At 45.2% G+C, this 1,114,114-nt stretch overlaps 1 protein-coding gene across 1 annotated transcript; it reads left to right on the forward strand.

Annotated features, from left to right (window-relative positions):
- The first annotated feature begins 413,847 nt into the window (after window positions 1-413,847).
- Window positions 413,848-948,297, forward strand: IL16 (interleukin 16). Its single transcript, XM_078683325.1, has 20 exons — window positions 413,848-414,014; window positions 463,571-463,987; window positions 582,442-582,547; window positions 631,653-631,795; window positions 632,581-632,691; window positions 695,642-695,756; window positions 738,827-738,900; window positions 738,991-739,207; window positions 768,154-768,271; window positions 769,212-769,344; window positions 779,022-779,109; window positions 787,978-788,462; window positions 833,280-833,421; window positions 839,832-840,921; window positions 855,738-855,921; window positions 866,017-866,118; window positions 881,807-882,053; window positions 934,992-935,123; window positions 941,199-941,968; window positions 947,826-948,297. Exons 2-19 carry the CDS (start codon window positions 463,673-463,675, stop codon window positions 941,390-941,392), a joined length of 3,996 nt encoding a protein of 1,331 aa, XP_078539451.1. The 5' UTR covers window positions 413,848-414,014; window positions 463,571-463,672; the 3' UTR covers window positions 941,393-941,968; window positions 947,826-948,297.
- The last annotated feature ends 165,817 nt before the right edge of the window (window positions 948,298-1,114,114 follow it).

A 1,114,114-nucleotide genomic window follows, 5' to 3' on the forward strand; every position in this document is an offset into this window, starting at 1 on the left:
CGGTGCCCAGGGCGGGGGGCCACCAGGAGTCGTCCCAGGCGGAGGGCGAGGAACCCAGGATGAGGACTTCCGTCTTGTCTGAGTTCAGTTTCAGGCGGCTGGTCGTCATCCACTCGGCTACATCTTTCATCCCTTCGTGAAGGTTGGCTCTGGCGGCGGCGGGGTCGTTGGTCAGGGAGAGGATCAGCTGGGTGTCATCGGCGTAGGAGATGATGTTCAGGTTGTGTTGGCGTGCGATGGTCGCGAGGGGGCTCATGTAGACGTTGAAGAGGGTGGGGCTCAGGGAGGATCCTTGAGGGACGCCGCAGATGACTCCGGTGGCCTCTGACTTGTACGGTGGTAGACGGACTCTCTGTGTTCTTCCGTCGAGGAAGGAGACGATCCATTCCAGTGCCTTCCCCTGAATTCCGATGTTGCTGAGGCGCTGCACTAGGGTGCGGTGGCAGACAGTGTCGAAAGCCGCGGAGAGGTCTAGGAGGATGAGGGCCGCTGTTTCTCCGTTGTCCATCAGGGCTCGGATGTCATCGGTGGCAGCGATGAGGGCGGTCTCGGTGCTGTGGTTGGCGCGGAAGCCAGACTGTGAGGGGTCGAGGGATCCATTCATCTCGAGGAAGACGGCCAGCTGCTTGTTGACGGTCTTCTCGATGACTTTGGCTGGGAACGGGAGGAGCGAGATAGGGCGGTAATTCTTGAGTTCGGTGGGGTCTGCAGTGGGTTTCTTTAGTAGAGCGCTGAGCTCGGCGTGCTTCCAGCCCTCCGGGAAGGTGGCAGTGTCGAAGGAGGTGTTGATGATGTCCCGCAGGTGGGGTGCGATGACAGCGTCGGCCTTGTTGAAGACGTGGTGAGGGCAGGGGTCGGTTGGAGATCCGGAGTGGATGGAGTTCATCATGCGGACGGTGTCATCGGTACCGATCGGAGTCCAGGCGCGGAGGGTGGTGGTGGGCGGCGGTGCTGCGGTCGTTGTGTGCGATGGTTGAATGCTGAAGCTGTTGTGAATGTCCGTGATCTTGTTGTGGAAGTAGGAGGCGAGGGAGTTGCAGAGGTCTTGCGATGGGGTGATGTCGTTGTTTCCGGCGCTGGGGTTGGAGAGCTCTTTCACGATGTTGAAGAGTTCCTTGGAGTTGTGTGCGTTGTTGTTCTGGTAGGTATGTCCTCTCCGGAGTGCTGAAGAACTTGACCTTTTACCCACTCTTTCCAGCTCATGGTGTAGGTATGTCCTCTCCAGAGTGCTGAAGACTTTGAGCTTTTTACCCACTCTTTCCCAAGTATGAGGTAGATATGCCATCTCGGGTGTGCTGAAGAACTTGACCTTTTACCCACTCTTTCCCACGTGTCAGGTAGGAATGTCCTCTCCGGAGTGCTGAAGACCTTGACCTTTGATCCCTCTTTTCCACGATTCAGGTAGGTGTGTCCTTGCCAGAGTGTTGAAGAACTTGACCTTTGACCCTCTCTTTCCCACAAGTCCGGTAGGGATGTCCTCTCCAGAGTGTTGAAGACCTTGATCTCTGACCCACTCTTTCCCATGCGTCAGGTAGAGATGTCCTCACCGGAGTGTTGAAGACTTTGAGCTTTTACCCACTCTTTTCCACATGTGAGGTAGATATGTCATCTCCGGTGTGCTGAAGAACTTGACCTTTTACACCCTCTTTCTTACGCGTCAGGTAGGTATGTCCTCAGCGGAGTGTTGAAGACCATGCCTTTTGACCCCCTCTTTCCCACGCATCAGGTAGGTATGTCCTCGTTGGAGTGTTGAACACATTGACCTTTGACCCCCCTCTTTCCCAAGCGTCAGGTAGGTATGTCCTCGCCGGAGTGTTGAAGACCTTGACCTTTGACACACTCTTTCCCATGCGTCAGGTAGGTATGTGCTCGCCGGAGTGTTAAAGACCTTGACCTTTGACCCCCTCTTTCCAACACTTTCTGGTAGGTATGTCCTCTCCGGAGTGAAGAACTTGACCTTTTACCCACTCTTTCCAGCTCATGATGTAGGTATGTCCTCTCCAGAGTGCTGAAGACTTTGAGCTTTTTACCCACTCTTTCCCACGTATGAGGTAGATATGCCATCTCGGGTGTGCTGAAGAACTTGACCTTTCACCCACTCTTTCCCACGTGTCAGGTAGGAATGTCCTCTCCGGAGTGCTGAAGACCTTGACCTTTGATCCCTCTTTCCCACGCGTCAGATAGGTATGTCCTCGCAGGAGCGTTGAGGACCTTGACCTTTGACCCCCCTTTCCCACGCGTTAAATATGTATGTCCTCACTGGAGTTTTGAAGACCATGACCTTTGACCCTCTCTTTCCCACACGTTAGGTAGGTATGTCCTCGCCAGAGTGTTGAAGACCTTGACCTTTGACACCCTCTTTCCCACGCGTCAGGTAGATATGTCCTCGCCAGAGTGTTGAAGACCTTGACCTTTGACCCCCTCTTTCCCACGCGTCAGGAAGGTATGTCCTCGCCGGAGTGTTGAAGACCTTGCCCTTTGACCCCCTCTTTCCAACACATTTCGGTAAGTATTTCCTCACCGGAGTGTTGAAGACCTTGACCTTTGGCCCCCTCTTTCCCATGCGTCAGGTAGGTACATCCTCGCCGGAGTGTTGAAGACCTTGCCCTTTGACCCCCTCTTTCCAACACGTCAGGTAGGTATGTCCTTTCCGGAGTATTGAGAAACCCTGATATTTGACCCCCTCTTTCTAATACTTTCCGGTAGGTATGTCCTTGCCGGAGTGTTGAAGAGCTTGACCTTTGCCCCCCTCTTTCCCACGCGTCAGGTAGGTATGCGCTCGCCAGAGTTTTGAAGACCTTGAACTTTGACAACCTCTTTCCCACACGTCAGGTAGATATGGACTCGCAGCAGTGTTGAAGACTTTGACCCCCTCTTTCCCATGCATCCAGTAGGTATGTCCTCGCTGGAGTGTTGAAGACCTTGATATTTGACCCCCTCTTTTCAACACTTTTCGGTAGGTATGTCTTCGCCGGAGTATTGAAAACCTTGACCTTTGACCCCCTCTTTTCCACGCGTCAAGTAGATTTGTCCTCGCTGGAGTTTTGAAGACCTTGACATTTGACCCCCTCTTTTCCACGATTCAGGTAGGTATGTCCTCGCAGGAGTGTTGAGGACCTTGACCTTTGACCCCCCTTACCCGCGCGTCAGGTAGATATGTCCTCGCCAGAGTGTTGAAGACCTTGACCTTTGACCCCCTCTTTCCCACGCGTGAGGAAGGTATGTCCTCGCCGGAGTGTTGAAGACCTTGCCCTTTGACCCCCTCTTTCCAACACCTTTCGGTAAGTATTTCCTCACCGGAGTGTTGAAGACCTTGACCTTTGACCCCCTCTTTCCCATGCGTCAGGTAGGTACATCCTCGCCGGAGTGTTGTAGACTTAGACCTTTGACCCGCTCTTTTCCACGCATCAAGTAGGTATGTCCTCACCGGAACGTTGAAGACCTTGACCTTTGACCCCCTCTTTCCCATGCGTCAGATAGGGATGTCCTTGCCGGAGTGTTGAAGAAATTGACATTTGACCCCCTCTTTTCCACGCGTCAAGTAGGTATGTCCTCACCGGAGTATTAAAGACCTTTACCTTTGACCCTATCTTTCCCACGCGTCTGGTAGGTATGTCCTCGCCAAAGTGATCAAGACCTTGACCTTTAACCCCTTCTTTCCCAGGCGTCCGGTAAGTATGTCCTTGCCGGAGTTTTGAAGACCTTGACCTTTGACCCCCTCTTTCAAACACTTTCCGGTAGGTATGTCCTCGTCGGAGTGTTGAAGACCTTGATATTTGACCCCTCTTTCCCGCACGTCAGATAGTTGTGTCCTCGCCGGAGTATTAAAGACCTTGACCTTTGACCCCCTCTTTCCCATGCGTCAGGTAGGTATGTCCTTGCCAGAGTGTTAAAGACCTTGACCTTTGACAACCTCTTTCCCACGCGTCAGGTAGGTATGTCCTCGCCAGAGTGTTGAAGACCTTGACCTTTGACACCCTCTTTCCCACGCGTCAGTTAGGTATGTCCTCACCGGAGTGTTGAAGACCTTGACCTTTGACACATCTTTTGCCACGCTTCAGTTAGGTATGTCCACGCCGGAGTGTTGAAGACCTTGACCTTTAACCTCCTCTTTCCCACGCGTCAGGTAGGTATGTGCTCGCCAGAGTGTTGAAGACCTTGACCTTTGACCCCCTCTTTCCAACACTTTCTAGTAGGTATGTCCTCTGCGAAGTGCTGAAGACCTTGACCTTTTACCCACTCTTTCCAGCTCATGATGTAGGTATGTCCTCACGAGAGTGCTGAAGACTTTGAGCTTTTACCCACTCTTTCCCACTTGTGAGGTAGATATGTCATCTCTGGTCTGCTGAAAAACTTGACCTTTTACCCACTCTTTCCCACGTGTCAGGTAGGTATGTCCTCTCCAGAGTGCAGAAGACCTTGACCTTTGATCCCTCTTTCCCACGCGTCAGGTTGGTATGTCCTGGCAGGAGTGTTGAGAACCTTGACCTTTGACCCCCCTCTCCCACGCATCAAGTATGTATCTCCTCGCTGGAGTGTTGAAGACCTTGACCTTTGACCCCTCTTTCCCACGCATCAGGTATGTATGTCCTCACCGGAGTGTTGAAGACCTTGACCTTTTACCCGCTCTTTCCCACGCGCCAGGTAGGTATGTCCTCGCTGGAGTGCTGAAGACCTTGACCTTTTACCCACTCTTCCCAGCGCAGTAGGTAGGTATGTCCTCTCCGGAGTACTGAGGACTTTGAGCTTTTACCTACCCTTCCCCATGCATGAGGTAGATATGTCCTCTCCGGAGTCCTGAAGAACTAGACCTTTTACCCCCTCTTTCCCACGCGTCGGGTAGGTATGTCCTCAGCGGAGTGTTGAAGACCATGCCTTTTGACCCCCTCTTTCCCACGCGTCAGGTAGGTATGTCCTCGCTGGAGTGTTGAACACTTTGACCTTTGACCCCTCTCTTTCCCACCCGTCAGGTAGGTATGTCCTCTACGGAGTGCTGAAGACCTTGACCTTTTACCCACTCTTCCCATTGCGTGAGGTAGGTATGTCCTCTACGGAGTGCTGAAGACTTTGAGCTTTTACCCACCCTTTCCCACGCATGAGGTAGATATGTCCTCTCCAGAGTTCTGAAGAACTTGACCTTTGACCTCCTCGATCCCACGCATCAGGTCAGTATGTCCTCGCCAGAGTGTTAAGGACCTTGACCTTTGACCCCCTCTTACCCATGCGTCAAGTAGGTATGTTTTGCTGGAGTGTTGAAGGCCTTGACCTTTGACCACCTCTTTCCCACGCGTTACATCGGTATGTCCTCGCCGGAGTGTTAAACACCTTGACATTTGATTACCTCTTTCCAACACTTTCCGGTAGGTATGTCCTCGCCGGACTGTTGAAGATCTTGACCTTTGACCCCCTCTTTCACAAGCGTCAGGTAGGTATGTCCTTGCTGGAGTGTTGAAGACCTTGACCTTTAACCCCCTCTTTCCCACACGTCAGGTAGCTATGTCCTCGCTGGAGCTTGACCTTTGACGTACTCTTTCCCACGCGTCAGGTAGGTATGTCCTCGCCGGAGTATTGAAGACCTTGAACTTCGACCCACTCTTTCCGACGTGTCAGGGAGGTATTTCGTCGCCGGAGGGTTGAAGACCTTGACCTTTGACCCACTAGTTCCCACTCATGAGGTAGGTATGTTCTCGCCGGAGTGTGAAGACCTTGACCTTTGGCCCCCTCTTTCCCATGAGTCAAGTAAGTATGTCCTCGCTGGAGTGTTGAAGACCTTGACCTTTGACCCCCTCTTTCCCATGCGTCAGGTAGGTATGTCCTCGTCTGAGTGTTGAAAACCCTGACATTTGACCCCCCTCTTTCTAACACTTTCCGGTAGGTATGTCCTCGCCGGAGCGTTGAAGACCTAGACCTTTGACCCCACTTTCCAACACATCAGGTAGGTATGCCCTTGCCGGAGTGTAGAAGTCCTTGAACTTTGACCGCCTCGTTCCCACGCGTCAGGTAGGTATGTCCTCGCAGGAGTGTTGAAGACCTTGACCTTTGACACCCTCTTTCCCACGCGTCAGGTAGATATGTCCTCGCCAGAGTGTTGAAGACCTTGACCTTTGACCCCCTCTTTCCCACGCATCAGGAAGGTATGTCCTCGCCGGAGTGTTGAAGACCTTGCCCTTTGACCCTCTCTTTCCAACACATTTCGGTAAGTATTTCCTCACCGGAGTGTTGAAGACCTTGACCTTTGACCCCCTCTTTCCCATGCGTGAGGTAAGTTCATCCTCGCCGGAGTGTTGAAGACCTTGCCCTTTGACCCCCTCTTTCCAACACCTTTCGGTAAGTATTTCCTCGCCGGAGGGTTGAAGACCTTGACCTTTGACCCACTGCTTCCCACTCATCAGGTAGGTATGTCCTCGCTGGAGTGTTGAATACCTTGACCTTTGACCCTCTCTTTCCCACACGTCAGGTAGGTATGTCCTTGCCGGAGTATTGAGAAACCCTGATATTTGACCCCCTCTTTCTAATACTTTCCGGTCGGTATGTCCTTGCCGGAGTGTTGAAGAGCTTGACCTTTGACCCCCTATTTCCCACGCGTCAGGTAGGTATGCGCTCGCCAGACTTTTGAAGACCTTGAACTTTGACAACCTCTTTCCCACACGTCAGGTAGATATGGACTCGCAGCAGTGTTGAAGACCTTGACCTTTGACCCCCTCTTTCCCATGCATCCAGTAGGTATGTCCTCGCCGGAGTGTTGAAGACCTTGATCTTTGACCCCCTCTTTCCAACACTTTTCGGTAGGTATGTCTTCGCCGCAGTATTGAAAACCTTGACCTTTGACCCCCTCTTTTCCACGCGTCAAGTAGATTTGTCCTCGCTGGAGTTTTGAAGACCTTGACATTTGACCCCCTCTTTCCCACGATTCAGGTAGGTATGTCCTCGCAGGAGTGTTGAGGACCTTGACCTTTGACCCCCCTTACCCGCGCGTCAGGTAGATATGTCCTCGCCAGAGTGTTGAAGACCTTGACCTTTGACCCCCTCTTTCCCACGCGTCAGGAAGGTATGTCCTCGCCGGAGTGTTGAAGACCTTGACCTTTGACCCCCTCTTTCAAACACTTTCCGGTAGGTATGTCCTCGTCGGAGTGTTGAAGACCTTATTTGACTCCTCTTTCCCACACGTCAGATAGTTGTGTCCTCGCCGGAGTATTAAAGACCTTGACCTTTGACCCCCTCTTTCCCATGCGTCAGGTAGGTATGTCCTTGCCAGAGTGTTAAAGACCTTGACCTTTGACAACCTCTTTCCCACACGTCAGGTAGGTATGTCCTCGCCAGAGTGTCGAAGACCTTGACCTTTGACACCCTCTTTCCCACGCATCAGTTAGGTATGTCCTCACCGGAGTTTTGAAGACCTTGACCTTTGACACATCTTTTGCCACGCTTCAGTTAGGTATGTCCACGCCAGAGTGTTGAAGACCTTGACCTTTAACCTCCTCTTTCCCACGCGTCAGGTAGGTATGTGCTCGCCAGAGTGTTGAAGACCTTGACCTTTGACCCCCTCTTTCCAACACTTTCTAGTAGGTATGTCCTCTCCGAAGTGCTGAAGACCTTGACCTTTTACCCACTATTTCCAGCTCATGATGTAGGTATGTCCTCACGAGAGTGCTGAAGACTTTGAGCTTTTACCCACTCTTTCCCACTTGTGAGGTAGATATGTCATCTCCGGTCTGCTGAAAAACTTGACCTTTTACCCACTCTTTCCCACGTGTCAGGTAGGTATGTCCTCTCCAGAGTGCAGAAGACCTTGACCTTTGATCCCTCTTTCCCACGCGTCAGGTTGGTATGTCCTGGCAGGAGTGTTGAGAACCTTGACCTTTGACCCCCCTCTCCCACGCATCAAGTATGTATGTCCTCGCTGGAGTGTTGAAGACCTTGACCTTTGACCCCCTCTTTCCCACGCGTCAGGTATGTATGTCCTCGCCGGAGTGTTGAAGACCTTGACCTTTTACCCACTCTTCCCAGCGCATTAGGTAGGTATGTCCTCTCCGGAGTACTGAAGACTTTGAGCTTTTACCTACCCTTTCCCACGCATGAGGTAGATATGTCCTCTCCGGAGTCCTGAAGAACTAGACCTTTTACCCCCTCTTTCCCACGCATCGGGTAGGTATGTCCTCAGCGGAGTGTTGAAGACCATGCCTTTTGACTCCCTCTTTCCCACGTGTCAGGTAGGTATGTCCTCGCTGGAGTGTTGAACACTTTGACCTTTGACCCCTCTCTTTCCCACCCGTCAGGTAGGTATGTCCTCTACGGAGTGCTGAAGACCTTGACCTTTTACCCACTCTTCCCATTGCGTGAGGTAGGTATGTCCTCTACGGAGTGCTGAAGACTTTGAGCTTTTACCCACCCTTTCCTACGCATGAGGTAGATATGTCCTCTCCAGAGTTCTGAAGAACTTGACCTTTGACCTCCTCGATCCCACGCATCAGGTCAGTATGTCCTCACCAGAGTGTTAAGGACCTTGACCTTTGATCCCCTCTTACCCATGCGTCAAGTAGGTATGTTTTGCTGGAGTGTTGAAGACCTTGACCTTTGACCACCTCTTTCCCACGCGTTACATAGGTATGTCCTCGCCGGAGTGTTTAAGACCTTGACATTTGATTCCCTCTTTCCAACACTTTCCGGTAGGTATGTCCTCACCGGACTGTTGAAGATCTGGACCTTTGACCCCCTCTTTCACAAGCGTCAGGTAGGTATGTCCTCGCTGGAGTGTTGAAGACCTTGACCTTTAACCCCCTCTTTCCCACACGTCAGGTAGCTATGTCCTCGCTGGAGCTTGACCTTTGACGCACTCTTTCCCACGCGTCAGGTAGGTATGTCCTCGCCGGAGTGTTGAAGACCTTGAACTTCGACCCACTCTTTCCCACGTGTCAGGGAGGTATTTCGTCGCCGGAGGGTTGAAGACCTTGACCTTTGACCCACTAGTTCCCACTCATGAGGTAGGTATGTTCTCGCCGGAGTGTGAAGACCTTGACCTTTGGCCCCCTCTTTCCCATGAGTCAAGTAAGTATGTCCTCGCTGGAGTGTTGAAGACCTTGACCTTTGACCCCCCTCTTTCCCATGCGTCAGGTAGGTATGTCCTCGTCTGAGTATTGATAACCCTGACATTTGACCCCCCTCTTTCTAACACTTTCCGGTAGGTATGTCCTCGCCGAGGCGTTGAAGACCTAGACCTTTGACCCCACTTTCCAACACATCAGGTAGGTATGCCCTCGCCGGAGTGTAGAAGTCGTTGAACTTTGACCGCCTCGTTCCCACGCTTCAGGTAGGTATGTCCTCACAGGAGTGTTGAAGACATTGACCATTGACCCCCTCTTTCCTACGCGTCAGGTAGGTATGTCCTCGCCGGAGTGTTGAAGACCATGACCTTTAACCTTCTCTTTCCCACACGTTAGGTAGGTATGTCCTCGCCAGAGTGTTGAAGACCTTGACCTTTGACACCCTCTTTCCCACGCGTCAGGTAGATATGTCCTCGCCAGAGTGTTGAAGACCTTGACCTTTGACCCCCTCTTTCCCACGCGTCAGGAAGGTATGTCCTCGCCGGAGTGTTGAAGACCTTGCCCTTTGACCCCCTCTTTCCAACACATTTCGGTAAGTATTTCCTCACCGGAGTGTTGAAGACCTTGACCTTTGACCCCCTCTTTCCCATGCGTCAGGTAGGTACATCCTCGCCGGAGTGTTGAAGACCTTGCCCTTTGACCCCCTCTTTCCAACACCTTTCGGTAAGTATTTCCTCGCCGGAGGGTTGAAGACCTTGACCTTTGACCCACTGCTTCCCACTCATCAGGTAGGTATGTCCTCGCTGGAGTGTTGAATACCTTGACCTTTGACCCCCTCTTTCCCACACGTCAGGTAGGTATGTCCTTGCCGGAGTATTGAGAAACCCTGATATTTGACCCCCTCTTTCTAATACTTTTCGGTAGGTACGTCTTTGCCGGAGTGTTGAAGAGCTTGACCTTTGACCCCCTCTTTCCCACGCGTCAGGTAGGTATGCGCTCGCCAGAGTTTTGAAGACCTTGAACTTTGACAACCTTTTTCCCACACGTCAGGTAGATATGGACTTGCAGCAGTGTTGAAGACCTTGACCTTTGACCCCCTCTTTCCCTTGCATCCAGTAGGTATGTCCTCGCCGGAGTGTTGAAGACCTTGATCTTTGACCCCCTCTTTCCAACACTTTTCGGTAGGTATGTCTTTGCCGGAGTATTGAAAACCTTGACCTTTGACCCCCTCTTTTCCACGCGTCAAGTAGATTTGTCCTCGCTGGAGTTTTGAAGACCTTGACATTTGACCCCCTCTTTCCCACGATTCAGGTAGGTATGTCCTCGCAGGAGTGTTGAGGACCTTGACCTTTGACCCCCCTTACCCGCGCGTCAGGTAGATATGTCCTCGCCAGAGTGTTGAAGACCTTGACCTTTGACCCCCTCTTTCCCACGCGTCAGGAAGGTATGTCCTCGCCGGAGTGTTGAAGACCTTGCCCTTTGACCCCCTCTTTCCAACACCTTTCGGTAAGTATTTTCTCACCGGAGTGTTGAAGACCTTGACCTTTGACCCCCTCTTTCCCATGCGTCAGGTAGGTACATCCTCGCCGGAGTGTTGTAGACTTAGACCTTTGACCCGCTCTTTTCCACGCATCAAGTAGGTATGTCCTCACCGGAACGTTGAAGACCTTGACCTTTGACCCCCTCTTTCCCATGCGTCAGATAGGGATGTCCTCGCCGGAGTGTTGAAGAAATTGACATTTGACCCCCTCTTTTCCACGCGTCAAGTAGGTATATCCTCACCGGAGTATTAAAAACCTTTACCTTTGACCCTATCTTTCCCACGCGTCTGGTAGGTATGTCCTCGCCAAAGTGATCAAGACCTTGACCTTTAACCCCTTCTTTCCCACGCGTTCGGTAAGTATGTCCTTGCCGGAGTTTTGAAGACCTTGACCTTTGACCCCCTCTTTCAAACACTTTCCGGTAGGTATGTCCTCGTCGGAGTGTTGAAGACCTTGATATCTGACCCCTCTTTCCCACACGTCAGATAGTTGTGTCCTCGCCGGAGTATTAAAGACCTTGACCTTTGACCCCCTCTTTCCCATGCGTCAGGTAGGTATGTCCTTGCCAGAGTGTTAAAGACCTTGACCTTTGACAACCTCTTTCCCACGCGTCAGGTAGGTATGTCCTCGCCAGAGTGTCGAAGACCTTGACCTTTGACACCCTCTTTCCCACGCGTCAGTTAGGTATGTCCTCACCGGAGTGTTGAAGACCTTGACCTTTGACACATCTTTTGCCACGCTTCAGTTAGGTATGTCCACGCCAGAGTGTTGAAGACCTTGACCTTTAACCTCCTCTTTCCCACGCGTCAGGTAGGCATGTGCTCGCCAGAGTGTTGAAGACCTTGACCTTTGACCCCCTTCTTTCCAACACTTTCTAGTAGGTATGTCCTCTCCGAAGTGCTGAAGACCTTGACCTTTTACCCACTCTTTCCAGCTCATGATGTAGGTATGTCCTCACGAGAGTGCTGAAGACTTTGAGCTTTTCCCCACTCTTTCCCACTTGTGAGGTAGATATGTCATCTCCGGTCTGCTGAAAAACTTGACCTTTTACCCACTCTTTCCCATGTGTCAGGTAGGTATGTCCTCTCCAGAGTGCAGAAGACCTTGACCTTTGATCCCTCTTTCCCACGCGTCAGGTTGGTATGTCCTGGCAGGAGTGTTGAGAACCTTGACCTTTTACCCACCCTTTCCCACGCATGAGGTAGATATGTCCTCTCCAGAGTTCTGAAGAACTTGACCTTTGACCTCCTCGATCCCACGCATCAGGTCAGTATGTCCTCGCCAGAGTGTTAAGGACCTTGACCTTTGACCCCCTCTTACCCATGCGTCAAGTAGGTATGTTTTGCTGGAGTGTTGAAGACCTTGACCTTTGACCACCTCTTTCCCACGCGTTACATAGGTATGTCCTCGCCGGAGTGTTTAAGACCTTGACATTTGATTCCCTCTTTCCAACACTTTCCGGTAGGTATGTCCTCGCCGGACTGTTGAAGATCTTGACCTTTGACCCCCTCTTGCACAAGCGTCAGGTAGGTATGTCCTCGCTGGAGTGTTGAAGACCTTGACCTTTAACCCCCTCTTTCCCACACGTCAGGTAGCTATGTCCTCGCTGGAGCTTGACCTTTGACGCACTCTTTCCCACGCGTCAGGTAGGTATGTCCTCGCCGGAGTGTTGAAGACCTTAAACTTCGACCCACTCTTTCCCACGTGTCAGGGAGGTATTTCGTCGCCGGAGGGTTGAAGACCTTGACCTTTGACCCACTAGTTCCCACTCATGAGGTAGGTATGTTCTCGCCGGAGTGTGAAGACCTTGACCTTTGGCCCCCTCTTTCCCATGAGTCAAGTAAGTATGTCCTCGCTGGAGTGTTGAAGAGCTTGACCTTTGACCCCCTCTTTCCCATGCGTCAGGTAGGTATGTCCTCGTCTGAGTGTTGAAAACCCTGACATTTGACCCCCCTCTTTCTAACACTTTCCGGTAGGTATGTCCTCGCCGGAGCGTTGAAGACCTAGACCTTTGACCCCACTTTCCAACACATCAGGTAGGTATGCCCTCGCTGGAGTGTTGAAGACCTTGACCTTTTACCCACTCTTTCCCAAGCGTCAGGTAGGTATGTCCTCGCCAGAGTGTTGAAGACCTTGACATTTGACCCCCTCTTTACAACACTTTCTGGTAGGTATGTCTTCGCCGGAGTATTGAAGACCTTGACCTTTGACACCCTATTTCCCACGCGTTAGGTAGGTATGTCCTCGCTGGAGTGTTGAAGACCTTGACCTTTGACCCCCTCTTTCCCATGCGTCAAGCAGGTATGGCCTCGCCAAGGTGTTGAAGACCTTGACCTTTGACCCACTCTTTCCCATGCGTCAGGTAGGTATGTCCTCGTCGGAGTGTAGAAGACCTTGACATGTGACCCCCTCCTTTCAATACTTTCCGGTAGGTATGTCCTCTCCGGAGTCTTGAAAACCTTGACTTTTGACCCACTCTTTCTCACGCGTCAGGCAGGTGTGTCCTCGCCGGAGTGTCGAAGACCTTGAACATTTGACCACCTCTTACCCACGCATCAGGTAGGTATGTCCTCGCTGGTGAGTTGAAGAGCTTGACCTTTGACCCACCTTTTGCCACGCTTCAGGTAGGTATGTCCTCACCAGAGTGTTGAAGAACTTGACCTTTGACCCCCTCTTTCCCACGCGTCAGGTAGGTATGTCCTCGCCGGAGTGCTGAAGACCTTAACAGTTGAGCCCATCTTTCCCACGCCTCAGGTAGGTATGTCCTCTCCGGAGTGTTCAAGACCTTGACCTTTAACCCCCATTTTCCCACGCGTCCGGTATGTATGTCCTCGCCGGAGTGTTGAAGGCCTTGAACTTTGATCCCCTCTTTCCAACACATTCCGTTAGGTATGTCCTCGCTGGAGTGTTGAAGACATTGACCTTTGACCTCTCTTTCCCACACGTCAAATAGGAATGTCCTCGCCAGAGTTTTGAAGACCTTGACCTTTGACACCCTCTTTCCCATGCGTCAGGTAGGTATGTCCTCGCCGGAGTGTTGAAGACCTTGATCTTTGACTCTCTCTTTCCCACGCGTCAGGTAGGTATGTCCTCGCCGGAGTGTTGAAGACCTTGACCTTTCACCCCCTCTTTCGCACGCGCCAGGTAAGTATGTCCTCGGCGGAGTGTTGAAGACCATGACCTTTGACCCCCTCTTTCACACGCGTCAAGTAGGTATGTACTCTCCAGAGTGGTGAAGACTTTCGCGGTGTAAAGGTATGGCACGGCTGAGTCTGCTCAGTGATCCCTCAATCTAGTAAGGTTGCCATATAGGTGTTTGAGGTTCACCTAGTGCCCGATGAGGCAGGAAGTTGAACTGGTCCTGATGCACCAGTTTAAAGATGACCTGCCTTAGTCGAGTTGCCAGTACTTTCGCTAGTATTAAGCAGTGATATATGCCTATAGAAAGGCACAACTATCTGCTGGTTTTCTGTCTTTCAGGACTGCCACTACTATGGACAACTGCTGGTTAAAGGATACCTAGCTTATTTAATTGGCTTCAAGAAACATCTGTCTCTTGTGCAGCGCTAAGCCATTCTTTTATATAGTTCTATTGAAAATTTGTTCAACCCTGGAGCTTTCCCATATGAATGTCTTTTATGGTCCTTGCTCACTTTATACTATGTCTTTCATCTAGTTACTTTGTTTCCTCTGGCATGAGGACCAGGAGGCGTATATGTTTGAGGAAGCCTCCTGTGTCACTTGATAACTTGCTTGTGATTCAGCAATATAGGTCTCGATAGTAACTTGCAATTTCTGCCACTATTTCTGTTTGCCCGTTGAGGCGTGGCTCCTTCTCCCTCCATATTTTCTATACCATATTTCTATCCCTTTCTTGCTCAGTCATACAGGAACCTCCCTGGTCTATTGCTTACCTTGTTTAGTCTGTACTGTGAGGTCAAGACAAAGGTTCTCTCTTTATTATCAGCCGGGTCCCCTTAGTCTTGCTGTTGTAGCCTCAGTATGGCTTACTGTCTTATTTACATACTTTTGAAGCCCCTCAGGGCCACCATGTAGGCTTCCCATGTTATGAGCTCTGAGGTTCCTAAACCAAAGTTTTCTTCAATGTAGTGGACAGTGCCTTTTCTCAACTCCTGAGTGATGCTTCTGTCTGTGAGGTACCATAGGACTTGAGCCCAGGCCCTGTCTCTATCCACATATGGGTCCTGCAGCTTGGCCCACATATGTGAGTGATTTCAAATCCCATTCACAATCAGTCTAGTGTAGTGACTCTCCCAATATAATGATCGATATTTTATAAACTGTTGCATGCTCTGGAGTGGAAAGTCTTTTGTCATGCCCTGATGTGCTGGTTGTCTAGATGTCAGATAGACCTTTGGCCCAAAGGAATCCCACCAAAGGAATTTCCCTTGCCCATCCCTGTCATTGTGGGTATCTATCTTCCCCATCATTCACCACTAGATTGAAGTTGCCTAAAATTAGTACCTAGTCAGGTAGGCGCAATCGGAGGGTAAAAAAGCATCTTCAAGGTCTATGGAAGGAGTTTAGGTGGGACATATAGGGAGAAAAATGTTGAGTTGCATGCCGTCCTAGCAGCCCGACTCTTCAACTTATCACTCTTGGACGTCGACACACATATGTTGAGCGTTGACTTCTTAATTAGAAGTCCTACTCCTTTTGAGTCAGATATGTGTCCCAAATGCGCCAGCACTTTATGTCCCCCTTATCACTGCCTCACAGATGTTTCCCTTCTGCTCCGTTTGTTGTAACATTGCCCTTCATGTCACTAGTGTTTTAGAAAGTGAACCTCTACGCATCTCTTTGTTTTGTTCCCAAGTCCATTTACATTCCAGGTCAAAGCTGTTAATTGGCCCCCTCGGCTGCATGCTTTGTGTAGATACATAGTGAGACTCTTTGCTTTCCTCTTGATCTGCCCAGTTGTTTGGCTTCCCATATCTCCTGGAGTCTCTGAGACTCTGGGTGGACGTGGTCAGTTGAGACCAATGACAGCAGCTATGTGAATAACTCCCCTCTTTGTTCCTCCCTGCTACCTTGCTGTCTGGGCTTAAAACTGCTTGGCCTCCCCAACTCGCCTGTTGTGTCCTCTCTGACCATGGAAGCTGTACTGGAACCTTCTCAGCTTTGTTCTCCCTCCCCCGTTCCCTGCAGTCACCATTTGCCCCTCCATCATTTTGCCCAGCAGAGCAGATGCAGATATTTAACTGGTAGTCTGAATCGTGTTCAGGTACGTTTATAATGTAATAAAACCGCAACTAACTATGCCAGCACTTTCCTCAGACCTCACCAGTCCATCAAATAATGCTAGATAAATCTGGGGAAGAGCCCTCCCTTCATCCCCCGCACATGGATGCGCCTGACTTGTACATGTCTCAGAGCTCTTTGAGATAGGGAGGATCCCAAACCACCAGCAAGATTATCACGCTGACAGCACACAACAGGGAAGATATCTCTGCGAGCACTCAGGCCCAGGAACACCCAATAGGTGAAATAGGAGAACAATCAACACCCTTTCAGCAAGTCCACCAGCTGTAACCCAGAGCTTTAGTCTTTTTTTATTCTATTAGAACCACAATACAACTTTAGAGGGAACATGATTAATTGAACAAAGCAACATTTTCAAACTCCTGACGTATCTCCAGAATGTCCCAATTCTTTTTCTGAAGAATCAATAAAAAAATGGCATTTCTTTCTGCATTGAAAGGAGAAAGTAGAAAACCAATAACAATGGTAAAAAAAATACAAGAATGTGTTTAACTGCATTACGTTACAAAAACCAACATTTGCCAAGTGGAGCGTTCTAATTTCACACCTGGAGTCTGATCTCTCTCTAACAACATGCCTACAGTGCATCGCAAAAAAAACCAAAAATGAGTGAAACTCGATGAAAATCTCTGGTTTTAGGGGAAGATCCATCACCCACCTTAACAATGGACTTATTACCTTTGGCAAATGAATCTGCAAACGACAAAAAAGCAAATATACACAGACAAAAGAATATGAAGATTTTGCTGCAGCGCAAAATCAAGGAAACCTGCTGCACAATGTTATATTAAAAGAATTTAAGCCTTGTATTTAAAAAAAGAACAGCATAAGAAACAAATGAATCAAAAGCAGAGAAATACAAGTTTGACATGAAATCAAACTGCACCCAACTTTAACCCAAAAACAAAATGTTATTCCCTCCCTTTCATAGGAAATAAAACATTAGAAACTGAGCCACAACCCCCTTCGTATACTAATCACATTGAAATCTGTGATCTAACAACTTCAGAAGAGCATAATATTGAACGGACTCATTCCTCATTGAAACTCCAACAGCAACTACAGGATGATTTCGAAAAAGTAAAAAAGTATTGACATTAAAACAAAACTTTCCACCTGAACACAAGCAACAAGACCACAAATAGGAAGGAAGAGAAAGTTCAACTTAAAAAAAAAAAGCCAAGTGGGCCTCCTAAAACTATGTCCATCATAAATTATGAGGATCTGCAAGGAATTCCTACTATAAAGCACACAAAACCTAAAGAAATTAGTGTGAGAAACCTTCATCAAACTATGCCAGCACTGTCCTCAATCCTCAGAAGTCCATCAAATAACGCTAGCTAAATCTGGAGAAGAGCCCTTTCTTCATCCCCCACATCTCGATAGCCCTAACTTGTACAAGTCTCCAAGCTCTTTGCGGGAAGGAGTGTCCCAAACCACCGCAAGTTTAGCACACTGACAGTACAAGTCAGGGAAACAATCTGTGTGAACACTCATGCCAAGCAGCACCCAATAGGTAAAATGAAAGAAAAATCAACAACCTTTCAGCAAGTCCACCAGTTGTAACCCAGATCTTGGGAGTTTTGTTATTCTATTAAACCAACAATACAATAGCGGTTATGCCTAAAGCCCATGGATAATGACTACTATCTGAACTCTTCTACACGGATTGAGCGTCGGCACAATGGTTCACATAGAAGTACAAGAGGACCTTTTGACTTTTAAATAGTAAAGTCTGATGTCTCCATTGGTGTGGTGATGTGTTACAATATTCTCCAGAAATCAGTTGTAAAATGGTGACAACATGTGCAATTCTTCACAACATAGTGACTCAGAAAGAATTGGAAGTTTGAGTGACTGAGTCAGAGTCTGATGAAGAGGGCAGAGAACCATCAGCACCTCAACAAGATGACTCAAGAACAGTCCAAGGCCGCAGACGGCTAAAAAATGTAACAAATAATTCTTTTACAGGGTAAGTTATAAATGTACCAAATCATTTTAGCATACTAATACAAATGCATTGTAGTTGGTAAGCCATAGTCTCGCTTTACTTTCAGATATGGTAACGTTTGTAAGCAAAGTTATGTAACATTACTCTATAACACAAAATATAAATGATAAGGTACAAAAGGTATATGTGTGCCTTATAATGATACTAGCAGCCCGCCCCAACGTTGTCCGGGAGCAAAAGGCTTCTGAGCAATCAGTGTTCATGGCCCCCGCCCGCGCTCACCGCTGCTCCCTTTTGATTCTGTGGAGACATTTCAGCGCCGCTCCGCCTCACCGCTTGTCCGACGCTCACCGCTCCTTCCTTTTCATTCTGTGTAGACATTTCAGCACCGCACCTCCCCGCGCTCATGTCCACCGCTGTCAGTGTTCATGGCCCGTGCTCACCGCTCCTCCCTTTTGATTCTGTGGAGACATTTCAGTGCCGCTCCGCCTCACCGCTGGTCCGACGCTCACCGCTCCTCCCTCTTCATTCTGTGTAGACATTTCAGCGTCGCACCTCCCCCGCGCTCATGTCCACCACTGTTCCTCGGGCTCCTGTACGCCGCTCCTCCCCGCGCTGCTGATGTCATCATGCACGTCGCAGCCGGCCGGCGCTACTTCCAAGGGACTACTTTTTTTTAATCTTAAATTTTTTTAAATAAGGTATATATATTTTTTTTATATAGCCTATGTCCTCCTGCTTGTCCTGACGCTTTCAAACATGTATTGGGTGTTTGGATTGGTGGTGTAGTTTTCGAGTTTACCTGGCTCAAAGGTCACAGTTCTCTCTTTATAATAGTAGTATAGATAAAAAAAACGGCATAACGTATGTTGTTACCCTAAAAACTCGTAAAATAACAAATGACAAATAAAATGTCTAGCTTTTCCTTCATGGAAATATGGGTTTAAGCATGAGTATGTTGAATTTTTTGAAAACCAAATGTAATGAATTTCTTCATGTTTGTCTTTTCATTCCAGGTACTGAACCTTAAGCATTGACGCCTTCAAACCTCCAAAGAGTTGCACATTTTTGTCACTATGAGCAATTCCCAGAATTTGTTAGGATTGTGTGTTGGCAACATGGCGAGTGCAAGCTCCACATCGACCGGATTTGTCTTAGCCTCCCTACAGTTTACTGGGTGACACGCTCTGTGCCTCTTCCACACACTTCTTGCACTAAATGAGTATGCTCTGTGACTCTGTCATTTATATATTCCGCTTAGAGTGCTGTGCCCTGGCTATGAAGATTAATTGGTCCGTGAGATTTCACATGTCCCTCGGCTTCTGGCACATCACTTCCATGAGCCTGACATCTGTTAGAAAATGGATTCATGATTAATAAATTTGTTGAACTCAAGCTATTGTGTTAATGTGTTTTCACTACATCTACCATGATACACTATGAACAATCACTGCTTTTTTAAAGTACACTATTATGCGGATTCCATTCCCTATTTATATATACACAAGAACTAAAAAGGTTGTATAATGTATAAGTGTTTTGACACTGCCTAACCACATATATTTTTGTATGCAACAATGCCATTGTAGTGTAGTTCCTATATTCCCAATAGGCTCTGCGCATTGGAATAATCTATCCTGCAGGTTAGACGTAGGACTGAAGTCGAATAGATTAGACTTAATTGTGAGTGCCAGCTATCTCAGAGGTCACTAGAAACTTTCTCGAATAAACAAGAAGGGATTAGTCTCTGACAACCACATAACATGACAACTTTGTTTCCCCATAATGAAATGTATCTCTAGAGTCGCGGAAACAATAGATGGCTATTTCACTCAGTCAAATGTGCATGCTTTGTTTCACCAGAGTTGCTTAGAAATAGAGAGAAGGCCGTTTTCAAGAAAAGTATTTATTGATCAGTCTTATTTCTTAAGCATAAGAAATGCACTGCTACAATTGAAATGCTAGTTAAGAAGTACACTGCATATAATACGAATAGTATTATAAAATAGTACTGTAAAAGCATTATATGGTTTCTGAGCCATATATATAAAATACATAGAATGCATAAAATACATACAATGATAAAATATTGTCTAAAAGTACTCAACTGGTGCTTCTAACATACGCCTACCCCGGTGTACCTAACCTAAGCCTAGTACGAGGGAGGAATAAGTGAGGAGTAGTTTAGATTGTAGTAGTTCTCTGCCAAGAATCTGTTCAAGAATTCTCTATGGATCTAATCAGCTCCGTACCTTGGTTTTAGAATGATAGAGGTGATGTATCTCTCTCTCAGGACTCGATCTCCCAGCAACCCGCAAGGGTAGCCTGGAAACACTGGAGGTGGATTTCTCGGCAGGAGAAAAGACAGCGTCTTTTCAGTGCATCAGTTGGAGGGTCGGCTTCCTTCAGCACTTGCAGCAGCAGGGCGTCGGGCATGTAGTTAGTCGATCTGCTCCGGAACCACCGTGTGTTTGACTGGGCAAATGTAGGCATATTTATACCCCTGAAGGTGCCGAGTCTGATGTAAGATTGGACATAATATCGTCACTAGGGCCTTAGTTCCTTGAAAACTCCCGGATTTCTTGGATAAATTAGTATTCAAGCAGGGGGAGGTTCCTGACTGCTGAAGGCTGGTTTTACCACGAAATCAATGTGGATTCTCGGAGTTTAGCGGAAGTAGCCATGCCGTATTAGGGCTGCGCAGGCTATAACTAAATAAGGCAATGATTCTTTATGCCTATATAAGGACTGGATGGTTTACACCTATATATGGGCATGAATCGGGAAAAATTACACTAGGGTCCTAGATTCCCACATAACACTATCTTATACTTCCCTAGAAAGGCTCCTGGAATGTCAGGTGCATCCGTTTTACTGAATCCATTGAATGATTCTGATATCAGAGTAGTTTTTACCAGTTTGTCTCTTGGAGTTGGTTTGGGCAGTGGCGAACCTCCTCCAGTAGCTCTAGCCTCGATTAGACAGTTTGCAACCTTCTCGTTTGTCCATGATCTGACACCTTGCCGTCGTTCTCTGATTTCCCTCAATAGATCTCTGCATCACACCAACAGAGTTGTTTTTTTCTGTATTGCTTTTCATATTTAATTTTTTTGTGATAAAGGCACTGTGAGGGATGATTTCCTAAAAGGTTTGTCATGGTGCCCAGCAAACTGCTCTGTCAATTTTTCCAGTTCTTTTCATGAATATTAAATTTTGAGTTTCCAGGCCCCAACCTCCTCCTCTGTGTCCTTTCTTGGCAATCGATATATTTATGGGTGGATGCCCCCCACACACACACAGGTTGATATTGTTTGGATACTGTCCTCAACCTCCAGCATGCACACTCTGCTGTTTCCAATTGAGCATCACTTTTCAGTTGTGAGGTCATCAGGCTATGACAAAATACGACGGCTACTAATTCTGACAGAATTCACAAGTTATGAAGTTGCAGAATGTGTTTACTTAAGTAGCACACCAAACACATACTGATTCTCAAATTGTTGCTGCAACTACTATCGTGCATTTTGAATAGTGATTTCCTAATAGCAAGGTGCTATTTGTCGCAATTAGGAAATCAGATGTATGAAATCACATGTATGAAGTACTGATCAGATGCTTCATACATCTGTCCCAATATTTATAGAACCCTCTCACGCAAAGCTAAACCCTCTGGAGACTGACAAAACTAATAAAACCTCTATCAATACCCCTTCAGGAGCAAACCCAAAGAAAAATTTAATACATTTCAGGCCCCCATGATAGACAGTTACATGGAGCCACTCAAAAGGTCATGATAAATTGAAAGCCACTAGGACTAACAGCTAAATAGATCTCTATACTGACGTTTTAGTATTATTAGCTTATAGAGATTGTTGGAACCTAAATATGTCAGGTCACCTAGGGTAGCCTGGCCTAGGGCAAGGCAATATCAACAGAGGCACATGTGTAAAGGTTGCAAACCACCCAGCAGTAATCTAATGCAATATCACTCAAAAATGACACTACACCAATGTTTGTGTAAAAATACGAGCTTGTTTTATAAAAATATTTTATCTACTCTTCAGTCATTTTACATCTCAATATACTGTTCAAATTGGTCAGAAGATTCCAGTTGACATATAACCTCAGTAGAATTTAGTTCAAAAGAAGTTGGTCTTCTACAGTGTTAGGTTTCTCACCCCAGTGGAGGCTCTCTAATTATATCACCAGAACGTCCACAACGTTGACACTTCCTCCACTTCAGTTTAACACATTAGAAATGTCCAGGTCTTAGAACCCTGGAAGGTTACCTCCCCTTGACAGAGCAACACCCTCCTCGCAAGAGATCAGTAACCCCAAGATGACAGTTTCAAGTTTCAAATGGAATGTTTCTATAGCTCAATTATCACTTGCACATAGGTAAATAAAATGAGGTCACCGTTTCTTCTTCCCCTCCCCCTCTGTAAAAGAATCTCACACTTCAGCATTCAAGTTTATAACTTTCCGCAATTGCAGGACACTCCCCCAGTACTGTGGAGATTTTTCATAAATGCCTGAGCTTGTTAAACGTAGGCTTGTCTCCGGCTCTCCCGGGCCCTTCCTGACTCAACACGGAGATCCCCAGGAAATAGCGGGTAATGAGGGAGGGTACTGTCAGGTGATTCCAATAAAGGGCTCAAGAGAACTCCTCCTCCGCTTCTCGTGTGATCCCCTCAGTCAAGCTGTTCTCCTCCCTTAAACCTCCACCTTACTTGATAATGGAGCGGAGGGTGGCGCTGGCTCGGTTCCCCTCAGCTCTCCCGCCTCCGCTGCTACTCCGCTCACGAAGCACGCCCTAGATGCCTGGGCTCGCAGGGGGCGGCGTCTGGGCTGAGGCAATCGGGGTTTCCGGCTCCCGGGCAAGACGCACTACTCACTGTCAGGATGCTAGGCAGCGCAGGCGCGGGTGATTAGTGTTCCCGCTTGGCGCCGCCTCACTTGCTTGCTCGCCTGCCCTGACACCACTTCTGGTCCTGCGCTCTCTCTCCTCACCCTGCCGCACTATTGGAACTGCACAGAGTCGAACGCTCAATGCCGCACAAGCTCCGCTGTCACTCGCCTCTCTACTGCAGCTTCCTGGAGGCGCAGGGCACCACACCTCGCTCCAATCCGCTTCCACCAAAACTCTGGTAGGTGAAGTTTACCAGGGGAATGTAGGGAGAAAGTCCCCAGCAGGAGCTAGGACAACGGGGGAAAGAGGGGCCAAGGGCTCAAGGGGGGGTTTTCCGCCACAGACGGGCCAATTTCACAGAAGAAGAAGGCGGTTGGGAGGGTTTGGTCAGGGGCCAGAAGGGGAACGTCTCCCTGAAGTGGTTGTCTATCACTCGGACAAACTAACTGCTTCCAGTGCGTCCTCCTCCTCACACCACTGCCTCTCTCCTCCAACTCCCTGTACTACACAAAATGGCTCCCTGACCCTTGCCCTTTTTTAGCCAAACCACACAGGGTCCAGTAGGGTCCAGAAAGTTCTGGAAGGCCTAATGTTATCCTATGGGGCAGTCTAGGATGGGGCAGTCTAGGATGTGGCAGTTGGGGACAGTTGGAGGCCACCATTTTGTGAAACTCAGTAAATCCCTGACAGGAAAGGCACCTAAACTGAGGTGACTGTTTATGAGGGAAAAAGAGCACCTATCCCCCCAGGCCAACACCATAAAATCTAGTGGACACAAAAATAAATAAAGGCATGAGGGGCAAAAAGGGGACAAAATAAATAATAAATTGGAGGGACTACGCAAAAAGTCAGACAGGTCTAACACGCGTCCCCCCCAGCTGAAAGTGGGGAGAGCTACCCAACCCCTTGGGAGTCCTCATCACTAAGGCGAAAATACCTAGAGAGACCGTCTGCATTGGCGTGGTCCACCCCAGGCCGATGTTCCACCCGGAAGTCCATTCCCTGTAGGGAGATGGACCACCTCAACAGCTTGGGATTCTCCCCCCTCATCTGCATTAGCCAACCAAGGGGTCGGTGGTCAGTCTGAACCAGGAAGTGCGAGCCAAACAGGTATGGCCGCAGCTTCTTCAGAGCCCACACCACCGCGAAAGCTTCCCTCTCAATTGCACTCCACTTCTGTTCCCGGGGAAGCAGTCTCCTGGATAAGAAGACTACAGGCTGATCCAGGCCCTCTTCATTCAGTTGTGATAACACTGCCCCAATGCCATGTTCTGATGCATCTGTCTGGACAATGAACTCCTTGGAGAAGTCTGGGGCCCTCAGGACCGGTGCTGCACACATTGCCTGCTTCAGTTTTTCAAAAGCTTGCTGACAAGCTTTCGTCCAAACTACCCGTCGAGGTTGTCTCTTGGAGGTGAGCTCTGTGAGGGGCGCTACAATAGCGCCATACCCCTTCACAAAGCGACGGTAGTATCCTGTGAGGCCCAGGAAAGCTCGGACCTCAGTCTGTGTCTTGGGGGGTTCCCAGGCCATGATTGCCTCAATCTTTGCCTGCAGGGGCTGCACTGTCCCCCTACCCACCAAGTGTCCAAGGTACACAACCGACCCCTGCCCAATCTGGCATTTGCTGGCCTTGATTGTCAATCCAGCTTGTTTCGGGGCCTGGAGAACTGCTTGCAAATGTTGCAAATGGTCCTCCCAACTGCTACTGAAGACAGCAATGTCATCCAGGTAAGCAGCGGAGAAACCCTCCATTCCAGAGAGGACCTGATTCACCAGCCGCTGAAATGTGGCAGGGGCATTTTTGAGCCCAAAGGGCATCACGCAAAATTGGAAGTGTCCCTCAGGCGTGGAGAAAGCTGACCTTTCCTTCGCTCCATCTTTCAAGGAGATCTGCCAGTACCCTGAAGTGAGGTCAAAGGTACTTAGGTATTGGGCAGCTCCTAGCCGGTCAATTAATTCATCCGCCCTAGGGATCGGATGAGCATCAGTCTTTGTAACTGAGTTCAGTCCCCGGTAATCCACACAGAACCTCAGTTCTGGCGTGGTGCCCGGTGGAGCGGCTTTTGGCACTAGCACCACCGGACTGGACCAAGGGCTGTTGGAAGGTTCTATAACTCCTAGCTCTAGCATCTTGGCAACCTCTCCATGGATGCTAGCCTTCACCTTGTCCGACAGCCGGTAGGTCTTCGACTTCACTGGTGGGCTGTCCCCTGTGTCCACATCATGGGTACACAGGTGAGTCCTTTCCGGGACAAGGGAGAACAACGTAGAGTACTGCTCCAGTATCTGGCGGCAGTCCTCCCGCTGCTCAGGAGTTAGCGTGGGAGAGAGAATCACTCCCTCCACTGACCCATCCTTCTCTTGAGACGAGAACAAGTCTGGGAGAGGTTCGCTTTCCGCTTCCTCTCCCCCATCAGTCACCATCATTAAGATGACCTCGGGCCTCTCATGGTGGGGTTTGAGTCGGTTGGCATGCAGCACCCGTAGGGGCTATCGAGGGGTCTTAAGGTCCACCAGGTATGTGGCCTTACCCTTCTTTTCCAACACTTCAAATGGGCCTGTCCAGCGATCCTGAAGGGCACTAAGCTCTCCAGGCTCCATCACCCACACTTTCTGGCCAGGCTCCAATTCCACCTGGTGAGCATTGTGGTCATACCACTCTTTCATGACTGCCTGGCTGGCCTCCAAGTTGTCAGAAGCTTGCTTCCACAACTTCGCCATTTGGCTCCTGAAGGCCAGCATGTAGCTCACCACATCCTGGGGGGGTTTCCTGGGAGACTTTTCCCAACCATCCTTCACCAGGCTGAGAGGACCGCGTACAGGGTGCCCATACAGAAGTTCAAAGGGGCTAAAGCCCACTCCCTTCTGTGGCACTTCCCTGTAGGAAAATAGCAAATAGGGTAGGAGGACGTCCCATTTCCTCCGCAGGCTTTCGGGCAGACTTCTGATCATGCCCTTCAAGGTTTTGTTGAACCTCTCAACCAGTCCATTCGACTGGGGGTGATAAGGAGTGGTGAACCGGTAGGTCACTCCACACTCCTTCCACATTGCCCGCATGTAAGCTGACATAAAGTTGGTCCCCCTGTCAGACACAACTTCTTTGGGGAAACCCACTCGGGTAAAGATCCCCATTAGGGCCCTAGCCACCACAGGTGCAGTGACTGTCCTCAGAGGAATTGCCTCTGGGTACCGTGTGGCATTATCCACCAGAACCAGGATAAACCTGTGACCAGCTGTTGTTGGTGGATCTAAAGGCCCTACAATGTCGATGCCCACCCTTTCAAAGGGGGTGCTAACGACTGGAAGTGGTTCCAGGGGAGCTTTCAGCTTCACCCCTGTTTTCCCACTGGCCTGGCAGGATACACATGTCCGACAGTAGGTGTTGGACGCCACTTTCATCTGAGGCCAGTAAAAGTGGAGGACAAGCCGAGCAAAGGTCTTGTCCTGACCTAAGTGTCCTGCCAAGGGTATGGCATGAGCCAATTCCAGCAGAAAGGCTCGGTATTGTTGCGGGACTACCAAGGCCCTTGATGAACCAGGTAAGGGTACCTTGGGTTCACTGTAGAGGAGTCCATCCTCCCAGTAAATGTGGTAGTGTCCCGTAACATCACCTGCTGCCTGGGCTTCAGCCTGTCGCCTCAGTCCCTCAAGGGTAGGGCACTCCCTCTGCCCCCTACAGAATTCCTCTCTGGTAGGCCCTCCCTCCACATGCCACTCAGCAGGGATGGGTAGGTCCTCCAGAGAGACTACTTCCCCCTCCACGGACTCCTGGTCCACCACCGCAGGTGGCCGATCTGTCACATGGGGTGTGGAAGCCGAAGCAGGCTCTTCCTGTCTTCCGGTCTGTCCCTTTTTGGCAGCGGGTTGGGCCATTGTTCCAGGCTCCAACCCAAGCAAACTCCCTCTCCGGGTAGTCGCAGACCTTGTGCTCACACAGGCCCAGTCAGGTGTACCCAGCATCGCAGAATGCGTCCGGTATTCCACCTCTCTCCAAGCGTTGTGCTCCATATCATTCCCCAGCAGACAATCAACTGGCACGGCAGGGCTTACGGCAACTCGAAGTGAACCTGCAACCCCTTCCCACTCAAAGGGAACCTCAGCCACGGGATAGTGGCCCATTCTGCCGTCAGCCATCGCGGCGGGGTGGAGTACATTGGGAACCACCTGCTCTGGAGACATCAGTTGACTTCTCACCATAGTCATACTGGCTCCTGTATCTCTCAGAGCCTCCCCTCTCTGGCCATTGATGGTGATCCATTGCCCATACTTAACAGTATTTGGGAGCACCTGGATCTTAGGAACCATCTCCCGTTCTCCCAGGGACACTAAGGTGACACCCGCCCACTCACCCCCCTTATCTAAGGGCAACTCCTCCCGAGCGCTACACTAGCTACTCCCGGTGGTTTTCCTCCGGTGGGAGGGGGTGGTCTTTTTGGGCATCTGACATCTCCCTTATAATGTCCAACACCACCACATTCGAAGCAGTGGAGAACCCTTGGCTGCTGGCTTTGGCCAGGATTAGGGTTCCTGGGCGGGTTTGCCTTAGGGGTGAAACCTGTTCCCTTTCCCTGGAAATTGTTTTGGGGACCTTTAGAGAACTCCCGTTTTTTATCTCCCCCCTCCTTCTTCTGAGGGGCGCCATGTCCGGCCTTTTGGGAATCCCCTCCAGTCCCCTTTGAGGACACCCGGGTACTTGCCCAGATGTCCGCCTCCTCTGCAAGCTTCCGGGGATTGGTCAGCTTGCTGTCCACCAGGTGTTGGCGCAGCTCGGGAAAGCATTTCTCGAGGAGGTGCTGGTTCAAAAATAGATCATACAACCCCTCATAATCCTTCACCTCACTGCCCTTTACCCAGCCCTCTAATGCCTTTCTTGCATAATCAAGGAAGTCCACCCAGTTCTGGGTGCTTATCTTGTGGCTTCCCCTGAACTTCTGGCGATACCTTTCTGGGGTAAGCCCAAACTTCCTTACCAAGGCTAACTTCATGGTGGGGTAGTTGGTTTGCTCCTCTGATTCCAAGGCCAGCAAGGTGTCCCGACCAGTAGGAGGCATGTACTTATACAACCCACCCCCCCAGTGCTTCTCCTGGATCCCATGGGCTCTTAAGGAGACCTCATAGGCTGCCAGCCACTTGGCTATGTCATCCCCCTGACTATAGCTGGCAATTATATCCTTAGGCAGGTAGGGTCTGGACTCCCTGGTTGGTTCTCTGGTTTCGCTGCCACCATTTGGAGTTGGAAAGGGTCCCTGTTGCAGGGCCTGGAGTTCTAACTCTTTTAGTTTGAATTCATGAGCCATTCTCCGCTCTTCCTTCTCCTGTTCTAACCTCCTCCCCTCCCTCTTTTCTTCCAACTCCATTTTTGCTATTTCCCACCTTAACAGTCTATCCTCTCTTCTGTCAGCTAACTCGGTTTCTGACAACCCTCTCGATGACACACTGCTGCCCTCCCGTGAGGTTGCCTTGGGGCTGATTGACATCTCACCCACCCCCGGGGAACATTCCGCAGTCCTATCAATGACAGTACCTCTGTCCGATTCCTCCTCTTCCACCATTCCCTCCTCATTGCGCGCTTCCACCCAAGCCCTCAAACTGGTCTGGAGTTCCCCCTTCTTGGCACCACGCTTAAAGAACACTCCCAATTGTTGACAGAAATCTTTTAGCTGGTCCAATGAATAAGTGTCCAGTTTTTCCAGTGCAAATTCCATTTTGCAAAAGGGCAACACAAGGTTAAGCACACAAAAAGAATAGAGTGGCAAGGGCAACCTGAAGCTACCTCCACCCCACCACCAGGAACAAATTTGGAAAAACAAAAGTAAAAATTAGGAGGGCCGCTAGGAGAAAACTCCAGGTGTAGGCTAGTGGATTACACTAAATTACTACAGAGTAGTTGCAACCACAGTCAAGATCCCACCGCTGCCGCCAACTTGTTGGAACCTAAATATGTCAGGTCACCTAGGGTAGCCTGGCCTAGGGTAAGGCAATATCAACAGAGGCACATGTGTAAAGGTTGCAAACCACCCAGCAGTAATCTAATGCAATATCACTAAAAAATTACACTACACCAATGTTTGTGTAAAAATACGAGCTTGTTTTATAAAAATATTTTATCTACTCTTCAGTCATTTTACATCTCAATATACTGTTCAAATTGGTCAGAAGATTCCAGTTGACATATAACCTCAGTAGAATTTAGTTCAAAAGAAGTTGGTCTTCTACAGTGTTAGGTTTCTCACCCCAGTGGAGGCTCTCTAATTATATCACCAGAACGTCCACAACGTTGACACTTCCTCCACTTCAGTTTAACACATTAGAAATGTCCAGGTCTTAGAACCCTGGAAGGTTACCTCCCCTTGACAGAGCAACACCCTCCTCGCAAGAGATCAGTAACCCCAAGATGACAGTTTCAAGTTTCAAATGGAATGTTTCTATAGCTCAATTATCACTTGCACATAGGTAAATAAAATGAGGTCACCGTTTCTTCTTCCCCTCCCCCTCTGTAAAAGAATCTCACACTTCAGCATTCAAGTTTATAACTTTCCGCAATTGCAGGACACTCCCCCAGTACTGTGGAGATTTTTCATAAATGCCTCCCTCTGAGCTTGTTAAACGTAGGCTTGTCTCCGGCTCTCCCGGGCCCTTCCTGACTCAACACGGAGATCCCCAGGAAATAGCGGGTAATGAGGGAGGGTACTGTCAGGTGATTCCAATAAAGGGCTCAAGAGAACTCATCCTCCGCTTCTCGTGTGATCCCCTCAGTCAAGCTGTTCTCCTCCCTTAAACCTCCACCTTACTTGATAATGGAGCGGAGGGTGGCGCTGGCTCGGTTCCCCTCAGCTCTCCCGCCTCCGCTGCTACTCCGCTCACGAAGCACGCCCTAGATGCCTGGGCTCGCAGGGGGCGGCGTCTGGGCTGAGGCAATCGGGGTTTCCGGCTCCCGGGCAAGACGCACTACTCACTGTCAGGATGCGAGGCAGCGCAGGTGCGGGTGATTAGTGTTCCCGCTTGGCGCCGCCTCACTTGCTTGCTCGCCTGCCCTGACACCGCTTCTGGTCCTGCGCTCTCTCTCCTCACCCTGCCGCACTATTGGAACTGCACAGAGTCGAACGCTCACTTCCTCCTGTGCTCAATGCCGCACAAGCTCCGCTGTCACTCGCCTCTCTACTGCAGAATCCTGGAGGCGCAGGGCGCCACACCTCGCTCCAATCCGCTTCCACCAAAACGCTGGTAGGTGAAGTTTACCAGGGGAATGTAGGGAGAAGGTCCCCAGCAGGAGCTAGGACAACGGGGGAAAGAGGGGCCAAGGGCTCAAGGGGGGGGGGTCTTCCGCCACAGCCGGGCCAATTTCACAGAAGAAGAAGGCGGTCGGGAGGGTTTGGTCAGGGGCCAGAGGGGGAACGTCTCCCTGAAGTGGATGTCTATCACTCGGACAAACTAACTGCTTCCAGTGCGTTCTCCTCCTCACACCACTGCCTCTCTCCTCCAACTCCCTGTACTACACAAAATGGCTCCCTGACCCTTGCCCTTTTATAGCCAAACCACACAGGGTCCAGTAGGGTCCAGAAAGTTCTGGAAGGCCTAATGTTATCCTATGGGGCAGTCTAGGATGTGGCAGTTGGGGACAGTTGGAGGCCACCATTTTGTGAAACTCAGTAAATCCCTGACAGGAAAGGCACCTAAACTGAGGTGACTGTTTATGAGGGAAAAAGAGCACCTATCCCCCCAGGCCAACACCATAAAAATCTAGTGGACACAAAAATAAATAAAGGCAAAAAGGGGACAAAATAAATAATACATTGGAGGGACTACGCAAAAAGTCAGACAGGTCTAACAGAGATGCTACAAGGAAAAGGCTTCCCTTACATGGTCCATCAAAAACCAAGAATGCCCTGCCCTTGGGATATTAGAGCTGGGGACCAACAAAACCACCCAAACGGTAAATGAAAATGAGCAACGGTCCAAGTAGACTTAAATAGTATGGTGCTAACGAAACACCTCCTGTCACTGAACCAGACCACGGAGCCAATCGATTATCAAATAATTACCAAGCTGTTTTGTGAAGAACACACATCCTTGAAAAGCAAATAACTACTATATAAACGGCCGTACACTCTTTGGCAATGATCAATACTAAACTGCACAATCTGAACTTCTTAATAATCAGGCCTACCAGTGCCCACAGGCATATCCCTCCTGCTTCCCAATAATTAATAAATGTTAGCAGTGTGGCTGGCGGCCTTGCACATGGCAGAAAAACTTCCCTTCTTACCCTGCAGCTGGTTAGTTTATATTCTGCACTGGGCATCTGACATCTGTGCTAATAGCTGGAACACTTAAATATTTATGTGGCTGCTGGCTGAAAAGTAGAGATTCTGCCTGTTTGTCCATCAGCTGTGAAAATAGTAGAACATCTTCTATATATGTCTGGTAATTGTCTAAATAGTAGAGATACTGCACAATTAGCCGGCAGTTTTGGGTAAAGCTCTCCCTCCATGAGGCATCCATCCTAAAGGGACGCCTTCCCCTTTGCAAATTAGTTGCTACCCCAACTAAGAGCCATTAGCTGATCAATGGTTTGCAACAAGATTTGCAGTCACAAATTATCAATCAATTTATTTCTAAATTGGAAAAGGGAGGGAGGAACCCCCTTTCATGAACCCTCCTATTTGCAATTCATAAACAATCGCAAACTTCATTTTACTAGTCTAAAAAAAATCTCCAACTGAAAAAAAGTGTTTTGAGCATAATGATGAATATTTGTGTGGTCAGACACCGTGTGATTTTGCAACATGAGGCCTTTAGTGCTAAAAACTGGCTGAGATGCAGGCACTAACCTTTAAGTCTAAAAGCCCCAAACATTTGAAGGTTTTCAAGATATTTTGAAAGCCGTGGCACAGAATGCCACCCCATTACACCGTGGGCCTATACATGGTAACTTGGGAGACCCTTCATAGAGCTGTCTAGTGTTCAAAAAATGTTCTTATTTCTTCACATTTACCTGCAGATGCGACTAAAAATGAAGATGATCAGAACCTTTGCAAGACTAGTTAAAGCAGTTTACTCTTCTAAAGCTATATACTCGCTTTTCCTCACAAAACCTTGGGAATGTACAGAAGCCAGATATGGGTTTAACAAAAGACACTGTGTTATGAGAACATCTCTTTTTCTGCAGCAAATCTCTGCATTTTGGAACTATTCATTCTAGTTCGGTTCAAGTAAGCAAATCAGACTAAAACACTTGAAAACAATGATTTGTAAAAGTAAAAACCAGAAATGGAAAAGTGCTATCACAGCAACATAGGGCATCTAATAATTAGGATGATTTCATCAAAATGTAAACAACTGCTTAGGGCTCCTTATGAAGTGACCTACATAGTATATTTAAGAGGCTTCATTCCAATCTCATAACAGAAGTAAAAAAAACTATGGCTTGATTCAGAGTTTGGAAAACAAAGTAAACCCAGTCAGGATGGATAAGGACAATACCACCCATGCCCTGAGAGACCTCCGCCCACCAAAAATGTAGAGTTGTCCGCTGGCCTGTGGACAGCTCTCTAGATTGACAGGAACTGCTATCATTTCAGTTCCTGTCTATGCATAAATTATTTGAAGGAAAGTAGAGTCAGGTGTGATGACTGGGTACAAACCTTTAAAAAACATTTTGGTTTTGTTGGAAAGGGGTTTGTTAGTAGTGATAAGTAGTGACTTAGTAATAAGCCCACAAACAAAATACCAGGTTCAGATAGGGTCTCAATAATGAATCCCTTGCTGAACCCTTGGTTGCTGGTAACGAGCAGGCAGGATACAGGTGTGTAATAAATTGAACAAATAAGACACAACACACAATAACATTCCAAAACCAATTTGTAAAAACAGTTCATATTTGTATGAAGGAATTAATACCAAACTGACAGAAATTTAATGTAGGGTACTGGAGATATGAATTTTTAAAGAATAAACACTTTTTAGTGCACAAAAACAATAGTGCTAAATTAAGACATCTGTTCGCTCTTGGCCGAGACTAAGTCAAAGTTTGAGGCTGACCACGATAGATCCTCCTCTTCAGGACAGATTTGTATCAAAGTAATCGCCTAGGTGTTCTGTGATCCCCCTGTGAAATCCTGGAAGTCTGTAGCTCCGGAGCTTTCAGCAGGACGAATCTGAAATTCAGGCCTGGTTGCCGGCGTTGAGTCAGGCGACATATGGAGCTTTTTACAAAAAGGTTCCCAAACTTGATCATAATTCTGGATCTTCTTCCAGAAGGTCCCCACGAGGGTTCAAAGTGTTCATCACCACACCATTCCAGTGGTTTGGAGTCTCTGAGATCGTCCTTTGGATGTTGGTACTACAAATCTCACAATGCACTTGGCCAAATACTTAAAAATGCACTGGGCGCATTCCAGGCTAGGGACATCTTGGTGGAGAGGATGCAGGTGGGCTCAGTTAACCTGTAGCTTGCAGAGGGTCCACTCCTTAATCCTTCTTGAAGGATGGCATAGTACTTAGAGTGCAGACCTTTGTAATTTCTTCTCCTGGTAGTTTCAGGAAGCAGATTGGAGTTGCCATGCAGATTTTCCATATTTATGCAGTGGTCCTGGGTGTCAAGCGGGGGGACCCCTGAACAATGGGATGCACTTCCTCCAACATGTGGCATATTCTTGTCTCAGAAGGCACTATTATTCCAAAATCCAAAATGAGAAAATCTCTCCATGGAGGTTAGAACAGGCTAAGCCAACCCACAGGTGTGGCTCAGATTCCTTAACACTCCTCTTCCATCCCATTCCCTAATTTAATTAAAGGGTCTCCTGTGTTCCTGGGGTTGCAGGATGTGGGAGTGAGCCTGTGCTGACCTAAAGTGTCCTTCTCTCTTTAAAGACCAGTCTGGTTACTCCACCCAATCCTCTCTGTCGCTTCTGCCACTTCAGTTCTCCACTAACAGACTATCCTTTGGCTATTTCACACCATATTACGATAGCTTGGCTCAGCCTAGCAAAGCTAGCCAATCAGGATAAGGCAGCTGGAAGACTTGATTTTGGCTTACAGAAAAGAAAATGTATTAACTTATTTTCTGTGATAGCTTTTATAAATCTAACAGTGGTAAGTTAGTGGATTTATCATACCTATCATTGTAAGTCTCTAAATGATATTTTGAGCTCCTTCCTATCCTATCAATATTTATGCTGAAATAAAATATTCTAATGTTAGATTATAGAGCTAGTTGTCTACAATGGGGAAAAACAAATTTGGCAGTTGTTCTCTCACCGGGACTTATAAAACATCTCTTATAATGTCCCTGCTTATAGTTAAATGGCACCCTGCCCCTGGGGTACCTAAACCGTAGGGGTGACTTACATGTAAATATAGGGTAGATCATTCCTTTAGAAGTACCTTTAATTCCAAAGTCGAGGTTACATATAAATTACTTTTAAAGACAGTCTACAAAGCAGCGCTGCTTTTAAACTAACAGCAGGCAACACAGCAGTGCACACTCAAGTGTGGGAAATCTACTGGGCCTCTAGACCTCCCTGCTCCATTATATATTAGTGACTAGGGACTTATAGGTAGTTTGAATCCCCCTTACCTTATTATATCCTAGGGACTAACAGGGGTCTTTCATCGCCAATTCTAATCATACGGAATTATAATATACTTTTAATAAGAGCAGAGGACCTGGGTCTGGTTAGCAGGGCCCATGGAGCAGTCAGAGTCACAAAACCAGCAACCAGTAGGCAAAATGGGGGCTAAAAGTGGGGGAACACTGCAAACAGGTCCTGATTTCTCACAGTGCACAATTACTATGTATTTTCCTCTTTTGCTGTATCTGTAATACAGTGTGGATGCAATGGCAAATGTTGCCTCATTTCCCTGGTCCTTTACTTGAACCGGACACCACACTGGCAAACAGCTGGAACAATTGCACTCTAAACTTTTATATACAACAACCAACTTCAATACCCATTGAACTATGAAGTATAAATGATGACAACATGTGTACTGAGGCCTGAAGAAGTTCTTGGCAGACGAAATGCGCTGGCTACTGTTCGATTGAGGTGATTTTAAGAAAAAAGAGATGAAGATTTACTGAAAGAAGAAATTATCTTCACATCTGTTTATTGAGACTATATGATGACATTGCTTGAAGTTAAAATGTGGTTCAAGTCGTGCACTGCTGTTTTTAATCTCAAGGTTGGTCTGTGGGCCGTGCTCCTGTGAATCACTCCCCACTCAGAAGTTTATGTCTAGATACTGAAATTGCAGTCCCAAGAGTCCTTGGTCTGTCTCCCTGGGCACAGGTTTTATAAAGTGCTGTAAATCCAGCCAAATTCGACACAAGTAACTGCTGTGATTTCTTCTTAACCGTTTTTATTTTTATTATTATTTTTGTTTTTATCTTCAAAGTGTTTCAATTCACACAATGTTGCTTCATTTATTCATCGCATTACGTACTTCTTTACCCATAATGCATTATTCAGACAGTTGAACAGTGCCCTCCCAATGCATTTCGTCAGCTTTTGCCTTCATCAGGGGATTTATCTACAAAATAAATTGAATGCATCAAAATAAATATTGGAAAACATTGGTTCTTATACCACCACTGTGTGTTTTTAGTAAAGTGTAAGACTGTTATTTCAAACGCTTCTGCCCGTTATTGTTAAATTGTGTATAAATGCCAAACTTGAGTTTCACTCTTACTAAGCGTTTCTGAAGTGTGTTGTTAAGTTGCTATTATGCAGTCTATGCACATTTATCAGAGGTGCTCTTAATGTGTGTAGATCTCTCCACTGCATTACTACTAGCGGAAGTGCTCGTGCTGTTTAATGCCGTGCTAAAAAGATGTTAAATCGCGCATGTTAGTTAGGTGACTTTCCGAGATAGCTCTGTCGTGTTGTGCTCTCTATTCACCTGTTCTGCTCGATATGTCAACAATTACTTTGTGCATTTGTTAAAGTTAAATCGCACGTGTTATTTAAATGGCTTACCGAGATTGCACCGTCATGTTGTGCTCTCTGTTCGCCTGTTCTGCTTGATATGTCAGCGATTTCTTCTTGTGTTTGTTAAACGCTCCCCAAGTGGCGTCTTACATACGTGCAACTTACGCTGCCGCGCTGTTAAAGTGACAGTATACGTGTGTCAATAAAGACAAACTCGGATTAAAAAATGGTTTGGGAAAGAAAGACAGTCTCAAATGAAAAATTGTTGGTGGGGAGCCATCAGTTTTTTTTCCCCATTTTTGAATGTGTGTAATCAGGAGATGGAATGGCATTCACTTGGCCGGTCATGGTGATTTGGCAGTCGATGATTATTCCGAGGAGCTTTGCATGGATTGCCGGGAGGGGTGTGGGTCCGAGTTTGGCAGGGCATCAGGTGGAGTCCCTGAGTGAGTTGTCTTTGCAGAAGATTACTATTTGCTGCCAACTTGCCATTATTATTTCTGCACATGCAGAGTCCCACAGTCACATATTCAATAATACTGCAATGGTAGAACCCAGTTGAATCCTATCACTTATTATTCTTATTATTCCTGCAGCAGTGAATCCGTGCATATTCCTGCAATGTAAGAGCCCTGCTCTTACATATCTGTGTATATTCCTGCATGTGAGAGCCCTGCTCTTACATATCCATGCATCTTCCTGCAATGTAAGAGCCCTGCTCTTACACATCCGTGCATATTCCTGCATGTGAGAGCCCTGCTCTTACATATCCGTGCATATTCCTGCATGCGAGAGCCCTACTCTTACATATCCGTGCATATTTGTGCATGTGAGAGCCCTGCTCCTACCTATCCATTCCTGCATATTCCTGTATATGTGAGCCCTGTTCCTACCTATCTGTGCATATTCCTGTATGTGAGAGCCCTGCTCTTACATATCTGTGCATATTCCTGCATGTGAGAGCACTGCTTCTCCCTATACGTGCATGGTCCTCCATGTGAGAGACCTGCTGCCTCTATAAATGCATAGTACTGCATGTGAGAGCCCTGCTCCTCTCTATACGTGCATATTCCTGGATGTGAAAGCCCTGCTACTCCCTATACATGCATAGTCCTGCATCTGAGAGCACTGCTCCTACATATCCATTCATGCATATTCCTGCATGTGAAAGCCCTGCTCTTACATATCAGTGCATATTCCTGCATGCCAGAGCCCTGCTCTTACCTATCCGTGCATATTTCTGCATGTGAGAGTCCTGCTCTTACATATCTGTGCATATTCCTGCATGTGAGAGCCCTGCTGCTCCCTATACATGCATAGTCCAGCATGTGAGGGCCCTGCTCCTCCCTACCTATGCATATTCCTGCATGTGAGAGCCCTGCTGCTCCCTATACATGCATAGTCCTGCATGTGAGAGCCCTGCTGCCCCCTATACATGCATAGTCCAGCATGTGAGGGCCCTGCTCCTCCCTACCTATGCATATTCCTGCATGTGAGAGCCCTGCTGCTCCCTATACATGCATAGTCCTGCATGTGAGAGCACTGCTCCTACCTATCCATTCATGCATATTCCTGTATGTGAGAGCCCTGCTCTTACTTATCCGTGCATATTCCTGCATGTGAGAGCACTGCTCCTACCTATCCATTCATACATATTCCTGTATGTGAGAGCCCTGTTCTTACATATCCGTGCATATTCCTGTATGTGAGAGCACTGCTCCTACCTATCTGTGCATATTCCTGTATGTGAGAGCCCTGCACTTACATATTTGTGCATATTCCTGCATGTGAGAGCCCTGCTGCTCCCTATACAGGCATTGCCCTGCATGTGAGCACCCTGCTGCCCCCTCTACATCCATAGTCCTGCATATGAGAGCCCTGCTCCTCCCTATCCGTGCATATTCCTGCATGTGAGAGCCCTGCTGCTCCCTATACATGCATAGTCCTGAATGTGAGAGCACTGCTCCTATCTATCCATTCATGCATATTCCTGCATGTGAGAGCCCTGCTCTTACATATCCGTGCATATTCCTGCACGCCCGAGCCCTGCTCTTACCTATCCGTGCATATTTCTGCATGTGAGAGCCCAGCTCTTACATATCTGCGCATATTCCTGTATGTGAGAGCCCTGCTCTTACATATCTGTGCAGATTCCTTCATGTGAGAGCCCTGCTGCTCCATAAACATGCATAGTCATGCATGTGAGAGCCCTGCTGCCGCCTATACATGCATTATCCTGCATGTGAGAGCCCTGCTGCTCCCTATCCGTGTATATTCCTGCATGTGAGAGCCCTGCTGCTCCCTTTACATGCATAGTCCTGTATGTGAGAGCACTGCTCCTACCTATCCATTCATGCATATTCCTGTATGTGAGAGCCCTGCACTTACCTATCCTTGCATATTACTGCATGTGAGAGCACTGCTCTTACATATCCTCGCATATTCCTGCAGGCCAGATCCCTGCTCTTACCTATTCGTGCATATTCCTGCATGTGAGAGCCCTGCTCTTACATATCCGTGCATATTCCTGCATGCAAGAGCCCTACTCTTACATATCCGTGATTATTCCTGCATGTGAGAGACTGCTCCTACCTATCCATTCATGCATATTCCTGTATATGTGAGCCCTGCTCCTACCTATCTGTGCATATTCCTGTATGTGAGAGCCCTGCTCTTACATATCCGTGATTATTCCTGCACGTGAGAGCCCTGCTCCTACCTATTCATTCATACATATTCCTGTATGTGAGAGCCCTGCTCTTACATATCCGTGCATATTCCTGTATGTGAGAGCCCTGCTCCTACCTATCTGTGCATATTCCTGTATGTGAGAGCCCTGCACTTACATATTTGTGCATATTCCTGCATGTGAGAGCCCTGCTGCTCCCTATACATTCATTGCCCTGCATGTGAGCACCCTGCTGCCCCCTATACATGCATAGTCCTCCATATGAGAGCCCTGCTCCTCCCTATCCGTGCATATTCCTGCATATGAGAGCCCTGCTGCTCCCTATACATGCATAGTCCTGAATGTGAGAGCACTGCTCTAACTATCCATTCATGCATATTCCTGCATGTGAGAGCCCTGCTCTTACATATCTGTGCATATTCCTGCATGCCAGAGCCCTGCTCTTACCTATCCGCGCATATCCATGTGAGAGCCCAGCTCTTACATATCTGCGCATATTCCTGTATGTGAGAGCCCTGCTCTTACATATCTGTGCAGATTCCTGCATGTAAGAGCCCTCCTGCTCCCTATCCGTGCATATTCCTGCATGTGAGAGCCCTGCTGCTCCCTATACATGCATAGTCCTGTATGTGAGAGCACTGCTCCTACCTATCCATTCATGCATATTCCTGTATGTGAGAGCCCTGCTCTTACCTATCCGTGCATATTACTGCATGTGAGAGCGCTGCTCTTACATATCCTTGCATATTCCTGCAGGCCAGATCCCTGCTCTTACCTATTCGTGCATATTCCTGCATGTGAGAGCCCTGCTCTTACATATCCGTGCATATTCCTGCATGCAAGAGCCCTACTCTTACATATCCGTGATTATTCCTGCATGTGAGAGCCCTGCTCCTACCTATCCATTCATGCATATTCCTGTATATGTGAGCCCTGCTCCTACCTATCTGTGCATATTCCTGTATGTGAGAGCCCTGCTCTTACAGATCTGTGCATATTCCTGCATGTGAGAGCCCTGTTGCTCCCTATACTTGCATAGTCCTCCAAGTGAGAGCCCTGCTGCCCCTATAAATGCATAGTACTGCATGTGAGAGCCCTGCTCCTCTCTATACGTGCATATTCCTGCATGTGAGAGCCCTGCTGCCCCCTATCCTTGTATATTCCTGTATGGCAGAGCCCTGCTTCTCCCTATACATGCATATCCTGCAAGGGAGAGCCCTGCTCCCACCTATCTGTGCATGTTCTGCAAGTGAGAGCCCTGCTCCTACCTATCCGTGCATATTCCTGCATGTGAGGGCCCTGATGCTCTTTATACATGCATATTGCTTCATGCCAGTGCCCTGCTGCTCCCTATCCATTCATGCATATTTTTGAATGTGAGAGTCCTGCTCCAACCTATCCATTCGTGCATATTCCTGCATGCGAGAGCACTGCTCCTACCTATCCATACATGCATATTCCTGCAAGTGAGAACCCCTCCTCTTATATATCTGTGCATACCCTTCAAGTGAGAGCCCTGCTCCTACCTATCCGTGCATATTCCTGGATGTGAGAGAGCCCTGCTGCTCCCTATCCATTCATGCATATTTCTGTATGTGAGAGTCCTGCTCCTACCTATCCATTCATGATTATTCCTGTATATGTGAGCCCTGCTCCTACTTATCTGTGCATATTCCTGTATATGTGAACCCTGCTCCTACCTATCTATGCATGTTTCTGCATGTGAGAGCCCTTCTCCTACCTATCCATTCATGATTATTCCTGTATATGTGAGCCCTGCTCATACCTATCTGTGCATATTCCTGTATGTGAGAGCCCTGCTCTTACATATCTGTGCATATTCCTGCATATGAGAGCCCTGCTGCTCCCTATACATGCATAATCCTCCATGTGAGAGCCCTGCTGCCCCTATAAATGCATAGTAATGCATGTGAGAGCCCTACTCCTCCTATACGTGCATATTCCTGCATGTGAGAGCCCTGCTACTCCCTATACATGAATATTCCTGCATGCCAGAGCACTGCTTCTACCTATCCATTCATGCATATTCCTGTATGTGAGAGCCCTGTTCCTACATATCTGTGCATATTCCTGCATGTGAGAGCCCTGCTGCTCTCTATGCATGCATATTCCTGCATGGGAGAGCCCTGCTCCTACCTATCCATTCATGCATATTAATGTATGTCAGAGCCCTGCTCCTACCTATCATGTGAGAGCCCTGCTCCTACCTATCCATTCATGCATATTCCGGCATGTGAGAGCCCTGCCCCTACCTATCCATTCATGCATATTCCTGTATGTGAGATTCCTGCTCTTGCATGTCCAAGCATATTCCTGCATGCCAGAGCATTGCTCTTACACATCCGTGCATATTCCTGCATGTGAGAGCCCTGCTCCTACCTATTCATTCATGCATATTCCTGTATATGAGAGCCCTGCTCCTACCTATCCGTGCATATTTCTGCATTTGAGAGCCCTTCTCTTACATCTTCATGCATATTCAATCAATTAATTAATCAATCAATCAATCAATCAATCAATCAATCAATCAAGCATTTATAAAGCACGCTACATACCCGTGAGGGTCTCAAGGCGCTTGGGGGGGAGGGGGAGGCCTGCTACTGATCGAAGAGCCAGGTCTTGAGAAGTCTTCTGAAGGCCAGCAGGTCCTGGGTCTGTCGTAGGCTGGCAGGGAGATCGTTCCAGGTCTTGGTGGCGAGGTAGGAGAAGGATCTGCCGGCGGCGGTGGTTTTCTGGATATGGGGAACTGTGGCGAGGGTGGCAGAGCGAAGGTTGCAGGTGGGGGTGTGGAAGCTGAGTTGGTTGTTGAGGTATGATGGTCCGATGTTGTGTAGCGCTATGTGTGCGTGGATGAGGAGTTTGAAGGTGATCCTCTTGTTGACTGGGAGACAGTGCAGGCCTCTCAGGTGGGGTGCGATGTGGCTGTGTTGGGGGATGTCGAGGATCAGTCGTGCTGAGGCGTTCTGGATTCGTTGTAGCCGTCTCTGGAGCTTGGCTGTTGTTCCTGAGTAGAGGACGTTTGCATAGTCGAGTCTGTTGGTGATGAGGGCCTGGGTGACGGTTTTTCTCGTGTTGGGAGGGATCCACTTGAAAATCCTGTGGAGCATTCGGAGGGTTTTGAAGCATGACGTGGAGACGGAGTTGACTTGCTTGGTCATGGAGAGGGAGGAGTCGAGGATGAAGCCCAGGTTGCGTGCGTGGTCAGTGGGTTCCGGGGGTGTGCCTAGCAATGTGGGCAACCAGGAGTCGTCCCAGGCTGATGGGGTGGGTCCGTGGATGAGGACCTCCGTTTTGTCTGAATTCAGCTTCAGTCTGCTGTCCTTCATCCAGTCGGCGACGGCCTTCATTCCTCTGTGGAGGTTGGCTTTGCGGTGTTGGGGTCTTCGGTGAGGGATAAGATCAGCTGGGTGCCGCCGGCGTAGGAGATGATGTTGAGGCTGTGTTGTCATGCGACGTGGGTGAGTGGAGCCATGTAGATATTGAACAGCGTCGGGCTGAGGGAGGATCCCTGTGGGACGCCGCAGATGATCTCGGTGGTTCTTGAGCGGAAGGGAGGGAGGCGGACGCTCTGGGTTCTGCCGAAGAGGAAGGATGTGGTCCAGGGCAGGGCTTTCTCTTGAATTCCGGCTTCGTGGAGGCGTGCTGATAGGGTGCGGTGGCAGACCGTGTCGAAGGCGGCTGATAGGTCCAGGAGGATGAGGGCGGCTGTTTCTCCTTTGTCCGTCAGGATCCTGATGTCGTCGGTGGCGGCGATGAGGGCGGTCTCGGTGCTGTGGTTGCTGCGGAAGCCCGATTGGGATGGGTCCAGGACGTGGTTTTCTTCAAGGTAACGGGTCAGCTGTTTGTTGACAATCTTCTCTGTCACTTTTGCCAGGAACGGGAGCAGGGAGATGGGCCGGAAGTTCTTGAGGTCCTTGGGGTTTGCCTTGGGTTTCTTCAGAAGGGCGTTGATCTCGGCGTGCTTCCAGCTTGCCGGGAAGGTTGCAGTCTCGAAAGAGTTGTTGATTGTTTTCCAGAGGTGGGATGTGATGGTTGTGCTGGCTTTGTTGAAGACGTGGTGAGGGCAGGGGTCGGATGGGGATCCAGAGAGGATGGAGTACATGGTTTTGATGGTGTCTTCGTCGCTTATGTTGGTCCAGGCGGTCAGGCGGCTGGTGCGGGTGGTGGTCGCGGTGTTGGTGGAATTAGTGGTGGGTGTGGGGGTGTCGGAGTTGAAGCTGTCGTGGATGTCGGCGATCTTGCGATGGAAGAAGGTGGCCAGGGAGTCGCACAGGTCCTGTGATGGTGGGATGTCGTTGGTGTTGGAGCTGGGGTTGGAGAGTTCTTTCACGATGTTGTTGTCTAACCGGTCCTTGAAGGCGGTCCTCTTGGTGGTCCTGATGAGTTGGTGGTGTCTGCGGGTGGCACTTTTGTGGGCTGTGTGGCTGCCTAGTGTTCGGTCGTGAAGTCATTTCCTCTCCAGCTTCCGACAGGTGCGCTTGGAGGTCCGGAGGTCTTCGACGAACCAGGCGGCTTTCATGTTAGTGTGGTTAGTAGTGGAGGTCTTGAGAGGGGCGAGGGTGTTGGCGCAGTCGTTGATCCATTGTTTGAGGTTGGTCATGGTGGTGTCTGGGTCGGTGGGGTCGGCGGGTGGTCTCAGAGCGAGGGTGGTAGTCAGTTGGTCCTTGGTGGCCTTGCCCCAGCAGCGGCTTGGTAGCTGTTGGGTGCGGTGGTCTGTGGTGGGTTTCCTGAAGGTGAAGTGGACGCATCTGTGGTCTGTCCAGTGAGGTTCGGTGGTGTGGCTGAAGGAGACGTGGGGGCTTGTGAAGAAGATGTGATCCAGTGTGTGTCCAGCGGCGTGGGTGGGTGTCGTTACGAGTTGTTTAAGTCCGAGGTTGTCGAGGTTGTTGAGCAGGGCGGTAGAGTTGGCGTTGTTGTTGTTCTCGAGGTGGAAGTTCAGGTCCCCGAGGAGGATGTAGTCTGTGGAGGCGAGGGCCTGGGTGCTGACGAGGTCAGCGATGGTGTCGCAGAACTGTGGTCTTGGTCCGGGTGGTCTGTAGACGAGGTCCCCTCTGAGGGTGGTGTTGGGGTCGGTGTGGATCTGGAAGTGCATGCGCTCGGCGGTGGTGAGGGTGTCATCGGTGTTGGTTGAGACTCTGAGGGTGTCCTTTTGGATGATGGCGATTCCCCCTCCGACTCCGTTGGGGCAGTCTCTGCGGGAGATCTTGTAGCCCTATGCGATGGCTATGGCGATGTCTGGTGCTGAGGTGGCGTTCAGCCAGGTCTCCGTCAGGAAGGCGACGTCGGGAGCGGTGGAGTCTAGGAGGTCCCATAGTTCAATGGCGTGCTTGCGAGGGGAGCGGGTGTTGAGGAGGATGCAGCGGAGGTGGTTGGGTTCGCTGGCTGGTGGTCTGTAAGGCTGGATGCTGGTGTATCTGCAGTTCCGGCAGGCGAAGGGCCCTTGGGTGCGCTTCGGGGTGGCCTGGTAGCAGGGGTGGTCTCGTCCGGTGTTGAGTGCGTGGAGGGTGCTGGAGTCGTAGTGCAGTCTGGTGTTGTGGGGGGTGCGGGGTCCAGGGGTTCTGGCACTGGGCGCGGTCCAGGCGTGGACGGGCGCAGACGGTCTTTTCTTTGGCGCGCCAGCGGTGTGCCCGCTGCGCGCGTCCGCTGCGTGCTTCCGCGCGGCGCCCTCCATAAGAGGTGAAGTGGGAGGGAGGAGCAGCTGGGAGGCGGGAGCGGGGTGGCCAATGGGCAAGGGCACGGGAACAGAAGGAAAAAAGGGGGCGGGCCGCAGGGGAGCAGCGGCGGGAAGCGGGGAGCGGGGGGGGGGGGTACTGAGGGCAAGGGTGCAGAGGAACGGCAATCAGGGGAACAAATAAAACAAATAACAGTCGGGTACAGGGAAAAACTACCAAGATATTCCTGCATGTGAGAGCCCTGCTGCTCCCTATACATGCATAGTCCGGCTTGTGAGAGCCCCGCAACATATCTGTGCATATTCCTGCATGTGAGAGCCCTGCTGCTCCCTCTACATGCATAGTCCTGCATGTGAGAGCCCTGCTCTTACGTATCCGTGCATATTCCTGCATGCGAGAGCCCTGCTCCTACCTATCCATTCATGCATATTCCTGCATGCGCGACCCTTGTTGATCCCTATCCATGCATATTCCTGCAAGTGAGAGCCCTGCTGCTCCCTATCCATGCATATTCCTGCATGCCAGAGCCCTGCTCTTATATATCTGTGCATATTCCTGCATGTGAGAGCCCTGCTCCTACCTATCCATTCCTGCATATTCCTGCATGCAAGAGCCCTGCTCTTACATATCTATGCATATTCCTGCATGTGGGAGCCCTGCTCCTACCTATCCATTCATGCATTTTCCTGCATGTGAGAGCCCTGCTGCTCCCTATATATGCATTTTCCTGCATGTGAGAGCCCTGCTGCTCGCTATCCCTGCATATTCCTGCATGTGAGAGCCCTCCTACTCCATATACATGCATATTCCTGTATGACAGAGCCCTGCTCCTACCTGTCCATGCATATTCCAGCATGTGAGAGCCCTGCTCCTCCCTATCCGTGCATATTCCTGCATGTGAGAGCCCTGCTGCCCACCTATACATGCATTTTCCTGCATGTGAGAGCCCTTCTCCTCCCTATCAGTGCATATTCCTGCATGTTAGAGCCCTGTTCCTCCCTATGCGTGCCTATTCCTGTATGTGAGAGCCCTGCTGCTCCCTATCCATGCATAGTCCTACATGCGAGAGCTCTGTTGCACCCTATACATGCATATTCCTGCATGTGTGAGCCCTGCTGCTACCTATCTGCGCATTTTCCTGCATGTCAGAGCCCTGCTCCTCCCTATCCATGCATATACCTGCATGTGAGAGCCCTGCTGCCGTATATTCATTCATATTACTGCATGCGAGAGCCCTGCTGCCGTCTATTCATTCATATTACTGCATGCGAGAGCCCTGCTGTCGTCTATTCATTTGATTACTGCATGCAAGAGCCCTGCTGCTGCCTATTCATTCATATTACTGCATGTGAGAGCCCTTTTGCTGTCTATTCATTCATATTACTGCATGTGAGAGCCCTTCTGCCATCTCTTCATTCATATTACTGCATGTGAGAGCCCTTCTGCCGTCTCTTCATTCATATTACTGCATGCAAGAGCCCTGCTGCTGTCTATTCATTCATATTCCTGCATGCGAGAGCCCTGCTGCCACCTATTCATTCATATTCAGGCATGCGAGAGCCCTGCTGCCACATTTTGAGCTGGAAAAAGTAACCTTTTGTCAGCCATAAACCTTACTTTTTAATACTTGCAAGCCAAACCTAAGGTAGGCCCTTAAATTAATCTATATTGGGGTGCGCGGTATTTAACAAGTATGACAAGTGTATTTATGTTTTACATGTCCTGCCAATGAAAAACTCCTAAAATAGTTTTTCACAGTTTTATGGCCAATCTCTCTCATAGGTTAACACAGGGTTATCTTATTTCAATTTATGAGAGCTAACTTCAGATTGGAGAGCAGATAGAAAAATACTGTTCGCACTCAAATGAATTGTAATTAAAAAAAAAACGTTATGGTAAAGTTGGTTCTCCCTTCAAGAATATGTATTGGGCCCAGAAGGTGAGCAATGGGACCTGGGTGTAGCTGGGAGAGGATCTTCTTAGCAGGATGGCTGGGAGGAGCTGTACCCCCCCCCCCCCCCCCGATTACATTTCAAGGACTGGGCCTACAGCACATACAAAGGGACCTGACACCAAGCCTGCCCTTGCCTTTGTTTTGCTAGACAGTTTGAAGCATGGACCAGAGAAAGAACTGACCAGAACCAGTTTCGGGGACAGGCCAGTGAATTCCCACACAGATGCCACCAGGTATAAAAAGGGACCTTGAGAAGCACTCATCAGAACACTCCTGGAGCTGTGGAAATTCAGAGGTAGGACTACCCTTCTGCCAGAAGGACTGCCATGTGCTTAGAGGTCTGCCTTGGTGTTTGAGGAAGGAAGACTAGACCTCCGTGCCTTGAGTCCAGGCTACCCAGAGTGGCTCCACAGTTCAACTGGTTGACGACCTGAATGGGCTACAGGGAGAAAAAAAGACTTCCAGAGGCCTCCCTGAAACTGCCCAGCTGACCAGCTGCAACTGGACCTGTCTGGGCAGGCCTAAGCCTTTCTGCCAGCCTCTGCTGGAGTGGCTCCTGATTCCTAAGAGGTGCCCTCGGGTTGGCATCAGAGAGACGTCCTCTTGAGATAAAATGGGAGAAACCTAAGGTTTTGGCTTGGCACGGCTAACAACTGGCCAGCTTATGCCAAGACTCACCCACTGCGAGGATCACCAACTCGAAGCTCCAGTCGGATCTTTTCTTGAACTTAATATTAGGTTCATACTAAAATGCTGAAGTGGCTGGGATTTTTTACATTTGTTAAAATAAATAATATTTATAAATTCAAATAATATATGGTCATTATTAATTATTACATTTATGTTAATCTTCTGTAATGTTAATCTTAATCTGCTGTAACATTTTATTTTATTGTTTATAGGTGAATAATACATATTTAAATGTAATTTTCATTTCTGTTATTCATTAAAATAATTTAATATTTTTTCAATAAATATTAAAGTTCATTATTTTTCGCTATACTTTGCAATTGCGAAAACTTCACTCTTGTGTTGAAGATCTTGAAGAATGAAAAGTTACTAGCAGTGACTTAATACTTGTAAATTCAGCCTTAGTTGTCTCCAATCCCTGGTTTCAGGGGTGGGCACATGGAAGACATGTAGTCTACACTCGGAAATGGTGAATAGTAAAAAAGTGTAAATTTACCTCTAGGTGTGTGAGTAAATCAATGCTTGTAAATCTAACTTTTTGACTAGGACTCAACATCATTTACTTTTCAGTTTTTTTAGTCATGTAAATGATTATTGTATATTTTACCACTGCATAGATTCAACTCGCTGAACAGAATAACCAGCTCTACTATGAAAAGGAATCTAATATGGAATGAGATAACAAGGACAAAATTGAGTTATCTAGCTGTAATTTTCCAGGAAATTCTTCAGCGAGGACATGATTTTATGGATTAGAGTGTAAAGAGGGTAAATTTAGACGTACAAATGAGCAACAGTTAGTAAGATCAAAACTTCAGCGCCTATCAAGAAGAAAGATTGAAAGAGAAACTGCAAAAACGCAGGAGGAAATACATCCGATCAAAACTGCTAGACTGGTCAGAGAATTCAGGAGCGAATGTTGAGCGAAAGATGGCTAATGACAGGGGTGGATGTACAACCAGTTGCAACAAAAAGGGTAGGCAAGTGAGAACAAAATGGAGGCTGAGTGAAGAGAACTAAGTAGTTTATGAAGCAAACATATGGCAAAAATAGTTACAAAGCGAAGATAAGATATAGAAGAAAACCAAGGAAAGAGAAATAGTCTAGATGAAGTGGATCAAGATGAGGTTTATTGTTGCAAATAATTTCTTGAAATGAGTGGGTTTTATGATAGTGAAATCACATTAGGGCGTTGACAGTGGTGGATGACATCGACAGAAGCACACGCAAAATAAAATTAAAATAAATAAAACTTACGGAACGCAACAAACTCTGCTCTGGTCCTCTTCTTTCCACAGGAACTGGATGACCAAGACAGCTTGGTTAGAAATGTTTAAAGTGCGCATGTTGAACTGGATATTGCAAGACAGCCGGACAAAAAGACATGCACACTTTACACAGTGCATAGACAGCACACGCTCCTCCCTGCTGCTGTCACTCTGCTGCAGGCCGGCCCCCTTCCTGATGCTCTGTTTGGGACGAGGGATGAAAAATAAAATGGTAATAAATTAACATCCTATTTTTCATCTCTGGGGTTTTGGAGGGATTTTAATTTGGGCGACGCCATCCCTGCTCAACAGTAGAAATGTGAGAAGAAAATGGCGGTGAAGGCCTCAAATAGATCCACTGTCAAACGCAGTATTGCGCAACATGAGAAAAGAAGGGGGAAAGAAAGAGCCAGTCAGGAGAAGGAACATATTTATTCTTGCTTTCGTGGCTCTGCCCAGGCTCTATGGATGTTCATATCTACTATTGGGCAGACAATAGCTGTAATGGGTGAGGCGGACCAAGTCCCGCATGCGGCGTGGTTGAAGTTAGTGGTCACAGGCAGACTGCTGTCTTCATGCTTGTGAAGCAGGTATTGTACAGCCATGAAGAAAAATTATAGGTATGAGTTGTTTCTTATTTGTGACCTGTATTTGACAGAAGCCCATTCCAACAAGCCTGTTCCACATTGCGTAGTTGGGAAACCCAGACTTCCCTGTCAAATCCCTCTATCATGGTCCTCCTAGTAAGGGTTCCCTTAGGGCTGGTGTTCCTCATCCACTGTTACCGGTCCTCCAAGTTCCCATGTTGCGGGTCACTCTAGTTCATGTAGTACTTGTCATGCTGGTTGAGGAAACCTCTGAGTTTGACCCTCATGGACCTTATGAAACTGTTCTCACTTGGGCTAGGCTTCCTGATTCCAATCTAGGGTCTCTAGGTCCTGCTAGCCCAGGATCGTTCTGGTTGTGGTCTTCCCAAGACTAGTCCGTTCGCTTCTGGCCCCTTGTCCTCCCTGATCTCATCTCTGTGGTCTTGACCCACCTTTCTTGGCCCTTCTTTCCTGATACTGGGCCTCTTTGGTCTGTCTGCGTGGGTCTGTTACTCCTGGATCCGGTCATCCTTGTTCCTCTAGTCCTGGTTGATGCTATCAGTCTCTCCTTGTTCTTATGCTCCAGGACCTTCTGTTCCTTCTACCCCTGGTGCTTCTGTTCTTTCCACCCCTGGTGCTTCTGTTCCTTCCACCGCTGGTACTTCTGTTCATTCCACCCCTGGTGCTTCTGTTCCTTCCACCCCTGGTGTTTCTGTTCCTTCCACCGCTGGTGCTTCTGTTCATTCCACCCCTGATGCTTCTGTTCCTTCCACCCCTGGTGCTTCTGTTCCTTCTACCCCTGGTGCTAACTTCTGTTCCTTCCACCCCTGGTGCTTCTGTTCCTTCTTTCCCTGGTGCTTCTGTTCCTTCCACCCCTGGTGCTTCTATTCATTCTATCCCTGGTGCTTCTGTTCCTTCCACCCCTGGTGCTTCTGTTCATTCTACCCCTGGTGCTTCTGTTCCTTCTACCCCTGGTGCTTTTGTTCCTTCCACCCCTGGTGCTTCTATTCATTCCACCCCTGATGCTTCTGTTCCTTCCACCCCTGGTGCTTCTGTTCCTTCTACCCCTGGTGCTAACTTCTGTTCCTTCCACCCCTGGTGCTTCTGTTCCTTCTTTCCCTGGTGCTTCTGTTCCTTCCACCCCTGGTGCTTCTATTCATTCTATCCCTGGTGCTTCTGTTCCTTCCACCCCTGGTGCTTCTGTTCATTCTACCCCTGGTGCTTCTGTTCCTTCTAACCCTGGTGCTTCTGTTCATTCATGCCCTTGTCCACTGGGTCAAGGTCATCGAGTTTCACATCCTCTTGGTCCTCTTGATCCTTCTCATCATTTTATCCCTAGTCCTGTTTTTCCTTGCCCTGTTCCTTATTGTCTATTTGTTCCTGCTTCCGTCGGGTATTGTTAACGCTGGTCCTTGTAGAATAGGTCTTCCAGGGCCTGGCTTTTCTTGTTCTCGTGGCTATAGTCTTCCTAGCCCTCCTGGTGGTCCACCTTCTGGTCCATATTCTCCTCTTCTACTTGTCATCATCCTCCTCCTTCTGGTCCTACTCCTTCCTTCCCCACAACCCCTCCAAAATGAAGTTATAGAGGTAAATCTTCAATCATGTCTCACAGATTTTAATTTTTTTGGCTTAAGGATTTCTGTTGCTGGGACAGCACTGTCAATGGCAGAAATGAGGTCTCAGTAAAGACAGGCCTTTGCCCACTTAAACACTGTTTAGCATATTAAAAATCTAAACTCCCATTCACCACGTTGTCCAGGTGGCAACAATGTCTGTGGTGCTGAAGGGGCAACGCATGACATGGGATCAATAAGCATCTACGCTAAAACCCACTCTGTTGGGTAAATACTTTGAACACAGGTGTTTATTCACAAGCAGCAGAGTGAACTCATCCAGTGAATTATCCAGATGCATTACTTACCTGTCTCCTGTTTTCACTTACCCATTCCACAGACACCCCATTACTGTGCCTCACTCAATCCACCTCCTGCGAGGGTACCAAGCACGTTGCCCAGAGCACCAACTGCCTACTGTACGTATGTCACTGTCTGCGGCCTATATAACACCCATCTGTCTGCATCCCCTGTTTCTTACTGATCGTCAACTGCTGCTGTATTGCTAGGTTTAAAATACTAAGCAAGCACAGCCTCCTTCAAAAGAAGCTTAAAGCTAGCAAAAGGCCTGCCATAAGAAGATCAAAAAGAGCCCAGCCCTCAAAAAATTCATCAAAAGAAGCATCATGGACATTAAAAAACTATGTATTTTCATGAGTTAATAATATATTTATGTAACTTGCTTTAAAACCATACTCATTCTTCTTTGCAGTCAGCCAAAAAGTCTAAGACTGCAGTGAAAACCTCTGAATGCCATATCCACACAGTCCTTAAACAGAAGTTTAATTCCTAGATTTGAATATTAAAATAACATACTTGTTTTTATTTAAAATTGATTTCACTGTTGTTTTCATCAACTTAGCTTAATTTATGCACTTACCTTTGTACAAACGATTATGTTTTTGTACATGCACTTACATTCCAATGTGTCACACGTGTTGCATCTCCATTACAAGAAGGCCACCACCATACCATTGATTGTTGTCTTTTATTTCTTCACGGCCGGCTAAATAAACCATTCATTCACACTATTTTTCCGGAAACCAGTTAAAGTGTACATAATCTCTAATATTTATCCTATGGCCGGCGAAATGGCAAAGATTATGCACTATTTTGCCAGCAGCCCGGTAAATAGCAGAAATGATGTACTATTTGGCCGGTTGGCAGGTAAATATCCACTTCCCTTAAAAATATATAGTTTGCAGATAAACATCTTCATTTCATCTTGACGCTCTTAAAGGTCCCTCACATCTCTGCTATTCCCCATTATCAAGTTTTCTTTGAACTTGGTACACACAGTCCTGGGTTTATAATTTTAAAAAATAGGACTACAACTACCAGGACACAAAGCTAAAGACTGGAGTGCATGAGTTATTTATGCATGAAACTAAGAAACGTTAGCGTTCTGGGTTCAATCAGTGCCTGATAGCTAGCTGAACTGTCCATTATGAACAATTTATTGTATAGGACCTTAAATGTTCCTAGCAATAATCAAACATGGACGGACGAGGAATCCTTGCAGTGTGTTTGAAACGTTTTCCTCGAGACCACACACATTTACAAATGGAGTTCATGTGTGAATGCTACGACTAGAACAGGTGAGATTGAGAGGCAACCAGTTGCCTACAGTTTCACAATGATCGTGCTGTATTGTGGGCTATTAACTGGGGCTCACAGGGCCCGACACTTAAGACACTGACACACATTTCCAGAACATATTCCCTGTTGGAGTTCCAAATCATAAAATCAATGTGCTACTGGATTAAAAAGGCTGGTTAGCTGAGCCATAATTCATGACAGGTTGCTTAGCATAACGCTATACCCCGAAATTCTACAACTATTGTCACACTCCTCCTGGGTGATGGACTAGGGCTTAACATGTCCAGGTTGGAAAAACTCCATCCATGTTCAATTATAAGGAATTGTGACCCTCCATGTGTCCTGGAGTAAAGCTAAAATATACACTCACTGAACTTATTTTGGAAACATTGGTGCACGAAAATGTATGGTTGAAACATGGATTACTTGTGGAATAAACTTGACTACGAATGGAAGACATTGTTCGAACGTTATTGGATTGTTAATACATATTTTCTAGCTGTTGTTCCTGGGTTGGGGGACCTCACCAGACGAGGCTCCGTCTTCTATATGGATATGTTTACACGAACGGATGGAGCGCGTTCCAGGTTGGCATGCCCTATATACTGCCTTGAGCATTGCAAAACCTTTTGAAGAACTTTACACTTTAGTGCGCATTTCTACCTCTTTAGACATGCAACCACGTATTTGGCACCAGAACTCATTTGTGGCAGCCCAGACATCTTTTCCATCAATAGTCTTTGACCCAAAGCAAGAGGGAGAGAGGCCAAAAGGGAAGAATGAAGGAGGACCTTTTAAGACAGGAAAATAGTGGCAAAGGAAAAAAGCAAGGATAAAACAGACCCTACAAGGGTTATTATAAGAGGAAGTGTAGGGTGGTGGAAGAGAGGAGTATGCGGTGGACTCAAGACTAGGCAGCAGTGAGCTCCCACAAAAAATGTTGCATGCTTGGACTTATTCTTTTGCTCGTTAAAATTTGTTTGCAAGGGAGCACATGATCAACAACTGTTTCCAGACCTACTCTAACACCTAATTGATAGCAGGCTCTCTGACCCCAGGGAGCTTGCTAAGGAGGCAGACTAGAGGCTCAGCACAAGGAGCCATAAGAAGGTACCTAGGAGTTGCCCCAAGAAGAGAGATTCAGGTTCCCCCCGCAGAGTGAAAGGGTACCTCAAGGAAGACACAGAAAAGTCCCAGAGTAAGGTGAGGGAAAGGATTCCCATGCTCCTTCTGAGAAACAGGGGGGAGGTTCTGGTGGGCAGTAGACCAGGACATCCCATTTCCAAACCAGTTGCTTTAAGTGTTACCAGTTAGGACACAGGCAAGGGGCTCAGTCTTCCCTAAGAAACCATCCACTTGTGGGACCTCTGCAGGGGTGGATAATGTGGCCTCAGGGGTAAGTAGAACATGCCCTAATCTCCCTTAGTTTAGAGATAGACTGAGAGGGTAAGCTGGTGATCCCTGAGGGTGGGAGCCAACGCTTCCACTGGGTGAACGTGAATGAGATCCCTCTCACTGCTCTGAGGGTCAGCCAGACCCTGGTAGGGGAAGGACTGGCTTCCTCGGAACAGTACACTGGACAGGTGTGTAGGATAACACAGAGACAGGACATTTTTATCCGCATGGCTCTGGTATCCCTGGAGTATAGAGGGGAGGTCATAGTTCGTCCCCAGATGCCCAGTGACTGCATGTTGTGAAATGAGTTACTAACAGTGTCAGGTGAGCTGGGAGGGGTAGCCACCCAGGGCACCCTGGAAGCTCAGTTTTCTAGAGCTACCACTCCCAAGCAGGGGCTCCATAGGCCCAGATGGAAGTCAGGGGTAGGAAAGACTCATCCCTGACTCTTGTTCAGCTTCAGGGTACACACTTTGGGCTGAGTGGCAAGTCACAGGCTACCACCTCTGGCTGGTGTTAAGGAGAGTGGAAGAAAGGTGCCTATCACTTGGGGATGTTGCCTCCCACTCTGAGAAACCTCAGACATCAGAGAACCCTGGCTAGCATGGGCCCTGGATTTTGTCAGTGTTGGTTGTTAGTAGCCTCTGTTGGTTGCTTTCCTTAAGGCAGAATTTTCCAGGGGAGCGGGACAGAAGTCTGCTTCAAGGAGTGGAATGGACTACATCACTTTTGTGGCCACAGTGGTGCTGTCTGCCTAGTGGGATGTATCTGTGAGCAAGATATGGTTCTGTGCTTCACAGATGGCGTCCATAGATGAGGAGAAGTGTTCCCCATGGGTCAGTCCACTGGCTCAGGAGAGTGTAGACTGAGGGGGTCCAACTTAGTTCAGAAGAGCATAAAATTGGCCAGGACTTCTGCAGTTGAGGGTCATTGTCCAAGTTCTAGTGCCTAAGCACGGAATCCCAGCAAGGTCTCCCTGGCTTTTGAGTGGAATATGGTCATGTTAGACTCTGCTAAGGTCCTTAGAGGTCCTCTAGGTCCTCTCTGCAGTGTCACCCACAAACTTTTTGCTTTACCCTCTTATTTTTCTAAATTTGTTTTTGTTAACCTTATGACTCAGTGCACTTTATCTCTGTCAACCAGTGTTAACGTGCTTGTGCTTACTCCCTAAAAAATTGTCAAATTGGCTTACACATGATTGGGATATTTAATTTACTTCGAAGTCCCTAGTAAAGTGGGACTATATACCCAGGGCCTGTAAAAGAAATGCTACTAGTGGGCCTGCAGCAATTATTGTGCCACCCACACAAGTAGTCCTATAAAATATGTCTCAGGCGTGCCATTGCAGCATACTAGCAGTCTGGAACGGACAATTCGACTTGGCAAAATACCTCCTCTACCAAGCTTAAAAGTCCCTATTTAATACATAGGGAACCCCTAAGGAAGGCCATCAACAGCTCATAGGGCAGGCTGCATGACATTTATTAAATGGTAACTTTTGATTGGGAGCAGGTGGGAAAGTCATGTTTGGCGTCTGAGGAAGTGTAATTTAAAATCCTCATTAACGAGAAAGTAGGATTGTAGGCCATAATTCTAAAAATGCCACTTTTTGAAAGTTGCAAAAAGAACAACTGTTGGACGCAATGCTGAACAACGTCAAACATTCACTCTCAGTACAGAGATATGGGTCTAAATCCATTGTTTTTATGCTCACCATGCCATTCTAGTTTGGACCCAGCTATATGCTAATCAGTCTTGACCCTGCTTCCCAGGGGAACAGTCCAGCCTGAATTGCCCATCCAGGTCCTCTCTGGACCTGAAGCAAGCATCCTGGGACCAGTTTGTATATTACCCCTCATCAGCCAGGCTGGCTTGACACCAGTGGCATGCCTGGGCATGCCCGTTGCACTCCGAGTGACAAATGCAAAAAGAAACATTGATGGACAGAATGCTTAACAATGTCAAACATTCATCCCAGTACAGAGATCTGGGTCAAAGTATATTGTTTTTTTGCTCACCGTGCCATTCCAGTTTGGACCCAGCCATATTCAAATCGGTCCTGACCCTGCTCTCCGTGGGAACAGTCCGGCCCGAACTGCCAGTCCAGGTCCTATCTGGACACATGCATCTTGGGACCGGTTTTGGGGTATCCCCCTCATCATCTCTTTGCTCACTATAAGGAAGTTGGCATATATGTGTCCTAATCACTTGGTGCCTGCAGCCTGTTCCCAGGTCATATGACAAACATTAGTGGGCAGTGGGCCTTTGTGTATTCCTCCCAGACAGTTTGATAATAGCGGGTCTGGGCGTTGTCAGGATGGGCTATCTTTGACTTGATGTAGGCAGAGCTGTCCCCTACCATACTTGTACTTCAAGGGCAGAGTTACAGCTCACACACAAAGGATTTCACACTACTCTATTGTGCCCAAAGCCCGACTGGGGCTAGGGAAGGGAGGCAGGAAATTATGACACCACTGTAGGGGGAAACTCCAGAAGCTTCTCCCACTTAAACGTCGGCACCAAGTATAAAAAGGGGACCCTCAGGCCCACTCTTCATTCTCTTCTGAACCTGTGAAAGACTCAGAAGAAGTACTGCTCTGCTGCTAAAAGGACTGCTCTTCTACCCTGCTGCCTGAGTAAGAAGAACTGGATCTGCAACGTGAAACCAAGTCCACCTTAGTGACTTCAACTGCTACATGGATGGCCTGATGATCAGGGATAGAAACGGCTCCACCCATCTCAAACCCTCCACCTGGACTCTGCCTACTGTCAGTCCTAAATCCCCCAAGTAGAGCCTACCCAGTCCTAGACCCTTGAAAGGAGGGCTGCTCTGCCAGCCCAGCTGTGGTCTCCATCAAAACCGGTATGAATCGATGCGAAGTGATGCGAAACTCCGCAAAGCATCGTCACACAACTTGGAACAAATCAGAGCGACGTATTGCTCCACCACGCCCTCACCGCACAGCTTAATTGGAACCAACGCCGAATGACGAGAAGCCTTGTAAATCAGCACTGTGCCGTCAGCACCCGAAGGACATAAGGAACAATCATCAGGGAGTCAAACTTAGTACGGTGCCCGACCTGCACCCCATCGCACTCAGCCTGAACTTGTGACTTTGTTCTAATCCAGCATTACCAGATAACTTTTGCTGATATATAGTGTTCTGGTACTACTTTTATCTAAACCTTTCTAATTGCATATTTCCAATTCTACTAATTGGATTTTTATCATTTTGATCTCAAATAATTTATTACATTTTCTTCTTTTTTTAAATTGTTGTGGTATTTTTCTTGTGTTGTGATTCACTTTATTACTGTTTGGATGCTGCAAAAATACTTTAAACAATGCCTATTGGCTAAGCCTGACTGCTTTTGTTCCAAGATATCAGAAAGTTAAGCGCACGTTAATTTAGAGAAAGTAGTAGCATGCTCCTCCAGAACCGAAGGTTAGTGGTTAAAATGAAGTGGCGAGGTGGATATCATGTTAGTGTTGCGCTGTCAGTAAAAGTAATCAATGCATCTACTTCAGTTTTTTTGTGGTAAATTCAATAAATAGGAGTTAGATTACATCATTAGCAGGGGATTTCTGACATCATGCAATGATTGGTAGGATGAATATTATTGCAAATAGCAATTTACAAAAGCTTTCCAAAAGTACTTTTTTCATTATTTAACTAAATTTTTTTATTGATAAATTTCAAAGACAAATGATAAGACTGCACATCCCCCCACGTCTCAGAGTTATAGGCCTGTTATCTATAAATCACAAGCAGATATCGCAATAGGTGTTCACCCCTTGTCTTCGAAATCACCCACCACCCCAGACTTTAAAGCTTCCTGATCAGAAGGTTCAACCTGGTCAAGTCACATGCTGTTCAGAAGTCCAGAATCGCCCTATTCGGTCCTACTTTTTTGGACAACCACAACTCTTACAGATTTGCTTCTCATGCAGGGAGCACCAGTCCATGCCCCTTCTCCATTGATTCAGATCTGTCCAGAAGTACCTTTTCGAACACTGCAGCTGTTATGGCTATGTGAGTGCCTGAAAGTCATACATCCACACCCTTGTGTGGTAGTAAGCATATGGGTGCAGATTTATGACTTTGTGAATTGTGTTCACTACATGTGATGGGTTCCATTTCTCCAGGGGAGCATGCAAGCCAACAAGTTGTTTAGTCAAGCCGGGTCATTGCCAAGGGGTTGTGGCTAGAATAGGGGAATGGGCTCTTGTTGGGTTGGCTCATGGCTGCCCATCCAAGCCTAAATGCGACCCCCTGACTCATGGGCAAGAAAACAATAACATTTTGTGGATGACAGGCAGGGACAAAGCTATCAGTGATGTGTTGCAGTAGGTGCAGTGACACTGGGGCCCAGGTGAGACTGGTGCATTGCACCCTGTTGTGGTGTGTTCACACTACCCAACCAGAGTTTGTGGGGGTCCATTTCCCTTCTTTGCATTAGGGCCTATAGTACCCTATAAACACCTCTGGGGCAGTACTGAGACATTAGTACCAACGTATCCCTAATTGCCAGTGGCTATGCTACTGAAACATGTGCGTTTTCATATAAATACATAAATATGTAGTAGAATAGTGAAATGAGCAAGGAAATCTGTGTAAAATAGTAATAGCTTTCAAAACAGTCATTGTTTACAAATATGTTATCTGGCACTAGGGAGGCACTGTTGGCAAACGTTGATACTATCTAGGATCCTACGGTATGAAGAAGACATTACTGAAGGAGGGTCACACTTACAAGATGTGATGATAAGGTCACAAGAGAGCTCACAAGTCCTCTAGTGCCAATAAGACACTGCTGAAGGAAAGTGGCCCCACTTTGGGTCACAAAACCACTGACAAGGCATTTACAAATGAAGATTTTGTGAATGGGATTCCTTAAAAATGAGAAAGCATTTCTGGAAAAAGTTGACTGTGCAAGAGTCCTGAAGTGCTGAGAAAGCACTGCTGGGACACTGATGAAGCCCCTTAGTAATATGACAGCACAGCTGGAAGAAGCTCTCACTGCTGTAATCCTTGTCAACAGAGTCAGTTTTGTTTCTACCCACCAAGCTGCTGTGAAAAGCTGTAAGGTATGTTACATACTCTGCGCTGCTGGTGTCTCTGTCACATTGGTTCAGACACTCTAAGCTGTTGGGGACAGAATCTCTGTGACTAAATAATGCATCATTTTGTGGTACACTTCTGTGATGGTCCACCAGGGTAGCATTTAGACCAGGGCAAACTGGTGCAAGGGCAGCGACAAATCCTGGCATCCTAAACAGCTCTCTGTACCTGGGCTTGTCTGGCTGCTGCTCTTATTCCATCTTAATTGGGTGAACATCAGTGTAGGCAGCTGTTCATGGTCCCAGGAATGATGACTGAACCCACCTTGTAGAACATGGCCTGGGCGGCAGGTGCGCAAACAAAATACTATCGCTTCAGCATGCTGCTATAATTTGCCCTGCCTTGGGCCCGGGCATTTTTATTAACCTCTTCCTTCAGCACGTTGGCCCAAAACATAGCCCTGACGTCTTATGGTGGGTTCATCTAGTTCCCTTGGCTGATGGCACACAAATGGGAGAGACATCTCATGTCTCCCAAATCTATATTCCTCCTTTACCTTAACGACAATTAAACCACCTTCCAAACTGTTGCAAAGTCATCATCCTATGCCCTGGGCACACCTCAACTTTTTGCTGACTGGAACTGGTGGTAACTGACTCTGACTGACCCTGGACTCTGTCTAACCAGGCCCAGGGCCAGTGCCAAGCTGAAAGGAACACATTAGAATACAGTCATCCTCCTAGACCTCTCCGCGGCATTCGACACTGTCTGCCACCGCACCCTAGTGCAGCGCCTCAGCGACGTCGGAATTCAGGAGAAGGCACTGGAATGGATCATCTCCTTCCTCGACGGAAGAACACAGAGAGTCCGCCTGCCACCGTACAAGTCAGAGGCCTCCGAAGTCATCTGCGGCGTCCCCCAAGGATCATCTCTGAGCCCCACCCTCTTCAACGTCTACATGAGCCCCCTCGCGGCCATCGTACGCAAACACAACCTCAGAATAATCTCCTACGCCGACGACACCCAGCTGATCCTCTCCCTGACCAACGACCCCGCAGCCGCCAGAGCCAACCTGCACGAAGGGATGAAAGAGGTAGCCGAGTGGATGACGACCAGCCGCCTGAAACTGAACTCAGACAAGACGGAGGTCCTCATCCTGGGCTCTTCACCCTCCGCCTGGGACGACTCCTGGTGGCCACCCGCCCTGGGCACCGCACCCAAACCGACAGACCACGCACGCAACCTGGGCTTCATCCTGGACTCCTCCCTCTCCATGACCAGACAAGTCAACGCCGTCTCCTCGTCGTGCTTCAACATCCTGCGCATGCTACGAAAGATCTTCTGGTGGATCCCCACCGAGACCAGGAAGACCGTCACCCAAGCCCTCGTCACCAGCCGTCTGGACTACGGCAACGCCCTATACGCCGGTACCACCGCCAAGCTCCAGAAGAGACTCCAGCGGATCCAGAACGCCTCGGCCAGACTCATCCTCGACATCCCACGAACCAGCCACATCTCCGGACATCTGAGAGACCTTCACTGGCTCCCCGTCAACAAAAGAATCACCTTCTGCCTCCTCACCCACGCACACAAAACCCTACACGACCAAGGCCCGAGCTACCTCAACAGCCGAGTCAACTTCTACGCTCCCAAACGCCACCTCCGATCAGCCAACCACGCCCTCGCCGCCGTCCCCCGCATCCGAAGAGCGACTACAGGAGGAAGGTCCTTCTCCTACCTGGCCGCCAAGACCTGGAACTCCCTCCCGACCGACCTGCGCCTGATCCAAGACCACCTCTCCTTCAGGAAGAAGCTGAAGACCTGGCTGTTCGAGCAGTAGCGGCACCCCCCCCCCAGCACCTTGAGACCCTACGGGTATGTAGCGCGCTTTATAAGTGTCACTGATTGATTGATTGAGTTAAGACACCCAACATACACTAGGGTACACTATGGTATGGTGGGGTACCCCTGTAATTGGCATGACCTACCCCATAAGCCCCTAGTATATAATAGGGCAGAGGATTGAAACTACCCAGAAGTCCCCTGTATCCTGGGGCATGGCAGTTTAGAGGCCAGCAGATTTTATGCACTAGCATGTGTGCAATGCTGAAGCCTGAGGTCAGTTTAAAAGCAGCACTGTTTGCCAGGACTGCTTTTAAACAGTAAATTGTGCCCAAACTCGACTTTGGTGGTAGGGACACTTAAAAATGGAATACATGCAATGTTGTTGCATATTAAGAACCCCCAGGGTCTCCCCTAGGTATCCCAGGGGTGGGGGTCAGTTTTCTATAAGGTACACCCTAATAAAATGAGTTTTTATATGCCTGGGTAAAGTGAAATTTCACATTTCACATCCCACATTGTTTTAAAGGGCTGCTCAAATTCGACTTTGATGCTAGGAACACTGGGTAAGGAGGATCTGCAATATTTCTGCAGATTCAGAACCCCTGAAAGGGGTGGGGTCCTGTAGAAATTAGGGAAATACTTATAAAATATGTGTTTATAAGCCCTGGTGCTAGAAAACTGGCCCGTCATTTTCCTCATTGCAAACCCCATGGCCCATAGGTTAACACTACAGGAAGTTATTAAATAATAACTCCTGAAAGGAAGGACCTAGAGCCCCCGTTCAATCAGAATAGCAGTGCTAACTCTAACAATGTCATATTGTTGAATTTCTCCTAAAATGTACATACAAGAAGTTATAAGACTTACTTGTTTGTAAGTCCAAACTCAGCCTTTCAGTGGTCTGCCCTGATTGGTCAGATTTAAGTGGATTAGCCAGGCTGCTTTGAAGAGGTGATAAAGGGCCCCTGGGGTTACGAACCGTCCTGGGGGGACAATGTGTTGTTCCATAGGAATGCCAGGCCAGGGGGTGGAGGCTCTTCAAAGGCAGAGGGGAGGCCTGAGTTTCAGTTTCACTCTTACACTCTTGACACAGAGTCAGGGCTAGGCTTATGGAAGGTATGTGCAGATGGTAGGGGGAGAGGCCACGGAAATAAGCCATCCCAGGGGGTCTTGCTGGAGAATCAGCCATTATGGATTTGGAAGATTGGTGCACTCTGGGACAACATAATACCACACTCTACAGGATGTGGTCATAACTATGAGGAGTTACCCTGCTCTCATTGGTCAGAAGTGACCTGGTGCTTGACCCAGCGAATTTGTGGATAAGCAACTAAGAGAGGCAGAGCCCTCCAGATCTGCTGCTTGAAACTGAATGAAGCAAGAAGTGCCCTGCTGAATAGATTTTGCTGTGCAAGGAACTCTAAGGCCTGACCTGAAGACTGCACCATCGGAAACTACAGCCCTGTGGATTATCTTGCTGGAAAAGAACTAAAGAGTAGACTTCCTGAAAGCTACAGGTTTAAAGAAGCTCAACTGGAGCATCACCAACTACATCTACACCTTGGAAACCCATCAGTGGATTGGTAAGGGTTGTGTTCAAGTGGATTGCGGGATTGAAGTTTCACACTTTCAAGGATCCTCTTGGAGATTCCAGAACCTTGTATTGTGTGTTGGATACTTTGGGACCTGCAAGCAGAACTTCAGGAAAGAGTTCTAACTGGATCCGCCTGCTGGAGAAGGCGCAACACATTTGGTGAGATTCTCAAGAACCATATTTAAAGGTGTCCCTGTCAGAAAAAACAAAATGACTAAAAGGGGAACTATTGGTTTCTAAGCCCTAGAAAGTGACTAATCTTTAAAAATTCATATCTCTGGTTCCCTACAGTGGATTTTTTTTCGTTTTGGTGTCATTTAAAAGATAAAAAATATTACCTATTTCTATAAATTGGTGTTGGATTTTTATTTTGTGTCTTAATTATTTACTGACATGGTGTTTTTAAATGCTTTACATACCTGTCTTTGAAGTAAAGCCTGTCTGCTTGCAGCCACGTTACCAAGGGTTGAGCATAGGAATAATTTTCTAAGACATATGCTGGGTCCTACCAATGTGTTAGTGGCCTTTTTGCCAGTGGCAGACCTACATTTGCCCCTACCAATAACCCACTTTCCAACAAAAACAAAAACCTCGTCCCAGCAGGGATAGCATGGAAATAAAACACAGGAAAACAAAAATATGTTACCTATCACGTCAAACTTCAGACGTGATGGGTAACGATATAGGAAACATAGGAAAACACATCAAATATACTTCACATATCATATCGTGCTTTAGGCAGGCAGGTACCACACAGTTCACCATCTGGCTGTTCTCGACTGTCCTTTCCTAAGGACCAATACGTCTTCTGCTCACTCATTTGGACACTATGGGGCCCATTAGGATGTCGGGCGGATTGCCCCCGCCAGGCTGGCGGTAGCCACCGCCAGCCTGGCAGGGGCAATCCGCCCGACATCCTTCCCTGAATTCCCCCCGCCATATTAGTATGGCGGAGGGGACCACGGCGGAAGAAAACACCGCCCGCCACTTTTCCGCCGCGGTCGCCTTGCGGCCGGGGCAGAAAATGTTGAATATGGTGGCGGTGTCTATGAGACACCGCCAGCCATATTACAATGGACATTTTGCAATGCTTTTCCGTGGCGGCAATGCCACCACGGAAAGGCATGTGGTGTTCACTCTGGGGGGCCCCTGTGGGCCCCGAGAGTGACAGCCAAAGCGGGGTGGCACACGGGGGTATCTGTGGTACCCCCCTGCATTTGCATAATCGCAGCGGCAGGCACCGCGAGGTGCCTGCCGCTTCGATTATGCAAATGCGTGCATTTGTTTTTAAGATTGTGGCGGGCGGTGAAGTGAGCACCGCCCGCCACAATGTTAAATTAAGGAATGCGCCCGCCACTGTGGCGGACGCATCCTAATGCCAATGTCGGGACCCCGCCCTTTAGGCGGGCGGTCCCGATCTCCGTTAGGGTGGCGGGCGGACTTTGTCCGCCCGCCATCCTAATGGACCCCATAGTCTTTGTACGTTTGTTACGGCGCTGGTTTGATTCTCAAATGGTATCCCTGGGACTCTCCACTTTGCATTAGAGGTGTGACAATCTCTGCCTGGATCGTCTTCATGTCACAGTGACTGGGGTCCTCTCGTGTGGTGGGCTTGCAAAACTATCTTCATCATCTTCTTTTGCTGAATACACTTCTACACTCCCCTCATTCGGGCTTATGGTGTTCCCTTACTTAGGATGTTCTTCTGTCTCCCTTGCTCCCTTCATCTCAGTTACTGTCCATGAATGGGGCTCAAAAGGCAGCTAGAATTTTCTTCCAGGGTGTCGGTATTTGATTAGGACTTTGTCCCCTGGCTCAAGGGTTCTGTACCAGGCTCGCCGTCTTCTACTGGCATAGTCATTATGGGATTGCCTCTTGCTGTATAACTGTTGCTGTGGCTCATATCGCCTTCTCTATACCTTCCTTTCTGTCTCTGCAATGCGGATCACTTATCTTTGGGCTCCTCACAAACCATTCTGCCTCCACATTGGCTTGGGGCCACCGTGGCATGATGCGTCGGTGTTGGGTGTCCCTGGACTGGAGGTACTCCTCCCATCCAGCGCTGTTGAATGGAGGGCCATAATCAGTTCTGATTTCGCCCATTAGTAGATGTGCCTCCATGATCTTCTGCATCTTTGGAATAACATCTCCTGTGGATGTAGAAGGTATCAGATTGACTTTCGATATTTGCCATATGTCGGCAGGGACTTTTTGCCACAGGACAATTGGACCTACTTCAGTGAAAACTGGGGCTAGTGGGCCTAGGAGGCTGGTTGCTTGGTCCTGGGTACACTTCTGCACTGTTGTCTTGAGAGGATGTCTGTACTCTACACTGAAGTTATATTCTTGGAACTGTAGGATCCATTTCTCAAATCGCAGTAGGGGTTGAGAAGCAGATCCTTTAAAGAGAAACCAGTGGCTTACGGTCGGTGTAGGACATAATAGGGTGCCCATAAAGGTACAAATAGAAATGGCAGCAACCCCAGTGCACCAGAATTACCTTTGTTCAGTCGGAGTCAGTATTGCAGCTTGAGTATGCGACTGGGGCCTATTCTCCAACCCCTTGGAATTGTGACTGCATGGCTCCTAACCCTGTGGCGACTGCACCTACCTCCAGGTCTGATGTTCTCTGGGGGCCAAAGTATGCATGCGTGCTTTACGCAGACAGCTCTGATTTGGTTTTCTGGAACACTATCTCTTGAGATTCACCCCCAATCCGGGAGTTTGAGCCCTGAGTGAGCTTTCAGAGCAGTGTTGTAGGATCAGCGAGGTTTTGTTTGAAATGGCTACAATAAGTGATCATCCCCAGGAAGCTTTGGACTCAGGACACTGATGTGGGGGCTGATGCCGCTCATATGTCACATACTTTTTCTGGGTAAGTGGCAACTCAATTTTTCATGAAATGGTAGTCAAAGAAAAATATATCTTCCCAAAGGAATTCACACTTCTCCTTGTGGAGGGTGAGACCATGATACTGTAAACATATGAAGCCTAACCCAGCTGCGTCAGATGGTTTACGATGGTAGGGGCATGTGCCAGGATAATGTTTCTGACGTTCAATACATCAGTGAGCCTCAAGAGTATTTCTTTTATGATATTCTGGAAAACGTCAATACACTAGAGATACCAAACTCAGTCTCTTGTACTGCCATAACCCCATGTGTGATGACAAAATAGTTATGTGTCATGAGTTGGGGTGCAGGGGCATCTTGTTGTACCCCACCCACAAGTCCAGTGCGTACCAATTTGAACCAGCTAGTTCCTCTATGATATAATCAATAGTGGGGGTCAAATGACTCTCATGTTTGGTTTCCAGGTTGGGTATCCTCATTTTGCACTTATTCTTACAGCCTCAGGTTTTTTTTTTTTTTTTTTTTTTAGCAACCACAATGGGGAAGTCCCAGGGGTGGGTCTGTGACTTTCTCAATACTTTCTGTGTCTTCAAAGTTGTTTTAACTCCTGTTCAACTTCGGGTGCAGTTGGGATGCCACCCTTCAGTGACAGAGGGCTATAGACTGGACTAATTTTTCTATGTGAAAGCACTCCGATTTGTTCTTTAGACGCCTAATTCCTTGAAACGGCAAGGAGAACTCTTGCAACAACACATCTATCTCAACTGCATGGACGGAGAAGGAAAACTGGAAAAGACCCAGATCCTGTGCAGTTTAGCAGCTGAGTAGGGACCTCGTCCCTTCTTGTGATGCGTACGCCTTAGCTCTTGTGTTGGAGTCACCATGGCTGAGGTTAGCAGATATTTGCAGAGATATTGCATTTCCGAACGCATGACCCTTATTCTCGTGGGCTGGAGAGGTAGTGATGCATATTTTCTGTGGCCATCAGGTTCATGGATCCCCCCGTATCTTTGAGGGCCATTACTGGGGCACACTGGAGGCGGAGCTGGCAGCTCGATGTGGCACCAGGTGTGCTTGGAGCCTGGTTTGACTGCATGAATAACATGCACTACCTTGGTCATCATCATTCATATCACTGTCTTCTAAGAATTCTGGTGCAGCGTTGCCGGCTTGCACCTGCTTCTGGCAAGGTTTCTCTTACTTCTGGCTTAAGTGGCACACATTTCCAAAATGATTTAGCTTGCCACATGCCATGCATCACTTTCCAGCCGCTGGGCATTTCGCCAGGTTTAGTTATGCACCTCCGCACCACGGACATGAGTGTACAGTCAAGGGTGTCTTGCTAGGCTGTGCTTGGGTTTTTGGGGCATCTTAATGGATTGTATTTACTGACCCGGTTTTCACAGACTGTTGTAAGACCATTTACATGTGTGATACCCTGGCCTTGGACAGCTCTTTCGATCAACCCACTGCAAATATATCCTTCATTGGCATGTTGGGAGGTTGAAGGATATGTGCTCGGAGCTTGGATGGGGCACAACACTATATGAATTGAGCCCAGATCTGGTCGTCTTCAACAGGCAGGGTGCTGGTCCTGCCCAATTCTTTAGTTGTGGATGAAGAAAACATGGATGGACTTCTCTGCACGCTGGCGTGCCTGGTGGAGGGGCATGTTAGGCGTTGCCACTGATCTAAATGTGGAGACCGGCAGGAGGTAAGCTTTGAAAGGGTGCCACTGTCGGAGGAGAGGCCTGCTTGATGTTGCAGCCATTGTCTCCCCCCTCTTTGCCGTATGGCATAGCTGGGCTATTATTTTGTTGTGGTGTGATGAGGCTGAGTGGGCGGCCAGAAGTCAGGCAACGTGAGAGCGAGTGCAGGCACCAGCACTTGCTCGAGATGCAGAAGCACACTAGCCACCGTGTGTCAGGCTGTCAGCCGGCTGCACGTGTCATCAACTCCAGATTTGGATCACCGTGGGCACCACAGCGGGTGTCAGTGGACCATGGTAAGGGCAGAAATTGTCGAGCAGAGGAGGCGTGTAGCCAGGCCTCCTTGCCACCAATGTAGAATGTGGCCTGGACAGTAGTTGCGCAAACAAACCAGACTCACTCCAGTATGCTGTTTTAACGTGCCCCATCTTGTGCCAGGGGAGTTTATTTTAACTTCTTCAGGCAGTGCGTCTGGCCAAACTATAGCCAAGACGTTTTAGGGTGGGGTCATCCAACTCCACTGGTGATGGCACACAAGTGGGAGAGACGTCTCCCAACTCTAAATGCGTCTACAAAGGTGTGTGCCAGACTGCAAGATGAGAGTCTTTATGGTTCTGTGACTTGGCCATGCATTCAGTACGCTGTCTAACTAAGCCTCTCTCTAGCGACTGGCGATAGTTCGGACCCCATTTTAGACTCCATGCTGTACAGGTTGCACTTTGGAGTCATGCAGCCCAGCATTCATATATATGATATGTGTGTCCTAAACAGTGCTGAGAAGCTCTTGCCCTCACCCTGTGTCGCTTACAATAAAAACAATCCCTCTTGACTTCATAAAGACTGCAAACCATCTACAGAAAGGACATCGGTTTATGTGGGTATCCCAGACAAAAATATCTGGTGGTTTCTTTCGTCCTCTACCTCCCCCCAACCCCCAAGGCTCCACTCCTCTATAACCAAAGAACCCTATCCCTTGCTAAGAAACAAACTGTGTAGTAATGCTAAATTTATTACACTATCTCATTAATTCTCTACAGTCATTGCATACTTTTTTTAGCAGCTAAGGCTTGGAATCAGCTACCTCTGGAACCTGTGTCCCTTGGGTCCAAATTGTTATTCCAGAAATAGCTCAAGACATGGCTTTTCTCCCTGTGCTAAAGCTGTGGTAGAGTATGATTGAACTTCATATTCTTTAGCACGAGCCACTCTTTGGAGTAAACTTTCTCTGCAAAACACCTTCATTCATTTATTTATTCATTAATTCATGCCAATAAGTGCCATAAAATCAACATAACATAGCATAAAAGTTGGACTCTGAAACTTGGACTACAAATTCCAGCTCTGAATTGCACCAAGCAAAGGATCCGGATGTCATCTGTGAGGTTTGGGTGTTCCCCCTTATAAGTTTTGATAACACAGTGCCAAACTGGGCAATTCACACACTGTTCTCACGTATATATCATAAAATGCAGTAGGTTTTGAAAGGGAATTTTGTGAAATATTCCATTATTTTCATTGTCTGCCAAATAGGCCTGGCCATGCTGAGTCTCAATCCCATTTTTATAAAACCAACGGGTATGTTGAGTCTCAATCCCAGGCAATTTGTGAAAAAATTGTGGTAATAATAGAAGAAAAAAACAGTTTGACAGTCAGATATTTGTAATTCTTAAAACAAAAAATTCTATTTTATTACATTTGTAGTAAAAGCTTCATAAGCATGGAGGTACCTGCTGGTCTCAAGCTCCAATCCCAGCAGGGTCAGCTCATTCTTCCATCCTTTTCAATCAATCACAGTATGTGTACAGAGCACTATTTACCCGTGAGGGTCTCAAGGCGCTGGGGGTGAGGGGGTGCTGCTACTGTTCGAGCCAGGTCTTGAGGAGCCTTCTGAATGTGAGTAGGTCCTGGGTCTGCCGTAGGTGGGTGGGGAGGGTGTTCCAGGTCTTGGCGGCGAGGAAAGAGAAGGATCTGCCGCCGGAGGTCGCCCGTTGGATGCGGGGGACTGCGGCAAGGGCGAGGCGGCGGAGCAGAGATGGCGGGTGGGGGTGTAGAAGGTGAGTCGTCTGTTGAGGTAGGCTGGTCCGGTGTTGTGGAGTGCCTTGTGTGCGTGGGTGAAGAGTTTGAAGGTGATCCTCTTGCTGACGGGGAGCCAGTGTAGGTGTCTCAGATGGGGAGTGATGTGGCTGCGGCGGGGGGTGTTGAGAATCAGACGTGCCGAGGCGTTCTGGATGAGTTGAAGCCGCTTCAGGAGTTGGACCGGAATTCCTGCGTAGAGTGCATTTCCGTAGTCCAACCTGCTACTGACAAGGGACTGGGTGACCGTTCTTCTCGTTTCGGTGGGGATCCACATGTAGATCCTGCGGAGCATACGGAGGGTGTTGAAGCAGGAGGAGGAGACGGCATTGACCTGCTTAGTCATGGAGAGGGTGGAGTTGAGGATGATTCCTAGGTTGCGTGCGTGGTCGGTGGGTGTTGGTGCTGTTCCCAGTGTGGTCGGCCACCAGGTGTCATCCCAGGCTGAGGAGGTGGATCCGAGGATGAGGACCTCTGTCTTGTCTGAGTTCAGCTTCAGTCGGCTGTTCCTCATCCATTTTGCGACGGCCTTCATTCCTTCATGGAGGTTGGTCTTGGCGGTCTGAGGGTCTTTGGTGAAGGAGAGGATCAGCTGGGTGTCGTCAGCGTAGGAGATGATGTTGAGGTCGTGTTATCGGGGGATGTGGGTGAGAGGGGCCATGTAGATGTTGAACAGTGTTGGGCTGAGGGATGAACCCTGGGGTACGAGGTTGGTAAACAAACTACTATTAAATTCGGTAACTGGAACACTTGATCATTTGGGGCTAAGAAGTTACAGTTTGTGGAGTGACTTTTTTTAGGGAGTTTGATCCACCATCTTCTGGAATTTGACCACTGGAGATGGGTGTAGGAAGCTGATCTTGCTTCATTATGAAATAATACTTTTTTCTTGGCTAACGTATACTTGAAACTAATTCCTTTTAGGTGCACAATCTTGTGGCAGATGGGTGAACTAAGAAAAATGCAGACAATAATTTGTCCAAGATCACAATATCTGTCCAGATTTGAACCTAGGTCGTCTTTTCTCGAGGTTACAGTGTAGAAGCTTTATGTGTATCTCCAACATCCGAAGATCCGCCATCCTTGTCCCTTACATGCTAAACATTTTGAAAGACACAAAAAGGGCTACAATAAGTGAATTTCACATTTTTATGTGCTTTTCTCTTGATATCAAAGTTTTGTAATTCACAATTGTAAAATATGATATTTCAATATTGCTCAGCAATGCCTGTATGTTCTTGAAGCTAATAGTAGCTATAATGTATTTGGTAAAACACACACCACATATGTGTAAGTGCGCCATATTTTTCAAGTGAATTTCGTGTTTTCATTTTTCCATGGTGGGCATAATCTCTACAGGTGCAGAACTTTCAAATCAATCATGAAAGAATATCTGGCAGACCAGCCTTGCAAATCCTTCTAAGGGTTTCTTGGCTTTTATGATCTGATCCCTGTGGTAACTTGAATATCATTGGACGTAACTATGATGTTCTCCAGACACTCTGTTGGTAGGGACTTGAACACCAGTATAATCACACACTACCTTTGTGAATCAGGTCCAATCTGTGTAGAGAAGTTATCTACACACACTGTCTTTATATGAGGGAAGTAGGGCAGCCATCATTCAATGTAAGTTGATTTGCCACCATAAGAAATGGGATAACTAATTGGTATAGGGAGGCTGACTTTTCTTGCGATTGGGAAAAGTACCCCCAGCGAACTCTTCTCCTACAATTTGATAATGTTAATCTAGAATCAAGTGGTGATGAAATTTCAAAAACATTCTTAGCACATGGCGAAATTACCTCTAAGTTGAGCGTATTATGGTCGCTATCATAGCGGGGCATGGTTTTGAAGTCTAACACCCTATGCCAGGTTTTGTGGCTACCAGAATGTAATCTAAGACAGAGGCGTGCCCCGATCTATTGAAGGTGTAATTGCATAGGGATCTGAGAGAAGTTTTGAGCCTACATTGTACGACCATTACACGCTCTTAATGAGACGTTCAGAGTGAGGGTATACATCTGCAACACCAGTGGATTCCATGCCCATGTTGGCAGAATATTGGGCTCTGGGATGGCCCAATAGAGGTCCTCATCACTGAGGTTGCCTGTAGTCAGGCCATTCAATGGTTCAAACTGGCAGTTGAAATCCCCACCAATGATTACCAAAAAGTTATCGGGGATTGATAGGAGAAAGGCTGTCAGTGGTCGAGAGTAATTGACTCTTGGCCATGCCATACCGGCTGTGAATAGACATTGATCAGGGCAATTCTGACCTTTGTGGGGAAGGTCAGAGAGATACAGAGGATGTAGCGTGATGAAGTCTCTATCTGTTTCCATCACTACCAGGTGCCCGCCAACCCAGGAACCCCATGAGTAGCTGTAATGCTGAATGACGCATAGCCTAATCTATGTGTGTCCACCTAGGCCCATGTTTCCTGGAACATGCAGATCTCATGTTGTTCAATAAATAGTCGCCATTCCGGATTATCTAGTTTAGAGGTGGGTCCAGCTATGTTCCAGAATAGAAACTGCAACATGGATGCGCCCCTACAATTAACTGGTTTGAGGGGCTGAGTGCCATAATTCATTATATGACCCTGATGAAATTGGTTGATCGCCTCCAGGCCCTCCAGCCTTGGGCCATTGCTGGTGTCATGATGGCCAGCAGGGTTGGGTAGGGGACATTCAGCTACCCACTGTTGGTGATTGGTTACCTGAGTGCTCTGTGGCGGTGGGTCAGGTGATGGTGAACTAATAGGGGCCGTCTTCCATTCTACTGTTACAGCTCCTCCCTCTCCACCCACATGTGCCATCACCTGTGCTACCTTTTGATTCAAAGACCCTCTCCTCTGTGCGGCTTCCCCTGTTGAACCGGGCCCCCCAATGTCTCCTTTTGGCAGTCATGACTCTCATATGAGGGTCCAGTGCTTAGAAGTCAATCTACTGACTCTAGAGGTCTAAATCTATTTGATAGCAGTAAGTTGTAGAGTAATAGGCTGGGTTGGTCCTGTCCTAGTATTTTGTATTGCTTGTTCTTGTTCTACACCCCTCTCTCATAGCTGTCTCTTCTTCTATTATGTGATTTAAACCCTGGGGGGGAAAAAGTAGCCCAAGGGGAAGGACCCAATGCCCCAGTCCCCCTTTCGGAGATTGCGATCTAAGAGAGTTTCCACGATATTTGGGTTTCTAAAGTTTATCACAACACAATCCGCAGGGACATCTTTCGGCTTCCAGACCACCCATCACACCCTGCGTGTCATGAGAATTTCATCTGCAGCTGTGTAGGAAAATTACTGGTGCTTGGCTAGCCAAAATATGCATGTCTTTGTTAATTCAGAATGAGATTCCCCTACCCTTTGTTCAACTTTGGAACTCCAGTTAAAATGATTACATAGGATGTTGAGGCCGAGGGAGATTAATGCATGGCAAGGCTAACCTTGATTCATTTATTTCTTCTTGTTTGATAGACCTTACACCACCCCTATGGCTAGACCCCTGTTGAGTATAGTCACATACTTGTGGCCTTACTGTAGGTGGCCTGCAACAACTTCCTGTCTCTGCCCCTTGAATAGGCCCCTGGCAGTGGATACTATAGTCTGTTATTATCCAATCTGGGTTACTCATGCGTTTACCTGAGCCCTCCTGGATTATACGGTAAGCAGTTGTGGTTTTGATCATATTATTTGTTACTATGGGTTCCAAACTAGTAATGGGAGGGGCTGGCTATAGATTTGGATGATTTGCTAGCTCACTTCCCCTTCCCTTCTTTCTTACCAACCCATAGCCACACCAAAGATGAAAGCTTCCCGCTCCATCAAATTATTGAGTTCATCCTTCACAATGGCCCTTACTTGAACCTGTAGGTCCACCACTAGGTTGGTCACCCAGACTGGCTGCTCCGTGCCAGCTTGTGTTAGAGCCCCTGTCCCGGTCTCCCCAGAGTCACTAATCCCCAAATGGTCTACAGGACGTTTCTTGCGTTTGGTCCCCACAGTTGCAGATAGTTTGGATTTCCCTTTTCTTGCATGAGCACCCTCCGGATGCAACTCGGCACTGTGTATCTCGCGGCTCATTGCGTGTGTCCTTGGGTGGAGTGTTGGAGAATCCAGAGCCAGGGTTAGTGATGAGCTTGAGGCATCATGGCTGATAAGGGGTGTGGCTAGAACTAGGGTTAGTGACAAGCGCCTTTCAGTCAGTTTGGTTTCCGTAGCCACCCAGCCTATTGCCCTCTGGAGCATCGTGTCAATAGAAGTTGGTTGGAAGGACTTTACGGCTTGCGGGGGTAGTGTTTCTTTTTCCCCCACACGGTACGTTTTCCCATGTTTGCAGGTGGCATGTAGCGACAAAGCACGCCTTCTTCATAACTTATGGTCACAATCAGACCTCTCAGTAAGCACTGTTATAAGTGGATACCCCGAGTAAGGTTTTAAGAGAGTGATGGGGTCAGTATTGAACCGTATTGTTCGAGGCTATCAGAAGACGGGAGCTACTTAAAGGTGCTTAGGCAGCAATGCAGGGCAACAGAATGATAAATCACTGACCTTAGCTCCTGTATTAGGTTAGAGCATCAAGACTCGGGATCTCCAAAAACAGGCCTCAGATAGATGGCCTAGCCCTGCCCCCTCTGATCTCTGACGCCCGTGCGCATCCCGCACTGTGGGATTGCGCACCTGGTTTAGTAGCCTAGGGGGAGAAGGAAACGTCACCTCTCTGCGCCGAGCGCAGGGCCTGCTGGGGGACAGAGTCCCACTCCAACGTCATGAAGGCAGTGAAGCTGGAAGCTGCCTGGAGGCCTCGGACAGCCGATTAAATTAATCCTGCTCCGCTTCCAGGTAAGGGCATAGCAAGGCAGGACAGGAGTTAACGTTGAGGCCGCAAGAGCCCTTGAAAGAGTTCCCTCAAATCTAATTGCAATCCCAAATCGTCGGCGGGGATAACCCAGAGCCGGTCTGCAGTGCTGGGAGGAGTCTGTGCCCCGGCATATGTACATATAGTTCTGATGTGGCTCTAGAGAGTTGTCAAAATGAGGCATTTAAAAGATTCTGTGAACGAGGCTACCAATCTGCTTTGCTTCAAGAAGCTAGAAATAGGGCTAATGAATTCAATAGAGAGAACTATCTTACCTCTATTGCAGCTAATTCCATTCAGACACCTAACAGCGTCATTGATATAACAGCTGGGAGGAATATCATCTTAATAACGACCTATAACACTGATGAAAAGAAGGTAAGAGGAATATTAAAAAAGCACTGGCCTTTGCTCAAAACTGACATCAGCCTAGCCTCTCTAATACCGGAGGAACCCTCTGTTGTGTTTAAACGAGCTCCATCAATGAGGGATGCCCTGGTCAGGTCAAGTCCAGAGGTAGTCTCTAAAAACAACAGGATATCAGATAAATGTGGCTTTTTTAAATGCATTTCATGCAGGGCCTGTAAGTTCGGTATTAACACCAGTGAATTCCATTCAGCTTTTGACCCTAACCCTATTAAGATCAGGAACCATTTTACCTGTCCCACTGACTTTGCGGTTTATGTGCTCCAATGTACATGTGGCCTTAGGTACATTGGAAGCACGAAGCTACAGACTTTTAACCGTATCTTGCAGCATCTTAGGGCCATAGTTAATTCAGATAAAAACTATCCTGTGGCTCGGCATTTCGAGTTGGTTCACAACAAAAACTTGAATGACCTCAAATATTTCATCATTGATGCTGTACCCAAAAACATCAGGGGAGGAAATAGGGAAAGAGCTTTAAGACAACTGGAGAGCAAGTATATTTTGCTTTTAGACACCAGAATCCCAAATGGGATGAACACAGGAGAGGATCTGTATTGTTTTCTCTGACCTGGCTGTTATGTATACTGTGTCTAAACCTTACTATCATATCTGGTAACAAAATATATTTTGCCCTGAGCTTAAAACTGATATCTGACATCTGTTGCCTCAATGAGTCTTAGTTTGCTTTCTGTCTTGCCCTAATGGAGATGTAATTCTTAGTTTGTTTGGAGGATTATAATGGGAAAGGTCTTTACGTGTCTACATTTCTCTTTGTTTCTTCAATTGTTTTGGAAAATTGTCCATATTTTTTCCTAAACTGTATCTGACAGGATTCCGGGATTTTATCCCTTTATTTCATGAGTTATTTGAGTTCACAATCTGGAGTTTAGGTGTGAACTGGTTATGATTTAATCCTGATGTATATATTTATATATATGTTTCTCTGATGAAATAAGGACACTATGTCCTAATAACAAAAAAAATTCCGTATGAATTATCACTTCCCCAGAGTCGAGGTGTGGCTTTTTTTCATTTATTTGGTCATTAGTCATATAACCCCCATAACTAAGGGTTTAATGTGCCGTCCGACCTGTTGCTTTTTTTAATTGAATTTGAAAGTCCTTTTTGTGTTGATTATGATTTGCACTGTGGGAATGAAGTATGTTTTGCACTGTACATAGGTTTGCACTTGCACTTTTTATGGATTGAGCGACTAAATACTGTTAAGACCAACTATAGATTTTGCACAAATCTCATGATTAAGTTTATATGAGTATAACTGTTGCCTCCGATGCACCATTTATGGTTTGAGAATTTTCATGAATTAAGTATATATATATGAATCATGAAAGAACTTTTTAGGAACATTTTATTTATTCATTTTTGCATATGTTTAATAGTATGTTTTCCGGAAGTTAAGGGACAGTATGTTTTCTATGTTGATCATTACTGCTGTGACGTCAATCGTTTTTTGCACTGTATTTAAACACCAGTATTGGTTCCTTCTGGCCATGTGATCAAGGCTACCGTGTTGTAGCCGAAACGCGTCATGCTGGGGATCTGGGAGCATTAAAACTACCTTGAACTAATTTTTCAGCGTTGCTGTGGTCTGTACCCGCGTTGTGGGATCGGCGTATATATATATATATGTATATATATATCCCAACACTAAAGTTGAGCCCTCTGTGGGAAAAAGCAACAAGGTCGGAAATTTGGATCCATTTCATTCAGGATCAGATGCAGCATGAGACGCACTCCGGCACAGGCATCTCTCTTGTTCCTTGCCAAACCGGTTTCGGGATCGTCCTCCCTTTGTCAATGGCAGCTGTTCACTCAGAGAGCCTAGCGTGCACTTTCATACTCAAGAGCCCGCCCATGTGGGCGTGTCCAAATGGAATTGTGGTTCTTGTAGTGCTTGCCATATGCCTCAAGTGAGTAGGTTCTGCGTGGCAGCAAAGTCGAATAAAAGTTATAAAACCCCTGTGGGCTGATGCTTTGTGGCGTTGGGCATCCTGCCGTGTTTTATCATCTGGTCACAGGACTCCGACCTCCCGCAGAGATGACACCGCTTGGCGCCATCACGGGTCCGCCCTCGAGCGGCATACTTCATTCCCACGGCTGGACTCAGGCCGCAAAACATCCCAACACTAAAGTTGAGCCCTCTGTGGGAAAAAGCAACAAGGTCGGAAATTTGGATCCATTTCATTCAGGATCAGATGCAGCATGAGACGCACTCCGGCACAGGCATCTCTCTTGTTCCTTGCCAAACCGGTTTCGGGATCGTCCTCCCTTTGTCAATGGCAGCTGTTCACTCAGAGAGCCTAGTGTGCACTTTCATACTCAAGAGCCCGCCCATGTGGGCGTGTCCAAATGGAATTGTGGTTCTTGTAGTGCTTGCCATATGCCTCAAGTGAGTAGGTTCTGCGTGGCAGCAAAGTCGAATAAAAGTTATAAAACCCCTGTGGGCTGATGCTTTGTGGCGTTGGGCATCCTGCCGTGTTTTATCATCTGGTCACAGGACTCCGACCTCCCGCAGAGATGATACCGCTTGGCGCCATCACGGGTCCGCCCTCGAGCGGCATACTTCATTCCCGCGGCTGGACTCAGGCCGCAAAACATCCCAACACTAAAGTTGAGCCCTCTGTGGGAAAAAGCAACAAGGTCGGAAATTTGGATCCATTTCATTCAGGATCAGATGCAGCATGAGACGCACTCCGGCACAGGCATCTCTCTTGTTCCTTGCCAAACCGGTTTCGGGATCGTCCTCCCTTTGTCAATGGCAGCTGTTCACTCAGAGAGCCTAGCGTGCACTTTCATACTCAAGAGCCCGCCCATGTGGGCGTGTCCAAATGGAATTGTGGTTCTTGTAGTGCTTGCCATATGCCTCAAGTGAGTAGGTTCTGCGTGGCAGCAAAGTCGAATAAAAGTTATAAAACCCCTGTGGGCTGATGCTTTGTGGCGTTGGGCATCTTGCTATGTTTTATCATCTGGTCACAGGACTCCGACCTCCCGCAGAGATGACACCGCTTGGCGCCATCACGGGTCCGCCCTCGAGCGGCATACTTCATTCCCGCGGCTGGACTCAGGCCGCAAAACATCCCAACACTAAAGTTGAGCCCTCTGTGGGAAAAAGCAACAAGGTCGGAAATTTGGATCCATTTCATTCAGGATCAGATGCAGCATGAGACGCACTCAGGCACAGGCATGTCTCTTGTTCCTTGCCAAACCGGTTTCGGGATCGTCCTCCCTTTGTCAATGGCAGCTGTTCACTCAGAGAGCCTAGCGTGCACTTTCATACTCAAGAGCCCGCCCATGTGGGCGTGTCCAAATGGAATTTTGGTTCTTGTAGTGCTTGCCATATGCCTCAAGTGAGTAGGTTCTGCTGGGCTGATGCTTTGTGGCGTTGGGCATCCTGCCGTGTTTTATCATCTGGTCACAGGACTCCGACCTCCCGCAGAGATGACACCGCTTGGCGCCATCACGGGTCCGCCCTCGAGCGGCATACTTCATTCCCGCGGCTGGACTCAGGCCGCAAAACATCCCAACACTAAAGTTGAGCCCTCTGTGGGAAAAAGCAACAAGGTTGGAAATTTGGATCCATTTCATTCAGGATCAGATGCAGCATGAGACGCACTCCGGCACAGGCATCTCTCTTGTTCCTTGCCAAACCGGTTTCGGGATCGTCCTCCCTTTGTCAATAACAGCTGTTCACTCAGAGAGCCTAGCGTGCACTTTCATACTCAAGAGCCCGCCCATGTGGGCGTGTCCAAATGGAATTGTGGTTCTTGTAGTGCTTGCCATATGCCTCAAGTGAGTAGGTTCTGCGTGGCAGCAAAGTCGAATAAAAGTTATAAAACCCCTGTGGGCTGATGCTTTGTGGCGTTGGGCATCCTGCCGTGTTTTATCATCTGGTCACAGGACTCCGACCTCCCGCAGAGATGACACCGCTTGGCGCCATCACGGGTCCGCCCTCGAGCGGCATACTTCATTCCCACGGCTGGACTCAGGCCGCAAAACATCCCAACACTAAAGTTGAGCCCTCTGTGGGAAAAAGCAACAAGGTCGGAAATTTGGATCCATTTCATTCAGGATCAGATGCAGCATGAGACGCACTCAGGCACAGGCATGTCTCTTGTTCCTTGCCAAACCGGTTTCGGGATCGTCCTCCCTTTGTCAATGGCAGCTGTTCACTCAGAGAGCCTAGCGTGCACTTTCATACTCAAGAGCCCGCCCATGTGGGCGTGTCCAAATGGAATTGTGGTTCTTGTAGTGCTTGCCATATGCCTCAAGTGAGTAGGTTCTGCGTGGCAGCAAAGTCGAATAAAAGTTATAAAACCCCTGTGGGCTGATGCTTTGTGGCGTTGGGCATCCTGCCGTGTTTTATCATCTGGTCACAGGACTCCGACCTCCCGCAGAGATGACACCGCTTGGCGCCATCACGGGTCGCCCTCGAGCGGCATACTTCATTCCCGCGGCTGGACTCAGGCCGCAAAACATCCCAACACTAAAGTTGAGCCCTCTGTGGGAAAAAGCAACAAGGTCGGAAATTTGGATCCATTTCATTCAGGATCAGATGCAGCATGAGACGCACTCCGGCACAGGCATCTCTCTTGTTCCTTGCCAAACCGGTTTCGGGATCGTCCTCCCTTTGTCAATGGCAGCTGTTCACTCAGAGAGCCTAGCGTGCACTTTCATACTCAAGAGCCCGCCCATGTGGACGTGTCCAAATGGAATTGTGGTTCTTGTAGTGCTTGCCATATGCCTCAAGTGAGTAGGTTCTGCGTGGCAGCAAAGTCGAATAAAAGTTATAAAACCCCTGTGGGCTGATGCTTTGTGGCGTTGGGCATCCTGCCGTGTTTTATCATCTGGTCACAGGACTCCGACCTCCCGCAGAGATGACACCGCTTGGCGCCATCACGGGTCCGCCCTCGAGCGGCATACTTCATTCCCGTGGCTGGACTCAGGCCGCAAAACATCCCAACACTAAAGTTGAGCACTCTGTGGGAAAAAGCAACAAGGTCGGAAATTTGGATCCATTTCATTCAGGATCAGATGCAGCATGAGACGCACTCCGGCACAGGCATCTCTCTTGTTCCTTGCCAAACCGGTTTCGGGATCGTCCTCCCTTTGTCAATGGCAGCTGTTCACTCAGAGAGCCTAGCGTGCACTTTCATACTCAAGAGCCCACCCATGTGGGCGTGTCCAAATGGAATTGTGGTTCTTGTAGTGCTTGCCATATGCCTCAAGTGAGTAGGTTCTGCGTGGCAGCAAAGTCGAATAAAAGTTATAAAACCCCTGTGGGCTGATGCTTTGTGGCGTTGGGCATCCTGCCGTGTTTTATCATCTGGTCACAGGACTCCGACCTCCCGCAGAGATGACACCGCTTGGCGCCATCACGGGTCCGCCCTCGAGCGGCATACTTCATTCCCGCGGCTGGACTCAGGCCGCAAAACATCCCAACACTAAAGTTGAGCCCTCTGTGGGAAAAAGCAACAAGGTCGGAAATTTGGATCCATTTCATTCAGGATCAGATGCAGCATGAGACGCACTCCGGCACAGGCATCTCTCTTGTTCCTTGCCAAACCGGTTTCGGGATCGTCCTCCCTTTGTCAATGGCAGCTGTTCACTCAGAGAGCCTAGCGTGCACTTTCATACTCAAGAGCCCGCCCATGTGGGCGTGTCCAAATGGAATTGTGGCTCTTGTAGTGCTTGCCATATGCCTCAAGTGAGTAGGTTCTGCGTGGCAGCAAAGTCGAATAAAAGTTATAAAACCCCTGTGGGCTGATGCTTTGTGGCGTTGGGCATCCTGCCGTGTTTTATCATCTGGTCACAGGACTCCGACCTCCCGCAGAGATGACACCGCTTGGCGCCATCACGGGTCCGCCCTCGAGCGGCATACTTCATTCCCGCGGCTGGACTCAGGCCGCAAAACATCCCAACACTAAAGTTGAGCCCTCTGTGGGAAAAAGCAACAAGGTCGGAAATTTGGATCCATTTCATTCAGGATCAGATGCAGCATGAGACGCACTCCGGCACAGGCATCTCTCTTGTTCCTTGCCAAACCGGTTTCGGGATCGTCCTCCCTTTGTCAATGGCAGCTGTTCACTCAGAGAGCCTAGCGTGCACTTTCATACTCAAGAGCCCGCCCATGTGGGCGTGTCCAAATGGAATTGTGGTTCTTGTAGTGCTTGCCATATGCCTCAAGTGAGTAGGTTCTGCGTGGCAGCAAAGTCGAATAAAAGTTATAAAACCCCTGTGGGCTGATGCTTTGTGGCGTTGGGCATCCTGCCGTGTTTTATCATCTGGTCACATGACTCCGACCTCCCGCAGAGATGACACCGCTTGGCGCCATCACGGGTCGCCCTCGAGCGGCATACTTCATTCCCGCGGCTGGACTCAGGCCGCAAAACATCCCAACACTAAAGTTGAGCCCTCTGTGGGAAAAAGCAACAAGGTCGGAAATTTGGATCCATTTCATTCAGGATCAGATGCAGCATGAGACGCACTCCTGCACAGGCATCTCTCTTGTTCCTTGCCAAACCGGTTTCGGGATCGTCCTCCCTTTGTCAATGGCAGCTGTTCACTCAGAGAGCCTAGCGTGCACTTTCATACTCAAGAGCCCGCCCATGTGGGCGTGTCCAAATGGAATTGTGGTTCTTGTAGTGCTTGCCATATGCCTCAAGTGAGTAGGTTCTGCGTGGCAGCAAAGTCGAATAAAAGTTATAAAACCCCTGTGGGCTGATGCTTTGTGGCGTTGGGCATCCTGCCGTGTTTTATCATCTGGTCACAGGACTCCGACCTCCCGCAGAGATGACACCGCTTGGCGCCATCACGGGTCCGCCCTCGAGCGGCATACTTCATTCCCGCGGCTGGACTCAGGCCGCGATCATTACACGGGGGAGTGATGTCCAGAAGCAGCTGACCACAGACAAGAGGACACCCAGAGCCACAGGCTCACCAGCCCACATGGGTTTTAATCGTAATTTTATTAACTGCCACAATGATGAACTCACACGAGGTACATGGTGTATGCACTACAGGACCCAGAAGGCCATTTCATCTGACCACGCCCTTGAAGGCAGGCTTTAATATCACGAGTGCATACTGCATCATCATTGCCAAGCAGGAGCCATTGAAGAAGGGATAGACTCCCGAAACCGGTCTGGCTGTACACGAACAGATGGTGACTGATCTCTCTGCGTCTCCTGTTGCAGCTGCTCCTTAAAGAAATGGATCCAAATTTTACCATTCTTGTGGCTTCTTCCACTGAGGGCTAAACTCTTTGTTTGAATGTATATATATATATATATATATATCCCTATACTGGAAGAAACAAAGGTTACAGGGACGTTATCGTTAGGTTCACATTTTTCACACACAAATCCATAGAAATTCAGCAGTTATATTTATGCTTATTTGAGCACTCATAGTTATACTTATCTGAAGAAACTATAACTTGTGCAGTAGGTTTTAAAATGAATACATGAGCATTAATATTTTAAAATATTTTAAATGGAATTAAATTAGATCATTAATGTATTTAAAATATGTAAAATAATTTTTGGGGAGTGGGATGTAAGGGATATAAAGGTTATGGGTGGGCATGTGTATTAGTAATCAGGTATTCAATTTAATACTTACGCATTCATATTTATAATAAGAACAATTATAATGGGAATTTTAATTATATTAAGTTCAAAGTATACTATTATATAATACACATTTTGAAAACATTTTAAATATATTTATTAACTATAAAGACAATTAAAAATGATGTCTTAATAAAAAGGAAATACACCCCATACAATTTATAATTCTTAAATATGTATTAAACAAAAAAAATACAATCCTAAAAACTATAACATTGTATGCATTAATTATTTTAAATGTATACACTTTTATTTAAACATTTTAGAGTTCCAAATAATGTTTTTATCATTTTAAACTAAAGTTCCAATGGTCTCCTAGTCATTTCCAGTGGTTCCGCCAAGCATATCACGAACCTCCTCTCTGCCACGGTTTTCATGGCTGTTCCTCCTGACCCTGGGGTGCATTCAGCAGGGCAGAGCATGTGCCCCCCGTGTGCATGCACCACAGTTTCCAGCATGGCATGAATTTTACAGTACATGCCGGTCAGGAACTGGTTTTGAAGTTCTGATAGCGGTGACCATTTTTAGGGCACTGCCATGGAAACATAAAAAAAAAGCCCGGCAGTCATGAGAAATGCTCGTGATCTGGCAGGTGGCCCGACAATGTGTTTGGTGGTGCAGCGGTGGGGCAGACTCGGTGCCACACTGACAAAATCAGGCCCTAATGTATTTTAACCAGGGGATTTTCATTCCACTATCACATGCAATGCAGTCTAAGATAATCTCCCTATTAAATGTGGCATGCAGGTTTGTCCATACTGCGCACCACAGAGCAAGAAGGCCAATTTAATAATGTCCTCTACAACAATGGAGGTTTCACAGGCATGTGAAACTCCCAGGAGCCGCCTAAAGACCCTATTTAGTTCACTCTGTTGGGGTTAATAATCAAGTATCTCCAAACTCCTGCCTGTTATAAATTGGGGTCTCTAGTTGGCAGAGGTAGGTACCTTAGTCCAAGTAGGGATCCTTGCTTCTAGTCAGGGTAAAAGGGATACACACTCTAGATAACCTCTGCTCATCCCCTGGATAGCTTGACACAGGCAGACTGGCCTATCCGAGAGACAATGTGTAAAGTGTTGATACTCCAAATACACAGTAATACAGTGATAACACCACAAAAGGACACCATGCCAGTTTTGAAAAATATTCATACCGTCTAGTTTTAGACTACAGGCATTTGAACACATGCCCACGGACATTTGTAGTACAAAATGCACACAGTGCTGCATTAATGAATAACATTGTGCGGAAGAAATAAAAAAAAAACACTAGATATCTCAAATGGATTCTTCTGGCAAAATATAGAGCCTGGACCAGATATTTGACAGCATTAACGGCCCTAGGTACTTACCGTCAATTCTGTAGACTGCCCCAAGGATATAGGAATAGCCTGGGATTGTTCTCAGCAAGAGTAACAGAGTTACTTCAAAATTGTGATGAGGAGGCATTGTCCTATGTTGATGCAATTTATATGACAGGCGAGTTATCGGATCACTTGCACAGGGTGAACAACGTAATGTTGGGGTTCCCTACTGTAGGCTACATATGTAACTTTAAAAAATCAATAATTGCCTACCTCTATTTTTGGGAGATGATCTGTCAAGTGAAAGAAAAAGCCTGGCAGCCAATTTATTAGAAAAATGTGCGATGCTCTAACCTTCAAAAACTCCGAAAGGTTTACAAATCCATTTTAGGATACCTAAATTTTGGCAGAACATACACTTTGGATTACGCAGAAAAGGTAAAATCTTTCTACAAATGTTAGATCTGGGGGTCTCTAGTTGGCAATGGTATTCACCTTTGTCCAAATAGGGGCCCTTACTTCTAAGTCAGGATAACTGGATTACACTCCTTAATAACCCCTGCTCACCCCCTTGGTAGCTTGGCATGAGCAGACAGGCTTATCTCAGAGGCAGTGTGTTAAGCATTCGTGAATATGCACAGTAATACAGTGATAACACTACAGATGGACACAACACAGGTTTTATAAAAATAAGTATTGTTTATATAGACTTAAACACAAGACCACAAATGACAAATACTACACTAAGATTACTTAAAAGATGACTAAAGTTGCTTAGTTCAAGCTGATGATAAATGCGACAGTGCAAGCATGCCAGTAAGAGTGGGCATCATTTGTCCGAATGTGCCTACAATGCGTCAGGACTTACCAACATTATGCCAGTGCAAGCATTAAGCAAGAATTGCACCATCATGCCTAGAATACTGCCCATTTGTTAAGAAGTATCATTACCACTGTGATGCATGTTCAGATTTGCTAAATCCATCTATAATCCTTTATATATCTTTAGATTTGCCCCATTGTTCAGTAACTATTAGTATGTGTTTAAATTTGGTTCGCCACTTGGTAATCCTTAATGCATCTTCAGATTTGCTCCATCTCTCTCTGATTTTGAATATATATTCAGATTTGTTCTCAGAAATCTGGGGCCCTTGCTTCTAAGTCAGGATAACGGGATTACACTCCTTAATAGCCCCTGCTCAGCCCCGTGTTAGCTTGGCACGAGCAGACAGGCTTATCTCAGAAGCAGTGTGTTAAGCATTTGTGAATATGCACAGTAATACAGTGAAAACACTACAGATGGACACAACACAGGTTTTATAAAAATAAGTATTCTTTATACAGACACAAGACCACAAACGACAAAAATCCACAATACTATACTTAAAGTTGACTTAAAGATGATAAACGTTGCTTAGTTCAAGTTGATGATAAATGCGACAAAGTTCTCGACAAAGTACCTGGATGCGTAACGCAAAGTGAATAAAAGGCTTGCAAAAGGGGAGATGCGTCGGTTCTGTGATCAGGGGGAAAGGTTGCATCCTGACTCAATGCTTGTGCAGAGTAGGGGGTGCGTCGTGATCCTTACCGGTGCGGAGGTGGTGCGTAGATTCTCGGCTTTGCTGACCCATTGCTGTGCGGAAAATGGCACCTTGATGCAATGCGATGATCCGGTTGCGATGCAAGTAGATGTCGCCCTTGATGCGACGATGCGATGATGATGCGTAGACGCCCTGGCAGCCTTGCGACGACTCTGTACTTTGGAGCCATGACAGACCCTGCGACACGCTTCTCCAGTGATGCGATGGCGACTCTCTCGTGGCGTCATGCTTCTCTGGTGATGCGACAGCAGGCAGCTTCGATGAAGACACGCTTCCAGGGAGATGCAGCGACGGCACGCTTCTCCGGCGATGCGACAATCTCAGCTGCGGCGGCGACACGCTTCCTCTCGGTGCGTCGTGCTTCCAGCTCCCAGCGACACACAAATGTCTGTAGATAGAATTCCCAGCAAGGAAATTCACTGGGGGAGTTAGAGGTGAAGTCTTTTGTCCCTGAGACTTCAAAAGGAGGCAAGCACAGTTCAAACCCTTGGAGAATATTCTGTAGATGATGAAAGTCCTTAAAAAGTTCCTTCTCCTTGCCCCTGGCAATGAAGCAACCACCGCAGGCCGACCCAGCAAACAGCACACTGGCAGAGGGGAAGTCCAAACTCCTGCTGCTTCCTTGGCTCTTCTCCTTGGCAGAAAGGTTTCTAGTTCCAGAAGTGATCTAAAGTCCTTGGGACTGGGTCCCAATATTTATACCCCAAAATCCTTTGTTCTCTGAAGGCAGAGAGGCTAGTCCAAACCAGTTCCTGAGCACTTTGTTTACAGGACTCCTTCCTTCCTTTCACTGTGCAGGGCAGAGACATCAGACGCCCCACAGGAGGTGGGGCCAGTACAGGGGAGGGAAGGCACAGCTCTGGAGTACTTTGTTGACATGATTCCTTCTCTCTTGAATAGTGCAGGGCAGGGACATTAGACACACCACAGGAGGTGGAACCAGCATTCTGGAGGGAAGGCCCAGCCCTATTCAGGTCCCAGGTGCAACTCCTCCCTCCCATCTAGATGCAGATCTCTCTATTCACCACTGGGCTGCCCCAGCCTGTCTCCTGGAATCCCCCAGCCCTATCACTCACAAACCCATACAAGGAATACCCAACCTAGCTGAGGCAGGCCTGGACAGTTAGGCAAGAAAATACCTAGTTTCTAATGGTGGTATTTTGAAACACAGATTGTTAAAATCAACTTTACTAAAAGATGTATGTTATCATTCGGAGTTTAGGCATACTAATTTTGAATTTCTACCATGTTACCTGAGTCAGTTAGGATTATAAGAATGTAATAATCTAACTGCCCATTCTAGCCTATGGAGAACAGGTAGCCTTGCAACAGTGAACAACGAAACCTGACCTGTGGTTGTTGGCAATAGGACTCTGAGCACTTTACCACTGCTAATCAGTGCTAAAGTGCATATGCTCTGTGTGTAAATTGTTATTGTAATTGGATATACATGATTGGCATATTTGTATCACCAAGAAGTCCCTAGGTAAGTGCATTGGGTGTGCCAGGGCTGGTGATGACAAATGCTACTAGTGGGCCTGCAGCACTGATTGTGCCACCCACATGAGTAGCCCTAAAATGGTGTCTCAGGCCTGCCGCTGCAGTGCCTGTGTGCAGTCTGTGAACTACCGTGTCCTCCTGGTCAGTGTCCCCACTGACCAGGCCTAACCCTTCCCTTTCTGTGCACACTGGTCACCCATATGGAAGGCCCAAGGTACCCCCTTGGGCAGGGTGCAGTGTATGTGAAAGGTGACATGCTCTGGTAATGAATTACAGCCATTTTCGTTTTTCACTGCTGCAAGGCTATCTTGCTCCATAGGCTATCATGAGGGATGCTGGCTACAGTGGCTACCAGCATATCTTCCCATAGGAACAAGATAGGACATACAAGTCTGGTATCCCTGAACTCAGAATTTAATAACACATCTTTTAGAAAAGGTTGTTTTTAACTCCTGTGCTTGAAAATTGCACTTTAGAAAGTTGCTGTTCTCTTGTCTTACCTTTTTGTGTGCCTTGGCCTGTTTGTGAATTGACTGTCTGGTTTGAGAGTGACAGAGGCTGGGGATACCCCAGGAGGCTGGCTGAGTCAGCCCTAGGCTGAAGGACGGCATTTGCAACTTGAGTGGTGGGATGAGATAGCACCTGGGCCTGAATAGGGCTGTGCCTGCCTTACACAATGCTGGGTCCACCTCCTGCTGGGCGGCTGACGACCCTGTCCCTCACTCTGAAAGGAAAGGAGAAGCCAGGAAAACAAAGTGCTCAAGGAACACCGAGAACTGGTTCAGACCGGGCTCAGAGCCCTCCTGCACAAAGGGAACGAAGACTTTTAGGGAAATAAGTACAGGGCCCCTGACTACAGAAAATTAGATCATCCTGGAATCAAGAAGGAACGTCTGCCAAGGAGAAAGCTGAATCTGAAGAAGGAAGACTGTCCTGCTGTTGCTCTGCTGGTCTGACCTGCTGTAGCTTTGCTACCAAGGAGAGGGGAAGGACTTTGCTTTGTGCTGTGTCCCCTTGCTTGAAGCAATCTCTAAGGGCCTGAGAAGAGCTGGCTCCTTGTTATGAAGTCCCAGGAACAAAAGGACTTCACCCCCAGCTTTCCTGAACTCTATTGAGAGAGTTCTGTCCTTCCTTGAGTGTGTGGCACAGTTGTGGTGCCTCTGGAAATTGTACCTGTGTTGGAAAGCTGGAAACCAAGCTTTTAAAAACTTTCTGCAAGTTGTGTCGCATCGCTCTCTTGCGGAGCGCATCCCCGACAGTGCGAGGAAATTCCCACTGCTACCAAGGTCGAGATCGTCGCAGCGCCTGTTGCCGCTGCTAGAGCAGTATCATCCTTCGTTTGCGGGAAGACTACCATCGCTGCGAGTGTCGTCGCAGAGCCTGTCGTCGCTGGGTGAGATCGCCGCACCGCTTGCTTGCAGACCACATCACGTCGCTGCGAGTGTCATCGCAGAAGCCATCGCATCAAGGAGCTGCGAGAGAGAGATCACCGCTGGTCCGCGAATCGTCGCCCCAGAGATCGTCGCAACTCCAAAGATCATCGCATCGTGCCTTTGTGAGAGAAAACTTCCTACGGAAACTACGCACCGGAATCCATACAAGTCCGCCTTCAACCCCATACAGACCGGATTTGTCGCAACATGCCCGCTGCTGCAGCGGGGTTGTCGCATCGCCTCCCCAGGGTCTCAGGAGCAACGCATCGCTTGTTTTCCACCGCACCAGCTTCTGCTTTGGAACTTTGTCACTTTTAAAAGGTACTGTTGGCAAAACGTGACGAAACTGTGAACTTTTCACGCGACTGTGGATTATATTATCGCAACCTTAAGAACTCTTTTGCAACCATATTCTTGAACTGTGTATATTGAATTTTTTGGTCTTGTGTAGTTTAGATTAAATACCTTTATTTTTCTAAACTGTTGTGGAGTCAGGTTGTGGTGTTTTCACCGTGTTACTGTGAGTGTTGGTAAAAATACTTTCACATTGCTTTTGGATATGCCTGACTGCTTGTACCAAGCTACCAAGGGGGTGAGCAGAGGTTATCCTCCTTACCCTGACTAGAAGCAAGGGTCCCTATTTGGACAGTGGTACCTACCTCTGCGAACTAGAGACCCCCAGTTCTAACATTGTTGGGCAGTGGTGGGATTTGAACTTGTATTTGTACTTGACTCACAGTGATTGGTGTACATCACTAGTGAGTGCAGACCACTACGCCACCGCATACTACGGTTGAGTTTTTTATTTTTTGTTCTATTTTTGATCATAACCCTGAAAGAACACAAGCATCATGTCTCTGAATGGTAAACCAGCAAGTGATGTTGCAGAATTGGAGTTTGATATTGAAATGTTAAGTGATTTGCAAAGTAGGTCAACTCAGGCAGTTCTGCAGGAACTTTGGATGCCCCATGAAGCCCCGCTCCAAAAAGGAGGAGCTACAGGAGGCCTTAAGGGCCTGGTGGGAGACCAGGGATGGTTTCAGGCCACAAGATCTGCCTGTTTCCAGAGCAGCCTCAAAGGCTGGCAGCAACCATTCAGCTGAAAGTTTTTCCCCAGAGGAGTTGGAGGAAAACCAAAGGGCTAGAGATCATAAGTTAGAAATGTTGAGGCTTGAAATGGAGCTGAAGCAAATGGACAAAGAAAGAGAAAGTGCGGAAATAGACAGAGCGGCGGAGGAGAGCAAAAATGCCTGTGCCCTGGAGGAATTGAAATTGACCTTAGCCCATGAATTAAGAATGAGGAAGATTGAGTTGGAGCTCAAGAGGCGTGAGGCCATGAAGGTCTCAGCTAAAGAAGAAACATGGGTAGCTCAAGAGGTGAGCTTTGCTGAGTTGGAGGTGGAGTCCAGCTCAGATGGTGGCAACAAGATTATAGTTTCCAGTGCTGAGAGAAAGGTACAAACACCCAGAGATGTGGCGCCTGACTTGAGGGAGGGGTCGACATACCTCACGGGGTTCAGGTTTACAATGTAGTTCCAGTGGAGTGCAGTGTCCCTAAAGTAGATTGGGGGACTGGCACAGGGGACCATATTCCTAGTGGTGGGAGGGACACTCTACTGACTCTAGATGAGAGGTACAGGGAGAGGGGTTCCCCCATGGTAGAAACCTTGGTGTGTGTGTGTGTGAAGATCAGCCAGAAGAGTGTGGGTTGTGTGACAGAGAGAGTCAGATACTGTGTTGCCTGTCTCAGGAGAGTGGTGTGAGGCACTCGAGGGTGAGGCAAAGGGTAGCTTGGTTAACAACTGTGGGGTGCTTTGTGATTCGTTTGTTGAAGAGCATATTTTAAGTCCCTGTTTTCCAGAGCTATGCCAACACCCGGTGGAGTGCGAGTCCTCTGATTCCAGGGGGCTTGCGTTGGAGACAGACCTCTTGGTGAATTCCAGAGAGTCTGAGGAGGAATTGGGGAGTGATCCCAAAAGGAGTGGCTCAGATATCTTCCAGACCTGTGAGGTGGATGAGGTTCAGTGTAGCCCGATTGGGTCCCAGTGTAGTGGGAGGGGTGTAGGGGTTCATGTCCGGTCTCAGTGGAGAAGGAGTGAGTCTGGGATGGTGTGTCTCACGGTGCCTGAAACCCAGTCTCAGGGCCTGGAGGGTTCCTTCAGGGAACACCAGATTGGGGGCCTAGAAGGTGCCAGTAGGCCATTTGAGAAAGATCTCCTAGTGTCTGTTGAACGGGGAGTGCCTGTAACCAGGCCTCCATCGGTTCTGGTGTCTGGCATTGCCACTCCAGTTGGGAGGGTGCAGAAGTCCAGACTGAGGGGTGAGAAGGGGAAGGAATCCCCAGTGGAAGAACCAGTGGGTCAGGGGCCAGCCAGAAGGGCTGGGTCTCCCAGGAGTGACCATGGTGACACCACTTCTGTCCTGGGGGATCTTCACGCACTGTAAGGTGGACAGGGGTCGGGAAATCTGCACCAGGCAGACTGTCACAGGACACATGAGTTGTGTCTCACCCTCAAGGGGGTACTGTGTGATTCCCCAGAAGTCCTGGAGTGCCAGGCAAGTGCTCAACCGCAGGTATTGGTCCCTGGGTTGGGAGACCAGGTTCAGGATCTGCCAGACCTGGAAGAAAGGACATCTGTAACCAGTGTCCTGACCAGTTTGGCTTCCAGGGGTATCCCTCCAGTAGGGAGGGTGCAGCGCTCTGGAAGGGGGTGCAGAGGGAGGGAGTCCTCGCGTCTGACCCCGGTGCAACCTGAGGGTTTAAATCCTCAGTTGGGAGACCAGTTGCTAGAGGGAGGTCCTGAGCTGGTAGGAGAGTTGTGTTCTTGGTTGTCCTGGTGGACAGGGTTGCCCCTGGAAGGGGGGCAGGAGTCTCACCCTGGGGGTGAACTGGGCCACACCGTTGTGTTGGCCAGGTGGGTACATTGTACCAGTGTGGGCATATCTGTGGGTGAAGTTCTGGTGCGCCACACAAGTGTTCAACTGCAGGGGTTGGTCCCTGGGTGGGGAAGCCAGGTTCAAGTGGTGTCTGACCTGGAGTCTTTGGAGCCTAGGTTTGAGGGCCAGGTCCGGGTTGTCCCCCCTGACCTGGGATACCAGTTGCAGGATACAACCCCTGAACTGGTGGGTGAATGGTGTGGGACACCTACCACAGGTGCCCTGGCTATTCTAAAATGGGGTACCGCTCCATGTGGGAGGGTACAGAGCCCCAAGGAATAGGAGGACCGGGTGTGGGGAAGCCCACCCCAGCCTCCTGGCCAGCCGCGGATACAGGTCCAGGACTGGTGGGTCAGTGCCAGGATATCAGACTTGACCAGACAAAAGAGGGAGTGGACAAAGGGTGCCTAGCACCTGGGGCTACTGCCCCCCGCCCTATGATGCCACAGGGGTTTGAGAGCCTTGAGAGGCCTGAGGCCTGGGTCTCATCCCTTATCACAGTTGGTGGTCACTGTGGCTTGCTGTCTGTCTGTTGGGATACGCCTGTGAGTAAGTTACAGTTAGGTGCTGCACAGGTGGTGTCCACAGGTGAAGAGAAGGGTTCCACATGGATTGGCATGGTGGACCTTGAGAGTATGGATAGAGTGATCCAACTGGGTTTAGGGCGGCGTAGAACAGGACTGCCATGCTCTTTGGGCCAGTTTCCGTGTTCTATTGCCTTGAGCATGGAATCCCATCGAGGTATCATTAGGTCTATCCTGACTTTAGGCTGGAAGGGGGTTGTGTTGGAACTGGCCCTTGTTGCAGGGTTATCCAAAAACTTTTTGCTTCTTCCTCCCTTATTTTTCCTGACCTGTTGCTGTTGGCAATAGGACTCTGAGCACTTTACCACTGCTGATCAGTGCTAAAGTGCATATGCTCTCTGTGTAAATTGTTATTGTAATTGGATATACATGATTGGCATATTTGTATCACCAAGAAGTCCCTAGTAAAGTGCACTGGGTGTGCCAGGGCTGGTGATGACAAATGCTACTTGTGGGCCTGCAGCACTGATTGTGCCACCCACATGAGTAGCCCTAAAATGGTGCCTCAGGCCTGCCACCGCAGTGCCTGTGTGTAGTCTGTAAAATGCCATGTCCTCCTGGTCAGTGTCCCCACTGACCAGGCCTAACCCTTCCCTTTCTGTGAACATTGGTCACCCCTATGGAAGGCCCAAGGTACCCCCTTGGGCAGGGTGCAGTGTATGTGAAAGGTGGAGCATGTACTTGTGCAGGTGACATGCTCTGGTAGTGAATTACACCCATTTTCGTTTTTCACTGCTGCAAGGCTATCTTGCTCCATAGGCAATCATGGGGGATGCTGGCTACAGTGGCTACCAGCATATCTTTCGATAGGAACAAGATAGGACATAAAAGTCTGGTATCCCTGAACTCAGAATTTAATAACACATCTTTTAGGAAAGGTTTTTTTTAACTCCTGTGTTTGAGAATAGCACTTTTAGAAAGTTGTTGTTCGCTTGTCTGACCTTTTTGTGTGCCTTGGCCTGTCAATGAATTGACTGTCTGGTTTGAGAGTGACAGGGGCTGGGGATCCCCCAGGAGGCTGGCTGAGTCAGCCCTAGGCTGAAAGACCGCATTTGCAAATTGAGTGGTGGGAGGAGATAGCATCTGGGCCTGAATAGGGCTGTGCCTGCCTTACACAATGCTGGCTCCACCTCCTGCTGGGCGGCTGACGACCCTGCCCCTCACTCTGAAAGGAAAGGAGAAGCCAGGAAAACAAAGTGCTCAAGGAACAACCAGAACTGGTTCAGACCGGGCTCAGAGCCCTCCTGCACAAAGGGAACAAAGACTTTAGGGGTATAAGTACAGGACCCCTGACTACAGAAAATTAGATTATCCTGGAATCAAGAAGGAACCTCTGCCAAGGAGAAAGCTGAATCTGAAGAAGGAAGACTGTCCTGCTGTTGCTCTGCTGGTCTGACCTGCTGTTGCTTTGCTACCAAGGGGAGGGGAAGGACTTTGCTTTGTGCTGTGTCCCCTTGCTTGAAGGAATCTCCAAGGGCCTGAGAAGAGCTGGCTCCGTGTTATGAAGTCCCAGGAACAAAAGGACTTCACCCCCAGCTTTCCTGAACTTTATTGAGAGAGTTCTGTCCTTCCTGGAGTGCGTGGCCCAGTTGTGGTGCCTCTGGAAGTTGTACCTGTGTTGGGAAGCTGGAAACCAAGCTTTTAAAGACTTTCTGCAAGTTTTGTCGCATCGCTCGCTTGAGGAGCGCATCCTCGACAGCGCAACGATATTCCCACCGCTACGAAGGTCGAGATCATCGGAGCGCCTGTTGCCGCTGCCAGAGCCATCGCATCATTCATTTGCGGGACACACCAGACCGGTGCGGGAAGACTACCATCGCTGCGAGTGTTGTCGCAGAGCCTGTCGTGGCTGGGTGACATCGCCGCACCACTTGCTTGCGACCGCATCACGTCGCTGCGAGTGTCATCGCAGAAGCCATCGCATCGAGGAGCTGCGAGAGAGAGATCAACGCTGGTCCGCGCATTGTCACCCTGGAGATTTTTGCAACTCCAAAGATCATCGCATCGTGCCTTTGCGAGAGAAAACTTCCTACGGAACCTACGCACCGGAATCCATACAAGTCTGCCTTCCTCCCCATAAAGACCGGATTCGTCGCAACGCGCCGCTGCTGCAGCGGGGTTGTCGCATCACCTCCCCAGGGTCTCAGGAGCAACGCATCGCTTGTTTTCCATCGCACCAGCTGCTGTTTTGGAACTTTGTCGCTTTTAAAAGGTACTGTCGGCAAAACGTGACGCAACTGTGAACTTTTCACGCGACTGTGGATTATATTATCGCAACCTTAAGAACTCTTTTGCAACCATATTCTTGAACTGCGTATGTTGGATTTTTTGTCGTTTTGTTCTTGTGTAGTTTAGATTAAATACCTTTATTTTTCTAAACTGTTGTGGAGTCAGTTTGTGGTGTTTTCACTGTGTTACTGTGAGTGTTGGTACAAATACTTTACACATTGCTTTTGGATAAGCCTGAATGCTTGTGCCAAGCTACCAAGGGGGTGAGCAGAGGTTATCTAAAGAGTGTTTCCTCCTTACCCTGACTAGAAGCAAGGGTCCCTATTTGGACAGTGGTACCTACCTCTGCCAACTAGAGACCCCCAGTTCTAACAGCCTTGCAACAGTGAAAAATGTAAATGGCTGTAATTCACTATTAGGACATGCTACACACACCAGGGCATGTCCTACCTTATACTTACAATGCACCCTGCCCTTGGGCCTACCATAGGGGTGTCTGATATGGAGTAAGGGGAAGGTTTAGGGACTTGCAAGTGGGTGCCCTGGCCAAGTCGACATGGCAGTACTAGGCTGCACACAGGCCTTGCAATGGCAGGCCTGAGACACACTTTACAAGCTGCTTCTGTGGGTGGCACAACCAGTGCTGCATGCCCACCAGCAGCATTTGATTTACAAGCCCTGGGCACACATGGTGCACTGTACTAGGGTCTGACAAGTAAATCAAATAACCCAGTCAAGGAATCACTAATTAATATATCAATATAACATACGGAGCACTTGCACTGTGGCACTGAATCGCAGTGGCACAGTGCCCAAAACATATAACCAGCAAAAACATATCAAAACAGAGGAGTTAATCCATCAAAAATGGAAGGGAGACTCATGCCAATGATGTCAGGTCTAACAACGACCTAATCAGACCTGATGTTTTAGTTCAACATTAAACATCGGAGCACACAGAAATTCTCTGTTCTATACAAACTGACATGATAGCTTCCAAACACCTACACATGTGTAAATACTACTAATTTGGTGATCCGTGTAGTGACGGGTCAATCAGGGTAAACTTACCTCACCTTCAATGAAGGTGAAATGGTACCGATAGCATACAAATTACATATGTACACAAACGCTGAAATGTGTTTTGAATCCACAGAAAAGACATTGCTATAGTGGGAGAAAGAGCACTAGCTCAGGAGAAACACATAATTCTCGTGACTCCTATATCAACCACAGAGGCTGTTACCAAAGCAAGCATTCCAAATGTAAAAGCACTGCATTTGCGATGGATACAATGGGCTATTTCTCTCAATGCAACAGATGTAGACTACAAATTTGGTTCTACATTAAAAACACAAGCATTCCTGTAGTACGAACAGGAATACCCTCTCCGATAAAATAATGCCTCTAGATCAGTATGAATACATCATTTACACTGGCGGATCTGCCCAGCCTACCGTAGGACGTAAACAGCAATACAGCGCAGCATGTGCAATTGTGAAGGGACGTATGCAGGACGGCAAGTTCCGTCCTAGCAATACAAAGACACAGTCTCTAAGAGATTGTATGGCACAGTTGGCAGAACTAAAAACCTTGATAATGGCACTATAAATTACGGATCCGGAATTCCCCACACTCATTGTGTGTGATTCGTTTTATTGGGTCCAGTCAAACAATGAATATCCTCACTATTGGGGACAGAACGGGTTTAGAGATTCCAAAGGTTGCACAATAAAGAACAAATTGCTGTGGAAACAGGTGGCAAAGCTGAAAAAAGGCTTTGCACAGGCTCATGTAATTCACACATTGAGTCATCAGTGTGTTGGGGTGCACGTTGAAGAGAATTCACTGGCTGATGAAGCTGTCAAGGTGACAGTGCGAACTGCTGCCCTTGCCTTTATTACTCGTTCTAGTATGAGAATAAACTGACAGATAACATTAGCTGTAAACACTACACACAACAACAGCTCAGCATTGCCAAAAGGTTTCCACTCAAGTAATCCTATAAATTAGACATGCAAAACATTTCGTATGCTCAGATTCCAGGAGTGGGGGATAGAGTAATCCCAAATATGGTTTGCAGATTAGGGTTAATTTGAGCTGCACACGAGTGGTATTGCTGCAACTATTCACTTCTGAAGCAGCGTTATTGGTGGCCAGGTCATACTAAACAGACCAAGGGTTATGTCCTGAAGTGCGACATTTGTGAGCAGATGAAAGGTTCCACCGTAGCACGTCTACAACAAACACCATTATTGATATCAGACAGACCTTTCGCATGAGTCTATTTGGACCACTGCAACCTCTTTCAATCTGACGGGGCTTACAGGTACATCCTGGTGGCAGTGGATTAATGCTTTAGATTCCTGTGGGTTTGACCTCAGCGCTCGGCTGAAGCCCAAATTGTTATAAAGGATTTGCGAGGCTCCATATGGATATACGCAATTGGCACATTACATTCCGACTGTGGCCCTGCGTTTAGCTCACGGGCTAACAAAGATGTCATGGGACATTTGGGTGTAGCACTGCGGTGCTTTTCTCCATATCAGCCCGAGGGAAATTTGATTGGGAAGAGGATGAACCAGTACTTAAAGCAATCCCTAACAGCTAGGATAGGCTCGGGTGGCAGTTGGGTCAATCACCTATATAGGGCCAATAGCGCACTTAACAACATGCCAAGAAGTTTCCTGGGGGCTGTACTCTATATGAAATCCGGTTCAGGATTAGAATGTGGGTACCCAATCTCGGCTGTGGCAGCACAGTGGCGGATAATAAAACGTTTGATCAATGATCGTTTAGCTTTTACAGGAACTCAAGGAATTTCGGGCATTACAAAGCAATGTCCAAGTAAAATGAACTGCCACTGGAGAAGTGAACGCTGTACCGGCAAGACCTGCCTGGGTCTTGAAGATTGGAAACCTAGTCAGAGAAAAGGCAAAGGACAAAAAAGAATCTGGGCATCTTACAGAATGCCTGCATCTGTCCTGGCCGTTGAAGGAACAAGAACAGACCTTCTTCCCCTTGCCGGCAAGAAGGAAAAGAGATTTGTATCAATTGATATGACCAAACCACACTATGTGGTCGATAATCAACAGTAGGCTGCCTGGGCTCCTGGGTAGCACCAGATCTACTCTAGCTACCATACAGGAAGTTCAAACAGAAAGATGAATAATCTTTGAAGACTCTACATGACGGAGTGAGGGAGTTACCAACAATGGAATGGAACTTGTACCTGCTGAAGTTGAACAGCAACAAACTATAAATAAAACACAGATTTCAATTCGGCCTAACATTGACATCTATGTGAATATGTTCAGACAGGAGACATCTCCCAGTTCTACAAAACCTGCTGAGCTACCAAAGATAGATCGAACTGCGTCTGTCTACTTCATCAATTTTGATACTTTCTCATTGGATCCAAGTGAACCTGAGTTAGCGCGACTGCCTGTTTCCAACAAACAAAGAATTTGTGATTTCTACCTTTGCTGAAAAAAACTTCTTTAGGTTCTCCTTGGATACAATCTGGATTCCAATTGGTCTACTGTTCCTAATCCTTTGGATTGGTATAGGGACTGTCTTTTTCTTGCTCTTGAATGGACATTACCTCCCAGAATGCTCGGCAGTATAACATGTGAACTTGGTCTTGATACCGCGTGCATCATTACACTGTGAACAGAGAGATCTGTCCTTAGTGAACATTACAGCAGGTCCAGTTCCTGAAGGAATAATTTGGGACAGAGTTTCCTATGATGTATGTGGTCCTACTGAACTTTTAAAAATACCACACTTGTTTATAGTTTATCTTAGTGATATCATCGCCTCTAGTACTTTCTCTGATGAGTGGGACTTTGAAACTGTAATACTATGCTGTCTGTTTAGAACAATCTGCTGCATTTTCAAATAATGAATTGTAAGATGGTGCATCTACTTTGGATGACATGTTATGTTATCAACACTATGGTCCCCATTTATTGCACAAAGCAAGTATCCTACATTATGTTTTCTCTTACCAGCAATGGGAATATTGCCCAACACCGCCAAAAGGTAGTTTAACAATATTTGCACAAACTTCTGCTTATTTTTCTGGGTTTAACACCAGACCTCTTATTACTATAGGCTTGCACCTACACCTTCGAAGAAAAATATGCTCACTAACAATAAGCTGATTTACTTTATTTCCCATCTAGCTTTACAGGGCTTCAACTTTTGGAGGAACACTATACACTATAGACACAAAACCTGTCTGGGGGACTAAAGAATGGCAAGTTAAGGGAACTGAGGCCCTATTTAGAGCATTCCTCATACCACAACAGATAATTGTCCTGAACGATACAGTGCAACAGACTTTCTGTCTTGGATTAGCCAAGATCAAGGACTTAAACCCTCCTCAGATTCTCTTACTTACACACAACACGGTGAGGTTATATTAGATGCCAGGCTACACAATGGTTCTTACAATTCATCAGACCCCAATTGGAAGGGATGGTTGGTTTGGCCTATTGACACAAATAGGTGTCAGTCTGGATTCAGTGGTACCACCAAAGGGTTAAGGATCAATTGGCCTGACCACCGCTATGTAAAATCAGAACACACGGAGTGGTGACATCTTACAGTGTTGGTACGCTATGCCTAGAGTGGCTAAGGACATCAACACTGTCCCAAGTGAAACAACACTTGACCCTTCTCTCGGATGACATGGAGCTTTGGGATTTTCTGTTAGGTCCCCAGAAGTCACGTCAAAAGTGCTTCTTGTACATTATTTCCAATAATGCATGGAAAATCTCCTTACAGGACGCTGCTGAGAGATTGCATGAGATTGAGAGGGTTAACCTAGAAAGGTCATTGGAAGTTGTCGACAATGGTATGACCACATTATCATCTTCACTAGGCAACATTGTGTCTTCTGCAAAATATATAATGGATCAGGATTTGTCTATTTTTCAACATGGACAATTGCAATTGCGATACATTCTAATATTTAGATGGATGCTGCAATCATTACATTCTGGTCACCTACCCTGGTACTACATCAACAGCACAACTCTGTTTTATGAATATAATCTAACAGAAAGACAGATGTCAGTGACATGAAGAGATGCAAAATATACCATGTTGCACATTAAAAAATTGTGCCAATTATCTTTCACTGTTGCTGAGTCACCTTCCACAGAATGGTTAATCCATGGCTATATTACACTGGCAGTCATGATATTCCAATTTCACTTCTCTCTACAGTATCATCAGGTAGGCAGATATGAAGCATTGGAAGACGGATAAATTCATGAGTAATGGGAATTACCGTTCAGATATACATGCAAAAATGGGGACACTGGCGTCTTTCTCAGCGGCTCAAACTGTGAAAGTACCTTAAGTGGTTCCTTAGTTTGCAAAGACATTTCGCTTCGTGGAGCCTGTAATGCTTCAGTTGCTAACTTGAAGAGAAAATCCAAATAACTATCTGGGGATACCCAGTGCACTACAAGGGTGTCGCTTAAAGCGTTAAAAAAATTGTCCATTGTCTTTAATGAATGTTACAAATCACAGAATATACACTATTAACCATAGTCCTTTTCATTATTCGATGAATCCAATGAATCCAATATTCCAAACTTCAAGCGGAAAACAGTTGCAAATTGGTTTATTCACAATATTTGCAAGAATGGTTACACAAAATCAGGATGAAAATGCTTTACGTCAGCATAAACAGTCATTAAAAATCCCAATGCATTTCGGGCTGTGAAGGGAAGCCCTTCATCAGGGAAATCTGCAAAGCATTGAAACATAATGCAAATGAATTCTATATGTACAGTACAACAGGCTTAATCAAAACATAGGCGAGAACGAACGTCAATAGTTGTCATGCCAAATAAATGTGTGAAGGTTAGAGAAAAAAGAGATGTATGAAAGAACCAGTGAAAAGCACCTACGCATCGAGATAAAAGTGCAGAGTGCAAAATGCAGAAAAAATACAGGAGCCCATGTGCAGGCGTTCCCGTGCAAAAACACATGAAAAAAACCACACCACTTTCACAACGAAATGCCAGATCCGCAATGCAAACCAAAAACAGACAATAAGCCATGGTAGCAGCAGGGATTTAACACCTGCCCGGACCTGGTGTAAAGTCGGAACACAGCCTGCACCACTGAAAGTAGCCAAGCCCAGAGCCACACTTGAAGGACAACAGATGCCATAGAGCCAACGATCATGCAGTTCAGAGCCCCAAAAGGGCCACGACATCCACCTCCAGGACCCCCCTCACTGGCACCCACCCCTGAACACAGATATGCCACATCAACTACACTCAAACATTTACCAAATAATACGCATGATGTCACACGCATCTGGTGACATGCATATGTCGTCACAAAAATAAGCAGCACACATTCACTTACGAAACAACAAACTAAAATGTATTAAAATAAACACTGACAGAAATGAAGACACATGGTGACTCCCCTCCAGACAATCTGTACACCACAGCCTGCAAGACAAAAATCAGGATGAGAAGGGGTGTCCTGCGCACATCAAGGGACAGGGAGAGAGCAAAGGAGAGAGAGAGGAAGAGAGGGAGAGAGAGAGAATAGAAGAGAGAGAGAGAGACATGAAGAGAGGGAGAGAGAGAGAGAGAGAGAAGAAGAGGGAGAGAGAGAGAGTAGAAGAGAGAGAGAGAGAGAGAGACAAGAAGAGAGGGGGAGAGAGAGAGAGAGAGAGAGAGAGAGAAAGAGGGGGTAGAGAGGGAGATAAGAAGAGGGGTGAGAGACAGAGAGTGTCGCCCTGCGCACCCAGGCCACACTACTCACCTGCTGCCACCGGTATGTCTCCAAACACGTGCCGGTTTGTAGTGCAGTCCACCAGGTCCCACATCTGAGACAGACCGGTCATCTGGAACAGAGTCCCGATACATGGATGGCACAGTACAAACAATTGAACAAGAGATCATCGCCTGCCCGCCCCAGCGCACCCAGGCAGAGGTACCCCAGCCACTTCCGCCACTGATCGGAACAGGCCCGCCCCTGTGCACCCAGGCAGTGGCGCCTCTCCCGCCGCCCATCCGAACATGCCCGCCCCTGCACACCCAGGCAGCGGTACCCCAGCGCCTCTCTACGTCCATCAGAACATGCCCAATGCTGCACACCCAGGCCTCACTGCTCAGCTTCCGCCACCGGCGTCTCTAAAAGATGTTCTACACTGTGCTGCTGCAAGCCACAAGCCTGGGGCTCGCGAACATGGCACCCTTCACATCACGCTGCGGCGCTCCACAGGCCACCAGGTTCCATATCTGATGCTGGGTCTTGATTACGCCATGACAGAAAACATACCATTGCACAGGGCATCATCGCAGGCTGCACACCCGCTCAGCCCAATAGGTGCCACTGACTCTGTGATCCCGGATGCAACGCCATATGGCAGTAGGCCCACACTGCCTGTTGGCTCTAGCCTGCACTGCAGTCCAGCAGGGCACACACATGACGCTGAGTCCTGAGTCCTCAATGGTGGAGACCACATCAGTGCACACGTCATCATTGCAGGCTGCACACCCGCTCAGCTAGTCCGGTGCCACTAACCTTGTCCAACCCAAGTCAGCGCCACGTGGTGGCAGGCCTGTGATGGCCGCAAGGCTTCGAGTGCCACTAACCCTGTGCACAAAATCTCATGGGCCCTTTATGAATGAGCACCGCGGAGCGTCCGTCATCCAGTCGCCACTGGTAGAGGGGAATGTGACGTCATCGGCCCCTTATATTTGCATGGTCACATGACCTGTGACGCCTGTGCCGGCAGATGGGTGTGGTGTGTGTGCAAACTTGCCCTCAGGAAGTGGCCATTCCGACAACTAGACCAGTGACCTGCACAACACCAGCGTGAACGCCAGCGAAAGGTAGCTATGTGGGCACCCCCTTGGAGCGTGAGCGGAGTGGTCTGGCCTGGCATGTGACCTGCCAGTGCAGGGCTTGCAACAAGGACTTGGTGGCTCTGGGCATGGTTCAGTCCATGTCCGGACCAGGAAGTGACTACTGCATGTGTCCCTCTTTCAGACATGGCTTGGCAGTTCGGGCTGGACTGTTCCCATGAGGCACAGGGTCAAGACTGATTTGTATATGGCCATGTCTGAACTGGGGTGGCTTGGTGAGCAAAATAACGATGGATTAAACCCAGATCTGTGACTGGGGGTGAATGTTTTGCCATTGTGCAACATTCCGTCCATCATCTTGTGTGTTTCCCTGTGTCAGTGTCCATGGCACACGGTTCAAAATAGGCAATGTAGCACACTGTGACTGGCATCCTACTAGATGGGCATCATTGACATGAGGGGAATCACTGTCCCTACATTCACCCACACATAACACAGCAGTGCGTAACTGAATGTTTATTACACATACAGTAGAGTTATGCAGCTGGAGCGGTACAGGGCCATGCGTAGCACACCACACATTATGAGCCTGTGGAGGGTCAGCCAGAGTCCACCCAGGGATGACAGGTACTGCAGAAGAGGAAGGGTACAGTCCGCAGTTTGGTCGCCGTATCATTGTACATCAAACAGGATATGGCAGTCCATGTCGTGGTCCAAGGTGAGTGTATCGGGGTCCAGTGGAAGGTCATGAGGCCATGTGTGGCACCAAGCAGAAACAGGTCAGGTGGGGTAAATGAATGCTAGTGCCTCCTTCTGACAAAAAAAAACAGCCACGTCCTCGGATGTGTTCTCTGCCCCACCTGTGGGTGTTGCAGTACCGGCTGCTGCAGTGTGTGCCACTGACACGCCAGGCCTTTGTATTAAGAGGGGTCCCAGAGCAGGAGAGCAGATAGTTTCAAAAGATTCAAAAGAAATCTGTACAGTTTAGAGTACAATGTTATTTATTCACAGAGTACTCCATAATCTATTTGGTATACATTGCATGTAAAATATTAATTGGTACAAAATTATGCCCAAAGAGGAAGGAAGGGTAAGGGTTGGGAGGGGGTGAAGTGAAAGGAATTGATGTAGGATAGGGAGTCTGGTGCAGGTCAAAAATACATTATTTACAAAGACAACAGTTTAATGGCTTCCCGTGGGAGCCGAAAATGTGTGCCACAAAAGGTCATATGGTTATGTAACCAGGCTTCGGAGGTAAGCTGTGTAAATCTTGCTATGGGTTGAAGCTGGTACGAGGGGGTTTTGTTGTCTACGTTTCGACCCTGGATAGCGTAGAGTATTTGTTCCCTTACAAGACGGGTCTTCATCAGGACGAGGGGGGGAAGGGGTGGGCAGGTTTCTGCATATAAATGAACAGACTACTCAGTTACACTACGGACCTCGGGAAAATCATGAAGGCTCATGGAGGGGCGTGTCACCCTTGAAGGTAGGGAAAAATCATCAAGCTGTGCCACGGGCTGAAATTGTCGCCGGTAGCTGGTACACGTGCAGATATTTCGCGGGAGTATCCGGCAGCTGAGGTTCTTCGGATACACCCCAGACTGGGCCATGGGCTAATAAAAAGTTATCGTTACCGGGGGCTGGCAAGGTGGCTGATCGCATCAGTGGAAAGGGAAGCTCACGATCTCACGTCGATGTGTGGCGGCCTGACACGTCAGGGGTCGAAGAAGGATTGTTGGCTGCACTGTGTGGCAGTGACACATCAGATGCCCGAGTGGATACGCCTGCCGCACTGTGAGGCACTGACACACCAGGGGGTGGGGATGTGGATGGTGTGGGGGCAGCAGCATTCATCAGCACCTGACCTTGTGGCAGCAATGCCATGATGAGGATCTGAAGGGCATGGTAGATACCAGCTACATCTCGCTGATGTGCAGCGGTGGCTGCCATCCTTTCCACCTCCATCTGCACCAGGTCCTCCATGAGCCTCCGCATGTGTGCCAGCTCACGGCTGGTATTGCTGGAGCCACTCTGAGCGGACAGGAGTTCTTCTCTCCACGTCATGACTCCAGCAATGTCAGTCAGGGCTTGTTGGACACCATGGAGCGGGCCGTGGGTGTCCCCATGGTTGTCCCTCATGGGAGCTAAGCACCCATGGATGGCATCCAGTTTGGTAGCCATGAGGCCGAATCCCACCCGCACCTGCTCACCCATCTCCCTCTGGCACTCCAGCACACAGTGTTGGAAGGCCATGGTTTGTTCCTGGGGGTCTTGGAAGACTGCCGGGCTGTGGGTGCCTCCTGCTGGGTGGTTTGGGTAGTGGGTGGGGTCTCCACAATGCAGATGGTCTGCCCTGATCCTGGAGGTGAGTCGCCGATGATGTCCATGATGTTTTGGAGGGCTTCGGTGTTGATGCTGGTGGTGTCCTCCTCGTCAGCTGTGAAGAGTGGCTGGGACTGCTGTGCAGGGGGTGTTGACGGTGCCCCTGCAATGTGAAGGGGAGATGGTGTATTACAATGTGTCCACATGTATGTAGCCGCATGGAACATGTTGATGTACAGACAGCATGGCAATGTACATTGCGACTGTGTGTAGATCAGGGCCATGAGCCAGAGTCATTGTGGGTGTGCACTGTGCTGTGCTTGATTGTGCATTTGTGCCATTGTGGGCCTTTCCACCAGTCCCCCCAGTACCTGGTGGTCACTCACCCTGTTGCGGTTGTGTTGTGTCCTAACTTGCAGTGTTCATTCCCCTGTCTCCGGCCACAGTCTCCACACAGATCACTGTCGACACTAGCTCCTCCAGGTCATCCAGCACCTGCTGCGGCGCTGGGCTCCCACCTCCAGTCTGCAAAGCTGCCTTCTGGTTGGCGGCGAGTTTCTCCTTGGTCTTCGGCTTCATGTCAATCCATTGACCTCTTGTGCTCCCCGACAGCATTCACCTTGTCCACGATGTCCCACCATACCCCATTTTTGGTGCCCAGTGACACATTGGAGGTGACCAACAGTTGTTGATGGTGTTCCATTACCTCCGTGATCAGGGTCCTGTTTTCCTGCGGACTGAACTTTGTCTTCCTCTTCTTCTTGTCCTTGCCCTTCTTTGTCTCCGAGATCCCAGGCTGGTCATCCGGGGTGCTTGTGGGGTTACGCTCATCCTCTGCACCTGCTCCGGCTGCCTCCATGGTGCTTTGGTGTTGGTCAGTTTGTGTTTGTGTGTTTTTTCTACTTTTATTGTGATTTTTCCCACCTGCCATGTGTGTGTTGCAGGCCTGGTGCAGATTATCGCTGATTTCCTTATCGCGCTTTGGCCCATTGCGTCTTTTTCTGCTTTAGAGTTTGTGATTTTATCTCGGTTGCGGTGGTTGTTTCGCGGACATTGGCCGCGTTTTCGGCGAACTATAGCATGGTACCGCGGTGCTGTGAATTCCACGTTAACACTGGGTTATTTTCCTGCGATCGGCTGCGATGTGTAAAGGTGCGTTAGCATTTTTGGGTGATATTTAGCACACGTTCTTGTGAATATACCCCTTACAGTCCCCACAGGATGCTTCGGCTCTTGTTGGATCGGATAACGGATCTACAATAGGTTCACAGGTATTGAGTGTTACCTTAGCGGCTGCTGTGGGAACTGAAGATGATCACCTTTGCTCCTCTGACCTGATACAAGAGGTGTTACAAGGACCGTCGTCTGCGAATGCGAGTAACAGTAATGCTGCGTCTTCCTCATGGGACACACAAACATTTGTCTCTCCGTGTGATGGGAACAATTCGTCCCTTTTTCCAAAACAAGCCAAATTGGAATGCAGACCATGGCTTTGTTTTATTTTTCCTGCACTCACTGAGCACCATGGCTTTTGACGTGCTCAGTCAGTTGTTTCATATATTGACTCTTTTTAGTGGACTTGTAGAACTTTTTTGAATTTTAATAGCATTATTTTTACATATACCATTTTTTTTTAGACTCTGGTTTTATGGAAAAAAACATATGCTTTTATTAGCAAATTTTAGCATTAGTTGACCATATCGACCTTCGGATGAGAAGAGGGTTATTATGTACCCCAATCTAGCATAAATAGCTAAATGACCTTTGTCCTACCTTGCTCTACCCTACGGTTCTAGCACTGACCTTTTACCCAGTGATGTGCTGAATAAATGTCAATCAGTTTCCTTGAAACTAGCCTCATTTATCACGCATGAAGATTCTTAGAAAAATCCTCATGCATAACCAAGAGGCAATATCTTAATGTTGCTTGACATACATTGGCCTTGCGGAGAAGCCCTTATCATGGCACCTGCATTTCTTTGATTTCTCAAGGTTACAATGACACAGTCACCCGGGGGTTCTTTATGCATGCTCCCCACCCATCCCACCCTCCGTGCCATAAGAGTTTCATTTTGCCATTGCCGTGGATCCTGGATCCAATATATAGACTTGTGAATTAGACCCGCAGTAGACTCGCTAGCCTCTGGCTGTAGGGGTGGCACTTTGGCTAAAACAATAATAAATGGACAGGTTGCTTGCAGGGGATCACATCTAGAGATAGAAACTGGGGCCAAACCCATCTCCCTGGGGGACATTTGAGAATTACCATGTGACCTTGAGCCCCAGGATGTGGGCCGGATGCTTCATGGGTCTACCAAACATGAGAGATTGCTGGACCAGCCCCATGTAGCACTTCAATTACACCAGAGTCTAATTGCCTCAACTTCCCCTAAATTGGACTGACCTATTGCACAGGGTTGGAAGAGATATTTACAGCTACTGGGGCACAAACATTTGCAGGATCCTTAGTCAGTCTGGCATCCAGATCACACAGGCTACTCTCTATGCAACCCAGGCAATCGTACCCATCCTGCAGGAAGAAGTGACTCAACATCCGCCCTGAACTGGACAAACAAATCCCCAATAGCCTCTTTAATTGGATCAATGATAACAGACGACAGAAATTAAGAAGAGCAGGGTTCACTTGGCATAACAGTGCGCTTACAACTGGCCCATTACTTCTGCTTGACATTCGGCGGCTTGACCGGTTCTACAACTTTTTTTTAAAATTTTCATAGTTATTTCTAGGGTTCCTGTACAGATAAAGAAGATGTTCTTTCTCTTTTATACCTACTTTATAAAATAAAGAAACATTAGCATGTTCTGCTCTGTGGAAAATAGAAGTTAAGGGTCTCAATTTCCTCTTTATACGTTTGAAATGAGGAATTAGTTATCTTGTGTTAGTTAGTTTAAGTACATTTTAATAAATTAGTTGACACCAAAATGACAAACATCCAATTAGTAGAACCAGAGTTATGACTTTTTAAAGTTTTAAGTAAAAACTAGCACCTAAAAGATCAAAGCGCCAACCACGGATATCCAGTCGCGTAAGAGCAGGTCAAAATCGAAAAATATGGCCAGCCATGATGGAGCGAGGATCAGATACACAAAGTGGATTGGACCTGAACAGTGCTTACTTTCATACTCTTTGAGAAAAAGTGTTTTGGGAAGATAAAGTTCAGTGAGGCAAAGCTGCTGGCGCTGTCTGATGAGAGAGAGTGGTCATTGGATACCTTTGGGTCGAAGCTGTGGAGAAGATTTCTAAATTTAACTCAGTCTCTGAAATGGAAGTTGAAAATCTCCATCAGAATCAAGCAGACGGCTGTATTCGAAGCCAGGCCCACAAGGACGGAAACCCCTTTGGTGAAAAACTGATGAATATGATTTGCTTCTGCATTGAGGAACGTAGCGGGAGACGCTGTGAAGTAAATCAGAATGACGATGCACCTCGGTGGATAGGAGAGCAGATTGGTCACAGTCTCCTCCTACCTGTCAGAGCAGTTTAACACAAAAAGTTTCTATGTCCCCACTTTTGGATTTTGACTACCTGCTCACCATCAGCACCACTTCCCAGGGTCCAGGATGGGTAGGGCACCACGTGAAGGGTCAGAAGTCACTTAGACTGGGTTCAGGTGTGGGTCCAAGGTTTTCTGAGCCTTTTGTGTCCCTGAGGCCAGCAAACTAGCAGTTTGGGGGTCACTCTGGTGGTCCTGGGTTCAAGTTGCAAATCCAGTCCTTCTTCACCAGGCAAGACAGCAGCAGGGCAGAAAGTTGGCAATTCAGCAAGGCAACTGCAGGCCAGCAGTCCAGAAGAGTGCCAGTCTTTTTAGCAGCACATCAGTCTTTCTTCCTGGCAGGGTATTCACAGGTCCAGAAGTGTACTGAAGAGTTGATGTCTGAGGCCATATTTTCAAACCAAGATTCTGGCCTTCGGGAAGGTGGGAGAAGCTTTTAGGCAATGGCTTTGAAGTGTATGGAATTTGTTGACACATCTGCCCCGGCCCGAAGCTGCCCGCAGTGACAATGTGGAGGTTATAGGTCATTTGTGTGAAGGCAGAGCACTCATTATTTAGTTGCAAGTGGAGCTTTGCTCAGCTCTGCCTCCTCATCCTGCCAACAGATGACCCATCCAGGCACACCTAATTCCTAAGAGCAGAAAAATGGCAACTTTCTAAAAGTGGTGTTTTCAAAATTGTAATAAAAAACTTGACTTTACAATTAAATAGGTTTTTTTATTACAATTCCAAGGCCACCCAACATGACATAGCTACCGGCTTCCAATTGGGTCCCAGGATGCTTGTTTCCGGTCCAGAGAGGACCTTGTCTGGCAGTTCAGGCTGGACTATTCCAATGGGGAGCAGGGTCAAGACTGTTTGCATATGGCTGGGTTCAAACTGGAGTGGCATAGTGGACAAAACACAATGGATTGGGATATGGCCGAAGCAATTGCCACTGGCTGAGATTAATCAAGCATTCTATCCATCACCTTGCTGTTTTTGAACTTTCTAAAAGTGGCATTTTCAAAATTGTAATAAAACACCTAACTTAACAATTAAATAGGGTTTTTCATTACAATTCCAGACACCAAACATGAAATAGCAACCTGCTGCTAATTAAAATGTACAGCTTATTAAATATATTAAGGAATTCCCAAAGTTATCCTAGGGAAGGGGTATGCCATTAGGAAATTTCACTAACAGAACATGTAAAACAAAAACTAAAAAGTACACGCCCAACTTTTCAATTACAAGGCACCCTGCCCTATGGGCTACCTAGGGCTTACCTTAGGGGTCACATATGTAATAAAGGGGGAGTTTAAGGCTTGTCATATGAGTTTTATTGCCAAGTCGACATTGCAGTTTAAAACTGCATTCAGGCTTCAGTGGCAGGCCTGGAACAAATATATTGAGGTGCTACTTAAGTGGGTGGCACAATAAGTGTTTCAGGCCCATTGGTAGCATTTAATTTACAGGTCCTGGTTTCATGGTACACCACTCTAGAAAAGACTTATAAGTAAATTAAATATGCCAATTGGGTATAAGCCAATTACACCATCTTTTAGGGGAGTGAGCACAAGCACATTAGCACCGGTTAGCAGTGGTAAAGTACACAGAGTCCCAAGGCCAACAAAAATAAAATGGAGGAGGAGGAGAGGCTAAATATTTGGGGGAAGACCACTGTAAGGCTCATAGGTCTAACACACGTTTACAGTTATTTTTAAAGTGTCCTACGACTTTCAAAAGGTACCAGTCGCCACGGGTCATTGAAGGTTTCTTAGTGCATAGGCAAATCTGTTGATGATCTAGGGCCAGATGTAGGTAGCCCTTTACCGGTCGGTAACGGCCGAAAATACCGATTTACGGCTGTTACCGACCGGTATTAAGCGATCGGTATGTAGGTGAGAGAAATTAGGCCGAATCGGTAAATTTACCGATTCGGAAAATTTACCGAATCGGTAAAATACCGACTCGGAATATTTACCGAATCGTAAAATTTACCGATTCGGAAACCTTACCGAATCGTAAAATTTACCGAATCGGCAAAATTACCGAATCGGTAAAATACCGACTCAAAATATTTACCGAATCGGAAAATTTACCGAATCGGAAAATTTACAGATTCGGTAAAATTCCGACTCGGTAATTAAGAATAGGTAAAATTGAAGATTGAGATGTAGGGAGGCTCTGAAATACCGAATTTGCTTCAAATTCGGTATTTAAGAGTCGGTATTTACCATGGATTCAAATCAGGTGGTAACCAGGTGCAGCTATAAAAATGGACCCAAAATGCAATTCTGTTTGCACAATGGCGGCATTTTATGTCATTGCAAGACGGCTACGGCTACAGGAGGAAGGAGAGAGGGAATGGCTGAGACAGGAGCAGGTTTACAGGCAGAGGGTGACCCTGTTCATGCTCACAGAGGAAGAGATACTGCAGAGGTACAGGTTGGCTCCAGACACCATCTTGGAGCTCATCAGGGACCTAGAACCACTGTTGCAGCACACCACCCCAAGGGCACATGCAATTCAACCCCATGTACAGGTGCTGTGCAGCCTCCACCTGCTGGCATCAGGGAGCTACCAGAGCGTGATTGCTGCGGTGGGTGGGGTGACCCAGAGCAGCCTCTCAAGGTTTTTTCAAAAATTCCTTGACGCCATGTTGCATAGGATGGAGCATTACATTTCTTTTCCATCCACCCATGCTGAACTGGTTCAAACCAAATCCGAGTTCTACCAGATGGCTAGATTTCCCCATATCATCGGCTGCATTGATGGCACGCACATCCCCCTTTGTCCCCCTGCTGCCACAGAATACATCTACCGGAATAGGAAGTCCACCCACACCATCAATGTACAGGTGATTTGCAATGCAAAGTTCATCATCACAGACCTTGTTGCAAAATTCCCTGGGAGTACCCACGACTCCTATATTTTTCAGAACAGCGGCATCTATGCACGTCTGTCTGCAGGGGAATTTGGCGAAGGATACCTCCTAGGTAAGACACAGTGTGCGACCCCTTCAACACCTATTGCAGTAAGAATTACAAGTATGCATTTGAGTAATGTATTCCCATTTCCCTTTTAGGAGACAGTGCATATGCCCTACGTTCATTTATCCTCACTCCCTAGCTCAACCCCTCCACACCGAGCCAAAGGAGGTATAACCGGGCCCACAAAAGTACACGGAATGTGGTAGAACGGACCTTTGGCATCTGGAAGAGCAGATTTAGATGCCTTCACAAGAGTGGAGGTGCAAGGCAGTATACCCCCATCACCTGCTGCAAGATAATTGCTGCCTGTGCCATGTTGCACAACTTGGCTGTGAGGAAGGGTGCTGAGGTGGAGTTGTCTGACTACGAGGATCATGACGACGACAATGCTGTGCCTGATAGACAACCTGCTGGAGTGTCAACACCAAGTGATGGCAGATACAGACGTGAGGAGATAACAGACAACTATTTCTGAGTGAGTAAAGAGACACAGACAGCTTGTGAACGTGAAAAAAGTATTACTAATCTTGCCACAACGTTAATGCACTGATGTTGAACAAATAATAACTTTTTGAACGTGGGGACTGCTAATGTCCCAGGTTGCCTCACCCACACTGTAAATGTCATTTACGGGCGCGCTTCGCAGCCCCACTGGGGTGTGGTTCACTCCCTTCGGCATGGACTGCAGGCTCAGCTGCGTGCCTGGTGCTCCTGCGTGGCTCAACAACTGCGCTAGCCGGGCTGCTGCGGCTGCTGCTGTCATATGCCTCAGCCACGTCCAGGGCAGGATTCGCAGCAGTATGGGAGATTATCATGGCCTCCAGGGCACTGGTAATCCTGGCCATGCTCCTGGTTACATCCGCGGTGCTCTGCATGAGGCTTTCTTGCATGTTGACACTCCTACAGCATAGCTGGGATGTTGCCGTGGCCAGCCGGTGCATAGCCCTGTTGTGCACACGCGCATCCCTGCGCCTTGTTTGCTCCTGGGCATCCATTTTTGCACACAGTTAGTTGATGGCGGTGGTCATGTCAGTGTTGGTCTTTGCAACCTCCCTGTTTGTCTCCCATTTGCTGATTCAGGATCCTAAACTGGCGGTGGCAGGCCTGAATCGATTTGCCCTGCATGCGCTGGATGCGCACCATGCTCCCCTCAAGGCCACGGAACACAGTGCCCTCTCCAGGTGGACCTGCACTGCTGGGAGTGCGTTGGTGGCTGCGAGTGCTGCTGGACTGATGTGTGGACACCTGTGCAGTAGGAGTGACTTCAATGGTTGCTGGAGCCTCACCCTCTCCTCCCGCCATGACTCTCAGTGGGGCCACATGTCTCCTCCTGGCTGGTGAGGTAGCAGGTGTTGTCAGGGACCGTGATGGGGAGTTCTCAGGTGAGAACACCAATGGGGGGGTTTGGGAAACGTGTGGGGAGTGGGGAAACACAAGGGAACGAACAGTGTCATCCTCATGGGAGAGGGCAGTGGCGTTTTCTTCCTCCTGCGAGGCTTCTGCGGTGCTTGGACCTGCCACAACACTCTCCTCCCTCGCTGGCGCTGTTCCCTGTGAGGCAAATGGTCCACTGCCTGATGTTGGCCCTAGGTATAAAGAAGCGTATGTACACTGAGTGCTATTGTCTTACAGTCACTACAATAAATGCATTGTACATTTCACTTTCATTACTGTGATTGGCTTTCAATGCATTGCTGTTTTCTGTGCACTTACATGTGGTCCTACATTTGCTGACTACATTTCCCATAATGCATTGCTCATGTATAGTGCTAGCAGTACTGGACTGGGGTTGGGCTGTACACGTAGGCTAAAGGGAAGCAGTTTGCTTTGGGGTGTCATGCTGCGCAGGCCTCTTACCTTTCGTAGTAGCTCTGGCTGAGCCTACTCCCACGACACTGTCAGGCTCGATGGTGGAGGCCACCAGTTCCTCAAGGTCAGTCAGGGGGGGCGCAGGGTTCCTGCCTCCACCGGTCACACCAACCTGCTTGTGGATCTCTGCCATTTTTTTTTGGGTGAGGCTTGTGAGGTCGTAAAACCTTTTCTTCAGGTCCTCTTGGCTCCTGCTGGTCACACCCACAGCATTCACCTTCTCCCCTATGGCAAGCCACAGGTTTCTTTTGGCTGACTCTGCTACAGTGAGGGACAGCCTGCCAAAAAGCTATTTGTGTACCCTCACAACTTCCTCAACCAGTACCTGCAGCTCCATGCTGCTAAACTTTAATTTTTGTTTTCGGTCTGCCTTCTGGCTCTCTGTGCTGCTTGCCATTATTTCTCTATTTCACTCCAAACAAATCTCCCCCTGCTGCTCTGTCTCTCTGCTCAGCTCTGACTGCCTCTCCAGAACCTTCTAATGAGTTGCAGCTGCCTGGGTAGCCACTTCCTGGTTGGGAGGGGAGGGTGGTAGCACCTGATTGGCTGTTCTCATTAGTTTCACTTTTGCTTGCTTCGGTATTTACCGATTCGGTATTTTTAATGCGTTCCTATGGGCCTTTTGGCCCATAGGGTTGTATGGCCATTACCGATTCGGTAATTACCGATTCGGTAATTTCCTAAGTCGGTAAAATTCGGTATTTAAGAATCTGTAAATGACATTTACCTACATCTGGCCCCTAGTGTGCTACATCAGTACTTCATTCTTGTGCAACAGGTAGAATAAGGAGTTAGGCAGAGGCAAAGAAACCACTGATGAGCAAGTATGTCACAGGCATAGTGTAATTAGTAAGCCTTTTCCACATGCAAAGGATGTAGTATTCATGAAGGCCTTTGCAAGTGAAAATGTCTTACTGTAATTTTCATGTGCGGTGTCGTTGATCACGTAGTTCCAAATGGAATGTGATAGTATTACTGAATGATGTTTTTGACGATATTTATGTACTTTTATATACTGAAAATAAGTGAGTGATGGTAAAACACTGAACACGCACAGAAGGTTATTAAGTAATGGTCAAAATCTGCATATACACTAGGATTAAGGAGTGGTGGTCCGATGTGCCCGTGTAGACCAGAATCCTAAATTATGGTGCAATCTGGCGTGACAATGAAGATTTCTGAGAACAAATCTGAATATATATTCAAAATCAGAGAGAGATGGGGCAAATCTGAAGATGCATTAAGGATTACCAAGTGGCGAACCAAATTTAAACACATACTAATAGTTACTGAACAATGGGGCAAATCTAAAGATATATGAAGGATTATAGATGGATTTAGCAAATCTGAACATGCATCACAGTGGTAATGATAATTCTTAACAAATGGGCAGTATTCTAGGCATGATGGTGCAATTCTTGCTTAATGCTTGCACTGGCATAATGTTGGTAAGTCCTGACACATTGTAGGCACATTCGGACCAATGATGCCCACTCTTACTGGCATGCTTGCACTGTCACATTTATCATCAACTTGAACTAAGCAACTTTAATCATCTTTTAAGTAATCTTAGTGTAGTATTGTGGATTTTTGTCATTTGTGGTCTTGTGTTTAAGTCTATATAAAGAATACTTATTTTTATAAAACCTGTGTTGTGTCCATCTGTAGTGTTATCACTGTATTACTGTGTATATTCACAAATGCTTAACACACTGCCTCTGAGATAAACCTGTATGCTCGTGCCAAGCTACCAAGGGGGTGAGCAGGGGTTATTAAGGAGTGTAATCCCCTTATCCTGACTTACAAGTAAGGGTCCCTATTTGGACAAAGGTGAATACCATTGCCAACTAGAGACCCCCTGATCTAACACATGCATTCACTCATTAATCCAGTCATGCACTCACATTCATCTATCCATCAATGCACTCACTTATTCAATGTTTATCTGTCTGGTAACTTTCTTATTCTTATCCTGTTTCTCATGTATTCATCTATTAGTGTGCTTACTTATCCTTCCATCAATCTATGTACTCATGTTCACATTCACCAACCATCCACTCACACAACTGCACACATAAACTTGCAATTTAATGACATAAACAATTTCACTTATACAAAGCACATGCCCACTGGCCAATCATTGTTGCCCACAGTCCTTGAAATAAGTTAACATATGGTTTTTAAAGACTCAAAATTAATTTTGAAAATACTTGAAAATCTATATATTAAGTGCCAATAGAAAAGCGTATTTTCCCATTTAAGGGAATCCTTATCTATAAAGACCAAACAGGCTACCCAGGTACTACAGAAATAGCTGTTCATTTATTTCATTTGATAAAAATAATATTTTCTCGTATGAGATGACTATGGGGCATATTATCAAGAAACAGAGTTAAAATTATCGCCACTTTAGTGGCAAAAATCTGCCGCTAAAGGGGCGATAATGGTCTTGATAATAGGCCCTTGAGAATTCCAATAGAAGCCCATGTTCTGGTGTCAACATGGGCTTCTATTGAAATTCTCAAGGGCATATTATCAAGCCCATTATCGCCGCTTTAGCAGCAGTCTTCTGCTGCTAAAGCGGCGATAATTTTAACTCCGTGCTTGATAGTATGCCCCTATGTTTTTCATTCTGAGTCTGAACTTTATATGATCTGAATACGTAATAGCATTAATTCAACATACATTGAACATAGAACTGAATTCAGATTACTTACTCTGCTGGTGTAGTTATGCACTGATCTTCAACATACACTGAAGTCATCCTTTTTCATTCAGTTTTCGCATTAAATGCATTTTATTCTTACTTGTGCAGGCTGACAGTAAGGCCTTATAGATGAGCTGCTTCATTAACCAAGACAAGAGTGTGTCGAATGACCTGTAAAGTCATAAACTAAGCTCAGGTTCATAAAATAACAAGCTTACGAAGAAATGAAACAGAATGCTTGATCAATCATCACACAATTCCATCTCCGAGAAATGTACTCTGAACAACCCTGACATTTGGTCAGTAGTGCTTGCAGTGACATCCTCTATGACAGTTAGAGAATACCCCTTCTCAAAGAAGACCAAAGTCACGTGCTAAAGAAAACCATTCCTTGAGCATTGGCTCACACACACCTATTCCATTAATTTACAAATCAGACCGCTCTTCATAAGTGCCAATTGAAGAGAATCCTAATATTTATCTTTAGTGAAGGATATCCCAACTGTGCACAAACAATGTTTTAGGTTTCTTCCTATGTGTCATGAAAATAGCCAGAAGCTGATCACAGTAAAGAGATGGCTCTCTTTCATTTTCCCCCTGCAAATTTCATCCTTTCAGGTCAGTGAGTTCCCAGGAGTGTTCACCCGACCTTGAAAGTCTAAAGTATAAGGTTGAAACAACAAATTTCATCAACTGTTTCCAGTTAACATGTCCCCGAGTCCCCAGTCACCTATGCCTGATTACTGTCTATAATCATGGACACCATAAACAGGGTATAACGGGGCAAGGTGGCACAGTGCACAAGGGTGTTGGAGCGGAACAACTTGTGTTGTTACCATAATGGGATAATGGTCAATACCATCTAATCAGAAACATAGCAAAGATCACTCCACCAGGTGGCTAGGTTTGCCTTAGGTAGAGAATCCCCATATGCGCATGAACTGCCGGTTGTGGATACTTCTTTGACCATAGCAGTCAAAATAAAATGATATTCCCTGGGTGCAGGTCTGAATGTGACCTGGTTATCTCTACCTCTACCACTTGAAACAACACTTACTGAATGGTGAGATGGAAAACACTGGATCAAATGTTTGCCACAACATTTGTGCGTTATACTACCTGCAGGCTGCTATCCTGATGTGGGCTTGCATGACAATAGACGGTAGTGAATAATGTGGCAGCTGCTTTAGACAGGAGAAGATGTGTCAATGAAAGCGTTCTTCTACTGTATAAATCTTCGGCATCCTGGGAAGACGCGAGTGTTGGTCCTCACCAAGGCAGCGAATGTAGCATAACGATTGACCACTTACATTGCAGAGGCCATTACATCATCTAAGAGTGAACCCTCCTCTCTTACCACAACCATGGAGCTACACAGATGACTCGTAGCTGATGCTGCCTCCCACAGTGAGCCTAGATCCCTTGAATTGAGTGCAGTTGTACACCTAGGTATTGGAATATTGATCATGTAGTGTTGTGTGCAGCAGGACCCTTGTGGTCCTTGCTTGACTCCGTACAATGTTTCATAATCAATTCGGAGGTATCTGGGTGTGTCTGGGTGTGGTCAATAAAGTTTATGACATAGTACATTCAGTTAATGGTTACATCCTGAAGAATAAAAAAGTGTATTACAGAGCTCCGTATGTGGCGTGGGCATTTGCATGCTTCAGAGCTGAGGTGGATGCGACAACTGGTGACAAGTAAGGGCTAAGTGCCCTGAAGAAACAAGATTGCTCATCCATAAAAAGCAGAAATGCTAAAAGCAGCAACAACCAGGTACAAAGAAGAGCTAACGGCAGCAGCAGCCAGGTGCAAGAAAGTACTAAAGGCAGAAACAACCAGGCGCAAAAAAAAGCTATCGGGAGTGACAACCAGGTACAGAGAGTGCAAACGTACTTACCAGCATGACCGAGGGAAATGCCACACATCCTTGAATCGGCTGTGACGGCAAAGCCTGTGTAAGCCGCTGATGCGTGAAAAGTAGCAGGTAGCATCCAATTCAATCAAAGGCCTTCTGAATCATGACATTTTTCAATGGCTGCCGAAAGAAGCATGAAATATAGGGCAGCTGCGTTCCTGAAATCACCACCTCCATATCTCACCGCAAAAAAGCAGAATGTTTGGCCCCAGATGGACTACATGGATCGAAACATTTGATGACTTCACAGAAGCTCTAGAAGAAGTAAAGAACATTGCAGGCAATGGAGTGAAAGAAGTGATAAAGAATATATCACAAGCTGATAATATATTGTTCTGTCAAATCAAGAAAACAGTGAAAGACCAGTTCAGTTCAATGCAGAAAGTAGAATTTGAAAGGTACATTTTCAAACAGAAAAGACAGAAGCTGGTGAAATGTTGGATGAGTTTGTCGCAAGACTTGATACCCTCATCAAGCACTGCAAATTCAGTGAATTTAATGAGGAAGAGGCTATAGGTATCAGAGTCATCAATGGTTGCCTCTCCGATTTGTTCAAACGACTTACGCTGAAAGAGACACTCAATCTAGAAAAGGTACTCATGGCTGCAAGAGGTGAGGAACATGCAGATTGACAACCTGCTGAATGAATCACAGTTGATCATGAAAAGTAAGCAGAAACACAAAGTAGAGGCCCAGAAGACAATGTCTCGAAAAAAATAAATTGAGTTTGCAATGTTGATTTTCATTTCCACAAAAAATGTAATGTCCTACCATTGGACAGATATGCAAGGGCTTGGGAGAGAAAACATTTTATAACGGTCTACAAAGCAAAAGAGAAACTAGGTGCGTCATGATGAGAAGAGAAAATGATTGCCAGAAAGTTTCAAAAGCATTCTAGCCACGCCCACAAGGCCAAATGGTATTTTCAACCCGAGGCAACTGGAGACTAAATGAAGTTGATCGTCATCAAATTCATCTTCCAAAGGCTCATCAGTATCATCACCAAGTGACAGTAAAGATGATGTATGTGCAATGGTGATGTCGACTGCAGAAAGACATGCACATTTCACCTTTTTCTATTCACTCCTTTCTACTACTTTACTCTTTTATATTAACACACTTTAAGATGGCCGCCACTTGTATTGAATCACGTCTGTCCTATCTCTATGACTATTCATACTCATAACATCACGGCGTTTAGCAGCTCACACACTTTAGGAGAATGGAGCACGGCCACCGTGTTATATGCGGGCTTTTTGAAGTTCGTTCACGTAAGTGAAGCCATTTTTTGGATATTTGAAAGCGTTATTTTCGCGGTTACGATCTTTTCACCACGCACATTACGAATTTTGTTTTTGACCATTCATCACATCTTCACCATCCGCTCCTTTAATTTAATTTTTCTCTTAGTTTCCTTCTTAATTCACCTTTGTAGCTCCCCTCCTGAGCACACGTCGGTTAACTTCACTATTTCCTTTAGAACCGGACGTTCGGTTTATTTTTTAGACACCACCGTGGACTAACAGGATTATACCTTGTTGATTTATCTCACTTCACTGTGGTTTATATGGTATTCTTTTAGGGTGACATTATAGGGTTTACTTATGAACTGTTGATATATCAATTATGTAACATTGAATTATTTCCACTTATCCTCATGTATAATATATATGATTCACAGAACCAAGTCCCTGATGAAGGCTTTCTATGAGCCGGATGATATTCTGGGACTAAAAATGGACTATCTCTTGTGATGAATCTGCGATTAACCATGAATTAAGGTTGATACCTAATGGTTTAATAAAACAATTTGGAAAACTGAACAAGATATTATTTTGATTTGGAAATTTTATAACCCAGTTAAGGGACATCGCTGTGACTAGGGGACGTCACCCAATTTAGGGGCACTCTATTGACTTATACTTCTCAGCACTCATAACGGAGAGTGCGCCCTAGAGCACGCAACAATTGATTACGCTTCATGAACACTGAGTGCAAGTGTGATTATAAAAGTTGTTTGCAAGGAAGAACACAAGTCAAAGAGAGATCGCCACGCGAAGCGACCAAACTCATTTGACCAATGCCCTTAGATCACACTAAACGTGAATGGCTGCCCTACAACTTTCATTATAGGCTGTGGTGCATCGATCAATATCATACCAGCAGAAAAATACAAAAAACTGCCTCTGGTACCACATCTATCGTCATTGAAAGCAAAGTTGTATATGTGGCTGCTTCTACGGCATTCCAAAGTCATGAGTCATTTGTAGCGACCATTAGGCATAAGAAAGCAACATTATAAGCACCAACTCATGTTCTCCAAGGTACTTAATCAAGTGCATGTCTACTCAGTTACAGCACTGCTGCTGACATGGGGCTGATATTCATTAATTACAACCTAAATGCACATTCTGAAATAGTGAGTCAATTCCCATTGTTTCATGTACTAGGGAATTTCAAGACAATGCAGGTGCAACTTCACATTAATGAGGACAGTCCTCCTGTTGCTCAGCAACACTGTTTGATTGCTTTTCATTTACAGGATGCCATTAACAAAGAATTAGAAACATTGTTAAAGCATGACATCCTTGAACGCTCTACTGATCCGATGCCATGGCTTTTGGCCATAGTGGCAGTGCCAAAAAAGGACAGTGGAGGTTCAGTATGCATTTGTGTTGATATGCGCCAGGCCAACAAAACAGTCGAGAGAGAAAGACATATGGGTCCACATATAGTTGACATGATTACACATCTAAATGGTGCCAAAGTCATATCCCATCTTGATTCAGATCCATGGGAACTTTTACCGAACTACCTACCCCCTACCCCTCCCCGCTCTACTCCTCTCCACTTTCCTGCTACTGACCTGTGCCCTCACCTGTCCTGGCACTAGTCCCCACCCTGTTTGACTGTGAATTTTCCCTCGTCATTTGAGATCTAGCTATTTTGTCTGATGCCCGATGGAACTACCTGTTTTAGCTATAGGGGAGACAGGTCGGGGATTCCCTCCTTGGACGTCACCTACCCAGTCGGTCTTTAGCCAGACTTCCTTTCGTCTCTCATGTCATCTCTTCCCGCATCCTCCCTCTATTTATGTCTCTCCTTCTTTCCTCTCTCAATGTATTGAGACTGAACTATTTTGTCTGATGCCCGATGGAGCTACCTGGTTTAGCTATAGGGGAGATGGGCCTGTGGAGTCCCTCCTTGGTCGTCACCTACCCAGTCGGCCTTTAGACAGACTTAATTTCATCTCTCCTTGTTGTCTCTTCCCCTATCCTCCCTTTCTCACCTTCCCTGTCCCCTTGTTGTAGACGAATCTAGGACTCAATTTAATATTCCCGATTTATGCCCTTATGTGGTTATATCAAATCATATCCTTATATAGGCATAAGAATCATACCCATATTAAAACATAGCCAATGCAGTCCAAATACGGCAAGGCTACTCCCATAGACTCCTAGAAAGCACAACCTAAATGCAAGCCTCCAGCAGCCCGGGAATTCCCCCTGCTTCTGTATTGATTTGTCCTAGAACTCCTGGAGTCCTGAAAGAACTGCGAGTTCTTAGTGACGTCTTATGTCCAACCTTACGTCAAACTCGGCACCTTCCAGGTATAAATATACCAGCATCTGCCCTAGCAAAAGACACGGTGGTTTGGAGCAGATCGACTATCTACTTGCCCGACGCCCTGCTGTAGCGAGTGCCGAAGGAAGCCGACCCTCCCGCTGATGCACTGAGAGAGACGCTGTCTTTTCTCCTGCTGAGAAATCCAGCTTCAGTGTTTCCCTGCTACCCTTGCGGGTTGCTGGGAGATCGAGTCCCGAGAGAGAGATACAAGACCTCCTTCTTCTATAACCAAGGTACGGAGCTCATTAGACCCTTAGAGAATTCTTGATTTAGATTCTTGGCAGAACCTATTTTAACTCAAACTACATCTCACTTACTCCTTCCCATGTACTAGGCTTAGGTTAGGTACACCGGGGTATGCGTATCTTAGAAGCACCAGTTGAGTACATTTAGTCATCTTTTATCATTGTATGTATTTTATCCATTTTAAGTATCTTATGGCTTAGAAACCATATAAATGCTTTTACAGTATTATTTCATAATACTCTTTTTACTGTACGCACTTTACTTTATGACAAGTATTGCGATTGTAGCAATTCACTTCTCTTGCATGAGAAAGAAGACTGCTCAATAAATAACCACTTTTATTGAAAACGCCCGTCTCTCTATTTCTCTGCACTTCTGGTAAAAGTAAGCATGCACGATTGACTGAGTGAAATAGCCATCTAATGTTTCCACGACTCTGGAGATATACTCCTTATTCTTGGGGGAGCAAAGTTGTCATGTTTATGCGGTTGTCAGAAACGAATCCCTTCTTCTGAATTCGAGAAAGTTTCTAGTGACCTCTGAGCTAGCTGGCATTCATAATTAAGTCTAACATATTCAATAGAGACCTAGTCGACCTAAGTCCTACGTCTAAACTATCGTTTATGTTATTCCAATGCGCAGAGCCTATTGGGAATATAGGAACTACACTACACCCTCCCCTCTACGCTCCATTATTTTGCCCTCCATGTTGTTTAAATGTTTCCCATTGAGACCTAGCTATTTGGCCAAAGCCCGGTGGAGCTACCTGAGAACTATAGAGGAGATGGGTTTGGGACTTCCCCCTCGACCGTCACCTACCCAGCCGGACTTTGGGCAGACTTTCCTTCATCTTTCTGCCGTATCTCCCTCCCATCCCTTTACCCTTACCCCCTTCCCCTCTACACTTCACTTATCTCGTTCTCTATGCTCCTGTAATTGTTTGTCTAGCAACTGATGTAAATTGTAACTGATGTAATCTTGTAATTTTGCGGAACCTCATGTAAAGCGCTCTGATACCTCCAAGTCTAGCCAGCGCTATATAAAACTCTTAAAATAAATAAATAAATAAAATAAAACAAAGGATACAATCAACTCAAGCTGAAAGAGTAATGTAGGTACATTACTACTTTTTCAACTCATGTTGCTTTGTTCAGGCACAAAAGACTTCACTTTGGTGTGTCGTTTGGTTGCAAGCATTTTTCAGGATGTAATTAGCCGAATAATTCAACCTGTCACACATGTTTTTAACTACAGTGATGACATAGTAGTGTTTGGGGCCACACGAAAGCAGCATAACAAAGCTCTTGACTCTGAAAATGTACAAGCATTGCCATACATCTATCACCCACAAGATGTAACCATGTTGCGATCCTTCTTAGTCGTGGCCAGCAATTGCTCCAGATACATTCATGACTTTTCCATAGTGAGTTCCCCGTTAGAAGACTTGAATATTCCCTTACAGTGGACCTCTTAATGTGACCGAAGTTTCAATAACATCAAACATGCTATTAAAAATGCAACTGAATGGCTTACATTGATCCAAAGTTACGTACTGATATTGTAGTAGAAGCAATAGCGTTGGGGTTGGGAGCGATCCTTGCTCAACACAATGAACATCCAAATGTTCAGAGACACATTGCGGCTTACGCCTGGAAAAGTCTTTCTCAGACTGAAGGTGCCTATTCTCAGTCAGAAAAAGAGAGCCAGGCTGTAGTGTGAACTTGTGTACATTTTCATGTGTTTCTGTACGTAAAGCATTTCAACATTGTCACTGACCACCAGGCGTTGCTCAACATTTTGGGAAATCCAAAAGCCAAGATGCGCCCTTGAATCAAGTGGTGGGGGTTGCTATTACAAGAGTATGATTACAATATTGTGCATAAGTCGGGAAAGGCTCAAAACCCCGGAGATTACTTCTCACAAGTGCTGTTACAAAGTCACAGTGCAACATCTAAAGTGGCTGAAGGATATATTAATTTCATAGTAAAGTCCAGCACATCGGCTGCTCTATTAATTGAGTAGATAATTGCTGCTTCCAACACGGACCGAGACATGCTCACACTCAAGGATATAATTGCAATGCAGTCACAGAGAAAACGTACTTGACCTCTCACAGATGATGTTGATTATCAAAAAAATTTGCAGGAATAACTTTCTGTTACAAAGAAGGTATTGTGCTAAGAGGTTTGAAAATTGTCATACCAGAGAGCTTGAGACAACAAGTCATTGAATTGGCACACAAAGGACAATGTGGCATTGAAGACCCCAACAAAAACGTTCAGAGACCGAGTGTGGTTTCAGGAACTGAAAGAATGTCACCTGTATACCTGCTTATTTACCAAGACAACATATCATCCACTAAAAATTGCATTTAATTTCTATGGACCTTTAAGCAATGGTCATCATCTTGTGGTCGTTATTGATGAGAAGTCATGTTTTCCCTTAGTGGAAGATCTATCATCAACCACCTATAACAAAGTCATCAAGAGGCTGGATGATATTTTCACAGCGTGGGGTGTTCCATCCATTCTCAGATCTGCAAACAGTCCTCCCTTCAAAGACTTTCTGAGCCGCTTCAATGTCAATCATCAGAAAGGCACACCTCTCTGGCTGCAGGCAAATGACGTTGTTGAACAATTTATAGGCATCCTGAAGAAAGTGGTTCAGTGCGCTGTGCTCATAGGAATCGATCTCAAGTCAGCTTTATTTCCAACCCTTCATGCATATTTGTCAACTCCCCATTCTACAACAGGGAATAGCCGTGCCATCTTGTTGTTTGGGAGAACCTTTGGGACAAAGCTACCACAGTGGACTATGAGCCGAGTAATAGACACTGATGGATTTGTGTCACAGACATTGCTTGCAAAAGCAAGATGAATGTCTATGAGGATATGGGCAGATGCGCTAGTAACACGGTTTTTGAAAGAGACCAGGTCCTAGTCAAACAAAAACGGAAACTCAAGACTGACGCTCTGTATGATGCAGATTTATTGAGCACTGTGACAAATAAAGGACATATGGTGACCGCTCAACATCCTAGTAAGTGCACTGCAAGAGATTCTTCACATTTCAAGCATCTGCCTCAATTTTCGTTGGATCCAGACAGCACGATTGAGACAAGTCCACCTGAGTGCCGCAGTCAAGCATCCGAGTTTACATCTACGATGCCAGATGACAGTGCATCTCTTTCACCTCTTATGACTCAGTCATATTGGTGCGAGCACTTTGACCACTCATTGAGGAACTCTAATGTATATATGTTGTCCGTGCGTTTTATTTAACAAAGGGGAGGATGTAGTGTCATGTGATCATGTGTAATCAATCAGGGAATTGTTAAGCGCACTACTCACCCGTGAGGGTCTCAAGACGCTGGGGGGGGTGGGAGAGGGTAACCAGCTCCGGTCGGTCGAAGAGCCAGGTCTTGAGGGTCTTCTTGAAGATGTGCAGAGAGGGGGCGCATCTGATGTCGACTGGGCGCTCGTTCCAGGTCTTGGCTGTGATGTAGGAGAAGGCTCTTCCACCCGTTCTGGCTCTGTGAATGCGCGGGGTATCGGCGAGGGCGAGGTCGGAGTTTTCTCTTGGGTATGTGAAAGGATATTCTTTCATTGAAGTATTGGGGTCCGGTGTTGCGGAGGCATTTGCAGGGATGGGTGAGTGTCTTGAAGGCTACTATCTTCTCGATGGGGAGCCGATGGAGGTCTTGCAGGTGTTTGGAGATGTGTTCTTGTCGAGGGATGCCGAGGACGAGTCTGGCTGCAGTGTTCTTTATGGTCTGGAGTTTGTGGAGGAGAGAGTTGTTGATTTTGTGTAGAGGGCATTTCCATAGTCCAGTCTGCTTGTTATGAGTACATGGGTGATGGTCTTTCATGATTCGGGGGGGGGGGTCCATTTGAAGGTATTGCGAGGGATGGGGATGGTGTTGAAGCAGGTGGAGGTGACGGAGTTGACCTGTCGGGTCATGGAGAGGGTGGAGTCGAGTATGATGCTGAAATTCCGGGCATAGTCCGATGGGCCACCAGGTGTTGTCCCATGCAATAGGATCCTTGTGGTCCTTGTCAGACTCCTTGCAAAGTTAAGTAATCGGTTGTGAGGTATCTTGGTGTGGTCAATAAAGTTTGACCTAGTACGCTCAGTTAACAGTTGCATGCCAAAGAATAAAGATGTTTATTACAGAGCCCGTTGTGTGACGTGGTTATTTACATGCTCCAGAGCTGGGGTGGACATGACAGATCATAAAGTACTGCACATTTAACATTGAATGCCTCCTCAACAGGTGTGTGCAAACCATAAATACCCACTACTCCTGCCATTTCAGCACCGATGCTTTTTTATCAGATCTTGGGCAGTCCTGTTGTGTTTAGGCAGTTGCAACCATATCTTGTGCTTTTTTTTGGACACAAAAACCTGGTGACTCAGTGCCTTTGTAGTTATAACAGTAACTGTATGAATGGCATTTACTTCTAGGAACCACGTGAGAAGGCTCTCTTTCATGTTGCTAGTGTGCTTCCAGCGCCTTTCTTTTGTATGTGTGATTAAGTGCTCTAAGCTTTATTGGTTTAAGATATAAGCCTTCTGCCCTGGTCCTTGGGAATGTCTTCTGCTCCATACTGCGCCATACTCAGTGCTGCCGTTTCTGATAAATTACTGGATGCTGATTTTGATACAGAGGTGAGAATTTTACTGATGTGCACTGACAGGGGGAGTCAGGTAAGTAGCAAAGGTTTCCCCGCGTTCCAGGGCAACCCACTGTGCGGTGTACTTTTGCTGAAATACAAACATCACTTCTGAACCGCCTTACTTTTTAGTAACAGGGTCAAAGCGAAAAGGCTTCAGGGAGTGAAGGGTTGGAATATGGGGGCATATTATCAAGCAGGGCGTTAATATTATCGCCGTTTTAGTGACAGAAAACTGCCGCTAAAGCAGCGATAATGGGCTTGATAATATGCCCTGGAGAATTCCAATAGAAGCCCATGTTCACACCATAACATGGGTTTCTATTGGAATTCACAAGGCCATATTATCAAGCACATTATCGCCGCTAAAACGGCGATAATTTTTAACTCCCTGCTTGATAATATTCCCCCAGGTGCGTTCACTTAAAAAGTCAAAAATATTGAATTGCCTTAAAAGTACACCAAAAAATAATACATGTAGTAAAGACCGGTAATAAATCGCATGAGCCAGTGTCATAACATGACCTTACATGTTTTACGTGTCAGGACAGAGAGCATCGAAACCATGACAACAATAAGGGTTCATGCTCTTCTATGCAACAAGACCGTTAAAGGTGGAGCTTCCAAAACAAGAATCCTGCAGTTCTCTATAAAGCACTGCTTCGGACATCTCTCTTGATTAAGTACAAAGCCTTGATATAAAATTCAGCAATTCAAACCTCACACGAGGTTAGTTTGGTTGGGGTGTGTAAAGTTTTTTTTTTCTTTTGCAAAGTTTTGCGTAGTTTCCGATTGTTGCACATTCGAATGTTTGCCAACTTGTGCAACTTTTTTCTTTAAAATGGGAGACAATTTACATCACAATAGCGAAATAATTTTCAATCCGATCGACACCAACCAAGCTGGAAAACGTATGCCCTCTTTTCGTCTGCGAGGTTTACTACTGCTACGATTTATTATAAGAACAGAAAATGTATGCAGATTGTTTTTCTCAGCAAGGTTAGGTTTTGCGGAGTTTGTCTATGCATTGTGAATTTGCGAAGGAGAAGAACGCTGCTTTCTGCCAAGTGTTTGCTGTGCATTACCCACCTCAATCTGGGCAGCGAGGAGGTACGTACCTACTGATGTCTGCATCTGCTTCATCAATATTCTGGGACGTAACTGCAGAGGATTTCAAACGTTTTGCAGATTTTGGAAATATCTTCATTTCGTTGCTTCTTAGAGCACTAGTTTAAGATACACAAACAGGAGCCCTTATTTGCCACTGTGCTGAGTGAAATAATCTTAGTTTTAGCTGCCTACTTGGAAAAAGACTTTGGGCCATATTATCAAGGGGATGTGATAATTATCGCAAATTGTGCTTAGCGCGATTTACTTCATCGCTGGATTACATCGCCGTGTTAGCGACGTCTTATCAACGTTTTGCTAACAGGCGATGTAATTCCAGCGATAGAGGCCGATTATCAGGAATAGCACGTGAAATCCAACGATGATTTCACAGCGCTACGGAGAAGCTTGCTGATAGGGGAGTCTGGACCTAATCTGGCAATCCATCTCCCATTATCAGTATGCCTAAGTCAATTTAAAAGCAGGCGTTACATTCCTGTGAAAACCGCAGTTAGCGCAGTTATTTTTATCGCTTCGCGGGTTGCTACATGGCTTGTAAATATCGCGAAGCTGTGTTAGCGAGGATTCCCATGTTGTTGTGCTCAGGAACGCCTACTTTGCATGTCATTAGCGATATTGATAGCCGACGCGCTATGTGCCGAAAAAGCAGCAATGTTTCCCTTGATAATATGCCTCTGTGAGAAATGGGCATGGTAATGTGTAAAAAAGGTACACTCCCAATGCTGTTGCTAATACATTTTTTATTGCGCCGTTTCCAGAGTTGAAAAGTATGAGCTAAAAAAACTCCTCCGTGGTGCATAGGCAGCTTTATTTAGAATGTAACTGATGTTAAAGTCTCTGTAAACCCCTCCCTTTTACATGTGGATAGTCTTTCCTTGTTTTTTAGACATTCTATTCTCTGTTTGTCTCTGTGATGCGTGGGCCTGCACATTCTGTTCTCAGGATGGATGGCCTGTTATTTTTGTTACCATTGGATTTACCCCAAAATATGAGCGTAATTGCAGCTGAACTGTGCTATTAAACTAAGGGAGTGTTTGTATGCTGGCATCTCCTAGTGAAAGTAACAGTCACTGGGGCTAAACATGGCGACGTGACAATTCTCTTTCTGGAAGTGAATCATCAGCATGCTAATAATAGAGTATGAGGGGGCAGGTTCCTTGAGTTCTGCCAAGCACTGCAGTTTAGGTGGTCTAAGGCAGGGTAAGATGTCCCCTCCTAGGATGGAGAATGACATAGACGATGGATTTTCGGTATGGAGAAAAATTAGAAAATGAACATATAGTAAAACGGGATGCACACTACATAACATGTTATCCTACCGTTTGGAACTAAAATACTTGGTACATTATATTCACACACCGGCGTAAAATACAATGAAAAAATATTTAGTTATGTATTCCATTGACAGAACCTTTTATTACCATGCACAGAAATAACGTTCTAAATGCCCGCTGAAAACACACACAAAAAGTCAAAGGGTCTTAAGTTTTTTCATGATTACCATTCTTGGTACCAGTATTGTAACCCAAGGATGTGCCTGTGGCTAAACCAGCAATGTTCAGAATGTGTAAGATGCAGTTCTACAGCAAAAAAATACTAGTAAACCGTGGCACGTGAGAGAAATGTAAAGAATGGACATAAAATGCATGAGAGCGAGAGAGAAAGACAGAGCAAGAGAACAACAGCAAGACTGGAAGCGAAAGAAATTAAACAGGCCAGTGGTCTGTGTGGGCTGAGTTCTGTAAAGAAAATAAATAGACATTGAAGCAGAGACCTCTGGGACCATCTATTTATTTATATCAAGCTCTGGAGAACAAAAAAGCACTGCGCTGTGTTGAAAGCCCCCCTCCCAATTTAGTACATATGTTGGTGAACTCAGGACTACATGTCAGTTGTTTTGGAACACACGTTAGACTTTTCCTGCTGCCTGCCTGCCCTCCCCGTCATTTGCTCACACTGTTGGGGCAAAAAGCAAGTATTTCTAGTGCTCTCACTACTGCATAGAGTCTGGGCCCGATTCACAGAACTAACTTAAAACAAAATCTTACACTTACTACCATTTTGGTATTCACAGAAGGCACTTACTCATCAATGAGTAATTGCCTTCTGTGAATACCAAAATGAGTAAGTTACTTAAAATGAGTAAGTTACTCATTTTGGGCTTCGTAAAAGGCACTTACTCATCAATGAGTAACCGCCTTCTTTGAATACCAAAATGAGTAAGTTACTCAAAATGAGTAAGTTACTTATTTTGGTATTCGCAGAAGGCACTTACTCATCAATGAGTAATTGCCTTCTGTTAATACCAAAATAAGTAAGTGCCTTATGTGAATACCAAAATGGTAGCAAGTGTAGGATTTTGTCTTCAGTTGGTTCTGTGAATCGGGCCCCCTGTTTTAAGCACTATTATGGTTTTCTGCTAAGGGGCTATATAAAGATGCTGATTGTGATGCCTTTTCTCTTGGTACCCAGGCAGTAAATGGCTACTGGACAATACCCCTGCTAAATAATGTTGTATACCATTAGTTGATAGGGGTCTAAGTTAGTGTTTTATCCCAAATGAGTAAGTTATCCACATTGTAGACTTCACTCTCCCATGGTAGTGATAGCAAGAGGTCAAGAAGTTACTTCCTTTCGATGGATTTTGTCAAGTGTTTCACTGCATATGACCCTTAATTGTAATGTTATATAAAATGTTAAATAATTAACTAATTAGTAAAGCAGTGGATTCTGTTTCTCATGTGTAGGTAACATCCTTAGTTACATGGACCACATCTCTTTTAATTGGCTTCTGTTTACATTTCTTGGGCCACACCCCTTTTAGAGCCAACCCACCTGATTGGTGATTCCCACCTAAAGTCCTGGGAAATTGCAATGTAGGGCTATGAGAAAGAACAGGTCAAGTTGTTGTCGTTTTTAGCCTCTAACATCAATGATAAAATATATAATCTACCTTTGATTACCCCTTTCTGGAGTATTGTCTAAAATATCACCTCTAGTATATTTGGTGGCTGTCAATACAGGCAGTGCAATTTCAATCTACTAGCTTATTTTAGAAGGTGTCATGGCTCGTGCTTCATGCACTGTTTGTTCACGGCCACATCACAACAATGGTCAAAAGAGCACAACATCAACTCATGCATCTTTGTGGTATCAGACAATTGATCCTGGAACAAGACCTCAAAACAGTGGTGCAGTCTCTCGTTCTCTTTAGACTAGACTACAGAATTAGCCTTCTCTCAGGCATTCCCAAATCCTGAAGAAGTTTGTTACTTGCCGACGCTTGAAGTCCATGTTTCTTCCCCACTGGATCCCAATTGATTGCTCGACGGAGTTCTATTCACCGTGCTGGAGGCTCTGCAGTTCTATTCAGCCTGATAAAGGACTTGTCAGGTTTTTGATCCTATTTTATCATTCCTGCCTTTTCTCCCAACTTGCATGTCAGGTCAGTGCACTGTATCATAGTCAGTTTCTCAGGTAGAGTTGCAGGCATCCTTTTCTGGTCCAGTGTTTGACTCCTTGTTTTTCTTCCTCACAGTGGTGCTGCTTTTCATTATTTTAGTTTCCTGAACTTTGCTTGTTATGACACTTTGTTCTTTAAGCTCAAACCACTGACAATTAATGTTCTCTTCCCTGTTCTTGGGTTGAGCTATGTTTGTATTCCTATGAATGGAAAAGGAATCTTTGGATTTATTCCTATGAAGCAATATGATATTGGTATTTCCAGTGCACACTCTCTTACTTAAACTGGAGAATTAATTTCTATTGTTTGGAGGGAACTAGAGGTGGGATTACTGTCTGAAAGCTGTATGTGTGGTGTATATTATAACCTCTGTGTATGTTTGCTTTGACTAAAAGACATGTGGCCACTGAACTTAAAGACTGGAGTCTGATTTTGTGTAATACTAGGAGGTGGCCGTGTTGAGTGCTACCTCAAGAGCTGTCAAGTTCTCTAAGGAAGTTCCTTTTTCCCTTATACCTTCTTCCCCCATTCCCCTTAGGGCTAATTGCTCACACTCATTGTGTACTGGGTGTGCAGTGCTAGCCTGAAGGTGAGAGGATGGGCTATCTCCGTTCCTGGGAAACCTTGGTTTCCCGTGAGGGGATCCAAAACAGCAGATACTTAACCCCTTCGACGCTCATGACGAGCTGGGCTCGTCATGAGGTAGCCTCCTCGCACGCTCATGACGAGCCCAGCTCGTCACGTAACATGCGATTTTGAAAAACTAAGCGTACGGGCGGAATTCCGCCCGCACGCATGCGGTTAAAAGATCATAGCATCAGTGTATTAATAAGCTTATGAAAGCACCATACAGATGAGATAGTGCCTTCTCTCTACTAATGAGCCTTATGAATGAGTTGAGCAACTGCATAGACAGTCTCCTGTGAGTGATAAAAGATGGCAAGACCTATGCTTTGTATCACAAAGAGGTCTATTATGGAGTTAGCATTGTTAACATGCTGTGTAGCTGATACCACTTGATCATCATTAACATGTCAGAGTTGAAGTGGGTCAGGTCACAATACCTAGAAACTGAAAGAAACATTCAGAGGTGAAGTTATTTTTTTTCTATTCACAAATTCAAACTTCCTGGCATATTTCTACATCTTTTCGGCGCCCTCACCTTGAGCTCCTGCTTTTGAGGTTACAGATGTAGGTATGGTGCGAGTCTCACTGTCTTTAATACATTATCATGCACTTTAGCAAGCGGCACTGACCCATGTGCCATCAGATGTAATAGATTATTCCATGAAAATGTAGCACCACCCTTATTTATTTCAGTGAACTGCGACAGACAAATAATATTTATAATGCCTGGCTCTCTTATATAAAAGAGAGTAAGGTGTCCTAGGTCCCTACCCAAAGATGAACATGTCATAAATAAATAACATTTGATTTTATTATAGTACTACCTGTCCTTGTTGTTAGACCTGACATCATTGGCGTGAGTCTCCCTTCCATTTTTGACGGATTGCCTCCTCTATTTTGATATGTTTTTGCTGGATTTATGCTTTGGGCACTGTGCCACTGCTAATCAGTGCCACAGTACAAGTGCTCCCTATGTTAAATTGATGTACTAATTGGTTATTCCACAATTGGGTTATTTCATTTACTGTCAGCCCCTAGCACAGTGCACCCTGTGTGCCCAGGGCTTGTAGATCAAAAGCTGTAGATCAAAAGCTGCCACCCACAGAAGCAGCTTGTAAAGTATGTCTCAGGCCTGCCATTGCAAGGCCTGTGGGCAGTCTAGCACTGCCATGTCGACTTGGCCAAGTGTACCCACTTGCCAGTCCCTAAACCTTCCCTTTGCTTCATATTAGACACCCCTATGGTAGGCCCAAGGGCAGGGTGCATTGTAAGTGTAAGTTAGGACGTGCTCTGATGTGTATAGCATGTTCCAATAGTGCATTACAGCCATTTTCGTTTTTCACTATTGAAGGCTACCTGTTTTCATAGGCCAGAATGGGCAGTGGAGATTATTATATTCTTATAATCCTAACTGACTCAGAGAACATAGTAGAAATTCGAATTTAGTATGCCTGAACTCAGAATAATAAAATACATCTTTTAGTAAAGTTTATTTTAATATTCTGTGTTTGCAAATACCACTTTTAGAAAGTAGGTGTTTGCTTGCCTAACCATTTGAGCCCGCCTCTGCTGAGTTGTTTATTTCTTGTCCGGGTTTGTGTGTGGCAGGGCTGGGGAAATTCCAGGAGACAGTCCGGGACAGCCCAGTGGTGAATAGGGAGATTTACATCCAGATGGGAGGGGGAGAGTGTACCTGGGACCTGAATAGGGCTGGGCCTTCCCTCTACAATGCTGGTTCCACCCCCTGTGGCTTGTCTGATGTCTCTGCCCTGCACAGTGAAAGGAGAATAGGAATCCTGTCAACAGAGTGCTCCAGAGCTGTATCTTCCCTCCCCTGTGCTGGCTCCACCTCCTGTGGGGCGGCTGATGTCTCTGCCCTGCCCAGTGAAAGGAAGAGGAGAGTCGTGTCAACAAAGTGCTCAGGAACTGGTTTGAACTAAGCAGAAGCCTCTCTGCCTTCAGAGAACAAAGGATTTAGGGGTATAAATATTGGGACCCAGTCCCACAGACTTTAGATCACTTCTGGAACAAGAAACCTTTCTGCCAAGGAGAAGAACCAAGGAAGCCTCAGGAGTTGGACTGCCCCTCTGCCACTGTGCTGTTTGCTGGGTTGGCCTGCAGTGGGTGCTTCATTGCCAAGGGAAAGGAGAAGGAACTTTGTAAGAACTTTCATCTACAGAATATTCTCCAAGGGCTTGAACTGTGCTTGCCTCCTGCTGAAGTCTCAGGGACAAAAGACTTCACCTCCAGCTCCTTCCTGAATTTCCTTGCTGGGAATTCTGACTCCAGTCACTTGCGTGCTGCTGGGAGCTGGAAGCGCGACGCATCAGGAAGAAGCGTGTCCCTGTTGCAGCTGAAATCGTCGCAACGTCGGAGAAGTGAGCCTTCGTCGCATCTGCCTGGAAGCGTGTGTTCATCGAAGCTGCCTGCTGTCGCATCACCGGAGAAGTGTGACGCCATCGAGAGAGTCGCCATCGCATCGCTGGAGAAGCGCGTTGCAGGGCCTGTCGTGGCTCCAAAGTACAGATTCGCCGCGAGGCTGCCAGGGCGTCATCGTCATCGCATTGCCGCATCAACGGCGCCATCTTCTCACATCGCAACTGGATCATCGCATCAAGGCGCCATCTTGCGCAACGCAACAGGTCGAAGATTCTACGCATCACCTCAACACCGGTAAGGCTCACGATGAGTCCCCAGAAGGCAGGGTACATATCTCCAGGTATGTCATCAAAGATTTTCACGAAGGTGAAGATATTGGGCAGTGGTTTGCAGCCTATGGGATAGCAATGTTGGCCCACCAGGTCCCTGAGAAGGATTGGGGAGCAGGGTTGTGGGGGACGCTTTCTGACTGAGGGGAGGGATACTTTGTTAGACCTACCCAGTGAGCATAGGATGTCTTACCACCACATGAAGGAAGCACTGATGACAAGGTATGGGTTAACTCCTGAGCTCTATAGACAGAGGTTCAGAAATTGTAAGAAACTGGAGGGAACCACTTGGGTAGAATATGTGTCTTTCTTTTGCAGAGCTATGGATGGTTGGGTGAGGGGTAGCAATGTTGATAATTTTCAAACGCTCTATGATTTGATTGCTAGGGAGCACTTGTCTGCCAATTGTTTTCCAGAGCTACACCAGCATCTTATTGATTGCAAGTTGACCCTAGAAAGCTAATTCCCAAGGGAACCAATGTAAGGGTTCACAGCCTCCCCCTGAAAAGAAGTCAGGACCCCGACAGGTAAACCTGTTCATAGGGGGCCTGTTACCTGCTTTCAGTGTAAGCAGTTTCTGAACTGGGGAACCTACCTGAGCTGACCCATTGGCAGCAAGAAGGGGGTCCCTCCAGGGAGGAATTTTGTGAAGAGCAGCAGAAGTGCCCTTCTCTTGTGGGTTTGGGGCAACAGGCCACAAACCAGGCAGCAGGTGATCTGTCTGGATCACATTGGATCTGCTGGGAGAAGGGTCTCCTGTATAGCGAGCCTAAGGTTGCTGAGCCTGGGTCAGCCCATATGCTGGTGGTACCCCAGCGCTTCAGAGCCTTCCTACTGGGTTTGGCTCATGATGTTCCTTTAGCTGGTCATCTGGGGCAGAACAAGACCGTTGAAAGGCTTGTCTCCTACTTTTATTGGCCCCAGATGCGGAAGAGTTCAGATACTCATTGTAGGACCTGTCAAACTTGCCAGGCAAGTGGGAAAAGTGGAAGGAGGCACAAGGGCCCTCTCCAACCTTTCCCTGTAGTCAGTACCCCCTTTGAACGGGTAGGCATTGACATTGTGGGGCCACTGGACCCCATGACATCCATGGGCAACAGGTTTATCCTGGTCTTGGTGGACCATGCTACCCGGTACCCGGAAGCCATTCCGCTCAGGACTGTGACGGCCCCTGTGGTGGGACGTGCACTGTAAGTATGGGCGGATTTTGCGAATTGGCAATCCGCGAAATTGCGTATTTACGGATTCGCAATCCGCAAAATCCGCGAACTCTCGCGAATTTGCGGATTTTTTATTTTTTTTGTGTTCGCAAGGATTTCTGCCAGTTCGCGAGGATTTTGTACCAGTTCGCAAACGCGAACTTACTTTTCGGGTAGCAACGGTCGCGAACATGTTGTTTCTACATCTGGTTCATCACAGCACCCTCTGTTTCACCACTGCCACCCTCTGTTTCACCACTGCCACCCTCTGGCTCACCCATGCCACCCTCTGGCTCACCCATGCCACCCTCTAGTTCATTACTGTACATTATGGGTGGAAAAGCACACCTGCCCTGCCTCAACTGACATAAATGAATTAGGGGCAGATTAATGTGTTACTGAATTGAACTTCCTGGCTGTAACCTGCTTCCTTATCTGTAATTGCTTTCTCTGAGCCTGCTGTGAGGGTCAGAGCAGGGTCATAGAATAGTTGCAAGTAGGCAACTGAACTCTGAAGGGGCCCCTCAGGAAGCACTACAGGGAATGGTTACTAATGATAAGATTGAACTTTTGCACCTGCTGAGTGCTTTCAGTTTTGCAAAAATCCAAATATCCAGCAGCATCCACAAAAAGTAATCCTTCCAGGCAGTACAGGGAATGGTTACTAATGATAAGATTGAACTTTTGCACTTGCTGAGTGCTTCCAGGTCAAGATCCAAATCAAAGTGACCAGCACATGAAGAAAGCACTGAGAGGAGCCTGCTGGACAGGAACAGGAAGTTGGAGACTGTGGGGCACTTCCTTCCTCCCCCCCAAATGGACTCCTTGCAAAAAAAAGTGCAGGCAAATGTCAACCTGAGGAGTTATTCTGATAAAAATCATAATTTTCAAGGTTTATGCTGCCTGCTGGTGGATTTCTTGTGCGAAATTGCAAATTTTGCAATCTCGCAATTGCGAGATTGTCGCTGCCCGCCGCATCTACGTTTTCGCAAGTGTTTACTCCCGCGAAATTGTATAGTATTCTAGTTGGCAAGTGCGACCAAGCAAAAAAATCCGCTTCGCACGGATTTATGAATTTTCGGTAAGTTCGCGTGAGTTCGCGGATTGCGAATTTACCGAAAATCCGCAAAATCCGCGAGCGGAACGGATTTTACGCCCATGCTTAGTGCACTGATGGGGATCTTCTCCCGTGTGGGGTTCCCCAGAGATGTTGTGTCTGACCGAGGTACAAACTTCATTTCCAATTATATGAAGTCTTTGTGGAAGGAGTGTGGGGTTACCTACAAGTTCACCGTTCCCTACCAACCACAAGGAAATGGGCTGGTTGAGAGATTCAACCGGACCCTTAAAGGCATGATCATGGGTCTTGAAGAACCAATGAGGCGTAAGTGGGACGTCCGCTTGCCATGCCTTCTGTTTGCCTACCTTGAGGTGCCACAAAAGTCTCTAGGGTTCAGCCCCTTTGAGCTTTTGTATGGTCACCCGGTAAAAGGACCTTTGAGTCTGGTCAAGGAAGGCTGGGAGCAATCTCCCAGGAAACCTCCCCAGGATGTATATAGCTACATGCTGGCCTTCAGGAACCAGACTCGGCGTTTCAGAGATCTCGCTCAGGCGAATCTGGAAGCCAACCAGGAAGAGATGAAGTGGTGGTACGATCAGAATGCCACTCTGATTGAGCTTCAACCTGGACAGAAAGTTTGGGTCATGGCCCCTGTGGAGCCTTGTGCACTCCAAGACAGGTGGACTGGTCCATACGAGGTGGTGGAGCGCAAGAGTGATGTCACCTATCTGGTGAACTTGCGGTCTCCAAGGAATCCTTTGAGGGTCCTTCATGTTAACCGCCTGATGCCCCACTTAGAAAGGTCCGAAGTGGGCATGTTCCTAGCGACAGATGATGGAATGGAGGAGGAGACTGAGCCTCTTCCTGACCTCCTGTCTGCGGCAGAGCAAGATGGGTCAGTGAATGGTGTCAGCCTCTCTGCCACACTGACCCCTGATCAGCAGCAAGATTGTCGCCAACTGTTGGGGCAATTCTCTGATCTATTTTCCTTGGTTCCTGGTGTCACAGAGTGGTGCGTCCATGATGTGGACACTGGCGACAGTCCTCCTGTGAAGCACAAGGCTTACAGAGTGACTGACAAGGTTAGGGCTTACATTAAGGAGGAAATCTCCAAGATGTTTGCTTCAGGGGTCATTGAGTCCTCCAACAGTCCTTGGGCCAGCCCAGTGGTCTTGGTCCCAAAGGCTGCCTCGCCGGGCGCCACACTTGAACTCCGGTTCTGTGTGGACTACAGAAGGCTCAATTCAGTCACCAGGACTGATGCACACCCCATCCCCAGTGCTGATGAGCTCATTGATCAGTTAGGGACTGCACGTTACCTCAGCACGTTTGATTTGGCGTCTGGGCAATGGCAGATCGCTTTGACCGATGGGGCTAAGGAGAGGTCAGCATTCTCCACACCAGATGGGCACTACCAATTCCGGGTTATGCCCTTTGGGATGAAGAATGCACCTGCCACCTTTCAGAGGTTGGTCAACCAGGTGTTGGCTGGGCTGGAGGATTTCAGTGCCGCCTACCTGAATGACATTGCAGTGTTCAGCGCCAGTTGGGAAGACACTTGCAGCACCTCTGGGAAGTGTTGATGGCTCTGCGCAAGGCAGGCCTCACGATCAAGGCAAGTAAGTGTCAGATCGGGCAGGGTTCCGTTGTGTACTTGGGTCACCAGGTAGGAAGTGGCCAGGTGGCGCCCCTAAAACCCAAGACTGATACCATCCTGGCATGGGAATCCCAAAGACTCAGACACAGGTGAGAGCCTTTTTAGGACTCACGGGGTTATACAGGAGGTTTGTCAAGGGGTATGGCAACATTGTTGCACCCTTGACTGAGCTGACTTCCAGGAAGCAGCCCAATAAATTTAACTGTACTGACACCTGTCAGAAGGCTTTTGATGCCGTGAAGACTGCCATGTGCACAGTACCCGTGCTTCAGGTGCCCAACTTCTCAAAAGAATTTATTGTACAGACAGACGCTTCAGAGCATGGTGTGGGGGCTGTTCTATCACAGATTACTGAAGAGGGCTTTGACCAACCTGTAGTCTTCATCAGTAGGAGGTTACTTCCATGGGAACAGAGGTGGAGTGCAATTGAGCGTGAGGCATTTTCTGTGGTCTGTGCACTGAAGAAGTTGAGACCATACTTGTTTGGGACTCACTTCTGGGTTCAGACCGACCACAGGCCCCTCAGATGGCTGATGCAGATGAGGGGTGAGAACCCAAAGTTGTTGAGGTGGTCCATTTCCCTACAGGGGCTGGAAGCGCGACACATCGTGTCGCCGCAGCAGCTGAAATCATCGCAACGCCGGAAAAGCGAGCCTTCGCCGCATCTCCCTGGAAGCGTGTGTTCATCGAAGCTGCCTGCTGTCGCATCACCGGAGAAGCGTGACGCCATTGAGAGAGTCGCCATCGCATCGCCAGAGAAGCGCGTCGCAGGGCCTGTTGCGGCTCCAAAGTACAGAGTCGCCGCAAGGCTGCCAGGGTGTCATCGCATTGTCATCGCATCGCCGCATCAAGGGCGCCATCTTCTCACATCGCAACTGGATCATCGCATCGTCATCGCATCAAGGCGCCATCTTGTGCACCGCAACAGGTCGAGAATCTACGCATCACCTCCGCACCGGTAAGGCTCACGATGAGTCCCCTACTCTGCACAAGCGTTGAGGAAGGACGCAACAGTTCACCCGGGTCACGGAACCGACGCATCTCCCCTTCTGTGAGTTCTTTTGTTTACTTTGCGTTACGCATCCAGGTACTTTGTTGAGAACTTTGTCGCTTCTACCATCAACTTGAACTAAGAGACTTTAATCATCTTTTCAGCAATCTCAAGTGTAGTATTGTGGATTTTTGTCGTTTGTGGTCTTGTGTTTAAGTCTATATAAAGACAACGTATTTTTATAATGAGCAGGGGTTATTAAGGAGTGTAATCCCCTTATCCTGACTTAGAAGTAAGGGTCCCTATTTGGACAAAGGTGATAACCATTGCCAACTAGAGACCCCCAGATCTAGCACTTGTGTATATTTTTGTGCTACGTAGGAGAAGCCTCAAGTGCATAACCTTCCAATACTCACTCAGCCACAATTCAAGCAGCTTGAAACACAATAAAATATTTAGCATCCTTTTATGGTTTACTAAATGCTGCCTTATTTTATAATAAATACCATACTTATATGCAGTAATGATGCCGCTGGAGAGCAGGTAAAGTAGAAGTGGATTTATTTCAATAAACCCCACCAGGGAAGTGCTGAGTAGACGTCTACCACATTTGCTTGCTCCACCGCTCTCTCCGCATCCTTGAATCTTGTTTTACCACCTTCCAGAAGCTAATTACATGTGGGAGCAAAACAAAAATAACATTCTACACAGCCAAACATCTTCCCTCTTAACAAAAAGAATCCAAAATAATAATAAAAAAATTACTTCTCAAACTATTACCGCATGCTACAGTAGAAAAAAGAACAAGTAGGAAGAGAATAAAAACCCAAAGTGTATTATGCTTAATAACGTGTACTTCCAACACTAACATGAGACATTGTTAATAAAGTCTTTAAGCTTCTTGGGTGCGACTATCCTCCGTGCAGACCTAGTAGGCTTCCCCTGGACACACGCACACACATCGCCACCTACTGTACTCTCTTTGGCCACACAAGAATCATTTTGCCCCTCACTCCTAGTACTATTGGAGAGAGAAGAATTGCAACTTGAGTCAATCCACCACCACCTGTTGTTCATCCACACTCTTCTCCCCCGTCAATCAAATCATTATCCATACACTCATCGAAACCCATCAACCAATTTTTACCATTAAACTTTTTTCCATGCTACCCTTGGAAATACTACATGGAGAAAGTTTGCTTAAATGCCACCCTTCACCACTGCTAAATTTCAGAGATATGGTACTCAATTATATCACCTTGTATGGACCTGTGAATGTGGAACTCCCTTTACCCTTTATCACTTGTGCTTTAACCATGACTAAATCATCAATTTTCAGATTGGACATTTTCACTCCATGCTTTAAGTAATAGTTGTTCTTGTACACACAATGTGCATTCATTACGTTTCCTCTCACCTCCACAAGAACCAATAATTTATCAACGTATTTTTCAATCCAAGCCAAATTGTCCTTCATACAAGGTTCCCTTCCTCTCAGCAATTTAAATGGGCTGTACCCAGTCATTATCAGTGAAGTGCGATATGCCCACAACAACTTCCTCAATTCTCATTTACAATTTTTACAACTTTTACTTGAAAGGTGAATACTTCCCATAAGCACTCTGTTGAAGCATACAATGGCTCAGTTACCAGCAGGATGATAATGCATAGTGTGCTTCCATTTAATATTATTTCTTCTTAAAAGAATTTTGGAATACGTGTGACTTAAATTGTGTTCCATCCAGAATAGAACACATCATCCAAGAATGTAGTCACAGCATTAGAATCAGACACATTCAAGACACACATTTCCAGCCACTTGGTGAAAAGATAAACTAATACTATCACATAGTATGATTTTTTCCAAGGGTCCTAACTCCTCCCAAGGTCCTTCTGGGCACTTATTGGGTTCCATAGGTGGTTTGAAAGTGAATAAAGTTGTATCATATGAGCACTCTCACCACAATCCGTTGCCGTACTTTCCGACTATGCATCTATTCTTGGCCACCAGTACTGTTTTTTTATTTTCTTCTTGTTCTTAATTATGCCTGCATGACCTTCATGAATAATGTGCAGGATTTTGTCCCTCAACTTTCTTCACTGGAGGCACTTTTCATGCTACTCTCATACCTCTAAAAAAAATCTTCCTCCTAAGAAAGCTCATTAGTTATTTCTCAAAAGTGTTTTACATTGCCATTGGCATCCTTCTTGTAGGACTATACTGACTGCATGAATTCACACAACTTGGACAAAAACGGATCAATGTTATATCCTTCTTACCAATCACTGCTTGAAACACCATCACACTCCAATTTATCCAGCAAGGCAACCATATACTCATCACACATATCTTCTTTGGGGTAAACTTGATACTAAAGGGGAAACCTGCTCAAAACCTCTGCAACCTGATTCTTTACCCCAGGCAAGCATTCCTAGGTAGATGCGTCACTTTGTAAACCCCTGTGCCACATTATACCTGCGCCAGGTATAATGTATGCAGGGGGGGCGTTCTGACGCAAGAAAGGGTCATAGAAGTGACGCAGTGAAATCTATAAGATTTCACTGCACCACTTCTAGGACACAAATGCATCAATTTCTTATGCTTGCCTCACAGCAGGCGGAAGACTGACGCAGGTCCTTTCACATGGGGCTTGCCTCATGTGAAAGGACACATTGCTGGAGTTGCATCACTTTTGTGACACACTCCAGCAATGCGTCACTTTTGCGCCATACAGATACGTCAGAAATACTGACGTATCTGTAACTCCTTGCGCCATGATGCGTCATACTGTAAATATGACGCATCATTGGTGTCGCAAGGAGTGCGCGGTGAAAAGTGACGCATCGCTGTTTTCACGCAGCGATGCGTCACTTTTCATAAATGAGGCCCCTTATTCTTTTTGAACAATTGCCCTAATTCAAAGGTTTTCGTAGCAAAATCTCTAACGAGCGGAAATAAAATTCCACTAAGCACAAGAAGGACCTTACACCATCCTCAGAAGTGGGCAAGGAATAACAGTGAATTACTTCCAACAATTCTGCTTTTAGAAAAATCACTACACTACTTACTTCATGTCCTAAGTATTTTACTTTAGATACAGCCAATTTGCACTTATCAATCTCTACAGTTAACCCATTCACGCTCAAAATGTATACCACTTACCTAAACCTATCACCATGTTCTTGTCTATTTTTCTGTATCCCAAAAGGGGGGTCGGAGGAGATTTAAATATCGGCAAGGGTTGGCTCCCCTACTCAAGATATCAGAAACACAGCAAAAAAAACCTTGGGTCTATAGTGTTGGTAGACTAGTTGTACCCGTAACAACAATAGAGCATTACTTTTATATTACGGTTTCCCTCACCTACCGGAAAGTGGTATGCTAAATCATTGGGGAACCTCCTTGTATCATGATGCCTAATTACGATACGGGCATCATCATGTAAGTTTCCAACTTTACAAAGAATAGCCAGTTTTTAAAGTTTGCAACTAAATTATTAATAGATTCCTGAACTCCTTGGTGACATTAAAAAAGTTAAATCTATTGACAGAGATACATATGGAGGGTGAGAAATAATTGTCAAGGTCGGACCTATCTCCTGAGGCGGAAAGCCGGGAGTGTTATCTATCACCTGTAATTTTTAAAATATTGATTGTCACTAATTTTGTTGTGCTTTTTAAACTCACTTGAGAGAAAGCTTTCCCCAGGGCACTCGCTCGCCCCTCTCGGCTCATGCAGCGGATCCTAACGCTGACAACAAGCCGCCAAACACACCTCCTGACGCCTACCGGCGAGGACAGAGGCCATGCCCCTTTTTAGGCCACGCCCTCGGCATCCCACCTCCCCCTCCACTCCGATAAACCATGTGCCTCGGCCGGAAGCGCAGCGGACGAGCGCAGCGGGAGCGCCTAAGGTAAGCCCGTCTGCGCCCGTCCGCGCCAGACCGAGCCCGAGGCCCAGGACCCCTGATTCAGTCATTCCCATACCTTCGAGGTACACCCAGGAAGCACTACTCAATATCAGGGACTCCATCCCCACTCCCTGTTATAGCACAACCCCTCTAAAGGACGGACAATCCTGCTGTTCAAGCTGCCCCTTTAGGCTAACACCTCGACTTCCTCCGAAACCGAGTTGGATAAAGATGGCCCTGCTTAACTGCAGATCACTTTCCAAACATCAAACGGAAATTAACATGATGCTGCATAACTCGGAGTATGAGGTCCTCTTTCTGACCGAAACTTGGATCAACCCCAACTCAGACCCAGATATGGTTCAAGCGCTACCTCCGGGTTATCTTATTAAACATCATGACAGATCCTCGGGGATTGGAGGCAGAATAGCAATTATCTATCGTGACTACTTATCCTGCCACCTTAAGGACAGCTCAATCCAGGACTGCGAAAACACTCTGTTTTCAATTCACCTACCCCCATCCACAACCCTATCAGGGATTCTAGGTTACCGTCCCCCAGGGCAGCAGAAACTTTTTTGCAGCTCCCTTTTGGAGTCTACCTCCTCTCTTTCCTGTTTGTATCCCAATTTTACGGTCCTAGGAGATTTAAATCTCCATCTCGACGACCACTCAGATAACATCGCCGAAGACTTAAAAAAAGACCTAGCCTCCCTTAACCTACACCTGAAAGGTAATATACCCACCCACTCCAAGGGCCACTTGCTAGACCCAATTTTTACCAACTTGTCGAGTCTAGTAGTGAGTACCCCCCTCCCTGTCCCCTGGTCAGACCACTTCATAATTCCTTTCAAGATCCTACTTTCGTCTGAAACTCCGGCTAAAGACCCCTTCCAAGAACCAGGCCGTCCGTGGCAAAAATTGGATACAACCTCTTGGACTCAAGTACTCATCTCTACTATTCCGAGTCTTGACCCAGACCCCTCCATAGCTGACACCCAACTTCGCGGTTGGATTAGTCAATCTCTTGATAACATCCTCCCAGTCAAATCCCTCCCCAGTAAAAAGAGAACTCTTAAGTCCCCCTGGTACACGCAGGACCTGCGTGGACTAAGGAAAAGATGCAAAAGGCTCGAACGCCTCTGGAGAAGAGACTGGGCTACTGAAAGCAAGAACGAGTACAGGACTGCTCTCAGACAATATAAAACTTGCATAAAAAATACCCAGGCATCCTTCTTCGAGCAAAAAATCCTAGCCGCAGCCAACTCGGCCAGAGAAACGTACCGCATAGTACGCCTCCTTACCAAAACCCCAGTTCCTCCACCTATGCCAGACCCGTCTGGCACTAGATGCAACCAGCTAGTTGAGTTCTTCTCTACAAAAACTTTTAATATCCTCAAATCCCTCCCTCCACCCACCACCTCCCCGCCCCCCACCACCCCCCTCCCCGGTTCAGAGGCCCCCTGCCTGAAAACCTTTGCTCAGATCACCATAGAACTTTTCCTATCCACTCTACAATCAGTCAAGAGTGGGGCGCCATCGGACCCAGTTCCCATGAGTAAACTAAAACTGGTCGCCCCCACGGTCGCCCCTCCCTTCACTAGTTTAATCAACGCTTCCTTGGCACTGGGCATAGTCCCAGACAATTGGAAGAAAGCCACAGTCAGGGCACTCCTAAAAAAACCTCACCTCGACCCTTTGGAACCATCAAACTTCAGACCCATCTCTCTCCTCCCCGCCATCAGTAAAGTGGCCGAGCGCATTGTTAACCACCAATTGTCTCTCTTCCTAGAATCCAACAAACTTCTGCGCCACTCCCAGACGGGGTTCAGACCAGGACAGGGTACAGATACCGCCCTACTTGCTGTGGTGGAGGAGGCAAGAACCATCATAGACCAGGGAGGATCAGTGGCAGTGATCCTCCTTGATCTGAGTGCCGCCTTCAATGCGGTGGACCATGCGATCCTCATCCATCGGCTCGGCATGGTAGGAGTATCTGGCACTGCCCTGTCCTGGATCAAATCCTTCCTGGAAGGGAGAACATTCCAAGTGTCTGACGGCACTGTCCAATCGAAAGCACTTTCGTTCCAGCGTGGGGTCCCCCAGGGCTCATCCCTGAGCCCCACACTTTTTAACGTCTACATGTCCCCGCTAGAAGACATCACAACATCATTTGGCATAAAAACAGTTATGTATGCCGATGATACACAATTGGTGGTGTCCATCAACCAATCTAATAAAAGCCTAGACAATCTGGCAGCCTGCCTGGAAAACATCTTCCAGTGGATGTGCGAATCACGCCTTAAACTGAACGCCGAGAAGTCCGAGATACTCTTTCTGGGAAACCCTCACAAACTCCCTCCATCCCTCATATGGCCAGACTGTATGGGTCCCCCCCCAACCCCCATAACAGAAGTCAAGAGTCTTGGCATCTGGCTAGACCAAGACCTTTAAATCTCAGGCAAGAAAAACTGCAGGCACCTGCATTGGCCTCATCAAAACAGCTAGGAAGGTCCTCCATCTAATCCCCTTCCAATCTAGGAAGTTGCTCATACAGGGCCTAGTTAACTCCAGATTGGACTATGGGAACGCCCTTTACTTGGGAGCCCCCGCTTCGGTCATTCACAGACTGCAATGTGCCCAAAACGCCGCGGCCAGAATCTTAACAGGGACCAAGTCAAAATGCTCTGCGAAACCTGCCCTCAAAAGCTTGCACTGGCTTCCTGTTCAACAAAGGATTGCCTTTAAGACTCTCTGCATCTCACACAAGATAATGCACGGCAGAGGTCCACCGATTCTGAGCTCTCTTGTAAAACCCCATCAGTCCAACAGACAACTGAGATCAGACGCCCTCTCCCTGGCCAGCACCCCCAGAATCTACAAGACCTGTTCTGGAGGGAGACTGTTCTCATACAACGCCCCAAAGCTATGGAATTCCCTGCCAATCTCTATCCATAGAGAACACAACCTAATGGCTTTCCGTAGACAACTAAAAACATGGCTCTTCCCATAGTCTTCCTCCCCCTCCGGAAACATAGGTCGATCAACAGCGCTGGGACGCCCTAGGGTAGCTACGTGCTTAACAAATCCGTTTCCAATTCCAATTCCAATTTCCAATTCCAAAGCAGGAGCCAACTCATCAGTATCATTTTCAGCTCTAGGTTTCTTATCCATTTGTTCTCACAACCTTAACCATACAGGGCCCAAATTGTGTAATCATATCTTTCCTTTATTGTTTAAAGAAATGTCTTCCCCATTCACCTCCTCCAGAGTAATCAAGGAAATACGCTATCCATTGTGGCCATTTCATTTATAGTGCTCCAGAAGCTGTTAAGAATGGTTGAGAAGGAGGAAGGGTTCAGGCTTGCACACACATTGTAAAATAAATGCAGGCGGATAACCACAAAGCCTCAAACACATTTTTGTCCAAATGTAGACATGACATCAAAATCACTCACCATATGCAATGGCACCAATAATTGAACTGAGGCAATGAAGTTCCTCTCCTAAGATGTAAGTACTACTAAATTCATTTTAAAGGTAAGAACACTTCAAAACAAAATACCTAGTTTTGGTAATGCTTGCGAGCAGCCTAACGGTTGCACTACTGAGATTTACTTTGCGGGAGTCAGCAGGGCTTTAATATCGCTTCAGTCAAACCACATCAAAGAAGGCGTTTACATAGGATTACTTTGCGTGCTAGTTATGCTACTATGTTTAATCCTGCAAACTGACGGCGGCAGTGATGGAAGCAGAGCTTGCACAATGAGCAGGATCCTCAGAGCTTGAGCCACAATGGCTGTGCGCCATGATAGCTGTAAATAACAGAAGATTACCCACAGCAGTCATTTACTGGCCATCAAGCTCACAATGTTCATAAAATGTGCAGACCTCTGCAAAAAATCCCACTGCCTAACAACTTCAATCCAGTCAACAGAAGAGTCTATCCCTTAATACACTGAGATCTAGGAAGAGCACAGATGCAACTTCTTATATGCGTGGTGTAGGTAGGAGTTACTCCTTGTTGCCACATATCAAGATGACTCTAGAGAGTAGATAAAGGAGAAGTGGATTTATTTAAATGATCCCAACAGGGGAAGTGCCAAGTAGACTTCTTCCACCTTCCCATGTTCCAACTGCTCTCTCAGCCTCCTGGAATCTTGTTTTCCCCATTCCAGGAGCTGTGACAATTAGTTTGAGCAAAACAAACAATTACATTCTACACATGCCAACCCCACAAAGACCCTAAAGCGAGTACCTCTTTTCTGCATGGACGCACCAGATTTTTTGCTTTTTTCTCCACCCTTTTTTGTGATATATATATATAGGCTGCAGTGTATATTTACACCACCCACATAGGAGACAAAAACATATTTCTGTCAGGAGCACTTTAATGCTTTGGCTAACCTGAAGTTTAATGGGCCGATTTAAATTTCATAGGGAGGCCCGTTTCTCCACCAGGGTGACTATTTACACCCTCGCCCTGACGGAGATGCTGCCTGCCAAATTTAAAAATGACCGCCATGCTGGCCGTCATTTCTAAAGCGATGCCAGGATCTGCCGTCACAGCGGTTTTTGTCAAGGCTTTATGTAATGTGGTGCAAGGCTCATCAATGTGAAGAAGCTGTGCACCAAATTGGTATCTTTTTCATTTTCAAAAAGAAAATCATGAAGCGGGATATTCTTTTTGAAAATAAAAAAGATAATGCCCCCCTCCTCATAGGTGAGGGATGCACTTTCCGGGGGTGATGAACAGTTAAAAAACGGCTATTTATCCACCCATTCTAATTGGGCGGACAGTCCTCAAGCCAATTCTTTGATGGTTTGATGGAGTAAGCCAAACCTATGGTCCACCTGCATATAAATGTGGCAGGCAGACCAGTGTGTTGGTGGGAAGGGAACGCAGTCTGTGCACTGCAGAGGCACATGGAAGGTAAAACTACATGTGCCATATAGAAAAAAAACTATTGTCATTTATACATAACTCAGCCTTGAAGTGTGTCTTGTAAGCCCTCAGGACAGGGTGCTAATATATAAAAATAGGACACACTTCATATTGGGGTTAGTGTGACCTCACAGTGAAATAAAACCCAAAACACTGAATAGACCAAGGTGGATTTACAACCTTAATTTTTGCTTCCACTTTTGAAGGAGCTAGTAACATTTGTCACATACATTTCTCGCTTCGTTTTGATATTCTGACATACTAGTGAAATAAGACATTTGCTACCTTAAGCAGAAATGTCACTTTGTAAAAATATACTTTAGGCTGCCTCAGTCAGAATACACATCGGTGGCTGGGAGATTTAAAGACTCTGGCTCAGAGGACAATGACTTGCTTCTGGGCAGAGGAAAGGTTAATTGGGTTTTGAATATAAACCACTTAGTAGGGTCCCAGCTGCCTAAAGAGGACTAGCCCTAGCAAGAGACCTGACTAGAGAGTGCCTAACCTGAGGATTTGGGGATGTAGGACTGACTATAAGAAGCATTCTCAGTATCTGGAGATTAATGGCCTGATTTATAGTTTGGCAGATGGATCCTCCATTACAAACATGATGGATATCCTGTCCACTATAATACAAGTGCATTAAGATATTCTGCACATGTAATAAGGCAAACGGTTCATCTTTTACTTTTGTGGCACAGTGTTTGTCTATCAAACTCTAAATCAGTCAATTTCTGACGGTTAAACCTTTGACTGGGACAATCCACTAACAGACAGATTCATCATTCTCCCGTTTTGCGAGCCCCTAATAGCGATTCATAAGGAATCGCTATTAAGGACTTGCAAAACGGGATTCATGTAGGAATTGCAAAAAATATTGCGATTCCTACATGTTCCTTATTTGCGATTAGCAAATTGCTAATCGCAAATTAGGAATAACTCCCCATGCATTCCTATGGGCCTACAGGCCCATAGGAATGCATGGGGAGTTATTCCTTATTTGCGATTAGCAATTAGCTAATCGCAAATAAGTATGCGATTTCAAGGGTGCAGGGGTGTCCAGAGGACACCCTGTAGCACCCCTGAAATGTAATCTACATTGGTGTTGCGCACACACATGTCCAAAGGACATGTGTATGTGTAACATGCAATTTAGAAAAATGCATTTAAATGCATTTTTCTAAGTTTTTGCTATTTACCACGAGGTCTGACCTCTCGGTAAATAGCGGCCCAAAATTGCAATTTCGCAATTTTAAAATGATTCATGAATTGCATTTAAGGAATCTCAAATAGAGATTCCTTAAATGCAATTCTTCGCAAATGTGCGAATTCTTTAATAGCGAATTTTGCATTTGGGATGTTGAATCCCAAATGCAAAAATTGCACTCGCAAAAGGCAAGATTCTGAGAATCTTGCCCTTTGCAAGTGCAATTTAGCTTGATGAATCAGGCTGTTAGTGTCTCTTACTTCTGCTCCATTGCGGTCAGCCTGAAATTTTGCCTTGGTCTGGGACACGGTGTACTCTTGTTTTTCCATAGTGCTTCGATATTGTTTGGTGCTTTTACTTTAAAAAATGTAATATTCACATCTCTCGTTCACCTATTTTTTGATGATCTTGCTGTCTTTTTGCTCTTTAAAATATTGTGCTTTGTTTTTTACTTTGAAATTGTTTGTACTGCTTGAACTTAGCATGCACTTCTCAGGGATTTGCCTACTGCTTGTGCTCTAACTACCAGGGATTGAGCAGAGATTCTCTCAGAACAGTGTTTTGACCTATCCAGAATGGGTTTATTGAGTTGGTAGGGGTGCCCCAACCAAATTGTTAACTCCATTCCTGATAGTACCTATGTGCCCCAAATACCCGGTAGTCTTTAATATGGAATCTGATACAATTTACAGTCCATTTTGATTTTTTATACCCTCATGTGTCAATACATTAATAAAGTGCAAGAACACCCCCATGCTTTCTCTTGAATCAACTTTACTTTCCCTCATATGGATAGATTAGGATGTACCATTTGTGCACTATGCATGCTAAGGATGAGCTCCACTTGTAGACTAAACTTCACATTGATTGAACACAAGCGCTACCATGAGAGAGCTAGGATACCCTTGCGGGTGATAGTATACTTTACAACTATACATAACATAACGAAGAACCTTTGTTGGTGAGTAGCCTGAAATATCATGGCAATGTCATCCAAATATAATGTATTTGTATCCCTAATAAACATGGATTAGCTTCCTCTATAGGAATATTGGCATCAGTAGTGCTGACTATATTTGCAAAACACTAACAGAATCTTACCATTAGAGTTAGGAATACATAATTCTCTCCGTCGGGGATCTGATTTCGTCAGGCACCCATAATCAAATGATAATAACTTGTTATATAGGAGATAATTGTTTTATTGCTGTGAAGGTTCAGTACTGATTTGAATTAATTAAATATATGAGATAAGAGGGTAGTATGGACCCTTATTAAATCTCAGGAGAAGTCGTACAGACACCCTTCCTTTATTGTACAACATTTCATACTGATGTGTCCAGTAACGAAGAACCAAAATAACAATTCTCTCTCCAGTTGACATAGTTGTATGTGTTTTATCTAAGACACAGACCTGTAATTATGTCATCATGCTTGTTGGTTAATACAAGACTTCAGGCTTCACACTAGGCGATGCTTTCAAACCTCTTCTCTAATGGTCATGGAAAGTCTTCTGTCAGCATTTGATTTTGTCTGCAATATCAAGAGACTGACCCATGCTCACAGTTCATTTTTCCATCTGTGAATCTGTTTCCAAACATCTCACAATCACTCAGTGTGGGGGAGTCTTCACCAGTCTTTTTTGCCACAAGGCTCCTCCCTCCACCGCATAGAGATCAGGCTGGCCTTTACAATCAATTATCTACTCTCCAAGTAACAGAAGTTCTGCAATTTCTGCTTTAAGTAGTTGACCATGAGTAATGCACCTTACAGCATTTCCAAGGGCACCAGCATGCCTCAACCTACAGAGTCTCCCAGTGTCCACTCTGTTAGAGGGACGAGAGGTAATTTCCAAGAACTTTTTTATTGGTGCTCACTATGCAGGGGATTTTCATTCCTTTGAACTGAAAGAGTCCCGAGTTCCCCTGGGTCACACCCTGTGATACAGAGAATTTGAATCCTGAGACTTCAGCTACACGAGGTTAGTGACATTAAAATTATTCTTTGTCCCACTTTCTTGGTTCTGACACTGTACTTGCAATTACGTTTTTTAACTTATGTTTTGGGAACTGGCATTTGCAGGGAACACATTAGCTATACATATTCTCAAATGTCTTTATAATACTTAGGATTCGTCGATTTCTGTATAAAAACATGTCTCTATTTCTGTATAAAAACATGTCTCTAATTTCTTTATAATAGGTAACATGTGACCCACCTAGTTACCTATTATAAGGAAATGATGTAGCTACTCTACTGTAATTACTTATTACAGTTGAGTTCCGATGCCCCTTTTCTGCTTTGTTTTTGAGCTGTACAGTCACAAGCAGAAAGGCGATATTTATGGCAATATGCTTATTTTTTGCACTCCTTAGGTAATTATGGAAAAGTTAGACTCTTTCTGCATGTTGATACACATTACAAGCTAGTGTGCTTGTTTTAAAATCTGACTTGTATTAAACAGATTTTAATATCTTTTTGCAACAAATATCTTACAGCCCTTTTGATGTATTTAGCCCCTGGGCTGTTGCAACTCCCCATGCTCCGGCTGAGTCCTTTTTTGGGGTAGTTTGTGCTTAGGTCCCATAACCATTTTCCACAAAAGGCACCATGTCGAATTTTAATCTTTTTTTCACAACATTCTGGATATTCTAAAGGTACCCATGGCTTGTGAATTACTGTTAAGTCCATGCCATGCAGCAACTGGGGTACATGCACACGGGGGGCACATATTGTGCCCCCCACATGTGCATCCCCATGTGGAGGAGTCTCAGGGGTCCCTGCAGGGCTCCCTTTGTTTCCTATTTGCTATGATGTTCATGGAGTAGGAACCTCCATGACACAGCTGACAAATAGCAAACTTGGTGTATGTTTGGCGGGAATGCAGGGGTCCCCCAGGAATATTGTGGCCTCCTGATTACCACAACACCACTGTGCTACCACAAGTCTGGCGGTCTGTGGACCACCAGGGTGGGCTGACTTGCGTGTTGCTCATCAAGATTTTTTACCTAAAATCCAGTGGCATAGCGAACCTTGCTGTGGCTCCCCCTGCAAAGTACATGGAGGGGGAGCCCCTATGCTCCGGACCCAGTCAGGAGCTCTCAGACCATCTATGCACAATGCTTGAGAGAGGTGCGGGGACCTTGGAGGCTATTGTTACACCAGTGCCAGAATCCTTTGAAAACCTCAAACTTTGACAAAAAAGCTAATTTTTTTCACATTTCAGTGATGCAAAGTTCTGAAACCTGCAGGGATTTTCAAACTTCCATCCAGCCGGCATTCCCCCAAGTCTCCTGATAAAAATGGTTCCTCACTTGTGTGGGTAAGCCTAGACCCTGCGACAGGAAATTACCCAAAATGCAACATGGACGCATTGTGTTTTTCCACTGAAAACGTAACTTTTTTTCCAATGTGGGTATCTGTAGATTTTGGACCCTAGCTCAGCCAGCACCTTTGGAAACCTAGCAAACATGAATATTTTTGAAAACTAGACACCCAGAAGAATACAGGTTTAGCTGACCTGCATATCTCTCTCCAGGATTTTTTTACCCAGAATCCCTTGCAAACCTCAACCTTTGACTGAAAAGACACATTTCCTCACATTTCTGTGATGGAAAGCTCTGAGATCTGTGGGGAGTTACAAACTTCCATCCACCCAACATTTCCCCAAGTCTCTTGATAAAAATGGTTCCTCAGTTGTGTGGGTAGGCCTAGTTGCTGCAACAGGAAACTACCCAATACGCAACATGGACGCATTGCAATTTTCCACTGAAAACTGACCCTTTTTGCAATGTGTGTAGCTGTGGATTTTGGACTACAGTTCAGTCGGCAGCTAGGGAAGTCTAGGAAACCTGTATATTTTTTAAAACTAGACACATTGGGGTATGACTTGCATGGCTTTCACCTGTACGTTGTACCCAAAATCCCATGCAAACCTTGAACTTTGACTAAAAACACATCTTTTCCTCATATTTCTGTGATGGAAACTTCTGGAATTTGCAGGCAGCAACAAACTTCCATTCACCCAGAATTCCTCGAAGTCTCCTGATACAAATGGTATCTCACTTGTGTGGGTAGTCATAGCGCCAGCAACAGGAATAGGACCAAAACTCAACATGGACTCATCACATTTTTCCACTGCCAACTGACTGTTTTTTTTAGTTCGGGTAGCTGTAAATTTTGGACCCTAGGGAAACCTATCAAACCTGTACATTTTTTAAAACAAAACACATAGGGGTATTCAGGGTGATTGACGTGCATGCCTCTCACCAGGATTGTTTTCCCAGAATCCCTTGCGACCCTCAAATGTTGACAATAAAATACATTTTCCTCACATTTCTGTGATGGAAAGTTCTGGAATCTGCAGAGAACCACAAGCTTCCAACCCACCTGGAATTTCCTCTAGTCTCTCGATAAAAATGGTACCTTACTTATGTGGGTAGGCCTAGTGCCTGTAACAGGAAACGGCTCAAAAGCAACATTGATGAATCACATTTTTCCACTGGAAACTGACCCTTTTTTTCCAATGTGGGTAACTGTAGATTTTGGACCCTAGCTCAGCGGGCAACTAGGGAAACCTAGCAAACCAGTGCCTTTTTTAAAACTAATGGGTATTCAAGGTGGGTTGACTCGCTTGGCTCTCACCAGGATATTCTACCCAAAATCCCTTGCAAAGCTCTAACTTTGACTAAAAACAAATTTTCATCACATTTCTGTGACAGAAAGTTCTGGATTTTGTAGGGAACCAGAAACTTCTATCCACCTTGCATTTCCCCAAGTCTACCGATAAAAATGGTACCTCATTTGTGAGAGTAGGTGTGGTGCCCGCGACAGGAAACGACCCAAAATGTGACATTAAAAACGAACCCTTTTTTTCCTTTGTGGGTAGCTGTAGATTGTGGACCCTAGCTCAGCCGGCACCTAGGGAAACCTAGAAGACCTGTTAATTTTTTAAGACTAGACACATAGGAGTATCCAGGACGAGCTGGCTTGCATGGCTTTCACCAAGATTTTTTGCCAAGAATCCCTTGCAAACCTCAAATTTTGACTAAAAAAAGAATTTTCCTAAAATGTCTGTGATGGAATGTTCTGCAATCTGTAGGGAGCCATAAACTTTTATCCACCGAGCATTTACCCAAGTCTCCTGATAAAAAGGGGCACCTTACTTATGTGGGTATACCTAGTGCCCACAGCAGGAAACGCCCACAACATAACATGGACGTCACATTTTCCCACTGAAATCTGTTTTCAATTCGGGTAGCTGTAGATTTTGGACCCTAGCTTAGCCGGCACCTAGGAAACCAAGCAAACCTGTGCATTTGTTTAAATTAGACCCCCTCGGGTGTTCAGGGTGAGTTAACTTGCGTGTCTCTCACCAGGATTTGATGTTTAGAATCCCTTGCAAACCTGAAACTTTGACTAAAAAACAAACTTTTCTCACATCACTTGTGTGGGTAGGCTAGGGCCCATGAAGGAAACAGATCAAACCATAGTCAATGGAGGTCCCCTGGTGATGTTTCCATTGACATTTGCCATTTCTGTGGAGGGCGCTAGGCCCAGCCACACAAGTAGGGCAGCGTTTTTATCGGCACAAGTAGGGTAATTCCAGAAGGTTCCATCACAGAAATGGAAGGAAAATGTGTGATTTTTAGTCAGAGTTTTAGTTATGTTGAGCATTGTGGGTTAGAAAATCGTGCATGATCCATGTAAGGCACACCACCCGGACTCCCTTGGTTATCTATTTTTCAAAAATGTCTGTGGTTCATAGGTTTGTATGGATGGCATCACAGTACAGCCCCTAATACAGCACCTACCCGTAGTTTATCTCTTAGCATACGGATTTATGGCATTTTTGTGTCATTTTCTCTTGGGTCACCCACACAAATGGGGTACCGTTCTTATCAGGAGATGTGTGGGAAAAAAGGGTGGTAGGAAACTTGTGCCTTCACACAGATTCCATGTTTTTCTGTCACAGAAATGTGATGAAAATGTGTGTTTCTTACCAATGTTTTACGTTTACAAGTGTTTCTGGGTAATATTACCCAGTGAGAGCCAGGCAAGTCATGCACTCCTGGACTCTCCTGGTTTTCTAGTTTAAAAAAATGTGCAAGTTTTGCCTAGGTGCTGGCTGTGCTAGGGCCCAAAATCCACAGCTCCCCACAATGAAAATAAAAATTGAGGAATTTTTAGTGTCATTTTACAGCCACAGATATTAATCTGCAACTAATATTTGAAAGTTAATCACCACTTACACTAATTAGTTTTAGCACCTCCAGAAATGCAAGCTCCAAAGCACAAATACTTAGCAAAGTATCTGAGTATTGAGACCAAGACCTAAGAAGGTTAGCCATAAAGCCGCGGCAAGGAGCCAACTGATTTAGTGTCCATTCACACGTCATTCATGCACCATAAACAAGCATTTCATACTGCCGGCCACGGGCCTAGTCCAATACCTCAGTGCACTCGCATCAACATACTGCCGCCATTCAAGGGCATATCACAGTTATAAGCCACATGTCAAGTAACTGCCTCTATTCTGAACATTAGCGAATGCATGACTAGTAAACTTTTACTAATGGCTCCCATGGCAGCCACATGAGGTACAGGAAGATATGTCTTACATGCGCCTTCAGTGCACTCACTGTGCTAAATCCAACTCCTTCCAGTTTGTGAATGCATGTTGTTGGTGTCCAAGCCTCCACATCTCGAACTGAGTGAGCATATCTACCTTTTAAACTAAGACAAACATGAAGGGGAATACTGCAAATGTCCCTAAGGAGGATGTCTTAAACTATGAAGAATGGTTGTTTTTGACGCACAGCGTTATCTGTGAGAACGTAGCATAAGTTCCATCCACCGTTAAGTGCAGTGCTAGACTGTAGTGAACTTATCATACTGCAGAATGAACATCTTCTAAGTTCTGACAGAGGGATGAACATGGCAAGTAGGACAAGCATTTTACGTTATGAATTTTTTGTACAATGCTACTATCTACCAAGAGGGTATCCTGTTGCTGATGCAAGAGCAGTCAGGTGTGATCCATGGAGTGACCTAGTCGAAGAGCCAAGTATTCAGCTTTGTGCGGAATGCACTATTTTTAGAGATGGTGTTTGATCTGGCACCATTGGCGTGGGTCTCCCTTCCATTTTTTTCTGTTGCCTCATGTATTTCTGCTGGTGTTAGATGCTTTGGGCACTGTGCCACTGCTATCCAGTGCCACAGTGCAAGTGCTCCCTATTGTAAGTTGATGTATTAATCAGTGGTTCCATGTTTGGCTATTTGGTTTACTTGTCAGACCCTAGTCTAGTGCACTGAGTGTGCCCAGGGCAAGTAAATCCAAATGCTGCTGGTAGGCTTGCAGCACTGGTTGTGCCACCCACAGAAGCAGCTGTGTAAAATGTGTCTAAGGTCTGCCATTGCAGAACATGCATGCAGTCTGGTACTATCATGCTGACTGGGCAAGTGCACCCACTTCCCAGTCCCTAAACCTTCCGTATTTGTCATATCAGTCACCCCTATGGTAGTTCCAAGGGCAGGGTGCATTGTAAGTATAAGGTAGGATAAGCCCTCATGTGTGTGGCATGTCCTAATAGTGAATTACAGTCATTTTCGTTTTTTCACTATTGCAAGGCTACCTGTTCTTCATAGGCCAAAATGGGCTGTTAGAGTTATTACGTTTTATAATACTAACTGTCTCAGAGAACATGGTAGAAATTCGAGTTTAGTATACCTGAACTCAGAATATTAAAATACATTGTTTAGTAACGTTTATTTTAATATTCTATGTTTGCAAATACCACTTTTAGAAAGTAGGTATTTGCTTGTCTAACCATTCAAACCTGCCTCTGCTAGGTTGTGTATTCCTATGTCTGGTTTTGTGAGTGACAAGGCTGGGGAATTCCAGTAGACAGGCTGAGTCACCCAGTGGTGAATAGAGAGATCTGCATCAAGATGGGAGGGAGGAGTTGCACCTGAACCTTGAATAGGGCTGTGCCTGCCTTCCACAATGCTGGCTCCACCCCCTTGGGAGCGGCTGATGTCTCTGCCTTACACACTGAAAGAAGAGAAGGAGTCCTGTAAACAAAGTTCTCCAGGACTGTACTTGCCTTCCACAATGCTGGCTCCACCTCCTGTGGGGCGTCTGATGAGCTTGCCCTGCACGGTGAAAGGAAAGGAGAAGTCTGGTAAACAGAGTGCTTCAGAACTGGTTTGGACTGGGCACAGGCCCCTCTCCCCGCAGAGAACAAAGGATTTTGAGGTATACATATTGGGACCCTGATCCCATGAAATTAGATCACTTTTGGTCTACAAGAAGAAACCTTTACTGAGGAGAGGAACCTGAAGAAACTGAGGAGAGACTATTCCTAAGCTCAAGTGCTGCTTGGGGGATTGGTCTGCAGTGGTTGCCTTACTGCCAAAGGAAGGAGAAAGGAACTTTGTGTACTTTGCTTTCAACTTGTGAAGGATCTCCAAGGGCTTGGAAAAGAGCTTGCCTCCTGCTGAAGTCTCAGGGACCACAGACTTCACCCCCCAGCTCCCCAGAGTTCTTTTGGAAGTGCCTGCTGCTGTTTTGGGCCTTCTGAGGGACTGCGTGTTGCAAGGAGCTGGAAGCGCGACTCAATGAGAAGAAGCATGTCGCCCTCGCTGCTGCAGTAGCAACTCCGAAGGAGGGTGTCGCCGCTGTAGTTGTCGCACTGCACCGCATCAGGAGAAGAATCTCGCAACGAGGTAGGAGCGTGTCGCCATCGCTGTGCCTGCCGTCGCAACTCCGAAGGAAGGTGTCGCCGCTGTAACTGTCGCATTGCACCGCATCGACCAAGAGCACCTTGCATCCCCGAGAAGCGCGCCGCCATCAGAGCTGCTGCCGTCGCATCTTGGTTGTCGCTGCTGTAGTTGTCGCATTGAGCGGAAGCTTCACGCATCGTGGGAGAAGAGCGTCACCGCTGGAGCTGTTGTCGTCGCATCGTAAGGGTGTCGCCGCCGCAGTCCATGCATCGAACCGAGAACTTCTTGCATCCCCAAGAAGCGTGCCGCATCTGGAAGATCTTCGCGTCTTTATTTCTTTGTATCTGAACTTTGTCGCATTTCCTATCGCTGCGACATTGCTTGTCGTGGAAGCGCAACGCAACCTAAGGTACATTGACACAGAGTGTCACATCTAAGAACTGAACTGAACTAAGCTTAAATCTACCATCTTAAAATATTCATAGTGTGTATTTTTGTCACTTATGGTCTTGTGGTAGCTCTATATAAAGTCTACTTATTTTTAATATAAAACCTGTGTGGTGTCCTTTTGTAGTGTTGTCACTGGGTTACTGTATGTGGTCACAACTGCTTAACTTACAACACCTCTGAAATAAGCCTTGACTGCTCGTGCCACGCTTCCAAGGGGGTGAGCAGGGGTTACTTTAGGAGTGTAATCCCCTTACCCTGACTAGAGGAGAGGGTCCCTATTTGTCACAAATACCTACCTGTGCCAACTAGAGACCCCCAAATCCAACAGATGGTCCATATGTATAGAGGCAGGTCATTACGCACTTTGGGATCCAAGTAGGAGAAGTCTGTTCTCCTTGCTCTAGTGCTGCCTCTGCTGTCCAAATATGTCTGGACGCTTTCTGAAATGCAAGGCAGTATTGAGGTATGTTGACCCAGTGTTGTGTAAAGACTTTTAATGTGTGTTTTAGGAGTTTGAAAAGAGCTGTGGTATGGGAGTCAGTGAAGCTGTTTCAGGTGCCAGGTTTTAGTGTGTTGGACTGTTGAGGGAGGAGTGTGCCTGCTGCGTTCTGTATGGTTTGGAGTTATCTGTTTACTTAAGTGAGGGAGTTCTTCAGTATTGGGGCAACTGCAGCACCAATGTGCTTGAATCCGTAGGTGAGGTGTATCTGCATTACCCTTACCACCCGCCTTCTACCTATGCAATATCCCTGTGAATGCACATGTAGCCTAAGCTTTTCTAACCCATTATTGTCTCTGTCCTTATCAGAGTCCTGAATACTCCTGTTTACTTGCCAAGTGAACCTCTACTAATGGCTTCCATCGCTAGCTAGTTGAAGCTCAAGGAAATGTGTTTTTCATGCTCCTTCTTTGCACTCACAATGCTACATAAAACTCCTTTCAGTTTGTGATGCAAGTTTGGGGTATCTGAATATGCCTCAGAGGTTTTTTCTCTTAAACTGAGTGAGCAGATCTATCTTTGAAACTAAGGCAAACATGCTGAGAAATACTGCCTATTTTCTCTAAAGTATTAAGACAAACAAATGGACAATGGGACTCATTCACCAACAATTCTATTTTTGCTTTACAAGTGTGCAAAGCCAATTCCGGTCCAAGGAAGACATGGCTTGGCAGTTCGGGCTGGACTGTTCCCATGAGGCACAGGGTCAAGGCTAATTTGCATATGGCCATGTCTGAATTGGGGTGGTGTGGTGAGCAAAAAAACAATGGATTTAGGCCCAGATCTCTGTACTGGGGTGAATGTATGACATTGTTCTGCATTCTGTCCATCAACTGTTGTTTTTGCTTTTGTCACCCCGAGTGGAGCAGGTATGCTCAGACGTGAGTCCAGTGCTCTCCACACCACTGGAGTCAAGCTATCCTGGCTGAAGACGGATGATAGCCAGAAACCGGTCCTGGGATGCTTGATTCCGGTCCAAGGAAGACATGGCTTGGAAGTTCAGGCTGGACTGTTCCCATGAGGCACAGGGTCAAGGCTGATTTGCATATGGCCATGTCTGAATTGGGGTGGTGTGGTGAGCAAAAAAACGATGGATTTAGGCCCAGATCTCTGTACTGGGGTGAATGTATGACATTGTTCTGCATTCTGTCCATCAACTGTTGTTTTTGCATTTGTCACCCTGAGTGGAGCAGGTATGCTCAGACGTGAGTCCAGTGCTCTCCACACCACTGGAGTCAAGCTATCCTGGCTGAAGACGGCTGATAGCCAGAAACCGGTCCTGGGATGCTTGATTCCGGTCCAAGGAAGACATTGCTTGACAGTTCAGGCTGGACTGTTCCCATGAGGTACAGGGTCAAGGCTGATTTGCATATGGCCATGTCTGAATTGGGGTGGTGTGGTGAGCAAAAAAACGATGGATTTAGGCCCAGATCTCTGTACTGGGGTGAATGTATGACATTGTTCTGCATTCTGTCCATCAACTGTTGTTTTTGCATTTGTCACCCTGAGTGGGGCGGGTATGCTCAGACGTGAGTTCCGTGCGTGTCAAGCGATCCTGGCTGAAGACGGCTGATAGCCAGAAACCGGTCCTAGGATGCTTGATTCTGGTCCAAGGAAGACATGGCTTGGCAGTTCGGGCTGGACTGTTCCCATGAGGCACAGGGTCAAGGCTGATTTGCATATGGCCATGTCTGAATTGGGGTGGTGTGGTGAGCAAAAAAACGATGGATTTAGGCCCAGATCTCTGTACTGGGGTGAATGTATGACATTGTTCTGCATTCTGTCCATCAACTGTTGTTTTTGCGTTTGTCACCCCGAGTGGGACGGGTATGATCAGACGTGAGTTCAGTGCTCGCCACACCACTGGAGTCAAGCTATCCTGGCTGAAGACAGCTGATAGCCAGAAACCGGTCCTAGGATGCTTGATTCCGGTCCAAGGAAGACATGGCTTGGCAGTTCAGGCTGGACTGTTCCCATGAGGCACAGGGTCAAGGCTGATTTGCATTTGGCCATGTCTGAATTGGGGTGGTGTGGTGAGCAAAAAAACGATGGATTTAGGCCCAGATCTCTGTACTGGGGTGAATGTATGACATTGTTCTGCATTCTGTCCATCAACTGTTGTTTTTGCAAAGCCAAGTAGTAACTTGTATCTTAACCAATATGTGAAAACAATCATAATACATAATTTACAGCCTGATTCATCATTCTCCCGTTTTGCGAGTCCCTAATAGCGATTCATAAGGAATCGCTATTAAGGACTTGCAAAACGGGATTCATGTAGGAATTGCTAAATAAATTGTGATTCCTACACATTCCTTATTTGCGATTAGCAAATTGCTAATCGCAAATAATGAATAACTCCCCATTCATTCCTATGGGCCTTTAGGCCTTTAGCAATTAGCTAATCGCAAATAAGGAAGCGATTTCAAGGGTGCCAGGGGTGTCCAAAGGACACCCTGTAGCACCCCTGAAATGCAACATTACACAGGTGTTGCGCACACACATGTCCAAAGGACATGTGTGTGTGTAACATGCAAAAGAAAAAAATGCACTAAAGTGCTTTAATCTATTTTTTCGCTATTTACCACGAAGTCAGACTTCGTGGTAAATAGCGGCCAAATATAGCGAATTCGCAATTTAAAATTGGTTGATGAATTGCATTTAAGGAATCTCTAATAGAGATTCCTTAAATGCAATTCCTCGCACAATAGCGAATTCTATAATAGCGATTATTGCATTTGGGATGATGAATCCCAAATGCAATATTTGCGCTCGCAAAGGGCCAGATTCTCAGAATCTGGCCCTTTGCGAGACGATTTTTGTTTCATGAATCAGGCTGATTGCGCCTTGTACACTTTTTCAATAACCTTGATTGTGATGCAAGTTACTAATTGAGTTTGCACACTTTGAAAAGCAAGTAGATGTCTTAGTGAACAAGCCCCATTGGACATTTCAGTGACTTATTATGCTAACTTTGGTTCTCATGGGCAATCAAGGTGGTCCTTAAGTTGTATAAATAAGTTCCCTATAAAGCACTTCAAAATCTAGTGAAGCATTTACAACTTTTCCACAGAGGGTACTCCGTGATAACGTGGCTTATGTTCCGTCCACCCCTCCCATTATGTGTAACTTGGAGACAATAATACATTAGTCAATCGTCGAACAAAACACCAACCACGTTCTGACAGTGGATAAAGATGTTTAAGTAGGCCATAGGCATGTGCATGATTTCCTTGAGTAGAGGAACAAAAATTCTACAGCTGCTTGCCTAGTGAAGTAGTGGCCCATGGATGGTGGGTATCTATGCACATCCATTAAAAGGTTAACGTAATGGCAGCTCCTCCTCAGTCAATTTCCAAATATTCCACTTTTGAATAGTACAATATAAAGCAATCAGGAAAACACTGGGCTGGCTGATATGGGCACTGGGAACAGTAAATACGACTCTCCTGCCTCTTTCCAAGCTTAGAGCAGACTTTACAACGATTACATGGTGGAATCTTTTTAGCTGTTACAGGAATGCGAGAAGCAAAGTGTTGCTCTTGCAGCCTAGACACATCCTACAGAGCATATGAAGTGGGAGCTGCTGCTTCTGTGGAAGTAAGACTTTCAATGATGGACAACAGAAAGTCAAGATAAGACATGAGTCATCCTATGGTAGTCTTATGATAAACAACATACGCATAGTTTGTTGTCATTTCAATCAGGTGGGTTAAAAGTTTCTTATATCAAGTGTGAGTTTTATGACTTGCATTGTATGGCTGGAGAACCTGGTCATTATTATCCACTCCCCCTATGTACTGGTTGCAATCAAGTATACATGTGGGCTTGTGAACTTCAGCCATCTAACCCCAAACCATGATCGGGGACGTGCTCTCTTCATGTATTGTAGTGAAAATGTAGACATCAAGTCTATCAGAGAACTGGACTGTGAGCAGTTCATTGGAACACAACAGTGCCTATGAATTTCTGGAGTTTCTTACAAATAAGCTATTGCAGGAATCTTTTATGGTGACAATGACTGTACCGCATGCCACAGTGTCAGCTTTGTACAGCTCACTGAACAGCTATACTGCTGTATAGATTTGGTCGCATAAAGTTTATAACCTTTGTGAAGGAGTTGCTAGACAAGCTTCCATTCAATCTTTCCTGCGACTCCTAGCATGTGCAGGTAACCCACAGGATTTAGAGTGGACTCCTACCCTATATAAACTCACAAGTTGTACACATAGCCAGTAGAGTTCTCACATAGCATGTACAGCTTGATGCCATGTTGAGATCTTTTGATCATAACACATCAAGGGAAGGGGATCGGGGGAGATAAAGGTCCAGCACATGAGCCCCATGGTTTGAACTGTAAATAGTGAGGTGTAACGTTCCTAAAGGGAGACAGAGATGAGGTAGCTCCTATGAGGATCAAGGGACCTCACACACCCTGTGAGGTCCCTTGACCATAGGGCAGCTCCTCGTTGGGCTGGCACTGCAATGCCCAAAGCGCCTGTCAGGGGTGCTCTTTGCCGGAGATCTTTTTACCTGTATTCCTGCCCGTGGATGAAGCAGGTGTGTGTAGGGCATGTGGTGTATATACAAGTGTGAGTAGTGTGTAGGATATGTGTGAGTTTAAAAATAACTATGGGAACAAGCTGGACTAACTTTAATTAGCGGGTTCCATGTCATAATTAAAATATTTGCTGCTTGCATGGGGAGACTCTAAAAGTCTCGCCAAGCATTTAAGTAAGAATAGCGGTCGACATGGTTCATGTCTTTTGGTGTCTTAAAAATCATGGCATTTCATCAGCACCTAAATGAAGTATTAACTACTCATCAGGGTGGTACACATCTAGGTATAAGCATAGAAAACTGGGCATGGTTTCCTATGCTTATACCTAGATGTGAAACAGCCCAAAGCTATAAATCTACCATTGATCTTCCTTGTACATCCAGCGTCAAGGCAGCAGTAAAAATGTCAATATAGCTCTTGTGATTAATGTTCCTGATAGAGAGAGAGAGATCCTTTGGCTAGAGGCAGTTTTGACTCCACATAAAGTAGCGCAGAGGTTTAATATGCCTGCTGCAAAGAATAGATCTGTATTTTTTGTGGATAGCTGAGTGGATTGATAAAGCCAGTCTTTACCAGTACTTTAAAATAAACTACATGTACGTGAGAGAGGGCAATATAGAGATCAGGGGCACTTTGCTGGGTGCTAGTGAGACAATCCATAGAGGAGGTCATGGGAGCGTCAATAAAGATTGTTGCACTGGGCGCGACTAGCCCTAAAGCCAGCCCTGCCTAAATTACTGTAATTTTTTTTTAATGTGTGGTTCTGATAGAGCAAGAATTTGCATGTTACGCAACTTGCTTGAGTCATGAACCTCGAATCTGTCATAAACCGGTAACAAAATTGTATGTTGTACTAAATTTACTATATACATGTATCCTAGGGATGCTTGCCTATGTGTTTTACTAATACGATTAATTTGTGTTTCTAAAAATGGCCGCCGTTTAGAATATTGCTTCTGCGCATGCGTTAGTCACACTCACGTGACGTGACGTAGTTGTGATTTGGAGGGAAAGGGTGCGCATGCGTAATAGCCACAAGATGGATGCTTGTGTAATAATATGGTGAAGCTTGTGCAGATGCTCTCGTGTTATTGTGTATTGCACTAAACCATAACTGCATAGTATATTTTTATAGTGATAAATCATAAGTACACAATCATGTTATGTAGTTTATTCATTTATTTCTATGTTTTAATTTGTTTTCGCTTACTTTTCATGTACCGTGATAAACGGGGGTTCCGAATGGGTCGAGAGCCATCTTGAAGGTCTCTTCCGCGCATGACCGCGCAGCCCAGGGAGCAATAGCCTTGAGCGGTGGAACTCAGCCAGCTGGCAGCCACAGACAAGATGCTCCTGAGAAAGCCACCTCTGACCCAGGAGGATGGAGAAATTGTGTTCCTAACTCGCTACATTGTAAATTCTCTATTGTATTCTGTGTTACTTGTCTGTGGGAAACCTAAACTGGCTAGGCGGTCCCCTAGAATGTAAATCAGGCCTTAGAAAAGTCTATTCTGATTGGTGTGTTAACCTAGCCTACTTTGGGACCAATCGAAATTGGGGATTCAGACACTTTGCAACATTGGGGGGTGGTACACTGACCCGAAAACAGTATATCTAGCCTAGGTTTAGCTATAGAATTTGTCCGACTTGTCTGAATAGCTGACCTGTCACTGACCCAATGCACTCAATAGGTGACTGAATTTACAGAGCGCTGCGGAGCACTCTGTCCGAATTTGACCATAGACTTTTAAAGGTTTTACTAAACCTTAAGTGCTGGCGGAGCACTTTGCTGGGGAGTTCGCTAACCCAATCGGGGTTCTGACTGATAGCTGCAGAGAGGGTAGCGCAGGCGTTGCTTCCGAACTGCGGGTGCTGGTCGTGCCTTGGTGGTCCTGTCCTGATCCTAATCTGAGTTTCCTGTCCTGTCCTGGGGTGTCCATTCTGCACCTGCTGTCCCATTGATGACTGCTATTCCTTGGGGTATTTCCTGTCCTTGACTGATCCTTGGCCAGGGTTGGTTTTCACACCATTCTAGGTAAATATATAGATAGGGCTGAAACTCTATACTGCACCTTTCTATTTTCTGTCTTTGCTTCAATAAAGACATACCTTTGCACATGTTATATTTTCCATGCTTTCCGCAGTCTACCATATGAAAACCTATTGCATTTTATTTTCATAGTATGGTCCTATGTTACCTTACCTTTTAGAGCACAATTCTCTCCATACTGTTTATGAAATTAGATGTGGTTTATATTTTTCTCCTGAATTCTATTCTTGTAATAATCATATTAGAATATTAGCGTGTTTCACTTTTACCCCTTTTGATAGATGTATAGGATTCCTAATTTCCCACTCATTTTCATTAAGTACGTCCCAATAGTATAATTCCAGTACATGCAAATAGCTTGCTCATTTATAGATGTCTATTCTTGAATTTCAGTTTAAGTCTACTTAGCGTGTTCCCTGTTACTCTAGTTACAAACTTAAATGATTGCCCTTACACTTTTCTTGCATGGTTATGTGCTTTTTGTTATCTTGATTATTGATTGCCTTTTAACTGTAAGCCTAATACTCGCAGATACTGATTACTAGATAAAACTTTAAAACTTTTCAGTTGTCTGTGGTCATTTTATGAAATCAAAGTTCATGTAGTTGGGTTTGTATTTTGCCTGCCTTTCTTCACAGCTAGCTCCCTGATCCATTGTGGTCATAGGTACCCGTAACGGTGGATGGTAAGTCGGGTACACTAGAATACAACAGGAAGGAATCAGGGTGCTGATGGTAGATTGTGAGGTCGCCTGATTAATGTACATGGTGAATTGAAATTTATGGGCCCCCAAAACTATATGGTGAAATTATTGGTCAGGTGACCCCCGATCTCTATCAGTATTTTCTGGTAGCAGAGGATGGTTAGGGACTAGTTAAAATTAGGCAGGACTAGTTAAGCTAGATAAGTTGGATGCTGCTAAGTAACAAACCTTGTTACTGCTAAGAGGGTAGGCAGTTCGGGTGAATTGATCACTCATTTGAAATGTTTGCTTTGAAAAATTATGAAATGTTTTAAAATTGTTATTCTTGTTATTATACTGTTATATGTATTTTTCCATTCATTAGTAAAACGTCTTCAATGTTGTTGGGAATCCCCGGGGAATTGAATAGCGAGTGGTGAAGAGAATCCACTAGCTTTGAGGTCAATTACTCCAGGAAGGTTAGTGCAGGTTAGGTAGAACTGGAAGCACTAACTAGGGTTTTTCTGAATGTATGTTTGAATAAATGTTAGCAACGAGGTTGATTGGCAAAATTCCTATTGTGGCATAACCTAGTGAGGGTCACACCGGAAAAGTAGCAGGTTCATCGGAGCTTGGGTGAAAGCAAAGGGGCTCGCTGGTGAAACTTTGGACTTAGAATATATCCTGGAAAGGTGGATGAGTCTAGGGAAGTAGCAGGTTCTCCAATGCTTGTGTGAAGGGTAGGCAGAAGAGATCTATCCGTAGCGTGTGAAAAGTAAATGGAAGTAGTTTACTTGCAGTGAAACAAATCTTTCCTGTCTAGACACTTGAGTACAGTGGCGAATGTGTATTCGTTGTTAAATAACCAAGCACTAGCACTTTAGAAAGAAAGAAAGTTTCCGTTACCTTGTGAAGGAGGGAGTCAGTCGCGAAGCTGCTCTGACGTCACTCTGTGCCGCGCTGGGATTGGTAGACGCAGCGGGTGCGTAGCGGAGCTGGAATTGTAAAGGAGGGGTGAGTGCCGAAGCGTGAGAACCTGTCTTGCGAAAGGCCCTCGCACCCATTGGTCGAAATTATTTGAATTCGTGCATTTCATTGGTCGCACGAAAATAAGAGACGCACTAGGATTGGGAGCGACTTGTAAACAAAGCCGCTCGCACAAATCGTATGTGGCATTCGTACAGACCGCATACTAGACCTGATCAACGACATATGGGATTTGAGAACGATCAGTGGAAAGGAGTTAAAAACGACATTATGTACGGAAATAAAAGAAAAGTGTCCCTTGTAAAGAAGGTAAAGAATTACTTCAAAAAGGACAAACCGATTAGAACCAGAGAAGGTGTTGTCATTCCGTCACCAAATACTCCAGCATCTTTCATGCTGTTTGACAAAGGGTACCATACCTGCGTATGGTTGGAAAATTGGGTGGAGTACACCAAGCATGACGGAGTATTGGCTTTTCCGTTAGAACGTACATTTAATGGCAGAATTTTATTTAATTTGAGAACCCGAATGAATGACTTACATCCCAGACCTAGATTAACGCAGTATGAAGCACTAGAATTGTGGGAGATTGAAGCTTTTGAAAGGGATAAGCCGCGAATGGATAAAGGGTTAACTAAATTTTATCCGAAACTGAAACAAGAGACCCGTGACAAAAAGATGAAACAGTGGAGACAGAATATGATTGTAGAGGGACTGTTTCCAATAATGCCAGCAGGTGGTCCTCCTGCAGGGGAAAAGAAGACCGAAAAGTGTAAACATTGGGTGCCTATTGGAGAGTCGGATGATGAATTGTTAGATGACCTGTTTTTAAGAAGTCCACCTCCATATAATGAAGGACACCGACCTTCTAATGAGGGGGATAATTCTCGAAGACCTCCGCCCCAGGAAGAGGCCCGATCTGCCAGTGTGGGAGGGGGTTGCTTTATGCCTCCCTATACCGAGAGTTTAGGTCCCGTAGATGCAAGGGATATTTATCCAAGAATGCCAGCTAGTGGGGACGCAAGATACTCCCGGGAAAGAGACTTTTGCTCTAGATCTCCCTATGAAGGTGAGGCAAGACCATCCGGTTCAGGAATGCCGTTCCTAAACCCTCCATATGAGGAAGAACCCAGATCCCTAGGTACAGGTACTTTGCACCCTAGACCTAGTTATGGTGAAAGACCCAGAGAGATACCTCCCACTGCCCCAAGTTGTGCTCCAACTTTAACCCCACAAGTATTACATGACAATTCCGTCGAAAGGATATTGGAAGACAGAGAACGAGAAGCACTAGCTAAGCAGAGAGCTGAAATAGTTCAGAGAATTTCTCAGTTAAATGCAAGTCCTGAGTCTTTAACCATTCCGGTTACTATTGGACCAGTGGTTCCATTGTATGGGGACCGACAGGGAAGTCCAAGAACTCCAGTTATTACCCCAGTTGTAGCCCAACCGAGATCAGAGCCCTTAATTGTAGACGACTTAACAAGCGAGTGTGAGTCTGAGGTTTCACTAATGGATCTGCCCAGTAGGGAACCAGGGAAAAGGATACAGAAAAGACATAATCCTTTTAATGTGAGGGAGATTCAAATGGAATCAACTTCAGGTACTAAGAGTGTCACGGTAGTAACTCCTGAAGAAATTGAAAGATGGAGTCGAGAATTAGAAAAACAAACTCTTCAGTCAAAACCTCTAGATCTCTACAAACTGAGAGTAGAAATAGAAGAACTTATGGCAGGAAATGTAGGATTAGATCGATTAAATACCTACACAGAAGAAGAGCTGTTGTTTATCTGCAAGAGCCTCACTCGAAATGCCAGGGTACTCCATGAAAATCTAACTGACACTGCAGCTAGTATGGGAATAGATATCTCAAAATCAAAGCCTTTGCAAAAGCCGTCAGAGCAGATTTCTCAGACAAAGATTTGGAAAACATGAACATATCAGGGAAGAAGGCACAGGTCAATGAGTTATTGACAGTATTACAAAAATGGGGAAATGTGGACAGATGGAAAGCCAGGTGGGCCAAAAAGAAAGATGAGGCTAGATCTAAACAAGTGACTCCTCAGTTCGTTCTGAACGAAGCTGATAAACCGGAGCAGTTGTGTCCTATGCGTGAAGTGCCAGGTGGAAAATACGTACATGTCCCATGGTCCAGACAGGATATTGTGTCTTTTACAAATGATTTCCCAAAATTACGAGAGAAGCCTGTGGACTGGTACAGGCAGGTGGAAAGGTTTGTAAAGGTTCAGAAATGCCTGTGGAAAGATTTGGATGGGTTCTTTGATATCGTAGTTCCGGTAGACTTATGGACCGAGTGTAAAATAGCCATAGCATGGCCTAGTGAGGAATACCCGAGGGACTCTAGAACAGGGGAACCCTCTAAAGAAGTGATGAGAAAATATGATCAAGTAATCCAACATTTGAAGCTAAAAGTGCCCGCCAAGGAAACTGATTGGACAAAAATAGATAGAACCACGCAGGAAAGGGATGAGACTGTGCACTCCTTTTATGAAAGACTGTTACAGGTGTTTAAAACATACAGTGGTATAGATAACATCGAGATGAAGGACATGACCCACTTCATTTACAGGTTTGTAAACGGTTTAAGACCCGAAATTTGTCAGTGGATCAAAGATAACAAAATCTGTTGGCAGTCCAAGAAAATAGACGAGGTCCTACGGTATGCAAAATACTGTGAGGACGAGATGGCAGATAAGAAAAAGGCCCTCAAGGAAAAGGTGATGTGGGCACAGGTAAAGCTCGCAGAACAACAGGAAAAGCAATTCAGTAAATTGAGTAAAAGTACCCAAAATCAAGGCCCTGGGGGTGGGGGAAAGCCCAAAGTAAAAATGAGCAGAGAAGAAGCTAAAAAGAAATTCCCCTGCCACCAGTGCGGGGAAATTGGACATTGGCGAGACGAGTGTCCGTATTTACAGCATGATAATACCCAAACCCCTGATTTAATTCCACAGACGCAGAATGAAAGACCAAGAAAGACACAGCAGCAGGTAAAAACAATCCAAGTGCCCCGAGCGCCAAAACCTAATTTTAAGGGAAAATCACCGCAGGGTGACGACATAGAAATCTGGGGAGGTAATGAGAACAGAAATGCAGCAACTTCGCAGTATTTATTAAATTATACTTTTCTTTGTGACGACGAGTACTGACGGGGCCTGAGAGGGGAGGACAAGGAGTGTGTACTTGGCGCCTCCTTGCCGGTAGACCAGTCAGGGCCATACATTGAAGGAAAGGTTGATGGAAATGATATCACCTTTCTGTTGGACACTGGTGCTACCCGTTCTACTGTGAGAACAGCGGACGTTCCAAACCTACCCCTCTCGGGAGAAGCAATCCAGGTAGTAGGTGTATCTAAACAATTGATTAGTACCCCAGTTACTGAGCCCATGGAGATTAAAATAGGGAACTTTAAAGAAATGCATAGATTTGTCGTTTGTGACACCAGTCCAGTAAACTTACTGGGACGTGATTTGTTGTGCAAAATGAACTGTACTATCTTTTGCACACCAAAGGGCGTCAAAATTCAGATCCCTGACGAAGATGGCATCTACAAGTTAATGTTAATCAGACCTGACTCAGAGATTAAACGACTGACTGTACAAGACTTACCCGAAGAACTTCAAAAGACAGTGAAATCAGAAGTATGGGACTTTACTGGAAAGGATGTAGGATTAATGGCAAATGTAGATCCCATAAAGATAGCCATGAAAGAAAATGCAGCTTACCCCAATACCAAGCCTTACAGAATGAGTGCCGAAGTGAGAGCAGGAGTTGCCATTGAAATACAGAAATTACTAGAAGCAAACATCATACAAGAAGTGATGAGCAGCCCTTGTAATTCTCCAATAATTGGAATCAAGAAACCTAGTGGCAAGTACAGAGTAGTGCAGGACCTGAGAAAGGTAAACAAGATGGTTGTTCCTTGCTGTCCTATTGTCCCGAACCCCGCAGTGATCCTGTATCAGATTCCTTGGGATGCTGACTGGTTCACTGTGATTGACCTATGTCATGCATTCTTTTCGATCCCATTACATCCGGATAGCAAATTTCTTTTCTCATTTGCTTTCAACAGTCACGTGTACGTTTGGAACAGGGTCCCCCAAGGGTACACAGAAAGCCCCTCTATCTTTAATCAGATCTTGAAAAAGTGCCTTGAATCTCTAGTCTTACCTGGAAAGTCTGTATTGGTGCAATATATAGACGACCTCTTGGTGGCGTCTAAAAGTCATAGGGATTGTGTGATTGACACCATTGCCTTGCTGAATCACCTAGGTGAAAAGGGACATAAAGTGGCCCCTGAAAAATTGCAGTTTTGTTCAAAATCAGTGAAATATCTGGGGCACCAGATAGAAAAAGGCATCAGAAAAGTCACTTCAGAGAGAGTCAGTATAATTCAAAAGATGCAGTTACCCCGTACTCAGAAAGAGATCAGAATGTTTCTTGGGGTTGTAGGATACTGCAGGCAATGGATTGTGGGATTCGCAGTCCTAGCAAAGCCTTTGATAAATATGACCAAGAAAGGAGCAAAGGATCCAGTTGATTGGGATGATGAAAGTTTGACAGCATTCACTCAATTGCGAGACTGCCTGTGTACAGCTCCTGCTTTAGGAATGCCTGACTATTCTAAGGAGTTTGCCCTGTTCTGTGACACACGAGACAATTGTGCATTGTCAGTCTTAACCCAGGAGCATGGGTTGATTAGACGCCCAGTGGCATATTTTTCTGCCACCTTGGATCCAGTGGCTGCTGGATTACCTGGATGTCTGAAAGCAGTAGCTGCCACTTGCACGAGCTTAGAGCAGAGTGAATCCATTGTAAGGGGACATCCTGTAACTGTATATGTTCCACATGCAGTTGTAATTTTACTGACCCGAACCAAGACTCAGTATCTCACCCCTAGTCGGCTGACTTAATACGAGAGGATTCTCGTGGGTGCTGCAAATGTAGTTATTACTCGGTGTAATATACTGAACCCAGCCACCCTACTCCCTGACTCAATGGTTGTAGAAGACCAAGGAGAGAACGAGCATGACTGCATTGACCTGACAGAATTCAGTACTAAACCTCGCCCAGACATTAAGGAAACCCCTTTGCCTGTACATGATGAGCAATGGTTTGTGGATGGCTCATGTATGAGACACGAACTTGTAGGCCTAAGCGCTGCTTATGCTGTAGTCTCTTTGGACAGCATTAAAGAAGCATCATGTTTATTTGGAGTAAAGTCTGCACAAGTAGCCGAATTGATAGCATTGATAAGAGCTTGCAAATTGGGAAAAGACAAAAAGATAACAGTGTATACTGACAGTCAGTACTGTTACGGGGTTGTGCATGACTTTGGCCAATTATGGCTACAAAGGGAATTCCTGACTTCATCAGGTACCCCCATTCGGAATGGAAGGATTGTACAACATTTACTGGAAGCTATCCAATTACCAAAAGAATTGGCAGTAGTCAAATGTGTTGCCCATAAAAGAGGCCTTGATGCTGTATCTTTGGGAAATGATTTTGCTGACCGAGTGGCAAAACAATGTGCTATGGATCGCATGTCAATAAATATCAGACTGGGAGGGACTGGAAACAGCTGCCAACTTATGGTGTTTGAAGAAGTGCCTACCTGGGATGAAGTGAGAGAATGGCAGCATGCTGTGCCTTGGGAAGAGAAAGAGAAGTGGAAGGAACTTGGTTGTCGACCAAGGAGTGAGGATGGTGTCATTGTGGGCCCAAAAGGTATGCCTGTGTTACCTAGACACCTGCTCTCCTCTATGGCAAGATTAATACATGGAAGTTCACACACTGGTAGGGATGCCATGGTTCTGGTGTTTCAATAGACCTGGTTTAATCCGAATTTCAGGAAGGTAGCAGAATCACTCTGCCAGAGGTGCCTGACATGCCAACAGTTCAACGCTGGTAAAAGAACCGTAGTTGAACTGGAGAAAATTGGAAGATCAGGGGGTCCCTTTGTAAGAATTCAGATTGACTTCATCACCATGCCTCGTTGTGAGGGAAAGAGGTATGTCCTTGTCATTGTCTGCCTGTTTTCAAAATGGGTGGAAGCTTACCATGCCACACAGAATGATGCCATAACGGTAGCCAAACTGTTACTGAAAGAATTGATACCTAGGTTCGGGGTTCCAGTCATGATTGAATCAGATAGAGGCGGACATTTTCAGAATGAGATATTGGCTCAGCTCTGTAAAGCATTTGGAATTACACAAAAGCTGCACTGTGCACATCGTCCAGAGGCTTCTGGAGTAGTCGAGCAAATAAATGGCACTATAAAATCGAGATTAGCAAAAATGTGTGATTCTACTGGCATGAATTGGATTACTGCCTTGCCTCTTGTTCTGATGGGACTCAGAAGTATTCCAGATCGGAAAACAGGCCTGAGCCCCCATGAAATCCTGATGGGAAGAGTGATGAGACAAGCATGGGTACCAGGATACAAACTGTTAAGCATTTCTGATGATTTGGTACTTGAATACTGCAAGCAACTGGGTGACCAAGTGCATTCTATCTCTCGCCAGATTGGGGAAGACGCCGTCGCCAACCCGACAACTCCAGTTCACAAATTGGTTCCTGGTGACTGGGTTAGAATCAAGAAGCATACTCGTTTGAGTTGCCTGGAACCGAGGTGGGGAGAAAAACGCCAGATAATACTGGTGACCACGACAGCAGTGAAGTGTGCAGGCGTTCCTAAGTGGATCCATGCCAGCCATACACAGAAAGTAGCCCCAGACAAGGAACCTGGAGCTGAAGGTTGTCCAGCTGAGGGGTCTGCAGAAGCCGGTCCTGAAGTAGCTGATGACGAACAACCGAGCACCAACCAAGATGATTGGATACCCATAATCGACTTAACTGAAGACCCAATAAGAACAAGAGAGCGAAGCCAAGAAGATAGAGAGTGGAATAGAGAGGAAGAGATAGGCACAGGCGAAGACCCTCAGATCATTGAGATTCACATCAAATCTGAGGACGAAGAGGGAGGTCAGACAGGGACAGAACAAGTGATCGATACTCCTCCACTGACTCCTGAAATTGAAAAGGGACAGACTAGAACTAGTACAAAAGTTCGAGCAGAAGAAAATCAAGAGATCAAAGTGCTTGAACAGGATCAGATAGAATTAGAAGAACGTGTTCAGGACACAGAAACAGAGACATTCGAAAGCCAAAATCAAAATTCACCTGAACCAGGCCAGCTTAGTAACCAGGCAGAAGAAATAGATATAAGACCTGGGATTAGTCAGATAGGAAGGGAAGAGACAGAGACAGAAGTGCCACAAACAAACGAAAATAAAAGAGTATTAGAAGAAAGCGAAATCACAGTGCCAGCTAAAAGACTCAAGAAAAAGAAAAATATTGAACCAGGATTTATTAAGAAACTGAGACTGAGAATAAAAACAGTAGAAGAAAAACTTGCAGAAAGAAGAAAAAGTCCTCGAATTGCAGAACAAGCTTGAGAAAGCTCCAAAAGAAGGAGTGATCGAATAAGAAGACTGAACGAGAAATACCAAGATCCTGAATGGACCTTTTTAATTTTGGAGGATTTTGAGGATCTTGATTTAACTGACGAAAGTGACGGAGAACCGATTGCTGATCAGTCTACAGAAGAGGAAGACGAATTAACCTGAAGTTGCACAAAGTAAGATAACTGTGCAAAGTCACAGAGAGGGGTTGAGAAATCTTCTTCTGAACGAAAATGTCTGATTCAAACGTGAATGGAAGGCCTAGACGCAGTTGTTGCAAAACATGCTGCAGAGTATGTATATGTAGCATAGCTATAGTGATAATAATTTGGATAGGACTAACAGTTTTCATTCCTTTTATGGTAAGCAAAAATACTAATATCGACCCTACTCAGACTGTGACCACTGACACTGAAGAACTGACAACACGAAGTGTAGAAAGACGTGAAAAAGCACTCAGACAAACAAAACGAGACTTAGAAGCATCAGATGAGGAAGGCCTACATTATCATGGAGTTAGAAACCAGACACAATTAAATGTTTTCGCTAATCTTTTAGTGCACTATGTAGAAACTATGGAAATAGAAGACTGCTATGTCTGCATGAAGCTACCTACTTCTGTAGCTGAAGGCGTGACTTATCATCACCTACCTTTGACTTATGGAATTTCCTGTAGCATTTTAGCTAGTTTATTTTACAAAAGAGGACCATTACAGTATTACTATTCTAATTCAGACGTGATATTTTCTGAACTTCCTATACGTGGAAATCTGAATCCTGTACATACTAAAAGTGACGTTACACGTTATATGGGAGAATACTTTCTGACTATAGGCACTATAGACTTAAATGAAGCACACAGAGACAACTTGACCTGTTCTTTACATGAACAAGAAAAAATATTTTTGAACATGGCAGAGAAAAGAAGGGGGAGTTTCCAAAGAAAGGCAAATGACAAGAGACAGAAAACTCCTAAATGGGCTGAAAATATGGAAGGCACCTCAAATGGTGGGAGTGGTCCTGCTCTGTTGCTGGATTTCGAAAGGAAAGGGAAGCTTTGTCTTCATCGCGAGAAGACTAGTTATTATAATAACATTTTCATTGGTTCCAGTCAATGTGAACACAATTACAAGGTAATTGGAGGTTGGGGTTTCAAAAATGGGTCGGAACCTGTGTTTCCCGGAATTTATTATATATGTGGAAACAAGGCTTATTTCAAATTGCCGGATCACTGGTATGGAAGCTGCTACTTTGGCATTGTTTTCCCGAAAATATACCATGTGAAAGAAATTGCTGGAAGCAATGAAAACACTAATGGCTTAGTGCGTAGTAGAAGAGAAAGCGTAGGTGAATAATGGGTAGTATTTTTAGTGCACTGATACCTGGAGTGGGAGTGGTTCTGAACACTCACAGAATTTGCAAATTGTCCACAATAGTGGATGTGTTGTCTACTGACACAGCTCATGGATTCCTGCTGGTCAATACCGAAATGGTTGCGATCAGATCAATGGTTTTGCAGAACAGACTTGCGCTAGACACCTTATTAGCAAAAGAGGGCGGAGTCTGCCGGATGCTGAAGGCGCAACATTGTTGCACTTACATACCGGATAAAAGTGTACAGATTAAAAAATATGTGAAAAACATTACTAATTTGGAAAAAGAACTCAAACCACTGGAGGTTGACAGTGCCTGGAAGAGACTTGTCGATGGTCTCTCCAATGTAGGTCATTGGTTTGCCAATTTAGGTAGAAGTTTATTGTTTAAGGTACTGATGCCAATTGGAGTGATAGGTCTCATCCTTTTCCTCATATTTGTCTGTTGCAAATGTCGCAAACACACAAAGAAGTACACGGTGGATAGAAGGGGTGTGAAGCGGAGTGTGGATGAGCTTGAATTGGAAGAGATGAATAATCAGATTTACAAAAAGGTGAAAAATTCTCACCCTGATAAAGATGTGAAAGAGAAATTGAATCGCTTGTTGGAAGAGATTGAGATGCATAAGGTGTGAGAAAAGTTGGCATCTGGTTCCATTTTTGTTTGTGATGATAGTAAATATCATCAAAGAGGGGATTGATGAAGCAAGAATTTGCATGTTACGCAACTTGCTTGAGTCATGAACCTCGAATCTGTCATAACCCGGTAACAAAATTGTATGTTGTACTAAATTTCCTTTATTTTTACTATATACATGTATCCTAGGGATGCTTGCCTATGTGTTTTACTAATACGATTAATTTGTGTTTCTAAAAATGGCCGCCGTTTAGAATATTGCTTCTGCGCATGCGTTAGTCACACTCACGGGACGTGACGTAGTTGTGATTTGGAGGGAAAGGGTGCGCATGCGTAATAGCCACAAGATGGATGCTTGTGTAATAATATGGTGAAGCTTGTGCAGATGCTCTCGTGTTATTGTGTATTGCACTAAACCATAACTGCATAGTATATTTTTATAGTGATAAATCATAAGTACACAATCATGTTATGTAGTTTATTCATTTATTTCTATGTTTTAATTTGTTTTCGCTTACTTTTCATGTACCGTGATAAACGGGGGTTCCAAATGGGTCGAGAACCATTTTGACGGTCTCTTCCGCGCATGACCGCGCAGCCCAGGGAGCAATAGCCTTGAGCGGTGGAACTCAGCCAGCTGGCAGCCACAGACAAGATGCTCCTGAGAAAGCCACCTCTGACCCAGGAGGATGGAGAAATTGTGTTCCTAACTCGCTACATTGTAAATTCTCTATTGTATTCTGTGTTACTTGTCTGTGGGAAACCTAAACTGGCTAGGCGGTCCCCTAGAATGTAAATCAGGCCTTAGAAAAGTCTGTTCTGATTGGTGTGTTAACCTAGCCTACTTTGGGACCAATCGAAATTGGGGATTCTGACACTTTGCAACATTGGGGGGTGGTACACTGACCCGAAAACAGTATATCTAGCCTAGGTTTAGCTATAGAATTTGTCCGACTTGTCTGAATAGCTGACCTGTCACTGACCCAACGCACTCAATAGGTGACTGAATTTACAGAGCGCTGCGGAACACTCTGTCCGAATTTGACCATAGACTTTTAAAGGTTTTACTAAACCTTAAGTGCTGGCGGAGCACTTTGCTGGGGAGTTCGCTAACCCAATCGGGGTTCTGACTGATAGCTGCAGAGAGGGTGGAGCGCAGGCGTTGCTTCCGAACTGCGGGTGCTGGTCGTGCCTTGGTGGTCCTGTCCTGATCCTAATCTGGGTTTCCTGTCCTGTCCTGGGGTGTCCATTCTGCACCTGCTGTCCCATTGATGACTGCTATTCCTTGGGGTATTTCCTGTCCTTGACTGATCCTTGGCCAGGGTTGGTTTTCACACCATTCTAGGTAAATATATAGATAGGGCTGAAACTCTATACTGCACCTTTCTATTTTCTGTCTTTGCTTCAATAAAGACATACCTTTGCACATGTTATATTTTCCATGCTTTCCGCAGTCTACCATATGAAAACCTATTGCATTTTATTTTCATAGTATGGTCCTATGTTACCTTACCTTTTAAAACACAATTCTCTCCATACTGTTTATGAAATTAGATGTGGTTTATATTTTTCTCCTGAATTCTATTCTTGAAATAATCATATTAGAATATTAGCGTGTTTCACTTTTACCCCTTTTGATAGATGTATATGATTCCTAATTTCCCACTCATTTTCATTAAGTACGTCCCAATAGTATAATTCCAGTACATGCAAATAGCTTGCTCATTTATAGATGTCTATTCTTGAATTTCAGTTTAAGTCTACTTAGCGTGTTCCCTGTTACTCTAGTTACAAACTTAAATGATTGCCCTTACACTTTTCTTGTATGGTTATGTGCTTTTTGTTATCTTGATTATTGATTGCATTTTAACTGTAAGCCTAATACTCGCAGATACTGATTACTAGATAAAACTTTAAAACTTTTCAGTTGTCCGTGGTCATTTTATGAAATCAAAGTTCATGTAGTTGGGTTTGTATTTTGCCTGCCTTTCTTCACAGCTAGCTCCCTGATCCATTGTGGTCATAGGTACCCGTAACGGTGGATGGTAAGTCGGGTACACTAGAATACAACAGGAAGGATTCAGGGTGCTGATGGTAGATTGTGAGGTCGCCTGATTAATGTACATGGTGAATTGAAATTTATGGGCCCGAAAACTATATGGTGAAATTATTGGTCAGGTGACCCCCGATCTCTATCAGTTCCCCTGGAGGCTGATCGCTGATGCGATTCCAGAACTCCCCCAGCATCTGCTTTTAAAAAAAGGAATCCTCCGGTGCTTACACTGGAGGATCCTTTTAAGCCCTCCCCAGTGTCAGCCAATGGCTGACCCACGCACTGGGCAGGTCTGTATTGGTCATTGGCCGACACACACACTTAAGGAGTTAATTTTGCTCCAGAGAGTCTATTTATATTCTTCGTGTTTGCAAACAAGCTTTCTCTTATGCACCAAGTATTTAAGTGGTTGTGGGAAAAGTGATGGTGTGACCAGGTATTAAAAGGAATAATGTACCCGCTGCCGTACTTGATAAGGATATTGTAATTCACCTCGGCATTCCATATACTCACAAAGGAGCTCGGCCTTTGGCCTCATTCCTCACTATAGTAATGGAACTCCTCAGGGACTTAAAATATTCTTATAATGTAAGGCAGGGGGTACTGTAGCCCATATGTTTCTTCCTAGCCTTCCTTTCTGCCCAGTAGGCTAAGTAAGCAGAAGCTGTTTAAACATCAAAAACAAAATGTGTTTTTTCTTTCTTCTGCTCTGTTTTCCGACCTGTAAAGTGACAAGCCGAAAGGATATATTTATGGTAATATGTTTATTTTGTGAACTCTTTTGGTAATTATAGAAAAGTTATGATCTTTCTACATGTTTCTACACATTGCAAGATGCGGCACCGTTTTTTTAATTTGATTTTAATATTGTTTTGCAACAAATATCTAACAGCTTTTTTGATGTGTTTAGTTTTGCAGTAGACAGTCTACTTTTATTCATCATGCTTGCAAACAAGTTCTCTCTTTCATATGAAAGAGCCACAAATCAAGTATTTAATTAGTTTATAGGAAAGGTGATCTATGAATATGTATTATAGGGAATTACGTACAAGAATATGTATTATAGGGAATTACATACCCCCTGCCTAACATGATAAGGATACTGCAAGTAACCTCAGAATTCCATAACCTTATCAAGGAACTCCTCAATGACATGCAATATCCTCATAATGTAAAGCAGGTACTGCTTCATCCCATATGTGTCTTCCTAACTTTCATTTCTGTCCAGTAGGACTAGAAATAAGCACTTGCTGTTCAGTTCTCAATGTTAAAAGTGATTTATTGCAAGAACTATAATTAGAACATTGGAATGTTGAGCGCTCTAATGAAGACAATGAAACCATTGAGGGCCAATAATGCCTAGCACGTACCCTCTGTTCCAACATTCCAATGCTTGCCTTTTTGTTTTTCCCTGTTTATTTTTGATAATTCTGACCTCATTGGAAGGATGCTCTAATAGTATTATAGCCCTTCTGTCTTGGGATATATTTCTTGTTAAATGCCCTATCCCTGTTCTAGACCGATCCTGTGGCTCAAGTCCATAACTCTGGTTTATGGCCTTTAACAGCCATAAATGCCCTCAGCAGCGGGCTATAATCCTTAAACATTGCTTGCCCTTCTTTGTAGCTTGGATAAACGATCGCCGTAATAACTGAAAAGGCAGAATTCTGTCCCCATGACCCAAGTCACTCTTTCTCATGACAACTAGCTGCATTGGGATCATTCTACGTTGTAGTAATGCGTGTTCTATTCTTGTTTGCCCACATTTAAGTTATAGCTTTATTGCTGCAGTATACGCATTATTCCTTATAATGGTGATTTCAGTATACATACCCAAACCAGCATGAAAGAGGAAGAAAATATAGGGAACGTATCTCTAAAGACGAAGGCATTTCATGTTGCCTAATAGTTTTCTTTTGGTAACGCTGCCCTTTCTTGTAAATGAACAGTCAGAACTGGGTCACAGACAAATCGGGTATCAGATCATATAATCATACAAAACTGAAATTACAATAAATCCCTTCAAAAGATGCTTCTGTGCAGCCATGCATTCCGTTTTATAAGAATAGTTGTGATGCCGAAGCGGCAAGATGCGTGACGCTGCGCACTTCCGCTTTCATGACTGCATCCAGTGTTTGAGGATGAAGGAGTGATTGGAAACAAATGGCAGCGCATGAAACCCTTGAAAGTGTGCTGGTCTGACATGTGACAGGGCTGTACAAAGCGTTCGCTTTGTTTGGGAGCCTGCCTGGCACCCACCGCCAAGGAATGCGCGGACATGTTTCATAAGTATTCCCGCTTCGTATGCTTCAGAACTCTAATAAGAGATTGTGCGCAGGAAATCAGAAGCGGGGAGAGCCAACAGCACCCAATCCGCCTGAAGCAAGAAAAAACTGGACAGTATCGAAAGGAAACTCAGCCTACATTAGCAGTCTGAGTGAAATGAAAAAATGAATGTTGTTCCTGTTGCTGTCATTGCTTATATCGTAATTCAACGTTCTGTTGGTAAGAGGTCCTAGTCGACCACATACATGAAGACCATATGTCGTATCGCACTATTAACATTGGCCAGACCAGATTTTGAACATTCCTTGAACGCACACCTTTGAAATCTTTACCTGTAATTTACTGATATCTGGACTGAGGATGATAAAGCAGAAAAACTTTTTTTTTCTGGTCATGTTGAGATCCTTTAATTTACGACATAACAGTCTCAATTTTAATAACAAGAATGCACATCTGCAAGCATGACAGGCTGCAAATGTTGCCCAACGACATTGTGTGTACTGTCCACGTCCTGCGAGTCATTCAGCCAGGATAGCACAGTGGAATTAAAATCAGCTGACTTCCTTTGCAATCCAGGGGCCATATTACACATAGTGTCCCGGAGGTGCAACAGGTGTGTGCCTACTTAATGTGCTCCTGGGACGAATGTGGTTTTACATAAGGGGTCGCAGATGTTTGCCCCTTTGGTAATACTGATAGCACTGGTGCACATGTAAGACGGAGCGGCTTGTAAAGAGCTGCTCTGCATTTAATTGAATGCACTGCCTCAGGGCAGGCGTGGGTTTGCAACTGCAGAGTAGGCAGCACATTAAATATAATAGGGCGCACTGGCCCTGCGCTGCTGGTGGAATTGTTTAAAGGTGTGCTGTGAAGCAAACAAGGACAATATGCCCTATCTGTAATAAGGGCCTAGGTGACAACTGGCTACTAGGCCGGCTGATAGGACTACTTCAGGTTTTAAGGTTTCATGATAAGAGCATTTGTTGTTGCAAACATGACAATAAAACAAGCTGTCCTATAAGATATAACACTTTATACAGACTGTTTCGTTGTTGGACCATGATTCCAAGGTGCCTTAACCGATTGTTGTTTTGTTGGCAGTGGGACAGACATTAGTACCACTCTTTTGTGTTTTGTACTGCACCATTCCAGATTGTGGATTTCCTTTTTTTGTTACTTGGGAAGTCGAGTTTATCCCTTCCTGAAGTATAGCTTCCACTTCCTTGTTCTCAGTATTCCCAAGGGTTTGCGTTACCTCTTTTGCGCCCTTCTCTATGTTGGCGAGCAGCCTTATTGTCTTTGTACTTACTGCCTTTCGTTCAGGGGTCCCACCTATGCTTATATACTTTCCGGACTCTGGTTCGGTTTGTACTGGTTGCGCCGACCTCCCAAAAAGACGCTTGAATCCTTCATGGTTCAGATTTGTTTTTTGATTACGGCCTTTCCGTTTTTTTGCTCGCCTTGGTTTTGCGTTTAATGGTTTATCTACTTTTTCCTCTAGCAGGTCTTCAGGCAGCCAGCCTTCTGATGTTTTGGTTTCTCTGGCGTCTAAATCTCTAGTTGTATGATCCTGGTCTTCCTTTATCCTAAGGCCTCGCATTAGATACGTTTTAGTTGGTACTGTGTTTATCAGATCACATATTTCATCTTCCATAAATCTCTCTAGAGGTTCTTCTCCTGGGCCCTTCGAGGGCTTTTTAATTTGATCACACAAGTCGTTCAGCATTACTGGGAGAGAGGCCAATTTGTCGATAATAGGACCACATCCACAACTTGAATTTCCACCTTGCGAATGGTTGTATTTGTTTTGTAGTAGTGTACTTAATGCACCCAGCTTCCCATCAATGGCAACCACAAAGACAGCCACGGTATCTAATAGCGTCAGTTGGGTGTCCATTTTATTCGGATTGGTAGTGGAGATCCTCTACCAGGAGTTGCATTGTTTTTAACAAGCTAGGCCAAGCACTTTCCTGATTTATATATTTTAGTGGTTCTACCTGGTTTACTGGATTTTGTGTCCCCTTTTGTTCATCTTTACTTTCCCCCTCCTAATTTTGATCTTGGTTATGTTCAGAAGACCCTCTCAAAGTGTTCCCTGTGGGCTCGCTGGTGTGTTTATCCTGGGAATAGGCAGCCATCTGATCTTCCCACTCTTCCTTTCCCAGGTATGACGAGATTTCTGTTGTTTCCACAGAGTCAATTGTTTGGTTGCCCCCTTTTTCTTTCGCCTAGCTGTAATTAGCATTGGGTTTAGAACTATCGCTTGCTCATTCTGATGAAGAGGTGGCGTTGGAACTTGATGCGAGATTTCTAAGACTCTCCATTACTCCCTTGCCGTTGATTGGTCTGGGCTTCGCAATTCGTAAGCTGTTGGTACTTCGGTTGTGCCGCAGTTAGCTGTATTGTTAATGATTTACGTTGTCGTCAAGGCTTAATCTTTTCTCTATGTTAACTCCCAATGATCCTAATGCTTCCATGGATCTGTGTACTTGGATTAATCCAGTGTCAAGTGTCTGCTCCTTGTCGGTAGAATTAGTATCATGTATCATCCTTGATTTGTTCTATTGCGGAGTTGATGTTATTTGTAGTGAGCTAACGGCCAACATAGCAATAGTCCTACTAGAACTCCTCTGTTTGTCATTAGTACTTTGTGCGCCAGTAAATTGAATCGGTTGTGTTGACTGTGCAGGCTGTTCTGGAAAAAGTGGTGATTGAAGGCCCTGTACTTTTCTCACGTTTGAAAAGATAGCGTCCCCTGCATTCTTTAAAAAGCAAAATGTTGAATATATTTTTGGTTGGAATGAAGATTAGCAGGTCTTTAGCATATTTGGTTTGTTGGTTTTCTCTAAAGTTGATGACTGCCCACAACTTTGCATCCCTGAAATATCTGCATCTGCATTTAATTTACTAGCTTTTGGCGATGATTCATTCCTTGAGCCCTCAAGCGTCTTGGAGGTTTTTTTTGCTTCTTTGTGCCTCCCTTAACCATTATACCTCCTCGAACCCGGCCTGACCGCATGCTGCTCTTAGACTAGTCCGGCTTTATCGTTCCCTGACAGTTAATGCGGCCATGTCGTTCCCTGTGACTGATACAAACACAAATTAAATTTAGATGGTAGTGAAAGGCAAAGGCAAGGTAAGGTAAGGTGAGGTAGGCTGGAACTGTCGCGGTTGTTGCCGTTGTTGCAGTTGCAGTTGCAACTGTAGTTATACAGCTATCCTAGTTATTGCAAATATTGTAGTTATTGCAGTTATTGCAGTTGAAGCAGTCAAAGCAGTTAAAGCAGTGAATGCAGTTCCTTTCAGAGCTTTCTCTGCTTACCTCTGTTTTCCCCTATGTCCGCAGTGACCCCTGTGTCCTCAGTCAGTGCAAAATTCACAAACCCCAGAACCAGAGCCTCACCACGATCCCTGGGTGGCTATCTTGGCCCTTCGTCACTCACGGCCCACGGCCCATACAACTCGCTGCTCCCTTTGCAGGAGAGAATCGGCGCTTCAGGGCAGCTGCCCCTGCGCCTATCACTGCTGATAACTCCCACTTTTCCCCAGACTCCCTGGTGCCGATGTTACCGATGTTTGCTGGTAATGCTTGCCTCCAAGTCACCACTGAGCCTCCCACCTGTCAGAAGAACCCAGGCAAGCGGCAGGGGTCGGGAGGTCCGGAAGGCAGGCAGAAGACAGCCTTGCTGTGCCTGGACACCTCCGTGGTCTGAATACACCATAAATGTTCACTCATGCACAGCCCCCCAATGCAGTCTGCAGTTCTCAGCCCTCTAGGACCACAACGGAGGACATGTGCTGGGCATACTGGAAGTCACTGGCAAGACCTGGGCAAGACCTCACCCAATGGCAGTTGTGCCCCCTTGAGCGTACCCTCTGCTGCTGCTGCTGCTCTCAGAGACCTCAGCGTCCTGGGGGTCCCACAGGCGTTAACCCATTTGTCAGTCCATGTTGTCTCCCAAAGGTACGCTCACAGCTTTCTGCAGGCAGTAAATATGGTAGGATAGGGTAGCTCCCCTCCTCGGCTCCTTCCTCCTTGCTCCCTACGACGCTTTAGGATATTTCATAACCTGCTCTGTTGACAGAGTTGAAATGGTAAATCAGCCCCTACAATGTGTGTCCTTTCACAAGCATTTTTAGGAGTAGTATTAGAATAGCCATCACACTCCTCCCTAGGATTTATATACTTTTCCTATGTTTCTAGATCTGGAGTTAAAGTAGTAATTAAGCAGCCTACAGCTTTTGCTCTTTCCTTGAAGTTTATTAGAGTGGTTCTTGAATGGTTTGAGAAACTGGGTTGTTGATTGACAGGTCAAGCAACAACCTCAATCCCTGGCAGGGTAAACCACAAAAAGTCACTAAATTAACCTGTGCTTTATTCTGGGGAGCTTGCCACAAAACGCAGTCAGGCTTAACTGCGAGGCAAAGTGTACATATTTTATGCAGCACACAAACAGTAACACAAATTGAAAACACAACTCAAGAAAAAAAACACACAAAGCAATAAATATAGAATACATTTTAATGATTTATTTGATACCAAAATGATAAAAAACCAATCTGCAGAACTGGAGGTATGAATTTTTAAAGTTGTCAGTAAAACTAGTGCCTAAAGGTTTAAAGCGCCAACGGTGGACATCTAGTCATACAAGACTGGGTCAAAGTCTGGTCGGCGCTAACCTTTAGACTTAGATGAGTTTTCAAGAAAAATGTTCAGACAAGGTAAATGTCCGTAGGGCAAGGCTGCAGGAAGTGTCCGAGGAAAGAGCGTCATCGTTGGGGAGGTGCTGGACAACGTTTTATTTATTTATTTATTTATTTAAAAGGTTTTATATAGCGCTGGCTGGAACCAGGAGTATCAGAGCGCTTTACAATATTAAATTAAAGAATCAGATTGAAATAAAGCATAGGTACAAATGAGACAATAAGATAAGTAAAAGGAACAGAACAAATAAGATCAAGGAAAATAACCAATTGATCATAGAAAATAGCGTGGTAGAGGAAGGGTGGGAAGTAGCTGCATAGGCAGAGTGATCATTGACCAGGTACTTAAGAGTTCCAGTATTTGTTAAGAAGAAGCAGCTTGAGATCTTTTTTGAAGCAGGTGTAGGAGGGATTGCAAAGTAGTTCTCTAGGGAGAGCATTCCAGACAGAGAAAGATCGCAATTGTGTAGTTTTCTTTTTTAGTAGAGGAGGGACAAGGGTAAGAGAGTTGGTGCTCCTTAGTGTTCTGGTGCAGCCCGCTTTGTGGAGTTTTTCAGTGAGGTAAGAAGGGGTACTTTGGTGGAGAGCTTTGTGGGTGATGCAGGCTATTTTGTAGGTGGATCTGCCTTCAATCGGGAGCCATTTGAGGTCCTTGAGGACGGGGGAGATGCGGTCGAATCGTTTGCAGCCAGTGATCAACCTGGCAGCAAGGTTGAGAACTGCTTTGATAGGGGCAAGGTGGGGGTACCTGAGAGGGTGGCATTACCGTAGTCAATTCTTTATAAGACCAGTGATTGCACAACCGATTTAAAGTCATCGGTTGAAATGAAGGGTTTGATTTTTTTGAGGTGCTGGAGTACAAAGAGAGCACCTTTGGCTGAGTTTTTTATGTGGGGGGTGAGGCTGATGCTTTGATCGAAGCTGATGCCGAGGGATTTGACAGAGTTAGACATGGTGAGAGGGCAATTAAGGGCGTTGATGTCAGAGATCCAGTGATTAATGGCCTGGGGGTTGTTTTTGGGAGAGAATAGAATGATTTCTGTTTTTTAGGGTTAAGTTTGAGGTGATTTTGATGGAACCATAGTTGTATCTTAGTCAGGGTATCATTGAGGTGAAAGATGTCAGCATGGGATTTGATCCTATAGTAAAGTTGGGTGTCGTCAGCATTGAGGTGGTAACCAATATTAGCTTGTTTGAAAATGAGGGTGAGGGGTTCCATAAAGAGGTTGAATAGGGTGGGAGAAAGAATGGAGCCCTGTGGGACACCCATGGTGACAGGAAGAGGTTTGGAGAGGCAATTGCTGATTTTAATTTGTTGTGTTCTGTGTAGGAAAAAGGAAGTGAACCACTTAAGAACAGTTCCGTCAAAGCCAAAACGTTTTTGAGTATGTTGAGTAGGGCAGCATGGTTGACCGTATCGAAGGCAGCGAAGAGGTCAAGAAGAATGAGAACGGAGGCTTCACCTTTGTCTAGGGATCGATGGATGTCATCAGTGATCTTGAGCATGACTGTTTCAGTGCTATAGCCCTTTTGAAAGCCTGATTGTGAGGCGTCTAAGAGGTTGAAGGAGTTGATGTGTTTATCCAGCTGGATCAGGGCACATTTTTCTAGGGCCTTGGATAGGAACGCAAGGTTGGAGATAGGGCGCAGGTTATTTAAGTTAGTTGGGTCAGCTGTAGCATTTTTCAAGATGGGGGTAATTTGACCTAGTTGGAGGGATGCAGGAACCAAACCGGAAGCGAGGGAGGAGTTGATGATGGCGGTCCAATACGGGGCGATGACGTGTTTAAGATCTTGTACTAGATGAGCCGATATAGGGTCTCTGGAATGCGAGGATGGTTTCAACTTGGAAATGATGCTAAGGATATCCCTTTCTGAGATAGGACTAAAATTACTCCAGGACGCATTATTCTTTCGCTGGGGAACAGGCTGGTGGGGTTCCATGTAGGGGACAGTGTTGGAAAGTTGAGTCGAGTCCGAGGGGGGGAAAGGAAAGGCAGGAGGTGCGGGAAGATAGTTAGGGAGGGGAGGTAGGTTCTGTGAGGGGTGGAGCGGTGAAGGATAGGTTAATCTTTGTGATTTTGTCTAAGAAGAAGCTAGTGATTTCCTCACATCTATTAGTCGAAGCTGCAAGATTGGGGGGGCAGAAGAAGTTTGATATTTAATATTGTTAAATAGTTCTCTCTGTCTATTTTTTTCCTGGTCAAGTTGTGAGCGGAAGAAGGATGCCTTTTCATTAAAAATATGTTTTTTGTAGCTGGCCCATTGCGGCTCTGAGGATGGTAAGGTTAGAGGAGGAGGGCTGTTGCCTCCAAGTGCGTTCAGTTTGTCTGAGGGCTCGCCTTTCATTGTTAAGGTCGGCATTGAACCATGATTTGCTTTTTTGTATTTTGAGTTTGGCTGGGGCAATTTGGTCAAGCCAATGGATCTGTTGTAATGATCCGTGAGGTCATTAGTGTTGTGGAAGTCTGGGTGAAGCAGGGGAGGATGGGGTCCTACTAGTACCAAGGATCACAAGGATAAATGATTGAAGTGGGAGAGATTTTGTTGTTAGCGCGGAGGCGAGGGGGTTTAAATTGTGGATGGGTAGGGCAGGGAGGGTGAGATGGTTTGAAACGAGGGGTGGAATGTTAGAGCATTCACTGTTGGGAGGATCTGGTAAGGTGGTTTCAATAGGGGGAGTGGCCCCTTGGCAGTGGGGAGAAGGGTTCGTAGGTAAGAGGTCCTGGGGGTATGTTTGAATGGAAAGATATTTTGAGGTGAGGGAGTGAAAAACATTTTTGAGGGAGGAGAGTTCTAATACGATAGTTGAGAGGCGGAGTTCCATATTTAGGTGAGACTGAGTAAGAAGAGTGATAGGGAGGGAGGAAGGGAGATCTAGTGGGGGGGGAGAAAGTGGTCCCAATTGGGCAGAGGTGTTGGATTGGGGCGTGAGATTGGTGGGAAACCAGGAGGAGGGGATGGGGTGGAGTGAGGGTTGTAGGGAGGCAGTGGTGTAGGAGGGAGTGAGGTGTCCAACCCAGGGGTCAGTTGGCATAGAGGAGAGGATAGGTGGGCATGGGGGGAGTTGGGGGCTCTTAGCTGTGTGAAGGGTGGGATGAGTGGTGGGGGACAGGATTGGAGTAATAGGTGGAGCTGTAGGGGAGTCGAGGGTGTGAGTTATGTGCCGATGGGGGAGTATTAAGGTGGTAGAGGGAGAAATAGGTGAAAGGGTGAAAGGGAAAATTTGTGTTGAGGTGTCAGGGGTCAAGGGAGTCGGATGAGAGAGGGTTGGGGGGCAGAGGGGATAGTAGGGAGAACAAGAGGGGGGTTGTGGATGCGGTTGTAGGAATGTATGCTTGAGAAACCCGAGTTTCAATGTCTGTTAGAGAGACCGGGACCAGCTGGGTTGGGGTCATGGAGCGAGGGGGCAAGGGAGTTGTTTGCGATTGGGGGGGAGAGAGGTTCATGGATGAGGTAGAGAGGTTGGAGGATGAAGTAGGTGGTAGGTTATGGAATAATGAGCTGAAGTGGTGTTCACAAATGGTGAGGTGGTTTTCGGAAGCTTGGATGAGGACATTTCCTGATTTGAAAATAGAGATGTCAATTTCACCAGGAAATGCGAGGGAAGGGGTGGTGGAGAGTTTCAGACCGTAAGGGATTTTAGGGGAATTTGTGATAGGAAGGTGGCAGAGACAGATACTTTTCCACTTAGAGGGGCGTTTAGTAAAGAAGATGTAGTTAGTTTTAATGATGGAGGTAAGGCTGAGATAGTTGTCTACAAATAAGATTTCTTCATGGCAAATAAGAAGTTTGTGTTTGAAGTTTTTCTTGCCATTTTTGGAAAGGGTAGAGGGGTAGAGGATAGACCAAGAGTTGGGCCAATGTTTCGTGATGTGTGAGTCCAGTGACAGGTGGGTAGTGTTAGGGGATGCCATGATGGGTCAAAGTTGGTGGCTAGGGGGAGAGGGGAGGGCTGAGGGGAGGTGGATAGTGGTAGAGCACAATATGGTCAGGGAATGTGAGAGATGTGGAAATTCGGGGGGAGTGGTGGTGCAGAGGTAGGCAGACGGCCAGGGGGAAGAGGCGGGCAGACAGGGGGAAGACTTTGAGGGGTAGTGAGCAGGTTTAGAGTAAGAAAGGTGGTAGAAAGAGAGGTAGTACTGTTAATGGGAGAGATAAATGGAAAGTAGAAGGGGGAAGAGGTGGTAGAAAGAGATGTGGTGTTAATAAGGAGAGGAATTAATGGAGAGTAATGGGAGTAAGTGGTGGGGGAGAACGAGAATATAGGGGGGTAGAAAAGATAGAGAAAGGTCAGTGAGCACGGGTTGGAGCACATCAGAGGGGAGCAGGGGGATGAGGGCAAAGGTGCGTCAGGGCGCTTTAATCATAGGATGTGGTAGAGGGGGAGTCTAAAAGGACTACAAATAGAGCATAGGTAGATAACAAGGTAACATAACAAAAATATAGAAATAGAAGAGGGTAAACCATTAGGATTTTCAGACTAAATAATAAATACAACAGATAACAAAATTCACATTGTGTTACGGGTAGCATAAACAGTCCAGGGAGAATCCAAGAAAATTAGATTTAGAAATACAAAATTTAAAATTGTGAGTAGTGGAGATAAAAAGGGGGGGGAGAAAGAAAGAGTGCACTTAGAGCAGAGGTAGATATCAAGGCTAATGTCATAGTACGAAAACAGCAGTGAGGTGAACCATAACGATTATCCTTAGACTAGACATAAAGAATTAAAAAATTAAAATAAACATAAAAGATAGTTAACACAGTTCACATTACTTGACCGGTGGCATTAACACTCCAGGGATACAAGTAGAGGAAACAGCCGATCGTATAGAGGGGTTAACCTCCTGCCCTGTGCAGTCTGCACGAGGGGCATAACATCGGGATCGACAGCAATAAAAGTCACCTCTTTATTTCCTGTCACGTAGTGTATCAGAGTCCGAGTCCAGCTAGTCAGACCAGAATCCCTGTGAGAAACAGTGCAGAAGCCAGAAGGAGGCTCAATTTAAAAAGATGTCTCAGATAGTCGCCATTATAAGGACAGTCAATAACGTTGCGATTGGGAAAGCAGTCCTGTTTCTATGTGGACTACCCAAGAGGAAATATCTCGAGCAGTCATTCACGATGGAATTGGGAAAGCAGTCCTATTTCTATGTGGACTACCAATGAGGAAATGTCTTGAGCAGGCGCCATTTTAAAGTCAGCATCCTGCTCGAGGCTCATACCGTAACCGAGAAAATGGCTCCCATCCCAAAACTGAGAAGTCACTAAACCGAGAAAATGGCTCCCATCCCAAAAATGAGGAGTCAATAAAACAGACAAGATCATCGGTCCCTGGGATTTAAAACACAGTAAAATTTGCCCAGGCGATTCAAACTGACCACTCACCTGCTGAATTCTCCCCGTCAGAGAAGCTCACAATCAACTGATGCAGGCAGAGCGGAGGAGCGCCAACGGGCCATCCGTTGCGCCCGACCACCAGCAGCACCCACCGTCAGCAAGGCACTCGGAGCAGATCTGAGGCTGTACGCAGCCGCCCAATAGCCCCAGTGAATTAGGGCGATGTGCGCGACTAACCTCCAGCTGCTCCCGCCTCCCGCACGGCTCCGCGGCAGCGCCCAGGCATATCGCGCAGTGTACACAGGCACCGAAAGGCCCAACCCCTGCCACGTGTAAGGTGATCCAGACAGCTGGTCTGGTCGAGAAGAGAAAGCAACAAACAGCGGCCGGGCAAGAGTACAGCCAGAGACCGCCCATCGATCGCCTCCCGGCAATGTCCGTTTTGCATCAGTACTGTCGATTTAGATTGACCGTCGCCATCTCCGGGGCCCAAAGCAGCAACCGGCGGCAATCTACCCACTCCACTGGACCCACCAGCATACAGACTCCAAGGGGTGAAGAGATCCAGGCCATGCCAGCCGTAGAGGGATCAGCAAGTATGACCCATGTGCCTCGCAGAGAGCCGTCACCATGTGACGTTGGTATCAGGCTGGCCAGGTCGCGTGGCTGCATGTCGGGGACATCAAGTCGACATCCGCGCATCAGGTGAGCAGGTTGTCTCCTACATTCCTGAAAGGCAACCGCTGTGTGACCAGGTACATGCCCGATGTGCAGGCAGGAGGCAGGCCGGTGTCTTTTTGGTTTATGCAGGGATTTCCACCAAAAGGTGATCCCAGAAACCAGGAGCTCCTGCAGGATGCTCCTACTCGGCGGCCGTTGTGGTGAAGATTTCTAAGTTCAGGCGTTGTCACTTTTTGGGATGTTGAAAATCTCCATGGGGATGAGGCAGGAGGCTGTAGCTGGCAAGAGTTAAAGGAGGCTGTGAGAAGTTGGCTTGATATATAGTGCTCACTATTCTAGTGATCACTCTGTATCATTCCAAACAACCCTTATTGATGATTGGTTGTAAGTCAACCTTATTAGACCAGCTATCCTAGTAGCGTGGACAAGAGCAGTCTTTAGGCTAAACTCTAGAGGGCGTGTTAAGCCAGCTGTTTTACCATCACATATACCCCTTGAACACCAAGTGAAAGGACACCACACAAGTTGTTATAAAAATAAAGGATATTTATTTATAACAAGACTACCATGAACTCTTTATGAGTCAGGGAGCTAAGCACAATACAAAACTCTTACGAAAATACTGTAAGTTACACAATTTACACAAATGCCCGAGGGGCACGAAAAACCATATACTCTAAAAGTGGAATGCGAAATACTAGCAGGTAAGTAACACGATCTAGAGGCTTCAGGACCGCTAGGACTACCTTACTGAACCCTCAGGTTAGGAGCAGGAGGCCTATGGAACCCGGGTGCAGAGTGGGAACTCTTACGCGGGATGCGGGACAAAGTCTATGGATGCTAGCAGTTTCTAAAGTTACTGTTTCCGGACGAATCCGACTAGGTAGACTAAAAACGAAAAAGGATCTGGACACTAGGATAGTGAACCTGTGCTGGAGCACCGAAATGCTCGAGTTACGTAGCCCTGGGGCTGCGGCTGCATAGAGTTCAAATGACGTCGGGAATCCTCGTTGTAGTCTATGGAGCCTGAAAGAAGATGTTGCTGGCAGGCGACCAGTGAAGATGTTCGGTGTGATCCAAGGCTGGATCAGTGAAGGAGACGACCTGAAAGCAGAGGGGACTTAGTTCTCAATCACTAGCCAGTGATTGTGTGGGCACCAGGATGGCACCGGGTGAAGTCACCGCGATCAGGTGAGTGGGCGACACTGGACTCTGCAGTCACACGGACCAGGAGGCGTTGTCGGCGTCCAGGCTGGAGGTGCGAGCTGTCCCACGATGGTGTCTTCTGTCGGCGATGCTGGATCCAAGATTGGAGCAACAAACCTTGGCAAAGGCAAGCCCTCGCGGTGGAGTCAAAATGGCGTCTGGAGTGGACCAGGAGGGTCCAGGGCACTTCTTGTTGGACAAGGAGCAAGGGCCAGTCTAGAGGACCTAGACCAGCGGTGAAAACGTCGTCGTACGTCGTCAGGAGGGTCACTAGCCAACGGGCAAGTGACCGGACAACGTGGCAAGCAGCAAAGAAGCAGAAGGGCCACACTCAGATCTCGTGGATGCTGGGGGGCTGGACTTCGGTGCTGGAGCTGCTTAGGGTTGGGGCTTCTCAAACCCCAGTGCACTCACTCGAGGGTCCCTCGGCGGTCGTGCTGGTTAAGCGTCGTGCAGGTCTTGAAGATAGCCGGTCCCACGGGTCTCGTCGCACCCACGAATCTCAGCTGGGCTGATGATGCAGGTAGAGGTCAGAGATGGCAGGGAATCCGGGTCTCGTCGAGCTGGGCAGTCTTGATCCGGAGGAGGGACGTGCAGCAAACCGCAAGCGCTTAGATGGTGCCTGCTGGTGCAGGGTGGCTACTCCTTAGCCACAAGGGAGAGTCTTTAGAGAATGACAAGAGTTCCTTTCGTGGAAAGTAGTTCAAGTTTCAAGATGATCTAATTTGGGAAGGGTGCCCGCTCCTACCTTTATTCTAAGAAAAGGGGCTGGCACGCGATTAGGTCCTGCCCATGGGTGGGACCAGGAGGGGGGTGGTTACACCCCTCTCCTTTGTCCGGTTTCTCCCCAGCTCAGGGGCTGGTGTGCCCCTGGAACTGGTTTGAGCCGGCATATGCACAGTGTGCACTGGGGTGCCACTTGCAGTCACCTTCCTCTCAGCCCTGCCTACCTGGGATACACAAAATCCTGTCTGGGATGGTGCTGGCACCACCCCTGACAGGAAACCCTTTGTCCAGGCCTCCCTCGCTGGAAGGACTCCCAGCAGCAGGAGGTCATTCTTTCTTTCTTTCTTTCTTTCTTTCACGTTAGACGTTGGCATGTTTAAAAGCCTCACGGCATGACTCTAAATAGAGATTGATACTTTGTTGCAGACTGGAAAGTACTCCGTAGGAGATTAATAGAACGCCAGAACTCCAAACTGTTAATGAACAGGTATGTGATTACATTTTGGAGTGGTGGTCAAGTGAGAATATAGGGGCTTTCCAGAAGCTATTTCATTAAAAAAATGATTTTATTCTTTTTCTTCTTGTCAAAAATAGTTGTCAAAGACAGGATTAATGCTGCACTGATGAGAGTTTGGTAATTATAAGGCCAGAACTCGAAACGCGTCGGCTACGTGCAGATTCTTGCTTCACCCTTTCAAAACACGAGGATTTGTTGCCTGTTAGAAATCAGGAATCTTTTTCTTACATTTTGTTTGATTCAATGCGTAAAGCAATAGAGTTGAATATATATGTAAATAGTGTATATAGAATCAGCTCTTTTTGACATGCTTGATGAATGTATTCACGCATTTAATTTTTGAGAATTTTGTCGTGTTTAAAGTGTATTGTCAAATTGTGTGGTAATTCGTGCATAATATGTAATAATTGATTTTTGTGTAGGTGTTTATGTCAATGTGATACTTTGTTTGGTTGATAATGTGTTCCTAATCTAGCCTTGTGAAAAATAATCTTTTCTCTATGAAATAAATTAAAATAAAAGAGGCAAATCATTATTGCCAAGATAGACACGATTAATTTAGTCTACCTGGTTCCTTGATCGGATTTCCGATCCCAAATGAATGGAGGTGTGGGTAAATTGTTCTTTGTACAAATTTAGTGGTCCAACCCCCCTCCTTCCCAACTGGACCAAACCCCTCCATTTTTTCTACTGGGTATTGGATGGGCATCTGTCTTAGTGACAGCATTGAGACCCCTGTAGTCTACACAAAACCTCATCTCTCTCTTACCATCCTGGGTGTGAGGTTTAGGCACTAGAACTACAGGACTAGCCCAAGGGCTCTCTGAGGGTTCAATGACTCCCAATTCCAACATCTTTTGTACTTCAGTTTTTATGCAGTCCCTGACGTGGTCAGGTTGCCTGTAGATTTTACTCTTTATAGGCAAACTGTCTCCAGTGTCCACCTCATGTGTGCACCAGTTTGTCTGACTGGGGGCCAGAGAAAACATTTGTCTGAAGGATTGAAGGACTTGCTTACAATCCTTTTGTTGATGCTCAAAGAGGCTGTCAGAAAAGACTACACCATCTACTGACCCATCATCAGGGTTCTGAGTGAGCAGGTCTGGGAGAGGGTCACTCTCTTCCTCCTGTCCCTCATCTGTGGCCATGAGCAAGCCCATGTCCCCCCTGTCAACAAATGCTTTGAGCCTATTCACATGAAATACTCTGTGAGGGCTCCTGGGAGTTCCCATGTCCACCAAGTAGGTGACTTCTCCCTTTTGCTCGATGATGATGTGGGGTCCAGACCATTTGTCTTGGAGAGCTGTTGGGGCCACTGGCTCCAACACCCACACCTTCTGTCCTGCATGGTAAACAGTTAGGACAGCCTTTTGGTCATGCCAAGCTTTTTGAAGTTCTTGGCTGGCCTACAGGTTTTTAGAGGCCTTCTCCATGTACTCTGCCATCCTGGAGCGGAGACCAAGTACATAGTCCACTATGTCAAGTTTAGGCTTTTTGAGAGGTAACTCCCATCCTTCCTTCACAAGACATAGGGGTCCTCTTACAGGATGTCCAAACAAAAGCTCAAAAGGGCTGTAACCAACCCCCTTCTGTGGGACCTCTCTGTAAGCAAACAGAAGGCAGGGTAAAAGGATGTCCCATCTTCGCCTAAGCTTCTCAGGTAACCCTTTTATCATCCCTTTGAGGTTCTTGTTGAATCTTTCAACAAGCCCATTGCATTGTGGGTGATAGGGTGTGGTGAATTTGTAATTTACACCACACTCCTTCCACATAGCAGTCAAGTATCCTGACATGAAGTTTGCACCTCTGTCAGAGACAACCTCCTTAGGAAACCCCACTCTGGAGAAAACTCCAACCAGGGCCCTAGCCACCACAGGAGCTGTAGTGGTCCTAAGGGGAATAGCTACTGGATACCTGGTGGCATGATCCACTACCACCAGTATAAATCTGTGCCCAGATGCTGTTGGGGGGTCCATTGGTCCAACAATGTCAATCCTCACTCTTTCAAAGGGAACCCCCACCACAGGTAGTGGTATAAGGGGGGCCTTTGTGGTGCCACCTGATTTGCCACTGACTTGGCAGGTGACACATGAGCGACAAAACTCCTTAGTGTCCTCAGACATATGAGGCCAGTGAAAGTGTGGGGCAAGCCTGTCCCAAGTCTTGTTCTGGCCTAAGTGACCTGCAAGGGGAATTTCATGGGCTAAGGTGAGAAGGAAGCCTCTCAGAGACAAGGGGATGACCAGCCTCCTGGTAGCACCAGGCTTGGGGTCTCTTGCCTCAGAGTATAGGAGTCCATCGTCCCAATATACCTTATGGGCATCTGTAGCATTCCCTGCAGCCTCAGCAGCAGCCTGCTGTCTGAGGGATTCAAGAGAGGAACAGTCTAGCTGTGCATGCCTCAAGTCTGCCCTGGAAGGTCCCACTGTCCCAAGAAACTCAACCTGTTCAGGCTCAAGCTCTTCTAGGACAGTTCCTTCTGGGGTCTTGGGGTCAGTCTCCTGAGAGAGCTGATCCTCCACCTGAGGCAGGGGGGAAGGGTCAACCTTACCCCTACTGCTCTTTCTCTTGGGTAGTGTCTGGTCCATTCTTCCAGGATCCAGCACTAGTTCAGCTGAGCATTTCTTGGCCTGTGACCTAGTCACAGCAAGGACATGTGCTGATAAACCTAACATTTCCACATGAGTCCTATACTCCACATCTGACCATAAGGAGGATTCCAAATCATTGCCCAAAAGACAGTCCACTGGGAGGTCTGAACTAACAACAACCCTTTTGAGGCCATTTACCCCTCCCCAGGAGAAATTAACAAGTGCCATACTATGGGAGGTAGTGGCATTGCTAGCATTGGTCACCAGGTAGTCTGAACCTAGTATTACCTGGTCAGGGTCCACAAAGTTTGGTGTCACCATAGTGACACTGGCACAAGTGTCCCTGTAGGCCTGAGCCATTTTTCCATTGATTAAAGGCGTCTGCCTGTACTTGCCCAGAGTACTGGGACTTATTGTAGGGGTCATATCCATATCCCCAGTACAAACAAGAACAGCCTTAGTAGGTATCCTGACTAGGTCAGAACCCGCCTCAGTTCCCAGGGTTAACCCCACTATAGCCTTGGGAGGATTACTACCACTACTAACTGTACTAGGGGGTGCAGATGCCTTAGGGGCAGTAGTGGTAGGAGTTGGGCCTTTCTTGGTGCACTCACTAAACCAGTGAGTATTACTTTTGCAGTATTGGCACCATGGTTTCTTCTGACCATTATTCTTCTTCTTTTGGGAATTCTGGGACCCACCCTCTTTAGATTGTTGGGGCCCTGTTGAAGACTTCTGGTCATTTTGCTTATTCTCATTACCCTTGGGGTCTGCTTTCTTTTGGCCACCACCCTGGTTCTGCTGCTTGACCCTTGTCCTGACCCATCTGTCTGCCTTCTTTCCCAATTCTTGGGGAGAGGTCAGATCTGAGTCAATAAGGTGCTGATGCAACAACTGATTTTGACAATTATTTAAGATTTGTTCTCTCATAATTAGATTATACAATCCTGTGTAATCAGTAACTTTACTTCCCAGTAACCAGCCTTCAAAAGCCTTAGTGGCACAATCAACAAAGCCAGCCCAATCCTGAGACTGAATTTTCTGGGTGTCTCTGAACAGCAACCTGTACTGTTCCGTTGTAAAGCCAAACCCATCAATCAGTGTATTCTTCAGGACTTGGTAATTGTTAGCATCCTCAGCTCTAGTAGTGAGGAGCTTATCTCTACCTTTACCTTAAAAGGAGAGCCACAATATAGCTGCCCACTGACTCTGGGGGATGCACTGGACAGTGCAGGCCCTCTCCAAAGCAGTCATCCATTTGTGGATGTCATCCCCTTGTTTAAAGAGGGGCACTATTTTACTCAGGTGTCTAGTATCAAAACTCCTGTCTTTATCCTTGGGGATATTGCTGCCAAGAGTGGGGACTACCCCACTCAACTGTTGCTCTCTAGCAAAGGCAAGCTTCTTCTTGGCAATGGCAAGTTCTCCCCTCTGGATCCTTAGATTAGCCTGTTTCATCCTTGCTTCATGTTCTCTCCTCTGAGGGGAAGTCATTCTCCTCTGGGGAGAAGTCATTCTCCTCTGAGAAGAGGCATGAGAGTGCACAGATCTACTGGAGTCCCTAGAATGAGACCTATCTCTTCTAACTCCAAAGTTAGGCCTGCTTAGGGTCAGTACTGGGGGTCCCCCAGATCCTTCCCTATGTAGGTCTAAGTTGGCCCTAGTAAGTCTGCTGACTAGCTCAGGACCTCTGTCTGCCTCATCCCCAGAAAGAACCTCTCCATCCTCCTCCTCCTCCTCTACTTCCTCAGTTTCAGGGAGGTCAGGATCACCAAGGGTACCTTCTAAGGCTGGCATGCTCCCATCTGTATGAGTAGCTGTTATAGCATCATATGTCTCTAAGAGACCTAACAGAAAAGGAGTGGTAGGGTTAGAACCCTGTTTCAATTTCCTGGAGGTACACAATTGTCTCATCTCCTGGAAACTGAGAGCTGCATATCTGGAAAGGACCTGTGGAGGGTCACTAGCCACTAGGGGAGTCTCTGCAGACTCTCCATGGGTAGACATGCTTCTAGTGTGGTGTAAGTGATGCACCTACCTACACTATGGGTTTACCTACTGATCCCTTGCTATAGTTGTAGTCAGGGTGTGCTAAGCCCTGTTACACTACAACAGCTGGTTCAGTAGAACTCAGAGTATTCTAAGTTAAGTTATATGTACCTTGGTACTTATGTGATCTTTCAGATGATATTCTTAGGATACGTGTGTGGTAAAACAACAGCAAGCTCAAATCCCAACCGCTGCCACCAATGTGAGAAGTTGGCTTGATATATAGTGCTCACTATTCTAGTGATCACTCTGTATCATTCCAAACAACCCTTATTGATGATTGGTTGTAGGTCAACCTTATTAGACCAGCTATCCTTGTAGCGTGGACAAGAGCAGTCTTTAGGCTAAACTCTAGAGGGCGTGTTAAGCCAGCTGTTTTACCATCACATATACCCCTTGAACACCAAGTGAAAGGACACCACACAAGTTGTTATAATAATAAAGGATATTTATTTATAACAAGACTACCCTGAACTCTTTATGAGTCAGGGAGCTAAGCACAATACAAAACTCTTACGAAAATACTGTAAGTTACACAATTTACACAAATGCCCGAGGGGCACGAAAAACCATATACTTTAAAAGTGGAATGCGAAATACTAGCAGGTAAGTAACACGATCCAGAGGCTTCAGGACCGCCAGGACTACCTTACTGAACCCTCAGGTTAGAAGCAGGAGGCCTAGGGAACCCGGGTGCAGAGTGGGAACTCTTACGCGGAATGGGGGACAAAGTCTATGGATGCTAGCAGTTTCTAAAGTTACTGTTTCCGGACGAATCCGACTAGGTAGACTAAAAACGAAAAAGGATCTGGACACTAGGATAGTGAACCTGTGCTGGAGCACCGAAATGCTCGAGTTACCTAGCCCAGGGGCTGCGGCTGCATAGGGTTCAAATGACGTCGGGAATCCTCGTTGTAGTCTATGGAGCCTGAAAGAAGATGTTGCTGGCAGGCGACCAGTGAAGATGTTCGGTGTGATCCAAGGCTGGATCAGTGAAGGAGACGACCTGAAAGCAGAGGGGACTTAGTTCTCAATCACTAGCCAGTGATTGTGTGGGCACCAGGATGGCACCGGGTGAAGTCACCGCGATCAGGTGAGTGGGCGACGCTGGACTCTGCAGTCACACGGACCAGGAGGCATTGTCGGCGTCCAGGCTGGAGGTGCGAGCTGTCCCACGATAGTGTCTGCTGTCGGCGATGCTGGATCCAAGAGTGGAGCAACAAACCATGGCAAAGTCAAGCCCACGCGGTGGAGTCAAAATGGCGTCTGGAGTGGACCAGGAGGGTCCAGGGCACTTCTTGTTGGACAAGGAGCAAGGGCCAGTCTAGAGGACCTAGACCAGCGGTGAAAACGTCGTGGTACGTTGTCAGGAGGGTCACTAGCCAACAGGCAAGTGACCGGACAACGTGGCAAGCAGCAAAGAAGCAGAAGGGCCCCACGCAGATCTCGTGGATGCTGGGGGCCTGGACTTCGGTGCTGGAGCTGCTTAGGGTTGGGGCTTCTCAAACCCCAGTGCACTCACTCGAGGGTCCCTCGGCAGTCGTGCTGGTTAAGCGTCGTGCAGGTCTTGAAGATAGCCGGTCCCACGGGTCTCGTCGCACCCACGAATCTCAGCTGGGCTGATGATGCAGGTAGAGGTCAGAGATGGCAGGGAATCTGGGTCTCGTCGAGCTGGGCAGTCTTGATCCGGAGGAGGGACGTGCAGCAAACCGCAAGCGCTTAGATGGTGCCTGCTGGTGCAGGGTGGCTACTCCTTAGCCACAAGGGAGAGTCTTCAGAGAATGACAAGAGTTCCTTTCGTGGAAAGTAGTTCAAGTTTCAAGATGATCTAATTTGGGAAGGGTGCCCGCTCCTACCTTTATTCTAAGAAAAGGGGCTGGCACGCGACTAGGTCCTGCCCATGGGTGGGACCAGGAGGGGGGTGGTTACACCCCTCTCCTTTGTCCGGTTTCTCCCCAGCTCAGGGGCTGGTGTGCCCCTGGAACTGGTTTGAGCCGGCATATGCACAGTGAGCACCGGGGTGCCACTTGCAGTCACCTTCCTCTCAGCCCTGCCTACCTGGGATACACAAAATCCTGTCTGGGATGGTGCTGGCACCGCCCCTGACAGGAAACCCTTTGTCCAGGCCTCCCTCGCTGGAAGGACTCCCAGCAGCAGGAGGTCAGACTTGTGTCTGTGGTGGCAGCATCCATTTTGTGATGCTGAGGCTTGAGTTAACTTTAACCGGGGTTCACAGTTACATACATGTCGTGCCCCTCTAGAAGGGTGGAATGCTAACCCTGTCGCCAGAGTTGGCGAGGGGTTAGTATTCCAATTCATATGACACCTTACTCGACATGTTTTGATAATGCTATGCCAAAGTTAGCATCTGACCGCGAGGTTCATAATGCACCTAAGAGTATATGGTATAGCGTTATCATGGAACAGCTATAAGGACTTGGTTCCGCAAGCTGCAAACGGGCTCAGCTCATGCCAGAGCACCATCTCACATAATTCCAAGCACTCTGCCTTCAGGATTGATAAGGCCTGCCATAGGAGTGACTGATAGGAATATATGTGTCTATTTTAGGGTTAGATATAGGAATACTATATCTAAAGCAAAGGGTGATTACACCACCTAGCCCCAGCTGTCGTGCAGCCAGTTGTGTCAGATTTGGGTGGCCAGCCAGGGGTGGCATAATACATGCTGCAGCCCCTGGTAGGCCCTGGGTACACCTATGCCCTGGATACCTAAGGTATACTGTACAGGGACTGATAAGGTGGCCCAGTACCAATTGGTAAATGCACCTAAGGTACATGCTTGTCAATTTAGAGAGAGAACAGCTAGGCTGTGGGTCTGATTAGCAGGCCCACAGCCAGCAAAAGTCGTAAACCAGTGAAGCAAAAAGCAAAAATCTGGGGTGGCCATGGGATTGCAGGCCCCACTCTCCTACAGAGGCCAGATACCCCTTTGACGAAGTACAACTAAACAGGATTTGATGCTGCAGAGAAGAATGTAGCAGGAGCTGCCATGAAGTCAGGCCAAACAGCAAAACACCTTAAGCCGATTGACAAGCAGCTTGCTCCCTATCTTCTCTCGGCTGTCAGAGCAGTTTTTAGACAAAAATGTTCCAAGTTTCAAGTTTTTAATTTTGGCTATTTAGGCACCTTTAAAACCACAAGCAGGACTGGAGGGTCACCACTTGGAGGTTCAGGACTCACTCAGGTTGGGTCCTGGTGCAGGTTCAAGATGGTGGGAGCCTGGTATGTCCCTGTTGCTTTGAACAGGAGGCCAGCAAACTAGCCCTTAGAGTAACTCTGGTAGTCTTGGGTTCCGATGAAGAAACAGGCTCAAGCAGCAGTACAGGCCTCTGAGAGTTCAAACAGGCTCCAGGCAGCAAAGCAGTCCTTCCAGATGCAGCAAAGCAGTCTTGCATAGTACACAAAAGGCCACAGCAGCAGGCAGTCCTCTGGGAGTCCATCTGCAGCTACAGAATGAACTGAAGAGTGGGTCAGGGGCCCTTTTTTATACTTGTACCTTCATTGAAGTAGGAGGCGTTTCTAGATGTTTCTCTTTGAAGTGCGTGGAATTTCGTGATTCCCCTACTCTTGCTCTGAGCTAGCTGTAGGAAGAATGCAATGGTGGCAAGCTCTTTGTGTAAAGGCAGGTCACAGCCTATTCAGTTGCAAGTCTGACTGTGCCCAGCTCAGCCCCCAATCCTGGCAGCAATTGCCCTATTTAGGCACATCTAATCCCTCTTTTGTTTACCTGTCTGGAAGGAAATCACAAACTTTAACTGCCAACTACACCCAGTCATGTGACCTAGGACAGGCTGCAGGCACCAAATGGCTAAGGGATGGAAAACGCTAACTTTTTAGAAAGTAAAAGTGGTTCCTGCGGAAAAATACTACTCTATATTGGTAATGATATGCACAATTGCAATGATAACAGGTTAGATTTATGTAGGAAGGAAAGGAGACCATGAACAACTCTGTTTGTATTTACAATAATTATTTTATATAATTCAAAGAATATACGGGTATGTACAAAAAGGAAATAACATAATAGTTGTTGGACCCGGCCTCGTGGCGTGGTCCTACCCCTCACGCATGGCGGGCCCTGGATGACATCGGCCCTCCATCGACCCGCTGTCGCCCCCCTGAAACTACCCTCCACGAACTCTCGACGAGAGCAGCCCCCCTGGCAACCCACGGCTCTCCCCCCTGGAACCCGGTGAACCCTGCTCGCCCCAACCCTACAGGTCCGCCACCACCCCGGACCGCCATTTCAGGCCCGACTCCATCTTGGGCCCATCACGTCCGAGCACGTGACCCCGGCCGCGGCCCCAGTGAAGCCCCGACATCGAGGCACCAAGATCCCCCCGGGTGGTAAAGCGGCCACTTGACGGATCCAGGAGGAGGGGAATTTCGATGACCCTCCAGCCGTTCCTGGATGCCTGGTTTCGATCGCCCTCCGGCCTCCCTGGGTGCTGGCTCCACCCCCCTGCTCGGTGTCTGGACACCCTCATCCCGGCCCCTCTGACCCCCAGACGCGAGGGTCTGGACATCAAAGGACTCCAGCCCTATATCTGGGCCCGCCCTGGATTAGAACGGCAGTTGTATCCTGGAGTCGAGAGCCCTGCTGACGCTGTCGCGGCTGACCCTGAGAAGAACTCGCTACTTGGAACCCGGAATCTTTGGAGTCCTGCTGGCGCTGCCGCGGCCCTCCCTCGCTGAAACCATCTTTGGAGTCCTGCTGGCGCTGCCGCGGCCCAACCTCGCTGAAACCATCTTCGGAGCCTGCTGGCGCTGCCGCGGCCCAACCTCGCTGAAACCATCTCTGAGCCTGCTGGCGCTGCCGCGGCCCACCCTCGCTGAAACCATCTTTGGAGTCCTGCTGGCGCTGCCGCGGCCCAACCTCGCTGAAACCATCTTCGGAGCCTGCTGGCGCTGCCGCAGCCCGACCTCGCGGAACCCCCCAGCTCGAGGATTGAGAGCTGAGCGTAGGGTATCCCTGGGCCAGACTGGTACCAAGACTGTCCCGCTACCCTTTTCCCCCAGTTACCGAGACTCTGAGGATCCCTCGATCTGTTTGTACATATTGCCGAAAAGAACCAATCGTTATTGCTGATAAAGATTCTAAGAAGTTACCCTCTTGTGTGGTGTCCCTTTGTAGTGGTGTGATTGCTCCGCTGTGACGATTCTAGGAGAGGACCCTCATCCAGGAGGCCTCTCGACGACGCTCGGCCAATTCCTTAAGGAGAGGTGGGTCTCGGGGTGGTCAGTCAGACATCTCTGCCTCCCCAGGGACCGCCTTTCCAACAATAGTGCTTTGTGTCCATAAAACCAAAAGCGTTGAATTTGTGATATATACAACTTGGTTTAAACAATTTTTAAAGGCGACCATCGATAACTTTACAATGATCACAGCTACTGTATGCAATAATCAGAGCTGATCAAATAGTTTGCTTTAAATAGCTGTTGATGGCATTTCGACCCTTAATGCGTTATAGGGTCTCTTCAGGACCTGTGGGTGTAGGGACATCTATGAGTTAAAGAAAGAAAATGTTATCACAAAGGGTACTGAATAATGACTACAGTCTTTGAAAGGAATGTAATGGACCATGTGGTACCTGAAAGAGGGTTGCGGAGCCACGTGAAGAGTGTGAAACACCGGTCAGGTGAGAAAAGAAGTGAAGCGAATACTCACACGGGATCCAGCCGGGTGCTACACGAGTGAGAGAAAAATAAACAAGGTGAGGGTTAAATAGGGGGTTCTTCTTTAAGTTGTATGCTGTCTAAAGTGAGCCACTGTATAATAAGTTCCATACCCCAATGTGAGGAATGGGGTGAGAGGCTGGCAACTACGTATATGCACAGCGTGGTGAATGACTCTATATTGGGCGATAAAATGCCTGTAGACTCGGCCTGTTAGTGATACGAGTGGATCTCTGTAAATGATTTGTTGTTATATGAGCAAAGTTTTAACCCTGATTCCCAAGTTCATTCGCAACCGCAGACTTTTCGGATCCATTTTAATCGCTAATGATGTGTTAAACAAATGTTGATTATATGTTGGAATATTGCACCCTTTCTACACACGAGGAGGACATGAGTGTCTCCCATATTCCCATTGATGCAACGTCATGTACTTTGAATTTCTAATTATTTGAAGATTTGTATATTACACTAATGGCTCTGTACTCTGCACCAGGGGTATTTGTGTATTAGTACACATCAGAGGTGTCCAAGCCCTCTGAAGTGATCACTAGCTTTACAGATTTAACCTTGCATATTAGGGATATGCTGTCAAAGCCCTTACAGTGTAAGGCGGAACACAGTAAGTCATGGTTTGACAAAGCATTCAGTCTGCCAATACCAATTTGCTTTGATCACTGAAGCAATTTCCCAGGGATCTGAGGCAATTAGCACATGTAGAAAGCTTACTTCTGGCCCTAAAAAACAGGAAGGCAGATCTTAGGGCCTAAAAGTGGGATAACCTTTTAGCTGCCTGCCAGACTAAGGACAATCAAGGCATTTTGGAAGGCACTCTGAGCGGGTTTGCCCCAGGAGGCTCCCCAGACATAGGGCCTGATTTAGATTTTCTCAGGCAGGTTACTCCGTCACAAAGGTGATGAAAATCCTGTCCACCAAAATATAAATCCCATAATATTATATGAGATTTATATTTCGGCGGACAGGATATTCGTCACCCCAAAATCCGGGTAGAGCACTTTAGTCAAATTTATCAATCGAGTATCTCTAGTACTGAGGAAAGTCTGGCAGATGCCCCGTTAGCCTTAATTATTAACTTCTCTATGGAAGATGTGTCTGAAGTATTACTAAATAGACTCAGTAAAAAAGGCTCCTGGACCGGGTGGGGTACCCATTGATGTATTCAAGGTAAACCTAGGGTTTTGGTCACCTTTACTTGCCAACGTCATTACCTTTGTGTGCAAGGCTAGTGTCTCTCCATCTTGGTGAAAGTCCATAATTGTCCCAGTATTTAAAAAGGGAAACATGCACAATCCAAAGTTTTACTGCCCAATTTAGCTCCTTGACTCTGCCACTAAAATAATGGGCGTATCATACTGGATCATCTGCTTTGGTGGACTCGTGAGAGAAACATCATCTCCCCCGCCTAATAAGGATTCAGGAAAAGTCTCTGCGCCACTGAACAGTGTCTGAATCTCCATCTTCTTGTTTCCAAATATAAGTGTGCCAAGGACAGCTCTTTACAGCTGGACTTTGACTGTGAAAGTGTTCTAAATTGTGGGGCATTACTTCCATGGGCCTTGAGGCAGGCCTAGTTGCCTTCTTATGAAATATTTATTGGAATCTAAGGGAATTTATTGGAATCTAAGGTTTGGGGACAGTGGAAAGTGTTCTTCCACATTTATGGTCAATCGGGGTGTGCGCCAGGAGTGCGTCCTGGCCCTGTTTTTATTTTGTTATACATAAATGATTTAGAGTCTGATCTTGTAAATGTGAGGGCTGACTTCCCCCTGGTTAATAAAAAACCCATGCAGGCACTCTTTTAGGGAGACAATGCCGAGCTTCTTGCTAGAACTGCTAATGGTCTAAAGTTGTTAATCTTTAGCCTTGTGGCCTTTATGAAAAAACATCAACCTAGAAACTAAGGGGCATATTACCAACGATTAGCGATATTTATCGCTAACTAGGCTTAGCAACACATTTTTTATCGCTAAGCATCGCCAGAAATTATCGCTGAGATAACGTGCTATTAGCAACGTTTATCTCCAAAGCGATAAATCTTCCGGCGATAGCGTGAATATCGCTGAGAATACAGCGATATTCACTCATTAGCGACAAAATGCTCTTAGCCATGTTATCCACCTCCCATTGGATAACATGGCTAAGAACTGGCCTGAGCAGGCGTTAGTTTTTGGAGATATTCGCGCTTAGCGCGAATATTTCCAACGCTACGCCTGCCTTGTTAATAGGCGATAGCGACGTTATCGACTGCTTTCAGTCGCTAACGGGTTGGGTACGCCCACTTTGCATGTCATTAGCGATAAACATCGCTGACATGCAAAGCGGGCCCCAAACCGCTCGCTATCGCCTAAAAGCTGTCGCTAACATCAGTTAGCGACAGCTTGCTAATAGGGCGATAAACCGGTGATAATTGTCTATCGCCCCCCTTGGTAATATGCCCCTAACTTCTCAAAACTTTTATTATGGTGACTGGCCCTCAGAACAAAAAAAAACATGCTCAATATCTACTAGGAAAGATCAATTGAGAATGTTAGTCAGTTTCCTAACTTAGGTATGATGTTTAATGATGCATGCACCTGGACTCCTTGTGTTTGGAGCAGGATAAACCATTTCTCATGAGTCGTGGGCCCCGTCTTCTCACTAACCACCTCAATAGGAGAAAACCAATTGCACCCATCCTTGAGATCCATAGGAGAAAGTGCCTCCCTACTTTGACCAGTGGCTCTGGGGCTGTGGGATACAAGTAGGATGCAAGTGGAAGAAAATAGAGTTTTGTAGGTGAGTACTGAGAGTCCCTCCTTCAACAACCTCACTTTGTGATTCATAAGGAGCTAGGTGGAGGACCTACTACATTTTGCTCCACTGATATTAAGGAGTTCATTCTAGTTAAACAAAAGGGTTGGCATAAATCACACAATTATATTAGATTGCCTCTCCTGTTCACATGGCCCCAACATTCCTTGGTTTATGTACATTAGGGAGATAAGTTTTTCCCTAGGTTGCGTTTACATATTCGAAAAGCCAGAAAGCATCACAAAGAGGGATAAAGGGTGGGTCACAGTCTGCTTTTTATCCCAAAGGTGGGCCTGGAGGGAGGTCAGGGAAGTAATGAAACCTGCCGTCAGAGAAAACTGCCTCCTCCAAACTACTGAGATGCAGACATCTACTTACGTTTTGCATAGAATACATGGGAATGGATGCTATTGACCAGCTTTAGAGTAAGCTCCATTAGATGGTCTCCGTACTTCCCTAAGGGTCAATTTGCCCCCCTCAGATGTACAACTTTGCCCTTGTGACGAGTCGTCTCCTCAGACCCTCCTGCACTTTGTCTATTTTTGTAGGTTTTACATTTCCCTCACGAAACGGTACCTACTCTTCATACTTCACAAATATAAGTTTAGCAAGAGTTGCGTGATTTTTCTTCAACAGCTAGAAGGTCATCATACATGCAAAGCAGTTGGCTACTTTTAAAAGAATGCACTTTACCAGAGCAGATCTATGATGTTTTAATATTTATGTCTGTAACCCATTTTTTAATTTTGGATTTCTGATTCTCCCATGGTACTTGCAGTTTGATATGTGGTGCACTTTGTCATCTTATTTTTTTAAACGTTGAAAACGGTTCTCTTTTAAACCAATATATGAAGAGTGTATTTGATGTTTTTACCATACCTTTGTTAGTGTAACTTAATAATTACTTGGTATTATGCTCAATGTAATGTGTGTTTTAATGATGTCTCTTTATGATCTGTTTTTATGAGATGCAATAAAGAATATTTGATAGGATTTAATTATAATTTAATAGATTCCAAACATGATGTGCCCTCTGTCCCCAATCAAGAGTTAGCACTTATTAAAAGTAATTAGCAACCCAATGTTATCCTATGGGAGAGATAGGCCTTACTTTAGTGAAAAACAAATTACCAGGACATGTAAAGCTTAAAGGTAAATGTCCAAGCTTTTAATTACAATGCACCCTGTCCTGTGGGCTATCTAGGGCCTACCTTAGGGAAGGCTTATGTTCAATAGAAGGGAGTTTAAGACTTGGCAAAGGGTTTGTATTGCCAAGTTGAATTGGTAGTTTAAAACTGCATTAGGCTACAATAGCAGAATTGGGACATGTTTTAAGGGGCTAATTAAGTGGGTGGCACAATGAGTGCTGCAGGCCAACTATTAGCATTTAAATTACGGGCCATGGGTATATGGTATACCACTCTACAAGGGACCTATAAATAAATGTAATGTGCCAATTAGGTGTAAGTCAATGTTACAATGCTTAGGGGAATGAGAACAAGCACTTAAGTACTGGCTAGCAGTAATAAAGTGCACAGTATTCTAAGGCCGATAAAAATGAATTTTCTGCAAAAATGTAGGGAAACAGGCAAAAATGTTTGTGGGAAGACCACAATAAGGCTGACAGGTTTAACAAATGGCATATTAGCCACAATAAGATTTTTTGTTCTTACCCTAATGTTTCATGGATTGGAGCTAGAATAGTAATTTAGCGCTAAATAATCTATATCCTTTTCCTAATGTTTTTAGGTCTCGGGCTAGAATAGACTTTATACACCTTGGGGATTTATGACCTTTCTCAAATGCTTTTAGGAGTGGAGTAATAATAGTAAATTACTCCCAACATTTTTAATCTTACCCCAATTTTTATGAGTTTATAGTTAGAACATTAAATTGTCCGTCCCAGATATTGTGCCCTTTCCCTAATATTTCTAGAAGTAAAGTTAGAATAGTAAGTTAGCTCCCTGCAATTTATGTATATTCATAATGTTTGTGGGACTTTAGTTAGAACATTAACTTAGTACTCCTAGGATTTATGTTGTTTCTGCATTGTTACAGGGTCTGATCGGATAACAGGAAACTAGTTCCTAAACAACTTTATGTTTTTTCAAATGTTAGAGGGTGTCAAATTTGAAAAGTGAATGCGACACACACACACCTCCCCCTCTCCTCCATGGTGGGCAAGCACATGGGGTGGATGAGAACACAGTAAAGTGTCTGGTTATATCGGTCTGGAGACACCACCACTATAGCCACCAACAGACAGATGCAGACAAAAAAACGAACCTACCTTTGGCATGAATTCAAGGACATCTACAAGCCCCTAAAATAAAAAAATACAACAGGAGCTTTATCCCAAATGGGAATCTTATTTAGCTGACATGATTTAATGAAGTGATCTCAAGTATTGTGCATTAAAACCATGACTTGAAATGCCAAAGATTACGTGATATTAGACTGACATAGATAAAATTACGCCTGCCCTTAATCTCCATATGACATGATGTAACAGCCCAAAGACCTCATAAGTTGGATTGTGCCATTTAAATATTTTTTTAAAAGCTTGGGGGATAGGGCTGTGTCCTGTGTAACTCCACACTGGCTGAGAATATTATTAGAATTGAAGAGAGTTGAGGTCAGTGTTTTAGTGTGAAATGGTTATTTCTTCTAGCCTCATCATCAACATGGTGTGAGCAACATTATCAAATGCGGTGCCTGTACATAACAAGATCACTTATTTAATTGTCCCTGTTGTTGGTACTGAAGTTCAGCTCCTTCACTACGAAGGCTAGAGCTATTGTCATAACTTCCCTAGGCAGATACTGAGCTTCCTTGGTCTAAGATAAAATTCTCCTCTGATGTAGAATGAATGCTGATTAGCAACTACTTTCCCTAAATCCAACAGCAGGGTATTAGCCCAATAGTTCTCAACTATATTGACATCAAGATTGTGTTTCTTGATCAGCAATGTACTAACAACTGGTTTCTACTGCATAGACACTTAATAGAAGAAAAGGGACACATAACAACATCTTGGTAAGACTTGAGGTAATGGAAGAGGCAAATGAGTGGAGCACTCTGATGGACAGATATCATATGAGGATTAAGAATTATTCATGAAGAAACCTCTTCTTCCAAAGTTATAACAAGGTAGAACTCACCATACTTTTTCATGAGTTGGCATGGTGTCAGTAATGGCTGATCTGGGGTATGAGATCTTTTTGTACTATTATAAATGTTCAGAGTTTCCTCAGGAAAAAAGGTGGCAAGGATGTCACAGAAGGCATGCTATGCCTGAACTTGTTGGCTATCACACAGGGGTCTAAGGAAAGATTTGTGACTTTTAATAGAGCCATGTGACAAGTTATCTGATTGTTTGATGTGGGAGCTTTAACAAAAGCTTTAAAAAAAGGTTTTTATGCATTCTTCGAAGTGGAGGACTTATTATCTGAATAGGATTTGTAGGACTTCTGCTTCAGTGAAGGAACAATATTGCCCTTTTTGGAGGGATTCTAACAACCACAATTTTCTTGTGCTAATTGCTCTTTCGTTGGCCTATTTAAGGGATGCTTCCCTTTTCTGGAATCACTTAAATGAGACAGGTCCCCAGGTAACTGCTAGTTATATAGCACAGTTGATTTGTTCCTAGCAGGTGATTGTTTGGCTAAGTTAATGGAAAACAAGATCAAACCAACATTGGATAATTAGTCTTGTCAGTGAAGCCAATTATTATTTTGATTTAGATAGCCACTATGAATATGTATGCACTCCTGGTGGCCATAATGAAATGGGTTGAAAAATATTACAAAAGCATTAAAAGATGACAGCTTCGGATGCACTCACTTTCACAAAAGTGAGAGGAATAGAGTTTCAGGGAGAAAACTGGATCCTCCTAGCAACTGGAAGGCAAGGTCATTCTTAGGCAGTGAAAGGATGCATCAATCAGAGCATTATCAGACAAAAATATTTCGGTGCAGGATAAATACAAAAATAAGTTGAAACGTCATTCAATCAGGAGCAGGGAAGTGAGACAAGCAACAAAGCATCCCACTCATGATCATGTGGCTGGCCCAAAGCCCAGTGTATATTGGAGACAATAGGCCTTGCAGACTGACAGCTAATGTTGAGCCTTAAAATTGATCTGCCCACTAAAGTGGAGTATTGTGACACACTTTGGGTGGAGAGGTGGAAGAATTATATCAAGCTTATGGGTCTTTTGATGTGCCTGACCTTTCAATTAATCAATCAAGTTTCTTTTAAAGCTCACTATTCACCTGTTATGGTCTCAAGGCGCTGAGTGGGGGAACGGGAAGGAGGTGGAACTGCAGTTCAGCCGAAGAGGCCGGTCTTGAGGTCCTTCCTGAATTGCAGCAGTGACAGTGATTGCCTGAGGTGTAGAGGCATATTGTTTCAGCTCTTTACAGTGAGGTAGGAGAAGGATCTTCCTCCAGCAGTGGTCTTGCGTATCTGTGGGATGGTGGCCAGGGACAGTTGGGCACAGCAGAGATGTCTTGGGGGAGTATAGAAGGAGAGGCGGTGGTTGAGGTCTGGCATTGTGGAGGACTTTGTAGGCCTGAGTGAGGAGCTTGAAGGTTGATAGGTAGCCACTGAAGGTCTCTCAGGTGGCCTGTGATGTGGCTGCAGCGTGGGATGTTCAGGATCAAGTCTAGCAGAGGCATTCTGGATGTTCTGCAGTTTCTTTAGGAGGCTTTGGGGTTGCTGGTGTGGAGTGTGCTGCCGTAGTCAAGTCTGCTGCTGGCAAGCGATTTGATTACTGTTTTCCTGGACCCTGTGGGGATCCACTTGAAGATCTTGTGAAGCAGGTGGAGTGTGTGGGAGCAGGAGGACGAGTTTGTTTGTTTTTTGAGAGCGAGGAGTCAAGGATGATGCCGAGATTATGTGTGTGGTCCGTGGATGTGGGGGGAGTTCTGAGTGCTGTGGGCCACCAAGAGTCATCCCAGGCAGAGGGGTTGGAACCCAAGATGAGGACTTCAGTCTTGTATGAGTTGAGCTTGAGGCAGCTGTCCTTCATCCAGGTGGTGTCCGCCTTCATCCCGTTGTGGAAGTTGCTCTTGGCCGCTGTGGGTTCATCAGTGAGGGAGAATATCAGCTGGGTGTCATTGGTGTAGAAAATGATGTTGAGTCAGTGGCTTCTGACAATGGCTGCCAGTGAAGCCAAGTAGATATCGAAGAGGTTGGGGCTCAGGGAGGATCCCTGAGGCACTCTGTAGCTAATCTCTGTGGGTTCTGAATTGAACAGTGGAAGTCTGACTTTCTGTGGTCGGCTGGTGAGGAAGGAGTGGATTTATTCAAGGGCTTTGTCACGAATGCCGGAATCATGGAGTCTTGTGCAGATGGTGTTGAAAGAGGCTGGGAGGTACAGGAGGATGAGGGCAACAGTCTTGCCTCAGTCGAGGAGGGTGTGAATGTTGTCTGTGGTGGCGAAGAGAGTGGTATCTGTGCTGTGGTTGCTTCTGGAGCCCGTTTAGGAGAGGTTTAGTGTGTGGTTCATTTCAATGAAATCAGAGAGTTGGGTATTGATGGCTTTCTCAATGACTTTGGCTGGGAAGGAGAACAGAGAAATGGGTCTGTAGCTCTTGAGGTCCGTCTGTTCAGCAGAGGGTTTCTTCAGCAGGGGCTTGATCTCTGCGTGTTTCTAGTCTTCAGGGAAGGTGGCAGACACGATGGAGCAGTTGATGGAGCATCAGAGTTTGGGTGCCTCTGTTAAAAATGTGTAAGTTTAGTGATCCAGGAGGGCTTCGGAGTGGATGCTCTTCATGATCCTTAGGTTGTCGTTAGAGGTGAAGGTGGTCCAGTTGGGAAAGGTCTGTTGGGGTCTGGAGATATTGGGTGCAGTTGTTGTGGGTGGGTCTTGCGTTGGAAAGGTGTTGTAGGTCTCCTTGATCTTGCAGTGGAAGAAGGTGGCGAGGTTGTCACAGAGATCTTGGGAGGAGGGATGTCTGCGGTCATTGTGCTGGGTTTTGCGCATTCTTTGACCACGGCAAAGAGTTCTTTTTCTGTTGTGTGCGTTGGCATTGATGCTTTCCTGTATGGCTGCGTTCTTTGCTGTTCTGATGAGGTGGTGGTGTGCAGTGATGGTTTTGAGGGCTGCGTGGTCTGTCCTGATCTTGCTGCTCCTTCATCTTTTCTCGAGCCATCTGCAGGTGCGCCTTGACTCTTGGAGGGCAAGCTTTCATGGAGGGCTGCTTGCCTGAGGGTTTCCTGAGGGGAGCCAGTGTGTTAGCACAGTCAAAGAACCAACGGTGGAGGTTGCATGCTGAGATGTTGGCATCCGTGGGTTTCGGTGATGGAGTTTTACTGAGGGAGGTAGTTAGCTGGTCTTCGGTGACCTTGTTCCAGCTTGTGCGAGAATGTCAGTGGGAGTGATGGTGTACGGTGGGTTTGGTAAAGTAGAAGTGGGCATAGTGGTGGTTGGTCCAGTGTGGCTCAGAGGTGTGGCTGACAGAGATGTTGTTGCTTGCAGAGAAGATGGGGTCGCGAATGTGTCCTGCTGAGTGGGTTGGAGATGGAGACCTTTGACCAGTTTTACCACACCAATTGTTTCAAGTGTGCTGATGAATGCTGCCAGTCATATACGTGTACTAATCTGCTCCATGTGCTCTTGCGTTCCATGTACAAGGCAATAGTTCACTATAAAAACAAAAGTGATCTCCTGTGATAGGCTTTTCTGACAGGTGCCTTGGAAAGCAGATAATAATAATTCCACATTTGTAAAGCATAAACTTATCACCCCTAAGGGTATCCAGGCACTGGGAGATTAAGTGAGTTATTGCCCAGAGTCACATGATGCTGAGCTAGGCTGTTGCTGGCACTGGTGATCGAACCATGAGCCACGCTCCACAGTCAGCCACACTTACCCAACTCACCTGTGGAGCAAGCAAGCAGGAAGAGGAGCAGTCTCTCCTGCTGAACATGTTAACTTAGTGCAGGAGGCTGCAAAGCGCTTCCCTTTGGTGTGCTAGCCACACAGGATCGGTTAGGCAGCACATGGAAAAATAGACTCAATTCCTTTTTAACAACTCCAGGAACTTGCGGGTGCTTTAGTACAGTAAAGAATTGTTACACTGAAGTTATACAAATAAATCAGGTAAATATTGCAAATTCAAAGTAAGCACTGTTAGAAATGTGATTTCTGGTTAGCTAGGGCTTGCGCCTAAGCCAGGTAGAAACCACCACTCTAGTCAGAGCAAGTTAGTTACACACTGAAGATAATGGCGAAGATAACCCCTGCTCACCTCCTTGGTAGCTTGGCACGAGCAGTCAGTCTTATCTCATAGGCAATGTGTAAAGTGTTTGCGCAACACACACCCCCGCACAACAGCAACACACTAGGAACATCACAAAAGAAACTCCACACAAGGTTATAGAAAAATATCCTTTGTATTATCCATAAACACATTAGAAAATGATCACAAATATACACTGTGCCATCTGGCACTAGGTTATACTTCACAGGGGACTATATACAGGGCAGGGCCAATCGGGCCACTGTCAGAACCATCAGAATGCAATTAGTAAATATAAAACAACCAGTAACTACTAACATTAGCACTTTCGTACTACTTTGTTCGCCATATGTTGGCAGGGTATGCTCAGACGTGAGTCCATTGCTCACTTTGCCACTGAAATCAAGCAAGCCGGGCTGAAGACGGCTAAAATGCCAGAAACCGGTCCTCGGAAGCTTGTTTCCGGTCCAGGGAAGGCATGGCTTGGCAGTTCGGGCTGGACTGTTCCCATGAGGCACAGGGTCAGACTGATTTGCATATGGCCATGTCTGAACTGGGGTGGCAGAGTGTGCTAAAGAACGGTGCTGGATTAAACCCAGATCTGTTGACTGGGTGTGAGTGTTTGATTGGTTCAGATGGTCCGTCCATCACCACCCCCTTTTGTACCACGACATTAGAACTTAGGCATAAATAAATTATGCATCCCCAGTAGGCGTAAACACATTATGCATCCATCACATTAGGTATAAGAAAAGTATCAGCAGTAGCTCAGTGAATCATTACTACACCTCCTGCCCCTCTCAGGCATAAATAGAATTCCTATATTACTTCCCAGTAGTAATGCGCCGTAGACTGGTGAAGGTTTGCTCCTCCAGCCTAGCTCAGGGGCCTCTGTTGAGGTTCACCCAGAGCTTCCCAGCTCACAAAGGCCTCTGCCCCCAAAATGCCCCTTCTAGCACAAGGCCACTAAACTGGCCTTCTGGCTGCCGGCGCAGCCGAAACAATACCCTCAAAAGATCCTTCAAGTGCTCCGGGGGCAGGGTGCAACTCACCCTTGTCTACTCACGTTGCATCGAGGGGAGAAGGCAGCTGCCCGCAATTGTGCAGCACAGCTGTGATCAGGCCAGACACACGGAGCAAGCCTCCTCCTGGGCACTTGGTCTCCCAGCGCCCTTAGATCATGCTCTGTGGCACAGCTCCCAACAGGGTCAGCAAGGAGCAGCAACACTCCCCACACGCTGCTTGTGGGACCCTCGCAGGGAGTCCAGAACCCAGCGCTCACCACACGCTGACAGAGCCAAGCGCCCAGCGGGATGAAGCCCAGTCCTCCTGCAGACTTTCCTCCTTGTAGCAGGGAGACACAGTTAGGAACAGTCCAGAACTTCTACTGGAGTCTTTCAGGCCCTTAAGACTCCCACCAGGAATCCAGCATGCAGGGCCTCACAGCAGAGGGCAGCAACTGGGTCCCACAGCGGTTCCTCATGGCAGAATGTTCCTTCCAGTTCAAGAAAGCACAAGAAACACAAAGTAGGTCCAACATACATGGGGTCACAGCCCCAATATTTATATTCCTTGTGTCATTTGTTCTGCCTTGGCACAGGGCTTGGGAATCCAGTCCCAACTGGTACTGGGGGGTACTGAAGCATTTTCTATACAGTGCTCATACCCTCCTTTGTCAGGTTATGCTCTGGCCCCAGACACACCCCAGACGGGGCGGAGCCAGCCAGGCACAGACCTATTCAGGGTCAGGGGCTACTCCTCCCACTACTCTGAATGCAGATCAGGTCCATTCAGCCTAGCGCTGACTCACCCAGCCCCTCTGGAGCCACGGCACCTCCCCAGTCCCTGTTACTCCAGAGCCAGACATGCAGTACACAACAGGAAGGCACAAAGACATATAGCACACAGAAATACCAACTTCTAAAAGTGGCACTTCTAAAATAATGATAATAAATCTGCACACACCATTACGAAGCATTTATTATTACTATTCCAAACATACCAAACTTGATCACGCTTCTCCTCTCATTTTAGAAATTACCACTGAAACACTTATCAGGGAATCTCTAATGCATTCCTATGAGAGGGCAGCCTCACAGCAGTGAGAAACCAAAATGCCTGTTTGTCTGTACCAGGACATGTCACACGTTCAAGGCACATGTCCTGCCTTTTACCTACAATGCACCCTGCCCATAGGGCTAGCCAGGGCCTACCTTAGGGGTGGCTGACATGTAGTAAAAGAGGGGTCACTGACGTGGCACCCACTTTATGTGCCACATCACAACTGCAGTAAACTGTGCGGCTGTCCCTGTAATGGCAGAGGGCTGAGGCAGGTTTGAAAGGCTACTTTGGTGAGTGGTGCAAGCAGCGCTGCAAGCCCACCAGTAGCATTTATCTGAGAGACCACTTTACAAGGGACTGACAGGTAAATTATATATGCCAAACTGGTGAAGACCAATCTTACCATGTTTATCATTGAGATCGCACGCACTTTTTACTGGACAGCAGTGCTAAAGTGCCCAAAGTCCTAAAACCACCAATACCAGGTCAGAAAAAAGACTAGGAGGAAGGCAAAAAGTTCTGGGATGACCCTGCAAAAAGGGCCAAGTGCAACAAGTACAAAAAAAAGAAGTTAGCAATCATTGGAGAGGGGCAGAGATAAAATAATTATAATAACAACCAAAGCCCCTGGCAATTTTCAATTTCTCAAAGTGTTATTACTGGGCTGCCTAGCAGCAGTTCTTCAGAACAGTTTGGTTGTGCAGAACATGGTTGTGAGGAAGAAAGGTCAGACTTAACTATTGATCAAAATGTCAGCTATGCATGGCACAAAGGTGAATGGAAGCATTATGTCACATGGTAGTCGCAAGTTGGGATAATGAGGCCATAAGCCTACAGTTTGTTCAACATACTAAACAACCAGTACACAAAATAAATCATGTAAATATGAAGAAATCACCAGTAGATTAATAAAGTCAAGAATTGGCTAAGGCAATAGGTCTGTCCTTCATGTGATAAAGTAAAGAAACGCAGACATGCTAAAATGCTGTTGGTGTTGATAGTGGTGGTCATCAAGGTATTTTGGTAGCGGTGGTTATAATTATAATATTATTTGTGGTGGAGGTGGTAATCTTACTTTTAATGTTGGTGGTGGTGGAAAAGGGATGGGGAGTTAGGGAAATTGTTTTTGAATAGAGGAATCAAGAAAGGGAGGAGAGCAAGAGAACAAACAAAAGCACCTACCGTTATGAGAGGTACCGGGCGCATTTAGGAGAAGAGCCAATGCGCTGCTACTTTCAGCATGTCTGCCGCCCCTACTCAGTAGGAGAAGAGCCACCACTATAATAACAAGGAGGTGGGGGTAGAGCAAGAAACAGGACCTCCAGGCAGGAAATGACAATAAGCTCCCAGCAGAAGGTGTGCTGCCTAGTAAGAGTTTGAGAAGAGGTGACAGGCCACTGTTTGCACCTTTTAACCTGCCTTGTAGCTCCTAAGATGCTGGTGCATTGGCGCTCCTGTGATGCTAACACATTGGTCCTGGTCATTTGTGTAAAAAACTCTGACTGACTGGCCCAGCAGAAGTTGATTCGCTGCCATAGTGATGTCTGTGTGATGGAGCAGAGGGTAGGTTAAAGCGGGAGATGGGATTTTGAGAGATGAGATGGCCATTTTGGGGACAAGCTGCCCTGATATGTGAGCATAAAAAAAAGGCGACTTTCTTAAGTTCGCAGTCCTAATAAAAACATCAGAAAGCCTGTATACTGAAAGAAAATTCTAACATAGCTTGCTTTCTATTGATAGTGCATGAGTGACATGAGGATGTGAATGTAGATTTTACTGCTGAATATCGAACTCTAGTATATTGTGATACACTAATAATGAGGACAGAACATTGAGGGACAAAATATTGAAAGATAAGAGCAAATATAGAGGTATAGATTTACTAGATGTACTATTCTTAATGCCACATATATATATATATATATAGATAGATAGATAGATAGATAGATAGATAGATAGATAGATAGATAGATAGATAGATAGATAGATAGATAGATAGATAGATAGATAGATAGATAGATAGATAGATAGATAGATAGATAGATAGATAGATATAGATATATCTATCTATATATACTTAGGACCTAGTTTCCATAGGAAATTCTCAACATTCTATTTGGAATAACTTTGGCGCAGGTCAACGAATCTTCGCAAATCTTTTTGGGGGTGATTCGTCAAGCTGGGGCCGAGAAAAAAGGGGGGGTCCCAAAACGTATTTTTCCCATGCAATTTTCCATAGGGACCTTTAGCCGCGACTACAGCCCGAACTGCTGAACAGAATTACACCAAATTTGGCAAAAAGGTAGAGTTTGGTTCAAAGATCACGCTTTTTGTTAAATGGTGTAAATCCGTGGAGTAGTTCCTGAGAAAAACAAAAGTGAAATCATAGATATATCTATGGATGAAGTAGGGTATGCGTATCCTCCGTGGAGCATGTGCGTAGCTTTACGAGCACAAGCTGCATGCTAATTGGCTGTCAACTGTCTGTCAACACTCCAAACCAGGAAATGTTGGCAGCTATCTTGCGTTTCAGTAGAACCAAGGCACAATAAAAAAATAGAAAAGCGTAAAACGCAAAAAGGGGGGGCTTTGGTTGAATATGTGGGGGGGCCCATGGTCCCACCACAGCAAATGTAAATGTGTGGGGGGCTGAAAGGTCCCCCCAAGCCCCGGGGTCCGCCATCTCCCCGGGGCAATAACTATTTAAATTAAGGGAAGATTATTTATTTATTTATTTTACGGTAAAATTAGGAGTCGCACACCCAGCGCGGTGCTCAGTGTGGCCCCTGGTGTGCACGCATTGGATGCACGGCTTCTAACCCTTAGGGTGCGCGACTCCAGCGTGTGTGGTGCACAACTTGCACGCGTCGGCTTCACGACTTTGGTGCGTTGGGTGCGCGACTCCAAGCCAAAAAACAAATAATATTTTTCAGATATACATCAAGCTTATGTGTTTAGTTGTAAGATGGCTCTAAAAAGAGCCCTTGTGTTTATTGAGAGATTTTAGTACCTACAAGTAAGTACCGATGCAGAGTCTAAAGTTCAAGAGGAAGACTCTGTTCCCTTCATCTGTAAAATGTACACCATCTCTCCTATAGATGCCATGCATATTGAAACGCAGATTGTTGTGGTATATGGACCCCATTCTATAGTCTCGGGGAAAAGCAGAAACAGATTTATTCACATGTTTCCTAGCTTTCTCAATCTGTGGACAAAATTGATTGGACTAGTTCCATTTCTGCCTTTGGCATATGTTAGAATAGGCAAAGGAAGTTAGGGGGAAAAGTGACATTTATTCTCCAAAGGTATCCTTCATAAGCATTTCCAGACCTACCCCAGTCAAAGTGCCTAGGTCATTGCCACCACAGTGCACAATTATGAGGTCAGGGTGTTGTAGATGTAAAAAGGATTTCACCAATGGCATCAATTGGTGCCACTTTAACCCTCTCTGTCCAATCCATTTAATGTCTACGTTTGGTAAACCTAGGTCTTTGTGAATTCCTTTTTTGTTCTGCGTACCTTTGGCTCCAGAAAATATATCTGTGTCCCACAATCCACACTCTAAGCATCTTGAAGGAAGGTCTGGATGCACTCAGAAGGTGTCTGTATATGAAATGGCAGTTTGAGAAGTACGGTTTTTCTAAGATGGTGGGTGAGATGCAGTTTTGAAAAAAAGGAGAGACATTATTGGTTGTTTGAGAACCTTATAGACTAAAAAGTAGGGTGCATGTTTCTATTTTTTTAAGTATGTTTCTTATTGGTTAAGAAGAACTGTTTGAAAGGAACATTCCATAGGATAAAGTGGTATTTTGAGAAGTCAAGCACACTTGCTGTTTGGTTTAGTAATATTCTGTGGTGAACTTTTGACCTGTGTTTCAGTTGACTGTTGCATGGCCTGTTACTATGGTAATAGCAGAAAGCAAATGGGGGTAGGGCTCAAAGTTATGTCTGTTGGAAAGGGTTCAAATGTTCAACCAATAGAAATGTGTGTTTGCTTGTGAATTACAGTGGGAAGCAATTTGATTTGTTATTTACATGTATATGTGTGTAGATTGAGAGGGAAAGGTTGAAATTTTTTGGTTTTGCTAAGAACAGTGAAGTACAGAGATTCTGTATAAGAAAATCTGGCGTGTGACTGACATTCTTCTAATCTACAAGTCAATTTGAAAGGTGAGTTGTTAAATTGTAAGGGGGTGTATGTGGTGCATTTTGTTTTTAATAAGAGTAATGTGTTTATCCTGCTGAAGTGCAAGGAGTAGTTTAGTTAAGTAGAATCACATTCTGAGTTTGTCTACATTTGGATAACCATTGTGATAAAATCATTTGGTAAGTTAATGTGTTTGGAGAGTCAGCTTTGAACAGTAAAGTGCAGTACTAAAAAATTTAGAATGTGTGCAGTCACTTTTCCAGTTCTAGAGTAGTTAATAGTGCTGCTTGTTTAGATTTAGACTTGTGTTTCAAGCTACAATTTTCCAGTCAGTATATATACACTACTGCAAACTCTCTGGGGCAGATTTACAAGCCCCTTGCGCCTCTTTGTGCTGCCATTGTGTCACTTTTTTTACGCAAATGGCGCAAATAATGCAGCAAATTGCTTATGTATTTGCAAATTGAGTCAGGGTTGTGTACTGAAATGTAGTAGTTATATACATGGAATGGATGCAGTCACTTTACCGTTTCTAGAGTAGTAAATGTGTTTTGGTAAAATGCAAGGTCTTATATTTTTTGTCTAGAATCACACTGTGAGTCTGTGTGCATTTCGGAATCATTCTGAGATAAGCATTTTTGTACGTTTTGTGTTTGTGATGGAGCAAGGTGGCAAAACAAAATTTTGTGTACCCCTTGTAAAGTCAATGTTCCATAACGTTAGCATTTACTAATGGTGTGTTGTGGTAAATTAATCAACCATAATATAAAATGCAAAGTACACGAACATTGGGGAATACTAATTTTGCAAGCATGAACAAAATAATTAACTAATTTATGTTGTTATCGTGTTGTGAACTAATGCATAGCTTAAAGATAAGTAAACGCAATATGAATGTGCTTATTGTACACGTTATTGTGCTAAAAATCATCGAATAAGTGAGTATGAAATGCATTTATGTGGCTTACCTGCTAGGTAACAACTAATAGGGAAACATTAGTACGGTGGGAGGGAAACAGAAGTGTTTTCATTACCAAAATGAACATGAACTTGTGTTTGTTTCTATGATAGTTCCAAAAGTGGCCTCTGAGGCCTATAAAATCCGATTACTCTGGCTAACTGAGAGCAAATGCTGGACTGCGCATGCGTGCCTAAAGCCTGCCAGCAAGAGTGAGCTGCCTGTACTCGGATGGGAAGTCCAAGGCTACATTGCCCTGAAGCTAGTCTGATTGCCAAAATATGGACGGTCAAATGTTCTGAACGTGAGAGAATTACTCGACGTTGCGAGTGAAGGAAGTGACCAGGCCAGAGACTGTTTAAAACAAAAGACTATTATGTATTTGCTGATTCACCGTGAGCCCGATGTTGTAATGGTGAGAAGATGCTCACCCACCCCAAATTGTCCAACCAGAACCCGAATTGGTGATGTTAGATACTTTTTAGATAGATTAAGTTAGGAAATTAGTGTATAAAAAACCCTGGTTTTACTTAGAGGGGGCCGCTTTTTCGATTTTCTCACGAAGTGCTGCTGGACTGAAGCTTGATTCTTGGATGTAAGAAAGTTTTAATTTTTCCTCTTGTTTTCTTTTCAGGATATAAGGATAAGATGAGGGCGTTGGTTAGGGATGTTAGGAGAGAATGAATTTGGAACTATCTGTTCTTTGCTAAACTTTTACTTTTTTTTAAATAAACAACTTTTTCTGAGCTCTAAATAATATGATCATTTTGAAATAAAGATTAAGATTTACTTAATAAAGAATTTATTAATGCCTAAATGACAGACATATTAAAGTTTTGCTTTTAATAAAATTGGGAAAATGGAATATTAAAGCTGGTCTTGTGATTTTCCTACGCCTAATTTTCTTTCTAGCAGATCCATTGCCACTATGATGGTGCGTCTGAATAATCTGAAATGTTTTGAATTAAACCATGGTAAAATGTATAAAACTGCATGTGTAAATAATAACTAATTAAATAGGTTTAGACACTCCACCAAATGTTACAGCCTTTCTCCATTTTGATTCACCAAAATCCTTGAAGCCAAGTTTAAGTGAATAGACTAAAAGTGCAGTGTTATGGGCCCCACTGACAAATGAGTGTGTGTTTAGAGGTTTCAGGGAAATGGTAAGTACTGATTAGAAATGATTTTTGGAGTTCCGCTGTAGCATTTGCAGACACATAACTGCTTAAAAACCTATCCTTTCTTCAACTTTTGATAGAATTAGAAACCAGTTATTGCTTTTGTATTTGCAAAATTACTTTTGGTTGTACACTAAAATGCAGTATTTACATTTCTGGAATGTGTGCAGTCAATTTAGCCCTTCCACAGTAATTAATAGTGTTGCTTGCCTAGAATCAGACTTGTGTTTCAAATCTTCAATTCCCAGTCAGTATACATACACTGCTGCAAACTCTCTGGGGCAGATTTACAAGCCCTTTGCGCCTCTTTGTTGTTCTATTGCGTCACTTTTTTAATGTAATGTTGGCGACAATAATGCAGCAAATTGCTATGTATTTGCAAAATGAGTCACGATTGTCTAGTAAAATGCAGCAGTCATATATATAGAATGTGTTTAGTCATCTTACCGTTTCTAGACTAGTAAATGTGTTTTTGTAAAATGCAAGGTTTAATATTTTTTGTCTAGAATCACACTGTGAGTCTGTGTGCATTTAGGAATCATTCTGTGAGAAGCATTTGTATACGTTTTGTGCTTGCAGACACATAACTGCTTAAAAACCTATCCTTTTTTTAGGTTTTGATAGATTTAGAAACCAGTTATTGCTTTTGGATTTGGAAAACGAGTTATGGTTGTACACTAAAATGCAGTATTTACATTTCTGGAATGTGTGCAGTCATTTTTGCCCTTTCACAGTAATTAATACTGTTGCTTGTCTAGAATCAGACTTGTGTTTCAAATCTTCAATTTCCAGTCAGTATACATATACTCCAGCAAACACCCTGTGGCTGCTCTTATAATCCTATAGTGACCTTTTCAGCTCCATGTACTAATCCATTCACTAAAGTAAAATTCAACCAATTATGAATTCACCCAGTGTCTCTCCTTATAGTACTGTAATTATTCAGTCAGAATGCATGTACTCATGCAGTGAGCCATGCTTTGGGGCATGGAGTGCTTCAAACTCCTATACACTATGCATGTAGTGGTATAACCACCTTCAGACTTGTTTTTCAGGCCTTCAATTCCCCAGTCAGTATCCATACACTCCAGCAAACACCCTGTGACTGCTCTTGCACTCCCATAGTGACTCTTTCAGTACCATAGACTAATGCATTCACTAAAGTAAAACTGAATCAATTATGAATTCACCCAGTGTCTCTCATTATAGTACTGTAATCATTCAGTCAGTTTGCATGTACTCATGCAGTGAGCCAGGCTTTAGGTCACGGAGTGCTTCAAACTCCTATGCACTATGCATGTAGTGGTATAACCACCTTCACACTTGTGTTTCAGGCTTACAATTCCCCAGTCATTATCCATATACTCCAGCAAACACCCTGTAACTGCTCTTGCAATACCATAGTGACTTTTTCAGTACCATGTACTAATCCATTCACTAAACTAAAACTCAATCAATTATGAATTCACCCAGTGTCCCTCCTTATAGTACTATAATCATCCGTCAGTATGCATGTACTCATGCAGTGAGCCAGGCTTTAGGGCATAGAGTGCTTCAAACTCCTATGCACTATGCATGTAGTGGTCTAACCACCTTCACACTTGTGTTTCAGGCCTACAATTCCCCAATCAGTATCCATACACTCCAGCAAACACCCTGTGACTGGTCTTGCAATCCCATAGTGACTCTTTCAGTACCATATATTATTGCATTCACTAAACTAAAACTCAATCAATTATGAATTCACCCAGTGTCTCTCCTTATAGTACCAATCATTCAGTCACTGTGCATGTACTCGTGCAGTGAACCAGGCTTCAGGTCACGGAGTGCTTCAAACTCATATGCACTATGCATGTAGTGGTGTAACCACCTTCACACTTGTGTTTCAGGCTTACAATTCCCCAATCAGTATCCATATATTCCAGCAAACACCCTGTGGCTGCTCTTGCAATCCTATAGTGACATATACTAATACATTCACTAAAATAAAACTCAATCAATTATGAATTTACTCACTGTCTCTCCTTATAGTACTATAAACATTCAGTCTGTATGCATGTACTCATGGAGTGAGCCAAGCTTTAGGGCACGGAGTGCTTCAAACTCCTATGCACTATGCATGTAGTGGTCTTAGCACCTTCACAGAAGTGTGGCTCAATGGCTAGAGTGGCAGACCCTGATGCAGAGGTCTAGCCCGGGACCAGGGTTCAATTCCCTGCCTCGCGGGTCTTAGGCTCAAAATTCCACGGACCTGATAATTCTTGCCTCAGTGCCTATTTCAATCATGGAGTCCCACTCTGCAACTCTGGGCAATAGCTTGCTTAATCTCCACAACAACGCTAAGGATGCCTGGCCTCCACCTTGGGGGTGCCCAGGAGTGGACACCTCACAGGGAAAGCCAGGATGGGTTCCACAGCGGTATTCGTACAAGCGCCTTGAGACCCTTGCGGGTGAGTAGTGTGCTATACAAGTATCAATTTATATTACATTACACTTGTGTTTCAGACCTACAATTCCCCAGTCAGTATCCATACACTCCAGCAAACAGCCTGTGACTGCTCTTACAATCCCATAGTGACTCTTTTAGTACTATGTACTAATCCATTCACTAAACTAAAACTCAATCAATTATGAATTCACCCAGTGTCTGTCATTATAGTACTAATCATTCAGTCACTGTGCATGTACTCATGCAGTGAGCCAGTCTTCAGGTCACAGAGTGCTTCAAACACCTATGCACTATGCATGCAGTCTTCTATCCACCTGCACACCTGTCTTTCACATCTTGAAATCCCCAGTCTGTATCCTTACACTTCCAGCAAACACTCTGTCATTGCCCTTGCACTGTTGTAGTGACCCATTCAGCGGTATGTACTAATCATTCAGTGCGCTAAAACTCAAGCACTTATAAATTCACTCAGACACTCCCCTTACAGTACTGTAATAATTCACTCAGTACCCAAGTACTCATGTAGCGAAGTAGGCATTAGGACTAAGATTGCTTCAAACCCCTATGCTGTATGCATGCAGTCCTCTATCCACATGCACACTTGTCTTTCACACCTTCAATTCCCCAGTTAGTATCCATGATGTTGCTGCAAATACTCTGTGTCTTCCCTTGTACTGATCTAGTGATGCATTCATTACTATGTACTAATCCATTCACTGCTCCAAAACCCAACCACTTATAAATTCATTCAGGTACTCTTCTTGCAGATGTAGTTCTTGAAAATCCTATGTAGCATGTATGCACTTCTGTTATCAGTTACACACTTGTTTTTTGTGGAGAAGTGTGGCTCACCGATTAGAGCGGCAGACCCTGAGGCAGAGGTCTGGCCCGGGACCAGGGTTCAATTCCCGACGCAGCAGGGTCTTGGGCTCAATGTCCACGGACTCGATAATTCTCGCCTAGGTGCCTACTCTAATCATGGGTCCCACTCTGCAACTCTGGGCAATAGCTTGCTTAATCTCCACAACGGCCCTGAAAGCGCTAGGATGCCTGGCCTCACCTTGGAGGTGCCCAGTAAGGGTGCATCTCACAGGGAAAGCCAGGAAGGGTTCCACAGCGGTATACAGCGCCAAGATACCTTTCAGGTGATAGTGCGCTTTACAAGTATACACACATTTTACATTTACATTTTATAATTAGTCATTGTAGATTGTATTTGTTTAGGAATAGAATAGAATATTTTATAGATTTATTTTTATAACATTATATATAGTTTTTATAACAGATTCCATTTATCAACACTAAAAGAAATTCATCATGCCTTCAAAAGGTGAAAAGAGGAGAGAATATAAAAAAGCTTATCATTTCAAGAGAAGTTATCCACAAGATTTAACTGAACAACAATGTGTGGTGAAAAAGAAACAAAACTCCTGGTAAGAGAACAAAGGATTTTCTAAAAAAAACTATCAAACACTAAGAATAGTGTTGAAAATGTGAAAAATAACAATAATTTATCTGCAAAAAAAAAGAAAAACAAGAGAAAAAACATAAATGATGGGAAATCATGTTCTAAAGAAAAACTGTATAGTAAAAGGAGGAAGAATCAATTTCAGGAAATTAGAAAAAGAATGTTTTACAATAGAGTTGTCTTAAACTTATTAAAGGATATGAAGAAATGTAAACGAAAATCAGCATTTTATAAGAAGAAGAAACATATTGAAAGTATTGTTGAGAAGGCTTTTGAATTAAAAAAGAAATTATTTATTTTAATAGTCAATAGAATTCGATCACCAGATAAACCAATCCATTTAATGAAGGCGAAAAGTAGGTGGAGAAGACTAATTAACAGAACTAATTTTTCTGATATTTTTTTGGGTGAATGGAAACCCAGTTCAAGTTCTGAGCCTTTTGTTTAATGAAGAGAGTTATCTTCAGAGTAATGATTTGTTGCATGCAGTTGACACAAGTGGTCGAGCTTATGAGGTTAGAAATGGTTGTTCTATTGAGAAAGAGAAAATTGTTCCCAGAAATGCAGAAGAGATTTTAGCTGAAGAAGTTTTAGGGAGACGTCCTAAAGCTTCAGTGTACACTTGGAATTGCAGTAGTATTTGTAGTGTACAACAGGAATCTATTGATTTTTTACGCAATTTTTTATGTGAGTATACTAAGAAAAGTGTTAAACAAAAGATTAAGATGTTGCAAGGACTAGACCCTTGCAGAGTGAGAGAAAATACTGGTTTGGAAGGTATCCTCTGGCTTGTCTTTCTAGAAAAGTATGGCAAAGTGTTTTTCACCATTTCAGGATGTTAGCAGTACATCATACTGAAATGAGGAAATTAGTCAGAACATTGTATTATGCAAAAAGTCCAGCACTAATGTTAAAAAAGTTGATCAGTGCCCTTTTGCGTGGATCAGTATCGGATGTAATGAACGTTTGTGAAGAAATTGAGTTTAGTTACTTTGGTCCTGAGCAAGACAGTGTAAAGTCAAAGTCAAAGTCAGAAGATTTATATAGCGCGCTACATACCCAGAGGGTCTCAAGGCGCTTGAAGAAGGGTGGGGAGTTACTTGTCGAATATCCAAGTTTAAAGTTGCTTTCTGAATGCTAGATGGTTCTGAGTGAGACGAAGGTGAGTGGGGAGTGAGTTCCAGGTTTTAGCTGCGAGGTAGGAGAAGGATCTACCTCCCATGGTGGTTTTATTGATGCGAGGTACGGTAGCAAGGGCTTGGTTGGAGGATCGTAGCTGGCGGGAGGGGGTGTAGAAGGAAAGTCGTGTGTTGAGGCATTCGGGTCCAATTTCGTAAAGTGCTTTGTGTGCGTGGGTTAGGAGTCGGAAAGTAATCCTCTTATTGACGGGGAGCCAGTGGAGGTTTTTCAGGTGACTAGAGATGTGGTCTTTACGCGGGATGTCTAGTATGAGTCTGGCTGATGCGTTCTGGATGCGTTGGAGTTTTTTCTGGAGTTTTGCGGTGATACCGGCGTATAGGGTGTTTCCGTAGTCCAGGCGGCTTGTAACCAGTGCATGGGTGACCGTTTTTCTGGTTTCGGTGGGGATCCAGCGAAATGTTTTTTTGAGCATGCGAAGAATGTTGAAGCAAGATGATGAAACGGCGTTTACTTGTCTGTTCATAGAGAGTGAGGAGTCCAGGATGACGCCCAGATTCCGTGCGTGGTCCGTCGGGATGGGTGCTTTTCCAAGGGCCTCTGGCCACCAAGAGTCATCCCAGGCGGAGGGGGAGGTACCTAAGATAAGGACTTCTGTTTTGTCTGAGTTCAGTTTCAGACGGCTGTGCTTCATCCACTCGGCTACTTCTTTCATTCCTTCATGTAGGTTGGTTTTGGCGGTGTTAGGGTCTTTGGTGAGTGATAAGATCAGTTGAGTGTCACCCGCGTAGGAGATGATGTTGAGGTTGTGTTGGCGTGCGAGGGCCGCGAGGGGGCTCATGTATACGTTGAAGAGGGTGGGACTGAGTGAGGACCCTTGGGGTATGCCGCAGATGACTTCAGTGGCCTCTGAGTTGAATGGTGGGAGGCGGACTCTCTGGGTTCTTCCGGTGAGGAACGAGGTGATCCATTCCAGTGCTTTTCCTTGGATTCCGATGTTTCTGAGGCGCTGTAGAAGGGTGCTATGGCAGACTGTGTCGAAGGCTGCGGAGAGGTCGAGGAGGATGAGGGCGACTGTGTCTCCATTGTCCAGAAGAGTTCGAATGTCGTCTGTTGCTGCGATGAGGGCGGTCTCCGTGCTGTGTTTGGCTCGGAAGCCGGACTGTGAGGAGTCGAGGGATTTGTTGGTTTCGAGGAAGGCGGCGAGCTGGTTGTTGACGGCTTTCTCGATGACTTTGGCCGGGAATGGTAGGAGCGAGATGGGGCGGTAGTTTTTGAGTTCGGTGGGGTCCGCTGTGGGTTTTTTCAGAAGGGCGCTAAGTTCTGCGTGTTTCCAGCTTTCCGGGAAGGTGGCGGAGTTGAGGGAGCAGTTGATGACGTCTCGAAGGTGTGGTGCTATGATGGAGTCTGCTTTGTTGAAGATGTGGTGCGGGCAGGGGTCTGTGGGGGATCCTGAGTGGATGGAGTTCATCAGGCGGATGGTGTCCTCAGTGGAGATTGGGTTCCAGTCATTAAGGATGTTCAAGAGGGGTGAAGGTCCTGCAGAAGGTTGGGTGGGTTGGTCTCCGGGTCGGTTGTCGAAGCTGTTGTGGATGTCTGCGATTTTGTTGTGGAAGAACGAAGCTAGGGAGTCGCAGAGGGCTTGAGAGGGGGTGATGTCGTTGGAGTTGGCTGAGGGGTTGGTAAATTCTTTGACGATGTTGAATAATTCCTTGCTGTTGTGGGCGTTGTTGTCTAGTCGGTCTTTGAATGCGGCTTTCTTGGCAGATCGGATTAGTTGGTGGTGTATGCGGGTGGCGTTTTTGAAGGCGTCCCTGGTGTTGGTGTTTGGGTCTTTTTTCCAGGCCTTCTCGAGGGAGCGACAGAGTTTCTTCGATTTCTTAAGATCATCGTTGAACCAGGAGGCGTTTTTGCTGCCTAGTTTGATTTGACGTTTTTTCAGCGGTGCTAGGATGTCGGCGCTGTTGGATAGCCATTGGGTGAGGTTAATGGCTGCTTGGTCGGGGTTTGAGGAGTGGGCAGGGGGGTTTTGGAGAAGCGATGAGGAGATCTGGTCGATGGTGATTTTGTTCCAGTTTCTTCGCAGAGAAGGTTGAGGATGGTTGTGAGTTGTGGTCTTATTGTAGATTAAGTGTACGCAGCTGTGGTCTGTCCAATGGAGAGTAGTGGTGTGACTGAAGGAGACATGTTTGCTGGAGGTGAAGATAGGGTCGAGTGTATGACCTGCGATGTGGGTGGGCGTAGTGACAAGTTGTTTAAGTCCGAGGTTAGCGAGATTGTCCAGAAGGGAGGTGGCGTTGCTGTCATTGCTCTTTTCCAGGTGAAAGTTGAGGTCTCCCAGCAGAATGTATTCCTCGGAGGGGAGGGCGTGTGGGGTGATAAAGTCCGTGATAACGTCGCTGAATTGTGCACGGGGTCCTGGAGGTCGGTAGAGGAGTGTGCCTCTGAGTGTGGTCTTGGGGTCGGTGTGGATCTGGAAGTGAAGGTGTTCGGCGCTGGTAAGGTTGACGTCTGAGCTGGTTGAGATGCGGATGGAGTTCTTATGGACGATAGCGATGCCTCCTCCTGTTTGGTCGGTGCGGTCCTTACGGATGATCTTGTATCCTTCCGGGATGGCAATGGTGATGTCTGGGGCTGATGAGGCGTTCATCCATGTTTCTGTTAGGAAGGCGATGTCGGGAGAAATGGTGTCTAGTAGGTTCCAGAGGTCGATGGCGTGTCTGTGGACTGAGCGGGTGTTGAGCAGGATGCATTTTAGGTGGTTGGAGTCAGATATCTGTTGTGTGATCGTGGATGAGGAGTTTTTCTTGGTGCCGTCGAACTTGCAGGAGTAGCATGTGAAGGGTCCATGAGTGTGTCCAGGAGCGGCTTGGGCGCAGTTGGAGAGTCGGCCGGGGTTAAGGGCTAGGAGGGTGGAGGCGTCGTAAGTAATGCGGGAGGGCTGGGCAATGCGTGGACCAGGGGGTCTGGCGCTGGGCGCGGTCCCGGCGCGGACGGGCGTAGACGGGCTTACCTTTGGCGAACCTTCGGCGCGGCCGTAGCGCGTGGACGCTGCGCGTAGGACCATCTGACTTAAATGGATAGTGGAGGGGGCGGAGCATGGGAGGGGCAGCTGGGAGGCTGGGAGGAGACACGGGCCACGAGCACAACAAATGGAGGGAGGGAAAGTGAAACTGGGGCACGGACACACAGAAGGGGACAGCTAAAACCCAGTAAATGCGGCGCTATATAAATAAAATATGCTGTAAAGTAAAACGAAATTACACAGGGCAGGCAATGCAGCGCTTTTAAAATAGAATAAAATAAAATGTGATATGCCCTAAATAACGATACCACACAGGCAATGAGCGCAAGTCCGGCGTCGAGGCGCTAGAACTGCAGGCGATGTCTGGTGAAAAAGAAACAAAACTCCTGGTAAGAGAACAAAGGATTTTCTAAAAAAAACTATCAAACACTAAGAATAGTGTTGAAAATGTGAAAAATAACAATAATTTATCTGCAAAAAAAAAGAAAAACAAGAGAAAAAACATAAATGATGGGAAATCATGTTCTAAAGAAAAACTGTATAGTAAAAGGAGGAAGAATCAATTTCAGGAAATTAGAAAAAGAATGTTTTACAATAGAGTTGTCTTAAACTTATTAAAGGATATGAAGAAATGTAAACGAAAATCAGCATTTTATAAGAAGAAGAAACATATTGAAAGTATTGTTGAGAAGGCTTTTGAATTAAAAAAGAAATTATTTATTTTAATAGTCAATAGAATTCGATCACCAGATAAACCAATCCATTTAATGAAGGCGAAAAGTAGGTGGAGAAGACTAATTAACAGAACTAATTTTTCTGATATTTTTTTGGGTGAATGGAAACCCAGTTCAAGTTCTGAGCCTTTTGTTTAATGAAGAGAGTTATCTTCAGAGTAATGATTTGTTGCATGCAGTTGACACAAGTGGTCGAGCTTATGAGGTTAGAAATGGTTGTTCTATTGAGAAAGAGAAAATTGTTCCCAGAAATGCAGAAGAGATTTTAGCTGAAGAAGTTTTAGGGAGACGTCCTAAAGCTTCAGTGTACACTTGGAATTGCAGTAGTATTTGTAGTGTACAACAGGAATCTATTGATTTTTTACGCAATTTTTTATGTGAGTATACTAAGAAAAGTGTTAAACAAAAGATTAAGATGTTGCAAGGACTAGACCCTTGCAGAGTGAGAGAAAATACTGGTTTGGAAGGTATCCTCTGGCTTGTCTTTCTAGAAAAGTATGGCAAAGTGTTTTTCACCATTTCAGGATGTTAGCAGTACATCATACTGAAATGAGGAAATTAGTCAGAACATTGTATTATGCAAAAAGTCCAGCACTAATGTTAAAAAAGTTGATCAGTGCCCTTTTGCGTGGATCAGTATCGGATGTAATGAACGTTTGTGAAGAAATTGAGTTTAGTTACTTTGGTCCTGAGCAAGACAGTGTAAAGTCAAAGTCAAAGTCAGAAGATTTATATAGCGCGCTACATACCCAGAGGGTCTCAAGGCGCTTGAAGAAGGGTGGGGAGTTACTTGTCGAATATCCAAGTTTAAAGTTGCTTTCTGAATGCTAGATGGTTCTGAGTGAGACGAAGGTGAGTGGGGAGTGAGTTCCAGGTTTTAGCTGCGAGGTAGGAGAAGGATCTACCTCCCATGGTGGTTTTATTGATGCGAGGTACGGTAGCAAGGGCTTGGTTGGAGGATCGTAGCTGGCGGGAGGGGGTGTAGAAGGAAAGTCGTGTGTTGAGGCATTCGGGTCCAATTTCGTAAAGTGCTTTGTGTGCGTGGGTTAGGAGTCGGAAAGTAATCCTCTTATTGACGGGGAGCCAGTGGAGGTTTTTCAGGTGACTAGAGATGTGGTCTTTACGCGGGATGTCTAGTATGAGTCTGGCTGATGCGTTCTGGATGCGTTGGAGTTTTTTCTGGAGTTTTGCGGTGATACCGGCGTATAGGGTGTTTCCGTAGTCCAGGCGGCTTGTAACCAGTGCATGGGTGACCGTTTTTCTGGTTTCGGTGGGGATCCAGCGAAATGTTTTTTTGAGCATGCGAAGAATGTTGAAGCAAGATGATGAAACGGCGTTTACTTGTCTGTTCATAGAGAGTGAGGAGTCCAGGATGACGCCCAGATTCCGTGCGTGGTCCGTCGGGATGGGTGCTTTTCCAAGGGCCTCTGGCCACCAAGAGTCATCCCAGGCGGAGGGGGAGGTACCTAAGATAAGGACTTCTGTTTTGTCTGAGTTCAGTTTCAGACGGCTGTGCTTCATCCACTCGGCTACTTCTTTCATTCCTTCATGTAGGTTGGTTTTGGCGGTGTTAGGGTCTTTGGTGAGTGATAAGATCAGTTGAGTGTCACCCGCGTAGGAGATGATGTTGAGGTTGTGTTGGCGTGCGAGGGCCGCGAGGGGGCTCATGTATACGTTGAAGAGGGTGGGACTGAGTGAGGACCCTTGGGGTATGCCGCAGATGACTTCAGTGGCCTCTGAGTTGAATGGTGGGAGGCGGACTCTCTGGGTTCTTCCGGTGAGGAACGAGGTGATCCATTCCAGTGCTTTTCCTTGGATTCCGATGTTTCTGAGGCGCTGTAGAAGGGTGCTATGGCAGACTGTGTCGAAGGCTGCGGAGAGGTCGAGGAGGATGAGGGCGACTGTGTCTCCATTGTCCAGAAGAGTTCGAATGTCGTCTGTTGCTGCGATGAGGGCGGTCTCCGTGCTGTGTTTGGCTCGGAAGCCGGACTGTGAGGAGTCGAGGGATTTGTTGGTTTCGAGGAAGGCGGCGAGCTGGTTGTTGACGGCTTTCTCGATGACTTTGGCCGGGAATGGTAGGAGCGAGATGGGGCGGTAGTTTTTGAGTTCGGTGGGGTCCGCTGTGGGTTTTTTCAGAAGGGCGCTAAGTTCTGCGTGTTTCCAGCTTTCCGGGAAGGTGGCGGAGTTGAGGGAGCAGTTGATGACGTCTCGAAGGTGTGGTGCTATGATGGAGTCTGCTTTGTTGAAGATGTGGTGCGGGCAGGGGTCTGTGGGGGATCCTGAGTGGATGGAGTTCATCAGGCGGATGGTGTCCTCAGTGGAGATTGGGTTCCAGTCATTAAGGATGTTCAAGAGGGGTGAAGGTCCTGCAGAAGGTTGGGTGGGTTGGTCTCCGGGTCGGTTGTCGAAGCTGTTGTGGATGTCTGCGATTTTGTTGTGGAAGAACGAAGCTAGGGAGTCGCAGAGGGCTTGAGAGGGGGTGATGTCGTTGGAGTTGGCTGAGGGGTTGGTAAATTCTTTGACGATGTTGAATAATTCCTTGCTGTTGTGGGCGTTGTTGTCTAGTCGGTCTTTGAATGCGGCTTTCTTGGCAGATCGGATTAGTTGGTGGTGTATGCGGGTGGCGTTTTTGAAGGCGTCCCTGGTGTTGGTGTTTGGGTCTTTTTTCCAGGCCTTCTCGAGGGAGCGACAGAGTTTCTTCGATTTCTTAAGATCATCGTTGAACCAGGAGGCGTTTTTGCTGCCTAGTTTGATTTGACGTTTTTTCAGCGGTGCTAGGATGTCGGCGCTGTTGGATAGCCATTGGGTGAGGTTAATGGCTGCTTGGTCGGGGTTTGAGGAGTGGGCAGGGGGGTTTTGGAGAAGCGATGAGGAGATCTGGTCGATGGTGATTTTGTTCCAGTTTCTTCGCAGAGAAGGTTGAGGATGGTTGTGAGTTGTGGTCTTATTGTAGATGAAGTGTACGCAGCTGTGGTCTGTCCAATGGAGAGTAGTGGTGTGACTGAAGGAGACATGTTTGCTGGAGGTGAAGATAGGGTCGAGTGTATGACCTGCGATGTGGGTGGGCGTAGTGACAAGTTGTTTAAGTCCGAGGTTAGCGAGATTGTCCAGAAGGGAGGTGGCGTTGCTGTCATTGCTCTTTTCCAGGTGAAAGTTGAGGTCTCCCAGCAGAATGTATTCCTCGGAGGGGAGGGCGTGTGGGGTGATAAAGTCCGTGATAACGTCGCTGAATTGTGCACGGGGTCCTGGAGGTCGGTAGAGGAGTGTGCCTCTGAGTGTGGTCTTGGGGTCGGTGTGGATCTGGAAGTGAAGGTGTTCGGCGCTGGTAAGGTTGACGTCTGAGCTGGTTGAGATGCGGATGGAGTTCTTATGGACGATAGCGATGCCTCCTCCTGTTTGGTCGGTGCGGTCCTTACGGATGATCTTGTATCCTTCCGGGATGGCAATGGTGATGTCTGGGGCTGATGAGGCGTTCATCCATGTTTCTGTTAGGAAGGCGACGTCGGGAGAAATGGTGTCTAGTAGGTTCCAGAGGTCGATGGCGTGTCTGTGGACTGAGCGGGTGTTGAGCAGGATGCATTTTAGGTGGTTGGAGTCAGATATCTGTTGTGTGATCGTGGATGAGGAGTTTTTCTTGGTGCCGTCGAACTTGCAGGAGTAGCATGTGAAGGGTCCATGAGTGTGTCCAGGAGCGGCTTGGGCGCAGTTGGAGAGTCGGCCGGGGTTAAGGGCTAGGAGGGTGGAGGCGTCGTAAGTAATGCGGGAGGGCTGGGCAATGCGTGGACCAGGGGGTCTGGCGCTGGGCGCGGTCCCGGCGCGGACGGGCGTAGACGGGCTTACCTTTGGCGAACCTTCGGCGCGGCCGTAGCGCGTGGACGCTGCGCGTAGGACCATCTGACTTAAATGGATAGTGGAGGGGGCGGAGCATGGGAGGGGCAGCTGGGAGGCTGGGAGGAGACACGGGCCACGAGCACAACAAATGGAGGGAGGGAAAGTGAAACTGGGGCACGGACACACAGAAGGGGACAGCTAAAACCCAGTAAATGCGGCGCTATATAAATAAAATATGCTGTAAAGTAAAACGAAATTACACAGGGCAGGCAATGCAGCGCTTTTAAAATAGAATAAAATAAAATGTGATATGCCCTAAATAACGATACCACACAGGCAATGAGCGCAAGTCCGGCGTCGAGGCGCTAGAACTGCAGGCGATGTCTGGCAGTGATTAGCAGGAGTGTTTTCAGGTGGTCGGGGAGGTGAGGCAGGGAGCGAGAGGCAGCGACCATCGAGGAGTAAGTCCAGCTGGTCACAGAGAGCCAGGGGAGGAGCGCTCTGACTCTGCCAGTGCGTGGGAGGGGCAGCTGGGAGGTTGGGAGGAGACACGGGCCACGAGCACAACAAATGGAGGGAGGGAAAGTGAAACTGGGGCACGGACACACAGAAGGGGACAGCTAAAACCCAGTAAATGCGGCGCTATATAAATAAAATATGCTGTAAAGTAAAACGAAATTACACAGGGCAGGCAATGCAGCGCTTTTAAAATAGAATAAAGTAAAATGTGATATGCCCTAAATAACGATACCACACAGGCAATGAGCGCTAGTCCGGCGTCGAAGCGCTAGAACTGCAGGCGATGTCTGGCAGTGATTAGCAGGAGTGTTTCCAGGTGGTCGGGGAGGTGAGGCAGGGAGCGACCATCGAGGAGTAAGTCCAGCTGGTCACAGAGAGCCAGGGGAGGAGCGCTCTGACTCGGCCAGTGCGTGGGAGGGGCAGCTGGGAGGCTGGGAGGAGACACGGGCCACGAGCACAACAAATGGAGGGAGGGAGAGTGAAACTGGGGCACGGACACACAGAAGGGGACAGCTAAAACCCAGTAAATGCGGCGCTATATAAATAAAATATGCTGTAAAGTAAAACGAAATTACAGAAAGTGTAGAAACTGATACATTAATAGAAGGAAATGTGGAAGAGAATGTACAACATTCTAGTACAAAAAATTTTGAGCAAGAAATTACGAAGTTTAAGGGGATTTTAGCTGAAAGGCCAAATTATTCTTGTATTTGTTGTCGACGAACTCATTATAAAAATCAAACTAGGACTGTTGATCTGTATTTAAAAAATGAAAGAGAAAATAATAATAAGTGGAAGGAATTTGCATCTTATTTGTTGGTAGAGAATTGTTTTGATTTGGGTTCTGATCAACATATTTGTAATTATTGTTATAACAAATTAGACGAGAACAAAATACCGGCTAGAGCTGTGCATAATAATCTTGAGTTAGTAAATATTCCTTCTGAACTGATAGACTTAAATACCTATGAGTCTATTATTATTCAATGTGTGCATCCATTTCAGGCTATTGTTCGTATGGAGCCTAAGACAGGGAAATTGCCTCCTTCAGATTTACAGAGAGGATTAAAGGGAAGAGTTGTATATTTGCCTCTAGATTTAGAGAAAAATATTGAAACAATTGGTAAGTAGAAGATGACCAATAGTTATTCTAGTTAATGGTGTTCCTGCTAAGATTAAGAAAATCTGGCAAGAATTAGTGGATGTTAGGAAAGTGAAAAAGGCAACGTTGTATCTGGTAAAAAATAATCAGTACTATAAAAATGTGTATGTGGGAGAAGAAGAAATTACTTTAGAAGAAGATACTGACTTGTCAACTGGACAAATTGAAAAAGTGGATATGTCCAGAACTGAAGAAATCTATGAACATTACAGTGTTCATCCACTTCATTCCAAAGAAGTGATGGGGAATACTATTGAGTTATTCTAAATGAAGGAAGCAAAGGGAAGTCCCATGAGTGTATGGGAAGCAAGCTTGGAAGCTCGTTGTTTCCCTCAGTTGTTTCCAACAGGAAAAGGAGGACGATATGATGAACGACCTGTGCAGATTCCTGCATCTGAATACCAGACATCAAAATTGTATGCAGAAGATCCAAGATTTCGACAATGTATTCCGTATATGTTTCATCTTTTGTTTGAAAGTGACTTGTCTGGACTTTCTTATGCAGTGAACCATATATTGAAAACTGATGTACATCTGCAAAATTTTTCGGCAAAGGAATTTATGGATAAAGTACACCAGAAAGATAATGTTTTGGAATCTCAGCTGATTAATCTCATGGCATGTCAGAGTGGTACTAATGAGTACTGGTACCGTCGTCATGGAGAATTTAAATGTATGCTAAGGAACTTAGGAATTCCTACATGGTTCCTTACTCTAAGCTGTACTGAATATGCTTGGGATGATTTACTTCAATTTGTTCGAGAGGCAAATCCAAATATAGTAAATATTGAATACAAGACACCTGGAGAATTGTGCTCTTTGGATCCAGTTAATGTATGCAGATATTTCAATCATAGATTTGAAGCTATGGTGTCTTTTATCACCAATAAAAAAAATCCTGCTCTTGGAGAGGTTGTGGATTTTTTTTGGAGAAAGGAATATCAAGCAAGAGGTGCACCTCACATACATATGCTAATATGGATCAAAAATGCCCCCAAATTCAGAACAGATTCAGATGATACTGTGTTGTCTTTTATTGAAGAATATGCTACATGTGCTATATCCAAAAGCACAGAAGAAAAGAATTTAAGACAACAAGTCCTACGATTCCAAAGCCATCGTTGTGGGAAATACTGTCGTCGAAAGTACAAGTCAAAGGAAATGTTTTATACCAAATGTCGTTTTGGTTTTCCACGTCCTGTAATATCCAAAGGAAGAGTAAACAATTTTATGTCAGCTGTCTGACATACCTTGACAAGAAAGTCTCCAAAGAATACCTATAATTTGAGAAGAAGTAAAGAGTCAAAATATATAAATGATTATTATCCAGTTATTCTGTCCATGTGGAATGCTAACATGAATATTCAATACGTTGCGGACAATTCCATTGCTGTTGCTCGATATATAACATCCTACATAACAAAATCAGAAAAGACGGTATTGAAGGAAATGTGTGAAGAGATTTCCCATGAGAAGAGTCTAAATAAGAAATTATACAGTTACAGTTTGAAGATGTTATCTCATCGAGAAAGCGGAGAGTATGAATGCTCAGATAGCTTATCATCAGCAAGTCTGTACTCCAAATCTAGAAGAATAATTTGGGTGAGTTTAGGCCTTGCTGCAACACGAAATCGAGTACTTAAATCTGTACAAGAAATGTAATATTTCGCTGAAAAAGAGCCAGAAAGTACAGATATTGTGAAAACAAATATGTTGGCTACATATTATCCAAATAGAAGTCATCATCTTGAGAACATTTGTCTCTATGAAGTGCTTCAAAATTATACTTTTCAACGGAATATTACAGAGAACATCAATAATGGAATATATGCTGTGATTGGTTCTGAAGGATTTTTGGTAAAACAAAGAAAAGGACATTTGATTAATCACCGAAAACTGAGTTGCGATACTCCTGACAAAAGGGAATTTTACTATTTAGCTTTTTTGCAACTCTTCAAGCCGTGGCGTTCAGAATTGGAATTACTTGGAGATTTTCAGAGCTACGAAGATTCGTTCAACGCAACTGAAGATACTATAGAATGTCCTGTTTTTACTAATTATGTGAAACTGTTGAACGACAAAATTGAGCAAGAAGCTACAATTGCAGCTGAGATTGCTAGAGACAGTTCTCAAGACAGTCAAACTTCTGCTCCGTTGAGTCAGGATCCACTAGGAGAACCAATTGTTCAAAATGAAGCAGCAATTGCCATGGATGAGGTGGAAACAGCAATGCCTCAAGCTCAAGAAGATATTATGGGCTTAGCAAACTTGGAGGAGCAACTAAATCTTGAACAGAAAGAAATATATCAACAAGTGAAAGAACAGATTGACCATGGGTTACTTCATGAAAAGAAAGAGTGCACATATACAACGTTTCAACCAATCCGAATGTATGTGAGTGGACAAGCTGGAACAGGAAAAAGTTCCTTAATTAAAGAAATCACCAGTTATCTACAGAAAACTGAGTCTCATTTGCCTTGTGTTGTAACTGCTCCAACTGGGTTGGCAGCACACTACATTAAAGGAATTACATTGCATTGTTTACTTATGCTGCCCGTGGGGCATGAAAACAAATTGGAATATCACAAGCTATCTGGAGTAGCTTGTTGTGAAGTTTCAAGAGTGCTTAAGAAAATTAAACTTCTGATTATTGATGAGGTAAGCATGGTCTCAAACTTAATGCTTGCTTTTGTGCATTTACGAATGCAGCAAATTCTTAAAACAGACAATGATGTGTTGTTTGGAGGAAAACATGTCATAGTTTTTTGGAGATCTACTACAACTTACTCCTATAAAAGGACAACCAGTATTTAAAACACTTGTGCATGAAGATACCAGAAAGTCTTTGGGTAGCATTGGAAATGTTAACATTTGGTCATACTTTGAATATAAGGAACTTATTACAAATATGCAACAGGCAAATGATGCTGATAATGGAACTATTGTTCAAGATATAAGAATTGGAAAAGTGACTGAACATGGCAAACAAGCTTTACAGAGACGATTACTTTACAATTTGTTTCCAAATGAAAATATCGTTCCTGAGAAAATATATGAGAATTGCAGAAAACAAATCTGTAATCTGTTTAATGCCAACACTGTGTGAATGTTCTATATTCAATGAAGAAATGTTAAAGTTGGAAAATGAAGAAATTATAAAATTGGAAGCTATTGATAACATAGAGCATGAAGGAATCACTATTATTTTGACAGAAAAGTTGAAGAGAAAATTAGATTTTTTTAGAGAAATCGATATCTAAAACTGCTGGTTTAGAAAAGAATCTATATGCACGTTTAAACTGTTGGGTAATTTTACGACGTAATTTGAATGTTGAAAAAGGTTTAGTAAATGGAGCAATGGGTAATGTTGTTGATTTCGTTAATTATCTAAATAGAGATGGTATTGAATTTTTTAAAATCAAATTTGATCAAATTAAAGAAGTACAACAATTTATTCGTTGTTCAGCTCGGTTTTTGCTTGTAAAAGATTTGTATGTTCGCAGAAAACAGTTTGCTGTTTCTTTGGCGTATGCAGTGACCATTCATAAATCTCAAGGTTTAAGTGTAAATAGTGCGTTGGTGAATATTGGAAGTACCGTGTTTAGAGAGGGTATGGCATATGTTGCTTTGTCTCAAGTCAGAACTTTGTTAGGGTTGTACTTGATTGATTTTGATGAGAGAAAGATTAGTGCAGATGCAAATTGTGTGAAAGAGTATTAAGAAGAAAATATCCTCCCAATTTAGGTCAATATCCTGTATTTGAAAAGCGTGTGGTAGTTCGAAAAAGAAGATATGAGAATATCTGTAGTGAAGGTATAGAGAAAGAAAAAAACAAGATAAAGTTGTGATTGCAAGTAAAAAGAACAAGGACACTGTCGAAAAGATTGTTGGTTATCAGTTTGAAAATAGTTCTGGTGTCAACTGCTATGCTAATGTAGTTGTTAATGTTGTTTTTTTTCTTGAAAGTTTGCAACAGCAAATTGTTAAGAATCGGGAAAAAAGATTTTGTTGTTGTATTCTGTTTATGAGAAATGTATTAGTGATAATAGTAAAATACAAAGTGTTTCTGATATTCGAAATGTATTGGACATATGTTCTGGTTGTACTCAATTTGCGCAGAATATTCAGCAAGATTGTCAGGAATTTCTAATGTATATGCTTGCTGTATGGGAAGATGAAGGTATAGATATTGAAAATCTTTTTGGCCTTTCTTATAAATGGCAACATGACTGTGAAAATTGTTTGTTTACATGCATGTAGCACTAACATAGACACTGAAAGATTTATATATTTGACTTTACCAGACTGTGAGTCAGTGTCTTTTAACAACCTAGTTAGAGGAGCAACTCAAAACATGGAGTGTAGCCAATGTAAATCAGAAATGTCATCAACATTATGTATACAAAGATATGGACAGTATATAATTTTAATGATGCAACGTTGTACAGCTGATGGAAGAAAATTGGAAACTTTAATTAAAAATGTTGTAGCTACTCAAGTATCAATATCAGGAAGAACTTTTGTAGCTGGAGCAATTATTTTTCATGATGGTCCTTCTACAACCTCTGGACATTACACTGCTTATTTAAAATGTGATAAAGGTTGGATACATTGCAATGATGCTCAATTGGTTTTTAAACAACGTTTGCCTAAAGAATTACCAAATTCTTACCTAATATTCTTAAAGCCAAAGATTTAGGAACAAAATTTGGCCTTTCAGGGTTACCATTGGACAACTTCAAAACAAAGGATTTCATGAATACTATTTGGCCTTGAGGAAAAGTATCTAAAACAATTAAGACCTTTTTGTTGTATATTTCGTCAGCATATATTTCTAAACAACATTATTTACAGTGTGTGAAAATTAATAATACTGTTTTGTTATTTTATCATTGTTTGAGTTGTTTCATATTTAGGTAAGAAATTGCTCTTAGAAAAAAACATTTAACATATGTTTTATTTCTATTTTTTAGATTGTTATTGAGAATGTTGAATGTTTTTTTTTAAGATAATCTTATTGATTGTCTTTTTTTTGCCCACTGTTATGTGATGAGTATAATTGAAATCACTGTTTCTGGTGAAATTCAATATATTCTGAGAACAGCAAAAAAGGCAAATTAAATGTTTTACAAATTATTCTGCGTTGTAAAATATATATTGGAACTGTATTTTTTCTTGTCTTCCACAGATGCAAATTTTATAATATATAGTTTTTTTATTATTTATTACTTTTAAGGTAAGTATAAGTAACTATAAAAAATGGTCAATGGGCTGTGCTTCTACACAACTGAAGAAACAAGAGATGGATGGAGTACATATGTGTATAAAGATGGTTTGTATCTTTTAAAGATATATGATAAAGTTAATATGCATACTGAGTGTCCATGGGGACCCACTATCTCAGAAGATATATTCAAAAAGTGCCAGAGAGTTTTATTTTACAGATGTATAAAATGGGGCATGGCTTCAGAACAGCTCTCTGCAACGCACCTGTATGGTATTGAATAGAAAGACATGGTTGGCTAGTAGAGACCATGGACTTTCAGGATTAAAAGAGACCAAATTGCTCAACATAAAATACATCACAGAGTGTGTTTTCAAATACTCTTTCATATTTACAAGGCAGCATAAGTTACTTTGTGTAGCTTTTCTTCTCTATGTAAATATGTCCTCATCATACACAATACTTTGTGTTGAAGGGGCGCTCCATAGGTGTTGCTGTGAGTATTTTGGACATATATAAGCAATGACTAGTTTATAATTTTGTTAAAAGTTGAGTACTGGATATGTCTTTAAGGATTGATGTGTGTGAAAACACATGAAGTATTCAAAAACTAGTATCGGAATGGTACCTAAATACACACAGATTCACACTGTTATTCTAGACAAGCAACAGTATCCCTTGCATTTTACTAAAACACATTTACTAGTTTGGAAAGGGTAAGGTGAATAGACATATTCTACATTTTTTTTGTACTGCATTTTAGTATAAGAGCCTGAGTCATTTTCCATAGTCATAAGGAGTGACTGGTTTTGAATTCTACGAACACCTACGAACAGGATATCTTTATAAGCAATTATATTTATATAACCTTATGAACTACTAAAGCTCTACGGTTAAAATATTATTAGACAACTGTTTTTTTATAATATTTTTTTGGGGCCAAAATAGTTGATAAACCTACTTTTACATTATGTACTAAGAAAACTGTTAAAGTGATGTGTTTATGTTTTTGAACATAACAGATTTGTTATGGATAAAGAGGGGAATATTACAGAAGAAACATTAAAAATGAGCAACAATTTAATTGAACTGCAAAATCAATCTATAACAGGCAGTGAGACTGATTCAGAGGACATCAGTACTGCAGATGTCACCTGTGAATTTGAAAATGAAAGCAATGATGCTGATTTTTTTGGAAGCACTGGATGACGTAGAGTTACTGGAAGCTATAAACTCTAAAATGGCAAACCAGCAGTATGATCTGGAAGAAGTACCAGATGAACTCCTTTTAAAAGCTGTGCTAAAATATGAGGTGTCTGGAGAATAATTTCACTGTTTAATAATAATAAATTCTGGACTATATAAAGAGAGGCTGTGTATCTTTGTTATGTGGAATTAAAATGTAGCTTAAGATCATTAGACTTTAAATTTTAATTAATTCATTACTTTTAATTTAAACCAAATTTAAAATCATCCTGTGGCAACAATATATCACTTTGTGTAACACAGTTATAGCACAAGATTGTGTTTTATATTTGCAATGACAGGAAAAGATACTCTGTATATGTTTTCTTCTCCATGTAAATAGATCATCATACACACCACTATGCATTGAAGGGGTGTTCTATATGTGTTGCTGTGTGTGTTTGTACATAACACTTATACAACAAAACACATCAGAAATAATAAATCTGAAGATGTGTGTGAATGCTACACCATTCTGCAGTTGGTGTAGCAAGGTAGAACAGTAAGCTAGGCTTTATTATATGCACTGCTTCAAACGCCTACCCAGTGTGTATGCAGTTCATCAACCACCTACTCACTTGTGTTTCACACCTTTAATTTCCCAGCATGTATCCTTACACTTCCATGAAACACTCTGTCACTGCCCTTGCACTGTTGCAGTCACCCATTCAGCAGTATGTACTATTCCATTCACTGTGCTAAAACTCAAGCACTTAATGATTCACTCAGATACTCTCTTTACAGTATTCTATTCCTTCACTCAGTAGCCAGTACTCATGCAGCGAAGTAGGCTTTACGACCTGGACTGCTTCAAACCCCTATGCACTATGCATACAGTCTTCTATTCACCTGCACACTTGTCTTTTACACCTTCAATTTCCCAGTCTGTATCCTTACACTTCCATGAAACACTCTGTCACCACTCTTGCACTGTTGTAGTGACCCATTCAGCAGTATGTACTAATCCATTCACTGCACCAGAACTGAAGCACTTATAAATTCAATCAAGCACTCTCCTTGTAGAACTGTAATCATTCAGTCAGTACCCAAGTACTGATGCAACGAAGTAGGCCTTAGGACATGGACTGCTTCATACCTCTATCCACCTGCACACTTGTCTTTCACATCTTCAATTCCCCAGTCTGTATCCTTACACTTCCACCAAACACTCTGTCACTGCCCTTGCACTGTTGTAGTGATGCATTCAGCAGTATGTATTAATCCATTCACTGCGTTAAAACTCAAGCATTTATGAATTCAGTCAGGCACTCTCCTTGAAGAACTGCAATCATTCAGTCAGTATCCAAGTCCTGATGCAGTGAAGTAGGACTTAGGACATGGACTGCTTCAAAGCCCTATGCACTATGCTTGCAGTCTTCTATCCACTTGTACACTTATCTTTCACATCTTCAATTCCCCAGTCTGTATCCTTACACTCCCACCAAACACTCTGTCACAGCTGTTGCACTGTTGTAGTGACCCATTCAGCAGTATGTAATAATTCATTCACTGCGTTAATTCAGTCAGGCACTCTCCTTGCTGAACTGTAATCATTCAGTCAGCACCATCCTCCAATTGGTATAGCAAAACACAACAAGGAGAATTGTTTTCACTTCTCCTCATTTTTCCACTTTCAATATATGCTACAATGCACAGGATATATTGAAGGAGAAAAATGCCTTTACTGATTGTTTTTGTGCAGGAAGGTGTCCCTTCCTGTACAAAAACAATCTCCACATGACACGGACATCCTTGCATCCCTGTGATGATTCGGAAGTGCCACAGCATGCTGTAATTAAACAGTTTACAGTGTCATGCTGCAGCACTTCCTTATAATTCTGCACTTATGCATTCACCACACACCACAAATGTATTCACTCAATTATGCACCACACATATATTCATCTAAACTTTCATACTGTAGCATACTAGTTTAGCTCTTTCTTTAACCAGAGTAGTTAGTTCTGAAAATAACTATTTTTTATTTTTTTTTGTTTTGTATTTTTTGTTGTTGTTTTGAATGATTTTTTGGGTTTTTTTTTAAACAGGAAAACAGGATGAACAGAACCAAAAACTATAAGGAGAAAAAAAACTAACAATGGTGGTTGTCGACAGCCCGACAAACAAGGTCCACCGATTGTTTACCATGAGACATCCGCATGTTACACAACTCAACCTGAGTCGTGCAAACTGGGGACGTATAACTGGAGATGAACTCAAAGTTGAGGGTACTGTCCCAGATGTGCTTGGTACAGCTGGTGGTGCAGGAGCATTTTCTCGTAGTCTTCTCATCTCCTCTCGTGCAAGGTTAACTGGATGGCGTGTCTGCAAATGCTTTTTCATGCTCGCAGTCCCACACGAGTATTTTTTGTTGGGATTTCCTCTAGAGAGGACCGCTTTGCAGATTCTGCGCGTTACGTGAGGAAGCGTGGCTCCGTGGTTAGAGCGGCAGACCCTGATGCAGAGGTCTGGCCTGGGACCAGGGTTCAATTCCCGCCTCAGCGGCTCTTGGACTCAATTTCCCCGGACCTGATAATTCTCGCCTCGGTGCCTAGTCTAATCATGGGTCCCACTCTGGGCAATAGCTTGCTTAATCTCCACAACAGCCCAGCAGCGCTTGGATGCCTGGCTTCACCTTGGGGGTGCCCAGGAGTGGACATTTCACAGGAAAGCCAGGATGGGTTCCACAGCGGTATGAATACAGTGCTACGAGGCCTCCGGGTAGAAGTGCGCTATATAATTACAATACATTTACATTTACATTTACTTTGGTCGCATTGACCTTTTTTAGTCCAGGTGGGAATGTGAAAAACTTCCACACTAGAGGTGAATACCTCTCTGGAGGGGGAGGTTCTGCAACAAATCACTGGCTGTTAGACTCTTCAGAATCTAATGAAGAAGCAGGCTTTATAGCCATTCTCAAGATGATGTGGTCAATCACGTTTGCAATGAGCAAAAAAGAGCAGATCTTCTTAGGAGGTCTTTCCCAAAGAAAAATCCTAAGAAAAGTCATTGAAATGGGTGGGGTCCTTCAATAGTTTCAATAAGAAGTGTAATGAACCAATCAAATCTAAACGCTGCTGCGGGGCTGCCACTAACATCGACGCCATTCCGGGGAAGCCCCCCCCCGGCCAGGCCACGCCCACTCTGCACCAGGCCACGCCCCCGAGCCTATTTAGCGCGCTCTCGACCATTGTGTAGCCAGACAGCACGAACTCCTGAGGCGGAAGCCCCCCCGGGCTTTCTTATCTATAGACCCCCAGGCCCTATGGCTCGGTTTGGGGAGAGTCTAGTAGAAGGCATCATGGAGGCGGCGCTGCGTGGAGACAAAATCTTGGTATTAGGGGATCTCAATCTCCACCTTATTAACCCCACTGACAACGCTACCAAGGATCTCTGCCAGGCGCTAGCAAACCTCCAACTGAATCAGATAGTAGATGGTCCCACCCACCAGCTGGGACAGTTGCTAGACCCCATATTTGTCAACTGGGGGAATGTAGAAGCAATGACACCCATCCCTATCCCATGGTCGGATCACCATCTGGTACCATTCTCTGTATGTATTCCAGGGACAAGATCACTGACGCCAGCTCCGCTATACCACTCTAGGCGGAGATGGGCAAACTTCTCGCAGACAAAGTTCTGTGCGGCACTCATCAGAGGAGGGAGTCCGGGGGGGACAATGCGGACACTGCTAACTCTAACCTCTGCAATCGTATCACCGGGGCACTTGACTGCACAGCTCCACTCTCTCGTGTTAAAGTAGGTGGCCGCACTCAGAAAACTGCCCCGTAGTAAAGTGACGAGCTGCGGGTTGCAAAGGCAGCACTGAAGCGAGTAGAAAGGCAATGGCGAGTGGCCTTTTCGACGGAAACCAGGGAATTTATCTAACTGAGAGGCGACTCTATCACGGACTAATTAGGAAGTCCAAAGCTGTATACTATGCCATCAGAATCAGTGAGGCCAGCAACTCCGTGAGGGAGCTTTTTCTGCTCTACAAATCTCTCTCGGGCGGGATACCAGCCACTGCCCCAGATGAGTATTCGGCGGAATCCTGTGACAAGATCGCGAACTTTTTCGCCGAGAAGGTAACTAAAATCTACTTGTCATTCCCTAATCACCCCATGGCAGGGACTGAGTTCGTGGAAAGTCCGAGGGATTGGGGGAATAGACATAGACTGACCTACTTTGTTACCCCGTCCCCGGAGGACCTCTTAAAGATATGTAAATCCATCAAGTCCGGATCCCCTCGGGACCCCACCACGCCTAAACGACTAGCCGAAAGCTTGCCAGTGTTGGAACCTTACATCAGGCACTTGCTTGACCTGTCATTTAAGACTGGGATAGTGCCTAGAGACTGGAAACAGGCGGTGGTCCTACCCTTGAGGAAGAAATCTAACATCAGTTTCGAAAAATTAGAGAACCTCCGACCTATCTCCCTTCTGCCCTACCTGGCTAAAGTGGCAGAAAAAGCTATTAACGCACAGCTGATGGATTTCGTGGAGGAGGCTGCCCTCCTGCATGACACCCAATTTGGTTTCCGTCCCCGCCACTCTACTGAATCGGCGCTCCTGATGGCAGTGGAGACCTTACGCCAGGGGGTGGATGAAGGACAGACCATGGCCCTCATCCTGATGGACCTAAGTGCGGCATTCGACACTGTAGCACACACCACCTTGCTACAGTGTCTGAATAATGGCGGAATATCGAGCACTGCACTTAGATGGCTCCAGTCCTTTCTGACGGGGAGAGGCTTCCAGGTCCGCCAGGGTGACTGCTACTCTGGGGAGATCTGTTTGGGACAGGGCGTGCCCCAGGGCTCGTCACTGAGCCCCACCCTGTTCAATTTATATGTCTCCCCAGTGGCCTCTATAGTGGAGGGTCATGGAATGCACATAGTATCCTACGCCGACGATACGCAGCTGGCTATCTCCCTATCGCGTGCACCTGGCCTTGCGGTGGACCAATTCAGAACCTGTATGCAGGAGTTGGCAACCTGTATGTCCACCAATTGCCTCAAACTGAATGGCAATAAGACCGAGGTGCTCGTGGTGGGGGGGAGCCCTTCTGTGTGGTCGTCGGCGTGGTGGCCCTCTTGCCTGGGCGAGGCACCTACACCCTGCCGGGAAGCCAAGAATCTTGGAGTTTGGCTCGATGCTGATTTGTCTTTGGGACCTCAGATAGGCCGGATGGTGGGTGTCTGTTTCAGCGTCCTAAAAAGTTTGCGGAAGGTCTTAGATCTTCTTCCCATATCTGCCCGCAGGATGCTGGTACATGCCCTCGTTACATCGCGCCTGGATTACGGTAACCTACTGTATTTGGGAGCAACCAGTAAGGTATTAAATCGTCTCCAGGTGCTGCAGAACGCGGCAGCCCGCCTTATTCTGAAGCTTCCTAAAAGATCAGCCTCCAAAGCTGCCCTTCAGGCTCTTCACTGGCTCCCAGTGAGTAGAAGGGTCGAGTTTAAGGCCCTCTGCACCTGCCATCGTATCCTTAATGTGAGGGCACCAGCACCACTCCAGAGTCTGGTCTCCAGGTATGAACCCACGCGAGCACTGCGTTCCTCCCAGGGTGGCCTGTTGAAGGTGCGAGTTATAGTTAGCACAACTAACTATAACGTGGGAATTTCAATGGTTTGGTTTGGTACGAGTAAAATGTCTAGCTAACTATAACACCCCCTGATATTCAGTGAATATGTAGATATACACTTTTGAGAGAAAAAAAACTTTATAAAAATATAGAAAAAATGCCTGTCACCTAGCGTGATCAAGGCGTAAAGCTGAAACGTATTGCTGTGCAACTGTAAATAAAGAAAGTTTGCAACGTACCACTGGTGTTGTCCGGAGTTCTTCTTAATTCAGAAGGTAGAAAGCTGCAATATATAAAATTCTTTTTGTTGTTCCATCTTGCCATTAATTGCGTTAAATTATTTATTTCAATGCTAGGTTTGCATCTTTGTGTACCCATGCGTCCTGTTTCTTTAGGCGCATGGGCTTTTATTCACTTTAAATGTACCTGCCTACTCCTGACGCGTCATGTGACCAAGCTCCGTCTGCGGAGCGAAACGCGTCAGGGAGGGCACTAGCTCTGGCATTTTCAGAATACAATTTCTGCACTGCTACACTACATTGGTGTGTTGGCGTTTGACATCTGACAAGGTTTCAAAACAGCAGAGAGGAGGTCCCTGCCCGTTTAAGACCGCAGCGAAAAGCGGTCGGGTTCTCTTTGATTTCGATTACCGGGATTTGGTTTGCTTCCGGTTTCACAGACCCTTCCATCCTATGAGGCACAGCGTTTTCTGCAGCCTGCAACGGTCTGGCGTTTAAACTTCAACTCGGTAGAGTTTGTTTCTGCTGTGCCCCCCGCAATTCGGAAAACTACTCTATTTCATTGGCATCGGTGTCCTTGCCTGGCAAGGTGCTTCGGAACCGGCGGGGTCGGCTGACCTCCTGTGTTCCTTGAGGCGGAGTCCGGTAAGGCACCTGGTGCATGTTTCTGAGTATCAACAGCGAAAACTTTATAGCGGGATTTGGGAATTCTCCTACAGACATTGATTTAATTAAGCCATCTAGCAGTCAGACGGCAAAACTTTTGTTTAAAAAGCCGGACATTGTTTTCAAAACATGATCTCCAGCGATGCGCTCAGGAGTAGGGAAACAGCGGCGGAAGCCCTTTATGAGAACTTACCTGATAATACTGCTACAACATCCCATGAAAGTCGCACTACGCCGAGTAATAGCAATGCGAGGGACTTGTTAAAAACTTTAGAGAAATTACTCCGTAGCGAGTTATCAAAATGGTGGGAAAAGAAATCTTTGGAAAAATACCTTGACGCAAACCACGTCCCAAGAGGCTTGAGAGTATTAATTGTTCCAACCTACGAAAACCCCGACCCAAAGATGCTACAAGAATGGGCCAAAAATAACCTGCAATCTTCCAAAAACATGCTACATATTTTAATTAAATATGCCCAATCAGATAGAGAAGCCCTACTGATTGAAATTAACCAGGTAAATGGACTTTTGGAAGCAACCGGTGAAACCGATTAGATCAACAAAGTTCGCAAAGATATAGACCAGAGACTAATGAAGTTGGAAAAACCATTCAAGAATGTAAAATACAAAAGTTTGCAAGAGATAAACATGATTACGCGACTGGTCGTATTTTCACGTTTGCCAGAAAATATGATTCATATAAACGGAAAGCAATGTCGGTCCAACAAAAACCTGGTGCAACAGCTGATCAAACAGTCAACATAAACTCTGGCCCTTCCAATGAAGACAACTTATCTGTGTCATCTTATAGGGGGTCTGAAGGAAGTCTAATATCCACTACAATGGGTTCCACTGATTTAACCAACTTCACGTTAGTGGACGAATTGAATTTTGTCAACGAGGACCGGAGATATTCTCTGCGCTCACGGAACATTCCTCAACCAGCAGGCAAAGCAGCAGCCTAAAGCGCCACATAAGAAGGCGCAATGCCAAAGCGCGGTGGAGGAAGAGGAAACACACGCAGGAATTGGAACAAATAATTACGACACAAGAAAATACTGTAATTAACTTGACTGACTTGGTACTTTCAAAGGCAGAGGAACAACTTCTATCTCTGGGCCTTTCTTATTGTCCTCCTAACAATTTTTCATACACTCAGGCACGGATCGATGACTTTAAATTTATTAGAAAAATCAAACTCATGAAGTATTTTCTAATTCATCCACAATCCACTATTAAAGACATTGAAATTCCTGCAGAGTTATCTGAACAGCAACCATTACAGGTGAAAAATCTAGCAGGTCTCCAAACTTTGATCTCTTTAGCCTGTGAGGACAGTTCTCAACAATCTCCCACAGTCAGCCAAGTGATTCCAGTCAATAAATCGCCACCAACACCATTCAGAGGAAAATCTACGTTTTTACCTTTGATGCCTAAGGACGCCTTGGATGTATTCAGTGACAGGGTTATCACTGAACTTAAATCATTGAATCGAACTATTTTGGGAAAGAAAAAACAAATTGACTTCAACAACCAGCAATATACTACTTTGATTAAGAAAATAAAAGGTAATACTAATGTGGTAGTCAAAAATGCGGACAGGGGGGAACACTGTTTTGTGGGCAAAATCCGATTACTTGCAAGAGGCAGCTCGCCAGTTGGGTGACCCCCTCTGTTACACTAAATCTAGCAAATTTGTCATGTTAAAAACATATCACATTACCAGAAAGAACATCAGTCACTGGCAAAGACAGGGTCTTCTTACTAAAGAGGAAGCTAAATTTCTAAATGTAACACATCCAATCACCCCTCTTTTTTATCTTTTACCCAAAATTCACAAATGTATTTCCCCAGTTCCAGGACACCCTATTATTTCTGCACAAGGGAGCATCAATGAGAATGTATCTAAATACGTAGATTTTTTCCTCCAAACTCACATGGTTTCACTTCCCTCTTACCTTAAAGACACTACTGATTTTTTAGTTAAAATCAGTCAAGTCACTTGGTGTTCTGATTTTTGTTTCCTGGTCATGGACATAGAATCACTTTATACAAGTATAAATCATCTGCAAGGCTTGGAAGCTATCCAATATTTTCTTGATACTAGAGTGGCTAATTTTAGAGAACATAATTCCATGTTGTTGGAAATGATCCGCATTTGTTTATTTAACAACTATTTTCAATTTGACAGAGATATCTACCACCAAGAATGTGGTGTTGCTATGGGTTCGTGCTTCTCCCCCAGCTATTCATGTTTACATGTTGGCTGGTGGGAGGAGCACGTCCTCCGCAGAGCCCACGGTCAATGGCTTCAACATCCAGTCCATTACTGGAGGTTTATAGATGATATTTTTATCATCTGGAAGGGAACACAAGAACAAGCAGCTCTCTTCGTTAATGATATCAATATCAACAGCAGGAATTTAAAGTTTACCGCCACAATAACATCTACCTGTGCAGAATTTTTGGATGTTCAAGTTTACATTGACCAGGGACAGATCCATACCAAACTGTACAGAAAAAGCACTGCGGGAAATTCTATTCTTCACGCCCGCAGTGCGCACCCACCTCATACCATCCAATGCATTCCGCTAGGCGAATTTATTCGCATTAAAAGAATTTGCAGCGACCCTGAGGTAACCAACCAATGTCTAGCTGATTCCATGCAAAGATTTTTGAGGCGTGGATATAAACAAGATCTTTTAAATCGTGCTCTTTCTAAAGCTCTAGGCCGCTCCAGGGACGAACTTTTGACCCCCAGTTCTAAATCTATCTCAGAATCTACTTCTGGGGGCACAGTTCATTTTATCACCACCTATTGTTCCCAGGTGCCTACATCAAAACACAGTGGCCAATTGTATCAACGGATGTTATTCTGAGCCCCATGTTACCCAAAACACCAGCAATTACCTTTAGGAGGGCCCCGTCCATGAAAGATGCTTTGGACAAAACACAACCTGAACTTTCCTCCAAAAACTCCTGGTTTACTAAACCAGGTTTTTTCAGATGCACATCCTGCCGGGCGTGCACTTTTGCTGTTGATGGTACTCATTATACATCAGCATTTAGTGAGCTACCTATACAAATAAATGAACATCTGACTTGTCGCAGTGATTTTGTTGTGTACCAACTTACATGCACTTGTTCACTTTCCTATATTGGGAGCACAAAGTTGCCTGCTAATCAGCGCATTCTGCAGCATATAAGAGCAATAGTAAATTCTGATATGAACTATCCTGTGGCTCACCATTTTAAGGCTGTCCATGATAAGAAACTGAAAGATCTGAAATATACTTTATTGTGCTCAGTTCCCAATCCAGGCAGAGGCAGTGATCGAGAAAGATTGCTCAGACAAAGGGAAGCATACTTTATTCTGTTACTTGACACTAGGTCACCTAATGGGTTGAATGCATTTGATGAATTGCACCATTTTTTATAAATGTGATAATCCAGTGAATGAACTATTTCTCTGTGGGACAAATTTTTGATTTGCTGTAAATATTGCTTATGAATGGACTAGGCATAAGAATGATGGAATTCTATGCACGATGTTATGATAAAACTAAAAAGTCATGTTACAGGTTCCTAAAAGGGTTTTCAGTCGTCTGAATTTTTTTTAATTGTAATATCAATTTTTTAATATGATTTTCTCTTCACGTTTGATAGCACTTACACTACCTATATCCTAGCATTGTTAAATTGTATGTAATATATGGACATGGTTGATTTGAATTGATTATACTTGCTGCAATTCAATATTACTTTTCATGCACTTGCATTTGATTTATAGGTTTTATTAATGTGGGCGTTTTTGCAGACATTAATGTTGGAGCACTATGCTCTCTTTATTCAATAATTTCTAAAATTTGTATTCAGTATTATGATGTACTTACACTGAATGGATTGTATGAAGTTATTGAGGAATTGAGATTAATTAATTTTTTGTCTCATGAGTTGCTCTGAGCACTATGCTACAATTCTTTTTGTTGTTCCATCTTGCCATTAATTGCGTTAAATTATTTATTTCAATGCTAGGTTTGCATCTTTGTGTACCCATGCGTCCTGTTTCTTTAGGCGCATGGGCTTTTATTCACTTTAAATGTACCTGCCTACTCCTGATGCATCATGTGATCGTGGCTCCAAAACCCCCCCTATCTCCCCTATCCCGGTCGGGAAGGAAGGAAGCGGCACTCGTGGGGCAGTTTATGTCACAAGACTCGATTTATTCCACAAATTTGACACAAATATATATATATATATATATATATATATATATATATATATCAAGCTCAAAGTACCCACAGGTAAGGAAGCACCCGGCAGCAGGTGACCAGAAGGCTTTATTCGGGTAAAAGACAACTCCGCAGTCCAGCTTGATTACAGTTCTCGTGTCGGTAGTAATAGCCTGACGCGTTTCTGAGCTTCCGCTCTCTTCAGAGGCACGACAATGAGTTTGTGCTACTCAAGACACTCCCACATGATTGCTGAATTAAACGCCCTCCCATGGACTTCTCAGGTTGATTGAGCGCAATGCATGCTGGGTCTTATAGTCCGTGTCTTAGGTACTGACATCAATGCACATTAATTCTACTGTGGCATATGAAGCCCTCCAATGGGCCCCGGGATGCGTGTCATCCATAGATCCCTCACGTGCTGTTCCACATTTGGGGCTCGGCAAGATTCCGGGCTCCGTGGCCCCCTGTCTTCATGGGGTAGTGCAGTCCTTCGCGGCTGGGCAGCCGCGTTTTACATCAAGCTCAAAGTACCCACAGGTAAGGAAGCACACGGCAGCAGGTGACCAGAAGGCTTTATTCGGGTAAAAGACAACTCCGCAGTCCAGCTTGATTACAGTTCTCGTGTCGGTAGTAATAGCCTGACGCGTTTCTGAGCTTCCGCTCTCTTCAGAGGCACGACAATGAGTTTGTGCTACTCAAGACACTCCCACATGATTGCTGAATTAAACGCCCTCCCATGGACTTCTCAGGTTGATTGAGCGCAATGCATGCTGGGTCTTATAGTCCGTGTCTTAGGTACTGACATCAATGCACATTAATTCTACTGTGGCATATGAAGCCCTCCAATGGGCCCCGGGATGCGTGTCATCCATAGATCCCTCACGTGCTGTTCCACATTTGGGGCTCGGCAAGATTCCGGGCTCCGTGGCCCCCTGTCTTCATGGGGTAGTGCAGTCCTTCGCGGCTGGGCAGCTGCGTTTTACATCAAGCTCAAAGTACCCACAGGTAAGGAAGCACACGGCAGCAGGTGACCAGAAGGCTTTATTCGGGTAAAAGACAACTCCGCAGTCCAGCTTGATTACAGTTCTCGTGTCGGTAGAGAAGAGAGCGGAAGCTCAGAAACGCGTCAGGCTATTACTACCGACACGAGAACTGTAATCAAGCTGGACTGCGGAGTTGTCTTTTACCCGAATAAAGCCTTCTGGTCACCTGCTGCCGTGTGCTTCCTTACCTGTGGGTACTTTGAGCTTGATGTAAAACGCGGCTGCCCAGCCGCGAAGGACTGCACTACTCCATGAAGACAGGGGGCCACGGAGCCCGGAATCTTGCCGAGCCCCAAATGTGGAACAGCACGTGAGGGATCTATGGATGACACGCATCCCGGGGCCCATTGGAGGGCTTCATATGCCACAGTAGAATTAATGTGCATTGATGTCAGTACCTAAGACACGGACTATAAGACCCAGCATGCATTGCGCTCAATCAACCTGAGAAGTCCATGGGAGGGCGTTTAATTCAGCAATCATGTGGGAGTGTCTTAAGTAGCACAAACTCATTGTCGTGCCTCTGAAGAGAGCGGAAGCTCAGAAACGCGTCAGGCTATTACTACCGACACGAGAACTGTAATCAAGCTGGACTGCGGAGTTGTCTTTTACCCGAATAAAGCCTTCTGGTCACCTGCTGCCGTGTGCTTCCTTACCTGTGGGTACTTTGAGCTTGATGTAAAACGCGGCTGCCCAGCCGCGAAGGACTGCACTACCCCATGAAGACAGGGGGCCACGGAGCCCGGAATCTTGCCGAGCCCCAAATGTGGAACAGCACGTGAGGGATCTATGGATGACACGCATCCCGGGGCCCATTGGAGGGCTTCATATGCCACAGTAGAATTAATGTGCATTGATGTCAGTACCTAAGACACGGACTATAAGACCCAGCATGCATTGCGCTCAATCAACCTGAGAAGTCCATGGGAGGGCGTTTAATTCAGCAATCATGTGGGAGTGTCTTAAGTAGCACAAACTCATTGTCGTGCCTCTGAAGAGAGCGGAAGCTCAGAAACGCGTCAGGCTATTACTACCGACACGAGAACTGTAATCAAGCTGGACTGCGGAGTTGTCTTTTACCCGAATAAAGCCTTCTGGTCACCTGCTGCCGTGTGCTTCCTTACCTGTGGGTACTTTGAGCTTGATGTAAAACGCGGCTGCCCAGCCGCGAAGGACTGCACTACCCCATGAAGACAGGGGGCCACGGAGCCCGGAATCTTGCCGAGCCCCAAATGTGGAACAGCACGTGAGGGATCTATGGATGACACGCATCCCGGGGCCCATTGGAGGGCTTCATATGCCACAGTAGAATTAATGTGCATTGATGTCAGTACCTAAGACACGGACTATAAGACCCAGCATGCATTGCGCTCAATCAACCTGAGAAGTCCATGGGAGGGCGTTTAATTCAGCAATCATGTGGGAGTGTCTTAAGTAGCACAAACTCATTGTCGTGCCTCTGAAGAGAGCGGAAGCTCAGAAACGGGTCAGGCTATTACTACCGACACGAGAACTGTAATCAAGCTGGACTGCGGAGTTGTCTTTTACCCGAATAAAGCCTTCTGGTCACCTGCTGCCGTGTGCTTCCTTACCTGTGGGTACTTTGAGCTTGATGTAAAACGCGGCTGCCCAGCCGCGAAGGACTGCACTACCCCATGAAGACAGGGGGCCACGGAGCCCGGAATCTTGCCGAGCCCCAAATGTGGAACAGCACGTGAGGGATCTATGGATGACACGCATCCCGGGGCCCATTGGAGGGCTTCATATGCCACAGTAGAATTAATGTGCATTGATGTCAGTACCTAAGACACGGACTATAAGACCCAGCATGCATTGCGCTCAATCAACCTGAGAAGTCCATGGGAGGGCGTTTAATTCAGCAATCATGTGGGAGTGTCTTAAGTAGCACAAACTCATTGTCGTGCCTCTGAAGAGAGCTGAAGCTCAGAAACGCGTCAGGCTATTACTACCGACACGAGAACTGTAATCAAGCTGGACTGCGGAGTTGTCTTTTACCCGAATAAAGCCTTCTGGTCACCTGCTGCCGTGTGCTTCCTTACCTGTGGGTACTTTGAGCTTGATGTAAAACGCGGCTGCCCAGCCGCGAAGGACTGCACTACCCCATGAAGACAGGGGGCCACGGAGCCCGGAATCTTGCCGAGCCCCAAATGTGGAACAGCACGTGAGGGATCTATGGATGACACGCATCCCGGGGCCCATTGGAGGGCTTCATATGCCACAGTAGAATTAATGTGCATTGATGTCAGTACCTAAGACACGGACTATAAGACCCAGCATGCATTGCGCTCAATCAACCTGAGAAGTCCATGGGAGGGCGTTTAATTCAGCAATCATGTGGGAGTGTCTTAAGTAGCACAAACTCATTGTCGTGCCTCTGAAGAGAGCGGAAGCTCAGAAACGCGTCAGGCTATTACTACCGACACGAGAACTGTAATCAAGCTGGACTGCGGAGTTGTCTTTTACCCGAATAAAGCCTTCTGGTCACCTGCTGCCGTGTGCTTCCTTACCTGTGGGTACTTTGAGCTTGATGTAAAACGCGGCTGCCCAGCCGCGAAGGACTGCACTACCCCATGAAGACAGGGGGCCACGGAGCCCGGAATCTTGCCGAGCCCCAAATGTGGAACAGCACGTGAGGGATCTATGGATGACACGCATCCCGGGGCCCATTGGAGGGCTTCATATGCCACAGTAGAATTAATGTGCATTGATGTCAGTACCTAAGACACGGACTATAAGACCCAGCATGCATTGCGCTCAATCAACCTGAGAAGTCCATGGGAGGGCGTTTAATTCAGCAATCATGTGGGAGTGTCTTAAGTAGCACAAACTCATTGTCGTGCCTCTGAAGAGAGCGGAAGCTCAGAAACGCGTCAGGCTATTACTACCGACACGAGAACTGTAATCAAGCTGGACTGCGGAGTTGTCTTTTACCCGAATAAAGCCTTCTGGTCACCTGCTGCCGTGTGCTTCCTTACCTGTGGGTACTTTGAGCTTGATGTAAAACGCAGCTGCCCAGCCGCGAAGGACTGCACTACCCCATGAAGACAGGGGGCCACGGAGCCCGGAATCTTGCCGAGCCCCAAATGTGGAACAGCACGTGAGGGATCTATGGATGACACGCATCCCGGGGCCCATTGGAGGGCTTCATATGCCACAGTAGAATTAATGTGCATTGATGTCAGTACCTAAGACACGGACTATAAGACCCAGCATGCATTGCGCTCAATCAACCTGAGAAGTCCATGGGAGGGCGTTTAATTCAGCAATCATGTGGGAGTGTCTTAAGTAGCACAAACTCATTGTCGTGCCTCTGAAGAGAGCGGAAGCTCAGAAACGCGTCAGGCTATTACTACCGACACGAGAACTGTAATCAAGCTGGACTGCGGAGTTGTCTTTTACCCGAATAAAGCCTTCTGGTCACCTGCTGCCGTGTGCTTCCTTACCTGTGGGTACTTTGAGCTTGATGTAAAACGCGGCTGCCCAGCCGCGAAGGACTGCACTACCCCATGAAGACAGGGGGCCACGGAGCCCGGAATCTTGCCGAGCCCCAAATGTGGAACAGCACGTGAGGGATCTATGGATGACACGCATCCCGGGGCCCATTGGAGGGCTTCATATGCCACAGTAGAATTAATGTGCATTGATGTCAGTACCTAAGACACGGACTATAAGACCCAGCATGCATTGCGCTCAATCAACCTGAGAAGTCCATGGGAGGGCGTTTAATTCAGCAATCATGTGGGAGTGTCTTAAGTAGCACAAACTCATTGTCGTGCCTCTGAAGAGAGCGGAAGCTCAGAAACGCGTCAGGCTATTACTACCGACACGAGAACTGTAATCAAGCTGGACTGCGGAGTTGTCTTTTACCCGAATAAAGCCTTCTGGTCACCTGCTGCCATGTGCTTCCTTACCTGTGGGTACTTTGAGCTTGATGTAAAACGCGGCTGCCCAGCCGCGAAGGACTGCACTACCCCATGAAGACAGGGGGCCACGGAGCCCGGAATCTTGCCGAGCCCCAAATGTGGAACAGCACGTGAGGGATCTATGGATGACACGCATCCCGGGGCCCATTGGAGGGCTTCATATGCCACAGTAGAATTAATGTGCATTGATGTCAGTACCTAAGACACGGACTATAAGACCCAGCATGCATTGCGCTCAATCAACCTGAGAAGTCCATGGGAGGGCGTTTAATTCAGCAATCGTGTGGGAGTGTCTTAAGTAGCACAAACTCATTGTCGTGCCTCTGAAGAGAGCGGAAGCTCAGAAACGCGTCAGGCTATTACTACCGACACGAGAACTGTAATCAAGCTGGACTGCGGAGTTGTCTTTTACCCGAATAAAGCCTTCTGGTCACCTGCTGCCGTGTGCTTCCTTACCTGTGGGTACTTTGAGCTTGATGTAAAACGCGGCTGCCCAGCCGCGAAGGACTGCACTACCCCATGAAGACAGGGGGCCACGGAGCCCGGAATCTTGCCGAGCCCCAAATGTGGAACAGCACGTGAGGGATCTATGGATGACACGCATCCCGGGGCCCATTGGAGGGCTTCATATGCCACAGTAGAATTAATGTGCATTGATGTCAGTACCTAAGACACGGACTATAAGACCCAGCATGCATTGCGCTCAATCAACCTGAGAAGTCCATGGGAGGGCGTTTAATTCAGCAATCATGTGGGAGTGTCTTAAGTAGCACAAACTCATTGTCGTGCCTCTGAAGAGAGCGGAAGCTCAGAAACGCGTCAGGCTATTACTACCGACACGAGAACTGTAATCAAGCTGGACTGCGGAGTTGTCTTTTACCCGAATAAAGCCTTCTGGTCACCTGCTGCCGTGTGCTTCCTTACCTGTGGGTACTTTGAGCTTGATGTAAAACGCGGCTGCCCAGCCGCGAAGGACTGCACTACCCCATGAAGACAGGGGGCCACGGAGCCCGGAATCTTGCCGAGCCCCAAATGTGGAACAGCATGTGAGGGATCTATGGATGACACGCATCCCGGGGCCCATTGGAGGGCTTCATATGCCACAGTAGAATTAATGTGCATTGATGTCAGTACCTAAGACACGGACTATAAGACCCAGCATGCATTGCGCTCAATCAACCTGAGAAGTCCATGGGAGGGCGTTTAATTCAGCAATCATGTGGGAGTGTCTTAAGTAGCACAAACTCATTGTCGTGCCTCTGAAGAGAGCGGAAGCTCAGAAACGCGTCAGGCTATTACTACCGACACGAGAACTGTAATCAAGCTGGACTGCGGAGTTGTCTTTTACCCGAATAAAGCCTTCTGGTCACCTGCTGCCGTGTGCTTCCTTACCTGTGGGTACTTTGAGCTTGATGTAAAACGCGGCTGCCCAGCCGCGAAGGACTGCACTACCCCATGAAGACAGGGGGCCACGGAGCCCGGAATCTTGCCGAGCCCCAAATGTGGAACAGCACGTGAGGGATCTATGGATGACACGCATCCCGGGGCCCATTGGAGGGCTTCATATGCCACAGTAGAATTAATGTGCATTGATGTCAGTACCTAAGACACGGACTATAAGACCCAGCATGCATTGCGCTCAATCAACCTGAGAAGTCCATGGGAGGGCGTTTAATTCAGCAATCATGTGGGAGTGTCTTAAGTAGCACAAACTCATTGTCGTGCCTCTGAAGAGAGCGGAAGCTCAGAAACGCGTCAGGCTATTACTACCGACACGAGAACTGTAATCAAGCTGGACTGCGGAGTTGTCTTTTACCCGAATAAAGCCTTCTGGTCACCTGCTGCCGTGTGCTTCCTTACCTGTGGGTACTTTGAGCTTGATGTAAAACGCGGCTGCCCAGCCGCGAAGGACTGCACTACCCCATGAAGACAGGGGGCCACGGAGCCCGGAATCTTGCCGAGCCCCAAATGTGGAACAGCACGTGAGGGATCTATGGATGACACGCATCCCGGGGCCCATTGGAGGGCTTCATATGCCACAGTAGAATTAATGTGCATTGATGTCAGTACCTAAGACACGGACTATAAGACCCAGCATGCATTGCGCTCAATCAACCTGAGAAGTCCATGGGAGGGCGTTTAATTCAGCAATCATGTGGGAGTGTCTTAAGTAGCACAAACTCATTGTCGTGCCTCTGAAGAGAGCGGAAGCTCAGAAACGCGTCAGGCTATTACTACCGACACGAGAACTGTAATCAAGCTGGACTGCGGAGTTGTCTTTTACCCGAATAAAGCCTTCTGGTCACCTGCTGCCGTGTGCTTCCTTACCTGTGGGTACTTTGAGCTTGATGTAAAACGCGGCTGCCCAGCCGCGAAGGACTGCACTACCCCATGAAGACAGGGGGCCACGGAGCCCGGAATCTTGCCGAGCCCCAAATGTGGAACAGCACGTGAGGGATCTATGGATGACACGCATCCCGGGGCCCATTGGAGGGCTTCATATGCCACAGTAGAATTAATGTGCATTGATGTCAGTACCTAAGACACGGACTATAAGACCCAGCATGCATTGCGCTCAATCAACCTGAGAAGTCCATGGGAGGGCGTTTAATTCAGCAATCATGTGGGAGTGTCTTAAGTAGCACAAACTCATTGTCGTGCCTCTGAAGAGAGCGGAAGCTCAGAAACGCGTCAGGCTATTACTACCGACACGAGAACTGTAATCAAGCTGGACTGCGGAGTTGTCTTTTACCCGAATAAAGCCTTCTGGTCACCTGCTGCCGTGTGCTTCCTTACCTGTGGGTACTTTGAGCTTGATGTAAAACGCGGCTGCCCAGCCGCGAAGGACTGCACTACCCCATGAAGACAGGGGGCCACGGAGCCCGGAATCTTGCCGAGCCCCAAATGTGGAACAGCACGTGAGGGATCTATGGATGACACGCATCCCGGGGCCCATTGGAGGGCTTCATATGCCACAGTAGAATTAATGTGCATTGATGTCAGTACCTAAGACACGGACTATAAGACCCAGCATGCATTGCGCTCAATCAACCTGAGAAGTCCATGGGAGGGCGTTTAATTCAGCAATCATGTGGGAGTGTCTTAAGTAGCACAAACTCATTGTCGTGCCTCTGAAGAGAGCGGAAGCTCAGAAACGCGTCAGGCTATTACTACCGACACGAGAACTGTAATCAAGCTGGACTGCAGAGTTGTCTTTTACCCGAATAAAGCCTTCTGGTCACCTGCTGCCGTGTGCTTCCTTACCTGTGGGTACTTTGAGCTTGATGTAAAACGCGGCTGCCCAGCCGCGAAGGACTGCACTACCCCATGAAGACAGGGGGCCACGGAGCCCGGAATCTTGCAGAGCCCCAAATGTGGAACAGCACGTGATGGATCTATGGATGACACGCATCCCGGGGCCCATTGGAGGGCTTCATATGCCACAGTAGAATTAATGTGCATTGATGTCAGTACCTAAGACACGGACTATAAGACCCAGCATGCATTGCGCTCAATCAACCTGAGAAGTCCATGGAAGGGCGTTTAATTCAGCAATCATGTGGGAGTGTCTTAAGTAGCACAAACTCATTGTCGTGCCTCTGAAGAGAGCGGAAGCTCAGAAACGCGTCAGGCTATTACTACCGACACGAGAACTGTAATCAAGCTGGACTGCGGAGTTGTCTTTTACCCGAATAAAGCCTTCTGGTCACCTGCTGCCGTGTGCTTCCTTACCTGTGGGTACTTTGAGCTTGATGTAAAACGCGGCTGCCCAGCCGCGAAGGACTGCACTACCCCATGAAGACAGGGGGCCACGGAGCCCGGAATCTTGCCGAGCCCCAAATGTGGAACAGCACGTGAGGGATCTATGGATGACACGCATCCCGGGGCCCATTGGAGGGCTTCATATGCCACAGTAGAATTAATGTGCATTGATGTCAGTACCTAAGACACGGACTATAAGACCCAGCATGCATTGCGCTCAATCAACCTGAGAAGTCCATGGGAGGGCGTTTAATTCAGCAATCATGTGGGAGTGTCTTAAGTAGCACAAACTCATTGTCGTGCCTCTGAAGAGAGCGGAAGCTCAGAAACGCGTCAGGCTATTACTACCGACACGAGAACTGTAATCAAGCTGGACTGCGGAGTTGTCTTTTACCCGAATAAAGCCTTCTGGTCACCTGCTGCCGTGTGCTTCCTTACCTGTGGGTACTTTGAGCTTGATGTAAAACGCGGCTGCCCAGCCGCGAAGGACTGCACTACCCCATGAAGACAGGGGGCCACGGAGCCCGGAATCTTGCCGAGCCCCAAATGTGGAACAGCACGTGAGGGATCTATGGATGACACGCATCCCGGGGCCCATTGGAGGGCTTCATATGCCACAGTAGAATTAATGTGCATTGATGTCAGTACCTAAGACACGGACTATAAGACCCAGCATGCATTGCGCTCAATCAACCTGAGAAGTCCATGGGAGGGCGTTTAATTCAGCAATCATGTGGGAGTGTCTTAAGTAGCACAAACTCATTGTCGTGCCTCTGAAGAGAGCGGAAGCTCAGAAACGCGTCAGGCTATTACTACCGACACGAGAACTGTAATCAAGCTGGACTGCGGAGTTGTCTTTTACCCGAATAAAGCCTTCTGGTCACCTGCTGCCGTGTGCTTCCTTACCTGTGGGTACTTTGAGCTTGATGTAAAACGCGGCTGCCCAGCCGCGAAGGACTGCACTACCCCATGAAGACAGGGGGCCACGGAGCCCGGAATCTTGCCGAGCCCCAAATGTGGAACAGCACGTGAGGGATCTATGGATGACACGCATCCCGGGGCCCATTGGAGGGCTTCATATGCCACAGTAGAATTAATATGCATTGATGTCAGTACCTAAGACACGGACTATAAGACCCAGCATGCATTGCGCTCAATCAACCTGAGAAGTCCATGGGAGGGCGTTTAATTCAGCAATCATGTGGGAGTGTCTTAAGTAGCACAAACTCATTGTCGTGCCTCTGAAGAGAGCGGAAGCTCAGAAACGCGTCAGGCTATTACTACCGACACGAGAACTGTAATCAAGCTGGACTGCGGAGTTGTCTTTTACCCGAATAAAGCCTTCTGGTCACCTGCTGCCGTGTGCTTCCTTACCTGTGGGTACTTTGAGCTTGATGTAAAACGCGGCTGCCCAGCCGCGAAGGACTGCACTACCCCATGAAGACTGGGGGCCACGGAGCCCGGAATCTTGCCGAGCCCCAAATGTGGAACAGCAAGTGAGGGATCTATGGATGACACGCATCCCGGGGCCCATTGGAGGGCTTCATATGCCACAGTAGAATTAATGTGCATTGATGTCAGTACCTAAGACACGGACTATAAGACCCAGCATGCATTGCGCTCAATCAACCTGAGAAGTCCATGGGAGGGCGTTTAATTCAGCAATCATGTGGGAGTGTCTTAAGTAGCACAAACTCATTGTCGTGCCTCTGAAGAGAGCGGAAGCTCAGAAACGCGTCAGGCTATTACTACCGACACGAGAACTGTAATCAAGCTGGACTGCGGAGTTGTCTTTTACCCGAATAAAGCCTTCTGGTCACCTGCTGCCGTGTGCTTCCTTACCTGTGGGTACTTTGAGCTTGATGTAAAACGCGGCTGCCCAGCCGCGAAGGACTGCACTACCCCATGAAGACAGGGGGCCACGGAGCCCGGAATCTTGCCGAGCCCCAAATGTGGAACAGCACGTGAGGGATCTATGGATGACACGCATCCCGGGGCCCATTGGAGGGCTTCATATGCCACAGTAGAATTAATGTGCATTGATGTCAGTACCTAAGACACGGACTATAAGACCCAGCATGCATTGCGCTCAATCAACCTGAGAAGTCCATGGGAGGGCGTTTAATTCAGCAATCATGTGGGAGTGTCTTAAGTAGCACAAACTCATTGTCGTGCCTCTGAAGAGAGCGGAAGCTCAGAAACGCGTCAGGCTATTACTACCGACACGAGAACTGTAATCAAGCTGGACTGCGGAGTTGTCTTTTACCCGAATAAAGCCTTCTGGTCACCTGCTGCCGTGTGCTTCCTTACCTGTGGGTACTTTGAGCTTGATGTAAAACGCGGCTGCCCAGCCGCGAAGGACTGCACTACCCCATGAAGACAGGGGGCCACGGAGCCCGGAATCTTGCCGAGCCCCAAATGTGGAACAGCACGTGAGGGATCTATGGATGACACGCATCCCGGGGCCCATTGGAGGGCTTCATATGCCACAGTAGAATTAATATGCATTGATGTCAGTACCTAAGACACGGACTATAAGACCCAGCATGCATTGCGCTCAATCAACCTGAGAAGTCCATGGGAGGGCGTTTAATTCAGCAATCATGTGGGAGTGTCTTAAGTAGCACAAACTCATTGTCGTGCCTCTGAAGAGAGCGGAAGCTCAGAAACGCGTCAGGCTATTACTACCGACACGAGAACTGTAATCAAGCTGGACTGCGGAGTTGTCTTTTACCCGAATAAAGCCTTCTGGTCACCTGCTGCCGTGTGCTTCCTTACCTGTGGGTACTTTGAGCTTGATGTAAAACGCGGCTGCCCAGCCGCGAAGGACTGCACTACCCCATGAAGACTGGGGGCCACGGAGCCCGGAATCTTGCCGAGCCCCAAATGTGGAACAGCAAGTGAGGGATCTATGGATGACACGCATCCCGGGGCCCATTGGAGGGCTTCATATGCCACAGTAGAATTAATGTGCATTGATGTCAGTACCTAAGACACGGACTATAAGACCCAGCATGCATTGCGCTCAATCAACCTGAGAAGTCCATGGGAGGGCGTTTAATTCAGCAATCATGTGGGAGTGTCTTAAGTAGCACAAACTCATTGTCGTGCCTCTGAAGAGAGCGGAAGCTCAGAAACGCGTCAGGCTATTACTACCGACACGAGAACTGTAATCAAGCTGGACTGCGGAGTTGTCTTTTACCCGAATAAAGCCTTCTGGTCACCTGCTGCCGTGTGCTTCCTTACCTGTGGGTACTTTGAGCTTGATGTAAAACGCGGCTGCCCAGCCGCGAAGGACTGCACTACCCCATGAAGACAGGGGGCCACGGAGCCCGGAATCTTGCCGAGCCCCAAATGTGGAACAGCACGTGAGGGATCTATGGATGACACGCATCCCGGGGCCCATTGGAGGGCTTCATATGCCACAGTAGAATTAATGTGCATTGATGTCAGTACCTAAGACACGGACTATAAGACCCAGCATGCATTGCGCTCAATCAACCTGAGAAGTCCATGGAAGGGCGTTTAATTCAGCAATCATGTGGGAGTGTCTTAAATAGCACAAACTCATTGTCGTGCCTCTGAAGAGAGCGGAAGCTCAGAAACGCGTCAGGCTATTACTACCGACACGAGAACTGTAATCAAGCTGGACTGCGGAGTTGTCTTTTACCCGAATAAAGCCTTCTGGTCACCTGCTGCCGTGTGCTTCCTTACCTGTGGGTACTTTGAGCTTGATGTAAAACGCGGCTGCCCAGCCGCGAAGGACTGCACTACCCCATGAAGACAGGGGGCCACGGAGCCCGGAATCTTGCCGAGCCCCAAATGTGGAACAGCACGTGAGGGATCTATGGATGACACGCATCCCGGGGCCCATTGGAGGGCTTCATGTGCCACAATAGAATTAATGTGCATTGATGTCAGTACCTAAGACACGGACTATAAGACCCAGCATGCATTGCGCTCAATCAACCTGAGAAGTCCATGGGAGGGCGTTTAATTCAGCAATCATGTGGGAGTGTCTTAAGTAGCACAAACTCATTGTCGTGCCTCTGAAGAGAGCGGAAGCTCAGAAACGCGTCAGGCTATTACTACCGACACGAGAACTGTAATCAAGCAGGACTTCGGAGTTGTCTTTTACCCGAATAAAGCCTTCTGGTCACCTGCTGCCGTGTGCTTCCTTACCTGTGGGTACTTTGAGCTTGATGTAAAACGCGGCTGCCCAGCCGCGAAGGACTGCACTACCCCATGAAGACAGGGGGCCACGGAGCCCGGAATCTTGCCGAGCCCCAAATGTGGAACAGCACGTGAGGGATCTATGGATGACACGCATCCCGGGGCCCATTGGAGGGCTTCATATGCCACAGTAGAATTAATGTGCATTGATGTCAGTACCTAAGACACGGACTATAAGACCCAGCATGCATTGCGCTCAATCAACCTGAGAAGTCCATGGGAGGGCGTTTAATTCAGCAATCATGTGGGAGTGTCTTAAGTAGCACAAACTCATTGTCGTGCCTCTGAAGAGAGCAGAAGCTCAGAAACGCGTCAGGCTATTACTACCGACACGAGAACTGTAATCAAGCTGGACTGCGGAGTTGTCTTTTACCCGAATAAAGCCTTCTGGTCACCTGCTGCCGTGTGCTTCCTTACCTGTGGGTACTTTGAGCTTGATGTAAAACGCGGCTGCCCAGCCGCGAAGGACTGCACTACCCCATGAAGACAGGGGGCCACGGAGCCCGGAATCTTGCCGAGCCCCAAATGTGGAACAGCACGTGAGGGATCTATGGATGACACGCATCCCGGGGCCCATTGGAGGGCTTCATATGCCACAGTAGAATTAATGTGCATTGATGTCAGTACCTAAGACACGGACTATAAGACCCAGCATGCATTGCGCTCAATCAACCTGAGAAGTCCATGGGAGGGCGTTTAATTCAGCAATCATGTGGGAGTGTCTTAAGTAGCACAAACTCATTGTCGTGCCTCTGAAGAGAGCGGAAGCTCAGAAACGCGTCAGGCTATTACTACCGACACGAGAACTGTAATCAAGCTGGACTGCGGAGTTGTCTTTTACCCGAATAAAGCCTTCTGGTCACCTGCTGCCGTGTGCTTCCTTACCTGTGGGTACTTTGAGCTTGATGTAAAACGCGGCTGCCCAGCCGCGAAGGACTGCACTACCCCATGAAGACAGGGGGCCACGGAGCCCGGAATCTTGCCGAGCCCCAAATGTGGAACAGCACGTGAGGGATCTATGGATGACACGCATCCCGGGGCCCATTGGAGGGCTTCATGTGCCACAGTAGAATTAATGTGCATTGATGTCAGTACCTAAGACACGGACTATAAGACCCAGCATGCATTGCGCTCAATCAACCTGAGAAGTCCATGGGAGGGCGTTTAATTCAGCAATCATGTGGGAGTGTCTTAAGTAGCACAAACTCATTGTCGTGCCTCTGAAGAGAGCGGAAGCTCAGAAACGCGTCAGGCTATTACTACCGACACGAGAACTGTAATCAAGCTGGACTGCGGAGTTGTCTTTTACCCGAATAAAGCCTTCTGGTCACCTGCTGCCGTGTGCTTCCTTACCTGTGGGTACTTTGAGCTTGATGTAAAACGCGGCTGCCCAGCCGCGAAGGACTGCACTACCCCATGAAGACAGGGGGCCACGGAGCCCGGAATCTTGCCGAGCCCCAAATGTGGAACAGCACGTGAGGGATCTATGGATGACACGCATCCCGGGGCCCATTGGAGGGCTTCATATGCCACAGTAGAATTAATGTGCATTGATGTCAGTACCTAAGACACGGACTATAAGACCCAGCATGCATTGCGCTCAATCAACCTGAGAAGTCCATGGGAGGGCGTTTAATTCAGCAATCATGTGGGAGTGTCTTAAGTAGCACAAACTCATTGTCGTGCCTCTGAAGAGAGCGGAAGCTCAGAAACGCGTCAGGCTATTACTACCGACACGAGAACTGTAATCAAGCTGGACTGCGGAGTTGTCTTTTACCCGAATAAAGCCTTCTGGTCACCTGCTGCCGTGTGCTTCCTTACCTGTGGGTACTTTGAGCTTGATGTAAAACGCGGCTGCCCAGCCGCGAAGGACTGCACTACCCCATGAAGACAGGGGGCCATGGAGCCCGGAATCTTGCCGAGCCCCAAATGTGGAACAGCACGTGAGGGATCTATGGATGACACGCATCCCGGGGCCCATTGGAGGGCTTCATATGCCACAGTAGAATTAATGTGCATTGATGTCAGTACCTAAGACACGGACTATAAGACCCAGCATGCATTGCGCTCAATCAACCTGAGAAGTCCATGGGAGGGCGTTTAATTCAGCAATCATGTGGGAGTGTCTTAAGTAGCACAAACTCATTGTCGTGCCTCTGAAGAGAGCGGAAGCTCAGAAACGCGTCAGGCTATTACTACCGACACGAGAACTGTAATCAAGCTGGACTGCGGAGTTGTCTTTTACCCGAATAAAGCCTTCTGGTCACCTGCTGCCGTGTGCTTCCTTACCTGTTGGTACTTTGAGCTTGATATATATATATATATTCACTGAAAAAACCATAGGTTATAGACCATATATAGTTAGGAATTAGCATTTAAAAAACCTTATTTTACTCACACAAAACCATTGAAATTCCATATATAGTTAGTTGCACTAACTATATATCGTGCACCCGCAATCCACTGCTGATCATGTCACATATTACATCATTCATGACATGGTCAGTGACATCACTGATGACATCACTGATGACATCTCAAATGACATCACTGATGACAACATCCAGTGACTGTATTTTTCTGTAAAGTTAAAATATGTCTTGAGTGGATGTATAAGTGTCTGGATGAAGGATTTAGTAGGTGCATGACTGACTGTATGAGTGAGTGATTAAATGTGTCTCACTGAATGCATGGGTTAGTGACTAAACTGTCTTAATTTGTGCATCATTATGTCTGTTGTTCTGTAAACTGCTGCATGTGTTGATCATTAGCTATACGAGAGGCTATATGTGTTATTAATTGGTTGCCCAAGTATTTCTATGGGAGATTGAGTTTGTGTGGGGGTGGCTGGAAGGTGTGAGACTCTATGCATAGATGTGTGAGCAGTTTATTCACTAGGTGTATGAGTTCAAGAGTGCATGTGGAAACAGCTACATGGGCAGTTGACTGTGTGCATGAGTGTATTGATGAGTGAATGGATATCTCAATGCTACATGTCATAGTAAGTACATATGTAAAACACAGTACATGTGAGAGTTGGCATATATAAATAACTGTGCATGAGAGCCACTGAATGAGTGAGTGGTTGTATCGATCATTGTGAACTTGTATCAGGGATTGTATAAGAGAGTAAATATGTGTTAGTATATGTTTCAATAAGTAAGGTGTGTTTAACTGTATAGTTGAAGAAATGGAGGTGAGATTGTTTCTTTGCATGACTGACTGGGTGTGTGAGTAACTCCATGGATGAGTGGCAGTGTGTGAGTGTCTGTATACACTGAGTGTATCTAAGGTTATATTAGAGTCTGAAGAGGTTTATCGTATTAGCACAAGAATGATGTCAAATGAGATGTCATCAGTGATGTCATCAGTGATGTCATTTGAGATGTCATCAGTGATGTCATCAGTGATGTCACTGACCATGTCATGAATGATGTAATATGTGACATGATCAGCAGTGGATTGCGGGTGCACGATATATAGTTAGTGCAACTAACTATATATGGAATTTCAATGGTTTTGTGTGAGTAGAATAAGGTTTTTTAAATGCTAATTCCTAACTATATATGGTCTATAACCTATGGTTTTTTCAGTGAATTTTCAAGGTTTTGTAAATGCTAATTCCTAACTATATATGGTCTATAACCTATGGTTTTTTCAGTGAATTTTCAAGGTTTTGTAAATGCTAATTCCTAACTATATATGGTCCATAACCTATGGTTTTTTCTGTGAATTTCATTGGTTTTTTAACAGCTAATATCTGTAGCTGTAAAATGTATTCTTCTTTAAATCCAAAAATATATTTTATATGTTTATGAATAATTTTTTTTTTAAATATTTTTTTTTCTTCGTTCCCGCTTCGCAAATCGGGAAGCTTCCCGTTAGCTGACCTTGATGCCGCGAAATAGACCGCGAGCCGGTAAACGTTTCTTTACCGCAAGTGCCGCGTTACAAAACAACATCGTGACGCCTCCCGTCCGCATGACGTTTCACGTTGTCGCGTGATACGTCATATGACGTACTACGTTAGCGAACTGGTACGCGAAGCGAGTCGCAAAGCGCAGGTTTCTGGAAGCAAACCGGGAGGCCCTGCAAAGCGCTTAACGTAAACACAGCAAGTCATGTGACTTGGTAATAACACTTTTCATTGGTTCATTTCACTTTTGGTTTCCTAATGATGTAAGACTAGGTCATATAATCTAAAATGAACACTTTTGATTGGTTGAGAACTCTTGTTTTTCCCAAATGATGAAAATCCCTCCTTCTTTCCTCACTCTGACTTTCATCATTGTGAGAGAAAGACCCTTTGTGATCACTGAGCAATGGCTTCTTTAGTAGCTTCAGCTGGTGCTTCCCCACCACCTCCACCACATCCAAGGAAGAGTGGACCACCTGCTCAAGTTATAATTCAACAAGAAGAAGAAGAAGAGGAACAGGAGGACGAGCACGAAGAGAGGCAGTTTTTGCCTGAGCAGCCCAGGACGTCTCACCGGAAAGAAAACTTCATTTGGCAATTTTTTAAAATTCCCAAAGGTCAGAAAAAAGTAAATGCAAGATACGTAACTTGCCTTATATGTCAAGATAGACTGTCCAGAGGGACCGACAAAAAATACAGTTTCGGAAACTACACAATGCATCGCCATATGACTAGGTGGCATCCTAACAACTACAGTGCTGCACAGTTTCGGAACGACCTAGATAATCTCCCTATTATGGCCAGAAGATCTGTTGTACCGGAAGTAACGGGACCAGAGGGCAGGGAGATGGTGCCAAATATACAAATGAGATTTGGTGAAGTAAAACACACCTGCGTATTTTGCGATGGATTCATTTCCTACGGAGAAAGAAGCATCACTCTGATCAACAGAGCTATTGACTATCATATGCAAGTTTGTCCGAAACGCCCAAAATAATAAATACTTCTTTTTTTTGTTTTGTTGCTCCTGTTGAGCCCTTTACAATGAATCGTTTTCATTGCCCCCTCCAAGAAAAACCCAAAAAAATATAAAACTGTTCAGAAAAATTCAAAAACAGTAAAAAAAGTTCAGAAAAATAAAAAAAAAAGTTCTTTTCAGAACTACCTCCCCGTTATTAAAAAATTGGTACAATATTTGGAACTGTGCCAACCTCTATTTCTCTTAGTTCGCTTCCTAGTTCGCTCGCCGGTACGCGAACTGGAAGCGAACCAAAAACAGTAAGTATAAGGGAGGGAAACACACACTTATGTTAAAATAAAGACAGCTATAGGGGAGTAAACTAGAGATACTATTACCCGTAATCCACTGCTGATGATGTCACATATTACATCATTCATGACATGCTCAGTGACATCATCAGCAGAGGATTGCGGGTTTTTTGACAACATGCCTTATCCACGGTTTAATAACGCTGCCTTTTGCTTTATATAAGTTTTCAAATTGTATGAAATATATACCAATAGGTCGTTATGAACCTTTAGGTAGTGCTTTTCTTCATGAGGTCTGGTCGCTTCCATACACATACAGATGTTTCAAAGATGATCAAGAAGTTTATCTGAATGGAGAGGAATGCACTGAGACGCCAGATCATTCACTAATGTGTAGGCACATACAGTTACACGGTTCATGCAACAAACACCGACCAAATATGGCTTGCGTGTTGCAAGGCACGCCAGTTCCTGCTATCATCCCCACGTTCAAGTTGTTGGAAAATGGTAGTTATTTGATGCTCAATAATGAAGATTGTTCTGAGTTAATTAAAAGTATTCCTTTTATCGTAACAGTAAGTGAACGGGTTATTTGCTGCAGAAATGTTCTATTTCCTCCCACACATGAACATAGGGAGTTTTCAATCTGGCCACAAATACCAACCTTGGGACACGTTTCAACGGCATGGCAAGAATAAGAGCTCTTTTGTCTCAGAGAGAGGTGGCCTTGAGTTCGGCCCGTGAAACTTTCGTACTTCACATAGCGAACACCCGTACAGAGGTGCACACCCTTTTCAATTAAGATTTGCCTTTCAATTTCAGCAACATGTTTCCGACTATCTTTAACGCATCCTCCACAAAGTCCCTGACACACTTTTTTAAAGTTGTTACCAGTGGCCTCGTGACTTCATTTGAGAAAATCTTTGGAGTCATCCCTGCTTCCTTTCATTGTATTTTCTGCACTCTGGTTCGTGGATTGGCATTTTTACTTGCATTACCAGCGGACGCTCTTGTGCTTTTTTACATTTTTAAATATGGATGTCCCTCCTATGCAACCTCCGACCCTGCAGCTGCTGACACTGTTCCGCAATCGCATGCTAGAATATTATGGCACAATGCCGTTGGCGATATTAAGCACGGCATATGGATTATCTTTTCGGTTCTCCTACTTCACCTGTATCCAGCCTGTATTTCACTGCCTGACCTGTGATTTCGATTGGGCCATTGATTTGTGTCTCTGCGGACCGGTTTCTCCTGACGTCGACTTTAATCAGCTGATGACTCCTATCATTACTCACGAGTTGGTTTGTCCTGGCGAAAGGATTATGGCTGTGGCATTGATGCATGGACTACTTGGTCCCTGGAATTTACTGGCGGCAGCACAGTCTTTCTTGGAACAGAGCTTTCTTGAAAACCCACCGAGCTGTCCTCTGATGGTGATAGAGGATCCGGTGCTGGGAGAGCACGTATGTTCTTTTCCGCTTTTAAATTGGATGGCTGAACTGTTTTCGGATGAAGACGGTGACTTCCTATTGGAGGCTGTTGCAGCTTATTTTGCATACACAGTTATGTCATAGACCTTTTTCATGTTTGATATGCTGAGTACTAGCATTTCATTGACAATTCATTAACTTATTTGTCAAGTTTTTATTATTTACCTTGCCTATTGGCTTAAGACTCGATAAAGTACTTGGCTGTTTTATTTTTCTTTAGCATTAAATTTTCCTAGTTTTTAATGCTTTACCTTGCGGACCGTCCACATATAAACTTGCAATCTGCTCTCATGAGATGGCACTTCTATTATCTTATTCAGTTCGTTTCCGGATCATGAGGAGGTGTCATCTAGGTCCTGGATATCTTTACACCGTGTTAAGTTAGCATGGGCTCATTACCGGTTTAAACGCCATTTTTCCTTTTTTGCAACTTCTGCACACGACACTTAGTTGTTGCTTTAGCTTTCCACCTAGTAGTTCATCGTGGTTTACATGAGAATAATATGTTATTGGTCTACTATCTGCTTTACTTGTTAAACTATATCTGTACAGCGAGTGCTAAAGTTTCAAGAACAACACGATACAGAATTGTTATGAGGTCTGATCTCCACGACTTCATACTCATAACATAAGTGCAACTTCTGCCAATTCTGGGCATGAGGCGGGTTTTATATTGCTTTGCCGAACACACATACACAACAGTTGATGCGGTTCACATGAAGAGAGAGCTGGTGTATGCTGATGTGATTCCTTCAAATCTAAGACACTAAAGTATGGGCACGCCCTAAACCAACACAAAGAGACCTTCTTAGCAAATAATATAATATGTGTATTAGGGAGGGTGAGATATAAGCAGCCGCGGGCCGTGGAGGGAGTTACGGTGAGGCAGGGAGGCGGGGAGGGGGAGAAGCAGGGTGGAGCCCTCTCTACCTTGCCCCTCCCCCTCCCCGCCTCCCTGCCCCACCGTAACTCCCTCCACGGCCCGCGGCTGCTTATAAGTGTTGCTAACTCTTATTCATTTACAGCATGTTAACATACTGTCACCATTCGCTTTTTATGTACTAGTAACTATGCTGGTAATTTTGCTACTGATAATATGTGTACTTGTATTCTCCACCCTGCTTCTCCCCCTCCCCGCCTCCCTGCCTCACCGTAACTCCCTCCACGGCCCGCGGCTGCTTATAAGTGTTGCTAACTCTTATTCATTTACAGCATGTTAACATACTATCACCATTCACTTTTTATGTACTAGTAACTATGCTGGTAATTTTGCTACTGATAATATGTGTACTTTTATTATCTAAGGTACTACGCCTGAGAAGACGGCATTAGTAAATAAACATTTCAAATACACATCTGTTCTTCTTAACTCCATTTTCTGGTTTCTAAGAAATCTATAACGACCGACTGTTCATGAGTTCCACGTATCCTGAGGTACTATAAGTTCATATTCTGGATTGTCTAAACATTGAGAGTTTGTTATATCCAATGTGACACTGTACCTAGCTTGCTAAGGAGTTTTTGATTACTAACGTGAGTTTTGGGACACCCTAATTCGCCGAGGTTCCAATCCTCTGTCCACAGTTCTGTGTGAGAACAGAAACCCTGCGACAGGGGCACCCCCGACCCTTGCTGGAGCTTCATCACACTTGCGATACAACTCCAGCAATGCATTCGCCGAGGTTCCAATCCTCTGTCCACAGTTCTGTGTGAGAACAGAAACCCTGCGACAGGGGCACCCCCGACCCTTGCTGGAGCTTCATCACACTTGCGATACAACTCCAGCAATGCGCCACCTTTACGGCACAGATACATCACGCATCTGTGCTGTTTTTGCCCCATGATGCGCCGCATTGTAAATGCAGCACACCATAGGTGACGGAACAGCGGCACAGAATGACTAACACATCCCTGGTGATGCGCCAGTCATCATAAATGTATCCCTATGCTTCTTATCTTGTTAGAGATGAACCGCCATATATATCATCAAAGTTTTTTGCATTTCCTAAATAGCGAACTTTAAGGAATAAATAGCGATTCTTTACCATTCCTAGTTTGCGATGAGCTATTTGCTAATTAGCCGAATGTAGCCCAATGAAGCCCAATGTAGCCCAATGTAGCCCAAAGATGGCCGCCAGACACACAAAAAAACAAATGTAGCCCAAATATCAGCCAGATGTAGCCCAACTATAGCCCAGTGACAGAATGACCAATCAGCTTCGCAAACCTCCGTTACGCGAAGCGGAGCGCTGTTACAGATATATATCTTTTTTTTAACGTTAATTTCTCAAAATCCACTGGAGCACATATATTGAGACCTAGCAAAGGCACATCGGGCTACCAGTCCCTACAATTTTGCCAAGTTTCGTGCAAATCCATTCAGCCGTTCGATTATTATTATTATTTTTTTTTTTTGCCCCGCGGGGCCCTTTTAAAACCTCCACATCAAACCTAGGGGGTCAGCGAGGATCTACTATTCCCCCTTATGGTCATTTGCCCCTTCGCTTTGGCCTCCTCTTGTCTCTCGATCCTACCGAGAGACAAGATGGCGGCCGCTACGGACTGTTTGGAATGTTGACAGACGCCAGAGAACCAATCAGCTTCGCTTCACAAAGCTCCGTTGCGCGAAAAGTACGCGTCCTGGGCCGCTGCCCGGTCCGCTGTTACAGATATATATCTTTTTTTAAACGTTAATTTCTCAAAATCCACTGGAGCACATATATTGAGACCTACAAAAGGCACATCGGGCTACCAGTCCCTACAATTTTGCCAAGTTTCGTGCAAATCCATTCAGCCGTTCGGGCTAAAAGTGAGGCCAACCGCCCTATGGAAAACTCAATGTTAAAAACACGTTTTGGGACCCCCCTTTTTTCTCGGCCCCCACTGGACGAACCCCCCCCAAATTTTCAAGGGCTGCTCAGAAACAAAATGTGCCATTTTCCTGAAAATTTCAGCCAATTCCGTCCACAAACGCCAAAGTTATTAGACATAGAATTTTCAAAAAACCCATAGAGAAAAAATCCTAACTATATATACCTACTGGCGACCGCCAGTAGGTAATATATATATATATATATATATATATATATATATATATAGTTATAGGTATAGTTATAGTAGTTATAGTTAGGACCTAGTTATCATAGGAAAATTGCAACATTCTATTCCCATTAACTTTGGCGCCGATTGACGAATCTTCGCAACATTTTCAAAACTTATGGCCCACTTCGGTCTGCTCCTATCTAAAGTTTCGGGGTGATTCGGCAAGCAGGGGCCGAGAAAAAAGGGGGGTCCCAAAACATGTTTTCTCCATGCCATTTTCCATAGGAATCTTTAGACACGGCTACAGCCCGAACTGCTACATGGAATTACGCCAAATTTGGCAAAAAGGTAGCTCTTGGTTCAGAAAGAGCCCTTTTTGTTAAATGGTGTAAATCCGTTCAGTAGTTTTTAAAATAATAATGGAAAAATAAACATATATATCTGGGCGGAGCCTAACCACACATCTTATCGTGAGATCTGATTGGCTGTCAGCACTTCTTCCAAGAAGTGTTGTCAGCCATATTGGAACCAATATACATGATATCACCTCATTAAAAAGCATTGCGGTTAATAGAAAGTTTAAAGACTTTAGTTACATTATAAATCATTTGTTGATGGTACCATACTCATTTTAGGAATTGTGTTATGTTTTACCCTGGGCGAAGAACTACGCTCCGTTCGCGGAGCTTGCGGAGTTTCGGCAACTCCGCGTTCTACGGAGAACGCGAAGCTGTCGATTACTCCGCGATCCGGTGCATAGCGTAGTTCTCGCGCGCTGAATAACATTATCGCGTGCGCGGCAATGGCTTACCTTCGTTCTGCGTTCGCTTTTTCCTGGTCGCGTGTGCCACCATGTTTGGAAACACTCTCGCACAATCCCGTGCGACTGTGCGAACGCGATAACGTCATTTGGATGCGCGATAGCGTCATAAGGATGCGCGAGGATGCTTGTTGGTAAGATCGAGTTGCCGAACACGCAGAAACTGCATTCTTGCACAGAATAACTCGCGAGCATGTTAAAACCATAATAAATTACCATTTTGGTTAGCAAAAAAATGAAAAAAAACCTTAAAGTTGTACCTTTGGCTGTATTTTTGGGGGGGAAGGAGCCCTCTTTTTGTTTCTACTCTTGTTTTGAAGAGTAAGGAGGAAGGAGGAAGGGCCCTTGAGTTTACAACTTCCTGTTCCTGTCCACCAGGCTCCTCCCAGTGCTTTGTCCATGTGGTGCTCACTTTCCTTTGGATTTTGAGCTGGAAGGATCACTTTCTGTGTGTGTTGGCTGCATTACTGATTTTTCTTGGATTTATTGAGGACTTTTGGATTTGGAATTCTCTTTTTCAAGTAAGTTTGTGTAATGTATGAGTGAGTATGATGTAGACTTGTGTTTGTTTGATTTGAGTTTTTTTTTAACTACAGTATTCAATCCTGGAATTAAATTATTGATGGAGGCCTGTACTTTTATGAGGTCCCAACTTGTATTTTTTTTTTAAATTTCATCCAGGCTACATAGAGAGGTACCCATGGGTCCCATCATGTTTCTGTAGTCTGTGTTTAAATTTGTATTCCACTTTGTAAACAAACATCATGGATGGCATTGGATTATGTTCATTATGCAATATCAATGTCTGTTGTGGAATTTCTGTTTGTGGAATTTAAAATGTTTTTATTTTTTAAGCCAATAGCTGACCCTAGTACTACATGTAGTTAGTGTGTAGGCATGCTTGAGTTCATTGTATTAACTTTCTGTGGTTGGCCTGGCCATGTGTTGGCGACCATTTTATGTTCCCAGCCACTTTGCTCTTGCCATAGGCCTCCAACCTTGTGGCCTACTCTGCCAGTAGGTCAGAGGTACTACTCATAGGGTCATGAAAGTTAATCAACTGTTTTTGTGGTGTACCCTTAATTTGAAAATCATGGATGGCTTGGTTAGATGTAGAAAATATTATTTTTATGTGTGGGGTATTTCAGGTTTTGGGTGTGTTTAAATACTCTGTCAATTTCTGCCATTAGGTAACCCTAGGAATACAGCTTGGGTAGTTTTGGTAACTTCGCACAGTGTGAGAACGTGACCTTACGTTTTTTGTCTTGTTCGCGCACTCAATGTACTTGCTCGGGAATGCGAAAACGACGTTTTATTCCATTCGCGCTGCCGAACACGCCGAAAATGTTTAATATGTTTCTTGTGCTACAAAAAGTCCTCATTTATGTTGTCATTTGGTTGTAGTTTTCTCTTTTTGGAGCATGGACCACTTTCATTTTCTGTCTGTCTATGTAATGATTTCTTGTTTATGGGTGGGGTGACCAATTTGGGCGGTGGTGGTGTGTTCATTTTGTGAAGCAAAGCATTGTCCCTTTGCCATAGGCATTATTGTCTGTCTTCTCTTTCTTTTCATGTTGTTGTTGGTGGCCAGGCCATGTGGTGGCGGCCATTTTGTGTATGCTTCCTTTGTGATTTTGCCATGTTGTTGTTGGTGGCCAGGCCATGTGGTGGAGGCCATTTTGTGTATACATTAAAATTTTCCATGTTGTTGTTGGTGGCCAGGCCCTATGGTGGCGGCCATTTTATGTATGCTTCCTTTGTGATTTTGCCATGTTGTTGTTGGTGGCCAGGCCATGTGGTGGAGGCCATTTTGTGTATACATCCTTTGTGAATTTTCCATGTTGTTGTTGGTGGCCAGGCCCTATGATGGCGGCCATTTTGTGTGTCCTTCCTTTGTGCTTTTGCCATAGGCATCCAAGGTTTTTGACTATTGTGGCAGTAGGGCAGAGTTACTACTACTCATAGCCATAGGTGCATTAAAGTGAATCAACTCTCTTGACACGCGACATTACATTTTTTGTCTTGTTCGCGCGCTCAATGTACTTGCTCGGGAACGCGATAACGACGTTTTATTCCATTCGCGCTGCCGAACACGCCGATTTTGCATTCTCGGGAACAATATGTCCCGAGTTGCATAAAAGTTTCTCGAAAATGTTGCATGTGTTTCTTGTGCACCCAAAAAAACTTAAGTTGTCATTTGGTTGTAGTTTTTGGAGCCTGGAACAATTCCTGTGTCTGTCTTCTGGTTTGTGGGTGGGCTGACCACGTGGGCAGCGGGGCAGCTACTTTGTGAAGCAAAACAAAGCATTGTCCCTTTCCCATAGGCATTTATTGTCTGTCTTCTCTTTTCTCTTTCTTTTCATGTTGCTGGGGGTGGCCAGGCCATGTGGTGGCGGCCATTTTGTAGGTACTTCCTTTGTTCGTTTATCATTGGCCTCCCAGCTTTTGGTCTGATCTGACAGTAGGCCAGAGTCCCAGAGGTAGTAGTTAGCGGGGGTGCTGCCTTTATGTAGCTAGTTTCATTCGGTGTATGCAATTAACATCATTCATTAGGGCATGTGTGTATGGCATTGCATTCCAGGGGTTTTGTATGTGTTTTTGCGGTGTAGGTTTACAACCTCTGTCTTAGCCATGGGGTATTTTTATTCCTTGCATTAACCTGTCATGTGCAGCAGGCATCCTCCTTTTTCTGTCCATATTGGTATATATAGGCCTGCTTGACTTTATTGGTTCTTTCTGGACTTCATGTGGCTTGGAGCTGTGGTGCTGGACTGGTAGTATTAGTCTTCTGTTTTGTCTTTTATACATTGGCCTGTGTGTCTTTCAATTGTTCATGTTGCCTTACTGCTTGTTTGACTGATGTTGTTCTGCCTTCTTTGCTTGTAGGTGCACAAAAAAAGACTGAGGAGGTGCTGGTTGTTTTTTCATCCATCGCCCGTTCTACTGCCAGACGGACGTCCTTCAGTTGTACGCCACGTGTGGTGTGTGACTCATCTGACCAGACATCTCTGCAATTTGTGCTGCTGTGAGCTGACATCAGAAGAAGATGGGCCCTAAGAAAGCTACCAGGTCCTCCATCACCAAGAAAGTTGCTGAGAAGAAGGAACAGAAGAAGGAAGTGTCACTTAAGTCTGGTATGGACCCCAAAACCTTTTTTGGGACCCCAAAAGGTACGCCTGCAGCAGCGGTGTCTGGGGTGCAAGCTGGGACCAGCACATCCGCATTAGTGGGGGCAAGCCACCAACCCAGGGCCAAGCACATGATGAGGGTCGAAGAGGTAGCCAGCCTAATGTTTGCAAGCAGTGATACTGAGCCTGAACTAAACTTATCGCTGTCTCAAAGTAGTACACAATCCACGCAAGATGGAAGTGCTCAACAACCACCGCCAGCAGTAGATGTTCAACAACCACAACCACCGCCCGCAATAGGAGTTGTTCACCCACAACCACTTCCCGCAACAGTTGTTGAACAACCACAACCTCCGCCCGCAACAGTTGTTCAACAACCACAACCACCGCCCGCAATTGGAGTTGTTCAACAACAACAACCAAATCCCACAATAGTAGTTGTTGGAGAACCACAGCCCGCAATAGTACTTCCTCAAGAACAACAACCACCATCTCCGCACGCAATAGTAGTAGTTGTTCCTCCCGAAGTCGGGGCAGTTCAGGAAGTAGAGCCTCATTCCGAGCAAGAAGAAGAGGAAGCCACTTCTGGAGGTGATCTATTGTCTTTCAATTCACCAAGGGAAAGGAGGGTTAGTGCATCGAGTTCTTCGCCAAGCATCCCTTCTGATGACCTTGATACGGATTGGCAGCCACAACTGTCTGAGCATTCAAAGGAGAGACATCCCAAGAAGACCAGGCTAGGAAAAAGGAAGTTTACAGCAAGGCTTGAACTTATGGAGGCCGATGTAGGTGAGCAGGATACTGCTGGTGATAAAGATGGGTCTGACACTGTCATCATCACGAGCGTTATTCCTGGTGCAGAGGATGTAGAGACCAACATTTTCACCCTATCCAGAAATGCTGCGATTAGTGATGAGCAGGTAGCACGCATAACTCCTACACACTCAACACCCAAAGTAACACCAGCTCCCATTTTTTCATCAGCGAAGGCCCGGCAGCATCCGACATCCAGCAGAAGCGCCACTTCAACAGAAGGAGGTAGTGGCAGTACTAGGACTGAGCTGTCACATAGTGAAATTCAACAATCCTCCAGTCCATCCGCCATTGGAAGTGGGTCCTCCTCTTCCTATGGCAGGAGACAAAAGTTTACCTCCCCAGTGTGGGACTTCTTTACGGTTCACCCAGTTCAGGAGAACATTGCTGTATGCACCATTTGTCATGTCAATGTTAGTCGTGGTAAGATTGGTACAAACTATGGTACTGGAGGCCAAACGACCCATTTGAAAAAAACACACTTAATCAGGTAGGAGAACCACCTTGCAAGCTTAAAAAATGTGAGCACTGGTGTTGGTGGGGATACAGTGCTACAAGGTCCACTCATGGTTGACCAGGAGGTAGAAGAAGAGGGAGACGATGATGACCTTCTATCTAGGAGTGGTACACAAATGAGCCCTGTCGCCAGCACTGGAGTGGTAAAGTCCACATCCTCCGCATCAGCAACTTCTCAGTGGCACCAGAGTCAGCTGGAGACACCAAGGAGTGCAAAGTCTGCGATGCAAGGTGGTCCGTCTAGCATAACTGAAAGAAATACAAAGCAGCGTACCATTACTAGCATGTTTAGGCAGGAGGGAAAGTACGAGCGGAACCACCCAATAGCACGTTTGTACAATGCGAAACTTGCGAAAATGTTGGCACTGGACCTTCTCCCATTTTCATTTGTTGAGGCTGTTGGATTTCGGGAATTAGTGGCAACCCTCTGCCCAAAATGGAACGTTCCCAGTCGCTACTATTTTGCCCGAGTTGCTGTTCCAGCACTACACCACGACGTGCTGGAATTGATTGGGAAAGCCTTACAACAGAGTGTTGTCCATTGTATCCACCTGACAACAGACATGTGGAGCAGTTGCGCTGCTACAGATTTCATGTGCATCACCGCACACTGGATCTCTTTTGCAGGTGTTAAAGACAAGTTAACTTCAGGCCTCCTTGACGTTGCTGGGATTTTTTATGATACGCGCAGACATGCAACTCTAGCCATGTTTGCTATGGAGAAAAGTCATACTGCTGAAAACATTTTGTCTGAGTTTAACACCAAGGTCTTTGAATGGCTGAAACCAAGAGGCCTTAAGATTGGTTTTGTTGCCACCGACAATGGCAGTAATGTAGTGAAGGCAATGAGAGAAGGACATTATTTCAGGGTACCCTGTTTGGCACACTGCATTAACTTAGTCGTGCAAGACTTTCTGAAAACTGAAGACAAAGTCAGCAACATACTGACCATCTGCAGAAGAATATGCACGCACTTTAACCATTCTTTTAAAGGACGGAAGCTGCTACGGGTCATTCAGCGTGAGCATAAATTGCCAGTCAAAGCACTGATCCAGGAGGTCCCAACACGTTGGAACTCAACTTATTTCATGTTTGAGCGTCTCTTCGAGCAGTACATACCACTGAATGCTTATGTCATGTCAAGAAGATTAGGGGATCCTACTGTTAATCTTAAAGCCCTGACCATTGAGATGTGGCAGTGGGACCTCGTTAAATGCATCACAGAGATGCTACTACCCTTTGAGGTCTTCACACGTGCAGTTAGCAGGGAGGACTGTACTATGGGCCAAGCCATCCCATTGTTGTACATGCTTGAGCAACAGGTGAAGGAGGTCTGTCAAACATACGAAGGTGACGAACAAAAAGTTGATGCATATACCTTGGCCAAGGGCTTAGCCAACCGCTTATCTCAAAACGCAAGGCTTCAAATGATTGTGTCAGGTGAACATTACATAACTGCAACAATGTTGGATCCACGGTACAAATTATTTGTCAGCAGTAGCGCAGTAATTCCTTTTTCAGATGAGGATGTTGCCAAGTACAAAACTTCCATAGCTGCGGAAGCTAATGATTTAGAAACTGAACGGCTGTTACTTAAAGGCCTGCCAGTGCCAGCCCAGGCCAGTCCAAGTACTCCTGACGCAAGTTCTTCACAGCATGAGAGCAGTGCGTCTGCTTTCCAGCAGGCACCAACAGTACCAAAAGCAGCACCTACACGATCTGATTCAGCAGACCCAACCAAAAGCATAACTGCTTTTTTTCTACAGAAAGGGATGTGTAAGTCCGTTGCTGTTGCAAAGGGGAAAGAGGACCAGCAAAGCCGAGCCCCAATGAACACTGAGCGGATGGTTCAGGCCTATCTGGATGACACAACAGAGGTGTTCATGGAGCAAAGCCCATTGGTCTATTGGTATGAAAGAAGGAGACAGTGGCCAATGCTGAGCAGGCTGGCGATAAAGTATCTGGCTTGTCCTGTAGCCAGTGTCTCTTCTGAGCGGATTTTCAGTGCTGCTGGTGCCATTGTGACATCGAAAAGGACTAGTCTCTCCCCCAAAAGCGTGGAGAGGCTGACAATGATAAAAATGAATCAACGCTTCATACCACCAGACTATAAAGTACGTGAATCAGAGCAGGATGAAGAAAGCGAGTCCGAAGACCTCCTCACTACTGGGTTACATGACCTACTTTTGTCCGAACGCACAGAGTTTGAGGACGAGCTCCTCTTCCCTGACAACTAGGCTTTTAAATTGTTACTTTCTCCCTTCCTTTATTTGTGTTATTTTCTTATTAACAATGGCTTTCTGGTGCTAAACTGCAAATAAAAAACACAACCAAATCCATCCCCACCACTGATTCTTTTTATGTACCTACTGGAGTTGCACGCCTGTGCATTTATTTTCACTGTATCTTTTTATTTACCTACTGGAGTTGCACGCCTGTGCATTTGTTGACTGCAGCACTCCTCAGAGTCTTGCTCCATCTTCTTGCCTCCCACTCAAGTCAATACAATTCCATCTTGCCAGCCATACATTGGATGTTGTATGTAGATGGAGTATAGTACAATAATGTAGCCTCTAACAGTCCCTCCATAACAAGTGAACCGTACAGTCGTGACTACAGCCATCCTCTATATCATTTGAAATCTGCAACTCATCACTGTCTTACTCTTAAGGCTACCACCTCTGTCTGCAGGCATTCATAGACGACTCTTCAGTGTCAATACTTGAGCAGGCATCCACAACTGAAGTCAACTTGTTGTGACTCGTCATTATTTTTAAAAGGCTCGGCAGCATCTGTGATCAATCATCTGATAGTGAAAGACAAGAGCAAGACAGGTATATTAAATGAATGATGCAATGCATTGCATAGGATGTTTAGCTGACTCTGAGCAAATGTGCATGGAATTGAAGAATACTAGTAAGTTCAGACTCACGTGATGGGCAATTTTTCCATGTTATTTAATAATATAAATTATTTACGCACTTGTGATCCTACTACTACAGGTGCAGTCAGGACTTAATTTATCGTTCGTAGTCACTCACTACAGAGTAGACTGAGTTGCTGGTGCTGTTGGACTAGAGGTGCCACACCTGATAATGATGGTGACACCACACATATCATTGCACGCTGTCAGGCAGTTGGATCTGAGCTGATTGATGTACGATGTTTCTTGGAGTGGAATACAAGGTAAATACAAATAAGATGCACAGCACAGTAGACCTAGGCTACTTCATGTGTGTGCACTGTGCAGTGGTACAGTACAATAGTGGTATGATTGGTGACTGAGAATGACGCATTGATTTTGTTGATTAATTGTGAAAACGCTAGGTTGTTTTTGTAATTTTTATGCCCCTTTCTCTGGCTCAGTGAAATTGGTAGGTAAATGCAGTTTGTGTTACTGGCGACCCTGTGTCGTGGGTCTGTTCTGTGCTGGCTCCTATCTTTTCTTGTACTTCTAGATTAATAATGATGTGCAACTAGTAGACTTATACATAACATATTGTATCGAAGCCGCCTCAGTCTGAAAGTCCTCTCTTTACGACTACTCCGCTTGTATTATTTTTTTGATCTTCACTGTATTTCAAATACACTTTGTTTAGGTCATTCACATTCTTTTGTATTTGCCTTTTCTTTTTCAATCCACACAGGCTGGACGTTTTTCACCCACTGCTATTATACTATGAGCGTCTACTCACCATTACCACTAATCATCATCATCAAGCAATTGGATGGCGGGAAACAAAGAATGATATTCAGCGTATCCTGTTTCTACGTTTATTCCTTACATTCACTGGCTAGTGGATCAAATTCAACATCATAAATCATCGTCTTCATTGTTTTGCTTTTTGTTGTCTACATGTGTACTGTTTTTATTTCTCAAACCTTTCCCAAAACCCCCGTACCCATCCATTCAACAAACCCTAACCCTCTTCCTCCGGGCTGCGTGGTTTCATTGAGGTGCGATGTTTGTTACATTAAATATACACCAACAATTTGATCGCGCGCTTGCTGGGGCAGATGTGGTGAAAGCAACAATAGTGTCATTTCAACAAGGCATGGCCGGGATCTTCTTCTGCTTCCCAACTCAAGCTCTGTGTATAATGCCAATTAATTTACCATTACCATCAAACAACGAATACGTAATGAATTGGCGTCATTGTTTGTGTTTAAGTTTACAGCATTATGATTTCGAAAAGTTTGACGTTGACGTGAGTACTACAACTACAGTTGAACTTCTTATCTTCTCTTGCACTTACTTTCCAGTCCCCAAAACCATTGTTTTGTTTCAGTTTAGCAGTTGCAAAATTGTATTGGGTCAGTCGTGTAATGTACTGTACTTAATACTTATACTACCCCCACATTGTCTATCACGAAAATGACTGCCTCTTTCTTTTTGTCTCAAAATGCTACTGGCAGGGTCTGTCTACTACTACTATCACAGAAGTTCAGAACAACAGATTCTTATCCATTGTCTTGGGAAACAAATGCAGCCCACTTCATCATCAGCAATCACAGGTAAGATAAGTTTGCTGTGCGGTATAACGCAAGACAGACTGGTAGTTCTTCTAATACTACAAATATAACTCGGTGAGGGTTTACCGCATCTATCTCTCTGCATGTTAAAGATGTGGCCAATATATTTTTTTATTCGAAAGCACTGTCCCCTGACCTGCATGGCCAATTAAACGTTGTGATGTTGCACAACGTACATTATTTGGTGAAACAGTCCCCCCTCCACCCCCCAACAAACACAAATGAACTTCAAATGTTTTCTTTTGAAAATAACTTTGTCTCATTTTTATTTTAACATAACATAAAGAAAGATGATAGAAAAATAAAATATATATCAAATCTTACCCCACAGCTGTCCCTACCCTCCCCTAACCCCAACCAAATTTCAAAGTTAAATGTAAACCCCAACACCCAAATCCCACCCACCAACAAAAGGATTTAAAAAGGGGCAAACAAACAGGGTCCATCTCAAAGCCGGCGGGCTTTCAGGTGTTTGTCCACAATGACCTTCACACGCTCCTCTATTCCATCCTCAAGCTTCTTTCGCTCCTCCTCAAGCCTCGCTACCCGGCGGAGAATCTTTTCTTGAAATTCCCGGCACCTACATTTGCACGCATGTTGTGGCCACGGCGACGTACTCCTGCAGGCTTGGGGGCCGGGGCATTGGAAGAGGCAGCAGTTGCTGCCGCCGCCTCCTCCTCCTCCTCCTCGGCCTGAGCCACCAGCCGGCGGTAGGCCTCTACGATGGCCTGCAGTTTCCGCTGCCGGGCCCGGACTGCCAACTCCTTCCTTGTTGGTTTTGAAGGAGTAACTATAAAGAAAGAAACAGAATTGTTGTAATCCAAAATCCCCGCAAATCAAGAACACAAAATTGATTCAACACATAGTGGCACAGTAGCACTAGCAAGCAAGCTGAGTACAAAAAATTGTGTTGCATCTATCTTGAACATTCTACGGCCTATATAATTAATTTGTTGGACTTTTTGGCACGGCATTATGCCTGCCCTAGTAGCATGGGTGTACTTCAACGGTCACACACATTAGAACGAACACCTGTCTTTTTCATATCTCGTTTTATATTATATACTCTGATTCCGGGAAGGCGGGAACAGTCTCAAACTAACATTAATTAACAGGGGGCAGCTAGTAGTACATGTCTAGTAGAGACTATCATTCTTTATATCCCGCAACAAACCTTATTTGGGTTGTGTTTCACCAGCAACGACCCATGCATCCAGTCGTCCCCTCCTTCCCTTGCCTTTGCGTTTGACCAAAACACCGCTGCTGCTGAGACTATCCACTAACCACCGATATTGGGTGTGTCTCCCAACCACGCTGGCAGCTGTGTTTTCCCCTTTCCATGCTTCAACAACAACCCATGCATCCGACTGCTATCAGCCACCTGCATTACTGTAGTGGTAATGCTAAGCATGGTAATGACAAGTAAAGGTAACATCATATATTGTCCAGTAGAGTACAGGGAGGAAGTTTTCCCCTCCCACCAAGTAATGCGGATCACTATTGAATGTAACTTACCATCGCCCACCGCTGTTGGCTCCCCCCCCACTGCTGCTGGTGCTGATGTAGGTGCCTCTGGTCCTCCTGTCCCCGCCGGGATCGCTGACGCTGCGCCGCTGTCCCCGTCGGCACTGGTGGATGGTACGGGTTCTGCACCTATAAAAATAGGTACACCTTTTTAGATGGATGCACAGCCCCCATTGTACTTGTTCACCAAGAATGGAGTTCTTCAAAACAGTTAAGTACAACATACGTAATCAGTAGGAGTCCACATTGCATAGTACAGCAGAGTCACTACACATATTAGCATTCATTGTTATGGTATGGTACCCAAGCTCATCTCATCTGTACTGCTACTCTAGTCCTTGGAAATTTGAAGTGAACTATGTAACCTTTGTACATCAATGTATCCAGTTTTGCGCATTCTACCTCGCAGCTTGTTGCGCAGTACGAGAAGACGCCTTTGAGGCAACATGATTGTTCAATGCATACACCTGAAGAGGTTGGAAAATAAAAGGGCCCGTATTTAAGTTTTCTATGTGGATTGTGGAATAGAATAGAGTTTGCTTACAGGTTACAACTTCTTTTTAGCATGGCTGCATAAAACTGGACTAAATGTATTTCAAACTGTCTAACGTGCACCCCTTTTGTCATTAATTTTCGCCAGATGAGAAGATTTCCTTCTACGAAGCTGACATTTCCAGAGCTTACCAAAAAGAGGCATATGTAACCAGTATACGTTCAATGGTGAGGGGTCTCCGACATTTCCCACATTTCCCTATCGTGCACTAGTAGCTGTACAAATGTTGATTACTTTATTCTGCCTTTTTTAACTCTGGATTTTTTCTGGTGGGCCCCTCGACGTATTTCACGGAACAACTTAAAAACATTGATGTTACTTACTTACTTCTAACAAAATAAAGCTTTTGAAGTACCACTTTGACTCTGAAGTTTATTTTTAGTGTCTGTTGTCTTGTAGACTCACACGAGTGAGTGAGCAAAAGGGGGTTTCTTAGGTTATGGTTTGTGTAATAAAAGCATTGGGCATCTTGGTATTGGGGTTCAGGAGTGTGATAATTGAATAATTGACCAATGATTGAGCCCATATAGGTTGTCGTTCAGTGAATTGGGGGTTCCTCAGAGTTCTGTGACTGAGGTGTAAGTAAGGTCCAACCTGCCTATCAGCACCAACATCCATTTTTCTGGTGCATACATAGTTATGTAATATGTATATGACTCCATAGAAGATAGAATACCCACAAGACTAGTAGTGGTATACTAACGTTTACAAAATACTAGACAAACATCTGGATGCATACTTGGTTGGTGTCAATTGCCAAAGCAGAGAAATTACAGAGGAAGTAAATGTAATTAATCGGTTGAAAAAAAAAACTCCGTTACAAAGTTAGGGAAATATCATTGTTCCAAAAGAAAGCACAGTTGGACTTACTGGGGACAGCAGCAGGATCCTCAGTAGAGGAGCTCTGTGCCTGTGGTGGTTCACCCGCCGACTCGGTCCCAGCATTCTGCTTGCCCCTGGGTTCTGTGGTTCATGTAAGAAATAATAAACAAAGAGAAAAACATTGAGTGCTGTGAAACATAGACATCATTTCAAAAACCACTGCTAGAACATTAAAAGAAACAAACATTGATCTACCAAATGACTACTGCCTTGCAGGATTCACTGACTGTATACTTGTAGAAAACAAATCAAATGTTCCATAAACATTCTGATTGCAGATTACTAAGTAACACAGAGGCAGTAACACCTGAACAACACCACCGATTCAAGAGATTCAAGAATGGGGTAATCAATTATCTGTGAGTAGTCATTTCTTTTTAATTTTTGCCAGCAAAATGCATAGATCACAAGGAGGAGACATGCAGAAATGTTGTGCATACACGAAATTGTACGTTCGTTGCATCATATTTTGTTCTGCTACTGACTGAATGCCATTGCTGCCAAGCCTACCACTCATTAAACAAACTACATCAGTTCTATGGAGGGCTGAGGCAGGGGTGGCTCTAGGCTCATGGTGGTCCTCCTGGGCAGGGAGCGTAGGTAGGGGGCCCCGGAAGAGGAGGTCGGGGCGGAGGACGGAGGACAGTGAAGAGGGGGAGTCAGGGTGTTTGGAAATGGAACAGAGCCGGGGGCAACAAATCCCTGCCAGGGGCCGCCACGCAAATATGTATCCATCCTCAGAGGATTATTAAATTAAGGATATATATTGGTGCGGTGGCCCCTGAAGTTTGGTGGCCCTGTGCAGTTGCACAGCTTGCACATGCCTAAAGCCGGCCCTGGCTGAGGTAAGAAGAACAAAGTAACTTTAGCATTCATTGCCAGAGGAGGATTCATGCAGAAGAGAAGGCCGTGAAAAAAATGCTACAATATGCAAACTACGTACAATTATCCATCCACCGCTATTTCACTGACGGACAAAGGAAGGACAAGACTCTATTAATAGCATTAACTAACTTCAGTTCTCTACAATAAAGAAAATCTCACATCAATAAACAGCAACAGCTAGCGCAAAGTTGAAACAAGACGCAAGAGTCAGTGAAGAAGAACAGTGTCATACAATTACAGTAGATATACCGGAATACATCGGAAATGTAACTTGGAGCAACAGTCATCGCGTTACTTATTCAGCCAATATTTACAAAGATACAATAACAATATTTATACTACTATATATATATATATATAAATATATATATATATATATATATATATATATATATATATATATATATATATATATATATATATATATATATACACACACACTTTTTTTTGGGGTAGCCACTCACCAAGACCCACAACCTCGACACCAAGCAGGTCCAACAGGTCCTGTTCCCGGTCCAAAATGTCGGCCCAGCGGTGGGACAGCTGATGGTGGGTACGCTGGATACCGGAGCAGCGGAAGACTGCCCGGCGCACCTTCGCCCACCGCCGGAGACGCTCTTCAATACGCCGGTAGCCGGAGCCGGGCCTGCCGCCAGCTGCCAAGGTCAAGGGGAGGTGGCGCTGGATAAAAAAGACCAGGGCAGCCACCTCCTCCTCCCCAAAAAGTTGGCGGGCCGTCACTCCTGCGGGGCGCATTCTGCCGCAAGGCAGCCGGGTTTTTTTGGGCACAGCCGCCTTGCCCTTTGAGCCGCTGATGCTGCTGGCACCCTTCACCATGGTTCTGGGTGGAGGGGAGAAGAAAAGTTGAAGACAAAAAGGTAGGGGAAGGAAGAAGCAAGGTAAAAGAAGGAAGTAATATAAAACAAGAGAAAAGTTGCAAAAAAGTTGTAAAAGTAGAAATAAAATGAAAAATATAAACCTAGGCACAGAGAGAGATAGGTAATAACTAAAGAAAGTTTGAAAAAGTGGGTGAAAAGACCAGGATTGAAGAGATAGGAGGTAGATGCTAAAGTAGGCCCAAAACCATAGCCAGAGTGTGAAATCCAAGATGGCTCTGCCCGTCGCGACCGCCTGGGTAGGTTCGCGCGATATTTGACGCGATCACGCACTTTTGTAGTGCGAACGAGAAGATGAGTTCCCGAACATGTCTTACACAACACGAACACGTTACTTGTGACCCGGAACAGGAAATAAGGGAACGCAAGCGGGCGGGACAAACCTCTTGGGTAATTTAGCGCGCTAGCCATCCCGAGCATGCAGGCAGCGCCCCGAACACGCGCACCCCGCTCCCGAAGACGAAAAACGGCACGCGAACGGGTCTAGCAAGCAACTACGCATGTCCGCGGAGCTACGCGTAGCTCGCGGAGTGCAAGTGCGTCTTCGCGTAGCTCCGCGGAGTGCGGCTCCGCGAACTACGCCCAGGGTTAGTTATGTTCTAAGGTGATTTTACCATGTGAAAAAGGCTTCTGCTGGAATATCATGAATCATGTTTGAGAGAAAACTATTTTCTCATGCTTTTCCCACAGAGGTTTGGAAGGTGATCTATAAGCTAAACTGAGAGAGCACATTATCTTTCTCAGTCATATGAGAATGAAGTCTGACATTCTCAGTAAAACATGTACATCCAACAAAGAGACTGTCAGTTGATTCCTTCGTGTTCTACTGCAGCTTCCCAGAATGTTCTAAAGATCAACTAAAGCGCTAACAGTCCTACTTATGACAAACGTATTGCACACCTGAAGCCATCTTGGTTGGAATAAAGTGGTAGCTCTTAAAACATTTAATTTAAAAAGGAACAAAATGAGGTGGTTCATTTTGCCATATAAATTATGATTAGTGCTGCAGAAAGAATAATTAGGGCACATTTTGACTTCTCAAATCCTCTTCTATTTCATTAAAAAATTCTGACACGCAGACTGAAACATGCATTTTGAATACCAGCAGCAGACTTCCCTGGTGAGCAGTAGCTTTACTACAGTGATATAATGAGCAACTAGAGTGCTAACATTCAGAATTTATGGCAAATGTGTGACACATCTGAATGCCTTCTTGATGGAACCAAAGTAAAAAACTGAAAGTATTTCCTACTGAGGAGACTGCAGTAAATGAGGAAATTAGGAAACTTCATAACAAATAAGTCTCCCAAGATGGATACCAGAGACAAAAGAGCCCAAATGTAGCACAAATATCATCCAGATGTAGCCCACGTATAGTTCAATGACAGAATGTCCCAGAGTGTTGTTAAGAACAACTAGAGCGCTTACTGTCTTACTTATCACAAAAGTATGGCACACCTGAAGCCATCTAGATTGGAATAAACTGGTAACACTTAAAATATTTAATTTAAAAAGAAACACAATGAGGGGGTTCATTTTGCCATAGAAATTATGATTAGTGCTGAAGATAGAAAAATTAGGGCACATTTTGAGTGACTTATCAAATCCTCTTTTATTTCATTAAATAAAATTCTGACATTCAGACTGAAACATGCACTTTTAAAACCAGCAACAGACTTCTGTGGTGAGCAGTAGCTTTACTACCATGATCTAATGAGCAACTAGAGTGCTAACATTCAGAACTTATGGCAAATGTGTGACATATCTGAATACCTTCTTGATGTAATCAAAGTAAAAAATGGAAAGCATGTGTCATAGTGACCTTAAATGACAGGATTCACCTTTTCTCTTTTGTTGAGATATGTTTGACCACAGGATGATGGTGATGGTTGTCCCTAAAAAATTGGTGGTTGGTACTCTTAAGTCTCTTCATGTTCACATTTTTCTAAATATCATTCACTTGATGGTATGTCCAATAAATGTTGGTATGAATGACTCGTTTGGGGCCCCCATTTGTAAGTAGTGGGAGCAATAAATTTGTACGGGTGGCTCTGGACCTACAGCCTCTACTGTGTTCATTTTTGGTCCTACCAATAATTTATAAGTGCTTTGAGATTAGTATACACAACAGTGTTTCTTTTTTATGTATTTTAGATCCCCTGGTAGCTGTGATATTGATGTGGGTATCTGGAAAGGTCCTGATGAAGGTGGTCTAATTCTCCCTAAACAACCGAAACGTCCGTCGACCCTGTGCTGAGTCTTGTGCTCTGAACTTTAAAATCTATGTGGTCGCAGAGGTTTCTTTTGTTACACATAACCTCTACCATGTACAGATGCTGGTTGTATGAAGTTTTGTGAGAGTATGTATGTGTCTGAATGGTTGTGATATGGTTGTATTTATTGAAGTCAACCATGGGGCTGTTGTTTTTCTATTTAATGGATTTGTTTATATAAAATTGTATATAATGATTGTGTTAACTTTGTTTATTGTAGGAACTTTTATAATTCATTTTTTCTACTTTGAATGAAGAAAATATATAAAAAGAACAAGAAAATTGAAATGATATAAAATTTAGGAAAGTCATGAAATAATAAAAATAATGGAAAATTTCAATGTCAAGTGTCGCTGTTGTGAATAAATGTTTGAGATACTTAAATAACAATGTTTTTATGTAAGGAACTGATAGGCTATGAGGGAGTATATTCAGTTGAGTACAACCACACATGCCAACAGGCCCGATTCAGCCAGGAAACGTCCAATGTTTTTAAGCCCAGGTGGGCTTTATTTGATCTATCTCCTGTCTACAATCTCCTCTTTTTCAATGTAAGTCAAAGGAGAAAATCAATACCCCAGTTTTTTTTTAAATCTCCCTCTTACCAAGTTCAAAATGTTAGCAAGTATGGTACATTGGATCATGGAAGGCAGGAGGAATTGGGTTAGGGATATGGACTTGGATAACAGAGGACAGGAGGGACATGGAGAGGTGCACCAAACTGACCCTACAGGGCAGGCATCAGGGTTTGTAGCAGTACAATACACCACGCAGGGCATGCGGGACGGGAGTGCAGCACAACAATCCATAGAAAGCAATAGGGAGGGGACAGGACCATGCACATGGACAACAGAGAATAGAGGGGAAAGAGGCAATGGTAGCTAGCTGACCATAATGGACAGACTGGAGAGAAAGCTGCAGCATAACGGACCATAAAGGGCAGGAGGAACGGGTCAGGGGCATTACAATGGAACAGACAAGCTAGGAGGGAGGAAATAGGGGTTTGCACATGGAAACAGAGGGCTGGGGGCAAGGGACAGGGCAGTAGCAGCAAGATGACCATGGAGGTCAGGCAGGATGGGCACTGGAAGCAGAACACACCATGGAGAGCAACAGTGAGACTATAATGACATACACACAGACCATGGAGGGAAGGTGGGAAGGGGTCAGGGGCAGCTAGCTGACCACACAGGGAAGGTGGGAGGGGCCGTGGCAGCACAGAAGACCATGCATGGTAAGCGGTAGGGTTAGTGGCAGCACAATGGCTATGATGGGCAAGAAGGAGGGACATGGACTTGGACAATGGATGGCTAGGAGGAGGGAAGGCAGGAGCAGCAAGCGTGGGTGGGGGCAGCACAATGCCAGGCCCTGCTTCCAACCCCCCACTATCCATTATGATATGCATCTTACTTAACGTTAAAAAAACTAGAAATTTGCTGAAAAAAACAAAGATTACAGGGACGGTATAGTTAGAATCAGATTTCACTCATACACAACCAGTGAAATTCAGCAGTTATAGTTACCTGAGCTTACTATAACTTACGCCCCGCAATGTACTGCTAATGACCTCAGACATTACATCATTCATGACATGGTCAGTTTCATCACTCATGACATCACTCATGACATCTCAAATGAGCTGTGAATGGAATGGAACTATAATCGCTAGAACTTTATTTAGGGATAGTGTGTGTATATTAACACCCCTTTTTTTCTTTTCTTTCGTGTAAGAACCATTATAATACACAACGTGCCCAGATTAATATGGACAATAGCCTTTCACTTTAGAGTAATGTGTAGTCCATTGTTTATGTTGATGTTTGCAATCCTAAGTATGTGTATAATGAATAAGTCACGTTGACGAACATACAGGTATGGAGGTAATGGGGCAAGATATGCTGAAATGACATTGTGTGCATATTAACACTTGTTTTCTTTTCTTTATTGTATCAATTCCTGAATTTTCACATCTTGACCAGGCCAATATGGCCGCCAGCTTTTTAGATTAAAGTCATATGTAGTCCTTTGGTAATGTTGGCAACTTTAGGCATTTGTACATTTAAATAAGGATGATACAATGACGTCTTGTATCGTTATCAAGGTTCGGATGAACCAAAACACGTGGATCATGTCCTTTGCAGATCAAATACTTCCAAACTACAACCTGAGTGCTGATTCCTTCCTTGTAAGAGTGAGAGGAGATTAAATACATATAAATATAAAATTCACTGAAAAAAACACAAGTTTCAGGGAGATTATAGTTAGAAATGAGCATTTAAAAAACCTCAGAAATTCACTGAAAAAAACACAGGTTTCATGGACGTCATAGTTAACTGGACATTTCACTCGTACAAAACGAGAGAAATTCAGCCGTTATAGTTAGTTGTGCTAACTATAACTCGAGCCCCCGCAATGCACTGCTGATGACGTCACAAATTACATCACTCATGACATGGTCAGTGACATCTCTGATGACATCTCAAATGACATCACTGATGACATCATCCACGTGATCATCTGATACACCTCCTCACACCCTAAAATACAGACTACCATTCTCGAAACCATAGTCACACCAATACTAGTACAACTACAATATTCTGTGCACTATGCATGCAGACCTCTAACCAGCTACATACTATTGATACACTATTCTAAATACCCAGTTAGTACCTATGCAGTCTACGAATCCTTCTGTCTGTCCCATGCACTTCTCCATTCACCCATCCAGCACTATCTACGTATCATATCACTCCACCAACACCTAAGCACTTATAAATTCAGCACACACTTTCTTTGCAACACTGAAATTACTCGAGTTATTAGTCGTATACTTAAGGAAAGGCATAGTCACTAACAAAAGTGCAGGTACAATATTTTGTACACTATGTATGCACAACTCTAACCAGCTACAAACTATTGATGCACTCTTCTAAATACCCAGTTAGTACCTATGCAGTGTAGGAATTCACCTGTCTGTCCCATGCATTTCTCCAATCACCCATACAGCACTATCTTCTTATCCTATTACTGCACCAATACCTAAGCACTTATAAGTTCAATATACACTTTGTTTATAATACTGTAATGATTCTAGTTACTAGTCATGAACTTATGGAATGGCCTAGCTACTAACACAAGTACAGCTAAAATGTTTTGTGTATTTTGTGCACTATCCAAGCAGACCTCTAACTAGTTGCATACTATAGATACACTCTTCTAAATACCCAGTTAGTACTCATGCAGTGTAGGAATTGTCCAGTCTGTCCCATGCACTTTAATCACTTATCTACCACTATCTACTTATCCTATCATTCCACCAATACGGAAGCACTTATAAATTAAGTGTTCACTCTGTTTGCAGCACTGTCATCATTCCAGTTACTAGTGGTATTCTTATAAAATGACCTAGGCGCCAACACAAGTACACATAAAATATTCTGTGCATAATCCCTACAAATCTCTAAGCAGATACATACTATTGGTCCACTCCATTAAATACTGAAGTAGTACCCATGCAGTGTAGGATACCTCCTGTCAGTCTCATGCAATTCTTCAATCACCCATCCAGCACTATGTTCTTATTGTATCAGTCTTCCAATACCTAAACCCTTATGGGGCAGATTTACAAGCACCCTGCGCCACCAGTACCTCACTTTTTGTAACATAGTGATGGCGCCAGGCACTCCTTCATATTTACAAGGAGAGTAAAAGCCACCCTGCATGGTTTTTTCTCTCCTTGTTAATACGACCCCTTCATACACAGAACTTTGCGTAGAAAGGGCGTTCCATAGGTGTTGCTGTGGGTGTTCCTACGCAACACCCATAGAACAAGACACATCTCCCCATTTATGAGAAATCGTAAATCTAGAGTTGGTGTAGCAAGGCGCAACGAGGACAATTGTTTTCTTTTCTCCTCATTTTTTCATCTTTCAATGCATGCTGCATTCCACAGCATACATAGAAAGAGGAAAATGCCTTTACTGATTGTTTTTATGCAGGAAGGTGTCCCTTACTGCACAAAAACAATCTCTGCACGACAAAGACATCCTTGCACCATGGAACAAGGGGGCCTGTGTCACCGAATGGCTGCAGTTTGTGCAGCAGTGCAGAGGGAAGCACAGAGTTGCAACATATTCATGTACATATGTCACATCCCTGTGCTTTGGAAGTGCCACAGTGCAGTGCAGCTAAAGAGCTTGCAGTGTCACGCTGCAGTACTTCCTCATAAATCCTCACCTATAAATGCACCATACACTACTAATGCATTCTTTCAGTCAATCATGCTGTATACATATATTCAACCAAACTTTACCAGATTACCTTGCAATTATAGGGGCATATTACCAACAATTAGCGATATTTATCGCTAACGATGCTTAGCAATGAATTTGTTAACACTAGTCATCGCAGGAAATTATCGCAGAGATAACTTGCTATTAGCAAGGTTTATCTCAGAAGTGATAAAAATCCTCGCGCTAACTGCCAAATGAGAGATTATCGCTGGAAAACCAACGATAATCTCTCGAAGTTTGGCGTTAGCTTGATGATAGGGGCTCACAAACTTAGCCATGATATCCACCTTCCATAGGATATCATGGCTAAGTCAGGAAAATACCAGGTGTAAAAAAAGCAGTTCTAACCGCGGTTAGCGCTGCTTTTTTTTATCACTAACAGGGTTAGCGAAATCCTTGATAATAGGAGAAATGTCGCTTCACAACATTTCTCCTATTATTTTTCTCTGGAACGCCCCCTTTGCATCTCATTAGAGATGCAAGGGGAAGCGTAGAGAAAAAGGGTGCTAACATGCGAATTTGCGTGTTAGCACCCTGTTGCTGATAGGGAGATAATTTTATCTCCACTTTCTTGGCTTTTAAAGCCAAAAAAGCGGAGATAAATCCCTTGATAATATGCCCCCTAGTTCTTTCTTTAACTAGATAAGCTAGTTCTGATATGAAAGTTTTTTCTTTTGTATTTTTTTTAACAATTTTGTATTTTTTTGTGTTTTTTCAAAAAATGAACAAATTTTTTTTAACAACGATGGCTGTGTTGCGCAGCACAAACTGCATCTACCGGCTGCTCACAAAGCATGTAAGTTTCTTACACTTCACATAGTGTTGCTCGAGAAAGGTTAATTCCATTGCATGTGTTCCTGAGGATGCTCCAGACGTACTTGCCACAGCAGGTGAGGGGTTCAAAGTAGCTCGCCTCATTTTCTCCTGAGCAAGATTGGGAGGATGTGTGATGCGGAGATGCTTGTACATAAAAGGAGTGGCACAAGAGTATTTTTTTTTACTGCCTCTTGACAGGACTCGGTCACAAATTTTGCATGTCACCTTTCTCGCATTTACTTTCTTCTCTCCAGGTGGAAAAGTGAAGAATTTCCACACAACAGATTCCGGCCACTGTGGACGTGGTGCCTTCTTCAAGAATTATTCTTCAGAAGATACTTCCTCCTGCTGCTGCTGCTGTCCAGATGCCATTTTGTTTGATATTTTTTGAAAAACACCAAAAAAACAAGCAAAAAGGGTTCTTGTAGGAAAAGAGATGTCTCTCTAAAGATGCTCCCAGAATGATTAAAATGGGTGGGGTCCTTCAATAGTTACAGTGGGAAATGTTGTGAACCAATGAAATCTTTTTTTTGAGGTCACATGGGATCCGCGCAGTCTGCGCTCACGATGCACGCACATGATGAGACTTTGTGAAATATATTTAAAAATAATATAAGATTATTATAAGTATACATATATTATTTGTATGAATATCCTAGATAATCTCTTGCCCTACTATGTATAATAAAGACACATACATATCATTTTAGAACATAAACATTTTTTGTGGGAGTCGCGCACCCAGCGCGCCCCCAGCAAGTATATGACATCATGCGGGATCCGCCACCGCGCAAGTGTAGCGTACCGTAATGTGCATGTGTCGCAAATACACGGCAGCAGGAGTCACGGACTGGTCGCATACCAATCGCGCACATCACGTAATATTAAATGTATATGATGTAACTGAAAAACATGCAGCCGTCGCACACTGTACGACTTTTCTAAAATGACGGCTAGAATGATATAGAATAGATGGGTACGCTTTGGGTGTGAGACTCCGAAATTGTTTTGGCAAAAAAAGAAAATAATATAAATATATTATAATAAAGAAATAAAACAAAAAAAGTAACAATAATTCAGTTTGATTTTTTATTTTATTTTTTTACAATTTTCAGAAAAATATATAGTTATTTAATTAATAAAATATTCATAAATAAACAGTTAAAGACTGTAGAAAATGAGTACAAAAAATAGGTATAACTACTATTACACTTAAAAATTTGCATTTAAAAAACCTTTGAAATTCACTGAAAAAAACCATAGGTGTCAGAGACGTTATAGTTCGAAATTAGCATTTAAAAAACCTTAGAAATTCAAAGAAAAAACCATAGGTTCAGGGGTGTTATAGTTAGCTGGACATTTCACTCATACAAAACCATAGAAATTCCTCCGTTATAGTTAGTCCTGCTAACTATAACTTGTGCACTCGCAGTGCACTGCTGATGATGTCACATATTACATCATTCATGACATGGTCAATGACATCACTGAGGACATCACTGATGACATCTCAAATGACATCACGGATGACATCACTAATCACTAATGACATCATCCACGTATAACCTTTCATCACTCACTATAAAATACAGAGTACCATATTTGAAATCATTGACACACCAATACCAGTTACTACGTTCCCAATCAATGATTCCTAAGTCTACACACACAACTACCCATTCAACAACAGAATCACTTATAAATGTGGTCACTAATTAATAGAACACTATCAAATGCACTTATACACATATATAGAGATTGACACATCAGCAGTCATCTTAGTCGGTTATGCAGTCATCCTACTCACTCATGAAAAAAATTAATCACACTTACATTTACTCACACAATTATACACACAACACCTCATTTATTCAAACACATAGTAACTCATAGTTAATATGTTAAAAAATCACCATTACAAGTATACACTCATTCATATAGTTACTCTCACAATCACTGACTAGTCTATCCTCAATACTATGTCCCATCGATATTCTAGTGTCTGTATTCAGGGTGCATACTGTGACTGGAAGATGGTCGAGTTTATTTTAGGAGTCCATTAGGAGGCAGAAGTGTGCGCCAAACAGGATATACTATGTGGTTGATAGAGCAAAACTTTCTTGAACCCAGTGTATGCACATTTGAGAATGAATATCAAAATTCTGTCTGTATCCTGTAGTAAAAAAGAAAATGTGATTTCTGAGGTGCTGAGGGGCATAGAAAAACAATAATCACATAAAACAGCCTGTGGCAAGGCTCAGTCTTTCAAAGTGTTATTTTAATTAAAGTACAAATAGTACTATTTTGGCAACATTGCAAAACTTCTCACTCGCATTATGACAACCCATGAAAACTCTAGGCAGTCCCTAAATACAGCAGGCACACTGGAATGTCATTCGGGGGCAAAAGTAGACCAATGTATCTGGCAAGCTTGCCTCAGCGGTCAATCTGCTATGTCTAGCAGAACCTGCTACACGTGCAAGTTAAGGTAAATATGAGGTAATCCAGGGACCAACGAACATCTGCACTTTTAGTTTACTCAGAGTAAAAAGAAGAAGGGTAAATAGGCCCTGTGTTGCTCTTGTGCTGTAACGTCCTATGACGTGTGAAGCTGCGACTGTGCCAGGCACACTGGAATTCGGCTCTAACAATTCCATCGTCTTTCCTGGTGAGGCAACAGCTGGCAGCGCACAGCGGCACAATGTTCTTCACATGTTTACGGTCTGAGCAACGATTCACTGTAGAAAAATATGTCTTAACTTATGTCAAAGACTTCTGCTTTGTTGGAAGTAAAAGTGAAAATTACATGAACGTTTTGATATGTATTGGAACTATTTTGAAGCTGCAGTTGGAAATACTTTTCTGACTCTTAGATACAATGTGTTTCCCAAAATTATGTTGCCAGGGAGAGAATGCCAATGCAGTGTCCATCTTGTATCGGTTAAGAAAAAGTAACTGTTACACAGATTCTTTCTACGCAGGAGTTATAAATAAATGAAATCTTCTTGTCATACGGCAAATTAAGATATACTTCACAATGTATTTCTGCTTGGTAACTAGCTTCCTCTGCCTCCATGCTGAGCCGCATCATACATATTGTCTATGCACAAGCACATTTTGCAGCCCCACACCTTCCCCTCCTAACAGCAGCTCTCCCCTTAACCGTAACTCCTATCATCCCATCGTCCAAATTTGCATCTCGCGCCTTTTCGCTACACAGACGCCAGAAGCACACCGGGTGGTCAGATAACTCACTCGCGCTCCATTCATTAAGCATGCTGGTTTACCAACACTCATAGACTCAGAAGTGCAATAGCTTTTGGCTGTAAGGTTTTTTAAAGCCAGATACTAACAATTAAATATACGGGGCAGAGCTTCCAAGAAAGAGTTCAGTTTTATGTTCAGACATAAAGACAACTATAAATTGGGTGACAGCTATTTATTAGAGTCAGTTAATTTTGACATTTTATAAACAACAGTCCCAAGCTTTCTACAGTGAACGCTGTAAACTTGTAATAATTGCAAGCCCGAATTCCCCCCCCCCCCCCCAAAAAAAAACCGCAGCACATTTGTTAAAACAAGATGATTTTACTTTCTGGCGGTTGGTTTACAGTCCTTTTAGTTCTGCTAAATGAGTTATTAAATAATAGCATGGCATCATATTGTAGTCACGTGACACAAGGTTAGTGGTGCAACCAGGGAAGACACTATTACCATTCCTGAGATGTGTAAATGGGTACCTCTACGTTTGTCGTGCCAGAGGATGCAAGGCTATATGCATAGGCCATGTAGATGATACAGGCCTTATCACAAATGTGCCTGAGTATATCTGCAGGGTCAACCTATATGCCTCAGTCAACTGGCCACAACATCAATCTTTAAGGCCTATCCCTCTCATAAACCATAACAACAACCCACCTGCACCACCCACGAAGGCTCCTCTTTTAATCAAAAAGCCCAACAGTAATCTCCTGTGGGCCCAGTGTTGTGTGCTCGGAGATGTGGATGACCACCCTCTCATCATGTGGGCAAAAGTAACAACCACCAGACTCATGATTATCACAGTCAACCCCTCAATTACTCATCTTCATTTTTGAACTTTTTTAAATAAAGATCACTTTTAATTAATACTCATTGGTGTACCTGCACATGTTTTTCTATCCATATGCATGGGTTGTATGAGAACAATGTTACTGTATTGTCGTACAAACACTTTAGCGTTTGACATTTTCCAATACTGCAACACACTTACACATGCCAACAGGCATGCTCATACATTCAGGAAAGAATTGCAATACATTCAAGTTAGATTTTCAGAATAAGCATTTTCTATTTTTTAGTTAAACTGTGTTATTTTTCAAAATTGTAAGTAGAATAGTCCTCTGTGATAGGCGAAAGGAAAAAATGTTCCTTCAGCTCATGAAGGAAATGTCAACTTGAACGGGGATGGGGAATGGAAAAAAAGTATGATGGGAATGTAGGAGACAAGTCTATATACAAAGCCAGGAAAGACGTATGCTACAACCGCAGGTGGGTAAGGGTGGATGAGAAGATAAGTCTGCTATTTTGGAGGTCAGGGGGCTACAAAACGTGCACTGCTGGTCAGCTTTTGCATCTACGTTTGCCCACAACGCCCCAATCATTCCTTTAACCTCCATAGAGAGTTCCTGCTGATCAGCTATATATAACCTGCTTCGTAGTCTCATAGAAGCAGACATGTGGACGTTCTAGAGCTGTGGAGTGGTCTCAGGATATCTGGGTACATTTTTCCCTCAGCCACTGTTCTCTGAAGTGGGCAGTTGTAGAAGGAGGTATGACATTGGGTGCAGCTGGAGGCACAGTTATTGTGAGCGCTTCTGGACTGATGGAGAGAGAGGCCACTGGCCCAGATGATGGTATGGACGGCTCCTGAGACATTACTCTTGCTTTATCTTCTTAGCCAATCAGAGGCCTAATATCCAACTCTTTCTGATATGTTGTGACCAGCTCTAGCACACACTAAGTGGGCTTTTCAGCCTCCACCTGGAGTCTTTTTAACTGAGAGCGTGTGACTCTCTGGTTAGATGCACTCACCCTGGTGGTGGTAGGTTCCTTCTCCTATCCATTAGTACCACTCAATTGTTCACATGGCTGCTTAGTGGCCAAGGACCTTTAATTCTTTGGCTGGGGTCCTGCTGTTTTCTGACATCGCTTGCGCTTCCCGCTGAAAAAGAATAGTGACAGTTGAAGAAATGATGAGTGCATATCTCCAAGACAGCATCCACATTAAAGTATGTTTTAACAACATTGTATGATAAACGTGTCACATAATGACAACGCCACAGACCGTTTGGTTTGCAAGGTTATTCTTTCAATATTCCACATTTAACAGTAGTTGTCTACCAGAAAACAATATGCAGCCAGGAGTATATGTTACATCAACCTCAAACGTTATCCTTTGTCTATGTTCAACACGGAGAAACTACACCTTAGTGCATGGAATTTCTAGAATTCCTTGAACTCTTTCAACCTTACATGCACTTATGATGGAAAACAGGAAATTCGATAAGACTTGTAAGAAATTGGGTTACTGGCAGAGGGAGGTGAAATCCTACTCAAGCAGCAACCACAATGCTGTCAGGGAGAAGTCACAAGCAAACCCCAAATTAACCTGTACTCAACCCTCTGGTAACTAGGCACAGAGCAGTCAGGCTTAATCTAGAAGCAATGTACAAAGTATTTGTACAGTAATTTAAACAGTAATAAGGTGAAACACAACACAAGAAAAATCCAACATCAATTTAGAAAAATAGATTCGAATTTACTAAATTATTTTACACCAAAACAACAAAAATCCAATCAGTAGAACCAGGTTATGCAATTTGAAAGATTTTTTTGAAAATAGTGCCAAAAACCACACTGTGTGAACTGTGGTTATCTGGTTGCACCAGAGTGGGACAAAGTCACCAGTTCAGATTGACCGCGATAGAACTCATGCCAGCTTCAGGGGCCACGTTAGGCACCCTAAACAAGAGTACCTTACATTCTGGTTGCAGAACATTGTGAGATCCTGTGTCAAAGATGTGTCACACTTCCGAGTCGATGTGAGGTCCAGGTGTGGAGATGCGTCATGCAGCATGGGTTCTGGGACGCAGCCAGGTCCAGCCTTGCTATTGAGGTTGTCATTAATGAATGGCTTGTAATGTGAAGTTCTGTGTTGAAGATGCGTCGCACACCATCTGGTTCGGAAGAAGCGCAACTGTTCTGATGTGATATTTTGTGAAGTGATGTGTCGCTCTGTGGTTCCAAAGCAAAATTCTGAAAGGCAACGCATTGCGCTGCATTGGTTTTCCTGGGACTGCGGAGGGGCTGGCAGAGCACCTTCAGGCCTACTTCCAAGGTTTCAGACTCGGATGGCACTACTTGAGAGGGCCCAACTCACAGCTGGCAGAATCCTGGTGCTGGGTTTCGGGTTGTTGGAACCTATTCTGTCCCTGAGGCTCTGGTCAGGAGTCCAGACAATGAGCTCTTGGAGTCACTCTAGTGGTCCTTTGTTCAAGATTCAGGTCGAGTTCTTCTCACGCAGGCAGGAGGGCAGCAGTGCAGAACAGCAGGGCAGCAGAGTGGCATTCCTTCTTACAGCAAGGCAGCAATGAAGTCCTTCTTCTGAGTCTTTCACAAGTCCAGATGTGTACTGAAGAGTTGGATCACAGAGTCCAATATCTATACTTGGTGCCCACTTTGAAGTAGGAGAATGTTCTGAAGAGTTCCACCCCCAGAGGTGCTTGGAATATCCTACCTCCCTGCCTTGGCCCCAGGGTGTCTAGGGCCACAATAAACTAGTGCCAGACCTGTTTTGAGTACAAAACACCACAACTTGTAGCCATACAGTGCAGAGGTAACTGCTTAGACATCATAGATTTTCAGTGCAGTGGCGATGGGTTTGGAGTAAGAGGAGGCATGCTCCTTTTTTCTGATACCATATATCTGCCTAGTTTTAAGAGAAGAGAGGTGCACCTTGGGTTTCCAGGCAAGAGTTGAGGATAAAGTACTCCCAGGTAAGTAAAGACTAGTGGTGGCTCCTCCGCTAATGAGGAGGAGCGTCGCCCCACTAAGCATTTAAAAACGGAAAAATAAAATGATAATAACTTAATATTATTTTAATTTTATTTAAGCATACTGGCTCAGTTGGTTGGGGAGTAGGCAATTCTGAGCTGTTTAGAGGTTGAGGGAGGAGTGGTAGGCACTTTCTAGTGCACATGTCATTTTGGACAGCCATTACAGCCTGAGTGAAGATCATGCCCAACCTCCCAGCCCCTGTCTGAGCACCAAACTGTGGCGCTCAGACCAATCACAATGCTGCTGCAAGGCAACCTTGTGATTGGTCAGGCGAGTCCTGGAGGCTGCTTGTTTCCTGCTGCCCCAGAAGAACAGAAGAGGACACAGGAGAGGTGGTGGTCAGCGGCTGGCCAGCCGCATCCCGCTAAGTGTTTTAAAAAATATATATATAGGTACGGGGATTGGGAGCCCCTCTTACAATGACATTAGAGATCAGAAGAATGTACTTAGACCAGTTTTCCTTATCTTCTAAAATTAGATCTGCTGGAATGCCATCTGGTCATGTATTCTTTTCTCTGGTTACTGCGTCTAAAGCAAGAGTAACATCTGCAAGCCCAAGGAGAGCTCTGGGGTGGCAGACAAGTCAGCAAAACAAGGGGCACTCCCCCCAATTCCTTGGTAGGAGTAGGAGTAGAATGGCTTGGGGAATATATGGTTGAAAAAGGCTCAACCCATGTAGTAGGATCTATGTGATTCTGTGGAGTAGATGACTCGGACAGAGAGCAGACATTGTGAGACATAGCGGGTTGTGGTTGCTTTCAACCCTGATCCTAACAATCATATCCCTGATGTATGGCTACAATTGAAGGTCTACTAGGGCGTAATCAATACAAGTGGAATGAACAAGGTTGTTGTAGGTACTAACCCCACTCCTGGTGTCTGACTTGGATCTTCCATTGACGGCTCTCACTCCGAATTCTAGGGAGAGTGACTTCATCTGTAAACCAATCTCAGTCCATTTGTGGATAAGAGGTTAGTCAAGTCGAGGGACGCCGCAGATCCTATTCTTTTCCACCCCTAGATTAACATCATTCTGATTTTGGGGCTCAAAAGTGGTGTTAAAATCTCCTGCTATGATTAAAAGGGATTCATTGTTGTGTTTCCCCAGGACCTCCTCTAGAATTGCCACTATTCCTGATCCCTTCCCACTCTGGTGTAGACATTGTAGAATATGTCTTGATTTACCCCGATCTATGTGGACAGCAATAATATCAGGACAGTAAGTTTAGAGTTGTTTAATTCTGACATCCAACCCCAATCTGTTGAGTCCCGCAGCTGAGTGCCTTACAGAGCCTCGGGTTGCAGGAATTGAACCGTTAATGTAGCATGGCTTATGAAGCGGTTCCAGGGACTAGGTTTCTTGGAACAGACAAAGATCATTCAAAGCTATAAAACTGTTTGAATCTGGAGAAAAAGTTCTCAATTGTAAGCCAGCCACATGTCATGAGATGATGGGAACCACATTGGTGGATTGTGCACCATGAGATGAAGAAGGAGTGCTCCTTAAGGCCCCTGATTCAGAGTTTGACATAAAGCATGCAGAATGGGGGAGGCCAGAGATGGAGAGTCTTTAGTGTGAGCGCTAGGGATGCCAGAAGCTGGGTCATCGGTTGAAGAAGAAAAAGTGGTTGTAGAGAGTTGCTCATTATTAGCCATGGATGGCGGCCCAACTAGAAAAGAAGTTTTGAGTAGCGTAGGTAGGCAATCAACTTCCGTAGTGGGAGAGTCTGCTGCACAAGAAGTGGAATGAATATGCCAGTATTTGTGGTGCATGTCTACCAGAGGCCTGTATAGTGAATGTTAGTTTAACCGAGGAAGATGGGCGCATATGAAACGGCTCTAAGTCATCAGCTAGCTTTCTACCGAGAAGAATCAATTCAATAGTATAAAGTTAGTGCCAGTTTGAGAATGTCTACTAGCTCCCAAAATGTCTTCTCTTATTAACGATGGTCAGCCTCTAACCTTCCATATCAGTGAATAGATTTGTTTACTCGATGTCTTTCCCTTTAGCAATTAAAGTTTGTGTTTTGAAGAACCGATTTATTTAAGACCCAGCGGCGCCAGGGATAACGCCCTAGTCTCCGGGTCCACCTGTCCTAGAGTACAGAGACACGGGATACTTCTCGGTGATGTCAAAGATCAATTTTATTAGCTGCAGCCAGTAACAGATATCCTAGAAGTACAACACGGTGTATGTTCTCAGGAGACTGCTCAACTTTACAAAGCTAGTCATCCCTTTTTATACCAAATATTATGCTTCAGGCAAACATTCCTTATTTACAATTGACCATTCACATGATTTCACGAAAAGAAAAAGCAGGATCATGATGACAAGTCCATTTTTCAGTTTGTCCAGCCCACAATCAACTATTGGTCAAACCTAACATTCTTCATCAGATCGGTCGATCGAACCCACTATAAAAACGGGCACATCCCCATCGTAAACGGCCCATAAAGAAAGGAGCAGAGACAGGTGTGAGCAAGATAAGACATAGTGATGCGCAATAAAAGGTTTGATGGTGTCTTGTGTCTTGTTCAGTAATTTTGATCATCAGCTACTGGGAAAGGAACTGGCTTAACAAGTTTTGGCTTCAGGCAAGAGGGTCGCTCGCTCAGGTCATTCAGAAGTCAGCTAAAGTGTACGTGTGCTTGGAGACTCTTTTGGCCACTGTCATCGGCCTATGTGAGGGCAACCACAAAATGGCTGCCGTATACAAAATGGAACCCGAGGGTTCAGAACGGAAGCCCTGATTTCATGGTGATCTCGTCACTCGAATATGACGAAACTGCTCGTATACGTACACTTGCCATTTTCGGTCTAATGTTACCAAAATCGTCATGATACGACGACGTTTATGAAACGGGTTCAGAATTTCAGTACCTCAGACCCTCCTTTTGCCCTTACATAGGCAATAACCTAAACCCATGTCAGTCTGAGTCCAGGTCTATACTCATCAGGTCATCAAGATGTTGATGTAGCATCATCCTATTATTTAGCACGTCCCTCGATACAGGTCTCCTTACACACAATGTAGCACAGAGGCCACATATAGCAGGAGCACACTGTACGCACAGACAGAACAGGAAAAGGATGGCTAAGATCATCCCAATGACAATCAGAATCTTCCATCCCCACGTGGATAACAGTTCCCAGAACCATCCCATCAACGACCAGTCTCCTTTATCCACATGTATAGATTCGGAAATTTTATGTAGTTTGGAAATGGCCTGGTACACTGTCGGAGCATTATCTGGAATGAAAACACAGCAACTTGATTGGATGACTTTACATACCCCACCTCGATCTGCAAGTATGACGTCTAACGCAACTCTGTTCTGGAGTGTCATAAGACGATCCGACTGCAACTCAGCAGTCAAGTTACTAAGGGCACCGGCAGTTTCAACTACGGTGGACTCAACCACCCTCGTCAATTGCCGTATGTTCCTGCTGTTAACCATAGGTCCCCAAAACGGCAGAAAACCCTTCAAGAAATCTCTTAATTCTTGTCCTGCAGTATCTTTCTTAGTGAAGACACCTCTAACTACCCTTGTCTTGTGGTAATCTGCCACAGCTGTGTAGGTGGGAGGCAACAGGAATGAGACAAAACATGTACCCGAGAAATCAGGGGGCAACCATGTGTATGCTCTATCATAACAGATGAAATAGGTACCCTTAGCTGCTAGGAACGATGGGGAAGTCTGGGACGCAAAAACATACGTCTCAGTACAGATACTCTTCCCTAACTGAGCTCTTGGATTCTTGCTATTACCTTGCAGACATAGATGACCCTGATGGGGTACAATCCAAATCGTAGAGGATCTTTTTGCTCGCTGGTTCTCGCTCAGACTCGCTGCATATCCAGTCACGTTCCATCCAATATATGCTAGTGTCTCATCTTTCGGGATAGTCTCATAGGAACTAGCTCCTTTAATCATATCGACTATTCCCTTAACTAGAGCACTATTCTTTGGATTATCCTTCACAGAACGTAGGGGGTGGACTTCACGAGCATAGATAAACATCGTTCTGTATGCCCACACAGAACCATTGTAACTGAATGGCAGGACCAGATAAGGAATACCTTTTTCAGTAGTATGAGGCATAAGGCCACACACCCAACAGTTAGTCGTGCTTACTACTAACTGGTGTTGGTGCAGAAGCTAAATGAAAGAGTTATTAACGAATTCCAATCTCCTAATGGACTCATGTTCAGGCAGAAGATGAAAAGAATGCGAAGAAACAGTGGAAGAAAGTATGGGCTGTGTAGTGGGTGCAAACGTCACTTGAAAAGAGAATATAACATATCCCATTAAAAACATCATTAAGCTAAGCAACATAAAAACACACAATATTAAAAAACATTTTCTGTTCATAAGTCGACACATTTTGCCACTAAAATTCATTTCTTCAACAGGTCTCTCCATCTCGAAAAACTCCATCCTCTAACCTTGCTGCTCGCGGAGGTAGGGTGTTCCGTGCTAAGGAATGCGTCTGTCAGTTCAGGGAACGCCCTAGGACCAACCAGAACCGTCGACCTTGTGTCTTCGGCTTGCACTCCAAAGACTTGACGCCGTGACCCTACAGCTGAGCCCGGAAGGCGGCTCAAAAAACAAAAATCGGTCAAAACAGTTTCTCAGATGGGAGAGCGGAACTTTTAAAAATAGCAAAAAATAATTTTTATTTTTATTTGTCCGTGATTCTTGATCTCAAATTATAACGGCTTTTTTCAGGTAACGTCTGGTCTTGGAATAAGAGTTCAGGCTCGGTAGTGTCCAATCGAACTGACGGTGGCACAGCTTCTTGCAGAAGATCGTCGCTTTCACGCTCAGAACTTGTCCCCATTAAACGTGCATCGCTAAAGGGCAGAAACGAGGCACAGTTTCAGTTTCCGAATCAGGAATGCCCTCCTGGACCCACCGGTCGTACGGCAGAGGCAAAGGAACCCTCTTGCAGTGTACGCCGTGGATCCAGTTATTTTTTCCTTGCACCCGCACTGCAGTTCTTGTGGACAAAAACACCAGGTAGGGGCCGATCCAGCGGGGCTGATCGTTCTTTGTCCGCTGGAAATTCTTGATTAATATCCACGATCCAGGATCGATTGCATTCCCTGGATCTTCAGATGCCTGAGGCAGTGTATCATGAACCTGTTGGTGTTAGACACGCAATTTAGCCGTCAAATCATACAAGTAATCAAGCAGTATGGGGTGTTCAATCTCACTGAATTTCGTCGGCCTCGGCACTCCCCATATGTTTGGCGGGCGACCAAAAATTATTTCATATGGACTAAGTCCCACTCGTGAATGCACAGTTATCCTAGTTGATAAAAGTGCTAATGGCAGTGCATCAGGCCATTTAAGACCAGAGCTCGCTTGTATCTTGGCAAGTTTCAATTTGAGGGTGCCATTTGTAAGGATTGCAGGCTGGTTCCACAGGAGCGTCAGGAATCCGAAGAGTAATCCGCAGCCTTCCCCTACGGTCTTCCGACTCTATCAAGCACTAGAGTACGAGAGACACGCCAGGGGAAAACAGGGAAACAAAACAAGGAAAGATGGGGGAAGACAATGATGATTGATGATACTCTCCAGTAGTGAATGCGATGGTGTCTCTACGGAAGGAACCGGAACAAACAGGTAGGCTGTAATGACAAGAGGAAGTCAACAACTCTAGCTCTAATCCAGTAACTAGAATATACCAATGTACAGATACAACCATATCACATACCCCATGTTCTTATTATGTAGCAGAGGTAACATGTGAAGGTGAAGACAATGGCACAGCGTCTGGAGCTATAACAGGGATGACACAATAGGCTGTTGAGCACCTGCAGGTGAGATGGTGTTAGGTACGATAACGGCCAATATAACTCCCTTCTTACATCAACTATAATGGACCAGCCTTCGAAGACACTTTCACTACTGTGTGGCATATAATGAACTTTCCGCCCAACACTTCTGGAGATATCTTACACAGTGTATCACCATCTAGAAGAACCAAAGCAGAACATATAATCCATATACATGTATCTATTGTACTAATAAAAGACTGGTAGCGCATGTGCGCTCTTACCGCGATTCTTGGTAGTGTGGAATATGCACCCACCCTGATCCACGCAAGAGTGCCACCAAATATCAAGGAAATAGGGTTCCAGTATTATCTCAGCGATAATGGCTGATGTTCTGGAAATAGGGGATAATAGGGACTAGGTGGAAACAGGATAGGGACAGGTAAATAGTGAGGGAGCAAAACTAACTAACTAGCTAAGAAAATAATAACCGGGGAATTTACTGACACCGGACAGCGGAGCTAAGCCCGGCCGCCGGGTGCAGTACACAAGTAGTTGAAAACCAATAGGGAAAACAATCCCCACCGGATGGCGGAGCAAAGCCCGGCCGCCGGGTGGAGAATGCAGCCTGCGGACAATTAGAGAAGAACCCTCTGAAATGAATCCCACCGGACGGCGGAGCAAAGCCCGGCCGCCGGGTGGAGAACACAACCAGTGGATGACAAGGAAGTACACTCCGGCGCTGTGTACAGGCTCTCTATCAACACCGGAGAATGCTGTGCCCGGCCGGATGGCGGAGCTAAGCCCGGCCGCCGGGCGAGGCACACGGAAAGGGGAAGAGGGGGATAGGCGTTCTCGAGGTACGCCGAAGGCAGCGGAACACTGCCGACCAATGCTGCGTAAGCGTCTCCCGAGATAGGAGAAGGCAGGGGACGCATACGCTCTACCAGCAACGGAACAGGAAAGCTAATCAGGAACTGCTAGGTCAGGCAACAGGGAATAGACGGAACCGGAAACAAGGGAAGCTTGACGCTAGAACGTGAAGCGTCGTTCCCTGTTTCCTGGTTCTTTAAATATCCCGTGTCTTAAAGGGACAGCGTAGGGGAGACCCGAGGCATGACAGTACACTCCCCCCACGATGCTCCCCACCTGGATTGGGCTTATCAGGGTGTCTGCGATGGAATTCTCTTAATAATCGGGGAGCATGTATATTGTCCGCAGGCTCCCACGTGCGTTCCTCAACACCATACCCTTTCCAATGTACCAGGTATTGCAACGTGCCTCTAACTCTCCGGGAATCCATAATGGCCCCAACCTCATACTCCTCTGAATCCTGCAAAAGCACAGGAGCAGGCCTCACCGGAACCTTAGTCCCCGGTTCAACCGGTTTGAGTAGCGACACATGGAAGACCGGATGGATCTTAAAGGAGGGAGGCAGGATGATCTTGATGGCGACAGGATTGATCACCCTCTCCACCTTGTAAGGTCCTATGTATTTGGGGCTAAACTTGCGTGGACCCCCCAAAGTGATGTACTTAGTGGAGAGCCAGACCTCATCTCCTGGTGTATAAATGGGTTCCAATCTCCTGTGTAGGTTTGCCCCTTCGGTGTATCGCACCTTTGCCATTTCTAGATTCTCTAGAGCTCTCCTCTGTACTTCATGTAGGTGTTCAACTCTGTCAGAGGCAGCTGGGGTTGGACAATCGGTGGGGACACCGGAGGGCAACAACCTGGGGTGATAGCCATAGGAACAATAGAAAGGAGAGGTCTTGGTGGAGGAGTGTGAGCTTTGGTTGTAAGAGATTTCAGCTAACCAGACTAACTCATCCCATTCATCCAAGGTTTGTAACGTTTGATTCCGGATATACTGCTCGAAACACTGGTTAACCCTTTCAGTTTGCCCGTCAGACTGGGGATGGTGACTGGAAGACAGACGGACATCAATATGGAGAAGGGAACATAAACTTCTCCAGAATCATGACACAAATTGCGCCCCTCTATCGGACACTAGAGCAGAAGGGAAACCATGTAGTCGGACTATGTGCTGCATGAAAATGGATGCCAACTCTACAGCGGTGGGCAAGCCCTTTAAGGGCACAAAATGAGCCATTTTAGTGAATAAGTCTACTACCACTAGCAGTGTATTGTTCTTCAGTTTTGTGAGTGGTAGTTCAACTATAAAATCAAGTGACACAGTATGCCATGGACCTGCAGGTGAAGGTAAAGGCATAAGAAGGCCCACTGGATTGAGACGTGACACCTTGGTTTGAGCACACACACAACATGTCTTCACGTAGTGTTCGATGTCTTTCAACATATTAGGCCACCAGAAACGGTCACGCACAGCCTCTATTGTTCTCTTGATGCCGGGATGGCCTGCTACTGGATGGGAATGATACCACCTTAGGACCTGTTCCTGTAGTTCTCTTGATGGCAACACCACTCCCCCTTGTACCTGTACCAGTCCTCTTCGCAGCGACATTTCCTGTGGCCCTACCACCTGCATCATGTCTGCTGCAACTTGACTAGTTCTGACCAGGGTTAGGAATTCATCCTCGTTCTGTACAAGTCCTATGATGTTAGCTCTGGGGATGATGTTGACTTGCTCTATGGGGTCTGAAGGGATATCAAAACCCAACCGGGACAAGGCATCCGCCTTACCGTTTTTTCTCCCTGGTCTGTATTGAACGGTGAAGTCAAACTCGCTAAAATATTGGGACCAGCGCAACTGTCTCATGGATAGGGCCTTAGCTGATTTGAGGTACTGGAGGTTTCTGTGATCTGTATATACAACAGCAGGATATCTAGCCCCCAATAGATACTGCCTCCACTCCTCAAACGCCTTCTTAATGGCTAATAGTTCCTTATCTCCTACAGCATAATTGTACTCAGCAGGAGTGAACTTATGCGAGAAGAAAGCGACCGGATGGCACTCTCCAGTCACCGCATCCGCCTGGGACAGCACACCACCCACGGCCACTTGGGAGGCATCCACTTCCACCACAAAGGGCAATGCAGGGTCCGGATAACGCAGGACAGGAGCACTAGTGAACGCCTTCTTCAGAAGTCGGAAGGAACGATCTGCTGCACCAGACCACACAAAGGGGACGCCTTTACGCAATAGCGAAGTGACCGGCGATATCAAGGTGGAGAAATCACGGATAAACCGTCGATAAAAGTTCGCTAGGCCTAGAAAGCTTTGAATTTCCTTCACCGAACGAGGAGCTGGCCAAGCCAACACAGCCTCTACCTTGGATGTATCCATACTAAGACCCCTAGGGGATACGACATATCCCAGAAATGGTACTTCCTTGGTGTGAAAGGTACACTTGTCCAGCTTGCAATACAAACGGTTATCATACAAACGTTCCAATACATTACGGACATGATGTTTGTGTTCAGTCAGGGTATTGGAAAAAATCAATAAATCATCTATGTAAGCAATCACATAGATCTCAAGCATGTCCTTCAATACCTCGTTAATAAAAAATTGAAACGCCGCAGGGGCATTGCATAGCCCGAAGGGCATCACGAGATATTCAAAAAGTCCATACTTGGTGCAAAAGGCAGTTTTCCATTCGTCACCCTCCTTGACACGCACAAGATGGTAAGCCCCACGCAAGTCCAGCTTAGTGAAAAACTGGGCATTGCGTATTCTGTCAAGGAGGGAGGCGATGAGAGGCAGGGGGTAACGATTCTTGATGGTAACATCGTTCAACTTTCGATAATCAATGCAGCATCGCAAACCCCCTTCTCGTTTTGGTATGAAAAATAAAGAAGAAGAAGCCGGGGACCGAGATTGTCTAATAAACCCTTTCTGAAGCATGGAATCCAGATAGTCCCTTAAATAAACGTTCTCCTTTTCGGTAAGGGCATAGACTCTACTGCAAGGGATTCTAGCTCCTGCCTCCAACTCTATACGGCAGTCATACACTCTGTGTGGGGGAAGAACCTCAGCTTCCTTGGCATCAAAGACTGCCTGTAGATCTTGGTAGCAGGGTGGTAAGGACGTATTAGACTCCTGGCTGTCACGGTTCATGCTTAAGCCTTCCACAGCTGCTCCCACTATGGAAGATGACACGACAGAAGGAAAGGTAACCGTAGACGTTTCCCAATTGATAACCGGATTTTGAGATCTCAACCATGGGATACCCAGTAATACAGGAAATTGTGGTGAACTTATTATATCAAACACCACTTCCTCCTGATGGTCTGGATCTATAGTCATGCGAAGAGGACTGGTACATTGAGTTACGGGGCCAGAAATAAGAGGACTGCCGTCGATAGTTGTAACAGTACTGGGAGTCTCCTTTGTAGTACAGGCTATCAGGTTTTCTCTAGCCCACTCTTGGTCCATATAATTTCCAGATGCCCCAGAATCAACCATAACTAATACATGTAAACCCAGCGCCCCCTGAGTCATATGTACTGAAACATATAAATGGTTCGTGGGAGCGGTGTTAACACCAGAAGAAGAGACTGTAAGACCAGATCTACCTGGGTTCCTTGTCTCACAAGAACCCAGGCTTGCTAGTTTCCCTGTAATTTGGTTTGTGTGGACTTAGGTTTCACAGGGCACTCCCGCAAAAAATGACCTGCTTTACCACAATAAAGACATAGTCTAAGTGCTCTTCTCCTCTGTCTCTCTTCTGCAGTCAAAGGACCTCTAACAACACCTATCTGCATAGGTTCACTGTCATCACTAGATTTCTCAGGAGTGGTCTTCTTCTCCTTCGTGCCTGTGTAACGGTAATCGTGTTTCCCTCTCTCTTTCCTTCGTTCTTGGCAGCGATGATCTATCTTAACAACTAAATCGATTAATGCAGGACAGGAAGAGGGAAGGTCGACTATTTGAGAGAGAGCGTCTTTCAATTCTTCACGTAAACCCCTATAAAACATAGTACTCTGTTTGGATTCAGGCCAGTCAGATTCAACCACCAAGCTGCGAAATTTGGTTATGTATGCTACCAGATCTTGGGTACCCTGTTTAAGGTCTAGCAGCTCAGTATCAGCTGAATGAGTATACGTATGCCTATCGAACAATTTGCGAAACTCTCGCCTGAAGGCCGAGTAGCTGTGTAATAAAGGATCATCCCGGTCTACCAACGGAATTGCCCAGTCGGCCGCTGACCCACTAAGATACGAGATTACAAATGCTACCTTAGCCTGATCCGAAGGAAAACAGGCTGCTTTACAAGAAAAGTGTAATTGACACTGGCTTAGGAAAGCTGCGCATCGCGCTGTATCCCCTGCAAATCTCTCAGGGGGTGCCAGCGGAATGATAGGGGGAGTAGTTACTTGTACCACTGATGTACCCCCACCTGAAGCCCCCGAGGGCTGCTGTCTCTGGAAGGTATCCATCCTAGCCATTAGAGTTTGCGTTTCTACCTGGAGATTACCTAACATTCCAGCTAGGTCTGCCAGGGTCACTGCTTCGAGATCCATGACGCTCGGGCAGAACGTACCACTTGGGCTTCACGTTCTGTAAGGATTGCAGGCTGGTTCCACAGGAGCGTCAGGAATCCGAAGAGTAATCCGCAGCCTTCCCCTACGGTCTTCCGACTCTATCAAGCACTAGAGTACGAGAGACACGCCAGGGGAAAACAGGGAAACAAAACAAGGAAAGATGGGGGAAGACAATGATGATTGATGATACTCTCCAGTAGTGAATGCGATGGTGTCTCTACGGAAGGAACCGGAACAAACAGGTAGGCTGTAATGACAAGAGGAAGTCAACAACTCTAGCTCTAATCCAGTAACTAGAATATACCAATGTACAGATACAACCATATCACATACCCCATGTTCTTATTATGTAGCAGAGGTAACATGTGAAGGTGAAGACAATGGCACAGCGTCTGGAGCTATAACAGGGATGACACAATAGGCTGTTGAGCACCTGCAGGTGAGATGGTGTTAGGTACGATAACGGCCAATATAACTCCCTTCTTACATCAACTATAATGGACCAGCCTTCGAAGACACTTTCACTACTGTGTGGCATATAATGAACTTTCCGCCCAACACTTCTGGAGATATCTTACACAGTGTATCACCATCTAGAAGAACCAAAGCAGAACATATAATCCATATACATGTATCTATTGTACTAATAAAAGACTGGTAGCGCATGTGCGCTCTTACCGCGATTCTTGGTAGTGTGGAATATGCACCCACCCTGATCCACGCAAGAGTGCCACCAAATATCAAGGAAATAGGGTTCCAGTATTATCTCAGCGATAATGGCTGATGTTCTGGAAATAGGGGATAATAGGGACTAGGTGGAAACAGGATAGGGACAGGTAAATATTGAGGGAGCAAAACTAACTAACTAGCTAAGAAAATAATAACCGGGGAATTTACTGACACCGGACAGCGGAGCTAAGCCCGGCCGCCGGGTGCAGTACACAAGTAGTTGAAAACCAATAGGGAAAACAATCCCCACCGGATGGCGGAGCAAAGCCCGGCCGCCGGGTGGAGAATGCAGCCTGCGGACAATTAGAGAAGAACCCTCTGAAATGAATCCCACCGGACGGCGGAGCAAAGCCCGGCCGCCGGGTGGAGAACACAACCAGTGGATGACAAGGAAGTACACTCCGGCGCTGTGTACAGGCTCTCTATCAACACCGGAGAATGCTGTGCCCGGCCGGATGGCGGAGCTAAGCCCGGCCGCCGGGCGAGGCACACGGAAAGGGGAAGAGGGGGATAGGCGTTCTCGAGGTACGCCGAAGGCAGCGGAACACTGCCGACCAATGCTGCGTAAGCGTCTCCCGAGATAGGAGAAGGCAGGGGACGCATACGCTCTACCAGCAACGGAACAGGAAAGCTAATCAGGAACTGCTAGGTCAGGCAACAGGGAATAGACGGAACCGGAAACAAGGGAAGCTTGACGCTAGAACGTGAAGCGTCGTTCCCTGTTTCCTGGTTCTTTAAATATCCCGTGTCTTAAAGGGACAGCGTAGGGGAGACCCGAGGCATGACACCATTATAGCACTCCACTAGATCAGCTGATTGGGGGTGATTTGCAGTGTGAAACTTTTGGCGGATTCCTAACCCTTCACACACTCTCTTCATCACTTGACCCACAAATTCACTCCCATTATCACTCCAGACCATTCTCGGCAAACCAAACCTAGGGAAGAATTCTTTGACAAGGGCTTTGGCTGTGGACAAGGCAGTATTATCTTTTAGGGGATATGCTTCTACCCATCTTGAGAAGGCACAAACAACCACTAGTACGTACTTCAGGTTGTTGCATCTCTCCATGTGAATGAAATCTAGCTGCAAAACCTCAAACGGATACGTCTGAGGAGCAAAATGACCAGCTGGAGTTGGAATTCCCTTACCAGGATTGTATTTCAAACAAATCACACAATTCTTGACCACATTCTCTGCACACTTAGGAATTCCGGCATTTTGCCATACTGGAGCCAACAACTTACAGATCCCTTTCACACTGATATGGGCCATTCCATGCACCATTGTAACCACTGCAAGCACGTACGCATCGGGTAACAACCATCGCTGATGTTCTGACAACTCAACCCAACAACCATTCGCGTCTAATTTACCCGTACTCTCTCTCCACACCCTGAAATCTTTTTCTGTAGCTTCAGCTTGAATAGACTTCACACTCTCTATCGTATCTTCACACATTCCAACGTCATCAATCCATCTTGCAGGGCCGGCAACATACATTCGACTCATCACATCTCTTGCCGTTTCTTTCGCAACTTCATCAGCAAACGCATTACCGCGACCAACGTCGTCAGTAACCTTCTTGTGTGCACTGCATTTCACAATCGCAACTTGCAACGGCAAGGTAAGTAACTCAAGAAGCTCATTCACCAACTGACCATGCTGTATCTTAGTTCCATGAGACGTGAGGAACCCACGTTCCTTCCACAATTGTCCAAAACTGTGAGCCACACCAAAAGCATATTGGCTGTCAGTATATATGGTCACTTTCTTTCCTTTTGATAATACACACGCTCTCGTAAGTGCAATCAACTCTGCTGCTTGAGCTGAATTATGTGGGATACGTGCAGCTTCAACAATCGTATGCAAAGTCGTAACAACATATGCCGCAGTCGTATCACCATTTGGTAGCTTGAAGCATGAACCATCCACCCATAAGGTACCATCACACTTCACAAGAGGAGTGTCCCTAAGATCTATTCTCCCTTTCGTTTCTTCTTCTGTCCTGAGAAAACAATCATGTTGTTCAGAAACATCTGTCTTTGCTACAATCGGCAACAACGTAGCTGGATTCAGCGTATTGCATCTCTTTATGTGCACATGACTCGCTAAAAGTGTCAGCTCATAACCTGACAATCGAGCACTAGTTAAGTGCTGTGTCTTGGTTCTGTTTAGCAAAGTATCAACTGCATGTGGAACCATTACAATCAACGTATTATTCATCACCAAACCAGCAGACTGTCGAATAGAAACAGCTGCTGCCGCTGTAGCTCTCAAACAACTCGGCAAAGATCTAGCTACCGGATCCAAAGTCGACGAGAAATACGCACATGGACGCTGCTTGTCCCCAAAAGATTGTGTCAACACGACAATGCACATCCTTCTCTCTCATGGACATACAGTGTAAAGGGCTTACTGTAGTCGGGGGTACCCAACACAGGAGCCGAACACAATGCATCGCGCAATTCCGAAAAACTTTTCTGACACTCTTCGGACCACGGAAGGGGATTTGGTGTATCTTTACAAGTCAAGGTTTGGCCAGTAGGGAAAAATTCGGTATCCATTGTCTGCAATATGACGTGATACCCAAGAAAGCACGCACTTCTCTTTGTGTAATTGGCACACTCAATTTTGCAATCGCTTGAATTCGTTCTGGGGTCAATCTTCTTCCCTCCTGTAGATCTGACGCGCCCTTTGTTGATCTTTCTGGTGCTGGCTTTGGTAGTGGCCAAAAGGGACATAGCGAAACACTGTGGGGCACCGGAGATACCGTCGCTAGAAGAGTGGAGGAGAGGACTGGATCAGTATATGGCGGCGGAGAGAGTCACATATAAAGCACGGGGAAGCCCCAGGAAATTCCGCAAAATCTGGGGGAAATGGAGAACTTATCACGGCCTGGATGTGGGGTTGTAATGGAGCACTGGCGGGAGGCATACGGTGGGATACAGGGGGATTGTAAGACAAGTAGACTGTTGATGTCACAGGGGAGTGTTGGGCATGCAGTCCTTTTCATTTTGAAACTATTTGCAGCTAATTGGGTAATGAAACGGGGGAGGCGGGTGTAGGAGGGAAGACTGTGAGCTTTACTACTGACGTGACTGTAATGTTTAGTTATGGAAAAATGCAAATAAAAATGGTTTAAAAAAAAAATCTTCTTCCCTCCTTCGATAAGAGATGACCTAAGTAGGTCACTTCTTATCGACAATACTGTAACTTTGAAAGAGACACCTTATGATGTAAAGCAGACAAATGACGCAACAACAACCAGGTGGCTTCTTTACAAATCTCCTCAATATCTGCAGCTACTAACAAATCGTCGACGTACTGAATAAGAGCAGCACCATCAGGTAAAACAATCATATCAAGCTGTGTTTTCAAAGCCTGACTATATATTGATGGACTCTCACAATAGCCTTGAGGAGCTCTCTTAAACCGGAAGCTTTGACCTCCTAAAGAGAAGCCGAAAATATCCCTACTCTTCTCGGCAATCGGGATGCTGAAGAAAGCATTCTTCAAATCAATCACCGAAAACCACGTGGCTGAAGCTGGAATCATGGTCAGTAAGGCAGTGATATCTGGAACGACAGGAAATTGCGGAACTACAATCTTATTCACCTCGCGAAGATCGATCACAAACCGGTAAACAGGTGGCTGAGAAGAGTCAGTACGTTTTAAGACAGGCAACACAGGGCTATTGCAAACATTACCTCTCGTTTCTTCAATTACATCTTTCTCAATCAGGTCATGAATGATCGCTAGCAACGCCCCTTCACCTTCACTCGAGATCTTGTATTGGGGAATACGTGGCATTTTAACATTCGCTTTCAATGTCACAACATATGGCGGTATCTCCAAAAGACCCACGTCATTAGGACCAGTAGCCCAAAGAATATCAGGAAGAGACGACAATTCTGTCGGAAGTTTATCCTTTGACAAATACATCGAGGAGACCACCTTCTTACCCAGTGTAAGTTGTACTCCCGAGGGAGAACAATACAATGTCGCGTACAATCTTTTCAACAGATCCAATCCCAATAAGTTCTCACCACAACCTGTCGTCAGAATAAGGGGTGCTTCGAATTCACAAGGTCCAACAGAAAGAGACATAGGACTAGAGATCGGGTTCCTAATCGGGGCGCCAGAAAAACCTACTGAAACATTCGTCTCGCCAGACAAAGGTGCGCCAGGGAGTTTAGAGTGCATAATAGAACTCTTTGTAGCACCAGTATCCAACAGAAAAGGCTCTGACACACCTGATGTAATCACCTCAACATAAGGTCCACTCTGATCTACTGGAACTGAAACAACTCCCTCTCTTTGTCTATGGCTGTCCTAGCAATCATCACCTTCCATATTTTCACCTTCTGCGTAGTAGTCATTAGCATAATACTGAGTCGTCCTACCAGATGCGTTATTCTGCTAATCAAAACTGTTCATTGAATTTTGTGGAGGAAAGGGACGTGCGTTCTGGGGGAAACCTCCACGTCCTCTACCTCTAAGAGCTTGTGGAACACCCCGACCTCTTGTGCTAGAAACACCATTCATACGCTGTAGCAAAACAGGGCAGCTACTTTTAAAATGGCCCTCTTCTTTGCAATATGCACATTGATTAGGGCCTACAGGGAAACGTTGTTGAGAAAGCTCGAACCTTTGCGAGTCTCGCTGAAACTGCTGAGGTTGCTGATAATCACGCTGGTTACTACGTGGCGGATACGCTTGCTGTAAAAGAACCTTCGTCTTTAGCTCTTTAGTCTTTTTGTCTGCCCTATCCTTCTTATCCTTATCCCTATTTTCGTAGTATTGTGCAGTAGCCAATATCTGTGTTGATGAGGAAACAGCCCATGAACTCTCGGAATCCTTCAACTTGGTACATAACTCGGGAAGCAAATTATGCACAAACTTATCAACAAACAACCGTTGACCACCTTTAGTACTCATGTCTTGACCACTGTGGTCGATAAACGTTTCTTCAAACCTAGTGAAGAAATCGGACACAGTTTCATCTTTCTTCTGCTTACACGCAGACAATTTGTCCCAGTTTACTCGCATAGCAGGCATTAAAGTCTTCATGTAAGTAACGATCCTACCAGGAAGTTCTGCAACTAAAGGCTCAGGTTTAGCACCACCAACTTGTCGCCCATCTGCAGCACTAATATTAGCCCAGGTATCACCTAACTCTTGCGCATGATCCGTGTGACAAATCAATCCCCATAAAGGCTGTGGGACCACGTTTCCAAACAACATGTCTATATAAGCTAAATTCATAACACATGAGTCTGCAGTCTGTGATAATTCCTTGTAATACCCTGCAGGATTTTTACGGGGGTCAGGTAAGGTCTGTTTAAGAGCCAAAACTTCAGCTCGTTTCCATGGAACATGTACCCAAACACGCTGAAAATGAGGCTGAATAGGTTTATTAGCGGTTAGATCCCCTTCTCTCCAAACTGGGGGAACTTCTCTCATTGGATATTGTCGCGCCTTTCTCCTAACAGAGGGATCAGGTTCAAACAACGACCGAGAGATAGCCTCACTCCTGAATGACAACAATGTCGCAACTGCTCTCTCAACATCGGAACCCACAATCGTGCCTTTCGCAAACTCAAACCATACACGACACAACTCAGGTGGATTGGGTTCCAAATCATTATCCTCCAATTCTTCACAAAGAAAAACACACATTTTATCAAAAACATATCTCTGCTTCGGTGCTTCCCATTGGCGGAAGACATCCATAACAGATTCTAACTCATATCTTGCAGGGTCGGTAACCCATTTATGCGCCAAATGATCCAATACTCCCTTCTCTCTAGAATCAGGCAATTGGCTACGTAACTGTTTATGCTCTGAAACGGGGGTCGTGTTTAATGACCCAAAGAAAGGAGACAAAACACTAGTAACAGTATCTGTCATTCTCTGTCGTACAGAAGGAGAAGTTGACAGAACAGGAGATAAAGCGGATTGAGAGGAAGCTAATGTAGGAGCAGTAGCAGGGGAGGCAGCAAAAACAGGTGGAAAAGTCGTAGGGATTAAAGACGGAACAGGTAGCAAAGTCGGCAGCCCTTGAGAAGGCTGCACCAGAGGAGTAGGAGCCAGCTGAAGAGGAGCTGGCGGCTGTGTAATAGCAAGAGGCAAAGGTTGCGGAGGTGCTGTATCACTCTGCGCATAAGGGGGTGGCGAGCTCAACAAATGTGACATTAAAGGATCTTTCTCAAGTTCCTTTGCTGCATCTTGCTGAAGGGGTGGCAAAACTGGATAGCATTTATCGATCGCCATTTTACGTTGCCTGTGCAACTGCTCACTCGCTTGTTCTTCTTCATTATCTTTATACTGCATAGCAGCTTGCATTATCGAGATACCCTTTTCTCTTTTATTTCTCTTTGCTAATTTAATTTCATTCTGTTTGGCTTCCTTTCGCCATAGGCGGAAAGAGTCAAGCATCGCCGGCCGGGCTTTCTTCTTAAAAAGTCTAACCTCTAGGTTATCTAAAATTTCCGTGTCAAAACTACCATATTGGGGCCATTGTAGGACACCGTCCTTTTTTGTGTAACAAATCCATACTTCGTTATATGCGATGGGGCCTACGCCATGCTTCACATACAGTTCATAGGTTGGAGTTCCAATCGGAGGAACCGGACACGAGTCCTCCAATCGGGAATCCCTATTATAACCACAACAAAACAAATTTCCAAGTCTGCTAAGGCCAGGCATCTTCGCTCACTAGTCTAGCTTCAAACTTCAAGGGAATATTGAATACGATAGTCTCGTGAATACACGAGTCCCTCGGCTTTGGTACTTGCAAGTTGCAAATCAAAGATCCCAAGGGGATACCCAAAAACTAAGGACTGGGAGACGCTCCACTCACACTTAACTGAGGTATCGATGTCGTCACCAGAAGACCCGTCTATCGTCTCGCTTTACAAATCATCAAAGGCTCCAAGACAGGGCGATAGTCAGGGCAGCAGTCCTTCGTAGCCGTCGGAAAGCGGGGAACCTCGCAGCAAAGACTTTCGGACCACGACGACATACAGGGGTCGATGAAGTGGTTGGCCTTCCTCCAGAATTTCCACACGAAGCTCCTCACGAACCTCTGGCTTGGACCGGTACCGCTGAAATCGCCCCACGTTGGGCGCCAAATGAAGATCCGGGTTATTTAAGACCCAGCGGCGCCAGGGATAACGCCCTAGTCTCCAGGTCCACCTGTCTTAGAGTACAGAGACACGGGATACTTCTCGGTGACGTCAAAGATCAATTTTATTAGCTGCAGCCAGTAACAGATATCCTCGAAGTACAACACGGTGTATGTTCTCAGGAGACTGCTCAACTTTACAAAGCTAGTCATCCCTTTTTATACCAAATATTATGCTTCAGGCAAACATTCCTTATTTACAATTGACCATTCACATGTTTTCACGAAAAGAAAAAGCAGGATCATGATGACAAGTCCATTTTTCAGTTTGTCCAGGTCACAATCAACTATTGGTCAAACCTAACATTCTTCATCAGATCGGTCGATCGAACCCACCATAAAAACGGGCACATCCCCATCATAAACGGCCCATAAAGAAAGGAGCAGAGACAGGTGTGAGCCAGATAAGACATAGTGATGCGCAATAAAAGGTTTGATGGTGTCTTGTGTCTTGTTCAGTAATCTTGATCAGCTACTGGGAAAGGAACTGGCTTAGCAAGTTTTGGCTTCAGGCAATAGGGTCGCTTGCTCAGGTCATTCAGAAGTCAGCTAAAGTGTACGTGTGCTTGGAGACTCGTTTGGCCACTGTCATCGGCCTATGTGAGGGTAACCACAAAATGGCTGCCGTATACAAAATGGAACCCGAGGGTTCAGAACGGAATCCCTGATTTCATGGTGATCTCGTCACACGAATATGACGAAAATGCTCGTATACCTTACACTTGCCATTTTCGGTCTAATGTTACCAAAATCACCATGATACGATGACTTTTATGAAACGGGTTCATAATTTCAGTACCTCAGTTTGGGAACATTAATCATAAATATTGAGCAATTAGCAGTACTCTGCGTTAGGTCTGGAGCCTTCCGTTTGTCCATATTTTAAGGTGCACTTGTCAAAGCAGAGGGTATTGTGTACAAAAAAAACCCAGCCAGAGCAATACGTTTACTCAAGGATAGCTAGACGATCATCGACAATCTTATGGGAGCACATGCAGCCATTGGTGAGTCGGGAGTGCACCAGCGAGGCCAAATTTACAAAGATAAGCCATGAAGGCCCTGGCAAAGGCTATAACGTTGGCTTATGGTGACCGACCCTGAATAACAAGGCTAGGAGATGGCCAAACCAAGAGGGAGGGCCCAGCCCTTCTTCCTCCAGGCTCTGACAGGCACAGATAGACCAGCCTTAGCTCGTGCTTTGCCTGGGGCATGGCCCACGCAGTGGGACTGCTGTGTGCTTGATATAGGGCTAAGGGGGCTCAGATGATGTCAGGAGGGGATTTTGGGATCTGAAGTACCCAGCAGTGGCGTCAGGGCAACAACTCACCCCCCTCGATACACCCAAATCCAGCTGGGTGTTTAAGTAAGTCCCCAATGATGATAAGCAGACAGGTACCTTTCACAAATGCTGCCAAATCGGAGAAAACAGCCTCACAGCGGGATTGATGTGTGTTTAATATAGCTCTAACAGGGCTCAGGTGATGTCAGGAGGGGATTATGGGATCTGAAGCCCCACACGTTGTCGTTGTGGCAACGGCTCACCCTCTCGATGCACTAAAGTCCAGCAGGGTGTTTAAGTAAGTCCCCAGTTATGGTGAGCATACAGGTACTCCACAAATGCTGGCAAGTCGGCGAAACAGCCCGCTCTTTTTAAATACATTGCACCCTGCTCTCTGGGCTGCTTAGTGCCTACCTTAGGGGTTACTTACGTGTATTAAAAAGGGAGGTTTGGGCCTGGGAAGAGGTGTATCGTGCCAGGATGAAATGGCAGTTTAAAACTGCCCACACAGGCTCTGCAATTGCTGGCCTGAGACATGTTTCAAGGGCTACTTACGTGGGTGGCATAATGAGTGTTACAGGCCAACTAATAGCCTTTAATTTACAGGCCCAAGTGTTCATGTAGTACCACTTTATTAGCGACTTACAAGTAAATAAATAGTGCCAATTGTGTGTACTCCAGTGTTACCATATTTACAGGAGTGAGCACAAGCAGTTTAGCACAGGTTAGCAGTGGTAAACTGCACAGAGTCCTAAAGCTAACAAAAACAGCAGGCTGGAAGGCAAAAGGTTGGGGAAAACAATGCAAATGTTGTCAGGTTCAACATGAGTCAATGGTTAAAAATATGATGCCTGGTCGGTGTATCCATGTCTAGCCTCAGGACATATAATGGAGAACAATTATAAGTGGTCATATGACTATCACTATTTAAACTAAAATTGTATGTGTTTTACTATGTAAATATGGCTGAGATATGTGTTGTACATTATCTCAGATCAGTATTTGACATAATATTAAAAGAATAAATCTTACATTGCACAAATCACAATATGGTGTCACTCGTTTTTAGAATAACGCAATATAACAATGGTAATAGCTATAGTTATTTTACATACACAATATATAATTGCAAAGGTTCTGCGTGTCAATATATTCTTACAATATTTTTTTGATAAATACATCAAATAAAAAGAACAGAAAGGCATTAATTCCGCAATGCGGTACCCAGGATAACATATGCTACAGCTAACATAGACATATCCAAAATACATAAAGGAAGGGCATGACCTGATATGTTAGTTTCCAAGATCTTTGAGAGGGAGAACCCTCTTCATGTCAATCAGAAACTGAAGAGTTCCTATATGAATTCTTGAGTCATATATTTCAATTAGTAGATGCTCCTCTAGACCTTTAGTTAATGGAAGATTGGAGAAAGCAACTCTTTTCTTTTTATATCTTTTGAAAGCAGTATCATGTTTCAAAAATGATACATTAAAGGTAGGATGTATCTCCCAGGAAGAGGGCACATCTCGTTTGACAGTGACTGTATTGATAATACAGGAGCTGGCAAATGGACCATGATATCTGTGAATAGTTGAATGAAAGTATTAAAAGAAAGCCAGACCTATTTTATTAAACACAATTTTATTGATTGTATTACAATTGTTATCATACATATGCATCATAACAGTTCGGTAATGTATATATGCGTGCATTTGATCGTTCGTTGTCTGTAAAAGAAAGCGAGACCTTATCTCGAATTTTATAATTTTGAAGCCGGCCTGCAATACTTATAGGTCTGCCTGTATGGCAACTCCTGAGACGTCTTTATTTCTTCAAGAGTTGTTTTCTGGTTTCTCTGAAAGTTTTCAGAATTTCCTGCACTGTGGGAACGTTTTCTTCAACAGACAAACTTGGTGCAAAGGCCTTAGGATGGAATCTATTGGTAAAAAAGGAATGAATTCCAAAGAACAATGAAGAGCGTTGATATATATATATATAGGTATAAGTCAACTAACATTTTAAAACTAAAATATTGTTTAGCCCAATTGAGATTCATATAAATACTGGGGGTAGGTGCAACTCACGTAATTTGCTGTAGTGTAATGATGTGAAATTACAGCAAAATTATACACGATTAAATTGAATTATGTGAGGAGCATACCCCTGTATTTAGTTCTATTTTCTTAATGCATCCTTGCATCGAAAGTGAACCAAAGGATGTGAGAGAGCACAAATCTGGAAAATGTATAAGTGCACCATATTTACAAGCACGTAGTTAGTTTAAATATACTTTGCACAAGAGTGTTTTATACCCAGTAGTAAAAAGTATAGAGTGTTTAAGTAGGGTAACAATAATCGTAGTAATGTGAGACTAATGTAGAAATGTCGGAATGAATATGAAAACCTCACGTTCTCATGTTAAGTGATCATGTAAGAGGAACTTGCAAACCAGTTAAATTGTGTAGGCCTCATGGCAATTCACAGTAAATCTCGGGCTGCTAAAATAATGTGAGGTGGGGTTAACGTGGTTCTTCCAAAATGTATTATCGAATAGTAGTGAAATATATGTTTTATAGATGTTTTGCATTACAGAAATGTGTTAGTTAAGAATACTGTTTAAATCAAGTTATATGTTTTCAGAGTGCAGGGACCCGCTTCATGTAAATCAAGTAGGCCTGAACAGATAATGTTATTCCTTTGATCTGCAATGTGCTCGTTAGAGAAGAAGTCGAGAGGCGCCAAGTACAGAGAGCTACATATGTTTTACGACCTATAGATATGGTGGAGTCTGGAATTTGAGGCCCACTGTAGGATGGCCTGTATGCAGGTGCGAGGAGTCTTAATCAGTTGTAATGAATGGGGCTTTGTTCAGTGGCGCTTGGCGCAGGCCTGTAGGAGTCTTCAGGAATTTCAGGGGGTACTGGCGCACTGGAGAAGAAGCCTGGGAACCAAGGTCAACTTTAACGAGGGTCCCGAAGAGTACCATCATGGAGTCTGCCGCCAAATTCGATACCACGTGAGGGGCATCCCGAGGGGCGTTCCTATCGGAAATGTGATTTTGTATTAGGGAAAGCGACCCGGGAGGAGAGCAGAGCAGATGATTTTGGAAGCCTAAGAGAGCGGTTGGGTAGGCAGATAGGCTGATCACCAGAGACCAATTTACAGAAGAGACAAAGAGAAGTGCGTGATCTTCTTAGGAAGTCACCACGGCTGACAACTTTTTGGGTAAAGATCTTGTTAAGTAGGGATGTCAGTTAGTCTAGGGTAGGGACAGACTAACCTGAATTTTCTTTTCTGTAATGACTCTTAAGTTGCAACTTGTATCCATTTTGGCAACTCTAATGATTTTCGAACTTGTACTTATTATTCTGTTTTGTAGACTCAGACTATTCAAAGAATTTATGTTTATAGTGATACCAGTATACCTTTTGAATCTCATCTTGAGAAGTTTGTATCTTCAGTTATCTTTGACTTTATATTAAATTTTTGAACTTTATCATTGGTCAGTGGTCATTTAGAGTGGTGTAAGTTCTTAACTGATTGATCTAGTATTGGATTACCTTTTACTCAATGACAGGTACCAACGATCCAGTCGACTTGATTTGGGATCTGGTAAGGTAACTAGAAGCTAGAAATCCCGCGTTAACAGTTGGTAGCAGCTAGGATGGTTATCTTCTTGAGGAAGGTAATCTAGAGAGGTTAGTTTACCCCAAGGCCCCTAGACATCGAGAGACGAGCAGCGGAAGAATCGTGAGCCGAGGGTGCAGACGGTGCGAGAACAGCAGCAGTATCGGAGGAGAGTGAGTATAACAAGGGTCATGCGTGAACAGATTGCGGTGTTTTGTGTTGTATTTGTAGTGTAATGTCTTGCGGAGTTGAATGCCTGTAGTGTGATTGAGAGAAGGTTGTGAGCGCGCGCAACCTGGTAAACTGGTTACCTGGTAAACGGGTGAACTGGTAAATCTTAAGTTCAGGCCAGAGCTTAAGTGGTTTTGGGTGTATCGAACATCCAGAGTAGTTGTCGACCATAGTACGGAGGTCACGAGGTACCATTGACCGCCGTGGGACCGTGCTGGGAGAGTGTAAGAGTGGGTGTGTGAAGTAACGGACGCTGGTCGAAAGTTACTGTGTGTAAGCAACCTATCAGAGAAGGCGATTGTCTGGACGTAAACGGAAAGACATCTCGTCAAGTTAAGGTGACAACTACAGAAAGACTGTGGGCGTACAGTCAAGAAAAGTGATCGCTTGGACGGAAGTAATCATTTTTCAGAGTATGAATGGGATGCACGCATGACCGAGGAGACGAGCTGAAAAAGGAGGGGAACTGCTGCGAAGGGGGACGGGTGACGTCGGTTAGAGCCGCGCTGTGATTGAGCGGTTGGTGTGACGTTAGCTAGAGCCGCGCTCTGGTTGGGCGGCTAGAGTGACGTCGGAGGAAAGCCGTGCGCGGATAGGCCAGTTAGTGAGAACCGCGCTGAGATTGGTGGATTGTCATCAGGAAGTAAACAAACGCAGAGAAAAGAGAAATCATGAAGTGCTTTAAGTGTTTGAAAGGGATTTTTAAAAGAAAAAGAAGTGAACATTATTACGGGGAAGAGGCACCGCCAGAGGGTACACCAGCTCATTATATGGCAGCGAATGTGGGACTGCATACGATATTATGGATTGGGACTTGGAATAAGCTTACAGAAGGGAATGAGGAAATGCAGTTCCCGAAGTATGGGACGTTTAAGTTAGAGGTGTTACATCGGCTAAAAGCAACCATGTCCTCATTGAAACCCCCGCCTAGACCAACCCAGTTTGAGGCCCTTAATGCATGGATTAGGGCAGCGCATGACAGGAATTTGAACAAGCGTCAACAAAGACTGACGCGATCGGTAAGAGCAGTGCGAGATTCCAAATGGGACGAAGAGGAAAAGAGATGGAGGGTACAGGCTATTGAAGTAGAGAAATTGTATCCAATGAGGGAGGTGGGAGGAGGAGGAAACCTCATGGAAGAGGACGAGGAAAGCGAGTCGGAAGACAACCTGATAAACAGATTGTTGTTAGATAGACCACCTCCGAGAGTCGAGGAGATTGAAGATAGGGGACTTGCAAGGGAAGGTGGGACTGCCATAGAGGGGTTTACACCACTCCCTATATCGGAATGGACACCTATCAAAGGCGAGGAGACACCTCAAAACAACACAGTACAGAGTGTAGTGGGAAGGTTTGTAGTACAAAAGACACCAAACACCGAAAAGGTTGAGTCTTTTGGATTACCGGATGCTCTTCAAGTACCTGTTACCATAGGACCTATAGTGTCGATTTACAATCCCGAACATGGGAGAGGGGAAGAGCAGGCACGGTTAGATAGAGAAAGGATTGAGATGGAAAGGAGGAATAACACGACAAATGCATGGAAGCAATTGCCAGGATCGGTAACGTGGAACACCCCATTCGATACGACTGTGGGTCCCAACACAGGACAGGGAGGTCAGAGAGGACCGATGGACCTGAGGGGACCGCGGCCGAAGTCCTATACTGAATTAAGAGCTGATTTAAGGGAATGGGATGGGTCCGCAGTAACCCCGAGTAACAGGTCAAGAACAGAACCCGAGTGGGAAAGCAGAGGTAACGGGACTATATCTCATTGTGGGGCCAGTGAAAGCAGTCAGGGGCGAGAAGGCCAAAGTCAGGAGAATAGAGGAGTTACACATCCTATAGATGGGAGGGAACAGCTGGAGCAAAATAGTAGGAGTGTGAAGTGTGAGGAGATGTCCCGTCTCTGGGAAAAAGGTGGAGACCAAATGGTACAGGCATTCCAGAATAGGTTTAGGTGCCTTCATCATACACTCGGAAAAGACGTTCAACATTGGAGAAAGGAGTACAGTGATAGGTCCCGCCATGCCTCGAGTAATCAAGAATCGCAGGGGAATAGTGAGGAAAGGGGGAGTAATGGAATGCCTTACTATGCACCCAGAGAAGGCAGGCAGGACGGGGAAGCAGGGAATAGGAGACGAAATGGAGTGTTTCACCACACACCCCGAGAGGATGGAAAAGCATGGGATCTAGAGAGGTGGGAGCATGGGAAGACTCCGCATAACTCACCGGAGCCTAAACGTAGATCTCGGAGCTGGGATGGGAGAGATGCGGATGGAGTAACTAAATCTAGTGTGCTGAAAGCTGCAATAAAGGCAAAGAGGCTTGATGTATCCAGTTTAAAGTCTGATGTCGATGAGATAATAGATGGTACACTGCCTTTAGAAAGGATAGAATTATATGAACAAGACGAGTTGCTGTTTATGGCAAAGGATGTCACTAGGAAAGCTAGAGCAATTCATGAGAAACTGACTAATTTGGCAGACAGGTATGCCGTAGATTTATCTAGAACAAGGGCATTGCAGAGTAACCACAGATTGCAGTATTCAGACCAGGACCTAGATGAGAAGAGAACTACCGGATTAAAAACACACATAAGAGAATTGGTATCAGGAATAAGGGTGTGGAGAGAACTGGATAAATGGGAAGAGAGGTGGTCGAAAAAGGGCACTGTAAGGCGGAGTACAAGTGTGAGGACCCCAGAGGGAAGGGTAATGCAGATGGAGGCATTCCCTTTGCGGGAAATATCAAATGGGAACTATGTACATGTACCATGGAGTAGAGGAGATTTAGCTGCGTTTACCAACTCATTTCCGAAGTTAAGGGACAATCCAGTAGAGTGGTATAAGCAGGTAGAAAGGTTTGTAAAGATCTCGAAAGTATTGTGGATTGATTTGAACACTTTGTTTGACATCGTGGTCCCATCGGACTTGTGGACATCGTGCGAGACTAGTGTTGAATGGCCAATTACTGAACCAGTGAGAAATGCTCTGACAAATGGACCGTCCGAAATTGTCATGCAAAAGTATGAAAGGGTAATAGCTTGGCTGAAAGATAAAGTACCACCCCAGGACATTGATTGGGTAAAAATAGATCGAACAAGACAGGAACCGAAGGAGACAGTTCATGAGTTCTATGAAAGGTTGTTGAAAACATTCAAACAATACAGTGGACTCGATGTAATGGATCCTAAAGATATAGGACAGTTCGTGTCAAAGTTTGTTTTGGGGTTGAGGCCTGATATTTGTTTGATGATTCAACAACATTTGATTTGTTGGCAAAACAAACCACTAGATGAGATCCTGTGATATGCGAGATACTGCAGTGACGAAATAGATTCTAAAGCCAAGAATCTAAAGGAGAAGTTGATGGTGGTACAGATGCAGTCGGCAGGAAAGGGTGGACAACAGAAACAGGGGATGGGACGAAAGTCAAATGGTCAGAGCAAAGATAGTGAAGAAAGTCAGAGACCTAGAATAGACTTTGCCACTTTAAAGAAAACGACAAAGTGCCACCAGTGTCACCAGGTGGGACATTGGCGACGCGAGTGTCCCTTTAACCCTGAAAATGGAGAGCTGGAATTAGAGGAGCAAGTTCAAGAGGTTCCAGCTCAAAAGGCGACTGCCCCAGGAAGCAAGGTGGTCAAAGGGGGGACTTCGGCTCCAAGAGCTCAGTTCCCACAGCCACCGAAATTAGCGACCGGGGGAAAGGTCTTTAAACAAATGCCTCTCTTTATCGAGGAAGAAAAATGTTATTATATTGATCCATTGACAGGACAACGTGTGAGTAGAGAAGAGGACTGTACCCTCGGGGCAGTCCTAGGGGTGGATCAAAGAGGGCCGTTTGTTGAGGCTGAAGTGGCAGGGTGTCCTACAACGTTCTTGGTGGATACTGGAGCTACTAGATCAACGTTGAGATCAGTGGTGGTTCCAGACTTACCGATGTCAGGGGAAACAATTCAGGTGGTAGGAGTTGCAAACAAAAGGATGACTAGTCCCTTGACCGAACCAGTATCTGTGAAAATAGGAAACCATATGAATGAACATCAGTTTGTGGTTTGTGATTCGAGTCCTGTATGTCTGTTAGGAAGGGATTTGTTGTGCAAATTGAACTGCACAATATACTGCACCCCGCAAGGAGTGGAGGTACAGACTACAGACGATGATGCTACTTTCAAGGTAGCCAATTCAAAATCTTGCATAGAACTATATCCTACTCTGACTGTAGAAGATCTTCCTCAGGACTTAAGAGATGCAGTGAAGTCAGAGGTATGGGATTTCACGGGTGAAGAAATAGGATTGATTAAAGGGGTAGAACCAGTAAAAATAATGGTAAAGCCAAATGCCGAGTTTCCCAGAACCCCACAGTACAAATTGTCCCAGGAAACGATTGCAGGAATAAAGCCTGTGATCGAGTCAATGATTCAGCAGGGAATATTAAAAGAAATCGTGGGAAGTCCTTGTAACTCCCCGATCATGGGTTTGCAGAAACCTAGTGGGAAATTCAGGATAGTACAGGACCTTCGAAAAATTAACAGTATAGTCGTTTCCTGTTGTCCAGTGGTACCGAATCCATCAGTGATACTGTTTCAGATTCCATGCCAAGCAGAATGGTTCACAGTGATAGATCTTTGCCAGGCTTTCTTTTCAATCCCATTAGATGAGGAAAGCAGGAATCTTTTTGCTTTTAAAATGGAAGATCGCGTTTTAACATGGTGTCGAATCTCACAAGGATTCACAGACAGCCCATCAATCTTCAACCAGTTGTTGAAGAAGAATCTCGAAGATCTAGTACTGCCACAGAATTCGGTTCTGGTCCAGTACATAGATGACTTACTTGTTGCGTCAGAAACTGAGGAGGCTTGTAAAACAGATTCCATTGCCTTATTGAACCACTTAGCTGAAAATGGACATAAGGTATCTCCGAGCAAGTTACAGTATTGTTTGACAGAAGTACAGTATTTGGGACACCGGTTAGAGAAGGGAAAACGCAAGGTGTCCCCAGATAGGATTGAGGCGATAATGAAAATGAATGCGCCTACGACTCAGAGAGAAGTTAGGATGTTTCTAGGAATGGTGGGTTATTGTCGACAGTGGATAGTTAACTTTTCACTGAAAGCAAAACCCTTACAGAAACTGACGCACAAGGAGGTGAGTGATCCGGTACCATGGGACGATGAATGCCTAGTGGCATTCCTGCAGTTGAGAGACGACTTGTGTCGTGCTCCGGCTCTGGGGATGCCCGATTACGAGAAGTCTTTTTCGCTTTACTGCTGTGAGAGAGAGGGATGTGCTTTGTCAGTCTTGGCACAGACCCATGGAAATGCCCGTAGACCAGTTGCCTACTTTTCGGCTACATTAGACCCAGTAGCCGCAGCGTTGCCCGGATGTCTCAAATCCGTTGCTGCAACGGGTGTCAGCATTGAGAGGTGTCATTGAGAGGTGTGAGAGTATTGTAATGGGACACCAGTTAGTGGTGTATGTACCACATTCTGTAGAATTGTTAATGACTAGGACCAAGACGCAGCATCTGACCAATAGCAGGCTCACGCGCTACGAGCAAGTTATCCTTGCTGCGGAGAACGTGACCCTTAAGAGATGCTCTGTTTTGAATCCTGCTACATTGATGCCACTACCTACTGTAATAGAAGGCGAAGAATGTGAAGACCACGATTGCCTTGACGTGACTGAACTATGCACGAAGCCCCGACCAGATATAGTAGATGAGCCGTTGACTGAACCTGATGAAATTTATTTTGTCGATGGCTCATGTTTAAGAGACGATACTGGTCGACTGAGAGCAGCTTACGCTGTTTGTACCATTACGGGAGTTGTGGAAGCCGCTTGCCTGGAAGGAGTACATTCCGCACAGGTAGCAGAAATTATTGCCCTAACTCGTGCCTGTATTGCAGGAAACGGAAAGAGAGTCACCATATACACTGACAGCCAATATGGTTTCGGTGTGGTTCACGATTTTGGGCAATTGTGGTCTCAGAGAGGTTACATGACCTCTTCTGGTTCGCCCATTCGAAATGGAGAATTTGTGCGGCTGTTGTTGGAAGCATTACAGGGTCCAGCCGCCATTGCGATTGTAAAGTGTGTAGCTCATACCAAGAATACAGATTTTGTGTCACAAGGCAACCGATATGCTGATGAAGTCGCCCGCTATTGTGCAGAGCAGGACTATTGCTTCACAAAGGTAGAAATAGATGGGGCGGAAGAGAAGACAGAATTGAGTATGATGTTAGAAACAGTAGACACTTGGGAGGATTTGAGGATGATGCAGGAGAACGCACCTGAAACGGAGAAAAAGGCATGGGAAATAGCAGGGTGCGTGAGAAGTGAGATGGATTTTTGGATTTCAGCAGATGGGAGGGCGGTGTTACCTGAGGAACTAGCGAATCCCATGGCAAGGCAAATACATGGTCCAGTACACTTAGGAAGAGACGCTATGCTGAGAGTGTTTAGGCAGACTTGGTATTGCCCTAAATTTAGGATAGCGGCCGAGTCCGTGTGTAAGCGATGTGTTACCTGCCAACAATTAAATATAGGGAAAAGAACACCAGTTACACTGAGTCACATTGGGAGGTCTGGGGGGCCTTTCAATAGAATGCAATTGGACTTTATTGAAATGCCACCAGTCAACCGCCTTAGGTATGTTTTGGTGGTTGTATGTATATTTTCCAGGTGGGTTGAAGCATACCCTACACGCAGGTGCGATACCCTCACAGTAGCCAAGCTGTTGCTCAGGGAGTTGATACCACGCTTCGGGGTGCCTGCCTCTCTGGAATCGGACAGAGGAAAACATTTTAACAGCGAAATTGTGAAGATGTTGTGTTCTACATTAAAGATCGATCAAAAACTGCATTGTAGTTATCGACCAGAAGCCTCAGGGATTGTGGAACAAGTAAATGACACTCTGAAAAGTCGACTAGCTAAAGTCTGTTCATCCACTTCTTTGAGTTGGCCAGATGCTCTTCCTTTAGTGCTCATGAGTATGCGCAGCACACCTGACAGGAGGACAGGTCTCTCGGCACATGAGATTCTGATGGGGAGGGCCATGAGACTTCCTACAGTTCCAACTGCTGCCCTATTGAATATCACAGATGATCTGATCTTGGATTATTGTAAGGGACTGTCTGACGCCATCCATTCTGTGTCCCTTCAGGTGCAGGCGGCTGAAGTTCCATCATCAAGGAACCTGTGTCATGATCTGTGCCCTGGGGACTGGGTGTTGGTCAAGAAGCACGTCCGGAAGAACTGCCTAGATGTACGTTGGCGTGGGCCCTTTCAGGTAATCCTGATCACGAATACCGCGGTGAAGTGCGGAGGGCTGCCAAATTGGATCCATGCATCCCATACTCGGAGAGTTTCAGCACCTCTAGAAGAAACAGCTCCTCTCCCAGACGAAAGTCCAGTAGTGGAAGAAGAATCCCAAGGGGGGGCCAGTCAAGCTGTAGAGGTGGTGGAAGAAGTTGGGAACGCATCAGATCCAGAAGAGGAAGGACGGCAGAACGGCAGTGAGACCGAAGACGCAACTGAAGGAGAGAGCTGCAGTGAATACGACTCAGACACGGACCAGTACCAAAGCGATCAGGAATCGAGTGTGAGGACGAGAAATAGGAGGGCAAGGCGTGGAGCAGCCACCTGGCCAGAAAGAAGGAGGAGGTTGAGCTTGAGGTCTGCTCGAGAAGAAACGCTTGCTCCTATATCCGAAGACTCAGACCCGGAAGAAGATACCCAGGATCAAGCCCAGGGGGGTCTCAGAAGATCAAGGAGAGTGCGAGTGCCTAGCAGAAGGTACTCTACTCCTGATTGGACCTACCTCGTTGCAGATGTCCGTGGGACACAGAACCGGGAGGGTCAGGGAATTGAACCTGATCAGAACTGATCCGATCATCGCAGTGCAAATACGGTTCCTGCTACCAGGGGTGGAGGCTGAAAGGTTGCTGACACTCAACATCGTCTATCCTCCTCTCCTGAGCGGAATAAGAAAATTGATTTTAGAGACAGTTGATTTCCCGGTTTGCTGTTCACGATATCCCATATTGGAGGGAACTCTTCTTCGATTGGAAATGCTTGAGCGAGTAGTGGAACTTCTTGGAACACTCATAGTTTTAGATTGATAAAAGACTTTTGAAAGAACTTTGTAAATATTGCTGCAAGATAACCTAGCGCCGAGTGGAAGAAGAAAAATGGTAGGGGCTTCTTTTTTAGAGGATGGAGAAGGGCTAAGGTTGTCTGTTTCCACAGGACTCTAGAACTGTTTTGCGGAGTAAATTGTCAGCTTCCAGGTGTTCAAAAGAGAGATATTGTTCGAAAGAGAGACTTTGTTCGGAAAGGAGGAGACGTTGGAGATAGAAGAACGCCAAAACTACCCTGTTTGAGATCATGGAGGCTGGCAACCCGAACCATAGGGCAAAATGCATAGTATGCACACTTTTAGGGGTGGTGATTTCACTTATAGTTTTAAGCGCCTCCTCAGATCAACCAACCACGCCCTCGCCGCCGTCCCCCGCATCCGAAGAGCGACAACAGGAGGAAGATCCTTCTCCTACCTGGCCGCCAAGACCTGGAACTCACTTCCGACAAATCTGCGCCTGACCCAAGACCACCTCTCCTTCAGGAAGAAGCTCAAGACCTGGCTGTTCGAGCAGTAGCGGCACCCCCCCCCTCCCAGTGCCTTGAGACCCTACGGGTGAGTAGTGCGCTCTACAAATGACCTGATTGATTGATTGATTGAGTTACTGTATCATATATAGTGGGACATGAAAATGAAACAAAGACGAGATTAGAAACTAAGAAAACATCAACCCAAAGGCCTATCACGGTTGCTGAGGGAAAAGGAGAAAACACTGAGAAAGAAAAGGTTTTGTTAGATGCTGAGATCAAAAGATTACATGTTGATGAATCAAAGGGGAACTTTAGGTCAAATGCTTATGCCAAGTTGCTTTACGAATACATTGATGTCATGGAGGCGAAGAATTGCTACGTTTGTATGCAATTACCAGCTTCTGTGGATGAAGGTATCAGATACCATCATCTTCCATTGACATATGGAATCACATGTAGTTTGTTGTTAAGTATATTCTATGGACGAGAGGGGTTCGAGTATTATTTCTCGAATTTTGACTCGACATTGCCAGAGGTCCCAAATTACAAGCATCTGAACAAGTGGGATTATTACAAGAGCGAAGACAGATTACACAAATGGTTCATTCCATGGAAAACGTTAGATACTTCACATGCCCGGAGAAATAATCTGACTTGTCAAGTGTCAGAAATTGAGAAAAAGTTTATAGGGCAGGTGGATACTAGATACAGGAGGCAGAAGATTCTAAAGGCTTCAGGACAATGGGAAACAGATTGGACCAAGGAGGAAAGGATACAGCAAAGAAAGGGTAGCTTTGGTCCAATTGCTCTAGACAAGGAGAAACGGGGGAAACTGTGTATCCACAGGAGTTACTCCTATTATGAGAATCTGTATGTAGGTCAAGTCAGTTGTGAACATGCTTTCCAATTGGAGTACTACTCCAAAGATTTTTTGAAAGAGATGCAAGCAATTCCAAATGTATATTTTGTATGTGGAAGAAATGCATATGTGAAGCTACCAGATAATTGGTGCGGATCATGTTATCTAGCAATTGTCTTCCCCAAAATATATCATGTTGAGAATTTAGAACCGACCAAGAGAGGAATACCAACAAGAGGAAAGAGAGGGTTAGGAGCTGAAGAAGTAATTGGGGATGTATTTGGTGCTGCATTCCCTATCTTGGGAGTGATACTGAATGACATCAAAATTAGAAGATTGGCTACAGTCGTAGATAGGTTGTCTGCCAGTACTGCCAGATCATTAATGCTGGTGGAAGGTGAGATGCAATCGATAAGGGCAATGGTTCTTCAGAACCGACTTGCTCTAGACGTTCTGTTAGCCAAAGAGGGAGGAGTTTGCAAGGCTTTGAAGGTCCAGGAATGCTGCACTTACATTCCGGACAATTCAAAGCCTCTGGAGAAATACATACGAAACATCACTGCAATTCACCACGAAATTGAGGATCTGACAAAAGTAAATGTGTGGGAAAAAGTAGGTCATGGAATGGGTAAAGTTGGAGGTTGGTTTGCCAACCTAGGAAAGGGTATTGTTTGGTACATACTGAAACCCATTATCATAATTGTTATTTGTGTAATCACTTTGTGGGGATTGGTGCGTTTGTATCAATGGTATAAATCAAACAGGTTGCAGAGATCTATGAGAGAGCAGGAGAAAAGGTTGACAGCAATGCAAGATACACAATATAAGAGTCTGAAGGCATTGGAGACAATGAAAAGAAGTGGTACTGCCATGACATCACTTTGAAGGGTCCTACGTTTTAGAGATGGTGTTTTGATGGTGATGACTCCTGAAAGTCATCAAAGGGGGGACTGAGAGAGCACAAATCTGGAAAATGTATAAGTGCACCATATTTACAAGCACGTAGTTAGTTTAAATATACTTTGCACAAGAGTGTTTTATACCCAGTAGTAAAAAGTATAGAGTGTTTAAGTAGGGTAACAATAATCGTAGTAATGTGAGACTAATGTAGAAATGTCGGAATGAATATGAAAACCTCACGTTCTCATGTTAAGTGATCATGTAAGAGGAACTTGCAAACCAGTTAAATTGTGTAGGCCTCATGGCAATTCACAGTAAATCTAAACGTGCTGCTAAAATAATGTGAGGTGGGGTTAACGTGGTTCTTCCAAAATGTATTATCGAATAGTAGTGAAATATATGTTTTATAGATGTTTTGCATTACAGAAATGTGTTAGTTAAGAATACTGTTTAAATCAAGTTATATGTTTTCAGAGTGCAGGGACCCGCTTCATGTAAATCAAGTAGGCCTGAACAGATAATGTTATTCCTTTGATCTGCAATGTGCTCGTTAGAGAAGAAGTCGAGAGGCGCCAAGTACAGAGAGCTACATATGTTTTACGACCTATAGATATGGTGGAGTCTGGAATTTGAGGCCCACTGTAGGATGGCCTGTATGCAGGTGCGAGGAGTCTTAATCAGTTGTAATGAATGGGGCTTTGTTCAGTGGCGCTTGGCGCAGGCCTGTAGGAGTCTTCAGGAATTTCAGGGGGTACTGGCGCACTGGAGAAGAAGCCTGGGAACCAAGGTCAACTTTAACGAGGGTCCCGAAGAGTACCATCATGGAGTCTGCCGCCAAATTCGATACCACGTGAGGGGCGTCCCTAGGGGCGTTCCTATCGGAAATGTGATTTTGTATTAGGGAAAGCGACCCGGGAGGAGAGCAGAGCAGATGATTTTGGAAGCCTAAGAGAGCGGTTGGGTAGGCAGATAGGCTGATCACCAGAGACCAATTTACAGAAGAGACAAAGAGAAGTGCGTGATCTTCTTAGGAAGTCACCACGGCTGACACCTTTTTGGGTAAAGATCTTGTTAAGTAGGGATGTCACTTAGTCTAGGGTAGGGACAGACTAACCTGAATTTTCTTTTCTGTAATGACTCTTAAGTTGCAACTTGTATCCATTTTGGCAACTCTAATGATTTTCGAACTTGTACTTATTATTCTGTTTTGTAGACTCAGACTATTCAAAGAATTTATGTTTATAGTGATACCAGTATACCTTTTGAATTTCATCTTGAGAAGTTTGTATCTTCAGTTATCTTTGACTTTATATTAAATTTTTGAACTTTATCATTGGTCAGTGGTCATTTAGAGTGGTGTAAGTTCTTAACTGATTGATCTAGTATTGGATTACCTTTTACTCAATGACAGGTACCAACGATCCAGTCGACTTGATTTGGGATCTGGTAAGGTAACTAGAAGCCAGAAATCCCGCGTTAACAGATGCATTTTGAGCTTATAGCCCCAAATGCAATAGAACAGGAACACCTGCACCCAGCAACTGCTTGTGCTGTGTTCCCGTGCTCTTGGGTAACATTTGTTTCTCCAAATTAATCTAAATTATGCAAACTGATGTATTTGCATCATTTTAAGTAATTTGACATCACTAGAGTAACACAAAATTACTGAAATTACTCAGATCGTTCCAGTCCAAATTACATTTTGCCCATGAATAGCAAATATTGATTGTCTCACAGTACACTAAGAATAGTATACTGATGCTTTGTTCCTGAATTGTCAAGGCAGGTTTCATAAAATTAAACTCGGATGACATAATTAGATTGTTTATCTGTGGTATGAGCTTGTATTCGTGTCATTTGTTCCTGAATTTGTAGGGGTTCAATTGGACATTTCCCAATAAAATGACCTTTATTACTGTAGTGCAAATAAAACCTCACATTCTGTCATTGTTCTTTCTCCTCTTCAGATACAATAGAGAAATCTTGTATCAGCTCCTCAGGTAGTTCTATTTATGTGGACTTTGATACAAGGTCTTTAGGAGGATACTTGCTAAGCCCACAAGTGTGGGGTCCGACGAAGATTTGGTTTTTCTTCTTTTCCAATCTTTGCTCTTGAATACTTCCTTCAATGAGAATTACTGTTGTAATTAAAGCCTAAAGGCTGGCTGATCATGCTATATGTGCTAATTCATCTTTGATTTCCTACTTCATGAGAAAGATGGATTAACCAAGACTCCAAAACGTATTTTGAATTTCTGGGGTCCTCATAACATTTCATCTCTGTGAGGCATCAACATTTGTCAAGTTCATATTTTATTTTTTTAGACATTCTCATTGATAACTTTTAGTTTGAATATAATGTTGCTACCTCTTATTTCCAATGTTGAGTCCAAATTGGTCACTGGCTAAAGAGCGGAAATGGTTGCAGAGAGAAGAAAACTTCAGCCAGTTCAACTGTTAGGAAAAAGATCAATAGCTTAAGAATACAAGTAGATCAAGAGCCGCGGTTGGAATCCTTGGGGGCAGAAGAATGAATAAATCAAGAAGTAGAAGCCTTCTGGAATGAGCATTGAGCTGAGAGAGCAGTTGCTACACACTAAGCTAAGCAAACTGACCAGTTGGCTTTGAAGCTCTCAGAAAGAACTGATCTTGAACAGGACATAGGGAAGGTACAGAAAGTCACATCTTACATAGTGGGTTAGGTAGGCCACAGTAGAAACAGTTGATGAAGTGAAAAAACGTCTCTGGCCTGTAACGTAACTAAACTAAAAGTAATACATGTAGATTCTTAATGGAAGGAGCCTGAAGTGAACTACACTGGTGTCTAACCAATACAAAACAATGTTTGCTTTAACACGGCTCAGCATTCCAAGTGGAAACCCATGACCAGCAACCAGGAAAAGTCCAAGAAGACTTGTACAAAGCAGCCCAGCCAGCCACAGCCGGACTTGATACACACAAGACAGTTGACACACACTGCACCAACTCTACAATGCCGAGAAGCCCTTCTGCCCCCGGCCCAAGGTACAGAATAGAACACCTTTCTACATAGTAAATAACTGTGTTAAAGAATGCAACCTTTTGAAACAAGATTAGAATTCTCTGCATTCTTCAGTCTGTGGGTAGACCCAACCCTCTTATCAGAGCCAGGATCCTTTTTAGAAGCATTACTTGAAGATTCTAAAACTGTGCTCAGAGATGCCCAGCGTACAAGTGTGTTCCTAGCATGATCTACCGCACTCATCTATTTGTGTTCTACAACCAAAGATACATGATATACAAAACTGCCTGACAGTGCATGCATTCAGAAGCAGGAGATGCTGGCACTGTGCACGGAATGTTGGCGCTGCTTGAAAAGAGGCTTTGTTTTTTTCCTTGGGCATGCCACACAAAATGTGGAGTTCAATCAAGAAAACTACATGTTCAGTGAAGCCGCAGGACTCTCATGAGGTTTGCAAGCAGCAGCAGCTATTTTCAATTCATGGAGTATAAGTTTCTCATGATCTAGTGTCCAGGCAATCAAGATATGCAGTTTCTGAAGCTGGTACCTTTTTGCCAGAGTTGCAAGACATCTTGCAGATTGGTTGCTACACTTTGGGTTTCAATAAGAGACTGAGCTGGTTACAGAAAGGGATTCAAGAAGCCCATGGGAATCAATGGGAAATACCGAATCTGTAATTACAGAATCGGTAAATACCGATTTTAGCAAGGGTGAAGGGGGTGTCACTTTGACACCCTCTAGCACCCCAAAGACGGGCATGTGAGCCATGTGGCACACAGACATGCCCTAAGGGCATGTCTGTCTGTCACATGGCTAGGTGTGCATGCACACATGTGCATGCACACCTGGATTCGGTATTTTACCACCCAATTGGATTGGGTGGTAAAATACCGAATCTGTAAGTCCTGTGGCACTCTCAGGAGTGCCACCTACATCTGGAAGGTACCGATTCGGTAAAAATACCGATTCGGTATTTTACAGATTCTGTAAATTTACCGATTCGGAAAATTTACAGAATCTGTCAAATCTGGCCCCCTACATCTCAAGATGCCAAATACCGGTCGGCAACGGCCGAATTCGGCCGCTTCCGACCGGTATTTGCCACCTACATCGGGCCCTAGACTATATTTCGTAGTTCTGTTTCAAGGGTGATCCTTTAGGGGCTATGAACTTGTATTTTACAAACCTTATTTTCTCAAGTGAGGAGCAGAAAGGATCTTCATCCCTTCAAAGACACTTATAACCTTTCTTTTTGACTAAAGTAATATTTAGACTTTGCCATAAGTTAGAAAAGTGATTGTTTTTGGGTGGACATTATAATTCTAGTGTGTAATTATTACGTTGCAGCATTTGAACCTGTCTCTATAAACATACTTTGAATCAAAGAGAGTGTGTGCATAACGCAGAAACTCCCAAAATAAACAATGTTGTTTTCATAGATTTCGATTGTGTTTTAGTTCTAGGATGATACAGAATCTGACCACACCTTAGAGAGTTGCAGACAGATATGTACTAATCGTATATCTTATATGGTATTGGAAATTAGATGCTGTGCAAGGCAGGTAAATAAACAGACTTCTTATCTTTAGATATCAACACTCCACCAGTTAAAGGGAGTGACCAGCCGTATGAGCAATCAGACTGGCAATAGCCAGTGCTCTGCTTTCTCTCTTATCCTGTTCCCCTTGCCTCTGGCTGACTTCTAGCCAACAAGCTATTCAGCGTATGGTTGGCAATGGTTTCGAAGTAGGTATGGAATCATACTTTGCTGCTTCTGGTTTTGTACTACAGAGTGATCACTTTTAACAGTGCCATCTTATACCTCTGTTGAGGCTCTGTGGTTGGATATGAATATTTATGATTTCATTCTTCAGTTACCCATTTAGTGCCAGTGTGACTGAGTTGCACTTACTTAGTGGCCACATGTCAATAAATTCCCCTGCAACCAACTAGCATACAAGAGGTGACTACCGGAAGATCTAGCTAGTGTGTATGCACCCTGGAAAGGCATCGTACACATCAGTGAAGCAACACCTGGCATCGCAGATAGCTTGCACATTGATGGAATGCCAGCGGTTTCTGTTGCAGAAATAGTGGGCCTCAGGTCATGGTGACTGAAGTGTAATGTGTGCAAACAATGTCACCTAATAACCAAGGGAAATGGGCAATAACATTGAATTCCTTTATCACCAGTTCACGCATTGCCTTTTTGCCAGTGACTTTGACATGAAGATAAAGTGATGCACTCAGGTGATGATGCAATTCAGTACCAGTTGGAAACAACATAATTGGCTTGCCTTTGGGATGCTCATGTGTTGCCAATGATCTTTTGGAATGATCTGGTGGCCAGGAAATGGAGTGCAGACAGCATTTGACTTTCGCAAGTTTAGCTTGAAGGCAGACTGCAAGTGAATTTAGCTCCTGCTCCCAATCTTTAGTCATGTCAAGGATCACATTAGGTGAGAAGCAGCATCTAGCAAACTGCTTCCCTAAAAATCACAAAAACCTTGATTCTCTGTCAGTAAATCTTCAATCTCCTATTCAAATAACTGTTCCTCAAAATGAGTGGTAATACAACAAATGTAATCACAGACATCGTGAACAAAGATTTTTTGGGTCTGGGACGGGTTTTCTTGTGTAGGCCTGCTGTGTATGATTGGTTGATGTTGTAACTAGGGGCCAGATGTAGGAGCCCGAATACCGGTCGGTACCGGCCGATTTCGGCCGTTACCGACCGGTATTTGGGTTTTCAGATGTAGGGGCATGTCATTTTAAGAATCGGTAATTTTACCGATTCGGTAAATATACCGATTCTGTAAAATACCGAATCGGTATATTTACCGAATCGGTAAATCCATATGTAGCTGACACTCCTGAGAGTGCCACAGCCCCTTAAGAGTCGGTATTTTACCACAAAATCCTATTGTGTGGTAAAATACCGAATTCAGGTGTGCATGCACATCTGTGCATGCACACCCGTGCAATGTGACACACAGACATGCCCTTAGGGCATGTATGTGTGCCACATGTCACACAAGCCTGTACTTGGGGTGCTAGAGGGTGTCAAAGTGACACCCCCTGCACCCTTGCAGGATTCGGTATTGCACATTGATTCCTATGGGCTTCAAGGCCCATAGGAATCAATGGGCAATACCGATTCGGTATTTACCGAATCGGTAAATACCGAATCTGTATTCCTGATTTCGGAATTACCTAAATCTGCACCCTTCCCATTTACAGACTCATAAATACCGAATCGGTAAAATTCGGTATTTAAGAGTCTGTAAATGGAAATTACCTACATCTAGCCCTAGATCTTTTGATCCTGGTGATGAGTCTGGCAAAGTTCACTTCCTTCTCCTTGCACGTGTGTTCAATTTAATTGAAGCCTTGTTACAATATGTGTTTATGTTGTATGAAAAAAATAGTCAAATTAAAATACAAAACTTGTAAACTTTTAAAATTATTCTCCATTTTTTTTCGTACTTTTCCTTTGCCTAGGTAATATTCTGTGCCTTTATTGCTTTCGAACATAATATGTTGTAGTACCATTGATTGGCAACATGTGGTGCTGGACTTGCTACAAGGTTTGGAATAGTTTTGTGTTTATTTTGTCATCAATATTACTGAAGTAGAGATAAATTAAAGTTTGGTAATTGGCACTTGTGTTTTCCTTTGTGGGTATGTTCAAGTATTAGCATCGAACTGGTTTTAGTTTTTTGTGGGTGTCTTTAAGTATTTTTGTAAGCCTCCCTAAATCCTCCTTAAATTTCCTTAACTTCACCCATTTAGTAGTAAATATGTTTTAGTTTCCAATCACTCTACCTTGTCCCACCCACGTTTTCAACAAACATGTTTATCTCTATCTGTGGAGATCTCTGTATTTGTGCCAGAAATATCCGAGCATAAGAGATAGAACCGACATAGGAGGAGAAGAAAGCTATTTCAATATATTCTTAATTTATTTAAGGTTGCTAATAGAGAGAGCAAGTGATTTTCCCCAAGATCACCTTTTTTGTTCAAGTGATGCTTTACAAATTGTGACATGGAACTGGCTTGAACTTGCTTAGCTATACTGGTTTACATTCATGGACATTGGAGCAATATGCATACTGGCCTAGCTATGGTGCTTTACTTGCAAAGGCTATGATACTCCACATTCTGGGGCACAGTGAAGTCTACCCAGGCTAAGGTACTTCATTCACTCACTGTGGCAATGCAGAAACTGAACTGCCCAAGACACTTTTACATACAACCACTGGTCAGTTACCCCATTGTTCCAGTACGTAAAGTGCCATTAGCCATGCTTTCTAGCCTAAAATGTCTCATTGCTTTGCTTACTGCACCATTGTGGAAAGTGTTCTGGCTTTAATGCTGCATGTACTATGACACTGTGGAAACTACTCTACGTATATTGCTTTACATACTGGGGTTTGTGAAAAGTGCGTAAGATATTAAGGCAATGTGGCTACAGTCCTAGCTTTGATGTATGACATGCTGTGGCATTGTGGTGCTTTACGTGTGGAACAATAAGGCTACTATTGTTATGTGATGCTTTATCTGTTGAGGTATTGTGGCAACTGGCCCTATTATTGTGCTTAAATATTTAGGAAACATAGATTTTGGATAAGGTTTGCTTCTCTTTCACGTGTTAATATGACAGCCTACATCATGGCCCAGTTTTTTATATGATGGATAATCTGAAATACATTAGAAGTATACCATCACAATTGGTCATAGCCCTGAATGGTTCCCTCGCGTTCTGATGTACATAGAACTAGCCTGACAAGTGATGATAATGCCTCGGAATATAAAGGCTTCAGCTCAGAAGTCATTTTGATGGATTGGCATACAAACTGTCATGGTCATTATGGCAAACTACTGCATGTAAAACATGTTAATGCAATAGGATTTTTGGGGAGAGCTTTTCTTCCAGTGAGTTCAATCGCATCAAATGGGAACTGTAGTACCAATGCATACCTGCTGTACATCGAATGAATTGTATCAAACGCATTACTTTTTATAGGGAAAAGCTGATTTGCTTCAAGAAAGTAATATGTTCATTTTGTACTGTACTATACGAGAAATTCAAATCCAGCACTATTGCATTAGTTCCCCATCAAACCACCCGTTAACCTGCTGCTTTGCAGACTAAGTGTTTTAAAAAATTGTACTTCAAGGTCCACACTGTCGGCCAATTTTTGCAAAACATTCTTGGTGGGAGAAACACCCAATACCCCCTAAAGAGAGTGGTCTGTCTCACCTGTCTCAATTAAGATTTCTCAAAAAACAGGTAGTAAAGTAGCAGTAAACTATAAAAACAATGTCATAAAAAACTATGTGGGGTCGGGCGTGCGTAGCTTGCCAGCAAAGAGGGCAGGCGCTAAAGTGAATAAGCTCCTTATCGCACCTGTCCAAAATATCCAAAATTTGCTGCCCGATTCGCACCCGACGCCTGCAGCAATAGAGAAATGCTGGAGAGACAAGAGCCTCTATATTCTGAGACTCGGTTTCCGACATCCACATTGACGTGGTGGAGCCTGGTGAAGCATGTGGAAACTGTGCAGCAGGCATGCCGGGGAGAGGCTGTGACTGGGGATGGATGGACATGGCCACGGCCTCAGGTTCCTCCTGGTCCTGACAGTGGGGCTTTGACTCTGGCGGATGGGTGTATCACTGGGTCTCCCTTAAGAGTGCAGTTCTCTACTCGGTTGGAGTGAAGCGGGGTGAGGCTGAGGAATTATATCCTGCAGCCTAACAGGGTATTGGAGACAGGGCCCTCTCCTCTCTCTGCCCTCCTCCTTCACCACAGACTGGCCTGAAACAATTGTGGCGGCTGTGCTTGGGCATCAAGGCTCGTTGTGTCCTGTTTGACTGTGGAGCCATGGACTCTAACACTACCGACCACTCCCAGTCAATACGGTGTCAATAGGAGTAATCTGGTCGTTGCCCTTCATGTGTAAGTGAGAATTATAGCCATGTGCAGCATCTACCACCTGGCGCTCTGCCAGGGGGGCTGACGGCAACTGGAGGGAGGACTAATAGCACTGGGCTTGTTTCTCTGTGACTCTCTCCCCATTTTGTTCCCCAGTTGGGTCCCAGTTGAATGGGACTGCGCAGATGTAGGGGAAAGCTATAGTGTCTGGCTGCACATGCCACCTCTGGTGGGTACTGTTGCACTGAAGGCTGGTGGATCAGCATAATGCCCTTTGAGAACCCCTTTGGCATTCTTCCAACAGCTTTCCACCAGATACTCTGCAGAGCCCCAGCCTTCCTCGCTGGAGGTCCTTATCATGTATTCAAGGATACCGTGGCTGAGAACAAACACCCTCAAGCCAATAAACAGGGAATGTCCAGAACTATGTCTCCACAACCACAAATGCTTTCTAATCTCACAGTGGAGTTGGCTAAAATCCCACAGGTCATTCACTCATAGAAGGTGTGAGAAAATGGGTGTTGGTTGAGGGGTGAAACCCTTCTCAAGCAACAGCCACAATCCTTGTCAGGGTGAACCACAAAAAGTCACTAAATTAACCTATGCTTCACCCTCTGGTAGCTTGGCACAAAAGCCATCAGTCTTAATTTAGAGACAATGTGTAAAGGATTTATGCAACACACCAACAGTAACAAAAGTGAAAACACCACGCAAGAAAAATCCCGCTTCAGTTTAGGAAAATAGAGGAAAGTGAAATAAATTACTTGAGTCCAAAATGACAAAAGTGAAATCAGTAGAACTAGAGACATGAAGCTTCAAATAATTTAAATCAAAGTAGGGCCAAAAGGTGTTAAGTCATCTGAGGTATCAGGTTGCACTGTACTGGAACAAAGTCACAAGTTCAGGCAAACCACGATTTAGCACAGGCTGAGCACAGGACCAAGTTTTGCCCACTGAGGATTGTACCTTATGTCGTTGGTGCACAGTCTGCGCAGTGTTGCTTTGCGAGGCTTCGAATCATCTGGCGTTGGTTCTGGTGAAACTGTGCAGAAAGAGTTGGTGGAACTTTACGCTACTCTGCATAAGTTCTGTGGAACTGTGTGGCGAGGCTTTGAATCACTTGGTATGGTTCCAAGGAGGCTGGCAGCTATGCGGCGAAGCTTTGTGTCACTTAGCATTAATTCTCAACAGGCTTCCCAGCTTTGTGGTGAAGCTTTGCGAAGTTTCTTGTTGCGTTGCGTCAATTTAGATGTAACCTTCAATTATGCCAAGAGTAGCTCTCTCTGATGCCAGTAGAGGATCCAGGTCCAGGAGAGGCACCACTTGGGGATCAGGAGCGGAGATCAGCAGGGTTCAGGCAGATGCAGTTGCCGGCCCATGCAGATCCAGTGCAGGGAGGTCTCTGGAGGCTGTTGTGCCCCGGTAGCTCAGAACAGGAGGTCAGAGAGCTGACCTTTGGAGCAACTCAGGTAGCTTTGGAAGAGGGGAACAGGTCCAGTCTTCCTTCTAAGACAGCAGGGCAGTCCTCTGGCAGCAGCAACGCAGTCCTCTGGGGAGTAAGGCTGGCTTCAAGCAACAGGGCAGCCCTATGAGAAGCAAGGCAGTCCTTCTTCTGTAATGTCCACAGGCCCGACCAGGAGTGTACTGATAAGTGGCTTTGGGGGCCAACTATTGATACCTAGTGCCAGTCTTTGAAATTGGCAGTCCCTATACTCTGCCCACATCTGGTTCTGGAAAGTTCCAAGACGTCTGGGGTGACAGACAACTAATGTCAGGTTCCTTTGTGTGTGCTGGAGGCAAGTGTACATTGAGCAAGGCACAGCTCTGCTCCCAGCCAATCTGACAGGATGGCTTGGTTTGCTCACATCGAATTCCCTTTTGTCTCACCATCTGGGAGGAATACATAAAAAATAACAGCAGAGCCATTCACAGTAACGTGACGCAGGACACTGGCAAAAGGTAAAAATGTTTAGGGCAAGTAAATGCCAGCTTTCTAAAAATTGCATTTTCAGAATTGTCATTTATCATTCAAGTTTACGATTAAAGAGGATTTTGAATTACAATTCTTTTGAGTGTAAACACCTTATGTCTAGCAATGAAAAAGCAACAGTGGCTATGCCATAGAACCCCACACATAGATAGTAGCACATAAATATTTCAGCAAAGTCTTGAGTAAGAAGAAGCAGAATATCTTATTGCATGGTGCTCTTTTGGTAATGGACCCCGCCAACTGGGGTGTTGCAGTCAGAACACAGGAATCCTGGTCGGCAATAGTCAAATAAACAACCAAAGCGCACACATGCAGCCCATATTTGAAGTATAGCTCAGATATAGTAATCTTCTTATTCCAGAGTTATATTATGTGGTTAAAGATGCATTATTTTCTCTGCACAGACATATGGTGATTCATTGGAAGTACATTCTTCGTTAGAGATAGGCAGCTGACAGATGTTTCATCCAAAGACTTCTTCAAGGCTGTGTAATTAATATGTTATTGAGCTGAAAAATACGGCAAGTTCCGCAAAGTCTGGGAGAATATCACTCAGTCATGTATCCAAAAATTAAGGTCAAGAGAGATGTAATGGTGGAGAGTTATAGCGTAACGCAGCCTCCCAGAATTTGCATAACTATACGTATTTTTTGGCATATGAACATGTTAATTACATAGCCCTGAGGAATTCTTCGGACGAAACACGTGTCAGCTGCTTATCAAATAATGTACTTCCAATAAATCACCATATGCCTGTGCAGATAATAATTTTTAGAAAAAGAAATGCCGGCCCTGCAATTCATTTAATATGGCTACTTAGTTGAAGCAACAAACCAAACCTATTTTTTGATTTGTGTGGTCTAATTTATTTATACCATTCACTTTTTTATAAATTTCATTAGCTTAAAGCATCAATTGCATGAGAAAAACACTACATTTACACAATACAACATATACATATTTCTTACCACATTAGACAAAAAAACATTCTTTCATTCAATGCACATATAAAGATTCATTAATACGAGAAACATTAATCTTTAGGTGATGTTTTCACAAACAATTTTTGAAAATAAAGCTATTCACAGAAAGGAAATGGAAACGAATTAAACTGCAAAAAATACAGATTCCTCAATAATCTGGTTAATACACCGATCAATTAGTTCCTTCCTGCTTTTGTGCAGATAATAAAGCATCTTTAACCTCATACTAAAACTCTGCAATAAGAAAATTACTATATCTGAGCTATACTTCAAATATGGACTGCGTGTGTGTTCTTTGGTTGTTTTTGTGACCTTACCTCTGTCTACTCTCACTCAAAAGTTATCATTTATTAAATGTAATAGGGTAACCTGGTTTTAGTTAATGGGAGGGACAGGCCTTGCTAAGGCTTGTAAACTTAAAACTACACAGCCTACTTGTTAAATACAGTGCACCCTACCCAGTGAGCCTTTAGGGCCTATCTAAGGTTGACATATAAGCATTAAAAAGAGATGTTTAGGCCTGCCAAAAAGTTTGTTTTGCCAGGTCATATTCACTGGGTGGCATAATGAGTAATGCAGGCCCAATAGTAGCATTTATTTTACAGGCCCTGGCTACATGTAGCATCATTTACTAGGGATTTACAAGTAAATTAAATTTGCCAATTAGGTGTAAGCCAATTGCACTATGTTTAAGGGAGAGAGCTCAAGCACTTTAGCACTGGTTAGCAGCAGTAAAGTGCACAGAGTTCTAAAGTGACCATAAACGAATTCTGCAAAGCAGGAGTAGTGAAGGTAAAAACTCTTGGGGAACACCATGCCAAGGATGCCAGGTCCAACAGAGTGCAACATCCAGGGACTTGGGTTGGGAACAAAAACTGGCCAGGGAAACCATGTTGTTGGTGGGAAGGAGACTGTCAGGTTTCTGAATTGCAGTTGTTCAGGGAGTGAGACACTATAGTTATCTCACCACTGTCAGACATAATGGTTGGTACAGTGCTATGAACCTTAACAGACTTAGAGGAAGAATACGGTCTACACTGTAGTTCTTTCTTATGCTATCTCCAAATCTGCCACGCTCTCACCCCATATATGACCTTGAAGAACCTCCGAACTTTATCCCGTTGGAGGTGACATTATTAATGGAGGCAATGGGGCATTAAGAAACATAAATATACTGCTCACTAGTAATAAACACAAAGATGCCTTTGACCCATTGTGTTGAGCCTTATTCAGTTATATCTTCATCGCAATTTCCTTACTACTAGTCAAGCTGTGCAGGTTTGGCCTTCATCTTGCCCTGGACTTCAATAGACATGCCATGGCACTGCTGTGGCTGAGACGTCTTATTACGAAAAGGGAGGATGCCCAACACTGGAAGGATGCCAGCCCACCCCTGCTGGAAGTGTGGCAAAAAGGAATCGACTACTGTTTGGGCCTGGAGAGACCGATTTATCAAGCCTGGTGTTGCAAAAGCAATAACAATTGTTGTCATTAGCGGGGTATTCTGTTGATCCGAGTGAGCCTGGGTCTCACTTTGTCACTGATAAGACTCAAGGCTGTAGGAAGAGGGGAAATAGGCCTGGAGGGCCCCCTATGATTGCTGATCCGTCTGTTTCACAACCAGCGTAATACATTATCCTTTAGATTGCCAGTTAAAAAGTTAGAAACGTATGGTTTTTTTCCCCTTTGCGTGCTTTTATTCATGAAGCCCAGTAAAATGTTTTATTAAAAACACTTCGCTGCAGAACAAGGTGAAGTAAACATAAAGGGGAGCACTGACCATTCTTCACAGAACAAGGAACCACAGAAAAGCTATAATTTCATCTACACTAGAGCCTCCTATGAAACCGGTTTAGAAGGTTCCTGGGGCTGCTGCTCCTTTCATCATGTATGTGTGGAACCTTTTACCTTCCAGCAGTTTTGCTCAGGACACAAAGCAAGCATTCATTACAACAAGAAACATGTAGAAATCGATTTACCCAAAACGTTAGGCCCAGCATTCCACATAATGGCGAGCTGTTTGGGATCGGGGGTTAAGCATTACAGGGTCTGCAATGGGCGGCCTGTCAGGTGCACACGTGCAGCCCCTGAAGATATGAAACCATACTGGAGCTTTTCATTGGTTGTTGTTTCAATGCTGACAAAATGTTATTGTAGACTCTGAACCGGGGCTCTGTGTACCCATCATGCCGTGTAATGTGGTGTTCTGTGAGCCCTAGAAGCAATTTTGTGAGTGCTGTATCTTTTATGGAGTGCAAGTGTGTGCTCCCTATGTCTTGTATGCAGCTTAAGTTACTGGTTTGTATGTCCTGTTTGTAGGGTGAGTGTGTTGTAGGTCCTGCATGCAGTGTACATGAGAACTCTCTATGCATGTATGGTATTTCTGTCGCACGAGACCAAGAGCAAGCAGAATGCTGTGCATGGTAGAAGACAAGCATACATTTGACATGTAATAAGAAAGGAAGGTGGGTTGTAGACGGTCAACACGTTGTGATGTAGTGTTCTTTAGAGAGGTGAGTCTTCAACTCTTTCCTAAATTGGAGCAACGATGGGAAGGTCCTGATGTATACAGGAATGCTTGTTCATGATTCTGGGATGTAGATGGAAAAGACCTGTTGTCTATTTATTCTTTTTTCACTTCTTAGACTGTTTTCCTGGCTGCACATGTGCCAAGAACCACCAGAGGTGGTAAGTTTGTCTGCAGGATAAGCTGTGGTGCTGGTCATCATGACTTTTTTAAATGATGCAGCTGGTTTTGAAGATGGTGCGGGTCAGCAAGGAGGGCAAATCGAGTTCCATCAGGATTGATTGATTTTGAGATTTATATAGCGCTAGAATGCCCAGAGGCATCTAGACGCTGCAACGGAGGAGTCTGACAGCAATTAAAAGAAAGGTGGTAGAATTTAGGGGCCGATTAGGATTGTGGTTTTCCCGCATCCTCCGGGCCGGCGGAAGACACCGCCGGCCCGGAGGATGCGGGAAAACCGCTGGGGAGGCACAAAAGACCCACCGCCAAATTAGGATGGTGGTGGGTCTCAAAATCGGTCCGCAGCTTTTCTGCCGCGGTCGCCTTCCGACCGCGGCGGAAAAGCTCTAACATGGCTGGCGGTGTCTATCAGACACCGCCAGCCATATTAGGATGGGGGTCAACAGATGCCTTTCCGCGGCGGATTCTCCGCCATGGAAAGGCATACGGTGATTTCTTTGGGGGCCCGTTGCGGGCTCCCAGGTTGAGTGGGGGGGTGGTGGGTGCACATGGGGGGTACCTATGGTACCCCCTGCATTTGCATGGACGAAGCGGCAAGCACCGCGCGGTGCCTGCCGCTTTGTGCATACAAATGCGCTGTTGTCATTTTTTACATTGCGGCGGGTGCTGCTTCAAGCAGCACCCGCCGCAATGTAAAAAATACAGGATGTGACCGCCATGCGTGGCGGTCACATCCTAATTGCCATGGAGGGACCGCCGCTGCCCATGCGGACTGTCCCTCATACTCAGTGGTGGTGGACGGACGCAAGTCCATCCGCCATCATAATCGACCCCTTAATTTGGAAAAAGCCACGTTTTCAGCGCTTTTCTGAAAGAAAGTAGTGTAGGGTAGTTTTTAATAGCTACAGGGTGCATGTTCCACAATTTAACGGTTTTCAGGATAAAGCTGCTTCCTCCCCAGTGAGACTTCCTGAATTTGAGTATCTGAAGAAGTTTATTTTGAGCTGAACGTAGCATTCTACAAGGATGATACTGATGAAGCAAGATTTCGCACATAACGCGACTTGCTGAAATCAAGAACCTCGATTCATTTATAACTCTGTAATCCAAATTGTATGTCTTACTAATTACCTTTATTTTTGATATACATGTATCTTAGTGATGCTTGCCTATGTGTTTTACTAATACGATTAATCTTTGTCTTAAAATGGCCGTCGCTTGGGAATTTACTACTGCGCATGCGTTAGTCACACTCACGTGACGTGACGTAGTCGCAGTTGTGGTGGGAAAATGTGCGCATGCGTAGTTGCCTCTAATATGGCTGTCTGAATACTCACATGGTGAAGCTTGCGCAGATGCTCTCGTGTTATTGTCTGTTGCACTAATTCCTAATGGCATAGTATATTTTTATAGTAAGAAGTATAAAGTAACTACTCATGGTATATTGTGAAATCATTTATTTCTATGTTTTAATTTGTTTTCGCTTACTTTTCATGTACCGCGATAATTGGGGGAGTCTGGATGAGACGAGAACCATCTTGAAGGTCCCTTCTGCGCATGTCGCGCAGCCTGGGAGAAGGTAGCCTTGAGAAATGGAAGCCAGCCAGTTGGCAGCCACAAGTCAAGATGCTCCTGCGAAAGCCACCTCTGACCCAGCGAGAGGGACTCGAATGTACTGAAATTGTTACAATGAAATCTTTCCTATTGTATTCTGTGTATTCTCTCATGGGAACCCCAAATTCACTAGGCGGTTCCTTAAAATGCAAAACCGAGCTTGTAGAAGTCTGTTCTGATTGGTGTGTTAACCTATCCTATGTGGGGACCAATCGAAATTGGGGATTCTGACACTTCGCAACATTTGGGGGGTGGTACACTGACCCGAAAACAGTATATCTAGCCTAGGTTCAGCTAGAGAAATTGTCCGACTTGTCTGAATAGCTGACCTGTCACTGACCCAACGCACTCAATAGGTGACTGAATACAGAGCGCTGCGGAGCACTCTGTCCGAATTTGACCATAGACTCTAAAGGTTTTACTAAACCTTAAGTGCTGGCAGAGCACTTTGCTGGGGAGTTCGCTAACCCAATCGGGGTTTTGACTGATAGCTGCAGAGAGGGTGGAGCGCAGGCGTTGCTTCCGAACTGCGGGTGCTGGTCGTGCCTTGGTGGTCCTGTCCTGATCATAATCTGGTTTTCCTGTCCTGTCCTGGGGTGTCCAATCTGCACCTGCTGTCCCATAGATGACTGTTCTTCCTTGGGGTTTTTCCTGTATTTGACTGATCCGTGGCCAGGGTTGGTCTGCACACCTTTCTAGGTAAATATAGTGCGAAAACTCTATACTGCATCTTCTATTTTCCTGTCTTTGCCTAAATAAAGACATTTCTTTGCATATGTTAATTTCCATGCTTTCCGCAACCTATTATAAAAGTCATTCAGTATATTTTCCTTAGCATGTTCCTATGTTCCCCTACCTTTTAGAACACATTCTCTCCATTCTGTTTATGAAACATAACTGTTGTATATAAATTCTCTTGAAATCAGATTTTACGTAAAGATGCTAGAACTATAGCGTGTTCCAATTTTCCCCCTCCTATAGATGTATAGGATTTCCAATCCATACCTTGCAGTATTTTCCCCAACAGTAAAGTCTAGTTCGTGATCCAAGATTCTAAAATCCATTTAGTAGATCGCATTGTTATAACTTTCCTATAGACTCATAAATGGTTGCCCTGACACTGTTCCTCTATGGCTATGTTCTTCTCGTTATCTTGATTATTGATTGCCTTCTAACTGTAAACTGGCTGATTTCCGAACCTGATTTCTAGATAAACTTTTAAAACTTCCCAGTTGTCTGTGATCATTTAATGCGAAATAGAAATAAGTTGGGTTTTGTATTTTGCCTGCCTTTCTTTTACAGCTAGCTCCCTGATCCATTGTGGATCTTAGGTACCTGTAACGGTGGATTGGTAAGTCAGGTACAATAGAAATAAATAGGAAGGAATCAGGGTTACTGGTAGACGGAATCGTTAGGTCACCCGATTAATGTATGTGATGAATTGGAAAAATATGGGCCTGGTACGTGTATGGTGAAAATTTATTATTGGCCGGGTGACCTGCGATCTCTATCAATACCAAGAAAAATGATGTTTCAGGTATGCAGGTCCTGTTCCATGTACAGCTTTATATGCTAGGCATAGAGATTTGAATTATGTTCTCTTTTTTACCGGGAGCCAGTGAAGTATTTTTAAGCGTTGGGAGACGGACTGGTACTTGGGAATGTTCAGTAGCATCCTGGCGGCAGCATTTTGCCCCCGCTGAAGTTTAAGTTAGTGCAGTTTCTGAATGCCGAAATAAAGTACATTTCCGTAGTCCAGCTTGGACATTGCTAAACGTGTTACCAGTGTTTTTACTGCATCTGGGGGGATGAATGGTCAAAGCTTTTGGAATGAAATTCAGTGTTTAATGGACCTGAGAGGCGACTTTATTGATTTGATGTTGAAAGGTAAGTCTGTCGTCAAAAATTATTCCCAGGTTCTTGACCTTATGTACTGGAGTAGGAAGAGTTCCCATGTCCAGAGGCCACCAGTTCTATGAACAAAAGGAGGTGTCTGATCCCATCAGCGTAGGAGACAAGTGAAAAGCCAAACTGCCTGATGACATCAGCTAAGGGGGTCACATATAGATTGAACAGAGTAGGACGCAGTGAGGAGCCCTGCGGCATCCCACATGGAAGTGTGAACTGTTCTGAGCAGGAGTCGCCAATGTGAACAAATTAAATCCTGTTAGTTAAATAGGATTTAATCAGGCTTAGAGCTGAGTTCTTGACTCCCACCTGTTTGAGCCTTTTGATAAGAATGTCATGGTTCATGGTGTCAAAAGCCTCCAATAGATCCAGTAGGATCAAGGCGGCCGTTGCACCTGAATCCAGCGTGGTACGAAGCTCCTCTGCTGCCATTACCGGGGAAGTCTCCGTGCTGTGTCCTTGACGGAAACCATATTGTGAGAGGTCCAGCAGATCTTCCGAGGACACAAAGGCGGTGAGTTGGGAGATTATGATCTTCTCCAAGACTTTAGCTGGAAAAGGGATCCTCGCAATGGGTCTATAGTTGTTGTGGTCACTGGGATCCAGATTTGGTTTTATTAATAGGGGAAGGATTGAAACCTTTTTCCATGCATCTGAGAAAACGCCATAACTGATAATCTCTTTAAAAAGTAGGCTGAGTTGTTCACAGATATCATCAGATGCCAGTTGGAATATTGTAGGGGGGCATGGGTCTGATGGTGCTCCGGATTTAACTGCTCTGGCTATATGTGAGATCTGTTCTGCATTTGGTGAAACAAAGGAGTCCAGACCATGAACAGGTCATAAAGGGGATATAGTGGGGGATCCACTAAAGGGTTGGTACCCTTTTCTGTGAGGGAATTGAAAATAGCTTGTACCTTGTCCCTAAAAAAACCTGCAGGTAAGTTGCAGAATGCTACACTACTATCCTCTATTAGAGGAGTGGGTAGTTCCGTTAGGGTCAAAGAAAGTATTTTACTCGAGTTGCCAGCCAGCTTGATTTTCTTCGTGAAGTAGCGGCTTTTATTGTCCAAGACAATTATTTTATATGTGCTCAAAGATTGTGTGTATAAAATTTTCTCGGCCTCCGTATAATTTCTTCTCCAGTGTCTCTCTGCTTTTCTACTGAGTTGCTTCTGGTTACGTAGTGTGTCACAAAACCAGGGTTCTGATTTTTTCATGCGCTTACTAGTGAGAGTTTTTTCTGGAGCTAGTGTGTTTACTGCCGCTTCAACCCAATTGGTGAAGCTATCAGTTGCAGCATTTACTTAAATTCGGTTTGGAGGGTGCTAGTGCTAATTGCATCTGCTGTGGGCAAATATTCTTCGAATTTCGCCTTTCAAATGTCCTATTGGTGGAATGAGGGCATGGTACATGGTGGGAGGAGGTAAGTACAAATAAGAAATGCTGCCGCCAGGATGCTACTGAACATTCCCAAGTACCAGTCCGTCTCCCAACGCTGACCATGAGATTGGCAAAACTTCCTGTACGTCCAATTGGGAATTGGAGGTAAAAATTCCATCTAGAGTGTGATCAGGGCCGGACTGGGAACCAAAACCGGCCCTGGCAAAGTGCTCGGCCGGCCCCCACCCCCCGGGCGGGAGGGGGGCGAGCGCTTTGCCAGGGCCGCTTTTCAGCCGATTTTATTACAGGGCCGATTTTGCAGCTATGCTACAAAAACGGCTCTGCAACAAAAACGGCCCCCAGGGCCCAAAACCGGCCCCCACCCTTGCGGCCGACCGGGGGATTGCCCGGTGCCCACAACGGCCAGTCCCGGCCTGAGTGTGATTGGCCTCGTGAGTTGAATGCTTATCCAACTGTTGCATTGATACACTAGCCGTCAAATCTAAAAGAGAGACTGTGTGTTGGTCATTTACATTTCCAAGATGGTAATTGAATTCACCCACGATGGAGAAATCCTGTGATTTGTTACTAGATTCGATGATATGACTAATTATTTCTTCAAATTTATTTATGGGGGAGATTTGATCTTATTTCTTCAGGCCTGGATGATAAATGCTGCAATGTGCACAAGGCCCCTGAAGGTTGTCAATATGGGGTCAGGAAGCTCATGGAGTATGACATTACCACTATCCAGATGCAAGAATATGAGTGCTTAAACAGCAATTCTGAAGTCAATTCCTGGAAGAAACAGTTTGAGTTTCTTTAGAAGAGAGGGCTGGTACAAATCCATCTTTCTTTCTTTGGCAGTATGTTCCTTGAGGGTGAGATTAGTGTCCATGGTGATCTTAAGTGACTTGTTCTAGTTAAATAACAGGACTTCAGTTTTGGTTGGGTTAAACTTCAGGGGCAGTATTATGCATTGTGATTGTTTGCGCCTGGCGCACCTTTTATGATGTATGCGCTGCCCCAGCACAGCAGCGACCTTGCGCTGCCCTTGGGGAGGTGCACACATGTGAAAACACGGAGCAGCTGCTCCACGTTTGCACAGTGCAGGCGGCACCCGCCTGCACTTTTACTGGGTAAAAGAGATCCCCTTGCTGGCGGGTGCAGACACTGAGGTGCAGTCACTGACTGCACCTGCCTGCAATGGGATGTCTGGGGGGTCCAAGGGATCCCCATTACCCCCTGCAGAGGGCTGCTCTCAGGAGGGGCACTGACAGTGTGCCACCATTTAATTGGTGCACTGTTAGTGCACCTTCTGAGGGCTGCTTTAACTCTGCTCCCGCATCTGTAATATGGTGCAAGCGCAGAGTCAAAGGAATTCCCTCATTTGCATAGGGCACGCCCCTTTGAAAATTAGAGAACACCCTATGAAGGTAGCAATGGCGTTTTAAGTGCGCCAGCGCTATTGGTATTACGGAAGGGGACGCATAAACGTCTGCGCCCCCTTCTATAATACCAAGGTGCCCTGGGGGAGAGCATAGCGGGTGCAAACGCCATTGCACTCCCGAGGTACTTATAGTAATAAGTCCCCAGGTAGTCACTGAACAGCCAGGTCTGGATGAAGAGCAAGCAGTGTTTGAGGTGTTGAATGTCTGAAGCATAGGAGACTTTCAAGCAGAGTTGTGCATCTTCTGGAGAGAGTGTTGTTGCTTTTGTCTTTGAGTAGAGCAGCAAGAGGCTCCATGTAAAGGTTGAAGATGACAAGAGACTGTATATTGTATATAACCCTGGGGGACTCCACAGAACTCTACACATCATGCATGAAGTGTGAGTGCTTCACATGTCCTATATGCAGTGTGCGTGCCCTGTAAATTCTCTATGCAGTTTGAGTGCTCTGCATGTCACATAAGCAATGTGCATACTCTGTATTTTCTGTTTGTAGGGTATGTTTTGTATGTACCTTACATAGTGTGAGTGCTCTATATGTCATATAGCGATACAAAAGAGGATGATGGACGGAGCGTTTGAACAAATCAAACACTCACCCCCAGTCAACTGATCTGGGTTTAATCCATCACCATTCTTTAGTTCACTCAGCCACCCCAGTTCAGACATGGCTATATGCAAATCAGTCTGACCCTGTGCCTTATGGGAACAGTCCAGCCCGAACTGCCAAGCCATGTCTTCCCTGGACTGGAAACAAGCATCCTGGGACCGGATTGAATTAAATTCAAGCAAGCCGGGCTGAAGACGGCTGGAATGCCAGAAACCGGTCCTCGGAAGCTTGTTTCCGGTCCAGGGAAGACATGGCTTGGTAGTTCGGGCTGGACTGTTCCCATGAGGCACAGGGTCAGACTGATTTGCATAGAGGCATGTCTGAACTGGGGTGGCAGAGTGGGCTAAAGCACGGTGATGGATTAAACCCAGATCTTTTGACTGGGTGTGAGTGTTTGATTGATTCAGATGCTCCGTCCATCACCACCCCCTTTTGTACTGCTTTTGGCCGCCATAAGTGTGGCAGGGTATGCTCAGACGTGAGTCCCTTGCTCACTTTGCCACTGGATTCAAGCAAGCCGGGCTGAAGACTGCTGGAATGCCAGAAACCGGTCCTCGGAAGCTTGTTTCCGGTCCAGGGAAGACATGGCTTGGCCGTTCGGGCTGGACTGTTCCCATGAGGCACAGGGTCAGACTGATTTGCATAGAGGCATATCTGAACTGGGATGGCAGAGTGGGCAAAAGAACGGTGATGGATTAAACCCAGATATTTTGACTGGGTGTGAGTGTTTGATTGATTCAGATGCTCCGTCCATCACCACCCCCTTTTGTACTGCTTTTGGCCGCCATAAGTGTGGCAGGGTATGCTCAGACGTGAGTCCCTTGCTCACTTTGCCACTGGATTCAAGCAAGCCGGGCTGAAGACGGCTGGAATGCCAGAAACCGGTCCTCGGAAGCTTGTTTCCGGTCCAGGGAAGACATGGCTTGGCAGTTCGGGCTGGACTGTTCCCATGAGGCACAGGGTCAGACTGATTTGCATAGAGGCATGTCTGAACTGGGGTGGCAGAGTGGGCTAAAGAACGGTGATGGATTAAACCCAGATCTTTTGACTGAGTGTGAGTGTTTGATTGATTCAGATGCTCGGTCCATCACACCCCCTTTTGTACTGCTTTTGGCCGCCATAAGTGTGGCAGGGTATGCTCAGACGTGAGTCCCTTGCTCACTTTGCCACTGGATTCAAGCAAGCCGGGCTGAAGACGGCTGGAATGCCAGAAACCGGTCCTCGGAAGCTTGTTTCCGGTCCAAGGAAGACATGGTTTGGCAGTTCGGGCTGGACTGTTCCCATGAGGCACAGGGTCAGACTGATTTGCATAGAGGCATGTCTGAACTGGGGTGGCAGAGTGGACTAAAGAACGGTGATGGATTAAACCCAGATCTTTTGACTGGGTGTGAGTGTTTGATTGATTCAGATGCTCCGTCCATCACCACCCCCTTTTGTACTGCTTTTGGCCGCCATAAGTGTGGCAGGGTATGCTCAGACGTGAGTCCCTTGCTCACTTTGCCACTGGATTCAAGCAAGCCGGGCTGAAGACGGCTGGAATGCCAGAAACCGGCCCTCGGAAGCTTGTTTCCGGTCCAGGGAAGACATGGCTTGGCAGTTTGGGCTGGACTGTTCCCATGAGGCACAGGGTCAGACTGATTTGCATAGAGGCATGTCTGAACTGGGGTGGCAGAGTGGGCTAAAGAACGGTGATGGATTAAACCCAGATCTTTTGACTGGGTGTGAGTGTTTGATTGGTTCAGATGCTCCGTCCATCACCACCCCCTTTTGTACTGCTTTTGGCCGCCATAAGTGTGGCAGGGTATGCTCAGACGTGAGTCCCTTGCTCACTTTGCCACTGGATTCAAGCAAGCCGGGCTGAAGACGGCTGGAATGCCAGAAACCGGTCCTCGGAAGCTTGTTTCCGGTCCAGGGAAGACATGGCTTGGCAGTTCGGGCTGGACTGTTCCCATGAGGCACTGGGTCAGACTGATTTGCATTGAGGCATGTCTGAACTGGGGTGGCAGAGTGGGCTAAAGAACGGTGATGGATTAAACCCAGATCTTTTGACTGGGTGTGAGTGTTTGATTGATTCAGATGCTCCGTCCATCACCACCCCCTTTTGTACTGCTTTTGGCCGCCATAAGTGTGGCAGGGTATGCTCAGACGTGAGTCCCTTGCTCACTTTGCCACTGGATTCAAGCAAGCCGGGCTGAAGACGGCTGGAATGCCAGAAACCGGTCCTCGGAAGCTTGTTTCCGGTCCAGGGAAGACATGGCTTGGCAGTTCGGGCTGGACTGTTCCCATGAGGCACAGGGTCAGACTGATTTGCATAGAGGCATGTCTGAACTGGGGTGGCAGAGTGGGCTAAAGAACGGTGATGGATTAAACCCAGATCTTTTGACTGGGTGTGAGTGTTTGATTGATTCAGATGCTCCGTCCATCACCACCCCCTTTTGTACTGCTTTTGGCCGCCATAAGTGTGGCAGGGTATGCTCAGACGTGAGTCCCTTGCTCACTTTGCCACTGGATTCAAGCAAGCCGGGCTGAAGACGACTGGAATGCCAGAAACCGGTCCTCGGAAGCTTGTTTCCGGTCCAGGGAAGACATGGCTTGGCAGTTCGGGCTGGACTGTTCCCATGAGGCACAGGGTCAGACTGATTTGCATAGAGGCATGTCTGAACTGGGTGGCAGAGTGGGCTAAAGAACGGTGATGGATTAAACCCAGATCTTTTGACTGGGTGTGAGTGTTTGATTGATTCAGATGCTCCGTCCATCACCACCCACTTTTGTACTGCTATATGTCATATAAGCAGTGGGATTGCTTCACATATCCTGCAAGCAACATAGGTGAGTTCTCTGTATGTCCTCTATGCAGTGTGGTAGAATCATCATCAGTGTACCTCTGAAGTTGCTCATTCTTTTGGTCCAAAGGCTTGATGAGCAATTTATGAGTTTACAGCTAAAAGTGAATCAAATATTATCATTGTAAACACAGGTGTGTCCTACAGATGGGAACTTCTATAGGGTACTTATCAACAACTCCAGATGGCTTAGGGACACCCAGCTACTGTTGAGACTTGATGAGTTGAGGAAACCTCATCTGGAAAGCAAGCCATTTACAGTGCTTCCGGGAAGTGTGCAAGACATAGGTTTTGTAGTGTATTATTAGTCTCTTCTGAACTACGTGCACAACCTATATTTTCTTTTCATGGCTGCTTTTGACTCATATTCAATTCCTATTGGCAAAGAAAATTAGGTCTGCACTCTATATTGAGTGCCAATCTCTTATCGGCCACGAATACAGTTTACACCCACATCAGGATCACAATCTGTACTCAATTAGGTATCATCTCAGAGCACCCCAACTATGTTTTCCGCTCTGTTGCTCCTAAACTAGGTTTGTGCTATAAAAATACCAATACATACATGCATTCTTTTCGCAAAAATATTTATCTGACTTTTCTCAAGACAAGACTACAATAATTTGACGCATACTCTAATCCTATTTATCTGACTTTAAAAGTTTAAAGATAAATCAAAAGTAATAGAACACTTTCTCTAATCTTCTTTGACCACCTTGGAAGTGCACAACAAAAACTATACGGGATATTCTCAAGAACGTGTGATAGCCATCGCAAAAGTTACCTAACGCAACTCTCAATGTCGCAGTCCATTGCGGGGAATTTATGCCGTGTTAACCAAGTATTCACAAAACGGCGGCACCATGCGATAGTCCTCAGATAACGCGTCAAATGACTGCGATAAAATCAACACAAAAATGCAAAACACGAACGCAAAAAAAGTTGCGATGAGGCCAAGCGCGATACAAAAAGCAGCGAAAACCAGCGACAGGACTGCAATTCACATGCATCAGCAGGAAAATGCAACATAAAAGATGACCAAACAAATGGTGAGATGACAATTTATGAGCATAACCCCACAGCTGTGACGCAGAACAAATGACCATTGCCCAAATCAGATAGGCAGTTTCCCACAAACAGCCACAATGTACATTAACATGCATTCAGTATGTAACCTGTGCGGAAACAAACATGGAACACACTGTGAAACCGCATATCCTCAACACAGAGGGACAAACAACACCCCCTGCAGACCGAAGTGCCATGTCCATGACCAAACAATAAAGAAAGCATGGACCAATGTAGGGGCAGTGACTCCCCCCACATACATATCACCCATGTCACAGGACTTGAGTCACAGGGTGCATCCCTGCATCATGGAGGCACATATCAGAGCCCAAAAGAAGCCCTGTTGTCACTTGTAGGCCACAAATGACAGTCAAATTGGAATGAGTTGGGACACATGTGAACGCCACATAGTGGGATACCGTAACAACTGTGACGCACAGAACTGGCAGTTCAAATACGTGACACCCTAAACAGCCTCACTGCACAGAGGTGACACACCCAACATCCATTAACAAATTCCTAAATTGTCAGCACAACCTGTCGCACCCACACTTGTCTGATGAGTGACATGCATGCAGGGAATGTGTTTTCGAATGCATTTATTAGCACATGCTGTGCCTGTGGTCAGTCAACGTACTGTGCCATTACTCCCAAGGACCCTCACAATGTGATGTCAACCTGAGAAGAAATTGTCATTGATGTAGTCCCTACGGGCAATTCTTGCTGTGGCTGCAGTGGGGTGTGGTCCACCTGCCTCATCTTCATCATCATCGCACGGTGCATCTGTCACTCGTATCAATGGGGCTCTGCTGCATACACATATGTTGTGCAACGATCATCTTGCACACGAGGCCTGGACTGTACAGGTGCTTTTCACATGACTGCAACACACCATATGTACACTCCACAATGCCCCTGGTGCGTTTTTGGGCAAAATTGTACTGCCTCTGCGCCTGTGTGTTCGGGGCTCAGAGAGGTGTCATCTTGCAAGCACATAGTGAATATACTTGGTCACCTGTGACAGTACATAGAGACATGAGTCAAGTCTACGTACTGCATGATGTGCTGGCAGGCTCACTGGTTCATTGGTGGGTGATATGTGTGACTTAATGATTCCTGTATAACATGTCCTGCATGTTGCAAATGAGCGGCATCACTGTGTATTTCGTAGCATCACTGCTGCACCCCCCAGCACATTCACTATTGTGCGCAGCCCGATTGCATCACATGCAACCCTACGGCACACCGTTGTATGCCTGTCTGCGCATGTCCACAAGCCTGATTACGACACAGTGATGATGGTGCTAAATGCTGGGGGATCCACAGTTTTGATTTTGTTAGATCTCTCTGCAGCATTTGAGACCATCTCTCCTTCTATGCTTGCGGAGAGACTACACTCATATGGTATTCAAGGCCCAGCCTTGACATGGCTGAATGATTTTCTGTCCGACAGATGGCAAAGGATTATGCTGGGTCCGTATCTTTCACAGAAAATCCGTTTGGACAAGGGCGTCCCCCAGGGTTCTTGCCTGAGTCCGACATTATTTAATGTCTATATGGCACCTTTAGCAAAAATCATCGAACCATTCGTATTAGAAATAATTTTTTACGCTGATGATACCCAGTTGATGTTTTCATTGGGTATCGATTTGGAGGAGGAGAAATCCCATTTTGCAGCAGGCATGCTTGCAGTATCAAACTGGATGACAGCGAACTGCCTGCAATTAAATCCTAGTAAGACCGAAATTATGCTCATGGGAAAAGCCTCGACGATCTGGACACCTGATTGGTGGCCAGATAAGTTGGGTACGGCCCCCACCCCGACCCAAGCAGTAAAAAATCTTGGAATAAAACTGGATCCAACGTTATCTATGAAGGACCATGTGGCAGCAACGTATAGCTCCTGCTACTACAGTTTACACCTATTACGCAGGATACTTCCCTATCTGTTAACCGAACACCGGAGAACCTTGGTCCAAGCCATGGTGATAAGACGACTTGATTATGGAAACGCACTATTGGCGGAAATAGGAGAGGTATTGCTTGCTAAATTGCAGGTAATCCAAAATACAGCGGCCAGGATGATCTTAAATTGCCCCCCAGGCTGCCCTTCCGCTCCTCTGCTGAGACAGCTACACTGGCTTCCTATTAAGAAGTGATCCTTTTTCAAGATTTGCTGTCTTACCTTCAATGCAGTGAATGGCAGAGGCCCTCTGTACCTTCAGAAGAAATGCTTGAAGCAAGCCTCACATTGTAACTTAAGGTCCGATTCTGTGGCCTTCTTAAAAATTCCTCTAATTCGTCTGAGCCGCACTGGCGGGAGATCCTTCTCGTACCTTTCTCCGAGGTACTGGAATCAGCTCCCTGTTGCTCTACGAAAATGTGCTATGTATGCCACTTTTAGGAAACAATTGAAAACTTTTCTGTTCTAACTTACCTTTAACGTGACCGGTTATCTGTCTCAATTCGCTAGGGTAGCGCCAAGATGCCTCCTGGTGAGTCGCGCGCTTTAGAAATTCACCTAACATAACATAACATGATGCTGCGCAGAATGTGGCGGCCACTTGTGTGTCGACCCATTGCAAGGACACGGCTGACTCAGATGTAGAGCACCTGCATGGATGAACCTGACAGGGAGTTGAGGGTACATCTTTGGCTCATGCTGATAATAGCGACATCCACAACAGTTGGCATGTGTAATCCCTGACCCCAAGCGGGCATGCCCTCCCGCATGTACCCCTTCGGCCGAGCAAGCACACAGGGGGCATGCCACGTGACAACATTGTGGATTGCGTGACGGGGGCGCAGACACTACAACAGAGACACACGCATCAGCCACATCCTCGGCAAGGCCTACACTGAACCACACCCAGATCCACGTGTGGAGGAGCCACACCCAAACGCAGAACTGTTGTACGCTTGTCCACCCCACTTACGCTCACATGGAGATACAACACGGTTACATGTCCGAGGTGTGCACCACTGCCTGCAGATACATGTTTGCGCATGCTGTACACAGCACAAATTAATGTGGCATGTCCCCGGTCCCTCAGGCATACATGATGTCCACAAGGGCACACTGAGTGAGTTTATGGGCCTCGCCACGGGCACGTGCACCCGGCCCCTTTTATTGCCAGGTTGGGTAGTGTAAGCCACCACTCAGGGGTTGGTTGGTGCTGGCAAAGACCACAACAGTGAGCAGACAATCAGCAGTACAAGGTATGAACATCATGGGTCCCTGACTTAAGCAGCACAGAGTTTGTGGCCCCGGATGCACAGCGGCCGGCACAGGCACACCGCCACAGGACGGTGACTTGAGGTGCACTGAGGTAGTGCCACGCAAGCTGAAGGTGTACTCTTCGATGTCCAAGGGAAATTTCGCGGAGGGTTACGGACGACAGTGGAAGGTGTCCTTCCAGGGCATGATGCAGAGGGCAGAAGCAAGCAGAAACAGGCAGGTGGCGGAGTTGAATGCAACAGACCCCACTTTTCCACCTTGTCAGAATCAGCTACATATAGAAGAAGACAGCCTCCAGCCATGGGCTCAGAAGCCACCGATGTACAAACAGAGATTGCCCATGAATTTCAGGGCACACACAGTGGCACCAGAGCTGGAAGGGGATGCAGTCTGCGATGAGGCCTCTACAATGACATGGACTCTGTTATGTAGAGAGCAAGACACAGTTCAGATCGTGTGACCTACTCAACCGCAGTGTGTGCCGGAGGCAGCGGTCAGCAGTGACCCACAGGCATGTGTGGTAGGCATGCGCTGCACAGAGTCAGTGGCACCAGTGCAGTTGTTGGTAGTGTCCCATCACCTCCGTATAGGTGAGCCTTTTCTCCTCCGGACTGAAGCGTGTCTTGCTCTTACTCCTCTCTTTGCATACTGTGACTTGAACACTGCCATAAAGAAATCAAGACTCAGTTCCAAAAGTGTGACCTAGGTGGCCTCAGTGTCGGCCGGAGGCAGCAGTCATCGCCGGCCAACCGCTGTCAAGCCATCTCCTCCTGGATCTCTCACACATGACGTTGGAATGGCATTTGTGTTAGATTTGTGGCTGATGTAGGTAATGGCACCAGAGCTGAGCAGGTGTGCAGCCAGCGAGGAGGCCGTGTCCTACCTGTGACAGACTGCATTGGATTGGTGTGAGACCTGCAGGACCGCAGTGCAGGCCGAAGGCCGGAGTCAGCAGAGGCCCACAGACACGTTTAGTGGGAGTCCTATGCACAGACTTGGTGGCACCACATCAGAGGGAGTATAGTGACATGAACTCAGCCTTAAATCATGTACTCTGACTCAGTTCCAAATGTGTGTACTACTTGTCCGCTGTGTATGGCGGTGGAGTACGTCAATGAGGAAGGAGTTCCGTGGGCCTGTGTTGCGGGGGCTGTGATAGTTTGAGGAGTCTGCCAAGGTCGGGGGCCTCGGGCTTGGAGCTTCCACCGGCACATGGCGGGCCCTCTTTGACACACACCGGTGTTGGCAGGTGACCAGTGAAGCCGGGATGCCCTCGGGCAGCCATGACGGCTTCGGGAACCAGCAGCCGGGGGTGCAGCAGGCGCACAGGATCCCAGGTAGAACCGCTCATGGCATAGGCCTCATGGCGGGGTGAGAGGCGCCGCCCTGGCAGGGACGTTGGGCATTCCGGAAGAGGACCACGCCCAGGGCTACGTGCTTTTTATTCACAATCATACGCTGACCTGGCGTACGCCGGGCCATCCCACTCCTCTCATGCTTATGGGGGTCGTAACAAGTTACATTTCCTTGATCTCCCCCACTGGCTGGGATGACATGGTTGCATCCACTGTCCAATACACCATACACCATCGGTGTATGTCGACATGGATATGTGTGTGGTCTGAATACTGCAGTCTGACCAACTCATTCATGCCACACTTGGCATTGTGTGCAGTCTCATTCATCGGTCACATCGCCTCCTTCGCAAATGCCTGGTTCCCTCCTCTTCCCACATTCTGCTAATGTGTGGCTGAGGTGCCATGCCGTTGATGGCTAATGTACATGGCTAGGCCAGGTTCCCACGGTAAGTTGTGCTGTCATGTCTGGTGGGTGGGCTTGTTGTTTGGCATGTTGTATGTGGGTTTGTAACATGTGCATTCCCAGAGTTGCGAGCTGTATGATTGGGGAGTTGAGGTGTGTGGTGTGTTCATGTGGTACCAACGAGCAATGCATTTCCGTAGGTGCTATCCTGGAAGCGCTGGTTGATGATGGACTGTCGGAAGATATATGAATCATGCACACTGCCTGGGTAGCTGGGCAGTTGGCGATGACATTGGTGAAGAGTCCCCGGTGGTCCACTATTGCCTGCACATTGATGGAATGCATGTGCTTTCTGTTGCGGTAATTGTGGGCAGTGTCGGCAGGGGGCACAAGTAGGACATGTGTGCAGTATATTGACCCCAACACGTGCGGGAATCCAGCTATGACATAGAAGCCTTGCTTGGTCTCCAGCTGTTCCTGCGCAGTGTGGGGGAAGTATGGGTAGGGCTGGCTGTGAGACTCCTCCGATTCTGGCGGTTGTTGGCTGGAAGGTACCAGAGGCCAACAGGTACAGCCCAGCCAGCAGCTTTGTCTGCGGAGGGATGTTGGATGTCCGCTGTGTTGGTACAGTCAGCCTGTGGGCAATGATGTTCAGGATGCGGGGGATGGTTGTCCTTTTGAGTCTGTAGTGGGCAATGACCTTCTCTGGTGTTAAGTCTGTGAGGCTGGTGCATTTCCTGAAGGTCCGCGATCTGTGTCTGCGATGCCTCTGTGGTGGTCCAGGGCGGAGATGTGGGCGGTGTCTGGGTTGTGGTGGCTGTCCTGGGGGTGGTGGCGGTGGGTGTTGTAGGCCTGTTGGGGTTTCGAGCTGCTTGATCAGTAGCTCCATGGCATCTGTTGTCCTTCAGGTGTGGCTGTGGGCTGGGCTCCCTTTTCTGGTGCTGGCTGCAGTCCGACTTTGCACCAGATCACAGCAGGTGTTAATTTCCTGCAGCTAACACGCCATATCGCATGTTGTGTGGACTTATCGCCGATCTGGCTAGTCGCTGAGAATGTTGTGGTGTGGTGTTGGTGCGGCTTTTGTACGGGAACGCCTACTCTGCAACTCATTAGCGATAGTTGCTGGGGTCATCTGTGGTGATGTTTTTTGCGGCTGCTATCACAGGTATACTGGTGCTATTGGCTGTTAGCACCAGCTTGTGAATTGGGTGATACATTTATCATGACTTTGGCTGCGATAAAGTGCTGATAACTGGGTGATGACTCCTTGAGAATATGCCCCAATGTTAGCTAGGACATATTAATCGGTTTATCATATTTCACATTCATGTTAATGGGGACAGAGTTTCACTAGACATATTCTCCATCAAGTTTCTTGTATTTCTCCTCTGTCTCAAAAAAGAGAGCTAGAGATAATGTGGGAATGGTTATGGTAGTTACGTTTTTCTTCTATTTCTCATATGATAAATTTATCTTTCATCATTCTAGTCTCCCATTGAGTTTGTCTCAGCACTTTTTGACCCTGTTCAGAGCACATTCTCTGGGCACTTCACCAGGAATTGGACTTGGTGGAGGTAATTTGACCTTGCCTTGCATCAGATTACATTAGGGCATGGTGTTTCAAGCTGAGTTACAATCTATTTAGGGCTCCCAGTCTTCTTTTTATTTACAGAACGTGTTGCATTGCTCATATCTAGTCTGTCTTGACAGTCCAGAAATCTACAAGACCTATTGTTACAAATTATTTAATGAAAATACAACACAGAGTGGGCTGTGGCTCTGCCCTCACTCCACTCCATTGACTGTTTTACTCCTCGTATCAAGTATGATGGACTTTTTTACATATGAAAGTGCCCACAATCATCACACTTTAATTTACTTTCGACCTCTTTGGTGCACTGTATATAGAAAATAATCAATTTGCTTTCTTAATGTTTTATTCAGGTCTTGTGTGCATGTTTTTTCTGTCTGTGTTCCTCTGTGCACTTTCCCACCTGTATCTTTCTTATTGACTTTCTATTTCATTCATGTATATTTCGTTGTTGTTTTTCCCTGTTTGGTATTCCTGTTGTTTCTCTATTTTCTCTTATCAATTGTTTATCTTCCTCGTTTGCACCTACAAAACCTTTGTCAAAGTTACTAGGTCTGGTTTAATGAGTTTGCAGGTTAGCTAGGCAGGTTAGATGGACAATGTTAAAAACAACACTTATGAGAGTCAGGGAGCTTCTTGGACAATTGCACACGACGTATTGGGCCTAAATGTCATATTTGAAAGTACTGCCTGCCATGCTCTGATCGTGAAATATCACTAAATGTTCATCTTGGTGGGACCGTTTCTAGCTGCTGAAGAAACTGCAGAAACTGATGCGAGGGACCACTCAAGACAAGAGTTGGTCGTGTTTAAGAAAGGTAACAAAGTGGAGACTTTCCAGATATTATGGGGCACTTCATTCATGAGAGAGTCTGCTTGGAAAGAGACGCTTCTATCTCGTTTGAAGTAAAAGTAATTACCATAACCACAGTGGTTTCTATAGCCATCGTGTCATCTAAAGACAGACGATAGGTAAGTGTTTAGTAGTGGTCATCGAAACATTACATTGCAGAGCAATGGGTGCGGTGCACTGTCGTATTTTGTTGTGGCCAGGATAGGATTTAATTTAAAAGAAGTGTGATGTAAGTAGTCATAACTTTATATCTGCAAATATTAAAAAGTCTGGAATCAGAATAGTCCAAAATCAGTCTCCTGTAACCGAAAAGACCTTCAACAAGTGGGTTGCGATTACTTTAGAATACGCAGGTCCTTATTTCTAGTCCATTCCTGTGAATTCTGATTCGGAAGGAACTTGGGTGAGGTAAACTGAAATACTGTGAGTTTCGCAACCTTTAACAAGAGAAAACAGGTCATATAACCACATTATCCCTGTTAGAAATGGGGTTTTGGTTTGACTGTGGAGTAATCCCTGGTCAAGCAGTAACCACAATCCTAGTCAGGGAAAGGCACCAGCAATCCCCAAATTAACCTGCACTCACCCTCTGGTATCTTGGTACAGAGCAGTCAGACTTAACTGTAAGGCAATGTGTAAAGTAGTTGTGCATGACTTCAAACAGTAAATCAGTGAAGACTCCACACAAAGACCAGAACATCAAAAATCTAATCAGGGAAACTGGAGATATTGAATTTCAAAGTTTTAAGGTAAAATAGCGCCAAAAAGCACAAAGCGCCAACAAGGGATATCTGGTCGTGCCAGACTGGGACAAACTCACAAGTTCAGGCCGACTGCAATGGATTGCGGCCCGGATACAGGGACTAGATTAGGTTACTTTAAATACAGGTTGCAGAGCGTTGCATGGATCTGAGGCGAAAAAGTGTTGTGCAGTCGAAGTGATGCGTCGGTTCTGAGATATGGCAAGGCTGCAGTGCGAAGCCTTGTGTATCGTTGAGGATTCCGTCAACGGAGCTTGCGATGCAAAGTCTAAGCGTTGTGAATGCGGAACACTGCGAGGCAATGCTTTTGAAGCGGAGGCCGGTGTCATCGTCGATCTGCCGTTGACGAGAGATGTGAGGATCTGGGACAGAGATGCGCCGCACCATCACTAATAATGCGAGTTTGATGAGGATATTCTGCGCCGGACCCACTCTATGCAGCAGAGGTGATGCTTCGGTTCTGCTCAAGGATGAGCTAATCAGCCTAGAAGATGCATTGGTGTGGCTTGGGGATGTGCCTCTCAGCAGAGAAAATGCATTGATTGCACTGGCAAACGCCTATGGCCCACTTCCAAGTATTCAAGACAGGGTGGCATCACTTGGCAGGCCAGACTCACAGATGGCAGAGGCAAGGTGCAGATGCCGGGTTTTAAGAAGCTTGTTATGTCCTCGAGGCTTCAGTTCGGTAGACCAGCAAAACAGCCCTTGGAGTCACTCAGGGTTCAAGAGATTCAGGCCCAGCCCTTCTCACCTAGGCAGGAGGCCAGCACACAGCAGGCAGCAAGTCAGCACAGCAAAGTAGGAGTCCAGCAGAGTAGGCGTCCTTTCAGCAGCAAAGTAGTCCTTGTTCCTGGTAGAGTATTCACAGGTCCAGAAGTGTGCTGAAGTATTGGTGTCTGAGGTACAGTGCTTATATCCACAGGTGCCTTTGAAGTGGAGGATACTTCAAAGACATGCTTTTGAAGTGCACAGATGCCATGCCTTCCTGCCCTGGCTACGGACTAACTACAGGAGAGCATGCAGACCTTTGTATATGGACAGGACACAGCCTATTCAAGTGTAATGCTTTGCCCAACTCCTCCCTACCATCCTGTCAGTATGGCTCATCAAGTCACACCTAAGCTTCGATTGTGTGTGGCTGTCTAGGACGGAGACAAAAAGCCCAACAGCTAACTACACCCAGTCATGTGATCATAGACAGGCTACAGGCACCTAGGGCATATTAGCACGAGCGTTATCGCCGCTTTAGCAGCACTATTTACTGATAAAGCAGCAATTTCTTTATCGGCCAATTACCAAGCAGCACTTAGCACCAGCTTCCAGGCGATAGCGACCGGTTTGGGGCCCCCGATATTTATCGCTAATGACATGCAACTTGACTTAGCCATTTTAGTCAATGGGAGGTGGATTCTACGGCTAAGTCCCCACCTTAGCGATAGGATTTTTATCGCTGGAAATCTCACGTTATAGATGGGATTCGCCGCTATTGCTTGCTTTTTTATCGCTGTGGAGATAAACATTGGTAATACTGCGTTATTTCCGTGATAAAATCCAGCGATAGGAGGCGATTAAAAAAAAATCGCGCTAAGCGCGGTTTGCGATAATTATCGCAAGTTGTTGCTAATATGCCCCTAAATGGTTTAAGCAAGAAAATGCTCACTTTCTAAAAGTGAAATTTACAGAATTGTAATTTAAAATCCGACTTCACCATAAAAAAGGATTTTAAATTAGGATTCAAGAGACACCAAACATTATTCAGTTATATTTTTCCATTTAGGAATTACACTTATAAAATGTATTATGGCAACTCCAATATTATCCTATGGGAGATATAGGCCTTTGGGTATTGAAAACGAATTTGTGAGTTTTTTACAAACAGGACTAATAAAACCTGAACGCACATGACTGACTTTGTAAATACACTGCACCCCGCTCTTTGACTGCCCAGAGCCTAACCTAGTAGTAACTTATATGTGTTAAAATGGCAGTTTTGGGCCTGGCAAGAGGTTTAACTTGCCAGGCGACATGGCAGTTTAAAACTTCACACACAGCTTCTGCAATGGCAGGCCTGAGACACGTTTACATGGCTACTTAAGTGCTGCAGGCCCACTAGTATCATTAAATGTATAGGCCCTGGGCACAAGTAGTGCACATTACTAGGGGCTAGATGTAGGTGGCCCAATACGGTCGGTAAAGGTGAAATTCATTAAATTTCACCGTTACCGACCGGTATTTAGGCATTTGAGATGTAGAGAGGATTCGGTATTAAGGAATCGGTAGATACCGATTCCTTAATACCGGTTCCTAATGGCCTTGCATTTAAGGAATCAGTAATACCGATTCCTTAAATGCAATGTAGGTAGCACTTAAAACTGTGCACTTCAGCCTTAAGGAATCGCTATTTACCACCAACTCCAAGTTGATGGTAAATAGCGATTTCCTTTCAAAAAGCACTTTTTTGCTTTTTGAAGTGAGCCATGTGGCACACATCCATGCCCTTAGGGCATGCATGTGTGCCACATGTGCACACATGCATATTTCAGGGGTGCAACAGCACCCTTGAAATACCTTCCGGTATTACCGATTCGGTAACACCGAATCGGTAATACAGAATGTCTTCACATTCATTCCAATGGGCTTCCAAGCCCATAGGAATGATTGGGTAGGAATTCATTATTACCGAATCTCAATTACAGATTCGGTATTAACGACTTTTAAGAATTCGGTATTTTGTACCGAATTCTTACCTGCATCTGAAATACCGATTCCTAAATACCGAATCGGTAAAATTCGGTATTTAGGAATCGGAATTTCCCAGTTACCTGCATCTAGCCCTAGGTACTTATAAGTACATTAAATATGTCAATTGTGGATAAGCCAATGTTACCTCGTTTTAAGGAGAAACCCAAGCACTTTAGCACTGGCTACCAGTGGTGAAGTGCACAGAGTCCTAAAGCTAACAAAAACAAAATCAACAAAATGAGGAGAAAGGCAAAACGTTAGGGGGTGACCCAGCAGAAAGAGCCATTTACAACAAACCCATTACAACATTGGCCCATGATGTCTGCAGTGATGGGTGGAAGGAAAACAAAGATAAGACTTGAATAGACCCTTGGATAAAGTGCGCAGAGCAAAAGACTGAAGCATATCTCTTTCATAACTATGAAATGAATATTTCCATAATATACCATACACTTAAGATAGATGATAATTTATCAAATAAAGGTAGGTGTTAAAAAACAAATGATTAACCCGGTTCACTTGCAAATATAAAGCATAATAACGTGACATGCACCACACTATCTGATGTTACTATTTCATTATTTTAGATACTGTTGCATGTTACTGTTGTATGAATTGTGGAGAATGCGGACAAGAAAGTGAGGTGGGTTGTCCGCCTACTGCAAGAATCTATATGTGACGTGATGGTCACACTTTCACACCGAGGAGTCTTTCCGTTGTGTGCTATATGTATGTAGCTTATAATTACGTTTGTTTTGTTACAAATACGTTCCTCTTTAGGTGTAGGATGTTCTCTGGTGTTAACCATATTTTTGCATATATTTTAATTAGGTTGATGAGATTTACGTGCATTGGGAAAACAAAAGGGCCACTGAATATCTATAGGAACCTGGATAATCTACACATCATTAGCATGAGTTGGACCTTTTCTCAGCTAGCAACCTACCTAGCAATTGAATCATATGTTTGAAGTATTATGTTTAATTATGTTGTTAGGATTTTTTAGGGTTGCTATCTTTTTTTTCCGTACGGTTGATAACATCAATTCCTCTCTCAATGTGGTAATGGAAAAGGATCCATCTACCATTTCTACCCTGCCATGAATTTATTCTGGCAACTTTTAATCCCTCAGATAATGTTGGTTTCCTGGCTCTCCTGGGCATTGTTAAATCTGGTTGTCTGCATGATCTATCACCCAATGGAATTTTGAAACAGGTTAGTTCTATTTTAACCCCAGTTCTGGGTAATATGTTGAACACTTCCATGTCAAATGGTGATGTCCATCTAACTTAGAAACATGCTACGGTAATTCCCTACTTAAAAGAGCTTAACTTAGAAGGATTCAAAGTGGTGAACTTTCATCCTATCTCGCCTCTACCTGTGTTTGAAAAAATCCTTGAAAAATGCATTAATCGCCAATTCTCTCAGAAGCTCACACCCTGCTCTGGACATATCAATCTGGTTTCTCTCCTGGGCACAGCATGGAATATGCACTTCTAGGAGTGACTGAAAACCTCAGATTGATTCTGGATGGAGGGGGAACTTCAGCTCTTGTCCTCTTGGACTTGAGCGCAGCACTTGATACTGTCTCCCACCCTGTGCTCCTTCAGAATTTAGGAGAAAGTGGCATCGAGAATAGGGCTATTTTGCAAGATTGCTCATTTTAAGTTGTCTCGAAACCCTGCGAACCCATTGTGCAGCAGCTGCCATATGGAGTCCTGCAATGAGCTTCCATGAGCTCTAAACTGTTTAATGTTTACGTCCTCTCTTTTGCCAACATTGTGAAGGCTTACAGTCTGTCTTTTTTCTCTCATGCAGACGAGACGAAGACTATTGGGTGGGTATATGCAAAGGATAACACCAGGTCACCCAGTCTCAGATGATGCCGTGAGATGGATGATGAAAAGTTAGCGAACACTGAATAGTAATAAGACGGAGGTTCTACTGGCTGACAACCAGCTTCCTTTTTGGGACACACATTGGTGGCTAGAAGACCTCAAGCCTCTCCCTAATACCAACCAAGTGGTTAAAGATATAAGTTTGTGGCTGAATAGAAAGCTTACCATGGCCCATCAAATTAATATGGTGACCGCCAGCGGATTTGACTTACTCAGATGTCTAAAGAAAATCTGCTATTACCTACATCCACTCAAAGGATGGTTGTGCAGGCCCTGAATATTTACAGATTAGATTATGGCAACATAGTCTATTTAGGGAATGCTAAATAGTCTGTGAAATGGCTTCCGACCATTCAGAATGCTGCAGCTCTCCTTCTATCACATATTCTGAAGTATGCTTCAATTTCCTCTCATCTCAGAAATTTTCATTGACTCACGATTGACGTGCCTATTAAGTTCAAAGCTATGTAATATGTGCACAAAGCCATGACTCAGTCTGGACTCATCTATTTGAGAATGCTTGTCCATCCATTCATCTTGAACCGTACTTTGGGGCCCATTAGGATGGCAGGCGGAGTGCCCCCGCCAGGCTGGCGGTAGCCACCGCCGGCATGGCAGGGGCAATCCGCCCGCCATCCGCACAGAAATAACCCTACGCCACATTAGGATGGCTGGGGGGTCTGCGGCGGACGGAAAGACCGTCCAACGCTTTTCCGCCTCAGTCGCCTTGCAACCGGGGCAGAAAAGGTCTAATATGATGGCGGTGTCTATCAGACACTGCCAGCCATATTAGGATGGGATTTGGGGAATGCCTTTCTGTGGCGGCAATGTCGCCACGGAAAGGCATGCAGAGACTCCCTGCGGGGGCCCGTTGCGTGCCCCCTGGGACTCCGGGGGGTGGGGGTTCCCGCATTTCAAAGTGCAACATGGCAGGCACCGCGCGGGGCCTGTCATGTTGTGCTTTGAAACGCACAATATGCTTTTTTAGCATTGCGGTGGGCGGTGCTTTCAGCACCGTCCGCCGCAATGTTAAAAATGCGGGATGCACCTGCCACTGTGGCGGGTGCATCCTAATTCCAAGACCGGGACCCCCGCCCCTATGGTGGGCGGTCCCGTTGTCAGACAGGATGGTGGACGGACAAAGTCCGCCCGTCATCCTAATAGGCCCCTTTATTTGGATAGTTCGAATCCAGCTGAGATCCCCTGTGTGAAACTCATTAGATCAGGTGGGCTTTTCTTTGTTTTTCTGAAAACAAAAATGTGGAACTCTCTTCCTCTGATATTGCCTTTATGTGCCACATTTGAAAAGTTTAGACAACTCTTGGAAACCTGGCTATTCTTAATTCTATCATTATGCCTCAACTGTTATGAAAGCTAAGGGAATCCCTGGTGGAGTAGCTATGCACTCAATAAATCAAACATAGCATAACATCTCACAAATCATCATTGACTCTGTCCTGTTGATTACACTTGTCTGGGGTTGAAGTATCAAAAATATTTACAAATGTACTGACACTTTACCTTCAACGAAGGATTACTTTGAGACTGAACAGCAGTACTCAATAAATTGTTGGCATCCATTTATCTCGTCATATAATAGATTTTTTTCTTCACTTTTGCACATTTGATACATTTGAATCTAGCTCCATCGTTTGATTTTTTTTCCACAGCACTGTGAAATATTGGACTGTAGAAAACAAAACTTAGCTGGGATGAATAGTATGGCATTCTTGACTACAGTCCAGAATGCCAGAGGTACCCTAGAAATAGAAAGGACAAGTCAGTACAACAGGGAAGGAGAAAGAGTGGAGACATAGAGAGGAGGAGATACTGTGAAATGACTTGTTGTGGCAGCAAGAGGGCAGAGCTGCAGCAGAGAAAAGCAGGAAGAAGACAGAGATCCAACGGTTCATACAGGAGTTGGCCATTTTTGTTCTCTATTTAGATCCTCCCACTCACGTCACTCTAACACAGGTGTATGCTTTGGTATGCATATGGGGAAAAGACAAGACCAAATACTTTCCTTGACTAAGGTGCATAAGGTATCCCTTCTTGAGAAAAGGTATTCATCATAATTCACTGTGGGGAGGAAAAAATAGAAGAGGCAATATACATAAGCCTAATATCCTTAAGAGTACAGTTACTTACCTGGGTCTCTCTCGCTCTCTCTCTCTCACTCTCTCTCTCTCTATCTTTCTCTCTTTCTCTTCCTGAGGAGAGTCAGTTGAACCACCTTAAAACCCTTAAACAGGAATGATTTAAAAGAGAGTCTTATTGGACAAATCCATTGAGGAAAATAAAAGGATACAAGAGTGCAAGATGTACTTTTAGGAGATTCTGCGGCGTGGCTTGCATGTATTTTCCATTTTAAATTCAACTCCTGCATCAAAATACCAGAAAATAGCAAACTGTTAGGAGCCATATTGATAATCCACTTTCAAATCAGCCCTCAAATACTACCACCAACAGTTCGAAGCCACAAAAAAAGAAGGCCCTGACCCACCACATCGAGACCAGCGCCAACCAAGCCAAGGAACTCTTCACCATCGTCAGAGAGTTCACCTGCCAGTTAGCCGCCCAAAAACTCTATCCCCTCATCACAGGACTGCAACAAAGTCCTCACGGACCACTTCCACAACAAGATAGCAACCATCTACAAAAACTTCAATCCCCACTCTTCCAACCCATTCAGCTTCTGACCGACCATCACCACCGACCACCCGCTCACCACAAGGGAACATCTCAGCACACTGAACACAACCGTAAACTCCATCCACTCTGGACACTCCCCGACCTCTGCTCCCACTGACTTTTCAACATTGGAAGAGATAAGATCAGCCACCATCACACCGACATTCTCCCTACTGAACAGAGGAGAATCAGCCACCCTGATCCTGCTTGATCTCTCCGCAGCCTTCAACATTGTCTTGCACCACACCCTCCTTGATCTCCTTTGCCAGATTGGTATCACAGATAATTCACTCAGATGCGTGGCATCCTTTCTTTTGGGACACACCCATAGAGTCCAACTTGCTCCCTCTACATCGCAATCCAAGCATACCCTCTGCAGTGTGCCCCAAGGCTCATCCCTCAGCCCTACCCTCTCCAAAATCTACATGACTCCACGTGCAGATATTGTCAGATTGTACAACATCAACATCATCACCAACACTGACGACACCCAGCTCATCCTTTTGCTTTAGCCGATCCCACCTCGACTAAGACCAACTTCCACAATTGCATGAAGAATGTCTCAGCTTCGATGAAGGACAACTGCTTGAAACACAACATGAAGAAGTCTAAAAGTTCTGATCTTTGGCAAATACACCGCCCTCTAGAATGACTCCTGGTGGCCATCAGAACTCGGATCCACCCCCACTCCAAAAGACCACACCCGCAACCTCAGCATCATCCGCAACAGCAACAGCAAACTCAATGAGATGTCAGGTCAAAGCTGTCTCCTCAGCCTGCTTTCACATGCTCCGCAGCATCTTTGAGTGATTCCCCATCAGCACCAGGAAGACAGTAACGCAGGCCCTCATCACCAGCATACTGGACTACGGCAACACACTCTATGCAGGCACCGCCATCAAACTCATGCAAAGACTCCAGATGATCCCGAACGCAGCTGCCAGAATGATCCTCAACCTGCACCAGAGACCCCACATCACCCAAAACCTGAAAGGCTTCCAATGGCTCCCAGTCCAGAAGAGATTCCTTTTCAAGCTGCTGACCCACGCCTACAAAGTCTTTCACAACCAAGTACCCGCCTACATGAACCGCTGCTTGCACTTCCACCGATCCCCCAGGAACCTCAGCTCGCACACCTTGCCCTTGCGCAGATACCACACATTCCCTGCTGCTGTGCTGGAGGATTCTCCTTCTCCCACTTCTCTGTCAAATCCTGGAACACCCTCCCCATTCACCTCTGCACCGCACCCTCGCTGACAAACTTCAGGAATCGGCTGAAGACCTGGCTCTTTAACTGAGGCCTGCAGCAAGCAGCTGGATACCCTCATCGGTGACAAGCTGTGTTCTACAAGTATGACTTGATTGATTGATTGATTGAACTCCTTCAGTTGACATCTCTTTCTCGTAGTATGCTTTAACACACTTTTTTCTCCTGCTAACGCGTAAATGTGCAGTACGTGTATTGACAATAGGCTCTGATGCCCTGTAGTCTGTACAGGTAGTTCAGGTGTCATACATGAAGAACACAATGTCACTGTTTTCTTTCTTTCTGTGCTCATTAGGAGACAAAACCAAATGAACTGCTCTGCGCCTCTGCCATAGTTGATAAGAATGCTGTTTTATTATATGAACAACTACCATGCTAACGCTCTTTGAGAGAAGCATTTCCATGCTAGGAATTTTCACAAAACTGCTGTAGGCTGTGACTTGGATGCAGCCCTGCTGACTCCGACCTCAATTCTGCTGTAGGCTGTCCCAACTGGTCTAGTAGAATAATACTGTTGCTATGCTCTCTGTAGTATAGTGTAGGTACAGATAGGAACAGGCAAGCATTAGCAACAATTAACAGGCTTGAATTATTCATACTGTACCATTCTAACAATGCTGATTACATTAACATGTCTCATCTTTCTAATAATCGCACTCATGCTTTGTATGCAAGAAAACAATTATTACAATAATTGTTTCCACGGATTCCTTCGGAATCAGAGTGTTATGTTTGAGGTTGCCAACATCTTCTGTTACCCTGGTTAGTTTAGGGATGTGGGGGCATATTAACAAGCTGAAGTATCGATGCTTTCTCGGCACAATTCGCCGAGAAAGCGGCGATACTTCCAGCGCCCTATTAACAAGGGCATTGCAACGCCTGCCTCAAGCCCACTTTGCATGTCAGCGAGAAACATCGCTAATGACATGCAAAGTGGGCATTCCCACGTCCAACCACATGTAAAATGTGGTTGGAGGTGGGAACACCCTATCACCAAGGCAGGCGTTGGGAGGAAAAGACCTGCGTTAAACTAGTTTGTCGCAGGTCTCCCAACGCCTGCTCTGACCAGGCGTTAGGCATTGTTAACATGGGGGTGTGGATCATAAAGCTGAATCCACCCCCCCATATTATCAAGGCACACATTAGCGCGTGAAAACAACCCTTGTTTTCACACGCTAATGTTTACTATCGCCGGCTATCGCAGGATTTACTATTGTCTACGTGTTGTGCATTGATAATAACGCGCTAACAGGGCAAAAAAATCCGGGGATTGCCGGCAATAGTGAAATGTGCGATGTGCGTTTTTTAACGCACATCTTGTTAATATGCCCCTTGATGTGGTCCTGTGAGCTATCAAAACCCACCAACACTGACTGATAATATATGCAGACTGAGCCCTATATTTGAAGTTTGTATTGGTCTAATACACAGTCCTGCTATGTTTGTAGAAACAGTATAACATGGCGCCACCAACTTTTTGGGGAAGGTACTTAAGGTACTTATCTTATGGGTCTCCTGAGTAGTTTTCTCATAAATATAACCATGGCTCCTTTTCACCTCTACATGGAGACGTCCATGGTGAAAATGATCTATCATCCTCAGCCTAATAGGAAGCAACTATTTTTGTCTGTAGGTTGTTCAAGCTTGAACCTTTCAAAGGATCACCCAACTATAGTGCTTACCTTCTTTGAATTCCATTCTTTTAAAATGGCGCTAACATTCCTGTAAATTGTAGACAGGCACTAACCTCACACTTAAGCTTGTATGGGCTCGCTAATACAGGTGGCGGTGTGCCTTTCATGGTTGCGGCACACAAAGCTTATAAATGTGCAGCTTACTGTTCCTTGGTAAACGCCCCTGCAGTTGATGCTAACACACAAACATTTCATATATACAGTGAACCAGCATCACTGGCTGCATATAGACCTTATGAATATGTAGAAATACCATTAATATACGAGGAACATCAAAATTGGGTCCAAGGTGCCCTCTCACACATACAACAAAATGTAAGACTGGGTCTTCTCAGTAATGATGGGACAACCTGGCCAGTCTTAGCCAGTTGTACACCATGCAGCAGCACTAAATATTGGCAAAGTACGTGCTTCATATAACCACTTAGTTAGACTGTCTTGGTGTCTAATGCAGTATAATATGTGCACATTAACAACTGATCCAGCAAGGGCTGTTCAAGTTGGGCAGCCACAGCTGGGCTGTCTTTAGTCCAGTTACTATCAATGCCATTATGGGAAAAGTACCTCCACAACAGGAGGTAATTCCGCTTTGGATTGCACAAAAAAACAAACCAGCCTGAAGCAGTGTTTCCCCATATGGGAGCCCAAGATACATTTAGAATTCTGACCATGTGTCTTCCACTTGGGATGGTTCCAACAATTCAGGATTTCACGACATGGGGGTACTGTTTTTACTGCAATATATACCATTATACATGGCACCCCTTCAATTGCTGTTTAGCCTGATGTGCTCAAGCAAATTCAAAAAGAATATGCAGCAGCCTCTGCCCTGGTCTTGGGGATGAAAATAATTTGCAACTTTGCCACTGTTAGACCTGGCATCCTTGGCGTGGTTTCCTCTGTCTTTTTGCCTCTACCTCCTGTATTTTTGGCTGTGTGCTGGACTTCGTTTTTCCTGGTTTGTGTACTCTGGGCACTTTACCACTGCTGATCAGTGCCACATTGCAAGTGCTCCCTGTGTAAATTGTAATTCTGATTGGTGCTCTATGATTGGCATGTTTAATCTGCTATTATCGTAAGGACTAGCTTTCCCATAGGCTATCATTGGAGCTGCCTTGTAACATTTTATAAGTGTAACTTTTAATTGGGAACAGGGAGAGATTTGGAGTTTGGGCTCCCTAAAGTCAGAATTTAATAACACATCTTTTAGTACCAATGGTTTTTAAATTGTGTGTTTGAAAATGCTAATTTTAGTAAGTGGGTATTTTTTGTTTTACCATCCTGGACCTCTACCTGCATGTTCAATCAAAGTCTGGTTTTAAATTGACAGGGGCTTGTTTGTGCATTCACTCCAGACACTCACACAAAGGGAGCTGAGGTGTGTCCTGCATATGCTGATGAGCCATCCTGGGTTAGAGTGGTGGGGGGAGTTGTCACTAGCACCTGTATAGGCTGTGGCTGCAATGCACAATGCTGTCTCCATCTCCTGTAGTGTGGCTGGACAAGTGAGGACAGAACTGGTTTTGCTGAGCAAGAAAGACTTTCTGAACAAAGACTACAAAGAGAAAAATAGGTTTACGTATTAGACCTAAAACCCCAGAACTTTAGATAACTTCTGGGTTAATAGGACCCTGCCAAGAAGAAGAGCTGAAGAGCTGTCAGGAGGAGTACTACCCCTTTGCTGTGTGTTGCTGTGCTGGGTTGGCCTGCAGTTGCTGCTTCTGTCTGTGGGCAATGGAAAAGACTGGACTTTTGCCTTGCAGTGGTATCCTGCTTACGAAGATTCTCAAGGGCTTGAAGTAGAGCCTGCCTCCTGTTAAGAAGTCTCAGGGACAAAATGACTTCACCTGCAGCATCCTTGAACTCCACTGTTGGGAGTTCTGACCTGCCTTGTAATGCCAAATCCAGTTCTTGTCTATTGGAGGTTGTTCCTACTGCAAAGAACTGAAGAAACTTGCAAAATCAACGCTTCGCCCTTCTTGTGGTTATATTTTCTGATGCAGCACCGCTGTGCAGGAGTAAATCCCAACGCACAGCCCCATGCGGCTGAAGAAATCGATGCAGCGCCTGTCGTCGGCCCAAAGAACCACCTCACACTGATTCCAATGCACTGACCTCTGAATTCCGAGACCATCACACCAACTCCAATGCAGGGCCTGCTGTGCGGCTAAAAGTAATGACACATCATCGGACTGCAGATGAAGAAATCGATGCTGTAACTTTATGCTGCTGCGGTATCAACCACCAGCGCATCCTGGATTTTCTGCGCATCGTACCTGTGTTCCAAGTTTTTCCAACACAGCACTGGCAGACCAGAACAGTCTTGGAATCGATACATCGCGTCCCCCTACAGTCCAGATGCAAAGCATCACTTCTCCTATGTGCAGCAGAACTGTTGCATCACCTCCTCAAGGACTCGGAACACGATGCATTGTTGTGTTTTCCATTGCTTTCTTCTTCTGCAGCTGTTTTGCCTTGTGGATTTTGATGTATTTGAGCTACTTTGTATAAAAACCACACATCCAAAGTTTCCTATAGACAGAATAGCTTGAAACCTCTTAAGTCATATTTCGAAATGTGTGTTACATTTTTGTCGCTTTGGTCCTGTTTGGTTTAGATAAAGATACTTTAGATTTGTAAACTGGTGTGGTATCCATTTGTAGTGTTTTCACTGTGTTACTGTGTGTGTTAAGTACAAATGCTTTACACATTGCCCCTGAGATAAGCCTGACTGCTTGTACCATGCTTCCAACGGGTTGAGCAAGGTTATCTGGGTGTGTAATTCCCTCAAACTGACTAGAAGGAAGGGTCCCTACTTGGACAGGGTGCATACCACTGCTAACTAGAGACCCTCATTTCTAACATCCACAGTATTATCATGATTTTAAGTAACATTAAATGGGAGGTAGCAGCAGTGGCGATACACCAACTATTTTTGCTGCAAATCAGGAACATGAGCTACAGAAAATTATTTCTGAGACTTATGCTTCTCTAGGCGGTGATAACCTGGGAACCAGGCCTGATATGCCACAACTTAAAACTAATTCAGCTTCAGATACAACCAAGCAGACACCTGAGTCTTCTAAAAAAAATGCTGGGGTAAAAACACTAAAAAAGATAAACAGGAGCCCATTGAAAAACATTATTTACAGAACTGGGATACAATTAACTAGGGAAGGAGACAGACAGAGGGAGGAGAGAGACAGAGAGAGGGAGACAGACAGAAGGAGGAGGGAGACAGAGAGAGGGAGACATACAGAGGGAGGCAGAGGGAGGAGGGAGGCAGAGGGAGGAGGGAGACAGAGGGAGGAGGGAGACAGGGAGGAAGACAGAGGGAGGGAGACAGAGGGATGGAGAGGGAGACAGAGAGCGGGAGACAGAGAGAGGGAGACAGATGGAGGGATACAGACGTAGGGAGACAGACAGAGGGAGACAGACAGTGGGAGGGTGACAGAGGGAGGGAGACAGAGGGAAGGAGACAGAGGGAGGGAGAGAGTGGGACACAGAGGGTGGGAGGCAGAGGGTGGGAGACAGAGAGGGGGAGACAGAGGGTGACAGAGGGTGACAGACAGAGGGAGACAGAGGGAGGAAGACACAGGGACGGAGACAGGGGGAGGGAAACAGAGGGAGGGAGACAGAGGGAGCCAGAAGCAGACAGACAGAGGGAGGCAGACAGACAGAGGGAGGGAGATAGACAGAGGGAGGGAGACAGAGAGGGAGGAGGGCAACAGAGGGAGGAGGGCGACAGAGAGAGGAGGGCGACAGAGGGTGGGAGACAGAGGGAGGGAGACAGAGGGAGGGAGACAGAGTCAGGTAGACTAAGTGAGGGAGACTAAGTGAAGGAGACTGAGTGAAGGAGAGGAAAGGAGAGAGAGGAAGACAGTGAGGGAGAGGGAAGGAAAGAGAGGGAGACAGAGAGAGAGAGAGGGGGGAGACAGAGAGAGCGAGGGAGACAGAGAGAGAGAGGGAGTGAGACAGTCAGAGTGAGTGAGACAGAGTAAGATAGGGAGAGAGGGAGAGAAAGGGAGTGAGACAGTCTGAGTGAGACAGTGGGAGACAGGGAGAGAGGGAGGGAGGGAGAGAGAGAGATAGAGAGAGGGAGGGAGACAGAGAGAGAGAGATAGAAAGAGAGAGAGAGATGTGTGTATGCTGGTTCTGGTGGCTCAGTGGACGAAGGCGTCCGCTGCAGGGACCTGTGTTCAACCTCATGGTCACAGTTTTTTTTATTGCTCTAACCCTTCCCCATCCCCCATTGACCCCGCCCCCACTGGTGCGGCCCTCGGATACAAACCACACTGTAAATTGTGTAAATATAACTAATTTTGTCAACCGCTTAATTGGGGGTACCACAGGGTATACATATCTCACCTTTAAAGAAGGTTAACCAGTGCAAACCGCACATAAATCGCATTTATATTCTAATGCAGAAATGTGTTTTGCATCCATTGAAAAAGTTCTGACTGCAGTACAAACAGCTTTCCTCGAGGAGCATCCATTGGTTCAGGGGAAATACATAATTGTGTATTTCTACCACTCCAGCCTTAGAGGCTGTCACATGAGTGAGAGTTCCTAATGCTAAAGTCCTAAATCCAAAATGGGTTATATTGGCCACCTTCTTTACAGCTGCTGATGTAAATTATGTCTTTGATCCTACATTAAGAACAAAGGAATTTCTCCAGTATGAATAAGAATCCCCCATGTCAAATGAAATTAGGCCTCTAGATCAGTATGATTTTATAATATACACTGATGATTCAACCTACCCACTGTTGGTACTAAGTATAAATGGTCAGATGCAGGTGCTGACATACAGGATGTCATCAAAGATGGTGATTTTCAGACACAAAAAACATATACAGAAACTTTAGGTGACTGTGCCACTTAGCTGGCTGAACTGAAAGCTTTGATTCTGCCACTGCAGAATACAGATCCTAAATTCCTGACACTTATAATGTGTGATTCTTATTACTGAGGCCAGTCCTAAAATAATCATTAGCACTATTGGCACTTGAATGGATTCAGAGACTCTAAAGGTAACACTATTAAGCATAAGGTGGCAGCTCTTAAAAATGCTTTTCCACGGGCTCGTATTATTCATATATTGAGCAAACAACGTATTGGTGTACATTTTGTAGGGAATTAATTGGCTGATGAACCTGCCAAAGCTGCAGTTCAGATAGTCTTAGTGGCCGTGATTACTCATTCTCAAAATAGATGATGACATTAAGGCTGTGGTCACTGCTTCGGCTAGTGGCACGCCCCTACCAAATATTTACCCAAACATTACTCCTATGTGTTGAGTGCCATAACATTCCATTTGGCTGCATTCCCGAGGCGTGTGATACAGTGATACCTAACCAAGACCGCAGGTTAGAGTTAATAATTGCTGCACATGAAGGATTAGCATCTGCCCATGCTGGTGAGGCGGGTAGTTTCTTTGTTACAGAAACCCTACTGGTGGCAGGGTCTTTATAAAGAGACTAAACAATAGGTCCTTTGCTGTGACCTTTGCCAACAAATTAAAAGTTCCACCATTGCTTGCCCAGCACAGATTCCTTTTCTAGTTTTTAATAAAAAACTAAATTGTGTATATTTGGATCATTGCAGACCACTAAATTCAGATGACGTGTTAACATTTATTTTATTGCCTGTTGATACGTGTTCTTGATTTCTATGGGTGTGGAGCCAGTGCTTGGCAGACACTCAAACTATTATTAAAGATTTGCACGACTTTATCTGTTCATATGTAGTAGAAGCATTCCACCCAGAACGGGGGCTGGCCTTTGCCTCAAGGGCTAGCCAGGGAACCATGGGAACCCTGTGTGTTGTTGTGCTTCATTCCTTTCCCTATCATCCTGAGGGAAATTCAATAGTAGAGAGGGAAAACAGTGACCTAAAGCAATCCCTAACAGCTAGAGTATTAGTTTATATAGAATAGAGGTGCACCACAAGCAATAACATCCTGTTAACAAAGAATTCTCATTCAAATTCCACAGTGTGTCCAGTTCTTCACTTTATTTTATTGTTCTCATTCTTTTAGAAATATCACAAGTTTACAGTGAAGACAGCCAATGTGTTTTATCCATAAAAATGGACTTCTTCAGGGCACATTTGATTTCAATATCCTAGTTTCCAAACAAAGATCGCCTAAGAAATGCTACTTGTAGTCCGAATATTAAAGGTGCCAATCCAAATCTGTTAAAAGACAATGCCACTCTTAACCCCACTGTGATTACTACGTGGGTGAATAGTCTCAAACCGACCATTTATTCACACCAATAAGGCCTAAGGCTGTCCGATCTTCTACTGACATCCGACAACAAAATCCTTTAGCCCGGAAGTCATTTGTAAGGTCCTGGTGAAATGTCAATTATATGAATGGAATCGACTGATTCACCCTGTCTTGGCACTACAATTGGTGCCGCATAAGGACACTCCTGTGGAATTTGAATGGAAATTCTTTGTTAACAGAATGTTATTGATTGTGGTGCAACTCTATTCTCTATAAATTGATTGTCCTTTTTCTAAGGGTTGCATCTTGGCAGCAGGTGGATATAGAGAGTGCACAAAGCCAGGAATTGATTTTCTGATGTGGTCACTATTCAGGAACACAGGATAGGAATAGCAACCCTTGGTCTGCTGAATTTTTCTTGATAAATTAGCTAGAGTATAAGGATCAGGTCGTAGTTGGATCCATTACCTGTATGAAGTCCAGAGAGCTTTAGATAATCTGCCTAGAAGATCTTTAGGAGGTTGTCCCCCACAAGGTTCTGTTTGGGGTCCGTATGTATGTTTCAGATCTTAATACCCTGTCACGTGGTGGCAGATGTGCCCTTTGACACCAATGAGTGTTTCGCTGTCTTACAGGAATTACAAGACATCCAAGATGAGCTCTCGAATGTGAAAACTAAACGTTTTCCCACTGACGAAGTAAAGGAGCAACCAGCAACTTCTGGCTGGATTCCTAACTTAGGGAACTAGTCCAGGAGAAGATTACAGAAAAGAGGGAATTCATATCATCATACCGTGGCCCAGTGCCTTGGCTTGCTGTTCAAGGTACTAAAACTATGGCTTAGCTACCACTTGCAGGTTGTAAACAGAAACAAAAACTTTCCATTGATTTAATTAAGCTTCATCATGTGGCAAGTCCTAAATAGTAGGCCAGAAGAGTATCTGGGTAGTTCTTTATCTCCTCTCCCTACCCTGCAAGAGATACATCAACATGCACTGAACAATCCAAATTTAAATACTTCCCGGCTGAGGACCTCTGATGCTGAAAATGGGATCGCGACAGTTTATACTACGGAACCAAAGAATTACATTATATATTATCAACCACCTCTGGAGCTACCAAGATGCTCTCCTTTGCCCAACGAGGTTCCTGTTTTTGTTGAAACTGCCTCTGGTTAATTTGCCGACATTGATGATTTTTTTCAGATTCTTAACGCTCTTCTTTTCATGTGGTATGTGCAATGTTTTTGTTGTAAATGGAAGTCTGGAGCCTGGTATCATTTAGGTTGCTTTATTCATGTTAGTCAAGTCTTCAAGATGTTAAGATAAGATAAAGAGAAGACCCACCAGGAGTGACCAGCTTGTCACTCAGCCTGCCTGGTTCCAACTGCCAGTTGTCACCAGGCTAAGCCCCAAACACTCCATGATGTCACCAAAGGTTCTAGTGGTGACATCATGTGAATGACTATGAAATCCCACAGGTAGAAAAGAGACAGGCTAAATACAACACATCTCCTTTCTTTAGGGAAATCAAAAAGAGACAATATTAGAATAGGTAAAATAAGCTTCGATGTACTCCTCCACATAAAAGTACACAGTACATTCGAAAAGATAAAATTACTAACACATCCCAAACAGTTGCGAACACAAGTCAACCACAATTCATCCCAAACACAACTAGTCCCAAGTCCCATCCCCTTTCCTTGGGAAACACAAACACAAACTGATTTTGTGCCAAAATTAATGGAGTCTACTTTGCTCCGTAACGGGGTATAACCCTCCCCGTGAACTGCACCTTGGAGTTGCCATTGCTCCGTCCCCAATTTCCTAAATGGGGTACTCAACGGGGTACAACTCTCCCCATGAACTGCACCTTGGAGTAACCATTGCTCCGCCCCCAATTTCCTAATGGGGTACTCACCACCCTTTAAACTAAAAACAAACAAAAAAACAATGCACCGTAACACCACACCTTGGAGTTGCCATTGCTGCGCCCCCAATTTTCTAATGGGATACTCACTAGTCCCAAACACTAGGACACATATAGTCCCAAACACCAGGACACATATAGCCCCAAACACCTCACTTCATGAACCTAAAACAATTTAAATACGCAGCTTAGATGTCTAAAATAAAAATTTTTAACAAAGGCCACTCACCACCCCAAAAACAGAACATTTTGCGTCACCCGCCACTCTAAAAACACATAAATTGCGTCACTCGCCACTCACTTGTCACTCACTTGTCATTCACCACCACTAAAGTATACTGCATGGGGCCACCTGCCACAAGAAACTCTTTAACCTCACACTAATCACCACTATCCCATCCTCGTCGCCAAAAATGTTGTAAATGGAAGTCTGGAGCCTGGTATCATTTAGGTTGCTTTATTCATGTTAGTCAAGTCTTCAAGATGTTAAGATAAGATAAAGAGAAGACCCACCAGGAGTGACCAGCTTGTCACTCAGCCTGCCTGGTTCCAACTGCCAGTTGTCACCAGGCTAAGCCCCAAACACTCCATGATGTCACCAACGGTTCTAGTGGTGACATCATGTGAATGACTATGAAATCCCACAGGTAGAAAAGAGACAGGCTAAATACAACACTTTTCTTGGTTTAAAAAGACTTATCAAGTTCCTTTGTGGTACTACCTTTGGATTTTCCTTTTCTTGAGAAATCTTTGTCATCTGAATTTGATTTGTTATGTGCATTTGCTGCTAATAAAAAGGATACTATCATACAGAACGTTCTTCTCCAGAACTGGTAGCTGAAGTACTTTCACATTATTTCTCTTCACATAAGGGCCGAAGAGACTTGTCCCTTATGAACACTATTGCATTTCCTATCCATGATCGTATCATTTGGGACAAGGTTCCATATGACATTCTTGGGCCCACAGAAATGTTACAAAATTCCATGTTTTTAAAATTGCTATGGATGATAGAATAACCCTGGTTCAATATCTGATGCATGGGACGTTGTGATTGTTTCCAACATACTGTCTGAATTGAATTCCTATACGGTATTCAAAAATGAGGATTTGCAATTACATTTTGCAAGCTATGGTGAAATGTTTTGCTATCTTCATTATGCTCCTCACTACTTACACAGAGCTGATACACAATGTGCTTTTTTTTAACTACACACAACGGGAACACTGCTTGACATCACCTGTAGGAAGTCCCCAACAGTTTTTAAAATAGTTTCCTTAATTTACTTGTAATGTTCCCATAGACCCGGTTTTGTTATATTTTAAATGTAACCCCTCTCAAGCAATGATAACCATGCTGACACAAGCTAAATTAATTTAATTTGATTCTTTCATTTTGAAATTAACCATCCAAGGTTATAATTATTGGAAAAACAATATTGATTTGAAATAAATTTGGACACTAGCAGGTCCAGAGCATTGAAGCCTTATATGGGACTTGTTTGATCCCTAGACAAGTGATATTTTTGAATAATAAAGTACAACAGACTACATGTCTTGGATCAGCTAATGCTAGGAATGTAAAGACTCCTAGAATTCCCGAGGTTGCACATTTCGGTAACTGGCAGCAATACATTCATATTACAGAAGAACAACTTAATAAGATGGTGCAGAATGGAAAATACAACTCTTCACTTTACGGTTCAGATGGGTGTGGCCTTTTGACACTTATGGCTGCAATACACATTTTTTAAACTCCTCTAAGGGTTTTAAAGCTAGCATACCAGACCCCAGATATGTCCAGTCACAACACTAGGGCATGGTAACTACCGATAGTGTAGGTAAGTTATGCCAGCAATGGCTAAAACACTCTCCATTGTCTGTTGTTAAGCAACACTTATCCCTTCTTTCAGACAACACGGACTTGCTAAATTTTGTATTGGGTCCAACATCTACCTATTCCAAACATTTCACATATGTGATATGTAATGAACTTTGGAAGAGTTCACAAAAAGAAGCTGCAGTAAAGTTGGGACAAATTGATGGGGAGAATTTAGAAAAAGCATTAGCTGTTGTCAATAGCGGCATACCCACATCGTCTACTCATGTTTATCTATTTAATAATATTGTGTGATCTGCATTTGATATTATACAAAATGACATGTCTTCTCTTTTACATGTACAAAATCACTTGCAATCAATTTTGCAATTGAGTCGGACAATGCAGGTTTTAAAATCAAAATGGGTGCCATGGAAATATTTGAATAAAACAGAATTGTCTTTTCCTTATAACTTCTCACACATGCAACATGTGATGGCAAAGAAAGAAACAAGTTACACAATGCTTAATATAGAACGTTTGGATAAACTGCAATTTACTGGAGCTGAAACACCTTCAGATATATGGTTAGTGCACAGTTTAATTTCTTTGCGAATCTACCTTTCATTTCTCGTCTTGTCTGAAACACTTTCGAGTAGACAGATAGGAATGGATGGGAGGTAACTTTCTGCATGAGAGTTAGTTTCTTCCTTTGGATTACAAATGTGCTAGGTTTATCTCAATGGAAATGAATGCAGAGTTTTTTTGAGCCACTCAATACTTTATAAAGAAATAATACTGTATGGAGTGTGCAATTGCGCCCACGGCTAATTTGGCGTGTAATTTGAAGGAAGTTCCTGTTCTCTGACAAACCAGGTTTTTCACTACTTTCTAATGAAAGTTACTTGAATCCGTCTGAACAGGGTTGCTGTGGAATAAAGTCAGGTGTCCCTACAGTTTTCGAGGTTGTGACTCGCTTTATGAATATATTATGTCCACCCACAAACACAGCTGTGGAACTTGTCTTATGGCCAAAAATGCTGATTTCTAACGTTAACGCTGATAAGTCAAACTGATTCAAAGCCTTATTATTTCAAAAGGACGTGGCACTAACATCTGCCCGAGAAACTTTTAATCTCCAAGTTGCAAAGTCGTACTCAGAAGTACAATCATTGCTACGCACTAATTTGCCGCTACATTTCGGTGAACTTGTGCCCCGCGTTTCGAATGCTTCAAACACTTTTTTTTAAATGATTGGATCTGAATTAGTTTCGGCATTTCACACTGTACTTGGTGTGATTCCATCCTATACATTCAATCTCTTCAATCGTTTTTGGAGGAATTCTCTTGATATTCTTCCTGTTAATTGCAGTTTTGGTTCTATTTTTGTAGCTCCGAAATGGATGATTCATAACAAGCCCAAATCATAACGGAATTGCCACACGTCCATCGGTGCCATGAATGCATGGTGCAGTACTTTGGACTATCTCTGTTACTGCAATTAAATGACAATTGTTTTGTCTTTCCGGTCACTGTAGCTTCAGAGTGTACAGTTTGTGTTTAGCTGCGTCTGGTGCTCTTTCAACTGTGCACTAGACATATGCCTTACTACGCAATTGACACAAACTATAGACAGGATCTGCTTTTGTATCTTATGATGGTATATCTCCAGTGCTGACCTTTGTTACTACTGTTACTGCAAAATGCTCATTATGAGGTGCCAGAGCCATATTGTGTTGGATGCTTCCGCTCCATGATCTGTGGCTTGCATTAATTCTCCATTTTATATCCAACTCTTTAAGTTGACATCTTTCTCATACTGCCATTTAACACACTTTTCTATTTTTCTGCTAATGCGTGCATGTGCTGCATGTGTTTTTGCAATAGGTTCTGATGTCCTGTAGTCTGTACAGTTAGCTCCAGGGTCATAGATGAAGAACATCATGCCACTATTTTCTTTCTGTCCGTGCTCATTAGGAGACATTTCATTGTAGCTAGACAAAACTAAATGAGCTGCTCTGCACCTCTGCCACAGTTGATAACAACGCTGTTTTATTATATACACAGCTTCAGTGCTAAATCTCTTCGAGAGGAGCATTTCCATGCTCAGAATTATTATGTATCTGCAGCTGACTGTGACTGGGATCCAGCCATGCTGAGTTCGATTTCCATCCAGCTTAGAGAGATAACCTGTGCACTGGGACCAGCTTTTTGACACCTAAGACATAGGTATGGGGATTAGACTCTCCCAACTGATCTGGCAGAATAATACTATTGATGTGCTCTCTTTAGTATAGTCTAGGTACAGATAGGAGTAGGCAACCATTAGCAACAATTAACACAGTTGAATTGTTTGTACTGTTTACCATTCTAACAATGCTTATTACCGCAACATGTCTCAACTAAGAAATGTTTGAAAATGCATTGTTGTATCTTTATTGTGTTTACATTGGGTGTACAAGAGTGACAAAAAAGGGTTAGATCTGTTTCCACTGAGTCCTTGGGAATCAGAGTGTCATGCTGGATGTTGTCAACAACATCTGTTACCCTGGTTGGTTTAGGGGTTAGATGTGGCACTGTGAGCTAGCTGAAATACACCAACACTCACTGATAATATATGTGGACTGATTCCCTAGATTTGAAGTGTGTATTGGTTTAATAGACAGTCCTACTATATTCATAAGAACTGTATAACATGTTTTAAAATTGTTTGCTTACAATAAAGAAACCATTTGAAATACCTAAGCATTACTTCGACCCATCCCTCCACAAGTACCTGTCTTTGTGCTAATTTGTATTTACCATAAGTGTGATTATATGTTCTCTTTTGGTTCCTTGCTTATGGTATTATTGACTCATGCTTGTTCATGTGTTATGTGCTCATCTGCTGTTCCTAAAAGAATTCCATCAGGTACAAATTGCTTGGCCTTAAAATCATAGTTACCTGCTAGATGACCCCAAAATAGGCACTATTCTTCCCAGCTTAAATGTACAGCTTACAGTTCATTCCTGTCATATTCTTAACCATACACAAGTCTTTTCCAAGGACCCTTAAGGAATAAGTGAGGTGTTATTCCTTTGTGTGCCTCATGATCTCATTATGTATAGGGATCCTGTATTCCTGTCACAAACTGATAGCATGCACCTATAAAATATCAATTAATTTACTGCTCCATGTGCGTTGCGCGAAACCAACAAGGCCTAACAGTTTTTTCTGTCAGGGTACAATAGAGACTATGAGGATTGTCTATCAGCTAGTGTAGGTAGGTTTCACAAAGTGATGATTCAGCTCTGCATTGCATGATGTATATGCAAATCTTCACAAAATACGCATCCAATTATGATAATTATGTGTATTGCTGACATCTGATACCATGGAAAGCGTGAGTACCCGAAGCGTTATTTCTGTGTGGGTGTTTACCTTTGCATACCATTTCTGAGAGCATACCTCTTCACTCCACCGCAGCTTCCCTAGACAAAACTTTTGCCATTTTCACAATCCATCCTAACCTCAACTCCAAAGCCCGTACTCTGTCTAACTGAAATCCACCATTGATGCCATTCTACTTCCTTTTCTGAAAGTCATCCACAACCAATATAATCTGTTCTTTTTACTTACCTAACTTAGAAAATTCTTAAGAAAGTGCTGCCATATATTCCCTCTGATCTTCATCGGCCCACTATCATTGCTCTACTCACCTCTCAGCTAGACTATTGCAATGCATTATACCTCAATGTCAGCAAAGGCTCCCTGAACAAGCTGCAAGTTGTGCAAAATGCTGCGGCAAGACTTATACTTGACATCCATAAACATCAGTCTGTCAGGGAAGGCATTCGTGCCTTGCATTAGCTTCGATCAGGTAGTGCATCACCTTTAAGGCTCTGAATGTGGTGTACTAGTCCATGAATGGTACAGGATCATCACACCTTAAATACTTATACCATTGGTACACTCCAGGTAAAACCTTGAGGTATTCCACTCAGAAGAAACATGTCTTAGATTTCGTCGGTCCAGGTGGGGTGGCCGCTCATTTTCTGTGTTGGCCGCTAGACTTTGGAACACTTTGACCCTCTCTATCACCATGGCAAACTCACTCACATCCTTTAAGAAGATCCTATAGAGCTGGCTCTTTGCCTTGTAGTTGGTCAACGCTAAGTTTCTCCTTCGTCCCGCTTAGCTCCTTGACACCTTCTTGGTTTAGCGCGCTTTATAAATTTCCATCCTATCCTATCCTATCCTAAATGCTTACTAAATCTAATCTATTTTCCCTCAGACATTCTGATGCTGGCATTGTCAACCAGAAATATTAACATCTTCTTACACCCTACTATACTGTTGGTGTTATTCTTAAACACACTAGCCATGGCACCCGGGCTGCCAGAATTGAATAACCTAAGACCCCTTTTCCAATTCTCCATGTAACTGAATTATTCCTATTCAAATGCAGGTACTGAAGTAATCTAATGGGTGGTTTCCTTCTCTTCACTTCCCCACTATAAAAAGTCTAACCTTCACTAGGCACACTTTGTTCAACCTCCCTAGGCATAACACTAGCTCCTAATATCACAAAAGCTTAAGTGGCTGTAGTTGTGTCTCCACTCAACCAGATATTTCTCCTTGCTATGCCTCTGTTGGGTAGGCACACATTTTGTTGGCAAACTCAGGTTTTCAGGTCTTTTTAAATCTGGGTTTGTGTCAAAATAAGTGGATGGGTGCATGGGAACGCCCATTCTCCACCCAAGTAACGTCCATTTGCTGCATTGTGTTATTTTATATTTACTAAATCAATCTTGCAAAGTGACTTTGTGTGGCTTAGTAAATGCCAAAACTGATTCAGCATCAGTGCTGTGCCACAAAAGTGATGCAGCCTCCATGCACAATCCAAGTAGATTTGGGCCATAGTCATTTTCCTCTGGACGTCAAAGTCCTTCAGCGGGGCAGGGCAGCAGATTGTATCCAAGAAGGGTTCCACAACATACGATAGGGGCTGGAAGAGCTTCTTGTGGAGCCATTGGTTTCGGTCAGAAAAGATCCAAGTGGGAAAATAAAAAATTGGCCCCCAGTTACATTTTCTACATTCAGACTTAGTCACTTTTTGGAGCTCAGATTCCTCCAGTAGGGTTGTATCCAAAGGAGGCTCAACAAGGCGGATACCTTCTCCAAGAGGTCCTGCTCAAACTGATTTGCTGTTGCGGAAAAAGCTCAGAGAAACGGAGAAACCTGAATCTTCAGTCAAGCGTCAATGCAGCATGGTCAGATTGACTTGGCAGGTTTGTACCAGACCTCCAAAGGTCTTTGGAGCCAAAAGGTTTTAAAGTCCCAAGTTTTCTATGATCTTAGGAGGATTATACTTTGACACATCACAGGGTCCCAAGACCTCAGTAACAGCACTTGGGGGGTCAAGACTCACTCCAGCAGAAACCAACAGTGGGGTCCAGGGCAGGTCCAGTTAGAACTGGTCAGCTGAATTCTTTCAGTAAAAGGTTTCTTGTGTCACTGTAGCTTAACAGGAGGTCTGCCAACTGACCCTTGCAGACCATTTATTGGTTGCGGGTGAAAGTGGGGGAAGGTCCAGCCATCCACGCCTCCTCTCAGGACAGTAGGACAGTAGGTGCAGTCCTCCTTTTTGCTTCCACAGGTCCAGAGTGTTCTGATGAGGGTACCCACAGGTGCCACATTTATTCTTGGCACACACCTGCAGATGGGGTGACTCTTGGCCTCTTCTTAACCATTAGGGAAAAGCTTCCAAGGAGTAACACTGTCCACTTTTGCAGACGTTCCTGTGTGCAATCCCACTGGGTCCCTCTGTGCCTAAATTCATGATCGTGAAACCCTTGTTCCTTTGTGCAAAGCATGTGTACCCACCCTAGAGGTGTGGCCAAGGAAATAAGCAACTCCTCCTCTGTGATTACTTCAAACCAGTTCTGGGTCAGCTCCCTCTCCACTATGATAGAAGAATGCTTGCCTTTTTACCTGAATAAAGTTCCTGGCCACTGCAAAATGGCCATCCTGCCAGAGGAACAGAAACGCCTCCCCATACTCAATCCTTTGTCTCCTCCCCTGAGAGTAGGTTTCAAACTTATTCAGGGTTCAGCACTTAGAGGGCTGCTGCTAGGGGTTAATGTAAATGAGCCTCCAGAGGATTTAGGCAGGGAAAAGATAACTTTCTAAAAGTACCTTTTATTTACTCTTTATTAAAAATGCAACTTCACCAGTAATTTGGGCTTTTGATAAATACTACAAAGAGGTCCAGAATGGAATTTCTAGGTTTTTCCTACACCAAGATGATGTTATTAAATGCAATTATTCATCCCACCATTGTCCTATGGAACAGCCAACCTTGCTACATAGAAAATAACTTATGGAGCTTTTTTACTTTAAGGACATGTGTAACATTAAATGTCCACATGTTCTACTTTTAAATACCATGCACCTTGCCTTATGTGCATTAAAGCTTACTTGAGCGGATTACGAGTGGATTATGAGCGAGAGATCAGAGAGAGCGAGAGATCAGCCTGATTTGGCAACTTGGGAATCCGGGCATACAGAAGGATACAAAGTTCCCCGGGGAAGGGGGGGGGGGGTTTCAGTGTGGAGAGGAAAATATAGAGTGTACCCAGAGTGTACCCAGAGCGTTAGGTGTGGAACACACCCTGACTGTAGGGTGTCCAGTGTCATCATCGGCTCACTGCTCCTCGTCAGACCGGCGCTGCAATGTCTGATGGAGTGCCAGAAGGCACCCTTTTGACGGAGTTCTTTTGTTCCTTGCCGATGGTGTGTGTGAGTCAGAAGGAAGGTGGTGTAGTCAGTGCAGGGTGAGTGAATATTAAAAAAGGGTAACCAGTCCACAATAGGTTTTATTGGCGTGGCTGCTTCCCTAATTAAAAGGGGGTGAGAGGGGAGCCAGAGACTGTGGTGGGATTCAGACCCTAACTCAACCCCCTGGTGTGGTCAACATGTTTCTCGCCATCCGGCGATTCGTCAGGACCAAAACAAAGTACTACACGCGAAAAGGAGTGATAAAAAGGTTCATTCACAAGTTGCTCCGCACCCTGACCAGGTGCCGCGAGCGTGAGGGGTAGGTGTCTCCACCGTCCCAGCGCCCGGATTGAGGTATAACCATCAGACAGCGCTGGCCTCACGGGAGCACACTGCGAGGCCTTTGTTACTCCCCCTTAGGGTTGCCTAACTAGAGCAGGACCCCAGGCCCTCTTTTTACCCGACCCAGTGAGGTTGTATTTCCTTTTTACCTTGTGAATGAACCTTTTTATCACTCCTTTTCGCGTGTAGTACTTTGTTTTGGTCCTGACGAATCGCCGGATGGCGAGAAACATGTTGACCACACCAGGGGGTTGAGTTAGGGTCTGAATCCCACCACAGTCTCTGGCTCCCCTCTCACCCCCTTTTAATTAGGGAAGCAGCCATGCCAATAAAACCTATTGTGGACTGGTTACCCTTTTTTAATATTCACTCACCCTGCACTGACTACACCACCTTCCTTCTGACTCACACACACCATCGGCAAGGAACAAAAGAACTCCGTCAAAAGGGTGCCTTCTGGCACTCCGTCAGACATTGTAGCGCCGGTCTGACGAGGAGCAGTGAGCCGATGATGACACTGGACACCCTAATAGTCAGGGTGTGTTCCACACCTAACGCTCTGGGTGTGTGAGGCTCTCTAGTTCCGACAGAGGAACTTTCCAGTTCCTTGACTGTACACTCTATATTTTCCTCTCCACACTGAAACCCCCCCCTTCCCCGGGGAACTTTGTATTCTTCTGTGTGCTCTAGTCTTGGACACATACACTGGACCCCGTTAAAATATCGTCCGCTCCTAAGTTCCTCTTGTTGTTTAAAAACTTGGGAATCCAGACATTTCGATTGGTATTGCGGAAGACGAGCGAGGTAGAAGACTCCATGCTGGTTGATCGCATTACGGAGAAACCCTGGCTCTGGCCAGCGCGGCTGACAATCACCGCCCTCCAGAACCTGGGAGTGTGGCGGGCGTGGCGTGCATAGAGAACGCGAAGAACGCAGAGCACCAACAGTGAGAAGGCTGAGTGCACCGCGATGCCTCCCCGTAGAAACGGTAACGCTCTACCGGCGACTGGAAAAACGCCCGGAGAATCACCCACGGCTGGCGTTTCAACGAGAAAGAATCTCCCCACTGAGAAAGCAGAGAAGGTGGAGAAAACTGGGAAACCTGACAAGACGGAGAAGGCTGTAGTCAAAACAGTAACGGCGATGAGTGGCAAAAAGCCTGAGTTGGTGAAAGGGAAGCATACAGAGAAGTCAGCGGATAAAACTGTGGGGAAAGTGCCGCCCAGCGCCACCTCCAGAACTAAAGACTCCGTGCAACTGGGGGTACAGGCTAGGGGAGTTAACGGCGCTATAAGGGGAAAAGCTGTAACGGTCCCAGATATGTTTACGGGAAGATCTACTTCTGTAAAAAATGGGACACAGGCTCCCCTTTTAACAATAACCTCCCCCACTGATATAAGTATAATTGAAAAAAAACCTGGATGTACTGATGATCGAGGTATTATCCTCGAGCTAGCTAAAAACGGTGATGGGGGTTATAAGAGTTTGGGAAGCCAGGAAAAAGACATTCTAGTCGCGGAACCCGCACCAGTTGTTTGTCACGAAACAAGAGGCGGTGAGGGGCTCGAAGGCCTCAATAACACAGCAGTATCATGTTCCCCTCAGAGACAGTTGCTGGTGGAGGGGGTGTTAGGTATTTTCCAGACCCCCACTGGGGAGAAAGCTGGGGAGAAAGCGGAACCGAATGATGGTAACCTGTCGGAGGCTCCGGATGCGGATAGCTTCTTCTCAGTGGCTGAGGAGTCCACTGGGGGCTCCATAAGTGGGGATCTGTCATCGGATGAGGAGAGTGCTAGTCCACCAAATACAGCGGATACACTTAAAAGGGCTACACCCCGCCACAGTAAGACAAAGCTGACACCCATCCAGGTTGCAGAAGATGTAGATAGTGAAGGCTCCGAAGTAAGTCATAATCTTCAATGGGACTACGCCCCGGCTACTACTAGCCTTACAGGATCAGGGGGGTCTAGGGCCCATGGGAAAGAGAAAGACCGCAATGAAACTAACTCTCCCCCATCCAATACTCAGAGCTATGCAATGTTAAAATCGATACAGAGTGAAGCCCGCCAGGAACACAAGAGGGCTCAGTTGGCTACAATGAAGATCCAGGGTGCTATCCGGAAAAACACCAAAGCATGCTCTGAAGTTATTGCTAGGACGGCTGCACTCGAGGAAAGGATTGTGAAGCTAGAGACAGGGCTACAGAAGACTGAGACTCAAACAACGGCCAATGACGATAGACTGACAGATATAATGTGGAAGTTGGAAGACTCTGAAAATAGGTTACGAAGAAATAACCTTAGACTTTTAGGAATTGAAGAGAAAAAAGAGGGTCAAGATATCAGAGGTTTTGTGATAAAACTATTTCAAGCTGCTTTTCTGGAGCTCTCTCATTGGTCATGGGACACTGAGATTCAAAGAGCGCATCGTTTTCCTCTTATGCAAAAAAAGAATCCTGATCCAGGAGCAAAACCTAGGGCCATTCTGATTTTTTTTGGCAATTTTCTACTCCGGCAACCCATCTTTGAAAAAGCGCGTCCTGATACCAAAAGAACTGCGGAAGGTCATACTTTCTTTGTGCGCCCGGACTTTTGCCACGCAACAGTTGAGCGGGGGTGGTGGCTCCGTTCATTGATTACCCCTTTCCAAAAGAAAGGGTGCGAGGTGTTCTTAATGAACCCCGCACGGCTCAAAGTTATTTTTCGTGGCAAAATCCGGGTTTTCACTTCTGAGATACAGGCCGAGGACTATTTAAAAGAATTAGTTGCTGGCTAAATGGCTTTTGGTTGATCAGTATCTATGTAGATTTAACCTGTAGTGGTGTTTTATCAAGCTCCAACTAGGGAGGGAGGGGGAAAAATGGCCGAGAGGCGTATACTCTGGTCGCTCATATTCTCTTGTTTTGATTGATTTTTTCCCCGGGTAGACTTACATGGGATTTAACCTTATCTGGGTACTTTCGCTCACTTTTGTATTTAAGGGCACACAGACAGGGAGTGACCAGGGCACACTCGGGAAGTGGGAGGCATCACACGGGTCTGAGGACCTATTTTGCCTGTGTTTGGAGGGGAGAGGTCAGGGGGGTGGGGGGAGGGGGAGGGGGATCTGTTACGAGGGGCACAAATGGTAGGATTTGAAACGTTGTTTTCTGATAAACTCTCCGTATTGAATATTATTATGAAGTGCTGGTTATATTTGTTTTTTGAAACACTTTCTTTAAGAAATGGCTAATATCAGAATTGCATCCATAAACATATGCAGTCTTAATAATCCGATTAAACGGCGAAGAGTGAGGGAAGATTTGCGATTCTTGTGGGCGGATGTTCTCTGCCTGCAGGAAACGCATATAGAAGCTAGCAGTCATAAATTGCTAGAATTTGAGGGGTTTCAATTAGTCTCTTGGACTAAACTTGAGGCTAAGACCAAAGGAGTCGCAATCCTAGCAAGACGAGGGAAGGTGAACATAATTCGCTCTTTGGCTGATAGTTTGGGTCGCTGAGTAATTGTATATGGCAATTTTCAGGGAAAAAATATCACACTCTGTGCTCTATATGGCCCAGTATTGGATGACCCAGAATTGTATAAATGGCTTAGCCTGGAGCTTATAGGATGGCCATCCCCGCTTATAATCTGCGGGGACCTAAATATTAATATGGACTGTGGACTATTGAATCAACCAGAGAGTGCATACACTGGGAGAAAACCTAAAGTCTATAAGGCTCTACGCCATTTGATAGAGATACATGGGCTAATTGATGCTTGGGCGTTTTTTAATCGGGGTGATCCTGGTTTTACTTTTTTTTCTGCACCACATAAAATTTGTTCCAGGCTTGATTATTTTTTTATATCACCAGCTCTCAGTCAAGGCTCCAGTATTATTAGATATCCTCGCGTGATGTCGGACCATAACCCGGTCGTACTGGAGATGAATATACAGGCATGTAGAGCAAAAGTGATGTCTGGACGTTTAATCGTGGCCTGCTTAGTGAGAAGGAGTTTGTGGATACAATGTCTCCCTGGATTCTACAGTTTTTAGAGGAAAATAAGGGTAGCACAGGTATTCAGAATGTTTGGGATATTCTTAAGGCTGGGATCAGGGGTGAAACTACAAGATATGGCTGGGATGCTCAAAAGAAGGAGAAGGCTAATTTACAGAGGCTGTATAAAGAACTGGAAAAAGCAGAGGTGAATCTGTCTCGCTTGATACAGATAGGTTTTGTTATAGCAAAATCAGCTATCACAGAACGTTCACAGGCGAAAGCTGCTAGCAAATTCATTGCTTGGAGATCTAAAATGTTTGAGAGTAGTGAGAGAGCAGGGCACATGTTAGCCATGAGAACTAAAGACAGAGAAGCAGCTATACGTATCAAGAAGATTCAGGATCCGGATTTGGGGCTCGTGTCTGAGGAGAAGGCCATTGCTCTCGCATTTCAAAAATTCTATCAAAAACTATATTATGATGATATCTGTGATAACGATACACTTCAGGTGGAAATTCAGGAATACCTGAAGGGGATAGGGGTTGATACGCTAACCTCGGAAGAACAAGAATCATTAGATGCAGAAATCAGTATTGAGGAGCTTTGGCAGGCTATAGATTCTCTCCCGAGGGGCAAAGCTGTTGGCCCAGACTTTCTGCCGGGGGAATTTTATAAGATATTTCGGCCTCAGCTCACTCCGGTCATGTTAGAACTATTTTGTAGAGTTCAGGATGGGGAGGTTCTTCCAGAGTCTTGGCGAGGTGCCCAAATTATAACTTTTTAAAAAAAAAGATAAAGATCCATCTGATTTGGGATCATATCGCCCTATCACGCTCATCAATAGTGCTATTAAAATTTATGCCAAGATATTTGCCAGTAGAATCTCTGGGGTGATTAAGAAACTTGTCTCTGTTCAACAACATGGCTTTGTGCCTGGGCGAGTAACTATAGACCATATACGCCGTGTTATCACGCTGTTTGATTTTACCAAGGTTTCCGGAGACCCTATGGCCCTAATTCTGCTAGATGCAGAGAAGGCCTTTGATAGGGTCTCCTGGCCTTTCTTATGGGCTGTGTTGAGATATTATGGCCTAGGAGAAAGAACTATAAGGGCGATACAGAGCATGTATAAACAGCCGATGGCCCAAATTTCAGTTATGGGGATCCAGACGGGTTCAATTAATATTTTAAGAGGTACACGCCAGGGTTGCCCCTGCTCCCCTTTATTATTTGCAATTTATATAGACCCCCTTATTAAAAAAATTCTTTTGAATGATTTGATTTGCCCAGTGAGATCCAGGGGCGGTAACACTGGGGTATGCAGACAATTTAGCCATTCTGACAGACACTCCTCAGGCAGCACTGTTACAGATTCAAAACCTAACATCACAGTTTGGTAAGTTGTCTGGATATCATTTGAATAACTCTAAAACCCAAATTATATGCAATGATAAAATTATGCTGGTGGACCCTCGGGTCATTGGCAGGGCAAAGTACTTAGGAATTGTAATAAGCTCTAACCCCGAGGAAATTGTTGAGATCAACCTTAAACCACTGTTAGGCAAGATAGAAAAAGATACTAGAAAGTTTAACAACCTTCAATTAACATTGATGGGTCGCTGTAATCTTGTTAAAATGATTTTTCTACCAAAAATATTGTATCTTTTTAGAGCGATTCCTGTATTGTTTGAACAAGTTTGGTTCAAGAAACTAGAACGTCTAATATCGTGGTTTGTATGGGCAGGTAAAAGACCTAGACGAGCCAATAAATATATGACGTTACCCAGGGAGAGGGGGGGTTGGTCTTTACCAAACTTTCAGCTCTATTATTGGGCAATTACATTAAGACACATTGATGTATTAATGGATTCAGCGGACTTAGAGGTCTCTGAGCTTTCTACGTATTGTTTAATTTATATGGAAGAGGTGAAGGGGTTATTATTCAGGCATATCGATTTTGCGCATTTCAAACGTGTCAGGTTTAAAGTTTTATTGGCAGCCTTTAAAGTCTGGATGCCTGTGCGGAAACTATTTAATATAGGAAGGATACATATGTATACTCCGGTAATGGGTAATACCCTTCTGCCAGAAATATTTGCAGACGGGTATTTCAGAGAATGGACTACACATGGAGTTACCATGTTGGGGGATTTGGTTTCAGCTCAGGGGATGCGGACATTTGAATACATAAAACACAAATTTGGTATTAGTAACCAGCATTTCTTTAAGTTCTTACAGTTTCGTGACTTTCTTTCAAGGAAATCTGTTAGCTGGATTTCTATCCCGCTAGTTGAGGCTATCAGGGGGGGGCACTCTAATATATCTATAATTTATAAAATGTTGAATGAAAGGCGGAGTGATGATTTACCTAAACACTTTAATCGATGGCAGATTGGTTTACCAGCTGGGCAGGAGGTTTGTGAAGACTCATTATGTTTTAGTTATACTGCCACTATATCTGCTAACCTCCAGGTACAATGTTTTAAAACATGGTTTAATTTGTATATAACCCCACATCGCATACAACAATGGGGTGGGATTACGGGAGTCAATTGTCCTAGGTGTGGGGGGATGGCAGTTGACAGTATCCATATGTTTTCTTCTTGCCCTAATCTAACTCCACTGATATTTAAAGTGGAACAACGGTTGGAGCAAGTGTTCGGTTATCAGATACAATTGTCTTCGCAAGCCATTATATTGGGGGTGGCAAATACAAGTATGACGCTGCCAGAACGGAAGCTATTTTATATAGCTATGGCTACATTTAGATTATGTGAGGTATCAAGGGCCCCCTGATAAGGATAAAGATCCTGGGTCAGGGAAAATGTACAATGTGAAGGTATCAACCCAGGCTATCTTAACAACAAAACACTAGCTATGTCCAAACAAATTCCTCTTACCAAAAAAGAGCATAAACTATGACACAAACAATGAAATTGATATCAAAAACAATTTGTTTTAATTAAAAAAGGATTAATTTTTAAAGTTAAATTTTGTATACATGATGAATTGATACAATAAAAAAGATATTCTTTATATATAAAACATATAGATTAAAACCACTGAAAGGACAATAATGTTTGTCCTATCTACTATTGCTGTGGCTGTAGTCTGTCAGTCAACGTGTTTCGACACGTCGTGGTCTCTTCATCAGGACAATTATATTTGCAGCCAATTTATCTGGTGGGACTTTTTTAAAGGTCTTTTAGTTCTTCCTTTTAGTACAGGATAAGCGAGGCACCTTTATTTATAATACGGCATGTGAAACCTTTGTCTCAGGATTTCACTGCTCCCTTCTCACTTAACGTGTTCTAAATTCTTTATAGATTTTCTTCGTTCAGAAGTTCCCGTGTCAACTGTTAAAAAATTATATCATAACGTTCCCGGGAATGCCTTCAAAGTATAATAGTCACACACTTGGAGTCGGTAACTGATGCCGGTGGAGATTTCCAAACAACCGCGAGCTAGACCAATGTTTGCAAATGACTCTTTTAGAATTCTTTTCCTAAAGAGACACACGTTCAGTCTTTCGTTTCTGCAGGGAGATTATCGCAGTGTGAATCGGTCTTTTTTTTTTTTTTTTTAATAACCGCGAAATGCAGCAATTAACGTCACGGGGCGTGTACTTCCACCAGGACTCGATTTTCTTAATCTTTACAAGAGTCTGTAAGGCGTTCTCTGTCGTAATAATTGCATCAGAGACCGGCGGATTTTGTAAAAAAGAAGGGCAAAATCCGCCGGTCTCTGATGCAATTATTGCTGCATTTCGCGGTTATTAAAAAAAAAGACCGATTCACACTGCGATAATCTCCCTGCAGAAACGAAAGACTGAACGTGTGTCTCTTTAGGAAAAGAATTCTAAAAGAGTCATTTGCAAACATTGGTCTAGCTCGCGGTTGTTTGGAAATCTCCACCGGCATCAGTTACCGGCTCCAAGTGTGTGACTATTATACTTTGAAGGCATTCCCGGGAACGTTATGATATAATTTTTTAACAGTTGACACGGGAACTTCTGAACGAAGAAAATCTATAAAGAATTTAGAACACGTTAAGTGAGAAGGGAGCAGTGAAATCCTGAGACAAAGGTTTCACATGCCGTATTATAAATAAAGGTGCCTCACTTATCCTGTACTAAAAGGAAGAACTAAAAGACCTTTAAAAAAGTCCCACCAGATAAATTGGCTGCAAATATAATTGTCCTGATGAAGACACCACGACGTGTCGAAACGCGTTGACTGACAGACTACAGCCACAGCAATAGTAGATAGGACAAACATTATTGTCCTTTCAGTGGTTTTAATCTATATGTTTTATATATAAAGAATATCTTTTTTATTGTATCAATTCATCATGTATACAAAATTTAACTGTAAAAATTAATCCTTTTTTAATTAAAACAAATTGTTTTTGATATCAATTTCATTGTTTGTGTTATAGTTTATGCTCTTTTTTGGTAACAGGAATTTGTTTGGACATAGCTAGTGTTTTGTTGTTAAGATAGCCTGGGTTGATACCTTCACATTGTACATTTAGATTATGTCTAGCAACAGTGTGGTTAGATCCTTCCCCCCTGTCAGAACATGAGTGGTTCAATAAGTTTCTGAATGTTGGGAAGTGGGAGCTGTTGGTTTTCAAGAGGAGAGATCCACGGGCTCGAAGAGAGGGCGAATCAGTATGGGAGCCGGTAATTAATTGGCTGGATAATCTAAACCAGTAAAATTTTATTTGCATATAATGAAATATAATGGGATTCACCTGTCTCATAATACAAGTTTACCATATCCAATCTTTTTTTATATCTTGGTCTTTCTTTACCTTTTCTTTATTTTCTCCTCTTGTAGCGATCCCCGGGGGGGTGGGATAGGGTGGGGTTCCGGAGTATAATATAAAATGGGCAGCAATGACGCAGATGAAATGCACTATGTATTGTATACTTTCTGTTTTATTTTCTGTTTGTATTCTGAAATTTGATGTCTTGCTACTCTCTAATAAACAATTTAAAAAAAACAAAAAGCTTACTTGGAATGACTATCAATATTTAAAATTAAAGTCTAGACCTATCAAAAGGGTTTATTTTGACAGGTCGAATCAGAATGTTTAAACTGCAACAATCAGGTTATAATGATAGGCATGAAGCCATGTTTACCTTGTCATGGTAGTGAATGGCCTAATAGATGCTACAGTACTCTGCAATATTTAACTTACAGGGCCTGGGTGCACTTTGTTTCATGTACTAGGGACTTATAGGTAAGTTAAATATGCCAAATAGGAATACATTCAATGTTTACATGTTTTAGGAGTCAGTGCACATACACTGGGGCCTGGTTAGTAGAGTCCCAGCACACAGGGTTAAACACCAGCAGCATCAGTCCACAAAACAAATGGGTGGCATGCAAAAAGAGGTATTTTCCTACAAATATACAATATTTAGGCGGGCCAACGTCAAATGAGAGACTTGGGGGCAGATTTACTACTTCTGGCGCATCTCTGCTAATCAGCAGGAATGCACCACTTTACAATGCGGCGCACCATGGCTCACGGATGGGCAGATGAGTGTCGCATCCCCCGGCGGAAAGGCGGCGCATTACTGGAGCTGCGTCACTAGCCCGACGCAGCTCCAGCAAGGCTTAGGGTGCCCCTATTCCCAAAACGCTGCCTCAATCCTTACGCCTGCTTCAAACAGGCGCAGGGTTTTGACGCAGCATGGCCTTAAAAGTGACTGAGTGAAATCTTGTAGATTTCACTCAGCCACTTTTAGGAGGCGTTCCTGCGCCGGAACGCCCCCCCCCTGTGCTGGAACGCCGACATGTTGCGCAGGGCTTTACCACGTGACGCATTTCCCTAGGTGCGTCACGTTGTAAATACCCCACAGCATGGCGCTGCCTTTGCACCGCCGCTGCGTCACAAAAGTGACGCAACGGCAGCACAAATGTGCCTTACGGGGCTTGTTGGTGTGCTTTTATTGTCGGTTCTCTGGATGTCTTGAACCTAAAACCTCAATTTAACCCTTTAACAGGACATAACAGCAAATTCAGTGTGGGTTCTGTTGTGTTCATCACACTTGCTTTTATTTACCATAATACCTTAAAAATTAGGTTGTGTGCAAAATATTTTCTTTATTTATTTGTTTAAAGGTTGCTAACGCCTCTTATAACAACAAATGCAAAACTATACCGCGATTATACACTGTCCAGGTCAAAATGGTTTTACATAGGTCATGATATATTAGTAGATAAGATGACAATAGCCACAACGTATTGTTAATGAGACAAAGTTTGAACCACATTCAGGAAAGCACTTGTCATTTTCGGAGCCAAATTCCTGAAATGTCCAAAAACCAGATAAATAGAGAATGCTTAGCTAGGTGAGTTTTGTTGATTGTACAATGTATTCCACCCATAAAGTACTTAGCAGTGCAGCATTATGAACAAAGCAGCCATTTTGGGTAGCAAAACCCTGCAAAACCTTCTTACAGGAGCTGTGAACAAAGAATGCCTTGAGGCTGCATGTGTTACCTGTGATTTACCAATTATATTGATGTTAAGCGTGTACAAAATTACAAAGTATGAAGGCATTCAATTGTAACCTTCAAGAAAAATTAGCAAGTTAAAAGTTCACCTCTGACATCTGCATGGACCTGCAGACTACAAGTTTGAAACGCATACAAATAGCTTAGAAGATTAATGTGTCAGCTCCAGATCACAGATAACTCAGGGCCACATGTATCAACCTATTTTACATTCGCAAATGGGGCGAATCGCTAAATTTGACAGTTTGTGAATGCAAAACGGCCTTGTGTCTAAAGGCTTTGGCACTGCATTTTAGAAACTCAAATTTTTTGAGAATACCTACACTTGCGACACAAAAGAGGGAATCGCACTTTGCGATTCCCTATGCAAACTGCAAATGTAAACTGGGCATTTAGGAAATGCTATTACCATCTACTTCAAGTCAATGGTAACCATGTGCAATTTTTGAAAATGCACAAAAAATGCATTTATCAAAGATTTCAAACTGCTATTTTCTTACATACCATGTTGCGGTCCCTAAATAGCAATTACCTAAAATTCTTTATTTAGAGAATGCAAAATGGAGCTTTGATACATGTGGCAATCAGTGAGTTAATGAGTTTGTTACAGCTATCAGTCTGAGAGCCGCAGGTCACAAATTACAATCATGGTAAAATTCTCTATAGCATTATGTTCGTGCTTTACAAATACTGGACATTTACATTTTTGCACAACAAACAACTGATTCTTGCAACCGGCAAAACATACGTTTTGTTCTTTGCAGGTTTGAACTAAGGGGCAGATTTATGAGTTCTGGCGCATCTCTGCAAATCAGCAGGGATGCGCCAGAACTGATGCGTCACGCAATTCCCTCCTTGCGGCACCACAGATGTGCCGCATTTACAATGCGGCGCACCATGGTGCAAGGAAGGGCAGATGCGTGACGCATCTTGTGGTGTACGGGCGGCGCATTGCTGGAGTAGCGTCGCAAGTGCGACGCAACTCCTGCAATGTACAGAGGCCACCCATACATAACGTGGTGTGTCACTCCTTACGCCTGCTTCAAGCAGGCGTAAGGATTTGACCCAGCAGCGTCGTAAAACTGACTCAGTGAAATCTTATAGATTTCACTGCGTCAGTTTTACTGGGCTTTCCTACGAGGGAACGCCCACCCTGCGACAGAACGCCCACATGAAACCTGACGCAGGTTTCATGTGGCGCAGGGCTTTACAACGTGAGGCATCTGCCTAGATGCGTCATGTTGTAAATAGGTCGCAGGGATGCGCCACATTTCCGCGCCGTTGCGTGACGCAACGGCAGCGTAAACGTAGCGCAAGTCCAACATAAATCTGCCCCTAAATGTTAATTTATTTTAAGGTCAACTAAAATGGATTCTATTGCATGGTACAAAAAAAACTTTAGGTGCCAAGAACATTTAATTTTCCGTTGTATGCTAAATAAATGGTACTGATTGAAGTAATGTCAGCACCATACACATGCATAAACACACACACAGCTGACGTTCCCAAGAAACTAAATGAAAAACAATTCAAAACATTCACCCCAGTCAATAAATTAGGGTTAAATCCATCATTCTTTTGCTCACCATGCCACCCTAGTTTAGAACTGGCCATATGCAAATCAGTCTAGACCCTGTGCCTCATGGGAACAGTCCAGCCCAAACTGCCAATCCAGTTTCTCCCTGGCCCAGAAACAAGCATCCTAGGACCGGTTTCGGGGTTTTACCCTTAATCAGCCTTGATAGCTTGAATCCAGTGGCACAGTGAGCCCGGGACCCACGTCTGGACATACCTGGCGCACTTAGGGCGAGGAAGCAAAAGGCATACAATTGATGGACAGAATGCAGAACAAATCAAAACATTCACTCCCAGTCTAAAGATGTGGGTTAAATCCATCATTCTTTTGCTCACCATGCCACCCCAGTTTAGACCTGGCCATATGCAAATCAGTCTTTATCCTGTGGCACTAGAAAGCCAGAAACGCGTTCACGTTATTATATTAACATTTACTTCATGCCAAAATGTAAAACGGGGTGCTGACTCTGGCTGCATGGTGGGAGCATGTAGCATGCTCTGTTTGTTCTCCAAAAACTGCTACACACAGGGAAATATTCTAACAAAAGAAATTTCTGATTGTGCGTAAAGTGATGCATATGTAGCTGGCTGTAGCTGTGTGGGAAGGAAAAGATTCCCCCATCACCCTTCCTGCAAGGTGATGCTCCGACAGAACCGAGATTGTTTGCTTAATCTGTAAAGTATAGGTCACACTTAGGTTGGTGTGTGTACTTAGGCTGGTCTGGAACCGAGTACCGGCTCATGAATAGCTGCTAGGAAAATAATTTGGGAACCCCCCTCAATCCAACAATGCTTCCGAGGGATTCTGAAAAGAGTCAAATGCATTTACTCCCCTGAGGATTATTAAACCATAAATATAGAGAAATAGTTTTCCTCCTGGCAAAATTGTGTTTTCACTCCTGATATGTATGCTTTGTGATTTATGTGTAAAAAAAAACAGTGATGGATGAAATAGGATGGTCCCTTCCATGAACTCCCCACAGTTCGCCATTTCGCTGCACGTGCTGACCGAAGGGCGCGCAACCTGTCCACCTCGTTGCAATATTCGCAGCAAATATTTCAAATTAAATTTCGTATCCAATCATATTGAGCTTGCCAAAACACACTCTCGTGGCGTTGAGGTGAAAGTGCCTCTTGACTGCATGGCAGTCACAGTCCTCCTTTGATTTTGCTCTATTTATTTTTCGTGAACTGAGCAGGGCCCCTGCAGACTTTCTGAAAGGTGTTTGCACGGGTAAAGTAAGCTATTTTTCTTATTTCAGAGCGAGGCTCGAGCTGAATGAATCATTTCAGTACGCACGAACCAAGGCTGCTGTGTTGCGCTGTGAAATTATATAAACACACAAAGGGCCGGTTCATCGGCCCCTGCTTAGCGTTAAGAAGGCCCAGGGTGATCTAAGCATCTGGGCACTTTTTTTTCCATGGCCTGCATTAGCGCGTGCAGCAGTTGGCTGTGTTTTGCTTTCTTGCAGAGCAGAGACTGACTTGGAGTCCAAAGGAAAGTTTGAGGTTTTACATTCTGACTGTGGTACGGGACAAGGCGTACGATCTCATTGGTGGAGGCAGCGAAATACCATAGCCTTCATACACATCTGTCTTGCAAGCAGGGCGGCTGCTGGAATGCCCACTCTGAAGCAGTAACGAGTTTCTGAGCGCAGGAGAAGGAGTTGGACACCGAGGGGCTGGTTACACGTTAGCTGAAGAGCACGAGCCGCGCTCCAAAGCTCGCAGAAATTATTTCCTGCAGGAATGGGAGAAAGCATTTCTTGGAGCTCTCTAGATTTTTCATGAACAATAGCAAGGCATTTTCAATACTTTTCGATGGTAAGTCCAATTTTGCCATACCTCATTTGTATTGCGATGTTTTACACTGCGATTGAAAGAAAGGTAAAGGTTCCAGGCATTTTTGTGGCTTGAAGGGGCTCCGGGGTTGTGGTAGAACCGGTCACACATATTGGGGCCGACCAGAGAGCAACTTTCCTGTATTCCGTAATTGCCAGCAAGCATCTCTGTTCATTTCAAGGACTTGCAGCCTGATTCATGTAGCCAATAGCGCTCGCAAAAGGGCCAGATTCTGAGAATCTGGCCCTTTGCAAGTGCGATTTTTGCATTTGGTATTCAAGATCCCAAATGCAAAAATCGCTATTTAAGAATTAGCAAATATACGAGGAATAGCATTTAAGGAATCTCTATTAGAGATTCCTCAAATGCTATTCATGACACATTAAAAAATTGCGATTTTGCACTTTTGGGGCCGCTATTTACCGAGAGGTCAGACCTGTCGGTAAATAGCAAAAACTCAGAAAAATGCTTTTAAAAGCATTTTTCTAAGTTGCATGTTGCACATGTGTGTGCGCAACACCTGTTCAAATGTGCATTTTAGGGGTGCTACAGGGCGTCCTTTGGACACCCCTGGCACCCTTAAAATCGCTATCTTATTTGCGAGTAGCAAATTGCTACTCGCAAATAAGGGATACTCCCCATTCATTCCTATGGGCCTCTTGGCCCATAGGAATGAATGGGGAGTTTTTGCGAGTAGCAAATTGCTACTCGCAAATAAAGAACATGTAGGAATCGCTATTTAATTAGCAATTCCTACATGAATGCCGTTTTGCGTGTCCTCAATAGCGAGTCGCTATGATTCGCTATTAGGGCCACGCAAAACGGCCTGTACACGAATCAGGCTGGTAGTCTCCATAAAATCTTCATACCCCTACATATTTAAGTGTCTGTAGACTGCCACTTACTTCAATTTCTGCTTTGCTAATTCCCGATTATATATACTTCCTATGGCCGAAGATTTGGTGCTTCTTTTCTGCATATTGTTAGTTTTTTTGATATTCTACTCTCTCGAGTCTGCAAGTCAGGTGTTTATGGTGAGCTCACATTTTATATGTCCTTTGCTTCCTGGCCCAGTAGCCTGGTGTAGGTAGTAGCTCACAGGGAAAATATTTCACTAAATATTTCACAAGGCGAATTTGTGTTCACTTACAATGCATTGTCGGTCTGTACTAGCCGTGAGCAACAGCGCAGAGCTGCTTCTGATCCTGAGCATTCCTCTTGGACATACTGCCGTCTTTTGGTGTGGTTCATATTTTGAATGATACATGTAGAAGATCGATAGAAGGAGGCCTTTGCATGGCGCACAGAGGGGTATGTTGACAAGGAGATGGTGCCACCAGAACGTCACTTTTTAGTGACGTTCTAGTGGCGCTGGCGCTATGCTCTTCTCCATAATTACAAAGGGACACTAAGTGCCTTAACGCTGCCTTGTAAATATAACCCCTTTACACGCATCACTTTGCATGAAAGGGGTGTGCTATGGGGGTAGCTGTGGGCGTTCCACTGCAACACTAATTGCATTTTGACTCTGCCCCAGATTTACAAGGATGTTTAAATCTGAGGCAGCACCAAAAACTAACACCATGCAATAGCAGGCAGTAGAATAGCGCAACGAGGAGAAATGCTTTTATTTCTCCTCATGTTTTGCTGCAGCACATATAGAAACGGCAAAACGCCATTAATGATTGTTGATATGCAGAAAGGTGCCCCTTCCTGCACATAAGCAATCATTAAATAATGACGATTTGCTATTTCTGTGTGCTGCAAAATACAGCACACTTCAAGGTGGCACATCATCATTGATTGTTTATTTCAGGAAGGGAAATCTTCATGCACATAAACAATCATTACCTGCAATCCAGGCACCCTTGCACTATGCTACAAAAGTGCCTTAATTAGTTCTAGATAGCTAATGTTAGTGCCAGCACTACAGAAAACACATGGATGCGCAGTATTGTTGTAAATACGGTGCATACCTTTGTTTTGGAAATGTCAGAGTGTAACGCTGCCAAATTTGGCGCAGTTTAGTTCTATTACATTTCCTTGTAAATATGTCCCATAGTGACCATAATAGCATTGTAGTGCTGTGTACCAATGGACAGAAATATTCATATAGGAACTTGTACACAAGGAACCTAAAAGGATGTCAAAGGGAACAAGAGCTGAGATGAGCAATGAGAACGACAAGGGGCACATTAACGAGGAAGAAATGTGAATATGGATAAGTGAATTTTCACGTGGTAGCTAGGTGTGTATTGACTGGTAACAAAGGGTATCACTGATGACAAGGTAAAGTGAGTATTGATTAGATGGTATGGTCTATATTGGCAGGGAAGTAAGAGGGACGTTAATGTCAAGATGAGGAGAGTATTGATATTAAGGAAAGGTGTATATTGGTAGGAAAGTAAGGTGAACATTGTTGTCAAGTGAAGGTCACGATTGATTGTCAGGTGTGGTGCATACTGACGGGGAAGTCCTCTGTTTATTTATGTTTGTATGTTTTATTTCTATATTGCCAGCATAGCCTAAAAGGAGTGGAGCACTGTACATGGTCAAAGAAAAGCATAACGTCAAGAAGTGATAAGATAGCTGGTTTGTGCAGTGTTCTTTAAAGAGGTGTGCCTTCAACTCTTACCTAAATTGGAGATGTTTTTGGCCCAATGAATATGGGGTTGTTGTTCCATATCCTTGGTATCATAGATGGAAAGGTTCTGCTACTTTGTTTTTCGTTCTTTTTTACAGTTTTTGGTGATCTTGGTTGCGTGCGTGCCAAGAACTGCCAGAGCAGGCGAGCTAGTCCGCAAGATAAACATATATGGTGGTTGTGATGATTATGCAAATGATGCAGCTGGTTTTGAAGATGGATCAGTTTGCAATGGGAGTCAATGGAGTTCCATCAGGATGGGGTGACATGATCATATTTCTTCTTCATGCCTTGAATGAGAGGACTGAGGGGCGTAGGATGCTCTTAAGGGATTAAAATAATAAAGTCTGGGAAGACTTGCAACAGGGCATTACCACCATGCAGAAGCAAGAATATAAGGGTTTAAATAGAAGCTCTGAAAGTGCTATTTGGAAAAAAACTGTTTCTCTTTCCCTAGGAGTGAGAAGTGGTACCAGACCGTCTCTGTTTGCTTGGTAATGATTTGGAGGTGAGGTTAGTTCTTATATACGGTTGGTAAATGGTTCTAAGTTGCTTATGTACAAGCCTTGATGTTTTGGAGGCATTCCATGATCAGTCTAGGTGCTTGAGCATGTGCAAGGCATGGACAGGTGTGGAAGGAATATTAGTCAGATGGCTTTGGTGTGCACCTCCTGCTTGTATGCCAATACGTTTGGTACACTAAATAATAGGCAATTAATATCATGGAAGTCAAGTTTGGCAATTCCCAACCTATAAAATATGTATTAACAAGGTACACATTTATTTCGATTTTTTTTATCTAGTCTGCTAAAGTTTATGGACATTGATTTACCAACATGTTGGGACAGCAGAAGTTACAAGCCAGTCTCATTGCCCCCCATAACATCATATGCTTGACCCCCTATCCCACCTTTCACCCTTCGGAAACCTCTTATTTGTAGCTTAGGGGAAGGCGTGGAAACCACAGAAAGTAAGCATTGCTTCAAATGTACTGCTTACATTGGGTACCAGCCATTGACTGAATGACCCATGTGATCAAAGGGAGCCATGGAAGTGCCAGGGTACCAGTCAAGCCAGGGCAGCAGCTGCCACCCTTGATTACCCCTAGTATACTCCTATGCTGAAGTTTGCTCTGCAATCTTGTTTTTATATAGTGTACCTCACTTTGATATGAGTGTCTTCAACCACTCAGTTCATCCAGGCCGAAATTTGAATGAGAAAAATTAGCTTAATAAGTGCGAAGATTATTTGCAGAAAACTATATAATGAATCACGAGTCAAGAGTTGGAGATAATTGATCAGAAACAGTAAAATAATATATTCAGAAATACTGTTGAATATCACTAAATTGTCTAGTTATGGCATAACGGCTTTCATGCATTGTATCTCTGTGAAGGGGTAGCTTATCTCAGGCAGCAGTGCCAAATGTCACATTGCAAAGAAAAATACAATGTTTTAAAACCCTGTGCTATTAATCAACCTGCTCGTGCACCTTGGGAGATCTTTGCCATCCTGCTGTTGTGTCGCTGTCCCACAACAACTTGAGCCCAGGAAATGGAGGGCCACTGGTTCCCGCACAGTGCGCTTTGAAAAGTGCATTGTCACCTCCTGCGGTGCTGGACACAGTGGGCCTGACCAAGGGTGGGTCCGTCTTGCAACTGCCAGTGCCAGTAAGAGCCAGAGCAGGGCCACCCCCTTGGCTTTGTGACCTAGTGCGGTTTGGCTCCAATAACAAGTCTATTCTCATTCCATTCAGGTACTTTAATTACATTTACCTGTGAGGATTCCCAATATCCTGCTGCATGCACTGATTTTTTGCACTCTAGTATGCTAGTTGGGAAAGTTCCTTACCACAAGGCAGTAATCTTTAGTGTGGCTGCATATGAACCAGGGTACGACATTGTTCCCAAGTGCTCATTGGCCCTGTTCTGTGCCTGTTTTGACTCTATGCACATTTGATGGGGTGGGACCCTGTCTCCCACTCTAAACCTTTAATATTTGCTTGCAGACGAGGAGGTGCCAAGAGCCTTTTAAGCGCTTTACCTTATTCTGCAGCATCTGTAGGAGATTGGAAGAGTCTGGGCTGGACTACCTCCCTTGATTTGTTTTTAGGTCTTGCCTAGGCAGCACTTATGCTGTCTCTATGAGACATGCTGTATTCAGGATATGGGCATAAAGCTCCGCCCACTCAAGGCACTATTTTCTTAAAAGTCTTCAGACAGGACACACACTTGGTCCAAAGCAAGGCTGGCAGTGGTTACTTCACTCACTAGAACATCTCACATTTATATAAGACTGTGTATACATTTCCCTTCATAAACTCCACACAGAGTACAACGTAATCCAAAATTAAGGTAACAATTCTTTTGGCACATTTCAAAGCTTCTAATTGTATACATGGACATAGCTATTTGAATGTACTTGTAGTACTGCTTTGCATGCAATGCATTATGGGTAGGGTATCTTCTGCAGGGTGCAGTACCATATGTGACCAAAAGACGTCCCTCTTTGGCCACATAGTGTACTGCACCCTGAAAATGCTAGGTACAAAAACATTGCCATTTATAATGTCAATAAGTACTAACTTTGTAGACATGCAGAGCTAGTGCTTGCTCACTAGGGACCTCCAGGAGCAGCTTGCGATACTGCACCTAGACATGTAGTGCTGGTGCCTTGCTCACTAGGGGCCTCAAGGAGCAGCTAGCGGTATTGCACTGAGACATGCAGTGCTGGTGCTTTGCTCACTAGAGACCTCTAGGAGCAGCTTGCAGTACTGCACCTAGACATGCAGTGCTGGTGCCTTTCTCACAAGGGACCTCTAGGAGCAGCTTGTGGTTGTGCACCTAGACATTCAGAGCTGGTGCCTTGCTCACTAGGGACCTCTAGGAGCAGTTTGCGGTACTGCACCTAGACATGCAGTGCTAGTGCCTTGCTCACTAGGGACCTCTAGGAGCAGCTTACAGTACTGCACCAAGACACGCATTGCTGGTGCCTTGCTCACTAGGGAGCTCTAGGAGCAGCTTGCGGTACTGCACCTAGACATGAAGTGCTGGTGCCTTGCTCACTAGGGACCTCTAGGAGCTGCTTGGGGTACAGCACTGGGATGTACAATACTGGTTCCTGGCTCACTACGCAAGCATTTGCAATGCATTAGGTTGCACATTACTGAAAGTATGAGCTATTGGGGTTGCATTATTATTTGCAAAGCCAATACCTCAACCTATCAGTAATGCAAGACCTATTGCAGGGCAAATGCTTCTTTTAATAAGGTTTTGCAGTTTGCTATTGTGACTCCTCAATAAGCAACCTTTGGATTAATTTCTCATTCTGTATTGGACTGCCTATTCAATTTTTAACTTCTTTGTTGTATGGTGTTGGTTTTGCGTTGGTTTTACATTCACCTAAGATGACTGAGTGCAAGTTGCGCCCTAATACTGAAGGCACAGCTGCCAAGAAAACAACCACATTTAATGGGTATATTGAGAAGGCAGTGGGGGCTTTGGACAAGGAATTTCCTTGCTGAAAAATGGCTTTCATTAGCCGCCTTACTTATTGAAGTTGGAGCTCCCACTTGCCTATTGGGCCAGGAAAGTGCAGGTTGTGACATCCCAGATAAGTGTGCCTCTTCATATCAATTACTGTCTGCTAACCAAACCAAAATCTGCAGCCAATCTAGCTATGCCAACACCAATACCTTACGATTCCATAAAATGTATAGAGGCTCTTGGGGGACAATTTGTGCCATTTAGAAGGAGATTGCTGATCTCCTTGACTGGGCTGTGTGAACTCCTGGGGTGTATTGAGGCCGAATTGAGTGAATTGGATGTCTGGCTGGAACAAGATACAATACCATGAGTTACCTGTTTTTCAAGCTGGGGACTATTGCTTCTTTACCCTTCAAACACGAGGTCTATCATAGAGTGTGATCTACCACCTGTTGCTTGTGCCCTGGAGTGAAAAAGTCTATTGTGGAGCTTATTAATAAAGCTATTTGCTGGATTAATGGGCACTCCAGCGCCCAAGTAACTTATTCCCTTAGGTTCTTATGGCAGAAAGGGTGAGGTGGATTGGAAGGATGCACAAGGAATTCTATGGGGATTGTGTCATTGTCACTTTTAGAAGACCTAGACTTGCTGGCGATCTCTTGGAATGTAGAATCTCTCTGAACGTGCATCCCCCAAGACCAGACGCCTGTGCAGTAGAAGCCCTGCCACATAACTCTCTTACACCAATCTCGTACATCATAAGTGTGACTACTTAGCCATGAAAGAGAACTTCTTCCGATTTGAAGATTGCTTTTATCTACAAACTCTGGAGACTTCTATGGGAGTAACCTTGCCCCAAGTCTGGATAATCTCTACATGCATGCTTTTGAGACAGAGTATGTGCTGTGTCTGGACAATCTATTCTGCTCTAATTTCAAGAACTGGAATCAGTACATCAGTGATATTCTAGTCATCTGGCAGATTGACGTGAACTCCATCACTTAGTTTCACCACTAGCTGAACTCTCAGAATGATTTACTGTAATGTACTTGCGAATACAGCAAGCAGAGACTTCCCTTTCATGATCTCCTGATCTGCCATTCAGCTGGCCTTTTAAAAACCAAACTATACAAAAAACCAATAGCATGCAACGCTTTGCTGTCTTACAACAGTTTTTTCTGCAAATCATTGTGGTACAATCTCCCAGTCGGGCCATTCCTGCACCTTAGGTGCAACTGCTTTCAAGTACATAAATTCAGAGAACATGCTCACATTATGTCTACTTAACTCCGAGACATACAATATCCTGTTCTACTAATACGTGCAGCAGCCGAGAGAGCTGGAAACAATAATTGGGATGCACTACTGGATATCAGGCCTCCCAAACTGCTTTGGAGAGATTGGTATGTGGGGATGTTAGAAATGGGGGTCTCTAGTTGGCAGAGGAATGCAGGTTGTCCAAGTAGGGACCCTTCCTTCTTGTCAGGATAAGGGAGTTACACACTTTCGATAACTCCTGCTCCCCCCCCCTGGTAGCTTGGCACAAGCAGACCGGCTTAACCCAAAGGCAGTGAGTGAAGTATTTGCACCCAGACACAGTACCAAAGTGAAAAGACTACAAATAGACACCAAACCAGTTTAGGAAAATAAAGTATCTGTATCTAAACTAAACAAGACCAAAACAACAACAATCCAACATACACAATTCAAAATATGGCTTGTACAAGGTTTCAAGCAATTCTGTCCAAAGAAAACTATTGATGTGTGACTTTCACATGATGTACCTTTAGGTGCGTTAACTTTCACAATGCCAAACAACCGCAGAGAAGGGAAGCATTGCAAAATCCAGTAATGCCTCAGTTCCTGAGTCCTTGGTGAGGAAATGCAACAGTTATGCTGCACGCAGGAGAAGTGATGCTTCGAATCCGAATTGTAGGGGAAAGTGATGCGCCAATTCCTAGACGGCTCTGGTCTGCGGGTGATGCGTCAGAAGACTTGCTGCACAGGTGCAATATGTTGGAAATCTGGACGTGCTGGAGGTCGAAGCGGCGGAAAAACAGGTGTTGGACTGATTTCTTCAGCTGCGGTCCCACGATGCGTTGATTCTTCCAGCCGCACAGCAGATCTTGCATCGAAGTCGGTGCTGTGATCTTGGAGGTCAGTGCACTGGACTCGGCGTGAGGTGGATTTTTCAGCCGCTGACAGGCGATGCGTCAATTGTTTGGTCGCAGTGCATAGAAATTTTTCCTGCTCTATGGTGCAGCTTTGGAAAAACAGGTGCTGGAGGGGCAATGCATTGATTTTTTTTTGGTTGGTTTCTTCAAGCGTTCTCAGCTCACAGCAACAAGAATAACCTCCAGAGGTCCAAAGCTGGAATAGGCATCTCCTGGCAGGTCAGACCTCCCACCAGTGGAGTACAAGGAAGCTAGTAGTGAAGTATTTGTGGCCCTGAAACTTCAGGAGAGGAGGCAAGCACACACAAGCCCTTGGAGGTTCTTCACAAGCAGGTTCACAGCAAAGATCCAGTCATTGTCCTCTCCTTGGCAGAAGCAGCAATTGCAGGCCAACCCAACAAATCAACACACAGCAAAGGGGCGTCTCCTCCTCACAGTGCTTCAGCTCTCCTTGGCAGAGGTTCCTCTTGATTCCAGTAATTGAAAGTTCTGGGGTTTAAGGTTCAATATTTATACTTTGTTTCCTCGTTGTAGTCTTTGTTTCAGAGTCCCTGGGTTCAGAACAAACCAATTCAGTCGTCCCTGGTCCAGCTTTACCACAGGGGATACCGACCTGGTCCATAGCCAGAGATAGCAGAATTATTATTTAATAGTGCTTCCATGTGATTCTCTAAGGAACAGCCAACCTTCCTTCAATGAAAATAGCTTTTGGCGGCTAGTCATTGTTAAGACGTGTTAACTTAACATTTCTACATATCCTACTTTTAAATGCCATGCACCCTGCTACTAGGCCAACAAAGGGGTGAATTAATAATATTTAAAAGGGAGGGTTTCTTTTATCAAAAAAGGTCATTTTGACAGATCGGCTGCAGTGTTTACAACTGTAATAACCAGGCTACAGTGGTAGGTCTGGAGTCATGTTTGTGTTGTCATACTGGTAAATTGCACAGTAGTGCGCTAATTCCTATGTGACATTGACCTTTCCTTGCCATGGGTGTATTTTCTGACCCAGTATACTATGGGCTCACTTGAAAGTTTAATATGCTAATGAAGAATACAACAATTTCTACATGTTTAAGGGGGTTAGAGGACATGCACTAGGGCCTGGTTAGTAGTGTCCCAGGTGCAAAAACAACAGTTGATGGACAGAATGCAGAACAATATCATACATTCATCCCAGTACAGGGATCTGGGCCGAAATCCATCGTTTTTTGCTCACCATGCCATTCCAGTTTGATCCCAGCCATATGCAAATCAGTCTTGACCCTGTGCCCCATGGGAACAGTCCAGCCCGAACTGCCAAGCCAGGTCCTCCCTGGACTGGAAACAAGCATCCTAGGGCCGGTTTCGGGCTTTCAGCACTCATCAGCCAGGATAGCTTGATTCCAGTGGCAAGGAGAGCACGGGACTCACGTCTGAGCATACCCATCCCACTCGGGGTGACAAATGCAAAAACAAAAGTTGATGGACAGAATGCAGAACAATGTCATACATTCACCCCAGTACAGAGATCTGTGACTAAATTCATAGTTTTTTTGCTCACCATGCCATTCCAGTTTGAACCCAGCCATATGCAAATCAGTCTTGACCCTGTGCCCCATGGGAACAGTCCAGCCCGAACTGCCAAGCCAGGTCCTCCCTGGACTGGAAACAAGCATCCTAGGGCCGGTTTCGGGCTTTCAGCACTCATCAGCCAGGATAGCTTGATTCCAGTGGCAAGGAGAGCATGGGACTCACGTCTGAGCATACCCATCCCACTCGGGGTGACAAATGCAAAAACAAAAGTTGATGGACAGAATGCAGAACAATGTCATACATTCACCCCAGTACAGAGATCTGTGACTAAATTCATAGTTTTTTTGCTCACCATGCCATTCCAGTTTGAACCCAGCCATATGCAAATCAGTCTTGACCCTGTGCCCCATGGGAGCAGTCCAGTCTGAACTGCCAAGCCAGGTCCTCCCTGGACTGGAAACAAGCATCCTAGGGCCGGTTTCGGGCTTTCAGCCCTAATCAGCCAGGATAGCTTGATTCCAGTGGTATGGAGAGCTCAGGACTCACGTCTGAGCATACCCGTCCCACTCGGGGTGACAAATCCAAAAACAACAGTTGATGGACAGAATGCAGAACAATGTCATACATTCACCCCAGTACAGAGATCTGGGCCTAAATCCATAGTTTTTTTGCTCACCATGCCATTCCAGTTTGAACCCAGCCATATGCAAATCAGTCTTGACCCTGTGCCCCATGGGAACAGTCCAGCCCGAACTGCCAAGCCAGGTCCTCCTTGGACTGGAAACAAGCATCCTAGGACCAGTTTCGGGCTTTCAGCCCTCATCAGCCAGGATAGCTTGATTCCATTGGCATGGAGAGCTCGGGACTCATGTCTGTGCATACCCATCCCACTCGGGGTGACCAATGCAAAAACAACAGTTGATGGACAGAATGCAGAACAAAGTCATACATTCACCCCAGTACAGAGATCCGGACCTAAATCCATCATTTTTTGCTCACCATGCCATTCCAGTTTGAACCCAGCCATATGAAAATCAGTTTTGACCCTGTGCCCAATGGGAACAGTCCAGCCCGAACTGCCAAGCCAGGTCCTCCCTGGACTGGAAACAAGCATCCTAGGGCCGGATTTAGGCTTTTAGCCCTCATCAGCCAGGATAGCTTGATTCCAGTGGCATGGAGAGCACGGGAGTCACGTCTGGGCATACCCGTCCCACTCGGGGTGACAAATGCAAAAACAAAAGTTGATGGATAGAATGCAGAACAATGTCATACATTCACCCCAGTACAGAGATCTGGGCCTAAATCCATAGTTTTTTTGATCACCATGCCATTCCAGTTTGAACCCGGCCATATGCAAATCAGTCTTGACCCTGTGCCCCATGGAAACAGTCCAGTCTGAACTGCCAAGCCAGGTCCTCCCTGGAATGGAAACAAGCATCCTAGGACCAGTTTCGGGCTTTCAGCCCTCATCAGCCAGGATAGCTTGATTCCAGTGGCATGGAGAGCACGGGACTCACGACTGTGCATACTCGTCCCACTCGGGGTGACAAATACAAAAACAACAGTTGATGGACAGAATGCAGAACAAAGTCATACATTCACCCCAGTACAGAGATCTGGGCCTTAATCCATAGTTTTGTTGCTCACCATGCCATTCCAATTTGAACCCAGCCGTATGCAAATCAGTCTTGACCCTGTGTCCCATGGGAACAGTCCAACCCAAACTGCCTAGCCAGCTTCTCCCTGGACTGGAAACAATCATCCTAGGACCGGTTTCAGTCTTTTAGCCCTCATCAGCCAGGATAGCTTGATTCCAGTGGCATGGAGAGCACGGGACTCACGTCTGAGCATGCCCATCTCACTTGGGGTGACAAATGCAAAAACAACACTTGATGGACAGAATGCAGAAGAATGTCATACAGGGAAGACATGGCTTGGCAGTTTGGGCTGGACTGTTCCCATGAGGCACAGAGTCAAGACTGATTTGCATATGGCCATGTCTGGACTGGGGTGGTGTGGTGAGCAAAACAACAATGGATTAAAGCCAGATCTGTGACTGGGGTGAATGTTTTGCCAATGTGCAACATTACGTCCATCACCTTGTGTGTTTTGCTGTTCGCCATATGGGGGAAGGGTATGCCCAGACGTGGGTCCCGTGCTCACTACGCCACTGGAGTCAAGCTATCCTGCCTGATGATGGCTGATAGCCAGAAACCGGTCCTAGGATGATTGATTCCTGTCCAGAGAAGACATGGCTTGGCAGTTCCGGCTGGACTGTTCCATTGAAGCACAGGGTCAAGACTGATTTGCATATGGCCATGTCTGAACTGGGGTGGTGTGGTGAGCAAAATAACAATGGATTAAACTCAGGTCTGTGACTGGGAGTGAATGTTTTGCCAATGTGCAACATTCCGTTCATCACCTTGTGTGTTTTGCTAGTAGTGTCCCAGAGCACAAAATGTTAGGGCCAACCAGTGCCTATAAAAACTCACCATGTTTTGCAGTAAATTGACTTTTTCAGGCTTTTTTTGGCAGGGTGCATAGTTGCAGTGCCATGAGGACTCCAAGGACAACACAGCAAAATATAATGCAATATGAGACATCTTTTATAGGTGCATCTGTCAAGGTATGCAGCTTTGAAAGCATGGTTATTTTAGAACATGGGTTAAGAAATCAGATTAATTAAAAAGTGAAATGCAAAAGAGGCTAAGAAGATTTCATCACACAATCAACAAGAGATTGAATCACTGCTAAACTGTATTTTTGGGATTGAGAGATAGCTGTGAACCCAGCCTAAACCTCGAAAGTAGACTTCTTCCCCAGGGATAAATTATATTAGATAGCTAAAAATCCAACGCTTCAGCATTCTACAGAATAATATTGCCTATCAGAGAGGATTTAGCAAGTTCCATCATCTCATATGTCCTTTTGCTGCATGCACAAAATGCTTCCTAGCCCTAGAGTTGTCAGTCTTTAAGATTCATTTGGGACTAAAAAAGAATGAAGGATTGCCTTACTCACATAAAACTGAAATGTATGTAAAGCAGTGACAGAATTCTCTGGCCCTTAGAGTTGAGACAATCCTGGATAATTGCTCTACTTAAGGATGTTTTTTAAGTTAGTCCGGACCGGTATCCAAAATAACAAGCATTTGGAATGCAGTAGGTCTCCCATTTACGCAAGTTTGAGCTTTTGGCATTGTAAATGACAATGCCTTTTATTTATGTTTTGGTTTTTAAAACATAAATAAAAGGCACTGCCATTTACAATGCCAATAGCTAAAACTCACATAAATGTGTGACCTATTGCATATGCACCTAAAAAAACAACTAGAAATGACTTTAGCATGAAACTACACTACCTTAAACCGTGCTTTCTCTCCTCCAGCATCTGGCTTAGAGGAACACATTTTCGCCTCATCGAAAGGTGCCTGAGCACTGCACAGGATCAAAGGCACAGTCACTATTATTGGAGGAGAGGTAGCTGGCTTATATGTATAAATCGATGCCATCTGCAGAGCAATTATTTTGCCCTGGCAGTAGAGTAATGTGCCTGCTTTGCTGTTCTCTATTTAAGCCATAAATTACATTTCGAATTTGTTGATGCAGATATGTTTCCATCAGAGGTGAAAACATGAGAAAGTCTGAGTTTGGGAATAATATTAAGGCACGAGGCCAGCTGGACAGATCACTCAGTGTGAAGAGTACCTGCTGCAGTGATCCCTTTATGATCGCAAGTTCAAGTCCTCATCCCTTCGGAACAGGGAAATCATTTTGCACTGACTTGATTTTCATTTGGTGACTCCGTGGAAATGAGTGGAAATGTTGGTGTGGTAGGTTGTGGTAGAGTGTTGGGGGAGACAGAAGAGGGCAGTGCCTCTGCTCGTCGTCACCGTGTACTGGGAGCAGTGCCGGTGTTTAAGGCATCGGTGGTAACGTTTTTAATTCCTGCATATCAGTGATTAAAAAAGGATATTTAAATAAGGCAACTCTAAGGTCATACTGTTGAAGAAGCAGGCGCAGTGTCCTGTGAGAAGTAAAAAATGAGTTTCTATTATTTCTAGTCGTCCGGAGATGCTTTAATACCCAATAACGGCCCGTACGTTTACTTCAATTGCTTTTTAAAGGGGAAAAACGACAAGGAGAACATTAAAACATCAGTTTTAAACACTGAATCCTAATCCATCACGATTATGCAATAACAACACACCTATGAATGACCCTGACTCCTTGCCGGCCCTGCTTCGTATTCATCTGGGAAAGAGCTGGACGTCTGGCCTCCCTGTACAACAACAAAGAGGGGTTCTGTCTGTACCTCAGCCACGGCCGGCAGTAGGAGTACCTGCAGGGTGCTGACATGGGGAGGGGGAGGGGCAGGGTGGGGGGTAGTAATGTATGGATTACGGAGCTTCCCAGGTAAGTAAACATTTAAATATATAAAACGAATTTCGTTGAGTGCACTGCATCCACAAATGCGATGCAGTGCGCGCAACGAAATTCGTTTTATTTATTTAAATGTTTACTTACCTGTAAAACTCCGTAATCCATACATTACTACCCCCCCATCCCTGCCCCTCCCCCTCCCCACGTCACCGCCCTGCAGTTACTCCCACTGCCGGCCGTGGCTGCTGTATGTTCCTTGGACAGAAGCTGAGAAAGCTTTGGTGGGGATGGACTCGGATTTAGATAACTCAGCATTGGGGGGAGCGTGGGGGGGGGTTCTGAATTTCTGACCGATGGACTGATCCTAATGTTCCAGGCATGCTCTGAAGTTCATTTGTAAACCCACCACTCTAGAAACCCCTGTCAAAACGATGACAAATGAGTCATCTTCTGAAGAAGGCATGGCTGGCTTTGCGGCCATACACAGCCCTAAACTAGAAAGAGTGGGGTGGGGAGGCATGTGAAAACAGGCGCCTTTGTTACAGTGAAAGCAGCCGCCTGTGTTGTTATTGAAAGCGGGCGCCCATTTGATTGAAAGCGGGCGCCAGGGATATTGAAAGCGGGCGCCCATGTTAAGGAGAAAGTGGGCACCCATGTTGCTAATTTAAAAACACATAAGATAAGATAAAGGGCAGCTGTGCTGCTTAAAAAACACACGTGGTTCCAGCTGAAGCAGCGCATGACCCGCCTACAGTAAGAAAAATTCAATAAAGAAAATAGTGCTTACAGACTAAATAACGCGTACCGTGTAACAACCGTAGTAAAAGGGCGAGTCGCCATGGGAGGTTACAAATGAAGACAAGGCGGTACTAATGAGGGACTAACAAGCCTAATTACGAATCAGAAGCCAGCATTTACGAAGGGCAATGACACAAGCCAATGACAAATATGGGTGGAGTGCCTACAGGCCTTCAAGTGCATACTCCAATACAGCATGCCTCACTGAGCAGTGCATGCGCGCTGCCCGTATGCTCGACCTAAAAAAGGGGCCATTATGATGCAAACCTCGACATGAGCCACAACCCAATTTTTCATACCAAAAATAATGTGTCACTTGCTAGAAGACCTAGGTGTCAGCAACAATAACATTTTTTTTCATATTGAAGACTTCTAGTTGAGAGATGGCCCCAAACACTCGAGCAATAGCACAACATGTTAATACACTGCATTTTATAAATACTAGCAATGAAGGATTAGGTTTATTGCCAATCATAGCAGCAAAACGAGATAGGGCCCCAACCGACTGTACAAATATTTTCAGTTTGAAACTAAGACAGGCAGACCATGAACAAACAGAATCGAAAACAACCCCCAAATAAGGGAAATTATGAACTTTCATAATAACCTCTTCTTTTATGGCTAGAGTACTAGATTTTGTTGAACGAGGCTAAAGTGTCATGCCGTGCGTTTTAGAAGAGATTGTATCCAAGTTTGAATCTCCCATGAAAATGCCAAACAAATCGATAAGGTATGCACCCTGAAAATCGAAGACAGGATATCGATGGCATGAAATGTTGAGGGCAAAGTATTGAACCTGAAATATCGAAAGGTAAGTAAATATTGATTCCTACACCTAACTCCAAAAAGACATATGTTGAATATGTATATTTAGTATATTTATGTGTGTGTGTGTATATATATATATATATGTGCGTGTGTATATATGTATATATATTTATATATATATGTTAACCCACTCATATATATATATATATATATATATATGAAACAAAAATCCTGACCCTCCAAGTCCACGGTGGGAGGTCGCAGGCACAGACCACAACAGGATGAACTCCAAGAAGGTACGAAGGCTGGTTTTTAAAGTTTCATCGTGAAATTTATCTTCACCAAATAAAACAGACAATTGTCCGCCTCAGACGCGTTTCGATCGCCTCCGCGATCTTGATCATATTGATATGTATATATATATATATATATATATATATATTGTGCTCCAAATTCCTCCCAACTTGCAAAGAAGTATCCACACTCGCAGGGCTGATTCCAGAGGTTATTTTATTTTACAAAGAACAGACAGACGCGTTCGCGTTTCGGCACACGGCCTTTCTTTTTATATATATATAATGGCAAAAGTTGTCCCAGCTGTGCCTCTGTCCAAAAGATTGTGGCGTGTGTGGGAACCTGATATATCCAATACAAACACTTTGACGATATCAAACACCAGGGAATAATTTACAGTGAGATTTAATGTGTTGGTAAACACATACACATAAAAGCATATATAGCATGTCTGATTCCAAAATTCAATTCATATCTCAAATACTTTTCCAATGATTATCATAAGATCCAGAGAGTGGATACCCCAAAATCACAACTTGTCCGTAAGAGAAGCCATAGCTGCACAAATGTCACACTTCTGAGAAGCCACTTTGCTTGAGTGGGCATCTGAGCAGACATTATATTAACCTGAGCAGTGCATACATGCCACAGCAGCGCCTGCATATTTGCAAATTGCCATGAAAAGGTCTCTATATTGTGCCAGGCAATGAACCAGGTCGTGTGGACCCCCTCCCTACTGGCAGTAATGTTGGTCCTGTAATGGGCTTCCTGGAGCCTTTAGACGCTTGGGGAGGGTGATCATGCCGCCTCCCTCTCCAATTTCAATCATTTCAGCCTTGGCTTGGCCCCACCCTGGCCGTTTGAGCCTCAGGGAGGGGGCTGTGCAAATCCTCAACCCTTTATTAAAGAAATAAGACCCGGGGGATGGGGTCACCAGCGTCTTCAGAGGATCAGGGAGGGGGGCTGCGCAGTCCCCTCTCTTTTTCACCAAACTACAGGACCAGAGTCTCTGGAGGCTTGGGGAACGGGACTGCATGGCCCCATCCCTTTTTTTGGTGATTTCGGCTCTGGAGGAAGGCATCCCCAGGCCTATTAATAATGAATGAAGCCTGGATGTCATTTTTTTTTTCAAACCTGCGGGAGACCCTCTGGACCGCTGCATTTTTTTCAGATTTTTTTCCTTTTGGCCCCAGGGAGGGGATGTACCTCTGGGTCCCCACCCATGGGGCCTTGGGGGCCTGGGTATCCCTACCCTGTCCCCTTATATTATTATTATTTTTTTTATTTCAGAACCAGGGACTAAGCCCTCAAGTCACATAACGGCTGGCAGCTAATCAGAGCGCTCCCTCCGCGAGAGTGAGATATCCGCAAGAGTGAGATGACCCATGGGTAGTTAGGAAAAACATATTTGTGTTGCCAATAATTCTGCCTCAGTGTGACGAACCTCCACGAAACGTCTCATAACTATAATACGTTTTAACTAGTTTGTGCTTATAACGTTTTGGAGTGATCTGTCAAGCAGGGGCCGAGATAAAAGGGGGTCCCAAAGCTCAAAATCCCCATGCATTTTTCATAGACTTTTTAGGTAGAGCTAGAGAAAAAACAGAATTACACTGAATTCTGCAGGAAGGTGGCTCTTGGTCTGCAAATAGTGCTTTCGGAGACATGGTGGAAATCCGTTCAGTAGTTTTTAAGAAATGTAGGTTCAAAATATTGTATATCTGCATGGTTGTTTTTGAGAGACTCTTGCGAGAGTCCTGTGAACCCAATTTTAGAAAATAGAGCATTCTGCGTCAGTTCCAAAAATTCGGTGTTGAAGTTGAGAGGCATCGAGCGATGCATCAGAGTCTGCTACGCAGTCAAGGGATGTGTCGATCTCATCGTGCTGCGGAGGTGGCAATATGCTGTTCGGTGCATCGATTGTCGGTGGCAAAACGCTGGTTTCGAAGCAATGAGCTGATTTTACTTCCGCAACCGGGTCGATGCACCGGTTCTGTTACACACAGACAGGAGATGCAGCAAAATCCATTTGCAATTATCCGTGCCACTTCCCGTGAGCAAGTTACAGGAGCAGGGTTGGAGGCTTTGATATCCCTGAGTCTCAAGTAACAGAAGGCAAGCCAACAAGCCCTTAAAGATCACTTGGAGGGAAGGAAGAGTCAGCTCTCCTTCAGCAGAGTCAGAGAGCAGCAGGCTGCAGGGTAACAAACAGGAAAGCAAGCCTTCCAGGTCAGCAGCCCAGTTGAGTCCTTTAAGCAACACAGTCGTCCTTCTGGAGGAGGTTCAGTTCAAGATCCAGAAACGTGTCATTTTAAGGGGCCAGAGACCCAGTACTTATACCCAAAAGTGCCTTTGTGTGGGGGGGTTGACTTCGAAGCAGCCCTCTGAAGTGCACAGGTTCTCCTTCAGCCCAGTTCTGTCTGCCAGGCTATCTATGGGGGGTGTCAGACCTTTGTGTGGTGACAGGGCGCTGCCTATTCAAGGGAAGTATTAGTCACTTTCTTCCATCCTGCCCAGGTAAGCCCATCAGAAGACAGATTTATGTAGATGGGTATTTAGACACACTTATCCTTCCTGTGTTGTGGCTGTCTAGAGGGAATGTACAACGTGTAGCTGTCACCCGCCCGAGACATGCATTTGAGACTGGCTGTCAGGTACACAGAACAGTAAGTGCAAAGAAATGTCCACTTTTCAAAAGTGGCATTTCTAAAACAGTAATGTTAAATCCAACTTCACCAGTGAGGAGGATTTATCATTACCATTCCAAAGATGTGAAACATGAAAAAGTAACTCCTCTCCGATCATGAATTACAGCTTAAAAGTGTATTAATGATAGCCTACGAGAGGGGTAGGCCTCACAGTTGTGAAAAACTAATTTGGGGGCGTGTCACTACCAAGACATCTAAAGATTAAACACACATGTCCTACTGTTAACTTACATGTCACCCTGCCCTTAGTGTTACTTAGTGCCTACCTAGAGGGTTACAGATGCAAGAAAAGGAGAGTGTGAAGCTTCGCAAGTAGTTTTAAGTGCCAAGTCGAAGTGGCAGTAAACTGCACACACAGGCACTGCAATGGCAGGCCTCAGAAAGCTTTGACAGGCTACTTCTGTGGGTGGCACACTCAATGCTGCATCCAACTGGTTGTATTTAACTAACAGGCCCTGGGTATATGGTATACCACCTTACAAGGGACGAACGAGTACATTAAGTAGGTAAATCAGGTAAACACCAATTGCACATGATTAAGGAAGAAGTACATGCACTTTAGCACTGATTAGCAGTGGTAAAGTGCTCAGAGTTCTGAGGTCAACAGATAGATTCAGCAAAATGTGAAGGCAAAAACCAAAAAGACCACCCTAAGACTGACAGGTCTAGCAAGCATTAATTCATATTTTACAAACTATGTAGGAAAACATTTTCTAGCCGTTTACTGGTGGAGGGTAAAACAAAGTTTTTAATTCTTTATAGGCCTGTTAGGGAAAAGTCTAGCATGGCTTACATAGTGAAATAACTTTATTTAACTGTGGGGATATGTTAACCACAAGATGTAGTGTGCCCTACCTTTATATATTCGCACCCTGCACCATGGGCATATAAGGCGCACTTAAAGGTTGACTTATACATTTCTGAAAATATGTGTTTTCTACACTGCAAAGGCACTTTTCTCTGCCAACTGTCTCTACAGTTAATTTTAACTACATCTTAGCCAAATCATAGTGGTGTTCTTGGCACAATATATTTTTGTCATATATACGGGTGGTGTAAAAACGCACTGCAGTCCATATTTACCATGTAACTTTCCACGCCATAGTTGCAAGTAAGGCACAATTTACAATGGATTTACATGGCAATTAAATATTCTAACTAGGGGGTTCTAATGTACAGCACATGGTTTGGTGAGGAAGCACAGGTACTTTTTTTATTGTTTTAGCAGTGGGGTGATCATGAAGACAAGGCAGATTTGCTTTAGAGGGCAACAAGATTGGGGGTTCCCCGCTTTAGATTACTGGATGGAGAGACTGATAAGGGTCTTCACTTCCTTGATAGGTATCACAAAAGGTGCCCCTTACGAGTACCAGTCTGCTGTTTGAGGGGTCCTTCGGGAATAGGGGCTCAACAAACTACTGCCTAAAAGCAAATATTCTGGTGAACTTTCGGGGACAAAGGAAAAACTGCAGGGGTTGCAGTTGTTCAGTTACTTTCTTTTTAAAAACGCTTTGATAATTTCAATTTCATTTTCAAAAAGCAGAAAAGCAGAAACGACAAATGCAAATATTCAATTTCTCGAACTGAGACTTTATGTTATGAAAAGAACGAGAAGAAATGACATTTTCTTCGTCTGTAACCAACATGAACCCAAGTTCAACCCACTTCCAAAGCCTTCATGAGACAGTGATGTAGCTGTATTTACTAAATATATACTGTATGGTGCGTGTCACATGTTTTCTTCTCAAAGAAACCTAACTGAGTCTGAACAACCATTCGGGTCAAATATTCACTGTGTTAGCTAGGACACTGTCTCAGATAAAAGAATGTTAATCTTCTAACTGCATGCAAAAAATGTATGGCCCTCTGTCTCATGAGGGTACAGTTAAACACAGTAATTGTGTCCATTTTGGCATCATATGTTACATTGTTTCCCCACTATTCCCGAAGATGGGACACTGCACCGTCACATGAGAAAACCTATACCATTAACCAAAGTAAGTACAACTGAGAGAAAGGAAAAAACAGCTAAAACACATGTGAAAGCACCTGGTCAATAAAAGAAAAACATTGACAAAGTCAATAAGTCTCGGCTGTACAATGCAGAGCTATTGGTGTTGTCAGTGCTTTCATGAAAGCACGTGTTTGCATGCATAAAGGCACACTTGCACACATGAAATGATTTATGCAATGATTTTTCAAATAAAGAGAAGAAAACATTCTCAAATGCGTACCTGCATTACAACACATGCACAAGCAAAAATAAAGACACAAGTGATGTTAGGAGGGTGAGGGAACGAACGTGGCGTGTGAAGGAGATGGGGGAACGTTGAAATGGGAAGTAGCACAAAGCTTAGAGATTAAGAATTCTTAACATAACAGAAAAAGTAGTTCTCTAAATGCAAGCACCACCAGCAGTGGAAGGATAAAAGTCAACCAATCTGAACAATGTGAAAACAAAACACTCCAGGGCAGGATCAACACATGAACAGAGATTAAAGACATCGAATCGAGTGGAGGCTACTGAAGTAAATACCATCCAATCATTATCATGAGGCTGGCCCAAAACCCACTGTACATATTGTGAATAGTAGGTCTGACCGACAGACAGCTAAAGCTGACTGTAGACAAATCCTAAAAATAACTAGATGGATAGGTGAGAAAACTGTTTACTTATACTTCCACATATGGCTTGTCCCGAGAGAATATTCCATTGTGTTTTGGACCATGTAATTTATTGACTTGACTGTGGTTGCCATAATGTTGTTCCACCTGAAAATAGCAATTGGTTTAATACAGTGATCTGCTCTTTCAGTGAGCACGTACACATGCATTCTTACAGACATTTACAACCACACCCTTGTACACATCTCGCAATTAAACAGATAATGTTAGCTTCAAGGATGATTTGAATGGGCCACATCCACTAACTGTATCTTCCACTGACATACACACTTGTTGCTTGAGAAAGTATTAGCCTGATTACTTAGTAGTAATCTTCATTACTCAAACCTCTATTTCTAGTCAGAATCTATTTCCTCTCACTTTCACACACCCAAATATTCCTGCCAACAATCATTCACTCTCTTTCTCTTTGGCTCTTTATTTTTCTCTTGGGGTCTCACTCATTCACTCTCTGAGTGGCTAATTGTGTCTAATTGAAAGTGAATCTGAGTACAATTGAGGCACATAGGGTGAATGGTTGATGTGAGTGAGTGAGTGGTGAGACGCTCATTTACCCAGAAAGTGACTGAGCAATATGAGAGAATTACTGTAGGTGGGTGTGCCAAAGGTGCCATTGGTGCATATGATAACACTTTGTTGTGGGCATAATCAGAAACAGTTGTAATGGCATGTGGCAACATGGCTTCTGCAGTGGAAGTATGGGTATACCCAAATGAACTGACAGTGGCCCTATACTGCATTTACCCCATATGTGTATATAATGAACACTGGACAGTACCAAGGGTTGCAGACAATCTTAATTGAATTAAAATGTTACACAGACTACACTCCTCAATTGCAGTTGTCAAAGGTTGTACACTTTGTTCAGAACATCTCGTTGTTACACACACATTGTACTGTCACTAACCATGAACTTGGTGTACCATTCAGATACACTTCAAAAGTCATGTGACCTTCAGCCTACAGCTATGAAGTGTGGGAATTCTACACATTTACTGAACATGCACCATAAATTAAACCCTCATTCAGAAATTGAGAACCATCTTATGTTTATCAAACAGTGACACAGACACAAACATGTGCTATGCACTCAGGAGGAGGGTGGGCGCACACTGCCTCACACCCCAGCACACAGTTTGCCCCGATGCGTCATAGTAAATGCAGTGCATGATAACACTTACTTCAGGATAGTTGTCCTCCTTCAGTAGAGAGCAACACATTCTTTTTGGGGGTGCTGGAAATGCTGCCCAAAGTCTTCTCAGGTCTCTGTACCACTCGCTGTGCACAGGTGCATCAACCAGAGCTTGTCAGCTCATTAGCTCAAGGGAGCCTTTTCAAACAGGAAGAGGGTTGGCACACACTGCCTCACATCCCAGCACTCAGTTTGCCCCAATGCATGATAGTAAATGCAGTGCATGATAACACTTCTGTGTCAGACTTTAGCTTTTCACCCTTGTTGGTGCAGCCAGTGATGTGTATCTCCAGACACGTGTTTCAGGATAGTTGTCCTTCTTCAGTAGAGGGCAACACATTCTTTCTGGGGGTGCTGGAAATGCATTTACATGCATCAGACATGACCCGCTGTCAAATGTTGTAAGCCATGTTTGAAGCATTTGAAACATGTGAGTGGTACACACTTTCAAAGGCCTATAATCGTCAGCTGCGAGCATTGAGTGGTTAACACAGTGGGCAACAGTGTATGTATCCCATTCATAAACAAACCCCGGGCTAAATCCCAAAACTACAGGCCATTATCAGTATTTAATTTGAACCAGTGGGTTCTGGTGCTAGGCAATGGCATTTAATTGGTAGCACCAGCACTTATGACAGTCTGCCAGATGGTGGCATTGTTTATCTAATTTAGAAATAGGCACAACAACAATTCCATATGCATTAAAAATGACTAAAACCTTCTGCCCAAGCCATTCTTATAGTTTTGGGGACCTGGAATGGTTTGCATTGTCACACTTGTGGGAGTGTGAACGTTTGTAGTTGAGTTGGTACTGTCATTGTCAGCGCTGGCTGAGCTAGTGGGTGGTGTAAGCTGTAGTGGCTTCCAGACTTGAGTCCTTGAACTATATTTTGTATATCCTTTTCTTAAATTTCAATAATGAACATGAGTACAAAGGCAGCAGTCTTAGAAGCAAGACATTTTAGTTTAGCACTATGTCCTACTAAAGTAGAAAAACCTAGCCAATTTTCAAATTGTAGCTTGAATTGCCTTTTTAGGTGCACATGCGAGGAAATAAGTTTTGGTGGAAGGTTACCTGATTATCAAGAACATTTATACAATAGACATTTTAAAACTCTTATACCAATTATTTACCTAGATTGTCAACCTCAATAATTTTTGTTTTTGTAAATTTCATGTGTTTTGCAGTGAAATATTTTGTAAATTACTGTGCCTCATGTCAGACGTACACACAGTGGACAGCTGTATGCTTCAGATGCTCTCCAACATTTGACTTTCACCAGAAGGTAAAGAAGGTCAACTGAATACACTGACGGGTCGACCTCAGGTCTACAAAAAAGAAGAATGAACCACTTCTGAGGCATGTATTACACACAGATTTCCTATGAAACCAAGACCTGTGTGACCCACACCCAATACATGGTCGAATTTCGTGTATGTATTAGTGTTTTTAAAGAGTTCAGCACTCCAGTACAACCTAGAATGAAATCCAAGTAAAATCTGAAAAATGTCTAGAGCCACAAGAAAGAAAAAAAGACAAACCATGGAAAGATAATACAATAAAAACACAATTAAAACCATCCTGACTCTAGGTTACAATAATAAAAGAAATACAATACAGCACACCATAAAAGCACATGGACATATGTATGCAAAATATTTTTGCTTACATTTGTATTTATTTTCTGACCCGCGTAAACTTTTCGTTTTGTGCCCGCCCTAAATCACTGATGCTTAACTTCTGTTCAAATATTATAAGAGCTCTTCAGCAAACTAGAAAAGTTACATTAATGCAGTGTTTTGCTGTTTTAGACAACACTAACAACGTCTGATTATTTCTTTGTTGTGTGATAATTGCCTGCAGCACAGATGCATGTGAAACCTCATCTCAAGCAGTATTAGAATGAACTGTCTTTGCAGTATGCAACATCCCCTCTTTTAGAAACTCCTTCCTTGACATGGTACTAGCCTATCTACTGCAACCCTCACCCTTACACTCAGGCACACACACTGACATACACAGTTGCATACATACAGAAAAACACACCCTGATGTACATGCACTAACTAAATTATACATGAGCACTATATGTACATATGGTAGTGTAATTTTATTATACTGTAATTGCATTGATATACGCTTATTACCCTCTGACAGTTGCGGCCGGCATGACTTGAGGGTGGGGGAGCAGGTGGTCGCATGGGGAGTGGGTCACGCGGGGGTAGAGATTAATCTAAAAATAAAAAATATAATTTAACTTACCTTCGGCGGCCCGGTCCGGTGTTGTCTCCGCTCCTCACAGGAAGCAGGAAGCCTCCCTCCCCTCCCTTAAGCCAATCACAATGCTGCAATGGCAGAGTTGTGATTGGTTGTGACGCCAAACACATAGGTATCAATGGGGAGGCCATTTTCTCAATGTAGGCTGCATGCAGAAAAGGGGGAGTGCGTATGACTGGTTTGGTCGGCCCTGGGGCTGACCAAACAGTCAGTGCCCTCAGAGTGGGCAAACCACTCCTCCCCTGCCCAAGAGCAGTACCACCCACCGACCCCCCTTCCCCCAACCAAACCCTTCTGTTTTCTCACAGTTCGAGAAGCAGAAACATAAAATGGTATTTATAATATCATTTTATGTTTCTGCTTCTCGCACTGCAAGAAAGCAGTGGGGTGACACTCCTCCGCCCACATGGAGGCGCCCCTGCCCTCTGACGAGGGGTTGAAGCAGTTGGTGCGCTTTATGATGGTGGTTATAAATTATTTTTGGATATTAGGATTAGATATGTGCTCTCTTGAAACTGTTCCATGCATTTCTTCCATTTTCTTTGTAGTAAATTAGATTAATCAGAGTTCGGTGTGTTAATTTGAGTTCATGCAAATGGAAGGTGTCAGGGGGTTAGATATCATTTAATTGCTAGGAATAGTTACACACCATGGGAGTTTGTTATGTTATGTTATGTTATGTTATATTTATTTTTATATAGCGCACGGCTACTCAAAAAGAGTGTCCCGGCGCTTTAAGTTAGGAGAACTACAACACAATAACATAACACAGTAACAAAAAGGAGAAGAAAAGAACACAGAAAGAGCAAACAACTGGACGGCCTACTGGGTGAACAGCCAGGTCTTGAGGCCTTTCCTAAAAACAAGTAGACTGGTGGATCCCCGGAGTGTGAGCGGCAATGAGTTCCACATCTGTGGTGCCAGCAATCCGAAGGAGCGGCCTCCCAGGCGGGCTCTCTTCACTCGCGGGACAGCCGCCAGGAATAGAGATTCTGACCTCAGAGAACGAGCCGGGTGGTAAAAGGCAAGTCTCTTTTGGAGGTACTTCGCTCCCACCGCATGGAGAGCCTTATAGGCCAAAGTCAATGCCTTAAAGGCAATCCGTTTGCGGATGGGAAGCCAGTGCAACGTCTGCAACAAACCCGACGCACTGGCTCGTCTGTTCAGACCAAAAATGGCCCTCGCGGCAGCGTTCTGCACGACTTGGAGCCGCTGTAGCAGATACTCTGGTAGGTCCAGGTAAAGAACGTTCGAATAATCTAGCCTAGAGCCGATCAAAGCCTGCACAGTCAGCTTCCTATGCTCCTCAGACAAAAGGGGCAAAAACCTCCGCAGCATCTTTAGGAGGCCGAAGCACGTACCCGTCACACCAAGGATCTGTGCTTTCAGCTTTAGCCCCTTGTCCATCTTGACCCCCAAGTTCTTAGCAGTTTGGGAAGAACAAGACGGAGGGAACATATTAATGGGCCACCAGGCCTGCCAGTCTGGCTCCGTATCGCACCCAAAGAAGAGTACCTCGGACTTATCGGAATTGCACTTGAGGCTGTTCAGTTGGAACCATTTAAAAACAGCCCCAAGGCAATCCCGGATACTCTCCCCATCAAAGTCCTCTCCTCTCTTACAAGAGAAGAGGAGCTGGGTGTCGTCTGCGTAGGATACGATCTGGGCCCCAAATGACTCCGCCAACGCCGCCAAAGGGGTCATAAAGATGTTAAAGAAGGTCGGGCTCAATATAGAGCCCTGTGGAACCCCGACTCCCAAAGGCGGCATCACGGCGGAATCTGGGGAGGCCCAGACCGTTTGCCGGCGGCCAGCTAGAAAGGAAGAAAACCAGCTGAGCACCGTCCCCCGTAGGCCGATCTCATAGAGTCTTGCGAGAAGGCCATCATGGGGGACGGTGTCGAAAGCCGCCGACAAGTCCAACATCACCAGCGTGACTTTGCCCCCAGTATCCAGAACCCCTTTAATGGTTTCTGAAACCTCTAGGAGCGTGGTCTCTGTGCTGAGATTTGGACGAAAGCCAGACTGAGTGGCGTGCAGAATCTCGTGTGTCTCTAAAAAATTGGAGAGCACCGTCTGAACGTGCTTCTCCAAAATTTTCGTGAGAGCCGGCAACAAAGAAATAGGCCTATAATTGACTGGGGCCTTCGGATCAAGACCAGGCTTCTTAAGCAGAGGGATGACCATTGCCTGCTTCCAGGCCAGCGGAACCACTCCCTGGCTCAGCGAAAGATTCAGGAGAGGGTTCGCCAGCGGATTAATCACTTCCGCGATTTTTGCCAAAAATTTGGCCGGGCACGGGTCCAAAGGCGACCCAGATTTGAGATTGCCCATAAGCACTAAGGAAGCAGGGGCTGAAATAGTTGGAAACACAGCCAACGTCGCGCCTAGCGCGGCCAGAGGGAACATATCAGCCTCAGGCTTAATCGGCCCCGCAGGTGTTCTCGGTGGAAAAGAGTCCTGTATAAGTTTGATCTTGCTAGTAAAGAAATTAGCAAGATCCGAAGCCCAGGATTCAGAGGGCGTCTCTTCAGATGTAACGGACCGTGGGGCCATGAATTCTCTCACTATGGTGAAAATCTCCTTACAGGAGTTGGAGGCGGCTTCTATCCTCCCTGCAAGGTAGGCTTTTTTTCCAAGATGAATGTCCCGGTGATAGGCCTTAACCACCGTCTTATAGGTCAGCCTATCCACAGCATCGTATTGTGCCCGCCATGCTCTTTCGGCTACCTTACACTGCTGCCGCATAGCCGACAGTGCTGCGGTAAACCAGGGAGCCGACACCCGTTTCGATGTCAAGCGGGGGGCCAACACCGGGGCAAGATCGTTTAGCCTATCTAAAAGCCATGCTTGCAAGGACTCCAAGTCCTTCTCCAGGTCGCCTGAGAGGGGGCAGGGGTGATCCAGGGCGGCCTGGGCCAGCATCGCAGGGGTCACTCGATGGTAAGCCCTAGATACTCGGCCCTGCTGCTGTGGCACAGAAATAGACAATTTAGCTGTGCCTCTAATCGAAAATTTAGCAAGCCGATGGTCTGACCATAACACCGGGAGAATCTCTTTCACCTCAAGAGGGGATGTCGAGAAGACCTGGTCAAGAGTATGCCCCTTATCATGCGTGGGCCCCTGAAGGTAAGGGATAAGGCCCAGCGGGGCCATGGCCTCTAATAACTTAGTAGCGGCCGGGTCCGACGGATCATCCATCCGGAAGTTGAAATCCCCGGCTACTATACAGTGTTCTGCTTTCAGGGCCAGTCCCAGCAAAACCAAGTCAAGGTCTTCAAAAAACGTTCCAGATGGGCCAGGTGGTCGGTATACTAATAATCCTTTCACTGATTGGTGAGGAGCCAGAGTGATCGAAAAAGCGAGGGTCTCGGAGCCGCGGATATCATCCACTGGCAGGATAGCACATGCCGTGCCTTTCTTCACCACCAGTGCCACTCCGCCGCCCCTTCCCTTAGCTCTATCCTTCCTGAAGATATTATAATCAGGCGGAATTGCCATAGTGACGTCCGGATTAGAAGATTCTCCCCACCACGTCTCAGTGAGCATGAGACAGAGTGGCTTCTCCGTATCGAGAAGCTCAAAAATGTCTTGTGCATGTCTGCACGCAGATCTAGTATTTAACAGCATGCAGGGGTACCCAGCACAAATGATGTTACTGTTGGGAGATGATAATGAAGCGCGGTTGGGGCGCCAACCACAGCAAGGGCAGCATGACTTACCTCTGTGGCGGCCGGGAAAGACAGTGCAGCAGCCGCTATCAAAATTGTGGAGAGAGCGAAGCTCCTCAGACGTATATCGCAGCATGGGTAGCCCAGATATACACATGCCTGGTACCAGAGCCCCACCGCCACCCCGAGAGCCTCCGGGACGCTGACGGGCAGGACTCTGGCTTGACTCAGGCGCGAGTCAGGCGTCACCGCTGCGCGTCTCCGCTGCGCGAAGAGATGTGAGCTTTAAGTACAGCCTCCCCTGGTCTCCAAACGGAGCACTAGAGCGCTAGGTCAGGTGGCGCGCTGGAAAGACAGCACCCCCAATATGGCGGCCAGTCTCCTCGAGTAAATACTACCGGCCCGAAGAACTCCGCTCTACAAGCGGTGGGGGGCACAATTATGGTGCAAGTCTGTGGGCGCGGTGACAATATTAAAAGCAGGGGCTAAGAAAATGATTTTAACAAAGATACAAAAAACGGTAAATTTTTAAAATTCAAAAGCGCTGCGCGCCTACTGCAGCATAGGAAATGTAGCACGTTAAAAATGCAGATGTCTCCTTACCGAAGGTCGAGCTGCTCAGAATGCTCGCCTTAAGTACAGCCTCCCCTGGTCTCCAAACGGAGCACTAGAGCGCTGGGTCAGGTGGCGCGCTGGAAAGACAGCACCCCCAATATGGCGGCCAGTCTCCTCGAGTAAATACTACCGGCCCGAAGAACTCCGCTCTACAAGCGGTGGGGGACACAATTATGGTGCAAGTCTGTGGGCGCGGCGACAATATTAAAAGCAGGGGCTAAGAAAATGATTTTAACAAAGATACAAAAAACGGTAAATTTTTAAAATTCAAAAGCGCTGCGCGCCTACTGCAGCATAGGAAATGTAGCACGTTAAAAATGCAGTTGTCTCCTTACCGAAGTTTGTGATTTATGAGGAGCGGTATCTCCAGTTTTCAGAAATATAGTACAGAGTAAAGCTGACAAGCATGCCGCAGAGTAGATCTCTCTTGGGGACCGCAAGGCAGGCAGAGGATGGAGGATAAGCAGAGGTTAATTCAATACAAGTAAAGGATAGAGAGCAATCAATACATTTAATTCAAAGTCAATTGTCATGCAGGGTTTTGGAAATATAGTGGGATGAGATACAATACAATCTGAGATCAGATAAACCATAGAAAGAAGGGTTAATTGTTGTTGCCTGAGGGCAGGCACTATATGTTGATGAATCTTTGGTTGTTCCCTTTGGCCGGTGACGGTGTTGAAGAGTTTCTCCTTTGATGAATACATTTTTTATTGTGAAGTACTGTGTTATGTGATAAGCCCTGATAGCTTCTCTTTTAGGATGATCAGGTAAGATTTGGAGGAGTGGCCCACCTCTCTGATTTGCATGTAAGCAAATGCAAAAACAACAGTTGATGGACAGAATGCAGAACAATGTCATACATTCACCCCAGTACAGAGATCTGGGCCTAAATCCATCGTTTTTTTGCACTCCACACCACCCCAGTTCAGACATGGCCATATGCAAATCAGCCTTGACCCTGTGCCTCATGCGAACAGTCCAGCCCGAACTGCCAAGCCATGTCTTTCCTGGACCGGAATCAAGCATCCTAGGACCGGTTTCTGGCTATCAGCCGTCTTCAGCCAGGATAGCTTGACTCCAGTGGTGTGGTGAGCATTGGACTCACGTCTAAGCATACCCGTCTCACTCGGGGTGACAAATGCAAAAACAACAGGTGATGGACAGAATGCAGAACAATGTCATACATTCACCCCAGTACAGAGATCTGGGCCTAAATCCATAATTTTTTTGCACTCTACACCACCTCAGTTCAGACATGGCCATATGCAAATCAGCCTTGACCCTGTGCCTCATGGGAACAGTCCAGCCCGAACTGCCAAGCCATGTCTTTCCTGGACCGGAATCCATGAGGCACAGGGTCATGGCTGATTTGCATATGGCCATGTCTGAACTGGGGTGGTGTGGAGTGCAAAAAAACAATGGATTTAGGTCCAGATCTCTGTACTGGGATGAATGTATGACATTGTTCTGCATTCTGTCCATCACCTGTTGTTTTTGCATTTGTCACCCCGAGTGGGACGGGTATGCTCAGACGTGAGTCCCGTGCTCTCCATGCCACTGGAATTAAGCTATCCAGGCTGATGTGAGCTGAAAGCCCGAAACCGGTCTTTGGATCCTTGTTTCCAGTCCAGGGAGGACCTGGCTTGGCAGTTCGGGCTGGACTGTTCCCATGGGGCACAGGGTCAAGACTGATTTGCATATGGCTGGACTCAAACTGGAAAGGCATGGTGAGCAAACAAACGATGGATTTAGGCCCAGATCTCTGTACTGGGGTGAATGTATGACATTGTTCTGCATTCTGTCCATCACCTGTTGTTTTTGCATTTGTCACCCCAAGTGGGACGGGTATGCTCAAACGTGAGCCCCGTGCTCTCCATGCCACTGGAATCAAGCTATCCAGGCTGATGAGGGATGAAAGCCCGAAACCGGTCCTTGGATGCTTATTCCAGTCCAGGGAGGACCTGGCTTGGCAGTTCGGGCTGGACTGTTCCCATGGGGCACAGGGTCAAGACTGATTTGCATATGGCTGGGTTCAAACTGGAGAGGCATGGTGAGCAAAAAAACGATGAATTTAGGCCCAGATCTCTGTTCTGGGGTGAATGTATGACATTGTTCTGCATTCTGTCCATCACCTGTTGTTTTTGCATTTGTCACCCCGAGTGAGACGGGTATGCTTAGACGTGAGTCCCGTGCTCTTCACACCACTGGAGTCAAGCTATCCTGGCTGAAGACGGCTGATAGCCAGAAACCGGTCCTAGGATGCTTGATTCCGGTCCAGGAAAGACATGGCTTGGCAGTTCGGGCTGGACTGTTCCCATGAGGCACAGGGTCAAGGCTGATTTGCATATGGCCATGTCTGAACTGGGTTGGTGTGGAGTGCAAAAAAACGATGGATTTAGGCCCAGATCTCTGTACTGGGGTGAATGTATGACATTGTTCTGCATTCTGTCCATCAACTGCTGTTTTTGCATTTGTCACCCCGAGTGGGATGGGTATGCTCAGACGTGAGTCCCATGCTCTCCATGCCACTGGAATCAAGCTATCCAGGCTGATGATGGCTGAAAGTCCAAAAACCGGTCCTTGAATGCTTATTTTCAGGCCAGGGAGGACCTGGCTTGGCAGTTCGGGCTGGACTGTTCCCATGGGGCACAGGGTCAAGACTGATTTGCATATGGCTGGGTTCAAACTGGAAAGGCATGGTGAGCAAAAAAACGATGGATTCAGGGTCAGATCTCTGTACTGGGGTGGATGTATGACATTGATCTGCATTCTGTATATCACCTGTTGTTTTTGCATTTGTCACCCCAAGTCGTACGGGTATGCTCAGACGTGAGTCCCGTGCTCTCCCTGTCACTGGAATCAAGCTATCCAGGCTGATGAGGGCTGAAAGCCCAAAACCGGTCCTTGGATGCTTGTTTCCAGTGCAGGGAGGACCTGTCTTGGCAGTTCAGGCTGGACTGTTACCGTGGGGCACAGGGTCAAGACTGATTTGCATATGGCTGGGTTCAAACTGTAACGGCATGGTGAGCACAAAAACAATGGATTTAGGCCCAGATCTCTATACTGCGGTGAATGTATGACATTGTTCTGCATTCTGTCCATCACCTGTTGTTTTTGCATGTAAGCAAGCAGATGCATGTGTGGCATATTTGTAGTGGGGTGGGGTTCTCCTCTGATATTAGTAAGGGGTTGTTTAAAAGGGATTGTGCCCATTTTGTTCTCCATGATCTTAGAGAGCCTGAAGGGCATCTGACTGTTTTAGTGAACAAGGTCATATGGATTAACTGATGGAACACACTGGGAATAGATAGGTTTTAACCATTATACTGAACTCTAAGTAATTCTTGGTGACTGTAATCGCTGTAAGCGGGACTTGCATAGTTTGGCAGCTTGGGCGTAGAAAAGAATGCTGCCAACTGTTTTCTTCCTCTAACTAGGAATAATTAGGTTCAGCACCAACCTAGAACGTAAGTTCTTCGTTCGTAAGTATTTGGCTATTTTTTTAAAATGTTGGTAATTTGCGATTTATTACTCTTTGAGTAATGCATAGTTACTTGTAAGATGATTTTTGTGCAATTAGGAGCCAGTGTTGAGCCTTCATGACTGGAGAGATGTGGGTTCATAGCTTTACATTTAGAATTAGTGCTGCTGCCGAATTCTCTATTCTTTGCAACCTTCTCGTGGTTGAGAGGGGAATGCCTTAGTATCATATGTTTGTATAGTTAAGTTTACAGAGGATGAGCGATGTTGTTTGTATTTTTGGGGAATCGCCGGATGTGAAAAGATGTGTGTAAGTGTATTCACTGTGCAGAATGTAAGTGATGATAGCTTGTCTGCTTTAGCACTGATGGAAAGAATGAGTTGATGATAGTTCCTAGATTTACATTTTTTTGCAGATATCCGAGTCCATGTGGCCATAGAGATAGAGGATAATAGTTTCATATATATGTTGAAAAGTAGAGTTGAGAACATAGATCCCTGTGGAACTCCTGATTTAATGTAGTAAAGAATTAATGGAAACGGGATATATGAATCAGGTAAGGCCTGTTTCTTAGGTAAGAGGAAACCACTGTGTACTGTCTCAAAAGCTGTTGAAAGATCCACATAGTAATGCAGCTACACCAGTTTTGTCGACTGTGGACAGACAAAGAGGTGTGAAAGGGAGAGCACCAGATTAGTTCAATTAATCAGTTATACATTACTCCAGATTGTCTGCATGTCACAAGAACTGTGAAAAGGGCGTTATCCTACCATGTACACTTATGTCTTACTTGTGGCGTGCACACACATGCGCATGCACAGTACACACACACTTTCTTTATCACATTAGGTTTACATTAGGATGATCCCTAAATCTGAGTATCTATCCTTCTTTTTCGTAATCTTTGTATCTCTTTTTCTTCATTTTATTAGTCTAGATTTCAGACATTTCGATGTTTTGTGTAACATCAACATGTTTACCTGTGGCTGCTCAGAACACTTTGAGGCACTGCAATGATCAAAACCTGCAACAATTATACCAGTGCTTAGAGAATTTAGGTTTTAATAGTGTTTCTTGAATAAAGGCAAATCAAAATAAGAGAGTACACATCTGATCCAAACCGTAGAGGCATATGCGCATACAAAATGTTATGTAAAAATACTGTCATTGTCATCTATCATAAATACAGAGTCACTAACTATAATATTGCCTACCTCTGGAATTACCTTCCATAACATTAACAATTTGCAAGGGCATAGCCTAGTCAAAGAGATTTGGGGGTGTGAATCTCAAAGTTCCCAACTAAGAAAGCAGTAGGCTGTAGATTGGAGGCGTCAGATGATTGATATTCAGGATGGACTGTTGTCGTAAGGGGCAGGGGTAGTACTGATTTACATTAGATGGGCCTCTGTCTAGAGTGGGGTGGAATGCTACCCCAAGGACTTGTCACTGGTTCAACTATTTACAAGCATTCATATCATCACATTTTGAGTGTTTGATTGCCAGTAATATGCCTGGAAACATGACACTGGGGTATTTTTTCAAGCCTACTTCGTCCTAAGGTTGTGGATTCCAAAAAGTTGTACATTTACACCCATTCAATTAGTACTTCCATTGGTGTAGATTGTCTGCTTTTTTGGTAATCCAGATTGAAAAAATTAACAAGTTGAATTTTCTTAGTGTAATAAGAACAATTAGTAAATTACACAGTCATAACTAAACCTCCTCAGCAACAACAATATTGGTGGCAGCATACCTGCAGTGTCTTCACATGAGTCCAGATTTCATATCCCAAAAGATATGGTACCCAGTTATGGAGTGGGGAATGGCATAGATAAATGGTTGACAGGCTATGAAGTGGATTTGAAAGATAACAGGGTCCCAGAGGAGTTCTAGGTGGGGGCATAGTTTGTGGCTGTACATGTCCACATTGGGGAGGGACACACTTCTAACATTCGATTTGGGGACTAGAACAACTACACTGCCATGGAGGCCATCTTAGTCAGCACGTTTGGGCTGACCCCTGAGAAGTACAGGCAAAGATTCAGGGCCAGTCAAAAACTCTCTACACAAACATGGATGGACTTCTTGGACTATGCTGGTAAGGTACCGAAGGGCTGGGTGAGGGGCAGCAAAGTTAATGAAAATGAAGGGTTGTACAACTTGTTTTTAAAGGAGCACATTCTTTGATACTTGTTTTCCAGAGCTGTGCCAACACCTGTTGATAACAAGTTTACTGACTCCAGGAAGCTTAATGAGGAAGCAGACCTCTATATCTGCAACAGAGTGTCTAGAAAGGTACCCTGGGGTGACCCCAAGAAGGGTGGTTTAGAGTCATCCCAGCAGAGTGGAGGGAGGGGGGGGGGGAGTCCAGAGAAACCCAGACCGGTCCCTGGGTAAGGGGGGAAGGAAAGGATTCCCATGTCCCATCGGAGAAGAAGGAGGGAGGTTATGATGGACTGTTTCCCGGGGCATCCCATTTCTTTGGATGTTCTCAATTAGGACACAAGCAGGGGGACTGAGCCTATCCAAAGAAACCACCCTCTGGTGAGAACTCTACAGGGGTGGCTAATGTACCCTTGGGGGAAAGTAGTACGCAGGTGATGGAGCATGCCATGATTTCCCTTAGCTGGAAGACAGACTTACAGGGTAAGTTGGTGATCCCTGAGGGTGGGAGTTGTCACTTCTACCAGGTGGGGGTGAATGGCGTCCCAGTCACTGCTCTGAGGGATACTGGGAATAGCAGGACCATGATTGCGGAAGAGCTAGTTTCTACCGGACCAGTACACTGGCGAGGTGTGTAGAGTGACTCCAGCCCATGGGCTGGACTTTTTCCGCCCTATGACCTTGGTGTTTCTGGAGTGGGATGGGGAGGTGAACCAGAGAAGGATCATAGTTAGTCCCCAGATGCCCTTTGACTACAATATGGGGAATGAGTTGTGCCTAGTGTCGGGAGAACTGTAAGGGGCAGAACCCCCATTTGTCTTTGACCTGAAGGGAAAGAAGGGAAAAGGTCAAAAGAATACATTGAAGGGTCTACTTAAGATCTGCAAATAAAGGAGAATGAGCCACACCTGAAATAGGTATTGCACACAGAGGAGGAGTGGGGTGGTGGACTCACCCCTGACTCCTCTCCAGCCCCAGGGTATAGACCCTGGGTTGCAGGACCAGTTTCAGGATATCTCCCCTGAACTGTTGGGAGGTGTAATGGACTGGAGAAGGGATGCATGGCACCTGGGGCAGTTGCGCCCCCCCCCCCCCCTGAGAAATCACAGAGGACAGAGACCCCTGAATGGGCTGGGGCCTGGCTGTTTGACACTGACATCTGTCAGTGGTCTCTTTTGGTTGCTGTCCTTATGGACAGAGTTTTCCTTTGGTTGGGGAGGGGACAGAAGTCAGACCCAAGTGGCGGAATGGGCCATATCATTTTGTTGGCCATGGTGGTACTGTCTAGCTACTGGTATGCATCTGTGAGCAAATTTAAGTTAGGTGCTGCACAGATGGGGTCCACGGGTAACGAGAAGGATTCCCCATAGGTTAGCTCAGTTGCCCAATGGAGCATAGACAATGGGATCCAACTGGGTTCAGAAAGGCAAAGAACTGGCAAGTACCTCTGCAGTAGTGGGCCATTGTCCATGTTCTGTCACACTAAGCAGGGAAGTCCATCAAGGTATTGATTAGTCTAACCTGGCTTTAGGCTGGAGGTGGGTTGTGTGACAAATGGTCCCCTCTGAACAGTCACCCCAAACCTGTTGCCTTTTACCTCCTGTTTTTGCTGATTTTTTGTTGGCCTTCAGACTCTGAGCACTTAACCACTGCTAACTAGTGCTAAAGTGCATGTTCTTCTCCCCAAAACATGGTTATATGGGTGTATACCTGATTGGCATATTTGATTTACTAGTATGTCCCTTGTAAAGTGGTATAACATATATCCAGGCCCTGTAGGTCAAATGCTACTTGTGGGCCTGCAGCACTGATAGTGCCACCCACATAAGTAGGCTTTCAAACCTGTCTCAGGCCTGCCCTTGCAGTGCCTATGTGTGAAGTATACTGCCACTTTAAATTGGCACTTAAAACGACTTGCTAAGCCTTAAACTCCCCTTTTACTGCATATAAGTCGCCCCTAAAGTAATCTCTAACAAACCCTTACAAGGGCAGGGTGCCATGTAAGTAAACAGTAGGACATCTGAGTTTAATCTTTACATGTCCTGGTAGTAACTAACCCCCAAATTTATTTTTCACTTTTCTGAGGCCTACTCCTCTCAAAGGCTAGCAATAATATGGTAATTATAAATCCTCCTCATTGGTGAAGTTGGATTTAACATTACTGTTTTAGAAATGCTACTTTTAGAAAGTGAACATTTCTCTGTACTTACTGCTCTGAGTGCCTGACAGCCTGTCTCCAAAAGAGGACTGATACCCCCATAGATAGCCTGGCAGACAGGCCTCGGATGAAAGGCATACTTATGCACTTCAGAGAGCTGCTTTAAAGTCACCCCTACATTACTGGGATTTCTGAGTATACGTGCTGGATTTCTGACCCCCTAAAATCAGATACTACTGTACTTGGAACTGATGCTCTGCCAAAATAACTTATGTGCTGCTCAACTGGACAGCTGATCTGGAAGGTCTGTTTTCCTGTTTGTTGTCCTGCTCCCTGCCGCTCTCTGACTCTTCTAATGGAGAGCTGGACTTGCTTTCACTCCAGGATTGTTGGCTTGCATCCTGTTGCTTGAGTCTCAGGGATATCAAAGTCTCTACCTCTGCTTCTGTGCCTGGCTCACTGGAAGTGGCTCAGATACTTGCAGCATGGATTTCGATGCATCCCCTGTCTGCGTGTAGCAGAACCGGCACATCAACCTGGTTATGGGAAAAAAACAGGCACATCACCACGGAACCAAAGCTATGCCTCTACAGATCGATGCATTAGCCAGCATATTGCTACCGCTACAACTTAATGAGATGTACATATCCAGTCGACTTCATAGCAGAATCTGGCTCATCACTCAGCGCCACTGGACTCCGGCATCCGTCTTCGGAGCTGACACATTACCTGCACCTTGTGGAGAAGATCGACACATCCAGCACCTGTGGGCCTTGACATTGGTGCATCTCGCTGTTTGTGACCAGGGAAGGTACTTTGTGCACCAGGGCCTGCGTGGGTCCTATAGCCAGCCGGTGCTCCATCACGGTCTGCCTGAAGTTTGATTGCTCCTATCCAGCGTGACCTAAAGTAGCCTTTTTAGCGCTACTTGCTTCTAAGAGCTTTCTGCATTTATTCCTTTTAAATTCAGTATCTCGCTGTTTTGGTCTTGTTTTGTTTATAATATAATAATCTATTTTTATAAACCTGAGTGAAGTCTTTCTGAGGTGTATACATTGTGTTACTGTGTGTGTGTGTTGCACAAATACTTTACACATTGCCTCTTTAGAAAACCCTGACTGCTCATACATAGGGTGAGCACAGGTTGTTTTTTTAGTGCAAATCTAGCTTACCATGAGTAGAGTGGTTGGTCCTGCCTGGCCTGGGTGCGTACCATAGACAACCAGGAGTCCATTTAGAACAGGACCAATAGCAGGCAGACACCATCATGTGTGCTTTTGTGAATGAGGGAGGAGTTATTGTCTGGGAACCACAGAATACATCAACAGGGTCATCCTCTTCACTCCTCCCTTGGACTTTTCTTTGGGACTGTCCCCCAGAATCCCTTTGGTCGCCAAGGACCCATAAGGATTGACCACGAGGAAGCCAGACCTATCACGTCTTCCTCATTAGCCGTCTGTACCCCTGATTAGAGAATTTAGACAATAGAGATGATTGCATTAAATACAGGGAACCTCTCCTAACTTGCATAGATTCATCATAGAACATGGCTGGGCAGTATTGCAAGGTTTTGCTCTTGAGAATATGCTGAAATACATTGAAGAACATCGAAATCACAAGGCCCATAGATGTCAAGATAGACACCAAGGTTAATAGGAATGATAGTGTAAGACATTGAAGTATTTGTTGAGGGACGTCAAATCCCACCTCAAATAATAATCAAAATCCTTATCAGTGTGGCACACAAGCAGTCATGCTTAACTTAGAGGCAATATGTAAACTGTTTACGTAGTATTCAAATAGCAATAACATACCACAACACAAGAGAAATCCCCAAAAGAATACAAAAATGTAAATGCAACAACACTAAACAGACAAAAATCCACTCAGTAGAACCAGAATTATGAGTGTTTTTCATTTTAGTTAAAAATTGTACCAAGAGGCATGAAATGCTATCTGCGGGTATGTGGTTGCGCTGGACCAAGACAAATCCACAAGTTCAGGCAGACTATGATGGAGCATTGGCTGGATAGAGACCTACGTTTGTCCCACTGGATGTTCTACCTTCTGACTTTGGTGAGGGGTCTATGCAGTACTGCTCTGATCTGCTTTGCTCGGCATAAGATCTTCTGAAGCTTTCAGTCAAGACCTGCGCAGTTCTTTGTGGCTCCATGTCCCTCTTCATTGGATCCAATGAAGTTTTCAGAGCTGCATGGTGCAACTCTGCTGGGTTCTTTGTCACTTGACATCAGAACTGGTAGAGACTTCGGTTAAGAGCTGAGTGGTTCTGCAGGGCTCGGTGTCCGGTCTGGTGAAGTTTCCACTCAGGAGCTGCACAGCTCTGTGGGACTCTGTGCCGCTCAGCGTCAGATCTGGTGGAGTCTTCAGTTAGAAGCTGCATGGTTCTGTAGAGCTCTGCGTCAGATCGAGTAAAGTTTTCAGTTCAGAGCTGAATGGGAAAGCTCTGTAGGGCTTTTGTCATTCTGCTTGGGATCTGGTAAATCCTTTGGTTGGGAGATACAAAGGGGTCCATAATAGGTCCAGTTAGGTCTGGTCAGCTGGTAAGCAAAAAAGGCATTATAGCTTGTTAGATTGTTGTATCCCTGTAGTTCAAACAGCTAACTGGCCCTTGGAGTCATTTCTGAGGTCCTGGTTTCAAGGCAAGCAAGTCCAGTCTTCCTTCAGGTGTCAAACAGCAGGGCAGTCCTTCTTTTAAGTCATCACAGGCCCACTGGTATTCTGGCTTCAGGTTCTAGGGATGCCACTTTTATGCTTAGTGTCAACCTGTGGGTCACCCCTTTGTTAAACTCTAAAACTGGTTATTGTTAGTTCTTCCTTGTCCTTTGGGTTTGGTTCTAGCCTCGATAGTGAAACATAGGCAGGGCCAGGCCTTATGTCAGGTTCTTCTGTGTGAGCCAGGGCAGACCCCTTTGAAATGTATTCAGGGCAGGGGCACAACTCCTCCCAGCCATCCTGTCAGAACAAACCTCACCTCCCGAAACCAAGGCCTCTTTTTCCACTGTCTGGGAGGAATACACATCTCACTCAAGGGAGCCAGAAGGGGTCAGGTAACACATGGACATTGGCAGAAAGGCAGTTTTAGTTTTAACCAGAAAAATGCAAACTTTCTAATGAACCATTTTAAAAATAGTAACTTAAAATCCAACTTTACCATTAGGTTGGACTTTAAATCGGTATTACAATGAGCCCTTCAATCATTTTTTTTAGCTAGTCACAAACGGACATTATGCATTATAATGAGTTATAATTTAATGACCGAGGATGTGGCGATACAGCCAGAGCTGCCAATTCTCAGTCTCAGTGTCGGCTTTCAGCCTGTGATTCAGCCTGTGATTCTAGGCATCTCCCCAACTCTCCCCGTGCTTAAAAAGTTATGTGATGTTGTGTAATGTAAATAGTGATCACGTAAAGCTCCTAATACCTTTGGGTTGGGTTTTTGCTACATCAACCTGGAAAAAACTGTGCTTTTCATTGGGAGAGCAAGCCTTGCTGCAGCGAAAAATGACTGTGAAGGATTTTCTTTGCCAGGATAGGTAAAACTTGAGTACATATGTCCTACTTTTTAACTACCATGCTCACTGCCTTGTGGGCATTTAGGGCCTACCTTACGGGTGATTTATCAGCATGGCCACTGGAATTATGCTGCAAAGTAGGGACCAAATTATGCAAAAAGGTTGACCAAATTATGCAGCAAGAAAAGACATAATATGCAGGGTAATGCAGGACATTTTGTGATAGTAATGGGAGCTGTAAGATGACCAGCCAACCTTTGCAAAGGGTTTTCTGTTTTGCAGGAACACGTTCACATGTTTTTAATAACTTTAGATCTGTTTGAGCTAGAAATACGGTTATGCAGCAGATTTTGGATTATGTGGCAAATGCAGCAAATCCAGACTTTGGTGAAAATCTCTCCGGGTACAGAATCACATAATTTCAGTAGCCCTGCCTGTAAATATTAAGAAGGAAGGTTCACGTTTGCAAAATGTTTATTTTGCACATTTTGCTAGGCTCAAATTGCAGGCTAAAACTGCACACACAGGTAGCAAGGCTGCATGCCCGTAGACATGATTTACTGTGCTACTTTTGCGGGTGGCACAGAGTGCTACAGCCCACTGGTAGTATTTAATTTGCAGGTCCTGGGTACTTGTGTTTCCATGTACCAGGGACTTATTAGTGAATTAAATGGGCCAATTGGGTGAATGCCAATTTCACCATGTTTAAAAGGGAGAGCATAAGCACTTAAGCACCCTTTAGTAGGAGGAAACTGTGCAGAGTCCTGTGGCCAACAAAAAAAGGTTCAGCTAAAGAAGACAAAACTCTGGAATAATAGCACGCAAAATATATCCAACATACAAGAGAAATAAAACCAACACAGGTGTGCACATGCGCACACACACTCCCATATACTCCAGTACATAAATCCGAACACTTACTCCCTCCCACTTTAACACGTCTGCAAACACACTGTCTCACAAATAGGATAAAGTAATAAAAGGACCACTGGTTTTGCCAGCAAATTTAGTAACACAGCTTGTGTATCAGGCTCTAGTACATTATATAGAAGTATATTATTTGAGCTGCGAAAGTATAACAACACCCCTGTGTGGTCCATTCAGTGTTAACTAATCTGGATGGGGTACACGTATTGTCCTCGAGAAGCGGTGCAACCAATATCTGTCACCAACACAACAAATAGTCCACTTTTAAAGGCCTTTGAAGCTATACTACAGAGAGATCACTGGTGCCCAGTCCTTCTAGAGCATTCAACTCCTTTTGCTCAAGAGGATACTGCATTGTTATCTCAGCATTTATATGGTGAATCTGGCATTGAATGTTCCAATCTGTTTCTCATGTGTAATACACCTTAAAATTATAACCCTTTGTATGTATAGTACAAAGGGTATTGTGAACCCTGTATTACAAAACAAGAGCAGCTGACATACTCATCACATATTACCATTCAAATGTAAATTGTCAGGATTCACAAATGTAAGTTGTATGTAAGTGAAATAAAAGTTAGTCTTTTTTGCAGGCAATGCTAAGCTTGAAACCCACTTCCTTTCAAAAGCTGCTTATTTTCTTCTGCAGTTTACCAACGTATTGCTTAATTATTAATAACCACATACCACAGTGTGCTAAAAGAGTTACTGATGATGACATGTGAGAGTGGTGATGTGTTTTTAATTATGTACTATTGTATGCTTTAAAAAACACAGCCGGCTGCAGGGAAGACATTTGTCTGCTTCTCAGTTGAAACCCCTGAATTAATTTTGATCTTGAAGTACCTTCCACTAAGGAACAATGGACAATGAAACCATCAGCTGCTCCTATCTTTTTAGCCACCAGCATTTACATTGCATGTAACACTACCATTATGGGCAAAAAGCAACATGCACAGTGATATTGGCTAAAAGGTTATAATTTCCCAACAGAACTAACTACATGAATCCACTTAACAATTTTAGTAAGTCATCTAGTTAATTTAAAGAACTGCAAAAACGAAAAGTAAAAACTACTAAAATATTTTATGAGCGTTCATTATTTCATTCATATCATGCATTAGCAATGTAAATCACTGTGGGGCATATTACCAACAACTAGCGATAATTATCGCTATGTTAGCTTAGCTGCAATATTTTTATCGCCGAGTTGCGGCGATTTTTATCGCTTAGGAACCTTGCTATTATCAAGATTTATCTCCTAAGCGATAAAAATCGGCCGAAATGCATGAATATTGCTGAAAAGTCAGCGATATTCATGCATTACCGAGCTAATGCTCTTAGCCAAGTTATCCACCTATCATTGGATAACATGGCTAAGAACTGCTCAGGGGCAGGTGTTAGCTTTTGGAGATATTCGCGCTTAGCGCGAATATCTCCAAAAGTTGGTAATAGGAGATAGCGATGTTAGCGACTATTTCCAGTCGCTAACATCTTGGCACGCCACTTTGCATGTCATTAGTGATAAATTTCACTGACATGCAAAGCGGGGCCCAAGATGGTCGCTATCTCCTACTAGCTGTCGCTAACTGGTGTTAGCGACAGCTAGGTAATAGGGAGATCATTTTATTTCCGCTTTCTTGGCTTTTAAAGCCAAAAAAGCAAAGATTAACCCCCTTGATAATATGCCCCTGTGTCTTTTGTGTAATGGAAAGTTTTATACTGAACTTCACAACATAACTAAGGTAGAGCATGAGCAGCAGGAGCAAAACCTTATCCCAACAGAAAGAATAAGTAAAGGACAGGAAGAAGGTAAAACATCACATGGTTCTCTCACGCATACAGAACAGGCACAACACAAGTAGCTAAAACGCTTTCAGGCCTGGAAAAATTATAAAAATATTCCTAAACCTGCAGGTCTAGTGACTTAAATAATCTACTCGCCCTATTTGTAATGCTCTTGACCCAGAAACTAGCTTCAAATGATGTGAACGTGGGGAAATAACTGAATTAATTGTGCCGCCATTCTTTTCATTAGCACATATGAGAACACCTTCAACTGTGCGAGTTCAGCATGTCTACTGTTCAAAAACCTCTTTGGTTTGATTTAATACACTCAAAATGTTCTCCATATATAATACAACTCTAGCCACATATAGGATACAAATGACCACTGACTTGCCTCTTAAGTTCATTAACGCAAAAAGAATGATGATGGATTAACCCCAGATCAGTTGACTGGGGGTGAGTGCTTGCAATGTTCAACACTCCGTCCATCATCCCCTTTGGTTTTGCTTTGTTCACCCTAAGTTGTCAGGGTATGCCCAGACGTGGGTCCCTTGCTCACTTTGCCACTGGATTCAAGCTAGCCTGGCTGATGACGGCTTATTAGCCAGAAACAGGTCCCAGGACACTTGTTTCCGGTCCAGGGAAGACATGGCTTGCCAGTTTGGGCTGGACTGTTCCCATGAGGCACAGGGTCAGACTGATTTGCATATGGCCATGTCTGAACTGGGGTGGCAAAGTGAGCTAAAGAATGCTGATGGAATAAACCCAGATCAGTTGACTGGGGGAGAGTGCTTGCAATGTTCAACACTCCGTCCATCATCCCCTTTGGTTTTGCTTTGTTCATTAACAGCATTTTTATCGGTGGGGGGGCAGGAGTGTTTCTCAAATCATGTTTAAAAACTATCACTTTTAACAATTACATTACAAAAGCATGAAGTGGTAGCACACTGCCATTTTTAATCAGCAGATTTCATATTGAAATGGTCACAAACTTTCTCACTGACATGCACTTTACTGATGTAACTATATAGTGTACAAACAGTAATGTTTGGAAATGGAGTTTTTGCAAATATATGTCATTGCACATCACCAATTAAAGTGTGTGGGTTTGTTTTGCTATTTAACTCTTTGTCTGCACCACACTTCTTAATTACAAAAAAATTGTTTTTGTAATTCCTGATATATTTTGAAATATCTGTAATAATAATTTACAGGCTATGTATGTAATGTTCTGTGTTAGACAAAATAACTGACATATTCAGACAGCTCACTTGACAAAAACGTCTAACTCTAGTAAGAGAAAGAAAAATAATCCCCATTTTCCAAGCAGCAATTAGTTAAAAGACAAACTGACATTTGACCTCTTTCCTTAAAAGACAGCAAATATGTGAAAGCAAGATTTAATAGCATCTTTATTGCTCATTCACTTTTTGAATGAACAGAACACCGTTCCTTTCCAGGGCAAGTTTACTCACTAGATGTGACTAGTTGGTGCTACAAATAGCTCGAACTGAGAAAATGCTGTGTGGGCAAGTAGATTTATCCAGGCCTGGCTTTAGAGGAAGTGAGAGGAGTTAAAGGACTGGTGTATGAACCAGAATTAAATATGCAACAAGTAAATCACTCCTGGAAGAAACCTTTTAAGGAATTACCCTACATGCATGTACTCAGATAGAATGCTGAACTCTCACCTTCCTGCTTTGCTATTGTTCATCCAAAGGTTCCATGTCTATCATCAGTTAGCATCTAAAAGTAAGACTGTTCACTGGTTGTACTGTCTCTTATCTATATGTTCCCTAGTTGAGATTATGTCCCTTATGTCGACATTTATGTTCTGCCTTTGTTAAACTGTCAGACCTATATTGAAATTGTGTGTGGGTGAGCAAAAATGTTTTTACGAGTACTTTCTTACCTCCAGAATATTAATATTAGGGTTGCACAAAGGATCTCTGTCCATTCGCTCTCTTCCTTCCTTTTCTCACTTTTTCTTGATCTATTTTCATCCCTCTCTGTCATGTTCACCTCTTCAGGTTAGATTTTTCTTCTCAATCAGAACACAATGCAGGAGGTTGAGACAAAATGTTTGGGGAATCTATGTCAAAGGTAACTCTGGTTGTTATGCTAGGTATGTAATGCTAAGTATTTAGGTAATAAGCTGTGGTAACTAAGTAGGTATGGTATGTCGGTTTGTTGAATAAGGTAGGTCGGTATAGTGTATTAGGTAGGTTAGGTGTTGTAAGTAGGTTAGGTGTGATGTGTTAGTCAGGTATGGACAATATGGTCTGTTAGTTATGGTAAGGTAAAGTAGGTTAAGCATAGTAGGAATAGTAGAGAGGAATGTCCTCTATGTGCAGTAAGTATGGTAGATAGGTAAATATGTATAGTAGGTATGGCAGGTTGGTGTGGTCAATTAGGTATGGTAGGCTACGTTTTGGTTGGAGGTTGGGTATGATAGGTTAGATGTGGATGGTATGTATTGAAGGTATGTTAGTTAGTAGGTAGATATGGTAGATAGTACAACAAGATACGTTGGGTATTGTAGGTAGGTATGGTAAGTTAAATATGGTACGTTATGTATAGCATGTTTGACATATTAGGATATCATGACTGATAATTAATGTATTTGTTCTTATAGCATTTCCTAGACATCTTGCTTCTAAATCATAGCATTGTTGTTGAGAAACACAGAAGTGTACTGTTTTACTTTTGACGACAAAGGGACAGCATTTTTGTTGCATCTTTAATAAAGACTTAGTGCACACATATCTTTATTTAGTAAAGAAAAAACAATAAATACAACAGCATATTATCATCACAATAAGGTAAAACAAGTGAATGTTCAAGGGTGATTAATGGATAGCTTTGTGACATTGGATAGCTCTGTGACATTCTTTCTCAATAGGATTTGCCATCAAACAGCAAACTTTAAAGACATAAATCAGCAATTAAAACATTATTGTGGCATCAAACTAGAGTTTATTTATTATCATGCCAGGTTGATAAAAATCTTTGCATGTACATAAAACACATTAAAACACAATAAAAGGCCAAGGATAAAATACATAAAAGGACTAGTGATAATACAATATGTTCATTAAGACCCATTACAAACTGAGCAGATTATCAGCTTGCACCATCAGGCAACTTGGACAATCGGGCAACAAAACCCAGTTGAGGCGTAGTGCAATTGAACAAATTGCAGAAGTGCCAAATAATCTGCACAAAATTCCTGTGTTAAGTGCTTTTTAAGTACTATGGCAATTAGAATAAATGATGGCTAATTATTTTTTTTGCCGACTAATTTAAAACATGGAGGCAAGTAAGGCAAATATTATGTCAACAGAAACATTTTAGAAAAGTGACTAAAGTACATTTAAATAGGAAGTACAAGTATTACAGCTTTGGAATGTGTGCTCACAGGACCCACAAAACAATGGTAACATCTGTCATACGACAGGTCGAAGCCATCGGTACATTGATATGGGCCAGTTGTTTACCGTTTACTGTGAAAGAAGCATAATCACATGCTGCAAGAACCTAGTTGTCCGACAAGCCAACTGAATATTGTATCCGTTTAGAAAAGCAATTACTGCAAGACAACAGGACCTAATTTGCAGGGCTCTTACAACAGGGAGTAACAATTTTTACCTCAGCAGTAGAAGGGTTGAAAAGGTACACAACAAATGGAGTAGGCTTTCCGGGCTATAGCTGCAAAGGCGGCATTTAGTGTCTGGCCAAGACTCCTTCCAAGAAGGGACACAGTGCTTGCAAAGTATTGCCCCCAGGCAAATTAGTAATAATGCATATTGAGTAGATGCTGCTATGTACGTCACGTTGTCAGGTAAGGTTGTGGGGACCATGCAGAATATGATGGCAGCACTGCCCAAACCTTCCTTTTATGGGCATACTCTGCCTTGTCAATGATCCTTGAAAGTAGTTTTGAGGCCCTATTGGTGATTTCTTTGAAGGAACTATAGTCCAAATTGGAGTTCCAGACTGTATTAAGTTTTAGCTTGTCCAATGCCTGCTGCAACGCTGTTGGCCAGGAAGATTTCCTGGCATCAAACTGAAAATTTAAAAGAAAACACACTAAGGCTCAGTAACAAACTACTTGTCAGGTTTCTTTTGCAGTTTAACAAAGGGCTATTTGATGTAATCATCCTCAAAATGCCATGGCCTTGAAAAACAGCTCATCAAAGCATTGGTAAACCATGAAAAACACACAAAGGCCAATGGCTGTTGAGGTCTTACCCAAACCTACTCTCTGTCTATAATTATTTATACATCTTTTTGAGGTATTAATGACAAGAGCTGTTTTAACAGATTGCTAAAGCTGTCTATGTGGTGACCTAAAAATGGATCTGAGCGATAATAAATATTGCTTGTCTCTTCTATCATGTATTCGTGACAAACTGAATTGTTGTTTTTTCCATATGTTACATGTGCTTATTTCCCTTACTTCGGGATATGTAACATGCTGTGTGTGTATTTCTTCCAAGTTATTAGTAACAGTTTCTGCGTAGACATGTAATTCATTTTGATCTAAAGTTCTGTCTGCTTTTAAATTGAGTTATAAAACTATCAAAACCACTGTACTCCAATTTACAAATCCATGGTGCACACAAGTGGGTCAATGGGAAGGATTGTATGAGTATACAGTAACCAGGCCCAGGATTTATTCACTGCAATGTAACCTTCAAGCTGTCTCGAACAGACGGTGATGGAGAGAGACCCAGGAGCTAGCAGGAGACGGTTGGTCCCAAAACGTTCCTACCTTATTCTGGATTTTAGTGTATGACAAGTATAATCCATAAATACAAAAATGTGTATTATTAAACAAGTTTTAAAATGCTGCTTTATGCTAATATACCTAAAGACAAATAGATTCCGTACAGAAGGGCTCTATAAATTCATCTATCGGTTATGTGATAATATTTAGAATTAGGTGAATCCACATTCTTCTACCAGTTTAACTCTCCTGAGCTTTACTGGTTATTTCCAGAAAAAGGTCATGTGTATGGTCTCTTACTTCGATTCCATCTTCCAAATTACATTGTAATACATAATTTGAGGGCTTGGGGTGGGCATGGTTAATGCATACTGTTAGATTTTCACCAGGTGACACCAGCAGTTGTGGTGCTTTTCAAGGCGTCAACCAAGCTGACTTGTGAAATGATGCTGGCGAAATAAACGTTTGGTTTACCAGTGGGTGTTGATTTGCATCAGTGAAATATCAAAGTGGTCATATATTTTTTTAATGAATATAAATGGTGCCTGTACCTTCTAAGGGATTTATGCTTTGGCGTGTTTCATTGGAATGAATTCAGTGTCATTTTAAGGATTTTGGGGGATCTGGCCAAGACATACTTTGGGTGCCCAGTTTTCAGAAAAACATTTAATTTTATCACCAATTTCCTGCTAATTTGAGTACACCAAAAATCCTTAAAATAACACCGGGCAGAGAGAAAGACAGAGTCAGGAGTACAGTTAGGAGATACGTTTAGTAAACAAAATAAAATAAAGCTCAAATAAAGAGAAATTACCCTTTCGCAGTTGTCCACTTTGCCCTTGACTTAAAACGTCTCTGACATGCGTTCATGCAATAACCGCATGAATGCAAGTATGAATTAATATTAAATTTATAAAGCACTAACTTAGCCAAAGGGAGTCATGGCTGAGCTTTAGTATTTCACTCAGCACCTGCAGGAAATTCTTTCTGATGCAAGCCATGCCACCTCGTCAAGGTGGAAAGTTGGACTCGACGCAGGGAAATACCGCCATAGATGAGATTCTGCCCAGACATGGTAACTCACTGATTACATTCAGGGCTGCGCTTGTTGCCAAACGGCACTTCTCTAAAATCCAATAAGCTGAACTGTAATAACAGGCGTCTCGTTTGCATCATTTCATTTACAGACTTATATGTCTAAAAACATGATTTGAAGGGACTTCCAATATTTAACTACGGCTGTTTACCAAAATCAAAACACGTTTTCATCTATCTTTTGTAATAGCATTTGGTTAAACAAAAACACATACACTGAAGAACCCTCCTTGGGCCCTGCCAGCTTAAAAAGCACATCTTAATGTGAGATTGACATCTGTGAATCCATTCCATGCAATCCGAAGGGCCGGTCATGGGGCACCATGTGCTTTCTGAGGTTCTGAAAGGACTCTGTATATTCACTCAGGGCGGCAAAACTGCGGCAGGCGCTTACCACGTCAACGAGAAGGCATTTCACATTCATTTTATGATTTGTTATTTTCCTTGTAGGAGAAACTTTCAAGGAGTGAGACCAGAAAAGAAGGATTCAACGGCATTCGCTGGTGGATACGAGCATGAATAAAGCAGATCATTACCGCATCGTCCCCGAAGATGGAACGACAGAACAGTACCGGGAAAAAGAATCGAAAGTCCAGAAAATTACGGTCCATTTCCAGGTCTATCATGCTTTGCAACTCCAAGACCAGCGACGATGGATCCGGTACTGAGGAAAAATATTTGGATCCCATGGAAACGTCCATGGATGGTCTCGGGGAAAAATCCTCGCATGGCCCGCAGTCGCCGTTGGCACTCATACCGGAGTCTGAGGGGGTGGTTTCAGAGGCCTCCACCCTAACCGGCGCCGCCCTGCCACAAAGTACCTCAGGCGACAATGGTGCGCATTCACGGAACCCAGCCTCGCTTAAGGTACGCACGCTGGTTAGTAACAGTCGTTGTGACGCGTATGCACTCTAACAGTCCGCTGTTTAATTTTATTCAAAGTTAAATCGAGGCCTGTTAAAGTTCACTCTCCAGTTAAATAAATCTTGCCAGTAATTTTTTTGTTACCTATTTGGGTGAAACAAGTAGGTCTCTCAGTCAGTGAAACTCCTTGTTGTCTGCAATTTACTGCGCTTTTTGAGCCATGTCGTTTGTGGTTAAGGCGTTTTCTGGGACTTTCCATATTAATTAAGAGCTGGCTTCCGGTGGTTTATGACATACTTCACTGGTTCCCCAGCGATGTTGGTTTTACTCTTTCTTTACTGTGTATGGTTATACTGGCATGAGCGGCCACATAGCAATCACTGCCGTGAATTCGTTACACATATTCAAGAGTTCCTAAAGTGGAAATGTTACAGATTGTAAAACTACCAAAAGAAATGAAATATGTATTTTCCTTCCATAAAAAGTGCATGCTTTGAAAATTTGTAAATTACAGTAATTTAAAGGTCGTCCAGTCGACGATGCGACGCGCTGTTCGCAAAACAGCTGCAAAAATTGCTTGCAGTATATGCTACATACAGTCTGTCCATGATTTAATAAATGAAAGTTTTACTCACCATGGGCAGATTAGTTTTAAAATGGTCAAAATTATTTGCAAACTAAATCCACGTTATGGTTTATGGCAGTTTATGGTACACTAAGGTAGAGAGATTGATCTGCTTGTGCCAAAATGCTTTTTTTTCACAAATTGATTAATTTTTTGTTATCAAGCTATTTTTTCCAGTACACACCGAGAGGCATTTTGCTAAGAAATTAATTATTTTGTACATTTCTTGGCTGAAAGTGGAAAGCGAAGTGGGTAAGCACGGTTAAAAATCATCCATTTGGGATGCCACAAATGATTGTGTGGCTGAATACGCACACTCCTGTATGTGCTTATGCATTTGCAATGCAAATTGGCATGACGAGAAGTCTTGCTTTTTCAACTACGCAACAATATTTTTAATGCACCTTGTTTTACCTGATGAATCACAGACCCATGGTTGTCTTGAGTTGCCCTTTTTGAGTTTGCACCAAATGATTACACTACATACCTATTTATTGCCTCATGTGTCGCACAGAAATACTGTTTGAACAAGACACCACAATTCACTATGATTTGCTTCTATTAAATGTCAGGCTTCCCAACAACATAGGCAGACAGGAGCATCACTATAATATATTAGGGAAGCTGGGAGTTAAAGACTGGTAATGGACAACAAACAAAGGAGGTGGACCTTGCCAGAAAGTGAATTTGAGGCAAGGGATGGCGCATGCATCATGAGGTGGGATCCGTGAACGTAAAAGGGAATGTTTACTGTAGGTGAGATCGGGAAACCTTCAAATCATTAGCTTCTGTAAATCTCCCCAATACAATGCTACACTAAGGTTTTCAGCAGGTTACTATGGATTTTGAAAGAGCCAAACAGTAACAAGAAACTCCTTCATAATATCAACGTTACAATGGTTGTCGTAGGTATGATTAACTGCACAACCCAAACAATACTGTGACTGTAATAAAAATACACAACAAAGTAGTAGTATAGATAAACACGTAAGAGGGTGTGTGTTCAGCACATTGCTAACAGAAGGGTGCAACTTTAGTGTGGGGCCATGCCTCACTCACAATACTTTCAAACTGTCTGGTGATGTAGCATAGATTCTATTTATTACAGTTCTTGGTGAATATCACATTCCATTCCTTTGTTGTGTTTTCAAAACTTTTGAAATCCTATATTTATATGTGTTGATTTTGTATCAAAATGTATCACATATGTAATAAGGCCCTTGTAACGACAAAACCAGCAATATCACAGAAAACATGCAAATGTTGGGACCAGTGGCATCCTGCAGAACAAATGCTGTGGGGCAGTGAGGCGGGGCGGGGCTGGGTGGGGGGTAGTGAAGTCCAACATACGAAAGCAAAGGTGAACGTAAATCAATAAATGCCTGCCGTCGTATGGTGGACTCCCCTACCCCCCAACCCCGCCCGCCCCGCCTCACCGCCGTACAGCGTTTCCTCTGCGAGCCGCGACTGGTTGGGACATTAATTGTCAAAGTCAGTTGTGGTAGGTGTGGATAGAGTCGACATAGGTTTCATCACATTTACTTTTTCAAGGCTGCAACATACATTATCATGTATTAAAATTGAGATAATGAGAAAGAAGCAAAATAGAAGGTAGTGATGAGAAGGTAGAAGAGTATAGTAGAGGAATAGAAAAGGCATGCAAAAACAGTTCGATTGGCTAGAAAGGTGAGCTGAGATAATTAATATAATTAGGTAGCACTGAGTTTATACCATTTGTTTGCGAAAATGCTGGTCTTCTTCTTTGTAATTGTCACTAGGTTGCTTCTCCTCAAGTCACCCTCTTCCATTCTTGAAACTCATTAACAAACCTTACCTTTCTGTGAGGTGCTCTTTGATCCGGGCTTACCTTCCTGCACCATTATATTTTTCTACCCGAGGAGCTGAAAGGTGGGAGCATTTCATGCTCCACTATACCACTAGGAGGATTGAGTGAAGTCCAGGGCTTAATGCTGGGGTTTCTTCCACCTGTAACCACATGTGATTTTACCAGCTAGATATCCCATCAGGTAATATTAGGTCTGTAATTCCCATACCCAAGAAATGTATTTATTTGCAGAGTTTTATATCGTGCTGGCTAGAACCGGAGATATCAGAGCGCTTTACATGAGGATCAGCAAAGTTACAAAATTACCTCAGTTCCAGGAGCCAAGTATAACATATGAGAAAACAGTGAATACAGAATAACATGGGGTTTTAGCGCATAGCATAACAAAGACACACGTCAAATGGGGCATGGAGGTAGGGGGGAATAGTAAAAAGGGTTAAGGAATGCATAATCGGGTCAGGAAGACCGGAAAGAGGGAAAGTACTTACAAAACAGTCACAGTAAAAGACATACATACCGGCTGGGGACCAACAATCATAAACATCCCATGAATCGGTGATAGTATATGATGGGAGGGGAGTAGGAGATCAAAGGGGGGGGACTTGAGGAAAAGAACAGACATGTGAACAAGGAGCAGTCCAGCAGCAATGAGGATAGGTAGTAACCACCAAGATGGAGGACCCAGGCCATGGGAACCAACAGCATCAACCCAAAATGGCAGAACACACAAAAATCCAACATGAAAACCACAAAGCAGCAAACTTGAAGGCTTGACGCAGGGTCGGATGGGGGAGGCAGCCACATGACCACGGAGGGAGGAGGGCAGGACACAGACGATCACAAAGCGAGTCATTGACGTACACAATCCTGGGGCTCCAGGGGTAGCAGAATCGCCATTCAGAATGCCGCCAAGATAGGGGAAATAAGGGGGCTAGAGCACCAGGCAATTTGTTATTCAAAGGAGTGGTATCCTACTCTGGGATTCTGTTTCACCAACTACAGCTAATGAGGCCTGCTCCTCTTTAGTGCTGTGAAGTGGCCTAAGCTTTCTTAAAATACCTGTTGTGAGATATTACATAATGTGCACCCTGGGAAACCCCACTACAAACAGCCTTCTTAAAATAACATTAATGGGGCATGTTAGATTGGGTTTGATATTGACATAAAGGTCACACTAGTTCAAGGATGAAATAAACCTAGACTACAGTGGAAGGTTCCTCTGTGTGAGTCCCACTCACCATCTGTCTGCAGGGTTAGGAATGGTCTTGTCACGCAGCCCAATGGATCTACAGTGTCCTTTTTTAGGTCTCGCTGAGCCAGCACGCATGCGCTGTCAGTGAGACATTTTGTATGTGGGCTTTTAAAAGTCCTACCAAAAGCTGGCTGGCCACGGGCGTGCGGTGACGCACACAATGACGAGCAGAGGCGTCATATGGCTTTCCTCTCTTGTCATGGTGCGCGTACATCGCACACCACTCACCAGCCTGCCTGCTTTCACTTTTGCGCCTCCGTCTTGCTTGCTCGGCTTCAATGCTCCTCCCCCACCACAGAGCGCGTCTCGCAGCTGCACGTCTTTTTGTTGCTTGTTTTCCTTTCCATATGGGGCCAACCCTCACCTTTCCTTCCTCCGTCGCTCTGCCTCCGCAGCACACATGCGGGCTGCCTCTCTCCTGGTTGTAATCATTGCTCCCGCAGCTGCCCAACCCCCGCCTTTACCACTTTCAGGCTGGCAGCAGCCAGGAATGAGGGGGAGGAGGAAGAGCAAGGATTTATGAACCTCCCGAGGCGCGGGTCAGAAGCCGGTTAAACTAAAAATTACATACATGGAAGTCTTGTGTAAATATCAAAAGGTGGTCTGCAGGGGTAGGCTACATACACCCTTTTGATGCCACTGCTCAGCAGGCTGCTCTTCGGTTTACCTATTTGTCAGTTGCGGAGCTGGGTTCCCACCGCAACCAGTTGTCGTTTGAGCTCGGGCATGTGTTTGTTCAAAGTTTGGAAGTACGCGAGAGTAAACTTAAAAGAAAACCATCGGCAATTGGTCCACACGTTAACTTGCGTCCAGATACATTCTTTGTGAAATGCTAGAAAAAAAAACATTAATCAAAAGAAACGCTTCTTTTCAATGTGCAGGCTTCAAGACAAAAATTATGCAAATTGCTTATTTGACACAGGATTACTACTTCTCATTTAAATAACCATAACATGTTGAAGCAACAGAAACATCGAAGTATTCATTTTACCTAGTAAGCAACTTGCAAAGAAACAACCGCAAATATTAAACTTTTAAAATGCAGGAGGCAAACAAAACCTTCATGCAAAAATAATACGCAGTACGATACAAAGTGTGTTATAGTTGTTGACAGCAACATTGAAGCGGTCTATTAGGACGTGTTAGCTCACTAAACTGCCTGTCCAGTAAAGCCTTGCTAATCTACACACATTACTGAGGGAAAAACACCCATCATGCATTTTGCAAGTATACGTCTGAACATCCTACAGTCTGCGTTTAATAAGTATATCAGCTTTTACTAATAAAGGCTCGCACATCTTCCATTACCTGGTCAGCCCATTACAACAGCACCCTCAAGCACACCCACCCATCTTGTTAAATCCCTTAGTCCTTGCCATTTCACTCCCACCCTTTCCTTATGTTCGTCTCTGCAAAGCAGCCTCAACTCCCACACACATATTTCGATTTTGACTCCTACTTTTCACTTTAACCCTCACAATCAGTTTGTTCTTCCCCCTCATTGGTCCTTCATGTCTCTCTTGTGCATTTGTCACTTCTTCCCTCCTTTTAGCCATTTCCACCCTCCTGTGGCCCTCTTCTTCGCTTGTCCCAAGTTCTTGACTTTTTAGCCTCCATCCATTTCCCTCTCTTTTTCCAGTTTTATTACTCCGGGGTTTTCACCATCTTTCTTTCTTCCTGATTTCTTCCTGTCTTCCTCTTTCCTTCTGCTCCCGACCCCTTTCTTCTCTAACTTCCTTTCGTTCCCAATACCTCTCTAATTCCTTCATCAAAGCCCTTTGTTGAATACTTTTACTCTACTGTATGCACTAACTAAATGTGTGCTCCTTTCTTTTTGTGTCACCGTCTCGTGCTAATAGTGCTACACCCTCTCCTCCTTTATATGGTGTTCTCTTGCTCTCCCTTTGCAGTTTTACTTAGCGCAAACCTGGCCCAAAGGTATCATAGCGCTTTTCATAAACATTAGATTATATTACACACGGTACATTTTTTAAGCACAGGATGATTACGCGATTTCGCCAGAATCTTACAATGTTGAGCTGAGGTCGAAACTCAAACTTGGTTCCCCAATTCCATGCTACGCTGTTCAGGCCTTTCTGGAGACCTTGCAAACTCTAATGAACTTGCCCCTTTTTTCTTTCCTCTTATCACTAGCTTCTTGCTTTTCTCCTCCTCACTCTTAAACTCCCAGTCCTCTGTCACTTACTGTACCTTTATCGTTTGTGTGAACTGCAAGACATCCCGAGCTACACATTCGCTCATTAAAGGACAGAAGGTTCATTATTTCAACTATGGATCAAGCAAAACTTAACAGAATCGTTTTTTCTTTGCCTCCTGACACTTTTAGACTTGTCTACCCGCTTATAAATTCAGTAGCACCACAGCAAAATGCAAAGAAAACTACTGGACTAGAAAAGATACTCGTAAATGAACCTGGTAAACTTACACAGACTTAGTAATGGGGCCCACAGAACACAGGCACAGCATCACTCAGCACCACCACAGCATCACTCAGCGCCACCACAGCATCACTCAGCACCACCTTAGCATCACTCAGGGCCACCACAGCATCACTCAGGGCCACCACAGCATCACTCAGGGCCACCACAGCATCACTCAGCACCACCTTAGCATCACTCAGGGCCACCACAGCATCACTCAGGGCCACCACAGCATCACTCAGGGCCACCACAGCATCCCTCAGGGACCACAGTATCACTCAGCGCCACCACAGCACCACTCACAAACAGGCAGAAACAAGTTGCCAGCATTGCAAGAACAAAAGAAAACGGAGGAAATGTTTTATTGTAAATACGTTTTTTTAATATGGTTGTTCAGTTGTACATGATGCCTTCTTGGTCATATATAAGGTAACAAAAAATATTCTGACACTTTTTTATTAAAACTTTTCAGCAAGCTGCACAGCAGCCACACTTCTCTACAGCACAGCTTAAAGACATTGACAAAGTCAATAGCTCTGGCTAAACACTTATAAGGCCCCAAAGGAGAGACCTATTGGCTATGCCAATGCTTGTTTAAATGAGCCCATATGATGATCAACAAAAGGTTGCCTTATTTTCAGATATTTACTTCCGCTCGGATCAGCATAGTAATTGCAAACTGCATTATAGCACAGATGGAAGAAGGGAACGGATCCCATTTGCATTTTGTATTCCTTGCGTAATTGACAGTTAAACCAATAGCCACAGTGGATCAGTTTGCTTCCTGGTGGTCTTTCACTTCATAGAAAAGCACGTGTTCATCTCCACCTAGACTTTCACAGTGGTAAGAAGCGTACTGATGACAGAACTCAACAGTGATGGAATAATTCACCTCCTTGAGTAATGGGGCGGTACTTATTTTAACCTCCAAGAAGTCTGGAGGTGGAGCTGAACTTGTAGTCAGGTAAAAAAAAGTCCCAGTAGACTAGTCTCCCAGTCTTTTAAACACTGCACTAAATCCATGTCAACATCTAGGACCACATTACAGAAAGTGACCTAGGGACGCAAGAGGCTTATACACCCACTTGTTATGCCCTTTGGACAATTTAGAATGGATTGTAGAGTTAGTTATACTTTGTGATGGATTCAAAGAGCTTGTTGTAGCATGTATGAACGGCCCAAGGGGACATTCAAACTATTTGCAAAGTGGCACCCAGGTGCACAGATAGCAGCATTTCTGAGTGCAAATTCAACTTTATAATTCACAAAACATGAATTTGTAACTGTAAGTGGATTTACTTGTGTAATCGTCTTCAGAGGGGCTAGTTGTTTGTGTTTCTGGGCGGAGACACCTCCAAACGGCAGTGAACACCCACAAACTAACATGTTTGGATATTGACAAGCTTTTGCAAGTAATATCCCTTCCCTGAAAGGCAAGGAGTGTATCTAGGGGGAGGGAAGTCCGTGTCAATTGTTGGGAAAGCATATCTGGCTTTCTTTGTTAATCTAATTCATTGTATCCAAAACTTCTCAGTGCTATGATAGAACTAGACGGATGATATCAAGAGAGCATAATATTGCTTAAATAGGCCCCAACACAAGTGCCACGCAAAAGAGCCAACAGCTTGTGTGGAAAATGACTAAAATTAGGTATATATAAGCGGCGTTCATTTATGTTCAACCCAGCCACTGTTGAAAGTAAAGTGAAAATCATGAAACAGTGGCCACGCCATCTTGTCCCTTTTAGGCCCCATCATGCACGTAAGTGGCAACCATTTTGTGTGTCGTGGCCTCTCTGCCCACTGCCAATAGCCTGCGCGTCTCTCTCCCCCTCATTCCCCGGCCTCGCAAGCATTCCCCCGCGCCCGACAGCCCCCGGTCTCTCCTGCTTGGGCCATAAACGCACCTCTAACGCGACCCTGTCTCCGAGCCACATCCCGTGCTGAACCCCCTCGCTCTTTCATCTCAGTCAAAGAACAGGCCCTTTTGATAACCTCTTCCTCCCTGCCCAATTGCCCGGCCTGATCCCAGGCCATCACCTAGCCCAACAGATGCAGTTTATTGCCCCCTACAGTAGGACCTCGCCTCACATCAAAGGAGCGGGGATTAATCAATGCTTTCGCACCCCGAAGATCCGACTGTTCCCACACATCCCCGTTCCCAGCGGAATGTCCAGCTGCGCGATAACCACCACATGCTGAGATCGGGGTGGGAACTCTACTGTAGATATGTGTGGGAACGGGCCTGGACCGGGGATTCCGAGGATGTCTTTTCTGTCCTTCAAAGAAACATTACGGATGCAGTGTATGTAATAAAGCCATAAACCTGTGTATAAGAGGCCAGGCCTCAGAGATGCGGTTAGAGCACCTCAAGAAGATACCCTGTTGTCTGATTTGACGTGTTCTGCTCCGTCGGAATAAACTCCTGTTTCCTGCCTTCTGTCTCCAGCGCCTGCCTCTTTGTTTGGTAATCTCGAATGGTATGAGAGGCGGCTAACGCCGGGCAAATACTGAAGGGTTCTTGGTCGAATTCGGCCCTACCTTTTCACACTTGCTGATTTGCATAAACTACCCTTACAGATCACCAGATTCAACAACACTGTGATGAGAAGCATATCATATTGCAATGGATTCTATTAAACTGTAAACTGATTCTCACCATGTGTGATCTCTACCCTTGCTGTCTCATTATGAACTTAGTTAATGTTATGGTCCTTGTTAAAACAGAAACTTCCTCAGGAACAAATCAAAGATTCCTAGTGCTTCAGGTGAAATTAACATTTGTCTGCTTGAGTGCTTCCCGCATATGTTGAATTGAAAAATATATTTTCTGGCCTTTTACTTTAAATGCGTGTTCTCCACTTGGTGGTGCTCTGAAGCTGTTGTTTTACCTTACCTTATGTATATGGTCTTTATTCTTACTTCAATTATTATTTTTACCTTTGACCTAAAACGTTTACACAGCACAGCACGTGAATACCTGCATGAACTTAACGTATATATTTCGGTATTAAATAGCTTGGTGTAGGGCTAATCACAGCTTTAATATACATGTTTCATAAGTTCTGTAATACCAAGAGACAATCTGTACAGGGATGCAGCACCAATTGACAGATTGTTAAACATTTGAAGCACCCATTCGTAACATTGTGTTGACATTTTCCCAGTACTAAATTTGTGCCACGATTGCCTATGCTCAGCACTGGCACTCACTTCAAAAGACCAGGACACTTTCACATGCTTCAGGAGAGCTGAGTGGAAGGCGAGCACAGTCTGACACCATTCATGACACACCTTGATGATGACCTCAAACATTGTCTGATCTGCCACACAGTGAGTGGCATGCCCTCAAGCTGGAGAGACATCCCTTTTTGAAGCACTGTCCTTACTGCACCCGCCTCCCATTGGTTGGTTTTATTTTAGCTGGGCCACTACCAAGAAAGCCCCGCCTTCCTGAGTCTGTGCAGTACTGTCTCATGGTCAGGCCAATATCCTAACTACCCAGCCCTGCACCAAGCACGGTGACACAAAAGCAGCAGTGTCTGCATGTTGCATGCCCACCGGCTGGGCCTTGGTCTGCAGAGTGCAACTGCCAGTGGCTCCACTGTTGATGCCTGATGCAGTGGTTATGACTCTTGTGGCTTGGCATTGCTGCACCGGTAAATCACTGGCTGGTGATAAACCACAGATGGACTCCCCCATGTTGTGTCTCAGTGTACAGTGTCTTTCCATGGGTCGCTTCAATAATGAGTGAATTACAACGAGCAACAAGGTGCTCAGGAAGACTACCATGGCCATTGGTGCAACACAAAATGGTGCCCCCCCCACCCCCTTGGCAGAACGGGATAAGGGGCCCGAGTCTCCAATACCTCACAAATATTCATACGCTTTGGACTGAATTGAAGCCCCCTAAAAGATTCACGGCCCCTGAAGGGTTGGGGGTCCCACTGCTCTGCAGGTGCTTCAGGGGGCAAGGTTATGCCCCCTGGACATTGCTGCTTTGTATTTAGTGCAAAAATAAAAGCTTCTGCTAACTTTTAAGGCAGCACTATTTGTAACTATATTAGGTTCAGTTAGCGCTCCCCAATAGAGGTGAGCGAACCACAGCTCGAGTCAGGACTTGCTCTGTGAGTCCTCGGTTTATTTTGTGTCAGACTAGATGCTTTGTTGAACCGTGTGAAAGAGCTCGAAGTGCTCAGGCTTAACAGTTCCTAAACTTCTTCCCTTTCTCGAAAAAGTAATTAGAGTTTTAGTTTTCAGTGACTGCTATTACATATCTTTGATTGTGTGTTTTGCCACGCTTTTGTGCTTAACGTGGTTAATTTGTATTCCTGCGGCTTTCATTCATGTGAGATCTTCTTAGTTCTCACTTTTGATTTATTTTATTTTTTAGAGTTTTATATAGCGCGAACTGGACCAGAAGATATCGGGTAGGAGAGCGCTTTACATAGCACCAGTTTCGTTATCGTTACACATTCATTTTTGTCAGGCACGGGGAGATTAACTAGTGATTTGCCCAGAACCACAGGATGTTGAGCGTCGTTGCTGAGGCTCGAACCCGGTTCCTCAGCTTTTACATCTATCGCTCTAGCCGTAAGGCTGCATCCTCTCCCCCAAATCTCGCTCTGGGAGCTGCGAGGGCCTTGACTGTAAACATATTGTTAACGGGGACAGAAAATATGCTCAGGTACCTGAATAAAAGCAGCAACCATTGGTGAATCACATAGGTAAAAAGCGGCCCAAGTTTGCAAATCGGGGAAGTTTTTTACCATGTAAAGACAGGCCGTTTAGGTGTTTTGCAGGGTGTGGGAGACTGTATGCATATATACTCTCTGCAGGTAATTTTTCTGATACTATCAGAGAAATCAACAGTAAAAACCGGCCCACTAGACCATAAACAGGCCCACAAACAGGAGAAGAATCAGCTCATACACTGACCTGTCCGACCAGTCCCTTTGGCACTTCTAGATTGCCCCACTCTGGTCCCTCATAACATATTTGTCGTTCCTTAACCGCTGTGTCCTGAATACAGGAGTATGTGTTGATCAAGAATTGGAGTACCATTTATTGACGACACAAACCACGCCAATTCCTCTTACCTCCTACAACGTTCACTTTATTTCTCAAAATTTGCACCATCACCTCACTCTTTCTTCACCACATCAACATATTCTGCTCCTTTCAACATCTGCACAACTCGCCGTTTCTCTACTACTACCTCGTCTAATTTCTCTGCACACAAACCTTACTGTACTCTCCCTTCTACACACTTCACCCTCGCACCTGCCCATTCACTTTTTCATTCACCTCTTTCGATGCTCATGTCCCATAACTCTCTGCTTTCACTACTTCTCACATCACCATCCCATTTCAGCTCTTTCACCAGACTCCACTAAATATCACCCACGGCCTCGGCCTAATTGCTGCCTCATACAGTATGTGGCTAGTTTGAAAGTTATTACCACAAATGAGTTTGAGCTGCCTCATTCGTCAACCATGCCCTATACCATGCCCCAAAGACATGTTTCAAACATGTAACACACTAGACAGGTCTCATCGATGCTCTGTGGTAGTGGATAGGCCATCTGCAAATGCATAAATAGAAATATAACATAATACATGTAAAGATGATCGCCATGGGTGTACGTCTGTGGTGGCCATCTGTGAATGCATTTTGTGTTATAATTTAAGAAGTCAGAAATGGTCACATGAATACACAAACATCCACAACATTTGAATGGAAATTCTTCAAATATAACAAATTACATTGGGAAATGCCCACCAGCATGTGCATGTTTGGTTGCCCGTCTCACAATATTACAAATCATTCTAAGGTACGGTGGAGGATGGCCCTCAAATCACGGTCTGACATCTGTAGTGTAAGAATATTTCCTCAATTCAAAACAATCTGCAGGACAAACACAAGGACAAGGGACAAAGGTCTTCGAATCAGGAGGAAGGAAGTGAGATAGACAACAAAGCCATCTAATCATGAGGAAGGTGACAACCCAAATCCCACTTTAAGTACATAAAACGTTTTGGAAACAATAGGCCTCCTACGTGCAATTGAAGTTGTCTGTAGCCAAGACCTAAGAATGAATTAGGCGTTTGCTACTTTCAACGATCAATGATGGCTCGCATTCAAATCATCAATTTTGTAATGGATATTTAATTAGATTTTCAATATGCGGATCTTGTAATATCTTTAAACCTATGCAAATAATTGTTCATAACTTTTGTTCTGAGTAAAGAGTGAGTAAAAGCAACTACACTTTGATAAGTAAAACATTTCTTAATTTTTAGTTTTCTTTGGACATTGACCAACGTATTTTCTCTTTCCACGTTGTTCATCATATGTTTTGGCACCCACATTTAAACAGCTAATGAGTTGCAATGTGACAATTTCATTCCACTTAACTTTACTCCTTTTTTTCTGCATTAGGGGATACCTGTTCCCAGTGGCGGTTGGTAGGGAACTGTGGTGGGGGTAGAGGAGAGGTTGGGGGAGTGGGGTTTAGAAAATAAAAAAGAAAGGAAAAATAAAGAAAATGTACTTGCTGGTCACCAGCTGCCGTCTATCCTCTGTGGCAGGAAGCACCCAGTCTCCCAGACTCTCCCAGCCAATCACTGTGCTGCTTTACAGCAATGTTGTGATTGGTCTGAGTGCTGTGATTCGGCGCTCAGAATTAGGGACCGGGAAGTGGGACATGTTCTCCACCCAGGCTGTGCAATACAGCTAGTGGAGAAAATGCAAAGTGCGCATGACTGTTTGGCCGGCCCAAGGCGGCCGACCAAACCTTGATGCGCACTTTAGAGTGTGCTCACCACTCCTCCCCCAGGCCCTTGCTTTGGCCAGCCCAGCCCCACCCGTCCCGCACCACAACAGGAACGGAAAAATCGAATGATAATAACGTTACATTATTATCTTATCATTTTTCCTCTGCGCTGCTCTTAAAGCAGTGGGGCGACACTCCTCATCCTTAGTGAAGGATCTGCCTCTGCCTGTTCCGCTCAGAGTAATGCACATATCTTTCTCCCCATGGTCGTGTCTCATAGCCCTACATCTTTCCTGCATTACTTAATATTGGAACATCTTACAAGTGTAACTTTCCATTTGGACTAAATAGAGATTTGGAGTTTAGCATCTCTGAATTCAGAATTGATTAACACACGTTTTAGTGAAGGTTTTTTTTTAAATCGTGACTTTGAAAATGGCACTTTTAGAAAGTTGGCATTTTCTTGTTAAACCATCCTGTGTGCCTTTTCTTTGTTTGTGTATTAACCGTCTGGTTTTGGAGTAACAGGAGCTGGGGATGTGCATTCACTCTAGACAGTCACAAGGGAGGTTGAGGTGGGTCCTGCCTTTCCTGGGTGACTCATAGCCAGGCTGAATAGACCTTTCTGCATTTAGAGTTTTCACTGGCACCTGGTGCATGGAGTTTTCACTAGCACCCAAATAGACTGTGTCTCCTCCACAAAATGCTGTCTCCACCACCTGTAGTGAGCTGTACCAGGAGTACAGAACTGGTTGTTACTGAGCTCAGAAACTCTTGCAACAAAGACTACAAATGGGGTATAACTATTAGAACTAAAGCCACAGAACTTTAGATTACTTCTGGAATCAAGAAGAACCTCTACCAAGGTTGAAGAGATGAAGAGCTGTGGGGAGGAGTACTGCTGTGTGTTGCATTGCTGGGTTGGCCTGCAGTTTTTTCTTCTTCTAAGGAGAGGACAAAGACGAGAATTTTGCTGTGAACCTCCTTGTGAAGAATCTCCAAGGGCTTTGTGTGCTTGCGTCCAGTTCTGAAGTCTCAGGAACACAAATACTTTACCACCAGCTTTCCTGAACTCCACTGCCTGGAGTTCTGACCTGCCAGGAGGTGTCTGTTCAAGTTATGGGCCCCTGGAGGTTGTTTTTGTTGCTGAGAGCTGAAAGAGCCTGACAAAATCAAGAAAAGCAGTGAATTAACCTTCAAGCGCCTGTTTTTCTGATGCAGCACCGCCGAGCTGGAGAAATTTCCACGCTCTGCTGCCGTGCAGCCGAAGAATCGACTCAGCGCCTGCCAGCGGCTGAAAGATCTGCCGCACGCCGAGTCCTATGCACGTAGTCCAAGATCACCACACTGTCTCCAAAGCAGGCCCTGCTGTGCTGCTAAAAGAATCACTGCATCATGGGACCGTGGCTGAAGAAACCGACGCAGGGCCTGGTTGCCACCACCACATCGACCACCAGAGTGTCCCAGATTGCCACTCCTCGCCCTGTGCAGCAAGTTTTCCGATGCATCACCCGCAGATCAGAACCGTCTTGAAAACGACGCATCACTTTCCCCTACTGTCTGGATTCAACACATCACTTCTCCTGCGTCCAGCAGAATCATTGCATCGCCTCCCAAAGAACTCAGGAACTTATGCATTGTTGTGTTTTTCCACTCTTTCCTTCTCTGTGGCTGGTTGGCCTTGTGAATTTTGACGCACCTAAAGGTACTTTGTGTAAAAGTCACACATCCATAGTTTTCTATGAACAGAATTGCTTGAAACCTTTTAAAAGTCATATTTTGAATTGTGTATGTTGTATTTTTGTTGTTTTGGTCTTGTTTGGTTTAGATAAAGATACTTTATTTTTCTAAACTGGTGTGGTGTCCATTTGTAGTTGTTTTACTGTGTTACTGTGTGTCTGGGTGCAAATACTTTACACATTGTCTTTGAGGAAAGCCTGTCTGCTCGTGCCAAGCTACCATGAGGGTGAGCAGAAGTTACCTAAAGTGTGTAACTTATACTGACTAGAAGAAAGGGTCCCTACTTGGACAAAGGTGCAGACCCTTGCCAACTGGAGACCCCCATTTCTAACACAAACTTAGCCAGCATTTCAATAGTTTCGAATTGGCTAGTAATGTGTGTTGGACCTGGCCCTTTTTGGCAGGTTCACCCCGAAACTTTTTGCTTTTTCCTAGCCTGTTTCTGGAACCTGGTGTTGGTGATTTTAGGCCTCTGCGCACTTTTTCACTGTGGTACAGTGTAAAGTGCGTGAGCTCTCTCTGTGTGTGGTGAGAGTGACCTGCCCTCCCCTAGGAATGAATGGGGAATATGTATGCCCATGGTAGTTCCTGATGTGTGGGGAGTGCGGGGTCGAGTTTGGTATGTGCGAACTCGTGAGATTGAATGCTGCGTAATGATGTATGTGGCATGAATGTGTCTAGTGTGGAAGTGCCACTTCTAGACATGGGTGTGCATGTGTAGTAAGTCTGCTGGCACGTGATTGGCTGGCGCCTGGCTCCAGGAGTGCCTGGGCCTGCTTGTGGATTGACTGTCTGGTTTGAGGGTGACAGGGGCTGGGGAGCCACCAGGAGGTTGTCTCAGTCAGCCCTTGGTTGAATGACTGCATCTGCAACTAGAGTGGTGGGAGGAGATAGCACCTGGGAGTGAATAGGGCTGTGCCTGCCTGCCACAATGCTGGCTCCACCTCCTGCTGGGCGGCTGTCGCCTCTGCCCCTCACACTGAAAGGAGTTCCCTATAACCAGTTGTAGCTGGTTCTCACACTGCCTGCACCCTACTAGACAAAGGAATTCACTGTATAAAAAGGGGCTGTGTCCCCTTCCAAAATGTTCTTGTTTCTGACTTGAATCCTGCCAGGGGCATGCTGCTGCTTGGGCCTAGGGGAAGGCTTGCCTCCCTGGGCCCTGCCCAGCCCCTGGATACCTGATGGATTGCTGGAGGAGTCTGCCTTAGTCCTGGGACCCTTTTGCCTTTCTTTGCAGCCCCCAAGGACCTTTTGTAGCTGGAAGCGCTGTATTGTACTTATAGAGCTGGGGAGCGCTGTATCTGGCCATTAGCGCTTGGGAGTGCTGATTTATTGCCCGTCTAGCGCTTTGGTACAAAAGGGGGTGGTGATGGACGGAGCATCTGAACCAATCAAACACTCACACCCAGTCAAAAGATCTGGGTTTGATCCATCACCGTTCTTTAGCCCACTCTGCCACCGCAGTTCAGACATGGCTATATGCAAATCAGTCTGACCCTGTGCCTCATGGGAACAGTCCAGCCCGAACTGCCAAGCCATGTCTTTCCTGGACCGGAAACAAGCTTCCGGGGACCGGTTTCTGGCATTCCAGCCGTCTTCAGCCCGGCTTGCTTGAATCCAGTGGCAAAGTGAGCAAGGGACTCACGTCTGAGCATACCCTGCCACACTTATGGCGGCCAAAGCGGTACAAAAGGGGGTGGTGATGGACGGAGCATCTGAACCAATCAAACACTCACACCCAGTCAAAATATCTGGGTTTGATCCATCACCGTTCTTTAGCCCACTCTGCCACCCCAGTTCAGACATGGCTATATGCAAATCAGTCTGACCCTGTGCCTCATGGGAACAGTCCAGCCCGAACTGCCAAGCCATGTCTTCCCTGGACCGCAAACAAGCTTCCGGGGACCGGTTTCTGGCATTCCAGCCGTCTTCAGCCCGGCTTGCTTGAATCCAGTGGCAAAGTGAGCAAGGGACTCACGTCTGAGCATACCCTGCCACACTTATGGCGGCCAAAGCAGTACAAAAGGGGGTGGTGATGGACGGAGCATCTGAACCAATCAAACACTCACACCCAGTCAAAAGATCTGGGTTTGATCCATCACCGCTCTTTAGCCCACTCTGCCACCCCAGTTCAGACATGGCTATATGCAAATCAGTCTGACCCTGTGCCTAATGGGAACAGTCCAGCCCGAACTGCCAAGTCATGTCTTCCCTGGGCCGGAAACAAGCTTCCGAGGACCGGTTTCTGGCATTCCAGCCGTCTTCAGCCCGGCTTGCTTGAATCCAGTGGCAAAGTGAGCAAGGGACTTACGTCTGAGCATACCCTGCCACACTTATGGTGGCCAAAGCGGTACAAAAGGGGGTGGTGATGGACGGAGCATCTGAACCAATCAAACACTCACACCCAGTCAAAAGATCTGGGTTTGATCCATCACCGTTCTTTAGCCCACTCTGCCACCCCAGTTCAGACATGGCTATATGCAAATCAGTCTGACCCTGTGCCTCATGGGAACAGTCCAGCCCGAACTGCCAAGCCATGTCTTCCCTGGACCGGAAACAAGCTTCCGAGGACCGGTTTCTGGCATTCCAGCCGTCTTCAGCCCGGCTTGCTTGAATCCAGTGGCAAAGTGAGCAAGGGACTCACGTCTGAGCATACCCTGCCACACTTATGGCGGCCAAAGCGGTACAAAAGGGGGTGGTGATGGACGGAGCATCTGAACCAATCAAACACTCACACCCAGTCAAAAGATCTGGGCTTGATCCATCACCGTTCTTTAGCCCACTCTGCCACCCCAGTTCAGACATGGCTATATGAAAATCAGTCTGACCCTGTGCCTCATGGGAACAGTCCAGCCCGAACTGCCAAGCCATGTCTTCCCTGGACCGGAAACAAGCTTCCGAGGACCGGTTTCTGGCATTCCAGCCGTCTTCAGCTCGGCTTGCTTGAATCCAGTGGCAAAGTGAGCAAGGGACTCACGTCTGAGCATACCCTGCCACACTTATGGCGGCCAAAGCGGTACTAAAGGGGCTGGTGATGGACGGAGCATCTGAACCAATCAAACACTCACACCCAGTCAAAAGATCTGGGTTTGATCCATCACCGTTCTTTAGCCCACTCTGCCACCCCAGTTAAGACATGGCTATATGCAAATCAGTCTGACCCTGTGCCTCATGGGAACAGTCCAGCCCGAACTGCCAAGCCATGTCTTCCCTGGACCGGAAACAAGCTTCCGAGGACCGGTTTCTGGCATTCCAGCCGTCTTCAGCCCGGCTCGCTTGAATCCTGTGGCAAAGTTGAAAATTGACTTTGTGTTCTATCCTGAATCCTTAAATATTTTTATCTAGAGCCCAGAAATAAAATCATCTACTCTCCCCGTTCACTGTTGCGAGGAAGCCAGCAGTGCATGGAGAGTCCGACAACTCCACCCTTATAGAAGAGAAATGCTAGGTACCTTTCTAGTGTTAAATGTTTAAGAGACAGTAGATGAAATTGGCAGTACTTAATTGTCGGACTTGGCCCTTTTTGCGGGGCTATCCCCAAACCTTTTTCGTCTTCTCCTATTTTTTCCTGACCTGTTGTTGTTGGTTTTAGGACTCTGGGCACTTTACCACTGCTAATCAGTGCTAAAGTGCATATGCTGTCTGTGTAAATTGTGAACATGATTGGTTATCCATGACTGGCATATTTGACTTACTGGTCAGTTCCAAGTAAAGGTTACTAAGTGTGGCAGGGCTGGTAAATCAAATGCTACTAGTGGGCCTGCAGCACTGATTGTGCCACACACATGAAAAAGTAACTCAGAACGGCCACTGCAGTGTCTGTGCGTAGTTGTTAACTGCCATGTCCACTTGGCAAGTATACCCATTTGCAGTGCTTAATTTGTAAAAAAAGAAGTGCAGGTGCTAAAATGTTTTGCCAAGGAGGCCACCGCTCACGTCTTCCTCCGGTGAGCCCCACTTTCAACACTCTCACTGCCTCAGTTTCTATCTTCTAACATTGATGTTGTCTGTCCCCTAATACTTTGCTCTAAGAATCTATCCTCTCACCTCTCTAATTGTTTTCTATCATCCTTGTCACACCCTGTATTTCTGATTAGCCCTCTATTCATTTTAGCCCTGCTTTTTTTCTCTTCACTTGTATCTATGCTCTGCTCTGTCTCCCCTCGATCTTGGCTCTTTACTATCACTCTCTAGCAGTGATTAGCTGTGTCTCCATTTGATCATTTGTCTGCTTTTTTTCCTCTGTCCTGTCCTTCACATCCTTTCATTCTATCTTCTCTCTTCTTAATATTTTTTTCTTCACATCATGGCTGCTTTCTCTTTGTATCTGATCTGCTCTCCTCCTTTTCTTCTACTTTACTCCGTTATATCTCTCTCCTCTCTTGTTGTTTCTTCTCCTCTTTACTCTTGCTGTCTCTCATCTCTAACACTGCTGCTGCCTGTGACCCCTTTCGTCAGCCTGTATATGTCCCTGCTATTTTGAACTCTGCGTTTTCCTGTTGTCATTCCTAAAGAAGCGGAAGATGACGTGTTTTACTTTCTTACATCGTGATACACAATCATGCCTGCCTGGACAGGCGTATGCCAGCCTGCCTATGAACATTTACCAGCCAGTCACCATGCAATGTATGTTATTCTTTTTATTTTGAATTTGAAGAATTAATATTGAGACCACCACCTGCAGGTTCAAGAAGTGCAGGTGCTGAGCACCTGAAAGCACCTGCTCAAATTAAGCACTGCTCATTCGCCAGACCCTAACCTTCCCTTTTCTTACATTCAGGACACCCCTATGGTAGACCCAAGGTACACCCCTGGGCAGAGTGCAGTTTATATGAAAGGTAGGACATGTACTGATGTGTGTAACATGTCCTGATAGTGAAATACTGCCAATTTGTTTTTCGCTATTGAAAGGCTATCTTGCCCCATAAGACAGAATGGGGAATGCTTTGAATCCAGACATTTTACAAGCATATCTTCACATAGGGATAAGATGAAAAAATAAAGTTAAGGCTCTCTGAACTCAGAATTTAATAACACATCTTTTAGTGAAGATGTTTTTTAAATTGTGAGTTTGAAAATGCCACTTTTAGAAAGTATACAGTAAATCCTGTGGCACTGCCCAGGACAAACCCGTGCACAGCGGTGCTCACTCAAAGAGTGTAATCAAAAAACACATTTTTACAAATTTACAAGGCTAAGGCTTGAGTTCACATTTTGCCAAATGTTAACACTTTAAACATGATGTAATAATCCATATAACGCAAGGATGAAAATATCTTCAATTGTTGATTGAATCCTTGTTTATTCCATGTATGTGGAAATTGTTAAAGATATCACAGAAAGTAGGCATTTTCTTGTTTAACCATTATTTGTGCCGCTGCCTGTTTGTGTATTGACAGGTTTTGGAGTGACAGGCTTTGGGGAGGTGCATTCTCTCAGACAGCCACCAGGGGGGTTGATGTTCGTCCTGCCTTTCCTGAATGAATCAGGGCTGGGCTGAATAGAGCTGGACTGCATTCAGAGTAGGGAAGGAGTTCTCACTAGCACCTGTATAGGCTCGGTCTACATTTAGAGTGGTGGGAGGAGATTTCCCTTGCACCTGAATAGGGCCTGTCTGCCTTACACAATGCTGTCTCCACCTCTTGCAAGGCAGCTGCACAAGAGAGGGCAGAACTGGGCTCAGCGACCCTTACACAAAGAGAACACAGACATTTTGAGGTATAAGTACTAGACCTAAACCCCCTGAACTTTAGACTACTTCTGGAATCAAGAGGAAACTTTGCCAAGGAGAAGAGCTGGAGAAACTGATGAGAAGTTCTGCTCTTGCTGTGTGTCTAGGGTTGACCTGCAGTTGCTGTTTCTGCCAAGGAAAGGAAAAGGACTTTGCTGTGTGCTGTGTCCCCTGCTTGAGGAAAGTCTCCAAGGGCTTGAGTAGAGCTTGCGTCCTGTTTTAAAAGTCTCAGGAACACAAAGAATTCACCTCCTGCTCCCCTGAACTCACTTGCTGGGAGTTTGGACCTGCCAGGAGTGCCTGTGACTGTGTGGGGCCTCTAGAGGTTGTTTCTGCTGCTGGGAGCTAGAAAACAACACAACAACAAGAACATCGATGCATTGCTGTTCTTGCAACAGTATTTCGGGCGCACGCGGTAGTGCGAAAACAATTTTCCCGCACCGCTGCTCCGTTGCTGAAACCAACGCAGCGCCTATTGCCCCTGCACAAATTGATGCAATGAGGGATTGCAGCTGAAGAAATTGACAGAGTGCTGCTCGACGCCGCCGCATTATTCGCCGACGCATCCTGGATTTCCACTCATCGTCCCTGTGCGGCAAGTTTTCCCCGAGGCATCACCTGCTTATCGGAGTTGTCTCAGAATCAACGCATCGCTTCCCCTAACAGGCCGGACCCGACGCATCTCTCGCCTGCGTCCAGTGGAAGTGTCACATCCACAAAGGTCCCAGGAAACGATGCATCTCTTTGTTTTTCAATGATTCCCATTGCTGCAGCTGTTTAGCTTGGTGAATTTTGTCACAACGACAGGTACTTTTCAAGAAATCACGCATCCATAGTTTTGTATGTACTCAGTTGCTAAAGCCTTTTGAAAGTAATATTTCTTAATACTTGTATGTTGGAATTTTGTTGTTTTGGTCTTGTTAAAGTTTGATAAAGATTCTTTATTTGCCTAAACTGCTGTGGTGTTCATTTGTGGTGTTATCACTGTGCTTCTGTGAGTGTGGATACAAATACTTTACACGTTGCCTGTGGGATAAGCCTGTCTGCTCGTGCCAAGTTACCAAGGGGGTGAGCAGGGGTTATCTAGAGTGTGTATTCCCCTTACCCTGACTAGAGCAAGGGTCCCTATTTGGACAAAGGAACCTACCTCTGCCAACCAGAGACCCCATTTCTAACATTAACCTAATGTGGAATAGTTCCATAGTTTTAATTTTTGGATGGCAATTAATCTAATATTCTTCACACTTTCTTACCTTGTTAGCCTGCTTAAATTCACCGTATTTCAGTGGCAGATTAGGGGACAACCCCCTATTTAATAGGGAGAATTGACACTGGTCCCAATTATGATTCTAGTTGGTTGAAAGATTCTACTTTAAAGAAATTACTGCAGTAAGATACCTCAATTAGGATGACAGATGTAATGTAGAGACATTGTTTACTTTCAGACGTCCATCCCCTAATATGGACTGAGCTGGAAATGCTCAATATTTTTAGGAAATAAGGCAACAATGACGACAACATTTTGATTGAAGCTAGAAAAGGGATTACAATCATCATTTAAACTCTAGTGAAGGATTGAAATGTATTCTACTATTCAGCTTGCAATCATGGCAAATACAAGATTATTTTTCACGACCCAAAAATATTGCAAAATGAATTAAGTTTACATTTGGTTTGTTGGCGAAAACTAAGAATAGTAGACGTGAAAAATTTAGCATTCACAGTGTGTTATTTAAAGCTGATAATTTTTTCAGCATACCTACGTACTCTAAGAAAGGAAAAGGACATGTATGCATGTTTAAACTGTATCCATTGCAATGGTGTAATGAAAAAATTGAAATGTGCCCCCAACATGATTAAAATTATCTTTTTGAGAACTATTCAGCAAGTGAGACAGAGATGGTCATTTACTTAATAACATGTCCTTGTGCTGTAGGATACATTGGCCAGGCTGCATGAAAGTTAAACATCACAGAGAACTGGCGAACACAATTTTAACTAAGTAACAAAAATGTCAAACCAAAGCTTCCTAACACTGGGCAGTATCGGGTCATCAAATCCCCCCCAAGTTTGTTTCAAGTCTGTGAGTGGTTAAGTAGTCCACTAAGGGGAGGTGATATTTAACAGCTGTTACTAAAGGGAGATGCTCTGAAGCAAGATGCATTTTGGATAGATAAAGTAGGTACACAAACACCAGATGGATTGAATGGGGATCATAGTGGGTGTTGCTTTCTACAGATTCAAAGGAGCGGAGGAGACCTTTAAGGATTTCTATTGCATACAGAAATTGGGGTGTCTGATGAGCAATGGGATTGCACTAACATGTTGGAGTCGAGCCTCACGTATTATTTCTTTAAAATGTTACCTTCAATTTGAACACAATATCAATACATCTGGTTCATGAAAAGAAGCAGCAATAGTAGCAAAACATACCTAGGAATCAATGGCGCGGAAATATGCAAATTGCTCAGGAAAAGAATGAATTGCTTTAAATCAGAGCAGAAAGCATGACCAGGTTGTAGCAGAGTATCAGTAAGAAGACTGCAGGTTTGTCAAGGGAGGAGCACAGGTGAATTAGTCAATTGCTGAGACTCACAGCTTCACTTAGATAAAGAAGAATGCAAACGCATTAGATGAGGTGAAAACCACACATGGCATACGAAGGGAAACTGGGAGGTTAGGAATGAAGTATGTGAAAAAGAGAGGGGAAATTCAAGAAAATTGCTTTTATGTGTCACTGACACATTCGGGGAACTTGGAGAGACATCAAAACGATAGGCAGAACAGGCATCCACCTCCAGAATGTTCTCGAAGTAAAGTTTCAGAACAGAAATGACTACAAGTACCAAAATGCATCTGTATGTTGTCTGCAAATTAGAACTTGTGTAAAAAAAGTTAAACAAGGTTTACAATGCATCAAAAAATATTCTCTTGTAACAAGGCTAAAGTAGAACCCCATGAGGCTCTCATGAGTGGTACCAGGTGGCTAGATTGCAGAATCCTGACAGCTCCTTCAATTCAATAAAATTACATCTATAACTAGAATCGCAATCACTGCATAATGCCACAGTGTGCGAAAGCAGAGGTCTTTTATGTCCATAACATTTTAACGGCAGCCAAGGATTCAGTTAATTTTGGCTCTAGATTTTCTGATGCAATACTGAGGGTCGCGCAATGTTTCCTGTGGACCATTGGTAACCAGAAAAGGGCTTTTAGCACTGAACATATATTTTATCAATGTCTGATAACATGATCAGTTTAACCTCATAAATCTGAATTTTCTTTATTGTGCATAGGCCCTGAATCCGATTTTGTTTGAACGCAGATTCTTTTTATTGCACCATATAAATAACGGCACTCTGAGATACTTTAATTTTCAGGTACGATAAATAGCACCTATTACATGTTTCTGGAGAATAATATGCATATTTTGGTGCTGCACCAAAGTCCACATGGTACCATAAATACCGTACCCTTTTCCCATATCAAATTCCAAATTTACAAAGGGTTAGCTATATAAAGCATCTAATAATTATTGAATGTGGTAACTAGCATCCAATTCATAATTCAGACTCTTGTTAAAACAAGTATTTACACACTGGGTTGGAAAACAGCGACCTACTTGTAACTAGGGCCTTGGTGTTTTTGTTGAGAACTATGGTGAGCCTCCAAGTACAAGTACAGTGCTTTGAACAATTCAGCCAGTACTGCATGACTGCTAGAGACATATTTTCAGCCAGTACTGCATGACTGCTAGAGACATATTTGTCACTTAAAATAAATTGTATGATGTTCTTGGTTAGTTTAGTTTACCTTGTCATAAGTGCTGTAACTTGAGTTCCTGTGGGTGAAAGATGGTATATGATGAAATATTACACAGGACACGGACAATGCGCAGGGCAGGAAGCCATGGAATTGGTTAATCAATTTAGGTGTTTTCAGAAACAAAGCACGTTCTAATGTTATCTAGCAAGGTGTTACTATGGTAAGTAGAAGAACTGTAAATACTCACATTGTTCTGGTACCCACAGCTGTTGTGGGCAATGCAGCAGGATTTCTCCTTGTGATGGATCAAATGTGGTTGTGAAGTTGGCAATAGGGTGCAAATTGTCTTTTCCTAGGGGTCATGTGTGACATACAAACACCCAGTCTGCAAGATGTTCACTTGATTTGACCTGCACTCTCTCTGCCACATGGGTGATGGGCATCCTCTGATGTCACCTTTTATATTGTGCTACTTTTATGCTTACCTCTTTGTTTTGTATCATATTGTGCAACTCACTTAGATTTTGCTATTGCACACACTCAAGGCTTTTACCTTTTAAAATGTATAACCAGACGGGTTGCTTACTTTTGTACTCTCATGAGATGAGGTTGAACCAAATGGTGTTGTCTCTTCCTTGGAAGCATCCTTTATGAGGAAGTTAAGGTCTTACCAATAACTGAGGGCCTGAATCAGAGACGAGTGGTAGTGAGAAACACGCTTATTTCTAGTGATTGCAGCATTTCCACAAGGAGCAGCAGTATTACTCCAGGGATTACTGCTTGCTGAACTACAATGCCATGTTGTGGTATTTAAGTGGAATTTCTGTTAATGGCAGATTAACTGCAAACTCTAACATTGAGCAGATGTTACAGTCCAGGGAAAGCCTACTGCAGCCCACTTTCATCTTCCTTCCCAGTGGCACTCTTCTATTTGATGTGGAATACATCTAGTTTTTTTTTAATGTTTTTGCAGCTACTCTTTACAGGACTTTGCAGCAAAAGCTGTGAGTTGAGTAGGGGTGCCAAAAAACGGGTGATTTCTCTCCGTTCAGAATGCACATATGTGTATGGTTGTTAGAAGTAGATTACCCATTATTCTTCTGCTACTCGTCACTTTACTTATTGTGGCTGCCCTGCTTCCCATGCTCTTTTATTCCTTCTGTGTTGTTACCTAAAATTTGCCAGTAGGTGCGTTGTTAAAAGCGCTATGGCAGATTAGTAATTAAGCACATAACATAATAGTATTCTTGATAAAATTTGTAAACAGTAGCGGCTACCACCCACCGGGAGTGGTAGGGCGGGCAAATGGGAGTGGGATGCCGGTGCATGCAGGCAAATTACTTCAACAAAATTGCTGACATGCTTTACATTATTGTAACTTTAAAACGGTAATGTAATGCATGTCAGCAATTAAATACATTTAAAACATTAACATCAAAACTTTAAAAAAATTAAACTTACCTTGCGGCATGTCCATGCCCTTGTCCGGTTGTCCTTCCCTCCTCCAGCGCAGACCCCAGGCAACTCCCCTAATCAAACCAGGCGCTACTCTCATGCAGCATGAGAGCTGCACCAGTATTGGATTGAACAGGTCCTCTTAGTGCTCCAAAGAGCCCTGAGGCCTTTCTTGATATCAGCCCGGCTGTCCAAGACAGCTCGGTTGAGAGGTTTAAAGTGGGCATGTCTGGATGGCAATCGTAAGACAGCCAGCCAAAGAGACATGTGCACTTCAAGTAATCAATCAAGGTTTATATAGCATGAATACTCACCTGTGAAGGTTTCAAGGCGCTGAGGGGATAGGAGGGGGGCTGCTGATCCGTCTGGGCACTGGGGTTCAGTTGAAGAGGCAGGTCTTGAGATCCTTCCTGAATTGGGTCAGCGACGGGGAATGCCTGAGGTGGAGAGGCAGGTGTTCCAGGTATTGGCGGTGAGGTAACAGGTAACTTTAAACATAAGTGCCCTGTCCATGATTTCTTTCCAGTCAGCAGCTGCCCCGCCCCTGTCCTGACGCTCGGCTCAGGATGGGGATATTGAAAAATAAAATGGTAATGCAATAACTGTATTACCATTATATTTTAAACATCTGTAGCATGGGGGAGGCGTTATAATTAGTGCAGCGGCGCTACTCCGCCTTAATGGGGGAGCCACCCTGCAAAATGAGGATTTGCTGTTCTGTGCTATGTATCCCCAGTGAATTCTGTTGCACGTGTGTGCATGCATGAAAGTTATCTTAAACACATCAATCTGGAATCAAGAAGCACGACCAAACTATTCAAATCTATTGTGCAACCTAGGCCTGGCCAGGGAAAATCTGGCTAGGTCATGATTGCAAGGGCTCCCCCTACAGCCAAGCACTGGAGGAAGCTGTTCATGAGAGCAGGGACGGTGAAATGTGAAGGGCGCGGTTCTACCCAAAGTTTGAAAAGGTAAGAGGGGCCTGGAACTTATTAAGAAGGTACCAATGAATCCCCTCCCCCACCAGTCCCACGTATATAAAAACAATCGATGAGCTGCACCTATTAGTGAATACGTAACCGAATATAACATTTACACAAATATTTTTATAGAAGATTTTGTGTGAAACAGCGATACTGACTGAAGGGTAAATAAATAAAATCGCTATCTATGCTTGTCTTTCCTTTATCTTTCTTTTCTTTCTTTCTTTCTTTCTTTCTTCCTTTCTTTTTTCCCAACTCTAGCGATTGTACTTCGATGATGACTCATTCTACGTTAAAATGGAAAAAGCAAGGAAAAGTAGTTTACATTTGTTTTTTAATCAGCTCAGAGATGCTTCGGAAGGGAACTAAACGACATGGTCAGTCACATTTGAATAGCCTGCTCATGATACCTCGTTTGATTTCGTTATCTAAGTAAGTGAATTGAGTTTACGTTGTCAGAAACGGTAAATCCATTTATAAAAAAGTGATTGGAGGCTGTAGGCCTCGAAGTAAATACTTAACATAGAGCATTTGACTAAGCGCAGATCAGCCATTCTGTTTTATAATCTTCAGTAAACAACAGTTTAATACAAATGTTAAGCGGTGTGAATGTATATTAAAATAATGACTATGAAAATGTTAATTAAGCATCAATTACATTTGCAATTCCTTTTTGAGTGACCGAGTTATCAAGATTCGAACTTTGGTCGGGCGTATTCTCGCTTTCTCTCTTCCTTACAAGCGCCAAGAGGCTTTATGGCATTTAGAGCGCTACATAAATGTTATTTGTTTTTCGAATCCATTCAATATAGTAAAGGAATTAAATTGGATTAAAGTATCTATGTAAAGTACTATTAATTGGCAAACTCTGAGCTAGCAAAAAGGACATACTGACATAAGTATTATTTATAATATTATAAATAGTTTGCTTCATTGGCATGCAAAACTGGAAGTTCTTCCCTTCAAAACCACACATTAGAGCATCGCTTGTGTTTTTACTGGCCCTTCAAAAATATTGGGAAGAGGAAATTCTGCAGACATTACAGTTATTTGTTTTATGAATAGTTTTCTTGGAATAATATGAGAAACGCGAGGTTCCATAAATGCATAAATGACTTGGCACTGTGTGTATCGTGGTTTACATTTCATAGAAGACCATCTGTTAGCTACACATTTAATTTTTTTCTTAAACAACGTTAGATCATTCTTGCGTTCGGAAGTGAACTTGGTCTGATTTGTTCGGTATGTGATTGTGCCTGGAGTGCCGAACTATCCGTGCACCCTTCGTGTTCTCACCACCCATGTGACTTACAAGGCCGCCAAAAGCAGTATAATCGCTCCAATTGCTATCAATGTGCTCCCCGGGTTTGGCATTCCTAAGTTCTTGCTTGCAGTCTTATGATAGCCTGGTAGTGGCAGGGTGTGAATTGGGCTTCTCTAGTACAAATGTGTTGACAACGAGGTTAGTCTTTACATTCAGGTCCTACGTTCGGTTATTACCTTTCTTAGAATATGCCCATCTGTAGGGAAAAAAATCTGTGAAGCTGGCATCCCTACCAGTTTTAGGTCTAACCTTTAGACATCTCTTCTCCCTCAGTCAATGAAGTTAATTCACAAATAAAAAGACTCCCACATATACATCAAGGGCTTTGGGTCAGCCCTTTTCATCCACTGATCTGCTCAACTGACATTCACACTTTATTACTGCCCACCAGAAAATACAGGATGGGGTAACAAAAAAGAAGTGCAATTTAGACCAATAATTTACTTTTCCAAAACTTGTTTCCCCATTTTGTAGTCACCTTATATATTTACACTGTCTTCATGTTGCAGTAGTTAATTAGGCGATACAAAAGGGGATGATGGACGGAGTGTTTGAGCAAATCAAACACTCACCCCCAGTCAACTGATCTGGGTTTAATCCATCACCATTCTTTAGCCCACTCAGCCACCGCATTTCAGACATGGCCATATGCAAATCAGTCTGACCCTGTGCCTCATGGGAACAGCCCAGCCCGAACTGCCAAGCCATGTCTTCCATGGACCGGAAACAAGCATCCTGGGACTGGTTTCGGATTCATAATCCTCATCAGCCAGGATATCTTGAATCCAGTGGCCAAGTGAGCAAGGGACTCACGTCTGAGCATACCCTGCCACACTTAGGGCGAACAAAGCGATACAAAAGGGGATGATGGACGGAGTGTTTGAGCAAATCAAACACTCACCCCCAGTCAACTGATCTGGGTTTAATCCATCACCATTCTTTAGCCCACTCAGCCACCCCATTTCAGACATGGCCATATGCAAATCAGTCTGACCCTGTGCCTCATGGGAACAGCCCAGCCCGAACTGCCAAGCCATGTCTTTCATGGACCGGAAACAAGCATCGTGGGACCGGTTTCGGATTCATAATCCTCATCAGCCAGGATATCTTGAATCCAGTGGCCAAGTGAGCAAGGGACTCACGTCTGAGCATACCCTGCCACACTTAGGGCGAACAAAGCGATACAAAAGGGGATGATGGACGGAGTGTTTGAGCAAATCAAACACTCACCCCAGTCAACTGATCTGGGTTTAATCCATCACCATTCTTTAGCCCACGCAGCCACCCCATTTCAGACATGGCCATATGCAAATCAGTCTGACCCTGTGCCTCATGGGAACAGCCCAGCCCGAACTGCCAAGCCATGTCTTCCATGGACCGGAAACAAGCATCCTGGGACCGGTTTCGGATTCATAATCCTCATCAGCCAGGATATCTTGAATCCAGTGGCCAAGTGAGCAAGGGACTCACGTCTGAGCATACCCTGCCACACTTAGGGCGAACAAAGCGATACAAAAGGGGATGATGGACGGAGTGTTTGAGCAAATCAAACACTCACCCCCAGTCAACTGATCTGGGTTTAATCCATCACCATTCTTTAGCCCACTCAGCCACCCCATTTCAGACATGGCCATATGCAAATCAGTCTGACCCTGTGCCTCATGGGAACAGCCCAGCCCGAACTGCCAAGCCATTTCTTCCATGGACCGGAAACAAGCATCCTGGGACCGGTTTCGGATTCATAATCCTCATCAGCCAGGATATCTTGAATCCAGTGGCCAAGTGAGCAAGGGACTCACGTCTGAGCATACCCTGCCACACTTAGGGCGAACAAAGCGATACAAAAGGGGATGATGGACGGAGTGTTTGAGCAAATCAAACACTCACCCCCAGTCAACTGATCTGGGTTTAATCCATCACCATTCTTTAGCCCACTCAGCCACCGCATTTCAGACATGGCCATATGCAAATCAGTCTGACCCTGTGCCTCATGGGAACAGCCCAGCCCGAACTGCCAAGCCATGTCTTCCATGGACCGGAAACAAGCATCCTGGGACTGGTTTCGGATTCATAATCCTCATCAGCCAGGATATCTTGAATCCAGTGGCCAAGTGAGCAAGGGACTCACGTCTGAGCATACCCTGCCACACTTAGGGCGAACAAAGCGATACAAAAGGGGATGATGGACGGAGTGTTTGAGCAAATCAAACACTCACCCCCAGTCAACTGATCTGGGTTTAATCCATCACCATTCTTTAGCCCACTCAGCCACCCCATTTCAGACATGGCCATATGCAAATCAGTCTGACCCTGTGCCTCATGGGAACAGCCCAGCCCGAACTGCCAAGCCATGTCTTTCATGGACCGGAAACAAGCATCGTGGGACCGGTTTCGGATTCATAATCCTCATCAGCCAGGATATCTTGAATCCAGTGGCCAAGTGAGCAAGGGACTCACGTCTGAGCATACCCTGCCACACTTAGGGCGAACAAAGCGATACAAAAGGGGATGATGGACGGAGTGTTTGAGCAAATCAAACACTCACCCCAGTCAACTGATCTGGGTTTAATCCATCACCATTCTTTAGCCCACGCAGCCACCCCATTTCAGACATGGCCATATGCAAATCAGTCTGACCCTGTGCCTCATGGGAACAGCCCAGCCCGAACTGCCAAGCCATGTCTTCCATGGACCGGAAACAAGCATCCTGGGACCGGTTTCGGATTCATAATCCTCATCAGCCAGGATATCTTGAATCCAGTGGCCAAGTGAGCAAGGGACTCACGTCTGAGCATACCCTGCCACACTTAGGGCGAACAAAGCGATACAAAAGGGGATGATGGACGGAGTGTTTGAGCAAATCAAACACTCACCCCCAGTCAACTGATCTGGGTTTAATCCATCACCATTCTTTAGCCCACTCAGCCACCCCATTTCAGACATGGCCATATGCAAATCAGTCTGACCCTGTGCCTCATGGGAACAGCCCAGCCCGAACTGCCAAGCCATTTCTTCCATGGACCGGAAACAAGCATCCTGGGACCGGTTTCGGATTCATAATCCTCATCAGCCAGGATATCTTGAATCCAGTGGCCAAGTGAGCAAGGGACTCACGTCTGAGCATACCCTGCCACACTTAGGGCGAACAAAGCGATACAAAAGGGGATGATGGACGGAGTGTTTGAGCAAATCAAACACTCACCCCCAGTCAACTGATCTGGGTTTAATCCATCACCATTCTTTAGCCCACTCAGCCACCGCATTTCAGACATGGCCATATGCAAATCAGTCTGACCCTGTGCCTCATGGGAACAGCCCAGCCCGAACTGCCAAGCCATGTCTTCCATGGACCGGAAACAAGCATCCTGGGACTGGTTTCGGATTCATAATCCTCATCAGCCAGGATATCTTGAATCCAGTGGCCAAGTGAGCAAGGGACTCACGTCTGAGCATACCCTGCCACACTTAGGGCGAACAAAGCGATACAAAAGGGGATGATGGACGGAGTGTTTGAGCAAATCAAACACTCACCCCCAGTCAACTGATCTGGGTTTAATCCATCACCATTCTTTAGCCCACTCAGCCACCCCATTTCAGACATGGCCATATGCAAATCAGTCTGACCCTGTGCCTCATGGGAACAGCCCAGCCCGAACTGCCAAGCCATGTCTTTCATGGACCGGAAACAAGCATCGTGGGACCGGTTTCGGATTCATAATCCTCATCAGCCAGGATATCTTGAATCCAGTGGCCAAGTGAGCAAGGGACTCACGTCTGAGCATACCCTGCCACACTTAGGGCGAACAAAGCGATACAAAAGGGGATGATGGACGGAGTGTTTGAGCAAATCAAACACTCACCCCAGTCAACTGATCTGGGTTTAATCCATCACCATTCTTTAGCCCACGCAGCCACCCCATTTCAGACATGGCCATATGCAAATCAGTCTGACCCTGTGCCTCATGGGAACAGCCCAGCCCGAACTGCCAAGCCATGTCTTCCATGGACCGGAAACAAGCATCCTGGGACCGGTTTCGGATTCATAATCCTCATCAGCCAGGATATCTTGAATCCAGTGGCCAAGTGAGCAAGGGACTCACGTCTGAGCATACCCTGCCACACTTAGGGCGAACAAAGCGATACAAAAGGGGATGATGGACGGAGTGTTTGAGCAAATCAAACACTCACCCCCAGTCAACTGATCTGGGTTTAATCCATCACCATTCTTTAGCCCACTCAGCCACCCCATTTCAGACATGGCCATATGCAAATCAGTCTGACCCTGTGCCTCATGGGAACAGCCCAGCCCGAACTGCCAAGCCATTTCTTCCATGGACCGGAAACAAGCATCCTGGGACCGGTTTCGGATTCATAATCCTCATCAGCCAGGATATCTTGAATCCAGTGGCCAAGTGAGCAAGGGACTCACGTCTGAGCATACCCTGCCACACTTAGGGCGAACAAAGCGATACAAAAGGGGATGATGGACGGAGTGTTTGAGCAAATCAAACACTCACCCCCAGTCAACTGATCTGGGTTTAATCCATCACCATTCTTTAGCCCACTCAGCCACCCCATTTCAGACATGGCCATATGCAAATCAGTCTGACCCTGTGCCTCATGGGAACAGCCCAGCCCGAACTGCCAAGCCATGTCTTCCATGGACCGGAAACAAGCATCCTGGGACCGGTTTCGGATTCATAATCCTCATCAGCCAGGATATCTTGAATCCAGTGGCCAAGTGAGCAAGGGACTCACGTCTGAGCATACCCTGCCACACTTAGGGCGAACAAAGCGATACAAAAGGGGATGATGGACGGAGTGTTTGAGCAAATCAAACACTCACCCCCAGTCAACTGATCTGGGTTTAATCCATCACCATTCATTAGCCCACTCAGCCACCCCATTTCAGACATGGCCATATGCAAATCAGTCTGACCCTGTGCCTCATGGGAACAGCCCAGCCCGAACTGCCAAGCCATGTCTTCCATGGACCGGAAACAAGCATCCTGGGACCGGTTTCGGATTCATAATCCTCATCAGCCAGGATATCTTGAATCCAGTGGCCAAGTGAGCAAGGGACTCACGTCTGAGCATACCCTGCCACACTTAGGGCGAACAAAGCGATACAAAAGGGGATGATGGACAGAGTGTTTGAGCAAATCAAACACTCACCCCCAGTCAACTGATCTGGGTTTAATCCATCCCCATTCTTTAGCCCACTCAGCCACCCCATTTCAGACATGGCCATATGCAAATCAGTCTGACCCTGTGCCTCATGGGAACAGCCCAGCCCGAACTGCCAAGCCATGTCTTCCATGGACCGGAAACAAGCATCGTGGGACCGGTTTCGGATTCATAATCCTCATCAGCCAGGATATCTTGAATCCAGTGGCCAAGTGAGCAAGGGACTCACGTCTGAGCATACCCTGCCACACTTAGGGCGAACAAAGCGATACAAAAGGGGATGATGGACGGAGTGTTTGAGCAAATCAAACACTCACCCCAGTCAACTGATCTGGGTTTAATCCATCACCATTCTTTAGCCCACGCAGCCACCCCATTTCAGACATGGCCATATGCAAATCAGTCTGACCCTGTGCCTCATGGGAACAGCCCAGCCCGAACTGCCAAGCCATGTCTTCCATGGACCGGAAACAAGCATCCTGGGACCGGTTTCGGATTCATAATCCTCATCAGCCAGGATATCTTGAATCCAGTGGCCAAGTGAGCAAGGGACTCACGTCTGAGCATACCCTGCCACACTTAGGGCGAACAAAGCGATACAAAAGGGGATGATGGACGGAGTGTTTGAGCAAATCAAACACTCACCCCCAGTCAACTGATCTGGGTTTAATCCATCACCATTCTTTAGCCCACTCAACCACCCCATTTCAGACATGGCCATATGCAAATCAGTCTGACCCTGTGCCTCATGGGAACAGCCCAGCCCGAACTGCCAAGCCATTTCTTCCATGGACCGGAAACAAGCATCCTGGGACCGGTTTCGGATTCATAATCCTCATCAGCCAGGATATCTTGAATCCAGTGGCCAAGTGAGCAAGGGACTCACGTCTGAGCATACCCTGCCACACTTAGGGCGAACAAAGCGATACAAAAGGGGATGATGGACGGAGTGTTTGAGCAAATCAAACACTCACCCCCAGTCAACTGATCTGGGTTTAATCCATCACCATTCTTTAGCCCACTCAGCCACCCCATTTCAGACATGGCCATATGCAAATCAGTCTGACCTTGTGCCTCATGGGAACAGCCCAGCCCGAACTGCCAAGCCATGTCTTCCATGGACCGGAAACAAGCATCCTGGGACCGGTTTCGGATTCATAATCCTCATCAGCCAGGATATCTTGAATCCAGTGGCCAAGTGAGCAAGGGACTCACGTCTGAGCATACCCTGCCACACTTAGGGCGAACAAAGCGATACAAAAGGGGATGATGGACGGAGTGTTTGAGCAAATCAAACACTCACCCCCAGTCAACTGATCTGCGTTTAATCCATCACCATTCATTAGCCCACTCAGCCACCCCATTTCAGACATGGCCATATGCAAATCAGTCTGACCCTGTGCCTCATGGGAACAGCCCAGCCCGAACTGCCAAGCCATGTCTTCCATGACCCGGAAACAAGCATCCTGGGACCGGTTTCGGATTCATAATCCTCATCAGCCAGGATATCTTGAATCCAGTGGCCAAGTGAGCAAGGGACTCACGTCTGAGCATACCCTGCCACACTTAGGGCGAACAAAGCGATACAAAAGGGGATGATGGACAGAGTGTTTGAGCAAATCAAACACTCACCCCCAGTCAACTGATCTGGGTTTAATCCATCCCCATTCTTTAGCCCACTCAGCCACCCCATTTCAGACATGGCCATATGCAAATCAGTCTGACCCTGTGCCTCATGGGAACAGCCCAGCCCGAACTGCCAAGCCATGTCTTCCATGGACCGGAAACAAGCATCATGGGACCGGTTTCGGATTCATAATCCTCATCAGCCAGGATATCTTGAATCCAGTGGCCAAGTGAGCAAGGGACTCACATCTGAGCAAACCCTGCCACACTTAGGGCGAACAAAGCGATACAAAAGGGGATGATGGACGGAGTGTTTGAGCAAATCAAACACTCACCCCCAGTCAACTGATCTGGGTTTAATCCATCACCATTCTTTAGCCCACTCAGCCACCCCATTTCAGACATGGCCATATGCAAATCAGTCTGACCCTGTGCCTCATGGGAACAGCCCAGCCCGAACTGCCAAGCCATGTCTTCCATGGACCGGAAACAAGCATCCTGGGACCGATTTCGGATTCATAATCCTCATCAGCCAGGATATCTTGAATCCAGTGGCCAAGTGAGCAAGGGACTCACGTCTGAGCATACCCTGCCACACTTAGGGCGAACAAAGCGATACAAAAGGGGATGATGGACGGAGTGTTTGAGCAAATCAAACACTCACCCCCAGTCAACTGATCTGGGTTTAATCCATCACCATTCTTTAGCCCACTCAGCCACCCCATTTCAGACATGGCCATATGCAAATCAGTCTGACCCTGTGCCTCATGGGAACAGCCCAGCCCGAACTGCCAAGCCATGTCTTCCATGGACCGGAAACAAGCATCCTGGGACCGGTTTCGGATTCATAATCCTCATCAGCCAGGATATCTTGAATCCAGTGGCCAAGTGAGCAAGGGACTCACGTCTGAGCATACCCTGCCACACTTAGGGCGAACAAAGCGATACAAAAGGGGATGATGGACGGAGGGGTTGAGCAAATCAAACACTCACCCCCAGTCAACTGATCTGGGTTTAATCCATCACCATTCTTTAGCCCACTCAGCCACCCCATTTCAGACATGGCCATATGCAAATCAGTCTGACCCTGTGCCTCATGGGAACAGCCCAGCCCGAACTGCCAAGCCATGTCTTCCATGGACCGGAAACAAGCATCCTGGGACCGGTTTCGGATTCATAATCCTCATCAGCCAGGATATCTTGAATCCAGTGGCCAAGTGAGCAAGGGACTCACGTCTGAGCATACCCTGCCACACTTAGGGCGAACAAAGCGATACAAAAGGGGATGATGGACGGAGTGTTTGAGCAAATCAAACACTCACCCCCAGTCAACTGATCTGGGTTTAATCCATCACCATTCTTTAGCCCACTCAGCCACCCCATTTCAGACATGGCCATATGCAAATCAGTCTGACCCTGTGCCTCATGGGAACAGCCCAGCCCGAACTGCCAAGCCATGTCTTCCATGGACCGGAAACAAGCATCCTGGGACCGGTTTCGGATTCATAATCCTCATCAGCCAGGATATCTTGAATCCAGTGGCCAAGTGAGCAAGGGACTCACGTCTGAGCATACCCTGCCACACTTAGGGCGAACAAAGCGATACAAAAGGGGATGATGGACGGAGTGTTTGAGCAAATCAAACACTCACCCCCAGTCAACTGATCTGGGTTTAATCCATCACCATTCTTTAGCCCACTCAGCCACCCCATTTCAGACATGGCCATATGCAAATCAGTCTGACCCTGTGCCTCATGGGAACAGCCCAGCCCGAACTGCCAAGCCATGTCTGTAATGCCAGAAACCGGTCCTGGGAAGCTTGATGCTGGTCCAGGGAAGACATGGCTTGGCAGTTCGGGCTGGACTGTTCCCATGAGGCACAGGGTCAGACTGCTTTGCATAAGGCCATGTCTGAACTGGGGTGGCGGAGTGAGCTAAAGAACGGTGATGGATTAAACCCAGATCAGTTGACTGGGGGTGAGTGTTTGTATTGTCAACGCTCCGTCCATCACCACCTTTGGTTTTTCTTTGTTCGCCCTAAGTTGGCAGGGTATGCTCAGACGTGAGTCCCTTGCTCACTTTGCCACTGGAGTCAAGCAAGCCCGGCTGAAGACGGCTGTAATGCCAGAAACCGGTCCTGGGAAGCTTGATTCTGGTCCAGGGAAGACGTGGCTTGGCAGTTCGGGCTGGATTGTTCCCATGAGGCACAGGGTCAGACTGATTTGCATAAGGCCATGTCTGAACTGGGGTGGCGGAGTGAGCTAAAGAACGGTGATGGATTAAACTCAGATCAGTTGACTGGGGGTGAGTGTTTGTATTGTCAACGCTCCGTCCATCACCACCTTTGGTTTTTCTTTGTTCGCCCTAAGTTGGCAGGGTATGCTCAGACGTGAGTCCCTTGCTCACTTTGCCACTGGAGTCAAGCAAGCCCGGCTGAAGACAGCTGTAATGCCAGAAACCGGTCCTGGGAAGCTTGATTCTGGTCCAGGGAAGACATGGCTTGGCAGTTCGGGCTGGACTGTTCCCATGAGGCACAGGGTCAGACTGATTTGCATAAGGCCATGTCTGAACTGGGGTTGCGGAGTGAGCTAAAGAACGGTGATGGATTAAACCCAGATCAGTTGACTGGGGGTGAGTGTATGAATTGTCAACGCTCCGTCCATCACCACCTTTGGTTTTTCGCAGTAGTTAATTATACATTTTGTTTGCACCAATAGGAATCACATTTTCCATTACAATTAACATGGGGTTCTATGACTCTTCTAAATTCAAATCACTCAGAGGAAGCATTTGCACTGTTCTATTAAAAATATATAAAATTGTTAATTTGTCTTAAACTAAAATGTTTATTACAAACATATGGCTGCCATATTTAGGCGAGGTGTTTTTTTCTTTTACTTTTTGTAGTACATGCTTGATTTAAACTTTTCTTTTAAAACAATCATCACTGCCAGGCCTATTGGTGTTGCCAGTGCTTGTTTTTGTTTCCTTGTCAGTAAAATTCCCCATTCCCTTCCCCCATTACTCTTTCCATTCTGGCAAATATTCAAAGGAATCTTAATTCCTAAAGACCCCCAAAAAGCTGATTAGTGTCCATGAAGAGCCGCATCAGTGTTGAAAACCCGACTCTGTTCTAACCATCACCAAGAGGCAAATGAGGTCTTTTGAAGATTTGATCCTCAAGATTTGATCTATATGACATCAGGGTTTTGTGAGCCTTCGCTTAGTCCTTTGTACCTTGCACCAGTGACAGAGGCAGACTGCCTGAAAGATTAGTTGCCGTAAGGACAGGCTAGAATGTGGTGACTCAGCTTTGTGACCAAAACCCTCTCTGCCCCAACTTTTATTCTTTTTATCCACATAATGCTCAAACATTTAGGATGCTACTTCTGACTACTAATAAGAACATAACATGGTCACAAATCTCAATACTAGGCGACCCTTTTTAGGTCTGGCGTTAGCCAAGAACCCTAACAACAAAAGGCAGTCATAGCCAAATTACACTGCACCACTAGCTAATACCCTATAATTCACAATCTAGGTGCTTTCACCCACAAGGTTTCACCGCCCAAGAAACCCCATACAATTAATACATTAAATACAGCAATTGGGGGGTGGGAGGGACTACGTAGTCCCAAACCAAGAAATATAATAAATGGACATATAATCAATGCTGCAGTGTCCTTAATCCAAATATATGCATTGGAAATTCCGTACATTCATTCCACGAATGAAACAGGTTAGTATTCCAAACAACTTTATTCTTGCATCTTCCACAATAAATGTCCAGCCCAGCCAATGGGTTTCGTGCTTACAACATGACTTCATCAGGGCTGCAAAATAACATACATATATATAAACTATTTACAATAAAAAGAAATGTATATATACATTAAAACAATCTTTACACCATTATTATATCGGTCTGACGTCCAATGGACTGAACACCTTCAAAAATATATATATCATTATACAATTAATCAATCATATTCCATAAAAATATGATAATTCACATAATTTTCCTAAATAAATTCCTACATTCCAAGAGTAAATTGCAACTTTGTGTTGTAAGTCGACATTCATTAGAGGATCCAGTACATTGTTGATTATCACATATAAATATCCCACCAAAAGTGCTGATTGATCCAATAATATTATTGCAAAAATTCATCAACACATCCCACTTTTATATCTAATAACCCTTCTTTCTATGTATTTCAATATTACTAACATCCCCAATATCATGAGTCTTGTAAAGTCCTCCACATCAACGTCGTTATTTACTTTCCCCATTTCTTTAAAGTCATAGTCCTAAAAATATACAGAATATAACGCCCATTATTCTAAAAAGGTCTTTCAAACAAATCCACACCCAAAACAAAAAAACAGTTAATCAAGCCACAATAACCATTACCTCACATATAAGATATACCTCACGCTTACACGAATCAACAACCAATAAACATTTTGCATTAAACCAAAATTAAATCGCTAAATCTCTCCCAGTCACTCTCTCACTAACACATCCCAACCTTTTACATTCAACCAAATTCAAATCACTAAACATCTCCCCGTCCATACCTCACTAGCGAGGTTGTCCTCACATGTAAACAAGCCAAAAAGTAGCAAACAGTGGACATTCTACATTCGACCTCATTAGCTCACTACCAACATTTTGCATTTGACAAAATCTGACGGCTAAGCATCTCATTAGCACAATGTTCCACACATCCCAACATTTTACATTTATCCAAATTCAAACCACTATCATCTCTCCATCCATACCTCACAAGCGATATGGTCTTCACATGTAGAGAAGCCAACTGATAGCAAATAGCAAACAGTCTGCATTTCACCTGATTTTACCTAATGCAAAAGGAACAAATGATGGACGGAATGCTGAACAATGTAAACCTTCACCCCCAGCCTCAAAGATCTGTGTTTAGTCCATCGTTCTTTTGCTCACCACGCTACCCCTGTGTGGACCCAGCCAAATGCAAATCAGTCTTGACTCTGTTTCTCATTGGAACAGTCCAGCCTGAACTGCCAAGCCAGGTCCTCCCTGGACCAGAAACAAGCAACCTGGGACCGGTTTTGAGGCTTCAGCCCACATCAGCCAGGCTAGCTTGAATCCAGTGGCACAGTGAGCATGGCACCCAGGTCTGGGAATACCCTTCCCACTTAGGGCAACAAAAGCAAAAGTAACAAATGATTGTTGGAATGCTGAGCATTGCAAACATTCACCCCCAGTCACAAAGATCTGGGTTAAATCCATAGTTATTTTGCTCACCATGCCACCCCAGTTTGGACCCACCCATATGCAGAACAATCTTGACCCTGTTCCTCATTGAAACAGTCCAGCCTGAACTGATCCTCCCTGGACTAAAAACAAGGTGAAAGGTGGGAGGTGGATCCTCTAGGTTTTTCCATTGTGGAAGCAGGTGAACCATCTGTGTGTGTCCCATTGGATGTCGATGTGGTGGAATCTGTCGATCAGCGTATTGTGGGATATTGTTATACTTGATGTCCTCGGGATCGTTTTGAAGTATTATGTTCCACCTCTCAATCTAGCCAATGTCCGAGTTGCTGTAATAGCACAGTACATTGGAAGGATTAAGTGGGGGAAAACACAAAGAGAGCGTATATCATGAATACCTTGATACTCTATTTGTAATGCCCATACTATCACTCCTCCCTTTGCACCTTATGTATTCTAAATACCTGAAAAGCAAAATACACTCCAGTGGAGAGGAAGGTGATGGTTGATAGTGTAGATGATGGTATTAAGGGCGTTGCTGCAGTAATACAAAACCACCATATGCATATAACTACAACTATTAGAAGCATATCAAACAAGACATCAAGGAGAGTACAATGATGCATGAACATACCCCTAACTCACTCCTTATACGCTTCACAGGGATTGAGTGTAGCCCACTACCACACTAATGAAGAACCCCTGTTAATAAAAGGAGCCAAAGACATTAAGGGTTAATACACTAAACATCCTGAACACAATCTCCATCATGAAATAATAAAGTAACGGTATGCAAATAGCCCTGTAGTTAAAACACTCGTGGCAAAGTATCAGAGGCTAGATCCCTCCAGTAAGTCTTTAGCTTAGTTAAGAGCTCCTTGCTCCTAATTCCTGAATATCACAATGTTAGAGCATTCCAAAAGAACTGGAGATACTAGTGGCTTAACCAATCATCCACCTCTCCGTCGGCCGACAATACCGACCGGGTCAAGATCCTGACTGTAATAGAAGTGACCCCAAGTAGATCCAGAAGAACACGTGTAGGCAATCTTGCCAACATGACCCAAAACCAAGATAGAACAAAGGCGGCCCAATTCCTGGTGCAAGCACCCTTACCGCACCCACAGAAGATCAGCAACCGCCACCAGAACGCTGGACAGGAGGAATTCCCGACGCCGAGCTCGGGAAAGGCTTCCTCTTTATGCTTCCTGGATCGTAGTCTCGCGAGATTCGCGAAGGATCATGGGAGTTGTAGTCCCGACTCGCGTCTCGCTGGGAAATGTAGTTCCAGCACCAAGCGCGATCGTAACAGATATGGTGTGGAAGGCTGCCGAGAGGTTAAGGAGAGTCAGAGCTGCTGTTTCTCTTTGGTCGAGGAGGGTTCGGATGTTGTTGGTAATGTGGTAATGTGTGTCTTTTTTCTAGACAAAAAAATACACGTTTTGCCTGTTTCCTATTTTTTTTTTCTAGATTGATGAGGATGTGGCATATTTCCAAACAATAAAGGTTTGAAAAAATCATGAAAAAGCAAAACAAGAACTGCCAGAAGACTGGCAGCTAATGTTAGACCTATTGGCTTTGCCAATGTCTGTTTTTAATGTATTCCTGCTATCAAGCAGGTGTGTTTAACAGGTAACTAGGAGCTAAAGAGAGCTTAGCTACTTAAAGAGCTCTCTTCATTGCAAACTTTAGTTTCATCATGGCACTGCAGGTGTAGAAAATGGGGCTACTGGTTGGGAGGGTGAAACCTCTCCTTAATACCCAGTTACTCCACTCTTAAACCAATATTATTATTCACAATACGTCCTTCAACTTTTAGGGCGTCTCCTTTGCTCACAATAAACTTATTCTGATTGAAATATAGGTTACCCTCTTGAAATAGCTATTCTCTAACAGTATACAGCTCGAGATGCAACCAATCTGTCAGGGTAAAAATAGCCTGGGCTCGTCCTTCTGGTTGCTTGACACAAAGAAGTCAGGCTTAACTAAGAGGCAATGTGCATAGCATTAATGCAGCACTTCAAACAGTAATTAAGTGAAGACACAACACTAGAAAAACCCACACCAATTTAGAGAAATAGACTAAAATTGGTTAAAATATCTGATACCAAAACAACAAAAGTCATATGGGAGGTACGTCATTTTAAAGAGCCCTGGCAAGTAAAGCACTTAAATGTACAAAGTCCCACTCGCAGATATCTGGTCATGCAAGACTGGCTGACAGTCACAAGTTTAGGCGGACCATGTTGAAGTGCAGGCCCGATACAGGAACCAGGCTAGTCTGCCTTCAAAGTCTGGTGTGGAAATTTCCGTTTGCGCTGGAGGGGGCCTTGAGAAGCAGGGAGAGCATCCCGGCTGTTCGTCTATGTACCGCTAAGAGCAGGCTGAGTGTTGCGTACAGGTGTCGGTGTAGTGCAAAAATCCTGTCGGCCTTCGCGAAATGTCGCTGGCGGTCACCGTGGGCTGTCAATGTTGTAGCACGATCTCACATTGCCTGGTGTTGCTGGTGGTCGCTGTGGTGTGAAGACTAAGAGTCAGGCTCACCAGAGTTTCACGTTGGTGGGCAGTGCGGATGTGAGGAGCTTGGTGCAAAAAGACCCATTTACGGTCATGAAGAGCCCAAAACTTCAGGATTTCTTCCTTTCCTGGGGAGAGAGATGGGGAGAGACGCTTGGTGTGATCAAAGGTTCAGGAGCTGTGGGACTCCCCTTGGGGATCAGGAACTCACCCCAACAGGGGCTATTAGGGCTCAGGCAGGTCCAATTGCAGGCCCAGGCAGCAGGTCAGCTGGGCAGGTGCAGGGAGACCTCTGGGGCTTGTTATGTCCCTGTAGCTCAAAACAGTAGGTCAGTCACGCTGACCCTTGGAGTCACGTCAGCCTAGTATGATGGGTGCAGGTCCAGTCTTCCTTCTCCTAGCAGCGTAGGCAGCAGGGCAGCAGAGTAGTAGGGCAGCAGAGTGGGAGTCCTTCTGACAGCAGAGCAGCACAGTAATTCTTCTGTAGTATCTACAAGTCCAGAGGTGTTCTGAAAAGTTGGGTCTGATGGTCAGAAATGTATACCTGCTGCCAACTTAGAAGTAGGAGAAGTTTCTAGAGGCATCCATCCCCAAAGACTCCTGGAATTTACAACCTCCCTGCCATGGCCCCATATTGTCTTGTGCCACCATAGACTAGTGTCAAACCCTTTGTGAGTGTGCTCAGTCAGAGCCTTTTTGATGTGCAAATGTGGTCGGTGACAGCTCCTCCGCCTCATCAAGTCAGAGGTGACCCATCCTGCCAACTCCTATTCCCCCTTTGACTCACTGCTTAGGAAAAATACACAACAACCAACTGCCAGCTACACCAAGTCATGTGACCCAGGATACATGCTGCAGACACCACATGGTTGGGACAAGAAAATGACAACTTTTTAGAAGTGGCATTTTCAGAATTGTGACTTAAAATCCAACTTTGCCATTTAGGATGTTTTTTTTCATTGCAAATCTTTAGACAACAAACTCGACAGATGGCAGATGGCAATCTGAGGGCTCTAAAAAGTGTCTGTAGACGTGCAGAGAGAGACTGGAGGAAGAGGTATGACAGCAGCAAAAAAAACCTGTATATGGCTGCGGTTAAGTCCTATCACCGCGCGGTCTGTAGAACCCGGGCGGCATATTACGCTCTGGAGTTTCGCAGCAGTGGGAATCCTGTTAAAACCATCTTTAAGGCCCTTAAAGACCTTGTGGCTAGGAAGCCTGCCGGCAATTCCATCAGCTCCAATACCCATTGTGAAGCGCTGGCGGCTTTCTTCCTGGAGAAGGTCCAGACCATCTATAGGGCCTTCCCCACCACTGCACAAACCAGTACGGGGCCACCCATCCAGCAGGATCAGGTGGTGCTAGATTCTCTCCCCTGTCTCTCTTTGGAGTCTTACACGGCATTGGCCCTTCGAGTCAAGTCTGGGTCGCCGGTTGACCCGCTCAAGCCACCAATGTTCAGAGACCAGACTTTTGCTCGCCCGGTCTGCGACTTAATCAACATGTCGCTATCATCTGGCCAGGTGCCTTTGAAATGGAAGCATGCGGTAGTTATGCCCATTTTGAAAAAACCATCTCTCGACCCCTTAAAATCGGAGAACTACCGCCCGATTTCGCTTCTCCCGTGGCCAGCCAAACTCGCGGAGGTGCATGTTAACACCGCCCTCACTGATCATCTGTCGCGTGCCAACATTCTGGACGACACCCAGAATGGTTTTCGGGCCGGCCACAGTACGGAGACAGCATTGTTATTTATGGTCGAGCACCTGCGGGCAGTTCTGGATGCAGGTCAAACGGCGGCGCTTGTTTTGTTAGACCTAAGCGCCGCCTTTGACACGGTCTCCCATGAAATTCTCCTGCAGCGGCTGGAGGAGATAGGGGTGACTGGCACTGCACACCAGTGGTTTTGTTCGTTTCTCAGGGATCGTTCCTTCTGTGTGGCGTCCCCGCCCTATCAGTCCAAATGTCATCCTCTGTCTCTTGGGGTTCCGCAGGGTTCCTCGCTGAGTCCCACGTTGTGTGGAAAAGTAAATTTTGCCATGTTCTGTGTCCCTACGCGTCCTCCATCATATGTTATGTGTGCATGATTAATATGCATATGTATTCCCCATGTTCGATTAATGACGCAATTACAGTTGTGTCCACCTCTAGTATGTCAGTTTCCAGTTCTCGTGAATACTACGAATATCAGGCCTATGTAAAGCTACGTTGCCACGTTTCTCAGTGTGCACGTTATTTCATTGTAAAGTCCCTGTTTCTAGGCCTCAAAAGGGCCTGGACACCAGATTCAGCTCCTGTCTCCTGAAGCCTCGCTGAGGAGCGATGCAGCCCCCACCTGTATCCTCGACCCTTCACTTACTTCCTGCCTCACAGTGCCCGGCTCAACCTGGCTCTGCCTACGAGTCTGCCAAGAGTATGTTATGATTCTAGTTATCAGTCCAGCCCTCCTTCTCTGCATTCCTAAGCTACTGAATCGCATCAACAGTTTCCGTCATTGTCTAGCCTTTACGTCTCCATGTTAGCGAAATACTGCATTTAATGGTCATTTAATATTCTTCATCACGCACTACATGTAGAATAATGCATGCACCATTCTTAGAGTCTGTTAGCCTTTACCCCGATAACTTTTGGATTCTATCAACATGTTCTCTAAACATCAGATACTAGATAGTGCTTAGGTACATGTCGCCCTGACTCTCCAGACTTCAGTCTCTGCTCCTAGCACAGAGTTCGAAGCCCCCAGCTTCTCCTAGTAACACGTCATTGCCAGTTTGCGCGCACCATTAGGTCAGAGGTCCCGGCTCCTTAGGTAGCCCCCTCCATGTTTCCGCCCCATTCATGACATATTCTGTTACGTTTGCATCACATGTCTATGTATACGCCTCTGTTACACCTACTTTCACCCTTATCTTTCGCGACTGCTATTGACCACACCCACTGCTCCGCCTATCGTATGTATTGTAATGCAACTGTTTTAGTATATATGATCGTGTATTGTTATTAAATGTTAGCGCGCTCATCCCAGATCCAGCCCCGGCAGCTGCTGGGCCCTGCCATCCTATTCCTATGCAGGTTGTCCCGTTCCTGTCTTTTATGCTGTAATAAACCTGCAAAACTCCTACTACCTCGAATCTTGACTCTTATTTATTGAGCTATCTGTTATTGCTATGCCTAGACAAAAATAGATCCGGTATTATTTATTTATATACCACATAATGGCGCCCGAATAGGGACTTGCCCTTTCCCCACGCGTCGGTGAAGCCACGCCGACCCCCTGACCCTCTGCAGTCGTGACGGAACTCTTCTGCGCACCGGCAGATATTTCTGCTTTAAGTATCCCTCAGGCCCACGGAGGGGACGGAGGAGGCGGTCCAGCATCCAGACGAGACGGTGGAGGAACGCGGCGAGTCCCGACCAGAGCCCAAGCCGAGAGTCCAAGGTCCGAGGTATCCGGAGGCCCACCCGTAACAGAAGTCCGAAGTTCGTCCGTCCGGCGTCGAAGCAGTCCAGTCCAGTCCGAGGCCTTCCGTTCTTGCTGCCCGGTGAGTACCGTTGCTGGGGTAGTATCTAGACAGGGTCAATCTAATTGACTCTGGTCCGTGGGTTGGTGGTACACAGGCCCACAAACGAAGTGTCCACTTCGGTGGATGCGGGTCCTGACGTGTCTCTGTATGAGACCGGTAAGTTTCGTACTGTTTCAGCAGTGCATCTAGTTTCTGTTCTAGTCAGTTCTGTTCTCGAGAAAATTCATGTATTCTGTTTTCCGTATTCCAGGTAGTATTCTGTTCGAACTGTTATTCTGAATGTTATTCATGTATTTTAATGTCGTGGTATGAGTGTGAAGTAATTATCGTGTTTATTGTGTATTGTGTTGTGTCCAGATTATAGTTCAGTCATGCCGCTCTTTTCAAAACTGCGTCAGTTAAAAACCAGAAAAGGTCTGCTAGAAGCAGCAGTTCCTGTTCCGCCTAGGGACAGTCCAGGTCATTTCATGTATCAGAAGCATGGCATAAGCGCCATACTATATCTAGATTTATGGGTAGAGTATACCAAACAATTAGAGGAGAAGTATAGATGGCCTGTATCAGGCACGTGGGATGCCGAGTGCATCATGAGAGTAGAAGAAGCATTATGGAAAAAGAAAGCCAGACAGTCACAGAAAGATGCCATTGAGTTATGGCGCAAAGAATCTCATAAAAGAACCGAAAAAGAAATCAGAAAGTCAGAATTAAGTAGAGAATCCTTAGAACGAGCCCAAGAAAGGGAATTAATCGAGATAGGTGAACGAGTCAAAACCGAACAGTCAGACAGACAGAGGCATGCTCTTATTAAGGGTATGTATCCTCTTCTTGCCGAGGGCTTGCCAAAAGCGACCCCGGAGGCATCCAGTAATTTCCCGCCACCATTAGTTCCGACCAAGCTACGTCACAAACCGACCGCAGCTGATATTGTCATTTCGTCCTATTTGGACGACACAGTCCCAGAATATGCAAATCCTGTTCCTGCTCCGCCAGTCCCTGTAAATCAGGCACTTCCCGCTCCTCCAGACACCGGAGTACCTGTTACGGTACCCCCGGTCCAGCCCGCCATACAAGTCCAGCCTGCATTTCCATTTCCCACTCTGCCAGGACGAAGAGCATCAGTAGACGACTCTAGTTTAGGGGCCGCAGGGGGAGGTCCTCCTCAAACCCCGCCGCCACACAAGCGTTTAACGTTAGCCGAATTACATGCACAAGCGTCACAGCGTACGCCCAGATATCAGTCTGTTGCAGAAATAAGAAAAGCCCTTACCGAATGTGGCTATGATCCAGTCCCAGGCGAGGATAGTATGGTTTTATATTCATTACGCGTGAGAAAGGTGACCGAGTATCTAGTCACCCTACCAGATATGAAAGAAGATCTAGACAGAATATATCGTTTCATCCGTACAGGGAACGATCCAGAAAGTATTAGTGACGTCATGTGCCAAAGAAAAGTTGAAGTCCAGCTCATGATATTAAAGTTTCTGATTAATTGTCTAATAAGGGAACAAGATTATCCGACCAAAGATCGAGCCGAAATGAAAGTCCTGACAAGGTGGAGTGATAATATAGCCGAGGGTAAGCATAAGACCATCAGTAGTATAGAGAGTATGTACAAGAAGATTCGTAAAGAAATAATAAAGTTACACGAACAACGTAAAGCAGCACAAGTAAGCGAGAAAGAAAGTAACTCTGATACTGAAGAGGTAGAGGACGAGAATCCCCCCAGAATAGCGTATGTAGGAAAATCTAGATTTCCAGATCGCCATTTGCGCCTAGAACACAAGTCAATTTTTCATCATCCAGCACCAGAACAAGGTTCTCTAGAACAAGTATTTCAAGCTACCGATCACATTCTGAAATCACGAATCGGTTATAGCGAGTTAAGTACCATGCATGAACAAGAACTAGTCCGATCAGCAGTCCGATGGATTACTGATTCTACCACTTTTCCAGACGAAATAGTGGCACAAATGTTTCTGAAAATGCCCCCAGCCGAGCAGCGACTGGTGGGTATGTATATGATCCAGCACCTCATTACATTGTATGAGGGTCAACATTCTGATCCAGGTCCGTTACACGATGTCCTGAACGAGTTACTCCAGTATAGATGGAAAGGTTTAGGTACCGATTTAATTAGTGTCATTCTAGAACAGCGCCACAAATATAGTATGTTTTTGAACCCACATTTTGTTCATGTCTCACCCCCAGAAAGTAAACCCTTTTACATAGACAGACAGAGTCCGTTACGAGAAGTACATCCAATTAAGACAGACGGTGGTGAAATGCAACGAGTGTTTGTTTACACCCCGATTACAAAGATGGAACTCTTAGAGATGAAAAAGTTAATTCCCTGTCATGATAAAGATCCAGCAGGGTTCCACCGAGAATTAAAAGACATGCTCCGTATGGGAGAATACACGTATCCAGATATCATTAAAATGTTAAAAGTCTTGTTGCCCGCAGGGGTATATGAGAAACTCAAAGAAAAAGAATGGGAGGTGGGAGAGAAAAAGATCGATTGGACAGTCCTAGAAGCTGAAGATAAGGCACGAGTACCAGGTACCGGTCTTGGGGATAAATGTAAAGAATTACCAGAATTATTAATACAAGTTTTGCCCAGACTATTGACAACTAGAAAAGAAGACTGGGATGCAATCTCAGCCTGTAAACAGAAACAAGATGAAGATATTAGTGATTATTATTCCAGATTTGAGAAATGTTTTACCATAAACAGTGGCCTCAAGACAAGTAGCGAGTCATACCCTCATCTTTTTGTTACTAAATTAGTCGAGAATTCAAGTCCACAAATTAAAAACCGAGTTTTGAAAGTCGAAAGTACCTGGCAAGCTAATACCCCGTCCCAGATGTTACAGATGCTTCAATACCACCAGAATAGAATCAGAGAAGAGCAAGATCACGAGAGAAAACGTATGAAAGACACGAAAATGAAAGTACTAGTTGCACAATCTGTTCCTCAAGACAGTCAGAAGAGGGGACCAAATCAAGCCAGTCATCCTGCAGCTCCCGTTAAAGGAAACTGCAATTATTGTAAACAGCCAGGTCATTTTATAAACGAGTGTGCAGTTCTGAAACACAACATAGCTACCGGTAAGACTAAAGAAAGACCACGTCCGCCGAGACAAGAACAAGTTACACAGACTCCTCAGTCACAGAATGCACCACAGACAGTTACAGCACCGCAGCCTATTGCTGCAACACAGCATGTTACACAGCAGATGTACCAGTATGCACAGTCTGAGTATCCAGAGTATCAGCCATATTCATGAAACAGCCTAGAGAGGGAGGTAGGCTTGCCTCTCATCGAGATACCTGTAGATCAAGAAGGTCCCTATGTTCATAGTCAAGTATTAGGGAAAGACAGAAAGTTTCTGATTGATACAGGGGCAAGTAGGACCACTATAAGTCACGCCGAAGTTCCAGGGGCTCCGCTCTCAGGCTCAAGAAATGTTTCCCTTGGTTTTTCAGGAAAACCTATTGTAAATGAAATATCAAAGCCAGTTACTCTAGAAGTAGGTCCATTGTCCCGCACTACTGATCTGTTACTTACTAAGTCATGTCCAGAAAATCTATTAGGCATTAAGACACTGAAAGAGTTAGGTGCAGTTATATGCTGTTCCCCAGAGGGAATACGATTGTTCCTACGTGACTTCAAGGGTCACTATGTATTACGAGATTTTGATCCCAGATTGTCCAATGTTCCGCAGCATCTATGGGCGCAAGGTCCAACTGATGTTGGTTATATGCAAATCACACCCCATCGTGTGACTCTCAAGCCAGGTGTAGTCCTGCCACGAATAAGACAGTACAGATTGCCACCTGAGGCTGTAGCAGCCTTATCCAAAATTATTGACGAGCTCATCGCTCAAGGAGTAGTTGTAGAAACTGACTCCAATGTATGTAATTCTCCGATCATTCCAGTCATGAAACGTACTGATCCAAATGCACCTCCAGTATATCGATTAGTGATTGATCTCCGAGAACTTAATAAATGTATTATTCCCCAGTATCCAGTTGTCCCAGATATCTCTTCCCTATTGACAGCCATTGATTCCGAAGCCTCATTTTTTACTGTCATAGACCTCAAGAACGCGTTTTTTAGTGTTCCCATTCATCCAGACAGCCAGTTCCTTTTCGGATTTTGTTTAAATGGAAGGAGCTATAAGTTCACACGCGCTCCTCAAGGTTTCACAGAAAGTCCTAGTATTTACAGTCAAGCACTCAAGAGACAACTAGACAACATTCACATGCCAACTGACACTGCCCTGCTCCAGTATGTCGATGATCTACTGATCACAGCCCGTTCTGAACGTGCTTGCGAGCGAGCATCACTTACAGTCTTGTATTTCCTGGCCGAGATGGGACACAAGGTGTCCCCTTCTAAGCTTCAATTCTGTGTCCAGCAAGTAGTCTACTTAGGACACTTACTGTCCAAGAGGGGTAGGCAGTTGACACCAGACCGTATCCAGTTAATAGCGAGTCTTCCTCAGCCCAAGACCCAGAAGGAGGTACGTGCTTTTATCGGCCTTACTTCTTATTGCAGACAATGGATTCCTCAGTATGCATTTCTGGCCAAGCCACTGATACAGTTAACGACACAGGAGGCAGCCGTATCGACTGTTCTCCCTTGGACATCTGAACATACACTTAGTTTCAATGAGTTAAAGAAAGCCCTATGTCAAGCTCCAGTTCTAGCAACACCGAACTACAGTAAGTCTTTTACACTTTTCGTCACAGAACGCGAAGGTACAGCATTATCTGTCCTCACACAAGATCAAGCAGGACAATACAAGCCTTGTGCTTATTTTTCGAGCACATTAGATCCTGTAGCCCAGGCTCTGCCTGCGTGCCTCAAGTCAGTTGCAGCCACAGCACTAGCTATCAGACAAAGTGATTCCATAGTATTAGGACACTCCTTGACAGTACAAGTTCCACACTCTGTGGAAGTTCTTTTAAACCGAACACAAACTCAGCACTTGACAATTGCACGTTTAACAGGTTATGAATTGACACTGTTCCAGCCACACATAGAAATCAGACGCTGCAACGTTTTAAATCCTGCTACATTGTTACCATCAGTTACTTCGAATTTTGCCACACACGACTGTGTGGAAGTAGTTAACATCATGACAAAGCCAAGACAAGATCTGACAGATATTCCATTACCAGATCCAGACCTGACACTTTATGTGGATGGTTCATGTATGAGAACAAGTACAGGAGAACTAGTCGCCGCGTATGCAGTGACTACTGACACTGAAGTTATTGAAACACACCGCATTGACACCCTGTCTGCTCAAGCAGCAGAGCTAGTTGCTCTGACACAAGCCTGCATTCACGCCAAGAACCTGAACGTTAATGTTTACACAGATTCACGCTACGCATTTGGAGTTGTACACGACTTTGGAGTGCTCTGGCAGGAGAGAGGTTTCATGACTTCTCATGGAACCAAGATTCAGCATGGTCTCCTTATTCAAGCTCTGTTAGATGCAATACATTTACCGACATCCATTGCTATCATGAAGTGCAAAGCACATACGAAAGTTACTGACACTATTTCCCAAGGTAATGATCTAGCAGATCGCACAGCCAAGCTTACAGCTCAGACTCCAGACACTTCAGTTAATCCGACACAGACACACACTCCAGATCCGACTACATGTATGACAGTTAAAGACCCTACTCAAGATGTCATAGATATCCAGTTACATGCTACTCTCGACGAAATCAAGAAATGGTCCGAACAAGGAGGGGTCCAGACAGATCAAGGATGGTTAACAAAGGGTAGAGCCACATGGTTTCTCCCCGACTCTATGGTTCAAGTCATTATTAATACCGCACATAGTCCAGCACATTTAGGAGAAAAAGCCATGTTAGACAGTATCCAGAACCTTTGGTTCAACAAGCATTTATGAGCTGCAGCCAAGCAGAAAGTCCGTACCTGTATGATATGTTGTCAGTTTAATCCAGGTAAAAGTGTCCCGGTGGAACAAGGTGGATTCCAGCCCCCTGACCACCCTTTTGAAGTCCTCCAGATGGATTACATTCAGATGGAGCGATGTCGAGGTTTCAAGTATGTCCTTGTAGTTGTATGCGCTTTGTCCAGGTGGACGGAGGCATATCCAGTTCCAGACTACACAGCCGCGACCACTGCCAAGCAGTTGGTTCGTGAGTTCTTCCCCCGTTATGGACTCCCTAGAGTCGTATATTCTGATAACGGCCAGCCATTCTCATCTGAACTCATGAAGCACGTTTCCCTTTTGTTAGGGTACCAGTGGAAATTCCATTGTGTACGCCATCCTGAAGCAGCCGGTCTCGTAGAGAGACATAATCAGACCCTGAAAATCCGAATTGCAAAAGTTTGTCAAGAGAAAGGTGTGGACTGGCTAATAGCTCTGCCAGTCGCCCTGTTCTATATGCGTATGGTCGCACATTCCAGATCAGGTCTGTCCCCGTATGAGGTCGTTTTCGGCCGCCCCCCTAACATGTGGGGTACTCCTAGACCCCGAAGTATTACCGATGTTTCAAGTAATATGCTGACAGATTACCTAGCTTCCTTGATGTCTGCCCTCAACTCTTGTCGTTCACAGGTTGCCGCCGCATTTCCAGACAATACCGAGGTGGCACCGCATGAAATCGTTCCCGGATCCATGGTCCTAGTGCGAAATTTCGATCGCTCAAGTCCGCTGGAGCCTCGCTGGAAGGAGCCCCGACAGGTCCTCCTGGCCACCCGCACAGCCGTGAAGTTGGAGGGACGCAAAGGCTGGGTGCATCTTTCGCATATTAAAAAATTTTATGGATTGAAGCCAGTCTCAAAGAACATTTCCCAGGATTCAAAGGACTGCCAAAGTACTATTCTTAAGGACTGTCCCGCAAAAGACAATGATACTGCACCCTCCCTGTTAGAGAAAACTCCGCAACAGGAGTATAAGCTTAAGTTAAGGTCTAGTAAAATAAGTCAGCCAGTTTGATTGTCTAAGTCCTCCCCTAGGTGAAACGGTTAGACCGGTTTCTGACATGTATAAAATAGACCCCCATAGTGAGAGAGTTAGTCAAAACTCAATCCGATGTATCGTTTTTCTATGTTTCATATTATTTCTCAGTATTATGATTTCCTGCACCAGTTATGCGTTTTATCTGTATTTTCCAGTTTCTCATGTAAATAAGTCTTCTAATGTTACAGTAGAGCACACGTTTAGTGATCTGCCTCCTCATGAACTCTCTTACCGCCTCGCTATGCGTAACAATTCCTTTATCCGCATGTTACATTATTCACACCAGACCAGCAATGCCACAAATTGCTGGGTGTGTGGTCGACTCCCCCCTTTCCAGACACCGAAGGGAGTTCTGCCACTCTTTCCTTATCCATTTTCACATAATGGTTCGTGTGGAGCATGGTCCACGTTAACGTCATCCTCAACAGATATGTCTTTTCTTAACAGTACATGTTTCCCAGACAAGCAAGGTCTTCCCCACAGAACAGGGTTAGATCTAGAAAACGAAGTTTACAATTTAGGTAATTATTCTTCGAATTTCATGGTCCTGAATGTTCAGTCTGATTCCACTCCAGACTTACCTGCTATTTCAGTACTACCAGTCAAAGGCGAATTATGTGTCCGAAATAATGGTTCCGTACATGTAGGACATAGCGATTGTACTACTATTGTCAAGTACAGTGACAGTGGGAAATCTATTTTCAAAGCTTCACGCCATTCTTATTTTATTTGTGGTCAGACCGCATATGTTCGTCTGCCCCTCGATTGGGAGGGAACCTGTTACATTGCCTTCCTACTGCCACCTGTTTTCCTAGCCCCATCTGATTATCATAGAAACACACATCTAGTACACATTAGACATAAAAGGGAGATCGAGTCCCCCATTGTCGATTATACTGAAACTGCTCTAGAACAGTATACAGATTTCAATAGAGGTTTCTTCTTTTTTATAGGACCTATCCAGAATAGTAAGCTAATTCGTAGATTAACCAGAACCCTTGAAGTAGTAGTCAATGAGACTGCCTCTGCTCTAGGTAACTTAACCGAAGAGCAATCTGCTATGAGATTTGTCGTTTTACAGAATCGTCTCGTCCTTGACGTCATATTGGCCGATAGGGGCGGGGCCTGTAGAGTCATCGGATCTAGTTGCTGCATTTTCATTCCAAATAACGCACCGTCTGTTTATTCAGCTATAACCAGACTCCATAAAATTGCCCATCTGTTACACCAAGATCCAGGCACCTGGACATGGTCCGGTTGGTTCTGGAATATAATTTCCGCTTGGGGATGGAAAGTCTTGTCCTTTCTAGGTATTGCAGTAGCGATCATATTCAGCTGCTGCCTCTGTATACAATGTGGCCCTGCGATTTGCGGCATTTGTGCTACCTCTTGTATTCCTAGTCCCCAGCCCCGTTCTAAATCCCGTTCCAAGAAAATTCGAGACGAGCAAATGATACTGTATGAAATGATAGATGGTATCATGAATATTGATGTTTCCTGATGGAAACGTAGTGACAAGGAGGGAATGTGGAAAAGTAAATTTTGCCATGTTCTGTGTCCCTACGCGTCCTCCATCATATGTTATGTGTGCATGATTAATATGCATATGTATTCCCCATGTTCGATTAATGACGCAATTACAGTTGTGTCCACCTCTAGTATGTCAGTTTCCAGTTCTCGTGAATACTACGAATATCAGGCCTATGTAAAGCTACGTTGCCACGTTTCTCAGTGTGCACGTTATTTCATTGTAAAGTCCCTGTTTCTAGGCCTCAAAAGGGCCTGGACACCAGATTCAGCTCCTGTCTCCTGAAGCCTCGCTGAGGAGCGATACAGCCCCCACCTGTATCCTCGACCCTTCACTTACTTCCTGCCTCACAGTGCCCGGCTCAACCTGGCTCTGCCTACGAGTCTGCCAAGAGTATGTTATGATTCTAGTTATCAGTCCAGCCCTCCTTCTCTGCATTCCTAAGCTACTGAATCGCATCAACAGTTTCCGTCATTGTCTAGCCTTTACGTCTCCATGTTAGCGAAATACTGCATTTAATGGTCATTTAATATTCTTCATCACGCACTACATGTAGAATAATGCATGCACCATTCTTAGAGTCTGTTAGCCTTTACCCCGATAACTTTTGGATTCTATCAACATGTTCTCTAAACATCAGATACTAGATAGTGCTTAGGTACATGTCGCCCTGACTCTCCAGACTTCAGTCTCTGCTCCTAGCACAGAGTTCGAAGCCCCCAGCTTCTCCTAGTAACACGTCATTGCCAGTTTGCGCGCACCATTAGGTCAGAGGTCCCGGCTCCTTAGGTAGCCCCCTCCATGTTTCCGCCCCATTCATGACATATTCTGTTACGTTTGCATCACATGTCTATGTATACGCCTCTGTTACACCTACTTTCACCCTTATCTTTCGCGACTGCTATTGACCACACCCACTGCTCCGCCTATCGTATGTATTGTAATGCAACTGTTTTAGTATATATGATCGTGTATTGTTATTAAATGTTAGCGCGCTCATCCCAGATCCAGCCCCGGCAGCTGCTGGGCCCTGCCATCCTATTCCTATGCAGGTTGTCCCGTTCCTGTCTTTTATGCTGTAATAAACCTGCAAAACTCCTACTACCTCGAATCTTGACTCTTATTTATTGAGCTATCTGTTATTGCTATGCCTAGACAAAAATAGATCCGGTATTATTTATTTATATACCACATTTGTTTAACATCTACGTGAGGCCGCTGGCTGAGGTGGTGAAGCTCTGTGGTATGACCATGGTGTCATACGCAGATGATACCCAGCTAGCGGTCACGATCAGCGGGGACTCTGGGGTGGATGCCCCAAGATTCAGAGAAGGACTTAGGGCGGTGGCTGGTTGGATGACGTCCAACTGTCTCCAACTTAACGCCAAAAAAACGGAGGTGATGGTCTTTGGGAAGCGGACGGACCTTTGGGGAGATACCTGGTGGCCCCCTGAGTTGGGTCCCACCCCCACTCCGGTTGCGGAGATCAAAAATCTTGGTGTCTGGCTGGACCCTTCCCTCAACTTTGTTGGTCACACTAAAAGGACGGCGCCGTGCTGCTTTGGCATCTTGCGCAATCTGCGACCTGCCCTTAAATATTTTGATGCCGCAACCCGTCAACTTGTGGTACAAGCAACGGTTTTGGCTCGGCTGGACTATGCCAGCTCCCTTTTCATAGGGTTAAACCAGGCCGAGCTAACCCGACTTCAAAGAGTGCAGAACGCAGCGGCCAGAGCAATCGTAGGTCTTCCTAGGTTTTGCTCGGCCGGTCCAACCTTGCGAGCCTTGCATTGGTTACCCGTTAGGCAGCGGATCCATTTTAAAGTACTGTGCATATCTTTCAAGATTCTGAAGGGCCTACCGCCTCCCTTACTGTGCCAACTTTTGTGCTCTTACATCCCGGGCCGCACTTTGCGTTCGTTGGACCAAGAACTAGCGGCAGCCCCTCGGTTCAAACTCAGTCGGGCGGGGGGTCGCTCTTTTAGGGTGCGGGCAGCCGCGCTCTGGAACGCTCTCCCCTTGAAACTCCGGACCCTTGGCGACTTGCTTTCCTTCCGCAAGGCCGCTAAAACCCTTCTGTTCTCTGAGTTATGTTAAAATCCATACCGCCATTTTTAAATAATATTTTCTGTTTTCTGTTGTGTTGTGTTCGCCACCTTGTCGGTGCGCCGGGACGCTCCTTCGCTGGAGCAGCCGTGCGCAATACAAATAGCCCTAACATAACATAACATAACATAACATTCCTTTCTGCTCCCAAATTGAAAGTTACCACCTATTAAATTTAATAAGGGAACTCAGTGTTATCCTATGGAAGAGGTAGGCCTCACAGTAGTTCTTGGAGTTTTCACCACCAGGACATGTAAAACATAAAGGTACATGTCCAGATTTTAGATTGCACCCTGCACTCTGGGCTGAGTAGACCTACCCTAGGGGTGACTTATATGTATTAAAAAGGGAAATTTAGGCCTGGAAAAAGTTTTGTTTTGGCAGCTCAGAATGGCAGTTGAAACTGTACACACAGGCTAGAATGGAAGACCTGAGACATGTTTAAAAAGGGTTACTTAAGTGGATGGCACAATGAGTGCTGCAGGCCCACTAGTAGCATTTAATGTATAGGCCCTGAGTACATGTAGTACCCTTTAACTGGGTACTTACAAGAAAATTAAATGTGCCAGTTGGGTGTGAGCCAATGTTACCATGAGGTTGGAAGGCAAAAAGTTAGTGGGGGGGGACCACACCAAGGATATCAGGTCCAACACTCATAATTCACAAATGTGGCTCAAAGACACTGACATCATCCAAAACTCTCTATATAATCTTAGGGCTTCATTTACAAGGTCATTGCGCCGCCAGAGCATAATATTTTTTGATGCACCAACAGTGCAGTGTGCCTGCCCATATTTACAAGGCCATGTAAAGTCAACCTGCGTGACTTTTCATGGGCTTGTAAATATGTGCCCCTTTCACGCATTAGTCTGCGTGAAAGGAACGTTCCATGGGTGTTGCTGTGGGTGTTCCAATGCAACATCCAATGAACCAGACACATTCCTAGATTTACAAAGTTTTGTAAAACTGGGAATGCATCAGAATCCTTACCGTCCCGGGGGACGGTGTAGGAGTGATGCAACAAGGAGAAATACTTTTATTTCCCCTAGTTTTTTCTTCTTTCTATGCGTGCTGCATTGTGCAGCATGCATAGAAAGAGAAAAGGCCATCAATGATTGTTTTTGTGCAGGAAGGTGTGCCTTCGCAGGAAGGTGTCCCTTACTGCACAAAAACAATCATCCATGCAATGCAGGCACCCTTGTAACATGACTCAAAGGTGCCAATGCTGGTACATGGCAGCCAATTGTGCGCCAACGCAGGGGAAGCACACAGATGCGCTGTATTTTTGTTAATACAATGCATTCCTGTGCTTATAAAATGACACAGCTCGGCGCAGCAAAATGGTGTGCAGTGCCGCGTCATTTTATTTTTAAATGAGGCCCTTAGTCTGTAGCTAATATATTGCAATAATATATTAACTTGTAGATAATCTTCAGGTAATGTTCTTAGCATCTCAAAACCGAATTTCAGATAAACATATTTAATTTATTTTCTGGTTCCTTAAGGTGGCCATGAACAGTTTATTTTTGGCGCTTGATTTTAATGCAACTTTAAATGCAATGTACATACCTGACTTTTCACTTTTAAAAAATGATTGATGAATAGCATGTATAAATTAAATTAAATCATAAAATTACACCTGGGTATTGCAGGCTTCACTGTTTGCACAAAATAGCAAAGTATCTTCATGTGCTCGTAATTACAGCTTTTCCCTATTTTTTCAATAGTATGATATTTGAATACAATAACGTCTATACATGCCATGCCATTTTTCTGGGGGCTATGCGACTTGGGGGAAATAAGCAATCCTCCTGACATGTATTTCATTTTATGCCCAGAAGAACCAGGAGCTAGGTAATACTGTGAGCTACCTGAATTGTCAATTAGCTCCTTTCGGGAGGTCGCAATGTTAAACCCTCATGGCTTATTCTTAAGGAGTAGTACTAGTCAATTTTATTTCTTTCTAAAATATATAATAATAAAGAATTTGGATGTTCTATCTGAAATTGGTGAATTGCAAATGGTTGCGTGAAAGGTATGCACGCTAAATGCTTCCAAAATTGAATTGAGTTCTTTCACCACGTTAATGCTGAATTTGTTTTCATTGGTATTCTGCTCAAAATAAATCATCACTTAACAGATATCATTCCAGTGAGGCAGTGAATTTCCTGGTGGTAATCAAATTCGATTTAGTGAGTCTCTTACCCTTTTAGATCCCCTCACAACAATTTATTTCATAGGATCCTTTTACTAGCAAATATAAACACCGGCTTCCTGAACCATCTCTAATCTTCTTATAAGATTGTCTGGGGGACTAAGGTAGGTTGTATTACTACAGTAATGCCACATTGTGTCAAGTCTGCTGGCATACAGTGGTCCAACTCAAGAAAAGGTAGACTCATTTTACGCAGTGAAATCTGCCAGATACAGCTGCTAGACCCCTTACCCGATTGTGCTTTTAAGGATAGGTCTCCATCACGGAAGATGACTAGACTGCCGATGGCTACTGATGGTCCATGTGAGGTGGCTCGTGAGTTCAAACCAGACAGCTGTATTCCATTTATCGTGGTTATTCCTGGTGATTAGAAGCCCAGCCGTCAGTTAATTAAGGTTCAAGGAGTTCAATCACATTCTGTAACCTATGAAGGCTTCTCATTTGTAAAATTCATCTGGTGTTACAGAAGGAATGCCTTAGGAGGGTATGTCTGAAGGTCAGCTGGGTGATGAGAGAAGTTGGCCTGTTATATACTGTCCACTAATTAAAGTGGGCACCTTGCACCAGTCCAAACGACCCTTATGATGTATGAGGTCAAAGATACCCTTTAGAAAGCTATCCTAGTGGTAGCTGTGGAGAGCAGCCTTCAGACTTTATCTTGAAGGAATGTAAAGCAGCTTGTTTTACCAGAATATCACCTTTAGTATTAATTAAATAAAAGGAGAACCACACAGTAGTTATAAAAATATGTATTTATTTATATAACACTTTTTAGTATCTATACGAGGATACAACACAAAGCACACAATACTTTAGCAAAGAAACAGTTGTAAGTAGCACAATACACAGTTGGCTCCAGGGGGCCACAAACCATACACTAAAATAGTGGTATAAGAACCAAAACGTGAGTCGAGACAGTGTCTCGAACACGTAGAATGGCTGGGACCCCAAGCAACCACCCAAGGTGAGTAAAGAGGGTCCCCACGGAAGACGGGTGCAGTGTGCTAACACAACCACGGGCTCCGTACAATTCTATGGGGAAGTCACGGTTACAATCTTAAAGTTTCTGGACCCTTCTTGGTGGACTTTGAGGAAACCCTTTGGAACTTAGGAGGTTGGAGAGCCACCCCACCCGTGGATACCGGAGTACCCGAGTTACCTATGCCAGGGGAGCTGGGTGCATATGTCTGAATAGGTGTCATAAACCGCCGTTGTTTTCAATGGAGAACTTCAAAGAAGAGTTGCTGCCGGGACGGAGAAAAGTGTCCATTGGAATCCAAGGGTGGATTAATTGCTGAAAGGAACCTGAAAGCAGAGGGAACAGAGTCTGGGTCACTTCAGGGTGACAAGGGGCTCAGTAGACGAATGCCCACCTATGCCGGGTCCTTCAGGTGCAAAGAGGGGATGCTTATCTGTGCAGCCACGAGAACCAGGAGACATCAAGGATGACTAAGAGCTGGATGCGAGCTGTCCCATGAAGGATGTCGAGTGCTGAGGGGTCGGTGTCTGGCTGGAGCACCAACAAGCCTTGGCAACAGCAACCCACACAGGAAGGTCAAGCAGGTCATGGTGTGGAGCAACAGGGTCCAGGGGACTCACCAAACAATGGGAAGTCAGGGCACATCTGGAGCAACCAGGGAAGTTCAACAGAATTCAAGACGACCCTCAAGAGGACCCAAAGGCCGAATGACCAGGAGTCGCGAGGGGACCTCGTGCAAGATCACAAAATACCAGCCCATAGAGCACTCAGTGCGAGGTGGTTGGAGTCTTTTGGTGTAAATACTGTTCAGGATCAGGACTACATGGAATCCAATGCAAAAGGTTAAGAATTACCAACAAGCATATGCACGTGCAAAAGTACGCGGTGCACAGGGGTTCGGGTTATGCGGTGCCCACGAGGGATACTGGCCTCAAACTCGGTGAGAGGGCGGCTCAACCTCAAGGAACATCGGAACCTACCTCCTGTGTTGCCTGAGCCCGCGGGAGCTCAGGATCAGCAGACTGGTCAGTTGCGTTACGGTGCCTGAGAATGCAAGGGAGTGACTATTTCACCCCAAGGGAGCTTTTTCAGATGTCCTTGATGCTCCACAGGTCCTGCACAGAGCTTGCATGGTGCACAGGCACAGTCGTGCTTTGGACGGAGAGGGAGACAAAGTCAGGCCCAGTCGAAGTCCAGCGAAGTCCAGAGTGTCCAGACAGTTGAAGTTCAGTGGTTTTTTGTTCAGAATTTTGTCAACGTCAAATCTAACGTCCTACAGCCAGGGAAGCCCTTATGTACCCATGGGAGAGGGTTAGACAGATTCAGGGGACCCTCCTAGGGGAGGGTCAGGACAGAGGGGAGTTTACTCCCATGTCCTTTGTCCAGTTTCGCGCCAGAGCAGAACTGGTTTGAACTGGACTATGCACAGGGACATCAAGTGCAGACTTTCATACACTTTGGAAGTGCAGCCACCCAGCCCCAACACACTAAATCCTGTCTAGGATGTGGTCACACCTCCCTGTGATAGGATGCCTATTGTCCTTCCTTCTCCAGCTCGAACTTGGCTCAACAGCAGGAGGGCAAAAATGTATCTCTGGTCGGCACTAACCATTTTGTGTTTTTCCCAGGTCGAGAAAGCTAGTACCTGAAAGACCTGTGACGCCACGAAGCTCACTTCATAAGGGTGGAATCATACCTCCCACTCTGGTTACCGGTGTGGAGGTATGATTCGAAGGTTTTTGATACCAAACACAACATGATTTGTTTCAGCCGTTTTTGAGATAACATTTACCACAAGGTTATAATGCACCTCTACCTCTATATGTGTGGCTGTGTCCGGGAGAATGGTTTCAGAAGGCTGCAGAGGGGCTCTGCTCATACAGGGGCACCCTCTCACCTAAAACCCAGCCCCCTGCCTTCAGGATTGTCAATGCCTGCTATAGGGGTGACTTATAAGTTTTAAGTTTAGTGACCTATAGATATAGTGTACCTATATCTAACGTAAGTGGTGCAAGTACCAGCTTACACAGGCTGCAAGATCCATTTTGCATGACCTCTCATGGGTGGCATAATACATGCTTCAGCCCATGGAAAGCCTTTGGGGTACCTATCCCATGGGTACATGTACATATACTAGGTACTTAAAAGGGTACCCCAGCATCCAATCTGGAGTGTACCCAAGTACATGTAATTACAGGGAGAAAGCAGATAGACTGGGGTCCTGATTAGCAGGATTCCAGTCAGACTAGTCAAAAACAGTGTAACATCCAGCATAAAGTGAGGGTAACCATAAGAAGCAGATCCTACTTTCCTACAGGTGTCATCAGCATACATATTATTTTGAACTCCGGCCGAGTTTTAGAGATGCTGCTGTGGCAACATGTATATCTTAAACATTATAGTGTTGAGAAAACAGAGCCCTGAGCAACCCTACAGCTCATCTCTTTAGATATAAAAGGGTGAATACTTATGGTTTGTTCCCTCTACGTCAAAAAATACTTTACACACTTATGTACATTAGCTGCAGTTTCTATTTCTTGAAGTTTGGTGATAAGAATGGCATGATCAAAAGTGGGTGAACTAATGCAGTTTCTTTGCCACTTGTTCTTATGGCCTAATATATAAGAAATAGTTTTGAACTACCTAGCTCTTCTTGTCCTTAAGGACCATATAAAAAAAACTCCTTTATAATTCAGACTCCAATTGATCCAATCCCTTGTTGCCAACTGTTGTACATAGTCAGGCTATGACCCTTGCCAGCAGTCCCCATCCAAGTCATCCAACTTCATGCTCCTCTCTTACTCTTATAGTTGTTCGGTGTCATGAGGTTTCCATAGGGGCTTAAGCCTCACTTCCTATTCTTGTAGGCTGACGCACAATCCAGTTTCTTAGCGAACTGATGGATCATTTCATATAGTCATCACGCAGAATTCAGGAGAATATTTAATGGCTCTAGGATATTTCAACTGCTGAGACGCCTTAATCCATCCCAGGCTCGATTTAGGTGGTCTGTTCCCAATAAACATTGACTAAGACCACTGTGGCTAGGTGTTTAGCTTGATGATGACCTAAACCTCTATTAAATAAGGAACAGTTCTCAAACTACACCACCTCCGCAGAATCCTTCCTCACAGTCATTCATCCATGCAAATTCAAACGAGCAACACATTGGTCAGTGCCGGAACTGGTTATCTGTACTCCCTCGTGGCTGGCCTGCTTAAAAGAAGCTGGATTGGGTCCAAAGAAAAGCTGACAGCCTCTCTTTTGGTGAGAGTGAGGGCTGCCTGGTTGCATTTTTAAACAATGGTGTACTCTATACAGCAGGACTGAACCTGTTTTCTACCACACAACATCTACCCACCCACCTATTTTCCATATTCCTTGACTATGACAGGTGCAGTTTAATGACCGGTTACTCACCGGTAATATACATTACTCCGAGTCCAGGTCTCCCCGTCCCATTCCTGACAAGTGAGCAGCTAGTCTGCTCTACAGAAACCCCTACCTAGCTGAGCTGCTTGCACTTCCCCCTAGGATGACGTCACCATCACGTGACTATAAAGGGGGAAGTGCATCAAAGAAACATCCTGAGAATACCAAAGAAACCAGAATGAAAAACAGACAATCACCCAAAGAAAACCCAAAACAGGGAGGGAGGGAAGGGCTCAGGAATGGGACGGGGAGACCAGGACTCGGAGTAATGTATATTAGCGGTGAGTAACCGGGCATTACCTCCTCGTCCTGTCTCCCCGTCCCATTCTTGACAAGTGAGCCCATACCCAAGCACTCGGTGATTGCAAGAAAAAAACAGACCAGAAAGTTTGAGAAAAACAGGTCCATTTTAATCAACATAAACAGTACATAGTAAAAAACATGTACCGCAGACAGGACACTAGCCCCAAAGGCAGCAGAGGCCACCATCCCCAACTGAAGACGATAATGTGTAACAAAGGTATGGGGAGAAGCCCACGTGGCAGCATTGCAAATGTCCCTCAATGAGGCCCCCCTGAACATGGCCCAGGAGGATGACACGCTCCGAGTCGACCGACCCTGAACAGAAGAAGGCAGAGGACAGTGGGCAGAATCATAAGCAGAAACCACAGCGCCCCGGACCCAACGAGACAAGGTGGACAAAGAAGGCCGAAGCCCCAGACCGAGAGGTCATAGGTGACGAACAAGGAATTAACCTTATGGAAATCAGCCGAACGCTCCAAGTAGATGCGGAGAGCCCTCAGCACATCCAACGAATGGAGGAGCACCTCCTCAGGAGAGGCAGGAGCCGGAAAAAACACCGGGAGAACAATATCTTCCTGACAGTGAAAAGAAGACACCACCTTAGGAAGAAAGAACTGACTCGGACGGAGAATGACCTTGTCAGCGCAAAAGCGCAAGAAGGGGGAGAAGCCATCAGCACCCCAATCTCACCAACCCTCCGCCCTGAAGTATTGGCCACCAGGAATATAACCTTAGCAGAAAGGAACTTCAGGGCCACGGAGTCCAAAGGCACGAAAGGAGGACCCGTCAAAGCCCGCAGAACCAAGGGAAGATCCCAAGGAGGCACAGGAGAACGAGAGACAGGACGTTGAAGCAAGAAACTCCTCAGAAGGCGAGCCACCAACGGGGAGACAGAGGAAACAGAGGAACCCCGAAAAGCACTGGCATCCGTGGACAACACGACCACATACTGAGGAGGAAGGAGATCGAACCCCTGGGACAAAGACAGAGGGGACAACCACCACTGGAGATCCGCCCGAATCCCCGGAATGACAGGGATGAAAGTCTCGTAGACCAAGGAGGCAGGATCCCAGTGCGACAGGACATGATGTAACAGGGGTTACAGATGCAGCCTGGCCCAAGAAGGAGATGCAAAGTGGACGCCATCTCCCCTTGACTCTGCAACCAGAGTCTGGCAGACACCCGGGACTGGGACAGAAGCCAGGAAAGGTGACGATACAAAGTCAACTGGCACTCCTGGGAGAGGAACACCATGCCCAGGTCCATGCGGAACAGAGCCCCCAGGAATTTCAGGGACTGGGAGGGCACCAGGGAGGACTTCCGGTGGTTGATAAGGAACCCAAAGGAACCCAGCAGAAGACACACCTGTACCACATCCGACAGAGCCTGCGAAAAAGAAGGAGAGACAATCAACCAGTCATCCAGATATGGAAACACCAGCATCCCCCTGGAATGAAGAATACCCACCAGAAGGGCCAAGAGCTTGGTGAACACCCTGGGCGCCGATGACAGGCCGAAAGGGAGCACCCGGAACTGATAGTGAAGGACCCCCACAGCAAAACGGAGAAACCGCTGGTCCTCCGGATGGACAGGAACATGCAGATACGCATCCATCAGATCCAGGGACGCCAGGAAGCCTCCCGGAAGGACCAGAGGCAGGATGGACTGGAGAGTCACCATCTTGAATGGACGATGGAGGACGAAGCGATTGACCCGCTTTAGATTCAAAACAGGACGAAGATCCGAAGTGTCTTTCTTGGAGACCAGAAAGAGAATTGAATAGCAACCCTGGCCCCTCTCCAGCGGAGGAACCACCACAATAGCCCTCTTCTCCAACAGGAGCTGCACACCTTCCAACAAAGCATCTCTTCGCAGAGGAAGACGGGGCAGGGGAGTCTGAACAAAACCCGGAGGAGGAGGAGAGGAAAACTCGATCAGGCAACCTTCCAAAACAGTCTGAACTGTCCAGGCATCCGGAACCGACAACCACTGGGCGGGGAAGGACTGGAGGCGACCACCAACTGGCAAGGGCAGACAGTCATTGAGAAGAGGAGGAAGCGGGGGTGGCAACACCGGCAGCGGCCCGGGGCTTGGCACTTCCAGGGGCCCCCCGGCCACGACCCCTGCCACGAAAGCGCCACGAGCAAGAGGCCCAAAAGCGGGGCGGTAACCAAACCCACGACCCCGAGAAGGAGGGCGGACTGGAGTCACCAGCTTGCGGTTCTCAGCAGACTGCTTGACCATACCCTCCAGCTGAGGACCGAACACCCTGGAACCTTCAAAGGGCAACTTAAGGAGGACTGACTTCTGGGAAGAGTCCACATTCCAGGAACTCATCCAAATATGACAACGGGCGGCAATGGAAGCACCCGAAGCAGCCGCAGCCGTCCCCAAATTGTCGAAGGAAAGATCTGACAGGTACTGCACCTGTAACTCCATCAAAGACAAAAGAGGCGTGGCATCCTCGCCGTCGTGCAGCAGAACTGACAGGGACTGGAAATCCTTAAGGAGCGACTGAACCATATAGTTAGAATATGCAGTCGCCCGGACAGAAAAATTAGAAGCAGCATAGGAATGCTTCACCGCCGCTTCAACACGCTTATCCACAGCGTCCGCAGGAAGGGCGTCCTCAGAGACGACCAAACCCTGAGAGGAACGGCCAGCCATCAAATTGTTAACCTTCACAGCCTGAGGGAACTCAGCAGCAAAACCCTCAAGAGGGTAACGCCTGGACTGGAAACGAGGAAAAGTAGACTTGTCCACCTCCTTCCATTCGTGAGACAGCACATTGCGCACCGCCCCGTTCAAAGGAAAAGAGTCAGGAGCAGGCTGGACATACTGCGTAAAGAAGTCATCCTCCAAAACAGCATCCGCAGGAGGAGAGTAGCCCAAATTGGACCGCACATGGGTGAACAGTTCAGCGAGCTCGCACCCTGAACAAAGCGACCACGGACACCCTCATCTTCATCAGGACCAACCTCATCCTCAGGAGCAGCCTGCGGATCCAAAGAAACACGAGGCAACTTGGGAGGAGGCCCAGCCGCGGCCCTAGCCAGGAAAGCAGCAGCCACAGCCTCATTTATAATCAGGCACAGGGCATCCAGAGGGGCCGCAGAAGAAGAAGCCTCAGAAGCCATGGCAGAAACAAAAGACAGTGAGCACAGCACCCAAGTCCAAAAACCACCAAAACGGGCACAAACAAGGACAAAAAAACAGCCATGAAGGACCCCATATATAGGCCCGAGGACCCGAGCACCTGGGGTGGTGGGAAATGTGGGCCGGCATAAAAAGCCCAGCCAGCTGCCAAAATTGCCCCCAAAAGACACAAGAACCCAAGCGCGCCCCATCACATACTCCACAAAGTCCCCGCCCGCTAATGCAGGGCGAAGGGGGACCGGAGACCACCCAGGAACGACCGCTGGAGGAGGCCAACACACCCGGTGAGTGAAAAATTAGCGGAGACGGCTGCTAACGCGAACCACGTAGAAAAGCAAATGCCACAACACAGAGGCAGCGCGGGGGAAATGACAGCGGTAAACAAAGGCGGCCGCTAAAGCAGGCCGCCGTAGAAACAGCAAAACATAACAACAGGGTAACTTACCCATATCCAGGTAACCCCGAACAGCACAGCCAGGCAAACCGGAGCGTAGATTGCAGAGAAAAAAAGAACAGGATGTTTCTTTGGTGCTCTTCCCCCTTTATAGTCACGTGATGGTGACGTCATCCTAGGGGGAAGTGCAAACAGCTCAGCTAGGTAGGGGTTTCTGTAGAGCAGACTAGCTGCTCACTTGTCAGGAATGGATGTATGACGTTACAACGCATACTTTTACCACGCATACCTTTACAACCGACCCCAGGACGCTCCCTACTCAGGTCGCCACACAGGAAGCATGCAATGCTCTCAGCACCTATTTTGTCGAAAAAATTGTATTGATTAAGGACACCATCTCAGTCACCTCTCTTGGCGCTGGTTCTGTTCCCCCCCCTCACAACTCTTTTTCATTTACACAATTCCCTCTCTTAGACCCCACTTCCCTGGCCACTCTTGCCACCCGCATCAAGTCCGGATCCCCAGACGATTGCTGTCCTCCGTCTATACTCCGGGCCATCTGCCACTCCTTACCCAACTGCATCCTCCCTCTACTAAATTCTTCTCTCTCTTCTGGTACGGTGCCTGGCCCCTTCAAGGAAGCCGTTCTGGTGCCCCTCTTGAAGAAGCCAGGAGCGGATCCCGCCGTTCCAGCAAATTACCGTCCTATTTCCCTTTTACCTTTCTTTTCTAAAATCCTGGAGGCCCACGTCACTACCTGTCTCTCACAGTTTATCGAGAGTTCCAACTTCCTCGAGGCCAACCAGGCTGGCTTCAGACCCGGCTACTCTACGGAGACAGTGATCTTGGCGGTGCTGGACGCCTTGAGAGACGGGGCTGACAAGGGTACCCCCCAGGCCCTGGTATTATTAGATCTGTCTGCCGCCTTCGACACGGTGGATCATAACATCCTTTTCCACCGTGTCGAGCAGGCTGGCATCCAGGGCCTGGCGCTGGCCTGGGTCAAATCTTTTCTGACCGGCAGGTCTCAGACCCTCAGCCTGGGTACCTTCAGGGCTCCCAGGGAGCACTCGCCCTGCGGGGTCCCCCAGGGTTCTTCTCTATCCCCTCTTCTTTTCAATCTTTATCTTCGCCCCCTTCTTCTTTCCTTGAGGCAGTGGGACGTCACCGTATTTAATTACGCGGACGACCTGCAACTCATTTTCTCTCTTAACTCCCCTTCTGCTATTCCCAATTTTAAGGCAGTCATGTCCCACATTCTCCAGTGGAAGGGCCACAACCAGCTAAAATTGAACCCCGGTAAGACGGAGCTCCTCCTCCCCGGTAGGAGCGCCACCTCCTGGGGGCCACAATTTTGGCCGGCGGACCTCGGTCCCCCTCCCATCCCCGTGGCCTCGGTGAAGAGCCTAGGGGTCACAATCGACTCCGGTTTATCCCTTGGGCCACAGGTGGGGACGGTGGTCTCGTCCTGTATCTACCAGCTGCCACTGGATCAGGAAAGTGGCATCCCTCTTTACACCTGACGCCCTCCTGCAGGTCATCATGGCTCTCGTCCTCTCCCGCTTAGATTTTTCTAACGCGATCTACCACGGCCTGCCTAAAACATCGGTGGCCAGACTGCAAGTGGTGCAAAATCAAGCGGCGAGATTGGCCCTAGGGATCCCGAAGTGGCAATCCGCCAGGCCCCTCCTTGTCAAACTCCACTGGCTCCCCGTCACCGCAAGGTCGGCCTTTAAGATCGGCTGCCTTATTTTCAAATCGCTAACCGGGTCTTGTCCCGCCTTTGTGAAATCCCTGATTAGACCTTACTGCCCGTCCCGGAATCTGAGATCCTCCCATCTTCACCTTCTGACTGTCCCCTCTTACAAGCTCTGTAGATCCGGAGGCCGGAGATTCGCATACCTGGCCCCCAAGCTTTGGAACTCTTTTCCTTCTTCTCTTAAAGTCTCTAATTCTCTGACGCTTTTTCGTAAGTCCTTAAAAACCTGGCTCTTCCCTCAATCTGGTTAGTCCCTCTGTACCCTCTACGTCCATCCAGCGCCAGGAAACCCATGGTGTCAGTGCGCTCTATAAGCACCCCTTACAATACAATACAATACAATACAACGCGGTATTTACAACGAATACTGTTACAACACATAGCGCTTAGAGGTGCTGGATAGTGGTAAGTATAAATTTCTATTCCAACTCCAGTCCTCGTGGACACTAGGGAAGGTGTTGGATAGAAAATTAAACTTATTACTTACCCTAGAGCGCCCCCCAGCGCAATGCGTTGTAATGGTATACGTGGTAATACCTGCGTTGTAATGGTAGTGCGTTGTAAAAATTTCGTTGTAAACGTTGCATACCGTCAGGAATGGGACGGGGAGACAGGACGAGGAGGTAATGGGACAGGGCCTCATTCTGTGGAATCAGCTTCTGTCCTAGTGAGTACTTGCTGCTCTGCTATACTTCAGGAAGGTCCAAAGTAGTCAGCAGGACCCATCTACTCCTGGTATGATTGACCTAGAGGCAAGTAAGGTCCTAGTATGTGCCTCTTAAGCTAACACGCATAACATGGAACAACATAACAATGGAGTAGGATAAAATAATGTTTATTCTTCAGTTGTATGACTTTGCCTTAGGGCTGACAACCATACAAGGGTTTTCATCCTTAAGGCCCACAACCCCCTATCCATCGCAATTGAAAACAGAAGAGATCTGCAAGTAGTGCATAATATAAGTCACAAATAAATGTAGTAAATACATAATTTCTGATGGGAATGCACTGCACTCAAGTGCCTGTTTGTACGTGACTGCAGCATGTTAGCGCAAACTACCCGTTATTGATAGTAATAATAGGCAGTTCATTCAAATAATATAGAAGGATAGTGAAAGAAATGTCATACAAGATAGTTTGAAATCTGGTCACTTCTTCGTAAGCAGGCATTTTTACTTTGGCAAAATCCCTTGATCCTTGTAATGTTAATTCTGACGTAACAATTGATCATCGAATTTTTAAAAAGCCGCAATATGAAGGCGGGAAACTTCTTCCCATATCAGCAAGCAGTTTTCCGCCCAAAATTTCCTATAAATAATTTACTTTTAGGGCCTGATGCTCAAGGCCATTTCGGGGTTACAAAACCTGCGATTAGCAAAACCACAGGATTTGAGACTGCAAAATGTCTATTTGTTATGTACTAAAATCCATTTATCTATTTTGCAATTCGGTAACAGATTACCAAAGCGCAAAATGAGTTTAGAAATCCATAACGAATAGCTATTTGTAATCGGCGTATTTAGAGTGTGCCTTCCAAATAACGATTCTTTAAGGGATGTAGTAATGTTTTTCAAGGGTAATCCTGTCTTAAACCATTGAAAAGTTACCAACTCCCTTGGGAATACTTCCTATTTGTAAATGTAAACAAAAGTTTGTTGGGGCGCAGGCAGTAGTCCAGTGGACCACTTCCCACTCTGAAACAAACTTTTAAAGAATAAACTTTTCAAATGTAGTCCCTTTTTTTTAGAGAAACTTATCTTCATAAAAAAAAAACTTTATTAAAATGCAATCACAGACATGGTGGTCTGTTGACCCTAGCAGGTTACCATTCCTATGATGACATCTAATCGTAGTTAGACGCAATTTTCAACATACATCATGAATATGGAGAAGTTAGGATAGATGTCGAATCACTATCACTTGGTATTTTGAGACCCGACCTTTAGTACATAGGACTGTTTGCAAAATTCTTATCATTCGCAAACCGTCAATTCGCAATCTGCCGCAACTTTTTTCAAATGTAAATTTTTATACATCAGGCCCTTGGTTGAAAGTAGCACCTGAAATACGGCATCTAAGTGGTGTATGTCCTTTTACCTCTGAGAGACTAAAGTAAGAAATAAACTGCTAAAGGCTACATTTCATCTAAATATGCAAAACTGTTGGTGGCGTGTGTTTAATGCTTCCAACGTAAGCCTTCACTGGACGATTCTGTAGAGAAAAATGCGAGGATATTGTCTTGGGTTTAGCAATGGCGCCACCTGCTGCAAATGTGGAAATATGCTGCTGACGATTATACAATTCACAGCTCCCAGCAAAGCCATCGTTAACTTGGCGTCTTTAGCAGCAAGCTGCTATATTTTGGTTTTCAGTGTGGCACCTGCTGAGGAAGTCTACTTTACGTTCGAGGCCCTGTAAAGAACTCCGGTACCATGAGCTATGGTATTTTCCGGGTTCACAATTTGATTTACTTATTTGTTGACTTGTAAAGAGCAAATTCTACCCAGCCATGTATAATAGAGGGTGCGAGAACACCAGGCAGATGTCAACTATGCATTGACAGGCCACATACCGAGCAGGATGTAAACAATACAATAGTGGTCAGAAATGACAACGCCTTGTATAACCTACAAATTGAGTGATTTTTACAGTTGTAAAGGGAGATAACATGGTAACAACAGACAGAGTACATGTATGTAGTGTCTGGAGCCCTAGGCCCACATGCTGTACAAAATATGGTACAGACACATCCTGTAGGGTACTGTAACTGGCCAAGGGCACGTGCGCCCGGACCCTTTTATTAACAGGGTCACCTGACCGGTGACGCCTGTGATGGGTGGGTGAATAGTGTGGGTCACAAGCAGGCGGCACACTAGAACATGCCCAGCCAGACACTACATCCCTCCCAAACTTTAATGAAAAGAAACAAACAATAGTTCAACTTGTAAGAAAACTAATAAACAATTTACAGCACCAAATGAGTCTCTTCAGGCCATCATCCAGGCAGCGCGGGAGCTTTGGACCGCATGATCAGGATGCTTTACTCCACCTTGGCGATGTATTTCAGACCGGCCTGGTCTCGCAGTGTTGGAGTCTATTCTGGAGATCTCGCAGGCGCTCAGGTTCTGGGGAACAACAAACCTACTGCTGTTGGGGATGATCTCTGTGTATGAGGTCTTTCCCTCGAGGCGACGTGCTTGATGGTCTTTCTCGCTTCTGACAGCAGAGCAACTTCAGACTTGCCTCTCGTGCCTGGACTCCTCTCTCACTGGAGCCTCCTGGAGGGCCTTCCTGCCAGGCTGCCAAGGGACCGTGTGGACTGTGCGGGCTTTGAGTAGGCCGCGCGAAGGCGTCGCTGGGGAACTGCCACCAGGACCCACAGCCAAGTCGCCCATGTAGCCGCAGAGGGTGGTATCTCAGCCTGGGTGTTCTCGCCATCAGGACTCAGGTTCTGTGCCTTCCACTGATGGTCTTTGGGTGACCAGTCTTCACCTGTGACCTCCATGCTTCCCATGCCTGTTGTGGAGCTTCTGCCGACGCATCTCTCCTATTCGGATTCCCTTCTCACAGGAACCCCGTCAAGGCCCTTGCTCCTGGATTGCTTCGTGACTGCGTGAGCTGTGCGAGCCTTTTGCAGGCTGCACTGAGGGGTCGCTGCAGAACCCCCAACAAGTGCCCTGTATGGTTGAAAAGCGGAATACCCATACATGGAGATACAATCGCTTCCGCCCTATTAACAAAACAGGGTATAAATAACCATGGTCATAGCCTGACTCCACACCAGCGGAGCAGCGTGAGGGGTAAGGCGGCGATCAGAGCGTCCTGACCTTGTGAGTATAATACTGAAGAACTAGTATACAACGACCATCTGCACTCTCCTACATAAGTAAGTGAGATAGAATGAATTATAAAAGCTGCATCATTCTTCACTACAGATAGCCATTGGAGCAGCACCCCGACATTCCTATTGCTCATGAAGCCTACAAACAAGCTTCACAAGTATGAATACAACTTACAGTATATCCTAGTATTTTTTTGTGTTTTATGTTGTATGTGTTGTGAGTCCCCCCCCTTTTTTTCAACAGGCTGATTAATAATGAAATGGTGAGGTTCCAGGTGACTGCACCTGCATGAACTACCCGCTACATGGGTAACCATTAGGTGTTATTTTTGTCTTTCTACAGGTCATTGAGCTTGTAGCAGACCGCTGTAGGCACACTTAGCCTATTTCTATAAAAATTCACTTTTTTGTAAATACACATTTTTTTGTAGAAGAAGACGTGAGTAGGGAGGGGAGTTTGTGCCCCCGTCCTGAAGAAGGAGCCTGTCTCCGAAACATGTCGACAACAAAGCACACCAGAAGTCCTGTTCATTAATACAACAGACTTGACCTCGCCCTGCACTTCTTTTAACAGTACCAGCCAGAGTTCAGAATAAAATTGTTTTTCTTTTACACTCTAGTGCCAGGTGCTTTTTAACTTTTTTCACTACACCCCCTACTCACTTAAAAACATACCCCACACACTGTACACCACACATAGCCAATACTATAAGTGCTCCCGCGTAGCCGTAGGTCGCAGCACGCCGCATCCCGATAGAGGGGTGCGAAGACCCCGATGATGAAGCATGACACCAAGGGGCCTTTTGGTGTGTGAGGGGTATTTTACTAAACACTGAGTGCTTCAATACCTATTGATCACTCTTTCCTTCCCCCCCCTCCCTTTGTATGTTGGATTTCTTTTGTTTACTTAAGTACCAAAGTGGAGCATAAATCCAACGATTAGCTCTACCTCCCTTCTGTGTTTCTGATATAGAACCCCCAACAAGGCCACAGCCAAGTCTTGTGTAACCCTAAGGGTAGATATTCCAATGGTTGGGTATGCTCTACTTCGGCAGGCTTCAGGTTGACGGGGGCACACAGAAGGTTCCTGGGTGGCTGGCCTCGTTGAACTGAGGTTGTCTGGAATGTTGGGGTCCACTCTGATGGTGTGATGCTCATTTGACATCCTTGGTGATGATGCACCTGGATGACGATGACAAATAGTGATTTTCCTTCAGTTGGGCAACATGTGGCGATCTCTTGCCTTGGGTGACCTCGTGGAGTGAGGAGGACTGGAGGGACTTTGTGGCCACTTGCAGTTGTCTTCCAGCTGGTGCACTTGTTAGGCATGGTGCTATCGATACCAAGTAGCCGGTGACAGGTGAGAGGACAGTAGAACTGCGAGGCGTGGGGCCTGGATGCAGATCACGATTGCTAGCGGCTTACGGTTGTTCCTCCCGCGAAGCTGTCTCCTGTGACGTCTCTGCACCCTGGTGACTGGCTTGTGCTGATGAACAGCATTTCCAGTGCTGGCACGAGGCCTCTGTCCTGTCGCTCTTCTATGTTCCATCTTGCGCGCCTGTGGTGGTTGTCTGCCCTGTGGCATTGTGCCACTGTTCTTTTTTCCTTCGCGGAGTAGCGTCCTGCCACTCTTTTCCTCCTTTCTCACTTGGATGTGGCGTCCTGCCACATGTCTCATGTTTGCGCCACATCGACATCTCGCTGGTCGCGTCCGGTTCTTGGGACGATCTTCACTCTTCTGCTGACCTGTCGCAGGTCTGTCCTATCAGTAGGACTTCCTTCTTCCTCTTTGGGACCTTTCACGGGCATCATCCCCGCCTCAGGGATCTCGCGGTGCTCCTCTTCTCCTCACACGAGGGCGTCGCGCTCTTGCCTCGAGGCTGCACCATTGTGACACTTGATCCTGCCTCCCTTCAGGAATGCTTGGTGGAGTTGGTCACTTTGAGTGACATGCTCCATGCTGGTGATGCAACTGTGGGTCCGGGCACGTGTCGCCTAATGTTGGAACATACGTCGTGGTGGCAGCTTGCCACATGGGGTGTGCGACTCTCCTCTTGCCTGTTGTGGATCACTGGAGACTCCGTCTTGGAGCAGTGTGATAGAGGACACTTTTTGCTGTCTTTGGCCCACTGTGGGCTTCACTGGTGCGCTGGAGATGTAGAGGCTCTCCTTGCTACGTCTAGCAGTGCTTCTCGATAGAGATGTCTCTATCTCCCGGGTGCCTTCTTCTGGCACTTGGTGTGCCTGTGTGGTAGCTTGTGGTAGGTTTGGGCTTCTCTAGCTCTGTGCTATGTGGGCTGTTTGGAGTCTCTCCCCTTCAAACACTTGGTAGCGCCCTTGGCTACTCTCTGCTGTGGTGTTGGGAGCCGTGCTCAGTCTCTCTTTCACCGTACATCGCAGAGGTGGCAGGCAGTGCTCTTGTCTTCCACTCAGAGTTCTGGGATGTGAAAATGCTGAGGCCCCTCCTACGTGTGTACCTCGTTATGCTGGGCATGGCAGGTGCTTGCGTTTCTGGATTGGTCACACTTGCCATGTGTGACGGTTTTGGCCATTGCATTGCTGATTGAGTCTGTGCAGTTCTTTTTTTTTTGTGCTGTGTTAAAATTAGTTCCACCCTATACTTGTGTGCGGGCCTTAGACATTCTTCACAACTTAGCCCCATTACTGGGCATGGGGCCCACCTGTGTCAGCCTTTCTGTGGAGGTATGGGCCTGGATCTTCCAGCCATGATAACTTTTTCCATTCTACCACTGCAGGCATTTCTTTTTTGGTGCGGTTGGTTGGTGCAGCTACAGTATCACTGGTCACCACTAGATGTCAGTGCAGCGCTTCTCTTTTACAGGTCCTGGCAGTCGTTCCTTAGACTGCAGGCCCTGCAGCTCTTGCCTGCAAAGTGGGGAGGCTACCTTTGCTGCTACAGCATTCTGTGGAGGTAGGTGGAGCGTTCACCAAACTGGACCGCCGGGCTTTCTTGTCCATTGACTACAGGTGTCAAACTTAATTGCAAGAGCAGCAGACACTTTTTTTTGTGAAAATGTCTTTATTAGCAAGTAGGTAAGAACAGTTACAGCAGTTCCAATATCAGTATGGAGCACATGTTTCACGGTTCTTACATGTTAGCAATGATAGCCGGTTGTCAAACATTTTCAATTTTATACACGTCTATTAGATTTCCCCTCAACTCCCCCCACCCAGTCCCTCCCTTCCCCGGCACTTACATGGATACATCAATTACCAACAGTACTTGGCTTAGGCGAGTATTTCTAGTACACAGTGTCCATTTTCACAGAAACCTATGCAGGACTATACACATTGCAATATATACACGTTCTTCACTTGTTACACCCAGAGCTATTATCTAACTTCAGTGCTGCACTAATAACAGTGGGGTCGGGGGGGGTCTAGGAATGCCCATCGTATCACTCCTGCGTCTAACCATCTGTAGTCGATGGGGTGGACGGAGTGTCATTACCCGTAGTGAAGGCCTCCACCATAGTGTTCCAGTCTAGTGATATTAGTGTTTTCCTGAGTCCCCTACGCTCTTCGCGCTGTAGCGTATACACCTTCTGCTTTCCCCCAGCGTATCACCTCTGACTGCCACATCTCTGGGTCTGGTGGCCTAACCGATTTCCATCGCATTGTGATGGTACGCTTGGCAAGTAACAGGGCTAGGTCTGTAAAAAGCGCAGTTACGCTCCTCTTCCGCTCCACAGGTCCCAGTCCTAACAAGGTATATTCTAAGGAGGTGTATGGTCTGGAAGGAGCCAGTTTATATAATGCGTCTTGGACTGTCTTCAAGTAGTATCCCAATTTTGGGCAACTCCATAGCATGTGTAGGAGGCGCGCATTATCCGCCCCACATCAGGGGCATGTAGCGGGGGTGTTGGGGAACATCACATGTAATCGGTAAGGGGTGAGGTATGCCCTGTGCAGTATCATTAGTTGAATAAACTTAAATTTCGGGTTTCTGGACACTTTCTTGGGAAATTTGAGAACACGTTCCCATTCCTTGTCTCTAAGCGTTCTGCCCAAATCTCCCTCCCACCTGTCTCGCAGTGGTTGTAGTGATGTCGCCCTCCCCATTCGTATACTACTTGTTATCCATTTCGTCAGGTGGCTACCCGATCCCATGAGGTATTGCATTGAGAGCAGGGGGTTCGCGGGGGGTTCTACTCCGTGTGGAGACCAAGTTTTAGTTACATAGCGTCGCAGCCCGGCGTGTAGGAGGAACAGTCCCCCCGGGGTGTGGTGTGTGGTGCGGAAGTCCTCAAAGGACATAATTCTGCCATCTGCGAAGAGGTCCCCCACTTGCAATACCCCCGCATCGTGCCACATCTTCAGTGTATGGGCTGACAGTGGGCCTGTTCCCGTCGGAATCCCCAGCAGTGGTATCGTGGGGGCGTAAGAGGAATCAGGGGCTGTGTATTTCACCGCCCTCCGCCAGTAGCCGATCGGAAGCCGGAGCAGGGGCGGCGTCCAACCGGGGATCTCCGCCCTTGGTAGTAACAATGTGTGGACAACCCCTTTCCCCCACTCCGTCTCTGTTATACCAATTTCGTGTAGGTTGCGTCCCGCCAGACAATAGGCCAGCCATTGCAGTTGGCAGGCGTGGCTGTACGCCTGGAAGTCCGGGACTCCCATGCCACCTGCCGCTGCAGGGAGTTGCAGCTTAGCCAGGCCAATGCGTCTCCTACCCGGCCCCCATATAAGTTCCGTAAGTAGGGTGTTCAGCAGCTTAAACAAGGACATGGGGATCGCGAAATGCAAGCCTGTGAAATAATAGATAAGGCGGGGGAGCACCACCATTTTAGAGATGGTTACTCTGCCTGCCACTGATAGCGGCAAAGCGGTCCAGAACTGTATCTGTGATTTCAGCTTCGCGATCGCCCTCCCCAGGTTACCGTCGATCATATCCTTCGCTTCCCTATATATTTGTATACCCAGGTATTTGAAGGTAGTGTCCGCTATTTGAAAGGCGTGTGGTGGGAAGGGCAGCCGGGCAGTTCCGCCTGTGTCGCGGAAGTAGTACCCATAGGACTTAGACTCACTGATGGCTAGGCCTGATAGTGCCCGAAAGTCCTCAAAGATCTCGGGTATGGGGTCAAGCCCGCCCCCCAGGTCTCTCAGATATATGATAATATCGTCTGCATAAGCCGAGACCACGTGTATCGTCCCGGCCCTTTGTATGCCCAGGTGTTGTGCCGATTCGCGAAGCCTACATAGCAGTGGTTCTAACGCTAGTATGAACAGGAGCGGGGATAGTGGGCATTCCTGTCTAGTACCCTTAGCTATATCCAACTGTGGCGAGATACATCTGTTCGTGCGGACCCGGGCTGTTGGGCAAGTATACAGTAGTTGTACCCAGGCAATGTATTCTGGCGGTATTCCAAATCGCGCAAGTGCCGCAAACATAAAATCCCACCTCAGGGAGTCAAATGCCTGTTTAAGGTCTAGAGAAATGCAGCCCTCCGTCCCGAGCAGCGCCCGGTCGTGTAGCATGAGTTGGCTGAGCCTTCGCAGGTTCATAGCCGTGCTTCTGCCAGGGACGAAGCCACACTGATCAGAGTGTATCAGGTGTGGGACATACTGGGCCAGTCTCACCGCAAGAACCTTACTCAGAATTTTATAATCTGTGTTCAGTAGAGGCAGGGGTCTGTAATTAGCCAGTTGTGTGACGGTAAGCCTTGTGATTTCAATGCTTCTAGGTATACCGCGTGAAGGCGCGGGGCGAGCAGGTCAGCGTAGGTTCCATAGAACTCAGCTGGGAGGCCGTCTGCCCCGGGGGTTTTATTTCGAGGGAGTGCACGAATGGCCTGGTGTATTTCCGCTATCGTGATGGGTCGCGCCAGGTCTGACTTCTGACAGCCGTGAGTTGTGGTAAAGCTAGTCCCGTCATGAATGTCTCAAATGCCGCTTCTGACAGCTGCCGGTGTGGGCCATATAGTGTCTCATAATAGTCCCTGAAAGCAGTGTTAATGCCTATTTGTGTCGTGACTAGTGCTCCCCTCTGATCACTAATCTCTAGTATGGGCAAGTGTGCTGGGTCATCCCGCACTATACGGGCTAGTAAAGGACCTGGTCTCTCAGCCAGCGCGTGTTGTTTGCATGTGTATGTTCGGTAGTCAAGGACCCGCAGTTCCTCTAATAGTTCGGCATGCTGATTGTGCGCCTCTTGTAGTGGCGTGAAGGGCAGATTTGTGCCGGCAGCTTCACTTTCGAGCATAGCCAGGCGCCCTGCCACGTCTCGGAGTCTCTCCATCACAGTGTAACGCATGCCTACCCGTGTACCCATCGCCTCGCCCCGCATGTACACCTTGAAGGCGTCCCATTCCACCTGTGGGGAGCTGGCTGTGTCAGTGTTCGTGGCGAAGTAGTTTGTTATGGCATCCGTAACTGCTGCTTTAAAAACCGCGTCCTCTAGTAATTCTGTGTTAAGGCGCCAGGTCGGTATAGGTGTTGGGATCCTACCCCACTGAATTGTGACCTCAACCGGGTTATGATCAGAGAGGGTCTTACCCATGTGCTCCGCTAATGTCACCGCCCCTAGTAAAGAGTGAGTGCTGAACACTCGGTCTATTCTGGTGTGAAGGCCATGTGGTGGGGAGTAAAATGTGTATTCCTTATTAAGTGGGTGCTTACATCTCCAGGCGTCAGCCAAATCCCAGCCCATCGCCCAGTGCGCGAGCGCGTCTGCCTGTCTCTTGCTCTCATTGGCGTGTAATGGAGGGTGGGACCTATCTAGCGACACATCTAAGACTGCATTAAATTCCCCACCAATAAGCCACTGGCAGTCCGACCAGTCTGCTAGTATTCTGTTAATGTTGGCTAAGAAATTCGACTGGCCGGAGTTCGGCGCGTAAACACAGCCAATCACCACAGGGGAGCCATCCAATAGTCCACGGAGGAACACGTATCTGCCCTCCATGTCCACCCTCTTTTCCACCAGTCTGAAGGGGACAGAGTTCCTTAACCATATGGCCGCCCTCTCGAGAACACTGAATAAGAAGTAGCAAATAACTGACCCTTCCATTTTTTGTGTAGCTTCATGCTCTCTGCACTGTTTAGATGAGTTTCCTGAAGGCATGCCACAATGACTTTCCTCCGATTTAGTTGTGCCAAAATCCTATGCCTTTTGTGTACTGACCCCATGCCCCGCACGTTCCAGGTGCATATTTTGTAGGTATTAAGAGTCCCCATTTTGGTTTGTATGCAGTGTTGTCAGTAAGCCACGTACCAGAAACAGTGTGCGTAGTGTAGAAAGTGTTCCAAGTGCCATCAATACATGTAACCCCTCAACTTCAAGGTCCCCAAGTGAAAAGTCCTGAGGTCCGAACTTTAGCGCCCAACGAGGGCGACAGTGAAACCTGAACATGTCTATGCTGTGGGGGGGTGGATCCCACCGACGCCCGCTATGGGTCTGTTGGTGTCACCACAGTGTGCCCTGTGCTAGTGTATCCCCCTCCCCCAGTAGCCCGCCCATGCTCCCGTGCAATTCTCATACATTACCAACCAAAAGGCTGCTACTGGTGCGATCAAAGGTCATGCGCCACCTGCGCAGTGATTTTAGGGAAGAGTTGTAGGCTGGTGGCAGAGCCCGACACTTCCGTGCATGTGTCCGAGTCGGCGCTCATGGCCAAGACGTCGTCCGCATCGTGAGCAGCCAGCGCAGCCTCCGTTAGTCGGGCAATTTCCGGTGACTCTTTAGCCCGGGCCTATGTTGATCCACCGCTGGCCGATGATCCCTCTGCGCTTTTCCCACTCATGTCTTCTCGTTGCTTCCTTTGGCGTGAAGGTCCTCCACTCTGGTTATCTGCAAACGGGTCCTGCGTGTTCGGCGGCGACAAATACACTTCCATCCACAACGCTGCCTCCTCAGGCGTGTCAAAGAAATATGATTTATTGTCATGCATTATTTTGAGACGGGCCGGAAACAGTAGTGCATATTTCAGGCTCCTATCGTGTAGTTTCCGCTTCACCCCTAGAAATGTCGATCTGGCCCTCTGTACCGCTGGGGTAAAGTCAGGGTAAATGGAAACGGTTTTATCTTCATACCTCAGCGGTGCCTTTTCTCGTGCTGTTCTCAGTACCGAGTCTCTGTCCTTATAGTGCAGAAGGCGTGCTATTAACGGTCGTGGTGGCGCCCCTGGTTTGGGCGGTTTCGCTGGCATTCTGTGCGCCCTCTCCACGCTATACAATTGGGTGAGATCTTGGGGCCCCACAACCTTCTTTAGCCAGTCCTCAACAAATTGCGTGGGGTTCCTCCCCTCACTGCGCTCCGGAATTCCTAGGATTCGCACATTATTGCGGCGGGCCCGCCCTTCCGCATCATCCATCTTGTCCCAAAGCAGTTAACCTGTTTCTCCATCTGTTCGAGCTTCGTAGAGTGTTCCGTCTGCTGCGGGATCAGGTCGTCCAAGGCAATCTTGTGCTCCGATACCTTTTCGGCCAGTTTGTTGTGGTCTGCCCGTAGGAGCGATAAGCCAGTTGCCATACTGTCCATTCGCGTCTCGAGCGCCTCCCTAGATGCCTTGATTTCAGCCAAGATAAGGTCTAGTTTCGCGTCTTGTGTGCACTTGCCTGTCGGTGGTACAAACTCCATGTTAGATGAGGCCAACGGGTCATCTGAGCCAGTGGAGTGGGTGTCCACGTGGGCGCTCTGATCATGCATTTTCGCCCTGTTCCTTCCCATGGCTCTCGTCTGCAGGTTGGCGGTGGTGAGGCCCCCTTGGCACTTCCAAGAACAGTACGTGCAGCGCTTGCCTACTGGTTCCGTACAGTCATTAAGTGTAGTTGTGCCGGGTCGTGGCCGCGGGGTATCAGGCAACTCCCAGCTCCCAGAATACAGGCGGCACAGTTGTCACAGTTGTCAGGCCCCCGCAGCACCACTGAGCAGTGCCCGCCAGGAGCTCCGCCTTCCCTGCCACCAATGTCCAGTATTACGCAACAGCAGTAGTGCGATTGGCCGTCATTCACAGCGTCCCATAGTACTGTGCCGTGCTTAGCCAGTGGTTTGTGTTCGTGAATTATAACCCCTTGTGACCTGGATCACTTCGCAAACGTCACAATATCTATTTGCCAGGGTGTCCGGCATTCACAGCAGCGCACCGCCACGGCGCTTCTGCCGCTTGGCGGTCTGTCGTGCTCAGTACCGTTGTGGCTGTGAAGCGGATGTTCTTCGCGGAGGGGCCGCCACTGTCTCAGGAGCGTGATGGCTGGCGCTGTTGCAGGCCAAAATGGCGTCCTCTCTCCAAGCGCCGCTCCCGGCGGTGCACCCCCGCAGCCGTGCGCCGAAGGAGGACCTCCCTTGGCGGGGGTCAGTGCAGGCCTTGGTGTTGCCTATGGGGTTGGGGACCAGCCGCCTGTACCGACGCAGCTCTCCTACGGGGCCGCAGAGTCACGATCCCCGCAGGCGCTGATGCAACTGAGATCGCGGGCACTTGCCTCCGTGACGCGCACAGCGCCAGCCCGATATGCAGCGTCCTCTCTGCCTCGCTGACGTGCTGGTCGTGATGTTTGGGGCTGCAGCGGGTGCTTCCTCGGCCATCCCTCCGCCGCTGCAGGGCTCCGCACGGGGCTGTTGGTTGTTGTCCGTCCTCGGGCGGGCCGATGTCTCCGCATCCGGCCTGATCAGCCACGACAGCCCGTGGCTTAATCTCCGGAGGTAGGCCCCGTCAGCGCCGGTCTTCGCGCACCCGTCTGGGGGGGTCACGGGCGTTGCAGCCCGCGCCGCCGTGTGCGCCACGCACTCGGTGGTTGTGGAGCCTGGGCAGGCGTCCCGTAGGGCTCGGGGAACAGGACAATCCGCTAGTATTGAAGGGCATACGACGGAGCTAGCTTAAAACTCAACCGCCATGCTTGGCTCGTGGCCACGCCCCCGAGCAGCAGACACTTGAGACTTCACTTTAAACACTCAATGCTGATTGTGTGTAAGCATGCGACTGCTTGTGGACACTGCAGGCCCCGTCCTCCGTTGGATGCAGAGACAGGCAGCATGAGCAGAGGATGGCCCGCGTGTGTGGGGGTAGGGTGACCAACCGTCCGTAAATTTCACGGACAGTCCGTAATTTCGACCGCCTGTCCGTTGTCCGTGAAGGATTCTTTAACGGACGCCATTTGTCCGTAATTTTAACAGGGCACCAGTTGCCTCACCCTAAAGCCGGCACAGCTTGCACCCACCTCCCTTCTTCACTCCAATGCTGCACCAAAACTCCTCAGATACTCAGCAGCATTGGAGAGGCACAGCGGGATGGCAACCCTCACACCTCCAGCCCTTGATGACCTGTTAAGAGGTGCTTCGAAGGTGACTGAGAGGGAGGGGCTGCAGGTTCAGGAGCAGCGACATCTATTCACATGCAAACAGCCCTGAATGCATCATATCTCTGCTATTTAGAGGGGGGCTTACACATTCCATTTCTACCCAGGGCCCCAAACATCCTTGACTCGGCCAGATTACACCCCTGATTACACCGAGGCAGCATGTGCTTCTTTTCACCGAGCTTAATTACTGTCACTAAATTGTACGCAAACCTCGGTTCTTCAAACATGCAGTCTATAATGTAATACAATAAAGAAATGGCACAATCGCACCCACACTGATTAACAAAGTATGGAGGACAATCAGTTCAATCAGTTCTCTTAGAGTATCTCCTGTAAGTACTGTACATCACAGTGGGGGTGGCATTTTGGACGTTGTCTTGTGCAGGAGGGGGCAATGAGCCCAAGATGATACTAGAATACTGCATGCCCACCCCTGTGCCCACCCTGGTGGATCCTGTTCACTCGCCTGTGATGGCTCCTGCCCTCCCCTCAGTGATGGCTCCTGTCCCCCCATGTTGTGGCTCCAGTCCACCCCCGCCTGTGATGGCTCTTGTCCCCCATGTTGTGGCTCCAGTCCACCCCCGCCTGTGATGGCTCTTGTCCCCCCATGTTGTGGCTCCAGTCCACCCCCGCCTGTGATGGCTCTTGCCCCCCCCGTGGTGGATCCTGTCTCCGCCCTGGGTGGCTTCTGTCCCAGTCCGGGAATGGCTCCTGCAGCGAGGGTGAAGTTTTTGATGGGCCTCTTCTCAAAAGAGCTCAGCTCATAATTAATATGGAAAGGTGGGCGAGTAAGTAAGTGAAGGGATGGGCGAATGGCTGGATGAATTAGTGAAAGGGTGAATGGATGAAAGAAAGATTGAATAAATGGATAATGAGAGAGGATGATGGATTGATGAGTGAGGGGAAGGATGGAGAGAAAATGTAAATAGCTGGATGTATGGGTGGAAAGGTAGCTGGATGATGGATGAGGGGATAGATGGATGAGGGGAAGGATGATGGATGAGAGGAAGGATAAATGGATGGGATGGATGGGTGAGGGGAAGGATAGATGATGGATGAAAGGAAGGATGGATGAGGGGGAAGGATGGATGGATGAGGGGAAAGGATGGATGGATGAGGGGAAGGATGGATGGATGAGGGGAAGGATGGATGGATGAGGGGAAGGATGGATGGATGAGGGGATGGATGGATGGATGAGGGGATGGATGGATGAGGGGAAGGAAGGATGGATGGTTGAGGGGAAGGATGGATGGATGAGTTGATGGATGGATGAGGGGATGGATGGATGAGGGGATGGATGGAGGGCATGGATGGATGGGTGGGTGAAAGGATGGATGGATGGATGGATGGATGGATGAGGGGACAGATGGATGGATGAGGGGAAGGATGGATGGATGAGGGGAAGGATGGATGGATGAGGGGAAGGAAGGATGGATGGATGAGGGGAAGGATGGATGGATGAGTGGATGGATGGATGAGGGGATGGATGGAGGGAATGGATGGATGGGTGGGTGAAAGGATGGATGGATGGATGATGAGGGGGTGGGTGAAAGGATGGATGATGAGGGGAAGGGTGGATGGATGGATGATGAGGGGATGAATGGATGGATGATAAGGGGGTGGGTGAAAGGATGGATGATGAGGGGATGGATGGATAGATGAGGGAAAGGATGGATGATGAGGGGATGGATGGATAGATGAGGGGATGGATGGATGGATGATGAGGGGAAGGATGGATGGATGGATGATGAGGGGGTGGGTGAAAGGATGGATGGTGAGGGGAAGGATGGATGGATGATGAGGGGGTGGGTGAAAGGATGGATGGATGATGAGGGGATGGATGGATGATGAGTGGGTGGGTAGAAGGATGGATGGTTGGATGATGAGGGAAAAGGATGGATAGATGATGAGAGAAAAGGATGGATGGATGATGAGGGAGAAGGATGGATGGATGATGAGGGGAAGGATGGATGGATGATGAGGGGAAGGACGGATGGATGATGAGGGGAAGGATGGATGGATGATGAGGGGAAGGATGGATGATGAGGGGAAGGATGGATGATGAGGGGAAGGATGGATGGATGATGAGGGGAAGGACGGATGGATGGATGGATGGATGATGGGTGGGTGAAAGGATGGATGGATGGAGAGTGGGTGGGTGAAAGGATGGATGGATGATGAGTGGGTGGGTGAAAGGATGGATGGATGAGTGGGTGGGTGGATGGTGGGTGGGTGAAAGGATGGATCAGTGGATTGGATGGTGGGTGGGTGGGTGGATGGTTGGGTGGATGATGGGTGGGTAGGTGGATGAGTGAAATGATGGATGGATTGATGGATTGATAAGTGCAAGGGTGAATGAATGGACATATGAGTGAAAGGGTGGATGTAAGGATGGATGAATGAGTGAAAGGGAGGGTAGATGGACAAAAGGATGAAAAGATGTGTGAAGGAGTGAAATGATAGATGGATGAATGATAGGGTCAATGGATGGATTCATGAGTGGAAGAGTAGATGGATGGATGGGTGGGTGGGTGGATGGATGGATGGAAGGAAGGATGGCTAAGTGAAAGGGTCAATGGAGAGAGAAAGGGAGGATGGATGGATGACTAAAAGAGTGGATGGGTGGAAGGATTAGTAAGTGAAAGGATGGCTGGATTGGTGAAAGGGTAAACGGCTGAATGGATGCTTGGATGGATGGGATGAAGAGTGGATGGATAAGTGTACAGATGGATAGGGTGAAAGGATGGATGGATGGATGGATGGATAATGGAGGATGAGTGAAAGGATGGATGAGGTGATGGATGAAGGGATGGATGAGTGAAATGATAGATGGAAGGATACATGATGGATAGGTTTGCAAATGGTTGAATATGTTTGGAAATGGCTGGGCTTACTTATATACTATTGCGCGACCTCTGATGTGTCTGTAAAACGTACCTATTGTCCTGAAGTTTTGTCCTGAATTTTGACCTCCTGTCCTGAACTTGTGTCCTGAATTTTGACCCTTTGCCCTGAATTTTTACACTCACTGTCCTGAATTTGCACCAATGCCAGTTGGTCACACTATGTGTACGGGGGAGAGAGCACGCGGTCCCGCAGAGAACCAAAGAGCCCCGTGGCTCATCCTTCCTCTTATTCTTCCTCTGGGGGCAATTTGAGTGGCGCCAGGTCTTTACTGCTGGTGCGGGGCTCTCAACGTTGATGCGGTTGAGGACTCACTTTACCTCAGGGCTCATGGGGCAGTGGTTGTGTGGCGCGCCGCTCCCTCGCTGGGTAAGTTCAATCCTACCTCCAGTGATGCATGCACTTTCAAGTGCCGGTGACCGCCGGCATTCTCTGGTGGCTGGGCGCGCGGAGGCCTGCTCTTTTTGTCCGCGCTCTGTTGGGTCAGGGTAGGGTGGGCTCGCTTTTCACACCTACGCAGGTGCTACCGGAGACGCACCAGGGAGCAAGGGCTGATATTATATTACTGGGCCGCAGTGCCTCTTTATTTCTTCCCCGCTCTGGCAGCCATTAGGGGCCCACGGGGTCTGGCAGCATTGCAGCGCTACAACTGCTTCTCTTCACGATGCCGCAGCGCTTCCTTCGCTAGATGCTGGTCCCTCTGGTAACCTCTCATCCGGTGTTTGGAGCCGCCGTACAGCGGCGCTGCGGACGTTGCAGCTGCTTGTGTAAAGCTGCGCTCTCGGTGCAACCTCGGTCCTCTTCCTCACATAGACTACAGGGGTTGGGTTTTACCCCAGCCGGTACCTCCAGGCAGCGTGTCTTTTGCTGTCCTTAACTCTGGTCGGTAACACCGTGTTCATGTCGGCCTGGTGAGTAGTGCCTTTTTAGATAACAGTCATGGCAGGCTTCCTTGTGCTGCAGACCATGCTTGATTCCACGGGCACACTCGTTGTGGTACATTGCCTTCACCTTCGGGGTGCTTTCTCACTGTACGGTAAAGGCTATGTGCATGCACTTGGGACAGGTCCCTCCTTCTACTGGTGCATACCATCCTACCAGGGGGCTCACCTCATGCCCAACGGGTCGTTGGACAGCATCCAGGGTGTTGCGGCCTTATCGGAGTCATGGCAGGTGAGTGACTGCAGGTCAGAGAGGCCGTATGTCACTCCTGTGGGCCTTCACCCTGGCAGCAGGCTACCCTTCCCCCACGGCAAACCATGTGACAGCTGCCAGCTCACACGTGGGGGCGGAACCCCTCGTCGCCATTGTAGTGGCTGGGGCCCAAGGCCCACATGCTGTAGAAATGATGGTACAGACACATCGTGTAGGGTACTGTAACTGGTCCAGGGCACGTGCGCCAGGCCCTTTTTATTAACAGGGTCACCTGACTGGTGACGCCTGTGATGGGAGGGTGAATAGTATGGGTTACAAGCAGGCGGAACACTAGAACGTGTCCAGCCGGACACTACATCGCACAGCATTACCAAGAATAAATATAGTAATAACAAAGAGCAACAGCTAGCATATGGCACATTGGTCATACGTGCTGTTTGTAGTCTGTGATAAAGAAAAGATTCTATATTAGAAGTTAAGGATAGATTGACATTGGGAAAGCGCAGATGCTGGCAGTTAAGTAGTTCTTCAGCAGCGGGAACACGATTGACCTGGTAGAATGAAAGAACAGGTTGTTTATAGTATGGCATTGGCGATTCATTACAGACATGAAGGTTATGACAGTGCAGGTATGTGTACAAGGTAATTTATTTATCATGAATACATAACAAACATACGTAACCAAATAGGTCTCAGAATGCTGCACGTTAGAAACAAGGTACATATTTTTTGTGTTTCAATTATTTATTAAGGTTTTTCAAAATAAACAGAAAAATATTGCAGCCATGTAGTACAGACAATATTCATCACGCTGATATGATCAGGTGGTGTTGATTTCCCCACGGAGTACTGAGGGAAGTGTTTATTCATCCCCCATATAGTGGAGGTCCTACTCACAGCCTGGAGTCTGGGGCCGTGCATTGTCACGCCTGTAACATTAACGTTAAGAGGCAATCACTGGTGCCCTGATAATATGTGCGATCAGCAGGGGCTACAGAAGATCAGTATGAACAGCAAGGAATAGTGGAGCGGTGAAGTTGCAAGGGGCAAGAGTGGGGGACCAGCCCCTTTCACTGAGAGTGAGGACAAGAGGTGCCAGAGGTCTGAACGTGTGGCTGCAGTAAAGTCGGTTCGGCAACAGCAGAGTAAGAATGGGTAGTAGAGGATAAGGAGGATGAAGAGGGCCCATGCAGGGCGGGGGAATGGACAAGGGAGAGGGGATGTAAAAAAAAGGAGGGTGCACTCCTGTAGCATTATGAGGGAGGAGGTGGAGTGAATTTGGTGGTTAAGGTGCCATAGTAAAAGTCCAAAAGGAAATCAGACCCCCCCCCCCACCCCGCCCGAAGCAGCAGAACTAAGGGTGTCAGTGGTGGGTCATCGAAGACCCTCCTGGTCTATCTCAGCCCACCATGGTTGATGGGGGATCAGTGGGCCTTATTTATGAAGCCCTTGCGCCGCCGGTGCGTCACTTTTTCCCATTTTAAAAGTGACGCACCGGCGGCGCAAGGCCTTCATAAATAAGGCCCAGTATGTCTGAAGGGTTGGTCACTGTAAAAAGCATGCAGGATGTGCAAGGCCAGTCAAGACTGGTCTGGGTCAAGGAAGGGGGCCCAGAGAGAAGAGAAGAGATCCATGTTGTCCTGAAGGGGGTATATAACTACTCATACAATACCACTGCTGCAAATGTATCTTTTACAAATAAAAACGCATTTACCCTAAAAGTGCAAACTCAAACGAAGAAATAAACAAATATTTATATGCAAACTTTGCAGTAACCAATCATACATAAGACATTTTAAGCATTTAAAAGAAATAATAATGTACCGACTTAAGTTAGCTTAACTGGCAATACCATATTAACTAAAAAAGAATACATTAGCATTGAAAGGTCTGCAGTTCATGTTGAGCTGTTGTTTTGCACAAGACTTTTTTTCTTTTTTGCTGCAGATTCTGTAACTTTCCAGAAGCTTTCTGTTACTTAGTGAATAGGCATTTGTTTTGTATTAGACAACTGATAGTGAGGTTTTCACTGGGAGGAGAAGAAACAACAGAAAGGATGATTCATGGGAAGAAATGTCTGAAGTGAAAAATGTTGACGAAGTGACTTTTCAAGGACTTGTGTCTATGGCCCATTGTGCAGATGTTAGAAATTTGAGAGTTTACCTATTCCCAGGAGTTTACTAAAATCTTATTGGATGTTATGGATACAGGTTACTATTGTAGGAAAGTGCCCCTTTTTGCATGTTTGCCCCTTACTTTTTGCCTAAGTGTTGATGTACTTTGACTGAGTGTGCCCTAGGTTCCTGCCAACCAGGTATCCGGGGCCTATGATGTTCCCCTAAACTGTACTGTCGCAAAACCCAATTGGCAACTATCTGGCCATCTGTAAGTCCATTGTGAAAGGTACCACAGGTTCCAAGGGCACTGTGACCAGAGAAGGCCTCTAAGGGCTGCAGCACTTATTGATCCACTCTTAGAGGCCCTGTACCTTTACACACATACACTGCCATTGCAGGCTGCGTGTTTTGGCGCAGAACCAAGTGAAAAGTCGACATGGCACACATCACTGTGTGTCATGCCTTCAACCCACTGCCCTGGCACAGGCAAGCCACCCTTCTAGCTGAGTGCACCATACCAGTGGTGCGGGTACAGGTGCATAGGCCCTGTACCGCTACAGTGTCTAAGTCAATTCAAAGACATTGTAAGTGCAGTAATGCCATAAAGAGTAAATGGTATGGTTTTTGGCAAACTCCACAGCACCATAATGACTTTACTGAAAACTGGGAAGTTTGGTATCAATCTTCTCAGCACATTAGACCCACATGATGCCAGTGTGGGATTTAATGAAAAATGCACTCAGAGGGCGTCTTAGAGATGCCCCCTGAAAAAAGTCCTAACTCTAGTGTCCTAGCTGAGTGGCTGTTCGCCAGCTGCCACCACCAGACATGTTTTTGGACCCCTGGGTCGAGAGCCTGCCGCTCTCGAGGTCCTGAAACAAAGCATATCCTGGGACAAGATGCCAAGCCTCCTCTCCCAGGATGGGCAGGGTCCAGAAAGGGGAAACATCGAAGGACTGCCGCCTTTGTGAGCTACCCCAGTCATTTGCTACTCCCAGCAACTGGACCCTACCAGTTCTGAACCCCATGTTGGGTGAGAAAATCGGCGGGAAAACCAAGAGATGAAGATAGGTGTGCCCACCTTTGCCACCCCTCAGGTGGGGGAGCGGAGGTGAAGCACAACTCTCAGTCCCTGCCATCTTGCAGATGAGGGGACTCAACCAACCCAAGTGAGGATCATGCCCCACTCCCACTGGAGGGAGGCATAATAGGGCGTGTGCCCACCCCAAGGAAAAGACCCATTGGCCCCAACCTGTACATTTCTGTAATGCCCCTAAATTCAGTACATAGGGACAATCCTGAACCCTGCCTCCTCAGACCAGAACCGGAAAGAAGAAGCAAGAATAAGAAGGACCAAACAACTGTGCAGAGGAAAGAAGAGGACACAAACTGACTTGTCTCCAGTCCAACCGGCCTGTCCCGACCTCAGACTTCTCCAACAGAACCTCAGCATGTCCAAAAGTCAGCAATCCTCAAAAACCTGGAGAACCGGCCCTGCCTTTGCAACTAAAAGGGACTTTGTCTCACATGAGTACTGGACGTGCTCAAAAGTAACTGACTCTGACTCTGGCCGACTCCGTGAGTCTCCACCACTCCGCTCCCGGCGCCCCGAGCCTGAGTGACCCAATACCCTAATAAGGTCCCCCCAGAGATCCTAGCCTGGATCCCAGTGACCTCTGAACCTCCATAAGCTCCTAAAACAATCCTGCAGCCATCAACCGGAAGGTCCCCTCAACCGAAGGCGACCCACGAACTGAGTCCGTAACAGAAGCAGTCTAGAAAGAGCAACCACAACTGTCCGACCAACTCCATCACCGAACGCTTGCGATCACAGGAATAAAGGGGTTGGCCCTTAAGTACTCAGGGACCTGGGTCCATGAAGCAGTACAGAGAAAATTGGATCCGAGTAATGATTATTTAAAGTCAAACAACACTTGAAACTATGTTTTAAAACACAATCACCATTAACTTTGAATCAATTGAAAAAGAATTCTTATGCAAAATTTCTTCAAAAAGCTCTCATCGTATTTATTCATACAGAGTTATTAATTGATCATTTTACGATTAGTTTTTCATCACGTGTAACCAAGTTACTTCAATGTAATTGTTGAGTCATTACATTTTAGAGTGCTCTAAATATTTTTATTTTTATACAAACCAATTGGTTGGAGTTCATTCCTAGAGTGTGTGAAATCATCACTTGCCTGTGCTGTACAATAAATGCGTAGCACTACCCTTTGATAAGGCCTTACTGCTCGCCCTCACTACCACAATTAGAGAGTAAGGTACTGTCTACATTAACCTCTACTGAGGAAAGTCAGGAAAATGGTCAGGCGATTTAGTCGATGTTTCTTTAGTAATTTTGCCCGGCGTTAAACGCCTCTAATACCTTACGAACATTATCAATAAAGAGGCAGGCGCTGGAGACAGGAAGACAGGAAACACGTTTTATTTCGACGGAGCAGAACACATCAGATCGGACAACAAGGTATCGTCTCGAGGTGCTCTCTGGCAGCCTCTCTGAGGCCTGGCCTTTTATACACTGGTTTACGACATGTGACAGCTCTTTATTACAATAAAGACATTGTGAAGTAGTGAAAATGACATCCCCGGTACCTCCCAGTTCCGGCTCATCCCAACACGTGGCTACAGTTGAGGTCCTCACCCCCCCCATACAATAAGAGGGGGCTATCACGCAGCTGAGTGTTTCGCCGATTCCTTTGGAATGTGTGCGCCTGATCGAATCTCAAGGGGTGGGGAGGTCATGATCAATAGTAGCTTCTTTGAAGAGGGTCGAGTGCATACAGTAGTGGGTAATAAACTGTATCCTCAGGCCAAGGGATGACCAGCGGTCCGTACAGACAATCGGGCTCAGAAGAAGGGGGTCATCAAAGGAGAGGTATTCATAAAAGAAAGGATCAGTGTGGACAATCGAGGGTAGAGGGAGGGTTTATCAAAAGAGGGGTATTCATGGAAGGAAAGGAGGTGTTGGTCAGGCGCGGGGTGTGATTCCCAGAGACAGAGTCATGCGAAAGAGGAGGGTTCATGACTTGTGCATGTGAGCGCGGGGGCAGCCAGGGTGCATGGGGGATGCTTGCAGGGTCAGGGAAGTGCGCTGATGATCGATCGTGACCAGGGAGACCATGGTACCTAAAATGGCGGTCGTGTATGTTCATACGTGGGTCTGAGGAATGGACAAGATGGCGCAGATGATGTTCAGTTCACGAACTAAAATTCCACAGTCCTCCCTTTTAACATGTCTCGCCAGCTTGTCAATTCGGATCTATCCCCATAAGACCACGTATTTCTATCTCATAGAGGGGACTCATGTGCTCAGTTCTAAAGTCCAAAGTCTTGGGGCACATACAATTAGAGATGAGTGAACACAAAGGTGGCAAACATTGAATACCTAAGCAACACCCACACAGTATCATGACTGGTATCAGTATAAATGTAAACAACCTCCATCCCCAGTCCTTCAAAATGTCCCAAAACCAACTTCCAAGCGACCATCCTTCTTGCTCCTGGTGAACCTCTGAGGATAGTCTGTGGAAGTGTTCGATTGCCTTGTAGACTGAAGGCGAGTTATCTGGCACGTAGGTGCAACAGCTGGAGCCGATGATGCGGCATGCTCCTCCACGGTCGGCCAGAACCACATCTAGGACAAGGCGGTTCTGAAGAGCCACCAGGCGGACTGCCTGAAGCTCAGCCGTGTTGTTAGCGAGGATGCCAGCCGTGATGTTAATGGTTGTTTCTACTGCCTGAGTCAGGTGTCGGATAGCACGGCTATTTGCCATTGGGCCCCACAGAGGAACAAGTCCCTTCACAGCATCCAGGAACTGTGCCCCGGTGGAGTCGGCTTGTCCAATGTCTCCGGCACGCTTTTGCCGGTGATGGTAGGCTGGGGCCACATACGTGGGGGGAAGAATGAAGGCGATGTAGCACGTACCCCTCCAACCTTTCGGGAGCCAAGTGTAACACAAACAAAGTACATATTCGGAGAAGCAACAAAGGAGGGGGATCAACTGAGACCAATGTTCTGGTGATGCGGTAAGAACTGTGACCCACCAGCTGTGTTCCCTGGCCTTTGAGGCACACGAGACCTGTGACATTGATGACAGACAGGGCCACAGTCAGAGTGGCAGCCGTTCGCTTCCGCAGGTGGGAGAAGGTGGGTCTAGCTGGATTGTGGAGCACTTGCATTTCGACTCGTTCTTTGGCAGGGACATTCATATGGAGGGCGGAACCTGAGGTCACAGGACAAAAGGGGGCAGACGTCCTTCCTGTTTTGTTCAGCCAGAACCCATAGTAGAAGTGTGACACTGTTTGACCAGAAGCGGCGTTGACCTTGTGGCTTTCCTGCAGGAGGATCAACCAGGCGAGGCAGGAGCCGTGAACTGAGAAAGGAGAAGGGATGAAGGGGATGGAGTGTCCAGTGGCATGCGGGAGCAACCCGCAGATCCAGCAGTTCGTGGCATTTGCAGCAAGGTTGTGCTGGTGCAATAGCTGCACGAAGGAATTGTTCCAGAACTCCTTACGCCTTTCTCGGAGCTGAGGCGAAAGGGAGATCAGGTGATGCTCTTTCATGGTGGTTGGCTGTGCAGTGGTCAGCAATATCTGATGAGCGGGTGTGCTGTCCTCCAAGATCCAGAAGGAAGTCATGAGGAGGAGGCAAAAGAGGAAGAGAATGAAGAAGGCGATTGTCTTTGATTTGTGCAAATTGTCAGTCTTTGGGTTCCTGTAGTGGGTATTTCCTGTTGCTTTCATCATCTTCTTATCTGGCGCTTCCATCATCTTCTTATCTGGCGCTTCCATCATCTTCAAGGTGCTCGGTAGTGGGCAGAACCACAGACTTTGTTTAGCTTCTCTCCGGGTAACCCTTGGTTGGTTTAGGCCACCGTTCTGAGATTTTAACTTAGTCCGTGGTCTACTTAGCCGAAGCTCCCTCCTTTCGACGCAGGAAATACCCTTCCCGGGATGGCACAGTGGGATCAGAGAACTTTGCAAGTTCAAGTGCCTCGGTATCAGGATAGCAGTTCAGTGATGGCCGGTCTTTGTTCAGGAGCTCTTCTTGGGTGTCGACGTTTTCTGTCGTGGCCAGGGTCGAGGAGACCTTCTTGCAGTGGTGGGCGTGCAGCCAGTGCCTTTTTCCCTCTACTCGAAGAGCCGTCCGAGTGGTGATCAGTACTTGCTAGGGGCCCGTCCACCGGGGTTCCAGACTCTTTGCCCGTTGAAAGTTCCGGACTAAAACATAATCTCCCGGTTGGATATCGTGACCGGGACCCCTGGAAGCATCGGGGATGGCCTGCTGCACCTGTTGATGAATGACAGACAACGTTTTAGGTAATTTGCACAAATAATCCGACAGCAGGACGTCGGGGACGTCGTGAATGGAGGTTGGTTTGGGGGCAGTCCAGAGGTTCATTGGTCGCCCAAACACCACCTCGTAGGGGGTCAAGTGGTGCTTAGTGGGAGTGGAGCGCATCGATAGCAATGCCAGTGGGAGGGCATCTGGCCACTTGAGTCCTGTGGTGGCCACTATTTTTGACAGTTTCAGTTTCAGTGTAGCATTGTGTCGCTCAACTAGGCCAGCGGATTGGGGGTGGAAGACCGCATGGAACCTCTGCTTTACCCCTAGCCCTTTCAAGATTAGTTGGATAACTTCAGCTATGAATGGGGGGCCATTGTCGCTCCATAAAATTCGACAAAGGCCGTAGCGAGGGAAAAACTCTTTCAGTAGTACTTTGGCAGTAGTCATGGCAGTGTTATCACGGGTTGGATAGGCTTCCACCCATTTGCTGAAGGCACATACAATGACTAATACGTACTTCAAGCCTTGGCATCTCTCCAGCTGGATGTAATCCATCTGGAGGACCTCAAAGGGGTGATCGGGGATCCCAAACCCTCCCCGGGGTACCACAGTTCCTTTCCCGGGGTTGTGTTGTAGGCAGATAAGGCACTGCTGAACCAGGCGTTTGGCTGAGTCGGGGATTTTGTCCATTTTTCTGCTTGTGACCTGGTCACATATATGCGTGTCGTCGTCCTATTCTCAGCTGTGGTTCGGGCAGTGATGTCGGCCAGTGCGTTTCCCTGTCCAACTAAGTCCGTCACCTTCTTGTGTGCCTGGCATTTGATCACTGCTAATCGTTTGGGGAGGAGAACTGCTTCAATCAGGGCGGAGACTAGATCTCCGTGAAGGATGGGCGTGCCGTGGGATGTCAGGAATCCCCTTTCCCTCCACAAGAGCCCAAAATGATGAACCACCCCGAAGGCATACTGGCTGTCCGTGTAAATGTTCGCCGTGGTTCCTGCTGCTATGATACATGCTCGTGTGAGGGCAATTAGCTCTGCCGCCTGTGCGGATCGTTGCGTGATGCGGGCTGTTTCAACTACTGTTTGGGCTGTTGTCACCGCATAGGCAGCTGAAGTGGAGCCGTCTGGGAGTTTGATACAAGAGCCATCTACCCATAGCTCTCCATCAGGGTCTGTAAAGGCAATGTCTCGGAGGTCAATTCTACTCCTGGTCTGTTCGTCCGTGAGGGTCACACAGTCGTGTATAGGGGGCACATCGGGGTCATTTTCAGGCAAGGGCAACAGTGTAGCAGGATTCAAAGTCGTGCACCTCTTCAGAGTGATGTGGGGTGCAAGTAGAGTCAATTCGTACCCCGTCAGTCGCGCACTAGTCAGGTGTTGAGTCTTGGTCTGGTTCAAAAGGGTGTCAACTGCGTGGGGTACTAACACCGTGAGAGAGTTCGAAAGTACAATTCCCTCACTCTGACGGATAGAGACAGCAGCGGCGGCTACTGCTCGAAGGCAGGCAGGTAAAGCTCTGGCGACTGGGTCAAGAGTGGCAGAGAAGTAGGCACAAGGGCGTTGTTTGGAGCCGATGGGCTGAGTTAGAACAGACAATGCGCATCCCTCCCTTACGTGAGTGAAGAGAGAGAAGGGCTTGGAGTAATCTGGCGTTCCTAGGACGGGTGCCGAGCAAAGGGCATCCCGCAACTCCTTAAAGGACGCTTGGCATTCGGGGGTCCAAGGGAGTGGGAAGGGAACATCTTTGGCCAACAGGGAGAGCAGGGGCTTTATAATGAGACTGAAATTAGGTAACCATTGTCGGCAAAAGGAGGTAAGGCCCACCAATGAGCGGACTTGCTTCTGTGTTTTTGGGATGGGGGTGTCTAGGATGGTTTGGATTCGGTCGGGTGTAAGTTTCCTCCCTTCTTTGGACAGGAGATGGCCTAGGTATGTCACTTGAGGTTGGCAGAACTGCAGTTTCTTTTTGGAGACTTTGTGGCCATTCTCCGCAAGAAAGTGCAAGAGTTGGATAGTGGCTGTGATTGCAAGAGGAGTGGTGTCAGCCGCCAAAAGGATATCATCGACATATTGGATCAACACCACTCCATCTGGTAGCTGGACGGCGTCCAGCTGTCTTTTGAGGGCCTGGCTGTAGATGCTGGGACTTTCAGTGTAGCCCTGGGGAGCTCTACAAAATCGATACGAACGGTTTTTTAAGGTGAAGCCGAAGAGATAACGGCTGTCTGGGTGGATGGGGATAGAGAAAAATGCATTCTTGAGATCAATAACGGTGAAGGTGGTGGCAGTGGACGGGATGAGGGTCAGAATGGTGGTGATGTCTGAGACTACGGGGTACTGTGGCACTACCACTTTGTTGACTTCTCGCAGGTCGATGATGAAGCGGTACGCTTTCTCATCTCCCTCACCTTGCTTCTTAACAATGGGTAGGATAGGGCTGTTGCAGACATTACTAACCACTTCCTCTACCACTCCTGCATCTACCAGGGACTGAATAATCGCTACCAATGCCTTCTCGCCTTCGGGCGATATCCGATACTGTGGGAGTTTCGGGAGTATTGCGTCTGGTCGAACAGTTATGTGCACAGGGTCGATCATCATTCGTCCTACATCCGAGTCGTTTCTGGCCCACAGATACAGGGGTAGGGTGTCGAGCAAGGATAGGTCAGCATCAGTTATAGAGTACATATGTCGTGCGGGGCAGGATCTGGACATGCTCGGGTTGTCGTACAGGATGACTCGGACTCCATCTGGGGAACACCTAATAGTAGCTCGGAAATGTTTTAGTAGATCAATACCCATAATGGCATCAGGGGAGTTGGAGGAGAGCAGAAATGTTGTGTCCGTGGGGTTGTTTCCTAGGTCAAAGGAGATAGGTACAGACAGGGGATTAGTGGAGGGCGTTCCATCGAAACCTATCGATGTAATGTGTGAGCCAGACAAGGGTGCCCTTGGAATCAGTCGCTTTGATAATACACTACGTGTCGCTCCAGTGTCTACCAACAATGGAGACTTTGTACCCAGGACCTTAGCGGTGACGTAAGGCCCTTGCTGGTCAACACAGAGCTCGACTGGATCCCTCCCTTGCCCCTGGCAGTCCTATGCGAAGTCGGGGGTGTTCTCACTGTCAGATAGTTGGTACTGGTTCTGTCGGGGATGGTCAAATGTGTTCGATCTTCCTGGCCTGTCGCTGTTGGGGTCGTTTGTGTATCCCTGTCCCTGTCCTCTAGTCCTGGGGCCATTCATCATGTCCCTCGTTTCTTTATTTTTAATTAGTTCCAGAAGAGCCGGACATTGAGACTTCCAATGTCCGAATCCTCTGCAAAATGCACACTGATTATCTTCTATGTCCCTACGTCCAAAGTAGAGAGTGGGTGTGCGGTCCTTTGGGGGTGGATTTCTAGGGGCGATTGATTGATAGCTCCCCCTGTGTAGTTCTTTCCCGACTGCCACCCCTTGTATCTGGGCTATCATTACCCTTTCTTTCAAATATTTCTTCTTTCTCTCGGTTGCCCTATCATTCTCATTCTTTTGGTGTTCGTAGTACTGAGCCATTTGGAGGATAGCGGTGGGTTTGGAGGCCCCCCAACTACTCTCGCTCGTTTGTAACTTTTGGGAAACCTCTTGTGACAGACCCTTTACGTAGTTTTGCACAAATAGGTGTTGTCCGGTTGCGGTGGTCATGTCTTGGCCACTGTAGTCGGAGAACACTGTTTCAAATCGGGAGAAGTATTCTGATACGTCTTCCTGGGGTTTCTGACGGCAAGCCGTGACTATTGACCAATCTACCTTTTTCTCTGGGATCAAGGTTTTTAGCTTCTGAACTATTTTGTCCGGAAGTTCCAGTATGTCTTTTATCGGTTTCCTTCCGGGCTCTCGTCGTCTATCTAGCTCACTGAGTTGATTCCAGGTATGTCCGAACAGATCTGTGTGTTCGGCTTTCCGGATTTGCTTCCACACGTCAGCTGGCAGACATAACCCGAAAAACAAATCAATGTCTGCTAGAGTCATTATCGTCGAGCCCAAGGCTGTGCCTAATTTGGTGTAAAATGCTGTCGGGTTCTTCCTTAAATCAGGCAAGGTTTGCCTAAAGGTTAAAATATCTTGTCGACCCCATGGTTGGTAAACCCAATTGTACACAACCCTTCCTTTTGCATCTGCGTGGTTGATATCGTCGTTTGTTCCCTGACCTCTTGGGGGAACACAGTAGGGGGCGGCTTCTCTGATAGGCATCATAGTGTTGGCTACTTCTAATGGGGACTCAGCCGTTTCAGAGACTGTCATCTTGACCTCTGGTTTCTGTTCAGTGAGGTGGCGGAAGACCTCAAGCGTTTGCATGAAGAGGTCCGTCACATCATGCTCAGTCCCATCTCCAACATCGATCTTTCTATATAGAGCCGTCAGCTTAGCAGGACCCTTAGTTTGATACCTATCCTCATATGCGTTCAGGGTGTGGAAGCTGAACCGTAAAATGAAATGCCGTCTGTGGCTACCGGCATGTGAATTGTACATATCAATCGCATATTCTTCGCTCTCTTTCCGTTCTACCAGTGTTTTTGCTATCTTGTCAATCCCATCCCGCTCGTCTTTGCTCAACCTATTTGGTCTTGCCGTTAGCTGCTTGCTAGTCTCGAGTTTATCTGATGTTGTTACCAATGTGGCCGGTGCGACGGCCGTAAGAGCTGGGGCTATAGCGCTAGGGTCACCCTCGCCCGCACTCAGAACTGGTAGGTGCTGTGCCAGAGGCTGGCAGGGGGCATAAGGAGGGGGCATGTAGATAATCGGAGGACCTAGCAATAACTCGTCGTTTGCCCGTTGTTTGGGGGGCATTTCCGGGTAGAGCGCAGAGGGGGTCCTAACAGGGCATTGGCCTGCCGACCCTGATTCTTGCGTTTGTCTAACTTCCTCTCTCCTTCTTATCTCTTCATCTAGTTCCTTCGCTGCCAGGTGGGCTGCCTTTCGTAACTCTTTCCCTATTCTTACTTCCTGTCTTTTCCTTCGTTGCTCTGCTTCTTTGCGCCACATGCCAATACTATCGAGCATGGTGGGTGTTACTTTATTTATTCTAACAGCTGCTTCTAGCGCTTTTATTTTATGATCATCAAAGGAACCTATCAGTGGCCACTGACTTTCGGGGTCCTTTTTTGTATATTTATGCCATAACTTACTATAAGCTATAGCGACTAGTCCTTGTTTAATGAACATGTTCTTATTAGGGGTGCCTTCCAATGGAGCTGGATGGTTCATCTCTAATAAGCGGTCCGGGTTGTTCCAACTACCAATCAGTGGGGAGAAGACAGGCATGACAGATTACAACAGGGGACAAAGGTCCGCACTACCTATCTCTCACTGTTTGCAAAGACTAGACAGAATATGGCTATTCTACGTTATTTGCAAGCAGAGAACCTCAAAAGAACTATACTCCAAACAATCTATGTTCGGACAATCAATCAATGGGGAGAAAAATAGGTACGACAGATTACAATGGGGGACAAAAGTCCGCGTTACCTACCCTTCACTATCCGCAAAGGGAGATAGAATATTCCTATTCCTCCCCGTTTGCAGGCAGCGAATATCTCAAAGAGCGACAATGCAAATACTAGTATTTCAATCAATCAAACAATCAATCAATTCGTAATTCGTCATGTGTTACGACCTTACCCGGACCGCATGGACAGTTTCTTGTCTTCCGCTTCCAGCGCCCGATCGTCCTCTACTCTTTGCTGCTACCGTGGCACTCCTGATGGTTCCCAGTCAGGACCATAGATCACTCGGGAGAGGTCTGCTCGGAACCAGTGAAGTTCAGATGATCGGCTGTCAGACGAGGGTCTATCGGACAGGAGCTCTTCCGATCGTTGCAGTCATTCACTCTGTCGTTGGGACCTCTCCCACTGGATCCACGTGTCGCTGATGGGCCCCACACTTGGGACGCCAATTGAGGAAAGTCAGGAAAATGGTCAGGCGATTTCGTCGATGTTTCTTCAGTAATTTTGCCCGGCGTTAAACACCTCTAATACCTTACGAAGATTATCAATAAAGAGGCAGGCGCTGGAGACAGGAAGACAGGAAACACGTTTTATTCCGACGGAGCAGAACACATCAGATCAGACAACAAGGTATCGTCTCGAGGTGCTCTCTGGCAGCCTCTCTGAGGCCTGGCCTTTTATACACTGGTTTACGACATGTGACAGCTCTTTATTACAATAAAGACATTGTGAAGTAGTGAAAATGACATCCCCGGTACCTCCCAGTTCCGGCTCATCCCAACACGTGGCTACAGTTGAGGTCCTCACCCCCCCCATACAATAAGAGGGGGCTATCACGCAGCTGAGTGTTTCGCCGATTCCTTTGGAATGTGTGCGCCTGATCGAATCTCAAGGGGTGGGGAGGTCATGATCAATAGTAGCTTCTTTGAAGAGGGTCGAGTGCATACAGTAGTGGGTAATAAACTGTACCCTCAGGCCAAGGGATGACCAGCGGTCCGTACAGACAATCGGGCTCAGAAGAAGGGGGTCATCAAAGGAGAGGTATTCATAAAAGAAAGGATCAGTGTGGACAATCGAGCGTAGAGGGAGGGTTTATCAAAAGAGGGGTATTCATAGAAGGAAAGGAGGTGTTGGTCAGGCGCGGGGTGTGATTCCCAGAGACAGAGTCATGCGGAAGAGGAAGGTTCATGACTTGTGCATGTGAGCGCGGGGGCAGCCAGGGTGCATGGGGGATGCTTGCAGGGTCAGGGAAGTGCGCTGATGATCGATCGTGAACAGGGAGACCATGGTACCTAAAATGGCGGTCGTGTATGTTCATACGTGGGTCTGAGGAATGGACAAGATGGCGCAGATGATGTTCAGTTCACGAACTAAAATTCCACACTACCTACCTTTGGGGATCCACTGGACTCTGTGCACATTATACCTTACTTTTGTATAATATATACAGAACCAGCTTTCTATAACTATCTAGAATATTGTGTGTTATATTAGTGTGTGTTCCTAGAGTATAAGGGGCTTCTCTCACGTGCATATGCTGGAGATCCTTCTATGAGCTTCTTGAGACTATGCCTCTCGACATGGGTGGTTACTTAGCTTATTTTCTGATGTCTACTGATTTATAGCTGAGAATACTTTCCAGCTTGATCTTTCTTTTAACTGATATGTAAAGGCTTTATGCCAAGGCATTTATTATTCTCATCCAAACTCTTTATTGGGTAACTGAACTGACACTCTATTCAGTTTTCATTCCAATTTAATTTAGATTAAATTGGTTTGCTGTATTATTGCAATATTACATTTTATTTTGACAAATAGTGTATTCTTCCTTATAGTGAAATATCGAATATTGGATTATATTAATTTCTAATGCTGATGCTTAAAAGGCTAATTCTTATTAAATAAAATAATGAAAACTTAAGAAATTGAAAAATAAAACCCTTTAACTCACACAAGCTCTTTGTTGACTAGACTAAAGGTCTTCAGTTATTTTATTGCTTATATGTCTTGATGTAATTGATTACTCTTTTTCACTTTCGACGAACAAAGGTTCATACGATCAATGATGGGGTTATTTAATGGTTATACCTGACGGTTAAGATATAGAAAGCCCACACTGTCACACTTTGTGCATTACAGACGGTCAGTCATTGCAAGAGATGTCGGAGGATGCAAATTTTGGTTATAGTCAGTGCTGTGGTGAGTAGTCTACGGGCGTGACTGTAGAGGCCGGGGAAGACCCCTGTGTCATGCAACATGCTCAGTGTGTGAGGTAGAATATGTGGTGGATCAATAGAGCAATGGAGTATGGATCCGACTTGTGATCACAGCCGCAGTAATTCTGGGCAGTCATAGAGGGTGTGGGCTATATTGCATTTAATTGTGGTGCAGCACAGCAGTGAGAGTGATGGAGGAAGCTTGAGGTTACCAACTTCTGCAGTGTCCAGAACCAATTCTGGATCATTTTAATGAGGCAAAACTTCATCCTGGACTCATGGGTCCCCCTGCCCAGTTCTTCTATCAGTTCCTTCCAGTCCTGTTCATATGAATGCCTTTGGAGCCGTCTCTGCCATGTTGCATGGAGGAGGGCCAAGAGGGGCCACAAGTGCATGTGTTAGACTACGAGGTTATAGAAGCCTGAAATTACCCCCTCGAGGGAACCCCAGACTTTTAGATATTCAGCAATGCGGGAGTATATGAGATGCCAGTGTAAGCGTCTAAGAGCACTATGGAGGCAGTGTTGGAACAGCCGTACCACCAACGCTGTGAGTAAGGGAGGCAATATTCTTCCTGTAAGGCCACAAATAACTTCATGGCTTCATCTGCCACAAGATCATTTGTTGTAAGGTTGGTGTCTTCTAGCACAGAGTCCCCTTTTTCATTTCAGTATGAAGACATGAGTTATTGAACATGTAACAAATGATGAGTTGATATTTTATCAAAAGCTTGATTCTGGCTTGTGCTTTTATTCAATAAATGCATAGGTCAAACGCATTCAGTTATAATTTAGTGACTAATTAGCTTAGAAATTATTCCAGGAATGTCATAAATCTTGTTATTTTTTTAATATCTTTATTTTGATTTTAGCAAAACAGGTAGACAACATTACAGTGTATTTAAATGTATTACCCATTGTCCCCGCCAAAGTCCAACAAAACATATGCCATAGTCAGAACCGAAGGCCCCAGCCCATGAGTTCGTTATTCCACGGAAAACCTGCCCCGATCCTGTGTGTCCGTGGTGCTGTGGCCACCCATAAATGTGTCTACCCCCAACCCGCACCTATCTAACCACCCTGCCCCTCCCACCCCTCAAACCCCCCCTCCACCCCCAGACCCACCCCAGAACCCCCGGAACCGGTGTGCCATTCTCCATACCACAAAAACAAAAGGGGAACTGAAAAATACCAAGGATTATCCATCTTGCGACCCTTCCGCAGGAGTCGGAGCCTCTGTAAGCCTGAGCAGCCGCAAGTACTTAAGGCACGTCACTTCTTCAAATTCTTGTGACAGCAATGTAAGGAGCGGGCGCCACACCTCCCGGAAGGAGGCCGTCGAGGCAGTGAAGGTGGCTTGTATGCGCTCCATGCCCACAATGTACCACAACTTATGCAACCACCCCGTATGCGATGGCCTGGTCTTGGAGCCCCAGAGAGATAAGATGTGATGGACAGCTGCGCCCATGGCGATCCCCATCTGCATCTCCCGGGCAGATTTAAGTGGGAAGGTGACTGCGTTAGGGAGGCCCAAGAGAGTGTATGCAAGGAATCGAGGAATCTCTGTGTCAAAGTAAGTGTCTACATCCGCAAGGACAACCTCCCAGAACCCCTGCACCTCTCTGCATTCCCAAAGTAGGTGGGTCAAAGTGCCAGTTTCCCCCTCCAACATTCAGAACTGAGATCTGGGGTGATTTGGTGTAGACGGGCCGATGACAAGTGCCAATAAGTGGCCACCTTGATTGCAGCTTCCCTGCTCCCAACATTCCGTGCAGCATGGTGAGCCCTGTAATAAATTTGTTGCCATTCTGTTGGTGAGAGAGTACGGCCCAATTCTGCTTCCCTTCGGCATTGGCCCGCCGACTTCTCCTGCCGCGCCGGAGGAAGCAGCATGGGGTACAGTTCGGAGATCATTTTACGATCGGAGTGCTTGGAAAGGAGCCATTTCTCGAATGTCGTGAGTTTACGGCTAACCCCAGGGCACACATCGGGATGGGCAAGCCAATGGTGGAGCTGAAAGTATTGAAAGCGCTTAGGATCTATAATGCCGTACCAGTCCGGCAGAGCCAAGAAGGGAATGAAGCCCTGAAGATCAAAAAGATGCCCCGCAGACCTGCAAGGCGAGTCTCTCCACTGAGGGAAGGCTCGCGCGTCAACACCGGGAGGAAAGTCCGAATTTTCAAAAAGAGGAGTGAGAGGAGAGGGGAAGGACGTTAGCTCCCTCCACAAAGCAACTGAGTCCCACACCTTCAGCACTGAGCGAGTTAACTGAGAATTCTGCATGGACGGGGGCGGTCAGTCGGTTTTAAAAAGGGAACCTTCCACAGGGGGAGACGTGCTATAGCCCTATCTTGAAACAGCCACCTCTTTTCGGATTCTGGCCTGCTCCATTCTACTAGAAACCGGAGCTGAGCATCTTTGTAGTAAGTCATCAAGTGAGGAATCCCAAGACCACCCTCCCCTGTAGGGCGGAAAGCCAAGTCGCGACGACGCCTCGGTCGTTTCCCCCCCATATAAAGAGCTGTATCTCGGACTGTAGCATACGGAGGTACCGAAGAGGAGTTGTCACCGGAATCGGTTGAAAAACATATAATATTTTAGGCAGTATAGACATTTTGACAGCCGCAACCCTGCCCATTACCGATTAAGGGTACATACTCCAGCGATGCAGGGTGGACGTCACCTGAGTAGTAAGTGCCGTGTAGTTGCGGGTGAGCGTAGAGTGAGTGGACCGCGTTAATGTGATGCCAAGGTAAGGGATTTCACCTTGTACCCTCAAGCCCGCGCTCCAGTGAAGGGCCTCCGCAGGGGTACCTACATGGAGGCCCAGAGGCATAAGCATAGACTTCCCCACATTGACTTTGAATCCCGATACTCTACCAAATTCGTCAAGTTCCCCTAGGAAAGCAGGGACAGACCGCTGGGGGGAGGTAAGCGTCGCCAAGATGTCGTCGGCGTATAAGCTAACAAGCTAACCGTATGCTGTTCCCCGCCAAATGGGATGCCAGAGATTTGGGGGTTGTCCCGGATACGCTGTGCCAAGGGTTCGACATACAGAGCGAAAAGCAGAGGGGATAGGGGACACCCCTGCCTCGTGCCCCGTCGGATCTCAAAAGGTTTAGAACACAAACCGTTAACCCGGATCGTTGCCCTAGGTCTATCATAACTACTCGCCACCCAGGCCTGGAAGCGTTCTCCCACCCCGAAATGGGCTAATACCTTATCCAAGAATCCCCATTCTACCCGGTCAAACGCTTTCTCAGCGTCAACCGAAAGTAGGGAGGCGTCTAGGCCTACGCAGTGGGTCTCATCAATTAGATGCAGGATCCATTTGGTATTATCACTGCTTTGTCTATTAGGGACAAAGCCCGACTGGTCAGGCTCGAGAACACCCGGGAGGAGCGGGCCCAATCTCGCTGCCAAAACCCCTGTGAATAACTTCAAATCTAAGTTCAGCAGGGAGATCGGCCTATAAGCCGCGCATTGGGTGGGATCCTTCCCAGGTTTAGGAAGGACAACTTCAGCGTCCAGCATGTCCGCCGGGATCGAGCCCGGCCCACTAAAGGAATTAAACAAGCGGGTCAGCACAGGCGCAAGAATTTGACAGAATGTCTTGTAGAAGCCCGCAGAAAACCCGTCGGGCCCAGGAAATTTCAGCGGCTTGAGGCGTTTTATCGCAGAGATCACTTCATCCACCCTAATGGGGGCATCCAGCCCTGCCGCCCCGGAGGCATTCAATGCCCTGACTGCGGCCCAGCCGAGGTAGTCTTCCCCCGCCCCTTCCACAGTGGGGTCCCTGCTATACAAAGAGGCGTAAAACACCCGAAAGGCCTCCATTATCTGTTCATCCCCTTCGACCCTTGTCCCGTCGGGGGCCTGGTCCGCGGCTACCCTGGAAAACTCGGCTCGCGCCCGTAGCTTGCTAGCAAGGAGTCCCCCGGTCCTGTCTCCGCCTATATAATAGGAATGCCTGAGCCGAAGGGCGGCATACTCTGCCCGGTCGAGGTCTAATCCGGCCAGCTAAGCCCTGGCTGCTTTGAGTTGTCGCCACCCACGTGGGGCTCCGGTCCTGCTGTGGACGCGCTCGAGTTCGAGCACCTTGGCCGTCAGCTCCTCCCGCTTTTCTTTACGCGTGCGGTTGTCAGCTGCCGAGATCGCAATTAGCTCCCCTCGCACTACTGCTTTCATGGCGCCCCAAAGCGTTGACAGCGAAATGTCCCCATTGTTGTTAGACGCTAAGTAGTCAGTCAGGCATTTCCGCACTTGCCGGCAAGCATCCAGCCTCTGCAACAGCGACTCCCGTAGACGCCACTTCCCCCTTCTAGGAGTAGCCAAGCGCCAGTCGATAGTTAGCGTAATCGCATCATGGTCCCACAGTGCCGCGGGGACGATGTCTACCGAACTAGCCAGGGAGTGAAGTTCAGATGATCCAACAAAGTGGTCCAAGCGAGCATAGGTACGATGGACGTGGGAGTAAAAGGAGTATTGTGTGCTGTGGGGATGGGCCGCCCTCCAGATGTCCACCAGCCCCCTATCTTTGAGCCAAGTTACCCCAGCCTTGGAAAGAGCCCCTGGGGCCCCCTGTCTGTGCCCCAACCTGTCTCTATCTGGGTCCATGACAATGTTGAGGTCCCCCCTAGTAAAACTCATTTATCCTGATAACGTAGAGTGTCCGAGAGGGAGTCAACAAGAAATGGCTCCTGACCAGAGTTAGGGGCGTAAATCGAACCAATAACCACAGAGGCATCCCCAACCCAGAACCTGTGCACCAGCAGCCTGCCTTTCACTTCCGCTACCTTATCCCCCACCCTCCCCTGAAAATGTCGGGCCAGGAGTATAGCAACCCCCCCACGCTTGTCTGGGCCAGATGAGTAAAATTGTTGAGGAAAGGCATGGGAGCGCATTCTATGCCAGTCCTTAGGTAAAAGATGCGTCTCCTACAGGAGACAGATGGCGGCCCCCCGAGTGTTCTAAGTGACTCAAAATCACCCGCCTCTTAATTGGGTTATTCAATCCCTTCACACTGAGTGATAACAACTGTCATCGTGCCAAAGTAGGGTCAAATGCTGTCGGAAAAGGTTGCCTGGCAGGGAAACAAGCTGCAAGATGCACCCTCGGGGACTCTGCGATGCTAAGGCTCCATGGTACCCAATTCCCGACTCCCCTCCCCCCCATGCACACCGGTTCCACCCGCCCGCCCTCCCGTCCAGACCCCGCCACCCCCTCCCCTCTACCCCCCTCCATCCCAGCCCTCAACCCCTCCCCCCCTAACCCCAACAGAACCGCCCCACCCCAACAAGGCCCTCCCACCCCCGCCTCCCCCCTCCCTAACCCCAACTGAAATACCCCAACCCAACCTCATAGTCCGGCGGCTGACATCTGCAGTCGCCAGCAAACAAAGCATAGACACAATGAGGGGTCCAATGTGGAGTCCGGGCATCCCCGCTCCCATCCTCCCCCTCCAGCTGAAGCACAGTGCTGTATACACCCCAGGCGTCGTCACCCCATCACTCCATTGGTGAGGTGTCACACTTCACTGCCTCCAGGGTTGCTTCTCGCTCCTGGGTCGATGTGAGAGTATCCAGCTTCATCACAGTTTTGGGAGACCGCCGGCGCACCACAGTTTGCCAGCTCTCCCTCGAAGGTCGTCGTGCGGGGGCAGGGGAGGACTCGCTGCTCGGCCCCTCGATGCCCAACAGTTTACAGGTTTCTTGAAGAGATCTCAGCTGCTGTAGCTTGCCGTTCCATTTGAAGATTATACGAAAGGGATGGCCCCAGGAGAAGGGCACCCACTTCCCCTTTAAAAAGGACGCCACCACCTTGAAAGCCTTCCGCTTTTGTAGTGTTATGGAGGCAAGATCCTGGTAGAGAGCTACAGCGTACCCCCGATATTGAAGAGGTTGCTTGTTCCTGGCATCCCTCAGAATGCGTTCTTTCAGCACAAAGTCAGGTAGGAAAGCCAGAATGTCCGGTGGCGGAGCCAGTGCCTTTCTTCCCTAGCCCACTCGGTGCGCCCGATCGATGCGTAGGTCAAAATCTGCATCCTCGCCCAGAATGTCTCGGAAGAGGCCTTGTAAGTAGCCCACCATGTCCGTCCATTCTTCTCGCAGTGGGACACCCCTGACGCGGATGTTATTGCGTCTGGACCGATTTTCAAGGTCCTCCGCATGGGCTTGAAGGTCCAGTTGCTGGTCCTTTAGACGGACAATCTCCTGTTGAATGGACTCAATTTCTTCACTGGTAGAATGCGCATTCTCTTCCGCCGCTCCGACCCGTTCCCCCAGACCGTCGACTTCGCGGCAGATTTCCCTCACTTCCCCCGCCAATTCTTGCTTCAAAGATCCAAAGTCCTCGCGGAGGGTATTGAATAAAGACTCAAGGAACTCCCTCGTAACGGGGGACTCCGTGGGCGACGACGCCTGCTGGGACCGAGTGGCCGTCGGAATCGCACCACCACCATCGCCAGCTGAAGGTGATTTGCAGAGCATCTCCCTAAGCGATCTCTCCCCCTTCTTTCGTGCATTGGCCATGCCTAGCCAAGGGATGGGGGTGTACGGTACACATGTTGGCGTAGCCACAAGCTTGGGTCTCCGGGAGCCTCACCACCGGCGCAGGCCACTGTCCAGCCGGGCGTCCTGTGTTTGCTTTTTGGCCCCGAGAGTCTCCCTCGCTGGCTTCCACACTGCAAAAGACCAACACGCAACAAGTGTGCACCGCAAAAGTCCAAGGTGCTGCTACTACACTCCACCAAGGCACATGCCCCTCCACGCGGGGCCCCCAACCCAGGAGCCCCGACGCCGCTGCTCAGGCCCAACTAGCGATGCAAAAGACCAACACGCAACATGTGTGCACCGCAAAAGTCCAAGGTGCTGCTATCACACTCCACCAAGGCGCATGCCCTTCCACGCGGGGACCCCAACCCAGGAGCCCCGACGCCGCTGCTCAGGCCCACCTAGCGATGCTCATTTGTAAATGTCTCGGCATTCACAGCTTCCGCAGCCAGCAGTCTCCTCTTGGGTCCCACTGTACAGGCCCGAACCCCTCAAAGGCACAGCGGGGATGCAAGGGGCGCCTAGCCCGGGTGCAACCAGGGCGCAAGCAACACCGCCCCTCAAGGTCGTGATATCGTCTCTGCACCCCAGCCGCGTATGCCGGTGATCAGCCGCTGCTGATGGCCCCCCTCCGCCGTTTGGTGCTCTCTCCGGGCCTCAGACTAAGAGGGGCACCTCCTCGAGGCGGTGCGTCCGATGAGCCTTGCACTCCTCACTCACCACCAGACCCCGGGCGCCGGGGGGGATAAGGGAGGGCTGTCCTGTCGCTTCCTCGCCGCGCAGGCCCTCTGAGCCCAATTAGGCCGTAAATACTGCTGGGGGGTAGGCCTCAAAGCCCAGACTCGCTTCACATTACAGCCGAGGTCTCTGGAGTTCGCCCCCGCGCTACACACTGCTCACCGCCTCCACCCGCGGGGGGCTGCCTCTCACCTCTACCGGCTGTACCGGGCCACCACCGCCGTCTCCGAGTTCTGTTTGGATGGCAGCCTGCACGCCGGGGGCCTGCCCTGCAAGGTAGGCCCACATGCCTGGGTCTCGATTTTCGCGGCTCCCGGGAGAGTCTCGTCGCAGTCGGAAACCGCTCCCGGAGCCCACCACTGCTCACCTGGCACTCCGGACACCAGTCCCCCAGCAGTAGCCCCGGTCCTTGACAGGCGGCTCCAGTGGCGTTCGGCAATCGCTACGCCGCCGCGACCTCAAGCAGCCTCCATTATGCAGTCTCCGGGTAGGAGCTCGCAACCAGCCACATCGAGTCGGAAGGGGCCGCCGACGTCTCTCCCGACCTCCGCTCTGCTTCTCTCCCGCTTGGGGCCCACAATTACGGTGACCTGGGGTGTGGTAGCGATGGAAGGGTCGAGGGAAGGGACCTGGAGCGGGGAACCTCGGGGTAGTGCAACCGCTCAAGTCGCCATCTTGGCCACGCCCCTATTTTATCTATTTTAATCACTTGCTTTTAGGCTTCTTTCTTTTAGTTTCAGGTTCTTGAGCACATTCAGGACAGTTTCCTTTTTAGCTATAGTCTCTATTTTAGTTAGCCTGTCCAGCTCGTTTACCTGTTGCCGAGATACTGCATGTCATTATGACATAAAGTCTTAAGGTCCGAGTCCATTTTTAATTGGGTCCCAAATCCATCTTAAATAATGGTGGTTGATATCTTCTCAATTTTAGTTAATGGGAGTCGTCATTTTCTTCAATTTCTGCAGAATCATCAACATGTCTGTCTTTGACACAGGTGTCTTCTGTGCCTATCTTTCCAAGAACTGTGAAAATGTCAAGTCATTCAGATACAAGCATAAAAAAACGCCTCAGTGTGACATCAGTCAGGGACAGAGTCCTTTTTCAAAGTCAAATATCAATCATAACCCAAACAATGTAGCTCATATTGATGTATTTTTACCGTATTCGTTTATCCACTGATATATATGATTATGTAAAAACATTCCAAAGGTGACATTGCAAATTCCATCTCTTATAAGATACAATATATAAGGACTAACATTTGACTTCTTACGAAAGAAACTTCACACAGGTCACAGATCGCTGATCCAGATGAGCAGAGCATCAGATTTTATCCTGACCGAAGAAGCCTCCAGCAAGACTCTCAGATGATATGTGAAGCATTCCGTTCTGCCTTCACAAACAGGTGCCAGGATAGTGTTCTTGGGTGGAAGCAATATCCCAGAGCTTGACCGAATTAGCTGACAAGCTATTTCAAATAGACAATAAACTCTGTTGTCCAGGTATGCATGCCACTTCCGAAACTCAGGCTTATTATTTATTCATCTGCAAGAACTAACATAGCGCTTAGAGATAGCACAGTGAGGGTGTAAGGGCTATTAATTATGATGTTACAACTTTTTCCTGTTTTACTGTTATTAAAAAACGTAGACGCTTTTTATTATCTTCGTTGATGTTGCCAATATTTAGTGCGCTAGATCTCGCCATTATAAAATAACTTTTAAAATAAATATGTTGAAATACATATTCGGTTTCTATTGATCTTGTGTGTGTGTATATCATTAATCAATGATAGTTTGGATTACTACTGTTCCCTGTTAGTAACACAAAAGTATTGAAACCCCTCATCTATGTATTGGATGTATTATGTACTCGTCGGAGATCAGATCCATTATGGACAAGACAGAGAAGGCTATGGTGATCCTTTTGGACCTATCCGCAGCCTTTGATACGGTGAGTCATCCTGTCCTCTTAGATCAATTAGCGGAGATAGGGATTTGTGGAACAGCGTTGGGTCTCTTCAGAGAGTTCACGTCTAAAAAGTTCTCACAACCTTGTGGGGTTAGTAAAGGTTGTCATTGAGCCTCACGTTGTTCAATGTGCTCTTAGTTTTTTGACTACTTCATATGCTGATGACACCGAAATTGTGGTGTCGATTTCCAGTGAAGTTGAGGATGTCTAGCAGTGCTTCAACAGGTGTATGAGCGAAGTTGTCTGTTGGATGTAACTTGATTCCCTTAAATTAAACTCAGATAAAACCGAGGTCCTCCTCTTTGGTAAGTACGTTTCCATTTGGGATTTTTCCTGTTGGCCACAACACTTGGCTGCCATTCATTTTCCTGTTTTGAAAGTTAAGAATTTGAGAGTGATCTTTGATTCTAAACTTACTTTCTCTGATCTTAACAAAAAAGCCCTCTTCCTCCTGTTTTTTAAGAATGCTGAGGAAGATCTTCCCTTTCATCTAATTTGATCTGCAAAAAACAGTGGTCACAGCGTTGATACTTTCCAGGTTGGATTATTGTAATGCCCTTTATCTGGGTATTCAGCAACACTTTTTGAATAGATTGCAAATCTTACAGCTGCTCGTCTTCTTTTGAGAGCGAGAGCAATTGGTTCATCACAAGTTAGTGATGCTCCATTAGCTACTGATGAAAAAGTAAGTTGCTTTTAAAGCTTTCTGCTCGGCCCATAAATGTTTGCATAATATAGGCCTGGCCTATTTGAGGAAGTCCTTCTCAAAGCACCAGATTAAGAGCCTTGGCATATGGCTTGACAGTTCCCTTTGTTTTAATCATCAAGCCACCAAGCTCTCAGCTACCTGTTTCGGCCTGGTGAGGATGTTAAGGAAAATTATTCCCCTACTCCCCTTGCAGGCACATAGGATTATGGTGCAGGCCCTTATCTTGTCCCGCCTGGATTACGGGAACGCCCTGTATTTTGGCACCCCTCAGGCCACTATCAAAAAACTTCAAATGACCCAGAATTGCGCGGCTCGCTTACTCCTCCAGATTCCTCGGAGGCAGTCTGCGGGACGCACTGAGGAAACTTCACTGGCTCCCTATCCAGTCCAGAATATCATTTAAGGCCATGTGCCTGGCCCATAGAGCTATTTGGAAAACTGGACATGCCATAATCCATCCTCTGGTTACCCCCTTTCAACCTTCTAGGAGTCTTCGCTCCAGCGATGCCTTTCTTGCTACCAAAAGGAAAGTACGAAGATCCAGATGGGGTGGACGTTCCTTTTCTTTGAATGCATCCAACCTTTGGAATTCTCTCCTCCCCACTCTTCGCAGGGAACCCAACCTACAGACTTTCCGTAAACTGCTTAAAACTCATCTCTTTAGTGCCACTCACTAACTTGCTGTGCTTCCTGTCTGTCTGGTCCTAAGCGCTACGAGGCCTCAGGGTAGTTACGCGCTATAGAAATCCAATTTCATTCATTCATTCTCCCGGTATATGCCTAGGAGGGCCCTTCATTCCAAGGCATCCAAAATTGGGACTATCCCCAAATGGAATAAAGTATCTTGGGGTGGCAGAAGTTTTGTCTTTTTAACATTCAACCTTTGAAATAAACTGCCCATTCAGTTAAAAAATCAGCCTAATTTGACATGTTTCAGGAAACAACTGAAATCTTGGCTTTTTACACTATACCAGCGCTAATGTATGCTGATGACGCGATCCTAATGGCCCGCACTCCAAGGGGTAGTCAGAAATTAGTGTGTAGTTTTGTAAATTTTATGTCAAATTTAGGCTTAAGTGTGAATATACCTAAGACCTTTGTGATGAAATGCGGGACTGGAAGTAGGAAGTGCAGGCCGCTATTTTTATGCACTAAACAAATTGAATGCACTGACACCTTTTCCTATCTTGGGATTTTATTTGATAGAAAAGGATCTTGGACCCATGTGATCAAGGCTAGGAGGCTACTGTTCTCAAAAGCTACAGCTGCATTAATTAATTTTAGTAGGAAGTTGGGAAAGCGGGCCCCAGAGGAACTTTTGCTAATATACAAGGCTAAATGTATTAGCACTGCAACAGATGGTGCAGGCATCTGGGGATATGAGGCTGTAAAACCCCTACAACTTGTGGAGAACAGGTTTCTTAGGTTTCTGCTGTCCGTTCCCGAGAGTATGTTAGAAATGTTTTGTTTAGCCAAGGTTATCCCGAATATTTTTCAGATCCTACAAATCTTTGCCTAGTATAAAGGAAAGACTTAAAAAGAAATATGCTTATATCACATGAAAGAAATGAGAAGGAAAAGTGAGATGAATAAAGTAACTGTTCAGGCACACCACCTTATTCTGACCACATTTAAAATCTAACCCTATATATAGCGCATTCCAGGGGATTTTAATAGATTTCTGCTGATTCGTTTTAGATTGGTAATCGTTCATAGACTGATTTCGTTCCCGACCCAGACTGACTGGTTAAGAGTGTTGTACAATTGTCCATGTGATAATGTATCAGTTAAATCAACTATCCATGTTCAAATTTTCTGCACATTTTACTCTTTGTACAGGAAGAGATGGCAAAGTGGCCTAAGACAATGCCGCCCCGCTTTCCTGTTTTTACAACTACTAGATGAAGATTATATCACCAAATTAATTTTAGTGGTTTTAAAGAACGTTTTAACTTGTAGAAAATCCATATTAATGTGATCATAATTATGTGAATATTTTATTGTTAATAGCTGTATAAGCATTGTGCTGTGTTTTATTTGTGCTTTTATGACTATTTTTTAATAATCGAATAAAGCTTGTTGAAATTGAAATTGAAATTCACTATAGTATTAGTTCCAGGTTGTACTGAAAATATTGACTTTTGTTATTTCTCTGTCGCTTACCTTCCATATGCTAGTGCCAAGGCACCCTTGGGCATTCGCTGCACTTAATCAATATTATCAATATCAATGAATCAACTTAACAGTGCTAAACCTACTCACAAACAATTTTAAGACTCCCTTTGACTGATCTTAGTCTTGACTCGGTGAGAAATATATATATATATGGCATTGGTCACGTTGTTACCTTCACATATATTAAACAAGCAGTATTGCCCAAAAGGCCATGATTCACAATTGTAGAGAACCTTTGTGTGGATCTGGTTCTATTATTGATTCCAGTCTGTCCTTGCAACATTCAGCTTTGAAAACGGCTACGGCAGATCTTAATCACCTTGCCATGCAGCTGGCATTGCGATCCTGCTGAAGGATGTGCCACTATTGAAATAAAAATAGGCTTTCTTGCATAAGAGACAGTAGGAGTGAAGACTGCCATGGACTACAGTTTTCTCTGCTGAACAAGAGCAGCAAACAAATGTCTTTCACCATTTTGTGAATGGTTCCTAGCTGCTATGGGCGCACAACACCCATTGCACTATTGCAACTTTGGCAGCAGTTAGTAATATCTAGCACACTTTTTACATGGCTTTAGCATAGGGGTATTCTCCAAGTGAATTTGAATTAAGGACTTTAAATACTAGGCAAGTACCAGTATGACTTGGTGCACAGGGGCAAATTGCTATGTGGGCAATAAGTCCATAGACAAAAAAAATATCATGGGGAAAAAGCGTGACGAAATAGCTGTCTGGGTTGCTCGCAAGACCAACCAGTTGGAAGCGGTATAGCCTCACACAAAAGCCCAAGATAAACAACGGTCCAGTGGAGCAAGTCCATCGGAGTATTGGCCAATTAGAGTGGGCCGCCAAAATGCCAGTTTTCACTTTCCTTTACTGGCATGAAAAACCTGGTGGTAGTGGTAGCAGACAGTAAACACTTTTACATGACCCTCACACCATGGTAGAAAACTCCCGTGGTGTAGGGGTCATTAATTAAAAGAAGAAATGAAAAAAATGAAAAGTTGGCAGACAACTCTAAATTCAGAGTACTTGTTCTCCATCATGGCAATTGTGGGTATTTTACTCCATTGCCATGACATTCCATACTCCAAACTCTAAATCAGGCCCTTAATGTCTTCGATACATCCAATAGTAAACTATGATATTACTTAATACAGTCTGAGTCCCCGAGAGGGGAAGCGTCCACATGGTTAAATCTCATGAGTGAGCAGAGGCTTAATGAACCCAGAGTTTAGGGTTCTTTCACAACTTTCTGGAGATGATGGGAAAATGGTGACAGGAATCAGACCATAATCTTCAGGAGACAAATGAGTTGGGCTTTTGGAAAACATTTTCCAACAAACGCAAAGTGAGGCAGAAGAGAGAAACATACTTCCTTCCGAAGACACAGAAGGATTAGTTGGTCATTCCTGTGATGTTATGTGTGCAGCAATCACACACTGTGGTCCTCGGGTGTGTTACAGTCTGAGAACATATATAAAACCAGGAAGTAGAAAGCAGATTATTATTACAGCCCAGTATCTTCAACAAAAACTCCCACTGTCCCATTAACATTCATGGGCCAGAATGCTCTATCTTTCTAGTCCTTGTGCAAGCATGGGGAGGTAAGAAGGATCCCACAAAGAATGGAAGTTGGACCATTGCCACTGTGACCCGTGTCAGGAAAATGATGATGCGCTGACTCCCGATTTGTACTGCTGGGTTGTTTATGGCATGAGCTCCTTGACTCTCTTCCAGGCCTACAGCGGAGTGGACTTGTGGGAGAGCCCTGAAGGAGATGGCCCTGTGGACTTTAGTAGGGCCTCTAAATTACTGATACTGTTGGCTGGTCCTTGGTAGCAGAATGCTCCACATCCCACTTGAAACTGCCCAATAGGAATAGAACATTTTTAATTGATTGGCAAACTCGGGCTCTTTCAAAACACGAGCACAACCATGAAATCTGAAAATATGTTCCTTTGCATTGACCTGATGTGGGTAAATTTGATCAAGAGCTGAATTAATCTCCCTCTTTGAAGGGGTCCATGTCAGCTGCAAGTGGTGCATGGACCTCTGCTTCCTCTGCCATTCACCACCAAGTCCCTGCAAGGAGAGACATACCCAATACGGGACTGGGACCATTGTTTGTTATTTCAGAAGCGCAAATAGTACAGTTCTAGGCTGGCGGGAGATCCTGGACTTAGTAGCTCAGGTAGAGCAGTTGCATGGCTCTGATAATGGAGAACGTTGGTGGGTGTGAATGATTTGCCCTGCTATTTTGTATCGAACAAACAAAGAGGCTTCTTGGCTTGTGGAAAAGAGTGCTGTGTGCCCTTTTGGACATGGGCTACTGTAAAGTGCACATAATACCAGAGCAGCTGCTATTGTAAAAGAAAAATAAAGTACCGGAAAACATTTATCTGGTTGCTAGTAGGGGTGTGCACAATTTGCCTGATTTACTTTCACCTAATTAACCGAAATGTTGTGAAAATTACATAAAAAGCAAGTCTGACATTTTGCACTATAATTTAGTGTGAAATGCGTCCTTGCATCAGTTTTTGAAGTGAAGATGCATTTTGCCCAAGAAATAGTGTGAAAACAAAAGCACCGCACATCTCTTGTTTCTGTAAATTTGCTGTTAATTCTTCTTGCGATTGGTGTATTTGGTCTACATTTCTCAGCGAATTGTGTGTGTAATTACATTAAATGGTGTAATTTCAGGATTTTGTGTAACAAGCTTAATATGAAATTTCTGAAATTATGCAAATTATGCCAACATAATTTAAATTTCACCCCATGGACTAATTATCAGACAACCATCAGCAGTAAACTCATGCGCTTGCACCAGTAAGCTCAGGCCTGTAGTATTTTGATTCTGGCTATAGTTTGGGTGGTCTCCAGTGGTCTCACATTGTAAGTCACATGTTAACCTAGCCCAATGTTTTTAGGGTTTGATAAATGAAATATTATGTATTTTATGGAACCTTTATATTAAACTGATCCTGATTTAGATCTTTCTGAAAGTTGCTTGGGATTCCAGTAGGCATGGTTTCCTCATTGAGAAATGTATTATCAAATGTAGAAGGCCTTGACAAAGTCTTTAATTTGTAAAAAAAAAAAAGTGCCAGGGCTCCCACCAGGAGGCCACTGCAGCTTACACCACACATTGCCCCTGCCATGATACCAATGATAGTACCACCACAACTACTAACAATCACACACCTACAAGTGTTGCAATTTGGACTATTCATGGCCCCCACAGCTCTACGAATGGCTTGAGCCGCATAATAGTAATTTTGTGTGTATATTGAGTTAATAATTCACTGTTGTTGTGGTCATCTCTAAATTAGCAAGACAGCGTCACTTTGATTCCTGACTGTTACAAGCGCCGGTGTTGACAATTAAGTGCCCGTGCCCAGCACCCGAAACCACCGCCACAAATTAAACACTGCTTTAGGCATGCCTTTTTAGTAGTGAAAAAATCAAATGCTATTTATTTAACCTTTTTAGAGGGTTAATTTTGGATGCCAAGGTTAAGGCTGTCAGTTCACAAATTGCCTTATGGTACCTCCCTAATAATGAATAGACAAGGTTTAAGATGTTCATTGCCCCTATAATAAATCAGTAGAGCAGTAGATGTGCATCCTTGTTTTTCTGTGAGACTTCTTTAGGAGGGCTTCCAAACTGCTTATGCTACTAAATTATACTATTTATAATTGCTGGCTCAAACCAACGTCACTATGTCATACAGGTATTTTTTTTATATCAAACTATTACATGCATATTTAAACAGTTGAACCACTTACTCATCAATCAAACTCCAGTGGTCTGACCAAGATCCATCCCTCTTTCCCCATCAACTTTATCTGTGCTCCGAGAACATTGTGCTTGCGGCTATCTTTTACACGAACTGCTAATGTAGGCTAAACAGTCGAATTATGAAGTAATCCGTTCTCAGGATTCTCGATTTATGGTTCTGTTGTGACACGGTTTAAATAACTAGTAATAGTTTATTTTTATGTTGAAATGTTTTGGGTATGTTTTGCAGGACCCAGCACCTGAACCCCTGAAAGAAAGACCAAATAAACTGCCTCTAAAGAGCTGTTATGTACACACAAAGGCCATCTCACAAAGGACGCGCAGTATTTCAAATAGTAAGTTTTCTTTTCTTTTATGGCATTACAACAAGAATTGCATTCATGGCATGAGCTTACAGGGGCATCTTTACAAGCCCCTATCAGTACAGGGACGTCACGTCACTTTTATTGACGCTTCCTGTGGTGATAGGGACGTCGCATTATTTGCAAGGCACTTAACTTAACGCCGCCTTGTAAATAAGGCACCCTTTCAAGCTATACTTAGTGTGAAAGGATTGGGCAATGGGTGTTGCGGTGGGTGTTCCACCACAACACCCATTGATTTTGACAACTTCCCCCTATTTACAAAGATGATGTAAATAGGAGGCTGCACCAAAATTAAGATCAGGTAAAACCTGTTCTTAACATGGCGAAACGAGGGGGTAAACATCCTTTTGTACACGGTCATTACGCCACGTACCATTACTACGCAAGCTTTACTACGCATGTGCTGTAATAACGCGTATCCATTTCTACGCATGTTATTACAACACATGCGTTGTAAAGCGAACCACATAGTTGTGAGGAAACTGAGGCATTTCCTCACAACGATTACCGCCTCTATCAAGAAGCATGAAGGAGAGCATAGGACAAGAAGAGAGAGAGTTAAGAGGGGCTATTTTTAAGGGTTTAGGGTAGGAGGAGGTCTTTAAGGATTAAGGTAGTGTTGTGTTTGAGGAGTAGTGTTTTGGGGTTTAGGGTAGTGTTGGGGGGTCGTGTAGGGGAATGTTTGGGTGCAGGGACAGGATTGGGGTAGGGGAAGGATTGTGCTGGGGGTAGTGATTTAGGGTTTAGTGTAGTATTGTGGTGTTTGTGTAGTGTAGGGTAGTGTATTAGGGTTTAGGGTAATGTTGGGGGGGTCGTGCTGGGTAGTGTTTGAGTGTAGGGACAGGACTGGGGGTTGGGGAGGGTTGTGCAGGGGGTAGTGTTATAGGTTTTAGGGTAGTGTTGTGGTGTGGTGTAGTGTAGGGTAGTGGTTTAGGGTAGTGTTGAGGGTCGTGAAGGGTAGTGTTTTGGGGTAGGGACAGGATTGGAGTAGGGGCAGGATCGTGCTGGGGGTAGTGATTTAGGGTTTAGGGTAGTGTAGTGATGTTTGGGTAGTGTAGGGTAGTATAGTGTTTGGGTAGTTTTTCTGAGTTTGTTTTGTGAAGGGTAGTGTATTTGTATTTAGTAATTAGTGTAGTGTTGTGGTAAATTTCTGTTTTTATTACCATGCAAGTTTTAGTGTTTAGTGTAGAGTCTGGGGTTGTGATGGGTAGTAAATGAGTGTAGGGAACGTAGTGGGGGAATGCGTATGTTTGTGCAGGGGGTAGTGATTTAGGGTTAAGGGTAATGTAGTGGTGTTTCAGTTTTATGTGGTAGTATAGTGTTTGAGTGTTTTGGTAGTGTTTTCCAATTTTAGATGTGTAGGGTAGTGTATTTCAATTTATTATTTAACCGCATGCGCGCTAGCGGTTTTCCCGCTGCGTGCTGCGTTTCGCAAAAAGCCGCGTTACATGACGAGCTCAGCTCGTCATCAGCGCACGGCAGGTTACGCTCATGACGAGCTGAGCTCGTCATCAGCCCCGAAGGGGTTAAAGTGGTGTTGTGTTTTAAACATTTAAAAAAGGGGTTAAATGTCTTTTTTAAATATGACAAATTATTTTGCAAAACATTTTTATTACTAGACAAGTTTTTACCTTGTATACATTAACACTTTCAATGTAATGGTACGCGAACTAAAAATGTGCGTAGTAACGGTTCTTGCTAAGTAATAAGCGTGTAGTAATGGCATGCGAAGTAATGGCATGCAAAATAACGTGCCATATTCAACGAGGAGCAATGCTTTATTTCTACTCGTTTTTGCTGTTTCTATGTGTGCTGCATTATGTAGCACGCATAGAAACAGCAAAACGCCCTGAATGATTGTTTATGTGCAGGAAGGGACACCTAATTTGCAGTCTTGTTAAATGAAAGCCGCAAAGTGAATACATAACTTTCTAAGATGAAGAGTTACAGCAACTAATTTATTGATGTGCATTGTGTTGTGACTTGCTTGTCACCTCTCCTTTCTTTCACTTACATCTTCCCTGCTGCTCAACCAGGATGAGTGTTGGAATGTGTGGGATGTCATGGATTGCATGGTTGCTTGGTTACGTGTGTAGTTCCAGTTGGTGGAGGCAGGCTGAGCGGCAGGGAGGCTGCTCCTGGTGGGGCTACGTTACAGCTATCTATCATCTTATTTACCATCCATCCTCAACTGTAACTGGATACAATAAACTACTTTCTTAGAACCTACCACTTGGCTACATTTGAACTCCTTTACCTACGACACATTGCTATTTTGGTTTTCCTTAATTAGTCCCTTAATTACCTTACTAGCATTCTTCACCTTGGGTTGAAGGCAATTTGGGGTTGCTTTACAAGATAAAACAAATTGTATATTACACATTATTGATATTATTGCCTATACCATTATCAAACTCTCAAATTCGTTCAAATACAACTCAAGGCTTATCAAAGCATAACAATAAATCCACCCTTCTCTTACATATGTGGGCCCAGATTTAAAGGGAAAGAGCAGGAATGCACAATATATATCAGTAAATAAAGCATTCCTGCCCTTTGCCTGTGCTGGTGCACAATCTGCTGCTTAGATCAAAACAGTCACGCTGGCGCCTTGGTGCAAGGATGCCGGCGTTACAGGCAGGATTGTTTTTGTGCAGAAAGGGACCCCTTCCTGCACATAAACGATCCTTAGAAATGTTTTAACAAGAAGAACTAAAGATATTTATCCTTGTTGCGCATCTTCTGGGAAGGCGTACAATTCTGACACATTCCCATGCTCACCAGTGTTGGTAATCTGGGAGTGCTTCAGAATACATGAATGGGAACAACCATGCTCCCCTCATCTAGTGCCTTCCAGGCATAGTGTAAAGCAAAGCAGTGACTTGCACTGCCTTGTGTTTTACGAGATTTACCAAGCCATGCGGGTCCATGAAGTGTGCATTTGCGTCACATGGTAAAACTCATTCTAGGTTTTGCGTCCGACTTTGTTGCCTTGCGTGGTGCCCTGGCAACGCAAAACCTTGATAAATCTGCCCCTTAGTTCTTTTATTCTGAGTGTTATTGCCTCAAATTAATAATCAGCTCCTGTGTGATTATATGAAATTAACATCCTATGCAGCACAAGGTTGATTTGGAATAATGTGTTCCCTATGTAATCCTCTTGTTGCATATAATGTTCTAAAGGATTTTTGCAATGAGCGTTTGTTAGACCTGACAGCCTTATCGTGGTCTTCCCCCCACCTTTTTGCCTACCTCCTTCACTTTTCTGACCTTGTGTTTGATGGCTTTTGCTTTGTGGACTTTACCACTGCTAACCAGTGCTATAGTGCCGGTGCTTTCTCCCCTAAACATGTTAATATTGGCATATTTAATTTACTTAGAAGTCCCTAGTAAAGTGCACAACATGTGCCCAGGGCCCGCAAATTAAATGCTACTAGTGGGCCTGCAGCACTCATTGTGCCACCCACTTAAGTAGCCCTCTAACCATGGCTCAGGTTGGTCATTCCAAAGCCTGTATGTGCAGTTACACTGCAATGTCGACCTGGCAAGATAATCCACTTGCCAGATCCAAACCTTCCCTTCTTATATATATAAATCACCCCTAAGGTAGGCTTTGGATAACCCAGAGGGCAGGGTGCAATGTATTTAAAAGGCAATACATGTACATCTAAGTGCTGCATGCCCTGTGTTAGATTTGGGGGTCTCTAGTTGGCACAGGTAGGTACTTGTGACAAATTGCCTCTAGTCAGGATAAGGGAATTACACTCCTAAAATAACCCCTGCTCACCCCCTTGGTAGCTTGGCATGAGCAGACAGGCTTTATCTCAGAGGCGTTGTGTTAAGCATATGTGACCACATACAGTAACCCACTACAAATGGACACCACACAGGTTTTATATCAAAAATAAGTAGACTTTATATAGAGTTACCCTAAGACCATAAACCACAAAAATACCCAATACTGTTACTTTAAGATGGTAGATTTAGCTTAGTTTACTTCAGTTCTTAAGATGCGACAATTTGCGTCAATGTACCTTAGGTTGCGTTGCGCTTCCACAACAAGCAATGTCGCAGCGAGGAAAATGCGGCAAAGTTCAAGTACATAGAAATAAAGACGTGAAGATCTTCCAGATGCGGCACGCTTCTCCAGGCATGCAAGAAATTCTCGGTTCGATGTGCGGACTGCAGCGGCGACACCCTTGTTCCGCGATGCGATGGCAGCAGATCCACTTGCGACACTCTTCTCCCACGATGTGTGAAGCTTTTGCACGATGGGACAACTACAGCGGCGACATCCACGATGCGACGGCAGCAGCTTCGACGGTGGCGTGCTTCTCGGGGATGCGAGGCGCTTTTCTTCGATGTTGTGCAGTGCGAGAGTACCAGCGGCGACACCCTCCTTTGAAGTTGGGACGGCAGGCACAGCGACATGCTCCGACCACGTTTGAGACTCTTCTCTCGATGCAGTGCAATGCGACAGCTACAGCGGCGACACCCTCCTTCAGAGTTGCGAAGGCAGCAGCAGCGACCGCGACACGCATCCTCTTCGTTATGGCATGCTTCTCTCTGATGCGGTGCAGTGCGACAGTTCCAGTGGCGACACCCTCCTTCGGAGTTGCGACGGCAGACACAGCGGCGGCAGGAAATGTTATAAAAAAGACCTCTGGGAAGAAAAAAGAAAGAGTAACGACAAATTCTGGGCCGAACTCCTCTGTAGCTCAAAGAAATCCAACTCAAAACAGTTCTGGACTATCATCAACAACTTGAACCGACCGGTTACAGTGTTATCCTCAAACATACAAGAATCTGAGTGGGTGGAGTTTCTATCCGGGAGGTTCTGGGAAGCTCCCCTGCTAGAGCCAATCGTGGGAAACACCTATGTTCGAGGGGCAGTTCATGTAAAGCACACCGGGTTCTTAGAAACCACCAGCCCAGAAGACGCCGCAACTTCAAAAGAGAAGGAGCAATTAAGCGTAGTCACAATTCCAATGGAGGAAAACGTATCCCCAACTCCAGCCATAAGTTATAAGTCCCCTTCGACTGAAGGAATTAGACGTATAATTAAGAAAGGCAGAAACGACGGCGCACCAGGCCCCAACGGAATCCCCCAAGCATTCTTCAAATACGATATTCCGTTTTGGGGCAAACACCTTTCTAACTTATATCAAGAAATAGAGAAACTAAACATCATACCAGTCAACTGGCAATGTTCGATTCTGACACCCATATTTAAAGGAGGAGACAGAGCAAATCCGGCTCACTACAGATTGATAGCCCTGCTGGACGTAGAGGCCAAATATTATGCCTCCCTGGTACTTGAAGAGCTTAAGGCATGGTCTGACGACCTTAACCTAATTCCGGAAAACCAGACGGGCTTCAGACAAGGCCTTGGAACGACGAAGAACATTTTAGGTCTTTCGCTAATTACAAACAAGTGTAAGCAGAGGAAACTGCAACTTTACCTCTGCTTTATAGACCTAAAAGCAGCCTTCGACAGTGTTGATCGCCATCTTCTGTGGAAAAAAAAGCGAGCCTGGGATATCCCTGAAAGGCTTTTAAAGGGCATTCTGTTATTCTATTCAAACACCTGGCTAAGGATCAAGATAGGCGATGGGTCCAGACTCTCAAGGAAGCTGTCAACCACCAGAGGCTTAAAACAAGGGTGTGTTCTGGCCCCCCATATTTTTTATTTGTTTTTATCCGACCTCTCTCAAAGGCTGGACTGTACCAACTCCCATCCACCAAAGTTTGGTGAACTGAGACTTTCGCATCTCTCATACGCGGATGACGTGGTGTTAATGAGCCATACAAAGATCGGCCTGCAAAGATGCCTGAACGAAATGTCAGTTTACATTTCAGAAAATAAACTTGAAATAAACACATCCAAAACGAAAACTATGGTGATTGGGAGAAAACAGCTAAGAAAACAGACAATCTGGCTTAACGGTATCCAACTTGAGGAGGTAAAAAAATACAAATACTTAGGTCTTTACATCGACAACTCAAGAAACCTTACGGAGCATAAAAAATATATGTCTCAGAGATCAAGTGCGTTAACATTTGCTTTCAGCCTATTAGCTAAAAAGCTGAAGGGCCCCTCCAATAAACCTTTGCTTGCCGTAATGAAGGCAAAAATCCTGCCAACTCTAACATATGCCAGCGCGGCCTTCCATGGCGAGGATGGAGAGCTCCTAAACCAATTGATAGCCTCCATCTACAAAAAAGTATTCCAGGCTCCAAGATCAGTTTCCCCAGGCCAGGTTCGTCTGGAATTCGGCCTTACAAATGAAGAAGTTGGCAGAATGTACGCGACGGTGAAAACCTGGTACCGCTTCAAGCTAAATGCTGACACATCAAAAATCAATGAGGCAATCTGGACTGAATTAAACCAAGACAAATCTTCTCCCTTCAATCAATACCTTTGCGAATCCCTTTCGGCCACATGTACGACGGAATTATGGAACAAAAACTTGCCGTACCAATCGTTTAAACAAGCTGTCAATAAAGCATCAAAAACCCATTCATTGTTACTGGACAAAAATATCTAAAGATCAAGGTCGCATGCCTGGATGGTGATAAACCATTACAAGTCCCTCGCACCGGCGGCTTATTTAAGCAAAAGTTACTCAATCAACATAAAAAAACAACTTATGGCACTGCGTTTTGGATCACTACCATCCCAGGCTGAACAGCCAGCTTGGCGGCACACAGGCCCTAAATCATATCGGCTGTGCAATCATCACAAAGAAGACTTCATCCATATAATTTGCACATGTAAAAAACTGCGGGCTGAACGTGTAATCCTTATAAAGACAAGTTTCAACAAAAGAGGAATTAGATCCTTCAGAGCCGCAATAATAGCGTGCCTAAGCCCCTCAGACCCCCCACTGCATGGCAGATTGATCAAATTTATTAAAGCCTTTAAAAAGCTTTACTAAAAGGTTCGGAAGTTGGGCAAACAAGGTCTAACTCACTACATTGAACTTTTAAGAAACAAAATGATTTTATAGTTAAATTTCTGCTTTTTAACTGTTTATTATAACATTGCATGTTTGCTACTTGTTTTAAATTGTTATGGTTTTAACTAACTAAACAATAAACATTACTTACTTACTTACTGCTTCTCTCTGATGCGGTGAAGTGCGACAGTTCCAGCGGCGACACCCTCCTTCGGAGTTGCGACGGCAGGCACAGCGACGGCGACACGCTTCTTCTCGATGAGTCGCACTTCCAGCTCCTTGCAACACGCAGTTCCTCAGAAGGCCCAAAACAGCAGCAGGCACTTCCAAAAGAAATCTGGGGAGCTGGGGTTTGAAGTCTGTTGTCCCTGAGACTTCAGCAGGAGGCAAGCTCTTTTCCAAGCCCTTGGGGATCCTTCAAAAGTTGAAAGCAAAGTACACAAAGTTCCTTTCTCCTTCCTTTGGCAGTACGGCAACCACTGCAGGCCAATCCCCCAAGCAGCACATCAGCTTGGGAATAGTCTCTCCTCAGTTTCTTCAGGTTCCTCTCCTCAGTAAAGGTTTCTTCTTGTAGTACAAAGTGATCTAATTTCATGGGATCAGGGTCTCAATATTTATACCCCAAAATCCTTTGTTCTCTGAGGGGTGAGGGGCCTTTGCCCAGTCCAAACCAGTTCTGAAGCACTCTGTTTACCAGACTTCTCCTTTCATTTCACAGTGCAGGGCAGAAACATCAGACGCCCCACAGGAGGTGGAGCCAGCATTGTGGAAGGCAAGTACAGTCCTGGAGCACTTTGTTTACAGGACTCCTTCTCTTCTTTCAGTGTGCAGGGCAGAGACATCAGCCGCTCCCCAGGAGTTGGAGCCAGCATTGTCGAAGGCAGGCGCAGCCCTATTCAAGGTTCAGGTGCAACTCCTCCCTCCCATCTAGATGCAGATCTCTCTATTCACCACTGGGCTGACTCATCCTGTCTCATGGAATTCCCCAGCCCTGTCACTCACAAAACCAGACAAAGGAATACACAACCTAGCAGAGGCAGGCTTGAAAGGTTTGGCAAGCAAATATCTACTTTCTAAAAGTGGTATTTGCGAACACAGAATGTTAAAACCAACTTCAGTAAAATATATATTTTATCATTCTGAGTTCAGGTATACTAAACTCGAATTTCTACCATGTTCTCTGAGACAGTTAGGATTATAAACATGTAATAATCTACAGCCCATTCTGGCCTATGGAGAACAGGTAGCATTGCAATAGTGAAAAACAAAAAAGGCTGTAATTCACTACTAGGACATGTCACACACATCCGGGCTTGTCCTACCTTATACTTACAATGCACCCTGCCCTTGGGCCTACCATAGGGGTGACTGATATGAAGAAAATGGAAGGTTTAGGGACTGGCAAGTGGGCACACTTGCCCTGTCAGCATGACAGTACCAGACTGCACGCAGGCTCTGCAATGGCAGACTTTAGACACATTTTACAAGGCTGCTTTGTGGATGGCACAACCAGTGCCTGCAAACCCACCAGCAGCATTTGGATTTACACGCCCTGTGCACACTCAGTGCACTAGACCAAGGTCTGACAAGTAAACCAAATAGCCAAACATGGAACCACTGATTAATACATCGATTTACAATAGGGAGCACTTGCACTGTGGCACTTAATAGCAGTGGCACAGTGCCCAAAGCATCTAACACCAGCAAAAATACATAAGGCAACAGCAAAAATGGAAAGGAGACCCACGCCGATGGTGCCAGGTCTAACACCCTGGTAGTGAAAAAATCTGCAATTCGTTTTTCACTACTGCAAGGCCTAATTATCCCATAGAATAACATTGAGATTACCTTATTACATTTTATAGGTGCAATTTCCAACTGGGAAGAGATAACACACGCAAGTCTGGTGTCTCTGGATTCACAATTTAAAATCACAATTTATGGTGAACCAGGATTTTGTATTGCAATTCTGAAAATGCCACATTTAGAAAGCTGTCAGCTACTTCTGGGCATCTGCATTTATTTGAATATACTGTGTGGACATTATGTATCTTCTCTATATTGACAAGAATGGACAAAGGTAATTAGTGGACTTATTGATGTTTGTTACAAATAGTGCAGAAGGATTAATAGCCCACGAGGTGCACCTACTAGCGGTATTTACTTAACAGGTCACCTGGTGATGCAATTTTCTTCTTGTATGTGAACAGCATTAATCTATTTATAATATTTTTGTATATACGGAAATTTATATTTATTGGAAAAAACATGACTATACCAATTTTTTAAATTGTAGCCGCAATAAAAATAGTGTGTAAGTGCTCTGGTTCATTTCAAAATGGATAGTTGTTTATTGTGGACTGTTTTAGTCCTTTTTTAATGTCCATGCAATTACGCCATATGTGATTGGTTAACAGTGATTGAAATGAATGACAACGTAAGTTTGCTGCTATCGTGATCAAGGCTTACTGCCTAAACACGTAGATAGCCTCAGCCAATAATCTTATTTGGCAGAAGGACTGCCTCTGGTGTGCCGGTCTCTTAATTATTTTTAAGAGGTGTTTTTTTAATATGTAATATATATATATATATATATATATATATATATATATATATGTATATATGTATATATATATATCTATAAGCAAAAAATACCTTATTACAAAAGGAAAGAGCACGTTCACGAAGATTGCATGACTATGGCTTTTTTTTAATGAGATGGGCCTACCACAACCTAGCAGCCAAGAGACTCGTTTTGGCAGCAGCCTTTATCAATCTGATGGAAGCCATATTATGCACTTAATATATAGTGCCCAGGTCATGGAAATAGTAAACATACTAGGAATACCTCATGTTGCCACACAAACAAAATAGACTGCTTAATACTCATAACATTCGTTATGAAGTATGTGCTGTCATGAGGTCGAAATTCCACTGTATAACATGTAAAATAAGCTAAATCCACTTCTATTAATTAATACCAGGCACCAACCTCCCAAGTGGCATTTATTTGTCAATTGGGCTGTTAGAATTCATATTATAATGTCGAAAAAATGCCCTGTTTAATTCCAAATTCTGCTTGCCTACCAACTGCTGGACTTATCTTTTTAATATTCATGTATTAAAATGCTTAAAATCCTATCAATTGCAGAGACTCCTTTTAAACCGTTGTATACATTGTTACAGATATTCAACAGTACTCCGTATATCCCTTAAAACCAATTGGCATTGCATAGAATCTAAACGAAAACACATCACTATATATATATCTATATATATAATCATGGACTGGATTAAAGACAGAGAATCTAATGCGGAGAAACTATTTAGTGATACTGATGTGGCAGAAGGGCAATGGGAATCACATTTAGAGGGTGATACCATCAAGCCCATGGGGAGCAAAAACTGTTGAGGTCTCTAGAGAAGCTAGTAAAACGTGAGACCTCAAAATGGTGGGACAGTAAATCCCTAACTCGCTACCTAGAAGTAGGACATGTTCCAAGAGGCTTGAGAATCCTCATTGCTCCCACATATGAAAACCCAAACCCAGATATGCTAAGGGAATGGGCGGAGAATAACGCAGAATTGTCCAAGCGGATGTTGGCAATTCTGATTAAATATGCGGATATTGACCCACAGACATTATAGAAAGAAATTGACATTTTGAGCAACAAATTGAGCAAACAGCCGTCTCAAGAAGCAGTTGAGAAACTGCAGGCAGAGATGAAAGATAGGGTAAATAATTATGAACAAGTAATAAAGGACCGGAAAGCAGTCAAGTTTAGACGTGACAAACTTGACTACCAAAGAGGTCACATCTTTACTTTTTCCAAACGCTTTGATAATATTTGTTGCCAAAAATTATCACAAAGCTTGAAACCAAATGTAGCACAGAGAAGAGATGAGTCTGGCTCAGAGATGAGTTTGGAAGTGGACACAGACTACGAAGATGCTAGGCAAATGATGGCAATACCATCAGTAGAAGACGACCGTAGTTTTTTAGGCTGGGTTGGAAACACCAATCTAAGGCCACTGAGAGGCCAGGAAAGAACATTCCAGGGCAGAGGAAGAGGCGGAGGAAAAACAGGCGGTCAAGGCGAATAACTTACCAACAAAGAAGCCAACAAGGGAACCTGCAAGAAAGACAAGTAGCCAACTATTTTGCGGACATGAAAGTAGTGAATTTAACTAATCTTGAATTGAATGCAGCAGAAATTAAGACAGCGTCTCGTGGTTTGTCATACTGTGCCACAGAAAATATGGTCTACGACTGTTTTATGGACTATGACTGTTTTAAATTCACTCGAAATTTAAGGTTGGTGAAATATTTTGCAAATAGTACAGTATCAAGAGAACAACAAAATAATGTAGATGTGGGCAATGAAGAATTGTTGGTTTCCGATTTGAACGTCTTACAAGATTTGGACTACCTTTCTAGAGGCGATATGAGTAATGCAGCTGATGACACATTGATTAGAGATTATGCCCTAAATATGTATGAAAGACCTGATACACCTTTCAAACCCAGGTCGACCTTTTCTCCTATAGCCCCAAGGGACTCTAAAGATCTCTTTTCGGACCGAATAGTGCAAGATATCAAAGAGTTGTATAGCAATTTTGAACAAAACCCGGCAGTGGAATCATCATTAATAGGGTACAAGAGCCTGGTGTCTAAGCTCCGTCTCCAGTCCGGATATAGTGGTGAGACAGGCCGACAAAGGTGGAAATATAGTTCTTTGGCCACTTATCATGTATCAGGAGGAGGCCATGAATCAGCGGAATGACAGTCAGTGCTACTCTAAGAGCGACAAGGATATTCTCTCAGATGTAACAATGAGATTTCATGCAGATTTATTAAAATGGAAAACAACAGGACTCATATCGAAAGCAGAATATAAATTCCTTAAAGTGGACTTACATATCACTCCCATCTTGTATCTTATACCCAAGATTCACAAGAACATCAGTGTTGACCATAGGTAGTTTATTCGAAAACACCTCTAAATACCGAGACCACTTTCTCCAAGACCCAGTTAAAAACCTTATCTTGTACATCAAAGACACAGGAGATTTTCTGAAGAAAGTCTATGATGTAGAGGGGGAGCATGATTATATAATGATCACATGAGATGGCTCCTCCTTATATACAAGCATTTCCCACGCAGAGGGCATGAGGGCAGTCCAACACATCCTGAGCTCTAGACCAATGTCCTTGTATAAACAAACAGAAATGCTGATGTCAATGTTAGGATGGTGCTTACGCAACAACATCTTTTTGTTTGGTTTGTAGTTGTACCGGCAGCTGAGAGGTACTGCGATGGGCACCTGCTTCGCCCCAGTTATGCAAATCTGCATATGGGATGGTGGGAGGAGCAGGTGCTGGCCAATGAATATGCTAAAGAGGTGCCTAAAAATGAGATACTTTGGTCACACTATATTGATGATCTTTTTGTCTTATGGCGTGGCAGAAAATCTTCAGCAGAAACATTTGTGCACAGATAAAACAATTTAAATCAATCTTCAGTTCACTGCACAATTAAGTGGTACAGAAGTACAGGTTTTAGACTTAACAATTTATGTGGCAGATGGTAAAATACAAATAAAGACACTTAGAAAGAGCACAGCAGGAAACACAGTGCTGCATGCTCAGAGTTTCCATCCCACTAAATTAAAAAACAGTATTCCCCTCACAGAAAATTAACATATGAGAAGGAACTGTAGCAGTTCCAAGAAACTTCTGTGGAAAAGTAAATTTTGCCATGTTCTGTATCCCTACGTGTTCCCCATCTTATGCTATATGTGCATGATTAATATGCATATGTATTCCCCATGATCGATTAAAGACGCAATTACAGTTGTGTCCAACTCTAGTATGCCAGTTTCCAGTCCTCGTGAAAGCTACGAGTATTAGGCCTATGTAAAGCTACATTGCCACGTTTCTCAGTGTGCACGTTATTTCATTGAAAGTCCCCGTTTCTAGGCCTCAAAAGGGCCCGGACTCAGATTCAGCTCCTGTCTCCTGAACCCTCTCCGAGGAGTGATACAGCCCCCACCTGTATCCCTGACCCTTCACTTACTTCCTGCCTCACAGTGCCCGGCTCGGCCTGGCTCTGCCTGCCAGTCTGCCAAGAGTATGTTATGATTCCAGTTATCAGTCCAGCTCTCCTTCTCTGCATTCCTAAGCTACTGAATCGCATCAATAGTTTCAGTCATCGTCTAGCCTTTACGTCTCCATGTAGGAGAAATACTGTATTTATGGTCATTTAATATTCCTCAACACACACTACATGTAGAATAATGCATGCACCAGTCTTAGTGTCTGTTAGCCTTTGCCCTGATAACTTTTGGATTCTATCAACATGTTCTCTAAACATCAGATACTAGATAGTGTTTAGGTACATGTCGCTCTGACTCTCCAGACTTTCGTCTCTCCTTCTAGCTCAGAAGTCATAGCCCCCAGCTTCTCCCTAGTAACACGTCATTGCCAGCTTGCGCGCACCACTAGGTTAGAGGTCCCGGCTCCTTCGGTAGCCCCCTCCATGTTTCCGCCCCATTTGTGACATATTCCGTTACGTTTACATCACATGTCTATGTATACGCCCTGTTCACGCCTCTTGTTACACCTACTTTCTGCCTTATCTTTCCCGACTGCTATAGGCCCTGCCTACTGTTACGCCTATTGTATTGAACACCATGTATTTTGTTTAAGTATATATACTTGTGCACTGTTATTAAAAGTTGCCATTCCATTCCTTTGTCCCTGCCCCGTGCAGCGCTGCCATCCTATTCCCGTGCAGGTTGTCCTGTTCCTGTCCTTTATGCTGTATTAAACCTGCAAACTCCTACTACCTCAAATCTTGACTCTTATTTATTGAGCTATCTGTTATTGTATATCTAGTCAAAAATAGAGGTATTATTTATTTATTTACCACATAATGGCGCCCGAACAGGGACTTGCCCTTTCCCCACGCGCCGGTGAAGCCACGCAAGCCCCCTGATCCTCTGCAGCCGTGACGGAACCATACCGGCCACGTGCAGATATTTCTGCTTCAAGTATCCCTCAGACCCACGGAGGAGACGGAGGTTGCGGTCCAGCATCCAGACGAGGCGGTGGAGGAACGCGGGGAGTCCCGACCAGAGCCCAAGCCGAGAGTCCAAGGTCCGAGGTATCCGGAGGCCCACCTGTAACTGAAGTCCGAAGTTCGTCCGTCCGTCGTCGTAGCAGTCCAGTCCAGTCCGAGGCCTTCCGTTCTTGCTGCCCGGTGAGTACCGTTGCTGGGGTAGTATCTAGACAGGGTCAATTGCATTGTCTCTGGTCCGTGGGTTTGGGTACACAGATCCAACACGAAGTGTCCACTTAGGTGGATGCGGGTCCTGACGTGTCTCTTTATGAGACCGGTAAGTTTCGTACTGTTTTAGCAGTGCATCTAGTTTCTGTTCTAGTCCGTTCTGTTCTCGAGAAATTCATGTATTCTGTTTCCAGTATTCCAGGTAGTATTTTGTCCGAACTGTTATTTTAAATGTCATTCATGTATTTCAATGTCGTGGTATGAAAGTGGTGTACCCTCAGTAATTATCGTGTTCATTGTGTATTGTAATTGTGTCTAGACTCCAGCCCAGTCATGCCATTGTTTTCAAAGTTACGTCAGTTAAGAACTAGAAAAGGTCTGTTAGAAGAAGCAGTTCCTGTCCCGCCTAGGGACAGTCCAGGTCATTTTATGTATCAAAAGCATGGCATAAGTGCCATATTATATCTAGATTTGTGGGTGGAGTACACCAAACAGTTAGAAGAAAAGTATAGATGGCCCGTATCGGGTACATGGGATGCCGAGTGCATCATGCGAGTAGAAGAAGCATTATGGAAAAAGAAAGCCAGACAGTCACAGAAAGATGCCATCGAGTTATGGCGCAAAGAATCTCATAAAAGAACCGAAAAAGAAATCAGAAAGTCAGAATTAAGTAGAGAATCCTTAGAAAGAGCCCAAGAAAGGGAATTAATCGAAATAGGTGAACGAGTTAAAACCGAACAGTCAGACAGACAGAGGAATGCCCTCATTAAGGGTATGTATCCTCATCTTGCCGAGGGCTTGCCAAAAGCAACCCCGGAAGCATCCAGTAATTTTCCGCCACCCTTAGTTCCGACCAAGCTACGTCACAAACCGACCGCAGCTGATATTTTTCTCTCGTCCTATTTGGACGACACAGTCCCAGAATATGCAAATCCTGTTCCGCCAGCTCCTGTAAATAATGTAAATCCTGCTCCTCCAGTCACCGGGGCACCTGTTGCAGTACCTGTTACGGTACCCCCGGTCCAGCCTACATTACAAGTACCCGCTACACTGGTCACTCTGCCAGCACGAAGAGTATCAGTCGACGATTCCAGTTTAGGGGCCGCGGGAGGAGGTCCCCCGGGAACCCCGCCGCCACACAAACGTGTAACGTCAGTCGAGTTACATGAACGTGCGTTACAGCGCACGCCCAAACATCAGTCTGTTGCAGATATCAGACGAGCTCTTACCGAATGCCGTTATGATCCGGTCCCAGGTGATGATAGTATGGTTATATATTCATTACGTGTAAGACGGGTGACCGAGTATTTGGACACCCTACCGAATATGAAAGAAGATCTAGACAGAATGTATCGTTTCATTCGTACAGGACAAGATCCAGAAAGTATTGGTGAAGTCATGTCTCACAGAAAATCTGAGATCCAGTTCATGCTGTTAAAGTTTCTGATCAATTGTTTAATTAGGGAACAAGATTCCCCGACTAAAGATCCGACCGAAATGAAAATTTTGACAAAGTGGAGTGATAATATAGCCGAGGGTAAGCACAAGACACTCAATAGTATAGAGAGTATGTACAAGAAAATACGTAAAGAAATAATAAGGTTACACGAACAACGCAAAGAAGCTCTAGGAAGCGAGAAAGAAAATGACTCTCCTACTGAAGAGGTAGACGACAAGAACACCGCCAGAATAGCGTATGTAGGTAAATCTAGATTTCCAGACCGACATTTACGCCTAGAACACAAGAAAACTGTTCCTCTTCCAGGACCAGAACAAGGTTCTCTAGAACAAGTATTTCAAGCTACCGATCACATTCTGAAATCACGAATCGGTTATAGTGAGTTAAGTACCATGCATGAACAAGAACTAGCCCGATCAGCAGTCCGATGGATTACTGATTCTACCACTTTTCCAGACGAAATAGTGGCACAAATGTTTCTGAAACTGCCCCCAGCCGAGCAGCGACTGGTGGGTATGTATATGATCCAACACCTCATTACTCTGTATGAGGGTCAACATTCTGATCCAGGTCCGTTACATGATGTCCTGAACGAGTTACTCCAGTATAGATGGAAAGGTTTAGGCACCGATTTAATTAGTGTCATTCTAGAACAGCGCCACAAATATAGAACGTTCCTAAATCCGCATTTTGTTCATGTCTCACCTCCAGAAAGTAAACCGTTTTATATAGATAGACAGCATCCGTTACGAGAAGTACACCCAGTTAGGACAGCGGGTGGTGAAATGCAACGAGTATTTGTTTACACCCCAGTTACCAAGATGGAACTCTTAGAGATGAAGAAATTAATTCCCTGTCACGACAAAGATCCAGCAGGGTTCCACCGAGAATTAAAAGACATGCTCCGTATGGGAGAATACACATATCCGGATATAATTAAAATGTTAAAAGTCCTGTTGCCTGCGGGCATATACGAAAAACTCAAGGAAAAGGATTGGGAGGTGGGAGAGAAAAAGATCGATTGGACAGCTCTAGAAGCTGAAGATAAGATACGTGTACCAGGTACCGGTCTTGGAGACAAATGTAAAGAATTACCAGAATTATTGATACAAGTTTTGCCTAGATTATTAGCCACTAAAAAGGAAGACTGGGATGCAATCTCAGCCTGTAAACAGAAACAAGACGAAGACACTAGTGATTTTTACTCTAGATTTGAGAAATGTTTTATAATAAACAGTGGTTTGAAGACGAGTAGCGAGTCATACCCTCATCTTTTTGTTACTAAATTAGTCGAGAATTCAAGCCCACCAGTTAAAAATCGAGTTTTGAAAGTCGAAAGTACTTGGCAAGCTAGTACCCCGTCCCAGATGTTACAGATGCTCCAGTATCACCAGAATAGAATCAGAGAAGAGCAAGAACACGAGAGAAGACGTATGAAAGACACGAAAATGAAAGTACTAGTTGCACAATCTGTTCCCCAAGACAGTCAGAAGAGGGGTCCGAATCAACCGAATCAAGCCAGTCATCCTGCAGCTCCCGTTAAAGGGACATGCAATTATTGTAAACAACCAGGTCATTTTATAAACGAGTGTGCAGTTCTGAAACACAATATAGCCACTGGTAAAACTAAAGAAAGACCACGTCCGCCTAGACAAGAACAAGTTTCACAGACTTCTCAGCCACAGAATGCACAACAGACAGTTCCAGCACCGCAGCCTATAGCTGCAACACAGCATGTTACACAGCAGATGTACCAGTATGCACAATCCGAGTATCCAGAGTATCAAGCGTATTCATGAAACAGCCTAGAGAGGGAGGTAGGCTTGCCTCTCATCGAGATTCCTGTAGATCAAGAAGGTCCCTATGTTCACAGTCAAGTATTAGGGAAAGACAGAAAGTTTCTGATTGATACAGGGGCAAGTAGGACTACCATTAGTCACGACGAGGTTCCAGGGGCTCCGCTCTCAGGCTCTAGAAATGTTTCCCTTGGATTTTCAGGAAAGCCTGTTGTAAACGAGATATCAAAGCCAGTTACTTTAGAAGTTGGTCCATTGTCCCGAACTACTGATCTATTGCTTACGAAGTCATGTCCAGAAAATTTGTTAGGCATTAAGACACTGAAAGAATTAGGCGCAGTTATTTGCTGTTCCCCAGAGGGGATACGTTTGTTTTTACGTGACTTCAAGGGTCACTATGTATTACGAGATTTTGATCCGAGATTGTTAAATGTCCCGCAACATCTATGGGCGCAAGGTCCAACTGATGTTGGTTTTATGCGAATCACACCCCATCGTGTGACTCTCAAGCAAGGTGTAGTGTTACCACGAATCAGACAGTACAGATTGCCACCTGAGGCTGTAGCAGCCTTATCCAAAATTATTGACGAGCTTATGGCTCAAGGAGTAGTTGTAGAAACTGACTCCAATGTATGTAATTCTCCTATCATTCCAGTCATGAAACGTACCAATCCAAATGCACCCCCAGTATATCGATTAGTGATTGACCTTCGAGAACTCAATAAATGTATCATTCCCCAGTACCCAGTTGTTCCAGATATCTCATCTCTATTGACAGCTATTGATCCTGAGGCAATATTCTTTACCGTAATCGACCTCAAGAATGCATTTTTCAGTGTCCCCATTCATCCAGACAGCCAGTACCTTTTCGGATTCTGTTTAAATGGAAGGAGCTATAAATTCACACGAGCTCCTCAAGGTTTCACAGAAAGTCCTAGTATTTACAGTCAAGCACTTAAGAGACAACTAGACAATATTCACATGCCAACTGACACTACCCTGCTCCAATATGTCGATGATCTACTGATCACTGCCCGTTCTGAACGTGCTTGCGAGCGAGCGTCACTCACAGTTCTGTATTTCCTAGCCGAGATGGGGCACAAGGTGTCCCCTTCAAAGCTTCAATTCTGTGTCCAGCAAGTGATCTACTTAGGCCACTTACTGTCCAAGTGGGGTAGGCAGTTGACACCCGACCGTATCCAGTTAATAGCGAGTCTCCCTCAGCCCAAGACACAGAAGGAGGTACGTGCTTTTATCGGCCTTACTTCTTATTGCAGACAATGGATTCCTCAGTATGCATTTCTAGCCAAGCCACTGATACAGTTAACGACACAGGAGGCAGCCGTATCGACTGTCCTCCCTTGGACATCTGAACATACACTTAGTTTTAATGAATTAAAGAAAGCCTTATGCCAAGCTCCTGTTCTAGCAACACCGAACTACAGTAAGCCTTTTACACTTTTTGTCACAGAACGTGATGGTACTGCATTATCTGTTCTCACGCAAGATCAAGCCGGACAATACAAGCCCTGTGCTTATTTTTCGAGCGCACTAGATCCAGTAGCCCAGGCTCTGCCTGCGTGCCTCAAGTCAGTTGCAGCCACAGCACTAGCTATCAGACAAAGTGATTCCATAGTGTTAGGACATTCCCTGACAGTACAAGTTCCACACTCCGTGGAAGTTCTTTTAAACCGAACACAGACTCAGCACTTGACAATTGCACGTTTAACAGGTTATGAATTGACACTATTCCAGCCACACATAGAAATCAGACGCTGCAACGTTCTAAATCCTGCTACACTGTTACCGTCAGTTACTTCAAATCCTGCCACACATGACTGTGTGGAAGTAGTTAACACTATGACTAAGCCGAGACAAGACCTGACAGATATTCCATTACCAGACCCCGACCTGACACTTTATGTGGATGGTTCATGTATGAGAACGAGTACAGGAGAACTAGTAGCCGCGTATGCAGTGACTACTGACACTGAAGTTATTGAAACACACCGTATTGACACCCTGTCTGCTCAAGCAGCAGAGCTAGTTGCTCTGACTCAAGCCTGCATACACGCCAAGAACCTGAAAGTTAATATTTACACAGATTCACGCTACGCATTCGGAGTTGTACACGACTTCGGAGTACTCTGGCAGGAGAGAGGTTTCATGACTTCTCATGGAACCAAGATTCAGCATGGTCTCCTTATTCAAGCTCTGTTAGATGCAATACATTTACCGACATCCATCGCTATTATGAAATGCAAAGCACATACGAAAGTTACAGACATTATTTCTCAAGGTAATGATCTAGCAGATCGAACAGCCAAGCTTACAGCACAGACTCCAGACATACCAGTTAACAAGACACCGACATCCACTCTCGAACAGACTACTTGTATGACAGTTAAGGACCCTACTCAAGATGTCATAGATATCCAGTTACATGCTACTCCCGAGGAAATCAAGAAATGGTCCGAACAAGGAGGGGTCCAGACAGATCAGGGATGGGTGACGAAGGGAAAAGCCACATGGTTTCTCCCCGACTCAATGGTTCAAGTCATTATCAATACCGCACATAGTCCAGCACACTTAGGAGAAAAAGCCATGTTAGACAGTATCCAGAACATTTGGTTTAACAAGCATTTACGAGCTGCAGCCAAGCAGAAAGTCCGTACCTGTATGATATGTTGCCAGTTCAATCCAGGTAAAAGTGTCCCGGTGGAACAAGGTGGATTCCAACCTCCTGACCACCCTTTTGAAGTCCTCCAGATGGATTATATTCAGATGGAGCGATGTCGAGGTTTCAAGTATGTCCTTGTAGTTGTATGCGCTTTGTCCAGGTGGACAGAAGCATATCCAGTCCCAGATTACACAGCCGCAACCACTGCCAAGCAGTTGGTTCGTGAATTCTTCCCCCGTTATGGACTCCCTAGGGTCGTGTATTCTGATAACGGCCAGCCATTCTCATCCGAACTTATGAAGCACGTTTCCCTTTTACTAGGGTACCAGTGGAAGTTCCATTGTGTACGCCATCCAGAAGCAGCCGGTCTCGTAGAGAGACATAATCAAACCTTGAAAATCCGCATTGCCAAAATCTGTCAAGAAAAAGGTGTAGACTGGCTAGTAGCTTTGCCAGTCGCTCTGTTTTATATGCGCATGGTCGCACACTCCAGATCAGGTCTGTCCCCTTATGAGGTCGTATTCGGCCGCCCCCCGAATATGTGGGGTACACCTAGACCCCGAAGTATTACAGATGTTTCCAGTAATATGCTGACAGATTACCTAGCTTCCTTGATGTCTGCCCTACACTCTTGTCGTTCACAGGTTGCCGCTGCATTTCCCGACAATACTGAAGTCAAGCCACACGAGATCCTTCCCGGCACCCTGGTCCTCGTCCGCAATTTTGATCGTTCAAGTCCGCTGGAGCCTCGCTGGAAGGAGCCGAAGTTAGTCCTTCTAACCACCCGTACTGCCGTCAAGTTGGAAGGCAGGAAGGGGTGGGTGCACCTGTCACACGTCAAGAAATTTCACGGACTAAAAACTGTTTCCAAGAACATTTCCAAGGATTGTCAAGATTTTAAAGACTGCCAAGATACTATTCTTAAGGACTGTCCCGCAAATGACATTGATATCAAGCCCTCCCTGTTAGAGAAAACTCAGCAGCAGGAGTATAAAAGTAAGCTACGGTCTAGTAAAATAAGTCAGCCAGTTTAATTGTCTAAGTCCTCCCCTAGGTGAAACGGTTAGACAGGTATCTGACATGTATGAAATAGACCCCCATAGTGAGAGAGTTAGTCAAAACTCAATCCGATGTATCGTTTTTCTAAGTTTTATATTGTTTTTAAGCTTAATGGTTACCTGCACGAGTTATGCATTTCATTTATGTTTTCCAATTTCTCATGTAAATATGTTTTCTAATGCTACAGTAGAGCACACATTTAGTGATCTGCCTCCTCACGAACTATCTTATCGTCTTGCTATGCGCAATAATTCATTTATCCGTATGTTGCATTATTCACACCAGACCAGCAATGCCACTAATTGTTGGGTGTGTGGTCGACTCCCCCCTTTCCAGACACCGAAGGGAGTTCTGCCACTGTTTCCTTATCCGTTTTCACATAATGGTTCATGTGGAGCATGGTCCACGTTAACGTCATCCTCAACTGATATGTCCCTTCTGAACAGTACATGTTTTCCAGACAAGCAAGGTCTTCCCCACAGAACAGGGTTAGATCTAGAAAATGAAGTTTATAATTTGGGTAATTATTCTTCGAATTTTATGGTCCTGAATGTTCAGTCTGATCCTACTCCAGACTTACCTGCTATTTTAGTACTACCAGTCAAAGGCGAATTATGTGTCCGAAATAATGGTTCCGTACATGTAGGACATAGTGATTGTACTACTATTGTCGAGTATAGTGACAGTGGGAAATCTATTTTCAAAGCTTCACGTCATTCTTATTTTGTTTGTGGTCAGACCGCATATGTTCGTCTGCCCCTCGATTGGGATGGAACCTGTTATATTGCCTTCCTACTGCCACCAGTTTTCCTAGCCCCATCTGATTATCATAGAAACACACATCTAGTACACATTAGACATAGAAGGGAGATCGAGTCCCCGATTGTCGATCAAACTGAAACTGCTCTAGAACAGTATACAGATTTCAATAGAGGATTCTTTTTCTTTATAGGACCTATCCAGAATAGTAAGTTAATACGTAGATTAACCAGAACCCTTGAAGCAGTAGTGAATGAGACTGCCTCTGCTCTAGGTAACTTAACCGAAGAGCAATCTGCTATGAGATTTGTCGTGCTCCAAAATCGTCTCGTTCTTGACGTCATACTGGCCGATAGAGGAGGAGCATGTAGAGTCATCGGATCTAGTTGCTGCATTTTCATTCCTAATAACGCGCCGTCTGTTTATTCAGCTATAACCAGACTTCATAAAATTGCCCATCAGTTACACCAGAATCCAGGCACCTGGACATGGTCCGGTTGGTTCTGGAGTATAATTTCTGCCTGGGGATGGAAAGTATTGTCCTTTCTAGGTATTGCAGTAGCGATCATATTCAGTTGCTGCCTCTGTATACAATGTGGCCCTGCGATTTGCGGCATTTGTGCTACCTCTTGTATTCCTAGTCCCAAGTCCCGTCCTAGATCCCGTTCCAAGAAAATTCGAGACGAGCAAATGATACTGTATGAAATGATAGATGGTATCATGAATATCGATGTTTCCTGATGGAAACGTAGTGACAAGGAGGGAATGTGGAAAAGTACATTTTGCCATGTTCTGTATCCCTACGTGTTCCCCATCTTATGCTATATGTGCATGATTAATATGCATATGTATTCCCCATGATCGATTAAAGACGCAATTACAGTTGTGTCCAACTCTAGTATGCCAGTTTCCAGTCCTCGTGAAAGCTACGAGTATTAGGCCTATGTAAAGCTACATTGCCACGTTTCTCAGTGTGCACGTTATTTCATTGAAAGTCCCCGTTTCTAGGCCTCAAAAGGGCCCGGACTCAGATTTAGCTCCTGTCTCCTGAACCCTCTCCGAGGAGCGATACAGCCCCCACCTGTATCCCTGACCCTTCACTTACTTCCTGCCTCACAGTGCCCGGCTCGGCCTGGCTCTGCCTGCCAGTCTGCCAAGAGTATGTTATGATTCCAGTTATCAGTCCAGCTCTCCTTCTCTGCATTCCTAAGCTACTGAATCGCATCAGTAGTTTCAGTCATCGTCTAGCCTTTACGTCTCCATGTAAGAGAAATACTGTATTTATGGTCATTTAATATTCCTCAACACACACTACATGTAGAATAATGCATGCACCAGTCTTAGTGTCTGTTAGCCTTTGCCCTGATAACTTTTGGATTCTATCAACATGTTCTCTAAACATCAGATACTAGATAGTGTTTAGGTACATGTCGCTCTGACTCTCCAGACTTTCGTCTCTCCTTCTAGCTCAGAAGTCATAGCCCCCAGCTTCTCCCTAGTAACACGTCATTGCCAGCTTGCGCGCACCACTAGGTTAGAGGTCCCGGCTCCTTCGGTAGCCCCCTCCATGTTTCCGCCCCATTTGTGACATATTCCGTTACGTTTACATCACATGTCTATGTATACGCCCTGTTCACGCCTCTTGTTACACCTACTTTCTGCCTTATCTTTCGCGACTGCTATAGGCCCTGCCTACTGTTACGCCTATTGTATTGAATACCATGTATTTTGTTTAAGTATATATACTTGTGCACTGTTATTAAAAGTTGCCATTCCATTCCTTTGTCCCTGCCCCGTGCAGCGCTGCCATCCTATTCCCGTGCAGGTTGTCCTGTTCCTGTCCTTTATGCTGTATTAAACCTGCAAACTCCTACTACCTCGAATCTTGACTCTTATTTATTGAGCTATCTGTTATTGTATATCTAGTCAAAAATAGAGGTATTATTTATTTATTTACCACAAAAACCTCAATCTGACCTTACAGAAAGGTTTAAAGTAAGCAGTGACATTCGAGCCACCTTAGAGGAAGCAAATTGTAAAGCTAATTTAATACCTAGGGAACAACTGATTTTTACAGAGGCAACGAAAACAAATACTCTAGGTAGAACTGAACAGAAATGTTGCTTTATCAACAGTTACAACAGGCAGCATCAAAATATCCAAGCCATTATTGCCACCGACTATACAGTGATCCCACACTGGGATCCAGACTACACAAATAAACCCTCATCACGTTCCGCAAAGCAAGATCAATGAGACAGGACCTAGTAGTCAATAGCCCAGGGAACATACAACATGAGAAATGGTTAAGTGGGAGTAGAGGCTTCAGATGGTACCATAAATGTAAAGCTTGTAGAAATGGCTTTAACACCACAGAGTTGCCTCTGCCATTTAGGGCCAAAAAATGGCAGATCACGAAGCCTCTTACGTATAGGACTGAATATGCTATACATGTGTTGAGGTGCACCTGTCAGAATTTATACATTGGTAGCACAATTTTACGTGTTTTACATGTGTTGCAACATAATAGAGCTATTAGAAATAAAGATCAGTCGTATCCAGTGGCGAGACATTTTGAATTGACTCATGATAGTAATATGAATGATTTGGAGTATTTTGTACTGGACCAGGTGCTAGTGGGGTTAAGAGGTGGTAATATAGAAAGATATCTGAGGCAGCTGGAGTCCAGATACATCATTCGGTTCAGTTCAGGAATTCTAAATGGTCTAAACACTGAGGAGGGCATATATGTTCATCTGTAAAGCAACTGAGCTAGTTTACTCGCAGATATCACTAGAGAATATCAATAAGATAGGGTGCTAGCATCTGTATGTATAAATCTATTTTTCTCTAGAGCCATTCCTTAATTTTCTATGTAAGGTTTTAAATTCCTGACTTTTTTGTACAGTTTATTGCACATGCCCTTTATCAGTAATGCTGCCTTATCCAATGTAGTGATATTTTGCACATTTCTAAATAATAATGTTGATGCTGCTGGTATGGTTTTTGATGCATTTGGGGTGGATTACCCAGGGATAGGTTGGAAAAGAGCACTTGCCTCCAAGTATGAGTGTGTCGCTAATTTGTCGTGAACCAAATCTGTAAATGCTTCTTTTTGCATAAGGGTGTATATATATATGAAACTTTATCAACACGTTATGTGCAATAGTATGGGAATCTAATATTGAATATTTAGGCACTTGTCACTTTAATTGTGTGTTTATTTGTTTTTCAGCAAAAACAGTATACCAGTTAAACACTTGCACGTATCACTTTAATAATGAAAATATGGCGCTATCACTTTAAATTTGAAAATGTCAGGAACATGTATGAATAATTTTTTGATGGCATTGGTATTTGGTTTGACAAGGTTGAAATATGTTACCTGTTTTTACAGTGGGCGACAATAAATCTGTCTTCACAAAAGTGAACCAGAGCGTCCTGGTGATTGTTTTTTCATGAAAGCAGGCGAGTTGAGGGTGTGTGTGTGTATATATATATATATATATATGCATATATATATATATATACATATATATATTACCTACTGGCGGTCGCCAGTAGGTATATATAGTTAGGATTTTTTCTCTATGGGATTTTTGAAAATTCTATGTCTAATAACTTTGGCGTTTGTGGACGGAATTGGCTGAAATTTTCAGGAAAATGGCACATTTTGTTTCTGAGCAGCCCCTGAAAATTGGGGGGGGTTTCGTCCAGGGGGGGCCGAGAAAAAAGGGGGGTCCCAAAACGTGTTTTTAACATTGAGTTTTCCATAGGGCGGTTGGCCTCACTTTTAGCCCGAACGGCTGAATGGATTTGCACGAAACTTGGCAAAATTGTAGGGACTGGTAGCCCGATGTGCCTTTTGTAGGTCTCAATATATGTGCTCCAGTGGATTTTGAGAAATTAACGTTTAAAAAAAGATATATATCTGTAACAGCGGACCGGGCAGCGTCCCAGGACGCGTACTTTTCGCGCAACGGAGCTTTGTGAAGCGAAGCTGATTGGTTCTCCGGCGTCTGTCAACATTCCAAACAGTCCGTAGCGGCCGCCATCTTGTCTCTCGGTAGGATCGAGAGACAAGAGGAGGCGAAAGCGAAGGGGCAAATGACCATAAGGGGGAATAGTAGATCCTCGCTGACCCCCTAGGTTTGATGTGGAGGTTTTAAAAGGGCCCCGCGGGGCAAAAAAAAATAATAATAATAATAATCGAACGGCTGAATGGATTTGCACGAAACTTGGTAAAATATTAGGGACTGGTAGCCCGATGTGCCTTTGCTAGGTCTCAATATATGTGCTCCAGTGGATTTTGAGAAATTAACGTTCAAAAAAAGATATATATCTGTAACAGCGCTCCGCTTCGCGTACTTTTCGCGTTACGGAGCTTTGCGAAGCTGATTGGTTCTCCGGCGTCTGTCAACATTCCAAACAGTCCGTAGCGGCCGCCATCTTGTCTCTCGGTAGGATTGAGAGACAAGAGGAGGCCAAAGCGAAGGGGGAAATGACCATAAGGGGGCATAGTAGATCCTTCCTGACCTCTTAGGTTTGATGTACCATTTTGCCAAGTTTGGTGTAATTCCGTTCAGCCATTCAGGCTGTAGACGTATGTAAATGTCCTATGGAAAATTGCATGGGGAAAACACATTTGAAAGTGTTGAAATTTAGAACCAATTAAAATGTTACTTTGGTTTTGTATTTGTGTGTGATGAAAGTTAATTGGTTATGTATATATGTCAAATGAGAGGAAACCACAGCCATTTTGTGATACTACTGTCTGAGGTACATTTGTGAGGAATTTTTGGTGGTGAATTTCTGGTGTTTGATTTACACAGTACTAACACTTCTGCTACTTTTAAAAAGGTGAGTTGTTAATTTGTAAGGGGAACTATGTTGTACACTTGAAGATAATTTGAAAAATGTTTTCTGTTATTTATTTGCAGTCCTTCTGTTATACTAAATACTTGATAAAGTTAGTTTTATATTATGTATTACTAAAAACGATAAATGAAAGTGATTATTTTTTTCTGCAATTTACAGCAAGCAATTTCAAAATAAAATGGCTCACAATGAAGAGACCGTGGCAATTTCTTTTGAATTGTCCAACACATTGATTGAAATTGAGAGCACCAATAATGAAATATTGTCACAAGGAGGACATGACTTGTATGATTCCATTAGATTGATTGAAATGGACAGCACCAAGAATGAAATATTGTCACAAGGAGATGACTTGAATGATTCCACTACATTGATTGAAATTGAGAGCACCAATAATGAAATATTGTCACAAGGAGGAGATGGCTTGTATGATTCCATTAGATTGATTGAAATGGACAGCACCAATAATGAAATATTGTCACAAGGAGGAGATGACTTGAATGATTCCACTACATTGATTGAAATTGAGAGCACCAATAATGAAATATTGTCACGAGGAGATGACTTGAATGATTCCACTACATTGATTGAAATTGACAGCACCAATAATGAAATATTGTCACAAGGAGGAGATGACTTGAATGATTTTTTTGATCAATCTCTTGATGGCGAATTTATCGAGTGTTTGGAGACCATAGAGTTACAAGAATCATCATTGGAGACTTTTAATGAGGACATTGCTGATGAGGACATGTTACTAGTTCTTTCAAATTTAGAAAATTCTGAAGAATAAATTTATATTTAGAAATCAAAAATTGTTTGAGACATTATTCATTTTTATTTTTAATTTATGAGGTTGTAGCGAAGTGATTGTAGTATAAAATGAGACTTATAGTATAGAGTGCAACATTTTTATGTTACATGGTAAGTTTACTCATATTTACTTCCCTTCTGCCACTATATTATCTCCAATGTGTATTTGACATGTCTTCTTCATCTCCGGCCTCCTTTCTCTCACTGTGTGTCTCCGATGCATCTTATCGCTGGTATTTTGTGTAATTACAGAAGAGAGTAAAATAAAATAGTTCGGAACGTGAAAAGGGGGCAAAGTAGAGTACTCCTCACCCCCTAGGCCTTTTTAGGCGGTCCCAAAAGGATCAGTTTCTGCTTTCCTGAGAGATTATGGTATGAGTTCCATATACCACAATAACTTGCATTACAACATGCAAGATATCTATCTCCTATTACCAACTTTTGGAGATATTCGCGCTAAGCGCGAATATCTCCAAAAAGTAACACCTGCCCTGAGCAGTTCTTAGCCATGTTATCCAATGCGAGGTGGATAACATGGCTAAGAGCATTAGCTCGGTAATGCATGAATATCGCTGAGTTTTTAGCGATATTCATGCATTGCGGCCGTTTATTATCGCATTTGTGATAAACCTTGATAATAGCAAGGTTTATCTTCGATAATTTCTGACGATGCTTAGCGGTAAAAAATTCGTTGGTAAGCATCGTTAGCGATAAATATCGCTTAACTTTGGTAATATGCCCCAACGTCTGTTAACGTTCGATTCGAAGGAAATGAGGAAGTGTTGAAAAACATTGTCTGCGCCATCTTGCCTTTTTTGAAATGCCACACTTTTGTCGTGCACGGCAGCCATTTTAGATGTCTTGACCAGACCCACTCTCTGCACGCTGTCGATTCGTAGCATGGCTCCTCACCCTCGCAAGCATCTTCCCCAGGCACTGGTCACCCCCGCTCTCTGTCTTATGCATGGGCAATAAACCTCCCCCCATCTGCGCTGCTCTTCCCTGAGAATCACACTGTGCCCGCCCGACACCTCCCTTTCGCCCTATTCACTACCGCACCCTCTGACACTCCTCTTCCTCTGTGTCCGATTGTCCAGGCTATCAGCTAGCCCTGCAGATGTAGTTTATGGCCCCAGCTGTAAAGAATCACCCCTCTTCAAAGGAGTTATAGTAGATCAAGGCCCACACCCGATGAGATCCGTCACACCACACGTGTTCCTACTATCTGAAAACTATCCTGTATTGTGATTGGGGAGGGGACCGAGCCTGAAGCGGAAGATTCCAGGAATGACTCTTTGTACATCAAAGTTTTTACAATTATGTGTCACATAAAAAATATATAGCACTCCAACAAAGTAGTAGGAATATAAAACTTTAATAACATATAAATATATACAACAAAACAAAAACAGTAAAAACATTTAAACAACGAAGAGACCGTGGCAATTTCTTTTGAATTATCCAATAGATTTATTGAAATTGACAGCACCAATAATGAAATATTCTTGTCAGTAGCGGTCTGTTGTGCGAATAGTTCCAAGGCAGCAGAACGCGCTGAAATCTAGATGGCACGAAAGTGATGTCTAGCAAGTTGCCGCCCAGCAAATAACGGCGTGGGGCGCCGCGGGGGTGAGTGAGTCCAGTAGGCACCACAGCTATTCTTACCGGCATTGCAGAATTACTGCTGGGGACAATGCCTGTGCTGGAGCAGGGTCACAGCAGAAACAAAAAGGATTCTGTTGAAGATGTTGTTGGTTTTCAATTTGAAAACAGTTCTGGTGTCAACTGCTATGCTAATGTAGTGGTTAATGTTTTGTTTTCTCTAGAAAATGTAAAAGAGGGGGAGGCAGTCCAAAGTTCCGTTAAAAGGGCAAAGGAAAGGATCGGTGGTTTGAACTATCAGTCAAAAAGGGGAGGGGGTGCAACAATTTTTCCTACCGGGTCACCCTGTGCTTTCACCGGAAGTGAGGTCTGCAGGATTCTAGTAATTCAAAGTGAGGCTGGCGCCGACGTCCCACGGATACAGTTTCGTCACTCCACGGGTGATCATGGCAGTCATTCCCCATCGGGGGTCGGAGACTCCCGCGGCTCCTCTAGAATCTTCAAGGTCGTGGAGGACTACGGTGGTGGAGTCAACCAGTGACCGGGCCATTTCTTTATGCTGGGCCCGCTCTTGCCAGGTCGACCGCCATTTTGAGAGTTCGGTAGCTACTGGCGATCGCGGGGTCAAATGAGCGGACGGGCTCCACCCTGCCGGGCGAGACGTTGCAGCATGGCCACAGTGGAAGAACTCTTTTCCGGGCGCCTGGAGCGCTGAGGGTGCAGCTGGGAAGCCTCCACTGGGGAGGCGGGAGAGGCCTGTTCGCACCGTCTCTCCCTCCCAGTGCACCCCACGGCGTCTCGCTTGAGATTTGTTATGGCCGGACCAGGCGATGAGGACGAGGGGGGGGGGTCGGAGGCATGTGCAAGACATCCCCCCCCAGGGTTGTTGCAGCAATTATACAAGAAAGAAGAAGTGTCCCGTCCGTCTTCGGGCCGGGCTTCCGGTAGATGTCGGCCGGACGCCCCTGGCTCTGGCCCCATGAACGGGTTTCTTGGTTTATCGGCTGCAGCCGGATTCCGTCGGCCTCGGCCCCCCGACCGTTGGTGGCCGGACCGGAAGAGCATGTGGCGGGACTACCTGCAACTCTCAAGGGCCACCGCGGCCGGACTGGGAGAGAGAGGGGAGGGTCGAGGAGACATTCCCCCCCCCTGCAACTGTTCAGCGTTGTAAAGGCAATCCCCTGGCCGGGTCCCGTTGGTCTCGGCCTCTCCTCCGGCTACACCCTACGTTAGGATCTCCTGGCCGAGGCGTGGCAGCAGGACCTGCCTTATATGGGCTGCTCCCGGCTGGGCGTAGCCGGAACCCTGCCCCACCTTGGAAGTTTCCAGAGTGGGGGCGGATGTTCTACTGACTTGCATTTTCCCTAGTCTATCGATTTTTTTGGCGTGGCAGGCGGTGGGACAGCGAGGGGTGATTTGGTTTCTCTTACTGTTTTTCTGGTCTCTCACCACTGGCATATTTTAACGTTTTCTTGTTTCTAGGACATTAATAGGTTTTATCATTACGTTATGTTATCGTTTCTTTGTTCGTTGTTTAATAAAAGTTCATGTTCATCAGTGGCCTACTGATTTTCGTTTTCCTATTCTTTTCTTTCCAGGTTGTTTCATGCTAAAGTTTCTGTTAACAGGATACAGTGATCACTTCGTTATTATTGCATATGTCCTTTTCACTAGGGGTGCTCTCTGGTCGGGCCAGATGACGTATGTCTAGTAAATGGTCCGGGTGAAACAGGTGCATCAATCAGTGGGGAGTAGATAGGCATGACAGATTACAACGGGGGAGAAAGGTCCGCATTACGTACCCTTTCACTACTTGCAAAGATTTTCCTACGTTTATTTGCAAACAGGGAATACCTCCAAAAAGAACTAATTCCCAAACAGTCAATGTTCGGACAATCAATCAATCAATGAGGAATGAAATAGGTACGACGTGTTAAAGGCTTGCGTTACCTACCCTTCACTATCTGCAAAGGGAGAGAGAATATTCCTATTCTTCCTCGTTTGCAGGCAGAGAAGATCCTTAAGAGAACCAACTTCGAACAATTCAATGCTCGATTCAAACAATCAACAAGGGGTACTGTGAACACAAATGAACGCCGCTTATGTACATACGCATTGCTATTTTCAACAGGTTGTTCCTAATGTTTCTATTTTAGCGAGGTCAAAAAGAGATCCCATTAGTGGCCTACTGATTTTGCTCGATTCCTTTTGTTTTTTTACACGGTTTTTCGCTATCTGCAAAGACTAAACAGAGTATTTTGACTCTGTGCTTGTTTGTAAATAGAGAATGAACCAAAGAGAACAATCAATCAAATGGAGAGAGAAGCAGGCACGACGGATTACAAAGGGGGCAAAGGGCTGCGTTAACTACCCTTCACTATCTGCAAAGAGAGAGTACTCCTAATAGAAATGAGGGGTGGGGGGCAGCATTCAAAGCAGATCAGTGTGCATAAACACGAAAATGTTTTTACTTACCACGTACTTGACATTCGACAGCTTATGATATTTGCTATTAAAAAACCATTGAAATTCACTGAAAAAACCATAGGTTATAGACCATATATAGTTAGGAATTAGCATTTACAAAACCTTGAAAATTCACTGAAAAAACCATAGGTTATAGACCATATATAGTTAGGAATTAGCATTTAAAAAACCTTATTTTACTCACACAAAACCATTGAAATTCCATATATAGTTAGTTGCACTAACTATATATCGCGCACCCGCAATCCACTGCTGATGATGTCACATATTACATCATTCATGACATGGTCAGTGACATCACTGATGACATCACTGATGACATCTCAAATGACATCACTGATGACATCACTGATGACATCTCATTTGACATCAATGACCACATCACTGATGATATCATTCATGTGACAATACAATGCATCTCCTCACATTTTAATATAACCTCTGTTTCACCCAGTGTTAAAAAGAGTATAATTTTTGAAACCATTGACACACCAATACTAGTTACTACATACGCACTCACTGATTGCTACGTCTACACACACCTTCACTCATTCACCCATATAATCATTCATACATACAATCACTCATCTTTCCAACACTATCATATGCACTCATACACCTATACAGACACTCACAGTCTGCCACTCATCCATGGAGTTACTTACACACCTAGTCAGTCCTGTAAAGAATCAATGAGACTTCCATTTTCTTGTCTATACAGTTAAACATAGAGCACCTTACATTTTCAAACATGTACTAACACATACTTACTTTCTTATACAATCATTGATACAAGTACAGATTGATCTGCACAGAGTCACACACCTCCCAGCTAGCCACACACACACTCAGTCTCCCATACAAATACTTGGGCAATCAATCAATAACCCATATAGTTACTCATATAGCTACTGATCAACACATGCAGCAGTTTACAGAACAACAGACATAATGATGCACAAATTAAGACAGTTTAGTCACTAACCCATGCACTCAGTGAGACACATTTAATCACTCACTCATACATTCAGTCATGCACCTACTAAATCCTTCGTCCAGACACTTATACATCCACTCATTCTTCAATATGTAAGACATATTTTAACTTTACAGAATTATACAGTCACTGGATGTAGTCATCAGTGATGTCATTTGAGATGTCATCAGTGATGTCATCAGTGATGTCATTTGAGATGTCATCAGTGATGTCATCAGTGATGTCACTGACCATGTCATGAATGATGTAATATGTGACATCATCAGCAGTGGATTGCGGGTGCGCGATATATAGTTAGTGCAACTAACTATATATGGAATTTCAATGGTTTTGTGTGAGTAAAATAAGGTTTTTTAAATGCTAATTCCTAACTATATATGGTCTATAACCTATGGTTTTTTCAGTGAATATATATATATATATATATATAGATATAGATATCGATATATAGATATAACTATCTATTACCTACTGGCGGTCGCCAGTAGGCAAATCTAGTTAGAACCTAGTTTCCATAGGAAAAATGTTTTTTGATTTGCCAATATCTTTGGCGCCGTTTGACGAATCTTCCTGAAATTTTCTAAAAAATGGGGCTGGACCACTCAGTTTGTGTGTTGAAAGTTTCAGGGTGATTCATCACGCGGTGGCCGAGAAAAAAAGGGGGTCCCAGAGAACGTTTTCTCCATGTTATTTTCCATAGGAAACTTTATTACGGCTACAGCCCGACCTGCTGAACGGAATTACAGCGAATTTGGCAAAAAGTTAGGTCTTGGTTTAGAGTGCGCCCTTTGTTTGAAATGGTGTAAATCCGTTCAGTAGTTCCTGAGAAATTAAAAAAAGAAAAATATTGATATCTGAGCACCGAGGAGCAGGAGCGAACCCTCCCGAGCACAAGCTCAATTTTTATTGGCTGCCAACACTCCAAACCATGGACTTGAGTCACAAGAAAAAGGGTGAAACAAAGATAAAAAACATGAAAAGGGGCCAGGGTAGAAACACTCTGACCCCCTAGGCCTGCTAATGGGGTCCAAAAAAGCATTATTTTTTAAAATCGGCAGAATTCACACTGGGTGCGCGAATACTGCTGAGAACATTTTTAAAAAATGAAGCACGGGCTCCTGTGATTCATGTAAATGAGCCCCCGGGTGGGCCAGGTCCCGGGGTAATGCCATAATTTTATAGCGGGCACGCAGGGGCCCCCACAGCCCCGGGGACCACCACCACCCCTGGGCTATGCAAATTATATGTGGGTGGCACGCACCCTTCAAGCCCTGGGGACCGCTACCTCCCCGGGGCTTTATTTAAATATGCACGGTGGCAAGCCCCCTCCCCCCGCTGCCTCGGGGACCGCCACCTCCCAGGCAATTAACTTTAAAATAAAATAAAAAAATGTGGTTGGGGGCCTCACAAGCCCCCAAAAGCCCTGGGGACCGCAACCTCCCAGGGGCTTTCTGCAATTATTTATGGGGGGCCTCGCGGGCCAACCATGCCCCAGGGACCACCACCTCCCCAGGGCTTTAAACACATTGGGAGGGGGTGTATGGCCCCCCTCCTGGAGCCCTCCTTGGCCCTGGGGCCACCACCCCCAGGGCCGACTCCTGCAATGTCCTGGTGTGCCCACCCCGGGACATTGCTGTTTGCTATGACATGGCGGGAGCACAGCTTCTGCCCTGTCATAGCAAACTCTGCTTTGGTTTTTGGAAGCGAGAGCAGGAAACCTGCTCTCGCTTCCAAGTAGCAAAGCAGAATTGCTATTGCACAAGGAGAGCTGCATGGTAGCAGCTCCCTTACTGCAAAAGCAATGCCGGCTCCCGCAGGAGGCGGGAAGCTGGTGGGACCATGGGGGCATTGGGGCTCCCTCCACCGTCCCCATTGGAGAGGCCCGGCCCCAGTAAATGGGGTCCCCGGGGCCAGAAGTAGCTCTGGAGGGGGGCCATGCAAGCCCTCTCCCGCAAAAAAAAACAAGAACGAGGCGAGGCCCTGGGAGATGGGGTCCCCGGGGCCAGAAATGGCCCAGGGGATGGGGGCCATGCAGCCCCCCTCCCCACAAATATAATAAAAAACATTAAAAAAACGAGGCCAGGCCTCGGAGGATGGGGTCCCCGGGGCCAATAGTGGCCCAGGGATGGGGAGCCACGTGGCTGGGTTAGTTGGCCCCCAAGGACCCTCAGGATTTAAGGGGACTTAATCCCCCAACTTACAACGTGCCTGGGGGCCCGTTTGCACAGTGTTGCCGGGAGGGGGCGGGCCTGATGTAACAAGTGTTTAAGCACACCATGGTGCCTTGTAAATTGGGGGATTAAGTCCCCTTCAATCCTGAAAGTCCCTTGTGGCCAACTAGCCCACCAGGTACCTCCAGTAAGAGCCACAGAGCTGCGTTGCAGCGAAGTGGTTCGTGGCCATGCCCTTTTTTACACCACTCTGCAAATGCGGCTTCTGGTGCACTGCTGGTGGGGCGATGAGGTCCTCTTGTGTCCTGAGGACCTCAGGACACAAGTGGACTTCTTCTTTTGAGCAGCAGTGTGCTAGAAGCCGTGGTTGCAGAGTTTGCAGTTATAGGACTGTTTCAGGAAAGGCTATTTGTTTAGTATTCATGCAGTATCTATAAGCGTTGAATTTTGTGCATTTGTTAAATCCACTCAGGAAGGGATTCTGGTAAGGCTTTGTCATAGTCACCATATTTTCACAAAGCATATCTTTGAGTGACCTTCATCTTCTGACCATGATCTAGGGGTGGTTTCAAGGTGTTTGGCCAAGATGTCATCAGTGAGATGGACTTGGTAATTTTTCTTGAATATTTGCATACTTTGGACACTTTGGTACTAAAGGTGGTGATAAACCTGATAGGGTTCTCTTCCCTGGCCATTTCTTTGGTACCTACCAAGGTGGCTTCCCTCTTGATCCCTACTACTCTTTTGATAGCATTATGAATAACCTTGGGAGTATAGTCCCTTTCTAAGAATCTTTTGGTCATGATATTCTTCTTAGTATTTAAGCCGCCAGAGTGCTGCATTTTCTTTTTGCTCATAGCAATTACGCTAACGGAATGCTTTGTATGAGATTGCATTGATGATGACTACGTGCATGAAGGAGGCTATTGCCCACTCTTTTCTTTCTAGAAAGTTAAGTAACCAGCTTACTTCGGATACATTTATCTCTCGATCTAAAAATGAAAATGATTGTCAATCTAGTAAGTGGAAGACGGATTTGAGTCATTGATATTGAGGATCTTCACAAATTCCTCTGCCTGTTCTATGGCATCATTCCATATGATGAATATATCATCGAAGTAACGGACCCACAACACTGCATGGTCATTAAAAAGGTGGATGACATGCGCTACCTGTTCCTCCCACTAACCAAGGTACAAACATGCATTAAAGAAGGGGACAAGTAACAAACAAATAATTGATTAACAATGGTAAACCTTTCGGATATACTGTTGAATTAATCACAGACTGAATCCTTATATTTGGGTCTATTGTTTTGTTCTCATGCTGATTTGAACTTAACGGACAGCCGCGTAGATTTGTTTAAATTTACTTGTAAGCCTTCTTCAAAAATTCAAATCCAATTGTCAGTGATATAGATGTTCTACACACCCATTGTGAACTCGATGACGATGTTTTGTGTGATCATTATCGTATATTGAATTGAGATAATATTGACATTCTAAAATGGCGCTCATGTTAATCTCCTTCAAACATTGTTCTGTTTCACTGTCCTACTTTTATGTCACTTGTTTGCACTGTTAAACGAAGTTTGGTTCATGCTGCCGTGAAATCTTTCTGACCCGTGAGCAAGGGGAAGTGTTCGCTGAAACACGTTGGGCATCTTGGCTGCAGCACAATAAATCTCACCTGCAACATCCACACTGGCTTGTGTGATTTTGTGATCTTTGTGGTTGGAACGCGACATGCTTTTGATGTGTTACGGACTCTTTCCATTTCCATCCCATGAGCCTCTACACCACAGGACATAGGCAGTTGTGAAAAATGTGGTCCTTCAGGATTATTTGGAGTTTACCTCTGGCCCGCCTGCTTAAAGATTTGTTGCAGTATATCCTGTGTTCTGGCCCCTGCAGTGCAGAAGAGTGGGGAAAGACTAACGCACCTACCAACAGTTTACACAGTGTCTGAGTTGGACGACACAAACCTGCATCTTCAGAGTCGGGTGAGTGATGAGAACAGGACTTTGGGGCAGTTTTTAAATTTGCTTCACCATAAACGATTCTGCCAATGTTTGAGGGAAGCAGCGCGGACTATTCTGTTGTAACAGTTGGGATTTTCCCCAAATGTCTTTAACTATTCCCAAAGGTGAAATCAATGTCAGAAGCCAGGGAACCAAAGCACCGTGAGGTGGCGGATAAAATATTTTCCCACCTCTTTCTTACTGCTTTCCAAACTAATAAAAAGGACTTCGGGACTCCAGGGAGTAGTCCTTAAAAAAATATATATTATCGGACAAACTTGAGAAAGCCTACATAAAGGAACGGGCAAAATTATGGGAATCCTTCTCACTTCAGAAATATGGGGTCATTGAGCGGGTCCCAAGAGGGCTGAGGATTTGTACAGTTTCAACTTACCAGGACACAGATCCAGCATTGCTGGTAGAATGGACAGATAAGTTCCATTCATGCTCAACTGTGATGTTATGGATAATAATTAAATATGCGTGAAAGGATCGAGAGAAGTTATTGGCCAACATAGAGGAATTCACTAAAGAATTACAGAAGTTGATGTCACCACAAGAGTTTGGCGAGGAAATGGCCAAAATTGATGCCAAATTAGATAAATTGCAAGAAGAGATCAAAAGCAAAAACAGTATAAATTCTGTCATGACTATAAAGACAAATAAAGTGGACAAATCCTAACATTTGCAAAGAAATATGATCATCTACAACAAGGCCAAATAACCTTTACTACGGAAACATGAGGGACAAAGCTTGGAGTCCCAAACAGTGAAACCTTCAACAAGTAGAGATCTATATTGTAACAGTAGTGCCGGGGAAAGTGATCCATCAGTGAGTTCTGAAACAACTTTTTTAAAGGAGTTCCAGGTGCTAGAAATTGGGTCATTTGGAATCGAGACCCTCTCAAGGCTTGCCAAGAGGAAAGGGTTGAGAAGTGGAGGAGGAAGAAGAACATGAGAATCAGCTACAAAAAGAAGAAAATGTCAAGATACCACCATTGAAATGAAAACAACGGGACAAGTAAAAAACAAATAATGGATCAACAGCGTACAATGGTAAACCTTTCTGATATACCGTTGAATGAATCACAGATTGATGCCTTATGCTTGTGTCTTATCGTTGTGCTCTACTGCTGATTTGAACTTTATGGACAGTCGCATAGATTTGTTTACATTTACTCCAAAATTAAAGTTGAAAAATTCTATGAAACAAAACAAAAAGTTTTCTGTAATATGAGTGAAAAGTTCTAATCTAATTGTCAGTAATGTAAATTTTCTACATATCCTTTGTGACCTAGATGAGGATGTTTTGTATGCTCATTATCCTATATTGAATTTAGATATTATTGACATATTCCTGCACAAAACCAATCATCCCTGCAACTCAGGCATCCTTGCAAGGGTGGCTGCGTTGGTGCTAGGCAGCCAATTGTGCACCAGAACAGAAGAAAGCACAGGAATGTGTTGTATTGCTGTAAATACAATGCTTTCTTCAACTTTCCTAATGAAGCAGCTTGGTGTAGCAAGATGGCTTGCAGCATTGTGCCGTGTCATTTTCTAGTAAATATGCCCCCTAGTATTAAAACTTTACATTGTCTCCCTTTGCCTTAATTAAAATAAGCAACATTCTAAAGTGGCACTCATGTTAATTCCCTTGAAACACTGTCCTGTTTCACTGTCCTACTTTTATGTCACTTTTTTACAATGAAAAATGAGGTTTTGTCAATATTGCATGTAGCGGAGGTTTCTCTATTGGACAACTTTGAGCCCCCCCTTGAAAATGTAATTCTCTCTTCCAAATTTAAATTTGTGTTGGTAGAGCTTTGCACTGCAACTGGACTGAACTGTTGCAATTACTTTCAGTGTTGTCAGATGACGACAGCTAAGGAAGGGGGCGTGCCTGTTCCCAAGGTAAATGGTGTCAGCTGTGCTCCGTAATTAAAATATCGCATGACCAGCTGGCCAGTCCCTGGAATCGGCCAGGCTGACATGACTACTTCAGACATTTGAGTAAGAGCCCTCTCTGCCTCAAGGGCATTGGATTTGCCAGCTAATGCCCCATCCGAGTCTTAACCCCTTTGCTGCTTCTGTTGGCCAACGGCCGTCGCGAGCACTACCTCCGTGGGACAAGTTCATGATAAAAACAAATATTGTTCCAAGAGTCATGATTTAAATTTTTTAAGTACTTTGTAATGAATTTGTATATTTGCTTGATGCTACCCTAGTTGCGCGTACACTCAGTCGAGTCAAGTAATCAGGCAATGCGTGCCTGTTCAGCTCTAGCAGTCAGTCCTCCAGTCTAGGTGGCCTCACTCTCTCACCAGTCATTTGTATGCCATTAAGAGACACAGAACAATGAAAGGAGGGCGCATCCCCATAAGTCGGATATCTCATATAAATAGAATAATTTTGATGGTATCGCTGACTTAAGGGGACACGCCTATCTTTATTTAACCCCTTAGCTGCTGGGCCTTTGTCCCCCTAGTGCTGAACCGTTTTTTGGCTATTTGGGGTAGTTTGGCTTAGGGCTTCATAACTTTTTTCCACATAAGCTATTCATGCCACATTTGCGTCCTCTTTTTCCAACACCATAGGGATTCTAAAGGTACCCAGGGTTTGTGGTTTCCCCTGGGACCTAGAAAATAGCCAGAATACAGCTACATTTTGGGAAAAATTGGAAAAAACTGCTGAAGAAGAAAGCTTCTAGTTTTTCCCTGCAAATGGAATCAACAAAGCATTTGCAGGGCTAAAATCACCATTTTCCTCGCTTCCAGGAACAGGCAGACTTTTGTCAGAAAACAAACATTTTGACACAGTTTTGACATTTTAGTGGGACAAGGCCTATTTTCTTGTGCTTTCAACCTCCTTTCAGTTAGGGGTAGAAATTGATGTGAAACCAGTGACAGATCCCAGTCAACGAAACATTTCTAAAAAGAAGACAACATTCAGAATTCCGCAAGGGGTCCTTTGTGCAGATACTTCAAGGTTTTCCCATGGAAAGTAACAGTTGAAATAAAAACATATTGAAAACGAGATGAAAAAAACCTGCCATTTGTGCCTGCGTTTTCACCTGTAACTTCTTTTGAGTATGCCAGATTTTCCAAAGCAATACACTGTTAACTACAGTGGACCCTTATGGTTCCGGGGGTATCTGGGACTTGTAGGTTCACCAACAAACCTAAGTGCCCAGAGCCAATAACTGTGCTGCGCCTTGCTATGGTTTTTCATTGTGTACCGGGTATACAGCAATTCACTTGTTTAAATATAAAGAGTGAAAAATAAGTATCAAGAAAAGCTATGTATTTACGAAATGGGAACAACATATGGAGTTTAGAAGCAGTGGGTATTTGCACAATTCCTAATATGTGGGTGCCTATATTAGCATGTTAATTAGAGGACATTTTTGAAAATGACTTTTTTTTTGCACACTGTCTTACATTTGGAAGGCAGAAATGCATAGAAACTCAATTGGCAATAACACTTGTTCTACTATTCTGCGTTTCCCTAAGTCTCCCGATAAAAATGGTAACTCACGTTTGTGGGTAGGCCTAGTAGTCATAACAGAAAATGGCACAAAATGCATCATAGACGAATCACATTTTTCCAGTGAAAACTGACCCTTTTTTTCCAAAGTGTCTAGCAAACCTATACATTTTTTAAAACTAGACACCCAACGGGATTCAACATAGGGTGACTTATGTGGCTCTCACAGGGTTTTGTTACTCAGAATCTCTTGCAAACCTCAACATTTGAAGGAAAGAAAACACATTTTCCACACATTTCTGTGATGGAAAGTTCTAGAATCTGTGGGGACCTGCTAAGTTCCACCCATCCAGCATTCACAAAAGTTTCCCGGTAACAATGGTACCTCACTTGTGTGGGTGGGCCTGGTGCCTGTGACAGTAAATGGGCCAAAACGTAACGAGGACACCACATTTCTACAGTAAAAACTGACCCTTTTTTTGCAATGTGACTAGCTGCATATTTTGGACCCTAGCTCAGCCACCACCTAGGGAAACCTTGCAAACCTGTACTTTTATAAAATAAAACTTGACACCCAGGAGAATCCAGGATGGGGTGACCTCTATGGCTTTCACCAGGTTCTGTAACCCAGAATCCCTTGCAAACCTGAAACTTTCTCTAATAAAAACACATTTTATTGAAAATTCTGTGATGAAAATTTCTGGAATCTGTGGGGAGCCACAAACTTCCTTCCACCCAGCATTCTCCTGAGTCTCTCTATAAAAATGGTAGCTAATTTTTGTGGGTAGGCCTAGTGTCCGCGACAGGAAAAAGCCCAAAATGCAATGTGGGCACATACCAGTGAAAATAAGCCTTTTTTTTGCAAAGAGCTTAGCTGTGGAATGTGGACCTGAGCTCAGCCAGCACGTAGGGAAACCTAGCAGACGTATACATTATTGAAAACAAGACACCCCGGGGAATTCAGGATTGGGTGACTTGCGTGGCTTTCACAGGGTTCTGATACTCAAAATCCATTGCAAACCCCAAAATCTGACTGAAAAACAAATTTTCCTCACATTTATGTGATGGAAAGTTCTGGAATCTGAGGGAGCCACAAACGTCTTTCCACATAGCATTCCTCCAAGACGTCAGATGAAAATGGTAGCCCTCTCTTGTGTGGGTAGGCCTAGTGCCCGCAAGAATAAAACGGTCCAAAATGCAACATGGGTACATCACATTTTTTTCAGTGAAAACGGACACTTTTTTGCAATTTGCCTAGCTGCAGATTTTGGACTTTAGCTCAGCCGCCACTTAGGGAAATCTAGCAAACCTGTACATTTTTGAGATATAGACACCCAGGAGAATCCAGAATGGGGTGACTTCTGTGGCTCTCACCAGGTTCTGTTACCCAGAATCCTTTGCAAACCTTAAACTTTGTAAAAAAAAACCAACTAATTTTCTTCACCTTTCAGTGATGGAAAATTTTGGAAATTGTGGGGAGCAACAAAATTCCACCCGCCCAGCATTCCCCTACATCTCCCAATAAAAATTTTACCTCACTTGTGTGGGTAGACCTAGACAGGGAAGAGCCAAAAATCTGTAGAGATTGAGGAGATAACACAGTGATTTTAAATTATTTTTTATACATTTTTTAGGCTGACTCTGCTTTGGGCATCCACACAAGTGATTTATCATTTTACTCGGGAGACCGATTTTTTGCTAAATTTGAGGCTTGCAGGGGAATCTGGGTAAAGGAAATTGTGAGAGCCACACAAGTCATATATCCCTGTACTCCCCTCGTTGTCTACTTGTCAAAAATGTGCAGGTTTGCCCAGGAGACTGCTGAGCTAGGGCACAAAATCCCCACCTACTCATATTGACAAAAAATGCTCTTACAAAAAGGCCATCTTACTGCCACAAATATAAATCTTAATAAAAACAGAGTAGTCCCTGACAAGGGAGGTATACACACAAAACAATGAATATAAGCCTGAAATCAGTGCTATATTAAAGCTGTCCAGCCGAACAGAAAATATAGTAATATATCAAAGCACAAAAAACATGGAAAGTGGGACACAATCCTTCGTCCAACGCAACACATATAACAAAAAACAGAAATTCACAGAAAGGCTCAGGCAGGACAAACATTGCTTGTAGATTGTATATAGAATTGTAACAAACAAACAACAAGTAGTGACACCATTACATATCAGTAATAATTTCAATTGCGTTTACGGTGCATATAAGCCCGACCACGTTTCGATCCCATAGAAACAATATTGGGATCATCATCAGGACGTAAAGATTACATGCCTGGGGGAATTTTAGCCTGAAAGACAATAGTTAAAAAGATGGAAGGGACAAAAGGGAAAAAGTAGGGATAGTTGAATAAAATATCTATACATAGTGCCAGTGAGGGAGTAGGTGGTAAACTCTACCATCCAGATGTTGTGTGCTAGGTGTTAACAAGGTACACACGCTGGGTGACAAAAAAGTGAACTTCGACGATCTCTAGGTGCAACAATTGAATAAGACCTTGAAGTGTTACAGCGTGGATGCTACAGGTGCAGTGGCAGCTTTGCATTCAAGTGCTGTAGCGGCGTGAGTATGTGGTAAGCTAATAAGTTCTAGCATAATTACCGACCATAATAGCTTTAGGCAAGCAGTCAGGCAACCACGATAGGGCCAGGAAGGGAATGAAACGGTCACATATAGGCATGTTGTGTAACACGTACGTCTTGGCACTGGTGAAGAGAAGGAACGAAATTAAAGGGAGGCCAACAGCTGTATGGCTCAAAACCAATAAGGGCATGCATTACATCTTACCAAAGTCAATTGGGTAAGGCAGGGAGTTAACTAGAATCAATTCCCAAGAGGGGAAAATTAACCGGTATGGAGAAGGCACGATGACCTATGGGGAAGAAAGAGAGCACAGACAGTGAAATTATTGCGAGGGTGGATGGGTGAGAGAAAATAACAAAGCCAGCCACTGAAGGGCTTACCTAATTGCACGAAATTCGAGAAACAATCCAAAAATAATATTCAATATAAGTACTATGAGTAATGCAACGATGATGCAAATGCTCAAGAGCCAGTGCAATGACCTGTGCGGGGGGAAAAAAACGTGTTACAAACGTGGGAATTTGTGATCTCTGCAAAGAGGGTTTTGTCGGCAATGCGGGGCTTACCTGTGGATCCTTCGGGTATCTGGTGTGCTCGGTGACTGAGCAAGCCGGGAGTGAAATTAATCAAGGAGTGCTGGAATGGTCATGTGACTAATCACGTGATCAGGAGGAACCCGTTGACAGAGATTACGATGTGTACTATGGACGTCGAATCCCTCTACACCAATATCCCCCAAAGAGATTCACTACTTGTCATGGAACAATATGTGGATAACGATATAAAGACTAACCCTGGGCGTAGTGGGCGGAGTGGGGCTCCGCGGAGCTACGTGAAGTGGGCGCACAACTACGCCCACCCATGCACTCCGCGTAGCCCCACTCCGCGCCGCCCGCCTCCCTCCCGCCCTCCCTAAGTACATAAATAAAGGAATAAAAAGCTTTTAAAAACACTTACCTTGTCTGCCGCGTCCCCGGGGCTCCCTCTCGCCGTCCCGCGATTCGCGCCGCCACCGCATCGGATCCTAATGCGCATGCGCGGGCGGCCGCGCATGCGCATTCCTCACGAGAAATGCGCATGCGTGGCCGCCCGCGCATGCGCATTAGGATCCGAAATGGCGGCGCGCATCGCGGGACGGCGAGAGGGAGCCCCGGGGACGCGGCAGACAAGGTAAGTGTTTTTAAAAGCTTTTTATGCCTTTATTTATGTATTTAGGGAGGGCGGGAGGGAGGCGGGTGGCGGCCGGCTACGCCCCGTCTGCGGAGCGCGCGTAGTGCCGCCTGGCTACGCCGGCTACGCAAAATGCGTAGGAGACGGCACTCCGTGCACTCCGTGCACGGAGCGTAGCTGGCCACCCAGGGTTAATAAAGACATGTTTACTAGATGTTGTGGAACATGGATGGATACTATACGCAGATCTGAAGCAGGAGAGATTTGTATTGAAAGAGAAAAAGCTGTTTGACATAATCACTAAAGCTAAAATTCCAAGCTTTAATTGCCATTTTAAGAGTTTCGTCCAACCAGCCACTACAAAACAGGTTACAAAAGAACAACTTTCGCAAGCACTTAGAGAGATGGATGTAGCAAAAGAAAGGGATGAATTTATCAAGGATATTCTGTTGCATTATCTTCGTCCAGCAAACACATTATTTGATAGAGATGCTGCAACCAAACCAGTGAAGCACAAACTTGTGCAAGAATCACGTAGCGAAGCTGACCAGGGAGTTAGAAAATGGCACTTATCAAGGGGTCCCATCCTCTTCTTGCAACCATGACGAGGTAAAAAGTTCACCCTCAAAATATGACGTTTCATTAAATAGGATTTTACTACATACATTGGATTTCTGTGTTCATTATAGATATACCTTGATGGTCAATACTCAAGCCCTGATGAAGTTCACATGTAGTGAACAAAATGTGTTTGCTGCTCTGCTCCATTTATAAGAAAAATAAAGAGTGCCTTGGATGACGTAAGACAGAATTGGACTAATATTTGTGAATACTAATTGTGTGGTGCACTTCACATACATTACTTGAACTTTTCTGAACTTTTGGGGTCACACCTCTTGAAACACCAGGTGCAGTTAACCTGCACACTACACCTCTTTTCTACATTCTGTAGCCAAATGAATTGGTGATAAGGAGGGAGGTGCAACTGGTGCTTTGGCTCACTATTTCTTTGTTCGCATTTTAAACTTGTGCAAGACCTTGAAAGAAACCTTTCACCTGAAGATTTTCAATTTGAAAAGATATCCTTATTGAAACTGCTGTTGTTGTGGGCTATATGTAATAATTGCAAATGGTCAAGTTTTCATCTATGCAAAACTTTGGAGAGGTCGAACAGACTGTTCTACAGATGCACCAGTGTGCACCTTGCAAGAACTGCATATTGTATTTGACAGTTATCTTGAATTATCTGTCAGAGAATGTGAGAGAATAATAAGAATGTCTACAAGTGGAACAATTAACCTTGCCTGCATCAAATTTGAGACCTCTACCTGTGCAGCTTGATAAATTGTGGTCATCAACATCGAACAAGTTGAGCTTGGAGATGTTAAATTGCCATAACATTGCTAGTGCTTCAGTGAACACTTAAGGGACTAAGTCCGCCCGCCATCCTATCGGTGTGCGGGACTGCCCGCCATAAGGGCGGGGGTCCCCTAGGGGGTATTAGGATGCGCCCGCCACTGTGGCGGGCGCATCCTGCATTTTTAGCATTGTGGCGGGCGGTGCACTCTGCACCGCCCGCCACAATGCTAAAAATGCACTAATGCATTTGCATTAACATTATGCAAAGTGCCCCCCGTGTGCACCCCCCACCTGTCCTTCACTACGTGGGCCCGCAGGGGGCCCCCAAAGTGAAGACCGCATGCCTTTCCGTGGCAGCATCGCCGCCACGTAAAGTCATTGTTTTAAGCCTATCCAAATATGGCTGGCGGTGTCTGATAGACACCGCCACCATATAAACCCTTTTCCGCCCCTGCCCCAAAGCGACCAGGCGGAAAAGCGGCTGACGGTGTTTCTGTCCGCCGCGGTCCCCCCGCCATAGTAATATGGCAGAGGTAATGGTTGGCGGGCGGGCATGGATGTCGGGGGGATCGCCACCGCCCTCATGGTGGTGACGATCCGCCTGACATCGTAATGGGCCCCTTAATGTCCAAATATTGCAAGTGGATTGATTGACAATGAGGAGTTGTTGCCAACTGAGATATATTCAAAATGTATTGACCATATTGTTCAGGCACTTAACAGCAAAGCTGACCTTTGTGTTGTGCCACATGTTGAGTGGGCTGTTCGGAATGGTTTCAATCGAGTCATCGTATTGTCAAGTGACACAGATATACTATTATTGTGATACTTAGATTTGTTGCAGTGTTCTTAAGTCAATCATTGTCAGAGTTATGGATACATTATCGAACAGACGAGAAAATACACTTAATCCAGTTTCATATTCTGTACAAGAAACTTAACTCAGAGATGCCCAGTGTTCTTATCAAGGCACATATTCTTACGCATGATGACACTATGATCAAAATTGGAACAAAGCTTGGCGCATTAACTGCTGAAGCTGTGAAGTTCCTAAAAGGATTTGGTGAGACAGATGAAGAAGTTAACTTTAGAGAATTAGAAAAATACCTTGTGAGTGTTTGGAAAACGGGTTCTGAATATCACACCTTTGATGTCCTTTGGTACAGTGAGTTTAAAAGATCAGTCCCACTAAGTGATCTTCCACTGACGTCATATTCTGTGCCTTAACAAAATAAAAGACCGTTCTGCTTGATAAGAAGATATGTTAATGTTTTGGATCATGCATAGGTAGAGAAAGATCCATGTGAATTTTGTTGGGAAGATATTTATGGGGTCTTAAAACATACAAAATTTCGGAAGCCTTTACCCACAGAACTTACATGTATGTACTTGCAAAACCTGTGCTACAAAAAGATGTCCCTGTCGGTATGCTCTTCTCTAATGTTCAGCATTCTGCAAATGTACCATGAGCAACTGCTGAAAAAAATAAATAACGTGAACCATGAAAATGTATCTTAACAGGAGTGATAAACATTATTTTCTTTTCTTATTCAGATCATAAACATTGTGTGGTGTATACATAAAGGGATTTAAAAAACATTATTATTTGTTTCATTTCTATATATATCTCTTCTTCCTCTAGTATATTCGCCATTTTGGAATATGGCAGAAGGGTTGATCTGAGGAGTTATTTTCTGTCCCTACTGGACTGCTTGACCACCAACACCTATGTTTCGATAGCAAAATGAAGCATATAGGACTCATGGTTCCAGAAATATTACATCATCCGTGCAACACATCCGCTATTTTTAAAAATTTCGTCCACAAAAAACGGCCAGGATCAGCAATGTCTTCCCAAGCTAAATTACTTCTCTAATTATCCAAAAATAACAAATCAAAAATTAAAATATCTGGACATAATTTTTTTTACAAAGTTATAACAGGGGGCTGGGATTACTATGAGGATACTGTTTTTCACAAAATAAATGTTTGTTTAAGAAAATTAAACATTTCAGTTAACAATTACTTTAGCCATCTAGGGCGAATGGCTGGGCTTTGGAAAACATAGGGGTGCCCCAGTGACCATCAGTGAAAGATGTATTTAAGAACTTCTAAAGAGCATCACTTGCTGTAAAGGGAATCATCCCTGCTGCAATTTCCATCTAATTTATACATACCAACTTGCCACACCCTACTTTATGATGACAATATTTGGGGCAGGGCAGATTTAACTTCATTCAGTTGCCCAGACAATCGTGTTCCTCTTGGGATTTAGATGTTCACTGGGGTATGTTGAAGGAAAAATGTAAAGGAAGTATAACTTTTCCTAAAACTTGAGGAATTCCACTTGCAAAGAACAACAGGGATTGACATTAGAAATCATCTTGAGGGTCTGTTGCAATATTCAAAGAGCAGTTTGTAGTGAGCTCCCATTTAGTGCTCGATTCCGATCTCGTTCGGAAAGCATACCGAATGACTCGTGCCCGGAATGCTTTCTGGATGACTAAGATTGTGAGAGTCCGACCGAATGAGTATGATGGATTTGAATGCATCCAGATACGATTCGGTCGGGCTCCGATTGGCTTCAATGGGAGCGCTCGTATTGACAAAAGTGGTGGTTGGAGATAATCATGCACTCTGTGGCGGGCACCCCTTTGTGCCTGCCTCACTGTGCATGATTGGGAAGAGCGGATGCATGGGTACCCCCATAGGCTTGATTCCAATGGCCCAGGGTGAAGGGAGGCCAGCTACGTGCCCCCAAAGACCGATTCCGGATGCCTTTTCGTTCTGGGCAAACCAAATCGGAAAGGCTGTCCAAATCATTCATCATACTTGCGCGATTGGAAAACCTAGTCCATAGAGCTGTACAAATCGGCCCCGGAAGACTCTATCTTTCCGAATGCCTTCTGGAACCGCTTCGGTCAGCACTTAAGGGTTTCCATCGTACTTGGTATTTCGGAACTGTGGACTATTCGGTTGGGAACAAGAGCTCCGGATCGGTTTAGGCAAAGCTGAATCCGATTCAGAGCCCTTCCAAACAAGATCGGAATTGACCCCTTAGTCAGCAGTAGAATTAGCCATGCTCTGGCATGAATGAATAACATGCTCTAGCAGTATCGGTACATATCATTGTTTGAATAGCATCTCTAATATGGCCTCTTGAACCACAAACAACTTTCCTTCTCGGCGAAGTTAGCAGGAATACTGAATACAATTTATTTCTAAAAATTCATTGTTTTACTCAACATTTTGTCTTTTGTATTTGCCATCATGGTATTTTGTAACTCCTTGGTGCCAGTGGCAGCTGCAAAATGTAATTGTTGCGTTCTTAGACACGTTCTGCCTCCTCTTAATTGCATCATTTTTGATGAAAGAGTTTTAAGACTCTTCAGTCGTGAAACTATGTCTTCTGATACAATTAAATATGTAGAGCAATACTGCAATAGGTTGTGAATATCAATTCTGGAGATTTTATAGTAATTTCTCATCTCAGGTGTCAAGCCATATTGGATAGGAGAAATTGACCCTTCTGTGACCAAGAGGGCATCAGTGGGCAAAGACAGGCAACGCCAGTGCATTTACAGCTCCAGGAAGTCACTGTCTCAGCAATTGGACTACCCTTTAGGAGGTGTGCAGGTAAGTGCGACAAGAGATCATGTTTTAGTACCACCTGAACAAAATGTTTAGTACTAGCATTTGTACCATAAAGAGCAGTCAGTAAAGAAACCAGTTATTAGGTTGGATAAATTATTAGCCAATAACCCTGTACACTTAGGATCACCTAATGGGGGGGTCAGGTATAGAGTATTTGGGAATGAAACTCTTTGCAAAGTTCAAACAGGTATGGTAGCCGATTCTGAAAGCTCTCTTGCATGGCACTAACCATCGGATTAAACCAATCCCTCCAGGTAGTTGAACACATTAACATGGTCACAATGATTATTATCGCTTTGCTCCACCAGGTTGAATCACTTTGATACAGAGTTTATTTTGTTTACTTCCTCACACAAGATGTCATAGCTGTAGAAGGAAATCATCAAAGAGAACTTGAAAGGACTTTACACTATGCCTCATGGTCAGTCGGTCATAGTCAGGAAACTTCGGCCAGGTTAACGAAGGTCGAAGTATTTTGATTCCAATAAAAATATGTAACCCACCTCTAGCTTCAGCATATTTCCTTGTAAGTAGATGTGACAGTTATTTTTTATTAATTTTAGGTGAAAAATGTTTGTTTTAATGTAAATGGAAATGAAATTTCTTGAAATGGTTAGGTTCCAGAAGAACTTAAGAAAATGGTTCAGAAAGCACAAACCAAGCGGAAAGTGTAGCTGTAATGCGACAATATGAAAGAGATTATTAAGATCAATACCAAAACAAAACACCTCTTCAAAGCTTCTAATGACGCTTCTTTCCTATTGTAGGGTGTTTCAAGGCCTTTGAGATCCCTAAGCACCGCCCAGCTGATGAACGTGTCCAGCGGCTCCCAGGCCTCTGTCATTTCCAACATAGTGCTAATGAAAGGCCAAGGCAAGGTAGGGCTCTCTGTGATCTTGCACACACTGGCTCCGTAAGTGCTAAACCAGAAAGTTTAATGTACTTTTATGTGTAGAAAGAAAGGTGTTTGGGTGTGTGCATGAAACCGAATAATATCCACTTCTGTGCCATAGGGATTCCCTAGTCACCTTTTGTAGGAGCATAACACCAGCCACATAAATCCCAGCTACGCCTGTATTAGTCACTGTTTCTCCTCTTTTCTTCGGCCAACTCCAGCGTCTCCTCACACTTGCTTCTTTCACAGTTTTGAAATGAAAGTTTACTGGCAGCCAATTTTCCCTTTTCCTATGGTGGAGATATAAATATTTTATTTTTGTCAAAGCTGTTCAGCAATATTTCTACACACAGCAAAGCAATGTAGCTTTAAAACTCCAAATCACGCCTATTTATGAGCGTGATTCAAAACTGGAATAGGAAGACATCTGTTTAAGTGGGATAGAAGTGGTAATTAAAGAGCAAGAAAGGTGCTGTAAAGAGGCGTTGTTATGGAAACTCAGCAAAAGAAAATTGTCAGAAATGCACCTGGTTTTCCTTCATACACCTAATTTATTTCATCAGCCAAGGTAAGTTTTAACCGTGGCTCCATTTTACTTGCCACTAGTATCACATATTGGGGTCCATTATGATGTCGGGCGGATTGCCTCCGCCAGGCTGGCGGTAGCCACCGCCGGCCTGGCGGAGGCAATCCGCCCGACATCCATTGCCAAATTCCCCCCCGCCATATTAGGATGGCGGGGGACCGCAGCGGTGAAAATCACCGCCCGCCTGTTTTCCGCCCCGGTGGCCTTGCGGCCGGGGCGGAATATGTTTAATATGGTGGCGGTGTCTGTTAGACACCGCCAGCCATATTACAATGCGCATTCTGGCACGCCTTTCCGTGGCGGCAATGCCACCACGGAAAGGCAGGTGGAGTCCCCCTGCAGGGGCCGTTGCGGGCCCCCAGGGACTCCGTGGGGGTGGGGGGTGCACATGGGGGGTACCTATGGTACCCCCCTGCATTTCAATGCACAACATAACAGGCACCTCGCGGTGCCTGTCATGTTGTGCATTGAAATGCACAACGTGCATTTTTAGCATTGCGGCGGGCGGTGCTTTTAGCACCGCCCGCCGCAATGTTAAAAATGCGGGAAGCGCCCGCCTCTGTGGCGGGCGCATCTTAATATGTACAACGGGACCCCCGCCCTTATGGCGGGTGGTCCCATTCACCGGTAGGACAAAGTCCGCCCGTCATCCTAATGGACCCCATAGTGTGGTTAATTCACGGGTTGTGTGAGGCTGGGTACTGGATAAAGAACAATAAGGGCTCTATAGACAGGGTTAGACCATCTTTGGAAATGTATTTTTGGTATGTCACTTGTAACCGAGTTACAGAGACACGGCTACATAACCGATCGAGAGCCATAGTGTAATTCCTTGCTGTCCTTTTGGCGCCATAGAATGAGAGTCAGTGTATATGTAAATGAGAATAGGTAGACGTCACTCCCTTTTCCATTTCACTATTGAAACTCATGCCTTACAATGCGACAGACGAACTGCTTCGTAGATGTACTGTTTGCCACTGACTACCCGAGAATGCAGAATGAATGTTTGTGCACGACTTGAAAGACTGCGGTGTTGGGGAGAGTATGTTGACGCACTTAGATACCGCCTTGAACTATAATTATGCCCTCCTTTCCACAGCCAGGCAAAGATGGTTAATCAACCCTCTTGCGTGCATCTCACAGGATGTTAAAACCTTTCCCAGCTCGTGTTGTTTGAATTAACTAAGGTGAATGAATTCATAGATTGAGTGGAAGGTAAGTAAACACAGGCGGTAGATCAGGATTCTACCATGTGCTTAATCTCCCGTATCGGAAGCGTCAGAAGCCCTGGGTTTTAACTAGATTTGAAGGAGTAGCTCTATAGATCAGTATATCATCATTCTAAATCAGAATCATTTTCAAAATATGAATCTATGAGAACTTCCATAAATCTGCGATAAATGTATTAAAGAGGATTCAGAGATTACATTGTGGTTGAAAATTAATTTACTGTGCCGGAAGGTCACTACTCTAATTGCTCACCTGTCCTCCCTCATCCTATTTTACGTTAAATGTTACTAGTAGCCTTGTTCTCAATGTGAGTCTAGTAAAATCAATCAGTTATGGTGACTTCCTAATGTAACTACTCTGAGTACATTTATGCTATTCCCTAATATGGCAAAGGTCCCTATTCACAAGTTCATGCGTATACCTACATCTACACCTAGGTGTAAATGTCCTTATGGATTGAATCATCATTTCCACGCGATTCATAGATTTAAACCTAGATGTAGACTTATGAATTTCCACGCCCTCAAGTGAGGGGTAGTAGACTCCTAGAATTAAATTTACGAGAATAAAGTTAATTATTAGTAATTTCCACCTCTTTGTTGAAGTCTCTGCCAAGAGGGCAGATATCTCCCTATAGAAAGTATTAGGGTCTTTTAAGAGAATGTATTTGAAAACGAATCTAAAATAAATATAATTTAAAAAATATATTTATTTAAAATGTATTTACTAACTCCTATTCAGCAAGGACTACAACGGTAACAAGAGATAGCACACTTACACTAAAACTTAACATATTTCTAAATGTTACATTTTTAAATGTTTTTAATTTTATTAAAAAGTAAATCAATTAATGAAAATTTTAAACATTCCTGACCACACCCCTAAAAGAATCATTTGTTTTTAGTGTGTTGCAATCTTGGATGTAAATTATGTATTATTTTATTTGTGATTTAATTTAGAAAATATATATGTAATTTACAGTTTATATGTATATTAAAACAGTAACATGTAGACATTTTTAATAAAAAACTATACAACAATAAAAATAAAATGAATTTAAATGACAATTTATTTAAATTGTTATTTAAATGTAATGTATATGTTTCCCTCTGTGTCTCAACGTCTCCATTGATTTCTTTGGCCGTGAGTTGGTGTCAGTGGTTAGCCAAGTGTGGGGGTTGGCATAGTCTAAGGCTATGCTCAAGTGCATTTAAGCAGGTTTTGCTGCTAATACTACTGTCACAGATTTAAATATAGAGGAACATAATTGCAAGACTTCTGCACCACCAGAGCATCACCTGTATTTTACGCTTCATGGCTCACAATGCTGGGCCCTATTTACAAGGCCACACAAAGCCGCCCTGCGTGGCTTTTCTTGGCCTTGTAAATATGGCTCCCTTTCAGGCATTACTCTGGGTGAAAGGGGGGTTCCATGTGTGTTGCTGTGGGTGTTCCAACAGAACACCCATGGATTCTGATGCATTCCCAAATTTACAAGATTTTGTAAACCTGGGAATGCAGCAGATTCTAATGCCTCCACAGGGGAGACGTTTAAGTGGTGCAACGAGGACAAATACCTTTATTTCTACTCGTTATCTGCTCTTTCTATGGAAGGAGGAAAACAACATCAGTGTTTGTTTTTTGTAGTGTAGTTCCTATCTTCCCAATAGGCTCTGCGCATTAGAATAATACCTACAGCAGTAAAGGCCTAGGCCAGACGTTAACTAGGTCTACTACTGTCGATACTAGACTTAAGTTTTGGGTTTGCCAGCGTAGCTCAGAGTTCGCTAGAAACTTTCTCGAATGTTCAGGAAAGAATTAACTCCCCTGATTAGACAAGAAGGGATTTAGTTTCTGACAACCATAGAACATGACAACTTTGCTCTCCCCTAATCAAGAGTGTATCTCCAGAGTCGTGTGAGCACAAGGCAATTATTTTACTCAGTCAGTACGTGCATTCTTAGTCTCATCAGAATGTAGAGAAAAGGAAGAGACGGGCGTGTTCAATAAAAAGGTGTTATTTATTGATCAGTCTCTTTTCTCGTACAAGAGAAATGGATCGATATTATTGCAATACTTATAGTTAAGTAAAGTGCATACATTAAAAGCAATAGTATAAAATAATACTGTAAAAACATTGATATGGTTTCTGAGCCATATGATGTTTAAAATGATTAAAATATATTTACATACACATATACATTTGACTAAACGTACTCAACTGGTGTTTCTAAATACGCCTACCCCGTGTACCTGACCTAAGTCTAATGCGTGGGCGGGAATAGAAAGTTACAGTTTAAGTTAAGTTTGTTTTTGCCAAGTGAATAACTAAAGAATTCTCTGTGAGGGGTTATTCAGTTCTGTACCTGGAATTTAGGATGAATGAGGAATGGTATCTCTTTCTCTGTTCTCGATATTCCAGGCCGCCTGCGAAGGCTGCCCGAAAGCGCCGGTGCTGGGTCTCTCGGCAGGAGATAGCAGCGCGTCTCTCAGCGCGTCAGGAAGGCGGGGCTGCTGCCAGCGGGGTCTGCTCTGCTCTCGGCTTCGGCAAGTATGGCTGCTCCGTCTCGTCACCACGCGTGTGTTTGCATAGGGCAAGATCGGCAATATTTATACCTTAAAGGTGCCGAGATTGACGTAAGGATGGACATAGATACGTCAATAAAGATGTCATACGACTTGCTCGTTAGCACATTCTTTTACTGAAGTTCTCTGTGAAATCAAAACAATGGCCGCACGGATTTTCCAGGTTGTCATAGGTTTGATTTGTTATGAGAACGTCGTATGCCTTATCAGGGGCTGGAGGAATGTCGCTTGTCTAATTAGATCTCAAGCGTTATGACCTAATCAGATAACACGTTCCTGTGCCGTAGTGTGACTGCGTCAGATAACGGTATCTGCATCATGGGGGCTTGTCTTGCCTCATGGGCTGACTGTTAGTTAACTTGATAGTTAGTTTAACCAGAATAGGGTCAGGAATAGGGGGATCAATTCAGAACCTATAGGAATACATGACACCCACTCCACGCTAACTATGGTCATATTTACTAATCTATGCATAGTATAACATAGTACAACATACTATAGAGTATAGTGTATACCTTACCACCCCAAAATACATAAATGCATTTTGAAATTTTCAAATATACTGAAAAATTGCAGTCATATATTTTGTATGCACTCAAGCTATGAATTAAACGCTAAAGTAAACACGCATTTGTATACATTATTGCTTATTTGGTATATGAGAAATACACATGAAATGGCTCTTAATATGGCTATACAGAAAGAAAGTTCGAGACCATTTCATCACATAATAAAATGTTTGTCAACATACCAGCGGGAAACTAAAGTTTATAAAGTATCCAAAAATAGAAATCTTAGTTCTCTTGGAATAGTTTCTTACTTTAAGCAGAAGATAAGTGTCCCGAAAATTTCGTAAAACATAATTTGGGGCTGCTAAAAAATTGCTGTCCGTGAACTGGTGGGAAAAATTGTTCATGTGACTTTATTTTTAAAGTTGAAGGCCGAATTCAGGGAACGCCGTGTGCGAGCTTGCTCAAAAGTCTCTATTTCTGTTCTGGAGAGAACATCATATCATTAAGGCTTTCGAAAAAACTGTCAACAGCTTCATGGGAAAGTTCCACTAAGTCGGAAATAGGTGTAACCATGCATTCGTGCGCATGATTGTCTCCATTGACATTCTGATTCGCATTGCTGACAGAAGGTCGTACCTGTTCGATGCTGCTTTCATCTTGAACTTCACTACTCTTCAATCGTAGTGGTGAAGATTCCACGAATGCCGTCATCAGGATTGGCAGCCTTTGAGGGCAGCACAAAGCGTGAACCTTGGTAGGAACCAACAATGTATCTGCATCCACTGGCGCATCCGATTGTAGCGTCAGACAGGTGTCTAACACGCATTCTTCTCCGCATAGCAGACACCTCAATACAGGTAAAACACACCTTTGCCACATTGGTCGAAATGATGGAAACCAAGTCATGTTCAGGTCTCTAAGCCGGGAGAGTCCCAGGATTTTTGATATCCGGTCCCGGTATCCAATGGCTAGGATTGTATCTTCCATTGTCGCGAGAGTTTGATCTGTGACATGGGTTGCCATAACGAAAAATAAGGACTAAGAATAGGATTCCTGCAATTAGTCCCAGGATCAGGGGAAGTCCGCCAAAAATCGAATGGACGAAATCTGGAAAAATACCCAGTATGGCTTTGAATGGTGTTAATGCCATCGAAAATACTGTCTTAAATACCTTTGAGACCCCTGTGGTATCAGAAATATTTAAGATTTCGCTCAGGATTTCCGCGAAATGTACGGGGGAATTAGTTGATAATAATGTATGTATCTCTGCAGTCGTCCTTGCGACTTGTAGATCATACGTTTCTTTTGATGACGAGAGCCTTGTAGGCGTCTGAAGAAGCACTGTTTTCATTCTGCTTAAAGTATCTATTCGAATAAAAGTAATTTTCAAATCGGGCCATGCCCTTGCCTCCCTGTCTGGGAAGGAGCTGGGGAACAATGAGCGTCCACAACACTTGACCTTCGCAGTCGTAGTTACTAGATAATGAGTCCCGGGCATAAGACTACAACATCTGCGGTCTACAATAAGAATGTAAATCCCATTATAGAGTCTTTGAAAGAATGGTTCTATTTCAGTTGCAGGTGCGCCTTGCTGGTGACATGAAAGGTTGTATGAATTCCCTTCACAGGCTCCATGCAAACTAATTCCGTTACACAGAAGCGTGCCGCTTAGTGACATAGCACAATTGTTGCCACTAAGAAACACTTTCTGTCCTTTATTACTGACACATGCATGTGAATAGGGCAGGTTCCATGTTGTTTTAAGGTACCCCTTTCCCAATTTCTCGTACATGCCAGCCTGTATATATTTTTGGCAGTATTGAAACCTGAAGGTTGAGATTGGAATATTTATGATTCCGTGTATTATCCATTCACTGACAGGTCGTTCTGACATTGTCATTGGTAATCTTTCTAGTTTTTCAATGCTCAAGATTGTATAATCAGCACCCTTTTGCGCCATACCGATTTGTCTATCAGTAAGGTTAAAGATTTGGAATAGTGACGTTGTGTTGATTAAACGCCAAGGCACATAGCCTGAACGCAAATTTTGTAACGTCCAGCCAAGCTGTACAATAGAACGCAATTGTGACTGACCATGTTGTAATAACAGTAAGTCTTGCGATAATATATCGATTGCTGAAGACACAATGCTGTCCAATGAAAAAATTCTGGAGGACAGAGTCATTAACCCATTGTCCACTACAGAAAGTGATTTTTCCAAAATAATACGGTCAATTTCCCGTATTCTCTCTGCTGTTTCAATTTGAGTAACCTTCCAGGCCTCATTGTATGCTGCATATACAGAGGCTGCTATGAAACGCTTTTGACGCTGTTTGCGTGGTCCCAAAGTGAAATCACGCAAGTCAGCACCATCAGTAAGTAAAGTTAGGTGTTGCTTAATTTCTGCCAGTGTGGAGGTTTGTAGCCATTGAAGGCATAATTTGCCCACACTGTAGGTTGTTATTATCCCTGGGTGATGTCTTTGGGGATATCTTGGGTCTGGCCTGGTCATTTTGAACCCCTGTGTTTTATTCAGGAATCTGTCTTGACAGTTATTTGAATCTGTGGGCCAGATCAACCACTGTTTCCAATCAGGATGTGTTCTGTTTTGGTTTAATATATGGTTTACGTCTATCTCTTCATCTGTATCAGAGCTATTGCTAAACATTGTTGGCTTTGGAATAGACGGTTTATTTAAATCTTTGATTTTGGCTAAGCCAAGACAGGTGGTTTGTTGAACAGTGTCATTTAAAAATATCATTTGTTCTGGGATCATGCAGGCTCTAAACAAAGCTTCTATACCCTGTACTTGCCATTCTTTTGTACCCCAAACACTTTTCAAATCAACATTTTTGTCCCAATAATCAAATCCAAAAGTATTCATTTTTTCAAAAAATGAGTCTGAATATAACAATTTTGTGTTGGTTATCATCGTTTTCATCCCTGTCTTGTTTGACAATTTAAAATAAAATGTTTCAGCATTACTTGTGTTAAAACCTGAAAAATATGAATATTTGTCGTAAACGGTTCTTGAGCTCCCTTTTGGAGGTGTTGCACAATGTTCCCATTGATTATAATTTAAAACATTTCTAGGTTGTGCAGATCTATGTAAAAAGTGATTACCATAGTGGTTATAGCAATACATACTGTCATAATTTGTAGAACCTTGCAAATAATCATGTTTGGTAAATTTAGCAGACATTACTAAGTCAGACATCATATTATTAATGCTTTCGAAGTCCCAATCATCAGCAAATGAGTTCGGTTTTGCAAAGTCACTCAAGGAGATCTTAATTTGGTGTGGATATTTCAGGATCTCGACCGGACCATAAATTTCATAGTCAGTGTTGTCCCAGGCTACCCCACCAGGTATCGGATTGGCTGTGAAGTTGGCTGAAGAAAGTTCTCTTTTCTCGACGTGTGAAGATGTGTGTGGTTTGAGGACCAAGTTGATGTTCTGACTTGCTGTGTCCATTTTAGCATATTTTCCCTCAATGAAGCGTCCCAAAGTAAGTACCATGATGAGCCAAAGTATGAGGATAAATGCACCAAAACCCACCCAAAATTCAATCCATGGAGAAATTAGATATGTTTCTTTCAGTTGTTTCAAAAGTTCTTTAGCTTTATCTTTAAAGGCTTTTGATGATGGCTGTGTCTTTGATTCACTGAAGCCTTCAGAGGAATCATCAAAGTTTATGAAGTAACCGGATGCAGTTCTGTCAATTGTTCCAATTGGTTCAGGATTTTTGTTTCTTGCATTGTCACTTGGTACTTCAGTATAGATTGGTGTGTCTCTGCTAAATGTTTTTATTTGGGTTTTCAGAGGTCTGAGTTCTATTGCATTGTTGCATAGTCCTTGCTGTTCTTCTGTAGGCGTTTCGAATGTGATGAGCCTCTTCGTTAGGACCTCTGTACTGGTAGCAAACCTTGGTGTTCTGCTACTTATTGGGAGTCCACTTGGCCTACTGTTTGTTATCGGCCACATGTTGTGGTTTTACCAGGTCGATGGATACAACTCGGTTCTCCTTTTTTCCAGCAAGTGGCGGTAGTACAACTGATCTTGTCCCGTTGACAGACAAGACAGGAACTGCTTTTCTGTAAGAAGGCCCAAATTCCTTCTTTACCGCGATCTTCTCCCTGACTAGATCCCCGACTTTTGGAATCCAGACAGGTCTTGCTGGGACAGGTGGTGATTCTTCAGTGGTTGTTGGCTGTTGTTTCAACTGTATGTTGCTCAGGTCTTTTCTTGTTTTGTTTAAGTCCTGCAAAATAGCAAACGGTCTTTGACATCAAAGCTTTTTTCTTTAACCACTGAAGTCTGACTGTCGAGGTCAGAGATAATCATTCTAGTTCCAAATAATAATTCGTACGGACTGAATCCCTTCAGAGAATTTCTTGGCAAGTTATTTAGACTACGTTGGACACTTATTAGATGTTTGACCCACCCAGCTCCCGAACCTAATACCTTTGCCGTTATAGATTGCTTTATGTCACGGTTTTTTCTTTCAACAATTCCGTTCCCCTCAGGGTGAAATGGACAAGAGTACCGCAATTGCACGCCCATGCTGACCATGGCCTCCTTATAAGCCCGAGAGCTAAAAGCAGGACCATTGTCCGAATGCAGCATGCCAATTGCGTATGTGCCGATAAAGACTCGCAAATCTTTTATAACAGTTCTGGCGTCAGCCGTTCGCTGGGGCCACATCCATATGAATCTCGTGCATGAGTCCACTGCAACCAAGATATATTTATAGTTATCATCCCTTTGTAAGGGACCGCAGTGGTCTAGATAAACACAGGCTAATGGTTTATCCGAGATTAGAAGGGGCGTCTGCGCTGGACGTCTCACCGTTGATACTTTCATTCTTTGACATATTTCACATTCTAGAACATAGTTCCTTGTTTGTCTTCTCATTTGTGGCCACCAGTATCTCTGTTTTAATAATGATACTGTGGCTGAGACGCCAGCATGGATAGAAGCAAGCCCTTCGTGTGCCGCTATTATTAGTCCTAACCTATGTTCCATGTTTGGAATTGCCCTATCCCCCACTCCAGGGATTCGAGCAAAAGGAACATTGTTTGCATCAGTTATGTATGAGTATTTTACTGGAAAGCCTTTAGGGAGTGGTTCTATCGAATCCTTTTCTGAAGCGCTGACAGCTTGTAATATTTCGCTGTCTATTTTTGTTTTTGACCGGGTGACGGCAGCTACGGAAGCCGTTTGCACAGCTGCCTTCGCGGCCTCATCAGCCAATGAATTCCCTGCAACGTGAACGCCATCACGTTGATGACTCAGTGTATGTATCACGTGAGTCTTTGGTAGTTCTTTTTGTAAAAGAGCTACTTGTTCCCAGAGCATTTTATGCTTGATTGTGCCACCTTTCGCATCCTTGAAACCGTTCTGAAGCCAGATCTGCAAGTATTCATTGTAAGACTGAACGCAATAATACGAATCGCACACTATGAGTGTGGGGAATTCTCGATCGGTATTTTCAAGCGCCATCTTGAATGCTAGTAGTTCAGCTCGCTGAGCTGTACAATCTCCTAGGGATTGTGTTTTAGTGAGGGTTGGTTTAAATTTCCCTTCGTGCCAACGACCTTTAACAATCGCGCACGCAGCACTGTAAGCTTGTTTATCCCCTACTGCGGGTTGTGCTGATCCGTCTGTATATATTATACAGCCGTAGTGATCTAGAGGCAGAATTTCGGTTGGCGGAGGACATTCAAATTCATATTGGAGAAATTCTTGTGTTTTTAAGTAAGGATCAAATTCGTACACCACGTCTGTTGCAGCAAGAGAGTTAGCCCATTGTATCCATCTCGGATGGAGTGCTTTAGCATTTGGAATGCTTGCCTTTGTTACCGCCTCTAAGGCTGGTATTGGTGTCACGATTACTATTCGTTTACCTTGTGCCAGGGCTTGTTCTTTTGCTATAGCTGTCTGTGTTGCTGTAAGAATTTTTTCCGTTGGGCTAAATTTCATTTCAGCCTTAGTGTACAAGTGTGATTTGAATGCAATTGGTACCTTTTCTCCCTCATTAGAGGTTAGGTATGTGAATCCGCATCTCCCTGGGATGACTCGAATCACAAGATTGCGTGTGTTATCACGTGTTTCTAATTTTGTTTTAATTAGCATGTCTGTTTGTAAGGATCTCAAAATTTCTGTGTGTGTTTGAGTCCAACAGGATCTTTTAAAGTCTGGTTTAATTAGATCATAAAGGGGTTTGACCCTTTCTGCGTAATTTGCAATGTATGTTCTTCCGAAATTTAGGAAACCTAGAATCGACTGTAAGTTTTTTAGTGTTCTAGGTGCTTGGAGTACGGCACATTTCTCTAGAAAATTGTCAGCCAGGCTTTTGCCTTCACTTGATAACTCATATCCTAAGAATAGGACCGTCAGATGGGCAATTCTGGACTTTTTAAAGTTGAATTTGTAACCCTCTGTAGCGAACCCAAGTATTATGGTGTTCACTCTTTTCAAGTGAGTCTCCAAGTCATCATCTGTTAAGTAAATGTCATCGACATAAGATAATGCTTCATCATCATATAGTTGTAGTAATTCTGTTACTCTCGCTGAGAATACCCCCGGGCTGTTCTTGTACCCCTGGGCTAACTGACAGAATTGTTTTTGAGTGCCATTTACTGAGAATGCAGTTAAATATCTGCTCTCTGGTGCTATGTTTTGACAAAAGAATCCATTGGAGATGTCCAAGGTAGTTTTGTATTTTTTGCGCACTATGTTATTCATTAGTGCAGCACTGTGTGAGTTTTGCACTGCAAAAGTTTTGCAACATGTGTTAAGGTGTCGGTAATCCAAAACTAGACGATATGAATTGTCTGGTTTGGAGACCGGAAACAAAGGATTGTTCATTTGTGAGGTGCAAGTTTCAATCACCCCCTGGTATTCTAGCTGATCTAGTATTTCATTTACCTGTTTTTTAGCTTCTTGCTTAATTGGGTACTGCCTTTGTGCAGTTGGTTGTGATTTTAACTGGATTTTGTGAGGAGGAGAATCCTCATCCCATCCTACATGATTTTTATATAAAGCAGGTGCTAGAGCCACTGCCCACTTTCTGGCAAGTGTATATTTTTTATGAATCGGGATTTGATTCGAGAAGGCAGGCATAATTACTTCTTCGCCATGAGGGCACTCCCTGACAAACTCTGGTGGCCAGTCTTTTTCAGCTAGAAGGATGTCATAACCCTTGGAGAGGTTATCCCAAAATAGTCCCCTTATTTTTCTAGTCTTATCTCCCTCTATACGTAATGTTATCTCGTATATCTTGTGGGGTTTGCTAACTCTGGTGTCTGCAGTTTCCACTTGAAGATATTCATTCGTGTCCACTGTCTCCAGATGATTCATAAGGACTTTGCGAGCTATGCTCACTTCTGCTGCGCTGTCTAGCATTGTCTGAGCCCACTCTCCGTTTTTCAGTTGTGTCCTCAGTATTCTCGGCATTGTTAACTACCTTGATACTGGCTACCTTCTTTTTTGGAAATTGTAATTTCTTTTTTAGTTGAGCAGGTTCCTTGTCTTTGGACTTGGCGTGCTCTTCTCTTTGTTCTGATCGTCCTCTTCTTTCCGATTTCTGCGAGGAAGTCTGAAAAGATTGAGAGGGACGTGTATCAATGTCTTGATATCTATCAGGTTTTTTAATATTATCCCTATTTCTAAGGTTATATCTTTTCCCAGAGGGGTCACTCTGGGGTGACCTGTGTCTTTGGTTCGGAGATTTCTCTCTTCGCCTAGGAGACCTTCCTCGGGACTGGAATTTCTTTTCTTTAGGATTGGATTGTTTGTTTCCATCCCAGTTCTTTTTTGGTGAATTATTATTAAAAAATATTTTTTCAGGACTTTCAGTCAGTTGCGGTTTTACTGGTATTCCACCTAAACTATCTCTACCTAGTTCCTCATAGGATTTTTCTATGATTCTGGCAATTTCAGCTGGTTGGTCTGCTATATCTGTCTCTTTTAACCTCTGGCGGATCGCCACGTTTGCTGCTTCACCTTTTATGTTGGCTAATAATATAGCCGAGACCTGCTTGAAGTCTTTCAGTAATTTCATACCAAGAGTTAAAGCAGGCTCTGGACCGTATTCGTCTTGAATTTGTTTTAGCACATCTGGTATCACCGAAATGGATGGAACACCGTGCGTTTTTGTGTAGATGGAAGCAAAGACTGTACCCCAAGTGTCACAGTCCTCAATGTGTGGTGCGATTCCCATTGGGAGACAGATAGTCAGTATCCTGTGTTTTTCTAATGGGGTGGTGTCAGGAAACACCGCCTCTATTTGGGTGATTTTTTGTGCCAACCAGAATGGTATTTGTTCCCGTTTAGCCGGTACTTTACCTAGGCAGGATTGGATGTTCTGTGGTGTAATTTTATTTGTGTTCCCCTGGTGAGGGGTCAGCTGTGGAAGTTTAATCGCTGGCTGAATTGTTGTAGTCCGCATAACATACTGTACTAATTGTCTATGAATTTTTAGTAATTGTTTTAGCTGTATTAACAGCTCTCCTGTAGACATTCCTTCGATGTCTGGGTGTGGTGTGTATCCGGCTAAGACCGGCCACGTTGCTCCTGGTCTACCTAAAGGACCGAGCCTTGTAATGTGATTATTATGTTTTAGGGCGCCATCAAATAAGAGCAAATGCTCTTGAAATTTGAGTGGTACTTCCACCTCCTCGAATGGAGTGTAAATGTCAGGTGGTACCTCTATTTTGTAATAGTGGAAGTACTTTGTTACAGCATTTGCTGCTGGAAAATGTATCCATGTATAGTATACCTCTGTCTGCCGATATTCGTGTGCCTCAATTACGAATATGACTGTGCCACCTCTAGGTGTCAGTCCATTTTCTATAAGTTTTAGAGTTATAGATCTCCTTTTGATGACCGGGATGAGTATTATATCCGCGTCTGCTGCTTGCATGGTAGCATCAGCTGCTGCGAGTTCAGTTGCTAATCTAATTGCCTCTCTTTCATCCTCATTGTCTGACATTTTACTGTCCAAAAGGTTATTTTGTTTGTTTGCAGATCAGGTTTCTTATGGAAACAGAGATTAGATGCACAATATTTTGGAACTGTTTATCCTTCAACGTTGACTATACCAAGAACCATACATAGGAGTTCCCTCCTGCGAGGTTTTGGAGGATATAACCTTTCACCCACTCCAGACGTCTTTGGAGTATTTGGGAAAAGGGGTCTGAATGAGAAAGCACGACTGAGTTACTCTAAATGTCTTACGTTAGTTTTATCGCCCTTTCCAAACGCGTTGGGCGCCATGTAGTGTAGTTCCTATCTTCCCAATAGGCTCTGCGCATTGGAATAATACCTACAGCAGTAAAGGCCTAGGCCAGACGTTAACTAGGTCTACTACTGTCGATACTAGACTTAAGTTTTGGGTTTGCCAGCGTAGCTCAGAGTTCGCTAGAAACTTTCTCGAATGTTCAGGAAAGAATTAACTCCCCTGATTAGACAAGAAGGGATTTAGTTTCTGACAACCATAGAACATGACAACTTTGCTCTCCCCTAATCAAGAGTGTATCTCCAGAGTCGTGTGAGCACAAGGCAATTATTTTACTCAGTCAGTACGTGCATTCTTAGTCTCATCAGAATGTAGAGAAAAGGAAGAGACGGGCGTGTTCAATAAAAAGGTGTTATTTATTGATCAGTCTCTTTTCTCGTACAAGAGAAATGGATCGATATTATTGCAATACTTATAGTTAAGTAAAGTGCATACATTAAAAGCAATAGTATAAAATAATACTGTAAAAACATTGATATGGTTTCTGAGCCATATGATGTTTAAAATGATTAAAATATATTTACATACACATATACATTTGACTAAACGTACTCAACTGGTGTTTCTAAATACACCTACCCCGTGTACCTGACCTAAGTCTAATGCGTGGGCGGGAATAGAAAGTTACAGTTTAAGTTAAGTTTGTTTTTGCCAAGTGAATAACTAAAGAATTCTCTGTGAGGGGTTATTCAGTTCTGTACCTGGAATTTAGGATGAATGAGGAATGGTATCTCTTTCTCTGTTCTCGATATTCCAGGCCGCCTGCAAGGGCTGCCCGAAAGCGCCGGTGCTGGGTCTCTCGGCAGGAGATAGCAGCGCGTCTCTCAGCGCGTCAGGAAGGCGGGGCTGCTGCCAGCGGGGTCTGCTCTGCTCTCGGCTTCGGCAAGTATGGCTGCTCCGTCTCGTCACCACGCGTGTGTTTGCATAGGGCAAGATCGGCAATATTTATACCTTAAAGGTGCCGAGATTGACGTAAGGATGGACATAGATACGTCAATAAAGATGTCATACGACTTGCTCGTTAGCACATTCTTTTACTGAAGTTCTCTGTGAAATCAAAACAATGGCCGCACGGATTTTCCAGGTTGTCATAGGTTTGATTTGTTATGAGAACGTCGTATGCCTTATCAGGGGCTGGAGGAATGTCGCTTGTCTAATTAGATCTCAAGCGTTATGACCTAATCAGAGAACACGTTCCTGTGCCGTAGTGTGACTGCGTCAGATAACGGTATCTGCATCATGGGGGCTTGTCTTGCCTCATGGGCTGACTGTTAGTTAACTTGATAGTTAGTTTAACCAGATTAGGGTCAGGAATAGGGGGATCAATTCAGAACCTATAGGAATACATGACATTTTATGCAGGAGCGTAATCTCTTCCTGCACAAAACCAATCATCCCTGCAAAGGATACACCCTTGTACCATGGTACAAGGGTGCCTGTGTTGCCGCTAGTGTGTTCTATTGCTGTAAATATGACTCATCCCTGCACTTTCCTAATGATGCAGCTCGGAGTAGCAAGATGACTTCCAGCACTGTGATGCGTCATTTTCTAGTATATATGTCCCCTAGTTTATGAATTGCAACTGTTTTACAATTATATGGGTTCATTTTTTTGTTGGAAACAGCTATCTTTTGTAGGGTATTGCATCAGTTTTTTTGTCTGCACTAACCTATTTTTTGATGACCTCATTTTTGTTGGCCTGAGGCAATTTACGCCTGCTAATCAGTGTTAAATGCTCTCCCTTTTGAACATGGTAAAATAGGCATACACCTAAATGGCACATTTAATTTACTTATAAGTCTCTAGCATATGCCACTAGATGTACCTAGGCGAAGGTGGAGGGGAAGGTTGTGGCAGTACTTGGAGGCGAGGTAGGAGAAGGAGCGTCCTCTGCTGTGGCTTCGATGTATGCAGGGAGAGTGAGCGAGGGAGGCAGAGTGCAGGTGTCTGGAGCGCTGATGGTAGTTCAGGTGGTGGTTGATGCATCCTGGTCCTTGGTCATGGAGGCATGTATCCGCATCTTGAATTGACATCTTGAAAGTATTTATGTTAGATGCAGCCCATGACAGGCCACATGTTTTTAAACTTGGCTAAAAAGGGTTTCAGACCCCCCCCCCCCCCCCCCACTTTGTTCCCTGTAATTATCAGTCATTGATCATTCAGGCTGCCCTAGAACACAAAAGTGCTTTCCATTTCTATTTGTTGTTCGAAGCATTCGCAGATAAGTGCTGAAAATACTGCTTTAGATGTCTGCTTATTTTTGTACCGTCTGGGACATCACAATAATGAGTTGTCTACCCTAATCATAAGACTGGAAGTTTGTTGCAGGATCAGCACATTTTTATTTCTTCCACCCTTGATCCCTTATTAATGCCATAACAGCAATAGTTTAACTTATATCTGAAACCCTATGCCTCCGTCAATAACAAGCTCAGTTACTTCAACTGTCTGGGAATGCACCCTGCATGCAGACAACTCGCTCCTCATTTTTGCCCTTCACTTTCACGCTCACCCTGCACTCATAGCGATCACAATGCACTCACACTGATCACCATGCACTCACACCATTCACCCCCTCACTCTGCACTTGCAGTGATCACTCTGCACTTGGAACGCACTTGTGCTGTTCACCCTGTACCTCGCCCTGCAGTCACACAAGCACACTACTCACCCTGCGCTTATGTGATACTTCAATCACCTGTCCCCCTCACTGATCAATCTGCAATGTCGCTCAAACAAGCCCATCACTAACCATGCATTGATTCATCCCACTCTGCACTTACATCCACACCCAAATTCATATGGTCACCTCACTCACTCACCCTGCAGACACTACTCTTACCCTACTCTCACCCTGTCGCATCGCTCACTGTGCACTCATATGGGCACTCCTGCCACCCACACAGCGCAGAGGGTTAATGTGCCTGCTACAAAGAACGTGTACCATGCAGATCACAGAACTGAGTGTGAGTAAACTATGAGCAGAGCTATTAGAAAATAAAATGTTTGTCAGAAAGGGGCTATAGAGAGATGAGGTGCATCGTTGGTGAGTGGTAGTGAGGGAATTAATGAAGAAAGAGGAAATGGGGGGAAGGGTCGCCAAAAAAGACTGTTGCACAGTGTGCAACCAATGCTAGGGCCAGCCCTGGCTGGGAGTGTTAGCCCCCCGAAGTACAGGTCTTGTTGCTCCCCTGATCACAGCATCCGTCATACGCTGCGTTTAACATAAATTCTTTCAAAGGGCAAACCATCAGCCCCACATTTAGAAAAGAAATGCAGCAAGTTTTATATAGTGCAAACCCAACCCAAAAGCATTGGAGCAATTTACATGATTTATTTATTTATTTTGTATGCATGCGTAGAATAATTGATTTGCCGAGAATCACAGTATGTTAATCTGACCGAGACTCAAAACCCATCTCCTAAGTCGGCAGCTCTAGCATTAAGCTACAACCTCTACCACAAGAGCGGAATCATTTCCAATATTACATACAACTTTATGCAACTAACAACCATTGAGAAAGCCAATAGTCCTGGCTCATGTACTTGTAATGTTACTTGTATTATATATCTGGATGCAATGACAGAAGAAGACTAATATTAGTCGGGCGGCACACTATGCTAAACACAGATTTTTATCTTAATTGTGTTTAAGCCAGGCCCTTAATTCCATCGGTCACGCCCCTTTTAGAGATCCTCTAGTTTTTTCATCCCACTTAAAGGCCTGGTCTACACGTGCGGTCGGGTTTTTGGCGCACATAGCCTTGGCTGCAGCGCACAGAGAGCTTACTCTACTGCACACAGAGGAACCATTGGTGGTGATGGTGTCCCAGATTTTAGTGGTGTTTTTGCAGAGTGATCAGGTGTTGAGCACAAGGCTGCGGAGTGGTTCCATGACAGTTGATGAGCTTGGTGTAGTGAAGAATTCCGTGAGGGCTGGAGGCGCTGAGTTGCAGGTGAAGAGGCAGTGGTGGCAGATGAAGGATCCTACTGTTGGTTGAGACGATGTAAGGCCGCAGTTGTTGTTCTAGGGTCCAGGGCACGGAGTTCTGCGCAAGAGTAGGTGGGCCAGGGTTCCTGACGCTTGGTGCGGTCCAGGCACATACGGGTGCAGATGGGCTTGCCTCAGCACGCCTGCTGAGAGGTTTCCATAGCTCCTGGGAGGGGGGAAGTGGAAGAGTGAGTGGGAGGGAAAGAGAGGGCTGGAAAGGAGCAACTGAGTGTTAAACAGCACAAACAAATAGACAAAAAAAAATCAGCAAAAATAAATATCAGTTGATAGACCTGGCATCCTTAGGGAGGCCTTAACTGAGACGTTTTGCCTTTTGCCTCCATGTTTTGCTGATTCTTTATGTTGGTCTTAAGACTCTGAGCATTTTACCACAGCTAACCTGTGCTAAAGTGCATGCGCTTCTCCCCAAAACATGATGACATGGGTGTATACCTGATCGGCATATTTTGTTGTACTTGTAAGTCCCTTGTAAAGTTGTATACCATATACCCAGGGCCTGTACTACAAATGCTGCTATTGGGCTGCAGCACTGATTGTACCACCCACAGAAGTAGCCTTTCAAACCTGTCTCAGGCCTGCCAAGCAGTGCCAGTCTGTGCAATTTACTGCCACTTCAACTTGCCATTTAAAACGACTTGCCAAGCCTTAAACTCCACTTTTATTACCTATAAGTCACCCTGAAGGTAGGCCCTAAGTAAGCCTAAGGTCAGGTGGCTATGTAATTAAAAGGTAGGACATGTACCTTTTTGTTTTACATGTCCTAGTAGTGACAAACTGCCTACTTCATTTATCACTACTGTGAGGCCTACTCCTCTAATAGGCTGGCATTGGGAATTCCTTAGTATACTTTTAAGCAGTAATTCCTGATCAGAGAGGAGTACCTTTTTAATTTTTCATATGTTTGGAATGGTAATAATAAATTCTCCTTACTGGTGTAGTTGGATTTACCATTGCTGTTTTAGAAATGCCACTTTACACATCGGGGTGGGTGACAGCTACACTATGTGTATTCCTCTAGACATTAGATACAACAAAGAGGGGGGAGAGAGAGAGACAAGTGGATTCGGTCTCCCTTGGCAATATAGTTAAACAAAATGGAATCCACTCAGGAAAGTGGTCGTGATCCCTAAAGTGATGGGGAGCACACAGTGTTGTTTAAATGCCCCTCACACACCAAAAGGCCCCTTGGTGTCATGCTTCATCATCGGGGCCTTCGCACCCCTCTACGGAATGCGGCGTGCTACGACTTGCGGCTACGTAGCAGCACTTGATAGTGAACTATGTGTGGGTGTGTGTTAAGGGAAGAAAAGTGAGTATGTGAGGTGAGGTGGAAAAAGTGGGGTTTTAAAAAATACCTGGCTCGTAGGAAAATTAATATTTATTATGTCCTCGGCTGGTATTATTAAAAAGGTGCAAAGTGGGGTTGATTATATACGTGTTAGGGTATATCAACCGAAAAGTGTCAACATGTTTCGGAGTACAACGACTCCTTCTTCAGGACAAGGATATGCACGTTATCCTCACCTTACTCACACGGGATGTCAACGTGTATTCTACAAAAAATAGACTAGGTGAAATGTACCTATCAATGTTATTTAATGGACATGCTCAGTTGCGCCCAATTGGTGTTGAAGAGAACCTGTGGAATAAAAAGACATAATAAACATCATAGTCGGATGTCCAGGAACTCAGGAAAGGACAATACTTTCAAATGAGTGGAGGGTAAAAAGGAACCCAAAATCAGGTTCAGAGACCCTGTAAAAGAAGACATAAAAAAAGACACACAGTAAACACAGACATACAACTACATTGTGAATTTCGTGCCCCCTAGTATGGTGGTGGAGGAGAGGGCTTACTTATAATTCAAGGTTAGGAGACCTCATGAGCCTTAGCGTGGTATTGGGGGATTCCTTCCTCACTGCTCAGTTTAACCACTTGGATGCTAAGGTGTTTTATGGCTTTGAATGTAATTTCCATTGAAGTCAATGGAAACTCCATGACAAGCTGGGCTCGTCATGAGCGTCGAAGGGGTTAAGCAACCTAAAGGATATTAAGGTTGGATAATAGGTGGTTTTAGTTGTAAGTTCAGCAGAACGTAAAAAATTACAGACCACTCATCCTAGCTCTTGTGACCCAACTCACGGTTAATGCACGGTAGAATCGCCTGCCTCCCCTCAACGCTGCTCCGATGAAGTGAGGAGTGAGGTTGGCAATTTTCTATTTATACTCCCGGACTGCTAATCAGGTTGAGTAAATTGGATAATTAAGTACGGAAGTAAGCCCAAATACGGGTGTACTAGGCACCCGGATCCGCTGTTGCGCCGTAGGTAGGGGTGCGGTTACTGAGGTGGGATGCGCACGCGTTAAAAACTAGTGTGGAAAGAATTGCGCATGCGTAGCATCCGGGATTCCTATGGGACGCGCATGCGCTAGAGATTAGCGCAGATGTATCCCGTCCTTTGGTCAATGCGCAAGTGAAACATCCAACAATACAGTACATGCTGCCGGTTCAGGCTTACATTCAACCAGGGGCATGAGACTGATTTTGCAGTGATCGCGAGCCCTGTCAACGTAACGGGTGCAAATGACACTCATTATCAAGGGGATTTTAAATAGAGGATGTTTTTTCGATGGGGACTATGCAATCACGACTTGAGTTCACACCGTTTTTAAACATATGATGGCTGTAGGTTATTCAATAAGACATATGTAAACGGGTCTAGAGGTTAACAGAGGACTGTGCTTAGAACCCGGTGAGTAAGGTGTTAGTTATCATAGTATACTCAACATAGCTGGCTGCAAGGAATAGAGTCATTCAGCCCAGAGGTATCGGTCCCCAGGCGGAACACCCACCGCTGCTCTTTTTCAAATAGCCCTGACTCTGTGGGTAGTTGTTCAATCACTGTCCACTGTAATTCATTCACACAGTGTTGGTATTCCAGGAAATGGGCTGTCATTCTAGAGGTTGACTTTTTGCATCTAATGTTACTTTTATGCTCATTGATTCTTATTTTCACTTGTCTCGTTGTCATTCCCACGTATTCCTTTTTACAGGGACATGTAATAAGGTACACTACATTCCTGCTGTTACAGTTAGTAAATGTGCGTTGTTCCCAGCTGGTACCATTCGTGAAGACTATAGTCTGGCTTTTCTTGGTGAGGTGGCAATTGTTACAATTGCCACACGGATGATGGCCCTGTATACCTTGTAACCTCGTTTGTTCCACTTTATGTGTGGGAGGTCTTGTATGGACGAGCATGTCCCTGAGATTCCTCCCACGTCTGTGGGCAAACAGTGGTTTTTCTAGGTTCAGCGAGCCACTTGTCAGTGTACGCCAATGTTTGTTGACCAGTTTTTGTACTTGGTTAGTTACTGGACTGTAAGTGGTGACGCATACAGTTCTGCTCAGTTGGTCGTCCTTTTTTGGCTTATCTTCCAGGAGGGCTTCACGATTATTGTTCCTGGGTCTTTTCATAGCCTTAAGGATGACATGATTAGGATATTTCCTTTGTTTCAGTTTCATGCTTTGGTCATTAGCCTGAGCTTTGTACTTGGCTACGTCGCTGCAGTTCCGGCGTAGGCGTAGCAACTGCCCGTATGGTAAGTTCTCCCTCAGGTGACGGGGATGGAAACTGTCAAACTTGAGGAGGCAGTTCCTCGCCGTGGGTTTAAAATGGGTCTCGGTTTTCAAGACACCCGCTTCATGGTAGATATTGAGATCCAGAAAAACAATGGACCTGTTAGACATTTGGTGGGTGAATTTTAAGAAAGAGTTCTGGTCGTTGAGCCATTGCATGAACTCAGTGATTGTATCGCCATCACCCTCCCAAATTACCAAAATGTCATCAATATATCGTCGCCATGTATGGATTCTACCCCTGAAGGGGTTGCTGGGGTGAAGAATCTTGGAGGACTCCAGATGATGGACGTAGAGCCCCGCCAGGCTCGGAGCAAATGTGCTCCCCATGCTGGTACCATGGCTTTGCCAAAACAGGGTGCCTTGGTATTCAAAAAAGTTTTTGGTGAGGGCTAGTGAGATACATTCCATGACAACCCCGCCGGGGTTTGGTATTTCCATCGGTCAGCGTGGAGTACTTCTTCGATAATCAGAAGAGTCTCATCATGTGGGAGGCTCGTGTAGAGACTCTCCACGTCTAAGCTTAGAAGCATTTGTGAGTCAGGATCAAAGGAATGGTTCTGTAGTAGTTGCAGCACAGCTTTTGTATCCCTTAGGTACGTGTCAGTAGCTTGCACCAAGGGTCTCAAAAAGGCATCCGCAAACTTCGATAAAGGTTCGAGAATGGATGAGATGCCGGACACAATTGGACGACCTGGTGGTTTTTCAAGGTTCTTATGGACTTTGGGTATAGTGTAGAAGTAGGGGGTGCGAGGATTTTTCTGCACCAGGAATTCAGACTCTTTTTTGGTAAGCCAGTCATTTGCCAGTGCCTCCTCAATCATACCCTCTATTTGTATTCGTAGGGACTCTGTGGGATCTTCTGCCAAAACCTGATAGTTTCTTCTATCAGAGAGGAGTCTCCTGCATTCTTTGTCATAACCAGTAGTCATTTGAATAACCACTGCCCCACCCTTATCTGCAGGTTTTATGTTTAGGTTTTTGTTGAGTCTTAGTTCTCTGATTGCCTCGTTCTCAAGTTTACTCATGTTCTGGAACACCTTCTGCTTAGTGTCCAGTTTTTTTAGTTCGAGCATGATCGCTTTTTCAAATGCCAAAACCTCCACAGGGAGTTGCATGTCTAGGGGTGTGAAATTAGATTTTGGTCTTAAACCTGTGTCGGAGGTATCTTGTGAAGGTTCTTTATCTTTAAAGAAAGCCCTTAGTTTTATGGTTCTTATGAAATCTTGGATTTCCTTGTGTAGCAAAAAGGTGTCGGGTTTACTAGTTGGGACGTACCCTAGGCCTTTATTCAGTACCTTCTGTTGTAAGTCAGTGAGGGGCCATGGGGTTATGTTGATAACTAGGTCCCCCTCTGGCTCGTTGATGCTTGGTTCGCAGTCATACTCCTTGTGAGGACCCTGGGGTCTGTTCCGTCTGCGGGTTGCCAATTGACATTGTTGCCCTTCTTGTTCCTCCCTCTGCGGTTTCCTTGGCCCCAGGATAAAAAAGGCTGAGCATTCTGGGGTACATTGGTTTGTTCTGGAACCCACTGAGGATATAATTGCCCCATTTGTGGTGGGCCACATTGATATTGTGGGAACTGGAAGGGGTTCTGATAAGGGTTATATTGAGGGCCCTGGAAACCTCGCCAGCCTCTCTGGCGGGGGAATTGAGATCTTTGTTGTCGGAAACCTCCCCTCTGTTTTCTTTGCTGAAAACCACCTGAGTTGGTGCTTGTAGTACTGCCATCCGAATTTACACTACTTGTGTCACTCACATTTTCTTTCATCACATAGTCAGCTTTTGTGTACGGATAGGCTCTCTCTGGGGTGAAGCGGTCCTTATCCTTTTTCAACTTGTTAAATCTACTTTGTTTTAAGGTGGCCTCAAACTCCATCATCTGCTGATTGAGTTCTTCCAACCCTTTCTTTATGTGTGCTGGTGAGATGAAGGCTTTTAACTGTACTTCAAGTTTCTGGATTTCCACTTTTAATTCCAAAGATTTTCTTGTGGCGGTCTGAACTATTAATACCAGCCAGTCTCTGGTGCAGTGCCAGGAGATCAGAGACCACGCCTTTTTAAAAACGAGGTCGTCCTGGAAAATAAAGGGTTCATTCTTTACCAATAGGCCCTGCGGGCTATTTTGTTCCTTAGATATTCTCTCATCAATAGGCCGTGTAGGGCCGCCCTTATTTGGATTTTTCTCATGTTCATTAATTCGTCCCAGTCTGCTACTGCAGGGCTCGGGTCACTGTTGCTTAACCCTTCAAAAGGATTGACATCTGCGAGAATTCTGTCGATGTCAACCTCGCTGAAGGTCAGGCCATGTGGTCAGGCCATGTTCGTCCTCGATGTTGGTATTAGGAGGGTAGGAAGGTTATGGATGTCAAAATGTAGTGTGTGTCAAATGTCTTAGTGTGGTCTAGAAAAAATTGGGAAGGGGCTCCCACAGCTGTGCGCTGTCTAGAACTTAGATACAACAAAGAGGGGGGAGAGAGAGAGACAAGTGGATTCGGTCTCCCTGGGCAATATAGTTAAACAAAATGGAATCCACTCAGGAAAGTGGTCGTGATCCCTAAAGTGATGGGGAGCACACAGTGTTGTTTAAATGCCCCTCACGCACCAAAAGGCCCCTTGGTGTCATGTTTCATCATCGGGGCCTTCGCACCCCTCTACGGAATGCGGCGTGCTACGACTTGCGGCTACGTAGGAGCACTTGATAGTGAACTACGTGTGGGTGTGTGTTAAGGGAAGAAAAGTGAGTAAGTGAGGTGAGGTGGAAAAAGTGGGGTTTTAAAAAATACCTGGCTCGTAGGAAAATTAATATTTATTATGTCCTCGGCTGGTATTATTAAAAAGGTGCAAAGTGGGGTTGATTATATACGTGTTAGGGTATATCAACCGAAAAGTGTCAACATGTTTCGGAGTACAACGACTCCTTCTTCAGGACAAGGATATGCACGTTATCCTCACCTTACTCACACGGGATGTCAACGTGTATTCTACAAAAAATAGACTAGGTGAAATGTACCTATCAATGTTTAATAATGGACATGCTCAGTTGCGCCCAATTGGCGTTGAAGAGAACCTGTGGAATAAAAAGACATAATAAACATCATAGTCGGATGTCCAGGAACTCAGGAAAGGACAATACTTTCAAATGAGTGGAGGGTAAAAAGGAACCCAAAATCAGGTTCAGAGACCCTGTAAAAGAAGACATAAAAAAAGACACACAGTAAACACAGACATACAACTACATTGTGAATTTCGTGCCCCCTAGTATGGTGGTGGAGGAGAGGGCTTACTTATAGTTCAAGGTTAGGAGACCTCATGAGCCTTAGCGTGGTATTGGGGGATTCCTTCCTCACTGCTCAGTTTAAGCAACCTAAAGGATATTAAGGTTGGATAATAGGTGGTTTTAGTTGTAAGTTCAGCAGAACGTAAAAAATTACAGACCACTCATCCTAGCTCTTGTGACCCAACTCACGGTTAATGCACGGTAGAATCGCCTGCCTCCCCTCAACGCTGCTCCGATGAAGTGAGGAGTGAGGTTGGCGATTTTCTATTTATACTCCCGGACTGCTAATCAGGTTGAGTAAATTGGATAATTAAGTACGGAAGTAAGCCCAAATACGGGTGTACTAGGCACCCGGATCCGCTGTTGCGCCGTAGGTAGGGGTGCGGTTACTGAGGTGGGATGCGCACGCGTTAAAAACTAGTGTGGAAAGAATTGCGCATGCGTAGCATCCGGGATTCCTATGGGACGCGCATGCGCTAGAGATTAGCGCAGATGTATCCCGTCCTTTGGTCAATGCGCAAGGGAAACATCCAACAATACAGTACATGCTGCCGGTTCAGGCTTACATTCAACCAGAGGCATGAGACTGATTTTGCAGTGATCGCGAGCCCTGTCAACGTAACGGGTGCAAATGACACTCATTATCAAGGGGATTTTAAATAGAGGATGTTTTTTCGATGGGGACTATGCAATCACGACTTGAGTTCGCACCGTTTTTAAACATATGATGGCTGTAGGTTATTCAATAAGACATATGTAAACGGGTCTAGAGGTTAACAGAGGACTGTGCTTAAAACCCGGTGAGTAAGGTGTTAGTTATCATAGTATACTCAACGTAGCTGGCTCCAAGGAATAGAGTCATTCAGCCCAGAGGTATCGGTCCCCAGGCGGAACACCCACCGCTGCTCTTTTTCAAATAGCCCTGACTCTGTGGGTAGTTGTTCAATCACTGTCCACTGTAATTCATTCACACAGTGTTGGTATTCCAGGAAATGGGCTGTCATTCTAGTGGTTGACTTTTTGCATCTAATGTTACTTTTATGCTCATTGATTCTTATTTTCACTTGTCTCATTGTCATTCCCACGTATTCCTTTTTACAGGGACATGTAATAAGGTACACTACATTCCTGCTGTTACAGTTAGTAAATGTGTGTTGTTCCCAGCTGGTACCATTCGTGAAGATTATAGTCTGGCTTTTCTTGGTGAGGTGGCAATTGTTACAATTGCCACACGGGTGATGGCCCTGTATACCTTGTAACCTCGTTTGTTCCACTTTATGTGTGGGAGGTCTTGTATGGACGAGCATGTCCCTGAGATTCCTCCCACGTCTGTGGGCAAACAGTGGTTTTTCTAGGTTCAGCGAGCCACTTGTCAGTGTACGCCAATGTTTGTTGACCAGTTTTTGTACTTGGTTAGTTACTGGACTGTAAGTGGTGACGCATACAGTTCTGCTCAGTTGGTCGTCCTTTTTTGGCTTATCTTCCAGGAGGGCTTCACGATTATTGTTCCTGGCTCATAGCCTTAAGGATGACATGATTAGGATAGTTCCTTTGTTTAAGTTTCATGCTTAGGTCATTAGCCTGAGCTTTGTACTTGGCCATGTCGCTGCAGTTCCGGCGTAGGCGTAGCAACTGCCCGTATGGTAAGTTCTCCCTCAGGTGACGGGGATGGAAACTGAGGAGGCAGTTCCTCGCCGTGGGTTTAAAATGGGTCTCGGTTTTCAAGACACCCGCTTCATGGTAGATATTGAGATCCAGAAAAACAATGGACCTGTTAGACATTTGGTGGGTGAATTTTAAGAAAGAGTTCTGGTCGTTGAGCCATTGCATGAACTCAGTGATTGTATCGCCATCACCCTCCCAAATTACCAAAATGTTATCAATATATCGTCGCCATGTATGGATTCTACCCCTGAAGGGGTTGCTGGGGTGGAGAATCTAGGCCTTTATTCAGTACCTTCTGTTGTAAGCCAGTGAGGGGCCATGGGGTTATGTTGATAACTAGGTCCCCCTCTGGCTCGTTGATGCTTGGTTCGCAGTCATACTCCTTGTGAGGACCCTGGGGTCTGTTCCGTTTGCGGGTTGCCAATTGACATGATGAGACTCTTCTGATTATCGAAGAAGTACTCCACGCTGACCAATGGAAATACCAAACCCCCCGCGGGGTTGTCATGGAATGTATCTCACTAGCCCTCACCAAAAACTTTTTTGAATACCAAGGCACCCTGTTTTGGCAAAGCCATGGTACCAGCATGGGGAGCACATTTGCTCCGAGCCTGGCGGGGCTCTACGTCCATCATCTGGAGTCCTCCAAGATTCTCCACCCCAGCAACCCCTTCAGGGGTAGAATCCATACATGGCGACGATATATTGATGACATTTTGGTAATTTGGGAGGGTGATGGCGATACAATCATTGAGTTCATCAATGGCTCAACGACCAGAACTCTTTCTTAAAATTCACCCACCAAATGTCTAACAGGTCCATTGTTTTTCTGGATCTCAATATCTACCATGAAGCGGGTGTCTTGAAAACCGAGACCCATTTTAAACCCACAGCGAGGAACTGCCTCCTCAGGTTTGACAGTTTCCATCCCCGTCACCTGAGGGAGAACTTACCATACGGGCAGTTCTTACGCCTACGCCGGAACTGCAGCGACATAGCCAAGTACAAAGCTCAGGCTAATGACCTAAGCATGAAACTGAAACAAAGGAAATATCCTAATCATGTCATCCTTAAGGCTATGAAAAGAGCCAGGAACAATAATCGTGAAGCCCTCCTGGAAGATAAGCCAAAAAAGGACGACCAACTGAGCAGAACTGTATGCGTCACCACTTACAGTCCAGTAACTAACCAAGTACAAAAACTGGTCAACAAACATTGGCGTACACTGACAAGTGGCTCGCTGAACCTAGAAAAACCACTGTTTGCCCACAGACGTGGGAGGAATCTCAGGGACATGCTCGTCCATACAAGACCTCCCACACATAAAGTGGAACAAACAAGGTTACAAGGTATACAGGGCCATCACCCGTGCGGCAATTGTAACAATTGCCACCTCACCAAGAAAAGCCAGACTATAGTCTTCACGAATGGTACCAGCTGGGAACAACGCACATTTACTAACTGTAACAGCAGGAATGTAGTGTACCTTATTACATGTCCCTGTAAAAAGGAATACGTGGGAATGACAACGAGACAAGTGAAAATAAGAATCAATGAGCATAAAAGTAACATTAGATGCAAAAAGTCAACCACTAGAATGACAGCCCATTTCCTGGAAGACCAACACTGTGTGAATGAATTACAGTGGACAGTGATTGAACAACTACCCACAGAGTCAGGGCTATTTGAAAAAGAGCAGCGGTGGGTGTTCCGCCTAGGACCGATACCTCTGGGCTGAATGACTCTATTCCTTGGAGCCAGCTACGTTGAGTATACTATGATAACTAACACCTTACTCACCGGGTTCTAAGCACAGTCCTCTGTTAACCTCTAGACCCGTTTACATATGTCTTATTAAATAACCTACAGCCATCATATGTTTAAAAACGGTGCGAACTCAAGTCGTGATTGCATAGTCCCCATCGAAAAAACATCCTCTATTTAAAATCCCCTTGATAATGAGTGTCATTTGCACCCGTTACGTTGACAGGGCTCGCGATCACTGCAAAATCAGTCTCATGCCCCTGGTTGAATGTAAGCCTGAACCGGCAGCATGTACTGTATTGTTGGATGTTTCCCTTGCGCATTGACCAAAGGACGGGATACATCTGCGCTAATCTCTAGCGCATGCGCGTCCCATAGGAATCCCGGATGCTACGCATGCGCAATTCTTGCCACACTAGTTTTTTAACGCGTGCGCATCCCACCTCAGTAACCGCACCCCTACCTACGGCGCAACAGCGGATCCGGGTGCCTAGTACACCCGTATTTGGGCTGTACTTAATTATCCAATTTACTCAACCTGATTAGCAGTCCGGGAGTATAAATAGAAAATCGCCAACCTCACTCCTCACTTCATCGGAGCAGCGTTGAGGGGAGACAGGCGATTCTACCGTGCATTAACCGTGAGTTGTGTCACAAGAGCTAGGATGAGTGGTCTGTAATTTTTTACGTTCTGCTGAACTTACAACTAAAACCACCTATTATCCAACCTTAATATCCTTTAGGTTGCTTAAACTGAGCAGTGAGGAAGGAATCCACCAATACCACGCTAAGGCTCATGAGGTCTCCTAACCTTGAACTATAAGTAAGCCCTCTCCTCCACCACCATACTAGGGGGCACGAAATTCACAATGTAGTTGTATGTCTGTGTTTACTGTGTGTCTTTTTTTATGTCTTCTTTTACAGGGTCTCTGAACCTGATTTTGGGTTCCTTTTTACCCTCCACTCATTTGAAAGTATTGTCCTTTCCTGAGTTCCTGGACATCCGACTATGATGTTTATTATGTCTTTTTATTCCACAGGTTCTCTTCAACGCCAATTGGGCGCAACTGAGCATGTCCATTAAATAACATTGATAGGTACATTTCACCTAGTCTATTTTTTGTAGAATACACTTTGACATCCCGTGTGAGTAAGGTGAGGATAACGTGCATATCCTTGTCCTGAAGAAGGAGTCGTTGTACTCCGAAACATGTTGACACTTTTCGGTTGATATACCCTAACACGTATATAATCAACCCCACTTTGCACCTTTTTAATAATACCAGCCGAGGACATAATAAATATTAATTTTCCTACGAGCCAGGTATTTTTTAAAACCCCACTTTTTCCACCTCACCTCACTTACTCACTTTTCTTCCCTTAACACACACCCACACGTAGTTCACTATCAAGTGCTCCTACGTAGCCGCAAGTCATAGCACGCCGCATTCCGTAGAGGGGTGCGAAGGCCCCGATGATGAAGCATGACACCAAGGGGTCTTTTGGTGTGTGAGGGGCATTTAAACAACACTGTGTGCTCCCCATCACTTTAGGGATCACAACCACTTTCCTGAGTGGATTCCATTTTGTTTAACTATATTCCTCTAGACAGCCCCAACACAGGACGGATAGGTGTGTCTGAATGCCCATTTGCATTCTGATGGCTTTTCCTGGGCAGGGTGGAAGGTAGGGGCCAACACTTCACTTGAATAGGCTGTGTCCTGTCCCCACATAAAGGACAATTAACCCCCACAGATAGCCTGGCAGACAGGACTGGGTTGAAAGGGATACATGTGCACTTTAGGGAACTGCTTTGAAGTCTCTCCCCCCCCCAACTCAAAGACACTTTTGGGTATAACTACTGGATTTCTGACCCCCTAAAATCAGACACTTATTGATCTTGAACTGGATATTTGTCAGAAGACTGCTGTGTTGCTTAAAGGACGCATCATTGGACTGCAGTCTTGGAAGTCCTGCTTTTCTCTTGTGTTGTCCTGCTGCCTGCTGCTCCCTCAATCTGCCTCCCCTCCAAGTGATCTCCAAGGGCTTTGTGGTCTACCTCCTGTTTTCTGAAGCCTCAGGGACACAAAAGACGTCTTGCAATTCTTCTGGTGCTGATGGACTCTGCCATCTGTCAGTTTTACCTTTGCCTGTCCAGTTCTGGGCCTCAGAAGTGGGTTCTTCAGCTGTTTTGCTACAGAATTGATGCATCGTCACCACTGTGCCTCTCTGAACCAACGCAATGCCCTTCGACGCTGACGCAATGCTGATCGGGAGACAGACCTGTGCAGCTTGATGATAACGGGGGATCTGACTGTGAGGTTCAACGACGACCCTGCGCGAACTGAGATCCTGACCATGAGGCTCAAATTCGACCCATCGACCAGACTGTGAGGTTCTGAAGATGACACAGCGCCGATCTGATTTGCAGACCACGATGTTCAACTTTGTGAATTGGAAGCAAAGCATTGCCCTCACTGCATGGAAAAGATCAACACATTTTGTTGCTTGCAACCAGGATAGGTACTTTCTTGCTAGGGGCCTGTGTTGGGTCTTGTAGCGGGCGTATGCTTTCACGAGGTCAGCCTGAATGTTGGCTTTTTCATGGTCCAGCACTACTTAAAGTAACCTTTTTAGCGCTACTTGCTTCTAAGCGCTTAACAGCATGTATTCCTTTAAAAGCTAGAAAAATGATTCAAGGACTCATTTTAATAGTAATTCAGAATCCAGCTGTTGCAAATGGGTTCCACCCATTTAGTACACCCAAATTATTTTGTTTTTTTGATAACTTGGTTTTTGACTTTTTAGTGTGGGTGAGTCTCACTACTTATATCTTACCCAAGGTAATCACTTGGTGAATGGATTGCGCATGTTTGTCACAAGTGTCCACTTTTTAAGATAAGGCCACTGCGACACAACAAATGTAAGACGCCCGTGGCTGGTTACACGTGAACAAGGGTGGATGCGCGTGCCAGTAGTGTGGGAGATTACCATCATGCACAGCCCGGTTACTGCGAACAGGAAACCTTGTGCAGAGGGTAGCTGTAAGGTAAGATGTTGACCTGGGATAGGCCCAAAAATATTATTGGGCTCTCATAGGTAAAGTCAGTATGGGTTACTTTTTTATCTGCAGTGACACTGCGTTATAGAAATAGGGGGAAATCTGCCTTGAAGTGCATTTTCTCTTCCCTTTGACCTACAAAGTCCTGTAAGGTCTGAAATAGGGGTGAAACGTGTGAGCCCAGTTCAAATACCCATGTCTCAAGAACCTACATGTACACTGTTGAACCTGGCCCTTTTTGCAAGGCCACCCTCAATCTTTGTGCCTTCCTCCTCCTACTTTTTACTGAAATTCTGTGCACTTTATCACTGCTTACCAGTGCTAAAGAGCTTGTGCTCTCTACTCTAAACATGGTGGAATTGGCTTATCCCCACTTTGCATATTTAATTTACTTATAAGTCCCTCGTAAAAGGGCACTACATGTGCCCAGGGTGTGTAAATTAAATGCTACTAGTGGGTCTGCAGCACTGATTGTGCCATCCATCGAAGTATCTCTTTAAACATGTATCAGGCCTGCCACTGCAGAACTGTGTATCCAGTTTAAACTGCCATTTCGACCTGGCAAAATACACCTTTTGCCAGGCCCAAAGCTCCATTTTTGAGACATATAAGTCACCCCCAGGTATAGCCCTGGACAGCCCAAAGGCTACGGTGCACTGTATTTAAAAAGTACTTTAAAAATGAACGTGTCCTGGAAATAAAAACAGTATCTTCCCCATAGGATAACATTGGTGTTGCCTTATTACATTGTATGAGTATAATTTCCAAATGTGAAGAGCTAATCAATTCATGTTGGTGTCTCTGGAATCACAATTTAGAATCCTATCTTATTGTGAAGTCGAATTTTAAATTGCAATTGTAAAAATGCCACTTTTATAAAGTTATCGATAAGTAGAGGAGTGCCTACAAGGGATTTTGCTCACAATCTTAGCTAAATAGTTGTTTATAAGAGCCCCACTTACTCTTGAATATTCTGTGTCCTGTCTCCGCGTAAAGGAATGCATACCCTCTGTATTTAGTCTGGAGCCTGGACACAGAAGGCAGTGCATCTGTGCACTTTAAAGGCATACCTCTAGAAGCTTCACCCCACTTCAGAGGTTCAACTGTGTATAAAAAACAGGACTTTAGACACTAGTTCTTTAGAACACTTCTGGACCTGTAGACACTGTGCCATGAAGAAGAACGGCTGTGCTGCTATAAGGACTACCACTCTGCTGGACTGCTGATCTAAAGGAGCTGCTGCCCTGCTGTACTGATCTGCTGCCTGTTTCCCCCTTGCATGTGGAAGATAAATTGGACCTACAACTTCATCTTGAAACCAGGACCCCAGAGTGACACTTTGGCTGGATAAGTTCCAGAATCTCGCAGTGCAACAGTAATGAGCACAAGAAGCGTGCTTTGTTTTGCATACAATTGTATTTTCTGTGCTGGGGGCGATCCACAGTACTGATCACACGCACCTTTGAATGAAGTGTTATAGAATGGTGTCGAATTAAGGGAAGGAGTGCAACCTCAATCAAAGTTTGATTTACTACGCAATGCCATCGCCTCAAAATGAGTTTTGCACCCCATGGATCAAGTAGATGTCTTGAATTATTCGTGAAAGGATCACAGGAACGTGTTATTCACCGCGGAGACAGTGCAAGCATGAACTGGAATGAAGCGCATAATCATTTGACATTTAATATAATCAGTTTCTCTGATTCACGGGGGAGGTTGCATCTGGGGTTTTTTGCACTGTTCATGTCATCGTTTAGTTTACACGCAGTTTGTCACATTTGAATACAGTTTTGAATTTCGTGTTTTGTCTTTACATAATGCAAAAGGTCATGTCAGAGCTTTTATTTGAGTTTTCTTTGTTCGAGCACACATGTACTGTAATTTTTGCACACAGTATTTTCGATGTTTATTAGCAGTAAGGTCATTTTAGTTTAGCCATATGGTGTGAATGATTAAGCAGGCAGTAAAGGTTTATTTACCAGTGGATTTAGGCAGGCGTATTTTGGGAGTCTGAGTCTCTAGTTGGAGTTCCGGTAAATAAAGCGTGCAGCCAGTGGGGAAGCTGTCATGTGGTAGTAATTAACAATATGCCTCTAGCAGCCAGATTCATCAATGTCCCGATTTGCGAGTCCTTAATAGCGATTATTAAGGAATCGCTATTAAAGACTCGCAAAACGAGATTCATGTAGAAATCGCAATATTATTTGCGATTTCTACAGCTTCCTTATTTGTGATTAGCAAATTGCTAATCGCTAATCGCAAATAAGGAATGACTCCCCATTCATTCCTATGGGCCTACAGGCCCATAGAAATGAATGGGGAGTCCTATGGGCCTAAAGTCCCATAGGAATGAATGGGGAGTCATTCCTCATTTGCGATTAGCAATTTGCTAATCGCAAATAAGGATGCAATTTCAAGGGTGCCAGGGGTGTCCAAAGGACACCCTGTAACACCCCTGAAATGTAAATGTAGACGGATGTTGTGCACACACATGTCCAAAGGACATGTGTGTGTGTGTAACATACAACTTAGAAAAATGCGCTAAAGTGCATTTTTCTAAGTTTTCGCTATTTACCACGAAGTCAGACTTCGCGGTAAATAGGGGCCAAAAATAGCGATTTTGCAAATCAAAAATGGTTCATGAATTGCATTTAAGGAATCTCAAATAGAGATTCCATAAATGCAATTCCTCGCAATTTAGCGATTTCACAATTTGCGATTTTTGCATTTGGGGTGATGAATCCCAAATGCAAAAATTGCGCTTGCAAAGAGCCAGATTCTCAGGATCTGGCCCTTTGCGAGCCGAATTTCCGTTGATGAATCTGGCTGTAGGTTATTTAGGAGATTGGCAGTGTGAGGAGGAGGTAACATGGTCTGACGGTCAGGAAGCATGAGGGTTTGATGAGTTAATGGAGAGAAGCATGTAGAGGTGAGACTGATGCAGGCAGCTTTTTGCAAGTGAAACGAGTGAGAGATGAGGTTAAGGAGGGGGAGGAGACAGCAGTAGGGAGTGGGTTTATGAAGAAGAGGATGCGGCCTTAGATAGTTATAGGAGGCTTCGCTTGAGAAAACAAAATGGGGGATTTTGTGAACGCGAGGAAGGTGATCAAGGGAGAGGGAAGGGGAAAGTAATGATAAAGAGAGATTAGTCACTGGAGGTAAGGGTGAGTATGAGTTTATTGGTGAAGAGTAGGGTTTGGTCTTTTTATGTTTATGATTTGTATGACTGTGGGATAGGACGGGGATATACAGGGCGTTATGTGTTTACATAATCACACTTTTGGACTAAGTTAATAGGTACGTAATGTTGTGGATCAGTCAGTGAAGCTGTTTATCTTATCTGTTTTAGAATTCCCTGATTAAGAGCCTTAGGGGCTCGAAATGCATTGGAGAAACAAACGTCATGCTCACTTCTAAATCTAAATTGAGATTAATTTGTACGTACCGTTGGACGAAGCCTAGAACGGCATACAGTCGGTTTTGGAAATGTTTAATAAATATTACAGATTGATTCACGCTGTCTCCGTTGTGATGAACAGTAAAAAGGAAAAGTTAGAAAAACAGACGGTGAAAGCAAGTGAATGCAGGTGTACTTTGGAATGCCAGGATGAATGGGCTACTTTGGCGGAATAAGTTCCTGAATCTTGCAGTGCGACAGTAATGAGCACGAGAAGAGTGCTTTGTTTTGCATACACTTTTATAAAGTTGTCATTTTCTTGCCTAAGCCAATTGGGGCCTGCAGCCTGTCTCTGAGTCACATGACTGGGTGTGGATGACAGTTGGGCTTTGTGTGTTCCTCCTAAGCAGCCAAACGCAATGGGAGATTAGGTATGACTGGATTTGCCATCACTAGCAGGGTAGGAGGGAGGAGCTGGGCACAGCCCCACTTGCACTTGAATATTCTGTGTCCTGTCTCCACGTAAAGGGCTACATACCCATTGTATTTTGTCTGGAGCCAGGATACGGAAGGCAGGGCATCTGTTCACTTCAAAGGCATACCTCTAGAAGCTTCACCCCACTTCAGAGGTGCAACTGTGTATAAAAAAGGACCTTATACACTAGTTCTTTAGTACACTTCTGGACCTGTAGACGCTCTGCCATGAAGAAGAATGGCTGTGCTGCTATAAGGACTACCACTCTGCTGGACTGCTGATCAAAAGGAACCGCTACCCTGCTGTACTGACCTGCTGCCTGTTTCCCTCTTGCATGTGGAAGAGAAATTGGACCTGCAACTTCATCTTGAACCTTGGACATCATAGTGACTCAAAAGGCTAGCTAGTCTACTGGCCTCCTGAGTTGAACCTCAGACCCTTGGTGCAGCTCACGGGCTCTTTAAACCAAGTTTGTGGGGTCTTCACTATGACGAACAGGCCAGTTTGCACCAGAACCACACCACTTTCACAGAAAATTAGAGTGAGCCGCTACTAGCCAGTCTCTTCTCACAGCAAGCCTTTGTCGCCCACAGAGCATCGCCAACGCTATGCTCCAGCCCACCCGATACCCGACTTGTGTGAAAAGACTGCCCCACCCGCCCAGGTAGAGGCATCGCCATCATCCACAAAAGCTCCTGCCACATGACTAACACCGGCTTGGACATCACTACGACCCACATGGAGTATCTCCACTTCCAGACCCATACCAACTCTAAAATTACCCTCCGCTGAACCCTCCTCCGCAGGCTGCCCGCCCCCACACTTCTTTCACCGACACCATCGGCAACCTCATCGCACCCCACACACTCAACTACACAGACTACATCCTACTTGGAGACCTAAACCTCCACCTGAACAACCACGAGGATCCCAACACCACCGCCCTCCTAAAGAAACTTGCCAGCTTAGCACTGAAGCAACTTGTCACTACCCCCACACACACAGCAGGACACACACTTGACCCCTTCTTCGCAGAAGGAAACAGCATCTCCTACAGCCACACTACAGAACTCCTCTGGACAGACCACCGCTGCATCCACTTCTCCTTCTGAATAACCACTGTACGCCCGGTGGAAGCTGGAATGAAGTCACCGAAGACTAGCTCACCTCTTCCCTCACCAGCATCCCACCACTGATGACACATCATGAAAGCAAGCTAGTTCACCCCTGCACTCCAAAAATCCAAGCGCTCCTGCTGACAACTCGAAAAGACATGGAGGAACAACAAAACCCCAGAAACATGCTCCGCCTACAGAGCAGCCACCAAAGCACATCAGCACCTCATCAAATCCACAAAAAAGAACTTCCTCCGAGACAGAATCCTCACCAACACCAACTCCAAAGAACTCTTCTCCAGCATCAAGGAATTTGCCAGACCCGGCAGCGAAACAACAAATGTCCCAAGACCTCTACAACATACTCAGCACCCTTTTTCACCTTAAAATTAAGATTAAGACAATCCATGACAACTTCGACAACCAAGACCTCTGCACCACTCGGGCTCCCTCCCCCACCGGCCCCATCCAACAGACCCTGCTCACCTGTACCCCGCTCATGACAGAAGACACCTTAAAGACCATGAAGAGAACTCCCTCTGGAGCACCCTCAGATCCCTGCCCACGTCACGTCTTCCACAGAGTTGCACAGCCATCGCAACCGAACTACACTGGACGATCCACTGCTCCCTCAAAACCACCACATTCCAAACGATTGGAAACATGCCAAGTCAACTCCTTCCTGAAGAAACCCTCTGCAGACCCGCCGGACCGCGAGAATTTCAGGCCCATTTCCCTGCTTCCATTCACAGCCAAGTTCATCAAAAATGCTGTCAACACCCAGCTAACAAACTACATCAAAGTCAACAACATCCTGGACATCTCCCAATCTGTATTCCGTAGCAACCACAATACCGAGACCTCCCTACTTGTGGCCACCAGCGTCATCCACTCCTTCCTCGACCAGGGCCAAATGGCAGCCCACATCATCCTCGACCTCTCAGCTGCCTTCAACACCATCTCCCACTGCACACTAGCCACCAGACTGCACAAACCCGGAAACCGCGGAAAGGCCCTTTACTGGATATGCTAATTTCTGACAGGCAGAACTCAGCGAGTCAGACTCCCGCCCTTCCTCTCGGAAGAGACTAGATGTGGAGTGCCCCAGGGATTCTCCCTCAGCCCCACCCTCTTCAACATCTACATGGCCCCCTTGCAACCTTCGTCGAAAAAGCACGGGCTAAACATCATCTCCTACACCAACGACACCCAGCTCATCCTCTCCCTCACCAAAGAACCCAACATCACCCAACATCACGAGACACAACTTCCAAGAAGGGATGAAAGCTGTTGCCCCTGGATGAAAAAGAGCTGACTGAAACTCAACTCCAAGAAAACAGAAGTCCTCATCCATGGCTCACCCCATCCACCTGGGACGACACCAGGTGGCCCACCACCCTTGGAAGCCCCCCACCCCGATGTACCACGCACGCAACCTCATTATCATACTAGACTCATCTCTCACCATGAACCGCCAGATCAACGCCGTGTCCTCAGCCCGCTTCAACACCCCCGCATACTCCCAAAAACATTTAGATGGATCCAAACCGGATCCAGCGAAACGGTCACGCACGCCCTCATCAGTAGCAGACTGGACTACGGCAACACTCTATACCGTAATCAACAAGAAACTACTTTGCAAGCTCCAGATTTTCCAAAACGCATCCCCCGCCACCACCACATCACCGAACTCCTCCTTGATCTCCACTTGCTCCCCATCGAAAGAAGAATAATCTTCAAGCTCTTCACTCATGCTTACAAGGCCCTGAACACATCGAACCAGCATACCTAACCGACCGCATTTCCTTCCACGCACCCAGAAGACACCTCTGCTCAGCTGACCTCTCTCTGGCCACCATCCCACAAATCTACAAGATCAGAATGGGAGGAAAGTCCTTCTCCTACCTCAGAGCCAAGGCCTGGAATGACCTCCCCCTTCACCTCCAACAAACCCCCTCACTGCCCCAGTTCAGGAAGGACCTCAAGACCTTGCTCTTTGGATGACCCAGTCAACAGAGCCGCCCTCCCACCCCATCACCTTGAGACCCTCGCCAGTGAGCAGCAACTCTATATAAACCCCTGATTGATTGATTGATCTGTCCACAACGCCACCCAGACAGCTCTTTGTGCCATGCCGACCACAGGCCGCAACATTCCCCTTGCTCCCCCTCCAACGTGAATGGGACCCTTGGTACAAAACTTGAGAAAGTAAAATTTCAGTGGGACGAATCTGGAACTGTAGCCGACCCGTGCTCCATCACGGTCGGCCTGAATTTGTAGCTTTGACCCGGTCCAACGCGACCGCGTTTGGTGATTTATGCTTTTAGGCACAATTTTTCAGTTTGTTTCTAAAAAATTCATAACTCTGGTTCTACATTTTGGATTATTGTCATTTTGGTCTTGATTTATTTATAAAATTAGGCTCTATTTTTCTAACCTGGTGGGATATTTTTTGGGTGGTGTTTTCACTACTTTACTGTTTGAAGTGTTGCACATATACTTTACAAATTGCCTCTCAGTTAAGCCTGACTGCTCTGTGCCAAGCTACCAGAGGGTTGAGCAATTGTTGGGGTTGTTTGTGCTTTACTCTGACTAGAAATGTGGTTGCTCCTTGATCAGGGCTCACACTCCAGTCAACCAGTAACCCAATTTCTAACATATAATTTATGAGTCATTCAGAATTTTCACATTTCTCTGGCTCAGCTCAGGATCAGACTCCAGACCTTTTGTCACCATGGTGGGCAAAGTTAATTACCCTGCTCCCCAGCAGAAGGAACAAAGGCCTCCCCACACAAAAGGAGCACTCAACAGTGTTTCATTCCGCTCCTGAGGAGGAATGTGTGGAGAAGCCAATCTGCATCTTTTAATTAGCTGTCACACTGTACCAGGGTTGGGATAACCTAGGCCCACTGAATAAAGGAGGAGGCCCAGACCTCTGGAGTCAACCCAGGAGGAGGCTCCCCTTTGAAGTTTTGGTGGTAAACTCCCTGGAAGTGATGTCAGCGAGGGCCGGAGATGAGGTTACCAGAGGAGATGTGAAAAGCGACCACTTGACAGCACCATCTTGAATTGTGCCAGCATGCTCTGCAGGAGGGTTTGGACAGGGGTGGATGGGTAGTGTGGCACTCTAGGATTGGTCAAGGGGGTGTGGTTTCTAGACTTTTCCACCACCATTTAAATTGTCTTGAACAAGGAAGAGAAAGATGCATTAGAGTTGGATACTGTAATTCAGCAACAGCTGCAACACCATGGAAAGCTGGAAGGACAAACCCCAGATGCCCTAATGGACTAAGGACTCTACCCACATCTGCCCCCTAGGCCCAGTGGATCTTTCCAGGACCAGTGAGTCTGGCTCCCTTACACCTCCTAAAGACCAGTTGAGGAGAATATCTGGACGGCTGTGGCCTAGTAGGAGGACCGCAGAATAAGAGACAAAGTAAATAAGAAAAGTTGGTGCAGGGAGCCAGTAGAACCAGCTCCCTTCAGAGCACTTTGGAGACCATCAGGCCTGTGGGCAGGGAGATTAAAACCACTTGCTACAGCGCCCGGAGAGAAAGACGCTGGCTCGGTCAGGAGTCAGCATCTGCAGCCAGGTGTAGAATCCTGTGCTGCCCCAAGGAACCTACATGCTGGGGTCCCCGGGTAGGACCAAGCACCCTTAAAAAAGAAGGAAAGGGAAAGAAAAAGGGTTTGTGCCAGTCAGCAAATACGGCCAGAGCCACTAATATAAAATTCACTGCTCCTCGAGGGAATTCCCTATAATGCTTTGCAGGGCTTGTTTGGTTTTAAGAATGGTGCTTTGTGGTGGCCTGTAAATGGGTAGGGGCACCACCAACCTATAAAAAAAGGTGATTGGGGGCTGCAGGAGGGCACACGCTACCTTGATTTAACTTTTAAAGACTTACCCTAGGTTTCTGGGGTCATGAAAGTCATGACCCCTGTTAGAAATTGGGATAATGGTTGGGTAGGGTATGCACCTAAGCCAGGCAGACCCCTCCACTCTAGTCAGGACAATAGAGTTACACAACCAAAATAACCCCTGCTCACCCCCTTGGTAGCTTGGCAGAGCAGTCAGGATGATCCCAGAGTCAATGTGTAAGGCGTTCGCGCCACAGACACACACACACCAGTGACACACTAGGCACACCACAGAAAGAGACTCCACACAGTGGTATATACAAATATCACTTTGTATTATACATGAAACACTTCAGACCATCATCATATGAATCACTGCGCCACCAGGCGCTTGTCATAAGGATGCATAAATCATAAATCGTCAGCACTTTGTGATGTTATGTTATGTTAAGGCAGAATTTAAAGAGGGCAAGTACACGGGAGAGGTTTCATGGCGCTAATCTGGTTGAGATCCAAGCTCTAGAAGAAGGTTCAGAAGGCCTGTCGGAAGAGCCAAGTCTTTAAGAGACTTCTAAAGCCAAGAAAGGTTAGTGCAAAAGCGGATTTCGGAAGGGAGAGAATTGCAGAAAGTGGGGGCCAGAATAGAAAACCTGGCACCGCCAATGCGCTTTAATCTGAATTGAGGGATAAGTAATACATTTTTATGGGCTGAGCGAAGATTCCTTGTAGGAGCATATTTCGTAAGCATATTGTTAACAAATTGCGGGCTACTGCCATAAAGTGACTTGAAAATAAGGCATCCAATCTTAAAAGCACATCGCTGGGCAACCGGCAGCCAATGTAGACTCTTCAGAAGAGGGGTAATATGCTGACGCCTGGGAAGATGAACGATCAGGCAAGCAGCCTGATTTTGTATTATTTGCAAACGTTTGGAAAGGAAAGAGGGATGCCGAAGTATAAAGAGTTCGCATAATCGACGTGGGACATAACCATGGCGATAATCACCTGAATATGGGCATCATGGGTGAGGAATCTACAAATCTTTTTTATTTTACGAAGTTGAAAAAAACTAGTGGAAATCTGGGATTTCAAAGTAAGGTCCTGGCTAATGACCACTCCAAGACTTTAAGCTGAGCTAGAAGGGACAGGGGGCTGGCTCAGGTCACTAGGCCAAAAGTGGGGTCCCCCAAGGGCTCCCAACGATACCACCCATTAAAACCAACTCCGTCTTGTCCGGGGTAAGTTTTAAATGATTCTTGTTCATCCATTCACTGATGAACAGCATGGTGGATTGGAAAGCATGAATCGATTCTGAGGAGTTGCTAATGGAGAAAATAAGTTGGAAATCGTCTGCATAATTGAAGGTGCTGACTTTGCGCTCCTTCAAAGCTTGGACAAGAGGACTTTGCCATAGGGCAATTTATCATAAAGCATGTATTGCGCTGAAGCAAGGCTTCTCAATTGCCCTAGTCATAAGTAAACAACACATTAGCCATAGGGTCATAACATCTCATGCATCACAATTACTCTGCCACCATTAAGCAAAATATAATACCAAAATATCCTTTCTTCATAGCCTTTTGGCCATGAGGCATGCCACTGTTTAGGGTGGAGATGTAATCCCTGAGTTTCAGTGCGTTAGCGGGCAGTTTCAGAGCAGAGCCCATCCTGGGCTCGCCCCACTATGGCCACAATGGCCACAAGCATTAGGATGGGGTGCCCCCCCACCTGCTACTTGTGAGGTGATCCCCAGGCAGCTGCCCACGAGTGTGGTGCAGCCGCTACTTAATGCACCTAAGCGACTGAGGCTGCTCGGTACCAAGCGGTGCAGCCTTCGTTACCCAATGAGCGAGGCCTGCAGTGCCCACTGCTTTTGGCAAGATCGGAGACCTCCCCAGAACCTCAAGAGTCCTCTCTGTTCTTCTCGAGAGGTACGGGAACAGCCTCGGGCAAGCCCCCAGGGAATCCTCAACTTGGGGCAGCCTCGCGGACAGCGGCAGGCTCTTTCTCTGCCGGAGGCAGCTCAATCCTGCTCTGGGTAAACAGACCCTGGTTGCTATGGCAACCCGCTGAGGCTCGCCAAAGCTTCTTGTGCGGCTTCCCCCGCATTGACAAGTACACCACAGCACTTTTGGTAGCGAAGGTCAGTTACCATAACTCTCTGCGCGGCAGCTGCTGGTTGGAGCCCGCGAGGCTCTGGCGTCCTCCGGTGGTTGGGCCCCGCCCTTGGTGATGTCAGTGTTGCTCCGGTGTCTCAGAGGACTGGGACTGGGATTCCTTGCTACTGGTGTGCCGGGTTATAGCCCGGGGCCACGTAGCAGAGCCCCGGCTGCAGGACCACAGAAAAGGTGCAGGCAACCACGAAAATGAAAAGCGCCCACCATGCTCTTCGGTGAGTAGGCACATCGCTCGTCCATAGGTGCACCGACACGCGCACCGGTTGCCAGATGGAATAATAATAATAATAATATAATCCACATTTGTAAAGCGCACAATCACCCGTCAGGGTCTCTAGGCGCTGGGGGCCGTCGGGAAGATTAAGCAAGCTATTGCCCAGAGTCACATGGTGCTGGGTTAACCTGCCGCCGGTGCCGGGGATCGAACCGTGATCCCCAGAAGCCGGAGTCAGTCGCCCTAGCCGCGGCGCCACACCTCTTCCTGGGAAGAGCCCTTCCTCAACAGCAAGCTCCCCGCCTGGGGCTCCACACACAGCCCTTCATCAGCGCCCTCTACATGCTTTCTAAAGCACACAGCGCTCTGCTGCTGATTTCATCCCAGTAAAGTGGTCAGCATGTCTTCACCGCAGAGACAAATTCAGGGCACAAGAAGCACTCACCAACGCTCTACTGGCCTGGACCAGGGGCCTCAGCAGCCCTCACTGGGATCACTGGAGCACACCTGCCAGATGCACACACGTAGGCCCGCACAAGGGTTCTCTAGGCAAAGTAGGGGTCCCTCCCCTAGCCCACCTGGCAGCAGGGCAGCCCTCCCAACAGTCTAATCCAATGGCGGTTCTTCCTGGCAGTCCTCTGGCCAGGGGCAGTCCAAGCAGTGTCTTATTCTTTTACATGGGGTCACAGTCCCTTCACTTATAGTCCAAATGTCTTTGTTCTGGGGGCACTTTAAAATATATTTACAAGTGCACAGCACCCCTCCTTCATAGTGTAAGCCTTGGCCCCAGACACACCACAGGGGGGTGGAACCAGCATTGTAGAAGGCAGGCACCGCCCTATTCAGGTGCTACTACTCCCACCACCCCAAATGCAGACCAGGCATTTTCAGGTGTGAGGGTAAAACTCCTCCCACTACTCTAAATTCAGCCAAGGCTTATTTAGTCTAGCGCTGAGTCACCCAGGCAGGGCAGGACATACCTCAACCCCCCTCCAGGGACTGACTGGAGTGAATGCACATCCCTTCTCCCGTGTCAGTCAGAGCCAGATGGTCAATATGTACCCAGGTAGGGCACAAAGACACATAGCTCACAGAAATACCCACTTCTAAAAGTGGCATTTCAAAAAAGGTAATTATAAATCTGCTTTCACAAATAAGCAGGATTTATCACTACTATTCCAAAGATACCAAACATACCCATGCTACCCCTCTCATGTCAGGAATCACCACTGAAGCACATATCAGGGAATCCCAATGCAAACCTATGAGATGGTAGCCTCACAGCGGTGAGAAACCAAATAGGCTGTTTGTCCCTACCAGGACATGCTACACAATTAAGGCACATGTCCCTACCTTTTACCTACACCGCACCCTGCCCATAGTGCTAGCTAGGGCCTATCTTAGGGTGACTGACATGTAGTGTAAAGGGGGAGTTGCAGACATGGCAACCACTTTATATGCCACATCACAGCTGTAGTAAACTGTGCCCGCAGGCCCTACAGTGGCAGAGGCCTGAGTCAGGTTTGAAAGGCTACTTCGGTGGGTGGCGTAAGCAGCGCTGCAAGCCCACAAGTTTCATTTAATTACCAGGCCCTGGGTATATAGGATACCATTGTACAAGGGACTCACAGGTAAGTTAATAAGCCAAACAGGTGTAGACCAATCTTACCAAGCGCTCAAGAGAGAGCACATGCACTTTAGCACTGATCAGCAGTGATAAAAGTGCCCAGAGTCATAAAACCACCAACAGGTCAGAAAAAATACAAGAGGAATGCAAAAAGTTCCTGGATGACCCTGCAAAAAGGGCCAAGTCCATTAACCCTTCCCCTTCCCCACCAGACTTTTCATCATCATTTTCAAAAATTTCCGAAGGCTAGAACCTTTGTGGGAGCACTGCACCCTTTAGGGGTTTGTTGTATGGCTGCATTTTATTTGGCCTAAATGTGGTAATGAGGGGCACACCTTATGTTGATGTTAAATGCTTCATTACTTATATATGACTGACAGTGGATTTTGATAAACATTGATGTGTTTTATTGTTGTTAATGATTGGATTAAAACATGGTTATATATTATGGTGACATAATGGTGATTTTAAACATGTGAATTCTTATTCTTTTAATATGGTGAACCTTTGCAGAGCCAATGCACATGCATTATGTTAATTTGGTGACTTTTGCCAACACCAGTAGGTTTTCTTTATATGTTGTGATGACCACCTGACCAAGCCAATAGGCCTGTTTTATTTGAAGTAATACCCTCCTGTATTGTGATGTTTTATCTGGTGTAGGTGGGGGGGTACTGTGATTTTGCGGGTCATAACCCTTAGTAGTGAAATTTGATTTCAGAATGTCACCAAGGTATTTTTAATTTGTCTGATGTACATATTTGTAAATGAATGTGTAGTATTTAGTAGTGCATGTGTAATACAAATACTTTTACTTTTCTTAAGTAAAAACACTGCCTGGGCATTCATTCATTGATTGTTATTATTGCGTGCCAACAAATTTTGATGACTAGCTGTCACCATCACCCATGAATAGGTCTTTAACTGCTCTGCTGCTTTGCTACTCTTGAGAGGGCCAAGTGCTACAGTGGGGTGCTTGGTTCCCAATAAGGGGAAATTGTGAACTTATTACTTGTGCAGGGCTCACATCCTTCACAATTAATTACCCAATTGCTTACACCAACCTAATGGTAATGCTGGATTTGAAAATGCTACGTTTGGAAAGCTGCCATTTTCATACCTAAGCCAAATGTGCCTTTCTGCCAGGTCCAGGGTCACCTGACTGTTAATGGCTCTCCTTTGGCGTGATGTCTGTTGCTCCTACACAGTGGAGTTGTGCCCCGGCCCTAATCGTACTAAAAGTGTAGCCGGGGGCTGTACCCAGAACTTCCTGACTTCAGAAGAAGTTTACCCTATCACTAGAAGACTCAGCTCACCCTGGGCATATCTGTCCTTTGTTTCACTCGCCAGGCCAGTGCCAAACCCAAAAGAAAGGAAAGAACTGACCAGAACCAGTTTTTAGAGTTAGACAAAGGGGTGTCTGTTGTGTTGCTTCGTGGCCTCGAGAAGAAGACAGACTGGCAAAAGGAGCGATAAAAGGTGAGTTTATTTGCAGGAAGCAACCTGGCATCCAACCACCTCGACAGCCCAGTGCAACTGTCGACCATCGAGTGCCGTCAGCCCAACATTCAAATACAAAGAACATAGAACACATTCTGAGCGTACAGAGAATGCGGTGAGACTTACAACAGGTAAGATACCATCATAACACTTCCTCCTCCTTAGTGAACAAAACAAATTGAAACTAGAAAGTAACGTAATCTTTAAGATACATAGGAGGCTTACAAACTCTACGGTCCATACTGATGCACCCATCACCCCATACCTCCTCTCCTTGCAAAATACGAGATGCAACAACCACCGGCTGTTGAACAGACTGTTGAGCACAATCATCTTTGAATGCAGAGTCAGACATAAACATTGCACCAGAACATTCATCCTCCATGGATGCTTGATTAGCATGAGAACCACCTTTCTGGTAAAGAGCTACACTCCACAAATTCCACCTCTCACCACCTTCAATAACCAGAAAATACTTGCTCACAACCACAACCCGGTACAGCCCCTTGAACTTGTGTAAGCCAGCTTTGGTTCCCAAGATTTCACCTTAACCCAATCACCCACCACAATTTTACTCGCAACGACCTCTGGAGGACTCCTTCCATCAGACAATATCCAATCTTTTAACCAAGCTGGAACCATTCTGGAACCAGGAGAACGTCCAGGCATGGTCTGAAAAGGGGACCGCTGAGTTACACTGTGGAACGTAGTCTGATACAACCAAATCATCTCCTCAACCAGACGTTTAGGATTCAAGTTATTGGCTAACGCCAGTTGAATGGTACCTTTAATGAGTCTGTTGGACCTTTCAACCATTCCATTGCCCATAGGATTATAAAGTGAAGTGCAAGAATGTTTCACGCCACATTTCTCAAAAAACACATCTCATCTCATTTGAGGTTAACTGTGTGCCATTATCAGTTAAAATCATGTTAGGAACGCCTTCTTGCGAAAAGAGACCTTCTAACACCTCAATCGTGGTCTTGGTTGTAATATCTCTCATGAATTCAACACAAAGCCACCTCGAATGCACATCAATGACAACCGCAGCAAAACGCATGTCCAAAGACAAACCAGAAAGAGGACCTATAATCTGGATCTGTGATGTGCCCCATACTACGTTGGAGACCAATTTTTAACCTCTTCTCGCTTTCCTTACAACACTTACAGTCTTCCACCCAACCTCTGATTTGATCATCCATCCCTGGCCACCAAAACTCTTGTTCTATCCTCCTAATGGTCATACCCTGACCAAGATGACTCTCATGGGCCAACTTGAAGATATGCAATCTCAAACCAAAAGGTGGTACAAAACGATTTCCCCTCATTACCACACCTGATCCCGAAAGCGATAATTCGTCCAACAATTTCCAAAAAGGTCTGACAGGTTATAGGCACCATACTCTCTCTGGCGGCACCTTTCTTTATCAAAAGAATTACCTCTTTCAACGTTGAATCCTTTTGCATTTCATTCATCCACTGATCTTTAGAAAACGCACCCAAAGAAGATTCACACACATCAACTACTAAAGCCCCGGCTCTTCAGTGTTCAATTTCTCCAAATCCTTATCAACACATTTCCAATCCACAGACAATCGAGATAAGCAGTCTGTCTGCACATTTTTCCAGCCCTGAAAAAATTCAATATCATACAGATACTCTTGCAGTCTAGCTGCAAATCTGGCAAGTCATGCAGAACCCTTTCCAGCTCCACCAGCTGATATCATCTTTAACAAAGGATTGTGGTCGGTCCTCAAAACAAATTTCACCCCCCACAAATACACTTTAAAATGCTCAACACTCCAAGCCGCAGCAAGAGCTTCACGCTCTATAACTGAATAGTTTCTTTCAGCCTGAGTAAGCGTCCTCGACGCAAATGCAATTGTTGTTTCTACTCCACGCTGCAACTGCGAGAAAAACACTCTAATTCCAGTCAAACTGGCAGCGACAGTCAAATACGATTTGCACCCTGGATCAAAAGGAGCCAAAATCCCAGCGTTGCAAATATTAACTTTGATTTGTTGGAATGACTCATCTTGCACCTGTTCCCACACAAACCTATTGCCTTTTGTCAACAAGACTCTCAACGGTTCAGACAAGTCCATAAATCCTTTAACAAACTTTGAATAATATTCAACCAGACCTAAAAAGGACCGGAGTTGATCCTTATCTTTAGGAGCTTGGGCTTGTCTGATGGCATCCAATAAATTCCTCTTGGGAGCAATTCCACCACTAGAAATAGTGTAACCCAAATACTCAATGCTTTCGGTTAAGAAAACACACTTATCCTTATTGACAGTCAAGCCAGTATCCTCCAATTTCCACAGCACTTGGCGCAAGGTGAGATTGTGTTCATTGACAGTTTTCCTTGAAACCAGAATGTCATCCTGGAAATAGACAACACCTGACAGTCCCTTAAACATGTTGGACATCATACGTTGAAAAACACTCGCAGCCGAGGCTAAGCCAAACGGCATATGAGTGAATTGAAACGTGCCCTCGGTCGTGATAAAGACAGTAAGAAATTGTGAGTCAGGGTGTAATCTAATTTGGTGGTAGGCACTTCTTAAATCGATTTTTGGGAACCCCCCCTAAAGATTGCAATAATTCATTAATGTTGGGAAGGGGAAAAGTATCAGTGATAATTTCCCGGTTGAGTGATCTGAGGTCAATACAAAATCTCAGACAACCATCCGATTTGAGAGTAAAAACTACAGGAGAAATCCAAGGAGAAGCTTCAACTGGTTCAATGACCTTTGAGTTCAATAAATCCCTTAACAAGTCTTTCAAACCTTGTCTCACAGACAAAGGCACCCTCCTAAGTTTATGATGAATGGGGGTGGAATTGGATTTTAAAATGATTTTATGAAAATAATTTTTAACACAACCCAATTCATCTTCAAACACTCTCTGTGCAGCTTTCAAAATATCATTGACCTGAATGTCATCCTCAATTACCATAACTACATCAGGTGATCTGGGATTGATAATGATATTCAAGTCAAACTGGTGCATCCTACCCAATATTGGTGGCCCATCTTTAGCAATATAAACTTTGCCCTCAATACTCCTAGTTTTGAAAGCGATGGTACCAAACATATAACCCAGAACATCAATGGGTTGACACTGATACCCTACCGGACTGATATCTTTTTTAGACAGAGAAACATCATGCCCCAAAGAGGTAAAAATAGATTCGGGAATGATTATTATTATTATTATTTTTTTGGTAAATTTGTTTATTGATTTTCATTAAAGAATACAAAATACAATCATATTGCAAACAGTAACTCAGACCATTACATTTCCGCATTCATTATCCATGTGTAAACATTACATGCGCAGTTTCTTGAACAATTTAGTAAGGGTAATCATTGCTGCCCAACATCTATGCATACAGTGAGTGACAGTTCTGGAATTACAGTACCTCATCCATATCTATGGTGCGTATATAGTCTGTAAAGAAACGCCAGTAATCTTTCGGTCTAGATCTAGTTGGCAGTTCCTCTTCATACGTCAATAGACGATCCCTGGAGACATATCTCGAAACCATTGGATCACCTTTGGGACTTTCGTGCTTCCCCAACATTGAGCAATTTGACGCTTTGATAACAGTAATTATTTGGCACAGAACTTGCGCTTTTCCGCTTTTACAGTCGGCAATATACCTAGCAAGCAGCATTTTATCGTGCATGTTATTGCAGTTCCTACCATATTAGTTATGTTTGTGGACACTTCCTCCCAAAATGCTTGCACTTTCTCACAGTTCCATGCCAGATGTAGGAAATCAGCCCCATCTGCTCCACACCTTTTGCATGTCGCCTCTTCTTGTAAGCCATATCTACGTAGTTTAACTGGTGTGTAATATGTTTGGTGGACATATCTGAAGTTGCCATTAGGCGTGAGTAATTTTACTAATGCACATGTTGTTTGCCATTCCTTCTCAGTTAAAGGATCAGCCAACCATGCATCCCATCTCGATTTGGCTTTATCAGTAGTATACGGGATTTCCGCCTGTGCTGTTGTATAGAGTCTCGATACCAAATGTGTAGTGTTGGAGGTCGTCAATATAAGTTGAAGTGTATTTAAACTTACTGGTTCAGCTGGGTAATCTGTATACAACTTTTGTCTCGCCCTCTGTAGTCTATAGTAATTGAATTTGAACATTAAGGTTTGGTTTTGCATGTAGGTGAGGTCCCGCGCCTGCCTGAATTGCCCCTCATGAAACAATTCTCCCATTGTGTGGAATCCTACCTTCCTCAGTAAATCCATACCGACAGTCTCCTCAGTCACCGATAGCTCCGGATAGAAGTGTAGCGGCAAAGCTGGTGCATACAACGGCACTTTATGCGCTAGTTGTCCTAGCTTTTGCCACGCTTTCACTGTAGCATCGATAGTGTTTATGTCTTCGGCATGTAACGGTGGAGGTTTATGTGTTATTATGGCTGTGAGTGGCACGGGTAGTGCATCTCCCTCCTCCACCGCAGTGTGTGTGAGATATGGTATTTTGTGGTACCAGTAAATCGCAAATTGCGCTTGGGCGCACAAGTAATATAGTAAGAAGTCTGGGACACAGAAACCTCCTTTCTCATAGGGTAACGTTAGCGTTCTAAGTGCTACGCGTGCCTGTTTTCCTGCCCATATTAATTTAAGTATCAAAGACTGTATGCTTTTAAAAACTGCACTCGGGATAGGTATGGGTATGTTATTAAAAAGGTATAGGAATTTAGGTAGGATATTCATTTTCACTATCGAAATCCGGTCTGCGAGTGAGAGAGGTAGTTGTATCCAGCGGTCAATTCTATCTTCTAAGGTAGAAATAACTCTACCGTAATTTGTGCGGATGACCACTTCAGGATTCCTATGGTACCAGACCCCTAGATACCTTATAGGCTCGGTCTGCCATTCCAAGGGAAATTCATTGTCATGTGGCGCAGTCGTGTTCGTTAAGGGGATTACTGATGACTTGGCCCAGTTTATTGTGAGGCCAGAATGCCCTCCAAATTTTATGTATTCCCTTAACAGCGGTGCCAAGTTTTGAGCGGGGTCACGGATGTATAGGAGCATATCATCTACGTATAATGAGATATGTAGAGGTCTTGAAGGGAACTGTAGCGCCGACTGTGTTTCTGCCGAACCAGGCAGGCCAATGGCTCCAAGGCCAACGCGAATAATAAAGGCGAAAGAGGGCACCCTTGTCGTGTCCCCCTCTCGATAATATACTTGAGCTCATCTTCTAGATAGGTTTGGTGTTCAGTGTGCGTTTGTCTCAAATCCCCCAGAAGTGCTGAATCGTGTGTGTTTTCATAGAGTGTCTCTAGCTCTGTCATGCGAGATTCACACCTCTGGATCTGTCGCCTTATGTCACGTAGTATCCCCACCGATGTACTAATACATACTCCACGTATAGTGGCTTTAAACGCCTCCCACAGAACACCCGGGTTCTCTACTGTAGATTATTTGAATTGAAAATAATCCTTTATTGTTTTTAAGATAGTGTCAGCGTAGACTGTGTCTGTGAGGGCCTTGGCATTGAATCTCCACGTGAATGGAGGCGGTGTATAATATGGTATCTGGAGTGCAAGCAGTATCGGGTTGTGATCTGAGAGCACCCTAGGTAGAGTTCGTAATTCCTTCGTCCATAATAAGGTGTTATCCAATCCCAGCCAATAGTCTATTCGGGACCAGCTATTATGAACCATGTTTATATGTGTCGCTCCTGTAATATCCGTGTATCTTTGCCTCCATATATCTCTCAGAGGTACATCTGCCATAATATCTAAGACTTTCGCTCTAGCTTTCTTGTGTGGTTCTGTAGAATTTGCAGAGCGATCTGTTTGATCTACCAGCGCCACATTGAAGTCCCCTCCCCACAATATTTGCGTATCGCGCAGATTGTGCATATGATTCCATAACTCTTGGAAGAATTCCGGTGTGTCTACATTGGGCCCGTATACATTAGCTAGTGTTATCCTCTGGCCCCTTAACAACCCTGTTAGTATGACGTACCTCCGATTCGGATCCAATATCACCACACTCGTTTTGAAATTTGTTCCCTTCCGTATTAACGTTATGACCCCTTGTGAATATGAGGAATAGTTAGACGCGTGAGTTGATTCCGCTCATTTCGTGCCTATAGTGTTATGAGTGTTAGGCGCAATATGGGTCTCCTGCAGGAATGCTATATCTATTCTCCACCTATTTAAACATGCAAATATCTACCTAATTCTTTTCGGGTTCGGGTTCGTGAAGCCCCGTACGTTCCATGTTATGAGATTCAGATGTGCGTTCCTATCAACTTTCACTGTTTGGGCCATTCAATAATTTGTAACATTTCCACAGCCGTGTTAACGTTATAGTGTCTATTCTCAGCATTGTCATACCCTCTAGACAGCACAACACCCTTTACAGGCAATCGTCTAACAACATGAATGTCAGCAATGCATCTTAAATGCTTTGGTCTTTGAACTTGAACAAAACCCCTTACCCACCCATCCCCACCCACTTCAGCAACCCAATCCTGCCGAAGCCGCTTCCCCCATTTAACAACCCTTGATAACATAACTTGTACGGGGATCACCCATGTGGAGGTCCGCCGAGGGTACACTACACCATCCAACTGGATGGGGGCAGATCTTCACTGTGTTAAGGAAACGTTTACTTTGGGAATTAGGCCAGTAATCTATCATATCTCAACTGCACCCGTGTTTTAACAATATGACAATATAACGCAGCAGCACCACTCTATTTCTTCATGTAATAACTGGCAATAAACAACCCCCCTGCCTTCATCATTTTAAACGTTAGGCTTGTAAAGCAGCACTGATGTGTGACTAGTAGCAACATGTTACATGCAGCAAACTTGGGAGTTCGATCTCCTCGTGGAGTCTCACATCTACAACACAGTTAACCCGACTTTCAGCATGCGCCAATATACGTGTTACACTTAAACTGTTCCAGGTGCACTCAACACCTCCCAGACAATGTGCTGCACAGTGTCGTATCTCTAACCCTGCGTTTCTCATATGTGTTGCAGTTCGTGCAGATCTATACAGTCTGGTCCATTACATAGTGTCACATGCATGCTCGCTGATCCAACTGGGCAGTCTAGAGAGCACGCCTTAGGCCTTTATTTTGGCTACACACTCACCACTGCCTTCACCATCGTCGTCGTCAAAGTCTTACCCAGGTGAAGCTTATCCAAGTCACACATCGTTAATACTGCTGGTCGGCTATCACTGCTTATATTCACCATTGTAGCACCAACCTTCTAGTCAGAATCTTGCCTCCGTTCTCTGTTTTCCGCGGTTTTATTCTGTTTTGACACCTTCTTTATAAAATCTTGAGCTTCCTTGGGACTGGAGAGAATAGACGATTTCCCTTCCCACGTTACCTTCAAACGAGCAGGATAAAGCATTGCATAGTTTATCTGCATAATTAGTAATTTTGCTTTTGCCGCCGCGAATTTTCTTCGTGCTTGTTGTACTGCGATAGTGTGGTCAGGATAGAACTCCAACTTGTTCCCTTGATGACTTATCAGCCCTTTCTCACGTGCAAGTCGTAGAATAGTATCTCGATCCCTATAGTTTAGCACACGAGCCACAATTGGCCGCGGTGCAGCGCCTGGAGGTGGTTTTGGCGCGAGCGATCTGTGTGCCCTTTCGATGATAAAGATCGACGATAATGCTTCCGCTCCAAAGATGTCTGTACATAACTGCTCGATGTAAGTCTCCATGCGGCCTGTATTTGTCGATTCCGGTAGTCCCGCTATCCTAACGTCATTACGTCTGGAACGAGCCTCCAACTCCTCTGCCTTGGCCTTAATCATGTCGAGGACTTTTTCCATACCATTACACTTGCTCGTTGTAGCTTGTGACTCGTCCTCGACCGCCGAGATACGCGTTTCAGCCGTGTCCAGCCGCTCCCCCTGTTTGTCCATGCTCGCCGCCATGCTGTCCACTCTACACGTTAAGTGGTCCAGCTTTCCGTTGATGTCTTGCAGATTTGACTGTATGGCTTTTAGAATGGCTTCCATATTGCTCTCTGCCTGCGTATCCGAAGGTCGACCGCCCTCCGCCTGGTCTCCAGCTCCCTTCGGTGCCTTTTTGGCTTCAAAAGTGATCTTGGGTTGCTGCCTGTCTGGTCTCACCATCATGGAGTTCTATGTGACCTCGTCTATCTGGATGGACCGTTCCTATGTCGTGCTCTTTGCTATTGAAAACCAATGCGACGGCTACTTGTGCTCGCAAACACCTCCCTGTTTAGACTTGAGATGGCGGGGCTGAGCGTTATAGCGTCCCGATATGCGCCTCCTACGCAGGAAGTTGGCTTTTATTTAAACGGCTCTGGGCTGATAACGACCAGTCTCACCTAGCCCACAACACCATGTTCCTCCACCTGTCGTTGCGACCTCGTCGTTATGCGTTCAATAGGTGGGGTTCCTAAGGCAAGTGACTGGGAATCCGCCCATTGTCATTACCCACTGCTCCCTTTGGGCCACCTTTAGCGCTGTTGGCCGGAAGGCACTGGTGACGTTCTCTATGTGACACAGAATCTCCTTCATCAATTACATATACCGATCATGGGTGGTTCGCTCAGAGTCGCCTGTTCGCCAGTTCTCTCTCCCAGCGTTGTGTCGTGTAGTCCTCCGTATGGTCAATACCCTCCCTCAGTATAAGTCACCAGCATGTGTGGATTTACGCTTGTGCTAGCACCGCTTTTTCCCTGTTTGTGTAAGGGTGTGGGGTTTATGCCCATGAGTCTAATGGCAAAGCTGCGTACCTCCGATTTCTGCAGGTATTGACTCTGGTTGTGCGTTCCATGGCCGCCATTTCGTGGTCCCAGACGACTCTGTGTTCAAGTGGTGCTGCGTTGCACTGTGCGTGCTGTTCTCTTACTCGTTTGTTTAATGACCCACGTGTTCTACAACTGCTGGCCCTTTACGTGCCATACTATGTTGAGAGTTTAAATTGGGCAGTTGTAGTCTCACAACTCCATCACAATCGGGTTGTTGCTGTGTTTATGGGCACCGCCATTTTAGTTCTCGCTTCCCTTACAGTCCTGTTCCCTGCGCTTCGTCATTTAACATATTTGCGCCTTACCGCCACTTCACAGTGCATCGCGCATAAATCCGATGTTCGATTAACCGATCAGTGGCCCATCAGTTTCAGTAGGCGTTTCACCTTACGATGTCAGGAATACGCTCCGATCATTGCCTTGCTGGCGGCCGCCATCTTAGCCTCCGGACGCTGTCTGCTTCTATCTCCGATTTCTCCTTGAAACGCGGGTCTGCAGGTACGCAAGGTATTGTGTCCTAGTCTCGGTAGCTTCCCATTTAGTTTTTTATGCCTGATACCTCAGAGTCCGGACATTGAGGGCCCAAATTCCCGCAATGTTGGTGCGCCCCCTAGCGCCTCCAGATTCGGGAATTATTGTGAATAACGAACCTGAATCGACCATGAGAGAAACATTCTGCCCACACACCATGAATGCAGCAGAAGGTCTTGTTAACCTTAAAGAATCATTGGTTTCACCCACCACATTGTCATAATTTTCTTGAACCATTAATACTCTATTGACCACCACATTAACTTTAGACTTAAATTTTTCGGAACGGTCAAAAGATTTGATTTTGTCACCACTCTTGCCCTGTTTACACATCCTGAAATAGTGACCCTTGCGACCACATTTCCTACATGTTTGATCTAAGGCATAACATTCTTTAAAATCGCCCAGATGAAACTGACTCCCACAGCGCCAACATTCCTTACCCTTGACTTTGGAAGGAAAATTAGTGGCATTATTTTTGTTGAAATGTTTTGAGACAGCATTAACCTCAAAACCATCCTCATTATCAACAAACTCATTATTACCAATCTGTGAAGAATTTTTATCCCTGCATTCTAACTCTTTTATGCACTTCTGTGACTCCTCTATCACTTTTGCCATGTCTATCGCATCTCTTAAAGATGGATCTTTCACAGCCCACAGTCTCTCTTGGATCTTCCTGTGTCGACATTGAACAATGATCTGATCACGAATAAGCTCATCGGTCATGTTACCAAAACAACATTTAATGGAAAGTTCACGTAATCTTGACACAAAGTCATCTATACTCTTATTTTCGGCTTGAGGTTGAGTGTAAAATCGATACCTTGCCATGACCAAATTAACTTCTTTTGCAAACCTTGTCTCAAGTCTTTTGAGAGCTCCTTTGTAGACATTGTTCATAGGTTGACCATTGGGACCTAAATCTACCAGTAAATATTTAAAAATTCTTTGACCTTCATTGCCCAAAGTACTGAGCAATAGCGCCTTCTTCCTTTCAGGGTGAAAATTCTAGAGCTACAATATAATTATCCAACATCTCTACCCAGTTCTCCCAATCTATCATTGAAGTGCCCGGAGAAGAGAGAAACATTGGAGGCATAACTATATTTGAAGCCATAGTAAAGAAAGAAATTCAGATCTGAGATTGTAGTAGACCAAGCTAATGCAAAGTACAGTAAAATAATGTACAATGAGTCAGAAAAGAATGAGAGGCATACACAATAAAGAAAGTAGGTACAAAAGAACCAGAATATTAAAAGTCACCGTAAAATGTTAACCTATGATAAGTCTCGAAAATGAAGAATAAACACAGGAGGTGTGCAAATCACCGTAAATAGATCTGCAGACACATAAGCGGAAAACGAGCCAGTAATGGTGTGCAAATCACCGTACGTAGACTTGCAGAGAAGCCACGATGAAGCCAAACGAATACTTGGACAGCTTTGACTAAAATGGCGGCATGTTAGGACGTAAGACGTAGCTTGAAGTATGCAGAGAACAAGCTCTGTTGACAGAGCAGGCTGCGCGTTCTAAACAATGTTCCTCCAAAGACGCGCTGTACAAAAGTTCATCCAATGGCGTGCATGGAATGCAAATGCGCTTCAATGACGTCTAAACAATGCCCCTTAGTGACGCGCTGTGCGTGAGTTCATCCGATAGCATACAGCAGAGAGCGCACGTAAATAAGATGAACAGTGCGCTTCAGTGACGTGCAATGTGTGCCAGTGACACCACTTCAGCCCACCTGTCAGGTGGCTCGAGACAAGTGTCGAGGGCTTGTGATAGGCGCTAGTGCACGGAATAAAGTTTAAAAAAAACAGTACCTTAGATGAAGACAATGCTGAAAAGCATTCAAACTGGCAGGGAAATCCACCCAAACAGAGCAGGACACAGATCCGCTCAGAGGCGATCGACGATCACCAGGTTGCGACCAAATCCAAATCCAGACAACAAGCAGCACAAAGGAGGATTATCGCCAAAAATGTTGTGTTGCTTCGTGGCCTCGAGAAGAAGACAGACTGGCAATAGGAGCGGTATAAGGTGAGTTTAATTGCAGGAATCAACCTGGCATCCGACCACCTCGACAGCCCAGTGCAACTGTCGACCATCGAGTGCCGTCAGCCCAACATTCGAATACAAAGAACATAGAACATATTCTGAGCGTGCAGAGAATGCTGTGAGACTTACAACAGGTAAGATACCATCATAACAGTGTCCCCCACCCACAGGCTGGCATCGGGCTTAAAAGTTGCATCCCCAGATCCTGAAATTGAACACTCCCGGACCTGTGAATACTCAGAAGAAGATCTTCCCTGCTGTATGAAGTCTGAGGGAATTCTGGAGCAACATTCCTTGATCCCAGAACCCCAGAAATGACTCCAAGTGTCAGTTGAGTGACCTTCAATGTGAACTAAAAGGATACAACAAGCTCCAGAGGCCTTTCCTGCTTTCCAGCTGACTAGACGCAACTAGACCTGACCTGGTCCCCTCCGCTGGCCTCAGTGGGAGTGAGTCCTGGCCCCCAGGTGCTGTCTTAAAAGGTTCTGCACCCTTGACTGGAGTCAGAGTATGCTTCCACCTGCTTAATTGATTGTTTCACCTGGTCCGACTCAGACCCTGACAGAGCCATGCAGTTCTAAACCAAAGGCTTCATCGGATCTGACGTCGAGCGGCATAGATCCTGTAGAGCCACACTGCAAAAGCTCTTGACGGGAAGCCTCAGCAGATCTGGTACAGAGCCTTGCAGAGCTGCGCAGCTCCTGACATAAAGCCTCACCAAATCCCATGGGCAACATAGAGTGACGCAGAGCCTCACAGAGCTGCACTGTCATCACATCAAATTTTCTGAAGGTAAAGCGTCCAGTGAGACAAACCTGCTCCTGTATCCAGCCCATACTCCTTCACACTTGGCTTAAACTTGTGACTTTGCCCCCGTCCCCTGCAACTAGATCTCTGCAGTTGACTCTTTGCATCTATTTAGCACTACTATTAACCATAAATGTTAAAAATGCATAACTTAGGTACTACTGATTGAATTGTTTTAGTTTGTTGTAATATTATTTATTAAAATGTACTCTGTTTTTCTAAATTGGCGTGAGACTTTTCTTGTGCTGTGTTTTTTAAATTGTTGTGTTATTACTGCTAGATTGCTGCATAAATACCTTGCACATTTTTGGTTTCGTGCCACCCTACCAGAGAAATAAGCACAGGTTGATTTAGTGACTTTTGTGGTTCACCCAGACAAGGATTGTGATTATTATTTGAAGTGGATTCTCGCTCTTTTCAACCAATAATCCAGTTTCTTACAGTTTTATATTATTATGTCCCTCTCTAATCCAATTCTTCAATTTCCCTTAATCCGCCCGTTTTTTGAGTAATCATTCCCTATTTTCCCACCACTTACCCCTGTCCCTCCCAAATGTACGGTTACATACTATACTTACATATGGCTTTACCAGGGCAAATATCTACGTACAGAAAAGAAGGGAGAGGCAGAGTTGGAGATCACTGGCGGGAGGTTTGTGAATTGCATTCTGAAGTATTGTACGTACTCCGAAATACCTTGTGAGAATAGGCCCTACATTTTAATTATTGTATTTGTAGTAAATTTCACAGTAAAATACATATTAGTGATGCTAGAATAGGTCTGGCCAGTTGTTGGACTAGGCCATTTTTGCAGGGTAATTCCCCAACTTTTTGCTTCTTCCTCCTAATTGTTCCTGACCTGTTGTTGGTTTTAGGACTCTGGGCACTTAACCACTGCTAATCAGTGCTAAATTGCATATGCTCTCTGTGTAAATTGGTATTACAATTGGTTCTCCCAGATTGGCATTTTTGATTTACTAGTAGTTCCCTAGTAATGGGGCACTAAGTGTGCCAGGGCTAGTAAATCAAATGCTACTAGTGGACCTGCAGCACTGCTTGTCCCACCCACATGAGTAGCCTTGAAAAGATGTCTCAGGCCTGCCCTTGCAGTGCCTGTGCGCAGTTTGTTAACTGCTATGTCGAAAAGGAAAGGTTAGGGCCTGGCAAGTGGGTGCACTTGCCAGGCCCTAACCTTCCCTTTTCTTACATATAGGACACCCCTATGGTAGGCCCTAGGTACCCCCTGGGCAGTGTATGTGAAAGGTAGGACATGTACTGAGGTTTGTAACGTGTCCTGATAGTGAAATACTGACAATTTCATTTGTTCACTATTGAGAGACTATCTTACTCCATAGGACAGAATGGGGAATGCTTTGTAACATTTTACAAGCATATCTTCGCATAGGGATAAGATAGAAAATTAAAGTTTAGGCAAAGTTTAGGCTCTCTGAACTCAGCATTTAATGACACATCTATTACTAAAGATGATTTTTAAATTGTCTGATTGAAAATCCCACTTTTAAAAAGTAGGCATTTTCTTGTATAACCATTCTGTGTACCTCTGCCTGTTTGTGTATTGACTGTCTGGATTTGGATTGACAGGGGCTGGGGAGGTGCATTCTCTCAAACAGCCACCGGGGAAGGGGGGTTGATGTGTGTCCTGCCTTTCCTGAATGAGTCAGCACTAAGTTGACTAGGCCTGATCTGCATTTAGAGTGGTGGGAAGAGTAGCCCCTGTACCTGAATAGGGCTGTGCCTGCCCTCCGCAATGCTGGCTCCACCCCCCTGTGGTGTGTCTGGAGCAAAGGCTCACACTGACAATGGATGTTGTGCACTTGCAGAGTGCCCCCCAGAACTGGTTTGAACTGGGCTCAGAGCCCCTTGTGCAAAGAGAAGAAAGACATTTTGGGGTATAAGTATTAGACCTAAAACCCCTGAACTTTAGACTACTTCTGGAATCAAGAGGAACCTTTGCCATGGAGAACAGCTGGAGAAAGTGAGGAGAAGTACTGCCCTTGCTGCGTGTCTGGGGTTGGCCTGCAGTTGCCGTTTCTGCCAAGGAAAGGAAAAGGATTTGCTGTGTGCTGTGTCCCCTGCTTGAGGAAAGTCTCCAAGGGCTTGAGTAGAGCTGGCCTCCTGTTTTGAAGTCTCCGGAACACAAAGACTTCACCCCCAGCTCCCCTGAACTTCCGTGCTGGGAGTTCTGACCTGCCAGGAGTGCCTGTGGCTGTGTGAGGCCTCTGCAGGTTGTTTCTGCTACTGGTAGCTGGAAAGCAACACAACGACGAGAAAATGGACTCTTCTTGCAACAGTTTTTCCGATGCAACGCCGTGGTGCGAGAAGAATCTCCCTGCACCGCCACGCTGCTGCTGAAACCGACGCAGCGTCTTTTGCCGCTGCAAGAATCGACACATCGAGGGATCGCGGCTGAAGAAATCGTAGGCCAACGCATCATGATTTCCACGCATCATCCCTGTGCGGCAAGTTTCCCTGACCCATCACCAGTAAATCAGAGTCGTCTCAGAATCAACGCATCGCTCCCCCTACAGACCGGACCCGACGCACGTCTCCCCTGTGTCCAGCAGAACTATCGCATTGCATCTATGAAGATCTCAGTAATTGACACATCTCTTTGTTTTTCGGCTATTCCCATCACTGCAGCTGTTTGGCTTGGTGAATTTTGTCGCAACGGCAGGTACTTTACAAGAAATCACGCATCCATAGTTTTCTACGGACTCATTTGCTAAAACCTTTTGAAATTAATTTTTCTTAATACGTGGATGTTGTATTGTTGTTGTGTTGGGCTTGTTAATTTTAGATAAAGATACTTTATTTTTCTAAACCGGGTTCGTGTTCATTCGTGGTGTTATCACTGTGTTACTGTGAGTGTTGGTACAAATACTTTTCACATTGCCTTTGGGATAAGCCTGCCTGCTTGTGCCAAGCTACCAAAGTGGTGAGCAGGAGTTATCTAAAGTGTGTATCTCCCTTACCCTGACTAGAAGCAAGGGTCCCTATTTGGATTAAGGTACCTTCCTCTGCCAACTAGAGACCCCCAGTACTTGCAGCCTTCTTAACTAACAAAAGCATGGACAGAATTGTCAGAAAATTGTCATTGCAGATGGCACCTCTTGACCACGGTCAGGGAGTCTGGGTTGCCCTCTAACCCACTTGTGATTCCTTGCAATAGACGGTGTCAGAAGAACGTGAGTCTGCAGTGCTCTGAATCAGATACCTTTAATTATCCCTAAATCCACACTATGGGGTCTATTAGGATGGTGGGTCGATCGCCACCGCCCATATGGCGGTGGCGAACCACCCGCTATTTCCGTCCCCCGCCTAATATTCCCCCCCTATATTAAAATGGCAGTGGGGACCCAGTCGGGCGGAAAGACCGTCCGCCAGTTTTCCGCCGGTAGGCATCCCGCCCGATTGCCTACTGGGCGGAAAAGACCTGCAATATGGTGGCGGTGCCTTCCCGGCACTGCCATCCATATTATGATGATAGTGGTCTCATGCCTTTCCATGGCGGAGACCCCGCCATGGAACGGCATGCAGAGAATGCCTTTGGGGGCCTGTTGTGGCCCCCATGGGGTTGAGGGGGTGGGTGACTGCACTTGGGGGGTACCCATGGTACCCACCACATTTACATGCACGAGGTGGCAAGGGACCGCGCGGTACCTGTCCCGTTGGCTTGCACAACATGCCCTTTAACATTGTGGTGGGTGTTGAATACAGCACCGCCCACCACAATGTTAAATATACAGGATGCGACCGCCATTGTGGCAGTCGCATCCTAATTGGCGGTGCGGGACCGCGGCACCACTGGCGGTCGGTCCCAGCACCGCAAGGGTGGCGGGCCTCCGTCCTTATATACCCCTATATTTCCTCCAATGGCCCGAGAGGGGATTTGGTTCACAGTTGGTGTAAGACAAGAAAACAAACTGATTTCTACTGTTTTTCCAATTCCGCATTTGCACTGCATTTTACAGCACACATAGAAAGCAGGAAAATGTTAAAGGATAGTTTTTGTACTGGAAAGGTTCCTTCCAGTACAAAAACTATTGCTTCCAGAACGCACTCACCCTTGCACTATGGCACAAGGGTTTGTGAATTGCACAATGCCATTGTCAGCCTAAAACAAACCAGTGCAGGAAGAGATGAAAACAGATTCATATTTTGGTAGATATGACGCTGTTCTGCTCTCTCCCTTTATCTCAACTTATAAATAATTTGTCAATCTTGGTCTTAATGTGTTGACACACAGCCAGCTGACTACAAATACAAAACATTCAAATTGTATTTGAGTTAGTATAAGGCCAGTGAAGAGGAGTTACATCCAATTTTGAATGGGACACATTGATTAGTATCAGATGACAAGGTCTTGATAAATGGGTGACTGTTTTGGCAAGTTGTCTGTATATGCCTGGGCGGGTGATTCAATGATACTCTGATTCAATCAGTGCTCGTCTGCAGTTCTAATGAATGATTACAGCATATCACTAATGCTAGTAGCTTACAAGAACAGACATGAAAGAGGATGACGTGTTTGTAGTGAACGATTGAAGGTGGTGGGTGGAAAGGAAATGGTGATCTCAATCACCCACGTGCAAATGCGCTCGCATACCTACACGTGCCACTCTATTTCTAATTGCCCAATGTACGTTAGGGATGTAAAGCATATCTGAGAACATAGAAATAGGTCATGAACGCTAATCTCTGTGTCTATTTCAAACTAGGGTCTGGGCTTTAGTATTGTTGGAGGAAAGGACAGCATTTATGGCCCCATCGGCATCTATGTCAAGACCATCTTTCCAGGGGGAGCGGCTGCTGCTGATGGGAGACTGCAAGAAGGTAAAGTGCGATTATATGTGACACCCAAAGTGTTTTGGGGAGCAATAAGCATCAGAGACCAAAATGTATCTCGTCAGGTATTACACTTCCTCCATAATTGACCTTTGCCTGCATTGAACTGTTAGCTAAAATGTTAAGTATGTCTTAAACATATCAAGCAATTAACTAGGCAAACTAGCTCAGCTTCTTTAACTAGTTAATTCAATATTCCCCCCCAAATGAGTACAAAATGTATCTATTGCCTGATGTAATGAGGTTTTCACAACAGCCATCAATGTGGAGTGCACTACTCAAATGAAAAGTATATGTCAACATTCAGAACAGGCTTTATTACTGAAATATCACCTCAAGGGATCTAATCTATTCATGTTATACCCTTAGTGCTGTGCAAAGCTGTCATAAACTAGTTCTTGTCTCTTCCCTACTGCTCAGCTGGAATGTGTGATGACCTCATTGAATGCTTGAGTGCTTGTGTGTGTGGAACGTCAGTTGGTGAATGGAGGCTGAGCAGCAGGGAGGTTTCTCCTGGTGGGGCTAAGCTTTACCTTCTCATCTTCTACTACTCATCTATCCTGGAACTAAGCCTCAATAAAGACATCTTGTTTATTCACCTGGCCTGTGTATCTTCCATTTGTGACATTTTGGTGATGAGTTAAAAGAACTTATGCGTGAGGGAAGGATGACTGTCTTTTAAGGATCTAAGAAACTAATGACTCTTTTTAAGACATTGTAACATGTCAACTGGAACTTCAAGGAAACACCCTGGACAGCCCCACCAGTGACCTTTACTATCTGGAGAGCCTACAGGATGGGCGTTTGTCATCCTACTACTCTAGGAGCCTGCTGCCACCCCGCTGTCACCTGGAAGACATCTGGGTTACTATTGACAGTGTGGGCAGCCTGTCGTGTTCAAGAGTGTGAGAATTAGTACCTGCTCGAGAGGAACCAAGAGTGTTGGAGTGGAACCAAGAGTGTTGGAGAGGATCCTCAACTGTTGCTGTGTACTTGCAAGCCTTACAGAGGAGGTGGGTTTGTTTCATGCCTTGACTTTGTGGTCGTTGTTAGAGAAAGTGCTTCGAGCAGAACCAGTTTGCCAGCACCTTTGGTCCGGAGCCTACCGGCTCTCAATTCGCCAGCCCTGGTAACTCAAAAAGGTAACTTTATTGTACGTTTGGTGCGCTTTGCCAGAGCTATTGGAAGTTGCATTACTGTGGAGCCGTTTAAGTGTTTTGATTTTTGAACTGTGCGCCAGCCGCCCTTTTAAAAAATATTTCCTCGCCTGTGCTAGCACTCTGTCCCTTACCTCCGTCACAGATCCCTGAAGTTCCATAAGGTCATCTCTCTGATGTTCTCGAATCATCATATCTGCTCAGCTGCTCATGGACGCTCTGCAGTGCATACGCGCCATGAGCCACCCGGGCCCATGTCAAAAACGTCCTGCCATTTTGTGGTTAGCCGTGGCTCATGCTATCAGCTGGTGCAAACCCTCAATATGCCAACCACGTTCCCCATGTTTGTTCTTGCGTGGCAACTGCAGCAACGATGCAGCTTCACCGGAGGTATTGGTGACTGTCTTTCATTTTGCCTGGGGTGTTCCCTTGCTTCACAGGTATTTTGTATGGCGGTTCTTCACTGCGATGATGCAATGGCTTTGTGCAGCCTCCACATGGTGCTAAAGCCCTTCATCTTGAACCATGAAGGTGAACTCACTCCATTACCACTGGGTTCGGGTGAGACGTCGCTCACCAGGTCTCCTTCAGTATAGACTGTGGTTTAAGAACTATACCATGCAGATTCGTTTTTATTCCTGTTACTGTATGCGCTTATACACAAAATGATGTGTTCTCAGTTTTTTTCTCTCTAGGGTGACGTTTACCCTTTTTTGGGGAGGTTCTGTGGGCTACTAGTGCCCTATCCAGTTCCAAGAGTAAGCACTCTCTGGTGTACCCTACAGTGTACCCTGCAATGGGGAGGATCTGAAGCCGGTCAGTGCCCCTATTAAGTTTTCTAGGGTGACAGTCAATTGTGTTAGCATTTTTTGCCCTTATTCTGTTTACTCTGCGGTGCACCCTGGTTTGGGGAGGTTGTACCCTGCCATGGGGAGGTCAGTTTTCTAGGGTGACATATAACCTATGGTACCCTGATATGGGGAAGTTGCGTTTAGTGTACCCATTTTTGAGGAGGTGGTGGGAGCGGTTAGTGCTCCGACTCTGTGTTAAATGTAGGTTTGTAAGTTGTGGGGACAGATAGCGCCCCAGTCAATTCTGAAGCATAGAGTGTACCCATTATTTCCTTTGGGGAGGTTGTGGAGACAGTCAAATGCTCCAATTGTTGTTGTTTTTTTTGGGGGGGCAGTCAAGGCCCAATTCTGTTTTCTAGGGTGATGTTTTTATCCTATGGTGTACCCTTCATTGGGGAGGTTGTCGGAGCCAGCAATGCTCCAATTTAGGTGTCTGGGGTGAGGTTTTTCCCAACTGTGTACTTTTCATTTGGGAAGTTGTGGAGTCAGTTAATGCTCCATTTGAGTTGACGCATTCTCTATGGTGTACCCTTCGGAGGGGAGGTTGATTTTTTTCTTTAGATTGTGGGGGCAATTAGCACCCCAGGTATTCTCTCTAGCATAAGAGTGTACCCTTTCACGGGGCGGTTGTGGGGACTGTGTGTATCCCAAAGTCATGTCCTCTCAAATTTGTTCTTCCCCAAGGGTGGGGGATGGGGCATGCCTGGTTATTCTTCAAAGTAGTTATTCTTGGAAGTAGTTATTCTTCTATTTTTCATGATGTTTTACATCTATTGTCTTATGTACTTTGAAGAGTTTCTTTCCATGCTTGTTATTTTTGATTTATTGTTTGTGATGACATTCCCTCTATTGCACTTATTTATTTGCTTTTTTATTCCCTAAGGAAAGAGGATGTGTCATAAACTAGTTCTTGTCTTTTCCCTACTGCTCAGCTGTAATGTGTTTATGGCCTCACAGAATGCTTGAGTGCCTGTGTGTGTGTGTGTGTGTGTAGCGTCAGTTGGTGAATGGAGGCTGAGCAGCAGGGAGGCTGCTCCTGGTGGGGCTACCCTTTACCTTCTTATCTTCTACTAGTCATCTATCCTGGACCAAACCTCAATAAAGACATCTTGTTTATACACCTGGCCTGTGTATCTTCCATTTGAGACAAAATCCAACTCCAGTCCCATATGTGTTTAAAACGTGCAGCTACTATAAAAGAGCTGAGTTAGTTCCTGTGAGTAAACACTGTCATTTGCATTAGAGCGCATCAAAACTTTCATTGTATTTAGCGCTTCCAGCCTTTTGAGGCAGTGTAGTACTTCATCTATAACTGTTTAGGAAACATGGGCCCAATGTATAAATCGAACAGCCTCCAACTAGAACTGGTTTTGTTAGAAATGGAGTTTCTGGTTGGCTAGGGCATACACCAAAGCCAGGCAGAACCCACCACTCTACTCGGGGTAAGGGAGTTACACACCCACGGAGGTTCAAACGCTCACCAGGCGCTACTTGTTTTCTTAACAAAGTATTGAAGAGCTCACCACGCACTGGGATGAAAACAAGAAGCTCTCCCGGTGCTCCTCACTGGATAATGTTTCAGGGGCAGAACACATCACTCCCCAGATGCGGGCTGTAAAATAAAAGCTCCCTACACGCACTTCCTTCTTTTTGTGCAGAAAAAAGCACGAGAACAGCCCGTAAGGTAAAGCACCAAGACAGGTAAAATATGTAAGGCACCAGGAAGGCTTGATGTCCCTGATTTTTCAAACAACCGGAGGCAAGCACACACACGCTCTTGGAGATTTCCCTCTCAAGCAGGATACCACAGCAGGGCAAAAAGAGTCAGTCCTTTTCCTCCACCATAGACAGAAGCAGCAACTGCAGGCCAACCCGACCCTCACTCAGAAAAGGCAGCGCTCATCACACCGTCCTTCGTTCTTCTTATTGGTAGGGTCCTCTTGTTCCTTGAAGTAATCCAAATTCATGGGGTTTTGGGTCACATACTTATACCCCAAAATGTATTTGATGTCTTTGTAGCAAGGGTCTCTGAAACTAGTCCAAACCAGTTCTGCATTCCCTGGTGCTGTATGACCACTGGGGTTGGAGACAGTATTGTGCAAAAGGAGACTATTCAGGTTTAAGAGGCACTCCTTCCACCACTCTAAATGCAGACCAGGTCTATTCAGCCTTGTGCTGAGTCACCCAGGCAAGGCAGGTGTCCAGAGTGAATGCACATCTCAGCTCCTGTCACCCACACACCATTTATTTGGGGCAAAAGTATCATATAAAGGAGGGAAACAGCATGTGCAAAATCAATTTTACCTTGAAATAACTTTCTTAATGTTGTTACTTCCCTAGTAACCTGATTACTAGTAGGGTTGGGTGAAATTAATATTAGTAATTTGTATTCATTCGGGATTCTTCTTATGCTGGTGTCGTGAAATTCCAGAAATTACCCCAATATGCCATGGTGCATAACTGTTTGCAGCAATTGTGTTTTCCATGTTTTTTTGTATGAAATGGGTTATGCATAATTTCGTATAATTTTGCAGCAATTTCATGTAATTATGCAAAATAATGTACACACATTTCACACACCCTTATTTATTATTAAGATTCTTTGCTCACTATACAAACCCTCTCTTTCTTTGACATGCCAGTATCAAATACACATGATTGGATGTCCTTAAACCTGTCTTTGAAAAATAGACTGCCTAGACTCGAGCATCCGCCCTCCTGCTAGGCTTTAAAATCTGCTCTACTCAATCCAGGGGAAAAATTACGATTAGAAAATGGAGGTGTAAGCTTTGAAAGAAACTGATCAGACCCTCCTTCATCACTTTTCTATCCCAGACCTGCAGTGTAAACCTATTTATCAGGGAAAAGTATAAAGAGCCAATTCACAAAAATCACTGACATAAAGTCGACCCTGACAATATCGACATACAAAATTATCGAGACACAAATTTTAATAAAATAAATATCAACTTAAAATCTCAATAAAAATATTTAAAAAAATAAATAAATAAATATCAACATACTATACTTATTTTAAAAAATACACACATATTGAAACATAAATATCCTCAATCACAAGCATCGATTAAAATAATATTGATATCATTAATATTGTTAAAAATAATATCGTTAACATGGACTCTGTGGACACTGTGCGACTCTGGGTGGGCAAGGGAGGGGGAGTTTGGGGGTGGGGGTCTTTTTGAAAAATTCTGTTTTATATGCATAGTCATGTCTCTTACTTGTTATTTTGAAAAGTCAATTACTTCCCGGCTGATGTAATGTTTGATATTGCAGTTGTCTCTGGAGTGCAGAGCCCTTCAACATATGTGCAATTTGACAATAAAATAAGTTTTAAAAAAATTAATAATAATATTGTTAACATTAAATAAACATACAAAATAACACAAATATCGAAAAGAAAAATATAGACCACACAATTATCATCAATACCACAATACATAAATAAAAATACAAATATATCACAAACACACAATATAATAAATATATACAATTACAAATAAAAATACTATGATTAATTACATTAATTCTTACCTTAAATACAAATTAGATACTGGCATTTATTTTAATAAACAAATAATAAAAAAACAGTTAACTGAACATTAATTAGCATCTCCCAAATAAGGAAACAACTGCCAAAATAATTCTAAAACATTAGTAACACCTATAGCTTAAATAAACCAATAATATTTAAAGAACAATTAGACAAACACTATGGGGCCCATTATGATGTCGGGCGGATTGCCTCCGCCAGACACCAATGCCTTGATCCCCCCCCCGCCATATTAGGATGGCGGGGGGGGGACAGCGGCGGACTGAAAACCGTCCGCCGCTTTACCGCCGCGGTCGCCTTGCGACCTCGGCGTTGATGGAATAATATGGTGGCGGTGTCCAATGGACACCGCCAGCCATAATACGATGGCTGAAATTAGGGGCCTTTCCGTGGCGGCAATGCCGCCGCGGAAAGGCAGGCCAAAGGTGGGTGGCCAAAGGGGGGTGGCACACGGGGGGTACCTGTGGTACCCCCCTGCATTTGCATAATTGCAGCAGCAGGCACCGTGCGGTGCCTGCCGCTTCGATTATGCAAATGCGTGCATTTGTTTTTGACATTGTGGCGGGCGGTGCAGTGAGCACCGCCCGCCACAATGTTAACTTGAGGAATGCACCCGCAGTGGCGGGCGTGTCCTAATGCCAATTTCGGGACCCCCGCCATTTAGGCGGGCGGTCCCGATCTCCGTTAGGGTGGCGGGCGGACAAAGTCCGCCCGCCATCCTAATGGACCCCTATATAAACTAAAGAAAAATGAACATTATTTTATGCTACAACAGCAAATACAAAAATAAGGAAAATCTCTGGCGGATTGCTTCTACAACATCAAACAACCACCCTGTTACGGGGTGGGGGCTGGCAGGCTGTACTTGAGGGGTACCTATGGTACCCCCCTACATTGGCATGCACAAGATGGCAGGCACCTCGCGCTGCCTGTCACGTTGTGCCGGCCAATGCACAACATGCATATTTGACATTGTGGCTGGTGCTGCACAAAGCACCGCCCACCACAATGTTAAATGTGCAAAAACTAATAATGCTGTTGAAGGATGGCATAATGCTTTCCAAGCCACAAAAGGCCAAACCCAACTGACACTACATAAATTACTAGAATCAATACAAAAAGAACAAAGCTACCAACAACTAAGACTAGAACAATGTGTAACACAACTATGTCCAAAACTAACTAAGCAAACTAAAACCATGTACGAGCATTTACAATAAAAAGTAAGACTCTACTCAAATACTAGAGGACTAGAATATTTAGAAACAGAATCAAAATCCCTATTTTAAAACATTAACACATAAACATTGAAGAATTCGAATTGTAAACTAAGCTGTTCACTAAACAATTTTAATAAAATTATTTGACATATTAGATATTTAATAGCTTGAAAACTATAAATAACAATTATATAAATAACATTTTCCTCCCACTGTAAATAATATAAAAATAATTTACATTTTTGTAGCTGAAGAAAATCATCCACACAGCCCAAAGAAATCCAAAGCTATCGATATTCCAAAACTTAGTTAAAACACCCAAAACAAAATGGAAAAATATAGCTGTGTAAAACAAACTCCGCCGACTAATTATTCATACAGTAGAACCATAAAAAACCTGAAAAATACATTTAAAAAAAGAAACGCTCCAAGAAAGCCCGAAAAAGAAAGGAAATGTAAAATAAATATTATTTTACTAGAAACTGATACACATTTCTTCTTTTTAAAAACGACATTGTTTTCCCAACAGCAATTCAGAAACTTCGAAAGCCTGTTGGAAAAAAACAACAAACAATCCCTCCCGCACAAATATGCAGTAACATTTATTTTAAATAAACATACTAATAATAAGTTAACACAGTACTCTAAACATAATTTAAATATATATATATATATATATATATATATATATATATATATATATCCAACGAACAGGAAACCACAAATTTGACGGAGGCCACAGAAAGTACTATATATATATATATATACCAAATGAAAACACTAAACTACCAACACACTAACAGTATTACACAAATGCAAAACATTTGTAATGACTTATTATTATTATTAAAACAAACTTGGTACTGCTTGCCAAAAATGGGAAAAACAATGTAATGTTAAAAATGTCACAAAATACTTTGTTAACTTTGTAATATTATTTTTTGATACAAATGAAATAATATTATACAATATATATGATGTATTATCAATTATGTTAATACAAAAATTGAAAATGCAACAAAAAATGTTTACACAATATATATTAACAATACTGTAAACTACATAATTATGCAATTAATATTGACAATACAAAATAAATTATATAACTGTTGCAAAATAAATATATGTGAAATAAATATATACAAAACAGTTACATCTAGTTTGGAAAACATATACATATGTTCCAGCTTCTACATTATAAAAAACCTAAAATTGTTTCAGACTTACTATACTCAAATGTTTTATTTTTTTATAGTTTAAGATGTACCAAATATGTAACATATCCAAAAATAAAAAAAATATTATTATTTTGCTTTATGACAATATATATGAAAGATTGTGAATAAAATAAAAATTATTACATTTCTTTGGTTAAATCTTTCAATAAAAATAAAAAATAAAAAAAGAATATGAATTTGGTTATTCATTACTGTCAATATCAATATTAATTTTCTTATACTATATTTGCAATCAAATAATGGTCTTACATTTAATAAATGTTGTAAATTAAATTTTTAATAAATAAATATTATACAAATATTATACACAATGACCACTAAAACATACATTACAAAAAAAATCGGTATTTTACTATTCTCATTCCAAACTACGTTAACTCAGAAAATGCACTGATCACTAAACATATAAAAAATTATATTCCCACTCCAAGCTATATTAACTCAAGGAACGTGCTGAACACTAAACATATCAAATATACTATTCCCACTCCAAACTATATTAACTCAGGGAAAGTGCCGGACACTAAACGTATAACATATACTATTCCTACTCCAAACTATATCAACTCAGGGAAAATGCTGGACACTAAACACATAAAATATAATATTCCCACTCCAAACTATAATAACTCAGGAAAAGTGCTGGGCACTAAACATATAAAATATACTATTCCCACTCCAAACTATATTAAGTTATATAAACTAAAGGAGGGTGCTGGACACTAAACATAGCAAATATACTATTCCCAATCCAAACTATATAAAAACAGAGAAGGTGCTGGACAATAAAATCATATAATGTAATATACCCACAGCAACCTACATTAACACATAAAAAATGCTACACATTTCATATATATATTATACTATTTCCACTTGTATAAACATATAGAAATTTATACTAACTTTTCAATAATTATTTAGATTTTTTTTAATTTTCAGAATATAATATAATATAATACAAAATACCAATTTTAATATTTTTAAAATTAATATTTACTTACAAGTGTTTTATAAACAAAATAAAAATTCCCAAAAATTTGAAAAAAATATTAAACACAAATATCACACCTCCAAAAATATAAAAACATTTATTTGCATTTTTATAAAATATTTCAAATTTTTATTTATTACACATTTTCCTATTGTATTTTTGTATTGAATTTTTGTTTTACAATCACCACACTTATCCCCTATAAAACAAACATCGAACCACAACAATTTTAAAAATATTAATATTTAAAATAATATTTTTTTAAATATGGTATAATTTTTAGACAACACTCCACAAAATGAACTGCAATAACAAGAAAATGCCACTATTAATGTAAATGTTATGAATTGTTTATTTTTTTATTTGACATTTTACTAATTTTTAAAAAACAATGTCCACTCCCAACATCTATAAACACAACATCACACTATTGTAAAAAAGGTATTTCACATTTTTTATTTTTTTAATTTAAATATTTGTATTAAAATCTTAAAAAACCGCTCACACAATATTTAACAATATATTTTGTATTACTTACTTACATTTTTCCACAAATTAAAAAAACATTTTAAATCACTCCCCACTCTTATCGCCTATGAACCCAACATCCCACACCTATAATGTAATTTTTTTATCATTATAAACAAAGCGTAAAAAAAAACTTTTTAAAACACTCCCCCCCTTTATCCCCTATAAACATCTCGCTCCTAAAACAATTTGTCAATAAAACATATCTAATTTATTCAAAAATATTAAGCTATTTACTAATATATACTATTAAAAAATTACACCTAAAAAATCTAAATTTTTATGACGATATTTCCTATATCGAAATTTTTGACAGCTATATTTTATACAACACACTAAATTGATATTCTTAACATCGATATTACATACCACAATATTTTTGACTGTTGACTCAAAAACACAATATTATTATACAATGATATTTTAAACTCGATATTATGTCTACTTACCATTCGCTAAGCCATTTACAGTCAGAAATATATGTGTATTGCCATTCATGGCTCCATTTACTCCCAACAGCTATCCACAAAAGGGTACTTCTCACATGTTAAGGATTTTATTGTTGTGTAATTCTCCTCCACAAGTCCGTATAATTATACAGTGGTTTTAGTAAACCAATCACAAGGGTTGGGAGGTTTGCCACATAAGTGTGAATATCTATAAACTTGTGAGTTTGTGGCTGTTCATAAATTCCGATCAGAATCCTTTAAACCTAGAAACTATTGAAGTTTCACTCGACTGTTCTAGTGTATGAAAGGGAACTGAACTCCCTCCAAACGTGTTGGGAATGTAGAATAAAATATGTGTTTCCACTTTGTGCAATTGTAAAACCTACCAGCCCAAGCAGTGGCCACTGTTTGCTAGAAGAAGCCACTTACAAAAAGATGCATCTATGTTATGCTCCAGGCCTTTCCAATGACAGGGAGCATATTATGTTATGTATATATCCAGGCAATATGTTTTCATGAATTGGTATGGTGTTAGAATTTGGACACGACCCGCAACGACCGACACGAAACAGGAATGAACCCGACCGATACGTACCCGACATGCACTGTACGATGCAATATGTATGAAACCAGACCGATTCGCACGGAGCCCAAGTCGCATGACCGACACGCCCTGAAAACTTACCTGAAGCGAGAGAGAGACCACCGGGACCGACCCGCATGCAACACAGAACAAAATCAGCGTGATAGACACGGAGCAGGCCGCACAAGCCAACATGAGCGTCCGACTTCGTCAGAAGAACGTCTCCAACATGCCCACAAAAAACAATGGGAAAAACACAAAAAAGGACCAGTCAAGTTATGACAAAGTCAATAAATAAAAAAATAAAAAAACACAGACACACCCACAACGCCACCTATAAAAAGGCAAAAATACACTACTATGATCCTTTGCAAATACAACAGAGCAGCCAGCACAGAACAACTTGAGACACCAACCACAGACACACACAACTCACCCATCACACAACCTACATACCATCAGCACCCCTCCAAAAGCTCTCACACATACACCTACCAAAACAGACACCCACCCACCCACCCTCACTTGTACCCAACCCCCCCACTCACCCACCCACATCACTACTCACCACCACCCATCACCATTACCCCTAAGAAGAATCCACAGTTCACAGACACTGAGCTAGAAATATTGGTAGATGAGATTCTCAGAGTGGAGCCACATTTGTTTGGCACATTGGTACGAAGGACCCCCATGTCACAGAAAACCATGATGTGGGAGAGGATCGTGGACAATGTGAACGCACAAGCACCAGTGCTTCGCACAAAGACCGACATCCAGAACAGGTGGTATGATGTGCGCAGGAGGGTCAAGAAGCTCCTCCAGAAGGAACATGCCTTGAGGGAGCGCACTGGCGGTGGACCTCCTGCCAAACCAGTCTACTTCAGGTCCTGGAAGGAGAAGGTGCGGGACATCCACCCACCAGAGAGCGTCCATGGCCTAGCAGACATACCAGAGCCTGGTGAGTACACAACAAATATACTCAATATTGTGTCGCAATACAGACACATCACCGTTAAGGAGACAGTGAAACCATGCACTGATAGCAAAGGCATAGTAAACAAAAGTCAATCAGCCCAAGACGTGTATGCTAGTCAAACAAACACTATAATGGCCACATTATAGTGATTCGTAAGTCTGTCATGACATGTACATACCTAGCAACAAATAGAGCAAGTCAGTGGCACTAATCAAAGTAAACACTGTCAGACTTTCTTGTCACCACAACCACTATCTCACAGTGAAGCTGACTGACAGGAAGGAATAGTGGGCATGCTTGTGAAGTGAGTGTTTACAAAAGCATGATGGGGTTGTTGTCACAGATAATGCCCCCCCTCCCAATTGGACCATCAACACCTCTCTGAAGAATGCTCACCTCAGAGGGGCTGGAAATGACCTGGAAAGTACTCTGGGGCTGGGCACTGTTGTGGGGAGCACAAGGCCCTGCTGGGAATTGACCACCACCAAACACCAGAACTCCACAGTCAGCCATCTTGTCAGCACAGGCACACACTCTCACAGGGAAGCAGAGTCAGAAGGAGGGAAGTGAGGGCTTGCTGGGAAAGGGGGTGCAGTCCAGAGCATGCTGGGAGTTGCAGTCATTCACAATACCCACCCACCCACATGGCCCAGCAAGTTCACACTGAACCATGCTCACCTCACAGGGGGGGTGGTGAAGGACTGACAAGAACTCTGTGACTGGGCACTGTTGTGGGGAGCACAAAGCTCTACTCGGAATTGGCCACCAACAAACACCAGGACTGCACTGTCAGCCATCTTGTCAGCACAGGCACCCACCCTCACAGGGAAGCAGAGTCAGAAGTAGGGAAGTGAGGGCATGCTGGGAAGGGGGGTGTAGTCCAGAGCATGCTGGAAGTTGCAGTCATTCACAATACCCACCCACCCACATGGCCCAGCAAGTTCACACTGAACCATGCTCACCTCACAGGGGAGAGGGGGTGGTGAAGGACTGACAAGAGCTCTGTGACTGGGCACTGTTGTGGGGAGCACAAAGCTCCACTGGGAATTGGCCACCAACAATCACCAGGACGGCACTGTCAGCCATCTTGTCAGCACAGGCACACACCCTCACAGGGAAGCAGAGTCAGAAGGAGGGAAGTGAGGACATGCTGGGAAGGGGGTGTAGCCAAGAGCATGGTGGCAGTTGCAGTCATTGCCAATACCTACCCACCCACATGGCCCAGCAAGCCCACACTGCACCATGCTCACCTCGGAGGGGGTGGAAATGGACTGGCAGGACCTCTGGGACTGGACTCTGTTGTGGGGAGCACAAGGCCCTGCTGGGAATTGACCACCACCAAACAACAGAAGTCCACTGTCAGCCATTTTGTCAGCACAGGCACACACCCTCACAGGGAAGCAGAGTCAGAAGGAGGGAAGTGAGGGCATGCTGGGAAGGGGGGTGTAGTCCAGAGCATGCTGGGAGTTGCAGTCATTCACAATACCCACCCACCCACATGGCCCAGCAAGTTCACACTGAACCATGCTCACCTCACAGGGGGGGTAGGTGGTGAAGGACTGACAAGAACTCTGTGACTGGGCACTGTTGTGGGAAGCACAAAGCTCCACTGGGAATTGGCCACCAACAAACACCAGGACTGCACTGTCAGCCATCTTGTCAGCACAGTCACACACCCTCACAGGGAAGCCGAGTTAAATGTAAACAGGGATTACACTCCTGTGTTAGCCACCTGATGGCCCTTGAGTACCAATGACCATGTACATTGAAATCCATACATGAGCTAGGTATGCACACATATCAACATGCACATTGAAAGGCTTCATGTTGGCTGGACAATGTGCTACAACAATATCAATCTCTGTCTGTGACGACTGAAGACAATGCAGTGTCCACGCATGCATGCTGATGTTCCATTGCAAATGTCATGTATATGAACCATTGTTGCAAAAATCAAGGAGGGGTGAATGGTCCCCTCGTACTGTTCAACCTGGGTCATTACGTATTGTGTTGCCTCTATTGAAAACATCACATACGTACACATGCATAGTGCGGGATATCATGCTTTTCAGCATCACTGTACTGTAGCAGCATCATCATTGGCACCACATTGTTGCAAATATGGTGTGCCTCCACCTGGAGGTGAACTGGCTGGTTTCCCAGTAGTGTCCAGAGCATAAAACTGAGAGTGTGTGTCTGTGCTCAAGTGCTGTGAGTCAAAATCACTCACAACACCCAAAGGCAAAGGAAAATGGTGGACAATGTGATGTATGAAGTTACAAACAAAGGTGTTGCGTGTGTGGATCCAGCTACTGAGCCACCGCACCAGGGTCGTTCACTGTTGGTCAACATGTTGCAGCCTCATGTAGTCCTAGAGCCTATTTCTCCTCTGGACACTACTGGGAAAGCAGCCAGTCAACCTCTAGGTGGAGGCCCATCATATTTTCAACAATTGTGTCCCTAATAAAATGCTGCTACAGTACACTGGGGCGGAGAATCAAGATGCAGCGCCCCATTCCTCTGTACGTATATGAGAGTATGTAGTAATGAATGGAAAAATGTAAATACCATGGTTGCACAGGATGAGTGATCCATTCCCCCCTCCTTCATTGTTAGTACAACCCTTTGCATGATGAATGTATCGGTACCTCTCCCTCCCTCCTTGCAAAATACATAGGTCAACCATTGATGCCTGTAATAACATAACTAACAATGTCTGTCTCCTCCAAACACAGGTGGTACAGTGGAAACAGCAGCAAGTGAAGAGGAGTCCCTGTCCCAGGCGCTGGTGGACAATGAGCTCTCTGGTATGTATCTGGCACTGTAACCTTCAGATGACGAACAACAACCTGGGACCTCCGGAGTGAGTCATCATGCAGCCCTCCCTTCAGAAACATCTACACCCCCTGCAGCCATGCCAACAACATCTGGTCCCAGACCTAACACCCCCGCCAACACGGACAGACCTAGGACACCAATTTCAAACAGCACAGGGACCCTGGCCACCCAGGAAGGTACGGACAATGACCCCAGTAGCAACACCCAAGGTGGCCCAGGTTCAACTGTGCGTATCTGGTGGAGAGTCCGATGCAACGTCGACGCCTGCACCTGAGGATCCCCCCCAGAAGAAGAAGAGGGGTCGTCCAAAGAAGGACAAGTGAGCCACAGTTGTCCATGCACATCCCCCAGGAACCCAGAACCTGTTTTGGATATTGGTCTTCGTGTGCAAAGCATTCATCTTGTTGCACATGACACAACTCGCCAACATGATATGGAGGGTCCATGTTGTACTAATGTAGAAGATGAATGTGGACTTCAATCTGGATATTTCATCTACCAAGACTTCAAACTCATCTGTGAACTTTGGATTCTAAAACTCATGAACAGCACTATCTCCACACATGTTTGTAAATAAACTCACAATTACACTATACTTGCCTCTGTTGTGATTCAAACTTGGTATGTGTCATGGAGCTGCTGAAATGCAGAAGTACACAGTGAATGCAAAATAATACAGCAATGTCATTGCCGTTATGTGACTCATGTTGATGGGACACATATGAGGGAGACACACCAATAGGGCACCACAACACATACTTACCATTGACATGTTACACTGCCTACAAAGATGTTTGCCAGATATACGGTGGAATGCACAGACACCACACCTTTCCACAGTCAATGCTAACAAGCCCACAGGTGAGGTAACCAAAGGTCAGTCAGATGTGTGAAGACAGGTAAAACACATAACTAAGTGAAGCACAGGTTCATTACAAATCAGAAACAAGTTTATTACACAACAGTAGCAAGGTGAATCCACATTACAGTGGGCACACAGGTACCAAGTGTTGTCAAATTGAGCTTCAGATGTGTGTGGTACATCACATGATGGCATACTAGAATTCCACCCTGGCATTGGATTCTGGTTGTTGTGTGTCACACTTGACCAAGCAACTGGCAAAGTACCTTGGGAAGGATAGAAATGAGACAGTCAGAAGCACACCAGATCATGATGGAAATGCAATACATATGCACAAAACATGTCACAAGAAACCTACACAGTAACAACTTAGCATGTCAACACTATTGTGGACCACAGACCATCTGACAGGACACATCACTGCACGCATCCAGTCAAGTACCACACAGACAAACTTAAACAGCAACTGAGCTGCACAAACACATCACAGGCTAACTCAGGACATTGACATGACAAGCCTGTGAACTCACATTCAGCTGAAGAAGTTGTTGATGAGCTGTGTGCGGACGTCACCCTCATCATCATCACTGGCCTCGTGGCCCAGGTCAGGATCCTCCACAGGTGGTGGATGTTGGTCATCGTCGTCCTGTCTGAGAGGCACCTTATTCCGAACTGCCATGTTGTGGAGCATGCAGCAGACGATGATGATCTTGCACACCTTTGCAGGCTCATATGGGAGGGCCCCTCCGGTCTTGTCCAGGCAGCGGAAGCGGCTTTTCAGGAGACCAAAGGTACGCTCAATCACTCGCCTGGTTCTGCCATGTGCCTCATTGTACCGTATCTCGGATGCTGTCACAGGGTTCCTGAGGGGTGTCAGCAACCACGGCATGTTGAGGTATCCAGAGTCACCTACATACAAAGAATTACACATTAGTTGAGTATCGTAAGGGAGTGGGAGACAACATTGCCAAACACACACAATGGTAAACAGTACACACCAACAAGCCAGGCACGCTGGTTTGGCATCTGTGACATCATCAATGGTATGCAACTCCTCCTCAAGATGTAGACATCTTGCGCAGAGCCAGGGAAACGTACACACACATGTGTGATCACCATGTCAGCCGGACATACCACCAGAGCATTGAGTGAGTGGAAATGTTTCCTGTTGCGGTATGTCTGTCATGTGCCCGTGGTGGTATCAGGGCCACATGTGTGCCATTGATTGATCCAATCACGTTTTGCATCCTCCCCAGTCTATAAAAGGCATCCTTAATGTCAGCAAGTTCACCCGGGCTAGGAAACTTGATGTAGGAGTATAGGTAATTCAACATTCCCTCCAAGACATCACGAAGCACACGGCTGAACATAGTTTGTGACATACCACCAGCACTAGCCACAGTGTGTTGGAAGGTACCGGTGGCAAAGAAGTGCAGAGGTGCCATCACCTTCACCTTTGGTGTCAGTGCTGTCGGGTATGTCCGGCCAGGTAGCAGATGTGGGCCAACTGCCCCGCCAACTCATCGATAAGTCTCCTGGTGAAGCGGCCCCCGTCAGATGCTGTCGCGTTCCACCATGGTCTCAAGGTCAGGGAACGGTCTATGGACTGCTGGTGCCCTGCAGTACAGAGATGGGTAAAGTAAGATTGTACATTCAGCTACCCATGTGGCACTCACCTTGAGAAATAATCACATAATACATCATAGTAATACACAATTAACTGAGATGTGTGCTGTTGGTTATGGACAGATATGTCACCTTCATGCCCATCATCTCACATATCAATGAGATATGTGTACATGAGTTCCATGGAGTGCAATGGCAAATCATTGGACTGTGGCACAGTACCTATCTACTGCTGTCACGTTGAAAACACACAACACAGTGACAAGTGAGAATTGATGTTTCACAGGCATCACAACTCCATGTCAGGGAGATAGCCATGGTCCCTGTATTGCCAAATGTGGACTGGAATGACATTGTGTATCATGGACATCCCACAACCAATCATGAGTCACACAGGTAGTGGCTCCTGTGGTCCCTGCAGGCCATTCATGGAAGTGCCTGAGACACACACACAGCATAAATGTGGATGCACAAAGAACATGGTGGACACTGTCTCACATTGGGCACATGGAACCGCAAACATCAGAGACACAACATGCACACAGACTGTGGGGGTACATCATGATTGTGGCCATGGGTCTTGCTGTGATGTACATGACATACAACCCTGTACTCATGGTGTATGTGACAGGTCATACACATCTCAAAACTGGTACTGTGTCCATGCCTCATGCCAATGAGCAAACACTTGCCTTTACATTTGTGAGGTGCACAACACAAAAACTAATCTGTCCCCATGAACCTGTGCCCAGCCTGGGAGTGGCTACACCTAAGTGCCACACAAGAATATAAATGTTGCCCCCCCCATACACACACAGGTGATGCAGCCTTACATGCCATGGGATGCAGTGTGGGACATGCTGTGGTGTTGAAGTTCTGGCCATGTCAATGAAATCTGTGTGTAAACCGTCTGCATGTCACACCAATGTGATCCGACGCGGGTGACTTGTATGCAGACGCGGCGTACATGCATTGACCGAGTGGTGCGCACACCTTGTCCATTGACTGCACGATGCGTATGCATTACAGTCACCCGCATCGGATCACATTGATGACAATGGTCAATGCGTGAGCACGGCTCGGTTCATGCATGTACGACGCGTATGCTATGTGACCCGACGCGGGTGACTTCTACAGTGACGCGTCGTGCTGTTCTGGTCCAAGACGGGCGCATGCATAGCCCATAGAATCGTATTGAGACGGATGCGTTTGGTTTAAAAAATACTCGTTGTATAGTCAGTTTACCGAGCCGTGCGCACTCATTGGCAATGGGCTGTCATGGAGACGGACGCAAATTCAAAAATCGTTTGAGTCGTGCGCTGGAAATTCAGTTGGATGCCTACAACAACGTTGCAATCCTATGGTGTCCTGAAGGTGAGAGTTTTGAACGATGCGAAAGACGTGTAGGAGTCTTACATTTCCATGGATTGGACAGATTCATAGAATGCAACCGTTTCTGACCTATTAGTAAGGGGCAATGTCACAAAATCTGCCTCTGCAGCACTGATTTAAGGCTGGCAGGCCCCCAGGAAGCTGACGAGCCTGCACTACATGCTACAGGACCACATTTCAGATTCCGCTGCTGCTGTCTATGCTTCCTCTGGATCCTGCAATGGCACGTACGCTTGAGAGGGCCCCAGCATTCACAGAGGAGGAGAACCAGGCCCTTCTGGATGGGGTCCTCCCACAGTACAGCAATCTGTATGGGAAACCAGGGGAGCAGGTGAGTGTGCAGTCCACTGCCTATCTTTTTCTGCAAGTTGTCTGACTAAAAGTAATAGAAGTGTGCACAGCAGTGGGAGGCATATGCACTGAGTACTTTCAGCAAGCAATTTATGTGGGTACATGTGATGAACAGGTGTTCTGCTGCAGTAGTGCAGAAGTGCTAGCCTTAAATTCCTAGCCAATGTTACCATGTCAGACCTGCAGCACAAATGCACATTTATATGGGTGCACTACCTGTGTACCTCTTTTAGCTTTGTGATGACTACATGTATTTTCAACTGTATGCAGCACAATTATGTGGCATGTGTGCCAATGGCCTCTTTACTTTGTCATCCTCACAGGTTGATGCCCACCAGAAGCAAGATATCTGGCTGACCATCGCCCGGGCAGTGAGATCTGTCGCCTCCTCACCGTAGGGGCGGACACCGGACCCAGACCCCCCACATGCTCAGGATTCTGACGGTGGTCTTCCCGGACATGGATGGGCAACTGAAGGCCAGACAGCAGCAAGGAGGGGGTAAGTCCATCCCTGATCTGTGAACATGTCTGACATATTTGCAGTCTTTTGGCCTGATCATACTTCCACATTACGTTGGTCTTGTATTCCAGGACTCATGTACCTCAATTGTGTAAGTCACACTCCTCATATGATCCACAGTTGTGGCCCCTACAGTATGTGACTTTTTTCACTTGGGCACTGTGTCCCTTCAATCAGCTATGCTGAGGGTCCTGCAAGGCATATGATACTGGGACTCTGATGTGTGCTTCGTGGGTAGGTCTATTTTTTGCACTGTGCCTGGTCTCTGACATGTGTTCTGTGTGTGCCTTTCAGATGTGTTCAAATTGCTGGTCTGGCTCACAACATGTGTGTGGGGTTCTTAAAACATACCCATGCAGCAGGTGAGTTCATGCAGTGTCCTCAGGAGTATGTATAGGTAGTATGTCACACTAGCCCAGACACCTGCCTACTGTCCAGGCCAATACACATTTACAGGTTTACCTGGTCAGTCATGCCCACTCCACGTAATTGGGAGACTCTGTACTCACACTCACGTGTATGTACCTACTGATTGTGCTCTCTGAAACGTGCCATCAGGTGTCTAACACAATATCATTGTGGTGTGGCTTCCTCTTTATGACAACGGGTGTGTTGAGGATTTTAGTGTCAGCTGGACATCTGAGTTTGTGACAATGGGGATGATACCTGTGCAACATATAGGGGTGTGGTCAGTTGAATGTGCACAATGCTGTATGCAACAGTGACTTTCACGCAGCTGTGTGTCATTAGCAGCAGACTGTGAGGTGCTCATGTTCAGGTAGTTGTATTTGCAGTCACTCATATGTCAGATTTTAGTGACGTAGGTTCATCATAGTCCAAGAACAGTGTGTGGCAGGGGACAGACTGGTGCACTTGTCAGCTGCAGAGTTTGGTATGAAAGGGGGTGGTGATGGACGGAGCATCTGAATCAATCAAACACTCACACCCAGTCAAAAGATCTGGGTTTAATCCATCACCATTCTTTAGCCCACTCTGCCACCCCAGTTCAGACATGGCTATATGCAAATCAGTCTGACCCTGTGCCTCATGGGAACAGTCCAGCCCGAACTGCCAAGCCATGCCTTCCCTGGACCGGAAACAAGCTTCCGAGGACCGGTTTCTGGCTTTCCAGCCGTCTTCAGCCCGGCTTGCTTGAATCCAGTGGCAAAGTGAGCAAGGGACTCACGTCTGAGCATACCCTGCCACACCTATGGCGGCCAAAAGCAGTACAAAAGGGGGTGGTGATGGACGGAGCATCTGAATCAATCAAACACTCACACCCAGTCAAAAGATCTGGGTTTAATCCATCACCGTTCTTTAGCCCACTCTGCCACCCCAGTTCAGACATGGCTATATGCAAATCAGTCTGACCCTGTGCCTCATGGGAACAGTCCAGCCCGTACTGCCAAGCCATGTCTTCCCTGGACCGGAAACAAGCTTCCGAGGACCGGTTTCTGGCATTCCAGCCGTCTTCAGCCCGGCTTGCTTGAATCCAGTGGCAAAGTGAGCAAGGGACCCACGTCTGAGCATACCCTGCCACACTTATGGCAGCCAAAAGCGGTACAAAAGGGGGTGGTGATGGACGGAGCATCTGAATCAATCAAACACTCACACCCAGTTAAAAGATATGGGTTTAATCCATCGCCGTTCTTTAGCCCACTCTGCCACCCCAGTTCAGACATGGCTATATGCAAATCAGTCTGACCCTGTGCCTCATGGAAACAGTCCAGCCCGAACTGCCAAGCCATGTCTTCCCTGGACCGGTAACAAGCTTCCGAGGACCGGTTTCTGGCATTCCAGCCGTCTTCAGCCCGGCTTGCTTGAATCCAGTGGCAAAGTGAGCAAGGGACTCACGTCTGAGCATACCCTGCCACACTTATGACGGCCAAAAGCGGTACAAAAGGGGGTGGTGATGGACGGAGCATCTGAATCAATCAAACACTCACACCCAGTCAAAAGATCTTGGTTTAATCCATCACCGTTCTTTAGCCCCCTCTGCCACCCCAGTTCAGACATGGCTATATGCAAATCAGTCTGACCCTGTGCCTTATGGGAACAGTCCAGCCAGAAATGCCAAGCCATGTCTTCCCTGGACCGGAAACAAGCTTCCGAGGACCGGTTTCTGGCATTCCAGCCGTCTTCAGCCCGGCTTGCTTGAATCCAGTGGCAAAGTGAGCAAGGGACTCACGTCTGAGCATACCCTAACACACTTATGACGGCCAAAAGCGGTACAAAAGGGGGTGGTGATGGACGGAGCATCTGAATCAATCAAACACTCACACCCAGTTAAAAGATCTGGGTTTAATCCATCACCGTTCTTTAGCCCACTCTGCCACCCCAGTTCAGACATGGCTATATGCAAATCAGTCTGACCCTGTGCCTCATGGGAACAGTCCAGCCCGAACTGCCAAGCCATGTCTTCCCTGGACCGGAAACAAGCTTCCGAGGACCGGTTTCTGGCATTGCAGCCATCTTCAGCCCGGCTTGCTTGAATCCAGTCGCAAAGTGAGCAAGGGACTCACGTCTGAGCATACCCTGCCACACACAGGCACAGGGTCAGACTGATTTGCATATAGCCATGTCTGAACTGGGGTGGCAGAGTGGGCTAAATAACGGTGATGGATTAAACCCAGATCTTTTGACTGGGTGTGAGTGTTTGATTGATTCAGTTGCTCCGTCCATCACCACCCCCTTTTGTACTGCTTTTAGCCGCCATAAGTGTGGCAGGGTATGCTCAGACGTGAGTCCCTTGCTCACTTTGCCACTGGATTCAAGCAAGCCGGGCTAAAGACGGCTGGAATGCAAGAAACCGGTCCTCGGAAGCTTGTTTCCGGTCCAGGGAAGGCATGGCTTGGCAGTTCGGGCTGGACTGTTCCCATGAGCCACAGGGTCAGACTGATTTGCATATAGCCATGTCTGAACTGGGGTGGCAGAGTGGGCTAAATAACAGTGATGGATTAAACCCTGGTCTTTTGACTGGGTGTGAGTGTTTGATTGATTCAGATGCTCCGTCCATCACCACCCCCTTTTGTACTGCTTTTGGCCGCCATAAGTGTGGCAGGGTATGCTCAGACGTGAGTCCCTTGATCACTTTGCCACTGGATTCAAGCAAGCCGGGCTGAAGACGGCTGGAATGCCAGAAACCGGTCCTCGGAAGCTTGTTTCCGATCCAGGGAAGGCATGGCTTGGCAGTTCGGGCTGGACTGTTCCCATGAGGCACAGGGTCAGACTGATTTGCATATAGCCATGTCTGAACTGGGGCGGCAGAGTGGGCTAAATAACGGTGATGGATTAAACCCTGATCTTTTGACTGGGTGTGAGTGTTTGATTGATTCAGATGCTCCGTCCATCACCACCCCCTTGTGTACTGCTTTTGGCCGCCATAAGTGTGGCAGGGTATGCTCAGACGTGAGTCCCTTGCTCACTTTGCCACTGGATTCAAGCAAGCCGGGCTGAAGACGGCTGGAATGCCAGAAACCGGTCCTCGGAAGCTTGTTTACGGTCCTGGGAAGGCATGGCTTGGCAGTTCGGGCTGGGCTGTTCCCATGAGGGACAGGGTCAGACTGATTTGCATATAGCCATGTCTGAACTGGGGTGGCAGAGTGGGCTAAATAACGGTGATGGATTAAACCCAGATCTTTTGACTGGGTGTGAGTGTTTGATTGATTCAGATGCTCCATCCATCACCACCCCCTTTTGTACTGCTTTTGGCTGCCATAAGTGTGGCAGGGTATGCTCAGACGTGAGTCCCTTGCTCACTTTGGCACTGGATTCAAGCAAGCCGGGCTGAAGACGGCTGGAATGCCAGAAACTGGTCCTCGGAAGCTTGTTTCCGGTCCAGGGAAGGCATGGCTTGGCAGTACGGGCTGGACTGTTCCCATGAGGCACAGGGTCAGACTGATTTGCATATAGCCATGTCTGAACTGGGGTGGCAGAGTGGGCTAAATAACGGTGATGGATTAAACCCAGATCTTTTGACTGGGTGTGAGTGTTTGATTGATTCAGATGCTCCGTCCATCACCACCCCCTTTTGTACTGCTTTTGGCCGCCATAAGTGTGGCAGGCTATGCTCAGACGTGCGTCCCTTGCTCACTTTGCCACTGGATTCAAGCAAGCCGGGCTGAAGAAGGCTGGAATGCCAGAAACCGGTCCTCGGAAGCTTGTTTCCGGTCCAGGGAAGGCATGGCTTGGCAGTTCGGGCTGGACTGTTCCCATGAGGCACAGGGTCAGACTGATTTGCATATAGCCATGTCTGAACTGGGGTGGCAGAGTGGGCTAAATAACGGTGATGGATTAAACCCAGATCTTTTGACTGGGTGTGAGTGTTTGATTGATTCAGATGCTCCGTCCATCACCACCCCCTTTTGTACTGCTTTTGGCCGCCATAAGTGTGGCAGGGTATGCTCAGATGTGAGTCCCTTGCTCACTTTGCCACTGGATTCAAGCAAGCCGGGCTGAAGACGGCTGGAATGCCAGAAACCGGTCCTCGGAAGCTTGTTTCCGGTCCAGGGAAGGCATCGCTTGGCAGTTCGGGCTGGACTGTTCCCATGAGGCACAGGGTCAGACTGATTTGCATACAGCCATGTCTGAACTGGGGTGGCAGAGTGGGCTAAATAACGGTGATGGATTAAACCCAGATCTTTTGACTGGGTGTGAGTGTTTGATTGTTTCAGATGCTCCGTCCATCACCACCCCCTTTTGTACTGCTTTTGGCCGCCATAAGTGTGGCAGGCTATGCTCAGACGTGAGTCCCTTGCTCACTTTGCCACTGGATTCAAGCAAGCCGGGCTGAAGATGGCTGGAATGCCAGAAACCGGTCCTCAGAAGCTTGTATCCGGTCCAGGGAAGGCATGGCTTGGCAGTTCGGGCTGGACTGTTCCCATGAGGCACAGGGTCAGACTGATTTGCATATAGCCATGTCTGAATTGGGGTGCAGAGTGGGCTAAATAACGGTGATGGATTAAACCCAGATCTTTTGACTGGGTGTGAGTGTTTGATTGATTCAGATGCTCCGTCCATCACCACCCCCTTTTGTACTGCTTTTGGCCGCCATAAGTGTGGCAGGGTATGCTCAGACGTGAGTCCCTTGCTCACTTTGCCACTGGATTCAAGCAAGCCGGGCTGAAGACGGCTGGAATGCCAGAAACCGGTCCTCGGAAGCTTGTTTCCGGTCCAGGGAAGGCATGGCTTGGCAGTTCGGGCTGGACTGTTCCCATGAGGCACAGGGTCAGACTGATTTGCATATAGCGATGTCTGAACTGGTGTGGCAGAGTGGGCTAAATAACGGTGATGGATTAAACCCAGATCTTTTGACTGGGTGTGAGTGTTTGATTGATTCAGATGCTCCGTCCATCACCACCCCCTTTTGTACTGCTTTTGGCCGCCATAAGTGTGGCAGGGTATGCTCAGATGTGAGTCCCTTGCTCACTTTGCCACTGGATTCAAGCAAGCCGGGCTGAAGACGGCTGGAATGCCAGAAACCGGTCCTCGGAAGCTTGTTTCCGGTCCAGGGAAGGCATGGCTTGGCAGTTCGGGCTGGACTGTTCCCATGAGGCACAGGGTCAGACTGATTTGCATATAGCGATGTCTGAATTGGGGTGGCAGAGTGGGCTAAATAACGGTGATGGATTAAACCCAGATCTTTTGACTGGGTGTGAGTGTTTGATTGATTCAGATGCTCCGTCCATCACCACCCCCTTTTGTACTGCAGAGTTTGGTATGGGCATGACCTATGAATGTGACGCAGTGCAGACTGATGTTGTCCGGATGCATTGCCCCCTGACATTTGACAGTGAAGTCTGACTTCCCATGCATGTCTGTGCCAGGGAATTGACTTGAGAAGAGGGATCCTGCATTGGAGTCAATAACTTTCAGGACGTAAGGACATCATTGTGTGTTGTGCTGCTAGGCATCACAAGATTGTGAAATGTGAGTCTGAACATACATTCATCCTGACACCTGTTTTGAGTGATTGGCATGTGATGTGATGTATGTTAATAGTAATGTACTTCTACATGGTCATTTGCATGTACAACAACTGTGTATGTGGTGCATCTGTGCACTTTGGGGTATTATCTGCCAGCATGCAACAGACATATGGGTACAGGTCCAGGAGGGATATGGGTGCCATGGTTGATGTTCAGACTGGCTATTGCCCTATGTACACCTGTGTGGGCATTTTGAGCAAATTTCAGCTAAGGGTGCCAGTGCATGCCCTGTAATGTGCTATATTGACAGTGCTGTGTGCAGTCAGTGCAGGCGACTAATGTGGGCCTTCTTTTCCTACTTATATGCAGATACATCCACGGGCACAGGAGACAGCGCCATGGAACTAGAGGAGCCGCAGAGCCAGTCTGGCCCAGTGACTGAGGAGTCGGAGGGACCCATTGGCACGGAGGGTGAGGGGAGCCACACGAGGAGTCCTCAGCACCATCCACCTCAGGACCACAGCAGCTCAGAGGATGACTCCCTTGTTGGTGCGGGTGTCAGCAACCAGCACAGCACAGATAGTGAGGCTGTTCTCACCACCACCACCACCCTCCCCTCGGCTCCCATCCCCGAGATCCGTGGCATCTCCCATGTCTCTTTCCTGTCAGGCACCGCACCCCCTGCCCCTGTGTCCCCTGATGTCCTGAGTGTGGAGTCTGTGGACCTGCTTAAACAGAGTAAATAACAAAAGAGGGGAGGGAGAGGAAGAAGTGGATTCTGTCTCCCCTGGCAATATGTATAAACAAAAAGAATCCACTCGAAAGGTATCGGTGATCCCTACAGTGGTGGGGAGCAACCAGTGTTGTTTAAATACCCCTCACACACCAACAGGCCCCTTGGTGTCATGCTTCATCATCGGGGTCTTCGCAAACCTCTACGGAATGCGGCGTGCTACGACTCACGACTACGCAGGAGCACTTTAAGGTGAACTATGTGTTGGTGTGTGTGGAATAATAATGTGTGAGTGGTGAGGTGAAAAGTGATGGTTAAAAGATACCTGGCTCGTAGGGAAAAACAAAAACTTTTTATTAAGTCCTCGGCTGGTATCATTAAAAAGTGCAAGTGAGGTTGTTTTTACTGATTATGGTATGTCAACCTCAAAAGTGCGTCGACATGTTTCGGAGTCAGGGACTCCTTCTTCAGGACGAGGATGTGCACTGGTGATCTTCACCTTACTCACATGAATAAGTAGATGTCAAAGTGTGCTCTACAAAAAATAAATAATGGTGAAATGTACCTATCCGTATTTATAATAAGTAAAGTCCGTTGCGCCCAATTGGCGATAATCAGAACCTGTGAATGAACAAAAATACCATGAAACATACTATCTTAATAGGACAAATGTTTAGAAAAAACTGTGTTAAATACACAGGAGGGTAACGGCGAACGAAAAATAAGGTCCAAGAACCCTGTAAAAATAGATAAATGAAAAAGAAACAAGGACAAACACATAGACAAAGACACACATTGATGCTAACTGGTAGTCGCCATTGGATTCCATAGGATAAAAGAATAGGAATGAGAATCACACATTATTCGACATGTACATTGCTTACTTATGAATCAAGACTAAATAGCCTCATGAGCCAATAGCGTAGTATTGGGGGTTCTTTTTCCGCTCAATGTAGCAACCTGTGGGATGTTAAAGGAACTGAGTTTTAGGATCTCGGATGTTGATTCACAATAGAGACACAGACATTTAACCTCTGCACCACCAAACTCACGGTTACACCACGGCCAGGTCGGCTGTCATCCCCTCAACGCGGCTCCGACGATGTGTCGGTTCGTTCTGACCCAACACCCTTTTGTAGTGCCGGTGGATGTTTTAATTGACACCTAATTGAAAACGGAATAAGCCCAAAGAAGGACATAGTCCTTAGGTTCGAATACGGTCCTGTGTGAGTAAGAAGGGTGTGTCCGTTTCAAAAGCGCATGCGCGGAGAAATGGCATTGCTCACGGGCACATGCGCGAAAGGGTAGTGCTAGTGCGATAGCGCTCAAGTAGAGCTGGATGGATGCTATATGCTCGTGCATGCGTGAGAAAGGGGACCCCGGTTCGAGGTGGAGTCTCGGGCTAATTCTAAAAGAATTATAGATTGAGACAAAGCCATGGGATCTCTAAGAAACAAGGGAATAATGGTTATTTCAGACAAATGAATATAAAACAGATGTGGGGTTCTTATGGCATATAAGCAAAGTCCAAACCAAAATGGTATCTAATGATAACCTGACCCAGTGGGATTGGTAATACCAAGATGAAAGAAGAAAGGTTTTTGGAAGTTAATCGGGGTCATATTCAATATTCTAAGGGTGAAGCCATTATGCTGTTATGTCAAGGAGTGTGTATCAGTAGTTAAGGGCTTTTATCGCAGTTGGCTCCATGGAATGGAGTCATTTAATCCGGTGGTGTCCGTGCCCAGGCCAATGTCCAATGGCGTGAAAGACGACTTCGGCCTTAAGCCCGTGTCCGATGGTTCCTGGGTAGGTTCCTGATTGTAAAAAAACGCTTTCAACTTAATAGTCCTTACAAAGTCCTGAATCTCTTTGTATAGGCGAAAAGTGTCTGGTTTGTTTGTGGGGACATATCCTAAACCTTTATTGAGTACTTGGTTCTGCATGTCTGTTAAAGGCCAAGGAGATATGTTGATGACTAGGTTCCTCTCTTGCTCGTTGACGCCTGATTCGCTGTCATACTCCTGGTGTGTACCCTGGGGTCTGCCTCGACCACCGGCTGCCAGGTGACATTGTTCCCCCTCCTGTTCCTGCCTCTGCGGGGTCCTGGGCCCCATGATAAAAAAGGCTGTTGATTTTGTTGTAAAGCAGTGGGGTCTTCTCCCCATTAAGGGTACATTGGTCCCATTGGTGGAGGGCCATATTGAAATTGAGGGAATTTATACTGGGTATGACGACACGAGCTGTGAAAACGAGAATAAACGAGCACAAAAGCAATGTTAGATGTAAAAAACTGACTACGAAAATGTCAGCACATTTTTTGGAGGCACAACATTGTGTAAACGAAATACACTGGACTGTGATTGAGCAACTACCTTTGGATGTGGGTCTTTTTGAAAAAGAACAAAGGTGGGTGTTCCGCCTGGGCACGGACACCACCGGATTAAATGACTCCATTCCATGGAGCCAACTGCGATAAAAGCCCTTAACTGCTGATACACACTCCTTGACATAACAGCATAATGGCTTCACCCTTAGAATATTGAATATGACCCCGATTAACTTCCAAAAACCTTTCTTCTTTCATCTTGGTATTACCAATCCCACTGGGTCAGGTTATCATTAGATCCCATTTTGGTTTGGACTTTGCTTATATGCCATAAGAACCCCACATCTGTTTTATATTCATTTGTCTGAAATAACCATTATTCCCTTGTTTCTTAGAGATCCCACGGTTTTGTCTCAATCTATCATTCTTTTAGAATTAGCCCGAGACTCCACCTCGGACCGGGGTCCCCTTTCTCACGCATGCGCGAGCATATAGCATCCATCCAGCTCTACTTGAGCGCTATCGCTAGGCGCTGACACTACCCTTTCGCGCATGCGCCCGTGAGCAATGCCATTTCTCCGCGCATGCGCTTTTGAAACGGACACACCCTTCTTACTCACGCAGGACTGGATTCGAACCTAAGGACTATGTCCTTCTTTGGGCTTATTCCGTTTTCAATTAGGTGTCAATTAAAACATCCACCGGCACTACAAAAGGGTGTTGGGTCAGAACGAACCGACACATCGTCGGAGCCGCGTTGAGGGGATGACAGCCGACCTGGCCGTGGTGTAACCATGAGTTTGGTGGTGCAGAGGTTAAATGTCTGTGTCTCTATTGTGAATCAACATCCGAGATCCTAAAACTCAGTTCCTTTAACATCCCACAGTTTGCTACATTGAGCGGAAAAAGAACCCCCAATACCACGCTATTGGCTCATGAGGCTATTTAGTCTTGATTCATAAGTAAGCAATGTACATGTTGAATAATGTGTGATTCTCATTCCTATTCTTTTATCCTATGGAATCCAATGGCGACTACCAGTTAGCATCAATGTGTGTCTTTGTCTATGTGTTTGTCCTTGTTTCTTTTTCATTTCTCTATTTTTACAGGGTTCCTGGACCTTATTTTTGGTTCGCCGTTACCCTCCTGTGTATTTAACACAGTTTTTTCTAAACATTTGTCCTATTAAGATAGTATGTTTCATGGTATTTTTGTTCATTCACAGGTTCTGATTAACGCCAATTGGGCGCAACGGACTTTACTTATTATAAATACGGATAGGTACATTTCACCATTATTTATTTTTTGTAGAGCACACTTTGACATCTACTTATTCATGTGAGTAAGGTGAGGATCACCAGTGCACATCCTCGTCCTGAAGAAGGAGTCCCTGACTCCGAAACATGTCAACACACTTTTGAGGTTGACATACCATAATCAGTAAAAACAACCTCACCTGCACTTTTTAATGATACCAGCCGAGGACTTAATAAAAAGTTTTTGTTTTTCCCTACGAGCCAGGTATCTTTTAACCATCACTTTTCACCTCACCACTCACACATTATTATTCCACACACACCAACACATAGTTCACCTTAAAGTGCTCCTACGTAGTCGTGAGTCGTAGCACGCTGCATTCCGTAGAGGTTTGCGAAGACCCCGATGATGAAGCATGACACCAAGGGGCCTGTTGGTGTGTGAGGGGTAAGTCAAAGTCAAAAAGCTTTTATTCGATATGCAAGATATCTTATAAGCACACATGCAATACAAACATTTTCAATTATACAAAAAGCATCACTTAAAGAAGTCAGTATAAAAAGCACATTTAAAAGGGATAAAAGGACATAGATTGTCCGCTGATAAATTAGCTAAACAGAATTAAATCGCTACTGACAATCTCTTGCAACGAATAAGCCAAAACTGTTTTAAAAATTTTGCAGTTCCACATACAATCAGGGGGGATGTGTCCGTGGTTAGGATACGTAGAGCTGTTAAGTGGCTACGTGTGCCCATATTTCGGCAAAGGGGCTTCAACCAAGTGCCCCTAGGCCTTGCATAATCCGGGCATTCAAACAGTACATGCGCAACGGACTCTATCTTACTTGGGCAACAGGCACAATTCGGGGACTTACGGGCCGTGGAGCTCCAGTTAGATACCAGAGCACCAAGAGGTAGAGAACCAACTCTAAATTTAAAATAAAGGGCACGATCAAGGGGAAGAGTAATTAAATCCAAATAGGGTTCAAATGCCACGATGTCTTTAACAAGTAAAAAGGCGGCAGTAGATTTACAATGGTTCGAGTTTGTAATGAGTTGCTCCGCGACCCATTTCCAGAAAAGGGCCTTTACAACATCTTTCGGCGGAGCTGAACGCGATGACCAGTAGTCTCCCAAACCAATTTTCTCCATCAGGTTTTTGGTATCCCTTAGCCATCTTATCTTTGCCCAACCCCCCAGGCTCATAATTTCCCTCAGGCCGTCAGCATAGGATTTTAACTCCTCGCCCCTCCAGATTCGGGTCCATAAAAGAAGAGGGCGAAGCAGAGCTTGATCCTTAATGCTTCTGCAGCCTGTGTCCAACAGCACAGGTACAGATGGGGTGCTCAGGGGGATGGCAATGATTGATTTCAGAAGCTTGGTCTCAGCTGTTACCAGAGTGTCCAATCGGGAGTGGCCCCACAATTCAGCCCCGTACAAGGCTGATGTCACTACCTTGGTCTTGTAAATTTCAATTACCGGGGTAAGCGATCTCCTCGGTGAGGCCCGGTACTCCCTCATAAGAGCTCCTCCTACTCTCTTATGGTTAAGGACCATTTTATCTATGTGATTTCCCCAGGACATTCTATCCGTGATCCGAATTCCGAGATAATCGAATTCGGATACTTTTTCTAGGGCAACAGAGTTAAGCATAGGTGGGCGGCCCAATTTCCGTGGGGGGTTTAGGACTAAGTATTTAGTTTTGTCCACGTTTATTATTAGCCCTTTTGCAGCACAAAACTCCTGGAAGCGCGTTAGGAGTTTCTGGAGGCCTTGGGGAGTCTTCGAGATCAAAAGCGTGTCATCCGCAAAAAGCAGGGTGGGGATCCGGACTCCTCCAAGACAGGGGGCGTCGGCTGGTTCTTGTTGGAGATATTCCACCACCCCATTTAGATAAAGTGAGAATAGGGTGGGCGCCAAGACGCAACCCTGTCTTACTCCCCTAGACACCGGTATTTTTTCAGTGACCTCTCCGTTTTTACCCCAACGAACCTGTGCATAGGTATTGGCATGGAGGCTAATGAGGAGGGACAAGATATAATCGGGCAATCCCAGTTTGTAAAGTACCCTCCATAGTTCTTCCCGGGGGACCAGGTCAAAGGCAGTCTTCAGGTCTATAAAGGCCAAGTAAAGACTACCCCTACCTAGATCCACCACCTTCCATCCCAATAGTGCCAACCTAAACACCTGCTCTATTGTCCCCATTCCTGCCCGGAAGCCTGCCTGGAAGTCTGATAGGATTTTATTTTCCTCCACCCAGTGGAGGATCCTTCCGAGAATAGCTTTACCAGCTATCTTTTGGGTGGAGTCTATCAAACTTATTGGGCGGTAGTTCCCCGGGGTTTCCCTACAGCCTTTTTTGTAAATTGGGACCACCACTGCCCCTTTCCAAGATTCTGGTACTGCTCCTCCCATCATGATGTCATTGAGGAGAGCAGCTATCACCCTTCCCCATTCTACGGGATAAGCCTTCATTAAGTCCCCCGGGAGGCCATCTGGGCCCGCTGCCTTGCGGGGAGCTACCCACCCTATGACCCCCTCAATTTCTACAGGGGTGAAGAAATCATAGGACTGAGGTTCAATTACTAGTGAGAAGTTTACCCCCATGTTCATGTCCCCGTCTGGAGGGAGGTATAACGCCCCAAAATGATTTACCCAATTTTGGGGCGGAATATTACAGGGTCTCATAGTTTCAGCGGGTTTATTCCGTGAAGCTATAAGATTCCAGAAAGCCCTTGTGTCCCTACTTTTACTCGCTAAGAGCAGGTCTTCCCAGAACTTATCTTCCCACTCCCTCCTAGCATTTTTAAGGGCTTTATTATAGGTCTTCCTTGCGACCTGAATCTCACTGGGGGATTTAAACTTTACAGCCTCCACTAATTTTGACTTATACGCCCTACATGATTGGGTATACCATCCATCAGCGGGCTTTATAGATCTTTTATTGCCCGGCTTACTAGAGTATGGGGTAAACACATTAGTCAACGCCTCTATCAGGGCGACAAACAGCCCACTCGCTCTGCCCACTCCTTCAATAGGGGACCCAAGGGTTGCCACTGCGAGGTTTAGGAGAGATGAAATTTCCCCTACCCTTGCCTCAGAGAGGACCAATTTCGCCCATTTTATTCTTCTCCCACAAGGGGAGACTTCAGACTCGTCGGGAGGAGCAGGTACCGGGGTAATATATCCCTTTTCTCTAGGGCGCCACCACTGGTCCATTTTTAGGGAAAGCGAATTATGATCGCTTTCAGTCGCAGGGACCACCAGCATGTCCCTTACATGGGGCCATAGGTGTACGTCTATCAACAAATAATCGATCCTCGAGGTGTGCCCTGGTCTATTATAAGTGTGGGCCCCCACCCTGTCCGAATTTGTCCTCCCATTTGCTGCCCGTAAGTTTAATTCGAGACACAAGGAATATAGCTGGAGCGCCACTTCTGACCACCTCCTGATCGGAGAAATTTCCAATACAGGAATCCCCCTTCTAGCATCCTCCTCATCTTGGTCAAGGGCTACGTCCGAGCCCAAGGGCTCGAAAGTACAATTCATATCTCCTGCAACCAAAGTACGCATCTTGTGAGGAGTATTTTTTAGGATGGTCTCAAGAAGAGATATTACAGGAGACTTCCGTCCACCCTTGGTCCCACGAGCATAAACATTATAAATATTTAGGACCAGTCTCCCCCTTTGGTCTGTTAAGGTGATGTTTTGAATATCCGGGCAGCCTGTGGGGAACTCCTCTACTCTACAATCTAGAGAGGCAGCAACCCAGATAAGGAGGCCACCCAAGGGACGCCCTCTCCCTGTTTCCGAGGTTTGAGCGGGGACAGAATGGGAGGAGAATCCCACCCTATGGGCCGGGGCCAAACTCCATGTCTCTTGAAAAATACACACAGAGTGCTCATCAACCCAAGCAGCAAAATCCGGTTGGGCCAACTTTCTTGCAATCCCTGCGACATTCCAGCTGAAAACCTTAAAAGCCAGGTCCGTCACAGCTGGAATGTCTCTGGGTGCAAGAGTATTCTCGTCTATGGGCCTCGCCATGGATATCTTAGGGGAGCAGGGGCCATGGATGCTAGTTTTAGTGGCTAGCGTCCCGCTAGTCAAAAGGATTTGAGAGGGCAATTCTCCTGTTGGGTACGCTCTACTCCCAAGTTCCAGTCAGTTCGAGCTTGGCGCCCACACGTGATTAGCCCTCGTGCCTCCCATTTTCCCTGCCCAGGAAACCTCCCCAATGTGTCCCAGCCCAGGGGAGATTTGGCTTTCTCCAGTTAGTTTTACAACTTGCCTAGGGTAAAAATAAGATAAGTCTACCACTTTAATCCCTGGAGCCCCCATGTTTTTAATAGGAGAACAAATGGAGGGCACTACTCTAGGGTCTTGAAAATTTATAATTATACAGTCCCCTTCCTGTGTTTTTCTCCCCTGCCCTACCCACCCAACTCTACGAACGCTTAAAATAATCCCATCTACGTCCAAGGGAATAGGCTTATATGCCTTCAGCCAGTGGATACACTTGTTCTTAAGTGATTGGTGATTTTCCATCTGGCCTTCCTTTAGAGGGGGGACATTTACCATCACAGCAACAAAAGGTTGACAGTCTGGCGGGAGGTTTACAGGCGGGATCCGACGCACAGGATTTCTGGGGACCAATGGAGTGGGAGCCGGGACTGTAGACTTAACCCTAGATCTGGGAGTTTTCCCTATCACTGGGCCTTGAGTTTTATTACATGTACCAGCCACTTGTGGATCTTCCACTTTGCCTCTGGTTGTCAGTGGCTGCTTTTGTGGGATAGGGTTGGGTTTACTTGCGACATGCACAGAGCATGCTGGAGAGTCCTTACGGTTTAGCCCTACTTTGGGAGGAGGAGAAGTTTTAGAAGATGAAGTTATTATATTATTAGGATCAACCTTCTTTGAACAGTTTAGGGGCTTAGGGTCTCTCTGAGGAGGTGGTTCCTTCCCCTTTGCACCAATGTCCCGGTTTTCACCCACTCTAACTATTTGCTTAATTGTAGTTTTGAGTGAGTGGAGTCCGTCAAGGGTTGATTGCTCTAATTTGTCAATCCTCACCCCCAGGCCCTTAACCTGGGCTAAAAGAGGCCTCAGGAGACTATTTACCTTCTCTAGGATATTTTCAAGCGTTACAGGGTCAGCAAGGGCAGGAACGTTAGTAATATTGACATCTGTGCAAGTCCCCGTAGGGGAGTCCACAGCAGGCCCTTCTATGCCGCCCTCACTCTCTAACAGCCCAGCCTTTGTGATTCTCATACCTTGTCCAGTATGCCTTCTTACTCTTTGGTAAAGTGCGGCCTGCCTAACAAGCCTACCCTTTTTACGTTTTCTTGCCTTTTTACTTTTAGGACTATTGTCCTGCCTAGTTTCGGGAGATTGGATGTTGACAGAAGCACCTTCTGGGACCCCGTCTAATGAGACTAGTGTGGGGGTAGGAGATTCTGGTGAAGAAGGGACACTAATAGCATCACTAAAGGATTTAAATATTACAGTTGGATACAGGGAATTAAGGTCACCATCTTCTACAGAAACAGAGGGGATGGACGTAGCCAGATTTTCCAACCTAGTTATATTTTGCCCTATTTCCTCCAACTGGGGCGTATCTATAGTGTCTATAGTAACACCTGAAGCACCGGGTAGGGGAACAGAGTGAGCCTTCTCACTAGTCGGTGTGAGCGACTGGGCAGCAGCCCCCAATGATGATCGTCTTGAGGGGAGATAGATCTCAGATAGGCGCCGCTCGGACATCGCTATCTCCTTTTCTATCACCGCTGCTACCCTGGTAATGAAGCGGTCCATTGTTCCAATCACAGGGCTCCCAGCAGTAGATCCTCTCTCGCCTTCACTCCTGATGAGTTTGCCAGAGCGGGTAGACATGGTTTGAGGATCGGTACAGGGCCTCACCCAGGCCGTGTGATGCACCGCCTTTGAGGGGCAAGGGACGTGGCCCAGCCCGGCCTCCTACGGCCCCGGACGGCCACAGACGGTCCCGCCCTTGTCCCGGGCTTCTCCCGGCGCGCTCCCGCACGCTCCCGCGTAGCGGCTACTACGCAGGCCAAAGTACACAGGGCCTGTTTGTTGGTTGGCTGATAGGCAGGGGGGCGTGGCCAGCGGGGAGAGCAGCCCAGGTGTCACTGATTGGGCGCGCAGGGGCTCCTGGATACTGGAGTCCCTGCTTGGCACTCGCAACCCCGCTGGTCCCAACGCCTCTCTCGCGCTCCTCCCAGCACTCTCAGCAGCCTGTGCCCAACCGCCTCCTCTGCCTCAGGCGCGCTGCGGGACCCGCGACCTGCGAGTTGTTCACGGAAGCCGCCTCCGCCCAGCAGACACACCAGAGCAGGGTGCACGACGTGGATCCTGAGAGCAAAACAGCAAGTAGTGAGGGGTATTTAAACAACACTGGTTGCTCCCCACCACTGTAGGGATCACCGATACCTTTCGAGTGGATTCTTCCTGCTTAAACAGATCCATATAGGGCAGACATAATGCTGAGTGTCCTCCATGCACACACCAGTCTGTTGACACAACTGGTGTCGTTCATGGAGGACATCTCATCGGGCATGTCTGCCCTACAGAGGACCAATCAGTCCATGGCCTCCTCTCTGACGGCAGCAGTATCCCTCCTCCAACAGTCCCTCAGCCCTTCAGCCTCAGCCCAATCAACAACTACTAGCACCCTACCTGTCCCCAGCACACACACACCAGCACAGTCACCCAAACACACAGACACAGACAGCACACAATCACACAAACAAAAGTCAAAATGTGCACGCAAGCAAAATCGGGGGACTGATACCACACACACAGGGGATGGGTCGCAAACACACACACAGGCATCCACAACCACTCAGCAGTCCTCATATCCCTCTCCCTCCAAGAGCCCTTCCCTTGCCTCACCTGCAACCCCATCTGCTAAGAAGCTCTTCCTGTGTGACCTATGCATCTTCCCCTCAGATCCAGCAGATCCAGACCTCAGGGAGAAGAGGAAGTCCCCACACAGAGAAGAGTGCCCCCTTACACCCGGACACCCTCCGGCAGGCGCAGGCAGACTGAGGCCCCCACCCGCAAGTCACCCTGTACCCGTAAGAGCAAGACCCCACCCCCACCCCCCAGCTCCACTGCACAGTCTTCTTCCTCCATCCCCCAGGTCAGCACACCACAGGTTCCCCAGCCACTCCCTGTTCCAGGTTCCCCCACCCACAGAACATCATCCCTAAAATACTCAGGCCCTCCCAACTCCCACTTGCTCTTCCACTAACACCACCACCAGTCTGTCTGTTACTGCAACTACTGTGGGGACCGTGGCCCCCCCAGCTGTCCTTATTTGGAAAACAAATTTGCACCGGGCATAGTGCACAACAATAAACTGTGTAGTAGTTAAACCATAGATCTATAATCAAATTATACAGCCAATACTAATGTGATACAAAAATACCCCAGCTGTCCTGCCAACCTCACCTGCACCCCTTTCCACTCCCATGGGGTTAGGCACTGCAGTGGAGTCCACGACCACCCAGTGTGACATGGGCACTGCAGTGGGGACCATGTCCACTACACCTGACCTGCCCACTGCAGTGGTTCTATCACCCACCCCATCAGAGTTGTGCCCCACAGTTGTGACGGCGCAAACCATGTCAGACACCTCCACTGCAGTTGCCACTGACTCTCCTGCACCCACCACCCCTTCACAGCCTCCTTCTGTGAGCCCTGATCCTGTCCCTGCGGTGCCTGGCCTGCCCCATGTATGCCCCTCAGAGTGGATTTCCCCAGTCCTTAGCAGTGCAGGCAAGCAACGGGTGACAGGTGTCACTCACACCTTCATTGGACTTTGTTTTTTGAGAGGACATTGGGCTAAATTTCATTTTGGATTTTCCCTTTCAGAGTCAATTTGCTGAATAAAGCATTTTTTAGTTATCCTTGTGCATTTGATTTAGCTGTACATATTGTTGATGCTGTTTACCCTGACCTTGCTGTGATGATGCAGGATTTACAAATGTCTGTTACTGAGGTGATGATGTGGTGTGTTCCATGTGGACCATGAGATATGTTTCTTTTCAGGTTGGTATCCATGTCATCCTTTGCAAGTGACTGGGTGTGTCATGATCAACTAAATTAGCACAGGGATGTTAACATTTTATTGGCATGGCCACATCTGTGGCTTGCACCCATGCACATGTGATGTGCTTCACATTGTACAACTTGACACTTTCCCTGACTGTTGTCCCATCTCCACTGTGCATGCAGGTGTGGGCATCATTGGTGTAAACTCAACTGTGTCCTCTGTGCAACTTGGTAGACATATGTCTATGTGCAGGTGACTTAAGGGGCAGTACCGTACCCAGGCGTATGTCACCAGTGGCTACATTGTCTGGTAAATGATGGTTGACTGGACAAGTGTAGTGCTGACATGTCCAGGAATCATACATACTGTTTCGCATGTGCTGCTATTTCCATGATGACACTTACCTTGAGGTCACTGTGATGATGGGGGATTTTCACCCTTTGCCACAAGTCTCAACTTTAGCTGCAGTTTGTGTCTATACATTTTACATTGGATGTACACACTGATGGGGGTTTTGAACACATTGGCCCAGTGCTATTTTAAAGCTTGACTTGTGTAGCCCACACTCTGGTGTTGTTCACACTAACCCTGGGCGGGCAACTTCGCTACGCCCACAAAGTGGGCGTAGTGTTGCCTACTTCTCCCTTTGCACAGTAGGCGAAGCAGGCAACACTACGCCCACTTTGTGGGCTGAGCGAAGTTGCCCGCCACCCGCCTCCCTCCCGCTCTCCCTAAATGCTTAAATGATATTATAAATGAATTATAAAACCACTTACCTTGTCCGCCGCGTCCCCGGGGCTCCCTCTCGTCATCGCGCCGCCGGTGCCGCCGTCTTAGATACTAATGCGCATGCGCGGCCGCCCGCGCATGCGCATTTCTCGCGAGAAATGCGCATGCGCGGGCGGCCGCGCATGCGCATTAGTATCCAAGACGCGCACGCCGGCGGCTGGACAAGGAAGTAAATATATATAGTAGCCTATTGTGGTCTATATAATATTATTGTACGATTTTGCTTAAGCTTAGGACCTTTGTTCTCCTTAAACTTAACTGATACACATGGTCCATAGCTACTTATTGGGTTCCCCTTGTTTATTTAAAAAACCTATAGGTGGGGTGGCATTAGTGGTGGCCATGAGTTCACTGAGGAGGCGTGTTACTGGTGGACAGGGTCTGGATCCCCTGGGTGTGTGTGACATTTGGCGGGTACGTGTTGTTTCTTTGTATGGTGGTAGTCCGACTTACCGTCTGCGCCGTCCGCATCTGTTCCTGATCCGGTCATAAATGTACAGGACTGGTATGACCTGCGCGATTGGATTCATGCTCCGTCTCGAACCGTTGCTAGCTGCTCCGTTTCGAATCTGTGGATTGTGTTACTGTCATAAGGCCCTTAGTTAATTGGTTAGTCAATGAAGATGAGGATTTAGGAGGGGAATCCACATCTTTTCCCATGATTGGCAGAGATTTGTGAGAGGAATCCAGACAGATGGACTTAAAAGACAGTCACACAGTTTTAATATTTTAATATTAACTCATTTAATTCTCCCCATAATATTAGGAAAATACAGGTAGGCTGTAATGAAGTAGACAAATGGCAATGTGTGATTATATTAAAGTCCTGTACAAGTATTAGTTTAAAAAGTAACAGAAAAGGTGTAAAGTGTTAATGGTTTATGATGTTACCATCAGAGGAGAGGAAGCGGTGACCATAAATATTTTAAGGCAAAATTGAGCTACTCAATATTCGGGGGCCCATTAGGATCACGGGCGGATCGCCACCGCCCGCATGGCGGTGGTGATCCGCCCGTGATCCGACCCCGCCCGCCACGCCACGGAAAGACCGTCCGCCGATTTTCCGTCCGGTCAACTCGTTGACCGGGCGGAAAAGGGATTAATATGGTGGCGGTGTCTGTTAGACACTGCCAGTCATATTACCATGGGTGCAGAAAGATGCCTTGCCGCCACTTAAAGGCATGCGGGAATAGACTGCGGGGGCCTGTTGCGGACCCACAGGGACTCTGGGGGGTGGGCGGTGCACATGGGGGGTACCTATGGTACCCCCCTGCAGTTCCATGCATAACAGGGCATGCACCGCACGGTGCCTGCCATGTTGTGCATGTAAGTGCACGACATGCCTTCCTGGCATTGTGGCGGGCGGTGCTAAGTGCACCACCCACCACAATGACAGGAATGCAGGATGCGCCCGCCACTTTGACGAGCGCATCCTAATTGCCCCCACGGGACCCCGCCCTTATGGCGGGCAATCCCATTTCCCGATAGGATGGCGGGCGGACAAAGTCCGCCCGCCATCCTAATGACCCCCATAGTATCTACTGGAAAGGATGTTTTTACAGAAGAAAAGAGATAATAGTAATAATTATTCTTCCATTTGACAGAAAGGAAACTGCCTCTATACATTTATTCAGCATGCAGCACCCATAACAAGAACATTCAGTGGCTCCTCAGTGATATGCATGAGTCGATAGAGCCAAAACTGAATGGCAGGCACAATGCTCCATGAGCAAGAAACTAGTTTAGTTTATCATTTTACCGGGAGAAAATGCCAGTATAGCTCTCCAGTGTGTGCCACAAGTGTGGCTCCAGCTGTGGCCACCTTCTCCTTAGAGGAATGCCACAATCTTCATTGAGTTGATCTGAAGGTCCTATTTTTATACCCTGCAGGGTTGTGGAATTTAATAAAATATCTACTTGTCCATGGGGCAGGTTGCTTCATAAATCTACTTGTCCTGTAACAAAATCCACTTGTCCCTTTTGTGCCATGTCATACGGGGACAAATTATGGCAGCAATTGCATTATATAAGGAGCTCTGAAATAGCCTCTCTGATTATGCCAGAACTCCTTCCATAGTAGGATTTGAATACTAGCAATTCACTTATCTTGCCACATTGCCGCAGATCTACAGACTGGGGCTGGAAGTAATAGTAAGCAACAGTTCCAGGGTTGGAATGCCCGTTTGTGTCAATGCAAGCCTATTAACTTGCATGTTTGAAGGGTTTTCTCCAACTCTTCTCTAATTTTTCCCCATACTGAGAAAGGCTGGAGATTTATTCCTGAGAATGGCCGACATAAAACTTATTCCAGGGTTGGGAAAAAAGTGGTTGGAAGAAGAGTGAACTTGCAAAGACTCAGGGTTTTGCATGAGCAAACCTACACCTACATATTTGCTCATGCTAAAATGCAGTTCACAAAATTTTTCTAGGAGTACTATTTCTTGGCCGGCTTCTGTAAAGTCTTGTGAATTCAATAAAGCTGTATATCTGCACTTAATGCAAGGACATGGGTGCACTTTTGAGACTTTATTTAACAATTGGGCCCCTAATTAGGTCTAATGTGAACTATGGCCTGTTCTTATTAAAATTCTGTCTCTGTCTATTGTCTAGCTTCACTGAGTGACAGATTTCTGTTCTTTCACAAGGAGCATATCGACACACAGTTGTTTTGTTCAGTGCCAGGAACTACTGTGGCGATGTCTGCTTTTTGAGACCAAAACTATTTTTGGTTTTGCCAATGTTTGTTGGATTGGTGAGGGCCCGCCAGCTCCCACACTTATAAGGTTTTACAAAAAAACATGCCAAAACAAGTCATGCATTGGAAAAACCAAAAGGCTGACCAACAATTTCAGATCTACTGGCTCTACCAATGCTTGTTTGTTTTTATGTTTCCCATAATCTTATTAAAACTGCTTACACTGATTTTCTATTATGAATGTTTTAGGAAATACTATCAAAACATTGTACTAAATGATGCTGCAAAGAGATGGTACCTAAAATTTGACAGTAGTTTAGCAAAATGTTTTTGCCTTTTTTTGTGAACATTTTATTTTGAAAGCAAAGAATCCTCAATCTTGCTTTCAAGCTTCTGCAAACATGTGCATATAATCAGAGAGCATTCTGGGACCATTCTACCTAGCCTCATATTTTTAAACATTGAAAATGTGTGTACACGTTTTTGTACCGGAAACACTGTCAGTAGTGCATTCTGAGCTTACAACATTTACGTAGAGCGCTCACCCTTATAATAAAGGCTTTACATTAATAAACCATAGATACAAGTTTGAACAGCATTAAGACTTGGACACAAATATTACCTTAACTGCAGGCAATGCATTTCCCTGATCCGTAAAGTGGTACTGTAAACTGCCAGCAAAAGGGTTTGTGCTGTAGGGGTTTGGGCCTACTTGCCCAAGGACAAAGAACACATAAAAACTTGTTGCCCTTGACCCCAAACAATATGTCCCGCCGTCGGGCTATAGGAATTCGATATCCCTGACCCTGGTGCCCTTCTTCTAGAAGGTAGGAGAAGTTTCTGCAAAGGTTATTTCAAGTGCATGGAGTTTCCTGACTCCCCTGCCCTGGTTCCAAGTTGGCTGAAGTGACAATACAGGGTTGTTAAGCCCTTTGTGTACAGAGGCAGAGCACGGGCTATTCAGGGGTAAGTTGGACTGTGCTCAGCTCCGCCACCACATCTTGCTAGTTGATGGTCCATTGGAGCACACCTAATCCCTCCATTGAGTGACTGTCTGCAAGGAATTCCCAAAGTCTTAACTGTCCGCTATATCCAGTCAAGTGACCTAAGACAAGCTGCTGGCACAAAAGGTGAAGGGAAGGAAAATGGCAACTTTCTAAAAGTGTAAATTTCAAAATTGTAATGAAAAATTCGACTTTATAATTAGAAAAGGGGTTGCCATTACAATTTCATAGGTACTGAACATGAAATATCTACCTCCTCTCAATTAGGAATTACAACCTATTGAATGTAATAAGCTATCCCCAATGTTATTCTATAAGAGGTGTAGGCCTCACAGTAGTGACCAAATGAATTTGGGAGTTTTTTACTACCAGGACTTGCAAAACTTATAAGTGTATAGCCAACCTTTCAATTACACAACACCCTACCCAATAGTCTACATAGGGCCTTCCTTAGCTGTGATCTATATGTAGTAAAAGGGGAGGTTAAGGGGGGTTTAAATGCCAAGTCAACACTACATTCTCATTCAGGCTGCCATGGCAGGCCTGGGACATGTTTATAGGGCTTCTTAAGTGGGTCGCACAATAAGCGCTGCAGGTCCACAGGCAGCATTTAATTTACGGGTCCTGGGTATATGGTATACCACTCTACAAGAGACGTCCAAGTAAATTAAATATACAAATTGGTTATAAGACAGTTTGACCATATTTTACGGAGGGAGCACAAGCACCTTAGTACTGGTTAGCAATGGTAAAGTGAACAGAGTCCTAAGGCCAGCAAAAATGAATTAAGCACAAATTTGAGAGTAAATTGGAAAATTGACTCTGCAGAGAGGGCCAGGTCCAACATTCTTCTAGAACGTTGTCTCTTTGATGAATACTTACTTTCTGCAATGTGGCTTCAAGCGTCCAAGCACATCTCCTACTCATAAAATACAGACTGTGAAACAACTTTCCTTCCTTTTTTTCACTTCCGTAGTGTGGGGCTGAAGAAATATAGTACCTTGGAAAACAAATGTTCAGCTATGCACTTTTTTTTCACCATGTGTGCTGCGAAACCATACAATGTCAATGCGTTATTCTTGCAGGTGATGAAATTCTGGAATTGAATGGAGAGTCCATGAATGGATTAACCCATTATGATGCGCTGCAAAAATTTAAGGTGATGCCCTATACATTTTATATTCTGTTTATTGAAAAGTGCTTCTGGTGTCAATTTTTTGATGTTTACAGGACATGTTTTTGATTCTAGCAAGTGAAGAAAGGGTTGCTCATGCTGACAGTGCGCACAGGCCTGGGCACACCTCACTCTGCTTCAGGCTACCTCTCCTCCCAGCTGTGCCGCTCCATAAGCTCCAGTTCCTGTGCCATGAAGGAAAACTGCCCTTTGAAATCTGATACCTCTCCTTGTGTGTCAAATGCCATTAACCCCAATGACAGGGTCTTGATGGAAGTTACTTTGAATAAAGGTAAGAACTGAAGAAGAATTCCAGATCATCTGCCTAATTCTGCAAGCAAATACTGTTTTGATTGAAAACCATGCATGCCCATAACATGTCTTGGTTGGTTTTGTGCTGTATTAAATGTTTTGAGTTGCATACATTTTATGTGTTATTGTCATCTGCTCAGTGTTTAATATAGCTGCTGTTAATTATCCATCCTCCATGTGTGGGCACTCACCAAAGGCGAATGCACATAATAAGGTAAAAGACAATTAACAGTGCTTAATGTCCGGCCTCATGATGGTAATAAGGCTTGTAGCACCACACAGATCACAGCTTATTGATGGAAAGATTGGATAATATGCACAGTTGGCACCTGCCTGAAGAACACAACAACTCTGCTTGAAAGCCTCACGTGCATCATTTTTGGATCTTCCCTATAAATTACATATATTTTTAGATTCTTCTTTCTTTATGTCTTATGCTCAGCCATTGCAGAAGATATTGATAGTTGTGCATTAGTGCCCAGGCAGATCAAACAGCACGTGAAGTAGATAATGACATCTAAATGCTCTTGGACTCCCCCGAAGGTGAATTTCAGAGACAGCTGGGTCTCTAGATGAATGGTTGAGGTAAATTATATGTCTCTAGGAATATGGTAGGTAGGAGAGAAAAACAAATGCTAATGTAAGAGTTAACACAAAAAGCAGAATGCATGCTCATGAAAAGCTGAGATTCAACAGTCAATCATTACATGTTGTTGAAGCCCATGTGTACAAAAGCTACATTGTTTGCTAGAATAGGTAGCTGTATAATGAGTAGAAGGGGCGCTGAATGTTTCTATTTTTATATCGGAGATAGAGGATGTGTTTGTAAATGGAGGCCAGATGTCTTATGTTTTAAGCATGTTTCAGATCATCTAGAAGATTGTGTTGAGGGAGCTAGTTTTTCAGTATCTAAGTCTTCAGTTATAATCAATAAATAACCCCTACCACTGGTCGTTTGGACCTTTGCTCATCGACAAGGAGATATAAGGAGCTATCATCTACATAGCAAAACATTGATAAAGACTTCAGTTCTGTCACTAAAGTGAATTAGCATGAGTTAAAGGGTTTTTGTTTTTCAAATCTTTCAGTTTTTCATTTTTTTATTCGTTAGGTATTAATCTTTGGATTTCATTATCTGAAGCTAATATGAAATCCATTGATCGGTATGTGATAAGAAAATAGAATAAAACGTTTGTTAGAATTACAGCTAATATAGCAATAATACAACAAGCGTGTTCCACAAAGGAAATTCTCTATTCTAAATATGCTGGCCTAATGAGAGAAAAAGGTGTCAGTTTGAAACCAAATGAAGAGTTCTGATGAGAGAGACATCTCTGTGCCAGTATGAAGCCTTTGCATTATAAGCTGGGAATTATTCTTAGCTCAAAAATATCAGTAGATAATTCATTAAAGTCTAAGTAAGACAGCCTCTCATGAAGAAAAGGCAACAGAAACCTAAAGGCGGGTCTCTCCAGTCAGAGTGTCAGGGAAGGAATCCTACTCTGCTTCAGGAACATGCACTAATATAAACACAGCGGGCCTCATTTATGAAAAGTGAAGCATCGCTGCGAGAAAACAGCGATGCTTCACTTTTCATTGCAACCTCCATGCGACACCTATGATGCGTCATATTTACTGTATGACGCAGCATGATGCATCATGTCGCAAGGAGTTACAGATACATCAGTATTTCTGACGTATCTGTAGGCGCAAAAAGGACGCATTGCTGAAGTGTGTCACAAAAGTGACACAACTCCAGTAATGGGTCATTACAAATGGGCAAGTCCCATGCTAAATGTGCCTGCATCAGTCTTATGCCTGCCATGAGGCAGCCATAAGATATTGACATACTTGCGTCCTAGAAGTGGCGCAGTGAAATCTCATAGATTTCACTGCATCACTTCTACGGCCCTTTCTTGCGTGTGAAATGCCCCATCTACATACATAATCCCTGCCACAGGTATAATATGGTGCAGGGGTTTACAAAGTGACACATCTACCTAGATGCGTCACTTTGTAAATATGACGCAACATGGCACATTTTCTACACCACTGGTGCGTCACAAAAATGGACGCACTGGCGGCGTAAAAGTGACGCAAGGCCTCATAAATAAGGCCCACAAAGTCTATACTGCAACATAATTTTCCTCCTTCTTCTGAGTCCTCCAATAGAATATCAGCAAACTTCTGGGAATAAGCAACCTCCCCAGTTTTTCAGAGGTGCATAATAAGTAACCCCGGGCGGAGCTGGCATAGTGCCTGTACGCGGAGTTCCACGGAGTTGAAAAACATCTCCATGAAACTCTGCTCCGCTCTCTCGCCCCAGCCTAATTAATTATAATTTTCAAAAAACAACACTTAGCTGCTGTGGCTGCCTCCTCCTTGCCATGGTTGCTCTCCTTCCTCGTCCTTCCTCGTCCTCCTCGTTCTCACCGTCCTTATCCATTGGAAACTCCTACATTAATATCTAAAGCTTGAGTGTATTCCTGAAGCTACTGACAACACTTCAAAAAGGTAGGATCCTCGTTAGATTCATTTGTATATTCTCCATTAACTGTGCCTGCCATAGATGCACAATATTGTACAACTTCATCAGCAAATAAATTTCCAACGGTGACATAGCCATTGCCACGTCTGTGAGCTACACATTTAACTGCTGCAGTCTCTTGGGGTAACTGCAAAGCTTCCAATCATCATTTTATGACATAGTCTCTGTGTCTAATACGGGAACTTGATGATATCATAAATCCCCTTTGTGACCAAAGCTGCCCAAAATCATGGACCACACCAAAGCAATATTGATTATCTGTAAATATAGTCACTCTCAATTGAGTTGAAAGATAGCAAGTTCTTGCAAAGGCAATTGATTCTGCCACCTCTACAGAGGTAACTCTTCGAAGACAGGAGGCTTCCACCACTTCTTGAATTGTGCAGACTGTATAAACTGCTCTTAATGTTCCTTCATTGTCTCTTGGGCATGAGTTGTCCAGAAAGATTACATTATCAGGCTTCTGGAGAGGTTCATCTTTAACGTCTGGTCTTTGCTTGGTGCATAAATCTCTAACATCTAGGCTATCAGGGAGCAAGAGCTCTGACCTCATGGTCAGAGAAATTGCTCTCCTCTCTTACAGCTCCTTCTTTGCGTCTCTGCCCCCAGCACCTTTCTGGATCCAGGTAGGTGTTGGAGGCCCTCCTCCACCCGCAGGCTCCTGCCTGCACCTCATCCCTGGTGGTCCAGTGGGAGAGCATTATTTTTCCCTGTTTGCCTTTTTGCTCCCTTTACCCATCACTGCTGCCCCCGCGGCCTGTTCCCGCTCCCGCCTCCCAGCTGCTCCCTCTCCCCCTACCCTAATTAATGGCGGCCTCTACATGGCCTCGCAGCGGACATGCCCAGCGGGTGTGCCACTGGAGCAATGCTGGTGTGGCAAGGACAAGCCTGTCTGCGCCTGACCGGGACCAGCACCAGGGATCCAGGTCCTCTGACCCCCCTGCCGCTATGACTCAGCAACCCTCCACGCAGTCAACCCCAGATTCAACAACGACTGCCAACTCTCAACCCCAAGCCCCACCCAAGGCCCGTTCTCCTGCCGACGCACCTTCACCCACCTCCAGACCTGGACAGTCACCGCCACCCCAGCGGATGCCAACACACCCAAACCCCTGAGCTGCATCCTCCTCAATGTACACTCCCTGCACAGACACGCAGTAGAAATCTGGGACCTCCTGTACACCCTCTCATTGACATCGCTTCCTCACAGAGACCTGGACCAATGCCAGCGCTACACCTGAAATCGCAACTGCCATCCCTGACGGATACAAGATCTAGAGGAAATACCGTCCCAACCACCCTGGAGGAGGCCTCGCCATCGTTCACAAAAGCTCCCTCCAAATGACAACCTTCAACGACTTTTCACCCGCTATGGAACACATCCACTTCCAGATCCAGGTCACCCCAAAACAACTCAATGCGGAATTCTCACCTACAGACCTTCTGGACCCCGCGCCCCGTTCACCAACACCATCGTAGACTACATTTTGCCCCATGCCCTCGCCTCCACGGACTACTTACTGCTCAGAGACCTGAATTTCCACTTTGACAACCTCAGCGACCCCAACTCCACCACCCTCCTTGACAACCTCACCAACATCGGACTGAAGCAACTTGTCACCACCCACACCCACAAGGGGGACACACCCTCGACCCCATCTTTGCTGAAGGAATAAGTATTCGCTTCAGTCTCACCACGCAGCCCCTCTGCATGGACCACCACTGCGTCCACTACTCTTTCTCGAAACCAACACACACAAGCCAATGCCATGCCGCTGTGCAGAAACTGGAACAAGATCACCGAAGAGCACCTCACCTCCGCCCTTTACTGCACTCCTCCCCCACCACGACCAACGGCAACTCTGCAGACAACGAATTCCACAGATGGATCGCTGGCTACGGCACACCTCTTCCACAGCGCTGCCTACGCCATCACACCAGAACTACGACAGACAATCAACTGCACCCTCGAAACAGGCACGTTGACCGATGACTGGAAATGCGCAGAAGTCAGACCCCTCCTCAAGAAGCCCTCCACAGACCCGGTGGACCTCAAGAACTACATGCCCTTCTCCCCCTCCTCTTTGCCACCAAAGTCACAGAGAAGATTGTCAACATCCAGCTAACGAACTTCATAGAGTCCAACAACATCCTTGACACATCTCAATTCCGCTTCCACAGCAACCACAGCACCGAGACAGCCATCATAGCTGCCAAGGACAGCATCTGCACACTCCTTGACCAAGGCCGCACTGCAGCCCTCATTCTACTAGACCTCTCATCAGCCTTCGACATTCTCTCCCACCGCACAATAATCCACAGACTCCACGACGCCTGCATACAGGGAACTGCCCTAGACTGAATTCACTCCTTCCTCACAGGCCAAACTCAAAGAATCAGACTCCCATCCTTCCACGCCCAACTCACAGATATCAGATGCGGAATACCCCAAGGATCCTCCCTCATCCCCATGCTCTTCAACATGTACATGGCCCCCTTCGCAACCATCATCAGAAAACACAGAATCAACATAGTATCCTATGCCGATGACACCCAGCTCATCCTCTCCCTCACCAAGGAACCCGACATCACCATGCACAACTTCCAGGAAGGAATCAAGGACATCGCAACCTGGATGAGCAGCAGCTGCCTGAAGCTCAACTCAGAGAAAACGGAAGTCCTCATCCTCGTGTCCACCCCTCCATGTGGGATGACACCTGGTGGCTCCCCTGCCCTCGGCAACCTCCCCACCCCCATGGACAACGCCAGTAACCTCTGCATTATACTTAACTCCTCCCTCACCATGAACCAACAGATCAACGCTGTATCCTCCACATGCTTCACTACCCTCCGCATACTCCCCACTGAATCCAGGAAAACCATGAACCCTGCACTCATCACCAGCAGGTTGGACTACGGGAACGCCCTCTATGCCTGAATCAACAAATCTCTACTCCAAAAACTCCAGACCGTCCAGAATGCAGCAGCCAGACTCGTCCTTGGCATCCCATGTCAAGACCACATCACCCAGCACCTATGAGACCTCCACTGGCTCCCGTTGAAAAAAGTGTGACCTTCAAGCTGCTCACATACGCCTACAAAGCCCTCCACAACACTGGACCCCAATACCTCAACAAAATAATTTCTTTCTACATCCCCAAGAGAAACCTCCGCTCCACTGACCTAGCCGTGCCCGAAATCCCCTGCACCCATTGAGGCAAAACGGGAGGCGGATCCTTCTCCTACATCGTGGCCAAGACCTGGAACGAACTTCCCCTCAGCATCAGACGAAGCCCCACACTGCAAGCATGCAGGAAGAGCTTCATGGCTTGGCTTTTCCTATGACCAGAGCTGCCTGAAACCCCATCCCCCAGCGCCTTGAGACCCTCACGGGTGAGTAGTGCGTTCTACAAATCCCTGAATGATTGATTGATTGATGTCAGTTTCAACCCCATCAATTTAATTCTCAGACATTGGTAATAATGTAGCTGGATTGAGCATCAGACATCTTTTCAAAACAACGTTGCTGGCAGCAAGTATTTGTTGTTCATACTTTGTAAGTCTACTGTTTGTCAGATACTGCATCTTTGTATGGGTGAACAGTATCTCCACCGAGTGAGGGACCATCACTCTAAGAGGTTACCCCATCACTATGCTCTTAAGTCTCTCAATTCTGACACCAACTGCTGCAACCACTTTAAGGCAGCCTTGCAGTCCTGCAGCATTTGGATCAAGTGTAGCTGAAAAATAGTCAATGTCTTTGAGAGATTCCATGCATCTGAGTAAGCAATGAGAGAGCACAGCATTCCCTCTCACTGCAAAACAATGTGAACATCTTACTATAATCAGGCATCCCTAGTGCTGGGGCAGGGCAGAAACTTTCTTTCAGCTCTAGGAAACATTCAAGCAATCATGGTCCCATGGAAGTGGATCAGGCACATCTTTGTGCATCAGCCTCAGTAAAGGCTTGGCCACTGGGAAAAGGTTTGGTACTCACTGTCGACAGTTGCCAACCATTCCCAGCTATATTATGACCTCTCTCTGAGTTCTGGGTGGACTAATCTCCTGTGACACTTTTCTCATTCCCTTCTCAATGAAATGTCCCACATATTTGCTCGGGGACACCCTGTGTCCATTTTCAAGAAAGTAGTTTCAAAGAGCAATTATATCCTGTTTACATACTTCTTGCATACTTGATGACACAAGAAGATGCCAATGTATTGTACAATAGCTGAATTACCAGACATCTACAAAGACTCAAGATTCTTTTTCAAGATCTGATTAAATATTGAAGGACTTTCTGCATACCCATGAGGAACTCTGCACCATGCCAAAACTCTATCAATAAACACAAATGAAAACAGAATAGAGAAAACGGCCTGACAAAGATCCACAATAGTAAAACACTTTGCGGTTTAGGAGATCTGAAATAGTACTGTTGCTGGATTTGGTACCACGGGACAACTGTGTTGTTAATTTTTTAAAGATCCTATTCAAGCCTAAATTTCCCTGAAAAATCCCATACTTCCATGTTAACAGTATATATTAAATCAGGAGGTAGATCCTCTACCGTTCTCACAGGATATATTCATGCAGCTGTTTCATGTTGGGCGATTTTAAATTCAACATCTTCATCATGCATTTGAAATTTAACAACATCCAGTGTGCAGTAAATAGTGTAATTTAACTTGCAAAAAGATCTCTTCCTAACAGATTTACAGGACTTGAATCACTTAACACAAATTGGTGATCTTCCTTAAAATGAACTTATTTTTACAGGGACTTTCTTTAACCAGCTCAGTTATTTGCTCATTTCTAACACCTACAACTTGGAGCTTCGTTCCCAAGAGGGGCAGGTCTGGGACTTCTGCTGTTCTAACAGTGTACGGGAAGCTCCTGTGTCTATAAGAAATTACACTTGGTGGCCATTAACCTCTGTTTCTGTAAATGGTCCACTTTGGTGAACCTCTTTGACTGCTCTAAGTACACAATCTTCCTCCCACCTCAGGCACCGTCATTGTGAGTTGTCAGAATCGAACTTTCGTTCTCCAACATAGGTAACTGTTGAAATGGGTTCTGATTTTGGAATGGATTTGAATTTGTCATCATTACCTGACACAAATCATCGGAGCTTGTGGGACTTCAATCATGGGAACTTGCATTGGCATCTGCATTTGTTGGACTGGAACCTGAACTGCAACATTTTGCATTTGCATTTGATTTACCCCTTTCAGTTGTCAATCACTACTCTCTTGATTTGGATTATGTATGTGCTCTCTCTTCTAATTCCCGAGTCTGGTACAACGGTGACAAGGGAGTTGATTTTTTTCAACATTGCAGTGTCTATTCCTGAATTTGGATCAACCGAAACATCTTGACCTCTTCCCTGTGAGACACCAACCCACATGGCATAGTTTGACATCAAACCTGAAAACTAACGCCTTGCATTCCACCAACATTTCCTCCATGCAATTGATTCTGAAATTCCTTTTGAGACAGTTCAGGCAGCGCTAGCATAAACCACTCCTTGAGTCTCTTCTGCTTAATTTCCTGCTCATCACTACAGTGTTATGCATACCTCATGATCTCATCTAAAGGTATTCTGTTGTATATGCATAATGATCTCTGGTTGCAATCTAAGAATGAACTGTGACATAAAACTCCTTAGATATCCTTTTTCAGTCTTTGTTTTCCGCTGTGTTGTTTGAACAACTGTAACAATCGTTTATAGTAAGCATGCAGCGATTCTTTCGCTTCTTGTGTAGTTCTATTGATCTTTAACCAATCAATGTCTCTCGCTGAAACTTTACCTTTCAAAAAGGTAATCACCTCATTATACTTGGTCATTACCACAGGTGAGGTTGCATGAGTACGTGCATCTCTTTGAAGCTCAGAACATGGCCACTGCAATTTCTATCTTGAATTCGGCCCACAAATTACTCAGTACCACACTATCAAAGAAAGTATACAAGTTTGTCCGCAAAATCTTTGAAATGTTTACAAATCTTTCAGCTTGTGTATACCACTGTGCCTGATTCTCTTCCAGCTTTGGAAAGTTGTTCATAAATGTTGGCTGATCACCTCTACTAAACACTGCATGAACATATCCTCCACCCGGTATTTCCCTCATAGGAAAGATTAAACCCTTATCTTCATTTGGGGGTGCTGGTGGTGACTTACCATTTATTTTGGTGGTTTCTGTTTGTTTCCCTTTTTCTTTGCCCACTTACTCTCTAAGCTGGTGAAATCGCTCCATTTAAGGCTACAATTCCGCAATTTGTAATATCATCCTGAAGATCTCATTGCCACAAGAGCGTCATCATCTACTTGCGTCCTGAAATATTTTTGTAAGGGTACACTCTTGTATTTTCCTGCTAATTCAGATAATTTATCATAGGTAGCAGCTTCACATCTTGTGATCTCCTTACTTAGATATACCAATTAATTCTCCTGGTATTGATTCAAACGTGAATTATCTAAGTATCCTCTAATAATCTCCTCTAGTTCGACTTTCAGTTATGGGACATTTAAGGACCGCGCTCTTTCCTGGCAAGTTGATGGTCTCTCTGTTTCTCCCACCCATTTATTTTCTAAAGTGTCTTCAAACCACGGTGGGAAACATTCCATTGTCAAATGATCTTGTCTCCCCGTGTGCAATTGGTATCGTAAAGACAATTCTCCTCTCTCCTGTCAATATTTGAACATTTGTTTTTGGTGTGTGTTCAGACAACAATTTGTGAATTTTTTTGATGTTGAGATGGACCCAGTTGCAGATACTCCTACTACAGCACCTTGAACAACAGAAATCTGAACAATCTTTATTGTTGCAATGGCAATAGGCACAGCCAATGTCTGAGCTGATACAACTTGTGTCACTTGGGGCAAGAATAGTCACAATTGATGGAGTAACACTGGGAGCAATTCCAGTTTGGGCTGCTTCAGCTGGTGCAGGTGTAATCGAAAGTACTGGAAGTGGTCTTACTATCTGAATTGTAATCAGATTAACAGAGCTGTAGCCACTGTAGCACTAGTGGTTGGAACACCCTCCGTATTCATGATAGAGGCCACATTTCATTTGGTGGTGAATGTGAGGACAACAAGGCATCTAAAATGTCATCCCCTAAATTACTATCAGTGTCTGTTTTTCTTGCAGCTTCCTCACCATCATTTCCCTGTTTCAGAATTTGTTTTAGACTTTCAGTAGTTATAGCTGGGTACATCCAAGCTCCCTTGACTTCACACTTTCTCCACCTGTGTGGCCTTCACTCCATTAAGCAGCTGCATAATGTCGCACTGCTCCCTTTGCTCTATTCTGGTACCTTTCTTTCTTCTTGGCATGAGCCATTTGCTTACACACATTTAATGCTTCATTTTATGTAGGTCTATGAGATGGTTTAATTTCATGTAACTTTTCTCTTAAACTTTAAACAATCTTTAAAATAAAAGTATCATGTTGTGTAAATTGGAATGGTCCTTCGTTTTTAGTGATCTTACACCATTGACAAAGCCACAAACATGTATGGAGCCCTATGTTTGTTGCTATATAATGAGTTGGCATACCTTCCAGTGGTGCTTCTTCACCCTCCCGAACAGGGACTCACACATCAACCCCTCATCAAATCTCTAAGGGGTTTGAAACATTTTCTGTTTGCAAATATTCAACATCAAAGGAACAGAAATCAAATTAGAAAACCTCAATGTTTTGTTCAGTTAACAATTCTATATAATTCAGTACTTTCCTCCAATCCTGTATAATTCTTCTTTCACAAACCTACCACGGCTTAATGCTTGATGACTCATCAACCAATCTCAATGTGGCACTTGCTTTTACAGATCTATTCCCTGACGTAATTCTTTGCACCTTGCAGCGGTTCACCATCTTTTACAATTTTCTTGTACACAAAATTCTTCAACTCTAAGCAAACACAATAATAAAATAACTTTTGTCTGCTCCACAAAAGAATTCAAAGTAGACCATCCATACTAGAAAACAAGCGGAATTAATGTTTTAACACCCTCTGACTCTACACATACACACAAATGAAATCTGGGCCCGTGGGAGATCACCCTGACTGATATAACTTTGTGTTTGCGCTACAGGTTCCACTAACTACCAATCAATAGTAATACAATCACAACAAAGTGTTGTGGTCCCTATCTCAATTGTGCCTCACAAATCTACACCACAAATCTTAGCAGACAAATAACACCAAAATTTCAACGATTACATTATGAGTCCGACGGGTCAATTGCTCAACATCTACATAAAAACAAATATTGTATTGACTTTACCGTAACAAAAAATATACAACTTCAACACAATGGCAGACTCTTAATCGGACAACTGAGATGCATAACCCTATAAATACTCACACCGCCACCACTGCTACTGTCTTTGCAACAGCAAACTCCTTCAGTCTTCAAGGTCTGGCTTTGGGCTTAGTGGACATAAGCAAATCTCAATTGGAGCAAATTATTTTGGCTCCTTACTCCTGTGACCTAAACCTTTCTTTCACTACCACTTGAGAGAGGGGGGTTTTCTATATCTATATCTTCGGGTAAAATAGTTTTTCAGCCCCAGCCACTGGTCGTATGGACCTGTACTTATTGACAAGAATAAATAGTGATCATCTACATAGCGATAAATCAACAAAGACTTTCAGTTCAGTCAACAAAGAGAATTAGTGTGAGCTAAAGGATTTTATTTTTCAAATCTTTTCATTTTTCATCTATTTATTCGTTAGGTATTAATGTTTGGATTTCAAAATAAATGTTTTATATAATTCATCAATTGGTATTTGATTATAAACGAAAATAAAATATTTTCTAGAATTACAGTTACAGTTAATATAGTAATCATACAACAAGCGTGTGCCATTAATAAAGTTGCACATTCTAAATAGGCAGGGATAATGAGAGAATAAAGGTGTCAGTTCAGAAACCCAATGAAGAGTTCTGATGAGAGAGAGAAATCTCTGCACAAGCATGAAGCCTTTGCATCATAAGTTGGAAAGTATTCCCAGCTCAAAGATATCAGCAGACAATTCAGTAAATTCTCTCATGAAGAGAAGGCATCAGAAACTCAAAGGCAAGTCGCTAGTCAGAGAATCAGGGAAGGAATCCTACTGCTCAAGGAACACACACTAACATGAACACAATAGTCTATGTTGCAACATTATTTTCTTTCTTCTTCTGAGTCTTCCAATAGATTATAAGCAACCTCCTGGGAATAAGCCTGTTTTCTCAGAGATGCACAATATGCTTTTAGACATTGAACCTTGAAAAGTTACATCGTTGATGTTTTGCGGTCCAGACAGCTCTTCCCATGAACCATTCTTCTGGTCACCTCCTATTCTCTTGTTGAGAACTCACTATGTCTAATACATAACAAATGCCTATTCACTAGCTAACAGAAGGCTTCAGAAAAAATACAGCATTTGAAATAAAAGGATAAACATTGTGCACAAACAACTATTTAATGTGTAAAAACATGCCTTTCAGTGTTCATTCTTTATTTTTTAGTTAACATGGCATTGACAGTTAGGTCAACTTAAATAAGCATATTTTATTTATTTTCAAGGCTTTAATATTTAAGTATGATTACCTAATACAAATTTTGCCTTTAACATGTTTTATTTAAATGTAAGGTTTGCACATTAGTAGTAAAAGCATTTTGTTCAGTAATAAAAGTAGCGCAAATTGTGTGACACAGCTTTGGACGTCTTGAAATCGGCTGGTGAGCTTTGTACAAGAAGGGATCACAGGTGATTCTAGCCTTGGAATATTTCGAAATGTATTAGTGAATGAATGGAGGCAACTGTAAAAAGACTCCCAAGTGAGTATCTGTGAAGATGAGGGATTTACCTCTTCACAGGGGGTTTTTCTCAGGTTCTGATTTGCTGCACTAGGCCCTTAGCTGAGGGTTAATAGGCTCAGCAGTCAAAATGAAGGTTTTGTTTAAGAACTTGGTGCTTCTTACACCATTCATTGAACTTTCAGTAACTAGACTGAGAATCTAAAAAATATTTCGCCCCATCAGATATGAATTATTCCTGAAAAAACATACATAAAAAAAGGTACTTCAGTGTGTGTGCCTGGATAATATAAACATTACAACAGATTAAAATGGCCTTCACCCGACAATGGGTGGTTAAAGGGAAACCTACCCATAGTTATGTCCTTATTTCAAGAAGACTGGATATCTACTGGATGAACCACTATGAAATACCACATATTATTCTTTGGCAAACCTCACATTGAGAAAAAGCTTATGACAGAGTGTCCAAGTGCGTTGTGCTCTTTGTCCACCACCCTCATCAACAGTAACAAGCACACATGTGTAAAGGGACAATTGATCAAGTGTTGGTTAAGAGCTCTGTGATTTCAGAGCCTCAACATGAGAGATAGATAGGCTATTTCTTCACTGTACGTTAAGTGCCTAATAAACAGACCGATAGATATAGAAATGGGAAAGGCAATATATGTATATTAAAGCCCATTATGGTGAACCAGCCCACTGTCTCACTGTTTAAAGAAGACTGGGTAATAAAGTAGCTGTGCATACTATTCTTCAGTGGTTGATTATCATCTGCAACCTGTGAACTGGATCGACTCTATTGAAGTCAGAGAATAGAGATGTGGTTTTCTTTAGTTGGAGGAAATGGCTTTAGATGGCTACTTTTATGGTGGTTGGGCAGGTGAATGTTCATAGGTTGGTGGGAAGGTGCTTAATTTTACAAGCTGCAGAAAGGAAAAACACCTGAATCACCAAGTGAAACAGTATGTGACAAGGAGCCATTTTGAATGCTGTACGGGTGTAATGAGCATGCAAGTTGCAGAGTCATGCAGGGCTATAGGACAAGATCAACAGTGCAAGCTGGGAGAGGTGAGTTTCTACACATATTCAAACACCACCTGGCACATCTTATTGAGTGATTTGTTGTACATAATGAGGTTCCATCTCTGATTTCTACACAGGATGTTGAAAGCGTACCCTAGATGGGAAATCAGGAAATGCATAGAAAAGCTAACTTCTGTTTCCTAATTTTGTGTGGAGTAGTGAAGAAAGCCTAGAAGGTTGTTGTAGTGGTCTGGTTTGCTGAGGGAAGTAACAACTGACCACCGAAGGTCTTGACAGAGAGGAAACTGAGGTGTAGCAGATTAACAGCTTTCAGGGCTGTTCAATGTGTGATTCGAGGTGCCAAAAGAGATCACGGATTTGTAGGGCCATTTTTTGCTCAAGCCAAACAGAAAAGTTGTGAGTGTACAGTAAAAATGTCAGAGAATAGAGCCAGGATGGAAAGATTTGGCAGATGGACTGTTTTTGGCATCAAAATTCAAGTGAAACCAGATACTTTCAACCATGCCTGGGTAAAGCATTAATAAGCAAGTGGTCATAGAAGGCTAGAGTTGCAGTCTACTGAACTTACAGTGAGTCAGGAGAAGGTGAAAAAAGATGATGGCATCATTGATAAAAGAAACTGTTTTTTTTGTATGATCACCCTCAATTTTGGGACTGATGCAGCTGTTTTATTTTGACTCTGAACTGAACTAGCCCCTTCTGACCAGCCCCCTGCAGGTGCCCTGGCTCCGTCAAACAGTATTTTCAATTATCTAAACCCTGTTTGGCATATTTAACTTACCTATAAGTCCCTAGTATATGGCACAAAGCGTGTCCAGATCTAGTAATTTAAATGTTACCAGTGGACTGCAGCGCTTATTGTGCCAATACTCCTGTGGCAAAGTGAAAACATGGCTCTAGGTCTTCTTTTGCAGCCTAGTCATGCTGCTTTTAAACTGTGAAATCAATATGGCAGAATAACCCTTTTCCGATGTGCAAACCTTCTTTTTTGCTAATATGTAGGCAGGCAGGCCTTAATATCACTTAAGGCAGGGTGTCAGGAATTAAAAAGATGCAAAAAGAACATTTGATGGACAGAATGCAGAACAATGTCATACATTCACCCCAGTACAGAGATCAGGGCCTAAATCCATAGTTTTTTTGCTCACCATGACATTCCAGTTTGAACACAGCCGTATGCAAATCAGTCTTGACCCTGCGCCAAATGGGAACAGTTTAGCCCGAACTGCCAGGCCACGTCCTCCCTGGACTGGAAACAAGCATCCTAGGACCGGTTTCGGGATTTCACCCCTCATCAGCCAGGATAGCTTCTGTCCAGTGGCATGGAGAGCACAGGACCTACGTCTGGGCATACCCGTCCCTCTTGACAAATGTAAAAATAACATTTGATGAAAAGAATGCAGTCCCTGGACTGGAAACAAGCATCCTAGGACCGGTTTCGGGATTTCACCCCTCATCAGCCAGGATAGCTTCAGTCCAGTGGCATGGAGAGCACAGGACCTACGTCTGGGCATACCCGTCCCTCTTGACAAATGTAAAAAGAACATTTGATGAAAAGAATGCAGAACAATGTCATACATTCACCCCAGTACGGAGATCTGGGCCTACATCCATTGTTTGTTGCTCAACACGCAATTCCAGTCTGAACACAGCCATATGCAAATCAGTCTTGACCCTGCTCCCAATGGGAACAGTTCAGCCCGAACTGCCAGGCCACGTCCTCCCTGGACTGGAAACAAGCATCCTAGGATTGGTTTTGGGGTTTCCAGTCCTGGACCTGGCTTGGCAGTTCGGGCTGGACTGTTCCCATTAGGGGGCCTAAATCCATTGTTTGTTGCTCAACACGCAATTCCAGTCTGAACACAGCCATATGAAAAGCAGTCTTGACCCTGCTCCCAATGGGAACAGTGCAGCCCGAACTGCCAGGCCACGTCCTCCCTGGACTGGAAACAAGCATCCTAGGATTGGTTTTGGGGTTTCCAGTCCAGGACCTGGCTTGGCAGTTCGGGCTGGACTGTTCCCATTAGGCACAGGGTCAAGACTGATTTGCACATGGCCAGAGCTAAACTGGGGTGGCATGGTGAGCAAAGGAATTAGATGCCCAGACGTGGGTCCCTGGCTCACTGTGCCACTGGATTCAAGCTAGCCTGGCTAAATAGGTGTGAAAACCCAAAAACAGTCATAGGACGCTTGTTTACAGTCCAGGGAGGACCTGGCTTGGCAGTTCGCGCTGGACTGTTCTCATGAGGCACAGGGTCAAGACTGATTTGCATATGGCCAGGTAAACTGGGATGGTATGGTGAGCAAAAGAATGATGGATTTAACCCAGATCTCTTGACTGGGGGTGAATGTTTTGATTAGTTCTGCATTCCGTCAATCAATTGTGTGTCTTTTGCTTTCTCGCCCCAAGTGCGCCGGGTATGCCCAGACATGGGTCCCGGGCTCACTATGCCACAGGATTAAAGCTATCCTGGCTGATGAGGTGTGAAACCCCGAAACCGGTCATAGGATGCTTGTTTCCGGTCCAGGGAGGACCTGGCGTGGCTTGGTGAGCAAAAGAATGATGGATTTAACCCATATCTCTTGACAGAGGGTGAATGTTTTGATTTGTTCTGCATTCCGTCCATCAATTGTGTGTCTTTTGCTTTCTCCCCTTAAGTATGCCGGATATGCCCAGATGGGGGTCCCGGGCTCACTGTGCCACTGGATTCAAGCTATCCTGGCTGATATTGGGTGACACCCCAAATCTGGTCCTAGGATGCTTGTTTCTGGTCCAGGGAGGAACTGGCTGGGCAGTTCGGGCTGGACTGTACCCATGAGGCACAGGGTCAAGACTGATTTGCTTATGGCCTGGTCTAAACTGGGGTGGCATGGTGAGCAAAAGAATTATAGATTTAACCCAGATCTCTTGACTGGGGGTGAATGTTTTGATTTGGTCTGTCCATCAATTGTGGGTATTGAAAGAAGCACATGTTGAATTTAAACATTACATGCCCTGTTAGAAATAGGAGTCTCTAATTGGCAGAGATATGCACCTTTGGCCAAATAGGGACACTTGCTTCTAGTCTGGATAAGGAAGTTACACACTTTAGATAACCTCTGCTCACCCCCTTGGTAGCTTGGCACAAGCAGACAGGCTTATTCCCAAAGGCAATGTGTAAAGTATTTGTACCAACACACAGTGTAACACAGCGAAAAGACCACAAATGGATTCCACACCAGATAAAAAAAAGTTTCTTTATCTAAACCAAATGACAAAAATCCAAAATACATCTAACAAGATATCACTTTTAAAATCATTTGTTGCAAAAATAGAATTGTAGAAATAAAATAGCTCCACCTTGGTCTATTACGACGTTGTGACAGGCAGAAATCCAAAGTATGGCGCCGACCGCGATGTGCGTGTGCCGGGCAAGGTGTCACACAGACCCCCAAACAATAGTACCTTGGAAAATGACGTCAACAGGTGATTCATGGCACCGTAGGGGTGAGGCTTTGGCGCTGGGGCAAAGCTGGTTCCCTTCTGCCATGGGGAGGTGAGGCATTCAGTCCGCGAGGAGTTGAGGCGTTGATTCCAGGACACGGAAGTTAGGCAGCATTGTCTGTGAGGTATCGGGTCCAGTGAGGCGATGCGGCGTTGAAGAGTTTGTGAACCTTGTTGGTTATCAGCTCCACGTTAACTTGATGCGGGCGCTGGCAGTGACAGTGTTGGTGCGAGCACTGGCTTCAGGAAGGCCGATAACTGCAAGCGTCGACAAGGGTCGAAGGGTGTCCGAGTTGCAGTGCAAGCAGGGTGGTGCGTTGTGCATTTCACAAGCGGTGCTCCCGGCCTCTGTGCAGGTCGCTGCATCCCTGGCAGCATCACTGACGGCGTCACAGGTGTTCTTCTTGCTTTGCAACTCCAACCACAAAATTCTCAGGGCCAAGAACTGGAATTAGCACCCGTCTGAATGCAGCGCCAAGACACCATAGGGTATACGTTTTACTTTACACACTTTTAAAATAACAGGCATCCACAGAGGCATCCAGGTGCTGGTCAGTGGGTTGTGTTCTGTAGTTCCTATATCGCTGATAGGCTCTGCACATTGGAATAATATACACTATAGTTTTGACATAGGACTGAGGTCAGTTTGTCTCTATTGAGTACATTAAACTTAATTACTTGTGTGTGCCAGCTAACTCAGAGGTCACTAGAAACTTCTCGAATGAACAAGAAGGGATTAGTCTCTGACAACCGCATAAACATGACAACTTTGTTCCCCTTAGAATCAGAACAGTCCTTCTTAGAATTGTGGAAGCAATAGATAACAGTTTCACTCAGTCAATTGTGCATGCTTAGTTTCTACCGAATTACCCAGAAATAATTAGACAGGCTTTTAAAAAAAAAGGCTTTATTGAACACTCTTATTTCTCGTGCAAGAGATATGAGCTGCTACAATCGTAAGACAGAATGGGAAGTATAATACGTACAGCGTTAGCAGTAAGATAAAATAATACTGCAATAGCATGGTTTTTAGCTATGACAAATATTCATAAAAATACATACATAAATAACACAGACTAAAATGTGAATACTCATCTGGTGCTTCTAAATAGTTCTACCCCAGTGTACCTAACCTAAGTGTAGTATGAGGTAATAAGTAGGTGCTGTTTTCTAAAGTATAGCTAGCTATAGTTTTAGTTTTGCCAAGAGTTGCCAAGAGTCCCCCTAGGTTCTAGTCTGCTCCATACCTTAGAATGAGAGAGGTTGGAATCTCTTTCCGGGTCTCGATCTCTAACACTCCGCAAGGGGAGTCAGAAACACTGGAGCTGGATTCTCTGCTAGGAGGATGACAGTGTCTGGTCAGTGCGTCAGGCGGGGACTCGATTTCCTTCCAAACTTGCCGTGGCGAGCCATGCCGTGTAAATATGCAGCCGAGCTGTGGTTTGCCATGGCAAGTGAAGGTATATTTATACCTTGAAGGTGTTAAGGAATGCCGGTATTGGCGTAAAAGTTGGGCAAAGGAACGGCATGAATGAACCCCTAAGGAAGATGTTCATGCATAATAAATTAGTTCTAAAGGCTTAAGAGTCTGGTTTTACAAGAACTCGTTGTGACTTGGATGGACGGTCTTAGGTGACCATGCCTGTATTTGGTTAGCATGGATAATGCCTAAATAAGGGTTGGATTTCTATGCCTAAATAAGGGCAATGTGAATTGTGCCTATATAAGGGCATAAATCGAGAAACCTATATACGGTATCTAAATCGTCACACAATAGTTGCAGGTGAAGTCTTTGTGGCCCTTAGGCTTCAGAACAGGAGGCCAGCAAAGACAGGCCTTTGGAGATTCTTCTTCAAGCAGGTTCAACCAGTAGTTGTCCTTTCCTTGGCAGAAGCAGCAACTGCAGGCCAACCCAGCAAAGCACATACAGCAAAGGGGCAGTACTCCTGCTTACAACTCTCCAGCTCTTCTCCTTGGCAGAGGTTTCTCTTGAGTCCAGAAGTGATCTAATTCTCTGGGGTTTAAGGTCCAATACTTATACCTCATTTTCTCTTTGTTGTCTTTGTGGCAAGGGTCTCTGAGCCCAATTCAAACCAGTTCTGTCCTCTCTGGTGCAGCATGACCACAGGAGGTGGAGACTGCATTGTGCAAAGGAGACACAGACTATTCAAGTGCAGGCACAACTGCTACCACCACTCTAAATGCAGCCAAGGTCCAAGGTCTATTTAGCCCATCTATGAGTCACACAGGAAAGGCAGGACACACCTCTTCCCCTTATTTTGACTGTCTACAGTGAATGCACATCTCCACCTTCTGTCACTCCAAGATCAGATAGTCAATATAGAAGCGGCAGAGGGGCACAGAATGTTTAAACAAGAAAATGCCTTTTTTCTAAAATTGGCATTTTCAAACACTCAATTTAAAAACCATCCCTCTAAAAAGATGGGTTATTCAATTCAGAGTTCAGAGAGCCTAAACTCCATTCCTCTATCTTGTCTCCATGGAAAGTTATACTTGTAAGATGTTACTAAGCAATTCCAATGTTAGCCGATGGGACAGGTAGCCTTTCAATAGTGAAAAATGAATTTGGTAGTATTTCACTATCAAGACATATAAAACACACTAGCACATGTCCTACCTTTTACATACACTGCACCCTGCCCAGCGGCATACCTTCAGCCTACATGAGGGGCTCCTTACATGTAAGAAAAGGGAAAGTTGGGGCCTGGCAAGTGGGTGTACTTGTCAGGTCGATATGACAGTTTAAAACTGTGCACGTAGACACTTCAGTGGTAGGTGTGTGATAGAGTTACAGGGCTACTCATTTGTGTGGCACAAGCAGTGCTGCAGGACCACTAGTAGCATTTGATTTACAGGCCCTGGCACACTTAGTGCACTTTAGTAGGGATTTACCAGCAAATGAAAAATGCCAATTATGGATAACCAATCATAGTTAAAATTTAAACAGGTAGCACTGAACTTTGACACTGATCAGCAGTGGCAAAGTGCCTAAAGCAACTATGCCAGAAAACCGAATTCCATCATACGGTCTAAAATACAGGAGGTAGAGGAAAAAAATCAGGAGAAATCACACCAAGGATGCCAAGTCTAACATGCCATGACATTGCAAACTCAAAATTGATGTTTTTACTGCAGAAAGGCCGGTAGTCTCATTGGCTAACATGGGCTTTCACTAGTACATGCGCTAAGTGCTAACTTCCATTTAGGACCACCGAATATAGTACTTCAATGTATCAAATGAATTGTTACATTTAATCAAACATATTACTCAAGTCAGTTTAAAGTCACTTTTAATGCAAAAGTGGCTTTAGAAAGTTGCCACCTGCTAGCTTCAAAGTTCAAGTATCCATTTCTGATTAACTTCAGCAATTATCACATGAGACACCCTGTTGCCCTCCTGCCAAGAAGTCTGAAGCACTCTCAGGAATGGGAATCAAAATTGCTATTGGCGGGAGAAGGTGTGATCTCTTCCCGTAGGATAGCCAGAGGGCTGTGACCACAGATGGCCCTGGTTCAAAGAGGCTACCACCTCTGGCAGGCAAATGTGAATCACCCTGCAGCCTGCCTTTCCCTTTGTGCAGGTAGACAGGATGGGATTTCTTCCAAGTTTGAAAAAAATATTCTGGACACACATCTGGGTCGGACTGAGACAGAAAATAGGCCTACTACCAGACAATAAAACAGGCCTCCAAACACCCAAGAATGTGACCAATACACTGACGTTTCAGACAAGCCTGTTGTGCACAGTCTGATTGCTCCATAGGCCAGCTCAAAGTTCCCATGGCTCTGTCCAAGGTACGATGAGTTTGACATCTTGTTCTTGGGCAGAACGTTACACTGTGGGATTGTTTATTGCCAACCCCACTGGAAATTAGTTAAAAGTGGGCAGACTTGAGCCTTGGCAATAGAAGCTCCATTGGCTAATGAGCCCTTCCCACCCATAAACTCGAAATTGGCATAAAAATGGCACCCTGGCTATCAGCCTATGAACACTACTGCACTTGGAAAGAATAGAAGAGGGAATGCACCTGCTGTACCTATGGATCTCAGAAAAAAAGAAGGGCTGCTCCAAGGAAGACTGCATCTTCCATGCCTCTCGAGCCAAGACATCACTTTAGAAAGAGATGGACTCCTCCTTCTGTTGGACCCGTGAAGAGAAGCCACAATGGCTGGACCTACCCCAACTCATGCCATAGAACACTGCTTGTGAAGTCCAAGGGCTAGTTGTCTAGCATCCTGTTGAGCATCAGGGACACAAAAGCTAAATAAGCCCTGCACCTGCAAAGAGCTCAGCTGGCTAGTTCGCCCTTTATTTATATATTATTTGGAGAAGCCTGAGAGATGGAGTTCTCTACCCCAAAAGGTTCCTTTTAGGTCCTGGATCCTTGGCTTGTGCTTGAGTGTACTCTTTCTCGCCATAGAACTGCAACTTGCCAATTTAAAGATAAAAACAATGGTTTTAGAGCACAGAGTCCAAGGTTTGCAGACTACCTCTACTTGCCGGTTTTGTGGATTGTCTCGAACATCACAGAGAACCAAGGCTTTCACCAGACCCTGGATTTTGTATGTCTTCCAAATTTGAACTTAAAGCCAGACTCAAGCCTCAGAGAACTCTGCTGACCTTACAGTTGATGAGAAAATCAACAAGAAAAGTTTCTAACTGCGAAGTTAAAATCTTGATCAAGACCAACGCAGTCCCAGCATATGACTCCAACTTTTATAGTGTTCGGCCTAGAACTTTGACATGAACGCTCAAGTGTGAGGCTCATGGTCTACCGCTACCAGTGAAAAGCAGTTATTTACAAACTTTTAAAAACTTTTCCACACTTTTTGGAGCAGTGATTCTGAAAATTCTGCAAAAATCCTAACTTTGGGTCCCTTCATCATATTTGTGTAATTTTTATGTCTATTTGAAGATAAAAATATACTCATTTTTTATAAACTGGAGTGTTTTTTTTTTATGTCATGTTTACTATTGCCTATTTTGGTAATCAGACAGTATATCGAGTTGGAAGCGTCGACTTACACAAATATCAAGTTGGAAATATAGTCACACAGAAATATTGGCAGCAAGAATATCGTGGTCAAGAATATAAAATTTAAGGTAAAAAATATTGTTTTAAAAAATATAGAAGTCATTAATATTGTTTGCAAAAATAAAGTTGTTTTTTTGAAAATATCGATTTTTTATTTAGTATTATGTATTTTAGTTTATATTTTAAATGTATATGATGTATTTGTTTGTATAAGTATTGTTTATGTTTTTCTATATATGTGTTACATTTTTAGTAGTTATTAATTTTATTTGAAGTACATTTCGCATTTTGTAGTACTGTAGCAGGTTGTGGGTTTATAGGCGAATAGGGTGGGAAGTAATTTAATCATAATAAATACATGATTATTTTGTATTTATTAATATTATTGTAAATGAATTAATTGGTAATTAACTATGGTAATAGTGTAATTTGTTTAGACGCAGGTTGTGAGGTTTACAGGGGTAAAGGGTGAGAAGTAATTTATTTGTAATTAAATATTTATTAGTTGTTAATTAATGTTAATTAATAAATTGGTAATTGATTATGGTAATTGTGTCTTTTTCTAGGTGCGGGTTGTGGGGTTTAAAGGGGTAAAGGGTTGGAAGTAATTTTTGATTAATAAATCATTAGTTGTTAATTCAAACATTTTAATATTAAATATATTTGTATTTATATTTTTAACATATTTATATATTTTGTTTTTAAATATTTTTGTTGTTAATATTTCGTTTGTTTTTAATTTTGAACTGACTGGAGTGGGAATAGTAATTTTTACCCCTCCGCTATCCAACACTTTTCTTACTGTTACACTCATTGGAGTGGGAATACTACATTTTACCACTCCGCTATCCAACACTTTCCATACTGTTACAGTGATTGGCGTGGGAGTAGTGCATTTTATCTTGCCACTATCAACATTTTCCCTGCTGTTACACTCACTGGAGTGGAAATAGTCATTTTTACCCCTCCTCTACCCAACACTTTCCCAACTGTTATACTCACTGGAGTGGGAATGGAATTTATACGCCTCCACTATACAACACTTTGTATTGTATTGTATTGTATTGTATATTTATTTGTATAGCGAGATTGCTGCCCAATGGGCGTCCAAGCGCTGAGTATATAGACAGAGCGGGGCAGTGCAGAAGAGGTTAGAATTCGGTGGACCTTGCAAACAGAAGGGTCTTCAATTGTTTGCGGAAGGAGAGCAGGTTCGAATTGGACCGGAGTTGTAAAGGAAGTGAGTTCCACAACTTCGAGGCGTTCAGGGAGAACATCCTGCCTCCGGTCCTGGCTCTCCTAACTTTAGGTACCACCGCCAAGAAAGCCTCCATAGAACGAAGATTTCTACTTGGGTGGTAGCGGGTGACTAAGTTGTCGTTGATTGCTGGGCCTGTCTTCCAGAAGGCCCGGTGGGCAACGCATAGTGCCTTAAATGCCACTCTCTGCCTAACTGGCAGCCAATGCAAACTTTTTAATCCGGATCTGGCTGACTGAGTGCGTGGGATCTGTAGCAAAGTACGGGCTGCACAGTTCTGTACCACCTGCAACTTTCGTAAGGTCATCTCAGGGGCTCCCACGTATAGGGCGTTATTAGAATCTAGCCGGGACTGAATCAGGCCTTGTACTGCCACTTTTTTGGCTTCCATTGGCAGAAGGGGTAGAACTTTCCTCAGTGTTCTAAGTAGGCCGAAACAGGTGGCAGATAGCTTAGTGGCCTGAGTGGTGAAAGAGAGACTTTTGTCCAGCCATACTCCCAGGCTTTTTACACTATCCTTAGGGGTAGGAGAGGTGCCCAGACAGGGAGGCCATAGGGAGATGAGTGGCACTGGTGATACTGGGCCCAGGAGCATGAGCTCAGTTTTATCTCCGTTGAGTTTTAAAGAGGAGATTGTCATCCACTCCTTGACATCCTCTAAACATTTCAACAGGCCTTCCGAGGATTGCCTGTTGCCCTCTTGAGCCAGAGAAACCACTAGCTGGGTATCGTCGGCATACGATATGATCTTAACACCGTGCGGTTCGACGACCCCAGCCAGTGGTTTCATATATATGTTAAACAACGCAGGGCTTAAAGAAGAGCCCTGCGGAACCCCACAGCTCAGTAATTTACTGGCTGACACTATTTCCCCGTCAAAGATCTGAAAAGATCTGTTGGTCAGGAAGGAGTCAAGCCACCTCAGTGCATCGCCTTTTACTCTGATGTTACGTAGACGGTTTAGCAAGGTGGCATGGCTGACCGTATCAAAGGCTGCACTTAGGTCAAGGAGGATCACTGCCACTGATCCTCCTTGATCTAGTATCCTGCGTGATTCTTCGGTAACCGCTAACAAGGCGGTTTCAGTTCCATGCTTAGGTCTGAAGCCTGTCTGGGTCGTGTCCAATAGCAAGTTGTTCTCAAGAAATTGAACTAACTGGGTGTTTATATACTTCTCCAGGACCTTACTTACCCAGGGGAGTAGTGAGATAGGGCGGTAACTGGAGTGATCTTCTGGATCAAGATTGGTTTTTTTTAACAGCGCCCGTACCATGGCTCTCTTCCATACAGTGGGCACTGTACAGTAGGAAATGGAAGAGTTTAATAGGTCCAGAATTACGGGCAGGGTGGCTTGGCTTGCCTGTAGCAGGATCTCCGGTGGAGCTGGGTCACGAGGAGAGCCAGATTTGACTTGGCGTGCCAATTGATTAAGGGTGTCAAGGTCTAATGGGGGGAAATGTTCAAGATTTGACTGGTCTGGGGGGGGGTGACTTGAAGATGTTTGGTCGGCTGCTCCTGGATTTGTGGCTGCTATCGGGAAGGAAGAGTAGATCTGGGTAACTTTATTATGGAAGAATTCCGCTAACTCATTGCATTGTTCTTGCGTTTTTGCCAAGGGAGGAGCTGTGTTCACTTTAGTGCATTCTTTTACCAGGTGAAAGATTTCCTTGGGTTTGGATTTGGCTTCCATGATTTTGTCCGCAAAGTAGGTGGCCTGGGCCGTCCTGACCCCATCTCTGTAGGCCTTGATTGCCTCTCTATATTGGGACTTTTTTTCAGGTAGGAAATCTAGATGCCACGCTCTCTCTCGTTTCCTACAGAGGCGTTTTTTTCCTCTTAAGTTGTCTGAGAACCAGGGTGCTGATTTATGCATCCTCTTTGATATAGATGTCCGAAAAGGGAGAATCGTATCCAGTGAGTTTGTGATCCAACCCTCATAATTCTTGTTTGCCAAGTTGGGGTCTGTGCGGAGAGATGGGCGGGTGGAATCTAAGTTGCTTATCCAAGACTCCATGGGTAATTTAGCCCAATTCCTCTTCGTTATGACTTGGGGAGTAGGCAGGGGGGTTTTGCAGGTGAGCCAGGTAAGCGGGACTAAGAAATGATCCGACCATGGAAGGCGAGTGGGTTGGCCCACCACCAGCTCGGTGCAGTTACTAAAAATCGGGTCAAGTAGATTACCCTTTTCATGAGGTGGGGCTGTAACAAGCTGAGTTAATTGTAAGGCTGCTAGATCATCTGTTAGTTCCATGGCAGTGTGATCTGTAGGGGAATTGAAATGGAAATTAAGATCTCCTAGGACCGTGTAGTTAGCGGAGGTCATGATTCGTTTGGCTATGATGTCTGGAAGAGACCTATGGAACAACTTAGCCGGCTCTGGGGGGCGGTATATCAGAGTGCCGGAGAAGGAGCTGTTCGCAGTAAAATCTATGCTGAATGCTAAACTTTCGCACTCGGGAATAGTTTCAGCTGTGGTGCGGCAGCGATACTGGTCTTTTAGTATGATAGCCAGGCCTCCTCCTCTCCCCTCTGTCCGGTCTAATCTATAGATTTGAAAACCAGAGGGTAAGGCTGAGACTATGTCTGGCTCAGATTGAGATGTAAGCCATTTCTCTGTCAAAAAGATGGCGTCCGGCTTGCCCTCCTCTAGCAGCAGGGCAATTTGTGTGCTGTGCCTCGGTAATGACCGGCAATTTAGCACATACATACAATATTCCTGCGTCGCGGCTAGCGATGTGGTGTTGTGAAAGGGATGTTTGCATCCAAGGCAGCGAGAGGGAAGTTCAGCTGGTGAGTAAATGTGTGTGCAGTGTACAGCAGCTGTAGTTCCTATATTGTGAATGGCTGCCGAGCTGTACGTCCTGCCCTGGGTTATGTGGGAACCAGGGATTGTGGCCCCTGGTCCCGTATGGTCGCGGACGGGCGCAGACGGGCTTGCCTTTGGCGTGCCTTCGGCGCACCGCCGGCGCGCCCGCTGCGCCCGTCCGCTGCGCTTCCGGGAGCAACACATTCTTATATATCAGAGAAGGGGGGGTGTGGCCTGGGTCAGTGGGCGGTGCCCGGGGGTCACGGCGATTCTCCTGCGACCCGCTGCAGCGCCTGACTCGGCTGCGCGGGGAGGCGAATCACGAAGGGGAGCAAAGAGGTAAAAGTAGTTTAAAAACACAGATTATCACAAGTACAAATTTAAAAAAGTAGTCTTTTAAAAGTGTCTCTAACTCTCGGCTTTCCGCCTCAAGAGCTCTATCTAATACGAAGCGCTGGCCAGAAAGCGCGCCTTAAGTAACAAGGGGGCATGGCCTGGGTCAGTGGGCGGTGCCCGGGGGTCACGGCGATTCTCCTGCGACCCGCTGCAGCGCCTGACTCGGCTGCGCGGGGAGGCGAATCACGAAGGGGAGCAAAGAGGTAAAAGTAGTTTAAAAACACAGATTATCACAAGTACAAATTTAAAAAGTAGTCTTTTAAAAGTGTCTCTAGCTCTCGGCTTTCCGCCTCAAGAGCTCTATCTAATACGAAGCGCTGGCCAGAAAGCGTGCCTTAAGTAACAAGGGGGCGTGGCCTGGGTCAGTGGGCGGTGCCCGGGGGTCACGGCGATTCTCCTGCGACCCACTGCAGCGCCTGACTCGGCTGCGCGGGGAGGCGAATCACGAAGGGGAGCAAAGAGGTAAAAGTAGTTTAAAAACACAGATTATCACAAGTACAAATTTAAAAAGTAGTCTTTTAAAAGTGTCTCTAGCTCTCGGCTTTCCGCCTCAAGAGCTCTATCTAATACGAAGCGCTGGCCAGAAAGCGCGCCTTAAGTAACAAAGGGGGCGTGGCCTGGGTCAGTGGGCGGTGCCCGGGGGTCACGGCGATTCTCCTGCGACCCGCTGCAGCGCCTGACTCGGCTGCGCGGGGAGGCGAATCACGAAGGGGAGCAAAGAGGTAAAAGTAGTTTAAAAACACAGATTATCACAAGTACAAATTTAAAAAGTAGTCTTTTAAAAGTGTCTCTAGCTCTCGGCTTTCCGCCTCAAGAGCTCTATCTAATACGAAGCGCTGGCCAGAAAGCGCGCCTTAAGTAACAAGGGGGCGTGGCCTGGGTCAGTGGGCGGTGCCCGGGGGTCACGGCGATTCTCCTGTGACCCGCTGCAGCGCCTGACTCGGCCGCGCGGGGAGGCGAATCACGAAGAGGAGCAAAGAGGTAAAAGTAGTTTAAAAACACAGATTATCACAAGTACAAATTTAAAAAGTAGTCTTTTAAAAGTGTCTCTAGCTCTCGGCTTTCCGCCTCAAGAGCTCTATCTACTGTTGCACACACTGGAGTGTGAAATTTGTTTGAAGATTTTTAAATAGTTTAATATTTTAATTTATAATCGAATGTGTTCCATTTTATTAGATTTTATGTTATTTTACATATATATATATATTTGTAATTTTTTATATAATTTTAAAATAAATTAATTAATTAAATTAAATAGTTTATTAATTGTTTTGGAGTAAATATACATATTAACTATTATGTATGTGTCTTTAACATTTTTAATTACGTTTATTTGTTATATTTGTTAAAATTTATATTAAATCTACTTTATTTTTGTATTCATTTTATTATTTACCATATTTAATATTTATTATTTTATGTTTTATATATAATATATATATATAATGAAATGAAAAATATATATATTTTGTACAACTACATTTTTTACATCGATATTTTCCCCCCGATATTTTTGTACTTACCTGTGTAAGTATAGGGAGTCGATGTTTTTGCATTCTATATTTTTTCATCTATATTTTTTACTTCTATATTTTTTACCTCAATATTCTGTCAGTGAACCACCTATTTTGATACTGAAACATGCTTTACTCTTGTTTTCCTTTGAGTAAAGCCTGACTGCTGTGTACCGCACCTACCCAGAACTCTGCTATGGTTTGATTTAACCCCTTGGCCGCGGCGGTAATTCTGTCACGGCGTTGAGGGAGAGGGGGGGTCGTGCGGTGCCGCCATGCTCGTGGCGGAACCACTGCGTCACGAGCCACGGGCGCGCTTTGCTAATGACGGAGTGGTTCCGTCACGGCCCCGCCCGCTCCTCAATTCAGCCAGGCAGGCGCGGAATTGATGCAGCGTGGGCGGGGCGGCCGCGGCGTGACGGAACCACTCCGTCACTAGCAGAGCGCGCCCGTGGCTTGTGACGGAGTGGTTCCTTCACGAGCACGGAACAGGTTAAAGAAATATAACTTGACCAGATATGGATTATTAACATTATTATTTGGTGAGGTCTCACAACCGCCCCATCTATTAATCCACTTTTATTACAATTGACTGGGAGATGTAAAGCTAATGTTACCAGAGAGGCTGCAAAGTGAAAGAAAAGGGGTCATGAGCAAATCACAGAGAGCCGGCTATAATGGAGGAAGGTCAGGACTCTGAGCAGTGTCATTCTACAAAGTCAGCTAAGGGTACGGCAGACTACAATACCAGTGGTTCCCAAAGATTACATAGGTGTATCACTAATGTCCAACTTTGACGCAGTTGTCAGGTGTATGTCTTGTTCAGCTCCATGAATGGAAGCGTAAACATATGTATGTATGTATTTATATGCACATTGAGTCACATACTTTTGTTATAAATATGTCAAATTATATTTTTTTGTATGATGTAGGACTAATGACATGAATTATGCATTCCCCATGTAGAATCGCGTATCCTTACTGTTGTATTTGTTGTTCCAGAGGATGGAGTTGGTCTTGGTATAGGATTATGCAGCGTTCCACACTGCCCAGGTGTCTGTGGGATATTTATCCACACACTTTCACCAGGCTCAGTGTCACATATTGATGGAAGGCTCAGGTATGTTCACTGTCAAAGGTGCTTGTAGTGTTAGGTCAGTGTCTATTGTAATTTGTTGCACTATGTTACAAAATCATTTTCGGAATTCAATTATTTTGTTCCTTACATTATACTTGTGTAAATGTTATTCTTACTTGCGTTCATCATGCATTATAGCTGTCTCTATCCATCTATAAACTGTTGTTTGCATATTATTGATAACATAGGGCATTTTCACAAACATTCTTACACTCATATGTGTTATCTACTAGCACAAGAACAGTCTATTCTTCTTCTAAATGGGAAATTCAGATGCACACAAGGGTTAGTTAGGAAGCAATGAGGCAGCAAACTACGGTGGACTGAAAAAACATGTTTGCATTTACACAAAGGCATAACTTGGTGTGCACTAGGGAAGACATTTTGTCACAGTGGAAAAGATATCCGTTTGGAGAAAAGAAAATTAAGAAATTATGTAAAATATTCACACTAACACTAAAAATGTGGTTTCTCCATGGCACAACATCCACCTGGTCTAGGGTTAGGGACATATTACTATTAAAAAAAGGTTTGTAACTTCCAAATAAAAGCTGCATATCCAAGGCTGGAGCAGAAGTAAATCTCATCTTTCAGATGTCATGCTTTATGGATAGAGCCCGCAGAGTTCAACCTGGCTCCAACGCGCATCAAACAAGGCCTATAAAAAAGTATCAAGGGCTACATGAAATTAAGAGAAGAGAAAATGCCACTGTGTTCCGGTACTGGAATCCTCACGGCCTTTATCGCAGAATGCCCACATTAGAGGTGTTCTGTCTCCCTATCTCAGCCTCAAAGATAACAGCAGAAATAGAATAATAGTGATAACAATGATACTAAAATTAAATACAACCTGTAAAACATGTTTGATGATGGTAAAGAAATGTTAGCTCGTACATTGAATATATGCTGTTTACTTTTATAGGTGTGGAGATGAAATCATAGAAATTAATGATACGGCAACCTTGAATATATCCATCAATGAAGTATATGCTATTCTAAGTCACTGCAGTCCTGGACCGGTTCAGATCATTATAAGCAGGCATCCTGATCCTCAGGTAAGGCACACTTTTCAGCTAATTATAGACGACACCAGATTGGGCTTGGTTGGAAAATAAAAAAAGTGTCTTTACAAACTGCTATTTACTCACAGCATGTCGGGGGACATTTTTGTTGTTTTTGCTCCTGTCTTCAGATGGAAACAAATAATTAAATTGGCATTGGTATGCCTACCCTACGGAGTATCTGGCTTCCACCGCCATTTACAATGGCAGTTGTCTGTCTCTGAGGGATATTGCTGATGGCACTGCCATCAGAAACAATCATTGGCAAAGCAAAGAGGTCTCAATGTATTGTAATATGTGCAAACATATGGAACCACAATGCAAATTTGAATGTGCCTATGCACTAGTATAGTGAAGCCAGGCCTGTGAAAGTCCTAAGCAGCGCTAAGTCGAAGACTCCCCTTGCCGTCATTTTTTTCTGTTTTTGTTTATAGGTTAAAGGAAGTTTAGATTGCTAGGGAACCTTCATAACAGTCTGAAACAAATGCAAGGCTATAATGAAGGCACGGTAGCCATCAATATATTCCTGCATTGTTTCTATATGAAAATTAGATCAGATGAGAGAGGAGCCTTCATTGTAGTCCAAGGTTAATTTCTATGAGTCAGAATACAAAAAGGCTTCCTTGCCAGTGACTGAAAAAGAACTATAACTATTAACCAGGCTCAGCTTCAGTGAAGCCACGAGGAGTTTAAAGTATTGAGAAAAGACTTGTCCCCAACAGTAAGGAATAAATAAAGCATAGTTCCAGAGTCAATAGGCAGAAGTTGGTGGGAGCTGTAAAACTATAGAAGTCTCTGCATTGTCATTGTTATCTCTTCCTGAGCCTTAGGTGATCTCACTGAGATGAAAAAAAAGAAAACATTAGGTGGCCATGTTAGGGTCATGCTTGTACATACGTACTAACGAAGAGCTAACGAAAATTTGAGCAGAAAATGATTTATTGAGAAAAAAAAAAAGCTTTTACATACAATGTATGTAATACATAAAGAACTGAATATTTAGGGCCCGATTCTGATGCGGTTTGAAAAGCTTCCCAACCAAATGGGTTTGGGAATAGTTTCCAACCGAATCGGATCGAGATAGTCCAACCGACCGAGTATGATGTATCCGGATGCTTCCAGATACGATTTGGTTGGACTCCCATTGACTTCAGTGGGAGCGTTTGTGCCCGACCGAATGCATAGGCTCCCATTGAAAAAAGGGGTGGCTGGGAAAAATCAGGCACCCTGTGGCGGGCACCCCTGATGCCTGCCACACTGAGCATGGCTGGAAAGGGAAGACCCATGGGTACCCCCATGGGCCAAATTGGTAAGGCTCCAGGTGCAGGGGGGCCCACTGCAGGTCCCCAAAGTCTGATTCCAACTGCTGGTTTGAGTTGGACTGCACGATTCAGAAGGGCTGTTCAAATCCAGCATCGTACTCGGTCGTTTGGAAACGCGGCCCGTAGAGACGTACAATTCTGCTCCGTATGGCTTGGTCATTCCAAATGCCGTTGGGTTTGGATTGAGATATTCCTAACGTCTAACTCAAATTGTACTCGGTCAGTTGGAAACCTTTCTGAGTAGGTTGGAAAGACACATTCCCGGTCCGATTTGAAAGGAGCAAATGCCGTTTGGAGGCCTTCCTAACCGCATCAGAATCAGGCCCTTAGAAGTAAAATAGTAAATGATGCATTGTAATAGAAGGTAGAAAAGTAAATCAATGCAGCCAAGAGCACACTGTGATTTGGCATTGCCGATATAACCTACAGGCGGTTGCCAGTAGGTAGTTATAGTTCGGAAGTAGTGTCCATAGGAAAAGTGTTTTTTGGTTTGATTATAACTTTGGCCCTTCACAAAGTTTCCCCCAAAAATGAACCCTCTGTGTATAGTTGTGCATGGAAAGTCTTGGGGTTATTCATCAAGCGGGGGCTGAGAAAAAGGGGTGTGGGAGGGTTTAATAAATGGGCATTTCCAATGTTATTTCCCGTAGAGAATTTAGACACATCTACAGCCTGATCTGCTGAATGGAATTACACCAAATATGTCAGGAAGCTCGAATTTGGTCCAGAAATAGTTTTTTTTGTGATTTGGTGTAAATCTGTTCAGTATTTTTTGAGATATTAAAGGAAAAACAAAAATCAGTTTATCTCTGTTGGGATAGAAACCTCCAAAGCGTGAGGAATCCTGATACGGTCCTCTTTGTGACTGTTGGCCTCTGCCGGAGGCTTTCTGTGAGGAGTGGCCAGCCGAGCGCCCCTTACCAAGGCCAACCCCATGGAAAACCCGCACATTGAATATGCATTTCACTGTAGATTGGGCTTTGTCTAAGGAGTTGAAAGTAGAGACAAATTTACTCAGCTCCTTCACAAACAGGTCCTTGAAGTGCCAACCCTGAGCCACTTGACCTGCTTCTGAGGTGGCTAGCTCGCCTAGTTTAAGGTCCAGCTTGATGAGGTGACCTGCGCCTCTCTGTAGAGATGGCAAAATTTGCATTACCTAAGGAAATGATGGCTCTTTGGGCGCAACTAGAGAGGGCATCTGGCGTGATTAGGGCCCCTGACGTCTTGGCGTCCTCCGCCAAATCAAAGATCTTTACCAAGGGTCCTGTGATATCCAACAGTTTGTCCTGGCATGCTCGCAGGACCTGTTGATGCCCTTTTTCAGATCTGTAATATATTTAGTAAGGAAAGTTGCCATCTTGGCGTCGATTTCCGGGGTAACAGCCACTTTACCATTGAGGGATGGGCGAGGGCACTCTGCCCTAAGGCGGGAGCAGACCTCCTGATCTAAAGTTTTTCGCAACCGACTCACCACATACTTGGCTACCTTCTTGCAAGGGACCCACTCTGACGAACAAGGGTGTAGGAGTTCCTCCGGGTCCAGGAGATCCGAGTGGGCATCTCCAGGAGTGTCAGTGGCCTGGGGAGGGTATAGGGGGGCAGGGAGGGAGAGGGGTGCCAAGACCTGCCATGATCTGAATCACCATTTGATCTGACCTGGGATTTGTTGGAGGGTTGCAGCTGATCCCTGGCCACCTCAGGGTGGGGGGGGGTCTGGTGGGGCCAAACCTGTTGGTATAGTAGGAGTTTTGGTGCCCAAGAATGCCTATTTTAGCCTATCAAAAGGGTCTAGGTCTACCCCCTCGGAGCGTGGACATTTGTGCAATTTCTCAGAGGGGGGAGTGGTGGCCAGCTCCAGAGGGTTAGGGATCGAAGGCCCCGGAAGCTTTTCCCTCGCGCGGAGGTATGGAGGCACTTCTGTGTCAGGTCCATCAACCTCTTCTCCAAAGGGGCAACCTCCTCTGAGACTACCCTGACAATGAAGGCATCCAGTGAGTCAAAAAAGTTGTCAGTGGGCGGGAAGTGTTGAGACTCCTCCTCCTCATAGTAGTCGTAAAACTCCATCTTCCAGCAATTCCAGAGGAGCTGAGGCTAGAGGTAGGTATCAGGTAAGTAGGGTATGTAAGGTGGTGGCCACTCATCAGGTAAGAGGGTTAATATGGTTGGGTTGGGTGCCAAGGTCAAGGTCTATTGAGAGGGAACCAATCCTAAACAAGGGCGAGGGCATGGTTGTGTTAGAGAAACCCCACAAATATAGACCTGCCCCACTGTACCTGCTCCTAAGTTAGGCTAAAGCTCCCCCACACCACTTGAACTGGTCCTCAAGGTTATGTGGGGGGAAGGAGGGCCAAGAGCCTGTAGACACTGGTGGGTAATGGTCTATATGACCCAGCAGACAAAAAACACCCATATATCAGACAGGCTGGAAACAGGAAGAGCCAGTCTGCACACATTCAGGCTGAGGAAGCCTGATACCGTACCCCAGAAACGTGTTTTGCACCAGTCTTGGCCGGGACAATCAGTGTGGACGGCAGATGCCAACGGAGGTGCTCGGCGATGGCTGTAACTGACACGGCCTCTGGCCCGCACTTGCAAAAGAGAAGCGTCTGAATGAAAAGAGGGAGGTGCATCCCTTGGCGGCCAGCGGACCGCTGTACACATCCAAGTCGGCACTGAGCAATCAATCGCGGCCGTGTATGAGCGGCAAAGTGTTCCCGCGGCCGCGTAGGAGAAGAAACTCTGTGAACAGACAACCGAGTGTTAATCTTGAAGCAATACAGTATATAGTCAACACATGCGAAAAAACAATCCCAAGCAGCAGTACTGAGGAAAAGTGTACACTTAACTGACGCAGGCTGCCAGCAGTGAAGAAATCGGAAGTTCAGCAGGGGTCATCAACAGGGATTGTGCTAGGAGGCGCCTGACTAGATAAGAGACTTTAACACGAACTTGATGGTTTTTCTAAAGCTTCATTGGAAATGAAGTCTTTGTTTTGTTTGTTATTGGTTTTTAATGGCTGCTTTTAAAATTGAAGGAAGAATAGCCTCATCCTCACCTCTGTGTCCTGACATAGAATTACATACCTGCTTTTGCAGGAATTAATCTATGAATCAGGAAGGGGTTTCAAACAATCTTCCTATAACAGACATTATTGGTCTACCTAGATAACTCTTGTGTATCTTGGGGATCAGGTATAAGATGGGAGTTACCGGTGCGTCCACTTTCAAATAAAGACACTCTTCTTGTATGATCAAGCCTGTCCCTCTCCACTTTGATAACTCTGCAAAATATTTGTCTTTGATTTCAACCATATTTGATTGTGACACCTTACAAATGTAGGTGACATCTCTTAGTTGGTGCTTTGCCTCTGCCACATATTTGTCTAGTGGCCATAAAACAATATTTCCCCATTTGTCTGCGTGTCGGAGACTACTATGTCCTCACAGTTTTTAACTTTGTTTACAAATTGTTGGTATCTGGCCCCCTGAGCCCCATTAGCAGACAAAAATTCCTCACTCAATGCTACTGATAATGCTTTCAAATCGGTAATCCCCAGTTCTGAATATATTTCCAAAGAGTTCTTATGTAAAATAGGAAGGAATACTGATTTTGGTTTAAATGGAGTCTCAACACTTCCATAAATATCCATCCCAAGGGCAACTGCGTTTCCCTGGCAGAGGATAATAAATATCTTCCATTATTATCCCTTTTCAACTGTTCGAAATCATACAAGAGATCCATGTCTGTAATTGCTAAATTCGTTCCTGATGCTTCTCCCCTACCAGCAGGGCCGCTTTTTCCTCTGTCCTTTTTGCTGAAAAACGTCCTCAGTTTTAGCTTTCTCATAAATCAAAAAAGTCAATACGAGTTTGTCCATAATTAAAGTTGGTTCGAGTACAGTATGACAATCCTAAGGAGAGTACCTCTTCTTCTTCCCTAGATAGTACTAGATCCAATAGATTGACTATAGTTTGGGCATTGTCAATCCTCATTGTTTGCGCTGCCGCGCTTGCTTGGCTTTGGTTCCATGCCTTCTCCTTTATCTTTGTCACCACCTTTGATAAAAATTCCTCTTCGCAGAGGGTGAGGCCTTGTGTTTAATGCATGATCTAACCATAAAAAAACAGAGTTCTTCAGTGATTGGCAGAAGTCCTCGCCTTCTCTTCTGGATTTGCCTCAACTTCTGAACTAAATTCAGAACTTGTCTCCGTTATTGTAGCTTTACCTTGGTTAGATGCTCTGTTGTAAAGCTGTTGTCTACATATGTTGTCAAATCCACGTGCAAAAGAATATATATGCCCCCTCTGATAGTCAATTTTATATCTCAAGAATTTCACTGGCTTATGATCTTTGATCGCTTGCTCGTATTTCTTTTAATTTGCTCTCCATTTTCTTTTCCAAATGTTGGATTTTTTCTTGATTAGTATTCTGACTCAGCTCCTGTTGTAATACTCCTATTTCCTCCATTATCTTGTTCCAATTCTGTTTGGCATATTTAGCAAGAATCATCATCATGTTTTCTGAAGATTCTGCACTGCCAGCCGCCCACTCACACCTGCTGCCCCCTTGGGACTCAGTCCACTTCCAAATACTTTTGGAGCAATTAACACTCCCACCATTTAGAGATCTCACTCTTACTCAACTTGCATTTACCCTCCTTCAAGCTCAACCCTGCTTCTCAATTCAGCACAAACTTGTCATACATGCTCCAAGGGTTCTTGCTTATTTTTTTAAACAATTAAAATGTAATCTTGAAAACATTTGAAAAGATTTAATTGCCCTGGAAATTTGAAACATCGCTCTCTGGAAAACAGATGCCTCCAACTCTACGCTATCCACTTGAATTGGTATAAACCCTGAGGAGTAATCAATCAATGAGTAATCAATCAATCAATCAGAGTACTTGTAAAGCGCGCTACTTACCCGTGAGGGTCTCAAGGCGCTGAGGGGAGGGAGGGTACTGCTACTGTTCGAAGGGCCAGGTCTTGAGGAGTCTTAAGAATGCGAGTAGGTCTTGGGTCTGCCGTATGTGGGTGGGGAGGGTGTTCCAGGTCTTGGCGGCGAGGTAGGAGAAGGATCTGCCGCCGGAGGTCGCACGTTGGATGCGGGGGTCAGCGGCGAGGGCGAGGGCGAGGCTGGTGGAGCGGAGCTGGCGGGTGGGGGTGTGGAAGCTGAGTCTGCTGTTCAGGTAAGCTGGTCTGGTATTGTGGAGTGCTTTGTGTGCGTGGGTGAAGAGTTTGAAGGTGATCCTCTTGTCGATGGGGAGCCAGTGTAGGTTTCTTAGGTGGGGGGTGATGTGGCTGCAGCGGGGGGCATTGACGATCAGTTGGGCGGAGGCGTTTTGGATGCATTGTAGTCGTCGTAGGTGTTTGGCTGGGATTCTTGCATAGAGTGCGTTGCCATAGTCCTGTCTGCTGCTGACGAGGGCATGTGTCACCGTTCTTCTTGTTTCGATTAGGATCCACTTGTAGATCCTGCAGAGCATGCGGAGGGTGTTGTAGCAGGAGGAGGAGACGGCATTGACCTGTTTGGACATGGAGAGGGAGGAGTCGAGGATGAATCCTAGGTTGCGTGCATGGTCGGTGGGTGTTGGTGCTGTTCCCATCGTGGTCGGCCACCAGGAGTCGTCCCAGACTGAGGGGGTGGGTCCTAGGATGAGGACCTCCGTTTTGTTCGATTTCAGCTTCAGACGGCTGCTCCTCATCCAGTCTGCAACAGCCTTTATTCCCTCGTGGAGGTTGGTTTTGGCGGTGTGTGGGTCCTTGGTGAGGGAGAGGATGAGCTGGGTGTCGTCGACATAGGAGATGATGTTGAGGTCGTGATGGCGGGCCACTTGGGCGAGAGGGGCCATGTAGACGTTGAACAGCGTCGGGCTGAGGGATCGGAAGGGTGGGAGGCAGTCTCTCTGGGATCTGCCTGAGAGGAAGGACGTGGTCCAGTCAAGGGCCTTCTCTCGGATTCCGGCTTCTAGGAGGCGTGTCTTTAGAATGCGATGGCATACTGTGTCGAAGGCAGCTGACAGGTCTAGGAGGATGAGGGCTGATGTTTCACCGTTGTCTAGTTGGCGCCTGATGTCGTCTGAGGCGGCGATGAGGGCTGTTTCGGTGCTGTGGTTGCGTCTGAATCCGGACTGGGACGGGTCCAAGATGTTGTTGTCTTCCAGGTGGTGGCCAGTTGCATGTTGAGGATTTTCTCATCAACATGCAACATGAGAGTGGTGAGAGATGTAGAGGCTACAGTGAGTTCAATTTAGTGGTAAGCTGAAAGCAAACCAAGCAAAGAGAACACAGCTTCCCCCTCCAACATACTAATCACCTCTTTGATGTTGGGTAGAGGATGGCAGTCTACCACAATATTTGCACAATATTTAAAGCTCTAAGGTTGATGCATAATCGTTGCCAATTTTGTATTAAATCCACCAGTCCAGTAGAGAGTTCAATAAGATGTATTTGAGAGACATTACAGTACCAGCCTTCAGTCCAGGCAGTCCATTCCTCAGTGCAAAAAATAACAAGGTTGTTAACAAACTACATTGGATCTATTCTGTGGTTGCTTCAATATTTTCTCAACACAACTGAACTCTCTTCTGTGACTTTAATAACATCTTTTTGTCATTTTTCAAAACACGAGTGCCTTTAATTGTGCAAGCACCATATCTGTACCCCATTACCTGGTTACACCCAAACACCAAAAACCTAATCAAATCTCAAGGCCAAACAACAGAGAAAAGCCTGGGCAGACTACTGTTGCAGGGATTCTGCACATACACAGAACTATGCGCAGGAAACCAGTACCTCGGTGAATAGTGGTGTTCCAGAAAGGAAGGGTAGGTGTGACAGAGAAGTCATCTGAATTCTGATTGCTTTTCCTCGGCAGGAAGAGAGGGGTGAGCTGACACTTACACCTGAATAGGCAGTGTCCTGTTTCCCACACAAAGGGCTAATTACCCCCTATTGATAGTCTGGAGCCAATGTTGGGAAGAAAGGGCCTGTGTGCACTTCTAAGACTCTTCTTTGAAGTCACCCCCACTTCAAAGGCACAACTGGGTTTAAGTACTGGGGCTCTGACTCTACCAAGACAGTACACTACTCTACCTGTGACCAAACCTGGCATGAGTAAAGACTGCTGTGCTACAAAGATTGCTTTTCAGCTTGACCACTGCTGCTCTGGAAGAGCTGATTTTCTGCTTTCTTATGCTGCCTTGCTGCCTGCTGATCACTGCCCTGCTGAGGACAAAGGACTGGACCCATCTCATTTGAACCCAGAGTGACTCCAAAGGCTTGCTGGCTTGCCCCCTGTTCTTAAGTCTCAGGTCCATCAAAGACTACTTTCAACCCTGCAAAAGCACCTGGGCGTTGCTATCTGTGAGCCCTGCCCTCCCAAGTGGTACCAATCCAGTCTTGAGCCCTTGAAAGTGAGCTTCTGCTGTACAGAACCATCAAAATTGCCGCACTGATTACCTAGCGCCGATCGGAATCGATGCATTGGCCTTCGACACCGACGCAGGTGCCAATCAATGACATTGCTTTAATGGACTGTGCAGCTCAATGTCGATGGACAGCCCGGCTCGACTACAACACATCACCTGCATTGTAAAGGGGTTCGTCAACGAAATCTTCATCGACTGCACGGATCAGAACCGATGTATCGAGTCTTTGATGTTTCCTTCATTCGAGTTACTTTTGAGCAGGACATGCATGAGTCCTGTGGCCAGCATGCCCTCCTTCGTGGTCGACCTGAACTTTGGATTCACCCTGGTCCAGTTCAACCTCAATTAACCTCTAAGCGCTATTAGCTTCTAAGTTCTACATTTTGATTAATTCTTTAAAAATTCATAACTCCAGTTCTACTTATTGGATTTTTTTCATTTTGGTCTGGTTTTTACTCATAAAAATATAACCATTTTTCTAAGCGATGGTGAAGTATTTTGTGGTGTTTTCATTATGCTACTGTGTGTGTGTGTTGCACAAATATTTTACACATTGCCACGTTAGATAAGCCTGACAGCTCTCTACCAAGCTACCAGAGGGTGAGAACAGGATATCTTTTAGACTGCAGCTAGCTTACCCTGACTAGAGTGGTCATTCCTTCTTAGTACAGGGTGCATACTCTGACAAACAGAATCCCCATTTCTAACATGAAGGTTTTGTCTTTAGAATAATGTTTGGTATATTCTTGAATACGTAAACCTTTTTGCTATAATGCATATGTACATATAGTATACATCGGATTAATTATATCCTAAATAGTTCATGAGAAAAGGGTTATAACGGCCATCATTCATTGCAAAATGAAACTTATTTCTTTTTACGAGGATTTCTTTTTGACTTTAGTAATCTCAATTTCCAGGTTTCTGAGAAGCAGCTGAAGGAAGCTGTGTCCCACGCTGTGGAAAGCAGCAAACTTTTGAGGGACCGGCATCAATGGAGCATGGACGGTAAGCTGTCAGAAATAACTTTACTTATTCATTGCATGTCCCGTAAGTGATTTACTTAAGACTAGTCCATGATTTGTACAAGTGTGAGGACGGTATACACAGTGAGTATTTTGCATACAGAATGTTGTGGACATTTGTACTCTCTTCATCTTTTTATGCTATTCTGGGAATGTTTAAAAATAGCATGATGGATATTTCTGAATTGTAACAATGCACTAATTGCAAACATGTACTTGCTAACTGAATTTTCTGTGAAATGGTGCAAATTGTATCACAAATGGCACATAATTAATCCGCTTTTTTCTGTTTGAAGTCAACACTGCTTTTGCATCCTGCCTGCATTGGCTTGATCTTTGTTGACCACTCTAGGAGTATCTGTTTTTGTGCATTCCATGGCCTGTGCACACTTTCTTCTCCCTTCTATAGTTTGTATTGTGGACCACTTCTGCCTGTCTTATCATATTTCCTTCAATTGCCCTCCGTCTTGGGCTCTGGAAACTGCATGGGAAAACTTTACCAATGCCATCAAATTCAACAGCAGAAGTTTATTAATAATACTGAAATAACTGTCCTAACACATATTACGAGTTTCAGCTTCAGGTAAGACAGTGAGTAAAACATTGAGGCCCATATGTACTAATATTTTGTGTTGGGATTGCTTCACTTTTTAGGTTGAGCATTCAAGACCTCTTGTATATACTTTAGTATATACTTATATATACTTATATGTGTATGTACTTTGTGGGCTCTGGAGATCAGCACTAGGACTTGTCTGCTTCCGCCTAGGGACTTTTTTCTGTTCAACTGCATCTATTTAACTGTCTTGATAGAAAACAACCAGCAGAGGTCAGTAAAATACCAGAATTGCTTCCTGCTGAGGGACTTTCTTTTTTTAAATATTTCTGGCAACTGCCTCTATTTAACACTCTTGCTAGAAAACAACCAGCAGAGGTCAATAAAATACCAGAATCACTTTAGCATTCTCTAGATTCCAGTCCATAGAAATTGTCTTCCACGAGTACCCGTGGACAATAATACTTTTTTAAAAACAGAGCTTTGGACTATACCATTTCTCGCTGAAAGGCAATATTTCTCTCTATGTGTTCCCATCCCTGGTGTGTCACGCAGTTTGGTGCTTACTTTCCCTCCGTCTTAAAGAACAGTAGATGTGTCAGCACCCAGGCTAATGTGCTGCATAGCTAAATACATATAAGGTCCCAATGGCGAGAACGATTGCATGGCAAATGCTTGTTTGATGTAGCACCGACGTAAAAAGTATTTCTTGATTTACTAAGCAGCACAAAATCCGATTTTGTTGGCTTTGATTTGCTTAGTAAAAAAAAGAAACGGAGCGCATAGCATTGTCTTGCATTACCTTGGTTGTTGATGCGTTCGATGGGAGGAGCATAGGTAGTCCTGTGCGCCCACCCATGGATTTTGACAAACAACCTGGTTTACTAAAGTCAGTAAACCTGGTTTATGCCAAAATGGTGTGCCTATCAGAGTGAGGCGTAACGAGGAGAAATAGCTTCATTTCTCCTCGTTAGTTCCTATTTCCAGTTTGCTTTATTCAGTAGAAAGAGGAATATGCCTCCAAGGATTGTTTTTGTGCAGTAAGGTATTGCTTCCTGCACAAAAACAATCCTGCCCGTTTGGTCCTGCCCCGTCAGGTACCCCTTGCCCTGGCACAAGGGTGCCTGTTTTGGCGCTAGGATGCTCGAAGTCCACCTCTGCTAGAAGAGAGCGGAAATGCGCCACATCTTTGTAGATATTGCAAATTTCTGGTTCCTTCCTTCACTCATTGCAGCACAGGAAGTTCCCTTGCTGCGTTGCGTGTAAGAATAGTAAATCATCTGGGAACATGGCGGTTGGAAGCTAATGGCCGCAGGCGGAGCTCCCGAGATGTGTGGCGTTTCCTAGCACGCTGATGGTCAGCTGAACGCTCGGAGCCTCGGAACTTTGTGAAACCGAGTGATGTTGGAGTTCTCCGGCATCCGCGCTTTTTTGAAGTCCTAAACTACGGCTTTCTTCGCTCGCTCGCTTACAGCCTAGCAGCCTCACCGCTGCCTTTTCTTCTACTTGTTATCGCCTTTGGAAACACGGTAAAACATCGATGGTGAGCGAGAATCAAGACGGGACGGGGAATGCGCTAGTGGAGCTGCCGAGCTGCCGCATATTGGACGCCGCGAGGGAGTGGAGGCGGCGGTCTCCTAGCGTCCCTAGGAGGTTTTTTCAACATTGCACCACGCTGGTAGCTACCACGTCTAGCGGCAGAAAGGTAGGAGAGGGGAGGAACTTGGGGGGAGCGACAAGAGCAGCGAGAGCAGCAAGAGCTCACAGCTACACCCTTGTTCGTTTTGCTCCTCTAAATGTGACCACCCTTGGAGGAATAGGGAGCATTGGGTCTCAGGTCCCGGAGAGGTAGACTGGGGGTCACTTTGGGGGGGTTTGGAGCGCCAACATACCATCTGTGACTACAATAGAAACAACAATCAGCAGTGCATGGAGATTAGGGAAGAGTCTGAGTTGGATTGCAGCTTATCAAAAACTAAAGCTGCCGCCTCCCCTAAAGCAGTAGTGGGGCGATATACGTTACGCAATAGAGCCCTGGCTAACCTTCCAGCCCAGTGTAAAACAAGGGTGCCTGCCACCGATAGTGGAAGTTAAAGCTGGTATAAGGCAGACAAGAGGAACCAATGGGCCACAAGAAATACCACAAGACACCCCAGGCAAGGGAAAGCGGAAGAGTAAAAAACAAAAGAAAGCTTGTCTCTCCGCAAAAGTAACCCCATCGTTGAAATCCTTCTATAAGATCTGCGGCAACATCTTCACCTCTACTTCAGCCTCTACTTTGGCCCTTAAACAAGGCATGGCCGCCAAGGGAGCCCTGGTTCCAGCTACTCTTGTTCTTCCTGCTTCTGTTTTGAACTCCATCAGTTTGGTTAGTGAGGTTAGTGGGGTATGCGACTTCGCCCCTTTCAGTACTCCCCCAGAAATGTCAGTCTTCTCCTGTCAGGAGTGCTTAACAGAAGTTCATCCATCAGTGGAGCTTTCGAATAGCTTCTCAGCTCTTGATCTACAAGATCCAGACACGGAGGGTATGTCAGGTACTCTTTTGGAAAAGGGAGCAGGGGGGAAAGCACTGAAAAGCCGATTGAAAATGCAATCTGCAGGGCCCTTGGTTACCTCCTTAGAAATTCATTCTGACACTCCTGAAACCCCGGCTACCCATGAAAATCTCCCCAGCGTACCCCCTCCACTCCATTCTTCCACCTCCAGTACACTGGCTGATATTCTGTTAAGTCTACGGGACAATATAGGTAGGAGATTTGATGACATTGATAGGAGATTCACAACTTCAGAGGCTAACCAAGAGTCCATTCAGGCCTCATGTGATCTTTTATCATCAAAGATCGAGGAAGTTTCACAGAGAACCGACGCACTGGAAGCTGAGATACCCAAAATAAGGATCCATAAAGGCTTCTTCCCTTACGATGAATAAGCTGATACAGCAGAATCAGGAGTTACATGACGACATTGAGCGGCTGGAGAACCACTCTAGAAAAAACAACTTGAAATTACTGAATGTCCCAGAGGATATTGAGAGAAGTGACATTAAGAACTTTGTAGTCTCCCTTTTGAAGACACACATTTTAAAACCCTCGGATAAAGACTTGGATCTGTCTGTGGACATTCAAAGGGTCCATCGTGACCCCTATAGAAGATCTCCTGCAATAAAACGCCCTAGGAAAATACTTGTTAATTTCTTAACTTATTCTATCAAAGAGAAGATCCTATCCCTTGCCCTAAAAGCAGGTGAACTGAAATGTAACTTAACCCCCACCCCTTTCTCTTTTTCTGTTCGGTCAGATGTGTCCCATCGAACAGCCACAAGGCAGTGGGAACTGGGCAAAAGGATGGCTATATTGAACCAACTTGGCGCCAAGACCCAACTCAGATTTCCCGCATCTTTATGTATTATGTGGGATAACCATATGTATAACAAGCGGTATTTGGAGGAGGTGGACTCTCTAATAGACAAGATTAGAAGGAGAGGAGGTGAAGGAGAAGATACAAATGACAGCAGTGGGGGAGAGGTGCAGTTAGCAAAGTATAGCAAAATATACACAGAATGCAGTATGGACTCCTCTTAGGGTATTTTAACTTTCTATTTGAAGGAGTGAAGAGGCGAGGAGCTGAGGCTGGTATCACTTAGCGTGATTTTTGTAGTAGAATGGAGGGTCACAGGGGGTTAGATGGGTGGGATGGGGGAATGCACAGGTGGGGTTGCAGTGGGAGAAAACGAAAAAATAATGTCCTCAAACCCTGTTTTGGTAACACTGATTATGGTAGCTCGGGCCACTGGATTTAGGAGGGAGAAAGGGGTAGGCAGAAAATGACTGGCACAAAGATTAAGTTTATCTCATGGAATGTCAATGGGTTGCGCTGCAGCAGAAGACAGCTGCTGGTTATGAAATATCTTGAACAGTCGGCTGCACAGGTGTTTCTTATACAGGAAACATATTTAAGCTACTCAGAGACTAAGGACGTCTTTGGTAAATATAAATGGATAGAGCATTTTCTCTGCTCTCAACATACGACACACAATAAGGGGGTTGCTGTCCTGATAAGAAAGGGAGTTATTAGTATCATCAACTCTGTTTTAACTGACTGCTCTGGTAGGTGGATCCTGGTACGGGCAACGTTGGAGGGGGCTGAAGTCACCTTGGCATTCTACTATGGACCTAATCTAGATGATCCCACTTGCCTACTCAAGGTACAGGCCAACCTGATAGAGGTTACAACCTCAATAATAATTGGGGGTGATTTTAATGTGCTTCTTTACCCCACCCGAGACAGGTCAAATCACAGTAGATATGTAGCAGCTCCACAAACACGGCGAGCGATGATTAATATGATCCACGATCTTGGTCTGGTCGATGTTTGGGAAGCCAAAGTGGGATCGGGATCTGGGTTTACTTATTTTAACAAAAAGCACGGCCATTCTTCAAGTATAGATTATATTCTCATCGACAGAGCAAACTTGGAAAATGTGGTGGATATTTCCATCCTCCCATCTATCCTTTCGGATCATGCCCCTTTTAACATTGGTATACATGGGAAGTAAAGTTAAATTTCCTTCTCGGTGGACATTAAATAGAGGTATGCTTCGGGATCAGGAGCTAATCAGTAACATAAAGGAATCAACTGCTAGGTTTTTCCTAGATAATGCAGGGTCAACATCTCCTGACTATGTATGGGATGCCTTTAAGGCCTATATTCGCGGGGTATTCCATAGCTTGATATCTTCTAAAAACAAGCAAGATAGGTTGAAATTCCCAAAAATGGATGTGGAGATATCTAGATTAGAAAATGCGTTCCGAGTATAGAAGTAAGTTGGAAGAGAAAGTGAGAGTCCAATGGGAGGTTCATTGAATGGAGAATTATGAATAGGGAGAAAGAGCAAGTGCTACCCTACCTTGGAAGACAAAAGCTAATAGAGTTAGAAATAATATCAATAAACTAATAATTGATGAGGCTGGTGCAACGTCAAGCAAGCATGAAGAAATGCAGCAATGTCTTCTCTCTCTATTTTCTCAACTATATAAAGAGGATGTGGTATCAGACACCGATAGTATCCAAGCGTGGTTAAATAATAAGGCTCTACCATTACTGACCAGGGACAGCCAGGAGATGTTAGAAAGGCTGATTACTGAGGAAGAAATCAGGCTCCATATTAAAAAGATCAAAAATAATAAGGCTGCAGGGACAGATGCCCTCCCAGGAGAAGTTTACAAGATTCTCGATGAGATAATTATACCTAGATTGCATGAGTTATTTAACTATATCTATCTATCAGTGGGGGGAATCCCTCCGTCCTGGAAAGAAGCAACTATCGTGCTTATATTAAAACCTGGGAAAAACCCACTAAAGGCAGATTCCTATAGGCCAATCTCCCTGCTAAATGCAGTCTACAAGATCTTTACTAGTATTTTAAAAGGGAGATTGGTCAAGGTGGTACCGCAATTAATACGAGTAGATCAGAAGGGGTTCATTCCGGGACGTTATACACAGGAACAGACCTTACAACTAATAGGCACAATATAGACCTGGCAGTTACACGAGCAGAGCCCCTTGCAGTGGCCGCATACGACACTAAAGCGTTCGACCGCGTAGGTTGGTCCTTCCTTTGGGAAACCCTTAGAGTAATGGGATTTGGTACAGTGTTTATAAGATCTCTAGTTAAATACTATGAGGGGGCTTCGGCTACTATCCTCTTAAATGGGGTATTATCACCGAGTTACGAAATTCAGAGGGGCACACGCCAGGGGTGTCCTATTTCACCCCTGCTGTTCGATATATACATTGAACCCCTAGCGCAAGCACTTAGATTAGACCCTCAGATCACCCCCTTTTGTGTGCAAGATCTCAATGTTAAACTCGCCCTCTTTGCAGATGATTTGTTCGTTTACACTAGTAATCCTACAGTGGTTTTTCCTAAAGTGGAGGATACCTTATGCGAGTTTGGACGATACTCTGGGTATGCAGTTAATCCTTCAAAGACGGAGATAACGTGTTGGGGGGTTGAAGGATGGGATAGGAGTGCCATCTCTGGATTTAAATACCTGGGGATCAATATAGAGCAGGACTTGGTAAACATCCCCATGACAAATCTGAGGAGAGTCTTGAAGGAAATTGATCATCTTTTCCTTAGGTGGAGGATTCTTCCACTTACAATATATGGTCGAGTGAACATAGTCAAAATGGTAATCTTGCCTAAATTGACATACCTGTTCAGTGCTATCCCTCTCGACTTCCCCGATATACTTCTTGGGAAAATTCAGAGTAAGATCGGAAGCTTCATCTGGGCCAATAAAACCTCCAGACTATCCTGGAAGGAGCTAAAGAGAAGGCTAATTAAGGGGTGCATAGCATTACCAGATATCCTCTGTTACTGTCTTACATTCCAGTTTTAAAATATTCGATGTCTATTGGCCAGCCCCACTGATAACAACTGGGGGAGGATTCAGAATGCCATGGTGAATCAAGAGGGGGGGGACTGGATTTTTGTATAAGTTCGGGCCCCCAGGTTTTTCAAGAAAGTACGCCTAAAGGTGATTAGATCTGCACTCAACACTTGGCAAAATCTTAAAGCAAGGTGGGGGATAAAATATTACTCAGACTTTGCCCCAATCTGGGACTCCCCGGGACTTCCTGACTGCTTAAAAGACAGCTTGGCTGTTCCAATAGAGAGGGCAGGTATCCAGATGTGGTCTGATATAATATCTTCAGATGGAGTTCTACCCTGGGAGGTTTTGAGAGCAAAGATTGGAGATTCCCTCTCTCGTTTTAAATTTTTACAACTTTGCTCATGGTATGCGGCAGCAAAGGCGAATATAGGTGGGAACTATGAGGTGGAATTAAAACTCCAAAACCCAGCTCCCATGAAAAAGGAGGTTGGGATATGGTATAGAAGCCTACTAGATAGAGAGGATACTGAGCTTCCTCCACCATATCTTGTTTGGGATTCATCTATATTGGAGAATAGCTCTGTAGAATTTTATTTTCTATCTATCAACAACCTATATAAGTTCGTTAAGTCCGCCTCTTAGAAGAAAAACCATTTTTTCACTATTAATAGGTTGTACTATACCCCTAAAAAAATTGCTAAGTTTGCTTCAGAAACACCTCCTCGATGCCCTAACGTGGTATATTAGAAGCAGATGATCTGCATATGTTTTTTGAGTGCACACAGTTAAGGGGCTATTGGCAGAATATAGAGCTTGCATTGAAGGGAATGTTTGGTTTAGAGATCACTCTAGATCCAGTCTTGGTTATATTCGGCCTGAGTCCGGATCTTATCTAGATTACAAATGGGCCTATTTCTGTGTTTGATCTTGTTAGCCCGATGGGAAATTTGTATACTATGGAAAGATCCGGCTCCTCCAGCATATGAGAAATGGGTTCAGGCGGCACTAAATATGGCAAGACTTGATCGATGTGAAGGAAATATCTGGTCTCCCTTGGTTTGTTGGGGCAAGGAACTAAGACTGGTGTAAGATAGTCCGATGATTACACCAAGCCTCGTACAAAGAATCTGGCCTGGTGGGCCTGAAAGCGAATGCAGCAACATGGACCCAGGGCGCTCAGGATCAATAGGGTTTTTCATGTTACGATGGCAGATGCTTACGGTGGTATGAGGACTAAAAAAAAAAAAAAAAAATAGTAAATCTGTCCCAGAGTTTTTTTTAAAACATTAGGCAGACTTGTGTTTTTGTCGCACTATGAAATGCAATTATGTAACTTCATTTATTTTTTGCATAATTCATTTGGGCAAAAAAGTAGAATTATTCCCCAAGGTGTTAAAACCTTGTTTAGAGACCAGTGTCATTGAAAGCACATGATGGGTGAATAAAGACAATGGGCACTGTTGCTTTAAAATTGGAAGGATATTCTGCTTACCATATGCTATATATACATAGGCAAATATACTGTATACTTTACTATACACCATTCCTCCAGTTTACTAATACATATACTTGTTTGTGATGTTTTTCAAATTTAACAAGTCTTTAATTCATGTACTGTTTGAATTCAGCATTATGTCACCACAAAAAGAGCTATAAAATTTGTCAATTTGCACAAAAACTGTAAATCCTATAAAAATATGGTAATTTATTAATCAAGAATGTTATCACTCTTTCTATGCACAACGTACAACCTACTTGAATGATTACTACTAAGCAAGAGACTAAAAGATGCTAAAATATATTTTGATCTGCTATTGTTAATTTTCGTACCTGCATCATAATTAACAGTATAATTACATCTATGTATACTAACAAGAAACTCTTGTGCCAACCATAGGTGTTATGAGACTGGAACCCTGTTGGCATGGACAATACCAGTGTGAAAACTGTATTGAGAAGAGTGTGGCATATCTATATGCACCTCGGAGAACCCAGAGAGCAATGACCCGTTCCAGCAGTGACAGCAGTTACAGCACTCGGTCACATTGTGGCAATAATTCTGCAGCCTTGGATTTAAAGGCCCGAGTCCACAGTGTTGATGTCCCCATTAACAGGCAGCCAAGTGAGACCTACTCCTCTTCACGTGCCATCTCGGATAACCCTTCCCCCATCTCCATTGAAGTATGTCACCTACCTCAGAGCTTGAAAAAGACATATGGACATGGCGACATCATCATCAAAAAACCAAAAGCAGCCAAACCCAAACCTCCTCCCAGAAAATATTTTAAACAAGACTCTGTAGAAAATGAAGTTTGCAACACAAAATGTGTAAAGGAGGATTTACCTGGGCAAGACCATAGATGTCCTTCGTTAAGTATCCAGGTAAGAAATTTAGCAGCATGCATGTTAGCTATAGGATTCCCGATTGGGTGAGGTATGCACCCAGGCCATGCAGGAACCACCACTCTAGTCAAGGTAAGCTAGATACGAACTAAAAGATAACCTGTGTCCACCCTCTGGTAGCTGGCACTGAGCAGTCAGGCTTATCTAAAGAGGCAATATGTAAAGTATTTGGGCAACACACACACACACAGTAACACAATGAAAACAGCATAAAAATACTCCACACAGGGTAAGGAAAATAAGCAATAATGGTGCCATATCCCTTGACAACCCTCACATAGTACCCAGTGAGGCCAAAGAATGCTCTGACCTCAGTCTTGGTTTTGGGGGGCAGCCATGGCATGATGGTTTCTATCTTGTTCTGAAGGGGTTGCACCTTCCCCTGCCCACCAGGTTTCCCACATACACAGCAGACCCTTGCCCTATTTGGCACTTACTTGCCTTGATAGTCAGGACTGCCTGTTTCAGACCTTAACCAATCAGCTTGCACCCGCTGATTGATAACCACCTGGTCACCTCTCACCACTCGGACCACCCCGGCCATCATGTCTTCCATCCACTCTGGGGCACCCACTGATCCCTGCCCCCACAGTCACCTCAACCTTGGAACCAACCCTATCAGCTCGGAACTCACCAGAAGCTATGTGATTGTTCTGTGTGGTGGAGATGACTGCTACTTGCTAATTTGCACAATATTGAGAAACGCTTCCTTTGAACAAATTTAAATCATTTCTTTTTAACATTGCCTCTGTCTTTAAGTGAATTATTGCACTGTTCCATTCCTGTTGAAACGCTTAGCCTCCAGACTGACCTGCGGTGCCCGCCTGTTAGAGCGGGCCCGCCATTTTTGTCGGTCAGCACTTTCGTTTTTTTAGCCTAAACCTACTTAAGCAGCACGCTGGCGTGGCCACGCAGCAGACGCGCGCCGCTGGCACGCAGAAGGAGCGCCTAAGGCAAACCCGTCTGCGCCCGTCCGCGCGCCAGCCATGCTGCCCGTTTGGATGAAGGTGAGACTGCTTACAGGAATATCTGTTACTCTAGCGAAACACTACGACAGATTGGTAAGTCAATGGACTACAGGACTGATATGCTATGATTTGAGGAAACTGCTAGCATAGTGGCTGACTTTGTTAGGAAAGATACTCTGGTGGGAGGGCTGCTTAATTTCAGATCTTTACCCAAGCATCATGTGGAGATCCAGTTGTTACTGGACTCTCACTGCCTAGATGTCTTTTTTATGACGGAAACTTGGACACATATGGGATGTGAGGTAGAACTAGGAATAGCATGTCCTCCAGGCTACAAAATCCTACACAGACCACAAGCTAAAGGACGAGGAGGTGGGGTAGGGATTATCTTTAAGGATAGTCTGGACTTCGTTCAATTAGATATAGACGAAGTAGAAGGATTTGAGCTCTTGGATTTCTCACTCAAAGACCCAAAAGGCTATTTACTGGTGGGTATAATCTGCTACAGACCTCCTGGTGCTATTAGCCCACCTCATATGCAGAGACTGGTAGATGTTATTTGTAATATGGCCCTTACCCACTCTAATCTGCTTGTGTTGGGTGATTTTAATCTATGGTTTATTAGGAACCGTGATTCAGGATACAGTAATCCTGTGAGAGTCTGAGCCTGTTTCAGTGGATCAATGAAGCCACCCACAAGGGGGGGGGCACTGGACCTGATATTCTCTAAGGAACAGGACTTGGGGGCAATAGAAATCTTACCAGTTGGCTGGTCTGACCATTATTTGGTCAAGTTTCAGATATTCAGTCCGAGGAAGGTATGGCCAGCTACCAGCGAGATAAGGACATTCAGGAGCAGAGACTGGAAGGGACTCTTAAAAAGAAAGACAATTTCATCCTTGGTCTTTTCTTTTGAAGAGGATTTCAACAATGGGAGGTCAGTGGAAGATAACTATGTAGATTTTTGTGATCAAATTAAATTTAGGCTTGACCAGGTTGTTCCCATGAAAAATTGTAAGAAGACTGGCAAGCCATCAGCCTGCTGGTATAACGATCACCTTAAATCTTTAAAATTGACCTGCTGGCAGGCGGAGAGGAAGTGGAGGAAGTTATACCACAATGAAGATAAATCTAGGTGGAAGGCCACAATAGTGGAATATAGGAAGAGAATTGTTGCAGCAAAATCAGAATATTTTGCAAATATTATTTTGAACTCAAAATTCAAACAATTTATTAAATAGTAAAGGATATTGCTGCCCTTGAATGTATACAATGTAAAATCATGCCAACTCAATCGCTGTGTGACAATTTAGCAACCTTCTTTGTGGAGAAAATCAGTAAAATTATTAATGGATTAAAGGTGAATAACCTCTCCGGAAATGAAGGTCCTATCACTAAAATTAGTGGGCCTTGAGATCCATACATGGAGAATGGGGTGGAGCCAGGCCGATCGACCTTCCTGAACCATTTTGAGCCACCCACGGGGAGAACTTTAATAGAATTGCCATGGGTGTGTCATCTGGTTCCCCCTTAAACCCTCTTCCACATAAAATGTGGAAAGAATTGGGCTCTGAGCTTTTTTCCACTGTTCGACAGATCTGCAATAGCTTCCTGACTTCTAGATCAGTACCAGCATGCTGAAAAACGGGCACTGGTCACTCCACTTTTTAAAAAAGCGACACTCGACCCTACCTGTGCTGGTAACTACAGACCGATCTCACTCTTACCGTATCCGGTTAAAATCATTGAACGACTGGTCAGCAAAACTTTGTCTCAGTTCCTGGAATCTAATTCTAAGCTAGATGATGTACAGTTCGGTTTTCTACCTGGCCATGGAACCGAGACTGCTCTGGTAACCGTGTTAGACAATCTTCGATTGAGGGCAGACAGGGGATAATATGGCATTCATATCCTGCTTGACCTGTCTGACGCTTTCGACACGGTCAACCATGATATTTTGCTGACCATTGGATGAGATTGGGGTGTCATGCACGGCTCTAGAATGGTTTCGCTCCTATCTATCTGGCAGGTGTCAGGCGGTGTCTCTCCCTCCGTATCAATCCGAGTTTTCCAATGTCCATCATGGCGTTCGTCAGGGATCAGCGATCAGTCCCATCCTTTTTAACATCTATATGAGACCCCTGATCGATATTATAAAGGTGAATGGTGTGAAATTGGTAAACTATGCTGATGATACTCAGCTCTTTTTCTCCTTAGAGGGGAAAAAATTGATAACTCTTGCGACATTTCATGCCTGCATGCAGGACACTACTTGTTGGCTGAGAGCCAACTCTCTTCAATTTAACTCTGACAAGACCAAGGTCTTGCACTGTGCTGTGGGAAAAGTCCCCTCTCCTGTTCCAGACAATTTCTGGCCTTCTTCAACTGCCTCAACTCTGATCCCGGCTAAATCAGTACGTAACCTGGGAGTCATGCTAGATGCCAACTTAAATCTGGAAGTACATGTAAATAAGCTGGTGGGTAGTTGTTCCCTGATCAGAGCCCTGAGGAAGATCCTCCCGCTGTTGCCTAATACAGCCAGAGCTTTGGTCGTTGGAAGTATCATCCTCAGCAGGCTGGACTATTGCAACGCCCTATTATTGGAGTCCCCAAAATTCTTAATTGAATGCCTTCAAAGAGTTCAAACTTTGGCGGCCAAATTGGTATTGATTAAACCTCGACGCTCATCAGGTTCCTCAGCCCTTGCAGATCTTCATTGGCTATTCAAAGCCCTTCATGGTTTCGGACCCATACCTATACAGGAGACATTTGCATGGTATATCCCGTTGAGGTGTCTTTGTTCTTCCACTGCTTACTTGGTGAGAACTCCTAAAATTCAAAGAACCAAGGCAGGAGGTATGGCGTTTAGCTCGGACGCTGCACAGCTTAGGAACACACTTCCTCTGGAAACCAGACAGTCCCATAATCTTCTGCAATTTAGGAAAAAGGTCAAAACATGGCTGTTCCCTAGAACTTAACATCATTGAGGACTCTCTATGCTACCCCACACCTGTTGTCATCTCTGACTGATTATTCACGTACTATAGCGCCAAGATACCAGTTGGGTGATAGCTGCTCTCTATAAATACTGCATACATACATACATACATACATACATACATAATCACCTCCATCTCCACAGCTGCCTTCCTGAACAGATGGAAACATGCAGAGGTCAACCCCCTCCTAGAGAAACCCCTCGACCGCAGCGATCTCAAAACTTTTCGATTTACCTGCTCTCTCACACGGCCAAAGTACTTGACAAAGTCATCAACCAACAGCTCACCGAATACCTGGCACCTACTCTACGCCTCCCATTCAGGAATCCATGCCAACCACAGCACTGAGACTGAGCTGATCGCCACCACAGATGACATCAGAACTCTCCTCAGCTGCGGAAAAACTGTGGCCCTGATCCTCCTCAACCTCTCAGCTGTTTTCGACACCGTCTCCCACCAAAGCCTCAACTACAGACTCTACAACATCGGCATAGAGCAAAGCCCCCTTATGTGGATTGCCACTTTTCTTATAGAATGCACAAACAGCATCCACTGCCTCCCTTCACCTCCGAATCCAAGGACATCATATGCGATGTATCCCAAGGATCACCCCTCAGCACCACCCTATTTAACATGACCCCCATAGCTGATGTTGTCAGATACCACAGCCTCAAAATAATCTCCTATGCAGACGACACTCAACTAATCATCTCACTCACTGAGGACCCTCCAATTCCAAAACAAAATTCTACAACGCCTTGACCAACATAACCAACTGAATGAGAGAAAACTGCCTCAAACTCAACTCCAACAAGACAAAAGTACTAATCTTCTGAAGGAACAATTTTGTCTGGGACTACAGCTGGTGGCCAGCAGAACTCAGACCTGCACCCACACCAACAGAGCATGCACGCGCGCTAGGCATCATCCTCAACATCAAACTGACCATGAAACGACAGGTCAACATAGTTTCCTCCTCTTGCTTCCACTCCCTTCTCATGCTCTGCAGAATCTTCAGATGGATCCCAGTCAGCAACAGAAAGATTGTCCCTTAGGCCCTCGACACCAGCCCTCTGGACTACGGCAATGCTCTCTACCCCAGCATCTCCACCCAGTACCTCAGCAGACTCCAAGCCATACAGAACTCTGTAGCCCAACTCACCCTGGACCTCCCCAAACAGACCCACATCAACCCCCACCTCAGAAACCTCGACTGGTTCCCCATCCAGAAGAGATGCAAGTTCAAGATCCTTGTACCCACCTACACATTTCTACACAATCAAGGACTGTCCTACAACAACCATCAACTGAACTTCTATCTCCCCACAAGACACCTGCGCTCCTCCTCACTTGCCTGTGTGCACCCCCTACATCAGTCACAGCCGAAGTAGGGGTCACTCCTTCTCCTACATCGCTGCCAAGACCTGGAACAACCTAACACTCCTACTCCTAACAGCACCCTCCCTAGCAAACTTCAGAATGAAACTCAAGACCTGGCTTTTCAACTGAGACATGGCTACATCAGCACCTAGATACCCCTAGGGGTAACAGTGCTGCGCCATACAAATGCTAATTTATCTATTGATTGAAGCACTTCCTGGAGGTGAAAAAGGTGGTCCTTCCAACTGCTACTGAAAACAGCTATGTCATCCAGATATGCAGCAGGGTGGCAGGGCAGGGGCGTTCTTTAATCCAGAAGACATTACCCTAAACTGATAGTGGCCCCCTGGAGGGGAGAAGGCTGACCTCTCCTTTGCTCCCTCTGTTAGGGAGATCCCTGATCAAACGTCCTTAAGTACTGGGCAGCCCCTAACCTGTCAATGAAATCATCCACCATGGGGATGGGATAAGCATCAGTCTTTGTATCAGAATTTAGCCCTCTATAATCCACACAGAACCTCAGTTCAGGTGGGATGACCTCTGAGACCGTTTTTGGTACCAGAAACAGAGGACTGGCCCAGTGGCTACTGGAGGGAACTATCACCCCCAACACCGGCATTTTGGACTCTTCAGCCTTAATGCTGGATCTCACCTTATCTGACAACCTGTAAGACTTATTCTTAAAATGGAGGTTGTTCCCTATGTCCACATCATGGGTATACAGGTGGGTAGTCCCAGAAATAAGGGAGAACAGAGAAGAGTATTGCCCCAACTTAGTGGCACTCTCTCTGTTGTTCAATCAATCAATCAGAGTACTTGTAAAGCGCGCTACTTACCCTTGAGGGCCTCAAGGCGCCGAGGGGAGGGGGAGCTGCTACTGTTTGAAGAGCCAGGTCTTGAGAAGTCTTCTGAAGGTGAGTAGGTCTTTGGTCTGTCGTATGTGGGTAGGGAGGGTGTTCCAGGTCTTGGCGGCGAGGTAGGAGAAAGACCTGCCACTGGAGGTTGTACATTGGATGCGGGGGACAATGGCGAGGGCGAGGCTGGCGGAGCAGAGCTGGCGGAGCGGAGCTGGCGAGCGGAGCTGGCGGGTGGGGGTGTGGAAGCTGAGTCTGCTGTTCAGGTAGGCTGGTCTGGCGTTGTGGAGTGCTTTGTGTGCGTGTGTGAGGAGCTTGAAGGTGTTCCTCTTGTCGACTGGGAGCCAGTGTAGGTTTCTCAGGAGGGGGGTGATGTGGCTGCGGCGGGGGACGTTGACGATCCGTTGGGTGGCGGTGTTTTGGATGCGTTGTAGTTGTCGTGGGTGTTTGACTGGGATTCCTGCGTAGAGTGCGTTGCCGTAGTCCATTGTGGTTGGCAACCAGGAGTCGTCCCAGGCTGAGGGGGTGGGTCCGAGGATGAGGACCTCCTTCTTGTCCGAGTTCAGCTTCAGCCGGCTGCTCCTCATCCAGTCAGCGACGCCCTTCATTCCGTGGTGGAGGTTGGTTTTGGCGTGAGTGGGTCCTTGGTGAGGGATAGGATGAGTTGGGTGTCTTCGGCGTAGGAGATGATGTTAAGGTTTTGATGGCGGGCCACTTGTGTGAGGGGGGCCATGTAGATATTGAACAGCGTCGGGCTGAGGGATGAGCCCTGGGCGATGCCGCAGATGATGTTGGTGGCTTCGGATCGGAAGGGTGGGAGGCAGACTCTCTGGATTCTGCCAGGGAGGAAGGACGTGGTCCAGTCAAGGGCCTTCTCTTGGATTCCGGCTTCTAGGAGGCGTGTTTTTAGAGTGCAATGGCATGCCGTGTCGAAGGCGGCTGATAGGTCCAGGAGGATGAGGGCTGATGTTTCGCCGTTGTCTAGTTGGCGCCTGATGTCGTCTGTGGCGCGATGAGGGCTGTCTTGGTGCTGTGGTTGCATCTGAATCTGGACTGGGACGGGTCTAAGATGTTGTTGTCTTCGAGGTGGTGGGCTAATTGTATGTTTACTATTTTCTCGATGACCTTTGCCAGGAATGGGAGCAGGGAGATGGGGCGGAGGTTCTTGAGGTCCTTGGGGTCCGCTTTGGGCTTCTTGAGGAGGGCGTTGATTTCGGCGTGCTTCCAGCTTTCCAGGAATATTGCTGTTTCGAAGGAGATGTTGATGACCCTCCGTAGTTGGGGTGCGATGGCTGCATCTGCTTTTTTGAATACGTAGTGTGGGCATGGGTCTGATGGAGATCCTGAGTGGATGGAGTTCATGACCTTGCGTGTCTCGTCGTCATTGACGTTGGCCCAGGAGGTCAGGCGGTTGGCGCTGGTGGTGTACTCAGGGGAGGTGGCGACTGGCGTGGCGGGGGTGGTCGTGGTGTTGAAGCTGTTGTGGATGTCAGCGATTTTGCGGAAGAAGAAGATGGCTAGTGAGTCGCACAGTTCTTGAGAGGGCGGGATGTCGTTGGTGTTGGCGCTGGGGTTGGAGAGTTCCTTTACGATGCTGAAGAGCTCTTTGCTGTCGTGTGCGTTGTTGTCCAGACGGTTTTTGAAGGAGGATCTATTGGCTTGTCTGATGAGGTGGTGATGTCTGCGTGTGGCCTTGTGCGCTGCGTGGTTGTCCGGTGTGCGTTCGTGGAGCCATGTCTACCGGCATGCGCGTTTGGAGGTCTGGAGCTCGTCGGTGAACCAGGTGGTTCTCTTGCTGGTGTGGTTGTTGGAGGGTTTCTTGAGCGGGGCGAGGGTGTTAGTGCAGTCGTCGATCCACTGTCTGAGGTTGCGGGCTGCAGCGTCTGGGTTGGTGGGGTCGGTGGGGGGTTCTGGGCGAGGGTGGTGATTAGCTGGTCATTGGTGATATTGCTCCAGCAGCGGCGAGGTAGCTGTTGGGTGCGGTGGTGTGTGGTTGGTTTCTTGAAGGTGAAATCGATGCAGCGGTGGTCGGTCCAGTGGAGTTCAGTGGTGTGGTTGATGGTGATGTGGGAGCCTGTGGGGAAGACGGGGTCCAGCGTGTGGCCGGCGGCGTGAATGGGTGCGCTGACGAGTTGTCTGAGGCCGAGGTTGTCTAGGTTGTCGATCAGGGTTGAGGAGTTTGCGTCGTTGTTGTTCTTGAGGTGGAAGTTCAGGTCCCCTAGGAGGATGTAGTCGTGGAGGCGAGTGTGTGGGTGCTGGCGAGGTCGGTGATGGAGTCACTGAACTGAGCCCAGGGCCCGGGGGGTCTGTAGATTAGTGTTCCTCTGAGGGTGGTGTTGGGGTCGGTTTGGATCCGGAAGTTCAGGTGTTCAGCAGTGATGAGGGTGTCGTCTGCGTGGGTGGCGACCTTAAGGTTGGATTTGTGGACGATGGTTATTCCTCCTCCGACTCCGCTGGCGCGGTCCTTGCGGGTGATCTTGTAGCCGTCCGGGATAGCTATGGGTGCTGAGGAGTCATTCCACCAGGTCTCGGTCAGGAAAGCCACGTCTGGGGCAGAGGTGTCGATCAGATCCCAGAGTTCGAGGGCATGTTTGCGTGCGGAGCTGGTGTTGAGGAGTATGCAGCGGAGGTGGTTGGGTTCAGTCCTTGGAGGTTTGGTGGTTCTGTCACAAGTGAAGCTGCAGGTGCGGCAGGAGAAGGGTCCGTCGGTCCGTTACGGGGCTGCCTGAAATCAGGTTTGGTTTTGGCCGGCGTTGAGTGCGAAGAGGGTGCTGGTGTCGTAGTGGATTCTAGTGTTGTGGCGTTCGCGGAGTCCAAGGGTTCTGGCACTGGGCTCGGTCCATGCGCGGACATGCGTAGACGGGCTTGCCATTGGCGCGACCCCCGGCGTGCCAGCAGCGCGCCCGCTGCGCGCGTCCGAAACTCGGCTGTGCAGCTGCCGCCATTTAAGGCGGGGAGGGAGGGAGGAGCAGCTGGGAGGCGGGAGCAGGGTGGCGAGGGGGCGGGGCCGCAGGGGGCAGCACCAGGAAAAACGAGGTGCAGAACAAGAAGGGGGTGTGGGGGGGAAACAGATGGGCTGGAACTGAGAATACGGCACAAAAAACAACAAAGTACAGGGAGGAAAAGACACCAAATTATAATACAGTCAAAAGACGCAGCGGCGAGCAGAGGCGCTCAGGGCACAGAAGGATCAAACTCGCGCTCCGAGCATCCGCGAGCTGACAGACAGGTGGAGCTGTTCGGCAGTAAGGGGGCGCTCTGGCCTGCAAGCAGGGTCAGGGGTCGCTCCTACTGTCCAGCAACGGCCACCATTTAAGGCGGGGAGGGAGGGAGGAGCAGCTGGGAGGCGGAAATGGGGCGGCGAGGGGGCGGGCCGCAGGGGGCAGCAGCAGGAAAAACGGGGTGCAGAGCAAGAAGGGGGGTGGGGGGGAAACGGCTTGGCTGGAACTGAGAATACGGCACAAAAAACAACAAAGTACAATGAGGAAAAGACACCAAATTATAATAAAGTCAAAAGGCGCAGCGGCGAGCAGAGGCAGCCAGGGCACAGAAGGATCGAACTTGCGCTCCGAGCAGCGGTGAGCTGACAGACAGGTGGAGCTGTTCGGCAGTAGGGGGGCGACCTGGCCTGCAAGAATGGTCAAGAGTTATAGTGGGGGAAAGCATTAATCCTTCCACAGACCCATCATTCTCCTTGAAGTCCAAAAGCCCTGGGAGAGATTCACTCTCCTCTTTCACTTCTCCATCAGTCACCAACAGCATGGTGAGCTCAGTCCTTTCAAAGTGTAGTTTGAGGTGATTTACATGCAGTACCAAGTGGGATTGCCACAGGTCTTAAGGTCCACCAGGTATGTGGCCACACCCTTTCTTTTAGTCACCTCATATGGCCTATTCAAACAGTCCTGGAGGTCCCTGGGCAACACTGGCTCCATTACCCACACTTTCTGACCATGTTGAAATTACACAGTTGTACAATTTTTGCCATACCACTCTTTCATGACTTTCTGGTTGGCTTCAAGGTTACTGGAAGCTTCCTTCCATAACTTAGCCATCTGGTTTCTGAAGGCCATCAAGTAGTTCACTACATCCTGGGGAATTTTCCTAGGAGCTTGCTCCCACCCTTCTTTCACCAGACTCAGAGGTATTCTGACTGGGTACAACAGTACCAGAGTTAAAAGGGCTGAAGCCCACTCTTCTCTGTGGCACCTCTCTGTATCAAACAACAGGCATGGTAAGTGGATATCCCACTTTTTCCTGAGAGCCTCATGAATTGTTGAACCGCCCATTGGTTTGTGGATGGTAAGGGTTGGAAAACTTGTACTTTACTCCTTCCATATTGACTGCATCTAAGCAGACATGATGTTTGTGCCCCTGCCAAACACAACTTCCTTGAGGAACACACTCTGGTTAAAATACCCATCAGGGACTTATCCACTGCAGGTGCAGTAGTAGTCCTCAGAGGGATTGTCTCTGGGTACCTAATGGCATGACCCACCAGAACCAGGATGAACCTGTTGCCTTATGCAGTTTAGCGATCCACAGGCCCTACATTGTCGATGCCGACTCAAGGGGGGCGCTAATGACAGGCAAAGGATTAAGGTTGGCTTTAAGCATCTGTCCTGTCTTCCCGCTGGCCTGGCAAGTCACACAAGCCCTACAGAATGCATCTGAGGAATTCTTGATCCTTGGCCAATAGAAATATGGGACAAGCCTTGCAAAGGTCTTGTCTTGGCTAGGTGTTCTGCCACGGGAATCACATGAGCCAGCTCCATAGGAAGGCCCTGTAGCATTGAGGGACCACCAGGGTCCTTGATCTCCCATGCACAGGAGGCTTAGGCTCACTGTACACTCCCAGTAAATGTTGTGACTGCCAGAGGCATCACCTGCTTCTTGGGCGTCAGCCTGTTGCCTCATGCCCAGAAGAGTTGGGCACTCCCTTTGTGCCCTCCAGATCTTCTCCTTGGTGTGTCCTTCTTCCACATGCCATCCAGCAACCTCAGGCAGGTCACCAAGAGAAGCAATGTCCACCTCAGTGGACTACGAGAAAGCCACCGCAGGTGCCCTATCCAATTTACTGGAGGTACATTCAGGGGCTGGTTTACCCCACCCTCTGCCTTTCCTCTTCGTCGCTGCTGGCAGGACCATTGTTCCAGGCACCAACCCTTCTTGACTCCTTCCTGGGCAGCCATGGACCTTGCAGTGGCACAGATCAACTCAGGTAACCCTATTATCTCCACATAAGCCTTGAGCCCCACTTCCTTTTAGGCAGTGTGCTTACTGCAACTTTCAGAATCACCACCACCTCTCACCCCCCCCCCCATTCAAATGGAACCAGAGCCACAGGATAGTGACCCTCTCTGTTGCCAGCCTCCACAGCCTCGTGGAATGCATTAGGAATTGCCTGCTCTGGGGGAAACCAGTGACTCCTTTCCATAGTCATACTGACTCCTGTATCCCTCAGAGCCTCAATACCTTGCCCATTGATGGTGACCCATTGCCTATTCTTTGTAGTATTTGAGGGCACATGGATCTTCGGAACCATCTCACTGTCACCCAGGGACACTAGGGTAGCCTCTGTAAACTCCCCCGTTTAACTTGGACAAACACCTCTCCCAGCACTATAATAGTCAAACCTAGTATATTTCCTCCAGTAGGAGGTGGTGCTCTTTTTGGACTCTTGGGATCCCCTTTGTAGCATCCATACTCGTAGCACTCATAGCACGTATTGTGCTTGTGTTGCTGACCTTTGTCAGGGTACATTTGGGAATGTGAACCAGATCCTTTCCCCTGTGAGTTGTTTTTGGGTCCTTTAGAGAACTCAGGGTCACATGTACAATCGCTACATTTTGAGAGTTCCTAATTGTGACTTTTTGCGTCTCGTAATTAGGAAGTTGCAAATTGATATGTACAACAGTGTGTTTGACACTGTTTGTGATTCCTAGTGGGTCGCAAATTGACCTGCCTCATTAATTGCCATGAGGCAGGTAGCAATTTGTGATCCATTAGGAATGGCCAACATCACAGGGATGGTGGTCTGCTGGGGTCAGCAGACCATCATGTCTTTGATTGCTTTTTCAATAAAGCAATTGTTTTTTGTAATGCAGCCCATTTTCCTTAAAGGAAAACAGGATGCATTTCAAAAACAAAAATGAAAAGTTTTCGTTTGATTTTTTATGACTAGGCAGTGGTCCATGAGACCACTGCCTGCTCTTAAAAACCTTTGGGCCCACATTCACAAAGGGGTAGGTCCCTTTGAGGACCTCTTCCCATTTGCAAATGAGTTACCACCAACTTGAAGTTGGTGGTAAACAGCAAAGGTTTTAAGACTGCATTCATATGCAAAATATTAGTACATCCCCTTGCAACTTGCTTTTAGTAAGGGACGCCCTTAATATGTTCCTTCCTAATACTCACACGCAAACCCTATTTTGCAATTTGGTAATAGGTTACAGACTTGCAAATAAGGTTAGTACATGTCAAAAGGCTATTTAGCAGTCACAAACGGTCTAATTCTCTGTTGCGACAACTAAATCCTTTTGTACATGTGCCCCTCAGTCTTTTTATCTACCACTCCTTCTTCTGGTTGGAACCCTTACCACCCTTTTGGGAGGTCCCTCCCCCGATACCTTTTTGGACAATCTAGTGCTGACCCAAAGGGTCTGTCTCCTCAACAAGCTTCCTGGTATGTGACAGGTGCGTAGTTGGGGTAAGTGCTGGCGGTGTGAAAAGGGAAGGTGGTGCGTATATATACATCAGCAATAAGTGGTGACAACCAAATACAAAAATGCAAAATCATAACAGAAAGATGCAGATATAAATTCTCTGTCATCAAAGTTTGACAGGTATGCACCTGGTTTTTATAAAATGCTAAATGTGATATACATTATATTTCTATAGTTTTGATCAATCCATGTGATATTTATTAAATCACAATCATTTGTTGAATGAGTTATTTGGTATTGTCATAACTTTATCTATTAGAGATCATGTGTTGTTCCTTGATGTATTGTGAAAATTTTCCACTGTGACTTTCTCTTCTGTACCACTATTTACCTGAGTCTAGTGGTCTATCGGGTTACTCCATTGATACATACCTCAGAACTTAGAGAGGGCACCTCAGGCTAGAGTGGATTCACAGAAGGCAGAGTCCAGCAGCACCAACAGGGTTGTAGGAAGTCTTTTGTGTCCCTTAGACTTTAGAAAACAGGAGGCAAGCCAGCATGCCCTTGAAGATCTCTTGGAGGGAAGGCAAAGTCCAACATTCCGTCAGAGAATTCTGGGTGCTGCAGGCAGCAGGGCAACAAGCAGAGAAGCAGTCTTTCAAGAAAAGCAGTCAAGTTGAGTACTATGAGCAGCACAGCAGTCCTTCTGACAGAGGTTCAGTTCAAAATCCTGAAGTGGGTGATTTTAGCTGGGCTGAGACCCAGTACTTATACCCAAAAGTGCCTTTGATGTAAGGAGTGACTTCAAAGCAGCTCTCTGAAGTGCACAACGATCTCTTTCAACCCAGCCCTGTTAGCTAGGCTATCTGTGGGGGGAGGGGGGTAAATCCATGTTTTGTGTTTGGACAGGACACTACCTATTGAAGTGTAAGTGCCAGCCCTTCCCATTCCTTCCTGCCCAGGAAGACCCATCAGAATGCAGATGAATGCGGACGGATGCTCAGAATATAGATGAGCCACAACTACCTGTGTTTGTGGCTGTATATAGGGAATGCAGAACGCATAGCTGTCACCCGCTCCAGATGTGTATTGGAGACAGGTTGTGAGGCACATAGAGAGTAAGTGCAGACAATTGTCTTTTTTCTAAAAGTGGCATTCCTAAAAAGTAATGTTAAATCCAACTTCACCGGTAAGGAGGGTTTATCATTACCATTCCAAAGATATAAAACATGAAAAAGGCATTCCTCTCTGATCAGGAATTACAGTTTAAACGTGTATTAAGGAATTCACAATGCTGGCCTAGGAGAGAGATATGCCTCACAGTAATGAAAAAAGAAATGTATGCTGTTTGTCACTACAAGGACATGCCAAACATACAAATACATGTCCTACCTTTTACTTACATGGCACCCTGCCCTTAAAGTTACTTAGGGCATACTTTAGGGGTGACTGTATTGAAAGGGGAATTTAAGGCTTGGCAAGTAGTTTTAATTCCCAATTCAAAGTGGCAGTAAAATACACACATAGGCACTGCAGTGGGAGGCCTGAGATAGGTTTGAAAGGCTACTTCTGCTGGTGGCACAAGCAGTGCTGCTGCCCACTAGTAGCATTTGAAGTAAAGCCCCTTGGTATGTGAGATACCACTTTACAAGGGACTTACCAGTACAACAAATATGCCAATCGGATATACACCAATGTCATCATATTTAGAGAAGTACATACACTTCAGCATTGGTTAGCAGTGGTAAAGTGCTCAGATTCATAAGGCCAACAAAAAGAATCAGCAAACCGTGGAGGCAAAAGGCAATAATTCCAGGGGAGGACCACTCCAAGGATTCCAGGTCTAACAATGCATATATCATTAACCATGACACAATGACTGCCACATGGCTTTGCTACAACTGTGCATAGTTTTTTTACCACACACGCCGTAAACCTTCTTTAAAAAAATCTGCAATGGTAGCAAAGCATTCTGCTAACTAAATGGGGATGGTACAACAATATCTTTGTCACAATGTCATCTGACATCAATATCATGGCTTTAATATAGTTTACGCTTGTAATAACCAAAGCTCTACAACCATTGGGGCGATATTGTAAATTATATTTATGACACAAGCTTTATGTCAGATGATATTTCTGACTGCAAAATCATGACATACAACCATCTAAATGACATCCTAAAATCCTACATAGACATCAATGGTGCAATTGGTCAAATGGAATAGTGTTATGTGTTGAGATGGTTTGAGACTCTGCTTGGTTGTGTGAAGCAAACATTACCTGATATGCCTGCAGCAAATTCAGCAAGTTGCTATGAGTGTTACCTGGAATCTTTTATTTTCTTCACTAAGACTTTGAGATGAATTGACAATTGTAACATAAATGTGATGATTTGTTTTGCAAACAATATTTTCCTAACTGGACATGATTTGGTCAAAAGACAACCAGGGAGGCTAAGTGGAATAAATAAGCAAAATCGATGGATTAAAGACATGTCCATCAATAGGAAGAGGAAAAAGTCACACTTATATGCCCTGGCATAAATGATTGTTTGTTTAGCTATCTTTTATTATTGAGGTGTAGTTATATGAAACATGTATTGTAAATCAGTCAGCACGCTGTAAATATTCCATGTTACTAAATTTACAATTGGATATATTTTTTCCCACGCATGCCAAAACCCCTACTTTCTAACTAATATAAACTAATACTCTAATGCAGTGGAACAACTTGCCCCCTCATCTCTGCGATATGTAGCTCGCCGAAAGCCTACGGCACCTTGGTTTTCTGATCAGCTGAGACTCCTGAGGCAGGGTTGTAGGAGCAGTGAGAGAAACTGGAGGAAATCTTGGGATACCAATGATCGAGAGGCTCACAAGTCTGCACTGCGGGAATATAAACGGAGAGTGGTATTAGAGAAGCAGGAGTACTTCTCCAATCTTACCAGCTCTCTCTCCTCTTCTAGGGAGCTCTTTAAAATCGCGGACACCTTATGCTGCCTGCAACTCCCAGACCCCGTAGTTAGTTCACAAGAACTTTGCAATAGTATTTCTGACTTCTTTCATAATAAAATTCTTGACATACATGTCTCTTTGGAAGCTCATCGTCATGCCCTGGATCAAAGTATCCCGCCTGTCATATCCAGTCTTGATTCTTTAGGTAAAGGTCCTTCCCGCTTATTCATGGAATTTCCATCTCTATCCGTTGAAGGACTGAACCTGTTACTTGACAGGATTAAATCGGCATCCCCCCTGGATCCTCTTCCACTGAAAAAACTGAAAGAATGTAGAAACAGCCTTCTTCCTCCTATGCTTGAGGTGATGAATAAAGCTATTGCCCAGGGCTCCTTCCCGCCCGTATGGAAGAAGGCGATTGTGAAACCTCTTCTTAAGAAACCATCCCTCGATCCAGCCTTGTTGAAAAACTTTAGGCCGATCTCCCTTCTCCCCGCTCCCGCTAAGATGCTTGAGGCGCATCTGAATTTTCATCTGTCCTCTTTTCTTGACTCCACTGAATACCTTGATAACACGCAACATGGTTTCAGAAAACACCACAGCACTGAGTCCGCTCTTACTTGTGTGGTCGATAACATCCGATGCAAAGTGGACTCTGGCCAAACTACGGTTCTGGTTTTGTTGGACCTCACGGCCGCGTTCGACACCCTGTCCCCCGCCATCCTTACATCTCGGCTTAGGGAAGCTGGTGTCATGGGGCCGGCCTTGAGTCTCCTCAATTCCTTTCTGTTGGAAAGGGAGCAGAGAGTGATGCTTGGGAACCACCTCTCCCCTGCTAAGTCATTGCAGTGTGGGGTGCCACAAGGGTCGGCCTTAAGTCCGACCCTGTTTAACATCTATGTGGCTCCCCTGGCAAGACTAGTTAGATCTCAGGGGATGGAGGTGGTGTCCTACGCAGATGACACCCAGATCATGGTATCACTGGCCCACTCCTCTGTCAAGACACCTGCCGCCAGTTTCAGGGTATGCATGCAGTATGTGGCAGACTGGATGACTATAAATTCCCTCAAACTGAACGGCGAAAAAAAGGAGGTGTTGATTTTTGGGAAAGACCAAGATGTTTGGTCGAGTGAGTGGTGGCCACCTTCTCTTGGTATCTGCCCCACTCCTTCCCAATCTGCCAGAAATCTTGGTGTTATATTTGACACCGCGCTCTCCCTATCCCTTCAAGTCAACAGGACCGTGGCCACCTGCTGGGGTGTGATTAGGATACTGAACAGAATCCGCGGGTATCTCTCCCCCCAGGCGCGCAAACAGGTTGCAGTCGCCCTGGTGGGCTCGAGGCTAGACTACTGCAACTCTCTTTATATGGAAGTCAACAAGAGCCTTTTACACCGACTGCAGACTGTTCAGAATGCTGCAGCACGTTTTGTGCTGGCTCTTCCGAAAACCTCTTCTGCCACTGCGGCGAGGAAAGACCTCCACTGGCTTCCTGTCCAGCACAGAATCTCTTTTAAAATTCTGTGTCTGGCTTACAGAGCGCTGACAGAAGGTTCCTCGAGTGCTATTGGTTCTCTTATTACGCGCTATGTTCCTATAAGAGGCCTTCGCTCTGCGGGACTTCATCAACTTGTTGTGCCCCGTTTCAAACTTGCTAGATGGGGAGCCAAAGCTTTCTCCGTATGTGCTCCTCAGCTTTGGAACTCTATCCCTTTTGAAATGAAAACTCTTCCTTCGTTAGAGTCATTTAAAAAGGCTCTTAAAACTTATTTCTTTAAGAGGGCCTACCAATGAGAGATTGCTGCAGAGAGGTGGGTTTTAGCCTCTATATTTGATTTAGGCACCTTGACGCCCATTGGGCTAAGTTTGCGCAAGACAAGAACCGTTTCATTCATTCATTCATTCATTCATTCATTCATATGAAACATGTATTGTAAATCAGTCAGCACGCTGTAAATATTCCATGTTACTAAATTTACAATTGGATATATTTTTTCCCACGCATGCCAAAACCCCTACTTTCTAACTAATATAAACTAATACTGTTCACAAACTGCATTACACACTTCTATGTTCTATGAAGGTGGAACATGACTATACTATATATGGCCTTAAACACCCCATGCGTCATTTCCATGTAAACCTCTTTAGCTTAATCTTCCTAGGTCACACATGTTCTTGATAACTTCACAGTTTACCACAAGGCTCAAAAGAGGAATGTGTGAAGGCAGCCAGTGACACAATGTCTGGCCTATGTCCATGTGTTCATTCCCCACTCCTAAGACTCAGTTAAAGAGTCTGAGCATTTTGCTGGACCATGAACTCACATTTAAATCTCAGGCCCGGAAGTCATCCGGTTCATGTTACGGGATCCTCAAAATGATCCGAAGAGTTCTTCCTCTCCTCCCTTTCCAGGCTAGAAAAATATTGCTCCAATCGCTGGTGTTATCCAGACTGGATTATGCTAACACCCTTTACTTGAGTTCCCCTGTTGCTTCTCTCTCCAAATTACAGACGACTCAGAACTGGGCAGAAAGACTTCTTTCGGGCATTCCTAAGCATCACTCTGCTAAACCTGCCCTCAAATCACTCCATTGGCTGCCAGTTCAGGAGAGCGTTAAGTTCAAAGCCTTGTGTATCGCTCATAAGTCTATGTTTAAAACCGGGCCCTCCATGCTTCAGGGTATCATCCAACCTTATGAGCCCAATAGATCCCTTCGCTCCAAAACTAAGAACTTGGCCATCATCCCTAGAATTAGGAAGTCAAGAAGCGGAGGACGATCCTTCTCATTTAATGCTGCCAGACTCTGGAACTCCCTCCCTCTCCACCTTCGCGAAGAATCCAATCACCTTTCCTTTCGTAGATCCCTGAAAACTTTCCTCTTTCCGAACTGAGTAACACCTCCCCGTTGTCACTGTAAGCGCTGGGATGCCTCCGGGTAGCCATGCGCTGTATAAATGCTTTTACAATTACAATTACAATGTGAATAGTACAACCACGGCCAACCAAGTTATATGGCCCATTCGGCCTATTGCATCAGGACCACCAGATCTGTGCATAAATCAGATAGCAGGCAGACAACTGAGGACTGTCAACCTCCTACAAAAGGAGCTGGATTTGCACATTCACCTGCGAGTGGCTGGCCTGTGACCAGAGGACAGCATAATCACTACATTTTTTTATTTGGGAGTTCCGAGGAGGGGTTCCCTTCCTCACCTCCAGACTCCACCAGACAGTTAGGCCCCTGTCACAGTGGGGGGAGATAAACCGTTTTGACCCTGTTAGATGGGAGGAGAGCACATCTACATAGGGGAGTGGATAGGGAGCAGACAACAGACCTGCCTGATGCCAACTGGGTTCATTTGTTTTGCAACAGGGGCCTCAGAGTAATTGCTCTGTAAGACAAGGAGAAAGTGCTGCAAAATTAGGCGAGGGCTGCAAAAATAGCTAGTTAGTTAGGATTGGGTGGTAGAATTCCTCCAATCACTGGCTAGTGTACAGGATAAGTCTGGCACTTTAACTACCTCCTTCTCAGAACATTCCTGGCCATGGGGAAACTGCACTGGAAGTAGAAGATCCTGCTGGAGAAATACTTCTGACTCAACTACTAATTCCTGACCCATACTGGGGGAGTATGATACAATCAAGAACTTAAAGACTCCTGAATTCTGCTAGCACCCTTGTACTGAGACTCCCATTTGCTTACTTCAGGGACACAAAAACAGAAGGCCTAGCTGACCACAGGGGACTGGGACCTTCAGGGCATATAGCTGTAAAGAGACGTGGTGTCTAGAAACCTACCATGAGACTCTAGGTGCTCCAGGACTGACCTGAAGGAACCTTTCCAGCTTTTGGGAAAAGTTGGGATCTGTACGTTTTTCCACCTCCAGAGAACCTTAACAAGGGTACTGAGGCTTGCTGATTGAGGTCGTACTCCAGGCTAGCAAGAAAAACAGTTTTTTCCCTTTCAAAGATTTTTGAGGCACTTAAAATTATTCTCCCAACATAGAAATCCTGGCAACAAAGGTGTATATATGTAGATTTTAAGGGAAACATGCTGATACATCCTACCATATTTTCTAAGATATGCTATAGCTCCTCCCCATCACAACAACAGCCATATTATATATTATGATGTCTCCGGCTCATTAGTGCAGAAAGAGAGCTTCTGAATATTTTCACCTCAAGGTCAGCAAATATTTTGCCACTTTCAATAATTAAGGTTCACACTATATAATAAATTAACCCTAAGAGCCAAGACCATCAGAAAATGTACTAAACAGAGACCAAAGCAACTGCAAGAGTAATGTGATTACATCAGGGACATAAAGGTATAACTACTATCTGAAGCTTAAATTGCAAAGACATAATTCTAAAATTATACAGAGACCAAAAGCAACTGCAAGAGTAATGTGATTACATCAGGGACATAAAGGAATAACTACTATCTGAAGCTTAAATTGCAAGGACATCATTCTAAAATTATTCTGGGAAAAGCAGTTCCAGAGCTTGAGACATAGGACTGAAAATCACCAATCTTCTTCTCAGCAGAATGTAGTTTTTTTGGTCAAGCAAGTCATATATTTCTAGACTGCAAAGTCTAGGAAGCAGTATAGGCAAAAGGTGAGAAGATCTTTTTTCCAAATGTACACCAGTTCTGCTCCTGGGATGCACTTTAAAGTGAGAGAGCAAAGGTGAAAAACATTACATTTGTTCAGAGGAAGCCAATGTAAAAATCACATGCCTTTCAGAGATGCTGTAAAATATTCTCAAATTCAAAGCTTGATGTGCAGCAGAATTCTTAGCATGCTGCAGGTGAGGCAAGTGGCTTGGTACATGGGAGGAACCAAAAAAGGTACCTTGGCAACATTAAGACTTACTAAAGGGAGCTGTTGCGTGCTGCTAAGGCTATAATTGTGAATTTTCAGATGATGGTAGCTCAATTTGAACAGCAACTTAAAAGTATAGTTTTAGCAAGAGGCAGCAGATAGGGCATGTTTGATGGATCCTAAAATTGAAGTATCACATTTAGCTTCAACCCTTTATGCTGATAGGCCATTTGAGCTCTCTATTCATCTAGATGTTATTAATGTTGTATTGTGTTTTTCATGTCGAGTCCGTGGTAGAACCCAATAAAGGCTAAGGACCACAATATATAAGATCCTAGACTTTCCAGTGAGTGATGGAGGTGCAGGTTAAATTTGAAGGATGACTTCAGTTTTTGTATGTTTTAGCAGTGGTAATGAATGTCAATATTTTAAAGGATTACCATGTGTGAATGAATTTTCCTCTGAGCCGATGACATCAGTGGAGATGATGCAGATTAATAAAACTATGAATGAGTTGAGTGCAACCCTTATTCCACCAGGAAAGAAACGTGAATAACTTAAGATCTGTTATGAAGGTCACTAAGCCTCAAAATATATATCCTTTGGGCAGAGTAGTGTTTTTTCAACAACTGATTGAATATCTAAGCTGGGTAACATAAGTATGACATTAAATTCATTTTCTCTTAGTGGTTTGAAGGCAATTTGGTGTACAATTTCATAAATGCCATTAATGAGTTCTTATGGATGCTGGGAAGGTTTTGCATTGTCATTTTCAAAAGTTCATTACATTTTCTTCATCTCTCAAAGTGTTTTACTAATGGTCAAGCTAAATTAACATTGTCATCCAAGATTATGGTTGTATTGAATACATTTGCTATCACATATATTCTACAAATATGGAATTACAGTTTTAGAACTCGAAGCACAAATTCAAGCTGCTTTTTGTAGAGAAGATTACTTTTCTTACTGGAGGGTCTCAACATCTTGCTATGAGACATGGTACCTTGGATAAGAATAATTCTATGTTAATTTTTAAGGCCTCTGCAGCAGTTCATTAGTTGGAAGGGGTTCTACAAGCTCTTTATCAATGTGGTCTTGAAGATGTTAACAATGACACCTAATTATAATTGTGTTTTTGGATAAAATTGAGTGAATGAATGATTTGCTATTTGAGGTAAAACAAAGTCTATGAGATCAAAAATATTCAAGAAGAGAGAATAACATTTGTCAGCAGTCTAATGTCCATGCTCTGGAGATAGATAGAAGATATATATGTAGTGAAGGCTATGCAACAGGGAGGAATTAGAGGTAGCTCATATCCAATCATTGGGTGAAACTGGTCTACGGTTGCTTTTGTTCCGGTTCAGAGAGGACCTGATTTGGCAGTTTAGACTGGACTGTTCCTATTAGAGCAGGACTAAGACCGATTTGCATATGGCTTGGTCAGATCTGAGGCGGCAAGTTGGGAAAATGAACAATGGGTTATAATGCTACTCTGAGCAATTGCCTGTGGTTAGTCACAAATTGCAAGCATTCCTCCCATCAACGTTTGTGTTCTTGTTCTCTAAATCTCTGCCGGGGGAGCTGAGGCAATAGATCCCACAGACCTAGGAGGCCAGAGGGACACCCACCAAGACTTTCAATGAGACTATAATCTCCTTAATAACGCACGACGTATCCATTTTAAGATTCTGATACTTGCTTTTCGTGCCGTGAACAACCTCGGCCCAGGCTATTTGAAAAAACGGGTGGTGTTATCACAATCCGTTAGGACCTTACGATCCAATAGTCTACGCCTCTTGGTTGTTCCACGTTTCCGTCTCTCCAGAGTGGGTGGTAGAGCATTTGGAGTATCAGCCGCCAGACTGTGGAACAATCTCCCCCTGGATCTTAGATTTGTCCCCACTGAACCCATCTTTCGCCGTAAACTTAAGACTTGGCTGTTTTCCTCTTAAATTTCTGTTTTCTTATTCTTCTCTTTGGGCTCGTTAGTTGTTAGCGCCGGGACACCCCCTCGGGGGTAGCCGTGCGCTCTATAAAACAAGAAAAAAAAAGAAAAAAAAAAAAATAACACACGTACATTGCTAACACTACTTACACATAATATTGCTACTATTACTTACACATGATCTTGCAAATATTGTGGCACTCAACCTCACCCATTGTTGCTCAAAGCACAACCATACCCTCCCTACACAACAACAATGTACTTCACCAAATTACCAAATCTCTCTACAACATCCAAAAAGCCTTTGCATCACCAATCACAACTCTCCAATCTCCCTACACACCACACAAACCTGCCTGCCCGTCTGACACCATAACTCACCATCCCACATGACTGAAACTATGAAACAACCCATTGGATCACTAAGCTGACCCATGCCATACACAGAAACCATTACATTACAAATCATAATAGGAATACATTGGATGGATCATAACAGAATATTAAGGTTTAGGGGTCAGGGTGTTCAAGAACACTACAGGGACCAGAAGGAGAGAGGGAAGAAAACATCCAATAAGGAAGTCTAAATGATCAAGCACTTTGCATCAAGGATAGGGATCTGCCGTTAGGCAATGAATGGAACACAAAAGGAACATAGATTCAGGGAAGAATTCAGACCAGGGATTCGGAGCCAGGTAGAGCACTATTTGTAACTGCAAAAGGTTTTTAGTACCATAACCAAGCTAGACAACAAAGTTAATCCCTGTACATAAGGACCTGAATTGCCCTCCCTATTGCTCTCCCAGCTATAAGTTTAATTGAACAACGGATGCACAAGAATAGCATCCAATTATACTGGTCTTCTACCACCATTGCATTCACTCGACCAACATATAGGAAATGACAATAACCAAACCACCACATCTGACTCGGGTTTTAGATGAAAGACCAGAAAAACAGCCTGACCACCACAAAGCGTCTTGCAAAGATAACCCAAACATGTACCATATCAATACAAGTTTGGACTGCAGGCTCACCTCTTTTAAGGAATCTATCTGCAGTTAAACCCCAGTGCCCACTCAAGCCCCTTCTTGGCCAAATTCATTACACCTGGCAGGTTCTGCACTCAAGCCTTATAAATTGTGTGTTATATACAAATTGCATAACATTAATAATATTGGTACATTATTAACTACAGCAGACCCCTTTATGACCGCTCAGTGCAAAGGTTGTTCAGACGGAGTTGCTAAATGCAGGAAGCTGCCTTTTTTGTTGTCTGTTTTGTGGTGTATTAATGAACGCAAACAGTGGTGTTCATAAAACCTTCATAGCACAGAACATGACAGCTTATGATGAAACCACCAGCGATGCTCGTGCGCAATGACACTTCTGGTACGGAAAAAATACAACCTCACCATACATCTCTGAGACTACCTTAAATGTATACCTAAACATATATCGACGCGCTTGTTATCCAGCTGAAATATATGTTGAAGAAGACGCGCATTTTCAATTCACTTTGTTACATCTTGAAGCAGAAAGAGACACATGAACGGGTTGTTGCTGGGAGGCCTGTGAAGGAAGGAACTGGATGCGGTTTTGCTGAAAGGAAGTCTGGTATGCTGCTCTGCACTTTTCACAACCATCTGAAGTGAAGTAGCTCACTTCTGTAGAAGAACCAGTTCCTTATCTTAAGACACTGAGTAAACACAGGTGAACAAACTTTAGGGGAGTACTGGTGCACCGTGGAAGTCCGGAGGTACTGCGCACGGAATACCCAGCAGTTTGAAAAATAAACAATTCAAGGGGCATCCCCGGTGACAAACTCTGTGGTTCTCTCCAGCCCTTCTAGAACTACAAGTAAGCAAAATTAATATAATACGATGTGGCAGGGTCGGGTTTAACCATTCACCAGAGGTCTGTAAAGCATAGAGACAATTTTAGTATCTATCTATCTATCTATCTATCTATCTATCTATCTATCTATCTATCTATCTATCTATCTATCTATCTATCTATCTATCTATCTATCTATCTATCTATCTATCAATCCTTGATGAAGTACTACACAAGTAAATGAACAACACAGTGCACGCCATGTACAGTAAGTAATAAAGAAACATATCCTATATGCCATCGACACAGGTGCCCTCCGTCCTGCACTGTCCCGCTAGTTACAGTGTGAAAGGCCTGTTTGAGATAACAACATAGTAAGCAGTAATTACCCCGCACCCCACAAACCCTGGCTACTGCAGACCATTACTCACAGAACACATGTAACCTCTACCACGCCGTGCTTGTTCAACTGTGACATGTCCGTTAAAAATTAATCTATTTGAAATATATAAGGGATAATGTTCCCCTGCAGTACATTATAAGGATATTGCAAGTTACTGAGGAGTTATGGAATTCCGAGGCACGTAACTTCTTCATATGAAAGAGCGAACATGCTTGCAAATATGAAGAACAAAAATAAAATTTCCAGTGCAAAATTAAACACTTCGAAAACCTGTTCGATATTTGTTGCATACAGATATTAAAAACAGTAGAATGCAAGTCAGGTTTTTTTTGTTTTTTACTTTGCTGTTGGACCTGGCCCCTTTTTGCAGGGTTGTCTCCCACATGTTTTGCCTTCTTACTCCTATTTTCCTGACCCGCTTTTTGTTGGCTCTCTCCTAAAAAACATGGTATGATTGGTCTACACTCTTTTGGCATATTTCATTTGCTTGTAAGTCCCTTGTACAGTGGTATCCCATATACCCAGGGTCTGCAAATCAAATGCTACTAAGTGTGCCTGCAGCACTGCTTGCGTTAACCACAGACGTAGCCTTTCAAACCTGTCTCAGTCCTGCCAGTGCAGAGCCTGCCTGCACGGTTCACTGCCACTTTATCTTGGCAAATTAAAAGTACTTGCCAAGCCTTATACTCCCTTTTTACTACATATAGGTCACCCATAAGAGGGAGTGGCTAAGGCAGCCAACATGGCGGATGCGATCTGAGCAAGTTCACTGATCGCTCCGCTTGCCTGCAATTTCTCCTGCTGGGGACTGGCTGTCTAGACTTCGAACCGCACGCCAATGAACTCCGGTATAAGCCTGCACTCCTTGGCTGAGTCATCAATGACATGAACACTGCGTTAGTGCAATTGCAGACACCATCAGAGTTTAAGGCATGGATTTGCTCCTCGAATGCTAGTTTCAAGGCCACAAGGCACCTGCTTTCAAGGAGGAGGTGCGAGTTTGGCCACAACTAGAAGCGGCGTCCACCCAACTCAGGAAAAGTTACTAGGTCTGCGGCACTATCAAGTGGAGCTCGTAGGTGGAGTCGGGCACAGCTGCCCTAACTAAGGGGTAAGCTCCTCTGCTGTACTGAACGGCATGCGTTCCTGTAGCCAGTGCCACCTGTGACTCACCACAATCATGACACAGTGCCTGCTGCGGGTGGAGGAACAGTGCACTGTATCACTCCAGCAGCTCCAAGAAGGGATATTTGTGACAGGCTGACAGCCATCGGGGGCTGTGGAGCAGGGAGGTGATTGTTGTGATGTGCAGCAGGAGAGAAACACCATGCCTTTATGCTGCTGATCGCGTGGGCCTCCCTCCCCACACTGAATGAGGGAATACTTAGAGACTCTCTGCCCTGCGAATGCAACTCCTGCAGGCTCAAAACAATGCTTTTAAAGCTGAGGTATACCTAATGCCACTGATATTTACTCCACACTTGCAATGAGTCTGTGCTCAGTAACACAGCTTACACCAGCACACTGATCACTGTGTTACAAAGGGAAGGACAACAAGGGAACTGCTTTTTTTTGTAATTGCAACACCATGCTCAGGTGCATTCATTGGAGGCAACAGCTGTACAATCTAGAGGTAGAATCAGATCACAACAATACTTAGAAATCCACTGGTTGATACGAGCGTGTCTGCTGCACAAACCCAGAGTATTTAAAAACACTCACACCGTCCTCCTACTTATCAGTGTGACACACCCCCGTGGCACTGGTAATACCACATGCCTCATTGAGGAAGCTGGAAGACAGAATGGGCCACCAATGTACGATGACGCAGGGCACACCTGCTCGTCCCCCACTCGGACATAACCAACCACAGGATAACATGAACACTGACACTGGCAGACGCAATGCCCCCCTGACCTCTTTCGGGGATCAACTGGAAGCTCGGAACGGATGACCTCACCCGAGACCAAAATGGATGCTGTGACGTTCGATTTGACACTACTTCGTGATCACCGAAAACTGGTGGAAAAAGTCCATCAAGCTAAGCAGTCCAGAGCAGAGATGCGACCTAAGACGAGCGAAATTGACACCTCTTCACGTTCACTGACAGCTAAAATGGAGATACTGGAACGCCAAGTGTCAGACGCAGAAGGTAGGTCGTGCTGCAACTTCCTGCCAGAGGGGACGGAGGGAACAGACGCAGTTGCTTACGTGGAGAACTGGATAAAACAATTGTTGCCTCAGGACGCTCTGTCACAATATTTCACCGTGGAGCGGGCCCGCCGGGTCTGCCTATTGCACCTTACCAGGGGCCACCCCCAGGTCATTCCTGTTTGGTGTGTTGCATTACAGAAACAGATACACTATTTTGAAAGAGTCCCGACAATTCTCTGACATCAAAATAGGCAATGCACCCATAATCTTTTCCCCGGACTACACTATGGAAGTTCAACCTCAATGTAGCTCCTTCCTGGCCGTCAAACATCGGTTGCGCGAACTTGAAATCAAATATGCAATTCTATGTTCAGCATGCTTATGTCCCGCTTCTTTGACACCCCTGAAGATGTATGGGACTAGTTGGAATCTAAAGACCCTCAACTTCCGGCAGATCATAGCTTGCAGACACAACGATCCGGGGAGGAGCGAGTGGGCAACGCCACTACAGACTCTCTAAGCAGAGGCGTCCATCCTTACACGCAGTCCCTAATCTGGAGAAAATTATTCAGGAGCGCCGACGGGGGTTGCAATCTGTGGTATCACTGGGAGAGCAAGATAGGAATTCTGCACTGGACACAGTGTCTGTTCCCTTGCTCAGCAACAATGCGTCTTCTACTACATGCCCCCCCCCAAACTGATTCACCTGAGCCCCCAGAAATAACTCCACAAATGTCTCATAATGTTATCTAATGCCAGTTGTGTCTCTTTTGCTTGCGCTGCAGGATTTACCTTATTTTCTCAGCAGCTGGACCATGTCAGGTTTGTCGTTCCTTCCAAGTACGCATTGTGCACTTTTTTTTTTTTTTGATGGACACTAAAAGACTTTGTAAAGCGCTAACTGTTGGTTGTATGCACAGAGGACATGGTCAGAAATTATGTTTTTGATAGTGCGGGTTCCCAGGCATACCCTACCGTTTAAGTGCGGCATGTGCCTATTGACCTACTTGCTCTCCTCCATTAGGTGGCTGCCTAACGCACCTCCACTCAGTGATCTAGTTCTTTGTTTGGGTGGGCACCTGTTGTGTTACTGATTTATTGCTATTTACAATACAGTTTTACGTTTTATATGTGTTGCATGATTTGGTGCGACTTTCGCCCTTCACACACTACTCCACACGCTCCCCGTCGCTGTTTCCTAATGTTCGTGACCCTTCTCCCTATTTGGTGGGGCGATGACACTGGGGGGAAGAAACACTTGGTACAAAACTTATGGCTCACAATAACATAATTAATTGGAATGTGCGGGCATGAATACTCCATAACGACGCTATGCAGTGTATGCTTATCTAAAGCGGCACTCAGTGAACATTGCATTGTTACAAGAAACACACCTGACACATGTAGAAAATACCAGATACAAAATTGATGGAGGGGACAGATGTATGCCACTGGATTCTCTAGAAATTGGTCAGACCTGGTACTCCATTTGTAACAGAGGAATCATTTATAGACACCCAAGACCATTATGTATTGGTGAAGGGACGACTGGATGGCACCCTATCCTGCTGGGATCTTTTTATGCACCAAACACAGACCAAGCCCCCTATCTACACACACTGTCCCGCAACCTTTCGTAATGGGAGGGGATTCCGTTGCTGCTTGGGAGGGACTTTACTAGTTTGTTGGATACCACTTTTGATCGCTCCTACTCTCCGTTGCCATGTACACTTGCCACTACCAATGCTTGCACATTATCTAATTGGCTGCAACATCTGGAAGATGCATGGTACAGCTGCAACCCAATGTCGAGGGTATACTCCTTTTACTCGGCTCCTCATTGACTGTTTGGTCGCATAGATAGATTGGTGGCTACTCACTCGCTGCTCCCATCCATCATGACAATTGACTATCTAGGACGCACACACTCTGATCATAACCCTCAAATCCTACAGTTGCAATGGGAGTCTAACATTCCTCTTATTCCCACGTGGAGGTTCCAGGCGGCACTTTTGGAGGACCCACCTTTTTGGGCTTTGCTGGGTTCTATAATAGATGACTACTTCAGGCACAATGCGGGTATGGCTTTGCGTGGCCTGATCGAATGGGACACTTTCAAGGAGACATTAAGATGCACCTGTCTAGGGTCACAGTGTACCTTGAGATGCAGACTTACCTGATACAGCACTAACATAGAACGGAAGCTACAAAGGATAGAAAATCAAATTGCTCAGGGGCTGGCCGACCCAGCCATATTGGCCAATATGAGGCGCGAACACATGACACTAATAGAATGACTTCGCTGTCTCAATTATACAGCACACTCAGCATGCATGCATGACAATGCACATAAATCCGAGCATCTACTGGCATGGCTGATTCGGCAAGATCTTCCCCACAAACCTATCACAGCATTCCGCTCAAGGTCTGGACCCCTCCCTTATACACAAGCGGACATTCACGGTGAGCTTACCCATCACTACACTGCAATCTCAGACGGACTCCGACCCCGACAAGTACAGGATATTTCTCTCTGACTTACTCATGCCCATTATTACATGAGATACTCAGTTGGAACAGAACAAACTGCTAATTGTAACTGAAATTCACATCGCCATCAGAACACTGGCCGCTGGCAAGACGCCGGGTCCCACCGGGTTGCCCCCTAAACTCGACAAAGCTTATGCTTCACAGCGTGCGCCACACTTGCTGAAGATATATGATGAAGCCTTATCTTTGGGGACACTCTCAGAGTCCCAGAGAGTGGCGTCGGGCATATCTGTGCCCAAACCCCACAAAAAGCCTGAACTCCTTGGCTCGTATCCCCCACTTAATATGGATTATAAAATATTAGCAAAAATACTTGCGCACCACTTAGCACCATCAGGACAAAGTTTGGTGCACCCAGACCAAGATGGGTTTGTCTCCACACAAAATACCTCCCGAAACCTGCACCGAGTGGTCTCGATCTGGGTGCTTAGTATTGGACCTTCAGAAATCATTCGATTCACTAGAATGGAGCTATCTTTTTGCAGCCTTCACCCAGTATGGGATTGGCACCAGGTTCCTGGGGATGGTGTATCAACTAAATAGCAACCCACTCATTAGAGAGAAACAGGTCCTATACTGTCAGCGTCAGGGTTGCTCACTGTCGCCATTATTATTCTCGCTGGCCATCGAACCCTTGGCCCTAGCACTTCGCAAACAGGGAGCACAATGGGGCATTACCTTGGGCGATGAACAACATGTTGTCTCGCTGTACGCTGACAACATGTTATTGTATTTGAGGGACATACAGGATGCCCCACTGTGATCAGGTCGGGACTGAAGGTCAATCCGACAAAATAATGTGTGTTCCCTTTCCACCCGAATACAGTTAATCCCGAGCTGAGGATAGGGGATGCACAACTGAACTGGCAGCACTGCACATTCAAATATCTGGGCATGCAAGTGTACCACAGCATGACAGATCTGTTTGAGGGCAACGTTTTGTGGGCAATCACTACGCTTCAGGCGAAGATGACATTTTGGTGCACATTACCTCTAGAAGTCATGGGAAGGCTGGTCTACGAAAAATGTTGGTACTGCCCGACTACTTTATCTCTTCACTAATCTACCCATATACATCCCGGCTACCTTCTTTCGGAAATTCAAAAACAGGTGAGAGACTTCATTTGGAACAAATCAAGATGTAGGATTGCCTTGGCAAAAGCATGACCCCCCTCCAGCACTAGTAGTCTAGCAGTCCCTCACTTTGAACATTATTTTGTAGCTGTCCATATCCAATGGACTGCACATTGGATAGTGGGGTTACATTTATCAGACAGGGCTACAACCATGCCGGAAAGGTCAATATTAGACACTGCACATTTATTTCACCCCTGCACTACATTAAGCCCACCAGACTTGCTCCTCCTGAGAGTGGTGCACAGATGCTACCTGCAGATGAATACACATTACAAAACAGACTCTCCCATATGCCATTAGTGCTCCCCAGTTGGTCCCCCAGAGACTGGGTGGCTTGCTCTGTATCTGTCTTGACATACTTTCCTTGCCAGCATACGTTAACAACTCCTTGGGAACAGCGCCTGTTAAGCGCTTCAACTTTGGTTGGACCAGCAGGTGCTGAAGCACTTCACCTCTATTGCAACAGTGCATACTGAGCGCTACAACTTTTGCTGTACCAGGGTGTGCTGCAGCGCTTTGCCTGTTACGGTAACATTGCCTGCCCCCAATGTTTGGTTCTTTACTATGCACTGCTTCACGTCAGGTTTTCACGAGGAACAGCAGGAGTATTAGACTGCATGTGAGTGAAGGGTACTGGCAGCAAGGCACATACCGAGTACCTTACTTTCCTTTGTCTGGACGAATGTTGAATTGAGCCACATTCAACAAAAGACACTGTCCGCACCATTAATTTGAATTATCCCACTTCATCCTGCTAGAAGGTAGCGTAGCTGAGCGGGAATAGGAGTGACAACCGCCACCTTACACGGACTACAAATCTCAAAAGCACTCTTAACCATTCACCAGGGGCGTAACACAGGCCCCTGCAGCCCCCGCGGTGCGGGGGGCCCTCACCCTCCAGGGGGCCCCGTCAGCACCGCACTTCTGCTGGGGAGCTCTAGATTGAGTCTGGAGGGGGGCCCTTCATGTACACTGCAGGGGGGCCCCTCAAGGTTCGTTACGCCACTGCCATTCACCCAGGGCATAGAGTGCTCTCCCCATCCATGGGTAGGTCGTGGAGCTCTGCAATGAAGTGCCTTGATGTTTCAGGCATTGCAGGACTTTCTCCCTTCAACTGTGCGAGTCCCCGGCAAGACCGTAAAACACTGTTTAGAAGCATGCTAGTGCTTCCGCCATTTACGACACTTGGGCAGGTCACTCACCACGTGCTCTACAACAATGGTGACCCTTTTGTCTTCAAACTGCCTGCCAAGTGCGTGCTAGCTAGTGCAGGAGCGCACCCTTACTTTGGGGACAGCGCATTAACCAGTGAAGGGAAGTATTTTCATTGGAAATAAACATTAGTCCCTCTACAATTAAGGACAGACCACAAATGTCCTATTTTCCGTAATAGACCTGCAAGTGCAGCTGTGCCCTACGTTTGGAGTCCTCTTACCACCTAAAGATGAGTAGGAGTGCAGCGGCGCTGCACCCTATGTATTTATGGAGATTTGTGGTGATTTATGTGTTTCTCCTAACTTAGCCTCCTGCATTCCCTACCCGGATGCCATCAGCTGTGTCATTTTTGACAACTACATTGTCAGGATAGTGTGTGCTATGTTAGCAATTGCATAATGTGCACAGTTATCATGCTTCGTGTATTTATGGTGATATATGATGTTCTCAAGATTCATGTGTGTATTTTCTAGTGGGTTACGTTTTACGCTCTGAATATCCACTGATAATGTGTGTATTTTACTGATGATTATTGTATTACTCAGGATAACACGTATCACCTTGTAGTAATTGTTTTATTTGCACTGTACTTAGGTGTTATGTTGTTTTGCTCTTTTGATATATCTACAATATAGGCACATTTATTATAGTCATATGGTGTATTTATTGTGTCACTGGTGTAGGGGTGTTTCACAACTGCTTTACACACTACCACTGGGTATAAGCCTGACTGCTATGTGCCGAGCTACCAGGGGGTGAGCACAGGTTATCTTTGGTGTGTAACTTACTTGCCCTGACTAGAGTGGTGATTTCTGCCTGGCTTAGGTGCATAAACTAGCCAACCAGATACACAATTTCTAACAACTGCAGTAGCTCAGAATTTGCAAAAATGTTAAATAAATTAATTGAATTCCATGTCTCTGCCGAGATTTAAAGCCCCTCCTTAGACTGCCATTTCTCATGAGCGTTTATAAATACATTGGCTCCTTTACTTTGTCTGAAGATGGGTACCTAATAGCTAATAGATCTACGTGTTTTAGTCTCAATTAAATCATCAACTAAATCTAAACTTGCCATGATTCTTCTGGGATCTAATTCTGTTAGAAAGCGTCTTACATGAATAAACGCCATTGAATCAACATTTTTGAGTGTCTAATGGTGGGTTCAACTTCAGTCCAATCCTTCCAGGTGTTCAAATTCAGCATAGTATCTTAGGCCGATGACACCCAGCTCATCCTCTCCCTCACGAAGAACCCCGAAGACACCAGACTCGGTTTCCAGGAAGGAATGAGAGACGTAGCTGCCTGGATGAAAAGCAGCTGCCTGAAGTTCAACTCGGAGAAGACCGAGGTCTTCATCCTTGGACCCTTCGCCTGGGATGACACCTGGTGGCCCTTGGCCCTCGGGAGTCCGCCCATCCCGACACACCACGCACGGAACTTCAGCATCATCCTCGACTCCTCCCTCTCCATGACCCGCCAGATCAACTCCATCGCCTCCACTAGCTTCAACTGCCTCTGGATCCTCCACAAGACATTCAAATGGATAACCCCAGAATGCAGAAAAACAGTCACCCATGCACTCATAACCAGCAGATTGGACTAGGGCAACACCCTCTATACCGGAATCAGAGAACCCTCCTAAACAGGCTACAGCCCATCCAGAGCGCCGTAGCCAGACTCGTCCTCGGAATCCCACGACACAAACACATGACCCGACAGCTTCGCAATCTACACTGGATCCCCTTCGAGAAGAGAGTTACCTTCATACTGCTCACCCACACCTACAAATCCCTCCCCAACATGGGACCAAAATACATCAATGAGAGTCTCCTTCAACGTACCCAGAGGAACCTCCGCTCCGCAGACCTTGCCCTCGCAGAGACCCCACGCATCTACAGAACCAGAGCAGGAGGTAGAGCTTTTTCCTACGTCGCAGCCAAAGCCTGGAACCAGCTCCCAGTGAACATCAGATGCTCCCCCACCCTCCACACCTTCAGGAAGAACCTCATGACCTGGCTCTTCGATTGAACCGGAGCTGCAACCCTCCTCCCCTCCCAGCGCCTTGAGACCCTCACCGGTGAGTAGCGCGCTTTATAAATCCCCTGATTGATTGAAAAAATCTGAAATGCTCCGATAGCCATTACTCTCCCATTTAGAAGCATTCTTTTTCTCTATTAAAGGAAGGTTGCCAATGTAAATATTCATTAAGCGAGTTACACCACTAAGGGCTGGTATAACATATGGTTTGAACAATTGCTTGGTAGGGACCATTGTAGGATCTTATATCTGAACTTTTTGTGCGATTTAGTAAGGCATAGTACATTATCGATTTTATATTCCTGTAAAATTAAATTTAAGAAAGAATTATCCATTCATTTTGAAACCTCCTGGGAATTTTAGATCGTGAAGAGCCAGGCCCCCATCTTTCCCTTGTCTATATACAGTGCGTATCGCCAATCTAGGTGTTTTATTAGACCAAATAAAAGGGGAGAACATTCCCTCTATCTCTATAAAAAAAACTTCAACTGAAGGCACAGGGGATCACAGCAAATAAGTAATAGAGCGGTGAAACAGACATACGAATCCATGAAATGTGTCCTTCTATTGATATTGGTAAATTGAACCATCTAAAAAAAAAAAGAAACCCTTATCTTACTGATCAAAGAAGATTAGTTCAGTGCTTATAGATTATTAGTATTCTCTGCTGTGTGGATTCCTAAATAGCACTTCGGGTTAGAGTTAAGAGGGTGAAATTCAGAAGGTAAAGTGTCCAGCTTGCAATTACATAAGAAAATCTTGGTTTTTAACCTATTAATCTTATATCCACTCAAAGCTTGAAAATCTTGAAAAATATCAAAGACCCTCTACTGATTCTCCATTCTAGGCTTTAAAAAAACAGAGCAGTATCATGAGAGTACAATTTGATGTTAGTCATTCCACTTATTGGGGACACTATGCTTCTGTCTGCTCTAGGGCGCTCATGTATTTATGAAAGCTTGTGAGAAATGGCAATCTAAGGAGGGCCTTTGGATTTCAGCAGATGGTTGAAATAAGATTAATTTGTTTAATTTTCCCTCATTAAAGGGGGCAAATGTTTTCCGTATGCAATACTATAAGAAATGGCTGCTTTATAGAACACCGGCTTTCCTGAATAAAATTAATCCTCAGGTATCGGCTAGCTGTTTTAGGTGTTCAAAGGAGAGCGAGGGTAACTGGACACAAATCTGGAATTGTCTGAAAATAAAACAGTTTTGGGCCGACATACATGAATACTGTTTACGTACATTAGAGATACAATTTTTAATTGATACACAGACAGCAGTTTTGGGCTACTCATCTGCAGCTAATTTAAAATTGCTGCAGAAGAAACAACTTTTTAAAATCACTTTCGTAGCAAGGTCTATAATTCTGCAAAATTGACGGTTGGATGTCACTCCTACTTTTCAACATTGATGGTCCAAAATACAAAAAATTAAGGGACTTGAATGCTGCTACATACTAAGGTCCGGTTTATACAATACATTTCAGAGTTTATGGAGCGAATTGGTATTGTCATGGGGCTGAACCTTGCCTTTACACTGTGTTAAGTTGGCATGAGCTTATTAGAAGTTTAAACGCCATTTTTCCTTTCTGCTGCCTTTTTTCACACGGCACACATTATTATAAATGTTTAGAGTTAGCAGAATGTTTTGCTTCACACGAGAATAATATGTTTTTCTATATTAGCAGCCTTGCTTGGTAAGCTTTGTCTGAACAGTGAGTGTCGAGGCCTTCAAGGTTATTTCAACACAGTGGTTGTTGTTCGGACTGATCAGCGCACGTTCTAGACATAACATATATGCAGCTGTGACCACCTCTGATTTTGGCGTGTTTAATAATGCACTGCGTAGGCATGATCACACACACTTGGAGAACATTCACATGCAGAGAGCTGGTGCAGAAACTGATGTGATCCATTTCTGCTAGTACCAGAGGTATGGGGTCGCCCTTGTAATCCCAAGAGACCTTTTGTAGATATAAAATAACCTAGCAAGGGAGGGTGACATATAGGTGTATTCTAACCTGTTTCCGTTTAGCATTGTACCATGCGTACTCCCTTTGTATTTTATGGAATAGTAACTATGCTTATAATCTTGTTGCTTATAATATGCCTGCTTGTACTAGCTAAGATACTGCGCATGAGAACACGGCATTAGAAATAAATATTTCAAACTAGCATGTGTCTCCTTTTACTCCCTGTTTTGGACTGGTATGAGAGTATAACGAAGGAGTGTTCATGTGTTCCACATTGCCTGAGGTAATCTAAGTTCCATGTTCTGGGTTGTCTAATCATTGGTGTTATGGAAGAACCAATGAGACACTGATTGCTAGTCTGGTAAGGGATATTGGGTACTAAGGTGACTTTTGGCACACCCTAATTCACTGAGGTTCCAAGTCTCTATGCACAGTTCTGTGTAGGAGCAGAATCCCTGCTACATGGCGCCCATACGATGGTGGTCTTATTACATGACTCTTGAGTAGTACTTCTATCAGTCCTTAGCCCCTTCACTGTTGTTTCCGGTTAACAGTAGTGTCGGACAAACCTACCTATATTTGCATAGGTCTTTTCAAGCTTGAATCTTTCAAAACGGTTTCCTTTTGAATTACTACCCAGTTGTGCTACGTAGTTTTACATCGTACCTTACTTCTCTATGTCCCTATGGTTAACGTTGATATTCCGCAACGTAGTCGCATTGCGGTTCACAATCATTTGCAAGCTTATAACGTTGGTTTGGAAGGCATGGTGGTTATTTTGGTGGTGAGTGCTGAGATTGCTTACCAGTTTGAGATTTTCTACTCTTGGGTGACGTTTCCTGCAGTGGATGCGGCTGCGCAGGTTTTTCACACTTACACTCACACAGCCGTGCCCGTGGAATATGTTCCTTATAGGACACAGGAGATTCCGATTTCTGCATGGCAGCACCGTTTGGTTTGAAGGCACCCTTCCCCACAGTGTAACGGCGATTAGATTGGGTCCTTTGTCCATTTCAGGCGCTTCTTGGCCGGTTTTGGCTGGATTCACACCGCATCCTCGTGCGGGGCAAGTCCCCGTTGCTGAATTACGGACCCTTTATAACTCTGCTATCAGTGTTATTCGGGCCCTGGTTCAATATATCACCCGCAATTTCCAGGGCGGGCCCCTGGTGTTGCGGCCCTTCTGGCTGGACCGAGCAGAATGAAGCTTAGTCCCGTGATGGTCAATGCGGTAATGGGCAAGCATCCCTAAGATAAGGATGATATGCCTTTTTGGCTTGCCGAGAAGTTTGACCAGCTGGAAGCAGTTTTTCCTAATTCGACTCCCGTAGAAAAACACAGTATTCTGACAATTAGTTTACCCAAGGACTTGGTGCCAGAAGCCGGTCACTGCGAGTCATAGAGTAGGATTTGTGCGGCAGTGTATACGAGACTCGTTGGCACATTTGACGTAGTTTCCGATCTCGTCCTTTCTAATATAAAGGGAGATGCGGTGAACTTTTAAGTGACTAATGCCTTACCCGATGACCCCGATGCCGACAAACCTCGACAGTTACCGAGAATTATTACGGCGGCTTATAAAACCATTGGCCGCAATAGTTTAGGTGTCAAGCCCTTTTCTGCTAAAGATAAAAAACAAACTCAAGCTGCGAAGTCTGAAACAGACGTTCAACCCACAGCTCCAAAGAAAAATTGGAACAGAAATAAAAAACAGGGGAAACAGCAACAGAAACAGGAGTCCGGTCCCCCATCACCAGTGCCTGTGTCCACTGAGCGCATTTATGATTTGCGCGACCGCACTACGATTAGGTCGCCTGATAGATTTCAGGTTCCTGATCAAAGCTCTCCTCGTTCTTTACAGGACACATCGGCCTCTTCGTCCGGTGGTGGAAGCGGCGGAAGCGGTAGAGGTCGCCAGCAGAGTCGCGACCAGCCCCGCTCGAAAGACGGAAAAGGCAAGCAGGACGATTCTTCACAGAAAATACCCCAGTTTCAGAAAAATAAAGTTGCCGCTTTTACAGCGAGATATGCCACAGATAGTGAGAACGCAGCTTCGGAATCAGATATGGGCGCTGACGTTGTTGGACAGCGCGGCGGAGATTACCATAGTGCGAGAGGCCCTGCGTCCACTACTGAAGGTGACAGCGACTGACCAATATGTTGTTGTAGAGACAGCTGATACCAGAGTAGCTCCCGCTGATAGGCTTTATGAAATTGTCCTTATAATTGAAGGTGACATACAACGTACCATAAAAGGGGTATTTTGGGAATATCTTACAACTACCTATGACATTTTGTTAGCAGAGGCTGACTGGCCCCCACCTTTTGTTCTCGCAGCTCCGAGAGGGGAGGCGGTGATCCTCCCTAGTTTCTTGCACACAGTGTCTAAGGAACATGCGCTGAATTTTGCAGAAGAGTGGGCTAAGGCCCTTGCACCGGCTCTGTACCGTACGCATTGTGGTTGGGATACATTTTCCCCACACCACGAGATTCCCTTACGGTCTATGCCACAGCCTCAATCTCAATATCCCATCCGGCGTGAACACTAAGACTTCCGTTGTGGAAATCCTTGAACAATTAGAATATCAAGGAGTGATTGAAACTTGTGTGTCGCTGATGAATAACCCACTTTTCACAATGACCAAACCTGATGGTTCATATTGGATTACTGGCATTTAAACTCGCATTGCCATACCTGTGCAGTACAAAATACTCACAACTCTGCTTTAGTGGATGGCCCACAATTTATCTGGTCTAAGTTCCCAATGGACCAGTTTCACCAGTGGCGGCAAACAGCGCCAATTTAAACGCCTGGCCTTGGGCTATAAGAATAGTCAGGGTATGTTTGCTGCCTGCATTGTCGCTCTCTTGGAGAGAGTGGACCCAGATGCGTGTTCGTATGTGGATGATATCTATCTCACAGACGAAGAAATTTGGGCGCATCTGTGTCGCGTTGATCGCATAATATGTAACTTTGCGGACTTCGGTTACAAATTCAACGTTGCAAAGTCTCACTTTGCGGAGTACACAGTGTTGTTCCTGGGCTACGAGCTCAACAATGAAGGTCGAGAATTGGCTCCTCACTTCTTGGAGAAATGCGCACAACTGCGGGCTCCTACAACACTGAAAAAATTACAACCCTTGCTGGGTCTTTTAAATTTCGGGCGTACTTACATTCTCAAATATGCCCAGGGTATCAAGGCTTTGTATGCTTTGATACAACCTACTTTTACCAAATCATGCTGGCTGCCTGAACATTCAGCCATTTTGCAATCTTTGCAGGCTGATTTTCTAGAATCTAAATTCTTACTGACTCGTGATAACCACACCAACCTGGTGATAAGAATCATCCCTGGGGCAGTGGGTTTCACTTACCTTACTTTCAACGAAGGTGACACAGTAACTATTGCTTACAAGTCACACTTGTACACTTCGGATGAAATTCGGTTTTCCAATGTGGAAAAAGTGTGGACAGCAGTGCAAATGGCGATTCTTAAGGAACGTGCACTGTCGCAGGGAAAACGCATGTTGGTTGTTACCCCGTATCCTGCAGTAGAGGCAGTGACGAAAGCCAGTGTACCCAATTCTAAAGCTTTGCACCCACGGTGGATACCACGGGCTGCTTTATTGATGTCTCCGGATGTCACGTTCATTTTTTATGCCTTCTTACAGTCACATGAGTTTTTGCAGTATGAATTTGTTCATCCTGCGCCATTGACTATGCGGCCTTTGGAGGGTTTCCATTGTATCATTTAAACTGATGGTTCAGCGCAAGTTGCGCATGGGTCTAAGCACGCATACGTTTCCGCATTCGCCATTGTGGTAGGTACCATGGTGAATGATGAATTCAAGTCCGATGTCGTGCATACACTGACATTAGGGAACTGTACCGCACAATTGGCAGAGCTCCGTGCTCTGATGCTTGCATTGGTGTACGCTGATCCATGTGTGACGACTCTTATTGTGAGTGATTCTTACTACTGTGTCCAGTCTTACAATGAAAACCTGTTCTTTTGGGTTCAGAATGATTTTCGTGATTCCAAGGGTAGCACGATAAAACATAAAATGATCTGGGTTCGAGTGGCTGAGCTTAAAGAGCAGTTGGCACTCGTGTATGTAATTCATTCTCTCGGTCATCAGCGCATGGGAGTTCACGCTGTTGGCAATAGTTTGGCCGATGAGGCCACAAAAATAACAGTATCGACATATTTGGTTGCGGCAGTTACACGTTCCAAAAGTAAGATTGATGATGACATCTTGGCGGCTATTGCTGCTATTGAGAAGGAAAGTAAATATCCTAAGGGGTTCCCTTCAAAGTATTCTTATCACTTAAGTCCTGATAAAGTTCCTTATGTGAAAATACAGGACGTTGGTGAAAGATTAATTCCCAACGCGGACCGCAGGTCCACACTGATTACAGCTGCCCACGAAGGTGTTGCATCTGCGCATGCGGGCGTGTCGGCTTCTGTATCTCAGTTACAACAACGTTTCTGGTGGCGAGAATTGTACAAACAGATGCGTGATTATGTCCTTCAATGTGACATTTGCCAGCAGATTAAGCCTTCAACTGCTACGTGTTCGCCCCAGACACAGTTGTACATTTCTAATACACCACTTGGTTGTGTTTATTTAGATCACTGTGGTCCTTTTTCCTCTGATACTGCGTATAAGTACATCTTAGTTGCAGTTGATTCTTGCACACGCTTTGTGTGGGTGTGGCCACACCGCAGCCCTGATTCGCGAACTGTCATAAGAGACTTGCGTATCTTTGTAGGGATTTTTGCCTGTGGCACCTTCCATTCGGATCAGGGTCCTGCTTTTGCCTCTAAGGCGTATAAGGATGCCATGACTTCGTTGGAGGTCCAAGTCAAGTTTTCGTCTCCATACAGAACTGAGGGTAATAGTGTTGTGGAATGAATGAACCGAGATTTAAAGCAGTCTTTGACAGCTAGAGTTATAGGCACTGGCAGGAACTGGCTGGCCCACCTCAGTAGCGTGCAACATGCACTTAATTACCTCCCAAGAAGGTCTCTGGGTGGGGGGACACCATACGAAATGCTCTTCGGTATCAAAATGTTCGTCCCGGACCTTGACGGTCTAGACCAGGCGGCGGTTGCTGCCTTCTTTGACGCTGATGAACATTATCATGTTTTACAGGATCTACAGGAGACAAAAGACAGTCTTGCAAAGGAACACTTGCCCTCCACATCTGATGCTGCGTTGCAGATTCCGGTAGTTGGCTGGCTACCCCAAGTTGGAGAACTGGTTCGAGAGAAGATCGAAAACAAGAAAGAATTTGGTCCCTCATATCGTGCTCCAGTTCCTGTGCTTGGCGTGAAGGGCACAAGAACAGTCATTTTACCACCACTTCCAGGTTGTAAAGAAAAAAGTACATCTCCATTGATAATGTCAAACTACACAGAGTGTCCGATTCTTCTTAGTATGACACCTGCGGTCTCATGTCCATCGATTTTAAGAAATTCTGTTTTGGACCCAGCTCCTAACCACAGGCCTGACGTTGCCCTCGAGATGCCTGCCGTTTCCAGTCCTTTGTTAAGTTCTCCACCTGATACTCACCTTGATGAGACTGAATATACTTACCCCACTGACTTATCGATGCCTGATTTGCAAACTTGTTTGGCTATGTAGTCCAGATTTTTATTTGACTCTGACTCTCACAGATTGAAGACCCTTTCTAAGATTTCTGTTTTTGCATCATGGTTTAAAAAACATTTTTTGATTCCCTCCTTGGACATACATTTGGTTGGTGCTTTTTTCAATTTACTTGTTCATGTCTATTGGATTTGTGGTGTATTTTATCCGCCTTGTCAACTGACATTATGTTGAAGAGAGAACATGCATTCAACATATTAATGGAACATTGGCTCCCCATTCCTCATCACACAGATTGAAGAGGGACCTGGCTTTGGTTAACATCACTGCTTGGCCCGTCTTAGATGGGATTGTATGGGATGCTATTAGATTTCAAATCCACGGGCCCACAGAGATTATTAATGTCCCAAATGTCCTAAGGGTTTCTATGGGGGATGTGATTAAACAAAATATACACTCTGATGATTGGGATGTTGGGATGTGACGCAACATACGACATAAAGTCCATAGTAGGTCGATGGAATTGCCCCATAGCTTATGCTCTTGGAATATCGCTCTGGTTGCAGGCGTACTTCTGTTGTTTTGTTTATTTCAAAATGGATGCACGTCCTGTGTTGCGAGAAGATCTTTCACGACTGTTGCTGCTCCGCAACCGAATGCTTGAATATTATGGAGCGCTGCCTCTTGCTACATTGAGTGCAGCTTATGGATTATCGTTTCGCTTTTCCTTTTTCACATGCATCCAGCCTGTCTTTCATTGCCTGAGTTGCGATTTCGACTGGGCCCTGGATTTGTGTCTCTGTAATACGGTGTCTCCCAATGTGGATTATGATCAACTTATGAGCCCCTTAGTTGCTCATGAATTGCTTTGTTCTGGCCGAGGGATTATGGCCTTTGCAGAGATGCATGGTGTCCAGGGAGGTTGGAATGTTTCCGCAGCGGCGCAAGATTTCTTGGCACGCAGCTTCATTGAAGAAACACCGAGTTGCCCTCTGATGGTGCTAGAGGCTCCGGTAATTGAGGAACATGTATGTTCTTTCCCATTGCTGAAGTGGATGGCTGAACTGTTTTCAGATGAGGACAGTGACTTCCTATTGGAGGCTGTTGCTACATATTTCGCATATACATTGTTGGAGTGAGATGTGTTATCGCTTCTCTCTCTCTTGCATGGCCGAGGTCACATGTTGGACATCGGATTTTTTTTGATTTTTTTTCAACTTCATTATTTTCCACCCAGCCCTATTGGCTTCCAAATGTCCGTGGCAAAAATTGCTTGATTTGAAGTTCTTTCAATTTATGGAGTTTGCTCCCGTTTTTTCACTGTGGCAATTTGAACTTGGTTCTGACTGTCGTTCTTGAACTCTGCTTTCCAAATATGCCCCTTTTCTTATCCATGCTCAGATCAAGGGAGGGTGTCATGGGGCTGAGCCTTGCCTTTACACTATGTTAAGTTGACATGAGCTTATTAGAAGTTTAAACAACATTTTTCCTTTCTGCTGCCTTTTTGCCCACGGCACACATTATTATAAATGTTTAGAGTTAGCAGAATGTTTTGCTTCACTCGAGAATAATATGTTTTTCTATATTAGCAGCCTTGCTTGGTAAGTTTTGTCTGAACAGTGAGTGCCGAGGCCTTCAAGGTTATTTCAACACAGTGGTTGTTGTTCGGACCGATCAGCGCATGTTCTAGACATAACATATATGCAGCTGTGGCCACCTCTGATTTTGGTGCGTTTAATAATGCACTGCATACGCATGATCACACACTTGGAGAACATTTGCATGCAGAGAGCTGGTGCAGAAACTGATGTGATCCATTTCTGCTAGGACCAGAGGTATGGGGTCGCCCTTGTAAACCCAAGAGACCTTCTGTAGATATAAAATAACCTACTAGCAAGGGAGAGTGAGATATAGGTGTATTCTAACCTGTTTCCATTTAGCATTGTAACATGCTTTCTCCCTTTGTATTTTATGGAATAGTAACTATGCTGATAATCTTGTTGCTTATAACATGTCTGCTTGTACTAGCTAAGACACTGTGCATGAGAACACGGCATTAGAAATAAATATTTCAAACTTGCACCTGTCTCCTTTTACTCCCTGTTTTGGACTGGTATGAGAGTATACCGAAAGAGTGTTCATGTGTTCCACATTGCCTGAGGTAATCTAAGTTCCATGTTCTGGGTTGTTTAATCATTGGTGTTATGGAAGAACCAATGAGACACTGATTGCTGGTCTGGTAGGGGATATTGGGTACTAAGGTGAGTTTTGGCACACCCTAATTCACTGAGGTTCCAAGACTCTATGCACAGTTCTGTGTAGGAGCAGAATCCCTGCTACAGTATAGGTAGGGCTGTGGAAGGTTTTTTGCTAATATTCCGGACAATGTGCAATATTTTACATCTTTTTGTAAATTTAGAATAAGTTCCTGCTAATATTGAGATAATGTGCAACATTTGCTACTATCTATTTTGCACTTTACTGCATTAATGTTGAAAGCTGAATATGTATAAGCTCTTTTCGTAAAATTTCAAGATGAATTGAAGGCTTGTATGAACTCTTACAACAAGAGAAATATTGAAAAAAAATGTGCTAAAATATTCTAGCTTTTCTCTGTCTAAGGAGTGCAAAAAACAGATTCTCTGCTTATCGCGGTAAGCTACTAAAATAGAGCAGAAGAAAGAAAAGCAGCATTCTGTTTGTTGTTGCTTTAAACAGCTGCTTCAATTATGCTGCATGGCCTGACCAACCTTTCACCTCGGCTGCTGGCTTTGGCAACAGGCTTACAAAGAAGAGGTGATTGTGGATCATACAAAGATTACGGAATTCCATGTATTATATTTAATTTTCTCCAAATATCTACACTAGATCTATATTTTGGAGACGCCAGGCACAGATGTTCTGAACGTCCGACCCTTTTGTATAATATGCAGATCTACAGACGTGCAGTTAAATGAGGGAACGGGAGACCGGTTGTAAACTTGCAATGCTTATTTTGTTTGAGAATTGCCTCCAATTTATGAGGAAGTTAGACAAATGTCAACGTGTTATTCTGGCTCCACAGAGGGGGTAGGAACATTTTAAGAGCTCCATCGTGACAGGCTTTTACCTAAACTCTCATCCATTTAGACAGCCAGACCCTTCCAACTAAACCAAATGTAAGTCTGATGTCTGCTTTAAAATGAAATGAAATGCAAGTGCTTTGAAAGTTTGCTGTAACGAGTGTGGTTACTCACACATTTTGACAAGACTTTACTTCCTGTTTATCTGGCAGGAAGCAGGAAACCTGCTCTTGAAGGGAAATGGACCTGCTATAAGCCACAGTGCATCTGCACGGTGCTCATTTGCAAGTGTTGGTGGCCAGCCCTGTGCAGCTTCAGCGGATCGAGGCGCGCGGGACGAGACAGCAGACGCAGGTACGTCAGCAGCAAAGAGCGGCAGCGTTTAAATGCGCCCTCGCTCCCTTTACTTCATTTAATTGCCCGTGCTCCCTTTTGGCGGGTGCTGCGATGAACAGTGTGTAGGTGGAGCAACGATAGAAGAGCGAAAGGACGTTTTATAAACGTTTAAAAAAATTGAATTTACTCATGGAATGAAAAGTGGTTATAAATATTAAAACCCTTCTGTTTTCTGGAAAAAACGCTTATAAGGAATTAGCTTGCAACGCCTTCTTCTCCACGCATGAAATGGTGCCTAAATGCCGAAACACTGAACAATGTTAAATGTACTGTTTTTAAATGTTTTTAAAAAGGTTTGTGATACCAAATTCTTTAAGTAAAACAGCAAACAACCAATTAATTCTGGCTGGCACCTGTTTCTGCTAGAAAAGTTAAATAGCTCAATCATGTAAGCGTCTGATGCTGTGGTCTGGGGGAAACCTGTAGGCCACGGGTTTCAATCCCGACAGATCTAACTGAGCCTTTCATCCTTCCAAGGTCCATGCATTTAACCCAGTGAAGTGGACAGCAGTAGTCTCTGGAAACACATTACAAAAACTTCCAGGTTGGAGCTAATTTGCAAGAAGGTGGCATTTAGCAGTGTGTTACATAGTTATTTCTGTGATCAGTGAACCACTGTCCTTATTTTCAATGAGTAATCACTTTACACGTTTACATTTGTTTTATTGCATTTACAAATTTACAATATGTAATACAGTGGTCAATAGGGTATTAGATCGTGCGCTGGTGCAAATTAAACACAAATTAATAATTTAGATGGCTAGGAAATGTCTGCAAGCTCACATTCTCTGTTAGTTCAATTCACACCTGCACTGATGCTCACTTCTAACTGTGCCCCAAAAGGGGAAGATCAGCCACTTTACACTCAGCAAATGGAGCACTCCACAAGAGAACACAAGGCCTTCGAGCATCTTCAAATAAAAATCCTTGAATTTCCACTCTAGTCTCGCCTGGGGATAAGGTGGAAATTCAAGAATAAAGAGAACTGACAAAGAAAAATTGATTTGGAATTTTATTTGAAGGCGTTTGAGGGTCTTGTGTTCATTTGTTATAAAAAACATTTGTCACAGTGGCAAAGGGCTGGAACTTGGAACCATCCGTCTACTTTCAGTAAGTTCAGGAATAGTTTGACTTTACCATCAAGGTATATTATGGACTTATCCAAATAATATTAAGATTAAAATGAAGGGCAGGCAATTACAATTCCCACGTGCTCCGGTGCCATAAGTCCATTTGGAGACAGCACAGCTCACAACAGAGCCTCTTCATAACTACTCATTTTGAGCTCATGATGCTCAATTCAATGGCTTTCATAACCCTCACATTGTGAGAGAGAAATTTTCCTTAAACAACCTTTTCAGAACCATTGCATCCTGAGATAACAATGCTACATATGCAGGCTTTTCAGTACAATGCTTGTTGCACAGCCTTTGCAGAACTATTTGCTCCTTACACAGCATGGAGACCTAAGCACTTACAACAACCAAGTCTGTGTTTTCATTCTGCTTGAGACTGACCATTGTGTTGAGATACATTTGTTTAAACCTGATACTTAAGAGAATGCCAAGTGCTACTTGGTAACAGTAGATATGCACAACATTGTTATTTCCACATATTTTTAGCATACTCCCAGAATTTGAGAAATATATTATGAAAAGACTGTGACAGAACACCATCAGCAGATGGTTGATGGAAGCACAGCTTGGTATTATGGTTTTTCCTGATCCTTGCTGACCCAGGGCCAGCCAAGAACTATCAAAGGTGGAATTCTGATGTCCGCCTCTACCCTGGACACAGGACACTCGTTCTAAGACTGAATTTCGCTTCCCACGCCTCCTTGAATCTCTGGATAGGTGTTGTTAAGCAGTTAAGGCCTAACTCAAAGGAGGATTGAGCCTGGAACAACTACAATACAGTTATAAAAGTTGCAATAAAGAGATGAATGCCCAAGCATAGGTTTGTTTTTGTAAAGAAAAACCACATTGGGACTTTGCAAACATACTGTTAAAACATGGAAATCAAATACACCGGCAGAAACCAAGTTTCTTGGTTAAAATTCATAAAAGTTTGCAATTCACAATTCTACTGAACACTGAAAACAGGCTAAAGCAAATAGATAAACAATGGCAATTGAAGTATTAAACTGCTAGTGAAATGGAAAGGGTCTCAGAGTTCAGAGAGATGAGTTGCAGAGTCTGGGAAGCTGGGCCTGTCTTTCAGTTTAGGGTGAGGTGGTGTTGGTCATTTAAAGTTTGCTTATCTCACAGCACGAGGGTTTCAGTCTTATTCCTCCTGAACGTGAAATGGGTAGCATTCGGCTCCACTGTCTGAAAGTATCAATGGAAGCAGGGTCCATGCAGGTCTGTGTTCAAGAGATGTTTGATAAGCTGGAGTGTAGGTCCAGCTCTTATTTCAGAGCTGGCTTCCGTAGTGTGTGTATCTTTAAAGTTTGAAACTCCAACCAATCAGGTTGGAGTACATTTTCCATCTTCAGAGGTAGTCCCTGCATGTAGATGGCTATGTACTACTGCCATGGTTCTATTCTAGAAGGAACGACTGTGTATTCCTCCCAGATCCCGAAAACAAAGCTTTTTAGAGGAAGAAGTGTGAATGAGGCTGTCCTTGTTGTCCAATTTGAGCAGCATCCAGTCGCGTCCAGTCTCCATCTTGCAGCACTATTTTCACAAATATAAAAAAGATCGCCATTATTTTAGCGTAACACTAAATACAGATTTTTGGGGGCAGTTTTGTATAGTGCAAACTCGACCCGAAGGCATTTCAGCACTTATATACACACAGTTACATTACACAAGGACACATTCACCTTTTTTGTTAGTCTCAAGGAGATAAAGTGATTTTGCCCAGAATCACAGTATGTTGAGCAAACGCCGAGACTTGAACCTTGTTCCCCTGTTCCAAAGTCAACAGCCCAGGCTGTTACGCCACATTCTTTACAAAACCATGTGTACATATTCCAATGTTCATGGCCATTACTGCATAAATATGCACAAAATGCTGGTAAATATGTCAACCACACAAAATTGAATGCATTACACTAAAGCACCTCAAAACTTAGAAATGCTGCCAATAGCCGGATCAATGTAATGGGGTCTTGGGCTACTTACATGACACTACAACATGAAGAGTCAAATGCCAAAGTTCCGTATCAAAGGTGAATAAAAGGGGTGTCCCTGAGAAGTGCCAGATTTGCAGCCTGAAGAGACCCTCAAGATCAAGGGTCTGATTAACTGGTGCTAGGACCAAAGACAGGGGAACCTGCAGGCACAGAGGAAATGTATGGCATGGTACAGCCCTGGAGGTAGTTATAAGCTTTCATCCTTAAACTGGATATCATACAGCCCCTCTCCACTGCACTTATGTTATCACATTGGTTGTTATCCTTGGATATACCACAGTACTCTCATTGAGGCTCAGTGTGTAGTAAATATGTTTTGCAGAACATAAGTTGCTGAAGATACTATTCCTTAGGTCTTGTTACACACAACTGCCACAGCCATTGTATTGAACACTTTAACATGTCTGCATAATTGTTATTGATTTGAAAAATATTAATTTGTGTCTCAGTCACTATACTGACACAGTAATCTAAATACACAACTATTCCTACTGCAGAAGATGAAACATAAAGGTGTCTACGATGTGATGTACCGACATAAATGATGATATTTATCTCAGATAAATGCAGAAGAGTTAATAGACCATGTCTCAGTGTTTACATCACACATGCAGAAAACTCCAGTTAACCTTGCCTCACTTACCACGTACCGCACAACTTCTGATCCATTGCTCCTTTGGCAATGAAGAATGAACCCATCTGGAAAAAAACTCATAGGCTAAGGAGACGATACATACATCAGACAAACCCCAAATATCTTACAGAATGGACTATGCATCTGGACGGTATCTACAGCTCAAAAAATGGTGACAATCCAAAATCATGGATCATGTTATAAGTCTTGGAAAATTCTTTCTATACTGAGTCAGCACCCTGAATACAGATATTTTGACTGATCATATGCAAATCACTTACCACCAATAATGACTTGCAGTGTCTAGGTACACAATTGCGGTTGTATGACAGAGGCACGCATAGCAAAACCACACGTTCCTCTACCATGCAGCCTAAACCAAGAATGGGTCTGCACAACGCATTCCTTTTCCACACATGCCTTTATCACACATGCCTTTACCATGCACTTTTGTGGTAAAGTCATGACTGATATAGGGACGTGTGGTAAAGATTCCACCCTATGCCACCTGCCCTTATCCCTAACAACTACCCCTATGCCCCTGAGTCCTAAAAACTAACCAGACTCACCAATCCCTTAAAACTTCTCCGATACCCTCTTGATCCCTAAAAGCCACTTTGACCCCCAAGACCTAAAAAGTACCCCACCCTGAGCCCTAAAAACTACCCTGACCCCCTTCAGCCCTAAAAACGACCTGATCCCCCAAGCCCTAAAAACTACCCTGCTCCCTGAGCACTAAAAGCAATCCCAAACCCCACCAACCCTAAAACAACTGCCACCCAGCCCTGAAAATAATACTAACTGCCTAACCCTGAGCCCTAAAAACAATCCCAACCTTTGAAAACTCACCCCACACCTTACCCCACAAAACCCGGCCCCAGCCTGCTCACCTCATCGCATCATCTCCTAATCCTTCCTGTTCCTGAGCCCGCCTATCTCAGCCTCTAGACCACGGATTTCCTAAACCACATATATGCGTGGTTAAGGCTTGTGTGGTTGCGCTTGCGTTAGAACAGCATGCGTGGCTCTCCCCGGATTGTTCAGGCCATTTACCCACAACTGCTGTGCCAGTCAGTCAATGGATATGGCAATGATTTACATAAAGTCAAAATTTCTTGATTCCAGGGACTCTAGTCTATAAAAAAGACTCTTAGTCTACTCACACGAATTGCGCTTAACATGTTCTTATAAGTAATATTGATCAAGTAAAGATTTTTAAAAAACAGAAGAAACAAGAAAAAGGACACATGGATTAAACAAAAGGTATAGTTTTGGGATCGAGACAACTGACAAATTTGCCAACCAGTAGGGCTTGAACTGCATTTTCCATATCGCTCTGTGGATGTTAGCTAGGAGAAAATGTTTCTAATTGTTTGCTGAAGCCCAAATAGCATGGCGTCAGTGGTGATTTTGGTGCCATTGGAGCTCAGTGCTTCATTCAAACCTTGGGAAAATGAGGCATGGAAAGGGGTATTACATGGTTCAGTTCATGCATGTGTAGCTATGGATTATGACACTTCTTTGAGGTCAGTGATCTTGATGTACAGTTCTTTACCGAAGGAGTTAATTAGAAGGCATGTCCTAATGAGTTCTCTAAATCAAATACATTTTGGAATGAGATGCATGGCGACCAGTAGTTTTTGGATGCAGGCTTGGTGTGAGTGACGTCCAACAAGGATGCTACAGTAATTACTTCATATGTAAACCACCCTGAAAAAGTCAAAGATAGAGCTGGTATTTGAGGTAGGAAAAGAATGGCTCTGCCAGTTTAGGATCGATTATTATCAGATCCTCAACATGCCCTTGGACCGATGTTCAGCGGCTACCATAAGGGAGGAAATTATATGGCCCCAGAGGACCCAATAATTAGCTCCTTTCAGAGAGCTCTGGAGGTTTTCTGGTGGTTATGCATTTCGACACACAACCTGTTTGGATATTAATGTGCTTACATATGCATGCAACAACGGTACATATTAGTGTTTAACAGCCGTCTCGGTTAGGAAGATGCTTGATAGGTAGCAGGAAAAAAGTAGACAAAAGAGGTGAAGGCAACCTTTGGTATGGCCATGGAGCATTGTTAGTGACCAGAGTTGTACCAGGACCATCCGTGTTTACTGAGAAGAGGAGATTCATTTAAAAAAATCTCATCTGGTGTCCTTGGCGGTGGCATTAGTTTTCAAGGCCTTGAAGCAGAACCGGGTGTATCATCTTTTGCTCTCCTCCTTATTCAGTGACATCATAAAGTCGTTGCTCCTGGCCTCAGCTGATTCTCGTCCGAAGGTGAGACTCTCAGTTTACAGGTGGTCCATCTCCTGAGTTTCTACCCACTCTGGGCTTGAACATATGTGCACAAGGTGATTCCTCTTGCAAAGCGTGTGCATGCTTTTCACGCAAAGTAAAAGGATCATTTACATGATTTCTTTTGGAACCAAGGTGATGAAAAGTATGTGATGTTAATTCCTGACTAAGCATCACCCATCTTCATCAGCACGCAAAAATTATATTTCATACAAAAAAAATAACTTATGTTGTACCAGACTGAGAGATACAATGCAAAGACATATTTTTACATTCCATGATTGTATTTTTGTTTTGTAGGGAAATATCTCTCATCAGCTCAAAGGCCATTACTTAGAAGACAAGCACGGGTGGAGCACAGTTTTGAGGCCACAACAGAGGACCCTTGGGTTAGAATTTCGGACTGCATAAAAAGTCTCTTTAATCCTGCTGCGGACGAAGACACCCGTCACTTGGACATGGAATCTAACCTCAGTGTGACTGATGAAGATTTGTCCCCCCTGTGCTCAGATGCAGCACTGGACGGATTTGAAATGGAAGCATGCAAAGTTGAAGACATGACTGCAACGAAGAAGGGTCCCCCTGTGGCCCCAAAACCTGCCTGGTTTCGACAGAGTCTCAGAGGCTCCAGAAATGGAATATCAGAACCGGTGCCCATTTGTGACAGAACTGTGTTGGGGCAGCACAAAACCCCTGGCCGAGAGCGGGAGTCAAGCATACGGATTGCTTCAACCAGGACCTCATCGATAAAACAGAAGATAAGCTCCTTTGAAACTTTCAGCACAAGCCAATTGCCAGAAAAAGGGACCGGAACACCTCCTCCTAAAGCAACAATGCAAACAACAACTCAGAATACATCTAGTGAGGCACAGGCAACTAATTCCATAGGTGTTCGTTTAAGTCCAGACCCCATGAGGAGCACAGAGCCTCAAAGTGAAGACACCAGCCCAATAAAATCCAGTGAATTGATTAATTTTGATGCAGCAGATCCCGAACTGACTTCTAATTCATCACCAGCTCTCAGGTACAGTGCAAGGAGAAGCAGTAGTACAAGCAATGAACAAGCTACAGATTCACTAAGCACACACGCATCAGAGCTTCTGGTAGCTAAAGCTCCCAGCCAGAGAACAAGAAGTTTCCCACTCACGGCCACCCAGTCTACTGAGCTCATGAAGACCGAAGAGCACTGCAGCAAAATCTACTCCATCAGCAACCAAGTGTCCTTTGCCTTAATGAAATCCCTCCTCTCCCTTCCTCAGTCTCCAGTACAACATGGCGTCAATCCATGGAGCACACCTTCCGAATCATCTGACTCCTTCACAGAAGACGAAGACAACCCCCCATCTTTCACAAGCGACAGTATACACTCAGACACTGGATTTTCTGTGAAGTAAGATAATATTATTAATAACTTGTTTTATACATAGCAATTCATAACACACTGCTGCAAATGTTTCTAGGCGCTGTACTGACTTCAGAAGGCTCAAAGGCCGAACCTATATATTACTGGGGTTTGAGCTCTTCAACACATCATAACAGTTCAACTCACTTCTTGTCAAACGACGTGTATTATTGCATTTGTCATGCTAAGCTTGTAGTTGTACTGAGGTGTTATGGAAGTTAGCTAGACCATAGATCGTAAGTCAAGTGAAAAGTAACAGTTGAGATTAAATAGAATAGCTTTACACCTCTTTCTCACTCTCTCACACACACAGACACACGCACGCCCCCCATCTCTCTATCACTCTCTGTTTGATTGCATTGGTAGTTTTTTGTCAGTTGCTCTTTACCTAGCAACAAAACGGATGTGAAGTTTGAAAGACAATGGGAGTTTGGTAAAACATCTATGAGCACCAGCTGTAAATTAGTGCATTTCCTTCCTGCTTCCGGGGTTTTAACTACCGACACATAATGTCTAGGTGTTTATGTGTAACGTGGTTTCTGCTTCCAGATGTTGTTGGCTGAACACGTGTTTTATTTACGTAAGAAACGATTTGTTTGATGCTGTCCTTCTTGCAGCAGCATTTTTAATTTCTTTAGTTAATTTAGAGCATGTGTTAATTACCTGTAAATCATTCATCCTCTAAGGTCAAAGGTCCTACTCCATCTTTCATTGATTTATTCTTTTCTTGTACTCTTGTCTGCCAATAATTAATAAGTCTCACAAACTGACGTTTTGCTTATTTTGAACCAAGCGCCATTCACACTCCTTTCTTTAAGACGCAGAAATAGATTTTTGCTGGGTCTCTGTAGGCCTCTCGTAGTTCCTGTTTGTATGGATCACATGAAGTAACGAAAAAGCATGCTTGGCGAATCTCAGAGTCTTTGTGGCTATGTACTGCAAAGCAGCCCTTGCAATACTTCCTTGATCATTTGTGGGGCATGGCGTGATGTAAAATGTGCCAATGAGCCTGCATCCACCTTCTGCTAACAGACAATGAAAAGGAGCAGTAAAGTAGAAAGTACATTTATTTTTCACACCACGATTATGTACCTTTTTCTCACTTAGCAGTTCTCTAACTTTCATACCGTTCACTCTGCAGTTCTCTAACTTTTATACTGTGCAAATCTGTGGTGTGTTTCTGACTTATTTCTTTTATGAATGGGGTGTCTGATTGGCTAGGGTATACACCTAAGCAAGGCAGAACCCACCACTCTAGTCCCGGTAAGTGAGTTACACATCCAAGACAATCCCTGCTCGGCCCCTTGGTAGCTTGGCAGAGTAGTCCGGCTTATACCAGAGGCAATGTGAAAAGTTTTTGTGCTACACACACACATACACACCAGTGACACACTAGGCACACCACAAAAGAGACTACACACAAGGTTATATAAAAATATCCTTTGTATTATACAGAAAACACATTAGACCACAATCCCATAAATCATCTTGCCACTAGGCAGTTGTCAAAACAGTACACAGATCAATAATCACTTTGCTAACTAGGTAATTGGCATGACACTTTTAGTGCATTAAAAAAGCAATACTTATAAGTTGCACACGTAATGGGAACAATATGAAAGGAACACCTTTCTCCATCACTGTACGTAATATGTAGTTCCTAAAAATGATACCTTTCATCCTTTGACAAGGCACAGAATGGCATCCATCCTAATGAATGAAAGGTAGCAGTCCTAATAAGGGAACATGAATCACCACCTATCATCATCCAGTTTCACCTGTAATACATAGCTCCCGAATTACCATCATCCACACATAGGGTAGGCCAAGTACACTTAGAGGGAATACATAGATTCAGGGCACCTGCACCTCAGTTAGGGGTTATGCAGTAATACGAGCACCTACGGTAGGGCACAGGATCACATGCCTGCCTACTACAGTTAGGATCGTAAACTGTTTAGAAATTCTCTAAAACAAAGCAGGGGCCTCCATCAAGGTTTCCACCCAGTTTCGCTACAGGCGAGGACATGCCCTCTCGCGGTGCATCCTTCTAGGTGATGGGGAAGGCACAAACCATAGCAATTAGCAGGGAGACCTCGCCCGGTCCCCTCTACCCCCGTGTGGAGAACTGGAAAGGCAGCTGTCCGTCTGTGCATTGTGCAGCTGCCATGGCCTGAAGCTGTCCCCAACACCCGCTGTGGTGGGAGCAGTCCTCGCGTCTCGAGGAACCTGCTCCTACAGCAGACCGGGGAGGCAATATCCTCCCTCACTCTGAAGGCACTCCATGTGGTGGGAGACGTCTGCACTTGTGCTGATGGGGCTGACGGCCCATAGTGGGAGAGAGAGAAAGAGAGAGCAGTCAACGCGAGCCCTCAGCGCGGCATCTTCTCCCCAGGAACTGCGGCTCACCAAGGAAGGGCCTCAGCAGGGGCACTTCCGATAGCCCGCCGTAGGAGATGGTGCCACGGGCCGGCACGGTTTCCTCCTTACAGGCTCCGATTACTGTGGGTCAAGGCTCTGCCCTGAACCTCGAGTTAACCTCTTCCACCTCACAGGGGCGGGCATCACCGCACTGACCTCAGCACGTCTCGGCGCAGATCGTCCGCCCTGGCTGGTCCTAACTGACATTGCCGTACTTCCCTCTCTCGCTGGCCATACCTCACAGAGGAGGGGGGGCAAAGCTGCACTCCTGGCGCTACGGAGAAAAGTGGAAAGACTGTACGGCTTCTCCGTGCAACAACGCCCACCATGCACTTCAGGGCACTAGAAGTAAAATGCTCACCATGTGCTTCATTAAAGTGCTCCTTTCTCTTTTATTGTGGAATGAGCCCACGCATCGGGCAGCCCACACAAAGCACTCAATACACGCTTACTTTCTTTGCAACAGAAAAGGTAACAGACAGTCCAGTCCATCTCCTGCGCCAAAGAGGAGCAGCAACTGCAGGCCGACCCACCCCACATGCAATTGGGGCAGCGGTCCTCACACAGTTTTTAAGCTTACCTTCCAGGCAGGTTCCTTTTTAATTGTAGCACAGGTCTTTTCTTGAAGTCTTTAATCTCCCTGAGGCTTCTAACAGGAGGCAAGCAGACACAAGCCCTTGGAGATTCTTCACAAGCAGGATACCCAGGGCAAAAAGAGTCAGTCCTTTTCCTCCACCACAGACAGAAACAGCAACTGCTGGCCAACCCACCCCTCACAAAGAACATGTAGCGCTCCTCACACAGCTCTTCAACTGTTCTTTTTGGCAGGGTCCTCTTATTTCTTGAAGTAATCTAAGGTCCTGGGGTTTAAGGTCTCATACTTACACCCCATTTTGTCATTATTCTCTTTGTGGCAAGGATCTCTGAGTCCAAGCCAAACCAGTCCTGTTCTCCCTGGTCCAGCATGACAACAGGGGGTGGAGACAGCATTGTGCAGAGGAGATACTGCCTATTCAGATGCTAGCAAAACTCCTCCCACAACTCTAAATGCAGACCAGGTCTATTCAGCCCAGCGATGAGTCACCCAGGCAAGGCAGGACACCTCAACCCCCCTTGTGTCTTTCTAGAGTGAATGCACACCCCCAGCTCCTGTCACTCCAAAACCAGACGCTGAATACACAAACAGTCAGAGGCACACAGAATAGTAAAGCAAAAAAATGCCCACTTTCTTAAAGTGGCATTTTCAAATACATCATTCAAAAACCACCTTTACCAAAAGGTGTGTTAATAAATTCTCAGTTCAGAGAGCCTTAACTCCATTTCTCTATCTTGGCCCAATGGAAAGCTGAACTTGTAAGAGGTTACATTGCAGCTCCCATGCTATCCTACGGGACAGAAGGCCATTCAATAGTGAAAAGCGAAATACACAGTATTTCACTATCAGGACATAAAACGCACCAGTACATGCCATACCTTTCACATATACTGCAGCCTGCCCATAGGGGTACCTTGGGCCTACCTAAGGGGTGCCTTACATGTAAGAAAAGGGAAGGTTAGGGCCTGGCTAGTGGGTTCACTTGCTAGGTTAACATCGCAGTTAACAACTGCACATGCAGACACTACAGCGGTAGGTCTGAGAAACAGGGCTACTCATGTGGGTAGCACAACCAGTGCTGCAAGCCCACTAGTAGCATTTGATTTATAGGACCTGGCATGTTCAGTGCATTTTACTAGGGACTTACCAGTAAATAGAACATACCAATCCTGGATAACCAATCATAGGCCCATTTGCACAGAGAGCATATGCACTTTAGCACTGATCAACAGTGGTAAAGTGCCCAGAATCCTATATCCAACAAAAACAGGGTAAAAAAAATAGGAGGCAAAAGGCAAAAAGGTTTGGGCATAAACCTGCAAAAAGGGCCCGGTCTAACAATTTCCATTTGCATTAACCTCTAATCTTCAAGTGCAAAATAGTTTGCCTCTCCACACACTCCTTAGCTTATATCAGCAGAGCTGAAAGTATGTGGCCAGAGCTGCTGCATGTGGAAGAGCATGTACGTTGTGTGGAGGAGGGAACCCACAATGTGCAGGCTGTCAGTGAAGGAGCAAATAAGTATTGTGTGTCAGGGTGTGCAAGTCATGGGATAAAAACAGTGGCTTGCTCAATGCTCATTTTTCAGAACCTTATGTTGAGGTGCTCTTAAATGTTGATTTAGGCTTATAAAAACAGTTGTAAACAATCCAATGGCCTACCAAATGGTAAGGCTGAAGATATTTAAATAACAAAAAAGTTTTAACTCCTTAGAAGAGTTTGTAGAAGTTATTGCACACTAAAACCAGACACAAAGTGCAGGTGAAACTCTAGCAAAGAGTGAAAAAATGCGGGAATCAGTGTGAAAACACAGATTCCTACATGTTACTCGCCATTAACATGTAATCAGAGCTAATCCCCCACAGCTTGGTCAGAATTAGAGATACATGCAGTATCAGTAGTTCCAGACGGGGAGAATGCCAGGTCAGTTAACAAACCTCTTGTAGTTGGACACTAGGTAGGGATAAAAACAAGTTATGGCTGCCGCACAAAGTTTCTATAATAAACAGTCAAATGTTTCACGGGCAGGTTGCTGGAATGAAGGGCCAAATGCACGTAGGTTTTTATTTAGCGATTTTCTAATAGCGAATTTTTGCGATTTGCTATTAGAAATCACCAACACCTATATACTAAAGTGTCTGACACATTTAGTGATTCAAATTGAGGTCGCAATTGACCTACCTCATTAATATTCATGAGGTGGGAATTTGCGACCCACTGGGAACACTAAAACACAGGGGTGGTGGCCTGTTGAGGAAAACCGGATGTTTTTCAAAAAGAAAAAGTAAACGTTTCAGTGTCATTTTTTAAGATTAGGCAGTGGTCTGTGGGACCACTGCCTGCTCTTAAAAAAAGTTGTTACATGCATTCACAAAGAGGAAGGGGTCTCCAGAGGATCCGTTCCCGGTTGCGAATGGGTTGAAGTAGGCGGTAAAATGTGGATGTTTTGAAACTGCCTTTCGGTCACAAAACATTTGTACATAGCACTTTGAGTTGCTATTATGAAAGGAAATTCATAACAAGCCCCTTCCTTATACCGTATCGCTAACACATTTTGTAATTCAGTAATAGGTTACCGTATCGCAAAATGAGTTTGGTACATAGGAAAATGCCTTTTTCCATTTGCAAACGGCCTGATTCATTTTGCGAATTGGGCTGTTTGCGCCCGGAAAAAATCTACGTAATACAAAATCTCTTAGCCAACTGGATGCACTTCAAGCTCGGTATGAAAAGGTTCATGGAGCCAGAGGATTACAATTTAGAATTTAAAATGTAATGTACATTATGAGTGCACCTTGTAGATTATGCAGTTTTATGGTTAACCCTATCAAGACCTGACATCCATTGCAAGGAAGCAAGAGCTAAGCTTATGTGAGGTTTGTGTTGGAGACACGAGGTGCATATTGAATTAATTACGGCCGGTTTAAGTGAGTCTCAGGAATGCCCTGGTATGCTATATTCAAAGAGTCAAGGTATGATCTGAAATAAACATTCATAATCCTCCCTAATTTGGGAAGAAACAAATGCTCAGTAGAAGCCTACGGGCCACATCTGTTAAAGTCTATTTTTGGGAACTTTTTGGATATCGAACTACGGGTAATCAAGTGTCAGTCCCAAACCCTTTGCCCTTTCACACCAGCACCAAAATAGACAAATGATAACTAGGCCGTCATTTCACAGGACACAGAGAAGAGTCAACATGTGTATGCAGGAGCTCTATTATATTCCACTGCACTGTTAAATGACTGATGGCATCATTCTATCAGTAGTCTCCTGGGAGCCAGAAAAGAAAATGTAAATAGTGACCACCAAATGGGATTCACCAGCATGAGTGAAAGAGTTCTCAAGCTCATTTGAGAGTGCCTCCGGCGGTTTAGAGCACACGGGTCTTGGCAATACCTCCACACTCTGGGGCCGATTAGGATGGCGGTTTTTCCGCATCCTCCGGGCCGGCGGAAGTGTCCGCCGGCCTGGAGGATGCGGAAAAACCGCTGCGGAGCCTCCAAAGACCCACCGCCAAATTAGGATGGCTGGTGGGTCTGGAATTCCGTCCGCCGCTTTTCCGCCGCGGTCGGCTTCCGACCGTGGCGGAAAAGCTATAACATGGCAGGCGGTGTCTATGAGACACCGTCCGCCATATTAGGATGTTCGTAAATACATGCTTTTCCACGGCGGCTTTTCCGCCATGGAAAAGCATACGGACATTCACTTTGGGGGCCCGTTGCGGGCCCCCTGGGTGAATGGGGGGTGGGGGGTGCACATGGGGGGTACCTATGGTACCCCCCTGCATTTGCGTGCACAAAGCAGCAGGCACCGTGCGGTGCCGGCCGCTTTGTGCATGTAAATGTAAAACATGCTTTTTTAACATTGCGGCGGGTGCAGCTTGAAGCTGCACCCGCCGCAATGTTAAATATAGAGGATGTGACCGCCACCCTGGCGGTCACATCCTAATCAGCACGGAGGGAACGCCGCAGCCCCTGCGGACGTTCCCTCCTCCTCAAGGGTGGCGGACGGACGCAAGTCCGTCCGCCATCCTAATCGGCCCCTCTGTTTTTTTGGGCATGGTGAGATATAAGGAGTGTTAGGTACGCCATCACTCTGGTTTCCTTGGTGAGAGTAGGTAGGCATCAAATGGTGTCAAATGGATATGTGTTATTAGGCCCAGGTAATCTCCAGCAAATGAGGAGTTGTGTCTTGCCTCGGCTCTCTTGGAGATCTGGACACAAGACGCATGGGACAGGTAGGCATTGTATCTTTTTTTGAATTCTTTCATATTGGCCATGTCCATAGCCATTGTCTTTGGTTCAGGCTTGGCATCTTTGAATCCACTGGTTGAAAGGCTGGAAGTGGCTTGTACTAGGAAAGTGGACACATTCAACCCATCCGGCCCATTTTGTAGTATCATATTACAATCCATTTACAAAACAGCTTAAGCTGTAATTTATCTACAGAAGACCCTCATATAATCTGAAGCTCATGTTAATTCACCCGTGCTTCTGCATGTGCCGGTATGATAATATGTTTCCTTCAGGGATCCCAGGGCATCATCCCCTCACCCAGCTAGGTATCCGTCCTGCTCGCAGTCATTTGTGGGCCTCAGATTCTCGCTATGTCTCGTTACGGCAATGGCATTTGCAGGGGACCTCCTAATCCACTTAAAATCCTAAAATACTATGGTTTTCCTCTCACCTCAGTGATTTACTTACAAAAGCAGTGACTCTCGCGGTTCAGACACGATGTGTGCCGGAAGCCTGGGAGTTCCCATCCTAACACGAGCCGACGTGCTGGGTAGAGTTTGAAGGCAAGGCTGCCCTAATGGATTATCTCTGGAGGAAGGACTCAGAAGAAGTGTCAGGAGAGCTGCAGTCCTGCGCCCCCTGCTTGTTTCCCTCCCTCCCTTTAATTACCCTTTTCAAACCTGTCTCACATTCCACTGTGACATCACAGGCATTGGCCAGGTGACGTCACCTGGTCAGCTCAGACGTAACACTAAAACTCCAGCACATTCACACACACTCGCACTGCCCATCACCTCAACTAAGCATTGTAAGTGCATGCGGGCTCTTACGTACAGGACATAGCCCATAAGTAAACATAATAAGTAGGTTGCATGATATTTAAACAAAGCATGTCCCTGTGTGCTAACAATAAATATTAGACAACATGGCCTATAAAGTGTTTTCTAAACTCTGACAAATGATTAGATCAAATGGAACAGTTTCCTGGTAGTTTTTTATTACTTCCAAGAATAAATAAAATGTTGACGCAATGACAGCATGCTCTTTTGTAAGCTTGTGATCCAGTGCAAATATGCATTTTACCTGGTTAAAACCATGTGCGTCGCCTCATCAAAATAGCAGCTAATTGACATCACACACCATTTCACCCCAATGACATCATTGGATGAAGCCTTATTTCACCCTTTGTAACTCATAGTGCGTCTTATTTACTGTTGCAGGGCTAGGGAAAGGGCGTGGAGTAAAAACTACAGGCCCTTTGATGCATGTTTACATTCTGTCCCTGCTCCCTCATGAGCCCTCCGAGTAGGGTTAGAATGAGCAATGTCTTGGCCCCCAAAGGTTAGCCATTGTACCTGCTGCCAATGGTGCCTACTACGAGTTAACTTCCAGGGTCTCATATTTAGAATATGTTGTAATACACAGACACATCCTCAGAAAATCCAAGAAACGGCAGTACAAACAAGGAGAATATATATTTTGAAGTAACCACTGCCGGTCCATTTTCCATCAGCGGACGGCTGACACCAGACCTGGGACCACTCACCTGCTCGTTGCCTCGCCGCCTCTGGGGTGCTCACGCTGCAGTTCTCTCCCGCTGCAGCGGTCCAGTGAAGCCTGTGGACGCCGCGGGGAGACTACAGCTCCCAGAGTGCTCGGCGATCACTTCCGCCCACTTCCGCCTGACAGCGCGCCCGGAGGCGCTTCAAAAGGCGTAGGCTCCATCTGAGGAGCGGGACGCGCGCGGGCGTGCGCCGGGCTAAGCCCGGGCAAAGGGCGGGCCCTCTGAGGCCCACAGAGGTCAGCAGTGGTCGGGCGGGCCACCCATCTAACCTCTACTGGAAGGTGAGACTCATTGTCCATCATGGGGGAATGTAACAACACCTCCACTAGTACAAATAATATAGATACTAAGATTACCGAAGCCCCTGCATCACTACAACTCTCCTTTGAGAGTCTCCTGGAAAATGCGTTTAATGAGATCGCTGAGACCGAAAGGAGATTTTCCTTGGCTTCTCAAAGTAATGGCCAACCGACCATTGTTATAAGTCCTAATCACACTATACCCCTATTGCCAGAGGTAATTATAGTAAAATCTAACTCTGCGGCGAGCTCATCTGTTGTATCGCAAGAAGGAAACACCCTTGTTATAGCTAATGATGTTGCTAGCGAATCTGCACCTTCAACCGTAAATATTAAGACTGCAGGAGCAAAACGTAAAAGGGGCCCAGCAAAGACTGTTTTAAACAAGAGGAAGCAGCCTCCTAGGAGTGTTAATCAGCCTACCCCACAGAGTATGTGGTCTAGGGGGAAAAAGCGTCAAACAGAAGCCCCAACAGTTTGTTTGGACATAGGGGAACACTGTGATACCGGGATAATAAATGATGGCACTAATTCAATCTGCACACAGACGGATTTTCCTATTGAAAATGTTCATCAATTTAAACCACAGGGAAACCTTATAGAGACTGTTGCAGATACAATTTTTAAACAACTTGAAGGTCAAATGATGAAACAATTTAATATTATTTTTAAAAGGTTTGACAGACTGGAGACTCTTGTGAAAAATGATGAAGCGAAGAGGAAAGGGATGGTTTGTCTAGATCAAATCAGAGGCGACCGTTTGTTAAAAGATTTAGAGTCTATTACTAGTACTCTATCCAACGGAGAGCCCAATAAAAATTTTAATTTAGCTCAAATTCAAGGGGTCACAGGGGTACCAATTGCTAATATTCCCTCTCTGACACCAGCAGAAGCTAACACAAAGCAAAATGACTCTCCACAAATTGTACAAATCTCGCCTCCCATTCCTCCACCACCTCCCGGTCTGATTAAAATCACAAACATTACCAAAAAGAGCATCCCCCCCACCGGTACAGCTAAGCAGAAAGTACCTACCAAACCTGGCCAGCACAGGGCTCAACCTGAGGATAATAGACCAATAAAACATCAAGGTCCAGCTTTACATCTTCCTCCTGAGTCGTGCCCTTATGTTTTGGTCTTGGCCGGTATACCACCACTTAGGGAGGGCCAAAGCGAATCTTGGGTACAGCTACACAACAAATGTATTGACTGGTTAACTAAGCACAAGGGGGTTGGCTACGACATAACAAATTAAATTCTCTCTGCTCGCCGGGTGACCTGGGTCGGTCCCCTGTTTAAAAACATCAATGGGGATTGTATCACAATCAATTTTAGGAACCCGGACGTAGTAAAATACTTACTAAACAGGAAGAATACTCAGAATGGTCCATCTACCGTGGTGACCCCCTTACCTCTGAATTACTTTTACAGACCCCCCAACAGATTGTTGCAATCACCACCAACATTCCCATTACATAATAGATTCTCAGCATTATCAGACCAGGGCACTTTAGATTGACTGCCTGCAACTTTGGAAGATTCTGCTGCAGTGTTGCCCATTGCTGATGATTTTTTAAAGACTTTAGATTCTGGGATGGTCTTGTCATTGCCCCACCCTCCTTTACCATTAAACCCTCAATGTGACCAAGTGTCTAATTTAACAACTATTGTCACTTATGATGTTTGTCCATATGTTTATGAGAATTTGTCCATTGTAAGTTGGAACATTGCAGGGCTAAGGGCAAAATTAGAAAACAAAGCTTGGAAGGACTGGGTAAATTGTTATGATGTTTTAATGTTCCAGGAAACTTGGAGCACAACTAATCTGTTATTAGAAGGGTACAGCTGTCACAATAGTATTGTGCCATCCCCACTTTTAGGCCGTCCAAGTGGGGGTTTATCAATTTGGATAAAAATAACAGCAGAGGTAAAAATAGAAGTAATACAAACTAATAACCCAAGTTTTATGGCACTGGTATATGTAAGAGAGGTAAAATTATGTCTGATAAACTTTTATAATAATGATTTTTTATCCCACCCGAACCGAAATTTTTTAGACCTGTTTAATTTTTTCGATGATATAATAGAGGGGCATAAATACGGGAAGTTTGATGGGATTTGTTTAGGAGGGGATTTTAATGCTCACATCCATTTAAAGAATCCCCCATGCAGGAGAGGCGTAGAATTATCCGATCTCCTTGCAACTAGAGAACTTATAAACTCTATGGAATTTGCTGGTAACGATACAAGCACTAAACCAGTCCCTACTTACATCGGTCATGGGAGTGCAACAACTATTGATTATATATTTGTTTCATCTTCCCTTGCCGATGTTTTATCAAACGCAGAGGTAGTGTGCAATGTATATAGTGACCACTACCCAATTGTGATTCATCTGAAATTGCCAAGGGGGAAAATATCACATAGGGAAATCGGCGCAGCAAACTTGGAGGCGACAACGGATGGATTAAGGGTTGTCTGGAGGGGAGTGGATAACAGAGGTGTTTTAGGCATCGTAATTAGGAAACATCCTGTACTGATCTCGGACTGTCTAGACATCGATAATTGCGGGGGCAATTTGATTCAATCTTTTGGGGAACTCTGTTTCGCAATCAAAAGCGAAATTTCCAAGCCAATATCTAGGAAAGCTGAGGGAGCCCCAAAATGGTTTGATGCCTCTTGCTCAAAGGCAAACCAGGATCTAAGGGTTGCTCTCATGGCCGAACCACGGGATATTTCCCAGGTAAGGCTTCTGAGAGCAAGATATAAATCCACGCTGCGCACTAGATCAAATGAACTAGTTAAAGGTCATTGGGAATCTTTAGTACTTTCAGCCGCCCTAAAAGATACCCCGGGTTTCTGGAAGGAGGTAAAGATGTTAAGATCACTTGGTTCGAATATAACACCGATCAATTGTAATATCCTGGGACCTGCGTGGGTGGAGCATTTTTCAACGATTTATACTGTATCTGATCACCCTGTAGTAAACCTTCCTTCCCCAACTCCCTTAAACATCACATTGCTTGAGGTAGAGGATGCTATTACCGAATCCGCCAGTAATAAAGCACCGGGCCCTGATGGTCTTTCCATCGACAAATTAAAATGTGAAATTAATTTCTGGGCTCCATTATTATGCAATGTTTTTAACAATTTAACAAATGAATTCATCCCTGAAACTTGGTCAAATAGCACTATCGTCCCCATCTTTAAAAAAGGTAATAGACTTGACCCTGGGTGTTACCGCCCAATATCATTGATTGATAACACCTTGAAAGTATTGGGCAGGGTAATTTTTAAAAGAATTAGAACTTGGGCGGAGGAAAGTTCTATTCTACACCCAAGCCAGCTAGGGTTTCGTAGTAAGGTGGGGACGGTAGAACAGTGCCTAAATTTAAACTTGATAATGGCTAAATATACAATTGCCAAAAAATCCCCCATATATTTTGGTTTTATGGACCTGAGTTCTGCTTTTGATTTTGTAAATCGCTCCCGTTTATGGACTGCCCTTCTTACTTATGGTTTAGACGAAAATTTGGTGCATTTCCTATCTTATCTTCACAGCAACCTAAGAGCCCGTGTGCGCATTAACTGTTATGGTGAAGTTTCAGATGATATTTTAATAGACAGGGGGGTCAGACAGGGTTGCGTTCTGGCCCCGCTGCTTTTTATTTTATATATTAATGAATTGAGCAGCTCATTAGGAATCCTAACTAAAGATGTACCTTATATTAAGGGCATGCCGTTACCCACCCTTCTTTATGCTGACGATGCGGTCCTAATGGGCCGCACTCCAAAGGCCCTGCGTACTTTAATCTCAGGGTTCGTTAGTTTTATGGCTGATCTGGGTTTAAGTACAAATTTCAAAAAATCCCTTATTATGTCCTGTGGCCCAAAAAAGCATAAAATCACAAGGGTAACCTCAGGGGAGAATGTTTTACATAGCACATGTACTTTTCCATATTTGGGGCTGGTGTTTTCTAACAGCGGTTCATGGCAACCGCATGTTTCTCATGCCAGAAACAAATTTGGTAAAGCCATTAACTCCATAATTTCCTTACGTCAACCCAACCATGCGGATGTGATAACACCATTAATTAAGATTTACAAAACACAATGCATCCCTACCGGCACTTATGGTGCCGAGGTATGGGGATATACAAATTGTCTCCATATCCAGACGGAAGAAAATAGATTCTGTCGGAAATTGTTGGGAGGAGTCATCTGTGCTTCAAATTACATATGTCATAGTGAATTAAACATCCCCTATATTGAGGACTTTGTTAGATCTAGGCCTGCCCTTTTTTGGTTAAAGCTATGGACGAACCCGGCAGCCATATTGACCCAAGACATAATATTAGACTGCTTAAAATGTGATAGGGCACATTATATACCATGGTTAAAAGCAGTAAAAGAAAGCTTAATAGATGTTCGGTATGGCTATCTGTTTACATCTCCTAACCTTATTGATCGTTCTCATAAGAAGTGTATTCAAGGGGCTTTGTACAAACTGTACAGAGAAAAACGGGAAAGGATACACTTCCCTAAATGTACAGTTGCTAAATATTTGGGCCATTCAGAGCTCATTTCTAGTTACACTGCCCCACCCCGGAAATACCTACGTTTAAATCTTGGTAGGTGGAATAGAAGTTTACCATTCCGTTTCCGGGACGGCAGTATAGTAAATTTGTTACATTTTCCACTGGGTTATAATAAAGATCTGGAAACATTAGGTTGTCCTTGTAACCCGTGTATGAAACAAAGCCTCATGCATTTCATGTTTTTCTGTGATTTTTATAAATTGTTTACTATGCACTTTTTAATGCCTTATTGCAGGAAACATGATCTGGTTGACTTTAAGATTGCTATGAGGAATCTGTTAATGTTAGGTACTGATGAAATTATATTTAGAGTGAGCTGTTTTTTAAAGGCTGCTGTTCGCTCACGAGCTACTTTGAGCATTGATTGATAGGAATTTACAATCTGCATATTGCACCTTATATCATCTTCGTTTGTTATATGTTTTAAGCTGTGTATATATATATTTATATGTATCTGTGCGGATAAATCCCGTTATTTTTAAGAAATTTTTAGAATTGTATATATTGCCTCGTTTCTTTTTTAAAAATGTTTTTTTTGCACTTTTTGCACATCAGACATATCATCATATTTGCCAGTTGTTTCATTTCTTGTATTATACTGCATGTCATAACATTTGTTGTGTACTTTTATGGATTTATTTTTTCCGAATAAAGATCTTTGATTGACTGACTGACTGACACTGCCGGTCCATGTATTCTGAGTACCAGGATGAAGAGACACTTGGATTCCCAGTTCCCCCAACACATGGCCAAATTTAACTCTTTGAGAGTCAGTCTGGGGCTGGTTGCTGAGGTGCCCTAGGCGAATGCCTCGTATTGCCCCCAATGCAGCATTTGCTCCCTAAAACACCAGCTCTACTGAGTAGTATATCCATTACATCAAACGCTAATGTACTTGCTTATAAAATTAATAAAATACTTTGAAATCAAAAATAAACTCAAATGCAGACGCCAGACAGGTTTCTCTCGAGGAAGCTTTACTCTTTTCCAGTTTTGAGAGTCTGTAATTGGTGAAATGCTAAAACAGGCAATGTGTATTGATTTTTTTTAGTAGAGTTCTAATTCCCTCCTTCGCTTTTCTGCCCACAGCCTTTCTGAACTGAGAGAGTATAAAGTAGGCCCGAAAGAAGATGAGAACGCTGAAAATAAACAAGAACAGTATCTGTCTCAATCCTCGGCTTCCTCCGGCCAATCAGTCATGTCTTTGCTTCCTCCCGAAGAGCTGGGCACACTTATAGAGGAAGTAAACGCACTGGACGATGACACATTAAAGGTATGTCTTTCAGCTCTCATGCATGTTGTGTCGCTGCAGGCAGAAGCCACGCGGAGACAAGTAGGTTATTATCTCATGCCCACATGCACGTCTATCCCCGTGCCCTCGTTGTCCCTGAATGCCCTCCCCACTCCTTGACCGGAAGTGCTGTCCAGTTGCTGTCCCCTCCCAACATTCGGGTGCACGGTCCTAGTGCCCTCTGACCAAGGTTACTACATCTCCCCCTTTGTGGAAAGAAAATGGCGGAAAAGTTAAGGAGAGTTAGAGAGAGAGAGAGAATGAGAGTTCCTGATCCCCATCATTACATTTCCTCAATCAGTCTTTTTGTCCTTTTGCTCACTCTTCTTGGACATGCTACTTCCGTGGTACCTCTTGTCTCTCACCGTTGTGTGTCCTTCTTCTCTTGCTGTCCATAAGTTCCTCTTTTCCATGTGTTTCATTGTTCTTTGCTGCTGTGTCTCCTCTGTCTTCACCTAGTGTCTTTTGTCCCTTGAAGTGAGAACTATCTCTTGTGATCCGGTAGGGGCCCGATGCAGCAGTTATCATTGGCCCCTTGACATTTATTATTGTTAGTGGTTCGTCTGAGAATGGACTGTCTGATTTTCTTGATTGCCATTGGCGCACCAACACTGAGTCCCCTTGCTTCAGGTGCAATGAAGTTGCATGTCTGCTGGCGTCCGCGTAGACTTTCATCTTGTTTTTCACTTCCTGGTCTCTTGCTGCAATGCTGTTGTGATCTGGTGGTGTGTCTGCTTCTAGTTGGGGTAATCTTGTCCTGCTTGTACTTTCCAGCACAAGTTCTGTTGTACACCATCCCGTGGAGCTGTGAGGGGTGTTTCAGTAAAATCTTAGTATTTGGCAGGGTGCTTGGAGTACTGGAGTACTGCGCTAGCTTTGCTCTTTGGACTGCTTTCTTTATGTTCTCTATAAACCTCGCCATCATGCCGTTTGCTTGTGGCCACAGAGGCAGTATTTTCCGGTGGTGATTGCCATGGTAGTCCATGAACATGCGAAACTCCTCTCCTGAGAAAGGAGGACCGTTGTCTGTATTTACTGTTTGTGGGGAACTCCAGGCTGCAAATATGTCATCAAGTATTGGCAACCTTGCTGTCGCTGACATTGACGAGATGTGTCGTACTATGGGAAATCAGGAGTACTCATCAATGACCACTAGCAAGTAATTGCCTTTGTCCAATGGCCCATAGAAGTCAGCTGCCAACGTTGTCCACACTGCCCTTGGAAGCTCCAACATCTGTAGCTGTTCTTGCTTTGCAGATCGTCGTGTTATTTGGCATAGGTGACAATTTAAGATAGTGTTCTACCCCAGTCCATCCAGGCCTGGGAACCATACTTTCCCCCGTAGCATCTTGTTTGTTGCCACCATCCCTCTGTGAGACTCATGTGCTAGGTTTACAGTCTGAAGTTGTAATGCATTTGGCATTACTATCCTTGTTCCTCGTAGTATGATTCCTTTTTCTGTCTCCGAGAGTTCCTCGTGTATGTTTTTGAATGCCAGCATTTATTCCCTGTTAACACCTTCTCCCATGGTGCTGTTGCTTTTTATGTGTCTCCATTTTTGCTGTCTTGTTTTGACTGCTTGCATTGTGGCATCCCTTGCTGTCTCTTGTTCTATCTCTGTGATTGTTATTGGTGCAGGAGTGTTCTGCCTTAACACAAAATTAAGGTATTCTTCTGCCATTGATGTGTTCTCTGTTGCCTGTGGTAGGGGGTGTCGTGACATGTAGTCAGCTGGGTTGAGTTCCTTTCCCAGCTTGTGCACGATCTTGAAATCATAATCCATCAGTCTTATTCCCCATCTTTCAATGCGTGGCAGTATCTTTGCTTTTGGGTTTCCATATATTGTCACTAGGGCCTGATGGTCTGTTACAATGGTAAATGGTTTTCCGTAAATATACATGTGTTAGTGTTCACAAGCCCTCACCACTGCTAGACTTTTCTTATCTGGCTGGGAGTATGCCCTTTCAGTGTCAGACAAATTCTTGCTCGCATATGCAACAATTTGCCTGGGCGAATCTTTACCAGGCATGTGTTGTGCTACGATTACTCCTAAACCAACCGGGCTAGCGTCCACAGTCAGCTCAGTGCATAGCGATGGGTCAAAATAGGCAAGATGATCTACAGCCATTACTGCGTGTCTAATGGCCTCAAATGCCCTTCTACATTCCTGTGTCCAGAGAAATTTCTGACCCTGCTTTATTAGGTCCCGAAGAGGTGTGCTCACTGTGGCAAAGTCTTTTATATAGCGAGCACAGTAGCTTGCTAAACCAAGAAATTACCTCACTTCCGCTACTTCTGTTGGAGGTCTTGCTTTTTCCAGTGTCTCTCCACTTTGCTGGGGTCTGGCCTCCTTCCTTTTTTAAAAGATGTGTCCAAAAAATACTAGTTCCCTTCTGCCTAGTTCACACTTGTCTTCATTTAGAGTTAGGCCTGCTTGTTCCAACTGGTTGCAGACCTCAAGTAGGGCCTTATCGTGCTCCTCATCTGAACGGCTGATCACCAGGATGTCATCACTGTAATTCAAACTGTTCTTCACCAGCCTTATTACTTGCCTTATGATCTCTTGAAATCTCTCTGCTGCTGACGATATTTCAAAGCTGAGTCGCTTGCAGCGATAAAGATCCATGTGAGTGGAGAAGGTAGTGATGTACCGTGATTGCGGATCAGTCTCCAGTTGATGATATCCTTTGCACAGCTCTAGCTTTGAAAATCTGCATGCGCCAGTGAGACAGCTGATCATGTAATTGAGGTGAGACCCATGGTTCCTTTCCCTCTCAATAGCTGTGTTTGGTACTCTCATGTTGATGCAGTTACAAATCTTTGAGGTGTTTTTCTTTGGTACTGCTACAATTGGAGATAACCAGGGTGTCGTTCCTTCCGCTGCTCTATGATATCCTGTGCCAGCAGGCTTTGTATTTCTTCTTCTACCTGTGGTTGCAGATGTATGGGCACTCTTTGGTGATGCTGATCCACAGGTTTGATCCTTCATTGATATGCAGTGTTATTTGTTTTTCCTTTGGTTTGCCCGGCCCTTGCAGTATGGCCAGATGCTCTCTCAGAATGCACTGTCTTTCTGACATGTTGTAGGTCATTGCTAGGAGACCCATCACCTGTGCTGTGATGTAGACATGGTGCTGGAATGTCTCCTCGTAGTACATGTATTTGCCTCTATGATTTACTTTTCTTTGTAAGTTAGTGTCTCTGTGAACTTCCCTATGTTCACTACTGGTTTTCTTGAGACCCAGGTGAATACATCAGCAGTGGATGGTGATAATGGCTGTTTCACCCTCATTTTCTCATATTCTGACATGCACATGATGTTGCATGTAGCTCCACTGTCTAATACGAAGCTTGTCCAGTGACATCATACCTCAATGTTCACTGTCACTGTTTTCTTTATCTGGTGTTCTGGCGTGCGGGCTTCCGTTGGGGCATCTGACATCAGATACAGTCGTTCTGCAGCCACTGGCGTGTTTGCTCCATCCGATTCAGCTGAGGGACTGCGATTCTCTGTTTCCATGTGCCTTGCGTACTTACTTGTCACTGTCCGTGGTGTTGCTGGTCTTCCTCTTTTGCTTTTGAATTGTCCACACATGCAGGCGCTTGTGAAATGGTTTTCTCTGTTGCACTGACTGTTTATGGCCCATTGCCGGGCACCCGACAGCATGTGGAAACTCAAATCCGCATTGATAGAACGTTCTTTCTTGCTTCTTTCTTGGGGGCGGCGTATTGTCTCTCTTCTTGACATTTCCAGTTAAGTGGTTTGCTTGTTCCACTCTTCTTGCTTTTCCCAGTTCCATCTGTCTTGCATGTGTTGTTGCTTTGGCCTCCATTCGGGCCATGGTCCGTATTCTCTCTAGCGAGGACAGTTCCTTCAGAATTCGCATGAGGAACTCCACTGTCTGACAGCCTTCAATGATGTGCAGTCGTATTGTTTGTTCGTTGTCAAACTTGTCGAATTTGCAATATGTTTCTAGTTTCCGCAGTGTGGTCGTTAAATCGTCGAGGGACTCCTCTGCTAGTTGACACGTGGTATTGAACGTGTACCTCTCAAAATCTACATTTCTTTGGGGTCAAACTTGTCTGTGAGACATTTTATTTATCAGTCCCTTGTATGTTGCTGTTTGATCTCGGGTAAATGTTATTAACAGGTCTTCAACCTCATCACCTACAAAATTTAGGAACAAGTCTATGTTTTGGTCATCTGTTTATGCCTTGCATGTGGCGCGTATGTTTTTTTCGAATTGTCTTTTCCATCTCTCCCACCTAATGCCTGTTTGTGCTTCTGATAAACTGAGCGATAGTGGTCTGCGGAAGATTGCATTTGCGCTATTCTTGTCGCTTGCGTCTTCTGTCATTTTGTTGTGGTGCCTTCCTTTCTTTTGTGTTCAGCATCTTCCTTTGCTCTCTTTTCTTTCTTTATATCTCCTTTATATTGTTGTAATTTCCTTTCTATCTCTACTTTTCTTTCTTTGCTTCATCTTTATTCATTGTTATTTCCTTAGTTTTTGCTCTTTTTCCTTTCCTTGTAGTTTTTTCTCATTTGCCTGACCTTAAAATGGCCACTGGGACATCCTCAGCCTCGTATTGGCTCTCCCGCCTGACCTTAAGATGGCCGCCTGGATCTCTGTGGGGCGAAATTTGCTATCTTCTCAATGGATTGACCTTAAAATGGCAGCTGGGCGTTTCTCAGCCTCCTATTGGCTCTCCCGCCTGACTTCAAGATGGCCGCTGAGCTCTCGCAAGATTTCAGCTTGAAATCTACATGTGGAAGGCTCGGGCTGCCTTTTCAGTCGGCGGTCGACTGTGGTTACGGCCGGGTGCACCGATTCTTCTCTGCTCACCTTCCTGTACTGATGCGGCCGGGGTGGGCTCTAGATGTCCGTGCAGTCCCCTGTACGTGGACCAGGGTGAGCTCCTGGCTCCACTCTCCTCGTGATCGGGGTGGGCTCCCGATTTCGGGTTTTTCCTTTTGGGACGGACCAGGGTAGGCTCCTGGTTTCGTTTCCTCGCAACCGGGGTGGACTCCCGATGTTGCGCTTCCGCTCCTTGCAGTCGGCGGATCAGGGTGTGCTCTTGGCTTCGTTTTGTACTTTGTAGGGGGGGGCACGCACTTCTGGATTTCTTGGGTTTCACCTCATCGTCGCCAGTTGTCGTGTCGCTGCAGACAGAAGCCACACGGAGACAGGTACGTTAGTATCTTTACTGTACTCTGTTTCCTGTTCTTGTGCCCACATGCACGTCTGTCCCCGTGCCCTCATTGTCCCTGAATGCCCTCCCCACTCCCTGACCGGAAGTGGAGTCTGGTTGCTGTCCCCTCGCAACATTCGGGTGCAGGGTCCTAGTGCCCTCTGACCCAGGATACTACAATGGACATGAGCTAAAAAATATATATTTTACAGAGCTCATAAGAGTGTGGGTTTTATGCGCCATCTCCCTCATGTACATCTCTCCTTATGTTCCTCTCTGTCACCACCCCTCCCCATTTCGCTTGATGATGTCCTTCTTCCCACTGCATCCCCACACTCACCCCCTGTGTTGCTTCTCTGCCCCTCCTGCTTTTTCTTGTGTTGCATTCCTATCCATAGTTACTGTGTTGCTTTTATGTTCTCCCCCACTTTGTTGCTTCTGCATTTCCCTGTGTTGCTTTGCACCTCCATTGCTTTAGTTTGCCTCTCCTTGCTTCTGTTTTGTTTCATGTTAATTTTATCTTGGTTCCAGTAACATAGTTGTCAAAGTTTGAGTAACATCCCTTCCTGCAGTGTCTTGAAGCTCATTTTACTTAGATGCAGACTATGCAATGCACTTAATGGTGTTCCTGCATATAGGTTCTGGAATTAGGGGAGCGGGCGATAGGGTGGGAGTCCTGCGGCACTCCCAAAATAACGTACTGGAGCTCAGAAGATGGATGAGCTATAAAGATGTCTTTAAATGTATTATGTGGATATCTTGACACTGTTTGCTATTTGTTTAAACACAAAGGTGAGATATCAGGCTGTTTTCTCACAAATTGCAACTCATTGTTTAAACAAGGAACCTGACGTTTACTTACAGAGAGGATTTTGTAAAGGTAACAACTCTATAACTAATACACCTTCCCTGTACTACCGACTAGTCCATTCTCACTATATCCATATCAACTGACCTTACATCATGGCCTGCCCTGCCCCTTTGAAATAACCTCCTGACTCACTGGTCCCCCCTCCCCACTAATTCTTACAATCCACTCAACTGCTCCTACGCAAATATATCCAGGCCCATTATGCAATTCCTCCACGTCTTTCATTTTAACCTCCCTCTACCCAAGAACACCCTTGGCCATCGGCATCTAATGCAGTATTTCATTCACAGATTATTTATTTCTGCTGCTTCCTAAAAAAGTTCTTTCCAAGTTATCAGGGTGTCTTCCAGAACCGCAATGCCACTACTGGTATCTACCACAAAATCCAACCCAGGCCAGCATGCCACACACTCAGTAAAATACATTGTCATTTACACCTCCAATAGCCCAATCTCTGGCAAATGCGAGACCAATTTGCGTTGCAAATGCTTGTTTTTTAACCACTAGCCCTCTGTGTTGCTTCTACTTTCCTGTGTTGCTTCGTCTCACATATTGCTTCCCCCAGACCTCGCTCTCTATGTTGCTTTCCCCACCAGCACCTAAAAAAAATAAAAAGCTTGTGCTGTACCTGTTCTATGTTTTTTCAGTTATCTATCCAACCCGAATCTGTAAATAAAAAATGAAAAAAGCACCTACAACATTTTTTAGGTGCACACATGCATGTTGTGTGTGACTACAAAATGAGGCAGGCAGATGCGTCATTGCTCATTTTTCCCATTTGTCTTTAGCCATGCGCCACAGTTTCAAGGATGCAATACAGCATTCCTAACACCATTGGTAAAGCCAATAGGTCCCAAAACCGAGAACTATTGGCTTTGCCAATTCTTGTTTATTTTTTTCCAGTGCATCTCTCCTGCTGCATGCAGAGCATAAAAAGTTGTGGGGTGGTGTCAAACATATTAAATTGACAGATGATAGTACAAAAGGAGTCACATGTGTATAAGCATGCACATAAAATATAAAGGCTACTAGCGGCCCGTCCCAACGTTGTCCGGGTATGACAAACATGTCTGCAATGGTTAGAATAGGTAAGTATATTTTATTTCAAAACCTCAATTGTAGAAATAGTTTGATACCTGTGTTTTAGATCGATTACCCTCTCCCAATGTGTGTGGCCTCACAGTCTGTAGAAGCAGCACAGCGATTATGTTGAGCGTGTGTGCCCGCTCCCAAATTGTCTGGCCTCACAGTCTGCAAATGCGGCACAGCCGTCCTGCCGTGCACATCGTGCCCGGGTGTCTTCTGTTTGGCCTCGTACTTTCACGCACTTCAACAACACGGCGCGTAATTTCACACACTTCAACACCACGGCGTGGTGCACTCAACGTCATCCGACGGCGTACTCAGCCGCCACACATTTTCAACGTGATAGAACGCTATTCTTTTCAACGTGATAGAACGCTATTCTCACGCTTCAAATGTAATACAATGCTGATCGCACACGCCCACCTCAGAGGTGGTGCTACATCCAACGGACTACTTTGTCCCACAACGTGCTTTGTCCCTTCCAAACTACATTTTGTGCTGTTGTATAGCCTATGTCCATCTGCTTTGCCTCACCTTTCCAATGCTGTATGCGGTGTTCCGGTTGGCGCAGTGGTTCCGGAGCTTAACCGCCTCAAAGGTTTGGTCTCTCTCTCTATATCATTAGAGAGAAATCAACAAGATTACAGGACACTTTTGAACTGCTTCATGGGGGGCTAAAGGAGGATGGCTCAGCCTCTGTTATCCCTTCTTCTGCCTCAATTGGATATACAGCAGACTTTACACTCACTACAGCTTGGGTTGCCATACTAAATAGTGGAAGCAGTTTCTCCGCCTAAATTGGGTTTGGCTGACTAGAAGAAGAGTCTTGAAGGAGAGGATGCTGTCATAGCTTTCCTGTTTATTGAAGAAATGAAGCTAAATACTGCCATAGTAAGCTCTGGCCCTTCTGACTTTACCATATCAGAGTTAGTTTGACTGTCAGCCTGGGGAAAACAGCATCAGTGTCCTGGGGTGCCCGGAGTTGAGGGTGGAGTACCCAGGTAGGCAAATGGGCTTTTTTTATTTGATTTTTTTAGGGTTTTATATAGCATGAACTAGACTCAAGACATCAGGTATTAGAGCGCTTTACATGAGCACCAGTTTTGTTACAGATGGACACATTCATTTTTGTTAGATACTGGGAGAATAAGTGATTTGCCCAGAATCACAGAATGTTGAGCGTCGTTGCCAAGACTCAAACCCGGTTCCCCAACTTGGAGGTCGAACTCTCTAACCGTAAGGCTACATCCTCTCCCCTTTGTTTTTTCGTCTTCCAGAGCTCTGCTTTGGTGATGAAAGTGCTTTGTTTAAGCATCCTAGTGAGAAATCTCAGTGAGCCATTTTTCAGCTTAGATTTTGTATGGCCTAAGGATGATTAGTCTTGCCTAAACCTAAATCCAGTGCCAATTTCATGCCCAAATGAAAAGAAATTTAGAATGCCATACAAAAGAACAGTGAAAGGGGCTGGCAACAAAGAAAAGTGCATCTTGTGTTTCTGTTGAATCCAAGGCTCATCTTGCAATCCTTAGGGCAAAGGGGGAAAGCGGCTTCACAGCTGGTGGCTGGGCTAAAGGATTTGGGGCTGTGGAGGAAAGAAACAGCTGTCCTACCCCTGGAACTAAGGGTAGCCTTAAGTCTGGCCACAATGCAGGTGTAGAGCCCCCTCTGGATATGTCAGATGAAGAAAGGAGGGAAGCATTGGAATCTAGTATCGACCCCACTGAGCTATGATATGGAAGGTATTGGGGTGCTGCATCACAAAATGTGTGCCCTGAACAATCGTATGGATATGGAGGAATGGGGCAGCACAGTACACCCCCGATGTAAAGTAGCGCACATTAACGCACAGCATTTCTTTGGGGTGATTTTCCAAAACAAAACATGTTTTCCACAGGACGTAAATACCAAAAATTATACTTTGCACCATTTTGCATGGGCTCAAAGTATTGATAAGGTTGGCCCTAAGTACTTGGGGAAACACATTTTTGTTGTGCTAAAACAAACAAATGTGAACATTATGTTTAATTTGAATGGAATTCAGTTTGTGTAGTGTGATAAAATGTTACTGATTGTGCTTTGAATTTATTGTAATCACGCTTTCTGTGTGTAAAATGAGTATGTAACTTAGAAAGGTGGAAATTACCGTGCACGTGTCAAGTGCTACATGAGCTATATTCGAAGTATGTTATGGAATCCTTTGCTCACATTAAACCTTATTTTTGTGTGTTAAAATATTACACTACTTTGAGTGGTAGAGAGGCCTTAGGGGACTTTCTCTCTCACATTCAATGCTGTGCATTAGTGGGCTTGTGCTCTAATAGCCTTAGAGCCCACCATTGCGTGCTATACCAGCCATTAAAAGCCCACTCCCTTGTTTAAGGCCCTCACCTTCAGCTCAGGCCTTTAATGCTGGAGTGAACATTTAATGGACAGTATAGCCCTCAACGGCGAGCTATTAGGCTATAATAATTCTTTCATTATGCACCATATGAAAAATTTCAATCAAATAACAACTTACTGCGTCACTTTTCACTAGCGAATGGAAAACTACTGCTAGAATTTTTGTTTGCACCCTGATTTTTCTCCCATTTTGGGCCCGGTTGTAAAGAGATTTTGCTAGATTTTTCCTGGCTAAATGTGTACGGTAAAAATCTTAAGTTGGAAACAATTGTTTTATTTTTGTCTCAATCGACATTACAGTGGCACTGTTAATAAAGATATGGGAATCAGAGGTGTTGACAGGTGCTGTGTAAGAAGGTATAGATATCTTTCTCTCTGTGGCCCAGTCCAGCTGAACAAAGTATTCAATACACTGTTCAAATATTAATTTTCTTTAGTCACATCTGGTTTCGATGGCAACGCTATGAAAATATGTGTTATGTTTTGTCTTGGAATATCAAGGAATTTACAACTTCTGTTCTTGAATACAGCAATTCGACGACATTCACGTGGTAATTCTACATAAAGAGGAAGGTGCTGGACTGGGATTCAGCCTGGCAGGAGGAGTGGATCTGGAGAACAAGTCTATTACAGTAAGTACCAGATAAATATTTGAAAATATAATATAGAAGTGGGCTTCATTACATGCAGACCCGGAAACAGTTGTGCCACAAGGCTAAAATAAAATATATTTTGTAATCCTGTTTCATTTGTATCTTACAAGATTTTTGGTTACTACCACAGTTAGAAGATAACAGTGGAATCGAAATAAAAGTCCTGATTTACAGAAATGTAGCTACCAGTATGTATGTGGTAATTCTGTAGCTCAAACTTAGCCTAAAGGCAGTGGAGTGCTGCACATGGTCAAAGACAAGCATACAGTCAATGAGTGATAGGAGAGATAGATGATGTGTGGATTGTTTATGAATTGTGAAGTAGTGTCCTTTAAAGAGATATTTCTTCAACTCTTTCCTAAATTTGAACAGCGTTGGTGCAATCATGATGGATACAGGGATGTTGTTCCGCATTGTAGGTGCATTGATGGAAAAAGCATTCGGTCTTGTTTTTTTTACACATCTTTGTCTGCAATCTGGCTGCAGATGTGTACTGAACCACTAGACACGATGAGCTTGTCTGCAAGGTAAGCAGGTCCCAGTTGTGATGGTTTTGTAAAGGATGCTCTGCCTGCCTTTTATATCCACTCAGAATCCCATTTAGCTCTCTGCACAGCACATATGTTTTGCTTCCTCAGGACTCCATCTATTCAGCACTGGTTAGCCTTTGTGATCCCTCACTTTCTACTGCCACCATTCCAGATTTTTGGCAACAAGCCTAAATGTTCCTGTTTCTCAAGAAACCCTCTATGAATCTGTCTATACTCAGTAATTATTGTTCCATCTCTCTCCTCTGCATGGGTGTCGATTCATCAAAATGCCAGAGTAGCAGAAATTACACCACATAGTGCTTAATTTGAGCCGGAGCTTGCCGGTGCTTAGCACCGGCACCTAATTATCAGGGCCGGGTCTATTACGCTGTATTAAGTGCACCTGTCCTGCCGTCAGTAATTGATCTATGAGTCGTGCCGCGTGCGTGGCACTGGCACTGGGCTGGCACACACAGAGAGCGTGTGCTGTGCTGCTGTGTCACTTAGTTTAAGTTTTACCATACCGATGCGTCGTACTGTTTGTTGACTGTGATGCAGACAGTAAATTGTAAACACTTACTGTCGGTGACGTGACTGACGATGATTCTCAATTTCCTCCTTATCTCTGTCCCAAGAATTCCTTCCGCGGATCAGGCCCAGTGGGCGGGTCACCACTGTAGTAGGTGTGTTGGGCTGGGCAGGGCTTTGCTGCCCTGGGCTGGTCGTCTTCTGCGGGGGTTGGGGCTGTGCAAGGCAGAGGCAGCGACGCGTGCGCAGATTTTGAATGCGCGCGCATTCACTTTCATTTTTGCCTCGGCATGCCCGCCCCAGCATACCCGCACCTCTCCTCGCCACCGAGTATCCACTGGTGGTGTTGATTACTACTACACCAACGCCACCTTTCAAAGTGTCGGGAGCTGCTTGGATGACGTCACGATGCTGCAGTATATAGCTCTGCTCACCAGGTGAGGGGCCGTGCGAGCAAGGCATGGCCTGGGGTAGGCCAGCGGGCTATAAAATAAATGATTTAAATCTGCGCAGGTGATGAGGCAGCAGGACAGGGCCTGGCAGGGCCCAGGCGCCGTGACGGTGATTACTGGTCACAGTAGGTGTTTTAATCATTATGTTGAATCACTTGAATGGTCTACTCGGGAGTCTGGTCATGATGGCCTCGGCTGGGTAGGCTGGCGCCGGCGGCCGAATTTGAATTATGATTTAAATAAATAAAGCTGCGCAGCCTAAGTGAGGCAGGTCAGTCCAGGTCTTTAATGGTGGTAAAGTGGAGTAAGGGTGTATAAAAGTTAGAATGGTTAGTGTTAATGTTTTGTTGCAGCAGACCTGCCATAGGCCCAGAGGCATGGTTTATCGTTTATTCTTCGGAGTAGCAAAACCCCTTCTGCTTATCAACCGCCCCTCCCCTAACAACTGCATAATTATTTCACGATTTTCCTCCAGTGCGTGGCAATTTCTAGGGAATCGATATATGCCTTGAAGTTGACTTCGCAGTAGCTTTGTTAACCAGCGGATCTCTTAGCCTCTTTGTCACTGAACAAGGGTCTCTTTCTCTTCACATTTATTGTAAGACTGCCCCTCCTGCTAATGTCCTCTACCTCAGGTGTGCACCCCTTTGGTTCCCTATTCACTCCTGTGTTTCCCTGCCTCGCCCTCCACACCCCCCTAGGATGTCTCACTGTTCCTAGTACTGGAGTCTGTTATGTGCACATTATGCACAATTCTCTGCAGAGGCTTCATTAACCCACTGAACTATCTCAATCCTATAATCGCTGTACCAGTGCTGTTTTCGCTGTAACACAATCCCCCCACATGCGTTAACTGTGCTAATGTGTTCGGCCTTCATACAGACATGTTTTAGAGATATAACTCTGCTCTTTATTTCTTTGGTGGGCAGTGTTGTCACCCTGGCCTCATCATTCACTCACTGTGTTCGCGGACATGTTTAAAAACCCTTCACGCCCCTCACACGTTCCTGCACATCTTTCGCGTGGTGTGTACTTCAAGAGCTCTCTGGGGCTGTTCATTGGAGTCGTGGGGTGCATCCAGGGTCAACCCCCCTCTCCTGCCAAATTGATTCTTGAACACCAACGTGTATTATTTTTTTAAGCGCGCTAAAAAACCACCCGCTCACTTGTCGGGTAGATGTTTTTTCTTGAGCTGCTTTTAAGTGCGCTGTTTCTGAAACACTTTCGCCAATATACACCACTTATTACTGCTACTCGCTGTACTTAAGCACAGAAGCACTTGCTGCACGTTTCTAGCTGCACTCTTCCTGTGAAGTTGGTAATCGCACTTAAAAATGCAACCTGAAAATAGTCACTTTGAACTTTTGTGAAACGACAGGGAAGAGGGGAAAAACGAACGCTTCCAAAGTGATTGGTTTCATTTTCATTCGAAAACATTTTGAATTTTGATCGGACTTGCCACTAAATGACTCCACTCTGTATTCGCTCTCATGCAATTAGCCTTTCAACTTTTATTTAGGTGTATGTTGGTCACAGTTACCGTTGGTAAGAGTAGTCTGCTGACACGTACTTTGCAATAATTTCTGAACATCAGATGGGTTTACGTTTCATTTTAATTAATATTACATTTTAATTCCAGTTGGCCTGGAAAAACGTCAGCCTCACTGGTGATCCCAAATAGAAAATAAATGTCACCTTTCAATTGGCTAGAGCCGCCTTGCTCTGAAACAAAAGGTCTTCTGTGGTGAGTGTTATGAGAAATAAGAATTCAAATATTTGCGGCCTGGTCTGATGATCATCACGATCATGTTTTGTTGCCAGTAGTAGTGCACTGCCGTGGCTATTGTTGAGCAGTTGCAGGCCGGCCGGGCTGCCTGGATAGATGATTATCAGTACTGGATTCAGTTTCATTTCAGGGCAGGGCACGGTCATCAAATCTGTGGGGGTTGGGCCCGGGGCTGTGCGCGGCAAGCAGCTTGCGCAGATTTTTTCTAATTGCAATGCGCGCCAAGATAGAAGGAGCTACGTCTCCGGCCTTTTTATCTACATTTCATATATTTAATAAAATAGTTTTAAGAAACAAAAAGAAATGCCCCGTTGGCATCAGTTTATAAGACAGTGTCCTTAGGATACACGTGGACCCCAGCAGCACCTGTTGTTACAGGAGTCGCCTTTGGGACACAGGGGCAGCCCGCAGCGCTGAAGCATTACACAGTGGTTTTCCGAGGGCGGGGCCCCCTCCCATATAGTCACTCGTGTCTCTTACGGGCACTCAGTCTCTGCAGTGACTCACTCACATCACCATTATCCCCCGCATCCAGGTACATTTGGAGGATAATTGTGCAAGGGTGGCTGCTTGAGCCTCTGGGAATGACAGAGGGGGTTTGAAGTTTGCTTCACATGCAGTCTTTCATTTTAGACTGAATGCTGGGTGTGCTCAGAGGTGAAAGAGGCGCTATTGTGAGCTAGGCGCTTGTTTTTAAAACCATTCCTTCACCTGCGAGTCCTGCCCCAATTTGGGGGGAAGCGTAAGATTTATTATCTGAGTTCCAGGAGCTGCCAGGATCCAGGCTGGCCGAGACCCTGCAAGACTGATGCCTCCACCCAGCCCGACAGGTCATCACTCCACTTCCTTTTATGTTTGGGCTGCGCTGGTGCTGGGGGGCATGAGTCGTCTCCTGGTCTGCACTCAGCAGCAGGGGCTCAACCAAAGACGGCCAAGGCTGTTTGCTAAAATGGCCTTTCAGCCAGAGCTCCTGTGTAATCCTGTGTGACTGAGGGTGTAAGGGTGAATGCTTTACACCAGCCTCTTTCACTTACCCTTGCGTTGACTTATAGCCGGGCATTCACTGCTTTGCCACCACACCCCCGCATACCCACACTGGCTCTGCTCAGCCTCTCAGGCCCACTCTCACCACAGTCCGAGTCATCGTGGCCCGCCCCGCCCGGTGGCCAGCTGAGCCAGCCAGCCGCGCCAATCAAAGTAGCGGCTGTGGCGATTGGGCGATGATGGATGATTTTGTCACTTGTGCACACAGTATGTTCACATGGTCAGGCTAGTGCACAAGATCAATGCGGCGTGATGTAAATTTGAAAGTGCAGTCCACGTTATACTGCATAACTCCAAAGCCACTGTCTGTCCCATATTAAACAAGAGGTTAAATGTTGCAGTGCTAGTATGGTAAAACCACAATGAAAAGGTGTCCTTCCTTTCTATAAGAAGTGTTGCACTTGCACCCTCAAATAAAGTGATTGGTAATAATGAAATACATGAGGAAGTGTTTTTCCTATGTTTGTTCTAGACTGCTTATAAACTTGTATCTGACCTTTCTACTGTTGAAATAAATGTTGACCCCTGGCAGTGAGTCAGGTACAGGGCCCAGGGCAGGCCAGGAGGTACTATGGCCAATCCCTCCAGGCTGCAGATATCTAAGTGCTGCGGGGTGGGAAAAGTGTATTATAGTAACTAACTGAATAAACTCATTTAAAACTAAGTAATAATTATGGCTCAAACATGCTAAATCACAGAAATTCAACAGATATGGTATCCAATGCACACATTGCCACACCATAACGTTATCCATCTTTCAGAAAACACAAACACACCCATTTTAAAATCACACAAAAAAGAGACTGATTACTTAGAGTAACAAGGAAGGAGACCACAGAGGTGACCGTGAGAGCCGTGGAGAGTGGGGATATATTGACACACTAGATGGAGGGGAGAGATAAGGGAGGCGCAGTCATGTGGAAATGGAAACCCGAACAAGAAGGGACGTCGGGGCAATGAAAACGATGCAGAGCGATTTTGGAAAGGGAGGGAAATGCAATTAGAGGTGAGAGAAATGCAGGGATGAGCCAGAGCAGACTGCAATGGGAGGGAAGCGATGAGGGAAGAGGCAGTCGGGAACACATGAAGCAGGTGGGGTGGGTTTGCAGGGGAGAGGGTGGGTGCTTTATGAGGCGGAGAGTTAAGGGGGAAATAACCTGGCTGCAATTCTTCCTAAGGGAGGTGGACAGCTGAGCAGTGATGGGGCAGAAGTGTGAGGTAGAATTAGCCAGAGGTGAGAGGGAGAGGTGAGAGTCAGAGGTCACAGGGCAAGGGAACCTCCTATCAAAACCTTACTATGAGGAAGGCTCCCTTGCTGCAATTCGGATCAGCCAGGTATATATTATCTCTGACTTTTAGCAGTGGCAGTTGAAAATGTGGGTGGAGCTAATGTAAGTGGGTGGAGCCAGCGGAGGAAGTGGGTGGAGCCAGAGAAAAGTAGGTGTGGCCTCTGACAAACATTTGAGCACCTGCACTTCATATTTTACAAATTAAGCTACTGCCACATACCCTTTGACCTTAATGACTGTTGTCCCCCAGGAGGTGGCCTAATTTTCTTCAAAGTGTCGCCTGGCTGCCCCCTATGTCAAATATTACCTCCATTTTGCCAAGGCCAGCATTTTGTCATGTATAGCCCCATATTCCATGGGTGTCTCTAAAATAAAAATTGACAAAATGTGTCAGTGTCAGAATTTTTCAATTGATGCTGCCCATACACCAAAGGTCAACCCTGTGTCATGGCTGTCACCCTCCATTTTACCAGGTTGGCCTACTTAATGCCAAGAATTACCTCCACCTGCCTGTGGTGTTCACATGCCTATACTTTAAAGTATGGCAGATTTTTTCAATGGGTGCCCTACATGCCATGAATTAGCTCTAGGATATCAGTATTTTACCAGTGGTGCACTTTATACCTAGAGCAAACCCCAGTGTGCCAGTGCCAATATTTTGTCACAGGTGGCTGTAATGCTAAGAACTGTTGCAAGTTTTGCCCTGGAAATCTCTATAAGATAATATTGCCACATATAGGACAAGTATGCTATGCCCACTGATAAACTTGCAATAAGCACATTGCATTGTCACTCACACTCATATTCTGACTCTCAATCATTCTTTCTCACTCACTCTCTTACACTCATTCGTATTCATTCTAATCACTCACTTGCATTCAATTTTAATCTTACTTCTTCTCACTCACTCATACTCAGTCCGAGGTTTACCAATGCTTTGTGCCAGGTTTGCATAACTTCTGCCATAAATCCCAGTACAAAGTGTAAGGGTGTGATTTATTATCCAATGCAAATCATGATTTGCCTTGAATAGTATCCTAAAGTCACACCAAGTTGCACTATGCGCAGCTTTGCGTTACTTTGCTTCTAGGGGGTATTCCATGGTGGTGCATGCAAACACCCATGGGTTTTGATGCAAATCCATATCTAAAAATATTGGTTGATAGGAAATTGCACCAAAATGTTACACCTCCTCTAATCAGGAATAAAAAGTAGACAATTTTTCCATTTCTCCTTGTTTTCCCAACTTTGCATGTGTGTTGCATTGTAGACCACACATTCAAAGAGGGAAAAGCCTTAAAGCATAATTTGTATACTGGAAGGGACTCTTTCCAGTACAAAACCGATGCTTCAGAGAGTGCACACACACTTGCACAATGATGCAAGGGTGTGCGAGTTGGTGCATGCAAAAGTGCACCAGCACACAGCAAGAGAAAAAATACACCATATCTTAGTAGACTGGCAGATTTTAACTTTGGTGCAGCGTTGCCTTGAATAAAAAAATGGAACATCTGGGCCACAATATCCCACAATCTAATTTGCTACCTGTCACTGACTCTTACCAGCTTACACATACAGACACACAAGCTCACACAGAGTACACTCTCTTGCACATAAACACACTCACATGCACACAAATAACCTACATTGAAAACAATGTTTTCTAGCACAGGTGCCAAAAAGGTCCCTTTCCAGTTAGGTGTGCTCGTTTTTTTATTACACCAATAGTGACTAATTGAATACATTTTTCCCGAATAGTATAACAAAAAACAGGCGAAACATTGGAAACGTGAAGCCCCTGTGTTGTAGGCACTGATTTTGCTATCTCTGATGCCAGGCGTCACAAAGGAAGTGCCAGAGGTCGTAAGGTGCAAGCCAGGGGTCAAAGCTGTGCCCCTAAATAATGTCCATGCTCCTCCCTTTCCCCCTCAAAAGCTGCTGGAAAAAGCCCTCAATGCCCAACTAGCAAATTATACTGAATACGGTTTGTGGCACATATTTGAGGAATGTACCAAACATCATCTCCAGGTTCTTGACTTTTAGTGGGATGGTCTGTGAGGGCACATGCTCATAGAATGTTAAACAGGATTGTAATATGGTCTGATCAATGCCCCAATAAAGAGATATCAGATTAGGATCCATCCCGGTAGAAGCAGCTTTGTCTTACTCATTTATTTGCATGCCTAGGCATTTCTTGACGTTTGAGTGATTACCTCTTTCCGTGTCCAGCCTGAAATTGATTTGGGTGTTGTTATGTATCTGAAAGCATCTGTGTTACTGTTTGTTGAATATACAACTACGTAGGTCTCCGCAGGTAGCCCATGGATTTGGGAACTAGTGTCAATTACATTTTTAGGGGGTTTTGATGACGCAGGATTACCAGTCCAGTTAATCTTACTCACCTGGGCCCATGAACATTCACAGTTTGAACCGGTAATCCAATTAAGCTTCCTGCCTATCAGAGTTTTATTCACCTTAGGCCTTATACCTGTACACCATGACTTACCAAATCCTTGTCATTTATGTGCTGAGTCCTAAATCTAAGGATCAAGGGAGTTAGAATAATATGTAATAATATAACATTTACTTTCATAAATAACCACAGACTCGGGAAAAGTTTTAAACACTTTATCTATGCAATATTTTGTGAGTCAGAGGCCACAGTAGTGAAATCAGGGACTTTGCAAGTAAGTAAACAAATATTAAAACATAAATCTTGCAGGACTTTAAGAAAATGACTTTCGACATTGGTACCAGGGTAGGGTGAAAAAGGGAAAACGGTACAAGGACATACCACACAGATTACAGTTACCTAGAATGGTGCAAAGACCAACCCTGGCCACTGGCTGGGACAAGAGAAGGGGCTCCTGACTAATCAGGTGCCAACAGAGCAGGACAGGTGCAGAACAGGACAGGTAACCTCCACTAAGTGCAACACCAGCGTTACACCCCTCTCTACAGCTACTCTCGGACCCCGACTGGATAGATCGATTATTCTCCCTCAGCAAAACTCCAGATTCTTCTGTCAAAGTGCTCGACCAGCACTCTGCTCTTGATTCTCCTTCAGCATACATTGGGTCAGTGACAGGTCTATGACAAGTCGGACAATCGAACTGACTAAGCCTACCTTAGTTATACCATTTCAGTGAGTGTACCACCCTCCAATGTTGCAAATTTGTGTATTCACTTTATTTGATTGGTTAGAAAGACAAGGAGAGGTCATCACACCATACCAGTATGAGATCATTTCTATTTGATATAGTAGATCAATGTTCCCGCTCATAATTTACTTTCCCATGCTTTTTATTCCACCCAGCAATATTATTTCAATTCCTATACAATGTATACAATTCTGTACTTTATCTTCTTCTTGCTCCGAGTCAGTAGGTACGATTCCCACGAAAGTCTCAGAATAAGATGGGAACTGACATCAATTCAATGTCAGGAGCTTGAGGATCTCGATGGCATCTGCACATGACTTAGTGATTCAAAATGGAGTTTGCGAATCCCCTAAGGCCAAATACGAGCTATCAATTAAGTCAAAGAGAGACATATTAGAATACAAAATTAAATGAATGCACTGTATACCACTTATTTCTACTCTAACCCCATTACTTTATTTTAACTTTAGCATTAATAGTTAAGCAGAACACACAAGTTTTAGTTCGAGCAGGAGCATGTGCATTAGTATGTGAAGCATGAAGCAGCCATCTTTGGCACTAATGCACAGCTGCAAAGAGTTCCCACCAAAAGCAGAGATACGTCACACTACGTAGGTGTAGCAGACACATGCACAGAAAAGTTCCAGCGTTTTAGGCGGCCATATTAGGACACTCGGATTACTGTTAGTAAAAGCACATAGTTAAGCTTCCCCTAGATACTAGAAATATTGTGTAGTGCAGTTTTAGTAATCACAAATATGTTGGTTAATAAGTTACATGTTATTTCGAGAGGATTGAATCCGAGCAAGTTTCTGTACTTATGAAACCTTGCTCCATCAGTTTGACTGTCGTTAGGTTATAGAACGCACATGTGCAATGTTTCTAAGTAAACAAAATAAGATTACCGTACAGTAACAAATGTATATATAATGCTTACCATCCAAAATGGTGCAGAAAGACTAGAACTGAAAAAGCTGAAGACAAACTTAGAAGGAATGTTAGGACTATCATTATTTTCACCTTAATATGGCTACATATAAAACTATTGTCCTAGAGCAGAATGTCTTTGCAAAGCATGTAAAGAACTAAAGATGTGCAGGCTTGAATTATGAAGGATATATGATTTTCTAAGCATTATTTTGTTTAATTCTAAATTAGCTGAGCAAGTAATTTCAGTAAAGTGTATATTTCTCAACACCGGACCATGTGTACCCTATTATTATTTTAAAAACAATATGGCTGCTCATAGTTACCCAATCTTACAATGCAAAGTCAGTTCCAGAGACAGTTTATGTGGAATAGTTCAGAGAATATGTTTTGAGGAAATCATTGCTACAAAATGAAAGACATTTCATAAATAGGTGTTGGTGGTGCCCAAGATACCTGCTAAGAGGTTAATTCACATAGAGCTGGCCATGTTGTATTGCCAAATATTAGAAGAATTGATGGAAATGGGTGGTATAGCTACTACCTCATGGCTTAAACATGATTTTGATAGTCTAGCAAACTCAAAAAATATCAGAGACCTTCTCGAGAACTTTTACAAAATGAATTTCCCAATGACAAGTGAAGCCAATAGCACTCATATTACAAACTTGAGAACTGTCTTATAACTAGTAAAGGCCAAACTTTACCTGCTATTTAAAAATAGTGAGATCTTTAGTGTCAATAATGTTTATTGACCATGCTTACCTTTGGACTGATGTCTATAGCTTCTATGGCTTCACTTTATGACCCTATACAAGGGAAAATTGCTGACACACAAGTTAAATCTACTGATTAAGAGCACTTGACATTGCGAAGGTAAATGAAAAACCCATGAATATCAGAAATATTTAGTTAAACTTGAAGCAAAACCAATTTTCTGATACCCTATTTTTGAGCAAGAGATGTAAGTAATGTCGATAAGGTAAAAAAAAATGAAAAGTAATCCCTCAACTTATATCCTCATTCCAAAGGTTGGCTAGGGTAAACAGGACACAATTAGAAAATTCAACTCTGGGAAGAAGCAAACGGCAAGAAAGTTCAACTCTGGGAAGAAGCTAAAGGCAAAAAAGTTCAACTCATGGAAGAAACTTAAGGCAAGATGGGCCCCTATCTCCGATGCTTTTCACAATGGCATTACAACATCTTGCATGTTGGATCAGGATGCCCCCCTTGTTACAGGATTCCCATGACACTGAGGCTCAGATTTCCTTGTTTGTTGGCAACTTCCTTTTATTCATGGTTATATACTGGCTTTCAGACTTTTGGTCAGTGTTCTAGATTAGTATTAACAAATCCTACCTAATTTCTGTTGCCTGTTTTCTTTGTGCAATACTGACTAAAGCTGAATATGTTTGGCTTTAAGTACCAAGGTATGACATTTAGGGATAAACATTGATTCTTTGAATGCAATCCTACAATGCTGCTAGATGTTAGGTAGAGTGGCCATCCCCTGGGATGAGCTCCCTGTGACATATTGATTCTTTGTGAAATCCTTAATAGGTCACACTGGTCATCATTCTGCACTGTGTGGATATTCAGTTCAATGATGACAGTTAGAGTAGACTCTTGAACAGTTGATAGATGAAGCAACTGGAGGATGAAATGTTACCACATTTCTGATATGTTATGCACACCAGCCCATACTGGATTCCATGTTCCTGGTCAATTATATATTCCTAGTTTGATGCAATTCTGCATAATCCTGATTGAGGACCTAACTCAGTAAGGATATCTTTAACTTTGCTGATTTGTGTATAGGGTGACATTATCTTGTGCCACTCAGAAAGCTAATATTGATATCACATTAGGTAGTTGTCAGGATTACTACGGCCACTGAGCAAAAGGCAGGAACAAGGAGATTAAGAAATCAGCGCTCGACGACACGAGTAAAGAAACCAGGCAGGGTCCGGCGGCATCAGGTATCAATCCTGTTCCTTCGCCGCTGTTTAGAAAACATCAAGCACTCTTACCAAAGAATGGCGGAGCAGACACCACCGGCAAGTTCAGGGTTAGCAGTCTAGTGGTTGCGAGCTCGCGATCAGTAGAGCGAGGTATGCGCATGCTCCGTGAAGGAACTGCGCACTTCAACCATTTTTGTGCGGGGAGCAATTGTCTCCTCTTCGCACAGAGATTTTGTGAGGAAGAATATTTCTATTCTTGGAAATGCGAGTAGCGTCTTCTGTTTCCTGATTAGTGAGAAGAACTTGGCTACAAGGAATTAAAAACGCATGCGCAACGAGGGAGTGTTTAGAATTGAAGAGCGCCTAGCGACAAGTTCATCAGAATTTACTTGTTTACCAGCACTGAGAGGTAACGGTTGACTTTAGGAAGCCCCCTGAGAACAGTTAATCAGGAAAAACAAGGTACAGAGAACTTTCCTCATATTTTTGACTCAACTGTCATTATTTCCTCGAGAGGAAAACCACAAGACTTAATAAGGATAATTCTGCTACTGCATATATATGTAAGAAAATATAATTAAAGAGAGCCATGTTAAATAAAGAGAAACACTGTGTTACACTCTTTCAACAACTACATAGAGAGCAGCAATAGCCTAGGTCTAAGGGGTAAATATTGAAGCCTAAATAATCAATAGTGATAATAGATAGCCGAGCTTGAAGTGTGTATTCAATGCATGGTGTTTCCACAGGTGCAGTCAGCAAGACACCCAGCCAAACAGACCTGAAGCGGACAAGGACTTGTGTTCTTCACACGGAGGCTTTCTCTCTGTTTCTCCCATTCCCCTTTCCCCCGTGCTTTAGCTGTAACTCAGAACGTTGTTACTTTTGAGTAACGGTTGAGGTGAGGGGGCTTTGGGAAACATCGACGACACCTGTGGTCTGACACTGAAATCTGACAGTAGTTGTTAATAATTGGTGTAACTGTATGCTCAACCTGAGAAGTTAGTTAAAACCTATTTACATTTCCTATATGGTGGGCAGATGTATTGAGATCTTAGCACATATGACCAGTACAGTTCTCAGGCCTTATGTGATTCCTTTGAAAGCAATGAGGAGGAAAAGTGGAATTACATGGCAGATCACACTTTGGTCTGCTATTGTATTGTATTAGCATATGTAGTAGTTCTCTGTAAAGTGAGAGGCCTTGTAGGATGCAGGTCTTTGACTGCTAGTTTGAAAGTGGGTGATAGTTGTGAAGTAAAATATTTAAGTCTTTCTCCAAGTTTGACTTCAATCTAATTTAGGACTCTCAAAATGTTATCTATATTTGAGATTCCTACATGCCCTGCTTAGCTGTCAAAAAGAGTGATACTCCAGATCACTTCCCATTAGATCTAGAGTCATAATGGTGTAAGTGACTAATGGTGCAGTCTCCAGAAAAATTCATTGTACTTTGACAGCCACTTTCAAGCGCTTGGGGAATAGAAGGTTGAAAGATACTGTTCCATTGAGGAAAGTGATGGGAGGTGAAGCTCTTATGTACCATATGAAACAGTGAACTTCAACCTAGTTTGAGACCAGAGTAATTTAAAATTGTACACAAGATGTATTTTCATAGATCCATAGTATTTATTAATGGTTATATGGATTACCCTATCTATATATGGTCTCACACAGACAAGAGTACCTTCTTTCATACCATCTGGAGCTATGTATGAATGTAATTTTTCTGGGACTCAGTGAATTCAAAGCATGGCTAGCTATCTTGGGAATAAATGACAAGACTGATTTGCCTAAATGTCAACCCACCATAGACTGTATTCTACTGATATTGGCAAATAGGGATGTAGCTTAGGAGGGTATAGCATCAGAACATTGTAGTTTGAATATAATTTGACAAAAATACCTTGTCCTGGATAACATTTATAAAAATATTGCCCCATTAGAGTTAATAATAGAAATTCTACACCCAATACAATGATATTTTTGTAAACAATATTTAATAATGAATATTTGAGTAAGTCTATATTTCTGACAATGATTTTCCTGACCATATAAAGGAACTTGTGCTTGAGAGTCATTCCTCTATTTGGTCCTTTAATTCCTCTGTAACTTGCAATATCCTGAAAATGTCGGTAAGACATTCATTTATCCTTTTTTGCTTGATTAATACCCAGTATTGTGTGCAATAATGTGTATTTCTCAGATACAACTTGTAAATTACTGTTACAGTATTGAAGTTTTTATTGCATGTAAATTTAAAAGTAAAGAATATAAATTGGTTTTAATATGAAAAGGTCATGGATAAAAATTGAACATTTAAGCAAAGACTTTGGTCCTCATTATGAATTAGGTGGAGCTCCTGCAGAGATTCCCATCGGGCAGAATTACCTTTGCTGACCAGTATTGAGGACCACATTGGATACTGGATGTTTCGGTGGGCCAGCAGTGTGGGTGCTGGCTTTAATGCTGAGGTTGCCAGCTTTGCTGCTGGGGACCTGTCAGCCACATTCTTATTGGAACGTGTTTAAATAAACAATGGAAAAAGAAATGGTTTTAAAACTGGTGGCTCCAACCAAACCATCACATCAGTACAGAGTCACATTTTCCTTTTAAAGTTAAGGAAAGTCTGTGAAAATATGGCACCATGTCTACAGAGCATTTACACACAGCAGTCATCTTGATCCCAGTGGCTGGGAAAGACAGTGTCATATTTATAACTGAAAAATACAGTCATTTTTTGAAGTGGGAGAAATGTAAAGTGTAGAACAATGTTCCATATTATTAACATTTTTGTGAGGAAATTTTTCTGCACTTTAAATTTCTCCCATTAAAAAAAAAGGTTGTATATATTTGTTATACATGTAACAATATGCCAGAAGATATGTCCTGTGCCACATGTACATATGACAGACTCATTCACCCAAACACATATATCCCATTCATACGCACACATGTTCATACATCACCAAAGACCAAGCTCTCACTGACACACATGGCAGCCCTGTCAGCGTGTCAAAGGATTCTGTTCAAACCATAGACTCTAGCTCTATAGACCAGAAGTACATCTCACTATAGAAAAGATGGAGACTCCTGTTTTAAAGCATGCTTAAAGTGTTCTTCTAAACCCTTTGTTTATGCATTGCTTATTTTGAAGCACTGCAAGTAGGAACGTAGCCGGCAGGTCTCCAACAACAAAACCGGCCCCACTTGCAGAGAAACTTGTCCTCACCCTGCCAGTTCACCAAAATGGCTGGTTCCTGGCAGGGCCGGACTGGTTGTAGCAAGCACCGGGCATTTCCCTGGTGGGCCGGAAGGGTGTGGACTGGTTTTGTGCCCGTGGGGCTGGTTTTGTCAGTAGGGGTCAGTTTTGCATTGGTCCCCTGTACCAAAAGCGGGAGTGGTGTTTCTTGTTAGCACTTCTCCCTTCCCCCCCTTCCAGGGCCAGTCGAGCAGCAATCTGCCAGGGCTAGTTGCTGTTCCCATTCCAGCCTTGGTTCCCGATAGGCCTGTCTGGCCCTGCAACTACCTCTTTGTGTAGTTCTGACTATTAGGAGTCAAAACCCTTTGGAATGGAGAATAACCATCTGGGTATGAAATGACCCTGCTGAATTTCGCACAGTATACCACATTTTGAGGGTTTTACAGCACATAATTGCCATCTGCTTTCTCCAAGCTGCATTGCTTGCGTTCTCTCCCCTTGCCAGAAAAAATGTCTGCAGGGACCAGAGGATAAGGTTTAGCTGCTGATGCAGTGTAAACCTCATGTGTTTTTTTCCAGCTTGAATTACTGGCCAGCGAAATCAAGTCTGGTGTTCCTGCACCTGAGAAAACCAGGTGCAGGAACACCTGGTCAGTTATCATCAGGCAGAGGAGCAGCCCACTCGCGGATACTATTCTACCCAACTCATAACCAGTCCCTATGAAGAGCAGATGTATGTGAATTGTGCTTTTAGAATTATTTTATTTCTCACTTTGCTGTTTGACAGGTCCACAGGGTTTTTCCAGCTGGCCTCGCTTCACAAGAAGGCACTATCCAGAAAGGTGACGAAGTGTTGTCCATCAATGGGAAGTCTCTCAAAGGCGCCACGCACAGTGATGCATCTGGGATTCTGCGTCAGGCCCGGCACCCCAAGCCAGCAGTCATTGTTGTTAAGAAGGTGAAAGTGGAGGACTGTACTTTGACTTCATTCGACTCTGTACCATCGCCAACGACTCCGACTCTAACAGGCTCAGGTGAGTGACAGCTTTTGCGATTGCTCTTCTGGGACAATAATGGATCATGTCATTGTGGAAAAACTGAATATTGTTAGCACTTTTCAACAATTATTTCTCAACTAAAACATTGTGACAATGCTTTCTGTGGCATGATCGTTTTGTGCATACACATAACACTGGAGGCAAATATTTTTAAGTGGAAAAGTAAATTTTTAACTACAGTACAGCGCTAATATGAAACTCGGGAGCTCTCTGAAAGTAAATTGCATTCAACTTGAAAGTGAATGGTGCACAAATTGTTTGAGAAGGTGGCAAACAGTATTTCCTTAGATGTAGGGGTTAGAGTCAACCCTGTGTGATCATTAATAGCATCAGCATAGATATTAGGCACAAATGCTAAATACTGGAATATCTACCAGGTGGGACACAATGTAGGTGTGGTGTCTTGGGCCGTAGGCCCACATTCTGAAGGAAATGACCACACTGACACCGGATTATGGTACTGGAACTGGCCCAGGGCACGTGCGCCCAGCTCCTTTTATTAACAGGGTCACATGACTAGTGACGCCTGTGATGGGTGGGTGTTAGTGTAAGTGTTGTACAGGGTGAAACACTAGAATGTGTCCAGCCGGACACCACACTCCTCCTAAACTTTAATGAAAAGAAACAAACAAAAGTCCAACCTGTAAGAAAACAAATAAACAATACACAGCACCAAATGAGTCTCTTCAGGCCATCAGCCAGTCAGCGCTGAAGCTTTGGACCGCATGGTCAGGATGCTTTAGTCCCTCTTCGCGATGTATTTCGGACCGGCCTTGTCTCGCGGTGTGGGAGTCTATTTACAAAGTTCAAGTATGGTGCATCTGGAGTGGTGGTGGAGTCCGCTCTGGAGATCTCGCAGGCGCTCAGGTTCCAGTGGACGACAAACCTACAGCTGTTGGGGAGGATCTCGGTGTATGAGGCCTTTCCTTGGAGGCGATGTTCTTGATGGTCTTTCTAGCTCCTCCTAGCAAGTCAGCAACCTCAGACTTGCCTCTCTTGCCTGGACTCCTCTCTCACTGTAGCCTCCTGCAGGGCCTTCCCGCTGGGTTTCCATGGGATCGTGTGGACTGTGTGGGAATCGTGTAGGCCGCATGAAGGTGCCGCTGAGGAACTGCCAACAGGACCCACAGCCAAGTCGCTCATGTAGCCGCACAGGGTGGTGTCTCAGCCTAGATGTTCTTGCCGTCAGGGCCCAGGTTCCATGCCTTCCTCTGATGGTCTTTGGGTTACCAGTCTTCGACTGTGACCTCTATGCTTCCCGTGCCTGTCGTAGAGCTGCTGCCGACGCATCTTTCCTATTCTGATTGCTTGTGGAGTGAGTAGGACTGGAGGGACTTCGTGCCCACTTACGGTTGTCTTCTGGCAGGTGCACTTGCAAGGTGTGGTGCTATTGATGCCAAGCAGCCGGTGACCGGTGAGAGGACGGTCAAACTGCAAAGCGTGGGGCCTGGACGCAGATCGCACTTGCTAGTGGCTTACGGTTGGTCCTTCCGCGAAACTGTTTCCAGTGACGTCTCTGCACCCCTGTGGCTGGCTTGAGCTGAAAAACACCTTCTTCAGTCCTCTGTCCTGTTGCTCTTCTCCTTTCCTTCTTGCGCGCCTGTGATGGTTGTTTGCCCTGTGGTGTCGTGCCACTCTTCTTTCCTTCTTTGCGGAGTGGCGTACTTTCACGCTCTTCTTCTTCCGGCCAGGTTCTTCACTCGGATGTGGCATCCTGCCACTTGTCTCATGTTTGCGCCACATAGACATATCGCTGGTTGTGTCCGGTTCTTGGGACAGTCTTTCCTTTGCTGTCCACCTGTCGCAGGTCTGTCCTATTGGTAAGAGGTGCTTCTTTACTTTGAGGGCCTCTTGCAGGTCCCTTCCCCTCCTCAGGGGTTTTCGTGGTTCTCTTCCGACAGGACGGCAGGTTATCCATTCACTCGAGGGTGTCGTGCTTGCGCCTCAAGCATTCTCCTTCATGCCGCTTGATGCTACCTCTGCCCAGGCATGCCTGTCAGGGTTGGTCACTTCGTGTGGCGTGCTCTTTCGTGCTTGCAATGGGGCGTCCGGCCATGTGTTGCATGTTGACAGAGCACATGTTGCGGTGGCAGCTTGCCATGTGGAGTGTGCGACTCTCCTCTTGCCTGTTGTCCCCCAGGAGGCACTGGGAATTTTGTTAATTCCCTGATCGAAACCGTGACGGTTTTTGCCGCCTCGGCGACTAACTTTATCATGCTGGGAGACTTCAACCTCCATCTTGATGACCCGGCAGATCGGTGGGCGGCGGATCTTCAACGTGACTTAAAAGCTTATGAGGTAGACCTCATCAACTCAGGGGCCACTCATAACAAGGGCCACCTGTTGGACCCGATTTTTACCAATGTTACAGTCATGAAAGCCTCCGCCCCAATTCCACTTCCATGGACGGACCACTTTCTGATCCCTTTCATCTGGCAAACAGAGATTGTCAGGACTCCGCCCCTTAGTGCCCGCACTTCGGAAAGACCCTGGGCAAGGCTGTCGGTGGAGAATCTAATCCTGAGATTGGAGGGATCATGCCCCTCACCAGTTCCTGACCCTGTACTAGCGGAGGCAGACTTCAGCAGATGGCTGACTGGTGCACTTGACTCTGTTCTCCCTATGAGATCGCCAGGGAGGAGAGAGAAGAGAACAAGCTCCGCGCCCTGGTACACGCCGGAGTTGAGAGTCCTTAGACGGGGTTTTAAAAAACTGCAGCATGTCTGGAGGAGGAACTGGGAAGAGGCGAGCAAGGTTGAATATCGCGCTGCGATCAGGGAGTACAAACTTGCCCTTCGGCTCGCTAAAGCCCAGTTCCTCGAGGAGAGAATTAAGAACGCCTCTAGGGAAACCTTCTTAGTGATTAAAGAACTACTGAGGGTTCCTGAGCCGCCCACAGCCATAGACAACTTAGAAGGAAAATGTAGAGACTTGGCAGACTATTTTCAGACAAAAATAGTAAAGATCTTAAACACCCTGCCCTAAATTACCACGAGAGAAGAGCCTAGCAGTGTGGTAGGGAGACCCCCCGACAGTCTAGAAGCTTTTGGACCAGTATCGACAGATGAGGTCCTTAAAGCTCTGGCGACTGTCAAGAGTGGTTCTCCGCGGGACTTAGTTCCCATGAGGGTTTTAAAACAGGTCGCCTCCTGCATTGTTAAACCTCTAACCGACCTGGTCAATGCCTCGTTGGGGTCTGGTGTGGTTCCGCCGAGCTGGAAGGAAGCAGTAGTAAAAGCTCTCCTAAAAAAAACGAACCTTGATCCCCTTGACATGGCGAACTATAGGCCCATCTCTCTATTGCCTGGGCTCAGTAAAATTACGGAAAAGTTGGTTAATCTCCACCTATCCAACTTTCTGGAGTCCAACGGCCTATTGAGAAGTTCGCAAACTGGATTCCGTCCAGGCCAAGGCACGGACACCGCCCTACTGGCAGTCGTTGAGGAAGCAAGGAGCATTTTAGATTCAGGGGGATCAGTGGCAGTGATCCTCCTGGACCTTAGTGCTGCCTTTGACACTGTCAACCATCAAGTGTTACTTCAGCGACTGTTAGATGTCGGGGTGACGGGGAAGGCACTGAGATGGCTTCGATCTTTACTCAGTGACCGGACCTATCAGGTATGGGAAGGTAGCGCACGTTCGGCATCTACCCACCTCCATTGTGGGGTCCCGCAGGGCTCATCTCTGAGTCCCACATTGTTTAATGTGTATATGCCCCCCTGGAGGAAAGGGTTGCTCCTTATAACATCAAGATCGTGAGCTACGCCGACGATACGCAGTTGGTATTCGCTCTTTCCCAGGCCACTGAAAGTCCCGACCAGCTGCACTCCTGCCTGTCCAAAGTTCACACATGGATGGGTGAGTCAGCATTAAAGCTGAACGGTTCAAAGACCGAGATTATGCTGTTGGGGCATAAAGGATCCCCATTCCCCGCGACGGCCTGGCCCAGCTGTCTGGGCTCACCTCCGAATCCTAAGGAGGAGATCAAGAGTCTTGGGATCTGGTTGGAGCAAGATCTCTCCTTCAGGACCCAGGCTACTAAATTGGCAGGTGTCTGCTTCGGCCTTCTCCGGTCCGTGCGTAAAGTGCTGCCTCTGCTTCCCTCGCTATCTCGGAAGCTCCTAATTCAGGGGCTGATTATATCAAGGCTTGATTATAGCAATGCTATTTATCTGGGTGCTCCGGAGGCAACTTTGAATAAATTACAACAAATTCAAAATGCTGCAGCACGAGTACTTAAAAACATCCCCATGTCACGGTCGGCCAAACCAGCTATGAGGGCCTTGCACTGGTTACTGGTGCGCGAAAGGGTGATATTTAAATCCCTCTGTCTGGCGCACAAAATTCTGCAAGGTACAGGTCCTCCTGTTCTGCATAGTTTAGTTACACCTTACAAGGCTAGCAGAACTCTACGTTCGGATCAAAAACATCTGCTTAAAACCCTGAAAGTTAAAAAGGCCCGCATGGGGGAAGAAGATTTTCTGTGAATACTGCTGTGCTTTGGAATTCACTCCCCTTAAGTTTGCGTGCTGAACCCTGCCTCCTTCATTTTCGCAAGCAGCTGAAAACACACCTTTTTGCTAACTGCTGTCCCTGATTGCTCGCGACCATTACCTCTGTTCTGAAAGCGCTGGGATGCTCCAGGGTAACTACACGCTATACAAAACTGCAATAATAATAATAATAATAATGTTGTGGATCACTGGTGACTCCGTCTTGGGGAAGTGTGAGGGAGGACACCTTCTTTTGCTGTCTTTGGCCCGCTGTGGGCTTTGCTGGTGCAGTGGAGATGTAGAGGTTCTCCTTGCTACGTCCAGCAGTGCTTCGCGGTGGAGGTGTCTCTATCTCCTGGGGGCCTTCTTCTGGCACTTGGTGTGCCTGTGTGGTAGCTTGTGTTTTTTTCTGTTCACCACTGAGGGTGGGTGGAGCAAACTCCTTACTCATGGTGGCATCAGACAGCCACTGGGGGTTGCGTGTGCAGTGCATGTTCTCCTTGCGCCTTTATGGGGCTTGGCTGCTTTTAGTCCTTTTCCCTTAACTGGACTCTTGGCAGCTTCTGTAGCTGTGGTAGATTTGGCCTTCTCTAGCTCTGTACTATGTTGGGGGTTTGGAGTCTCTGCCCTTCAAAGTTAGCACCCTTGGCCACTCTGTTGTGGTATTGGGAGCAGTGCTCAGTCTCTCTAGCTTGTCTTGCCTATAGCTGGCGGCACTTGCTGTGAACATGTTTTCACTCCCTGTTCCTCTTTTGAGCTGATATGGGGGGTTGCAGCATGCAGCAAAGTCACTTCTGGCTGCCTCAGATTGCCACCGGGTTGGGGGGGGGGGAACGTAGTGCTCAGTCCTCCTTTTGCTGTGAATGCTTTTGCAGGCTGGGCTTGCTGCCTTTTGGCGTTACCGCTTGGAGCTTGACTGGCAATGTTCCATTACTCTGAAGGGACTTTTTAGGCTTTTTGGGGGCAATCAGTTTCTCCCCTTCCCAAGGGTAAGCAGCCCACAGGAGGCGTGTGGCATTCTCTTGGCAGTCCCTTTAGTGATTGCTGGTGGCTGACGCTTTGCACAGCACATTTTTCCTGGCGGGCAGGAGGGTCGTATGCAAATCACTTGCTCGTTTTTGTTGCAGTTCCAGGGCTGCTGCTAGGTGGAGCTGTGGCCACCTCTACTCGTATCAGGCAGTCTTTCCACAGGTGCATTTGCTGGTTTATCTCCAAACGAAGATAAGAGGATTGACCGATATTTGAGTGGCAGAGCGGCTTTGCTTTGACTGTGCAGCATTTGCCTTCTTATTATATTACTTGTACCGCTTTGTCTAATAGTCCTTATGGAGTCCTTAACGCGTGCAGCAGGGTACCGCTAGGTGGCGTCAGTCACTTTGTTCACTGGCCACCGCAGACTGGCTAACGCTGCAGGGCAGTGCTTTTCATGTGGGCTTTGTGGAATTACTTGAGAACTCTTTGCTGGACTATGACCCTAGTGTGGTAATTCCAATGTTGGCCTGCGTCTCTCTTTATTTCCACTGGAGCCACAACTGGCAGACTCCTCTCCTCTGTTGCAGTGGTGACGGAGAGCCACTAGGTGGCGGTACAGTGTATACTAGTGGTGCAGCGCTATCCTCAGCACGGGCCCCAGCAGCTTTCCACGCTGCGGTCCTCATACAGTTGAGTTGGTGGTGCATGACACCGTCTTTTCTGCTCCCTGCCGGTTGTCGCGATGTTTAAAGTGCAGGACGGATGCAGAGCAGGCAACTTCCTCTGCGGTCTCCAGGGCTGCAGCGCGATAGGTCCACTCTTCATTACGACGCGGGCGCTACTGGAAGCAGACGCAGCTTAGCAGGCAGCAGTGTCTCACAGCGGTTAATGTCTCCTCTTTGCCGAGGCCGAGGGTGCAGAGTGAGCGCCTTTTGCTGGCTTCCTTTCCTTTGCCGCAGGGAGGACGTCTGCAAAAGAAACAATTGATGGATGGAATGCTGGACAACGCAAACATTCACCCCCAGTCATGAGGATCTGGGTTAAATCCGTCATTCTTTTGCTCTCCACACCACCCCAGCTTGGACCCAGCCATATGCAAATCAGTCTTGACCCTGTTCCTAGTGGGAACAGTCCAGCCCAAACTGCCAAGCCAGGTCCTCCCTGTACCGAAACAAGTATCCTGGGACCCGTTTCAGGGCATCACCCTTCATCAGCCAGGCTAGCTTGAATACAGTGGTGTGGTGAGCATGGGACCCACGTCTGGGCATACCCTTCCCACTTAGGGCAACATATGCATAAGAACCAATTGATGGACGGAATGCTGGACAATGCAAATATTCACCCCCAGTCACAAGGATCTGGGTTAAATCCATCATTCTTTTGCTCACCACACCACCCCAGTTTGTATCCAGCCATATGCAAATAAAGTCTTGACCCTGTTCCTTGAGGGAACAGTCCAGCCCGAACTGCCAAGCCAGGTCCTCCCTGGACCGGAAACAAGCATCCTGGGATCGGTTCCAGGGCATTACCCTTCATCAGCCAGGCCAGCTTCAATCCAGTAGTGTGGTGAGCACGGGACCCACGTCTGGGCATGCCCTTCCCACTTAGGGCGACATATGCAAAAGAAACTATTGATGGACGGAATGCTGGACATTGCAAACATTCACTCCCAGTCACAAGGATCCGGGTTAAATCCATCATTCTTTTGCTCACCACACCACCCCAGTTTGGACAGATTCATATGCAAATAAGTCTTGACCCTCTCCTTGTGGTAACAGTCCAGCCTGAACTGTCAAGCCAGCTCCTCCCTGGACCGGAAACAAGCATCCTGGGACCGGTTTCAGGGCATCACTCTTCATCAGCCAGGCTAGCTTGAATCCAGTGGTGTGGTGAGCACGAGACCCATGTCTGGGCATACCCTTCCCACTTAGGGCGACATATGCAAAAGAAACTATTGATGGACTGAATGCTGGACAATTCAAACATTCACCCCTGTCACAAGGATCTGGGTTAAATCCATCATTCTTTTGCTCACCACACCACCCCAGTTTGGACCGATTCATATGCAAATAAGTCTTCACCCTCTCCTTGTGGTAACAGTCCAGCCTGAACTGTCAAGCCAGGTCCTCCCTGGACCGGAAACAAGCATCCTGGGACCGGTTTCAGGGCATCACCCTTCTCAGCCAGGCTAGCTTGAATCCAGTGGTGTGGTGAGCACGAGACCCATGTCTGGGCATACCCTTCCCACTTAGAGCGACATATGCAAAAGAAACTATTGATGGACGGAATGCTGGACAATTCAAACATTCACCCCTGTCACAAGGATCTGGGTTAAATCCATCATTCTTTTGCTCACCACACCACCCCAGTTTGGACCCAGCCATATGCAAATCCGCCTTGACCCTGTTCCTTGTGGGAACAGTCCAGCCCGAACTGCCAAGCCAGGTTCTCCCTGGACCGGAAACAAGCATCCTGGGGCTGGTTTCAGGGCATCACCCTTTATCAGCCAGGCTAGCTTTAATCCAGTGGTGTGGTGAGCACAGGACCCACATCTGGGTGCTACTGGAAGCAGACACGGCTTCGCAAGCAGCAGGGTCCCACAGCGGGTCATGTCTCCTCTTCGCCGAGGGTGCAGGGTGAGTGCCTTTTGCTGGCTTCCTTTCCTTTGCCGCAGGGAGGACGTCAGCAGGCGGGGGCGGCCTGCTGTAGTGCTATTGGTCGGTCGTGCTGGGAGGCTGTAGGAGCACTGGGGCACTGAAAGAGTTGTTCATTTCGGAAGCACCTCGTGGTGCTTTTCAAACCCTGTGGGGTGCAGGGTTCTGGCTTTCTCGCTGCTCACTGGCTGCATTGGGACACTCCTTACTTGTGACGGAGTCCTCCTTGATCGAACAGCGACAGCAGGCTCTTCTGGCCAGAGTTGGGGCCCAGTCAGGGCAGGCGCAGACTCCGTTCCTGCTTTTCCTTTGTCGGCAGCACTTCCCGCTTGGTGCTGGATGGCAGCGTGATTTGTGGTACATGCCTCACCTTGGAGGCCGCAAAAAACACAGTTGATGGACAGAATGTAGGACAATGTCATACATTCACCCCAGTACAAGGATCTGGGCCTAAATCCATCGTTTTTTTGCACTCCACACCACCCTGGGTTAGACACTGGCTATATGCAAATCAGCTCTGACCCTGTGCCTCATGGGAACAGTCCAGTCCGAACTACCAAGCCATGTCTTTCCCAGACCGCAGTCAAGCATCCAAGGACCGGTTTCTGGCTATCAGCCTTCATCAGCCTGGATAGCTTGACTCCAGTGGTGTGGAGAGCCTTGGACTCACGTCTGAGCATACCCAGCCCACTCGGGGTGAAAATTGCAAAAAACACAGTTGATGGACAGAATGTAGAACAATGTCATACATTCACCCCAGTACAAGGATCTGGGCCTAAATCCATCGTGTTTTTGCACTCCACACCACACCACCCTGGGTTAGACACTGGCTATATGCAAATCAGCTCTGACCGTGTGCCTCATGGGAACAGTCCAGTCCGAACTACCAAGCCATGTCTTTCCCAGACCGGAATCAAGCATCCAAGGACCGGTTTCTGGCTATCAGCCTTCATCAGCCTGGATAGCTTGACTCCAGTGGTGTGGAGAGCCTGGGACTCACGTCTGAGCATACCCAGCCCACTCGGGGTGAAATTTGCAAAAAAACACAGTTGATGGACAGAATGTAGAACAATGTCATACATTCACCCCAGTACAAGGATCTGGGCCTAAATCCATCGTTTTTTTGCACTCCACACCACCCTGGGTTAGACACTGGCTATATGCAAATCAGCTCTGACCCTGTGCCTCATGGGAACAGTCCAGTCCGAACTACCAAGCCATGTCTTTCCCAGACCGGAATCATGCATCCAAGGACCGGTTTCTGGCTATCAGCCTTCATCAGCCTGGATAGCTTGACTCCAGTGGTGTGGAGAGCCTGAGTGGGCTGGGTATGCTCAGACGTGAGTCCCAGGCTCTCCACACCACTGGAGCCAAGCTATCCAGGCTGATGAAGGCTGATAGCCAGAAACCGGTCCTTGGATGCTTGACTCCGGTCTGGGAAAGACATGGCTTGGTAGTCCGGACTGGACTGTTCCCATGAGGCACAGGGTCAGAGCTGATTTGCATATAGCCAGTGTCTAACCCAGGGTGGTGTGGAGTGCAAAAAAACGATGGATTTAGGCCAAGGTCCTTGTACTGGGGTGAATGTATGACATTGTTCTACATTCTGTCCATCAACTGTGTTTTTTGCAATTTTCACCCCGAGTGGGCTGGGTATGCTCAGACGTGAGTCCCAGGCTCTCCACACCACTGGAGTCAAGCTATCCAGGCTGATGAAGGCTGATAGCCAGAAACCGGTCCTTGGATGCTTGACTCCGGTCTGGGAAAGACATGGCTTGGTAGTTCGGACTGGACTGTTCCCATGAGGCACAGGGTCAGAGCTGATTTGCATATAGCCAGTGTCTAACCCAGGGTGGTGTGGAGTGCAAAAAAACGATGGATTTAGGCCCAGATCCTTGTACTGGGGTGAATGTATGACATTGTTCTACATTCTGTCCATCAACTGTGTTTTTTTGCAATTTTCACCCCGAGTGGGCTGGGTATGCTCAGACGTGAGTCCCAGGCTCTCCACACCACTGGAGTCAAGCTATCCAGGCTGATGAAGGCTGATAGCCAGAAACCGGTCCTTGGATGCTTGACTCCGGTCTGGGAAAGACATGGCTTGGTAGTTCGGACTGGACTGTTCCCATGAGGCACAGGGTCAGAGCTGATTTGCATATAGCCAGTGTCTAACCCAGGGTGGTGTGGAGTGCAAAAAAAAGATGGATTTAGGCCCAGATCCTTGTACTGGGGTGAATGTATGACATTGTTCTACATTCTGTCCATCAACTGTGTTTTTTGCAATTTTCACCCCGAGTGGGCTGGGTATGCTCAGACGTGAGTCCCAGGCTCTCCACACCACTGGAGTCAAGCAATCCAGGCTGATGAAGGCTGATAGCCAGAAACCGGTCCTTGGATGCTTGACTCCGGTCTGGGAAAGACATGGCTTGGTAGTTCGGACTGGACTGTTCCCATGAGGCACAGGGTCAGAGCTGATTTGCATATAGCCAGTGTCTAACCCAGGGTGGTGTGGAGTGCAAAAAAACGTTGGATTTAGGCCCAGATCCTTGTACTGGGGTGAATGTATGACATTGTTCTACATTCTGTCCATCAACTGTGTTTTTTGCAATTTTCACCCCGAGTGGGCTGGGTATGCTCAGACGTGAGTCCCAGGCTCTCGACACCACTGGAGTCAAGCTATCCAGGCTGATGAAGGCTGATAGCCAGAAACCGGTCCTTGGATGCTTGACTCCGGTCTGGGAAAGACATGGCTTGGTAGTTCGGACTGGACTGTTCCCATGAGGCACAGGGTCAGAGCTGATTTGCATATAGCCAGTGTCTAACCCAGGGTGGTGTGGAGTGCAAAAAACAATGGATTTAGGCCAAGATCCTTGTACTGGGGTGAATGTATGACATTGTTCTACATTCTGTCCATCAACTGTGTTTTTTGCAATTTTCACCCCGAGTGGGCTTTGTATGCTCAGACGTGAGTCCCAGGCTCTCCACACCACTGGAGTCAAGCTATCCAGGCTGATAGCCAGAAACCGGTCCTTGGATGCTTGACTTCGGTCTGGGAAAGACATGGCTTGGTAGTTCGGACTGGACTGTTCCCATGAGGCACAGGGTCAGAGCTGATTTGCATATAGCCAGTGTCTAACCCAGGGTGGTGTGGAGTGCAAAAAAACGATGGATTTAGGCCCAGATCCTTGTACTGGGGTGAATGTATGACATTGTTCTACATTCTGTCCATCAACTGTGTTTTTTGCAATTTTCACCCCGAGTGGGCTGGGTATGCTCAGACGTGAGTCCCAGGCTCTCCACACCACTGGAGTCAAGCTATCCAGGCTGATGAAGGCTGATAGCCAGAAACCGGTCCTTGGATGCTTGACTCCGGTCTGGGAAAGACATGGCTTGGTAGTTCGGACTGGACTGTTCCCATGAGGCACTGGGTCAGAGCTGATTTGCATATAGCCAGTGTCTAACCCAGGGTGGTGTGGAGTGCAAAAAAACGATGGATTTAGGCCCAGATCCTTGTACTGGGGTGAATGTATGACATTGTTCTACATTCTGTCCATCAACTGTGTTTTTTGCAATTTTCACCCCGAGTGGGCTGGGTATGCTCAGACGTGAGTCCCAGGCTCTCCACACCACTGGAGTCAAGCTATCCAGGCTGATGAAGGCTGATAGCCAGAAACCGGTCCTTGGATGCTTGACTCCGGTCTGGGAAAGACATGGCTTGGTAGTTCGGACTGGACTGTTCCCATGAGTCACAGGGTCAGAGCTGATTTGCATATAGCCAGTGTCTAACCCAGGGTGGTGTGGAGTGCAAAAAAACGATGGATTTAGGCCCAGATCCTTGTACTGGGGTGAATGTATGACATTGTTCTACATTCTGTCCATCAACTGTGTTTTTTGCAATTTTCACCCCGAGTGGGCTGGGTATGCTCAGACGTGAGTCCCAGGCTCTCCACACCACTGGAGTCAAGCTATCCAGGCTGATGAAGGCTGATAGCCAGAAACCGGTCCTTGGATGCTTGACTCCGGTCTGGGAAAGACATGGCTTGGTAGTTCGGACTGGACTGTTCCCATGAGGCACAGGGTCAGAGCTGATTTGCATATAGCCAGTGTCTAACCCAGGGTGGTGTGGAGTGCAAAAAAACGATGGATTTAGGCCCAGATCCTTGTACTGGGGTGAATGTATGACATTGTTCTACATTCTGTCCATCAACTGTGTTTTTTGCAATTTTCACCCCGAGTGGGCTGGGTATGCTCAGACGTGAGTCCCAGGCTCTCCACACCACTGGAGTCAAGCTATCCAGGCTGATGAAGGCTGATAGCCAGAAACCGGTCCTTGGATGCTTGACTCCGGTCTGGGAAAGACATGGCTTGGTAGTTCGGACTGGACTGTTCCCATGAGGCACAGGGTCAGAGCTGATTTGCATATAGCCAGTGTCTAACCCAGGGTGGTGTGGAGTGCAAAAAAACGATGGATTTAGGCCCAGATCCTTGTACTGGGGTGAATGTATGACATTGTTCTACATTCTGTCCATCAACTGTGTTTTTTGCAATTTTCACCCCGAGTGGGCTGGGTATGCTCAGACGTGAGTCCCAGGCTCTCCACACCACTGGAGTCAAGCTATCCAGGCTGATGAAGGCTGATAGCCAGAAACCGGTCCTTGGATGCTTGACTCCGGTCTGGGAAAGACATGGCTTGGTAGTTCGGACTGGACTGTTCCCATGAGGCACAGGGTCAGAGCTGATTTGCATATAGCCAGTGTCTAACCCAGGGTGGTGTGGAGTGCAAAAAAACGATGGATTTAGGCCCAGATCCTTGTACTGGGGTGAATGTATGACATTGTTCTACATTCTGTCCATCAACTGTGTTTTTTGCAATTTTCACCCCGAGTGGGCTGGGTATGCTCAGACGTGAGTCCCAGGCTCTCCACACCACTGGAGTCAAGCTATCCAGGCTGATGAAGGCTGATAGCCAGAAACCGGTCCTTGGATGCTTGACTCCGGTCTGGGAAAGACATGGCTTGGTAGTTCGGACTGGACTGTTCCCATGAGGCACAGGGTCAGAGCTGATTTGCATATAGCCAGTGTCTAACCCAGGGTGGTGTGGAGTGCAAATAAACGATGGATTTAGGCCCAGATCCTTGTACTGTGGTGAATGTATGACATTGTTCTACATTCTGTCCATCAACTGTGTTTTTTGCAATTTTCACCCCGAGTGGGCTGGGTATGCTCAGACGTGAGTCCCAGGCTCTCCACACCACTGGAGTCAAGCTATCCAGGCTGATGAAGGCTGATAGCCAGAAACCGGTCCTTGGATGCTTGACTCCGGTCTGGGAAAGACATGGCTTGGTAGTTCGGACTGGACTGTTCCCATGAGGCACAGGGTCAGAGCTGATTTGCATATAGCCAGTGTCTAACCCAGGGTGGTGTGGAGTGCAAAAAAACGATGGATTTAGGCCAAGATCCTTGTACTGGGGTGAATGTATGACATTGTTCTACATTCTGTCCATCAACTGTGTTTTTTGCAATTTTCACCCCGAGTGGGCTGGGTATGCTCAGACGTGAGTCCCAGGCTCTCCACACCACTGGAGTCAAGCTATCCAGGCTGATGAAGGCTGATAGCCAGAAACCGGTCCTTGGATGCTTGACTCCGGTCTGGGAAAGACATGGCTTGGTAGTTCGGACTGGACTGTTCCCATGAGGCACAGGGTCAGAGCTGATTTGCATATAGCCAGTGTCTAACCCAGGGTGGTGTGGAGTGCAAAAAAACGATGGATTTAGGCCCAGATCCTTGTACTGGGGTGAATGTATGACATTGTTCTACATTCTGTCCATCAACTGTGTTTTTTGCAATTTTCACCCCGAGTGGGCTGGGTATGCTCAGACGTGAGTCCCAGGCTCTCCACACCACTGGAGTCAAGCTATCCAGGCTGATGAAGGCTGATAGCCAGAAACCGGTCCTTGGATGCTTGACTCCGGTCTGGGAAAGACATGGCTTGGTAGTTCGGACTGGACTGTTCCCATGAGGCACAGGGTCAGAGCTGATTTGCATATAGCCAGTGTCTAACCCAGGGTGGTGTGGAGTGCAAAAAAAAGATGGATTTAGGCCCAGATCCTTGTACTGGGGTGAATGTATGACATTGTTCTACATTCTGTCCATCAACTGTGTTTTTTGCAATTTTCACCCCGAGTGGGCTGGGTATGCTCAGACGTGAGTCCCAGGCTCTCCACACCACTGGAGTCAAGCAATCTAGGCTGATGAAGGCTGATAGCCAGAAACCGGTCCTTGGATGCTTGACTCCGGTCTGGGAAAGACATGGCTTGGTAGTTCGGACTGGACTGTTCCCATGAGGCACAGGGTCAGAGCTGATTTGCATATAGCCAGTGTCTAACCCAGGGTGGTGTGGAGTGCAAAAAAACGTTGGATTTAGGCCCAGATCCTTGTACTGGGGTGAATGTATGACATTGTTCTACATTCTGTCCATCAACTGTGTTTTTTGCAATTTTCACCCCGAGTGGGCTGGGTATGCTCAGACGTGAGTCCCAGGCTCTCGACACCACTGGAGTCAAGCTATCCAGGCTGATGAAGGCTGATAGCCAGAAACCGGTCCTTGGATGCTTGACTCCGGTCTGGGAAAGACATGGCTTGGTAGTTCGGACTGGACTGTTCCCATGAGGCACAGGGTCAGAGCTGATTTGCATATAGCCAGTGTCTAACCCAGGGTGGTGTGGAGTGCAAAAAACAATGGATTTAGGCCAAGATCCTTGTACTGGGGTGAATGTATGACATTGTTCTACATTCTGTCCATCAACTGTGTTTTTTGCAATTTTCACCCCGAGTGGGCTTTGTATGCTCAGACGTGAGTCCCAGGCTCTCCACACCACTGGAGTCAAGCTATCCAGGCTGATAGCCAGAAACCGGTCCTTGGATGCTTGACTTCGGTCTGGGAAAGACATGGCTTGGTAGTTCGGACTGGACGGTTCCCATGAGGCACAGGGTCAGAGCTGATTTGCATATAGCCAGTGTCTAACCCAGGGTGGTGTGGAGTGCAAAAAAACGATGGATTTAGGCCCAGATCCTTGTACTGGGGTGAATGTATGACATTGTTCTACATTCTGTCCATCAACTGTGTTTTTTGCAATTTTCACCCCGAGTGGGCTGGGTATGCTCAGACGTGAGTCCCAGGCTCTCCACACCACTGGAGTCAAGCTATCCAGGCTGATGAAGGCTGATAGCCAGAAACCGGTCCTTGGATGCTTGACTCCGGTCTGGGAAAGACATGGCTTGGTAGTTCGGACTGGACTGTTCCCATGAGGCACTGGGTCAGAGCTGATTTGCATATAGCCAGTGTCTAACCCAGGGTGGTGTGGAGTGCAAAAAAACGATGGATTTAGGCCCAGATCCTTGTACTGGGGTGAATGTATGACATTGTTCTACATTCTGTCCATCAACTGTGTTTTTTGCAATTTTCACCCCGAGTGGGCTGGGTATGCTCAGACGTGAGTCCCAGGCTCTCCACACCACTGGAGTCAAGCTATCCAGGCTGATGAAGGCTGATAGCCAGAAACCGGTCCTTGGATGCTTGACTCCGGTCTGGGAAAGACATGGCTTGGTAGTTCGGACTGGACTGTTCCCATGAGTCACAGGGTCAGAGCTGATTTGCATATAGCCAGTGTCTAACCCAGGGTGGTGTGGAGTGCAAAAAAACGATGGATTTAGGCCCAGATCCTTGTACTGGGGTGAATGTATGACATTGTTCTACATTCTGTCCATCAATTGTGTTTTTTGCAATTTTCACCCCGAGTGGGCTGGGTATGCTCAGACGTGAGTCCCAGGCTCTCCACACCACTGGAGTCAAGCTATCCAGGCTGATGAAGGCTGATAGCCAGAAACCGGTCCTTGGATGCTTGACTCCGGTCTGGGAAAGACATGGCTTGGTAGTTCGGACTGGACTGTTCCCATGAGGCACAGGGTCAGAGCTGATTTGCATATAGCCAGTGTCTAACCCAGGGTGGTGTGGAGTGCAAAAAAACGATGGATTTAGGCCCAGATCCTTGTACTGGGGTGAATGTATGACATTGTTCTACATTCTGTCCATCAACTGTGTTTTTTGCAATTTTCACCCCGAGTGGGCTGGGTATGCTCAGACGTGAGTCCCAGGCTCTCCACACCACTGGAGTCAAGCTATCCAGGCTGATGAAGGCTGATAGCCAGAAACCGGTCCTTGGATGCTTGACTCCGGTCTGGGAAAGACATGGCTTGGTAGTTCGGACTGGACTGTTCCCATGAGGCACAGGGTCAGAGCTGATTTGCATATAGCCAGTGTCTAACCCAGGGTGGTGTGGAGTGCAAATAAACGATGGATTTAGGCCCAGATCCTTGTACTGTGGTGAATGTATGACATTGTTCTACATTCTGTCCATCAACTGTGTTTTTTGCAATTTTCACCCCGAGTGGGCTGGGTATGCTCAGACGTGAGTCCCAGGCTCTCCACACCACTGGAGTCAAGCTATCCAGGCTGATGAAGGCTGATAGCCAGAAACCGGTCCTTGGATGCTTGACTCCGGTCTGGGAAAGACATGGCTTGGTAGTTCGGACTGGACTGTTCCCATGAGGCACAGGGTCAGAGCTGATTTGCATATAGCCAGTGTCTAACCCAGGGTGGTGTGGAGTGCAAAAAAACGATGGATTTAGGCCCAGATCCTTGTACTGGGGTGAATGTATGACATTGTTCTACATTCTGTCCATCAACTGTGTTTTTTGCAATTTTCACCCCGAGTGGGCTGGGTATGCTCAGACGTGAGTCCCAGGCTCTCCACACCACTGGAGTCAAGCTATCCAGGCTGATGAAGGCTGATAGCCAGAAACCGGTCCTTGGATGCTTGACTCCGGTCTGGGAAAGACATGGCTTGGTAGTTCGGACTGGACTGTTCCCATGAGGCACAGGGTCAGAGCTGATTTGCATATAGCCAGTGTCTAACCCAGGGTGGTGTGGAGTGCAAAAAAACGATGGATTTAGGCCCAGATCCTTGTACTGGGGTGAATGTATGACATTGTTCTACATTCTGTCCATCAACTGTGTTTTTTGCAATTTTCACCCCGAGTGGGCTGGGTATGCTCAGACGTGAGTCCCAGGCTCTCCACACCACTGGAGTCAAGCTATCCAGGCTGATGAAGGCTGATAGCCAGAAACCGGTCCTTGGATGCTTGACTCCGGTCTGGGAAAGACATGGCTTGGTAGTTCGGACTGGACTGTTCCCATGAGGCACAGGGTCAGAGCTGATTTGCATATAGCCAGTGTCTAACCCAGGGTGGTGTGGAGTGCAAATAAACGATGGATTTAGGCCCAGATCCTTGTACTGTGGTGAATGTATGACATTGTTCTACATTCTGTCCATCAACTGTGTTTTTTGCAATTTTCACCCCGAGTGGGCTGGGTATGCTCAGACGTGAGTCCCAGGCTCTCCACACCACTGGAGTCAAGCTATCCAGGCTGATGAAGGCTGATAGCCAGAAACCGGTCCTTGGATGCTTGACTCCGGTCTGGGAAAGACATGGCTTGGTAGTTCGGACTGGACTGTTCCCATGAGGCACAGGGTCAGAGCTGATTTGCATATAGCCAGTGTCTAACCCAGGGTGGTGTGGAGTGCAAAAAAACGATGGATTTAGGCCCAGATCCTTGTACTGGGGTGAATGTATGACATTGTTCTACATTCTGTCCATCAACTGTGTTTTTTGCAATTTTCACCTTGGAGGCCAGCATTCACTCTTCGTTGGCTTCCGCCGATGCCGCTGCTAGCTGACTTTTTCCAGGGCAAGCGACAGCGGGCGTGCCCTCGCAGAGTTGTCCTCCTCTCTTCCCATGACTTATAGCTATGGATGGCACAGCATGAGTGGTAGGGTAGAAACGGGCTATTCCTCTCGTTGAGCAACATTCGCATTTCATTCTGCCGGCACGCAGGACAGACCCGCCTCATCGCCATTGTGGTGTCTTGGGCCCTAGGCCCACATGCTGGAGGGAATGACCACACTCACACCGGATTATGGTACTGTAACTGGCCCAGGGCACGTGCGCCCTGTCCCTTTTATGAACAGGGTCACCAGTGTGACGCCTGTGATAGGTAGGTGTTAGTGTAAGTGTTGTACAGGGTGAAACACTAGAACATGTCAAGCCAGACGCTACATCAGGCACAAACTTCCACTAAAGCGCATCATTATTCTTGACATGTTTGAAATCCAGAGATCACATAAAACACATGTGAAAGAATAAGCTGCTACAGATCATAGAAGGATATCTGTGCCCTGCTAAAAGATGCTACCCAGAGCAATTGCAGGTGGTTTAGACTATTTGCAAGAATGTCAGCTATCTTGTTTTGTGTGTCACTTCACACATACAGAGAGCCTCTGCAGCAGATAAAGGACATTGAGGCATCCAGACCTGAGACCTCTGGGAAGAGGTAAATATCACAATAAAGGGGACTGTGCTAGTTCATTCCTGATGTTTAAATGAAAGCCAGCACAGCACTATACTATTTTTTTTTATAACAAATACACTGCGCTAAATATGTACAACTGAACTCCTTTTTATGTTGACACTCCTGGAATTATTTTTTTTACTTTTAAAAACTGCAACCCTTTTGTGCTCCTGGAAAGGGCAAAAAACTCATTGGTTTATCCTTATTCTTACTTCAGTCAAACCCTCACATCCTGCTCATGGCCTGAAATTTCTTATGTTTATACAGTGTGTAATTATACCGAATGTACCACCACTTCCATATTTATTTTTAGGTCTGATGTTAGCCAAAACTTTTTGTTTTTACTGCAATATTTATATTTCAGCCACCTCTCTTTATCCATTGGTCTGGCATTGTGTCATTCAAATTTTGCATCTGCCCAATACAACATACAGTATGGGACAATGGGTCAGCCTACTTAATCCACTGGTTAACTTCACTTTGAGTGACTACCTTTTGCTCTCTCGCAAGGATCACATCTGCATACAAGCTTGTTCCCTTTAGTACCAGTGTTTCTGTTTTTGTTTTTACTGTATTAGTTTAGTGTCGCATTTGTGTTTAGAGCCTAGTGTAATAGCAGGACACTTCTTTTTTTTAAGTTTGAGTTTATTAAAGAACAAAAGAACAGAACATAAAATGAAGAAACAGATAAAATAATAAGCCATCAGATTATACAGTAATAAAGAAAATTATAATATTACAAAGTACATATGAATATATAAGAAATGCAATCAAAATTGTGTACATAGAGAAAGCAACGTAAGCATAGCAATATTGAAAAAGTATGCAATATGTTCAAAACAATAATATACAACGTTCAATAAGAGATATTAAGAAAAGGCAATGGGAGAATCAAGGTGGTTTTCGTACTTCAACAATAGCAGGACACTTCTGATGCACATTCCATCTTTATCAGATCTCATTTCCTACCAATGCTGTTGTAATTTCCTTTTGGGGTGTTTTGCTTTTCTGGCTGCCTCTATTTCACAGCATACCAGATTGTGTCCATTTGAAACTGTTCGGTATTAAGTTATCCTCTTTTAACATGTTTTCTTTCTCTTCTTTCTTTCTTAATGCTTTTCCTTCTTTCCTTTTTTCACTTTCTGAAAGCATTTCTTTCTTTCTTTCATTCTTTCCTTTTCCTTTCTTTCCTTTTTCCTTTCTTGTCTTCTTTCATTTTGCCTTTTTCCATTCTTTTTTTTCTCTCTTTCCTCCTATCTTTCTTTCTTGCTTTCGTCCCCCTCTTTCTAATTCCTACTGTAGCCTGGGAATTCCTCCTAATCCTCCTAATCTCCCCCGCGAGAGGAGCTACAGGATGAATGTTGCTTTTCCTTTGATTTGAATAAAAATGTCTTGGGCACTTACGCTAACAAAAGAAAGTCAGCCAAACGCAATTAATTAAAAACTACGTAGGCAATACCTGTAGTGGCACACAGATTGAATTAGGTAAGCACTGGTCACTAATGAATTATCGAAGGATTAATTAATTAGAAACAATAGGTGCACCAAAAAATTCACACTCTAATATTAGGCACAAGTTAACAAATCGTAACTACCTTTCTCCCAAAAATCTACATGTGTATAAGCAGCTACAAAATTAAACCAAGTCTAAAATCCCAATAAAATGTTCAAAATTCCATAGAGTAGTGTTAAAAAAATCTTGGATTTTCACATGTTAATTTCTACTTGTTATTTTCTACTAGAAAACTTCTGATGAAAGTCACACCTATTCTAAACAGGGTTTCCCATGAAATGAAGAATTGCGGTAGGTTGTCATGATGGAAATCTCTGGAGGAGATCTAGGCCCTTATCGCATTTGTGTGCACTGGAAATGCTAATTTAAAGCTTGGTCTAAACCACAGTTTGGGGCTTTGTGGTGTCTCAAGTAGTTGAAGAGTTGAAGAAGCAATATGTTACCACCTTAAACAGTATTATACTGAGACCTTAATATTGACGATTTGGTGATGCAAGATTGCAAAAGAGAGCTGTGGCTAGATGTGTTGAGCCATTTAGAGGTCACATAGCCGGCGATTCTATAAATCACAGGGTTTAATACCACTGAATAGCTCTTTTGAATATACTAATCGCATTTTGTGATTGGATAACAGGTTACAAAATCGCAAAATGCGTTAAGATGGGCAAAATGAATCACTATTTGGATAGGGCATGTTTGGGCGTCTCTTCTAAATAGTGATTTATTATGGTATGCATCAATATTTTATGATGGCCACCAATCATATTGAGTTGCAATTTGTGACCTACCTCATTAATATTGATCAAGCCTGTTGGATTCCTACCCAACACGGCTTCACATTTTTTGAACCCACGTTTCCTTTTAGGTCTACGACTTATCATTGTTGGCACCCATGTAATTCTATTGGTGGACAATAATCCATCTGAAATAGAAAACTACACAACAGCTGAAAACTATCTCTAATCCCAGAATGATTAGAGGAGTGATATGGAGTCAAATAGAACAAACCTTAGCAAAACAAATTGGTCTCACTTTGAAGTATTGCTGCTTACATTTAAAGAAAAAGCCCAACAGATTTGCAGACTCAGTAATACACATGTTCTGAGGACGGTCAAAAGATAAAGTGAAAGAGGACTGGTCTAGCAGAACTTCTAGTTCAAGGCACCAGCTTGTGGTGTTCAATTAACAATGGTTTGTGCCTGCGAAGATGCCAGACCAAACTAGAGGGGATGATTTGTGGTTATCTAGTAGCTGGGTTGAGGAAGGGGATATTCTGAGACAAGTCAATGAGAAGATATCAATGAAGGTTATGCAAGTGGGGAGAATGTAAACATTTCCATCAAGAGTTTGCAGTTCAAGTCAAAGGGAACTGTTGAAAAGGAACTTAAACACGGTTTTCTTTATATTACTTCTAATGGTATCAGTAAATGCTTGATTACTGCAAACACTTACCAGGGTAAAGCTGAATAGATTCCCACAAATTCACCTGGTAGCAAAGCAAAGTAGTGCCATGAGTCCTGCACTTTCCATGGTGCCATTCCATATACAGTATACCAGAGGACTATGAGGAGGGCTTTACATGTAGCTCATGTTCAGCTTTCAGTGTGGGTGGGGCAAGAACAAGCCCACAAATGGAGCTCACTTGAGGTCTGCAGTCAGCTCCCAGGTGACTCAGGCAGGCTCATACTACTCAGGCCTTATTCTCTCTGCTGAGAGTACACATTTATTTATTTATTTATTATTTATTTGATTTGTATAGCGCACTATAACCCAGAGGTCTCTAAGCGCTTTGACAGGGTCCACAAGACGATTCGGAAGCTGCAGCAGATTTACCATTTAGGAACAGCCCCATGCTTGCTGAAACAGCACAGTTTTTAGTTTCTTTCTAAAAGACATCAACTTATTGTCCTTCCGCAGATCCAAAGGCAATTTGTTCCACAAAGCTGGTAGAGTGTGTGAGAAAGCACGACCTCCCACCGTGACCAACCTACAACGTGGCTGGACAAGGAGGGAGGCTTCAGCAGATCTGAGCTCCCTAACTGGTCTATAAGGAAGCAAACGTGCCTTCACATAGTGGGGTGCCCTTCCATACAGAGCTTTATGAACAATGCATAACCCCTTAAACATTAGCCTCTGCTTGACTGGCAGCCAATGTAGTTCACGCAAAAGGGCGGAGGCGTGTGTATGCCTTGGTTTTTTGAAGATGAGTCTCGCAGCATCGTTCATAACAGTCTGCATTCTTTTTAAGAGTCTTTGTGGTAGTCCTATGTACAACGAGTTGCCATAGTCCAACCTGGCTAAAATCATAGCGGAGACTGCACTCCTCAAGGAGGAGAAGGATAACACAGATGAAACCTTCCTCAATTGTCAGAGAAGGCCGACGCAGGTACCTATCACAGCTGTAACTTGTTTTTCCATGGACAGTTTATCGTCCACACGGATGCCCAGGCTCTTGACCACTGTCGCCGGTTCCAGGGGAGTACCCAGCTCCCTGGGCCAAAATTGGTCACTCCATGGGTTGCCAGCTATGGTGATTGGCAACACCTCGGTTTTATCCGGATTGATTTTTAGGGAGTTCTCGGACATCCAATTAGCTGTGCTTCTCAAGATGTTGTGTAATCTTGCAGGGGCATCCTGACTATCATCCAATTGGATGATGAGTTGGGTGTCATCCGCATAGTTATACACCTGGCAGTCCAGTTGATTAAGCATCAGGATCAGGGGCTGTAGATATATGTTGAACATGAGAGGTGACAGAGCAGACCCTTGCGGTACTCCGTAGGTGATCGATGCTGCGGTGGAAAGCAGGTCACCTAATTGCACTCTCTGCTTCCTCCCTTCGAGAAAGGATGCGAACCAGGCAAGTGCTGTGCCCTGAATGCCGGTCTCCCTCATCCGCGACAATAGTTGTTCATGACAGACGGTATCAAATGCCGCGGAGAGGTCCAACAGCACTAGGGCACCGGGAGTTTTCTTGTCTGCTCTGTTCCTTAGCTCATCTACGATCGACAGCATAACCAGCTCCGTGCTGTGATTCGCACGAAAGCCTGCCTGATTCGGTTCTAACCACTGATTGGACTCCAGGTGTTCCGATAGAGTAGTGAGAACATGTTGCTCCAAAACCTTCGCAAAAAACGGAAGCTGAGAAATTGGTCTGAAATTTTTCAGACATTTCACGTCCGCCCCCACCTTCTTTAACAAGGGGATAAGCCGAGCCTCCTTAAAGGATGCGGGCACTTGTCCTACCTGTAGTGATAGATTTAGGAGATTCAGCACATCCTCCTCTATACCAGGGAGTGCTAATTTAAACACTTCAGGTGGACACGGATCCAGACTAGAGCCCGACTTAACCCGCCCCATAAGAGTAGACAACCTCTCCTTAGTAATCAAGGGTAGGGTAGATAATGGAAGTCTCACTGCCGTTTTAGCTGGTACAACCTGCAGCGGACAGTCTATCTTAGGTGTCGCCCTCATTTCAGTGACAAGATCAGAAATTTTGTTGGTAAAAAAGTCCTGAAATTTTTGGCAGTCTTCTAGGGTAAAGTTAGGAGTCTGTTCCTTGTTTTTCCTCAACTCTGTAAGAACTTGAAAAACTTCTTTCTGGGGGTTTGTTGCGGTTATAATCCTCTCCTCAAAGAACTCAGACTTCCTAACTATGATTGCTTGTTTATAACAAGTAAGTGCCTGTATATATCTACGTCTAGAGTCCGGATTATAGTCCTTACGCCAGGCTCTCTCTAATTTACGAAGCCCGCGTTTCTTCTCTCTGAGTGGCTCATTATACCACCTAGCCCCTCGTCCTCTATCCACTAGGTTCATCCTGCGGATAGGTGCCACTCGATCCACAGCCTTCGAGACTTTATCCATAAGTTCCTTACACAGGAGCTCTGGATTATCTATCTGGTTATGGGGGGGGGGAGTTGGTACGAAGAAGATTTACCATTTTGTCCCCATCAATATTTTTCCATTTCCTGACTACTTTCCACCCCCCACCAGTCGCTAAGGTTTGTTTGTTCACTAATAGGCCACCCCTCACCAAATGGTGGTCGGACCATACGCATGGCTGCACTGTTACCACTCCCTGCACTGGGACTGTCGTCCATATCAAATCCAAAGTATGTCCCTTCACATGTGTCGGGCTATTCACTTGTTGAGCCAGATCCAATGAGGCTAGCGCCTCCCCAATCTGTGCTGCCTGACCTTCTTTCTGTACCTTTTCCCAATGATAATTAAAGTCACCCATTATGACTACTTTGTCATATTCTGAGCGGATGTCATAGGCCAGTCTCATAAATAAATCGGGAAAATCCGGCGAAGCCCACGGAGGGCGATATACCAATAGAATGACCAGGCAGTCTGTCCCCAGCTTCAGCTTAACCCCCATTACTTCCGCGCCAGCCAGATTTTCGGTCAGAAACCTTTCACCCGATAGGCCCGAACTATATAAAAGGGCCACGCCTCCCCCTCTCCTAGCTTCCATTCGATTGTAGAAGAGTGCCGAAAAATCAGCTGGCAGGGAGGCTACTAAATCCGGCATTGAAGAGTCTTCAAGCCATGTTTTTGTTAGTCCGAGTAGATCCAGATCTCCTTCTTCCAGGAGAGTGAATACTTCTAGATGATGGCGTTGTAGAGAGCGTGTATTAAGGAGGCCGTAGCGCAGGTCTAGAGCCTTCGCAACTGTTTTCCGACCTTGGTAAATACTGGGGGCTATCAGCAGTCTTTCCTGCCTAAGTCTATCAGCACAGCCCTGACTGATGGCAAAATTACCCGAGTTAAAAGCCTTCAACTCTACGCCGGTATAGGTAATATGCGGACCAGGGGTCGTGGCCCCTGGTCCCGGATTGGCACAGATGGGCTCGCCTCTGGCGAGCCACCGGCGTGCCCATGGCGCGCCCGCGGCGTGCGCGCGCTGCGCGCTCGCATGTGGGCAGGGTTAAATTGCCTCGAGCGAGCGAGGTCGTCAGGCAGGCAGCTACTAGCCTGTCAACAAAAATGGCGTCTCGCCCCGGCGCTTCCTCCCCCAAGATGGCTCCCACCCCCAAGGCAACAACTAAAGACCCGCTCAATCGCGGTGAAACTTACAATTAAAATGCAGGTATGTCCTGATACAAGCCCACAAGGATGCAGAACTATTTTAAAATAAAATTCTAATTGATTTAAATTAACCAGAAAACGGCACGTTAAAAGAGCGCTGTACTCGCGCTAGTCAGCAATATGGTAGTAAATCATCAGCAGCTTTGTATCGCGGCGCTTACCTGTCAGGGAGAAGCCCTGAAGTGGTCAGCTTAAATGGCCTCGAGCATCACATCAGCTCACAGGTATCAAAAATGATCCTCTGACAAATGACAGTGGTAAGTGATCACTGTTGCACACACGTGCCATGCATAGGGTGTCATTGGCTGGCACAGATTTTCATTATCTAAAATATGTGGAGAAGTCTGGTGCAGCCTGGGGGGCGTGCCCTGAAGCCAAAGGAGGAGGTAGCGTTGTTTTGAGCTCCTCTCGGCTGTCTCCAATCTAGCGTCATTGTGACCCTGGGACTGTAGCCTAGGGCCCCAAACTCTGAGAGAACATTGCCCTGAGACTCCAGCTGAGCCGCGCAGCATCCAACATCTGCAATGCCCTGCTCTCGGAAGAGCCCAGAGCCAACCAAGAGCGCCGACAGCCACGATGACTGCATTGGGCTGTGGCAGGCCCGACTCTGAGCAGGGGCCGATAAGGAGAAAGTAGCTCTAGAGGGCCTACTGAGGGCTTGGGACTCGTCCCTCAGTCAGCCCACACTGAGACCTGGAGTCGGCGGGACCACCCAAAGAACCAGATAGAGGCTTGCTGGCCCGGACATGTAGCTGCGACGCACGGAATTCTGAACTGCTGAGACCCGAAGATCGGGCTCTGGTGATTGCCTGGAGGGAGCGCTGACTATGGGAGACACCGTCTTGTGGACCCCCTACTGCCGGGCGTGCTGCAACGCAAGAGGAGCCTATAGGCGGGCCCTGACGACCCTTGCTGACATCCTGGACTTGACGGACAAGGCAGGAGAGAGCGCACGCCCAGAGCCCCTTCCCACCCAGGAAGAAGAGGACGGAGAGAGTAAGGCCGGATCCTTGCAGCGACCACATCCGCAGGTGAGAGGGGGGTGCTTAGTGGAGGGGGAGGGAGGCGCCCCTGATCCCTGCATGACAGACCGGGAGAGGTCCGGAGAACGCAACTGGGCTTTTTGGACCTACAAGATAGCGCGGAGAGGCCTGATGGAGGAAGGCCTGGCTGACCGCCTGCACTGTTGATCGGTAGGACTAGAACCCCGGGAACACTGGGAGTTGCACGTTTTGCTTGATCACCCACCAACACAGTGTCACAGCAAGGACGGGTTAACTAACCTGTAAGCCGGATACAGCAGGAGCGATGACTGATGCTCAGTACCCTTTTCCCCTTATGTGGCAACACCTGCGAGTATATATATATATCCCTCCACAGATTATACCACAGTGGGGGAAAGGGAAAAAAGGGACAAACAAAATAATAAAGTTGCAGCAGCAAGAAAACATATCATCAGTGTGTACCCCGACCCTCCCTGATGCAAATATAGTGTTAATGAACTATGAGTCACACTTACATTTGTATGCTGCCACAATCACTCTCATAGATAAAAAGGCACAAAAAGTAAAAATAAAGTAAAGAAAATTAAGAGCAGTTTCTTTGCTTCTCAGAGTTCCTGAGACTTAGAGCAATAGTATGACAATACCATCTTGGTATTTCAAAAATAACTCTAGAGTAATTGTACTTCCTGAAAGATGTCCTGGAGCTGGTGTAGTTCCGGTTTGCAGGCTGGTAAAGATGTCTCCACAAAAACCAGCAATAACCAATGTTTCTGCTAGCAGGCAATCTTTCACAATGTACAAAAAACCCTAAACGCCCTGCGAGAGCAACAGGACTTCCGAGCCTCTCAACGGCTCAAAAATTAGTATAAGCACAAATTCAATTACTCATCGCGCTATTGCGCGTTCACCACAGAAAATGCCACAAAAATATCCTTGCAGGACCCAGAACAGAATGTCTGGGCTCCCTCGCAGTTCAACCTTCACACCGGTTGATTGATCTGCTCTCTGACAGGACTGCAGTACTCGGATTCCGAGTACAGATGAAAGCGGGACAATGAGACGCGGTTGCGCAGCAGCGCGAACGCGACGAAAACAAAGTCTCGGAAACGCGACGAGATGCAATACACAATCCAGGAATCTTGAATAGCGAGAACTTTCTGAAATGCAGCTTCGGCAAACTGAAACCCACAGGTGACAAGCACTGAGAGCAGGGAGGGAGGCATTTAGATAGGAAGGGATGGAAAGAGAGGTAGGACAGGATACAGTATAGGTTTTCTAGTAGTTGTAGTCCCACCTTCATTCCACCTGCATACATCATTACAGCCTAGTCGTGACACACAGCCTGTTTAACTGAAGAGGGCTCGCTAATACCCCTATAATACCTGACAGGAATAAAACTGCATTTGGGATTACCTCCTCTGTACCGAGAACTGTTATCTCGCTCACCCGACCCCTCGGTTGGAGCCCAATAGCAGAACCACTGACGTGGCCCCTCGCAACGCCCCAAGAGCAACTGAGGTTGGGGCACTGAGCCGTCCAGAGAGGGCACTGTACCAAGGAAGGGCGGGCAGATGCACGCCATGCCATTTGCCACACCTGACTACTAACAGAGTCCAGCAGAAGATGGGCAAAGCATTGTGGAAGAAGGAGCAGGACCAGGAGAAGACGGTGTTGGGTGCCAGGTGGGGAGACAATGGCGCTTGCTATGGCGGGTTCACCTGGCGATCCTATGCTCCAGGACATTCTGCAAGCCATCACTGCCTCGCAGGAAGCTCTAGAACAGAAAATTGACAACCTTCTTAGGTATGAATATATGAAACTGGCAGAGCGAGTAACAGCCATGGAATGCTCCCTTGAAGAACTCCCCCCAACAGCGACACAAAAATGACTGCAAGTATGGGAAGCTAAAGTGAGAACACTGGAGATTAGGGCGGAAGATGCTCAGAATCGCTCATGACGTAACAAGATTCTCGTAGTACAACTTCCGGAGAAGAATGAGCGACTGGATGCAGTAAAATATATGGAGCACTGGCTGCAAACATGAGTAGCTCCTGAGGGACTCTCTGGATTCTTTGCCTTAGAAAGAGCTGACAGAGTACCGGCAAGATCCCCCTGCCCCCCAGCCTGGAGCCACTCCAAGACCGATGGTGGCGAAATTGCTTTACTATAAAGATCTAGATTACATACTGGAGCAGCCATGGAAGAAAGACGAGTTCAGAGTGGATAATGCCATTGTGCGCATTTTCCCGGACTTCTCCAGGGAAGCCCAGTGACAACGAGCGTCCTACCAGCAGGTCAAGAAGAAGCTGCAACAACTAAACCTCAAGTACACCATGTTATTCCCAGCAAAACTAGGACTAATAGTAGCCCCGGGTGGGGCACGGTTCTTTCAATCCCCGCAGAAAGTATGGGACTGGCTGGAGAGTCAACCTGAACCGGGAGCAGTCACAGGCGGAGGAGAGTGGCAACAAAAGCAGCGGAGCTCAAGACGTAGGCACTCACGGCAGAGCCTGGCGGCGCCTTCACAGGCTGTGGTGCACCTAGGGCGACGCCGGGTGATGGAGGTGGTGGTCCAACTTAGTGGAAGCCAGACGAGTCGGGCAGCTCTGGAGCCGGGGCCCCTCCGCTCGGACTCGGATCCAGAGTCTAATGCATTGGAGTCCTCGAGCCTGGAGCTGTCCAAAGTCATGCGGAGAACAGCGGATGACATCATCTGAGATACTCAGAGTATTGGTAACGGGTAGAGGAACAGTATGGCTGGGCATATCGGCTAACTATTGCTCCCAATAATAAACACGAATGCCATGCATTCGTACTTGCTTAAGCTAGACTTGGGCCTGCATGTCAGAGAGGCTCTTGGGTCGCCCCCCTCCTTTTTCTTACTACTAAGCATCGTGGACCCACTTCCATGAAAGTTATTAACTGTTAATGCGGTTTGGAAGGGTGGTGTTCTTCTACTTATCCCGGGGAGGGGGAGTTGGGATTGTTTAGGACTGTTTTTGAAGTTGGGATTTGCTGATTCACACCTTATGAGACTATGAGCTTACATTACACAGATTGGGAAGGGCACACTGGGTGTCGCACTGGGAAACGAGAGGAGACGGCTAAATCCACCACGGGAGACTACTCTTTTTACTCGGGACTCCACTAAGTGCATCTTCGGTTGGACCTTTTTCTTTCTACCCCTGACGTGCATAGGCAGATAACAACTATAGAATATCTTTCCTGCCCTATCTCAGATCATAAATCTGTTTTGCTGCCACTACAATGGGCCCAGCCTAGGTTCGCCAGTCATAGTATTAGAAGATGAGGAGGGCGTTAAAGTATATACACAAGAGGGGATTAATGACACGTTTGCTAGCTACTTCTCAGGGCTCTATGCTAGCTTCTTCACCAGAGACCTGCAAGAGACACAAGAACACTTAGTAGCCCTCCCGCTACCATGTATCACCGGGGACGTTGCGAGGGACTTAGGAAGCGTATCACGACACATGAGATAGCGGCCACCATCAAACACATGGTGTGTAGGAAAACCCTGGGTATGGATGGCCTACCGGTGGAATTTTATGCTAAATACTCTGCTGAATTGACACCACAATTTGCAGAACTATATTTGGCAGCTAAAGAAGTTAGCTGCCTCCCGGACACCATAAGGGAAGCATTCATAGTCCCCATCCTGAAACCTAATAAACCAGTCATTAAAAGAACAGCATACCGCCCTCTTTCGATGCTCAACATCAACTATCAAATACTAAGTCGAATCTTAGCCACTTGATTATTGCCTCATATGACCAGTCTAATACATCCGGACCATGCCAGGTTTATCCCGAGCCGAGGTACAGCTGGAAATATTAGGTGACTGTTGCATATCATGGGGACGGATAGGGAGGACCAAGGGAATGCAGCAATATTCACTGTAGACATAGATAAGGCATTTGACAGCCTAGAATGGGAGTATCTATACGAGGTAATGACATGTATGGGACTAGGTGAAGACTTTATTAGATGGACCTGGCTGCTGTATACCGAACCCACAGCTAGAGTATGCACATGACGAACTACATTGCGGCGATGGCTGGTGGAGTAGGGCACCAGATAGGGATGCCCTCTCTCCCCGCTATTGTTCGCGATCACCATGGAGCCACTTGCAATCACGGCCAGGATGGTGCAGCAAATAGCACTCTATGCGGACGCCCTATTACAATTCCTGCATGAGGGGGGAGGGTCTCCCGGGAGCCCGCTCCCTACTGGAAGAGTTTAGCTCCTTCTCCGGACCAAAAGTGAGCTGGCAGAAATCGAGGCTCTCCCCTGTGGCACCCACTGGACAACCTCCTGCTGACCTAACGCAACTGCAATGGGAACCAAGCTGCCTGCCCTACTTTGGAGTCTGAATATACCACTCCTTCCCAGACATATACAAGGGAAATGTAGGACGAGGGCTGCAAGGATTGGGGACGTCGACTGACTTTTGGGAGACTCTGCCGCTCTAAGTGATCAGCAGGATTGCACTTCTAAAAATGGTGGTGCTTCTCCGCCAATTATACTATTTTAACACTCTTGAGCTCTGCAGAAAATGAGTGCCACGGCCCCATACTCTCCGGACATACCATTGGACATGCTGAGGGCACTGCCGCATGGAGGTAAATGTCGGGGCTTGGAAGCATGGACAGAGACTAGAGGGACAAAGATGGGGGGTCTTTACAGAACGCAGAGCTGCTCTCCTTCCAGGAGTTCCTGGCAGAATTCATTCTGTACCCCGGTCACTTTCTACAACATAGAGCGGTCACATCAGCAGTTCGTAAGCAGTGGCGGACGGGCGCTGCAGAGCCCCCACAGCAAGAGCGGCTACTACATGGTCCTATCAGCAGGCACTAGTAAAGCGGTATCCTGCCTGTACAAAGCTCTGCAGGCAGATCGGCCGAGCCTGTTGGAGAGACTGCGAGCCCAATCGGAGATAGACTTGGGTGTCCCAATCCTGCAGAAGGAGTGGGACAGTATCTTGGCCGGAGTACCCACAGAATCCAGCAATGCGCACTTTAAACTTATTAACTATTACGTACTGCATAGATCATATCTGACCCCGGAGACGATACTCATATACTTCCAAGTAGAAGAGGCGGCCTGCCCTCAATGCAAAGAAGTAAGGGTGCCACATTTTCTATATGTTCTGGTCCTGTCCAACACTGCATGAGTTCTGTGAAGAGGTCTTGCATCAACTAGAAGAGATAACTGAAAACGAGCTCCCTCACACCCCGGCCCATTGCTTACTGGGCTTGTTCCCCTATATATCCAAATCCAAAGTAACTAACAAATGCCAAGACCTAGCATTTACCCTAGGCAAGTACGAAATAGATAGAAACTGGAAAACAGTGGGGGTCGTTGACTGGCCACAGGGAAGAATGAGTTGACGTAGTGGGCAGACTAAAAAGGGTTAAATCCCAACAAGGGAAGCCCAGAGAGGAATGAGGAGTACTGAAATGGCTAGAGCCTGAGAGGCCCTGGTGGACACCTTATCTCACTCTGTGAGTGGGAACCCCTGCAAGAGCTTAATGAGCACTCCATGAGATGCACACTACACTAGGATCAGGGTATTACTGCACAGGTCTTCTCCCATCATTGATAGGCTGCTAGAGGGATTTCGCCCTACCCTAGTTCCTTAGCCATATTCAACATGGATTTTGGCTGCACCCAGTAAGCACTCAACCCATACAAACTACAGATATCAGACTCATCGGGAGGAGGAGGGAGAGGGATGTATATAAGTGACGAAATAACAATGTGATCACAAGTTTACACAGAAGAAATGCCCTTTATCTTGGTCTCCCTGGCTTTCTTCTCAATAGACTTCAGGTGGTGCAAAACTTGGTGGCTAGACTGCTACTCAGACTTCCTCCCAGGTATCACCTATCCTCTTATTTAAGGGCCCTCCACTCCGATCGCACATACAGACCCATTGGCTACTTGAACTACATCTAGTCTCTATTCTCAAATCTACGTACTGGTGTCCCACTACTCTGTGATGTTGAGGAATGGAAGAACACAGTGGGAGTGATAACAGAGGTAGTAGGCCCTTACCTCGCTACCGGTTATGTTGCAGGTGTAAGAGCTGCAAAAAGACGCCGAAGCAATAGGTGTTCCAGGAGTACTAACAGTCATAGTTGCCACAGACGGCGAGGATGAAGAAAGGACAGGAGGTGCTGCGGCCAAGGCAGTCCAATCAACAGTAACAGAAGCAGAAACAGCAGAGGCAGAAGAACCGGGCAGCAGGGCCTTGGAGGGAAGAGCAGGATATATCCCTTGCGGGGCATATGGAGGTGGGGGTCGGGTATCTAACAATTGTTCCACAAACCTATCATTTTCTTCTTGGGTCACATAAGATTTATCAATATTCAATCGAAACCTCCTATATTCACGTTCAATTCCTATCTCTTGTTTCTCTCTATCATGTGCTACAGCTTTCTGAATCTATGTTTGCATTCTCCCCTTCTGGGCCTCTTTCTCTGCTTTCATTCACCCCTGCTTAGCCTCCTTTTGCCAAGTTCAAAGAAAATCAAACACAGACTGTCTACTTCTTTTTGCAAACAACTTACCCTGTAACCAAACAATTTGTTGTCCATCAAAAGTGCCCGTCAACAGCCACTGTAACTCGGCATTGCCCCTTGTATATTTGTGCTACAGCGCACTAAACATAATAGGGTAAAGGCCATGCTTCACATACATTTCAAAGTACGGAGTGGCTTCTGGAGGCGCCGGCTGACTTTTTTTCAATTGAGTATCTACAGAGCCCCATCGACAACAAAAAAACAAAAACCTACTAAATACAGGCATTTTCAAAAGTGGGCCAAATTCGTTACATTGACTGGAGAAGTGTTCACAAACACCTCGTACCAAAATCGGTCCTGAGACCGAGCCAAATACAAGCCAAAATGGTACCATATCCACAAAGAACTAAAACAAACTCATCTGGTTCACACAGGTCAAACAAATTTATTCTCCACTGCCTACTCTTTGGACCAAACGGTCAGATCCAAGGGTTTCGCCGTTCAGGACCCCAGCCGGGATGACCGCTGGGTGATGCACCATCTGGTGGGACAGAAGGGGCAGATGCGAGCAAACAATGCTCTTCGTACGGGGATCCCTGGTATGACCGTCCGATCCGATGATGGCCCTGACCTCCACACCCGTCTGCGAGAGGGGATGGGTCACCCAATGCAGTACCTGTTCGGGCGCCAACTGAAGGAAGTGACCTGATTAGGGCCACCTGGGTCACTCGCGACCACCTCTCAGCCTTCCATACAAATGAAGAGTCAGTCAGACAGCAGAGAATACAAACCAAGTATATGTTTATTCAGATACACTTGAGTGGAGTCCCCTCTGCCCAGTCACTTGGGGTGCAGCAGAGGGGACTGACATTAGAAAACATGATGATACATTATGTACGATTCAGAACCAATGAAAGCACACCCAGACTAGAAATTTCCTGATGGGGGCAGCTACACAAAGGAAGTACAGAAGGATAACTGGCACCCGGCACCCACTATCTCTATGCCAAGGTTGTTCTGCCTGTGCCCATCACTGGACTAGTGGGAGCAGGCCTATCTACTGGGAAAGCTATGCGCTAATAAGAACAGTGTATTCATTAGTACAGCAAGGCCTAACCTTGAAGGTAACAAAATTATCAAAGCTGCTTCTCACATAGACCGAGAGAATTAGTTTAGATCATGGCGCAAAATGGCGGCTAAACATAAAATGCCGCCACAAATGCTAACTTAAGACGTACAATACATAAGCAACACAGCCATGACATTTTTATTCCAACAATTGTTTTCAAGGCTCTTGTCTGAATACATATGCATGATTCCGGTGCGGTCTATTTCAGAGAGAGGATCAGCAAATATATTCCAGTGCGTACCCTGCGTTCATCCTCCGCCCGCCTTGCAAGAGTGCCCCGGATCAATGACCGTAGAAAAGGCGGAAGATGCTTTTCCTATTTGGGGCTGCTCAATGGAACAAGCATCCAACAGACGTCCGTTTGGTCAGTAATCTCGTCGCCTTCAAGAGGAAACTGAATACATGTCTCTTCAGGCAGCCAGCATAGGTGCCTTGGTCTGCTGCCCTTAGCCTGAGTGCTGGGGCAATCTGCTGAGTAGCTGTGCGCTTTACAAATCAGATTAACATATCATAACATAACAAATGGTAATGAGTGATGTAAAAGACTAACTTGACACGGCTAGACCACAGCCATGATGTGTATGCAACAAAATCAATAAAATCTGTTTTAAAAAAAAGTCTGGTGCAGCCAGTGTGGTTGGTCTGCTACATGAGTGTTAGACCTGCAAACCTTAGGGTGGTCTTCCCCCAAACGTTTGCCTTCACCCCCACTATAGTTTCTGATCTCGTTTTTGCTGGCCTTACCACTCAGGGCACTTTTTACTGCTAACCAATGCTAACATGATTGTGCTCACTCCTTATAATATGGTAACTTTGGGTTATACCCAATTTGCATAATTAATTTACTTGCTAGCCCATACTAAAGTGGCACTACCTGTGCCCATGGCCTGTAAGTTAAATGATTGTGCTGCCCACTTGAGTAGCACTTTAAACATGTCTCAGGCCTGCATTTGCAGCCTGTGTGTCAGTTTCAAACTGCCATTTCAACCTGACAAAATAACCCTTTTGCCAGGACTAGACTTTCCTTTTTAATACATATAAATGCCCATAGAGTAGACCCTGGACAGCCCAGAAGGCAGGGTGCAATATATGTAAAAAGTAGAACATGTACTTTTACGTTTTACGTGTCCTGGTAGTGAAAAACTCTTAAATCAGTTTTTCACTACTGCAGGGACTACCTCTCCCATAAGATAACATTGTAGTTACTGTATTACATGTATTATGCTGTAATTTACAAATAGGAGCAAGTACCCAGTTCATGTTTGATGTCTTGGAATTTTAATGAAAAATCCTACGTTATGGTCAAGTCATCTTTTAAATTACTATTTTAAAAATGCTACTTTTACAGAGTTGGCATTTTCCAGTCTTAGCCATCTAGTGTCTACAGCCTGCCTCTCGGTCACATGAGTGGGTGTAGTTGACAGTTGGGCTTTGTATATTCCTCCGAGACAGCCACCAACAGACCGCTTAGGTGTGCCCAGGTAGGCCATCGCTGGTAAGATGGGAGGGACTTACACTTGAATAGGTTGTGTCCTGCTTCACCACACAGGGCTGCATACCCACTGTAGTTAGTCTGTAGTATGGGCAAGGGAGGCAGGGCACCAGTGCACTTTAAATGGAAGCCTCTAGGCGCTCCTCCTCCTACTGCAAAGGCAGAACTGGGTATAAATATTGGACCTCAGACACAAATCCTTTAGTACAGTTCTGGACCTGTGGATACTAAGCCAGTAAAAAAGGGCTTCTGTGCTGCTGAAAGAACTGCCACTCTGCTGGGCTGCTATTTTGAAGGACTGCTGCCCTGCTACCTGCTGCCCTCTTGCCTGGGTGAGAAGGACTAGACTAGCATCTTTTGAACCCATATCCCCAGAGTGGACTCCAAGGGCTAGTTGGCTGGCCTCCTGGTCTGAAGCCTCAGGGACAAAACAGGTTTCCAACAACCTTGCATCTTCACCTAGACTGCCATCTGTGAGTCTGCCCTGCCAAGTGGTGCCACCCTAGTCCTGGCCTCTTAGAGCTGGGTTTAAAGTGCTCTGCCAGCCTCTGTGGATCCAGCAAACGCGAAATATCTTCTCTGCTGTATGGTGTAACCCCAAGCAGAACGGACATATCCCCACTGCTGCGTGGGTCTGGGCTGTTGCAAAGACCTGCATCGCATTTGCAGCTTCTTTTGAACCATCGCTGCACAACACATTCGTGGTGCAGGCCCTTACATCCCTCATCGACGACAGCCTTGACGATGACAACAGACTCCGCATCACTGCCTCGCGGCTCCTCAGAACTGAAGTACAGGTGGGGGGTGCACATGGGGGTACCCCCCTTCATTGTCATTTGTACCGCGCGGTGCCTGCCGCTTTGTAAATGACAATGTGAAAGTGCATTTTCAGCATTGTGGCGGGCGGTGCAGAGAGCACCGCCCACCACAATGCTGAAAATACAGGATGTACCCGCCACTGTGGCGGGCACATCCTAATAGCACCCCCGGGACCCCCACCCTTATGGCGGGCAGTCCAGAGTTACGATGGGATGACGGGCGGGCAAAGTCCGTCTGTCATCCTAATGAGGCCCTTAGTCTTTAGTACCGCAAGTGCTGAAAACCCAATCTCACACAAATAGGACAAACTGAAAGGGAAGAGAGTTTTGATAGCAGTTTCTCTTAAAGCTGAATTTTTCTGCAGACATTTTCAGCCAAAACATTGACTGTAAGGGAGACAGTGTTATCAGATTTTCGAGCACTCCCTAGCTCAGAGTTGGTTCACGAAAAACAATTCTTCTCTAGAAACCATTAACAAATGTTTTAGGCAGCATTATAATGGGATAATTGCCCACCAACCAGTTATGGATCCGAAGACAAAGGTGAAAGTCCACAGAGAGGGCGCTGAACGAACACCTAATTGAGAATTCCTTAGTGGTACGATAAGTTGCTTGCCTGAAGCAGTGGGGGTTTAGGACACGTTGGGCTTATGTTTAAAAAAATAGAACTGATAATAGTTGAATGATGTTGCCTATTTTACTTCAGAGCAATGTTGTCTGACAGACTTTGTGGTGGCAGGGACATGTTAAGGATTTTGGGTGCCCTGGGTAAATACTATTTTGGGGGCCCCTGTTCAGAAGAGCTTTGAGATTAAAAGATTCACTTTCAGCTCTGCCATACCCTCTTTAGCCAGGCTACTAACGGTGCACAGGCGCTATGGTCGAAATTCTAAAAGTGTTCACTTCTAATATTCAGAGATAGTGATGTGTGTTTTCACTGTTGTAACATAGCAGCAGCCCACAAATTTTACAGCGAATAATATCTGTGATATCCTCCAATTTCTCATATGTGAGGAGCCGTTTTGATCTAAAATAAACTTTTTTATGGTTGTTGCAAAAAACAAAAACATTTCTCTGTACATAGTAATAGAACTCTCACATCAATCACATTAAAAATAAATTAAACAAAATGGTATTTACAAGAATCTGTTTAGGAATTATTCCAAGCCATCAGGGCAAAAACAGAGCTGCCTCTATCAAGAAGCCCCTGAAAGGCTGCATTGCAGTGCATGTAAATGTGTCCTTTTGTAATTTAGGAAGAAAACCTTGATGGGGCACGACATGCCAATACATGTGTACAGGGGCGCAACTAGACCCAAACTTCGGGTGGGGGCGAACACTCCAAACCAGGGATAGCCCTAGCACTGGTCACACACAGTGGAACGGACTGTTTTGGCGCCCCTCCCCCATTTCCTCCTCCTCCATGAATTTCCTCACTACCACTCAACAACAATGCACCTCACCTCTCTACAGCACCTTTCTGCCAAACATTTCTTTTTTATAGCACTACTCATTGTTTACTCACACTCAGTTCTTTGATCTGCATGGTACACGTTCTTTGTAACAGGCACATTAACCCTCTGCGCTGTGTGGGTGGTGGCAGGAGTACCATGTGAGTGCAGGGTGAGCCATGCAACAGTGTGAGAGTAGGAGGGTAAGAGGAGTGACAACAGGGTGAGTGAGGTGACATATGAATTTGGGTGCAGATGTAAGTGCAGAGTGGGACAAATGAATGTATGGTTAGTGATGGTCTTAATTGAGTGAGATTGCAGATTGGGCATTGGGAGGGACAGGTGAGTGAAGTGTCACATGAGTGCAGGGTGAGTAGTGTGCTTGTGTGACTGCAGGGTGAGGTACAGGGTGAACAGCGCAAGTGCATTGTGAGTGCACAGTGATCACTGTGAGTACAGGGTAAGCGGGTGAATGGTGTGAGTGCGTCGGGATGAGTGTGTGGGCATTGCAATCGATGTGAGTGCAGGGTGAGCATGAAAGTGAAGGGCGAGAATGAGGAGCGAGTTGTCTGAATGCAGGGTGCATTCCCAGACACTTGCAGTAACTCAGCATGCTATTGTCAGCAGTGCAGGGTTTCAGATATGTTAAACTATTGCTATTATGGCATTAACCAGGGATCAGGGTGGAGGAAATAAATATGCTGATCTTCCAACAAACTTCCAGTTTTATGATTAGCGTTGCCAGGTCCTTATTTTGAGGTCCCAGGAAGCACAAAAATAAACAAAAAAACAGTCACCAAAAGCTGTACTGTCAGGACTTGTGTGTGCATACCTTGAACAGCAAATATGAATAGAAGCACTGTTAAGAGTGTTCTAGGGCTGCTTGAATGATCCATGACTGATAATAAAATGGAACAAAGACAGAAAAGTCACATTACTAATGAATACATACTTGGTTATAAGCATATTTAGTGTCAGGACAATGAAGTTGCAGGCTGTTTAAACAACACATGGCTGGCTGGCATTTTTCTTTTGCAACTTGAAGCCCTGTGTGAATTTAAAAGAAACTTTGTCTCCTTTTGCTAAGATTTAACCCTCCCAGGACGGGGTTAAACTTGTAGAGTTGAAATGTAAATGTGTTGTATTTGTAAAGCGCACGGCTGCCCACGCAACGGGGCGTCCCGGCGCTGCACTCATACCGCTGTGGAACCCTTCCTGGCTTTTCCATGTGAAATGTCCACTCCTGGGCACCCCCAAGGTGAAGCCAGGCATCCAAGCGCTGCTGGGGCCGTTGTGGAGATTAAGCAAGCTATTGCCCAGAGTCACAGAGTGGGACCCATGATTAGACTAGGCACCGAGGCGAGAATTATCAGGTCCGGGGAGATTGAGTCCAAGAGCCGCCGAGGCAGGAACTGAACTCTGGTCCCGGGCCAGACCTCTGCATCAGGGTCTGCCGCTCTAACCATTGAGCCACGCTTCTCCACTCCAATGCAGTGGGAGGCAGGATGTGTGTGTTCTCTTCTAAAACTGAAAGCCAGGAACAGAAAGATGGTAATTTCAGCTGCACTGTGAGGCCAGGACTGCGAAGGAACAGGACTGTCTGTTTCCTTGCTTTCGTTTTTAGCAGGAGACTTCCTGCCTCCCACTGCAGCTGAAGCACTTCAGCTCTAAGAATGAACCCCCTCCTGGGACAGTTAACTCAGCGCTTTACATCACAAAAGCATGGGCACCTCGTGCCTTTTCTGTTTCCCTCCCCCCTCCTTCCCCTCTCCAATCCTCTGTTACCGGAGCTATGGGTGAAGACTTGGACGCTAGACAGTTAAACACCAACAAAGGGAAGATCTTGGTGTGGAGTGTGCACCCCCCCCCCCCCCGAGATGGTGTCGCGCCCCCCAAGGGGGGCACGCCCCACAGATTGAAGAACTCTGATTTAGGGTTTGCTTGTGACTTTACCCTGAGAAGAAATGTGGTTTCTTCTTGAGATGGCTTCATCCCTCCAACCAGTAACCCAATTTCATACAATAAGAGTAACTTGTTATATGGGGATTCCCTGCACTTCTAAGCATGCATAGGTAAAAAATGAAGTGTTTATGCCAGGGGTCTCCAACCTTTTCTGTAATAAGGACAATGTAAGTTCAATGAAGCTCATCGAAAGCTACTAATGCTATTAGTCTTGTAATAGTGGCTGCATCAGACAAGATTACCTTATTGTCCACCAAATGCTAGATTAATGCCAATGGTCACTTCAGTCCATCAGGCATGGTTGACAGCAGACATATGAAAAAGCCTTTGTCCATATGGTATGCCTCTACATGGGTAATACATAACATCAAAAGCTGCAGTGCATCGGGCACCAAAGAAATAAATAACATTTGTAGATTGTCTCCTCAATGCCACTTGATTTATTGCTCAAATATCAACTTTAAATATATTTCGGGAATTTAGGCATTTTCTCCATATAAAAAATTATGACTTCTGAAAATAAACATATTTTCAACTGGAATATACACTCTCAAAACTGGTATATGTAAATTTGTTCAACCAAGTAAAAACCTCTAATTTAGAAGGCTGGGCTATAGAAAGGATCGTTAATACAGGTTGCTGTAGAGGTACTAGTAGCTCATGAGCTACTCATTGTAGAGGTCTGGTTTGTGCCTTTAAGGAGGTATTGTCATGTAAATATGGGAAAGCTCATTTTTAGAAAGAGGTACTAATAGAGCTGTACTGTACTGTGTACACAGAGGCACAAGTTTGAAGTGGAACATACTACAAATTAAAAGACATTCAGGTACAGTATTGAGTATACTGCAAACATTAAGGCACATAGACAAATAAAAAAGCATACCATAAACACCCTTAGGTACCGTATGCGATGATGGGATAGATGCAGGGCAACGAGGGAGGCTCTAGGCAGCAGGAATGGCCAAAGGAAAGAGATGGAGAGATTGCAAGTAGAAGCAAGGAGGCAGGGTGGGGCTTGAGCAACAGACACAATGAGGGGAGATGGAGCAACTAAAGGGAATGGTAGTGGGAGCAACAGTGGTGTAACATAGGCCCCCGCAACCCCCGCTGTGCAGGGGTGGGGTTGCGAGCTCCTAGAGGTCCCCTCAGCATGGTACCCTGGCCTAAGCACTCCTGGTTGAATCTGGAGAGAGGGGGGTCCATGTACCTTGCAGGGGGCCCCCTCAAGTTTCGTTACTCCACTGTGAAGCATTGAGCAAGGTGGTGGGGCTGGTAAACGAGGTGAGGGGAGAGATGAAGAGGTGATCGAGGAGAGACTATTTAGAAGAACGTGCAGTGGGTGAGACTAGGGGAAGAGATAAAGGGAATACATATTCACACCAATCAAGTGCTGAATGCGACTAACATGTTAAAGAAAAAGAAGGATACAATTCAACCGATCAACTCATCATGATACTAAAGAAGTTCTTATTTTGGCAGGACAAACACAGAAAAAGAAAAGAAAGTCATTAAATTGGGAGCAGGGAGCAGATATATACAAGAAGCCATCAAATAAAGAGCAAAGGGTGTGCCCGATGCTCCAAGTATATTTAAAAGCATAGGTAGTATTAGGTCCGCCAGACGATAGCTAAAGATGAATGCAGCAGGACACAAATGTGTCTTCCATTCTTTTTTCTTACTAGGCTAAACTGGTGATGTTTCCCCAATGTGACGATTTTTTTTTTGCAGGCGTGGGAACGTAAGTTCACCACAAATAGACTGCATTTAAACACAGACCGGCGTTAAACTGTAGGGTTTGTAAGATTAAAAATGGTAGGGTAAAATAAATTAGTGTGGTTAACAACAAAAATAAGAATCCTTAAAAGCAGAAGTGTTAGATACCAAGAAATGCATCGTGTGACATTGTGCTACTGGAACAACATGAAGCTAAGACTGACAACTATCACGCGAGCTGGCTCCACCGGGAAAGAATCTCGATGGATGGCTCATGCGAGATGCGACTCGAGATCGGGTACAACAACTTCAATGCATAATTTGTTTAAGATCTTCCGTCTTGATGTCCTGTGTGAACAGGAGAGGACGGATGTGTGCTGCTGACAACAGGAAGGCGTGGGTGCTCGGGGGAGGAAGTTGCTGAAGTGAAGCAACCTATCACTTATGTTTAAAAACATTCGTGTCACTCTTTGTTTCCGGTATTTTAATGTCTCAGTTAGAAAACTGTGAAACACTCGATCTTATCAGTCGTTCACAGGCAATTTGGTGGGCGTCAATTACTAATATTGGGTTTTTCTCACCAAGAGTTACGAAAGTTTTAAATAATAGCCTGTGCAATTTATAAGCCTAAATTGTCGAAGGAAAAATTCAGACGCCTCTTACAAATACGCGGCACACGTCCCGACCCCTTTCCTTCATAGCAAGCTATTACATTCAGGCACCACAAGAACCATATAACACAGCAGGCTTTTTTGGCATCCCTGTTACTCTGAAAGCACTACAGTGCCCCTCGGGGCCTCAGCCACGCTGTATGAGTATCTCCATTGAGATTAATATAAAATAAACGTTTTTTGTTGTTGGGGACATTGCCACTTAAAATATGGTGAGATATGTTACGCATCAAAGCATGTTATGTAAAAGGGCTAACATATAACTATGCTCTTTTTCAGATAAACCAAACACTGCCTGTGGTGGTGGTGTTTCTCTGGAGTTTTAGTAACATTACACGATTGATCTCTACACACATCCTCCACCCAAGGGTATAAAAATGCCCCATTCATGAAGTGACCTGTAAATATTAAACAATGGGCTTATCAGACCCAACTACCTCAAAGGTGGGGGTGAGGCCAGATGCCTCTCGTGTTTGTCCCACTCTGGCTCTTCACGCTGAGCCAAGTTTAACCCCTTCAGCATTTAAGTGGTAGCAGTAGTGGACAGTCCCAGGCTTCTCAGTGAGTTAGCGTAGGGTTCTTAATTGTGAAATCAATAATTGTCTGCATTATGGTACTTTAATGTATTAAGATTAAATAGTGAAAATACAACAAGAACATGTTGCAACTGAGTGTCCTGGGTGCTTCAAGTGTCCTCCATCGTTTCCCGGTGTTGGCCCGTTCGTCCCATTATAGCCCAGACAGTTTCCCCCCTGGGTCAATGTCAAGCGTGATTAGGGTAAGGTGCAGATTGCCCTCATATTCTCTCCATCTGGAATTCCTCACAGTTAAATTTATCTCAATAAAGTGTTTGAGTGGGTTCATTTGGGAGGCCGACCAGCTCCTCTTCTTCTGAGAGAGCATGAACTAACATATCTGGTCAGGTCCAGTGGTGTAGCTAGCCAGGTTAGATTGGGATAAAAAATCAGCGTGGGCATACCAAAAAAAAGTGGCACACATTTAAGTAATGCCTTTCCGCAAAACACTGCTTCAGCGAAGTTTTATGAAAAGAAAGGGGGTGGGGGCATGTTTTATTAACTTCACTTAGATATAAAAAATGCACAGATTAGTTCACACTGCTGAGCCACACATGAATGCTAGTGAGACCACTTCTTCCCGGCCCCCTGCCCACGCTCAATCAGCATACATTAATGGGCGGGCCCAGCGAGAAAAAGGGACAGATACCTCCGCCCATCTGCCCATCTGCCTGTATAAAAGCCACTCAGGCACCCACTGGGATGCTGGCCGCACCCTCACAGCACAGACTGCCCCAGGCTGCCCAAAAAAGCAGCCCACAGCTGGAACTCGGCTACTGGCCCTTCGGCCATTTCCCGAGTGCCCGCATTACCAATCCGACCCTGGTAGCTAGGCCTTATTCTGCCCATGGCGGTCCCTGCGTGTACAGCCCGCCGCGGCCGAGAGGGGAGGGGGTGCTGCCGATTCTTGTTTGGCCGCCCCGCGACGGCTGATGGTAAGGGGGTACCTTTGCTACGTCACAGGTCAGGTCTTTTGGGGGCAGTCACGACTGCGATGAGGCATCTGTTCTCCATCTTCCGGTGACTAGGCTGTTTCTGTACAGAGATGAACGATTGCCCCAGGAAACTCTGGATCACACATAGGCTGGGTAAACAGGCACTCGAAGATCAGTGCCGGCCGCTTGGGCTAATAAGGAGCAAAATGGTGCAGCCAATTACAGGCCAGTCTTCGGATGGTTCAGCCATGCACAGGTCAATCTCGATCAGATGGCTAGGCTCAGCACAGGCCTCTCTGGTGAATCTGGCTCAGGTTACATTGTGGTTTTGTCTTTGGGTGCTGCGGCTCAAGTCATGTTGCAACTTCTCTTCTGGCACTGCAGCTCAGGTCACACCACTGAGAATCACAGCCTGAGTGTGCTCTGACAATTTCAGTCAACGCTGCATTGTTTCTACCAGGAACCATAGGTGAAGAGACAGCTGCTTTCTGACACCAGGGCAGGCAGTTCACTCTTCGCATCTTCCCAATGTAGAGGGCCAGAGGCTGCCCACCAAAAGACAAAGATCTGTAGCAGATCTGTAGGCAGATGGGAGTAATATTATATTGGTGACGTTAGTACTTGACTGCTTCAAAACATGTTTCTTTAATTTGAATGTTACGGAGGAGAATTGGTGGACTGGATGTATATTCAATGTTATTGCCGTTATCTCCATTCGCAATTGACTGTACTTTAGCTGATTGAGTCTCCCAGATGAGATGAGGTGCCTATTGTGAAAGTTAATTTTTCTAAAAGATGTGCCTGGAAGGTATTGTTTTTGTATGTGATTTCTTCTGTTCTACAACATCAATAACGCAATTTATTAAGAGGCAGACTGTGCGCCTATCTAGGGGCTTCAGGACAGGTGAACAGCTCTTATAGCAAAGGGTAGACTTGGGTGATGATGTTCGATCGTCTTGTAGCTGGCTGTCAGGTAGACATCATCTCTGGCTGTGCAAGCAGTCTTTTGAGAACTCTGGGGAGCACTTCCTTCCTTGCTAATACAGGACTTGGAACTGAAATAATAAATGGGTGATTGGGTCCCACTTTTATACAATAAAAGTAGACAGAAGATGTAGATGAACTGTCTGCCGTTTCAGGACCTGTTTTGGGTGGTTCTCCTTTCAAGTGCCCTATCCAGGTTGATGCTTTTCACTGCAAGGTTATCTCTAGACTGGAGTCTCCATGATAGAGGCACTAAGAGATGTGAGGTTTCTGTACCCGGCTGTCATTAGTCAGACTGAATATTATAATCATGGAAAGACAAAAGTATGGGCCTAACTCAAAGAGTCCCCCATCACCCTGCACAACAGAGTCTGCAGCACTTCTCCAAAAGTCCTTATTGAATTTCTAAAGGAATCTTGCCTTCTCTTCCCTAACTTTGGTTTTTATGTCTTCTCCCACCAGCTTAAGAATGTGAGAAATACATATCCAACGTTGGTGGAAACATTCTCAGCTCCATCTTGAGCAGCATGTCAAACTTGGAGCATCCAAAATGGAACTTTCAGGCCTCCATTACTCCGACACACTTACACACACCATTCATGTACCATACAGAAAAAATGCCAATTTACACGTGAGGTGTTAATTCTAGGGTGTGGGTGAGTACAACATTCTGGTCACAACTATGAATTCACAACTGCTGGTATGCTGCCTCCACTGCTCTATGAGCTAAACACATGACAGGGACATAGTCCAATGTCGGTTCAATGAAGGCACACTTTGCACCAACCCAGGTAACAGAACAGGTCCAACCTCTCCCATGTCAATAGACAAGCCTAAGCCTCTATGCACACACTAAATTAGTGTGAGGCTATGGCCAAAATAACAAGCATTGAAAATGCAATAGGTCTCGCAATAACGCGAGTCTGAACTATTAGAATTGTAAATGATTATGCCCTTTATTTTTGCGTTCTGGTTTTTGGAACATAAATAAAAGGCTTTGCCATTTACAAGGCCTATAGCTTAAATTTGCGTTAAAACGAGACCTATTGCATTGCAATGGTGGTGGTGCTGCTGAGTTTTCTCTGAATCTGCACCCACAATCTGCACCCACAATCTGCACCCACAATCTGCACCCACAATGTGTGAGTGGCGTTGCGTGTGTGAGTGGCGTTGCGTGTGTGAGTGGCGTTGCGTGTGTGAGTGGCGTTGCGTGTGTGAGTGGCGTTGCGTGTGTGAGTGGTGTTGCGTGTGTGAGTGGCATTGCGTGTGTGAGTGGCGTTGTGTGTGTGAGTGGCATTGCCTGTGTGAGTGGCGTTGCCTGTGTGAGTGGCGTTGCGTGTGTGAGTGGCGTTGCGTGTGTGAGTGGCGTTGCGTGTGTCAGTGGCGTTGCGTGTGTGAGTGGCGTTGCGTGTGTGAGTGGCATTGCGTTTCTGAGTGGCGTTGCGTGTGTGAGTGGCGTTGCGTGTGTGAGTGGCATTGCGTGTGTGTGTGGCGTTGCATGTGCAAGTGGCGTTGCGAGTGTGAGTGGTGTTGCGCGTGTGAGTGGCGTTGCGCATGTGAGTGGCGTTGCGTGTGTGAGTGGCGTTGCGTGTGTGAGTGGCGTTGCGTGTGTGAGTGGCGTTGCGCGTGTGAGTGGCGTTGCGCGTGTGAGTCGCGTGTGTGAGTGGCGTTGTGTGTGTGAGTGGCGTTGCGTGTGTGAGTGGCGTTGCGTGTGTGAGTGGCGTTGCGTGTGTGAGTGGTGTTGCGCGTGTGAGTGGCGTTGCGCGTGTGAGTGGCGTTGCGCGTGAGTCGCGTTGCGTGTGTGAGTGGCGTTGCGTGTGTGAGTGGCGTTGCGCGTGTGAGTGGCGTTGCGCGTGTGAGTGGAGTTGCACGTGTGAGTCGCGTTGCGCGTGTGAGTCGCGTTGGGTGTGTGAGAGGCGTTGCGTGTGTGAGTGGTTTTGCGTGTGTGAGTGGCGTTGCGTGTGTGAGTGGCGTTGCGTGTGTGAGTGGCGTTGCGTGTGTGAGTGGCGTTGCGTGTGTGAGTGGCGTTGCACGTGTGAGTGGCGTTGCGTGTGTGAGTGGCGTTGCGTGTGTGAGTCGCGTTGCGCGTGTGAGTCGCGTTGGGTGTGTGAGAGGCCTTGCGTGTGTGAGTGGTGTTGCGTGTGTGAGTGGCGTTGCGTGCGTGAGTGGCATTGCGTGTGTGAGTGGCGTTGCGTGTGTGAGTGGCGTTGCGTGTGTGAGTGGCGTTGCGTATATGAGTGGCGTTGCGCGTGTGAGTCGCGTTGGGTGTGTGAGAGGCGTTGCGTGTGTGAGTGGCGTTGCGTGTGTGAGTGGCGTTGCGTGTGTGAGTGGCGTTGCGTGTGTGAGTGGCGTTGCGTGTGTGAGTGGCGTTGCGCGTGTGAGTGGCATTGCGTGTGTGAGTGGCGTTGCGCGTGTGAGTCGCGTTGCGCGCGTGAGTGGCGTTGTGCGTGTGAGTCGCGTTGGGTGTGTGAGAGGCATTGCGTGTGTGAGTGGTGTTGTGTGTGTCAGTGGCGTTGCGTGCGTGAGTGGCGTTGCATGTGTGAGTGGCATTGCGTGTGTGAGTGGCATTGCGTGTGTGAGTGGCGTTGCGTGTGTGAGTGGCGTTGCGCGTGTGAGTGGCATTGCGTGTGTGAGTGGCGTTGCGCGTGTGAGTCGCGTTGCGCGCGTGAGTGGCGTTGTGCGTGTGAGTCGCGTTGGGTGTGTGAGAGGCGTTGCGTGTGTGAGTGGTGTTGTGTGTGTCAGTGGCGTTGCGTGCGTGAGTGGCGTTGCATGTGTGAGTGGCATTGCGTGTGTGAGTGGCGTTGCCTGTGTGAGTGGCGTTGCGTGTGTGAGTGGCGTTGCGTGTGTGAGTGGCGTTGCGTGTGTGAGTGGCGTTGCGTGTGTGAGTGGCGTTGCGTGAGTGAGTGGCGTTGCGTGGGTGAGTGGCGTTGCGTGGGTGAGTGGTGTTGCGTGGGTGAGTGGTGTTGCGTGGGTGAGTGGTATTGCATGGGTGAGTGGCATTGCATGTGTGAGTGGCGTTGCATGGATGAGTGGCGTTGCGTGGATGAGTGGCGTTGCATGGATGAGTGGGGTTGCGTGGGTGAGTGGTGTTGCGTGGGTGAGTGGCGTTGCATGTGTGAGTGGCGTTGCGTGGGTGAGTGGCTTTGCGTGGATGAGTGGCGTTGCGTGGATGAGTGGCGTTGCGTGGATGAGTGGCGTTGCGTGGATGAGTGGGGTTGCGTGGATGAGTGGGGTTGCGTGGATGAGTGGGGTTGCGTGGATGAGTGGGGTTGCGTGGATGAGTGGGGTTGCGTGGATGAGTGGGGTTGCGTGTGTGAGTGGTGTTGCTTGGGTGAGTGGTGTTGCGTGGGTGAGTGTGGTGTTGCGTTGATGATAGTGGGCTTGCATGGGTGTGAGTGGCGTTGCGTGTCTGTAAGTGTTGCTGTGTGGGTGAAAGTGGCACAGAGCCTTTGATGTGGCCTGGCGCAGGAGAAATGCTGCTGCTGCTAATTAAATACAAGAGCGGCCGGGAAGCGGCCGGGAAACACAAGTACGGCCGGCCACATAATTAGGGGAGGAGAAGCCGCACAGCACACGCTGGGAGAAGCCCTTTGATGTGCTGTGCGGCCGCGATGCGCGCTCTGTGCTGGGCGAGGGGGGAGGGCCATTAGCCTGAACTCGCGGCAAGATCAAACGAAGGGTGGGAGGGACATTGAGGAACAGGAACAGATGGCCATGAAAGTGTATGGGCCAAAAGCGCGTGCCTGTACGTGCACTCGAAGAAAACGCCACGAAAAAAAGCGGTGGTTTGACAATCAGTTCGAGCACTTGAATTCTCGCCATTTCCCATTCCTTCGGAATGGTAAAGGCGAGCCCTAAAAACAGGATACCAGATACATGCAGTCAGGAATTCAGAACAGGGGAGCACAAGGCTACCAAAAGCGAATTCAGAAAAATAAGAGGGGTGAAGGCAACACGTTTGGGGTTGTTTCTAAAGAGAGGGACAGGTCCAATAGCAGATATTCAACAGATGTTCTTCTCTTGATCCTTTGATGCATTGAATTCCATTCTGCAACTAATTACTTGCCAATTGTCCCAGCAAATTTGACCACCACTATGAATTTGTAAGGGCAAATTTTCTTATATGGTATGCTGGCCCATTCAACAGCAGCTCTATTTGATGCCGTACAACACACTAAAAGTTAACATTAATTAATAGATATCTGACAACCTTGCATTTTGGGGGATTGTGGCCTGACTTTAGGGCCTAGTGCACTCACTAAGCCCCGACTCCCAGAGGCCCTATGTAATACGTAATGATCCTGTAGTCTAATTATAATTCTGCACCCCTAGGGACCCCACTTGTAATCCCTGAAATCTTTTGCAAGGTATCCTGGTCCAGAAATAAGAAGAACCTCCAGGAATTTGGAGCTTGAAAGCCTCGATACTCAGCTCTCCTCATAAGAAGCGCAAAATGAAATCTCTAATAAAATTAGGGAGACATAGGACATATTGAAAAAAATTATATGGGAACTTATAGGCAGGCACTGGACAAATAAAGGGATAAAGGTGGTAGACTGCTGGCCTGGTTCCTCTTACGAGAAAACTCCCCTCCTCTCATAACCTTACTGAACACTTGTGAGGTTACATGAGTGCTAAGACAAGTCCATTTTAATCATACCCTGGTCATGTTTAGAGCACTACATAATAACCCTGCTCTCCCTTGATATTCCCTTGATAAAAGACTATTTGGAAACTGTCCAGATCACCTGACACTCTGAAGATCAAGCAATATGTTCAGAACAAGAAGTTACAAGGGACGAGTTAATAGAATCCATTAAGACCCTTGAGGGAATTAAGGCACTGGGTGCATGTAGCATAACCTCCACATTTTACCATATATTCATGGCTCAAATCTCAGAGAAATTTCTGGAGGTATGCAGTGAGGACTGGTCCCTGGGACGCTTACCTAACAATTTCAGAGAAGCCATTATTTTCATGATGTTAAAACCGTATCAGGACCCAAATGAACTAGTTTCCTATAGACCGCTCTTGAGGATAATTATAGACTTGAAAATTCTTAACTTTTAGCTCATAGGTTGATTCATCAAGTGAACTCCCTAGTACACGTGGATCAGTGTGGTTTTGTTCCAAGTCAGAGAACTTGAGTGAATATAAGAAGGTTGGGACGTCTTCTTCATGCCACTGAACGATTTCATTTAGATGAGGTCACTCACAGTGTTAGATTGCGAGAAAGCCTTTGATACTATTGAATAGTATTACATGATGAAGTTTCTAGCGATGGGTATAGACCCTAATTTCCATAAATGAGTATGAATCTTATATGCAGGACCAACACCAAGGGTAAAATCTGGAGGTCTGGACTTACAAAATGTCCCATTGGATGAGGCATGAAACTAGGCTGCCCTCTTTCACAAAGTCGGAGAATCAATATATGTAGTGTCGTTGTATAGCGATTATACATTGGAATTTGACAAATTCCCAAACATCTATTCCTATTCTAATGAATTAGAGAAGTTTGGGAAAATATCAGGTCTACAGGCGAACATAGCTGTATGTGTTCCTCTTAGTTCAGTTGGCTAATAAAAGCCAGGAGTATCTCCCTAGAATGCATCTTAGGTGGGAACAAAATACGTTTATTTATTTGGGTATCCTAGTAATCCACACTACAGACAAACATTGCACTTATAATATGGATAGAGTGATTCAGGGTATTTTGGAATGCTGCCCCAGCATTCACATTGGGTAAAGTGGCAAAGGCAACACGGTCCTCCTCCATAGATGCCTATATACATTACAGAATTTGATTTGTCCAATCACTATATCAACCTTTAAACTGTTGGACAGTCTCCCAATGTTCTTGATCTGGGTGGGTAAAAGAAGTACAGAGAACCTCGAGACCCTAAAAGGAGATAGAGAGGAGGGGGGTCTCGTTCTTTCAGACCTATTATCCTAATATATTGCAGCCCAGCTGCAACATGCCGCAAACTGGTGCTCTAAGATAGATAACTGGGAGAAGAAATTTCTATGCAACGATACACACAACAAATCTCTACCAGATTTTCCTATGATGGGGAAACATTCCCAACACAGCCTCACAGATAGCAGCACTCAGGGCCCAACTACGAGTTTTGGCAGTTGGGGAGCATGCAGTATGCCACCACCGCGCACTTGCCCCACTGAGACTTGCCCCCGCCCGCCCGATTACAACTTTAAAGTGGTCTGACCAGCAGGCGGCGTGGCAGAGACTTTGGAAAAGGCACCGCAACAGGACTGCACAACAAGGTTCCAGCACTGCATGGACTTGAAATTCCATCCTGTGCGGGAACTGGTGAGGGTGCACACAGGGAGGCACATGTTATGCCCCCCGTTGTGCATCCACATGCGATGGAGACACAGGGGCCCCCTTTATTTCTTCTCAGCCGTGGTGTGCATGGAGGAGGAACCTGCATGACACCACTAGCAGGGAGGAAACTCGTAATATGCTTGGCGGGACCGTGGTGGTCCACCAAGCATACTGCGGCCTCTAACTGCCGCGCCACCTCCAGGGAATGGTGGTTTCCAGGCGGCGGTCTGACTGTCCTATTTGCAATGGGGCAGTCAGACCACATGTATGGTGGTGGCAGTCCAGCCACCGTGCCCCAGCATTCTGCCAGTCCTCAGGCTACCAGACTCGTAATCGGGCCTTAAGTCGCATGGATGGATATGAACAATTAAAAGAATTTTGAAACACCCACCTTTTTCCAGATCATTAAAGTTACAATGGTGAGAATTATTTAGTAATACTGAATGTGCAATGTCTTTGGCCCACTGGAGAGAGGAAGGCTGTCAAACTTAGGGAGATTTCTATCCATTCCACTTCATTTCTCACATTCTCATTCAAGATGCCCTGCAGGAGTTTTGAATTAGATAGGAGCCAGTTTTTACAAAATGGCAACATTTGAAACACAATTATGGCTATATGAACTGACATCCCGGAAATGTTTTGGTCCTCCGCCACACTGGAAGTCGTTTTGGAAGAAGGTTCCAGTCGACACTTGATGTCCAGTATATATATGGCTCTGAAAGCTGATAGAAACCAGCCTATGCTACGAGACGATACAGGTAGAAGTAGGGTTTTTTACCTGTCTTTCACTGAGTTGGGGGGAAATAGCTTACTTCGTGGTTCATGGAACTTCCAGGGATGCCCCGTTCAAATTTATACATTTAGGGCCATATGTAGGTAATCCCAATTTACCGATTCTAAAATACCGAATTTCACCGATTCGGTATTTCAGAATCGGTAAATAGTATGTAGATACAAATTCGGTAAATTTGACAGAATTGGTAATATTCGGTATTACTGATTCGGTAAATACCGAATCGGTAATTCCCATTCCTTCCTATGGGCCTCAAGGCCCATAGGAATGAATGGGAAGCCATTCACTATTATCGATTCGGTAAATACCGAATCAGTAATAGAGGGGAACATATTCAAGGGTGGCAGGGTGTCACATTGACACCCTGTTACACCCCTGAATCGTGCATGTCTGCACATGTGGCACTTAACCATACCCTTAGGGCATGTATGTCTGCCACATCGCACTTTTCAAAAAGCACAAATTTGCTTTTTGAATCGTTTTCGATATTTACCACCAACTTGTAGTTGGTGGTAAATAACGAATCCTCTGATCACAAATGCACTCACTTGAGTGGTCCCTACATTGAGAATTCTGTAATTTACCGATTCGGTATCTTAAGGATTCGGTAATTTACCGATTCCTTAAATTACCGAATCGGTAAATTACCAAATCCTTGTTTATACCTACCTACTTTGGAAAAAGCTTACCGGTCGGTAATGGCAAATTTACTGATTTTCGGCCGTTACAGACCGGTATTTGGCTACCTACATGTGGCCCTTAAACTTTCTACACTGCAGCATCTATTACAGCTTTCTGAATAATGAAGGGCGATGATACAGACAATAAAATGGTTGACAGAAATTAGAAGTAAGTGTGGACTGGCTATACCTGGCTGCCCTCACACCCTCTCAGTGGCATTCTGAGTGCAAGATGGACAGGCGCAAAGCCTAGATGGATGAAGGATGCTAGGACAGATGAAACTGTGATGGAAGATTTAGAGGTTTGGGCTGAAATTAATAGTGAATAAAAGTGACCCCCTAAGACACAGAGCCGACTCTGTAATGGAAAAGGGAGACTATATGTAAAAAGAGCCACATTGATTGACATATAAATATATCATTCACCCTGGTTTGGTGTCTTTTTTGATTGTCATGTATGTCAAGCTGTAATATAATATTTCAATAACTGTTCTTCTCAGGCACTTAACTTGTATTTTACTTAACCTTTTACAAAATAAAAACGAGTTTTTGTTTTGCATAATAAAAGATAATTGTTGTTTTCTATTAACACAAATTACTTCTCTTGTCAATTGGTTTGACAGCACCTGAAGAACCATCCTGCACAATCACAGTCATTCTAGAGAAGACCCTGGCAGGACTTGGATTCAGTCTGGAAGGGGGAAAAGGTTCCATTCATGGTGACAAACCCCTTGTCATCAAGAGGATTTTCAAAGGTAGGAGTCACTTTACGGTGAAATGCACTAGAGGGGTAATCAGTAGATGTCTCATGGGTAAGTATGAATGACACAGAAGCATCCTGTAAATACTGGTACCAGTACTGCAGAAGATTATGTATGGTGTTTATAAAGTCATACAACCCAGTGCCTCACTCAGCTGAATTCCATTAATCTGTGGATATTTGAGAATATAGGAGTTTATCATAGCTGCTATTCAATGAATGTTACTACTGTGGTTGGAGACAAGGGCAGGTGTCACAAGTATTATGAAATACTACTTCACAACACAATAGGGTTAAACGAATTTTCAATTAACAAAGTGTCAACAGTTTAGGCCTATTGCTATCACGGAACATATGTCGTATAACCAAAATGTAAGCTTCAGCAGTGGATCTTATGATTATTTCTTACCACCTAAAAAATCACCTGTTTGTCATATTTACCTAACATTCACACAGTCCCCGCAATCAAAGAGGTGCATGCCAAACCATAATGAATGAATGTTTTATTATGTATGTTGTTGTTGTTGTATGTACTTTATTCGATAAAATTATCATAAAAGTATGTACAATCCAAATTCATCATTATAGGAACAGTACCAATTTAAAAGACAGTATCATATTTCCATACAACCAGTATAAAAAACACATCTAAAAATTACATTAAAAGCACGTAATATAAAAAGAGTAAAAAAAACATCAAGTATATAGGTGAAAGAGACAACAAGGCATATGAAAGAAGCTTATCTTTTGTTATCCCATAGCATCTTATTTCTCGTTAGCCATGCGCAGCCCAGATACTTGGCTACCCCACAAACCATGCTGAGGGAAGAAGTGTCGGTTTTTAAGATAAGTAACACCTCCCTATGGTTCTTAGATCCCAAATTGATACAAACAGGTTTAAGTCATTTTCTTCTCGCGTACCTGTATGCAGGACAAGCAAAAAGGAAATGGGGAATGGACTCAGCGGGGGCGGCACAGCCAGGACAGGAAATAGATGGCACATTATATTGTTTCCAGCCTGCTGTGAATTCATTAAGCGGGCGAGTTCCAAACCTCAGCTTCAGATATAGTATTCTTTCTCTTGGTGAATGGATAAAATCTAGAAAGGGTTCCAGTTTTCGAACAGGCTAGTGATCCAGGAACTGCTCGGTTAGGGTACCCCGATTAGAAGTAAGTGCCTCCTCTGCTTGAACCCATTCCCAATAAGCTTTCTTAACAGCATGTTTGGGTGGCGAGATCTGGCTATCCCACGCCTCTGCCAGCCCGATATCAAAAACAAGCTGTTTGAGCTTACTGATCCAGTTGATCTTATTGCCTGTGTCCAGTTTAATAAGCTCACTAAGGGCAGTAGCATAGTTTTCCAATTCTGGGGTCCTTCTCAGGCTTACCCAGAATAGTAAAGGGCAAAGCCTTGCAATATCTTTAATGAAGCGTTTCCCGTAGTCATGCCGAAGCGGTGTCAATGGGGTAGATAGTGGAAGAGAAACCAGACCTCTATAAAACGTATTCTCGAATCTTACTAAGTCAATGGTGTTCTCAAATCCCCACATTTCTGACCCGTATAGGGCAGAGGGCAATGCTTTGCCCTCATACACCACAAGGGCCGGGGCTACTGGTCTACTGACAGAAAGTCGCTGATCTCTTAAAATTGCCCCTGACACCCGTTTGTGGTTGAGAAGCATTTTAATCTAATGGGAATGCCACTTCATCAAATTATTGACCCGTATACCCAGATAGTCGAAAGATTCAACTAGCTCTAATGGGGCGCCATTAAGCATGATACCATTCCTAAACCATTTGGATGGAGTTAGTGCCATTAACTTGGTTTTAGATGTTTTAATACATAAACCCCTTGAATCACAGAACGGGCTAAACCTGTCTAAGGGTGTCGTCGGTGAAGAGTAAGGTGGGCGATTTCTCTGTTTTATTATGTAGCTAACACTAAAAAGCATTGCTTTTGTGCACTTTAAACATCTGGAATATACTAAAATGTAGGCAGAGAAAGATAATTCACCCAGGATCATACATTTTGACAAAATGAAGAAGCCATGATTCTAATACAGTTCACCTAGGGCCTGATTACGATGCCAGTCAGATTCTCGTCTGAACGGCACCATGGAGGAAGCAGGACAACCCGACAAGAAATCAGCAGTCCCGCTGCCTGATTACGATGCGACCACCTTCATGGCAGTCGCAATGTGTATATTTTCTATTGCTGCATGTGCCGCGGGAAGCATACACGCCCCAATAGAATATAAGCAGATTAAAAACATCCCTGCACTATGCAGCAGGTAGCATGTGTGGCCTGCTACATGGCGCAGAGATATTTAGGGGGGCACCTTTGGTGCCCCCCCCCAGGCCCCATAGCTGAGAACGAGGTGGAAAGCGGGCCCTGCTAGGGTCCCCCAAAGTCATTTTCATCTTGCCTTTTCCTGACAGGTGAACCGACATGAAAGGGTAGCCAAAAAGGACATTGTAATCCCCATGGCCGTGCCTGAGCAGGCACCGCCCTCATTGTAGGGATCACTTACCTTGCAATGTACCGACAAGCTCCTTGAGCCAGTCGGAGGCGTGGCAGGCGATCCCTCCGCCAGCCGCATCACAATGCGTCAGGTGAACCGCAGGGGCCAATGTGGGTGGGTCCGCCACCGACAGGCCGTCGGTGTCAGACTCACCGACATCATAATCAGGCCCTAAGTTCTGAAATCTTTAATTTATGCACTCAACTACATCTTATTCCATGGTCAATGTGAAATGCAAAAAAAATACATACTCCAACCAGCAATGACCTCTGCATCTTTTTCAGTTTTTGGAACAATTAGCATCACAAAGTATGCATTATTGCGTATTTCCCACAGCAAATACTTTAAATATCCATAAACACATGGGCCTGATTCACAAACTTTTTTTGCCATAAACCTACGTTTTTGGTCTCAAAACATACAATTAATCTTGCCAGGAATTCTTAGATTGATTCTATGCTGGTGTAAATAAAGTTTCTCCTGTGGACTTGCCCTGCCACAGGTGTGGAGAAATCTGCAGTAGTAAATACCATTTGAGAGTGGGATTTGGACCTTACAAGGTGTGGTTTGCCTTGAATATTTGTAAACACCCACACACATTTGTTTGTGGGCATCCACAAACTGCAACCTGACCCCTTCATATCCTCAAAACAACAGAAATGTAGTCCTGCCAAAGGTTGTACATCTTACAAGATGGAAAGGGTAAGGGATTCCCCTCATATTTGGTGGAGGTGTAGGGTAAGAGCTTTCTCTAATAGTGAAAAACCTTTGTCATGGAGCTAAAAGTGCCTTTAAATAACGAGCACCATATACCCTATGTTTAATTGTACACTGTGGGCCTGATTTACAAACTGCATTTTGTAGTACATGATTAGTACTTAAGTAGTATGATTTACTTAATACAAAATGTATTTCACAAACTCACGGGTGGAGATCTCCACCTCTACCTCTCCTAACTGTATGGAGACCTGCACCACAGTGGTGGGGATATCCACGTACATAGGTATAGGTTTTTTGAGGTATATGTGTTGGGGCAGTGAGAAAATTGGAAAAAGTTACCACAGAACAGGTGGGGTTAAGAGAACATTAAGGAGGGTAAATGAAACAGAAGTTCCAAGCTCATGCACATCTGAGTCTATAAATGAATAATCCAACAGTCGTCAATGTGTCATCCTTGTCTTCATTTAGTCATTCTTCATGCACCACCTATACCAGCCAACGCGTGTTTCGTCTTAGGGTGTGGTCACCCTCGACTTCTTCAGGGATTCAATCCAATCTGTTCAGTGCTTCACACATGTGACTGGAATTAGGACGCTGACTCGTACTTGAGAGGTGTTAATCGATCTCAGACTCATGAACAACAGTACCTGTTTCTCTTACATGCAATAACACGTGAATCATGCAGATTCGATCCTAACAGATTGGATCTAAGCCCAGAAGAAGTTGAGGGGGACCACACCCTAACACAAAACACGTGTCTTCTGGTATAGGTGGTGCATGAAGAATGACTAAATAAAGACAAGACCGACACATTGACTACTGTTGGATTATTCACTAATGGACTTAGATGTACATGTGCTCAGAACTTCTGTTTCATTTATGCTCTAAACTAGGGATGTAGGTTGACATCCCCTTTCCAGGGTTCTGCATTGATAATTGTGGCTTTTGAACACTATTGTACACTGTGTTTTCTGTGCGCCCTAATTCCGTTATTCACCCCTTTCTGTTGCAACATTAAGGAGGGTTTTACATAGGGACATGATAACATATAACCCATATCCACAAAAGAGTATGACCATTTTGATTTACAAGATACAGTTTTAAGATGTACTATGGTGTTAATAAAGGCTTAAATTTACTCAATCACAACCTTGGAGAACCTTGGAGGGATTCAAGCATCACACCTGGCGAACCACTGGTACTGCAACACACTCTGTTAGAAAATAATGGTGGCCGGAAATTAAACTGACAAAGAAATTATTTCTAAATGTATTAAATTACATTCCAAATTTAAAGTATATATATTTAGTTCCCTACACTTTCCTATGTCAAGATCGCTTTCCTGGTGGTGGATAGAGCTCTCCACCAGCAGATGAAAAGTTATTAATATTAACTTTACATTTGTTAATTCAATTGTAGGAGGCTCCACTCCCTACTGGAGGGCTGGAGAGTGGAGACACATAAATCTACACCTGAGTGTAAATTTGCAATAAAAAATGGTAAATAGTAAAAAAAAAAGTGGAGAGTTACAACTAGGTGTACAAGTAGATCTATGCTTGAGTATTTCTACACATGTAAATTGACCTTTGTGAAGTGGCCTTGCATATTTTTCCGCACCGGTAGACTAGAAGAGCACAGGAAATGTCACAATATATTCTCAGGCGTACAGCTGGAAATTTGGGTCTGGCACAACTATCCATGTGCACTTCTAGGAATGTTTGCTGACTGAAAAAAATGTAAAGTTAATTTCAGGTTGAGATGTAAATCTCTGCGTGTACTTTTCATTTTTGTAATTAGGGGCCATAGTTATGGGTATTAAGTAATTACCTAGTTTTAATTGGAAGGCGTGGCTCTACAGGTTCTGTGATGCTACACCTAATGCAGAGAGAAAGAAAAAGCAAAATCAACATGTTACTTTCTCATGGAGATTAAGGCATCATAGACCGACACGACTTTGAATATCGAGACACATAGAAATTTGCACCGTATCTCACACCCTGCTGATTACATTTAATATATATATATCTATATATTGTAAAGTGATATTCTAGTTAATGTGTCGGGCTCAAAAGAGAGTCTTTGGGATTACGAGAGCTGCAGACTGAGACTGCGTCACTTTGGTCCAACGCACACAGGGCAGGGAGCCACAAAGAGCACACATTTGAGTTCTGCCAGCATGACAGTGGTTTATTCTATCATTCTACTACAGTCTGCAAAATATTACACATAGCGAAGGCATGGTGAGATGAGTAACACTATTAAGGCAAATGTGCATAAGCAAATTCCTCATTGTGGGCACTCATGCATGACGCACCAGGTACACAAGGAAAGAGCCGATCACGTGTACCATTAAAACAACCCTGCTCCTTGCATCGTCAAAAATCTTTTCCAGAAGCAATGCTTGATAATACTACCAAGTTAGAGGGCAACGGTGCGTTGTAAAATTTGGTCTGGGGTGTTTTTATTGTTGATGGTGATGAGAAAATATTGGCGCTTAAAATGGGTATAAGTTGACACAGCAGCACTTATTAAACTCATTCAGATCTGTTGCGTTCGTTATTGATAACTGGTATTGGTTTACAATTAAAGTGTAAATAAAAAGAAACATGAAGCCCGTTTGTTATGTATTTTACGAGGCTATCTTTGCCATACTTTAATGCAGCTGCCTTTTCAGCAAATAGATTCAAGGTTATTTTCTTATAAACATTGCAGTGGAGAACAAATTAACACCGTAATTAAATCAAAATATGCAGTGCAGTATATCACAAAAATAATGGGAATTGGATAGCATTGGATTCGTAGCTCACGATTTCTTTTCTTTTACCCAGGTGGTGAAGCAGAACAAACCATCCTTCAGCCTGGGGACGAGATTTTACAGGTGCACACACACACCCTGCAGGGTCTCACCCGATTTGAGGCCTGGAATGTCATCAAAACCCTACCGGATGGGCCTGTGCCGGCCACTTTTAAGAGAAAAAGTGAAACTTCTGCCAATGACACGTCTGCTGTTGCTGAGGAATGAAAAACAGCAGAAGACATCCAAGAATATACTTCTTGGCTCGGCGATTTGCAAAGCAATTTTCCACCTGGCATGGCGAGGACTCTGTGGACAAATACACCACTTAATATTTCACAGCGGACGACTTAACATACTGGAGCATATCCCGCTGCCGGATGCCCTAATTGAAATCGTCGTTATGTGGAGAATGAGTATAACAGTATTCATAACCAGCTGTTAAGGACACAAGAATTGTAAAATATATATATTTTAGATAATATAAAGGAGTGATACATTTTTTGCCAAGGGCATATAATTTATGTAAATGCATTTTATGACTGCACAAACTGGTGCTAAAATTACGAATTTTATTTTAGGCTAGGGTGCAATAAGTAGAATTTTTCTGGACTCCATCTGTATATCTGCTATTAAAAGAATTTATTTTATTCATGAATACGGTTTCTCTGTAGCTTAAAATGATATTTTTCTTTGCTTTTCTGCTTCTTTTCCTATATGATTATACTTTTATTTCCTAAAAGTCGTGTGCAGCTGGATAAATATTGAGGTGATTTGTTTCTGAGAGAAATTATGTCACTGAAGGTATTTAGCACTTCAATTTCAATTTATAAACTTTATTCGGTTCTTAAAAAGACACCATAAAAGCACAAATACAACGTTCACAAATTAAAACAATGTTTTTAAAAAATATTTAGTCTAAAAGATATAAATGTTTAAGATTTTATATACTTAATGGGAGGAACAGGATAATTTTAGTGAATTTAAATGTTCAATGCAATTTTTTAAGGGACAATGTCTCTGGTGGTCCTCAGTCTTGTTGCGATCCGAATGAAATTTATCGTGCAGAATAAAGTATAAGCGTCCTCTGCTTCCATTAGGAATCTCAACGCCCGTTTCGCTTGCTTAAATCTTTGCTCCTTCAAAATACCCACCAGGAACTTACGTCTTGGTATCGCGTAGAGTGGGCACAGTAGGACAAAATGAAGGGTATCCTGCGGAGATCTATGATCGCAGCCGCAGGTACCCTTCTCCTCCACTGTGCGAGTAAATCCAGATGGTACTGCAAGGATGTGATGTAGCATATTGATTCTAAATCGGGTTATGAGGTAGCGATCCTGCGCATTGTGCATGACCCTTAGATAAGGTTCCATACCTTGCTTCGGGGTAAGGTTGTTGTAAGCGAGGTTGGTAGCTTTGAGCCTCTCTTTTTCTGCCCTTGTCGATTTCAGCTGTGCGAGCAAAAGTTTTTTGATCGAGGTTTTGCACTCCGGAGTTAAAGAGTCGGGGGCAAAAAAATATTCAGAGCAACCGATCTCTGTTAGCGAATCTTTAACAAATTTCAGCCAGGGGATTGCATAGCCCTTGTCTCTTTTGAGGCAATCCTCGATAATTTGTCTAGTTAGGGCCGCCTCTGGGTTGGTCCATACCTTCACCCAAGCCAGAAGGGGTTTAATTTTAATTTTATCCTCCAGGAAGAGTTCTCCCAGCTCTTCGTGTATAATGTGGGCCGCGACACTCTGTGGGACTTTTAGTATTCTTCGTAGGAATTTATTTTCTTCCGTCTGGAGTGGCTGGATTTTTTTTCCCCAAAAAGCCCCACACTTCCGCTCCATAGCTTACTTTTGCACAGCAAATGGATCTGTATAAGGTCATGATTTGTTCCGGGGACCATTTCCCTAGTCTCTTCCCGAACCCCATAATTGCTCCTACTGCGGCCGCCAGTTTGGTCGAGTGTTTCTCAATCAGGGGTTTAAACGATAAGTCGTGGTCGAATAATACCCCCAGATATGTGAAGGACTTGACCTGGTCTATTTTGTGTGACCCGATGTTATAAGAAAAAGATCCTTTTGTAGGTTTCCCTGATGTCATGATAAAGGACTTTTCCAGGTTTGTTGCCAGGTCCAGTTTGTCCATAAATTTAACGAACCCATCGATTAATCTTTGTAGACCCAGAGGTGTTCTCGAGAGCAAAACCGCGTCATCGGCATAAAGTAGTACAGGTACTGCTCGATGACCGATTTGGGGTGAGTCAACTTTAAGTTTAAGAAGGTCCTGTTCCAATGCGTTGATATAAATGGAGAAAAGAAATGGGGCGAGGATACACCCCTGTCTTACTCCGCTATTGCAACTAAAGGAATCGGTCTTTTTTCCTTCCTGACTGTATCTCACGCATGCTGAGGTGTTACGGTGTAAATTTTGTAAGGTATCAACTAGTGAGTGGTCCACGCCTAGATCCATTAGCATGGCCCAGAGTTTTTTCCTGTTTACGCGGTCGAAAGCCGCGGAGAGGTCCATGAACCCCATATGTATCGACCCCCTCCCGGCGATGGTATATTTTGCGATCAGGAGATATAGATTTAGGCATTGGTCGGTGGTGGATCTGCCTTTCCTGAAGCCGTATTGGGTTTCAGATAGGATTTGGTGCTCCTCTGCCCAATCTTGCAATCTTGATAGGATGACCCGACCCAAGACCTTTGCTGTCACATCAATGAGTGAGATGGGTCGATAGCATTGGGGGTCGTCCCGGTTGCCTTTTTTGTAAATAGGGACTATGGTCGCCGTTGACCAGGACTGGGGGAGGCCTACCTCCGCTGCCTCATTTAACACCCTCGTAAGTAACGGGGCCCATAGCTCTGGTTTGCTTAGGAATAAGTCTGGTGGTATTCCGTCCGGGCCCGGCGCCTTGTTTTTACTTAGTCCGGTTATTCCCAATTCAACCTCCTTTAAGGTGAAATTTGGTTTAGTTGGCTGATGGACCTTCAGAAACTCCTCTTGGGGTGTATGATTTGAATGGTTGTACAGGCTGTGGAAGTGTTTCTGCCATTGCTCCGGTAAGATGGTATTCAAAATTTTTGGGGCACTTTGGTCCTGAAAACATGGGGCATTGATCACTTTCCAAAAGGCAGTAGCGTCCTTTCTCTCTGCGGCGTCCCTTAAATCTACCCAGGCCTGGTTTTGTATGCTCTGTTTTCGTGCCTTCACGGCTTTTTTGTATTCGGCTCTGTTCCTTATCACCTTTATTTTGTCCCTTGGTAGGGCATGTAGGCTGTCCTTAAGGTTTTTCAGCGCCTTTGTGCATTTAGAGTCGAACCAGCGGGGATTTGAAGAGATGTTATTATTCCCTCCCTTGGTTCGAAGGGAATTATTTACTACCTGCGCGATTTCTTCAAATGCTTTCACCACCGCACCTCCAATTACGCAGGGGTCGAGACATTTGTCGATCGGTACTGAGGCGTCACATAGCAGTTTTTTATAGAAACAGTTCCCATCAATTTTGGCCCATTTGATTCTTCTACCCTGGTCTACCACTCTTTCCAATGCGACCTTTCCCTTAGCCGCTGTGAAGAGGAATCCTTCCATTTTGATGATCACCGGATTGTGATCGCTGAAGCTACTAGCCTCTATGAGGTGTGTGCTGATAAATCTTTTTAGATAGACAGAGACTAGTACAAAGTCAATATAAGAATAGCAGCCTCTGCCTTTGAATGTCGGGGTAAGTTCTCCTCTCTCATTTAAGGTGGCAAGATCCATGGTGTGGGCGAGATTGTTCCTTTTCATTAATCTCTCAAGGTCCCAGCCCTCTGATGAATGGGTGAAGTGTGGGCCTTTCATGATTGTACAATTTGACCAGACATTATTGGCAGGTAACAGATTTTCACAGAGGTGACAATTAAAATCTCCCATTAAAATTAAATTCATGGGTTCTGGTGTCTTGGATAAAAAGTTTAGGCAAGTCTCAAGTTCTTTTATAGCTGCTCCCTTCTCCGTTATGGCCGGTGTGTTATACCAATTCATTAACAAGAAGGTTAGGCTTGACGAAGTAAACCTTAGTACCTGAAGGTTACGTGTGACCCATTTGGTATTGGACCAGGTACCCTCAATGTCTAGATGGACATAAATCGCAAGCCCCCCGCTCGCTCTTCCTGAGGTAGCTTTTTTTGCGGGTACGAAAAAGCTTTTATAGCCCTCCATGCTATATTCGTGCGGTTCAGTAGCCCAGGTCTCTTGGAGGCACAAGATGTGGAATTTCCTTATGTAGCTGAACCAGTCCTGAGATATGAACTTTGTCGCAAGCCCTGCGATATTCCAGGTAGCTATAAGTAGGTTATCATATGTTGTTGCCTTGAGTATCCCTCTACCTTCGCCTTTCGGTGGTCTTAGTTGTTTATCCTTAATGGGTGCGACGGCCCTGCTTAGTTGCAGGCCGGGGGTGTTGACGATTTTGTTCTCGTAGTATGTCCCCTCCCCTGTGCCCCGGGTACTGGTTGGTGGTATACTCCTGCCTTCTGTGATGTTCGCAGGGTCCATGAGATCAGATTGACTGTGGGTTGCTCCCTCTTTATCCCCTAATGATGTGAGGTTTGGCTCGTTCCTGCTTTGATTTGCTGTTGGGAAGCAAGTCATTCTCTGTCAGTCCACCCCTTCGAGAGTACTAAACCTGTTCCAATGGTTGTACTGCATCAAAGAGGAATCATAAGTAGGAAATACTGGGAATACAGGATTTGGCCTTTGCCATTGGGGGGGGCCATATTGGAAGCCCGGATGAGATGTTCTGTTCTGAATGAAATTCTGCCTGGGCCTTTGGGATGCCAGGGGATAAAAATACGATAAGTGGACCGGGTGGATTTGTGAGCGGGTATAGCTCGGGGGGACATTGCAGATGAAGTTGACTGCTGTCATGTCTCTGAAGTTCACCGTAATGATGTCTCCAGCGATGGTCTTGGTGCCTTTGCCAATCCACTCGCCCCTTCTCACTGAGAGGATTTCCCCATAGATGTTTGGGGGTAAGGGCCTGTGAGTTTGCAGCCACTGAGCGCATTTGTTTTTTAGTTCAATTTGTGATTCTCTTTGGCCCTCCTTTAATGGGGGCACTCCAGTTAGGACAACCACAAATGGTAGTGCCTCAGGTGGGAGATTAATTGTCCGAAAGCGTGTGGCTGTTTTCTTTTCGTTGTTGGTTTCCACAGTAGGAGTGGGGAGGGTCTTGGGGTCTGCCTTCGGGGTTTGGGCCTTGTTTTCTTCAAGTGTTAATGAGGAGCTAGGTAAACGTTTACTGTTACCGCTTAATGATTGATTTTTATTTTTATTTTTACCTGCTTGTGGGGTGGAGGCGGCCTTCTGAAATTCCTTGGCTCCTTTCTGCGTGACGCTGGTGTTGTTAGCATTGTTGTTTTTGGGGGCACCATTTTGCACTAGTGGGGCCTTATCATTCGGTAAATTTGTTGTAGCGGGGGCCTTGGGGTTTGTCACGTCTCGTTCCTGCACGGGATGAGGTTTCAAGTTTATCCCCTTGTTATTGACCAATGATGTTAATCTGTCTATTTTTGCTATAAGGGGCTTTAACAGTACCGTGATGGAATGCTCTAGGTCAGATTTCAAATCCACCACCATGTTGGTTATCCAGCATGGAATTCCTGGTGTAGGTGGGGTAATGGGTGTGACCAGATTATGGTTGCTGGACTTTACATGACCTTTTTTCCTCCCTTGTTTACGGCCATCCCTGTGCAACATTTTATCCTCCGTGTGTGCGTCTGAGTCCTTTGTGGTTATTTGGTTGCTTAATTGTGCGCCAGGACTGTCCCTGCTGGTTTCAGCGACGGCCTGGGCACAGGGGAGGTCGGCGAAAGATGGTGGAGTTATAGGCCGGCTGATGTAGGTCTCCTCTACCGAGTTCTCAGTTTCTTCTGACAAGTTGAGGAGTAGTTCCTGAGTATCTTGGATAATGGTTACAGGTGGTAAAGATAATCTCCTCTCGGTGTTAGCTATGGCGTCGGAAACCGCCCCTATAGTCTGTTTAAGCATTTTATCAATGGCAGTTAAGGTCGGAAGGGATGGTGGTTGATCCGATTTAGCTTTTGTGCTCGATCTTAGAGTGGGCATCCTGGTCTTCTTTGCGGTTTTCCTCATTGCAGGGGGTGCTGTGTTAGATGGTAGTAGCCGGTTGTGAGATTTTTGGGGGGGCACTTTTTAGGGGACTGGCCCAGCCCGGCCTCTTCTGGCCCCTGAGGGCCACAGAGGGCCCGCCCTTTGCCCGGGCTTCGCTCGGCGTCCCGCTCGCGTCCCGCTGAGCGGTAGATTGTTCCAAATAAGATGGTATTGCAAGCAGGGGGCGTGTCTTCCTGGGGGCGCGCCCGTGCACACCTGTGCAGCGCAGGGACTCCTGGTCTTACGAGTCCCTGCGGCGCGCTCCCTCGCAGTTTCCTCGGTGCTCCCTCCTCCTGGGACAGGCTCTTCAGTGCGACTACCCCCCCAGCCTCGACCCCACGCCACTCACCGCGCAGCAGCGCCCGCGAAGCGGGTGCTGCAAGTTGTTTTAGCGGGAGGGCGGTCAATCCCACCTGGGACACGGGGAGGCCGGGTGAAAGCAGAAGCGAGGCTCTGTGTTCAAACGGGCAGCAGCGGTCAGATCAGTTCCACGGCAACGGTCCGGTCAGGTCAGTTTGAGCACTTACTTCAATAATGCTTGCCAAATGAAGTAAACACCCCTTTACGGTATTCTAGTCACTGGGATGAAATTTGTATTCTAAACTTCCAAATGAATGTACTTTGAAGCAGAACTCTATAGTTCTTTCTTTGGCTAGGTATTTATAAATAAAAATGGATAGGCACCGCATAAAGAACTATAATTTATGGAACCACGATTGTTTTCAAAGATTACTAGGGTGGTAACTTTGTGTGAGGTTGGTGAGTGCACACTCAAGCCACAGTTGTTTAATTTTTCACTGCCGATTTTTTTCCTCGGAAAACATGTCAGGCCAATAATCCTTCCACTTCCTGCCTTAAAATGTCATATCCTTTTTAAGTCTGTTGATGAAACCATCAAAAACTGAAGCAGATACAAGTATTCTGTAAGGAGAGTTGCGGTTTACTGATGAATCTTGTACTACAATAAACATCTCATAACCAACTCACACAATCTTTTTTAATATATTCTGTTTTGGGGCATTTTTAAGGGACTATCCGGGCTCTCCCTGTTATATCTGTACTAGTCTTTGGATATGTAATTAATATATAAAGCAGATAAATAATCGCTGCAAAAGTCTTGTCTATAAATTTCTTAGCAAAGTTTAGTTGAGATCCTATCCTTATTCATCTGTAGTGAGAAAGTGACATGGGTACTGTCCTATATATAGTAAATTATTACAGTTGAGTTGTGACATCACAAAAACAGTTGCTAAAATCAGCTGACACTATGAATGGCAAGAGATGGAGTGGAATTACAGTGACTGTTAAAGGAATAAATAGCTTTCTGGTTCTTTTGTCTAATCTGTTTTAACATAATTAGCTGCCAAGGAAACATATATGCCAGCTTATTTCTTTCTTTCATCACGAGAGTTCATTACAAGAAAGTAAGGATCTATCCATGTTTTCAAATATTCTAGACTCCAGCCCTTATGGAAAAGACCTATGTTTTAATTCAAAACATATGCTCTACTGCCAAATATAATCTGCATTGCAGCAAAATTATTTTCAAATCATAGATTCCACATTTATTCTAAATATCTTCAAACATAGTATCTTTTTCTTAGGAAAAAGCAAAACAACAAGGTTTTAAAGGAGACTTTCAGCATGTGCTTATGGTACAATGGTACAATGGCTGTCTAAAGAGAATAATACCACTGCAGTATAAAGATATTGCAAGTCGCCTCAGAATTCATTGATATCATAAAGGAGAACGACAAAAAACGAATAGTGCACCCAATTAGAAGTTCATGACAAAAGTCCATAAAGTGAATATTCATATTGATGATAAAATTGTGTGATTTATTGAAGAAAGAAGTGCTCTGTAATCTTCAGCACATTCATATTGAAACAGCCAATCTTCAGTATGCTCAGTATTGGATAACAGCCGACATGTTTTGTCTCGAAGTGACTTTTTCAAAACATTAGGTAAAGTAAGGTTGTAAATGTGAAGGCTTGAATGAAAGTAGACCAGTGGTAAGGTAGCGTATCTTAGATGAGTCAACCAGGCAATTGCTGCTAGTTAAGATGTCCATCTAGTTATATCAACCTCGATGTAGTAACATATGTTGTCCTTAGATCAGTGCGCCCATCCTTTGTCAGGTTTTGCAGCTCAAAGTATATTCATTTGCAATTTAAAAAAAATTCATATGTAAATTGTCTAGATTACGTATTTGGTAGTAACCGAAAGTTCACTGTGTCATACGAACAAATAGTCGTGTATTTGGAAGAGGATGCAAAGCAAGGGGCTCTATCTGCCGTTGGGAAAGTGGAATGGGGGCCCAGCTGGGTAATGCCATAAAGGTAAAGCAGATGGTGCCACACTAAGTTAATCTCTGTGTTAGGTAACAAGCCGTCAGGTATCAAACTTTTGGTTTTAACCAATTATATATAAGTTGGTGGCTAGGGACCATATGAAAAAGTAAAAAAGCCCAGGATGCATTGTATCTGATAGTTGAGGTGGAAGCTAGGTATGGTTCCTACCCATAGGACTGTACGCAAGTTTGGCATTTGAAGTATCAAAGGATTGTTAGGTGGAGATCTTAATAAGCTCCTACCTGTTGAGCCATGTTTCAGCGCGACCGCACAGTGTCTCGGTTGTTGCAAGCGGTCCATGGGTAGGAACAAAACCTAGTTTCCACCTTATCTATCGATACCAATAGAGCCCCAACCCAAAATGCTTCCAAGTGCTTAATATTATGCTATACCCACATAAATATCGTGTTTAAATAGCGGTGCGATTGTGACCACTACTACTAATTTGTACTATATAATATAAAGGAGCTTGAACTTCAGTCTTGTTCTTCTAAATGGTTTTTAGAACTCCTTGATGATCGGCAATATCTTTATAATATATAGTGAAGGAATGTTATTCCACATTGTTAGAAATGGGGGTATCTAGTTGACAAAGGTATGTACCTTTGTTCAAGTAGGGACCCTTCTTCCTAGTCAGGGTAAGGAGGATACACTTCTAAAATAATCCCTGCTCACCCCCTTGGTAGCTTGGCATGAGCAGACAGACTTATATCAAAGGCAGTGAACAAACAATTTGTGAACACATACAGTAATACAGTGAAAACACTACAAATGGACACCACACCAGTTTAGAAAAATAAGTAATCTTTATCTAACCCAAAACAAGACCAAACAACAAACATCCAACATACAATACTCTTATAAATAGTTACTGTGCAAAATATCCTTTAAATTGCAGGAAAAACTTGAAAATACAGTTCCTCTGACTCAGTAGCTCCATCTGGGGCTACCGCGATACTGAACACTACAGAGTCTAACAATTCCAGCCAACAGCGTTGATACCGGGTGAGCAAAAGTGTCGACAGACTCAGAGACAGTACCTTTTGTTGTTACGGCCGACACAATGGTACAAGCGTGTCCAGGGCAACTGTGGCGGTTGCGGTGTGAGATAGAAGCATTACAGTGTACGGTGTCCTCACAGCTCGGTGCAGGCAGCGGCTCTTTGACGGAGTCGGTGAGACCAAGGTTAGCTAACGTTGCAGGGTGGGGCGATACTTGATGCACTGCTGGCAGGTCACGATGCGGCAACAGAGCCGGTCTATGTCCAAGTCGGGCAGCGACGGAGGCAATGACGTCTGGGCAGCGTGTAGCGAAGCGTTGCGGAGTGTGATGCCCACAGGACGCAGTGCAACCAGCGGCTCGTTGACGGAATTGGTGAGACCAATAATTTCGTTGCAGGGTGAGGCAATACTCGATGCTGTGCTGGCAGGTCGCGTTGCGACGACGGAGCCGGTCGATGTTCAAGTCTGGCAGTGACGGAGTTGATGACGTCCGGGCTGCATGGAGCAAAGTGTTGCAGAGTGTGATGCCCACAAGAAGCGGTGTAAGCGGCGGCTCGTTGACGGAGTAAGTGAGACCAGGGTCGCATTGCGGAACAAGGCGGTGCTCTCTATGGTGCTTTCAGGACACGAATCCTGCGACAAACTCGATGACAGAGTCGGTTATCCTTTTCTTCTGCAGGCAACTGAAACCAGCGGTTCCGGAGATGGTGCCCGGAAGTTTGGTGAGCTCTTTGATGTTCCTGAGACCTTGTGAACAGGGGGCAAGCTAAGTTCAAGCCATTGGAGATCTTCCTCAAGCAGGGGACACAGCAAAGTCCTTTTCTACTTTCTTTGGCAGCAATTAGCCAGTGCAGGCCAGCCCCAGACAGCAAACAGCTCAGGGGTCGAATTCCTCCTCAGCTTCTCCTGATCTTCTCCTTGGCAAAGGTTCCTCTTCAGAAGTTATCTAAAAGTCTGGGCCCCAATATTTATATCACCAAATCCTTTGTTCTCTGGTAGCAGAGAAGCCCTGTGCTTGGTCAATACCGGTTCTGTTCTCTTTGGTGCAGCTTCCTGGCAGGAGGTGGAGGCAGCAGTGTCCTTGGCAGACCAGGCCCATTCAGGTGAAAGGAAATCTCCCCCTACTCTAAATACAGCCCAGGTCTTTTCAACCCAGCCCTGACTCGCCAGGCTCTCTGGAGCCACTGCTCCCTCAGCCCCTGTCATCCAGAAGCCAGACATGCAACACACAAACCAGGCAGAGGCATACTGGATGGCTAAGCAAGAAAATACCTACTTCTAAACGTGGTATTTTCAAATACAGAAAGTAAAAATCACCCTCACTAAAAGATCCATTTTAACATGCTGCTGAGTTCAGGCGTACCAAACTTCATTTTCCTACCTTGTTCACAGGGGTAGTTATGTTTCTAAGATGTTACAAACAAACTCCCCATTCTAGCCTATGGAAACAGGTAGTCTTGCAATAGTGAAAAACTAAATGTGCAGTAATTTACGATTAGGACATGCCACACACACCAAGGGCCTGTCCTACCTTTCACGTACACTGCACCCTGCCCACAGGTGTACCATGGGCCTACCTTAGGGGTGACTGAAATGTAAGAAAAAGGTAAGGTTAGGGCTTGGCAAGTGGGTGCACTTGCTAAGTCGACATGGCAGTACCAGACTGCACATAGGCTCCGCCATGGACAGCCAAAGTTACATTTCAGGCTGCTTCTGTGGGGAGAACAATCAGTGCTGCAAGCCCATTAGCAGCATTTAATTTACAGGCCCTGGGCACACACAGTGCGCTGTACTAGGGACTGACTAGTATATCAAATAGCCAATTAAGGAAACACCAATCCATAACAGTAATTTACAAAGGGAGCATTTGCACTTTGGCACCGAACAGTAGTGGCATATTGGCCCAAGCATCTAAACCAGCAAAATGGAGTCCAACGCACAGCAAAAGCAAAAAATGCAGGGGAGACCCAGGCCAATGGTGCCAGGTCTAACACACATCTTTCAATAAATTATGACTGTGAGTTCTGAAGTCACAATGCTCTTTACAAAAGCCAGCACATAAGCCCTCATTAAGAATGGCTTGGAAAATGGGCCGGTATTTCCCCACCTCCAGAGTTACAGGTACCAGTAACTCCGAGGATGGGGAAAATCTGGCCCCTTAAGAGTTTGATCCTAAGGATTTAAGTCCAAACAAACAACAAAAAGCAGTAAGGATCAACAGTTGCACTACCCTAATATATACACAATAGTCATAGCAAAATCTAATTTGCCATAGTTGCCCGCCTCATGGGTCCACTGCTAGAGAACCCTAATTATACAAACAAATAGAGAACAGAGAGGCAACAAAATAAGATACTGTACATATGCAAAGTTTTTCCAAAAGAGTGTTCATATGCGTTCACAAAAAGAAGTGGTCCTTCAAGATGTTCTTCAAATAATTTTTATTGCAGTCTTCATACAATATCTTGACAGCAATCACAGCCAACGCGTTTCGCCCAGATTGGGCTTCTTCAGGGCAAATTAATTTTTGGACGCCGGAGGCACAAAGGTGAGGTACTCTACGAATGGCACACGTGATTCTTTGGTACAGAATTCAAGCTGTCTGTAAGTTATGAAGTCCACAAACTTCCTATTCTCGTTACGAATGCCAATATGCAAAGGGCAGGAAGTGGGCTTAGCAAAGAAATATAGTTTCAGATAAAAAACTCCCTCGAATACGTTCAGTTGTCCTGACTTGGTAAGTAATACGCTAATTGTCGGGTGGACACTATGATAGGTGTACCTGGATGTTACAAATTATAAAGAAAACCGCCGTATCTCCATCCAGCACCCGGTTCTGTTTTCTTGTCAGCATCAGTGTGTAGAAAACTGCGCGGTTTTCTACACACTGATGCTGCCGAGAAAACAGGACCGGGTGCTGGATGGAGATACGGCGGTTTTCTTTATAATTTGTAACATCCAGGGACACCTATCATCGTGTCCACCGACAATTAGCGTATTACTTACCAAGTCAGGACAACTGAACGTATTAAAGGGAGTTTTTTATCTGAAACTATATTTCTTTGCTAAGCCCACTTCCTGTCCTTTGCATATTGGCATTCGTAACGAAAATAGGAAGTTTGTGAACTTCATAACTTACAGACAGCTTGAATTCTGTACCAAAGAATCACGTGTGCCGTCCGTAGAGTACCCCACGCGATAGATAGATAGCGTGAGGGCGATAGATAGAGTGAGGGCGATAGATAGATGGATAGATAGATAGAGTGAGGGCGATAGATAGATGGATAGATAGATAGAGTGAGGGCGATAGATAGATAGATAGTCAGATAGATAGACAGATAGATAGATAGATAGATAGATAGATAGATAGATAGATAGATAGATAGATAGATAGATAGATGGAGTGAGGGCGATAGGCAGATAGAGTGAGGGCGATAGATAGATAGAGTGAGGGCGATAGATATATAGTGGTGGAGGATGTGGTGGGGGTGGACGTGGTGGGGGTAGACGTAGTGGTGGTGGATGTGTGGTGGTGGACGTGGTAGTGGAGGTGGTGGTAGAGGTGGTGGTTGTGGAGGTGGTGGTGGAGGTGGTGGTGGGTGTGGTGGATGCGGTGGTGGTGGACGCGGTGGTGGTGGATGCAGTGGTGGTGGACGTGGTGGTGGTGGACGAGGTGGTGGTGGAAGTGGTGGTGGCGGTGGTGGTGGTTCCTAAAAAACATGTTAGAAACACGAATGTCTTTGGTAAACATAAACGTGATCCCATGGAAAAAACAATACAACCTCAAAAAGTTATGGATTTTGGCATGTGACAAAGACCCATATAGAGTTACAGAAAAACTGAAAGGTTGTTTGAAAGCCATTTTGGTGGAGTTGTCTTCTACCGTAGGTAGAGCAAAAGGAGGTGATCCTTCAAGGCTTCCAGAAGGCATGAAGAGAAAGCGTGTGAAAAGGAAAGCTTTGCCCACAATAAAGCTCAACTTTCACATTCCAAAATTAGTTGCTAAATGACTAAAGCCCCTCATCAATCTTCTGCAGATTACAACAATCCATACACTAATAACTACGACCACTTAGAACTGTAAAACAGCCTTGGAGGGAAAAAGCGAAAGTCCCAACTGGATCGATGTTCTGCCAGAAACCAAGTCATGAAGAAAACTGTTGCCTTCTAATCTGTGAAGTGTAGTCAGTAAAGGAGTCACATGAATAGATTTCTATTCTAAGGGGGAAACTTACTATTAAAATATATAACACCGCAGTTCAATCCCACACAGAAATAGAAAACTTCAATGTAGCTTTTTGGCATTTTTTTTGTACCGTGCTATTTTTCGCCCATCGATTAATTCCTCCATTCAGCGAAAAGGTTTCCGAATAAGGTCACATCCCAGCATCGGGAGGCAGAACTGGATACAGGGAGACTTCCCAGACAGTATCCAGATTTGCTCACAGATCTGGCGACGGGAACAAAAGAGTCCCCGCCCGCTGTCAAAACTTGGTCGCGCCCTGACCCCGTATGGAAGGAAATGCGCTGTGCTTGTGGCCAAACTCGCACGCCATAGATACCGACTGTCATGCGGCATCGGCGCAATCTGTAAGCTTACTGATAAAAGAAAACAGATATTGGAAAGAATGAGTGTGCACAGCATGCGCTCTTTAAAATTGAGACGCTGCGTTACTCGTGTAGACACAGAGCATACGCAAAGATACATAAGGTCGCATATATTCATGGATCAATTTTATAATGTTGCAACATATATGATGATACTGTAACAAACATGTGCACATTCTAAGTGATGTGGCCTGTACCCTTTCCTCATGGGTACAGCAGATGTTTCTAATTTGGCAGGATGTATTGTGATACATTCCTACACTTGCATTGTAGCGGAGCAACGCCGCCCCCGGGATGTCAGAACATAGGAAACTAAATTGTGCCTCCGAGTCGAAAAAACGCCGGAAGGCTGTCGCTGTGCGAGGGCCGGGAACCGGAAGCTGAAAAGGACAAGATTTTCTGATGTTTCTGGAAAAGGCAGGAGAAACTGTTACGCGGAAATTAAATAAGAACGTAGCTAGGACAAGCGAAATGTCACTCGCTGGTGAGTCAAAGAAGTGTACGCAGGCTGTATTCTCATGCATTTAAAATAACAGTATAAGTGTAAGCGCCCATATTCGCACAGCCAGGTTATGGTAATTCCCTTGAGCTTTGTAACACACTCTCGGCAAGGATGGGGCCTCTCAAAAATAAAAAACAAGTGCCAATGTAGGAAGTGGGTGGCAAATGGTGAGCAATTTTGCGGCCGCTTTGATGTTCTCAGTGGCCGCGCGGCTCACTGAGAACATCCAAGCGTCCGCGAAAATGCTCTCACAGCCTGCAGGCGGACAGATGGTGTGCGTTTTGATGTTCTTGTCTTGTCTTCTTGTCTTGTCTTGCTTTGTGGGAGGGGTAGGGGGAGCGAATTGCTGTGCACGCGCCTGGCTCACATGAACTGTATGCGATCCGCAGTGGGTAGACTTTTTAGGTCTGCTTACTATAAATCTCGCCTATCATCCCTTCGGGATGTAATAGGGGAGATCTAAAAATTGTGATTGGGTCAGTAACTACGATTGTCGGCCCCATTGAAATTAAGTGCCACTTGCAGGAGGAATATAGCAATACAATGATCACAATAGCCACTGCCACATAAACATTGTATTAAATAATAGCTGGGTTATAGGGTGCCTTGTATGTGACCTTTATTTCTCTGATGCCCTGCAATCCGTTCTTGATAAAGAAATAGAGCACTGCTAGTATTCATAGCAAAGAACAGGAATCAATTTACATGTCTCCAGTACTGAAAAGAGGCAGTCAGGTAGCTTTACAGGTAACATCTCAGACAGCTCAACATAGTTGTTGCCCACAAGCTGTGGGGAATTTCATTTTTTCAATAAAAGTGAAGCCAAATTATGTCTATATATCTGGGCGCATTTCATCTCTTGCATCACAAGGAGCATAATGCAAGATTCTAAATGGTAGAATGAATGAGATTCTACACAATGAGAAAGAAATGACCTACTAATATTTAAGAGGGATATTGCAGGCACCTCATAGTTGTGTGACACTATAAGGTACACAAGGGGAATTTGACCACAGAAGCTTAGATTTTTTTAAAACAATTAGAATATTCTCCTTCCTACATAAACGCTTCTTTTGTTAACCAATGATATAATGTACCTCAGGTGACGTTCACGAATGTATAGAAACCCATGAAAGACAGTAAATATGTTAACATTGTCTTCCAAAATCAGGAGGGAGAGTTCAAAAACAACCTCCAGTGTGTATGAGGCAGCATCACTCGTGCCTCTAGTAGCAGCTGAAGATCTTCAATCAAGTGCCATCCTCCATCCTAGTGAAGCAATCCTTAATGAAATTCTGTCCATTAAAATGAATTGACCTTAGGTCAACAATTAACATTTTCAGAGTGAGAACTCCAGATCCTGGCTGAAGAGACATTTAATACGGAGGCCCGCCTCACTTGAAATTTTATAATGCATACGCTACCAAAGGTATGACACAGACTGCGGTAGACCATTATAAACAAGATCAATGCTGTCTCCCAGCCATGGTTGATGGAGGAAGGTAAAGATTTTTTGACCTAAAAGAAGGGTCTGAAACTTCATTGCCAAATATAGCAAGAATAGCATGCTGACATGAGGGGGGGCTCTAATGCTGAACATGGAACCATGATAGGAGGATGTGTGTGGAACCAATGATATCACCACTATGGAAGGCATTACCAGAGGGGCTATGGATGGAGGAACTGAAGATCTAGGTAAGGGGATGCACCATCACTAATCGAGAATCCATCATCAGTTGGCTGGATAATAGATGGTATTCAATGGGGTATTAGTTCACACATGCATTGATCATGCACAGCCTAGCATCTAGTGTCATAGCATCTCATGTAGGTATGCCCTCACATGTAATATTCAGCACCTGCCTTAGGGCTGATTGGCAGCTGTTGTGGTGACTTACACATTTAACATGCAGTGTTAGGGACATGACACACAGGGATGTGTCACATGTTGTGTTTTCAGTTATGTCTGCACCAAAAAACACAGCCTGCTATAGCAGGCCTGCATGAATTTGGTAAGGGGTCCCTTAGGGTGACACAATTCGTGCTGCAACCCTTGGGGGACGCTCTTTAGTACCTTAGGCCCTGGGTGCCAGATATACCACTTACTAGGGAATAATAGAGGGTGCTACAGGCATTGCCAATTGGGAGAAACAATTGCACATCTGTATGGAAAGAACACTGGTACTGGGGACCTGGTTAGTAGGAAGGGACCCTGTACCCTTCAGTTAAAGTTGCATCAAATACCAGGTAAAAAAGTGTGTGGGGTGCTGCAACAAGCCCCTACAACAACAAGATGATGGAAGGAGTGCTGAAAAGTTTCTAAACTTTTCTAACACTCACCCCCAGTCAAGAGATGTGAGTTAAATCCATTGCTCACCATGCCAACCCAGTTTGGACACAGCATTATGCAAATCAGTCTTGATCCTGCTCCCCATGGGAACAGTCCAGCCCAAACTGCCAGGCCTGGTCCTCCCTGGGCCAGAAATATGCATCCTGGAAACAATTTTGGGATATCACCCCTCATCAGCCAGGCTAGCTTTAATCCAGGGGCACAGCGAGCAAGGCACCCACATCTGGGCATACCCTTGGCAACGTAGGGCAAACATAGCAAATACATCAAGATGATGAACGGTGTGCGAAACCTTTTCAAATACTCACCCCCAGGCAAGTTAAATCTGTTGTTCTTTTGCTCACCGTACCACCCCAGTTTGGAGCCAGCCATTTGCAAATCAGTCTTGACCATTCTCCCCATGGGAGCAGTCCTGCCCGAACTGCCAGGCCAGGTCCTTCCTGAACCAGAAACAAGCATACTGGGACCAGTTTTGTGATATCACCCCTCACCAGCCAGGCTAGCTTGAATCTAGTGGCACAGGGAACAAGGGATCCAGATCTGGGGATTTAAATCTTTTGTCGCATTCTGACCTAGACAGATCAGCCTACAAAACAGGGCAAACAGAGGCTTTCACAAAGTAAGGGTTGCGCTGGCTGAGAGAGGCAGGACTAACAGATGCTACACTTGGACTCGCACCAGATACATGTGTAGAATGACTACTACTTCTTGACCTCACACCGCATCCTAACTCCCAATACCCAAACAGAGATATGCACATCGGTATTCTCAGATCATTCTCCCATTGAAATCTCTTTCTAGATTCCAGGTCTGACCATCCCCCACCGGGCATGGCTCTTCAACAAAAAACGTTTGACTTATGATACCACTAGAAAAGAGGTTAAAAAGGCAATCCAGCATTTTTTCAGACAAAAGATACCCCAGACATTCCTATCTCCTTACTGTAGGACTCACTGAAAGCAGTTGTTAGAGGTAAGCTTACAGCTATTTCAGCTCGCCTTAATACACTGAGGAACGAATAAGAGACCTTGAAAAAGTCCACAAGCAGTCTGGTGGCGACAGGGCACAAAGGCAACTGGCCTTGGCTAGGAAACAACATAGGGTACTAGACATGGATTGGGCTGATTCTGTCCTTCTCACACAAAAACTAATATTATGCAGGAGGCAATAAAGCAAGACAATTCCTCACCTACAAATTGCGGGCTCAGAACCATAAGAAAAGACTGCTAGATCCCTTTCCACTCCCACACTACTCGTCTGCCACCTACGGATGTACTTTCACTGACAGTGGACATCTGCTTAGATGAAGTCCTTTCGAGCATAGCCCAATTTCAGCCTGAAAAAGCTTGGGGGTTGGATGGGTTCACACCCAGCTTTTATACAATCATTAGCACCCAACTGGCCCCCATCTCTGCAACTCCTTTGGAGACATGGGCACTCTCACTGACTCTATGAAGAAGGCAGTGATCACAGTTATACCCAGACCTGGGAAAGACCCTATTAAATCCTCTTGTTTAATGTGGAAGCTAAACTAATACATGCAAGGCCTTAAAGACCCACACACGGTTGGTTTCATACCGGAAAGAGTGTGTAGCAATAACACCTAGTGTTTATTACACCTTATTGATAAAGCAGCCTGACCACAATCAACCACGCCTATTATACTAATTGACACTGAAAAAGCATTTGATCAGGTACATTGCCTTCCCTCTGGAGTGTTCTCAAACCTCGGAATGCTCTTGAGTCAAGGCAGGCCTCAAAGCTCCTTTTTGAAAAAATGGGTGAGATGTAGCTACATTGGGCCCTTGGTTAGGGTGAGAGTCAACGGCCTAACCTTACAGGCCTTTACTAGCTGAAAACACACAGCAGGGCTGTCCTCTTTCCCCCCTTCAGTTTGCCCTATATATGGAGTTATATGCAGAGTAGATGAAGGCAGATGGGTAGATCAAGGATATTACTAAAAGTCATCACAAACAGAAAACAGCCTTATATGATGAAGATTTCATGGGGGTGCTCACCCAACCCTTCTCCTCCCTGCCAGCCCTACTGAGTGAGCTTGAGGCATTTGGCACTGTCTCTTGTTTGAAGGTAAATATTCAGAATTGACAGGCCCTTAATCTCATGGTACCGCAACAAGAAAAGCTCCAATTGGAACCCCAGCTCCATTTCCCACGGGCAAAATAACTTCGGGCCTAAAAGCTGTCCATCTCTGGAGAGAACAGTGGAACCCAACTATGCTAATCTTGCCACATCCCGCCTAGACCTGCAAACCTGGAACGGTTGGGGGACTCTCATAGTTACGCAGGATAGCTGCAGTGCAACCTACCCTAGTGTCTAAAATACTGTAAGTTAGGCACACTCTTCCCTTACCATCACTCCAACACCTTCTGGAGGTATACATCTGGGGAGGCAATAAACCCTGCATTGCTAGAAAGTGGGCCTACCTATCATAGCAAAAGGAGGTTTGGGTGTCCCCTACCTCACCCACTAGTACCTTGCAGCTCAATTACGCAGCATGGTGGAATGTATAAGGCCACTCTCAGAGACACACTGGAGTTTCATTGACTGGGGTATTTCTGGGATTCAGATCTGGAAAATGTCCTGGCTCCTCAAATGGCAACAGCCCCTGGGATATAATTATCACCAATTGTAAGGGCCACAGTCGAGCCATGGGAAACAGTTATGTTTCCTAGAAGCCTCTCCAAATCTATCTCTCCCCTCACTCCAATTATTGGCGACTCCATAATCCCCCCAGCCCCACAATGACAGGAGGTACCACTTATCACAATGGGCAGACAGTGCAATGCAAACGGATTGTAGATCTTTTCGACCACACAGACCTCATGAACTTGCGGCTGATAAAATCTGGCACTACATCACCACTAAGCACTGGGTTACTCACACTCCAAATCGCAAATCTGTCAGCAGACCTCAAAATGAAATTCGAAAAATGGCTTATCATGACAATGGGAGAGAAAGGCCTGCATTCTTCTATATATACATTGTTGAACAAGGCAGTAAATATCAGCAAATCCCCAGCACAAAGACGATGGGAAGCAAAGCTGGGTCAATCATTTACTCCTAAAGATTGGACTGATCTCCTTCACAGAGATCGTATCTCTTCATTTAGTGCAGCGGGAAAGGAGGTGATGCTTGAAATAATGCCCTACTGGTACTATATCCTGGTGAGGATAGCAAAATAGAACAGAAACATAGTGGACTGCTGGCATGTCTAATGTAGGAGAGTAGGGTCTGCTTCCTATGGTCACCCCCCTTTTTGCTGTGATTTTCTGGTTTTTCGACTTTAGTGTGGCTGTGGGCCTGCTAATCAGACCCACAGCCCAGCTGTTCTCTCTCTAAATTGATACCATGTACTTTAGGTACATACCAGATTGGTTACTGGGTCACCCTTGTGAGCCCCTGTATAGTGTACCATAGGTACCCACGGCATAGGTGCACCCTAGGCCTACCAGGGGCTACAGCATGTATTGTGCCACCCCTGGTTTTCCTACCAAACTGACACCACAGATCTGCTCACACAGCCTGGGTAAGGTGGTGTAATCACCCCTTACTTAGATATAGTATACCTATATCTACCTTTATAATTAGACACATATACACCTATAAGCCACTCCTATGGTAGACCTCGACAATCCTGGAGGCAGAGTGCTTGGTTTTATGTGAGAGGGTGCCCTAGCATGAGCTGAGCCCCTCTGCAGCTATCGGAACCATCTCCTTATAGCTGTTCTAAGATATAGCCATACCATATTATATTATAATCCTCGCGGTTAATGCTAACTTTGGTTTGGCTTTATCAAATCATGTTGTGTAAGGTGTCAAACACTTTGTAATACTACCCCCCCCCCCACCAATTCTGGTGGCGGGGGTAGCATTCCACCCTTCTAGAGGGAAATGACATGTAAGTTACTGCTTTACCCGGTTAAAGTTAAACAGAGCCTCAGCATCACAAAATGGATGCTGCTGCCACAGACACGAGTCTGACCTCCTGTTGCTGGACGAAACTCCGGCAGGGGAGGCCTGGACAATAGGTTTTATGTCCAGGGAGGTGCTGGCTCCTCTCCAGACAGGGATTTTGTGTATTGGTGCAGGGAGGGCTGCATTCGGTGAATGCATCTAGACACTGCCTGGGGCAAACAAGGTGCTCCATGCATAGCCCGGTTCAAACCAGTTCCTGGGGCACTCCAGCCCCAGCTCTCGCGTGAAACTGGACAAAGGGAAAGGGGTGTAACCACCCCCTTCTCAGGTCCAACCACAGGAGGGACCTAGTTAGATATTCCAGCCCCCATCCTTAGTATAAGTATAGGAGCTGTGTCCCTAGGACTTTAGATTATCCTGGACGAATCTTTGAAAGACATATCTTGGACCTTCGACATTCCATTCTGACTGGAAGACAGAAGACATCTCCCTTGTGGTCAAGGAGTGACCACCCTGTGCAAACAGGCACCAACAGGAACTTCGCCAGTCTGCAGTTTCAAGGCTCCCGTCGGAACCTGAAGACCCTGCAACTCAAAAACTGGACTTCCAGACTTCTCTGACCCGATCCACATTCACAGTAAAGCTGAGACCTGTGGCGGACACGAGAGACGTGGGACTGGACATCTTGGACATCCTGCATTTTGCTACCTACACTCCTTTCCTGAAGCCTCAGTAAGTTGTGCATTGGAGTACAAGAAGCCCCAGCCCTGAGCACCATTTGCACTGAAGCCCAGAGCCCCACACTCCGTGAGTGTCCCGTGGGGTCTGCCTTTGTATTTGAGCCTGAAACAACTTCCTGGTTCCTTGCCCATTGGCTAGTGAGCCCCCTGAAGACACCATCTTGAATTTACTTTGCTGACCTAGTTGCTCCAGGCTTTCTTCAGCTTCCCTGAAAAAGAGAACCGCCACAGACCTTGCTGGTCTGCAACAGAGCCAATCTTGACATCCTGTGTGGGTTGCGGTTGCCAAGGCTTGTTAGGTCCAATCCAGATATCGACACTGCAGTCATCTAGATCCATTGTGGCACAGCTCGAATCAAGTACCTGGTCACCGTTGATGCCTCCTGGACCTTGTGGCTGAAGAGACAAACTCACCTTCTTCACCTTCAAGCACCCAACATCGCCTGGTTCCTTCTTGGTACCTTCCTGGTCACTGGCTAGTGACCCAGACTCTGTCCCCTCTGCTTTCAGGTTCTTCACATCACCGATCCACCCTTGGACCCACCCGGACACTTTTCCTCTGGTCGCCTGCAGCACTTCTTTGCAGCTTTCCATAGATTCCATCCTAGTCCATCCGGAATTGTCCTTAAACTGCATATTCGTAACTTCTTCGTTTCCCATAGAAAGTCAATGGTAACACGCGTCTGTGTTTAGAGACTGCACGCGTCTCCCGTGGACCTCCTACTTCCTAACCTTGGGTTGTTTAGTGTAGCCCCAGCGATTCCACAGGCCCCAGGCCTGCTTTCTAACTCTCACGTGGTACTAATACCACTTTCTTAGTGTGTGTTCTCTACTGCTACTCACCGCCTGTTCACCCCAGCCCGGTCCGACACGGCTGTGTGCCGCTTGATCGGAGGGCTCTCGGGGTTACCCCTGACTTCCGGGTAAGGTCAGCGCTCCAGACTCCCGCGCTCGTACCTACTTAGCCCAGGGCCTATGCGCACGCGCAGCGGACGCAAGCAGCGGGCGCGCCCGTCCGCGGCCGACCGGGGCCTGGGGCTTGTCATTATGCCCAATTTTTATGTTACTCCTTCACACAACTCCAAGCACTCCAGGGCAATTGGCCCCTTAGCACCTCCGCTCTGGCCCATATTGAAAATCTTGGTATCCTCCAGCTAAACCATGCCACTCCATCTTCCCAGACTCTCGGGCCACCGAGGCTCCCCCCACCGAATGCTGAACGGGAGGTTCCCCTCAGTCCCCTCAGTCTCCCCTTATTCCCCCGGCTGTGGTAACAGCCTATCTTCTTAATACCCGCTCTGCGGTTAAACACCGATTGGAATTATTCTACTTCCTGGATACAGCTAAGCCCGACATTTTGTTTCTCACCGAAACGTGGTTCACTTCTGATTCCCTACCTGATATCTTAGCGGCTCCTTCTGACCATTACTATGCTCTCGGAGCCGATCGCCCGGAGGGGAAGGCCGGAGGAGGAGTAGCTTTGATAGCTCGCTCCAACCTCCAGTTCCAACTTCTTTCTTACCCCTCTATCACCGCTGTTGACTATTTAGTTGCACGCTCGGTCTCTATAGCCATCCCTCTCACATGTGCGCTTTTTTATCGCCCTCCCCAACCCATGCCTTATTTTATTCCCGCTATGCAGGAATTGTTGGCCACTTTGATGGTCAACAATTCCTCTGTTCTGGTACTGGGCGACTTCAATTACTGGCCCAGCGACCTTCGAGAGGACCATACGTCCAAAGATTTTACAGACTCCCTCCTTAGCCTGAACTTCACCCCTCAGATACACTCGCCCACCCACACACATGGTCATATCCTTGACCAGATCTGGTCAATCAATTTACCAATCTCTTTCCCCTTAATCTCTCCCTACCCTTGGTCTGATCACTCTTTGATCCTTTTCTCCCTTGAATTTGGGGCTGACAATAAACCCCCCCACCGAAAAAAGTTTGGGCCCGGAATTGGGATCGTGTCGATCTGGCTAAACTCTGCTCTTCCCTCGCAGCTTTATCCCCTAGTTGCACGATACCCCCCTACACTCTCAGGTGGCTGCCATTAACACCTGGCTCTCTGCTTCCTGCGATCGAGTGGCTCCTTTTAAATTGATCAGATCATTTCGCCCCCATGAGGCCAACAGATGGTTCACTCTCACACTTAAGGCTCAAAAACTTACACTCAGGCAGGCTGAGTGCCACTGGAGATGCGCATACTGCCCCACGTTAAACATGCAATACACGACCCTCCTTCGGGAGTACAAAAAGGCTATCCTTCAAGCAAAATTAGAATATTTTTCTTCTAAGATTCTCCTTGCGGCAAAAAAACCCAAGGAAATCTTTACCATCGTCTAGGAGCTAGCAACTTCTGACAGAGCCACCCCTAAGCCCGTTCCTTCACAAATTCTTTGCAATTCCCTCAATGAATATTTCATTGAGAAAATTGCAAACATTAAGCGCAATATACCCCTGCCTTCCCCCTCCTTTTCATGCCCACAACCACCGCCTAACCCTTCTTTTTTCGACCAATTTCCCTTGATATTTGAGGGAGTTTTTCACATCTTGCTTTATAAGGTAAAGTCGGGGTCTCCCTCCGATTGTTGCCCTGTCCACATCCTGAGAGAGATTTTCACCATTTGCCCACATCCTGAGAGAGATTTTCACCATTTGCCCTGATCCACCGTTAACCCTCCTTAACACCTCTATTACCCAGGGAATTGTCCCAGATTCATTTAAATCGGCCAAAGTTATTCCCATCCTGAAAAAACCTGATTTCACTTCCCTTTCAAATTTCCGTCCTATTTCTTTACTCCCTTACCTCGGTAAAATGCTGGAAAGCCACGTTACTACCTGCCTCACGGCTTTTATAGAGGAAAATCACCTCCTAGCCTCCCACCAGGCCGGCTTTCGCCCATCCCACTCTACGTAGTCCGTTGTCCTCTCCGTCCAAGTCGAACTCAGGAGGAGTGCTGACATCAACTCCCCTCAGGCCCTGGTCCTCCTCGATTTGTCCGCCGCCTTCGACACGGTCTACCACTCCATCCTTCTCGACCGTGTCGGGGGTGCCGGCATTCGGGGCTCGGCTTTGGCCTGGCTCACCTCCTTCTTAGGCAACCGCACCCAGGCCATGCAGCTAGGCGGCTTTTCCGCCCCCACCTGCTCTGTTTCTTGCGGGGTTCCTCTCTCTCTCCTCTTCTTTTCAATCTCTACATCTATCCCCTCATAGCTGCTCTGCTAAAAATGGAGGTCACAGTATTTAATTATGCTGATGACCTCCAGCTTATCTTTGATCTTTCTTCTTCCTCTGATTCTATCTTCAAATTTCAATCTACCCTGACGTTCATTTATGATTGGATGAACAGCAACCACTTAAAGTTGAACCCCGACAAGACTGAGTTGGTGCTCACCGGTGGCTCTCCCAGCCCCTGGAACCCTGCTTACTGCCCCCCCTCCTGGGCCCTCCCCCCACACCCTCTGCCTCTGTGAAAACTCTGGGCATTAAAGTCTGTCAGGACTTAACTATGCGCTCCCAGATCAGCACCGTGGTCTCCTCATGTTTCCTTTCCCATAGATCAATCCGAAAGATCTCCCGCTTTTTTTCTGTCACTGCCCTTAAACTTATCCTCCTCGCATTGATTTTATCCTGCCTTGACTATGGCAACAGTTTCTACGTAGGCATTCCTGCCTATGAACTCCGACGCCTACAATTAATCCAAAATCAGGCGGCCCGCCTCATCTATCGACTACCCAAGTCTCATCGAGTCACTCCCCTACTAAAAGGCCTCCACTGGTTGCCCATCTTGGAGCGTTGCTTATTCAAGCTGGGCTGTTTGATCTTCATGGCCCTAGCTGGTACCGCACCTGATTTTATCAACTCTAAGATCAGTACTTACGTGCCTAACAGAAATTTACGGTCCTCCACTCTGTGTCTTCTTAGTGTTTCCCGTTTTAGGCGAAAAAAACTTGGTGGTATGAGGTTCTCTACCCTCGCCCCCCCTTTCTGGAATGCCCTTCCCTTCGCCATCAGGACTATCCCCATTTACACAGACTTTCGCAAAGCTCTCAAGACTCACCTCTTCTCCCTTGCATTTCCACCGGAGTGACCCTTTACTCCCCTTCAGTGCTAATCCGTCTGCAGCGCCAAGAAACCACATGGTGAATGTGCGCTTTATAAATCCTTTCAACTTCAACTTCAACTTCTTAGTATATGGTTTGTGAGGCCCCTAGGGCATAACGTATACTGTGCAACTTATCATATATTAACTGTGTGACTTGTATTGCATTTTTACCTCTGACCTCATAAAGAGTGCAGAGGGGTTGTGTTTAGATTAAATACATATATATATATTTGATATATACCTTGTGTGGTGTCCTTTCATTTGGTATTCAAGGGATTATATATGGTAAAACAACTTGCTTAACTCGCCTACTGAAGTCTTAGCCTGAAGACTGCTGGTTCATTCTACCACTAGGATAGCTTTCTATAAGGTTGACTTTACAACCACCTTCAATAAGGTTCACTTAGACTGGTACAAGGTGCCCCCTAGAACTAGTGGACATCATATGCCAGGCTAACTTCTCACATTGGAGTGCAGCGGTTGGGATAAGAAATTGCAATTTGTTTTACCAAATAATCTTGTAATATCATCTGAACGATCATATCAAGGTACCTGTAGGTACATATAAATCAAGTCTTAGATCTACATAAGTTCTACTGAACTTAGTAGTTGTAGGTGGTAAGGGCTTAGCACACCCTGACTACAACTCCTAGAGAGGTCCTAGTAGGAAACCATTTAGTGTAGGTAGGTGCACACACCACACCTCACTGGAAAATGTCCTTGGAAGCAGGGCCTAGTGGGCCTCTGCCAGAAGACAACCCAAGGTTGCCTTCTAAATATGTCACATTTACTTTTCAAGAACTGAGAAGTCTGTGTTCAGTCAGACGCTGAGACAAGGACAGAGTCCAACCTTTAACCACCTGGTAGATATCTTAGTGGCTCATGATGTAGAGAATGCTTCAGACCCAGGTAACCAAGGTAGTAGAGAGGGGGGCCATCCATCCACAGAAGAGAACAATACTGGGGAAGATCCAGTGGTCTCTGATGAGGTGGATGCTGACCAGGATGAGGTTGATGAACCTGACCTGGGCAACACAGGACTATCTGGAGGTGGAGAGGGCCATGGTAGGCCCCCCTCTACCCATTCAAATAGGCCTAACCTTGGAAGCAGAAGGCGCAGATCACTGTCCAGTGGTTCTGATCATTCTGATTCCTCAGTAGGGTCTAATGCCTCTGCTCCGAGGAGGATGTCTTCCCCTCAGAGAAGAGAGCATAAAGCTAGGATGAGAGAAGCCAAGCTTAGGATCAAGAGGCAAGAAGTTGCCCTTGCAAAAGAGACCCTAGCTCTTGAGAGAGAGAAGAAATTGAGTGGGTTTGAGTCCACTGGTGACAGCATAATTCCTAGAGATAGGGAAAGGTCTCATGACCATAGAAATCTGAACAAGATTGTCCCTCCTTATCAGATTGGGGATGACATCCACAAATGGATAACTGCTTTGGATAGGGCTTGCAAAGTACAGCAGGTACCCCAAACTCAGTGGGCAGCTATCGTGTGGCTCTCCTTTTCAGATAAAGGCAGGGATAAGCTTCTGACAATTAATGAACAGGATGCTGACAACTACTATGTCCTGAAGAGTGCTCTAATAGATGGGTTTGGCCTAACCACTGAGCAGTACAGGTTGCTGTTCAGGGATACCCAAAAGACACTGACTCAGGACTGGACTGATTTTGTAAATGTTGTGCAACTAAGGCTCTGGAGGGCTGGTTACTGGGTAGTAAAGTCAATGCCTATACAGGATTGTATAGTTTGATTATGAGAGAACAAATTCTTAACAACTGTCAGAACCAGTTATTGCATCAGCACCTGCTTGACTCTGATCTGACCTCTCCCCAAGAATTGGGAAAGAAGGCAGACAAATGGGTCAGAACCAGGGTGAAGCAGAAGGTACAGAACCAAGGTGGTGATCAGAAGAAGCAAGACCAAAAGGGTGGCGAGAAAGCAAAAGACCAGAAGTCTTCTCAAGGTCCCCAAAAAGCTTCTAATGGTGGGGGTTCCCAAGAATCTAAGAAGAAAGAAGGCCCAAAAAAAACATGGTGCAAGTTTTGTAAAAGTAATACTCACTGGACCAGTGATTGCACCAAGAAGGAGGCAGCTCCAGCCACGAATGCCCCTAAGGCAACTGTTCCCCCTAGTCCAGCTCCAAGTGGTGGTTCTCAACAGAAGGGTATAGTAGGGTTAACCCTGGGATCTGAGATGGATTCTGGCCTAGTCAGAATACCAATTCAAGCTGTTTTGATCTGTGATGGGGACACAATTCTGTCCTCTACTGCGAGTCCCAATAACTTGGGCAAGTACAGACAAACTCCTTTAAATAATGACAAAGTGGCTCAGGCCTACAGGGACACATGTGCTAGTGTCACAATGGTGACTCCTGGCTTTGTGGACCCTGGACAGATCATACTAGGTAAAAATTACCTAGTGACGAATGCTAGCAATGTCACTACCACTTACAGTATGGCAATTGTTAATTTCTCCTAGGGAGGGGTAACTGGCCTCAAGAAGGTTGTGGTTAGCTCAGACCTCCCTGTAGAATGTTGCTTGGCAATGAACTAGAGACTTCAGCTTGGGCTGAAGTGGAGTATAGGACCCATGCAGAAATGTTAGGGATATCTGCACATGTCCATGCTGTGACTAGGTCACAGGTCAGAAATTGCAACACTGAACAGGCACTGGATTCTGGAACAATGGACCAGTGCCTTCCCCCTTGCCTCAGGTAGAGGATCAGCCTTCTCAGGAAGCTGATTGTGAGACCCAGGAGGAAACTGTCCTAGAAGAGCTTGAGCCTGATCAATTTGAGTTTCTTGGGACAGGGGGACCCTCCAGTGCAGATCTGAGGCAGGCACAGTTGGACTGCCCTTCTCTTGAACCCCTCAGACAGCAAGCTGCTGAGGCTGCTGGGAATGCTAGTGGGACCCACAAAGTTTACTGGGATGATGGGCTCCTGTATTCAGAGGCTAGAGACCCCAAGCCTGGGGCTTCCAGGAGGTTGGTCATACCTTTGGCATTCAGGGGCTTCCTTCTCACACTAGCCCATGATATTCCCCTTGCAGGACATCTTGGCCAGAACAAGACTTGACACAAGCTTGTCCCTCACTTTCGCTGGCCTCATATGTCAGAAGATACCAAGGAGTTTTGTCGCTCCTGTGTCACCTGCCAAGCCAGTGGCAAATCATGTGGCACCACAAAGGCCCCCCTTATACCACTACCTGTGGTGGGGGTTCCCTTTGAACGTGTAGGGATTGACATTGTTGGACCAATGGATCCCCAAACAGCCTCTTGGCACAGATTTATTCTGGTGGTAGTGGATCATGCCACCAGATACCCAGAAGCTTTTCCCGAGGACCACAACAGCACCTGTTGTGGCAAGAGCTCTCCTGGGAGTTTTCTCAAGAGTGGGTTTTCCAAAGGAGGTTGTCTCAGACAGAGGTGCAAACTTTATGTCTGGATATCTGACTGCTATGTGGAAGGAGTGTGGAGTGAGCTACAAGTTCACCACACCGTAGCATCCACAGTGCAATGGTCTAGTTGAGAGATTCAACAAGACCTTAAAGGGCATGATTAAGGGTCTCCCTGAAAAGCTCAGGCGGAGATGGGACATCCTGCTGCCCTGCCTTTTGTTTGCTTACAGAGAGGTCACACAGAAGGGGGTTGGCTACAGCCCTTTTGAGCTTTTGTTTGGGCATCCTGTAAGAGGACCCCTGTGTCTGGTGAAGGAGTGATGGGAGTTTACCTCTCAAACCTCCCAAACAGGACATTGTGGATTATGTACTTGGTCTCCGCTCCAGGATGGCCGAGTACATGAAAAAGGCATCTAAAAACCTTGAGGCTAGTCAGGAATTGCAAAAGGCCTTGCATGACCAAAAGGCTGTGCTGACTGTTTACCAGCCAGGACAGAAAGTGTGGGTGTTTGAGCCTGTGGCCCCAGCAGCTCTCCAAGACAAGTGGAGTGGACCCCACACTATTGTTGAGCAGAAAGGAGAAGTCACCTTTTTGGTTGACCTTGGAACTCGCAGGAGCCCCCACAGGGTGCTTCATGTCAACAGATTGAAACCATATGTTGACAGGCAGACATGGGCTTGCTCATGGCTACAGATGAGGGACAGGAGAAAGAGAGTGACCCTCTCCCAGACCTGCTTTCTCAGAACCCTGATGATGGTTCAGTTGATGGTGTAGCCTTGGCATGCAGCATCACTGACCAACAGCAACAGGACTGCAGACAAGTTCTACAGTCCTACAGACATATATTTTCTCTGACTCCAAGTCAAACTACCTGGTGCTCTCATGAAGGGGACACTGGGGACAGTCTGCCTGTTAAAAGTAACATTTACAGGCAACCTGATCATGTCAGGGACTGTATCAGGACAGAGGTCCAAAAGATGTTGGATTTGGGAGTCATTGAGCCCTCAGAGAGCCCTTGGGCCAGTCCAGTAGTCCTGGTGCCTAAACCTCACACCCAAGATGGTAAGAGAGAGATGAGGTTTTGCGTGGATTACAGAGGCCTCAATGCTGTCACTAGGACAGATGCCCATCCAATACCCAGGGCAGATGAACTCATTGACAGATTGGCATCTGCCAAGTTTTTGAGTACATTTGACCTGACAGCTGGCTACTGGCAGATCAGACTAGCTGATGATGCAAAGCCAAAGACAGCATTTTCAACCCCTGGTGGGCATTATTAATTTGTGGTGATGCCCTTTGGTCTGAAAAATGCACCTGCCACATTCCAAAGGTTGGTGAACCAAGTCCTCTCGGGTCTGGATGACCACTGTGCAGCTTATCTAGATGATATTACTGTTTTTAGCTCCACTTGGGAAGATGACCTGATCCACCTAAAGAATGTTTTCGAGGCCCTGCAAAAGGCAGGCCTAACTATCAAGGCTACCAAGTGCCAGATAGGGCAGAGTCAGGTTGTATACCTGGGCCACCTTGTAGGTGGAGGCCAGGTTCAACCATTGCAGAGCAAAATACAGACCATAATGGACTGGACTGCTCCAACCACCCAGACTCAGGTCAGAGCTTTCTTGGGCCTGACTGGGTATGACAGGAAATGTGTCAATGGGCATGGTTCCATAGTGACACCCCAAAAAATGGCTTAACTTCCCAGAAAATGCCAAAGAAAGTTCAGTGGACAGTCAGCTGTCAAAAGGCATTTTATGACCTGAAGCAGACCATGTGCACTGCTCCTATTCTGCAGAGTCCAGACTACTCCAAAGAGTTCATTGTCCAAAGAAGATGCTTCTGAGTTGGGGGTAGGTGCTGTGCTTTCATAACTGAATAAAGATGGTCAAGACCAGCCAGTAGCTTTTCTTAGCAGAAGGCTGACCCCTAGAGAGAAACGTTGGTCAGCTCTTGAGAGGGAGGCCTTTGCTGTGGTTTGGGCCCTGAAGAAGCTGGGGCCATACTTGTTTGGTACTCACTTCAAGATTCAGACAGACCATAAGCCCCTCTTGTGGCTAAATCAGATGATGGGCTTTACAGTGGAACATAGACCTGGGACTGACCAAGCCAATGCAGATGGACTCTCCAGATATTTCCACTGAGAACATGAAGACTCAACTGGTCAAAGTTAGTTTAATGTCCCTACATTTGGGGGTGGGGGCGGGTAGGAGAGTAGGGTCTGCTTCCTATGGTCACCCCCCCTTTTTGCTGTGATTCTCTGGTTTTTCGACTTTAGTGTGGCTGTGGGCCTGCTAATCAGACCCACAGCCCAGCTGTTCTCTCTCTAAATTGATACCATGTACTTTAGGTACATTCCAGATTGGTTACTGGGTCACCCGTGTGAGCCCCTGTATAGTGTACCATAGGTACCTACGGCATAGGTGCACCCTAGGCCTACCAGGGGCTGCAGCATGTATTGTGCACCCCTGGTTTGCCTTACAAACTGATACCACAGGTCTGTTCACACAGCCTGTGTAAGGTGGTGTAATCACCCCTTACTTAGATATAGTATACCTATATCTACCTTCATATATAGACACATATACACCTATAAGCCAGTCCTATGGTAGGCTTTGACAATCCTGGAGGCAGAGTGCTTGGTTTTATGTGAGAGGGTGCCCTAGCATGAGCTGAGCCCCTCTGCAGCTTTCGGAACCATCTCCTTATAGCTGTTCTATGATATAGCCATACCATATACTCTTAAGTGAATTATAATCCTCAAGGTTAATGCTAACTTTGGTTTGGCTTTATCAAAACATGTCGTGTAAGGTGTCAAACACTTTGGAATACTACCCCCTCCCCCGTCAATTCTGGCGGCGGGGGTAGCATTCCACCCTTCTAGAGGGAAAAGACCAGTAAGTTACTGCTTTACCCGGTTAAAGTTAAACAGAGCCTCAGCATCACAAAATGGATGCTGCCGCCACAGACACGAGTCTGACCTCCTGTTGCTGGACGAAACTCCAGCAGGGGAGGCCTGGACAATAGGTTCCTGTCCAGGGAGGTGCTGGCACCTCCCCAGACATGGGCTTTGTGTATTGGGGCAGGGAGGGCTGCATTCAGTGACTGCATCTAGACACTGCCTGGGGCACACAAGGTGCTCCATGCATAGCCTGGTTCAAACCAGTTGCTGGGGCACTCCAGCCCCAGCTCTGGCACGAAACTAGACAAAGGGAAAGGGGTGTAACCACCCCCTTCTCAGGTCCACCCATAGGAGGGACCTAGTCAGGTAATCCAGCCCCCATCCTTAGTATAAGCATAGGAGCTGTGTCCCCAGGACTTTAGATTATCCTGAACGAATCTTTGAAAGACATATCTTGGACCCTCGACATTCCATTCTGACTGGAAGACGGAAGACATCTCCCTTGTGGTCAAGGAATGACCACCCTGTGCAAACAGGCACCAACAGTAACTTTGCCAGTCTGCAGTTTCAAGGCTACTGTCAGAACCCAAAGACTCTGCGACTCAAGAACTGGACTTCCAGACTTCTCTGACCCCGATCCACATCCACAGCAAAGCTGGGACCCGTGGTGGACACGAGAGATGTGGGACCGGACATCTTGGACATCATGCATTTTGCTACCTGCACTCTTTTCCTGAAGCCTCAGTAAGTTGTGCATTGGGGTACAAGAAGCCCAAGCCCCGTGCACCATTTGCACCAAAGCCCAGGCCCCCACACTCTGCGAGTGTCCCGTGGGCCCCACCTTTGCACTTGAGCTTGACGCGTCTTCCCAGTTCCTTACCCATTGGCTAGTGAGCCCCCTGAAGATGCCATCTTGAATTTACTTTGCTGACCTAGTTGCTCCAGGCTTGCTCCAGCTTCCCTGAAAGGAGAAGAACCACATATCTTGCTGGTCTGCAACAGAGCTGATCTTGACATCCTGCATGGGTTGCGGTTGCCAAGGCTTGTTGGGTCCTATCCGGATATCGAAACCGCAGTCATCTAGATCCCTTGTGGGACAGCTCGAATCCAGCGCCTGGTCATCGTTGATGCCTCCTGGACCTCGTGGCTGAAGAGACTCACCTTCTTCACCTTCAAGCACCTGACATCGCCTGGTTCCTTCCTGGTACCTTCCTGGTAACTGGCTAGTGACCCAGACTCTGTCCCCTCTACTTTCAGGTTCTTCACATCACCGATCCACCCTTGGATCCACCCGGACACTTTTCCTCTGGTCGCCTGCAGCACTTATTTGCAGCTCTCCATAGAAAACAACAACGAAACCCGACACAACAAGACACCTATGAGCCCGGCTTCCCTGGGTGAGGTAACACGAGTACTCCGGTGCTCCCGTGGGTCTTGACTCTTGAAGTGTCCTACTTTAAATGGGTTCCATTGAGGAACTGAAATCTGAATTAGGCCCTGCAAGTAGACTAATGACACATAATAGTAAGATATAAATTAGCGTGATGTACCTATTAGTCCTGTGAAAGTGTTCTTAGCATTAGTAAACTTAGACACATACTTATTTAGTGATTCATACACGCTTTACACTAGTTTTCGTTTGTCCTCAGCCATATGGGTTAACTAGACCAGCGCCATTTTGTGGCCTAGCCTGCTTGTAGCATTAGTTGAAACCTACCATTATAGTTGGCAAGAGCCATTCTCTCGCAATGAGTCGGACACATGTAACAAACTGCTGCTTCTGCATGTTAGGCCTGTCAAGGTTGTAGGTGGGGGTAGACCAGATAAGCACATTCCAGGAGGCGCTGTGCGGACTCTCTTAGAGCTGGCAGAAGGGAGTCACCCTCACCGACCTTGCTATAACGAGCTGAGCTAAACTATGGATGCTTGTGTCCCATATATGGTCTTTCCTTTGCACCAACCTGTACCAACTTGTATTTTTCCTTCTTAGGTAACGGTTTCGAAATGTAACAGTATATATATGATCTCTTGATAATGTACTCAGCGGACCTTGAGGGGTTAAGTCGCGAGAGGCTCCTCTGGCAGAGTTGTTTGTTTAATAAACGATTGAACTTTCTACACTGCCAACTGACTGGTTATTGGTAATTGGTATTGGGGGTATTAGTAAGTATAGCTCTATATGGTCTTATTTATTTTTCGGTACTTCAGTTGGCGACTCCGCCGGGACTCCGCGTTGGAGTCGTCCCTCCATAATCGGAAAAGAACGGGACATTGGGAAGGGTAATCTTGGTCGAGGGGGAGGACTGACCGAAGTTCGAGGGTTACTCCGCTCTCCCGATCAGGAGAGCTCCAGCTACCAGTGACCCCACGCCGGAGTCCTACGGGTGTAACCCAGAAGCAGACCGTGTTGGTCTTCAAGAGTTGGCAGTGGAGTAACTTGCAATCGAACCAGAGTGCACCAGGTGAGTGAATCATCTTGTTTTATGTTGGATATCCCTTTGATTTTGATTTGGAGTATTTGGTGGTTCAAGACCACGGAGAACTCGAAGTGGGTCTGACGGGGCAGTATTGAGACTGCACGGGCAGACGCTCCTGTTTTGGGCAGACTTGGTGATTAATAGAGATTGGAACCAGACGCCTAGGTGTGACTTGAGGAAGAAGTTCACATCCGGCCAGACAGCTCTCGGGAATGCTGGCAGTCACAAGTGGGTAGCCCCTGGGCAGATCTGGAGCGGTGCTTTAAAAAGCGGGCTAAGCCAGAATAGCACAGGATGTGAACCATGAAGGCTGTCGGATGGCCCGTAGGTCGGTCTGTGGTTTAAAAACCTGTGTGGCTATCTCTAGGTAGTCTTAGGACGAGACTACTTGCTTTGTTCGGAAAATTGGGACAGATATACGAGTTCTCCATAGACAGGAGTCGACGGGCTCTGTCTTTTGTTTGGTACAAAAGTTGTTTTATTCTTTATGTTGTTCAAAAGATTGTTGTTTGTATATTGTATGTGCGTAATTGAAGTTGAGTTGAACATGGCCATGTGTATGAGAGTGTTGTAAATAATATGTTTTCCTTTTCAGCAGAAGTAACTAGATTGTAGGAAGAGACAATGCCGTGCTTTAGTAAGTTATGTTTTGGCTGTGTTTGCCGGAAGGGTACAAGGCTGGACGAAAGTCAGCCGGCCCCTCCGGAGGGGAGTCCCAGTCACGATATGTATTGTAAGCACGGGATTGCACCACTTTTATTCAACACCTTATGGCATTAATACACCAAAGATAATGTTGAGTTACAATGGCCACTGACAGGATTCTTCGATGAGAAAAAGATTCAGTATTTACAAGACCGTCTATTCGCCAAACGTAGCCGACAGGCCATGTTTGATTCTCTCAATACATGGCAGAAAGAGGCAAAGCGGAGACGAATTAGAGCAGAGAAGTTAATAAAGATAAAACAAGGCCAGACTATAACCCAGAAAGCTATTGCCCATGATAAAAATCAGACGGAACAGAATATTGATTGTTTAGACAGACAGTTTAGGTTACAGGTAGATAAAAGTTATGTGACCTGAGATGAAGCCGAGGACGAAATAGAAGATTTATTGTACGTTCCACCTCCCCCGCCTTATGCGCCACAACGCATATACCCTGCTGTCCCTCTTCACCCGGCTACGGCCCCTCTAGCCTGCGCTCCAGAGGTGGATGTGTCTCTAGCCCCCGCTGGCACGGCTCATGCCGCACCTACCTCATTGAGAGACACAGCTACCCTTATCCCTGATGCACGACCATTTATGGGGAATTCTCCCGTAATTTTAGCAGCTCCAAGTCCCATATGGACATCCGAATCAACAGGTACGACCCCTGAAGTAAGGAACAATACTCCATTAGGGGATATAAGCTGGTTGAATGCTAGGCGGTTATTTACGAGAGCATCGGTGGGTTATAGTGAAAAAGAAACTTTGACAGAACAGGCAGTTAAATGGACGAGGAAAGATATATATACAGTGGCGGATTTATGAAGTACCATAAGGGACCTTGAACCTGTCATGCAGCAGCATGTTTTGCGCCAAATGTCTAGTTATCTTATTGAAGTTTGGAAAAAGTGTTTTCGTGATGGGATGGCTCCTCAGATATTGTATGACATTTTGGATCGGACTCACAAGTTTGATTTGAGTCCGACGGAAGTATACAAGAATGAGGAGACATTGGTAAAGTATTGAGGTAGAGTGTTTGTGAGATGTCCCAATTGGGATTCCCAACATCCTATGAGGGAAGTACACCCTATTTTCCATCCTGAAATACCCGAAGTCCGTGATAATCAAAATGTAGTTACAAGGAATCGAGTAGAGGCGCGGTTCCAGGAGCAATGGGTATACACTCCATGGAAAAGGAGTGAAGTCCTAGCTTTGAAATCGCAACTTCCAGATCCACGAAAGAATCCCACAGCTTATTATAAAGAATTGACTGAAGCTGCAGCCCCAGCTGTAATGAGTTTTGCTGATGTTGAGTTGTTTTTCGGGTTGCTAGTCCCTGTAGATATATGGCGACAGGTTCATGACACTGATCATGCAGCAGAGTTGGGGGGGACCTGGAACCAGTTAAAGGACTGGGATCAGGATTGTAAACCTGGCGACAAGCCAAGAGACGAAATCACTGCTCTCCCGGAAAAGATCATTGCTAACATGCACACCCTGATTCCTCCACGAAAAGTCGATTGGGATAAATTGACTGCCTGCAAACAGAAGAAAGATGAGGGTGTTTCCGATTTCTTTACTCGGTTCGAAGGTACACTTATTGATTTTAGCGGACAGGACCTTGCCACAGAGGGCGGGATCTGGGTATTCGTAAATCGTTTTGTAACCAATTTGTTACCAGAGGTCTCTAGCCGACTACAAGCCGCCGAGAGCACCTGGACTACCTCCACCCCTTCTGTGATATTGATTATGGCCCAGTATTATGAGCATAGGGAGAATGAGAGTAAGGATAAAATAGAAAAGAAGGCTAAGGATCTTAAAACTCGGGTGTTACTACAGCAAGTCGTTCGAGGATGAGGAGGGGGAGAGGAACGCGAGGGCCAGTATCCAGAGGGGTGGGAACAGGAACAGGTGGAGGCCCGGACCCGTTGTTGGGAATAAATCAGTGTGCTTATTGTAAACAGGAAGGACATTGGAGGGCTCAGTGTCCGTTATTGCTAGCACAGAACTAGGCTGTCCGAGGACGGGGATGTGGCCGAGGTGGCCCAGACCGCAGTGACATGCAAAGAGAGGAGGCAGCACAGGGCAAGTTCGAACGGAATCATTTCGATAACCCTCAAGGTAGGCAATACTTTAATGAGGACTACGCATTCGGAGATCAGGATGGGTATGGTTATGCATAGGACAGCAAAGGACAGAGTAGGGGCCAAGTGTCGATACCAGTCAATCAACAAGGACCCTATGTGAAGGGGTAATTGATGGGGACTTCCGAGAATTTTCTAATTGACACCGGAGCAATGAATAGTTCTGTTGTTCGATCATTGGTCCCAGGGGCGGCTCTGTCCAGGCAAAGTAATGTTTCAGTGGGATTTTCGGGAGTTCCGGTGGTATGCCCCATCTCTAAACCACTCCCATTGAGTATTGGTCCAGCTACCATTGATTCACCCTTCTTGTTGACTTCACATTGTGGTGAGAATCTACTAGGCATAGATATGTTGAAAAAGTTGAATGCAAAAATTCATTGTTCTCCCGATGGTGTTTATTTAACGATACAACCCCCTAATGAGAATATGAAACAATGTTTTACTAAAAAGGAACGTCTTCCACCTGAATTTGATACCATCCCTACTACGTTATGGGCAACAGGGGACGCGGATGTCGGTAAGTTAGAAATCCCTCCCGTCCATATTACGTTGAAACCTGGTGTAAAGTTACCCCGAATACCGAATTTAATTGATAAAGGTGTAGTTGAGGAAACAGCTGCAAATGTTTGTCACAGCCCTATTCTCCGGATTTTGAAAAAGACTTCCGATTCTGAGACTTCTGGAAATGTTGAGACATATCGTTTTGTGATTGACCTGCGGGAGGTTAATAAGATCGTAGTGCCTCAGTAACCTGTGGTGACTGATATCAATATTATCCTTACAATGATCCCACCAACTGCTAAGTATTTTTCGGTCATTGATCTGAAAAATGCTTTCTTTAGTATCCGGATTCATCCTGATAGCCGTCAGATCTTCGGCTTCTGTTTATCTAGCCGAAGCTTTAGATTCTATCGTGCACCTCAAGGCTATACCGAGAGTCCGAGCATCTATAGTCAATCCCTTAAGGCAGTTCCCTGATACTTTTAGATCTATCAGCGGCATTTGATACTGTCAGACATGACCTGCTCTTGGACAGATTGGCCAGATTCGGAATAAAGGGCGCGGCAGATAAATGGCTAGAATCTTTTCTGACAGGGAGGCGACAGAGGATTCAGCAGGAAGATGGCATCTCCGATGTAGGTAGGGTGGAGTGCGGAGTCCAGCAGGGCTCGGCACTATCCCCACTACTTTTTAATCTTTACCTACAACCTTTGATTGAGTCCTTAGTGCACATGGGTTGTCGAGTGTTTAACTACGCAGACGACACCCAGTTGTTATTTAGTATTGAGAACTCAACTGTGGCTCAGGCCTATGTGCAAGAGGTCCTTAGGTACACAGTCAGCTGGATGACTGCTAACCTACTGAAAATTAACCCCGAAAAGACGGAAGTTTTGGTGGTGTCTACTGGTACATCGCCTTGGGGTGACCTGTATTGGCCTCAAGAACTTGGTCCTACTCCAACACCAGCAGCTAATGTTAAAAGTCTCGGCATAAAAATTGACCGTGAACTGTCAATGTCTGCTCAGATTTCAATGGTAGTTTGAACCTGCATTGGCCTAATCAGGCAGCTGCATAGGTTAGTTCCTCTTCTCTCCCAGTCTATGCTTCGCACGGTGGTTTCAGCCACAATTATATCACGACTGGATTATGGTAACGTCCTTTACTTAGGCCTGCCAAATAATCTGATCAATAGATTGCAGGTTGTCCTGAACGACGCGGCGCGTTTAATATTCAAGCTTCCCAGAAGAACTCATGCCTCCCCCTTACAGCTCAAGCTTCACTGGCTCCCTGTGAAACAGAGAGTGGAGTTCAAGAGCTTGTGTATAGCACATAAAGCAATATATGGACAAGCACCTGTCTATATAAAGGATCGTTTGAAGCCTTTTAACCCTAAACGATCGCTCAGATCTTCTGATGCTCAGTTGTTGGCCTGCCCTCGTTTCAAAATGACAACAAAGGGCGGAAGATCCTTTTCCATACAGATTCCACAGCTGTGGAACAAGTTGCCAGACCTTCTCCGTAAAGAGGCCAATCTTCTCCGCTTCAGAAAGCAGCTGAAAACATTTTTGTTTAGGAAAGCCCTTATGTGTCGGACTTAGCTAGGGTTATCAAGATCTACCGGATGAGTCTTACCACTTACGCTGACGATACGCAGCTGGTGCTAGCCATCAATAAAGATGGAGAAAAGGTTACAGCTCGGTTTCAGGAAGGCATGTTGGCAATTAAGGAGTGGATGGCCTGTAACTGTTTAAGGTTGAACTCAGAGAAAACTGAGGTGATCATTTTTGGTAAACTTTTTCCTATTTGGTCATCAATATGGTGGCCTCCTTTACTCTGAGTATTACCATCTCCTGTGCAGAAAGTCCGAAATCTAGGAGTCATCTTCGATGATAAATTAAATTTCGTCGATCATGCCATTCAAACAGCGTCCACAGCATTTTTTAAACTCAAACTCCTAAGAAAAATAATTCCATTTCTTTCAGAAAATGGAGGGAAAACGGTGGTGAGCTCACTGGTACTGTCAGCCTTGGATTACTGTAACGGTTTATTTTTGAATGCTCAAGCTCGGGTGGTTGCCAAGCTCCAACTGGTCCAGAATGCTGCAGCAAGACTGCTGTCTGGGACCCCCAAGTATAAACCGATTAAACAGGCAATTAGGAGCTATCATTGGCTGACGGTTAAGAACAGGATTACATTTAAAACATTGTGTCTCACCTTTAAAGCCATCCAGCAGCATGGGCCGCAGTTTCTTAAACAGAGGCTCTTGCTATATCGCCCCAATAGACAATTAAGGTCAATTAATTCCTTTCATTTGCTTGTACCAAGAACGAGGACAGTCACTTGGGGAGACAGATGTTTCACCATTGCTGCAGCCAGACTCTGGAATACTCTTCCACTGGTGATAAAATCCACCCCTACGTTGTTACAATTTAGAAAACGGGTAAAGACTTGGGGCCATATGTAGGTGGTCGAATACCGGTAGGTAACACCGAAAAAGGCCAGTTTTCGTTGTTACCGACCGGTAATTAGCCATGTGAGATGTACGTAATACCGAATTGAATCGTTAATAACGAATCGGTAATAAATTACCGATTCGTTATTTTCCGAATCAAAATTACCGAAACAAATATTACCTAATCGGAAATAACGATTCGGAACAATCCCCAAAAATGCTATGTAGCAAACCTCGGTATTACCGAAATTGACCGGATTCGGTAATAACGAATCGGTATTTACCACTTTTCAGGAGCATGTGGTAATCAGGTGGAGTGCATAAAAACAGGCACAAAATGCATCAGTGGGAACACAATGGCAGGACTCTACCTCATTGCAAGGCGGCTACGCTTGAGAGCAGCAGGAGTAAGGATCTGGAGACGGGAGGAGCAGGTGTACAGATTGCGCATCACATTGTTCCACTTGACAGAAGCAGAAATTCATGAAAGATACAGACTGCACCCTGATACCATCCTGGAGCTAATACGGGACCTAAAACCCTATCTGGAGCATCAGACACCAAGGGCCCACGCTGTCCCCACCCATGTCCAGGTTCTCTGCTGCCTGCACCTCCTTGCATCAGGAAATTTCCAGGGTGTGATTGCTGCAGTGGGTGGAGTGTCACAGAGCTGTTTGTCCCGTTTTTTCAACACTTTCCTAGATGCCATGATGGACAGAATGGAACACTACATTTCCTTCCCCAGTACACAGGCGGAGCTGCAGAGGACCAAGCTGGAGTTCTACCAAATGGCACACTTTCCACACGTCATCGGCTGCATAGATGGGACCCATATACCCATCTGCCCACCTGCAGCTAGTGAATACATTTACAGGAACCGCAAATCCACCCACTCCATCAATGTACAGGTGATATGTGATGCCAAGTTCTTAATTACTGACATCGTGGCCAAATTCCCCGGGAGTAGCCACGACGCGTACATCTTCCGGAACAGTGGCATCCATACCCGTTTGCTTGCAGGTGAATTTGGAGACGGATACATACTAGGTAAGTAAATGTGACACACTCTGATGTACACCCTGGCTAAAGCTATTGATCACACAACATAATGCCACTTACATCTGTACATAGGTGACAGCGCATATGCCCTCCGCCCGTATCTACTCACACCTTATCTCAACCCAACCACCCCGAGGGAGAGGAGATACAATGTGGCACATAGGAGCACACACAACGTGGTGGAGCGCAAGTTTGGATTGCTCAAAAGCAGATTCCGTTGCCTCCACAAAACTGGAGGTGCACGTCTCTACAGCCCCATCAAATGTTGCAAGATTATTGCTACATGTGCAATGCTACACAATCTGGCCATCAAAAAAGGAACAGCAGTGGAACTGACTGACTCAGATGACGAGGACGAGGACAACCCTTAGCCAGAGCCCAGCACAGCAGGTGTTGCTATTGAACATGATGGTAGACAGAGACGGGCAGAGATAACGGCAAACTACTTCTGAGTGAGTAACGACACAGAGCCAGTTCCAGTTACATTTCAAGGTGTTTATTAGGCACACCCCCAGTAATGTGAGCAATCTCCAATTGGACATGGGTTACATCACCCATCTCATGCTTGGCAACAGCCATTGGTCCTTACTTCTTGCGGCCACGTGCTGCCCGTGACCGTTCCCTATCTACACTGTCCGGTGTGTCTGACTGTTCATGTGAAGGCACGTTACGTTCACTATGCCTTCTGAACTCGGTGGGTGAGGGCGTGATGCTACCACGGCTGGTGGCCTCCTCACTGTCCCCCCCCCTTCCATTGTGGCGGCCTTAGCATTTTGCATTTGCTCTAGCACTGAGGTCAAGGACACCATCCCCCTGGCCACATCCCTGCTGCAATGCGCCATCTCCTCCTGCATGGCGATGGACCTGCGACACATCAGTGATGTTGAAGTGGCGAGACGGTTCACCGACTTGGTATAGGCCTGGAGCCTCTGTCTCTCCCTGCGCCTGGCTAGACGGTCCTGCTCAAGCTGGCTGCAGAGGTTGTCCACCAAAGTAGCCACTCTTTCCATTCCTGCACTCATGTTCTCCCCCATAGCACTGATGCCCTTCTCCATCCTGTGCATATGCTTGTTCATGTGTGCCACCTCCCTGTGTATTGACTTCAGTTCTTTCCATTGCAGGCGCTGGACCTTCAGCATGTTGCCTTCCAGTCCTGCGAACACACTGTCACCCAGCTCGGCTGCCTCTGGACTGTCCGGCCTTGCCCTGCGGCGTCTGGATGAGATGTGGGCACCCTCGGATACAGAACTACACCTCTCCATGTTGGATCTTTCCCCTATGGGACTTTGTTCGCCCCCTCTGCCCTCCTCATCTGACTCCTCCATCTGCTGGAGGGTGGCCACGGCATGCCTCCTGCCTGACTGTGGGGGTGGTGGTGTTGGTGATCTTCGCAGTGGAGACTGTGTGAGAGGGGATTGTGGACTTCCCTGGCGCTGTGGTGATGGCTGTGGTGGTGGAATAGATGGCCGTGATGACGCAGAGCTTGTGGTCCCTGCAGGCCTGCTGGCGTCTTCATTTTGCCTCCCCTCCGGCCTGGCTGACTTAGCTCGGCTGCTCTCTGCTGCACTGCGAGATGACTCGCCTGTAATGACACAAATGTAGATATACTCACTGCTCTGTATGCCATGTGATTTCATTAAACAACATGCCTACAGTGCACAGTGGTTGTCCTGACATTGCCTATTACTTTACCATGCTATTGTGTTTGCTAGCCTGACTGTCCTATTCATGTGTTCCCTCTGACTACATCACCCATAATGCATTGCAGGTATCCAGTAAGACATGGGGTGGAGTGGGAGCCCCTTTGCCACTATGGGGATTGGAGGTGGGGAGGGGGTAGCACAGCATGCTGGGCATGCTTCTTACCTTGTTTTCTAGCTGCTCTGGCGGAGCTGTCGGCGTCTCCCACGCCAATTACACTCTCCTGCTGGATGGTGGATTCAACCATCTGTTCAAGTGGTGTTGGTACTGGGGCTCTGTTTTTCCCTCCTCCGGTTTTTCCAGCCTGCCTCAGCCTCTCTGCCATCCTCAGTTTGGCTGTCTTCCTGAGGTCGTACCACCTCTTCCTGATGTCCTCTATGGTGCGCTGGGTCACACCTATGGCATTGATTTTGTCCCTGATGCCACTCCAGATTTGCCACTTCTGTGACTCTGGCACTTGGTGGGACTGGGCTCCAAAGAGCTTGTGGTGCTCTTGACTGACATCCTGGATCAGGACCTCCAGCTCCTTGTCACTAAACTTGAGTTTTCTCTTTCTGTCACCTCCCTCCTTCTCCCTGTCCTGTTTTGCATTCCTGCTTGTGGCTGTGTGGCTGTGTTGCTGCTGGCTCCTCAGCTCACAAGGCTGTCTGCCTGCCTGCCTGCCTCACTGTGAGCTCCAGGTCCTGTGCACCTGGCTGGGTGTGGCCACTTCCTGTTTGGGAGGTAATTGGGTGTATCTGGATTGGCTGATTCAACAAATGACGATTTTTTGAATTACCGATTCGGTATTTCCGATTCGGTAATGGATTCTGTAATACCGATTCGGTATTTCATTCTCATTTTTTACCGATTTGTCCGAAATCGGTATTTAATACCGATTCATAACGAATCGGTAATATTTAACGATTTTTTATCTACATCGCGTATACCGAATCCTTAATACCGATTCGGTAAAATTCGGTATTAAGGATTCGGTATTCTCAATTTACCTACATATGGCCTTTGGTTGTTTGACCAATAAGTTTCACCTCCCCCTTACTATATGCCATGATTAAAACTGAAATTGAGCATATTGAGGTACCTGAGTCTCTAGCGCCAAGACGCCCAAGGGCATATGATGCGCTTTATACATTTTAAAAATAAATAAATAAATAAATAATTACATGTTATCTTATCCCCCTTCTGGTTGGTAGAATTGTTGTGTTTTCTTTGGTCTAAAGCGTCTTGAGACCTGTAGGTGAGTTGGCGCTATACAAACTAAAGTAACATAACATAACATAACAGTTCTGGATGACTTGGTTTTGTCCGATGGAAATGTGCTCTTGCAATATGTAGATGACTTGTTGGTTGCGTCGGACACCGAAGACGGATGTCGGGACGCCACTGTTAAGTTATTGCACCATCTGGCTGCCAAGGGTAATAAAGTGTCCCTATCCAAGTTTCAATATTGTCGACAGGAAGTGACCTACTTAGGTCATCTGCTGTCGAAGGAGGGAAGACGTCTGACTCCAAAACGTATTGCTACCATTTCTAACATGTCTGTGCCTTGTACCCAGCGTGAAGTTCGTGCTTTTCTTGGCATTACCTCTTACTGTCGCCAATGGATTCCTAATTTTTCTCTTCTTGCTAAACCTTTGTTACCTTTAACCACTAAAGATGTGCATGAACCTCTCCCTTGGAATAAAGAATGTCAGTCTTCTTTTGACACTTTGAAATCTGCTCTTTGTTCTGCACCCGTCTTGGGTACTCCTGATTACCGTAAACCTTTTGTACTATATGTGCATGAGGTCATCGGTTGCTCACTTTCAGTGTTAACACAAGGATTTTGTGGTAAGCAAAGACCTTGTGCTTACTTCTCGGCCACATTGGATAATGTGGCCAGAGCACTTCCCAGCTGTCTGAGGGCCACTGCGGCTGTGGCAGTTGGCCATCCGGCAGTCGGAGGGGCTTGTTCTAAATTCTAGTCTAACCGTGATGGTGCCGCATGCTGTGGACGCATTGCTAAATGTTAGACGGGGACGGGTGGAGAAAGCGGATCGTTCTTGTGCCCTGGGGGTGAGGCCGATCTGCCAGTAGCCCGCCGTCAGGTCGAAGATGCTTAGGTAGCGGGCCGCCCCCATGCGGTCAACTAGTTAGTCGGCTCGGGGGATGGGGTGAGCGTCGGTTCGGGTGACAGCGTTCAGACCCCGATAGTCGACGCAGAACCGGAGCTCGGGTGTGGTGCCCGGGGCCGCAGCTTTGGGGACCAGTACAACCGGGCTGGCCCAGGGGCTGTCAGAGGGTTCGATGACTCCGAGTGCGAGCATCTTGGAGACTTCTTCTTGGATGCAGGTGCGTACCCGATCTGGTACCCGGTACGGCCGGTGTCGGATAGGAGGACTGTCGCCAGTGTCCACGTCGTGCAGACACCAGGGGGTGACCCCGGGTGTGAGGGAGAATAGGTTTTCAAATTGCAGCAGGAGGGCCCGACAGTCTTGGCGCTGCTCCGGGGTCAGAGCCTCGGAGAGTTGGACCCCGTCCACCGAACCATCTTTTTCCCCGGCCCCCAGTAGGTCAGGGAGGGGCTCGGAGTCCTCTTCCGCCCCACTGTCTGTAGCCATCAGCAGGCTGAGCTCCGAGCGCACGAAGTGGGGTTTGAGTCTGTTGGCGTGGAGGACCCGGAGGGGGTTCCGGGGGGATTCCATGTCGATGAGGTAGGTGACGGGCTGTTACGCTCGATCACCTTGAAGGGCCCCGTCCATTTGTCCTGTAAGGCACAAGGTTCGATGGGGGACATCACCCATACCTGCTGGCCCGGCTCGAATTCGATGGAGGAGGCATGTTGATCGTACCACTTCTTCATGTCCTCCTGACTGGCTTCAAGATTGGCTTTGGCGAGCTCTCTGAATCGCCGGGTCTGATTACGGAGGGTCAGGAGGTACTTGTAGACGTCTGGAGGGGTCTTCAGGGGGGCCATTTCCCACTCTTCTTTAACTAGGCTGAGAGGCCCGCGAACAGGGTGTCCGTACAGGAGTTCGAAAGGGCTGAAGCCGAGGGACTTCTGGGGGACTTCTCGGTAGGCGAAGAGGAGGCACGGTAGTAGCACGTCCCACTGGCGGCATAGGGGTTCTTCCAGCCCCATGATCATCCCTTTGAGAGTGCGGTTGAATCGCTCGACCAGTCCGTTTCCTTGCGGGTGATAGGGGGTTGTGAATTGGTAGGTGACTCCGCACTGTTGCCATAGGGATTTCATATATTTGGAGATAAAGTTCGTGCCCCTGTCGCTGACGACTTCCCTGGGGAAGCCCACTCGAGAGAAGATCCCCATTAAGGCTCGACCTACCACTGGTGCTGTTACAGTTCGAAGGGGAACCGCCTCAGGATAGCGGGTGGCGTGGTCCACCAGGACCAGGATGAATCGATGCCCTTGTGCTGTTCGGGGGTCCAGGGGCCCCACAATGTCTATTCCCACCCTTTCGAACGGGGTGGTCACAACGGGGAATGGTTGAAGAGGTGCCTTGAGCTTGCGGCCGCTCTTCCCGCTGGCCTGGCAGGTCGGGCAGGACCGGCAGTGGGTGGAGACGTCATTTCTCATTTTCGGCCAGTAAAAGTGAGTCACCAGGCGGTTGTATGTTTTGTCTTGCCCCAAGTGTCCAGCCAGGGGGACATCATGGGCCAAGTTCAGAAGGAAGTCTCTGAAACGGAGGGGCACCACCAGCACTCGACTGGCCCCCAGCTCCGCTATTCTTTGTTCGCTGTACAGTAGGTCATTGTCCCAATAGATCCAGTGGGCCCCTGCGGTGTCTCCTGTGCAGTGGGCGAGCGCTTGCTGTCGCAGTCCCTCGAGGGAGGGACATGTCTTTTGCTCTTGCCGGAATTGTTCTTGGGTGGGCCCCCCTTCCTGACGCCACTGAGCCAGGTCCGGGAGGTCTTGGGGCTGAGCGGGCTCTTCGTGGGTTTGTTCCGGGGTGTCCGCAGGGATGGAGTCTCCCTCTGAAGCGATCGGGGGAGGAGGTGCTGGCCATTCGGGTTCTTCAGATCTAGGGATGGTGTCGGCGGCCATGGACCGGGTTGTTACGCACGCCCAGCCCGGGAGGCCTAACATCCCCAGGTGCTCTCTTCTTTCAACGGCTGCCCACGGGGAACTCTCAAGATCGTTCCCCAGGAGGCAGTCCACGGGGGCATCGTCGCGGACAGTCACTTTTAACATACCGGAGACTCCTCCCCATTCGAAGGGGACGCAGGCCATCCGACACAGGCTCTCCGAATTGTCGGCCGATCGGACGGGGCAAAGAACGTTTGGCAGGATTTGTTCTGGGGTCACCAGGTGACAACGGACGGCCGTCACACTGGCCCCTGTGTCACGCAGGGCTTCGGCCTTACGCCCATTTATGTTCACCCACTGGCTGTATTTCCTGGTGTTGGCTGGTAGGGGAGCCCGCGGGATCAGGTCTCTTCCCCCTAGGCAGGCCAGGGTCATGGCGCAGGTTCCCACTCGGGCTGCTCCTGCTCATACTCTTCAGGCTCTTCGGAGACTTGCTCTTCTCCTAGGGCGGCGGCAGCCACCTGGCGGGGTCCGGGGGTCTGGTTCTTTGGGCAGGTCGGGTCACTGGCATAGTGGCCGACTCGCTGGCATCGATGACACGTAACGTTGGCTCGGAACCCCGGGCGCATCGGGGGGTTGCCCCGGCCGGCCGGGGGCGGGGTGTTGTTGACGGGAGCGGCCGGGACGGCGTCTCTGCCCCGGCCCTGTCCTCCTCCTCCTCCTCGGGGACGATGATGACCTTGGTTAGTTCTGTTCTGCTCGTTTGGCCCACTCCGGGTCACTCGGGTGCTCTCCCATCGGTCAGCCTCGGCGGCGAGCTGCCGTGGGTCAGTCAATTTACTGTCGAGGAGGTGCTGCCTGAGCTCGACGAAGCAGTTGTTGGAGAGGTGCTCCCACACAATGAGGTTGAAGAGCTGTTCGTAGGTCGTTACGTTGCTACCCTTGATCCATCCCTCGAAGGCTCGGCTGAAATAGTTCACATATTCTATCCAGGTTGTACCCGGGATCCGGGTGCAGTTGCGGAACCTCTGGCGGTACATCTCGGGCGTCAGCCCATATCCACTGAGGAGGGCGGCCTTCATGTGGTCATAGGACGTCATTTGATGGTCCGGAAGCTGCAGCAGGGCATCCCGGCCTTCATTGACGAATCTCCCCCATAGACCGGCTCCCCAGTCACTTCGAGCGATCCGGTGGGCAGTCATGGCGATCTCGTAGGCCTTGAACCACTGCTGTATGTCGTCGTTCCGATAGTATTCACGGACCACATCCTTGGGGATGTGGACCTTCTGTTCGGTAGTACCTGGGGGGCGCGGTTGCTCGGGCACCCCTAGGTCTTTGTTCTGTTTGCGTATTTCTATCTCCGCTAGCTTGCACTCGTGTTCGTATGCCAGTCTTTTTTCTTCGAGTTCTCTCTGTCTCTGCTTTTCCTCTCGCTCTTCTTGGAGCCGTAAGTGTTCTAAGTTCATCTTTTGTTCTGCCAGTTTCAATTCTCCGTCTAATTTGAGCCGTGCCAGCTCTAACTCGTGTAGTCTATTTTTCTCTCGTTCTCGGATCTCTTCCCGGGAGAGATCCGTTCTCCTTTCTTCCGTCAGAGTGGTGTTTGTTTCCGGGGCTTCGGGGTCCCGGGGTCCGGCGATATTTGTCTCTGCCCAGGATTCTAGGGCGTGTTTGAAGTCCTCTTTCGTGCTCAGACCGGTGGTGGCAATGCCTAGTTCTATGCAAAATTGTTTTAGCTCTCGGTGGTTGTACTCTTCCAGTTTTTCCATCTGGAATTTCTCTGCAGATCCGCTCTCTCTGGTCGTCATTGTGGATTAGTCGTAGGGTGAGTTACTCTCTGTACGGTTTACGCGTTGGTTCGGATCGCGCCGCTGGCCACCAATGTTAGACGGGGACCTGGAGGGTCGGCCGAGCACAAGGGGAGAGGCCTCCGGTGAGGGCCGTCTCCAGCGATCGTACAGACAAGTAACTCCCCCCCCACAGATGGACACCACACGAAGATCAGATTAACACCTTTTATAGGCAGTTCTTGAAGTAAGGTAGTACGATACAAGGAGATCAGGACACAATGATCCTCTCAATTCTAGTCTCTAGTAGGGGAAGGGGGTAGCGGGACAGTCTTGGTAACTACGGGTACTGAGGTGAAACGGCGGTAGCTCACAATCCTCGAGCTCGGTGGTCGGACGGGTCGGACCGCGACAGCGCCAGCAGGTCCCGAAGAGATCGTAGGTGGCAACGGGCCGCGGCAGCGCCAGCAGGTCCCAACGAGGATGGAAGTTACACCGGGCCGCGGCAGCGCCAGCAGGTCCCACGAGGATGAAGGTTGCAGAAGGCCGCGGCAGCGCCAGCAGGTCCCACGAGGATGAAGGTTGCAGAAGGCCGCGGCAGCGCCAGCAGGTCCCACGAGGATGAAGGTTGCAGAAGGCCGCGGCAGCGCCAGCAGGCAGGACGATAGTTCACAAGGCAGGGCTGCGGCAGCGCCAGCAGTCTGTCAAGGATGAGTTCTTCTCGGTGTCTCTCGACTCCAGGATACAACTCCCTTCCTGCTCTGGGGCTGCCTCGGTTATAGGTCTGGCGCCCTTTGATGTCCGGACCCTCGCACTGGGAGGTCGGGAGGTCCGGGATGAGGGAGTCCAGACACCCAGCAGGGGGGTGGAGCCAGCACCCGGGGAGGCTGGGGGCGATCGGCACCTGGCGGGGGAGAGCCATCGACACTTCTTTCTCCCATTAGCCTGCCAAGTGGTCCGTTCACCTCCTGGATGGATGGTGGTGCCGGGATGGCGGGGCCTGGCCGGGCCCAGGGTTGGGGTCGAGCTGAGGCCACGCGGCCGCGTGGTGCAGTGTCCAAGATGGCGGCTGGGCCGGGCAATGGGGCTGACGGGGGCCCGGGCCCGTGACACAGAGATATCCGGGAGCAGGCGTCCCGGAGGGGACGGGTTGCGGGTTGCTTCTGCGGGTAGCCCCCGGAGAGCCGGTGTCTGGGCCCTGTCGTGCGGGGAGGGAGCGAGCCCTTCGTGGGGCCTGTCCAACACTAAATAAAACAAAAACACAGCATCTCACAAGTGCGCGCCTCACGGGTTACGAACAGACCTTGTTTGTCTCGCATGTTACGATTAAGCGATGTGCCACTTTAAATCCTGCTACATTGCTACCCCTCCCTTCTGGGGAAACTAAAAAGGATGTCCATGATTGTATTTTCCGGACAGAGGAAGAAACGAAGGGAAGACTTGACCTCACAGACCTAAGGGGAATTGTATGTGGATGGGTCTTGTTTCAAGTTAACAGATGGCACAACAACAGCTGCATATGCAATCACGACGCTCAAAACAGTAGGTGAGACTTCTCGAGTTCCCTATCAATCATCTCAAGCTGCTGAGCTGGTGGCATTATTACGAGCCTGTGAACTGAGCAAGGGGTTAGAGGTTAACATCTATACTGACAGCCAATACGCCTTTGGCGTGGCCCATAGCTTCGGGCGGCTGTGGAGAGAACGGGGTTTTCTCACTTCTCATGGACAAAAGATACAGAATGGTCCCTTGGTTTTGCGACTGCTTACAGCCCTAACATTACCCAAGAAAGTAGCGATCATAAAATGCAGTGCGCATAAGGCAGTAGTGGATGAAGTGGGTGAGGGTAATGCCTTTGTGGACCAGGTCGCTAAACAGACAGCTCAGTCCACATTTTCCACTATGTTTGTAACCTCTTCTGCAAGATGGGTGGAGGAATCTGATTTATTTAATAACACCATAGAAAGTGTGCAGGAAATACAGAAAGAGGCTACCCCAGTCGAGTTGGCTAGATGGGAACAGGAGGTGGGAAGGTTGGATGAAAATAACTGTTGGGTGGATTTGACTGAAAAACAACGATGGCTGTTACCCAATGCACTGGTATAGGCCGTTGTAACTATGGCCCATGGCCCGACTCATATTGGGAGCTAAAGGCATTTGCGCTTTATTAGACCCAGTGTGGAATAATCCCAATATTCAGAAAACAGCTGTCCATTTAGTCCAATACTGTATGGTTTGTTAACAACATAATCCAGGGAAAGGGGAAGCTGTCTCGAGTGGGAATTTCGCACCCCCGACCTTACCATTTGAAGTGCTCCAGATGGATTATATCCATATGGAGCGCGTCAACAATTTGAAATATGTTTTGGTGGTGGTTTGTGCTTTTAGCAAATGGGTTGAGGTTTACCCCACTAAGGAGAACACTGCCCTGGCTACAGCAAAAGCTCTTATTAAGGAGTTTATCCCTAGCTATGGATTGCCCCGTTTGATTTGGTCGGACAACGGGGGCATTTCCATGGGGCCCTTGTCAAATATATCTGTAACGGGCTCCAAATACGACAAACATTTCATGCAGCTCGACATCCCCAATCAGCAGGATTAGTTGAGAAATATAATGGAATATTGAAATAAAAAATGGCAAAAATCCAAGAGAGTACTGGTTTGAAATGGCCTGGCACCCTACCACTAGCACTCATGTCTTTACGGGTCACCCCTCATTCACGCTCTGGCCTTTCAACCTATGAAGTAATTTTTGGGCGGCCCACAAATGTATGGGGAGTACCTAGACCGAGATCATTTACTGATGTTGAATATCCTATGTTGACAGATTATCTGTATACTTTGACTAAAGATCTCCGTTCTATTCATCAGCAGGTAGCATCTGTATTGCAGCCCCTGCCAGAGGGCCCCAGACATCGATTGGAACCTGGCCAATGGGTATTGGTGAAGAAATACGAGCGAGACACCAGCCTGGCCCCGAGATGGTCTAAGCCATATCAAATCCTCCTGGCTACACAAACGGCAGTAAAGGTGGACGGGAAGAAGCACTGGATCCATGTGTCTCACCTAAAGAAACTGCCCCTTCCGCTTCCTTATGATCAGCAGCATCCGGATGGAATCTTGACACACGAAAGTGAGAGAGCCACCAGATTTGTTCCTTTTTCCAACGCCTGCGAAATTGAACCAAGGCAAGAAGAAGGAGTGACGGGGTCGGGTGAGGCAGCAACCGAGGAATCTACAATTGCCCCTGATCCTGTCCTTGCAACTCCAGTTAGCAGTGGCTCTGATGAAGGAAACGCACCTTCTCCTGTGTTATTTTCTGATCAGGAAGTTCCGGGTCATGTTCGTTACAACCTGCGGCCAAGAAAACAGCACGGTACCTCAGACGACACAGTTAGGAGATAAGGAAAGACTTGAGTAAATAGGGTTTGTTAGATTCTGGTCTGAGGTACTGAGCGAGACACTGGACTGAACTCGTTGAGAGCTGGAACTTTGATATTTTGCTCTGTTCAGAAAGAAAGACTTTTTGAATACCAAGGCCAGGTTGTATTCTGAATTCTCCTGAGGCATCCCGAAGCGGAACATCACTTGATGATTTTGTTTGTTTTCTTGAGATGAACGATAGGAGTCTGCCTGTGAGACTCTAGACGGACACAGGAAAGAAGAACCCTCTGGCAGGAATGTTTGCTTGGCCCAGTGTAGTTTTTGGACTTTTAGCTAGGAATGTACCCTTTTGGTCGTATTGTACCTGAAGAAGAACGCCCTTTTGCTCCACGATATTTGCCATTTTATGAGCCAATGTTTTCTGCGTGGACCATGCGTGTAAAAATAGCCTTTGTAGTTGTAATAGCGGTTATATTAGCAATTTTCATGAGTGTATTCATATATTTAGAGTATAAACATCCCATGCAAGCTATGCTGCCATCTACCGTTGCTCCTTCAGAGCCTATGATATTTACCTTAGCCCCCCATAAAGAACGACATCGCCAGACATATGCTAAGAATGTATTCGTAGAAATGCTTCACCAAGCGCATAGTACTACTAATATGACAGATTGTTGGGTTTGTGGGCTTCTGTCGTCAGTCATGCATAAACATGATTTATTCCTCTCCCTACCTTTATCATATTTAGGAAGTTGTGAAGCATGGTTTCAAATGTTATCAGCTATGTATAACCATTATCTGGAAAACCCCAAGCAATATTCGGAGAAGGATTATAACATGATCTTAGCTTATATTGAGACACACCAGGGTTTTGATCCAGCAGGGAATGGAGGAGAAGGATCAATGGACCCAAACGCCTGTATGAATTTATACACTAGCAATGAAAATAATACCTGGTTGATTAATGAACTTTATGATTTTACTAACTTCAATCATTCACAGTATTTCCAGCAGTTTATCACTCGGAATGTCACCAGTGAACGCATATTGCCCATCCCTATTCTGAATACCTCCTCTCCTTTCTGTGTGCAAGGAATAGGGCATGTGCAGGTTGGGAATAGTATTTGTAATTATACCTATAGAATGAACATTTTTAGTACCCCCCCACTATTAACTCCTCCTAATGTGTATTTAGTCTGTGGCTTATACCTGGTTACCACGAGGATGGGCAGGCCAATGTTATTTGTCGTTCTTGTATTCCCCTGTATATATAGCCCCTTCAGATTATCACAAAACTCATCAGTTATATGGTGCGAACATGGCTCCACATAGGCAACGGAGATAGCTCGGAATGACGGAAGTTGATCAGACGGATACTTCCTTACAGCAGTTTACTGATTTTGCCAAAGGGTTGGTCCCTTTCTGGGGCCCGATATTCACAAGTCGAGAAGTTAGACGATTGTCCAGGGTGGTGGAAAATTTCTTTGATATCACTACTGATATTATGGCAAACATAACAGAAGAGCTTCAGGCTACGATACTCATTTCTCTTCAGAACCGAATGGTTTTAGACGTCATTTTAGCTGATCGGCCAGAGCACTTCCCAGCTGTCTGAGGGCCACTGCATAATCGGCTGCTCCTGTTGTGTTACATTCCAGACTCCGCCCCCACAGTTCATTTTGCTATCCAGAAGCCGCATCGCATTGCTGCAGAAATGCATACTGATAATGGGTCTTGGTCACTCTCTAGCTGGTTTTGGGGACTCCTATCCACCTGGGGATGGAAATTATTGATGATAGTAGCTGGAGCTGCAGGCATCCTCTTCACCTGTTGCCTGTGTATGCAATGCGGTCCAGCCTGTTGCTCTTTTTGTGCTACCAAAATAATGGCTATGACCGTTCCTTCTCCTACCCCTTCTAAGTCTCAGATGCTCCAACAGGAGATTCGTGAATTAATGGCCATTCATGAGGATGTCTTCGAGGATTAGTCCTTGATTAGTTAGCTACATCACGCTAAAAGGAGGGTTTGAGGAACTGAAATCTGAATTAGGCCCTGCAAGTAGACTAATGACACATAATAGTAAGATATAAATTAGCGTGATGTACCTATTAGTCCTGTGAAAGTGTTCTTAGCGTTAGTAAACTTACACACATACTTATTTAGTGATTCATGCACACTTTATACTAGTTTTCGTTTGTCCTCAGCAATATGGGTTAACTAGACCAGCGCCATTTTGTGGCCTAGCCTGCTTGTAGCATTAGTTGAAACCTACCATTATAGTTGGCAAGAGCCATTCTCTCGCAATGAGTCGGACACATGTAACAAACTGCTGCTTTTGCATGTTAGGCCTTCAAGGTTGTAGGTGGGGGTAGGCCAGATAAGCACATTCCAGGAGGCGCTGTGCGGACTCTCCTAGAGCTGGCAGAAGGGAGTCACCCTCACCGACCTTGCTATAACGAGCTAAGCTAAACTAAGGATGCTTTGTGTCCTGGATATGGTCTTTCCTTTGCACCAACCTGTACCAACTTGCATTTTTCCTTCTTAGGTAACAGTTTCGAAATGTAACAGTATATATATGATCTCTTGATAATGTGCCAGCAGTCGTCTCAGCGTACCTCGAGGGGTTAGGTCGCTCCTCTGGCAGAGTTGTTTGTTTAATAAACGATTGAACTTTCTACACTGCCAACTGACTGGTTATTGGTAATTGGGGCTATTAGTAAGTATAGCTCTATATGGTCTTATTTATTTTTCGGTACTTCACCATCCTAGTCCATCCGGAAGTGTCCTTAAATTGCATATTTGTAACTTCTTCGTTTCCCATAGAAAGTCAATGGTAACCCGCGTCTGTGTTTAGACACTGCACGCGCCTCCCGTGGGCCTCCTTCTTCCTAACCTTGGGTTGTTTAGTGTAGCACCAGCGATTTCACAGGCCCCAGCCTGCTTTCTAACACTCAAGTGGTACTTATACCACATTCTTAGTATATAGTTTGTGAGGCCCCTAGGGCATAACGTATACTGTGCAACTTATCATATATCAACTGTGTGACTTGTATTGTATTTTTACCTCTGACCTCATAAAGAGTGCAGAGGGATTGTGTTTAGATTAAATACATATATATTTGATATATACCTTGTGTGGTGTCCTTTCATTTGGTATTCAAGGGATTATATATGGTAAAACAACTTGCTTAATTCGCCGACTGAAGTCTTAGCCTGAAGACTGCTGGTTCATGCTACTACTAGGATAGCTTTCTATAAGGTTGACTTTACAACCACCATCAATAAGGGTCGATTAGACTGGTACAAGGTGCCCACTAGAACTAGTGGACATCATATGCCAGGCTAACTTCTCACATCTACGGTAACACTGGCACTTTGACACAACTCCTCTGGCGCTAGCCTAAACTTAAAAGATGATGGGATGATATACTGATTTGCATATAGCTGTGTCTGAACTGGGGTGGCGAAGTGAGCTAAAGAACAAAGATGGATTCAACCCAGATCTGTGACTCGTGGTGGTGAGTCTCTGAAAAGTGTCAGAGCTCCGTCCATCGTCTCCTTGTGTTTGCTTTGTTCTCCCTAATTTGGCAGGGTATGCACAGAGGTGGGTCCCTTGCTCACTTTGCCTCTGGATTTAAGCTAGCCTGGATGATGAGGGGTGTTACCCCGAAACCGGTCCCAGGATGCTTGTTTCCGGTCCAGGGAAGACATTGCTTGGCAGTTCAGGCTGGACTGTTCCCATGAGGCCCAGGGTCATGACTGATTTGCATATATCTGTGTCTGAACTGGGGTGGCGAAGTGAGCAAAGAACGATGATGGATTAAACCCAGATCTGTGACTTGGGGTGAGTGTCTGAAAAGTTTCAGTGCTCCGTCCATCATCTCCTTGTGTTTGAGATGTACTGAAGGACATTAATGAGATCTCAATGAAGATGTCCCTCCCTTTCCCACCTATTTCCTGCTAGGACTCCCAAAATCACTCACTTACCTTACCCACTGCACTCCAACAAAGGGAAGGGTATCACCATGGTGTTCTGTGCAGCCAGGTTATCACTTGCAAGTGGGGCACTGACTGTATGTCAGAACATTGAATGGAAAAACGAATCACCTCAATTACCAGCAAATTCATGCAATTAGATAAAATTGCTGCCCTAAACACCTCCGAGTCCTCCGGCTCACACAGGCCCACTTATTACCAACATGAACAAGATGGACTACCTTGAACCTGACACTCCTTTTTACCCATCCATGCGACCTTGAACACTGGGTAGGGACATCACTTCTGTGGTGGAGACCACTTTCCTAACTGTTTAGACCTCTTTAAGACTACCTCCTTGTTAGTCTTCCTCGCCACATGACTTACAAGGTGAGCTTCAGCTCCACACCAGAACCCTCCAAAGCAAAAAGTCAGCCTCCCATGTCTCCCATCCCTTCCCAAGATGGCCGACCCATTACCACCTGACCTCTATAAGAGGCGGGCCGGCCCAACCCATCAGCCTGTCTTTTTTAGTTCTGCGCACGTCTCTCCAGATGCGTCAGGTAAGTGGTGCCTGCAGTAGCAGGTACATGGGTCTCGGGTTGGAGGTCCTGCTCTAGCGGGCCCTAGGACCTTGGACTCTCTGCTCCCCTCCCCCCCCCGGTTCTGTTTGGGTCTGGTTAGGCTCTGCTCCAGCGGGCCAAGGGTTTCCGAGGGGGTGTGTGGCCAGAGTACTGTTTGGGGTGCGGCCGGCGCCTTTTTTCATTGCTGGCTGCCGTGCCTCCGCTCTGTCATTTTCCTCTGTGCCCGATTTTGTCACTGCCCGCTTGCTTTTCATGTTGCTGCGGCAGGCGGTGGCTGTGCGTGTTTGGTTCCCTGCACTTTGTCTCCCCTCCCGCCTGCCCCTCGGGGCGCTGCGGCGGGCGGCGGCTCTGCTTTCTTTTTTCCCGTTCGGATGGGTGTGCGGCCGTCGGGACTTGCTCCATGATTTGGGTGCTGGCGGTGGAATTTTTCACGGTTCTTTTGTTTCCCCTCTCTGCGAGTTCGCACGCCGCCCGGCCTTCCCTTCGGGTTGCCCGGCACTCGGTGGCAGTTGTACGCGGTTTCGGCCCTTGCTGCACCGCTGCAGGTGGCGGCTGTGTTTTGCCTCTCTAGGGCATTTTGGGGGCTTTGCGCACATTTTTACGCTCATGCTCCTAAGGGCGGCAGCGGTGCTATGCGGTTCTACAGTCTTCCCGCAAATATCTGTTGGGTGGCGCTCGGTGCGGGCGGCTGTGTTTTAGCTCGCTGGGGGGTCTTTGTGGGCTCCATGTTGGGTTCCCTGACTCGCTCTGGGTAGGTGTTGTGTGGCCCTGCATTACTGCTTTCGCCTCCCGTCTACCCTTTGGGGCGTTGCGGCGGGTGGTGGCGGTGCTGCGTGACGCTGGCAGTCAGCTGCGTGGGGCTCTCTCTACTCGGGTGTGGGCAGCTGCTGTGGCTTCTGGCTTACCTGCTTTTCGCGGTGCTGCTCCCCGCATCTCTCATGTGGGTCTTCCTTGTGGGCGGGGTGCCCTTTTCGGCGGCGTGTGGTCCGTTCTCCGGGTGCGGGTCTGACCTCGTCCGGTTTCCCGCGCTACTTCTTTCTCTCGGGTCTGGACTGCTCCTCTGGTGTACGGCTGGTGGGCTCGGCTGGCATGGACACTTTGCTCTGGTTGACCCGGACGGTATGTCCCTCTGGACTTGCCCTCGGATTCTGGTACGCTCTGGGGCTCGACCAGTACTCGTTGTGCTTGTTTACATGTGAGGTTTTCTGCCTCTGCCGTGCCTCCATTTTCCGTCCTGTACCGCCTACCCTCCCCCGTCCCTGCTGACGCACGTTCGGCCGGGAGCCTCTCGCGTCTGCCATTGCCTCTGTCGGGCTCGCTCCCGTGCGGCGCTACATACTTTCCCGTTCACCGGCGTGCGACTTGTGGCCTGGCGTGTTCAGTTTTGGCTCCGGTCCTACGTGCGGGTCTTAATGAGGTTTTCCTTTGTGTTTGCTTTTGTTGTGGTGCCTTTCTCACTTGCTTATGCGCTTCACTTTTCTCTGGGTAGGGGTTGTATGCTTCCAGCTTGTGCGACTGGCCTCGGTGCTGGGGTTCCTGGTTCGTGTCTCGGCTAGGGCGCTCAACTTCCTGTGTATCTGGGCAGCTCACTTGTACTCCGTGGCTGTCTCCCGGGTATATGTGTCCGTGGCCTGTTGGGAGTTCCCGTTTTTGCCACTGTCGGGTACGGTCCTGTGGGTACTGTACTTACAGGTCCTCCACATCCTGCTATGTTTGCAATGTGTTTTTTTTTTTGTCGTATTACCCTGCTGGACACTTCTGTCTGTTTTTTTGGTGCAGTTTCTGTTTCCTTGGTTCCAGCGTCAAGGGGTCTTTCGTGCGCCCTTCCGTGCTCTGCGTGACCCTGCATTGAGGCCTTGCAGGTGCTTCTCACTCTGTTTTTCTTCTGTTGGCGTCGGTGGGTCCCTTTGGGTTGTTCTGCCCACTTTTTCACAGGGTTCTCTGCCTGTCTTGGGTAGCATTGGCGAGTTCTGTTGTTCGGTGCATGTGGCGTTGGGTTGCGGGGCCTCGGCATCTTTGTTTGCTGTGTTGTCCCTGTCTCCTTCCGGTCTTTGGGCCTTGGCCTGCGGTCCATTTGTCCTGTGGACTCCGGTTCCCACCGTTGTTCTGCTGGCCTGATCGGTTCCTTGGTGGCCATCCTCTGGGGGTTTCCTGGCTCTGTGGACTGCGGTGTGTCTGATGCGGGCGGGCTGCGATTGGCGCCTGCCCGTCCTTCTCTGGGCTGCAACTGTGGTCGCCTGGTGTTTTCTTGCTGGCCTGATGGCTTCCTGCTGTCTCCTTGCTTATCCTCGCCTCCTGGTGGTCGGGGTTTTGTTGTGGTCCTTCTGTTGCCTCTCCCCTTGTCCTGGACGACGCGGTTCCTTGGCTCCTGCCCTCTGCCTGCCTGCTCCGGTTGTCTGTTATTGGACTCCCCTGCTCCTGTCCTTGGTGCTGTGGCTTTTTGGTGGCTCTGCTTCCTTCGGGTGGTGCCTGCTTGGTCGGGCCAGGGGGCGGCACCCTCTTCTGGTGGGGTGTGCGTTCTGTCCCTTTGTCTGTTGCGGGGTCGCTTTTGCCAGTCCCGCTGGTCCTTCTGTGATGGGTCCTATTTGTCTACCTGGGAGCTATAGCTCACGGGTATGGCTTGTGCCTCTGGTGGTGTAGGCTCTCACAAGACGGGGGTTCAAGACCTGCCATTGCTGTCATGGATTCCTCATAGCACTTGGTGGGGGCCTTCCTTGGGACGTGTTTTGGGTCTTGTTGCCTGGTGGTGTTTCATCCCTGTCTGTCCTTTGCGGATCCTCCTCTTCCTGTTGGTCTCGGTGCCTCTGGCCCTTCCTTGGGTGTATTGGCGTCATTGGCCTTCCTGGGGGGGCATGCTTGGGTTCCCGATCTGTTCTGGGTCTGTGTGTTTCCCTGGTGGCGGTTTTCCCATCTGCCTTCTGTTTGCCATTCCTTGGCTTCTCTGGGGTTTTCCCCTGCCTTGCTGGGGCTTCTTTGTTATCATTCTGGTGGGTTTGTCCCCTGCCTCGTGTTCCGGGGTGTTTACGGGGTTCTCCCTGTTGGCCTTTTTTGGGCACATTGGTTCTGTCCTTGCCTGAAGGCTGCTGTTCTCATCGGTTCTCGTTCGGTGGATTGTGGGTCGGGCCTATTTCGTGCCTGGTTGGTGTTCTCCTGGGTTCTCCAGCTGCTTCCTTTGGGTCCCAGGTGTTGCCACTTCGGCCTTCTCGTCCTGTCTCCTGACTTTGCGCTTTCCTGGGGTTTTCTTCCGGGGGTTATGAGCTTATTTGGCCTGGCCTGGGCCTTTGTCCTCTTGATGGTGCTCACCTGGGTGCTTCTTCTTTTGCGCCTGCTGCTGCAGTGGTTGTCTTGGGTCCTGTTACTCCTTGTTCCATGTTTTTACTCTGTGGGCACAGGTTTTGGGACCTGGCGCTATAGCTCATTGGTGAGACTTGTGCCTCTGGTGGCAAATGCTCTCTAGGGATGAGTGTTCGACTCCTGCTAATGCTGTCGAGGTGACCTAATGTGGCAATTTTTCAATTCTGCCCCTGCTTTCTCATTTGCTTGATGGTGTTTGTCTACCGGCGGTGCTGTTGGGTGTCCGGGGTTGCTGGGACTCCCGGTTCTCATCTCCCTGGCGGGGCCCTGTGCTTCCGGTGTGGATTGTATCCTTCTTTTTTGTACTTGGTTTGGGGGTCCCTGGGCCTGTGGGCTCTGGTGGCTCCCTGGGAGTCTGGCTCTGGCTCAGGCTCGTTTTCGCCCTGCCCTTCTGTCCTTCTCACCTTTGGTGTGTCTCTGCCTGTTGGCTTTTTTCTCCCTGTGCACTCCTGTTCCAGTCGGTTCTTCGTTGTTCTACTGGGCTGTGCCTGGTTGTGGGCTGGCTGCCTGTTTGGCCGCCTGGGTGCTCGCTTCGGTGCGTCACTTCCTTCTTGTGGAATGCTCCTGGGACGGGTTGCTTGGTCCCTGTGCAGGGCGGTCTCGGACCGCTGCTCTGCGTTTCCCTCCCTTCCGGACGTGGGCGGCCCTGTGGGTTTTCCGCTTTTCGCTGTTGGCCGGTTGGGTTCCCTTGGTGGCTGGGTCTCCTCGTGTCGTTTTCCGGCGCCTTCCAGGGTCCAGTTTGCTTTGTGCCTGCCTGCGTTCTCTCCTTGGGGTCCCTTTCAGGGGGTCCTTTGTGTGTCTGGGGTATGTCCCCCACCTGTTTCTCTTCTGTACCCCTTTCCATTCTTGCGGCTCTTACCCGTCTGTTTGATTGGGTCTGGTTCCACTGCCCTGTTCCCCTGGTGGTTTCAGCTCGCTTGCGAGTGGTGGTCTGCCTTGCGGTGTTGCTGTGTTTGTCGGACTGCGTGTCTTCCTCTGCGGTGGCTTTTTTTGATGGGTCGCTGTGGTGGGGATGCCCTCTATTCGTTGAGTTCTTCTCTCTGGGAATTTGCTCCCCTCTCTCCTTTGTCTGTCCGTTGGGAAGTCCTGGGGTGTTTGGTCCGGCTTGCTCTTTTCTGTTCTGGGCCCTGTTTGTTGTTGCTTTTGGCTCCGAGAGGTCTGCTACCGTGCATTTCTCTGTCCTCCCTTGGCTGTGGCTTGGGGTGGATTTTCTGGTGGCGCTTCTTGTCTCCGGGGACCGGGTTATCGGCCTTCCCAGTGTCTTTCGGCCCGGGCTGGTTCTTCCTGCTCCTGGTTGCTTCTCCCCTGGGTGGTCCTTCCGCTCGTACTGGTCTGTTGAGTTTGCCCTCTTTCGTGGGCGTCCCGTTCGGGTCTGTTGGTTTCTTGCGAGTTTCCATGAAGCCGCTTGGCTTTGGTATGTGCTCACTTTAAAAGTCATGTGGCGAGGAAGACTAACAAGGAGGTAATGCCCCGGTTACTTACCGGTAATCTTCATTACTCCGAGTATAGTCTTCCTCGCCACATGAGTTCACATCCCTCCCTCCCTGTCTGGCTATCGGCTTCATGTTTGTGCTTGGTAGATTCAGGCTGATGGGTTGGGCCAGCCCGCCTCTTATAGAGGTCAGGTGGTAATGGGTCAGCCATCTTGGGAAGGGATGGGAGGCATGGGAGGCTGACTTTTTGCTTTGGAGGGTTCTGGTGTGGAGCTGAAGCTTACTTTGTAAGTCATGTGGTGAGGAAGACTATACTCGGAGTAATGAAGATTACCGGTAAGTAACCGGGGCATTACTCTATATCCCCCTCTCCTATGTTGAGGAGATCCCTCTCTCCCCGACCAACCCTCCTCCCATCCCTGATATTCCCCCATTCTGTGCCTGATAGAACTTTGGATGTAGGTGAGTGGATTTGTACCTGCTTAAAATGAATGAACAGATTTGAACCATAAAAGTAAGCTCTCATTATACACACCAGTACCCAAATCAATTTTGCAGCTATTTGTTCTTTTGATGTGAACTCGGAAATCACCAGCTGCAACTTCTGTAGCTGTTGAGAATACCAGGAATCAAGATTGGATATAAGGTGGGGAAGGGACTTGTGGTAAGACCTGAGTTGCTGGAGGCTGTGGGTGGTATGGGCACCAGGACCAAAGCAAGTCTGCATACTTTGTTTTACAGTGGTATGGGAGGATGGCAAGTAGTGTGCGATGTTACAGCCCCAGCCCTCTTGCTGTCTCTGTCATGAGCACTCTTATCCAGAAAACCAGCTGTAGGCGACTCATACTGAGACCAAAACACCACTTAAAAATGCACATAGAGTGCCATGGGCTCTACCAAAGGCCTGTGTGAAAACAAACATGACCACTTTTGTGATCCATGTGGTACTAAAACACATAAGACCAGAGTTATCAAGAAGTTGTGTTGTACTTTCAAGATGCAGGATGATGCAAGGCAGGGTAATTACTCAATTCAGATTTATAAAAGAACGCAGGGGAGATTTGCACTACCTTGCGTGGCTGTGTTAAGAAATGTAATGCTGTAATGTTGTTTCGACCGGTAGGTGTTCCATGGGGGAGGATGAATGTTTTCATGCATCCACCCATGGATTGGACTTAATTCCAGATTTACAAAGGTTTGTAAACCGGGGATTTTCATGGTGGTGGAGAAAAATAGGGGGCCCTACATAGTGGGCCCCCCTGTGTGCATGCATTCCCAGTTCCTGCACGGCCTGGACTAAACAGTCCATTCTAAGCAGGAACTTGCTTTGGCGTTCCCCTTGCAGTATCTTTTTCAAAGGCACCACCATGGGAATGCCAAAGGACCGCCCACCAGAACAGGAAAAATCTTCTAGTCTGGTGGGCAGCCGGTGGTCGACTTTGGTGGTGTTCAAGTGTGGTGCTTGCGTGCCGCTTGCTCCCGCACTGCCAAAGTCGTAATCAGCCCCATCGTTTTTTTGTGCTTTACCTGAGAAAGAGAAAGATAGCACCAGCCCACACAGTGTGTGTGAGTGCTTGAAGCTTCAATGAACCAGTGGAATTCTGAAAAATCCATTTTCTAAAATACCTGTCAATCCAGCTTCTATACAATCTCTCAACGTTGTTATGAGGAAAAAGAGGCCTTGTGACTAGTGATGCAAAAGAAACATGTGAAAGTTCTCCTTTGCATCTACTCAATCTACTGTGCTTTATAAATTATTATTTTGAATGATTAATATACATATAGGACTTGAAGCCCTATAAACCTATATCCAAGAATCATCAAACTATATAATGAATACAAGCAATGAAATAATGAGTTATACGTGGGGGATCAAAAACAGAAAAAACTCACAGCACATGATACTTGTACCTGTAGTTGTAGCTGACCAACAGTTATATCTCCTGGCTTTGGAATTTACTCAGGACTTATGCCTCATCTATGTGGCTCTTTGGTAGTGTATGGATGAGAAGGTGTTGACAGGATTTATATAGGTCTGATTAGAAAATTGGATTCTTCTGTACTGGTTATAAGGCTGTGTTATCTTGGTTATAATTGCGCTAACAGGAATGGATGTAGTAGACTTTCAGACGTGGGCAGCTGATGCAGAATCTTAAGAATGCTTTTCACTAGATCAGGAGGACACACTGTGTTGAGAAGGACAGGTTTAGGAATCATGATCAAGAATGCATCTGATTTTAAGAAAAACAGTCTCTATATTTGGGTCATGCTATATTGAGGAGGAAACGTCTGGGACTTTTGGTCAAGAGGCAGCGATTAAAAAGAAACGTTATGTATTTATATATATATATCACATTCGGACATGTTATACTTGGTTTAATTAAACTGTTTTTAAACCAGTGGCATCCATGAATGTTCTTTAGGTACTTTCCAGTTTGTGAGTTGTGAAATTACTAAAATGTCAATAAATATTTTAAATTAAGACAAATATCAGGAAAAGCACAAGAAGGGGGCGTGCAAAACAATATATTACAATAATGCAGCAAGAAATATGTAGATTTTCATGTAACAGTACATCAAGTTTTAGAAAAATAAAAAATGTAAACAGAGCAATTTACGCACACATGGTTAAATTGATCAAAAGCTATAACCAAAATATCAAGCATTAATAAAGATAATATGTCAGGCCTTTGGAAGCTTGTGTTGCGGTTATTTATTACTATTTCTTTTGCAAGCATATGCCACAAAAATAAAAGAAAACAATTATTCTCCCATTTCTCAAGACAGCCAAAATCTTACAAGATACATTTTTAATTAAATAAAAATAAATACATTAATTAGCTCTTCCCCAGGCATGAAAAGTGGTGCTACACTGTTGGAATAAAGCACTTAAGTGGGTAAAAAAGTGGGGGGAAAACGTGTACCAATGACATCCCCCACTGACACGAGAGATGACTCAAACAAGTTAGGAGGGTGAAGGGATTCTCAAACTGGGAGAAAATAGGTATCTCGAAGGTGGGAGATGTCTGAGAGAAGAGTTATATAATTAAAAATAATAGCTGAAATGTTTGTTTTATACAGAACCCAATTCAATTAATATTTACAGCTGAGATATGCCCTGGAAGTTCATAGAGAGGTGGGCATTTGGTCCCTTTGATGAAAGAGAACTAAAAATAGCTGCGTGTATGTTCATGATTTTCACAGAGCTCCACTGCGTTTACTTTAAATACATGCACAGGATCTATTACGCGCCCTGCATCTTTGGCAGATGGGGCGACTCCCGATCCACACTGCTTTAGATGAAGGACCATATAACAAGGTCTTGAAAAAATAGCCCGGAAATCTCGGTCCAAAATAGCAAGGACATTGACTGATGCATCACACATTCTTTTCACATTGTCCCCTAAACTTATCCTATTGGGAATAATGGAAGGGGCAGGTTTCCCAAGGAGTGCCAAGACAGTGATGGCAGACCTAAACACTGGACACCCCCAATGGGTTCGCCAATGAGAGACAAGCTGTAAAATATGGGCAGATGCCACATCATGAAAAAATCAATATACTTGCGTGTGGCTGACCTCACAAGCTTGGTAAAATTGTGGACCCTGGCTTTCTCATATTTATTGTGTATGATATAAATGTGTGCCAAGGCATCTACAGCCAGTATTTATTTGATGTAGCAATGCCTATTCGATCGTCAGCCACTTGTAAATAGGAAACCGTGCTAACCCATTGTCCCATGCTGCATTCTGTGGTGGGTTATTTATAAAATGTTTTGACTACATTAAGCTAGCAAGTCTGCAAAAAGCTGTCTGTATACCATACCTAAACCCAATAAACATTTCAATGGTAAACATATATCAAAATTAATTTGAAAATAAAAAAAATGTTCAAAAAGTTTCATTACTGTTTAAAGGAAAGGGCCCACATAATTAGAAATGTCGGCAATTAACATCAAGTATAAAATACCATTTTACACAATAGTATACAAGTAGTAGAAAAATCTTCTGATGTAAACTACTGATAGAAATATTGTATATCATTTTGGATATAGAAGATCAAGCATTCCTGGTGAATTATTCTCTGTCAAAAATAAACTCCATTTCTCACACTCTGAGGGGCATATTAGCAACAAAGTGGCGAAAAGAGGTGTTAGCCGCCTTGGCTTAACGCCTCTCTTCACCACTTCGGAAACCCTAGGCTGCACCATATTACCAAGGATATGGTGGAATGCCCACCGCAACACCCACTGCACACCCCCTTTCACAATGAGTTTATCGTGAAAGGGGCCCTATTACCAAGGCAGTGTTAAGTCAATTAACGTGGCCTTAAGCCACGTTAATTGACTTAACGCTGCCTTGATAATAGGGCGATGCAGATATCACCGCGTTATCGGCAGAAAAGTGCCGATAACGCGGGGCTTGTTAATATGCCCCTAAATCCCAAAATGAAGAAACATGGTGCACTACATCCTTAACTTATACGCCTCTCCCAAACTTAAAAAAAAACCTACAGCCTTCTTTCCCAGGAGCATAATGGTATTCCCATGCAATACCAGCCCAGCACCCAAACATTCCTGTAGCACCTTGGAGCCACCAGGACTGATATGTCTGATGCAATTCTTCGTAAGAGTTGAGCACACCTCCTTGCCTGCATGAATATGCTCAACATTCCATTCATCCTGTTATTCTCTGGGATGCTTTGCTCATCTAATAATTAAAAAAAATACCATGTTCGGACATGTAATGTCTTTTAGAATTGGTGACTTTCTGCAGAAAATGAGAATTTAGACTATGCTCACATCTTCAAAGCAGAATACAGAAAATCTAATCTATTTGAAAATGTGTACATTTCAGGTAAACTGTAGCAAGAACCGGAATATGACATTATCAACTGCCAGTATTAGAAAGTTGTAGCTTGAAGATATGGACCACCTGCCACTAGAAGTATAGATTAGTTGTATTATATTCCATAGATTTCATAAAAAATTAGGAGACCAACATATATTTCTCCCTAATCGTAAAACTGTAACTGATAACGTCACTTCAGCAGCCATTGTGCCCTTGACCGGTAACTATTTAACATTTACGAATTTATACATACATTTCTTTGCAAGCCTAGTCTCAAACCAGCCCTCAACTGTAGTGACTGTGCTGAAAGTAACGGGCATGTCATTTAAACATAGAATGAAGGGCCTTAGCAGGTTTCAGCTGTCCTAATAGGGTTGAAACTGTGGTGACGGTCTAGTTCCTAGAGGCCGGAACCGGAAGGGAGCGCGGGCGGAAGCGGAAGGCGGCCATTTTAGTAAGGCGCCGACCGCAATTCAGAGCAGCGGTGTTTCCCGGCGCTCCGGGTAAATAAATAATAACTTCACAGAAACCGGCTCCTGTCATGTATAAGGGGGCTTCCATAATGGCGACGAGGAGTGGCGATCACCCGCGGCGTATTCTGTGAGGCGGGGCACGTCGTGCTATCCACCGGCACCGAACGGACACTCCCGCCAGGATCGGTGACGCTCATCCTACCCGGAGCGCGGCAGTGGACGGCGCAGACGGCAACTGCCGCGATCGCTCAACCATCCCTCCGCCACCCACGCCCAGGAGGCACCTGCAGCCACGGTGGGTCACGCTGGAAAAAAATAAATCACATATGAAAGCGGGGCTAGCCATAAGAGACTCACGGCCTCACGCACAGTGCGCCCACGCTGGAAACATTAAATACATACGAAAGCTGGGCACGCCATTAGAGACTCACGGCCTCACGCACAGTGCGCAAAGAGGAATTCCCCAGGCGCAGTTAATCACGTGGAGCGAAGGGGGCTGACGGAATCTTCGCTGAACGACGTGAGGTGGCGCGCGTCCACGAAGTGCAGACCACCGTGCCAAGCTGGCGGAGCAATTGACCCAGGACGGAAGGTTGGTGGAGGACAGCAGAGCAGGGCCGCGCCCCCTGCAAGCTCCAGCAGCGGCGTCAAGTGGTGCGGTCAGTGGCGGGCGCAGTGAGGCGAACGCGGACACTAGACAAGCACCGGGCAGCCCTCCTAACCGGGACATCCTGGCCCCTGCAAACCCCAACGCTGTCAGAAAAATGGCGGTGCAATCCACATCTCTCACGCAGATGGTGCCATTTCTCCCGTCCAGAGGGGAGCCAGCGATGCCCTGGGAGGATTGGAAAAGGTATTTCCAGAACTACTTAGAGACGTTGGAAGAGGAGAGTGGTGCGGCGTATTCTAGCAAGAGGAGGAAGAAAATCTTATTGCACAATTTGGGCCCTGAAGGCATCAGAATGTTTGACACCATTGTAAAAGGGCAAAGAGATGACGACGACGACGATGTCTTCAGCCACGCCATTGCAGACCTTGATGCGCACTACAGGCCCGTGGTGTGCGTAGCCATCGACAGACACAGTTTCTTCCATAGGAAACAGGAAGGAGGTGAGACAGTGGATGAATATGTAGCCACTCTCCAAAAACTGGCTCTCACATGCAAATTTGGTCCCCTCCATGATGAGCTCATCCGGGACCAAATAATAATGCACACGACGAGCATGCATGTTCAGGATAAGTTGTGGGTAAATGGCGATGCTCCCTTGAAGGAGGTGTGGGCCATGGTGAAGAAAGCGGAGATGTCCAAAAGGTGCGCGCAGGCGGCTAGGAAGGACGCTGGTGGCGCACAAACAGTTTTCAGAGTCATGACGAACTATAGAAGTGAGAGGACCAAACAGAAAGACACTATGAGAAGCCAAGACAACAAGAGAGGCCCACAACAGCCCGAAGGAACAGCCCAAAGATCAGGCAGAGGAGGAAAGCCTAGCTGCTACAGATGTGGTAGCACTGCGCATTTGGGAAACGACAAAGCATGTCCAGCGTTTAGGGTGAAGTGTGCATACTGCAGCGTCTTTGGACACTACGAGAAGGTGTGCCGTTGAAAACCCAAAGGGGCCACTGTCAGGTATGTGGACCACGAACAACAGGAGGAGGAAGCGAGCCGAACAGACGAGGCAGACCTACAAGAGTTCCTCTACATCGACGCCCAAATATTGGACGTGGGGTGCACTGAATCGGACAAACCAAGGTTAGACATGAAGATAGGAGGTGTGCCCATAGAAATGATAGCGGACAGTGGAGCCCCCATCACCATTATACAAAGGCAAGTGTGGGACAGAGACTTCGCAAAGAAAATAAACGAGGGACTGCGTCCGATGGATCTACGACCAGTCACGTACACGGGACAGAGGATACCCATGTTAGGATACTGTCCACTGCTATTTGAGTTTAGAAGACAACAAGCCATATGCAAGCTGTACGTTGCTGAGAAGGGGCCGTCTGTGCTCAGTTGGAAGGACCAGGGGGCGTTAGGGATCCAACTGAATCCTGGGGGAGTTGAGAAAATATTATTAATGGACATGGAACAAAACTGCGACAACGAGGCTTGGCGCAGGGAGTACCCCAAGGTGTTCAATGGGCAAATAGGCGAACTGGTCAAATACAAACACCTCATCAAGTTAAGGGAAGATGCAAAACCCGTGGTACACAAAGTGAGGAACATTCCGCTCAGGTGTCGGGAGGCGGTCCAAGCTGAACTGGACAGACTGGAGAAAAGTGGGATGATACAAGCCATTGACAGCTCGGAGTGGCTCTCGCCTTTGGTGGTGGCCCAGAAGCCCAATGGGAAGGTGAGGTTATGAGTCGACCTTAGGGAACTGAACAAAAACATCTTAGTCGACAAATTCCCTCTTCCCCGCATCAACAAGATGTTAGCCAAAACGAAGGGCGTTAAGTGGTTCTCCACGTTGGATTTATCCTCAGCCTACCACCAGGTGAAGCTTCATCCCTCATGTAGTCACCTCACATCTTTTATCACGCCATTCGGTTGCTACAAATTTGTCAGAATGCCATTCGGGTTGGCTTCTGCAGCTGCCGTGTTCCAAAACCTCATGCACAGACTCTTCAGGAGAATGGAAGGAGTCCAGTTCTTCCAAGATGACATCTTGATCATGGAAGCATCCAAACAGGAACACAATGAGAAGCTGCATCAGGTACTACGCACCCTGCAAGCCAACGGATTGACGGCGGAGTGGTCAAATTGTAAATTCGGTGTTTCGTCAGTCACGTACCTCGGACATGAAGTGAGTGAGAGGGGTATAGAGCCGAAGAGGGCCAACATACAAGCGATCTTGGAAGAGCCAACCGCAAGGAAGAAGGAAGATGTCAGGTCGTTCCTGGGGATGGCAGAGTACTATAGCAAATTCATTCCCAACTTTGCCACGAAAACTCACTGTATGCGCCAGTTACTAAAGGAGAGAAATGGATTCCAATGGAGTGTGGAAGAACAGGAAGAATTTGCCAAGCTTAAGCAGGAACTCAGTGCTATGATTCTGTTGAAAGGGTTCGATCCTGAGGCCATCTCCGTCCTCACCACAGATGCAAGTGACAGAGGCCTGGGGGCGGTGCTGATGCAGAAGGCGGAGAAGGGCGAGATGTCAACGATCAGTTTCGCTTCAAGATCCTTGGCGCCGAACGAAGAAAAGTTTAGCGTCATCGAAAAAGAGATGCTGGCGGTGGTGTGGGGCATGGAGAGATTCCGGCAGTATCTGTGGGGAGCAAAATTCTTAGTGAGAACAGACCACAAACCCCTAGTTAAGGTTTTGACGTCAAGTGGCCATGCTCATGCCACGCCCAGAATAGCCAAAATGACACTTAGACTTTTGGACTTTGTATATGAGGTGGAGCACATACCGGGGCCACAAAATAAGGTGGCTGACTTCCTGAGTCGAGCGACAGCACAAGAAGGAGCTGATGTGCAAGTGACCCCGAACTGGGATGGTTATGTGGTAGCTAACATTCAGGACAAGGAAGGAGTGATAAGTGCCCAGGAATGGGAAGAGGCGTACAAATCGGACGAAGATCTAGAGACGATCAAAGGATATGTAATCCACGGATGGCCTGAGAAGAGACATCTCAAAGAGACATTACGGAGGTATTGGGAAGTGCGGGATGAGATGTCACTGGGAGAAAACCCCATGTTCCTGCTAAGGAGTGACAAAGTGGTGCCCCCCCAAGGAGTGATAGACCATTTGATGGCATTGCTGCATGAAGGACATCAGGGAATTACAAAGACTAAGGCCTTGGCTAGGCAAATGTACTGGTGGCCAGCCATTGACTCCCAAGTGGAACGCTACGTGAGACAATGTGAGTCATGCGCCAAAGCAGACAAATCCCAGTGCGTGTTGAGGCCCCAATTGGGAAGGTTCCCCATTCCGGAAGGACCCTGGGAAATGGTATCCGTCGACATCATGGGACCCATTCTCAACACAGAGGGGAAACAAAAGTACGCAGTGGTGTTAATTGACAAGTACTCCAAATGGCCGGAGGTGGATGTGAAGGAGACCATGGACACAGAAGCTGTGATAACGTTTTTGAGAAACACGTTCCTCAAGGAAGGCATTCCGAAAATGATCATTTGTGACAATGGATCCCAATTTACATCTGCTAAATGGGAAGCGTTTGTGTCTAGGAATGGCATTGAGGTCAAACACACGCCAATATATCACCCCTCAGGAAATGGACAAGTTGAACGTTTCAACAGGGTGATTATGGGCACTATTCAGGCTGCCATAAGCGACGGATTGGACTGGGAGAAGGAGTTACCAAAATTGTTGTGGGCCTACCGCATCACACCGGGCAGCACAGGTTACAGTCCATTCAAAGTACTTAGGGGGAGAGAGCCCTTCACAAAGGACAATGCTGTGTGGAGGAAGATGGTGGTGCAGAGCAAATGGTCCCCAGCGGTGGTTAGGAGAAACCTGGAAAGGGCGCAGGAAACATACACTGAACATTTCAACAAAAGACACAGTGTCCAAGGAGTGACATTAGAGAAAGGCGATTGGGTAAGAGTGAAAGTAGCCAAACTCAAAAGAAAGGGTGAAAGCAAGTTCACCCTGCCTCTACAAGTACTAGAACCGTATGCCAGATCGGCACTGCTCAGCGATGGCAAAGTGTGGTCGCAGGACAGGATGGCAAAGTGCAGTAAAATCTTGAATTGGGGTACAGAGACATTTGAGGAGGAAGAGAATGTTGGGAGTAGCGAGGAAGGAAGCGGAGGTCAGAGGAACGAGCAAGTAGAAGAAGGCAAGCAGCAAGTGCAAGGTAGAACGAGCAGAGAGAGCGAGGAGGCCAGAGAACGCAAAGAAGAGGAAGGTGAAGATAGAGGAGATAAAGACCCAGGAGGAAATGGTGAGAAGGCAAGCACCGCGGGTCGGACGTCAGAAGGACAAGGTAGAGAACAACGCAAAAGGAGTAAACACGACGAGAGCTGGAAGAATTGTGAGAATACCTGAGAGGTTCAAGGACTTTGGTTCAAGGACTTTGAAATGGACTACTAGTAAGATTTGGTTATTGTTAAGTGTTGCATAAAGGGGGGGAGATATGTGGTGACGGTCTAGTTCCTAGAGGCCGGAACCGGAAGGGAGCGCGGGCGGAAGCGGAAGGCGGCCATTTTAGTTAGGCGCCGACCGCAATTCAGAGCAGCGGTGTTTCGCGGCGCTCCGGGTAAATAAATAATAACTTCACAGAAACCGGCTCCTGTCATGTATAAGGGGGTTTCCATGGAAAGCAGTGGTCCAAAAAGTAATAAATGCATTTAAAAAAGCTGATCCATAAGGAAATCTAAGGCATTTTATTACACTTCTTAATGAATATTTATGCATGTTTTAATTTAATTTTGCGACTTAAGGTTAACTGCAGACCACGTCTGAATGTGCTAATTCCACGAGAGTATCAATAATACTTACATTTAGGTTATTTTGCATTGTTTTATAGATTGCTGTTTTCCTCATATCCGCGTTTTCACCTTTTTTTAAAAAAAAGATTAAATATAAGCACGTATTTTTCCACCTTCACAGATCTCAGGAAGAACATTTCTAACACCCAGTTTGTAAAATAGGATAGTGGTCCTGGATTGGGGAACTGGAAATATATGTGTTTCTGTGGTGTTCCACTTGATTTAGACTAAAAAATATTGTCGGTCAATAATAGCATGAAGGGGAGTCGGTGGGTAGCATTTTGAATTACTTATCTGTAATTGTTTATTGTTTAGTGCTTAACTATGCTAATCAATTTGTAGGTCTCAGCTCTAGATAGCGCGCACACACTGTCTCCAACCGAGACATGCCGTATGTACTGTGTTGGGCTTCTGCCTACCCACAGACTTGTCATTTGCTGGCTCCCACATCGTTCCGTTATTCCATCTCCCTATTGGTCCATGGTCATGCCTATTACTGTGTTTTCTCCGAGAGCAGCGACCAAGTACGCTATCCCTCATTTTATTATCGATTTATAAACTTTTTGCTTAGTTTACAAGCTATCCTCAGGAGTGCTGCTGTTCTCATTAGCGCCAAGCCATTTTGTCTTCATATCCAGTGCATCTCCTCCCCCCTCCCTATTTCAGGCTGCTGAGGCCCCTCACCTCCCGTTCTCGCTTCACTTGCTCTGCCTATGCCTCACCTTGCCCGGCTGGTGCTGCTGCTGCTTGTACCCTCCCTCTTCCTTCAGCACTCCTGTGTTTAGCTGATTCGACTCCTCCCCCTGCTCTCGTACGCTCCCCTCGTACTGCCACTCAATGAAGAGCATTTGCACAACTGCTGGACATTATGAACACTGTGTGATGTTGAAATGAGGTTTATTCATGCCATGTTAAATATGAAAAAAAAACGTTTGGCAACATTAATTACAACATAAAAAGCAAAATACAGTTAGAAACAATAAGTCAGTACTGCCACTTGCTCCCTCTTCTCAGGCTGCGGCTGCCTCCTCCTCCCCCTGCTTGTCAGGCTCTTTCCTCCCCTACAGCCAATGAGGCTCTGATACTCCCCTTCCTCCCCCTCTCTACACAGGGTGGAGCTCCCCCCCCACTCCGGACTTAGGATTCTCCCAGTGTCTGCACACTTCTATCTAGGCTGCTCTCCAGCATAGAATACTGGCAGGGTGCTGCAGGAACTGATGACAGCCTGGTCATTGGAACCATAGGGAAGAGCAAGAACTCGCAGTGAGTGACAGTCTTTTACCTACCACCTGTCTCCCCACCTCACCACCAATTACCTTACTTTGATGTGTGTTTTATGAGTAGCAACTCATCCACAGCCACCTAACCATGGTGTGTGTTTGTGATTTCAGAGTTGTGATGTCATACTGTTATATTCACTTGGGTAGAGCTAATTCAGCAAAGCCTTCGCAGAGACGTCTTTCTTCAAGCACTTTAATGATTTTTATAATGATCGTTACACCTGCACCTGCCTTAGAAGCAGTGACAAGAGCTAGCATTCCCAATGCAAAAGCTTTGCATCCGAGATGGATTCAATGGGTTAACTCTCTTGCTGCAACAGACGTTGAATACCATTTTGACACTAATTTAAAAACACAAGAATTTCTCCAATACGAATATGAATGTCCCCTGCCAACTGAAATTCTGCCTCTGGAACTTTACGGATGTATAATCTATACAGACGGATCAGCACAGCCCGCTATTGAGGGCAAACAAGCCTATAGTGCTGCGTGCGCGATTGTTAAAGGTGGCGTGAAGGCATATTCAGACCTATGGTCACTAAAACTCAATCACTCGAGGACTGTACAGCTCAGCGAGCTGAACTACAGGCTTTCAAGATGGCATTGAAAATACCGATTGCGAATTCCCCACACTAATAGTGTGCGATTCGTATTACTGCGTACAATCTTACAATGAGTATCTGCAGAACTGGGTTCAGAACGATTCCAAAGACGCAAAAGGTGGCACAATAAAGCATAAAATGCTTTGGGAACAAGTAGTTCTTTTACAGAAAGAACTACAAAAGACTCACGTGATTCATACACTGAGTCATCAACGTGATGGCGTTCACGTTGCAGGGAATTCATTGGCTGTTGAAGCCGCGAAGGCAGCTGTGCAAACGGCTTCCGTAGCTGCGATTACTCGTTCAAAAACAAAAATAGACAGCGATATAATGCAAGCTGTCACTGCTTCAGTTAAAGACACTGGTAGGACATTCCCGAAAGGCTTTCCAATAAAGTACTCATATGTAACTGATGGGAATAATGTTCCTTTTTCTCGAATACCCGGAGTGGGGGCTAGGGCAATCCCAAACATGGAACATAGGTTAGGACTAATTGTAGCAGCACATGAAGGGCTAGCATCTACAAATGCGGGAATTTCTGCCACGGTGTCATTATTAAAACAGAGATACTAGTGGCCACTCATGAGGAAGCAAACTAGAAATTATGTTCTAGAATGTGAAATCTGCCAGAAAATAAAAGTTTCTACAGTAAAACGTCCTGCACGGACACCCTCATTATTTCAGACAAACCACTAGCGTGTGTTTACCTGGACCACTGTGGTCCCTTAACTAGCGATGGCAACAATAAATATGCAACTATAAATATATTATGGTCGCGGTGGACTCCTGCACAAGATTCATTTGGATGTGGCCCCAGCGCTCGGCTGACGCCAGAACCGTTATAAAGGATTTGCGAGTCTTTATCGGCACATACGCAATTGGCACGCTACATTCTGACCAGGGTCCTGCATTTAGTTCTAGGGCTTACAAGGAGCCCATGGTCAGCTTGGGCGTTGCTTTGTGGTATTCTAGTCCCTTCCATCCCGAGGGTAATGCAGTAGTGGAAAGAAAAAAACGTGACATAAAGCATTCCATAACAGCCAAGGTATTAGGTTCGGGTGACGGGTGGGTTAAACATCTAATAAGTGTCCAACGTAGTCTTAATAATCTGCCAAGAAATTCTCTGGGTGGAGTCACTCCGTATGAACTAATGTTTGGTACTAGAATGATTATCGGGGACCTCGATAGTCAGACTTCAGTGTTAGAACAAAAACCCTTTGATATCAAAGATTGTTTGGCTGTTTTACAGGACTTAAATGAAACAAGAAGAAGTCTGAGTAATACAATACAGAAACAAACGACCGCTGAAGAAAAACCACCTGTCCCAGCAAGACCTGTCTGGATTCCAAAGATTGGGGATCAAGTCAGAGAAAAAATTGCGGTAAAGAAGGAATTTGGGCCTTCTTATAGAAAATCCGTACCTGTCTTGGCAATCGACGGAACAAGATCAGTAGTACTACTGCCCCTTGCTGGTAAAAGGGAGAACAGAGTTGTGTCAATCGACCTGGTCAAACCACAATCATGTGGCCAATAATAAGTAGTAGGCCCAGTGGACTCCCGAGAAGTAGCAGACGGCCAAATATTGCTACAATCCAAGAGGTTCAAACTGAAAGACTTATCACATTTGATAAATCTGCAGTAAGAAAAGAAGGACTATGCAACAAAGCGATGGAACTTATGCCTCTGGATACCCAAATAACAGTTCGTCAAGACACACCTATCTACAATGATGTGACATCTGACTACATAGATATGGTAAAAAGAGAAAAGGCTCCAGTGACTTCAAATAATCCTAAAGCTATCCCTATAATTGACAGAACTGCTTCTGGCTATTTCATAAACTTTGATACCTTTTCAGAAGATCCCAGTGAAAGTGAAGAAACGCCGGGAAAAATAAAAACATTCAAAGAAAAGTTAACAGAACTATTTCATCAACTAGCAAAAACATATCTGGTTTCACCATGGGTTGAATTTTGGATTGGGTTAGGTGCATTTTTTCTCCTGCTCTGGCTCATACTTGTGTTAAGCTTGGGAAGGATGATAGATGGAAAATATAGTTCTATGGACACAGCAAGTCAGAAAATCAACTTGGTCCTGACACCTCATTAATCATCTCATCATGAAAAAAGAGACCTGTCATCAGTGAAAATTACAGCCGAACCTATACCTGGTGGTATAGCATGGGACACTACTGACTATGACATTTATGGCCCAGTTGAACTGCTGAAGATTCCACACCAATTTAAGGTTTCTTTAAGTGACTTTGCATCACCCAGCACATTCAGTGATGATTGGGAATTTGAAGCTGTTGATAACATGATGTCTGATTTGGAAATGTCAGCAAAATTCACAGAACATGAATACTTACAAGGTTCATCAGATTATGAACAAAACAAATGTATTGTTTTAATCATTATGGTCATCATTATTTGCATAAATCTGCTAACCCTAGAAATGTTTTTACTTACAATCAATGGGAACATTGTCCAACGCCAGCAAAAGGCAGCTCGAAAACATTTTATGCGAAATTTCAATACTTCTCAGGGTATAATGTTACCAATCCAGAAACGTTTTATTTTAGAAATGAAAATAAGACAGGAATGAAAACAATGTTGACCAACACTAAACAAATTTATTCTGCAAACTTTTATGCCCAAATGTCTACATTGGGTTTTGACTTTTGGAACGACAACATTGAGACGAAGACCGTCTGGGGTACAAAAGATTGGCAGGTGCAAGGTTTAGAAGCATTATTCAGAGCCTGCATAATACCAGAACAAATAATGTTTTTGAATGACTCTGTTCAACAAACATCTTGTCTTGGCATTGCTAAGATAAAGGATTTAAACAAACCGTCTATACCTAATCCCATACCTGACAGTAATAACAATACTGATAAGGACTTAGACATATCCCACATTTTAAAACAAAACAGAACTGATCCTGACTGGAAAAAATTGTTAATCTGGCCCACAGACACTAATAACTGTCGAGATAGATTCCTGAACAAAACACAAGGTTTCAAAATGAACAGGCCAGACCCAAGATACGCCCAAAGACAACATCCAGGGATAGTAACTACTTATAGTGTAGGGAAGCTATGCCTTGAATGGCTACAGACATCTACACTCTCGGAGATTAAACAACACTTATCTTTACTTAAAGAAGGCAATGATTTGCGAGATTTCTTACTAGGACCTCGCAAACCACGTCAAAAACGTTTCATATACGCCGGTATATACGCTGGGTACAACGAAGCTTGGAAAGTAACGCAAATGGAAACTGCAGAAAAGATACGAGAAATTGATCGTATTAATTAAGAGAAAAGTCTCTCTGTAGTGGACAATGGGTTAACAACTCTGTCTTCCAGAATGTATTCTTTGGACAACATTGTATCTTCTGCCATTGACATAATAGAGCAGGACTTGCTAATGCTATAACATGGCCAGTCCTAATTACGTTCTATCATGCAGTTAGGATGGACGTTGCAAAATCTGCGTTCAGGCTACGTGCCTTGGCGTCTAATCAACACAACTTCATTGTTTTCTGTATTTAACCTTACAGATAAACAAATCTCTTTGGCACAAAAAGGAGCAGAATATACGGTGCTGAACATTGAAAAACTGGAAAGGTTGCCATTGACAGTTTTTGAGAAACCTGTCACTGAATGGATAATTCATGGCACCATAACAATACCAGTGACGATTTTCCAATTTCAGTATTGTCTACAGCATATACCAGCGGGCCTGTAAGAAAGGTTGGGTAAAGAATACATTAAGTCAACCTGGACTTTACCTTACACACACAAATGTTGGAATAGGGGAACCGAGGTATTCCTCAGTGGTAATAATTGTAAAAATTCACTAAGTGGTACACTTTTGTATTGATTTACAAATAACATCTCATGCCACCTGCACGGAACTCCCCCCACAGTAATAGAACCAATGTTCAGACAGCTATCCAATGGCATTAACGTTTTACTGAATGATCACAGCTGCTGTGGCATGTTGACAGGAAAACTTTATCTCATTAGTGTGTCCTCCAGGGTTACTTGTTGTATGCATGTATTGTATCCAAGGAGCAAGTCAGACAGAGGGATGGCGTTATGGCCTTCACTGAATATCTCTTCTATACGGATTGATACTTTAAGCAGAATGAAAGACATTCTTTTGCAAAAAACTGTGCCACTGACCTCGTCTAGAGAAATGTATGATCTGCAAGTTGCAAGGACTTCGGCAGAGATACATGCCCTTTTATCAACAAATTGTCCTACGCATTTTGTAGAAATGTTGAGCCAAATCTTAAACATGTCTGATACCAGCGGAATCGCACATGTATTTGAGAAAAAATTTTCGGGACTGTTAGCACCTTTTGAAGCAGTCCTCTGCATTTTTCCAAATTTCGTACACTCTGTGTTCGACGGACTACCTCTTATCTTGGGACTCGTAGCTGGGATACTATTTTTTATTTCTCCTGCTTCGAAATGGCAAGTCCGGCAAATAACAATACCCAGACATCCATGGAAGAAGCCCTCCGTGCAATGAGGTATCATGAGCGGATTACACAGATTCTCGGCTTGGCTCGTTTAAGAGACCTGAACACCACATGGTTTCTTTCGTTCAGACCAATCTGGCAAGATTGCATCTTACCTGTTCTGCGATGCCTGCTTTGCGGATAAGAATGCGTGTTAGACATCTGTCTTACACTTACATCAGTACTGTCATCGGATGTTAATGCTTTGCTAGGTCCTGTAACGGCTCATGCATCGTGTTGTCCCCAACGGCTGCCAATTCTGATGACGGCATTCATTGAGGTCTCACCGGCAATTCCAGCTGATGGTGAGATACGAGAAACTACAGGCATACAGGTAACATCGACTGCTGACGTTGCTAATGCTTCCTATGCTGACGGCAATGATCCACACCTATGCGCATTTGATCTGCTTGTTAAAGTAGTTCCGCTTTCGCCTACTACAGTAGATGGCTTCTTTGACAGCCTCGATGATCTGATGTTTTCTCCTGACTCTGAAAATAACTTTTGATAATATTGACACGGCGTTCCATGAATCCTGCAATCCGTCCTTCATTTTTCAAAACAAACCCTCCGGCTTACAAACTTTTCTACAAATGTAACTTTTGAACTTTTTCCAAAATTAGAAAAAATTATTTTGTGGCACAGAGAATTCTGCTTAAAGTAGAACTATTCATAGAGAACAAGATTTCTTTATAGAATTTCCTACTGACAATATTTCCGCCTAGCCATCATAACACAATGGTTTCAAATATTATGCTATGGAATGGTCTCGATTTAATTTTTCTTTTCTGTACAGACTTAAGAGACATTTCATTTTCGTTTTGCTTTGTAAATATTTGAAGGTATGCTTTCTTATTAGCTCATACAGTGTACTTTCACTTTTGTTTTTTCATGTAAACAAGCCTTTTCAATGCAAATTTGTATTTTGGGTGGGATTGTGAACACTTACTTTAGATTTGATCAGTGCTTATAGGTTTAGTCTTATGGAACTAAAGATCGTGGAGTGGGTGTTGCAAACGAATCTAGGACCCTAGTGTAACTTTTCCAGATTCATGCCCTTATTTAGGTATACTTTACCCTATCCTTATATAGGCATAGAAATCGTTACCATATTTGGCATGAGCCTTACAGCCCAAATACGGCGAGACTACTTCGACTAAGTTCCGAGAAATCACAACGATTTCTTGGAAAAACACGCCTTCAGCAGCTAGGATCTTCCCCGCTGCTTGAATATTAAGTTATCCAAGAAATCCTGGAGTTTTCTGGGAATTGAACCTTTGAGTGAAGTTATTAAGTCCAATCATGCGGCAAACTCGGCACCTTCATGGTATAAATATGCCTACATTTGCCCAAACTAACACACGGTGGTTCTTGGAGCAGATCGACTAACTACTTGCCCGACGCCCTGCAGCAGCAAGTGCCGAAGGAAGCCGACCCTCCAGCAGACGCACTGAGAGACGCTGTTTCTTTTCTTGCCGAGAAATCCAGCTCCAGTGTATCCAGCTTATCCTTGCGGGTAACTGGGAGATCGAGTCCTGAGAGAGAGATACAAGACTTCCTTCATTCAAAACCAAGGTACGGAGCTGATTAGACCCTTAGAGAATTCTTGATTAGACTCTTGGCAGATTCTAGGCAAAGAATACTAAACCTAAAACTACCCCTAAACTTATTTCTTCCCTTGGGCTAGGCTTAGATCAGGTACATCGGGGTAGGCGTATTTTAGAAGCACCAGTTGAGTACTTTTAGCCATCTCTTTTATCATTGTATGTATTTTATCTATTTAAAGCAACTTATGGCTTAGAAACCATATCATGCTTTTACAGTACTACTTTATAATACTGTTTGTATTATATGCCTTGTACTTTATAACCCGCATTACTATTGTAGCAGTGCATTTCTCATGCTTGAGATAGAAAACTGTTCAATAAATACCTTTTATTGAAAACGCCCGTCTCTCTAATTTCTCAGCAACTCTGGTGAAACGAAGCATGCACGATTGACTGAGTAAAATAGTTATCTATTGTTTCCACGACTCTGAAGATTGATTTCTTATTCTTGAGAAACAAAGTTGTCATGTTATATGGTTGTCAGGAACTAATCCCTTCTTGTACTTTCGAGAAAGTTTCTAGCGACCTCTGAGCTAGCTGGCACACACATAATTAAGTCTAATATATTCGGCAGAGACCTAGTTGACCTCAGTCCTACGTCTAAGCTGCAGTATATATTATTCCAATGCGCAGAGCCTATTGGCAATATAGGAACTACACTACAAGATCTCCCCGCGGCATTAGAAGTTGAAAGAAGCGCAAACCCAAGAATGAGTGGTCACAAAGTGCCCTGTCTCCTATACGCTGATGATCTAGTGATCCTTGATCAAACAGAAATAGGACTCAAAAGGAAATTAAATGCTTTCAAACATTATTGTGATAGAAAAGTATCGACTGTCTCTATGGAAAAACCAAGGTTCTATGTTTTGGGAAGAGTCAGAAGAATTTTAATTGGTTTTAGGGCCACGACAAATTGGAGGCAGTTAAAGAATATAGATACTTAACCTCTGGTTTGATAGTGCGCTAAAATGGCGCACTCACTTGGAGGCTCAAAAAGCAAAAGCTTTTTCGTCCATATGTGTGCTAAGAAAGTTTAACAAAGAATATGGCGATATGTCACGCAGACTAATGTTAAAGGCATTCGAAGCAATGATCCCCCCGCAAGTCTTGTACGGGGCAGAGGTCTTATACCTGAGTGGTAAATATGAGTGGGATCAGGAAGAAGGAAACATTTTAAAAATATTAATGTCTTTACCTAGCTGTACAATGGTTCAAGCAATCAGAATGGAACTAGGGTTAACTTCTTGGAGTGTGCAATCCCAAATGGCCCTGGTAAGATTTTGGAAGCGTCAGGACCCAGGAGTTGTACAGAAGGTCTCACAATGGTGTAGAGAGGAGATTCAAACAAGTAGTCTTAGTTGGGCAAAGGATGTGAGAGGAATCCTCCAGAAAGTAGCAGGGCGCCTTAATGTGAGACTCTCCCAGCACTCCTTGGTGGCCGATTTTACAAAAAGAATGCTTAGGGAACAAGGTCAGTCTTTTTCAAGGGCCCAGGACCTTGATTATCTATGTTAGTGAAAAAATCGGTCCAGTGATTAAAGAACTCAGGGGCAAATGAAGCTTGGTTTCCGTATTTGGATATATTGCCCAAACAAGGGTTAAGATATGAAATCTTAATACCCTTGGAAGACAGACGGAAAAATAAAGACTGCATTGATTGGCCCAGATGGTAACTGTAATTGTGGGTTAGGACTAAGAAATGACATGTTGCACATATTGCTTGATTGCACATTTGTCCTTGCCATATGGAAATTGTTTTTACGTACTATATTTTTATCACATAAGAGAAATTCGCGTGCCCAAGCGGTTTGTTTACTTACAGATATGCCCTCGTTGGAAATCGCAATAGGATTGGGAAAATTCCTGAAGGCCATAAAAGAATTTGTAAGGGAGAAACTGAAGGAGGGGCATTGATCTTAAATGTTTTTAGGACTCTCACAAATGGGAATTTTTCTCTTTCTTTTTAGGTATTTAGAGATTTCTGTAAATTGTGTTTAATGAATTGTATGTCTTTGAGGGTGTTACCTTATTTTATCATGTATAGTATTTTAATTATTTATTATGCAGTCGAATTCAGATTGTTTACACCATTTGGATGTTGATCGTGTTTTGTATTGTTTAAAAGACTATGGACTAAATAAACAAAGTTTCTCTCTCTCTTAATTATTTTACATTTTTTTTTATTATAATATTTTACACTTACATTTTATTAGTCCTTTTGGTGGCATTTGCATCCGAGTTTTAGGCCTTTTCTTTATGTTTGCTTTTGAATTCTTCAATAATGACATCTGTATATGAGATATATTAGCAGCAATTATTTGAGGTGTTTAGTAATTTTAGTGATATTTATTCATTTGTTTGGGGATAATTTTAAGCTTTATACATTTTTATGTACTTACTTTTGAGGTGTTCAGATATTTTCTTCTTCATCTTTTGTTTGGACAGAGTAATGCTTTCCTGGGATAGTGGGTTTATGTGCAATAGTTTGCTGCTTAGTTTCTTTACATATTTTTATTTGTTTTAATTGGCAAATTGTTCCTTTTTGCTTACTTCTTTTCGTTTGAATTTCATTAATAAAATGTTTAGGCAATGTTTAACTTATCATCTTTACCTCTGATAGCACATGGTTATTAAAACCTTTTGGGGGTTTCTCTAAATATATGTATGTATTTTAAATGTACATACTATTATAGAGTTTTTGTATTTAATGTATTGATATTTTGGTCTAGGACATTTTTGATGCAGCAGTTAAGGTGGTGCTTTATTTCTTGTATTAAATTGTCAGTAGTTTTGGTTTCTATAGTTTTGTAGTCAATATTGTATGTTTTCATATATTTTTAGGTCAATATTTTTGGGTATCGATATTATGGTATTTTCTGCTCAGTGTATAGAAAGTGTGTATTACTGTTCTTAATAGTTTTGCAATAATATTTTTGTAGTTGATATTCTGTTATAGAAGTGTTTCTGTTCAAAGATTGTTGAGACGGGAAGGTACATTGAATGAGTTTGCGAGCATGCACCACTTACCCAACTGTAAGCATCTACCATATTTTTTATTTATTAGTGATCAGCACATACAACCTTCATACTTGTGCACTGTGACCTTGTGTAAGTAAAGGTACTGAGACAGTGCTCTGAGGTCCATAGGGGCACACCAAGCATGCCTTCCTTTGTACTTGCGACTACTGGATCACTGACATAACCTCGACAGACCGAATATCGACTGGACAAAATATCGATGACTAATTATCGACAACAAAATTATCGATTTACTATACTTACACAACAAACATCAAAAATATCGACTACACAATATCGACTACTAAAAACAACGACTACAACAATATCGACTCACAACATTATCGATTTCTAAAACACCGATTATTAAATATTTATATAACAACAGTCAAAATATCGATTACACAAACATAGATAGCAAATTTATCGATTGTAAAAAAATCGACATTAATAGATCCTAAAATAAATGACTTTATTATTTAATAATTAAGTCATACTGATCATAAAAAACCAGATTTAGTTAATATAAATAGATGACATATATTATTTATTTTCATAACATTTACAATACACAATAAATACTAACATACATTTTATAATACATAAACAATGTTTCGACCTTCTACACATTTTTTACAACTAATTATATATATTCCTCCACTTTACAAATATCAAAATAACATTACCTAGAACATTACCTATACAAAATAAATCCTTACACATTCAATAAACGTTAATTGGCGTCACCCATATAAGGAAAACAATTAGCATAACAGAAAAAAAAATTCAAATCAACAAATAAAAACAGACTATCCATTTAAACAACCAATCCTATTTCTGAAACAATTAACCTAATACTATATAAATGAAATAATAAGTAACTAAAAACGCAGTATACATCTCCTAAGTAAAGGAAGACGAAACTCTGCTGGATTTCTGGAAGAAAACTGATGGACTTCAACAGAAAGAGACCTACACATATCTAAAGTAAGTACTACTACATTATTAGTCAGCGAAAATGTAACTCTCAAAGCTCACACCTATATTTTAAAGCAAAATACATCAAATATATCTTTTTTTTTTAGCACTCATCCTACAGATGAAAAAAAAAAACAGAAGACCTACACAACACCTGGACATCAAAAGTTACATATAAAAAAGTAAGTATATATTAGAAATGTAAAATCGAGAATTAATAGATAGGTAACTAAATCTAAACTAGCAAAAAACGTCGAACAAATTATCATAAATAGTAATAAAATATATCTACACATTTTCTCAACTTCCACAGGTACAAAAAGATATACACAGAAAATAACAGTTTGAAGAACATCAACAGCTGAAAATAACGACTTGAAAGCATCAAAACATTTACAGGTAAAATACAAATGTGTGAAACTGTATAATGTGATTAGAACATTTTTTTTCCTTAAAAAATATTTACATTCTCTTTTAATTACCTCCTAGCACTACAATACTATCATGACTGAAGGAGCTAAATTCATTTATTCACAAAAAGGGAAAATGCTTCTTTGTTACATGGGATATGTCTACACTCAAGAGAAACAAAAAGATTTGAAAGTGTTTTGGAAGTGTACGAAATATTATGCCAACAAATGTTATGGTAGAGCTATAACTCAGGAAACTACTGTTACTTATACTAAAGAACATAATCACCCACCCAATGTAACAGAAATAGAGATTAGACAAATGCTAGATTCCCTTAAAGAAGCTAGTACTAGCACTGATCAACCAACAACTGCTATTCTGAAACACCATTTAAGTGTACTTCCCCAACATGCTTCTAGCCAATTACCATCTATAGAATCCCTTAAAAGAACAGTAGCTAGACAAAAAAGAGCAACATGCACTACTCCTCCCACACCAAAAACTTTAGAAGAAGTCCAAATTCCACCTGAACTCTCTGTAACTCACAATAAAGAAAATGTTATACTCTATGACAACAAATCTAAAGATAAAAGAATTATACTGTTTGCCACAGCAAACAACATGACAAAACTTACCCAATGCCAAACTTGGATGATGGACGGTACTTTTTCTGTATGCCCCAAACCTTTTTATCAATTATACACCATCCATGGTCATTTCCAAAATGCAAATATTCCATTCCTTTATGCCCTTCTACCAAACAAACAGCAAACTACCTATCAAGAAATACTAACTGAAGTCAAGCAACATACTAACAACTATTTTCCACAAAAAATTATCATTGACTTTGAAAAAGCTATGATAAACAGCATCCTTAAAACATACCCACACACAGCAATACAAGGTTGCTATTACCACTTTAATCAATGTATCTGGCGACATCTACAAAAATCAACCTTGAGTATCCAATACGCCACTGATAGCACATTTGCTTATCAAATCAAAAAACTCATCGCCCTAGCCTATGTTCCACTAACAGATGTAACTGAGCACTATAACTTATTAATAGACAGCCCCTACTATAAAAGAAACGAAGATAAACTAAGCCCTATGCTTGACTACTTCGAAGACACATGGGTAGGAAGGCTACACAGATCAGGCCACAGAAGACAACCCAAATACCAAATAGCTTGGTGGAATGTCTACCTTAGCACACTAAATAAGGAAGCAAAAACAAACAATGCAGTTGAAGGATGGCACAATGCCTTCCAAGCAACTACAGGCCGAGGAACGCCTACCCTTCACAAATTAATACAATCCTTACAAAAAGAACAAAGTTACCAGGAGCTCCGAATGGAGCAATCAGTAACTTTGATTGGACCTAAACTCACCAAAGAAACTAAAAAAATGTATAACACACTCCAAAGTCAAGTTACCCTCTATCCAACTAGCAAAGGACTAGAATATCTATCAATGATTGCCAAAACTATTCTTTAAAACATTACATAACTATACACGTAAAACTAAACATATTTTTCCTAAAATTCTTCATTATAATATGTAACAAATTGCAATTAAATTATCAAATACATAATATTAACATATATAAAATGTATTTAGATAATGTATTTACAAAATGTTACATACAACGTAAGTAAAGCAAAATTAAAAACAGTTTTCCCACCCATTAAAAATCCAGAAAATACTTATATTTCTGATGCAGCTTCAAACGTAATCCAATTCCAAGCAATCCATAGGACACCATTCCAAAAACCCATACAATCCATGAAAGCCCAAAAAAAATGCAAAAATACAAGCAAATGCATAGCGACTCCTTTCCACTTCAGTAGACACCAGATACCATAGAAAACCCAAAAATCCGTAATGGCGAAAAATAAACGCTCCAAGAAAATGTAAAAACCCAAAAAATAGTGTGCAAAAATAAGAGTATATAATACTCGTTACACAGCTGTGATCAAAAAAGAAGGGAGTCCTCCAAAACAGCGAAACGCGACGATAACCTAGAAAAAATAAATAACATACCCACCCACATAAAAACACCCATACATATATAAAAACACATATTTATACATCAAACATATTATCTTAGTAACATTTAAACATATTACCTCACCTCACACACCTACAACAAAAACGCGGTAAAAATCCAATATCGTACACTCTACCTAACACCGAACACACAATCTTCTCTAATTAACTCTACCTACATAAACATAAACACAGCACACATACACTAGCAATAAGTTCAGAAACTTATAAAACACAATTAAAACAAACTTACCCTCTCTAACGCGAAGCAGCACCCAACCGCGATCTGTTGAAGCACCAAATACGCCTAAGTAACATTACGCGGTTAAAAAGTAGTCCCTGTATACAGCTAAATGCTATTTAATTTCTATATTCCAACACTTTAAAAAATACACAGAGTATTATATTAAGTGTAAATATTTTTTTAAAGTGTATAAAATTATTTCATAAATATTCATAAGTTTGAAATAATTATTCAACTGTTATGTTATAGTTAAAAAATTAATTTTTGATTTATAAATACATTTAGTAAATAATGTTAATGTAAAAATAAATTGCATATATAAGTTTGTTACAAGAAATGTTTTTTTTAAATTTGCAAATATTATGTAAAACATTATGTATGTATATAATACATGTTTTTGGTGTTTATGTATTTAAAAATGAATATTATAAATATGTTCAATATTCATAATAATTATTTCCCAAAATATAACATGACTTGGTAATAAACAAAAATGTTACAATTACAAAAAAATGTACATAATTTGCAATCACAATAAATTCAATGTGTATCTGAATAAATATTTTGTTATTAAATAAAAAGTACATATTACCAATTTGTTTCAGAAACTATTTAAATGTTAATATATGTAAAAGATAAAAAAATTATGTTAATATAATTTATGTGTTAAAAACATATACATGTACTTCATATTTTTGTTATGTTAATAAAAACATTGAATGAAATTTTTTGATTATAAATAAAAAATGATTCTCTACTTACAAATAAATTTTTATATGTGAATAAACAATTTTTCATTTATGGCATTTAACCCTGTCTATGTTTCCTTCTTTATTATTGTATATAAATATTATTTGCATATTAAATAATCTATTAAAAATACCTTATACATTTAAATATGTTTAAAAATGTATTAATATTTAAAGTCCTACAATACCAATAATTGTTTTAATGTATATTAATTCAAATATTTTATATAAAATATATGAAAAAGTAACTAATTTAATAGACATTTAAATTGACCATATTTTTACCCTGTATCCCTCTAACCTAAAACCCTAAACTGACCCAAAGCCCTAAAAACACCCCTTTACCCACAAACTAAAAACTGACCCAGAACCCACAAAATACCCCTTTACCCACTAACTGAAAACTGACCCTGACCCCTAACAATAACCCTTTACCCACTAACTGAAAACTGACCCTGACCCCTAAAAATACCCCTTTACCCACTAACTGAAAACTGACCCTGACCCCTAAAAATACCCCTTTACCCAAAAACTGAAAACTGACCCTGACCTCTAAAAATACCCCTTTTCCCACAAACTGAAAACTAACCCTGCAACCAAAAAAATACCCTTTACCCAAATACTGAAAACTGACCCTTAACCCTAAAAATAGCCCTTTACCCACTAACTGAAAACTGACCCTGACCCCTAAAAATACCCCTTTACCCACTAACTGAAAACTGACCCTGACCCCTACAAATACCCCTTACCCACTAACTAAAAACTGACCCTGACCTCTAAAAATACCCCTTTACCCACAAACTGAAAACTAACCCTGCAACCAAAGAAAGACCCTTTACCCAAATACTGAAAACTGACCCTTAACCCTAAAAATAACCCTTTACCCACTAACTGAAAACTGACCCTAACCCCTAAAAATACCCCTTTACCCACTAACTGAAAACTGACACTGACCCCTACTAATACCCCTTTACCCACTAACTGAAAACTGACCCTAACCCCTAAAAATACCCCTTTACCCAAAAACTGAAAACTGACCCTGACCTCTAAAAATACCCCTTTACCCACAAACTGAAAACTGACCCTGCAACCAAAAAAATACCCTTTACCCAAATACTGAAAACTGACCCTTAACCCTAAAAATACCCCTTTACCCACTAACTGAAAACTGACCCTGACCCCTAAAAATACCCCTTTACCCACTAACTGAAAACTGACCCTGACCCCTACAAATACCCCTTTACCCACTAACTGAAAACTGACCCTCACCCCTACAAATACCCCTTTACCCAAAAACTGAAAACTGACCCTGACCCCTAAAAACACCTTTATCCACAAACTGAAAACTGACTCTGAAAGAAAAAAATTACCCTTTACCCAAATACTGAAAACTGACCCTGAACCCTACAAATACCCCTTTACCCACTAACTGAAAACTGACCCTGACCCCTAAAAATACCCCTTTACAACTGACTCTGCACACAACATATACCCCTTAATAACCAAACAGAAAAGTAACCCAGAAGACTAAACCAACCTCTTTCCCCAAATACAAAATAATATATATATGAGAATATCTATAATGATATATATATATGTTATATATATCTTTATATATCTAATTATAAATATATTATATATATGTAATTAAATGTAATTAGACAATTATATTTCATATATATATATTTTATATTTAATTATTATAATATTAGTTATATCTATTTATATCTATATAATTAACATATTTTAAGTCTTCAACAATTATTTCATTATGAATACCAATTAATTAATTAACATATGTCATCACTTATAATTAATTAACTTCCCACCCTATACCCCTATTAACACACAACCCACTACATAACATAAAAATGTGATATGTAACATAATTTACTATAATAGCATTAATGTTAATAAATTTACAATTACATAAAATATAAATTACATATTTAATTTATTTTACAAATATTTAATTATTCATAACAATTAACTAATTAACATAATTAATTACTTACAATTAAATTACTTCCCACCCTATTCCCCTATAATCCCACAACCCACTACATATCCTAAAAAAGTTTGATTTTACATATTCAACAATAATTCCATTTATTTAAATAAATTAACAATTAAATTATATATAATTAACATATTTAAGATAAATAACAAGTATTTACTTATTCTTACCAATTAATTAATTAACAGATTTAATTACTTACTATTAAATTACTTCCCACCCTAATCCCCTATAATCCCACAACCGGCTACATGAAAAAAATTATTTAAATAAGCATAATTCTCAAATAAGCTATTAAAATAACATATTTACCAATTACATATTATATATTTAATTAAATAGTAATGTAACAATTAATTACATATTAATACTAATAATTATATTTACATATTTAATTAATTAATACCAATTAATATATTTACATATTTAATTAATTAATACCAATTAATATATTTACATAATTAATTAATTAATACCAATTAATATATTTACATAATTAATTAATTATATTTAAAATACTTCCCACCCTATTCCCCTAAAAACCCACTACCCGCTCCTAGAAATTATTATAGTAATATAATTTTTTTTTAATTTATTAATTATTTTTAACATTAATTCTATATAAATAAATAAATAAAATTAATACATTTTAACACAAAATGCTATTATAAAACATTAAAACAATGTACATTGAACTATTACATATTATATATATACATATTAAAATTCGATATCATGAGAGTCGATATTGTGACAGTCGATAACACAACTTTCGATATTTTTAAACTAATAAACATATCGATATTTTTTACTGACGATATTACTTACTCGATATTTTTTATGTCGATATTTTTTACATACATAACAATCGATAAAAAAAAAATCGATATTACTTACCTCGATATTAATGCCATCTCGATATTCTCTAGTCGATATTATGTCCAGTCGAAATAAATGACTCGATATTAAGACTGTACACCGCGACTACTGCCCATGTACCAAATCATGGATGCTTAGTCGTGGTGACGATATACTGTTTCAAATCTCTAGGACTATACAGTCCTTATACCTGGCCCTGGAAGTGAATGAGAAACCTACCATCCTCTCTCTCCAAATTCCACCCAAGTGCTATGACCGAGGCCTTGATGACATACTGAGTATAAAGTATGTGTGCAAGGAGTATCAAGTTACTATCATTATGTGCAAATGAGTGGTTATGACACCAGTGGGAACCATTTTCGTTTTTCCTTGGTAAAGCATAAAACATGTCAGAGGCTCGGTAAACAACTCCCAGAAGAGCAATGTGTGTTGCTGACATTCCTGACTTTTTTCACATTAAGGAGTAGGAGGCTAAGAAGAGGCATCCCTATACAAATAAATTAGCGACCGCTCTTCAAAGGCGTGCCTTTTTTTTCCTTCCTGAGCATTCACATTAGAGCAGATGGAGAGGTGGGGAAAGTGGTATTCTTGTGGAGGAGGCTGAACCATTCTGCCAGGGCCTGACTTTTGTCTCTCCCAGAGGTGCTACTCCAAAGTTCTTCTGCCTGTCAGATGTGAGGACCTCACTCATCACTGTGGTTTTGTTTTGGGTAATGTGCTTGGATATACCCCTAATCAATCTGCTGTGTGAGACCATCACCTGAAGACAAAGACTTTGTCTGCTCTGGAGAGGAGGGATCCATGAACGTAGCAAACAGACTCAAACTTGTCCCAGAACAATGACAGTGGAATCCATATTCCCTGTTTGGAAACGGACTGTAGGAGAGCACTTGAATTTTATTTAACTGGCCAAAGTGGTGACGTTATGCAGACTGCCAGGCGTGCTGGAAGCGGGCGCTAAGTCAAGGACACATGCGCTGGCGTGTCCTTGATGATATTGCGATAAAGTTATCGCCCGAAAACGGACGCTAAAGCGGTGATAATGTTATCGCCAGCCCTTGTTAATATGACCCACAGTCTCAGTTTTAAGCCCCATGTGTCTTTGGGAAAGAGTTCAGTTAGTGTTCATCTCCTCCAGTGCAGTGGGACCTTGGCATAAGGTCATCTATTTTTGCCCCGTGTTAGGTGGCCCCACCTTCTCTCTCTGTGTTGCAGAAAACAGACGCTAGAGCGGCGATAATGTTATCGCCAGTCCTTGTTAATATGCCGCTAAGGGAGGCCAGCGATTATTATCGCTGCCGCTTGATAATATGCTCACGTGGGTTTTATTTATAATTGCACAGAAACCCGGTACCATTTAGAGACTGACCTAAGGGTCTTAGACAGTGTAACCTGCTTGCACTTACCACAGTGAGATTGCTGCTCTCACATGCCTTAATAGATTGCTATTGCCCTACATATAGCACCTCTTTAGGACCCTCTGTTCCCTTGCATAATCTATTTGTGTTGTTTTGCGAAGTTGGCCTAATAAAGAATGTTTCCTTTTTCATAAAGCACTGGGATAGATTATCATTATTGAGTTCAGTTGTGAGACTTTTTAACGTGATTCTGAGTCTCTAGCTCCATGCAACCTCTGAGAAGCATTGGAGAGCCTGTCCTGCTACTTTGAGGGTACCTGGTGCTCAGTTTTCAGTAACTGGAGTAGGTTCAAGCCTTGAAAGTTCAGTGCAATAAGGCCTCAACCATCTCAGTTGTGACCCAATAGAGCCTTTGTCCCAAAACGGCACTGAAAAAGATACAGCATGACATTGTCTCTATGCACCTGTGTTGAAGGCTTTGTAAGGTGACTAGTCACAAGAAAATGTGAACTGTCACATTGCTTTCTTCTCCTTCTTGAGCTTTCTACCCAATAGAAGATGAAGGTTCACAAGTAAAAAACGCTAGCCAGGGCACAAATCTGGATTCCAAAGGATACAATGAGTCACAAAGAAATGAAATATCCAAGAAAGAAGCGACTCAAACAGATGGACACACCAAGAACAAATATATATTTCCACTACATTTCACCTTCTGCCTTCCTCAGGTACTACAAGGTTGTTTGCTCAGTGCCTAAGCCCCAGCTCCCACTTACCGTTATTGCTTCTTCCACTTGCTCCCACCCTTCTGCCGCTTTAACCTCCTATTGTGTCCTTGTCCTTTTTACTCACTCTCACCCTTTGTGCTGATTTGACATTCTCTATGCCTGTTTTTTCTGTTTCACTTGCTCGCACCCTTTGTGCCTGTCCACTCTCTTTTTTTTTTTAAACACCTTATTTATTGGCATTTTGGGTTCAATAACACAACGGGTACAGTACATGATAGGCATTCCATGTGCATTGCGTGGGTACCACAGTACAGGGCAAAGAATGAGTCTGAAAGTACAGGATGCAATACATGATATCTGGCAGAGGCATGGAGTGTATATAGAATATCACAGCGTTTTTACTTGAGGCTGATCCTGCTAATATGTGGCCCTGCGGCCTCAGCATGTCAGTTAGTCCACGCCAGTGCAGCGCTGTCTTCTGTGCCATTTGCAGCCATTCTTAGCAGGTGGTTGATGAGAGGTGTCCAAATATCACAGGGCTGTGAGAGGGAGGGAGCAGCTCAGCGTATATATTGTTTTGCTCCTGACAATAAGTGAGGTCTGCTAGCCAATCCTTAAATTTAGGCGCCCTGCCTCTTACCCATCTGCATGCGATTTTACGCTTGGCAACAAGGAGGCTCATCGCCAATGAGCGTTTAATACGGCCTTTGTACCTGAGAAGGAATCCTAGGAGACCCATTTCTGGTGTAAGATCGAGTTGCCCACCAGCCATGTCTCCCTAGGCCGCCCCCACCTCAGTCCAGTATTGCGCTGTGGACCTACATTCCCGTGCAATGTGTAAAAACCCTGCTCCCTCCTGTTTACAGCAGTCGCATTTGTCACTATCTCGCAATTGTAGTTGGTGCATTTTTACAGGGGTGTAGTACATTCTGTGGAGGAATTTAAAATGTATGATCCTAAATCTGCTGTTGGCAGTAATACGTTCAGTTTGCTGACAGCAATATGTCCAGGCCTCCTCTGTGGTTGGATGATCTTATTTTGCTGCCCACTCCTGTTTTGCTTTCAGGGTGTTATGGGTCCCCACCCCTATGGTGGCTTTATATATACAGGACATGGCATGTGGTGCCCCTGCATGTATTGTTTGGTGCAGTGGGAGCAGTGTGGGGGGTTCCTCTGGGAATGGAGGGTTGCGGCCTTAACGTCCTGTCACAAGCGGATGTATAGGAATTGGTCCAGAGTGGTGGGGAGTGTAGCCCAAAAAGTCTGCTATGCCTTTAAATTGCCCAGATTGATACACATCCCCCCAGGTATTGACGCCAAGTTTGAGGAGCATTCACTTGCAGATGCCTTCTTTTGTGATTCAGATAATACTGATCCTGTAGGGGAAGCAGCAGGTAATATAGCAGGGAAATTTGGGACGTTTGGCTATTTAACGCCAGGAGTTATTAATGCAAGCTACAGTGGATCGTTTTCCCCCAGCTGTTTTATCAACGGCGCCTAGGAACCCTGTGAGGGGCATGGTGGTCATAAGCCCCTGCTCTACTGCCAAGTGTGTCATGAAGGGCGGAGGCTTGAGCCAATACGCGGTGTAGTGTGCCTGAGCGCTGAGATAGTAAAGTTCAGGATCGGGCGATTCAAACCCGCCCTGAGCGAACAGCAGTGTGAGAGTGCTCCATTTAATCAAGGCTGTTTCTCGCCACATGCCAGGCTGATGAACTGACTCTTCAGTCTTGTAAAGAAGGGGTAGCCAGGGGAGAAGGGGATGTTTGTAAATAAATATAAATATATATATGTAGGCATGATGACCATTTTCATTAGGGCTACCGGGGCAGCGAGGGATAGCGGATGAGCTACCCATCTGGTAATCAAGTCTTCCACCTTATTTAGGACCACTCCATAGTTCGCTCTCAAGAGTTCTTCTTTGTCTTTGGTTATGCTGATGCCCAGGTAACGGACCTCTTCCTCGCACCACTGCAGCAGGTAGTCCATTGGGAAAGGGGTGGTACATCTAGTGAGCGGCATGACCTGAGACTTGCCCCAGTTTATGGTGATGCCCGAGAAGGCCCCAAATGTATTTATCTCACAGATCATGGCGTTTATCCCTTCTGCAGGATCACGCACATAGAGGGTAATGTCATCTGCGTATAGAAATATTAAGACGGGCCTCATGGAGTAATCTAGCGCATACTGCTTATGGTACTGTCACAGCATGGCAGCCAATGGCTCCATTGCTATCACGAATAGCAGGGGTGAGAGTGGGCACACCTGATGTGTACATGTGGAGATGCTAAAGGCAGGGGAGCGTTCTCCGTTCAAGAGCTATGTGACACAGGGCCGGTGATACAACAATTTAATCCACATGAGGAACCCAGGTGGAAATCCCATATGCATTAAGATTGTAAATAGGTATCCCCATTCCAGGGAGTTGAACGCTTTGGTGGCTTTCAGTAAGACCGCCACTGCCTGGTCCTCCTGATCAATACCATGCATAATGGAGAATAGGGTCTGCAGATTATGTGAAGTTGACCGGCCAGGTATGAAACTTGGTCGATCTGGCCTAATTAAGTTCCCCATCAAGAGCGTGAGTCTGCTGGCCAACACTTTGGCTAATATCTTAACATCCCAATTATGAGTGACAGCGCCTATGCGAGTCCGTAGAGTCAGGGCTTTTCCCGGGTTTCAATAATGAGACTAGCATTGCTACCCGCATGGTGGGCTAGAGCGGCCCTGTTTGGGCCGCGTCTTCATATACCGCTTTCAGCAAGGGGACCAGAAGGGCTATGTAGTTCTTACAAAATTCAATAACGAGGCCGTCGGGTCCCGGCGCCTTCCCATTCCCTATTTGCATAATAGACCCATGTATTTTGTCCTCCTCAAAATCGGCCGCTAAAAATTCTCACTGTCTGTTACTTAGCCCAGCAAGTTCTATCCGTTGCAAATATTGTGAAGTCTCATCTTGACGCATCGTGCAGGTCGAGTACAGCGTTCGGTAGTGAGTGGCGAAAACCCCCATTATGGCCTGAGTATCCTGGTGTGTACCACCCTCCCCATCTCGAATGACCAACACATGGTTCGCCATTTTTGGTGACCGGAAGCGCTCTGCCAGCACTTTGCCGGGTAGGTTCCCCTCACCATACCTGTGCACCGTGTGGTATTTGCTGTGAAAAAGACATTCCCTTTCCGCTTCGGCTTGGTACTCTGTAAGGAGTTCCCGTATCTTGGCCAGAGCGGGGCCCTCGCGTGCCGCGTGAATGTTTGATTCCTGCTGTTTAATCTGACGTTCCAGGCTGGCTATAGTTGTATGAATATCTTTGAGGATGCCCCCAGCTTTAGCCATACAGTGGCCCCTAATGTTAACCTTCAGCGCCTCCCACACAGTGGCCAAGGAGGGTACTGAGTCTATGTTGAGCCGCAGGAATTCTTCTAGTGTTTACCCCAGTTCCGTCCTAAATACTGCATCAAGTAGCGCCGTTGCTCTGTATAAAGCTCCCTCGCTTTACGCAGAGCTGTATCGCGGTCGCAATAGTTAAGTAGTCTTACGACTATGGGCCGGGCGGCACTCCTGGTGGGGGCTTCAGTGCCAGTGTTCGATGTGCCCGTTCCACAATTAGCATTCTTGAGAAGGCCTCCTGGCCGAAGCATGTGATGAGCAGTCTCCCTTCATAATCTTCTAGCCTTCCTGTGATGGTTGTCTCGGGGATGCCAGTAGGGCGGATATTGTTTTGCCTCGAGCGGGCTTCAATGTCCTCAATTTTTGCCGCTATGACCTTGAGCAACTTATCAATGTCCCTGAGTTGCCCCGTCGCCCGTGCTTGGTCATCTTCGAGAGTTGAGATTCGCGTTTCAGCCTCTTTTATTCTGCTATCTTGTTTTTCAATCTTTTGGGTAATCTGGTCCATTCTAGCTCACATGGAATCCATTTTCTCCTCTATGGAGGCAAAGCTTGCTTTCATTGTGAGGAGTAGCGTCTTCATGTCAACCTTGTCCGTGCCCTGGCTCGCTTGACCAGAGCCATCATGCTCCGTTTCAGGTGGCTGCCCTCTGGGCGCTCTGCGGACATCGAACGTGAGCTTAGATTGTTTGCCATCTGGCTTCGCCATTGTCGTGCCAGTCTATGCAGGTGGCAGCAGTCGCTTAACAGGTGTCCAATGCGCCAGTGAGCACAGGTACGTTCTGGATGCTCTGGTATTAGTAGCGAGTGCCCTGATGGCCTCTGGTGATTTTACGGTGTATCAGTGAGTGCGGAGGGCTCCACGATGGCCGCGCTGTATCCTCCGATGTCTCGGTGTGGTACTCGCACAGCTCTCTGTGTGAACAACGTGAGTGGCCAGCGCGGCCCAGGACTCGGGTGGCGTGGGGTCCACACTCATCCAGCTCCGCGCCGCAGTGGGTGAAACTGCACCCCTCCGCGCCTCCACTTCGCTTCTGCATTGCTTTACTGGCTCGGCATCAGCAGGGACTTGTGTACTTGATGGGGCTTGCCCTCTGGCCCACCACAGCATAGAAGGACGCCTCACAGCGAGGGCTTGGAGTGCAGATAAGCACTGGGGCTCCTATTCCGCAATGTTGATAGGTCCAGGAGACCGTTGGCATTACTGGCACTGTTTCAGCAGGTGCCAGGCAGCAGCTCATAAAATGATAATATCTGAGGCGTAGTCTTTAGGAGGAGGCAGGCCCACAATCTAAGCCGGATATGAGTCCCTCTCCGCTGGAGATCGCGCACTTCTCCCCACGCCTGGGGGTTTGAAAACAGGATGACCTGGTAGGCCGCGTGAGTAGACTGCGTACTCACCGCATGGCAGCCCCAGCAGGGCCCAGCTCCTCGCCGCAGTCCTAGATGCTACAGGGCGACACGGATGATCAAGGCCCCTCTGGGCCGCACTCGTGGGGGTACGCGTGGTGGGCTGAATGTGCTGGGGCAGCTCCAGGGCGGCGTGTTCCCAGCGTGCAGCCGTGACACGCGCTATCCCCGCAGCTTCACTATTTGCATCTCCGGAATGACACTGAGGTATGGCGTGGAACCAAATTCGTTGGTTTGTAAAACCTCTTTACCGGTGCGGCCTTGCAGCCCCTGCAGACATTGGTGGGTGCGTGCTGTGCCGGGATCTGCCGTAGGCGTCCATAGCTAATCCCCAGCCAGGGCCCAGCGTGGTGAAACACCATGTGTAACAGACCCGAGGTCCCAGCCTTGCGTGATGGTATCTCTGGTGGGGGTGCCTCTGGGGCGGTTCACAGGTTTGGTGCGCATGAGCAGCCACATGTCTCATGATACCCCCAGTGCCACTATCTCACTGCCTGTACGTCAGCCAACAGGTCACGAGTGTCATTCAGCTGGGGTTGGACCCTCGTTGATGTGATAACTCGGTCTGCGTGGGCGGCGGCGGGCTCTCATGGCCCGGCCGGCCTCGTTGTGTTTTACAGGCCGCATTTTGTACAGAGCCCAGCTGAACTGCCTCAGCTGCTGGCTCGCCGCCAAGAAGTTGTGCCACTTCAGTCGACCTTCCGCCGCCCGATGGGGGGGTGCACAGTGGGATTACCCCGCAGATTAAGGATACATTATGGATCGGGTCTCCAGGGCTGACGGAGCCTCACTACAGTGCGGCCATCTTGTCCACACACCCCCTAGCGTCTCCTGTACCTGTACACTCTCTATGTGCCTTTTTTTCTTTGACACTCTTTCAACCTGTGTGCCGGTTGACTTTTTTCTGAGTATTTCTGCACTCTTATCTGTTTCTCTTGCTCGCACCATATGCCTTTTTGTATTTTCACTCTCTCATCCTTTGTGCTATTTGACTTTACTCTGACTCCTTCTGTGCCCTTTTTTTGTTTCTCTTGCTCGCACCCATGTTCTGTTTTCACTCTCTCTCTGCTAGCTCTGTCTCCCTGCCAATTCTCTCTGCCTTGTGCCTCTTTTGCTCATCTCGCTTTCTCCCCCTCATCCTCCTCACTCTCCCAAACTCTCCTACCTCCTCCCTCCAGTGCTTTCCCGCCACCCCCTCCCATGCATAGCTCCTTTCTCCTCTAATTACCTGTTTTTCCTACATCTTCCTCTCCTGTTTTCTCCTGCTTTCTGCTTCCTGCCCTGGTGTCACACCCCTCCCAGGACCTCATTAATGGTGGCTGCAGCATTTCAGTGCAGCAGGTCTGCACCTGTCCATGTCTGGACCGCTCCCAGTATAACAGACCCTGGTCCGTCCATTCTCCACCTCTACTCCTCCACCGACCTATATGCACTGGATGCCAACACCACATCTGCACCTCCGTTGCTTCTTTCAGTTGCTCTCACCCTTCTGCTGCTTACACCTCCCATTGTGTCCTTGTGCTTTTCACTCCCTCTCACCCTTTGTGCCATTTTCACATTCTCTGTGCCTGTTTTGCCTGCTTCTCTTGCTCGCATGCTTCGTGCATGTCAACTCTCTGTGTGCCTTTTTATCCTTTCACACTCTTTCCCCCGATGTGCTGCTCGACTTTTTCTGACTCTTTCTGACTTTTTCTGCATTTTTGTCTGTTTCTCTTGCTTGTACCCTTTGTGTCATTTCATGCTCCCTGTGCCTTTTTGTTTTTTCACTCTCTCACCCTGTGTGCTGTTTTACTTTTCTCTGACTCTGTGCCTGTTTTGTTTGTTTCTCTTGCTCGCAACCTTGTGACGTTTTCACTCTCTCTGTTCCCGCTCTGTCTCTTCCTTGTGCCTCTTTTGCTCATTTTGTCTTCTCCCCTACATCCTCCTTGCTCTCCCCATCTCTCCTGCCTCCTCCCTCCAGTGCTTTCCCCTTCTAATTACTTGTTTTTCCTGCATCTTCCTCTCCTGCTTTCTCCCGCTCTCTGCTTCCTGCCCCCCTGTCACTCCCCTTCCAAGACCTACTTAATGGTGGCTGCTGTGCAGCAGATCAGCACCTGTCTGTGTCTGGACTGCTCCCAGTGCCACAGACCCTGGTCTATATATTCTCCGCCCCTACACCTTCACCAACCTATATGCACCAGATGCCAACACCACCTCTGCATCTGTGTTTCACCTCACTCCTTGGTAGGACTTTTCTCATGTGCACACTGTCATTTCTCCTACCTCAACGCTCACCCTTCACGCACTACCAAACCACCAATCTCACCTCACCACCCTCCCCGATGCATCACTTGCTGCTCCTCAACACCAGATCCGTATACAAACACACCAAGTAGGTCTGGGAGCACCTTAACTTCCACTCACCTGACATGCTCTTTGTTACAGAAGAACAAATTACTTACCTTTGGTAACGATGTTAATGTAAGAGACATAGATTAGTTTTGCATTCCTCACCTTAGAATTACCCCCAGGCATCAGACTGGATCCTGAGAATTTTTTCCTCAGCAGTACCTCTGTGCGTCGATAGGTGGTGTCGGTCGACTCCGCATTTTTCGTTGGCATCGTGGTCGCCGGAATGCCGTTGCGGTATCTACTTAGATGCCGCCCTCGCGTGATGACGTCAGTTCTTTACACAACATTCCATGTCAGAAGTGCAGAGCCATGCAAGACACTGACCACTGGTGCACAAAACCTAGGGCCCTGAAAGGGAGTCCCTTATCCTAGAAGTCAGTTCGTAGAAGAGGGAGGATGGGTTGGGCGGTGTGGAATCCATAACTAATCTATGTCTCTTACAGATATATCGTTACCGTAGGTAAGAACCTTGTTCATCTGAAATAGACAATTAGTTATGGCTTCCTCACCTTAGAATAGATACCCCAGCAATACCAACCCCGGTGGTGGGTCTGAGAACCAAGTTCACACCAGAAAGTCCTGGAGAACTGAACGGCCAAAGAAGGCGTCCCTCTGGACTTGGTTGTCCAGGCAGTAGTGTTTGGTAAACGTGTGCCGTGAAGCCCATGTAGCTGCCTGGTAGATGTCAAGAAGGGGGACTCCACGTATCAAAGCAGCAGTGGCCACCATCGCCCTGGTAGAATTGGCACGTAACCCAACTGAAGGTTCCTTTTTTTGCTAAGGAATATCAGATTTTGATGCAAAGAACGACCCATTGGGAGATGGTTCGTTTTGCACAGCCCGACCTTTCTTGGTGCCCACATAACTGACAAAGAGCTGGTCATTCACCCGAAATTGTTTAGTGCGATCCAGATAGAACGAAAGCGCTTGTTTTGGATGCAGACAGTGGAGCCTCTCTTCCTCTTTAGAAGGATTCGGAGGCGGAAAGAAGGTGGGCAAAGTGATGGTCTGTCCTATATGGAAAGAGGTAACCACTTTGGGAAGGATAGAAGGCCTAGTGCGGAGGACAACCTTGTCTGGATGAACAGCCAGGAAAGGAGGCTTAGAAGAAAGGGCCTGTAGCTCACTCACCCTACGAGTGGTAGTGATGGCAACCAGAAAGGCGGTTTTAAGGGTTAAGAGTCTGAGAGTACAGTTATGTAGCGGCTCGAAAGGAGCACACATCAGATAAGAGCCAGGTTCAAGTCCCACTGGGGCATCATAAAAGGAGTTGGAGCAAACAAATGAGTAATGCCCTTAAGGAAGTGAATTTCAATAGGGGACTTGAAAAGAGAAGGCTGGTCAGGCAGCCGAAGGAATGCCAAAATGGCAGAAAGATAGCCTTTGAGAGTGCCCAGAGCAGAGCCCTGCTGGGCCAAAGAAAGAATGAAGAGGAGAACTTGAGAAAGGGGGGCAGAAAGGGGATCCACAGCCTTTGCTGCGCACCATGCCACAAATGTGTTCCATCTACAGGTGTATGCCGTTTTAGTGGAGGGACGCCTGGCTGCCAAGATAACATTACAGACTTCGGTAGGAAGTTCGAAAGCTGTCAACTGTCGCCACTCAATCTCCACGCAAGGAGGTGGAGGCTGGACAGGTGTGGGTGGAGGACCGTCTCCTGCTGCTGCGACAGAAGATACTCCCGAAGAGGCAGTCTGATCAGAGGATCAATGGCCATGTGTAAAAGCTCGGGATACCATACTCTCTGTGCCCAATCCGTGGCCTCAAGAATGGCTTGGGCCTAGTCGCGCTTGATCTTCTTCAGCACTCTGGGCAGAAGTGGTAAAGGCGTAAAGGCGTATAGAAGACCGCAACTCCACTTGCGGCGAAAAGCGTCGCCTAGGGAGTACCGCCTTGCAAATTCCAAGGTGCAGAACTGCTGACATTGCGCGTTCTCTTTGGCAGCAAATAGATCTAACCAATGCAACCTACTTCTGGGGCAGGGACTCGCTCGATGGCTCCCTTGGCCAAGAGAGCCATAACTTCCTGTTGGAAAAGGGCCAAGTGATCCTCTGACATGCGATGGGTCTGAGGTGGCATGGATGGAAGGGTAGTCTCCAAAGAGAGGGGTAGCTCCTTCGTACTATCTGCAAAACCCACTTGTCCGACGTGATGTTGAGCCAGTGGGGGAGGTGATGGCGTATTCTGCTGCCCACTGGCAAAAGGTGGCCCTGAAAGGTCAGACTAGGAGGGCTTGGAGGCTGCTCCAGAGGGGGCACAGGTGGACTGGCCCACCCGCTGGCCCCCAGACCCACGACAGTGGGGCTCGCGCTCCCGGCTGCGTAGAGCCTGAACAGCTTGCGCAGGCCTGTGGCCATGGGCGAGACGTGGTCGGGCACCCCTACTGTAGCCACGGAAGGAAAACTGCACTGGGGGGGAGGTGGATGCAAGCCCCAAAGACCTGGCTGTAGCCCTGGAGTCCTTAAAGCGCTCAATGGCTATGTCTGCCTTGTCACCAAACAGGTGACGGCCATCAAAGGGCATGCCCAAAAGCATAGCTTGGACATCACCTGATATGCCAGTAGACCTCAACCAGGCATAGCTTCAAAGGGTTACCGACATGGAAATCGTCCTGCCTAGTGAAGCGGCGGTATCCAGCCCACTTCAGATGGTGAACTTCGCTGCGTATTTCCCTTCTGCAACTGCACAGAAAGCATGGCCAGGGCCTCCTCCGGGCACTGTGGCAGCACCTGCGCAACCGTGTCCCACACCGAGTGGGAGTAACGGCTCAATAGACATGCAGTGTTCACCGACCGCAGTCCCAAACTGAAGGAAAAAAGCATCTTCTTCCCAAGGTGGTCCAGCTTCTTGGATTCCCTATCAGGTGCTGCGTTAGGGAATGTGCCTTTGGACATTGAGGCTTGGACTACCAAGCTCTCAGGGGTGGGATGGGAAGAGAGGAAAATGGGGTTGCCCGGGGCTGAGCGGTTGCGTCGGCAATCATCCTGTCCACAGGAGCCCCTATGTTGGGCTTGGACCAAGTGCCCAAAAGGATGTCCGTAAGGGCCTCATTGAATGGCAGCAAGGGCTCCGAAGGGGTCGCTGCTGGCTGAAGCACCTCAGTCAGGAGGTTAGTCCTGACCGCCACCATAGGAAGTTCGAGGTTTAAGGCCTCGGCTGCCCTACAAACACCACTGCGTAAGAGGCACCTTCCTCCATAGCCACAGTAGGGGGACAAAGCATGCCATGGTCTAGGGAGGTGTCCAGACCACTGGCGTCACCCAACTCCTCCCTCCATTCCAGTTCCTCCAACTAGTCTGCAAGAGGGTCCACAGACCCCTCCCAGTCCTCCTCACACTCTCCTGATAGCCACTCAGGAGAGGGTAGCCACTCAGGGTGGTAGGAAACATCAGGGGAGAGCAGGGGTACAAAAGTACCGGTTGGCGTCGGTCCCCACGTCGGGCGATATCGGTCCGGCTCTGTGTCCTCATCGAGGGCCGGCTGGGGACACAACGGATGTTGGAGGCCGTGGGGGTGGCGTCACTGGATTTGGCGCCAGAGGCGGTGTCACAAGGTCGACCCCCCAGGCCTGGATCCTTGGGGGCCCTGCAGCGTCGGAACCGAAACTGCCATCATCAAAGGCCTAAAGCCCCCAACTGAGTCTGCGGGGCCCGAGGTGCGCCGGCAGAGTCGGGCTGCCCAAAAATGGAATGCAAGGCTTCGTAAAAGTTGCGAAGCTGGGCAGGGGTCGCTCCAGCTCCCGGAAAAGGAGGGAGGGTCGAAGTCGACCTAACAGGCCCTGCGGGCGGAGCAGATGACTACCTTCCGCTTCCCGCATCGCGCAGGCCGATGAATGGGGAGAACATGAAGAACAACAATGCTTCTTCGCCTTCTTCTTGTGCTTTGACTTAGCTGAAGATAAAGACTTCGATTACCAGTGGTGGTGGTGGCTCTGCAACCGGTCCCGTGACCTCCCTATCGATCGGGAACTCGAACGGCCTGGAGCAGACTGCCAGGCCTCTAGAAGCTTTCAAGACCACTCCCGCAAAATCTTTGGGTTCATGGCCCGGCAGTCGGAGCACCACTTCGGGTCGTGATCACGCTCCAGTCGCAAGCCTTGAAGCCGGTCTGACGTGACTTCCCTCCGTGCACCAGGATTCGATCAACTCAAAAAAGGTGTCGACAAAAGTCCCAAAAACGGCATCATAAAGTGAATCGAGGTACCGCTTTCTCTGGATCTGCACTGGCTAGGGTGGAAAAAGAAAGAACCAACGTCAGCGAGCGAGGGCAGCGTCTAAGTAGATACCCCGACGTCAATCTGGCGACCATGATGCCAACGACGAATGCGGAATCGACAGACACCACCTATCAATGCGCAGAGGTACTGCTGAGGAAAAATTTCTCCGGATCCAGTCTGATGCCTAGGGGTAATTCTATGGTGACGAATCCATAACTAATTGTCTCTTTCAGATATCTAGTTTATGCTGGCAGCCACCAAGGACATAGCAATTGCCGTCCACCATAAGCTACACGATCACCCTGGAAGACAAACCCCTCAAACCCAGAGGAGCCCTTGCAATCATCCATAAAGAAACCATCACCTGCACAACATTAACAGACATGCATACGCCCTTCATGGAACACCTGCACTTCCAACTCAGCCACGGCTCGACCTTCACCGGCACCCTCGCCTACTCTCCCTTCGGATAGGGCACTGCTTACAGCAACCTCCTCACCAACTTTGTCTGCCACTCGACGAACTAAATTTTCACCTTGACGACATAACATACCCAAACTCCACCGCCCTCTGAAAAGCCTCACCAACATTGGCCTCACTCAGATGGTCAGAGGCCCAACGCATATCACAGTACAAACCCTCAACCTCATCTCCACAGCCAGCAACTCTATTTTACACTCCCACATCAATGCTCCCCACCCCAGGACGCCAAAATTGACCAAGAACATCCGATGGAGCTGGAGCAAACTGACAGAAGAAGGATGGACACTCACTCTCTGCTCCAACCAGCCTGACCCCTCTGGAGACCTGCAAAACTATGTAAAGGGGATATATGACGTTAAAACGCATGTTTTTACAACGCATACCGTTACAACGGGACTTTTACAACGCCAATACTATTACCACGCATGTATTTACAACGCATTTTTTTACAACGCAGGTACCTTTACAACGCATACCATTACAACGTAAGTATTGGTAAGTATATATTTTTTTTTTTTATTGTATATTATTTAAAATTAATATAATGTAATGTAATTGTATTTAATTTAATTTAATTTAATTTCATTTCATTTAATTAATTTAATTTAAATTTATTTTATTTTTACCCTGTATCCCTTTACCCAAAAACCCAAAACTGACCCTGAACCCTAAAAATACCCCTTTACCCAAAAACCCAAAACTGACCCTGAACCCTAAAAATACCCCTTTACCCAAAAACCCAAAACTGACCCTGAACCCTAAAAATACCCCTTTACCCAAAAACTGAAAACTGACCCTGAACCCTAAAAATACCCCTTTACCCAAAAACTGAAAACTGACCCTGAACCCTAAAAATACCCCTTTACCCAAAAACTGAAAACTGACCCTGAACCCTAAAAATACCCCTTTACCCAAAAAACTGAAAACTGACCCTGAACCCTAAAAATACCCCTTTACCCAAAAACTGAAAACTGACCCTGAACCCTAAAAATACCCCTTTACCCAAAAACTGAAAACTGACCCTGAACCCTAAATATACCCCTTTACCCAAACAACTGAAAACTGACCCTGAACCCTAAAAATAACCCTTTACCCAAAAACCCAAAACTGACCCTGAACCCTAAAAATACCCCTTTACCCAAAAACTGAAAACTGACCCTGAACCCTAAAAATACCCCTTTACCCAAAAACTGAAAACTGACCCTGAACCCTAAAAATACCCCTTTACCCAAAAACCCAAAACTGACCCTGAACCCTAAAAATACCCCTTTACCCAAAAACCCAAAACTGACCCTGAACCCTAAAAATACCCTTTTACCCAAAAACCTAAAACTGACCCTGAACCCTAAAAATACCCCTTTAAAAAAAACCTAACATATAACATTTTAAATATAATTATATACTTACCAATACTTACGTTGTAATGGTATGCGTTGTAAAAGTACCTGCGTTGTAAAAACATGCGTTGTAAATAAATGCGTTGTAATGGTATTTGCGTTGTAAAAGTTCCGTTGTAATGGTAGTGCGTTGTAAAAAATGCGTTGTAATGTGTGTTTACCATGTAAAGGCATTCAACAACTGAATCTCATGCTGCACTGAAAGATTGCCCCTCCAAAGAAGTCAGACAAGCGAGAACCAAAACCCTGGCATGCTAGTGCACAGAAGAGCTGAGAGAATCCAAGTGTCACTGCAAGCAGCTAGAAACGAGATGGAAAACAGGCAGAAACAGCATCATCAGAGAATTCTCAAGCCCCCCTGAAGCCATCAACACCATCACCCCTTCTCAGGACTTCTGCAACAATGTCCTAGACTTTTTCCACAACAAGGTTCTAAATTCCACAGCAACTTCAACCCCCAACCTACCACAGAAGACAATCTAAGACAACTGCTGTCCACAACCAAAGCTAATCTACTCCACTCAGGGTCCCCCAAAGCCCTCTGCCCATACCACATCTTCAACCCGCCTATCTCATTATATTAAAAGTATTAAATAATTAAATGACAGTAATATAAAAATGTGCAAAATATCTCCATTTAAAAACACAGATGTATACACATCAATAATAAAAGCCTTCATGTTGTTGTCATTGACAATAAATTATTAGGGAACCAATAACATAACATTACTCGACTTCATATATATGAGCATCCAAATGTGCAAACAGTTTCCTTTTACAGATAGCATAGTCAATATAAACAGATACCAGGCCACATTATCAAGTTTACAGATCAAGTAAAAATAATCTTTACGATAGGTAAGAGTGTCTTGCACTACACGACTCAGGAATCCTAGGACCTCCCTAAGATGAGGGGGGATCTCTTACTCCTCGGAACACAAACATATCATCTGCCAATCCCTCAGTGATCCTCCCTCAGCCCAACCCTTCTAAACATCTACAAGGCACCCATAGCCTGCATCATTAGAACCCATAGCATCAATTGTATCTCCTACATACACGACATCCAGCTCATCCTCTCCCTCACGAACAAGAAAAACACTTCCAGGCACAACTTCACAGACTGCATGGCCAATGTGGCCAACTGGATGTGGGACAGTTGCCTCAAACTCAACATGGACAAGACAGAAATCCAGATTTCCTGAACCAAGCCCTCACAGTGGCACTCCTCCTGGTGGCCAGTAGAGCATGCACCCATGTCCAAACCCACCAACCACGCCAAAGCCCTTGGAATCATCCTATATGACAAGCTTGAGATGACCAAACAGGTGGTATGTTACCTCTTTCTGCTTTATCATACTCAGAATGCTCCAAAGGATCTTGTGGTGGCTCCCCACAAACATTAGACAAACATTACCAAAGCCCTCATAACAAGCAGACCGGACTAAAGCAACATACTCAATGCAGGTATATCCAAACATCTCACACAAAGACTCAAGACCATCCAGAATGTCACCACCAGACTCATCCTGGACTTAACCTGCATCTCTCCACACCTAAGAGAACTTCACTGGCGTCCTATCCACATACGCTGCTACTTCAAGCTGCTCACACATGCCTACACAGCCCTCAACAATGCTGGACCTGCATACCTCAACAATCATCTACACCTCTCCCAACACTCCAAACTCCAAGCTCCTATGCTCAGCATCCCTCGCCCTTGCACCGGTCCCATGCATCCACAGAAGCCAGGAGGAAGGGTCTTCTCCTACTTTGCCACCAAAATCTGGCACAATTCCCACAAGACAGTAGGACCTCCCCACCCCTCCTCAACTTCCAGAAGAAGTTGAAGAGCTGGCTGTTTAGCTAGGAGCCTATCTGGACTTACAAACCAGCTCCAGCACCTGGATACCCTTACAGGTGATTAGTCGCAAAGTATTATGAGTGAAGATTCCATTTGAAATGTGCAATCAATGTAGTCCAGAGATCTCTTGAAATATGCAGTAATCAGGTGATACTGTCAGTGACGTTCAGTCCATCTGGACGCAATGGTCCTAAATGGTACATCTAGAAGTTTTCTCTAGAGTCTAGTTGTTCTTCTTTTAAAGATATGTTCCAAAGGGAAATTCTTCAGATCTGATAACAAATGGTCTACAAGACTAAAATGATTAGCCACAGGCTTGTCAAGTTTTTACAAATTATTGCTGATTTGTGGTTCCTGAATTTTGTACGGGTTTCATTCACTGTTTTGCCCACATATTGTTCTTTTAAAGCTTTGGGTGGATCAAATAAAAAATGCATGTTGAGCGACAGTTAAAATGCTATCTTATTCCATAGGTCTGTCTTGTAACAAAACTAGTTACTGATGAGGTCTGGAAAGGTATTCAGTGCCACGTGATGCATCTTTTAGAATCACAGCAATGAACCCCTGCATTTGTTACAACTTGCTTGAGTTCAGCTCTCACAAGAGGAGATTGTAAATTGAGACATTGTGGTAAGCATTGACTTACGGTTTTGGTAATACCTTTTGCAATTTTTCACAAGTGGATAATAAGGGATATGTTTTACCTTTTTTTTATTAATATTTTTATTGGATTTTTACAGACATATATAACAATTAACATTTAGACATTTCGCTTTGCCCATCCAGGGTGACATACCATTAGGGTTCAGTGCTGGTAGCATGGTTTACAAACGTTTGGGCTCCCTGTTAAACTTATTCTCAAACATATAACATAAAACATATACCCAGTGGCGTTTTGTACTCGGGGTGTCTGAAGGGTCAATCTGGTTCAGTGGACTCTGGGTTTACTCGGGCACCTGTCTCATAGTCTACTCTGCGAGAGGTAAAGGAGAGGGCGAAAGAGAGGATTCTACGGAGAAAGGGAAATAGGGGTATCCAGCTCTTAGTAAAAGGGGGGGTGCCAGGATATGCCACTGGTATTGACTTGCTCCTTCAAGGTGGATCGTACGGGTCTATGAACCTATCCAGGGAGGTCCACAAACCCCTATTAGGATTTCTCCCCGGTGTACTGCATAGGGTAGTGAAGTCGGCTCCCCTTAAGAACATTACCCAGTTGAGCCAACCCTTGAAGGTGGCTTTGGAGGTGTCCTTCCAATTGGTGAGGACTATTTTAACTGCTGCTGTTAATAAGAGGTCGAGCAGGCTCTGTCATGTTGCGAGTCTAGATCAGATGTTATGAATGCGGTCGTGTGTGTGGAGAACTCTTCTTTAAGAGTACACCCTAAGGCTTTGTTTATGAAGGAAAAAACTTTGTACCAGAATATGTTGACCTTAGTGCAGTGGAAGATGAGATGTCCCCTTTTTCTATGTCACAGTTCCAGCATCAGTTGTGATCCCACAGACCCATGGCCGCTAAGCAGCCGCGGGCCGTGGAGGGAGTTACGGTGGGGCAGGGAGGCGGGGAGGGGGAAGGGCAGGGTGGAGAGAGCTAAAAACAGGCATATGGATCATTGCAGGTAAGTACACAATTTAATTAATAAAACGAAATTCGTAGTGCGCACAGCATTGCTTTTTGCCATGCAGTGCGCGCTACGAATTTCGTTTTATTAATTAAATTGTGTACTTACCTGCAATGATCCATATGCCTGTTTTTAGCACCCTCCACCCTGCCCCTCCCCCTCCCCGCCTCCCTGCCCCATCGTAACTCCCTCCACGGCCCGCGGCTGCCGCTAAGCGAGCCGGGGTCAAGTAGGTTTTGTGTAGCAGCCAGAATTTTGTCTGGGCAAGCACCGAGGATCCATGTTCTTTGTAGGGGCTGACCAAAGGGTGTGTCTATCTTGCTGGGACAGGGCTGAGCCTAGCTCCGCCTCCCAGTAATTGGTTGTTTTGTTATTGAGCTTGGAGGTGTTGGGGCGGAGAAGTTTGTAGATGTGGGAGACGTGATGGCCAACTTTATTCAGATTCTCCATATACTGGAAAATTGAGGGCTCATGACTAGCTATAGATGATTTGGTCATGGCGGTTCTGATTTTAAGAAAGTTGTAGAGTTCTATGTCAGGTAGTTTATGTCGTTTCTGTAGTGTATTGAAGGCCCCTTCTTCCAGCTGGGCTGGGAGTGAGATCCCTACTCTTTTCCATGAATCTATGGTTAGGAGTTTCCCTCTATATTTTATCTTTGAGTATCCCCATAGCGATTCCTATTTCGAGTTTCTGATGCTGTATTTTGTTTTTTGATCCACTTTGAGCAGGGCGAGTCTGGTATTTTTGAGTATAAGGCTCATGTTTTGTGCTTGTTTGTTTATGGTGAGTAGCGTTAAAGGTTGAAGATTGTTGAGTATGGCCTTCTCCATCCTGAGCCAGACCGGTGTTTAGCTCTGGTTGGGTAGGATCCAGTAGATCCCTTGTCTTGCTATAAATCCTTTACATGTGAAACACTATATTAAAAACGTGTGTGTAGGGAGAGATTTGGAAGAGCCGCTTATTATTCTAGTGACGGGTGTGCCCACGAACAACATAAAAATCTGACAGGAACTAGTGGATGTAAATAAGGTGAAGAAAGCTACATTATGGGCCACATGTACAACCAATTCCTTTGGTGAGTTGAAATTTCCGAATCTTAGTGACTCGCAATTTGCAAGTAGCAAAAGTAAATGTACTAATGTGCCTCAGACACATTTTGCAATTCCCAATGGGGTCGCAAATGACCTGCTTCATCAATATTCATGAGGCAGGCCGCAGTTTGTGACCCACTGGGACTGGGCAATTACACAGGGACCGTGGCCTGCTGGGGACAGCAGAACCCCATGTCTGTTTGCTTTTTAAATCGAGCAATTTTGTTTTTAAATGCAGCCCGTTTTCCTTTAAGGAAAATAGGGTGCACTTCAAAAATAATAATGAAATATTTCAGTTTCATTTTTTAAGAGCAGGCAGTAGTCCATGGGACCACTGCCTGCTCTTAGAATTTTTTTCGCTGCCAATCCCAAAGGAGAAGGTGTCCCATGGGGACCCATATGAGTGGCTTACCACCTACTTGAAGTAGGCGGTAAACTGTGATTGTTTTGCGACCGCATTGAAGTAATAGTGATTCACAAACCCCATTTTGTGAGTCAGTAACTAGGGTTGATATATGCAACAACCCTTTTTAGTGGCTACAAATGGCCCGAATCTCCGTTGTGGCTCTATATCTTAAAGACAATAATGTGTAATATAAAGATGTAGATGCTATCTAACATGGAAGTTGCATGATCGAAGAAATGTTGCCTACATGTGAACAGTTACAAAAAGTGGATAGAAGCAGATCTGTAGAAATATATGAGCATTACTGTATCCATCTATTACATACAAAGGAGATTATGTGGATGCCATTGAACTGTATCAGATAAACAAGTTAAAAGAACTCCAGTAAGTGTCTGGAACCAAGGTTTCACAAGTTGCTTCTTCTCAAGCCTATTTGAAAAAAAAGATAAAGTATAAATTGATAGAAACACCTTCTTAAAAAACATTTTTAACAAACAATTGAAAACGTCCCCAAATAATCCTCCCAAGAGTATTCACACAGTTTCTGACTAACACTGAATTTCAAGCTCCACTCAACTGGTGTTAGTTCATAGTTACAGACAAGGATCTCCTTTCCACCTCAACCTCTTCTTCTCTAGAACAACTATGCTGTCCCTCCCATCACCACAATTATGACTCTAAAGACACCTGTACAATCCAACTGGATATATAAGTGACTGCCTGCATTTTAGAACATGAGCAAATTACATACTATAAGCAAACACCCAAATCTAATTTCAAACATTCATTCATACTGGCTTAATATAATCTCTATTCTTTCTGTTTTACCAATTTATCTTTCTCCTTTCTTGCTCACTTTATTTGTAGGTAATATTCTCATGCAAGATCCCTGCTATTGCCCTACAAGGTACACAATATCTTTCAGTATACATATACTCTCTCTAAATATATTTTTATATACTACAACCTAATTAACATAGTTCTAAAAGCTCTGTGCTGCTGTCCCAGTATTATTCCTATGTCTGGTAACAGGTGTTTTGATTTCAAATCTTCAGTTAGAACTCCTGCAAACATCCTACTCTCTCATTAGACAATTAGGTAAAATGGCTACCCCTCACCATGTGCTCTTACTTATGCTCCTCAAGTTAACAAATCACAGACTTCCTCTGATCTTTTGTTTTTTTACACCACTTCTAAAGGGTCAGCATTTCTTCAACCCTTGCCATGCTTCCTGCGAAGAAGCCGAATTTGGCAGGGTTTTTTCATGAATCTGCAAATCATCCCCAATGCTCAGAGAGGCCTCCCGTGTAGCTTCGCTGCACAGTTCCAGATTTACACGGAGGCCTTGCTGAGTCCCACAAAAACTCTGTGAATTTCACGAGTGACCAAATAAAAGATTTTCTGCCATTTTACTCCCAATTAAATATGCTTTCACCTCATTTTTAAAACACCCATAGGGTCAGGGGACCTCTAATCTGACCCTTTCATGTGCTCTACATGCGTATTTTTCGCTCCGGGTACCATTTCTTGGCACATAAAATGGCAGCGCAACTTTTCGCTCAGGTTGCATTTAATCAGGGCCCTGCTGTGACGCATAGACCCGCGGATGCACCACTGAAGGATCTGTGGAGGGTACGCGCCCCTAGATGTACACATTTTATTTTGGTTAATCTCTCTAAAACTAATGAACGGATTTATACCAAATCACAAAAAGGCACTATTCTGGAACAAAAGTTATATATTTCTGCCAAAATGAATAATTCCGTTCAGCTGTTTTTGCGTTACTGCTGTTTAATTTTACTATGGGAATTGACATGGGGAAAATTAGTTTTGGGACCCCTCCTTTTTCTCGGCCCCTGTTTCAAGACAGCAGCTGAAGTGAGCATCATATTAGTTCTGAAAATTTCTTGAAAGAAATTAGCGAAACAAGAAATGCTCTTCCTATGGAAACTAGGTCCTACTGGCGACTGGCTGTACGTCTATATTTATATTAATGTTCATATATATGTATATATATATATTGTCTCTGAAAAAAACAAAGGGCACAGAGACGTTATAGTTAGGCTAACATTTCACTCGTACAAAACCAGATAAATTCAGCCGGCATAGTTAGTAAGCTAACTATAACTTGCGCCCTGCAATGCACTGCTTATGGCCTCACATATTACATCACCCCTGACAAGTTCAGTAACATCACTGATGACGTACCAGATGACATTTCAAATGACATCACTGATCTCACAAGAATACACGTTTGGGACCGTGGGGGAGCCTGAAGGCCCCCACAGTCATGGCTGGATCCTAGCCTACTGCGGGAGCCGGCACTGCTTTTAATACACAGGGAGCTGCTGACATGCACAACCCTGTGTGTAAAAAGCTAAGTGTGGTCCGCTTTGAGCAAGCGAGAGCAAAATGCTCACGCTTGCTCAAAGCAGATCACTGTTTGCTATGGCATGTCGGGAGCGGTGGTCCCACCATGCCAAAGCAAACTGCAATGTCCTGGGGGTGGGCACCCCAGGACATTGCTGGAGCAGGCCTTGGGGGGTGGCGGTCCCCAGGGCCATATACAGCTCCAGGAGGAGGGTCACGTGGCCCCCCCTCCTTCCTTCTGTGGGGGAAGGCCCCAGGAAGGTGGCAGTTCCAGGGGCCGAGAAGAGCTGGGAGGGGGGCCACTCATTTACCGGGGCTGGTGGGGGTCTGTGAGGCCCCCCCACCAGAATATTTAAAAGCCCAGGGGAGGAGGTGGTCCGAAGCCCAGGGGGGGTCCTTGAGGCCCACATTACATTAGTGGCAGTCTTCGGGGCAGCGGGGGACACTTTTTTATTAATTAGCCCCAGGGAGGTGGGGGTCCCCGGGGTGCGGGGAGTGTCGCATAGGCAGTCCCAACATTACTACATAAACTGCCCCAGGACTTGGCCCACCTGGGGACCTTTATTTAACAAAACATGTCTCCTGACTCACTTTTTTTTTTAATGCTATTTTGGCCTAGGGAGTCCCTGTGAGACCCTCCCTAGAGGCCTAGGGGCTCAGGGTGTTTCCACTCTGCCCCCTTTTCTTTCTTTTTTACCTTTTCTTCTTGTGACTTGGGTTAACCGAGTCACAAGATGGCTGCCAACACTTCCTGGTTTGATGTGTTGACAGCCAATCAAATCTCAGGCACGAGATAGAGAGGGATCACGGATCCATCGCAGCCTCAGTTGTATATCTGAGAAATCTTTAAATTTCTCAGCAAGTACTGATTGGAATTACACCATTTAACCAAAAGGGTGCTTTCTGGACCTAGAGCTACCTTTCTGCCAAGTTTGGTGTAATTCCGTTCAGCAGTAGACAAAGAGTGACTCCCACCCGCTGTATCTGTCCTTCTGTGAGGCAACGACTTCATCCACCCTACAAGTGAGCATAGAGTCCAAACTGTAACATTGCAATAGTAACTCAATCTTCCGCAACTACAACACCTTTCCCCCGAACCTGCAACCTGGCTAGGTAAGTCCTCAATTACCCAATCCCCCCACCTGCAGAGCGCCTGTCGCCCCAACAATAAAATTCAATAACTATCAAAGGGGGTTTCTCAGCTCCACCTTGACGACCTGTAAAGAAAAAGGGTGCATAGCAATTACCTACCCTTTTTACGGTTCCATGATGAAATCCCAAATTACATTTTAAACCCACAGTAAATGGTGAAATGTCCAGAGAGTTTCTATATACATCCCTGCATAGTTAAGACTGCCTGTACACTCCTGGTCCAGTCTCTATCCCTGTTTCGGTGCTGACTACCAGTCCAGCATAGTCTTACCTTCAGGACAGTCATAAACAATGCAGTACGATACTCTTAACCTATTGACTCTGTCTTAGGGGTCACCTCCTCATTTTTCCTCTCCTGTGGCTCCTCCACCGCCTTATATTGGTCTGGTCCTCTGCAGCTTCGCCGTGGTCCCTTGCCTCTGGTCCAACCAGCTAAACGCCATCCCTCCAGCCATTCCCAGGCTTCCTTCGGGGAAGTGAAGTTCCATGTTTTGCCCTCCACTATCACTTGAAGCTTTAATGGGAAGAGCATCATGTATTTGAGGTTGCGCTCTTTGAGTTCTCTCTTTACTGCTTCAAGGCTGGGCTGCTGGTGTTGGACCTGCAGGGTAAAGTCAGGAAAAAAGTGAATCAGGGTGTTTTTATAGTGGAGATCTCTTGCTCTCGCTGCTTGAAGAATCACATCTCGATCATGATAATTAAAGATCTTCGCAATTATCCTGCACGGGAGAGAATCTAGTTTGGGCGGGAGCCCTTTCGACTGAGAAAAACTTGGATAGTCTCCTTGGCCGTAGAGTGTTCAATATAAAATCCTCTAAGAAGAGTTCCACACTGGGGCTTTCCGCCCCCTCGGTACCCACACCACCCTGATATTGTTCCTCCTCGCTCTTTCTTCTTAGACTTAAAGCTTTGCCATCATAGATGTGGCTTACTGTTATAAGGGCTGAACTTGTGTCTCTAGATGCTTCATTGTGGACTGGAGTTGGGCTATTTGGACCACCAGTCCAAACAACAGGAGAGTCAGGGTATCAAAATGCACTCTTTTACCCCTAGTATCAATGATAATAAACAACAAAAGAGTGAAACAAAGTATATCACCTCAAGTGAGAACTCCTATGAGGGAAAATGTGAAACCTGGTGAAAAAACACACATAGAAGTTAATTGTGAAAAGAACCCTCACTCACCAACCTAGTGCTGACATGCTTCATCATTGGGTTCCCACTGGAAGGACCTAATGTCCTTCCAGTGTGCTTCAACGCCTGTTTACAGTGCTATTAAACAGGATTACAGTCCACTGTGAGATATTAACATCACTTGGTGCTTTGAAATACTAACAAAGTGCTCAGTTATTATTAAAAAGGAATATTTACTATTTAGAGCACATATAACCACTGATATTAACTCCAAGGTATGAGAACACTTGTAATAATAAGGAGTAAGTTTACCTATTACAACTAAAGAGCATTTACTGGCCTTTGCTTTGCTTATAGCATCGCTAGGAGCTAAATATAGCGGTGCTTTTATAAAGAGCTTAAAACATCCTTTAAGTCCTAATAATAAGGTCATTATAGCGTTCGTTTTTTGCATAAAATTATGCTTGCACGCCGTATCAGTACATGGGCTTTATTAGGAACCCACACGAATGAGAACACTCATCACTTTAATTTTAGTGACTTGAAATCCCTTTACCTACACTGAATATGCCCTGTCCGTTGTCCGTGCTAGTTTTAGGATGGTATAATAAAGCTTTGTGATTTGTCCTAGCGTAAAACACTCCGGGCCCCTTTAAACAATCTGAAGAAAACATCACGAGCAGCGAGTCACGTGTCTTTGTCACGTGTACCGCGAACGACACTATTTCAAACTATCGCACCCGAGCTCGGTGTTCATTCGGGCCACGGCATTGAAAGGCTAGGTCGCCAGAGGGGAGTCGCCTACTAAACAGTAAGTGGAGAATTGAAGGGTCATTTACTTGAAGAGAATTACGATCGGATAGATGTAGATAACATCTCTATAGACGCTGGGGAGACATTGACTTTGCTTGCCCAATCGATCTTAGATTGTACGGCGTGTCCGCCTATGTTGTGCCCGATTGAAGCGCTAATTGTGAGTTCTGTGAGAGGTTCATTTATTTATCTTCCATGTTTTAATACACAACGGAGTCTTTTGGGGTTCCGTTCAGGCCAATTCTTGGGCTTTTTAAATTACGTGCATATGCTTTTCATTTCCAATTTCCTGCCATTGAGGCACAGTTCAGTCCTAATGATTAATCCGAACGTCATGTAGTTCTCTTGACAATGATAGTCCTGTGGAACACAGTAACTGACTCTGTAAAAACCAGTCATGTTTCTCAACAATATAATTGCCATTAAGTGATGAATATTATGGCACTCAGAGCACGATATTAGCTTGCATGAACGTATCATATCACAGATACGGGTGATTACTTGGTGAAGGTATTAAGTCTGGAAATACTGTACTGTGAATCTTCAAAGGTCTAAACAGAACTATATGAATGGTTTATTTCTGTTATTTCTCCTTTGTTTCTTTTTCACAGGTTTTTTGGCTCGAGTAAATTACTGAATGTGCCTACACGGATAAAGCCGTGAGTAATTTATTACTTTTTTATTTTTCACACTAATATCCTCACGGTTGGGTGCGCCTCAGTGTGTGCACACCGCCGGAGGATCACACTCCTGGTCCTGACGAATGCTAAGCGATTATGGCTCTGATAGCTGAAACATGTTGACCGACTAAATTTACATAGGACTAAGGGTTTTCCAATTAACGAAACCTTTTTTTGAAGTCCAAATATCACCAGTTTTTAACTAATGCGGGTTGGTCTATTAATAAAGTAGTTGACAATCACAACTACGCATTTTTTTTAACTTTTTTGCACTCACTTAGCACAATTTGGTTTTCTCACTACATCAACACACAAAAGAACCAGCTCCACTGTAAACAGGCGTTGAAGCACACTGGAAGGACATTAGGTCCTTCCAGTGGGAACCCAATGATGAAGCATGTCACCACTAGGTTGGTGAGTGAGGGTTCTTTTCACAATTAACTTCTATGTGTGTTTTTTCACCAGGTTTCACATTTTCCCTCTTAGGAGTTCTCACTTGAGGTGATATACTTTGTTTCACTCTTTTGTTGTTTATTATCATTACTATTTGGACCACCGCCATTGATATTTTATCACTGAGTTTTTGATGGTCGGCTCTAATCAACTTGACCTCTATGGTCACAATGCCTTTTTTTAGGCTTTAAGGTGCCTTTCATATCTTTGACCGCCACCATTATTGCCCCACGAGAGGGTTCCTCGTGTGTTCCCCTCCTTTGCTATAGAAGCTTTTGGGACCACATAGTTGTCCATTTTATTTACCTGGGGAGACACATATCCCTTATGCTTCACCATTGCAATGGGGTCCAGTTTTTATGCACTGCTGATGACGTCACATATTACATCACTCATGACATGGTCAGTGACATCACTCATGACATCACTGATGACACCATCCAGTGAATGTGTGTCTTTCTGAAAAATAAATATGTTTTATATATGTAAAGGTCGATGGAAGAATAAATGTTTAAATAAGTGTCTTAATGGATGTTTTAAAAAAAAAATTGATTGGTTAACTGGCTTATTACGTGTATCTTAGTGAATACATATATTAGCGAGTATTGTTTAAATATTTAAATGTTTGTATCAGTGTTTCACTTTGTGTATAAGTGGCTGCATGGGTTGCTGAGTAGCTACATGTGTGTGTATATGGGTTATTAGATTTTTTTTTAGTATCAGTATGAGTGTCTGTATGGTTTGGCGGGGGTGTTACTTAGCACATAGATGCATCAATGACTGACTCACTGTTTGTATGTGTTTTGAAGACAGCATATGTGCAGGACTGTATGGGTGGATGAGTGTGTATATGTGTGTGTTAGTGAGTGAATGACTGTCTCACTAGTGTCTTTATCAGTAACTACATATGTTTTAATCTAGTATATGTGAGTATTGATGTAGATAAGTGAGTATATGTGAGAGTGAGAGATTGAAAGAGTTCTTGTTTAAATAAGTATGTGTTTCTATAAGTGATTGTTTAAGAGAGTAAGTATGTGTAAGTTTCCTTAGAAGTAAGGTGGTAGTGTGTGTATAGCTGTATATGCAAATAAATGGATGTTCAATAGTTTATTTAAATGTGTGATTATGTGTGTGAGTAACATTTGGATGACTGTCGGTGTGTAACAGGATGTATAGGTGTTTCACTACATACAATGAGTGAATATATGTATGAGTGACTATATAGAACTGTGAATGAGTGGATGTGTATATAGATGGTGGTATTACTGAATTGGTTGTTGTAACTGGTATGGGTATCTCTATTTTTTTGAAAGTTTTAGTTTCTATTTTGAATATGTGTTTCAAGGGTTACATTACACTGAAAGGAGGTCTGTCACTCTGTCACAAGGATGGTGTCATCAGTGATGTCATGAGTGATGTCACTGACCATGTCATGAGTGATGTAATATGTGACGTCATCAGCAGTGCATTGCAGGCGCGCAAGTTATAGTGAGTCCAACTAACTATAACGTGGGAATTTCAATGGTTTTATGTCAGTAAAATTTCCAGCTAACTATAACTGGTGTCAAACCTATGGTTTTTTCAGTGAATTTAATAGGTTTTTTAAATGCTAATACCTAACTATAACTGGTGTGAAACCTATGGTTTTTTCAGTTAATTTCATAGGTTTTTTAAATGCTAATTCCTAACTATATAAGGCCTGAAACCTATGTTTTTTTCAGTGAATTTAAAAGTTTTTTATGCTAATTCCTAACTATATAAGGCCTGAAAGCCCACCAGGAATCTCCAGTATGCGCCAGGGGACTGCATTGCAGAGAGGTGTAATGAAGCCATGCCCCTTTTACACCTCTCTGCAACGCAGCCCCCGTGCATGTTTGAGGAGGGGGAACTAATTCCCCTTGCATACTAGGGGTCCCTGGGGGCCAACTAGCCCACCTGGAACCTCCAGTATGCGCCAGGGGGCTGCATTGCACAAAGCTGTAATGAGGGTATGCCCCTTTTTACACCTCTCTGCAACGCAGGCCACTGGCGCGTTTGCAGAGGGGGGACTAATTCCCCTTGCATACTGGGGGTCCCTGAGTCATATCTGGCCAAACACCGATATTCCGAACGATTGAAAATGACTTTTCTTGAGAAACATTTGGATTTGGATTATCATGTCCTATACTTTGGAATTTTTGAAAGACTGACTTTGAGGATGCTATAAAATACTCAAGTCTGCCCGAATTGTGTGGGTAAAATTGATACCTAGTCACTTTGAATAAGAATGTACTTACGTCTCGTCTAACATTTGGAAGAAATATCTAGTTATATGACAACAGGATACCGACATAACTTGAAGGAAATAAGAACGCCCTGAAGAAGTTCTGTTGTACAGAACGAAACGTTTAGTCTGGCTGTGGTACATAAACTTAAGGAAAATAAAAGAATTTGAATATACATTCAGCGCTTCAATAAGGACTCTAAGTGATATGATTTGATTGGACTTATTGTGCAAGTGGTGCTGTGCCAAACTTTGGAATATTCTCCACTACTCTCTACTACTTACTCTCTCCTACTCCACTACTCTCAAATACTCACTCTCTACTACTCATTCTCTACTATTCTACTACTCTCTACTACTCTCTCTCTACTACTCACTATCTACTACTCTCTAATACTCACCCTCTACTACTCTCTCTCTACTACTCACTCTTTACTACTCACTCTCTACTACTCTCTACTTCTCACTCTCTACTACTCTCTACTACTCACTCTCTACTACTCACTCTCTACTACTCTCTCTCTACTACTCACTCTCTACTACTCACTCTACTACTCGCTCTCTACTACTCTGCTGCTCACTCTACTACTCACTCTTTACTACTTTCTACTACTCTCTCTACTACTCACTCTCTACTACTCTCTCTACTACTCTCCCTACTACTCACTCTCTACTACTCTATCTCTACTAGTCTCTACTACTCTCTACTACTCACTCTCTACTACTCTATCTCTACTAGTCTCTACTACTCACTCTACTACTCACTCTTTACTACTCTCTACTATTCTCTCTCTCACTCTCTACTACTCTCTACTACTCACTCTCTACTACTCACTCTCTACTACTCTCTACTACTCACTCTTTACTACTCGCTACTACTCACTCTCTACTGCTCTCTACTACTCACTCTACTACTTACTCTCTACTACTCTCTACTACTCACTCTCTGCTACTCTCTCTACTGCTCTCTACTACTCTCTACTACTCACTCTCTACTCTCTATTACTCACTCTCTACTCTCTACCTCTCTACCTCTCTCTACTTCTCTCTCTACTAGTCTCTACCTCTCTACCGCTACCGCTCTACCTCTCTACCTCTACACCTCTACCTCTCTACCTCTCTACCTCTCTCTACACGCACACATATACACATATATATATATGCATATATATGCATTTATATATATGTATGTGTATGTATATATATATATATATATATATATTACCTACTGGCGGTCGCCAGTAGGTATATATAGTTAGGATTTTTTCTCTATGGGATTTTTGAAAATTCTATGTTTAATAACTTTGGCGTTTGTGGACGGAATTGGCTGAAATTTTCAGGAAAATGGAACATTTTGTTTCTGAGCAGCCCCTGAAAATTTGGGGGGGTTTCGTCAAGGGGGGCCGAGAAAAAAGGGGGGTCCCAAAACGTGTTTTTAACATTGAGTTTTCCATAGGGCGGTTGGCCTCACTTTTAGCCCGAACGGCTGAATGGATTTGCACGAAACTTGGCAAAATTGTAGGGACTGGTAGCCCGATGTGCCTTTGCTAGGTCTCAATATATGTGCTCCAGTGGATTTTGAGAAATTAACGTTCAAAAAAAGATATATATCTGTAACAGCGGACCGGGCAGCGCTCCAGTTCGCGTACTTTTCGCGTTACGGAGCTTTGTGAAGCGAAGCTGATTGGTTCTCCGGCGTCTGTAAACATTCCAAACAGTCCGTAGCGGCCGCCATCTTGTCTCTCGGTAGGATCGAGAGACAAGAGGAGGCCAAAGCGAAGGGGCAAATGACCATAAGGGGGCATAGTAGATCCTCCCTGACCCCCTAGGTTTGATGTGGAGGTTTTAAAAGGGCCCCGCGGGGCAAAAAAAAATAAAATAATAATAATCGAACGGCTGAATGCATTTGCATGAAACTTGGCAAAATTGTAGGGACTGGTAGCTCGATGTGCCTTTGCTACGTCTCAATATATGTGCTCCAGTGGATTTTGAGAAATTAACGTTCAAAAAAAGATATATATCTGTAACAGCGCTCCGCTTCGCGTACTTTTCGCGTTACGGAGCTTTGCGAAGCTGATTGGTTCTCCGGCGTCTGTAAACATTCCAAACAGTCCGTAGCGGCCGCCATCTTGTCTCTCGGTAGGATCGAGAGACAAGAGGAGGCCAAAGCAAAGGGGCAAATGACCATAAGGGGGCATAGTAGATCCTCCCTGACCCCCTAGGTTTGATGTGGAGACTTTAAAAGGGCCCCGCAGGGCAAAAAAAAAAAGTTAGGGTGCATGGATGAGTTCTTTGAAAGATGTATTTTGAGTGGTGAAGAAAAAATCATTAAATGAAAGAATGCACTGGATATGCAGGTGCACTGAGAGTTCAGAGTTCAATTGCAACATTGTTGTGTGAACTTGCAAACACCAGAGGTCTTCCAAGAGGTGGTTGCTATGCAAAAAAAGCAGAGAGGGCAGAGGGGGGGGAAGGGTTTTAATTTGAAAAAAAGTGAGGGAAGAGTTTTGATTGGGTGACATGAGAGATATGTGTGAAGAATTACAGCATTTCTGTGCTTTTGATAGCTGCAGACTCTGGAGTGCATACCTTTTGCTCTGCTGAAGACAAATTGGTGTGTTTCTGAGACTGTTTTGAAACTCAAAGTATTTGCTTAGGTGAGAAAAGATTTCTTTAATTTAGATACAGAATAGTGTGCTTTAAGGAGAAAATTATGAAGAAAGTTGTGTTTTTCAAATGTTGCTTTGTGTCAAGTGTTTTACAAATAGATTTTGTTTCTTTGAGAAATTGTAATTGGAGAAAATGTGAAGTATTAGTACTGACAGGGTTTTTATGTGCATAGGAGCTATGGAGTGTTTTCAAATTATGACTTGTAAAACGTTTTTGAGGAAAAGGAATGGTTTTAATATTTATGACAAGGACATAATGGTGTATGCTTCTTTATAAGGCAATTGAGTGTCTCTGATGTTATTTTTTCCATTTTAATGTAAGACCTTTCCCTGTGGAGCAAATTGCTTGTAAATATGCTCCCACCTGTGCATGGCAAATTTAGATTTTGAATGTTTGCGTTACATAGCCGTGTTAAAAGTGACCCAAGCATGCTGCAAAGGCATTCAAAAAACGCTTTCATGTGTCTTAAGGACATTTTAAGTCATTTCCCCATGTGGAGTGTTTTTAAATTATGACTTGAAAATCGTTTTTGGGGAAAAGGAATGCTTTTAAAATTTATGACAAGGACATAATGGTGTATGCTTCTTTATAAGGCATTTCAGTGTCTCTGAAGTTATTTTTCCAATATTAAATTAAAAGACCTTTCCCCGTGGAGCAAATTCCTTGTAAATATGCTCCCACCTGTGCATGGTAAATTTAAATTTTGACTGTTTGAGTTACATAGCCATGTTAAAAGTGACCCAAAAAAGTTGCAAAGGCTTTAAAAAAACACTTTCATGTGTCTTGAGGACATTTTAAGTCATTTCCCCGTGGGCAGTGTTTTCAAATTATGAGTTGAAAATCGTTTTTGAGGTAAAGGAATGTTTTTAAAATTTATGTGCGCCATATGCCTCCAAATTTCTTTTTCAGGGATGCAGCAGGGTGTTCTTGAGAGACCCCTGCACCCTCGAAAAAATTCCAAATTTGCGAAGAGCTAATTGCTAATCGCAAATTGCACCTTCATTCCTATGGGTCTCCTGCTCCATGGAAATGAATGGGTAATTTGCAATTAGCAATTTGCTCATCGCAAATTAGGAATGGTAAAGAATCGCTATTTATTCCTTAAAGTTCGCTATTTAGGAAATGCAAAAAACTTTGATGATACATATGGCGGTTCATCTCTAACAAGATAAGAAGCTTAGGGATAGATTTATGATGACTGGCGCATCACCAGGGATGTGCCAGTCATCCTGCGTCGCTGTTCCGACACCCATGGTGTGCTGCATTTACAATGCGGCGCACCATGGGGCAAAAACACCACAGATGCGTGACGCATCTGTGCCGTAAAGGTGGCGCATTGCTGGAGTTGTATCGCAAGTGTGATGAAGCTCCAGCAAGGCTCAGGGGTGCCCCTGTCGTAGGGTTTCTGTTCTCACACAGAACTAAGCACAGAGGATTGGAACCTCGGCGAATTAGGGTGCCCCAAAACTGACCTTAGTACCCAAAAAACCCCTAACAAGCTAGGTACAGTGTCACATTGGATATAACAAACTCCCAATCTTTAGACAATTCAGAACATGAACTTACAGTACCTCAGGATACGTGGAACTCATGAACACTCGGTCGTTATATATTCATTACAAACGAGAACATGGAGTTAAGAAGAACACATGTGCATTTGAAATGTTTATTTACTAATGCCGTCTTCTCAGGCGTAGTATCTTAGATAATACAAGTACACATATTATCAGTAGCAAAATTACCAGCATAGTTACTAGTACATAAAAAGGGAATGGTGACAGTATGTTAACATGCTGTAAATGAATAAGAGTTAGCAACACTTATATTTCACCCTCCCTAATACACATATTATATTATTTGTTAAGAAGGTCTCTTTGGGTTGGTTTAGGGCGGGCCCATACCTTAGTGTCCTAGATTTGAAGGAATCACATCAGCATACACCAGCTCTCTCTTCATGTGAACCGCATCAAGTGTTGTGTATGTGTGTTCGGCAAAGCAATATAAAACGCGCCTCATGCCCAGAATTGGCAGAAGCTGCACTTATGTTATGACTATGAAGTCGTGGAGATCAGACCTCATAACAATTCTGTATCGTGTTGTTCTTGAAACTTCAGCACTCGCTGTACAGATATAGTTTAACAAGCAAAGCAGATAGTAGAGCAATAACATATTATTCTCATGTAAACCACGATGAACTACTAGGTTGAAAGCTAAAGCAACAACTAAGTGTCGTGTGCAGAAGTTGCAAAAAAGGAAAAATGGCGTTTAAACCGGTAATGAGCCCATGCTAACTTAACACGGTGTAAAGATATCCAGGATCTACATGACACCACCCCATGATCCGGAAACGAACTGAATAAGATAATAGAAGTGCCATCTCATGAGAGCAGATTGCAACTTTATATGTGCACGGTCCACAAGGTAAAACATTAAAAACTAGCAAAATTTAATGCTAAAAAAAAATAAAACAGCCAACTACTTTATCGAGGCTTAAGCCAATAGGCAAGCTAAATAATAAAAACTTGACAAATAAGTCAATGAATTGTCAATGAAATGCTAGTACTCAGCATATCAAACATGAAAAAGGTCTATGACATAACTGTGTATGCAAAATAAGCTGCAACAGCCTCCAATAGGAAGTCACCGTCTTCATCCGAAAACAGTTCAGCCATCCAACTTAAAAGCGGAAAAGAACATACGTGCTCTCCCAGCACCGGATCCTCTATCACCATCAGAGGACAGCTCGGTGGGTTTTCAAGAAAGCTCTGTTCCAAGAAAGACTGTGTTGCCGCCAGTAAATTCCAGGGACCAATTAGTCCATGCATCAATGCCACAGCCATAATCCTTTCGCCAGGACAAACCAACTCGTGAGTAATGATAGGACTCATCAGCTGATTAAAGTCGACGTCAGGAGAAACCGGTCCGCAGAGACACAAATCAATGGCCCAATCAAAATCACAGGTCAGGCAGTGAAATACAGGCTGGACACAGGTGAAGTAGGAGAATCGAAAAGATAATCCATATGCCGTGCTTAATATCGCCAACGGCATTGTGCCATAATATTCAAGCATGCGATTGCGGAACAGCGTCAGCAGCTGCAGGGCGGGACCTTGCACAGGAAGGACATCCATATTTAAAAATGTAAAAAAGCACAAGAGCGTCCGCTGCTAATGCAAGTAAAACTGGGAATCCACCAAACAAAGTGGAAAAAATAGAATGAAAGAAAGCAGGGATGACTCCAAAGATTTTCTCAAATGAAGTCACGAGACCACTGCTAACAACTTTAAAAAAATGTGCCAGGTCCTTTGTGGAGGACGCGTTAAAGATAGTCCGAACCATCTCAGTGAAATGCAAAGGCGAATCAGTATTTAAAAGGGCCTGCACCTCTGTACGGGTGTTCGCTATGTGAAGCACGAAAGTTTCACGGGCCGAACTCAAGGCCACCTCTCTCTGAGACAAAAGAGCCCTTATTCTTGCCATGCCGTTGAAATCTGCACCCAAGGTTGGTATTTGTGGCCAGATTGAAAACTCCCTATGTTCATGTGTGGGAGGAAATAGAACATTTCTGCAGCAAATAACCCGTTCACTTACTGTTACGATAAAAGGAATACTTGTAATTAACCCACAACAATCTTCATTATTGAGCATCAAATAACTACCATTTTCCAACAACTTGAACGTGGGGATGATAGCAGGAACTGGCATGCCTTGCAACACGCAAGCCATATTTGGTCGGTCTTTGTTGTATGAACCGTGTAACTGTATGTGCCTACACATTAGTGAATGATCTAGCGTCTCAGTACATTCCTCTCCATTCAGATAAACTTCTTGGTCATCTTTGAAACATCTGTATGTGTATGGAAGCGACCAGACCTCATGAAGAAAACCACTACCTAAAGGTTCATAACGACCTATTGGTACATATTTCATACAATTTGAAAACTTATATAAAGCAAAAGGCAGCGTTATTAAACCGTGGATAAGGCACGTTGCAGCATTGGCCTCTGCCACTGAAAAAGGCAAAGATTCTAACCTTTCAATATGTAACATTGAAAAGGAAGCATCACGCATTGACAGCAAGCGTTGTTTGTTAGTCAAATTGAATGGGGCAAATAAAGAAGAAATGTTCATGTATCCCCAGGGAACTTTACCATTTTTCAGAGTTTGAAGGGTCCAAGCAAATTGCAAGAATCTGAACTACGTTGCCAAAGCAGCCAACCTTTTGGATTTATACTGGAAATGTTAAAGGAAGGGGCTGTAAATCACTAATGGACAACCAAGTAAAATTACTCCAACCATTATATTCCTCTAACTCCGGGATAGTAGGGGTGTTAAATTTTTTAGAAGTAGCCAATCCAAAGCATGTGGTCTGGGAAATTGTTTCATTCAGAAACAACATATGATTCGGGATGAGACATGCACGGTGCAAAGCCTCAGTGCCTTGTACCTGCCAGGTTTGTGAACCCCAAACTGATGTAGATCCTGGATATCTTTACACCGTGTTAAGTTAGCATGGGCTCATTACCGGTTTAAACGCCATTTTTCCTTTTTTGCAACTTCTGCACACGACACTTAGTTGTTGCTTTAGCTTTCAGCCTACGTGCGTCAAGACGTATGCCTGCTTCAACCAGGCGCAGGGTTTTGACGCAGCTTTGTCCTATCTGATTGTAAATGCGGCACACCATGGGTGGCAGAGCAGCGGTGCACGTTAACTGGTGCATTCCTGGGGATGTGCTAGTTAACATCAATCTGCCCCTTTACATTTAAGTATGTGCAGGGGACACAGAGTCGGTGAGGCTTATCCAAGGTTAAGAAGAGATGAGTCCTGTTCACTGAAAAATTGGACATAGGCTTCACCTCCTCAGCATCGCTGGACATGGCTAAATAATAGCTGCAAAATGTTACTCTTGTTAAACAATTTTACTATTATAATCTCTGAGATTTGTCTCTTACTCTGCAACATCTCATTGTTGTTATCTTTCTTTAAAGATAAAGACAACATCAACATGAGCGACAATCAGCAATCAGTTGATTTCGACCTCATCATTGAACTCGTAATTGAAACATCAGTGGATGTTGATCCCTTGGATGATTTAAATCCTGAGGATGAAGAAGAACGTGATGAGGATGCAGATTTGTCAGAATTGTATGACATAGGATGGGAAGCTGACGTGCTTGAGCCTATGGAACTATAAACATTTATTTAAAAAATTTATAACAAATAAAAAGTAAAAATGTAAACCGTTTAATTTAAAAATAAAGACACCTTCAAAAACAGGTTATGTGTAGTGTCTTCAATAAAATATTAAAATATGCTCATAAAATTAGATCAGATTCACATATAAAACAGCACAGGTAAAATGAATATAAATTCCATTTCTTTTCTGCTATTTCTGTAATCTAAATTTGCCAAGCACTAAAAAATCTTCTATGTAAAAATGTTAAGTAGTGTGTTAAGTTTTTGATGACTGTTATTGATTTACTGTTGGGTAATAGTGGTTAATAACATTTTTTATTATATTTTACCACAGATTCAACTGCAGATCATTTGAAGATTTCAGCATGCCAACCAAAGAAAGACTGAGAAAGGCTGCAAAACGTCAAAGACAGCAGGTCAATGAAAAAAAGCAGCAGTCCTCTAACAAAAATATTTGTCAAGTCACCAAGAAAGCACCGGGTAAGAGTACAAAAACATTCATAAGAAATATCTGTAGTAAAAAAAATATTACTACAGAAAATGTTTCAGTCCAGAAAAGGAGAAGCAATTCAAACGGAAAGGAAAGGCCAATGAAAAATGTTACTGCTAGAGCAAGAGATAACTCTGTGCATGATAGTAGAAGGAAACAACAGTTTAGGGACATTCGTAAACGAATGTTCCGCAACAGGATAATTGGCAATTTGTTAAAAAATATTAAGAAAGGTGAACAGAAAGTGGTTTTTTATAAGAGAAAAAAAATAGTTGAGAAAGTCATTGATCAGGCATTTGAAATTAAACGTAAGTTATTTATTTTGATAATCAATAGAATTAGGAAGGTAAACAAGGCAATTTATGATTTCAAAAGAAATAGTAGATGGAAGAGAATAGTTCATCGTAGTAATTTTTGTGAAGTTTTTTCTGGAGAATGGATGTATAGTTCAAGCTCTGAGGCATTTTTTAATGAGGAGAGTTATTTCCAGGATAATGATTTGGTGCATGCAGTTGACACCAGTGGTCGAGCTTATGAAGTGAAAGATGGTTGTCCAGTTGAAAAAGAAAAACTTGTGACAACAGAGATAGAAGAGGTGTTAGGTAATGAGGTTTTAGGAAGACGTCCTAAGGGTCCTGTGTACACCTGGAAGTGTAGTAGTATTTGCAGTGTACGACAGGATTCCATCAATTTGCTTTGTGATTTTATACGGTCATTTAATAAGAAAAGTTTGAAGCAGAAAATGAAGTTGTTGCAAGAATTAGATCCTTGCAGAGTGAGAGAAGTGACAGGTTTGCATGGGCATTCACTGGCTTGTCTTTCCAGGAGAGTATGCCAGAGTGTTTTTCATCATTTCAGGATGCTAGCAGTGCATCATAATAAAGTGAGGAAATTACTTAGAATGTTGTATTATGCTAAGAGTCCAGCAATTATGCTTAAACAATTATGCGCTGCTCTTTTGCATGGTTCTGAAATAGATGTGAAGAATATATGTGAAGAAATTGAGTTTTGTTACTTTGGAAGTAAAGAGGAGAATGTTGAAATTGACCAAGAAGAAGAGAGTAATGTGGAAGATAGTGTACAGGTTTCCAGTACAGATAATTTCCAGAGGGAAATTGCAACGTTTGAGGTGAAATCAAGTGAGAGGCCAAATTTCACTTGTGTGTGTTGTCGACGCACTTATTATAAGAATCAGACTAAGTTAGTGGATTTATATGCAAAAAGTGAAAGGGAAAATAATAGTGAATGGAAGGATTTTACAACATACTTGATGGTAGAAAATTGTTTTGATTTGGGATTGGATCAACGTGTGTGTACTTATTGTTGTAACAAATTAAATCAAAACCAGATGCCTGCTAGAGCAGTTCATAATAATCTGGAATTGGTTGAGATTCCTTCTGAATTGAAGGATTTAAATACTTATGAATCTATTTTGATTCAAAGTATCCATCCCTTTCAGGCTATTGTAAGAATGGAGCCAAAGACAGGGAAATTGCCTCCATCAGATTTACAGAGAGGATTAAAGGGAAGAGTTGTTTATTTGCCTCTAGATTTGAAGAAAAACATTAACACAATTGGAGTAGAAAAAGTGGAAGAGGAACCTCTGGTTATCTTAGTTAATGGGGTTCCGACAAAGAATAAGAAAATATGGCAAGATTTAGTGGATGTTAGGAAAGTCAAAAAGGCAACATTGTATTTGAAAAAAAATAATAAATACTATAAAAATGTATATGTTGCAGAAGAGGAAGTAAGTGAGGAAGAGGATAGCGATTTGTGTGCTGGTCAAATTGAGAAAGTAGAACCCTGTACTAGTGAAGAAATATATGAACATTATAGTGTTCATCCTTTGCATTCCAAGGAAGTCATGGGGAATGCTATTGAGTTGTTTCAAATGAAACAAGCCAAAGGGAGTCCCATTAGTGTTTGGGAGGAAAGTTTGGAAGCTCGGTGTTTCCCACAGCTTTTTCCAACAGGTCAGGGAGGAAGATATGATGAGCGACCTCATCAAATTCCTGCTTCTGAATACCGGACTTTGCGATTGTATGCAGGAGATGCTAGGTTTTGACAATGCATTCCCTATTTGTTTCATCTCCTGTTTGAAAGCGATCTGTCTGGACTGTCATATGCAGTGAACCACATCTTGAAAAGTGGTATACACATGCAAAACATGTCGGCAAGTGACTTTATGGATAAAGTCAATGTCCAAGACAGTATTTTGGATTCTCACCTGATTAATCTCATGGCGTGTCAGCGTGGTACTAATGAGTACTGGTACCGTCGTCATGGTGATTTAAAATGTATGCTGAGGAACTTAGGAACTCCCACATGGTTCCTCACTCTGAGCTGTGCCGAGTATGGCTGGGAAGACTTACTTGAATTTCTACGAGAGGCAAATGCAAACATTGAAAACATCGAATTCAAGACACCCGGAGAACTGTGCTCTTTGGATCCAGTCAATGTATGCAGGTACTTCAATCATAGATTTGAAGCTATGATGTCTTTCATCATGAATAAGAAGAATCCACCTCTTGGAGAGGTGTTGGATTTCTTCTGGAGAAAGGAGTACCAAGCAAGAGGTGCTCCTCATATACATATGCTGCTGTGGATCAAGGATGCACCTAAATTTGGAACGGATCCAGAAGAGTCAGTGATGAGTTTCATACAACAGTATTCTACGTGTGCTGTTTCAAACGCAAAGGAGAAGAAAAGCCTAAGAGAAAAAGTTCTACGTTTCCAAAGCCATCGATGTGGAAAGTACTGTCGTCGTAAATTCCGAAACAAGGACAAGTTCTACACCAAATGTCGTTTCGGCTTTCCACGACCGGTGATTTCTAAAGGAAGAGTAAACAGTTTGATGTCTTCGCTGCGACATAATGTGATGAAGAAATCACCTAAAAACACATACAATTTGAAGAGGAACGAAGAGTCCAAGTACATCAACGACTACAACCCGGTGATTTTGTCCATGTGGAATGCTAACATGGATATACAGTTTGTGGCTGATAACTGTATGGCTGTGGCTCGGTATGTGACATCTTACATCACCAAAAAAGAGAAGACAGAATTGAAGGATATGTGGGAGGACATTTCACATGAAAAGAGCCTCAGCAAGAAGTTGTACAGTTTCAGTCTGAAGATGTTGTCGCATCGAGAAATCGGAGCTTACGAATGCTCTGACCGGTTGTCTTCAGCAAGTCTCTATGCCAAGTCCAGGAGTATCGTTTGGGCGAGTCTTGGTCTTGCTGCAACGCGTAATCGAGTTCTGAAACCTGTGCGGGAAATTGAGTATTTGGCGGAAAAGGAGCCAAACAGTACCGACATTTTGAAGACCAACATGTTGGATACATATTATCCAAATCGAAGCAAACACCTCGACAATGTTTGTCTGTATGAGGTTCTTCAAAATTACATATTCAAGAGGAACATCAAAGAAGATACTGAGAAAGGAGTGTATGCTGTAATAGGAAGTGAGGGATGTCTGGTCAAGCAAAGAAAATGCCACTTGGTAAACCATCGAAAATTGAGTGGCGAATCTCCTGAAAAAAAGGAGTTTTTCTATTTAGCACTTTTGCAACTTTTCAAGCCTTGGCGTGCAGAAGAGGAACTGCTTGGAGATTTCCTCTGTTACGAAGACTCTTTCAATGCTGCCAAGGAGACCATACAATGTCCTGCTTTTCCCAAATATGTAGAAATGTTGAATGCGGAAATTGAGCAGGAAGCAACGATTGCAGCCGAGATTGCCTAGGAGGACCTGTTATCGAAAATGAAGCTGCCACTGCTATGAATGAAGTGGAAAGAGCCATGGCACATGCTCAGGAGGATGCGGTTAACTTAGAAGAGTTGGAAAGACAACTCAATGTTGAGCAGAGGAAAATATATGACGAAGTTACCATGCAAATTGATCATGGATTAAGTCATGGGAAGAAAGAGTGTTCATGTACGTCGTTGAAGCCTGTCCGACTGTACGTGAGTGGAAAAGCGGGAACTGGAAAAAGTTTCCTTATTAAAGCAATTTCATGCTATTTGCAGGAAAGGACAGAGTCATCGCTGTCTTGTGTTGTCACCGCTCCAACTGGACTGGCAGCACATAACATTAAAGGGATTACTTTACATCGTTTACTGATGCTGCCAGTGGAGCATGACAACAGATTACAATATCACAAGCTATCTGGAGATGCTTGTTTTGAAGTTTCAAGAATCTTGAGGAAAATGAAACTTCTTATCATTGACGAAGTAAGCATGGTTTCCAATGTCATGCTTGCGTTTGTGCATTTGAGAATGCAAGAAGTTCTCAAAACAGAGTATGATGTGTTATTTGGTGGCAAACACATCATTGTTTTCGGAGATCTTCTGCAGCTGACACCAGTGAAAGGGCAACCTGTGTTCAAAATGCTCACGCATGAAGATACCAGGAAGTGCCTAGGGAGCATTGGCAACGTCAATATATGGTTAAACTTCAATTATGCTGAACTGCATGAAAATATGCGTCAGGCGAAGGATGAAGTTTACAAGAGTATTCTACAAGATGTTAGAATTGGAAAAGTGACCGAGCATGGGAAAGAAGCTTTACATGCACGATTACTGTCAAATTTATATCCAGAACAAGATGTTGTGCCTGAGAATATTTTTCAGAAAATTACTGAGAAGAAATCTGGAATATGTTTGATGCCAACTCTTGCAGAATGTGCCAAATTCAACAACAAAATGTTGCATTTGGAAAAGCAGGAGATTATGAAACTAGAAGCTATTGACAGAGTAGAGCATATGGGATCAACAATTATTTTGTCTGAGAATTTGAAATCAAAATTGGATTCATTAGAGAAGACTATATCTAAAACTGCAGGTTTTGAAAAGACTCTGAATGTGTGCTTGAACTGCCGTATAATTTTAAGAAGGAATTTACATGTTGAAAGAGGTCTGGTAAATGGATCAATGGGTAATGTTGTGGATTTTGTGAAATACAGAAATAGAGATGGAATTGAATTTTTAAAAATTAAATTTGATGGCATTGAGGAAGTACAGGTAATTGGTCGTTGCTCTGCTAGATTTTTGCTTGTAAAAGACTTATATGTTCGCCGTAAGCAGTTTCCTGTTTGCTTGGCATATGCGGTGACAATCCATAAATCGCAAGGTTTAAGTGTAGACAGTGCATTGGTGAATATTGGCAGTTCTGTGTTCAAGGAGGGTATGGCATATGTGGCATTGTCACGAGTTAGAACTTTATCGGGATTGTACTTGATTGAGTGTGATGTCACAAACATTTGTGCGGATCTAGATTGTGTTAAGGAATACAATAGGTTAAGAAGAGAGTATGCGCCACATTTGCCTCAATATACTTTGTTTGAGAAACGTGTGGTAAGTCGGAAACGAAGAAATGTGACAAATACTAGGGAGGTTGCAGCAAAAAGACGAAAAGTCGATGAACCTGAAATTATAAGCAGAAACAAAAAGGATTCTGTTGAAGATGTTGTTGGTTTTCAATTTGAAAACAGTTCTGGTGTCAACTGCTATGCTAATGTAGTGGTTAATGTTTTGTTTTCTCTAGAAAATGTAAAAGAAGAGATTGTGGTCAATTCTGATCAAAGATTTTGCAGTTTGTTAAATTCTGTGTTAGAGAAATGTAGCACAGATAGAACAAAAATAGAAAGTGTGTCTGAAATTCGAAATCTGTTAGACAGATGTTCAGGCCAAACACAATTCTCTCAAAATATTCAGCAAGATTGTCAGGAGTTTTTAATGTATATACTTGATGTATTGCATGCTGAAGGTGTAGATGTAGATCACCTGTTTGGGCTTTCTTATCAATGGCAGCATGACTGCGAGAACTGTAGGGTATCAAGTAGTACTAGTGTAGACTCAGAAAGATTTATATATTTAACTTTGCCAGACAGTAAATCAGTCTCTTTTAATAAACTAGTAAAAGCAGCTGATCACAACATGGAGTGTAGCCAATGTAAATCTGAAATGATGTCCACATTATTTATACGAACATATGGCCAGTATGTTATTTTAATGTTCCAACGATGTAGGCCTGATGGAACAAAATTGACAACTTTAATAAAAAATGTTGTGGCTTCGCAGTTGTCAATATCAGGAAGGACTTTTGTAACTGCAGCAATTATATATCATGACGGTCCTTCAATAACATCAGGACATTACACAGCTTATTTAAAGTCTAGAAACGGCTGGTCATTCTGCAATGATTCTGTTTTAATTTTAAAAAAAAAATTGCCGTATGACCTTAAAAACTCTTACCTGGTGTTTTTAAAACCAAAATTTTAGGGAAAGAATCTCGGGATGTGCTCTGAGGAATTTCAAGAAGTTCTAATGGCTCCTACACGATTTGGCCTTGAGGATAAGTGTAGTACAGAGACATAACTTCTTACCATAACACTGGACGTCATGTTGAAATAACTGCACTTTGAATGAATTCAGAAAAACTGTTTCTTTTTATAAGCAAATTCAAGCAGCCAATCAAAACATGGAGTAGAGGGAATGTAAGTCTGCAATGCTGTCTACTGTTTTATATTGCTTTGTGATTAAAAGTGATGTAGAGAATTTAATAATTGTAGTAGTCATAGAGATAGTGTAAGTCTGCTTTATAGTAAGCAGTATCAGTGTCATAGGAAATGTAGAACATGAGTGAGCAAGAAAGGTAAGATATTAGTAATCCAGGATTGTGAAAATGATCTTCAACATTTTAATTCTGAAAGTTGTGGAAATACAACATGACGGGATTGGCTTACAAGAATTCCAAGAGTTATAAATGGCTCTGACACGATTTGGCCTTGTGGAAACGTGTGGTAGAGAGCGAGAAGTCATTTATTGTATGTAACATGTTTTTGAAAACGATGGAGGTTTTCTTTCAGAAAGTGGCGGGTTGAAAGTAATAACAGCACAACAGAGTGTAAGCTGTTCATAGGACATCCTTCGCCGTCATGGAAAGTAAGTTAACTTTAAGGAGTTCTGAATTCTGATTTGTTATGTTGTATGGGTTTTTTAAACACAATCATTTTGATTGTGTTTTTTTTTCCCCGCTGTTATATGATGAATACCTTCAAGTCACTGTTTTTAGTGAAATTTGATACATTCTGAGAACAGCAAAAATAAACCATTTAACATGTATAATTAATTCTGTTCTGTTTGCATTTATGTTGTACATGTAGAACTGTGTAGGAGGCATGGAGAAGGTGAGGCTTCTGTAAGTGTCAAAGTTGTTGCATACAGTGCTCATATTCTACGTAGTCTTTCATATGATAGACTACATTTCCACAATGAGATACCTAAGCAAAGGAAACACAGGTGATATGATTGTGGAATGAGGAAAAAAAATTGCACGTTTTTCAATTATATTACCTGTGTTTCTTAACATTACACATCACATTGTGTAGATGAGGTTTAGGCCTGTTCCTGGAGACAGAGGAGGTCTAACATTTGTCCAAGAGTGCAGTCGACATGACACACTTGGTTGGTAGGCCTGCACATGTATTTTCTTCTCTGTATTCTTCAACAAACCTAAATTTCATCTGCAACTCTGAGTAGGACTTACCTGAAACAAATCTGTGAATAGGTTACACCTTATCGGCATCTTGAAACAATGATTTAAAATGTTAGGCTGAGATTTATGATGACCGTGCGCCTCATTTGCGCCGCTGTGGGTCACTTTTGTGTAAAACATGCACCATGTTGCAAGATAGGTTTCAGTTCATCTCCAGCAAGATACCATCACTTTGAAATGTATATAATTAGCACTGTGTAGGGGACATGCAGAAGCTGAAGCTTTTCTAAGTGTCAAAATTGTTGTATACACTGCTCAACTTCTGTGTACTGTTTGATATGGTAGACTCCATCTGCACTATGAGATACCTAAGCAAAGGCAACACAGGTAATGTGATTGTGAAATGAGGAAAATAAACTCCACATTTTTCAATTACATCACCTGTGTTTCCTAAGTTTACGAATGACATTGTGCAGATGAAGTTTAGGTCTGTCCACGGACACAGAAGAGGTCTAGCCTTTGTTCAAGAGTGAAGTGGACATGACTTACTTCATTAGTAGGCGTTCACATGTATTATCTCCTCTGTATTCTTCAATAAGTGTAAATTTGATCTGCAACCCTGAGTAGGCCTCACCTTAAACAAACCTCTGGATAGGCCACACCTTATTGTCATCCTGAATCAATTATTTAACATGTTAGGGACAGATTTATGATAGGTGTATGCCTCTTTTGCGCCACTGTGCGTCACTTTTGTGACGCAGTCGCGGTTGAAAAGATTTGCTATGAGGGGACAAAATTATAAAATGATGAATCTAGGCAGATGTGTCATGCTGTAAAAAAACAATGCCACACGAAACCGATGCAGCAGTCATGCAAAAGATGCACAATGTTGCAACATAGGACTCACTTCATCTGCATCAAGATACTATTAGTTTAAAATTTATATTTTTAGGACTGTGTAGGGGCATGGAGAAGCAGAGGCTTCTGTAAGTGTCAAAGTTCTTGAAAAACTATTTGTCCTTCAATCTTTTCCCTTGTTTTTTCTAATTTATTAAAAACATGTTTTAATATTTTTCAAATGTTTGTTCTCTCTTTCACAGATTTTTTAGTATAAAAAGAACAAATGACTAACTTAACGACAATTATAAGGTAAATGTTTTGTACTCTTTTTGTTATATTTCTATCACATTTAACTTCTATTACTTCCACTGCTTCATTTGTTTAAGAATCACTTTCCTGCCTTTGCTACTTCCCTCATTCCTTTCTCTATTACTTAATAACTCTACTCCTTCACTATTTTTCTTAGTCCCTCTCTTCTCATACTTCTTCACTCTTGGTCACTCACTCTGTCTCTATTACTTTCACTGTTTCTGACTGATCTAATTTTTTTTTTTTAAAAAGAACAGTAAGTATAAGGGAAGGAAACAGACAGTTATGTTAAAAGAAAGACAGCTATAGGGAGTAAACTAGGGATACTGTTACCCGCAATCCTCTGCTGATGATGTCACTGACCATGTCATGAATGATGTAATATGTGACATCATCAGCAGTGGATTACGGGTAATAGTATCTCTAGTTTACTCCCCTATAGCTGTCTTTCTTTTAACATAACTGTCTGTTTCCTTCCCTTATACTTACTGTTCTTTTTTTAAAAAAAAATTTTTGGGTTCGCTCCCGGTTCGCGTACCGGCGAGCGAACTGGGAAGCGAACCAAGAGAAATAGAGGTTGGCAGAGTTCCAAATATTCTACCAATTTTTTAATAACGGGGAGGTAGTTCTGAAAAGAACTTTTTTTTTATTGTTTTTGTTGTTTTATATTTGTTTTATTATTTTTCTGAACATTTTTTTACTTTTTTTGAATTTTTCTGAACGGTTTTATATTTTTTTGGGGTTTTTTGGGGGGGGAAACGAAAACGATTCATTGTAAAGGGCTCAACAGGAGCAACAACAAAAAAAGAATTTATTATTTGGGGCGTTTCGGACAAACTGGAAGATGATTGTCAATAGCTCTGTTGATCAGAGTGATGCTACTTTCTCTGTAGCAAATGAATCCATTGCAATGTACGCAGATTTGTTTTACTTCCCCAAATCTCATTTGTATATTTGGCACCATCTCCCTGCCCTCTGGTCCCGTCACTTCCGGTACAACAGATCTTCTGGCCATAATAGGGGGATTATCTAGATCGTTACGAAACTGTGCAGCACTGTAGTTGTTAGGATGCCACCTAGTCATATGGCGATGCATTGTGTAGTTTCCGTAACTGTATTTCTTCTCGGTCCCTCTGGACAGTCTATCTTGACATATAAGGCAAGTTACGTATCTTGCATTTACTTTTTTCTGGCCTTTGGGAATTTAAAAAAATTGCCAAATGAAGTTTTCTTTCCGGTGAGACCTCCTGGGCTCTTCAGGCAAAAACTGCCTCTCTTCCTGCTCTTCCTCCTCTTCCTCTTCTTCCTCTTCTTGCTGAATTATAACTTCAGCAGGTGGTCCTCTCTTCCTTGGATGTGGTGGAGGTGGTGGGGAAGCACCAGCTGAAGCTACTAAAGAAGCCATTGCTCACTGGTAACAAAGGGTCTTTCTCTCACAAAGATGAAAGTCAGAGTGAGGAAAGAAGGAGGGGTTTTCATCATTTGGGAAAAACAATAGTTCTCAACCAATGAAAAGTGTTAATTTTAGATTACATGACCTAGTCTTACATCATTAGGAAACCAAAAGTGAAATGAACCAATGAAAAGTGTTATTACCAAGTCACATGACCTGCTGTGTTTACGTTACGCGCTTTGCGCCGCCTCCCGGTTTGCTTCCGTGAACCTGCGCTTCGCGCCTCGGTTCGCGTACCAGTTCGCTTTCGGGTACGCTAACGTAGCACGTCATATGACGTATCACGCGACAACGCAAAACGTCATGCGGACGCGAGGCGTCACGATGTTGTTTTCTAACGCGGCAGTTGCGCTAAAGGAACGTTTACCGGTTCGCAGACTATTTCGCGGCATCAAGGTCACCTAACGGGAAACTTCCCGATTCGCGAAGCGGGAGCGAAGAAAAAAAAATATAAAAAAACAAATTTATTAATAAACATATAAAATATATTTTTGGATTTAAAGAAGAATACATTTTACAGCTACAGATATTAGCTTTTAAAAAACCAATGAAATTCACTGAAAAAACGATAGGTTATAGACCATATATAGTTAGGAATTAGCATTTACAAAACCTTGAAAATTCACTGAAAAAACCATAGGTTATAGACCATATATAGTTAGGAATTAGCATTTACAAAACCTTATTTTACTCACACAAAACCATTGAAATTCCATATATAGTTAGTTGCACTAACTATATATCGCGCACCCGCAATTCACTGCTGATGATGTCACATATTACATCATTCATGACATGGTCAGTGACATCACTGATGACATCACTGATGACATCTCAAATGACATCACTGATGACATCACTGATGACATCTCAAATGACATCACTGATTACATCACTGATGACATCTCAAATGACATCACTGATAACATCTCAAATGACATCACTGATGACATCTCAAATGACATCACTGATGACATCACTGATGACATCTCATTTGACATCATTGGTCACATCACTGATGATATCATTCATGTGACAATACAATGCATCTCCTCACACTTTCATATAACCTCTGTTACACCCAGTGTTAAATACAGAGTATAATTTTTTAAACCATTGACACACCAATACTAGTTACTACATACGCACTCACTGATTCCTATGTTTACACAAACACTCACTTATTCACCCATACAATCATTCATACATACAATCACTCATCTTTACAACACTATCATATGCACTCATACACCTATACAGACACTCACACTCTGCCACTCATCCATGGAGTTACTCACACACCTAGTCAGTCCTGTAAAGAATCAATCACACTTCCATTTTCTAATCTATACAGTTAAACATAGAGCACCTTACATTTTCAAACATATACTAACACATACTTACTCTCTTATACAATCATTGATACAAGTACACATTGATCTGCACAGAGTCACACACCTCCCAGCCAGCCACACACACACTCAGTCTCCCATACAAATACTTGGGCAATCAATCAATAACCCATATAGTTACTCATATAGCTACTGATCAACACATGCAGCAGTTTACAGAACAAAAGACTTAATGATGCACAAATTAAGACAGTTTAGTCACTAACCCATGCACTCAGTGAGACACATTTAATCACTCACTCATACATTCAGTCATGCACCTACTAAATCCTTCGTCCAGACACTTATACATCTACTCATTCTTCAATATGTAAGACATATTTTAAGTTTACAGAAACATACAGTCACTGGATGTTGTCATCAGTGATGTCATCAGTGATGTCATTTGAGATGTCATCAGTGATGTCATCAGTGATGTCGCTGACCATGTCATGAATGATGTAATATGTGACATCATCAGCAGTGAATTGCGGGTGCGCGATATATAGTTAGTGCAACTAACTATATATGGAATTTCAATGGTTTTGTGTGAGTAAAATAAGGTTTTGTAAATGCTAATTCCTAACTATATATGGTCTATAACCTATGGTTTTTTCAGTGAATTTTCAAGGTTTTGTAAATGCTAATTCCTAACTATATATGGTCTATAACCTATGGTTTTTTCAGTGAATATATATATACATACATATATAATCTGTATATCTATATAAATACAAATATAAATGCATGCATACATATACATATATGCATACAGATGCATGTTATTTACATGAAAGTTTAAAAAACACTAATAAAAGCAAAGCTAAAAAGCCACCTCATTACAAACAAAATGGCTTTAACTTAAACGAGGGCGAGATCTATTGCATTTTCAATGCTTGTTTACTTTGGTTCCATCAAGAAGGCATTCAGATGTGTCACACATTTGCCATAAATTCTGAATGTTAGCACTCTAGTTGCTCATTAGATTACTGTAGTAAAGCTACTGCTCACCAGGGAAGTCTGCTGCTGGTATTCAAAGTGCATGTTTCAGTCTGCATGTCAGAATTTCTTTAATGAAATAGAAGAGGATTTGAGAAGTCACTCAAAATGATCCCTAATTTTTCTTTCTGAAGCACTAATCATACTTTCTATGGCAAAATGAACCCCCTCATTTTGTTCCTTTTTAAATTAAATGTTTTCAGACTTACCACTTCATTCCAATCAAGATGGCTTCTGGTGTGCCATACTTTTGTCATAAGTAAGACTGTTAGCGCTCTAGTTGTTCTTTAGAACACTCTGGGACATTCTGTCATTGGGCTATACTTGGGCTACATCTGGGTGATATTTGGGCTATATTTAGGCTCTTTTGTCTCTTGTGGCCATCTTGGGAGACTGTATGTCAGAATTTTTTAATGAAATTGAAGAGGATTTGAGAAGTCACTCAAAATGTGCCCTAATTTTTCTTTCTGCAGCACTAATCATACTTTTTATGGCAAAATATACCCCCTCATTTTGTTCCTTTTTAAATTAAATGTTTTAAGAGTTACCACTTTATTCCAATCAAGATGGCTTCAGGTGTGCCATACCTTTGTAATAAGTAGGACTGTTAGCGCTCTAGTTGTTCTTTAGAACACTCTGGGACATTCTGTCATTGGGCTATACTTGGGCTACATCTGGGTGATATTTGGGCTACATTTGGGCTCTTTTGTCTCTGGTGGCCATCTTGGGAGACTGCATGTCAGAATTCTTTAATGAAATTGAAGAGGATTTGAGAAGTCACTCAAAATGTGCCCTAATTTTTCTTTCTGCAGCACTAATCATACTTTCTATGGCAAAAATACCCCCTCATTTTGTTCCTTTTTAAATAAATGTTTTAAGAGTTACCCCTTTATTCCAATCAAGATGTCTTCAGGTGTGACATACCTTTGTAATAAGTAGGACTGTTAGCGCTCTAGTTGTTCTTTAGAACACTCTAGGAGGCTGCAGTAGAACACAAAGGAATCAACTGACAGTCTCTGTCCTTGTTGGATGTACATGTTTTACTGAGAATGTCAGACTTCATTCTCACATGACTGAGAAAGATAATGTGAATTTACAGAAAATATGCTTTCAGTTTAGCTTATAGATCCCCTTCCAAACCACAGTGGGAAAATCATGAAATATTAGTTTTCTTTCAAACATGGTTCATGATATCACAGCAGAAGTTTTTTTCACATGGTAAAATCAACTTAAAACACACCACAATTCCTAAAATGAGTATGGTACCATCAAAAAATGATTTATAATGTAACTAAAGTCCTAAAACCCTCTATTAACTACAATGCTTTTTAATGAGGTGCTATCATGTATATTGGTCTCAAGATGGCTGCCAACACTTCTTGGATGAAGTGCTGACAGCCAATCAGATCAGATGTGTGGTTATGCTCCGCCCAGATATATATATATTTTTTAACCTAAATTACTCAAAATCCACTGGAGCACATATCTTGAGACATAGCAAAGGCACATCGGGCTACCAGTCCCTACAATTTTGCCAAGTTTTGTGGAAATCCATTCAGCCGTTCGGGCTAAAAGTGAGTCCAACCGCCGTATGGAAATTAACATGGGGAAAACACGTTTTGGGACTCCCCTTTTATCTCAGCCCCCGCTTGACGAATCCCCCCCCAAACTTTCAGGGAAGGAGCAGAGCGGAGCGGGCCATCTTCTTTAAGAAATTTGCGAAGATTCGTCCACCGGCGCCAAAGTTATTCCCAATAGAATGTTGCAGATTTCCTATGGAAATCAATCCTAACTATAACTACCTACTGGCGACCGCCAGTAGGTAATATATACGTATATATGTGTATATATATATATCAATCAACAAATCGCTCTGGAGCTTCTAAAAGGGCTCACCGCGACATCAAAAACCCTCCGGTCTTCTTTGGCCCCCACGCAGCTTCAAAGCCCCCCTCCACAAGTAGTTGCAGGTCTGGCGCGTTTCGGGGCCAGGAACGCCCCTTCCTCATGGATACAGCTCACAGGCATGCCAGGCTCACCTCGTTTAACTCAAACACCTTTTTTATTTGAATTAGGTCCGCCCTAAGTGGGTGTGGCTTACATAATTGCATCACCAGGACTCCTGGATAATGTAGTCCAACAAAGTGAGTGTCTTTAAATACCTTGAGTAGGTTGCCTGCCCATGAGAGAATTTACCAATGTTTGTAAAATCCTTTAGCAGGAAAAGAGGGCAGGTTATGAAGCCGCAATTTAGTTGGTGGTGTCGCGCTGTTCGGCAGGAGAGAATAATCTTGCCACAGTCTTCGTAGGCGCAGAGTCTTGTTCCGCCTACAGAAGCGGAGCTCCTTTCCACGGCTAAGGCCAGCCGTGACATACAAATTAACAAATCGCTGTGGCGCTTCTAAAAGGGCTCACCGCGACATCACAGACCCACCAATCCTATATATTCACAGTGTGAACAAGGGCGAGTTGGCCCGAAAACGCGTAGCTGTTCTCTGTGAAATAAAATTACCATCTTGCTGTACCTGGCTGGTCCGTCTCCTTCGTTGCTGGTGCGGTGCGCTGAGCTGAATTGCAAGGAGCTGATTCTTCATATATATATATATATATGCGTTTCAAGCTCCAAAGCGCCACTTCCAAATCCACCCAGGACCGCCGAAGCAAGCAAGGTAGGAGACGGACCACTGGAGTTCACAGGTACTTTATTGCAGTGTCAGCTGGTAAAACAGGAGGGCAATACGTGTTTCGGGCTCCACGAGCCCTTGTTCACATGCAAAGATCTAGTAAAACTTTTTTTGTTTTTATAATGCTAAGTGACTCGCTTAGTCCCCGCCTTCAATTTAGTCACTTGACAATAGACATAGAAAACATAACAAGTCTCATTGAAATATTACATGTGCAAATATGCTAATTAAGTTATAAATAAACAAACTCATTTTAATAAGTTAGCAAGATAGTAATAATTTCATGATTTGAAATTTAAAAACATATCTTAGTACTAACTTATTAAAAGATCACAGGATAAATCCTAGAGTCACTATATCACAAGGTATTTTTAATAAAGGCAATCAGATGTTAGGAGGTAAGCAAGATATAAAGTGAAAATAATAGTGCTACTGGATCAGTGTCTAACTATGCGTAAAGCGAAATCACACGTCCTAAAGGGAGTGAGGTATATAAATGTGCAAAGTGCATAATAAGGTGACCTGTGAAAAAATGCATAAATGCTTGATCTGACAATTAGGATAAAATCACAATTTTGTCAATCTAAAAAGCAATATTAAAACATTTCATACAGGTTTAAAAAATATTATTATCATGTTTAAAAATGATATAAAACACCCTTTGTTAAAAAGTGCTAAAATTGTAAAAATTTGTGAATGTGAATATCCATGAGGAAGTGAAGCAAAGATTAATGACATTACCGTGGCTAACAAGGAACTTGACTAGCCACGACAACTATCAACAAGGAGAACAGAATGGGTCAAGATGAATAATCCAGGCAGTCTATACATCTAAGATCTTCTCTAGGCAACAAGGAACCTGACTGCCTAGAGGCAGGTGTAGGTATGTGCTATGCAGTTAAGTACCGGGGCTGAGTGTATAATCAGAGAAAGTTTCGCAAATCCTCACTGTTGTTAAGCCCGTTGGGCCATTTACTGTCAAATTCGAGGATCATGCTGGACTCTAACTGCCTGAGTTTGAGCTCTCGATCACCTCCCCGTCTAAGTTTGGGGACTGAGGCTACAACATAGTAGGTTAGGCAGTTGACATCTTTGTTATGTGAAAGTGGCGAGCCACCGGGTGCGATTGGTCGCAGTGCAAAATAGCCCTGATATGCTGCAAGATCCTGACGTGCACCTGTTGTTTAGTACTGCCGATGTAGTTAAGGCCACAGGTGCACGTCAGGACATAAACCTCACATTCAGTTTTGCATGTGTGGTTACCTATGATGGAAATTTCCACTGGCTTGAATGGGGTGCTGTAATGGGTTTTATTAATGCCAAACTGGCATGCTCTACAATTCAAGCATTTGCGGAACCCAGATGCGGCTTTAGCCAGATATCTTTTTGTTTGAGTTCTGGGCTACTTTGGTCCAACACTGTTCCCATATTTTGTGCTCTGCGAAAAGTTACTAATGGTTTTTTCGGCAACATGCACCCCAAAACAGTGTCTGTGAGGACAGTTGGCCAGTTATGATTAACAATTTGTCTGATCTTTTTATCTTGACTACTAAAGGCTGTAATAAATCTAGGGCAGTCATTTAAAGTGGCATCTTCTGGAGTCACTGCTGCCTGATTATTACCTGTATGTTCTGGGAATAAGCTTGCTCTAGGTCGTTTGTCGGCCTTAGCTAAAGCACGATCAAACACCCAATCTGAATACCCTCTGGCTTTTAGTCGGGTCCTTAATTCCCTGACACACTTTACAAAGTCTTCATGGGAGCTACAGATTCACTTGTAGGATTTCTCCTAATGGAATACTCTCAATGGTGTGCATAGGGTGGAGACTTGAGGCATGCAAGGTCGTGTTTCCTGCAGTGGCTTTTCTATGCAGGGTCGTCTGCAATCTTTTGTTGTCATCTACATAGACCTTAACATCTAAAAATTCAACTTGTTTGGCACTGATATGAGAGGTGAATTTTAAATTGAGGGCATTGTTGTTAATTTCGTCAATAAATTGACAGGCTTCCTTTTCCTCTCCTTGCCATACTATAAAGATGTCGTCTACATAGCGCAAAAATTTAACAATTTTTCTCTGACCCATACCTGGTGTGTAACATTGCGAACCCGCTCCTCCCACCAGCCCACGTGTAAACACGCGTAGCTGGGGGAGAAGCAGGCTCCCATCGCCACACCTCGGAACTGTCTCCATACTTCTTTTCCAAATGAAAAGTAGTTATTTTGTAAGCACCAATCCATTAAACTTAAAACCATTTTGTTGTGTTCATGAAATTCCAATGGCCTTTGCCCTAGAAAATGAGCTGCTGCATTTAGACCACATCTATGGCTATACTGGTATACAATTGCTCAACGTCCAAAGTTATAAGTAACATATTGTATATATATATTACGCTCCATGGGGTTGTCCAAGTAGCGGGTAGCACCCGAGCCTGCGTGCGCCTTCACCAAAGCGTTAGTTGGTATGGGCAGTTGCGTGTTTGAAATAGGCCCGACGCATTTCGGAAATTTATTTTCCTCATCAGGGGCCAGCAGTAAAGTGCTATATATATATAACCTACTGGTCGCCAGTAGGTAGTTATAGTTAGGACCTATTTTCCATAGGAAATCCGCAACATTCTATTTGGAATAACTTTTGTTTTGTGCCGGTTGATAAATCTTTGCGAAATTATTAAAACTCGTGGCCCGCTCCCATCCGCTCGTATCCGTAAAGTCTCGAGGTGATTCGGCAAGCGGGGGCGAGACAAAATAAGGGTCCCAAAACGTGTTTACTCCATGCAATTTTCCATAGGAACCTTTAATCGCAGCTACAGCCCGAACTGCTGAACGGAATTACACCAAATTTGGCAGAAAAGTAGACCTTGGATCAGAGTCATGTCTTTCTGTTAAATGGTGTAAATCTGTCCAGTAGGTTTTTTTTAGATATTAAAGGAAAAAAATACATATATATCTGGGCGGAGCCTAACCACCCATCTCATAGTGAGACCTGATTGGCTGTGAGCACTTCATCCAAGAAGTGTTGGCAGCCATCTAGGGACCAATATACATGATAGCACCTCATTAAAAAGCATTGTAGTTAATAGAAGGTTTTAAGACTTTAGTTAGATTATAAATCATTAGTTGATGGTACCTTACTCATTTTAGGAATTTTGGTGTGTTCTAAGGTTATTTTACTATGTGAAAAAGCCTCCTGCTGGGATATCATGAATCATGTTTGAGAGAAAACTATTTTCTCATGCTTTTCACACAGAGGTTTGGAAGGTGATCTATAAGCTAAACTGAGAGCATATTTTCTGTAAATTCACATTATCTTTCTCAGTCATGTGAGAATGAAGTCTGACATTCTCAGTAAAACATGAACATCCAACAAGAGCAGAGACTGTCAGTTGATTCCTTTGTGTTCTACTGCAGCTTCCCAGAGTGTTCTAAAGAACAAATAGAGCACTAACAGTCCTAGTTATGAAAAACATATGGCACACCTGAAGCCATCTTGATTGGAATACAGTGGTAAATCTTAAAACATTTAATTTAAAAAAGAACAAAATGAGGGGGTTTATGTTGCCATAGAAAGTATGATTAGTACTGCAGAAAGAAAAATTAGGGCACATTTTGAGTGACTTCTCAAATCCTCTTCTATTTCATTAAAAAAATCTGACATGCAGACTGAAACATGCACTTTCAATACCAGCAGCAGACTTCCCTGGTGAGAAATAGCTTTACTACAGTGATCTAATAAGCAACTAGAGTGCTAACATTCTGAATTTATGGCAAATGTGTGACACATCTGAATGCCTTCTTGATGAAATCAAAGTAAAAAACTGAAAGTATTTCCTACTGAGGAGACTGTAGTAAATGAGGAAATTAGGAAACTTCCTAACAAAAAAGTCTCCCAAGATGGTCACCAGAGACAAAAGAGCCCAAATGTAGCACAAATATCACCCAGATGTAGCTCAAGTATAGCCCAATGACAGATGTCCCAGAGTGTTCTAAAGAACAACTAGAGCGCCAACAGTCTTACTTATGACAAAAGTATGGCACACCTGCAGCCATCCTGATTGGAATAAAGGGTAAAACACAAAAAACATTTAATTTGCAAAGGAACAAAATGAGGGGGTTCATTTTGCAATAGAAATTATGATTAGTGCTGCAGAAAGAAAAATTAGGGCACACTTTTGACTTCTCAAATCCTCTTCTATTTTATTAAAAAATTCTGACATGCAGACTGAAAAATGCACTTTGAATGCCAGCAGCAGACTTTCCTGGTGAGCAGGTGAGCAGTAGCTTTACTACAGTGATCTAATGAGCAACTACAGTGCTGACATTCAGAATTTATGGCAAATGTGTGACACATCTGAATGCCTTCTTGATGGAACCAAAGTAAACAAGCATTGAAAATGCAATTGTCCTCGCCCTCGTTTAAGTTAAAGCAATTCCGTTTGTAATTAGGTGACTTTTTAGCTTTGCTTTCATTAGTGTTTTTCAAACTTTCATGTACATAACATGCATATGTATGCCTAGATGTATATGTATATGTATGCATGCATTTATATTTGCATTTATATAGATATGAAAATTATATATATATATATATATATAATTATATATATATTCCATGTGATCAAGGCTATCTCTAGCCGAAACGCGTCATGGCGGACTGGTGCTGGGCTTAAAAACCAAATAAACTAATATTGCACCACTCTGGGTCTTGCTGGTTCCTGTCTGTTCGTGTGGTTGTATTGCTGTGCCTACGGACCTTTTGGAGCTTGACATACTTCATATATATATATATATATATATATATATACACACATACATATATAAATGCATATGCATAAATATATGTGCATATGTGTGCGTGTAGAGAGGTAGAGGGAGGTAGAGAAGTAGAGAGGTAGAGGTGTTGAGGTAGAGGTGTTGAGGTAGAGAGGTAGAGGTAGAGAGAGGTAGAGAGTAGTAGAGAGAGAGGGAGAGAGAGGTAGAGCGTAGAGGATGAGTAATAGAGAGTAGGGAGTGAGTAGTAGAGAGTAGTCGAGAGTAGTAGAGAGAGTAGTAGAGAGAGAGGTAGAGTGAGTAATAGAGTGAGTAGTAGAGAGTGAGTAGTAGAGAGTGGGTAGTAGAGAGTAGTAGAGAGTGAGTAGTTGAGAGTGAGTAGTAGAGTGAGTGGTAGAGAGTAGTAGAGAGTGAGTAGCAGAGAATTAGTAGTATAGTGAGTAGTAGAGAGTAGTAGAGAGCAGTAGAGAGAGTAGTAGAGAGTGGTAGAGTGAGTAGTAGAGAGTGAGTAGTAGAGAGTGAGTAGTAGAGAGTGAGTAGTAGATAGTAGAGAGTAGTAGAGAGAGTAGTAGATAGTGAGTAGTAGAGAGAGTAGTAGGGATTAGTAGAGTAGTAGCAAGTGAGTAGTAGAGAGTAGTGGAGTAGTAGAGAGTAGTAGAGAGTGAGAAGTAGAGTGAGTAGTAGGGAGTAGTAGAGAGTGAGTAGTAGAGTGAGTAGTAGAGAGTAGTAGACAGCTTGTAGTAGAGAGCAAGTAGTAGAGAGCAAGTAGTAGAGAGTGTGTAGTAGAGTGTGTAGTAGAGAGTGTAGTAGAGAGTGTGTAGTAGAGAGTGAGTAGTAGAGAGTAAGTAGTAGAGAGAGTAGTAGAGAGAGTAGTAGAGAGTGAGTAGTAGGGAGAGTAGTAGAGAGAGTAGTAGAGAGTGAGTAGTAGAGAGAGTAGTAGAAAGTAGTAAAGAGTGAGTAGTAGAGTGAGCAGCAGAGTAGTAGAGAGCGAGTAGTAGAGATTGAGTAGTGGAGAGTGAGTAGTAGTGAGTGAGTAGTAGAGAGCAAGTAGTAGAGAGTGAGTAGTAGAGAGTAGTAGCGAGTGAGTAGTAGAGAGGAGTGAGTAGTTTAATTTAAAAGGAACACAATGAGGGTGTTCATTTTGCCACAAAAGTTATGATTTGTATATGTATATGTGTGTGTGTATATATATATTACCTACTGGCGGTCGCCAGTAGGTATATATAGTTAGGATTTTTTCTCTATGGGATTTTTGAAAATTCTATGTCTAATAACTTTGGCGTTTGTGGACGGAATTGGCGGAAATTTTCAGGAAAATGGCACATTTTGTTTCTGAGTAGCCCTTGAAAATTTGGGGGGGGTTTGTCAAGGGGGGGCCGAGAAAAAAGGGGGGTCCCAAAACGTGTTTTTAACATTGAGTTTTCCATAGGGCGGTTGGCCTCACTTTTAGCCCGAACGGCTGAATGGATTTGCACGAAACTTGGCAAAATTGTAGGGACTGGTAGCCCGATGTGCCTTTTGTAGGTCTCAATATATGTGCTACAGTGGATTTTGAGAAATTAACGTTTAAAAAAAGATATATATCTGTAACAGCGGACCGGGCAGCGCTCCAGGACGCGTACTTTTCGCGCAACGGAGCTTTGTGAAGCGAAGCTGATTGGTTCTCCGGCGTCTGTAAACATTCCAAACAGTCCGTAGCGGCCGCCATCTTGTCTCTCGGTAGGATCGAGAGACAAGTGGAGGCCAAACCGAAGGGGCAAATGACCATAAGGGGGCATAGTAGATCCTCCCTGACCGTTTAGGTTTGATGTGGAGGTTTTAAAAGGGCCCCGCGGGGCAAAAAAAAATAAAAATAATAATAATCGAACAGCTGAATGGATTTGCACGAAACTTGGCAAAATTGTAGGGACTGGTAGCCCGATGTGCCTTTGCTAGATCTCAATATATGTGCTCCAGTGGATTTTGAGAAATTAACGTTCAAAAAAAGATATATATCTGTAACAGCGCACCGCTTCGCGTACTTTTCGCGTTACGGAGCTTTGCGAAGCGAAGCTGATTGGCTCTCCGGTGTCTGTAAACATTCCAAACAGTCCGTAGCGGCCGCCATCTTGTCTCTCGGTAGGATCGAACAGCTGAATGGATTTGCACGAAACTTGGCAAAATTGTAGGGACTGGTAGCCCGATGTGCCTTTGCTAGGTCTCAATATATGTGCTTCAGTGCATTTTGAGAAATTAACGTTCAAAAACAAGATATATATCTGTAACAGCGCTCCGCTTCGCGGAGATAAATTTATATGTGTATTACCTAGCTGTTGCTAACATCAGTTAGCGACGGCTAGTAGAAGATAGCGACCATCTTGGGCCCCACTTTGCATGTGAGTGATATTTATCACTAATGACATGCAAAGTGGGCATGCCAAGATGTTAGCGACTGGAAACAGTCGCTAACATCGCTATCTCCTATTATCAACTTTTGGAAATATTCGAGATAAGCGCGAATATCTCCAAAAGCTACCACCTGCCCTGAGCAGTTCTTAGCCATGTTATCCAATGGGAGGTGGATAACATGGCTAAGAGCATTAGCTCGGTAATGCATGAATATCGCTGAGTTTTCAGCGATATTAATGCATTGCGGTCGTTTTTTATCGTATTTGCGATAAACCTTGATAATAGCAAGGTTTATCTGCGATAATTTCTGACGGTAAAAAAATCGTTGCTAAGCATCGTTAGGGATAAATATCGCTTAACTTTGGTAATATGCCCCAACGTCTGTTAACGTTCGATTCGAAGGAAATCAGGAAGTGTTGAAAAACATTGTCTGCGCCATCTTAATTTTTTCAAATGCCACACTTTTGTCGTGCACGGCAGCCATTTTAGATGCCTTGACCAGACCCACTCTGTGCACGCTGTCGATCCTTAGCATGGCTCCCCACCCTCGCAAGCATCTCCCCCAGGCAGTGGTCACCCCCGCTCTCTGTCTTATGCATGGGTAATAAACCTCCCCCCATCTGCGCTGCTCTTCCCTGAGAATCACACCCTGTGCCCGCCCGACACCTCCCTTTCGCCCTATTCACTACCGCACCCTCTGACACTCCTTTTCCTCTGTGTCCGATTGTCCAGGCTGGTCCTAGGGTATCAGCTAGCCCTGCAGATGTAGTTTATGGCCACAGCTGTAAAGAATCACCCCTCTTCAAAGGAGTTATAGTAGATCAAGGCCCACACTCGATGAGATCCGTCACAGCAGAAGCGTTGCTATTATCTGAAAACCATCCTGTATTGTGATTGGGGAGGGGACCGAGCCTGAAGCGGAAGATTCCAGGGATGACTCTTTGTACATCAAAGTTTTTACAATTATGTGTCACATTAAAAATATATAGCACTCCGACAAAGTAGTAAGATTATAAAACTTTAATAATTTATAAATATATACAAGAAAACAAAAATAGTAATAACATATAAACATTTTTAGGGAAAAACAACGAAGTAGCGGTCGGCTGTGCGAATAGTCCCAACGCAGCACAACGTCCAGATTTCCGGCGTGGGGCGTCGCGGGGGGTGGGTCATCAGTAGCAAACTGTTGTGCGAATAGTTCCAAGGCAGCAGAACGCGCTGAAATCTAGATGACACGAAAGTGATGTCTAGTAAGTTGCCACCCAGCAAATAACGGCGTGGGGCGTTGCGGGGGGTGGGTCATCAGTAGCAAACTGTTGTGCGAATAGTTCCAAGGCAGCAGAACGATGGCACCAAGGTGATGTCCAGTAAGTTGCCGCACTGGTTTTGGTATCCTACAATGCTGCTCCGAATAACGGCGTGGGGCGCCCCGGGGGAGGCGGCGTGAACGGGCCTCTCCAGGTGGAGTGTCATCTGTTGTAGTGGGGCACCCCTTTACCGTTTCAGTTGCCATTCCGTCCGTTTTTGGTCCACTGTGTCAAAAGCCGCAATTCAGCTGAGTTGCGCCCACTCTTGCGGTGCAGCGATAGGCGGCTGTCACAGGACTCTCAAAATGGTGGCAGGCTGTTTCCTTTTTGGGCCTGGTCCACTGAAATGGCCCTGGGACACCTTGGAAATCGGACGCTTGTCTGCTAGGTCTTGGACCCCATTCTCGAAAGCGTCCCCTCCGCCTTGAGAATTCATCAAAAGTTTTGGGGGCCCCGACTCCTGCAGGCTTCTGGTGGGGAGCGGCTGCCATGATTGCTCGCGGAATGACCACGACTGAGCTACGAGATGGTGGTGCTCTCATGCTGACGCCAGCTTCAGTCTGAAACATCCAGAAACAAGGTGGGGCTTTCATCGTTTGGGAAAAAAAAAAAGTTTTCATCCAATGAAAAGTGTTGTTTTTAGGTCATATGATCAAGCCTTCCATCATTAGGAAACCAAAAGTAAAATGAACCAATGAAAAGTTTTATAAACAAGTCACATGACCTGTTATGCGGCATAGGGTATAAAATGCGGAGAAAATACGTTGGCACATGAGGCGGCGTCAGTAGCGGACCGATGTGCGAATAGGCCGAAGGCAATACAACGCGCCAAGATCCGGATGGCACCGAGGTGGTGTCATAGTTGAGAGTTCTGAGCAGCGGTTGTAACACTGTCTGAAGCTTATTTGCAGCTGCTGCAGCTTCAATACGCGCCAAGATCCGGATGGCACCGAGGTGGTGTCTAGTAAGGTGCACTGGTGTGGCCATCCTACAATGCTGAAAGTCGGCGTGGGGCACCCCGTTGGCCTGTGAGTTTGCGTCAGTAGCGGACCGATGTGCGAATAGGCCGAAGGCAGCACAACGCGCCAAGATCCGGATGGCACCGAGGTGGTGTCTAGTAAGTTGCCGCACTGGTGTGGCCATCCAACAATGCTGAAAGTCAGCGTGGGGCGCCCCGTTGGCCTGTGAGTTTGCGTCAGTAGCGGACCGATGTGCGAATAGGCCGAAGGCAGCACAACGCGCCAAGATCCGGATGGCACCGAGGTGGTGTCTAGTAAGTTGCCGCACTGGTGTGGCCATCCTACAATGCTGAAAGTCGGCGTGGGGCGCCCCGTTGGCCTGTGAGATGGCGTCAGTAGCGGACCGATGTGTGAATGGGGCCGAAGGCAGCGCAACAATATTTTCGGAATAGAAGACACCACTAGGCGCTGAGATGCCAAGATCCGGATGGCACCGAGGTGGTGTGTAGCAAGTTGCCGCACTGGTGTGGCCATCCTACAATGCTGAAAGTCGGCGTGGGGCGCCCCGTTGGCCTGTGAGTTTGCGTCAGTAGCGGACCGATGTGCGAATAGGCCGAAGGCAGCACAACGCGCCAAGATCCGGATGGCACCGAGGTGGTGTCTAGTAAGTTGTCGCACTTCTGTGGCCATCCTACAATGTTGAAAGTCGGCGTGGGGCGCCCCGTTGGCCTGTGAGATGGCGTCAGTAGCGGACCGATGTGCGAATGGGGCCAAAGGCAGCGCAACAATATTTTCTGATTTGAAGACACCACAAGGCGCTGAGATGCCAAGATCCGGATGGCACCGAGGTGGTGTCTAGCAAGTTGTGGCACTGGTGTGGCCATCCTACAATGGTAAAAGTCGGCGTGGGGCGCCCTGTTGGCCTGTGAGATGGTGTCAGTAGCGGACTGATGTGCGAATGGGGCCAAAGGCAGCGCAACAATATTTTCTACAATATTTTCGGAGTAGAAGACACCACAAGGCGCTGAGATGCCAAGATCCGGATGGCACCGAGGTGATGTCTAAGTTGCGGACCGATGTGCGAATGGGGCCAAAGGCAGCGCAACAATATTTTCTGAAGAGAATACACCACAAGGCGCTGAGATGCCAAGATCCGGATGGCACCGAGGTGATGTCTAAGTTGCGGACCGATGTGCGAATGGGGCCAAAGGCAGCGTAACAATATTTTCTGTATGGAAGATACCAGTAGGCGTTGAGATGCCAAGATTCGGATGGCACCGAGGTGATGTCTAGCAAGATGCTGTACTGGTGTGGTCATCCTACAATGCTGAAACTCGGCGTGGGTCGCCCCATTAGCCTGTGAGATGGCGTCAGTAGCGGACCGATGTGCGAATAGGCCGAAGGCAGCACAACGCGCCAAGATCCGGATGTCACCGTGGTGGTTTCATAGTTGAGAGGCACTTCATCTGCAGTGGGGCGCCGAGATCCGGATGGCACCGAGGTGATGTCTAGCAAGTTGCTGTACTGGTGTGGCTATCCTACAATGCTGATAGTCGGCGTGGGGCGCCCCGTTGGCCTGTGAGATGGCGTCAGTAGCAGACCGATGTGCGAATGGGGCCAAAGGCAGCGCAACAATATATTCTGAATTGAAGACACCACAAGGCGCTGAGATGCCAAGTTCCAGATGGCACCGAGGTGGTGTCTAGCAAGTTGTGGCACTGGTGTGGCCATCCTACAATGGTAAAAGTCGGCGTGGGGCGCCCTGTTGGCCTGTGAGATGGTGTCAGTAGCGGACTGATGCGCGAATGGGGCCAAAGGCAGCGCAACAATATTTTCTGACTGACACCACAAGGCGCTGAGATGCCAAGATCCGGATGGCACCGAGGTGATGTCTAAGTTGCGGACCGATGTGCGAATGGGGCCAAAGGCAGCGCAACAATATTTTCTGAAGAGAAGACACCAAAAGGCGCTGACATTCCAAGATCCGGATGGCACCGAGGTGGTGTCTAGCAAGCTATGCAGTTGAGTTGTGTGCGCACTTGCGGCGAATAGGTCGAAGGCAGCATAACAATGTTTCCTGAATAGAAGACACCACAAGGCGTTGAGATTCGGTTACCACCGGGGTGATGTCTAGCAAGTTGCCGCACTGGTGTGGCCATCCTACAATACTGCTCCGAATAACGGCGTGGGGTGCCCGAAGGGGGGGGGGGAGCCGGCGTGAATGGGCCTTCCTAGGTGGAGGCTCGTCTGCTGTAGTGGGGCGCCCCTTTACCGTTTCAGTTGCCATTCAGCTGAGTTTCGGCTGCTGTTGATGCTACAGCGACAGGCGGCTGCAAGAGGACTCTCAAAATGGCGGCCTGTTCTTTGGATTTGGGCCTGGTCCACTAAAATGGCCCTGGGACACCTTAGAACTCGGACGCTCGATTTTTTTTTCCTTTCCTGTACATGCAAAAAAAGGTAAATGCCCGGTACGTTACACGCTTCATCTGCCACGATGAACTCTCCAGAGGAACCGAAAAAAAATATAGTTGTGGTAACTATACCATGCATCGTCATATGGAGAGGTGGCACCAATTAATTATAGTGCTGCATAAAAGAGAGATTTGGAGGAGAACCCCTGACCTGCTAGTACATTCATCAAAGAAGTGGCACTGAGAGCTTCAGAGGCAAGGGAAACGGTCCCAAATATTTAGAAGAACTTTGGAAAGATTAAAATGACATGTTTAGATTGTGGTAAATTAATTTCATGTGGACAGATGAGTGTTACTCTAATAAATACAGCATATGAACATCATCATAGTCGATGGTTGGTAGAGACATTTTGACTATATCCTGGACCTGCCCGTCCTCGCCCAAAATGGCGCCGGAATAAATGGGACTCGTAACTCCTTGTTGTGTACTGGTTGCAGAACCTTGAAATCACGAGATACGTATGCAGTTTTGAAGCACATGGCGGGCGGGGACGAGAATTGATTGAATATTTCGACATCCCTATTGATATTAAGTTCTGATGTGTTATTGATTACTGTACTGTTGAAAGTTCGAATTAACGTCACCCATGGTACTTGCCCGCAAATGTATATCTAGATAATTTTATTGTAACTGGCCCTGTCGTATTTTAATTATAAAATGTACGTCCACCGGGTCCGTAACTGTTAGACACCTTAGTTCTTGCAACCTAATGGCCCGCCCGTTACGTTCCTCTACAGTGTAAATGTCTATTCATCATATACGATTACAGTTTGCTCCGTGGCAGGCCCACGTGGTTATAGGCTCGTATTTGTATAATGAAATTTTCACAATAAAGGTTTTTAAAAGAAAACATGGTAGTAGTATATACATTGGTAAAGTTTTTAATAATAGTCACTGTTTTAGAATCATTAAAAGGCAAGTGAAATAAAGCAGACCAATTACATGAAGGGTAAAAGGTATAATACGAAGGAACGCAGTAAAGATAAATGGTCAAGGGCTGTTGTGTTTTCTATTCCTGCAACATAAAGTGATCGATAAGAATCTCATATTCAGGCGTATCGGCGACTAAGACAGCAGGTCGACCCTCTTTTGCTCAACGGCTCCGTCATGGGACGAAGAAACGCTCTTTTTCTCAAAAAAAGAAGATATTTTACTTGCAGGACAGTTGTAAAATTTCCGGGAAAGTACATTAGCCTGGAACATTATAACATATATTTAAGAAAAAATAATGTTCGGAAGTAATGAAAAGCGTAATTTTTAGGTGATATGACCAAGCCTTTCATCATTACAATAAGAAAAGTAAAATGAACCAATGAAAAGTTTTATGGCTATGTGAAGTTTGGTGAAACGGACTCCTGCCAATAGGAGTGTTGGAGTCAATTTAAAAGGTGGAGGTGGAGACACGACCCTGTTAGCAGCGGCATCTGAAGAAGGCAACTAAGCCGAAATGCATCATGCCCGATTCTGCCTAATAAAGGTCTTCTGAACTTCCCCTGATGTGGCCTCTTAACTTCTTTACCGGAGGGGTTTTGTTGGAAAATTTTATTCACGCATGCCAGTGGCGTGATAAGAGGCCCCGTTCTGCAAGTGACTGGAGCAACGCTGGTATCTGCTTTTCAAGCTTTCTTTTGTCCAAGTGATTGGAATGCCTCCAGCCCGCCTCGAAGCCAGGCAACGCCATGAGCTGCTGCCACGCAGTTCGTGACTTCACGAGGAGGCAGGTTCACTGCAACATTGCCTCACAGCTCGGCGGACCCCTGTAATCGAGGCTCGAACGTCAAAGGGGACTGAAGGAAGCCATCAGGCACAGAAACAAACAGGACAATCCACTTTGGACACTTCGTGCCTTTAAATGCTACAATTTTACTATCGTGCATTTAGACTCTACGCTTTCCCAAACTGAATACTTACCAGGGAATAAGTGCTTCTGGGAGCTGTAGTTTCCACCTAGATGCAGCGGTCACATGGCTATGTGAAGTTTGGTGAAACGGACTCCTGCCAATAGGAGTGTTGGAGTCAATTTAAAAGGTGGAGGTGGAGACACGACCCTGTTAGCAGCGGCATCTGAAGAAGGCAACTCAGCCGAAATGCATCATGCCCGATTCTGCCTAATAAAGGTCTTCTGAACTTCCCCTGATGTGGCCTCTTAACTTCTTTACCGGAGGGGTTTTGTTGGAAAATTTTATTCACGCATGCCAGTGGCGTGATAAGAGGCCCCGTTCTGCAAGTGACTGGAGCAACGCTGGTATCTGCTTTTCAAGCTTTCTTTTGTCCAAGTGATTGGAATGCCTCCAGCCCGCCTCGAAGCCAGGCAACGCCATGAGCTGCTGCCACGCAGTTCGTGACTTCACGAGGAGGCAGGTTCACTGCAACATTGCCTCACAGCTCGGCGGACCCCTGTAATCGAGGCTCGAACGTCAAAGGGGACTGAAGGAAGCCATCAGGCACAGAAACAAACAGGACAATCCACTTTGGACACTTCGTGCCTTTAAATGCTACAATTTTACTATCGTGCATTTAGACTCTACGCTTTCCCAAACTGAATACTTACCAGGGAATAAGTGCTTCTGGGAGCTGTAGTTTCCACCTAGATGCAGCGGTCACATGGCTATGTGAAGTTTGGTGAAACGGACTCCTGCCAATAGGAGTGTTGGAGTCAATTTAAAAGGTGGAGGTGGAGACACGACCCTGTTAGCAGCGGCATCTGAAGAAGGCAACTCAGCCGAAATGCATCATGCCCGATTCTGCCTAATAAAGGTCTTCTGAACTTCCCCTGATGTGGCCTCTTAACTTCTTTACCGGAGGGGTTTTGTTGGAAAATTTTATTCACGCATGCCAGTGGCGTGATAAGAGGCCCCGTTCTGCAAGTGACTGGAGCAACGCTGGTATCTGCTTTTCAAGCTTTCTTTTGTCCAAGTGATTGGAATGCCTCCAGCCCGCCTCGAAGCCAGGCAACGCCATGAGCTGCTGCCACGCAGTTCGTGACTTCACGAGGAGGCAGGTTCACTGCAACATTGCCTCACAGCTCGGCGGACCCCTGTAATCGAGGCTCGAACGTCAAAGGGGACTGAAGGAAGCCATCAGGCACAGAAACAAACAGGACAATCCACTTTGGACACTTCGTGCCTTTAAATGCTACAATTTTACTATCGTGCATTTAGACTCTACGCTTTCCCAAACTGAATACTTACCAGGGAATAAGTGCTTCTGGGAGCTGTAGTTTCCACCTAGATGCAGCGGTCACATGGCTATGTGAAGTTTGGTGAAACGGACTCCTGCCAATAGGAGTGTTGGAGTCAATTTAAAAGGTGGAGGTGGAGACACGACCCTGTTAGCAGCGGCATCTGAAGAAGGCAACTCAGCCGAAATGCATCATGCCCGATTCTGCCTAATAAAGGTCTTCTGAACTTCCCCTGATGTGGCCTCTTAACTTCTTTACCGGAGGGGTTTTGTTGGAAAATATATATATATACATATATATTACCTACTGGCGGTCGCCAGTAGGTAGTTATAGTTAGGACCTAGTTTCCATAGGAAATCCGCAACATTCTATTGGGAATAACTTTGGCGTTAATGGACGGAATTGGCTGAATTTCTCCAAGAAAATGGCCAGCTCCGCTCCGCTCCTTCCCTGAAAGTTTGGGGGGGACTCGTGAAGCGGGGGCCGAGATAAAAGGGGGGTCCCAAAACGTGTTTTCCCCATGTTAATTTCCATAGGGCGGTTGGACTCACTTTTAGCCCGAACGGCTGAATGGATTTCCACCAAACTTGGCAAAATTGTAGGGACTGGTAGCCCGATGTGCCTTTGCTATGTCTCAAGATATGTGCTCCAGTGGATTTTGAGTAATTTAGGTTAAAAAAAATATATATATCTATAAGCACGCCCCGGTACGCGCACCAGGGCGCGTACCAGCACGCTACGCGAGTTCACGAGCGGAAAGCTGATTGGCTCTCGGGTGTCTGTCAACATTCCAAGCAGTCTGGAGCGGCCGCCATCTTGTGTCTCGGTAGGATCGAGAGGTGGCAAAAACAAAGGGGGAACTGACCAAAAGGGGGCAGGGTAGACCCCCCCTGACCTCCTAGGTTTGATGTGGGGGCCATAAAAGGGCCCCGCGGGGCAAACAATTTTTTTTTTTCGATTTTTGCGGGGGGAGCGCCCAGTACGCGCACCGGGGAGCGTACCGGAGAGCGTACCATAGAAAAAAAAGAATGACAGAGTTTTTTTAAAATGTAGCATTTTTTTATAAGTTGGAGGTAGTTCTAAAAAGAAGTTTTTTTATTCTGTTTGTTGTTTTATATTTTTTTATTGTTTTTTTGAACATTTTTTACTTTTTTTGGCTTTTATGAACAATTTAATATTTTTTTTGTATTTTTTATGGGGACAAACAAAAAAACAGGGAATTGTAAACGGCTCAACTGGAGCAAAAAAAAAATCAGGAAAAAAATAAGGTTTCTTTTTGCACTTGTGGTTGTCTCCAGCACGGTTGATCAATTTGATGCTTTGTTCTCCATAGGAAATTTTAGTCCCGCAAAATATACAAACTATTTTAAAATCTCCAAACTGGGTTTGGATGTTTGGGACCATCTCCCTTGCTTCTGGACCCGATGGAGTGGGTTGTTTGCTTCTGGAGGTGCTGGGAGAAGATTGGGGAGGGTTTCTGGTCAGTTCTCTGATCTCTGCCGCAGAATAGTTGTTGGGATGCCTGCGTTGCATGTGGCGAATCATGGTATTATTGCCAAAAGAATACTTTTTAGCAGGGTTCCCCCTGGAAAGTACAGTGCCACAGATCAGACATGTCACTTTTGGCGCATTGACTTTCTATAGGCCCCTTGGGATTTTAAAAAACTCCCACACAATGTGCTCTCTCGGTTTATAGGGGGGATTATCCTCAGGCAGGAACTGCCTCTCCTCCTCCTCCTCCTCCTCCTCCTCTTCTTCTTCACCACCAATGTGGTGTTGTGGTGGTCCTTGTGGTGGTGGTGGTGGTGGTGCAGATGCTCCTGCTGCTGCTGCTACTGTAGCCATTTCTCAATGAATAGAAACAGGTGTTCCTCACTCAAAGAACAAAGTGAGAATGAGGAAAAAAGGTGGGGGCTTTCATCATTTGGAAAACAAAACGGTTCTGAACCAATGAAAAGTGTTATTTTCAGGTCACATGACCCGGGCTATCATCATTTGGAAAACAAAACTGTTCTGAACCAATGAAAAGTGTTATTTTCTGGTCACATGACCCGACGCACTTACGCTATGCGCCCGGGGGTGCGCACTGGGGCGCGTAGTGTAAGCACGTCGGCTCGCGCCCAGGGGCGCTTACGTTGCGCGATCGTATGCACTCGGGCGCTTCCGGGTGCGCTTACGCCGTGCGTCATAAGACGCATCATGCGGCTACGCGATACGTCACGATGATGTTTTCGTTCGCGGCAATAGCGCTAACGGGACGCTCACCGGGGCGCGCACCGGGGCGCGCCGCTACTGCGCTTACCGGTGCGCTCACCAGTACGCACACCGGGAGCGCTCCAGGGCAAAAAAATAAAAAATAAAAATAAACAATATACATAAAAAATAGAATTACATAAATATACAATACAGGATTCATTATAAAAAATATTATATTTCATAGTTATAGAAATTAGCTATTAAAAAAACCTATGAAATTCACTGAAAAAACCATAGGTTTGACACCAGTTATAGTTAGCTGGAAATGTTACTGACATAAAACCATTGAAATTCCCACGTTATAGTTAGTTGGACTCACTATAACTCGCGCGCCCACAATGCACTGCTGATGATGTCACATAATACATCATTCATGACATGGTTAGTGACATCACTGATGACATCACTGATGACATCTCAAATGACATCACTGATGACATCACTGATGACATCTCAAATGACATCACTGATGACATCATCCATGTGATAATACAATACACCTCCTCACACTCTAATCTAACACACGATACACCTAGTGTTAAATACAAACTACCATTCCTGAAACCATTGACACAGTAAAACCACTTACCACATACGCACTCACTGATTTCTAGGTCTACACACACATCCACTCATTCACCCATACAATCTTTCATACATACAGTCACTCATCAATACAAGACCAACATATGCACTCATACACCTATACAGAGACTCACACACTGCCACTCATCCATGGAGTTACTCATACACCTAGTCAGTCATGTAAAGAATCAATCACACTCCCATTTCCACAACTATACAGTTATACACAAAACCTTGCTTATTTAAACATAGACTGACACATACTTACTGTCTTTTACAATCACTGATACAAGTACATATTGATAGATACAGTCACTTATGCAATCACAGGCTTTTATATATAGTCATTTATATATGACAACTCTCACATGCAGCAGCTTACACAACAACAAACATAATGATGTACACATTCAGACAGTTTAGTCACTAACCCATGCATTCACTAAGACACATTTAATCACTCACTCCTACAGTCAGTCACGCACCTACTAAATCCTTCATCCAGACACTCATACATACACTCACTCTTCAATATGTAAAACATATTTTAACTTTACAGAAACACACAGACACTGGATGATGTCATCAGTGATATCATCAGTGATGTCAATTGAAATGTCATCAGTGATGTCATTAGAGATGTCATCAGTGATGTCATTTGAGATGTCATCAGTGATATCATCAGTGATGTCACTAACCATGTCATGAATGATGTAATATGTGACATCATCAGCAGTGCATTGCGGGCGCGCGAGTTATAGTGAGTCCAACTAACTATACCGTGGGAATTTCAATGGTTTTATGTCAGTAAAATTTCCAGCTAACTATAACTGGTGTCAAACCTATGGTTTTTTCAGTGAATTTAATAGGTTTTTTAAATGCTAATTCCTAACTATAACTGGTGTGAAACCTATGGTTTTTTCAGTGAATATATATATATATATATATATATATATATATATATATATATATATACACATACACGAAGGATTCCTGATAGGGGGTCTGTGGGTCATAAATGTAACCCATCCTATTGGTTGCAATCTTTTGGAGCACAACAGTATACTGTGACATGTAGAACCATCCTCTGCAAAAGGCAAATTAGATCCCTTCTAGTGCTTTCTTTGCCCAGAAGCATGACTGCTAAAGATTTCTATCCAGTCTGACATTTTTCAGCTATCAACAGCATCATGGAGAACACTTTAAAATATATTGATTATTTCTTGCAGGAATGGGTTCAAGGCTTAAATTCTTTTGTCCAAGAAACCTCCGATTTTTTTTAGAAAGAGTGAGAAAATAGATTGGTGTTCAGACATGTTATTAATGACATTGGATGTGACTTCATTGTACACCTCAATAAGACACAATGATGGCATAAGAGCTGTAGAGCATTTTCTGAACCTGAGACCCATGAATTGTGCGCCCCATAACAAAATGTTATTGGCCATTGTAAAAGAATGTCTTGATCAGAATTATTTTCTGTTCAATAATCAGATTTTTCATCAGGTGAGAGGTGTGGCAATGGGGGCCTGCTTCTCCCCCAGTTACTCCTGTCTTCACATGGGACTGTGGGAGGAGCAGGTCCTAAGGGGAGGACACAGGAAAATGATGGAGGATCATATTGTGATCTATTTAAGGTGCATTGATGATCTATTCTTTATTTGGAGAGGCTCAGAAACAAGTGCCAGATAATTTGTTGAAAAGTGAAACTCTAACTGCTTAAATTTGAATTTGACATCTACAGTTAGTACACAGACAGTTTGCTTTCTTGATGTAGAGGTGTACGTAGAGAGTAACACTTTGGCATCTCGACTGTATAGAAAGTCCACAGCGGGCAATACGGTACTACACGTGTCGAGTCACCATTAGCAGCACCTGATACGTAGCATCCCGTTTGGGGAGATGCTGCGTATCAGACGCATTTGCAGCTCGGACGTGGAGTACCAGATTGCCCAACAGGCCAGTAGGAGATGCTTCTTGGCAAGAGGCTATGCTCTGGTAGTTATAGACGAAGCACTTAACAAGACCAAGCGTTTGACCAGGAGCGAGGCACTGTTACCCAAATCACAGAGTAAGAATCTAGTTACAAATAAATCTAATGTTCAAACTAGAAAAATCCTCATCTTTAGTAGACAACATCAGGAATTGCAGAGGATTTTTACTCATAATTGGAATTTGGTACAAGGGGACCCCGTGATTGGAGGGATGGTTTCGAATAACCCTGCTCTGACTTTCAGAAAATCTCAATCAATGGGCAATAGCTTGGTCAAAAGCAATCATGAAGTAGAACAGGGAACATGGATGTCACAGATCAAGGGTTTTAGAAAATGTCCCAGATGCAAGGCTTGCAAATTTGGCAGCAACAGAACCCAATACACCAGTCCTTTTCATGCTGAACCTATCGTTATCAGCAAAAGATTGAATTGCAGGACAGACTTTGCTATTTATGTGCTGGAGTGTCCATGTGGGCTTAGGTACATCGGCAGTACAAAACTGCCAGCCCACAAACTGATACGGATACTCCAGCACATCAGAGCAATTACTGGAAAGGATCAAACCTATCCCATGGCTAGGCATTTTGAACAGTCCCATAATAGTAATCCCAATCTGTTACAATATTATGTAATTGATACTGTTTGTCCTATGAAACGGGGTGGTAATCGAGAAGCAAAGCTCCGTCTCCTTGAGACGCGATACATAATCGAACTCGATATCAAGCATCCAGCAGGGCTCAATTCTAGCGAAGATTTTTACACCTGTCTTTAAGTAATCAATTGCTAAAAAGGAAATCTTATGCATGTTTTGGGTCTCATTTGTAGAGCATGATCTTTCTATCTTTTTGTTTTTTGATTGATTTTCTTAAGTTCTCTATATTAATATGGGCTCATATTGAGTAGGAATGACTCAACTGACTGAATTAGAATGGGAATTTAATATACACATGTTTGTATTTATAACATAGGTTTTGGATTTTCACTTTCTTGGGAGGTTTGTTGCATCAATACTAGATAGCAATGGCTATAGTTTTAGTTGATGCATTAAAACACTATGCTAATAGGAATAATCAATTTTACACCATTACATAATTTTAGCTTTTAGAAAATTATATAGCACAAGTGTTTTTACACATTAGGAACTGACAGCAGAACATATCTGGATTGGTACAAGAGTAACATATGCCCACTGGGGCTTTACTTGATTCATAGAATAACTTTAACAGCAGCAACATTGCAGTCAATATGATCATTAGAAATTTAGCGGTCATATTAGTTATGTGAAAAGCAGGTTTAAAATTCTAGGATTTCCTGGTTTTCCACAGTCGTAGATCAAATATTGTGGACACAGATATCTCTATTATAGCAAGATAATTTCAATTCTATTGTAAGATATCCCGCAACACATTAGATTAAAATTAGGAATTTTACACAACAAGTCTTGTTGAAAATATACAGCTTGTAATATTTACTTGTACATTTATTTATATATTTATGAGTTTTTATCCTCATTTTATACTGGCGATAATTTGCACATTACATCATATTGGCAATGTTTTGCACATTAAGGGGTCGATTCCCATTCGGAAAAAACGTCCGTACGATTTGCATCTGGAGTCCTCTCCGTACAAATCGTACCCGTCTGTCCGAGTCACGTAGTACAATCCGTATTCTGTGAATCCGTCTGAATTGTCGCGATCCGTAAGTATTGCAAGGCTGAAACCGTGAACCGTACGACTCATACACACGCCGTAAGACTCATACACATGCCGTACGACCCGATGAGTACGATCCGGACCGGGGTATGAGGACGCGATTCGTACGGTCCACATCAGGTAAGGGCGAGTCGTACGGAAAAGCACACAAACACATACACACTGTACGGTCCGTACCCCCCATGATCTCAGGCGTACGAGGCGTACCCCTGCGATCATGGGGTGTATGCACCGTACCCCATGTACGATGGGTGTACGCACCGTACCGTACCCCATGTACATGGGGCATGGTGCGTACACCCATCGTACATGGGGTACGGTGTGTACACCCATCGTACATGGGGTACGGTGCGTACACTCATCGTACATGGGGTACGGTGCATACACCCATCGTACATGGGGTACGGTGCGTACATATATTAACACACGGAAGATATCAAGGGTCTTTTATAGTTTGCACTATGGTCGGTACCTATTTGTGGTATCCGAACTCACAAATACCAAGAGGTTATCCAGGAGGTTACAGAGGAGAGAGAAATGAAAGATCAAAGATAAAGAAAGAATACCCATCAGCCCACCCATTGGCGGAGCTTCATCATCTGGTTTTTTTTGTGGAAAGATGGTGTCCGCTAGACACTTCCTGAGAGGGTTTCTTGAGGATTGCTAGTATCGGATCATCAAGTCAGACCATCAACCAAAAGATGAGAGTTTATAGGCTGAAGGGGCAAGTTGCAGTGCTCAAAAAGTGTGAAAAGTATAATGAATATAGTGGTGATATAAAAATGCCTGTTTAGATGTCTAAGAAAACTTTATTGGATGCGACCATCAAAACGGCATGTTTAAAAACAGAGTGAAAATAGTATATAAAGAATTACTATTCATCATAGATTGTAATTGGTCAACATGTTTCAGCCCCCACGGGCTTTCATCAGGACCTTTGATGTACACTACTGCAACACTTACCACTTAACGTGATAATCTCAGATGCCAGACCGAGGTAACGACGGAAAGTGCGTGGCCTCTTTGTCCTGAGTGAGCGCCAGGCGAGGTGAGGCTGTTCCCCCCTACATATATGGGAGAGGTTTGAAAATTAAGATATGAGACTACTTCACAACTGGTAGGTCTACATAATCTACACTGATTATCACGTTAAGTGGTAAGTGTTGCAGTAGTGTACATCAAAGGTCCTGATGAAAGCCCGTGGGGGCTGAAACATGTTGACCAATTACAATCTATGATGAATAGTAATTCTTTATATACTATTTTCACTCTGTTTTTAAACATGCCGTTTTGATGGTCGCATCCAATAAAGTTTTCTTAGACATCTAAACAGGCATTTTTATATCACCACTATATTCATTATACTTTTCACACTTTTTGAGCACTGCAACTTGCCCCTTCAGCCTATAAACTCTCATCTTTTGGTTGATGGTCTGACTTGATGATCCGATACTAGCAATCCTCAAGAAACCCTCTGAGGAAGTGTCTAGCGGACACCATCTTTCCACAAAAAAACCCAGATGATGAAGCTCCGCCAATGGGTGGGCTGATGGGTATTCTTTCTTTATCTTTGATCCTTCATTTCTCTCTCCTCTGTAACCTCCTGGATAACCTCTTGGTATTTGTGAGTTCGGATACCACAAATAGGTACCCACCATAGTGCAAACTATAAAAGACCCTTGATATCTTCTGTGTGTTAATATATTGTTCAGTTGGGGGACAAGATACAAGCAGGTCTAAAAAATACTGATTCCCCTTGGACCCTCTCTCATATTTTTGGTTTTTGGTACGGTGCGTACACCCCATGATCGCAGGGGTACCGACCGTACCCCTGCGATCATGGGGGGTACGCACCGTACCCGGGGGGGGGGGGGGGGGGTCCGTACCTGTTTCGGCACGAACCCTGCTTTTACGGCTATTTTCAGCTCCCGTAGAAAAAGGGTCGTACGGTGCGTCCCCGACACGTATCGTACTTGCTGGGTGGTAAAAACCAGACGCAAACCATACAGATGTCGCGTGCAGCGGGTTCCGAGGGATCGTACAGAGATTAGAGTCATATGGTCTCTGGTACGAAACGTACTTCGTCGTACGTACGGGGGACGTTGCAGGGTACGATTCCTACAGGGAAAAACACTCCGAACGACTATTCGGAGCGGTTTTTCCCAATCGGAATCGGCCCCTAAGTACATATTATGCTGCTACATATTTTGCTGCTGAGAAGAAAATTGTTTTCATTGTTTACAAATTCTGCACTAATTCAAGCTTATTTTGCACATTTCCATTGCACTACGCTGTATATAGTAACTTTTTATTGTTTATGATGGATTGGGCATGGCATCATTTCCTGTGTATGCACTTTAAGTAGCCTCCCCTTCTATGACAAAGCGTCATGTGATCAAGACCCGATTGAGGGTCGAAACGCATCATAGCGAACAGGCTGGTCGAATAATAAAAAAATCCTGATTGGCACATATATGTGGGTCCACTTCTCATCTTTTGCCTACCATCGGCATTTCAAAGCGGCGATTTTTGTATGTATATATATATATATATATATATGTATATATATATATATATATATATATATATATGAAATAAAGTTGCCTCACCTTGTTCCCCTGCTGTGTGTATATATATATATATATATTTATATATGTGTATATATATATATATATATGAAATAAAGTTGCCTCACCTTGTTCCCCTGCTGTGTGTATATATATATATATATATATTCACTGAAAAAACCATAGGTTATAGACCATATATAGTTAGGAATTAGCATTTACAAAACCTTGAAAATTCACTGAAAAAACCATAGGTTATAGACCATATATCGTTAGGAATTAGCATTTAAAAAACCTTATTTTACCCACACAAAACCATTGAAATTCCATATATAGTTAGTTGCACTAACTATATATCGCGCACCCGCAATCCACTGCTGATGATGTCACATATTACATCATTCATGACATGGTCAGTGACATCACTGATGACATCACTGATGACATCTCAAATGACATCACTGATGACATGACTGATAACAACATCCAGTGATTTTTTGTTTCGGTAAAGTTTAAATATGTCTTACATATTGAAGAATGAGTGGATGTGTAAGTGTCTGGACGAAGGATTTAGTAGGTGCATGACTGACTGTATGACTGAGTGATTAAATGTGTCTCACTGAGTCCATGGGTTAGTGACTAAACTGTCTTAATTTGTGCATCATTATGTCTGTTGTTCTATAAACTGCTGCATGTGTTGATCAGTAGCTATATGAGTAACTATATGGGTTATTGATTGATTGCCCAAGTATTTGTATGGGAGACTGAGTGTGTGTGTGGCTGGCTGGGAGGTGTATGACTCTGTGCAGATCAATGTGTACTTGTATCAATGATTGTATAAGAAGGTAAGTATGTGTTAGTATATGTTTGAAAATGTAAGGTGCTCTATGTTTAACTGTATAGACAAGAAAATTGAAGTGTCATTGATTCTTTACAGGACTGACTAGGTGTGTGAGTAACTCCATGGATGAGTGGCAGACTGTGAGTGTCTGTATAGGTGTATGAGTGCATATGATAGTGTTGTAAAGATGAGTGATTGTATGTATGAATGATTGTATGGGTGAATGAGTGAAGGTGTGTGTAGACGTAGGAATCAGTGAGTGCGTATGTAGTAACTAGTATTGGTGTGTCAATGGTTTCAAAAATTATACTCTGTATTTAACACTGGGTGAAACAGAGGTTATATTAACCGCATGGGTGCGGGCAGAATTCCGCCCGTACGCTGGGTTTTGCGAAACCGCACTTTACGTGACGAGCTGGGCTCGTCATGAGCGTGCGAGGAGGCTACGCCATGACGAGCCCAGCTCGTCATGAGCGTCGAAGGGGTTAAAATGTGAGGAGATGCATTGTATTATCACATGAATGATATCATCAGTGATGTGGTCATTGATGTCAAATGAGATGTCATCAGTGATGTCATCAGTGATGTCATTTGAGATGTCATCAGTGATGTCATCAGTGATGTCACTGACCATGTCATGAATGATGTAATATGTGACATCATCAGCAGTGGATTGCGGGTGCGCGATATATAGTTAGTGCAACTAACTATATATGGAATTTCAATGGTTTTGTGTGGGTAAAATAAGGTTTTTTAAATGCTAATTCCTAACGATATATGGTCTATAACCTATGGTTTTTTCAGTGAATTTTCAAGGTTTTGTAAATGCTAATTCCTAACTATATATGGTCTATAACCTATGGTTTTTTCAGTGAATTTTCAAGGTTTTGTAAATGCTAATTCCTAACTATATATGGTCTATAACCTATGGTTTTTTCAGTGAATTTCAATGTTTTTTTAATAGCAAATATCATAAGCTGTCGAATGTCAAGTACGTGGTAAGTAAAAACATTTTCGTGTTTATGCACACTGATCTGCTTTGAATGCTGCCCCCCCCCTCATTTCTATTAGGAGTACTCTCTCTTTGCAGATAGTGAAAGGTAGTTAACGCAGGCCTTTGCCCCCGTTGTAATACGTCGTGCCTGCTTCTCTCTCCATTTGATTGATTGTTATCCAAGCATTTACTGTTTTAGAATTGGTTCTCTTTAGTTCATTCTCTATTTACAAACCAACACAGAGTCGCAATACTCTGTTTAGTCTTTGCAGATAACGAAAAATCGTGTAAAAAAACAAAAGGAATCGAGCAAAATCAGTAGGCCACTAATGGGATCTCTTTTTGACCTCGCTAAAATAGAAACATTAAGAACAACCCCTCATGACAAATACGAAACTAGTGAGATGAACTGAACTCCACACCATGATGGCTGCAATACAGCTCGGCTCCGCCACCCACCCCGCCCAAAATAACGATAAAGAGCGGCTGCCATGATTGCTCGCGGAATGGCCACGACGGAGCTACGAAATGGTGGTGCTCTCATGCTAACCCCAGCTTCAGTCTGAAACATCCAGAAACACTGTAGACTACCAATTTGATCAGTTCCGGTAGCGCCCCAATGTAACCCGGTAGAGAAGAACTAGCCCTCCCCTCTTTGACTGATGGTTCTTGTTGCCTGTCCCTTCTGTTGTCATTTAACAGAACTATTTAGCCTGCTGAAAGGGGTTGTGTTCCGACCGCTGGTTGGTGGAGACATTTTGACTATATTCTGGACCTGCGTTGTCGCGTAATGCGTCATATGACGTGCCGCGTTAGCGCATCCGGAAGTCATCCGGGGCGCGACGCGCAGCGCGTAACGTAAGCATAACAGGTCATGTGACTTGTTAATAAAACTTTTCATTGGTTCATTTTACTTTTCTTATTCTAATGATGAAAGGCTTGGTCATATGACCTAAAAATTACGCTTTTTATTACTTCCGAACATTATTTTTTCTTAAATATATGTTATAATGTTCCAGGCTAATGTACTTTCCGGGAAAATTTACATCTGTCCTGCAAGTAAAATATATTCTTTTTTCGAGAAAAAGGGCGTTTCTTCGTCCCATGACGGAGCCGTTGAGCAAAAGAGGGTCGACCTGCTGTCTTAGTCGCCGATACGCCTGAATATGAGATTCTTATCGATCACTTTATGTTGCAGGAGTAGAAAACACAACAGCCCTTGACCATTTATCTTTACTGCGTTCCTGCGTATTATACCTTTTACCCTTCATGTAATTGGTCTGCTTTATTTCACTTGCCTTTTAATGATTCTAAAACAGTGACTATTATTAAAAACTTTACCAATGTATATACTACTACCATGTTTTCTTTTAAAAACCTTTATTGTGAAAATTTCATTATACAAATACGAGCCTATAACCACGTGGGCCGGCCACGGAGCAAACTGTAATCGTATATGATGAGTAGACATTTACACTGTAGAGGAACGTAACGGGCGGGCCATTAGGTTGCAAGAACTAAGGTGTCTAACAGTTGCGGAATCGGTGGACGTACATTTTATAATTAAAATACGACAGGGCCAGTTACAATAAAATTATCTAGATATACATTTGCGGGCAAGTACCATGCGTGACGTTAATTCGAACTTTCAATAGTACAGTAATCAATAACACATCAGAACTTAATATCAATAGGGATGTCGAAATACTCAATCAATTCTCGTCCCCGCCCGCCATGTGCTTCAAAACTGCATACGTATCTCGTGATTTCAAGGTTCTGCAACCAGTACACAACAAGGAGTTACGAGTCCCATTTATTCTGGCGCCATTTTGGGCGAGGACGGGCAGGTCCAGGATATAGTCAAAATGTCTCTACCAACCATCGACTATGATGATGTTCATATGCTGTATTTATAGAGTAACACTCATCTGTCCACATGAAATTAATTTGCCACAATCTAAACATGTCATTTTAATCTTTCCAAAGTTCTTCTAAATATTTGGGACCGTTTCCCTTGCCTCTAATGCTGTCAGTGCCACTTCTTTGATGAATGTACTGGCAGGTCGGGGGTTCTCCTCCAAATCTCTCTTTTATGCAGCACTATAATTAATTGGTGCCACCTCTCCATATGACGATGCATGGTATAGTTACCATAACTATATTTTTTTTCGGTTCCTCTGGAGAGTACATCGTGGCAGATGAAGCGTATAACGTACCGGGCATTTACCTTTTTTTGCATGTAGAGGAAAGGAAAAAAAAATCGAGCGTCCGAGTTCTAAGGTGTCCCAGGGCCATTTTAGTGGACCAGGCCCAAATCCAAAGAACAGGCCGCCATTTTGAGAGTCCTGTTGCAGCCGCCTGTCGCTGTAGCATCAAGAGCGGCCAAAACTCAGCTGAATGGCAACTGAAACGGTAAAGGGGCGCCCCACTACAGCAGACGAGCCTCCACCTAGGAAGGCCCGTTCACGCCGCCCCCCCCCCCCTTCGGGCACCCCACGCCGTTATTCGGAGCAGTATTGTAGGATGGCCACACCAGTGCAGCAACTTGCTAGACACCACCTCGGTGGTAACCGAATCTCAGCGCCTTGTGGTGTCTTCTATTCAGAAAACATTGTTGTGCTGCCTTCGACCTATTCGCCGCAAGTGCGCACGCAACTCAGCTGCATAGCTTGCTAGACACCACCTCGGTGCTAACCGAATCTCAGCGCCTTGTGGTGTCTTCTATTCCAAAAATATTGTTGCGCTGCCTTTGGCCCCATTCGCACATCGGTCCGCTACTGCCGCCATCTCACAGGCCAACGGGGCGCCCCACGCCGACTTTCAGCATTGTAGGATGGCCACACCAGTGCACCTTACTAGACACCACCTCGGGGCCATCCGGATCTTGGCATCTCAGCGCCTTGTGGTGTCTTCTATTCAGAAAATATTGTTGCGCTGCCTTTGGCCCCATTTGCACATCGGTCCGCTACTGACGCCATCTCACAGGCTAATGGGGCGCCCCACGCCGAGTTTCAGCATTGTAGGATGGCCACACCAGTACAGCAACTTGCTAGACATCACCTCGGTGCCATCCGGATCTTGGCATCTCAGCGCCTTGTGGTGTCTTCTAGTCAGAAAATATTGTTGCGCTGCCTTTGGCCCCATTCGCACATCGGTCCGCTACTGACACCATCTCACAGGCCAACAGGGCGCCCCACGCCGACATTTACCATTGTAGGATGGCCACACCAGTGCCACAACTTGCTAGACACCACCTCGGTGCCATCCGGATCTTGGCATCTCAGCGCCTTGTGGTGTCTTCTATTCCGAAAATATTGTTGGGCTGCCTTTGGCCCCATTCGCACATCGGTCCGCTACTGACGCCATCTCACAGGCCAACGGGGCGCCCCACGCCGACTTTCA

The sequence above is a fragment of the Lissotriton helveticus genome, chromosome 3_1 (genome assembly GCF_964261635.1).
Source record: "Lissotriton helveticus chromosome 3_1, aLisHel1.1, whole genome shotgun sequence".
In the NCBI taxonomy this organism is placed as follows: Eukaryota; Metazoa; Chordata; class Amphibia; order Caudata; family Salamandridae; genus Lissotriton; species Lissotriton helveticus.

Excerpts from the sequence above, each read along its gene's own strand:
- IL16 (XM_078683325.1), top strand. The coding sequence starts at position 463,673 with ATGGAACGACAGAACAGTACCGGGAAAAAGAATCGAAAGTCCAGAAAA. Across the intron at positions 631,796-632,580 it reads ACCCTTTAGGAGGTGTGCAG|GGTGTTTCAAGGCCTTTGAG; the intron begins GTAAGTGCGACA and ends TTCCTATTGTAG. Across the intron at positions 768,272-769,211 it reads CATATTGATGGAAGGCTCAG|GTGTGGAGATGAAATCATAG; the intron begins GTATGTTCACTG and ends TTACTTTTATAG.